The sequence below is a fragment of the Scyliorhinus torazame genome, chromosome 9 (assembly GCF_047496885.1).
Source record: "Scyliorhinus torazame isolate Kashiwa2021f chromosome 9, sScyTor2.1, whole genome shotgun sequence".
NCBI lineage: Eukaryota > Metazoa > Chordata > Chondrichthyes > Carcharhiniformes > Scyliorhinidae > Scyliorhinus > Scyliorhinus torazame.
In genome coordinates, this window is record NC_092715.1 from 179,553,258 (window position 1) to 180,489,135 (window position 935,878).

The 935,878-nt window shown below is 48.5% G+C and overlaps 1 protein-coding gene across 1 annotated transcript; it reads left to right on the plus strand.

The window, feature by feature from the left end:
- The first annotated feature begins 269,577 nt into the window (after positions 1–269,577).
- Positions 269,578–766,400, plus strand: LOC140429611 (fibrillin-2-like). The gene is made up of 65 exons (XM_072516854.1): positions 269,578–270,190; positions 271,287–271,369; positions 302,393–302,491; positions 302,843–302,938; positions 305,395–305,490; positions 429,195–429,392; positions 440,218–440,343; positions 511,411–511,536; positions 541,072–541,224; positions 549,823–550,041; positions 551,760–551,906; positions 553,882–554,001; positions 563,518–563,643; positions 566,758–566,880; positions 570,689–570,811; positions 572,698–572,850; positions 575,562–575,615; positions 583,544–583,669; positions 587,741–587,866; positions 592,368–592,487; positions 603,690–603,827; positions 611,613–611,663; positions 616,797–616,922; positions 619,036–619,263; positions 622,068–622,193; positions 622,803–622,931; positions 624,951–625,076; positions 625,222–625,347; positions 630,604–630,726; positions 631,059–631,184; positions 631,408–631,533; positions 637,044–637,166; positions 645,832–645,954; positions 651,267–651,392; positions 657,636–657,758; positions 660,947–661,069; positions 663,107–663,268; positions 666,831–666,899; positions 670,253–670,378; positions 670,592–670,717; positions 672,214–672,363; positions 676,630–676,701; positions 678,666–678,791; positions 680,372–680,497; positions 684,694–684,819; positions 685,535–685,651; positions 690,731–690,859; positions 690,966–691,085; positions 691,527–691,652; positions 692,097–692,249; positions 693,108–693,173; positions 697,341–697,466; positions 697,946–698,065; positions 709,882–710,004; positions 711,108–711,239; positions 714,645–714,770; positions 720,687–720,893; positions 721,231–721,356; positions 722,027–722,149; positions 724,150–724,266; positions 743,207–743,335; positions 753,247–753,366; positions 760,019–760,250; positions 763,240–763,411; positions 764,722–766,400. The coding sequence occupies exons 1-65, from the start codon at positions 270,015–270,017 to the stop codon at positions 765,094–765,096; spliced, it is 8,655 nt and encodes a 2,884-aa protein (XP_072372955.1). The 5' UTR covers positions 269,578–270,014; the 3' UTR covers positions 765,097–766,400.
- Positions 766,401–935,878: the final 169,478 nt, after the last annotated feature.

Genomic DNA, 935,878 nt, shown 5'->3' on the forward strand with positions numbered 1-935,878 from the left:
TTCCCTGCTGGGTCACTGTCGGTGCGGAGTCTGCACGTTCTCCCCGTGTCTGCGTGGGTTTCCTCCGGGTGCTCTGGTTTCCTCCCATAGTCCAAAGACCTGCAGGGTAGGTGGATTAGCCATGCTGAATGGCCCTTAGTGTCCAAAAAGGTTAGGAGGGGTTATTGGGTTAGGGGGATAGGGTGGAAGTGAGGGCTTAAGTGGGTCGGTGCACACTCGATGGGCCGAACGGCCTCCTTCTGCACTGCATGTTCTATGTTCTATCTCCACACCTTTGTACTGTCCTACTCATATTTTTGGCCGTAGCTTTTTATTACACAAACTGGCTAAAAAATGTTGAAAGTAGATTCAGGTTTTCAGCTCAGGATGAAATGTGCTCTCCCCACAGACTGCTGTGTTTTCTCCTGGCACCGTGATTCAAGTATCACTTTTCAGTCAAATTGACTAACCCCACCCAAGATTGAAATTTTACTGAGCAACCCCTGACAAGTTCAAATGAAGAGAATTGTTCCAGCAGCAAGAAGTGTAGCTGATTGTCAGGCATGATTTCCCTTCAGGAAGCCATGCTGACACTGCTTGAATATGTCAGGCAGGATTTTCTGGTCGTGTCCACCCCAAGACCGGAAATATCCACCCGAGGTCAACGGACCTTTAAACGGTCCACCAATTTCTCGGTCCTATCCTCAATGGTTCCCGCAGTTCCTAGACGGAATATTTACCCCTATGTATTTCTAAATGCTCTGCTGTTGCATTCTTTATAATGGACTCTGACATTTTCCCAATGAAAGATGTTGAGCAACTGGCCAAAAGTTGGACTTCCGGTGGAGTCATATGAGAGGGAAGTTGCACATTTGGCAGCTCCGACCAGGATCCATGTGTTTTAGGCCTTTGTGCCCATTCATTCAGGAGACCTTTGAAAGAAAACTGGATCGGTACTACAGAGTCCTCCTACCAAATTCATGCCAAAAATAAAGGGGTAAGGAACCAAGAAAACCGAAGTTGCCAGTTCGTCAGCGGACTCTGAGGCCTCACGTAACTTCTCTGTAGAAAAAATAATAAAGGCAGGGTTGCAGATATCGGCAGACTCAATTATGATGGACATGCTCTCCGATGTGCTGGCTAAGGTGCTTTCCAGGTATTTAGAAAGGCAATAGAAGTTGGTCTCGGAAAGATTGTATAAGCCGATTGAGGAAGCAGCGGATAAAACCATCGAGGCAGAGAAGAAGCATGGTGAGGTGCTGGAGGGTGTGGAGGAGGCATTGACCAGGCACGGTGAGCAGCTTGTGCTGTTGGAAGCCGAGTTGGCAGTGGTGGTCAATGAGAATAAGAGATTGAAGACCAAAGTCGACGACCGAAAAAATCGGTCAAGGAGGTAGAACTTCAGAGTCGTGGGTTGCCGGAGCGGGGCGAGGTTCCGAATCCTGCCAAGTATTGATCAAAGATGCCGGGCGGTGGGCGATGGTGGTCTCCCCTCCCAACCCCCAATCCCCCTACCCACCCCTCCGGTCTTGGACAGAGCCTATTGAACGCTTCAGAAGAAGCCACTACTGAATAAGTTTCCTCATGTGATTATTATTGGCTTTTTGAGAGCAGAAGTAGGCCACGTTGAGAGTTTTTTTCTCACCGAATGAACTTAAACATTGAAGTGGTGTTTTTGCAGGACACCCATTTGCAGGTGAAAGGTCAGACCAGACTCCGGAAGGAGTGGGTGGGGCTCTCGGACTTCGATGGAAGAGCCTGAGGTGCAACAATTTTGGTTAATAAGCAGGTGCCCCTGTCGACCACCAGGATTGTGGTGGATCCCAATGGTTGGTACGTGGTGGTTTAGCAGGTACCTTGGATTAGGAAATGGTAGGAATAAAAAAAATGTACTAATCGACGAAGAACATCAACAGAAAATATCTCAACGCTCACCGAATATGGTCACCGAAGAAAAAGATGGATAGCTTGAAACACCACAAAGTCTTCGTGGAACTGGTAATGTAGATGCAAATTGGCACGCTTTTAAGAAGCTTGTTACCTTGTTCATTATGAATCTACATTTACAGGCACAGCCTGATGAGTGAAAAATAGCGTTGCTGCTCACTGTAGCAGGTCCACATGTTTGTATTTGAACAAGAGGAAGCTAGTGAGAATTTTGATGCCGTTGTTAAAAAGTTCGATGAGCATTGTACCCTGAAGAATAACATTTTTGAAAGGTACATTTTCAGAACGCGCATGCAGCAGACAGACGAGTCATTCGACAGTTTTCTCACAGATCTAAAATTAAAGGCTCAGACTTTTAATTTTGCCACATTAAAATCATCAATGATCAGGGATCAAATCGCATTTGGCATAAAAAACGATAAAAGTGCATGAACGTCTTTTGAGGGAGAATGACCTCCAGCTTGAAGATGCAATAAAAATTTGCCATGCCAGCGAGTTAGCAACGCAGTAAATCTACATGTTATACATGAAAAGTTTAGGCCCGAAAATCGGGAATGAAGCCGATGTCTTAGATGTTGTGACGCACCCAAAAGTAAAGCGTGGTCTCAACAGTGGTGGCCATTTTAAGCGACTGCCAGGTGCCACAATTTTGTGTAAGCGATGTGGAAATAGCCACTTACAGAGGCAATGTCTCACCTTTGGGAAAATTTGGGCGAAGTGCAAAGGCAAAAATCCAATTTGCCAAGCAGTGTTTTTCCAACAAAAAAGTCGACTCACAAAAATCTATAAACACTGTTGAAGAAATTAAGTTAGAGGATATATTCTTCATTGATGTCATTACTAAGGAAGACAGGGCCAATGTACCCAAGCAAAATAAAATGTCTTCAACAAACATAAGGGCCGGGATTCTCCGGTATCCAGTGGGGCGGGCCCTACCGGCGCCAAAGAGTGGCGTGAACCACTCCGGCGTCAGGCCGCCCAGAAGGTGCGGAATCCCTTCGGGGGCTAAGCAAGCGCTGGAGTGGTTGGCGGCGCACCAAATATAGCCGAAGGGCATCCGCCAGCCGGCGCAAGTTGGCGCATGCGCAGGAGCGCCAGCGTGTTCCAGAACCGCTGGCGTGATTCCTGCACAAGCGCAGGGGGTTTCTTCTCCGCGCCGGCCATGGCGGAGCTTTACACAGGCCAGCACGGAGGGAAAGAGTGCCCCCACGGCACAGGCCCGCCCGCAAATCGGTGAGCCCCGATCGCGCGCCAGGCCACCATGCCCCCCCCCCCCCCCCCCCGGGGCCGGATACCCCCGTGTCTCCCCGAGGACTCTGCATGCCACCCTCAGAGCCAGGTCCCGCCGGTACGGACCTGGTCTAATCCACGCCGGCGGGACTGGCCGAAAACGGGCGGCCGCTCGGCCCATCGGGAACTGGAGAATCGCCGGGGGGGGCCAACGGCCCCCAACCGGCGCGATCTCCACCCCCACCAAAAAACCGGCGCCGGTAAATCCGGCAGCTGGCGTCGGAGTGGGATTCACGCCGCCCTCTGGCGATTATCCGACCCGGCAGAAGGTCGGAGAATCCCACCCAAGAAATAGTATTAATGAAGTATATATTGTAAATAAAAATATCTGGACTGTTTCTTTACACATAAATCAAACGTTTATAAATGCCAAACTTGAAACAGGAGCTAAAGCAAATCTCATCAGTATCACGGATATTGAAGCAATGAGAATCAAGCCCAAGATTTTGAACAGACCAGTATTTATAGAAAGTTACAATGGCCAGTGGATTAATGCTTTAGGCATGAAAGAGCTTGAAGTTGAAGTCAAAGATAGAGGCCCGGATTTAGGATAATCCCAGCCAAGTGTTGACACCAGCGTAAACACCAGAGTGGTGCACGCCGGCGTCAATGGGCCTCTTGGTCCAGCGATTCAGCGGCCCTCAGGGGGCCAGCACGGTGCCGGTACGCTGGTCCGGCGCTGATACGCAGCCCTGCACTGCTGACGCGGGTCCGCGCATGCACACGATGGCCATCTCCACGCCGGCGCATGCACATTGTGGCTGTTTGCGCACCACGGCATGCAACATGGCAGAGCCCTATAGCGGGCCCGCGCAGAAGGAGGTAGGTCCCCTCCAGATCGCGGGTGCCCGCAGATTGGTAGCCCCCGGTTGCGGGCCTGGACGCATGGAGGCCCGCACCCCCCCCCCCCGGAGTCTGACCCTCCTTCCCCCCCACCAGAACGGCCACCCTGGTTGCGGGTCCAAGCTCCCGCCAGGTGGTACCAGGTTGGAACCACTCCAGCAGGACTCGGCGGGAATTCAGCTGGTCGACCGCGGAGAATCGCCGCGAGGGCCTCTTTGAGCGGCCCCCGACCAGCGCCGCGTCGACCACATGGGATCGATTGGCGCCGATTCTCCGGTCGCCGGAGAATCGCGTCCCGGCGGCGGAACGGCGTGACAGGAATTTCCCATGTCACTGGCGATTCTCCAACCCGGCACATGCTTGCAGAATCCCGGCCAGAATCTACAAAGTGAAATTTTCAATTGGAGCCACAGATCGTGATTCATTACCCAGTGTGGAAGCTTGTGAACACTTGAATTAGTCAAAAGAGTATATGGCACTGACTGTGCTTTGACTGCGCACAGTGCATCAGTGGATTCAATAGTACAAGCATTTCCAGAGATTTTTAAAGGTTTTGGTATCTTGCCATTTACTTATCAAATTCAACTGAAGGATAATGTACAACCCGCAATATAAGCTCCAAGGCGAGTATCAGCACCATTTAAGGATTGGCTGAAAGCTGAACTTGATAGAATAACGAATCTGGGGGTCATTAGGAAAATCGAACAACCAACAGATTGGGTACATTCAATGGTGTTTGTTAAGAAATGTAATGTTACTGTAATTTTATAAATCTTAACTAGTCACAAGGTAGACGTTCTTTGGTGCACTGACTCAATCATTGCAATGCACTAGAACGTAACACAGGTGATGTTAGCAGAGTAGAGAAACTTGCTCTCCATTCTCTCATAATTTATTGGTTGTGAAATTGTTACAGTGTGAGCAATATGACAAGGCAGCGTTACACCACACGGCGATTTATTTAACAAAGGAAGAACTTTATATGAAGGATCAACACAACTCCAACACAGGACTAGTTCCCTCGGCTCGCAAGCTTACTCTGGTGCTCCCCTGCTACTCGATAGGCCAAGGTTCGTGCACCATCTCCCCATAGACGCCAAGTGGGTCATGTGGCCTATGAAGGATCGCCCCTTAAAGGGGCCACACTACCTCATTTCTCTCCCCTTAGGCTCCCTTACAATTACACAAAAAAACTCTTATATACAACTATGTTCAGCTAAACAGAATTAACAGTAAGGGAACCAAACAGGTAAAGTTCAATTGACTTTCGGACTCTTGTTGAGTGCCGCGACTCAGCAACCGGTTTCCCCTTAAGTGAGGCATCAGGGTCCAAATCAGGGACTGGCAAATTTACAGATCCTGAAGACGAGGCAGTACCAACACCTCCTCAGCTCCTTCTGTTGACACCGGGAAGACCTTAGGTCTATCACCAGCGACTCTGTGGCTGGTATACTGGTGGCTACCATATGGTCCACACGCCCAGTATAATGTGTGGCAGCTTCCCGCCTTCTCATGTGATCTATATGCTTCCTCACTTTGTGGCCCTAAAGGTCAACGGCATAAGACACTGAGCCAGTCCTTGCAATAACCCTCCTGGGTATGCAATCTGGTTCTCTTCTGAAATTTCGAATATAAACTAAATCCTCCGCTTCAAATGACCTGCCTTCTTTGGCAGAGTTGTGATACTACTGTGAGGCTTGCTGAGCCTCCACAGGTTTGGTAGATTGACCATGGTAAATTGCCCCTTCATGTCTGAAGGGTGGGCACAGTTACGGGGATAGGGCGGGAGATTGGGGCCTATGTGGAGTATTCTTTCGAAAAGTCGGTGCAGATTCGATGGGACAAATGGCCTCCTTCTGCACTGTAAGGATTCCATGCATTGAATCAGAGTGCAACTAGTAAGAGCCCATTACGATCTTCAGCCCTCCATCATTATGCAGCACGATAAATTGGACTCAGCCATTAGGGGCCGTGGAGAAACAGTATCCGCTTTTGTAGCCAGGTTTCGACAGATTTTGGAACGTTATGAATTTGGTCCGTCTCTTAGTGATGTGTTTCTTGACACGCAATTTTTTTTTACCCTGACTTATCGGACCCAGAAGCATCTGTTGATCTTGAGTTTCTGAAATGAGAAATTCTTCTCTTCCCCTCAGCTAAAACCTCCCTTCTTAATGGACAGAATGTGCTGGATTTTCATATTCGAGGTGGCTAGCAGGAGTTGGGAAAATCCTGGCTCTGCACGCCCACCTTGGATGTAAGTGTCTCCGGTGTCATAATATACACCAGTATATCATGGTGCAGACACACACTGATGGACACACAGTGGGGCCAATCAACATGCTCAACACTGCAGCCAATCACCAGTTAGAGCACACGCACTATAAAGACAGGGGGCATCAGAGTTCCCGCTCATTTGAGTTGCAGCTAGCTAGGAGGACAGAGCTCACAGCCTGCAACACAGACATTCACCATGTGCTGAGTGCATCAACTGGTTAGGACAAGGCAAAGGTCTTTAGTTAAAGCTAGTATCGTGTAAACCCACTGTCTGAGTATGTTAAACAGTTAATGATTCAATAAAATAGTGTTGCACTAATTCAAGTGTTGGTGACCTGTATGTGTTCCATGGATCCAGAACACCCAACGCATCATCCGGAGGTGTGATTTTTATTCTTGGGGTGCGAGCTGAAGTCGGGCCTGTTGATCCCGGAAACAATTCTAAGGCAGAAATGGGCCTGAATGAAGAGCTGAGCTTTACCTGACAGGGGTCCTGTATAAAGGGACATGCTGGACACCAGTCACTGGAAGAGAAATGAAGGTAAAGGATTCGCAACGCTGTGTGGGAGAATGCCGTCATGTGAGCAGAATCTGGAAATGTTGGCCAGCTGGTTATTGAGGCTGAAACAGAAGGATCATCATGGAAAGTTTCGATTGTGAAGTTTGCATATTGCACATGTGAAAGGAGTGTCCACTCAGCCGTCGTTCACTGTTGGCAATGATCCATCACACCCAATCTCGTAGATGGCCACAACAGGAGACTGTTCAGCAAGTTAAATCAGCATTATACCTCAGGAACTGGTCTCAGGATCCCGCATGCAGATCCTTAATATGCTGCCGCATACCTTTTCACCTGCCACATTTCCAACCATAGGCACCCAAGTTGCCCTTGGCCATAACCTTTACAGCTGCACACTGTGATCACAGGCTTCTGTGATTCCAAGGGAGCAATCCTCTAGGCTCCAGAACACATCATGACATTTTGGGGTGCACACACCAAAGCATAGTTCACACAATCTAAACTCGCCCATTTCCCCAGCCCCTAAAAAAATCAATCCATTCACAACTTGAGGCTAAGGACCCAGCAGGTCATTACACACAGATTTTGAATAGAGTCACAGAAAGCGAGAAGCCTTTCTTATCCATATGCTACCTTTATTGTCATGAGCATATTGAATGATTCACGTGGAGACATGGGACGCAGGTTGTACAACCAGGACGTGACTTCCTGCTGTTTCAGGGATACCCTATATCCAGCAGGGAGGCGGAATCCTCCAACAATAAGGAAGATAACTTGGAAGGCGCGTGAAGCCATGGTGAATGCAGCAGGGAAATATACTGTAAGTAGTACCATGACCAGCTACATGAAAGCAAGGTGAGGTGTTAGGTGGAGCACACCATTCATTCTGGCCTCGTGTCAGCCGAATAACATATCAGATAGGACACAGTTGACAGGTACTTCCCCTTCAACAAGGATGACCTTCAAAATAGACTTGACACTCTTGTGTGTCCAAGCATTAATAGGATGGCACCTGAATTCCCACTGTGAAACATTACCAAATTGATGGCGCACTCTCCTGGATGTCGGCATGAATGGATTTTATCTGTTTTGATTGCTTACTTGCGGGGGAAGAGAAGTCCGGATGCAAAGGAGATGGCCCGGACCGGGGGTGTACCCAAGAACCTGAGGGTGATTCGTCCAGTAGAGGATTGGCCCATGTAGATTGTATGTATGCCTTCCAAGGCCATTTTAGGAGATGGAAAATCACAATGTGGCCAGGCTGATTCATGGTTACCACATGTGCACTTCACGGTCCGTCCCTTCACACAGCTGCGAAAATTGGAAAGCCCAAAAATGAGGTTGAACCTCTGGATCTGGGTCATCTTTTCACCTCCCCAAGTCTCCTCAAATTCATGAAAATCCAGCCTAATAGTTTACCCTCCCCCAGTAATTTGTGCTTACCTGTTTTACTACCTTCTACACATTGGTCCAAGTTTTGCATTGAGACTAAGGATGAGCAGCATGGTAGCATGGTGGTTAGCACAATTGCTTCACAGCTCCAGGGTCCCAGGTTCGATTCCTGCTTGGGTCACTGTCTGTGCGGAGTCTGTACGTTCTCCCCGTGTCTGCGTGGGTTTCCTCCGGGTGCTCCGGTTTCCTCACACAGTCCAAAGATGTGCAAGTTAGGTGGGTTGGCCATGCTAAATTGCACTTAGTGTCCAAAATTGCCCTTAGTGTTGGGTGGGGTTACTGGGTTATGGGGATAGGGTGGAAGTGTGCGGTTGGGTAGGGTGCTCTTTCAGAGAGCCGGTGCAGACTCGATGAGCCGAATGGCCTCCTTCTGCACTGTAAATTCTATGAATCTATGAGGCTAACAGCGCTCACTGTTATTAAGGAGCAAATCAGAAAGCTATTTTCTGAGTTCACACAAGCACAGTTTTTTAAAATTCCAATTAAGGGGAAGTTTAGAGTGGCCAATCCACTTACCCTGCACATCTTTGAGTTTTAGGGGTGAGACCCATGCAGGCACGCGGAGAATGTGCAAACTCCACACCAATAGTGACCCGGGGCCGGGATTGAACCCGAGTCCTCAGCGCTGTGAGGTCACCATGCTGCCCCACACAAACACAGTTAAATACATAAATCCAGAAGTTGCTGTCTAAGTTACCCTGACCTTCTAAGGTGGCTGTATGACTGTATCTTGTCAATAGACTTGACATTGCAATCAATGGAAGGGTGTGAGTTTATTGTCTGTATCCATTTATTACCCACTAAACATGGTAGAAAAGGTCAGGCATCCTCCTGCTTCAGACTATGCCGTCCTGCTATTTACTGAGGGGTTTCGGTCAGGAAACTGAACAGCATTCAGATCGCTTGGTGAGGCTGGGGGAAGCCCTTCTCCCTCTGACCCACCAACAGTGCTGTAACTGCCGTTAACTTTTTCCTGAATCTGTCCTCACCTCCTTGAGCTGCTGGGTATCTCAAGTGTTATGATGGTGGAGAAGAAAACCTGAATTACACACAGAAATATTGGACTTTTAAAAGGCTTGACTTTTAGATTTTTTTAAAGGACACAGACCCCAGAGATGGCTGAGAATGACAGGAATGACTGCAGGGGATTTCTCTAAGGAACAATGGAACCCCGCCCTGTGCTTCCAGACAAAGTAATTATAAAAGAATCTAAAGACTGTTTCTGGTCAAGACAAAGAAACATAATGGCTATCTCATCCAAATACGCTCAGTATAATTGGATAAACTGACTAGTGGGCTCAAGTTTGAATACACAAAGATGAGGGTTAAAAGCTAGCTGAGAGAGCTTTCCAGGGTCTGCCTATCTCTCAGTCTGTGTGTGTGTGTGTGTGCTGTGAGAAGTTTGCTGGAAGTTTGCCACACTGAAGGTGATACAGTAACTGAGGCAGAGTCCCTGAAAAATAGCCAGCTTTTGCTCTAACCTCTCTCTCTGACTGTGAAAGTATTTCAGCCGACAGAAAGGTCACATCTGGAAAAAGAACTGAAATCTCTCTACCAAACTACAGAGCACCTGAACTGAAGAATCAACTACTGGAATTAACCTCTATCAGCTATTACCGTCATCATCTACCCCATGCAAGTATTGGGCGCAATTCTCCCATTGGGAGACTACGTTCCGACGCCGGAGTGAAAACCGGAGTGTTTCACTCCGGCGTCGGAGGGCGTTCCCAGCCCCTTATTCTCCCGCCCCCGGGGGGGGCTAGGAGCGGCGGCGCGTCTTTTACGCGCGCCGGGCCTTGGCGCCGCATAAAAGCGGCGCCGTGTAAATGACGCGACCGGCGCCACGTAAATGACGTCACCCGCGCATGCCGTCCTCCGTGCGGCCGCCCCGCAAGAAGATGGCGGACAGATCTTGCGGGGCAGCGGTGGAAAGGAGGTCCTCCTTCAGAGAGGCTGGCCCGCCTATCGGTGGGCACCGATCGCGGGCCAGACCCCTTTTGATCCCCCCCTCCCTCCCTGGTGCAGGAACCCCCTTCGCCCCCCCCCACAGGCCTTCCCCCAGCGATCCCGCCGGCAGCGACCAGGGGTGAGATTCTCCGACCCCTGCCGGGTCGTAGAATCGCAGGGGCTGGCGTGAATCCTGCCCCGCCGGCTGCCGAATTCTCCGGCACCGGATATTCGGCGGGGGCGGGAATTGCGCCGCGCCGGTAGGCGGGCCCCCCCCCCGGGCGATTCTCTGGCCTGGATGGGCCGAAGTTCCGCTGCTGGAATGCCTGTTCCGTCAGCGTGGATTAAACCACCTCTCTTACCGGCGAGACAAGGAGGCACGGGCGGGCTCCTGGGGTCCTGTGGGGGGGGGGCGCGGGCGATCTGGCCCTGGGGGGTGCCCCCACGGTGGCCTGGCCCACGATCGGGGCACACCGATCCATGGGCGGGCCTGTGCCGTGGGGGCACTCTTTTCCTTCCGCCTTCACAATGGTCTCCACCATGGCAGAGGCGGAAGAGACCCCCTCCACTGCGCATGCGCGGGGATGACGTGAGCGGCCGCTGACGCTCCCGCGCATGCGCCGCCCGGCAAAGTCAGTTTCGCGCCAGCTGGCGGGGCACCAAAGGCCTTTCCCGCCAGCTGGCGGGGCGGAAATCTGTCCTGCGCGGGCCTAGCCCCTCAAGGTTAGGGCTCAGCCACTCAAGATGCGGAGGATTCCGCACCTTTGGGGCAGCGCGATGCCAGACTGATTTGCGCCGTTTTTGGCGCCGGTCGGCGGACATCGCGCTGATTGCGGAGAATTCCGCCTCAGGTGTGGATGGCGCCAGCGGGAACCTCTCGTGTTGAGCAGGCTGCTCGGCCCATCCGGGCCGGAGAAATGCCGCTCGCCCATTACCAATGGCAAGCGCCGATTCTCCCAGCGGCCAGCCATGATTTGCGCTGCGCCGGTTTGGGGGGGGGAGGTGGGAGAATCGTTTACGGGCGTCGGGACGGCGTGGCGGGACTCGCGCGGCGCCCGGGCGATTCGCCCACCCGGCGTGGGGGGGGGGGGGGGGTGGTGGGGGGGGGAATTCTGCCCATTTTCCGTAGAACTTTTTATTTATGTTTACTTACTACTGAACTCAGTTCTTACTTCCAATGAAAAAGCATGTGATTTACTATTTCTTCTTACCTTTCTAGAGTAGTTATTTACCTGATTCCATCTTAACTCAAGAAAGCCAGGATGAATTGGCTCCTTTCAAAACATAACTATTGGGCCTGGAAAGGGTATCCAAGGGAAAGGAAACCTTCTTAGATTAAACAGCAGAGGGTGGGTTGAATAATGACATGACAGTGAGCCGGCTCCGGCAGATGCAGGGGCAGGTGGTGGGGGGAGCTTTTATGAGCATGGCGACAAGGCCAGCCGCCTCGTGGCACACCAGCTGAGGAAGCAGGCTGCCACAAGAGAGAGAGTACAGGTAAGGGAGGGGAATGGAAGGGTGGCCACAGCTCCAGACCAGATCAACGGAGCCATTGCAAACTTTTATCGGGGACTGTACACCTCCGAGCCCCCGGAGAGGGACTCGAAGATGGAACAGATCCTCGACGGGCTGGACAGACCAGTCACAGGGGAGAAAAGGAGACAGGGACTTCAAGCACCGCTTGGACTGGAACAGATCATGGACAGCATTAATTCCATGCAGTTAGGGATGACACCGGGACTGGACGGGTTCCCAGTGGACTTCTATAAGACATTTGCGGCAGCACTGGCCCCGCACCTGTGGGAGATGTTCAATGACTTGCTGTCGAATGTGGTCCTGCCACCCACGCTGGCAGAGGCCTTGATCTCACTGCTCCACAAAAAAGACAAAGACCTGATGGAATGCAGATCATATAGACCCATTTCACTCCTAAGCACTGACGCCAAAGGCTTGGCGATAGCTTTGGCGACAGGAGAGGCGCTTGCTAGAAGTGATCATGGAAGATCAGACCAGGGGCGTCGTTCTCCGACCCCCCGCCGGGTCGGAGAATCGCCGGGGGCTGCCGTGAATCCCGCCCCCGCCGGTTGCCGAAGTCTCCGGCACCGGAGATTCGGCGGGGGCGGGAATCACGCCGCACCGGTTGGCGGGCCCCCCGCTCGTTTCTCCGGCCCGGATGGGCCGAAGTCCCGCCGATAAAGTGCCTGTCCCGCCGGCGTAAATTAAAGCACCTATTTACCGGCGGGGCAAGGCGGCATGGGCAGGCTCCGGGGTCCTGGGGGGGGGCGCGGAGCGATCTGACCCCGGGGGGTGCCCCACGGTGGCCTGGCCCGCAATCGGGGCCCACCGATCCGCGGGCGGGCCTGTGCCGTGGGGGCACTCTTTCCCTTCCGCCTCCGCCACGGTCTCCACCATGGCGGTGGCGGAAGAGACTCCCTCCACTGCGAATGTGCGGGGATGCCGTGAGCGTCCGCTGACACTCCCGCGCATGTGCCGCCCGGAGATGTCATTTCCGCGCCAGCTGGCGGGGCACCAAAGGCCTTTTCCGCCAGCTGGCGGGGCGGAAATTCGTCCAGAGCCGACCTAGCCCCTTAAGGTTGGGGCTCGGCCCCCAAAGATGCGGAGCATTCCGCACCATTGGGGCGGCACGATGCCCGACTGATTTGCGCCGTTTTGGGCGCCAGTCGGCGGACATCGCGCCGTTTCCGGAGAATTTCGCCCCAGATGTCTGCTAAACATGATCATGACCTCACCCGGGGAAGGGACACCAGAAGTGATCATCTCCCTGGGCACTGAGAAAGCCTTCGACAGAGTCAAATGGAGGTACGCCATGGAAGTGCTTGAATGGTTTGGGTTTGGGCCAGGGTTCACCTCATGGGTGAAAGTACTGTACAGCGCTCGTATGGCAAGCGTGCAGACGAACATCATCAGCTCTGAATATTTCTGGCTGCACAGAGGCTGTCCCCGCTGCTGTTCGCACTGGTAATTAAGCCACTGGCCATCGTTCTTAGAGCAGTGAAGGGGGTGAACGGGCATCCAGAGAGGAGGCAGGGAGCACAGAGTTTCACTTTATGCGGATGACCTGCTGCTCTACGTCTGATTGCAGACAGTCCAGCAGTACACCTGCTTGGCCTGGCTTCAGCTCCAACACTGAAAACGAAACTGAAACACACCCTGCAGCCTGCTCAAAATCGAAAGTAAAAAGCTGACAGACAGCCCAGCTCCACCCACTCTCTGACATCACTGCAGTAATAAACACCCATATCTTAAAGGTGCTCTCACTACAGATATTTATATACAGACCCATTTATAAACACCCATTTCTTAAAGGTACTCTCACATGACAGCATTTAGAAAGAGTATTGATTCTACTTCCATATTTCATATTGTATATTAATAAGCTTTGCCGTCTATTTGAGAAGTCTGGGGCGTCATTCTCCGACCCCCCAGAGGGTCGGAGAATGGCCGTTGGCCGCCGTGAATCCCGCCCCCGCCGCCCGCCGAAGTCTCCGAAGGGAGAAAAGTCGGCGGGGCGTTAATGTCGCCGTTCACCGTTCGGTTTAACGATGACCATTCACGCCGACGTGAATTAAACCTCCTTTTCATCGGCGTGACCCGGTGCTCCAGGATCACGCCGACCAGCGTGGAGGTGAGTGACGGCCTGGGGGGTTGGCTCTGGGCAGGCAATGGCGTGGCCGCAGTCTGAATGCGTGAGGAGAGGTGTGTCTCGGGTTGTGTGTGTGTGTGTGTGCGGTGCGGGGGGAGGGGGGTGGTTAGAGTAGGCAGGGCTCCGGGGGAGTGCGGGAGGGGGTCCGTGCCGGGGAGGTGGATGGGGGGTCCGTGCCGGGGTGGAGGTTGGGGGGGGGTCTGTGCCGTGCCGGGGTGGAGGTGGGGGGGGGGGGGTCCGTGCTGGGGGGGAGGTTGGGGGGGGGGTCAGTGCTGGGGTGGAGGTTGGGGGGGTCCATGCCATGCCGGGGTGGAGGTTGGGGGGGTCCGTGCCGTGCCGGGGTGGAGGTTGGGGGTTGGGGGGGTCCGTGCTGGGGTGGAGGTTGGGGGGGGGTCCGTGCTGGGGTGGAGGTTGGGGGGGGGGTCCGTGCCGGGGTGGAGGTTGGGGAGGGGTCCGTGCTGGGGTGGAGGTTGGGGGGAGGGTCCGTGCCGGGGTGGAGATTGGGGGGGGGTCCGTGCCGGGGTGGAGGTTGGGGGGGGGTCTGTGCCGTGCTGGGGTGGAGGTTGGGTGGGGGGGGGTCGGTGCCGGGGTGGAGGTTGGGAGGGGGTCCGTGCCGGGGTGGAGGTTGGGGGGGGGTCCGTGCTGGGGTGGAGGTTGGGGGGGGGTCCGTGCCGGGGTGGAGGTTGGGGAGGGGGTCCGTGCCGGGGTGGAGGTTGGGGGGGGTCTGTGCCGTGCCAGGGTGGAGGTTGGGGGGGGTGGGGTCCGTGCCGGGGTGGAGGTTGGGGGGGGGTCCGTGCTGGGGTGGAGGTTGGGGGTGGGTCCGTGCCGAGGAGGGGGATGGGAGGGCAAGTGAGTTGGTCCACCTGGCCAGTTGCCAGCCTCCAACAGTTGGACCCATGCGGTCCATGCCACCTGGCTGGGGGGAGGAGGGGATATGGGCAATGATGACATGTCGTCGTTCCCCTCCCCCCCACCAGGCCGTCATGTTTTCAGATCATCCAGCGATGTTGGCCGCCGTGGTGGCAGCCGCTCATGTCTATGTTGCCCAGGATGAGGAGGAGGAGCGTGCCAGAGAGGCGGCGCAGGCTGCCGCCGAGGGGCAGGCGGCAGCCGCCCAGGCTGGAGGGACACCTGACCGACAGGACGAGGAGGGGGAGGAGGACGTCGCGGCCCCACGGCAACGGAGGCACCCGAGGGCGCCCCGTGTGTACCGGCCCTGGCAGTCATACCAGGACCTCACGGACCGGGAATGCAGGAGGAGACTCCGGATGAGCCGGGAAACCGTGGCACACATCTGCCACCTGCTGGCACACCTGTCACCGCGTGGCACTGGCGGGGGACACCCTCTCCCCGTGTCCGTCAAGGTTACGGTGGCCCTGAACTTTTATGCAACGGGGTAATTCCAGGCACCGAGTGGGGACCTGTCCGGCATATCGCAGACATCGGTGCACCGGTGCATCCGGGCAGTGACAGATGCCCTATATGTCTTGGCGCACCGCTACATCCGCTTCCCCGTGGACCGGGCCAGCCAAGATGCCCGGGCCGTGGGCTTCTCTGCCGTGGCCGGGTTCCCCATGGTCCAGGGCGCGATCGATGGGATGCACATCGCCATGCGGCCACCTGCAGATAACAGGGCCGTGTTCACTAATAGGAAGGGGACCTATTCAATGAACGTACAGGTGGTCTGCGACCACCGCATGATGATCCTGCACATCTGCGCCCGTCACCCAGGCAGTGTACACGACTCATTCGTGTTGTCGCGGTCATCCATCCCCGGCATGTACGAGGGACACCATCCCCGGCTGAGGGGCTGGTTGCTGGGCGACAGGGGCTACCCATTGCGATCGTGGCTGATGACGCCTATACGGAGGCCACGCAATGAGGCGGAGAACCGCTACAATGATGCCCATGTAGCGACAAGGGGAGTGATCGAGAGGTGCTTTGGCGTGCTGAAGATGCGTTTCAGGTGCCTGGACCTCTCTGGGGGCGCCCTCCAGTATCGGTCAGATAGGGTCGGCCGCATCATTGTGGTGTGCTGCGTCCTGCACAACATAGCCCAGCAGAGGGGCGATGTGCCGCAGGCAGAGGAGGGCGGAGTGGAGGAGCAGCAGGAAGAGGCCCAGTCCTCCCCAGATGAGGGGGATGGGGGCAATGGTCAGGGCAGATGGGGTAGACACAGGTGGGTAGCTGTCCACCGTTACCGGCTGGCCCAGCGGGCACGGGACAGACTGATAGACGCCCGCTTCACTGACTAGATGGGCGTGGGAATCGGGTAGTATGGCCACAGACCGCACACCATGGCAACAGCCGACAACCCACACCCCCTACCCATCCACCCACTCAGCACCCTCACCCCCCTCCCCAACCCCACCCACCCCACCCGCATGCACACCACCCCCCCCCCCCCATTGCCGATCCACCTGCGGCACAACGAGCCGGGCTCACACAGTTGCGGGTGGACGCGTGTCTATCGCAGGCCATGGAGGATGATGACAACCTGCCCTGCGATGAGCTCCTGGCTCTACATCGTTGGACTATGTCTGACCCATGGCCACAGTACCACCATCCACCCGGACCATCCGTGCATGCGGCTGTGACACTGCAGTGCACGGTCCCGTCCTCTGCCCGGGGGATGTTGATGGCGGCCCAGGGGGAAGGGGGCAGACTCATCTGGGGCTGAGGCAAGACCACCCCTCACACACACACTTGCGCTCAACGTACATGACACCCCCGCACACTTTGGACAGAGCACAAAGGCAGCTTCGGTAGGTGTAACATTGACTTTAATAACGAAAGGAGTTCATGCACGTGCCCTAGCCCCTAAAACTCATCTGTGCCCTGCACCCGTGCCAACTTACTCAGTGTCTAATTGTTTGGCCTTACGGGCCCTTTGACTACGTCTACGTGGTTCCCCAGACGGTACAGCAGAACTGGAGGTGGACTCCTGTGATTCCTGTCCTCTGACACTGGATCCCTTTGGCGGCCGTTTCCTGGGGCGTCCTGGCCTAGATGGGCCAGGCTGCGGCCCGGGCGACTGGGATGGCGAGCTGCCAGCCTGTCCTGCCCGTTGCCCACCCGATGCACCTGGGACGGAGGGGGGGGGAGTCCGAGGTGTCGCGGTGTACCGGGACCTCCCCTACAGAGGGAGCCGGGACGGACCACACCACCTCCTCCTCCCTCGGGGTGCCCGATGGCCCCCAGGCCTCTACATGGGTGGGGGATGCGAACGGACTGGCCATCCGACGCCCCCCCGACATCTGGCGCTGCCAGTCCAGTGACAGTGCGACGTCGGCTCGCACATGGCCACTGGCGCCGATGCCCTCAGCGATGGCCTGCAGAGACTGGGCCATGGCCTGCTGAGACTGGACCATGGCCTGTAGAGACTGGGCCATGGCCTGCTGAGACTGGGCTATGGCGTTGAGCGCCTCTGCCATCTGGCGCTGGCACTGGCTCATGGCCTCCTGTGAGAGGGCAGCCATTTCCTGGGCCACAGACGCCGCCTGCACGGAAGGCCCCAGGCCTCGCAAACCTTTCCCCATGTCTGACACCGTCACACCCATTGCCTCCACCGCGGACGCCACCCGTGCGGTGTCGGCCTGGGTGGCACGCATGACCGGCACCACTCCCAGCTCCTGGACGCGGGTGGACTCCTCCACCTGCGACCGCAGCCGCCGCAAGCCGCCCGTCACCCTCTTCGCTCGTCTCCGGGTCGGTGGTTGCATCGGATCGATGTGTGGGGGTGATAACTGCAGGAACCCGGGATCCATCTGGGCGGCAGTTGTTCGCTTGGGCTGGGCTGCCCTCCCACCGCCCGATCCCTCTGCTGCTCCTACCTCCACCTGCTGTACCGGGACGGCTGTGTTGTGCGCACCAGTGAATGTACCAGACGCCTCATCACTAAAGTGCCCAACCGTGGTGAGTGTTTCTGCGATGGTGGAGGGTGTTGGTGACAGCAGTGGCGTTGTGTCGTGCTCTTCATCCCACTCTGAGTCCATGGCACTTTGGGGTGGGGGTTCGTCTCCACCCATCCACTCTGAGTCACTGTCCGGTATTTCGTCTTCCCGGGTAGTGGTGTCCTGGGTAGTGGTGTCCTGGGTAGTGGTGTCCTAGGTAGTGGTGTCCTGGGTAGTGGTGTCCTGGCTCGGATGTGACGGGGGCCTGTGGCTGCCCCCCTCGTCGATGGGTGGTTGCTCCCGCACGTGACGGGGGTGTCGTCTCCCTGTTGCTCCAGGTCTCTCCGTCTCCCGTGGTGTGCGAGGGGCATCCTGCGGGCGTCGCATGCTGGAGGGTCCGGGTCTGTCCGTCTCCCGTGGTCTCCGAGGGGCATCCTGTGGGCGTCGCATGCTGGAGGGTCCGGGTCTCTCCATCTCCCATGGTCTCCGAGGGGCATCCTGCGGGCGTCGCATGCTGGAGGGTGCCGGTCTCTCCGTCTCCTGTGGTCTCCGAGGGGCATCCTGCGGGCGTCGCATGCTGGAGGGTGCGGGTCTCTCCATCTCCTGTGGTGTCCAAGGGGCATCCTGCGGGCATCGCATGCTGGAGGGTGTGGGTCTCTCCGTCTCCTGTGGTCTCCGAGGGGCATCCTGCGGGCGTCGCATGCTGGAGGGTGCGGGTCTCTCCGTCTCCTGTGGTCTCCGAGGGGCATCCTGCGGGCGGTCTGCATCTGCGGGGATGGGTGCCTGGACGTTTGGTCCTGCGATACACAATGAAGCATGCATGGTTAGACATCAGGCAGTGATCAGGTGATACGGGGGAGGGGGATATAGGGGAGGGGGGATATGGGGACGGGCTGTCGGTGGCTCACTCGCTAGTACGTCCCCGACCTCTGCATCAGCAACCTCCCGGTCCTCAGGTCCGCTAGCCAGTTCCAGGGCCCTTTCCTCGTGTACGGTCAGTGGCCTCTCATCAGCGGGCCCTCCTCCAGTCCTCACATGCTCCCTATTGTTGTGTGCGCGCTTCTCCTGTGGGGGGGGGGGGCAGGGGTAAAAGGCAACAGTGTTAGGCAGGTATATGAATGCACGCCATCGGTTCCGCGTGCATTGCAGAGGTTAAGGTTAGGGCTGGATTCACTTGGGGATATGGGGGAGGGGGGATATGGGGAGGGGGGATATGGGGGAGGGGGGATATGGGGGATATGGGGGAGGGGGATATGGGGGAGGGGGTATATGGGGGAGGGGGATATGGGGGAGGGGGGATATGGGGGAGGGGGGATGTGGGGGAGGGGTGATATGGGGAGGGGGATATGGGGGAGGGGGATATGGGGGAGGGGGGATATGGGGAGGGGGGATATGGGGGAGGGGGGATATGGAGAGGGGGGATATGGGGAGGGGGGATATGGGGGATATGGGGGAGGGGGGATATGGGGGATGGGGATATGGGGGAGGGGGGATATGGGGGAGGGGGGGATATGCGGGAGGGGGGATATGGGGGAGGGGGGATATGGGGGAGGGGGGATATGGGGGAGGGGGGGATATGGGGGAGGGGGGATATGGGGGAGGAGGGATATGGGGGAGGGGGGGATATGGGGGAGGGGGGGATATGGGGAGGGGGGGATATGGGGGAGGCTCACCCTGCCTGCTCTGACGAGGTCGTTCACCTTCTTGTGGCACTGGGTGCCTGTCCGTGGTGTCAGGGCCACAGCGGTGACGGCCTCTGCCACTTCCCTCCACAGACGCCGGCTGTGGCGTGGGGCAACTCTGCGGCCCTGCCCGGGATACAGGGCGTCCCTCCTCTGCTCCACCGCGTCCAGGAGCGCCTCCACATCGCGTGACTCGAACCTCGGGGCTGAGCAACGGCCAGCCATCCAGTCGGGTGTTGCGGTCGGGTGTTCCGGTCGGGTGGAGGGGAGCAGCTCGGCCTTATGAGCCGTCACGCCGTGCGGCGCGTATGACGCGGCACGGCGTGAACCACTGCGCAAGCGCGGATCCCGTTACGTCGTTGCTAGCCCATTTCGGGCCGGAGACTATCGACCCATTTTTCCGACGTGACGCAAGTCGGATTTGCGCCGTTTTTTGCGCCGATCGGCGGACTTTCCGCCGATAACGGAGAATTTCGCCCCTGGTTTTAGAATAAATTTAATACTTTTTTTTTTATTGAAGAAGTGGACATTGACGGGTGATTGTGAGAGTCAGAGGAAAAGTATAAACAGATAGTTGGAGAAACTATTATTTAAATATATACTGTGACCCATGGAATAATGGAAATGGAGACAGGCAGAGCACTCCTCTCACCTCAGTCATAACAGTATGAATTTACCATGTACTGTCCTACTTTAATTATCTTGAGTGGTGGGCGTGAAATTGTTTTTTTTCCGCTGGAGTACAAGGCAAGAAATAACATAAACTTTGACACTGCTCAAAGCAAAAGGAAATTGCTTAGGACAAAAATGGGCTGGCGATAATTATAATCTTTATTAGTGTGACAAGTCGGCTTACACTGCAATGAAGTTACAGTGAAAATCCCCTGGTCGCCACACTCCGGTGCCTGTTCAAGTACACAGAGGGATAATTCAGAATGTCCAATTCATCAAACAAACACGTCTTTCGGGACTTGTACCCGGAGGAAACCCACGCAGATATGGGGAGAACGTGCAGACTCCGCACGGACAGTGACCCAAGCCGGGAATCGAACCCGGGTCCCTGGCGCTGTGAATCAACAATGCTAACCACTGTGCTACCGTGCATTGACTATTCATTTTATGTCACGATTGACCTTGCTGGTCTGAAATTCTGACCTGAGCCAAAGAATGAGCCGGACACATCTCTGGCTGGAGGATTAGAAAGTGAAATGGAGCTCAATTCTGTTGGGATTCTACCACTTTGCACACAAACCAAAATTTCCAGTGGGAATGGTATGGGCGAATCTTTTACCCTTCCCAAGGGTAAAAGTTCTCGAACTTTCCTGGATACTCTGTTTATTTTGTTTTCCATAGGTCGATGTGAAATTCTCACTGAGAACTGGGTTTTGATATGTCCAGGATGGCAAGGAGAGTGTGGTGGAGATCAGTAGTTCATGGAAACTCCTGCCAGGCCAATGCATCAAGACCTTCCAAATACAGTGACAGGAACTAAATGATTATTTTCTTCTTTTTCCCTCCTGACAGCTGACCATTTGTCAGCCTGGAAAACCAGCCGGTGAAGGCTGCAGCTTGGGACTCTTGGAAATGGCCCCCATAATCTAGAGGTGGAGAGGGAGTGAGAGATCTGGGCTTGGGTGGGGTGAGGTCATGATGGAAGGGAAGGAGTGAGAAGTTAATAATAAATAATTATTATCTTTATTAGTGTCACAAGTAGGCTTACATTAACACTGCAATGAAGTTACTGTGAAAATCTCCTAGTCGCCACACTCCGGCGCCTGTTCGGGTACACTGAGGAAAAATTCAGAACGTCCAATTCACTTAACAAGCACTTCTTTAGGGATTGTGGGAGGATACCCACGCAGACACGGGGAGAACGTGCAGACTCCACACAGACAGTGACCCAAACCAGGAATCAAAGCCAAACCCCTGGCGCTGTCCTTGGAGGAGGAGGGTGGGGGCCCTTGTTGGCAGTCATGGCTAGGGGAGAGAGAGACCACAGTCAGCAGAGGGGAGGCCAAACGTGTTTTGCAGGGCATCCCTGGCACACAAGGAGTGCTGTAAAGACACTTACATACTTGACCAGCAATTCCCACTGCCTTTTATCTGGGATTTCTGAAGACTGGAAAACGTGCACAATCAGGCTCATAAAGGCACTGTTTGAGCCAGACTTGAATCTGGTAGTGAAGTGGCCTGCCTTTTCATGTCAGAATACTCACATGCTATTAAATCCAACGTTGTGAAAGTGGTAACAACACTTCTGTGCCCACTGTGGTCAGGTTAATCAAAGCCCTGGGGCGAAATTCTCCGGATACGGCGCGATGTCCGCCGACTGGCGCCCAAAACGGCGCAAATCAGTCGTGCATCCAATGGTGTGGAATGCTCCGCAACTTTGGTGGCCGAGCCCCAACCTTAAGGGGCTAGGTCGGCGCCGGACGAATTTCCGCCCCGCCAGCTGGCGGAAAAGGCCTTTGGTGCCCTGCCAGCTGGCGCGGAAATGACATCTCCGGGCGGCGCATGCGCGGGAGCGTCAGCGGCTGCTCACGGCATCCCCGCGCAAGCACTGTGGAGGGAGTCTCTTCCGCCTCCGCCATGGTGGAGACCGTGGCGGAGGCGGAAGGGAAAGAGTGCCCCCACGGCACAGGCCCGCCCGAGGATCGGTGGGCCCCGATCGCGGGCCAGGCCACCGTGCGGGCACCCCCCGGGGCCAGATCGCCACGCGCCCCCCCCAGGACCCCGGAGCCCGCCCACGCGCGCCGCCTTGTCCCGCCGGTAAGAGAGGTGGTTTAATCTACGCCGGCGGGACAGGCATTTTAGCGGTGGGACTTCGGCCCATCCGGGCCGGAGAATCGCGGGGGGGGGGCCCGCCAACCGGCGCGGCGCGATTCCCGCCCCCGCCGAATATCCGGTGCCGGAGAATTCGGCAACTGGCGGGGGCGGGATTCTCGCCAACCCCCAGCGATTCTCCGACCCGGCGGGGGGTCGGTGAATCTCGCCCCTGATGTGAATTCTACTGAGGCCCAAAAGTTTTATAAGGCATTAATGTCTCCTGTACGAAAATAAACTTATCCCAATAAAATCCATGAAGTTTAATCTGAGCATATTGCAGGTTTGCAGCATATTGCACACATTCGTTTTCTCTGCACAGGAAGCATATTATCTTTGCTCCATGGCGGCAGCAACAATACAGAGTGTGTCGTAATCACCTGTACCGTGTACAGATGGCCGAAAGCAATGCTCTTGGGGAAGCAATGCTGAGGATGCAATAGGTGATGCTGATCAACAATTTTAGCATTGAAATTTGTGAAAATAATTTATCAACTTTTAATAGTTACATGACGTTTCTAAAATAGTTTCATGGATTAGTCCTTGGGTTTTCCTCCAACACATACTGTGTGGTTGAATTTCTGATCACTCACCACAACCTCAGTGTCAAGACCTGTGGAAATCCTAGAGACACACCATAAACAGGTCTCATGCTGTTTTCCTGACATTTCATGTTGATCTTCTTCCATTGTTTCTGCCGTTTATCAAAGGAACCCTTCTGAACAGCAATTTTATTTTTGAATACAAAGCACGTATTTGTTAATGGCTGATTTTATCCCATTCTTTCTTCCACACTCAGGGAAAACGTAATACCTAAAATTTAGAATTGTACCCCAATCCTAATATATCTTATCAGTTTTAAGTTTAGAAATGATGTGGAGATGCGGGCGTTGGACTGGGGTGAGCACAGTACGAAGTCTTACAACACCAGTTTAAAGTCCAACAGGTTTGTTTCGATGTCACTAGCTTTCGGAGCGCTGAGGGTCACCACACCTCAGGTGAGGGGAAAGGTTGAAAAGGCGGAGGCTTCATGGATAAACCTCGTACGGTAATTGAACCCACGCTGTTGGCATTGCTGCACATCATGAAACAGGCATCCAGCCAACTGAACGAACAGCAATGTATCTTGTATGAATAGGTCCTACTATCTCCTGTGTGTTGGTGCTGAAAAACAACAGCCCTATCTCTAGCTTCTTTCTCATTCAAGACTGCAATTTTCTCACTAAAACTACTGACTTTCTCTCAAAAAATGAAGATCGATTAGCATACACACTTAGGAAGAGATTAGTAATGATGGTGACAATGAAGTCCTGAATAGTCGTCGGATAGATAGGTGTTGTAAACACTCTTGCTCCTTCAGGACAATCTCCGAACTTTAGAATGGCTGTACATGAGTTGCATCTGCCCAGACTGCCTTTTACGAGAGGATCTTTGAAGGGATTATAAAACTTTACTACAGTTATCAGGAATGTCTAGTGAAGCAGCATGAATGGAAAGATGCACATTCCAGTTTGAGGCTGAGTGTCTCCTTAATAGTTCTGTTCAGTTAGCTAACCTTCTGCAAGATAGATAAATACTGGCATAAAATTGCCTGTCAAAGCTCACAGTGTGAAGCATAAATCAAAGCCTTGATATTCCATTTGTGGATACTTATTAACCGAGCATGGGACCTTGTGGCTTTCCTGCAGACAAAGTGTGCTTTTTCAGGTGGTCAGAGGCTCATAAATGTTTGACACTGACAATTGCTATTCAGTCTTCATTCTCAAATATCATGAAACCTCATTATCACAAGCTCTTGGACATTCTTATTATTCAAACAAATTCAGTATGAATGGTAAAGCAGTCTATGCTTGTACCAGTCAAAATGCAAACACAATAAACTGCAGGTTAACATTGATTTACAGTCTTGAAGGGCTCTGGTTGCCTGTTTATTCAGATCCATGGTCAAATGATTACACTGGTCAGGTGTTGTCAAAACCACTGCAATAATATTTGCTGCATGATAAAGACCCCGTCCTATTTCCAAATTCTAGAAGTTCTCATATTATGCAGACTTTATTCTTTACCCAAGCCATAATGCGAGTGTGCAAGCAAGTATTTCCTGAATGGATTGTCCATCTATCAAGAACTGTCAGAAACGGTGCAGGCACAATCCTTCTAATGCATCTTCACTCGGCTTTCTGTGCATCATTTGCTAATTCTCAGCTTCCTTGTGTCAAACCAACTCTGGTCTTGCCTTGGTGAGCAGATGTGTAGAATTAAGCTCTTTCCACTCCCCTTTGTAACAGTTGGCTTGTGTGGGGATGGGGGGCAAATTTCCAAACTCTGAGTTCCCATTCCAACTAGACAATTTATAGGAGCAGGATAAGGGGCAGGGCAGCCAACACACTCCCATGGGCTGGCTTGGCAATTTCAATATTTTAATGAGTCTGGCAGCCTGATTTGGAGGTTTTACAGTGGGCAATCCAGTTTTGCAGGCCTCAACTGGCAGATTAAGCAAAGTAAGGATAGCTTTGGGGAGAAAGTAAATACCTTTACAGCACTGCTTCTGGGCAGCTAACAACCCCCCACCCACCATCGCCCAACCTTCCAACCCCAACTCCCACAATCAGACCCACTCCCTTGATTCAAAGTTCTTGGGGTAAGGGATCAGGCACCAACCCCACATTGGGATAAAAAAATCAGATCCCAACTTGGTTTGGACACTAAATCATTGTTGGGTAGGGATTTCCCCTGGGATTGGACAAATGAGGTTGGGAATTAGAACTACCTGGTCCTGCAACCTGATCCAAAAGCCAAATCTGCTCTCATCAGATTGCTTTCTGGACAGGAAATCTGTCAGGGTCAGGCACTGCACACAGTGGAGTTCAAGTTCCACAACATGTGGGGAAATCCAAACTTCTGGATTTCTGTTCAAAGCTCCACCTTCATCATCCCCCACATCACCAGAAACCTCTGTCTATGTAACCCACTCCTGTTAATATCCAGGCTTCAGGGGTGAAATTCTCCCACAACGGCGCGATGTCTGCCGACTGGCGCCAAAAACGGCACCAATCAGACGGGCATCGCGCCGGCCCAAAGGTGCGGAATGCTCCGCATCTTTGGGGGCCGAGCCCCAACATTGAGGGGCTAGGCCGACGCCGGAGGGATTTCCGCCCCGCCAGCTGGCGGAAATGGCGTTTGTTGCCCCGCCAGCTGGCGTGGAAATGCGGCGCATGCGCGGGAGCGTCAGCGGCCGCCGACAGTTTCCCGCGCATGCGCAGTGGAGGGAGTCTCTTCCGCCTCCGCCATGGTGGAGGCCGCGGCGGAGGCGGAAGGGAAAGAGTGCCCCCACGGCACAGGCCCGCCCGCGGATCGGTGGGCCCCGATCGCGGGCCAGGCCACCGTGGGGGCACCCCCTGGGGTCAGATCGCCCCGCGCCCCCCCCCCAGGACCCCGGAGCCCGCCCACGCCGCCTGGTCCCGCCGGTAAATACCAGCTTTGATTTACGCCGGCGGGACAGGCAATTTCTGGGCGGGACTTCGGCCCATCCCGGCCGGAGAATTGAGCGGGGGGGCCCGCCAACCGGCGCGGCCCGATTCCCGCCCCCGCCCAATCTCCGGTACTGGAGACTTGGGCGGGGGCGGAGGCGGGATTCACGGCGGCCAACGGCCATTCTCCGACCCGGCGGGGGGTCGGAGAATGACGCCCATGATCTTAAAGATCTTCTGCCTTTTGCTAGGGAAGGTGTCAGATTTTCAATATTTGGCTCGACCTCAACTTTCCCTTCAGATTGCCTAAGCCATCCATTATAAATGGAGTCCAAGATTTCAGGGATGGGTATTGGCCCTTCTCTCTTTATTTTGCCTGCCAGGATTCCCAATTTGAGAATTAAATATCTTCACTTTCCACCCAACCAATTGTGAGAGTTAAAACTCTCCCCTTGATACCTCACTTGCAGTGGAGGGATAAGGGTCAAGGATATGAAAGAGACACTGAGGTGGAATCATTATGCACTGTACAGTGGGAACGGGAAGAGTAAAGCGAAGCAAAGAAGGCCCCTAACAACATCAGAGGGAGCCTCCTCCAACAGCTGCAGAGGTGGTGAATGCAGATGGTTGTGACCACTGGATTCTAAAGGAGAATGCTCTTTGAACATGTTACATCATTGCAGTCATTAAAAGACCCAGCAGCTTCTGCACAATGGTGGCAAACTAGTAGGAGTCCAAATCACCGATGTCTGAGGAAGTCAAAGTGTGATTTACAAACACCCTGCCCCTCCGCGGTGGGAGATTTTCAGGAGCATGACTCCCCAGACTGAGCATTGCTGTCTTCAACCTGTAATATGCAGTATTCAAATGAGACCAGGTGAACTGGTCATTACAAAAGTGGAAGTAAGAACAAATTGAAATCGACCTGGATCATGGTCTAGAACTCTGAAGTGGAGAATCCTTCCTTGGCCTCTTCAGAAAGGGCGTTATCAACTTCTTTCAATGGGAATCTGGAATTTTAGCACAGTGAGCTAAGACAGCTGGCTTGTAATGCAGAACAAGACCAGCAACGCGGGTTCAATTCCCGTTCCCGCCTCCCCGAACAGGTGCCAGAATGTGGCGACTAGGGCCTTTTCACAGTAACTTCATTGAAGACTACTTGTGCCAATAAGCGATTATTAGTATTATAATCCCATCTCTAGGCCCAGTTGACTCCACCAGAGTTATCAGCCTGATTTAGTCGATAAGTGCCTAAAAAAGCACCTTCAAAGCACCAGCATCCAGTGAATTCTCAAATCACACCAACATCTGAGGGCAATCAATGCAGGAATGCTCCCACAAGTTGGCCCTGTAGGTTTTGGAGCACCAGTACAATTTTAAAACCCTTTCTCCAATTGGTTACAATTTACAAGTTTATGAAAATTCTAAACATTTTAACAAGACTTTCAAACTGCTATGGACAAACATATAAATGAAGAATCTGGGGCGAGATTCTCCGACCCCCCGCTGGGTCAGAGAATCGCCGGGGGCTGACGTGAATCCAGCCCCCGCCGGTTGCCGAAGTCTCCGGCACCGGAGATTCGGCGGGGGCGGGAATCGCGCCGCGCCGGTTGGCGGGCCCCCCCCGCGCGATTCTCCGGCCCGAATGGGCCGAAGTCCCACTGCTAAAATGCCTGTCCCGCCAGCGTAAATTAAACCACCTACCTTACCGGCGGGACAAGGCGGCGCGGCCGGGGTCCTGGGGGGGGCGCAGGGCGATCTGGCCCCAGGGGGAGTCCCCACAGTGGCCTGGCCCGCGATTGGGGCCCACCAACTCTTTCCCTTCCGCCTCCGCCACGGTCTCCACCATGGCGGAGGCAGTAGAGACTCCCTCCACTGCGCATGCGCGGGAATGCCGTCAACGGCCGCTGACGCTCCCGCTCATGCGCCACCCGGAAATGTCATTTCCGCGCCAGCTGGCGGGGCACCAAAGGCCTTTTCCGCCAGCTGGCGGGGCGGGAATTCGTCCTGCGCCGACCTAGCCCCTTAAGGTTGGGGCTCGGCCCCCAAAGATGCGGAGCATTCCGTTTGGGGCGGCGCGATGCCCGTCTGATTTGCGCCGTTTTGGGCGCCAGTCGGCGGACATCGCGCCGTTTCCGGAGAATTTCGCCCCTGATTTTCAATGCAACGTTCTGTGATATGTGTCACTAATGGAGGTTTTTTTTAAAATTTTCCAATTAAGGGACAATTTAGCTTGCCCAATCCACCTACCCAACACATCTTTGTGTTGTGGGGCGAAGATCCATGCAGTCACGGGGAAAATGTGCAAACTCCACACGGACAGTGACCGGGGTTGGGATCAAACACCGCCGTCCTCGCCACCATGAGGCAGCAGTGCTAACCCCTGCACCACCATGCCACCCTGTCCCGAATGGAGATTGATATGGACAAGAACATTCGGGGAGCATAACAGAATGCAGGTGGCAGAGTTTTGAACTGGTTTAAGTTTTTTTAAAAATATGTTTATTAAGATTTTATATAAACCAATAACCAAGAAAAACACAAAAATGCCCAAACCCCCAGCGCTGGAGAATTCGGCAGTCGGTGGGAGTGGGATTCACATCGCCCCCCAGCGATTCTCCGACCCGGCGGTGGGTCAGAGAATCCCGCTCTATACCTAAAACCCTTAACAGTTGATGTGTCTGGATCTTTGAAAATGGAAATAAGCGGCTGCCATCTCAGGTAGAATCTCTCCACTGAGCCCCTGAAGGTGAATTAAATTTTTTCTAAGTGCAAAAAGGACATTAAGTCCCCTAACCAACCAGAGGTACTGGGTGGAACGGGAGACCTCCAAATCAATAGTATCCACCTCCAGGCTAACCAGAGAGGAGAAGGTGATAACATCTGCCTCTACCCCAGAGTGAACTGTCGGTGAATCTGAAACCCCAAATATGGCCTACAGAGGACATGGGAATAATTCCAAATGGAGAATCTCCGACATGGTGTTAAAAAAGGAGTACAGAAGATGGTGAGTTGGGGGCAGCGCCAGAACATGTGTTTATGATCAGTGGGGACAAGTAAATAGTGATCACATACATTTTCAACATTCGGAAAAAACCCGCTCATCGTAGCCTTGGTCAAGTGCATCCTATGTAACACCTTGAACTAAATTAGGCTCAACCGGGCACATGAGGGCGTGGAGTTAACCCTGTAAGAGGCCTCTCTCCAAGCCTCGCTAGTGAATCAAGAGTCCAATTCAATCTCCCATTTCGCCCTCACCCTGTTTAGTGGGGAGGGATAAGACAAGAAGATGTGGCCATATAGGTCTGAGATAGACCCTCTGTGCAATTGCACCGAGGATAGGATTCTTTTCAGCAAGGAGGATGGAGGAGCCTGAGGAAAGGAAGGGAAAGCTAAATGAGAGAAATCGCAAACTTGAAAATAGCAAAATACGACTAGAGTTGGGTAGCTTGAAATTTGTCCGCTAATTCTCTAAAGCTGGCAAAACTCCCCCGTCACCAAAGTCTTCGAGTCTCTTCAATCTACGCAAGTTAAATGTTGAATACAGCCCATAACGTAAGAAAAGGTTATTGTTACAGCTGGGGCCAGTGAAGATAGGGAAAGGAATTTCAAATATTGTCTGAACTGTTTCCAGATTCTGAGAGAGGAGATCACTAGTGGATTTGAGGAGAATCTTGTGGGAGAAAAGGGCAATGGTGCAGTAATTATGGCCATGAGAGTGGATGTAGTCCAAGGGCGAGCCTTCATTTGGCCCCAGATTAAACTGGTACTGCTGATCCACATTAAGATTTTTTGGATGTTAGCAGCCCAGTGATAAAACAATAAATTTGCAGGGCGAGCCCCTCTCTTGTCTATCCCTCTGGAGTAGATTGCTGCAGATTCTGGAATTTTTGCCTGCCCAAATAAAGGCAGATATCAATTTATTAATCTTAATAAAGAAGGATTTGGGCATGAAAATGGTGAGGCATTGAAAAAGAAATAAAAATCTAGGGAGCATGTTCATTTTTATTTTTTGACACCTGTGGTAGTACGTATTGGGGGTCATGTGGGACTGGAAGCCCTAATGTCATTGGCTGACAGATCCCGGGTCCTGGTTGGCCGTTGACCTCTAGCTCCGCCCTGAAGGTGGAGTATAAGAAGCCGGAGTCCTCCCCCGCAGGCCAGTCTACTATTGAGCTGCGGGGGAACAGACACGCTTAATAAAGCCTCATCGACTTCACTCTATTCGTCTCACGGAGTCTTTGTGCGCTACAATTTATTAAGCGTGCCTAAAAAGGACTATGGAGCTCAGGATCATTCCGGAATGCCTGAGGATCAGCCCCCACGCAGTGAACGCGGCAGCAGCCTTCTAACACTGGCAGACTTGCTTCGAGGCCTACCTCAGAACGACCACCGGTCGGGTCACAGAAGACCAAAAACTACAGGTCCTGCACTCGAGGGTGAGCACGGAAATCTTCTGCCTCATCGAAGACTCGGACGATTTCCAGACGGCGTTCGCAGCACTGAAAAGTCTCTATGTCCATCCAGTTAACCAAATCTACGCTCGCTACCAGCTCGCGACGAGACGGCAAGGTCCCGGAGAATCGATGGACGAATTCTACGCCGCGCTGCTGATTTTGGGACGAGCCTGCAGCTGCCCTTCGGTGAACGCAAATGAACACACGGACATGTTAATGCTTGATGCTTTTGTGGCAGGTATGAATTCCTCCCAAATCCGCCAAAGACTTCTAGAAAGAGAGTCGCTAGGACTCTCAGAGGCCCGGGCCCTAGCAGCCTCCCTAGACGTGGCCGCGCGGAATACCCGCACCGACGGCCCCGACCGCGTGGCAGCCCATTGGGCCCCGTACGTACCCGTCGCAACAAACCCACCCCCCCCGGACACCCCACAGGCTTGCGCGGTCCAAACGCCGAGTCACACCGGAGGCGCCCGCTGTTATTTCTGCGGCCAGGCGAAACATCCCCGGCAGCGCTGCCCGGCCCGCGCAGCTATCTGCAAGAGCTGCGGGAAAAAGGGCCATTACGCGGTTGTGTGCCGGTCCCGCGAGGTCGCCGCTGTCCCGGGAGAACAGGGAGCCCTGCAAGCCGTTTACGCGCCCCAACCCCCCCAGCACGCCATGTACGACCCGCAGGCGCAGCAGCTCTGGGTCCCGACCACCGCGGTCCCGGGAGAGCAGGGAGCCCTGCACGCCGCTTACGCTCCCCAACCCCCCTCCCCGTACCCATGTATGACCCGCCGGCGCTACCGCTTTGGGTCCCGGCCACCACTCTCCACGGAGAAGAGGGAGTTTTGCGCGTCCCTAACGCCCCCCTAACCCCCACCCCGCGCCCCACGTCTGACCCGCCGGCGCCACCAACTTGGGTCCCGACCACCGCTGTCCCCGGTGAGGGAGCTCTGCGCGGTCCTAGCGCTCCCCAGCCCCCCCAGCGCCCCATGTGCGACCCGCAGACGCCGCCATTTTGGGTCCCGGCCACCACAAGGGGAGGAAGGGTGCCGCCATCTTGGACTGCCCCATACCTGTACGACGCGTGGGGGCGGCCATTTTGTCCACCCCCGGCGCCATCTTGTGACCCCCCAGCCACATGCGATGTATGGGGGCGGCCATTTTGTCCATCCCCGACGCCATCTTGGACGGCAACAACGGTCCCCACTCCACTACTACAACCACGTCTCGCTTCAATTACGCTCGATCAAGCTCGGCCCCGGACACTCCAGACGACGACGACAACGGTGCTAATAAACGGCCACGAGACGCCATGCCTAGTCGACTCCGGGAGCACGGAGAGCTTTATCCACCCCGACACGGTAAGACGCTGTTCCTTGACCACCTATCCCAGTGCACAAAAGATTTCCCTAGCTGCAGGATCCCACTCCGTACAGATCCAAGGATTCTGCATAGTTACCCTAACGGTGCAGAGGAGGGAGTTAAAAAACTACAAACTAAACGTCCTTCCCCAACTCTGTGCCCCCACCTTGCTGGGATTAGATTTCCAATGCAATCTACAGAGCCTTACGTTCAAATTCGGCGGCCCAATACCCCCACTCACTATCTGCGGCCTCGCAACCCTCAAGGTGCAACCCCCGTCCTTGTTTGCGAACCTCACCCCGGATTGCAAACCCGTCGCCACTAGGAGCAGACGGTACAGCGCCCAGGACCGGACCTTCATTCGGTCCGAAGTCCAGCGGCTACTAAAGGAAGGCATAATCCAGGCCAGCAATAGTCCCTGGAGAGCACAGGTGGTAGTTGTGAAGACAGGGGAGAAACAAAGGATGGTCATAGACTATAGCCAGACCATCAACAGGTACACACAACTAGACGCGTACCCTCTCCCCCGCATATCCGACATGGTCAATCGGATTGCCCAATATAAAGTCTTCTCCACCGTGGACCTGAAATCCGCCTACCATCAGCTCCCCATCCGCCCAAGTGACCGCATGTACACAGCCTTCGAGGCAGACGGGCGATTATACCATTTCCTAAGGGTCCCATTTGGCGTCACAAACGGGGTCTCGGTCTTCCAACGGGAGATGGACCGAATGGTTGATCAACATGGGTTGCGGGCCACGTTCCCGTATCTCGACAATGTAACCATCTGCGGCCACGACCAGCAGGACCACGACGCCAACCTCCAAAAATTCCTCCAGACCGCCAAAGCCTTGAACCTCACGTACAACGAGGACAAGTGTGTTTTTAGCACCAACCGGCTAGCCAGTCTGGGCTACGTAGTGCGCAATGGGATAATAGGCCCCGACCCCGAACGTATGCGCGCCCTCATGGAATTTCCCCTCCCGCACTGCCCAAAAGCCCTGAAACGCTGCCTGGGGTTCTTTTCATACTACGCCCAGTGGGTCCCCCAGTACGCAGACACGGCCCGCCCCCTAATACAGACCACAACCTTCCCTCTGTCGACAGAGGCTTGCCAGGCCTTCAGCCGCATCAAAGCGGATATCGCAAAGGCCACGATGCGCGCCATCGACGAGTCCCTCCCCTTCCAGGTCTAGAGCGACGCCTCCGACGTAGCTCTAGCGGCCACCCTTAACCAAGCGGGCAGACCCGTGGCCTTTTTCTCCCGGACCCTCCACGCCTCAGAAATCCGCCACTCCTCAGTGGAAAAGGAAGCCCAAGCCATAGTGGAAGCTGTGCGACATTGGAGGCATTACCTGGCCGGCAGGAGATTCACTCTCCTCACGGACCAACGTAGCCTTCATGTTCGATAATGCACAGCGGGGCAAAATCAAAAACGACAAGATCTTAAGGTGGAGGATCGAGCTCTCCACCTTCAACTATGAGATTTTGTATCGTCCCGGAAAGCTGAACGAGCCGTCCGATGCCCTATCCCACGGCACATGTGCCAATGCACAAATTAACCACCTCCAAACCCTCCACGAGGACCTCTGCCACCCGGGGGTCACTCGGTTTTTCCACTTCATCAAGTCCCGCAATCTCCCATACTCTTTAGAGGAGGTCCGTACAGTCACAAGGGACTGCCACATCTGCGCGGAATGCAAACCGCATTTTTTCAGGCCGGATGGAGCGCACCTGATTAAGGCTTCCCGCCCCTTTGAACGCCTCAGTCTCGATTTCAAAGGGCCCCTCCCCTCCAGCGACCGCAACGCATATTTTCTTAATGTGGTGGACGAATACTCCCGCTTCCCTTTTGCCATTCCCTGCTCTGACATGACCGCGGCCACAGTCATTAAAGCCCTGAACAGCATCTTCACACTGTTCGGTTACCCCACATACGTCCACAGCGACAGGGGGTCCTCTTTCATGAGTGACGAGCTGCGCCAGTTCCTGCTCAGTAAGGGCATAGCCTCAAGCAGGACGACCAGCTACAACCCCCGGGGGAACGGGCAAGTAGAGAGGGAGAACGGCACGGTCTGGAAGGCCGTCCTACTGGCCCTACGGTCCAGGGACCTCCCAGTTTCACGGTGGCAGGAGGTCCTCCCGGACGCTCTCCACTCTATCCGGTCGTTATTATGTACGAGCACTTATCAAACGCCTCATGAGCGCCTCCTTGTCTTCCCTAGGAGGTCCTCCTCTGGAACGTCGCTGCCGACCTGGCTGGCGGCCCCAGGACCCATCTTGCTCCGAAAGAATGTGCGGGCACATAAGGCGGACCCGTTGGTCGAAAGGGTTCACCTCCTCCACGCGAACCCGCAGTACGCTTACGTGGAGTACCCCGACGGCCGACAGGACACGGTCTCCCTGCGGGATCTGGCGCCCGCCGGCAACACACACACCCCCCCGACACCATTCACCCAACCCCCCCCCCCCCTTCCTGCCACCGCCGCACCCCGCGACCACCCCCTTCCCAGGAGGATCGGTTCCCCTCCCCTCAGGCCCGACCAAGAATAAAGCCCAAGCTGAAACCGCAAGGCTCCCGGAGACGACAACACCGGTACAAGCACCACCACCACCACCGGGGCCGAGGCGATCGACACGGACGACCAGACCGCCCGACCGACTCGTGGCGTCGATCTAAATCAAAATATGGACTTTTTCACAAGAACATTTTGCTTTTCTCCCTATACCCTCTGTAAATAGTTGAAACAGGACAAAATTGTACAATACTGTATTGCCATGTGAATGTTTTTTTTTCCTCCCAGGACCAGCCCTGTAAACCCTTACCACCATACGAAGCATCACCCCGCCGGGTTCATTTTTGACAAGGGGTGAATGTGGTAGTATGTATTGGGGGTCATGTGGGACTGGAAGCCCTAATGTCATTGGCTGACAGATCCCGGGTCCTGGTTGGCCGTTGACCTCTAGCTCCGCCCTGAAGGCGGAGTATAAGAAGCCGGAGTCCTCCCCCGCAGGCCAGTCTACTATTGAGCTGCGGGGGAACAGACACGCTTAACAAAGCCTCATCGACTTCACTCTATTCGTCTCACGGAGTCTTTGTGCGCTACAACACCTGCCCACCAAAGATAGAGAAAGGTTGTTCCAGCTCTGTAGATCCAGTTCAACATTGTTATCAGGCTTGAATAATGCAATTTGTGAAGTGAGGCCCAACTGTGGGCCATCCTGACCCCAAGTAACAAAATCTTGTACTGGAGATGCAGCAGGGTAAAGTGCTTCAATGGGCTCGCCTTCCAGTGAAGTTGATAAGAAAACATTCACTCTTGCCTAGATTTAATTTATAGCCAGAGAAGGAGCTAAAGGTATTAAGTGTCTTAATTATGCCATTGATTGAGGGAGTTGGGTCTGTAACATATAAAGGTAGGTCATTTGCATTCTGAAATACCCGATGTACCACCACATCTCGATTAATACCCCTCCATTGATTGGAAACCTTCATGGGTATCGAGCGAGGCTCTATTGCCAGGGCTAATAAAAATGGAAAGAGTGGACAGCCCTGCCCAGTGCTCTTATTCAAGCGGAAGCAATCTGAATATAAAGCCCCCATGTCAACGCTGGCCTTAGGGACATTGTATAACAAGCAGATCCAAGAAAGAAATTCATGGTAGAATCCAAATCATCCGAGAATCTCAAACAAATAGTCCCACTCTTACCCTGTCAAATGCTTTCTCTGCATCAACAGACACTATCACTTCTGGCTTGGGTGCAGGGGAGGAGGGGAAAGTTTAACATTTAAGAGGCTATGTATATTAGCTGATAATTGATGGCCCTTTACAAAGCCTGTTTGGTCCTCAGAAATTATACTAGGAAGGCAAGGCTCCAACCGGAGTGCCAGAACCTTAGCGAGCAACTGCTCGGTCCAAGATTGCAAGAAACTGCAGAGTGTGGTGATCTCAGCCCAGCACATCACACAAGCTTGCCACCCGCACATTGATTCTGTATACACCTTCCGCTGCCTCAGGAAAGCAGACAACATTATCAGAGACCCCTCCCACCCAGGCATTGCCTTCTTCCAGATCCTTCCATTAGGCAGAAGGTACAGAAGTCCGAAGACCTGCACATCCAGACATAGGAACAGCTTCTTCCCCACAGCTACAAGACACCTCAACGACTCCCCCTCGAACTGATCTGTTCCCTGTAAGAACACTATTCACGATGCCCTATGCTGCCCCTGCTCATGTATTTGCTTTGTTTGGCACCTTGTTCCGCACTGTAACCAATCACTGTTTGTCAATGTACCATTTGTCAATGTTCTCTGTTGATTATTCTTTTGTCTACTATGTACGTACTCTGTACGTTCCCTTGGGCGCAGAAAAATACTTTTCACTGTACTTCGGTACATGTAACAATAAATAAAATAAAACAAAATCAAGCTTAACATTCGTGTTTAAAAGCGAAATGGGTCAGAATGAACCACACTCAGTCGGGTCCTTGTCCTTCTTAAGGAGCAAGAAAATAGAAGCTTGAGTAAGGGTCGGAGGCAATTAAATGTGGGATAGTCATTAAGCGTATCTAGCAACAAAGGATCTGTTCCAAAACCTTGTTATAAAATTCGATTCGGAAACCATCCGGGCCAGGGTCTTTGCCAACCTGCATCAAACCAATGAATTTTAAAATCTCATCAGGGTGTAACAGGGAGTCCAACTCACAACCCATGACTGCTTCGCCAGCTGGGATAGGCAAGTTATCCATAAAATCAAACATGATTGACTTGTCCACAGGGGGCTCAGATTTTTACAGGTCACAGTAATAGGATTTAAAAGCTGCATTGACCTGGAGAGGGGCGGAAACAAATTGCCACCCGAGTTGAGTATCAGAGATCCCAAGGGAGGCCGATTGGCTTTTAAGTTGGTGATAGATGACTGGCCTTCTCCCAATATTGGTAAAAAGTACCCCTGGAGCACTGAACTTGATGTACACCAGCTCAAAGTGGGTCTGCAACTTTTTCCTGCCGGCATATAGCTCTGGAGTAGGATCAAGCGAATATTGGTGATCTACCTCTAAAATTGAGTCCAACAGCCTCTGCTGCTTCAACTTCTTCATCTTTAGCACACGTGCGCTTTAAGAAATAATTTCCTCCCTGAGGACATCCTTAACTGCCTCCCACAACGTGTGCAAAAAAAATGCCAGGGGTCTACCTCCCCCCCTCCCCAACTGAAAGTAGACAAGGCCCTGGTCACCCCAGATTTGGGTTTAGAGTGATTCAATTTAGGGTCCAGAACACAGTTCAGATCGGCCCCTATAATAGGGTGGTGTGAGTCGAGGTTGGGAAGGGAAGCCAACAGAGAGATGATGAAATTTGTATCATCCCAGCTAGGGGCGTAGACAATGACCAGAACTACTGGGGTGTTCGACAGGGAGCCACAAATGAATATATATCGACCATTGAGGTCAGCCAGAATCTGTGATGAGGCAAACTGGACTCTTTTATTAATTAAAATCACTGTGCCCCTGGCCCTACTATTGAAATTAAAGTGAAAAACTTGCCCAACCCATCCTTTGCATAGCCTGCTCTGATCCTTAATACATAAATGGGTTTCCTACAAAAAAACAATGCCAGAGTTTAGGCTCTTAAGATGAGTGAATGCTCGCAACCGTTTTACAAAGCCATTCAAACCCCTAATGGTCCAGTAATCAGTCAAATTGGAGGTCTCCAAACAGCCTTCAAACCGGAGTCAGCCATTCCCAAGGAGAGATATTAAACAAGGGTCACAGATAAGACAAAGCAAGATGGCCACCGAACTACGTCAGATGACTCAACAAAGAGAAACCAGCAGACACCATCAGCAAACTCAAACTAACATAAAACCCGCCCCGCTTCCCCTCCTCCACTCAAAGGCACCATCGCAGTCGGGCATAGCCACACCCAAAAGTAAATGGAATGGTGGCAAACAATAACTTAACCTAAAACCTACAAATAACAAATCAAAATTAAACACCAACTCTAAGCTCATTTGAAAAATGGTTGTTCTGAGCTGCAGAAAACTCTCTAATACCACTCCTGTTAACACCCCTTGTTAGCAGGGAGACTCCCAACTGTAGGGTAAAAGCTTATTTAACTTACACCGCCACGGTGGTGATCAAGAGTCGTACCAAATGATAAGAACGAAAAGAGAAAGGAAAAAATAGGTTAATGTAAGGAATGAACAACCGAAATCTCTCATATATAATAAAGGAAATTGAGAGTACACCCAAACAGCAGATGTGAAAAGAAACAAAATGCAAAGTGCCTGTACACCAAGCCATATAACAGATTAGACAGAGCACAAATTGTGTTTCTGAACAAAAGGATCAGCATCGCCCGCTGCGTCAAAATAATAGTCTTTTTCTCGGAATGCTATTTGAAGGCAAGTCTGATAATTCATCCTGAATATGACTCTGCTCTTGTACAGGGTGGGTTTCACTCTATTAAAAGCAGCTCCTTTCTTCACTCAGCCTGTACTCATGTCTTGCTACAGCCGAATAGTGTGGCCTTCCCACGTACAATCATGGTGCTCTCTTGGCCATCAAAGTACCAACTCCTCTTTAAAGCTGTGAAACCTCGCGATCACTGCACAAGGTAGATGTCCAGAGCGAGGCTTAGGTCGAAGCGAGCAAAGGGCCCAATCTAATTCTGGGGTGAATGGAAGTACACTCTGACCCACCATTTTGTGGAACAGTTCCGAGAAATACTCAGTAGGAGTCTGGCCTTCGATCCCCTCTGGTAACTCCACAATGAAAACATTCTATTTTCTGGATCTGTTCTCCAGGTCGTTCAGTTTAGCTGTTAATGTTCTGTTGTCTTTGATCACAGAAGCAAGGTCGGACTCCAGGGAGATGATCCTATCACTGTGGGCAGACAAAACAATCTCCATGCCCTTGATTGTGGTTCCATGAGCTTCGGCGGCTTTGATGTTGGTTTCAAGAGCTAAACGAATGGGGGCCAAGGCCTCCTCAATTGATCTTTTAAGATCCGCAAACAAGCTTTGTCGATATTTATTGCAGCTCTCTGGAAACACACAGACACACACAAGCTGCTTTTTCAAACTGAAACCAAAAGCAGAAGTGAGCTCAGCTCCCACCCTGTGACATCACTTCAGTAATATGATCATCTCCATTCCTGAAAGGTACATTGCTTAAACATCCATTTCTTAAAGGTACTCTCACATGACACCTCCCCCCAAGAAAAAAAATAAACCATCAACTTCAAGCTGGTTTCATTTTTCACTTTTGCACCATCCTCTAAGAAATGTACACAGTAAATATACCTTTTCATTTTTAAAGAAAACAACACACGCGAACAGGCATAATAATAAAGTCAATTTTTCCCATTCTTCCTCTATCCAAAATCCTTCTCGGTTGACAGTCTCTTTGAACAAGAAAGTCTCTGCATGATCCATCCATTCCTCTGTGCCTTGGCATTTCTCTTTAGTTCAATCTGACCACAGTGACCCTTGCAATTCTCCACTACAGGCATTGGTTACCACAGCTTTCGAGCAGTTCAATGCCTGTTGAAAGTCCGCTGTACATTGAAATTTGTGACATTTCTTTAGCAAGTCCATCAGTGGAGTAATCACCCCACAAAACTTTTGCACAAAGGTTCGATCAAATTCATTCATTTTAAGAGATCGCATTGTCTCCCTTCGTCTTGAGGGTATCGGAAACTCCTCAAGGAAAGTGATTTGGGCTTCTCCAAATTCACTTTCGGCTAGGTTCATCACCAAACCAGCCTCCTGAAGTCGATCGAAGAACTCCATGATTTAAATGTTCTTTCCATGTCTGGATGTTGGAAATAAAAGCAGATTGTCCCACTTTCTCAATGCAATCCTTCAAACGTGGGATAGGGTAAGAGTCCATTCTAGTAACTGCATTCACCTTTTGATAGTGCACACACAACCGTTGGGTACCGTCCGGTTTAGGTACCATCACTATGGGTGAGCTCCATTGGCTGCAACCCACTTTAATTATGTCATTGTTAAGCATACTCTCAATCTCTTTGTTAAGCTGTGCCAATTTTAAAGGATTAAGTCTATATGGATGTTGTTTGATAGGAACAGCATTTTCCACAGCTACATCATGTATCGCCATTTTAGTACTTCCCAATTTATCTCTACAAACTTGCCCATGTGATATCAATAACTCTTTCAGGTCAGTTTGTTTTTCCTCTGGAAGGTAACTTAACAATTTATCCCAATTTTTAAGAACATCCTCATTTTCCAATTTAATTTGAAGTATGTCAAATTGACAGTCATCTGGATTTGGCTCGTCACTTTGAGCTAGAATCATTAAAACCTCCTTTTTCTCTCCTTCCCTTTCAAAGTACCTTTTAAACACATTCACGTGACACACTCGATGAGTCTTCCTTCTATCTGGTGTTTTTACCACATAAATCACCTCACTTAATTTCCTTTCGATCTGATACGGTCCACAAAACTTAGCTTTTAAAGGCTCACCTACCACTGCTAACAACACTAAAACTTTATCCCCACTGGCAAAACTACGAACTTTGGATTTCTTGTCTATAAGACCATAAGACATAGGAGCGGAAATAAGGCCATTCGGCCCATCGAGTCCACTCCACCATTCAATCATGGCTGATTTCAACTCCATTTACCCGCTCTCTCTCCATAGCCCTTAATTCCTCGAGAAATCAAGAATTTATCAACTTCTGTCTTAAAGACACTCAGCGTCCCGGCCTCCACCGCCCTCTTTGGCAATGAATTCCACAGACCCACCACTTTCTGGCTGAAGAAATTTCTCCTCATCTCTGTTCTAAAGTGACTCCCTTTGATTCTAAGGCTGTGTCCCCGGGTCCTAGTCTCCCCTGCTAATGGAAAACAACTTCTCCACGTCCACCCTATCTAAGCCATTCATTATCTTGTAAGTTTCTATTAGATCTCCCCTCAACCTCCTAAACTCCCATGAATATAATCCCAGGATCCTCAGACGTTCATCGTATGTTAGGCCTACCATTCCTGGGATCATACGTGTGAATCTCCGCTGGACCCGTTCCAGTGCCAGTATGTCCTTCCTGAGGTGTGGGGCCAAAGATTGCTCACAATATTCTAAATGGGGCCTAACTAGTGCTTTATAAAGCTTCAGAAGTACATCCCTGCTTTTATATTCCAAGCCTCTTGAGATAAATGACAACATTGCATTTGCTTTCCTAATTACGGACTCAACCTGCAAGTTTACCTTTAGAGAATCCTGGACTAGGACTCCCAAGTCCCTTTGCACTTCAGCATTATGAATTTTGTCACCGTTTAGAAAATAGTCCATGCCTCTATTCTTTTTTCCAAAGTGCAAGACCTCGCACTTGCCCACGTTGAATTTCATCAGCCATTTCTTGGACCACTCTCCTAAACTGTCTAAATCTTTCTGCAGCCTCCCCACCTCCTCAATACTACCTGCCCCTCCACCTATCTTTGTATCATCGGCAAACTTAGCCAGAATGCCCCCAGTCCCGTCATCTAGATCGTTAATATATAAAGAGAACAGCTGTGGCCCCAACACTGAACCCTGCGGGACACCACTCGTCACCGGTTGCCATTCCGAAAAATAACCTTTTATCCCAACTCTCTGCCTTCTGCCTGACAGCCAATCGTCAATCCATGTTAGTACCCGCAACCCATCCGCAACCCGTTTCATCAAATTTTGTGCAACTTTCAAATGTTGTCTAACCAATTCACCTGCTCTATTTAATCATTCCCTAAAATTTGACACGTAATCCAATAATGTAATTTCCGATTTCTCACCCACCAATTTTTCCTTAATCAATTTAAGTTGTCCTCTTACCTCATGACCAAAAATTAGTTCAAAAGGACTAAATTTGGTAGACTCATTAGATGCATCTCTAATTGCAAACAATACGAATGGGATTCCTTTCTCCCAATCCTCTGGATAATCTTGACAGTACGCCCTCAACATTGTCTTTCATGTCTGATGCCACCTTTCTAACGCTTCCTGCGATTCTGGATGGTATGCAATTGATTTAAATTGTTTTATTCATAAGCTATCCATAACTTCTTTGAATAACATTGAAGTAAAATTTGATCCTTGATCCGATTGAATTTCTGTGGGTAATCCATATCTAGTAAAGAATTTAAGTAACTCCTCCACAATCCTTTTAACTCTAATATTACGTACTGGAATGGCCTCTGGAAACCTAGTAGACACATCTATTATAGTCAAAAGATATTGATTCCCACTTTTTGTTTTAGGAAGCGGTCCTACACAATCAATTAGGACCCTCGTAAAAGGTTCCTCAAATGCTGGAATGGGTATTAAGGGCACTGGTTTTATCACTGTTTGAGGTTTCCCTATCACTTGACATGTGTGACATGATAGACAAAATTTAACTACATCTTTATGTAGTCCAGGCGAATAAAAGTGTTTCTGGATTTTAGCTCGAGTTTTCCTCATTCCAAAATGACCTCCCACTGGTACCTCATGTGCAACTCGCAACACCTCCTTTCTATACCCTACCGGCAATACTACTTGATCAACTTCTGCCCACTTTTCATCCGCTTGCTTATGTACAGGTCTCCATTTTCTCATCAAGACATCACTTTTATGGTAATAACACTCTGGTATACTCCCAGATTCCTCTTCCGTATATGCTTTCTGATTTATCCGTTTTATTTCTACATCTTTCTGTTGTAACTCCGCCAATTTTCCTGAACTAAAAATATCCGCCTCATCCTCCACCTATTCTTGTTCTTTTTCAACCATCTGATCAAAAATCGTTTGTGATAATTGCACTTCAACTTCATCTTCACTCTTTGATTTCTCCTCTTGTCTTAACTTGTGACTTTGCGACCTTGTTACTACACAATCCGGAAAAACCTCAGGATATTCGTCCTTCAACCCTTCAGTTGTCTGATTTTCCTCTGGCTTATCAACCACAGTAGGCATCACTTCCACCTGCGATCCAGCAATATTATTCCCCAAGATAAACTGTATTCCTGGACAAGATAGTTTATCTATTACTCCTACTACCACTTCACCACTCTTCACTGGACTTTCCAACCTTACCTTATATAATGGAACACAACTCCTCTCACCCTGAATTCCACATATCGCCATCTTTTCTGGCAACATTCTTCCCAAACTACATAATTCCTCATCTCTTACCATTAACGATTGACTAGCCAATGTATCTCTTAAAATTGTGACTTCTTTACCTGCTCCTCCTGATACACATGAATAAACTTTACCCACACAAGTAAATTCTTTAAAGACATCTGGCATCTTCTTCACAACTACTTCTTGAACAGGCTGTACAATCATTTGCAGCTCCTTCACTTCTCTTGGGCTTTCCTTTAACTCTCTAACAAACCCCACTGTCTTATCCTGTTTTACCACATCAGCCATCCCAGTGCTTTTCTTCAACCACCAATACTGTGACTTTACATGGCCTTGTTTATTACAGTGAAAACATTTGAAACTTTTCATCTGTTTTCCACCCTCCTGGATTTCTGTTTTAATCTGAGGTACATTCTCTTTATTGTCTCCCATCAGATCATCTTTACCTTTACCACTTGAGTATTTCTCATGTCCCCAGTTTCGATCCCTCACCGGCTGAAACTGATGTCGGAAACCAATCTTTGATTTATGAACTAATTCATAATCATCTGCCATTTCTGCTGCTAATCTCGCACTTTTAACCCTCTGTTCTTCCACATGAGTTCTCACTACATCAGGAATTGAATTTTTAAACTCCTCCTAAAGTATAATTTCTCTGAGAGCTTCATACGTTTGGTCTATTTTCAAAGCCCTTATCTGCCTTTCAAACTCCATGTATGTTTGACCAAATTCTTTCCTTAAATTTCTAAACCTTTGTCTGTAAGCTTCAGGCACTAGCTCATATGCACTTAAGATGGATTTGTTCACCTCCTCATACGTTCCAGATACCTCCTCCGGTAGTGATGCAAATATTTCACTAGCCCTATCTACCAGTTTTGTTTGAATCAGTAATACCCACATGTCCTGTGGCCATTGCATTTGTTTAGCTACCTTCTCAAATGAAATGAAAAAGGCTTCTACCTCCTTCTCGTCAAACCTTGGCAATGCTTGGACATATTTAAATAGATCCCCATCATGTCTTCGACTATGACGCTCTGTCTCATTATCCTCATCCATCTCCTCCAACTGTACGTGTCCCTTTGCGTCTGCCAATTTTAACTGATTTTCATGTTTCAGAGCCATTTTCCGAAGTTCAAACTCTCTCTCCTTTTCCCTTTCCTCTCTATCTCTATCTCTTTCTCTTTCTTTCATTGCATATTCAAGCCGCTTTAATTCTTTTTCATGTTCAAGTTGCTTTAATTATTTTTCATGTTCAAATTGCTTAATCTGCAACTGGAGCTTTGCCATATCTAATGAGTCAGAATGTATCACAGGCAAACGTAAATGCGCAGCGTTAAGTACCTCATCTTTTCGTATTTTGCTAGGCAGTGTTAACTGCAATGCTTTTGCCAAACCTAACAGTCTGTTTTTACTCTGTCCATAAGGTATCACGTGTCACTGTGTCCATCGCCAAAAACTTCTGAGCCTCCGAAAGAGCCATTGTTCACAACACTCTCCCCACTTAAATAAAATACCACACCGGAAAAGCAACAATCCTTCACTGTCTTTCAGTTCACAAAAGCCAATCCAATAGATAGACTTTTATCCCCCTCGAGCCCCCAATTGATATGGGCGAGGTGTTTTCAGAACCCCAAAATGTATCATGGAGTTCAACCAACCTCTCTCTTTAATGCACTGTTGCTTTTGAAGCACACGGCTTGTTCCCCAGGTATGATATTACAATTATGGACACGTGGTCTTAAAGACAAAACAATGTTTATTCCATGAACTCAAATTAACCTTGTAAATAAACATTGGATCTCTTAACTTCAAGTAAGGATCCCCTTACTTCAAAGATAACCCCAAAAATAATACAACACTAAATAATCCCTCAAAATGTTCCTTCAAGCATTCAAAAGGCTTCAAACCTTCAAAACAGTAACACACCAGGTCACAGAATATATATATTTTCGGTTAGATGGCAGAGATATATCAACTTGGTTGACTTCAGTTCCAGCACCTTGCTTTTCTTCCTGCAGCTCTCTGGAAACACACAGACACACACAAGCTGCTTTTTCAAACTGAAACCAAAAGCAGAAGTGAGCTCAGCTCCCACCCTGTGACATCACTTCAGTAATATGATCATCTCCATTCCTTAAAGGTACATTGCTTAAACATCCATTTCTTAAAGGTACTCTCACATGACAGTATTCAGGCCAGTTCTTTTCTGGCTTTGCATCCCTTGGGCATTGCAAAGGTGAGAGAACTCTACCCAGCCAAATTCCATTATTTTTCCGAGAAGTTAAAGACCTGTGGCGCTGGAAAAATGGATAAAAATATCACGGGCTGGATTCTCCCGCAATTGTGCCAAGAGCGGCGTGAACCACTCCGGCGTCGGGCCGCCTGGAAGTTGGGTAATCCTCCGCACGTCCGGGCACTAGGCCACCGCTGGAGTGGTTGGCGCAGCGCAGCGAAGGGCCGCTGCCAACCAGCGCGAGTTGGTGCTTGCGCAGGACTGCCAGCGTGTTCTGGCGCATGCAGAGGGGGTTTCTTCTCCGTGCCGGCCATGGCGGAGTCTTACAGAGGCCGGCGCGGAGGAAAGGAATGCCCCCCCGGCACAGGCCCGCCTGCAGTCCGATGCCGGAGTGGTTCATGCCACTCCTCGGCGCTGGTACGGCCCGCCCCGCCGGATAATGGAGAATCCCGGCCCTCATCTTCCCCTCACATTGCACCACACTTGGACATATTTCAGTTAATGAAAAATGGAATTTGGGTGTCCTGTAAAGAATTCAATGGCAGCAAGAACACAGTAGGTGGTTAGATTCACTGTGGGTATCAGGTAGCCTCAAAAGAGATGTGGTCATTTTAAAATCATACTACCGTCAAACCTCAGGAAATCCGTTGTTCGTAGCCCAGATCGAGCCAGACTTTCCGTCACCGAGTGTATCTACTGTTGCCTTATATGGGAACAGGTCATGTGCAGCCCACACCACCAGAGATGGGACACCTTGGGCGGGCTCAGGTGGCCTGTCAAACAGTCATCAACTGGACCATTGGCTGCTGGGACTCCCTCCTGAGGCCTCATTGGCTGGAAGCCAGAAAAGTTTCTGGAAAAAGCGAATGGAGGGGGATAAAAGTAGGCACCTCATAGCAGAAGAAGCAGAGCAAGCAGAAGAAGCGGACTCGAAGCAAAGACTCGAAGCAAAGACTCGGTGTGTGAGGTGACCCTGACCAGACCAAAAGGAAACAAGAAACAGCCAGTGACAATCACCTTTGCAGAGAGAAACCAGAGGGACTCAGGGAATGGATTTACAACTTACCAAACCACCTTTGTGGGTAGTATAGTTGAATCCTGGGTGTTTCTTGTCAGTATAGTGGGTAATTTACGGGTTAACTATATTTAATAAAGTGTGTTGTATTATATCTGTGTCCGCACTTTGTTCTACTCATGAATAAAGACATCTGGGTAAACTTTAATTAAGGAGCTGGTTGAAGTATCTGAATTGGACAGATACAACAGAAGTAATATTGCCCAATGAGGTGACAGCAACTCTTTAAAAGGAATCTGCCATCATCAAATACAGGGAACTATCCATCGGTCTATCTCGAAAGACCAGACATCCTGATTGTTGCTATACCAGACATCTCTGTAATTTAAACCTGATCTCGGGAGTTTTTTTTATTATGAGGATGATTAAGAATGACTTGCTTTGTAAATAAAAGTTTTAAAATTCTAGAATGAACACAGTGGGGATGAAAATTCAGCAGATTCTGTAACAGAAGGACAATCTTCAGCAAATTTGATTCACTCTACGCGGCATCAAGAAATGGCTAAAGGCACTGGGTAATGGAAAGGATATGTACCCTGACAACATCCTGGCAATAGTACTGAAAACACAAGCTCCAGGGTAAGCCATATCCCGAGCCAAGATGTTCCAGTTCAATTACAATACTGCCAGCTACCCGATAATGTAGAAAATTGCCCAGTCCACAAAATATAGGAGAAATCCAACCTGGCTAATTATCACCACATCAGTCTCCTCTCAATCATTAGCATGGTGGTGAAGGTGTTGTTGACCGTGCTATCAACCGGCACTTACACAGCAATAACCTGTTCGCTGATGTTGTTTGGGTTCCAGCAGGATCACTCAGCTCTTGACCTGATTACACACTTGGTCCAAACATGGACAGAAGAGCTGAACTCAAAAGGGAGGTGAGAGTGACTGCCCTTGATATCAAGGCAGCATTGGACCAAGTTTGGCATCAAGGAGCCCTGGCAAAATTGAAGTCAATGGGAATCAACTGGTTGGAGTCATATCTAGCACAAAGGAAGATGGTGAGTATGTTGGAGGTCAGTCACCACAAGCAGTTCCCAACAATCTTCAGCTGCTTCATCGATGGTCTTCTTTCCATAATAAGGTTTAAATTAGGGATGTTCCTGATGATTTTTCAATGTTCTATACTATTCACAACTCCTCAGACACTGAAGCAGTCCATGTCCATATACAGCAAGACCTGGACAATATTCAGACTGGGCTGATAAGTTACATGTAATATTCAGACCGTACAAAGGCCGCACAAATGCCAGACAATGACCAGCTCCAACAAAAGTGAAGCTCACCATCTCCCTTGGCATTCAATGGCATGACCATTGCTGAATGCCCCACCATCGACATCCTGTGTTACCATTAAGCAGAAACTGAACTGAATCACCATATAAATACTGTGACTACAAGAGCAGGTTAGATTCTGGGAATTCTGAGATGAGTAACTCATTTCCTGACTCCCCAGAACCTATCCACCATTTGCAAAGCACAAGTCATGAGTGTGATGGAATACTCTCCACTTGCCTGGCTGAGTGCAGCTTGAACAACACTCAAGAATCTCAACATCATCCAGGACAAAGCAGCTCACTTGACTGGCACCCAATCCATCACTTTCAACATTCACACCCTCCACTACAATGGCAACAGTCTGTATCATCTACAAGATGCATTGAAACAACTCACTAAGGCCCTTTTGACAGCACTTTCCTAAGCCCGGGTCCTCCATAGCAGCTAGAAGGACAAAGGCAGCAGGCACAGGTGAACACCACTACCTGCAAGTTTCTCTCCAAGTCACACATCATCCTGACATGGAACAATATCACTATTCCTTCACCGTCACAGGATCAAAACCTGGACCTCCTGTCCGTGCAGCACTGTAAGCGTACCTGCACCAGTTGGACTGCAATGGTTAACCAGCATCTTATGAAGGGGAATTACAGATGGGTGACAAGTGCTGGCCTTGCCAGCAACACCCACATCCTATGGAAGTATAAACTAAAATCTGCCCTACTGGGTTATCACCCAAGCAGTGAAGAGTAACATTACAGCCAGAAAATCTAAACATCAGTGACAAGTTTCACAAAGGATTTAGGCACTAAAATTCCTTGGTTTGTGATCCCGGAACTTATGCTGGGATGATCCAATGGTGGCCACCAATATGAACCTTCCTGGAATACTCAATAGCATGGGCAATTGGACACCAGTAATCCTTTGGGTGTATCTATCTGGCTCATTTGCATCTTTCCAACAGAATCTCTGCCCTTCTTTCAGCTTTGAGGAGGGCTTTCTCAGGCACCTGCCCCTTTCCACTCCCAACCATCTAATCATTCTACTAACAAGGGCTCTAAAACTAGCCACTTGCCTCGGCGGAATTTTCCCAAAAAATGACAAGGTGTCAATTTTGGCATGAAAACCAGTGCGAATACCCGGCAACCCCGGTGGCACGATCTGCACCACAATCTTTAGGCACTTTCGAATAGATTTTCCCCAACATGAAAAGCTTTGTCCCTGGGGCAGCAAACATCTGATTTGCCTGCCCTGGGGTCATCTGAGCACTTCAATGAAGGGGGCACTGCATTTAAATGGCTCCACAGAATACTGCTTCTGATGCGCTTCAGGTAGGGGCAGGAACGTTCCAGGATTAGACAGTCGGAGCTCTGCTGGATTCCAGGACTCAGCTGTCCCCCAGCCAGAAGCCGTGCCTCTGGACACTTTCATCCCTCAGCTGCTTGAGATGCAAAGGCAGAGCCAGGAACATCCAGAGGGGGTGTAAGCGACACTCCTGTTACTGCAAGGCTGAATGGAGGGGTCCCACAGCCTTGCAGCGCAGAAGATGATGCCGGCTGTTCCATATTCATAGTATTTCTACACAAGCAACCTTGTGGCTGCACAGGGGCATTTTAAGAGAACAATTACATAACATCATTGGAGATGACGTCATTGGTCGTTTGCGCATGTAATCGGGCAGTCTAACATCGCAGCCTGTAGTGTTAACATCATCTAAATAAAGCTCTACATTCTGGTTAAACTTCAAAGGTCTTCAGACTCAATTGGATTTCACCACATAAAAAGTGGCGATGCCGTAGGCGAACAGTATTTGTAGGTACCCAAAGAAACAATGAATAATCAAAACGTACTACATGAAAGATTCTCAGGAATCTTTGGGGAGCCAAATGACGGTTGCAGCCACCAGTGGAAACAAAGAATCACTGAAAAATCCAGAAGAAACAACCTTGGAGAGAAACACGCCACATGCTCCGCTCAAAACTTAGTCGCCGTGAGTAGCAAATACCCTGCAACAACAAATGTAGAGCTGGGACTGTTGAAAAACACAAAGGGAAACCGGCTAATCTCAGGTTGTGCCTTGTTTTGGGTGGACAGGAAGCAAGGTCATGTTATAAATTCGTGGCATATTGTGGACACACAGGTCCTTCAATAGAGAAAAATGTGGTTGTTTTTGATGCAGTGGGACAATTTGATAAGCATATAGAGTCATGGAGCTTGTATACAGAATGATTCGGCTATTTTGTTCAAACTAACAAGATAGTAGCAGATATAGAATTCCCAACATTCCTGAGCATAAAGAGGGGTGGTGGAAACATTTAACCTCCTTAGGAGTCTGGTACAGCCGGAAAAGCCAGGCACAAAAACATACAAAAAAATAGTGGAAATTCTACAGGGTCACTAGTCACCAAAACCTTTAGTTATCGCAGAAAGGTTTAGGTTTCATCAGTGCAACAAAGAAGAAGGTCAATCAATTGCATAGTTTGCAGCTACCCTGAAAAGACTGGCTGAACACTGCAAATTCGGGGGGGTGTTAAACGTTACCATCAGAGATAGATTAGTCTGTGGTTTAAGGAGCAAAGCTATTCAAAAGTGGTTGTTAACTAAAAGCTGCCTGACCTTAAAGAAATTTTTGAAAGTTCCTTTAGCGATGGAATTAGCAGCCAAAGAAGCTCAACAGAATAGTTGAAGCATAAGAATTCACATAAGCATAAGACTTGCCGGTCATAAGTGTGCAAAAACCAGGCACTCGGCAGCAGACTATTGGTGCAAAGTTTGGCTGGCTCTGATGTTCAGAAGGGAGGGTCAAAGCGTAGAAGAGCAATAGTCATAGGGGACTCAATAGTCAGGGGCACAGATAGGTGCTTCTATGGACGTGAAAGAGACTCCTGGATGGTATGTTGCCTCCCTGGTGTCAGGGTCCAGGATGTCTCCGAACGGGTAGAGGGCATCCTGAAGGGGGAGGGCGAACAGGCAGAGGTCGTTGTACATATTGGTACTAACGACATAGGCAGGAAGGGGCATGAGGTCCTGCAGCAGGAGTTCAGGGAGCTAGGCAGAAAGTTAAAAGACAGGACCTCTAGGGTTGTAATCTCGGGATTACTCCCTGTGCCACGTGGCAGTGAGGCTAGAAATAGAAAGATAGAGCAGCTAAACACGTGGCTAAACAGCTGGTGTAGGAGGGAGGGTTTCCGTTATCTGGAACACTGGGAGCTCTTCCGGGGCAGGTGTGACCTATATAAGAAGGACGGGTTGCATCTAAACTGGAGAGGCATAAATATCCTGGCCGCGAGGTTTGCTAGTTTCACACGGGAGGGTTTAAACTAGTATGGCAGGGGGGTGGGCACGGGAGCAATAGGTCAGAAGGTGAGGGCATTGAGGGAGAACTAGGGAATAGGGATAGTATTGCTCTGAGGCAGAGCAGACAGGGTGAAGTTGCTGAACACAGCGGGCCTGGTGGCCTGAAGTGCATATGTTTTAATGCAAGAAGTATTACGGGTAAGGCAGATGAACTTAGAGCTTGGATTAGTACTTGGAACTATGATGTTGTTGCCATTACAGAGACCTGGTTGAGGGAAGGGCAGGATTGGCAGTTAAACCTTCCAGGATTTAGATGCTTCAGGCGGGATAGAGGGGGATGTAAAAGGGGTGGCGGAGTTGCGCTACTGGTTAGGGAGGATATCACAGCTGTACTACAGGAGGACACCTCAGAGGGCAGTGAGGCTATATGAGTAGAGATTAGGAATAAGAAGGGTGCAGTCACAATGTTGGGGGTTTACTACAGGCCTCCCAACAGCCAGTGGGAGATAGAGGAGCAGATAGGTAGACAGATTTTGGAAAAGAGTTAAAACAACAGGGTTGTAGTGATGGGAGACTTCAACTTCCCCAATATTGACTGGGACTCACTTAGTGCCAGGGGCTTAGACGGGGCAGAGTTTGTAAGGAGCATCCAGGAGGGCTTCTTAAAACAATATGTAGACAGTCCAACTAGGGAAGGGGCTGTACTGGACCTGGCATTGGGGAATGAGCCCAGCCAGGTGGTAGAAGTTTCAGTAGGGGAGCATTTTGGGAAGAGTGACCACAATTCAGTAAGTTTCAAAGTGCTGGTGGGCAAGGATAAGAGTGGTCCTAGGGTGAATGTGCTAAATTGGGAGAAGGCTAATTATAACAATATTAGGCGGGAACTGAAGAACCTAGATTGGGGGCAGATGTTTGAGGGTAAATCAACATCTGACATGTGGGAGGCTTTCAAGTGTCAGTTGAAAGGAATTCAGGACCGGCATGTTCCTGTGAGGAAGAAGGATAAATACGGCAATTTTCGGGAACCTTGGATAACGAGAGATATTGTAGGCCTCGTCAAAAAGAAAAAGGAGGCATTTGTCAGGGCTAAAAGGCTGGGAACAGACAAAGCCTGTGTGCAATATAAGGAAAGTAAGAAGGAACTTATGCAAGGAGTCAGAGGAGCTAGAAGGGGTCACGAAAATCCCAAGGCTTTTTACACGTACATAAAAAGCAAGAAGGTGGCCAGGGAAAGGGTTGGCCCACTGAAGGATAGGCAAGGGAATCTATATGTGGAGCCAGAGGAAATGGGCGAGGTACTAAATGAATACTTTGCATCAGTATTCACCAAAGAGAAGGAATTGGTAGATGTTGAGTCTGGAGAAGGGTGTGTAGATAGCCTGGGTCACATTGAGATCCAAAAAGACGAGGTGTTGGGCGTCTTGAAAAATATTAAGGTAGATAAGTCCCCAGGGCCTGATGCGATCCACCCCAGAATACTGAAGGAGGCTAGAGAGGAAATTGCTGAGGCCTTGACAGAATCTTTGGATCCTCACTGTCTTCAGGTGATGTCCCGGAGGACTGGAGAATAGCCAATGTTTTTTCTCTGTTTAAGAAGGGTAGCAAGGATAATCCAGGGAACTACAGGCCGGTGAGCCTTACGTCAGTGGTAGGGAAATTACTGGAGAGAATTCTTCGAGGCAGGATCTGCTCCCATTTGGAAGCAAATGGACATATTAGTGAGAGGCAGCATGGTTTTGTGAAGGGGTGGTCGTGTCTCACTAACTTGATGGAGTTTTTCGAGGAGGTCACAAAGATGGTTGATGCAGGTAGGGCAGTGGATGTTGTCTATATGGACTTCAGTAAGGCCTTTGACATGGTCCCTCATGGTAGACTAGTACAAAAGGTGAAGTCACATGGGATCAGGGGTGAGCTGGCAAGGTGGATACAGAACTGGCTATGTCATAGAAGGCAGAAAGTAGCAATGGAAGGATGCTTTTCTAATTGGAGGTGACTAGTGACTAGTGGTGTTCCGCAGGGATCAGTGCTGGGACCTTTGCTGTTTGTAGTATATATAAATGATTTGGAGGAAAATGTAACTGGTCTGATTAGTAAGTTTGCAGATGACACAAAGGTTGGTGGAATTGCGGATAGCGATGAGGACTGTCAGAGGATACAGCAGGATTTAGATTGTTTGGAGACTTGGGCGGAGAGATGGCAGATGGAGTTTAATCCGGACAAATGTGAGGTAATGCATTTTGGAAGGTCTAATGCAGGTAGGGAATATACAGTGAATGGTAGAACCCTCAAGAGTATTGAAAGTCAGAAAGATCTAGGTGCACAGGTCCACAGGTCACTGAAAGGGGCAACACAGGTGGAGAATGTAGTCAAGAAGGCATACGGCATGTTTGCCTTCATTGGCCGGGGCATTGAGTATAAGAATTGGCAAGTCATGTTGCAGCTGGATAGAACCTTAGTTGGGCCACACTTGGAGTATAATGTTCAATTCTGGTTGCCACACTACTAGAAGGATGTGGAGGCTTTAAAGCGGGTGCAGAAGAGATTTACCAGAATGTTGCCTGGTATGGAGGGCATTAGCTATGAGGAGCGGTTGAATAAACTCGGTTTGTTCTCACTGGAACGACGGAGGTTGAGGGGCGACCTGATAAAGGTCTACAAAATTATGAGGGGCATAGACAGAGTGGACAGTCAGAGGCATTTCCGCAGGGTAGAGGGGTCAATTACTAGGGGGCATAGTTTTAAGATGCGAGGGGCAAGGTTTAGAGTAGATGTACGAGGCAAGTTTTTTACACAGAGGGTAATGGGTGCCTGGAACTCACTACCGGAGGAGGTGGTGGAAGCAGGGACGATAGTGACATTTAAGAGGCATCTTGACAAATACATGAATAGAATGGGAATAGAGGGATACGGACGCAGGAAGTGTAGAAGATTGTAGTTTAGTCAGGCAGCATGGTCGGCATGGGCTTGGATGGCCGAAGGGCCTGTTCCTGTGCTGTACTTTACTTTGTTCTTTGTTCTTGTTCTTTGTATATCATGTGCAGAAACTGTGGCAGAAATGACCGCATTGTATGGGCTTCCGAAAAAAAAAGCTTCGGCAAAAGTTGTAGGAAGCCGAATAAAACAAATGACAAGCTGAATCAAGGAAAAAGTGTCCATGTGGTATAAAATAATAATAATAATAATAACCATTTATTGTCACAAGTAGGCTTCAATGAAGTTTCTGTGACAAGCCCCTAGGATGGATGTGAGAAGGATCTTAATTCACAATCCGAAGACGAACTGTCATTAAATCTACTAACTATTGCTGGTACAGCAAACCGATATTGGGTCACTCCATTACCAGAGGGCCATCTCGTTATGGTGGAGGTGGACACTGGGACAACCGTCTCGCTGGTGCAAGAAACTGTGCATCAATAAAAGCTCAGACATTTTGCTCTGCAACCCTCAAAGATAGTGTTAAAAATCTAAACTGGAGAAATGATTCCATTGAGGCACCGTATTGATGTAACAGTGCAATTAAATGGTCAGATGTCAGATTATCCTTTGTTATGACTCCTGAATGAGTATCCCCAACAATTTGCAATGTGTAAGACTGTGAGGGAAGACTACTAATCCACAGAAGTGATAACACTGACCAACAGGTATCTTTTATGGGAAAACAAACTTTAATTTAAACACAGAATTAACCATATTAACAGCAAAGAAATAGCGTTACAAATAACAGATAAAACAGTTCTTAAATAAAAGGACAAAAAAACTTTGTCATGTGAGAGTGCCTTCAGAAATGGGTGTTTAAGAAAGGTACCTTTAAGAAATGTTTGGCTGATCATGTTACTGCAGTGATGTCAGAGTGTGGGTGGAGCTGAGCTCTGTTTCTGCTTTTTAGTTTCACTTTGAGAAAAGCTTGGGTGTGTCTGTGTCTTTTGGTTTTGTGTTTCAGTGTTGCAGCTGAAGTCAGACAAAGCAGCTGTATTGTTGAGCTCTCTGTCATGAAGGACTATCTCTTAATCATTTGGTGAATTCAGAATATTAAATGTTTTCAGTAATGAATGTAAACTCTGATGTGCTTCTGTTTAAAGGTTTGTTCAGTCTTTTGGGTGTAAAAGGACAGCATACAGGTTACTTAGTGTTGCATCCTTTGGGGGGGTGTATTTGATTTGTTGGTTGCTAAGATGTTCACTGTTTGTTTTAAAAAGGTTAACTTGAGTTCATAGAATAAACATTGTTTTGCTTTAAAAAAGAACTTTTCCATTTCTGAAGTACCACTCTTCTAGAGTGGGCCGTCTGCTCCCCATACCATAATCTATTAAAGGTTGTGGGTCAGGTGAACTCCATGATACACTTTGGGGTTCTCAAAACCCTAACCCATAACAACTTTAACTCGCTATCCAGACCTGCCACTGTATATTCTAATTAAGCAATCTAATACATTTCAAATGCCACTTATACATAAAGTTAACAATCAGGGTTACTTGCGTCTCTGTGCCGGTCTTTGGGGAGAGACTCTTTCAGGAACAATCTGAAAACCTCCCTGTCTTGGCAGTCTAAAATCCTATGGTAAACTGCAAATTGCAGACAGACCGGGCTCCTCCTATTAATTGCATCATCTGTATCTCAAGCACAAGGCATTCTCCAGTCTCCTCCAACTAAGATGTCCCATGACCAGCTTAACTAGGACTAAACCCACCAAGGACACCTCAGCAACAGGGTGTGGAAGATAGCAAGTCACCCCCACCTCTACTGTGTATCCTGAGAACATATCAAAACACAGTGGGAGGGTACACAAGTCAAAGGATTTGCAGTCACAGGGTGGGCACAGGTCAAGTTAAGCACTAGTAGTGGGCAGTGGTATTTGTAAAATTTGGATATTTCACTGAATTAAATATTATTGTTTAATATATAATATATTACCTGAACACCTCAGAATTTTTAATCCTCCTCCCACAGTGGAATGGCACTTCTCGCCTTTGGGACCCAGTTGTTCTCATTGACTCTCCACGCCTACAGTTGGGCCCTCTCAGTGTGAATGTTTCATTCACAGTGAAAGGACTATTGCATGATTCAGTGAACCCTAGACCCTCACCCCTAATCCCCCTCGAGAGCAAAGAGACAAAGGAATGTAGGACAGAACTTCACTCGGACATGAGCTGGGGAGCCAGCGTGCTGGCAGCAGACAGTTAGACATAAGAAGTAGCTGAGGAGCATCACAGACAATTCCTCACTGAGAGTTGTCATCACCCTCTTGCCCAGAGTGTGCAGCAGGCACACAAGGTCTCCCCTGCCCCAGCACCCTGATGTTCTGTATCTCGGCCACTTCATCCCCTGGTTGCAGAGGGGTCATAAAGTCCTGGGGGGGGGGGGGGAGCGTGGTCACTCTGGCGTCACCCTGCCGCACAGTGAACCAGTCCTCCTCCATGAAAAGGGAGGCAATGAGGGTGTCTCTAGCCATCCTGCCCATGTGCCCCTTGACTTTTTCTTTGCACTGAGTGCTGAATTTGGGTGCATTTGAGTGCTATAGTGAGAGTTTGGTGACTGAGGGAGTGCTGAATTTGGGTGCATTTGAGTGCTATAGTGAGAATTTGGTGACTGAGGGAGTACTGAATTTGGGTGCATTTGAGTGCTATAGTGAGAGTTTGGTGACTGAGGGAGTTAGGTGAGGAGGGAGCAAGGCGAACCTTTCATTTAATTTCCTCAAAGAGCGAGAAGGGACCCGGGAGTTTACAGAGAGTGCAGCTGACTGGGAGCAGAGTCGGAGGGCGGAGTCCCAGTTGGTTCACAGGGCAGCTACATTCTGGAAGATAAGAGTTATTTGTTTTGGGGATTTTAAATTTTTAATCTTTTTAAATTTTATTTTTTGTGTTTGTTTTGTTTTCTGGGGGCACAATCACCAATTTCAGAGGGTTCACTTGGGAGAGTAGCAAAAGTGTATATATATATTTTTAAAGGGCCTAACTGGTGATTAATCATTTCTTTTTGTGAAATTCTCTTTGTGAATTCAGATTAGAGGTGATGGAGGCTAGGGCAGTTGTATGCTCCTCCTGTAGGTTGTGGGTGGTGAGGGATACCACCGGTGTCCCCGCTGACTATACCTGCGGGAAGTGCACCCAACTCCAGCTCCTCAGAGACCGTGTAAGTGAACTGGAGCTGGAGCTGGATGAACTTCGGATCATCCGGGAGGCAGAGCGGGTGATAGAGAAGACTTACAGGGAGGTAGCCACACCCAAGGTTGAGGAAAACGAACGGGCAGACAGTGCAGGGATCCCTCGTGGCCGTTCCCCTTCAAAACAAGTATACCGTTTTGGATGCTGTTAAAGGGGATGTCCCACCGGGAAAAGGCCCTAGCGGCCAAGTCTCTGGCATTGAGCCTGGCTCTGTGGCTCAGAAGGGAAGGGGGGGAGAATAGAAAAGCAATAGTGAGAGGAGACTCAATGGTTAGGGGATTGGATAGGAGATTCTGTGGTCGCGAACGAGACTCCCGGAAGGTATGTTGCCTCCCGGGTGCCAGGGCCAGGGATGTCTCGGATCGAGTCGACAGGATTCTTAATGGGGAGGGGGAGCAGCCAGAAGTTGTGGTGCACATAGGCACCAACGACATAGCTAAGAAAAGGGATGAGGATCTAAAAAGTGATTTCAGGGAGTTAGGTTGGAAGCTAAAGAGCAGGACAAGCAGAGTAGTGATTTCAGGATTGCTACCGGTGCCACGTACAAATGAGGCAAGGAACAGAGAGCGAGTGCAGCTGATCTCGTGGCTACAGGGCTGGTGCAGGAGGGAAGGCTTCATATATGTGGATCATTGGAATATCTTCTGGGGAAGGTGGGACCTGTACATGAAGGATGGATTACACCTAAACTGGAGGGGCACCAATATTCTGGGTGGGAGGTTTGCTAGAGCTCTTTGGGAGGGTTTAAACTAGTTTGGAAGAGGGATGGGAACCAGAGCTATAGATCAGAGGATAGGGTAGCTGTTAAACAGGCAGAAATAGTATGCAGCAAGGCTGTGAAGAAGGATAGACAGTTATAGGGCAAAGTTGCACTCAGTGGAATGGGTTAAAGTATGTCTGTTCCAATGCAAGGAGTGTCAGGAATAAGGGAGATGAACTTAGAGCATGGATCAGTACTTGGAACTATGATGTTGTGGCCATTACGGAGACATGGATTTCACAGGGGCAGGAATGGTTGTTAGATGTTCCGGGGTTTATATGTTTTCAGAAGAATAGGTAGGGGGGTAAAAGTGGAGGGGGAGTGGCACTGTTAATTAGGGAGTGCACCACCAGAAAAGGAGGTAGTTCAGGAGGGTTTGTCGACTGATTCAGTATGGGTGGAAGTCAGAAACAAGAAAGGAGCAGTCACTTTATTGGGAGTTTTCTACAGACCCCCCAATAGCAGCAGAGAGATAGAGGAACAGATTGGGCGGCAGGTCTTGGAAAAGTGCAGAAGTAACAGAGTTGTTGTCATGGGTGACTTCAACTTCCCTAATATTGACTGGAACCTCCTTTGTGCAAATGGTTTGGATGGAGCACATTTTGTCAAGTGTATACAGGAAGGATTCCTGACTCAATATTGTTGCTGATTTTCTCCTTGGTTCAATTGCTTTGTTTTATTACCTTTGCTCTCGAGTCGCCAGGTATCTTTATGATACCGCCACGAGGTTCAAGTCCGAGTAATGATCAAAAATCCAATACACCGATTAGTAAGATTTAAATCAAAGCACATTTATTATACACAGTAATCGCTACTCATGCACAAATTCTACGTCTAAGCTATTTCTACAACTAACAGGCCTATACTTAACTTCGGACTGGCCCACCAGGTCAGGGGAACAAATGGCCTTTCGTTCGGGTTCTGAGTCTGCGGGATTCGAAGTTGGTACGGATTGGTAGCTAGGAGCACCTATCTCGTAGCGAGCGTTGAATTAAGACTTACGGGCTTCGGTGATCACTGGAGTCACTGCACCGGTCACGGTCAATGTTGGCTCGTGTTGCTGGGTGACCCGGGCAGGACGCAGAGGTGAAGAAGAGAAGAGAGCGATTTGAACTTGGGGCTCAACTCTTATAGTCCCCAGGGGCTTCCCGCCTTTCGGGGCGGATCCTGTACCTGGTCCCAAGTGACTTTGTCCCAATCGTGTGGTTCGATTTTCTCCAATACTGGAGCGGTTCCCTGATCGATGGGCGGTCTTGAGGTGCTCGTTCTCCTCCTTTGTGTTGGCTCCTGCTGGCGCCGAGGAGTCTGGCTTTGCTTTGTGTGTCAAAAATGTTACTTATTGTTCCCAGGGATTGCTCATCAGTATGCAGGTGGCTGCTACTTTGTTATGCTGATGGCCGCTGGCATCGATGTTTGTCTGTTTTTTGCAGAGGTAAATACACAGCAAACCTGCAACCGCTGGTTTCTGTCTTGTTGGATGACTTTCCCATCAGCCTTTGCCATCGCCATTTTAAATCGGGAGTTGGCCAATTTAGGTGGCTACAATATGTAGATAGGTCGACTAGGGGGGAGGCCATATTGGACTTGGTGCTCGGTAACGAACCAGGCCAGGTGTCAGTTGTCTCGGTGTGAGAGTATTTCGGTGACAGTGACCACAATTCCTTGAGCTTCACCATAGTCATGGAGAGGGATAGGAACAGACAGTATGGGAAGGTTTTTAATTGGGGGAGGGGAAATTATACTGCGATTAGACAGGAGCTGAGGAGCATAAAGTGGGAGCAATTGTTCTTGGGGAAATGCACAACAGTAATGTAGGGGTTGTTGAAGGAGCACTTACTGTGAGTGCTGAATAGTTTTGTCCCACTGAGACGAGGAAAGAATGGTAAGGTGAAGGAGCCTTGGATGACAAGAGAAGTGGAGCTTCTAGTCAAGAGAAAGAAGGAAGTTTATCTAAGGTTGAGGAAGCAAGGATCTGACTCAGCTCTAGAGGGTTACAAGGTAGCCAGGAAGGAACTCAAAAATGGACAGAGGAGAGTTAGAAGGGGGCATGAAAAAGCCCTGGCAGGAAGGATTAGGGAAAACCCCAAGGCGTTCTACACTTATGTGAGGAATAAGAGGATGATCAGAGTGAGAGTAGGGCCGATCAGGGATAGTGGGGGGAACTTGTGCCTAGAGTCTGATGAGATGGGGGAGGCCCTAAATGAATATTTTGCTTCAGTATTCACTAGAGAGAGGGATCTTGTTGCTCATGAGAACAGCGTGAACCAGGTTAATAGACTCAAACAGGTTGATATTAAAAAGGAGGATGTGCTGGAAATTTTGAAAACCATCAGGATAGATAAGTCCCCTGGGCCTGATGGGATATACCCTAGGTTAGTACGGGAAGCGAGGGAGGAGATTGCTGCACCGTTGGCGATGATCTTTGGATCCTCATCCTCCACTGGACGAGTACCGGATGATTGGAGGGAGGCAAATGTTGTTCCCCTATTCAAGAAAGGGAATAGGGAAATCCCTGGGAATTACAGGCCCATCAGTCTTACGTCTTTGGTGAGCAAAATATTTGAAAGGATTCTGAGAGATAGGGGGCAAAATTCTCCCCCAACGGCGCGATGTCCGCCGACTGGCGCCAAAAACGGCGCCAATCAGACGGGCATCGTGCCGGCCCAAAGGTGCGGAATGCTCCGCATCTTTGGGGGCCGAGCCCCAACATTGAGGGGCTAGGCCGGCGCCGGAGGGATTTCCGCCCCGCCAGCTGGCGGAAATGGCGTTTGTTGCCCCGCTGGCTGGTGGAAATGGCGTTTGGTGCCCCACCAGCTGGCGCGGAAGTGCGGCGCATGCGCGGGAGCGTCAGCGGCCGCCGACAGTTTCCCGCGCATGCGCAGTGGGGAGAGTCTCTTCCGCCTCCGCCATGGTGGAGGCCGTGGCGGAGGCGGAAGGGAAAGAGTGCCCCCACGGCACAGGCCCGTCCGCGGATCGGTGGGCCCCGATCGCGGGCCAGGCCACCGTGGGGGCACCCCCCGGGGTCAGATCGCCCCGCGCCCCCCCAGGACCCCGGAGCCCGCCCATGCTGCCTTGTCCCGCCGGTAAATACCAGCTTTGATTTACGCCGGCGGAACAGGCAATTTCTGGGCAGGACTTCGGCCCATCCCGGCCGGAGAATTGAGCGGGGGCGCCCGCCAACCGGCGCGTCCCGATTCCCGCCCCCGCCCAATCTCCGGTACAGGAGACTTCGGCGGGGGCGGGGGCGGGATTCACGGCGGCCAACGGCCATTCTCCGACCCGGCGGGGAGTCGGAGAATGACGCCCAGGATTTATGATTATTTAGAAAAACATAGTTTGATTAAAGATAGTCAGCATGGCTTTGTGAGGGGCAGGTCATGCCTCACAAGCCTCATTGAATTCTTTGATGAAGGTCGGGCAGTGGATGTGGTGTATATGGATTTCAGTAAGGCGTTTGATAAGGTTCTCCATGGTAGGCTCATTCAGAAAGTTAGGGGGCATGGGATACAGGGAAATTTGACTGTCTGGATACAGAATTGGCTGGCCAAAAGAAGACAGCGAGTAGTAGTGGATGGAAAGTATTCCGCCTCGAGGTCGGTGACCAGTGGTGTCCTGCAAGGATCTGTTCTGGTTCCTCTGCTCTTTGTGGTTTTTATAAATGACTTGGATGAGGAAGTGGAAGGGTGGGTTAGTAAGTTTGCCGATGACACGAAGGTTGGGGGAGTTGTAGTGTAGCCATCTGGGATGGCCACTTCCAGAATACAAAATGGACATTTGCAAAGATTGCAGGGAAAAATGGACAATGTTAAGAAAGCAAGCAGGCACACAGCCTGTCTGCATATTGGAGCTATAGCTCCCAGACAAGACTGAAACTGTAGGCCCATTAGCATATGGATGGCCCATCTCCGGGAACAAAGGAAGATACTTAAGTAACCAATCTGGCCTCAGACCTCGCGGCAACAGTTCCCCAAACCAAAGCAGAAAACAAAACAGGCCAACGGCCACCTAGGACACGCCCAGCCATCAGGGCACCCACCCCTTTATTGGTCAGGATCAATGCGAATGATCAAGAAATGTCCCAATTGATTGGGGCGAAGTTCAAGGCCCACCCAAAAGTGCGCGAAGCCCCCTTAGGGTACAAGAAAAAGGCCCCAAGAGAGAATCGCTCTCTTGGACTTGACTCTCACAGCGGAGAGACCCGTCCACCAGCTGCACCAAAAGCAAGTAAGTCCAAGGTCAACGCTCGCTACCAGATGGACGACCTTGGCTGTTTCCCCTCTACCACTTCGACCCCAGCAGCCTCAGATCCGAACAACGGCCATTGTTCCTCTGATTGAGTGGGCGCCTGAAGCTAAGTATAGGCTTTAGCAGCAGTGATAGTTTAGTCTGTAGTATTTCGTGCATGAGTAGATATTACTGTGTGTAAATAAATAGTATTGACTGAACTAACTAACTGCTGTATTGGCTTTTTTGATCAGTATTCGGGTTTGAACCTTGTGGCGGTATCGAAAGATACCTGGCGACTCTAGAGCAAACATAATTAGGATTAAGGAAGGCGACCATATTGACCGCCATATTCAGAGCCAACCAAAGAGAGCAACAGTAGATGGTGTTGAGGGTTGTTGCAGGTTACAACAGGACATTGACAGGATGCAGAGCTGGGCTGAGAAGTGGCAAATGGAGTTCAACCTTGATAAATGTGATATGGTTCATTTTGGAAGGTCGTATTTGAATGCTGAATACGGGGTAAAAGGCAGGATTCTTGGAAGTGTGGAGGAACAGAGGGATCTTGGGGTCCACGTACATAGATCCCTCAAAGTTGCCACCCAGGTTGATAGGATTGTTAAGAAGGCGTATGGTGTGTTGGCTTTCATTAACAGGGGGATTGCGTTTAAGAGCCATAAGGTTTTGCTGCAGCTTTATAAAACCCTAGTTAGACCACACTTGGAATATTGTGTCCAGTTCTGGTCGCCCCATTATAGGAAGGATGTGGATGCTTTAGACAGGGTACAGAGGAGACTTACCAGGATGCTGCCTGGACTGGAGGGCATGGCTTATGAAGAAAGGTTGAGGGAGCTAGGGCTTTTCTCGCTGGAGCGAACAAGGCAGAGAGGTGACTTGATAGAGGTGTACAAGGTGATGAGAGGCATGGATAGAGTGGATAGCCAGAGACCTTTCCCCAGGGTGGGAATGGCTGTCACAAGGGGACATAATTTTAAGATGATTGGAGGAAGGCATAGGGGAGATGTCAAAGGTAGGTTCTTTACACAGAGAGTGGTGGGTGTGTGGAATGCACTGCCAGCAGAGGTGGAGTTAGCGTCATTAGGGACATTTAAGTGACTCTTAGACAGGCACATGGACAGCAATATATTGAAGGGGTGTAGGCTAGGTTGATCTTAGATTAGGATAAATGGTCGGTACAACATTGTGGGCTGAAGGGCCTGTACTGTGCTATACTGTTCTATGTTCTATGTACCCAGCCTTTAGGAGAACAGCGACCACGACACCACACAACCCTGCCATGGCAACCTCTGCAAGATGTGCCAGATCATCAACATGGGTACCACCATTATACATGAAAATACCACCCACCAGGTACGTGATTCACACTCGTGCCATGCAGACGCTGCAACAACAGATGAACGGACATCGCACAACAATCGCCAGGCAGGAATGTTCCCTTCCAGTCAGGGAACACTTCAGCAGTCAAGGGCATTCAGCCTCTTATCTCCAGGTAAGTGTTCTCCAAGGCGGCCTTCAGGACTCGCGGCAACGCAGAATCGCCGAGCAGAAACTTATAGCCATCTTCCGCACACGTGAGTACAGCCTCAACCGGGACCTGGGATTCATGTTGCATTACATTCACCCCGCACCATCTGGCCTGGGCTGGCAAAATCGTACCACCTGTCCTGGCTTGAGACAATTAACACCTCTTTAACCTGTGATTATCCCTCTCTCCAGTCGCTTCGTCTGGACCTGTAAAGATTTAATTACCTGCAAAGACTCACATTCAAAGTATCGTCTTGCATCATTGCCTTTGTCTATGTCGGTGTTTCTGGAACCCACCTCGTCATTCACCTGAGAAAGGAGGTGCGCTCCGAAAGCTACTGACTCGAAACAAACCTGTTGGACTTGTACCTAATGTTGACAGCACCGACAGCAGATTCTAACACAGCCAGCAGATTTACACAGCACAGACAGCAGATTTGCACAGCAGACTTACACAACACAGACAACAGACTCTAACACAGACAGCAGATTCTAACACAGAGAGCAGATTTACACAGCACGGACCGCAGGCTCTCACAGTACAGATTGCAGATTTACACAGCACAGACAGAAGATTCTAGCACAGACATCAGACTCTAACAGCGCAGACAGCAAATTTACACAGCACAGACAGCAGACTTACACAGCACAGGCAGTAGACTCTTACATCACAGACAGCAAAATCTAACAGTGCAGACAGCAGACTTACGGAGCATAGACAGCAGACTGTAGCAGCACAGACAGCAGACTCAACAACACAGATAGCTAACATGCCTGCTGAACCGCACCCTTAGTCACTCAAGGTACATTGCAGAGGACAGTACCACTCTCTCCTGGCACAACCATAATGCATAAGGTCCTGAATCAAGGAGAAGCAAATACATCTGACCCAGAGAGTCCCCATCTCCTTTATCCAACCCTCAATTCTCTGCTGAGAGGCAAACCAAGGGGTGGCCTTTATGAAGCTAGAATTGGCAGACACCACCTGGTGAAACCAGCAGATCTCTGAAGTCTCCCTAACACTGCTTTTGGACCCCAGACTGGTAAAACTACAGAATTTCAGCCCATTAAATTTTACAAAGCTCCGAAAGTCATTTATATTGGGAGATCTTGGTGAATTTCCGTTCAACATTCTGTGGCAAATTGAGTGGAAAGACAGTAGTAAATGGAGCAAAGTCAAGCAATGAGGCATCAAAATGCATTAAGTTCCTTCCCTCACCTTGCTGGACACCAGTAGCTTTTGCTCCAACAATCATATGGGAGTTATGGTGGGGAGGAATGGCTTGGGAAACTGACCCATTTATCCATCCTCTGTTATTACTACTGCTGACTGAGGGTGTGGTAACCCCAACGACAGTGGGAGCAGATCCATTGATGAACACTTTTAAAGGAGAGGATTCTCTAGTGATTGCCTATCACATGCATGCAGCCTCAAACCATTCCCCTTTTATTTTAAACCAGATCTGAAAACCCGAACATCTTCAGTGTCCCTCTGCCCCCTTTGAAAGAGACCTGCCTCCTCACTGTCAGTTCTTGCAGTAAGAGCAGAATGTTCCTGTTAGGAAATTCAAGTGTTCCTTTTTAATGGTAGTGATCCTCATGGAAGTGTATGCCCTACATGTCAGATAAAGCCCTAACAGGAAAATGTGGCAGAATCATGGCAGGGTAAAATCCTCCCTTTTTGAAAAGGAGAATCCAGTCCCACACATCTTGAAATCTCTTTATTTACAATTACTGATCTTATTCTAATTATAGAATTGACAACTGACATCACACAGCATGCTTTGGTTCAAACCAAGTTAGCATTGATTGATGAATTCTCGATTTTCGTTCTGACGCTTAAACAGTGTTGTAACTTTGAAGGAATCACTTGTTTATAACTTGTAGAATGTTTTAGTTAGAGGAACAAGACCCTTTTATATTCGGGCAAAGAACATTAAAATGATCATGTTATAGGTGGGGAAATAGGACTAAGGGAGTTCTTTCAGTCCAACAGTTCTAAATGTGGACCTGACTCTCTCAATAAACAGACCTAATTGAAAACAATCATAATGTAATGAACCATGGAACTACAGATATGGGTAGAATCGGTCAGCAGTGAACAAAAGTCAATTCCAAATTATATACTTTAGGCTATGAAGGGAAGATACAGCCCTGGCCTCCACTCCTGACTGGATTTCAGTGAGCCCTGATGGAAGGTGTGTGTCTGTCTGTGCGTGTGTGTGTGTGTGGGGTGGGGGGGAGGGGGGGCTTTGAGTAGGGTCACGATCTCAGCCAGTCTTTCAGCGTTGTCTGTCTGGTCTCACACAGAAATCTCTCTATATTCTTTTCAAAGATAAAAACAGAGTCACTTAAAAATTGGATTGCCAGATAATTGCCTCGGTGTAATGAGTGCTGACGTAATCTGCTGCCTGCAGTTAACACTGTGGAATCAGAAATACCCATTAGCGTTCATTATCTTCAGAGCAATCCTCGTAACATTTTACCATTGAATCCTGAAATGTACATAACTGGACTGCCAAGAAATATTTTGCTTGGATTGGGTTCATATTTGCACTTGGCTGCCTATTAACTACATATTGAACGATTGCTGAGGAATTTTGGGCCCAGCTGCAAAGAATGTCTCAGTCGGGCCTCGTTCAGACATTGGAAAAAGAAAGTGACTCTCCAACTTTTATGTAAACATTTTTATTTTAATTCTAAACAGGTCATTATAAACAGAATTTAGGATGGCCCAGTAGCTCCAGCAATAAAACACAGATTCCGTTCAGAGGAACTAGACTTGAATCACAGCTGAACTGACAGTTGAACTTTATTGTCACCCTCTTGATTTTGGAGTTCCAAGACCAAAATGTTTGAGATGATGGGATTATGGATTAGGGCAGGAATGATATAAAGAAAGATTATGAATACTGGAAATCTGAAAAGGAATTGCTGGAAATGTGTAATATCATTTGAAAGACAAGGCAGGTGCAATACTTTGCCAGCACTGGGAGGAAACATCAGCAGGAAGCTAAAATGTTAACAGTCTTGATTAAAATGTCTTGTTCAACATGAGAAATAGTGGACTGAACTTTACCAACCTTATCGGGACAAGCTGGGAAGTGGTCAGGATGGCACAATGGCAAGAAAAGACAACGGTTAGTGTACCTGTCATCTTCCAGCTGCCATGCGCTTTGCCATCAGCAAAGAAGGTAGCAGATTGGCTGCTTGGAGCCCAACTGAGCCACTTAACGGGCCAATTAAGGGAAATTCTCACCTCTCCCATGTTGCGAGGCCCATCGCCACATGGGGAGGCTGTCCAGTGAAGCCTGGTGGCTTTCCAGCTGACTCCAGGGAGTGTTGCTCCTTTTAGAACATTCCATGGCTCTCAGAGGAGCACCCTGGCAGAAATGACTGCACCAACACTAACGGTGCCGCCAAAACTTCATAAACCCCCACCCCAATCACTGGAGCCTGTCTGTCTGTTCCTAGCATTCACTAACTCTACTTACTCCTCTTTGATGGTACCCAGTTATTCATGCACCCGCTCCATATCGCTGCCGTCATGGCGTTAGTTGTTTTCGGGGTTGCAGATCTGCCAGCCCTCTGCTTAGGCTGGAAGCTCCAGGGATGAGCTGCCACCCTTAATTCAACAGCAGCCCTGGCAGCGGCCACTTAATTAGCCACCAGCAGGAATAAGCCTCCCTAGGTCCCGCTGCCAGCTGAACTGGGGTCACCTCCTGCTTTTACCCGGGGCAGTGGACTTTACTGTCACAGTAAAATCCAGCCAAGTGTTTCTCCTGTCTCCACAAAGGTTTTGCACCCTCCATCAGGCCTGCATTCCTCCTTTGCCAGTATTGAATGTTAATGAGTTCAAATTAAAAATGTTCTCTTTACAATTAAACAGTTTTTTCATGGGAATTCTCTGATCTTCCACCATAACATTTACTGAAAATCCTTGGAGACTCTGGGAAAATAATTGGGAGAAGCACTGTGGAAATCCTAGATTCTGTGGTGTCCACTGTTTATGAAAGATACCAGGCAAATAGTTCCACTCCACGAAAAGGCGGCATGGTGCCACAATGGTTAGCACTGCTGCCTCACAGCGCCAAGGACTCGGGTAGGATTCCAACCTCGGTTAACTGTCTGTTTGGAGTTTCCATGTTCTCCTCGTGTGTGCATGGATATCCTCCGGGTGCTCTGGTTTCCACCCAAAAACCAAAGATGTGCGGGTTAGGTGGGATTGGCCACGCAAAATTGTGCCTGGTTGCAGGGGAGTAGGCCCAGGAAGGGTGCTCTATCAGAGGGTTGGTGCAAACCCGATGGGCCAAATGGCCTCTTTCTGCACGAGACGTTTCTGTGATACTAAGATCAGAAGATGTATAAGCAGCAATCTTTTGCTTTCTGGCTTTACATAGAGGGGTTTTCACCAGGCCCATGTGCAAACCCACCAGATAGTCTTCTGGCATGTTCACTAAAACTGACCAAACCTGGAGGGTGTAGGAGAGAAGTTACATCAAAAATCGAGGTTGCAGTCCCTTCATGTAGTGAACAAAGTACTCTAATCCTGGGCGGGATTCTCCCCTACCCGGCGGGGCGGGGGGTCCCGGCACGATGGAGTGGCGGGAACCACTACGGCGTCGCGCCGCCCCAAAGGTGCGGACGTCTCCGCACCTTTAGGGGCCAAACCCTCACCTTGAGGGGCTAGGCCCGCTCCGGAGCAGTTTCCGCTCCACCGGCTGGCGGGAAAGGCCTTTGGCGCCACGCCAGCTGGGGCCGAAAGGTCTTCGCCGGGCGACGCGGGTCCGCGCATGCGTGGAAGCGTCAGCGGCTGCTGACGTCATCCCCGCGCATGCGCAAGGGGGGGGTCTCTCCCGCCTCCGCCATAGTGAAGACCAGGGAGAAGGCGGAAGAAAAAGAGTGCACCCACGGCACAGGCCCGCCCACAGATCGGTGGGCCCCGATCGCGAGCCAGGCCACCGTGGGGGCACCCCCCAGGGCCCACCCGCGCCGCCTTGTCCCATCATTCAAAAGGTGGTTTAATCTACGCCGGCGGGACAGGCATTCCAGCAGCAGGACTTCGGCCCATCGCGGGCCGGAGTATCGGCGGGGTTGGGCCCGCCGACCGGTGCAATTCCCGCCCCCGCCGACCAGCGCGGCGCGATTCCCGCCCCCGCCGAATCTCTGGTGGCGGAGACTTCGGGACACGGCAGGGGCGGGATTCACGCCAGCCCCTGGCGATTCTCCGACCCGGCGGGTGGTCGGAGAATGCCGCCCCCTGTGTCTGTGATGCACTATCAATTATGACGAGATGAGAGTAGAATGTAATCGAGATGTGTGGCCTCCGACAGCAGCTTACGAAATGGCTGCTGGTCGGAGAGCACACGCATTATACTCCGCCTCCTGGGCGGAGCCTTACCTGTAGTACAGGGGCCTAACCGTAATACTCATATATACAATATAATACCACAGTGGTGACTACCACAGTCTGCATGTGTTTCCTCCGGGTGGTCCGGTTTCCTCCCACAAGTCCCGAAAGATGAGCTGTTAGGTGAATTGGGCATTCTGAATTCTCCCTCAGTGTTCCCGGACAGGCGCCAGAGTGTGGCAACTAAGGGCTTTTCACAGTAACTTCATTGCAGTGTTAATGTATTCCTACTTGTGACAATAAAGATAATAATAATAATTATAATAATTATTATTATTATTAATAATCTCCAATATCATGTGTAAATGTGGAACACAATTTTTTTCTGACTGTAGAATGTATATACAGCCAGAACATCTGTTAAATGGGTTAAATATTAATTTGGGGTACCGTGAAGCATTTTCCACCCTAGCGTCCCGATGGTGTCAGGAAAGAGCATTAAATAGAGATGAAATGATGTCCAATATCACTTTGTGAGTTCGAGATCATTTCTTGAATATCTGTCAATGTAATTAGCCGACTAGTTTTAAGCTGTCTTCTCCAGACAGAAACTACAGCTGAGGATCCTGGAGCAGAAGCAGAAGCAGAAAACTGATGTGAATTCCTACGCATTACGTTTTAAAGCTGAAGTGAAATTACCCTCTTTTTATCATCCTTGGTTTAGAAAGGAGCCTGAAACAAATGAAAAAAAACCCAATATAAACATCTGATCGTGCCATGGAAAACCAGTACTTTCTGTGATGGCTGCATTGTTTCTGTTATCCACCACACCTCCCCACCCCAGCCTCCCCCAAATGTCAAACACACCCTGTGCCATCCTTTTCTTACTCCTTGTCAGTAACTTGTTAGTAGATTTGGATTTGTCACGTGTACCGAGGTACAGTGAAAAGTATTGCTCTGCGTACAATCCAGGCAGATCGTTCCACACATGAAAAACATAGGACATATGATAAATACACAATGTAAATATATAGACATAGACATCGGGTGAAGCATACGGACTGCTACACAGTAGAGAAGATGTGTGGAGAAATAAGTTCAGTCCATAAGAGGATCATTCAGGAGTCTGGTAACAGCGGGAAAGAAACACAATTGGGCGGAGAATAGAGTCCAATGCCAAATTTGCAGCGTGTGCCAATTTGACGCCAAATCGTGATTCTCCGTCACCTTGACAGCAGCATCAATGCGTTCCAGAACGCACATACAGTAAACACCGTGTGCATATCATTGGCGGGACGGCACCCGGTATTCTCCGGGGCCTCCGCGATTCTTCTCCTCCGATGGGCCAAGTTCCCGATGGCGTGGTTCACTTGTGCTTTTAAAAATTGTGAAACCGGCGTTGTGGCTGATGAAGGAGAGAGAGAAGGTAGGACACGGAAAGGAGCGCCTGTGGGCTGCCGTGCCGGACACTGGCCGGGCTGACTGGGGTGTGGGGGGGGCCCTGCCAGGGGCAGGGGAGGGGGGTGGTGACAGGGACACAGGTCGAGTGATCAGGGTGGCCCCCCCACGGGACTGGGGCGGTGCCAAGGCACGGACCGCCATTACTGCGGCCATCTTGCTGCGCACCCCACTGACCATCCACCTTGGCCCCTGGTTCTGCAGAGTGACACCGGCCATATGGGTGCCCCCACACCCCCATTGCCACGCCCCACCCTCCACCACGCACCCCCCCCCCATCATCACACCTCTGTCACACTCCCCCCACCCGGCCGCTGCCCAACGGCGGCCCACCCAGGGCAACACCTGTAGTTGTCCCTACAGGGCCACGGTGCAACCCTCACAAAGGCAGTGCAAATCGATGGGACCCCTGGCATTAGGGATGGGCGCCAGGACCAGAGGCCCCCACGGTACCAGGGGATGGGGATGGGGGGGGGGGCACATTCGGGGGCAGAGCCCACAGTGCCAACAGGGGCTACTGTGTAGCACAGTGAACCCTGTTTGGGCACGGGGACACCATGCTAACATGTCGGCCTTTCACCCCCTGCATACAATAGACATTGGAATACAACCAGCAATGGTGGCCTTCCTCTGAGTCGCCGTAGCCCTGGTGGATCCCCTGCTGGAGCTTCTCAAGGAGCAGGAAGCAGCAACAGCGGAGCGTGCCCCAGAAGAACAGGACGCAGCCGGTGAGGATGGAGAACTGGTCAAGGAGGCGGTGTAAAGGAGGTGTCACATGAGGCCTCCTGTGTACCGGCAGTGCCTGTCATTCGAGGACCTGTCGGACCGGGCATGTCATCGAAGGCTCCGGCTGAGTGTGCAAATTTGCAACATATCTCCCAGATTATGGTGCACCTGGCACGGTGGGGGATTGGGGGAAGATGCCCACTTATGTTGGCCATCAAGGTGATAGTCACCCTGACCTTTTATGCCACAGGGTTCTTCTTTCTTTCTTTTTCTTTTTTTATCTAGAGGGGATGGCAGGGAAGGTAGTGCAATGCTCCTCCTGCAGAATGATTGAGGTGAGGGATGCCGCCAGTGTCCCTGCTGATTTCATCTGTGGGAAGTGCACCCATCTCCAGCTTCTCAGAAACCGCGTTAGGGAACTGGAGCTGGATCTGGATGAACTTCGGATCATTCGGGAGGCAGAGGTGGTCTTAGATAGAAGCTTCAGGGATGTAGTTACTCTGAAGAATAAAGATAGATGGGTGACGGTGAGAGAGGCTGGGAGGAAGCAGTCAGTACAGGGATCCCCTGTGGTCGTTCCCCTTAGTAACAAGTATACCGCTTTGGATACTGGTGGGGGGGGGGACTTACCAGGGGTAAGCCATTGGGTACAGGTCTCTGGCACAGAGTCTGTCCCTGTTGCTCAGAAGGGAAGGGGGGAGAGGAGTAGAGCATTAGTCATTGGAGACTCCATAGTTAGGAGGATAGATAGGAGATTCTGTGGGAACGAGAGAGACTTGCGGTTGGTGTGTTGCCTCCCAGGTGCCAGGGTGCGCGATGTCTTGGATCGTGTGTTTTCGGGATCCTTAAGGAGGAGGTGGAGCAGCCCCAAGTCGTGGTCCACATAGGTACCAACGACATAGGTAGGAAAAGGGATAGGGATGTAAGGCAGGAATTCAGGGAGCTAGGGTGGAAACTTAGATCTAGGACACACAGAGTTATTATCTCTGGGTTGTTACCCGTGCCACGTGCTAGCGAGACGAGGAATAGGGAGAGAGAGGAGTTGAACACGTGGCTACAGGGATGGTGCAGGAGGGAGGGTTTCAGATTTCTGGATAATTGGGGCTCATTCTGGGGTCGGTGGGACCTCTACAAACGGGATGGTCTACACCTGGACCAGAGGGGTACCAATATCCTGGGGGGGGTGGGGGGTGAATTTGCTAATGCTCTTCGGGAGGGTTTAAACTAGTTCAGCAGGGGCTTGGGAACCTGAATTGTAGCTCCAGTATACAGGAGGTTGAGAGTAGTGAGGTCATGAGTAAGGTTTCAAAGTTGCAGGAGTGTACCGGCAGGCAGGAAGGTGGTTTAAAGTGTGTCTCCTTCAATGCCAGGAGCATCCGGAATAAGGTGGGTGAACGTGCGGCATGGGTTGGTACCTGGGACTTCGATGTTGTGGCCATTTCGGAGACATGGATAGAGCAGGGACATGAATGGTTATTGCAGGTGCCGGGGTTTAGATATTTCAGTAAGCTCAGGGAAGGTGGTAAAAGAGGGGGAGGGGTGGCATTGTTAGTCAAGGACAGTATTACGGTGGCAGAAAGGACGTTTGATGAGGACTCATCTGCTGAGGTAGTATGGGCTGAGGTTAGAAACAGGAAAGGAGAGGTCACCCTGTTAGGGGTTTTCTATAGGCCTCTGAAAAGTTCCATAGGTGTAGAGGAAAGGATTGCAAAGATGATTCTGGATAGGAGCGAAAGCAGCAGGGTAGTTGTTATGGGGGACTTTAACTTTCCAAATATTGACTGGAAACGCTATAGTTCGAGTACTTTAGATGGGTCCGTTTTTGTCCAATGTGTGCAGGAGGGTTTCCTGACACAGTATGTAGATAGACCAACGAGAGGCGAGGCCATATTGGATTTGGTACTGGGTAATGAACCAGGACAGGTGTTAGATTTGGAGGTAGGTGAGCACTTTGGTGATAGTGACCACAATTCGATTCCGTTTAATTTAGTGATGGAAAGGGATAGGTATATACCGCAGGGCAAGAGTTATATCTGGGGGAAAGGCAATTATGATGCGATGAGGCATGACTTAGGATGCATCGGATGGAGAGGAAAACTGCAGGGGATGGGCACAATGGAAATGTGGAGCTTGTTCAAGGAACAGCTACTGCGTGTCCTTGATAAGTGTGTACCTGTCAGGCAGGGAGGAAGTGGTCGAGCAAGGGAAACGTGGTTTACTAAAGCAGTCGAAACACTTGTCAAGAGGAAGAAGGAGGCTCATGTAAAGATGAGACATGAAGGTTCAGTTAGGGCGCTTGAGAGTTACAAGTTAGCTTGGAAGGACCTAAAGAGCGAGTTAAGAAGAGCCAGGAGGGGACATGAGAAGTCTTTGGCAGGTAGGATCAAGGATAACCCTAAAGCTTTCGATAGATATGTCAGGAATAAAAGAATGACTCGGGTAAGAGTAGGGCCAGTCAAGGACAGTAGTGGGAAGTTGTGCTTGGAGTCCTAGGAGAGGAGCTAAATGAATATTTTTCATCAGTATTCACACAGGAAAAAGACAATGTTGTCGAGGAGAATACTGAGTTGCAGGCTACTAGAGTAGAAGGGCTTGAGGTTCATAAGGAGGAGGTGTTAGCAATTCTGGAAAGTGTGAAAATAGATAAGTCCCCTGGGCCGGATGGGATTTATCCTAGGATTCTCTGGGAAGCTAGGGAGGAGATTGCTGAGCCTTTGGCTTTGATCTTTAAGTCTTCAATGTCTACAGGAATAGTGCCAGAAGACTGGAGGATAGCAAATGTTGTCACCTTGTTCAAGAAGGGGAGTAGAGACAACCACGGTAACTATAGACCAGTGAGCCTTACTTCTGTTGTAGGCAAAATCTTGGAAAGTTTTCTAAGAGATAGGATGTATAATCATCTGGAAAGGAATAATTTGATTAGAGATAGTCAACACGGTTTCGTGAAGGGTAGGTCGTGCCTCACAAACCTTATTGAGTTCTTTAAGAAGGTGACCAAACAGGTGGATGAGGGTAAAGCAGTTGATGTGGTGTATATTGATTTCAGTAAAGCGTTTGATAAGGTTCCCCATGGTAGGCTACTGCAGAAAATACGGAGGCATGGGATTCAGGGTGATTTCGCAGTTTGGATCAGAAATTAGCTAGCTAGAAGAAGACAAAGGGTGGTGGTTGATGGGAAATGTTCAGACTGGAGTCCAGTTACTAGTGGTGTACCACAAGGATCTGTTTTGGGGCCACTGCTGTTTGTCATTTTTATAAATGACCTGGAGGAGGGCGTAGAAGGATGGGTGAGTAAATTTGCAGATGACACTAAAGTCGGTGGCGTTGTGGACAGTGCGGAAGGATGTTACAAGTTACAGAGGAACATAGATAAGCTGCAGTGCTGGGCTGAGAGGTGGCAAATGGAGTTTAATGCAGAAAAGTGTGAGGTGATTCATTTTGGAAGGAATAACAGGAAGACAGAGTACTGGGCTAATGGTAAGATTCTTGGCAGTGTGGATGAGCAGTGAGATCTCGGTGTCCATGTACATAGATCCCTGAAAGTTGCCACCCAGGTTGAGAGGTTTGTTAAGAAGGTGTACGGCGTGTTAGCTTTTATTGGTAGAGGGATTGAGTTTCGGAGCCATGATGTCATGTTGCAGCTGTACAAAACTCTGGTGCGGCCGCATTTGGAGTATTGCGTGCAATTCTGGTCGCCGCATTATAGGAAGGACGTGGAAGCATTGGAAAGGGTGCAGAGGAGATTTACCAGAATGTTGCCTGGTATGGAGGGAAGATCATATGAGGAAAGGCTGAGGGACTTGAGGCTGTTTTTGTTAGAGAGAAGAAGGTTAAGAGGTGACTTAATTGAGGCATACAAGATGATCAGAGGATTGGATAGGGTGGACAGTGAGAGCCTTTTTCCTCAGATAGTGATGTCTAGCACGAGGGGACATAGCTTTAAGTTGAGGGGAGATAGATATAAGACAGATGTCAGAGGTAGGTTCTTTACTCAGAGTGTAGTAAGGGTGTGGAATGCCCTGCCTGCAACAGTAGTGGAGTCGCCAACACTAAGGGCATTCAAATGGTCATTGGATAGACATACGGACGATAAGGGAATAGTGTAGATGGACTTTAGAGTGGTTTCACCGGTCGGCGCAACATCGACGGCTGAAGGGCCTGTACTGCGCTGTAATGTTCTATGTTCTATGTTCTATGTTCCAGACGCCGAGTGGGGACCTGTCCAGGATCTCGCAGAGCTCGCTGCACAGGTGTATTCATGCCATCATGGAGGCCCTATTTGCCCAGTCAGCACAATTCATCCACTTCAATGTGGAGCGAGCCCACCAGGATGCCCGGGCAGCGGGATTCACCGCCATCGGCAAGATTCCCCGGGTCCAGGGGGTGATCAACAGGATGCATGTCACCCTACGAGTACCTGCAGATGATAGGCCACTCTAGACAAACCAAAAGGGTTCCCACTCGATGAAAGTGCAGCTGGTGTGTGACCAACAGGTGCGCAACATGCACTTCTGCGCCCGATTCCTGGGCAGTGTGCACGATGTCCTCATCCTGGCACACTCAACAATTCCATACCTCGTCAAGGTGCACCCGCAGCTGGGGGGTTGTCTCCTGGGTGACTGGTGTTAACCTCTTCAGTCGTGGCTGATGACGCCTATTCAGAGGCCACAGACTGTCGTGGAGACCCGCTACAACGATACCCATACCGCGACCAAGGGCGTGATCGAGCAGTGCTTCGGCATCCTGAAGATGTGGTTCAGATGCCTGGAGGAGCCCTTCAGTATGGTTCTGGGAGGGTCACCCACATCATGGCGGTCTGTTGCGTCCTCCACACCGTGCAGCAGAAGGGTAATGTGCTGGAGAAGGAGGATGAACGCCAGGCCTTGTCTAATGAGGAGGATGCAGGGGAGGGCGAGGATGGACGGGACATGGGGCTCAGCCAGGCATGGGAGGCTGCACAACTTGTGCCCCAAGGCCAAAGGACACGCGGCGCCCTGATTGCCTTCAAGTTCACCGATTAAGGGGGGTGGCTAACTGGCCAGGGGCACAGGCACAGAAACTCATCACGCCACCCCACCCCACCCCCCCCAACCCCCACTCCAGCCCTCCCACTGGCATGTGTGTGGTGTGTGCCAGATAGTGCCCAAGGCGAGTGTCTCTGGGATAGTGGAGGGTGTTGGAGGCAGCTGTGATGAGAAGTCAATGTCATCATCGGACTCGAACGCCGGGATGGCCTGGGTCTTGTGTTGATGTCTCTCGCCCGTGTCAGTGTCATCCTTGTCGCTTCTTGGCACACAGGACTCTGGTTCTGACTGTGGCTGGGAACGGGAGATACCAGAAGGACCTGCCCCAATACCAGCAGATCCTGCAAGACACAAGACAGGATGCATGAATAGAAGTGAGGGTGGTGGAGGTGTGTGTAGCGGGTTTGAGAGGGTGATGTGAGTTTTCGGGTGGTGTGGGGGTGAGGGTGGTGTTGGCGGGTGGTGTTGACACACGTGTCATGGAGAACCACAGCACGGCAGGATCTCCATTCCTCACCCAACGCAATCCTCACCCCAGCGACTGCCCTTTCCTCGGGCCCACTGACCACCTCTAGGGCCCACTGCTCTGCCACAGTGAGGGGTCTCAGGTCTGGGGGTTCCCTCTTGTCTTCTCCTGCACCCGGCGGTTATGGGCAGTTTTATCCTGATGGTCAGGGAGGAAACAGAAAATGCACAACTTGTGCCCCAAGGCCAACGGACACGCGACGCCCTGATTGCCTTCAAGTTCATCGATTAAGGGGGGTGACTAACTGGCCAGGGGCACAGGCACAGAAACTCATCACCCTTCCCCCCCACCCCCTACAGCCCTCCCACCGGCATGTGTGTAGCCCAGGGCGTGAGTAGCTGGTGGCCTGAGTGGCCAGGGCACCCGCCATGGCAGCCGGTATGGGTGCCGGCGTATGGTGCAGGGTGGGGGTTCGGCTGCCCTCCGGGGGGGGGGGGGGAGGTTCCGGGTGTGTGGGTCAGGGGTTGGTGCCAGGGGCACAGTGCTGCCAACTCAACCTGGCTGCCCTGAGGAGGTTGTGCAGTTTTTTCCTGCATTGCTGGTCGGTCCGGATGATGTTGCTTATGGCGCTGCCCACCTCTGTCACTTGCGCCCTGGCATGGTGAACGATGGCCGTTGGCACCTCCTTCCCAGGCCAGTGTGCAGGGTCACCCTCCTCTCCTCTGCAGAATCCAGCAGCGTCTCAAGATTGGCGTCCATGAACCTTGGTGCCGCTCTTCTTGTTGCCATATTGTTGGCTGGGATGGTGTGTGTCGGGAGTGAAGTGTGTTTATGCAGCTGCATCTTGTCAGCCTCCTGAGTGTCAATTGCGAATCCGGCGAGTCCAGCACCGTTTCTCATTGGAATCGATTGTTGTCCATGTGCTAGCCAGTGCTAGCCCTTAATGGTCGTTGAATCAGTCCAGGTGTGGGTTCAGTTTTGCTGTCGTAGAAGTCCAGGGCGGGCCGTTCCGGCGCCAAAGAGTGGCGTGAACCACTCCGGTGTTGCGCCACCCGGAAGAGGCGGAATTCTCCGCCCCTTCGGGGGCTAGGCCAGCGGTGGAGTGGTTGGCCTATGCCAACCGACGTCGAAGATCCTCCGCCGGCTGGCGCGTGTTGGCACATGTGCAGGAGCGCCAGCGTGTTCCCAGAACAGCTGAGATTCCTGCGCATGCACAGGGGGTTTCTTCTCCTTGGCCATGGCGGAGCTTTACAGCGGCCGGCGCAGAGGGAAAGAGTGCCCCCACGGCACAGGCCTGCCTGCAGATCGGTGGGCACTGATCAGGCCACAGTGCCTCCCCCCCCTTCCGCCTCCCCCCCGGGGCCAGATCCCCTCACGCCCCCCCGAGGACTCCGCAGGCTGCCCGCAGAGCCAGGTCCTGCCGGTAAGAACCTTGTGTAATTTACGCCGGTGGGACTGGCCGAAAACGGGCTGCCACTCGGCCCATCGCGGAGCGGAGAATCGTCGGGGGGGGGGGGCGCTGCCAATGGCCCCGACCGGCGCGGCACGATTCCCGCCCCCGCCAAAAACTAGCGCCGGATAATTCGGCAGCCGGCGCCGGAGTGGCGGGGCAGGATTCAAGCCGCCCTCCCCGGTGATTGTCCGGCCCGGCAGGGGGGCGGAGAATCCCACCCTTAGTCTCAGGAAAGGAGAATCCTGCTGCATAGCTTTCATAAAAAATTTGTGTGGGTCCCCTAGTGCACCTTGATGCGAAATTGAATGTCAGCAGGGATAAAATAACTAGGCAGGAAATATACTCCGAATATATAAGTGGGGGATCGGGTTTGGGTTTGGATCAAGTGTTGCTGATGTTACTATTTCATATATTTCCCATGATGAGAAATTGACAGGAAATGTCCTTGCATTAACCCTATGCCATTGATATCCTGATAAGCAGGATCGACGGGATGCTATCCATATGGAATCCTGCCATTGACCAACACAAAGATGGGCGGGAGTCTCTGGTCTCCGAGGCCAAAATCGTGTTCGACGAATGGCCAGGGAATCCATGTTGGTGCCGAAATTGGGGGCGCCGCTGCTTTTGCGATGCTCCGCCCCCGACAAAACGGCGTACTGTAGGAGTACGCCACACGCCTCAGGATGTTACCTGCGGCCCTCCCCGATGCTCCGCCTCTGACGGGCCGAGTTCTCGAAGGCGTGGGTCACTCATGCTATTTTTTGACGGGAACATGCGCATGCACGGCCATGGACCCGGCAATTCTCCAGCCGTATCGGCAGCTACAGCCAGGTGCTCTACGCTGCGTGCCTGCTAGACCGCTACCAGATTGGGGGATCGGTGGTCGTTTTGTGCCGTTTTCTCGGTCGTAAAAGGCCACCGTTCCCATGCCGGCGTCAGCACTTAGTCTCAGAATCAGAGAATCCAACCCCTTGTGTATAATGTAGAAGCACTTATGCAAAAATACAACGGGCGGCATTCTCTGATCCTGAGGCTAAGTGTTGACGCCGTCGTAAACACCGTCGTAAACATGGCCTCAGGATCAGCAATTCTGGCCCCTACAGGTGGCCAGCATGGCGCTGGAGCGACCCACGCTGCTCCAGCTGCTGATCCCGGCATCAACTGGGCGCTGTGGGGTCCGTGTATGCGCAATGGCACTGGCGCCAACGCGCGCATGCGCAGTGGCTGCCTTCTCCGCGCTGGCCACGACGCAACATGGCTTAGGGCTAAATAAAGGGGCCGGTGAGGACGAAAGGAGGCCCCCAGCCCGAGAGGCTCCGATTGCGAGCCAGGCCACAACGGACCCCCCCCCCCCACCCCCCCTGGAGGTCGGAGCCCCCCTCTCCCCCCACAGGCCGCCCCCAGACCCTTCCACGCTGCTCCCGCCAGCTAAGAGCAGGTTAGAACGGCGCCGGCGGGACTCGGGTTTTTTTGTTACGGCCGCTCGGCCCATCCCATCCCGGTAGAGTGGCCCCCGACCGGGGCCGCGCCGACTGCACCGGCGCCAATGGCGCCGATTCTCCACTCTGCGGTGAATCGCGTCCCAGAGACGGGGCCCGTGGCGCGATTCGAGCCGATCGTGGCGATTCTCTGGCCCGGCCCAGGGCTGAGAGAATCCCCCCCCAACATTCTGGAATAAATAGGATCCAAGATGCCAGTTTCTTAATAATAACCCAATTGTAGAGTGACAAATTGGCATTAAGAATTTGGCTACCGGGAAATGGATCTCATTTTTAAAGTAAAATTTCAACCGACAACCGAAATAACTTGTTCTGCTTGTAGAGCAGTCAAGTTCCACTTTGAAATTCCTACCCTCCCACTGGGAGCATAAGTTTAGTGACCTTGGTAAGTTCCTGGATGTGCACCTATTTTATGCAAATAAACCTGTCCCCAGAATTTGGGGAAATGTCAGGGCTGGGGCAGAGTGGCAGTCACAATTCTCCGGCCCACCACTCACCTCCTGGGGCTTTCTGGAATTTCAGGTCCTCAGTGCTGTTACCTGGGTTACATACAGATGAAATTATCTGGGAGTTGCATGGTGAGCTCAGAAATTGGCAGGGATCCCTTTCACTAATTGGTTGCCAGTTTCCTGGCTTTAGCCCTTAAGGTGCTCTCAAAAATGTTGTTCAAGAACTTACTTTCCATGTTCTAATCTATTTGCATTTTGCACCAAAGCCCATGGATGAAATATGAACACTTGATTACTTTCTGCTCTGGCAACACATCTGTGATTCAAACCTTTATAAAATTTCAGCACAACTGAAGAACATACAAAAGAAGGTTCATGAAAAAAGGAATTGAATTGTAACTGGATTGTGATAACAACATTTTTTTTTCAAGTTTTTGTCGTCCTTGTATCTCACTTTAGCACAAACTTTGTATCCTCTCAAAAGTATAAATATCGATCCTATGGTGTGGAGCCCAACAATTCACTGCTGTATTCAAAAGAGAATCTTGTGGGCCAGAATTGTATGATCTCCCCATCCCCCAGCAGGTTCTGAGGTGGAGAGAGGTTGGGGCATGAAATTGCATGGATGGAATTCCCTCTGTCATCCCACCCGCCCACCCCGACATGGTTGTGATTTTATGCCTGGGCAGACAGGGTCTCAGGTCGGAGATCTATGCTTGCTCCAATTAAGGTCCTTAAGTGGCCACATAGGGCTTTCACCCGCCCAACATCAATTTTTAGGTGGGTGGGAGAAAACGTGACATTGAACAAAGTTTGATCTTTGGGGGGAAGGGAGTGGGGTACTGTAGCGCACAAAGACTCCGTGAGACGAATAGAGTGAAGTCGATGAGGCTTTATTAAGCGTGTCTGTTCCCCCGCAGCTCGATAGTAGAATGGCCTGCGGGGGAGGACTCCGGCTTCTTATACTTCGCCTTCAGGGCGGAGCTAGAGGTCAACGGCCAACCAGGACCCGGGATCTGTCAGCCAATGACATTAGGGCTTCCAGTCCCACATGACCCCTAATACATACTACCACATTCACCCCTTGTCAAAAATGAACCCGGCGGGGTGATGCTTCGCATGGTGGTAAGGGTTTACAGGGCTGGTCCTGGGAGGAAAACATTCATATGGCAATACAGTATGTACAACTTTGTCCTGTTTCAACTATTTACAGAAGGTATCGGGAGAAAAGCAAAATGTTCTTGTGAAAAGTCCATATATTGATTTAGATCGACGCCACGAGTCGGTCGGGCGGTCTGGTCGTCCGTGTCGATCGCCTCGGCCCCGGTGGTGGTGGTGGTGCTTGTACCGGTGTTGTCGTCTCCGGGAGCCTTACGGTTTCAGCTTGGGCTTTATTCTTGGTCGGGCCTGAGGGGAGGGGAACCGATCCTCCTGGGAAGGGGGCGGTCGCGGGGTGCGGCGGTGGCAGGAAGGGATGGGGGGTTTGAGTGAATGGTGTCGGGGGGGTGTGTGTGTTGCCGGCGGGCGCCAGATCCCGCAGGGAGACCGTGTCCTGTCGGCCGTCGGGGTACTCCACGTAAGCGTACTGTGGGTTCGCGTGGAGGAGGTGAACCCTTTCGACCAACGGGTCCGCCTTGTGTGCCCGCACATGCTTTCGGAGCAAGATGGGTCCTGGGGCCGCCAGCCAGGTCGGCAGCGACGTTCCAGAGGAGGACCTCCTAGGGAAAACAAGGAGACGCTCATGAGGCGTTTGATTAGTGCTCGTACATAATAGCGACCGGATGGAGTGGAGAGCGTCCGGGAGGACCTCCTGCCACCGTGAAACTGGGAGGTCCCTGGACCGTAGGGCCAGTAGGACGGTCTTCCAGACCGTGCCGTTCTCCCTCTCTACTTGCCCGTTCCCCCGGGGGTTGTAGCAGGGTCGTCCTGCTTGAGGCTATGCCCTTGCTGAGCAGGAACTGGCGCAGCTCGTCACTCATGAAAGAGGACCCCCTGTCGCTGTGGACGTATGCGGGGCAACCGAACAGTGTGAAGATGGTGTTCAGGGCTTTAATGACTGTGGCCGCGGTCATGTCAGAGCTTGGAATGGCGAATGGGAAGCGGGAGTATTCGTCCACCACATTAAGGAAGTATGTGTTGCGGTCGGTGGAGGGGAGGGGCCCTTTGAAATCCAGACTAAGGCGTTCAAAGGGGCGGGAAGCCTTAATCAGGTGCGCACCATCCGGCCTGAAAAAATGCGGTTTGCATTCCGCGCAGATGTGGCAGTCCCTTGTGACTGTACGGACCTCCTCTAAAGAGTATGGGAGGTTGCGGGACTTGATAACGCGGAAAAACCGAGTGACCCCCGGGTGGCAGAGGTCCTCGTGGAGGGTTTGGAGGCGGTTAATTTGTGCGTTGGCACATGTGCCGCGGGATAGGGCATCGGACGGCTCGTTCAGCTTTCCGGGACGATACAAGATCTCGTAGTTGAAGGTGGAGAGCTCGATCCTCCACCTTAAGATCTTGTCGTTTTTGATTTTGCCCCGCAGTGCATTATCGAACATGAAGGCTACCGACCGTTGGTCGGTGAGGAGAATGAATCTCCTGCCGGCCAGGTAATGCCTCCAATGTCGCACAGCTTCCACTATGGCTTGGGCTTCCTTTTCCACTGAGGAGTGGCGGATTTCTGAAGCGTGGAGGGTTCGGGAGAAAAAGGCCACGGGTCTGCCCGCTTGGTTAAGGGTGGCCGCTAGAGCTACGTCGGAGGCGTCGCTCTCGACCTGGAAGGGGAGGGACTCGTCGATGCGCGCATTGTGGCCTTTGCGATATCCGCTTTGATGCGGCTGAAGGCCTGGCAAGCCTCTGTTGACAGAGGGAAGGTCGTGGTCTGTATTAGGGGGCGGGCCTTGTCTGCGTACTGGGGGACCCACTGGGCGTAGTATGAAAAAAACCCCAGGCAGCGTTTCAGGGCTTTTGAGCAGTGCGGGAGGGGAGGAAGGGCGCGCAGGGAAATTCCATGAGGGCGCGCATACGTTTGGGGTCGGGGCCTATTATCCCATTGCGCACTACGTAGCCCAGACTGGCTAGCCGGTTGGTGCTAAAATCACACTTGTCCTCGTTGTACGTGAGGTTCAAGGCTTTGGCGGTCTGGAGGAATTTTTGGAGGTTGGCGTCGTGGTCCTGCTGGTCGTGGCCGCAGATGGTTACATTGTCGAGATAAGGGAACGTGGCCCGCAACCCATGTTGATCAACCATTCGGTCCATCTCCCGTTGGAAGACCGAGACCCCGTTTGTGACGCCAAATGGGACCCTTAGGAAATGGTATAATCGCCCGTCTGCCTCGAAGGCTGTGTACATGCGGTCACTTGGGCGGATGGGGAGCTGATGGTAGGCGGACTTGAGGTCCACGGTGGAGAAGACTTTATATTGGGCAATCCGATTGACCATGTCGGATATGCGGGGGAGAGGGTACGCGTCTAGTTGTGTGTACCTGTTGATGGTCTGGCTATAGTCTATGACCATCCTTTGTTTCTCCCCTGTCTTCACTACTACCACCTGTGCTCTCCAGGGACTATTGCTGGCCTGAATTATGCCTTCCTTTAGTAGCCGCTGGACTTCGGACCGAATGAAGGTCTGGTCCTGGGCGCTGTACCGTCTGCTCCTAGTGGCAACGGGTTTGCAATCCGGGGTGAGGTTCGCAAACAAGGACGGGGCTTGCACCTTGAGGGTTGCGAGGCCGCAGATAGTGAGTGGGGGTATTGGGCCGCCGAATTTGAACGTAAGGCTCTGTAGATTGCACTGGAAATCTAATCCCAGTAATGTGGGGGCGCAGAGTTGGGGAAGGACGTGTAGTTTGTAGTTTTTGAACTCCCTCCCCTGCACCGTTAGGGTAACTATGCAGAAACCTTGGATCTGTACGGAGTGGGATCCTGCAGCTAGGGAAATCTTTTGTGCGCTGGGATAGGTGGTCAAGGAACAGCGTCTTACCGTGTCGGGGTGGATAAAGCTCTCCGTGCTCCCGGAGTCGACTAGGCATGGTGTCTCGTGCCCGTTTATTAGCACCGTTGTCGTCGTCGTCTGGAGTGTCCGGGGCCGAGCTTGATCGAGCGTAATTGAAGCGAGACGTGGTTGTAGTAATGGAGCGTCTTCCTCGAACCCCGTGGAGCCGTCGACACTGGGGTCCGTTGTTGCCGTCCAAGATGGCGTCGGCGATGAACAAAATGGCTGCCCCCATACATCGCACATGGCTGGGGGGTCACAAGATGGCGGCGGGGGTGGACAAAATGGCTGCCCCCATGCGTCGTACAGGTCTGGGATGGTCCATGATGGCGGCGCCCTTCCTCCCCTCGTGGTGGTCGGGACCCAAAATGGCGGCGGCTGCGGGTCGCACATGTGGCGCTGGGGGGGTTGGGGAGCGTTAGGACCGCGTGGGGCACCCTCATCTCTATCTCTGGGGACAGCGGTGGTCGGGACCCAAATTGGTAGTGCCGGCGGGTCATACGTGGGGACGGGGGGGGGGGGGGGGGGTGGGGGGTTGGGGAGCGTAAGCGGCGTGCAGGGCTCCCTGTTCTCCCGGGACCGCGGTGGTCGGGACCCAGAGCGGCTGCGCCTGCGGGTCGTACATGGGGCGCTGGGGGGGTTGGGGAGCGTAAGCGGCTTGCAGGGCTCCGTGTTCTCCCGGGACAGCGGCGACCTCGCGGGACCGGCACACAACCGCGAAATGGCCCTTTTTCCCGCAGCTCTTGCAGATTGCTGCGCGGGCCGGGCAGCGCTGCCGGGGGTGTTTCGCCTGGCCTCAGAAATAGCAGCAGGCGCCCCTGGTGCGACTTGGCGTTTGGACCGCGCAAGCCTGTGGGGTGTCCGGGGGGGTGGGTTTGTCGCGACGGGTACGTATGGGCTGCCGCGCGGTCGGGGCCGTAGGCACGGGTATTACGCGCGGCCACGTCTAGAGAGGCTGCTAGGGCCCGTGCCTCTGAGAGTCCTAGCGACTCTTTTTCTAGGAGTCTTTGGCGGATTTGGGACGAATTAATACCTGCCACAAAAGCATCGCGCATTAACATGTCCGTGTGTTCATTTGCGTTCACCGAAGGGCAGCTGCAGGCTCGTCCCAAAATCAGCAGCGCGGCGTAGAATTCGTCCATCGATTCTCCGGGACTTTGCCGTCTCGTCGCGAGCATAGATTTGGTTAACTGGGCGGACGTAGAGACTTTTCAGTGCTGCGAACGCCGTCTGGAAATCCTCCGCGTCTTCGATGAGGGAGAACATCTCCGTGCTTAACCTCGAGTGCAGGACCTGTAGTTTTTGGTCTTCTGTGACCCGGCCGGTGGCCGTTCTGAGGTAGGCCTCAAAACAAGTCTGCCAGTGCTTGAAGGCTGCTGCCGCGTTCACTGCGTGGGGGCTGATCCTCAGGCATTCCGGGATGATCCTGAGCTCCATAGTCCTTTTTAGGCACGCTTAATAAATTGTAGCGCACAAAGACTCCGTGAGACGAATAGAGTGAAGTCGATGAGGCTTTATTAAGCGTGTCTGTTCCCCCGCAGCTCGATAGTAGAATGGCCTGCGGGGGAGGACTCCGGCTTCTTATACTCCGCCTTCAGGATGGAGCTAGAGGTCAACGGCCAACCAGGACCCGGGATCTGTCAGCCAATGACATTAGGGCTTCCAGTCCCACATGACCCCTAATACATACTACCACAGGTACCTCCATTAGAAGCCCCATTTCTGACTCAGGACACACTGCCCTGAGGACCCTAAGACCTCCGGAACTTCCCCCCCCCCGAAACATATCCCCAAACACCACAATCATCCCCCTCATGACCCCCAAGTTTTCCCTGCACCACACACACACACACAAAACCCCACACCGGACCCTACTGTCATGATATTCAGATAAATATCGTGGGGCAAACACACATACACACTGATGGACAGATCAACGGACCAATCAACACATACGCAACATCACAGCCAATCACAAGCAAGAGCACCCGCACTATAAAACGGGGAACACCACAGTTCCCGCTCATTCCAGCAGGAGATAGCTCAGAGCACAGGGCTCACAGCGTGCCACTCAGACATACACCATGTGCTGAGTGCCTCTCTAAGATAGTGTAAGGGCTGGGTCCACAGGTTAAAGGGTAAAGAACGAACCACAGTCATAAGTTTACAGATGTTGTTATTGACAGTAATAAAACAGAGTTGTACCATCTGCAACCGTGTGGGTTTGGCTGTACAGCGGAACACCCAACACGACATGATACCAGGATTGGAACCCAGCAACTGTGAGACCTACCGACACATCTTCAGGAATCCGCCATCCTGCGCCATGGACACCATCAGCCCGCCGCAGCCGCTCCAAATCGCTGTATACCTCGGCGTCAACTGGAAGCTGTTTAAACAGCGCTTCCAGTTCTTCCGAGAAGCCACAGAAAGGGAGAATGCTTCGGACACCAGGAAAATCGCCCTCCTCCTCTCCACGGCAGGGCAACACGCCATCCACATCTACAACTCCCTGGTGTTCGCGGACGGTGAGGACAAGACGAAGTACAAGACGGTCCTTCTTAAACTCGAGCAGCACTTCAGCGTCGAGGTGAACGAGAGCTTCGAGGGGTACCTCTTCCAGCAGCGCCTGCAGGGTAAGGATGAGCCTTTTCAATCTTTCCTGACACACCTCCGTATCCTCGCGCAGTCCTGCGGCTATGAGGCCACCTCCGGTTCCATGATTCGGGACAAGATAGTTTTTGGGGTCACCTCGGGCACCCTACGCCAGCAGCTCCTCAAAATTAAGAGCCTTACCTTAGCCAACGCCATCGAAGCCTGCATCCTCCATGAAAACGCGATCAGCCGGTACTCCCAATTCCAGGCAGCCGAATCGGCATGGCAGGGGTCCTACGAGGCCGAGCGGGTCCAGTCGATTGAGTCCCTCCCAGCCCATGGCCCGGTCAAGGGCGGCCATTTCGCGCGCTTTCCGCGGCCTCCCATGCTTGTACGCGGCAAAAGAGATGTCGACGCAGAGGGACGCGACGCGCAGGCGCGCTCTACGCAGGACCGAACTGCACATGCGCGATGGCGCAACGAACGCCATGACGTCACGCCGTTCGGCAACTGTGGATCCGCACATTTAAAGCGGCAATGTCCAGCAAAGAATCGACAATGCCTCTGCTGTGGCAAGATGGGCCACTACGCTGCCTGCTGTCGAGCAGCTCAACCTGTTAACGCTCCCCAATTCCGCCAGCCTCGCAGGGACATGCGGGCCATTCAGCCTCCATACACCGAGTCATACCCTGACGATGTACAGACCGGTGATACCGACGACCGGGAAGCCTTCCGCATCGCGGTCATTGACAGGAACCGTATGTTCCCAAGCAGGACCCACCAGCCGATGCCAGTGAACAGCGTTAATCCGGGTGATGAATGGTGTGCCACCCAAACGGTCAACCGATCACCAATCACATTCCGTTTAGACACTGGTGCCTCCGCCAACCTTATAGCATGGTCAACCTTCTACGCCTTGAAGGTCAGACCTCCGATTCGGCCATCCCGCTGTCAGATGGTCGATTACAGCGGAAATGTTACCCCAGCCATGGGATCCTGCCAGCTCGAGGTGACACACAATTCACACGCAGCCACACTATCTTTTTAGATAGTTGGATCATCAAAGGACTCCCTGCTAGGCGCACAGGCGTGCAAGGTTCTCCACCTCGTTCAGCGGGTACACACTCTGACTCCAGAAGGCACGTCCGTCTTCCCGGATGCATAATTTAGGGCAAAGCTCCACTCGCTCCTCGCCCACAACCAGGAGAGGAGGCTTTCGAGGGCATGGGCACACTGCCCTACACTTACAACAGAATACGGCTCAAACCGGACGCCACCCCGGTCATTCACACACCTCGTAGAGTCCCAGCACCACTCAAAGACCGCCTCAAGCAGCAGCTGCAGGATCTCCAGAACCAAGGAGTGCTTTTCCGGGTCACGGAGCCAACGCCATGGATCAGCTCCATGGTGTGCGTAAAAAAGCCTTCTGACGAACTCAGGATCTGCATCGACCCGAAAGACCTGAACAACAACATCATGAGGGAACACTACCCCATACCCAAATGGGAAGAGATCACGAGTGAAATGGCCCGGGCTAAAATTTTTCAAAGCTTGGTGCCTCAAAGGGTTTTTGGCAAATTCAACTGGATCAGTCCAGCAGGAAGCTGTGCACCTTCAACACTCCCTTTGGCAGGTACTGCTACAACAGAATGCCGTTTGGCATCATCTCGGCATCCGAGGTATTTAATAGAATCATGGAACAGATGATGGAGGGCATCGAAGGGGTGCGCGTCTATGTTGACGACGTCATCGTCTGGTCCACCACACCACAGGAGCATATCAGTCGTCTCCAGAGTGTCTTTGCTCGGATACGAGATCACGGCCTGCGCCTCAACCGAGCCAAGTGTTCTTTTGGCCAAACTGAGCTAAAGTTTCTGGGGGACCATATATCCCGGTCAGGAGTGCGTCTGGATGCAGACAAAGTGAGCGCCATTACAGCCATGCCGCAGCCGGCAGACTAGAAGGCAGTGCTACGCTTTCTCGGGACGGTCAACTTCCTGGGGAAGTTCATTCCCAACCTTGCCTCCCACACAACGGCTCTTCGCCACCTGTTCAAGAAGACCACGGAGTTCCAGTGGCTGCCCGCACACCAGAAGGAATGGGAGGAGCTCAAGATTAAGCTCACCACAGCCCCGGTATTGGCGTTCTTCGACACTGCTCGCGATACGAAGATCTCGACTGATGCCAGCCAGTCCGGCATTGGGGCGGTACTCCTGCAACGGGACGACACTGCATCATGGACCCCGGTCGCCTATGCCTCGCGGGCCATGACCCCCACAGAACAGCACTATGCACAGATCGAGAAGGAGTGCCTGGGTTTGTTAACCGGCATTGATAAGTTACACGACTACGTGTATGGTCTCCCTCAGTTCACCGTGGAAACCGACCATCGCCCCCTGGTCAGCATCATACAAAAGGACCTGAATGAGATGACCCCTCGCCTCCAGCGCATTCTGCTCAAGCTCCGGAGGTACGACTTCCAACTGGTCTACACCCCGGGAAAGGGCCTCATCATCGTGGATGCCCTATCCAGAGCAGTGAGCACACCGCCCGATTCGGAGGGGTTCGTATATCAGGTTGAAGCGCATGTGGCCTTCACATCGGCCAATCTGCCAGCTAATGATTCGAGTCTGGCCCGTATTCGCCGGGAGACTGCGGCTGACCCCCTTCTACAACGTGTGATGCGCCACATGACGGGAGGGTGGCTTAAAGGACAATTCTACAATGTCCCGGACGACTTGGCCGTCATTGACAGTGTCCTCTTAAAGTTGGACCGGATTGTGATTCCACACAGCATGCACAGGCTGGTCCTCGAACAACTGCACGAAGGCCATCTCGGGGTTGAGAAGTGCAGGCGGAGGGCCCGAGAAGCTGTATACTGGCCGGGCATCAGCGACGACATTGCCAACATGGTGCTCAACTGCTCCACCTGCCAAAGGTTTCAGCTGGCGCAACTGCCTGAGACGCTTCAGCCCCATGAGTTGGTGACGTCCCCCTGGGTGAAGGTGGGTGTGGACCTTTCTCATGCGCTCGGCAGGGACTACGTCATCATTATAGATTACTTTTCAAATTATCCAGAGGTCATACGCCTGCACGATTTGACATCGTCCGCTGTCATCAGGGCATGCAAAGAAACCTTCGCTCGCCATGGCATTCCGCTTACTGTCATGTCGGACAATGGGCCCTGTTTTGCAAGCCAAGAATGGTCTTCTTTTGCTGCTTCGTATGGTTTCACAGAAACCACGTGACGTCCAGCCCTCTGCATCCCCAGTCAAATGGCAAGGCGGAAAAGGGCGTCCATATCATCAAGCGGCTCCTCTGCAAGGTTGCTGATGCCGGATCGGATTTCTGCTTAGCCCTGCTGGCCTATCGCTCGGCCCCACTGTCCACTGGCCTCTCACCAGCCCAGCTGTTGATGGGTCGCGCCCTCAGGACCACTGTGCCATCCATTCTTGTTCCTAAACCCGACCATGCTCCAGTACTGCAAAGGATGTGACAGCAGCGTGCTCAGCAGAAGGTGGCACATGACACTCTTGGCAACTGATCTTCCTGCCTTGGCGCCTGGAGACAACGTCCGCATCCACCTACCAGAGGGTGGCTGGTCGGCAACTGCGGAAGTTCTCCGATGCGTGGCTCCCCGCTCGTTCCTGGTTCGCATGCCTGATGGCTCCATTCTCCGGCGTAATCGCCGGGCTCTTTGCCTGCTTCCGCGCTCGCTATGTGATCATACACCGGTGCCACGCCCTCCTGTTGTTCCTGATGTCGACTTTGTGGAACTTCTTGCCACCATGCCCATTCTTCTGTTGCCTGTGGCCAGGCCCATTCCTGAGCCGGTGGATCCTGACCCATCCTTGAGGTGGTCAACCCGGATTCATCGCCCACCTACTAGGCTGGGCTTATGAGCCTGTTTGAACATTGAACTCACTGACGTATCATGCCACAATGTTAATATGTTTCTCTTTTTGTCGTTACAGGAGTTCGTTTTTTATGTTTGATGATTACACTTGTTTTGTTTATGTTGCTACGTTGCACCTGATAACTTCCTATGTATATATTTTAGCTTCATGTACATGTTGTAGATATTGCATACACACATTCAGCTGCACTCAGTACACTCAGATCTATATTTATTACCACATAGGCACATATTCTTGTAAAAAAGGGGGATGTCATGATATTCAGATAAACATCATGGTGCAAACATACATACACACTAATGGACAGATCAACGGACCAATCAACACACACGTAACATCACAGGCAATCACAAGCAAGAGCACATGCACTATAAAACGGCGAACACCACAGTTCCCGCTCATTCCAGCAGGAGACAGCTCAGCGCACAGAGCTCACAGCAAGCCACTCAGCCATACACCATGTGTTGAGTGCCTCTCTAAGATAGTGTAAGGGCTGGGTCCACAGGTTAAAGGGTAAAGAACGAACCACAGTCATAAGTTTACAGATGTTGTTATTGATAGTGATAAAACAGAGTTGTACCATCTGCAACCGTGTTGGTTCATCTGTATAACGGAACACCCAACACGACACCTACAATTTGCCTTTCCTCCAGTATCTGGCACTGGCCAGGCAGCTAGCTGCAACATTGTTTCTGGAGTCAATCTGGCAGCTCTCCATGGCAGGTCCCACTCCTGATGATGTGCAGACATTGTACCTTTTGCCTGTGGTTAGCACTGCTGCCTCACAGCGTCAGGGACCTGGGTTCAATTCCGGCCTCGGGTGACTGTCTGTGTGGAGTTTACACATTTTCCCCGTGTCTGCGGGGGTTTCCTCCGGGTACTCTAGTTTCAAGTATCCCATAGTCCAAAGATGTGCAGTTTAGGTGGATTGGCCATGCTAAATTAGCCCTTCATGTCCAAAAGCTTAGCTGGGGCTACGGGGATAGGGTCGGGGCATGGGCCAAGGTAGGGTACTCTTTACAGGGGTTGGTCCAGACTCGATGGGCCGAATGGCACTGTAGAGATTCTATGATTCTAATCAATGCTCATTAGAGAGTGAAAGGGATCGGGCCTGCTGTAGTCGGTGGACATGTGGGGCCGAGCCCCCAGCATCCTGAGAATTCAGGGCATGATGTTATTCTGACTACTATTTATTGGTGGAAAGAACTCAGGTAAAGTGAGCAGATTTAAACAGCAGATATAGGAATGTTGTACCAACATATAAAACATTGATCAGTTAATATTGACAAGAATAAATTCTGAGATGTCAATGAGAGTTCCATTGCCCATGCCTCCAGTTCAAAATAAAATCACATGTTAGGAAATTGTACAGCAAAGTCAGTGATTTTCCAACAATTAAAATGAATGGGTAAAAAAAGCATGATTGGAGGTTGGCAATTTCCTAATCAGTATTCCTGGCCTGCAGCAGGAGTATTGAAGTAGACAAATCTCGCCTATCGTCCAAAGATGTGCAGGTTTGGTGGATTGGCCCTGCTAAATTGCCCCTTAGTGTCCAGGGATGTACAGGTTAGGTTACGGGGTTCTGGGGTCAGGCGAGGGGAGTCCACCTGGGGGGAGTGTTCTTTCCGAGGGTCGGTGCAGCCTCGATGAGCCAAATGGCCTTCTTCTGCACTGCAGGGATGCCATGATGCTATGAAAAGGCCGTCGTAGGACACAACTAACTTGGTCATTCTCACCTTTGTTGCCCTTTATGTGGTTTTATCACATAATGGTAAAAACTATTTCAAATGTCACAATGTATATAAGTAAAGCTGGAGAAAAAAGCTATGTTACAAAGAATGACTAATGTCCAACAGTCTATATCATTATCAGAACTGCTTGACTAAATTGTTACAAACCATCTGTTATTCTATATCTAGGAGGTTTATATGTGGGGTCTACCAAATTCCAGCCCATCAAGGCAGATTTTTTTGTTTAGGAGAAAATATCTCCAAAAGCGTAAACAATTGTGCTCATTGTGTTCCACTGAAAAAGTAGACTGTAAAGTTTCCTTGGCTGATTGCTTGTTTGGGCTAGGTTGCAAAACAGAAAATGCCCCCAATGAATTACAACTTGCGCAACAACCACCCTCTAAAGTTTTCTGGCAAACCAAAAAGAGCTACATCATTCCGAACAATAAAAATCAGATATTTTATTAAGGAGACACTAACACCAAGAAGATAATATGCATCAATGTGCCAGAAATAAACCCATTTCTCCACTGATCAACTAATCCAGAAAGGGGAATTTACAGGAGTGAAAACATTACAGGTAATGTTTAACCTCTTGCCACATAAAACAATTGGACATTTCTGAGAATTTAATTTGCAGACTCTTTCAAAATGACTTGTCCCCTGAATTGATTAATTAGGCAATGGCCGCGATCTACCGGCATCATCGTGCCCGACGCGATGAGGCCAGTAAATCTTACGGAAAACGTCACAATCTGGATCTCGCACATTGAGGTAAGGATCCAGATTTGGATATTCAAGTGTGCAGTCAGGCTCACTTGAATATGCTCTCACCGGATCTAACCCCTGTGCCTTGGACTCAAGTGTGTGCAGTTTAGCACTGGTCTTCAGTAATGTTCAGTAAGAAGTCTTACAACACCAGGTTAAAGTCCAACAGGTTTGTTCGAATCACGAGCTTTCAGAGCATAGCACAGAACACAGTCGTTTATAATTGTACACAATTATAACTGTACACAGTTATAAACAACTACGAAACAGAACACCCGGAGGCCTTGTTCATTGTGGCTGGGAACTTCAACAAGGCCAACCCCAAGAGTGTACTGCCAAAATTCCACCAGCACATCTCCTGTCCCACCAGGGGCGACAACACTCTTGACCACTGCTACTCAAAAATCAAGGGCGCCTACCGTTCCTTCCCCCGACTGCACTTTAGGAAATCAGACCATAAGACGGTGCTCTTTCTCCCGGCATACAAGCAGAAACTCACGTAGGAGAATCCAGCTAAGAAGGTCGTGCAGTGCTGGTCCGAGGAAACAGAAGAGCTCCTACGTGACTGCTTGGAGACAGTGGACTGGTCCATATTTAAGAACTCAGCGACCAAATTAAATGAGTATGCCACCACCGTCACAGACTTCATCAGCAAATGTGTGGACGACTGCATGCCAAAGAGAGCAGTACGTATGTTCCCCAACCGGAAACCATGGCTCAATCACGAAATTGACTCCCTACTGAAGGACAGGTCAGAGGCGTTGAAGTCAAGCTACCCTGACCTACGGAAGAAATCCAAGTACAACCTCTGCAAAGCCATCCGAGCTGCCAAGAGAGAATATCAGACCAAGCTGGAGTCACCGACTAGCGTTACAGACTCTCGCCGGTTGTGGCAAGGCCTAAACAACATAACGGGCTACAAAGCGAAGCCGAGCAGTATCTCCAGCAGCAGTGCACCCCTCCCCGATGAACTCAATGTATTCTATGCTCGGTTCGAGCAGGTAACCAACAATCCGTTGGCGAGTGCCCCAGCAGCCCATAATTCACCCTACCCACCATCACAGCTTCCAAAGTCAGATCGGCCTTCCTGAAAGTGAACCCTCGGAAGGCGACGGGTCCGATGGCATCCCTGGTCGTGCACTCAGAGCCTGCGCGGACCAGCTGGCAGATGTGTTCGCGGACATCTTTAACCTGTCCATACTCCGCTCCGAGGTCCCCACCTGCTTCAAAAAGACCATCATCATACCGGTGCCAAAGAAAAACCAGGCAACATGACTCAATGACTACCGTCCGGTGGCCCTGACTTCAGTCATAATGAAGAGCTTCGAGAGATTGGTAACGAAGTGTATCACCTCTATACTCCCAGAACGCCTTGATCCACTGCAATTCGCATACCGCCGCAACCGGTCCAGAGCAGACGCCATTGCACTGGCCCTACACTCATCCCCAGAGCATCTCAACAACAAGGACTCCTACATCAGACTCCTATTTATTGACTACAGCTCCGGTTTCAACATCATAATCCCAGCCAAGCTCATTCAAAGCTTCAAAACCTGGGACTTGGCTCCTCACTCTGCAACTGGATCCTCAACTTTCTAACCCACAGACCACAATCAGTAAGAATAAACAACAACACCTCCTCCACAATAGTCCTCAATACCAGGGCCCTGCAAGGCTGCGTACTTAGCCCCCTACTGTACTCGCTGTACACACACGACTGCGTGGAAAAATTTTGTTCCAACTCCATCTACAAGTTTCCTGATAATACGGCCATAGTGGGCCGGATCGCGAATAACGACGAGTCAGAATACAGGAGGGAGATAGAGAATCTAGTGGAGTGGTGCAGTGACAACAATCTCTCCCTCAATGTCAGCAAATCTAAAGAGCTGGTCATTGACTTCAGGAAGCAAAGTACTGTACACACCCCTGTCAGCATCAACGGGGCCGAGGTGGCGATGGTTAGCAGTTTCAAATTCCTAGGGGTACAAATCGCCAAAAATCTGTCCTGGTCCACCCACGTCGATGCTACCACCAAGAAAGCACAACAGCGCTTATACTTCCTCAGGAAATTAAGGAAATTTGGCATGTCCACATTAACTCTTCCCAACTTTTACAGATGCACTATAGAAAACATCCTATCGGGCTGCATCACAGCCTGGTATGGCAACTGCTCGGCCCAAGACCGTAAGAAACTTCAGAGAGTCGTGAACACAGCCCAGTCCATCACACGAACCTGCCTCCCATCCATTGACTCCATCTACACCTCCCGCTGCCTGAGGAAAGCAGGCAGCATAATCAAAGACCCCTCCCACATGGCCTACTCACTCTTCCAACTTCTCCCATTGGGCAGGAGATACAAAAGTCTGAGAACACGCACGAACAGATTCAAAAACAGCTCCTTCCCCACTGTTACCAGACTCCTAAACAACCCTCTTATGGACTGACCTGATTAACACTACACCCCTGTATGCTTCACCTGATGCTGGTGTAAGGTTTTCGGGCAATTCGGCCCTTTTGGAGAAACTCAGAGACTGTAAACTGACTTTCCAGCCAAGGGAACAGAACCAGTTTTCCCAGCAGGCTTGGCCCGCTGAACTGAGTGGGGACACAAATACATAAATATGTACAAATACCCCCCTAGGAGCTACAAGGAAGAAGGAGCCAGACAACAAGATAACATCAAAACACAGACAAAGGGGCACGGGAATACACAGGAGGCTTGCATGCAAGCAGGACAATGGGATGGTCATAGCCCCATGCAAATGTAAATGGCCTGGCCTCCACCAGAGCAGAATCCAATTAACACCCCATCAACATAGCAGCTATCTCCGGAGCAGATGGAAGTCTTTGAAAATCTTCAAGGGAGCTCAACCTCGTTATCTCAAAAAAACAGACTGGAGGCGGACCTAGGGGAGGTACTCCCATCTCGACAGGTCTGACCGGCTCAAAGGGGGCGGGACCAGCGGGAACTTTAAATCTTACCTTTTTCAATGCAAAAGGGGCTGGCCGATCACAGAACAAAGCCAGGTATAACTATATAAAAGGGGCTGTGTTTTCGAGTAGGGGGCTCTTCGTTCCTGGCTCGACCTCTGCACCCCTGACTTGACCTCTGCAGCCTGTGACCGTAAGTAACCCGCAGCAGCTTGCGAAGCTCCCTTGATTTTAATAGTGGTTGAGGCTTTGGGGAAGGGAACTTGTTTTGTGCCTTGTGATTTTGCTAAAACCTGTGTAACCGTAAGAATTTTCGTTGTGTCCGCTATATTACCTTTTGAATAGACTTAGTTGTATTAGAGCATAAGATTTTATTGTGTTTCTTCTGTTGATGATTTTGACCTGGGTTTTACAATAAACCTTGATTTGATGCTAATTGGAGTCGTTTAAATTCTTCAATCCTTCACCAGCGATCTCTGACCAAGTCATTGTTAAAAATACTCCTCACCTTAATTCCGGGTTCAAGAATCGAGGGTCATCTTGAGCGATTCACTCAGGACAGACTGCTGGTTAGGAAATAAACAGCAGTGTCCTATTCTCTCTCTTGGGAAAGCTACTCTAGTGGAGTAGGAACCGGGTGGGGGTTGTACCACCGGCAAGAGAGAGAATCACCTGGGTATTGGTAGGGGTCTGGAGATCTGTGTGATATAAGTCTCAGGCTGTCGGTTAGGAATAAACGGCAGGCTTGAATCAGTGCTCTCTTCAGTGGAAGTGTCCCAGTGCGACATCCCCTGGCCTCTGAAGTTTCAGTGCCAGCTGGAGAGAGACACACACAGACATCCAAACCCCAGATATCGGCCCAGTAGTGGAGTAGCGGAGATGGCACCCTCTACACTGGTATTATCTAGATCCATTGTGTACCTTGTGTTGCCCTATTATGTATTTTCTTTTATTTCCTTTTCTTTTCATGTACTTAAAGATCTGTCGAGCTGCTCGCAGAAAAATACTTTTCACTGTACTTTGGTACACGTGACAATAAACAAATCAAATCCAATCCAATATGGACAAAATCAATGATGCAAGACGATACTTTGAATACGAGTCTTTGCAGGTAATTAAGTCTTTATAGGTCCAGACGGAACAACTGGAGTGAGGGATAATCACAGGTTAAAGGGGTGTGAATTGTCTCAAGCCAGGACAGTTGGTAGCATTTCGCTCGCCCAGGCCAGGTGGTAGGGAGTGAATGTAATGCAACATGAATCCAAGGTCCCGGTTGAGGCCGTACTCATGTGTGCGGAACTTGGCTATAAGTTTCTGCTCGGCGATGCTGCGTTGTCCCCCATCCTGAAGGCTACCTTGGACAATGCAAACCCAAAGATCAGAGGCTGAATGCCCTTGACTGCTGAAGTGTTCCCCGACTGGAAGGGAACATTCCTGCTTGGCGATTGTCGCGCGATGTCCGTTCATCCGTTGTCGCAGCGTCTGCATGGTCTCGCCAATGTACCACACTTCGGGACATCCTTTCCTGGAGCGTATGAGGTAGACAACATTGGCCGTGTTGCACGAGTATGTACCGTGTACCTGGTGGGTGGTGTTCTCACGTGTAATGGTGGTACCCATATCGATGATCTGGCATGTCATGCAGAGATTGCCATGGCAGGGTTGTGTGGTGTCGTGTCACTGTTATGTAGACTGGGTAGTTTGCTGCAAACAATGGTCTGTTTGAGGTTGCGTGGTTGGTTGAAGGCAATTAGTGGGGTGTGGCGATGACCTTGGCAAGATGTTCATCATCGTCAATGATGTGTTAAAGGCTGCGAAGAAGATGTCGTAGTTTCTTTGCTCCGGGGTAGTACTGGAGGACAAAGGGTACTCTGTCAGTTGTGTCCCGTGTTTGTCTTCTGAGGAGGTCGGTGCGGTTTCTTGCTATGGCGCGTTGGAACTGTCGATCGATGAGTCGAGCGCCATATCCCATTCAGCGTCTGTAGATGTCTGTTGCGCTCCTCCTCATCTGAGCAGATCCTGTGTATACAGAGGACTTGTCCATAGGGGATGGCTTCTTTAATGTGTTTAGGGTGGAGGTTGGAGAAGTGGAGCATCGTGAGAGTATCCATGGGCTTGAAGTAAAGCGAAGTGCTGAGGTGACCGTCCTTGATGGAGATGAGTGTGTCCAAGAATGCAACCAATTCTGGAGAGTAGTACATGGTGAGTCTGATGGTGGGGTTATTGATGTCATCGTGTCGTCATTTCAGTGATTCTTCGCCGTGGGTCCAAAGGAAAAAAATATCATCGATGTATCTGGTGTATTACATCGGTTGAAGGTCCTGTGTGATGAGGAGGTCTTGTTCAAACTTAAGTATGAAGATGTTGTCATATTTAGATGCGAATTTGGTCCTCATGGCTGTTCCGTATGTCTGGATGAAGAACTTGTTGTTGAAGGTGAAGACGTTGTGATCCAGAATGAAGCGGTTGAGTTGCAGAATTGCGTCTGGAGATTGGCAGTTGTCGGTGTTGAGGACTGAGGCTGTTGCAGCAATGCCGTCGTCATGGGGGATGCTGGTATAGAGTGCCAAGACGTCCATTTTGACAAGGAATGCTCCTGGTTTAACTGGTCCATGGGTGTTGAGTTTCTGTAAGAAGTCCATCGTATCGCGACAGAAGCCAGGGGTTCCTTGTACGATGGGTTTCAGGATGCCCTCGATGTAGCTAGAGAGGTTCTCACACAGGGTCCCATTGCCTGACACGATAGGACAGCCTGGTGTGTTGGCCTTGTGTATTTTCGTGAGGCAGTAGAGATCTCCAACACGGGGAGTACGTGGGATGAGAGCACATCAGGTGCTCTGATGGTCTGGATCCAAGGTCTTGATCGGCCTGTTGAGTTGGCGCCCGTGTTCATTGGTCGGATCTGCGGGTAACTATCTGTAGTGTTCCTGGTTGTTGAGTTGTCAGTACACTTCTTTGCAGTAGTCCGTTCTGTTCAGTATGATGGTGGCCCCTTCTTTGTCTGCTGGTTTGATGACGTTTCAGTAACGTGGACCAGTTGGGTGCATCTCCCAGGTGAACAGGGGCCCCTGAGTAGTCAGGCTCTGGGCAGGCTGTTATCCTGTAGCCACCTGTGCACTGTGGCACTGTCACCTGGGCACCCTGGTAGTGCCACTTGGGTGCCCAGGTGGCATGCCAGGCTGAGGGTGCCTGGGTGGCATTTTGCCAGTGCTGGGGATCGGGACTGGGGGTGCCCCTGATCTTATGAAGTGGGGGACTTGAGTTTGGAGTGTCACTCATCTCTTCCTGCAATGGCGGGCTTTCCTCACCAAAGCCCAGAAATGAAGTAGCGTTCCATTTAATAGCAGGGTCATTCTCTGCGCTGCAAGTGCTGGGAAACACCCGGCTAAATGTGCCCTACTTGGTACTCGGTTTCATTTCTGTTAAATCGCACCCAATGATAGGGAATAAAAGAAAATACTGTCATGCATTTCAAAACGTCACAGATGTGGGAGTTGGAGCCGAGTGATGGAATGGACCTTGCTATTGGAATAAAAGCATGTTCATGTTTAATACAAAATTAGAATATGTGTTTGATTTTCTTAACTAAACAACTGGTGTTATGACGCAGGACAGTGAGAGGCTAAATTGAATCATTCATCAATCCTGGATTTTACAATAATTTTCAGATACAAAGGTCTCTTCATTTTTACTCAATTTCATGTTTCACAATAATTGGTAAAGTCAGTTGGAAATACTTATCTCTGTGTGTGAAGCATTCTTTTGATTTCATTCTGCACACAATATAATTCCATGATAAATGCCTTGCAGTTGTATAACATTGGAGAATGAAATCCTGATGTTTGCACATGGAGGGACATATGTTCAGCTGCTCACATGTGTCACCATTTAATGTAAGATATTAGGAATCTCTGAATCATGGGTCAAGGGGGAGAGGAGGCCCTGTGATGTGAAACGCGGTGTGGATTGACCTAATTTTAAGTAACGTAGTGGTAGAGAATGTACTCAGCCTTGCGGTGAAGTTAGAATCATCAAATTGCGGGAAGTTAAGTGGAATTGGACTATGTCCTCATGGTGGGTGCATATCAATCCAATCCTTAGTAAACTAATTACAGGGGTTAAAAATGTGCCTGTCTTTCAGAAAATATTGGCCTGGATTTTGTGGTTGTAAATATCGTGAAATTGTCAGCGTTTGCTGTCATTACTCTATGAAACTGTCAGCAGCTTTGGGAGGCCACACATGCACAGTTAAATCCAGAAGTTGCTGTCAGGAATACTCCTGATGCTCTGCAGGTTGCACTGCTTCAGTCTTTGCAGATGGAATGGACAGAGAAATAAATGGTTTGATGTGAATTTCAACTTTCCACATGTTACTTTCACTGTAAAGAAAACTCTACAAAGCATTAAACTTTGATGAATGAGTTGCAACTGATTTTTGATTCATAACTACTGCTGAACAACCTCTGTATCCCTGAAAAATAATTTTAAGAAGTCTGGAGTATCAACCCCTCCATTCCATAATAAACATTTCATATGTTTTTAAAATGGCAGAAAACCTTCTATTTATTTTAAAAGTTTACTTATGATTTTTCAGCTTCCATCCTAATGGTACATGTTGGTCTTAATCTTACTTCTGCTCTCTGATAAGTGATTAAAAAGGGCATTATAATCCCTTCTTTTTACTTCCTGGTGTACTTCCTGTGAGAATTCTTCAATCTGATTGGCTGGGCATCCTGCTCAAGGACTTTGCTGTTCCTAGATCCCAAACATCACCATGAGCTGGTACTAGAATGAAGTGACATTAGAATAAGAGAAATCATGCCATAGAACTTATTAGATCATTATGGGCAACTTTCTCTGTAGTCAACAGTAAGTGCCATTCACCGGTGGCACAGTGGTTAGCACCGCTGCCTCACAGCGCCATGGACCTTGTGTGACTGTGCTGAGTTTGTACATTCTCCCCGTATCTGCGTGGGTATTCTCTGGGTGTTCCGGTTTCCTTCCACGGTCCTAAAATGTGCAGGTTGGGTGGATTGACCATGATAAATTGCCCCTTAGTGTCCAAAATGATGTGTAGGTTAGATTAAGGGGTTAATAGGATAGGGCAGGGGAGTGAGCTTGGGTGACGTACTCTTTCAGAGGGTCAGTGGGGCCGATGGGCCGAGTGTCCTCTTTCTGCATTGTAGGGATTCTTGATTCTATGAATACTTCTTTGCTGACCGCAGATTCTGAGCCAAGATAAGGGATAACTTTAAACAAACCTATCCATTAGGAAAGTGACAGGATCAGGTGTAGCTCTGATTTTACAAACTGCATGACTTTATCTCCATTGAAGTCGATGCTGAGCAATGTTGGGCAGGGTGAAAAATAGCCATTCCACTTGATCCCATAGAATTCCCACCTAAGGATTTAACTTAAAGTTCTCGCAAATATATCAGAATCAATAAACTTGAGTATTTTAAAAACTAAAAATCCAATCTTGATCTTAACATGTAAGTGGCAAATATTCCTGAACCACCCTGGAACATAGATAGTTCACCCTATTGTATTGCGATGCAAAACTGGTCTCCACTCTACTCAAATTAGAATAGAAAGCTGGGATTATACAATCCTTATTTGCAAAAAGAAATGGTATGATGGGATGTACTGAATGTATATCCAATATCGTAACTGCAATCCATCACATCAATCAGTTTGCTCAAATCACTAGGAAAAGCAAACACATTATTTGGCAGTCAGGAATTGGATTCCACTCCAAATAGGTCACCATTGAAAACAGACACACACTCCATGGAATGAGTTTGGATACCTGCCATTGGACTCTTACACGGTAGATAAAAGTTATTTTAGAACCTAACACCAAAGAATATTAACGTTTTATTGGTGGAGTTAGAGCTATGGAACACAGCTGCTTCCCCAGCATCTGGCAGGATGCTACGGGCAAACGATTCTCTTCTAGATGCACAAATGAACATTTTTAAAGCAGCTTGTCAAGCTAAAGATAAAATAATACAAATTACACCAAAGGTTATTCACAAGTCAATCTGCAATGGTGCCGTTCAAATGACTGGATTCAGAATTAATTTAATACAATTCTCCCTCATGGTAGGTTCTCTCTCAACCATAGTAGTTGAGAAACAGTTACTGCCACCAATTATAACCCCATTGATTCCTAAACCAGATCTTGAAAACACTTTTACCCCAATTCCTGTAAGGACTCTAGCCTATTTGCCCACTTACTCTTTCTCCATCACATCTGTTCTGATGATACATCATTCCATACCAGTGCATTTGATATGTCTTCCTTTCTCCTCATGAACCATGTCCCCCTCTGGTTGACAGGGCCCTCAATTATATCTGTCCCATTTCCCACATTTCTGCTCTCACCCCTTCCTTGCCCTCCCAGAAGCACAACGGGACTCCCCTTGACCTCACCTTCTTCCCTAGCAGCCTTCACATTCAACGGGTCATCCTCTGCCACTTCTGCCACAACCACCACGATACCACCACCAAACCCCTTCCTTCCCTTTGAGTATTCCAAAGAGAATATTTTCTTCATTCCTCAATCATCTCCAGCACCCCCTCCCTTTCCAAAGTATCTTTCAAGGCCTCTTACTTCACTTTCCATCATCCAAGAACCCCAAATATTCCTCCCAGGTAAAACATTGATTTAAATGTACTTCTTTCAATCTAGTATACTGTAGTTGCTGCTCATAATGCAGTGTCTATGCTATACTGGGGAGGCCACATGCAGATGGATGACCACTTTGCAGAGCACCTCTATTCAAGTGTAACACTGAATTTGTGGTCACTTATCATTTTAAATCTACACTCCTTTCCCATTCAGAGTTTTCTCTCCGTGACCTCTTACACTGTTCCAATAAAGTTGTGCCACTTCTGCCACAACCACCATGATACCACCACCCAATAAAGTTGAACACAAACTCAAGCAACAATACCTCGGGCTAGATTCTCCGTTTCCGAGGGTAAATGCCAGCGCAAACGGAGAATCCGTGGGAGGTTCATGACAGGAAAATCGGCGCGAACCCCTCACCGATTCCGGTACCGATGAGCGGCTAGCACGGGCAGCACATGAAACTCCCGTGGATCGCATTGAAAACGGCCGGAGAATGGCCGGGTCCCGGGCTGCACATGCATATGGCTGATGACCTGCACCAGTCGCGCCGTAAAACATGGAGCCGGCCGTGCTTGAACCCTAGCCCACGCACCGTGGCCCCACAGCCCACGCCCTGGCCACCCCCCACAAGTCCCCCCAGCCCTAGCAGAAGCCCCCCCCCCCCGGCCAGCGGCATGGAGCCCGGATGAGTGTGATGGCGCTGGACACTGGCTGCAGCTTGCACGCCGGGTAACCGACTGTTGGGACCACACGTGGGGAACTCGGCCCATCGGGGACGGAGCCTCGTGGGTGGGCCGGCCGATGGCGTGCCAACGGCGTTGAAACGGCGCGCGGCCACGTCACGATGACACCGGTTTGGAGGGGCGGAGCATTGCGGCCGGGCATCAATCCGGCGCCGGGCCCGATTCCAGCATCAGAATCCATTCTCAGCCCGAACCCCAATCACGATTTTGGCATCGGGCTATGGAGAATCCAGCCCCTCATCTTTAAATTAGGTGCTTTGCAGCCTTTTGGACTTCTGGATTTAACACTATGTTCAATAATTTCAGCTCACAATGGCCCCCTTTTTATTTGGATGGCAGCTACTGGTGATGATTCTACTTTTCCTTTTTATATTTTAGATCATAGGTTGGCAAGATAAGTAACAAAAAAAGCAATTTTTTTTAGATCTAGACAAAAAACAATAGGCAGGACTCCCGCACCCTCTCCCTTGTTAGCATGTTTTGCGACGTTGGAGGTGGTCTGCCAATGGCGGGATAATCTGACCCCACCACCATCAGCAGGGATTCCTGTGGTTCGCACCCTCCTCCACCGGGGAGCCCATGATGGGGTAACGCTGTGAGCAGGACCAAACGATCCCGCCGGCAGAAGCAGACAGAAAATCCCACCCAGCATGGTCAGCTGGGGGGCACCACCAGAGCATTCCAGGCATTGGAATCACATTTTGAGCATTCTGATGCATCGCTCAGTGACCACATGGGCCTCATTATAATGGGTCTCCACATTGGTCTCAAGCCTCCACACTGGTGTTATCAGCTATGAACTGAATGGGTATCCGTTGTCTGCCAAGAGCCAACCCATCATCCTGGGGTGGTCCTCGAAGACGGTGGGGATCTCCGGCGGCCCCAGGATGTAGCTGTCATGCACAGTGGGCAGCACGGTCGCACAAGTAGATAGCACTGTGGCTTCACAGCGATTCCCCGCTGGGTCACTGTCTGTGTGGAGTCTGCACGTTCTCCCCGTGTCTGCGTGGATTTCCTCCGGGTGCTACGGTTTCCTCCCACAGTCTAAAGATGTGCAGGTTAGGTGGATTGGCCATGTTAAATTGCCCTTAGTGTCCAAAAAGGTTAGGATGGGTTATTGGGTTACGGGGATAGGGTGGAAGCGAGGGCTTAAATAGGTCGGTGCAGACTCGATGGGCCGAATGGCCTCCTTCTGCATTGTATGCTCTATGTTTTATGTTCTAATCCCTGGCTAGTGGGCACACGCGTGCCTGATATGGAGGCGGTGGTCGCATACAATCTGAACATTCAGAGAGTAGAACCCCTTCCTGTTAATAAAGGGCACTCCCTTATGCCCCTGGACCTGGGGTATCCCAGTGATGGTGGAGAATCCTGCAGCCCGGGCATCTTAATAATAATAATCACTTATTGTCACATGTAGGCTTCAATGAAGTTACTGCGAAAAGCCCCCAGTCGCCACATTCCGGCGCCTGTTTGGGGAGGCCGGTACGGGAATTGAACCCACGCTGCTGGCATTGTTCTGCATTGCAAGCCAACTGTCTTAGCCCACTGTGCTAAACCAGCATCTTGGCGGGCCTGGTCCAGCTCAAAGGTGATAAAATCTGTTGCCTGTATGCACCAGTGGGCTGTAGATTGTGAAAAGCCGCACAGGCCCCCGTTCAATCCTTGGAATGAACCGGCGGCATAAAAGCTGAGGGCTGCGGTGACTTTCATGGCCAACGGGAGCAGGTGCCCTCCTCCTCCATGGGGTGCCATTTCTGTGAGGACGTGGCACAGATGTTTCATTGTATCACTCCTGAGACAGAGTCTTCTGCGGCACATGCTGTCCATCATCTCATTGAAAGACCAACAATACCCGCACACCTTGGCGTCGTTGGCCTCCTCTTCTAGGTCCCTCCTCAGCCTGATGGTGGCCAGGTCTTCAGGGTGTGCAGCGGCCCCCTGAACATGGGGTGCCGCCTCAAGCCTGCATTGTCGCTGCTGCCTTTTCGGGCATCTGGCTGCCTCCAGTGCCACTAGCAATGTGAGGGCAGCTGCTACAGTACCAATTCCAGCAACCATTTTGGTATCTGTAAGGAATTGGAGCAGGAGATAGACTGACATTCAGTTAGGGCTTCGGATCCAGGGCCTCCAAATTCCCAAGCCTCCCACAAATTTATGTGTCTCATCTTCTCTCAGAGTGCCATCCAGTGAGCCAGTTGTGTTCTGCACACTCACCTCTGGCCACATCAGAAGCCCCTAGACCCCAGAACCCAGACCTCTGCCTGGAAACCCTCTCCTGATCCACTGAATTACCCTCTGGCCAGAAGAGGATCCCCATTGCTGAAGGCCTGATCTTTAGTGTTTGATTGTGGCAGCTGTCTCCATGGTGCTGACACTCCTAGAGTTCAGGCACACTGCTCAGGCATCAAAGTTTGTTTGACATGCAGTGCACTAATTGTCCTCTGAGCCATGGCACTTCTGCCCTCGAGAGAGCATGTAAAAGTAAATTGTTGGAAAGTGAATGTTAAGTCAATGGCAGTAATATGGATGCCCAAGGAGCACAACAAAACTTGGAATGAGTTTTGACTCATTGTCCAAACAGTTAGTCTCTCTTTCACCTCATAACCTAAGCCTTTCTTTAGCCAGTTCTTACTGTCTGACCTCTTTCTTAGACGCTTTCTTTCTCTTTCCTTACTTCTTTCCTCTCTTGCTAACTTCTCTCTCTGGAAGTCAAGTTCAGGCCTTCACATTTCCCTTTCCTTTTCCGCTCTTTCATGTTCAACCTTTTTCTTTTCTCGACGTCTTTCTAATTCATGTAGCTTAATTTGTTTTCCTTTTCCAATGCAAGCTATTTCATCTGCAACTGAATTCTAGCCAGCTCAACCTGTGTCCTACCTGGATCAGGCTTTTCTTCTTCCAGTTCCAAATGCTGTGCTACTACATTAACTATTTATTCCTGCTGTTATAATCCCTGCTTTTAACTCGGTCATCAACTCCATTGGTTCTGTTAACCTAATCTTGGTAATTGTAAAAAATCACTCAGGGGTAAATCTTCCCACTCAAGAAAAGCCTCAGCAATTGACAAAACCATTCTGTTTTCCAACAGGTACAGTAACATTCACTGCAAAATTCTGTTGACCTAAACTTGAGCAAGTCCCAGCACCCATATTTGTCTTGTCAATTCAAAATCTCACAAAGGACCTGCAATTTTCTTATAATATCAGTCAAGACCACCAATTTAAAAAGAAGCAATATGAAATTACAATTCTTTACTGAGTGAGTGACGCCACATGATTCCACACATGGAAACAGAAGAAATTTTACTTTACAAGAATCAAACAAACCAAACAGTAAATATTATCTTAGTTACCTTCCTATACTCTAACATCCAAAATCAACATTAATTAAACAGGAATTAACAAATAAATTACTGTCATTCATAAACCATAAATTACACATTAAATGGGAGATATGACTGAAATAGATCTTACAAAATAGCTCAGAAATCCAATCAGGACATAGATAATCAATCTCAGTCATAGATTCCTTCAAAACAATGACTTCCCAGTCTAATTCCTAGCCAGCAGCAACGCATAACCAATCTGGTTCCATGGGTGTGGTCTTCCTCAAAAATGGCACAAGTCTGCAGAACCTGCAGCACGGTAGCACAGTGGTTAGCATAGTTGCTTCACAGCTCCAGGGTCCCTAGTTTGATTCCTGATTTGGCTCACTGTCTGTGCGGAGCCTGCACGTTCTCCCCGTGTCTGTGTGGGTTTCCTCCAAGTGCTCCAGTTTCCTCCCACAGGCCAAAGATGTGCAGGTTAGGTGGATTGGCCTTGATAAATTGCCCTTAGTGTCCCAAGCTGTTAGGTGGGGTTACTGGGTTGCAGGGTTAGGGTGGAGGTGTGGGCCTTTCAAGGGCCGGTGCAGACTCGATGTGCCGAATGGCCTCCTTCTGCACGGTAAGTTCTATGATTCTATGAACCCCCTCAACTCAGTTTGGGTGCATAGATCCACCAATGTTATCTTCAAGTAACAGAAGCAGCAACAGGAAATATGGGCGGGATTCATCGTCAGCCGGCGCCCGAATCGGGAAATGCGATTGGGCGGAGAATTTGTTCTGATGCCAAAATCGCAGCAGGTGCCAATTTGACGCTAAATCCCGATTTTCCGTCACCTCGACAGTAGCGCCAATGCAGTCCGGAACGCACGTACAGCAAACACCGTTTGCATGTCATTTGCGGGTCTGACCCGGTATTCTACGGGGCCTACGCGAGTCTCCGCCTCAGATGAGCCGATTCCATACGGCACGGTTCCCGAATGTTTTCAATAATCATGAAACTGACGGGGTGGCTGCTGATGGAGAGAGTGGGGAGGTAGATCATGGAGAGGAGTGACCTTGAGCTGCTGGGCCAGAACCGGGGATGTGGGGGGGGGGGGGGGGGGAATGGGCGGAACAGGCCGAGTGGCCACGGTGACCCCCCCTGGGACTGGGGCGGTGTCCAGTCACAGATCGCCATTACCGCAGCGTGCAAGGCAGGCATCTTGCTGTGCACCTACTGACCACCCACTCTGGCCCCTGGTTCTGCAGAGTGACACCGCCCATATGGTTGCCCTCACCATCCCCCCATCAGCAGCCATACCCCTCCCACCTGGCCGTCGGCCACCACTCGCTGGCAGCCCACCCAGGACAATGCCACAGTAGCCCCTACGGGGGCCACGGTGCCTACCCCTGGCAGGGGCAGTGACAGCAATGGTACACCTGGCATCAGAGACATGCACCAGTGCCAGAAGCCCCGACAATGCCTGCCAACATTCCCAGCCATGGCCTGCTGTGACTGAGCCACGCTCAGGAGCTCCGCTGTAATTTCCAGGTGGCTCTGGGACATGGTTGCCTGTGAGGCAGCAACTCTGTCCTGGACCTTGGCCAGCACCTGCACAGAATACCCCAGGCTTTGGTCATGCTCTACCGCAGACGGCACCTGTGTGGTGTTGGCACGCATTGTCGGCACCACCTCCTGCTGCTGCACACGGTTGGACTTCTCCAACTGCACCTGCAAGTGCTGGATGCTCGCAACAACCCCTCATGTAGTCCCTGGCTCTGTGACTGCATCTCCACTATAGATGGGACTGTTTGTTCCAGAAGCTGATGACCCATCTAGACGGGAGCTAGTCCCTGGGATCGGACTGTCGTCCGACCGTCCACCCTCTCGGGTGCTCCTACATCCACCTGCTGTACCGGGTTCTCCGTTTCTGAGACGAAGTGCTGACGCCAAAGCAGAATCCATGGACTTCCGTGACAGAAAAACCAGAGTCGCAACTGGACCGATTCCGCTATCAAAGAACAAAGAACAAAGAAATGTACAGCACAGGAACAGGCCCTTCGGCCCTCCAAGCCCGTGCCGACCATACTGCCCGACTAAACTACAATCTTCTACACTTCCTGGGTCCGTATCCTTCTATTCCCATCCTATTCATATATTTGTCAAGATGCCCCTTAAATGTCCCTATCGTCCCTGCTTCCACTACCTCCTCCGGTAGTGAGTTCCAGGCACCCACTACCCTCTGCGTAAAAAACTTGCCTCGTACATCTCCTCTAAACCTTGCCCCTCTCACCTTAAACCTATGCCCCCTAGTAATTGACCCCTCTACCCTGGGGAAAAGCCTCTGACTATCCACTCTGTCTATGCCCCTCATAATTTTGTATACCTCTATCAGGTCGCCCCTCAACCTCCTTCGTTCCAGTGAGAACAAACCGAGTTTATTCAATCGCTCCTCACAGCTTATGCCCTCCATACCAGGCAACATTCTGGTAAATCTCTTCTGCACCCTCTCTAAAGCCTCCACATCCTTCTGGTAGTGTGGCGACAAGAATTGAACACTATACTCCAAGTGTGGCCTAACTAAGGTTCTATACAGCTGCAACATGACTTGCCAGTTCTTATACTCAATGCCCCGGCCAATGAAGGCAAGCATGCCGTATGCCTTCTTGTCATTGTCCACTATCATTGAGGGGCTAGCACCAGTGCCACTTGAAACACAATCAATTCCATTGAAAAATGGTGCGGGATTTGCCATGTCCGTGATCGGCACTCGAGAGGCTGACAAGCTACAGTCGCTCATACACATTACGCTCCCCACACACATTTATCCCAGCCAAAAAGATGGCACTGGTTCTGCTGGAGCGCGCCCGGACAACTGATGGGTCAGCCTGAGGCCAGAGGGCGCCTCGGGGGCTGCCCTGGGGACACACTTATATGACCCGTGCCACTAGGTTCAAAGTGGGCTATTAGCCATGTGCGCAGCTGCCTGGCTGCCTTGCCGGCGATGTTGGACACCTTCCGTACCCCTTCTCTCTCCCTCAGCAGCCGCCATGCGGGTTTCACGATTTTGAAAACCACAAATGAACCACGCCATCGGGAACTCGGCCCATCGGAGGCGTAGAATCACGGAGGCCCCGGAGAATACCGGGTCGAGCCCGCTAATGAAATGTAAACAGTGTCTACTTAATGTGCATTTCGGAACGCATTGACGCCGCAGTCGAGGTGCTGGCTCAAATCGGCGGCTACCGATTCTCCGCCTAATTGCCTGTCCCAATTTCGACGTCGGCCAACGGTGAATCCCGGCCCAAGTCTCAGAAACAGCGAATCCGGCTCTATATATTTGCTTATTCTCAGCTTTTGGATCTAGCCTCTGTCTTCTCCAGCTTTCCTGTACTGCACCATTGGACTCATCATCCTCTATTGAGCTCTGTGGGCTCTCTGTCCTTTTATGTGATTTAAACCAGGTTCGGTCTCCCCAGAAGTTTTGATTTCCAATCTCACCTTTAATCTTAGTTTCCTTAGGAACCAGGAAGGTCAGTTTCCTTTCTCAGTTTCCCTGTTTGGTTTCCTTTTTCAGTTAGGGTCTGTCTCAAAAAATACAAGCTATGAAACTATAAATTCGATCACAAGACTCACAGAGATGCTGTAACTGAAGACATCTGTTCACAAGGACCACCATCAATCAGGCTGTTGGGCATCTGAAGATGGGGTTCCGGTGCCTGAACTGATCATATGGAACACTCCAGTGCACACTTGCAAGGGTCTTGTGTATTGTTGTGGCTGCTGCACGCTCCATAGCAGGGTACTTCAGAGTGGTGTAGACTTGAAAGACACAAGGAGGAGCAGGACATGGAAGAGAACGAGGAGGATGAGGTAATTGCAGGGCAGTGAGGTGCCCTGGCTGCACAGCAAAGTGGAAGTGGCTGGCATAAGACCATAAGACATAGGAGCAGAATTAGGCCACTCGGCCCAGCAAGTCTGCACCACTATTCAATTGTGGCTGATATTTTCCACATCCCCATTCTCCTGCCTTCCCCCCATAACCCCTGATCCCCTAAGACATGAGGTTCTCATCAGGATGCCATCAATGCCAAGAATGTTCCAGGGTCATTTCAGCTGAACCCTACTCATGTAGAAAGACATCATGTTGGGAACTCATTTCGAGCAATCTGTGAGAACACATCCATAGAAGGCCCATGCTGAAATGGATTTATCCTTACCATCAATTAATGATACTAATCTGTCCAGTGGTTTCACTTTCCCCCTTCAATGGCCTTTGCTTACAGTTATGGGCCAGGGTTTACAAACTCCAAAATATATTATGGCTTTCACCTGGCCTTTAACGTTTTGTTAAATTTTGTTTGGATGAGCACAAGAGCCTTCACTTGAGGTGTGATTCAACAGTCTTCCTAGACATTTTAATCAAAATAAGCTTTATTCTAAGAACTTAGTTAACATTTATGTATAACCAAACAGCAAATTTTTTAATCAATTACACACATAAAGATACCCACAGCTATAGTAATCGATGTATAACCCTGAATGAATTCCCCCTTAACTGTTCCAATTCAAAAACAAAATCCCACAAACCAAAAACCCCTTTTCACGGGTGTGGCCCAGCACTCTGCATTCTCACTTGAATAAGACTGGCTTTTCCTGAGATTCTGACCCCGTCTCACCAGCAGGTTTAAACCCTTCCGGAAAGCAAACTATATCTAAAGCCACCACCAAGATGATTTTTACTGAAACAGATATTTAAAATGAAAATAGAGAGACAGGAACAAAACATTTCTTTTTCCTGTCTGAGTCCACAGCAGTCAAATGTGAAAGCAGAACCAAAAACAGCTCACACAGCCACAGTCCAGCTCCACCCACATAATGACATCACTGAAGCCATGTGATAAGACAAAAACCTTTCATAAAGGGACACTCCCATGAGATTCACCTTCAGCACTTCTTCCCTATTTTCCTGTCTCATCATTAAAGAAAGTAAGCTCAGCTGTATGGAGTCATTGGTCAATATTTACAGTGTGTTCCAAAAGAAACAAAGTGCAGATTAACAAATGGAGTATTTGCCAGTGAACCACTCAATTCTCTGCCTGATGTGATGGCCTCGGCTCCCAGCCATTTCTTCATGGTGCTCCCTTGTGGCTTCAGATGAGGAGGTGCCAACCTGCTCACATGTGTTTTCTTGTGGCTGAGATACACCTGGTGGTTGTCCTCATTGTGGAGGTGCCAGAGGGGGGACCTCCAGAGGCTGCAGCACTGGCATCAGTACAGAGGCAGCCTTTGTCACAGGGCCATGCTCCACACATGTCTGATGAAGATGACAGTGTCCTATGAGGAGACATAGAACATAGAACAGAAAATACAGCACAGAACAGGCCCTTCGGCCCACGATGTTGTGCCGAACCTTTGTCCTAGATTAATCATAGATTATCATTGAATTTACAGTGCAGAAGGAGGCCATTCGGCCCTTTGAGTCTGGACCGGCTCTTGGAAAGAGCACCCTACCCAAACTCAACACCTCCACCCAACACCAAGGGCAATTTTAGACACTTTCTAATCCTCAGTTGGTAGGCCTCAATTCGTAACTGGCACTCCGAAAACTGGAGGCTAGAACCAACTGGAGCACAGCTGGCACCCATTCCATACCCTTACACCAAGAGCACCACTAAGCGCTCTGTGCTATAAAGTGTTGCGAGGATCCCATGCATGTCAGTGTCCTCTCCTGTATCCATTCCGAGAGCTGCTGAATATGGCTGTCCACCAGGATGCCCATTCTCCTTCCCCCGTAAGTCCTAAAAAGCACGCAGGCAATTTCCAAACTTCCTTCCTTCATGGGAGTGACAATGGTGATCCAGCGCACTCCTCCTCCAGTGAGAGCCCTCTCCCTGGCACAATGAATCATTTTCTCCCTCAAGGACAAATGAAAGAGAGATACAACGCACTGTTGGCCTATTTGACAAATGCCAGAAGCTCAGATAAATAAGAAGCTGCATGTATCAATGCTGGCAAGTCCTCAGAAGTGCCCAGACTTGAAGTCTTGCTGAGGGCACAGATTCCTTTCATGTTCAGGAGCATCGTTATATTCACAGCATCCCCAGCTGGTGTGTCTGCTGGAGGTCGAATGGCCAGAGGACTGTCCTCAGCATCTTGCGTTGCACTCGCAAAGCAAAGAAGGTCATTGAATTTCTTAGAGTACTGCACCCAGTTCCTCCAGCCTATAGATTTCCTGCTGACTGTTTCATTCACCTCCAGCCATACCTGTATTGTTTAGCTGAGTGAGAAAGCCATGTAACACCAGTTTTACACCCCACTTAATATTATTCCTCATTAACGTTAACGGAGAGCAAAATTAGGTGGACTGTAAAACCACCTTAGCACCTGATTGTGCCAGTTTCTTGACAGGTGGGTTAGGTTAAAATTCCCCTCACTTACCTTAACTGACAATTTAGTTATTGCAGAGAATCTGTCAGTCTGTCTTTAATGTAACCCAATAGCCAAGCTTCATGTTGGTAGGTTATGTACTACTGTGCAAGTGAGGATAAGATCATGTTGACAGTAAATGTTCAAACATTTGTTCACTAGTGTTTTTGAACCGTGTTTAGGCTCAGTTTACATAGTTGGGTCAACAATGAAAATCTTGAGCTGACGTGCTAAACCTTACCATTGAGCAGCATATTGAGAAAGTATGAACCAGCTTGCTGGCACATGAGCAATGCATATGGAAGTACCCTGTGGATTTTGCAACGTCCTGGTCAACAAACTTAAAAGTTGGGAATAGAAAACAATCACGCAAACAGGATCAAAATCTGCAATCAAAACACAGCTACATTATCTTAGACCAACAGACCTGTAAGCAATTAGCTTTCACCATGAACACTTACAGAAACGTCCAAAGATAATGTTGGTATTTATTATTTTTTGAGATCAGATCAATTCGGATAAGATCAAATCTCACCAAAGGGAACCAGATTTCACAAACAGAATTATTTTCATTCATTACAGTACAAGACTAGAAACTACAGTTTGAGATATTAGCACAAAAATACTTAACATAAGTAGAACGCATTTGTTTGCCATTCGAGCAAGCGTAGTGACACATTTTTAAAAATGTAAGTGAATGCCCCCGCTCAAATGAACACATTAGGCATTGCCTCCTATTATCTCCAACACTAAATATCTCAAATTGCCGGCTGCGACATACCTCAAGAAAAATCGAGATTAAACTTCACTGTGCATTTTCTAGAAAAAAATTGCTTATCACTTTTAGATATCAATGTTACTTGAACAGTTTTTTTTACTATTAATAACGCACAGAGGACTTTAAGTCAGCTAAGTTTTCAAGATCAAGTTCTCTCAACATTTTTGAATTGTAGTTTGGGGCTGAAATATTAGCATTATTCAACCATTGCAGCTATTTTCTTAAATCTCAAAATAGAATTTTATTATTATTAATATCAAGCCACATGTAATGCTAATAGTGGAACAAACATTAAGTACAAAAACACTACAGTTACCCAGCACAGCACTGACATTTCTTTTTATTGTTCTTTGTAGATAGGCAACAGATCTATGTAGAACACGGGAATATGTTTGCACTTTGTGTAATGGCCTTTTTGAAATGTTTGTAATGTTCTTCCAGGAATTTTATGATTTTTGCAAAATGAATATTGGATTGGATTGTATTTGTTTATTGTCACGTGTACCGAGGTACAGTGAAAAGTATTTTTCTGCGAGCAGCTCGACAGATCATTAAGTACATGGGATGAAAAGGGAATAAACAAAAATATTTAATAGGGCAACACAAGGTATACAATGTAACTACATAAGCACTGGCACCGGATGAAGCATACAGGGGTGTAGTGTTAATGAGGTCAGTCCATAAGAGGGTCATTTAGGAGTCTGGTAACAGCAGGGAAGAAGCTGTTTTTGAGTCTGTTTGTGCGTGTTCTCAGACTTCTGTATCTCCTGCCCGATGGAAGAAGTTGGAAGAGTGAGTAAGCTGGGTGGGAGGGGTCTTTGATTATGCTGCCCGCTTCCCCAGGCAGCGGGAGGTGTAGATGGAGTCAATGGATGGGAGGCAGGTTCGTGTGATGGACTGGTCTGTGTCCACGACTCTCTGAAGTTTCTTGCGGTCCTGGGCCGAGCAGTTGCCATACCAGGCTGTGATGCAGCCAGATAGGATGCTTTCTATGGTGCATCTGTAAAAGTTGGTAAGAGTTAATGTGGACATGCCGAATTTCCTTAGTTTCCTGAGGAAGTATAGGCACTGCTGTGCTTTCTTGGTGGTAGTGTCGACGTAGGACTGACAAGAAATACTGACAAGAAATACTTATTATTCTTCCCTCGTTGACGTGAGGGCATTAAAGAGTCAATTACGCGGTGTGTGACTGGCATTACATACAGCCCAGAGAAGGGCCATTAGTTCCTTACTACCTATATCAGTAAACCTGTTGAGATCTTACAACAGTCCAGTAGCTTTTATGGTTATTTTCCTGGTTCCAGCTCACAATTGACCACATTTACTCAGTTCAACGTCATAACGTGCTGTGTTGGAATCGGAGTTCACAAATGCAAGGTTATCCACGAGGCTACTTTGGCGAACAAGTTTTTAAGAGTCATTCATTACCTTTCTTTTCTCTTTCTCTCCTGATGGTAGCTGTCAGTAGAGATAGCGTGGATGAGGAATGATACCAGATAGCGGATGAAATTTGATGCAGAGAAGCATGAGATGGTGAATTTTAAAAGGAATCTTTAAAAACATTATTTCAGGGGATGTAGGCAGCACTGGCAAGGCCGGCAATTGTTGTCAATCCTTAATTGCTCTTGAACTGGGTGGCCATTTCTGAGGGTAGTTAAAAAGTAAACCACATTGCTGTGGATGTGGGGTCATGTGTAGGCCAGACTAGGTAAGAGTGGCAGATTTCCTTGCTACAGGGAAGAATGTCCCTCCAAGGCATGAGCGAATAGATTAGTTTTTACAGCAATCAATTATAGTTTCATGGTCGCTATTATTGAGAGCAGTTTTCAAATCCAGATGTCAGTAATCAAATTTATTAATTAATTCCACCAGTTGCTGTGGTGGGATTTCAATCCATATTACTGGAATATTAGCCAAAAGACCGGATGACAATAGGACTAGAAGTAGACTATTTGGCCCACCATGTCTGTTCCACAAGTCAATGAGAGCATGACAGCTCTGATGTGATAATCTTCAACTCTACTTTTCCACCTTATTTCTATAACCCTTGATTCCTTTACTGATTAAAAATCCACCTGCCTCAACCTTGAACATACTTAACAGCCCAGCCTCTGCAGCACACTGCAGTAAAGAATTCCACATATTCACTAGACTGTGAGAGAATAAATCCTTCCTCATCTGTCTGAAATGGGCGATTCATTACTCTGAGATTATGCCCTCTAGGGGTCTCCCACAAGGGGAAACATCTTCTCAGTATCTACCTTGCCAGGCCCCTGAGAATCCTAAATGTGTCAATGAGGTCATCTCTCATTCCTCTAAACTCCAACAGGTACAGACCCAATCTATTTAACCTCGTCTCATAAGAAAATCTCTCCATACCCATATCAACTTAGCAAACCTTCTCTGGACTGCCTCCAGTGCCAGTATATATTTTCTTAGATACTCCATTCCCTTTGAAATAAAAGCCAACATTCCATTTGCCTCCCCAATTACCCATTGAACTTGCAAGGGGCTGGTTTAGCACAGTGGGCAAAACAGCTGGTTTGTAATGCAGAACAAGGCCAGCAGCGCGAGTTCAATTCCCGTACCAGCCTCCCCGAACAGGCACCGGAATGTGGCGACTAGGGGCTTTTCACAGTAACTTCGTTGAAGCCTACTTGTGACAATAAGCGATTATTATATCATTAAGCTCACTTTTTGTAATTTATGCACAAGGACCCACAAATCGGCACTTCCGGTTGCGGCTATGCCTAGATAGGTCGCACGTTCAGCAGCTCCCGCCGGGAACGGACTTTTGGGCTCTTCAGAGGGGCCCCAACGGCAATTGTTCGACGGCTCCCAGTGTGGGAAGGTGACAGCAAGGTTCCCCCGACACTATATGGATTGGACCAGGAGTGGAGCGGTTAAGAAAGTGATCCTGGTGCAGCGAAAAGTGCGAGGGAGGAAAAGCAAGATGGCGTCAGGTGGAGACCAAGCATTGTGGGCGCAGTGATCGCAGGAGCAGCAGGAGTTCCTTAAACGCTGCTTTGCGGAGCTGAAGATAGAAATGCTGGCGCCAATGAAGGCAGCGATTGAGAAGCTTGTGGAGACCCAGAAGGCCCAAGGGGCGGCGATCCGGGAGGTGCGGCAAAAAGCCTCAGAGAACGAGGACGAGATCTTGGGCCTGCCGGTGAAGGTGGAGGCGCACGAGGCGCTGCACAAGAGGTGGCAGGAAAAATTTGAGGACCTGGAGAATAAGTCGAGGAGGAAGGATCTTCAGATTCTGGGTCTCCCTGAAGGAGTGGAGGGGCCCGATGCCAGGGCATATATGAGCACGATGCTCAATTTGCTGATGGGCGCTGGAGCTTTCCCGAGGCCCCTGGAGCTGGATGGGGCTCATCGGGTCCTGGCAAGGAGACCCAAAGCCAACGAGCCGCCAAGGGCTGTAGTGGTGAGGTTCCACGGCTTTTTGGACAGAGAGTGTGTCCTGAGATGGGCCAAAAAAGAACGGAGAGCAGCTGGGAGAACACGGAGATCTGAATTTACCAGGACTGGCGTGTGGAGGTGGCTAAGAAGAGAGCTGGTTTTAACCGGGATAAGGCGGTTCTCCATCGGAAGGGGGTGAAGTTCGGGATGCTGCAGCCAGCGCAATTGTGGGTCACATTCCAAGATCGGCACCACTACTTTGAAACGCCTGATGAGGCATGGAACTTTATCCAGGCTGAAAAGTTGGACTCAAACTGAGGGTTTGTCGTGGGGGGATATTTACTGTGTTTACTGCATTTGGGGAATGTTCTTTTTGTCTTGGTGCTGGGTGGGGATGGGTGAATGGATTTGATGAGGGGGCTGTGGGTGAGTGTGGGTGTCGGTGTTGGAGGGGCAGTGCCCCGTGGAGGAAGAGGGGGGGTGGAGGCCCGGGGATGGGGAGTTGGGGTAGGCAGCAAAAAGGAGCTGCGCCAGAGGGAGCGGGGCCGGCTCAGATGGAAAGCGTGGGCTTTTTCCCACGTTAGGGAAGGATGGGGGTGGAGCCGGGGGGGTGTGGTGTGGTGCTGGAGAGGAGCGCACACTGACTGCCAAGGGGTGGGGGTTTTCTCATACTGGGGGGTCGATGGAATGGCGGGAGAGGCCGGGGTCAGCAGGAGTCAGCTGACTTACGGGAGTGTCATGGGAGGAGCAAAATGGCTAGATGAGGATCTAGTGGGGGGGAGGGGGGGAGGGAGGGGGGAACTGGGTTGCTGCTGCATTGGCCAAAGGGGAGCTGGAAGTAGGAGAGGTAGTCGGGGCGGGGGTCCGCCGTCTGGGGGACTGGAGGGTGCGGGAGGCGCGGGCACATGGCTGGCCGAGAAAAGAAGAAGGCTAGTCGGTGGTGGGGTAGCTCCCTGATCCGGCTGATAACTTGGAATGTGAGGGGCCTGAACAGGCCGGTCAAGAGGGCCCAGGTGTTCGCGCACTTAAAGGGACTGAAGGCAGATGTGGTTATGCACCAGGAGACACATCTGAAGGTGGCAGTTCAGGTTAGGCTGAGAAAGGGATGGGTAGGGCAGGTCTTTCATTCAGGGCTGGATGCGAAGAATAGAGGGGTTGCAATACTGGTGGGGACGCGGGTGTCGTTCGAGGCGCTGAATATTGTGGCGGATAATGGAGGTCGATATGAATGAAAAAATGAAAATTGCTTATTGTCACAGGTAGGCTTCAAATGAAGTTACTGTGAAAAGCCCCTAGTCGCCACATTCCGGCGCCTGTTCGGGGAGGCTGTTACGGGAATCAAACCGTGCTGCTGGCCTGCCTTGGTCTGCTTTCAAAGACAGCGATTTAGCCCTGTGCTAAACAGCCCCATGTGATGGTGAGTGGTAGGTTGCAGGGGGTGCGGGTGGTACTGGTGAACGTATATGCCCCGAATTGGGATGATGCCGGATTTATGAAACGCATGCTGGGTCGGATTCCGGATCTGGAGGTAGGAAGCTTGATAATGGGGGCAGGGGGGGTGGGTGGGGCGGGGGGGGGGGGGGGCGGGGGGCTTCAACACGGTGCTGGACCCAGCATTGGACCATTCTAGGCCCAGGACGGGTAAGAGGCCGGCTGCGGCCAAGGTGCTCATTTAATAAGGCGAGGGAGGAGGGGACCTTGCCCCCGACAATGTCCAGGGCGCTGATCTCTTTGATCTTGAAGCGGGACAAGGATCCATTGCAATGTGGGTTGTGTAGACCGATCTCACTTCTCAATGTTGACGCTAAGTTGCTGGCGAAGGTGCTGGCTACGAGAATCTCTCGCTTCTCAATGTTGACGCTAAGTTGCTGGCGAAGGTGCTGGCTACGAGAATTGAGGACTGTGTCCCGGGGGTGATTCATGAGGACCAGAAGGGATTTGTGAAGAGTAGGCAGCTAAATACAAATGTGCGGAGGCTCCTCAATGTGATTATGATGCCCTCGGTGGAGGGGGAAACGGAGGTAGTGGCAGCTATGAACGCGTAGCAGGCCTTTGATCGGGTGGAGTGAGAGTATCTTTGGGAAGTGTTGCGGAGGTTTGGGTTCGGGGAGCGGTTCATCAGTTCTGTCAGGCTGCTATATAGAACCCCGGTGGCGAGTGTGGCTACGAACCGGCGGAGGTCGGAGTACTTTCGGCTGTACCGGGGGACGAGGCAGGGGTGTCCCTTATCCCCCTTGTTGTTTGCACTGGCAATTGAGCCGCTGGCCATGGCACTGAGGGAGTCCAGGAAATGGAGGGGATTGGTTTGGGAGGGAGGAGAACACCGGGTGTCGTTGTATGCCGATGACCTGTTATTGTATGTTGCGGATCCAGTGGAGGGGATGGCGGAGGTCATGCGGGTCCTTAGGGAGTTCGGGGACTTTTCGGGGTATAAACTCAATGTAGGGAAGAGTGAGCTCTTTGTGGTGCATTCAGGGGACCAGGGAAGGGGGATAGGCGAGCTACCGCTGAAGAGGACAGTAGGAGTTGGGGAGCCCTGCACAAGCTCAATTTGACGCGGTTGGTGGAGCAGATGGAGGAGGATTTTAAAAGATGGGATGTGCTGCCACTCTCACTAGCGGGTAGGGTGCAGTCGGTCAAAATGACGGTCCTTCCGAGGTTTCTCTTTGTGTTCCAGTGCCTTCCCATTTTGATCCCCAAGGCCTTTTTCAAACGGGTAAGCAGGAGCATCGTGGGATTTGTGTGGGCGAATAAGACCCCGAGGGTGAAGAGGGTGTTTCTGGAGCGTAGCAGGGACAGGGGGGGGGCTGACGCTGCCGAATTTGTGTGGCTATTATTGAGCAGCCAATATGGCGATGATCCGCAAGTGGGTAATGGAGGGAGAGGGGGCGGCGTGGAAGAGGCTAGAGATGGCGTCCTGTGTGGGCACGAGCCTGGGGGCGCTGGTGACGGCACCGCTGCCGCTCTCGCCAACAAGGTACACCACGAGTCCGGTGGTGGCGGCGACGCTGAAGATCTGGGGGCAGTGGAGGCGACACAGGGGCGAGGTGGGAGCCTCGGTTTGGTTCCCGATTCGGGAGAACCATCGGTTCGTCCCAGGAAGGATGGATGGGGGGTTTCGGAGCTGGCATCGGGCAGGGATTAGAAGAATGGGGGACCTGTTCATCGATGGGACGTTTGCGAGCCTAGGGGCGCTGGAGGAGAAGTTTGGGCTATCCCCGGGAAATGCTTTCAGGTGCATGCAAGTGAGGGCATTTGTGAGGCGACAGATGAGGAAATACCTGCTGCTTCCGGCACGTGGGATTCAGGACAGGGTGATTTCAGGTGTATGGGTTGGAGAAGGCAAAGTTTTGGTGATTTACCAGGAGCTGCAGGAAGAGGAGGAGGCCTTGGTGGAGGAGTTCAAGGGCAAGTGGGAGGAGGAGCTGGGGGAGGAGATAGATGAGGGTCTGTGGGCTGATGCCCCGAGCAGGGTTAATTCTTCCTCCTCTTGCGCCAGGCTCAGCCTAATACAGTTTAAAGTTACTCACAGAGCGCAAATGACAGGGGCGAGGCTGAGTAGGTTCTTTGGGGTGGAGGACAGATGTGGGAGGTGCTCGGGGAGGTCAGCATTTCACGTCCGTAGGTTCTGCTCGTGCCCGGCACTGGGTGGGTTTTGGAGGGGTTTTGCGAGGACTATGTCCAAGGTGGTGAATGCCTGGTCAAGCCGAGCTGGGGATTGGCATTATTTGGGGTATCGGACGAGCCGGGAGTGCAGGAGGTGAATGAGGCCGGTATTCTGGCCTTTGCGTCCCTGGTAGCCCAGCGGAGGATTTTGCTACTATGGAAGGAGTCGAAGCCCCCGAGTGTGGAAGCTTGGATCAGTGACATGGCAGTGTTCATCAAGCTGGAGAGGATAAAGTTTGCATTGCGAGGGTGTGTGCAGGGGTTCCTCAGGCGGTGGCAACCGTTCCTAGACTACCTTGTGGAGCGTTAGGAGGAGGTCAGCAGCAGCCCATGGGCGGGGGAGAGAGGGGGTTTCTTTTGGGGTGGCGTTTGGATTAAGGTGGGGGGTTTCCCTGTTTGTGTTTTTTACTATTATATGGGGAAGGTTTGTATATGGTGGAAATCCAATGTATAATTTCTGCTTGTTGTGTTCTGGTTTCTTTCTTCTTGTTGGGGGGGGGTTTGTTGAAAATTTATTGAAAAGTTTGAATAAATATATATATATTTTTAAAAAGGACCCACAAATCCCTCTGTAGTACTGCAGATTTCTGCTGTCTTTCTCAATTTAATTAACTTTCAGCTCCTTTATTCTTCCCACCAAAGTGCATTACTTCACATTTTCCTAAATTATATTCCATCTGCCAAGTTTTTTCCATTCACTTAACGTGTCAATATTCCTCTGTTGACTCCTTGTGTCATCCTCACCAGTTGTGTTCCCTCCCATTTTTCTGTCAATAGCAAACTTGAGTATAGTACATTCATTTCCCCTGTCCAAGTCATTTATGGGTGTGATCTAATGGCTGTGTCGAGCCCGACTCAGGATGCGATGCAACCGCTAAATCTCACAAGAGGTGTCTCGCAAGATTTACCCGGCTTGCCACGCCTCACGAGATCTAATAAGATCTCGCGAGACGTCATGATCTGGATCCCAGCCACAATTGGTGGAGCTCGTTAATGCAGAAAATGGTCCTGAGTGTGGTCTCAGGAGGCATTCCTCGCCCAGGCCCTGAAATAGAGCAGAGTCCTATTCGGTAGTACGGTCTTTCTTGGCGCCTTGAGCACCGAGAAACACCCAGATAAACGCGTTCAACACTGGACTCTGTTTCATTTCCATTAAATTGCATCCAATAAATATTGTGAATAATTGTGGCCCCAGCACGGATCCCTGTGGCACTCCACTAGTGGCTGCCTTCCTGAAAATGCCCCTCTTATCCCAACTCCCTGTCTTCTATCAGTTAGCTCATCCTCTATCCATGTCAATATACCATCCCAATACCAAGGGCTCTTATCGTATTCAGTATCCTTTTGTGCCATACCTTGAAAATCCAAGTATTTTTCATCTATCGCTTTCCCTTAATCTATTCTGCTCGTTACCACCTCAAAGAATTCGAATATATTTGTCAGGCACGATTTCCCCTTCAGGAAGCCATGCTGACACTGCTTGAATATGTCAGGCAGGATTTTATGGTCGTGTCCACCCCAAGACCGGAAATACCCACCCAAGGTCAACGGACCTTTAAACGGTCAACCAATTTGTCCGTCCTGTTCTCAATGGTTCCCGCAGTTCCTAGACGGAATATTTACCCCTATGTATTTCTAAATGCTCTGCTATTGCATTCTTTATAATGGACTCTAACATGTTCCCAATGATAGATGTTAAGCAAGTGGCCTATAGTTGGACTTCCGGTGGTGGCATATGAGAGGGAAGTTGCACATTTGGCAGCTCCGACCAGGATCCATGTGTTTTAGGCCTTTGTGCCCATTCATTCAGGAGACCTTTGAAAGAAAACTGGATCGGTACTACAGAGTCCTTCTACCAAATTCATGCCAAAAATAAAGGGGTAAGGAACCAAGAAAACCGAAGTTGCCAGTTCGTCAGCGGACTCTGAGGCCTCACGTAACTTCTCTGTAGAAAAAATAATAAAGGCAGGGTTGCAGATATCGGCAGACTCAATTATGATGGACGTGCTTTCCGATGTGCTGGCTAAGGTGCTTTCCAGGTATTTAGAAAGGCAATAGAAGTTGGTCTCGGAAAGATTGTATAATCGAGGCAGAGAAGAAGCATGGTGAGGTGCTGGAGGGTGTGGAGGAGGCATTGACCAGGCACGGTGAGCAGCTTGTGCTGTTGGAAGCCGAGTTGGCAGTGGTGGCCAATGAGAATAAGAGATTGAAGCCCAAAGTTGACGACCTAGAAAATCGGTCAAGGAGGTAGAACTTTAGAGTCGTGGGCTGCCGGAGCGGGGGGAGGGTACGAATCCCGCCAAGTATCGATCACAGGTGTTTTCAAAGATGCCGGGCGAGGGCGATGGTGGTCTCCCCTCCCAACCAACCCCCCCCCCCCCACACCCCTCCGGTGTTGGACAGAGCCTATTGGGAGCTTCAGAAGAAGCCACTACTGAATAAGTTTCCTCATGCGATTATTATTGGGTCTTTTGGGAGCAGAAGCAGGCTAGGTCGAGAGTTTATTCTCGCCTAAAGAACTTAAACGCGAAAGTGGTGTTTTTGCAGGAGACCCATTTGCAAGTCAAATGTCAGACCAGACTCCGGAAGGGGTGGGTGGTGATCTCGGGCTTCGATGGAAGAGCACGAGGTGCAACAATTTTGGTTAATAAGCAGGTGCCCCTGTCGCCCACCCAGATTGTGGTGGATCCTAATGGTAGGTACGTGGTGGTTAGTGGGTCTTTAGCAGGTACCTTAGTAGCTATGGTAAATATATATGCCCTCAACTGGGATGACGCAGCATTTATTAGGCCTCTCTCCCGGAGATGGATACATACCAGTTGATGTTGGGAAGGGACATAAAATGGATCTTTCTAGGCCTAAGTCTCTGGCTCTCTCAGGGGAGGTGAAGGAGCAGATGGGAGGAGCGGACCCATGAGAGCGATTGGGCTGATAAAAACGGGTAAGGCTCCAGGTCCTGATGGGTATCCCGTCGAGTTTTAAAAGAAGTTTGTGGAACAGCTGGTGCCATTGATGGTGGATAAGTTTAACAACGCTTTCGCTCAGGTTTTCTGCTTGATACATTATTGCAGGTGTCCATCTCCCTCATTATGAAAAAAAGATAAAGATAAAGACCCCATGGAATGTAGTCATACATGCCCATCTTGTTGCTGAATGTGGATGCCAATTTATTGGCTCAGGTGCTAGCTCTGCGATTAGAGTCATGTATCCTAAACATAGTTACAGAGGACCAGGCAGGCTTTGTGAAGGGACGGCAGCTGTCGGCTAATAGACGGAGGGTTCTGAATATTGTCCTTCCCCCTTCTCTGGCCCCTGAGCCAGTGGTAATAATATCCAAGGATGCAGAGAAGGCATTCGACAGGGTGAAGTGGAAGTATCTTTCTGAGGTACTTGGAAGATTTGGACTCAGGCAGAAGTTTACCTTATGGGTGCAGCTTTTGGATTAGGCCCCTACGGCTAGTGTATGCACTAATATGTTGAGCTGGGGTATTTTCCAATGAGCAGAGATACATTGTTGCCGCTCTTGTTTGCCCTAGCGATAGAACCTATGGCTATTGCACTGAGGTTTTCGGAGAGATGGAGGGGGATAGGTCAGTGGAGAAGGGAGCATAGCAAGTCTCTCTAATGGTAGGTCATCTGCTCTTATATGTTACGGACTGATATGCCATCAATGAACACACGAAGAGTGGTGAACGTAACTGAGGCTTTAATAAACTAAACAGAAAGCCTCCTGGCCTCCGATCCCGAACTGAGGCAGCTGCGGAGACTAGCCACCTTTATACCGAGCCCGAGGGGAGGCGGAGCCAGCAGGCAGTGGTTTACTACATTACATATAATACAGTGGCAGTTTACCACAATACACATATTATATACTACAGTGGATCAGAGCCAGCAGGGGCGTAACAATACAACAGTACAATATAATACAGTGGTTTACCACACGGACCCAGTTTCCTCTATGGATGAGATGATGAAGCTACTGAGGGGCTTTAGCTCCTTTTCGGGCAACAAGTTAAACCTGGAAAAAGTGACTATTTTCCAGCTAATCCCCTGGGGAGAGGGGCCAGAGGTAGTTTCTGGTATCTGGGTATCTGAGTGGCCCATGATTGGTCGAGGCTTCATAAGTTCAATTATGCAAGCCTGGTGGATAGGGTGAGATCTGATTTGCAGAGGTGGGATAGCTTCCTGTTGTTCCTGGTGGGTAAAGTCCAGACGATCAATATGAATGTTCTGCCAAGGTTCTTATTTCTGTTCCAATGCCACCATGTTTGCCCTGTGAAATCATTCTTTGCCAGAGTGAACCAGTTATATGGGTGGGTAAGGCACAAAGAATTTGTAGGGTGTACCTTCAGAGGGGGCAGTCTGGGGGCTTGCTGTAACCCAAATTTCTCCTGTATTATTGGGCGGCCAATGTGGCAAAGGTGCTGGGTTGGTACAGGGAGTCACACACCATATGGGGGAGGATGGAGGCAAATTCATGTAAGGGGTAGAGACTGTGGGCTCTGGTGATGGCGCCACTCCCATTCTCCCCAAACAAAGTATAGCTCGAACTCGGTGGTGATGTCTACTCTGAAGAAATGGAGGCTGTTCAGGCAACATTACAAGCTGAGTGCCATGTCATTGTTGGCCCTATATACGGTAATCATGGGCGGGTTTCTCCAATAATGGGGCTATGTCCCCACGCCTGCGTGAAAAATGGCGCCAACCACTCCGGTGTCAACGGTCCCCAATAATGGGGAATGCTCCCCTTCCTAGGTCAGTGCCCGAGTTGACCCCGCAGCTCCAGCCGGCGCGGAACGGCCTGCACGAGTTCACACATGCGCGGAACGGCCGGCTTGTTTCCGCGCATACGCGGAACGGCCGGTGTGATTCCACAGGTGCGCGCTACGGCCGGCGTAATTCCGCGCATGCGCGGGGGTTCCCATCTCCACGCCAGGCCCCGGGCAATATGGCGGAGCCCTACAGGGGCCCGGCGCGTAAGAACATAGGCCCCCGCGGAACCAGACCGCCCGCCGATCGGTAGGCCCAGATCGCGGGCCAGGCCACCGTGGGGGCCCCCCTGGGGTCGGATCCCCCCCCGCCTCCCCTCCAGGGCGGCCCAGCAGACACACCTTCCAGGTCCTGCCGTGTGGGACCTGAGTAACCCCCGCCGGCGGGATTCAGCTGCACTCGGCGGCCACGCGGCCCGTCGGGGCCCGGAGAATCGCCGGGGTGGGGGAGCGCTTTCAACAGCCCCCGACCGGTGTGGCGGGAATCCCAGGGGCGCCTGAGAATCGGCGGGGGAGAATTGGGAAGCCGGTGTCTGGGCGGCGGCTGTGATACTTGCGTCCCCCTGAGATTCTCCGACTCGGTGCGGGGCCAGAGAATCCCGGCCCATGTGTTTCAACCAGCAGGTTTGGATACGACTTTTAAGGTATGGGAAGGGAAGGGGCTCGAGTGCTTTGGGGACCTTTTTACGGAGGTATGGTTTGCCAGCTTGGAGGAGTTTTCGGCAAAATTTCAAGGAACAGGGGCTTACACATTCCAATACTTTCAGTTGCGCGACGTGGGTTGTGCAGCTTGCCTTACTTTTCCCTTAGCACCACAACCTTCCCTGCTGGGGAGAATCTTATTGTTAGCGAGGTCTGGAGGGCAGAACATCTCAAATATTTATGGACGGTTCATCTCAGTTGAATCTGCGCTGCTGGATTGGGTGAGAGCAAAATGGGAGGAGGAGTTGGGGCCCATTCTAGATGAGGAAGTGTGGAATGAGACCCCTTGTAGGGTGATTTCCACCTCCCCCTATGCACGGCTCAGCCTGACGAAAGGTGGCACACAGGGTTCACCTGACTGAAACTAGGATGAGCGGAGTTTTTGCTGAAGTGGAACATAGATATGAGTAATGGTCTTGTGGGCCCGCTAATCGCACCCATATGTTCTGTTTGTGTCCAAAGATGGTAAGCCTTTGGGTCTCCTTCTTTAACACCACGTCAGTGGTTCTTTTTATAAACAAATTTAGCGTACCCAATTATTTTTTTTTTCAATTAAGGGGCAATTTAGCGTGGCCAATCCATCTAATCTGCACATCTTTAGGTTGGGTTAGTGTTGGGGAGAATGTGCAAACTCCACACGGACAGTGACCCGGAGTCGGGATTGAACCTGGGCCCTCAGCAGCGTAGGAAGCAGTGCCAACCACTGCACCACCGTACCGCCCCACGTCAGCAGTTCTTAACATTGATCTGGAGCCTTGTCCACTGGTGGCCATTTTGGGTGTATCGGACATGGCAGAGCTGCAGACCGGGGTGAAGGCAGATACACTTGCCTTCGCCTCGCTGTTGCCCGGAGGCAAGTTCTGCTGGGTTGGAAAGCTTCCGCGCCGCCTAGTGCCTTGGCCTGGTTGGATGACCTTATGGAGTTCTTATACCTGGAGAAGGTCAAGTACACTGTTAGCGGTCGGTGGAGGGGTTCAACTTGAGGTGGCGGCCACTTATCTCATACTTCAAATAATTAATTACCATCAGCTGTTGGGGGTGGGTATGGCTAGGGCGGTTATAAGTGTGGTTGAATGTGGTTTTTTTATTAGCACGACAATATGTCATGCCTTGGTTATTTTCTGGGCTCTGTTGAATTTGAGATTGTGCCCGTTGTCTATGAAAAATCTTTAATACATTTTTTTTTAAACAGTCCTATAATCACCTATTTTCTGTCTCCCTCCCCGTTAGAATAAGGGTGGTATATTGGAAGTTTTCCAATCCACTGGGACGTTTCAAGAATTTAAGGATTCTTGGAAGATTGCTACATCCAATGGCTGGATTCTCCATTCCTGAGAGATTGGGCTGGATTCTCCAATTGCCGACACCGAAATCGCGTTCAGGGGCGAAATTCTCCTACCCGCCCTGCCACATTTCTGCCCCGACCGGCCGGCGGGAGTCTCCGTAACACCGGCCGTTCAATGGGGTTTCCCATTGTGGGGCAGCCCCACGCCGTCGGGAAACCCCCGGGCGCCGGCAAAACGGAGACTCCCGCCGGCGGAGAATGACGCCCCTGCGATCAGCAGGGAATCCCATTTTACGCCGAAATTGGAGGCGTTGCAGTTTTTCCGGTGCTCCGCCCCCTAAAAAATGGAGGAGTACGCCGCACGCCGTTGGGAAGGCCTCAGGACGTCCCCTGAGGCCCTCCCCCAATGTCCTCCACTGATGTTCTGACTTCCCGACAGCGTTGGTCGCGTGTCCTCTCAGCTTTTGTAAACCTGGCATGACGGCTGCGGACTGTGTCCAGCGTTGCCACAGTCGGGGGCGAGCCATTCCGCTGGCATGGGGGGCTTTGACGGGGGCTGGTGGACTGGTGGGGGGTGGTCCAGGGGTGTCGAGGGGGTTTACAGGTGGGCAGCTCTTGGCAGGCCGGGTCCGCGTGCGGCCAGCGCCATGTTGTACGGCGCAGCTGCCGCAGGCCGCCGCCGTGGGCATGCGTGGCCAAGGACCCGGCCATTCTGCATTTATATCGGCAGGTAAAGCCAGGGGCTTTACGTGGCGTGGCTGCTAGGCCCCCACCGGATAGAGCATCAGTACAGGGGCGGCGCCAACCTTTTGGCCGTAAGACCAGATGCATCCTCTGGACATAGCCACAGCATCGGAGAATCCAGCCCTAAGTGTTGACACCGGGGCAGGATTCATGATCTTCCACAACAGCAAAACTGGCGCCACAGCTGGACTGATACAGTGGCACCACGTGGAACACAATCGATTCCAATGGGAAACTGTGCAGGATTCATCAGGTTCACGTTTGACTATCAGGAGGCTGACAAGCTGCAGCTGCATATACTCACTGCACTCCCCACACACCATCCCAGCCAACAAGATGGCAACGAGGAGAGTGGTTCCAAGATTCACCGATGCTGAGCTGGAGACCTTCTTGGACGTAGTGGGGGAACAGGCGGTTGACCCTGTACACCAGCAAGATGCCAGTTGCCTTCATTCGCTCTGTCTAGGTGCAGGTGGCAGAGGCAGTGAGTGCCATCAGCAACACCGTCCAGATCGACCAGGAGTACTGTAAAAAAAACTGATCGACCTCCTCGGGCGGCCAGGGTGAGTGAGCAACACTATGCCTCTGACACTAACCCCCATCCCACACACCCGTAACCCCACCCCATCCCTCACCCCCATTCGGAGGGCGGCAGAACCCCCACCCTGCGCCACATGCCGGCACCCATACCGGCCATCATGACCAGTTGCCCTGGTCACTGACGCCCATAACACCGGAAACGGGAGTAAACTGGAGGGGGGACCGTCGGACCTGCGGCCCCTCACTGTGGCAGTACGGAGGAAAGGGAGGTCGCCGGGATGGAGATCGGCTGCAGGTAAGGAAGCGAGACCCCGCTTAATTGTGGTTCGTCACATGTCTGTCAACCCCCTGCCCCCGAATACCACCCCCACACCACCCCCACCCCCACATCACCCCCACACCACACTCGCCAGCACCTATACCCTCACCCCCACACCACCCTCACCCCCACATCACCCCCACACCACACTCGCCAGCACCCCTACCCACACCCCCACACCACCCTCACCCCCACATCACCCCCACACCACACTCACCTGCACCCCTACCCTCACCCCCACCCCACCCTCACTCCCACATCACACTCGCCAGCACCCCTACCCTCATCCCCACACCACCCTCACCCCCACATCACCCCCACACCACCCTCACCCCCACATCACTCCCACACCGCACTCACCAGCACCCCTACCCTCACCCCACACCACCCTCACCCCCACACCACACTCGCCAGCACTCCTACCCTCACCCCTACACCACCCGCACCCCTACACCACCCTCACCTGTACTAACCCCCCCCCCCCCCCCCCCGTCCCCGTCCCCGTCCCCCGTCCCACAGTCTAATCATGCGTCTTGTCTTGCTGGTGACAGGGCAGGTGCATACGGTGTCCCCCGCTGCCAGTAGTGCCACAGCTGGAATCCCCTTGTGAGCCAAGCAGTGAGGAGGAGAGTAGTCCAGGCGGCAGTCCTCGACTCGAGACCCAGGACTCACTGTGGCTCGAGTCCGAGGCTTACACAGATTTCCTGTCACAGCTCTCTCGAACACCCTCCACCATCCCAGATACATTCACCTCAGTTGGGCACTTTAATGAAACGGCTCCTGGGACACCAGGTCGAAGTGTTTGGTGGATTTCTTTGTGAAGGTATAATGGACCCGTGCGCACAACACAACTGATCCAGTATATTAGGTGGAGGAAGGAACTCCCAAGGGGGTGGACGGTCAGCGGGCAGCCCGGCCCCAGGGACTAGCTGCCATCCAGATGGGAATCAGGCTTCTGGAACGGAGAGTCGCATTGATTGTGAAGATGCAGTCGCATAGCCAGGGACTACATGAGGGGTTGTCAGCGAGCATGCAGCACCTGTAGGTGCAGTTGGAGGGGTCCAAATGCATGCAGGAAGTGGTGCCGACCATGCGTGCCTCCCAGGCCAACACTGCATAGGTGGCGACCGCGATGGAGGCATTGGGAGCGAGGGTTGCAGCTGTGGCTCAGTATATCCAAGGACTGGGGAATTCTGTGCAGGCGCTGGCCAAAGCCCATGACAGGGTTGCCACCTCACAGGCAGCCATGTGCCAGAGCCACCTGGACATTGCAGCAGCGCTTCTGAGCCTGGCCCAGTCACAGCGGGCCATGGCTGAGATCATCGGCCAAATAGGGCTCAAAAGCTACAGAGAGCCAGGGGAACATGTAAATATTTATAATGCTCCTTGTTTGAGTATGGGTTGTGCTTTCTTTCTCTCTTCCTGTTTTGTGTGTTTCTTCTTGTTTTTGCTTGGACCTATTGCTCACTTGTAAACAGTAAATACTCTTTGGCACAACAATATGTGCGGTGATGAAACCTGTAAACATAAACGTACGAATGGGGATGTGTAACATAAAAATGTGAAAACCCATAAAAACACTTTTAAAAAAGACCACAGTAGATTTATCCCCTTCCTAGCATCCTTCTTCCTCACAGACCTATCTTTGTTGTGAGACATCGGGACATCAGGGTTACTAGTCAAGTAACAGTATCACTATGCCAATGTCTCACCATGCTATTTATTTTTTAAATATACAGTACAAATGGCATGCAAGAACACTTGGACCTGGGGGTTTATATACAGAAATGTTGATGGTTGTAGGACAAGTTGAAAAGGCTGCTGAAAATATTTTTTCCAGGATCCTTTGAACATAGAACATAGAAAATACAGCACAGAACAGGCCCTTCGGCCCACGATGTTGTGCCGAACCTTTGTCCTAGATTAATCATAGATTATCATTGAATTTACAGTGCAGAAGGAGGCCATTCAGCCCTTTGAGTCTGCACCGGCTCTTGGAAAGAGCACCCTACCCAAACTCAACACCTCCACCCAACACCAAGGGCAATTTGGACATTAAGGGCAATTTATCATTGGCCAATTCACCTAACCTGCACATCTTTGGACTGTGGGAGGAAACCGGAGCACCCGGAGGAAACCCACGCAGACACGGGGAGGACGTGCAGACTCCGCACAGACAGTGACCCAAGCCGGAATCGAACCTGGGACCCTGGAGCTGTGAAGCAATTGTGCCATCCACAATGCTACCGTGCTGCCCTTGAGAACAAATAAATCTACACTATACCATTTTACCGTAATCCATGTACCTATCCAATAGCTGCTTGAAGGTCCCTAATGTTTCCGACTCAACTACTTCCACAGGCAGTGCATTCCATGCCCCCACTACTCTCTGGGTAAAGAACCTACCTCTGATATCCCTCCTATATCTTCCACCTTTCACCTTAAATTTATGTCCCCTTGTAATGGTTTGTTCCACCCGGGGAAAAAGTCTCTGACTGTCTACTCTATCTATTCCCCTGATCATCTTATAAACCTCTATCAAGTCGCCCCTCATCCTTCTCCGTTCTAATGAGAAAAGGCCTAGCACCCTCAACCTTTCCTCGTAAGACCTACTCTCCATTCCAGGCAACATCCTGGTAAATCTTCTTTGCACCTTTTCCAAAGCTTCCACATCCTTCCTAAAATGAGGCGACCAGAACTGTACACAGTACTCCAAATGTGGCCTTACCAAAGTTTTGTACAGCTGCATCATCACCTCACGGCTCTTAAATTCAATCCCTCTGTTAATGAACGCGAGCACACCATAGGCCTTCTTCACAGCTCTATCCGCTTGAGTGGCAACTTTCAAAGATGTATGAACATAGACCCCAAGATCTCTCTGCTCCTCCACATTGCCAAGAACTCTACCGTTAACCCTGTATTCCGCATTCATATTTGTCCTTCCAAAATGGACAACCTCACACTTTTCAGGGTTAAACTCCATCTGCCACTTCTCAGCCCAGCTCTGCATCCTATCTATGTCTCTTTGCAGCCGACAACAGCCCTCCTTACTATCCACAACTCCACCAATCTTCGTATCGTCTGAAAATTTACTGACCCACCCTTCAACTCCCTCATCCAAGTCATTAATGAAAATCACAAACAGCAGAGGACCCAGAACTGATCCCTGCGGTACGCCACTGGTAACTGGGATCCAGGCTGAATATTTGCCATCCACCACCACTCTCTGACTTCTATCGGTTAGCCAGTTCGTTATCCAACTGGCCAAATTTCCCACTATCCCATGCCTCCTTACTTTCTGCACTCTCCAATCCCCTGGTACCACCCCTGTTGACAGTGAGGACGAAACGATCATTGCCAACGGCTCTGAAATTTCATCTCTTGCTTCCTATAGAATCCTTGGATATATCCCGTCAGGCCCGGGGGACTTGTCTATCCTCAAGTTTTTCAAAATGCCCAACACATCTTCCTTCCTACCAAGTAGTTCCTCGAGCTTACCAATCTGTTCCACACTGTCCTCTCCAACAATATCGCCCCTCTCATTTGTAAATACAGAAGAAAAGTACTCGTTCAAGACCTCTCCTATCTCTTCAGACTCAATACACAATCTCCCGCTACTGTCCTTGATCGGACCTACCCTCGCTCTAGTCATTCTCATATTTCTCACATATGTGTAAAAGGCCTTGGGGTTTTCCTTGATCCTACCCGCCAAAGATTGTTCATGCCCTCTCTTAGCTCTCCTAATACCTTTCTTCAGTTCCCTCCTGGCTATCTTATATCCCTCCAATGCCCTGTCTGAACCTTGTTTCCTCAGCCTTACATAAGTCACCTTTTTCCCCTTAACAAGACATTCAACATCTCTTGTCAACCATGGTTCCCTCACTCGACCATCTCTTCCCTGCCTGACAGGGACATATATATCAAGGACACGTAGCACCTGTTCCTTGAACAGGTTCCACATTTCACTTGTGTCCTTCCCTGCCAGCCTATGTTCCCAACTTATGCACTTCAATTCTTGTCTGACAACATCGTATTTACCCTTCCCCCAATTGTAAACCTTGCCCTGTTGCACGTACCTATCCCTCTCCATTACTAAAGTGAAAGTCACAGAATTGTGGTCACTATCTCCAAAATGCTCCCCCACTAACAAATCTATCACTTGCCCTGGCTCATTACCCAGTACCAAATCCAATATTGCCCCTCCTCTGGTCGGACAATCTACATACTGTGTTAGAAAAGCTTCCTGGACACACTGCACAAACACCACCCCATCCAAATTATTTGATCTAAAGAGTTTCCACTCAATATTTGGGAAGTTAAAGTCGCCCATGACTACTACCCTATGACTTCTGCACCTTTCCAAAATCTGTTTCCCAATCTGTTCCTCCACATCTCTGCTACTATTGGGGGGGGGGCTATAGAAAACTCCTAACAAGGTGACTGCTCCTTTCGTATTTCTGACTTCAACCCATACTACCTCAATAGGGTGATACTCCTCGAACTGCCTTTCTGCAGCTGTTATACTTTCTCTAATTAATAATGCCACCCCCCCCACCTCTTTTACCACCCTCCCTAATCTTATTGAAACATCTATAACCAGGGACCTCCAACAACCATTTCTGCCCCTCTTCTATCCAAGTTTCCGTGATGGCCACCACATCGTAGTCCCAAGTACCGATCCATGCCTTAAGTTCACCGACCTTATTCCTGATGCTTCTTGCGTTGAAGTATACACACTTCAACCCATCTCCGTGCCTGCAAGTACTCTCCTTTGTCAGTGTTCCCTTCCCCACTGCCTCATTACACGCTTTGGCGTCCTGAATATCGGCTACCTTAGTTGCTGGACTACAAATCCGGTTCCCATTCCCCTGCCAAATTAGTTTAAACCCTCCCGAAGAGTACTAGAAAACCTCCCTCCCAGGATATTGGTGCCCCTCTGGTTCAGATGCAACCCGTCCTGCTTGTACAGGTCCCACCTTCCCCAGAATGCGCTCCAATTATCCAAATACCTGAAGCCCTCCCTCCTACACCATTCCTGCAGCCACGTGTTCAACTGCACTCTCTCCCTATTCCTAGCCTCGCTATCACGTGGCACCGGCAACAAACCAGAGATGACAACTCTGTCTGTCCTGGCTTTTAACTTCCAGCCTAACTCCCTAAACTTGTTTATTACCTCCACACCCCTTTTCCTACCTATGTCGTTGGTACCAATGTGCACCACGACTTCTGGCTGCTCCCCCTCCCCCTTAAGGATCCTGAAGACACGATCCGAGACATCCCTGGCCCTGGCACCTGGGAGGCAACATACCTCCCGGGAGTCTCGCTTGCGACCACAGAATCTCCTATCTATTCCCCTAACCATTGAATCTCCTACAACTATTGCTTTTCTCTTCTCCCCCCTTCCCTTCTGAGCCCCAGAATTGCTTAATAAATAGAAGCAGAGGGTATAAAAGCAAGTAATCATGTCAAACCTTTATAAATTGCTGATTAGGCCTCAGCTGAAGCATTCTGTCTGTGGTGATATGCTTATGGGTTATATCATAGATGGATGGTGTGCGACCTCCAACCAGCAGGTGGCGGTGCAGACACACTATGCGGTGACCAGTGACTTCCATATAAGGGGAGATACATCCGGCCATCTTGAGAAGAAGATAGAGAGGGTAATAAGACATTCAGGTAAATGGTCAGTGCTAGGTGCAGATTCCAGAGGAGTAATAAGCAGACTCCATGATAACGTGCTCTGTATCAGATTGCTTTCTTACCACACGAGACTCAATAAAAGATTTGGTTTGGACAAGTCAAAGTGTTCGGTGGATTCCTTTGTAAAGGTATAATGGACGAAACACAACACAGTCCAATTCCAAGAACCATATTTCAGGAAGGATATCAAGGCATTGGAGAAGATGCAAAGATTTACTAAAATGCTATGATGGGTGAGGGTCTTCGGTCATGTGGAGAAAGTAGAAAATCTAGTATTATAGAATCATATCTGTTTACAGCATTGAAACAGGCCCATTTATAGAATTTACAGTGCAGAAGGAGGCCATTCGGCCCATCGAGTCTGCACCAGCTCTTGGAAAGAACACCCCACCCAAGCCCACACCGCCCCATCCCCATAACCCTGTAACCCCACTCAACCAACACTAAGGGCAACCTTGGACACGAAGGGCAATTTATCATGGCCAATCCACCTAATCTGCACATCTTTGGACGGTGGGAGGAAACCGGAGCACCCGGAGGAAACCCACGCAGACACGGGGAGAACGTGCAAACTCCGCACAGACAGTGACCCAGCCGGGAATCGAGCCTGGGACCCTGGAGCTGTGAAGCAATTGTGCTAACCACTATGCTACCGTGCTGCCAAATCTGCCCAGCTGGTCCATGCCGCCCAGTTTCTATCACCAAGTTGGTCCCACTTGCCTGCATTTGGCCCATATGCCTCTATACCCTCCCTGCCCATGTAACTGTCCAATTGCTTTTTAAAGGACAAAATTGTACCCGCCTCTACCACTGCCTCTGGTATCCCGTTCCAGATGCTCACCACCCTCTGTGTGAAGAAATTTCCCCTCTGGTCTCTTTTGTATCTCTCTACTCTCAACTTAAACCTATGCCCTCTAATTCTAGACTCCTCTACCTTTGGGAAAAGATGTTGACTATCTACCTTATCGATGCTCCTCATTATTTTATAGACCTCTGTAAGTTCAGTCCTAAGCCTCCTACGCTCCAGGGGAGAAATTCCCAGCCTATCCAGCCTCTCCTTATAACTCAAACCATCAAGTCCTGGTAGCATCCTCGTAAAATATTATTAGCCTTAGAGCAGAGTAGGTTAAGCAGAAATTTAATAGGGACATTCAAAGTCATGAATGGGTTTTGTAGAATCAATGTGAAGAAACTGTTTCCACTGGCAGAAAGATCAGTAACCAGACGACACAAATTCAAAGTAATAGGCAAAAGGACACTGAGTACAATGAGAATCTTCTTTTAATGCAGCAAGTTATTATGGTCTAAAATGCACTGCTTCAAATGGTACTGGGACCAAATTCAATAATAGCTTCCAAAAGGGAATTAAATAAAAACTTGAAGCAAAGAAAATTGCAGCAGCTTGGGGAAAGAGCTGGGAAATAACTGGAAAGCCCTTTTAAAGGCATAAGGTCAAATGACTTCCTATCAGGCTGTGAAACTCTATGGTTCTCGTCCCTAAGACGCACTCTCATTCCGAACAAAGGCTACTTGGTCGAAGTAGCAGAAGGCTGCCATAGAATTTTACCGCAGTATGAATCACTGTCTCCAGAAGAGGTGTAAGGGAAGAAAATAGGAGGGTGGGGGAAAAGACAGAAATATTTCTATATGCTCAGCTGGGTTTTGTCATTTTAAAATGTTCCCACCAGCAACTACATGAAAAATAACATTACTTCAGCAGTCCCAGAAATAACTTATAGTTTCATTTACATTGCATATCATTTTTCTTTTCAGCAGCAGGCTGTCTGTAACATGTGCTGATGTAATTTTTTCCAGGATGGTGGAGGTAACAAAGGTGCCTTGAAAAAGGATTGTGTGCAGAAACAGAAATGGTTCTGATGTTCCTTTTCATTAGCTTTCATCATCTGTGTTGACTTTTAGAACAGCAGCCTCCTTCAAACCCCACCAGTAGTAATATATCTCGCAAAGGAGATTTGCCAGAATAATTAATGTCCATCGGTCCATTCATTAGTGTCACCTCAGCAGAGGGGAGCCTCAGCTACATGGTGGATAATGGAACTTTGCAAATATTTGAAGTTCCACAGTGCAGACTGAGCAAAGGATAAAGAGAACATGTGTTTTAAATGACAACCATTAAAGGTATCAGAGCTCAGATACAAATTCATAAAAACTTTGCCTTCATTTGAGTGCATCATAAAAGTTCAAATATAATTTACTCGAGCCTGTGAATGCTTTATTGCACATTGCAAAGCTGATTTAAATAAAATGTTGCTACAAATTGTGTTAAAGCCTCTCATGTTTAATGAGACCTCCACTGGTCTCCATTCCAGTGTCTTAACTTCCACTGGCCTCCATTCACCACTGGTCTAGTTGCACCGGTTTTCGAACATTTCAAGAATTTTTATTTGGCCTATGAACGGCAAAGTTTCCATCCATCGCTTACAAGACAAGTGATAATAAGGAGGTGGGAGCTAGCAGGAGCCCCTAGACTGGGACTTCCCACTCCTTAAGCACAATCAACCTAAGGGATCTGCAAAGAATGAGTGAGATGAGACCTACCAGACTTCACAAATGCTTGGACTGAGGAAGGATTTTTTGAAAATTCTTCTGCTTAGGTGGACAGCTTTCCCATCCCTGGCTCAGGTAGGCAGGTGGAAGGATTTATCTTGCCTCAGCCAGGAGCAAGAGATGTGTCTGAAAAGTGTTTCTGCACATCTATCCAACGGCAATAATGTGCCCTCCCACTGACCCTCCTTATTCACCGAAGTTCACAGCAAAAGATTCTTATTCTTGGATTTCAGGCACAATCAATAGCACAGGATTTTAAGTTTTATTCAAATACTGGTTTTAAATTTACTTTGGATTACATAGGATACACAACACAAAAACATGCCATAAGGCCCAACCAGCGTATAATCAGCATTTATGCTCCATTTGAGCCTCCTCCATTCTTTCTACAGCTAACTCTATCAGTGTTCCCCTCTTATCTACACTTAAATGCCTCTATATTTTTCATTTCCACCACTCCCTGTGTCAGAGAGTTCCACATTTACATTACTGGCAGCACAGTAGCATAGTGGTTAGCACAGTTGCTTCACAGCTCCAGGGTCCCAGGTTTGATTCCCAGCTGGGTCACTGTCTGTGCGGAGTCTGCGCGCTCTCCCCCCGTGTGTGCGTGGGTTTCCTCCGGGTGCTCCGGTATCCTCCCACAGTCCAAAGATGTGCGGATTAGGTGGATTGGCCATGATAAATTGCCCTTAGTGTCCAAAGAAAAAGGTTAAGTGGGGTTACGGGGATCTGGTAGATACGTGGACTTGAGTAGGGTGCTCTTTGTAAGGGCCAGTGCAGACTCGATGGGCCGAATGACCTCCTTCTGCACTGTAAATTCTATGATTCTTTGGCAAAGAGATATCTTCTAAATTTGACTTTTTGGTGATTATCTTTTATTGATGGCCTCTTAAGCTCTAACCTCTTTGGTGGAAATTTTCTCTCTGTTACTAGTCTATCAAAAATTGTAAAGAACTCTATCAGGTCATCCCTCAGACTTCTCTTATGAAGAGAATAGAGACCAAGTCTGTTCATCGTCGCCTGATAGATCTATATCCTATATTTCTAGTTTTGCACCCTCGCCAATGCCTCTTTCTCCTTTTCATAATACGAAGACCAGGGGCGAAATTCTCCGTTATCGGCGGAAACTCCGCCGATCGGCGCAAAAAACGGCGCAAATCCCACTTGCGTCACGTCATAAAAATGGGCTAGCAGCGACGTAACGGGATCCGCGCTTGCGCAGTGGTTCACGCCGTGCAGCGTCATACGCGCTGCACGGCGTGACGGCTCATAAGGCCGCGCAGCTCTCCCCCACCCGACCGGAACACCCGACCGCAACACCCGACTTGATGGCTGGCCGTCGCTCAGCCCCGAGGTTCGAGTCACGCGATGTGGAGGCGCTCCTGGACGCGGTGGAGCAGAGGAGGGACGCCCTGAATCCCGGGCACGGCCGCAGAGTTGCCCCACGCCACAGCCGGCGTCTGTGGAGGGAGGTGGCAGAGGCCGTCACCGTCGTGGCCCTAACACCACGGACAGGCACGCAGTGCCACAAGAAGGTGAACGACCTCGTCAGAGCAGGCAGGGTGAGCCTCCCCCATATCCCCCATATCCCCCCCTCCCCATATCCCCCATATCCCCCCTCCCCCATATCCCCCATATCCCCCCACCCCCATATCCCCCCTCCCCCATATCCCCCCTCCCCCATATCCCCCATATCCCCCCTCCCACATATCCCCCCTCCCCATATCCCCCCTCCCCCATATCCCCCCTCCCCCATATCCCCCATATCCCCCTCCCCCATATCCCCCCTCCCCATATCCCCCATATCCCCCCTCCCCCATATCCCCCCTCCCCCATATCCCCCCTCCCCCATATCCCCCCTCCCCATATCCCCCATATCCCCCCTCCCCCATATCCCCCCTCCCCATATCCCCCATATCCCCCCTCCCCCATATCCCCCCCTCCCCCATATCCCCCCTCCCCCATATCCCCCATATCCCCCCTCCCCCATATCCCCCCCTCCCCCATATCCCCCCTCCCCATATCCCCCATATCCCCCTCCCCCATATCCCCCATATCCCCCTCCCCCATATCCCCCCTCCCCCATATCCCCCATATCCCCCCTCCCCCATATCCCCCTCCCCCATTATCCCCCCTCCCCCATATCCCCCATATCCCCCCTCCCCCATATCCCCCCTCCCCCATATCCCCCCTCCCCCATATCCCCCATATCCCCCCTCCCCCATATCCCCCCCTCCCCCATATCCCCCCTCCCCCATATCCCCCCTCCCCCATATCCCCCATAGCCCCAAGTGAATCCAGCCCTAACCTTAACCTCTGCAATGCACGCGCAACCGATGGCGTGCATTCATATACCTGCCTAACACTGTTGCCTTTTACCCCTGCCACCACCGCCCCCCCCCCCACAGGAGAAGCGCGCACACAACAATAGGGAGCATGTGAGGACTGGAGGAGGGCCCGCTGATGAGAGGCCACTGACCGTACACGAGGAAAGGGCCCTGGAACTGGCTGGCGGACCTGAGGACCGGGAGGTTGCTGATGCAGAGGTCGGGGCCCCACGAGCAAGTGAGCCACCAACAGCCCGTCCCCATATCCCCCCTCCCCTATATCCCCCTCCCCCGTATCACCTGATCACTGCCTGATGTCTAACCATGCATGCTTCATTGTGTATCGCAGGACCAAACGTCCAGACACCCATCCCCGCAGATGCAGACCGCCCGCAGGATGCCCCTCGGAGACCACAGGAGACGGAGAGACCCGCACCCTCCAGCATGCGACGCCCGCAGGATGCCCCTCGGAGACCACAGGAGACGGAGAGACCCGCACCCTCCAGCATGCGACGCCCGCAGGATGCCCCTCGGAGACCACGGGAGACGGAGAGACCCGAACCCTCCAGCATGCGACACCCGCAGGATGCCCCTCGGAGACCACGGGAGACGGAGAGACCCGGACCCTCCAGCATGCGACGCCCGCAGGATGCCCCTCGGAGACCACGGGAGATGGAGAGACCCGCACCCTCCAGCATGCGACGCCCGCAGGATGCCCCTCGGAGACCACGGGAGACGGAGAGACCCGGACCCTCCAGCATGCGACGCCCGCAGGATGCCCCTCGCACACCACGGGAGACGGAGAGACCCGGACCCTCCAGCATGCGACGCCCGCAGGATGCCCCTCGCACACCACGGGAGACGGAGAGACCCGGACCCTCCAGCATGCGACGCCCGCAGGATGCCCCTCGCACAACACGGGAGACGGAGAGACCTGGAGCAACAGGGAGACGACACCCCCGTCACGTGCGGGAGCGACCACCCAGCGATGAGGGGGGCAGCCACAGGCCCCCGTCACATCCGAGCCAGGACACCACTACCCAGGACACCACTATCCAGGACACCCCTACCCGGGACACCACTACCCAGGACACCCCTACCCGGGACAGCACTACCCGGGACAGCACTACCCGGGACAGCACTACCCGGGACAGCACTACCCGGGACAGCACTACCCGGGACAGCACTACCCAGGACACCCCTACCCGGGAAGACAAAATACCGGACAGTGACTCAGAGTGGATGGGTGGAGACGAACCCCCACCCCAAAGTGCCATGGACTCAGAGTGGGACGAAGAGCACGACACAACGCCACTGCTGTCACCAACACCCTCCACCATCGCAGAAACACTCACCACGGTTGGGCACTTTAGTGATGAGGCGTCTGGTACACTCACTGGTGCGCACAACACAGCCGTCCCGGTACAGCAGGTGGAGGTAGGAGCAGCAGAGGGACCGGGCGGTCGGAGGGCAGCCCAGGCCAAGCGAACATCTGCCGCCCAGATGGATCCCGGGTTCCTGCAGTTACCACACCCACACATAGATCCGATGCAACCACCGACACGGAGACGAGCGAAGAGGGTGACGGGTGGCTTGCGGCGGCTGCGGTCGCAGGTGGAGGAGTCCACCCGCGTCCAGGAGCTGGGAGTGGTCCCGGTCATGCGTGCCACCCAGGCTGACACCGCACTGGTGGCGTCCGCGGTGGAGGCAATGGGTGCGACGGTGTCAGACATGGGGAACGGTTTGCGAGGCCTGGGGCCTTCCGTGCAGGCGGCGTCTGTGGCCCAGGAAATGGCTGCCCTCTCACAGGAGGCCATGAGCCAGTGCCAGCGCCAGATGGCAGAGGCGCTCAACGCCATAGCCCAGTCTCAGCAGGCCATGGCCCAGTCTCAGCAGGCCATGGCCCAGTCTCAGCAGGCCATAGCCCAGTCTCTGCAGGCCATGGCCCAGTCTCTGCAAGCCATGGCCCAGTCTCAGCAGGCCAGCGCTGAGGGCATCGGCGCCAGTGGCCATGTGCGAGCTGGCGTCGCACTGTCGCAGACAGGGTTCGACAACCCCCTGGGCTCCATGGCTGCAAACCTGCAGACCCCTGTCGATACCAGCACGGGCCTCCAGGACTGGCAGCGCCAGATGTCGGGGGTGCGTCGGATGGCCAGTCCGTTCGCATCCCCCACCCATGTAGAGGCCTGGGGGCCATCAGGCACCCCGAGGGAGGAGGAGGTGGTGTGGTCCGTCCCGGCTCCCTCTGTAGGGGAGGTCCCGGTACACCGCGACACCTCGGACTCCCCCCCTTCCGTCCCAGGTGCATCGGGTGGGCAACGGGCAGGACAGGCTGGCAGCTCGCCATCCCAGTCGCCCGGGCCGCAGCCTGGCCCATCTAGGCCAGGACGCCCCAGGAAACGGCCGCCAAAGGGATCCGGTGTCAGAGGGCAGGAATCACAGGAGTCCACCTCCAGTTCTGCTGTACCGTCTGGGGAACCACGTAGACGTAGTCAATGGGCCCGTAAGGCCAAACAATTAGACACTGAGTAAGTTGGCACGGGTGCAGGGCACAGATGAGTTTTAGGGGCTAGGGCACGTGTATGAACTCGTTTGGTTATTAAAGTCAATGTTACACCTACCGAAGCTGCCTTTGTGCTCTGTCCAAAGTGTGCGGGCGTGTCATGTACGTTGAGCGCAAGTGTGTGTGTGACGGGTGGTCTTACCTCAGCCCCAGGTGAGTCTGCCCCCTTCCCCCTGGGCCGCCATCAACATCCCCCGGGCAGAGGACGGGACCGTGCGCTGCAGTGTCACAGCCGCATGCAGGGATGGTCCGGGTGGATGGTGGTACTGTGGCCATGGGTCAGACATAGTCCAACGATGTAGAGCCAGGAGCTCATCGGAGGCGGGTTGTCATCATCCTCCATGGCCTGCGATAGACACGCGTCCACCCGCAACTGGGTGAGCCCGGCCCGTTGTGCCGCCGGTGGATCGGCAATTGGGGGTGGGGGGGTGGTGTGCATGCGGGTGGGGTGTGTGGCGTTGGGGAGGGGGGTGAGGGTGCTGGGTGGGTGGATGGGTGGGGGGTGTGGGTGGTCGGCTTTTGTCATGGTGTGCGGTCTGTGGCCATACTACCCGATTCCCACGCCCATCTAGTCAGTGAAGCGGGCGTCTATCAGTCTGTCCCGTGCCCGCTGGGCCAGCCGGTAACGGTGGACAGCCACCCGCCTGTGTCTACCCCGTCTGCCCTGACCATTGCCCCCATCCCCCTCATCTGGGGAGGACTGGGCCTCTTCCTGCTGCTCCTCCACTCCGCCCTCCTCTGCCTGCGGCACATCGCCCCTCTGCTGGGCTATGTTGTGCAGGACGCAGCACACCACAATGATGCGGCCGACCCTATCTGACCGATACTGGAGGGCGCCCCCAGAGAGGTCCAGGCACCTGAAACGCATCTTCAGCATGCCAAAGCACCTCTCGATCACTCCCCTTGTCGCTACATGGGCATCATTGTAGCGGTTCTCCGCCTCATTGCATGGCCTCCGTATAGGCGTCATCAGCCACGATCGCAATGGGTAGCCCCTGTCGCCCAGCAACCAGCCCCTCTGCCGGGGATGGCGTCCCTCGTACATGCCGGGGATGGATGACCGCGACAACACGAATGAGTCGTGTACATTGCCTGGGTGACGGGCGCAGACGTGCAGGATCATCATGCGGTGGTCGCAGATCACCTGTACGTTCATTGAATAGGTCCCCTTCCTATTAGTGAACACGGCCCTGTTCTCTGCAGGTGGCCGCACGGCGACGTGCATCCCATCGATCGCGCCCTGGACCATGGGGAACCCGGCAACGGCAGAGAAGCCCACGGCCCGGGCATCTTGGCTGGCCCGGTCCACGGGAAGCGGATGTAGCGGTGCGCCATGGCATAAAGGGCATCTGTCACTGCCCGGATGCACCGATGCACCGATGTCTGCGATATGCCGGACAGGTCCCCACTTGGCCCCCCCCCCAACCTCCACCCTGGCACGGACCCCCTCCCCAAACCCCAACCTCCATCCCAGCACGGACCCCCCCCCCAACCTCCACCCCGGCACGGACCCCCTCCCCAACCTCCACCCCAGCACGGACCCCCCCCCCCCCAACCTCCACCCCGGCACGGACCCCCTCCCCAACCTCCACCCCAGCACGGACCCCCCCCCCAACCTCCACCCCGGCACGGACCCCCTCCCCAACCCCCAACCTCCACCCCAGCACGGACCCCCCCCCCCAACCTCCACCCCGGCACGGACCCCCCCCCCAACCTCCACCCCAGCACGGACCCCCCCCCCAACCTCCACCCCGGCACGGACCCCCTCCCCAACCTCCACCCCGGCACGGACCCCCTCCCCAACCTCCACCCCAGCACGGACCCCCCCCAACCTCCACCCCGGCACGGACCCCCCCCAACCCCCAACCTCCACCCCGGCACGGACTCCCCCCAACCCCCAACCTCCACCCCGGCACGGACCCCCTCCCGGCACTCCCCCGGAGCCCAGCCTACTCTAACCACCCCCCCCCCCCCCCGCCGCACACACACACAAGCCGAGACACACCTCTCCTCACGCAATCAGTCTGCGGCCACGCCATTTCCTGCCCAGAGCCAACCCCCCAGGCCGTCACTCACCTCCTCGCTGGTCGGCGTGAGCCTGGAGCACCGGGTCACGCCGATGAAAAGGAGGTTTGATTGACGTCGAAGTGAACGGTCATCACGTCGACGGGACTTCGGCCCATCCGGAAGGGAGAATATCGGCAGGCCGAAAATCGGCTGCCTTGCGCAGACCCGTGACATTCTCCGCGGCAGCGGCGCCATTAACGCCCCGCCGACTTTTCTCCCTTCGGAGACTTCGGCGGGGGCGGGGGCGGGATTCACGGCGGCCAACGGCCATTCTCCGACCCGGCGGGGGGTCGGAGAATGACGCCCCTGAATTATACTCAGTACTCCAGGTGTGATATAACAACTTCTTCACATTTCAATTTTGTTTCTCTTGATATAAACTTTATGTAATATCCCACATGTTACCTACGGGGTGGGAATGCTTGTCTTCCCCATGCTCCTTGCGGAATACGAGTTCCCTGCTAGTGACGGGTTTCTCCATTACCCAGTCTATATAAGGTCGGCCAATAACGCACCAACAAGGGGGAGCCCATTAGGGGTCTATTGGGTAATTATATATTGTTTGTGTTAATAAAACTTTGGGCGAAATTCTCCCGAAACGGTACGATGTCCGCCGACTGGCGCCCAAAACGGCGCCAATCAGACGGGCATCGCGCCGCACCAAAGGTGCGGAATGCTCCGCATCTTTGGGGGCCGAGCCCCAACATTGAGGGGCTAGGCCAACGCCGGAGGAATTTCCGCCCCGCCAGTTGGCGGAAACGGCCTTTGTTGCCCCGCCAGCTGGCGCGGAAATGACATCTCGGGGCGGCGCATGCACGGGAGCGTCAGCGGCCGCTGACAGTTTCCCATGCATGCGCAGTGGAGGGAGTCTCTTCCGCCTCCTCCATGGTGGAGACCGTGGCGGAGGCGGAAGGGAAAGAGTGCCCCCACGGCACAGGCCCGCCCACGGATCGGTGGGCCCCGATCCCGCCGTTCAAAAGGTGGTTTAATCCACGGCGGCGGGACAGGCAATTTATCGGCTGGACTTCGGCCCATCCGGGCCAGTGAATCCAGCGGGGGGGCCCGCCAACCGGCGCGGCCCGATTCCCGCCCCCGCCGAATATCCGGTGCCGGAGACTTCGGCAACCGGCGGGGGCGGGATTCACGGCAGCCCCCGGCGATTCTCCAACCCAGCGGGGGTTCGGAGAATGACGCCCTTTGTTCTTATTTTACTCGGTGTGGACTCCCCAAGTCCCTTTTAAACAGGCGATGAGGAGTAAACTGGTTTTGTTCTTGACGCTGCGACCTACTCAGCTGAGCCACCTCCCCGATTCTCTGGACTCAAGTTTGGATTTCTTTGATTCGCCATGCCTCTGTTTGGGTTACATGTATTTGACATCAGTGTTGAAGACTGGGTCCAATACGCTGGATGAATGCGTTATTTCTTCCAGGCCAACAATATCACGGAGAACGAATGCCAGAATGGGAAGGACTGAATAGCGCAGGGTCCACCCTGACCCCAGTGATTTATGGGCACCAATCAGTACGCCTTCCCTTCAATGTTGTGCAAGGAAACGGCTCTGGCATGTTGGGTCGTGATTGGCTACACCAGCTACAGTTGGATTGGCAACATTTCCTCCGAGTGGGGTCTGGAGGATTGTATACGTTAGTCAGCAAATTTCCAGAGGTTTTCCAGTGCTAGGATGACGCCAGTACACGCTGGCACTCCCGCGTATGCACCAACTCGCGTCGGCCGGCGGAGGCCCTTCGGCGCCGGTTGCCGTGGCGCTAACCAGTCCGGGCCCAGCCTAACCCCTTAAGGTGCGGAGGATTCTGCACCTTTGGTGAGGCCCGACACCAGAGTGGTTCACGTCACTCCTTCCCGCCCAAGTTGCTCCCCCGCCGTTTCCCGCAGAATCCCGCCCACCGAGTCCACCTATGCCGCGCAAAGTGCGTGTTTCACATGAAAGAAGTGGTATATATTGGGATATTGGTTGGATCGAGAGGGCCTGCACCCAGTTGCCAAGAAGGTGTGGGCAATCAAAATGGCCCCGCACCGCGGGACACCATGGAACTTCGCTCTTTTCTTGGATTAGTAAATTACAATGGCCGTTTTGTTCCGAATTTGGCTATCGTCCTCGTCTACCTCCATTTGCTTTTGAAGAAGTGCCAGCCTTGTGCTTGGGCCAAGGCCAAGGATATGGCGTTTAATAGGGTGAAGCGGCATATGTCTCTCTCAGGGATATTGACACATTATGACTCCTCAATAAAGTTGTACGTCACATGTGATGCTTCTCCAAATAGCGTTGAGGATGTTTTGTCTCATCGGATGGACAGCGGCCGTGACCGTCTGATCGCTTTTGCCTCCTGGACGCTGGCTGCAGCCGAAAGAAAAGGGCCACGATTCTCTGGTCCGGCGCCAGAATGCTGGCGCCAAAACGGGAGTACTTTACTCCAGCACCGGCGCCAGTTCCGAGGCCTGATTCACGGGTCCTGGGGGGGGAGCCAGCATGGTGTTGGAGTAGCCCATGCCGCTCCAGCTGCCGGTTCCGGCGTGGACCCGGCGCCACGGGGTCCCGCGCATGCGCAGTTGGGCCAGCGCCAACTAGCGCATGCGCAGTGGCCTTCTTCCCCGCGCCGGCCCCAATGCCAAATGGCGCAGGGATCCAGGAGCCGGCGCGGAGGAAAAGAGGCCCCCTGACAGAGAAGCCGGCCCGCTGATTGGTGGACCCCAATCGCGGACCAGTCGCTACGGAAGCCCTCCCCAGGGTTGGACCCCCATTCCCCCACACAGGCCGACCCCAGACCCTTCAACCCCAAGGTCCCACTGGCCCATAGCATGTTAGAACGGCGCCGGCGGGACTCGGATTTTTTTGGACAACCGCTCGGCCTACCCAGGCCGGAGAATCGCACCGCCGCCGGAGGATCGCCGCTACAGCCGTTTGCGGCAATTCTCCATGCGGCCCGACGCCATGCGAGCCCGCCCATTTTTTCACGGGCGGGAGAATGACGTCCCAGAGTCAGGGCAGCGTGGCCCGATTCACGCGGCCCCCCGCTGATTCTCCGGCCCAGCGGGGGGTCGGAGAATCACGCCCCATATGTCCAGATCGAGAAAGAGCGTATTGCAGTCATATTCGGTGTAGAGTGATTTAATCAAAACGTCTGTAGCCGCCATTTTTTTAATGGTCACCATTGAGGAGCCATTGTTAGGCCTCTTCCACAACGTCCAGGGGCTCAGATTGCGCAAACTGATGCAGTGGAGGGAGTCTCTTCCACCTCCGCCATGGTGGAGACCGTGGCGGAGGCGGAAGGGAAAGAGTGCCCCCACGGCACAGGCCCGCCCGCGGATCGGTGGGCCCCGATCGCGGGCCAGGCCACCGTGGGGGCACCCCCCGGGGTAAGATCGCCCCGCGCCCCCCCCAGGACCCCGGAGCCCGCCCACGCCGCCTTGTCCCGCTGGTAAGGTAGGTGATTTAATTTACGCCGGCGGGACAGGCAATTTATCGGCAGGACTTCGGCCCATCCGGGCCGGAGAATCGAGCGGGGGGGCCCGCCAACCGGCGCAGCGCGATTCCCGCCCCCGCCGGATATCCGGTGCCGGAGACTTCAGCAACCGGCGGGGGCGGGTTCACGCCCGCCCCCGGCGATTCTCCAACCCGGCGGGGGGTCGGAGAATGTCGCCCAGAGTTACAATCCGTGCTTGTCTAAGCAGGAATCCTTTCAGGCTGCTCAGACCCACTTGAACGTTCCTGTAGTTGGAACAAGTTCCTTTGGGCCAAACATTTCGCATGTAATGCAACACGTGCTGTAAGTGTCATCCTTGGCTGTTTCTTCCTTAATTAGTTTCATTTTTACATCCGAGACAGGTCGACTTTCTTCTATTATGGTTGCTTGAGCTTTGATTGCCTGGACAATGTCGATTGTCCCAGGACCTTCAGTTTCACGCGACAGTGCATCTGCTACAACAAGGTCTTTACCTGGTCTGTAGACTAACTCAAAGTCACACCTTTTGAAATTTCATTGTCATACGTTGGAGTCTCTGTGACATATCATTCTAGTTTTTCTTAATGATTGATATGAGAGGATGATAATCCGTTTCCACTGTAAAAGTGGTAATCCATACACATAGTTATGGGGCGGGATTCGCTGCGAATCGGTGCAGCGGGCCACTCTGGCGCCGAGAAGTGGCATGAACCACTCCGGCGTCGGACTCCCCTGAAGGTGCGGAGTGTTTGGCGCCGCGCCAGCCAGCGTGGAAGGTCATGGCGCCACACCAACCGGCGCCGAAGGGCCTCCGCCGGCCGGTGCGAGTTGGCGCATGTGTGAGAGCGCCAACATGAGCTGGCGTCATCTCAGCGCATGCGCAGGGGGGTTCTTCTCCGCACCAGCCATGGCGGAGCTTGACAGTGGCCAGTGCGGAGGGAAAGAGTGCCCCACTTCACAGGCCCGCCCGCGGTTCGGTGGGCCCCGATCGCGGACCAGGCCGCCAAAACCCCGGCGCCGGAGAATTTGGCAGCCGGTGGGGGCGGGATTCACGCCGCCCCCCGGCGATTCTCCGACCCGGCAGGGTGTCGGAGATTCCTGCCCATGGAATTTGTCCATTTCAGTGAGGAGACCCAAACATTCTTTATCGATTTGCGCATAGCGTTGTTCGGTCGTTGTCATCGCTCTTGAGGCATAAGCGACCGGTTGCCATTGCCTGTCAAATGTTTGCTGAAGCAGCACAGCTCCTATGCCATCCCTGCTAGCAACTGTGGATATCATTGTTTCACTCTTAGGATTAAAGAAAGACAGAACTGGTGCTGTGGTGAGTGCTGTCTTTAAGTCAGACCGTTCCTTCTCGTGTCCTTCAGACCATGTGAATACGTCATTTTTCTGTATTAGCTGTCGCAGAGCCGTTGTAGGTGACGATAAATTCGGAATGAACTTTCACAGAAAGTTTGCCATGCCTAGTAGTCTAAGAACCACTTTTTGTCATTCGTTGAAGATATTTTGTTGATGGCTGCAACCTTTTGAGTTGAGCTGAAATCTGGTCACCTAAAACCTTGAGTTTGGAGATACCAAATTTACAGCTGGTTCTATTGAGTTTTGAACCAAACTTCTCTATTCGCTGCATGACTTGAAGAAGTCTTGCATTGTGTTCTTCTTGAGTCGCTGCCCAAATGATGATATCGTCAACATGTACTCTGACATCTTCAATACCTTCTATCATTTGTCCCATTGTCGATGCTGCTCACCATTTCACACCAGGGGCGAGATTCTCCGACCCTCCGCCGGGTCGGAGAATCGCCGGGGGCTGGCGTGAATCCCGCCCGCCGGTTGCCGAATTCACCGGCACCGGATATTCAGCGGGGGCGGGAAATGCGCCGCGCCGGTTGGCGGCCCCCCCCCCCCCCCCCCGCGATTCTCCAGCCCGGATAGGCCGAAGTCCCGCTGCTAAAATGCCTGTCCCGCCGGCGTAGATTAAACCACCTACCTTACCGGCGGGGCAAGGCGGCGCCGGCGGGCTCCGGGGTCCTGGGGGGGGCGCGGGGCGATCTGGCCCCGGGGGGTGCCCCCACGGTGGCCTGGTCTCCACCATGGCGGAGGTGGAAGAGACTCCCTCCACTGCGCATGCGCGGGAATGCCGTCAGCGGCCACTAACGCTCCCGCGCATGCGCCGCCTGGAGATGTCATTTCCGCGCCAGCTGGCGGGGCACCAAAGGCCTTTTCCGCCAGCTGGCGGGGGAAGAAATTCGTCCGGCGCCGGCCTAGCCCCTCAATGTTGGGGCTCGGCCCCCAAAGATGCGCGATTCCCGTCTGATTGGCGCCGTTTTGGGTGCCAGTCGGCGGACATCGCGCCGTTTCCGGAGAATTTCGCCCTCTGTCTTTGTTAAGGAACATGATCCTCAGCAAGGTGCATGAAGGCCATCTGGGAATGGAAAAGTGCAAACGAAGAGCTCGGCAATCAGTATATTGGCCAGGTATCAATGAAGATATCAATAACCTTGTCGCAGCATGCAAAACCTGTCAATGGAACCAGTCGCAGCAGCAAAAGGAAACACTGATGATGCATGATCTTGTCAAGACTCCATGGTCAAAGGTTGGCATCGATCTGTTTTACTTCCACGGAAATTATTACTTGATAATCATAGATTACATCTCCTTTTTTAAAATAAATTTAGAGTACCCAATTTTTTCCAATTAAGGGGCAATTTAGCGTGGCCAATCCACTTATCCTGCACATCTTTTTGGGTTGTGGAGGCGAAACCCATGCAGACACGGGGAGAATGTGCAAACTCCACACGGACAGTGACCTAGGGCCGGGATTCGACGCGGGTCCTCAGCGCCGGAGGCAGTAATGCTAACCACTGTGCCACTGTGCTGCCCTTAGATTACTTCTCCAACTACCCCGAGGAGATCAAATTACCCAATTCTAGTTTGAAAACGTTCGTAAAAGCTACAAGAGATATTTGCAAGGCATGGAAACCTATTTACTATCATGACAGACAACGGTCCATGTTATGACATCTGCGATTGGACAGAATTCTCACAAAGGTATGATTTTCAGCATATCACTTCCAGGCCACGACATCCACAATCTAATGGGAAAGCTGAAACAGGTGTGCACATACACAAGTAACTGCTCAAAAAAGCATTGGATTCAAGAAGCAATCCATTCTTAGCCACCGAGCTACACCACTAGCTACGGGATTTTCAACAGCACAACTGCTGATAAATCGACAGCTACGTGCTACATTACCATATTTACCGACAGCAGATCCTGATAATGACGATACTGTGCAGAAAATGCAGCAAAACAAGCAAGATCAGCAGCATTACTACAACAGGACAGCAAAGGATCTGGCAACACTGGAGCTAGGAAATAATACGCGGGTACAGATTCCAACAGGAGGATGGTCTTGCATGGCACGTGTGATTCGCCAGGCAACTCCATACTCATACATCATTTTGACAGACGAAGGTTCAATCCTACAAACGAATCGTAGAGTGCTTCTCAAAGTGAAGACAGCTCAACCTGTATTTCCACACATATTTGACACAGAGCTACTCTGTGTCAACTTTCACAGCACGGCAGCAAGATGTTGTGACTGCAGTGAGGACAACGACATCTGTTGAACCACCACGATTGAGAAGGTCCACATGTATCAAACAGAAACCGGACAGACTCAATTTGTGGACTTTTAAAACAAAAAATTATTAACAAATGGACAGTAACCGACTTCCGGTGGCGTCTGCAAGCGGAGCGGCCGGGTTCAGAAGAAGCTCCCGCTGGTCTTTTTCGGGGGGGGTTCCCCGCAAATGTTTTGGCAAGGAATAAACCTCTCCGGGGTCGGCCCTGCCTCCCTCACCCTGCGATAGCATCAAAGCTCCGTTTTATGGTGCCAGAGGGTTGAAAGGGCGGGAGGGGAGAGACTGGTCCCAGTGGGTTCGGCGGGGTGGCTGCACATGGAGGAGGAACGGGGGTTGCGACTTGTTCCCCAAGGAGCATCCTGAAAGCTGAAGGACTCAAAGAGCACAGAGAGGAAAAGATACATTTTTAAATTTATTTTTTCTCTCCTGAACATTTGAAGGGAGCAGCGGGGGCGGAGCCAAACTGAGGCCGAGGCGGCAGGCCCGAAGCCAGGGCGCGATGTAGGTGAGATGTCCCAGATTGGATGGCTCCCGCCTAGAATGTGGTAAGAAGACTGAAGCCCGGTCCTGGGGAAATTCTGGAGGTATACACAAAAAAAAGAGAAAGACGTTTTAAAGAAATTTGAGATTGAAGAAGGAAGGAAGAGAGAGAAAAAGGAAAAATAATAAGCCGTTAAAGGATGCGAAAAGCAGCATCGAGCAGGGAGGAAACGCGGGCTCGCCGTTGAATGAGAAGACGAGCAAAAGTGCTGACAAGATGGCGGAGGCCGGACCGCATGGTGGGGCCGCACTACTTACAGTGGAGAAGATGACCGAGGTGATGGCGGTGGAACTGGAAAAGCAGTTTGCGAGGCACATGGAGGCTTTGAGAAAGGAGATGGCGGTCACATTGAAGTCACTGGTGGAGGAGGCAATCGCCCCGGTGAGCGTAGCTGTGGCAAAGACATTGGCCGAGGTGAGAGAGCTAGGCGAGAAGATGAAGGAAGAGGAGGAGGCCTCGTCACAGCACAACGACCAGCTCGCCTCGATAGGGGATGAGCTGCGGAGGGCGGTGAAGGTCAACAAAAGGCTCCGAGCAAAGGTTGAGGACTTGGAGAACCGCTCAAGGCGACACAATCTAAGAATTGTGGGCTTGCCCAAATGGATTGAGGGTCCAAGGCCATCAGAGTACTTCGCTAAGACATTGGCAGAGCTGATGGGGGAGGGTGAGAACCCCTCTCAGTACGAACTGGACCGAGCTCATCGGTCGTTAAGGCCGAAGCCCAAAGTGAATGAGTCGCCAAGAGCAGTAATCATCTGTTTCCATAAGTACTGCATGAAGGAGAAGGTGTTAAGCTGGGCGAAGCAGAAGTGCGAGGAGCAGTGGGATGGTGCCGGAGTTTGGATCTACCAGGACTTGACGATGGAGTTGGCAAAAAGACGGGCGGCATTCGGGCGAGTGAAGGCGGCACTGTACAAGAAGGGGGTACAATTTGGTATGGTATACCCGGCGAAGCTGAGGGTGACGTATGGTGCCAAAGACTTTTATTTCGAGACAGCGGAGGCGGCTGAGGCATTCGTGAGGGCAGAAGGCTTGGGACAGACGTGAGGAGTGGAGCTGGAAGGGAGACTGTGGACTGTGATTGGGGAGCTGGAAAATGTATAAATGTTATAACTTTCTTTTCACTGACGTGTATTGTAATTTACTTCTCTTCATATTGTTACAGAGTTCAAGTTATTAGTTGGGTTGATTGGCATTCTGTGTTGCGACGGTTATATCTTAGTTTAGTGAATTGTATGGGTTGGATTGTTGTTTTTGTTTTTTCTTTCTCTGGGACTGGGTGGGAGGGGACGGTATATCTTGGCGGGGGAGCCACCCGCGCTAGCTAACTAAAGTCGGCTAGTGAACGGAGATGAGGTGAGAGGAGGGCTGCGGACATTGGAGCCTGGTTGGCAGGTTTCGATGGGCCTCCGAGGCGAGCGGGGGGGGTGGATTGATGCTGGGAGATGTTTTTTCGAGAGGAAATGTAGGGGTGTTTTGGGAGGGGGGAGGGGTTTAATGTTAATAATGGATAGGGGCGGGTCAGGCTCATGGGGCAGGGCCTGGTGGTATGATGATGGTGGATAAGAAGGATGGGTGGGCTGAGAGACCCCCAGTTAGGATACTGACGTGGAACATGAGGGGTTTAGAAGGTCCGGTCAAGAGTTCAAGGGCGCTTGCGCATCTTAAAAGTTTAAAAGCCGATGTAGCAATGCTGCAGGAGACTCACTTGAGGGTGAAGGACCAGGTGAGACTTAAAAAGGGCTGGGTTAGTCAGGTGTTTCACTCTGGACTTGACGGAAGAGCTCGAGGGGTAGCGGTAATGGTCAGCAAAAGAGTGCGCTTCCAGATGGAGAACCTGATGGCAGATCAGGGGGGTAGATATGTGATTGTGACAGGGACGCTGGAGGGGAGGTTAGTGGTGCTGTTAAGTGTATACGGTCCCAATTGGGACGATGTGGGATTCGCAAAGAAGGTGTTTGGGGCCATCCCTGACTTGGACACACACAAACTGATAGTGGGGGGGTGGGGACTGGAACTTGGTGCAGGAGCCAAGGTTGGACAGGTCACGGCTGCGCTCGCTTGTCCCATCAGGGGGGGGGGGGGGGGGGGGGGGGGTGAAGGTGTTAGCTGAACTAATGGTGGAAATGGGGGGGGGTTGACCCTTGGAGGTTTCTGCAAACGAGGGAGCGGGAATACTCGCTTTTCTCAGCAGTCCATAAGGTATATTCGCGGATCAACTTTTTTGTGGTGGGGTGGGCTTTGTTGGCTGGGGTTAAGGGGTCGGAATACTCAGCAATTGCAGTGTCAGATCATGGGCATCATTCTCCGACCCCCCCGCCGGGTCGGAGAATGGCCGTTGGCCGCCGTGAATCCCGCCCCTGCCCCCGCCGAAGTCTCCGGTACCGGAGATTGGGCGGGGGCGGGAATTGGGCCACGCCGGTTGGCGGGACCCCCCGCTCAAGTCCCGCCCAGAAATTGCCTGTCCCGCCGGCATAAATCAAAGCTGGTATTTACCGGCGGGACCAGGCGGCGTAGGCGGGCTCCGGGGTCCTGGGGGGGGGGGGGCGATCTGACCCCAGGGGGTGCCCCCACAGTGGCCTGGCCCGCGATCGGGGCCCACCGATCCGCGGGCGGGCCTGTGCCGTGGGGGCACTCTTTCCCTTCCGCCTCTGCCGCGGCCTCCACCATGGCGGAGGCGGAAGAGACTCTCCCCACTGCGCTGACGCTCCCGCGCATGCGCCGCATTTCCGCGCCAGCTGGCGGGGCAACAAACGCCATTTCCACCAGCTGGCGGGGCAACAAACGCTGTTTCCGCCAGCTGGCGGGGCGGAAATCCCTCCGGCGCCGGCCTAGCCCCTCAGTGTTGGGGCTCGGCCCCCAAAGATGCGGAGCATTCCGCATCTTTGGGCCGGCGCAATGCGCCGTTTTTGGCGCCAGTCGGCGGACATCGCGCCGTTGGGGGAGAATTTCGCCCCATGTTCCGCATTGGGTGGATATGGTACTGCAGAAGGGGGTAGCGCAGAGGCCGGGGTGGAAGTTAGATGTGGGCCTTTTGGGGGACCAAGTGTTCTGTGACAAAATTGAAAAGATAATTAAGGAATATGTAGGTTTCAACTGTACGGGTGAGTGTCGAAGGCAGTTGTCTGGGAGGCTCTAAAGGCGGTGGTGAGGGGGAGGTGATCTCACTTAAGGCTAGGGTGGACAAGGAGAGAGGTTGGAGCGGCAGAGAGTAATAGATGAGATGTTGGAGGCAGATAGGAGTTATGTAGAGGATGGGGACCCAGCAAAGCTGGAAAAGAGGAAGGAACTACAGGCGAGCTTTGACCGACTATCTACCAGGAACGCGGTGCGCCAATTGAGACGAGCAAGGGGTGCAGTTTATGAACATGGAGATAAAGCGGGGCGTCTGTTAGCAGGTCAGCTCCGGAGGGATGCAGCGGCAAGAGAAATTGTGCAGGTGAGGGACAGGGCAGGGAAGTTTGTGGTGGCGCCGGATCTGATTAACAAGGTTTTTGAGAAATTTTATGAGAGGTTGTACAGATCAGAGCCACCCGGGAGAGATTGTGAGATGCAGGAATTTCTAAATGGGTTGGAGTATCCGAGGCTAGGGGAGGGGGGCAGGACCACATTAGAAGAAGCAATAGTGGAGCAGGATATAAAGGATGCGATTGGGAGGATGCAGTCGGGGAAGGTGGCAGGGCCGGGTGAAGTATTATAAAAAATTCAAGGATAAGCTGGCACCCGTGATGGTGGGGATGTTTGAAGAGGCGATAGGGAAGGGGGTGTTGCCACAAACCTTGGGGCAGGCATCGATTTCCCTGTTGCTAAAAAAGGATAAGGATCCGACGGAGTGTGGGTCGTACAGGCCCATATCACCTCTGAATGTGGATGCAAAGGTATTGGCGAAGGTACTGGCGGGTAGGCTGGAGGAGTGCCTCCCGAAGGTGATAGGGGAGGATCAGACGGGGTTCGTGAGAGGGAGGCAGCTCTTTTCAAACATTAAAAGTGTATTGAACGTCGTTATGGCACCGGCGGAGGGGAAGGAAACAGATGGTTGTGGCATTGGATACCGAGAAGGCGTTTGATCGGGTAGAATGGGGGTACGGGATGGCAGTTCTGGAGCGGTTTGGGATTGGACCAAGATTTGTGAATTGGGTAAAGCTACTATATAAGGAGCCGAGGACGAGTGTCCGCACAAACAACATCAGCTCGAGATACTTTCCTCTCCACCGTGGGACTAGGCAGGGATGTCCTATGTCCCCCCTGCTGTTCGCACTCGCGATTGAGCCGTTGGCCATCGCATTAAGGAGTTTGGGGGTATGGAAAGGAATAGTGTGGGGGGAGATAGAACATAGGGTGTCCTTATATGCCGATGACTTGCTGTTATACGTGTTGGAACCGAGTGTGTCGATAGGGGGAATATTGGAGCTGCTTCGAGTGTTTGGGTCTTTCTCGGGGTACAAGCTGAAACTAGCCAAGAGTGAGTATTTTGTGGTGTCTCGGCCGGGTGTGGGGGCAGGGGTGGGGGTGGCTGCCATTCCGTAGGGCAGGGACTCACTTTAGGTACCTGGGGGTGCAGGTTGCCTGGGAGTGGGGGGAGGCTCCACAGGTACAACATTCCTAGTTTGGTGGGGCGAGTGAAAGCTGATCTGGCAAGGTGGGTGGTCTCCCTCTGTCACTGGAGGGTTGGGTACAGGCAGTTAAAATGAACGTGTTGCCACAATTTCTGTTTATTTTTCAATGCCTGCCGATTTTCCTGCCAAAGGCTTTTTTCAGAGAGATTGAGGGAAGGATTACGTCGTTCATATGGGGAGGGAAAGTGGACAGAGTGAGAAAGGTGCTACTACAGAGGGGAAGGCAGGCAGGGGGTTTGGGTCTTCCGAACCTGATGTATTACTACTGGGCGGCGAATGTGGAGAAGGTTCGGAGCTGGGTCAGAGGGCTTGGTTCCCAGTGGGTCAGAAACGAGGAGAGTTTGTGCACGGATCGGGATTGAAAGCATTAGCAACAGTGCCGCTCCCGATAGCCCCGGGGAAGTAGTCAGGGAGTCCGGTAATAATAGCTTCATTGAGAATTTGGAGACAGTTTCGCCAACACTTCGGGTTGGGGGCAGGGTCAAGGAAATGCCAATTCGGGGGAACCACAGATTTGAGCCAGGGAGGTGGGATGGAAATTTTCGGAAATGGGAGGAGAAGGGGATTAAGACACTGAAAGATTTGTTTCTTAGGGGTCGGTTTGCAGGATTGAAGGGGCTGGAAGCTAAGTATGGGCTGGAGCAGGGGGAAATGTTTAGATACATGCAGGTTCAAGATTTTGCCAGAAAGGAGATACAGGACTTCCCGGAGGAGCCGGCCTCCACATTGCTGGAGGAGGTACTGACGACAGGGGGACTGGAGAAGGGGGTAGTGTCAGCGGTCTATGGAGCTATTTTGGAAGAGGATAAGGCACCACTGGAAGGGATCAAAGCAAAGTGGGAGGAAGAGTTGGGAGAGGATATGGAGGAGGGGTTCTGGTGTGAGGTGCTCCGGAGAGTGAATGCCTCCACCTCGTGCGCGAGGTCGGGGCTGATACAGCTGAAAGTGGTATACAGAGCACACCTCACAAGGGTGAGGATGAGCCGATTCTTTGAAGGAGTAGAAGATGAGTGTGAACGTTGCGGGGGGGGGGGGGGGGGGGCGCTAATCACGTTCATATGTTTTGGTCCTGTCCAAAGCTAGAGGATTACTGGAAGGAGGTTTTTAGGGTAATTTCTAAAGTGGTGCACGTGAAACTGGACCCGGGCCCCCGGGAGGCCATATTCGGGGTGTCAGACCAGCCAGGGTTGGAAATGGGTGCGGAGGCAGATGTTGTAGCCTTCGCCTCGTTGATCGCCCGAAGGCGGATCCTGATGGGTTGGAGAGCAGCCTCTCCACCCTGTGCCCTGGCGTGGCGAGGGGACCTGTTGGAATTCTTGACTCTTGAGAAGGTTAAGCTTGAATTGAGGGGAAGGATAGAGGGGTTCTGCAAGTCATGGGTATTATTCATTATGCACTTTCAAGAACTGGATGGCATCGAACATTAGTTTTGGGGGGGTGGGTGGGAGGGTTGGGGGGGAGGGGGTCGATGGGTGTTAATGGTGGCCATGGGTGACTCCTGGGGCGAAATTCTCCCCCAACGGCGGGATGCCCGCCAACTGGCGCCAAAGCCTGCGCCAATCAGACGGGCATCGCGCCGGCAAAAAGGTGCGGAAGTCTCCGCATCTTTGGCGGCCTAGCCCCAACATTGAGGGCCGGAGGTATTTCCGCCCCGCCAGCTGGCGGAAATGGCGTTTGTTGCCCCGCCAGCTGGCGCGGAAATGCGGCGCATGCGCGGGAGCGTCAGCGGCCGCTGTCAGTTTCCCGCGCATGCGCAGTGGGGAGAGTCTCTTCCGCCTCCGCCATGGTGGAGGCCGTGGCGGAGGCGGAAGGGAAAGAGTGCCCCCACGGCACAGGCCCGCCCGCGGATCGGTGGGCCCCGATCGCGGGCCAGGCCACCGTGGGGGCACCCCCCGGGGTCAGATCGCCCCGCGCCCCCCCCCCCAGGACCCCAGAGCCCGCCCACGCCGCCTGGTCCCGCCGGTAAATACCAGGTTTGATTTACGTCGGCGGGACAGGCAATTCCTGGGCGGGACTCCGGCCCATCCGGGCCGGAGAATCCAGCGGGGGGTCCCGCCAACCGGCGCGGCCGGATTCCCGCCCCCGCCCAATCTCCGGGAGTGGAGACTTCGGCGGGGGCGGGGGCGGGATTCACGGCGGCCAACGGCCATTCTCCGACCCGGCGGGGGTCGGAGAATGACGCCCCTGATTCCTTTTTGTCAATTGTTTATGTGAACTTGTGAGCAAATGTTTTGGGTTTGGTGGGAGGATGGGATCGTTGTTATCGATATGGGGATTGACATATTTGTTACTGATTATTGTTTATTACTGATTATTGTTTATTGTTGGTGGGTGTAAATTTAGGAGAAAATGCGAAAAAGGAAGAGAATAAAGAATTTTTATTTTTTTTAAGTGGACAGTAACCATTCAACCATGGATAGAACATACAATGCTCATACCACGTAAATATGTTTGTAAAAGTCTCAAAATATCTTCAACGGAAGGGGGATGTAACAATATGGATATTGTATGGGAGATGAAGGGTTAACAATTTCATGTAAATCTAACCACCAGATGGTGATCAAGAGGAGTCACGTAGATCATGTGACACCCTTGATTCTGGGAAAAGGAGTTTAGGCGTGAAAGAGGTCAAAGGAATTCTCCATTGTACCGGGCTCGCCCGTGGCATCCTTGCGGTGGGTGGGGCAGGAGAATCCAACCCTAGTTATTTTATTAGCACTGGGGAGCTGAACTCAGAGATCGGGCTGCCATTTTGAAAGGGTGCCCCAATCACCAAGTGAGCTTGTGGGTCCCCCCACTCCCCACCCATCGGCAATGTCACCCCCACACACATGGACACTTCTCCACACTCCCCAAATGAGGACACCCCGCGATGGGGTCCCTGGTGGTCCCACTCTTCGGACCTCCCCATGACCCATTACAGCACCCCTTCCCTTCTAGGATCCCCAACCAATCACCCCTCCAACTTGTTGGAGGCCCCTACTTACCTGTACCTGCCCTGCACTCCCCCACCCTTCAAACCCCCCTCTACCCTCATTTCTTGGGCATGGTTCCCTCGCCCCTACCTTTGACACTCTTGCACTGCCACATGGGCACCCAGGCAGTGGTCCTGCTGGTTTGGCAGTGCCAGGGTGGCAGTGCTAAGGTGCCATCTGGGCAGTGCCAAGGCACCCACGTTCCAGGGGGAGGGCCAAGGGGCCACCCTGCACTTACCCTGACCTTACCGGGCCATGGGAGACCCTCTGGGTGCTGTTCCGCCGGTCAACATTTGTGTGGACCAGCACTGATTGGCGCGCAGCTGCAGCCTCCCTGGGAAGGCCGGTGAATCGAAGGAGTCCGGTGGATCCCAGGTGAGTAGGTCGTAAGTAGGTTTACAACCTACTTCCGTGAGCGTCACTCGGTCTCATCCATTTGGGGCGAGGTTCCGACGTCTTGCAGAACTTCGGTGACTCTCGCGATGCGCAGAGGCTGCAGGGAGGCTCGCTAGAGGGCTTTCTCAAGATTCTCCTCCCAAGTTATGCTCTCGCTTGAGCGCAACGTGGTTGGGGAATCGCGCCCTAAGTGTTGTTTGATAGCGGTGGGGAACTCGCCAGCTCTAACCTTCCACAAATGAACTTAGAAATTTTTCCATTAAATTCCACCCTCTGTTAAGGGCTCTGTATTGTTGATCTTCTCTGGGAAGACAGCTCCTGAAAAATACTGCAGGGAACTCTACTTCACATCCAATAGGAAAGCCTAGCATTCAACAATTTCGGGAAGATCACAAACTTGATGCTCAGAATCTCTGAACTTTTGTGTACTGAGAGAAAATAATAAATGTCCTGCCTGAAGCAGTAAATTCTTTGCAAGCATTCGCTTATATGTAATTAAGTACCTAATTACACAAAAACCATCTCAGGCTTATTAACATGGTTATCAGCTGCGACTGCACTTAAAGAATCAGACTTGGAGGACAGGAACCATAAAATTGGTTTGTATTCCCTTGAGTTTAAAAATTTGGCAGATCTAATTAAGACGTTTCAAATAAGAACAAGTTGTTCGACAAAGTAGATGCGGAGAACCTACTTTCTCTAATATAAGAATCCAGAACAGGGTTATAACTTTAAATTGGAGCTAAGTTATTTAAGGGTGAAATCAGGTAATATTACACCCAAAGAATGCGGAAAATCTCAAGCTCTTTTCCCTTAAAGGCAATGGATACTGGATCAATTGAAATTTCAAGATCGAAATCAATAATTCTTTGCAGGGTAATTGTTTCAAGGTCATGGAGTAAAGGTTGGTAAATGGAGTTGAGTAAAAGATCAGCCATGAGCTCAAAGAACAGTGGAATATTCTTGAGTAGCTGAACAACTTACTCCTGTTGATAGCCTCAGAGAGATAGCATTAAAAGTATGCCCAGCCTCCTTATGAAAGATCTGCAGAAATGTTGCTTTATTTGCTCAATACCAGTACAAACGCACTGTGGATATAAATTTAAAGGTCATTTGTGCATCATAAGATCTCAATTTTGATTGTTACAAGTGGCCTCCCACCTGAAATAGGGCCGTTCCAGCACCCTGTATCCAGACTCTACCAACGAAAGCAGTATCGGAGCTAGCTTAATGAGGTAGTAAGCGATCCAAAGCCTTTTTCAGTCTGATACTGCCCAGTTTACCTTGGATGGAGAGACTTACAATCATCTCCCACAAACACTGATGCCACGATGAAAGATATTGATCTGCGGCAGGTGTTGAGGGAAAAACAAAAAGACAAAAAAGTACTTGATCATATCTTCACCAATCTACCTGTCATAGATGCATCTATCCATGACGGCACTGGTAGGAGTGACCACTGCTCAGCACTTTTGGAGACCAGGGGCAGGATCCACTGGTCCCCAAGCCGTGTGTTTCTTAGCAGCAAGCTATTCGCTAGCGGCAGGAGTTGTGATTTCTGATTGAAGCCACCCACACTGCTGGTAAACCCACGGGCAAGGGTGCACTGCCAGCGGAAAAAGAGAATCCCAATGGCTGGAGAACTCGGGCCCAGGTCTCACATCGTGCTGTGAGACACTAGCGTCATGCTAAATGGGATCGATTTCAAACAGATCTAAACTGGGCATCAATGAGGTATTGTAGGCCCTCAGCCTACAATTGAATTGTATTCAACCACAATTTGTGACCTCATGGCCCAGCAAATTACCCACTCCAGCATTACCATCAAGCAAGGGGATCAACCCTGGTTCAAGAAAGAACACAGGACGGCATGCCAGGAGCAGTGGTATGCATTGCTAAAAATGCACTGCCAGTCTGGTGAAGTTAGATCACAGGAATACTTGTATGCCAAATAGCAGAAGTAGCTTGTGAAAGACAGTGCTAAGTGATCCCACAACCACAACAGATCAGATCTAAGTTCTGCAGTCTTATCACATCTGGTTGTGAACGGTGGTGGACAATTAACAACGAATGGGAGGAGGAGACTCCACAAATGTCCCCAACCCCAATCAATAAACAGGATGAAGACATGGGGCGTCATTCTCCGACCCCCCAGTGGGTCGGAGAATGGCCGTTGGCCGCCGTGAATCCCACCCCCGCCGGTTGCCGAAGTCTCGGGTACCGGAGATTGGGCGGGGGCGGTAATCGGGCCGCGCCAGTTGGCGGGCCCCCCCGCTCAATTCTCCGGCCCGGATGGGCCGAAGTCCCGCCGAGAAATTGCCTGTCCCGCCGGCGTAAATTAAAGTAGGTATTTACCGGCGGGACAAGGCGGCGTGGGCGGGCTCCGGGGTCCTGGGGGGGGGGGGGGGGGCGCGGGGCGATCTGGCCCCGGGGGGTGCCCCCACGGTGGCCTGGCCCGCGATCAGGGCCCACCAATCCTCGGGCGGGCCTGTGCTGTGGGGGCACTCTTTCCCTTCCGCCTCCGCAACGGCCTCCACCATGGCGGAGGCGGAAGAGACTCTCCCCACTGCGCATGCGCGGGAAACTGTTAGCAGCCGCTGACACTCCCACGAATGCGCCGCCCGGGGATGTCATTTCCGCGCCAGCTGGCGGGGCAACAAACGCTGTTTCCGCCAGCCGGCGGGGCGGAAATCCCTCCGGCATCGGCCTAGCCCCTCAATGTCGGGGCTCGGCCCCCAAAGATGCGGAGCATTCCACACCTTTGGGACGGCGCGATGCCCGTCTGATTGGCGCCGTTTTGGGCGCCAGTCGGCGGACATCGCGCCGTTGGGGGAGAATTTCGCCCATGGTGTTTGGTGAGATAAAACCCTTGAAAGTTGAGAGAGATCATGGGCCTCATTCACCCAGGTTTCAGGACCTCCAGTGGGGAGGAGGAGGAGTAGAGATGGAGGGAGATGTAGCAATCTCAAAAGGGCATGCCTCCGAGTAGCGGCACAGGAAAAGGGTGCAGAGGGGCACATGGGCAGCCTCCTCTGTGCAGAAGAAGCCACCAATCAGAGCGTGTTTACTGACAGAGGCTCAGCTACCTTCAAATATCCAATCAGCTGTGTCAATGAGGGCTGTGCCTCTCCTTGGAGGTTGTCACTGTCAGTGCCAAACTTATATGTCAGTATTCACCTCTTTAGTGAATAGTTTTCCATTATTCTCTTCCTTGTATAAATAATGAGCCTGGAATTTTCTTAGAACTGACCCATATTGCTCAAAACTGTTGCCAGAGTGGAAACTCTGCTTACACACATAAACAGGGCTTTCACTGCAGGTCTCGCAAAGTTTTGGTAGCATAGTGCGAACAGGGCTCAGGAAGCTCCCAATCCTGACTCAACCCTAATCTGCAGTCCTTATAAATGTTATAATAATAACAATCTTTATTGTCACAAGTAGGCTTACATTAACGCTGCAGGGGCTGGTTTAGCACACAGCTAAATCACTGGCTTTGAAAACAGGCCAAGGCAGGCCAGCAGCATGGTTTAATTCCTGTACCAGCCTCCCCGAACAGGTGCCGGAATCTGGCGACTAGGGGCTTTTCACAGTAACTTCATTGAAGCCTACTTGTGACAATAAGCGACTTTCATTTTCATTTCATAAAATTACTGTGAAAATCCCCTAGTCGCCGCACTCCGGCACCTGTTTGGGTACACAGAGGGAGAATTCAGAATGTCCAAATCACCTAACGGAATGTCTTTCAGGACTTGTAGGAGGAAACTGGAGTACACGGAGGAAACCCAGCAGGCACAGGGAGAACGTGCAGACTCCGCACAGACAGCGACCCAAGCCGGGAATTAACCTGGCACCCTGGCGCTGTGAAGCAACAATGCTAACCACTGCGCTACCGTGCTACCCTAGAGCTACATTAGAGTAAGATTTCCTTTGTGCACTATCTATGCTAAAATTGTAGACTTGCTCCTTACAGAGTGGTTTCCAATTTCATTACATATAACCCACAGAAGAGGTATTAGTACGACATCGTCAAAGAACACATCCGATGTTTTCAGATGACGTTCTGTGGTATTGGCGCATTTTACACTCAAAACAAACATTTTTAAGAAAACTTCTGAGAAACAAATTTTGTGTGGGAAGAGAGCAATCCTGGTGTATAGCCTTGGTTTATTGTTAATGCAGCTTCTCTTGGTACTGAGTGAATGCCATTCGCACTGCCTCTTTGCATCACTCACCTGGTGAAAGAGCAGTGCTCCAAAAGCTAGTGATTCCAAATAAACCTGTTGGACCTTAACCTGCTGTTCTTACTGTGGTCACCTCAGTCCAACGCCGGCATCTCCACATCACTTTACAACCATGGCATTGAGTAACTCAGAGCAAGTTCTCAGTAAATGGAAGCTTGGCTGGATCAATTAATCACGATATTTTTCTTTCCATTCAGATCTGAATGGATGCTGACCTCATGTCAATTCATTTTATTGTGCCAGTTTCCCATTACTTTTTCTGTTGCAATAACAGTTTAGAGCTTTTTAAACATTTCAGCCGTCATAAATGGACTATTTAGAGAAACAGATGTCTATTCTAAACAGGGCTTTAAGAGGAGCCAATTTGAAATAGGTCATGAGCCCAATTACTTCTTACTTGTAGCTGATCTGTTGATTTGAGCATTAACATATTGGGTGTGGTGAGCAGGACGACTAAATTTGTTGTGATGCCATAAGTCAGTTTCCCGTCGGCAGGAAATTCGGTTGGAATTTTGTTCTAACTTTGACTGCGAGTAAAAGGCAAATCGAGTTTCCTACTGGTCCACATGGGGAACCATATTTACGTGCACTAATATCTCATGAAGTCCCATTAAAAAGCCAACTCGCTAGAATTATGTTCTTCCTCCAAATTAAGTGCTCTGCCAGTGGATAATTAGAACAGTCTGTTTCACAACTGTACTTCAGTGACAGCCCCACCCCCCTCCCCACTCATGCCTCTGTCTTCCCCTTTTCCCTCCCATGTTCCACTAACCCAATCTGGCAGGCTTCACTTCATTAATAGCTTTGAGGTATGTAGACACAGCTTTCGCCTACTTTTAATAGCAGTGCAATGACATGTCGACGTTTATCTGAATCTGAACCAAGGCTGGTGCCGTGATCAGAGACTAGCGGGAATGGGGTAAGGCAGGGTCATGGCTGGGAGGGGGTTGTCTGGTAGAAGATGGGAGCAAAGGGGGAAGACAGACACATTAATCAGATTAGGTTAGTGGAACATGGGAGGGAAAAGGGGAAGACAGAGGCATGAGTGGGGTGGGGGGGGGGGGTGGGGGGGTGGCTGTTGATAAAGGAACAGAAGGGAATAATGAAAGACCGTCCTGGGGCAAAATTTCTAAAACTGCCCAAGGAGGAAGTGATTGTCCTGGGGAAAGATTTAAAGTACTGCCTGTAGAGGAAGAGATTGCCCTGGAGCTGAGGCCTCACCGTTGGGAGAAGATTGAAGCAACTGTCCTGGAGCTATACGAGCTATGTTAGAGTGCTTAGCATGGTACTTATGTCTTGATCCTGGTCCTGACCCTCTCTGGGCAATGACGGGCATGCACAGAATGGTGTGCAGGGAGTGGACAAGTCTCTGAAAAATGTTGATCTTGGGGTTTAGAGGTTTGGCACTGTGAGGCAGATGGCACAGTCATAGTGAGAGGAGATAGCTTGATCCTGAAAATCAGAATTGGATAGTCATGGGCATTACATAGGAGTGTCCCAGAAAGTCAGAGTGCATGAGGCCTTGAGAAGGGGAAAGGTCAGGCCCACAATGGATATTAAAATTAAAGGATCCAGGGGGGTGAACAGAAATATCAACATCTATGATGATGGGCTCAAGGGTAGAGGGTGGGGCTGGAAAGTGATAGAAGTTAGGGGAACCTGGATGCAAGTTAGACAAAGGGGAATCAGTGGACATAATTTATTTAGATTTCCAGAAGGCCTTTGACAAGGTGCCGCATAGGAGACTGTTAAATAAGTTAAAAGCCCATGTATCATGCGAGAATGCCTTTAAGAATTGGATGTTGAAGAAATGTACCTTTAACAAATGAAGCTGATCATATTACTGAAGTGATGTCAGAGAGTGGGGGGAGCTGAGCTGAGCTCACTTCTGCTTTTGGTTTCAGTTTGAGAGAGCAGCTTGGGTGTGTCTGTGTGTTTCCAGTGAGCTGCAAGAAGAAAACACAGAACTGGTCTGTTGATGTCTGCAAATCCAAAGGCTATAAGTATATTGAATGTAACCTCATGTCTGTTGTTAAAGGGGGAGTCTTTTGGATGTTTGAAGGAACATTTTGAGGGATTATTTATTGTTGTATTATTTTCAGGGTTATCTTTGAAGTATGGGGTGTTAAGGGATCCAATGTTTATTTAAAATGTTAAGTTGAGTTCATGGAATAAACATTGTTTTGTGTTAAAAACCACATGTCCATAATTGTAATACCACACCTGGGGACCAAGCCGTGTGCTTCAAAAGCAACAATCCATTAAAGGGGAGGTTGGTTGAACTCCATGATACATTTTGGTGTTCTGAAAACACCTCGTCCACAACAAGGGTAAGATCCTGGCAGAGGATTGGCTGACTGGCAGAAGGCAAAGAGTGGGGATAAATGGGTCTTTTTCAGGATGGCAGCCGGTGACTAGTGGTGTGCCTCAGGGGTCTGTGCTGGGGCCACAACCTTTTACAATATACTTTAATAATCTGGAAGAAGGTACTGAAGGTACTGTTGCTAAGTTTGCAGATGATACAAAGATCTGTAGAGGGACAGGTAGTATTGAGGCAGCAAGGGGGCTGCAGAAGGACTTGGAAAAGTTAGGAGAATGGGCAATGAAGTGGCAAATGAAATACAATGTGGAAACGTGTGAGGTTATGCACTTTGGAAGGAGGAATCTTGGCATAGACTATTTTCTAAATGGGGAAATGCTTTGGAAAGCAGAAGCACAAAGGGACTTGGAGTCCTTGGGCAGGATTTTCCGACCCCCTGCCGTGCCGGAGAATCGCCGGGGGGGGGGGGGGCGGCGTGAATCCCGCCCCCGCCGGCTGCCGTATTCTCCGGTGCCGGAGATTTTGTGGGGGCGGGAATCACGCCGCGCCAGTCGGTGGCCGCTCGCAGCGGCCCCCCCCAGCGATTCTCCGCCCTGCAATTGGCTGAGTGGCTGCCCGTTTTCGGCCAGTCCCGCCGGCGTATGTTATACCAGGTATCTGCCGGCGGGGCCTGGCTGCGCGGGAAGCCTCCGGGGTCCTCAGGGGGGCGCGGGGGGATCTGGCCCCTGGAGGTGCCCCCATGGTGGCCTGGCCCACGATCGGGGCCCACAGACCCGCGGACGGGCCTGTGCCGAGGGGGCACTCTATTCTTCTGCACCGGCGGCTGTACCGGTCCGCCATGGCCGGTGCGGAGCCGAAGCCCTCTGCGCACGCGCTGGGATTACGGCAGCACACGCTGGCACTCCCGCCCATGCGCCAATTTGCGCCGGCCGGCATAGGCCCTTCGGAGCTGGTTGGCGTGGCGCCAAGCCCCTTCCCCGCCAGCCTGCGCGGCGCAAATCACTCCGGAGCCGGCCAAGACCCTGAATGCACGGAGGATTCCGCACCTTTGTGACGGCCTGACGCCGGAGTGGTTCACGCCACTCCTCGGCGCCGGGACCCGGCCCGGGTAGGGGAGAATCCCGCCCCCTTGTTCACAATTCACTTAAGTTTAATGTGCAGGTTTAGTCGGCAGTTAAGAAGGCAAATGCAATGTTAGCATTCATGTCAAGAGGGCTAGAATATAAGACTAGGGATGTACTTCTGAGGCTGTATAAGGCTCTCGTCAGACCCCATTTGGAGTATGGTGAGCAGTTTTGGGCCCCATATCTAAGGAAGGATGTGCTGGCCTTGGAAAGGGTCCAGAGGAGGTTCACAGGAATAATCCCTGTTGTATGAGGAACATTTGAGGACTCTGGGTCTGTACTCGTTGGAGTTTAGATGAGAGGGGATCTTATTGAAGCTTACAAGATACTGCGAGGTCTGGATAGAGTGGACATGGAGAGGATGTTTCCGCTTGTCGGAAAAACTAGAACCAGAGGACACCATCTCAGATTAAAGGGACGATCCTTTAAAACAACGATGAGGAAGAATTTTTTCAGCCAGAGGGTGGTGAATCTGCAGAAGGCTGTGGAGGCCTTTGCCGCAGAAGGCTGTGGAGGCCAATTCACTGAGTGTCTTTAAGACAGAGATAGATAGGTTCTTGATTAATAAGGGGATCGGGGCTATGGGAAGAAGGCGGGAGAATGGGGATGAGAAAATATCAGCCATGATTGAATGGCGGAGCAGACTCGATGGGCCAAGTGGCCTAATTCTGCTCCTATGTCTTATGGTCTTATGGTCTTATGGATGCGCTGACAATGGAGGAGGCTGGGAGGAACTTGACAGGTGATAGAGGAAGGTTGGAAGCTGGTCTCCCAGAGGAAGCATAGCAGCACCATTTCCAATATTACTGTGGAATGATGCACTTCAAAAATAATGTTAGAAAATAAAATCTCTCACAGGAAAGTCCTGAGGGCGTGCAGGAAGAATTGATGACAACAATTTTGGGCCGAATGAAGGGGCACTTGTTGAATCTGCTGAATACATGGAAATCAAGGCCTAGGTGAAGACTGTTTGTGTGGGTCCAATGTCCATTGAAGGAATCTTGCTCCTTGATTAATGTTGCACATTCTTGCGAGAATCCATTAAGTATTGGGTCTACAGGGCAGCGCGGTGGCACAGTGGTTAGCACTGCTGCTTCACGGCACCGAAGTCCCAGGTTCGATCCCGGCTCTGGGTCACTGTCTGTGTAGAGTTTGCACATTCTCCCCGTGTTTACGTGGGTTTCACCCCCACAACCCAAAGATGTGCAGGCTAGGTGGATTGGCCGCACTAAATTACCCCTTAATTGGAAAAAAATAATTGGGTACTCTAAATTTTTTTTTAAAATATTGGGCCTACAACTGAATTAGCCTAATTGGCCGTCTGTTCCTGACAGAGCAATGTAAAAAGGTAAAGAGGATTTTGAAATCCAAGGCCATGGCTGCTGGACTGAAGCTACATGTGCACTACAAGCCTCAATACTCTCAAGCTATTAGGGTACGAATGTTACAGTCATAACATTCCTCAATAGAGCAGACTATTGGTCTGTTGAAGATGCATTTCAGATGATTCGACCAATCCAACAAGTCTCTCCAGTACTCAACACAGAGTGTGTATTGCATCATTGTTCGCTGCACCCTGCACAACCTTGTGCTCAAAGGGAGGGATGAGTTGCCAAATGGAGATATGGAGGAACTGCATAACTCCTCAGAAGAAGAGGACTTGGAAGGGGATGAATTCGAAGAGCGCAAAGATTTAGATGAGCCACATGAAGATGCCACTGCAAGGGCACAATGCGGAAGATTTGCCCATGACATCCTCATAGTGATGGGATTCTAGGAGGAATAAGGTGAAGACAACAACAACGAACACAGTTCTCCAGACACTTGGTGCAGGGGAGACAATAACACCTTCACTGTCATCATCAACATCTCAGAAAAGATTACCATTATCAAAATGAGAACAGAGGAAGCAGAAGTCAACTTCAACCATAATATGGGGTCATCCTTGGAATGTGCACTACCCTAGGGAGCATCTGTAATGGGATAAGCATTCCACCAGAATTCACTGCTAAATAACTACACAAAGTGCAATCCTTTCAAACATAGAGGGAAGAAGTCATTGGCCACAGCAGCTATCAAGAGGCGTAAACACAACAGCACACATTGATGCACTAATGTCAGTGTGACAGGAGCTTAGCTGGGCGGGTATCAGAGTGAAAATATTAATCATTGGTTTTTGCTTGTCCATCTGAAGAGGGAGCTACATCCAGACAGCAACATCTTTCAAACATCAGCTCTCAGACATGAATAATGTAGAGTCCACATCTTGATACTGAACACAAGGATACCATCGGACATCAGGATACAGTTATCCGTCACAGAACAGCATGGGCGCTAACCTGCGAGTGAACTCAGGGAGACTGGTTCAGCAGTATCATAATACAATCTTTGACAAGCACCCATTATCCCATCTTTGTTGAAAGCCTCCCAGGCTTATGTCCTGCATTGATTTGGCACCAGGGAGATACATTGCCCAGTCAGTTTTGACACTGTATTCAATGATAACTTGGTCCTCTACTGATACTGATGACCCCGACAGTGGCGTATAGACAGTTAATGGGGCCTTGTGCTTGGCTTCGTTTTCTGACCATCAGTTTTCTGTTTCTCTCCATCATGGATGTTGCCTGACCTGAGCACTTACAGAATTTTCTGATTTTTTTCTGTTTTAATAAACCTGTGCACATGTGGGTAAAATGTTCATCATTATATGAAAACTCACACAGCAAAAGAGAAGTAATATGGGGCGGGGGGAGCAGAAAGAGAACAATAACAGAAGAACATACAGACAATAAAACACTGTAAAACTCTGTAAAACACCCCAAATGTGCACATTGTCCCTGTGTCTGCTTGTCTCACCCCCACAACCCAAAGATGTGCACATTAGGTGGATTGGCCGCACTAAATTGCTCTTTAATTGGGAGAAAAAATGAATTGGGTACTTTAAATTTTTTTTAAAAGGAAAAAGAAAATTAAAACACCTTGAATAAAAAAACTCACAACTATGTCCTTGGGTGCAACAAAAACTAGTCAAGATAATCTGTCATGATATTAAAATTCAGATGGAAATGAATATATTTTTGCCATGTTTCAAAATAAACCAGTAAATCATTCAAATCGAATCAAAACTGGGTTTTTTCGTTTCAAGGTTCATTTCTACCCAATTAACTTTTTCATTCGGTTTTCACTTTATCGAATGTTTAGGCTAAAGAATGAGACAAACATGTGCATAAATGTTCTGAAAAATAGACAATAAGGGTGAGCTTTTAAACCATCAAGTGCCATTGGACGTCCCGCTAAAGTGAAGAGTGGCTCCCAGTGATAGTAAAGTGAACTTGGTGCTGGCTGTCCTTAATTGGATACAACTGAATCCAGTCCCTTAAGTAATGAGAATTAGTCATTTCAGTTTCCCTCATCATTGAAACGTTTATTATTTTGAATTTTACATTAACCCAAATCTATCTGTCTCCTAACTCCAGCTTCTGCTCTCTGTGCTCTCCTGTGGTGTCTCTGGAATTTTCATTACAGGAGCCAGATGTTCCAAGGGTTGCTGCATCAATACAGACATTAGCATTGGGCACTAGCCCACTGTTCAATTACCATTACCCAATTACACTTAAACAAGCAGTTTAATCCTGACAGGTCACACGAGGAACATGTTGCCAATGCACGGTTACAGCTCTTTACAGATGCTGACTGGCCTGCTATGCATTTCTAGAGTTTTCTGTTTCCCCTGTCATGTGAGAGTACCTGTAAGAAATGGGTGTTTATCAAATAGCTATAGTGGGTGTACCTTTAAGAAATGGGTGTTTATCAAATAGCTGCAGTGATGTCAGAGTGTGGGTGGAGCTAGGCTGTCTGCTTTTGCTTTAGTTTTTGAGCTGGCAGCTACAGTGTGTGTTTGGTTTCATTTTCAGAGGTGGGGCTGCATCCAGCCAAACAAGGTGTAATTTTGATCTCTCTCTGCATAAAAAGAATGTCTTAAGATCACTTGCTAATTTAAAAGTAATAACTGCTCTCAGAAGAAAAATTCAACCTGCTGTCTTTGTTAAAGACAGTATTTGTCTTATGGATGTTGCTAGGAAAGATTAAGGGTTACTTATAGAGTACTGTATTCTTTGGGGACGTATTTGAGTTGATAGTTGCTAAGATGTTTACTGTGTGTTTATAAAATGTTAACTAGATTCATAGAATTGTTTTGTTTTAAAAGTACTTTCGATCTCTGTTGCATCATACCTGTAGAGTGGGCCCTTGTGCTCCCCATAACAAAAATCTATTAAAAGTTGTGGGTGAGGTGAACTCCATGATACACTTTGGGGTTCTCTCAACCCTGGCCCGTAATACCCCTCTCCTTTTACCAACTCTATGTTGGTGAGATTGGTCTTTCTATGAGCCGTTTGACAGCAATATAGCAGCTGGTTTATATCAGGACGTCAACCTGAGCATTGATAAACTACTTGGTTATTGAGGTCACTCTTCATATCATTCAGCAAGATTGACCTATTGCAGGCCTACCTGCAAATGAATGTGGCATCCGAATCTCAACACCTGCTCACGTCATCACTCACAAAGCCCTATTCCACTACAAGGAATTAACTTTTATAATAACGTCAGCACCAGCATTATTTCAACGTTCAATGGACCAGCTTACAGGAGATACAATGTTGTCTAGGTGACATTGATCACCGGCACATATGATAAGAATATTTACAACACTTAGACTCTACATTGAAATGACTTCAAATGCATGACTTTGTGTCAGGAAAGATAAATATTATTATTTCAGACATCTTTACAATATCTTGGACATGTAATTGACAGTAAGGGTCTGCATAAAGCACCTAAAAAAATGCAAACCATTATGGAGGCTCCAAGATCAATGAACGCCACTCAACCTAGATCATTCATGGGGTTAATCAACTGCGATGGAAAATGTGTCCATTATCATGCAACCCTATTGAAACCCTTACATATGTTGCTGTGCAGAAAACAGATATGCAATGGACACCAGAATGCGAAAAGGCAGATCTATCTGCAAAAGAAGCACTGAAAAAGTCAGAAATGTTGGTACATTTCAACCCGAAGTTATCATTACAACTTGCCTGTGATGCTTCGCCATACAGTGTTGGCGTGGTGGTGTCACTACCTTCAGAGGAAGAAAGACGATTAGCATTTGCAACTCGTACATTAACAAGTGCAGAATCCTTGGAGGAGGAGGCACTGAGTGTACAAACATTCCACCAAACCTGTATGGTCATTATTTCACCTTGCTGATTAGACCACAGTCTCGTAACAGCTATTTTTGGGACATAGAAAGGTATGCCTTTGTTGGCTGCAAGAAGGTTCCACCGATAGTCATTACTCCTAATGACAGATTTGTATAAAATCAAATACTGTCAATCCAAAATCATGTGGATGCATTATCAAGCTTACTTTTACGAGCTGGTCAAATACCACCTCGTCACGATAACATCTTTTACTGTTCACGGATTGAGAATTTACCAGTGACTACAGCTCAAGTCCAAACATGTACCAGAAATGATCCTGTGATCGAGAAGATATTGGAAATGGTATTAAAGGGGAGGATAGGAGGAAACATCCTGAGTTAAAACCATAGATTTCCAGGAGACTCAAGCTAACAGCACAGAGCGGATGTCTGTTGTGCGATATGAGAGTAATTATTTTATCAAATTTAAAACAAAATGTTTTGGAGCAATTACACAGAGGACACCCAGTTATAGTACAAATAAAGGAACTAACACAAAGTTACTTTTGGTGGCCATGCATTGATGTCGAAATATAGAAGAAAAAGCAGGACTGTGCGGACAAGGGGCGCACCACTGTTGTCCCCATTGCATCATGGGAGTGGCCTAAAATATTATGGCAACATCTGCACATTGACTCTCCTGGTCCAGTTGAAGGGCACATGTTCATGGCTGCTGACTCAAAGTGACCTGAGGTGGTTGCAATGAAGTCGACCACTGCAGAACAAACCATTGAGAAACTCAATGAGATCTTTGCGAGATTCGAAAAACCAGAGCAGATCGTAAGCAACAACGGGCCACAGTTTACAGCCCAGGATTTCGAAGACTACTTGAAGATTTGTGGAGTTTAACATATTACGTCAGCACCTTACCACCCTTCCATGAATGGTTTCGCTGAAAGTTTCCTCCAGTCCTTGAAACACGCTTTGAAGGCTTCTAAGGACCAAGGTTCACTTCCGCACTGTGTGAACATGTTTTTAACAACATACCAAAATATGACACATGCAACTAAAGATCACCACCTTTGCTATTGATGAAAAGGAAGCTGAGGACTACCTTTGATTTACTCTTCCCAGAGGAGACATTTGACAGAGTAGACTGAAAGCAACAGTCACTGATCTTGAGGCAAGAAAGTAACTCAAGGAAATACTCGTTTTAACAAGGAGAACCAGTGTTAGCATGCAGCAACAAGACTAATGAGAAGTGGGCCCCTGCAATGGTATTGGATCAGACTGGTCGAATACCCTATATGGTCCAAACGAACTTGTGTGGAACACCAAACGGATCAATTATTGACAAAACGCATTTTTGAGCCATTCCCAGAACTACTTCAATAGGAAGCGGTCTCTGTCCCATCTGACTGTGTAACTTCTCATTCATCTACAGGAGAGATTGTATCAGAAGTACCTGCTGCTACTTGTCTTCCATCAAAAAAAACAGACTGTCATGCCTTCCAGGGCAGAGACATTTACAAGAGCACTTGGAAATACATTTAAGATTGAGAATGACAAAGTCCCGGAAGGGTGCAGGCAACCAGGGAAAAATAGACATCTATCTTATTGACTGTTATTACAATATAATAATATGATGCCTGCACTTATATATAAATGAAAATGACTTTGTTAATATACTAGTTATTAGTTAAGGTGGACCTTAGACGTAAAGGGGAAGGGATGTTATATAGCTGTGTTTTTGTAGTTATGTGAAAATTCAATTAATGGTAGCCAGTATTGATCCACGGCCTTAGTACTAGATTGATTGTTGTCTTAAAATCTTCACAGATGCTATTTTACCATCCTGTTTTGTGATGGGTACAGTAGAGGTTGCCCAGTCACTAGTAGTGACAGGCTCTAAACCGCCTGTTTCCACAAGTCTCAGTAGTTCCGCATCAACATTCGGATGTAATGCAAAGGGTACATAGAATAATAGCACCCCACAGTACAGAGGAAAACCATTCAGCCCATCGAGTCTGCACCGGCCCTTGGAAAGAGAACCTACTTAAGCCCACGTCCCCACCCTATACCTGAAATCCAGTAACCCTACCTAACCTTTTGGAATTTAGCATGGCCAATACACCTAACATGCACATCTTTGGACTGTGGGAGGAAACCGGAGCACCTGGAGGTAAACTCCACACAGACAGTCACCCAAGGCCGGAATTGAACCCGGATCCCTGGAGCTGTAAGGCAGCATTGCTAACCATTGTGCCACTGTGCCGCCCCTTGAGTAAAGATCTGACCTTGGGACATTTCGGCTGTCTATTTTCCTTAACCTTCAGGGACACTTGTACACCTTTCATGAGTGTCTTCAAAAACAATGCTGTATTTTTCAATTGTGGTATGTAAGTCTGAATTTGAATCAATTAAGTTGTTGACAGAATGCCAATACAGTTTAATCCTTTCCAGCCAAGAACAGACAAAGAGAATTGGAAAACTTCCTCACACCACACGAAGTCGTAACAACGGTGTTATCCACTTAGCTTAACTTTGATTGTGATGTAACCTCTGAGTAGTACTATCCCTTCAATATAGGTCCTGAAGACCACATCTGCTGGTTTTAAAAGCAGGTGGTCAACTTTCTATTCATGGGGCAGCACGGTGATGCAGTGGGTTAGCCCTGCTGCCTCACGGTGCCGAGGTCCCAGGTTCAATCCCGGCTCTGGGTCACTGTCCGTGTGGAGTTTGCACATTCTCCCTGTGTTGGCGTGGGTTTCGCCCCCACAACCCAAAGATGTGCAGGGTAGATTAATTGGCCACGCAAAATTGCCCCTTAATTGGAAAAAAAATTGGGTACTCTAAATTTTTTTCCTTCTAAACTTTCCATTCATAGATGGTCTCAAGAAGATATATGGCCCGTATCGACCTAAATTTTAATAGGTTGGTTTGGGACTACCGCAAAATGGTATGACCCACGCTGGACTGAAAGCACGTTCAACGTTAATTCTTCATTGGAATGAATTGTTTTAGTTTCATTGTGGATGTAATTCTTTCCTTCCATATTATGAATTTTCTTAGTTTAATTTGGTTTATTTCTTCCGTTGTATGAGTTCTGTGTTTTCCTTTGAGTGTTCTTCTCTGGAGAAGTTACTTTATTCCAGCAAGCTCTTGCTGTGTAGCCAGTTCCTTGTCCTTATCCTTGCTCCAGCAGTTAGCCTGTGAATGGCCTGCTTTTGCACAGCGGTGACACGCCAGTTGATGGATCCTCGTGCTGGCTCCGAGGTGAGAAGCCTCTTTATAATAGTAATAATAATCTTTATTATTGTCACAAGTCAGCGAGAACCATAGGCTGCTCTCCCCTTTCAGAGCTGACCGGTGGTGATTTAACCTGAGGGTCACCACACCTCAGGCGAGGATCAAGGTTGAGAATAACCTCAGCCAGTATGGGAATTGAATCTGCGCTGTTGGCGATTCAATGCATCACAAACCAGTTGTCCAGGCAACTGAGCTACCCTACCCACAACATTTTCAATAAATCCCAAATGATATCCCGGGGAGATAGCAGAGAGAAAAATACATCGTCTTCAAGTTTTTCAATGTTACTCAGAATGTTTTTAACATGTCCCTCTTCTGAAAGATGTAAGATGGTATGGTGACAATTTGGTTTCTACTCACGAGCAAAATGGAGGCAATGGCACAAGTGGACAAGTACAAAAATTGTCATATTAGGAAGAAACATGATCAAGGATCCAAGCAGCAACATTGCACAGGATAGCATTACGTTTCACCCTGGTCTTGTTTGAGGGAAGCAGCAGTAGGAGTTATGACTGGAGACCTGGAAATGCCCTTATGTTTTTCAAAAGTGGGTGGCAACACAGAGCTCAAATCTTGAACCGTTATATTTCTTCATTTGTCGAATGGACAAAAGGAATCCCTTTGGATTCTGTCAAACGCGATGAGCGGCTTATTAACAGGTGTTGCTTATACAAACTAAGATGGAGAACTGCAAAGCCCATGGAAACACTCTGCTGATGTCACTACACATCACCTGATTCTTTACCAGTAGGGATATATTCTCTGACACATAATGCCCTTTACTTCATGAGTGCAATGACAGTGATTTAACATTTATACAACTGATCTGCTTATGCATTATTTCTATATATGTATATGATTCAATAAGACAGTCTCTGTGATGGATGTCTATTCCTTTTTGGTTTAATGCTGTGTTCTGGAACTTGGCTACTGGACTTTGGAAGTACCATAGAATCATAGAATTCTTCAATGCAAAAGAAGGCCATTCAGCCCATTGAGTCTGCAATGACCCTCTGAAAGAACACCCTACCTAGGCCCACTCCCCTGCCCTATCCCCGTAACCCCATTACCCCACCCAACTTGCACACCTTTGGACACCAAGGAGCAATTTAGCATGGCCAATCCACCTAACCTGCATTTCTTTGGACTGTGAGAAGAAACCAGAGCACCCATTGGAATCCCACACAGCCACGGGCAAAAAGTGCACACAGACAGTCACGCAAGGTCGGAAATTGAACCTGGGTCCCTGGTGCCGTGAGGCAGCAGTACTAACCACATCTGGCCACTTTGAGCGTACATCCACAATCACTGAGAACATGTGCCGCCCTTCATTCCCTTCAGTAGATGGTACTTCCTGGGTAGTTACTCCAGAATCTGTGACTATAGGTATTGGAAAGTCATCAGAACCAGGATCTGAACTTGTCACCGTGTCTGGTCTCTGTTCCAAACTTTCACTGTCGATATTTTCCAGGGGAAAAACATCTTGAGAAGATTCAGTGAATTCACTATATGCAGTGAATACAGTGAATTCACTAAACGCCACATTCCGGCGCCTGTTCGGGTACACTGAGGGAGAATTCAGAATGTCCAATTCACTTACCAGCACGTCTTTCGGGACTTGGGGGAGGGAAACTGGAGCACCACGTAGACACGGGGAGAACATGCAGACTCCGCACAGCCAGTGACCCAAGCGGGAATTGAACCTGGGACCCTGGAACTGTGAAGCAACAGTGCTGACCACTGTGCTACCATGCTGCCCTTGGGGGGGATGCAGTGATACATTTTGAGAGGGGGTGGGCTGCCAATGCCTTTGGGGGTGGAGTGCTCGATGCTTGTGGGGGACGATGGTATCCTCCGTGTCCATAGGGAGCTTATTTAAAGTTTTGACAAAGGGTCTTCTGGACTTGAAACGTTAGCTCTTTTCTCTCACTACAGATGCTGCCAGATTTGCTGAAATTTTCCAGCATTTTCTCTTTGGGAGCTTATTTAAAGATAGAGCCCCAATCTCTGTGGAGCTGGCCTTGCTGTCTCTATGAGGCCCTGTTCCACCAGAGTGATGCCACAAACCATGCGCCCAGATTCTCTGCGCAGAGTGCCAGAGAATATCGATGAAAACTCAGCTGTGCAGTTGTTTTCAGCCTGAAAATGACACCCTGACTAATTTTGGAATGATTCCACCCCAGATAGCACTGAGGGACAAGATGGAAGATCACTGAGGCAGGGGGCATTTGGTACTCTTGAATGAATGCAGGACATTGAATCACAATGAAGAGCCATTTGGTACCTGAGACTTTGATAGACAAAAACAAAATATATTGACAAATGTGAACATTATTTGCAGTGACTGAACACCTGTGCAACCAATGTGCTTTCAGTACTTCTTAAGGTTTTTTAACTCCACGACTACACCTATATGTAGCTCTGACAGCGGCAGCAGAGGTGGAGGCAGGCTGTCGATTGCTATCCCCTATTGTTTGAGATGACGTTGGCGGGAGTCCTCCAGAGGCCTGAGGCCTGAAGGGCCCCAGCCTGTTAAAGATCGCCTGCTCAGGGTTACATGCACCTTCCATCACCTAACCTGCTGGAATTGTGGGGGTCACAGGCAGGGGTTTTTTGGAACGGCAAGAAAACCTGGATTGAGAACTCTGGGATCCTTTCAGTGAGAGCCTGAAGACCCTTGCCTTTTAAAAGAAGGAGCACCTACAAGGAGGTCGAGGTGGCCCATACTCCTCTCCCCAATCCACTGCTGGAATGTACCCATGGCTAGAGTGATGGACTGCAGATCCGAGTGCATATCCAGCATATACTGCTAGACCTGGGTCTCCAAAGCGGTCGCCACCCTTCCTGTGGAAACTTCGATGCACTTGCATGTCAGAGCCATGACATTATCCAGAATATGGACGACTGCTCCATCCTTCATTCCAATCTGGTGATAGCCTCTGACAACTCTGCCTGCTGTTCTCCTGCCTGTCATTGCATCTCCAACATTTTTCTCAGAGCCGATTCCAGAGGCTGGACATTGGATACGGGCTCTGTAGGGGCCTGGTCTTCAGTCATCCTCCAAATGTCAGAGACCTCAGCTGTCACTGCATTCATGAGGTGATCACCAGATTGTGAACCTAAGCCTACCATAGAACCAGGACCCATCGAGGTGTGTGTATCTTCGCTTGTGAAGGTGCAGATGAATGCAGTGCTCGTTTTTCTTCAGATGGATTCTTACCTGACAAGGACTGGGGCCTTGGGCTGAGGCATTGGCTGAAAGATGCATTCACCTTTTCTTGCTGGTACCTGGAATGGAGAAAAGAGAGTATTAGTGATTGACGAGGCAGGATCCTGCATCGTAGATCACTCACAGTCAATCATTGTCCCCATATGGCTGATGCCACTGTCCACCCAATTATGAGTTTCTTGTTTGATAAGGGCACGGGGAGTCCACACCAAGTAAAATAAAGAAACGTAGTTTTATTTACAGGCGACATAAACACTGCCCAGTAGATCCCTACAAGGTTCCTGTTTTGGTCGGTGCCTTACGGCCAACATTTTATACAAATTTAATAGAGTTCCCCCCACCCCTAGCAGAGGAACTCATACTCCGTATGATAATCATTCCCACCCTGTCGGTCCCGTGCGGGATATGACACCTTGCTGATGCATAATTAAAGAGCTGAAAGACGGAGGACTGGGCACGAAAACCCACCCTGCCGCCCAGCAGGAATCGTGTCAATTTTCCCATCCGCCAATGCATTTATTGTCTAAAACGGAACATTCCGCTTATTACTACTAATAAGCAAATTTAAGTTTCAATTTTATCAATGCAAATATGAACCACTTAGGAAGCTCTGCTGATGGATCGTTGTTCAAAGTTTTTCCTGATCCATATAATCAGGCAACGTCTCCATGCGTATCACTGCCTTCTCCTCATTTCCCTCCTATTTGTTTCAACATCATCAGTACATCTCCTTAAACAGCCTTTCCTCTTGTACCCACAGAGTCACATCTGGTACGCTGTAACTGTTATGGTTTTAGTCCTGGTACTTTTCAAGATTATTCAGTACACAAGTAGACACAGGAGGTGATTAATATTTCAATTGTCCTTCATTATTTCTGGAGCCAAACTGATAAGAAACATAGGTCCTGTGCTCCCACAATGCATTGGCTTGCAAAGTACTGCAAGGCAGATGAAACATACAATACATAACACGTTCCTCTGCCTTATGGGAAATGTCGGCTTAAGAAAACATCTTCCGAATTTGGGAAACAGGGTAGACTGCCTCAAAAATAAAACATGGGTTCACCTTAACTATAATTCAGTCGCTCTGGAGGTCTTCTTTCCCAGTGTGGGTTACGGCGGATTCTGTTGCGTATACAGAGTAATATTCCTTGGAGACTGATGACAATGGAGGACTTGTAGCAGAATTTGAAGTTGTATCTAATGGCCATGAAGGTGAGACAACTTCAACTTCAGTCGAGCTAGACTGAGGAGGTGTGACTGGAGATGATGTTGCTTGATTTGAAGATGGCTCACTCAAGGTGAATCTAGGCTATTCCATAAAGGATGTATCTTTAGATGGAGCGTGACTTGCAACAGTTGGTCAACATGTCTCCACCAGTTGAAGTCATTCACCATTTGGACTGTGCACAAAACATGTCCTTTCTGAGCAATCCCATTAGCTGGATCCCATTTATCTCTGGTGACATAATTATGAGCCAGAACTTCTTATCCCAAACAGAAAGTTCTTGAGTTTGATATTTGTAATCTTCTCTCCATTTGGTCAATCTGTTGATCTTGCACAACTTGTTGGAGATACTGTAATCGTTGCATGCGGCGTGTTTCAGTAAAGGAAATTCACCATGCTCTCAGGTGACTATAGGCTGCTTTCCACTTTGAAGGGGAGAGCTGACTGGTGGTGATTTAACCTGAGGGTCACCACAGCTCAGATGAGGGACAAGGTTGAGAAGACGGCGCCTTCATGAATAACCTCAGCCAGTTCTTGAATTGACCCTGCACTGTTGGCCTCGCTCTGCATCACGAATCAGCCATGCAGCCAAATGAGCTAAACTATCCCGAGTCGTGTTTCAGTATATCAGCAGAAATGTGTCCAGACACTTTTGAATAGAGGAATGTCCTTGCGACCACCTTAAAGCCTGTTTCGTGGTTTAAACAAATCTCTCTGTTAATCCATTGGTATGGTATGGTGCTGAGCTGATTTGCTAATTCCGTTACATCTCAAAATATTTTCAAACTCCTGTGAAAAAAATTGAGGTCCATTACTGAAACCTCTGGCCAGTTGCAATGAGCATCCACAGCTACCATGAACGTTGTTGCTTCAAATGAACCAGCAAAATTGATGTGGATACACGGCCAAGGGTTTTCCAGCTAATCACATGGATGGAGGGGTGCCAAAGGAGGCATGTTTCTCACACGATCACATGAAGAACATGGGGCGGGATTCTCTACCGGAGGGATTCTCCATTCTGCCGACAGCGCACCCAGACTTGCGGGTTTCCCAGCGGTGTGAGGTGGCCACAATAGGAAATTCTGCAGGTGGCAGGAACGGAGCATCCCGCTGCCGGTGAGGGGCACCACCGAGGAACACATGGCTGGCGGACCGCAGAATACCACCCAAGATCTTGCCTTGGCTTCAATGCTTGGTCCAGGCCAAGACACCAAAAGTAGCTCCTGGCGATCCCTTTCATGTGAACAATTCTACAGTGTCCTGAAGGCAGTTGTTCCACCACTTGTTGGTATTCCTCAATGTTGGTAGGATAATAACTTGTATGTCCCTAAGCAAACATCCTAAAATAACTGATAACTCCAGCCTCCTGCAAGCGTAAGAATGAAGGGCAAATGAAACATGGAAGCCCATGGAAGAGTTGCCATGCAGCACAAGGGGGGACATCATATATGTGACAATGGCCCCAACTCCATAAAGCAATGCATCACATGGAAGATGCAGAGGTAAGGAGGGGTCAAAGTATATCTGTACCTCAGAATCTGTCAGTGCTGCTTTAGCCGTTTTGAATGCAGCATCACAGCATTCTGTCCCTTTACAGGCTTTGTTCTGACACAGAAGCTCATGCAGAGGTTTCCAGCTATTGAATGAATCTCCCATAATGATTCAACAGCCCTAAGAATGAGAGAAGTTGATTGACATTCTGAGCAATTGGAGCATCCACAATGGCCTTGACCTTAGAGATGCTTTGTGCATCCCAGCAGCATCAATGACATGTTCAAATATTCCACAAATATTCCACAGGGAGTTGAAAAAAACACATTTATCTTTGCAAACCTGTAGGCCATACTCCTCTAGCTTTTGTAGGGTGGCATCCAAGTTCTTGAGATGATCCTCATTAGTCTTGCCCGTTACCAAGTTGTCATCAAGGTAGCACTGACTTCCAGGCAAGCCACTCTGCATCTGGGCAATGTCCCTCTGACACAGGACTGGAGCCGCTATTATACCAAAAGACAAATGATAATATCTGTATAGTTCCGTGTGCGTTGTGATGGTCAGATATTCTTGTGGCTTCTCATCAAGCATGCATTTGTCAGTAGGCCCTGCATAGGTCTATTTTGCTGAATGTTTTACCACCAGCAAAAAAAGGACCTCAATCCGGGGAAGTGGATATTGTTCAGCACACAACACGGGGTTAACAGTACCTTGTAATTTCCACAGGTGCTCATGGAGCCGTCGTTCTTGAGCACTTGTACAATGGATGGTGCCCATTCACTATGGGGAACAGGTAACAAGACTGCTATCTTGACTAGATGCTCCAGGTCAGCCTTTGGTTGTCTGGCATAAGGCATGCTTCTGACCTTCAGAACTTTTAGCTGAGGATTAGTTACGATACTCAATTTTATGGTAATTCCTGTCATGTTGATTTGATTTATTGTTTGATTTGATTTGATTTACTGTCACATGTACCGAAGTACAGCGAAAAGTATTTTTCTGCGGCCGAGGAACGGACACAGTACGTACATAGTAGACACAAGAATAATCAACAGAGAACATTGACACATGGTACATCGACAAAAACAGTGATTGGTTGCAGTGTGGAACAAGGGCTCAAACAAAGTAAACAAAGCAAATACATGAGCAAGAGCAGCATAGGGCGTCGTGAATAATGTTCTTACAGGGAACAGATCAGTCCGCGGGGGAGCCATTGAAGAGTCTTGTAGCTGTGGGGAAGAATCTGTTCCTATGTTTCCTAAATCTTCTTTGTAAACAACAGCATGTTTTTGCATACCAGCTGTCAGATCGGTTTCTTCTGTTGCAATGCTATGTCCTTCCACCCATTCCCACCGGAACTTCTCCAGCCGTGACCATCCAACTAAAGTTGGGTAGTTTCCTTTCACCACAAACAGTGGTAGCTTAGCAGTTTGTCCAGGCTGCAGACCTTCAAAGATTCTCCCTCTTAAAATAGTTTTGATGTCACAGCTGTTTTGTGGGTTTGCATATCCCAGCAGCAGCATTGCTTATGCCGCAGCCATCAGTAAACACCGATTACTGTTTTGGAATTGATAATACTAATTCAGAAAATGTATCCTTGTGTCACTTTCCCACGTATTTATTTTATTTCCCTGAATGGTTTGTTCCACAGGGACTTTTAATGTTGGTTTCTTTCACCAAAGCTACTTGTTGCTCACAAATCAAGCTTGCCAATCCATAAATAAATATGTAATAATATTATAATCATCTTTATTGTCACAAGTAGGCTTACATTAACACTGCAATGAAGTTACTGTGAAAAGCACCTAATCGCCACATTCCGGCGCCTGTTCGGGTACACAGAGGGAGAATTCAGAATGTCCAAATTACCTAACAGCACAGGTGGGATTCTCCGGTATCCGGCGAGCGGTCCGTACCAGTGCCAAAGAGTGGCGTGAACCACTCCGGCGTCGGGCCGCCTTCGGGGGCTAGGCCAGCGCTGGAGCGATTGGTGGCATGCCAACCGGCGCCGAAGCGCCTCCGCTGGCTGGCATGAGTTGGCGCATGCGCAGGAGCGCCAGCGAGTTCCCAGAACCGCTGACGTGATTCGTGCGCATGCGCAGGGGGTTTCTTCCCCGTGCTGGCCATGGCGGAGCTTTACACAGGCCGGCGCGGAGAGAAAGAGTGCCCCCATGGCACAGGCCCGCCCGCAGATCGGTGGGCCCCGATCGCGGGCCAGACCACTGTGGGCCCCCCCCCCGGGGCCGGATCCCCCCGCACCCCCCCCCCCCCCCCCCCGAGGACTCCGCAGGCCGCCCTCAGAGCCAGGTCCCGCCGGTACAGACCTTGTGTAATTCACGCCGGCGGAACTGGCTGAAAACAGGCGGCCGCTCGGCCCATCGGGGACCGGAGAATTGCCGGGGGGGGGGGGGGCACTGCCAACAGCCCCCAACCGGCGCGGCATGATCCCCGTCCCCGCCAAAAAGAGAATTCGGCAGCTGCCGTCGGAGAGACAGGGCGGGATTCACCCCCCCCCCCCCCCCCCCCCCGCCCCCCCGGCGATTCTCTGACCCGGCGGGGGGACTTTCGGGACTTGTGGGAGGAAACCCACGCAGACACGGGAGAACATGCAGACTCCACACAGACAGTGATCCAAACCGGGAATTGAACCTGTTAAGCAACAGTGCTACCCACTGTGCTACCGTGCTGCCCAAATGTGAAATGATTGTGTTGGGGGTTAGTAGACAGGTAGGAAAGTAGAAGCATTAAAACAAAGACTGATGTTAGAGCTTATACAATGATCTTTGCATTTGACAAAAGCAAGTTTTTGTTTCGTAACAAAGGCACAGAAGCTTGTGATAAATGTCTTTCTCAATTAAGTCAATATCATTGATACAGCTGAGTTAAAATGATGACTATTTTGAAAACAAAACACTGAGGGGAAATATTTAAGTGCCTACATTTTTGGATGTGGGTCACAATTTGGGATTGCTCTGTGCCCAGTTCCGTTGAGGCAGACAGTATGGAAACTTTGTACTGCCTCTTCATTTTGATGATTTCAACTTGCAACAAAGTGCCAACCGTAGTACTGGCTGGCTGAATATTCAAGGGTCCAAGCAGTGTGCATGGCTAACACATGTTTCAGCCAGCCTACATGTCTTGGCAGCCTGCCGCTCTTAACTGAGTGCCACATTCATTACACAGAAGTCTCCTTTCTCTCACTGCAAATGTCCCCTTTGACATTTATGTTTTCAGATATCAAAGATCTGCCACCAACTGGTCAGCCACTGCTACATACCATGAGGAAGGAAAAGAGCATCTACAGAATGAATGCCAAGGAAGAAGCATTGTCATTAATCAACAATCACAGCCAGCTGCTCAGATATTGGCACTGCGTGTGGTATAGAGTTGGGATCTCCTCCGTATCCTAATCCCAGGCAGTAAGTTCCATATCCCACCACATGTGGGTGAAAAAATTTGAATGCCTAAATCAGTCCCCTGGTTATGGACCCCTCAACCAAGATGAATTAGGCCTACCTATCCACTCCATCTAGATCAAAGAACAAACAAGGAACAAAGAACAGTACAGCACAAGAACAGGCTCTTCGGCCCTCCAAGCCTGCGCCAGTCACAAGTCCTATTTAGACCAACCGCCTGCATCCTTCTATACCCCGTCTGTTCATGTGTCTATCTAGATAAGTCTTAAAGGGCTCTAATGTATCTGCCTCAACCACCTCACTTGGCAGTACATTCCAGGCCACCACCACCCTCTGTGTAAAAGACTTCCCCTGCACATCTCCCCTGAACCGATCCCCCCTCATCTTGAACTTGTGCCCCCTTGTAATTGTCATTTCTGCCCTGGGATAAAGCCTGCAACTGTTCACCCTATCTATACCCCTAATAATTTTATCAACTTCTATCAGGTCACCCCTCAGACTCCGTCTTTCTAGGGAGAACAATCCCAGTTTATTCAATCTCTCCTCATAGCTATTACGCTCCACACCAGGCAGCATCCCGGTAAACCTTTTTTGTACTCTCTCCAAAGCCTCCACTTCCTTCTGGTAGTGTGGTGACCAGAACCAGACACAGTATTCCAAATGTGGCCTAACCAATGTTCTATATAACTGTAACATAATTTGAAAACTTTTATACTCAATGCCCCATCTGATGAAGATATGCATGCCACATGATTTCTTTACCACCATTTCCACCTGTGCTGCCACTTTTAAGGATCTGTGGAACTGCATGCCCAGATCTCTCGGTGTGTCTATGCTCCTGATGATTCTGCCATTTATTGTATAGCTTCCACCTGAATTGAATCTACCAAAATGCATCACCTCGCATTTGTCCGGATTAAATTCCGTCTGCCATTTTTCCCCCCAAATTTGCAGCCTATCTATACCCTGCTGTATTCTCTGACGATCTTCATTACTATCCGCAAGTCCTGCAATCTTAGTATCATCCGCAAACTTGCTAATCAAACCAGCTACTTTTTCTTCCAAGTCATATATATATTACAAACAGCAGAGGTCCCAGTACTGACCCCTGCGGAACACCACTAGTTAGATTGCACGTAATTATATTATATTTCAGTTATGTTTCCCCTCAGCCTTCTCTGTTCCAAAGCAAACAACCTTCGCCTATCCAATCATTCCTCATAACTAAAATTCTCCAGTCCAGGCAACATCCTCATAAATCTCCTCTGTAACTTCACCAGTGTAATCACATCTTTCACATGGGCTCTGCAGGACTCTTAAATAGGGGATGTCACTTTCCTCTAAGGTCTGCACCCATATTTTGGTGCCAAGAACACTAAACAATGGATGCAATTTCCACTTTATGTAGAAAACCTTTATTATCTATGAAGCAATGGTGTACACTTAAAACATCAGTTGCTTATTAAGACTCGTGTGCAGGAACCCGTTTCCAGGTGGTCGGACCACTGAACAGATTCTCACACACAACATTCCGTCACTAACAAAAGATAGCGGAACTGAGCTACTTAAAAACTTAATTTAGGTGTCTTGTCAATGCAAGGCGATGAACAACATTTTGGGGCATATCCAAGCCTTGAGGGTCATGAAATTAATATGATGCAGACATAGCAGTATCGCTAACACATGAGACAATTTAGCATCAAAAGCTAAAGCATTTGCATTAAAACCATCAAATGTGATCCTAAGAGTACACTGACAAGTCACACCATTAAAAGGTTATATTATGGTGAAAGTACAAGCAAATGGACAGACAGCAAAGTTGCCCCTTCACATTGTCCATGGAAACTTTCCTGCTCTATTTGGCAGAGCATGGTGGGCTAAGATTAGGTTTAACTGGGAAAACGTCAATCAATTAGTGAATTCAAAAAGCAACTTCTGAAGAACTATGCGAAGGTGTTTGAAGATTCACTAGGCTCTTTCAAGAAGGGGAGTAGAGACAACCCCAGTAACTATAGACCAGTGAGCCTTACTTCTGTTGTGGGCAAAATCTTGGAAAGGTTTATAAGAGATAGGATGTATAATCATCTGGAAAGGAATAATTTGATTCGAGACAGTCAACACGGTTTTGTGAAGGGTGGGTCGTGACTCACAAACCTTATTGAGTTCTTTGAGAAGGTGACCAAACAGGTGGATGAGGGTAAAGCAGTTGATGTGGTGTATATGGATTTCAGTAAAGCGTTTGATAAGGTTCCCCACGGTAGGCTACTGCAGAAAATACAGAGGCATGGGATTCAGGGTGATTTAGCAGTTTGGATCAGAAATTGGCTAGCTGGAAGAAGACAAAGGGTGGTGGTTGATGGGAAATGTTCAGACTGGAGTCCAGTTACTAGTGGTGTACCATAAGAATCTGTTTTGGGGCCACTGCTGTTTGTCATTTTTATAAATGACCTGGAGGAGGGCGTAGAAGGATGGGTGAGTAAATTTGCAGATGACACTAAAGTCGGTGGAGTTGTGGACAGCGCGGAAGGATGTTATTAGTTACAGAGGGACATAGATAAGCTGCAGCGCTGGGCTGAGAGGTGGCAAATTGAGTTTAATGCAGAAAAGTGTGAGGTGATTCATTTTGGAAGGAATAAAAGGAAGACAGAGTACTGGGCTAATGGTAAGATTCTTGGCAGTGTGGATGAGCAGAGAGATTTCGGTGTCCATGTACATAGATCCCTGAAAGTTGCCACCCAGGTTGAGAGGGTTGTTAAGAAGGCATACGGTGTGTTAGCTTTTATTGGTAGAGGGATTGAGTTTCGGAGCCATGAGATCATGTTGCAGCTGGACAAAACTCTGGTGCAGCCGCATTTAGAGTATTGTGTGCAATTCTGGTCGCCGCATTATAGGAAGGATGTGGAAGCATTGGAAAGGGTGCAGAGGAGATTTACCAGAATGTTGCCGGGTCTGGAGGGAAGATCTTATGAGGAAAGGCTGAGGGACATGAGGCTGTTTTCATTAGAGAGAAGAAGGTTAAGAGGTGACTTAATTGAGGCATACAAGATGATCAGAGGATTGGATAAGGTGGACAGTGAGAGCCTTTTTCCTCGGATGGTGATGTCTAGCACGAGGGGACATAGCTTTAAATTGAGGGGCGATAGATTAAGACAGATGTCAGAGGTAGGTTCTTTACTCAGAGAGTAGTAAGGGCGTGGAATGCCCTGCCTGCAACAGTAGTGGTCTCACCAACACTAAGGGCATTCAAATGGTCATTGGATAGACATATGGACGATAAGGGAATAGTGTAGATGGGCTTTAGAGTGGTTTCACAGGTCGGCGCAACATCAAGGGCCGAAGTGCCTGTACTGCGCTGTAATGTTCTATGTTCTATGTTCTATGTTTTATGACTGGAGTTGAGCTGCACCTAAAAATCAAGCCAGACAGCACACCCAAATGTCTCAAAGGTAGTACCGCACCATATGACAGCAAGCCAAAAGTTGTAGAAGAACAGAAAGATTAGTAAGGATTGGAGTCATTGAATCTGTTGCTACAAATGATTGGGTGACACCAATCATTCCTGTATTAAAACAGAATGGATCAATGAGAATTTGTGGAGAAATTAAAACTACTATTGACCCGGTTTTGAGTGTAGATCATTACCCACTGCTGCTGATTAAAGGCTTGTTTGCCGGGCATTCTGGAGGACAGGAATTCAGTAAAATAGAGCTTTTAGAGGCATATCTACAGGTGAATGTGGCTGCTGAATCACAGTTACTTCTCACCATTGTGACGCACAAACGTATGTTTTATTACAGAAAACTTCCTTTCAGAATAACATCTGTTCTTGTTCTTTTTCTAAGATCCATGGATCAAATTCCAAGTGAATGGAGGGCAATGTTATTTAGATGACATACTCATCACTGGTTCAAATGAACAGTAACACTTGGAGAATTTGTCGGGCATTCTGGTGGACAGAAATTCAAGAAAATAAATCTTTTATAGGCATAGTTGCAGATGAATGTGGCTGCTGAATCACATCTGCTACTCACCATCCTAACTCACAATGGTCTATTTCGTTACAGAAGACTTTGGTTTGGGATAACATCTGCACCTACTCTTTTTTAAAGATCCATGGATCAAATTCTAAGTGGGTTAAATAGAGAGCAATGTTATTTAGATGACACACAATGAAGTGAAAGAAGCTTTACTGAAGTTAGAGCTGCTGGTTCTTTTTCTTGGTAATCCAGAAATGAAGTTGCAGTTAGCTTGCAATGCCTCACCCTTTGGGGAAGGTGCAGTCATCTCATACACTATGCCTTCAGCAGAGCTAGCCTAATGACTGCCAGCATTGTTCACATGTTCTTACTAGCACAGAAATGAATTACGCTCAGCTAGAAAAAGAAGCATTGAGCATAATTTTCGGTGTAAGAAGTTTTCACCATTACCTTTATGGGCATTGACTTGTGATGGCGGCATCTATGTGGAGGTCGCACGTTAGGTGGCTCCTGCTAGAGTTTCTGGTTTTTGGACTTTTGTGCCCGGTTTCAGGGGTAGTTTGTGGATGAGTTGGTGTGGGGAAGTCAGAAGGAAAATGAGGAATGCCAAAGCCCCAGACGAAGGGTGCTGGAAAGAAGGGAGCCAGCGAAAGTCTGCCAGCAAGTGAGGCTGTGAGTCCTGCAGGAAGAAAGATGGCAGAGGCTGGGTCGTTGGGTGGGGCCACTCCCCTCACAGTGGAACCTCTGACCAAGGTGATGTCGTTGGAATTTGAGAGCTGTTTGCCAAGCATATGGAGCTGCTTTGGAGGGAGATGAAGCTTCGCTGAAAGAGTGTGTGGAAGAGGAAATTGCCCCGGTAAAGGTGACAGTGATGAGAGACTTTGGTCGAGATGCGGGTTACAGGAGAGAATTTGAGGGCATGGGGAACGTGCTGTCGCAATGCAGCAACCAGTTCACCTCGATGGGTGAGGAGCTGCAGAGGATGATGCAGGTCAACAAAGGCCTCAGAGCTAAAGTGGAGGACCTGAAGAACAGGTCGAGGAGGCAACATTTGAGAATCGTAGGCTTGCCCAAGTGGGTGAAGGGCCCGAGGCCAACCGAGAACTTTGCAAAGATGTTTGCGGCGTTGATGTGGGAGGGGAAGAGCTGTCCAGCTATGAGTTGGACAGATCACATTTGTCACTCAGGCTGAAGCCTAAAGTGAAAGAGCCACCAAGGGCAGTGATAGTCTGCTTCCACAGCTAACACGTGAAGGCAAAGGTATTGAGCTGGGTATAGCAGAGATTGGATGAGAAGTGGGAAGGCGTTGATGTACGAATATACCAAGGCCTGACAGCAGAGCTGGCGAAGAGGCGGACAGCCTTTGGACGGGTGAAGACGGGATTGTACGGCAGCGGAGTGAGATTCGGAGTGGTCTACCCAGCGAAGCTGAGAGGGATTTTTATGTTGAGACTGTGGCGGCAGCGGAGGCGTTCATTAAGGCTGAAGGACTGGGACTGAGAAGAGAGTTGGGATTTGGACTTGGTTGGTGGGGGCGGGGAATGTGTTTTCCTTATGGAGGGTTTTCTATTTGATTGGGGTTTTGTTTTCTGTCTCTTGAATGGGAGGGGTTGTTTATATGTGTCCTGGGTACTGGTTTTCTTTTATCCTTCTAGGTGCGGTTCTGTATTGTTTCTTGGTTTGCGGGAAGTGGATTTTGGACACGTGGGGCTGGTTTACTGAGGATGGGGTGGGAAGGAGGGTGGCTCTGGCATCTGGCATTAGCAAATGTAGGTTGGCTAGTGAACGGGAGTGTAGTGGCGGGAACGGGTCAGGTATTTGGAGCCTGGTCGCACAGGTTTTGATGGACCTGGGAAGTGGAAATGGTGGGTGGAGGGGATCGATACTGAGTGAGGTGTTTGCAAGAGGAAGTGAATGGGAGGATTCTGGGAGGGAGGGAAGGGGTTCAACAGTAACAAAAGGATGGGGCGGGCCTGGCCGGATGGACAGGGCCCAGAGTAATGGTAATGGCGGATAGGAGGGGCGGTGGGAGGGGGGGGGGGGGCTGAGAGACCCCCGGTCAGAGTGGTGACGTGAAACATGAGGGGGTTAGGGTGATCAGTGAAGAGCTTAAGGGTTTTTGCGCACTTGAAGAGTTTAAAAGCTGATGTGGTAATGCTGCACAAGACTCATTTGAGGGTGAAGGAAGAGGTGGGTGAGTCAGGTGCTTCATTCTGGGTTTGATAGTAGTGCTCGGAGGGTGGCGATCTTAGTGGGCAAGAGGGTGAGGTTTCAGATGGAGAAGGTAATGGCTGACCAGGGGGGCAGGTACATGATAGTGACCTCCAACTATCATGATAGTTGGAGGGGGGATTGGTGGCATTGGTAAGCGTATATGGCCCCAATTGGGACGATGCGGGATTCATGATGACATCCCGGATCTGGATGCCCATGAGCTGATAGTAGGGGAGAATTGGAACATAGTGCTGGAACCGAGGGTGGACTGGTACCAGCCAAGCTGACCCAGTTGGGGGGGCGGTGCGTAGGCTTGGCAGGGCTTATAAAAAGACGCGGGGAGCTAACACGTGGAGATTTTTACACCCAAGGGATCAGGAGTATTCATTTTTTCCCCCGGTGCACAAGGTGTTTTCGAGGATTGACATTTATGTGCTGGAGAAGGAGCTGATGGCCGAAGTTAAGAGGGCAGAGTATTTGGCAATTGTGATCTCGGATCATGCTCCGCATTGGGTGGATGTGGTATTGGAGAAGGAGCAGCCCAGAGGCCGGAGTGGAGGATGGATGTGGGGTTACTGGTGGATCGGAGCTTCTGTGACAAGATAGGGAAGGTGATTGAGGAATATGTGGGGTTTAATTGCACAGGAGAGGTCTCACAGTCGATGGTCTGGGAGGCTGTGAAGGCGGTGGCGAGGGGGGAGGTGATCTCGTTTAAGGCTAAGGTGGATAGTGAAGGAGAGGGAGGAAAGACTGAAAGAAGAGATTTTTGGAGGTGGATGGGACGTAAGCAGGGGATCTGTGCCCAGGTCTCCTGTCAAAGAGGAAGGAGTTGCAAGTAAGTTTTGACCTATTGTCCATGGGGAGAGTGGTGCGCCAGTTGAGAAGGGCAAGTGTTCTGGTTATGAATATGGGGAGAAGGCAAGGCATATGTTAACAGGTCAGCTCCTTCGGGAGCCCACAGCGAGGGAGATAGTTCGGGTGCAGGACAAGATGGGAAATTTGGTAGTGGCTCCGGAATAGATTTATAAGGTGTTCAAGGAGTTCTATAGGGACTTGCATAAGTTGGAGCAACTGGAGGAGGAGCGGGCGATGAGGGTGCTTTAGGGTGGGCTAGAGTACCCGACGTTGGGAGAGGCGGAGAGGGCAGGGTTGTAGGGGGGCGGTGGGGGTGAAGGAACTGAAGGTGGCGATTGGGAGGATGCAGGCAAGGAAGGTTGGGCGGCCTGACGGGTTCCCAGTCGAATTTTATAAAAGATTTAAGAATAGGCTGACGCCGTTGATGGTGGGAATGTTTGACGATGCGATGGTAAGGGGTGGCTTGCCGTAGACGATGGGGCAGGCCTCCATCTCATTGTTGCTTAAGAAGGACAAGGATCCAGTAGAGTTTGAGTCATATGGGCGACATGGTAGCACAGCAGTTAGCACTGTTGCTTCACAGCGCCAGGGACCCGGGTTTGATTCCCGGCTTGGGGTCACTGTCTGTGTGGAGTCTTCACATTCTCCCATGTCTGCATGGGTTTCATCCGGGTGCTCCGACCAAATCCCAGGAGTGTTATAATTGTGGCCAATTAGGACACTATGCATGAGAGTGCAATGCACCCCAGAAGCAGCAGAGAAACCAGCAGACAGGCACTCTTAATAAGAATAGGTCAAAGCCAATTCACAGTGTTAGTGCTCGTCCTGAGAACGCAGATATGAACGGCACCGACTGATGGTGTTCGGGCTCCCCAACGTGGGTCTGCGACAACCTTTGGGACATGTCCGGTAGACTGGTAGTGGCAGACACAGTCCGGGGACACCCCGTAGAATTCCTTTGGGACACAGGAGGGTCCCGCACCATGCTCAATTCCTCCACGGTGTTTCAGCGAGACACGTGGCCCACCACGGACAACATTACGCTCAGCGGTTTTACAGGGCATTTACAACAGGGCCACATCACAGCCCCTGTAGCAATCCAGATAGGGAACATTAAAACAAAACACCCCGTTGTTCTGGTCGATCTACCCCAGACAGCCGAACACATTTTAGGCATTGATTTTATGAGCTCCCACAATCTCTCATTCGATCCAGTAAATAAATGTGTGTGGAAAATGGCAAAGGCAGCACGAGCCCCCGCCACGCTCACAGTTGGAGACTATGAAAATAGGATTAACACAGTAGGAGACTTCTGGTTCGACCCTCGAGCCATTAGTCAGAACAACCAAGTTAGGGAAGTCCTGCAGCGACACAAAGCAGCATTTGCACAGCACAAACACGACTGTGGAAAGATCGCTGGCTTGGTAAATATTACAGGTCCTGACCCCAGACCCCAAAAGCAGTTTCCCCCAAGAAGCAGAGGGAGAAATCCCAAAAGTTATACAGAGTCTGCTTGTTCAAGGCGTACTCCGATCAGTAGCCTCCACGAATAATGCACCAATTTGGCCCGTCAGGAAACCCAATGGATCATGGCGACTGACCATTGATTATCGGGAACTGAACAAAGTAACCCCAGTAGCATCCCCCACCATAGCCACGAGTTCCGAGACCATGCTCAAACAGGGACTACAGTCCAAAAAAATTTTGATTTTGGACATTAGCAACGGCTTTTGGTCCATTCCATTGGATAAAGCGTGCCAATATAAATTTGCTTTCACATTCCAGGGACAGCAATATATGTGGATGTGCCTTCCACAAGGCTTCCACAATTCCCCTCCATTTTCCACCGACAGCTGGCAAATGGTTTAGCAAAATTTTCCCGACCCGATTGTCTGGTCCAATATGTAGATGATCTGCTTTTACAGACAGACACAAAGGGAGAGCACATTTCGCTTCTCGCCGAACTATTAGGGCTCCTACGACAAATTGGCTGTAAAGTGAACCCCAAGAAGGCCCAGATTTTACAGGAAAAAGTGATTTACTTAGGAACAGTAATCACACATGGCAAAGGCGAGATCGAGCAGAAACAAATCGATTTGATCGTCAAATTACCCCTGCCCCATACTGTCACAGACGTCCGGTCATTTTTAGGAATGGTTGGCTACTGTAGAAACCACATCGACGGTTTTGCCACAAAGGCAGCGCCCCTATCCGAACTTCTCAAGACGCAGGCACCTTGGAAATGGCTTCCACAGCACATGGCTGCCGTGGATGCATTAAAAAGAGCCCTCAGCACAGCCCCCGCATCACAGGTCCCAGATCCACTCTCCCCGTACGCAATTGAGGTTGCAACTGCCGACCGAACCCTTTCAGCCGTGCTCCTTCAAGAACGACATGATCGCTTAGTGACATACGCCTCACGCGTATTAGATCCAGTCGAGCAAGGATTTTCTGCCTGCGAAAGGCACCTGCTCACAGTTTTTGGGGCAGTACAATACTTTGCCTACAATACAGGACTCAACCCCATCACCATTATAACTGAGCACACCCCAACACAATTCCTACTTGATGGTAGACTTAAGGATGGCACAGTCTGCCAGATCCACGCAGCCCGTTGGACCCTTCTCTTACAGGGAAGGGACATAACAGTTAAGAGGACAAGGACCCACACTTTCCTCGCTGACAATTTACAGTATGCAGACACCCCACACGAGTGTGAAATAATATCCGCCAAACACAACACAGGACCCTTTATACCTAAGTCAGCTCCCCCCAAACCAGGTACTTCACCCCAGAGACCCCAGCCCACAGACACATCCCCTTAGGATCTATGTGGATGGCTCCTCCACAGTTTTAAACGGAAAAAGGATTACCGGTTGCGGTATTTATGTAGAGGACACGCAGGGACGCGCCCAAGGAGAGATTTCGTTAAAATTGCCAGGACATTTAGGCTCGCAGGCAGCGGAGCTAGCAGCCATAGCTTATGTTGTAGAACACCCGACTCATTCCCAACCCCAGCCGACATATATTCTGACAGTTTATATGTCTGCAACAGTTCAACCGAATTCCTACCCCTGTGGGAAACTAGAGGATTTGTTTCCACAGACGGAAAGCCCCTACCCTCAGCCCCAGTACTCCAACATATTCTGAGAACAACCAAAGATAGGAAATATGGAATTATCAAAGTCCGTAGCCATCATCGTTCTTCCCACCCTATTAACGTTAAGGCAGATGCCCTAGCGAAGGCAGGTTCCAGACGTGGTCACTTTTGGAACCCCCCTGAGAGCGACCCAGTACATGCGGTTCAGGTCTCACAGACCAACATTCAGGATTTAGCAAAGGCCCAAAAAGAAGACACGCAGCTCAGGGAAGTTTTAAAAGGCAACTTCCCAGCCCCCTATGATAAGTACAAAAACGCATTGACAACACATGACGGTGTGATTTTAAAAGACGGAATTTATGTAGTCCCCAGCCAGGACAGGAATCAGATTATTTGTCAATTCCATGACAACCATGGACATCAAGGCATAGAAGCCACCCTAGCCCACCTCAGACCTCTCTGCTGGTGGCCTGATTTAAAAACTGATGTGATTCACTGCATTGAGAACTGCTTAATCTGTGCCCAGAACAATCTGGACAGATACACAAGAAAAGGTCAGCTTAGTGTTATGGGAGAGGCGTTTTCAGAACCCCAAAATGTATCATGGAGTTCAACCAACCTCCCCCTTTAATGTATTTGTTGTTTTTCTGAGCACATGGCTTGTTCTCCAGGTGTGGGATTACAATTATGGACACGTGGGTTTTTAAACACAAAACAATGTTTATTCTATGAACTCAACTTAACCCTTTTAAATAAGCATTGGATCTCTTAACACCCCTTACTTCAAAGATAACCCCGAAAATATTACAACACTAAATAATCCTTCAGTTATTCCTTTCAACATCCAAGAGACTTAACACCTTTAAACAGAAACACATCAGGTTAAAGGCATTACTTTTATGAGTTTAAATCACCCAAATGATCCAGAGATAGTCTTTCATGGCAGAGATCACATCAGATCCAGCTCACTGCAAACACAGACACACCCCAGCTCTTTTTAAACTGAAACTAAAAACTGCAAAATGGCTGATCTAAAGCCTAGCTCCACCCACACTCTGACATCACTGCATTTCTTAAAGGTATATTGCTTAAACATCCATATCTTAAAGGCACTCTCACATGACATTAGCCACACCTGCCCCGTTAATGGCCCCTGGATGAATTTGCAAATCAAATATATCGGACCCCTACCCCCCTGCAGGAATGGTTTCAAGTATGTGTTGGTGGTCATCGACACCTTCACAAAATGGGTGGAAGCTTTTCCATCCAGAACAAACGCAGCCAGAACAACAGCTAAAATCCGCACTCAGCACATCTTTACAAGATGGGGGCTTCCACGCAGTCTAGTGTGCGATCAAGGCTCCCATTTTACAGGATGAGTGATGAAAAACGTCCTTACAATTTTTGGCATAAAACAGAAATTCCATATTGCATACTACCCCCAATCAAGCGGCATTGTAGAAAGAATGAACAGGACTTTAAAAGCGAACCTCAGAAAAATGGTGCAACAACACAACAGCACCTGGGACACAGTTCTCCCATTTGCATTAATGTTCATACGAAATACAGTATCCACGTCGACAGGATACACCCCCGCACCCTCATGACCGGACGCCCCATGAAAAGGACAGAATATTTGTTCGGACTGGATTTAGCCAGCCCCACAGTCACCACCCTCATTCATGAAAAAGCAGTACAACAAATTTTAGAAAATGTAAAGGCAGCCCAGCTTGCAGCAGCTGTTAGACTTGGGTCACGCAAGAAACAAAGCAAAGTCTGCTTTGATAAGACAGTACACGCCACAGAGTTTGTAGTAGGGCAGCAAGTCATGCTATCCCTATACAACCCCAGTTCATTCCTTTCCCCCAAATTTGCCGGACCGTACTGCATCTCTGATAAAGTCAGCCCCTCCGTATATAAAATCACATATCCTAATGGCAAGTCCTAATGGTTCCACATAAACCAGCTTAAGGCTTATGGCTCACAGAACAACCATGCACACCACATCTCACTTGCAGCAGCAGATGAGCACGCCCCTCCCACGAACGACATATTCCTACCCACCCCCAACCTGTCCAGCCCATCCTCAGACACGACTACAACTCCACCCCCAGAGGTTCGACTCCGCCTCTCCCTTCCTCCACTGACAGCGACAGCGATAGCGACAGCCCCAGCACACCACGCTACGATTACACCCCTGCATCAGGCCCCACTTCCAGCGACTCCGGACATGATTCCAGCGACCCCTTTGAAATAACGTATATTAAAGCCCCGATCCAGACCCACCGCCCGACGATTATGGATTACTTACCAGCAGCTCCAACCTTGATACAAAATACTGCACCGAGACAATTCGTTTAGGCTCATCCGGAATGATGAGATGGCCCCCAATTCGCCCCAAGCAGCTTTAGCACGACTGCTCCAGTGAAGAGTATGGCAACCGGGAGAAGATGATGACATAGAGTCTGATTTCCACCAAACGAGCCCCTTTGCGACTCTGTTAGCTTTAGAGCAATGAGGTGTCCAGATGATGGTAAAAAAGGAACCAATGGAGATTTACGGTGTCCTTTCTGATGGAACCTGCACGATTTTTGTTGTGTTTGTGTGTTATTGTGAATGTTAAATGTTGTTTGTTACCCCAGGTTTTCATGGCCACATGTCCACCACTCTTTTAATGCCCACTGGCTGTTAAAGGAACTAGTTTGTCGGCAGACAACCGATCATAACTGCTCTTCTGCTTTGAAGGTAGAAGTTAGCAACAAACGCAAACTCCACGACGACCACAAATTCTTACCATTCATGCCGGTCGCTCAGGCAGTGGAGAAATGGCACTGGTCCCCGCCCTGCCTGAGGACCCCCATTTGGTCAGCGACGCTTAGTTAGAGCACATACAGCACTGATCACCATCCTACCCGGGGATTCAACCCATTATTACCCGCCGTAGCCCATACGCACCCCATTTGGCACTTGCAGTTCAAAACTCTTTTGTTTATTTTATGGCGACCCTTAGGTTGGTTTCCAAATGCTATTTACATCCTCAAACACTGGGATGGTACATCGCACAGTCTGTGAGACGGTTCACACTGTGTCAGTATTTTTCCTTCTCGGATGTCTTGTCCCAAATATTTTTTATTTTTTTTAAATGAGGGAGTCACAGATGGTGACAAATTATAATGGGTAATTGGCAATAAAAGGACAGACAGACATACAAGATCTTAAACAAGATAATAACAGAAATTATGCTTGTGTCCATAGAACTCCGGAACCACAGAAGACTCAAGAAGACGAAAGAAGAAGAAAAGATGAAGACAACCATCAAGCTCTACAGTTGGATCTTAGCGGGATCCCTCCAGTTGCACGCAGACGCTACCTCCCTGACCCCTACCACACAGGCCGTGAATGTTTCCCACCCCGTCCATTCATTGTACCTCGAGATAGTAACCGATACACCAACCTGGTGTGACAAGTTCAGAACCTGGTATTCCCTGTCCTAGTTGTGGAAGCACTACTAGTAATTGCGATACTCTGCAGTGTCGTTCAGACACTAAGACTCAGGAAATGGCAGAGGAAAGCCTCCCGCATTCAGATCCCCTATTTTCGGACTTCAAAAAAAACCCCAACCTCTTTAAGTGAATTAAAGTACATCCGTTTTTTTGTGTGTTTGTTCATTCTCATAAAGGAAATGTAAAACTCTGTGCTTGACTGCCAAGCCAGAGAGACCTGTGTTGCTGCTATTGTACAGTTTAAAAGAATTTAAAATGTTGTAAATTCTTTTGATTAATTAAGGATAGTTTAGATTAAGGACAGTTAGAGGTTCCAGTTTTTTATTTTGTAATGCATGCCTGAATGTCATAGCGCCTCATAGAATTTTATAATGATGTGTGCACATAAAGTAAATTAGCTAAAAGTTTCAATCCATAGGACAGAGTAGTGCAGTGCCTCTCCTTGCTTATGGGTGCTTATGGGAGGAGAACGAAGAAGATGCAGTAATTTGATCCTTCATGCTTCGCGTTGAGGATCACAAGGAGGGAGTGTAGCCATCTGGGATGGCTACTTTCAGAATACAAAATGGATGCTCACAAAGGATATAGGGAACTATGGACAATGTCAAGAAAGCAAGCAGGCACATAACCTGCATGCGTATTGAGAAAGCAGCTCCCAGACAAGACTGAAACTATAGGTCAATTAACATATTGATGGCCCACCTCCGGGAACAATGGAAAGACACTCAAGCAACCGATCTAGCTCCAGACACCCTGGTGCCAGTTCCCCAAACCAAAAGTGTAAACAAAGCCAGGCCAACAGCCACCTAGGACATGCCCAGCCATCAGGGCACCCACCCCTTTATTGGGCAAGGTCAACACCAGTGATCAAGATACTGCCCAATTAATTGGGGCCAAGTTTAAGGCCCGCCCAAAAGCGCGCGAAGCTGCTCCTCCGGGTATAAGAAGAAACCCCCAAGAGAGAATCGCTCTCTTGGACTCGGCTCTCAAAGCGGACAGACCCATCCACCAGCTGCACCAGAAGCAAGTCAGTCCAAGGTCAACGCTCGCTACCAGACGGATGACCTTAGCTGTTCTCCTGTACCCCGTTGAACCCAACAGCCTCAGATCCGAACAACGGCCATTGTTCCTCTGACTGAGTGGGCACCCGAAGTTAAGTACAGGCGTTAGCGTTAGAGATAGTTTAGTTTGTAGTACTTTGTGCATGAGTAGATATTATTGTGTGTGTAAATAAATAGTATTGACTTTGAACTAATTAACTGGTGTATTGGCTCTTTGATCGGTATTCGGGTTTGAACCTTGTGGCTGTATCGAGAGATACCTGGCGACTCTAAAGTAAACATAATTAGGATTAAGGAAGGTGACCATATTGACCACCATATTTAGAACCAAAGAAACAGAGCAACAAGAGGGGACAGCAGGCCCCAAATTTGATGTATTATTATTGGGCGGCAATTGCAGAAAGGATTCAGGGATGGAGCAGGGAGGGTGGGGCTTTGTGTGTGAAGATGGAGGTGGGCTCTAGTAGGGGGTCAGAGTTGCAGCCGCTGACAATGGCGCCACTCCTGATGGCACTCGGGAAGTATTCGGTGAGTCTGGTGGTGATTACCACGTTGAGGATTTGGAGGCAGTTTAGGCAGCATTTTAAGTTGGGAGCCGTGTCAGGGGAATACCGATTACGGGGAATCATGGGTTTGAGCCAGGGAGGATAGACGAAAGGTTCTGGGGATGGGAAGAGAGGGGGATGAAGAAAATGAAGGATTTGTTTCTGGGAGAGCTATTTGCGAGTTTGGAGTTTGGCGAGAGATTTGAGCTGGCGCGGGGCGAACACTTCAGATATATGCAGGTGCAGGACTTTGCGAGGAAGCTTCCCAACCTTCCCAATAGTGCCTGCTGCCTCGTTGCTGGAGGCCATGCTGCCAGAGGGGGGGGGGGGGGGTTGGAGAGGGGGGTCATCTCAACGATTTATGGGAGGATTTTGGAGGAGGACAGGGTGTCCATGGAGGGGGTTAAGGTGAAGTGGGAGGAAGAGTTGGGGCTGGTGCTGGAGAAGAGTCTGTGGTGCGAGGTGCTGTGGAGGGTAAATGTCACAACTTTGTGTGTGAGGCTGGGCTGATACAGCTGAAGGTAGTGTACAGGGCACACCTCACAAAGTCTAGGATGAGCCGGCTCTCCAAAGGGGTGGAGGATGTCTATGAGCGATGTGGGTGAGGGCCTGCGAACCACGTATGCTTCACCCGATATCGGTGTCCATGTATTTACATTACGTACCTTGTGTTGCCCTAATATATATTTTCTTTTTATTTTCTTTTATTTACATGTACTAAATTATCTATTTGTGCAGCTCACAGAAAAATACTTTTCACTGTACCTCGGTACACGTGACAATAAACAAATCCAAATCCAAATGTACATATGTTTAGGCCCTGTCCAAAAGTGGAAAGGTTTTGGAGGACGGTGTTCAATACAATCTTGGGGCATGTGGACATGGAACCTGGTCCGCTAGAAGCCATATTCGGGTTGTCAGACCTGCCGGAGCTGCAGGCAGATGCGGGGTGGATGTTTTAGCGTTTGCCTCACTGATTGCTCGTAGGCGGGTCTTGTTGGGATGGAGGTCAGCTTCTCCACCCTGTGCCTCTGCGTGGCGGGGGGACCTGCTGAAGTCTTTGACCCTGGGAAAGTTGAAATTTGCTTTAAGGGGGGCGAGTGGTGGGTTCTACAATTGTTGGGGTTTGTTTATCATGCACTTTTGGGAGTCGCTTACCATTAACTGTTGGGGGGGTGGGGGGGTGTTGCATGGTTGGGAAGTTTTGCGGGGTGGTTGTGAATTGTAAAACTGTTGAAAATTTGTTGAATAAAAATACTTTTTAAAAATCTTTATGGGCATCACATTACTCTTTTGACAGATCATCAACCCTTGACTACAATATTTGGGCCGAATAAAGGTATTCCTTCTTTGACAGCTAGTAGATTGCAAAAATGGTCATTAATATTGTCGGTGCACACTTACGTTATCCAGTAACACAAGTCAGAGCAACGTGTAAATGCTGATGCTTTGTCACAATTGCCGTTACAATCAAACATGACCCAGAAGAAAATTCTGTCAGTATTTTGTATTTCTTGCTCGTGGATAGTGTACCTGTGAATCCGTGTGATTATTCCTCCGTACCTAGATAGTAGAGTCCTTGACCAACTGCATGAGGGCATCCTGGTGTGGTAAGGATGAAGGAATTGGCACGCAGTTATTTTTGCTGGTCAGGGTTAGATGCTCAAATTGAAGAGAAAATTGGGCAATGTCAATCTTGCGCAAAATGAATAGTCATTACAGTCATTACAAATTTAATCTGTTCGATGGTGTCCTGGTTTCAAGTTATCTTCCAAATTGTCTTGAGGCATTGGTGACAATGATGGATTAGGAAAATCAATGTCTTTCAAGGTATCATCCTGAGCAATAATGTTCCGAGTTGGAGGAGGAACATGATTTTTTTAATTTGCAGTAAAGCTCTTCTATTTAATCTGAACATTGAAGCTTGTTCCGTCTGAACCAAGTACGATCTGGGTGCGAATTGTCTTAGAACTTTAGCTATGTGTTGCCAGCCACCTTCTGGATTTTGTATACGTACGTACTCTCTTTTAATTTTGATAAAGGTTTTGTGTGCTTGTCATCGCTTGCCTTATGAAATAGTTTTTTGACTATTCCTCTGCCTTTGTCTGCTTTGATATTTGATTGAGGATACAATGGGCTTGATGTGATGTGATTAACATTGTACCTTTCTGCAAATTGTGTCCACTCGCATCTGTTGAAGCAAGGACCATTGTCATAGACAACGTATAATGGTATTCCATGGCGAGCAAAAATGGATATCGCTGCTCGTATTACAGATCTCGTCATTGAATCATTCAACGTAATCATCTGGGGATACGAGTTGGTCAAATGGAGGAAGAGTCCTGTAGGGTTTCCAGTCTGAAGGTTATGGTGACGTCTCCGCTGCCACTAGCTCTGGGGAAGTACACGGGGAGCCTGTTGGTGCATTTGACCGTCAGGATGTGGAATCAGCTGTGGAGACACTTTAAGTTGGAGAGGATGTTGGCGTTGACATCACTGTGCCAGAACCATAGGTTTCAGCTGGGGGGGGTGGATGGGACGTATGGGAATTGGAGAGAGGCGAGGCTCGTGAGAGCAAGGGAGTTGTACTTTGCAGGTCTGGATGAGTTGCGGGAGAGGTTTGAGTTGCCGAGGGGGAACAAATTTAAATACATACAGGTGAGGGACTCTGTGCGAAAGGAGTGGAGGACGTCTCCCAGGTTGCTGGAGTACACCTTATTGGAGCAATTGCTGCTCCCGGATGAGTTGGCTGAGGATAGGATTGGGGATATATACAGGTGGCTGGGGGAGCAGGGGGAGGCGCAACTGGTGAGGATCAGGAACAAATCGGAGGAGGAGTTGGGGGGAGATAGGCTGAGGACCGTGGTGCGAGGCGATACGTAGAGTAAATTCAACCTCCTCCTGCGCGAGGATGAGCTTGATTCAGTTTAAGGTGGTGCTCAGGGTACATATGACCCGGGCGAGGATGAGTGGCTCTTCCAGCGGGTGGCCGATGAGTGCGAGCAGTATGGGCAAAGGCCGGAGAATCATGCACACATGTTCTGGGGTTGCGAGAAGCTGGAGAGATACTGGGAGGTGGTGTATGGGACGTTATCTAAGATTGTGGGGGTGGAGGTCAGGCCGGACCCAATGGTGGCAACCTTTGGGGTTTCGGAAATGCTGGAGCTGCTGGAGGGGAAGGGGGCCAATCTTGTGTCCTTCGCCTCTCTAATTACCCGGCGAAGGATCTTGTTAATTTGGAGGTCGGATACGGCGCTGGTGATGACGGCCTGGCTGGGGGACTTCCTCTGGTTGAAAGAGATTACATTTGAGATGAGGGAGTCAGCAGATGGCTTTGAGACACAGTGGGCATTGTTCATGATGATGTATGAGGAACTGTTCATCGCAGAGGTGGGGGAGGAGAGTGGGAGGTTGAGGGGAGGGGGTAAAAAGGAGGAAAATTGTATAAACTGTGGAATGTGAGTTTGTGGAGTGTGTTTTTTCATATGTTGTTTTTTAGACATGTTTGGAATAAAATTTAAAATAAAGAATGCATTTCTGTTGAGTAACTGGACTCTTGCTGGCAAGTGGGCCTACCCAGAGAGGCTTCGACCGGACACCACTCAGTACTGGTCCACACAAATGTGGATGAATCATAATGGCATCTTAAGTGGGTCTCCCAGGCCATTAGAGACCCCCAGGTGAGCGGGCTCTAGGCAGGGTGGTACCATGGCACTCCCGCTGGCACCCAGGCACCTTGGCATGGCCAGCCTGGCACCTTGGCACTGCCACACTGTGGAGGAGAAGGACACCTGCTCTCGGTGGCAGTGAAGGTCACCGCAGCCCTGAATGCCACCGGTTCACTCCAGGGCTCAAACGGGGACTTGTGCTGCATTTCACAAGCTACTGCCCACAAGTGCATCCGTGAGGTTACGGGTGCCTTGTATGCCCGGCCATCAGACTTTATCAACTTTGAGCTGGTCACAGCCCACCAAGATGCCCGGGCTTCAGAATTCTCCGCAATCGCCGAATGCCCCAGATCCAGGGGTTAATTATCATAGAATCATAGAATTTACAGCACCATACTCAAGCCCACGTATCTACCATATCCCCGTAACCCAGTAACCCCCACTTAACCTTTGTTTTGGACACTAAGGGCAATGTAGCAGGGACAATCCACCTCACCCGCACATTTTGGGACAGTGGGAGGAAACGGGAGCACCTGGAGGAAACCCACACAGACATAGGGAGAACATGCAGACTCCGCACAGACAGTGACCCAGCCAGGTATCGAACCTGGGACCTTAGAGCTGTGAAGCAACTGTGCTAACCATTATGCTACCGTGCTGCCCATGGCACTTGATGGCACCGGGGCATTAGGGAGTGCCCTTTCTAATCAGGAAGGGTACCACTCCCTGAACGTTCAACTCATGTGAGACCACCATCTCCAGATCATGCACTTGTGCACACTTCCCAGGGAGGGTGCATGACAGCTGCATCCTGGGACACTCGGAGACCCTGGCATCTTCGAGGACCATCCCAGGATGACGGGATGGGTCTTGGAGGATAAAGGGTACCCAAGGAGGTCCTGGCATATGATGTCACTGTGGAGGCCTGAGTCCGAGGCGGAGAACCGATATAACAAGTCCGATGTTGCCACCCATGCTGTCATTGAGCGGTGCACTGGACTGCTCAAAATGCGGTTCCGATGCCTGGACCATTCTGGTGGTGCATTGCAGTACACCCCCCCCCCCCCCCCCCCCCCCCAGAGGGTCTCTCGTTTTGTGGTGATCTGCTGTACCCTCCACAATCTGGCATAGCAGCAGGGCAACATGCTGGAGGAGGAGGAGGAGGGGCTTGCAGCCTGATCTGAGGTGGAGGTGGACCAGGGGGGGATGGAGGACGAGCCGGAGGAGGACCCGCAGAAGGAGCCGAAGAATGGAGCACAGGCAGCAGTGAGAGTCCAGCATGCCCGGAAGACCAGCGACGCCCACATCCTCACCATATTCAAATAGGACAAGGGTTTGTCTGCCAGACCACCCCCACCCCCCACCCCATTCCCCTCCTTCCTACCCCCCATTCATCTCCTAGTGCTCATTCCCCTCCTTCCTCCCTCCCCCATTTCCTGACCCTCCCAACCCACCCACCCCTCCCCCACACCTACCCTGTTCCATCCTCACAGGGCCTGTGTACCATCACCCCTGGATGATGGGCCTCTGTCGGCACTGTCAGCAGATCAAGGCAGGAGAGTGATGATAACTCACTGTGAGGAAAGCTCTGGTGCTCCTCAGTTTATTCCAAAGTCTGACTTCTGTCTTTCTGCTGACAGTACGCTCACACCCATCCTCTGAGCAGGGTCAGCATCAAGGGTGTTAGATCTTGGACCATTGTACCCGGCCGGGGGGGGGGGGGGGGGGGGGGGGGGGGTCAACAGGGTTGGGGATGCAGACAGGCCCACTGCAAAGATTAATGCGACAGAGGCTTCACATTTGGCATGTATAACATTGTGGTAATCACCACTGTTGTATTATATTGTATATATGGGTATTGTTGCTGATTTTGTCCTTGGTTCAATTGCTCTGTTTTATTACCTTTGCTCTCGAGTCGCCAAGTATCTTTATGATACGGCCACGAGGTTCAAGTCCGAGTAATGATCAATAACCCAATACACCGATTAGTAAAATTTAAATCAAAGCACATTTATTATACACAGTAATCGCTACTCATGCACAGATTCTACATCTAAGCTACTTCTACAACTAACAGGCCTATACTTAACTTCGGACTGGCCCACCAGGTCAGGGGAACAAATGGCCTTCCGTTCGGGTTCTGAGTCTGCGGGATTCGAAGTTAGTACGGATTGGTAGCTAGGAGCGCCTATCTCATAGCGAGCGTTGAATTATGACTTACGAGTGTCGGTCTTCACTGCACCGGTCACGGTCAATGTTGGTTCGTTGTTGCTGGTTGACCCGGGCAAGAAGGAGAGCTGAAGAGGAGCGAAGAGGTGAAGAAGAGAGCGATTTGAACTTGGGGCTCAATTCTTATAGTCCCCAGGGGCTTCCCGCCTTTCGGGGCGGTCCCTGTACCTGGTCCCAAGTGATTGGACTTTGTCCCAATCGTTTGGTTCGATTTTCTCCAATACTGGAACGGTTCCCTGATCGATGGGCGGTCTTGAGGTGCTTGTTCACCTCCTTTGTTTTGGCTCCGGCTGGCGCCGAGGAGTCTGGCTTTGTGTGTCAAAATGTTACTTATTGTTCCCGGGGATTGCTCATCAGTATGCAGATGGCTGTTCACTTTGTTATGCTGATGGTCGCTGGTATCGATGTTGTCTGGTTTTTGCTGAGGTAAATACACAGTAAACCTGCAGCTGCTGGTTTTTGTCTTGTTGGCTGACTTTCCCATCAGCCTTTGCCGTTCGCCATTTTAAATCGGGAGTTGGCCAATTTAAGTGGCTACAGTATTACGGTAAGGCCCCTGTACTACAGGTATGGGGGTAGATCCCTGCCTGCTGGCTCCACCCAGGAGGCGGAGTATAAATATGTGTACTCTCTGAACAGCAGCCATTTCATAAGCTGCTGTAGGAGGCCACACATCTCTGTGTAATAAAGCCTCGATTACATTCTACTCTTGTCTCGTCGTAATTGAAAGTGCATCAATTTATTACACAGAGATTTATCAGAGATGGATCTCCGCATCAAGCCGGATCGCCTGCAACTGCATCCTCAAGCAGACAACGTCAAAAAAGACTTCCAACATTGGCTAGCCTGTTTTGAAGCTCACATCGGATCTGCGCCAAACCCAATCTCAGAAGTACAGAAGCTCCAGATTCTGTACACGCGGCTGAGATCCAACGTTTTTCCCCTCGTCCAGGACATGCCTACCTACGCAGAGGCCATGGTGCTACTGCAGGAGAATTACGCTCAGCAGACCAACAAGATCTACGCCAGGCACCTCCTATCCACGCGGCACCATCTTACCGGTGAGTCTCTCGCCCTGGTGAGAGACTGTGACTGCCAGGCCGTTTCGGCCACTGAACATTTGAACCTGCTAATGAGAGACGCGTTCGTTACGGGTATAGGGTCTGACTACACCTGCCAGCGCCTCTTAGAAGGGGCCACGCTTGACCTTGCGGCAACCAAGAAACTAGCGCTCTCGCTCACGGTCGCCTCACGCAACGTACAGGCTTATGCCCCTGACCGCATGGCCCACCCCCCCTGTGCATCGTGGACCCCGCAAACAGCCACCCCATCGTGGACCCCATCAGCGACCGCCCTCAGCCAACCCCACGCCTGTGCCGCGCGGCAGCCAACCAACCCCAGGGGATCCAAGTGCTACTTCTGCGGACCTGTGGCAAGAAGGGACATTTCGCTGCAGTGTGCCAGGCCCGCTCAATTGCCGCTATTGTCCTGGCACCCCCCACGTGCGGCCAGTGGGCGCCGCCATCTTCCTCTCCTCAGACCACGTGCGGCCCGTGGGCGCCGCCATCTTGATCCACTCACAACACGTGCGGCCCGTCGGCGCCGCCATCTTGCTTGCCTCAGAACCAATGGGCACCGCCATCTTGCCTGCCCCAGGACATGTGCGGCCTGAGGGCGCCGCCATCTTGCCTGCCCCAGGACATGTGCGGCCCGTGGGCGCCGCCATCTTGCCTGCCCCAGGACACGTGCAGCCCGTGGGCGCCGCCATCTTACCCGCCTCAGGACCCCTGCCCGTCGGGCACCTCATCGAGCCGCTCAACCGCCGACGACCAGCTGCGTCTCGCCTCGGCCACGATCGACCAGTCTCGACCGCACAACCTTGCAACCGCTTCGACAAAGGTGAATGTCGACGGGCACGAGATATCCTGCCTTCTGGACTCAGGGAGCACTAAGAGCTTCATCCACCCCGATACGGTAAGGCGTTGCTCCCTCACGGTACACCCCGCTAACCAAAGAATCTCCCTGGCATCCGAATCCCACTCTGTGGCGATCCGGGGGTATTGCATTGCCACCCTCCCCAGCCTTGCTACTCGGCCTGTACTTCCAGTGCAACCTCCAGAGCCTAACCCTGAAATTTGGCGGGCCCCTACAACTCCTTACTGTTTTTGGCCTCACGACCCTTAAGGTCGACCCGCCTTCCCTGTTTGCAAACCTCACCCCGGATTGCAAACCCGTCGCCATCAGGAGCAGACGGTACAGCGCCCAGGACAGGACCTTCATCAGTCTGAGTTCCAGCGGCTGCTGCGGGAAGGTATCATCGATGCCAGCAACAGCCCCTGGAGAGCCCAAGTGGTAGTGGTGAAAACTGGGGAGAAAAACAGGATGGTCGTTCACTACAGTCAGACCATCAATCGATACACGCAGCTCGACGCGTACCCCCTCCCACGCATATCTGATATGGTCACTCAGATTGGACAGTACCGTGTCTTCTCGACAGTGGACCTGAAATCTTCCTACCACCAGCTCCCCATCCATAAGGCGGACCGCCCATACACTGCGTTTGAAGCAGACGGCCGCCTTTACCATTTCCTTAGGGTTCCCTTCGGCGTCACCAACGGGGTCTCGGTCTTCCATCGGGAGATGATCCGAATGGTTGACCGGTACGGACTGTGGGCCACTTTCCCGCACCTGGACAACATCACCATCTGCGGCCATGACCAGCAGGACCACGACAGTAACCTTTCCAAATTTCGCCACACCGCCACACTCCTCAACCTAACTTACAACAAGGAGAAGTGTGTGTTCAGCACGAACCGATTAGCCATCCTCGGCTATGTGGTTCAGAACGGAGTTCTAGGGCCTGACACTGATCACATGCCCCAAGGCCCTCAAACGATGCCAGGGGTTCTTTTAGTATTACGCCCAGTGGGTCACAAACTATGCGGACAAGGCCCACCCACTCATTCAATCCTCCGCTTTCCCACTGATGGCCGAGGCTCACCAGGCCTTCAACTATATCAAAGCCGACATCGCCAAGGCCGCAATGCGTGCGGTCGACGAGACGCTCCCCTTCCAAGTCGAGAACGATGCATCAGACGTCGCTCTGGCCGCCACCATCAACCAGGCAGGCAGACCCGTGGCATTCTTTACCCGCACCCTTCATGCCTCTGAAATTCGACAGTCATCCGTCGAAAAGGAGTCCCAAGCTATCGTTGAAGCTGTGCGGCATTGGAGGCATTACCTGACCGGCAGGAGATTCACTCTCCTCACTGACCAACGGTCGGTTGCCTTCATGTTTCACAACACACAGCTGGGTAAGATCAAAAACGATAAAATCTTGAGGTGGAGGATTGAGCTCACCGCCTACAATTACAAGTAAGGTAAGCTCAACAAGCCCCCCCGATGCCCTGTCCCAAGGTAGATGTGCCAGCACCCAAGTAGACCGACTCCGGACCCTGCACGACGATCTCTGTCACCCGGGAGTCACCCGCTTTTCCCACTTCATTAAGGCACGCAATCTGCCCTACTCCATCAAGGAAGTCCGGGCTGTCACCAGAGATTGCCAGGTCTGCGCGGAGTGTAAACCGCACTTCTACCGGCCAGACCGTGCGTGCCTGGTGAAGGCCTCCCGCCCCTTTGAACGCCTCAGCGTGGATTTCAAAGGGCCCCTCCCCTCCACCAACTGCAACACGTACTTTCTTAACGTGGTCGACGAGTATTCCCGATTCCCCTTCGCCGTCTGCCACCATCATCAAAACCCACAACACCATCTTCACTCTGTTCGGTTTCCCCACCTATGTCCACAGCGACCGGGGATCCTCATTTATGAGTGATGAGCTGCGCCAGTACCTGCCCAACAGGGGCATTGCCTCGAGCAGGACAACCAGCTACAACCCCAGGGGAAACGGGCAGGTGGAGCGGGAGAATTGGGTGGACTGGAGGGCCGTCCAGCTGGCCCTACGGTCCAGAAATCTCCCGGCCTCCTGCTGGCAGGAGGTCCTCTCCGACGCACTTCACTCCATTCGGTCGCTCCTGTGCACCGCGACCCACGAAACCCCCCATGAACGTCTCTTTGCCTTCCCCAGGAAGTCCACCTCCGGGGTTTCACTCCCAACGTGGCTGGCAGCTCCTGGACCCGTCCTCCTCCGCAAGCACATGCGATTCCACAAGGCGGACCCGTTGGTTGAGAGGGGCTGGAGAGGATTTCAACATGCTCCCGGAGTCACCGAAGATCAAGTCGACGCCTGAGTCGCCACCAGCCACCAGATACGGTAAGGCGCTGCTCCCTCGTGGTCCACCCTGCTAATCAAAGGATTGCCCTAGCATCTGGATTCCACTCCGCCCCGATCCGAGGCTTTCGTACAGTCACCCTCGCGGTCCAGGGCATAGAATTTAGTAACTTACGCCTCTATGTCCTTTCTAATCTCTGCGCTGCACTCCTGTTGTGCCTGGACTTCCAGTGCAACCTCCAGAGCCTCACCTTCAAATTCGGCGGGCCATTACCCCCCTTACCGTTTGTGGCCTCGCGACCCTCAAGGTCGATCCCCCCTCCCTTTTTGCCAATCTAACTGCGGATTGCAAGCCCGTTGCCACTAGGAGCAGACGGTACAGCACCTAGGACAAGACCTTCATCAGGTCCGAGGTCCAGCGGCTGCTTAAGGAGGGTATTATCGAGGCCAGCAACAGCCCCTGGAGAGCCCAAGTGGTAGTGGTTAAAACTGGGGAGAAGCACAGTATTGTCGTGGACTACAGCCAGACCATCAATCGGTACACGCAGCTCGACGCGTACCCCCTCCCACGCATATCTGATACGGTCAATCAGATTGCGCAGTACCGGGTCTTCTCAATAATTGACCTGAAATCCGCCTAACACGAGCGCCCCATGCGGAAGTCGGACCGGCCATACACTGCCTTCGAGGCAGACGGTCGCCTCTACCACTTCCTTAGGGTCCCTTTTGGGTCACAAATGGGGTCTCGGTCTTCCAAAGAGAGATGGACCGAATGGTCGACCAGTACGGTTTGCGGGCCACCTTTCCACACTTAGATAATGTCACCATCTGCGGCCATGACCAGCAGGACCACGATGCCAACCTCAATAACTTCCTCCGCACTGCCACTCTTCTCAACCTGACCTACAACAAAGAGAAGTGTGTGTTCAGCACGACCCGGTTAGCCATTCTCGGCTATATAGTCCAAAACAGACCTCTCGGGCCCGACCCCATGCGCCCCTCATGGAATTTCCCCTCCCCCACTGCCCCAAGGCCCTCAAACGCTGCCTCGGGTTCTTTTCCTACTACGCTCAGTGGGTCCCAACTATGCGGACAAGGCCCGCCCACTCATTCAGTCCACCCAATTCCCCCTCGCGGCCGAGGCACAACACGTTTTCGCCAGCATCAGAGCAGACATTGCCAAGGCCGGGATGCGCGCAGTGGACGAGTCACTGCCTTTCCAAGTAGAAAGCGACGTTTCAGACTTCGCCCTTGCCGCCACTCTAAACCAGGCAGGCAGACCCGTGGCATTCTTTTCCCGCACCCTTCATGCCTCTGAAATTCGACACTCATCCGTCGAGAAGGAGGCCCAAGCTATCGTTGGAGCTGCGCGGCATTGGAGGCATTACCTGGCCGGTAAGAGATTCACTCTCCTCACTGACCAACGGTCGGTAGCCTTCATGTTCAATAACACACAGCGGGGCAAGATCAAAAATGATAAAATCTTGCGGTGGAGAATTGAGCTCTCCACCTATAATTACGAGATCTTGTATCACCCTGGTAAACTCAATGAGCCCCCAGACGCCCTCTCCCGAGGTACATGTGCCAGCGCACAAGTGGACCAACTCCGGGCCCTACACGACAGCCTTTATCACCCGGGGGTCACTCGATTGTACCATCTGGTCAAAGCTCGCAATCCGGCCGACTCCGTCAAGGAAGTAAGGACAGTCACCAGGGACTGCCAGGTCTGTGCGGAGCGCAAGCCGCACTTCTACCGGCCAGACTGTGCACCTGGTGAAGGTTTCCCGCCCCTTTGAACGCCTCAGCGTGGATTTCAAAGGGCCCCTCCTCTCCACCGACCGTAACACGTACATTCTCAGTGTGGTCGATGAGTACTCCAGATTCCCTTTCGTCATCCCATGCCCCGATATGACGTCTGCCACCGTCATCAAGGCCCTCAGCACCATCTTCGCTCTGTTTGGTTTCCCCGCCTACATCCACAGTGACAGGGGATCCTCATTCATGAGCGATGAGCTGCGTCAGTTTCTGCTCAGCAGGGGTATAGCCTCCAGCAGGACAACCAGCTACAACCCCTGGGGAAATGGGCAAGTAGAACGGGAGAATGGGGCGGTTTGGAGGGTCATCCAGCTGGCCCTACGGTCCATGAACCTCCCAGCCTCTCGTTGGCAGGAGGTCCTCCCTGATGCTCTACACTCCATCCGGTCACTATTGTGCACCGCCACTAATAACACACCCCATGAACGTGTTTTTACCTTCCCCAGGAAGTCCACATCCGGGGTGTCGCTCCCGACTTGGCTCGCTGCTCCAGGACTGGTCCTTCTCCGTAGGCATGTCCGACTCCCCAAGGCGGACCCCTTGGTGGACAGGGTTCACCTGCTCCACGCCAACCCTCAATATGCCTATGTCGAGTTCCCCGACGGCCGCCAAGATACTGTCTCACTCAGGGACCTGGCACCATCAGGTTCCACCCCAACACCACCCCCCCCCCACCAATGCGCCCCCCTGCACCTCCCACCGCGCCGCCAATATTGACCCCACCAGAGCACCCCCCCTCCCTTTTTCCGCAGAAGAGGACAAAGAGGAATTCTGCACGCTCCCGGAGTTCCCCGATGACTGGCCAGCATCATCACCGCCACCACCACCATCGGTGCCACCTCCACCACCGCCAGCACCAACTTTGCCACCACCGTTACGCCGCTCCCAACAAAGCACCAAAGCACCGGACCGGCTGAACCTTTGACGTACTCCGGACCGTCAACATGGACTTTTCTTTCCAAACCACTGTACATAATTGCACTAATTGTATATAGTTTCACGTCACCCCGCCGGACTCATTTTTAACAAGGGGTGAATGTGGTGAACCACTGTAATAGGAGATGTAAGGTAGGACCTGCACTGCAGGTTCACCGGTAGCTCCTGCCGGCTGGCTCCGCCCACGGAGAACTGTATAAATATGCATGACCTCCAGTGCCCTGCCATTTCGCCAGCTGCAGCAGGAGGCCACGCATCTGACTGTAATAAAGCCACAGTTGTACCCAACTTTAGTCTTTGTGCAATTGATCGTGCATCAAAGAGGCCACACATCTCTGTGTAATAAAGCCTTGATTACATTCTACTCTCGTCTCGTCGTAATTGATAGTGCATCAAACATGTGAATATTTTACATTTCCATTCCCCCTAGCTACAGATCGTGACCCCTTCCGCCCCCCCCTGTGCCTGATCAGTGATCCTCACTCTTCTTGATCTCACGTGGTCTATTGCTACACCTAGGTGTGTCCCCAAGATGCACATCAGGAATGGAGGGAGTCTGCTGGTCTTCATGACCTAGGCACACATCCTCAGGGGGGCCTGGATTGACCCCTTCCGCCCCCCCTGTGCCTGATCAGTGATCCTCACTCTTCTTGATCTCACGTGGTCTATTGCTACACCTAGGTGTGTGCCCAAGATGCACATCAGGGATGGAGGGAGTCTGCTGCTCTTCACGACCTAGGCACACATCCTCAGGGGGGCCTGGAGCCACAGGACCCTGGCCAACTTATCGGTGTCACTAGCTTCACCATGCCACCCTGTTCTACCTGCTGCCCTTGAAATGCCTCAGTGTCAGGAGGGGAAGAACTGGAGACCGCCGTCGTCTCCTTGATGGAAAGCCCCGGGTTGGCCTCAAGAGCTTCTTGACATGAACACCTTACTTGAGACAAGCCATCTGGGTGAAGGGGCAGTGGATCCTCACCTCTGCGGCACAGGCCAACCTCACTGTCAGTGACTGGTCCCTCCTCGGCCAACCCCACGATTTCCCAGGCCCGTTCCTCATGGGGCTGAGGACTCGCTCCCTTTATATGCCTTTTGTTATAACCTGCCTGCTTACCATTGGCTGGGGACTAATGACAATCCCACAATTCTGTGGGTGTATGAGCTTCCCCAATGAGGGGGGCGGAGAAATCATTAGCAGACTCCCTGTATAAATAAAGCTGGCCAGTTTGGAACCAGCAGGAAGGAGTGAGCAGCAAGCGAGGTTGCTGCTGCTGTTGTATATATATATGTTATTGTAAATAAATGTTATTTCTTTGTATCCTTAAAACTCGTGCTGGATTCTTCGTGGCCCTCACAAAACTTTTCAAATTTGTATCTAATTAATCAGTAATTTGCATCCATAAAACATCTGGGATGGGTGATCTTTGCTGGGTATTTTAGGTGTTGAAGAGCTTCCTCGGTAGCCAAGATGTTTCTAGAGCTCAACTCCAGGTTAGCAGGTCTGTCTGACAAGTTGCCATTTTGATAAAGTAATTGAAATGCTGCTTGGAATGGATGCTCTGAGGATTGTTAACGGTCTGATTGACTTAATTAATGACGCGCCTTATTCAGGTTCTAGAGTTTGGCAATTTTACACAAGATAGATTCTATGAATCTCTACAGTGCGGAAGGAGGCCATTCGGCCCATCGAGTCTGCACCGACCATTCGAAACAGTACCCTACCTAGGCCACGCCCCCATTCCCACCTATCCTTTTAGTCACTACAGGACAATTAACATGACCAATCCACCCAACCTGCACATTTTTGGACTGTGGAAAAAACCGGAGCGCCAGAAGGAAACCCACGCAGACACGGGAGAATATGCAAACTCCACATAGAAAGTCACCCAAGGCCAGAATTGAACCCGGGTCTCTGGCACTGTGAGGCAGCAGTGCTGCGCCACCACACTGCTGAGGTAATAAAAACATAAATTGCATGAAGTCATCCCAGCTTGACTCAAACTAAATGTTAATCATCAGCAATAACTTGCATCTTGAATGCTGATTGAAAACAATGGGTTAGGTTTTCCCACAGGGTCCAGAACTCCAATGTCAGGACCAAATGGAGGTCCCCAAAATGCACTTGCCAGCAGAAAGATCAGCTCAGCAATCTTCCAGGCCTCCTAATTGGCCGCCTCCGTGTTTGGATATTGGCAGGCTCATGATGCTGCTGATGCAATCAGAAGGCAGGCAGCGCGAGAGCCTCAGTAGTACCACTAGGAGTGGTGGGTGCTGCTGAGACAGCTTGGAGACCTTGCAGGCTCCTCAAATGGAGGCATTTATTTAAATAAAAAAGTCTGAGGGGTGAAGTCAGTAGGTACGTCAGTGGAGGGAAAACCCTCCAGGCAACTTTTCCTTTCCTACAGTCATTGTGCCTCTGATTCTCATACCTCCCACCCCGGCCTACTGTAGGCCACAGTGCCCACAAGGCCGCAAAAGCACCTCTGACTGTGGCCTTGACAAAGTTAATTAGTTGCCCACTGCTGTGGAGGGTACAATTGAACTGCTTCCCAACCCACCCCAGTAAAGGTCCCCAGTGTTGAAAATGCATTAGCGAGTCCGTTCTGATGTGGCTACCCAGTTCCCCCTCCTCAGCCATGCCTCTAAACCCACCACCACAGGGCTGAGAACATTCAACCCAATGGGCGTGATTTTCTGCACCTCCCGCAGTGTGTTTTGCAGCGGTGGAGTTGGCAGGACCTTCAAGTCCTGCTGCTGTCAATGGGGTTTCCCGTTGTTTACACCCTCTGTTGCCAGGGAACCCATGGCATGGTGTTGCCGGCGGTGGAACCAGAAGATTCTGCCAGTGGGAACAGCTGAAAAATCCCACCCATGAAATTAGTTTCCCTTTGTCATGAAACACCAATGTCTGAATTGCACACAATAGTACTAAAATGTGGATCAGACTGACAAACATCAATGTTCATCAGAAAACGACTTTTTAAATGCAGTTGCAAATTTCACATCTAAGAGAAAGCATTGAAAGATTTAACAAAGCAATTCTAATTGTATGGGTGTGTTGTTTGCTAACACCATTGGAAGCAAACTTTAAAAAAAATAAATTTAGAGTACCCAATTCATTTTTTCCAAATAAGGGGCAATTTAGCGTGTTCAATCCACCTACATTGCACATCTTTGGGTTGTGGGGGCGAAACCCACGCAAACACGGGGAGAATGTGCAAACTCCACACGGACAGTGACCCAGAGCTGGGATTGAACCTGGGACCTCGGCACCATGAGACTGCGGTGCTACCACTGCGCCACCGTGCTGCCCCATTTGAAGCAATCTTAATGTCACAGCATTGTAATGTCAATGTCACAGCATTGTAATGTTCTACACAGTATCAACCATTTCAAATGAAAAGTCACAAAAATAGACTGCAACTTCACCAACTACCAGCATGTTGAACTTTTTCAGGAAGGCCTGCGCTGGGATTCTCCGTCGGTGGGAACCTCTGCCCCGCTGGCAGCGCTTCCACGCCCGTGTGTTTCCTGACAGTGTGGGGTAGCTTACAATGGTCCCCTTCACCCTAAATGCTATAACTGCTTCTTCAAAGATATGGAAAATACAAAAGGTAGGACTTTAATCTCTTGTGTTTTGGGGGACAATGGACTGTATTCTACATCTCACCAGAAATCCAAAAATCCATGTATTAAAAGGTTTCTGAGATGAAAGCAAAATAGACCATTGGTGCAAGACATACTTCTTTACTAATAATGATCTTTATTAGCGTCACAAGCACTGCAATGAAGTTACTGTGAAAATCCTCCAGTTGCCACATCGCGGCGCCTGTTCGGGTACATTGAGGGAGAATTCAGAATGTCCAATTCACCTAACAGCACGTCTTTCGGGACTTGTGGGAGGAAACCGGAGCATCCGGAGAAAACCCATCCAACACGGGGAGAACGTGCAGCCTCCGCACAGACAGTGACCCAGCTGGGAATCGAACCTGGAACCGTGGAGCTGTGAAGCAACAATACTACCCACTGTACTATTGTGCCGCCCCTCCCGAGAGTACTCAGAGAAAATGGTTTAAAACTGGCAGAAGCCCAGTGTGGTGGTATGTATTAGGGGTAGTACGATACCTGTGAAGCCGAGAGGCTATTGGCTGACAGGTCCCAGGTCCTGGTTGGATCTGCTGCCTGTTGTCTCCGCCCAGAAGGTGGAGTATAAGAGCTCGAGTTCTTCCAGCAGCCACATTCTGTAACTGAGCTGCTGGGGAACAAGTCTTGCTTAATAAAGCCTCGATTGACTTCAGCACTTCTCGACTTGAGTGAGTAATTGTTGCGCTACACCCAGCAATTGGCAGAGCAAAAGAACATAAAAGCAAGTCAGACCTCTCTGTCTCTCCCTTTCTCTCAGTGAAAACTACTACCTTTGAGATGAACAGAGAGAAGCAAGAAACAACACATTATTCTAAGAAGGCTGCTGAAAATGCAGGATCTCTCTCTCTCTAGCTGGAGATAAGTGGTATAACAGGTGTCTTCTTTAGCAGAGTGCAAAACTGAACCAAGCCAACAGTGTCGCCCACAGTCTGAAAAACTACCAAAGTCAGCTCCAAACTTCGACCAAAATCACCTTACTAATGGCAACAAAGTACCACCATCATGTATGTGCGTGTCTGTCTGCTTGTGTGTGTGTGTGCCTTTCTTTGACTCAAGAAAACCTGGTTGAACTGATTCCTGAATAAAAAAAGTAAATACGTTTGGATTGGGAAAAAACAAACGCTGCGAGCAGCTGTGGGGATTGAACAAAAATGGGAGCCAACCCATCCCCCCTCACCTGGTCATAACTATTAACATATTCAGCTAACCAAGGCTGGGATTTTCCAATCTCACCACAGCGGGCTCCCTTGTGGTGGATGCAGTGAGGCATTCAAATGTCTGTTGACTTCAGCAGGACCAGAAGCTCCTACCAACGCGAGGGGCTAGAGAATTCGGGCTTAATTTATCGCAGAGCCGTATTACTCTAACCATAACAAGGAAATTCATGCCCTGAATTATTCACAAAATTGTAGAGAAAAAATATTTTCAAACTGGTTTAATTTTCCTAAAGTGGTACTTATTATCAATAAATTAACAGCCAAACAGCACAAATAAATATATTATACATCTGTTGCTTCTTCATTAGAACACAAGATTTCTGTACTTCAAGCAAATTCTATTTTTGCCAGTTTTCTCACAAGTACCAAATGCTAGGAAGCAGACAGTTGTCACATTGCTTTTGTGTACGTACTGTACGCCTCCTTTAATTAATTCACACTATTCTGGTTATTTGTTCCTTTGTGGAAAAGGTTTCTAGTTATACATCAAACACATGTGACTCCTTGTCCCAGCACACACATAGGCATTTTTGTTTCAAGTCTAATTACTGACTTTTCAGGGCAGGCTTGTGTTCATGTGAACAATAAACCTTGAAGGGGTTTAATTTACTTTGTGTGTTTGAGTGAGTGTGTGTGCTTGCTGTATACTAAAACGTAAACCTTTTGTGATTAGGTCCTAAATTATTTCTAATGCATGTTGATGCCCAGATTCAGTGTTAACGCTTCATTTGGTGTGCTGAGAGATTAATGTGGTGTGTCTACGGTTCACAGATAAGGATCTACAATGACTGCATGTGCATTAGCCCTGAAATATAAATCTGGGTTTTTTTCTGAGCTCCGAAACAATGTTTCCACAACTCTGGCGGTGCTTTTCTGTCCGAACTGGAGCAAGTTGGTAGAATAATTATAAAAGGCTTTATGCTGCCCAATATTATGATTGAAAGTAGTCACACATTCCTCAAAGAACAGATTCAGTGAAATAAGTTTGAGAAGAGGCAGAGAGGGTGAACAAGACATTTGCTGAACACTGGCCAATGACTGAAATGGAAGAGATACAAGAGGGTCTGATTCCCAATTGTTCCCTCAAGGCCTGCGCATGGCTCTTTCTACAAACAGAAGAAAGAAAGAGCTTGCTTTTAGACAACACCCTTCACATCCACAGGAATTCCAAAGTATTTCACATTTAATTAATTATTTTTGCAATGTTGTCACTGTTTTGGAGGCAAACCGGGCAGTTCATGGCCACACATCAACTGAAAGAAAACCGGGCTGAATATTCAGGCCTCACTACTAGTGGTAGGAGGTAGGAAGCGGACAAAAATGTTGACTTCTTGAAGCCGTTTCTAGTGCTGGCATATTTCGCCAGGATAGGGGGCGGGAAGGGCTTCCCAGGATCTCACCCGATCCATGAGGAAGATTAATGAAGATTGTTAAAAAGTTTGTTGAGAGCTCGTTAGGAGATGATTCTGATGCGGTTACTGCCTGGGAAGATCAATGGAGATGGACATACAGTGGGAAGCCTGTCATGATCACCCGAGGGAATTAGGTGAGCCCCATGCAAGGGTGAGCATTGCAGGGGGAACTCAGCCATTGGAAAACAGGTGTCACTGGAGTAGTTCAGGGAAAATGGTGGTGCAGTGTATTGTCACTGCACTAGTAATCCAGTAACGCTCTGGGGACCCGGCTTCGAGCAGAGGTCTCTGCAGTGCTGAGGTTTCCCGATGCAACTCAGTGTTTGGTATGTTGTCAGATGAGGTGGAGAGCGATGAACATGGTGCACTCTCGAACCACCCCCTATAGATGCTTGCATTCCAGGCAATGTCTATTGTTCTTCCAATAAAGTAGGGAATCCCCATTCCAGTTTTAGCCCTGTCTCAGACATAATGACTGTGTTCTCTTTCAAGGACAAAAGAGAGAGAGAGAGTAACTCCACAACCAATTTCAGTTGTGGCATGGTTAGAGAGTGGGCAGCACGGTGGCACAGTGTTTAGCACTGCTACCTCACAGCACCAATGACCCATGTTCAATTCCAGCCATGGGTCACTGTCTGTGTGGAGTTTGTACGTTCTCCCTTTGTCTGTGTGGGTTTCCTCCGGGTGCTCCGGTTTCCTCCCACAGTCCAAAGATGTGCAGGTTAGGTGGATTGACCATGCTAAATTGGCCCTTCGTTACCAGGGACGTGCAGTTTAGGTTATGGGGATGGAACGGGGTGGACATGGGAGTGGACATGTGTACAGTGCTCATCCGTAGGGTCGGTGCACACTCGATGGGCCAAATGGCTTTTTTCTGCACAGTAGGGGTTCTATGATTCTACGCTACTCAAGCTGGGCGGCACAGTGGTACAGTGGTTCGATTTTGACCTTGGTTGACTGTGTGGAATTTGTCCATTCTCCCCATGTCTGTGTGGATTTCCTCCGCGTGCTCCGGTTTCTTCCCACAGTCCAAAGATGTGCATGTTAGGTGGATTGGCCATGTTAAATTGCCCATTAGTGTCTAAAGGTTCGGTGTTGTTACGAGGATAGGGTGTGGACCTAGGTGGGGTGCTCCTTCAGAAGATCAGAGCAGACCCGATGGGCCAAATGGCTTCCTTTAGCACTGTAGTGATTCTATGATTCTAAGCTGTTGGTATTCAATAGAAGCTGCATTTTTCAGTGCTGCAAGTCCTCACCAGCACTCTGACTCTGCGAGTGACTCTCAGTAAGTACCCAGGGCACACATTCCCCCCATGTTCAGGAGTGTGCACTCTCAGACTCCGCAACTGATGTGTCTGCTGGAAGCTAAATACCCAGTGACTTGTCCTGAAGGTTGGGGGAGCACTCACTTTGCTACTTACTCACTGTTTGCGTATCAGGTCATTTCACCTCTTCTGACATTGCACCCAGTTACTGTGCACTATGCTCCTTCTTTTGGCTGTCAGCTGTCTCCATCCAGGCCTGTTTAGTTTGGGTGGGTGGTCTTCACCTGCCATATGACGCAAAGTGGACCTTCATCTTCTCCGTTACAGCCTCCAATAGAACCTCCAGGTCTGCATCAGCAAATCGAGGGGTTGCCCTGCCCCGGGTCCCAACCCTGGCTCTCCTGAGACATTCCAGGTTTCTCTAAACCTGTGCTCTCGCAAACAAACTATACAGCAGTGAAAAGGCAACCGCAATAATGGTTGGTTTGGTCTGTTTAAATTGGCCTGCACTTGAACAGTCCTCCCTGTGTTCCTACTCCTGCAGTCGTTAATTGGCCGCTACATCTGACTTCAGGTTAATTAAGGAGGATCCTTATGAAGTTCAAAGCCTATGAATGTTTCCATCTCAACAATAGTCACAGATTCTGTTACCTCCTTTTGGGATCGTGCTTCCTATTCTGGCTAGGCATATGACCATCTCTGGTGCATAGGTCTTTGGTAGGACAACCCCAATAATGTCAAGGGCCAAACTCTTGACTTTGTTCAATGCATTCAGCTGTTCCTTATTATCACATAGAGTGAACCAAATTGGCCGGACGCTGGTATCTGTGATGGTGGAGACCTAGCCAAAAGCTGTCTAAGGATAATCCGCTGGACACACTTGGCTGAAGCTGCCTGAAAAGAGTTCAGACTCAAGAGGAGGCAGTTGCATAGTGGTAATATCACTAGTCTAGTAATCCAGAGGTCCAAGCTATTATTCGAGGGATATTGGTTCAATTGCCGCCATAGCAACTGGTGGAATATAAATTCAATTGATAAATCTGGAATTAAAAGCTAGACCAAATAATGGTGAGAATGAAACCATTGCCAATTATCATAAAATGTATCTGGCATCACAATGCACATCAGGGGAAGAAATCTGCCATCCTTACCTGGTGTGGCCTATAGGTGATTCCAGTTGACCCTTAAATACCCTCTGAAATGGCATAGCAAGCTACCTAGTCGTATCAAGCAGCTGTATCAAGCTACTATGAAGTCTACTGAAAGGAATAAAATTGGATGAACCACCTGCATTGACCTGGACATCAGAAACTACGACAGCACACCCAGCCCTGTCGACTGTGCAAATTCCTCCTTACTAACATATGGGGGATGGACAATAAACTCTGATCTAGCCAGCAACGCCCACATTGCATGGACAAATATTTTAAAAATGCGGAAGATGCCATGGTTGAAGATGGATATGCTCATGGAGCTTCTTCTTCCTCCTGTTAGTTGCCTGGTTGTCCACTCCCATTCTTAACTTGCTCCATCCATTGATGTGAGATTGCTTAACTCTATTTGCTGCCCGTTGCTTTTGGTTTTTAAGCTGGTAGGTATCTCTGTGTAGTAACTTTGCAAGAGTAAATGAGCGAGGGAGCATAAATAACCTGAATAAGATGGTGCTAGCCTGGAGCATGGGAAAAGCCACCAGCTTCACCCTGCAACAATTTCCAGCCTCCTATCTTCCTTTTGAAGAAACGATTCATTCTACGTTTAGTTCAGAAGTGTAGGTCCTGCAAGTGCTGTGCTACGCTGCGATTCCCCTCCCTCTAACCAACGAGCAAGATTCCAATAGGATGTCCAACTCAGGCCACGGCCAACATTTGAATATATATTTAGGGTGACCCTGGAAGATCTGCAGGATTGGTGTTTACTAAAACATGCAAGTGCTAAGCTTGCAGAACAACAATAATGCAGCCTATACACTAGAACCATGAAATACACCTCAGCATTTGAAGACAATTTCTTCATTTGCCTGCATTTGAAAACTATTGAAAGATGACCAGTTGATACCCAGAGTACATGTGCCATGGATGGATCACAAATGTCCCTACACCGCACTACAGAAAAGCTGCAACGAGGTACATGAGTATAGAAAAATAGCAATGATGCATTCATGTGGTGAGAGGAAACAACAGCTCAGATGCTTCGACTGGTTTGAGCGTAACCTGCACACTGCATTAGATATGCTAATTTCTATGTATGTCACTAGTGTCACATATTTCATTGATGCTGACTCACTCCCACTCTTGTTGCATTAATTCCTTTCTTAAAATACCAAATATTTCAGCTGCAAAAAGCATCCATGGTCTATATCATATTGTGCCTATTTGTTTTGAGCTAGCTTGACCTATAAAGAGCAGACAGAATGGTTTCACACAAAGCTTTTAGATATGTATACTGCTGCTTTATTTTATTGTATATCCACCTCAAAAACATGAACTGCACCCGACTCAGTTGTGTTGGCTTTAAGGATCTTGCAGTCTTTGTCCTATATGACTGACATGAGTGTCTGGACAATGTCAAGGACATACATTATTGTGGTGTTGGGTGCTCTGGTGCACAGATGAGCCAACACAGTTGTATGTGGTACAACTCTATTTTATTATAACTCTTATAATACAGTTCGTTCTGGATACTCTGCACGTGCTGTCTCCCTAAGTGTGTTTGGCAACAGATGTGTCCTGGTTCTCCTCTGCAGCTAATACTGACCACCGGGGGTCGTGTCTGTGCTTTTATATCTTTCTGTCATTGGTTGTGGTGTTGTGTGTTCTGATTTGTCTGTTGGTGTGTCTATCATGATGTGTGTGTTTGAATATCATGACATCCCCCCTTTTTACAAAGATATGTGCCTACGTGGTTATAAATATAATTGTGTCGTGAATGCATCGAAGAGTGTGTGTGTGTGTTATGTACAGCGTGTGTATATGATGTAACTATTTACATGGGGCGATGTCGGGTGCGTCACACTAACAAGGTTGTACCATAACAAAACTTGGATGCGAGAGAAAAAAAAAAACTTGAACATTGGTCTGGTCAGACGATATCTGGAACAATAAACAACAACAGGTTATAATACAGAAGTGTTTGACTTTTTGAACGTATGAACAGCGTTATAAGTCCAGTCTAATGGGTGACCGCCTCAAGAATGGGCTGGTCCTCAAGCCGGTTCAGCTGTGGAGATTTGGTTCTGGTGGCGATGGAAGGGGCATGATCCGTGGCATCTCCACGAAGTCATCCTTGGGAACCAGTGGAGGATCCGGCGTGTGCGTACGGTTCAGTTGCGAGCGTGGAAGGCGGCGCAAGGCTCGCTGATTGCGCCTACGCACCAATCCATCCGCCCTGCATGCCAGGAACAAGGTGGAGTCTTTTTCTTTTTATGTTTGTGGTGGACGGCATCTTGTAGCCGATGGGTCGTTGCCATCGAAGTAGCACCATCACTAATATCATGCAAGGCGATGACTGTGCCAGATGTGGAAGTTGGCCGAGACCGTGTACGCTGGTTCCGGCCACCTGCTGTGCCGGAAGGGCGACTCCGCAGAGAAACGTCGAAGCATGTCGCCTTGGAGAGAGAATTGTTGCTCGCATCAACGTCTGGCGATGGCGCAAATTGGTGTGTCCATCTTGGACCGCCGGTGCTGGTTGCCACTGCCGACCCAGTGGGACTGCCACGCGATCCATTCCCTGTCGCCGTGGCATCCGCCGTCACCCTGAGCGTGCCATCACCGAGGCCGCGACACCGCCCGTCCGGAGCAAGGTCTGGCGTGCGCGAATCAGAGTCGGCGCTTGGCTGCTCCCCATCTGGAGTCCGGTCTGCCTTCCGTCGATGCCCCCCGTCCGGAGTCCCAACAGGTTCACTGGAGGCAGCCGAGATTCCCTGAAGCTGCACTTCTGGAGTCGGAACATGCAGGAATGCACCAACCAGTGGAGAGGGTCGAGCCATCGAGGGTGGAAGCGGTGCGCTGCCACCGCAGTCGTCAGTGGTCCCACCATGATCGTCGAGTGCCTCGGTACGCACTAGGCGAGGTCTGTCACCTTGCACCTTTTGCATGGGAAGTGGGATGCTGTCGTCACTCGTCTCACATCCCGTGGATAGATCCTCATTAGCAGCTTGCTGTTCACTAGGGTTGGGTAAATTGTCAGAGTTTTCATCTGGTGGTGCACACCATGTCGGTGGACTGTCATTGTCTTGCCGTTGTCCTTCATTTGGGCTTTTCTTCTTTGGAATTTTAAATCTTCCCCCAGACATTGCAGAACCTTGTTTATTACCCCCAAATTCTCCCATAGGTATGGTCTCGAATATAGGATCCAATGTTTCTATCGACATTGTACTATTTTCCAAAGAACATTCCGTTTCACTTTTCTTCTCAGGTGCCTCATGTGTATCTTTGTCTAATGTACATGCCTTCATGGTCTCTGGGTCTGATTTTGCTGGGACTGGCATGGTCACAGTCTCTCTTTTACTGTTCTCAATTGCCCACCTTATACTCCCCATACATAACTGCTTAATCACTGGGGTTAGTGTGGTACAATGGATAATCGGGTCGACCTTATCTGCATCTTCACCATTAGTGGAAAGCACACTTGGTTCACTTGACACTGCTGTGGGTTTTAAATTCGTTATCTGGCTACTCGATTTCGGTGTCCTCAGGATTCTTGCTCCAATGTTCTGCTCAATAATCAGTGGAGCGTGTATAGGTTCAATGCAATTAATGTTCCCCTCAAGGTTTGAAAAGTCATTACTGACTAACTGCTGGTCTCCGAAGTTGGGATTTTGCGGTGTTGTGTTGAAGGGAGACATTTGTCCCTGCTGTAGATATGATTCAGGTTGTGTTATTTCCATTACCTGAGGATCAATGTCTTGTCCATTTTTTCGATCCGTACTAAAACACTGGCAATTCTCAGTCTGCTCCTTGCAAGTTAAACATTCAATTAATTTCGTTAGCAAATCCTCAGCATCCTTCTGTGGCCGTGCAGCATTATTAATCTCTGTTCGGCTATAATGATCCTGAAGGTCAGCGCATAAACCTTTTTTCTTCGGGCTTGGACGAGGCGATTCCTTTGGCTTGTCTTCAGTTGGGCTTGAACAGTCTTCAGCACTGTGCCCTTCATTGTAGCATGAGAGACCGTCATGTTCATGCTGCTGTGTAGTGGAGCATGGTAGGCTGTTATAGCCTTCTTGCTGTTCACGTGAGCATGGCAGACTTGCATCGTCTGCCGCTGGTTGGTCAGGAGAGGTTGCTAGACCCTCATGGTCTTGTTCCTGCAAGGACTGCGCTCTGGAGTCTTGCGTTCCTTCCATCGTGGAGTCCGTCCACGAGCTCTCTGTGGAGGCTTGTGACACTGGAGTCACTTCTTGTTCGTGCAAGGACTGCGCTCTGGAGTCTTGCATTGCTTCTATCGTGGAGGCTGTCCACGAGCTCTCTGTGGAGGCTTGTGACACTGGAGTCACTTCTTGTTCGTGCAAGGACTGCGCTCTGGAGTCTTGCATTTCTGCAATTGTGGAGTCTGTCCACGAGCTTGCTGTGGAAGCTTGTGACACTGGAGTCACTTCTGGTTCATGCGAGGACTGCACTCTGGAGTCTTGCATGTCTTCTTTCATAGAGTCGGGAACGTTGAGCGGGACGTGGACCACGCTCTGTGTGGCAGCAGGGCACTCTCCGTGTGCTTGCACCGCTCCCTGTCTGTTAATGTCAGGCTGCAGCATCATCCGGTACTGATAAGTTGGAACGTCATATCTGCTGGATTGAAGATCCTCAAATCCGAAAAATGAATCCGCATCTGCGTCGGATTCAATGTGGGGGCCGCCAATGTGCAACACGAAAGGTTCGTCCGAGTCATAGTCATATAGGACCACGGAGCTATCATTGGGCTCGCGAGGTCCGGAAACACTGTAAAGATCGTCATCGAAGTATTCAAGGTCGGAATCATCGGCTTGTGCGTAGGTAACTGCTTGTCGGAGGGTTCTTCGGAGGTCAAATTCATCTCCTGGGTCAATTTGCGGCACTGTGCTGTCATTCCAGGTGAGGGAAGGTTGTTTTACAGCTTTAACAGATTTTTGTTTTTTTGATTTGGGACGTTTCCCTTTTAAATTGGATTTGGGACATTTCCCTTTTAAATTGGTGCAGTCTGGGGCCTCTGACATCCTGACGCTCGGTATGTAGCACGTAGGAAGCGACTGCGCATGCTCAGATCGCTGTTCCTTTACCGATGGCCGTTTTCTTGACTGCGCATGCGCAGCATCTCGCGCATGCGCAAACGAAACTTCCGGTTCTGCGCACTTCTCGCGCAACTGTGCTAGCGTTATACCTTTAGCAATATGGCCGCCGACCTCGACCCAGCCTTCTCTCAGGCCCGGGATTTCGGCCTCTGGGAATTCGGGCTCCGGGATCCCAGCCACGAGGTGAGTACTGCAGCTTTTCTTACCTTTATGTGCCGATTGGATTGCGTTTTCTTCACAGTACTTGGAGAATTTGCCCAGGACTGCCTGGTAATCGTACCTTTGCTGCCTCCTGAAGAACCTGAACCTTGTGAATATTTCTCTTGCCCTTGCACCGGCGATGGTGAGGAGAAATTCAATTTTTTCCCTATCATCCAGGTCTTTGAGTTCAGCTGCCACCAGGAACAATTCGAACATTTGCCGGAATCGCCGCCAGTTTTCACGGAGATCGCCATAGCACTGGAGCGCCTGCGGAACCGGGAGCTCGTACATCATGCCTGGGCACTGCTGGTTGTCTGTGTACACTGAGGTATGCCGGCAGGTATCGATCCACTCCTGTACCATGTGGTGTTGGGTGCTCTGGTGCACAGATGAGCCAACACAGTTGTATGTGGTACAACTCTATTTTATTATAACTCTTATAATACAGTTCGTTCTGGATACTCTGCACGTGCTGTCTCCCTAAGTGTGTTTGGCAACAGATGTGTCCTGGTTCTCCTCTGCAGCTAATACTGACCACCGGGGGTCGTGTCTGTGCTTTTATATCTTTCTGTCATTGGTTGTGGTGTTGTGTGTTCTGATTTGTCTGTTGGTGTGTCTATCATGATGTGTGTGTTTGAATATCATGACAATTATTACTAACAAGAAGTGATGTGGAGATGGCGTTGGACTGGGGTGTGCACAGTAAGAAGTCTTACAACACCAGGTTAAAGTCCAACAGGTTTGTTTCGATGTCACTAGCTTTCGGAGCGCTGCTCCTTCCTCAAGTGAATGAAGAGGTATGTTCCAGAAACATATATATAGACAGATTCAAAGATGCCAGAGAATGCTTGGAATGCGAGCATTAGCAGGTGATTAAATCTTTACAGATCCAGAGATGGGGTAACCCCAGGTTAAAGAGGTGTGAATTGTGTCAAGCCAGGACAGTTGGTAGGATTTCGCAGGCCAGATGGTGGGGGATGAATGTAATGCGACATGAATCCCAGGTCCCGTTTGAGGCCGCACTCATGTGTGCAGAACTTGGCTATAAGCTTCTGCTCGGCGATTCTGCGTTGTCGCGCGTCCTGAAGGCCGCCTTGGAGAACGCTTACCCGGAGATCAGAGGCTGAATGCCCTTGACTGCTGAAGTGTTCCCCAACTGGAAGGGAACATTCCTGCCTGGTGATTGTCGCGCGATGTCCATTCATTCGTTGTCGTAGCGTCTGCATGGTCTTGCCAATGTACCACGCTTCGGGACACCCTTTCCTACAACGTATGAGGTAGACAGCGTTGGCCGAGTCACACGAGTATGTACCGCGTACCTGGTGGGTGGTGTTCTCACGTGTAATGGTGGTATCCAAGTCGATGATCTGGCACGTCTTGCAGAGATTGCCATGGCAGGGTTGTGTGGTGTTGTGGTCACTGTTCTGAAGGCTGGGTAGTTTGCTGCAAACAATGGTTTGTTTGAGGTTGTGCGGTTGTTTGAAGGCAAGTAGTGGGGGTGTGGGGATGACCTTGGCAAGATGTTCATCTTCATCGATGACGTGTTGAAGGCTGTGAAGAAGATGTCGTAGTTTCTCCGCGCCGGGAAAGTACTGGACGACGAAGGGTATTCTGTCGGTTGTGTCCCATGTTTGTCTTCTGAGGAGGTCGGTGCGGTTTTTTGCTGTGGCGCGTTGGAACTGTCGATCGATGAGTCGAGCGCCATATCCCGTTCGTACGAGGGCATCTTTCAACGTCTGTAGATGTCTGTTACGCTCCTCCTCGTCTGAGCAGATCCTGTGTATACGGAGAGCTTGTCCATAGAGGATGGCTTCTTTAATGTGTTTAGGGTGGAAGCTGGAGAAGTGGAGCATCGTGAGGTTATCCGTGGGTTTGCGGGAAAGCGAAGTGCTGAGTTGACCGTCCTCGATGGAGACGTGTGTCCAAGAATGCAACTGATTTTGGAGAGTAGTCCATGTAGTCCAGAGAGTAGTCTGATGGTTGGATGGAACTTATTGATGTCATCGTGTAACAAGACGTGATCATAGATGCTAAGCCTCATTCATGTCTCGATACTGTTAGATATTTTGTTTTCCAGCTGTCAACGACTTCCATGTGTTTCACATTTCACACTTAACAGCACTAGTAAAGTTTAGATCCATTCATGCTCAGTCACCTTCCTTTACAGCAAACGTATCAGTAACAGTTCTTTGATGTGGGAAGTTAGGAATTTCCCTGAGCACAAAGCTACGTGCATCTTTCCCTTGACATATCATAAAAATAATTTCCTTTACTTTAATACATTTCTTCAGATCATGGCCCAGAAATTGGATTGCAGCAGGATGTTTCTTCAAACCGAGAAGGGAAGGTTCCCTGCACCGGCAGAGGTAGGTCTGAGACACACCCAATATTACTTCTCTTCGTGCCTTTACCAATATGAAAGATGGGCACTTTGGCATTTGTTTTAATGGCATAAAACAGGAAGAGAGACAAACAATTTGTAGGCAATGGGTAATCTTCTTCTGTGGGTGTCCGCTATCCAGTAGATGCGTACAATGCATCTGAAATGCACCATGCCAGTAAGGACACAACTGCCCGCATATTTCATCTCCTGGCCCATTTGCATGGCTGGATAAAATTCACGTGCTGGACGTCACTGGTTGTTTTGCATGATGACCACAAAAAAAAAGCCATGAGGAAATCATAGCCTGCAGCTGCAATTAAGCCTCCAAGATCAGGGAAGGAAGTAATTCTGGAACAAAAAAAGGAAACCAGCAGGCCCAGGACTGCCACACACCCTCCAGATGGCAAATCCTGGCGAAAGATCCCAGTTCTCATTGGTGCAGCTACACTGGGTTTACCAATAAACGAATGAAAAGAAAAATCAGGTGAGAGATTGGAAATAACTTACCCTGTCCAACTGTGTTAGTGGAGTAGCTATAGGTAAATGCAGAGCAGTACAATGTGTGAATTAATTCAATATAATTGTCTATGCTCCTTTTTTTTACATTAGGGTTAGGGCTGTGCTTGGTCGGTGGATCTGTGAAAATGAGAATTGGAGAGCCAGACCAGGTGGAGATATAAAAGGTGAGGAGATTCTAATCATGCAGTGGGGTGAGATACTGAGTGGGTTTGAAAATGCGGGTGACAATTTTCAATTCAAATACATTATGGAATTAGAGCACAAATGCAAATCAGCAAGGATAGAATAAAACAAGGACCAGCACACTGAGACTTAATGCAAAACAGGATGCAAGCAGATGCATATTAGACAAAGTTGGCAGAAGATGAGAGACCATTAAGAAGGACTTTTGAGAAAGAAAGTCTAAAGATGACCAAATTATGGTTGTGGTGTTACAGCAGAGGTGCAGTTGGGCAATGTTGGGCAGATGGAAATAAACAGTCTTGGTATTAGATTGCAGTTTGAAGTTTCAGCTCAGGATAAAACAGCATACAAGGGTATTACATGGTTTAGTTCAGCCTGAGCAAATGGCCAGGGAGAGGGAGAAGTCAGTGGCAGACAGCCAAGTTTGTGGTTGGAGCTAAAAACAATAGCTTCAATGTTCATTTGGAAGAATGACTCAACATTGGATAGGCAGTTGGAAGTCACAGAAGCAGCTGTGGCATCAAGAGAAGTGGTGGAGCGGTAAAGCTGGATGTTACCAGCATAGGAATAGGACCGCGCAAGGGAGGAACTATGGAGCTGGGCAGTGGAAGAGAGATGGTAGCATTGGTAAACCATGTCAATGATTGTAGAGACTTGGAGTAGCTTAAGAAGGAAGACAAGGAAGGATACCATGACATGGTTGCAGACACAAAATTTCATTCATGAATTTGATCAGCAGAATTTTACCGCTGTCTAGGGTTAAGGCTAAACTGAAGGGGTGCAAGTGGTCACTCTTGGGAAAGCAGTCATAAAATTGGAGATGGCAACACGTTCCAAAATCTTAGAGAAGAAATTATAGTGATACAGATAGGGCACCAGTTGGAGAAGATAGATAAATTGAAGGACAATTGTTTTGAGAAGTGGGATGATTACATGGTTATAAAAATACAGAAGCTATGTTTGAGTGAAATAAATCATTCACGGAATTACCCGTTGACTGCACGCCTCGTCGCCAGGAAACCCGTGTGCCGGCGTGGGACCTGAATATCCCACCAGCATGAACAGCCAGTCAATCCTGCTCAGTGGGTTAGTATAGGAATCAGGAAAGGCGATCGAGTTAAGTGCCCAAGAGTAGAAAGGGGAGAGAATTGAAGGAATATGATGTGGATTTTATGGAAGGAATAAACTTGGCAAAGGTGAGTGGGAGATAAGAAAGAAACTGCAGATGGAGGGGGTGCAGGACTTTAGTGAGTAAAAGGCAGGTGAGTGTGAGATGGAAGATTGTGGGATTACATAGGATACAAGGCTCAGAAATAGGCTCAGTCAGCCCAGTCAGTCCATGTCAGTGTTTCTGCTCGACTTGGAACTCCTTCCATCTTTCCTCATCTAAATCTGCCATTGCAACCATTTATTTCCTTCTCCTGTCATGTGAAAGTACCTTTAAGGAATGGGTGTTTATAAATGGGTGTGTATATAAATATCTGTAGTGAGAGTACCTTTAAGAAATGAGTGTTTATTACTGTGCTGATGTCAGAGATTGGGTGTAGCTGGGCTGACTGTCAGTTTTTTACTTTCGCTTTAGGCTTTTTGCTGCTGGGTGGGTTTGGTTTCATTTTAGTTTTGGAGAAGCTGCAATCACAGCAGGATGTGTGTGAATCTCTGCAAGCTTATGCGTGTCCATTTGCTGATTTCAACGTGGTAACTGTTCTCAGTAGTGAAGTTAAGCCTGATGTCTTTCTGTAAAAAGGTGTTTTTAAGTCTTATGGATGTTAAAAGGAAAGCTTAAAGGATTACTTAGTGTTGTAGTCTTTGTGGGTTGTATTTGAATTAATGGGTGCTAAGATGTTCACTGTACGTTTTAAAAAGGTTAACTTGAGTTCATAGAATAAACATTGTTTTGCTTTAAAAAATACTTTTTCATTTCTGCTGTACCACACCGTGTACTCTCCATATCAGAATCTATTAAAAGTTGTGGGTCAGGTGAACTCCATGATACACTTTGGGGTTCTCTAAACCCTGGCTCATAACACTCCCTTAAATGCTTGTATATTTTCCCTTAAAAGTATCAACACTATTCATTACAATCACTGCCTATGGTAGCAAGTTTCACAGTATTTCTACTCTTTGGTTAAAGACATTTCTTGTGAATTCCCTATTGGATTTCTTGGTAACTATTTTATATTGATGGTCTCCTCCCCACAACAGGAAACATTCCCTCTGCATTCACTCTATCTAACATTTCATAATTCTAAAAAACTTTTTTCCATAGATAATAGATCTTTAATGAAAGGGTTTTTGAGGCAGCCTACAGAATAAAACTTGGTTAACACATGGAACATCTTGAATCCAGAATTAATGGTTGCATCCACCTCTAATGCCAATATCAATGACAGTATCTCATATATTGAAGTTTGATCTATCATATAAGTTTCTTTGGTCTGTCACTAAGAGATCTTGTGAGTTATATGTTTCAACATAAAGCATTTATTGTTAACCTATAAGTACATATGCTAGGCACTGCCATGTGTGGGTGCTACCTCCACTATAGTGTGATTCGATACTGTGGATGGTACTATTCCTCAGTCCCACATTAATTCTTGCTCTGCTGAACACATATTACAATGGCATGCTGCCACCATACACAACATCCCCCCTTTCTTTGAAAACAGAATATAACTATTCACAATATGATCTTGACTTTACTTGCTCCTTTTATTGTGAAATTCCAATATTTCATCAAGCTCCTCTTCCTATGTGAAAGGTGGCCTCTACACTGACCAGTTTTTCCTTAGCAGAGTCTAATTCATGTGTACTATCCTGCAAGCTAACATTCTTTAATTTTGCTTCCGTTAGTTGTAGTTGAGACTCCTTACGCTGCTTGATGAGAACGTCTACTTTTCCTTGCAACTGTTCAACTTTTCCTGACATCCTTGGTTCTTGCTTTTCATTTCAGCCACCTCATTTATGCAACAACTCAAAGGTTCTCATTATGTTTATTTCCTTGTGCTTCAACATTGCATTTACATTGTCCAATTTTATTTCTGGATTTTATTTCTCTCTTTGCAGCAAAGCTTTTTTATTTCACTGTTGGCCAGGCCTGTTTCCAGCAAAGTATTAACTTGTTTCAGTTTTCTAATTCTGCTACTCATGGCTCGTTATCCATTTGCAGCTTAAAATATTTTATGACTTTTCCTTTCAATGCCTCCTCTTTTCCAATTAGCTGGTTCTTCAACTCACTTTCTTGTAACGTTTGACTTCTTCCTAGAATACCGAACATTGCTGAGTCTTCTCTGCCAACTAGCTGTTTAGTTTGCTCAGAGTGACTTTAAATTCATTTTGCTTCTCTTCATAAGTTTCCAGAGGAAAGCAAAATTTGTTCTAAGGGATCCTTAAATGTAACATGCGAAGATCCTTCAACAGGTTTTCTTTCTCGTTGCGATTCATCTTGAATTTCCTTGGAATTCAAGAGTCTTCTTGAGTTTCTTCTGCTGTTCTTCCAATCTACTGTTTGAAACAGTCTTCATTTCCTCATGCTGCTGAAGGGTTATGTACTCCTTTTGCATTTGATTTTGAAAGACAATCAGATGTTCCTTCAAATATTTATTTTCTTGTTGACCTCTTGCCAACTCAATCTGTGCATCTGTGCATGTCTTTGATGCTACTGATTGTTCCAATGCAACCTTTCCTCAATTAATTTTCAACATCCTTTTTAATCCCTCATATCTTTCCACGGCTACATATTGATTCTCCTTGAATCATGCATTTTCAAACATATATACCCAGCTTGAAATGCTCACGTCATATCTTCCACATCAGCTTTAATATGACTATTTTCTGATATTTTTTCAGTTGTTTCTGGCTCAATTGAGAGCTTTTCCCTTGTCATTCGCTATCACTGCTAATACAGCCTAGAAACTTGTCTGTGTCTTCAAAAAGGAAACCATTTGGAACTTCCACTCAGCTCCCTAAAAGGATAGATTCCTAGGACTTCCAGAAAACTTTGTGTCTCTATGGTTCCCTTATGCAGTTTGTTTATGGACAGTCTTTTGCCTTTTTATCACTTTGTTAGCAACTTTCTATATGTCTTCTTAAGCTCTGCATGGCCCTCAACTTGAAGAATAAAGCATTTGTCAAAGGCACTTAATATTTAATCAAAGCTGGTTGAGGTCTTATCAATGCACAACATTATAATTACTTCATCAACAAGTTCACCAATGAGTGTAAAAGGTTATTAATCTGGACTTTCAGATTTTGTGCTTAGACCTGATGCACTCTGATAATTAAAAACATATTTCTCCAAGACCCACACTCTTGGGCCTGGTTTAGTCCTAGCTTTAATCAAAATAGGCCCACTGGTCCTAATTTTCTATCCAGAGCTATTTTTTTCATGTAGTTACTGCTTTAAATGTGTTTCCCCTTTAAGGTTAATTGTGCAGTATTACTTTTAACTTCAGGTTGGCTCTCCAGCTGTCGATTTTCTTTTTGTGACTTTCCCGTGCTTTTTCAGGTTGGACAGGCACTGACTGCAATTGTCGTTTTTTTAAAAAACGTTTAGAAAATTGCAGCAGTTTCTTCCCCTTTTTGTTTGAACTCTGCAGGTTTCTCTTTACTCTGCCATTCTGTTTCTTCAACATTTCTTTTCACTTCAGATCAGCTATCTCATGTTTCCTCCGACCCAGGGGGGGCCTCCGATGGGGCCTGGCCCGCAGTCGGGGCCCACCAATCGGTGGGCCAGCCTCTCGATCCCCGGGCCTATTTTCTTCCCCGCCGGCCCCTGAACTCCCGCGCTATGTTGCGTCGGGGCCAGCGCGTTGAGGGCTGCCACTGCACGTGCGTGGGTTGGCGCCGGCACCACTGCGCATGCGCGGATCCCGCGGTGCAGAGTTCGCGCCGGGATGGGAGGCTGGAGCGGCATGAACCGCTCCTGCGCTGTGCTGGCCAGAATCGGTACCCCAGTGGCCCGTTCACAGCGTCATGAAACGCAACGCCGTGGATACTCTGCCGTCGAATGGGATAATCCCATCTCAACTCGCTCTGGTAGAGTCCATCAACCTCCATGTCTGTAATGGAGCTTTCTATTTAAGCAATGTTGAACTGTGCCCCGAGGGTTAGCTTGTCGTCAGGCCACCTCTCTCACCACAATCATAGAATCTCTGGGTGCAATTCTCCAGCCTCGTTGCGCTCTCGCTCAAGCGTAACGAGTCCAATGAAAGCGGGGACATCTCCACGGCTGGAGGATGGGTGAGCACTACAGGGCAGCGGGGGCGAATGCCTGGAGAGATGGGCAAAGGTGTCAGGCCGCATTGTGAAAGAAAGTGACAGAGGCATTAGGGGCTGGTTTAGCACAATGGGCTACACAGCTGGCTTGCAGTGCAGAACAGGACCAGCAGCGCGGGTTCAATTCCCGTACCAGCCTCCCCGAACAGGCGCTCAGTGATCCTCAATGTGCTTGGCCCTACTAGCTCTACCACTACACCTTGGTGTTTCCCCAGGATGCACATCAGAGGTGGAGGCAGCCAGCTGCTTACCTCAACCCATGGCCTTTGATGCCTCTGGTGGGCATTATCTGGGGGCTCTGGGGCCGGAGGGCCCGGGCTCACTTGCCGGCGGCATATGCACAGCCGTTCCGCCCTGTCCCGTGTGCTGACCTCGAGATATGGCCTCATCAGAGGGGTGGAACTTGGGTGAGCTGGTGCCCAGCGTCGCCACTGCATGGGATGGGTCCGGCCTGACACACAACGCCCCATCCTCCTGACCGGTGCCCATAAGGCCATGGGGCTCACCTTGGGATGGAGGAGCAGCTGCTTTGCGCCCCGGCCTACCTGCGACTGGGACAAGCTCTGCAGTGCCTCGGCCATGCCCATCTGAGAGCAGGACATGTCCCGCAGAACCTTATCAAGGTTGGACTGGTGCTGGTGACATCCCACCGCGAGGCGGCCATCCTGTCAAGGCCCTTAGCCATGGACGTCATCGACTGCACGACTCCTTGGACACCTTCATTAAGAACAGGACATCCCTCCTGGCCTCCACCGCTTCCAGGAGGCTCCCCAGGTCAGCGTCCCCGAATCTTGGGGTTGGTCTCCTCGGTGCCATTGTTGCGAGCTGGCTGGGGTTGGCCTAGCAAGTGCAGTTTAAGTTCTGCTCAACCATGTTAATGGGGGGCTGGTGTGCGTGGTGCCGGCGAATCAGCTGGCGAGACATTATTTGCAGCGAGAAGCCCATGAGGCCTCGTTAAGTAAACCAATTAATGTTGAATTGTGCTGCCGGCCGAGCGTCGGGAAGCTTGTGGCAATTCTCGCTTGCTACTACAATGAGAAATTTTTCTGGGGAATCGCACATATGAAACCCTACAGTGCAGAAGGAGGCCATTCGGCCCATTGAGTTTGCACTGACTCTCTGAAAGAGCACCCTACCTAGGCCCACACCCCTGCCCTATCCCTATAATCCCACCTAATCTTTGGACACTAAGGTAATTTAGCATGGTCAATCCACCGAACATGCACATCTTTGGACTGTGGGAGGAAACCTACGCAGGCACAAGGAGAACGTACACACCCCACAGACACTCACCCAATGTTGTAATCAAACCCGGGTCCCTGGGGCTGTGAGGCAGCAGTGCCAACCAGTGTTCCACCCCAAGTTAGACATTTTGTGAGTTCAAACTCCGATCCAGAGCTTGAGCATACAACCTTTGCTGACACTTTAGTGCAAAATGTTGAATTGTTGGCGATGTTTCTTTTTGGATAAGGTGTGAAACTAAGAAACTTTCTACCTGTTTGGAATATAAAATATTCTTTAGCATTCTTGTGAAGAAGCACAGGAACTGCCCCTGGTGTCCAACGCAGCATTTATCTTCCAAACCAGTGCCACCAAAACAGATTAACTGGTCCTTCATCTGACTGCTCTATGTGTGACCTCGTTGTGTGTAAAATGGTTGCCATGTTTGTGCTACATTTCAGAAACCATTCAGTGGCTGCTAACTGATTTGGCATTGCGAATGATGCTGTAAAATGCAATTTATATATTTCTTTCACATACTTCAGAATTTGAGGATCATTATTATGAAGGAATCTAATTTCCTGATTGACAGATGTGCTACATTTTTAAAATAATAATCTTTATTGTCACAAGTAGGCTTATGTTGACACTGCAATGATGTAACTGTGAAAAACCCCTAGTCGCCACATTCCGGTGCCTGTTCGGGTACACAGAGGGAGAATTCAGAATGTCCTATTCACCTAACAGCACGTCTTTCGGGATTTGAGAGAGGAAACCGGAGCACCCGGAGAAAACCCACACAGACCCGGGGAGAATGTGCAGACTCTGCACAGACAGTGATCCAAGCTGGAAATCGAACCTGGGACCCTGGAGCTGTGAAGCAACAGTGCTGCCCGCTCCCTCAGGACCCCCCCACCTTCCAAAAAATGAGCAAAATTCCAGAATATCTTCCTAGACGTCTATATTACTACACTGATCAGATTATTTTACAGATAACATTTCCATCACTCCAGCAAGATAGCAATGATTATGTACCACGGTATATTTGATTATCACAGTCAATATGTAATCTTGTAACATTTAGTCAAGTTCTAAACTTAAAATTTATTTAGCAATTTTTCTGAATGACTTAAGGAACACAGATACGTTTGTTGAGATTCTAATATCCACCCCTCTGAAGAAAAAATACGAACTCAATAGCTTCAATTGAAGTAAATATTTCAGACAATATGCAATAGTTATCGTTTAAAATAATACATTTTGATCCAAGACAGGAATTGCTGGTGCAAAAAGAATGTGTTGCATGTTAATGTACACAATGTGCCGCTGTACTGTACTGTGCTCCTAGTGCGTCAGAGGGTGTGGCCAGCATTTCCTCTCCAGTCTAGTAATTTGCAGGGACCCAGCAGCACATCTGTAAGAAATTATTGTGGCATGTCTCCCTGAAGACCTACAATATTCATGTGTCTGCATTAGCTTGATCTACTGATTTCTCTCATTCCACTGAGCTAGATAAACCTTACACAGTCAGTCCAGAAAATGCTATGTACAGAATAAGTTACATATTATCTTCCATCAGTAAAAGTGGATTTTTAGCTTTGAAAGTAATGTTCTATAAATGGGCCACAGTACATTAAAAATAACACTGGCACATGTTTAGCATGAGTGTACACAGGCAATATATACCATTTGTACAGGAAACTCTGTTATCTGATATAGACAAATGAATAGGGGTCTGTTCGAATCAATTGCTGGTTTCACTCTTCGCTACCAGCTGTTCTGTGGCAGGTATTCACTAACCCATCATTCTCCATTCATGTGTTATACATATGGAATCAAGCACAATAAATTTTGTGCAAACTGTATAATGCCATGTGTACAGATTGTTACTTATACCAAAGGTCTTCTATACGCTTATATTAGTACAAAAGTGAATGACCATTGAAAGGAAGATAAATTCACATTTGTGTCCCACTTGTACAAGGCACTCTTTCATCTGAAGCACATGAAACAACTTTCGGATGATTCCTTGATAGTTCAGTGGCTCAACACACGATGCAGTGTGAAAGCACATCATACGAACCAGAGGATCCCAGCTTCAATTCTAGTCAGTGCTGAGCTAGGCTACCTTATCCATCAATTATTCACAATTATCCATCAGTCCTATTGTAAAGTGCATGTGTGTTGCCATTGGTTCAAAACAGGGTTGGGCTCAGCGGGATGCTTTTAATGGCCGAATAGGCTGATGACATGCAGAGGATAATATTCAACTGCCACCTTTTTTAAAAATTTGTTCACGGGGAGTGGGCGTCGCAGGCTGGGACAACATTTATTGCCCATAATTAAGAATCAAGATCTGGAGTCACATGTAGGCCAGATTTCCTTCGCGAAAGGACATTAGTGAACCAAATGTTTTTTTAACCACAATCGACAAAGGTTTCATGGTTATTAGACTTTTAATTCCTGATTTTTATTGAATTCAAATTTCACCACCTGCAGTGGTGGGATTTGAACCTGGGTCCCCAGAGCATTAATCTGGGCCTCCGGTTTACTGGTCCAGTGACAATACCACGGCGCTACCGCCTCCCTGCCCATGGGTGACTAGTAGAAGAATATCAAGAGGTAATATCAGCCATTCCATCAATACTTGGGACCCATCAGCTGTAGGCCTGCAAATGGGTACACAGCTTAGAGCAGGTTTCTGATGTGAGGTACAGTAAAATCCAGATGAGTCAAATCTCAGGCGATGTGCCCACAAATTTGTGTTGTGGAACCCTGAGATAGCTGAGATTGAGCCATTCCCACATGTAACTGATATGCCATCAATGAACATACGACGAGTGGTGAACGTAACTGAGACTTTAATACACTAAACAGAAAGTCTCCTGGCCTCTGATCCCGAACTGGATCAGAGGCGGAGACCAGCCAGCTTTATACATGAGCCCGAGGGGATGAGCAACAGGCGGAGCCAGCAGGGACAAGCCCAGGCATGCAACAATATAATACAGTGGTTTACCACATTCACCCCCTGTTAAAAAAAAGAGTCCAGCGGGGGTGAAGTGGGCTTAAAGATCAAGTCTGTCGGGGGCCTTTACCTTCTGTCGTTATCGCCTCAGTCCCGGCTGTGGTGTGGGCACTGGTGTCGATACCTGCGCGTCCGGGAGCGTGTTGCCCTCTTCCTCACCCAGTTGTTGAGTCGGTGGAGGGGGGGGGGGGGGGCGGTGTATGGGCGGGGGTGGGGGTAATGGTCGCCAGTGGGCCTGCGGGTGCCAGTTCTTTAGGTAGGTGGGTAGAAGTGGGGGAAGACGGTGTAGGGTCGGGGTGGTGGTGATGGTCGCTGGGGAACCTGCAGGTGCCAAATCCCGAAGGGAGACTGTGTCCTGTCGCCCGCATGATGCGCCACGTAGGCATATTGTGGATTGGCAAGGAGGAGCAGGACCTTCTTGACGAAAGGATCTGATTTATGGCTCCTCGCATGCTTCCGGAGGACGGGCCCTGGGACTGTCAGCCAGGATGGGAGCGAGACCCTGGAGGTGGACTTCCTGGGGAAGGCAAACATACGCTCGTGGGGAGCCTCATTGGTGTCAGTACACAGGAGCAGCCGGATGGAGTTGAGTGCATCGGAGAGGACCTCCTGCCAGCGGGAGACTGGGAGACGTCTAGACCGTAGGGCCAGGAGGACGGCCTTCCAGACAGTCGCGTTCTCCCTCTCCACCTGTCCGTTGCCCCGGGGGTTGTAGCTGGTCGTCCTGCTGGAGGCGATGCCCTTGCTGAGCAGGAACTGACGCAACTCATCGCTCATGAAGGAGGAACCCCGATCACTATGGATGTAGGTGGAGAACCCGAACAAGGTGAAAAGACTGTGCTGGGCTTTGGAGACGGTGGCAGAGGTCATGTCAGGACATGGGATGGCAAAGGGGAATTTTGAGTACTCGTCAACAATGTTGAGGAAGTACACGTTATGATCAGTGGAGGGGAGGGCGCTTTGAAATCGACGCTGAGGCGCTCAAAGGGGCGAGAGGCCTTTACCAGGTGCGCTCTGTCTGGCCAATAGAAGTGCGGTTTGCACTCCACGCAGACCTGGCAGTCCCTGGTCACGGTCCTGACCTCCTCGATGGAGTAAGGCAGGTTGCGAGCCTTGATAAAGTGAAAAAAACGGGTGAGCCCCCGGGTGACAGAGGTCGTTGTGGAGGGCCCGGAGTCGGTCAACTTGTGCGCTGGCACATGTACCATGGGATAGGGCATCTGGGGGCTCATGAGCTTCCCAGGTCGATACAAGATATTGTAGTTGTAGATGGAGAGTTTGATCCTCCACGTCAGAATCTTGTCATTCGTGATCTTGCCCCGCTGTGTGTTATTGAACATGAAGGCAACCGACCGTTGGTCAGTGAGGAGAGTGAATCGCCTGCCGGCCAGATAATGCCTCCAATGTCGCACAGCTTCTACAATGGCTTGGACTTTCTTTTCGACGGAGGAGTGTCGAATTTCGGAGGCATGGAGAGTATGGGAGAAGAAAGCCACGGGCCTGCCCGCCTGGTTGAGGGTGGCGGCCAGCGCAAAGTCCGATGCATCGCTCTCCACCTGAAACAGAATGGACTCGCCCACAGTGTGCATCGCGGCTTTGGCGATATCTGCCTTGATGCGGTTGAAGGCCAGGTGGGCTTCAGCCGTCAGGGGAAAAACAGTGGATTTAATAAGTGGATGGGCCTTGTCCGCATAATTGGGGACCCACTGGGCATAGTAGGAGAAGAACCCCAGGCATCCCTTCAGGGCCATGGGGCAGTGGGGGAGGGGGAGTTCCAGGAGGGGGTGCATGCGGTCGGGTTCGGGCCCTAGGACTCCGTTTTCCACAACTTAGCCAAGGATGGCTAGGCGGGTTGTCCAGAAAACACATTTTTCCTTAGGTTCATGAGTTTGGCGGTGTGGAAGAAGTGCCGGAAGTTTTCGTCATGGTCCTGCAGGTCATGGCCGCAGATGGTGACATTATCTAAGTACAGGAACGTGGCCCGCAGCCCGTACTGGTCAACCATTTGGTGCATTTCCCATTGGAAGACCGAGACCCCATTGGGGACACCGAAGGGAACCCTGAGGAAGTGGTTGAGGCAGCCATCTGCCTTGAAGGCAGTGTACTGGCGGTCCTCCGGGCGGATAGGGAGCTGGTGGTACGCGGACTTCAAGTCAACTGTGGAGAAGACCCGATACTGCGCAATCTGATTGACCATGTCCGATATGCAGGGGAGGGGGTACGCATCGAGCTGTGTGTACCGGTTGATGGTCTGACTGTAGTCGATGACCATCCGGTGGTTCTCCCCAGTCTTGATGACCACCACTTGGGCTCTCCAGGGGCTGTTACTAGTCTCAATGATCTCCTCTCTAAGGAGTCGCTGGACCTCTGACCTGATGAAGGTCCTATCCCGGGCTCTGTATCACTTGCTCCTAGTAGCGATGGTCTTACAGTCCGGGGTGAGGTTAGCAAAGAGCGAGGGTGGGGCGACCTTAAGGTTCACGAGGCTACAGACGGTGAGGGGGGGCAGGGGTCCGCTGAACTTTAAAGTAAGGCTTTGGAGGTGGCACTGAAAGTCGAGCCCCAGTAATAGGGCAGCGCAGAGATGGGGAAGGACGTAGAGTTTGAAGTTAGTGTACTCTACGCCTTGTACAGTAAGGGTCGTGACACAGTACCCCCGGATTTCTACTGCATGTGATCTGGAAGCCAGGGAGATTTTCTGGGTCGTGGGTAAGATTGGGAGGGAGCAGCCCCTTACCGTATCTGGGTGTATGAAGCTGTCTGTGCTCACGGAGTCGAAAAGGCAGGCCGTCTCATGCCCATTGACCCGGACGGTCATCGTCGATTTTGTGAGGTGATGAGGCCGGGACTGGTCGAGCGTGATGGAGATGATCTTCGGAAGGTGATGGGTAGGCCGGTCAGAGGTAGCGGTGGCCAGCGTACGATCGGGTGAGCAGGGCTCCTGGGAGGCTGCGGAGTGGTCCCAAGATGGCCCCCGTGGGTCGCGCGTGGCGGGTGAAGTACAAAATGGCGTTAAAGATGGCGGCCCCCATGGGTCGCACGTGGAGGCCGAAATTGAAGATGGCCGCGAAGATGGCGGCGCCCACAGGTTGCACATGGTGGGTGGCGCGGCAGATGAGGGCGGCCCCGACAGGCAGCAGGGCAGCGCTGCTGGGCCTAGAAGCTTTAGGGAGAGATCGGGCCTGGCAGGCTCTCACAAAGTGGCCCTTCCTCCCACACCCGTTGCAAGTCGCGTTCCGTGCAGGGCAGCATTGTCGGGGATGATTACCCTGGCCACAAAAGTAGCACTTGGGGCTTCCGGCGTTGGCGGGCTGCTGCGCGGCACAGTCTTGCGCCACACCCGGGTCGGATGATGGCGGCGTCCACGATGGTGCCGTGTGGTCAGAGGTGTAGGCCTCCATGTTCTGGTAGGCCACCTCCAGTGAGTTTGAGAGCTGCACTGTCTCTGGGAGGCCAAGTGTACCCCCTTGTAGCAATCCCTGGCGGATGTAGCTCGGTTTCATGCCCGCGACATAAGCATCCCTGACCAACAGCTCTGTGTGTTGGGTAGCCGATACAGCCTGGCAGTCACAGTTCCGGCAGAGTACCCGCAAGGCACGCAGGAATTCTGCTAGTGACTCCCCAGGGCATTGTTGTCTCATGGCGAGAAGGTGCCTAGCGTACACCTCGTTCACAAACTTAACATCGTGTCCCTTCAGCAGCATTATTGCCTCCGTATACAGGGGGGCGTCCCTGATGAGAAGAAAGACTTGCGGGCTCACCCATGCGTGTAGGATCTGCTTCTTTTGGAGGTCGTGGAAGTCTTCGGTGAAGGACCGAGGTACGCTTCGAAGCAGCTTAGCCAGTGCTCAAAAGTTGCAGTAGCGTCGGCTGCCTGTGGGTCCAGCTCCAGGCGATCAGGCTTGAGTGATAAATTCATATTAGATGTTTAGTGTATTAAATTGATATGCCATCAATGAACACACAATGAGTGGTGAACGTAACTCAGGCTTTAATACACCAAACAGAAAGCCTCCTCGCCTCTGATCCCGAACTGGATCAGAGGCGGAGACCAGCTACCTTTATACATGAGCCTGAGGGGAGGAGCCACAGGCGGAGCCAGCAAGGACAAGCCCAGGCATGCAACAACACAATACAATACAGTGGTTTACCACAGTAACCCAATATGCCTACAAATGTGGTCTATGTCAAAAACAGCAGATTCAAATACCAAATGAAATCACAGTAATGTAGTAAATGTGGGGAAAAGGCTTTATTCAAGTTGTTCACACCTGACAATGGCCTGACCTCATAAAAGCCAGGAGCTTTGCATTGAAAACTGTTGTGAATTAGCTACGGAAAACCTTCATGATCTTTTTCTGCTTAACGTCCTGTCTTTGGATGAGAACGATATAGCCCACCATGTCGCCAATGCAGTCAAACATTTTCTGTGTTTACATACGGCAGTATCAAATCCCAGACCATCTTGACGGACTTTGCAGTATCCACTAGGGAAACAGGCAGGCAAGCAGGTGGCAGTCATCGGATTCTTCAAGGTCACCGGCCTCCTCGGGCTCCTCAGTTGAAGAACATACATCTGTCAGTTCTTTCATGCACGGTGTGGCATTGTCCACCTCTGTGTAATTTTCCTTGGCAGCCTCTCAGGTGGAATTTCTATGCCAGCATCTCACAGGTGAGCAAAACATTCCTCGTCATCGGGTCAGGTAGCTTCCCCTTGCTCCTCCTTGTTACCGACATCTTGTGCAGTTGTAATGTGTTTGAACCCAGCGTGGTCGAAGCAATTGGCAATTATGACTCCTGTCACCATCTTCCATCCCTTCTTTACCATGAACCTGGCCTCTAGAACAGTTGCATTGTACTTCTGCCTCTTGTTGATGGCATCAATAACCTGAGAGATCAGCTGCTGTCGGATGTGGGTTTTCAGGTTCCTACCCAATCCATTGGCTGGAGCTTGGCTATGGAATTGGGAGGCATGAACACTGCTTGACATTTTTGAGGCCAGTTTTGGGACAGTTGTCGGTAATGATGCCAAGTTTTCTTTTCTTTCCCTGATGTATTTTGTACACTTTCCTGATGTACGCCTCAAAAATGCTGGAGGTCATTTAGACAATTGTATTAGCCTTGTATTGCACAGGTAGAGTCTTGACATTTGCAAAACAATGTGGTTTCTTCGACTTTCCTATCACCAAAAGCAGCAACTTTTCTGTACCATCCATGTTGGTGCAGACCATAACAGTGACACGTTCCTTACTCTACTTTCCACCATTACATGTTTCACCTTTAAATATCAGGGAACAGTCTGGCAAAAGACAGTGAAACAGTCTGGTTTCATCCACATTAACTATGCCCCTGATACATACTTGTTCAAGATGTGGGCAAGACCATTTTGGAGCCAATCATCAGTATTGCTGCCATAACTGCTGAACCCTCACCGCTTACCATGTGGAAGGTGATGTCGCGCCTTGCCTTGAATCGGCGCAGACATCCATTGCTGCAGGTGAATTCCATGTGGCCCTGCTTCTTCCCTTTCCTACAGAATTGGACCGAAAATGGGAAAGTTATCTGCTTGGGCTGTCTTGAACCACATTAGCATTGTTTTTAATATTTTTTGGGTTCTTTCATTGGGTGTAGGAATTGCTGACAAGACCAGCCTGTGTTACCAATCCCTAATTGCCCTGCAGTTCTTGAACGACTCAGTCCATTTGGTGTGGCTGCAGCCCAGAGTGCTATTGACAGGGAGTTCCAGGATTGTGATCCAGTGAAAGTGAAGGATGATGACACAGTTCAAAGTCAAGATGGTGAGCGGTTTGCAGGGAAACGTGCAGGTGATGGTGTTTTCATGCAGCTGCTGCCCTTGACCTTCTTCTTAGTAGAGGAAGGTGTTATAGAAAGAGGCCTATCCAGTCCCTGATGACTCCAGGATGCTGCTAATGATGAATTCAGTGATGTTAATGCCATTTAACGTCAAAGACCAATGGTTAGATTCTCTTTTGTGGAGATGGTTGTTGCCAGGCATTCGTGTGGCATGAATGTTACTTGTGTAATGGGGCTAAGACATTACACTGTATATTTTTATTAAATATATATTTATATGTGTGTATATCGTCATGGCTAATTCCTAAAAAAATTAATAAGTTGACCTTTTAAATTCCTAAAGCTATGTCTGTCTGTGGCCTTCAAATAATAGGAGCTCATCTGGCATTTTCAGGGAAATTAGCACCTCGTTACCTCTGAAGAGACCGTAACATCCTCTTTAGGCTGCAGAGATGAAACGCAAAGGGAACTATACAAAGTTCATCTGCATCTCAGAACGCAGACTGGCCAACCAGAGCCTACTAGTCTGCTCGGACAAAAAGCTCTTTTAATTTTTTTAAATCTTTATTAGTGTCAACAGTAGGCTTACATTACCAGTGCAACGACGTTCATGTGAAAATCCCCTAGTCACCACACTTGTGCACCTGTTCGGGTACACTGAGGGAGAATTCAGAATGTCCAATTTACCTAACAAGCACGTCTTTCCGGATTTGTGGGAGGAACTTGGAGCACCCGGAGGAAACCCACACAGACACAGGGAGAACGTGCAGACTCCGCACAGACAGTGACCCAAGCCAGGATTCGAACCCGGGTTCCTGGCTCTGTGAAGCAACAGTGCTAACTGTGCTACCCAAATTCTTAAAGGTTGGAACATTAACAATCTCAGGAACCCAGACAAAGGGATATACTCCTTTTGTCAAAGCCAAAGTGCAGAGGCAGATGCCTTATGACATGACCCCACCCCCCCACCCCATCATCACCAGATAGTGAATCCTGTAATATTGCCTGTGGAGCTGCAAAGTTATTTCCATCTTTCTATCAAACAAGCAGCAGCACAGAAAAGTGACAGTGTCCGGATTGAATGCCTGGCCCCCATCTATACTGTTGCTACGGGAATTTTTATACCATTGCCTGCAAGACTGTGTTCATGTCTGTGTGCCTGCCTCATTGTGAAAATCAACTCCACTGGAAAAATGAACTATCCAGCATCAGTTTAGCCTGCTGATCGCTGTGAAGGAATAACGATTGGGCTTTGTTTCTGAACTTTGGACAGAGGTGAAACAATAATTATTTTCTCTATTGTCTTCACCCTGTAAATTCTTGTTTATCCATTCCCCATTTTTATTGCATGAGTGAAAAAGAGGTAACATTGCTACCCTCCTCCTGCGTTTGAATGTGTGCAAATAACCTAACCCTCTGAGTTTATCATATCATGAGTTTGCTGTGGGGTCATTAATAGAAATTGAATCACACCAAAACCAAGAGGTTGGGAAATACACCATCAATTATAAAGGGGGAAGCAAATCAAATGCATTTTGTTGTTTATGGATGGATGATGAAAGAAGTCAGGGCTGTTTAAATTAAACCTCCTCCATAACACGGGTCACTCATCAATCCAAGCCTGAATGTTGTCCAGGTCTTGCTGCATATGGACACAAACTGCTTCAGTATCTGAGGATTTGCAAATGATATTGAACATTATGCAATCATCAGCAATCATCCCCACTTCTGACCTTAAAGTAGAAGGTTATTGATGATGCGGCTGAAGATTGTTGGGCCTAGGACACAACCCTGAAGAACTTGTGCAACAATGTTCTGGGATTTAGATGATTGGCCTCCAACAACCATAACCGTCTTCAATTGTGCTGGGTGTGACTCCAACAAGAGGAGAGTTTTCTCCCTGATTCCCATTGACTTCAATTTTTCTAGGACTCCTCGATGCCAAACTTGATCAAATGCTGCTTTGGACAAGTCATGGACATTCATTCTAACCTCACATGTGGAGTTCAACTCTTTTGTCCATGTTTGTACCAAGGATGTAATGAGGTCAGGAGCTGAATGTCCCTGCAGCACCCAAACTGAGCATCACTGAGCAGGCTGTTTCTGTGTAAGTGCCATCATTTTTCTGATGATTGAGTGGAGGCTTTTGGAGCAGTAATTGTCCAGGTTGGATTTGTCCTACTTTTTATGGAAAATTAATATCTGGGAAATTTCCACTTTGCCGGATAGATGCCAGTGTTGTAGCTCTACTACAACAACTTGGCTAGGGGAGTAGATAGTTGTGGAGCACAAGTCTATTGCCAAGTTCCCAGAGTCTTTGCAGTATAGTATCCAGTGCCTTCAGGCGTTTGTTGATATCTCATGGAGTGAATCAAATTGGCTGAAGACTGGCATCTGTGATGCTGGGGGCCTCAAGAAGAGGTCAAGATGCATCATCTGATTAATACTTCTGGCTGAAGATAGTTCCAACTTCTTCAGCCTTGTCTTTTGTAATGATGTGCTGGGCTCCCTCATCATTGAGGATGGGAATATGGGGGAGCCTCCTTCTTCTCCAGTTAGCTGTTTAATTCTCCAACACCATTCACAACTGGATATTGCAGGACTGTAGAACTTTGATCTGATCCATTATCTGTTGGATTAAATATTTGTATATGGACTTATATCAATTGAAATGTTGTAATTATAAATGGCTGGAATATGCAAGGTATCCATTTTCATCAGCCGGTGACTACCTTAACCATCAGCCCTAAAAGGGCTGTTAGTTGTTTTATTCCAGGAAGCCAGCTGGGGAAGGATAGAACTGGAGCCAACCTTTACACATTTTAATATTTATTAACAGAGTTACAGATTACAAGCATACACTTCCTAACCCAACAATCAGTTTTAGTCGGTGTCTATTTTTATAGGGGCTCAACTAAATCTCACCACCTGCATAGAATTAAACACAATTAGTATAGAATTCACAGTTTCCCTTCTCTCTCTTTCAAATAAAAATTAGAGTTAATATGTATAACCAAAATTCCAGAAAACAAATTGTTGTTCCATGTCGAGATACATCCTGGAATTTAATAAAAATTGACAAAATTAATTTTAGTAATCCCTGGATCTGTACTACGGCTTAAATTGTTGGATTGTGCTATGGGGCGTCATTCTCCGACCCCCCGCCGGGTCGGAGAATGGCCGTTGGCCGCCGTGAATCCCGCCCCCGCCGAAGTCTCCGGTACCGGAGATTGGGCGGGGGCGGGAATCGGGCTGCGCCGGTTGGCAGGACCCCCCGCTCAAATCTCCGGCCCGGATGGGCCGAAGACCCGCCCAGAAATTGCCTGTCCCGCCGGCGTAAATTAAACCTGGTATTTACCGGCGGGACGAGGCGGCGTGGGCGGGCTCCGGGGTCCTGGGGGGGAGCGCGGGGCAATCTGACCCCGGGGGGTGCCCCCACGGTGGCCTGGCCCGCGATCGGGGCCCACCGATCCGCGGGCGGGCCTGTGCCATGGGGGCACTCTTTCCCTTCCGCCTCCGCCACGGCCTCCACCATGGCGGAGGCAGAAGAGACTCTCCCCACTGCGCATGCGCGGGAAACTTTTAGCGGCCACTGACGCTCCCGCGCATGCGCCGGGAAACTGTCAGTGGCCGCTGACACTCCCGCGCATTTCCGCGCCAGCTGGCGGGGCAACAAACGCCATTTCCGCCAGCTGGCGGGGCGGAAATCCCTCCGACGCCAGCCTAGCCCCTCAATGTTGGGGCTCGGCCCCCAAAGATGCGGAGCATTCCGCACCTTTGGGCCAGCGCGATGCCCGTCTGATTGGCGCCGTTTTTGGCACCAGTCGGTGGACATCGCGCCGTTGGGGGAGAATTTCGCCCATGATGTCTCATATCGACAAGGTTCTGGTTTTAACTAATGTTTGCTCCTTGAAGATGCAGATGTCTGCTGCCTTTAAAAATCCTGGGGTGGTTATCATTTCCTTCTGCCTACATGGGGTGTTCTGTAGTAACACAAAGAATACAGGACTCTATGATTGCAGATTTCAAAATGATCCAGTCATGCAGGATGCACCTGTGGATACGACTATAGACAGGCAGATTAGGTTGAAAACATCTTTAGCTGCCTGGCTATTACAGTAGTAGACAGAATTGGAACAAATAGGCAAATTACTCACAGGAATATCCAAACCTGAATTTTATGCTGGGGGCAGTGTCCCGACTCCTAGTGTGAAACTCAGGGGCGAGCCCACCTCCACTTGGCTGTCTCATCCCTCAGCCATTAAACAGCCAATGATCACTTCATTGGCTTGTGGCAGACTGTCTTCTCCTCACCAAGACGAGGTCCCACCTCAGACAGCTGCCAGTCAATCAAATGGCCAACTGTTGTCATGGTCTAGCAGTGGTCACTAGGAGCGGTAGCCACTGCTGAGATGGCAGCCAAGGCCAAGAGGAAGGCATTCAGTGTTGGATCCAGAATGTAAGGTGAGCCTGGGGGTCTCACCAGGGTCACGCTGGCAGGCCTAGGTGAAGACCATGGGGAGTATGGTCAGAAAGGGCAAGGCAGGGAGGCAGGGGTGGTTTACCCCATATAGGCGGCTTCCAATAGGCATAGGGTGACTGTCTAAGAAGCAGTCTCTCGAAGCTCAGCACCAAGGCTTGTCAGGGTTTACCTCGATGCATAAGTCTCTCCTGTCATGGGTAAAATCCCAGTGGTCAGATGAGGAGACTTCTAAGTGGCCATTGCCCATTTAAGAGCAATGAAAGTCGCCATGCTTAGTCTTGAAATGCCTTTGAAGATTTGAGGCTTTTAATCTTTCATTTGCCAGTACTTCCCTGCATATAACACACAAATTTTGTATCCTGATTTGCAGTGCTCAATTAATAAACCCATACCTCAAGAAATCACTTTCTCGTGCTTTGTTCCTGTTTTCAGCTTCTTCTTCATGGGTTGCTAGCAGAGGCCCTGGAGCTCACACCAGCATTGCTGGCAGTTTCAAAATGGAGGAATCTCTCTCGTGCCCAGAGGACATGACGTCAGTGTACGACACGCGTGACTGCTCTCTGCCACCTCTTCTGGAGAGAAGACTACATCGATTTTTGAAAAAAATCTGCTCCTGGGCCAGCCTCGCTGGGCTCCAGGCCTGCGTACTGCTGATGGGTCCTGCATGTGCAGGATGGGTGGCTTTTTTACAAGCTGGTCGCGGCCGTTGGGTACTTCTTCCCGCAATCAGGAATGCCGCAACAAATGGCCCCTTGACCCTCCCGACACAACGATCAGCAACCCACCGGCGGGTTGCGATCTTGACTTTGAAAATGACTGCTGTATCTGGTTCTGGAGAGTAGGTGGATCAAGTGGATCAGTGTTCGCTGGGGAACATTTAGGAGACAATGATTATTGTATTATAACGTCTAGGTTAGTTCTGGAAAATAACAAGGACCAATCCAGAGAAAAATCATTCATTGGGGGAGGGCCAATTATAAGAGGGCGAGATTGGAGCTGGCCCAGGTAAGTTGGAATGAAATTTGGCAGGCAAAACTGCAATGGATTGCTTTTAAAGAAATGATGGCTCGAGGATAGTCAAGGTATATTTTGATGTGAAGGACGGTGAGGACTAAGTCAGAACTCCCTGAATGGCGGAAGAGATAGAGAGTACAGTAAAACATAAAAAGAGTGTTGTTGCAAATGTAGGATTTAATAAGGTGGTCACACCGTCTTTTTCAACTTAAAGTAAAGCAGAATGTCCTGGATGGTAATCATAGTGATGCCTGACCAAAGACGGCCCCATGTGATTTGTTTGCCATGGGTTCAGAGATACAGGTTAAAATTCATAAAACTCCCTTGAGATCCGGGGCATCATTCCCAGAGAGTATCCTGAAGATGTGCTGAGGCAAACCCCCAGAAGTCCCCATAAAGGGATTTCACAACAATTGCCTGGGAAATTCAAACTTCAATTGGGCAATTGCCCAGCAAAGGGTACAATCCCAAATTACAATTTAAATAGGAAAGTTCTGATGGTTCCAACTGTCTTACACATGACCTAGCCCGACCCAACCTGGCAGGACTTCATCAATGACCCGACCCCAACCGCGACCTGGAAGCAGAAGATGCCCGACGAGGATGCCTGACCTCGCCTGAGTCACGACCCGGTATCTGAAGCATCCGTCGCTGCATCCAGCCATGCCGCCCGGCCTGACCCGACTTAGAGAGATTCCCCCAGCATCCTGGCCCACCTGAACGGAAAGAGGAAGAAGATCGAAGGGTCGGCCCAACCAGGCCTAGATTGAGGCCCGACACAACCGCCGGCGCTGAATCTGACCATATGACCCATCCCGACCCGACCCAGAAAGACTCTGCCAGCGACCCAAACACAACCTAACCACTCCCAAAGCAGTGAAGACCCCATGTGATGACCCAAACACGTTAAAAGAAAGACCCAATCTTGTGGAACGCTGGGGTCTGACTGGACCGCTAACATGTTCCACTCCCAGGTGATCCTGGAATCACAACCAGAGGCCAAGACCCCTCCAGACGCAATCACTTAACTTCCACAAGGTCAGACCTCTCTCAACGGATCATGGAACCACCCAGAGACAGCCACCGACCTCAGAAACAAGGGAAACGCGCTGGTCTGCAGGTGAGACTAAAACAACACGGTTTCAAGTCTCCTCTCCCCAGCATACACCTGGCAAACTTTCAAGTGATTAAAAACAAGCTGGACGATCTTAATTCTATACTTACCTCTCAGAGGGAAGTGAGAGACTGCTGTGAGAGACTGCTGTGTGCTCTGTTTGACAGAGACATGGCTCACTCCTGCCTCACTGGACTGTGCCATACAACCGTAGGGCTTCTTAATACGCCGGGTAGACTACATGGCGTCCTCGGCCAAGGCCTCCTGGTGCTCAGACATGGTGACCCTGGCGAACTACTGCTCCCCGGCCCTGGAATACCAACTGTGAAGTGCCGCCCATACTACCTTCTGTGGGAGTTCACATTGTCATATTGTATTGCTACTCCTGGCAGCATGTTATATTACTGGATTTAAGTAATATATGTTGTTACAAACTGTAGTTGATTTTGAAGAACATGCGAGTCTTCAAAGTAAACTGAACAAATTTATTAAATAACGATAAAACTAATAAATAAGTTTGACACTCCACTGAACTAACTCTAGCAATAAAGTAAGAATGAGTAACTATACAAACGGTATCCAAGCTACACGTGGTGTCTAGACTGTGATCTCACTCCGCTATACTGTTGCTATCTAGTAACTCCTGCATGGAAAAGAGAACTGAAAGAGGGCTGGGAACTCAGTTATATAGTGGATCTAGTGGTGCCCTCCAGTGGTAGTGTTACAGCTAAGTGTTGTGTGATTACCATTTAATTGCATCTCTGTCTACATATCATTACACACATCAGGCACCATCTTAATGGTCTACATCCCATCTCAGGAGGATGTGAAGAAGGCGCTTAGTGGATTGCACAGCGCTATAAACATCGTTGAAATGGAATACCCAAAGGCCTTGTTCATAGTGGTGTGGTAAACCACTGTTGCACCTATATTAGGTGATGTAAGGTAGGACCTGTACTATAGGTTTGTTGGTAGTCCCTGCCTGCTGGCTCCGCCCAGTAGGCGGAGTATAAATATGCGTGTCCTCCATTCAGCAGCCATTTCACCAGCTGCTGTGGGAGGCCACACATCTTAGAGCAATAAAGCCTCAGTTGTATCCAACTCTAGTCTTTGTTCAATTGATTGTGCATCAATTTATTGCTCTGAGATGTGTAGCCTTCCAGAGCAGCTGAGGAAAATTCCTCCATTCAGCAGACATTTTGCCAGCTGCTGTGGGAGGCCACACATCTTAGAGCAATAAAGCCTCAGTTGTATCCAACTAAAGTCTCTGGTCAATTGATCATGCATCAAGTGGCCGGTAACTTCAACAGGCCAACATCAAGAGTATCCTGCCAAAATTCCACCAACACATCTCCTGTCCCACTAGGGGCCCTACCTTCCTTGATCACTGCTACACAAACATCAAGGGCGCCTACCGCTCCATCCCCCATCACACTTCGGAAAATTGGACCACAAGACGACGCTCCTTCTCGCAGTACACAAGCAGAAACTTAAGCAGGAGGTTCCAGTTAAAGAGGTCATGCAATGATGATCTGAAGCAATATAAGACCTCCTACATGACTGCTTGGAGTCAGTGGACTGGTCCATATTCAAGAACTCAGTGGCCAACCTAAACGTGTATGCCACTACCGTCACAGACTTCATCCGTAAGTGTGTCAAAGAAGGTAGTTCAAGCGTTCCCCAACTGGAACCCATGGTTTAACCTGGATATAATAATAATCTTTATTAGTGTCGCAAGTAGGCTTCCATTAACACTGCAATAAAGTTACTGTGAAAATCCCCTAGTCGCCACACTACAGCGCCTGCTGGGGTACACTGAGGGAGAATTCAGGATGTCCAATTCAACTAACAGGCATATCTTTCGGGACTTGTGGGAGGAAACTGGAGAACTCGGAGGAAACCCACGCAGACACGGGGACAACTTGCAGAATCTGCACAGACAGTGACCCAAGTCAGGAATCGAATGCGGATCTCTGGCGCTGTGAAGCAACAATGCTAACCACTGTGCTACCATGCCGCCCAAGCAGGGGGGCAGATGTTTGAGGACAAAGCAACATCTGACATGTGGGAGGCTTTCCAGTGTAAGTTGATTGGAATTCAGGACCAGCACATTCCTGGAAGGATGAAGGATAAGTATGGCAAGTTTCGGGAACCTTGGATAACGAAAGATATTGTGAACCTTGTCAAAAGGAAAAAGGAAGCATTTGTCAAAGCTAGGAGGCTGGGAGCATACAAAGCAAGTGTGGAATACAAGGAAAGTAGAAAGAAACTTAAGCAAGGAGTCATGAAGGGCTAAAGGGGCCACGGAAAATCATTGGCCAGCAGGATTAAGGAAAATACCAAAGCTTTTTATGCATACATAAAGAGTAAGAATATAGCCAGGGAGAGGGTTGGCCTACTCAAGGACAGGAAAGGGAATTTATGCATGGAGCCAGAGGAAATGGGTGAGGTATTAAATGAGTACTTTGTGTCAGTATTCCCCAAAGAGAAGGATTGGTGGATGATGAGTCTGGGGACGGGTGTGCAGATAGTTTGGATCATGTTGAGATCAAAAAGGAGGAGATTTTGGGGATCATGAAAAACATTAAAGTCGACAAGTCCCCAGGGCCTGATGGGATATACCCCAGAACTGAGAGAGGCAAGGGAGGAAATTGCTGGGGTCTTGAGAGAAATCTTTGTCTCCTCACTGGCTGCATAGGAGGTCCAAGAGGATTGGAGAATAGCCAATGTTGTTCCTTTGTTTAAGGAGGGTAGCAAGGATAATCCAGGTAATTGCAGGCTGGTGAGCCTTATGTCAGTGGTAGGGACATTATTGGAGAGGATTCTTCGAGACAGGATTTACTCCCACTTGGAAATAAGTCGATATATTAGCCAGAGGCAACATGGTTTTTGTGAAGGGGAGGTCGTGTCTCACTGACTTAATCAAGTTTTTCGAGGAAGTGACAAAGGTTATTGATGAGGGTAGGGCAGTGGATGTTGCCTACATGGACTTCAATAAGGTCCTCCGTGTGGAGCCTGGTGGTTCCTCACCTCTGCGGCGTCCGCCATCCTCCGAGTTGGTGACTGCTCTGCCCTCGGCCACACTGGTCACCACCAGGGTCCCCTCCTCGAAGCAGGTGAGGATTCACAGGTCCGGCACCCCACCGCCAGTCAGGGCCCTCTCCCACTGATTATGGGAGAGCTTTTCCTGAGGAGACACAGAGAGGGCATTGTTAGCCACACGCGTGGTTCACAGTGGTGGGAGGTGGGTGTGAAGCGGGGGGTGGGATGGAGGGAGGGTTGAAAGGTTGGGTGGAGGGAGTACTGAACGGGCAGAGGAGGGTAGAGGGTTGCCTCAGGGGATGCTCCCTTGGGGGATGGGGGCGCGTGGATGCTGCTGTCTACTCACTCATGCTGCCAGAGGTAGGTCGTTGACCTTCTTCCGGCATTGGAGACCGGTCCTTCTGGTCACACTACCCGAGCTGACTGCTGCCGCCATCTCACCCCAGGCAGCACTGGCTGCCTTGTGGCTCACTCTCCAGGACTTCAGGGGAACAGGACATCCCTCTTGGCCTTCACTACGTCCAGGAGCCTCTCCAGGTCAGAATCCCCAAATTTTGGGGCTGGTCTCCTCGGCCCCATTGTTGCGAACTGGTTCAGGTTGGCTGAGCAGGTACTACTCAACGTTGTTAGCGGGGGGCTGGCGAGTACGATCCCAGCGAATCAGCTGGTGAGCCGGCATTCAGGGCGAGAAGCCCATGAGGCCTTGTTAAGTGGACCAATTAACATAGAACAGCATTGCCGGCCTTGCTGGGCCAAGCACCGGGAAAGTCGCGGCAAATCCCACTTGCTAACACACTTCGAAATTTTTAGAAAGAATCGCGCCCTCTAATTCTATGATCCTCGGTGTGATTTGAGATATCATTCTGTGACAAAGTACCCAGAGTGTAGTGGCAGGGTCCTCGAAATGATACCTGACAACGAAGATTCTGAGGGAGACAATGAAGATAATGATGAAACGAAAGAGAAAATGCTGGAAAATCTCAACAGGTCTGGCAGCATCTGTAGGGAGAGAAAAGAGCTAGCGTTTTGAGTCCGATGACTGTTTGTCAAAGCTAACAGACAGAGAAAGTGGGAAATATTTATACTGTGGAGTGAGAATGAAAGATGAGTCATAACCACAGAAACCTAGGGAAACCGGGTGCTAATGGCTACAGAAACCAAGGGGAAAGAGTGCTAATGGCTGTCCCCAGAGAGGACAAAAGATGTGAAAGGTCAAACAGCAGAGAAACTAACATCAGAGGATGAACTGTAGATGTGGGGGGAGGGAAAGGGTGAAGCAAAGAGGAGAAATGTGAAGGAAAGGTGGATTGTGGGGTGGGGGAATTAAATATATATTAAGAAAGAAATGGTAAAAGACAGTAAAATGGGATGAAAACAAATGGGTCGAGGTGGGGTAGAGCTGATCATCTGAAGTTGTTGAATTCGATGTTCAGGCCGGAAGGCTGTAGCGTGCCGAACCGGAAGATGAGATGTTGTTTCTCCAGTTTGCGTCGCGCTTCACTGGAACATTGCAGTGGGCCAAGAACAGACATGTGGTCATGGGAGCAGGGTCTTTTGTTAAAATGGCAAGCAAGAGGAAGGTCAGGGTCCTGAATGCGCACAGACCGAAGATGCTCAGCAAAGCGATCACCCAGTCTGCGTTTGGTCTCTCCGATATAGAGGAGACCACATTGGGAGCAGCGAATGCAGTAGACCAAATTGGAAGGGATGCAAGTGAAACACTGCTTAACCTGGAATGGGTGTTTTGGCCTGGGATGTTAAGCATGGAAGAGGTAACGGGGCAGGTGTTACACCTTCTGCGATTGCATGGGAAGGTGCCATGGGTGATGGGAGAGGTACTGGGTATGGTGGAGGTGTGGACTAGATTGTCTCGGAGGGAACGGTCTCTGCGGAATGCTGACAGAGGGAGTGAAGGGAAGATGTGTTTGGTGGTGGCATCATGCTGGAGTTGGCGAAAATGGCGGGGGATTATGCTTTGCATACGGAGGCTGGTGGGGTGAAATGTGAGAACGAGGGGGACTCTATCCTTGTTCTGGGAGGGAGTGGAGGGGGCGAGGGTAGTGGCGCGGGAGATGGACCGCACACTGTTGAGGGCCCTGTCCACAACTGTAGGTGGGAAATCACGGTTGAGGAAGAAGGTACACATTTTCAAAGCACCTTTTTGGAAAGTGGCATCATCGGAACAAATGCGACGGAGGCGAAGGAGTTTAGAGAAAGGGATGGAGTTCTTACAGGGTGTAGGGTGCGAAGAGCTGTAGTCCAGATAGCTGTGGGAGTCAGTGGGCTTGTAGTGGATATTAGTGGATAATCTATTGCCGGAAATGGAGACAGAAAGATCAAGGAAGGGAAGGAAAGTGCCTGAGATGGACCAGGTGAAAGTGATGGAGGGGTGGAAACTGGAAGCGAAGTTGATGGAATTTTTCAAGTCCGGGAGAGAGCATGACGCGGCACCAAAATAGTCATAAATGTACGGTAAAGGAGTAGTGGGAGGGGGCCCGGGTATGCCTGGAACAAGGAATGTTCCACATACCCCATAAAAAGGCAAGCGTAGCTAGGACCCATGCGGGTACCCATTGCTGAACCTTTGATTTGGAAAAAGTGAGATGAGTGAAAGGAGAAGTTGTTGAGAGATAGAATGAGTTCAGCCAGGCGGAGGAGAGTGGTGGTGGATGGGAATTGTCCGGGCCTCTTTTCGAGAAAGAAGTGATGAGCTCTCAGGCCATCATGGTGTGGGATGGAGGTGTAGAGGGATTGCACATCCATGGTGAATAGAAGGTGGTTAGGGCCCACGAACTGGAAGCTATCAATATGACGCAGGGCATCAGAGGAATCCCGATGTAGGTGGGAAGGGAATGGACCAGAGGAGTGAGGATGGAGTCAAGATAAGAGGAAATAGGTTTGGTGGGGCAAGAGCATGCTGACACAATGGGCCTGCCGGGACAGTCCTTTTTGTGGATTTTGGAAGTAGGTAAAAGCGGGCTGTCTGGGGTTGGGAGACTATGAGGTTGGAAGCCGTAGGGGGAAGGCATCCAGAGGAAATGAAGTCGCTAACGACGCTGGAGATAATGGCTTGATGTTCAGTGGTCTGGTCATGGTCCAGGGGGAGGTAAGAGGAAGTATCTAAGAGTTGGCGCTCAGCCTTTACTAGGTAGAGGTCAGTGCACCAGACGACAACAGCACCCACTTTGTCGGCAGGTTTGTTGACAAAGTCAGGGTTAGACCTGACGAAGTGAAGAGCAGAAAGTTCGGAAGGAGAGAGGTTGGAATGGGTGAGGGGGGCAGAAAAATTAAGACGGCAATTTCCCGTCGACAGTTCTCAATGAAAAGATTATTGTCCCGGCCCCGGGGGGGTCAACTTGGAGGCAGAATGTTGGAGGCACATGAAAGGATCAGTAGAACGGGGGGAGGATTCTTGCCCAAAGAAGTGGGCACGGAGAGGAAGGCGGCGAAAGAAGAGTTCAACATCATGTCGAGCCCGGAATTCATTGAGGTGGGGATGTTAGGGTACACAGCTGAATCCTTTGCTGAGAACAGCACGCTCAGCCTCAGAGAGGGGACGGCCGGAGGGTATGGTGAACACGCGGCAGTGGTGTTGATATTGGGAGAAATGGGGTATGAGGGATTGGGACTGGTGGAGGGCCTGGGATGGGCTGTGGTGTTGATGAGTTGTTGAAGCTTGTGTTCCTTAACATCTGTAAGAAACAGGAAAAGATTCTTGTTCAGGCGTCGAATGAAACTGGGGACAGGGACAGCTTTGAGAGAGAGTAAGACGGTGCTGCTGGAGAGAGATGTCAAGTGTCTTCATGTGGCAGCGCATGGCACTGAATGTGGCTTTCAGGATGCGGCAAGAGCAGCAGTTGGAAGAATGTTGTATATCCTGGAGGAACCTGTAATACTGGAGGTTACATGCAGGGTGGAATTTAAGTTGAAACCCCTGTGGGGTAAGTCGGAGACGAAGACAGTCACCGAGGAAGGAAATATGGCTGTGGAAGCGAGTCTTGGTAAATACCTTGTCCAACACTAAGAGAGAAATGGAAAGCAGTGAAGTTGGATAATGGGGGAGGGACTTACAGAAATCCTGTCGGAGAGAAGAGCAGTACTTCTTCAGGGTAGGCATTCCTGGAAGAGAGGTGGCAGTGAGTTAAACACTGGATAAAAGCAAATTACTGTGGATGCTGGAATCTGAAACGAAAGAGAAAATGCTGGAAAACCTCAGAAGGTCTGGCAGCATCTGTAGGGAGAGAAAAGAGCTAACGTTTCGAGTCCGATGAGTCTTTGTCAAAGCCAACAGACAGAGAAAGTGGGAAATATTTATACTGTGAAGTGAGGATGAAAGATGAGTCAAAGCCACAGAGACCCAGGGAACCGGGATAATGATGAATCTGCAAATTAATTCCTATAATGAATGTTGTGATTGTGGACTTATCAGTGTAATGTCAGAGCTTGCATTTACATGAGGCACGATTTAAGGTCCAGGTGCACCGGTTAAATAGTTGGAGAGGCCAAAATTGGGATCGCAAATCGTCATCTAACCGGCCCGCTCCCGCTGGCGGGTTCCGGATCCCGTCAAAATGAGAAGATCATTGACACCAATTAAGACTCATCTCCAACTCCTTTGTGAGATGTAAGTCCAATCTTTTGAAGAAGAAGTTACGCTCTCGGCCAAATGACCCTGATTCAAGGTTAATGGCATAATACAAGAATATTGATATAGTGCAACCTTCTGCTTAACTGTCAGAATATTTGAATTGGAACAAGTCCAGGGAAATACATCTGTTTTTTCCCCTAATGCAGCTGCATATCCACCTAAAATCAACTATTTGCACTATATAATGAATTGTTGCCTGCTTAAATTTGCTACTTGGAAATCAATGTTGTGTCCTGCTGAGCATTTTCCGTATTTTTCATTTTTATTTCAGAGTTCCAGCGGTATTTTGCTTTTGCACTTGGATATTAAACTCACTGGGACAACACTAATTATTTGGAAATGAGGACATATATTCAGCAACGCAGAGCGAAGATAGTGAAGCTGTCGTGTGCTTTTTTTATTCAGCACTTCCAGTCCCTTGTTAAAAGCCAGCCTAATCTGAGGGCCAAGGCAACCCCTATAAGAAAAGTGAATTCCCACTGTCAATCACTCAGTGGGCTGTGCTAAATCCTGTCATTCTTTGTTACACACATAACTACTTTATGATATCTACAGGGCTAACTTTGGTTTATCATTGAGCACTTCATTTTCAGCCTCAAAGGACTATGGCGTGAAATTCAACCACATATTTTAAAATTGGTTTGTACTTCCACAGACAGTTGTATATGAACACACTGTACAAAAAACAATTTTACCCCAGTTGTTCGGTTACCGTTTACAAACCCTTTGAAAATCAAAGTCGCCAGAAGACTGCTTTCCGCTTTGAGGAGGAGAGCTCACTGGTGGTGATTTAATCTGAGGGTCACCACATCTCAGGCAAGGGACAAGGTTGAGAAGGCAGGACTTTCATGGTAACCTCAGCAGGTATGGGAATTGAACCTATGCTGGCACTGCTCTGCATCATAAACCAGCCATCCAGCCAACTGAGCTAACCAACCTCCCGAGCACAACTTTTATAGAATCATAGGAAAGTTCTGACACACAAAGAGGCCATTTGGCTCATCGTGTCTGTGCTAGTCAAAATAAAAAGAGAAAACCTGAAGGTTATTGACAACCTGAGGAAGAATTTCACACTAATTTCATATCTGACTGAGAATCACACCCATAATTCAGATATTGTACTTGTTAATGGGGCCTTAAAATATTATCCATCTTCATCTACTGTCTAACTTTATTTTTCTCTTTGAGATTATTTAAGTTGCATGAGACACAAAAAATCCAAAACAACTGATTCACATAGGAAATGTATGTTCCAAACCAAAATGGGTAGCAATTTAGGTCACTGGTTCTGTATCCGCCTAATACAGTCCAGTAATTCCCAAGGCTGCCTAATGAAGGGTGAACAATCAGGTACAGGCAAGATGGGACCATTTAAATGAGGTGGAAATAGGTTCCCCCAGCTTTCTGCCTCATTTTCTAGTGGTGGAGCTTGTTTTTTAAAATAAATTTAGAGTACCCAATTCATTTTTTCAAATTAAGGGGCAATTTAGCGTGGCCAATCCACCTACCCTGCACATCTTTGGATTGTGGAGGCGAAACCCACGCAAACACGGGGAGAATGTGCAAACTCCACATGGACAGTGACCCAGAACCGGGATCGAACCTGGGGCCTCGGCGCCGTGAGGCGGCAGGGCTAACCACTGCGCCACCATGCTGCCCTTGGTGGAGCTTTTTGGATGCCCAAACACCGGGGCCCACATCTGTCCCAGCTCTCCTTACTCTTACCGCTGGTGCTCATAAGTAGCTATCTACAGAAGGTTCTATTTAACATTTAAATGTCCAGGAAATATGATGTGCACATGCCTAGGCAAGTGAAATGTGCATTGGGTATTTTATTTCTGCATTGTGTCCAGAAAGAGAGGCACAGGGAAGTCAGCCCTGTTAGTAGTCTTTATTCACAGGAATGTTGAATTGTGTTCCTTTATCTAATTTGTTGAATTTGCTGTTCATAAACAGTCTAAATCATTTGGTTTTGTCCTTATTCAGCTTAAAGGGAATACTATCTACATTTACCTACTTGGCAAGAGATATTCATTGCAACGCATTCTTTACATGTATCTTTCACCAATTTAATAATTTCTATGAGCAGAAAAATATGCTTGTCCCAGTCAGTTGTAGTTCAAAATAATGTTAGATTGCCTCAAGTGATATCCAACTTGTACTCATCATTTTCCTCCTCCACTTCTACATCTGCAGAGAATTGTTCCTGCGTATCTTTCATGGGCTTCAGTCTGAGTAAGAAAAAAAACACATCAATTCTGCAGGGTTGTTCAATGCCGTTTCTTTGTGGGTAATCCTAAGGGCCCATTTTCAAATCCTTTGAGATATCCAATCAGATATCCAATCAAGGTAAGCTTATCAGGGTAACAGGGTAAAATTTCAGGCAATTGGAAAGCAGCAACCAATAATTATTGACAAGGAAGGAAGTGTGAAACAATATATGTATTCAGTCTGCCATCTGTTGGGCAAAACAATCCGTGACCTCAGGTGCGATTCAATGAAAAAAATTCTATGTCCAGTTCGGGCGCGTTTAGTGGGGTGTTTCATGGCAGCAGCAACGCCAAGAAAGACCCCGCTATTCAACGCACTTTGCCATTTTATTTGGCCTAGGCTCGGAATGCCCCATCAGGGCCACACTTTAGTCACTGACTCACCAGTGCAGGAAAATGACTTGTGGATTGGGTGCCATTTTTAAAGGTAGTCCTGATTGTTCGACACCTCCCCCCCCCCCCCCCCCAAATGCCCCACCATGGCCTCCAGAACCTCTCCCCCCCCCCCCACCCCCCCATTTCACCCAACTTACTTCTTCCAGGATCCTTGAACCCCACCTCCCCTCTTATGGGTAAGGCGCCCTTGCACCTGACCCCTGGCATTACCAGCCTGGCACTTTAACAGTGTCCCTGCCAGCTTGGCAGTGCCACCCAGGCACCCCAGGTGCCAAGGTGCTCAGGTGCTAGCAGGCATTCTAAGGTGCCACCATGCCCTGTCCCTATCCACCCAGGGATCTCCAATGGCCTGGCATTAAGTCCCTAATGGTTCATTCAAATACGCTAATCCAAATGCGCCCAGTGTGGATGAGATCCAGATCACGGCATCTCACGAGTTTCGGTTCAATCTTGCCAAACGTCTGCAGCGTTGCAAACCTAACGAGGGGCCTCTCGCCAGATTCAATTATGTTCTCGTGACACCAGGCCACCCCTCTTTACTTTGACAATGACAAAAGTAACATTTCTCTCTCAGTGAATTTATTGTTGGAAAATCCATCCAAATGTTTATGTTTGCTTGTGTGAACAAACTCATTTACATATTTCTTCTTTACCTAACCTTTTCACTTTGCAGATTTGCCATGACACCTCATTCAGCAGGAGCACAATTTGGATGAAAATATTGTGTCAAGCATGAACAGTCAGTCATTTCTACCAGTGAAATAACAAGGAGAACAAATTAAAATCCCTGCAAATACATGGCAAAAAAAACTTTCATTCAACATCTTGTTTCTCCACTAGAAATAGGGACATGACAATAATCGGAAATGCTTACCATACAATAATATTTGATGCTTCTGAAATACTTGTACATAGAGTCATACATAGAAAATAGAAGCAGAATGAGGCCATTTGTCCCTTTGAGCCTGCTATACCATTCATTATGATCACGGCTGATCATCAAGTTCGATACCCTGATCCCGCCTAACGTTCTTTCCCATGAAAAATGGGGAAAGTCCGAACCTTAAATTCATGCAGGTCCCCAGAATGTCTGCGATAAACTGAAGAAAAACGTGCTGACAGACTGCAGCTCCCCATATGTGGCTGGGTGTACATCATCTTGACATTTTTATTAATTGGCAGTAAAACTGAACAATCACGAATCATATTAGTACTTGCTTTAGGGTAATCCCACTTAATCCAAAATGCAGAGGCAATACAAAACTACTCGGAATTAAAATTCTAGGGAATTCTAGGGAAACTACTTTTTTGCACAATAGATGAATTTATATTTTCAAATAAGACACCAACAAGCAAATTATTAACTCTTTTTTGAGGTAGTTTGTTCCAAAAAAAGAAAATTATCACCTGGAATTTTCTTAGCGGGTGCTCTGATCATAATGGATAGACATGTATATAATTTGTCTCTGCTGAAGCTGCAGTGGCCTATTTGGAAAACCCCCAAGGTTTTTATCAAATTCCTGATAAAAGCATTTAACATATTGAAGTGGCTGTTTACAGTAAGTTCACATTGACAATAAAATGTGAATTATTGCTGTTGTTAAGATCCATACTTATTAGCTGCTTCTGCAAATTGGTTTCACACTTAAAGATATTGCAGGTGATATTGAAATCTGCACATTGATTTGTACTAATACTTTGAATGATATTAGTACAAATCAATGTACATATTTCAATGGGTTTTGCAACTGTGGTCAATCTCCTTTGACAAATTACCATTCAGATGAGCCAGAGTGCAGTATCTATAGAATCCCTACAGTGCAGAAGGAGGCCAGTCGGCCCATCAAGCCTACACCGACCCTCTGAAAGGGCATCCTGCCCAGGCCACTCCACACTACACCCTTGTATGCTTCACCCGTGCCGGTGTTATGTAGTTACATTGTGTACCTTGTGTTGCCCTATTCTGTATTTTCTTTTATTTCCTTTTCTTTTCATGTACTTAATGATCTGTTGAGCTGTTCGCATAAAAATACTTTTCATTGTACCTCGGTACACGTGACAAAAACAAAATCCAATCCAATCCATAACTCCACCTAACCTACACCTCTTTGGACACTAAGGGGCAATTTTAACATGGCCAATCACATCTTTGGACTGTGGGAGGAAACCAATGCAGACACTGAGGTAATGTGCAAATTCCACATAGGAATTGTACCAGGGTCTCTGGCGCTGTAAGCTAGCAGTGCTAAACCATTATGCCAACAATAGATATCTGCTCAACCCTTGAGTCCCACTCACTTTCACCAAGATATTGAGCAAAGGCGCACTGTTATTCGTGAAAGATACCAATTCTATGTGTGAGATTGTCTGGTGTCATAAAGGTTCTGCTTAAATACAGAAGTGTGGTTCCAGTCATTTGGCACAGAGGAAAAGCACAAATAAGAAAAGACTGCATCAAAGTGATGTACATTTCTCAGCCTTGAGGTAAAAGAGTACATCATGAACAGTACAGACTATGTAAAGACTTATTTACTTATCTTTGTAAGTGTTGTATGTAAGCGAATAAAATGGTATATTTAGTTATCCACACTTGTAAAGAAAATACTAATTATTTATGTTTCAGGAACTAATTAAAAATGATTAAACTTCACTGATTTGCAGGTCTGAAATTTTAACTCAACTACTTCCACCAGTGATGTGCATCCCCCACCTCACTTCTGAATTCCCACAACTCTTCTCCCAAACAAAACATATTACGTTGGCCATAAGCAATGCCATGAGACATTTGCTTTATCTATAAGCTTTACATGTAAAACACTGGTTGTCCATTGCACTTTGGTGCTGTCAATTAAAATTATCCTGAAACAGCAACAAATTAAAACTGAATAAGTAATGAATCAATTAACACATAGCAAGCTGGAATAGAAATTGCTCATCAGTAATTTTAAACAAAATTATATAGTCAATTAAAAACAAATTGAGAAGTGCAGTCAGACGTAATTCATTTTTGTTTACAATTTTCTTCCAGCCATAATCTTCCTTCCACAACAAAGATATGCAGCAGAATAAAAATGTAAAATGTTAAAAAAATTAGAAGTCAATGGAAGTGTTAATGTTGTATTTGAAAGACCAGGGTATTAGCTTCTAATGAAAGGACATTACCTTGAAACTTCCATCCCGACTGATGCTGCCTAACCTGCTGAGTTTTTCCAGCATTTTGTGATTTCATTTCAGATTTATAACATCTGCAAAACATTACTTTTATTTAGTTTATGGCATTTCCCAGAGTCATATCTCTTAGTTGAAGCAACTCAGCAAGATAGCAGACTGCAGAATTCAGCATCTGTGCCTACAACATTCCGAATTTATGATTAACAGCAAGACTGGCCACTCACAGAGCACAGCAGAATCTGTTATTTCCAAGTCTGCACATTGATAGAAAAAACTGAGGACCAAGTTCCAAATAAATCCATTATTTAAAGCAACTAAGGTAATTCACATTTGTTTTGTATAAAAATATCAAAACAATGTGAAGCACAAACGTTGGAATTATATCTTGAAGTAGCCATCATAGGAAACCAATATAAGCCATGGTATTCAAAGCTCTGTTTATTTAGTAAATATGGCAGAATAGCAATCCTGGAGGACTGTACCATTATTCAAAATGAAAGTTCAGGAAATAAAATCCTGAATTTAGATTGCAATGGACGCAGAGGATGAAATATGGTCAATCTTGGCTCAGTGGTGTCCCTTGTTAGAGGAAAAAATGGAAATGTTCCACTTAATAAAAAAATCATTCTAAATGATGGCAGGATTTTAGTAGCAACACTATGGGTATTGTATCTACAGTATAAAACAGTATGTGTGGCACATAATGCAGTCTCTTTGTCAATTTTTTGGCATAGGCTATAAATTGTTACTTTCCGGAGTACCTCATGAATAAAACTAGTTAACATACTATAATGCTTGTAACTTTGTACATTCCATATCGAATCAGTTGGACTGAGGTCATTGCCTTGGAAATAATTTGGGGAAATGTCATTATTTATAGAATAGCATCTTTGTTCATAATTCAAATTTAAACATTAAATAATGTTCAATGTTTGGTTTTTTAATTGAGATTATTTTAGGGTCCTTCAGCTGTTTCATCTTTGTTGGAAAGGAATCGTTGGATTTAGTTTCTCATTGTTCAAAAATTATTTTTATATTTAGAACTGTTATGTTCTCACACGTCACTTGGGTTCTTTTTAATCGGAATTGAATGGCAACAATCTAGGGTCAGTAATGTGCGATTTTATGGGTGAAGTAGGGGTGGCAAGAGAACTGTTATAAAGTACAGGAAAGGCTAACTCACCATACAGAGGGGAGATTTATATGTAAAAATAGTCCTGATTTTATTGACAATTCTGTTTTTCTAGCCTATCTAATACAGCAATATGAGTTTGAATCAGATTGTGGCCCTATTTATATTCCCTCACTGGAATTCCATCACCCTGACCAGAGTTTAGCACATGCCTGGTTACACACATGTACAGAGCTCCCTTATACTCTTAATAGTTAAAATTTAAACATGTGAAGGAGAAGAGGAAGTTGCCTTTCATGACCTCAGAGCATCTCAAAGAGTATGGGTGAAAGCATCAGCACTGTTTAAACATTTAAATTAACTCCAGACAGGTTTCAAGAGTGTCTAGGAGGTAAGGGTGGATGCCCTGGGCAATGTTTAAATTTGGTTGTGTTCCTTGTGGTGTCAAATCTAACTGAAGAGAGATTGTGTCTTCCGTGCAACTTCAAACTGCTTCTCTTCACAGTCGGTTGCATTCAACTCCAGGTTTACATTAAAACTTTACTGGCCTTGTTCTGAGGTGGCACTAAAATTGCAAAGTGAATACATCAGAGAAAGAGTTTTACCGACAATGGATTTTCAATGGCGGTGTTTGTAAAATGCCAGGTTGCATGTTTTCACAAATTAGTGAAAAAAATTCCTGTGGCTGTTTTAAGCATGCACGGCCGTAGGTTTACTCAGCTTATTTACACATGTATATAAAGACGAACAACTCTGATAAATTGTAATAATAACAAAAGGTGTATAATAAACTGCGATGCGAGGAGTCACAATATTGACAAATACATTTGCAGATAAGATGAACCATGGTCACTGTGATAATTTGTTTAGTTTTATTCAAAATAGATTTTTATATTTGGTGATCTCCAGCAGATTGTGAAAAGTGAGCTGTAGGATTTAGCGAACGATTGTGAGGAATGGTGGTAAAGTGAGATTATTTTACCTTGTACTTTGGAAATGGGAAACGATTCTTGGGAGTCTGAGAGATTTTGTATACTGAGAGCAGAATGGATTCTAGGATCTGTTGCCTCCAGGTAGCAAAGAGGGAGGGAGAGACAAAGTAGGAGGGTGCTATGTGGGGGAAGGCTGCGAGGGTGTTGTGAGGCGGCACGGTGGGAGGTGGAAGCAGATGTGTGAGGGATGGAGAAGAGAGGAGGGTGTGTGGGTCAGGGAATGAAAATTGGGGAGGGAGCTGGAAGGATGTTGTGAGGAGGTAGGGATGGACTTGTGAGAAGGGGTAGTACAGGGACGGAGGTGGGATGAGTAGAACGTGGTATCAGGGGGCAGTTAGGAAGGTGGAGAGAGGTTCCGATGGGGTGTAGGAACGGAGATGGGAAAGAACGGGGGTTGGGAATGTTGTATGAGGACGCAGGAAGGGAGGTAACAAGAGGGTCAGATGGGATGGCAAGACGGAGGTGGAAGAGGACAGGGGGTGGGGGAGTATGAGGAGGCATGAAGGGTGGTGGCGGGAAAGGAGGTGACAAGAGGGTCAGATGGGATGCCAAGATGGAGGTGAGAGATGACATGAGAAGATGGTATGAGGGGACAGTTGGGGAGGTGGGGAAAGGGACACAGTGGGTGGTAGGGATGGAGGTGGGAGACAATAATCTTTATTATTGTCACAAGTAACCTTACATTAACACTGCAATGAAGTTACAGTGAAAATCCCCTAGTCGCCACGCTCCGGCTCCTGTTCCGGTACATTGAGGGAGAATTCAGAATGTCCAAACTACCTAACATCTTTTGGGACTTGTGGGAGGAAACAAGAGCACCTGGAGGAAACCCACGCAGACATGGGAAGAACGTGCAGACTCCACAGTGACCCAAGCAAGAATCGAACCTGAGACCCTGGAGCTGTGAAGCTAGTGTGCTAACCACTGTGCTACCGTGCCGAGGAAAGGGGGTTGGGAAGGTGGTATGAGGGGGCAGTTAGGGAGGTGGGTGACAGTTGCTAAGGCGAGCACCAGTGTGCAAACCAGCAGCTGTGCGTCTGCGATGTCCAGGAAACGCTTCCAGGAAAAAAGACATTGCTAATGAGTTCGCAAGACAGGGATACAGTGGCCATCAAATAACCTTTATGCAAACACGGACTAAGAGAAAAAGCATCTTTTTAATTAATTTCTCCGCTGATTTAAGGTCACTTTACTTCACTTTTATAAAAAATGGGGAGAAAGCTAGAAAAGGAGAAAGTCTACATTCGATGGTTCTCCCGTTTCGTTTGCACCACCCAGTGGAGCTGTTGCAATGTGTGTCACTGAGGGAGCAGAGGGCGCTCTCTCCCCTTGAGGTAAGTCCTCCCCTAAGCCCACGTGCTTGTGCTCACTCTGCATTGACAGCAGCCAGTGAAAAGCCCCTGGTCGTTCTGCAGCCTCTCAGTCTCAGCTCGCCGGAGTGGCGGCTTTTTGCAAAGAACCTAGGCACGCTTTCGATCTCTTAAACAGGAACACCCTTTCTTTAAAAAAAAAAGTTCACATTCATGCATTTCCCCCCCTTCCCTACCCCAGTTTGATTTTTTGTTTGGGGGTTGGTGGTGTCCCTCTGCATTACTCCGCAGCTAAAGCAAAAGTTTTTAATTTTTTTTTTCTTTGCAAACTTTTTCTTTTTGAAAACCGCACGTTTACCAGATTTATTTTATGAGCAGCTGAAAAGAGCACGAGTTATAGTGTGAACGCTCGTCCGGTCAACTGACTGTGAAGTTCTTTTTTTAAAACAAAACGTGATCTGGAAATCCTTCAACAAGCCAAGGAGCCAAGTGTGTTCCCGGAATGGGGGTACAGTGCTGTTGGAAGTTTCTGCTGGGATGTGTAGCAATTGCAGGCATCGTGGTGGAAAAAGTGACTGGACAGCAATATCCAAGAAACTTTGAAGCACAAAGATTCAATCCAAATGAAATGAGGGAAGCAGCCAAAGTGAGGAGAAGAGGACATGATATGTTGAGAGGGTATTCTTTCATTTTTTTAAAAGCAGAATGCATATGGGTCCGAATATATTTGTAATTTTGTTCAAAACATAGGGACTGGAATATTACTTGATGTAGCCATAATGTTTTAGTGTAAAAGCAGACTTCTTGCTGGGCTGTCATCCACTAACCTTTACAGCAAAGTGAGAATTGAATGCATGATTGGAAATTTCCCGGATTCCTTTCGAGAAATTTCCTTCCGTCTGTGTTCATCGGTAACAATCATCTGTATTTACAGTTGGAAGGTTAAAAAAAATAAGGAAAAGCCCCAAGTTTTGAAAATACACAGACCGGTCATCATCTGTATCGAAAACGGAACAGGTTACGATATTTCGAGCACTTATTCTGACCAAACTGCGAATCATCTCGACCTTATTAGAAAACTATTCAGCAGCTTTACAAACCAGAGTTAAAAGTTAATCGGCCAAGCAGCTTTAATTGCTGTCTGCAAAACTCCAAAGTGAGCGACATTGGCTTTGCCAGTTTTAGTATTCGCAAACCTACAGAACTTTGCAGAATAAAATAATTATAGCCTCAGCTGTGAGAAAACTGGTCAGTCTTTTTGTATGGAAAATCTGTAGAGTGGGCGTACAATACAGAATGGGTTCGAAAGGTTTATTCAGATAAGAAAAGACTGCAATCATTTTGAAGAAAGTGGGAAGTTGCCTTATTTCAGATTTTTAAAAAATGATTTTTAAAGTGTCCTCTCCCGAGTAAAGTTGCGTAGAGCAAAATTGTTAGGGTTAAAAGTTGATGTAGTACTTAAAATTATGGCAGGGATAGCAGAAGCCAAACAAAATGTATGGCTTTCCTTTCTGCCTTCAAAAAGTAGCCTATACTTCTATACTTGTCGAATTTTCGCCCCCCTGCTTATTATTTATGGCATAGAAAGTCATTGTGGAAAAACCTGGGTTACTTTATCTTTAAGTGTAATTGTTCCTTTGATGCATTTTCTCTATCGTTGATAATTAAGCTAGAAATCGGTTTTGTTTTTACTTAACCTGTGATCCTATTTTTCTATTTTAAAGTGCTCTGTTTAATTTTTGAATGGTTTTGATTTTCAATGTATGCATCTCAGGCCAAATGTCTGTGGGTCTCGATTTCACTCCTACTGCTGCCCGGGATGGAAAACGTTACCTGGCGGAAACCAGTGCATTGTCCGTAAGTGCAGTTTTCTGTAACATCCTCATTTTATATTTTATTCAGCGGGATGTGATATTATATGATGCAATGTCATTTTTGAACATGTTTAAGCAAAATATCATATACAGCATGTATGTAAAAACCATCTGGGCACAATAAATGTAAAAAAGTTGTGACAAACGTCATACAATAGCTTTGTTATCATAATGTTTGAGCTATTATTTTCGCTACAGAACTTGCATTTCATTTCTGCTGCAGATGGAAAATTATTGTCTGTGGCACTACGAACAAATTTTCTCTGTCTTTAACAAAGTGAAATTGAATCAAGGGAAGATCCGAACTCTAAAGTGAAATTTGAGGACCAGGATGCTGAGACGTCAGTTAGGGAATTAGGTTAGCCAAAGCATGTATGCTTGTGTTTGGAATGCTGGCAAGTAGAAGTGCATATCAATTAGCATAGGTAGGTAGCCTTGTGGTACTGAAATGCAACCTAGTTTCTGTCTGCTTGAAAACTATTCAGTAAAAAATAAAATCACTGCCGTTATTACAGATTCTATTATTAAACCTATCAATGGAAGAGATGTTTTCCTGTTCTCAGATGGAGCTAGAGGAAATTAAAATTCAAAACACAGCAATTATAAATTTGTAATCCTTGGCATGTTACTGCTGAAACTCAGATTGGTGATGCACTATTCTAGGGCCACCAATTCAATCCTTTTCTGGGCATGCAAAATCAACAGGTGATAAATGTTATAGATTTGACCTGATTACTCTAATGATACGGCTAAATCAAATTTCAAAGTTTAGGCATCAGTTAGTGGAAAAAAATCCTCTGAAACCAGTTTTCAGCCAGCTAAAGAAGAATATTTAAAGATATGGGGGCAGCACACTGATTATCAGTGCTGCCTCACAGTGCCAGGGACTCGGGTTCAATTCTAACCGTGGGCGACTGTGTGGCATTTGTACATTCTCCCCGTGTCTGCATGGGTTTCCTACGGGTGCTCCAGTTTCCCCCCACAAAGATGTGCAGGTTAGGAGGATTTGCCATGCTAAATTGTCCCTTAATGTCCAAAGGTTAGTTGGGGTTACAGAGATAGGGCGGGAGAGTAGGCCTAGGTAGGGTGATCTTTCAGAGGGTCGGTGTAGACTCGATGGCCGAATGGCCTCCATCTGCACTGTAGGGATTCCATGATTCTATGAGTTCCATTTCTGGAATTCACAATGGGGCTTGGAAAGCACAAGGCAAAAGGTAGGTACAATAATTTAAATATGCAGCATCTAACAGAAAGATTTATTGTATAACCAAAAAGTTAACTGTTGAAGGATAGAATTGGAGACAACCTTTACACATTCTTATAAGTTTTATTTACAGAAATACACATTACCAATTTGCACCTCCTGACACAACAAGCCGGGTCTGTCCCTATTCATAGGAGCACAAGTGAAATTCCAGTTAATACCCATGACCTGCTACAATTATACACATCTAATATACAATTAACAGATTCAAAGACTTCCATATCTTGTGAAACACCTTTCCTCCTGAAAAATGTCTTTGTCCTCTTTTGTAAAATAATCCTACAGTTGAAAGCTCTCATGAACCCATTTAATTTTAGAGATATTTTTTCTTTCCAGTATTTGTTTCAAACTGGAAAGGTCAATCCCATAATCTTTTCTTCCTCTTTCCTTGGAGTGTACATTATCCCACAATGAATGATTATTTACATAACATTCAACGGTATACATTCTTAAGTTTGCCCACTCTATTTAGGATGTTTGACAAATATCCATATCCACTGCTTCTATTGCATCAAATGTTTCAGCAGCCAGAGTACTATCAACAAGCTTTTAACATTTTTCTTAACTTCAAAGGAAAACATTTCCCATTCTCACCTATCAGAAACCTTATGAAACAAACTGCACTAGAATACTCATCTGGAATATTAGCTCATGAATCATTGCTGAAATGTCTTTCTTCGTGTTTCTAGGGTCAGCAAAAGGATAGGAACTTAAGTGTGCATTTATCCAGATATAATTTTCTTCAATTACATTTCTTAGTTGGCCTTAAAACATTTCCGACTTTCGGGTTTTTCATCGTAGAACTTAACTCCAACATATCAAACTAGCATTGGGTCTAGTCTGAGTGCATAATCAATTCAGCCAATCAATCTAGTTTCGCAATTGCTCTGCCTCTTTAGATATAACAATCTTTCTGGGATGATCTGGAATGATTAATGAAGATTAGAATCGTGCTCTCTAAATACGATTTTTGATTTAAAGTTATTCAAGACTAAATTTGCTTCATAACTAAACCAAGGCCCCCAATTGACTCCCAATTTTACATGCTATTCTAGTCTTATTAATAGAACCCACTCAAATCTTCCAGTATCATCCCATTAGAAATCATCAACATGCATAAGGAAGATGACTGAAGGTTTTCCTTCATGGTACCAATAAAATTATATGGGATCCGCTTTTAGTTGAACACAGCCTATTTTCAGTAAAACAGATCTGACTGAAAAGTAATATATAAAATTAATGGGACCAAAAGCTTGCAGGTGGCACAATGGTTAGCATTGCAGTGTCACAGCACCAAGGAACCGGGTTCACTACCAGCCTCGGGTGACTTGTGTGGAGTTTGTACTTTCCCCTGGGGGCCCCGGTCCTGCGGTCCAAAGATGAGCAGGTTAGGTGGATTGGCCATGATAAATTGTCCCTTAGTGTCCAGGTTAGGTGCGGTTGCGGGGTAGGCTGGGGGTCTCGGTCTACCTAGGTGGGTCGTGATGGGCCGAATGGCCTTCTGCGCTGTAGGGATTCTATGAATGAAAACAAATGGGAATAAAGGCTGCCAAGTTCCCTGGAACTGATGGCCTGCATCCTAAGATAATAAATGAAATGGCTGCAGAGGATGTGGTGGTTGTAATCTTCCACAATTTCCTAGAATTTGGAACGGTCATACTGGATTGGAAATACCCCATATAACACCACTATTTAAGAAAGCAGGGAGACAAAGTAAGAAACTATAGGCAAGTTAGCCTGACATCTGTTTCTTGGAAAATTCTAGAATCCAAAGAGTTAGTAGCTGGGCATTTAGAAAATCATAATACAATCAGGCAGAGTCAACATAATTTTGTGAAAGGGAAATCATGTTTGACAATTTTATTGGAGTTCTTTGAGGATGTAAGGAGCAGAGTGGATAAAGGGAAGAATGTAGATGCTGTATATTTGGGTTTCCAAAATGCATTTAATGAAGCGTCATGTAAAATATTACTGCACAAGATAAGAGCTCATGTTGGGGGTGATATATTATCATGAATATAGGATTGGCTAAATAACAGAAAATGGAGTTGGGATAAATGGGTCTTTTTCAGGTCGGAAAACTAATTAGTGGAGTGCTGCAGGGATCAGTGCTGGCGCCTCAACTATTTATGATTTATATTAATGACTTGGATGAAGGGACTGACTGAAGAGATAGGCTGGATGAGGCTAAAAATTGGTAGATGGAGTATAATGTAACAAAATGTGAGTTTGTCCACTTTGGCAGGAAGAATAGAAAAGCAGAATATTATTTAAATGTAGAAAGACCACAGAATATGGAAGGATCTGTGTTCTATTGTACTTGTATCAAGTTAACCTGCAGGTGCAGTGCGTAATTCGGAAGGTAAATAGAATGTTGGTCTTAATTGCAACGAGGATAGAGTATAAAAGTAGGGAAGTATTTCTGCACTATAGAGGGCATTGGTGAAACCACATCTGGAATACTGTGTATAGTTTTGGTCTCTGTACTTAAGGAGAGATATGCTGAAGATGTTCAATGAAGGTTCACTAGGCTGATTCTTGGGATGTAACTTATTTTCTGAGGAAAGGTTGAGCAGGTTCAGCCTATTTTCATTGACATTTAGAGAATGAATTCTACCAATTTGTCTATGTCGTTTTGAAGTTCTACACTATCCTCCTCACGCTTCAGATTTGTTTACAAGTTTCATGTCATCAGCAGATTTTAAAATTGTGCCCTATACACCAAGGTCTGGGTCTAGGTCAGTAGTATATATCAGGTAGAGCAAAGGTCCCAAGACTGACCCTAGGGAATTCCATTGCAAACCTTCCTTCAGTATATAAAACATCCATTAATCTCTGCTCTCTGTTTCCTATTGTCTGCTAATTTTACATCCATGTTTCTACCATCCCATTTATTCCATGTGCTATAATTTTCTATTAAATGCTTTTAGGAAGTCCCTGCATATCACATCAACAGCATTACCCTCATCAACCCTCTCTATTACCTCTTTAAAGAACTCCAGCATGTTAGTTAAACACAATTTTTGCTTAAGAAATCCACTCTGGCTTTCCTTATTTAATCCTCATTTGTCCTTGTGGCTGTTAATTTTGTCCCAGATCATTGTTTCTAGAAGTTTCCCACCATTGATGTTAAACTGACTAACCTGTCGTTGCTGGGCTTATGTTTACACCTTTTTCTGAACATTTGCAAGTGTCCACTCCTCTGGCACCAGCCTGTGTCCTAAGGACGGCTGGAAATTTATGGCAGTGCCTGCAGTTTCCACTCTCACTTCCCTCACTAGCCTTGAATGTGTCTCATTAGGTCTTAGTGCCTTATCAACTTTATGTACCGACAGCCTATCCTTTACCTCCTTCTTATAAATTTTAAACCCTTCAGGTTTGTTGTTACAGCACCCTGGGCTAGTGTACAGTAAATTCCATCCCCGCTTGACCCGGAGTCGCAACACAATTGAAATTAACTATTTATTTTTAGAAAATACCCAAGTCTTTGGTCTTTGGCTGTCCGATAACTACAGTCAGCAGGTTTGTAAATTAAATACAATTAATTTTTATTAATAACAATAACTATAATTAAATAGGCAGCAAATAAAACTGGTTAGCTATTAATCTAATTCCTAACCTCCCTTCTTTAACTCGCCCCACCCTCTCTACACACACACAAGACAGACAAACACAGAGGGGAAGAGCGGTGTTAGAAAAAGAATAATATGAAAAATAAAAGGATAAAGATCTTTTTCAGCTGGACATCTTCCAGTTGAATGCTTTTTGTCTCGGCCTTCAGTTGGGTATTCTTGCTTTCAGTCTGTAATGGTTTTCACTGAGGATTCATCAGGATCCTCATAATTCTCTGCGGATTATGAAACAGCAAGCAGGAAAACAAATTTGGAGAAAGTGAATGAGAGAGGGAGCGAGAGAGAGTTGTCCTCTGAAAACCCCCACCAGGCTGAACCCAATCACAATCCGTTTCCGGGCACGATACGGTCCTTGGCCAATCCATTGGCAACCAGCCAACCAATCGAACCAAACTCCTCCAACCTCTCGGGTGCTCCGCGGAAAGTCTGAGTTATTCTGTTCAAAATCTAAATCTTCATAGCACAGTGTACTATTTTGCAACTTATGGGTTCTTCATTTCTTCTGCTTTACTTAAAGGTATATGTCCATTAAATATCCATGGATCAAAAATGATAACGACAAAGTAAAAGAAATAGGAAATAAGGGAATCAACAGGAAGGGCCATTATATTGTTTGCCTGCTTTTTCACCATGACCGAGGCAGCAGCATCTTCCTTGGTAACAACAGATACAAAATATTCATTTAATACATTAACCTCCACCTGTAAATCTCACTTTTGGCCCCTAATCCGCTGTACTTCTCCTTTTACTACCCTTAGAACAAATTCTGTGCCTATGAAGACTTGGGGATTCCCTTTAAGTTAGCTTCAGATTCTTTTCATATTCTTTGTTTTTTTACTTCCCCTCTGAATCTTCTATATTCAGCCTGGTTATCTGCTGTATTATCCATCTTAACATCTGTCATAAGCACACTTTTTGTCTTAATCTCTATCTTTCGCCATCCAGGTAGTTTTGGACTTGTTTGCCTTAACTTTCCCTTTCATTGGAATATACCTTGACCGTGCCTGAGTTATCTATTCACTGAAGGTATCCCATTGTTCAGGGACCCTTCTCCTTCGCTAACAATTTATCTGGCCCAGATCTATTCCTACCTCAGCAAAATTTGTTTGCCCCCCCCCCCACCGTGTTAATTAGCCAAACTCTAGATTGTTCTTTGGTCTTTTCCACAGCCATCCTAAACTTTATGATCCAATTATCATGGTCCCTTATACATTCCCAGACTGACACTTGATCCACTTGGCTCACCACATTACCAAGAACCAAGGGCAGGATTCACCGTCCAGCAATGCCTGAATCACGATCGGGCGGAGAATCGCGCCTCAGCCAAAAATTAAGGTCGGCGCTGGGCGCCCAACGGAGCGTAATGCTCTGGTGCCTCGATCGTGACATGAATGTGTTCCCCACCGCACGCCACTGTGAGCATGCAAATTGCACAGTAACTGCTGTTGGCATATTAATGGACCCGACCCAGAAGTCTCCGGCTTCCTGCAATGCTCCGCCTCTGCCAGCAGGAAGTGATGGCAGGACGGTTCACTTGTGGTATTTAAAATCGGGAAACAGGCGCTGTGGCTGATGAGGGTGAAAGAGGAGGTAAGCCAAGTCTTCTAAGGTACAACCGTGGGTTGCCAGTTGTGCTACTGGCTGGGGGTGCATCTGCCAGGGCCGTGTGGGGAGTAACTGGGCGACCAGTAGTCTGACCGTGTTGTCGAGGTGTGTCCTTGGGATTGGGATTGCTGGACACGGACCGCCATTGCAAGGCAGCCATCTGGCTGTGCACCCCTCTGACTGCCCACCATGATCCATAAATGCCCCCCCCCTTTTGCAGGCCAACCCGGTAGGAGCCCAAAAACCCCAGCTGACTGACCAACGGGATGGGCATGGTCCAGCGCAGCCTGTGGCCCACAAGGTGTTGGCATACCCCAGTGCACCCAACTTATGCACTGCCCCACTGCAGGGATGGCAGGAGGACCGCAGTGCGCTCCTTGACCGGCGGACACATGTACCATGGCCGTCGGCACCCCACCCGGCCCACTGCCCCTCGCAGGGCGGACATCTTGCCAGTGACACCCTCAGCTATCCCACCCCGCAGGACTTCAGGCTGTCACCAAGCCCTGGCTGCCCACTGCCCCCAGACAAGTAGGCACAACCTGTGTGCTGCATAAATGACCCTTCAGATACGGTCCCAACAGGCGCCCAACCCCCTGGTCGATCCCCACCCGTGGGCATGGCACCAAGCTGTCTTCTCTGGGGAACAGACAATGCACAGTGTGAGACACATACGGAAGTGGGTAGCACCTGGCTATGGCGTGTGGTACGCGTGTTGACAGGGGGTGGGGGTGGTGGGGTTGGACCATGATTGGTGCCAAGGGTACGGAGGTGGCGGTGACTCACTCTAGCTTGCCTGCGGTTGGCCCGTCCTCACCCAACACTGCCAGTTGGTCCCCCTGCTGGGGTTAGTGCCAGGAGCACGGTTGGTGCCGGGGGCAATGTGGCTCACCCTGGCCGCCTTGAGGAGGTCATGCAACTTCTTCCTGCACTGCTTCCTTGTCCTGGTGGTGGGGCCCATGGCGCTCACGGCCTCTACCACCTGCGCCCAGGCCCAGTTGACATCTGTAGGTGGCAGCTGTCTTCCCTCTTCGGGGAACAGGGTGTCCCACCTCTCCTCCATGGCATCCAGCAGTATTCCAGCTCTGCATTTGCAAATCTCAGGGTCGCTCTCTGGGGTGGCATCTTCTTGGCTGGAATGAGAGTGTGTGGGGAGTGGAATGCTTATATGCAGCTCCAGCCTGTCAGTCTCTCCAGTGCCAATCCCGACCGCAGCGAATCCGACGCCGGTGTGAATTGGAATTGCACTAGCTCCACGTGGCATCGGTGCTGGCCCATTAGTATGTCCTGAACGGCTCCGGGACCGACGCCGCCATCGGGACCCGAGAACACCTGTGATTTAGGCCCGGCGTCAGCATTTAGTCTCTGAAACGTAGAATACCGCCCCAGGTCTTTAGCAGCGCCTCCTTTCTTGGACTAGAAAAATATTGCTGTTGAAAATGTTCATCAACACACTCCAAGAACGCTTGGCGCTCTCTGCCCATTACACTACTCGCATCCCACTCTAGATTTGGATAATTTATGTCCCCATCATAACTACTCCATTGCCGCAATCTAACGGCCACGTTGAGCCTGGAGTGGATCTGCGCGAGCCAGTTAGATAGTGGGAAAGGCCAAAATCGAGTTTCGGCCAGGCGCGATTCGGTTTGCTATCTAACCAGCCTGCTCCTGATGGCACGATCCAGATCTCGCCCAAAGGTGGCAAGAAAATTGTAAACCTCAATTTGCAGTCATTTTCATCTCGTTAGCGAGATTAAAGTCAAATCTAATGGCATCCCAGGATCTAACCGGCGCCCCAGCGAGTAATCACACAGGTGCTGTTTCGTACTCCTTTTCACAACGTGAAACTGGTGCAATACATAGGTACATATATAGACACATAGAAGATAGGAGCAGGAGGAGGCCTTTTGGCCCTTCGAGCCTGCTCTGCCATTTATCACGATCATGGCTGATCATCCAACTCAGTAGCCTAATCTTGCTTTCTCCCCTGAGGGGGCCTGAGGAGTTGAGTACCGATTCCCATTCACGAACATGCAGCTCAAGGGCACCAGAGTTGCTGCCACATTGCTCGGCTGGGCAGGTGGGGAACACACCAGGGGGGTTGAGCTCCAGGATAGCCTGGTTCAGGAGCTCAGCCTGAGACTCAGCTGAGTCCTGGGGTCCTGCAGACCTCTGACTGCTGACTCACCTGGATGTTCCTGCGTCCACCTGATGTGCACCAGCATCTGTGTGGTGCTCATCAGATTGTAGCCCAGATGCTTGTCCACTAATGTTGCCCACCGAGATGTGTGTCTCTGCTGGTGGAAGGTGTGGATGAAAACTGTAGTGCATCCTCTGAGCTCTCCTCCGAGATGCGCATGGGTGGGGGTAGTGGTGGTGGTGAGGGGTGGGGGGTGGGGGTGTGTGGTTGGGCAGGGGAGTTGGACGGGGAGGGGGGGGGGAATGGGGGAGCACCCCTGATGGCTGGACCCCATTGGGTGGATATCCTTCTGGAGAAGGGACATGTGGTCTGTGAGAGAGAAGGATCATTTTGTCTAAATTGAAGAACTCATCTAAGGCAGGTCATTTTGGTGAAGCGGCATTGGCTCCTCACCTCTGTAACGCAAGCCAACCTTGCAGTCGGTGACTGCTCTTGTCTTCTGTTGTGCCCATGAACTTCAGGGCCTGTTCTTCGTGTTGGATGAGAACCCTGATGCCCTCCGTCAAGTCTCGTTCCCTCATGTTATGGACGAGCTTCTCTTGCGGGGACAAAGGCAGGGCATTGTGAGCCACACACTTGTAGGATCGCGGGGGGGGGGGGGGGGGGGGGGGGGGGGGAGAGGGGGTCTCTACAAGGAGAGAGGTGGCGATTACCCTTGCAGCTCATTGGTTTTCTTCCGACACTGGACGGCGGTCCTCCGGTACAAGCTGCGCACACTCACTGCAGCTGCCACTACCTTCCAGGCACCATTGCCTACCACACTGCTGGGGCTCTGAATCCCTCGGGGGAACAGGATGGCCTGTCTCGCATCCACTGCGCCCAACAGCCTGTCCAGGTCGGCATCACTGAAGCAAGGGGCTGGTGTGCGCGCTGCCGTTCTTCTGTCTTCTGTGTTGACTGTGGCGCGGGAGCGTTTAACAGCAGCTTCCTCTTAGAGGCAGGCAGTCGGGGCACACGTGGCGAATCAGACGGCGAGTTAGCCCGGAATGGCGAGAAGCTACCGGGGGCTCATTTCCGCCACTATGTGCTGTTATATACCGGTCTCGATCTCGCAACATGGCCACCGAGCAACGCCCCACCAATCGAGACCAAAATAACTCGGAATTTATTCGGTTGGAGGGCAGCCTATAATTCTTACACCACTTTGTGATTGCCTTGCAGATTGCCTACTCCCATACCTATTTCTTAAGATTTTATGATCTTTTTTCCTGGAGGCATTGCTCAGGCCAAAGATGCATTTATTTAGTTTCCTCGGTATTACTATTGTGTCTGCTGCCTCTTTGGACAGTTGTCAGAAGCATTTCTCTCTGAAAAGTATCATTCTGCAGAAATGTGGCTTTTGTGTTGATTGATTTACACTCCTCATGAATTTATGGCAAAAGAGTGAAAATGATTTTTTAGGAGTTCTTTTACACCTGTGGGAGTGTACACTCTTAACATCTGGATCACTTAGTTGCTCTTCAAACCCCAAGCTACTAGCCATCCTTTAACTGTATCAATCCCATCTGCAAGGGCGTTTTCACCATAAATCCACCTAGACAGCAAAGGGGCTTGATCCTTACGTTAGATTACCGAATAAACTCCAAGCTCTGAAGAAGAGTAAGGCGGGCTTGATGTTGCCAGACCTGCTGAGTCTATTCAGCATTTTCTGATTTTACTTCAGATTTCCAGCACCTGCAATATTTAGCCTTTATATAACCAGCTTTGTTTTGCTTCTTTTATTAGTTTATCTTCAAATGTATTGGCAGCCACCAGAACCTCACAGTCATGAAGACTTTTGCTTTTAATTCTGTCCTTAGATTGTTTTGCAGCTTTTATTCCGTTGCTTAATCTATTCAACAAATGGCTTTTCCCCGCTTCTTAGTCATGATCCTGAATAATTAACCAAAATTTAAACTTTTCCTGCATGTTCCACAATTCTCACATCCCTTCATTCACTAGATTCCTTTGGAATATTTTTCACCCAAGCATTCACTGTGTAATTGGCCTGTGGATGTGATCAATCTGTGATGTGTGTCATGGGGCGAGATTCTCCGACCCCCCGCTGGGTCGGAGAATCGCCGGGGGCTGGCGTGAATCCCGCCTCCGCTGGTTGCCGAATTCTCCGGCACTGGAGATTCGGCGGGGACGGGAATTGCGCCGCGCCGGTTGGCGGGCCCCCCCCCCAATGATTCTCCGGCCCGGATGGGCCGAAGTCCCGCTACTGGAATGCCTGTCCCGCCGGCGTGGATTAAACCACCTCTCTTACCGGCGGGACAAGGCGGTGCGGGCGGGCTCCGGGGTCCTGGGGGGGGCGCGGGGCGATATGGCCCCGGGGGGTCCCCCACGGTGGACTGGCCCGCGATCAGGGCCCACCGATCCGCGGGTGGGCCTGTGCCGTGGGGGCACTCTTTTCCTTCCGCCTTCGCCACCGTCTCCACCATAGTGGAGGCTGAAGAGACTCCCTCCACTGCGCATGCGCGGGGATGCCGTGAGCGGCCGCTGACGCTCCCGCGCATGCGCCGACCGGCGATGTAATTTCCGCGCCAGCTGGCGGGTCACCAAAGGCCTTTCCTGCCAGCTGGCGGGGCAGAAATCAGTCCGGTTCGGGCCTAGCCCTTCAAGGTTAGGGCTCGGCTGGTCAAGATGCGGAGGATTTCGCACCTTTGGGGCGGCGCAATGCCGGACAGATTTGCGCCGTTTTTGCCGCCGGTCGGCGGACATCGCGCCGATTACGGAGAATTTCGCCCATGATCTCTCACATTAGCACCACCCAGCCCTTTACAAAATTTATTTCTGAAAGGGCTTTCAACTGTGGTATACATGACCACAGAGTTCAGATTTTCACACGTCTCTGAACTCGCCATTGGCAAATTCCTTTCCATTATCAGCCAGATAATTTGATAGTGCCTCAGATTTGGTCATATTAATTTCTCCATGATTTTATCTGTGCTAACTCTTTAATCTTTGCTGTATATTAATGTAGAAAAGCTATATCTGGTCACCAGGGGCGTCATTCTCCGACCCCCCAGAGGGTCGGAGAATGGCCGTTGGCCGCCGTGAATCCCGCCCCCGCCGGTTGCCGAAGTCTTCGAAGAGAGAAAAGTCGGCGGGGCGTTAATGGCGCCGCTGCCGCGGAGAATGTCACTGGTCTGCGCAAGGCAGCCGATTTTCGGCCTGCCGATATTCTCCCTTCCGGATGACCGTTCACGTCGACGTAAATTAAACCTCCTTTTCATCGGCGTGACCCTGTGCTCCAGGTTCACGCCGACCAGCGTGGAGGTGAGTGACGGCCTGGGGGGTTGGCTCTGGGCAGGCGATGGCGTGGCCGCAGTCTGAATGCGTGAGGAGAGGTGTGTCTCGGGTTGTGTGTGTGTGTGTGCGGCGGGGCGGGAGTGGTTAGAGTAGGCTGGGCTCCGGGGAAGTGCCGGGAGGGGTCCGTGCCGGGGAGGCGGATGGGGGTGTCCGTGCCGGGGTTGAGGTTGGGGGGGGTTCCGTGCAGGGGTGGAGGTTGGGGGGGGGGTCCGTGCCGGGGTGGAGGTTGGGGGGGGTGTCCGTGCCGGGGAGGGGGATGAGGGGGGGGGGTCCGTGCCGGGGTGGAGGTTGGGGGGGGGGTCCGTGCCGGGGTGGAGGTTGGGGGGGTGTCCGTGCCGGGGTGGAGGTTGGGGGGGGTGGGTCCGTGCCGGGGTGGAGGTTGGGGGGGGTCCGTGCCGGGGAGGGGGATGGGGGGGGTCCATGCCAGGGTGGAGGTTGGGGGGGGGGTCCGTGCCGGGGTGGGGGATGGGGGTGTCCGTGCCGGGGTGGAGGTTGGGGGGGGGGGTCCGTGCCGGGGAGGGGGATGGGGGTGTCCGTGCCGGGGTGGAGGTTGGGGGGGGTCTGTGCCGGGGAGGGGGATGGGGGGGGGTCCGTGCCAGGTTGGGGGGGTGGTCCGTGCCGGGGAGGAGGATGGGGGTGTCCTTGCCGGGTGGAGGTTGGGGGAGGGTCCGTGCCGGGGTGGAGGTTGGGGGGGGTCCGTGCCGGGGAGGGGGATGGGGGGGTGTCCGTGCCGGGGTGGAGGTTGGGGGGGTGGTCCGTGCCTGGGAGGGGGATGGGGGTGTCCGTGCCGGGGTGGAGGTTGGGGGGGGTCCATGCCGGGGTGGAGGTTGGGGGGGGGGTGGGTCCGTGCCGGGGTGGAGGTTGGGGGGGGGAGGGTCCGTGCCGGGGTGGAGGTTGGGGGGGGTCCGTGCCGTGTTGGAAGTTGGGGGGGGTCCGTGCCGGGGAGGGGGATTGGGGGGGGGGGGTCCGTGCCGGGGTGGAGGTTGGGGGGATGTCCGTGCCGGGGTGGAGGTTGGGGGGGGTGTGGTCCGTGCCGGGGAGGGGGATGAGGGTGTCCGTGCCGGGGTGGAGGTTGGGGGGGGGGGGTTCTATGCCGGGGAGAGGGATGGGTGTGTCCGTGCCGGGGTGGAGGTTGGGGGTGGTGTCCGTGCCGGGGAGGGGGATGGGGGTGTCCGTGCCGGGGTGGAGGTTGGGGGCGGGGGGTCCGTGCCGGGGTGGAGGTTGGGGGGAGGTCCGTGCCGGGGAGGGGGATGGGGGGGGGGGTCCGTGCCAGGTTGGGGGGGTCGTCCGTGCCGGGGAGGGGGATGGGGGTGTCCTTGCCGGGGTGGAGGATGGGGTGGGGTCCGTGCCGGGGTGGAGGTTGGGGGGGGTCCGTGCCGGGGAGGGGGATGGGGGGGGGTCCGTGCCGGGGTGGAGGTTGGGGGGTGGTCCGTGCCGGGGAGGGGGATGGAGGTGTCCGTGCCGGGGTGGAGGTTGGGGAGGGGGTCCATGCTGGGGTGGAGGTTGGGGGGGGGGGTTCCGTGCCGGGGTGGAGGTTGGGGGGGGGAGGGTCCGTGCCGGGGTGGAGGTTGTGGGGGGGTCCGTGCCTGGTTGGAGGTTGGGGGGGGGTCCGTGCCGGGGAGGGGGATTGGGACGGGGGGTCCGTGCCGGGGTGGTGGTTGGGGGGGTGGTCCGTGCCGGGGAGGGGGATGGGGGTGTCCGTCCCGGGGTGGAGGTTGGGGGGGATCCGTGCCGGGGTGGAGGTTGGGGGGGGGTGCGTGCCGGGGAGGGGGATTGGGACGGGGGGTCCGTGCCGGGGTGGAGGTTGGGGGGGTGGTCCGTGCCGGGGAGGGGGATGGGGGTGTCCGTCCCGGGGTGGAGGTTGGGGGGGGATCCGTGCCGGGGTGGAGGTTGGGGGGGGGGGGTGCGTGCCGGGGTGGAGGTTGGGGGGGGGTCCGTGCCGGGGAGGGGGATGGGGGGGGTCCGTGCCGGGGTGGAGGTTGGGGGGGGGGGTCCGTGCCGGAGAGGGGGATGGGGTGTCCGTGCCGGGGTGGAGGTTGGGGGGGGGGGTCCTTGCCGGGGAGGAGGATGGGGGTGCCTGTGCCGGGGTGGAGGTTGGGGGCGTGGGGGGGGGTCCGTGCCGGGGTGGAGGTTGGGGGGGGGGGTCTGTGCCGGGATGGGGGGGTGTCCATGCCGGGGTGGAGGTTGGGGGGGGAGGTGGTCCATGCCGGGGAGGGGGATGGGGGTGTCCGTGCCGGGGTGGAGGTTGGGGGGGGGGGGGTCCGTGCCGGGGTGGTGGTTGGGTGGGGTCCGTCCCGGTGAGGGGGATGGGGGGGATTCGTGCCGGGGTGGAGGTTGGGGGGGGTTCCGTGCCGGGGAGGGGGATGGGGGGGTCCGTGCCGGGGTGGAGGTTGGGGGGGGGGGGGCTCCGTGCTGGGGAGGGGGATGGGAGGGCAAGTGAGTTGGTCCACCTGGCCAGGTGCCAGCCTCCAACAGTTGGACTCATGCGGTCCATGCCACCTGGCTGGGGGGAGGAGGGGTCCATGTTTTCAGATCATCCAGCGATGCTGGCCGCCGTGGCGGCAGCCGCTCATGTCTATGTTGCCCTGGATGAGGAGGAGGAGGAGGAGGAGGAGCGTGCCAGAGAGGCGGCGCAGGCTGCTGCAGAGGGGCAGGCGGCAGCCGCCTAGGCTGGAGGGACACCCGACCGACAGGACGAGGAGGGGGAGGACGACGTCGCAGCCCCACGGCAACGGAGGCACCCGAGGGCGCCCCGTGTGTACCGGCCCAGGCAGTCATACCAGGACCTCACGGACCGGGAATGCAGGAGGAGACTCCGGATGAGCCGGGAAACCGTTGCACACATCTGCCACCTGCTGGCACACCTGTCACCGTGTGGCACTGGCGGGGGACACCCTCTCCCCGTGTCCGTCAAGGTTGCGGTGGCCCTGAACTTTTATGCAACGGGGTCATTCCAGGCACCGAGTGGGGACCTGTCAGGCATATCGCAGACATCGGTGCACCGGTGCATCCGGGCAGTGACAGATGCCCTATATGCCATGGCGCACCGCTACATCCGCTTCCCCGTGCACCGGGCCAGCCAAGATGCCCGGGCCGTGGGCTTCTCTGCCGTGGCCGGGTTCCCCATGGTCCAGGGCGCGATCGATGGGATGCACGTCGCCGTGCGGCCACCTGCAGATAACAGGGCCGTGTTCACTAATAGGAAGGGGACCTATTCGATGAACGTACAGGTGGTCTGCGACCACCGCATGATGATCCTGCACGTCTGCGCCCGTCACCCAGGCAGTGTACACGACTCATTCGTGTTGTCGCGGTCATTCATCCCCGGCATGTACGAGGGATGCCATCCCCGGCTGAGGGGCTGGTTGCTGGGCGACAGGGGCTACCCATTGCGATCGTGGCTGATGACGCCTGTACGGAGGCCACGCAATGAGGCGGAGAACCGCTACAATGATGCCCATGTAGCGACAAGGGGAGTGATAGAGAGGTGCTTTGGCGTGCTGAAGATGCGTTTCATGTGCCTGGACCTCTCTGGGGGCGCCCTCCAGCATCGGTCAGATAGGGTCGGCCGCATCATTGTGGTGTGCTGCGTCCTGCACAACATAGCCCAACAGAGGGGCGATGTGCTGCAGGCAGAGGAGGGCGGAGTGGAGGAGCAGCAGGAAGAGGCGCAGTCCTCCCCAGATGAGGGGGATGGGGGTAATGGTCAGGGCAGACGGGGTAGACACAGGCGGGTGGCTGTCCACCGTTACCGGCTGGCCCAGCGGGCACGGGACAGACTGATAGACGCCCACTTCACTGACTAGATGGGCGTGGGAATCGGGTAGTATGGTCACAGACCGCACACCATGGCAACAGCCGACCACCCACACCCCCCACCCATCCACCCACCCAGCACCCTCACCCCCCTCCCCAACCCCACCCACCCCACCCGCATGCACACCACCCCCCCCCCCCCCCTCATTGCCGATCCACCTGCGGCACAACGGGCCGGGCTCACACAGTTGCGGGTGGACGCGTGCCTATCGCAGGCCATGGAGGATAATGACAACCCTCCCTGCGGTGAGCTCCTGGCTCTACATCGTTGGACTATGTCTGACCCATGGCCACAGTACCACCATCCACCCGGACCATCCCTGCATGTGGCTGTGACACTGCAGCGCACGGTCCCGTCCTCTGCCCGGGGGATGTTGATGGCGGCCCAGGGGGAAGGGGGCAGACTCACCTGGGGCTGAAGTAAGACCACCCCTCACACACACACTTGCGCTCAACGTACATGACACCCCCGCACACTTTGGACAGAGCACAAAGGCAGCTTCTGTAGGTGTAACATTGACTTTAATAACCAAAGGAGTTCATGCATGTGCCCTAGCCCCTAAAACTCATCTGTGCCCTGCAACCGTGCCAACTTACTCAGTGTCTAATTGTTTGGCCTTACGAGCCCTTTGACTACGTCTACGTGGTTCCCCAGACGGTGCAGCAGAACTGGAGGTGGACTCCTGTGATTCCTGCCCTCTGACACTGGATCCCTTTGGCGGCCGTTTCCTGGGGCGTCCTGGCCTAAATGGGCCAGGCTGCGGCCCGGGCGACTGGGATGGCGAGCTGCCAGCCTGTCCTGCCCGTTGCCCACCCGATGCACCTGGGACGGAAGGGGGGGAGTCCGAGGTGTCGCGGTGTACCGGGACCTCCCCTACAGAGGGAGCCGGGACGGACCACACCACCCCCTCCTCCCTCGGGGTGCCCGATGGCCCCCAGGCCTCTACATGGGTGGGGGATGCGAACGGACTGGCCATCCGACGCCCCCCCAACATCTGGCGCTGCCAGTCCTGGAGGCCCGTGCTGGTATCGACAGGGGTCTGCAGGTTTGCAGCCATGGAGCCCAGGGGGTTGGCAAACCCTGTCTGTGACAGTGCGACGCCGGCTCGCACATGGCCACTGGCGCCGATGCCCTCAGCGATGGCCTGCAGAGACTGGGCCATGGCCTGCTGAGACTGGGCCATGGCCTGCTGAGACTGGGCTATGGCGTTGAGCGCCTCTGCCATCTGGCGCTGGCACTGGCTCATGGCCTCCTGTGAGAGGGCAGCCATTTCCTGGACCACAGACGCCGCCTACACGGAAAGCCCCAGGCCTCGCAAAACGTTCCCCATGTCTGACACCGTCGCACCCATTGCCTCCACCGCGGACGCCACCCGTGCGGTGTCGGCCTGGGTGGCACGCATGACCGGCACCTCTTCCAGCTCCTGGACGCGGGTGGACTCCTCCACCTGCGACCGCAGCCGCCGCAAGCCGCCCGTCACCCTCTTCGCTTGTCTCCGGGTCGGTGGTTGCATCGGATCTATGTATGGGTGTGGTAACTCCAGGTACCCGGGATCCATCTGGGCGGCAGATGTTCGTTTGTGCTGGGCTGCCCTCCGACCGCCCGGCCCCTCTGCTGCTCCTACCTCCACCTGCGACGGCTGTGTTGTGCGCACCAGTGAGTGTACCAGATGCCTCATCACTAAAGTGCCCAACCGAGGTGTGTGTTTCTGCGATGGTGGAGGGTGTTGGTGACAGCAGTGGCGTTGTGTCGTGCTCTTCGTCCCACTCTGAGTCCATGGCACTTTGGGGTGGGGGTTCGTCTCCACTCATCCACTCTGAGTCACTGTCCGATATTTCGTCTTCCCGGGTAGTGGTGTCCCGGGTAGTGGTGTCCCGGGTAGTGGTGTCCCGGGTAGTGGTGTCCCGGGTAGTGGTGTCCTGGGTAGTGGTGTCCTGGCTCGGATGTGACGGGGGCCTGTGGCTGCCCCCCTCATCGCTGGGTGGTCGCTCCCGCACGTGACGGGGGTGTCGTCTCCCTGTTGCTCCAGGTCTCTCCGTCTCCCGTGGTGTGCGAGGGGCATCCTGCGGGCGTCGCATGCTGGAGGGTGCGGGTCTCTCCGTCTCCCGTGGTCTCCGAGGGGCATCCTGCGGGCGTCGCATGCTGGAGGGTGCGGGTCTCTCCGTCTCCCATGGCCTCCGAGGGGCATCCTGCGGGCGTCGCATGCCGGAGGGTGCGGGTCTCTCCGTCTCCCGTGGTGTGCGAGGGGCATCCTGCGGGCGTCGCATGCCGGAGGGTCCGGGTCTCTCCGTCTCCCGTGGCCTCCGAGGGGCATCTTGCGGGCGGTCTGCATCTGTGGGGATGGGTGCCTGGACGTTTGGTCCTGCGATACACAATGAAGCATGCATGGTTAGACATCAGGCAGTGATCAGGTGATACGGGGGAGGGGGATATAGGGGAGGGGGGATATGGGGACGGGCTGCCGGTGGCTCACTTGTTACTACGCCCCTGACCTCTGCATCAGCAACCTCCCGGTCCTCAGGTCCACCAGCCAGTTCCAGGGCCCTTTCCTCATGTACGGTCAGTGGCCTCTCATCAGCGGGCCCTCCTCCAGTCCTCACATGCTCCCTATTGTTGTGTGTGCGCTTCTCCTGTTGGGGGGGGGGGGGGGGGGAGGTGGTGGCAGGGGTAAAAGGCAACACTGTTAGGCAGGTATATGAATGCACACCATTGGTTGCGCGTGCATTGCAGAGGTTAAGGTTAGGGCTGGATTCACTTGGGGATATGGGGGAGGGGGGGATATGGGGGAGGGGGGGATATGGGGGAGGGGGGATATGGGGGAGGGGGGGGATATGAGGGAGGCTCACCCTGCCTGCTCTGACGAGGTCGTTCACCTTCTTGTGGCACTGGGTGCCTGTCCGTGGTGTCAGGGCCACAGCGGTGACAGCCTCTGCCACTTCCCTCCACAGACGCCGGCTGTGGCGTGGGGCAACTCTGCGGCCGTGCCCGGGATACAGGGCGTCCCTCCTCTGCTCCACCGCGTCCAGGAGCGCCTCCACATCGCGTGACTCGAACCTCGGGGCTGAGCGGCGGCCAGCCATCCAGTCGGGTGTTGCAGTCGGGTGTTCCAGTCGGGTGGGGGGGGAGCAGCGTGGCTTTATGAGCCGTCACGCCGTGCGGCGCGTATGACGCTGCACGGCGTGAACCACTGCGCAAGCGCGGATCCCGTTACGTCGCTGCTAGCCCATTTCGGGCCGGAGACTATCGACCCATTTTTCCGACGTGACGCAAGTCGGATTTGCGCCGTTTTTTGCGCCGATCGGCGGACTTTCCGCCGATAACGGAGAATTTCGCCCCAGGTCTATAAGATGTAGGATGAAAATATTTCTGTCTTTGTTCATACCTTGAAATCCACAGCAATTATATCCTTTGATACTTTGTTTCACAGATTTCACAATTCTCACCGATCTCTTTTATTAGCCTTTTATTTTCTTCATCAACTACACCTGCATTTTCTGTCAGCAAGATTCTTAACCTTTGACCAGTAGCACAAACAAATTGTTTTTGTTACTTTAAGACAATTGGTAATTTTTCTGTCTGATTCTTCTTACTTTGTGCCATTAATATTTATCTGACATCTGGGGCGTGATTCTCCGACCCCACTCCGGGTTGGAGAATCGCCGGGGGCTGGCGTGAATCCCGCCCCCGCTGTGTCCCGAAGTCTCCGCCACCAGAGATTCGGTGGGGGTGGGAATCGCGCCGCGCCGGTCGGCGGGTCCACCTCCGCTGATTCTCCGGCCCAAAATGGGCCGAAGTCCCGCTGCTGGAATGCCTGTCCTGCCAGCGTGGATTAAACCACCTTTTGAACGGCGGGACAAGGCGGTGCGGGCAGGCTCCGGGGTCCTGGAGGGGGTGCGGGGCGATCTGGCCCCGGAGGGTGCCCCGCACGGTGGCCTGGCCCGCGATCAGGGCCCACCAATCCGCAGGCGGGCCTGTGGCGTGGGGGCACTCTTTTTCTTCCGCCTTCGCCATGGTCTTCACTATGGCAGAGGCTATAGAGATCCCCTCCCCTGCGCATGCGCGGGGTTGACGTCAGCAGCCGCTGACGCTCTCGCGCATGCGTCGCCCGGCGAAGACCTTTCGGCCCCGGCTGGCATGGCGCCAAAGGCCTTTCCCGTCAGCTGGTGGAGTGTAAACCACTCCGACGCGGGCCTAGCCCCTCAAGGTGAGGGATTGGCCCTTAAAGGTGCGGAGACTTCTGCACCTTTGGGGCGGCCCGACGCCGGAGTGGTTCCCACCACTCCATTACGCCGGAACCCCCCGCCCCGACGGGTCGGGGAGAATCCCGCCCATGGTGAGAGACATGAGGTTTTGTTAACGGGATATAATAATATCCGTATAAGTAAACTACAGATCAACTGACTTTCCAAAAATAATTGCCTTTTCAGGAAAAGGCAATGTCAAGTTTCATTTGTACCTGTTTCAACGAACGTTTACTCAGCAGTAGAGTTATCTCACGCGAGCCAACATCAGTACTTGTAAAATAGCTCACTCCAGATATTTTCTGTGGCATTAGAACTCTTGTTCATGACCCCAATGCGCTGTCATCACCAAACATAAAGCAAGTCGTACTTTTATATTCCTTAACCTTGCATCAGTTCTCAAGGTAACCCTTTAACTAATCTGCCCCACATATTGTTGAAGTCCAAGCACGCTCTAGCACAGCACAGTTAACGAAGTAACCACAGGGCTGAAACTCATTATAACCAGTATAACTTGCTTGGATACATCATTACCTTCATCCTTTCCCACATGTTATAAAATCATAGAATCACTACAGTGCAGAAGGAGGCCATTTGTTCCATCAACTCTGCACCGGCATTCCAAAGAGTGCTCGACCTAGGCCAGCGCCCCAGCCCTCCCCTCCCTATCCACTTAACCTAACCTGCATATCCCTGGACACCTAAGGGTAAATGTAGCATGGCCAATCCACCTAACCTGCACATTTTTGGACTATGGGAGGAAACTGGACCACCCGAAGGAAACCCACGCAGATACGGAGAAAACATGCAAACTCCCCACAGATAGTCATCCAAGGCTGGAATTGAACCCTCAGTCCCTCAGAACTTCTTTATTATGTGCCATTTTGAGACCTTGCCTTCTTTGCTTTCGGAGTTCACTGTGTAATAATACTTAGAGCCATAACTGAAACCCTTATTAATTCTTCCTTGGGCATTTTGTAGCTTAATTTTACCTATTATTTTGTTCCAATCTTGTCTTCCGTAATAGCCAAATGTGTGAAAGATGCTTTCATCCTCATTCTGTTTGTCTTTAATCTTTATGCTGCATTTACATCTGCATCTGGTTTCCGACTATTTCAAAATCTGTGAATTATTGAATCTCCTACATGTTGTCATCGCCGAATGTCTCATTTGTTCCATGAAGGTCGAAGAAAGTGACTTTCCTTTGGAATTTCTTTGAACGCAGCAGACATATGAAACAACAGGGTCTCTTTTTCTGAGAATATGACAGCAATTAGATCCAATTGTCTGTTTATTTGAGGTATCTTGGCACAATCCAGTTATTTAAATACTCGTAGTGAGCCAGGCATCCCCTTTTTTTGTCTATTTTGTCAATTATTTAATCGCAATCTGTTAAATTGCATATGTATTCCTCCGTGAAATGATCATCTGTTTTCCTAAATCTGTCAAGTTCGGAGCATGCCTCATACACATTTAACAGACCATCTTGTGGATTTTATCCAAATGCTCTGTCGGAAAGTCAAAATCTCCATCACTATCCAAATGATGGGAATCCATCTTGCAAATAACTTTGCTTCTGGTTTTACTTCTTGTGGGAAGCGACATCACCAAAACCATATCTTACTTTCTTTTTGAGAGTGATCCTGCCATTGTCCACATCCTCATTTCATCCTTGCATTGTTACTGTGCTTCAGAATCTGGGATTCCATCGGAGGATAACCATATCCTTGCAATTTATACTTGCTTTCTACCATTTTCCACCATGCCCATATTTTAGTTTTCTGTCTGTTTTTGTTTCTCAATTTCCAAACTTCACCTTTAGACAACCATCTGTTGCTGCCATGTTTTGTTTCAAAAAACACATGGTGAAGGATGGAACTGAAGCCAATCTATATATGCTGTTATATATTGTATTAACAGCGATACACTGTACAAAGAAAGAGGGTGAGGAAACAGTGATTGTGGGAGAGAGGGAGTAGAGAAGACAGATGGAGCAGAAATAAGCAATGTTTCTCCTGTCCATTCCTGAAGTCACGGACTCAGAGTAGGTTATAGTTTTACAGTGGTGCAGTGGTTAGCAGTTAGCACCGCTGCCTCACAGCGCCACGAACCCGGGTTCGATTCCGACCTTGGATGACTCTTTATGTGGTGTTTGCACGTTCTATCCGTGTCTGGGTGGATCTACTCCGGGTGGTCAGGTTTCCTCCCACAGTCCAAAGATGTGTAGGTTAGGTGGATTGTCCATGCTAAATTGCCTCTTAATGTCCAAACGTTAGTTGGGATAACGAGGTTACAGGGATAGGGTGGAGGAGTGGGCCTAGATAGGGTGCTCTTCTGATAGTTGAAACAGACTCGATGGGTCAAACGGCTTCCTTTTGCACTGCAAGGATCCTATACAGGTATCTATATATCTTGCCTAACTGATGTATATTCATGTATAGAATCGTAGAATATAATCATAAAACTGTGATAGCAGAGAAGGAAACTGACAAAAACTGAGTGTATTCTCAAAATCTCCCCTACCTGCCGTGGCGGGCCGTACCGGCGCCGAGGAGTGGCGTGAACCACTCCGGCATCAGGCCGCTCTGAAGGTGCGGAATCCTCACGCCTTCAGGGGCTGGCCGGCGCGAGTTGGCGCATGCGCGGGAGCGCCAACGTGTGCTGGCGTCATCCCAGCGCATGCTTGAGGGGTCTCTGCGCCGGCCATGGCGGACCGTTACAGCGGCCGGCGCGGAGAGAAAGAGTGCCCCCACGCCACAGGCCCGCCGCCCGCGGGTCTACCCAGGCCACCGTGAGGGCCCCCCCCCCCCGGGGGCCAGACTCCTCGCGTCCGTGTGTCGTCCCGTTCCCCCCCCCCCCCCCCACCGCGAGGGCTCCGCAGGCCGCCTGCAGAGCCAGGTCCCGCCAGTACGGACCTGGAGTATTTTACGCTGGCGGGAACCATCGAAAATGATCGGCCACTTGGCCCATCGCGGGCCGGAGAATCGCTGGCGGGGGGGGTGGGGGGGGCTGCTGCCAATGGCCCCTGCCCAGAATGAGAATCCTGGATTCACGCCGCCCCCCAGCGATTCTCCGGCCCGGCGGGGCGTCGGAGAATCCCGCCCCGAAACCATTGTCGATTGTCAGAAAAACACGTACAGTTCTTCCAGGGAAGAAAATCAGTTGTCCTTACCTGAACTAGCTTACAGCGCAAGGTGGTTGACTCTTAAACGCCCTCTGAAATGGCCCAGCAAGTCATTCAGTTGTATCAAACCGCTGCAAAGTAAGAAAGAAAATCAAACGGATGGACTACCCGGCATCGGCCAAGGCACCAGAGACGGCAACGCCAAACGATTCTGCAAAGTCATCCTTACTAATAGAATATACAGTGTAGAAGGAGGCCATTCGGCCCATCGAGTCTGCACCGACCCACCTAAGCCCTCACATCCACCCTATCCCCGTAACCCCAATAACCCCTTCTAACCTTTTTTTGGTCACTAAGGGCAATTTATCATGGCCAATCCACCTAACCTGCACGTCTTTGGACTGTGGGAGGAAACCGGAGCACCCGGAGGAAACCCACGCAGACACGGGGAGAACGTGCAGACTCCGCACAGACAGTGACCCAGCGGGGAATCGAACCTGGGACCCTGGCGCTGTGAAGCCACAGTGCTATCCACTTGTGCTACCGTGCTGCCCAATAAACACCCATTTCTTAAAGGTACTCTCACTACAGATATTTATATACACACCCATTTATAAACACCCATTTCTTAAAGGTACTCTGACATGACAACGGGGAGAATGTGCAAACTCCACACGGACAGTGACCCAGAGCCGGGATCGTGAATACTGGTGGACAGTTAAACAACTAACAGGAGGCGCGGGCTCCACATATATCCTTATCCTCCGTCATGGGGGAACCCAGTGTATCAGTGCAAAAGATAAGGCTGAAGCATTTGCAACCATCTTCAGCCAGGAGTTTCATGTGGATGGTCCGTCTCTGCCTCCTACTGAGGTCCCCAGGGTCACAATAATCTTCAGCTAATTTGATTCACTCCATTTGATATAAAGAAACGTCTGAATGCACTAGAAAATGCAAAAGCTGTGGGTCCTACATCATTCTTGCAATAACACTGAAGACCCATGCTCCAAAACTAGCCGCGCCCCTGGGCAAGCTGTTCCATTATAGCTACAACACTGGTGTTCACCCAGCAATGTGGAAAATTGCCTAGGTGTGTCCTGTCCACGAAAAGCAGGAAAAATCCAACCCAGCTAATAAGAAGTGTGATGGAATACCCTCCACTTGCCTGGATTAGTGCAGCTCCATCAACACTCAAGAAGCTTGACACAATCCAGGACAAAGTAGTCCGTGTGATTGGCAGTTCACCCACCACCATAAACGTTCACTCCTTCCATGGCAGCAGTGTGCACCACCTGCAAGATGCACTGCAGCAACTTAAGGCTCCTTCGACAGCAACTTCCAAACCATGCCACCTACCTCTAGAAGGACATGAGCAGCAGATGCAAGTTCCCCTCCAAGTCACACACCATCTTGATTTAGAATTGTATCGCTGTTCCTTCAATGTTCTTGTTTCTTAATCCTGACTTCCTTTCCTAACAGCACTGTCGGCTTCCACGTGGATTGCTGTGGTTCAAAATGGCGGCACACCACCAGGTTCTCAAGGGTGATTAGGGATGGGCAATGAATGCCGACATAGCCAGTGACACTCGCATCCCATGACTGAATAAATAAAAAAAGAACTTTTGAAAGCTTTTTATTTTTAATTAAACCTGCATATATTACCGGAAGGGTTTTCTGAGTCCTAACATAAATAACTGGCTAGCATAGGGAGATACATTTCTTTGTATCTGTCAGCATTGTTAATATGTTTGGGCTCCTGTCTCAAATAATATGTGGTCCTGAATGAAGCAAAACTTTACATCAAAAAGCACTTTGAAGTAACTAGAATTTGTGTAGGCTACAAAAAGTACTTATATTTCACATTGGCATTCGGCAATGGTTCAGCAAATGAGATGAAAGTGTCTGCTTTCTCTGAAAGTTGAGAATCTCAAGTATGTTGGAAAGTCTCATTCAGGTTCCAACTGGGCACAAAGCCACAAAAAAAACTATTGGCTTGGTGATAATTTGTCAGTATCATTGAACAAAGTACAGGGGTAAAATGAAAAACTCAGGCACCTATATCAAAGATTGATCTTGTGATGTGGAGGATTCTAGTATGTGGTCAGTGGAGTGAAGGAGGACCTCTTTATTGCATATGTTTAGATGAGGAGTGTTAGATCCGAGATAAGCAGCCATGCATAAACAGTGGTTTAAAAAAGGTTTACTGCTAGTTACAGTCAAACACCTCCACTCCCTGGATGGTCTCCTTAGTTTTTATAATAGAGGGGCTACTCCTGTTAAGGGGAAGCCCTGCTCTTTTACCGCGGAGGTTCGTATTCCCCGGCGGGAAATCTGATGGTTCCTATCCTGTGACCTCTGCTGGGATTATAACAATGTTTTTTAAAAATATAACTTTAGAGTGCCCAATTCTTTTATTTCCTATTAAGGGGCAGTTTAGTGTGGCCAATTCACTCAACCTGCACATTTTTTTGGGTTGTGGGGTGAGCCCCACGCAGACACGATGAGAATGTGCAAACTTTATACAGACAGTGACCTCGGGCCATGATCGAACCCGGGTCCTCGGTGCCGTGAGGCAGCAGTGCCAACCACTGCACCACCATGCCGCCCCTATTATAACTAGGAGTCCGCCACTTTCTTTTCAATTTGCTTCAATTTTATTCAGCTTATAATAATAATAATCTTTATTGTCACAAGTAGGCTTACATTAACACTGCAATGAAGTTACTGTGAAAATCACCGAGTCACCACACTCCGTCACCTGTTCGGGTACACAGAGGGAGAATTCAGAATGTCCAAATTACCTAAGAGCACATCTTTCGGGACCTGTGGGAGGAAACTGGAGCAGCCGGAGGAAACCCACACAGGCACGGGGAGAATGTGCAGACTCCGCACAGACAGTGATCCAAGCCGGGAATCGAACCTGGGACCTTGGCGCTGTGAAGCAACAGTGCTAATCACTATGCCGCCCATATATGCAAAATAGTAAATAAACCCAGGGAATAAGTGAGAAATAGAATATTTTATCCTGATAATATCCTGAAGTATTATCTGGCCACATTGATATCCCACTGCTTTAGTGTTTTAATGTTTTTTAATGTACTTGTTGCATAGGTGAAATTTCATGATCAAATTCTAAAGCATAACCATGTCATGTCAAAAATTGGATTTTACTGGGCTGTTCTCATAGCTTCTGTAAATATAGCTGAAGTATGTTTTACCCATAAATCTGAAAATCAAATACATTCAAAAACCCCACCTTTTTTGAACCTCATCAGTCTTTAGCGTGGAAAGTCTAGTTGTTGCTCTGCATTGTTTGCCTTGTCGTGAACATGTCAAAAAGAAACTTATTACATGCAGCTTGTATTTATTATACATCTTACTTTTCTAACCATCTTATTAACTTTAGCCTATAACTGGCCTCGGCTTAGGGTATTGTAATGTAAGTTTATATGCAGCAGCCGGAAATGATCTGAAATGCAATCTGAAACGAGGGTTTTGGCAAAGGATATTAGGCTGTACCCATGCATTCAAACAGCCCAAAGTATGAGTCAGACAGGGGTAGGAAGCTAAGAACAGAGATATCAGCGCTGTAATTTAGCATGGTAGTATGTAATTTGTCAATATTTTCTCTTCTCCCATTCCTTCTGTTGTACATCAAAAATTGGACCTTAAACAGCCCAAAGAAGTAGTTTTTAAAATGTGTTCTCAGGATGTGGGTGACGTTGGCACTGAATTTATTGCTCTGAGAAGGGGGGTGATGGGGAGTCATCACCCATTTGTCATCACCTTCCAACTCAGAGGTTTCTTATTGTAGATTTTTTCTCCTCTCTCCCTGAAAGGTGTTGGTCTTATCAGATTATGGTTTTATAGCTGCTGCCAGTCTTAATGTTACCTTATTTAAGTGGCTGTCTTTCACATGTTTGGTCAGCCATTGTGTGTTGCCAAGCTGGAGGGCATTGTAATCACGTTCAATCCAGTCCTCATTTGCCACCCATGAAATGAAATGAAAATCGCTTATTGTCACAAGTAGGCTTCAATGAAGTTACTGTGAAAAGCCCCTAGTTGCCACATTCCGGCGCCTGTTCGGGGAGGCTGGTACGGGAATTGAACAGTGCTGTTGGCCTGCCTTGGTCTGCTTTAAAAGCCAGCGATTTAGCCCAGTGTGCTAAACTTTACTTTACAATAGACTGGAGATCCAAAACTGGAACACTAGTGATTTTTCCCTAACCTTTATCTGTAGCCTAGTGCAGGCGTGCTAATATCAATTAACTAAAGAGAAAACCAGAAATCAACCATGGGACCATCTGGCCCATGTGGCTTAGCACCAGAGCATGAGGCAATTGGGAGAACTTTGTAGATGTAGGTTTAAATCTAATGTATAATATTTAATATCAAACCACATGTTAAACAGTATCTTGGAAATTCCTTCAAGTGGTTCCTGTGTTAATGGTGTTACTTCACTAAAGTTGCAGCGGAAACCAAGCTTACAGATTTATGTGGGGTTTCCACTGCATTTCCAGCAAAGTCAAGCACAGCGGTGTTTGCTTGATTGGCTATTTTAGCTTTGGCAGTGCATTCAATGAAATGCTGCAAAATTGGCACACACCCAATGCTTAAGTTATTACTTTGTAGTTTCTGGGTTTTATCTGCCAAACGTATGGCAGATGATTGGGAGGACCCATTTGAAAATTCAACGCCATTGTGTCTTTCATGTCCTCAGGGCATCCTAAAACATTTCCCAGCCAATTATTTTTTAAAATACAGTTACCATGCATTTCTCGCAAGTGCCAGCGTGACCATCTCCATCACGAGTAACACTATCCACCTCTCCTTGACGTTCAATGGCATTATCATCAGTGAATCGCCCAGTATCGAGATCCCTGGGGTTACTATTGGCCAACAGTTGAACTGGTCCGGCCATATAAATACTGTGGCTATAAGAACAGGTCAGAGGCTGGGAATTCTGTGGTGAGTAAGTCACGTTCTGAGTCGCCTGTCCAACATCTACGAGGCACAATTCTGGAATGCGTTGGAATACTCTTTATTTGCCTGGATGAGTGCAGCTCCAATAACTTAAGAAACTTGACAGCATCAGGGCAAAGCAGCCTGCTTGATTGGCACCCCAATTACAACCCTTAACATTCATTCCTTCCATCACCAACGCACAGTGGCAGCAGTGTGTACCATCTAAAGATGCACTGCAGGAACTCAGCAAATCTCCTTCAGTCCCCCTACCTTTAGGAGGACAAAGGCGACTGATGTATGGCATCACTGCCACCTACAAATCCCCCTCCAAGCCACACACCATCCTTATTTGGAACTGTGTTGCTGTTCCTTCATTGTCATTGGGTCCTGGATACCCTGGAACTCCCTTCCTAACAGCACCGTGAGTGTACCTACACCACATGGACTGCAGAAATTCAGGATGGCAGCTAATTTTTGAATATAATTCAGTGGTTTGAGGCCATTTCAGAGGGTAGTTAAGAGTCAACCACACTGCTGTGGTTCGAGTCATATATAGACCAGATCAGATAAGGATGGGAGATTTTCTTACCGAAAGGATGACAGTAAAATCAGATGAATCACCATTAATGATGCTAGGTTTTTAATCCTGATGTAATTTATTGAATTGAAGTTAAATTTCCTAGTTCCCCTGGGTTTGAACCTATGTCTCAGGATCATTAGTCTAGGCCTTGGGGTTACTAATCCAGTAACAAAACCACTATGCACCATACCACAGGTTATGTTTTGGTCCAGGGCATATGTTGACCGGGACTGGGAGAGCTCTCCACTCTTCTTTGAATATTGCCATTGTGTTTTTATATATATATTTTCATGAATATGCAGAAAACCCTTAATTTTACACCTCATGCACCTCTAACAATCAAGTCAGTGAATGAGGCTTGGACTCGGCATTTGACTCAGAGGAAAGAGTACTACCAGTGAGCCATGCTGTTGCCGACACTCTGCAACTATCCCTATTTACTTGTTCTGTATGGTTCTACTACCTGAAGGTTTAGAGAGTTGGGAAATCAATGTAAGAGATGCTGTGGTTACACATTGGCATAATGGCTCTATAAACTAGGACTGCCCAATATTATCAACATGTTTAAAAAGAAAATGTAATCCTTTAATAATATTACTTTCTCCATAATGAGCATCGCAATATCAATTTAATGGTGTTAGAATCAGAGCCACCAGACAATAATATATTGCAAGGGGAATGGAATATAAAAGTAGGAGCAGTTTTCCCTCAGCTGTACAGAGCTTTGGTGAGACCACATCTGGAGTTCCGTATACAGTTTTGGTCTACTTGTTTGAAAAAAAGCTATAATTCCATTAGAATCAGTTCAGAGAATGTTCACTTGACTCATTCCTGGAATGAAGGGCTTATGAAGAAAGGTTGAACAAGTTGGGCCAACCCCATTGGAGTTTAGAAGATGAAAGGTGACCTCAGGAGATGTATAAGATCCTGAGGGGGCTGAACAGGGTGGATTACCGGGAGGATACTTCCTCTTGTGGAGGGAACTAGGGGACATAGTTCAAGCATAAGATTGAAGACGGTGATTTGGTGATTTTTTTCCTCTCAGAGTCATTAGTCTGTAAAATGTTCTTACATAAAGAACAGTGGAGGCTAGCTCATTGAATATATTCAAGACCGGGATAGGTAGACATTTGAAAGACAAGGGAGTCAACAGTTATGGGGCAGAGAGGAAGGTGGAGTTGAGACCACAAACAGATCTGCCAAAGGACCTACTAGTGCTCCTAGGTTCCTAAAAGGACCAAATCATTAACATCAACTGCGGGATTCTCAGTCGGTGGGATCCTCCCTTCGCTGGCAGCACACCCATGCCCACGGGTTTCCTGATGGCAAGGGATGGCCATAATGGGAAACCCCATTGGCCGGCTGCAGGAACGGAGAATCCTGCCTCAAATATAAACAGAAATTGTGAGAAATACTCACTGTTCAAGTAGCATCTCTGAAGAGAGAAAGAGAATTGATAGGTGAAATTTAACATTGGAAACTGGAGCATTTCCCAATGATTGGCGAACTTCTGGGAACCCTGCTTGCTTCTCTTGGTGAAAGCTTGCCAGAATTATGTGTTCAAAATGCTCTTAACTGACCAGCAATGGGTGTTCCTAAGATTTAGAACCTGGGGTGAAAATTAACATCCACTCGAAAGCTGCCGAAGAATCTGAGGCTGGCAGCTCTCCCTTGTTTGTCACTGCCTCCAGGAACAGTGGCAGATAATAGAGGCCTAGGATTGTTGAGGGACCCAGGCTGCAGGTGTGAGGGTAGGATGGGGGCCACGGGGTAGCAGTCATACTGGCTGGAGGTAGGGGCTGGAAGAAGGGACAGAGGATGGCTCTCAACAAGTCAGCCCCTTCCCGATACTGGGCTTCTTGATGAGGCACTGAGTGCCTTTGAATGAGGAACACTCCTCCCTCTGGAGCCCACAATGGTTTTCTTGCACGGCGACCTCCCTGCTGGTTGAATACCAGCAGTGATGGGATTAGGCACATACTGTCCACTTAAGAGTGTCAATCTGTGTCTGGATGGGAAGATTGCCCAGCAGACTCCCCAGCTTTTTGAGGATCAGGGCAACTTGGCCAGAAATTTATTCATTTCTGAATTTAACAGGGCATGATTGGAGCCCAGATGTTTGCTATCCAATTTACTCCTTAATAACGGTGAATGCTCCACCATTACGTCTGCTGCAAAATCTAGGCCAGCATATAATCAGACACAGCAAAACCTCTCTGTAATCTAAATCTCTCACTTGAGAATGAAATTTACTTCATATTTGTTTACCACTTCTTACCTGCAGCTATTTGTCGAAACACCTGTGGTGATGGATTCTGTTCACGCCCCAACATGTGCACCTGCTCCAATGGACAAATCTCACCCAATTGTGGAACTAAATCTCGTAGGTTTCTAAACATTTTCTTTTGTAAACTTACAATTCTTGATGTTGTAGTCAAGGGACACTTTATATACCTCAGCAATTCATACAAAAGATTATGTATGATGGTATTTTGTGTAGTTAGTGCTATTGTATAAAATAATGGATTAATGAGTGAAACTTTTCTGCAATTTATTTAATTGCAATTTACTGTAATGGTTTGGTCTGTATTGTAAGAGAGTCAGCCTGATTTTTTTTCTGCCTAAAATCCAATAAAATAATTTAATCAATGACTCATATCCATGCTATGATTGTAGTCATCATTTCTACTGTGGTACTTGTGGGAGATTAATGGTAAATGAATACCTTTTATAGTTCAACAGTGCAATATCAGATGCATGAATGGAGGGAATTGTGCTGAAGACCATTGCCAGTGCCAAAAAGGATACACAGGAACGCACTGTGGACAACGTAAGTAGATTTTACTGATGGATATGTGATATAAGTCACAGTTCAACAAGATTAGAGTGCTTCACTGAAGACTTGCCCTAAGAGCATTTTGACATCAAATTCCACATTCAGATTTAATCAGTTTTAATCTGCAGATAGATATTTTGCTGTCATTCGCTCTTTCATACAAGTAAAAAGGAAAATATGTTCCTCAATAGATTGTGGGGTAAGAATTCCTCTGATCACTATTTGTAGCCAATGGAGAAAGTTGATTTAAAGAAGAGAGAAATATGACAACTTTGAGAACCTCTGAGATCTCCTGGGGTTCAGCACTCATGATACAAAACCTATGGCATCCGGAAATATTTTCTTTGGGAACAGGAAAACGTTGATAGGACTGACGATCTCCTCTTTTTATAACACCACAGGATAACATTTCTGAGTTATTGTTCTGGACATAGTTTTGTGTGGTGGAAGCATTTATTGGAAATTCAGGTGCAGAGATTAGTGAATCACTTACTTGTGTAGTTTTCCACCCACAAATTTCAATAAATGGAACAATATAGGAGCTTGAGTTGGGTATAATGACCTCTAATCTCGGATCTGTACTTCTATCTCCGGAATTTCAGCACTGGGACCTCTCTATCAAACTTTCTTATCTCCCCATATATACATGAAGTGTGTGTCCTCTAGAGAACTTTATTTCAACTGTGTTGTTCAGTCCTTTTAAACAAATAATTTGTCCTAATTGTATCTTCACATTGAAAGTCACTAATAGAGTTTGATAACTTTTCATATTGTTCAAAGAATTTTCAAAAAGGATTAAACAATATATTTTTATATTCTCATTTAAATGAAGGCATCAGAGGTATTAATTTTCTTTCCGTGTCCTCCAGTCCTTTCCTTGAGATGGTGATTTGTATTGAGCAAACTTTCATTGGTGACAATTATCGCCAGGATAATAAAATAATGCTTAAATCATTTATGTACATTTTTAATTCCTGATTTTCATTTGTCATGATCTCATTTCTGATACCGCACTACTCCTTAGAGCCATGTTAAAAGTTGCTAAAGATATTGGGGAAAACTCTCCCGCCAGGGAGAATTTAGTTAGGGGGGTCCTTGGGAGGGTTCTCCCTAGTTAGGAGGTTCCTGGGGGCGTGGTCTCCCATTTTAGGGGACCGGTGGGGGTGGGGGATTTGGTAGGGGAGGGAGGGGTGGCCAGGATGTGCATTGTAAGGAGTGAGGGAAGTCCTCGGATGAACTTTGGGAACAAGCCCCTTGAGGAGTTACACCCTTGGCCCACCGCGATGTCCACCACGTCAGGCTCATGTTTGATGAGACCTGTTGTAAATCCCGCTCAAGTGATCCCGGTCCCAGAGGGCCAGAGAATCACGCAGGGGCAGAGAATCTGATGCCAGGCCTGCTAGGTCTTAATGGGTCTTAATGACCCATTTGCATCCATTAGCTGGCATGCGGGCGTGAACCCCGATCCCGCTGCCAGCAGGGGTCCCGGCTTGGACCTTTAATTCGGCCGGATGCCCAATTCTCCCCCTGATCGCAATTCGCGATCCTGATGCCGAGGGGTGGAGAATTCAGCCCATTAGATTCAATGGAAGCATTTTTGTTTCGTTAAAAGTAATTTTAATTAAAATGTGGTACTAGCTTATAGCTGTATTTTAGGCACTGTTGGATTTTTAAATTCTTCCATAACCTTCATAGACTGTTTGTTACTTCATCAATAAACTGCTGTGGAGATTTTCCTCAATTTGCGGAATAAAGGATTGATCCCTCATTTCCTGTCTTCAAAGGTCATATTTGTTCACATGTTCATGCTCATAAGTTGTCTCCAAGGAGAGCACTGTGATTTTCTCTGGAGGTTTTGCTGACTGCCAAAGTCATCTGTGCTTACTTGCTAGAAACTGTGATCATAGTGGGACATGAATGGCTGAGTCAAGCATTGACTGCAAGAAATATTTGTAGAGATATGTGAAGAATGTACGAGACTGGTAAAAATTCCTTAGAAAGTTTAATCTTATATTTTCTTCGAACTAAAAACTGTAAATTATATGTCCCCTTTGCAGTACTTGGGTTGTGGTTTTATATTGGCTCAGTTTGATTTCAACTTTACTTAACCTGTCAAATATTCCCAAACTATGTACCAGTCCCTCGTTAGGCACCAACATTACATTTATAGTAGGTCTATTAGGATAGAAGCTCATTTAACCTTATATATCACACATTGCACAGTGTGATTCTTCAATAAAATAGTATTCCGAGGAAATTAACTTGAGTGTGATAATTTCTGTGAAGAGTTTTCAATTAAATTATTTGCAGGTGGACATCTGTGGAAACCATTGAGGTATTCAGAAACATTCCCTTGTGGTGTTAGGCATTTCATTGAGCACAGTCTGTGGTTCTCTGTTGGTGTTCAACAAAACACTCGTAAAACACTGTCATTTTGCTTTGTGCCGCAGCTGTCTGTGAAAATGGTTGCCAGAATGGTGGTCGGTGTATTGGACCTAATCGTTGTGCGTGTGTGTATGGATTTACTGGTCCCCAATGTGAGAGAGGTAAGAATAAGTAATCTTTGACTTATGCAGGCAAAATCGATGAATTTAATGCACAGTGTTTGAAAGTTAAAGTTTATCTGAAATAAACAAAGATGAGGAAATGTGAGAATAGAAACATTGTCAAAAATGTCATTTTGGGACTTGCTTCCAATGGAAAAATCTTGAAACTATTAACTGATGTGATGTTTAAAAATCTATGATAAATAATTGAATGCACTGAACTTATGGAAGCAGATGCCAAGTACCACTTGCAAGTATGGTTTCTTTTTTTCTGCAAGTTATAAGAAAACAACAGAGTTGGTATTGAAATGGAATCAATTTAAGACCAACTTTTCTGGTCGAAACCACATTAGTATTTGACTCAGTGAGTGCACCATTTGGTATTTAAGTATAATTAATGTTGGAGCTTGAATTGTATGATTTGTTAGCTCTGATCCCTTACTAATGATGTGCACAGCAGGCTGTCCTCAAATCTGTTAGTGCTAGTTTTCTTGGAAGTGCTATTGTTGCATTTATTGATCTTTTAAAAAAAATTGTAGATGTATTTGGAAGTCCATCCAGGTCCAACTCTACACAAGCAAATTGAAAATGCTTACAGAATCATCTTGCAATTGTCATTACAATTCTTTTTAACGTTATACTCCAAAGGGAAACTTGTCAGCGGATTTTCTGATAATTCATGTGGTTGGAGGGGGCTAAGAGCTGTCTGTTATATTCAGTCATCATTATTGCGGCGAAGACTTGAAAGAATAGCTGATCATTTCCTGCCTGTTATTATCATATGTTAATATGTTAGCTAATTAATTTTGTGATTTCCTGTTCCTAACTCTTTCAGCATATGTGAGGAACATATTGGCCCCAAATTCCCTTGTGCCAGTAGTGAACCCCCAGCATATGTTGGCTGGGTAGCTGGGTGGGCAATATTCCCCACCAGGACCTCATAGTTGGAACATTATTCCTTTTAAGTGATTCTGTAAACTCCTGTTAAGGGGGCCCGGCTCAATGTATTGTTGATAGCTTCTGTGCCTGAGCATTTTGAAGTATCTAGACTTGGGAGGCCATTTGTTATGTCATCAGTTGGTGCCTGATGTGTTATTGGATGATCAGGTGAAGGGGGAAGGGGAAAGCAGTTGCTGGAAGTACCCTTCTCGAGAAGCTCAAGGAAGATATTTAAGTTTAACAAACCCCCAGGACCTAACAACCTATATCCTAGGGTTCTAGCTGCACAGGTAGTGGATGCACTGGCTATAAATTTCCAGAATTCTCTAGATTGTGGAATGGTCCGAGCAGTTTGGAAATGAGCAAATCTTAGCAAATTCCTATTCAAGAAAGGAGGGAGAGAGAAAACAAGAACTACCCAGGCCAGTTAGCCTGACATCAGTCAGTGGGAAAGTGCTGGAAACTATTATTAAGGGACGCCTTAACAATGCACCTAGAAATTCATAATATAATTGGAACAGGTAAACATGGTAAGGAATTTTCCATTCTGGAGACTGATGGTGGGTGGGAAAGCCAGTGTGATTCCCGCTAGTTGGCGTGCCACGTGAACACGTGCAATCTTCCACTTCTCAGCTCATTAATACATCCATGAGGAACATGGCGAACCTCGTGGCGAGGTGGGCAGGAAGTCGCCTGCCCCGCCATTACCTCAAGATCCTGGTGTCATATTTCAAGGTAAATCAGCCAGCCAATCACTCTACTACTACCACTATTACTAGAGTTTTTGCGGCTGTAGTCCATACTGGAAATATCAAGATATACAAAAGCGCGTTTGGCGTTGTCTTTCGCTTAACTCTAGGGCCGTGATTGTGCAGCCTCGTCGCGCACGACTCGGTGATGCGTCGAAGCTGGTAACTCTCGTGAAAGGCCTCTCGCGAGATTTATGACGCTTGGGACGCCTCACGAGTTCCAGCGGGATCTCCCGAGACGTCGCGATCTGAATCTTGCCCTCAGTGGGCTGGACCCAGAGTTGCATATTTAAGTGTTCAGTTAAGCTCAATTAAATGTTTGCGCCAAGTCTCCCATGACCCGGGATCGAACACCCATGCCTTGGAGATCTTGCCACGGTGCTGTTTAGCACTGGTCAACACAAACGTCGACCAGGCATAATGGCACCTGGGGGGTTGGGGTGCACCTGGCACAATGGCACCTGAATGGATCTCCCAAGATATCAGGTGTCTCCGGATGGTCAGGCTCTGGGCAGGGTGGCACCCTGGCACTCCCGATGCCACCCGGGCACCTTGGCACTGTCAGCCTGGCAGTTGTCTCCTGGACAGCCTAGCAGTGCTCGTCAGTGCAGGAAATAAATGTAGTGTGGCCTCAATGGGACTCTCCTCACTGAGGCCCTCCAAAAAAGTCTTGTTTAAGAGCGCCCAAAACGGAACTGTTTTTTCCATTAAATTGTGCCCCAGCTAAAAATACTTGCTATTGCTGATCCCACTGCATCTTGCCATTCAGGCCCTTGCTCCTCCCAGCCCCATGCCATGTGTGATGCACCCTTCTTATCTGGATCAGAGACACTACCAAGGCAGGGTTGCTTTCAGCATGCATCATCAACACCTCAGCAGCATAGAAGACTAACCGCATGTTCCTTTATCAACCATGAGCATTCACCTGGGACGTTGGAGTTGTGAGTTGGCCACCCTCCATCAACGGCACACCATGGAAACATTCTTCCTCCATCCCTCCTATCACCCCTGCCTCCGACAGCAGCTAAATGGACAGAATAAATGGCAGCTGTCCACACCTTGCTGGGAACTTGATCTTATGAGACCTATGAGTCGGGAGCAAACATGCTACAATGTGGACTTAACCAGAGAGAGGAGAACACAAGTGATCTTCTTTGACATCCAGCTGCCTCATAATTATTAGGGCGTCCCTTTTGTTTTTTGCAAAAGCAGAACTCAGTGGACCCTCCCCCCAGTTGCTGACCTTGAACTTCACCACCTGGGGGGATCTCAGTGATTGACTAACTGCATGGTCAAGGTCAGTTTGGGAAAGATTGGTGTGCATCACCATTCAAACTTGCTTTACCACCTTCTATCCTCCCCCTGCCACTCACCAAATCCCACCTCCTCCCATTCCCCACCAATTAGGATAGACCCACCCAGTATCACCATTCCACTGCTCGCTGTTATCTGTGAACCTGCCCATGTTACCCTGGAGCCTATCGTGATCTACCTCCAAATGACTTTTTTCCCATCAAAGTTGATACTCATTACCATCGCCATGCTCACTTTGTCCCTGCCCCCTCCTGTTATCCAAACCACCTGTCTGTTCCCCCTCAGTGATTTATCCAATGGGACCGTAGACCTGTCTGACTCTCACCCTGGATACCATCCATTCCACCAACACCCTCCCCCCCTCCTCCCATACACACACACAGGTATTCATACCGTCAATTTGAGTGTTTATTAAAATCAAAAATAAATATTTATTTGCAGAGAGGGAGGGTCCATTGAGTTTTGCTTTTGCAAAAAACATCGAGTTAAAAGTGCCATAGTTAAGAAAGAATTTTTATTTATTTTACCTTTATCAATATGCTCTCAAATACTTTGCACCATGAAGGATTCTTGAAATGTAGTAAAAGTTGTTGTTTCGGCAAAAGCAGCAGATAGTTTGCATTCAGGAGGCTCTTACAAGCATCAGAAGCATGGATGTCAAGCCAATCTGCATTTGATGATGATGATTCTTGACTAGAACGCAAGGAAATCATCTTACTCTTTCTCCTCTCGTTCCTTCAGATATTTTACATGCCTTGGCTTAAGGTCTCTTCCAAAGACCATCTCTGGCAACACAGCTAGTCCAGGTTATGTTCTCAAGTTGGCAATGGGACTTGAGCTCACAACTTTCTTACTTGGGTTTTCTTTGGCCAGCTGGGTGAAACTGATGCATCAACAGTTTATGAAGTTCAATATACGATTTGAGCCTCGATATTGTGAACTGTTGTGGTTTAAAAAAAATTGAGAATACAATCTAATGTACAGTATAAGCTGCTTTCTGATTTATAAACAAGAAAGTGTAGTCTATACACCACACTCCACAGCTGAAGAAAGAACTTGATTAAAAGACAACAAATCCAAGCTGAGGATTAGAGAGCAGGTTGGGTTTGCTTTAACTTTTAAAGGGAAACAGGTAAGCCCTTTGATCTAGATTCTTTCATGTTTCCCTGGTGTTTGTTCCAAAACCAGATCCAGCACTAAATATCAGTTCTTCATATGACTGACATACCAACAAAATGAAAAGGAAAAACATTATCAAAAAGAAACAAATATAAATATTGTGATACGCTAGTTTGTACACGAAAACTACAAACCAGAAAGACAAAAGAATGTAACTGTCACTTTATGATAGATGTAATTTGGCCTTATTCCTGATGCTTTTCCTGGCATTGAAAAGACAGCAGATGGCGACTTTATTGTAGCTCTACAGAGCGGATGCAGACTACAGCAAGGAAAATGATAACAGCAGAGTGTATGTTACTCAGAGAAACCACATCAAAGCATATGACCTACAAGTGGGTCAAATGTTGCCTGACCCGTTTGCTCATCCTTGCTACACTGGGATGCAGATGTGGTTCCAGCTGTTTTATTACTTACTGGACTTAAACTAGCAAGAAGCACTGAACCAAACGGAGTACCAAATTTGCATATATTTAAAAATGTTTGAGTAAAACGTATCAAGTTTGAGTTCTTTGAGGCACGGTTTTGCTTTTGATCAGAGAATCACAGAATTGTTACAGTGAAGAAGAAGGCTATTCGGTCCATTATTTTGGCATCAGCTCTCCGAGCGAACGATTCCCTAATGGGAACAGTTTTGCCCTATCTACTCTGTCCAGATCCCTCATAATTTTGAATACATCTATCAGATCTCCTCTCAGCCTTGTTTTCTTCAAGAAAAACAGTGCATAACTGAAGTTTCTTATCCCTGGAACCATTCTCATGATTTCTTTTTGCACTCTCTAATGCCTTCATTAAAAAAACATTTTAGAGTACCCAATTCATTTTTTCCAATTGTGGGGCAATTTAGCATGGCCACTCCACCTAGCCTGCACATTTTTGGGTTGTGGGGGCGAAACCCACACAAACACGGGGAGAATGTGCAAACTCCACATGGACAGTGACCCAGAGCCGGGATCGAACCTGGGACTTTGGCGCCGTGAGGCAGCAGGGCAAACCCACTGCGCTACCGTGCTGCCGTTCTCTAATGCCTTCATATCGAACCGAAAGTGCGAAGTCCAGAACTGGATGCTGTAAGGGTCCTTCCTGTTTATTCCTTTATTTCCCCTTTCTTTTATTTTGCCCTTCTTATTTTTGATCCATGAATGGTTAATGGACATGTATCCTTAAGGCAAGTATCAGAATTCAGAAGTTACAGGAGAAAACACTGCAGAGAGAGAGATGGGTTGGGGTTTGGTTTGATTAATTAGTAGATGGTCAATGAATTGGCCCAGAAGGCCATACTCTGCTTGGTAACAGGTTGTGATTGTATGCTACCCCAGTGGAATGATTTTCAGAGTCCCAGGGAGTTTCAGATTGATCCTGCCAGCACAGAGAGAAAGTCCTGCTACTCTTTCTCCTCCATGTTCTCTTCAAAAAGGCTGTGAATGCTGTATTTCTGGGGCTGCAGAGAACCTGAATGGAATACATTTACAAGAAAACCATTACAGGCTGCAAGCAAGGACCAGAGCCTGCTATCTCCCTCCAGAAAAGCTGTGAGTGCTGTAGTTCTGAAACTAGAGGTCCAAACAAATCTACAATAAAGACTTCAAACTGACAGCAAAATTTGAAGAGGAGTAAGGTGCTTAAAACAAACCACCATCTGAAACAAAGACACTTTTATTCTTATGATTTCTTGCCCCTTTTTCGCTCTTGTGTGTGTGTTTGTGTGTGTGTCTTGAGGGTGGAAACAAGTTAAAGTGAGAATTAGACAATAGTTAACCAGTTGTATTTGCTGTATATTTCATTATAGTTCTTGCCATAAATAAACAGTAATTGTGTTTACATTTAGAAACCATGGGCGAGATTCTCCGACCCCCCGCCGGGTTGGAGAATCGCCGGGGGCTGGTGTGAATCCCGCCCCCGCCGGTTGCCGAAGTCTCCGGCACCGGAGATTCGGCGGGGGCGGGAATCACGCCGCACCGTTTGGCGGGCCCCCCAGCACGATTCTCCGGCCCGGATGGGCCGAAGTCCCGCCGCTAAAATGCCTGTCCCAGGCCTGTCCCCGCTGGCGGGGCGGAAATTCGTCCGGCGCCGACCTAGCCCCTTAAGGTTGGGGCTCGGCCCCCAAAGATGCGGAGCGTTCCGCACCTTTGGGGCGGCGCGATGCCCGTCTGATTTGCGCCGTTTTGGGCGCCAGTCGGCGGACATCGCGCCGTTTCAGGAGAATTTCACCCCTGGTGACTAATTCTTGGGCAGCCAAGGGCCAAAGACTTTGAGGGCGCGATTCTCCCAACCCCGCCCTGGGCCAGAGAATCGCCGCAACCACTCCACGCCGCCACGATGCCGACGAGCGATTCTCCAAGGTGCAGAGAATCGGCGCCATTTGCATCGGCATGTTTGGTGTGGCGCGGGCCGCCGATTCTCTGGCCCGGATGGGCCCAGCAGCTAGGCGGAAACGGCAGAGTCCCGCCGGTGTCGTTCATCCCTGCTCGCAGCCGGCGGGAACTCTGCGCGTAGGGCCGGGGGGGCGACCTGGGGTGGGGAAAAGCGCTCCTTCACTGGGGGGGGGGGGGGGGGGGGGCTCCGATGGGGTCTGGCCCGCGATCGGGGCCCACCAATCGGCGGGCCGGCCTCCTCCCCCCCCGGCCTACTTTGTTGCGCGGCCGGCCCCTGAACCTCCACGCCATGTTGCGTCGGGACCGGCGCTACTGAAGAAGTCCCCTGCGCATGTGCGGGTTGGCGCGGCGCCCATTTGGCACCTGGAAGGGAGGCTGGAGCGGCGTGAACAGCTCCAGCACCAGGGGGCCAGAATCGGTAGTCCCCGCGCCCGTTTCGCGCCGATGTGAAACGTGACGGCGTTCATGACGGCGGGAACACTTAGTCCCCATTGCGGAGAATTGCGCCCAGGGTATTTTTCGAAGAATTATTGGTTAATTCACTTGTGTTGTGACTCTGGGTCAAGTGGGGCTGAAATTTACTGTGCACCAGCCCAGGGTGTTGTAACAATGCAAGACTCCAGCTGAGGCCACACTAGTGTCTTACGCAAATTCAATGTAATCTCCTTGGTTTGGTACTCTCTGCGCCCATTAGTAAAGCAAGGATATTGTATGCTTTCTTAACCACTCTCTCAACCTGTTCTCCAATGACTTATGTACATGTATACCCAGGACTCTCTGCTCCAGCATCCCCTTTAGAATTGTACCCTTCATATTGGGCGGAATCTTACTATATTTCTTCGACGTGTCAGTCTCTGACTCAAAACCAGCATGTATCTCTTCAGATCTCACTACTGTCTGTTTCCTGTCACCCAGCCAGTTTCGTATCCATGAGAGGTAATGCATTACAAATGTGAGGTATTGCATTTTGGAAGGTCTAATGCAGGTAGGGAATATACAGTGAATGGTAGAACACTCAAGAGTATTGAAAGTCAGAGAGCTCTAGGTGTACAGGTCCACAGGTCACTGAAAGGGACAACACAGGTGGAGAAGGTCGTCAAGAAGGCATACGGCATGCTTGCCTTCATTGGCCGGGGCATTGAGTATAAGAATTGGCAGCTGTGCAGAACTCTAGTTAGGCCACACTTGGAGTATAGTGTTCAATTCTGGTCGCCACACTACCAGAAGGATGTGGAGGCTTTAGAGAGGGTGTAGAAGAGATTTACCAGAATGTTGCCTGGTATGGAGGGCATTAGCTATGAGGAGCGGTTGATTAAACTCGGTTTGTTCTCACTGGAATGACGGAGGTTGAGTGGCGACCTGATAGAAGTGTACAAAATTATGAGGGGCATAGACAGAGAGGAAAGTCAGAGGCTTTTCCCCAGGGTAGAGGGGTCAATTACTAGGTGGCATAGGTTTAAGGTGCGAGGGGCAAGGTTTAGAGTAGATGTACGAGGCAAGTTTTTTACGCAGAGGGTAGTGGGTGCCTGGAACTCGCTACCGGAGGAGGTGGTGGAAGCAGGGACGATAGTGACATTTAAGGGGCATCTTGAAAAATACATGAATAGGATGGGAATAGAGGGATACGGACCCAGGAAGTGTAGAAGATTTTAGTTTAGATGGGCAGTTTGGTCGGCACGGGCTTGGAGGGCAGAAGGGCCTGTTCCTGTGCTGTACATTTCTTTGTTCTCTGTTACTATCCCTTTTATTCCATAAGCCCAAACATGGCTCACTAGTCTGCTGCGTGGTACTGTATTAAATACCTTTGGGAAGGCCATGTATATACATCAACACATTGTCCTCAGCAGCCCTCTCGTGTTACTTCATCAACAAATACCAAGTTAGTTAAACATGATTTCTCCTGATTGAATCCATGCTGGCTTTCCTTAAGTAATCTGCATTTGTCCATGTGACTATTAGTTTTGCCTTGGAATATTGTTTCTCGAAGTCTCCTTATCACTGAAGTGAAACAGCCCTTAGTTGCTGGGCTTATTTTTACTCCCTTTTTGAAAGTAAAGCCATATACTCAGGGCTCGATTCTCCGCTCCCGCGCCGGTTGGGAGAATCGGCTGCCGCTCCATTTTTCCACACGACACCGGTCCCACGCCCTCCCGCGATTCACCCAAGCGGCGAGATCGGCCCCGTCGAGTTCTGCGCGGCGCAGGCCGGAGAATCGCCCGAGACACCCAAAATGGTGATTCTCCGCTACACCCGCTATTCTCTGGCCCGGATGAGCAGAAGTCCCGACGGCGTGACCCCAGTTCACGCCGTCGCCGTTCACACCTGGTAAATAAAGTCTGGCTGACGCTGAGCAGTGAGGAGGTAAGCAGACTGTTCCGGAGCTCCTGCAGACAGGGTCGGCTTCCCTGGGAACGCTGCGGCCAACGGGGGGGAGGGGGGGAGGGGGGGGGGGTGAGGGGGAGGTGAGGGGGGGGGGTGAGGGGAAGGGGGGGGGAGAGGTGAGGGGGGGGGGGAGAGAGGTGAGGGGGGGGGGAAGAGGTGAGGGGGGGGGAGAGGTGAGGGGGGGGAGAGGTGAGGGGGGGGGAGAGGTGAGGGGGGGGAGAGGTGAGGGGGGGGGAGAGGTGAGGGGGGGGGAGAGGTGAGGGGGGGGAGGTGAGGGGGGGGGAGGTGAGTGGGGGGGTGAGGGGGGGGAGGTGTGGGAGGGGGGGTGAGGGAGGGAGTGGAGGTGGGAGTGGAGGTGGGAGTGGAGGTGGGAGGGGGTGAGGGAGGGAGTGGAGGTGGGATGGGGGTGAGGGAGGGAGTGGAGGTGGAGGGGGGTGAGGGAAGGAGTGGAGGTGGGGGGGTGGGAGTGAGTGGAGGTTGGAGGGAGGTGAGGGAGGGAGTGGAGGTGGGATGGGGGTGAGGGAGGGAGTGGAGGTGGGATGGGGTGAGGGAGGGAGTGGAGGTGGGATGGGGTGAGGGAGGGAGTGGAGGTGGAGGGGGGTGAGAGAGCGAGTGGAGGTTGGAGGGAGGGAGTGGAGGTGGGAGGGGGTGAGGGAGGGAGTGGAGGTGGGAGGGGGTGAGGGAGGGAGTGGACGTTGGAGGGGGGTGAGAGAGGGAGTGGAGGTGGGATGGGGGTGAGGGAGGGAGTGGAGGTGGGATGGGGGTGAGGGAGGGAGTGGAGGTGGAGGGGGTTGAGGGAGGGAGTGGAGGTGGGAGGGGGATGAGGGAAGGAGTGGAGGTGGGGGGTGGGAGGGAGTGAGTGGAGGTTGGAGGGAGGTGAGGGAGGGAGTGGAGGTGGAGGGAGGGAGTGGAGGTGGGAGGGAGTGAGTGGAGGTTGGAGGGAGGGAGTGGAGGTGGGAGGGGGTGAGGGAGGGAATGGAGGTGGGAGGGGGTGAGGGAGGGAGGGAGTGGAGGTTGGAGGGGGGTGAGAGAGGGAGTGGAGGTGGGATGGGGGTGAGGGAGGGATGGGAGGGGGTTGAGAGAGACTGTGGAGGGTTGCCGCATGTCAGCCGCCCTGATATGGCAGGACGGTGACGAGGACACGGCCCTTGGTTGTCGTGTGGCTGATGGGCACAGGCGACTGGCACACTGGTGAGGAGGACGGTGTGAACTGACCGTTGGACGCAGACAGTGACCATGTGTTAGGCTGGCTGCGTGTCTGCAGCACGACCAGGCCATCGGGACACACAGGTATCCCATGCAACCCGGCTGCGAAGGTGTGGAAGAACCTCCGTGTAACATGTTGTTTCTCCGCCCCCCACCACCCTCCTGCAGCTCACCATGTATGCCCACCAGACAGCGATGTTCACTGCCGTGGTTGGAGCCGCAGCACTGCAGGTGGTCATCCGGCAGCGTAGACTCAGACGGCCCACAGTGGCTGCAGATGCAGCGGCTGCTGCTGCAGCAGAGGGGCTGGCCGCGGAGCGGCCCGTCGTCACCGCGCAGGCCGCAGGCGCTCAGGCCCGGAATGTCCAGGGGGATGCCGAGGGGAACATTGACCCCCAGACGGTGAGGAATGCACAGGAAGCGGGCACTGATATCGAAGTGCTTCGGGGGGAGGAGGAGGAGCTACTGATGGAGATGCCTGGGGGCCACAGGCGTCCAGCAAGGCCTCGGGTGTACCGTGACAGAATGTCGTTCGAGGCCCTACCGGACATCACATGCAGGAGGAGACTACGGTTCAGCTTGGGAGACGGTCGCACATATATGCCAGCTCGTGGCGCACCTCGCACCACGTGGAACGGGAGGAGGACACGCTATACCAGTCTCCGTCAAGGTGACGGTGGCCCTAAACTTTTACGCTACCGGTTCCTTCCAGGCGCCGAACGGGGACCTATCCGGGATCTCACAGGCATCGGGCCACAGGTGCATCAGGGCCGTGACCGACGCCTTGTACGCCATCGCGGACAGGTACATGAAATTCCCCAAGGACCGAGCACAGCAGGAAGCACGGGCACGTGGATTCGCCAAGGTGGCCGGGATACCAATGGTCCAGGGTGTCATCGATGGTGTGCACGTCCCCATGCGCCCGCCTGCAGAGAACAGGGAAGTGTTCATGAACAGGAAGGGCGCATACTCCATGAACATTCAGGTGGTGTGCGACCCCCACATGAAGATCATGCACGTGTGTGCAAGGTACCCCGGGAGTGTGCGTGACGCCATCATTCTGGCACAGTCGTTCATCCCCGCAATGTGCAATGGATGCCCCCCCCACCCCCCGGGCTGAGGGGCTGGTTGCTGGGCGACAGCGGCTATCCGTTGAGGTCATGTCTGATGACGCCAATACGGAGGCCTCAGACCAACGCGGAGAGCCTATACAACGAGGCCCATGCAGCAACCAGGGGTGTGGTGGAGCGGTGCTTCGGCCTGCTGAAGATGCGATTCAGATGCCTGGACCGCTCCGGAGGGGCCCTGCAGTACCGGCCCAACAGGGCCGGTCGCATAGTTGTGGTCTGCTTTGCGCTGCACAACATTGCCATGCAGAGGGGAGATGACTTGGTGGAGGAGTCGGAAGGACGACCCGACGGCACCGGAGCTAACGCAAACGGAGGGGAGGAGGAGGAGGATGGCGTGCATCAGGGTGGGGGGGAGGGGCGCAGGACACAGGCACTGCCCAGGTGCTGGTTACGTCCAGGAAGCGGCACGACGGCACTGTCGAGGACAGCGGGTACGCAACGCGTTGGTGGTCGTACGATTCACGCTCGGTGGGGGAGGGATTCGCTGAACACTGCCACTTGCACCGCCAGTCCTGCACACGGGCACCACACTGCACCCAACACCCCCTCCCGCACCCCCGCACCTCGTACACGGCACCAATTTCAAATCACCTTACCACTGCGGCACTACGGGATTGCACAACATTGATGATTATGTAAGCGGTTGTGATGAGTGCCATGTTGAATGATGACAGCCCGCTCTGCGATGAGCTGTGAGCTGAGATTCGCCAGCCAAGGTCTGACTCATGGCTATAGCTGAACCATCCACTCCGGTGGTCACAGCGTTCGTCACGGACATTTCATCACGTGCCCATGTGGGGTAGCTGGCGTCGGAGTGCCAAGGACTACGGTGTCCGATTTTGTGAGGCGGGGGGAAAGGGACAGCACATCCGGCACCGACCTTCAACCACTCGTTAACCCCAGCGCCACTCGGTCACCCTCACAAGCCCCCTGACACCAGACAGAGCACAGAGCCTTACAAGTTAAGTGCAACAGTGAGTTTAATTGTGACATTCACATACAGATGCCCTACCCCCTACAACTAAACTGTGCCCTGCACCCGTGCCAACTTATTATGTGACTAACTTCTTTGCCTTACGGGCCCTACCACTACGTCAAGGTGTCTCCCCAGATGGTACAGCAGGAGTGGAGGCGGACTGCTGAGAATCATACCCTGCGACATGGCTCCCCGTCGGCACGCGTTTCATGTGGTGGCCCGGCTTCGATGGGCCAGGCTGCTCGGCGGGCGTGCTGGATGGCATGGTGCCACCCTGTCCTGCCCGCTGCCCACCAGATGCGCCAGGGACAGAACGGGGGGAGGCTGAGTGTTCAGGGATGCCCCTTGCTGGAGGTACCGGGGCGGGCCCCAGAATCTCCTCCTCCCTCGGGGAGCCCGGTGACCCCCAGGCCTCACTGTGGGACGGAGGTGCGATCGGAGACATGCCCCGTCGCACCACCGACACCTGGCGCTGCCAGTCCTGGAGGCCTGCAGCGGTATCGACCACGGTCCGAATGTTCGCAGAGACGGAGCCCAGGGAGTGCGACATTCTTGCCAGTGACTGTGCGATTTCAACCTGTGAGTGCGCTACGCCATCCATCACGTGCGCCAGGCAGCCTATGCTCTCTGCGACTGACTGCTGGGACCGGGCCAGGGCCTGGAGAGCGGCGGCAATGTCGTGTTGGCTCTGGCGCATGGCTGCCTGTGGGAGGGCAGCCCTCTCCTGGGCCATGGATGACGCGTGCACGTGAAGCCCAACGTCTTGCAGAACCTGACCAATGGCCGAAACCGTTTCACCCATTGCCTCCACTGCGGACGCCACCCGTGCGGTGTCGGCCTGGGTGGCTGCGATGAGCGGCACCACTCCCTGCTCCTGGACGCGAATGGACTCCTCCAGCTGCGTGTGCAGGTCCTGGAAGATGGCCCTCATCCTGTTATTCAGTCCCTGGGTGTCCACATGCATCGAGTGTCCGGGTGGGTCAAGTACACCCAGGACCCGGGAACCGTCTGGGCGGCAACTGTTTGCTGGGCCTGGGCTGCCCTCCGACCGTCCAGCCCCTCGGCTGCTCTAAACTACACCTGCTGTACCGGCTCGGCTGTGTGGTGCGCACCAGACCGTGACCCGGGAGCCTCATCACTTATCTGCCCAACCGAGGTGAGTGTCTCTGCGATGGTGGATGGTGTGGGAGACAGCAGTGCCGCTAGTTCGACGTTATCGTCCGTTAAGATGTTTGGTGTGTACTGATCCCCCTCATGACCCGGTGCAGGGTGCATGCGGCCCATGCCATTTTGCGCTCCAGGTGATTCCGTGGACTGTGTGGCCCTTCTCTGTGCGTCATCGTCACCGTCCGTCCTGTGCCCCTCAGTATTGTCTCTGTCCGTCCTCTGTGCGACCCCCTCCAGCGTCCCATACTGAGAGGATGGCCCTCCTGTCCGACCGACTGCTACCCTCTGGCGTGAGTCCCTGGGTGCGCTTGAGGTTGGAGATGGTCGGCTGTGTCTCGGCCGAGACGACCCTGGGCGTTCGGCGGCTGGCCCTGGGGAACACAACGATACGGGGTTCGTTAGACACGCTGGGCCGGATGTATTTTGGTGGTGGGGGCAGTGTGTGAGGGGGGAGGGGATCGAGGGTGCAATGGCCAGAGTGTGAGGGGGGAGGGGATCGAGGGTGCAGTGGCCAGAGTGTGAGGGGGGAGGGGATCGGGGGTGCAGTGGCCAGAGTGTGAGGGGGGCGATGATGGGCTGGGAGGGGGTGGGGGGCAGGGAGGACATGCAGGGTTGTCTCACTTGCTTCTGCGCTTCCGACCTGGCATGTCGCGACATCCCGGGTGGCGGATCCCCCAGCGAGGTCGAGGGCCCTCTGCTCGTGAACGTTTAGGGGGTGCAGCACAGGAGAATCCCGTCTGGTTCTCATACGCTCACTATGGTTGTGTGCTGTCTTGTTCTGGAGTGGGGGTTGGATAAAATATCACAATTAGGCGGGTATCATGAGGGCGTGCAGATATAGGCTACATTAATGCTGGGTGGGAGACAGTTGGAGCCACGCCATGGCATCCCTCCAGGGGGTCGTGGTGCTCATGTGGGTCGAGTACAACGTTGTGCACCCTGAACCCCCCCCCCCCCCCCCCCCGCGTGATCGGGGCAGTTTTGCGCCGCCGTGAAACTCGATGACGGCACGGGCACTTAGTCACGGGAGCGGAGAATCCCGCCCTCAGTGTGCACAGATCGAGACCTCAAAAGATTTTCTCGTTCTCCTCCAATGTTCCACTGTACATGAGAGAGACTCTGAATGCACAGCTGTAGGCCTGAACCATGTTTTACTGTTAAACACAGAACACAATCAATCCGGCACATCTGTTCAAAATGAGCCAGTGTTATGAGGAATGCCACTTCCAAAAGAAAATTGAAAGAATTCCTGAGTCTCCAATTTCAGCTTGTAGTCTGATTTACAAGTGCTATTTCCAAAGCATGTTTCTGGGATTGTGGGACGTTATTTAAACTGCGTTTGTAATAATTATAGTCACGTTCAACTCAGTTTTTTCCGCCAATGTGCTGAGCTTGGTTAGGGAGTATTCAGCTCTTTTTGGGATGGTTGCAAGCCAAACATTTGTCCAGACTCTCAATTTTAATCTAAAGAAGCTAATTGTAACTAATGAAACTTTAGTGATTTGCAATTTGGCAGAACCTGATGGAAGATCGGGTACAATGATAAATTGGCTGCTGAGTCATCACCAACCCATTTCATCCTGATCAGGGTGAAATTGTTCGACATCATCATCTTCATTTGATCAACATGTGTCAGGTTTAGCGCAGAGCACTGAAGTAACTGCACAAGCCGTTGATGAAAGTGAGAGCAGAGGAGACATTCGTTTAGACTAATGTTCGGGCCTGAAATGGCTAACTCGCGCACAGAAAGTGAAGGCCCAAGGCTTCTTTGAAACTGGACATTGTCTTCATCCGAATCATTTTGGTAAGCTGCAGGTCTCTGTCTACTGAGGCAGCTTGCCAGTTTTCTCCAGATCTCGGGCGAAATTCTCCGGTATCGGCGCGATGTCCGCCGACTGGTGCCCAAAATGGCGCAAATCAGTCGGGCATCGCGCTGCCCCAAAGGTGTGGAATGCTCCGCATCTTGGGGGGCCGAGCCCCAACCTTAAGGGGCTAGGCCCGCGCCGGACTAATTTCCGCCCCGCCAGCTGGCGGAAAAGGCCTTTGGTGCCCCGACAGCTGGCGCGGAAATGACAACTCCGGGCGGCGCATGCGCGGGAGCGTTAGCGGCCGCTGACGGCATTCCCGCTCATGCGCAGTGGATGGGGTCTCTTCCGCCTCCGCCATGGTGGAGACCGTGGCGAAGGCGGAAGGAAAAGAGTGCCCCCACGGCACAGGCCCGCCCGCGGATCGGTGGGCCCCGATCGCGGGCCAGGCCACCCTGGGGGCACCCCCCGGGGCCAGATCGCCCCGCGCCCCCCCCAGGACCCCGGATCCCGCCCGCGCCGCCTTGTCCTGGCGGTAAGGTAGGTGGTTTAATCTACGCCAGCGGGACAGGCATTTTAGCAGCGGGACTTCGGCCCATACGGGCCGGAGAATCGGGGGGGGGGGGGGGGGCGCCAACCGGCACGGTGCGATTCCCTCCCCCGCCGAATATCCGGTGCCGGAGAATTCGGCAACCGGCGGGGGCGGGATTCACGCCAGCCCCCGGCGATTCTCTGACCCGGCGGGGGGTCGGAGAATCTCGCCCCACATGCCAGACTAGACATTGAGTCTGATCCAACACCTGGCACTTGGCATGAGCCACATTCAGTAGAGGTTATTTGGGACAATGGGATTGATATTTGTACGCATTCTGTCCATTTTTTGTCTGCAAAATGTTTGCTGTAAATTCCAGTTCCTGGCACAATGTCATGTTGCTAATCTGCATTGGTGGTAAAGCCCCTTTCACATTAGTTCTTACCTACCCGGGATGCCAAGAAGAGTATCTGAAATCGGAGTATGATCAAATGTAATATGCAAAGAAGGGTTCTGTGCCTGTTTAAGGAACTTCCTGAAAGATCTGACAAAGTAGGCTTTTACTTATTTTTAGTTTGACAGTGGCACAAAGGGCGCTCCCTAAAGGGCTGCGAGAGAACTAGCCTGGAAAGAGTTCTTCTTACTTTCCCTCCTGTGGACTGTAGAGGAGCAGGAGTTGACCCCACAACTCCACTGCACTACTGTGGGTCACTGCCAGTCTGTATTCAGTGCTCCTTAAAATCCCCCATGCAAAGGGCAGGGAGAATTTTCCACCTCGATCCCCTTGTTTGCTCATCAGTTGAAACAGTCTTTCACTGTTTACCTACACTTAAGATCCTGAGGTTTGACTCACTCCTTCACTGGCTGCTATCCTCTGGGTGCCGTTCCTACTCACACAGATCTGCTGCAGATGCTGCTTTTGGCTCTGCTGGATATAGGCCCCACGCCATCTCTTTCTGTTCCTCCCCCAGTCCGCATCCCTGCCCATGCTTCGCCAAACTTTTCTCTCCCCTGAACCTGCATTTCGAGGTATCTAACCCTCAAGCAATTCCTGGCTCCTATGTGCCAGTTTTCTTTTCCCTCTTGAAACTTCCACACCAACCTTGGTCCTTCACTCCCTCCCCCTGCCACATATTCCCTTTCTCTGCCCCAAGCCCTTCTGACTGCTACCCGAGTTCCAATCAACGTCCTAGGGGTTAGCATTGATCTGAAACTGAACTGGACTAACCATATTAATACTGTGGCTACCAGGGCAGGTTAAAGGCTCAAAATCCTACAACGAGTAACTCCCCTCCTGACCCCCCCCAAAGCCTGTCCACCATCTGCAAGGCACAAGTCAGGAGTGTAATGGAATACTCTCTACTTGCCTGGATGAGTGCAGCTCCAACAACACTCAAGAAGCTCTACACCATTCAGGACAAAGCAGCCCGCTTGATTGTTCTCCCTTCCACAAATATTCAAACTCTCCGCCACTGACAAACAGTGGCAGCCGCGTGTGCTATCTACAAGATGCACTGAAGTAACTCAGCAAAGTGCCTTAGATAGCACCTACAAACCCACGACTCCTACTACCTAGTAGGCCAAGAGCAGCAGATACCTGGGAACCCCACCACCTGGAGGTTCCCCTTCAAGTCCTTCACCACCCTGACTTGGAAATGTATTGCCATTCCTTCACTGTTGCTGGGCCAACATCCTGGAACTCCTTCCCTGACAATACAGTTGGTGTACCTCCACCTTAAAGACTGCAGCGGTTCAAGAGGGCAGCTTACCACCTTTTGAAGGGCAACTGTGGATGGGCAATAAATGCTGACCTAACCAGTGACACCCACATCCTGTAAATTAATTTTTTAAAAAATCATTCTTACCATATATCCCCAGGTCACGGGCGGGATTCTCCCTTCTGGGGACTAAGTCCCCATGCCCACAGGAAAACGGGCGAGAATCACTACTATCTTTTTTCTTGAAGGTCCGGGTGATTCTCCGTCTTCAAGGGCGTCCCGCAGCTCCGGCTGCTGGCAGGGCCCTGCAGTTACACCCGCGGGTCCGCGCATGTGCGGAGTACTAAGAGGCCCAGCGCGGAGGAACATTGCCCCCCCCCCCCTGGAATGAGCGCGCCCGCCAATCGGTGGCCCCCGATCGTGTGCCTGGCCACCGTGGAGGCACCCTCCGGAGTCGGATATCTCCGCCCCCCCCCCCCCATCAGGACGTCCCCCGCAGCTAGAACGCCGAGGTCCTGCTGGGTGGGACCACATGTAAACCATGCCGGTGGGACTCGGCGGACCTCGACGGGCACTTGGTCCATCGAGCGAGGAGAATCGTCCCGGGGGGGGGGGGTGCTTTCACCCCTGACCGGCGCCACGTTGCCCGCGTGCACGCGCCTGGCGGGTCCGCGGAGAATCGCGGAAGTGCCATCGCGCCGGATTTCCGGCGTGAACGGCTATTCTCTGCCCCCGCGCCGGGCGCGATTCCAGCGGGGAGGGTCGGAGAACCCTGCGCCACATCTCAGCTTTATGACCCACTTACCCTCCCAAGTCCTGTTCTCAGTCTCTCAATCCCCCAAACCCAACCCCGAGTCACAATCTCCTGTCCTGTAATAACCTTCATCCAAACCAGCCATGTAGCTATCCATTTCTCTTCATCTTCCTCCTTTGATTACCAATCTCAGTCATCTGACTCCCCAGCCCTGGTCATATTCTCATAGAATCCCTCTACCCTACCCTGAGTCCTATTGTCAGTCTTCTAAACCTCTGTATCGACCTAATCACAGTTCCTCAATCCCACTCCTCAACACTGAATCGTGCTCTCAGTCTTATAAACCTTTCAAAATCTGGCCCATAGTCACCTTCAACCAGACCAACTTTGCATCCCTCTATTTCTCTTTCTCCTCATTATTTTCTGGTCACTCCTAAGTGGATCCCTGCGCCTTTGTGCCCATAGCAAGTGGACAAAAGGTTAGACACAGTGCCTGTGCATGCTGCTACTGCACCAAATGCTGAGAATACTTTGTTTATTAAACAGTCAACAGTAACAAAGATTTGAAAATCAACTGCTTAACATTCCATATATCACAGCAACCATTAAACAACAAGGAACTGTCCCTGCTCCATATTGGTACCAATACAAAGCTACATCAGCTCATGTAAAAAACATAAGTGGTACCAACCCTCGCAGGTTCCTCAACAGAAACTGAAGAGAAGCCTGAGAATGTGACAACATACCCAGAACTTTGGCCTGTCCATCAGTGTGCCACTTGTTCCACTTATCAGTGCCATTCTCTGCCCAGGAGCCGCAGCTGTGCAGGCCCTCCCACACAGCCCAATCTCACCGGAACCAAATCCTGGCATCCACTATATTGCACCGGCGGTCAAGTTGCAGCTGAACATTCTCGATCTCCAGTGTGTTCAGCATGCAGTGACGTACTAGTTACTTTCAGCACTCACCACACCAGCAAGAAAAGCAGAGAAGTTGTGAATTGGAGTTTCAGGTCTCATTTCAGGACACACGGCAATGCCAACTAATTAACACTAGCAGAACACCGTTGGGTGGGATGAAACTTTTTAACGAGTTGCATGTTTGACATGCCTGCTCTAGACTAGTTTGAGCTGGCTATGATGGTGACAGTAGTCCTTGGTTAGGTTCTGGGAAGTGAAGGAAATGCAATTTTTTTCAAAAATATTATTTATAAAATTTGTAAAGGCACATTACATAATGGTTCAAATTTAATATTACATAAAGTGCAATACTGATCATTATTTTCTTTATGTGACACTGAGTGCTTCACAACATTTATAATTACACCATATATTTATCCTTTCATGTAAAGCATAAAGCCCCAAGGGGTTTTACACTGTTTCCAGCCTCTCAGTATGTTAAAGTGGTCGGGCCCAATAATCTTTCCTCGTTGAGCCTTCACTGCAGCTTCTCCAAGTTTTTAGAGTGTCTTTCAGCAGGCAGTCCAGGACTTTGAAATGTGCCAGTTTGCAGTATACTTTTTACTTTTTAATTTTTAACAATAAATTTAGAGTACCCAATTCATTTTTTCCAATTAAGGGGGCAATTTAGCGTGGCCAATCCAACTACCCTGCACATCTTTGGGTTGTGGGGGCGAAACCCACACAAACACGGGGAGAATGTGCAAACTCCACACGGACAGTGACCCAGAGCCGGGATCGAACCTGGGACCTCGGCGCCGGGAGGCAGCAGGGCTAACCCACTGCGCCACCGTGCTGCCCTGTTTGCAGTATACTTAGTAGTCGGCATCTCTTTTCCCTGGAAAACCAGCACGTTTTGGGCAAACCAAAGAGCGTCTTCCATGGAGTTGATCCTCCTGCCATAGCTGTTCCCCTGGCGTATACCCCCGTGAACAGCCTGTGGAGCATTGAGTCCCGCGTCACAGAATGGCTCAGGATGAACTTTGACAAAAAACACTTGCCTGAACTGCTTTGCAAAGGAACATTACAGAAGAAGTGGACAATGGTCTCATTTTGAGGGCAGCATGCAAAGGGGTGGCATGGTAGCGCAGTGATTAGCGCTGTTGCTTCACAGCACCAGGGTCCCAGGTTCGATTCCCAGCTTGGGTCACTGTCTGTGTGGCATCTGAATGTTCTCCCCGTGTCTGCGTGGGTTTCCTCCGGGTGCTCCCACAAGTCCCCAAAGACCTGCTGTTCGGTAATTTAGACATTCTGAATTTTCCCACAACGTACCCAAACAGGTGCCGTAGTGTGGCAACGAGGGGACTTTCACAGTAACTTCATTACAATGTTTATATAAGCCTACTTGTGCCAATAATAAAGATTATCATTCTTATTATAAAAGATGGTGAGACTCCAGACATGCAGGTAGGATATAATGTGGAGGATCCTTCTCACCACCAGCCAAGCTACATCTTAGTGCTTGTTTAAAAATTCTGGCGATGTGGCATTCTGTCAGATGTCTTTGACAACAGATCAGGGAATCATTCTACTGGATCCACTATCTCCTTTGCTGCAGGGCCTTGAGCATGTTGCTGCCAAATGGACTTGTGGCCAAAGGTGTTTTATCGCACAAAGCTTTCTATGTTGACAGGTGGTATGGCACTGTCCGACCTATTAAAGTATTCCGGGGAAACATGACCAGACCCATCCTTCACAGCACTGGGATCAGGTCGAACCTCAGTACTTAATGACACTTGGCGCTGGATTTTCCACCTCCCCGTGACGTGCTTTGTGGTGGCGGAGGTGACCTGCCCTTGGCAGGCAGCAGGATATTCCAGTCACGTCGATGTAAACGTTTTTTTCCGTGGCTCACACCCTCCTCCGCTGGGAAGCCCACCACGGGGGTGGTGGTGGGGTGGGGAGGGAGGTCTCCATCAGCAGACTGGAAAATTTCAGCCTTGCTGTTTGCATACTGAGGGTTTACACACAGTTTGATTATGTTGCTTATATAAAGGTAGCCATCAGGGTGAGGGTGACATTGGGTATGTTTTTCTTGTACAAATCTCTGCACAAGGTGGGAGAAGTGTTTATTGTGGTGGTAAATAGAAGAAATCTGCATGTGGGCTGATGACTGCCTGCAGTATTGCTGCACCTCATGCTCCTTCTGGATCCACATTAAAGTAAGTTTTAAAAAAACACTTATTTTCGTGTTTATGGCTCCCATTATGACTAATTTTAGAAAGGTTCATTAAACAGTTATTCGGACTCTCATTAGCATTAAAAAGACCTGCCATCTGATTAAAGTTACTGCTAGGAATGCCTAAATAGTGCCTAAACTAATATGTCATTAGGCATATTTTAGGGACCCTCAGGACATAGCCCCATGAATTGGAACTTAATAGGTGGCTTAATATCACGGTCCAAACAATTAATGAAAAAATCTGTCATTTAGAATGTGGAAAACTGAACAACTGAGTGGGTCCAGGGCCAGCACGGTGGCGCAGTGGGTTAGCATTGCTACCTCACGGCGCCGAGGTCCCAGGTTCGATCCCGGCTCTGAGTCACTGTCCGTGTGGAGTTTGCACATTCTCCCCGTGTTTGTGTGGGTTTCGCCCCCACATCCCAAAGATGTGCAGGTTAGGTGGATTGGCCACAATAAATTGCCCCTTAATTGGAAAAAATGAATTGGGTACACTAAATTTATAAAGAAAAAACTGAGTGGGTCCATTTGTCAAACAATATTCTGAACAATATTGTTTCGGGAATGATGATGCAGTTTATGCCACTGTTTTTTCAAAAATAATTTTTATTAAAGGTTTTCATAAAATATCAATAACAAAATGAGAAAGAAAAAAGAACCCAACAGGGTTAAATACAAAACACAATCTAAAAAAGCAGCCCCCCAAACCCCTCCCCCCCGTGCCTAAATAATAAATTAACATTAACACCCCGACTTAAGACAACAGGTGTATACACCCCCTCAGACACTTCCAGTGTAAATAACATAAACAAAAATAAAGTAAACCCCACCCCCCGAGCTGCTGCTGCCATTGACCAATGTCTATCGTTCTGCCAGGAAGTCTAAGAACGGTTGCCACCGCCTAAAGAGCCCTTGTACCGACCCTCTCAAGGCGAATTTCACCCTCTCCAATTTAATGAACCCTGCCATATCGCTGATCCAGGATTCCACGCTTGGGGGCCTCGTATCTTTCCACTGAAGGAGAATCCTTCTCCGGGCTACCAGGGACGCAAAGGCCAGAATTCCAGCCTCTTTCGCCTCCTGCACTCCCGGCTCCTCTGACACCCCAAATATTGCGAGCCCCCAGCCCGGTTTGACCCTGGATCCTACCACCCTCGACACCGTCCTCGCTACGCCCTTCCAAAATTCCTCCAGCGCTGGGCATGCCCAGTACATATGGGTGTGATTTGCTGGGCTCCCTGAGCACCTAACACACCTGTCCTCACCCCCAAAGAACCTGCTCATCCTTGTCCCGGTCATGTGTGCCCTGTGCAGCACCTTAAACTGTATGAGGCTGAGCCTCGCGCACGAAGAGGAAGAGTTCACCCTCCCTAGGGCATCTGCCCACGTCCCCTCTTCGATCTCCTCTCCCAACTCCTCCTCCCACTTACCTTTCAACTCCACCACCGAGGCCTCCTCCTGCATCACCTGGTAAGTTTCCGAGATCTTCCCCACTCCCACCCACCCCCCCGAGAGCACCCTGTCCTGTACTGTGTGTGGCAGTAGCCGTAGGAATTCCACCACCTGCCGTCTGGCAAACGCCCTTACCTGTAAATACCTGAAGGTGTTCCCCGGGGGGAGCCCATACATCTCCTCCAGCTCACCCAAGCTCGCAAACTTCCCGTCCACAAACAGGTCCCCCAACTTTCGTATCCCTGCTCTGTGCCACCCTGAAAACCCTCCACCTGTTCTTCCTGGGGCGAACCGGTGGTTCCCCCATAATGGGGTCCACGCCGAGGCCCTAACTTCCCCCCTATGCCGCCTCCACTGCCCCCAAATTTTGAGGGCCGCCACCACCACCGGGCTCATGGTATACCTCCTTGGAGGAAGCGGCAGCGGCGCCGTTGCCAGCGCCCCCAGACTTGTACTCACACAGGACGCCGTCTCCAGCCTCTTCCATGCAGCCCCCTCCCCCTCCATCACCCACTTGCGCACCATTGTCGCATTGGCGGCCCAGTAGTACCCACAGAGGTTGGGCAGCGCCAGCCCCCCCTATCTCTACTCCACTCCAGGAACACCCTTCTCACCCTCGGAGTCCCTCACGCCCACACAAACCCCATTATACTCCTGTTAACCCGCCTGAAAAAAGCCTTTGGGATAAACACGGGGAGGCACTGGAACAGGAACAAAAACCTTGGGAGCACCGTCATTTTGATTGACTGCACCCTACCCGCCAGGGACAGCGGCAACGCGTCCCACCTCTTGAACTCCTCCTCCATTTGCTCCACCAGCCTTGTAAAGTTAAGCCTATGCAGGGCCCCCCAGCTCCTGGCCACCTGGACCCCCAAATACCTGAAGCTCCTCTCCGCCCTTTTTAGTGGGAGCTCGCCAATCCCCCTCTCCTGGTCCCCTAGCTGAACTACGAACAGCTCGCTCTTCCCCATATTGAGCTATTACCCCGAAAAGTCCCCGAATTCCCTAAGGATCCTCATTACCTCTGGCATTCCTCCCACTGGGTCCGCCACATACAGCAGCAGGTCGTCCGCATAAAGCGACACCCTATGCTCCTCCCCACCCCGCACCAACCCCCTCCAGTGCCTCGAAGTTTATGCCACTGTTGATCAACTTGTTAAAGGGTGTAGTTGGAATAAGTTGAGTTGCTTCTGAAGTCAATGATTCTGCATTATGCTCAGTGTGGCATATTGCATTGACTTTTCTAGGAGATTTTGGAGTAAATTCATAACCGGAAGATCAGGGCACAAAAGGATGTCATTTATGGCATAAATCAAAGATTGGGTTGTTTCAGGAAATTCTGGATCATTATATACTAACGTTAAAGCTGGGTGCTTTTTAGGAATTATGCTTCAGTGCATTTATTTTGGAAAGTTCTCATCAAGTGAAATGTTTAAACTGCTGCATGTCTTGCAAATTGTAGCCTTGATACACAGAGCTCATTTCTTTTAAATTAGCTATAAATTAGGGATTTGAAAAGATCCCTTTACAACTCGGACGAAATGGGGCCCCTTGAAATCCTGTGAAGTGAACACAGTACAGCCTACTTTTAATCCTTGTTTCACACACAAGCTTTTCTCTCTTCACTGACCACAATCCAACCATTATCTAGTTGATTGCTTGGATTGACATGTAGAATGAACCAGATGATTAATTCATGATTTAAAGTAGGTTATTTTGTTCTGTGTTGATAATTGAAGTGCCTTTATTTTTGCAACTTATCTTTGTATTGTTAACTATATGCAAATTTTGATGTGATTTGTTGATTTTAATTGCTTAATGTGGAATTGAATTAATATCCTACATACTGGTTCACTCATAAAGAATAGACTCTTTAATGCACAATGCATATTTCACAATTCATAGACCCTCTCAAGATCAAAGTGATATACAAAGCAATATAGTTAAGGTTTTGAAATGCAAATAATTTTACAATCAGCAGATATAGGAGGAGACCTGGGAATACTTCAATTTGCAATAAATTTCAGAACATGTAAAAGTAATGAGTTTGTTCCATATGTTGTTCCAAGGAAGTCTAGTGAAACAGTGGGTAGCATCTCTGTCTCCCACACCAGAACTTGATGGCTTCAGTCATCTTGTGTGCTTAAAAGGGACTTTTTGTGTTAATGAGACCATTATAGTTTAAGATGTACTTTGCAATCTATGTTAATCTTTAAATCTGTGTGCATTTGTTAAACTGGGGGGAGAGTAAAGGAGTATTGTACTCTAATCCAATTTTTCCAATCAGTAAATGTTTTTTTCTTGGTGCTGAAACTAATTAGCAGTCCTGTGATTCTGTCCCTCCATATTTCATTTAAAAAAAAAAGGTTCCATACTGGAATCTTCCCAACTAGTTATAACATCAACTAGGAACGTAACATCAGCCAAAGCCTCGATATTGTCCAGGGCCTGCTGAATTTAGAGGTGGACGGCTTCAGTGCCTGAGGAGGTGTGAATGATGCCGAACATTGTGTAATCATGGGCAAACTCCGCACTCCTGACTTTATGATGGAAGGAAGGTCGTTGATGAAGCACCGAATATGGTTGGGCCTAGGACACTGCCCTGGAGAACTCCTGCAGTGATGTCCTGGAGCTGAAACCACAACCAACTTGCTTTGTGCTCGGTATGACTCCAACCATCTAGATTTGGCAGGGTTGGATTTGTCCTGCTCTTTGAGTACTGGACATACCTGGGCAATGTTCTACACGGTCGGGAGATACAATGTTAGGATACTGGACCAGACTCCATCTTTTGTTAGGATAACAAATGAGAATCCCAAACTATTTTTCTATTTGTAAAACTGAGGAAAGGATACTTCACCCCAGGAGCGATGACTCTGACCAGTAGGTATCATTTATGTTAAAACAAACTTCATTACAGAATTAGCTACATTGACATCATAAGGCAGCACAGTAGCATTGTGGATAGCACAATTGCTTCACAGCTCCAGGGTCCCAGGTTCGATTCCGGCTTGGTTCACTGTCTGTGCGGAGTCTGCACATCCCGTGTGTGCGAGGGTTTCCGCCCACAGTCCAAAGATGTGCAGGTTAGGTGGATTGGCCATTATAAATTGCCCTTAGTGTCCAACATTGCTTAGTGTTGTGTGGGGTTACTGGGTTAGAACAACAAAGAACAAAGAAATGTACAGCACAGGAACAGGCCCTTCGGCCCTCCAAGCCCGTGCCGACCATGCTGCCCGACTAAACTACAATCTTCCACACTTCCTGGGTCCGTATCCCTCTATTCCCATTCTATTCATGTATTTGTCAAGATGCCCCTTAAATGTCACTATCGTCCCTGCTTCCACCACCTCCTCCGATAGCGAGTTCCAGGCATCCACTACCCTCTGTGTAAAAAAACTTGCCTTGTACATCTACTCTAAACCTTGCCCCTCTTACCTTAAACCTATGCCCCCTAGTAATTGACCCCTCTACCCTGGGGAAAAGCCTCTGACTATCCACTCTGTCTATGCCCCTCATAATTATGTATACCTCTATCAGGTCGCCCCTCAACCTCCTTCGTTCCAGTGAGAACAAACCAAGTTTATTCAACCGCTCCTCATAGCTAATGCCCTCCATACCAGGCAACATTCTGGTAAATCTCTTTTGCACCCTCTCTAAAGCCTCCACATCGTTCTGGTAGTGTGGCGACCAGAATTGAACACTATACTCCAAGTGTGGCCTAATGAAGGTTCTATACAGCTGCAACATGACTTGCCAATTCTTATACTCAATGCCCCGGCCAATGAAGGCAAGCATGCCGTATGCCTTCTTGACTACCTTCTCCACCTGTGTTGCCCCTTTCAGTGACCTGTGGACCTGTACTCCTAGATCTCTCTGACTTTCAATACTCTTGAGGGTTCTACCATTCACTGTATATTCCCTACCTGCATTAGACCTTCCAAAATGCATTACCGCACATTTGTCCGGATTAAACTCCATCTGCCATCTTTCCGGCCAAGTCTCCAACTAAATCCTGCTGTATCCTCTGACAGTCCTCATCGCTATCCGCAATTCCACTAACCTTTGTGTCGTCTGCAAACTTACTAATCAGACCAGTTACATTTTCCTCCAAATTATTTATATATACTACAAACAGCAAAGGTCCCAGCACTGATCCTTGCGGAACACCACTGGTCACAGCCCTCCAATTAGAAAAGCATCCTTCCATTGCTACTCTCTGTCTTCTATGACCTAGCCAGTTCTGTATCCACCTTGCCAGCTCACCCCTGATCCCGTGTGACCACCTTTTGTACTAGTCTACCATGGGGGACCTTGTCAAAGGCCTTGCTGAAGTCCACATAGACAACATTCACTGCCCTACCTGCATCAATCATTTTTGTGACCTCCTCGAAAAACTCTATCAAGTTAGTGAGACACGACCTCCCCTTCACAAAATTATGCTGCCTCTCACTAACACTTCTATTTGCTTCCAAATGGGAGTAGATCCTGTCTCGAAGAATTCTCTCCAGTAATTTCTCTACCACTGAAGTAAGGCTCACCGGCCTGTAGTTCCCGGGATTATCCTTGCTACCCTTCTTAAACAGAGGAACAACATTGGCTATTCTCCAGTCCTCCGGGACATCACCTGAAGACAGTGAGGATCCAAAGGTTTCTGTCAAGGCCTCAGCAATTTCCTCTCTAGCCTCCTTCAGTATTCTGGGGTAGATCCCATCAGGCCCTGGGGACTTATCTACCTTAATATTTTTTAAGACGCCCAACACCTCGTCTTTTTGGATCTCAATGTGACCCAGGCTATCTACACACCCTTCTCCAGACTCAACATCTATCAATTCCTTCTCTTTGGTGAATACTGATGCAAAGTATTCATTTCGTACCTCGCCCATTTCCTCTGGCTCCACACATAGGTTCCCTTGCCTATCCTTCAGTGGGCCAACCCTTTCCCTGGCTACCCTCTTGCTTTTTATGTACGTGTAAAAAGCCTTGAGATTTCCTTAACCCTATTTGCCATGACTTTTCGTGACCCCTTCTAGCCCTCCTGACTCCTTGCTTAAGTTCCTTCCTACTTTCCTTATATTCCACACAGGCATCGTCTGTTCCTAGCCTTTTAGCCCTGACAAATGCCTCCTTTTTCTTTTTGACGAGGCCTACAATATCTCTCGTTATCCAAGGTTCCCGAAAATTGCCGTATTTATCCTTCTTCCTCACAGGAACATGCCGGTCTTGAATTCCTTTCAACTGACACTTGAAAGCCTCCCACATGTCAGATGTTGATTTGCCCTCAAACATCCGCCCCCAATCTAGGTTCTTCAGTTCCCACCTATTATTGTTATAATTAGCCTTCCCCCAATTTAGCACATTCACCCTAGGACCACTCTTATCCTTGTCCACCAGCACTTTAAAACTTACTGAATTGTGGTCACTGTTCCCAAAATGCTCCCCTACCAAAACTTCTACCACCTGGCCGGGCCTATTCCCCAATACCAGGTCCAGTACCGCCCCTTCCCTAGTTGGACTGTCTACATATTGTTTTAAGAAGCCCTCCTGGATGCTCCTTACAAACTCTGCCCTGTCTAAGCCCCTGGCACTAAGTGAGTCCCAGTCAATATTGGGGAAGTTGAAGTCTCCCATCACCACAACCCTGTTTTTACTCTTTTCCAAAATCTGTCTACCTATCTGCTCCTCTATCTCCCGCTGGCTGTTGGGAGGCCTGTAGTAAACCCCCAACATTGTGACTGCACCCTTCCTATTCCTGATCTCTACCCATATAGCCTCACTGCCCTCTGAGGTGTCCTCCCGTAGTACAGCTGTGATATCCTCCCTAACCAGTAGCGCAACTCCTCCACCCCTTTTACATCCCCCTCTATCCCGCCTGAAACATCTAAATCCTGGAACATTTAGCTGCCAATCCTGCCCTTCCCTCAACCAGGTCTCTGTAATGGCAACAACATCATAGTTCCAAGTACTAATCCAAGCTCTTAAGTTCATCTGCCTTACCTGTAATACTTCTCGCATTAAAACATATGCACTTCAGGCCACCAGACCCGCTGTGTTTAGCAACTTCTCCCTGTCTGCTCTGCCCCAGAGCCGCACTGTCCCTATTCCCTAGTTCTCCCTCAATGCTCTCACCTTCTGACCTATTGGTCCGTGCCCCCCCCCCTGTTATGGGGATAGGGTGGAGGTGTTGACCTTGGGTAGGGTGATCTTTCCAAGAGCCGGTGCAGACTCGATGGGCCGAATAGCCTCCTTCTGCACTAAATTCTATGATAATCTATGACATCCAAGAAATAATTTTACAACTATCAGTTAAACAGTTCTTAAATGAAAGGAATAAATTGAACTTACTATCTACATCTGCTACTAATTCTAATTAAGCATCCCAATACAATTCAAATGCCACTTAAAAATACATTTAACAAAACAGGATACTTGCTCAACTGTGTGGATACTTTTAGAGAGACCATTTGAAGAGCAGATGCAGTACACTTCTGTCTTGTCTGACTCATGGCAAACTGCTGTTCAATTTAAAATCTTCATAAGAATAATAATTTTTATTAGTGTCACAAGTAGGCTTACATTAACACTGCAATGAAGTACTGTGAAAACCCCCTAGTCGCAACACCCCGGCGCCAGTTCGGGTACACTGAGGGAGAATTCGGGATCTCCAGTTCACCTAACAAGCACTTCTCTTGGGACTTGTGGGAGGAACCCGGAGCACCCGGAGGAAACCCGCGCAGCCACGGGGATAACGTGCAGACTCCGCACAGCACCAACCCAGGAATCGAACCCAGGTCCCTGACACTGTGAAGCTACAGTGCTAACCACTGTGCAACCGTGCCTTATAACAGACTGCAAAACTACAGACACATCTGGATCCTCCCATTAATTACATCATCTGTATCCCACTAAATTCCTCGACCTGCTTAGCTAGAACTAAATACAATCCCTCACAAATTATCTACACTGCAGGGAACCATCCAAAATAAATGTTCCATTAGCCCTTCTAAAGTAAGTTGTTGGAATGAATGAGTACCTCACTCTTTTATGACTTCCTAATTATGTTTTTAGTAGACATACTGCCTGTATGTATTTTAAACCAGGGCTTTTAATTAGTCCTTGTATTGTCCATTTTAATAACATTATTGTAGCAGAATATAAATTATAATACATATATAGATTTTTTAAAAAAATTCCTTTTCAAGGGCATTTTATCGCCGTCAATACACCTACCCTGCACATCTTTGGGTTGTGGGGGTGAGACCCATGCAGACATGGGGAGAATGTGCAAACTCCACACAGACAGTGACCCGGGGCCAGAATCGAACCCGGGTCCTTGGCGCCATGATGCAGTAGTGCTAACCATTGCACCACCACAAGGGGAACATTGGAACAGAGAGAGCAAGGGCATTAGGCTAGCTATAACAGGCCACACGTGCAGCGACTGACCCACATGGCGAACTCTTAGTCGGCATCAATGTTGGGTGCCCCTTGGACAGAGGGAAACCCCGGAGTGCAGGAACCCGAATTCATGGGAAGAGTGGTGACTGTGACCATTTTGGACGGTCCCCTGACAAAGGGAAACCCCGGAGTGCAGGGGCGCCTTCAACAGGTAAGTATGGTTGATCCCGCAGGAGCGGGGGTACAAAAACCCCCCATCAGGATAATCACCTGGACTGTCAGGAGACTTAATGGCCCAGTGAAACCATCAAGAGTCTTCGCCGATCTGAAAAGTTTGAAAGCCGACACTGCCTTCCTCCAAGAGACGCATCTGAGAGAGAAGGACCGATTGCGGGTAAGAACGGGCTGAGTGGGACAGATCTATCATTCCTGCTACGGTACGAAGGCCAGTGGGATACCCACACTGCTAAATAAGAGGATGGTGTTTACTGCGACGAGGACGTTACAGACCCAGGGGTCCACGACATCCTAGACGGGGCTCCAGTGGCCCTGGTGAACGTATACACTCCCAACTGGGATGACACGGAGTTTATAAAAAAGAAATGGCGGAAATCCCTGACATAGATACACACCGACTAATCATGGCGGGGAGGGAATTTAACTGTGTACAAATTTCAAAACAGGAAAGACCTCCAACAAAGTAAAAGAACGGCACATTCGTGGAGCAGATGGGGGCTGTGGACCCATGGCGCTTCACCCACCCAGGTACACGGTGTATATTCACGGATCAACTTTGTAGTGGGAAATCGGTGCTTCCAGGGCGAGTAAGAGTGGAATATTCCACGATTGCCATCACCAACCATGCTCTGCATTACGTGGATGTGAGATTGGACACGGCCCTCCTGGCTAATAAGGCTTTCTGTAAGAAAGAATCACAGGCCATAGATGAGTATATTACTAATAACCAGAATGGGGAGGTCTCGCCCTCCACGATTTGGGAGGCACTGAATGCTGTGATCAGGGGTGTGAGGTACCCTCAATAATGATGCTTAGAGATCAAACTGTAAAGAAGGCTTTATTAGGCTAATAACTATGCTACAGATTTGGACGAGAGCTGACTGCTATACAGACCATGAGGCAGGCCTTTATGTATGGCTTTTAGATGGGCGGAGCCAGAGGCGGAGTCCTTAGGGTTCCAAGCCTGGTCTTAAAGGGGACATCACCTTACATGATGATAAGGCAGTAACCGTTCATCACAGGGTGAAATTACCACTTACGAAGCACGGAGAGATAGGGAAGAGAGGGTGGTGAGGCAACAGCTGGTTGGCTCCATACTGGAAGTAGACCGGCGATTCTTCGAGTACCCGACCCTAGAGCTCTTGGTGAGGAAAAAGCTACAGATGGAATTCGATCAGCTCACCATGAGGAATGCAGTGCACCAACTCCGCCAGACATGGGGGAACCTGTATGAACACAGAGACAAAGCCAGCCGCCTGCTGGCTCACCAGATGAGAAAGCAGGCAGCTACGAGGGAAATAGCTCAGATTAGGGACAGCAGAGGCAAACTAGTAACGGAGCCGGAAAAGGTCAACAAAGCATTCAAGACCTTCTACCAGGGGCTGTACACCTCCGAGCCCCCAGAAGAGGACTTGAGGATGAAGCAGTTCCTCGATGGACTGGACATGCCAGTAGTGGGGGAGGATAGAAGACAGGGCCTGGCTAGAACTGGGAGAAGTCATGAAGAGTATTAACTCCATGCAAGCGGGGATGGGATGGTTTCACAACGGCGCTGGCCCTGCACCACTGGGGGATGTTCATAGATTCACTGGCGAGGAGCACAAGCTTCAATCTCGCTGATATCCATGAAAGACAAGGACCCAACAGAATGCGGGTCTTATAGACCCATCTCTCTGCTAAATGCAGACTCGAAAATATTGGCTAAGACCCTAGCCAAGAGGCTGGAGGACTGTGTACCAGAGGTGCTCGCAGAGGATCCAAAGGGCTTGCTCATGTGTAGACAGCTAACATCGAACATCAGGCGCCTGCTGAACGTGATCATGACCCCATCCGGGGAGAGAACATCTGAGGTGATCGTCTCTCGATGCAGAAAAGGTCTTCGACAGAGTTAAATGGAAGTACCTCATAGAGGTACTGGAGCGGTTCGGGCTTGGACCGAGTTTCACCACCTGGGTGAAACTCCAGTACAACACTCCCACGGTGAGCATACGAACGAATACCATCAGCTCTAAGTACTTCCCGCTGCACAGAGGCACAATGCAGCGATGCCCGTTATCCCCGCTGCTGTTCGCCCTAGCTATCGAACCACTAGCGATTGCACTTAGGGCATCAATTGGAAGGGGATTCGGAGAGGAGACAGAGAGCACAGAGCCTCGCTCTATGATGACCTTCTCATACTTCTGAGACCGCAAAGCAGCATGGAAGGAATCATGGTGCTCTTGAAAGAGTTTGGAGACTTCTTGGGCTACAAACTCAACCTGAGCAAACGCGAGATCTTCCCAGTGAATCTGCAAGGAGGAGGGGCAGAGCTGGAGGGGCTGCCGTTTAACAGGCCCAACATAAATTCCGCTACCTCGGGATACAAATCGCTCATGACTAGACAGGGATCCACAAATGGATTCTGACCAGCCTGATGAAGGAAGTAAAAAAGGACCTGCAGAGATGGAAGACACTCCCTGATGTTGGCAGGGGGGTGGGGGGGGGCTTATCTGTAATTTGAGATCGGGACGCCCCTGATGTCCTGAGCACCCCCTCCCCCCGGGTCACCCCCAGCTGGCTGTGTGATCCTCGCCAGCACTTTAAAATTGCAGAGAGCTGTTTAATCAGGCGAGAAAAGTCAGCTGAGAAACCAAGTTTCACACAGCTTTTCTTGCCTGATCCAACACCCTGTGCAATTTGGGAAGAATCTGCCTCCAGAGGCACTTGATCAAACAAGGTGCAACTTCGAGGATTTCAAATGGCAAAGTAGCAGCAGGAAAGTTGTAAACCTTACTGGTTTAATAATTGCTGGCTCCAGTATACATACGACATTGAATGGAGAGTGGGCTGGGAGATCCAGACTCTGAATCCAGTCCCAGGCTGTGTGGCGAGATTACCGATCAATTTTTAAATCAATATAATATGCAGTGTAGCAGTCTTCGAAACAGTTTAAATGTACAGCTGTTTCGAAGACAAGTCTCTGTAATATATGTTCATCTTTTTCCCAATTTGGCAGGATCACATTTTCATTTAGAGGCTTTATGAGCTACTTTCCCTCAGTATTTAGCTTACTGTATTTAATGTCAGTCTTACCCTTTGTTATAATCCTGCTGAGAAAACATGCTGCTTTAGAGTGCCTCTTATATGTGCTTCTTTGTTTGGTTGTCATGTAGTGTACTTTTCAGCTGTGTAAATCATACTAATCAGGAGCTTTGTGGCTAATAAGTATTGAACAAAGGGAGGAAAGGATTCTACATTATCGTAGTGAATAGTTTTCTGTAGCTTCCTATTAAAATGAATTGATGCATTCCTGTACAGTCACGTAGTGATCAAGGCTACTGAGAGAATACTTTGATATATGGTCACTGTATGTTAATCACAGTATGCACTGGCATGGTAATCCTCTTCAAATATAACCATAGGCAACAGAATATTTATAATTTTTCAGGAAATCTGGTACAGCTTCCTTATGCCCAGTTTTATTGGATGGCTTAACCAGAAATTAAAAATGGGGATGAACAAAAGTGTATTTATTGTCAACATGAATCTCAATAATTAATGCTTCCCTGAGCATTCCTTTTTTAGTAAGTTTGAAATTTGAGTGGAAACGCAACATTGAATCACTGACAACCTTCCGATTGCTTTCGGACCAAATCCTGCTATATTTCTTTTGTAATTACACATTAAAACATTAAGCACTGAAATTACTATGGATCAGAATAAAGCGTCACAATTTTTTAAAAGTAGCAAGAAACACAAGTATGGTTGTTTAACTGCAATTAATTGCTAGTATCAATATAAATCTATGCACGGTGGAAATGTAACCAGAAATTATGACCATTTGTTGCAAAAATAAAAATGAGTAATTGTCTCAAGATTTTTGTGAAGGGAAACGAGGAAAGCTTGAATTTTGCATGGGAGCTGGCAGCTTATCAGTAACACCCACAGTAGTCATTTTCTCCCCTTGGGATGCAAGGGGGTAAAATGTTAAAAATGGATACCCCACCCTCAACTCGCTGCATTCACTGCAACAAAAGAAAACAGAGAAGTGTGAGTATTTGTAGTGGCTTCTGTGGTGCAGTGGGAAGGACAGCATTTTTGGAGGGTAACTGAAGCACAGAGTGCATAGGCTGAGGGTGAGTGTGAGGGTTGGCTGTTTAAACCAGGACTTGGGACGTCTGCAGAGAGAGAATTGAGTGAATCTGCAAGTTGTGTTGACCTGAGGAGGCTGCAGTAAAAACCATTTCAGGTGCCGCAGCATCTCCATTCAAGTTTGATTTCAGAGATCTCAGAAGAAAATTTGGAACATCTTGAGATGATGTATAAGTGGAAGTAAATTGATTGCTGGCTTCTAAAGTCATCAAAGGGTATGGGGAGAGAACGGGAATGTGATGTTGAGATAGAGGATCAGCCATGATCATAGTGAATGGCGGAGCAGGCTCGAAGAGCCGAATGACCTACTCCTGCGCCTATTTTCTATGTTTCCAAGTGAACTTGTACAACTCCTATAACAGAGCAGAACATCATAAGGAATTATAATGGGCGTTGAGTAGAAAGGGTTAGCTGGAAGTGACTGAGGAATGAATAGTTTTTAATTACATGCATGTTTGCAAACAAATGAACTGAATGCCTTTTTGTTCAATCTGATTTTATTTTTCATCTCAAATGAACTTGTTGCTACACTGCTGGGAATATTGTTATGCACATTGAAGACATTTTTATTTATCACAGTATATGTTTCATTTCATTGCCTGAAAGCTAAGAAAAATGATGTTATTTTCAGTAAGATCACCTTTAAGGTACACATTTAGCAATTGTATCATCTTCAAATTGGAAGCTTATGTTTGGAAAATTTTAATTTCTTAATTATTTAATTTAGATTTCTAAACATCGCAAATGTACATCAGAACAAAATCACCCCCTGTAAAAATACCCCCTGTGGACCCAGTGATTGACTTTGCATCTCTTGGGAAATACTTCTTTCTACAGCATAAATGTTAATGTATGACAACCGAGTACATTTGAAGAAATGGCATTGTACTATTGATCAGATCATCCTGTATATGATCCATCAATTCCAATCTATGCCATATTTATACTACCTTCAATTATGTGTAGAAAACCTCATAGTTTCCAAGGGACAGAACATCTGAGGTATTATGTGTAGACATAGGTTAGAAACAAATTGGTCCACATGTAAGGATGTTACAGTTCAGCTGATACCATGGTTGGGGTTCTCTGGGACTGTCCGTTAGCCGGGGGATTCAGCGAGCCATTGCAAATGCTGCATCGGGCTAAAATCAGGACTTGGCCAGGCGTCAGATCCGTTGTGAGTCTCCCGCCCCGCCCCGTTTGGCCATAATGGGTTCCTCCCCCTGCGCTGACAGAAACATGCAAAGTGCTCATCACCATTCATTTGAATGCTATTATTGGGCTGAAAGTCTGATTTCAAGCACCACCTGTGTTGCCCCTGCCCACGCGCCAGACAGGCGTCATGTAGGCATGATTTGCTGCAAGTACTTAAAAACGGGTTCCTTGCAGCTTGCAACACGAGGGATGGCAAGGGGGTGAATACCCTCCCTACAGTTGTCTGCAGGTTGCCATAAGGGATCCTTCAGGGGAGCTGGGAGTGTCACTGGGCTTGTGCTGGACTGGAGGGGCTCACGTTGGGGGTCTTTCCTGGGATGGGGATTATTTGGCTGCTCTCTCCATCGGCAGCCTTTAAACTCTTTAAACAGTTGGTCAGTATAGAGAAATTAAAGTTCTCTTATAATAAAGTGAAGGTGTTCCCATCTGCAGCCTACAAACCCTTTAAAAGGTTTGTTAGTGTGCCAAATTACCCACTCTTTCCAGGAAGCACTTTAGAACAAAAGAACTGTGGTTAGAAAACCGCTGCTCCTCTGAATAAATGGATCCCTGTAGAGCTATATAGATAAGCAATCAAAATCTCCTTTGAAACTCGACTTGTCAATAAAAACTTTCAGGAGGCAATGTTGCAAATGTAAACAATGCAATTCAAAGCTTTTAGCCTTCTTGGCATATCGACATTTTAAATACTTTAAAGGGCAACAAAATTGTCTGTGAGAATATCACTTCAACGTTTTCCATCTCATTAAAGGGATTACTTTTGCCATCCTTTGAACTTGGCATACTGACAGACTTTATAAAGGGTTTAGGAATCCAGATGGGAACACTTTCACTTTATTTTAAAATATATATTTTTATTAAACATTTTTTAATAAATACAAAAAGTAAAAACAAACAATCAAACACAGTGTCAACACCCCACCCCCCCTTAACAGCTGATGACGGCTAGCTCTTTAAAAAACACAAAATAATGCCACCATTGTTTGTAGAGCCCAAGGGGTGGCATAGTGGTTAGCACTGTTGGTTCATGGCGCTGATGAACCGTGTTCGATCCTGGCCCCATGTCACTCTGTGTGGAGTTTCCACATTCTCCCCATGTCTGTGTGGGTCTCACCCCCTACAACCAAAGCGATGTGCAGGGTTGGTGAGTTGTCTACTCTAAATTGCCCCTTAATTGGAAAAAAAAGAATTGGATACTCTAAATTTATGGGGGAAAAAATCTTTTGTTGAACCCCTTAACATGTATCTAACTTTCTCAAGGTGCAAAAACCCATGAGATCCCCAGCCACACTGAGGCACTGAGCGGAGAAGCTGACCTCCACTCCAACAGAACCCACCTGCGAGCGATCAACGATGCAAAGACTAAGACATCTGCCCCCGCACCTGTCTGCAATTCCAGCAAGCCTGACACCCAGAATATGACCCGCTTGGGGATTGGGCTCCAAATCCATCCGTAAAATCTCTGACATGGTGCTGAAGAAGGAGATCCAAAATTTCACCAGCTCAGGACACACGCAGAACATATGCACATGGTTTGCTGGGCCCCCCGCACAGTGCTCACACTTATTTTCCAGCACCCCCAAACAACCGACTCAACCCAGCCCTACTTAAGTGTGCCCAGTGTAGCACCTCCAACTGTATCAAGCCTAGTCTTGTGCACGACAAAGTGGTGTTCACCCTCCGCTAAGACACACACCATAACCCCTCCTCCAACGCTACCATAAACTCCACCTCTACTTAATCTTAGTCCCCATCAGGGACGCAGTATCCTCCACCGTTATCCTCCTGTAAATTATCGAGATACTCCTCTCTTCCAGCCCGGCCAGCATCCAAACTTTTTACAATTGTGAGAATGACAGCGCTACTGGAAACAATGGAAACCTTTCCTGCAAAGTCCTTCACCTGCAGATATCTAAAGCTTTCCACGTGCAAAACCCCAAACCTCTCTGACGGCTCCTCCAGTTTCGCAAATCGCCCCTCCAAAAACAGATCTCCTATATTATCTACCCAATCCGAAACCTTCATTCAGTCTTGCCAGCTCAAACATATGGGACGAGATTCTCCGACTCCCCGTCAGCTGCCGAATTCTCCGGCGCAGCTTTTTTGGCGGGGGAGGGGATTGCGTCGCGCCAGTCGGGGGCCGTAGGCAGTGGCCCCCCCCCCCGGCAATTCTCCACGCTCCGATGGGCCGAGCAGCCGCCTGTTTTCGGCCAGTCCACCGGCGTGCAATACACAAGGTCCATACCGGCGGGACCTGGCTCTGAGGGCGGTTAGCGGTGTCCTCGGGGGGGGGGGGTGGGTGGGATCCGACCCCGGGGGAGGGGGGGGACGGGACGGGGGACGGTGGTCTGGCCCACGATCGGGGATCTGCAGGCGGGCCTGTGCCGTGGGGACACTCTTTCCCTCCGCGACGGCCTCTGTAAAGCTCCGCCATGGCCGGCGCGGAGAAGTAACCCCCTGCGCATGTGCAGGGATCATGGCAGCAGTTCTGCGCATGCGCCAGGACACGCTGGCGCTTCCGCGCATACGCCAACTCGCACCGGCCGGCGGAGGCCCTTTGGCGCTGGTTGGCGCGGTGCCAACCACTCCAGCGCCGGCCTAGCCCCCAGAAGTGCGGAGGATTCCGCAACTTCTGGGCTGCCCGACGCCGGAGTGGTTCACGCCATTCTTTGGCGCCGGTACAGCCTGCCCGCCAGTTGGGGGAGAATCCCAGCCATGGTTATCACAAATTGCCGCCCACTTCAACATCCTATCTAATTTAAAATGCTGCCGAAATTGAGTCCAGATTTTCAATGTTACAACCACCACCGGATTATCCGAATACTTCCCTTGAAAGAACAGCAGCGAGGCCGCCGCCAACGCCCGCAGCCCTGTTCCCTTACATGAGTCCGACATTACCCTCACCCACACTGCGTCCTGATCCCCACACCAACCCAACCCCTTCTCCCTGTTCGCTGTCCAATAGTAATAGATGAACCTTGGCAACGGCGAACCCCCTGGTGGCCAGTCCCTTTGTCAGACTATGCGACAAATCCTAGCAAACGTACCCTCCCAAACAAAGGACAAAATCAGCCTCTCCACCCCACTTTCACTTTAGTTTGAAAGAACTTTGATTTCTAGATACTGACTGGCTGTTTAAAGAGTTTAAAGTCTGCAGATGGGAAGAGCAGCCAAACATACCCAATCCGAGGAAAGGCCCTGACCTGAGCCTCTCCAGCCAAGCTCATGCCCTCCTGACCTCCACCTCCCATGAAGGACCCCCCAGGAGCCATCTGAACGGGGGGGGGGGGTAATTACCCCTTGTCACCCCGAGGACTGCTAAGGGACGGGGCCTGAAGGGGGTAACGAGGGATGTTGGGGGTCGGTGAGGGGGTTACTGAGGGTTAGAGGGGCCTTGACAGTGATCTGGGGTGCTGCAGCATTCTGAAATTGGGACACCAAATAGCCTGTTTCTCCCTTCCCCCTATTATCCTTTGATCTCCTTCGCTCCAAGAGCTATATCTAACTTTTTGAAAATATATGCTGCTGGGTTCTCCATCATAGAACATTACAGCGCAGTACAGGCCCTTCGGCCCTCGATGTTGCGCCGACCTGTGAAACCACTCTAAAGCCCATCTACACTATTCCCTTATCATCCATATATCTATCCAATGACCATTTGAATGCCCTTAGTGTTGGCGAGTCCACTGCTGTTGCAGGCAGGGCATTCCATGTCCTTACTACTCTCTGAGTAAAGAACCTACCTCTGACATCTGTCCTATGTCTATCTCCCCTCAATTTAAAGCTATGTCCCCTCGTGCTAGACATCACCATCCGAGGAAAAAGGCTCTCACTGTCCACCCTATCCAATCCTCTGATCATCTTGTATGCCTCAATTAAGTCACCTCTTAACCTTATTCTCTCTAACGAAAACAGCCTCAAGTCTCTCAGCCTTTCCTCATAAGATCTTCCCTCCATACCAGGCAACATTCTGGTAAATCTCCTCCGCACCATTTCCAATGCTTCCACATCCTTCCTATAATGCGGCGACCAGAATTGCATGCAATACTCCAAATGTGGCCGCACCAGAGTTTTGTACAGCTGTAACATGACCTCATGGCTCCGAAACTCAATCCCGCTAACAATAAAAGCTAACACACCATACGCCTTAACAACCCTCTCAACCTGGGTGGCAACTTTCAGGGATCTATGTACATGGACACCGAGATCTCTCTGCTCATCCACACTGACCAGAATCTTACCATTAGCCCAGTACTCTGTCTTCCTGTTACTCCTTTCAAAATGAATCACCTCACACTTTTCTGCATTAAACTCCATTTGCCACCTCTCAGCCCAGCGCTGCAGCTTATCTATGTCCCTCTGTAACTTGTAACATCCTTCCGCACTGTCCACAACTCCACCGACTTTAGTGTCATCTGCAAATTTACTCTCCCATCCTTCTACGCCCTCCTCCAGGTCATTTATAAAAATGACAAACAGCAGTGGCCCCAAAACAGATCCTTGTGGTACACCACTAGTAACTGGACTCCAGTCTGAACATTTCCCATCAACCACCACCCTATGTCTTCTTCCAGCTAGCCAATTTCTGATCCAAACTGCTAAATCACCCTGAATCCCATGCCTCCGTATTTTCTGCAGTAGCCTACCGTGGGGAACCTTAGCAAACGCTTTACTGAAATCCATACACACCACATCAACTGCTTTACCTCATCCACCTGTTTGGTCACCTTCTCAAAGAACTCAATAAGGTTTGTGAGGCACGACCTACCCTTCACAAAACCGTGTTGACTATCTCTAATCAAATTATTCCTTTCCAGATGATTTTACATCCTATCTCCTATAAACCTTTCCAAGATTTTGCCCACAACAGAAGTAAGACTCACTGGTCTATAGTTACCGGGGTTATCTCTACTTCCCTTCTTGAACAAGGGGACAACATTTGCTATCCTCCAGTCTTCTGGCACTATTCCTGTAGACAGAGATGACTTAAAGATCAAAGCCAAAGGCTCATCAATCTCCTCCCTAGCTTCCCAGAGAACCCTAGGATAAATCCGATCCGGCCCAGGGGACTTATCTATTTTCACACTTTCCAAAATTGCTAATACCTCCTCCTGATGAACCTCAAGCCCTTCTAGTCCAGTAGCCTGAATCTCAGTATTCTCCTCGACAACACTATATTTTTCCTGTGTGTATACTGATGAAAAATATTAATTTAGCACCTCTCCTATCTCCTTGGACTCCACGCACAACTTCCAGCTACTGTCCTTGACTGACTCTACTCTTACCCTAGTCATTCTTTTATTCCTGACATATCTATAGAAAGCTTTAGGGTTATCCTTGATCCTACCTGCCAAAGACTTCTCATGTCCCCTCCTGGCTCTTCTTAGCTCTCTCTTTAGGTCCTTCCTAGCTAACTTGTAACTCTCGAGCGCCCTAACTGAACCTTCATGTCTCATCTTGACATAAGCCTCCTTCTTCCTCCTGACAAGTGTTTCGACTGCTTTAGTAAACCACGGTTCCCTTGCTTAACCACTTCCTTCCTGCCTGACAGGTACATACTTATCAAGGAAACGCAGTAGCTGTTCCTTGAACAAGCTCCACATTTCCATTGTGCCCATCCCCTGCAGTTTTCCTCTCCATCCGATGCATCCTAAGTCTTGTCTCATCGCATCATAATTGCCTTTCCCCCAGATAAAACTCTTGCCCTGCGGTATATACCTATCCCTTTACATCACTAAAGTAAACGTAATCGAATTGTGGTCACTATCACCAAAGTGCTCACCTACCTCCAGATCTAACACCTGTCCCTGTTCATTACCCAGTACCAAATCCAAAATGGCCTCGCCTCTCGTTGGCCTATCGGCGGGATCCTCCGCATTGCCGGCAGCGCACTCGCGCCCATGGAATTTCCTTTGACTGGCTGCCGGGACGGAAGATCCCATTGCCGGCGGGGGTGCGCAACACCACGAAACAGGTGTGGCAGGACGGAGAATCCCGCCCACAATGTTTCGACCTCAACAAATTTCTGTGGTAGCAAATTCCACAGGCTCACCACTCTGGGTGAAGAAATGTCTCCTCATGTCTGTCCTAAATGGTCTACTTCACATCCTCAGACTGTGACCCCTGGTTCTGGACACACCCACCATCGGGAAATCCTTCCTGCATCTAGCCTGTTCCAGTCCTGCTGGAATTTTATAGGTTTCTATGAGATTCCCAATTATTCTTCTGAATTCCAGCGAATACAATCCTAACCGACTCAATCTCTCCTCATAGGTCCGTCTTGCCAGCCCAGGAATCAGTCTGTTGCATTGCAGGCTCCTGTTTGGTTCGACTAAATATCGATCCCTTCAATGTTCAAATTGTTTGTGATTAGCTACAATGAAACCTGCATATCAATGCCATATTTGTAGCAAATTGTCACAACACTTTTGGGTTGTGAGGAATTAGTCTCAGTTCTATTCAGGGAAGAAACTTAAGTGTTTTCTGAAGGATGAGGCTATCCCTTTTCTTCCATGATTCACAAACCGACTTTATCTGCAGTATATAGGAACAGGAATGGGCCATTTGACTCTTGTGTCTGTTCCATGATGCAATGAGATCAGGGCTGGATACTTTAGTCCCCCAGCTGCATGTTTCTTGGCGGTGGGAGGCGGTGCACCGTTTGCTGGTGGCAGGGTTCCTACCACTATCAATGGGATTTCCCATTGAAGCTGCCCTACGCCACCAGGAAACCCGAAGGAGGGTGTGTGCTGCCAGTAGGACCGGGGACTCCTCCTGCCAGGGATCGAGCTGAGAATGCTGGCCCAGGGCTGATCTGTGACCTGAATCGACATTGCTGCAACAAGGACAATTCATCAACTGAAGTGGTCATACTTTGTTGGGTCACTGAAGGCTTTGTTTTGCCACCTTGCTAGACCTGGGGGAGTACAGCTGGATGCTTCCTAGTAGGGGGTCTCATATGCTGGCTGGATGCCCTTCCCCATTTCGCTATTCCAAGAAGATTGAGAAAGCTGAAGGGCCAATCAGCCAAAAGACGATCATGATTCAGAGGACTATTGCATGTCTGCTCTCAGGAAAGCTCATAAGGGATCATTAGTAAAACATTCTTCTTGGATTAAACTTGTCCCCCTTGGAATCTTCCAGTACTATGTCTACCAAGTATTCCTGTCAACTCTAATTATTCCATGCTTAAACATCTCTCTTGACCGCATAATCATACATGGTACTCTCCTCAGCCAAGACCTATAATACTTCAAGAGCTTATTGAACAACAGAACCAAATTAAAGTGAAGGATGATTTTTATTTTAAACTAACAGTTATCAACCCTACTTCTGATCAAGTAATATGATGGTGTTGCTTTTCTGTCTTGGAATATGCCTAGATGTTACCTGAGGGCTACTGTCCTGTGAGATATTTTGCTATGAGTTTTGTGCAGAGGCTCTTGACACTGTAGTGGAACATTTGTATGGGGTTTAGTCTTGGAAATGATCTGCAGCATTTGGTTTGTATCCCTTGTGTGAGTGCATGTTCAACCCAATCATATGTGCCCCTTGAATAATTGTCTGATGGAGTAGGCCAGAGTCCTGCCTTGTATTGAAATCCTGAGAAACAGAGGTCCAGTGGCCAACTCCAGCTCTGCCACTGGTACCGATTTTGGGTGGTCACTGATCAGCGAAATAGCAGATGTATTGGTCCCACTGGATCTTGCAAAACCTGTGTGAGTTTTTCCTGCTAGTCGGTCCAAGTGCAAGGCCTAAATGGAGGGCTCTCCCAAGCCTATCTTCCTGGTTCTCTAAGGCTATCTGCATTTCCCTAATAATGACAGTCATCTTCAGGACTCACAGTGATGAAAGCCATTCAGTGGTGTTTCCAGAGAGATGTGCAGAGAGGTTGCAGTGGTGCTGCATGGCACCACACATTCAGCTCCTAGACATTTAATGACGCAATGACGGCTGGCAAGGTAAAATAACTTTTCTTTTGGATAAAATGGAATCTCCTCTACTGCATCCTCACTTCAAAGTGGAATCCTGGACGTAGCTGTTCATAATTTCATAATTGAGGTTGAATTGAACAGGCCTGTCAGGCTGTCCTTCGTTTCTCTCTTGCAACTTCTGCCACTTCCTGAGATACATTCCATCAATTTTTTTTAAAAGCACAGACATCCCCTGATGATAAATCATTGCAGGTGTACACACTGACAGAGATTGGAGGAGAAACCATTTATTGTGCCCCCAGGAAGTTGTTGCTGCTTGAATTTATGTAGGATTTTAAATCCTGTTGGAACAAGTCCCCTTCTACAGCTCAAGTGAGTTACTCGTATTTTACAATCTTTCATTCAATGTTTAGATGATTTGATCACACTAATTCTGTGGCGCATTTCACCAACAGATTTAGTACCCTTACTGGCTCTGTGAATTTCTGGAGCTGTCACTCAGCAGAATATGAACTGGATGGGTAAGAGAAGTAATCCTCATAGGAAGCAAAATATTCGCATCGGCAATAGCAAAAACGAATTGTCGTTTTGATTAGTGGGCATTTAAGTTTAGAAAAAATATCATAAAGGACCTTTAATACCAATTTAAAAAAAATCAAAATATTTCTCTTTGACTTAGAAGCTAATGATTTATTTCTTGCTGTAGGCAAAATTGGTGAAAATTTATATTCTCTTTTGCTCTTGTATTCGGCTGAAAGAAAGAAGGCTTACATTTATGTATCAACTTTTTTGAACTTCACATCAAAACACACTTTATAGTTAGAAACACTTTTGAAGCATACTGCAATGTTCCTATAGTCACGGAAATATGGGGGAGGAGCGGGGAGGGAGGTTGCGGGCAGACTGGCAACTGAGTTGTGACCATAATCCAATCAGCCATGTTGTTATTGAATGGTGGAGCAACCTGAAGAGACCAAATGATCTATACTCCTGCTCCTAAGTCCTGTGTTCCGATATAAAGTGGGAAACGCAGCAGGCAATTTGTACGCAGCAATCTGGCAAAAATAGCAGTGTAATAAATTACCAGATAGTGGCCGGGATCAAAGTCAAGGGACTTTTAGATGGCCTGCCATATCCCTCATTGCAGTTCCCGCCATGGCGGGGCTGGAAGACCCCAGCAGTGGGCAGGACTGGAAAATACCAGCTGATTTTTTTTTCCAGATGCTGGCTGTGGAATAAATGTAGGTCAGGACATCTTGAGATCTCCCCAACTCTTAAATTCGTGCTGTGATATCTTTTCTGTCCAAATGGGGCTTTAATTCAGAGCAACATCTGAAAAACTGTGCCTCCAACAATGCAATCCTCCTTCAGTACTGCACTTGAGGGGCGTCATTCTCCGACCCCCCGCCGGGTCGGAGAATGGCCGGTGGCTGCCGTGAATCCCGCCCCCGCCGAAGTCTCCGGTAGTCTAACAGGTCCACAGGTCACTGAAAGGGGCAACACAGGTGGAGAAGGTAGTCAAGAAGGCATACGGCATGCTTGCCTTCATTGGCCGGGGCATTGAGTATAAGAATTGGCAAGTCATGTTGCAGCTGTATAGAACCTTAGTTAGGCCACACTTGGAGTATAGTGTTCAATTCTGGTCGCCACACTACCAGAAGGATGTGGAGGCTTTAGAGAGGGTGCAGAAGAGATTTACCAGAATGTTGCCTGGTATGGAGGGCATTAGCTATGAGGAGCGGTTGAATAAACTCGGTTTGTTCTCACTGGAACGAAGGAGGTTGAGGGGAGACCTGATAGAGGTATACAAAATTATGAGGGGCATAGACAGAGTGGATAGTCAGAGGCTTTTCCCCAGGGTAGAGGGGTCAATTACTAGGGGGCATAGGTTTAAGGTGAGAGGGGCAAGGTTTAGAGTAGATGTACGAGGCAAGTTTTTTACGCAGAGGGTAGTGGGTGCCTGGAACTCGCTACCGGAGGAGGTAGTGGAAGCAGGGACGATAGGGACATTTAAGGGGCATCTTGACAAATATATGAATAGGATGGGAATAGAAGGATACGGACCCAGGAAGTGTAGAAGATTGTAGTTTAGTCGGGCAGCATGGTCGGCACGGGCTTGGAGGGTCGAAGGGCCTGTTCCTGTGCTGTACATTTCTTTGTTCTTTGTTCTTTGTACCGGAGATTGGGCGGGGGTGGGAATCGGGCCGCGTCGGTTGGCGGGACCCCCCGCTCAATTCTCCGGCCCAGATGGGCCGAAGTCCCGCCCAGAAATTGCCTGTCCCACCGGCGTAAATCAAAGCTGGTATTTACTGGTGGGACCAGGCGGCGTGGGCGTGCTCCGGGGTCCTGGGGGGGTGGGGGGCGCGGGGCGATCTGACCCCGGGGGGTGCCCCCACTGTGGCCTGGCCCGTGATCGGGGCCCACCGATCCGCGGGCGGGCCTGTGCCGTGGGGGCACTCTTTCCCTTCCGCTTCCACCACGGCCTCCACCATGGCGGAGGCGGAAGAGACTCTCCCCACTGCGCATGCGTGGGAAACTGTCGGCGTCCGCTGACGCTCCCGCGCATGCGCCGCATTTCCGCACCAGCTGGCGGGGCACCAAACGCCATTTCCGCCAGCTGGCGGGGCAACAAACGCCATTTCCGCCAGCTGGCGGGGCGGAAATCCCTCCGCCGCCGGCCTAGCCCCTCAATGTTGGGGCTCGGCCCCCAAAGATGCGGAGCATTCCGCACCTTTGGGCCGGCGCGATGCCCGTCTGATTGGCCCCGTTTTTGGCGCCAGTCGGCGGACATCGCGCCGTTGGGGGAGAATTTCGCCCGAGTTGTCAGCCTAGTTAGACTTTAAATGTAATAAAGGAAGAATTAACTGCACTACCTATGGGATACAATGGGATTTGTTTTATTTTGTGGAGTGGAGGAATAGAGAGCAGGAAGAGAGATTTACATTTGATCGACATGGCTTCTGAGCAAGCATTGTTGTGATATTTTTATGGCATTTTATTTGTTGCTCACTTTGAATTCCATCAGTACATCTGAGTTCTTGGCAGAAACACCAAGTTAGCCCTTTGGTTTTAGCTTATTGAAAATGTGGTAACATAAGGACTATGTGGATACGGTATGGTAATTTATCCAATTAAAGTACCACATAATAAACTTATTAACAAAATTGATGTTCATGAGATTATAGGGGCAGTGGCAGTGTGGATATGAAATTGGCAAAGGAACAGAAAACAGAATAGCGGTAAAATGCAAAAACAAAATATTCCAGATGCTGGAAAGCTGAAAACCCCCCAGAAAGTCATGGAAGCACTCAGCAGATTTGGCAGCATCTGTGAGAGAAAAGCATAATTATTTCTGTGACCTTCCATCAGAACTAGAAGAAGTGGTTACCCATTGTTTTTCATTGTTGCTTTTGGAGGGAAATAGATTGGTGTTCTTTGGGGGTCAGTATTAGGCCCACTGCTCTTTCAATGTACATCAATGATCTAAAAGGTTTTGGACGAGTGGATATGGAGAGAAAATTTCTTCCTGTGAGGAAGAGGGTACCTAGAGATAGCGACCAGGAAACACTAATGGTGAATTCTGAAGAAACTCTGTAACCAAAGGGAGGTGAGAATGTGGAGCTCGGTACAGGGGGTACTTGAAGTAAATAATATAGAGAGAAGGCAGTGGTGTAGTGGTATTGTCACTGGACTAGTAATCCAGTAATCCAGAGACACAGGGTAATGTTCTGGGGCCCCGGGTTTGAATCCCACCATGGCAGAAGATGACATTTGAATTCAGTAAAAATCTGGAATTCAAGGTCATGAATCGATTGTCGTAAAAATCCATCTGGTTCACTAATGTCCTTTAGGGAAGGAAATCTGTTGTCTTTATCTGGTCTGGCCTACATGTGCCTCCAGATCCATTAAAATATGGTTGACTCTTAACTGCCTCCTGAAATGGCCACGCAAACCACTCAGTTCATGGGGCAATAAGGGATAGGCAATAAATGCTGGCTCAGCCAGCCGCCCACATCCCATGAACGAATAAATTATTTTTTTAAGGAAACTATACAAGCATTTGAGCGAGAAGGGAATAGATGGTTTTGATGGTAGCTTTAGATGAGGAAAGGTGGCATTGGAGCACGGACCGGTTGGGCCATGTGGCGTGTTTTATGCCCTACATCCAATGTAATTCTTTACAATTTTTTGTAGCCGTGAGAAACTGAGGTTCTCCCTGGAGCAGAGGCGCTAATAACCTAGAGTTCACTGCCTGAAAGTGTGGTGAAAGCATATTCAAATACAATCATTTCAAAAGGGGATTGGATAAATACCTGAAGGTGAACAATTGCAAAGCAATGAGGGAACAACAGAGGGGTGGTTCTAATTGGCTAGCTCTTTCTAAGAGCTGGGATAGGCATGATGGACTAAATAGTGCCTTACTGTCCTCAATAGTTCTTTGATTCTATGAAAATGTGACCATTTATCACGTATCCCATGAGAATTACTTTGAACGAGAAAAAAAAGGAAGACTTAAAGCACAGTGAAATACATTTTCTTACGTCTAAAGTGGTGGTACTGTGCAACCAAAGGGTAAGGACCTGCATAGGTCAGAGCCCCCTGTATTTGAATGGCAGTATGCAGATTTAACGGGAAAGAAATGACCAAATTGGAACAATCAATTGTTCATTGTTAGCTTTGTATCTTGGGTAATTAATGCAAGATGGTAGCCAAAGATTTTAAAGTACACCAGTAATTTCTTAAGAATGTTTAGCAATATTCAGTCTCCGGTCTGACTTGTAGTTCAAATATTTTTAACCACAAGCTATTGGTAATTTGCTTCAATACTTACTGTTATTCATTCATGCGCAAGGAAATAATACTGCAGGCTGACATGAGATCATAATCTGTCTGCTGTCTGTAGTACTCAAAGCCAAGACGCATTACAGATCAATTTCAGTGCATACTGAAGTTGAGAAGTTGTTAATGGCATATTAATTGTTTCTCGAAGCACCTTGCTGTGGAATGCAATTTGCTTAGCCCCTTAAAGATGAAGATGATGGTCCAGATGTTATTGTAAAGAAAGTCTGAACAAATAAGAAGACTGGTATTTGGGGAAAATACCATTGGATGCGTGGAGTTGGAGGGAGCACAATTCAGTGCTAATAAACATTAATAGTATAGTCATGTTAACGTAATTTGCCCCTTATATGTGATAAACACAGTAGCCAATGTCTTTGTGGTCTTTTTGTTGAATAGAGAACTCACTTCCATCCAAAGCCCATATGAAAGTGTGAGGGCCAGTGTTCTCAAGTACCTGGTGGTCAGTTTTGTTTCCACTTTCTAATCAGTCAAATGAATCCTCAGCCACAAATATGTATATTTCCGGAGAAATGATGAAGGGAATGTTCAATTGAGCTCAATATCTGTTGGGGTAATAATTTCCCCATCATGTTAGTCATGGGGCAATTGTGAGCTTGGATTGGGAGTTCACTGCTGCCCAGTGCATAGGGATTATGATGGGGCTCGGGTAAGTCGTTTTTTTCCAGGGATCAAGGATAGCTGTGGCCGGTGTGCAGGAGTCCGGCGAACCATGTCCATATGTTTTGGGCATGTCCGAAGTTGGAGGGGTTCTGGACAGAGTTTGTGAACATAATTCCGAAAATATTGGGAATGGAGGTGGCGCCAAGCCCGTGGGTGGCGATGTTTGGTGTTTTGGAAGATTCTAGAACTGCAAGTGGGGAGAGAGGCTGACATGGTAGCCTTTGCCTCCCTGATAGCCCGGAGGTGGATCTTGCTGTTCTGGTGGGACTGGAGCTGCCAAAAGTGGGGGAATGGGTGAGCGACTTGGCAGTTTCTCCACTGAGAAAAAAAATCAAGTTTGCCATGAGAACGGTAGAGGAGGGGTTCTCCAGGAGGTGGAGGCTGTTCATTGACTTCTTTAAGGGACAGTAGCACATTACTGGGGAGGGGGGTGGGGTAGGAGGGGGTTGCATTCTCTTTGGGTTGGAGGGTGCTGGGTGCAGGTGGAGGGGGTTGTACAGGGAATAGGGGCTATTGTGCCTGGTTAATTGTGGCTGTTGCTGTTTGTCCATATATATTTGAAAATACCTCCGATAAATTATTTTTCCCCAAAAAAGGAACCCATCCACATTTATTTTCATTTTGATAATTGGAGCTACACCTGGTGGGTTGCAGAATAAGTATGCATTCAGACTGCTTGATTTTTAAATACTCTCTGTACTGATGGTGGTGTGGCAGTAATGTCACAGGACTAGTAATCCAGAGACATAGGATGGAATTCTCCTACCGCACCCGCCTGGCAACCAGAAATTCCCACCCAAGGTCACTGGACCTTTCCATGGTCCGGGTCCCACCCGTGGTGATCTTGCCACGAGCGGGGTGGAAGAATCCAGCCCTTAGGCTAATGCTCTGGGGACAGCAGATAGTTAAATTTAAATTCAATCAGTTAAAAATCAAATCTGCAATGATGACAGTGAAACTACCAGTGATTATTCTGAAAGCCCCTCTTATTCACTAATAGGGAAGGAAATCTGCTGTACTTAGTTGGTCTGGCCTACAGGTGACTCCAAATCCACAGCAATGTGGTTGACTAAAACCCCCTCTGAATTGATCTAATAAATCACTCATTTTAAGGGCAATTAGAGCTGGGCACATCCCATCAAAGAACTTTTTAAAGTGACCAGGCCTCTTACATTTTTACATATTCTGAGAATTCCTCGGGGTAACCTGCAAATGCAGGAGAGTCAGGATTGTAAATACCATTTAAATGAGCCCGACGTGGGTGTTTGATGCTTCTTGCCTCTGTTACAGACATGTGCGAAGTTGTAGAATGGCTCCTCTTTCAACTATTTTGTTAATTGCGACAGGTGTTTTTTAAAAAGTTGCTCACTAATTCACTGAGTGTTAAACTGTTTTAAGTGCTATGACTGTAAAAGGCACACGCAGACAGGCTTTCTTGTAAGTCTTTCAAAAGAAAAGGAAATTGTATTTATTGTACTGAACGTTCAGTCTAAGTAGACATACACATGTGTAAATTGTTCAAGAGTCCAAAAAAAGGTCAGTGGTAAACGAAGTGTGATGATTTGGATGGTTTGGAAGGCTGGGCTCGATTGCCTTTCCGGATTCTGCATCGAGATGATTTAAATGTGTTGATGAACAATTTCTATCTTTTCTCTTGGAGTCAGCTGCTGGGTTGATTTTTTGGACATTGCTTGTGGCATGTGTCTGCTCAAAACAGACAGGACACAAGCTCACCAGATGGCTGGAGAGAGAGAGAGCACCCACTCGCTTGCTCTCCCTGACTGATCTCTGTCTTCTTCTGACTGCTCTGGAGATGAGCAGTTACTTGAAAGCGCAAAGATGGTCATTTGACACATCAAATGATCTTCATTTACCCAAACATGGTCATAGTAACCTAATCCCAAGTCAATTGCTTAAATTGGATGAGTTCATGGACAGTTTAGTTCCCTTCTCAGTTGAGGCCCATTGTCCCAAGTGATTGAGTCTGTGGCTTGGTCCCCACTCAGCTGAACTCTCAGATTAGGTTGCAATGCTTTGTGAACGATTCAGGACATGAATCTTCCTCACTTGCCTCAGTTGAATGTCTTTGGTGTGCTTTCTAGAGAACCTGGCTCTGTTACAATGGTTTTGCGATTTTCAGCAGGATACACTGTGTTAATGTTTGGCCTTCTGAAGAGCTGCTGGACGCGATATACCAGCTGTGATGTGCCTGAACGGCGGCAGGGTTGGTAGATGCCGGGAGATCCCTCTTCTGGGATCTACCCGGCTCGCCATGCCTTGTGAGACGTCGCGATCTGAATCCCACTGATGGTGAGCAGGATCAGTATTTGGTGAATCTTCATATTAGAGCAAGACAGCTAGTCCCGTTCTAGAAAATGCAATTTGCCTGAACTACCAAGACCATGGGTCTAGCACCTCTACGCCTTGGAGACCTCAGGCGAGTGCCATTTAGTTTTGGTCTCCACAAATGGGGATCAGATGGAACAGCGCCGCTTAGGGGGGTCTCCCAGGGGATCGGAGGCACCCAGGTGGTGCCCTCTGGTCAGGGTACTGCTGGTGCCACTTGGGCACCTTGACACTGGCACCCTGGCAGTACTACCTGGGTTCAAGCCTGGCTCCACCATGGTGCCCAGGTGGCACTGCCAGCTGGAAGGGGCACTGCCAGAGTGCAAACTGGCAGTGCAAGGTGACAGGCTGGCTTTTTTTCCGTGCCGGGAATCTGGCCCGGGGATGCCATGCCTGCATGAGATAGGGCATGGAGGGGTCCGAGGACCCCATTACAGGTTAATCGGGGCTTTGGAGTGATTCAGGGGTCACCTCATTGGGTCACGAGATCTCTTCCTGCACTGAGGAGTTCTGGAGAGCGGAGCTCCTCAGTGCAGGAAACGGGACTAAGTGGGCCTTGGCGGGGTGTTCCTCACGGAGGCCCCGGTTTGCAAAGTCCATAGAAAACATGGTCATTCTCGGCTCTGCGAACACCGGGAAACACCCAGCTAAATGTGCTCTTCACGGGACTCTGTTGCAACTTGGTTCAATCGAACCTCGCTGTTTTAAGTCACTGAAATGGTGTTCAATCTTTTAAAACTCAACCAGTGGTTTCAGCCCAATAAATACACAAAGTCATTTTTTATATAAAATATGGCTTCATAACACCTCATTTTCCCCATTGAATCCTTACAGCTGGAAGCTCCTGTTCAGGTTCAATGCATTGTTGCAGGCAGGAGACTGGGCTTGATTTTCCTGACCATTCAGCTGGTGCTCAGTCCTAATTCGGTTGCCCCCCGATCATGTAAAATAGGCCAGAACAGGAAATGTTAGAACTTCCATTTAGTTTGTGGGAGGGCAGGGATATCTGCCTATGTAATTGTTTTTGAACGGTTTGATCCATTTTGAGCTTTGAAAGTCATTCTTGATATGTCATTTTACATACTGTATATTTGTTTAGTTTTATTAAGGGAGTATGAATACATTTCTATCGAGGTTCACTGTGGATGCCAGCTGTCATGATGTTTTATGTTCTTGATGATTAATGGGATTCCAGGAAAAGTTATCAACTGTTATTCCTGTTTCCAGAAATAATCTGGAGTTAATTATCAAAAAATTCAATGTTAATGTAAATTATATAACGGCATAGAGTTGTTCAGAAAATTGGATGTCTTTCCTTGAGTAAATCAACTTCATGTCAAATCAGTCCTAACTTAAACTGAAAAGGTACTACCTTTGTGGATAAAACCTTCAGATTCTGTTTCCCATTTGTTTACGAACACAGCACAATGACACAAAATTAATTAAAATACATTAATCCCAATGATGTCTCAATGATGAAAATGACATTCAGTTCTGTGGCACAGTGAATCATGTTGATAATCACAACTGTTTGGTCCCAAATGCCGTGGCTGCAAAGATAATTATTTACTACTTGGTTACACTTTAAGCCCAGTCAGAGCTGTAATTATCCTTTCTTCCAAGATAGCACTTACAATAGCAACTTTAGTTCTGTTACTGAGAGATTAAAGGCCTCACTTATCATTTCCCAGCATACCACGTGGGGCCATCTGGCAGATGATGTACAGATGCAAGAAAAACTAAAGTTCAAACAAGGACACTAATTTTCCATGACAAATTTTCTAGTTAAAAGCTTTTGGGATGAAATTCCTGAGCCTCGAGTATTATTGTTTTTGGGTATGTTAACATCTCAAAGATCACAAATGGCTTTGCATGAGCTAATAATACATACTTTTTAATATTTCTGATTAGACAAACTAGAGTGTGAGGGTTTCAATGGATCAATAGAATGTTGAAAAGGAGATGAAGCTGGCAGTGTTATTGTAGAAAGTGACATTGACCGGGGTAACATAGCAATATTTTTGGAGGGAAGTGGTGGTTTGGAAACAGCACATGAGGAAGTGGTGGTATGGAAAAAGCACATGAGGAAATGTAAGTTACCTGAAGAGCATAAATTAGAATAATTACAAAATCGTGGATCTTTATAGTTCATAATGAATAATAGCATCCACTGAATCTTGTTTCAATTAGCTTCTCTGGCATTGAATTAAATGGCTGCTCCACTTGGCGCTGATTTTTCGGTACTACCAATGTGTTTTGCCTACAAGTGGCACCCATGGCTTATGTTAATTATGTCAGACCCTATTTTGGTGAGGGCTTAAGTGTGTGCAAAGAGAACCACCACCTGAAGCATGTAGGGAAGCCTGATAATGATGTGATACCAACACTGTCAATTTGGCACACACAGCCAAACATGGAAGGAGCATCAGGAAAGACCTGTCCACCCGTGTTATTTAAAGGTGACATTAGCTACATTCAGGTTAGTTCCTATTTGTTTTCTACTGGCTCTTGCTGCACGGTTAGAAGTGCTTGGTGGATTCCAGAGTTATTTAAAGCTGCTAAAGTCTACAGGCTATGTGGTATGTAGAACTTTGTCCTGACTTCCTGGATTCCTACATAAATGACTCACTCCTGGGCTTGGTACCATGGTTGGAATTCCCCTTGCCTACAGCATGATGTGGAGAATGAGCAAAGGCAACGCAGAGCAGGAAAAGTTGCTGGATGAGGAGAAGGAAGGGAAGGAAAGGGAGAAGAGGATATATCCAGGGAGGAATTTTCGTACCTGAAACTCAACAAGATGAAATATGTCAAACATCTCAGTTGGGCAGCACGGAGCATTGTGGATAGCACAATTGCTTCACAGCTCCAGGGTCCCAGGTTCGATTCCGGCTTGGGTCACTGTCTGTGCGGAGTCTGCACATCCTCCCCGTGTGTGCGTGGGTTTCCTCCGGGTGCTCCGGTTTCCTCCCACAGCCCAAAGATGTGCAGGTTAGGTGGATTGGTCATGATAAATTGCCCTTAGAGTCCAAATTAGTGTTGGGTGGGGTTACTGGGTTATGGGGATAGGGTGGAGGAGTTGACCCTGGGTAGGGTGCTCTTTCCGAGAGCCGGTGCAGACTCGATGGGCCAAATGGCCTCCTTCTGTACTGTAAATTCTATGAATTCTATCTCCACTTCACTAAGGATGTCCTGATTGAAATCTGCCAATAGCTGCAGACACAATTGCAACCTCAGAGCATGGAGAGGACAGCATTTCCTCTGAAAGTGCCCATAGCCATTAATTTTTATGTGTCTGATTTCTTCCAGACTGGTGTAGTTGATAGTTGCAAAATCTCCCAGTTTGCCATCCACTGTTAAATGTGGGAGGTCATTGAGGTGCTGCATCATAAAAGAGCTAACTGCGTTCTCTCTTGTGAAACTTTGTGAAGTTTGCATGCTCCAAGGATTGCACGCATGTCACTTTGCAGGGGGTCATATGTTAATCCTGAGATGTACCTCAACTGAAAGCGATTTCACTCCTTCAGCAGTGTCAACATATGAAGGATATGAGGCAGGTCACTGTCCAATATCCTAGCATCATTCACACTACCTTAATTCTGTGGTTGTCTGCTGTGTCATGTGCATTTGTCCTATCATGACAACATAAGTGGGTGGCTGCAGAATGACCAGTGCTATCCTTTGATGACATGGCTCTGGACACAAGTGTGCAGCTCACACACATATTAAGCCAAAGCCATGCTGCCGCATAAAATGTGATAGAGCGGACAATTGGGGTGCTTGAACAATGCTTCTGCTGTGTGGACAACTCTTCAGGAACCCTCAGTACTTGATGGAGCACATATTAACATTGTGCTAGTCTGCTGCATGCTTCACAACTGCACCACTATGAGGGCACAGCTCTTGCCACCAGTAATACGATGAGAAGCTGAGGAAAAGGAGATGGAGGAAGAAGGGGGTGAAGAGGAAGTGAGGAAACAACACAGCCCATTTCTGTTTGGGCTATCCATGATCTGCTCAAGTGTGATGTATTACAATCCCAGACCAGACCCCAACAGTGGCTAGGATACTGGATTGAAACCCCAATATTTTAGTTTATTTTGTAAGACTGTGTGGAGAGAGTGATTCGCTCAAGGAGTGATTGCATGAAGAAATAGGGATTTGGTATTTTTAAAACAAAACTTTATTATGAATACAATGTTAAACTCTTTAACGTCACACCCGAAAAGAACAGCTTACAATTACCCCTGCTACTCAATTCCCCACTAAACAGCAAGAAAAGAAACGTACAGCTCTCAATCCAGCTTAAAATCAGCATGGCATAGAGTAATACTTGCTTCACAGAACAGATGTGGCCCCTGTTAGAACCCCTTCAGAATCTGGCTGAATATCTTCAAAAAGCTGAATCTCCTGGCATGTTTTAGCTTATTCCTTGTCCTCAGGCAAGACTGCTCCGCTTTAAATATTATTACTCTTTTTACCACTATGCTACTGGGAGAGAGCACTGCCGTTGGACTCATAGAATCCCTACAGTGCAGCAGGGGCCATTCAGCCCATCAAGTCTGCACCGACCCTTGGCCCACACCCCAACACCATCCCCGTAACTCAGTAACCCCACCTAACATTTTGGACACTAAGTGACAATTGATCATGGCCATTCATGGCAAAACTGCACATCTTTGGACTGCGGGAAGAAACTGGAGCACCCAAAGGAAACCCACGCAGATACTGGGAGAAAGTGAAAACTCCACACACCCGAGGCCGGAATTGAACCCAGGTCCTTGGTGCTGTGAGGCAGCAGTGCTAACCACTGTACCACCTTGCCATCATTTATCGTCAAAACAAGGGTTGCCAGATGGGACTTCAATTTTCTCTCGATAGCTTTCTCAAAATATCTCTCTCAATCCTTTGGCTCCACCCAGCAATATCATCTTCTCAAGCTGAAAAACAAATTAACTTTTCAAGCTATAAACACATTAACTTTAGCCCAGACTGAAAAATGCATCCCTCTGGTCAATTACACCTTCTGGCTCCTAAATGCTCCCAGGCAATGCAAACAAAATCATTTTTAAAAACATGACCACTGCAGTCAAATATAATATAACCCTAGGCTTTTAAAACCCCTTAAATTGCCCCAATATTTAGAATCCAATATTCCTAAAATAAAATAATAAATAAATAAAATAAATAATCTTTATTGTCACAAGTGGGCTTACATTAACACTGCAATGAAGTTACTGTGAAAAGCCCCTAAAATACTCCATTTGTCAGAGATAGCAGTAATCATTGTCCAATTCCCCATTCACCAGTAGTGCCACACTTTTCCATTACCACTGTTACCAGTTGCTGGAGTATCTACTTGGCTACAATGTGTAAATAAAAGCCATGATGTGGAGATGCTGGCGTTGGACTGGGGTGAGCACAGTAAGAAGTCTTACAACACCAGGTTAAAGTCCAACAGGTTTGTTTTGAATCACTAGCTTTCGGAGCACTGCTCCTTCCTCAGGTGAATGAAGAGGTATGTTCCAATCTGTAAAGATTTAATCACCTGCTAATGCTCGCAATCTAAGCATTGTCTGGCATCTTTGAATTTGTCTATATATATGTTACTGGAACATACCTCTTCATTCACCTGAGGAAGGAGCAGTGCTCCGAAAGCTAGTGATTCAAAAGAAACCTTTGGACTTTAACCTGGTGTAAGACTTCTTACTAAATAAAAGCTGCCACTAAACAAGCATTCCAAACCAAATTTATAAATCACACCCTGTGATATTTGCATACAAAAGTCAACTGATTATCCCTGAACATTCCCTTAGTACATTTCTTCTGTATGTCTCTGCTGTCCTAATGTTCCTATGCAGTGCTATTTCCCCTGTGGCTGCACTGTGACTGGTGGAAGGCTGCTAATTTTCAGTGGAGAAGCTGCAGATAGATTTACAGGACCTTGAGAAGCTATTATCCTAGAAAGTCTGGCTTCGGACTGTACCATTTTGGCAAGGTTGGTAGGAGCCTAGCCTGGCTGACTGTCGGGCACTGGCAAGGGAACTGGTGTAGTGGCTCCATGGTACCACAAACTTCCCAGAGAAGTTGGAGTTTAAGGGCTGATTGTTGGACTGCTGTGATACCCTGTAAACTCCTTTAACATTGTTATCCATGGTGGTGATAGCTAGCATGGCAGCAAGTGGAGTTTGTGTGACTTAGAGTCCGAGCTTGCAAAGTCTTCCGCCCAGACGTTAAATGGTTCTGCTTCTGCTGCAATAGGAAGCTGAGTCATTCACCATCGGGCACGGCATCCTGGTTGGTCTGCAAGTAGGCTGGTGGAGTTAATTGCCATTTCTATGCTGGAAAGGATAGGATCCAAACTCTGTGCAAAACCCTCTGCCAACTTGATGCCAGATCCACCATGCTCCTTGACATTGATTGCACATCCTCTGGCTGGCCTGGCGATGAGCAAAGCATTTCAACATGAAACCCAGATAGTTGTTGTTCTATCCATATGCACCATCTTGCCCTGAAGGGGAGAGGGAAGTGTGTCAGTGAGGGTGGTACCATCTACTGGGTTATGTAGTTGCCAGGGTAAAATTACTGACCATGTGTAAGTAGTGAGCTGTGGGTGTGAGGCTTGCAGCAGTGTTAGGTGTGAGGGTGAGGTGAAGCTATGAATGTTAAGATATGAGTTGGGAAGGATAATGTTGGTGGTTAGTGATGGTGCATTGAGTAGTGCATGAGGCTAGTGCTATACATGGTGGGCTACCCTTGGAGCTAGAGTTCTGGCATTGATCCGGATGACTTCTGCTTCTACTGCCTCCAAAAAGTTTGTTTGGACAGCCACCCGAGATAGATGACACTCCTCCACTCCAGAAGCTGCATCAAGGTAGTGTCTGAAAACCATGAATTCCAGTCTGTGCCATATTGTGCCATTCTTGTATCTCCACCATCTTAAAATCACTTTTAGAACTACTTCCAGTCACTTTAGAAGATGCAGGCTAGCTTGGACTTGTGCCAGCCTCTCACTTTACACTCCTGTTCAGACATGTATACACTCTGCAGTGCACTTAGCACCTTGTTTAAATGGACAGGCAAAACCAAGTGCATGTTGTTTGCATTGGAAGCAATGGACTTGGGATAATCCTGCATCAAAGTGTCCAAATTACCCAGAACACACTAGCAAAACCAGGAATGTCAGAGCTGCAGTACCGCTTGGCTTCATCCCAGAATAGCACAGGAAAAGCCACAAGACCACAATTAAACTTAAGGAAGTGCTTGAATAGTAGAGACTGGGTAGAAGTAATGCTGATTTGATTTTTCTGCCAGAAAAGATTTCCTGTGCCATTCACATAGCTCAGTTGCACCAAATTCACATCCAGCATTTATACTGAGAATGTCTTCAAAAATGTAAAGCATTAAGAATAAACCAAAGGATGATTTGCATGGACGGAGATGACAATGCATGTTTGAACTGCTTTGCTAACAGATTTAAGGAGGAATGTTCATGTTTTAGCACTCAGAGGCACTGGATCACCTGAAGATCGTGACATAATATTGGAATGCCAGGTTGATGAGCATGTACAATCATAAAGGAACTCAACCCAGTTTTCCTTTGTGGGCATGAGTAGGGCCCCCCCACTCCACCTTTCCCTTGTCCCGATTTTTCAGTATTCACCAAGTGATCCAGTGTATCTGAACGCAAAACCAGGAAGATCTCTCCTGTAATTCTCATTTTCTTTAAAATGAAGGATTGAATAAAAATATTATAATAGCTTATAAAACAGTGCCTGATATTGCATACATTTTAAGAAGCATGATCACCATGGCATAATTGGGAGTGCTAGTTTAGGGATAGATATTGTGGGTAAACTGATAGTTTATATAATTACAATTGAAAAAATACTGGTTGTTTGATAATTTGTTTGCATAATACAGTGAGGCCCTGCATCATCTCCAAGCCCATCACACTGCAGAACTGATAAGCTCTCAATAAAGGTATTCAAAGATATTCAACAGAAAGGCAGAAATAATCCAATGGTTGTTAAAGTTAATGATAGTTTTCTGGCATGGTTTGATCTTCATAAAAGGGTGACTCTTGCTCTTTAATTAAACTCCTTTATGTTTGTCTGCAACTATACCAGCTGTAATTTCTTCATTGTCGTGTTTGAAAATCAGTGTTGTTTCCAGGAAAACTAACTTTGTGGGACTTGTGAGCTGTTATCAGGCCTCACTATAAATGTAACTGTGGATCTGGATTCCTTCCCTTTTACCAACAGAAATCATTGTACTTCCAGCTTTCAGACGTTTGGGAATGGGTTTTTACACAGTGACTTGGCATTAGCAAGGTGCATTATTGGTTTCAGAAATTGCTTTTCAATAGATTTCCTTTCAATGGGAGAGGATGGGAGATAAGGATTTTTACAGGATGTGCCATTTTCCTTCGTATCATTTGTACCACACTGTTATGGGACTTCTGTTCTCAGTCCCCAGCCTTCAGTTTACTTAATAGAAGATCCGGAAATACATCAGAAAAAAGGGCTGTTCCCACTGTTGAACTCTTTTCCCCACTCCCCAGGTTGCTCTGCCTTCAGTTATTTTTGTTTTTGTTTTGTTTTTATAAATTTAGACTACCTAATTCTTTTTTTCCAATTAAGGGGCAATTTAGCATGGCCAATCCACCTAGCCTGCACATCTTTGGGTTGTGGGGGCGAAACCCATGCAAACACTGGGAGAATGTGCAAACTCCACACGGACAGTGACCCAGAGCCGGTATTTAACCTGGGACCTCGGCGCCGTGAGGCAACAGGGCGAACCCACTGCGCCACCGTGCTGCCCTCGCCTTCAATTATTTGATCAGTATTTGTGCAGTGCAGTTCTGGAGTGGCAAAAAGCTTGTAGCCACCAACGACTTGATTTCCATCCCTCCTCATGCAGTTAAACCAATGGCCAACTGTTTTACTGCTATAAACGTGCTTTGTACATGTCATGACAGGCATTCTGGAATAAAACGTAGGCTTCACAATCACATGTGGGATAATAGAAATCCTACCCTCTCACCCTCTGTCCCTCAGCCTTGCAAATGCAGGAAAACTATGTTGTGGCGGGGGATTCTCCGGTCGCTGTCCACTGATGGCGGGATTCTATCTTCTCGCCGCTTGTCAATGGAATTTCCCATTGTAACTACCCCATCACCAGACCCGCTGGCGGGCTACACTGCAGGGGGGAAACATGGGGCGGGATTCTCCGACCCCCCGCCAGGTCGGAAAATCGCTGGGGGTCGGCGTGAATCCCGCCCCCGCCGGCGGCCCGAATTCTCTGGCGCCGGGGTTTTGGCGGGGGCGGGAATCGGGGTGCGCCGGTCGGCTGCTGCTCGCTGCTGCCCCCCCGGTGACACTCCGGCCCGCGATGGGCCAAGTGGCCGCCTGTTTCCGGCGGGTCCTGGCGGCGTAAATCACAACAGGTCCTTACCGGCGGGACCTGGCTTCATGAGCGGCCTGCAGTGTCCTTGGGGGGGGGGGGGGGGGGGGGGGGGGGGATTTGGCCCGGTGCCCACCGATCCGCAGGTGGGCCTGTGCCGTGGGGGCACTCTTTCCCTCCGCACCGGCCGCTGTCAACTTCCGCCATGGCCGGTGCGGAGAAGAATCCTCTGCGCATGCGTTGGGATGACGTCAGCACACGCTGGTGCTCCCGCGCATGCGCCAACTTGCGTCGGCTGGCGGAGGTCCTTTGGCGCCGTTTGGCGTGGCGCCAAGCCCTTCCACGTTGGCTGGCGCGGTGCCAAACACTCTGGCGCCAGACCAGCACCTGAAGGTGCGGAGCATTCCGCACCTACGGGGCGGGCTGACGCCGGAGTGGTTCACGCCTCTCATCGGCGCTGGAGTGGCCCGCCCCGCCAGTTCGCGGAGAATCCCACCCTTGAATCCCAACGACCGGAGAATTCTGGCCCTGATACCTAAAGAAGCAATTAATAAAAAACAACAGAATAATTAATGTTCAATGAATAGATGGGAAGAAAAAAGGAAGGCTAACCCTGACCATTAGAGAAAGCATCAGCATTGAATAATAACAGGCTTTCTGGATTCTGAAGGCAGCATGAAGTATTATTTCCAATTATTTTTCATCATTGAAGAAAAGCTTCCTCAGGAGTTTTCCTATAGCACTTATTATAACAATTAGAACTGACAAATATTTAATTGACCTTTATTTCCCTGCTAGCTTTAATCACCATTTTCTTTTTCTTTAAAGCATTGAATGCTTGTCCCAGTATGACTTTACGGCACTGTTCAACTTTCAGTACTTGTAAATCTTGATACTGCGGGCAGGATTTTTAACCATTTTCTGCCCATTTGAGAGAGTTGAGACCCCACTCCAGGGGCTAAGTTTTCTTCCACTAAAATTGGGTTAAAAAGCGCCAGAAAGTAGGGTGGTGAAACTTACCACCATGTTCCTGTCCACTTTCTACCAGGATGGCTGTTGAACACCCTTTCCCCACATGCCGCACATAAATAACGACAGAGTGGTGTGGACTAATAAGTGGTTCCATTTTGCTGCTTACTGCTGCTATGACCGCCAACTCCCAGGACTGCCAGATGAAGGGCAATGATAGGCTGTAGGGTAGCGAGATGGTGACCTAATGAAAAGTGCTGCTGCCCTCTTTGGTGCTTTTCTACGCATTTTATATCTGTGCATGTCTCTTCTGATGCTGCAGCATAAGTCACACAGCAATCTGCCCTCTCTTCATCATGGGATTTAATAGGAGCAGGCTCTGTATAAGTCCTGACCTAGGTTTACAGAAGATCACAACAGTGGAGAGAAGTCCTTCCCTGCCATAGAGAGGCAAGTTCAGTTGCAGGTTTCCACTACAGATTTTCCTCAAGTTCTCCTGAGGATGAACATTTTTCACTACTAAATCCTTTGCAAATATATGCCACAATTTTGCGCCCATGTTTTTGCAAGTGCAAAGGGTGATATTGGTACAAAATATTGCAAGACCCTGGAGAAGGCACCCTGGGACTGCCTCTTGGCACATGCCCCAAGGGGCACTGCCTGGGGGCAGTGGTGGAGGGTCCTCTGGGGAGCTCCATTGGTGGAAGGGGGGGTTCCCTTACCTGTTTGGAAGGGTTCCTTGTGTCCGTGTGTGTTTTGGTGAGGGGAGGGGAGGGGGACGGCTATGCAGCTTGCGAACTGCACACTGGTTTACTCGTCTCAGTCAGCACTCTGTGCAGAGAATGGAAAGTTCTGCCCTAGGCAGTGTTTGCTCCTCCCATCACCATGCCTGTCTCAGGATTTGCAATATTGCGAGCCTTTTTGTGATGGGCTCTATTGTTGACAGAAGTGCCCTGAAGGAACGTACTTAAAATGTATTCTTTCACTTTTTCAAACATTAAAAAAGTTTTTTAATAGTTTATATTATGAAGGTTTTATCAGTTTAAAAAAAATATTCTTTCATAATTGTTCAAAACGTTGGCTAAAGCTGTTCATAAGTATTTTCAAAGTAAATTAAGATTTGTTTTTCAATAAACTTTCATTTCATGTGTATTTTTAAATTTAAACTGATGGACTGTGTCAATTATGCCTGGGATCTTCCCCATTCTTCCATTTTGAGGGAGAAGAGACAGCACAGGGGATCCACTACAGAAATACTAGACAGAATAAAAACTGCTGCTGGCCCCTGACCCCTTGCTGGCTGCCGTACACCCTTATCTGCTAATTCATTGTGACCCTCTGCAATGCCTGAGAAGGCTGCAGTTTATTCACAAAGCATTAACCAGGTTTCCCAGTTGCCAGACAGCTCTAGGCACAGCTCATAAGGGCACCTTCAGCCTTCTGACACCCGAGTCCAGTGCCAAGTATGTTCTGTAATCACAATGCACATTGGAGACAGTGGCTGGGATTCTCTGAAATCCCAGCCAAGTGTTGATGCTGGCGTCAAAACCGTCAACGGGCCTCTAAGCCCAGGCATTCACCACTTCCAAGGGGGCTAGAACTGTGCCGGAGTGCTGTGCGCTGCTCCAGCTCCGAAAGCCGGCCCGCCACGGCCGGTGGAGGTCAGTGCAGGCTCGCCACGGCCGGCACAGGTCAGCGCATGCGCGCCACAGCCGTCTCTGCACCGGCCCGCGGGCAACATGGCGGAGCCCTACAGGGGCCTGGCGCGGAGGAACATAGGCCCCCCCCGGAATGAGCCTGCCCACCGATCGGTTGCCCCTGATCACGGGCCTGTTCACTGTGGAGGCCCCCCCCCAACCAGGACGGCCCCCGCAGCCAGAACGGTGAGGTCCCACCGGGTAGGACCACACGTAAATGACACCGGAGGAACTCGGCGGGCACTCGGCCCGTTTAGCGTGGAGAATCGCCGGGGGGGGGGGGGCACTTTCAACGGCACCCGAATGGCGCTGCGGCGATGCGATTGACACCGGAGAATCATCAGCGTGGTGTGATTCGTGCACACCCCCGCCGATTCTCCGACCAGTGAATCCCGGCCAGTGTCCCTGTGATGATTGGATGATATTAGGAACATTGGATTCTAAGTAATAGGCAACTTAAGGGTTAAAAGCCTGAGGTTATAGTGTGTTTTATTGCAGTGGTCATATTTTTAAAAAAGAAGAATCATGGTTTGCAGGTCCTGGGAGCTTTTAGGAGCCAGAAGGTGAAACTGACTAAAGGAATGTGTTTTTCAGTCTGGGTTAATACACTGTGATTTGACTGGGCAAAGGTCCTGGTGAGTTAGTGTGCTTCCAGACTGGAAAGTTCATTTGTTTTTCAGCTTGGGGAGATGATGTCATTGCTGGGTGGAACTAGGAGATTCAGAGAGACTTTTTGAGAAAGCTTTGGAGAAGAGTTGAAGTCTGATACGGCAACGCTTGTTTTGACCACAAGCAAAAACAGTTTTATCTCCCAGTATGATAGTTTTAAAAAAAGAGTTATAATATTTTAAAGCGTTGCAGTCTTGTCTGAAGACGAGGAAGAGGTTGAAACAATCCAGTTGAAGCACCTATATGAAGATATTCAGCCAGAGTCTGATGGAATTCTAACACGAGCTAAAATCTGTTCTATGAAGCAAGTATTACTCCATGCCATGCTGATTTTAAAAATCGATTGAAAGATGTATGTTTCTTTTCTTGCTGTTTAATTGGGAATTGAGTAGGATTCTTTCAGGGGTAATAGAATAAAGAATAAAGTTTTGTTTTAAATTTCCAAATCCTTATTTTTTCATTTCTTGGAGCGAATCATTCTTTCCACACAGCTTTACAAATTAAACTAAGATATTGGGGTTTTGAGTCAGTATCCTAGCCACTGTTGGGGTCTGGAATGGGATCATAATACCCCAAGTACCTTGTGACCGTTCTGATTTGTTTCACAACTGCCGAGGCTGTAATTTGAAGATCATTCAGCTCTGACATTTCCCTGCTCTCGTCCCGAGAATTATTCTGCATATATTCTGATGGTGACAGACACTACTGACAATAACTGTTTTACAGTTTCACGGCGCTGAAGACCCGGGTTCGACCCCGGCTCCGGGTCACTGTCTGTATGGCGTTTGCACAATTTCCCTGTGTCTGCGAGGGCTTCACCCCCACAACCCAAAGATGTGCAGGATAAGTGGATTGGCCACATTAAATTGCACCTTAATTGGGAAAAAACAGAATTGGGTACCCTAAATTTAGTTTTGAAAAAATGTTTTGCCATTGAAAGACCACTGTGGATTCACTTGATGCCTCCTCTTGTATTCTTTCTATTTTAGTTTCCTACTTGTACAGTTGCAAGAGGTTAACTAATAATTTGCAGAAAGAGCCTTAGATTGAGGTGGCTTTTCCTTGTCTTTGGTCGTGCATAATTTCTCCTTTAAGAAGAAAGCAGAAAGAGGAAAGGGATGGATTTCAGAAGGCATGGATATGGTGGCCTTAAGTGTTGACATGCTATTCAACTGCAGGGAACATCACAATTTTATCTGATCTCTTCATACTTGCACCCCTGACGAAATTCGGGATGGACGACCTGACCAACTCTTGCCTCCAATCCAAAGGTACAGACGTCAGTAGTCGTATCATTGCTGCTGACCTGCTGAAGGTCAGGCAGCTCGTCACAGTCCAGGCAACAAATTTGGATCATGATTGGCCAGTATGGTTTATCAATTCATTTAATACATTTCGAGCCATTGTGGTATGTCTTTACTATTTTAAGAATAAAATGTAAAAGTCTATTTGCTGAGTTTGTGTTCCCTGCAGTAGAGTTTACAGTGCATGCTTAAAAATCAAAGATGAACTGATTATTGGGCAGCACGGTAGATAGTGGTTAGCACAATTGCTTCACAGCTCCAGGGTCCCAGGTTCGATTCCCGGCTTGGGTCGCTGTCTGTGCGGAGTCTGCACGTTCTCCCCGTGTCTGCGTGGGTTTCCTCCGGGTGCTCCGGTTTCCTCTCTCAGTCCAAAGATGTGCAGGTTAGGTGGATTGGCCATGCTAAATTGCCCTTAGTGTCCAAAATTGCCCTTAGTGTTGGGTGGGGTTACTGGGTTATGGGGATAGGGTGGGGGTATGGGCTTGGGTAGGGTGCTCTTTCCAAGAGCTGGTGCAGACTCGATGGGCCAAATGGCCTCCTTCTGCACTGTAAATTCTATGATTCTATGATTATTATTGGCTGTCAGTCTTTTACACGGCAAAACCAGGATTCTCCGATCCCAGTGTGCCCCGCAACCACTGCTCGTGAGAATTTGGCGCTCAGCCAAAACCCCCGTTCACTGCACTGGGACCGGAGAAACCCACCGGGGTGAAAGGATGGAGGATCCGAGCCCAAGTCATGGGGGCCCAAGTCATGGGGCTGAATTCTCCGATTCTCAGGCTATGTCCTGACGCCTGAGTGGGAACGGTGGCGTTTTGATACCGAAACTTCAGCGCAAAATGGCCACCAATCCTCCATTTGGCGGGGGGCAAGCATGAAGGCAGCATAGAGCACCCGACTCTGGCTGCCAATACGACCCGGAGAATTGCTGAGTCCATGGCCGCGCAGCACGTGGCGGCGGCCTGCAGCAGCCACGCCGTGCAACATTGCGCCGGCCGGGCGGACCAAGCCTGCAAAATAGTGCCCCCACCCCCGGTTTGGCCAGCTCGCGAGCCCTGGACCACCCCCCCAACAGTGGCCCCAGGCCTTGCCAAGGTCCCCCACTGCCCGCGGATCGGCTTTTCCCTGACTGGCGGCGCTGGACTGAGTCTGCAGTCGCCATGCCGCGTTCCCGACAAGTAAGACCATGAGAGAACCACGCCGTCGTGTTCTCGGCCGGTCGGGGGCGGAGCTTCGGGGGATGGGCCTCCGGCACCGCCCTCAGGCCGTCGATGCGGCGTGTGGCGTACTCTAGCAGTATGCCGCTTTGGAGGGGGTGGAGCATCGCAAGAACGGCGCCTGTCCCGATATAGTTAGAAACGGAGGGGCGGGATTCTCCGAACCCCCCGCTGGGTCGGTGAATCCCCGGGGGGGTGGCACGAATCCTCCCCTGACGCCGGCTGCCGTATTCTCCGGCTCCGTTTTTCGGGTGGGGCGGGACTCACGCCACTCCGGTCAGGGGCCATTGGCAGCGCCCCCCCCCCGGCGATTCTCCGGGCCATGATGGGCTGAGCAGCTGTCCATTTTTGGCCAGTCCCACCGGCGTGGGTTACGCATGGTCCCTCACGGCGGGACCTGACAGGTAAGTCAGCATGGGCGGTCCTCGGGGGAGCGCGGGGGGATCAGACCCCAGGGGGGTCCACACGGTGGCCTGGCCCGTGGGGGAACGTCTTCCTTCCGCGCCAGCCCCTGTAGGGCTCTGCCATGGCTGGCGCGGAGAAGAGCACCCCCTGCGCATGCGGCCAAATTACGACGGCCGGTTCCACGCATGTGCAAACTTGCGCAGTCCCTTTGGCACCGGCTGGAGCAGCGCCAACCCCTCCGCCGTCCACCTTGGAGGCGCATTGACGCCGGAGTCGTTGGCGATGGTTTTCCCGCCGGCGTCGGGACTTAGTCCCCGGAAGAGGGAATCCCGGCTGGGGATTCGCCAGCCTATTGCTGAACGCGATTTTGGCATCGGCGACCGGAGAATCCCGCCCATGATTTCGCAAATGCATAGCGTGTGGGGTAAGACCACTCGTCGCAGTACAAGCTTGGAAATTCACACCATGGTGTATCCATTAAAAGCCACAATATAATGAATTTAAACCTGGCTCCATCCTATGTTAATGAAAGATGCAGCTGACAGCGTGTTATTTACCTTCCAATCCAATCAGTGCACTCAAAAGCTGTTCCATAGCAAAACAAAAACAAAGATGGTGCTCTGCCCTCTGGTCATGGTTGGAGTGTAAAGCTCCATATAATTGCAGTTGTTTCTTTCTTTTTTGACACCAGAAGACCTGATTGGAGCTTAATTTCTTTATCCCGATAGTCTGAAGCCCACACTTCCCCCATTTCAATATGTAGTTAATCTCTTTTAAAAGGTTTTGAAGCATTACTTACAGCTCGTGCTTCCTCCAGTAAACTTTTTAAATCTGATAATGGAAAGCAATGTGTAAATGAGAAAGGTTAATAGTTTGAATTCCTGTTAATATCATCCATAGATTTTTTTCTTTTGCATAACTTTGACTTCGAGGATCAAAGCTATCAAAAATCATATTGTTTCTTTAATCACAGGGTGTACACTCAGCCAGGAGGCAGATTTTATAAAATGTATAGCAGGAACAATAGAGTGCAAGTTAAATGATTTTGAATCTATGAAAAGAATATAAAACAGAGTAACTTAAGTTCTTGTGGTGAATGGATTACATATACTTCCAAGATAAATATTGGCAGAGAACTAGGTCACTTGACAAACAGACAATGGGCATTTATTTAACCAAATGATTTAGGTGAATATCTCAACTTCTGATAATTTGCATTGAGTGCAGAAATGTTGGTATTAAACAAGAATGGTAATGTTTGAATGTAAATTTCTGAGCACTTCATTGTTTTAATAGTGTAGTACTCCTCGTGAGAAAGTGCCTGCAAAAGTTGGATTTTCATTCCCGGGAGGTGGGTGTGCTGGAGTCAGGCACGCCGTTCCCCAGAAATAGTTCAGAGGCAGCGACAAGGGGCTGCTGGGTGCAGAGGCGGGCTGTTTAAAAGAATCACCATGGTCTTTCGGGCGTGATCCTAGTTACAGTGAAAACAATGGGCAGAATTGTCCCCTTCTGCCATCAGTGCGTTTGAGATGGGTGGGGCGGAGGATATGGCTGGGAGCAAAAAAAATCAGTTTCCTGATGTCGGGAACCTGCCCCCCCCCCCCCCCCCAAACGTTGATGACGGGTTGGGTTTCCCGCTGAACCCTAACGGCAGCCATTGTGCATCTCACGTAAGCTCATTAAAACCCCAACAGACCAGAATCCTATGCCCCTGTTAAATATTCCAAATATCAGCGGGAACGTACGCCATTCTGTTGCCCGGCTGCGCACCCGTAGCATGCACCAGGCGAGGGAGAATTTTAAAACTTTGACCATACAGTCAAAGCTGGCTTTATACAGGAGAGTGTACGAGATGGGTTTCTGAAGCAGTACCTTGAGGAGCCAACAAGGATTCAGGCTATTTTGTATTTAGTGCTGGGTACTGGGAAAGGGCTAATTATTAGTTTTGCTTTGGGAAATAGTGACTAAAATATGATCGAATTTCACCTTAAGTTTGAGTGTGACATAGTTAATTCTGAGACTACGAACTTAAACTTGAAGAAAGGACATTATGATGGCAAGTTCGCTGTGGTGGATTGGAAAAATACACAAGATTTGACAGTCAACAGGCAGTGGCTAGTATTCGAAAAAATGCTACACAGTCTACATTTCTTTAATGATATGCATTCTTTAAGGCAGAACCAGAGAATCCCTCCAGTGCAGAAGGAGGCTATTCGGCCCAGCCGGTCTGCGCTGAACCTCTGAAATAGCACCCTACCTCGGCTCACACCCCTCTCTGTCCATGTAAACCCACCTAACCTGCACATCCCTGGACACTAATTGGCAATTTTTATCATTACCAATCCACCTAACCTGCACATCTTTGGACCGCCACCCAAAGGAATTATAAACAACTGTGTATAACAAAATAAGTTAAAGGTAGCATTACATTAAAGGAAGTGACTGAAAAGGTTGCTGGAAAAAGTGGTAATCCTGAGAATTAGGAGCAATTTTGAACCCAGCAAAGGAGGACCAAGAAACTGGAAGGGAAAAAAAATGAATGTAAACTAGCGAGGAACATAAAGGCAGACTGTCAAAGCTTCTTTAGGTAATAATAATAAGCTTTAGTAGTGTCACAAGTAGGCTTAAATTAACACTGCAATGAAGTTACTGTGAAAATACCTTATTCGCCACACTCTGGCGGCAGTTCGGGTACACAGAGGGAGAATTCAGAACATCCAATTCATTTAGCCTGTCGAAATCCTCTTGTATCTTCCTCAAAACTTTCATTCCCACGCAGTTTGGTGTCATCAGTGAATTTGGAAATATTACAATTGGTCCCCATATTCAAATTATTCCCTAACACGCACATCATCCGGGACTTGTGGGAAGAAATCTGAGCACCCGGAGGAAACCCACTCAGACACGGAGAGAACATGCAGACTCCGCACAGACAGTGACCCAAGCCAGGAATCTAACCCGGGTCCCCGGCGCTGTGAAGCAACAATGCTAATCACTGTCCTACCATTTATGGAAAATGGAAAAGATTAGCTCATAAATGTGGCCCTATTACATGTGGGCACAGGAGAATTTATAATGAAGAACTATAAATGGAGACACTAAACAGTTACTTTGTATCTGTCTTCATGGAAGAATTTACAGAAAATCTACCAGTAATGTAGGCAACGAAGGGACTTGTGAAACTGAGGGACTCCGTATTGGTAAAGAGATGATACTTGAAAAGTAAACTGGATTGAAGGTTGAGAGACCAGGTGAACTTCATCCCAGAGTGTTGAAGAAGGTGGCTGGAGAGTTGGTGGATGCATTGTTGGTTATCTTCCAAAATTCCCCAAATTCTAGAAAGGTTCCTGTGGACTGGAATGTAGCAAATATAACTCCACTATTTAAGAAGGGAAGAAGAGGGAAAATGGAGAACTGCCGACCGGTTAATTTACTGCCAGTAGTTAGAATCTGTTATTAAGAATGTGAGAACTGTACATTAAGAAAGGAATGGTAAAATTGGGCAGAGTCAACATGGATTTATGAAAGGGAAATCCGGTTTGACAAACTTGTTGGAGTTTTTTGAGGATGTTACTTGTAGCATAGATAAAGGAGAACCAGTAGATTGGATTTTTCAGAAGGCTTTCAATAACATCCCACACTGGAAATTAGAACACCAAAATGATTGGGGGAAACACCAGTAAGGATTAAGAATTGGATTTCAAACAAAAAGCAGAAAGTAGAAATAAACAGGTCATTCACAGGATGGCAGACTGTTGCTAGTGGGGTACTGAAAGGATCCGTGCTAGGTCACAGCTGTTCAACAATCTATATCAATAATTTGAATCTGGGGACCAATTGTAATATTTCCAAATTTACTGTGTTGTGCGTTTTCTCTACTACTTGGTCTTTTCTGTGGCTCTGTTCCAATTAGGGCAATCAGTGAATTTGCCTTCTTTCTATATTGATTATGTCCGAATGCTTAGAGTCGCCAGGTATCGAATGATACCACCACAAGTTTCAACCGGCTATTGATCAAAGAGCCAAGGTCAAGGGTACTTTATTTACAGACAATCAGTCATGCAACATAAACACTACGAGTCAACTACACCTATTACTAAGACAACCTGTGCTTAACCTCGGGCACCCGGCTTAGGTCAGGAAACAGTAGCCGCTGTTCAATTCTGGATCTCTTGGGTTCGAAGTGGTAACTGCTGCTAAGCTGGGCTCATCCGTCTGGTGGTAGGCGTTGAACTCGAACTTGCTTCTGGTGTTGCTGCAGTTGTCAATGGCCGTGACCGGGGTACCGAGGCCAAAAGAGAGTGAACATATGGCGAACTCTTTTATACTCGGGGTTTTCGCGCTCTTTTGGGCGGTCCTTCGATTTGGGCCTTACTAATTGGATGATCCCTGATCACTCTGTTCGATTCCTTAACCAATAAATGGGCAGGGATCTGGATGGCTGGGCGTGTCCCAAGCGGTCACTGACCCCGTTGTTTGCATTTCCCTTGAACAGGGAGTGGCGCCGAAATGTCTAGGACTGTCCCGGTTGCTTGAGTACCAGTCCTTTGTTTTGGGGAAGATGGGCCATCAAATGCTAATCGGCCTGATTAACATGCTAATGGGATGGAGTTTCGATACCGCCTGGACTTTTGCTGACAAATATGCATTTCAGGCTCTGAGCCTGCCTGAGTCTTGGCTTGTCCATTTTACCCATCAGTCTTTGCGAGTTCCTCTGCACCTAGTTGGAAATGGCCATCCCAGATGGCTACAACTGGTGACACCAAACTGCGTGGAAATGTAAGTTTTGAGGAAGATACAAGAGGATTTTGACAGGCTAAGTGAATGGGCTATTACATGACAGATGGAATATAATGTTAATAAGTGTGAAGTTATTTACTTTGGTAGGGAAAAAAAAGGAACTTAGAGTATTTCTTAAATAGTGGGAGATTCAGACTTCCGGGTGCGGCTATGCAGAGCTAGGTCGCATATTCAACAGCTCCCACTTGGAACGGACTTTTGGGCTCTTTTACAGGGCCCCCACGGCATTTGTTTGACATTTCCCGGTGTGGGAAGAAGACTGCAGCATTCCCCTGACAGTGTCCCCCAGGAATGTTGTGTCTTTTGGATACCAGACCCAGCAGAAACAGTAAAAGATTTGGCTTTAACTGCAGGATAAACAGAGCCTCTTCCAGCATGCAGGCGGGGGAAGGGCAAGCTTAAAGCTGCAATCTGGCTTGACTCTATCAAAGGTGAATTCTAGCAGCAGAGGGAACAACTGTGAAAAGATCTACCAAGGCCATTGAAGAAGCAGGGACGAGGCTTCTGGTGGCGGCCATGGAGGAGTAGGTCGCGCATTCGGCAGCTCCCGTCTGGAACCGACTCTCAGACCTTTTTCAGGAGTTTCCATAGACTTTTTGGGGCAGACTGGTGAAGCAAACACTGCCAACTTCTATGAAACGGACCAGAAGTGTAACGGCCAAAGGAGCGGCACTGGAGCAACGGGAGAAGCGAGGGAAAGAAAACAAAATGGCGGCAGCCAGGGACAAAGGGGAGCTGCAGGAGTTCATCAAGCGCTGCTTCGAGGAGCAGCGCGAGGAGATGCGCAAAGAGATGTTGGCGCCTATGCTTTCAGCAATTGAAGGACTCGGGATCACGCAGAAGGCCCACAAAGCTAAGATCCAGGAGGTACAGAAAAGAGTCAGTCAGAACGAGGACGAGCTCGTGGGCCTGGCGGTGAGAGTGGAGCAGAACAAGACGCTACAGAAAGAGGTGGGCGGGAAGACTCGAAGACCTGGAGAACAGGTCGAGGAGAAAGAATCTGCGAATCCTGGGTCTCCCTGAGGGAGTGGAGGGGGCTGATGCCGGGGCATACGCGAGCACAATGCTCGAGGCGATGATGGGCACGAAGGCGCCTTCGAGGCCGCTGGAGTTGGACGGGGCGCATCGGGTGCTGGCGAAGAAGCCCCAGGCAAATTAGCCGCCAAGGGCGATGGTGGTGAGGTTCCACCGGTTCACGGACAGAGAGTGGGTCCTGAGATGGGCCAAGAAGGAGCGGAGCAGTAAGTGGGACAATGCAGAGATCCGAATATATCCGGACTGGAGCACGGCGGTTGCAAAGCGGAGAGCGGGTTTCAACCGGGCCAAAGCGGCGTTGTACCGGGAGGAAGTGAAATTCGGAATGCTGCAGCCAGCGCGACTGTGGGTCACATACAAGCGCCAACACTATTACTTCGAAACTCCTGAAGAGGCGTGGACCTTTGTACAAGCCAAAAAGTTGGACTCTAACTGAGGGTTTGTGAGGGCGGGGGGGATGTTTTGGGGTTTGATGTGTGATGGTTGTTGTATATAGGGGGTCAATCACGCGCAGGAAATGTTACATGGGCTGGGGAGAGAGACAAGGCCGCGACAGGAGCAGCGCCAGAGGGGGCGGAGCGGGCTTTGGAAAGCGCGGGGTTTATTCCCGCGTGCAGGAAGAAAGGCGGGAAGGGGAACGAAGGAATGCATATGGATTGGGAGACTCCCACGCGGGCAGGTCAATGGGACGGCGGGGGAAGCCGGGGTCAGCAGGCGTCAGCTGACTTACGGGAGTGACATGGGGGGAGCAAAAAAGCTAGACAGGGGTCTAGCGGGGGGAGGGGAGGGGGGTAAGGGGGGGGGAAAGGGAATGGGACACAGAAGAGGTGGGGGACTGGACGGTGAGGGAGGCATGGACACGGGACTGGCCTAGAAAAGGAGATGGCTAGTCGGCGGGGCGTGGAGGGGGGTGAGAGCCCCTCCAATCCGGCTGATAATGTGGAATGTGAGGGGCCTGAATGGGCCAGTGAAGAGGGCTCGAGTGTTCGCGCATTTAAAGGGACTGAAGGCGGACGTGGCCATGCTCCAAGAGACACATCTGAAGGTGGCGGACCAGGTCAGGTTAAGAAAGGGATGGGTAGGACAGGTATTCCACTCGGGACTGGACGCGAAGAATAGAGGGGTGGCAATATTGGTGGGAAAGCGGGTGTCATTTGAGGCCAAGACTATTGTAGCGGACAATGGAGGGCGATATGTAATGGTGAGCGGTAGGCTGCAAGGGACGTGGGTGGTGTTGGTAAACGTATATGCCCCGAACTGGGATGATGCAGGATTCATGAAGCGCATGTTGGGGCGCATTCCGGACCTGGAGATAGGAGGCCTGATAATGGGAGGGGACTTCAATACAGTGTTGGATCCAGCACTGGACCGCTCCAAATCAAGGACTGGAAAGAGGCCGGCGGCGGCCAAGGTACTTAGTGGGTTTATGGATCAGATGGGGGGAGTGGACCCATGGCGGTTTGCAAGGCCACAGGCCAGGGAATTTTCTTTCTTCTCCCATGTACACAAAGCCTACTCCCGGATAGATTTATTTGTTCTGGGTAGGGCGCTCATCCCGAGGGTGGAGGGGACGGAGTATTCGGCTATAGCCGTTTCGGACCATGCCCCGCACTGGGTGGAACTGGAGCTGGGAGAGGAGAGGGACCAACGCCCGTTGTGGCGGCTGGATGTGAGACTGCTGGCGGACGAGGTGGTGTGTGGGAAGGTGAGGGGGTGTATCGAAAGGTACTTGGAGGCCAACGACAACGGGGAGGTGCGGGTGGGGGTGGTATGGAGGCGTTAAAGGCGGTGATCAGGGGAGAGCTAATTTCCATTAGGGCTCATAGGGAGAAGACAGAGGGTATGGAAAGGGAGAGGTTAGTGGGGGAGATTTTGAGAGTGGACAGGAGATACGCAGAGGCCCCGGAGGAAAGATTACTTGGGGAACCACGACGGCTCCAGACGGAGTTTGACCTGTTGACCACAGGGAAGGCGGAGGCACAGTGGAGGAAAGCGCAGGGGGCGACCTACGAGTATGGGGTAAAGGCTAGTCGGATTCTGGCACCCCAGCTCCGTAAGAAGATGGCAGCGAGGGAAATGGGGGAGTCAAAGATGGAAGGGGAGCCACGGTTCGGAGTGCGATGAAAATAAACGAGGTATTCAAGGCCTTTTACGAAGAGCTGTACAGATCCCAGCCCCCAGCGGGGGAAGAGGGGATGAGACGATTCCTAGATCAGCTGAGATTCCCGAGGGTGGAGGAGCAAGAGGTGGCTGGTTTGGGGGCACCAATTGGGTTGGAGGAGCTGAGCAAGGGTTTGGGGAGCATGCAGGCAGGGAAGGCCCCGGGACCGGACGGATTCCCGGTGGAGTTCTACAGGAAGTACGCAGACCTGTTGGCCCTGCTACTGGTGAGGACCTTTAATGAGGCAAGAGAGGAAGGGACCCTGCCCCCGACAATGTCGGAAGCGACAATTTCTTTGATCCTAAAGCGGGACAAGGACCCACTGAAATGTGGATCGTACAGGCCGATCCCGCTCCTCAATGTGGATGCAAAGTTGCTGGCAAAAGTGCTGGCCACGAGGATCGAGGACTGTGTCCCGGGGGTAATCCACGAGGACCAGACGGGATTTGTAAAGGGCAGGCAACTAAACACCAATGTGCGGCGGCTCTTATCATAGATTATCATAGAATTTACAGTGCAGAAGGAGGCCATTCGGCCCATCGAGTCTGCACCGGCTCTTGGAAAGAGCACCCGACCCAAGGTCAACACCGCCACCCTATCCCCATAACCCAATAACCCCACCCAACACTAAGGGCAATTTTGGACACGAAGGGCAATTTATCATGGCCAATCCACCTAACCTGCACATCTTTGGACTGTGGGAGGAAACCGGAGCACCCGGAGGAAACCCACGCACACACGGGGTGGATGTGCAGACTCCGCACAGACAGTGACCCAAGCTGGAATCGAACCTGGGACCCTGGAGCTGTGAAGCAATTGTGCTATCCACAAGGCTACCGTGCTGCCCGTGATAATGATGCCATCGGAGGAGGGATAGGCGGAGATATTGGCAGCTATGGACGTGGAGAAGGCCTTTGACCGAGTAGAGTGGGAGTACCTCTGGGAGGTGCTGCGTAGGTTTGGGTTCGGGGTAGGGTTTATCAATTGGGTTAAGCTCCTTTACAGAGCCCCGATGGCGAGTGTAGTGACGAACCGGCGGAGGTCGGAGTACTTTCAACTGTACCGAGGGACGAGGCAGGGGTGCCCCCTGTCCCCCCTGTTGTTCGCATTGGCGATCGAACCATTGGCCATGTCATTGAGGGAGTCTAATAAATGGAGGGGGGTGGTCCGAGGAGGAGAAGAGCATCTGGTGTCGCTATATGCGGATGACCTGTTGCTGTACGTGGCGGATCCAAAGGAGGGGATGGTGGAGGTCATGCAGACTCTAAAGGAGTTTGGGGAATTTTCGGGCTATAAGCTCAATGTAGGGAAGAGTAAGCTCTTTGTATTACAGGCGGGGGACCAAGAAAGAGAGATAAGGGACCTACCGCTGAGGAGGGCGGAGGGGAGCTTTCGGTATCTGGGGATCCAGATAGCCAGGAGTTGGGGGACCCTACATAAACTGAATCTGACGAGGTTGGTGGAGCAAATGGTGGTCCTTCCGAGGTTTCTGTTTGTGTTTCAGTGCCTTCCCATCGTGATCACTAAGGCCTTTTTTACGAGAGTAGGCAGGAGTATTATGGGGTTTGTGTGGGCGAGTAAGGAGAGGGTTCCTGGAACGCAGTAGGGATCGAGGAGGGTTGGCGCTGTCAAACCTGGGGAGCTACTACTGGGCAGCAAATGTGGCGATGATCCGCAAGTGGGTTATGGAGGGAGAGGGGGCGGCATGGAAGAGGATGGAGATGGCGTCCTGTAAAGGAACGAGCCTGGGGGTGTTGGTGACGGCACCGCTGCCGCTCTCGCCGACAAAGTATACCACGAGCCTGGTGGTGGCGGCAACGCTAAGGATCTGGGGCCAGTGGAGACGGCACCGGGGTGCAATGGGAGCATCGATGTGGTCCCCGATCAGGGGTAACCACCGGTTTGTCCCGGGGAAGATGGACGGGAGGTTCCAGAGCTGGCATCGGGTGGGGATTGGAAGAATGGGGGACCTGTTCATCGACGGGACGTTTGCGAACCTAGGGGCACTGGAGGAGAAGTTCGAGTTACCCCCGGGAAATGCCTTTAGATATATGCAGGTGAGGGCTTTTGTGAGGCGACAGGTGAAGGAATTCCCGTTGCTCCAGGCACAAGAAGTTCAAGATAGGGTGATCTCGGGTGTATGGGGCGGGGAGGGCAAGGTGTCGGAACTACACCAGGAGTTGAAAGAAGAGGGGGAAGCGCTGGTAGAAGAGTTGAAGGGTAAATGGGAGGAGGAGCTGGGGGAGGAGATCGAGGTAGGTCTGTGGGCTGATGCCCTAGGTAGGGTTAATTCCTCCTCCTCGTGTGCCAGGCTCAGCCTGATACAATTTAAGGTGTCCACAGAGCGCACTTGACGGGGGCGAGGTTGAGTAGGTTCTTTGGGGTAGAGGATAGATGTGGAAGGTGCTCAGGGAGCCCGGCGAACCATGTCCATATGTTTTGGTCAGGCCCGGCACTGGAGGGGTTCTGGAGTGGAGTGGCGGGAGCAATATCTCAGGTGGTGAAAGTCCGGGTCAAGCCAAGCTGGGGGCTAGCAATATTTGGAGTAGTGGACGAACCGGGAGTGCAGGAGGCGAAAGAGGCCGGCATTCTGGCCTTTGCGTCCCTAGTAGCCCGGCGAAGGATCTTGCTAATGTGGAAGGAGGCGAAACGCCCCAGCCTGGAGGCCTGGATAAATGATATGGCTGGGTTCATAAAGTTGGAGAGGATTAAGTTTGCCTTGAGAGGGTCTGCGCAGGGGTTCTACAGGCGGTGGTAACCGTTCCTAGACTATCTCGCGGAGCGTTAGAGGAAGGTCGGTCAGCAGCAGCATCAACCTTGGGGGGTGGGGGGGGGGGTGGAGGGGACGTCCTGGGGGCGGGGGGGGGGGGGGGAAGACTGCCTGGGAGGGTGGATGAGCAAGAGATAACATGAAGGGTTGGGGAAACTGGCACGTACGGGTGAGGGCCAGTGTACAAAGCTGTGTAAATATATCATTTTGCCATGTATATATCTTGCTCTGCGCGATTTCTCGTTTTTTTTTGTTACAAGGGGGGGGTTATTGTTGTAAGGGAGAACAATTATGTTAAAAAACTTTAATAAATATATTTATTTAAAAAAAATAGTGAGAGATTGGGAAGTGCGGGTATCCAGAGGGACTAGGTGTCCTTGTTCATATGTCACTAAAAGGTAGCATGCAGGTGCACCAAGCAATTAGGAAGCAAAATGATGTATTGACTATCATCGCAAGGGGAGAGTATAGGAGTAAGGATTTCTTGCTGCAGTTATATAATATAATAATCTTTATTGTCACAAGTAGGCTTACATTAACACTGCAGTGAAGTTACTGTGAAAAGCCCCTAATCCCCTGTTCGGGTACACAGAGGGAGAATTCAGAATGTCCAATTCACCTAACAGCACGGGCGGGATACTCTCAGCCCGGGACCGGGCCGGAAAATCCCCGCGATCGGCGCAAACCGCGCCACGCCACCCCGACGCGATTCTACGCAGAGCGGAGAATCGGCACTATTGGCCCCGGCGTGGTTGGAGCGATTCTCGGCCCGGGATGAGCCATGCGGCCGTCGTAAAAAACCCAAGTCCCACCGCCGCCGTTCACACCTGCTCACAGCCGGCGGGACCTCGGCATGGAAGGATCCGGGGGCTGCCTGTGGGTGGGGGGAGGGGGGTCCGACCCTGGGGGGGGTCCTCCGATGTGGCCTGGCCCGCGACCAGGGCCCACCAATCGGCGGGCCGGCCTCTCTGGCTGGGGCCTCCTTTCTTCCACGCCGGCCCCTGTAGCCCTGCGCAATGTTGCGTCGGGGCCAGCGCGGAGAAGGGAGCCACTGCGCATGCGCGTGTTGGCGCCGGTACCATTGCGCATGCGTGGACCCCACAGCGGCCAGTTCACGCCGGGATCAGCAGCTGGAGCAGCGTGGGACGCTCCAGTGCCGTGCTGGACCCCTGTAGGGGCCAGAATTGCTGATCCTGAGGCCGTGTTGATGCCCCCAAGAAATGCGACGGCGTTTCCGATGGCATCAACACTTAGCCTCAGGATCACAGAATCCCGGCCCGCATTTTTCGGGACTTGTGGGAGGAGATCAGAGCACCTGGAAGAAACCCATGCAGATACGGAGAACGAGCCTTGGTTGGGTCTCAACTCGATTTTGGTGCATAGTTTTGGTCCCTTTATCAAAGGAGGGATATCCTTGCCATAGAGGGAGTGGAATGGAGGTTCACCAGATTAATCCGTGGGACGGCAGGATTGTTTTGTTTTATGAGGAGAGATTGAGGACAGAGTCTGGATTCTTTAGAATTTTGAAGAATGCGGGGGAGGGGTTGACCTCATTGAAACTTACAAAATTCCAGCAGGTTGGATGTAGCTAAGGGGCGGGATTCTCCGCCAAAATTGGGAAACGCGATTAGGTGGAGAATCGGGTTTGATGCCGAAGTCGTGGCAGGTGCCGTGCCTCGACAGCAGAGTCATTCCACTCCACATGTTCAATAAACGCCATTGGCATATCTTTAACAGGGCGCAGCTGGAATTCTCTGGGTCTTCTGCGACTAATTCCCGACGGCGAGTTTCACTTGTGCTTTTAAAACTGGGGAAACAGGCGCCGTGGCTGGTGAGGGAGAGAGAGGAGGTAGGACACGGAGAGGCGTGACCGCGGGCTGCCAGGCTGGAAACTGGCCCAAGGGGGCGGGGGGGGTGGTGGGGGGGGGGGCGTGTCTATGTGACCAGGGAATGGACCAGGGTGACCCTCCGTAGGACTAGCCAAGGACCGCCATTGACGTGTCCTGCAAGGCAATCATCATGTTGCGCACCCCACTGACCATGCACCTTGGCTCCTGGTTCTGCAGAGTGACACCGGCTGTATGGGTGTCCACACCCCATCATCCCCGCACGCCACCCTTCAGCGGGGCATCATGTGGCCCACCCAAGGGTAATGCTCACAGTAGCCCCTACAGGGGGGCACTGGACCGGGGCTGCGGAGCATACCGCTGGCTAGGGTTGCATCAGCTGACAGCACCTGGCAGCAGGGACGGGTAGCAGGGCCACAGGCCCCCACGGTGCCAGGCACGAAAAGGGCCAGTGATATGGGGATGGAGAGGGAGGCTGGATTTGCAGGAGCAGGGTCCGTAGTGCCAACCGGGGCCAACGTGTAGCCCATTTCACCTGGTTGGGCATGGCAGTACGCACCATGCTAACATGTCGGGCATTCACTCCCTGCAGACAATGGATATTGGAATTCACCAGCAATGGTGGCCTTCCTCCTAGTCGTCACAGCCCTGGCGGATGACCTGCGGCTGAATAAGCTGGTGCTGCTCGAGGAGTTGGAAGCTGCGCAATGGAGCGTGCCCCAGAGGAACAGGAGGCAGCCGCTGAGGATGGAGAGCCGGACACCCAACAGGCTGAGGAGGAGGGGTTGCAAAGGAGGCACGCTTGAGGCCTTGCGTGTACTGGCAGTCCCTGTCACTCGATAACCTGCTGGACTGGGCATGCCATCGAAGACGGTGGCTGAGCAGGGCACAGTGCGACATTCTGGTAGATCATGTCGCACCTGACACCGCGGGGGAATGCGGGGAGGACACCCATTTCCGGGGGCCGCCAAGGTGACGGACGTCCTGAATGTCCACGGGGTCCTTCAGTGGGGACCTGTCCAGGATCTCTCAGAGCTCAGTGTACGGGGCATCTGCGCTGCGCTACGTGTGTGTGGGACAAGGGTTGGTGCCATGGGCACAGTGCTGCCTACTCACACTGGCCTCCCTGTGGAGGTTGCGCAGTTTTTGCCAGCACTGCTGACCAGTCGGACGGTGTCGCTCATGTGTTAATGGGCAGGTACGGCGAATGGCGGCGGCTGGCAGCCTATTTTCTGGGACAGGATACACCTCCCCTCCATCGCCTCTCCTCCATCGCGTCCAGCGGCGTCTCGAGCTTGGCATTCGTAAACCTTGTTGCCGCTCTCCTCGCTGCCATCTTGTTGGGTGGGATGGTGTGTGTGGGGAATGGAGTGTGTATATGCGGCTGCAGCTTGTCAGCCTCCTGAGTGACAATCGTGAATCCGACGTCGTTTCACATTGGATACGATTGTGTTCCACATGGCGTCAGTGCGAGCCCCTCAGCGGTTACTGATTGGGTCCAGGTATGCTGCCAGTTTTGCTTTCGTAGAAGTCCGCAAATCCTGCCCCAGAGTCAACACTTAGTCTCATCGAAGATGTTTCATAAGAACATAAGAACGTAAGAACTAGGAGCAGGAGTAGGCCATCTGGCCCCTCGAGCCTGCTCCACCATTCAATGAGATCATGGCTGATCTTTTGTGGACTCAGCTCCACTTTCCGGTCCGAACACCATAACCCTTAATCCCTTTATTCTTCAAAAAACTATCTATCTTTATCTTAAAAACATTTAATGAAGGAGCCTCTACTGCTTCACTGGGCAAGGAATTCCATAGATTCACAACCCTTTGGGTGAAGAAGTTCCTCCTAAACTCAGTCCTAAATCTACTTCCCCTTATTTTGAGGCTATGCCCCCTAGTTCTGCTTTCACCCGCCAGTGGAAACAACCTGCCCGCATCTATCCTGTCTATTCCCTTCATAATCTTATGTTTCTATAAGATCCCCCCTCATCCTTCTAAATTCCAACGAGTACAGTCCCCGTCTACTCAACCTCTCCTCGTAATCCAACCCCTTCAGCTCTGGGATTAACCTAGTGAATCTCCTCTGCACACCCTCCAGTGCCAGTATGTCCTTTCTCAAGTAAGGAGACCAAAACTGAACACAATACTCCAGGTGTGGCCTCACTAACACCTTATTCAATTGCAGCAGAACCTCCCTAGTCTTAAACTCCATCCCTCTAGCAATGAAGGACAAAATTCCATTTGCCTTCTTAATCACCTGTTGCACCTGTAAACCAACTTTTTGCGACTCACGCACTAGCACACCCAGGTCTCTCTGCACAGCAGCATGTTTTAATATTTTATCATTTAAATAATAATCCCTTTTGCTGTTATTCCTACCAAAATGAAGAGGGTGTTTCATCTTCTGGTGAGTCGAAAACCAGGGAACATAATTTCAAGATAAGCAGAAAACCATTTAAGACTGAGATGAAGAGGAATTTCTTCACTCAAGAGGGTGGTGAAGCTTCGGAAGTCATATCCCAGAGTGCTGTGGAAGTTCAATCATTGAGCATGTTCAAGACAGAAATTAATAGATTTCTGGAGACCAATGACATCAAGGTGAATGGACACGCCTGTTAAGGGCTCATGTGGTTAGGCTTTCTAATGTTACAAAGTTTCTCCATTTAGAATCTCGAGGGCAGTAGAGGTTCACAAAATAGAGTAAATGGGAGGTCTCTCGCACATGGCAGTCATCACCCATTAAAGAGCGATGTCTCTATACACTGCCAGGAAGGACCATCCTTGGTCCCACTCCAGAAGGGGTGGAGCACGTATGAGACTCCTCTGCCCCTCGTCCCACTTTGTTGAGGACCTCTGCAACCTCTATCTAATGTTCCCTGTGTCTCTTTGATACAACATCTTCTCCATGGCTGCTTCCAGAGATTCATCATCTAACTCAGACTTAGCAGAGGCTTCTTCTTCAGCACTCCTCCAAGTGCCAGAGATCTTAGATGCCCCATCTTCCTCCTGCTGTAGAAACGTGTCTGTCAGGTGATCACCAGTGTGAGGGATCGAGCCTAAACTAGATATATTACCCACCGAGGTGTGAGGCCCTGGAATGGTGGAAGGTGCAGGTGAATGTTGTGACAGTTGAACAGGTGTCAAATCTACCTCATCCTTCTCTGAAGTATCCTGGTGGCTGGGGCTTACTTCAAGTGCAGGAGCCGGCCTCACCCTCTTCATGCTGGCACCTAGAATTAAGAGAAGACAGAATGAGTGACTGTCTAAGCTGACTCACACTAGGCACTCCCCAATTACCTTGATTTTCAGAGGTTGTTTGGATTATGCAGGCTTCCTCACGAGATGTTTGGGGAGGCCGACCTCGCCATCAGCACAGGCATGGCCACGATCCTCCCCTGCGAGCTCAGCGGCGTGCTGTTCAAATGCAGTGAAGGGCCTCAGGCTTGCCTGCTCCCATTTTTTTCACTCTCCCTAATATTGTGGGCTGCCTACCCCTGCACAAAGACATGTGGATGGATTGTGAGCATGTATGTGGGGGAGGTGGTGATGTAGTGGTATTGTCACTAGACTAGTAATCCAGAGATTCAGGGCAACGTTCTGGGAGCCTGGGTTTGAATCCCCCCACGGCAGATGGTGGCATTTGAATTCAATAAAAATCTGGAATTAACATCTTATTATAACCATGAAACCATTGTTGATTGTTGTAAAAACCCATCTGGTTTACTGATGCTCTTTCGGGAAGGAAATATGCCATCCTTACCTGGTCTTTCCTCAATGGGCAATTAAGGAATCGGCAATACATGCTGGCCCAGACAACGATGCCCACATCCCATGAAAGAATTGGACTTCAGCAATTGAAGAAAGCAGCTCACCATCAGCTTATTGGGGATGTGCAATAATTGCTGGCCGAGCCAGCGACGCTCACAGTCCATGAACGATTTTTTTCAAAAAATGCATATGATAGCTTAAAGTGTTTCTGTAAAAGTAAACGTGTTACTGTCATCCTTTAAGTATTTCATGAAGATATTTCATATGAACTTGCTTAATATGCCAATTTGCTAATATGCAGAAAATATATTTGATGGGCTGGATCCTCTGGTCCCTCAGCCGCGTGTACCTCGGCGGCAGGATTCTCTGTTCCCGCTGCTGTTGATGGGATTTCCCATTGAAGACACCCCACGTGCGGGGGTGCACTGCCGGCAGGAACAGAGACTCCCAAGGGCAGTAAAATTCCGGCCAATATCTTTGCATTTTACAGTCAGAAGTTTTACAACACCAGGTTAAAGTCCAACAGGTTTGTTTTGAATCACTAGCTTTCGGAGCGCAGCTCCTTCCTCAGGTGAATGAAGAGGTGAGTTCCACAAACACATACATATATAAACAAAGTCAATGATGCAAGATGATACTTTGAATGTGAGTCTTTATAGGTAATTAAGTCTTGACAGGTCCAGACGGTGCGACTGTTGAGAGCGATAATCACAGGTTAAAGGTCTCAAGCCAGGACAGTTGGTAGGATTTCGCAAGCCCAGGCCAGATGGTGGGGGGTGAATGTAATGCGACATGAATCCAAGGTCCCGGTTGAGGCTGTACTCATGCATGCGGAACTTGGCTATCAGTTTCTGTTCGGCGATTATGCGTTGTCGCGCATCCTGAAGGCCGCCTTGGAGAAACGCTTACCCGAAGATCAGAGGCTGAATACCTGACTGGAAGGGAACATTCCTGCCTGGCAATTGTCGCACAATGTCCATTCATCCGTTGTCACAGCGTCTGCATGGTCTCGCCAATGTACCACGCCTCGGGACATCCTCCGCACGCTTGAGTCCCGCCTCAACCTTGGTAGGAAATCCTAGCAACAGTCCTAGTTTGAGACAATTCACATCCCTTTAACCAGTGATTATCCCTCTCTCCAGTCGCAACATCTGGACCTGTAAAGACTTAATTACCTGCAAAGAATCACATTCAAAATATCGTCTTGCATCATTGAATTTGTCTATATATATATATGTTTCTGGAACGCACCTCTTCATTCACCTGAGGAAGGAGCTGCGCTCTGAAAGCTAGTGATTTGAAACAAACCTGTTGGGCTTTAACCTGGTGTTGTAAGACTTCTTACTGTGCCCACCCCAGTCCAACGCCGGCATCTCCACATCTTTGCATTTTATGTTATCACATGACTATGCGGTAAGCTGCATTTCAAGATATGTGGATGAATATCAACTAAACTCCGAAGATTAATCTTTGTTGGGGGGGGGGGGGGGACACTTTTTTGAGAGTGTTAATAAGGATAAAGATGGAAATATAAGAATTGTTGAAGAACCACTGTTTAATGTAGTCGGTACTGGCTCAATACCGCTCTGCTTGTCTGCATTATTCTATCATTTCCTCTCAATTGACTTTAGCCTTCTGGTCAAGTGGAAGGTCTGTTATGTTATTGAAAGAGCAGACTGTTTTTGATCTTGCCTAATTGTAGTAAGATAATTCTTTCTGTTAGCTAATATTTTTATCATATGCAGCCAGGGTATGTGGGAACTTTTACTGGAACACTGCAGATTCAGGACAACTTGTCTGGGGACTGTCTGCTACTGCAGGCTTTTCTGTCCCTATGGAAATAATCCAGTTCCTGTCTGATAGTAGTTGAAACGACCCATTGTGCAGACACTGTTATTCTGCATTTTCACACTTTCTCTGTATGTATTCAGTTTCTCTTCTCGTGTTTATGAGCAGATGGCTTGTTTCCGAGGATGGTGTCACCGAAGTTCACAGAAATGTGCTGTGAAGCTTTGACAGCCCGGTGGGAATTACATCACTGATAAAGCATTAGGCCATACAGACCAGAAGGTCATTCCTTTTATTTTTGGTCTTTGAATTTGCTGATCTTAGTCAAGGCAATGGTGAGCTGATAAAATTGAGCTAGGTAAGAGAAAAAATAGCTAGGGTTCCTGCTCCTGGTAACTTTCCAGCAACTGTTATGGAAAGGAACAGAATTGGATTCAACAGTAAAGTCCCACCCCTCCCCACGCACCACAATCCCCCATCTAATGCTTGAACCAATACTATTTTACAGGTCTTTGATCTCAGGTTGGATGTAAAAGAAATCATAATTCTCTCAATCTTAGCTCTCCTTTTCTAAGGCTTGACTCATACTGCGGTGCAGTTCCAACAGCACCAGTTGCCTGGTAGTCCCTCATTGTTGAGTAACGCTAGATGGTGAGTTTGGCAAGCTGTTTGAAAGCTATTATATAGCTGAGCCTAATTCTATCCTTTTTCAATATTTGCACATGCACACTTCCAAGCAGGTATCATCAGACATGGATACATGAGTTTGTTTGCCCCCTCCTAATCCAGGCCCAATTTTAAAACCCCGTCTCAGCTGAGATCAGCTGGCGCAGCAAAGACCAAAGGCGTGATTTAACTTAAAACAAAAGAGTCCTTTCTGGGCGGGATTAGTGCCGGGAACGACCTCGCTACCTAATAGCACTCTGTTTTCTTTCCGTGCCTCCACAGGGAATGTGCCCCGAAGCAACACTCAAGTCACATTTCCTGCACTGAGGAGCTCTGATTAGCGGAGCTCTTCGGTGCAGGAAGAGATTGGGGTGCCATTTTTGAATGGCCACCAATCTCTCTCTGCCCCCCCCCCCCCCCCAGCCGGCGTGACCCCCGGATGCCCCCCCAATACCCGAGTTGGGGATCCTTGAGCCCCGGCCACACCCTCACACGAGCCATGCACCCCCGGGCCCAATCTCTGGCACGGGCAAGATGCTACCCAACCATCACTGCCAGGGCACCATGATGGCAGTGCCATGGTGCCCAGGTGGCATCAGCAGTACCCTGTCAGATACTAGCCGATTCATTCTGGCGAAGGGACAGTTAAGTGAGTTTTTAAAATAACATAACTCTGCGAGTCTAGGCCCCACCTATTGTCGGCAGGGTCCAGATTGTAACGTTTCGGGAGATCTCGTTAGATCATGCGGGGCGTGACGACCATTGGAAATCCCAGGAGAGACCTCTCCCCGATCTACTGGCCATTTCCCGTCTCAATTCCAGTGGGATGTAGCCGGTAAATCATAGAACATGGAACATAGAAAATACAGCACAGAACAGACCCTTCGGCCCACGATGTTGTGCCGAACCTTTGTCCTAGATTAATCATCAATTATCATAGAATTTACAGTGCAGAAGGGGGCCATTCGGCCCATCGAGTCTGCACCGGCTCTTGGAAAGAGCACCCTACCCAAGGTCAACACCTCCACCCTATCCCAGTAACCCCACCCAATACTAAGGGCAATTTTGGACACTAAGGGCAATTTATCATGGCCAATCCACCTAACCTTCACATCTTTGGACTGTGGGAGGAAACCGGAGCACCCGGAGGAAACCCACGCACACACGGGGAGGATGTGCAGATTCCGCAGACAGTGACCCAAGCCGGAATCGAACCTGGGACCCTGGAGCTATGAAGCAATTGTGCTATCCACAATGCTACCGTGCTGCCCTTAAGAACAAATTAATCTACACTATAGCATTCTACCATAATCCATGTACCTATCCAATAGCTGCTTGAAGGTCCCTAATGTTTCCGACTCAGCTACTTCCACAGGCAGTGCATTCCATGCCACCACTACTCTCTGGGTAAAGAACCTACCTCTGACCCCTATATCTCCCACCATTCACCTTAAATTTATGTCCCCTTGTATTGGTTTGTTCCACCCGGGGAAAAAGTCTCTGACTGTCTACTCTATCTATTCCCCTGATCATCTTATAAACCTCTATCAAGTCGCCCCTCGTCCTTCTCCGTTCTAATGAGAAAAGGCCTAGCACCCTCAACCTTTCCTCGTAAGACCTACTCTCCATTCCAGGCAACATCCTGGTAAATCTCCTTTGCACCTTTTCCAAAGCTTCCACATCCGTCCTAAAATGAGGCGACCAGAACTGTACACAGTACTCCAAACGTGGCCTTACCAAAGTTTTGTCCAGCTGCATCATCAACTCTCGGCTCTTAAATTCAATCCCTCTGTTAATGAACGCTAGCACAGAATAGGTCTTCTTCACAGCTCTATCCACTTGAGTGGGAACTTTCAAAGATGTATGAACATAGACCCCAAGACCCGTGGGCAGCACGGTAGCATTGTGGATAGCACAATTGCTTCACAACTCCAGGGTCCCAGGTTCGATTCCGGCTTGGGTCATTGTCTGTGCGGAGTCTACACATCCTCCCCGTGTGTGCGTGGGTTTCCTCCGGGTACTCCGGTTTCCTCCCACAGTCCAAAGATGTGCAGGTTAGGTGGATTGGCCATGATAAATTGCCCTTAGTGTCCAAATTGCCTTTAGTGTTGGGTGGGGTTATTGGATTATGGGGATAGGGTGCTGTGTCCAAGAGCCGGTGCAGACTCGATGGGCCGAATGGCCTCCTTCTGCACTGTAAATTCTATGATTCTATGAAAATTCTATGAAGATCTCTCTGCTCCTCCACATTGCCAAGAACTCTACCGTTAACCCTGTATTCCGCATTCATATTTGTCCTTCCAAAATGGACATCCTCACACTTTTCAGGGTTAAATTCCATCTGCCACTTCTCAGCCCAGCTCTGCACCCTATCTATGTCTCTTTGCAGCCGACAACAGCCCTCCTCACTATCCACAACTCCACCAACTTCGTATCGTCTGCAAATTTACTGACCCACCCTTCAACTCCCTCATCCAAGTCATTAATGAAAATCACAAACAGCAGATGACCCAGAACTGATCCCTATGGTATGCCACTGGTAACTGGGATCCAGGCTGAAAATTTGCCATCCGCCACCACTCTCTGACTTCTATCGGTTACCCAGTTCGTTATCCAACTGGCCAAATTTCCCACTATCCCTTACTTTCTGCATAAGCCTACCATGGGGAACCTTATCAAATGCCTTACTAAAATCCATGTACACTACATCCACTGCTTTGCCTTCACCCACATGCTTGTCACCTCCTCAAAGAATTCAATAAGACTTGTAAGGCAAGACCTACCCCTCACAAATCCGTGCTGACTATCCCTAATCAAGCAGTGTCTTTCCAGAGGCTCAGAAATCCTATCCTTCAGTACCCTTTCCATTACTTTGCCTACCACCGAAGTAAGACTAACTGGTCTGTAATTCCCAGGGTTATCCCTAGTTCCTTTTTTGAACAGGGGCACAACATTCGCCACTCTCCAATCCCCTGGTACCACCCCTGTTGACAGTGAGGACGAAAAGATCATTGCCAACGGCTCTGCAATTTCATCTCTTGCTTCCCATAGAATCCTTGGATATATCCCGTCAGGCCCGGGGGACTTGTCTATCCTCAAGTTTTTCAAAATGCCCAACACATCTTCCTTCCTAACAAGTATTTCCTTGAGCTTACCTGTCTGTTAAACACTGTCCTCTCCAACAATATGGCCCCTCTCATTTGTAAATACAGAAAAAATGTACTCGTTCAAGACCTCTCCTATCTCTTCAGACTCAATACACAATCTCCCGCTACTGTCCTTGATCGGACCTACCCTCGCGCTAGTCATTCTCATATTTCTCACATATGTGTAAAAGGCTTTGGGGTTTTCCTTGATCCTACCCGCTAAAGATTGTTCATGCCCTCTCTTAGCTCTCCTAATCCCTTTCTTCAGTTCCCTCCTGGCTATCTTGTATCCCTCCAGCGCCCTGTCTGAACCTTGTTTCCTCAGCCTTACATAAGTCTCCTTCTTCCTCTTAACAAGACATTCAACCTCTCTTGTCAACCATGGATCCCTCACACGACCATCTCTTCCCTGCCTCACAGGGACATACATATCAAGGAGACATAGTACCTGTTCCTTGAACAAGTTCTACATTTCACTTGTGTCCTTCCCTGACAGCCTATGTTCCCAACTTATTCACTTCAATTCTTGTCTGACAACATCGTATTTACCCTTCCCCCAATTGTAAACCTTGCCCTGTTGCACGCACCTATCCCTCTCCATGACTAAAGTGAAAGTCACAGAATTGTGATCACTATCTCCAAAATGCTCCCCCACTAACAAATCTATCACTTGCCCTGGTTCATTACCAAGTATCAAATCCAATATGGCCTCCCCTCTGGTCGGACAATCTACATACTGTGTTAGAAAAGCTTCCTGGACACAGTGCACAAACACCACCCCATCTAAACTATTTGATCTAAAGAGTTTCCACTCAATGTTTGGGAAGTTGAAGTCACCCATGACTACTACCCTGTGACTTCTGCACCTTTCCAAAATCGGTTTCCCAATCTGTTCCTCCACATCTCTGCTACTATTGGGGGACCTATAGAAAACTCCTAACAAGGTGACTGCTCCTTTCCTATTTCTGACTTCAACCCATACTATCTCAGTCGGCAGATACTCCTCAAACTGCCTTTCTGCAGCTGTTATACTATCTCTAATTAACTATGCCACCCCCCCCACCTCTTTTATCACCCTCCACCTCTTTTACCACCCTCCCTAATCTTATTGAAACATCTATAACCAGTGACCTCCCACAACCATTTCTGCCCCTCTTCTCTCCAATTTTCCGTGATGGCCACCACATCAGAGTCCCAAGTACCGATCCATGCCTTAAGTTCACCCATCTTATTCCTGATGCTTCTTGCATTGAAGTATCCACACTTCAACCCATCTCCATGCCTGCAAGTACTCTCCTTTGTCAGTGTTCCCTTCCCCACTGCCTCACTACACGCTTTGGCGTCCTGAATATCGGCTACCTTAGTTGCTGGACTACAAATCCGGTTCCCATTCCCCTGCCAAATTAGTTTAAACCCTCCCGAAGAGTACTAGAAAACCTCCCTCCCAGGAGATTGGTGCCCCTCTGGTTCAGATGCAACCCGTCCTACTTGTACAGGTCCCACCTTCCCCAGAATGCGCTCCAATTATCCAAATACCTGAATCCCTCCCTCCTACACCATTCCTGCAGCCACGTGTTCAGCTGCACTCTCTCCCTATTCCTAGCCTCGCTATCACGTGGCACCGGCAACAAACCAGAGATGACAACTCTGTCTGTCCTGGCTTTTAACATCCAGCCTAACTCCCTAAACTCGTTTATTACCTCCACACCCCTTTTCCTACCTACGTCGTTGGTACCAATGTGCACCATGACTTCTGGCTGCTCCCCCTCCCCCTTAAGGATCCTGAAGACACGATCCGAGACATCCCTGGCTCTGGCACCCGGGAGGCAACATACCTTCCGGGAGTCTCGCTCGCGACCACAGAATCTCTTATCTATTCCCCTAACCATTGAATCTCCTACTACTATTGCTTTTCTATTCTCCCCCTTCCCTTCTGAGCCCCAGAGCCAGACTCAGCGCCAGAGACCTTGCCACTAGGGCCTTCCCCCAGTAGGTCATCCCCCCCAACAGCATCCAAAACGGTATACTTGTTTTGAAGGGGAACGGCCACAAGGGATCCCTGCACTGTCTGCCTGTTTGTTTTCTTTCCACTGACTGTAACCCAGCTACTCTTGTCCTGTACCTTGGGTGTGGTTACCTCCCTGTAACTCTTCTCTATCACCCCCTCTGCCTCCGGATGATCCGAAGTTCATCCAGCTCCAGCTCCAGTTCCCTAACACGGTCTTTGAGGAGCTGGAGTTGGATGCATGTCCCGCAGGTATAGTCAGCAGGGACACCGGTGGTATCCCTCACCACCCACATTCTACAGGAGGAGCATGCAACTGGCCTAGCCTCCATCCCCTCTTACCTTACAGAATATAGCTGCCCTTTGGACCAACTAAACCTCCGCCCTCCGACTCTGCTCCCAGTCAGCTGCACTCTCTGTAAACTCCTGGCTCCCTTCTCGCTCTTTGTGGAAATGTAGGAAACGAAATGAAAGGAGCACCTTACTCCCTCCTCACCTAACTCCCTCAGTCACCAAACTCTCACTGTAGCACTCAAATGCACCAAATTCAGCACTCCCTCAGTCACCAAACTCTCACTATAGCACTCAAATGCACCAAATTCAGCACTCCCTCAGTCACCAAACTCTCACAATAGCACTCAAATGCACCAAATTCAGCACTCAGTGCAAACCAATAAACCAACCGTGTGCCCTCCTGGTTGATACAGGTCAGCTACATTAAATTATGTATGGAGCCATCCTCGGAGCCTCCTCATTTTTCAGTATGAGATACTGAATAGCAATCTTTCAGCAAGTTTGCATCAGAACATACTCTTCCATACCCATCTCCCTTCCAGGACACAAGAACACACTGTAATGCATTAATGTGCACCTCAGCTAACTCAGCACAGACAGAGTTTGATTCCTGCAACCTCCCTGGTCTTTATTGCTGTGCATCACACAATGTTTAATCTGATCTTATTCATGTTAGTGAATCTTTTGCACAAGTATGCCACAGTATGCTGCGTGGTCTTGTGGACTTAACTACTTCTTTCTCAGAGAAAAGAAGGAATATGATTTCAAACTGCCAGGAATTAATTTCACGCAAAACTGATTTCAAACTGCCAGGAATTAATTTCACACAAAACTGATTTGAAAACCAACACTTTGGCCTGAAATTCCTCAGCAACAAAAAATGAGAAAGTGCGCCTGCATTACCCACAATTGTAACACTGTACCTTCAAAAAAATCACACTTTCAAATCTAAATGTTCCCGTTTATTTATTTAAAGTTAATTAATTACAGAGACAAACAAACTTTCACCCATTCCATTAAATAAAGACATTTCTGACCAAGTGTCCCTCAATAAATTTGAAGGTTGAGAATTTCCTGACTGTAGTTAAAGTGAGCAAAGTCAGACATTGAAAGCTAGAATCGCGATGTTGTTTATTGCACACAATTTCCTTTTTGGTCATCCTCCAGTCTGCATAATATTTTCTGCACATGGTTGCTACATAGATTTGGGGTACCTCACATGATTAGACAAAATAAATTCCTTAGATTTGACATAAGCTGCTTAAAATGCATTGAGTTTCTTTTGTTTTGTATTTGATTGAACTTGCATTTGTGGCCATTGGTACAAATTGGCCTAAGAAGATATGTAATTGAATGCAGGTACCACTATTTGTGAATTATTTAATATGTACAAGAAATATGCAGTCTTTTTCAGGAAGTAACGTTTGACTACAAAGGCAAGCTTTTGCTACAAATCATGTTGAATCGCGATGTCCAAGCTGCGACTAGCCCTGTATAGACTGAACTCTGTCGATAAGCTCCACAAATGATTTTTCTTTCAAAGCACTTTTTCTTTACACTGCTGGTTTCTCCAGTCTGGGAGTCTATTCTCAGTGCTGCTCCTTCATTGATGGATATATCTTACACTGAACAGTGAAATTTGATAGTATTGGCATGTTAAGATAGCTATAAATAAATGAGAATATTTACTTAAATTTGATCGACTACATTTTCCTTTATTTTACTGTTGAATTTCAATTTGATTTTAGCACGAGTTGGTATCAAACCATTTAAAATTAAATATGCATTTCCTCAAATCTGAGCTCTCGTTTTATGCAGGTGTAATCAGAACCAGGCTTTGACATACCTCTATCCAAAACAACATCATTATGATTGCAATAGAAACTCCCACCGATATTGGTGATTATATTATATAATTATATTTACACACCTTCCCAATGCCAAATATCAAATGAGTCAATCAATCCCTTTTAACTAGGGGTAACTTTGCTAGGACAAGTTCTCGCTGCTGTTAGAACAATGCTTCAGAAGAGTCACCAGATAGGATGTAAATGATTCATTCTTCCTTCCTCTTAATGTTTTACGAGCTCCGCATGTGCGTTTTTCAAGAAAGATAACTAGATGGTGATTGGGATTATAACCATGGATATTTGTTTTCTTTAATCTAGGAATGTTGGAGATATTTGTAACTACTCGGCATGATGTTGGATTCAAAATTGTTGTATGTAACGTAATGCTACACCAGCCAGTGTTTAATTCACTGGAGCAGATTTCAAGCTAATGCCAAGTGTGTTCATATTTCCCATATTTTGTGTTATTCAAGTTGATTATTGGAAGGGATTGCTGGGTAACCTGTAGGATTTGGAACCTGCCTGATCTCTCTTCCTAACACAGAGGCCAATTGTAATACCGCAATCTAGAACCCGACTGAGAATTGCGAATTTAACACAGATTGGGAACAAATCTGTGAATTTGCTGCACTGTATAAAATCAGAACATTTTAGAAATTGGAGCAGTAGTAGGACACTCGGCCCATTGTTCCTTCTCTGCCATTCAATATGATCATTGCTGACCGGATTGTGGCCTTGACTTCACTTTCCTGTTTGTCTCCCATAACTTCCTTGCCGATCAAAAATGTGTCTTAACTCAACCTTAAAAATATTCAATAACCCAGCCTCCACTGCTCTCTGCGGAACACCATTACAATAACTAATGAGTCTTTAAGAAAATAAATACTTCCTTATCTCCATCTTAAATGGGAGACAACTTATTTTTAAACTGTGCTCGCTAGTTCTAGATTTCCCCATGACAGGAGACATCCTGCCAGCATCTACCCTGTTAAGTTCCCTCAGAATTTTATATGTTAATAAAATCACCTCTAATTCTTCTAAACTTCAAAGAGTGTAGGCCCAAACTGGTCAAGTAATCTTATAGGACAACACCTCCATCCTAGGAATTAGCCAGCAAACCTTCTTTGAACTGCGTCCAGTGCAACCGAACCTCCTGAAGACCAAAACTGTACCCAGTACTCTAGATGTGGTCTCACCAATGACCTGTGCAGTTGTAGCAAAACTTCCATACTTTTAAACTCCATACCCCGTACAATAAAGGGCAACATTCCATTTGTCTTCCTAATTCCTCACTGGACCTGCATGCTAACGTTGTGTGAGTTTATGTACAAGGCCACCAGTATATCTCTGCTGCAGCATTTTGCACTCTCTACATTTAAATAATATTGTTCCTTTTTTATTCTTCCTGCCAAAGTAGACAACCTCATATTTTCCCAAATTATACTCCATCTGCCAGTTTGCTCACTGACTTAATCTATCTATATCCCTTTTCAGGCTCTTTGTAACCTCTTCAATTTGCTTTCCTACCCATCTAATTATCATTAGAAAATTTTGGCTAAAATATTGGATTGGATTTGTTTATTGTCACGTGTTCCGAGGTACAGTGAAAAGTATTTTTCAGCGAGCAGTTCAACAGATCATTAAGTACATGGGAAGAAAAGAAAATACATAATAGGGCAACACAAGGTATACAATGTAACTACATAAGCACCGGCATCGGATGAAGTATATAGGGGTGGAGAGTTAATGAGGTCAGTCCAGAAGAGGGTCATTTAGGAGTCTGGTGACAGTGGGGAAGAAGCTGTTTTTGAGTCTGTTCGTGCGTGTTCTCAGACTTCTGTAACTCCTGCCCGATGGAAGAAGTTGGAAGAGTGAGTAAGCCGGGTGGAGGGGTCTTTGATTATGCTGGCCGCTTTCCCCAGGCAGCGGGAGGTGTAGATGGAGTCAATGGATGGGAGGCAAGTTTGTGTGATGGACTGGGCAGTGTTCACGACTCTCTGAAGTATCTTGCAGTCCTGGGCTGAGCAATTGCCATACCAGGCTGTGATGCGGCCAGATAGGATGCTTTCTATGGTGCATCTGTAAAAGTTGGGAAATGTTAATGTGGACATGCCGAATTTCCTTAGTTTCCTGAGGAAGTACAGGCACTGTTGTGCTTTCTTGGTGGTAGCGTCGACGTGGGTGGACCAGGACAGATTTTTGGTGATGTGCACCCCTAGGAATTTGAAACTGCTAACCATCTCCACCTCGGCCCCGTTGATGCGGACAGGGGTGTACAGTACTTTGCTTCCTGAAGTCAATGACCAGCTCTTTAGTTTTACTGGCATTGAGGGATAGATTGTTGTCACTGCACCAATCCACTAGATTCTCTATCTCCCTCCTGTATTCTGACTCGTCGTTATTCGAGATCCGGCCCACTATGGTCATATCGTCAGCAAACTTGTGATGGAGTTGGAACCAAATTTTGCTACGCAGTTGTGTGTGCACAGGGAGTAGAGTAAGGGGCTAAGTACGCAGCCTTGCGGGGCCCCGGTATTGAGGACTATTGTGGAGGAGTTGTTGTTGTTGATTCTTACTATTGTGGTCTGTTCTTTCATCCAAGTCATTAACATAAATCGTAAATAGTTTCGATCCCAGTGCAACTACTGAACCCCCCAACTCCCCACTGGAACCCAGACTATCCTCACTCCAACCACTCTGCTAGCCTTCCAATTTGCTTATGCCTCTGACTCTCTACTGGACCCCCTGACTACCCACCTGACCCTTCCCCGATTACCCTCCTGACACCCTGGCTAGCTCCCCTGAACCCCCCAGACTACACCCCCCCTTCCCAACCTGGAAACCCACCCAGACCGCTTCACTACCCTTCCAGCTACGCCCAGACTTCCAATTACCTCCACCAGACAGCTACCCCATTTGACCCTTTGCCTCCCACCTGTAATAAGTTCACGGAGGCAGAAGTCCCTTCACCAGAATTCCTTTTATTTACAAAACCAACAGCCGAACAACCAGGTGCATTCAGTTTGCTGTCTGCACTGGGAATGCAGAGGATCTGACACTCCCTGTTATATATACACAGAGAAAGGGGTTCCCTGATTGGGCCACTAATCAGGGAACTCGTATTCCAATTGGCCAATCTCAAAGGCCTGGTCTAAGTCATTAAGCCCCCCCCCAAAAAAGTCCGAGGAGCTCCTGTGGTCCTCGTGACTGACGGGTCTCCTGCTTCGTTTCTGCGCCGTGTCCGGATCCTTCACTTCGGCCTCCGACGTAGGGGGAGTTTAACGGCTCGGCGCCAGTCTTTTCCGACGAGAGCACCTGAGGAACGGTTTGCCCCCTTCCTCCGGCGGCAGGGGGACAGCCGCGGCGTCATCCATGGTGTCCATATCCGAGTCCAATGTCCTCACCAGTGGTGCTGAAGGGGCGTGAATAGTTTGTCGAGGAGGACTCTCCACAGTCCTCGGTATGCTGGTCTGAGTCAGCTCCAGGGGAGGAAACGAATCTGAGGCCCATACCAGGTGCATTTTTACTAAGTGTTCTCCCACACATATCTCATATGACACGGGTCCTGTCCTGGCCTTGACCGTTCCTGCTACCTATGTGAGCCATTGGCATAATTTCTGACCCACATCTTTTCACCCGCATTGAACTGCCTTTCTCGGCGAGTGTTGTTGTGGTTCCTGCATTGGGCCTGTTGGTGCCGTTCTGCTCTTCCGAATAAATTTGAGAATAGTAGACTCAGCCTGGTTCGGAGTCGTCTGCCCGTGAGTAGCTCCGCCGGTGTTATTCCCGTTGTGGCGTGTGGGGTTGTCCTATAGTCGAATAGTCAGCACGACAGCTTAGTCTCTACTGATGCTGCTGACTGTTTTTTAAACCCGACAGGACGGCTCTCTCCACCAACCCATTTAATGCCGGGTGGTATGATGCCGTCCTTATGTGCCGAATGCCATTTAACTTCATGAATTTTGTGAACTCCTGGCTGGTGAAAACCGACCCACTATCTGAAACCAACACCTCCGGGTTACCATGTGTTGCAAACAAGGTGCAAAGTTTTTTGATGGTTGCTGTTGTGTTTGCAGAGCTCATTTTGTAGACATCCAGCCATTTGGAACGGGCGTCGACTATCACAAAAAACATTGAACCCATAAACAGGCCTGCAAAATCGACATGAAGTCACGACCATGGTCTACCTGGCCATTCACATGGGTGCAACGGGGCTGCCGGTGGCACCTTCTGCCCTTGTTGGCATTCTTGGCACCGACCTATCAATGCCGCTATGTCTGTGCCCAGGCCCGGCCACCAGACATAGCTTCTGGCCAGCATCTTCATTTTTGAGAATCCAGGGTGCCCATAAAGTATGGCTTTGACTTGGAACTATTACTCGAGCCCCCCATAGCAGTATCCCGTCTTTCACAGTGATCTGCTCTGTTCTGCTCCAGAAGAGGTAGAATTCCGCCTGGACTGGTCTTTCCTTCTCCCTCGTTTTATATATGTTTTATTTTTGCTAAAACCGAGTCCTTTTGTGTCCACAAATGAATGTTTTTCCAGCCACTGGAAGGGTGTCCAGGAAATGTAGTGTCATCACAGTTTCTTCTATTCTGCATACCAATGGTGGGGTGTCCGGTAATGGCAGCCTGCTTAGTGCATCAGCGTTTGCCACCCGGGTTCCTGGCCGATGCTCCAGTTGATATTGGTACTCTGCCAGTAGTAGGGCCCAGCGTTGGATCTGGGCCGAAGCTATTGTCTTCTTTCAGCAAGCCCAGCAACACTTGTGGTCTGTGATTATTGTGAATTTCCGCCCATACAAATACTGGTGAAATTTCTTCACCATGACGATCACAGCCAATCCTGCTTTTTCAATTTGGGCGTACTTTCGCTCGGCTCCTGCTGCTAACGTCCTGGAAGCAAACGCTATCAGCCGTTCCTGTCCGTTTTGCCCTCTGTGTGCCAGAACTGCCCCAACACCATATGGAGATGCGTCGCAAGTGAGCACCAACTCTTTCCTGGGGTTGTACTGTGCCAAGACGTTTTCTGAGGAGAACTGTTGTTTTATCTTCTTGAAAGCCCTGTCTTACCGGGCGGACCAATTCCAGGCTTGCCCCTTTTTTAGTAATTGGTGTAGGGGGTCCAGGATGGAAGCCCTGTTCTGTATGAACTTCCCGTAGTATGTCACCAGTCCTAAAAAAGATCTTAACTCCTGGATTGCGGTGGGGGGCCGGGGCATTTTTAATCGCCCCCACCCGATCCTCCAAATGGTGTAGCCCTGACTGATCAACCTTGTACCCCAGCTAAGTTACTTGAGGTGCTAGAAAAACACATTTCTCCCTCTTTAGGCGCACGCTTGCTGATGAAAACCTCTTAAGGACTTTCTCCAGGTTTTGCAGGTGTTCTGCCCTTGTTTTTCCTGTAACGAGAACGTCGTCTAGGTGAATGGCGACCTGTGGTAACCCTTGTAATATATTCTCCATTGTCCTCTGGAATATCGCACAGGCTGGGTAATCTTGGGTACTGAAAAAGGCCCTTCATGGTGTTTATCATTGAGAATTTTTGCAAATCTTCTTCCAGCTTCATCTGTATATACGCGTGGCTCATATCCAGCTTTGAGAATAAGAGTCTTCCAGCCAGTTTTGCATACAAATCCTCAATCCAGGGAATTGGGTATTTGTCCAGTTGTGAGTAGCGATTAATCGTTTGTTTGAAATCGCCACAAAGGCAGACCGAGTCGTCCGGCTTAAGTATAGGCACCACGGGTGCCGCTCATTCTGCAAACTGGACCGGTTTTATTATTCCTTCCCACTCCAATCTTTGATTTCCGTATCAACTTTCTGCCTTAACGTGAAGTGTACCGGTCGGGCCTTGTAGAATTTTGGGATTGCCTATTTTCTACGTGTAATGTCGCCGTTGCTCCCTTTATTGTTCCGAGCCCTTCTCGGAAAACCTCACAGGAATTCACTCAATGTTTACCCAATCCAGCTGGATCTCTTTCAGCCAGTTTCATCCCAATAAGCTTGGTCCCACACCTTTCACTACCATTAAAGGCAACCTAACCAGTTGCTCTCCATAAGCCACAGGTACAGGTGTTGTGCCCAACACTCAGTGGTTTCCCTGTGTATGTCTTCAGTTTTGCCGAGGTCTTGGTTAGGGATAAGGATTGGAGTCCAGTGCGAATTTTATTAAATACTGTTTGCCCTATCACTGATACGGCTGCTCCCGTGTCGACTTCCATTAATGTGGGGCGCCCATTCAACCTTATGGTTAATTTAATGGGTTTTGATTTAACCATCGCTACACAATTTAGTTGTTCCTCGTCGAAGGTAGGTGGGGCTCCTAGGGTATACGTTCTCCTGTACCCCAGCCTACATGTCCTTCTCCAAGATGTTGGTTTTGGCTTCTATTTCTCCTCTCTGGCTCCGATCTCTGACAACAACTACAATATCTTGCCGGGCGAAAAGCTGCAGGGGCTGCCATCTGTCTGGTCCTAATTTTCCCTTGCTTGGGAGCAGTTCTGCGAGTGGGCCTGGGTTCCTTAGTCTCCGAGTCGTTCCTGATGGTGGCTATGTAGTTGCCTATCCCCCAGCGGTAGTCCCTTAACTCAGTTTCACTGGTGTGAGCGTCTACCTCCATCGGAGTACCCTGTAACTCATGCTCCGGTCACCGCTTTTTCTAAGGACAAAGGTAGCTGCAATGATTGTTTGCAATCCAGCTCAGCCTCTGCTAGCAGACATTTTTGTATTGCGAAATTATTTATTCCGCACACCAATCGGTCTCGGAGCATCTCATTTAGCGTCAGGCCAAATTCGCAAGCCTGGACTAATCGCCTTAATCTTGTTAAAAAGTAAGTGACTGACTCCCCAGTGTCTTGGAATGCTGAGTAAAACACTCAGAGGTGGCTTCGGGTCATAGTAATTTTTTACTAAGTCCGTCAATCCTGGAAGGTTTTTGTGTCCTGTGCCTCCGGAAAAGTGAGACTGTGCATAATGGCAAAAGCTGCCGGCCCACACTCGGTCAGCAGAATAACCCGTTGCTTTTCATCCGGAATTATATCGTTTGCTCACTCTAAAGAAGTACTTCATCCGCTCTACATATTGGGCCCAGTCTTCCACTGCAGGATCAAAAGAATCAAACTTCCCAAATAAAGGCATTTTGCCTGCCAGTGGCTTACACTCAATATGTGGTGGCTGCGAATAAGCAGGTTCCTTCAGGTCACTCAGTTTTCCTCGTCGCCACTGTAATATGTTCACGGAGGCAGAAGTCCCTTCACCATAAGAACATAAGAATATAAGAACTAGGAGCTGGAGTAGGACATCTGGCCCCTCGAGCCTGCTCCACCATTCAATGAGATCATGGCTGATCTTTTGTGGACTCAGCTCCACTTTCCGGCCCGAACACCATAACCCTTAATCCCTTTATTCTTCAAAAAACTATCTATCTTTATCTTAAAAACATTTAATGAAGGAGCCTCTACTGCTTCACTGGGCAAGGAATTCCATAGATTCACAACCCTTTGGGTGAAGAAGTTCCCCCTAAACTCAGTCCTAAATCTACTTCCCCTTATTTTGAGGCTATGCCCCCTAGTTCTGCTTTCACCCGCCAATGGAAACAACCTGCCCGCATCTATCCTATCTATTCCCTTCATAATCTTATATGTTTCTATAAGATCCCCCCTCATCCTTCTAAATTCCAACGAGTACAGTCCCAGTCTACTCAACCTCTCCTCGTAATCCAACCCCTTCAGCTCTGGGGTTAACCTAGTGAATCTCCTCTGCACACCCTCCAGTGCCAGTACGTCCTTTCTCAAGTAAGGAGACCAAAACTGAACACAATACTCCAGGTGTGGCCTCACTAACACCTTGCAGCAGAACCTCCCTAGTCTTAAACTCCATCCCTCTAGCAATGAAGGACAAAATTCCATTTGCCTTCTTAATCACCTGTAAACCAACTTTTTGCGACTCATGCACTAGCACACCCAGGTCTCTCTGCACAGCAGCATGTTTTAATATTTTATCATTTAAATAATAATCCCTTTTGCTGTTATTCCTACCAAAATGGATAACCTCACATTTGTCAACATTGTATTCCATCTGCCAGACCCTAGCCCATTCACTTAGCCTATCCAAATCCGTCGGCAGACTTCCAGTATCCTCTGCACTTTTTGCTTTACCACTTCTCTTAGTGTCGTCTGCAAACCTGGATACATTGCCCTTGGTCCCCAACTCCAAATCATCTATGTAAATTGTGAACAGTTGTGGGCCCAACACTGATCCCTGAGGGACACCACTAGCTACTGATTGCCAACCAGAGAAACACCCTTTAATCCCCACTCTTTGCTTTCTATTAATTAACCAATCCTCTATCCATGCTACTACTTTCCCCTTAATGCCATGCATCTTTATCTTATCATAATTCCTTTTATTTACAAAACCAACAGCCAAACAACCAGATGCATTCAGCTTGCTGTCTGCACTGGGAGTGCAGAGGATCTGACATTCCCTGTTATATACAGAGAAAGTGGTTCCCTGATTGGGCCACTAATCAGGAAACTCATATTCTAATTGGCCAATCTCAAAGGCCTGGCCTAAGCCATTACACCACCCTACTTCCACACGCACACTCCTGCCATCCTACACCTTCACCCTGACTTTTCATTGCGGGAACCCCATTACATCATCGTGGGAGGGAAGGGGTGCGGGTACTGTCTCAACAGGAAATCCCACAGGCGTAAATGCCATTTTGGTACTCCCATTGGATTCTCTGCACCATCCGACTTCCCCACCCATCAAAAATGGAGGAAGAAAATATCCCCCCTCCCCCTGCGTGGTTGTCATGTATCTCACTTGTCTATCACTCCCTTATGCTGCAGCTGCTACACTTTACCTACCCTGCAATCCTTATTTTGTTTAATTCAACTAATTAGGTTTCAAGTTAAAAAATATCACTCAACTGTTGTATGTGGTTGTACCGAGTAGGTTAACTCGTTAAGCTATACAACCAATGCAATACTTTTGTCTCACCAGTACCGGTTTAAATTACTAAACGGTTTAGGGGCAGCACGGTGGCACAGTGGTTAGCACTGCTGCATCACCGCTCCAGGGTCCCAGGTTCAATTCTGGCCTTGGGTGACTGTCTGTGTGGAGTTTGCACTTTCTCCCGGTGTCTGCGTGGGTTTCATCCGGGTGCTCTGGTTTCCTCCCACAGTCCAAAGATGTGCAGTTCAGGTGGATTGGCCAAGCTAAATTGCCCCTTAGCTTCCAAAAGGTTAGGTGGGGTTACTGGGTTGCACGGATAAAGTGGAGGCATGGGCTTGGGTAGGGTGCTCTTTACAAGGGCCGGTGTCTACTCGTTGGGCTGAATGGCCTCCTTCTGCACTGCAAATTCTATGATTCTATGATTGGTGCCCGCATTTTAAAGATTTAAATCTTAAAAACTCACCAGTCACCTACCTGCTGACCTAATTCAAACCGTGAACACTCACCAGTTTCTGGAGGCTGAAAAAAAGGACATTAAAAAGCATCACCTCCTTCCCCTTCTGCACTAAATTCCCAAGTTGATATTCATACTGCCACACTCTGCTCGTACACTGTAATTTCAGTTACTCACTGACAAAACCCTCAGAGGCATTGTATGAATAAACATTAAGAAAAAACCTATGAGGTGCTTTGTATATAGGAGGCAGGAGCCCATGAATTGTTTAGAGCACATATCATGAGTTTATACATGGAGGTGATGGAGGCATGATTTTCCATCCATTAAACACAGGAAGATCTTGCAGGCTCCATGGATTCCAGCACCTAACTTTCTCCTATGCACTTTCAGGAGCAGAAGTTCATATATTTTATCTGCTTCACTTCTTAATGCAAGAAGACAGCATGCTGAAACTAATTTCTGTTACCATTTTTAATTGCCATGGCAATTCCTGTAACTGTGTGTAAACTATAAGCAGCCTAACCACAGTATGCTTTGTTTTTTTAGAAGGAAACTTGAGTACAACGTGTTGAAATCATACAGTAAAGACCAGTGGAAATGAGAGTCATGCTGCAACCCACACTAACAATATGGTTCAGTGGCTTTATAAAGCCCTTTCATATTGTCACAATCTGCTCTTTCATCTAGCACGGTTATCCACTCAACATTTAAGCTGAAATGGCAAGATATTTTCCTCAGTCCCAAGAGTAGGACCGCAATTGAATAGCTTAGTGGTTTAAACAACTGATTCTGTTGCTCTCTCAGCGTTGTACAGTTATAGGAATCCAGAATATGTTCAGAGATTTGCCTGCATATCCATTCTTCAGAGTTAGGTGACTGGATTCTCCGATTTTCAGGCTATGTCCGGAGGATCCGTGGTGATTCACGTCCCAAAAATCAGCGCCCGCCCCAGCACTGATCCAGTGAGGGGCTAGCAGCCGCGCCACGTAAGATGCCCGTCCTCCACGAAATAAACGTCTGGAGAATTGCCGGAACCTTGGCGGCGCATGCGCACGGCGACATCCTGCAGCGGTTGCGTAGTACAACATGGCGCCAGCCATGTGTGGACCCGACCTGCCAGATAGTGCCCCCCTGGACACCCCTCCCTGACAGTCCAGCCCTCGCCGAAGCCCCTCCGGCCAGCAACACGGCTCCTGCCTGACTGTGATGGCGCTGGACACAGCCCACAGCCGCCATACCAGGTTCTCGACTGCTAAGACCATGAGTTAACCACATGTTCAGAAACGCGACCCATTGACAGCAGAGCATCGGGGGAGGGCCTTCAGGTGATGTCCTGAGGCCATGCCAATGGCGCGCTGTGATGACGCAGTTGTGAAGGGGGCGGAGCATTTGAAAACAGGCACCGCCCCCGATTCCATCGTAAAATGGGATTCTCCGCCCGATCGCCGATTAAGAAATCGGCGTTGGGGAACGGAGTATCCCTTCCAGGTATTCCCCGTCAGCCGACGGTGAAATCAGGCAGTAAGATCGGGCGGAGAATAGCTTCCGACGCCAAAATGGCGGCAGGCGCCAGGTTGACGCCAGATCATGATTCTCCATCAGCTGGAAAATGGCACCACAGCATCAATGCTGGGGCGACCAGGTGGTGGGCTGTGGGGAAGGGGTGGATGGGTACGCAACACCATTACCACAACTGGCAAGGCAGCCATGCAGCTGGGCATGCTGCTGACAGCCTGCTTTAAACCTGGTGCCACGGGTCGTACAGGTGTCCCCCGGGGCATCTCACTGGTTATCCTCTGGCCCCAACCGATCCATCAGCTGTATGGACGCTCCCATCTTTTTGGCTCCGACAAATGTATGTGTGTGGGGAGTGTAATGTTTATATGCGGCTGCAGCTTGTCAGCCCTTCGGACCCGGCGAATCCCGCACCATTTTTCATGGGAATTGATGGTGTTCCACGTGGCACTAGTGCTAGCCTCTCAACGGTATGGAATCGGTGCAGGTGCGGTACCGATTTTTCTGTCGTGGAAGTCAATGGATTCTCCGTTTGCATCTCAGAAATGGAGAATCCAGCTCTGTAACTTTCTTTGCTCTCTACCGAAACTATATTAATTGATCACTGATTACTCTCCTCCCCTATTTGTACTTTCAGCTGAATTTATTTTGCGGAGGCATTGACCCCACCCAGTACATAGTACATAGTGCAATATAGAACATACAGTGCAGAAGGGGGCCATTCGGCCCATCGAATCTGCACCGACCCACTTAAACCCTCACTTCCACCCTATCCCCGTAACCCAATAACCCCTCCTAACCTTTTGGGCCACTAAGGGCAATTTATCATGGCCAATCCACCTAACCTGCACGTCTTTGGACTGTGGGAGGAAACCGGAGCACCTGGAGGAGAACGTGCAGACTCCACACAGACAGTGACCCAGCGGGGAATCGAACCTGGGATCCTGGCGCTGTGAAGCCACAATGCTATTCACTTGTGCTAGTGTGCTGCCCACGCATTCACAATCAGTAACTGAAAAGTCATGACGTAGTCATCCTCCGTCAGCCTAGAAAGCCACTGTTACCAGTCATTATTATAGCGTTTGGTGGGTTTGTGTTAAGAGCCAACTTAGGAGGAAAGTTGATATTCAGAGGGATGTGGATGTCCTTGTACATAAATCACAAAGTTTGCATGCAGGTACAGCAAATGGTATGTTAGCTTTTACTATACAAGGATTGTTGTATGAAAAGTAAATAAATATTGCTGCAATAGTATAGAAACGTAAGGATGAGATTTAAGGCCTGTTGTCAGTATATTTGATGGTAGGGGACACAAAATAAAGCCATCTTCCTGCCCACCCCGTATTGTCCCCCAACCTTTCTAGGGGACAGTGCCAGGGTAGGAGCAGGCATGTCCTTCTCCCTCGGGGGCTATACTTACCTGTGCACCCCCAGAGGATTCTCTTCGCCTGGTTCATGTTTTGCAAAATCAGTTCCCTTCCTGGGTGGAAACCTCATTACATCACCAGTGGGGGTCGGGGAATTTCGGAAAACGAGGTCTCGCTGGAGAGATTCTCATTTTCCGAGTCCCGTGAGATTTTGTGCCCACATTGCCGTTTGCGCTTGCAGCAAACTCAGATCCAGAATCGAGGCAAATTACCTGAAATATACACCTTCTGGTTATTGACCAGTCGGACAAAGGAAATAGGTCCATCCTAACCATTTTATCAGGAACCTCATAATTTTACGCACCTCAACTAAAGCGGCCTCAGCCTCTTGCATTCCAAGGAAAACAGCCGATTGTTATGGATGGGGGTGAGAGAGAACTGCTGAAATCTCTGTCCCCTTCCCAACAGTCCACAATCATTGTTTTTTTGAGAGAAAGATGTGTGTGTGTTTTATTACCCCAGTGCGTGAAACTGTTCGAATTACCAGCAGCAGGCCTTTTGTAGTTTAAACGAAGAGAGATGATTATTTATTTAAGCACTCATTCCAAAATTGAACAAGATGTCATCCATTCACGCAGCCACACCGGAACACACTCGGGGAAAGTACAGTTGAAGGGAATAGTGAACCTGGATAGGAATATTTTATGATTCACATGGTGGTGTTGTTTTGGAAGAAGTGTGTTGGAAGCCAGATAGAAAGCCTCACAGCTGAGGTGTTGTTTAGGTGAATTCAACAGGCAAATTCAAATGCCAAAGTTGTTTGCTGGATTTTCTCAAAGCAATGAAGTTCCTCTATGTCAGAAAGTCAGTTTCCTGTCGTCTCATTACTAGATGGTCAGTTAGCTGTTTTGGTGGACCCAAAATGGTTTTACGATGTTACGTCTTTTTAGATCGTTCTTAGGCATAGATGATTTTCATGCTCTTTCTGTTAAGAGCAGCCCTTACTACCTCATGAAGGCGGTTGCTGTCACTTGGTCAGTACAGCCCGTTTTCTTCATGAACATATATGGTTTCCTGAAGTGCAAAACCCACATCTCACTCTCCATTGTTCTTTCAGTGATTAAGTCATTGTTCAGCTCATTGGCAGACAATACAGTTTAACACTGTTTCATCAACAGTTTAATGGCTTCCTGGAGAATAGCAGTTAACACTTGCAAGTGGAATGCTTGTGCCTCTGTCTTTAGGACATAGACAGACAGCGAGTCAGTTCCTGAGTTAGTTCCTAGCTTACACAGACATCTGAGTTGCAGCAACCATCTTTTTGAAGCAATTGCCCATTTTAAAAGAAAAAATCCATTTAAAGATCTCACATTGAATAGCGTTTATAGTTTAAATGTTATGAATGCTATTAATTGACATGACACTAATATTTCCTCATACCTAAAATTCTCCATTCCTGGTAACATCCTTGTTATTCTCTTTTGTATCCTCTCAAGTGTGATCACATCATTATTGTAATGGAGTGATTGAAATTGCACACGGTACTCTAGCTGCAGTCTAAATAGTGTTTTATGCAGTTCTAGCACAGCCTCCTTGCTCTTACATTTTATGCCTAGGCTAATAAAGGAGTATCCTCTAAGCTTTTTTTAACTACCACACCTACTTGTCTTGATACCTTCAACGATCTGTGGACATACACTCCAAGATCCCTCTGTTCCTCTACACTTCCATGTTCATTCTAATTATTATGCATTCCTTTTGTTTTTCCTCCCCAAATATGATACCTCACATTTCTCTGAATTGAATTCCATTTGATACTTGTCTACCAACTGACCAGTTCATTGATATCTTACTGCAGCATACAATTTTCTCCCTCTCCCATCAAGTGCACAATCAATTTTTGTATCATCTGCAAATTTCTCAATCATGCCCCCTTACGTTTAAGTCTAAATGACTGATATAAACCATGAAAAGCAAGGAACCTAGTACCAACCTCTACAGAATAACCTTTCAATCAGATAAATGTCTGTCCACCATCTTGTATCCAACTTACCATTTGCCCTTGGAGCCGATGGGTACTTACTTTTCCGACCAGTTTGCCATGTGGGGCCTTTTAAACTACCTCAAACATGCTCCTCTCATTTAGTGACCTTGTTACCTCTACAGAAAAATGCAATTAATTTTGTCAGACACAACCTTCTCTTAAAAATCTATGCTGACTGACCTTGATTAATTTGTGCCTTGCGGCCAGTCTGTATAGCTTTGAACTTCTTATCTAAGGAAGGATATACTTTCCTGAGAGGAAATGCAACAAAGGTTCGCTAGACTTACTCCTGGGATGACAAGATTGCTCTATGAGGAGAGATTGAGTAGTTTGAATAGACTTACTTTTACATATTTCCCAGTGTTTCAAAGACTGAGTTAATCTCATTGAAACATTAAAGGAGAAATATTTTTGGCACAAAATTCAGGTGTACAGTGGCCATAGATTTTCAAAGTAGTGTCAGCAGTATGCATACATAATTCTGGTGTGAGTTGCATTGAATTCCATACTGCAGAGTAGGCAGATCAGGACATCAATCAGTGTGCATGTTAAGGATGGCTGGTCAGCTCTTCAGTGGCTAAGAGACTGGATCAGAACCAGAACATTTTTAGGTTTTTAAGGCGGTGCGGAAAGATCGATTTGTTCCAGAAGTGATACCATAAGAAATAGGGCTCTGTTATTTTCGAACCAAACTTAATTAAATCAAAAGAAAAACAATATTTAGACTTTTAAACTTCAACTCTAAAAATAACAGATTGCAGGTAGTTTCTTTAACTTAACACACTTAACATATGAGCTCCCATTAAACATCACTTCAAATGAATGTACAGCTCTTAGTCCACGTACATAGGCAGGCAAAGATGATACTTGTATTTATGAAGCAATTTTCTGCTGTTAGCCAATTCCTTTAGAACCCTTTTCGAAAGCCTGTCTTTGGGACAGTTTTTTTTTAACCTCTCCCGATGGTTTTTCAAATCCTTCTCACCTGTTTAAAACCGGATTCTTTCTCTCTCTGAGCTTCGCCCAGCCTCTCGAACAAAGGTTCTCTCCTGGGGTGTTCAGACTTCAGCCCATCAACGTTGTCTTGGCTGTTTGATTTCCCACTCCCATTTGTACAAAAGACAGAGCCATGCTATTGAAATGCTTTTTATTCTCCCATTGAAGGACAAAGAGGCCATCAGACTTTGTAATGGGCTAATGTCTGGTCAGACAAGAGTGTCCCGTACAACAACGGATCTTGAGTGACTCACCCTTGTTGAGCAGCGGCATTCCCACTAACGAGTTCCAAGTTTGAATGGGACAATGTAAATCAGGCCAGGTGTAGGTGCATCCCTCTGACTCCATGCTAGCATTTTTTTTCTCCTCAGTCTGTGTTACCCATAAATTGCCTGCTACCTCTCCAATCCCATTTCTAGACCCAATTTCCTACTATCTCACTCGCATAACAGTGCAATGCTGATTGAATCCTGACATGTTGCAGGATTCTCCATTTTGAGATTGTTCTACCAGGTGGCACTGTGAGTGTCAGGCTGCTACCCAGCCCAGAGGACATGCGCTTGGGGGGCTCCAATCTCCTGGGAGTCCCCCATGAGTGCCGCTCCGTTTGGTCCCCATTTGAGGAGACCAGTGCTGAAGGGTGCTCACCCAAGAGGTCTCCAAGATGAAGGGGATAGATCCCAACACCTTGGTTACCTCAGGAACTGCATATTTAAGTAAGACTAGCTGTCTCACTCTAATATGCAGATTTGCGAAAAAGTGATCCTGCCCACAATGGGCGGGCTTCACATTGTGAGATCACATCTAATGTGATCTTGCGAGGTGTGATGAGCCGGGTAGGATGTGGGAGCGGGGTCTTCCATGAGCTGTGGCGGCAATAAGTGTGGTGCAGTGTTTGGGTGATGTGGCTGTCATGGTTAAATAGCTGGCAGTGTGCAAGCTGTGAGGGTATGTTGAAGCAATCAATGTGAGGTATTAGTCCTAATTGATTGCTGGAAGGTGATTGATGGAGCCGAGCTGTATTAATCAGTGTGTGAGGCTAGTAATGTAGTTGCAAGGATAGGACATTTGAAGATACATTCACCACTCATCTGAAGTCATTGAACTTCTTGCATGACTGCATCCAGATCCTTAGAGCTTGACACCTGTCATTGATCATCACAGCTCTCTGCTCCTATTCCCTTCTGAGTGTCTGTCTAGAGTATGCCTCCTTCTGGTATACTATGTTTCGCCTCGGCAAAGCTTCCAGTGCAGTCTTGGAAAATCTTGGGAGTCCAGCCCTCTCCCATGTTGTGCCATTCTTGTATCTTTTGCAGGTCAGAACCAGTTATACAATGACCTCCAGCACCTGTGCCATCTACAGAGCATTTCTACTTTACAAGTTGCAAGCTACATTTAATTAGTGCTGGCTTCTCAAGACTTGGGAGCCCTGCTGAGGTGCGCAGCCACTTTATAGCGTGGTTAGCACTACTTGCTCATATAATCATGTGCTGATCTGCTTATATTCCTGCAGCAGTAAGACTGTTTCCCTAGATTGTACTTAAATGTAAACATGATGGTAGTTTTGATGGCTGGAGATGCTAAGCTTCAAAAAGATCACACCGTGTACGAGGAATATCTATGTTTTATGAATGTGGCTCACAAGTATATCCAGATATTCTTTCTCATAAGCAGGTTCCAAGACTATGTAATTCAATCGTATACGGAGCTGTGTTTTATTTTCAGGGAATGGAGAGACTATCCTGTGCCCAATGTTCACATTCCCGAGGCACATAGCTTGATAAAAATGTTAATTACTAATACATACCAGATGTTTCTGAAACAACTTCAGCTTTTCTACTTCAATTGTTTGAAGCCTGGTTAAATGAGTTAAATCATTTGGCAGTATAGAAATTGAGGATTGCTGATAAAACACATTTCTTGTCAAAGCTTTTCATCTTGCACCCATTAGGATATTTTACAAGAATACAAAGGGAGATAACAAACTTACATTGGTTGGCAAGTGGAATCCCATTGTTAGGGGCCATGGAGAATGCACCAGTTGATGGTAACGGACAGTTAACTGCTAAGCATTGTTTGAAATTTAAATGAGGCAGTATGACTCTTAATTGGGGAAAGCATTGCCCTAAGGTATGAATCAACAAATAGCTGTCAGTTAATTTGTTTAGGTGAAACAGGTGCAATGCGTTTACATGTATTTTCTGTCTGCAAAGAACAGGGCCTTGTGTATTAATCTTTGTGGCTTCCACCACACACATGCCACACTGTGAACCCAACTGATAACCTTAAATTGGTTGTCAGCGTAATTCTAAGCACACTGAGGATTATTTAGCAAATGCTGCCGAATCATGGAATAATATCTAATGTTGGATACTGTGTTTTGAGTTTTAGAAGTGCGAGCTGGTTGGGAATGGTCTGTACCTTGCCCGTTGTGAACAGTGGAAGGGACATGCTGTTTGATACGATCCGCCTTGGGATGAGTAGCTTACATACCTAACATCACAGTGGCGCTGAAATTCAGAAAACCACATTGCCCATTTGTGTGCTAGGCAGAACATCTTTTTGGCTTGATGGCAGAATCCTGGGCGGAATTCTCCGGTATCGGCGCGATGTCCGCCGACCGGCGCCAAAAACGTCGCAAATCAGTCGAGCATCGCGCCGCCCCAAAGGTGCGGAATCCTCCGCATCTTGGGGGGCCCAGCCCCAACCTTGAGGGGCTAGGCCCGCGCCGGACTAATTTCCGCCCCACCAGCTGGCGGAAAAGACCTTTGGTGCCCCGCCAGCTGGCGCGGAAATGACATCACCGGGCGGCGCATGCGCAGGAGCGTTAGCGGCCGCTCACGGCATTCCCGTGCATGCGCAGTGGAGGGAGTCTCTTCCGCCTCCGCCATGGTGGAGACCGTGGCGAAGGTGGAAGGGAAAGAGTGCCCCCACGGCACAGGCCCGCCCGCGGATTGGTGAGCCCCGATCGCGGGCCAGGCCACCGTGGGGGCACCCCCGGGGCCAGATCGCCCCGCGCCCCCCCAGGACCCCGGAGCCCGCCCGCGCCGGTAAGAGAGGTGGTTTAATCCACGCCGGCGGGACAGGCATCCTAGCAGCGGGACTTCGGCCCATTCGGGCCGGAGAATCGCGGGGGGGGGGGGGGGGGGGGGGGCGCCACCAACCGGCGCGATTCCCGCCCCCGGCGAATCTCCGGTGGGGGGTCGGAGAATCTCGCCCTCTGTTAGTTGCAAATACTAATTATGTTGCTATTACATAGTAACAGTGTGAAACAGCTAGCTTCACCAGTTACTCAATTTTTTGAGATAACTTTCCCTTTCAGGGTAATCTGAGGTAGACTGGGCATTTTTCAGGGCCAAAGGTGATGGCCGTAGGCTGTTATGAGTTTGCACAATGTACTGTACGCAAACATGTTGCATGGGGAACTTTTGAATATTCCGTTGCCTGAGCTATATCTGCTGATGTTACCACAATGTTTGACATGAGCAACATTATAAAAGATAAGCCAACTTGAACAAGAGACAGTGGCAGGTTTTCACAGGTGCAGTGGGGAATCTAGAACACAGGGTCACAGTCTCACAATAAGGGGGTCACCCATTCAGGACTGAGATAAGGAGACATATCTTCACCCATAAGATTGTAAATCTTTAGGATTCTCTACCCCAGAGAGCTGTGGATGCTCAGTCATTGAGTATGTTCAGGACAGAGATTGATAGACTTTTGGGCACTAACGAATATGGGGATAATGTGGGAATATGGACTTGAGGTAGTAGATCAGCCATGATATTATTGAACGGTGGAACAGGCTTGAGCAGCCAAATGCCTACTCCAGCTCCCATTTATGTTCTTGCGTTCAATTCTAATGCCTGGCTACATCATTCAACTATTAAATCCAGCTTTCAAACACAAATTACTTATTGACTGAATGAAATTAGTAGCATTGGAGAAGGTGAAAGATTTCTGCCTATAGGAGGCCTAGAATTTTGGATGCAATCTGGCTACAATAGGATTTTTGCCTCATTTAGATCTATTCTTTAAATTCCAGTGTGGAGTGGGAGGCTTGACCTAAAGCTCACCTCCCTTGCATTACTGGGGTGTCAAAAGGAAGTACTCATTCTTTCAAAGGCAACTTTGTCCTTCGCATCTTAAAGGCCCTCACATGACAGATGCCCTTGCCGTTTTGAAGTCTTCTGAAGGACCCAATCATTGATTTTAATGCCAGTTACGTTGTCTGCAAGTTAGTTTGCTACTTTAGGAGCCAAGGGCTCTGAAGGCTTTTCTTTTTCTTTTGATTGTTACGGAATTGCATATTTCTAGGTTGGAAAAGTAAACAGGGAAGAGGCACACACTGAGCTCTGCTTTCTCCGTTTGATAATAATGGTGTTAATCACTCACCTTTATATTAATACGATATAAATTGGTGTGGAAAGAATATGGCTCAAGTGTGATGCTTCCCGTGAGTGAATATCCCAGTGCCGATGATGATGATGATGTGTGTGCTCTTGCAAGTCATAACAGGATTCTCGCCCCGCACCAGCGGAACATGTAAAGCACTAATAATCATTCATTTGAATGCGATTAACCGGCTGGAAGCCCGATTTTCCTCCTGCCTGTGATGCCCCGTATATGGGGCGTTAAAGGGGGTAGGGCTTGTGGGGAGGAAGATGGGGGGGATCCGAGGGGGGTTTCTCTTCCAAAGATTTGGAGAGTGGGGGGGGTGGAGGAGGCTGCTGCAGTTTTTTGAGATTGGAGCACCCCTGCAAAATGGCGCTCTGATCTCAGAGTGTGGGACCTCAGAGATTAGGTCCTTCCCTTCTCAGTTGCAGCACAGATCCTGGTGTGCCATGGGATGGCATTGCAAAGCCAATTCCAAGTGGCATTACAGGGCACGTCAGGGTCGTTCATAGCACCAATGGCGGGAGCACATAGTTGTGTTCTGGAGAATCATGCCCATTGTGGTAGTTGCATATCTCTTATACTCCTATGTTATTATTTGATGAAATATTCCAGACGATCTGGAAATAAGAACAGCTTGTTAATAATCTGTATTGTCACAAGTAGGCAATGAAGTTACAGTGAAAAGCCCCTAGTCGCCACATTCCAGCGCCTGCATCCCACAATCTTTATCTGGGTGAGACACCAAATGCAAGTTGGCACGCATGGCATAGCACCTGGAGTCAGCACTTTCTGGGGGAAGGCGGGAAGAGAGACTCTTGCATGCTTTGTACCTTTACTGTTGGAACTTACAGTTGATAAAGTTCAACTCTACAGACTACATGGCGGCAGCAGTCATCTCTCCATTAATCAACGTATACCACCCGCCACCCACCTCATCATTGTTTTTGTTCCTTTTGAACGCAGTGGAAAGGAAATTAGATGGGCCAAATAACAAATGACTGGTTGCCGGTGCTCACTTTGTGTCTCTGCTGAAGTTGAATTTTACCTCGCGTGAATCTACCGTAAGAATATACTGCCTCTGATGCTCCGTGAAAAATAATTCTTAGAAACTTCTGAAGGTATATTTTCCTCTGTTTGCTATTCTTTGCAAAAGGTATCTTAAATGTAAAGAGGACCATATTTTATAGTCTGGACTACCATTTTCATTTAAAAAAATGACAAAAGAAACTATGAAGACTACAGCGCGCATTTAACGGCTGGTGGCTGTATAAACAAGAGGAAATGACATTGAGTTCACTGTAGCACTGGTTTCCATTATCCATCAACAATACACATCTTTGTGTTTTGTCTTACTTTCTCCAACAGTTGCCAAGCTTGGAATAATAAGAAATATTTCATGGTTAAATTGAAAACATAGTAGAGATTTTCCTAAATGTGTCTCTAAATGCACTGGATTGATTGGGTGCAGCAAAGACTGGAAATTTGGACAGATCAGAGTACGTGCCTCTAAATGAACCAGTCTGATTCTCCTCCATTAATGATTATGGAATTGTATAATCGACTGGTACCTTTATAGACATGCACTCTGATCCGGCTGATTTTCTAATATTCACTGCACCTTGGAAAAAACAATGAGCTGGATTCTCTGTCGCCGACGCTGAAATTATTTTTTTAAAAATAAATTTAGAGTACCCAATTATCTTTTTCCAATTAAGGAGCAATTTAACATGGCCATTGCACCTGCTCTGCATATCTTTGGGTTTTGAGGATGAAACCCATGCAGACACGGGGGGGAATATGCAAACTCCACAGGCAGTGACCCAGGGTCGGGATTCGAACCCGGGTCCTCAGCGCCCGACCCTGAAATTCTGATTGTCGATTGGCAGAGAATGGATTCCGATGCCGGAATCGGGGCACGCGCCGGTTTGATGCCGGTATCCCATGCTCCACCCCCTCCAAACCGGCGTCATTGGGACGCGTGCCGTTGCAAAGCCATTGGCACGTCATCAGCCGGCCTACCCACGATGCTCCACCTCCGATGTGCCGAATTCCCGGTAACGCGAGACACGTGTGGTCCCAGCGGTCAGGAATCCGGCGTGTTGGTTGCGGACAGTGTCCAGTGCCGCCACACTTGTCCGGGATCCGTGCCGCTGGCCGGGGGGGGGGCTTCTGCTAGGGCTGAGGGGAGTGGTGGTGGGTGGACAGGGGTTGGGTTGTGGGGTCACGGTTGGCGGGTTAGGGTTTGAGCATGGCCGGCGCCATGTTTTCTGGTGCAACCAGTGCAGATCGTCAGCCCTGCGCATGCGCGGCCTGGGACCCGGCGATTCTCCGGCTGTTTTGGGGCGATCCGCTTGCATTTCACGTGCTGCCGATTTTCCTCGGATTCTCCGTTGGCGCCGGCACTGAGTCTCCTGAACGGAGAATCCATCACAGTGTTTCTGAGCCCAGTCCTAGCAAAATGCCCCACTGCGTGATCCCGTTAGTTATAGCAGACCAAGAAGAGCAACAGAACAGGAATAAGTGGTTCTTATGGTGTGAAAACATGAAAGTCGCGAAAGTCCCAGAGGCTGCTCTCCCCCTTTTCGAGAGAGAGAAGTGACTGGTGGTGATTTAATTTGAGGGCCACCACTCATCAAGCGAAGGACAAGGTTGGGAAGGCAGGGCTTTCCACGAATAACCTCAGCCGGTACGGGAATTGAACCCATGCTGTTGCCGTCGCTCTGCGTCAGAAACAGCCGTCCAGCCAACTGAGTTAACCGACCCCCCCAACTTGGTGTATAAAATAAGTAAATTATAATCCTTCTCTCTACCCGGACAGCTTTTTACCTTCTGCACAGCTGTGTTTCTTGGTCTTTGATAGGATTCGCTTTCTTGCCGAAATAGTAACAAAGATGTCATTGATTTCACTGTGGAAAAACAATTCCCTGAAGCTATAGGATACCTGCACAAATGTTCAATGGGAATTAGTTGATAAAACCACATGCAAAGATTTCTCAGAGTGATTTAGTTTAGGTTTCTTCTGTTTTAAAGGACATACAATCATGGCATAAAGTTGAAGTTTAAACATGCCTTATTACTGCCTCTTTTTGTTTATGTTAATGTATAATTGCGTGCGGAGCGTGTATCTGTGGGTAAATGTGCTTGCATAGAAATAATTGTAACATAGCAAGTTGCTTGTCTCTTCCCACTATGTGTTGCTCTTATTAGCCTTAGTTTTATTAGCTCTAATTCTGTCACCTTTGCTCACGAGTCGCCAGGTATCTTTCTGATACCGCCACGTGGTTCAAGCTCAAGTAATGATTAATAATGCAGCACACCGCTTCGTAAATGTTAAATCAACGATCATTTATTATATACAGCAATAAATACTTATACAATAATCCTACTTCTAGACTATTACCTACCACTAAAGGCCAATACTTAACTTTGGTGATGGCCCACCAGGTCAGGGAAACAAATGGTCTATCGAATTGGGTCTGGCCTGCGGGATTCAAAAAGGCTGGTACGGGTCGATAGTCTGGAACACCTATCTGGTAGCGATCGCTGGAGTAAGACTTACTTGTTCTTTCGTCGAAGGGTCTCGAAGGTTGCGAGTAGGAGAAGAAGGGTCGATCTGAACTTGGCCCCTATTTTTATAGTCCCTAGGGGCTTCCCGCCTCTCGCGGCGGACCTTGACCCTGGTCCCAAGTGATTGGACTTGGTCCCAATCACTGGGTTCGATAGGCTCCAATAATGGGGCAATTCCTTGATCGGGGGGGTGGTCGTCAACCTTTCTTTGTCTCAGCCACTGCTGGCGCTGAAAGGTCTGGATCGGAAATTAGCAATTGTTCCCGGGGATGGCTGATTAAAATGCAGATGGCTGGGTTGATGTGCTGTTAATGGTTGCAGGTCTGGGCCGACTTCCCCAGAGCCGAATATACTGTTCTGCCTGCAGCTATCCGTTTGAGTCCTGTTGGCTGATTTTCCCATCAGCCTCTTTCGTTCGCCATTTTAGATTGAGGTTTGGCCATTTTACTCGGGAATCAGCCATTTTAGGTGGCTACATATGTTAAATCACTGTTTCAAATTGGGCAAAAAAACCTTCAATTGCAAACTCTGAAAGCTCATCCGTTCAAATTCTGATAATTGGAAGATTTTTTGGTGCTTAAAATAAGCAATTATCTGAAATTTTAGAGCTTAAAATATGTTTATTTATCAGGTAATTTGAATTAAACACGAATACTCATCTGTAAGTTTCGGAATCTGTAAAAAAGGGAGGGGAGCAAATAGTCATACATACAACAAAATGTATGAGGAAACTTGATCCTAGTTAAACTCAACTCACTCATAACGCATAATCCTTTCCTAAGCCATATGCCGTTGTGCCTGAGCCACATGTTATTATATTATGGAAAATCTAGCAGGATACATTTTACTACTAGGGATTCCAAACATCTTGGTTCAAAATGTTCTGGGATCGATTGGCATCACTATAATCTGCTTGCTCTAATTTAATAAAAAGAGACAACTTTCTAGGAATGGTAGCACGGTTGTTAGCTCTGTTGCTTCACAGCACCAGAGTCCCAGGTTCGATTCGACACTTGGGTCACTGTCTGTGTGGAGTCTGCACGTTCTCCCCGTGTCTGCATGGATTTCCTCCGGGTGCTCCGGTTTCCTCCCACAAGTCCCGAAAGACGTGCTGTTGGTGAATTGGATATTCTGAATTCTCCCTCACCGAACAGGTGCCGGAATGTGGTGACTAGGGGCTTTTCACGGTAACTTAATTGCAGTGTTAATGTAAGCCTACTTGTGACAATAAAGATTATTATTGTTATTATAGAAACTAGGTATTTATTGATTTGTTTATGAGCCAAAATGCTGTGAAAGGTTTTCAAGTACAACTGCAGAAAATAAGCACCCATTGCAATATACTTCCCCTTTTGTTTCCAAACTATGGTATTGCTGACAGCGAAAAAGAAGTCACTTCATGTTCTGTTTGTAAATACATCCTTAATGAATTTAGGAAGAATGTGTTGATGGCATAGAGTCATAGGGTTTTACAGCACAGTAAGACGCCCTTCGGCCCGGCGTGTTTTTGCTGTACAGAGTGCCACAGGAGTTAATCCTTCTTAATATCCCCAATGAGGCTATTCCCATAGTGCAATGTAGCCAACTAAGATGGCCACCTGCAAAGGACCATGTGAATTTTGGCCATCCCAGGACTCAGACAGATACACAGCCTATGTGTATCTAAAACACAGGTACCCAGACCTGATCGAAACCCCGCTCGTTTGCATTTTAATGGCCCATTTTCCCAGAAAAATAGAACTCCAATCAAGCAACCAGTACAGCCACAGGCTGATCGGCGCCACTTCCCTTACTCTGAAAGCACAACTGCCAAAGTCAATGACCGCTAAGGACCCGCCCAGCTACCAAGGCACCCGCCCCTTTATTGGCCGAAATCGAAGAGAGTGATCAGAGCCCTGTGGAACTTATGGGTCCAAGGTTAAGGACCGCCCCAAAGAGCGCGAAATCCCAGAGGGATAAAAGAGAGTGCAGCCATGTGTTCTGTCTCTTTTGGATCCGGCCTGTGCCAACCCAATTGCAGCAGGATCAGCCAGCTAAGTTCAAGACCAACGATCACTACCTGACGGATGAGCCCAGCAGAGACAGAGCCACTTTATTCGAACCAGCCAAGTGAAATCCAGATAAAGGCCTTATTCATTTGCACAGTGCCGGCCGCCCTGAAGTTAAGTCCAGGTTATTGTAGCTGACAGGTGTAGTTTAACTTGTAGTAGATATTATGTTTGCATGTTGAGATAACTCTTGTGTATGTAAATAAACCATCTTTTGAACTAACTAACTGTGTGATCATTTGATTGATATAAGGGAAGACTTGTGGTTCACTAAGATAAATAGAAATACCCACAGTATTGGCGACGCTGTTGGGACCGAAACAGAGCAATAGCAAGAGCGTGAAGTTTAAAATAATTTACTGTATTTATGTTTGAGAGTAAGTTATATGCTTTTGAAGAAGTCTACACGGGAAGTCTTTAGGTATTTGAAGATGTGCACACTTTGATAAGTTTGAAATACCTTACATGTGAATGGTCCTGTCTGTTAAAAAATGTCAAGGCACATGCAGAGAAACACAATATCACTTGCTCTTTTATTAATTTAGCAAAGTGAACTGGAAGAAAAATCAACACTGTATGGCTTGATCACCACCTTTTTATTTGTTTGTGTGATGTGGGCATTACTAACAAAACCAGTATTAATTGCCCATCCCGCATTACCCTTGAGAAGGTGCTGGTGAGCCACCTTCTTGATCCCCTCCTATCCATGTGATGTGGGTACACCGACAGTGATTTTCTAAAGGGAGTTTGACCCAACGACAGCGTGGAAACAGCAATATAGTTCCAAGTCAGGATGGTATGTGGCTTGTCGGGAACCGTCCAGGTGGTGGTTTACCCATGCATCTGCTGCCCTCGTTCTTCTAGGTGATAGAGGTTGAGGATTTGGAAGATGAAGTGGTAGGAGCCTTGGTGAAAGACTGCAGTGCATCTTTGTGCCATTACTGTGTGTTGGTGGTGGAGGGAATTATTGTTGAAGGTGATGGATGGGTGTCAATCAAGAGGGCATTGTGTTTTCTGATAAATCCAGTTGGGTGTGATTTGGGATTAGGAAGCTTTTATAAAAAAAAGAGTAACGGCTAATTTAAATATTATAATCCATTAGAAAAATTCAACTTGCATGCAAATTCCCACATTGTGTTTGGCCCATTATAAGATTAGCTATTCACTATTGAGGTGTCAGCATTGAAGGGAGGAATATTTTTTAATGAAATATTATTTTGAAATGTACCAAAGATGAATATTGCAGTTCATTTGTTAATTTGATATCTATTCTGCCCTCAGTTAATTGCCATACTTTTTGTGACACTGCCACTTTCAGCTTTGGAGATTACATTAGAGCCATATTTCTACGGGCCTTTGTTTAGATATATCTGATTTGGGAAGGGAGACAATCTTCAATTGCTGTTACTTGAGAAAATGCAGTCAAAAATGGATTTGTTTAAAGATCCGTTATAGAACATAGAACAATACAGCGCAGTACAGGCCCTTCAGCCCTCAATGTTGCACCGAAACAAAAGCCATCTAACCTACACTATGCCATTATCATCCATATGTTTATCTAATAAACTTTTAAATGCCCTCAATGTTGGCGAGTTCACTACTGTAGCAGGTAGGGTATTCCACGGCCTCACTACTCTCTTTGCGTAAAGAACCTACCTCTGACCTCTGTCCTATATCTATTACCCCTCAGTTTAAAGCTATGTCCCCTCGTGCCAGCCATTTCCATCCGCGGGAGAAGGCTCTCACTGTCCACCATATCCAACCCCCTGATCATTTTGTATGCCTCTATTAAGTCTCCTCATAACCTTCTTCTCTCCAATGAAAACAACCTCAAGTCCATCAGCCTTTCCTCATAAGATTTTCCCTCCATACCAGGCAACATCCTGGTAAATCTCCTCTGCACCCGCTCCAAAGCCTCCACGTCCTTCCTATAATGCGGTGACCAGAACTGTACGCAATACTCCAAATGCGGCCGTACCAGAGTTCTGTACAGCTGCAACATGACCTCCTGACTCCGGACTCAATCCCTCTACCAATAAAGGCCAACACTCCATAGGCCTTCTTCACAACCCTATCAACCTGGGTGGCAACTTTCAGGGATCTATGTACATGGACACCGAGATCCCTCTGCTCATCCACACTTTCAAGAACTTTTCCATTAGCCAAATATTCCGCATTCCTGTTTTTCCTTCCAAAGTGAATCACCTCACACTTCTCTACATTAAACACCATTTGCCACCTCTCAGCCCAGCTCTGCAGCTTATCTATATCCCTCTGTAACCTGCTACATCCTTCCACACTATCGACAACACCACCGACATTAGTATCGTCTGCAAATTTACTCACGCACCCTTCTGCGCCTTCCTCTAGGTCATTGATAAAAATGACAAACAGCAACGGCCCCAGAACAGATCCTTGTGGTACTCCACTTGTAACTGAACTCCATTCTGAACATTTCCCATCAACCACCACCCTCTGTCTTCTTTCAGCTAGCCAATTTCTGATCCACATCTCTAAATCACCCTCAATCCCCAGCCTCCGTATTTTCTGCAATAGCCTACCATGGGGAACCTTATCAAACGCTTTGCTGAAATCCATATACACCACATCAACTGCTCTACCCTTGTCTACCTGTTCAGTCACCTTCTCAAAGAACTCGATAATGTTTGTGAGGCATGACCTACCCTTCACAAAGCCATGCTGACTATCCCTGATCATATTATTCCTATCTAGATGATTATAAATCTTGTCTCTTATAATCCCCTCCAAGACTTTACCACTACAGACGTGAGGCTCACCGGTCTATAGTTGCCGGGGTTGTCTCTACTCCCCTTTTTGAACAAAGGGACCACATTTGCTATCCTCCAGTCCTCTGGCACTATTCCTGTAGCCAATGATGACATAAAAATCAAAGCCAAAGGTCCAGCAATCTCTTCCCTGGCCTCCCAGAGAATCCTAGGATAAATCCCATCAGGTCCCGGGGACTTATCTATTTTCAGCCTGTCCAGAATTGCCAACACCTCTTCCCTACGTACCTCAATGCCATCTATTCTATTAGCCTGGGGCTCAGCATTCTCCTCCACAACATTATCTTTTTCCTGAGTGAATACTGATGAAAAATATTCATTTAGTATCTCGCCTATCTCTTCAGACTCCACACACAACTTCCCATCCCTGTCCTTGACTGGTCCTACTCTTTCCCTAGTCATTCGCTTATTCCTGACATACCTATAGAAAGCTTTTGGGTTTTCCTTGATCCTACCTGCCAAATACTTCTCATGTCCCCTCCTTGCTCGTCTTAGCTCTCTCTTTAGATCCTTCCTCGCTACCTTGTAACTATCCATCGCCCCAACTGAAACTTCACACCTCATCTTCACATAGGCCTCCTTCTTCGTCTTAACAAGAGATTCCACTTCTTTGGTAAACCACGGTTCCCTCGCTCGACGCCTTCCTCCCTGCCTGACCGGTACATACTTATCAAGAACACGCAGTAGCTGATCCTTGAACAAGCTCCACTTATCCAGTGTGCCCAACACTTACAGCCTACTTCTCCACCTTATCCCCCCCCCAAGTCACGTCTAATGGCATCATAATTGCCCTTCCCCCCAGCTATAACTCTTGCCCTGCGGTGTATACTTATCCCTTTCCATCATTAACGTAAACGTCACCGAATTGTGGTCACTGTCCCCAAAGTGCTCTCCTACCTCCAAATCCAACACCTGGCCTGTTATCACAAACTGCAATTAATAAGCAATTCATGAGTGTGGTAGTGTAGTAGTTATATTACTCAATGAACAATTCAGAGAGCATCATGGCAGAATTTGAATTCATTTTTTAGAAAAATCTGGAAACAAAAAATGAGTACCATTAAACGTACCATGAAGCTGTTAGATTGTTGTAAAAAGCCAACTTGCTCACTAATAGGGAAGGAAACTTGCCGTTCTGACTCGGTCAGGCCAATATGGTTTGGAGGATAGGTCTTATGAGGAAAGGTTGAGGGAGCTCGGGCATTTCTCTTTGGAGCGGAGGAGGATGAGACGCGACTTAATAAGAGGTTTATAAGATGATGAAGGGGATAGATAGAGTGGATGTTCAGAGACTATTTCCTCGGGTGGATGTAGCTATTACAAGGGGACATAACTATAAGGTTCAGGGTGGGAGATAAAGGAGGGATGTCCGAGGTAGGTTCTTTACTCAGAGAGTGGTTAGGGTGTGGAATGGACTGCCTGCTGTGATAGTGGAGTCGGACACTTTAGGAACTTTCAAGTGGTTATTGGATAGGCACATGGAGCACACCAGAATGACAGGGAGTGGGATAGCTTGATCTTGGTTTCGAACAAGGCTCGGCACAACATCGAGGGCCGAAGGGCTTGTTTTGTGCTGTACTGTTCTATGTTCTATATGTCTCTCCAATTTATCATCTCTGTGACTGACTCTCAACTGCCTGCCAAGAAAAAGCCTCAGCTGTATCAAATTGCTTCAGTTCCAGAAGAAGACTCATCACTACCTTCTCAAAGGAACTAAGAATGGGTATTAATGCTTGTCCTGTCAGTGATATCCACATCTTAAGAATGAATAAAGAATATTAAAGAAAGCAATGAGCACCCTGAGCTATGCTGCAGGTTGGAACCCGAGATACAGCCATATTCGCCGTTTGATACAGCATTCTGACTTTGCCTCAGGCTCACTCCACAGTACTACAGGGGCTATCGGTAATACCAGTGAGCCTGCAATGCAGAGATGTATTGAGCAGGTTGCTGGTGGGGGAAATGGATGAAAGTTGGGTTTGGGGTGAGACAGGAACTGAATGCCTGGTCCCAAGTCCATCCATTCAATGAGTCAGGGTAATAGTATTGTTATTATAAAGTAGAACGTCAGGACTTTGCTTTGAAAAGTTTTGTATTGTATCTTACTTTTTTGACTAACAGCATTATTTTTGTGCTTCTCCCCATGGCAGATTACCGTACTGGTCCTTGCTTCACCCAAGTGAATAACGAGATGTGCCAGGGACAGATCAGTGGCATCGTCTGCACCAAAACGCTTTGCTGTGCTACTGTCGGCCGTGCGTGGGGCCATCCATGTGAAATTTGCCCTGCTCAACCCCACCCCTGTCGCCGTGGTTTCATTCCCAATATCCGCTCTGGTGCTTGCCAAGGTACTTTCAGTGGCATAATCATCTCTAGTTATTTTAAGTGTTAAAGATGACATAAAAATTTCTGCGCAGTTGAAAATACTACATTAGCGTGTTTATATTTATTTTGTTTATTGGAGTGCGATGGATTAAAATGTTGTAATAACTAAACACACAAGTAACAGGTTAAATCTATTCTATATTAAATAGTTTTGTTCACTTCCTGTGATGCAGTAATGCTTTCAATAAATTGTTCTATTTGTCTTAACGTCTAGTCCTGCAAAGTCACTAGATTTACAATGTAGAATACAATTCAGAGTATCAGAATAAAAAAAAACAATGATGCAGTAGCTTGACAGTTCTACATTTACATATGAAATGCGAATAATTTAAACTCAGTACTGGGTTGTGACTTCCGAGCCCCCCAATGTTGGACTGGGGGACAGCAATCGTCCAGAAGCGCTAACTTTCTCAGGGAAATTACACTGTGCTGGGAAACATCTGAAACTGCTATTTAAATCATAGCTTTGGATGGTTCTGAAGGGTTGCACCAATAGTAACCCAGAAAAAATTCAAAGAATTAAAATTGCTTCTAACTTCCACAGGACACCATCCACACTCCCAACTATCACTAGTTTGTGACCTCTGAAAGCGCCCCATCCCTAGACCTCTGCCCCATCTCACTGCCCAATTTCCACCCCCCCTCCCCCCCGGCCTCCGATCTCTCCACCTGCTGATCTCTAATCACCTCGATCACTGACCCCCTCCACCCCTACTTCTGATCCCCCAATCTCCGAATCCCCCACCCCTTCCACTTTCGACTCTTGGATCTCTCACCCCTCTGGCCCTCGACAACCTCCGATTCCCCCAGCACTTCAACACCCTCAAAACTCTGACACCGGCAGTTTCCGACTCGTGATCCCTCTGACATCCAACCCCCTACCCTGAACTCCAATTCCTCCACTCCGAGCCCCTGACCTCCAGCTTCCAACCTCTGACTCCTCCATCCGACCTCTGATCCCACCCACCCCTGACCTCCAACAACCCCCACCCTTGCAAACTGCGACACCCCCCACCCCACCTCTTACCCCGCTAACATCCGGCTCCCAACCTCCTACCACCAATCATCCAAATCCTATCCACTTACCATAGACATTTATCTTCTCCCTGCCTTGTCAATTTCACTGTTCCCTTTAAAACCTACCTGCTTTACAGCAGCTAGTGCAGTAAAAATGGGTGTGGTCCCCTTTAATCCACGGAGCTGGACTGTGCTGATGTCTCCAAGGACCCGAATGCAGGCCCGAAGCAGCTCTGCCGATCGGAAGTGTAGGCCCAATTGTCGAGGGCAGAAACGTATGTATTTATTTCTTGTAATTCCTGAGGGCTATCTCTTTATGACACAAGTCGGAAAGTTTCTCCGTTGCAGGTATTCCCATCACTTTGTTTTAATTGGTGTTATAGCTGTTTTGAAGATAATTGTTTCGTTAATAGAGAATATATAGCCAGACTGCTGAAAATGTGGATGATCCGATTTCCAGAAATTACTTACTCCCCAGCAGGTATATGTTATCATATTCGGGGAGACATTCCCTTCAATAAACAGAATATTATACATTACTTTGAATCAGCTTTTGTCACAACTGTTTGGTTTGTACCTGAAACACTAATCTATCTTCTCAATTTTCAGATGCCAATAGGTCTGCAGTTCATGTTTTTATTTAACGTTTTCAGCATACCAAGTTCATACAAAGCTGCAAAATGAATTTCTTCTTAATGTTGCTGAAAAGAGAGACAAGTTGCTAAAGCTTCTCAACTTGCTCTCATAGGACAAACACAAGAATGCTTCTCTTTTCAGCAATACTCTCGTTTCTTTAAAAAAAAATTTTGGGCTGGACAAAAATGTAGTTTGTTTTAAAGAAAATCTTGCATTTATATAGTGCCTTTGGCATTCGCAGGAGATCCCAATGTACGTTAGAGTCAGTGCAGTACTTTTAAAAGATAGTCACTAAAATGTAGTCATTTTTGTATCGTAGGAAATGCGGCAGATATTTTCTCTACAGCACGTGTTATTATCCAGAAGCCAATCTTCACTCACTTTTATTAGCATTTATTTGCAGAGATATAGGGCGTGCCCTATATAGGGCGTGTCCTATATAGGGCGTGTCCTATATAGGGCGTGCCCTATATAGGGCGTGCCCCATATCTCTGTGAATAAATGCTGATAACAGTGAATGAAGATTGGCTTCTGGATAATAACACGTAGAAAACTGAACGGCGCATTTAGCGGGGTGTTTTGCAGTGGCTGCAGTGCCGAGAAACATACCGCTATCCAACGGCTCCGTCCCTTGTTTTGGCCTCTGAGAGATTCTCTCTGCTAAGGCCGCACTTAGAGGGATAAAGGATCCTCCCAGATGTGGGCGCCATTTTGTCTGGCAGCCACACCCCCCCCTCCCGCTTTTGTGAACCCCTCTCACCCACCCAACCTTAGGGAGGCCCCCGCGTATCCCCCCCCCACTTGGCTCGCACGGGATTCATCTGTTGTGCCCAGATCGCGCAATGGGTGCCACTGCCAGGGTGCCAGGCTCGCAGTGTCAAGATGCACAGGTGAAAAGGGGAGTGCCAGGGTGTTACCCTGCCTTGTCTATGACCACCCGGGGTCTCTAATGGTCTGGGAGACCCCCCTAGCTGTTGTTACGCCTGGTCCATTATTGTGTGGACCAGTACTGAACGGCGCCCAGGCAATATCTCCCAGGCACAGCCGGTGAGTACCAGGTACTGGGTGAATCTGGCATCTGGGTATTTAAATGAGATGTTAGGCTCATTTAAATATTCAGATCTGGATCTCGGCCCGGCGCGGATTTTGTTTGGTGCTCCCGCGCGATTCACCCGCTGCGCCCCGATTGCACTGAGCACAATGGGGTTGCTGAATCCCACCCTTGCATTATAACCATCAACCAGTTACAATCTTTTCCTATTTCTAGAAGCACAATTCAATCAACACCACTTGCATTCAATTAAATCCACTTATAATTAACAGCCAGTTCCCATAAACAACAATATGATGATGACCAGATAATGTGTTTATTTGTGGTGTTAATTGAGGAATGAATATTGGCCAGGACAGCTTGGATAACTCCACTGTTCTTCAGTGTAATGAGATCTTTTATGCTCACCGTATAAATTAGGGCTTTGATTTAACGTCTAATCAGAAAGATGATACCTCAGGCAACTCGGTATTCCCTCATTACAGTACTGAGTATACATCCAGATTTTTATCCTCAAGCTCCTAAAATGGAACTTAAATTAAATTCACATCTTTGTGTCTCAGATACGAAAGTACTACCAACCGACTCATGGCTGACATACATTTGCCAAATTTGGATTGTTCTGGACTTCCATCCTTCTCGAATATCACCCCTTAATGCTTTGGCAAGTAACATGCTAATTTCAAGGCTGAGATAAAAAGAAGGGGGAAAAAACAAACATTGGCAATCTGAAATTAAAACCATGTAACTGCCGGAAGTACAGAAAAAGTCTAAATACCGATTAGAGAAGAACCCTTTGTCCGAACTATTCTGACAAAGGTGATCAGCCAAAGCATTAGCCTCTTTTTCTCTCTCTTCAAATGTTGATGGGCCTGCCCAGTAGTTGCAGAAATTTATATTCCTATCCATTAAAAGGTTGCTTTGTAATGTTAAAATTTGATTAGGAATACAAGTGAAACGAAAGATGCCTGGGAGCAGAACCTCTGAACATGTCTCATCTAGGAATAAAGCCTACTGCAGACGAGAACACCCACTCCATTAAAAAGAAATTACAATGTTGAATTGAATCAGTTTGAATTTAAATTGTTTTTTTAAGCAATTTAAGTCAAGATTATTTTTTTAAGGAAGCATTAGTACTAATTTTTTCTCCACTATAGCCTATTTGTACCCAGGCATCACTCCCAGGCATCACTCCCAACTAACAAAGTGTGTAAGTAATGTACTCTGACAACTCTGCTCTATAACCAGCTGCTTCAGCTTATGCCCGTAATGGATCTCCCTCCTAATTTTCTGCCTCTGTGTGAGAAATAACCATTCCATTGGAACACACATGATTCAGCATAAAGCTGATATGGATGCAGTGCAATATTCTGGCACTGCACATGTAGAATACTGGAGCTCTGGCATTCAGCACCATAATACCATTTTTTAGGATTCCAGATCTTTGAATTTTAGTCATAATAATTAAAATGCATTTGTGGCTAATGATTTACCAAGAAAATGGTGACCTGCCATTATTCTAAGTGACAATGTAAGCTGAGTAAATGATTTCTCAAATGGCTGACATGGCTGGAAATGACTACACGCTACAATATTTGATTGGTGATGAAGGATGTTGTACTTTTCCTGAGATGAACTCGCTTCTCAATAACGATCTGTTGAGTCATCCAAAGATTCCAAAAATGTCACTTCAGAAAATGCTGTTTGATCAAATGAATCAACTAATCTCCGTTTGCTTGCAGCTGCAATCTGATGAAAACCTACACTTCACTAATTCGACAAAATGATGGAATTACTTAAAAGCAAGTCAGTTTCATTTTCACAAAAGCCAGAAATCAATTAGCATGGCAAAGTTTTCTTTTGGGTCATTCCCAAATTATATTTTTAAAATAATTAAATAAGAATGCAAGTTCTAAAGATTTGATTTTTATTTATCATGTGCAGTCTGCACTGTGGATCTTCTCTGGGATCTAACCTTTATCAACAATGGCATATACATTCTTCGCCTCTGCTTCTATCATCCATTTGAGGCAGCATGGTTCAGGACATTACCATCCACTGCTGAAAAAGTTCTTCGCCGCTATCTAATCCCCACGCCTTAAATCTGTGTCCTCTGGCCCTTGTACCATCAGCCAGTGGGAGCAGCTTTTCTTTGTCAGCCATATTTAAATCTGTCACAATCTTGTACACCTATATGAAATCTCACTTCAATCACCAAAGCTCCAAGGAGATCAATCTCAATTTCTCCAACCTACCTTGGGGCTAAAATCCTCCTTCTCTGGAATTATTCTGGTAAATCTTCTCTGTGCCCTCTCAAGGATACTAACATTCTTGCTGAAGTGGGATGACTGGAACTGGACGCAATACTCTAGTTGTGGCCAACGAGAGCTGTTTACAAGTTCAGCATAATATATATCACACATCCTCTGTTTTTTTGTTTTACATTCTCTATCGCCTTTGTCATCCAAGGGGCCTTGGCCTTTGATCCTTCAAGTTCTACCCTTGTTGGAATGGTCCCATTTTATGCTGGCTAGATACCCTCCCATCCCATTGAAGCTAGCCCTCTTCCAATTTAGAAGTTTAGGGTGTTCCTTGCTCTTCTCCATTGCTAATGTAAATTACTAAACCTTATGCTACAATGATCACTCTTGGCCAAGTATTTTCCACAGATACTTGGGCGTACATTTACATGCAGGTGGTCATGTTGTCTTAGTGAAAATGCTTGCAGAGGCCTGAATCTGGAAGTCCGCAACTTCTGAACCGTTTTTGCAGGTGGGGGTGGGGGGTGCGGGGGGCGAGTAAGAACTCATTGGAACCATCAAATGGAACTGTTGAACTGTCAAAACATTCAAATCCCCTGATCTTTAAACAAATGAACAAGCTGTCCACAATTTTTAAAAAAATAATCCGTGCTTACTATTTCACTCTGTCTATTTTTTTTTCTTTAAAAAATAAATACATTTAGTGCACCCAATTCATTTTTTCCAATTAAGGGGCAATTTAGCGTGGCCAATCCACCTACCCTGCACATCTTTGTGTTGCAGGGGCAAAATCCACACAAACACAGGGAGAATGTGCAAACTCCACACGGACGGTGGCCCAGAGCCGTGATCGAACCTGGGACCTTGGCGCCGTGAGGCAGCAATGCTAACCACTGCGCCACCATGCTGCCCACTCTTGACAATTGACATAAGCCTGAATGTTAGCGTGATAGTGCTGCATGACTGATTTCACAACCTATCATTATCACAGTGGAGTGCCTGTCAATTCAGTTTGATTCACAGCTCCAGGTACTCATAAGTCTTAAAGGTGAATAAAAAAGCTGGTTATGAGGGATTAAGTATCTAAAGTATGTTCATTGTTGTGAAAAACTTTTTTTGTCACTGGAAGATTTTTTTCTAACGAATTCATCAATATGTGCTTGAGGGCTTTACTTAACATCAAAATGGACCCTGAGTTCTGCCCATGGTGAATATTGGATGAGTTGGCATAGAAGCTGTCAGGGAAAAGAAAAGAGTGGTGGTTCGGGGGCTTGAGTTGGAATTAAGTTCTATAGAGGCTGTGAAGTTCCATGGGAGGTGGGTGGAGAGTCATATGGGAGGTATGGTAACACAGTTGTTAGCACTGTTGCTTCACAGTGTCAGGGTCCCAGGTTCGATTCCCGACTTGGGTCACTGTCTATGTGGAATCTGCATAAACTCCCTGTGTCTGTGTGGGTTTCCTCCGGGTGCCCCGGTTTCCTCCCACAAGTCCCGAAAGACACGCTGAATTGGACATTCTGAATTCTCCCTCAGTGTACCCGAACAGGCGCCGGAATGTGGCGACTCGGGACTTTTCATAGTAACTTCATTGCAGTGTTAATCTAAGCCTACTTGTGACAATAAAGATTATTTAAAAAAAAATAGGTTGGCATGGAGGGTGTGAAGGGGCATTGGCGTACGAGGAATAGTAATGTTTGGCATGAATGGAATACGGGGCCCTGGGGGTGTGAAGAGGGGCAAAGCTGGGTATGGAGGGTCATTGGGATTGAGTGGAGGGCATGAGTTGACATGGGTTGATAAGGATGCGGATTGTGGGAGGGTGAAGTGAGTCCGGGAGGGCTATTTTTTTGGGTGGGGGGAGGTTGCAGGATGGGTGGGGGAAAATTCCCACAGCACTCGGGCCGGCCTTTCCTCCAGCCCATCTTTGCACTTGGCAGTTTCCAGGGCCACGGCCATGGCTCACATTTTCAGTCTCTACAATCAGTTCCAGATCAGAAGTTCTACGGCACTTTTCCCAGGTCCGGTTTGAGTAATTTTGTCGACTCCAAGCTCCTCACTCGAGAGTGAAAATTCAGACCTTGGTCCAGTTGGCCCACTTCATTCCCCAGCATCAGATCCAGCAATGCCTCCTTCCTAGTTGGACTGAGAACATACTGGTCAAAGATGTTCTCTTAAACACATTCCATAAATTCCTCCACTTCATTACCCCTTCTTCTAACATTATCCCTACGTATATTTGGTTAACTAAAGATCGTCGATATCACTACTTAATTCTTTCAAATCTGTGATTTCCCCTGCGGATTTGCTGCTATATCGGTTGTGTTAATATGTGAAGACCTATAGAATACCTCAGTAATCTGATCATCAGTTTTTCTACTTCTCAACTTTAGCCGAATGGATTCTGTCTTTGCCCCTTCCAGGACATCCTTTCTTTCCAACACTACAATGTGTTCCCTATTCAATACCGCTACTCCACCTCTTTTCTCCTTCCCCATCTTTTCTGAACACCTTGCATCCTTGAATATTGGCCCTCAGTCCTCTCCACTTTTAAGTCACACTACTGTTATTACCACACGGCTGTTTTTGTGCTCGTAGCTTACCAACCTTATTCGCCACACTTTGAGTTTAGATATTTTTATTGTAAATTTGTCTTTGTATTCATCTTAATCCTTCTTAGTCTGCTCCTAACTAATATGGTACCTACCTCCTTCTCTAACCCACCCTCTGGAATTTATGAGCAGGAAACTCTCCTCCCTGATATTCCCGCTGCCGTCAAACTCAAAAACCCTGAGCTCAAGCTCAAGTTGATGGAGGCACTTCTCATACATCTACACACGTGGTCCCACAAGAGCCTAAGGTGTCCTGAAGTTCCAACATGGCACAGGAATAACTGGTCTCTATTCCCTTAGAATCTAATTGGTGCCTTGTTTAAACTACTAATTTTAATCATTGCCTCTGGAGCTGGTCTGTTCAAATATTCTGATGAATTCACTTGCTGTTATACAGACACAATTAGAATTTTTATTTCCCAATTTGTAGACTAAATGAATGTTCTTGGTTAGAGACGGAAATAGAAAAATACTCCACCAACCAATCACTTGTAATTAACATCAGGGATAATCTGATTGTGGCTTGTTTCAGCTCTGACCCAGCAGAAACGGCATGGTCTGAAATTTTGAACTGCTTGTGTGAGAACACATCCATTGAAGACACGGGCTGGAACATATCAAATCTTGCCGCTAATGAAGGATGCACATTTTCCCAGAGGTTTAGCTGTCACTGTTAATGTACACGTGTTGCTCCTTTTCGTCACTTCACCTCTCTTCTGTACCCAAGGCTCAGACATCCGACTTCATGTGTCGAATATTTACATGATGCCCACAAACCAAGAACTGCACATTTAGAAGTGAAAGAAAGTCTAGTGATTAACTTAGGGCTCTGCCCAACATGATGTCCTCCACATTTGGCCACTTCTTCATGCTTCTCTCTCTCCCTCTCCCTCTCTCTCTCTCTCTCTCTCTCCCCCCCCCCCCACCCCCCCTTTTTGTGACCTAGGTTGGTGGAGGTAGACTGCTCGTTTCTCTCAGCATGTGGCTGAGATGCATGTGACAGGCTCGTGCTGGTGGTGCTAATGGGGTCACTTCAGGCTGCTGCACCAGCAGAGGGGCCAAGGAGATCAATAAAAGATGTACATCATGAGCGGTGGCACCTTAACACTTTTTGGAGACAGTCTCAGCCCTTAGCTGACCCACCAGATCACTGGAAGGTGGTTGGGGGCACTAGCTTGGGGGCACTAGTTGAGGCGCAAATGGCATCTCCCCATTCCATGCTTATGTAAGGAGTACATTTGTAGTAAGACATCTCTATGCTTACACGTACAACAAAGACAACATTCTAGTTGCCTTTCTAATTTCTTGCTGTATCTACATGGTGATGATTTGTTATTCATGTATCAGGACACCCAATTGTTCGAGGTTCCTCCCTTCTGCCTCTGGATTTGCAACTTTCTTGGAATACATTTTCCAGCTTGTGAAGACAGATACAAAATACTCAATGGAACATATCTTTATTGAGAGTTATGAAATATCTCCTGACGTGTCTAGCGCTGCTTCTCTACTCTTGTTACCTTTTATCTATTTTCCCAGTCCACTATATCCAAATCTTACTTTATACCCATGCAACTGTCTTAATTATGCAATTACACACTTTAAGGTAAATTAACTCATCACATTAAAATGTTTGCAAAAGTAAAGGTGCGGTTTATCTATCATTATTATTACGTATAGGAGTTATACATCCAGGATAACCCAGATGCCAAAATGTTATAGATCCAAAGTAATATTTTTCCAAAACGGGGAAGTGAGGCAGGCACTTCCTTCTGAATTCTTTGAACCTGGAGCTAGAAATTTGCAAGCAGTTACAACTGCCTTCTAATTGACCTCAGATTTTGCAAATAGCTTCAATTGCCCAGACTTCGTATTTTGATCGTTTCGTATGTGGATTGCTTTAAAGGTACATATGGGAAAACATCCCTTGTAGCAGGTAATCATCACTATTGTGCTGCAGAGCACTTACGAACAATGCTGTGTCAGATCTCATTTTTCATTTAAAATCATGCTGCTTTAAAGACCTGACATTGTTGTGTGACAGTTTGAACTTTACTTACAGTTCCTTTGTGTTTTTTGTAACATTGCCCAAGTCCCATGGTGGCACAGCTCTCTCCTTCTCGCCCTGGATACACCCCCATTCTTTGTAGCCGCAATGGAAACACTTTCAAACTCCTTTCTGTTTCCATAAACTGGTTTACAAGCTCTTACGAGTTGCAGTGAGAGGTTCTAATTTAGAAATGCCAGTGACTAGATATCCAAATAAATCCATCAGCGGTTTTACAGCATGACACCATTGAGTCAAATGTGAAACCTATTCCATCTATTAGTATGCTTTTGCAGGGTTAATTAGTCTTCAGAATTATTTAGTATATCTCATATTTCAGTTCATTTCCAATTTTGCACATTTTTGTCCCTATATCTGCAGACAGAGCCAGCCAGTGTCTTGGGGTGAAAGAAATTAACATTGATGCTGGTCCAATACTTGATCAGGTAGAAAATTCAGAAAGGTGGTGTCTATCAGAATAACCGGCAACCGTGGAGGTTATTGGAGCGGAGGCAGAGCCAACATTACTGATACTGAGCTGGGTTAAAATGCCACTCATCCCAGATTTACTGTTGCTCAAGCAAATCACCTGGACTCTGTGGTAGAGTGGAATTGAGCATCACTTTGGTGCACCTGTGGAAACTGGCCCCATGGTGCAAGCAAAGGGCAGCGCGATAAGTAGGAAACTAAAATCATCGATAATCATGCGGGCTTTGGAGGGAACATTGATTTCTAGTTTCCTCTGAATAGCTCTGCACTCAGAGAAGCACACAGAATATCGGAGGAAGCCAGGACTGCGAGGGGTAGATATAATTTGGCTGATGGAAGCCATTAGAAATGGTGCAGGATTTCCACAAAAGCAGATTTTCTCATAAATGAAAGTAGAATATGTTTGGTATAAATAGTTTTATATATTAATTTAAAAGATCTATTCATTTTAGGCTTGAACTGGATCTGGAAGCTGTCTAGATGAAAACTTATTATGAACGCTGCAGTTTTGACCCAACCAAGCTTGATAATCTCACAGAACACTTTTTTCTTTCTCTCTCTTCAGACTCAGCAGCAGCTGCTGTGCTTACTGCAGCAGTGTTTACTGAAGACATATGTTGCTAATGTGTGCAGTCTGACTTGATTCGCCGTTTACTTAACTGGACTGCTGTCTTATTCCAGATGTTGATGAATGCCAGGCAATCCCAGGCATGTGCCAAGGTGGAAACTGCATCAACACTGTTGGTTCCTACGAATGCAAATGCCCTGCTGGCCACAAACAGAGTGAAACATCTCAGAAGTGTGAAGGTAAGCTGATGATCTCAGGGATTTTATGTAGCCTGTTTACGACTTGAGTTCAGCAGGTAGCATCAATTTAAGGCGATTTATAAGGACAGACTGCTGGGCCTTCCTCCAGTGAGTAAAGTTAACAAGCTCAGAACTGGAAAATTAACATTCTTTCCCTTTTGTTCTTTATTCCATTTATTGTGGAGTAATAGATGGTCAGGGTTTAATTGCAGATACCTGTAAACCTACATTGTTTCTGATCAAGTAGATTTGCCACAATCATGAGAATGAATTTAATGCCAAAGGCAATGAAGGGGTCCATACATGCATCTGTTGGTTATCCCAGTTCTTTTATTGTTTGTCACAGAAGTTGCTTTGCTCCATTCTTTCAGAGAGTTGGGTTTAAGTCAGTTTTCTGCATTCTTAAGGTTTTAATTTTGGAATATAAAAAATATGGTTCTGCCATTTGTGCAACATCACAATATACGTTTGACTGGAGGAAAATAACTGCCAACATCGGGGCTGGGATTCTCCCCTACCCGGCGGGGTGGGGGAATCCGGCGTAATGGAGTGGCGGGAACCACTCTGGTGTCGGGCCGCCTGATGATGCGGAATTCTCCGCACCTTTAGGGGCCAAGCCCTCACCTTGAGGGGCTAGGCCCGCCCTGGAGTGATTTCCGCCCCGCCGGCTGGCGGGAAAGGCCTTTGGCGCCACGCCAGCCAGCGCCGAAAGGACTTCGCCGGGCGATGCAGACACTCACGGCATCCCCGCCCATGCGCAGTGGAGGAGGTCTCTTCCGCCTCTGCCATAGTGGAGACCATGGCGAGGCGGAATAAAAAGAGTGCCCCCACGGCACAGGCCCGCCCGCCGATTCGTGGGCCCCGATCGCGGGCCTGGCCACCGTGGGGGGCCCCCCCGGGGTCAGATCGCCCCGCCCCTCCCCCAGGACCCCGGAGCCCGCCCGCGCCGTCTGCCCCCACCGGTAAGGTAGGTGGTTCAATCCACGCCAGCTGGCGAGGGTTGACAGCGGCGGGATTTCGGCCTATCGCAGGCCAGAGAATCGCCGGGGTGAGCCCGCCGACCGGCGCGGCGCGATTCCCGCCCCCGCCGATTCTCTGGTGGCGGAGAATTCGGGACACGGCGGGGGCGGGATTCACGCCAGCCCCCGGCGATTCTCCGACCCGGCGGGGGCTCGGAGAATCGCGCCCCTGATGTGAGAATGTGCATATTACATAAATATCTCTGAGAAAGAACATATACCATGCATAAAAGAATAGAAAGAATAGAAGTATTGTTACAGAGGGGTTCAGATGATATAAACTCACTGTAAAACTCATGCATTTTACATGTATTCACATGAGCATTGCTGAAAAAAAGAGACGTGCTGTTGAAACTTTTCATCTTGCACTCATCAGAACTGAGTGTCAAAATTCGAAGGGAGCATCAATTTATACTGCAAGTAAAAAGAGTGCTGAATGGTTGGCACGTTAACTCTGATTGGTCAAGGCTTTGTCATGGGGAAATGGAATGCACTAAGAATTACACTGACAATCAGATTATCACAATGTGGCTCACTAATACTTGCTGGAAGTTACGTAAATTCAAATGCAGGGGCCTGTCGTCTGCAAGCAGAAAGAGTGCGGGTGATTTTGAGCCTGCATCATTCGTCAGCGAGAACAGCAATGCTGGCAGAAAATTCGGGGAGAATTGGAAAACGTGGTTCTTGCCAGAATGATTGCGTTTTCCCATTTCCCAGGCCGCCTGCCAGTGGCCTAACACGAAAAACACCACGGAAGGCTGGGAACATACTTTTAATACATTACAGTATCATTAGCAAGCTCTTACTCCAGAACTTTCCCCTGTATGAATATTTACCTGCCGTCGGCATGCTGTCACACCGGCCTGATTTACAAGAACTGTATGAAAACGAGAACCTGGCAAGTTCACCTCTGAAGGTGATATCGTAGGTAAGCACTCAACGTCGCCATTACCATCCAGGGTACTGGTTGCAGAGGAGGCAGCGGAGAGGATGTTTGGGACCCAAATATGTTCGACTCCGGGGCGGGGGGGGTGGTGTTCAGTGTCGGCATCTCGGGATGTGGGGTTGCGTGCAGGCCTTGGCGGCCTTCATGATGTGAGCCTCTAGGTTTAAAGGGGTGGCTGGTATGAAGGCAGTGCTTCCAGTGTCCTTCTGCTGGACTTCTGGCCATATAACCCGCTGAGGGTTTGCCCTTCTATAGTTGTAGCTGTAAGGTGGGTGAGAGCAGGTGAATCCATCGGTTCAGGACTGGGGGTGACTGTGTGATTCTTTTTTTAAAAATTTAGAGTACCCAATTCATTTTCTCCAATTAAGGGGCAATTTAACATGGCCAATCCACCTACCCTGCACATGTTTGGGTTGTGGGAGCGAAACCCATGCAAACACAGGGAGAATGTGCAACTCCGCACGGACAGTGACCCAGATCCTGGGAGCGAACCTGGGACCACGTCGCCGTGAGGCAGCAGTGCGCTAACCACTGCGCCACCGTGCTACCTTGACTGTGAAATTCTTGGGTGGGTCCCATGAATGCCAGGCTGTATGGATAGAGTAGAGGACTCTGACAAGGGGTGTTTACCAGTGTCTGGAGGCATGAAGACACAGGGGGAAGGACGACTTCAGTGAGAATGAATCCCCACACTCAGGCAGCACTGCAAAACCAGAGGGCACGAGCTGTACAGAAGTTCAAGGCCATTGGTTGTGGAGGCCAGGCTATTGGGGATTAGTGTCTGGGTAGCTGGATGTTCAAGTAAGAAGGTTTGTTTAATCCACAGTCCATGTGAGCTGGGGGAATGAGGGTGCCCTCTCATGATGAAGTTGATGTACTAATTGTAGTCTTCATGTGCATCAGGTGTGCCTCACCTACTGGAAAAGGAAACCAGTTGCCTAATCAGCTCCCTGACTCTTCTTTGATGAGTCAATTGTGCCAATTTAGTCAGCATTGCAATGCATGAGTGTGCCATTGATTGACACCAAATTTTTACCCCATTGGAAGCCTAAACCATTAAACTCCAAGGAGCATACTAAGATCTATATAAAAGAGGTGCCCCAGATGTGGCCCCCAATGTAAGGCCTTATGGTGAAGTTGCTCATCAGTCATCCCATTCCAGAGATGATGCGGCATCATCTTGTTCCCCCGTGTGGTTAGAACACAGGTCCATTGAATGCACTCAAGTGACCGAACCCCTCACCCTTGGGGGAGTCACATGGTCTGCTGAGGCTCTGAGTTGAAGTACTTCAGTCAGGTGGAGTTGTGAGGGAGAACTGTGGGGAAGTGGCTATTGTGTTACAGCGGAAGAAGTGAGACCTGATGAAAAAGCACTCAAATAAGGGGATGTGCACAGGTAGATGTCCAGGTGGAGTTTTCATCGCTCATTTTGATGTTCTGGTACCAGACTAGACCTCAATTTATATTAGGAAACCGGATAAGACCTCAACAACTTTTCAATTTGTAAAACTGTAAGGAAAGGATACCTTCGCCCCATGAGTGATTTCACTGACTAACAGGGATCTTTTATATTAAAACAAACGTTATTATTAACACAGTATTAACCATATTAACATCACAGAAAAACAGTTAATTAGTTTTGAAACTGTTAATCACAATTAACAGTTTCAAAAATCAAAAAAAACCAAGGAAACACTTTAACTACTACCTCATATCTTCGCTATTTCTAATTAAGCAAATCCTATTACCAATCAAAAACCACTTATAAATAAAGTCAGCAAACACAGGGATACTTGTACTATTGTGTAGAGATTTCCTTTCAGAAAAGTACAGTGAGACCCTTTCAGGGACAGCCTGCAAATGCTGCTGTCTCTGTCATACTAAATATCCTTCAGCTAAAACAGCTTCCTATAGACCTGGGGCTGGATTCACCATTTCAACTGGCACTTAGAGGGCGTTTTATGATGCTAAAAGTAGCGCCGAACCCTTGACGATTCCGGGATGGGTGAGGAGCTAGCAGCGTGCTGGGTGAAACCCACAGCTCCCCCGCCAAAAACGACCAGAGAATGGCCGGGTCCGTGGCCATGAATGCGCATAGCGAAGACCTCCTGCAGCTGTCGCGCCGTACAACATGCCGCCAGCCATGCACGACCTGACTCGCCAAATGAGACCCCACAGGCCACCTCCCATCAGTCCCCCCAGCTCTCGCGGAAGCCCCCCACCCGACCAGCGACACGGATCCCGGCCGAGTGTGGTGGCGCTGGACACAGTCCGCAGCTGCCACGCCGGGTTCCCGAGCGCCCAGACCACACGGAACTCGATCCATCCACCTACCCTGCACATCTTTGGGTTGTGGGGGTGTGGCCCACGCAGACATGGAGAGAATGTGCAAACTCCACGCGGACAGTGACCCGGGCCCTGATCAAACCTGGGTCTTCTGCACCGTGAGGCAGCAGTGCCAGCCACTGCACCACCGGGCCGCCACTGACGTAGAACTACCGTACCTCCAGATGTCAGACATCCAGTCTCGGGGACGGTGAACCACCTGTGCCACCCATTGCCTGTGGCCGTGAAAGTTACTGCTGCTCTGAACTTCTATCCCAGTGGCTTGTTTCAGGGCTGCACGCGTGATTTGTATGGCGGATCCCAGTCAGCAGTGCATAAGGGCAGGGAGATCACCGATGTGCTATTTGCAAGGGACCACATGTACATCAACTTGGTGCCACGACCACGTGATCCAGGACTCCAGGACCATGGACTTCACCTACCTAGCAATCATGGCCCAGGTACAGGGTGTCATCGACTGCACCCACGTGGTTCTGTGCTCCCTATGGCAGCATGGGGTGCCATTTGTGAACCCCAAGGGATTCCATTCCTTCAATGTCCAGATTGTCTGTGACCACTGTTATGGGCCAGGGTTTAGAAAACTCCAAAGCATATCATTGAGTTCACCTGACCTACAACTGTTTATTTACTTTGAGTACAGGGGCCTGTCTTTATTCAACAGAGGCCTTAAGCACTTTTAATCTAAAACAACGTTTATTCTACAAATTTAGTTAACATTTTTACAAACACACGCAGTAAGCATTTGTATCAACCACCAACATAAATACCCCACACAGCTACAGTACTCTATGTATAACCCTTAATAAATTTCCCCCTTAAGCTCTTCTAATTTAATAACAAGATTCCATAAACCAGGAAACCCTTTTCAAAGGTGTGGCCCGGCACACAACACTCAAGGCCTGGATTGGATGCTCTTGTGTCCTTTCCAAAACAGCAGGTTTGAATTTCTTCCAGAAAAGTTATTTCCTTACAAGTTATCAAGTAATCTGGAAACAGCTTTTAAACTGAAGGTAGAGATAGACACTCCAAGATACTTGTCTGTCTGAATACAGCAGCCAAATGTGAAAACGAAAGCAAAATACTCAGAGCCACCAAAGCAAGCTCCAAACCAAAACAAAAGTAAAACTCAGAACCACAGCCCAGCTCCACCCACACAATGACATCACTGAGCCATGTGATGAGACAAAACATTTCTTAAAGGGACACTCCCATGACACTATGCAATGTGCATCATACAGGTGTGTCCCTATTTCGTAAAGGGTGTCCATGATAGTTCCATCTTGCCGTGCTAGCAGATCCCAGCCATTTTTGAAGGAGAACGGCGACTGGAGGGATGGCACCTTGGGGACAAAGGTTACCCCTCAGGAGATGGCTGATGATGCCAGTACAGAGGCTACAATCACCCGGTGAGACTTGCTATAATGAGACAAATGCCTCAACGCGTGTGCTGGTCAAAGCAGGTGATTGGATGTGATTCCGGTGCCAGGAGAGATCGGAGGGAGCCCTCCAATATAACCCCCAGAGGGTATCCCTCATAGTAGTCTGCTAGTCTCTGCACAACCTGACACTGCAGTGGGGAGAGCAGCAGGACCAGGAGGAGATGGAGGAGTGCCACATCTCTTTGGATGAGGAGGAGTGTGGCAAGGGGCAACATGCAGAGGAGGAGGAGGAAAGAACTCGGGTAATGACCAGGGCCTGCATGAGGCGCAGAGCTAGGGTTGCTCTCATAGCCTATCGATTTGGGAACGGCCAGGACTAGGAACCCCACCATGGGGTCTGACATCCACTCATTATTGAGGTGCCTGTGGAAGGTCATCATGTGGTGGCTACATTCATGCTCAGGGTGCTAAAGCCATTGGCTGAATGCTGCAGGAGAATGATGATGATGTGCAGTGAGGACAGAGCAATGCTTCTTTTATCCTCAGCGTGACGGAGAGCAGAATGCCACCTATCAATGAATGGGCTTATCATGAAGCCCAGAGACGCTGGATGATAAATCTTAGCCGCTCCTGTCTCCTCTGAGGTCAGGGGTCCTGGTGTTTGTCTCCACCTACGCACGAGAGAGTCAGGATCTCAACATGTTTTCTGTCCTTGGCATTATCAACACTAAAGAATACTGTCAGACATGAGAGGCCTGAATGTTGATGTTGCAGGGGAGTTTAACCATGCCAGCAACGGTGTGTCTTTACTGCATTGCCAGTGTGGGAGGTGGGAGAGTCATACTGCTGCCATTCTCACACTCCACAGGATGAATTATAGAGAGAATCACAGAATCCCTACAGTGGAGAAGGAGGCCATTCGGCCCATTGAGTCTGCACCAGCTATCTGAAAGGTCACCTTACCTCGGCCCAATCCCATATCCTATCCCCATATCCCCACTTAGGGGCAATTTAGCATAGCCAATCCACCTAAACCTTTTTAGAGTGTGGGAGGGAACCGGAGCACCTGGAGGAAACCCACGCAGATACAGGAGAAAGTGCAAATTCCACACAGACAGTCGCCCAAGGCCGGAATTGAACCTGGGACCCTGGAGCTGTGAGGCAGCAGTGCTAACCACTGTGCCACCATGCTGCCCAGGTGGGCTGGACACCCCAGGGTCTTCTGGGTGGAGGGCCCTGGGCTTTACTCTTGTTGATCCACCACCCATTGTGTGCCTAGGGGCTCCTGGGGTCCTGTATGGGATTGGGGGTTGGTGGTGGTGGGGGGGGGGGGGGGGGGGGGGCACTGGAGTGAGTTCCAGAAGCCCCGCTGTCCTCTGGAGCTGACATTCGTGGATTCCCACTCGTGCCCGCACTGTGCAGTTGATGCCCTGCACCATGATGCTCATGCCTTTATCCATAAAGATCATGAGCTGAACCATGGAGCAGACATCTTCCGCCATGGAGTGCATGTCCTATGCCAAGGTCGCCACTGCGGACGCCCCCCTTGCATTGTGCTTTTTTTGAATAAAACATCGGCATGATTCCCTGGTGCATTCTCCATGTCAATACCTCGACCAGCCTAATTAGCTTAGTTAATTTGTCTCAACAGATTCCAAACAGCTTGTGAAATTGCTTCAAATTATGTTCAGCAGTGCTTTCTGTTGAATTTACTTTGTCCTGGTCATTTTTTGCAAACATTTCTCATCCTGTCTCGTTCCAGCAGCATCTGTTTTAAATCATTTCAGAGTTATATAGATCCGTATAGATTCTGTGCATGTTGGGAAAAGGAAATAAGCTTCCATGAAAGAATACCTAGTTAGTATGACAGTCACAACTTATTTTCTACTTACTGAGATAGTTACGTTCATAGCCACAGTAAAATATATGTTGTCTCATTGCACTTTTTATTTATTCATTTACTGTTTTATAAAGCTGATTAATATTCTGCTGCCTTCCGAACTCTTTGAGGAAACATAATAACATCAGTAATTCCAAATAAAGTGAAGTGAGTTCTCTGAGCCCCAGGCGGGTTGCGAAGTTATCTAGACATTTGAGTGGTTGAACATTGTCATGACCCCCTGGTCTAGTGCCCGGTCAATTCCAGCGTCGGAGTCACAACACAAGTGAAATCAGATGCTATTTTAAAACACCTGAGGACCTTGGCTGAGCTCAAAAAAACTGCAGGTTTTTTGCTCACCAGGTCTGTAAATTTAACATAAATGATCTTTTATTATTTAACAGTAATATAATTAAACTAACAAAAATGTAACTGACTACCTAATACCCCTTTCTCAATGCCCCCCCTTTCCAACTTGCCTCTCTCTCTCTCTCTGTATATATATATATATATATATAAATGCGCACGCACGCACAGCCAACATAGAGGGAAAGGGTGTTGGAGAGGGAAGACAGTAATGGTAAAATAAAAGGATAAAGGATTTGATGCTCTAGGATGGCTTCCAGTTAATTTCTTTCAGGAGTTCAAGCCTTCAATTCAATACTTCTTCTTTCTAGGCTTGAGATGGTTTTCTCTGGCAAGGCTGCCTACTTTCTCTGTAGGTTCAGGATAATTTCAAATATATAGTAAATATGTGCCAGGCACTCACTGGCTTTAGAACAATAAAGCAGTTTTAAGATTCACATGTCACCTACGAATTTCTTTGCTCCTCTCCAAAATATAAAACCTGGAACACAGTGTCCTGACGAGCAGGCTGTTTCAGCTTGAATCCACTGCTTGAAGGCACATTCTGATTATGGGTCCACGGACCAAAAAAAATGAAATAAAAGAAATAGGAACAAAGGGGAACAACTTTGAGAATGAAGCTGACGCTTTGGATGATGCTGAGCCAAAAATGTTTGAAGTTAAATTAGAGTAAACTAGTTGTGGCCTCCAACAAAGAGTGTGGTTGTACTTTGAACGTTTTGTACTGTTCACTTAGCAGACTATTGCGCACACGTACTACGCTTCCTCATATCTGTTTTAAAACTATTGGGGGACTTTATGGAGCCCACAAGAGGGGAAACGTGGCCATTAGGGTGAATGAATTAGGCATGATGCAACATTTCAATTTCCCGATGGCCAGTTTGAGATGCAGAGAAAAAGTCATCAGAGCATTTGTGGCATGTGGAGCATTCCACCAGCCTGCCATGGATTTGGACTTGTAACATATTTGCATTCCATGTCTTACCTTCAAGATAAAGTCAATGGCACACAAGAATCCCATGGCGCCTGGTTCATGTTTGTTGCGAGATGGTTGCACCAGTCGATATTGTGCAGTTGTGTGTAAGATCACGGGGTTTACTTGTTAACTCTGCGGCACAAGAGCGGGTGGCAGGAAATTGGCAGCTTGTGTGTGGAGTCCCGGCACCGCCAAAGGTGAGTTAGCAGCGAGCAAGGATGTGGACTAGGCCTGGTTCATGAGGGAGTGAACTGGAAAGGACATGGTGCACTGGCTGTGGTGTGGAGAATGTGTGCCCACCTCAGGGTGTTGGCTGGCAGAGTCCTCACAGAGCTTTAAGTTCACCGACAACATTTTAATTATCCCCACTGAGAGTAAATGCACACAGCATCCTTTACAACATATATAGATGGCAGAGCCTGCAAGTTCAGCCATGTTCAAAGTGGCGAGTACTACACTGGACACTAACACGAACATTCAAGAATGAGTGAACTGAAAGAAACACAACATTGTTTTTTCCAGAATAAAGGAAATGTCCCTCATCCCCTGTAACCTGGTTTATCTCAGTGGGCTAGACAGCTGGTTTGTAATGCAGAACAAGGCCAGCAGCGAGGGTTCAATTTCCGTACCAGCTTACCCGAACAGGCGCCGGAATGTGGCGACTGGGGGCTTTTCACAGTAACTTCATCCTTGTGACAACAAAATATTATTATTATTATTATAACCATCAGTGCTTGCCAACCATGAGGAATGCCAATACATTTAACTCCCTGACTAAGCTAACCCGAACAAATGACGATGATGCACATATGAATAAAGTGAAATCAAAGCAATGTGAAATATGGGAAGTTTAACTTTGCAAAACCCTTTATGCTCTCAAGCTTTCTGTTGATAGCAACAGAGTTGGGCAGAGAAGTTGTGACTGTGATGCAGTTTCCCTGTCTAATGAGGAAGTTCTTTTATGGCTCACCAATATCTGCTCTCTTGTCAACTGGCAGCAGGTTTCGCCAATGAAAAGCTTCCCGTGTGACTGAATCATATATGTTTTTGCTCGAATGCTGCCAGCACTTCGAATTTGAATTGCAATCACGTGGCAAAGGTGGGGAAAAGAGAGAGAGTGTAAGTGGTGCACAGTCCCAGCTATGACATCAGGACCGACAGGCTGTTGACAAAATCCTGGCCATTGAGTAGAAATTCCAGCTGCTGTTCTCATGAACATGTAACTTACAACAAATCCCTCACTTTGATATCTCAACTGTGGTGTTAGCCCATTCAGATTTCATGCAATAAATTCTGTGGCAAATATTTTACCTTTATTTCTCGCTAATAACATTTATGATTTCTAGCCTGGTTTTACTGGCTTAAGGTCAGGAATTGTTAATTGGTGATAATTTTGGAAGTTACTCTTGGAGACTGGAATGTAAATTCCATTCTTAAGGCCAGACATGAATGATCTGAGGCATTTCTTCAATGAAATATGAGAATCTGTTCATAAATCATGAACAATGTCATGGTTAACTGAGAGGACACCACATTCTTTCACTAGCAGAGAAATATTAATTCATGTTACCCCTTCGTATTGCAAAGGATCACCTGACACTATTTCAAAGAAGAGTAATTATTTATTTCTCAATCAACGTGACAGAAAGAGATTCTCCATTATAATGTTGCTGATGGTATTGAATTGAAAGAAAATGCATACAATGCTGCAAAGGTTACTGGTCGACCAGAAGATTGGGAACATTTTAGAAACCCGCAAAGGATGACTAAAAAACAGAGCGAGAAATTACAGTGTGAAAGTAAACTAGCAAGCAATGTTTTTAAAAAAGACAGGACAAGATTCTACAAGTATATAAAATGGGAAAGAGTAGCCAAAGTCAGCATTAGTCCTTCAGAAGAAGAGACTGGGGAATTAATAGTGGGAAACAAGGAAGAGGCTTTGAACATCTTCAAAGTAGAAGACGCCAAAAGCCTCCAAAGAATTGTAGAAAATCAAGAGGCAAAAGAAAGGGAGGAACTTGAAAGAATCATTATCACTGGAGAAAATGTACTGGGCAAACTAATGGGACTAAAGGCTGGCAAGTCCCCAGGATCTGATGGCCTGAATCCCAAGGTCTGAAAAGAAGTGTTACAGAGGATACATTGGTGGCTCTGGCCAAGTCCCAGTGGATTGGAACACTGCAAAGGTAATGCCCCTATGCAAAAAAGGAGGAAGGCAGAAAGCAGGAAACTTTATGCCAACATCTGGAATTGGGGAAATGTTGGAATCTATTATTAAAGGGATAGCATCAAGTTGCTTAGAAATCGTTGGCCCATAAACTCCTCAGAGAGGAAGGTGGTCAGGTTAGGTCGGCTGCGAGCGCGATATCCAGCCAGGTTGGGTGGGGGGATGTCCAGCTAGGTTGGGTTGGGGTTGGTGTCCGGATGGGGGGGGGTGTACGGGGGTGTTAAATATTGTGTGTGTGGGGGTGGGGGGGTGTCAGTCCCCTGTGGGGTGAGAAGTGCTGTCCGATGTGGGGGCTAGTCTGGGTGTTTAAATTAGTTATACTGAAGATAAAAGTGTATTTTACATCTTACTCTTTCAGAGTAGCAATTAGCGTAACGCTGGCAGAACCTACCAAAGTAAGCAATTTGATCACTTTGCTGGTTCCCTGCGCTGTGCAATTGTCCAGGGGGATTTAGCACTTCTGGACAATTGCTGCATAAACCCTTACCTGGCAATTTCCAAAAACAATTCTACGGGCAATCTTTGGCGTAAAACCCTGGGGAATGAGGGAGCTATGAGCCATAAGGCCACCCGGCAGCCTCAATGTGATTTTGTGAAATGGAAATTGTGTTTGACAAATGTATTTGAGCTTGTTGATGATGCAACAAGTAGGGTGGATAAAGGGGAGTGTTACTACACAAGATAAGAGTTCAAAGTATTGTTGGTTGATATATTAGAATGGAAAGAGGATTGGCAAAAGGAGGAATCAGAGGGTGCGATCCGCCGGCCACGTTACACCAGAAAAGCAGCTCGCCGTAGCGCAGCATGGCCGGTGCAAGCCGGAAGACCCCGCCCCCGGGATCTACCCGGAGCGCAACACCACGCGAGATTCAACGCAATCTCGCGAGACGTTGCAAGGGCCTGCCCACAATGGGCAGGACCACTTTTTAGCAAATCTGCATAATAGAGCGATGCATAAAGCCTCAATCTAATTTGCAGATTCCCAAGGTACCTGAGGCTTTGGGAGCGCCCTGAGAAAACCCACACAGACACGGGGAGAAAGTACAAACTCCACACAGGCAGTCAAGCACCCAAGGCCAGAATTGAACCAGGATGTCTAAATCTGTGAGGCAGCAGTGCTAATCACTGCCACCGTGCCACCCTGGCAATATTATTTGGCAGTTTTGTTTAAAAATCCAGAAGTTATACTTAAAAAAAATAATTGAAGCTCATTCTCAGGTTTGATCATGAGACTTCCCTTTATCATGCATCCAGCTTGGAGTGAGGAAAAGGGCTTTTGAGGAAGTTGTGGGCAGTTGCTGTTTCAAACCATTCACACCACATAACTTTTTCCAAAATGCTACACGATCACATAAGCCTGAAATCATATTTAAAGATAGCTTGAGAAACATTGATGATTCTCTAAGATTGACAAGTTAATCTTAGTTTATCTATTTTTATGCATAAAATTAGTTTGAAGCTGAGTAAGTTTGTTCAGTAAACTGATCCTGTATTAAGTATCCTCTCTTGCACAGTTGAGATGTCAAACCTTGTTTTTCTAGCTGGAGTCAAACATATATCTCCCTAAAAATCAGTGACCTGTGTGCTTGTTGTGATGATGGCGCCTAAAGAAACTACTCTGTTGACAGGGGATATCCCACGTGAACCCTTAATGCAGTGCCATGAACCTTAATTTCCATTCCCAGCCAAGGTAAAGTGAGTACCAGCACTCTCCAAACAAGGGTCATTTACAGAATAAACATGTCCCATTGTCAAAGGTTGTCCCGTATTTGTTATCCTATATTAATCAAGTAACACGCTTGCCTCAGTAGACAAATAAGTCATCCTTTCTTCAGCAGTTGTAATCTCACCTACATTGGGATCATAAATTGGAGTCCGTGGGAAAATGATCACTGACCACATATTAAATGTTCAAAAGGGTTTTTGGTCAATGAAGGTGAACTAAATACGTAAAATCTTTATCTGATGACAGGTGCAGTTTTAGTTAGAACTTATAATAATATTGAATAGCTTTGCTGTCTGCGTGTCATAGAAAATTAGAGCGTTCAATTCTCCGCTAACCAGGGCATTCTGAAGAACTTGACAGCCAGTTCAGTACTTTGAAATTTATCCACTGTGTGATACCTCCCAAAGCAAGGTGGTGCCAGAGCGTGGCAATTCTCTGCGATCTCTCTCACACAGCCTTTCTTACATCTCTGAAAACCGTACTAATCAATGTATTTACATTGTGTATTTTATGTTTGTCCTAGTATTTTCTTTTGATTTACGGAATGATCTGTCTGGACTGTATGCAGAACAATACTTTTCACTGTACCTTGGTATACGTGACAACAAACAAATCCAATCCAATGTAACAGACAATTTATGTACAAGATACCATAAGTTGCAGAAATAATTGATCAGATGATCTGCTTACACCTTGTTGGTTGAGAGCTAAATGTTGCCCAGCATGTTCTATTCTGGAAAGCCAGATTGTGAAGGAGAGAACCTCGGCCAAACTGGACTAATTTTTATAAGCCTGCATTCAGAGAAATACATTACAAATATGCACCTCCTAACGCAAACCCCAGCATTTCAATCTGTTTCTATTTATAGGAGCACAAGTGAATCCCTAGCAACTGCCCACAATTTGCAAAAAACTAAAAACAATTCACACAGGACACTAAAGAGAACTCCTCTGCTTTTCTTTAATCAATGACATTGGGTTTTTATATCTATCTGAAAGTAGAGCAGGAAGTCTTCAGTTTGATGTTTCATTTGAAACATTGCTGGTGGGATTCTCCGTCCCGCAGCACTCGTTTTCTGGTGCGGCAGCGGGAACCTCCGTCCGGTTGGACGGCCAATAGGGTTTCCTATTGTGGGCACCACAACGCCGTTTGAAAATCCGCGGGTGTGGGTGCGCTGCCAGCGAAACGGAGGATCACGCCAACAAGAATCCAGCCCTGCATCTTTTACAGCAACACTTCTCCATACTTCACCTGAAATGACTACATTCTGTGCTCAAAACCCTGGTGTGCTGTTAAAACCCACAACGCTGCCTTAGAGATGAGAGTACTGCCACCGATTATATGTCTGATTTTTTTTCTTAGACTGTCTCTGGGTCTCGCACAGATCCTACAGGACACCCAGGATTCCAGAACGAGGCACATCACTAGGTTTCTTAAGATGCCTTTCTGTTTGGGTGCTCCCCAACACAAAAGGAAATTGAGGTAGGAGGCTGGGGATAGAACATACAGTGCAAAACCACTTAAGCCCTCACTTCCACCCTAACCCTATCCCCGTAACCCAATGTTGCTCTATTAATAATGTTGGTGAACCACAAGCCTTGCCTTATATCGATCAAATGACCACACAACCAGTTAGTTAGTCCAAAAGGTGGTTTATTTACATACACAAGAGTTACCTCGACATGCAAACACAATATCTACTACGAGTTAAACTACACCTATCAGCTACGATAACCTATACTTAACTTCAGGGCGACTGACACTGTGCAAATGGATAAGGCCTTCAACTGGATTTCACTTGGCTGGTTCGAAGAAAGTGGCTCTGTCTCTGCTGGGCTCATCCGTCGGGTAGCGATAGTTGGTCTTGAACTTGGCTGGCTGTTCCTGCTGCAATTGGGTTGGCACAGGCCGGATCCAAAAGAGAGAGAACACATGGCTGTGTCCTCTTTTATCCCTCTGGCATTTTGCGCTCTTTGGGGCGGTCCTTAACCTTGGACCCAATAATTCGACAGGGCTCTGATCACTGTCTTCGATTTCGGCCAATAAAGGGGCGGATGCCTTGGTAGCTGGCTGGGTCCTTAGCGGTCAGTGACATTGGCAGTTGGGCTTTCTGAGTAAAGGGAGTGGCACCAATCAGTCTGTGGTTGTACAGGTTGCTTGATTGAAGTTCTATTATCCTGCGAAAATGGGCCATTGAAATGCAAATGAGTGGGGGTTTCGATCAGGTCTGGTTACCTGTGTTTCAGATACACATAGGCTCTGAATCTGTCGGAGACCTGGGTTGGCCATAATTCCCATGGTCCTTTGCAGGTGGCCATCTTAGATGGCTACATCCCGTCCTTTTGATCCTGAACACGAAGCATGGTGGATCACACTATTGATCCCTGTTCATCCTTGGTGGCCCGGTTAAGGCAAGGTTCTACTCTACTCTATCTTATGGTTTGGGACATTTACCTAATATTCAATTAAGACATTCATAAATTAATTAATCTCTAACGGTCACTATAATCTATGTCACTATAAAACATTTAATTTATCCGCACAGTTGATCTCTAGCTAACACTATCTAAGCTACTCTCATGCTGCTGGTGAATATCAAAGAATTTATATACAGTACAAAATTTAAAACAGCAGCATCACATTTCTACTTAATCCTAATAAAGTTAAAGAGCTACATGGTTTATTCTTAGCAGCGATTAATACATGCATTTAATTTTGTTGAATTCCAATGAAGGGGGATCGGACTGTATATATCGGGGAGCAGGAGGCTTTTGCTCGCCATTTATGGAGTCGGAGTGTCTGAATGACACTGCAGATTATTGCAATTACTAGAAGGGCCTCTACTATGTATGAAAGGGGGTTCCATTAGGCAATGTTTTCGCACCAAGTGGGGGTTTCGATGTCTGTCTTTATGTGTGGTGTAGTGTCTGGGCTGGTGGTGCCTGCTGTGTGGCAGTGTTCGGGGCTGGTGTGGGGTTTGTAACAAAAGTCCATTGCGCGCGCAGTTGCAGAAGTCCAGCGATGATCCAAACGCATGTCAGCAGTCCTTACTTCATCCTGTATTTTCTGTTTGCCGTGTAATCCTGGGGGTGCAAGCATCATATCTATTATTATCTTTGGTTAATATCTCGTTTTATTAGTCTTTCTCTCCTTACTCCAATTACCCATTATGATTGTCACCATGTGTGACTCCACTTCATTTTGTTTTTCAAAATACCATTTTGGAGAGACAAGAAATGCAAATTTTTAAAGTACAGAGACTCTCGCAGCTTGTGGTCAATGCAGGGAGTGGTATGACAATTTCTTATTTCTTTACTTGCAACCTGTGGTGGTTGAGGCTTATCTTAACCACCCGCATTTCAAGGCGGCCAGTTGTAAAGAGTTTCGTCCCAGGGTTCAGAGGTAGTTCGCATGTAGCAGCGTGTATAGCAACCAATTGTGTCATATGTGTAAATAAGTGCGGAGCGACCAGGGGGTCGCGGGAGGTAAAGGAAAGAAGGGGTGAGCGTACAGAATGTGGCAAAATACATTCTTTGTACCACAACCAAAGAGAGAGTAGAGAATGTGAAACTAAGGCCTGCCAAAGACAATGCAGAGTGTTGAGAACCATTCCAGAGCGTATGAAGTGACGGGAACATGAGGTGCGTGTGGGCCGCTGCGGGATAAGAATGGGTGGAATCCCCGGGTAGGGCGGGGGTTAGTGCCGTTACTCCAATACTCAAGCTTAATTGACCGGATGCATTTGGGGGTCCTCGGGTAGGGCGGGGATCAGTGCCATTACTCCCACCCTGGGTGACCTGTGTGGACGGTAAGAGTTTGTAGTCATGTGGAAACTTGTCATAAAGACTGGGAAAACAGTGATCTGTTACGCAACAAACTTGTGCCTTTAACTGACATTGGGTATCGTACCCTCGAATCAGAAGAGTAATTTTGTGTCGGGCGACATGAATTAAAACCATGTAGTAGAAAAAAGAAGGAAAAAGGCGGGCAGGCTCCATCAGAACTTTCTCTTTCTCATCATCTGGACACCTCAGGGTTCTGTACCAAACAGTGTTGTAAAAGCATTACCAAAATGAAAGTCAGTATCTGAATCATCACCATCTCCTGGTTGCCAGACTCGTGTCTGCCGTTTATGTGCCTTGGCCGCCTGGGCCTTCGGATGGTCCGAATCGTCGTGCTTTATTAGTCTGCAAGAGTTGTTGCGGTGCCAAAGAGGGGCTTGTTTGTCGTGAGGCGTAAGGGCGGTGGGAGTGGAGGGCAGGTTACTGTGGTCGGGCTGTGGCGGTGGCTGGGGGAGGGCATATAGGGGGTCATAGATATCTAAGTCGTGGTTCCGGGGGCTGGGGTGAATGGGGGCAGAGAGATTGCGCCAGTGTTCATGGATAGTAATCACATCCGGGAGGCTCTCGCTGTCGTTGGAGTCAAGTTCAAGGTGAAAGTCCGTACCTGTGGGCGGAAACAAGTTCGGGTCTGTGGGCGTAGACAAGGGATAAATGCCGGCATGGCTGGGAGAGGGTTGGCGTAGGGGTTGGACTAAGTTGTCGATGGGCGGGGCGTAATCGTCTCCTATTGCCAGAGAGATGTGGTGGGAGTGGCTACATTGTGATCCGTAGACTTTGAGTTGGTTGATGTGGAACCAACCAGTTTTACCATTGGGGTACGTTATCTTGTACACGGAGGGGCTCACTTTGTCTGAAATGGAGTAGGGTCCTACAAATTTGGGGGAGAGGAAAGAACCGGGATTGTAAAGTGAAACCATTACTTGCTGACCGACTGTGTACTCTACGGTGTGGACGGTTTTGTCAAAGCAGGGTTTACTCTGCTTCCTTCTAGCGCCTAATCGGACAGCTGCAGCGAGTTGTGCTGCTTTAATGTTATCTGTAACCTGTTGGACTGCTTTTTCGTGGGTGAGGGCGGTTACTGTAGGGCTTGCCAAATCGAGGCCTAATAAATATTCAATACCCTTCATGGGCCGTCCGGTCATGAGAGTGTGGGGGGGTGAAACCTGTTGAACTGGAAACGGTATTCCGAATAAACATGAGAGCAAATGGGAGGACCGTGTCCCACGTGGTATTGTCCTGTTGCACCATCTTCCTAATGGTCGCTTTTAAAGTTTGATTCATTCTTTCGACAGTGCCACTGGATTGGGGATGATATGCTATATGGAATTTCTGCCTGATCGCAAAAATTGTTAAAACATTTTGCAAGACTCTGCCGGTGAAGTGGGAACCTTGGTCTGACTCAATGCTGTGGGGGAGACCCCAGCGTGTGAATATCTGTTGGGTCAAAATCTTAGCGATGGCCTTTGCTGTGTTTGCCCGTGAGGGAAATGCTTCTACCCATTTAGTAAAGATGTTGATTACTACTAGCACATACCTGAAACCATTTCTGCAAGGGGGAAGGGGGCCAATGTAATTGAGTTGCAAATTTGTCCAAGGGCCATTCACATGTGACATAATTGTCCTTTCCTTGAGTAACGTTCAGGATTGTTCTTTTTTTTAAATAAATATTTTATTGAAAATTTTTGGTCAACCAACACAGTACATTGTGCATCCTTTACACAATATTATAACAACACAAATAACAATGACCTATTTTATAAACAAAAAATGAATAAATAATAAATAACAAAAGTGAAAACTAACCCTAATTGGCAACTGCCTTATCACAAGTAACACTCTCCAAAAATATAATTTAACAGTCCAATATATAATTATCTGTCGCAACGACCTATACATATTATACAGTATATATTAACAACCCTGAGAGTCCTTCTGGTTCCTCCTCCCCCCCCCCCCCCCCCCCCCCGATCCTGGGCTGCTGCTGCTGCCTTCTTTTTTCCATTCCATCTATCTTTCTGCGAGGTATTCGACGAACGGTTGCCACCGCCTGATGAACCCTTGAGCCGACCCCCTTAGAACGAACTTAATCCGCTCTAGCTTTATAAACCCTGCCATGTCATTTATCCAGGTCTCCACCCCCGGGGGCTTGGCTTCTTTCCACATTAACAATATCCTGCGCCGGGCTACTAGGGACGCAAAGGCCAAAACATCGGCCTCTCTCGCCTCCTGCACTCCCGGCTCTTGTGCAACCCCAAATATAGCCAACCCCCAGCTTGGTTCGACCCGGGCCCCCACTACTTTTGAAAGCACCTTTGTCACCCCCATCCAAAACCCCTGTAGTGCCGGGCATGACCAAAACATATGGGTATGATTCGCTGGGCTTCTCGAGCACCTCGCACACCTATCCTCCACCCCAAAAAATTTACTGAGCCGTGCTCCAGTCATATGCGCCCTGTGTAATACCTTAAACTGAATCAGGCTTAGCCTGGCACACGAGGACGATGAGTTTACCCTGCTTAGGGCATCTGCCTAAGCCCCTCCTCGATCTCCTCCCCCAGCTCTTCTTCCCATTTCCCTTTTAGTTCATCTACCATAGTCTCCCCTTCGTCCCTCATTTCCCTATATATATCTGACACCTTACCATCCCCCACCCATGTCTTTGAGATCACTCTGTCCTGCACCTCTTGTGTCGGGAGCTGCGGGAATTCCCTCACCTGTTGCCTCGCAAAAGCCCTCAGTTGCATATACCTGAATGCATTCCCTTGGGGCAACCCATATTTCTCGGTCAGCGCTCCCAGACTCGCGAACTTCCCATCCACAAACAGATCTTTCAGTTGCGTTATTCCTGCTCTTTGCCACATTCCATATCCCCCATCCATTCCCCCCGGGGCAAACCTATGGTTGTTTCTTATCGGGGACCCCCCCACGGCTCCAGTCTTTCCCCTATGCCGTCTCCACTGTCCCCAAATCTTCAGTGTAGCCACCACCACCGGGCTTGTGGTGTAGTTCCTCGGTGAGAACGGCAATGGGGCTGTCACCATAGCCTGTAGGCTAGTCCCCCTACAGGACGCCCTCTCTAATCTCTTCCACGCCGCTCCCTCCTCCTCTCCCATCCACTTACTCACCATTGAAATATTGGCGGCCCAATAATACTCACTTAGGCTCGGTAGTGCCAGCCCCCCCCTATCCCTGCTACGCTGTAAGAATCCCTTCCTCACTCTTGGGGTCTTCCCGGCCCACACAAAACCCATGATGCTCTTTTCAATCCTTTTAAAAAAAGCCTTCGTGATCACCACCGGGAGGCACTGAAACACAAAGAGGAATCTCGGGAGGACCACCATCTTAACCGCCTGCACCCTCCCTGCCAGTGACAGTGATACCATATCCCATCTCTTGAAATCCTCCTCCATTTGTTCCACCAACCGCGTTAAATTTAACCTATGCAATGTGCCCCAATTCTTGGCTATCTGGATCCCCAGGTAATGAAAGTCCCTTGTTACCTTCCTCAACGGTAGGTCCTCTATTTCTCTACTCTGCTCCCCTGGATGCACCACAAACAACTCACTTTTCCCCATGTTCAATTTATACCCTGAAAAATCCCCAAACTCCCCAAGTATCCGCATTATTTCTGGCATCCCCTCCGCCGGGTCTGCCACGTATAGTAGCAAATCGTCCGCATACAAAGATACCCGGTGTTCTTCTCCTCCTCTAAGTACTCCCCTCCACTTCTTGGAACCCCTCAACGCTATCGCCAGGGGCTCAATCGCCAGTGCAAACAATAATGGGGACAGAGGGCATCCCTGCCTTGTCCCTCTATGGAGCCGAAAATATGCAGATCCCCGTCCATTCGTGACCACGCTCGCCATCGGGGCCCTATACAACAGCTGCACCCATCTAACATACCCCTCTCCAAAACCAAATCTCCTCAACACCTCCCACAAATAATCCCACTCCACTCTATCAAATGCTTTCTCGGCATCCATCGCCACTACTATCTCCGTTTCCCCCTCTGGTGGGGCCATCATCATTACCCCTAACAGCCTCTGTATATTCGTGTTCAGCAGTCTCCCCTTCACAAACCCAGTTTGGTCCTCGTGGACCACCCCCGGGACACATTCCTCTATTCTCATTGCCATTACCTTGGCCAGGATCTTGGCATCTACATTTAGGAGGGAAATAGGTCTATAGGACCCGCATTGTAGCGGGTCCTTTTCCTTCTTTAAGAGAAGCGATATCGTTGCTTCAGACATAGTCGGGGGCAGTTGTCCCCTTTCCTTTGCCTCATTAAAGGTCCTCGTCAATACCGGGGCGAGCAAGTCCACATATTTTCTATAGAATTCGACTGGGAATCCATCCGGTCCCGGGGCCTTTCCCGCCTGCATGCTCCTAATTCCTTTCACCACTTCTTCTACCTCGATCTGTGCTCCCAGTCCCACCCTTTCCTGCTCTTCCACCGTGGGAAATTCCAGCCGATCCAAAAAGCCCATCATTCTCTCCCTCCCATCCGGGGGTTGAGCTTCATATAATTTTTTATAAAATGTCTTGAACACTCCATTCACTCTCTCCGCTCCCCGCTCCATCTCTCCTTCCTCATCCCTCACTCCCCCTATTTCCCTCGCTGCTCCCCTTTTCCTCAATTGGTGTGCCAGCAACCTGCTCGCCTTCTCCCCATATTCGTACTGTACACCCTGTGCCTTCCTCCATTGTGCCTCTGCAGTGCCCGTAGTCAGCAAGTCAAATTCTACATGTAGCCTTTGCCTTTCCCTGTACAGTCCCTCCTCCGGTGCTTCCGCATATTGTCTGTCCACCCTCAAAAGTTCTTGCAGCAACCGCTCCCGTTCCTTACTCTCCTGCTTCCCTTTATGTGCCCTTATTGATATCAGCTCCCCTCTAACCACCGCCTTCAACGCCTCCCAGACCACTCCCACCTGGACCTCCCCATTATCATTGAGTTCCAAGTACTTTTCAATGCACCCCCTCAACCTTAGACACAACCCCTCATCTGCCATTAGTCCCATGTCCATTCTCCAGGGTGGGCGCCCTCCTGTTTCCTCCCCTATCTCCAAGTCCACCCAGTGTGGAGCGTGATCCGAAATGGCTATAGCCGTATACTCCGTTCCCCTCACCTTCGGGATCAACACCCTTCCCAGCACAAAAAAGTCTATTCGCGAGTAGACTTTATGGACATAGGAGAAAAACGAGAACTCCTTACTCCTAGGTCTGCTAAATCTCCACGGGTCTACACCTCCCATCTGCTCCATAAAATCTTTAAGTACCTTGGCTGCTGCCGGCCTCCTTCCAGTCCTGGACTTCGACCTATCCAGCCCTGGTTCCAACACCGTATTAAAATCTCCCCCCATTATCAGCTTTCCCATCTCTAGGTCCGGAATGCGTCCTAGCATCCGCCTCATAAAATTGGCATCATCCCAGTTCGGGGCATATACGTTTACCAAAACCACCGTCTCCCCCTGTAGTTTGCCACTCACCATCACGTATCTGCCCCCGTTATCCGCCACTATAGACTTTGCCTCGAACATTACCCGCTTCCCCATTAATATAGCCACCCCCCTGTTTTTCGCATCTAGCCCCGAATGGAACACCTGCCCCACCCATCCTTTGCGTAGCCTAACCTGGTCTATCAGTTTCAGGTACGTTTCCTGTAACATAACCACATCTGCCTTAAGTTTCTTAAGGTGTGCGAGTACCCGTGCCCTCTTTATCGGCCCGTTCAGCCCTCTCACGTTCCACGTGATCAGCCGGGTTGGGGGGCTTCCTACCTAATCCCCTTGTCGATTAGCCATCCCCTTTTTCCAGCTCCTCACCCGGTTCCCACGCAGCTGTATCTCCCCCAGGCGGTGCCCCCCCCCGCCCAGCCCCTCCCATACCAGCTCCCCCCTCTCCCCAGCAGCAGCAACCCAGTAATTCCCCCCGCCCCCTCCCACCCACCCCCGCTAGATCCCCCGCTAGCGTAATTACTCCCCCCATGTTGCTCCCAGAAGTCAGCAAACTCTGGCCGACCTCGGCTTCCCCCCGTGACCTCGGCTCGCACTGTGCAACGCCCCCTCCTTCCTGCTTCTCTATTCCCGCCATGATTATCATAGCGCGGGAACCAAGCCCGCGCTTCTCCCTTGGCACCGCCCCCAATGGCCAACGCTCCATCTCCTCCACCTCCCCTCCTCCCCCCATCACCACCTGTGGAAGAGAGAAAAGTTACCACATCGCAGGATTAGTACATAAAACTCCTCTTTCCCCCCTTTTTAACCCCCCTCTTCGCCCCCCACATTCGCCCCACCACTTTGTTCAAAAGTTTTTAATAACCCGCTCATTCCAGTTTTTCTTCCACAATAAAAGTCCACGCTTCATCCGCCGTCTCAAAGTAGTGGTGCCTCCCTCGATATGTGACCCACAGTCTTGCCGGTTGCAGCATTCCAAATTTTATCTTCTTTTTATGAAGCACCGCCTTGGCCCGATTAAAGCTCGCCCTCCTTCTCGCCACCTCCGCACTCCAGTCTTGATAAACGCGGATCACCGCATTCTCCCATTTACTGCTCCAAGTTTTCTTTGCCCATCTAAGGACCATTTCTCTATCCTTAAAACGGAGGAATCTCACCACTATGGCTCTGGGAATTTCTCCTGCTCTCGGTCCTCGCGCCATCACTCGGTATGCTCCCTCCACCTCCAACGGACCCGCCGGGGCCTCCGCTCCCATTAACGAGTGCAGCATCGTGCTCACATATGCCCCGACGTCCGCTCCCTCCACACCTTCAGGAAGACCAAGAATCCTCAGGTTGTTCCTCCTTGCGTTGTTCTCCAGTGCCTCCAACCTTTCCACATCGTTTCTGATGTGCCTCATGCGTCTCCGTCTTCACCACCAGGCCCTGTATGTCGTCCTCATTCTCGGCTGCCTTTGCCTTCACGACCCGAAGCTCCCGCTCCTGGGTCTTTTGTTCCTCCTTTAGCCCTTCGATCGCCTGTAGTATCGGGGCCAACAGCTCTTTCTTCATTTCCTTTTTGAGCTCTTCCACACAGCATTTCAAGAACTCTTGTTGTTCAGGGCCCCATGTTAAACTGCCACCTTCCGACGCCATCTTGGTTTTTGCTTGCCTTCCTTGCCGCTGTTCTAAAGGATCCACTGCAATCCGGCCACTTTCTCCTCCTTTTTTCATCCGTATCCAGGGGGGATTCCCTTCTGGTTTACCGCACAGTGTTTTTAGCCGTCAAAATTGCCGGTGGGGCTCCTATCAAGAGCCCAAAAGTCCGTTTCACCGGGAGCTGCCGAAACGTGCGACTCAGCTGGTCATCGCCGCACCCGGAAGTCGTTCAGGATTGTTCTGAGCACAGACAATGCATAATGGGTTACATCGCTTTTTAAATCGGGCCACCGACACAAACGTCTTAAATGGGCAATGGTATTGTCTATCCACTGATGTCCGTGTCCGACATGAAATTGGTAAATGAGCTGGTTTCTGTCCTGGGTGGGGACCACATAAATTCCATTTTTTACAACTATGCCGTCCTGTAAAGTCAGTGCGTCCTTCCATTTATCATAGGGGGCTGGGAAGTTGCCGTCTAAAACTTGTTTGTGGGTGTCGTCTGCTTTTTGGGCTTGAGATAGATCCTCAATATTGGTCTGGGAAACCTGGACTGAGTGTATTGGTTCGCATTCGGGTGGCTGCCAGAAGTGACCATGACTCGATCCTGCTTTCGCAAAGGCGTCTGCCTTTACATGACCGGATGCGGTCGAGCAATGATGGCTTCTTACTTTAATAATACCGCATGTGTGGTCTGAGGCTGTCTTGAGGATGTGCTTTAACAACGGAGCAGAGGGTAAGGGTTTTCCATCGGCTGAAAAGAAACCTCGAGATTCCCACAGGGGCAGGAATTCTGTTAAGCTGTTGCACACATACAGGCTGTCGGAGTGTATGTCTGCGGGAGTTGGAAAAGTGTTGGGGTGCTGAATTACATAGGCTATTGCTGTGGGTTCTGCTGCTTGTGAACCTAGGTGGCCGAGCAATTTTCAAGAGATCTCTTCTAGTGGGCGTCCCTGCGCTTTTTCCACGTAAATTCCACAACCAGTAATTCTAACTCCATTTTCGATTGTGGAGGAACCGTCTACATAAATTTCAAAGCATTCCCTGTGGCTCAGGAATCCTGTGTCTTACTGCCTGCTCGTGGGTGTAGTGACTTTGGGATAAAGGGTCCTGTGTGGTGTTGGGCTGCTATAATCTGGCACTTGTATGGCGTCCCTGCATATTGGAGATTATCGGCCAGAAATGTGTGGGTCTTGGTGCGTTTTACCGTAATGTCCCTGCCTTGTAATAGTAGTGTCCAGCGAGCTGCTCTGATTTGGCTGACTGAACCGTCCTTTAATCTACCATCTAGTAATAGTTGAGTGGTGGTGTGCTCGGTCAAGATTGTTACTGGGTTAAGTCCTGTGATGTACGCAAAGTACTGTACTGCCGAAAAGACTGCAAGCATGTGCCGTTCGCAAGCTGAGAAGCCTGGCTCTACGGGGTCTAATACTCTTGAGGCATAGGCTACGGGTCCTAAGTGATCGTGTTGTTCTTGCAGGAGCACTGCTGATAGGATTCGGTCGGTGGTTGCTACTTCTATGGCATAGGGCAAGTCTGGGTCTGGAACTTGTAAAGCGGGGGCTGTGCCTAGGGCGCGTTTTAAATCAATGGCGTCTGTGTGCTGCGGAAGCCATTCCCATGGGGCATTCTTTTTGAGGAGCTCTAAGAGTGGGGCTGCTTTAGTGGCGAAACCATCCATATGATTTCTGCAATATCCTACCAAACCTAGAAATGACCGGAGTGCAGTGACATTTTGGGGCAGGGCGGATGGATTTGACGATGGATTCGATTCGTTTTTGCTCAGTTTCTCTCTTCCCGTGGGTGATGATGGTGCCTAAATAAAGAACTTTTTCCTTTAAAATCTGGGCCATTTTGGGGTTTACCATACATCCGATTGATCGCAATAGGCCTAGTAATTCCAATAAGAGCTCTACGTGTTCCTCTTTTGTGTCCGTTTGCAAGAGCAGATCGTCTACATATTGTATTAGACATTCGGGTCGGGAAATTTAGAAAGTCCGTTGGCCAATTGTCGGTGGAAAATGGAGGGGGAGTTATGGAATCCTTGTGGGAGGCACGTCCACGTGAACTGCTGCCCTTGAAACGTAAATGTGAACTTAGACTGAGAGGCCCTGTCAAATGGGATGGACTAAAAGCCATTGTTGATGTCCAGCACTGTGAAATATTTTGCCTGTACTCCCTGTTTGAGCATGGTCACGGGACTCGTGGCAACATTGGGGGCTGCAAAAGGGGTTATCTTATTAGGTTCTCGGAAGACGATCGTTAGTCGCTCTGAACCATCGGGCTTTTTTACGGGTCAAATAGGGGCATTATTTGTGGACGCTACGGCTACACTACAGAATAACTCCTTGGTCTAGCAAACTGTTAATAACCTTCGAAATCTCACCCTCGGCTTGCTGTGGGAAACCGTATAGCTTTTGCGGCTTTGGATCGGGACCTGAAATCTTTACTGTACCTGAGATCTTCCCACAATTGTGTTTGTGTTGTGCGAGCGAAGCTTTGTGTTTTATGAGGACCTCTCTAATCGTCTGGTCTGCACTAATTGTTTGCGGATTAAACCAATCGTCCCCTACTGAGCATATCCTGTTTTCATAATCCCCTACTGTGTGCATAGTGGGAGCCTGTTTTGGCCATTCGCGAGACACATTTGTTTACATGGTCAAACGAAAGGTTATGGGAGCTCATAAAATCAATGCCTAAAATGTGCTCTGCGGTTTGGAGTAAGTCAACTAAAACAACGGGGTGTCTGGTGCTAATGTTCCCTATCTGAATTGGTACGGGAGCTGTGATATATCCTTGCTGTATGTGGCTGGTGAATCCACTCAGGGTGATGGTGTCTGTGGTGGGCCATTTGTCCTGTTGAAACATGGTGGATGAGTTCAAAGTGGTGCCTCCAGTGTCCCAAAGAAAATCAACTATGTCCCCGGACTGTGCCTGTAACTACTGGTCTGCCTGCTTTGTCCCAGCGTGTGTCACAGACCCAAGTTGGAGAATCGGAACACCGTCAATCTGTGGAGTTAAACGCTAAGTCGTCTGAACGGGTTCTAAATGTATGCATGGGCCTAACATTGTTCCTGGGTTGGGGGTTTGGTTGTTGGTATCGGTGCTGGTTCGGGGGGTTTTGTCGGCAGTCGCGGGCGTAATGTCCTATGTGGCCACAATTGTAACAAACTCGTGGTGCCTGTGCTCTGGGGTGCTGTCCCTCGTGTCAACCCTCGTTTATCCATGCTGGGTCCTGGCTAGTCCTAACTGGGTGCATGTTTGCTTCTATCTCGTCCTGATCTGTCTGTCGGTGTTGGGTTTGTTCCCATGCTCCAGAATGTCGTTTCAATACCCAAACTTCATTGTGTGCGTGGTCTGCGGGGTCGTAGTTTACACAAGCCTTTTGACCTGAGTCTGTGGCATGCGAGACTAAGGTGCGGGACCATTTAGTGGTGTCCTCCTCATTTAGGTGTGCGCGGTTCAATTGTCCATAGACTGCCATGAAATGAATCCAGAGACGACGAGCAAAGGCAGTTGGATGCTCTCTCTTCTTTTGCCTGCAGTGATTTAAACCCTCGACTGGATCTACTTTGTTATACCCGATGGCATCTACTATGGCTGTTTTCATTTCCTGTAGGGTTCCTCCTGCTACATTTTGGGGTTCCGCCAAAGCTGATCTTACAGACTGGCTAAAGCTCATAACTATTAGCTTTACTTCTTCTCTCTTATCTAGGCCGTACATAACGTTTTGTTGCAGCACCTCCTCAAAGAAGCTGTGCGGGTCTACAGTGGGCTGCGATGGACTAATTTTCATGCAAGCTTCTCTTAATTGGGTTATGGATAGTGGGGTGGTGTAAACGATATCAGGCTCATCCTGATACGATGACTTGCGTTGTGTGGTAACCGGATTCATGGGGGTCGAATTGTGAGTGGGGGTGTGTGCTACCTGTGCTGCGGGTGCTTTTCTTTTTGGGGCTTGGGGGACTCGATTTTAATTTCCTGTGTCCTCTACGTATCTTTGGGCGCTTTCGTTTAACTCTTGCCAATCGGGAGCATCGTCCTCATCTAAATCCTGCCCGAAAGTGTACCTGAAGCCATTCTGTACTGAGAGTAGCGACTGTAACTTTTCTGTCTTCTGTCGGCATTTGGCATGGTCAACGGTACTCTGTCTCTGTTCCTTAGTGGAGCTGTGGAGCGCTTTCAAAGCTCCTTTTAAATCTGCGCATTTGCTAGTTAGCTGGGCGACCTGTTGTTCTGTTTCCTCTCATACCAGGACTGTGCTGTGTATCTTGGTAGGCTTTATCGTACTGGGTCTGGAAGCTACTAAGGTGAACTAGACAAGATTGATGTGCACGTTTTACATCGGCCATTTCCTTATCCTTAGCTGTTAACTGTTCCCGGAGTTGCTGAATTATCTTTTCGCTTTCGTTACTGTTTCCATCATTCTTTTCTTCCTTCTCAATTAACTGCCTACGGAGCATCTCCACGACCTCCTCTGTGCCTCGCAACTGTGCCAAACAGGACACTATTGCCATCGGCTTTCTGACTTTCCCTACGTTTTTCTTTGAACCTCGCTTAAGTTCTCCCACCAAGTTTGTCCTATCTTTCCTGGACCTGACTCATCATTAGTGCAAAAATTCGACCAAAGGGGCCATCCTTTCCCCTTTAAGTATTTCCTTAACTCTTCCTCCCATATGGGGCATTGCTCTGCTCTGTTGGTCGCTGCGACCTAGGGTTCCTGTGGATTCATCAATCTTTCCATTGCTTTAGTGGCCATTACTTCTCTTATCTCTTTCTCTACTTTCAATTTGGGACAGGAATAAGGTGGTGATTTGAACAGCGGATATAGCTTAAGCTATTTTCCGGCTCACAATCCCTCGATAGCACCTCGATGTACACAATTCTAACGAGTTTACCTTACTCTTCCTGTTAGGTACACATGCGGGTTAGTACACGCTTCCGAAATACGGTTATTTGGTCGATATGGGACTTGCACTTGTGGTTTTTTCTCTTTCTCGCAATTGTATTCAAAGTTTGTGGGTTCTCTCGGAGTGACAAAGTCACTTCTAATCGAATCCCATCAGAGTCACCAATAATGTTGCTCTTTTAATAATGTTGGTGAACCACAAGCCTTCCCTTATATTGAGCAAATGACCACACAACCAGTTAGTTAGTCCAAAACATGGTTTATTTACATACACAAGAGTTACCTCGACATGCAAACACAATATCTACTACGAGTTAAACTATATCTATCAGCTACGATAACCTATATTAACTTCAGGGTGACCGGCACTGTGCAAATGGATAAGGCCTTCATCTGGATTTCACTTGGCTGGTTCGAAGAAAGTGGCTCTGTCTCTGCTGGGCTCATCTAGCAGGTAGCGATCGTTGGTCTTGAACATGGCTGGCTGTTCCTGCTGCAATTGGGTTGGCACAGGCCGGATCCAAAAGAGACAGAACACATGGCTGCTTCCTCTTTTACCCCTCTAGGATTTTGCGCTCTTTGGGGCGGTCCTTAACCTTGGACCCAATAGTTCGACAGGGCTCTGATCACGGTCTTCGATTTCGCCCAATAAAGGGGCGGGTGCCTTGGTGGCTGGGTGGGTCCTTGGTAGTTGTGCTTTCTGAGTAAAGGGAGTGGCGCCGATCAGTATGTGGCTGCACCGGTTGCTTGATTGGAGTGCTGGGAAAATGGGCCATTGAAATGAAAACGAGCGTGGGTTTCGATCAGGCCTGGTTATCTGTGTTTCAGATACACATAAGCTCTGAATCTGTCTGAGCCCTGGGTTGGCCATAATTCCCATGGTCCTTTGCAGGTGGCCATCTTAGATGGCGACACCAATAACCTCTCCTAACCTTTTTGGACACTAAGGGCAATTTAGCATGGCCAATCCACCTAATCTGCACGTCTTTGGATTGTGGGAGGAAACCGGAGTGCCCGGAGGAAACCCACGCAGACACAGGAGAACATGCAGACTCCGCACAGACAATGACCCAGCGGGGAATCGAACCTGGGACCCTGGCGCTGTGAAGCCACAGTGCTATCAATTTGTGCTATCGTGCTTTGATGCCTCTCTCCAACCTTATTACAACGTCTAGTCCATGATGGCAGACCCAGTTGTGTTTTTGCATTAGGGGAAGTGCCGGAACTCCTGGGGCAACATTGTAGGCAGACATACTTTCCGCTCCCACGCAAGTCAATGGACTTTTGAATGGCTCACCGCCTTTTCCACTCCTTCCAAGACAGCGCCACAAAATTCAGCCCGATATGGTGAGACCTTGCTCCTTTGCTACACCTTCTAACTGAGTATGTTCCAGGAGCAGCGAAGAAGAAAGTCAGCCCCAAGATGTCATCAAACGAAAGCCTGTTCCCAAATATTAGCTTGTCTTTCGTCTTTTCAAGCATTCTGGACCTGGCCTGCTATTTTGTGCACATCAAAGTTATGAGGTGAAAAATGTCAGTTTGATTAGTGCTCAGGTATAAAAACCCTGAATTCAAGAATTCATACTTCATCTTTATTCCTATAGCCCTATGATTTGAAAAACAGAGAATCCACTTAATTTTATTTCAGTGTAGAAATGTAAGCACAGAAATGCATTTGCATTAGCAGAAGTAAAAATAATTGTAATTGTTCTGTGTGCAAGCTGGGCATCAGGGAAATTCGGAACTTTTGCAAGGCTATCTGGTATGTAGGTTCTTTTCAAGTATCAGATTTAGGAAAAGAATATTGTCAGGAATTGTGCAGCACAGTAGTCCAGCTGCCTTCTAACTTAACTGATCTGGGTTGGAATTGGAATGAAACTTACATATAATTAAATGAAAGCCTGCTTTTCCTATTAACTGTAAGGGCCCCATCTGAAATGAACCCAGGTCCAAGAGTCCACAGCACAGATTTGTTGATAATTTGGCATATTGGCAGCCTCACTCAGAAAGGCCACAGTGATAAACTGCTGTGAAAATGGAATCATTCACAATGCACAGTGTAGGTTTCACATTTGAGATTTGGGTTAAAGCACATTGTCGAAGTAGAGCAGATGGGGAGTTTTATTATACATGACATGAATGTGCTTCAAAACAATGCAAGGCAGTGTGGCACAGATGGCAGATCCTGGGAGATCCCTCTTCCGATATCTACCTGGTTCGCCTAGCCTCACGATATCTAAACGCGATTTTGCAAGATGTTGCAATGTGACTCCCACCCATTGTGGGTGGATTACTTTTTAGCAAATCTGCATATTACAGTGAGACAGCTAGTCTCACTCGAATATGAACACCCATGATCTACCCAAGGCATTGGATCTAACCCCTTTGCCTTAGAGATATCAGTTGAGCACCGTTCAGCACTCTTCCAACAAAAGGGGACCAGACCGAACGGCACTCGTGGCGGTCTCCCAGGGAATTGGAGGCCACCAGAGGCATGCCCTGTGGGTAGGGTGGTGCCTTGGCACTGCTGGTGCCATTTAATCATCCTGGCATTGCCAGACTGGCACCCTGACTGCCATCTAGGTGCCAGCCTGGCACAGCCAATGTGCCCTGGTGGCATTGCCAGCTGGCATAGGCACTGCCAAGGTGCAAAGCTGGCATTTTGTGCGCGTTCGGGCAGGGTTGCCCTGCACGGGGGTAGGGTGGGGGTGGTAGACCCTCCCATAGTGCATTTAGGCTGAGGGGAAGGTTGGGGATCGCTTCGGGGGCCTTGGAGATTGGATGCCAATTAAAAATTACATCGCGATCCCTCGCTATGCTGGGGAGTAATGGCGAGCAGAGCTTCCCAATCTACAAAATGGGGCTATGTGCGGCCTCGGCTGTGCGTTTCCCGTTCAGGCCCCGTATACAGCGCAAGTCACGTCGTGTAGCCATGTGTTTCCCAGCACTGCGTTTGCCAAGAAACATGCAGCTAAACATGCTCGCTTTGGGACTTTGTTCCCATTTGGTTGAATCCAGCCCTAAGTGTGCGTTAAACTGGGGAGAAACTCCCCACGGCCCAAAATACAACTACTTGTGGGAGAATGTTGGAATGGATCTCACCCAAAAAAGCAGGTGGGAATCACCGTGCCAAACTTGCCCAAAAGCATTTGTGGCTGGATTTTTCTAGCCACATGATCGTCACGGACGGAACGGGGACCATGCAAATGTTCATTGACCTCGGCGGGAATTTCAGGTCGCCGGGCAGACGCAGCTGAAAAATCCCACCCTTAGAAACCTTTTGGTTGAATCGTGCCCTACGTGTGAAATTGAAGGAACAGTATTGCAGGGTACATGACAAGTCTGCCAAATTATGTCCTCACTCAACCTGTGTACTTCTGTTAGTGCTCACTGGATAGTGATCAGGAATTGAAAATCTGTTTAATTTTCCCCTGAGTAACTAAGGTCTTTTGAGGCTCCTTGATAATACCACAGCTACCACCCTCACTGAGAACACCTAAGTCGGTGCTGACCTGGAATTGAAATCAAGCCTTTTTTATTCTGTCTCGATGAGAAAAGTTGGTGGGCTGTCGAGGGAAATTTTGAACTAGATGTAACCCAAGATGGTATTTTTGTTCAGATAAATAATCGCAGTATTTTTCTCTGCACATCTTTATCAAAGTGGTTTTCTTGATGTGGCTTTTTGATGCCTTTGAATTTATTAACACTGAGGAAAACAGGCGATGAAATGGTTAAAGGGAAATTTTGGAAGCTAAAATCTCTAGGTCTCCATGTCTTCAAGTAAAATTAAATCATTGACAGAATAGACATTTTTAGTGCTGTGTAATTGAATGCAGCAGTATGATTACAAGGATCTTTGACTTTACTGACAATTTGTAGCATGTTCAAGACAATGAGAGGGAAGTATATACTATCATTGAGTCTGCCCAACTTTAACCTCTCAAGCACTTCAACCGACAAATTACAGTAAAATTCAAATAATGCTGATGAACAAAACATTCTGCAAGAAAACTTGTGACAAACCTTTAAAATTATGGCATAGCTTTCAAGTTACAAATCTTGTACATGAACAATTTCCTTCAGATTAAGGGCCTGTTGGTCTGCCTGTGAGGAGAATGATGCCCATGATAATGGGCAGCACGGTAGCATAGTCGTTAGCACAATTGCTTCACAGCTCCAGGGTCCCAGGTTCGATTCCGGCTTGGGTCACTGTCTGTGCGGAGTCTGCACATCCTCCCCGTGTGTGCGTGGGTTTGCTCCGGGTGCTCCGGTTTTCTCCCACAGTCCAAAGATGTGCAGGTTAGGTGCATTGGACATGATAAATTGCCCTTAGTGTCCAAAATTGCCCTTAGTGTTGGGTGAGGTTACTGGGTTATGGGGATAGGGTGGAGGTGTTGACCTTGGGTAGGGTGCTCTTTCCAAGAGCCGGTGCAGACTCGATGGGCCGAATGACCTCCTTCTGCACTGTAAATTCTATGATAATCTATGATAATCATGCTTCATGCTTTGAAACATTACAGAGTTGGAGGAGGGATATCATAACAATTTGCATTTAACCTTTAACTTAGCAAAATACCGCAAGGTGCTGTCCAGGTGGAGAAAGGAAAATTAAATGAACATGAAGCAAGAGTTAAGGGGAAGTGATAGCAGGCATAGATGAAGTGATCCATTTTGAGTGAGACTTTGTAAGCACTGAAAGATAAAGTAAGGCAAAGAGCACTAAGCAGAAAATCGTGGCATTTAAGGGCATGATTTTGAGGCCTTACCATTGATGTGATTGCAATAGCCCCCTCACTTGAAAAGACTTGTACTGCTATAATACTCCCCAGTATTCCCGTGTATCTCTAGAAGAATGCCTTATTTTGCAATATGATTCCACAGATGCCCTGCATTTCCTTAGTCTAGTGGCCACCCTTCATGTGTTATGCCAGAAGTGAGACCAGGATTTTCTGTTTTTATGATTCCTGGCTCAGTTTAGACTTGGTTGAAGCTTGGCTTCTGACTGAGATGCGCCTTGGCCCTTGCCAGTTTTCTAGCTGGCAGACTATTTTGATTACTTTTGTTGGGCTTCCCAGCCTTCAGCTTCGTGCCCACTTGGAGCCAGCCACAGATTGGTGATGGTAAGTTCTGGAACTGATGTAAACTTAGGCCGAAGCCAGCTAAAAAAATTGATTGGACATCTTTAACATTCCTTAGTGTAAAATTTCATAACCTACAATTGATTGTAAGGATTTTCCAGACCACTAATTTTATATTTTTCCCCCAATTTAATATCCACAGCAAAGGCAAAAGCTATTCATGCCTAATTGTAATATGTCCATTTGTATTTCGGCCAATATTGTATGCTCAACTTTATTTCTGTCGGAACATTCTATGACATCTGCGCTTCTCTAATTCTAGCCTCTTGTTTTTTTTATATAAATATTCATATTAGCTTTTTCAAAATGTTCTTATATATAAATTACATTGCACATATTCAACTAACATTTAACAACCCCTTCCTCAACCCGATACAATTAATTAATTAACTAACTATCCCCCTACCCCTTTAGCTGCTGACTGAGTTTAATTCCTTAAAGTGAGACCAGTTATCCATTGACCAATTAGGAGACACTCTGCTTATCACACTTAAAGATTTCAGTAATATTGCAGATAATTCTGAATAATCTGGAAGTCGTTTTATCCCATTTAAGACCAAAAGCTTTCATTATGCAATTGATATGTAGGTAAAGCGAAACTCTGTGGATGGAATTCTCCCCAAAAATTTGCAAGTGTGGTCTCCGATGGGGAACGAGATGAGATTCCCATAGGGTGGTTGGGCACTATTCAGATCACATTCCACCCACACTTAGAATTTTTTTTGAAGGGGGGAGAGATTTGTGGCCGCACTGAGAGGACGGGGCCTAAACATGCTGGCAAGCCAGACATCACAGAGATTTATGTCTTTTTAAAGAGCACCACGATCTTATAAGTGACAGTCAAGGCCCCCCAACATTGCCGGCATCTGGGCTTTATAGCACCTAAGGATTGCTGTCATCGTGGCCCCCCTAAAGGGTCTCCCTTCAGGCCCTTATCACTGCCAAAGAACACCCCCACCCCACCCCCTCAGCTGGCTTCCCCCCCCCCCCCCCCCCCCCCGCCCAAATTGTCAGCATCTCCTGTGCTGGAGAGCAGTAGTGTTTCCAGCCGGTCTGAGGGGAGGGGGAGGGGGGGGGGGGGGGCTTTCCCACTATTCTCCCGGCATAGCAGAATGTGTGCCAGGCGGAATGTGGCTGGAGAATCGCTCCCCCCCACCATTAAAGTTGTGTCAAAATATAAATGATTTTGATCTTAAAACATGAGTAAAAAAAGATATAATCAAAGAGATTCTGAACAAAGGTAGAATCAAAAACCTGCTGATCTGAGTTTTCTTCAAGTGAGATTGACTCTTAGCTGCCAGTTCTGCTATAGACAGCTTCATTGTTTGTACAATGGTAAAACATTTTGGCCCAATTAACTATTGCCAAAGCATTCGGGGCACCTATAACTGGGGACAATTTTGGATGATACAAATGAGAGGGAAGAATAAGAAACTGGATGATATTTTTAATATACCTGCTCAGTTAAAACCAAGTGCGGGTCACCCAGGCTACTTCAGCTGAGGTGAATCTGCTGGGATGGTTTCCAATTTTAACCTATTTTCCTAAATGGATGGTAAGGACATTAGCCCAAAGCCAATGAAGTCGTTTTTTACACAGAAATATCTGGTTCCGACCATTCAACAACCTGAGCAGGAAAACACTTTCCCTGTATAACTAGGTAAATAATATCTGGGAACAGAAAAGGCTTAAACAAGGTTTTGTAAAATTTTGTTTGTGGAACGCAGGTGATTTTATGTCTTTATTAAATTTGGAAACCAAGAATTACGATTGACCTGACAATACATTTAGTCCAATGCCTTTATTGAGAATTTTCTACAAAGTGGTTTCAATTAAATCATACAGTTGCCTCTCAGTGATGAACATGATATGACTGTAGATCACTTCAAAGTTATCTTTGATGGAAGTCTTCCTATATGATTCTCTTCCCTGCAACACATTACCTTCTGTCATCTTTCAAGAGCCCTGCCCATTGATATGTATCTTCTGTCTTCTTTTGCGCCCCCCCCCCACCCCATCCCACCCCAACCTCTCTGTATTTTTTAGGGTTTATGTAGAGAATACAGTTTTTGATAAAACTCACTTCTTCCTGACCTGTCTGTTTGCTGTGATAACCTGTTCCATCTAATTCCAATGTAAATTGTCCTATTCAATTCAGCAGCGTCACAGTCAATATATTTAATAGGTATTGTACTCATCCCATTTATGCCAGTTCGCTGTGATGAACTGTGGGATTTCAATGTAATTGTTCTATTTCATTCAGCAGTATCTTCTATTACAGATATCAAAGCAATCTGCAGGTTTTGCACCCATCCCTCTAGAACAAAGAACAATACAGCACAGGAACAGGCCCTTCGGCCCTCCGAGCCTGCACTGACCATGGTCCCTGCCTAAACTAAAACCGTATGCACTTACGGAGTCTGTATCCTTCCATTCCCACCCTAGTTATATATTTGTCTAGATACCTCTTAAATGCCGCTGTTGTACCTGATCCTACTACCTCCTCGGGCAGTGCGTTCCATATATTTACCACCCTCTGTCTAAAAAAACTTGCCTCGCACATCTGTTCTAAACTTTTCATCACACACTTTAAACCTAGTACTTGACTCTCCTACCTTAGGAAAAAGCATCTGACTATCCACTCTGTCCATGCCACTCATAATCTTATAGACCTCTATCAGGTCGCCTTTCATCCTCCGTCGTTCCAGTGAGAACAGACCGAGTTTATCTGACCTCTCCTCATACCAGGCAGTATCCTAGTAAACCACTTCTGTACCCTCTCCAAACCACCCACATCCTTCTGGGACTTCCGACCAGAATTGTACACAATATTCCAAATGAGGCCTAACTAAGGTCCTGTACAGCTGCAACATGACTTGCCAATTTTTATATTCAATGCCCCGACCGATGAAGGCCAGCATGCCTTCAAGAATCCAAACCACTTCTAACTCCTGGGTAACTAAAGTATTGATTTCAACCCCCACCCCCTACCACTGGAACCCTTGACTACACCCCCAACCCTCCCTACTGGGACCCCATGACTACCATGCCCACCCATTCCCCTACTACTCTCCTGACCACCCCCCCCCCCCAACCCCCCCATGTATTCACTCCAACCTAAGCGTTCTACCACTCTGACTATCCTCCCGGCCTACTAGCCCCGATCATCCTCCCGATCCCCGAATATCCCACCCCATTCACCAACTACCCCCTGACTAGTGCCATAAAAAGGGGGCAAGATTTCAATTCCGCTAACCCTGCTGTCCTGTACTGAAGAGTCGCAGGCGCTGGTATGCGGCACATTTCACACCAGGTCTGAGTCCGAAATTCGGGTGCGAAATGTGCACGGAGGAAGGTAGAAAGGAGCGGAGTGGCAATCTGACTGTGATTGGCACTCCTTGGAAGAGAGTGGGTGGATTTAACCACTAGGGTGAGAAGTTTAAATTTGCCTTTCCAGTTGCTAAATCTTGCCATTTATTCCTTCCCGACAAAGTATTGTGGGCAAAATTGGTCTTCGGTGGTTGTGTAAAACAGGTGATGACGTATCAGTAGACTATTTTATAAACCATGAATTTCCTTACCATTGAGTATGGGGTGCAAAATGGGCTGTGGATTCAATGTCATCTGCTTTGCACTCTCACCAAACACATATTTCACTCATCTCATGGTGTTTGTCCCTCGAGCTAGCTGTCCTCCTTGTCCATTGCAAATTTATTACATTCACCCAGATCATTTTTGAATATTTTGAACTACAGAGGCCTGAGCACTGAACCATGGTGAACCCTACTGGTCACGGTTATCCAATTGGTATTACAATGGTTGATCGCTGCCCTCCACTTCCTGTTATTCAGCCAACAATAAGAGCCTTCAATTTATGCACAGGTCACATCAAATGCTTTCTGAAAATCAAGAAAAGTATAACTGCTATCAGATTACCTTTATTCATCAACTCTTTCAAGTCTTCAAAGGACATCAAAAACGTTCAGTGTGTTCTGCCTTTCATAGGCCTGGGATTATTGTCCTTTCTCCTTTTAAATGTGCTGGAATTGCTTTTATATGGAAATAAATAAAGGGTGACAGTTTAAGTGTACATTACTTCATACTTTGTAATTTTCATTGGCCACTTTTCTTTGAAGTTGCAGCTTAGTTACTGCGTTTGAGGCACCTATATATATATTTTGGATCAGAGGGCTCAATTAGTTGAAACTAATTACTCTGAGGTACAATCCACCTGTTGTGTGGCAGCCTTCTGAAGAATTGTTTTACCATAACATCATAAAATATTCCCCATCCTGTGCATCGAAATGTATAGAGACTGTTCAAATAAACACAGGATAGAATTTTACATACAGGTGGTAATTCCACCCCATTGCATAAAAGTCAGAGGGCGGTAAGCCAGCCTCTGTTTGACCAGGGAGCTTCAAGCTTTCTTTATGGCCATCCGGATGTTAATGGTCTCAGGGAAAGACTTCCGACTTCATATAGAGAAGAGGCCCCGCCTCGAGGGCTGCCGGACAAACAAAAACAATGGGGGTATTTTGCTAGGGTCAGTCTGACCTTCTCCCTCATATGCTTATCTTGTTTCTCCTTAAATGTGTCTATGCTATTCTTTTCAACCCCTTTGTGGTAATGAGTTCCATGTTTTCACCACTCTGGGTAAAGAGGTCTCTTGTGTCTTCCTTATTTGATTGTTGGTAACAATCTTATATTGATAGCCTCTTCCACAAAAGTGGAAAGATTGGCCTGGATATTTATCCACGAGGCAGATAGGGAGAGTTGGCAAAATTCCCAGCTCAACCTGCCCATCTCGGGGGAGAAGGTGCCCGCAAAAGTGTGATCTTCATTGCTGGTGGCCGTATGCGATTATGGGGTCAGCCGACATGGCTGCCTACACACATGAAGTGTAGAGGCAGCCACAAGGGCTGTTGGGTTCAGAGGCGGTCTGTTTAAAAGTCCTGCCTTGGTGCACTTGGAAAAAAAATACAAATGCCTCCCACCGCTCTCACAGTTCCTTCACCCTCCAAATATTCCCCATGCCTCCAGCCATGCCATCTCATGCCAAGCTCTGTCCTTCCACTAACCCATAATGAGGCTTGGCTGAGAGCCCAGACAGCTATTACAATACTAAAACATCTGCTCCCCAGAAGAAACATTGCTTGATTGACAGATCAAGCTCTCTGATATCTGCGGTCACTTTCAGAATGTTCGTTGTCATGAGTTTATTGGTTTGAAGTGTTTGTGGTTTTTGAAACTTCAACGTGCCTAGATGATTGACACCTTTATTAACTCAATCCAGCCTTTTCTATGAGCATAGGAGAAAGTGATCAATGGAGTGCACTTTTTCAGCACCCTCCCACCGTTTTTAAACTCAACTCTGAAAATCCAGAGTTCTCTCTCTGTCCACCCCAAGGGTGAAAAATAATTATTGGCAAGGACTCTTTTTGAGAAGAAAAACTGTCTTTGCTTAATTTTGTCTAGGGCTACTTTTTGATCTTCAAAGACTACTTTCTGGTTTTCGGGAGTATCTTTTTCATCAACTCAAACCCAGTCATTCAAAACAGTTAATGCAAGTTCGGGATTGGCATTTGTCTCAAATTTCAATCCTAAATCAGTTCCCAATTTACAACTAGGCATATCCTCGGATCTCCTTCTCCACGAGCCTTGCCTCACCCCAGAAATTCATCAGCAGTTTTGTGCCTTTGATATTTGGAATTTCCTCTTCAGAACATCTTGCAACTAGTATTTTCTTCCCAATAAATGTTGAGAATACTTGCATTGTAAATCAGAAAACCCTGGAACTTCTTGTATTCACATGTCACAGACTTATAAACAAAACAATTCCTGAGTTTTCAACAATTTATTGCCTGTGCCATCTTTTTTGAAGGTTCTGGTCCGCATTAGCTAGCTTACAAGCTTGGTGTTAACTGATAAAGAAATTGTTTGCTTTGGCGTCTGCCTCCCTTTGTCTTTTTCTCTCAAATCTTTTTTCTACTCATCAGAAGACAATAAATCATTTCTCAAGCTTTCCGAATATAACCTTGAATTCCAATGTTGCTTTGGGGAACTCTGCTGAACGTGTTCTCTTTTACTTTGTTTCTCCTCCTTGGCCTCCTGGTCCCGGAGGATGTTGACAGGTCAAAGCGATTGATGGCGCCGCCGAAATCCACCTGCATTGCGGCAGCGGGACCGGCCAGCATGACTACTCCTCGATAGCCAGTCGCAGGTTCCCTCCCACCTTTTCTAATTTTAATTTGAACCAGTCCTGCGTCGGGCCGACTGTAAGGTGCGGAATCATCCGCACTTCTGGGGGCGGGGCCGGCGCCAGAGGGGTTGGTGCCGCGCCTACCGACTCCGAAGGGCCGGCGCGAGTTGGCGCATGCGCAGAACTGCCGGTGTGGTTCCGCGCATGTGCAGACCGGCTGGCGTGTTTCCTGTGCATGTGCAGGGGGGTTCCTCTCAGCGCCGGCCATGGCGGAGGCCTACAGAGGCCAGCGCGGAAGGAAAGACTGCCCCCCCCGGTGTGCCCTGATCGCGGGCCAGGCAACCGTGGGGGCGCCCCCGGTGCCGGATCCTCTTGCGCCCCCCCCCCTCCCGAGGACTCACCTAGCTGGCCTACAAGCCAGGTCCTGCCGTGATGGACCATGTCCATTTCATGCCGGCGGGACTGGCCAGGAAACGACGGCCGCTCGGCCCATCGGGGCCCGGAGAATTGCCGGGGGGTGCCGCTGCCAACGGCCCCAGGCCGGCACGGCCGCCCACGCCCGAAAACCGGCGCCGGAGAATACAGCAGTTGGCGTCGGAGCGGCGGGGCGGGATTCGCGCCGCCCCCTGGGGATTCTCTGACCTGGCGGGGGGGGTCTGAGAATCCCCGCCCCACGTCTTTTGAGATTTGTGGGAGGAAACCGGAGCACCCGGAGGAAACCCACACAGACACGGGGAGAATGTGTAGACTCCACCCTGACAATGACCCAGCCGGGAATTGAACCTGAGAGTCTGGCGCTGTGAAGCCATAGTGCTAACCACTATGCTACTGTGCTGCCATTGCAATCGTAGATTGCGTCTCCGGAGGAGCAGCAAGACAGGGATGGAGGCAACCTGTGGTTGGAGGAGCTGGAGCAGTGAGCAAGGAAGAGGCAGAATCTGTGATTGGAGGGACAGCTCCTCACAGATTCTGTGCCTCACGTGCTTGCTACTCCTCCAATCAAAGTACTCAGGGGTGACCTTTCTTTCAATGTTTTTAATTTTTCATCCGCATCTTTGAGTTTTTTCCCCAGGATGTTTGTGAGGTTTTGAGGGTGGATTTGCCCATCACCCTTGTGTATCCTGATATATTCTTTCAAAAGCTTTCTGTCTACTTACCATTGGCTGGGGACTAATGACTATCCCACAATCCTGTGGGAGTATGAGCTTCCCCAATGAGGGGGGCGGAGAAACCACTAGTAAACTCCTAGTATAAATAAAGCTGGCCAGTTCAGGAACCAACAGGAAGGAGTATGTAACAAGGGAAGTTACTGCCACTGTTATGTATATATGTTATAGTAAATAAATGTGATTACTTTGTATCCTTAAAACTCGTGCTGGATTCTTCGTGGCCCTTACAAAACTTTCAAAGTTTTAAAGACCTTTTCTAGGTCTCCAGCTGCTAGGTCAACCCTCAACTATTTGTATTCAAAGGGATATTGAATCATCCTTGTAAATCCTTTGACACCCTCACCAGTGCCTCTTTATAGCAACTAGAATTGTAAGCAGTAATCCAAGTGTGGTCTCAACAAGTTTGATAGGAGTTTGCATGACTAACTGACTTCTCAATTCTATCCTTCTGGAAATAAAGCCCAGTGTCTGGTTTGCTTTTTTAGGGCCTTGTTAAATTGTGTTGCCACTTTTAGTGATTCGTGTATTTGTACTCCCGGTTTCAGTTCCCTTTGCTCCTCCACCCTGTCATAATATACACCAGTGTATCAGGGTGCAGACACACACACTGATGGACACACAGCAAGACCAATCAACACACACAACACCGCAGCCAATCACCAGTTAGAGCACACTAACTATAAAGACAGAGGGCATCAGTTTTCCCGCTCATTCAGGATGCAGCCTCTCTGATGGACAGAGCTTACAGCTTACAGCACAGATCCTCACCATGTGCTGAGTGCATAGACTGGTTAGGATAGGCATAGGTCTTTAGTTTAATCTAACATTGTGTTATCCCACAGTGAAAGTATGTTCAACAGTTTCTAGCTTAATAAAATAGTGTTGTTCTATTTTAAGTGTTGGTAGCCTGTATGTGTTCCACAAATCCAAAGCACCCAACACATCACACCCCATGTAGATTTTAATTCTCTAAGTTTTTGTTTTCTTTTTCTTGCCAAATGGAATACCCCACAGTATCTATGTTAAAATTTCTTATAATAGAATCCCGTGGAATCCCGACAGTGCAGAATGAGGCCATTCAGCCCATCGGATCTGCGCCGACCCTTGGAAAGAGAACTCTGTTTAATCCAACATTAGCTAATTATATGCCCCACCCCATCTGCATTCAAAGTTAGAAATTGCATTTTTGATTCCAAAGTCTAAACTGTTAATATAAAATATGAACAACTGTGGCCCTGACACTGATTCGAGTGGAATGCCATTTTCCACCTCTGCTAGTCTGAATAACTACGCTTTACTGATACTCTCTGCTTTTCATAAAATCCCTACTGTGCAGAACGAGGCCATTCGGCCCATCGAGTCTGCACCGACCGTCTGAAAGGTCACCCCACCTAGGGTCAGGCCCCACCCTATTCCCGTAACGCCACCTAATCCCACCTAACCTTTTGGACACGAAGAGCAATTTATTCCAGCTAATCGACCTAGCTTACACATCTCTGGACTGTGGGAGGAAATGGGAGCACCTAGAGGAAAGCCGCGCAGACATGGGGAGAAAGTGCAAATTCCACAGAGGCTGGAATTGACCCCGGGTCCCTGGCGCTGTGAAGCAACAGTGCTAACCACTGTGCCATTGTGTCGTCCCCCCACTGTGCCATCCTAGATAGCTAGCCGGCTAGCTATCCATTCAGTTACTTGTCCCAAGACTCTGCGTGCTCTGACCTTATTTTTTAATCTATTACGTGATACCTCTTTGAGGGCGTTTTGAAACATCCCTTGTTTGCACTGTTCAAAAAATTCAATAAAGCTGGTCAAAGAAGGCATTCCCTCTTCAAATCTACACTGAGACTTATATATATTTTTGGTTTCCCGATGTTCTATTCTCTCCTTCAGTGGGGATTCTATTATTCTACCACCCACGCGATATTGATTGATTTGCTGTTCTCTGAACATATTCTATCTCTCTCTTAAATATAGATACAATGTTAGTTCTCTGCCTCCTGGCACCTCCGCTTTCTCCAACAAATTATACAAACTTTGTAGTTACTATTTTCTAACAAATTATTTTCTAACAAACGTGTATTAATTAGTTTTGTTTAAAATGTACCGTGTTTAAAATGCAGTTATTTCTAATCTCATTATCCAAAGTCATGTCTACGTATCTTGCTTTCTCTGGTAAATACTGAAGCAAAGTAATTATTTAATATTTCTGTCATTTGTCGATTGGTGCCGGTTATACTATGCTGCCCGTCATTAAATGACCCTGGGCGTCATTCTCTGACCACCCCAGCGGGTCGGAGAATGGCCGTTGGCAGCCGTGAATTCCGCCCCCGCCGGTTGCCGAAGTCTCCGAAGGGAGAAAAGTCGGCGGTGCGTTAATGGTGCCGCTGACGTCGGAGAATGGCACGGGTGGGCGCAAGGCAGCCGATTCTGGGCCTGCCGATATTCTCCCGTCCGGATGGGCCGAAGTCCCGTCGACGTGATGACGGGTCACGTCGACGTAAATCAAACCTCCTTTTAATCGGCGTCCACCTGTGCTCCAGGTTCACGCTGACCAGCGTGGAGGTGGGTGACGGCCTGGGGGGTTGGCCGCTGGGCAGGCGATGGCGTGGCCGCAGTCTGAGTGTGTGGGGAGAGGTGTGTCTAGGGTTGTGTGTGTGTGTATGCGGCGGGGGGGTTGGTTAGAGTGGGCTGGGCTGTGCCAGGGAAGGGGATGGGGGGCGGGGTCCTTGCCGGGTAGGAGGATGGGGGGGGGGGGGGGGGGGGTCCGTGTCGGGGAGGGGGATGGGGGGGGGGGGGGTCCGTGCCGGGGAGGAGGATGGGTGAGTCCGTGCCGGGGAGGAGGATGGGGGGGTCCGTGCCGGGGAGGAGGATGGGGGGTCCGTGCCGGGGAGGAGGATGGGGGGCCCGTGCCGGGGAGGAGGACGGGGTCCGTGCCGGGGAGGAGGATGGGGTCCGTGCCGGGGAGGGGGGGTGCGAGGGCAAGTGAGTTGGTCCACCTGGCCAGGTGCCAGCCTCCAACAGTTGGACCCATGCGGTCCATGCCACCTGGCTGGGGGGAGGAGGGGGTATGGGCAGTGATGACATGTCGTTCCCCCCCCCCCCCCCCCACCAGGCTGTCATGTTTTCAGATCATCCAGCGATGTCCGTGGCGGCAGCCGCTAATGTCTATGTTGCCCTGGATGAGGAGGAGGAGGAGGAGGAGCGTTCCAGAGAGGCGGCGCAGGCTGCCGTAGAGGGGCAGGCGGCAGCCGCCCAGGCTGGAGGGACACCTGACCGACAGGACGAGGAGGGGGAGGAGGACGTCGCGGCCCCACGGCAACGGAGGCACCCAAGGGCGCCCCGTGTGTACCGGCCCCGGCAGTCATACCAGGACCTCACGGACCGGGAATGCAGGAGGAGACTCCGGATGAGGTGGGAAACCGTGGCACACATCTGCCACCTGCTGGCACACCTGTCATCGCGTGGCACTGGCGGGGGACACCCTCTCCCCGTGTCCGTCAAGGTTACGGTGGCCCTGAACCTTTATGCAATGGGGTCATTCCAGGCACCGAGTGGGGACCTGTCCGGCATATCGCAGACATCAGTGCACCGGTGCATCCGGGCAGTGACAGACGCCCTATATGCCATGGCGCACCGCTACATCCGCTTCCCTGTGGACCGGGCCAGCCAAGATGCCCGGGCCGTGGGCTTCTCTGCCGTGGCCGGGTTCCCCATGGTCCAGGGCGCGATTGATGGGATGCACGTCGTTGTGCGGCCACCTGCAGATAACAGGGCCGTGTTCACCAATAGGAAGGGGACCTATTCGATGAACATACAGGTGGTCTGCGACCACCGCATGATGATCCTGCACGTCTGCGCCCGTTACCCGGGCAGTGTACACGACTCATACGTGTTGTCGTGGTCATCCATCACCGGCATGTACGAGGGACGCCATCCCCGGCTGAGGGGCTGGTTGCTGGGCGACAGGACCTACCCATTGCGATCGTGGCTGATGACGCCTATACGGAGGCCACGCAATGAGGCGGAGAACCGCTACAATGATGCCCCAAGGGGCAAGGGGAGTGATAGAGAGGTGCTTTGGCGTGCTGAAGATGCGTTTCAGGTGCCTGGACCTCTCTGGGGGCGCCCTCCAGTATCGGTCAGATAGGGTCGGCCGCATCATTGTGGTGTGCTGCATCCTGCCCAACATAGCCCAGCAGAGGGTGCGATGTGCCGCAGGCAGAGGAGGGCGGAGTGGAGGAGCAGCAGGAAGAGGCCCAGTCCTCCCCAGATGAGGGGGATGGGGGCAATGGTCAGGGCAGACGGGTAGACACAGGCGGGTGGCTGTCCACCGTTACCGGCTGGCCCAGCGGGCACGGGACAGGCTGATAGCCGCCCGCTTCACTGACTAGATGGGCGTGGGAATCGGGTAGTATGGCCACAGACCGCACACCATGACAACAGCCGACCACCCACACCCCCCACCCATCCACCACCCTCACCACCCTCCCCAACCCCACACACCCCACACGCATGCACACCACCCCCTCCATTGCCGATCCACCTGCGGCACAACGGCCGGGCTCACACAGTTGCCGGTGGACGCGTATCTATTGCAGGCCATGGAGGATGATGACAACCCGCCCTGCGATGAGCTCCTGGCTCCACATTGTCGGACTATGTCTGACCCATGGCCACAGTACCACCATCCACCCGGACCATCCCTGCATGCGGCTGTGACACTGCAGCGCACGGTCCCGTCCTCTGCCCGGGGGGGGATGTTGATGGCGGCCCAGGGGGAAGGGGCAGACTCACCTGGGGCTGAGGTAAGACCACCCCTCACACACACACACTTGCGCTCAACGTACATGACACCCCTGCACGCTTTGGACAGAGCACAAAGGCAGCTTCTGTAGGTGTAACATTGACTTTAATAACCAAAGGAGTTCATGCACGTGCCCTAGCCCCTAAAACTCATCTGTGCCCTGCACCCATGCCAATTTACTCAGTGTCTAATTGTTTGGCCTTACGGACCCTTTGACTACGTCTACGTGGTTCCCCAGACGGTACAGCAGAACTGGAGGTGGACTCCTGTGATTCCTGCCCTCTGACACGGGATCCCTTTGGCGGCCGTTTCCTGGGGCGTCCTGGCCTAGATGGGCCAGGCTGTGGCCCGGGCGACTGGGATGGCGAGATGCCAGCCTGTCCTGCCCGTTGCCCACCCGATGCACCTGGGACGGAAGGGGGGGGAGTCTGAGGTGTCGCGGTGTTCCGGGACCTCCCCTACAGGGGGACCCAGGACGGACCACAGCACCTCCTCCTCCCTCAGGGTGCCCGATGGCCCCCAGGCCTCTACATGGGTGGGGGATGCGATGGGACTGGCCATCCGACGCCCCCCCGACATCTGGCGCTGCCAGTCCTGGAGGCCCGTGCTGGTATCGACAGGGGTCTGCAGGTTTGCAGCCATGCAGCCCAGGGGATTGGCAAACCCTGTCTGTGACTGTGCGACGCCGGCTCGCACATGGCCAATGGCGCCGATGCCCTCAGCGATGGCCTGCTGAGACTGGGCCATGGCCTGCAGGGATTGGGCCTTTGCCTGCTGGGCCATTGCCTGCAGAGACTGGGCTATGGCGTTGAGCGCCTCTGCCATCTGGCGCTGGCACTGGCTCATGGCCTCCTGTGAAAGGGCAGTCATGTCCTGGGCCACAGATGCCGCCTGCACGGAAAGCCCCAGGCCTCGCAAACCGTTCCCCATGTCTGACACCGTCGCACCCATTGCCTCCACCGTGGACGCCACCCGTGCGGTGTCAGCCTGGGTGGCACGTATGACCGGCCCCACTCCCAGCTCCTGGACGCGGGTGGACGACGACTCCTGCGACTGCAGCTGCCGCAAGCCGGCCGTCACCCTCTTCGCTCGTCTCCGGTTCGGTGGTTGCATCGGATCTATGTGTGGGTGTGGTAACTCCAGGAACCCGGGATCCATCTGGGCGGCAGATGTTCGCTTGGGCTGGGCTGCCCTCCGACCGCCCGGCCCCTCTGCTGCTCCTACCTCCACCTGTTGTACCGGGACGGCTGTGTTGTGCGCACCAGTGAGTGTACCAGACGCCTCATCACTAAAGTGCCCAACCGAGGTGAGCGTCTCTGCGATGGTGGAGGGTGTTGGTGACAGCAGTGGCGTTGTGTCGTGCTCTTCGTCCCACTCTGAGTCCATGGCACTTTGGGGTGGGGGTTCGTCTCCACCCATCCACTCTGAGTCACTGTCCGGTATTTCGTCTTCCTGGGTAGTCGTGTCCTGGGTAGTGGTGTCCTGGGTAGTGGTGTCCTGGGTAGTGGTGTCCTGGCTCGGCTGTGACGGGGGCCTGTGGCTGCCCCTCTCGTCGCTGGGTGGCACACGCCTGCGTCGTCGCACCCGCACGAGACGGGGGCGTCGTCTCCCTGTTGCTCCAGGTCTCTCCATCTCCCGTGGTCTCAAAGGGACATCCTGCGGGCGTCGCATGCCGGAGGCTCCGGGTCTCTCCGTCTCCCGTGGTGTGCGAGGGACATCCTGCGGGCGTCGCATGCCGGAGGGTCCGGTCTCTCCATCTCCCGTGGTGTGCGAGGGGCATCCTGCGGGCGTCGCATGCCGGAGGGTCCGGGTCTCTCCGTCTCCCGTGGCCTCCGAGGGGTATCCTGCGGGCGGTCTGCATCTGCGGCGATGGCTGCCTCGCGTTTGCTCCTGCGATACACAATGAAGCATGCATGGTTAGACACGCAGGCAGTGATCAGGTGATATGGGGGAGGGGGGTTATTTGGGACGGGCTGTCGGTGGCTCACTTGCTGGTGGGCCCCCGACCTCTGCATCAACAACCTCCCGGTCCTCAGGTCCGCCAGCCAGTTCCAGGGTCCTTTCCTCGTGTTCGGTCAGTGGCCTCTCATCAGCGGGGCCTCCTCCAGTCCTCACATGCTCCCTGGTGTTGTGTGCGCGTTTCTCCTGTGGCCGGGGCGGGGGGGGGGGGCGGTGGTAAAAGGCAACAGTGTTAGACGGGTATATGAATGCACGCCATCGGTTGCGCGTTTATTGCAGAGGTTTAAGGTTAGGGCTGGATTCACTTGGGGATATGGGGGAGGGGTGGATATGGGGGAGGGGTGGATATGGGGGAGGGGGGATATGGGGGAGGGGGGGATATGGGGGATGGGGGGGATATGGGGGAGGGGGGGATATGGGGGAGGGCGGATATGGGGGAGGGGGGATATGGGGAGGGGGAAATGGGGGTTATGGATATCGGGAAGGGGGGGGGGGAGACTCACCCTGCCTGCTCTGACGAGGTCGTTCACCTTCTTGTGGCACTGGGTGCCTGTCCGTGGTGTCAGGGCCACAGCGGTGACGGCCTCTGCCACCTCCCTCCACAGACGCTGGCTGTGGCGTGGGGCAACTCTGCGGCCGTGCCCGGGATACAGGGCCTCCCTCCTCTGCTCCACTGCGTCCAGGAGTGCCTCCACATCCCGTGACTGGAACCTCGGGGCTGAGCGGCGGCCGGCCATCCGGTCGGGTGTTCCGGTCGGGTGTTCTGGTCGGGTGTGGGGGGGGGCAGTGCGTCCATGTGAGCCGTCACGCCGTGCGGCGTGTATGACGCTGCACGGCGTGAACCACCTGAGCAAGCGCGGATCCCGTTACGTCGCTGCTAGCCCATTTCGGGCCGGAGACTTCGCAACGATTGTTGCGGCGTGACGCAAGTCGGATTTGCGCCGTTTTTTGCGCCGATCGGCGGACTTTGCGCCGATAACGGAGAATTTCGCCCCCTATTTCCATCACAACTTCCCAAGTTTTACTTATGCACCTGAAAATATTTTGCAATATTTGTTTTATAATCTGAGATAATTTAGTTTCATAGCTCCCTTTTTACTGGTATAGGGCAGGATCTAACCAAATTGGAACAGAGTCCTGTGATGAGCACGTTGAGCCGGGTGGTCTGTGGCGCTCACAGCGCTGCACCGTGCTATCAATCGGGACTCTGTTGCAAATCAGGGTCTCAGCGGGGAACTCCCTGATAAGGCCGCAGTTAGTCCCGTTTCCTGCACTAAGGAGCTCTGCTCGCAGGAGAGAGATCGGGATGCCATTTTTATTAATTTATTTTTTGAATTTTAAGTACCCAATTCATTTTTTTCCCCAATTAAGGGGCAATTTAGCGTGGCCAATCCACCTAGCCTGCTCATCTTTGGGTTGTGGGGTTGAAACCCATGGTGACACAGGGAGAATGTGCAAACTCCACACGGACAGTGACCCGGGGCCGGGACAAACCTGGGTCCTTGGCACCGTGCTAACCACTGCGCCACCATGCCGCTCCGGGATGCCCTTTTTAAATGGCATCCTGATCTCTCAACTCCCCGAACCTCCCAACTCACTTGGATCCCTCTTCCACTCCCCCATACCCTGCTCCCACTAAACCATTGACTCACCCTTACCAGTTCAACAGGAAAACTGATAACCTGAGCCACAACTGCACAAAACCAACTGGGCCACAACACTTTTAAACAAATGTGAAATGAATGTGGCGAGATACTCGTGCTCTGCTGACTTCATCTTGAAAGTAGGATTTTAAAAAAAGGTTTATGCTAATGAGTATTCATTTCATGCAAATACATTACAAGCACGAACCCACCACAGGCCAGCAATAGGTCCGATCTGCTGGAAACACACGGGGCGGGATTCTCTCAGCCCGGGGCCGGGCCGGAGAATTCATGCGACCGGCGCAAATCTTGCCATGCCGCCCTGATGCCGGCATGCGATTCTCTGCAGAGCGGAGAATCGGTGCCATTGGCGCAGGCATGGTTGGCACGGTGCAGGTTGGGGACCGCTCTACGCGGCCGGCCTGCTGATCCTCGGCCCGGGATGAGCCGAGCGGCCTTCATGAAAACGCCGAGTCCCGCCGGCGACGTCCACACCTGCTCTCAGCCGGCAGGAACTCGCTGTGGAAGGGTGGGGGGGGGGGCGGCCTGTGGGGCGGGGAGGGGGTGTCCGACCCCGGGGCTGGCCTCCGATGTGGCCTGGCCCGCGATCGGGGCCCACCAATCGGCGGGCTGGCCTCTCTGGCTGGGGGCCTCCTTTCCTATGCGCCGGCCCCTATAGTCCTGTGCCATGATGCGTTGGGGCCGGCGCGTTGAAGGGAGCCACTGCGCATGCGCGCATTGGCACCACTGCGCTTGCGCGGATCCCGCGGCGCCCAGTTCCCGCCGGGATCAGCAGCTGGAGCGGCGTTAACCACTCCAGTGCCGTGCTGGCCCCCTGTAGGGTCCAGAATTAGTCGTGGGGTCGGCCCGTTCACGCCGTCGTAAAATGCGATGGTGTTTATGACGGCGTGGACACTCTATTAGAGAATCCTGACCACGGCTTCCAGATATTTCAGCCACTCTTGCATGGTTCCATACCTCACCATTCCCTCTGTGGTCGTGCAATATTAAAGAATAAAGCAAGTAAGATTTCCAAGTCTAATTGCCTGCCTGTGTTCAGTTAGCTGTGCTCATGGGTAGAGGTGAAATGCTGCAGTTAGTTTCAGTGATTTCAGGTAATTGAGGTGAAAAGATGAAACAGGGGTTCCCAGTCAGGAAAGCTCTACAGTGACACCTGCTGTACATTTGCGAATTTTGGACAAATTAGCGAACAAGTTAGTATTTACCTGATTAGTAAATTAAAGGATGCAGACAAAGTGGATAAAACTGGTTTCTACCAACACTACAAAATGGGCTCATAACAAATCGGCAGCAGATTATTTTCCACTGCGCTCAAACTTCATTTCAGTGGTGCTCACAGAACGATGGTTCAAACACTTTTTGGATCTTTGTTTCCTATTCTCACTGTTGCATTTACTTGGTTTCAAATGATAAATCTTGGCAATATTTTCTTAATGGCCAATAAAAATTGGCATGGTAAAAAATCACTTTAAACCCATTTTGTGCTATGGTTGTAGACCAATTCCACCCCTCCTGGGGTTGGTCGAAGCCAGGGAAATCAGTGCGCCCTTGCTTCCTGCTCTATGCCCAGTTCCTAATCTCAAATATGTCAGCAACTGATAAGCTGTGAATTTGCCTGGGCTCCACTCGGTTAGGAAGGTGAAAAATCTACCGAACCATTAATAAGAAGAGAAATTGTGGAATATATATATCTATATATATATATATCACCATTCATTTTTTCAGGATTTTCTAAAGCATTTTTCCAAATGCAGCAATCGTTGTGTGGTGGGTGTAAATGTTGCAAGATCCAGTAAACAGGATGAAGATAAATTACCAGATAATTTATTTTAGTGGTGTGTAAGAGTTCCGGTCATAGCTCTCCTTTTCTTCACATATTGTCAAGGGATCTTAGACATCTGCCTGAGAGGGAGACAGGCTCGCAGTTTAATGTCTTCTCTGAAAGATGTTACCTCTGAAAGTATAGCGGTACCCAAGTATGACTGCACCGGAATATCTGCTTCGATTTTTGAGCTCCAATTTCTCGAGTGACATTTGAACCACAACTGATTCAGAGGCGTCAAAGAGGCAAGGCTCTAACTGGACTTCAAAATGTGAAAGCTATCAAAGAAACCTAGCTGTCAATGCTTTGTGGTTACTTGGCAGCTCAACCAGGTATCCAATTGCCTGTATTAAATGTGACTGGGTAATCATTTTCCGTGTGTTGAAGTGTTGCATTTTAAAATATAATTGAATTAAACGTAAAGACATTACTTCTTAAAGTTGATTGGGTTTGTTCAACAGTTTGTGACACTGACTGTCCTTTGTATTCAACCATTCAAAGAACATTGCAGTTCTGCCCATGTTTATGATATCCTGGAGACAAATTCCTTAAAAGTTCCCACAGGTTAAGTTCCAGAATGAGCTACAATCGCAGTAGATCATGTTTAGTCAACTTTTGGATGCGTGGATGATTTCATGCACTTATTTTATTCCTGTTCAAAAATATAAGCCAATGTAGAGCTGCCCAGCAAATCTGTGATGGGATTTAGCTTTGTGGCATACTGTATGGGCTCACGGTTGACTTCAATATAAATTGCCCTTCCACTCTTCAGTACTTAATCATGGCTCTATTTTTTGAAGCAATTCAAGGCAGTTGCAAACTGAACCATATTACTTGTGACGAATTTGTCTTTCTAAGTTCATCAATCCCATATGCTGGATTTATTCATATTGAATTTGTGCTGCAGCTCTGTTCCCCATCTGCTCAGCTTCAGCTCAAATGGCAAACTGAGCCAGCTTCTTTTTCACCAAGCAACCTTTTCCTGAAATTTGATGTTGGTTTTTCAGTGAGGCAATCAACTACTGTGGAAAGATTTGTTGGGCCCCCCTAATGTAAGTCCATGCATTTTTACATTGCTAGCTTAATGTACCTTGAAGCCTACAGTTTTTTTGTGACCATGCCTATTGAATAAGAAGGTCTGAATAGATTATTAGAATCCTTCTGAGTAAACCAACTAATTTGGCTGGAACAGACTGCACTGGAATAAGAAGACAAAAGCTGGAATCTGATCAAAGTTAGTGGACAGAAATTTCTGAAAACAAAATGGCAAAGTGTAATTTTTGCCGAGAAAATCAGTGCGATTCCTGCTGGCCCCAGCGGCAAGGTCCGCACCGCAATTTTCAGGCACTTTGGGGAAAAAATGATTTTTTTCCCCCACGTGAAAAACGCCACCCTGAGGCACGAAGCGTCTGATTCGCCCGCCCTGGGCATCATCTGAGCAATTAAATGAAGGGGGCGCTGCATTTAAACGGCTCCACAGCCCTTCTCTCAATCAAGCCAAGGTGATGGGAGTGAGGAAACCTACACCTCGAATTTCGGAGTGGACCCACAGCCGTTTGCTGGATGCCTTGGAGGAGAAGTGGATGACAATATACCCTTGTTTTGCCTGGAGGCCCTCTAACAGAGTGACAAATCTGCCTGGAAGTTGATGGCAGCACTGGTTAGTACCAGCAGCCTAACCACTAAGACGGGTGTTCAATGTAGAGAGAAAATGAATGACCTGCTCCGATCATCCAAGGTAAGTGCTCCCTGTCTCCTCTCTGTACTCCACTTTCCGTCACCCTTGGAATGTCACCTCGAGCGTACATGCTGCCATCTCGCAGGTCTCCCATCACCCAACCTCCCACCAACATCCTCAAACCTCCCCGACACTCCTCATCACGGCCCCTCCCTGCTTAAGCGCAGTGCCCACACATGCCAGGTGTCATCAACATCTGACCCGCCAGCAGGCATCCAGCTCACATTATCCTCATTTGTGTTCCTGCAGGAGAAGCTTGCCCACAACCACTGCGAGCGAGAGAAGATGGGCGATGGGATGCTCGTATGTGGAGAGAACCAGGGAGCTCGCAGAGGAGGCGCAGGAACAAGCCTGTGCTGAGAGCGAGGTGAGCCTGTGACAGAAAAGTGAGGAACCACTGAACCTTCATCCAGATGACCAATTTCAAGTGAATTCTGTATAGTCCAAATCCCTTGGCCATGTACTGAAACCGTGTCCATGCCTTGCAGAAACATCAACCAAAGAGCCTGGTCCATCCATGAGCCGTGTCTCTCCTGCCACCCTCAATACCATCTCAGAGGAGATCTCAGAGGAGGACAGTGGCTAAGGCATCATGGCTATCAACTGTACCAACTACTGTCGCAGATACACACATCTCGGTGGGCGAACTTAGCAGTCAGACCTCTGGATCACTCTCTGGTGAGCTTCTGATGCACATCAGGTGGAGGCAGGAATGTCCCAGGGATCGGACAGTCAGAGGCCTTCTGGATCTCAGTTCTCATCTGTGCCTCCGCCAGGTGCTTTGTCCCTGGACATGTTTGCCCCTCAACTGCTGGAGACGCAAAGGCAGAGCCAGGAATACCAGGGGGGTTTGTTAGTGAGATTCCTGCAACTGCAAGGCTGAATGGAGGAGTCCCAAAGCCTTCTGTCGCAGCAGACATTGCCGGCAATGTATGGCATCCAGGCCAACACTACAACGGTGGGGTCCACAGTCGAAAGCCAGGGGCAAGATTTGTTTTTTTAATTCATTTGTGGAATGTGGGTATCACAGACTGTGCCAGGATTTATTGCCCATCCTTAATTGCCCGTGAACGGCAGTTAAGAATCAACAACATTACTGTGGGTGTGGAGTCACATATAGGCCAGACCAACTGAGGACGGCAGATTTCCTTCCCTAACGGACATGTCAGATCTATGATGGGAGAACTCTAAAGCATGGCTCAGTCCCTGAAGACCATGGCTGCGGGGTTCAACACCATGGTGCAGACAATAAAGGATCCCCAGGACTGGCAGCACCAGATGACTTTGAGGCTTCTGAAGCTCACTCCAGCTGTCCTTCCGTCCCAGGGAACAAACCAGCGGCCTGCGAGCATCTGGAGAGAGGAAGATCTACTGGAGCAAACCCCCGGGGCCATCCAGGAGACCCTGAGAGAACCCAATCAATCTGAACCCACCTTCCTGAGATGGACGCAACTCAGGCACAGCGGGCAGAACAGGGTGACATGACGACACCTGTGCAACCGGAAAGTAAACCGAGACTCCACCATGTCCTGATCCTCCAAGTCATCTCAAGCAACAGGGCATAGAAGGCAGTAGGCCTCCACCTCTGATGGGCACCCTGAGAATACACTTAGCTGTAGTGGGAGGGTTAACAAGGCTATGAGGAGAATAGGGGCCCAGCGTGGGCTCAGTTGAAGTTAAGCACAGGTATTTGGTGATCATTACCACTTGTTACGTCTGCATTTGTCACTTAATTAAATATTATTGTTGCTCACCTTCTTAACGCCTCACATTCTTTAACCCTCCTCCCAGTGACAGAGCTCTTTTCCCCATCAGGACAAAGCTCACTGACCGACAATGTCAGGCAGACAGCCTGGCCCACTCATTGTGAATATTGCATTTGCAATGACAGGACTCAGATATTATTCAGTGAACCCTGGACCCTCACCCTGAAACCCCCACCAGAGCAAAGGGACAAGGGAATGTAGTACTGAACCTCGCACCCATGAATGAGGGAGTCAGCGTGCTGGCAGCAAGCAGATAGGAGTCAGACATGCGAAGTAGCTGAGGGGCAACACAGACTATTCCTCACTGCAAGGTGTCATCACCCTACTGCATTGAATGTGCACGGGTCATGCCGTCTTGGGGGGGGGGGGGGTGCGTTGCACAGTCTAGGACAACATGCTGGTGCTAGTCCATGAAGTTGGAGGCGATGAGGGCATCCCAAGCCCTCCTGCCCATGTGCGCCCTCGCCATTGCCTGGCTTCCATCCTTCAGATCCTCAGCGGTCTCGACCTCAAGTTCCTCCTGAACGCCCTTCTCATCCGAGGACAAGTGCCGCTCCTCCATGTCTTCCTCATGAGGTCCATCGCACCCACTACAGAGCCAGATTATGTAGGGCACCACCATGATACAGGAAACCTGGGTACTGCTCTAGAGAGCCCCACTGGACCTGTCAAGGCAGCGGGAGCACATTTTCAGGAGGCCGATGCACCAATCTATTATAGAGCAGGTGGTACTGTGAGCCTCATTGTACCAGCCCTCTGCTGCATTTCTGGCCTCCACACTGGCGTCATCAGCCAAGACCTAAGAGACTATCAGTTGTACTCTATATGCCATCCCTGCAGCCTGGATTGGTCTTGGAAAATGTCAGGGATCTGCGATTGCCCGAGGATGTAACTATCATGCACATTCCCTGGAAAACATGCACACACATGCATGGATCGTATCTGGTGGTCGCACACTGGCTGCATTATGGGAGTGGAACCTCTTCCTGTTTGTGAAGAGGACTCCCTGATACCACATGCCGCATAGAGCAACTTGTGTGTCTGTGGCAAACGAGCTATGGTGCAGAATCTCATAGCCCTCTCGGGCCAAGATCGAAATAAAACACTTACATGGGGTGCATCCATTACCTCATGGATGCATTTATGGACTGATGCCTGCGAGATGCCGACATGGAGCCCTGGAACCATCCAGTCCCGCAAAGGTTGAGGGCATCCGTGACCTTCACAGCCACAGGGAGTAGGTGTCCTCTGCCGTCACATGGCACCATGTCTATAAGGATGTGGCACAGGTACCGCATATCGGCGGAATCTCCAATGACCCAGGTTGTCCGACAGCTCCATGAAGGACACACGGGTCCAGAACGTCGTTGGTCTTCTTCTACACCTTCTTTGTCCCCTGTACAGCTGGAGCGGTCTCCGGCCCCCGTGCCCCCTTGGTCTCCTGCCACTGGGTCTTCCATGGGTGCCGTCGCTCATCGGTGCTGGAGTAACTCATCCAGCGCCGTAATAAGAATAGCCAGCTCTATACCGAGATCACTCGGTGACCTAAGAGGGATGAGAGAAAGAGAGACAGTTAGGTTGGTGTCGCAACCAAGGAACATCGATACCTCCTCGGCCCTATGGCTTCCCACACCTCGAAGCAGCTGGTCCCACTCCTTGGGCGGGATTCTCTGACCCCCCACCGGGTTGGAGAATCGCCGGGGGCTGGTGTGAATCCCACCCCCGCCGGTTGCCGAATTCTCCGGCTCCAGATATTCGGCAGGGGTGGGAATCGCGCCACGCCGGTCGGCCCGCGATGTGCCAAAGTCCCGCTGCTGGAATGCCAGTACCGCCGGTGAGAATCAAACCACCGCTCATACCGGCGGGACCAGGCGGCGCAGGCGGGCTCCGGGGTCCTGGGGGGGGGGGCGCGTTGCGATCTGGCCCGGGGAGTGCCCCCACGGTGGCCTGGACCGCGATCGGGGCCCACCGATCCGCGGGCGGGCCTGTGCCATGGGGGCACTCTTTTCCCTCCACTTCGGCCACAGCTTTCACCATGGCCGATGCGGAAGAGACAACCCCCCCTGCGCATGCGCGGAGATGACGTCAGCTGACGAAGTCCTTTCGGCCCTGGCTGGCGTGGCGCCAAAGGCCTTTCCCGCCAGCCGGCGGCGCGCCAACCACTCCGGCGCGGGCCTAGCCCCTCAAGTTGAGGGCTTGGACCCTAAAGGTGCGGAGATATCCGCACCTTTGGGGCGGCCCGGTGCCGGAGTGGTTCCCGCCACTCCATCCCGCCGGGACCCCCCGCCGCTCACTCACAACTAAGGTGCCCTCCCATCTCCAGAACAACATGACTGGCTCCGGCCTATATTCTTGACCAGTCAGAGTGGCCTTTGACCTCTATCTGGTTCACCCCTCTCTTATTCTCTACTTCACTGGGGTTCTTATTGAAGGCTTAAATGCTCACACATTCCAACCCCCCCCCCCCCCGACACAGCCCTCTTAAGAACTATAAAATAGCACAGTCAGCAGACCTCCGGACCATCTACACTAGCCGTGGCCCCCATCCCGGTAACCAACAACAACCCCCCACCCCCTAAAGAGTTGGTCAGTGGTCTCTGGCCACTTGGACACCCTGGTGCTAGTTGAAGGTAGTGGTGCTCACTGCCTTCCTCTCTGTTGGACGTCACGGCTCCTGGTTCCTGTTTTTAAAAAGCAGTAGTAATTCGCGCCAGCATGATAACATGCCTGGGGATTGCGGGATGATTCAGTGAGGGCTAAAGATGCACACTAAGTATACTCAAACGCATTCAAACTCACGCAAGTCAGGTTCACGTCGTTCCGGGGTGTGACTGTGATCACGTCTTTGGGGAGGGCCCGGGAAGATGGTGTTCCGAAATCTTGCTTGCACAAATCCCGTTTTTGGCCTCTTGTGATGCAAGCTGCGCCCGTGGCTAACGGACCCGCTAAATCCCGCCCAATGTATGTGTTATGTCTGAGTATTCATAGAATCAACAGTGCAGAAGGAGGCCATTCGGCCCATCGGGTCTGCACCGGCTCTTGGAAAGAGCACCCTACCCAAGGCCAACACCTTCATTCTATCCCCATAACCCAGTAACCTCACCCAACACTAAGGGCAATTTTGGACACTAAGGGCAACTTATCATGGCCAATCCACCTAACCTTCACATCTTTGGACTGTGGGAGGAAACCGGAGCACCCGGAGGAAACCCACACACACACGGGGAGGATGTGCAGACTCCACACAGACAGTGACCCAAGCCGAAATCGAACCTGGGACCCTGGAGCTGTGAAGCAATTGTGCTATCCACAATGCTACCGTGCTGCCTAAATATATATTTTTTATATACAAGTGCATTTTAAATTTGCACTTTTTGAAAGTGGTCACTTGAATTGTGCACTTGTGTAAAATATGTAACTACATTACAGAATCATTCAACTGCACAAACTCAGAGACATGTATAAAACATTTAAGATCACCTCTTTAATAAGTCTGAAACAGTGAGATAATAAAGTACCTTTTAAAGTCTTGAGCATCATTGTTCCAGCTGACGTTGGAGTGATAGATAATAGTTCCAAAACAGTAATAAAAACCATTCTGTATAATAATAATGAAGTATAAATATTTCATAGTGTGTTCATATTTCTCAATAGTGTGGTTTGGCAGCAATGGCCAAATCTGCTATTTATTGGATAATCCAAATACAAATGAGGTCTAGACAAAACCAAATTTTATTTAATTTGTGACCCGTGCCTTTCAAATAGCCTTTTGAATATAGTTGGCTTGGTTGAATTTCTTTTGTCTCCTTTCTAAGCATAAGTTTTTGTTAAACAAAGAAGTTGCATTTTTGTAACGCCTTTCACAACCTCAGGATATTCCAATGTGCTCTCCAGCCAATGAAGTACTTTCAAAGTGTAGGCACCATTGTATTGCAGGAAATGCGTGTAAACTAAATTCCCTTTGTTAGTATACGCCATCTTATCTCCGTTTTCATCTCATGCCTGAGAGTTCGACAGATGTAAGCAAGTCCACTGGAACAGTTTTCATGAAAATTGTATGGAATAAATGGATTAACCAATAAACGTGTAAAATAGAATTTGACTTAGTCACTCATCACAAGTCAGTAACTCTGGAAGTATCACAAATGTAATTTTATGGGAAGTAAATCTGCTGAAGCCAACTATATATTAAAGTGTACCTATTACAAGATTATGCAAAAGAAAGATAGTTCTGAAGAATTGCAATCTTGGTATTGGTTCCATCACTTTTCTGGGAACAAGGAGAATTTTTTTTGTGTGTTACTTCCAGCAGAAGTTACATTTAAGGTAACAAATCAATGTGAATTTGTAATTTTGCTTTGTATTGTTTTGTGTTGTATGGACATATAAGGTCGTGTAATCAAAGCAGGTTTATTGTTGACTGCCGGGCAATTACTGTCAGAACAATTCAACAGTTGAGGCTTGATTTTGAATAAAGGCTGATCAAGCGGAAGCACCTTCTCAAATCCAGAGCTACTGTGAAACAAATGGAAGAATATCCCTGATGTAACATTAAATGAAGGAGCTTACATTTATAAAGCATCGACCCAGATCCTGAGGATCAATGGTTCACATCATTGAATTACTTATTGAAGTGTAAACATTGTGCAATGTGAGGAAAGATGTCAGCTAGATTGTACTCAGCACATACAGCAAAAAAGATGGATAAATATTTAATTTGTTGGTTGATGGAGAAATGTCAGGCAGAACTTCTTTCTCTTCTTTAAATAGCGCAAGAAGATCTTTAATGTGCATACTGAAACAATCATGCAGGACATCTCATCTGACTGATGGCGCTTCAGCAACTGCACACCCTCAGTACTGCAATGAAGTGTCAGCTTAGATTCTGTGCTCAGTTTCTGGAATGGAGCTCAAATCTAAGCTTTTAGATGCAAAACTGCTACACACTGAACCAACCTGACTTACCTTTGTCAAACTGAGCCACACAGCACTGATTCAATACTTTTGTAATGGAATAGAGTAGTCAAGTCAGATGTTAACTATAATTCACTTCAGTAAACCCTGCAATTGCCGGGCAGTAAAATGAAACAGCCAAAGAAGAATATATAATCATAGACTATCAGGAGCACAGGAGGTAACTCAGCCCACCATGTACATGCCAGCTTTCTGAAAGAGCAACTCAACCAGTACCACGCCCCCACCCTTTGCCCAAGCCCGGAAAATGTTCTCTTTTCAGCTATTTATCCAATTCGTATTTGAAAGCCAATAGTACAGGAGTACAGTGGTTAGCACTGTTGCTTGCCAGCGCCAGGGACCCGGGTTCGATTCCCGGCTTGGGTCACTGTCTGTGCGGAGTCTGCACCTTCACCCCGTGTCTGCGTGTGTTTCCTCTGAGTGCTCCCACAAGTCCCGAAAGACGTGCTTTTTAGGTGAATTGGACATTCTGAATTCTCCCTCAGTGTACCCGAACAGGCGGCGGAATGTGGCGACTAGGAGGATTTTCACAGTAACTTCCTTGCAGTGTTAATGTAAGTCTACTTGTGACAATAATAAAAAAGATTATTAAATCTGCCTCCATCACACGCTCAAGCAGCGCAATCCAGTTTGGGAGTATGCACTGTGTATGCGTAGGAATCCTACCTCAGACTCTTCGTTGACTACAGTTCCGCCTTCAACACCATAATCCCAGCCAAGCTCATATCAAAGCTCCAAAACCTAGGACTTGACTCCTCCCTCTGCAACTGGATCCGCAACTTCCTGACCCATAGACCACAATCAGTAAGGATAAACAACAACACCTCCTTCACGATAGTCCTTGATCATGGGGCCCCACAAGGCTGCGTACTTAGCCCCTTACTATCCTTCCTATACACAAATGACTGGGTGGCAAAATTTGGCTTCAATTCCATCTGCACGTTTGGCACCACTGTAGTGGGTTTGATCTCAAACAATGATGAGTCAACAATACAGGAGGGAGATAGAGAACCTAGTGGAGTGGTGTAATGACAACAATCTCTCCCTCAATGTCAGCAAAGCTAAAGAGATAGTCATTGACTTCAAGAATCAGAGTATCGTATACATCCCTTTCAGCATCAATGGTGCTGAGGTGGAGATGGTTGACAGCTTCAAATTCCTAGGTGTGCACATCACAATCGTCCTAGTCCACCCTTGTCGGCATTACGACCAAGAAAGCACAACAGCGCCTATACTTCCTCAGGAAACTAAGGGAATTCGGCATGTCCACATTGACTCTTACCAATGTTTACAGATGCACCATAGGAAGCATCCTATCTGGCTGCATTACAGCCTGGTATGGCAATTGCTCGGCCCAAGCCCGTAAGACACTACAGGGAGTAGTGAACATAGCCCAGTCCATCACGTGAACCCGCCTCCCATCCATTGACTCTGTCCACACCTCCCACTGCCTTCGGAAAGCGGGCATTCTGATCAAAGACCCCTCCCGCTCGGGTTATTCACTCTTCCATCGGGCAGGAGATACAAAAGTCTGAGAACACGCACTAACAAATTCAAAATCAGCTTCTTCCCGCTGTTACCAGACTCCTGAATGACTCTCTAATCGACTGATCTGATCTCTTCACACAACTTCTCTCCTGAGTAAGTACTCAACTCCGTATGCTTCACCTGATGCCTGTGTCTATGTATTTACATTGAGTACCTATTGTCATGTCCTCTGTTTTTTTTTTCATGTATGGAACGATCTGTCTGGATGGTCTGGACACGCAATAATACTTTTCTCTGTGCCTCGGTGCACATTACAATAAAACAAATCCAATCCAATCCAAAAGCTTCTCTTCATGGCTCTTTGATTTTAACTAATCAACTTAGGTTGGTATTTTCTGGTTCTCGACCCTTCTGCTAATGGAAACTATTTCTCTCTATCTACCCCTCACAATTTTCAAAGTTTCTATCAGATCTATTATCCACCTTCTATTCCCGAAGTACAACAACTCCAACATTCCAATATGCACATGTAACCAAAGTTTCTCATCCTTAGAACCATCCTCATAAATCTTTTCTGCAGGACGGCACGGTGGGGCAATGGTTGAAATAAATTGAAAGTCGCTTATTGTCACAAGTAGGCTTCAATGAAGTTACTGTGAAAAGCCCCCAGTCGCCACATTCCGGCGCCTGTTCGGGGAGGCTGGTACGGGAATTGAACTGTGCTGCTGGCCTGCCTTGGTCTGCTTTCAAAGCCAGCAATTTAACCCTGTGCTAAACCAGCCCCGAGCACTGCACAGTTAGCACTGCTGCCTCACAGCGCCGAGGTCCCAGGTTCGATCGTGGCTCTGGGTCACTGTCCATGTGGAGTTTGCACATTCTCCCCGTGTTTGCGTGGGTTTTGCCCCCACAAACCAAAGATGTACAGGGTAGGTGGATTGGCCACACAAAATCACCCCTTAATTGGGAAAAATGAATTTGGTGGTCTAAATTTATAAAAAAAAAAAAAAAAAATCTTTTCTGCGCCCTATGTAAAACCTGCAATCTTTCCTAAATTGTGGTGCTCAGATTTGGACGCAATGCTACATTTGGGCCTGAACCAGTGTTTCATAAAATCTCATCATAACGTTCTTGCTTTTCTGCTTCATGCCTCTTTCTATAAAGCCCATGATCCCATATACCTTTTTAACCTCTTTCTCAACTTGTTTTGCCATTTTAACAGTTTGTGCACACATACCCCAAGGTCTCTGTGTTCTTGTTCTCCCTACCAAAATGTGTCACTTCATACTTCTCTCATTAAATTTTGACTGTCACTTGTCTGTCTATTCCACCGCCTAGTCTATGTCCTCTTGAAGTCTACTACTATACTACTCATAGTTCATAATTCTTCCAAGTTTGGTGTCATCCACAGATTTTGAAATTGTGCCCTGCACACCAAGTCTCTCGCCCTCTCTCTCCCTTTCTTTATATATATATATCAACAAAAGCAGAGATCCAAGTACCAGTCCCAGGGGAACCCTGTTTGTCTGTCTTCCTCTAGTCTGAAAACTAACTTCACCAATACTCTCTGTTTCCTGTCACTCAGCTAACTTTATATCCCTGCTGCCACTGTCGCATTTATTCCATGGGTTTCAGCTTTGTTAGGAAGTCTATTTTGTGGCATTTTATCAAATGCCTTTTGAAAGTCCAAAGACACATTGACAGTATTACCCTCATCATCCCTCTCTGCTACCTCATCAAAAAACTCAATCAACTTAGTTACCAACAGGATTTTCCTTTAACAAATCTTTAATTAATGCCCCCTGATGTGTTGGGTGACCTGGATCACAAGCAGATCACCAACACTGGAAGTGGTGCAACTCTATTTTATTATAAGGTTAACTATATTAACATACTTGAACTGTGGGTAAATGCAAGCCAGCGTTAACTGTTGACCCTTGCCTAGTCCTAACCAGTTAATGCACTCAGCACATGGTGAATGTCTGTGTTGCAGGCTGTGAGCTCTGTGCTCCGAGCTGGCTGCTACTAGAGTGAGCGGGAACTCTCCTGTCCCCTGTCTTTATAGTGCGTGTGCTCTCACTGGTGATTGGCTGCGGTGTTGTGTATGCTGATTGGTCCCACTGCATGTCCATCAGTGTGTGTGTGTGTGCTTCTGCACCATGATATACTGGTGTATATTATGACACCCCCTTGTCCAAGTGACTGTAAATTTTGTCCTGGATGATCATTTGTAAAAGCTTTCCCACCACTAACACTGTGCATGTTGGTTAGGTGCTTTAGTTTATTACAAGTCTGAAAACAAATAACTGGAGAGCACATCAGGGTCTTTCCATGTGAGTTTAATGAAACACATTCAACAATCTCTGAGTAAGTCCTTCTGAATCCTTTCTAAGTTCCCTCACCTAAGCCACTCACAATCCTCAACCAGATGAGCACCTGATCTGTTCTCAGGCTTCTATTTCTTTGTCAATTGAGTTTGTAACAAGATAATTGTACGAAGGCCTTCCTCTTGACTTATACTTAGATTTGTTCTCTCCGCCGAAGGGAAAGATTACAATAGCTCTTTTGATTGGTATTAATGGTTGAAAAGCATGGCTGCAAACCTATTTCTCACCTCACCATGGACTGCTGAAACTCTGAATGCCCATTCATGAAAAATATATTCATTCATTTCCAATGTGTTATTTGCTTTAATTTGTCCACTCGTCTAATTACACAGTCTGAATTTTTACAAGTACAACAACACTTCTATTTATTTAAAGCCTCATCACACCCTAATATATTTGAAGTGCAGTCACTTTTGTAACGCAGGCCAACACAGCAGTTAATCTACACAAAGTAAGACACCAAACAGGAATTGAGAAAAGTGAACAGATAATTGTTTTGGGTGGTGGTGGAATGCAGAGACAAAGAAGAATTCCCTGTTCACCTCAAAAGAGTAGAAAGGAGGCGGGATTCTCCGTTGGCTGACGCCAAAATTGGGAAACGTGATTGGGCGGAGGTGAGGTTCCAACTCCAAAATCGTGGTGGGCGCCGATTTGACGCCAAATCGCAATTCTCCATCACCTTGACAGTGGTGTCAATGAACGCACGTACAGTAAACACCGTTTGCATACCATTAGTGGGCCTGACTCCGTATTCTCCGGGGTCTTCGCGATTCTCCGCCTCTGATTGGCCAAGTTCCCGACGGCGCAGTTCACTTGTGCTTTTAAAAATCGTGAAACCAGCGTCGTGGCTGCTGAGGGAGAGGGAGGAGGTACGGAAAGTGTCCAACATCGCTATAGTTTGCTGACAGTTGTGCCGCTGATCTGGGGGCTACTGCCAGGGCCGGGGGTAGTAGCGGACGATGGTCAGGAGGTGCGCTGTGGGGTTGGGATGGACAGGCACTTAACACCATTGCCGCAGCCAGCAAGGCAGCCATGCAGCTGTGCACGTCACTGACTGCCCACTGTGAACGTAGGGCCACAGATTATATGGGTGACTCCCTAGGGCACCCCACTAGGTGCCCTCTGTCCCAGCCGATCCATCAGCTATATGGGCGTGCTCCTGCATAACCAGTGCCATCTTGTTGGCTGGGTTGAGTGTGCGTGGGGATTGTAATGTGTATGTGCGGCTGCAGCTTATAAGCCTCCTGGGTGTCAATCACAGACCCGGCGAATCCTGCACCGTTTCTCATTGGGATCGATTGTGTACCACGTGGCGTCAGTGCTAGCCCCTCCACGGTCGCTGAATCGGTCCAGGTTCTGCACCAGTTTTGCTGTCGTGAAAGTCCACGAATCCTGTCCTGACGTCAACACTTAGTCTCAGGAATGGAGAATCCAGCCAGGATCATTTACATCCACCTGAACAGACAGAAAGGAACTCAAATGAACATCTCATCCAGAATCCAAGAACCCTGAGAGTACAGCCCAGTAGCTGAAATGCCAGCTGGACACTCCGCTCAAATCCTGGAGTAAGCATTGAATTCACAACCATATGGCTCAGTGCCAGCAGCCAAGCTGTCACTATTAAAATCCATTGCCAGACATTTAATGATATTAAAATAAGGTTTTTTATGTTAGTGAATTCTTCATTATCAAAGCAAGGGTTAATGTGATTCGATGGTAATTGGTCAATTACTGTTATTAATAATTAGTGAACATGTTAGATGGATGTGAACTGCAGCAATACACCAGTTTTGCAAGAGATTCTCCTTATGTTGGAAAAAAAATAATTGGTTGAACTACACTTCACAGTTTCATGAAAAATGCCACTGATCATTTAGTTGTTAAATATTACAATTAATGATTGAAGTCCAAATCTGATTCAATTAATTAACGGGCTCCTTGGACTATACTCACACTGGCCTTCTTCATGAAATTTATGTTACCCTTCTTGGCACCTCTGAACCATTGCTCAAGCGCTCCTCTATTTAGACATTACCACAAAATTCAACTGTGTGATGACTGTCATGAATCACAGCTGCCAAGTTAGCACACTGTTTTATTTGGCATATACAATAGGATATTAACAGAAGAGTTAACATGGAGACTTGTTCCATATTTTTTTACTTCAACTTTTTGCAGGCAGGTTCCAAACATATCTATTTTCAACATCCTGCAGTGAAGGAGGCAAACACTTACCCTCACTTTATGGTTTTTAAGGCCTTCTCCATCCAACTTGTTTTCTTTCCCCAGCATCTGCCTTAGATCTTTTCAAACATGACTGCCTGCTCATTGCCTTTAGGCGGTTACTGCCATGTAATATAAATTGTGCTTTACCAAAGAGAAGAATTAAAGTCTGACATAACACTTAAAGAAAGGGTGTGAAGATATGGATTATTTTCCACGTGTAGTAAATTGATGAATAGTCTGTTATTTGAGATGCAAGCACACAGACTGCACAAAGGTTGTAAAACAGGAGTCCTTTATTCCACTGGCAACTAATCCTTATAAACATTGATGGAAAAGCTTAACTCAGAAAATGAACTATTGTACAATTGACCTCCGCTGCCAATACTCTAGATCCACCAGGATTGCCGTTGACAGCTTAATTCCAGATTTCCAAACAGCCGGGTAGCAGAGTTCAGTTATTGGAGCTCCCTTTACTAATTCCCCATGACTATGTGAGCCAGGTTACCTGGTTATAGAGACTTTAAGAGAAGCTTCCTCTTTTTGTGACGTCTCAGACTTGGGGGTGTCCAGGCGGTCTGCCTTTAAAAAAAAATTCATTTATGGGATGTGGGCATCGCTGGTTAGGCCAAACTTTATTCCCATCCCTGGTTTCCCTTCCGAAGGTGGTGGTGGTGAGTTGCCTTCTTGAACCATTGCAATACCTGAGGTGTAGGTACGCCCACTGAGCTGTGAGGGAGGGAGTTCCAGGATTTTGACCCAACGGCAGTGAAGGATCGGTGATATATTTCCAAGTCGGGGTTGTGAGTGCCTTGGAGGGGAACCTCCATGAGGTGGGGCTCCCAGGTATCTACTGCTCTTGTCCTACTAGATGGTAGTGGTTGTGGGTTTGGAAGGTGTTGTCTCAGGAGCCTTGGTGAGTTACTGCAGTGCATCTTGTAGATGGCACACGTGGCTGCCACAGTTCGTCGGTTGAATGTTCGAACGATTGAATGTTTGTGGAAGAGGAAGAATTTAAGCAGGCTGCTTTGTCCTGGATGGTATCGAGCTTCTTCTGTTGTTGGAGCTGCACTCATCCAGGTAAGTGGAGAGTGTTCCATTACACTCCTGACATTGTGCCTTGTAGATGGAGGGTCAGGAGGTGAGTTACTCACCGTAGGATTCCTAGCCTTTGACCGTCTCTGGTAGCCGCAGTATTAACATGGCTAGTCCAGTTAATTTTCTGATCAATGGTAACCCCCAGGATGTTGATTGTGGGGGATTCAGCGATGGTAATGCCATTGAATGTCATGGGGTGATGGTTAGATACTCCCTTGTAGGAGATGGTCATTGCCCAGCATTTGTATGGCGCGAATGTAACTTGCCATTGTCAGCTCAAGCTTGGATATTGTCCCGGTCCTGCTGCATTTGGACATGGATTGCTTCATTATCAGAGGAGTCGCAAATGGTGCTGAACATTGTGCAGTCATCTGCAAACATCCCCACTTCTGACCTTATGATAGAAAGGAGGTCATTGATGAAGTATCAGAAGATAGTTGGGCCTACGACACTACCCTAAAATACTCCTGCAGTGATATCCTGGAGCTGAGATGAATGACTTCCAACCACCACAAACATCTTCCTTTGTGCCAGGTCAGACTCCAACCAGCAGAGACTTTTCCGCCTGATTCCCATTGATTCCAGTTTTGCTAGGACTCCTTGATTCCATACTCGGTCAAATGCTGCCTTGATGTCAAGGGCAATCACTCCCACCTCTGGCATTTAGCTCTTTTGTCCATGTTTGAACCACGGCTGTAATGAGGTCAGGAGCTGAGAGACCCTGATGGAACTCAAACCGAGCGTCCATGGGTAGATTATTGCTGAATAAGTGCCACTTGATAGCACTGTTGATGATTCCTTCCATCACTTTGCTGATGATGGAGAGTAGACTGATAGTGCGGCAAATGGCTGGGTTGGATTTGTCCTGTTCCTGGTGTACAGGACACACCTGGGCAATTTTCCACTTTGCCAGGTAGATGCCAGTGTTGTAGCTGTACAGGAACAACTTGGCTAGGGATGTGGCAAGTTCTGGAACACGGGTCTTCAGTGTCATTGCCGGAATATTGTCAGGGTCCATAGCCTTTGCAGTATTCAATCCCTAATTTCCCTTCCCGGTGTCCTAGCCACCGTCAGAGGCTTCAGTCTACCTTATTTATGGCCTTGGTTCTTCCCACATGGCAACTCTCAAGTCCCGGGCATCTGCTTCTTCTTGTAACTACTGTTATGGCTCCACCTCTTTTTCAGCTCATGCTTCAGGCTCTACCTTTCCCTCTGTTAAGCCCACACTCTGGGCTTAAGGCTCCGTTCCCAGTCTTCTTAGGGCATCACTTCATGTCCCAAAGTAGGATCAAAGGGCCGGCCAATTTCCTTGATCCCTCCTGGACTGGCAACCTCTGCTGGTGTGGACTCAGTGTCCCATAGGGAATTCTCTGTACTTTGTGGGGCATCCAGCTCTGCACCAAGTTGGAACGTTGTGGTCCAGTTCAACATTCTCACTACAAATGCACCAGGATAATTGCAATAATAAACTTTCACTTCATTTCCTATGTGTTTTGGCAAAAAAAACCTTCTATACTTTAATGCCAAGTTTTTTGTGTATAAGGTGATGACCTTATAGGGTGACCACAACCCCAGTGCTCCCACCACCCAGTTCTGTCCAACTTTCAGCTTAAAAAGGATGGAAAAATCGTTATCTCATATACATGATGGCCCATCAATCACTGTTACTCTCCAGGAAACAGAAAGTTTGATTTTAATTTGGTCTGATTCATCTGCTGTTCTTATAATGCAGAGAAAAGTTACTGAGAACCTGATAGAAGAATGTGGGCTACGTCGCCATGAAATGAATAAAAATAATGCTGGGAGTCTATATAAGGATCCTCCTATTTAAATCTGATTTCCCTTTGTGTATTCCCTTTATTTTCTGTTATCTTGGCTGTTATAACTTTTGTTTCTGGATGATTACTGAAACCTCCCCAGGCAGAGGTGTTATTTGATCTGATATCAGGATACCGCAGGACTAGTGCTATTTGGTCGAGTCTAGTGATTATATATTTTGATGGACTTGGCTAGCAGCTAATCGGCTACTTTGATTTCCCGAGACTTGAATGCCTGTCAATGATGATTGGTACTGGTGTCCCAGAATGTTCTGCCAAACTCAAGACAGGCTCCATTTTGTAGAGTGAAGTTTACTTTAGATTTAGAGGCTGGAGAGCCACATTTCTCATTTCTCTTTCTCTCTCTCTCTCATGATGACCACTCATAAGGTCCTGAAGAAAAAGGCTTTTCTCTATCTCTTCACAGCCAGTTAAACTAGCAGGAAGATTCAGACCAACACCAGCTGCAGGCAGGCCCAGGTATTTGAAAACCTCCTTTTAAAATCTGATAATTGGAGAACTCTAATCTTAACTCAGTGAGGCTATAATTGCGAGTTCTGCCTGAAAGCACGTACCAGATGATCCAATCCAACTGGTGGTTTTCAATACTCCATGTCCTGAGAAGATAGCGGACTACAAAAACTTTAAAACAGCAATACCAACAATAATCTCCTATTATTCATTTTACCCCTTCCCTTCCTCTCTGTGCATCTGTCTGTGTGTATTTTGGTACAGGGTGGGATGATCAAAGGCGACAGTAATAAATTAGCAGGCTGTTACTCCAGTTTAATTATTGCATTTTTTAACTCTCTTCTTGTTATCAATAAACAGCTGTTGTGTTTTTACTTGCAAATCTGGTGCTGTAGATCATTGGAACAGACTACGGCCAAAGATCTGAAAACCGTTATAAGAATTATTAGTAATTCACTTGTGTTGTGACTCTGGGTCAAGGTGGGTGAAGTATATCATGCAGACAGCCAAATATTGGGAAAGGGCAGTTAATTTCTCTGAACTGAACTGAATTCTGAAAGCCTCCTTGAGAAGCTTGGTGAAATACTGAATCAGAGAGATTAGGCAGGAGATAATTCATTCTGAGGTCTGTGATGAGTAAGCTGTATTAGTCTGGACAATAGTTTGAGTGTTCTAATTGATAACAGTGGGTAAGATTCTCCGTCTCATGCCGCTGATAGCGGAGTTCCCAGTGAGGTGGAGAATCGAGCGGTTGTGAAGAAAATGGGGCTAATCTGTTTCCAATGCTCTGTCCCCCCCCCTTGCTAGCGTTGGGATCGAGGTTTGCGCTCCACACCAGCAGGAGGATGTAAATGGCTCATTAAGACACAGATCTCTTTTCTAGGGGGCTTCCTGACAGGGGTCACTTTTCTGGCCGGTCTGTGGATTTTTGTCCTTATTTAGGGAGTTTCTGTGGGGTCACTTTATTCAGGGGGGCCTCTGTGTTGTGGGAGGAGCGGGTTGGGTCACCCTATACTGGATGAGGGGAGGGGACCTGGAAAATCCAGGGGTGGGGGGCTGAATTGCGATGCGGGGGTGCAGGAGGCGTGGGTGGCCAGCTACAAGACCTTACTTTTGGCCCGCCCACTCTAATTGGATAGCTCTACTAAAGAGTGGCACAGACCTGAGGGGTAGAATGGCCTCCATCTATGCTGCATGAATCCATAACAGCGACTGCTGATGGTAAGTGGGAGCAAAATCTCAGAGGTGCAGACACTGCCAGCCAGCACCAAAACAAATGTTTGCTGACTAAGGCTAGCGAGTATGGAAGGGAGTTTGGGCAGGTTTCACATCAGGGAAGGATGGGAGTCTGTGGCATGTGTTGCCAAGGGTTTCCTTGCAGGCCCTGGAGAAGTACTGGTGACCAGAGGCAATAATATGGAAGCTCAAGGTCCAGACTAAAATGTGAGTGACACTGTTGACAAACAGCTCTGCTGACAACAGTGATACTTCACCTGAGGGGAATTATTGAAATGGTTGCTACCTAACTAATCAGTTAAATATTTGCAAATGTAGCAAATCCATTTATCATAGAAACAGATCCATCTGGTTATAATTTTAAGTTACCTTCTCAATATTTTCCTTTTTTTTTGCCTATTTTCCAGATATTGATGAGTGTGGAACCATCTTTGGTGCCTGTGATGGAGGCGAGTGCACTAACACTGTTGGCAGCTATTACTGTGCCTGTCCCCGTGGCTATGTAACCTCTACAGATGGTTCTCGGTGCATCGGTAAGTGAAAGAATACACAGACCTGAAAGATATCTGTTCTAAAAATGAAAACAAAGTCTGCCAAGTATAATAAAAATCCATCATTTTGTTGTTCTATTTGCTTTGGGCAGTCTTCTGAGACAGTGTTTTGTCAACAAAATACTTCAGTATGAATTACTCAGAGGAATGCTCTGAGAGGTATCTCCTGTCACAAGTCGGTTTAATCTGTTGTTGGTTAAGTTAAAATTATAACATTGGACTAGGCAATAATTTAAACTGAGAAGAACTTATTGAAACCTTTGTGAAATATCAGTGATGTGATATCAAACCATAAATTCTTGCCACTATTATGAATAATTTATTTTTATAATCAACTTCCAATTGCAAATCCTTTAAGTTTTCTTTGCTATATTCATGCAAAATAACAGTGGAAAATAAAAATATTTTGCTCATTTTTAATACTTCATTAGAATGGAACTTGGACAAGACGCAGATTATAAAAGAGCTGGAGGGTCAAATATGGCAAACAAATATAATGATCAATCAGTCTTTTTTTATTGACCCAGATTTTGGGGTAAAAATGAAGCAAGGACACACTGCTGACCTTGGAAGGAAGCCTTGCTGAGAAATCTTGCGGTCTCCGGCAAGAGCTCTAACTCTCAAGATCTGCCACTGATTCTTGTGTTTTTAATGGGATCCCAGAATCATTCTGCTGTGATGTCATGAAGCTGTCCAAGTAGGCAATCGCATGGAAGAATTCTCACTGAGCGTCAACCAGGAAACAAAAGTTCTCAAAATCAAATGACTGTTTAAAAATGTTACAGAGAGGAAAGTAAAGATTGGGACATTTGATGGGGAAGCTAGAAGCAGAAATATCATGGAACAGCTTTCCAAAATGTAATTAATTTTTAAATATCTGGTCATGAATCATAGTAGATTTTATGATTTCATAAATGATTTTATGTTTACAGTTAATACAGTTCCACAAATATAATCAGGGGGGAATTTCTGGCCTTTCTTGCAAGTGGGATCATCCTGTGCCACCAACGGCATATGGCAGGGTGGAGGGGGAAGAGGATGGTTTCAATGGGAAATGCCATTGATAGCAGCGTAACCAGAAGATCCTGTCGCCGGCCAATGGTGGGCCTCTACCAAGAACCATATGTGGAAAATCCCCCCCCCCACCACCCCACTCACCCACCCAGTATCTTTCAGGATCAGACCGGTTGTTTCGTAGTTATTGCTTATGTTGCAGTTAAAAAAACATTTAACCTCCTTCATTTAACAAGGCGTGGCATTTTATGAGGTTTCTAATGACAATGTGAGAACAGAAAAGGGAAAATTCTCACCAAGTCAATTGGGGCTGGCTTAGTTGGGGTGGCAGACTTCAACTTCAGGATTTTTGTGTTAATCTATGTTTGTGATAAATCCTAAAGTTGCTCTCAGATTCAGAGGAGTAATAGCCAAAAATGATAGTTTTACTCCAAAAATCCTGTAAATCCTGATTCTATGTAACATGCCTCTTCTCCTTAATCATAGAATCCCTACAGTGCAGAAGGAGACCATTCAGCCCATCGAGTCTGCACTGACCCTCTGAATGAGCACCCCACCCAGGCCCACTCCCTTGCCCTCTCACCGTAACCTAACTTGTGCATCTTTAGACACTAAGGGGCTATTTAGCATGGCCAAGAACCTAACCTGCATATCATTGGGCTGTGGGAGGAAACCGGAACACCCCTGGGAATCCCACGCAGACAAGGGGAGAACGTACAAGCTCCACACAGGTCGGAATGGAAACCAGGTCCCTGGTGCTGTGAGACAGCAGTGCTAACTGCAGTGCCAAGTATCAATTATTGTAGGGTTTTGGTTCCATATCCTCTGGAGCCCCTTTATCTGTATGAGGTTAAACAATAACTGTTGACAAGGGAGTTGATAAAACATATCCTAAACTTTGCAATCCATCCCAATTCTACCCTTATTTGAATCCACAAACATTAATTTTCCAGCAAAGGGTTGTTGAATGTCAGCCAAGAAGTATATGCTCATTAGAGAGATACATGCTCACTAGCTATTGAACACAGAGGTCAATTGTATTACAGAACTAAAATATCCAGTCAGATCAACTCACACAACACAGAATGGGTTTTTGTCTCAAGACTATCTGGTCTCCATGATACAGCCGACTGTCTCTAACAACTGAGCCCTGGGAGAGCATATGATTTGATTCTTAATTGTTTATTGGCAGGATTGGAATAATAACAATCTGAACAAACTTGTGAAACCATTGATGGATTGATAGGAATCTGTTCATACAGCATAAACGTGAATTTGGATCAGTTGAATGAATGTGAAGATTTTTTCTGCCCTTGACAGTCAAATTTGAAAGATTGACACACACCAGGAAATAAAACATATCTGTTGCTTGACCACCACTCTGTCGTGTTGGGTGTTCCAATACACAAACGAACCAACATGGTTGTAGATGGTACAACTCTGTTTTATTATTCTGTACAATAATATCTATTAACGTGAATTCGTACTTCACCAGCTAACCTGTGGACCCAGCCCTAGCACTATCTTAGTGAGGCACTCAGCACATGGTGTATGTCTGAGTGGCAAGCTGTGAGCTCTGTGCTCTGAGCTATCTCCTGTTAGAATGAGCGGGAACTGTGGTGTTCCCTGTTTTATAGTGCGTGTGCTCTCACTGGTGATTGGCTGTGATGTTGTGTGTGTGTTGGTTGGTCCATCTACCTGTCCATCAGTGTGTGTGTGTGTGATTGCACCATGATATGTTAATATGGATATCATGACACACTCCAATATTCACATTTGGACACGAACAATGTCAGCCATCCTACACAATAATTTAGAGACCTGAAAGTAGTACAAATTCATATATAGCTTGATTAGCTGAAATAAAGAGAGTTTTTCAACGAGGCAGAGATGGACTAAAACTCATTAAAATTAACAGAACAGGGATTCTTTTTGCACTGATAGACCCAGAAAGAAGTAATGTTTTGACACGTACTGCAAGTAAATGAAACTTGATAGTCTAGATTCTGTTCCATATTGGATTCCATTCAAATGAACCCACAACTAGCAATGATGCTGTATTAATTCTGCTTTGAGTGGGCCAGCTCTGCCCTTTTAGTCCTTTCAGAAAGCTGGAAGTCTCTTGAATCCAGTCCAGATCAACGGCTGTCATGCCGTTGGGGCTGAAGTGAAAACAGAAGCTTATTTCTATGGGAGCATATCAGGAAAATCTTGCCTAAAGAATGTTTCCTTCCACTAGGGGTTTTGTGGTAGTGAGAACCCAATAACAACTTACTATGATACCCTGCCAGAATAAAGATAATTGGTTTATGCAATATAAACATAGGAGAGATCATGATCGGCCTAAGCCTGTATTACAGTGCAGTCATCATGGACAATCCAGACTGTTGATATTAAATCTGGCAGTGGAGCTTGGCATAGGTGCAGCATATATGATGATCAAAGCAGTGCCAGTGTATCTGGCAGCATAAGAGTATCGCCTCAAGAGGTGATTTTCCATTGCATTACTGGAGGCAGTACATGGTCAAAAGAAAAAGTAGATGACTGCTGGATGCTGCAGGATATATTTTTCCCCTCAGTCGCAAAGGGCAGCTTTTCATACTGTTGGCCTGTCCAGCCCATGAATGGAGGTGAACCATTCAACAATGTTGTCGTTATATCGTGGGGCCAATCCCATCCTCACTCAACATTCAAATATATGAACCTCCTGCAGAATGTTTGGTAAAATCAATTGAAATTTAAAAATAGATAAATAGTATCAAGGAAAACCCAATTATCGAATAACTTCCCTGCTTTCATAATAGTTTTTTTTCAGAGCTGGAAAGTGGTATTTGAATGAATAGCTATTTTGTTATCAGAATGAATATCATTAGAATGAATAGCAACACAGACTTGATGGGCTGAATGGCCTCTTTCATGCTGTGACTTTCTGAGAAAGGAAAGCACAATGAAGGAGTTTCACCTGGACTTGAGATGTTGGGCTGAATTCTGTGCCTCGCAACGCTGGGAACACGAATCACGATCAGGCAAATAATCGTGCATCATGCGCAAATCGAGGTTTGTGCCCAGCGAGGATTCCAGCGCGATGCTCCGGTCCCTCCCTGGCAGCAAAAATGAGGTTTGCGCCCCAGGCCAGCGAGGGCATGAAAAACTGGCATTTGCATGCATTTAAATCTACTCAGCACGTTGGACACAGAATGCTCCACCCTTCCGCAATGCTGTGCCCCTCTCAAATATAAGTCACATGGGTGTGAATTACTGCAAGTATTTACAAATGGGGTCTGGGAGCCGTGGCTGCGGAGGGGAAGCGGGAGGCTAAAAGAAACAATGAAACTGTCGGGCTTTCTGGTGGCGTATCTGCCGGGGAGTGGGGGAAGTGGTGGGGAATGACTTGGTTGTCCCCCTCCGGATTGGGTGGTCTGATTCAGACCGCCATTGCTGCGGTATGTCTTTTAAATGCACCCCATTGGTGCTCCTTAAAGGCCCCTGACTGTTCACTCTACTGAGTGCTGCGAGATGCAACACCACACACGCAGCAGCCAACATCCGAACTCCCAGGGGATGGGACACAGCTCCTGGGACATGTCCACGGCTAGAGGGTGAGTGAGTGCCATGGGTAGGGGACCAGCACCCGATCTAGGTGACATTATGAGCGCGTGTCTGGGGTACAGAGTCTGAGGTCTGGTGTGGGGAGCGGTGTGTGGTGAGGGGGTCTGGTGTGCGGCTGGTATTACGTCGGCAGGGTGTTCCGGGTTGGAAGGTGGAGGGGGGAATCAATAGATGATTAGCAGGTCTGGGAGCCACCACTGTTTGTCACTCTAACAGGCTCTCCCAATTCCTTACAAATATTGAATGCTATGGAAAGGATATTGGAAGCTGAAATTGCCCTCGTGGTGCTGTTGCTAGGCCGGACGGCCAGTCGCTGGGGACAGCGGCAGCAATAGCGTCAGCAGATGCTCAAGGGGGTGGACCATGTGCCAGTCCCCATCCATACCCTGAGAATCCGGCTGTCCATCAGGCCAGGGAGGGACCCAGAGGGGGAGTCCCGCAACGGCCCAGGGTGGACAGATGTCGCTGGTCATTTGAACAGATGACGGACAACGCGTGATGTAGGAGGCTCCACCTCAACAAGGAGACTGTGCGGCACCTGTGCCATTTCCTGGCGAACTTGGCACCAAATGGAGGAGGTGAACACATGTTCCTGGTGGCCGTCAAGGACACCACGCCTCAGGATCATTCCAAGGCTCGAGCGGGAACCTGTGTGGTATCTCGTAGGCCACAGTCCACGGGTTCATCTGACAGGTCACAAATGCCCCGTTTGCCCGGGCGGAAAACTACATAATCTTTTTTTTAATTAAAAATAAATAAATTTAGAGTACCCAATTCTTTATTTCCCAATTAAGGGACAATGTGGCGTGGCACATTCATCTACCCTACACATCTTTTTGGGTTGTGGGGATGAGACCCACGCAGACATGGGGAGAATGTGCAAATTCCACAGTGACAGTGACCCGGGGCCAGGATCGAACCCGTGTCCTCGACATTGTGAGGCAGCAGTGTTAACCACTGCACTACCATTCCCCCACATCTTTGACATGGACCAAGCCTAACAAGATGCCTGGGCTGCAGGTTTCTCCACCATCACCGGGATGCCCCAGGTCCAGAGGGTAATAGATGCCACGCATGTTGCCCTGCGCTCACCAGGCCATCTGGGGTGCCCTATGTTAACCGAAAGGGGTTCCACTCCCTGAACATACAGTTCCTGTGCGACCACCAGATGAAGATAATGCACATGTGTGCACGCTTCCCGGGGAGTGTCTATGACAGCTACATCCTGGGGAAGTCTGTCATCCCTGGCCTCTTCGAGGGGCACCCCAGGATGGGTGGCTTGTTCATGAGGGTGAAGGGACACCTGCTGAGATCCAGACCGAAGTCCAGTGACTGAAGCAGAGACCCGGTACAACGAGGCCCGTGCAGCCACCCAGGCTGTGATTGAGCGCTGCATCGGATTCCTCAAGATGTGGTTCCAATACCTCGACCGCTCCGGTGGTGCACTCCAGTACACCGCCTGGAGGGTCGCCAGCTTTGCGGTGGTCAGCGGTGTCCTCCACAACCTTGCACAGCAGCGGGCGACATGCTGCAGGTTGGTGATGAGGAACATGTGGCCACCGAGGAGGAGGACGAGGATGTGTGAGGTGGTGCTGGACCAGCAGGGGCTGGAGGACGAGGCTGGGAAGGAAACTGGAGACCAGCCGGAGGCTGCAGGACTCTGGGAGTGGCAAGGGTCCGGAGAGCCAGGAGGCCCTCATACTCACCCGAATCACTTAAGGTGTGGCCTGGTCCGTCCCCCGCACTTCCAATTCCCACCCCACCCTCCCATGGTATATGGCACATCACTCCAGGGCGCAGGGTTTGTGTCGGCACCCTCAGAGGGTCACTGCCGAGGGCAGAGAACTGAGCACCGGTGCTCCTCGTTCTATGCCATAGTCTGACCCCTGCCTGTCTGCTGAGTGTTTGCTCACACCCATCACCTGCCGGGGGTGGCAAGAGGGGGAGATTCCTGGCGAGATGGGCCAAGATTTCGGAGGTTGGCCCCTGTTGCGTAAGAAAGTGATAGGGTCATCATTCTGGTTGTGCACAAGGGTGTTTAAGGTGCAATGGAATTCCCCACTCTCACGATGGTGCCGCTCACCTACCCCTAACCTATCTATTCCCCCTCCCGACCTTCGATCCCGTCCCCCCTCCCCAAGAGCCCTCAGTGATCCTCAATGTGATTGACCGGTATGTCTAGGTGTCACCCCAGGATGCACATCAGAGGTGGAGGCAGCCAGCTCCTTACCTTGTCCTGTGGTCTTCGATGCCTTTGAGGGTGTCCTCTGGGGGCTCTGAGGCTAGAGGGTCCCAGCTCACTTGTCAATGGCACATGCACAGCTGTGCCACCCTGCTGACTGCAAGACGCGGCCTCATCAGAGGGGTGGAACGCGGGGAGCTGATGACCACCATCCCCACTCCATGGGTTGACACTCAGCCCACTCTTCATGCTCGGTGCCCATAGGGCCCCGGGACGATGGAGCCGCTGGTTTGAGCCTCAGCTGCATCATCTGGCTCTGCCAGTCTTGGCAGGCCCCATGGTCCGCACAATCGTGTTGACGCCTTCGGCGATGCTCTTCAGTGACTGGGACATGCTCTGCAATGCCTCGGCAATGCCCACCTGTGACTGGGACAGGCTCCGCTGCACCTCGCCATTATCATCTAAGAGCGGAACATGTCCCGCATAACCTCATCATGGTCAGCCTGGTACTGGGTGACATTCCCCAGCGAGGCGGGCACTCTGTCGAGACTCTCATCCATGGCCGTCACCGACTGTACGGTGCCTTGGACATCTCCACTCATGGTGCCGACGTCGTGCACCAGGCTCTCCACTGCGGTCACCACCCGAGCAGTGTTGGCCTCGGTGCCACGCATTGCCCGTGACATCCCCTGCGCCTGTAGCCTCTGGGACTCCTCCATGCGGCTATGGATCTACTGGAGTGTCGCTGACATCTCCCTCTGAACATCCAGGTTGGCCCCTAACATCTCCATCAACTCCAGATAACCCTGTTCCACAGGCTCAGCATCAGGTTGGGGCCGAGCTGGGTCCTGGGATCCAGTAGCCCTCTGACTGCTGTCTCGCCTGGGGGTTCCTGCCTCCACCTGATGTATATCATCAGCAGAATGGTGCTCACCAGATTGTGCCCCAAAAGCCTGACCACTAACATGTCCCACCGAGGTGCGTGTATCTGCACTGGTGGAGGGTGGGGGTGACAACTGTGCCGCGACTATTACGATGGCATGCTCGAAGCTCTCCTCCGAGGTGGCCTCCTGGGAGACTGGAGGTGGTGCCATCCGGCATGGGCCAGTGCGGTCGGCTGGAGGACCTGTAGGAGAATGAGCATGTGGCCAGTGGGAGGGATGGGTCAGTCAATCAGTAAGGCAATAACAACTCACGTTTGACAGGTCCCCCAAGTGGAGCCCGGTGGTTGCTCACCTCTGCGTTGTCCACCAGCCGCCTCTTTGGAGACCGCCTTGTCCTTGGCCACAACGGTCACCCCCAGGGCCTGCTCCTCGAAGGTGGTGAGGATTCTGATGTCCGGCAACCCTCTGCCAGTCTGGGCCCTCTCCTGGCGTTTATGGGAGAGCTTTTCCTAAGGACATACAGAAAAGGCATCATTAACCACATACGTAGTTCATAGTAGTGGGGAGGAGGGGGAGAGGGAACTTGAAGGGGAATGGGGTGGAGGGTTGGTTGGGGGTCGCTTGAAGAGTTGTGGGGGTGGATGCTCCCTTGGGAGTGGAACGATCTCGGGGGGCGGGGAGGTGGGCCTTGGTATCTACTTGCTCGTGCTTCCCGGTATAGGTCATTGACCTTCTTCCTACACTGAAGGATAGTCCTCCTGGCCACACTCTCCGAGCTCACTGCCGCCGCCACCTCGTCCCAGGCAGCACTGACTGCCATATGGCTGACCATCCTGGACCCATGGAAGAACAGGACATCCTTCCTGGCCTCCACGGTGTCCAGCAGTCTCACCAGATCAGTGTCCCCGAATCTTCGGGCTAGTCTGTCGGTGCCATTGTTGCGAGCTGGCTGGGGTTGACTGAGCAAGTGCATCTTAAGTGCTGCTCAACCTTGTTAGTGGGGGGCTGGTGAGCGCGGTGCCAGCAAATCGGCAGGTGAGCCTTCATTTGTGGCGAGAAGCCCGTGAGATCTCGTTTAGTGGACCAATTGATGTTGAATAGCATTGCTGGCCTCGCTGAGCCGAGCGCCGGGAAGCTCGCGGCAATTCCCACTCACCATAACACTTCGAAATCTTTCCAGAGAATCGCAGTCTATGTTATCTCATTGGAGCTGAATTTCACCTGATTTGTGCTCACGCTGGGAGTTAGAAAATGATTCCCAATCCTTAGCCACGCAAATTGTGAGGGATTCCCAAGGGAATCCCGCTATCGGGCTGCAATTTGGATTGGGTGGCCCGATACTAAGGTCCCGTGCCTGACCACCACCCCCACCTCCCCCAACAAATCACAATTCAGTCTCCCAACCCCTCAGATTTTCTGGGTCCCCGAGACCCTCTAATCAAGGAGACCTCGCCCTCCATAGACCCTCCAGAAAAGAGCCCCCTGTCAGGAAGCCCCCAGAAGAGAGACCCCTGTCAGGAAGCCCCCAGAAGAAATACACCTGTACGGAAGACCCCTCAGAAAAGATATACCTGTGCGGAAGACCCTTCAGAAAAGAGACCCCTGCCAGAAGCTCCCCAGAAGTGCGACCCCTTGTCTGGAAGCTAGAGAGCAGTCCAGACAGAGGCAGTGAAAAGAAATCACTGTTTTGACACTCACCTGGGCAATATACCTGCTGGCTCAGACATAGGAAGCATCTCTTGTCAATTCCTGGAAAGAGAAAATGAGTCAGCTGAGTTTAACCCCCCTCCGATCTTTGATATGTAAGCCATTCATTGATTTCTCTTTGATATTGATTTTACTAGGCTGTGATTCACAGCTTCCTCTGATCCCAGCTGTCAGCATTGCTCCATTCATATCCCTTTACGGTAAGAAAGATTGAGTAACTCTGAGTTGAGTAACTCTGAAGAACTCTAACTGCAATACATATAAGCATTAAAGCTTTGATTGACAGCTCCTGGACCACTTCAAACAGAATTAAGTGCTTCCCAATCACCTCCCCTCATGGTTGAGTAATTCTTAAGTGGTCAGCTAGAAATTGAGAGCAGTTAACTCTGTCAGGGATCTCCCTTCTGAGGGAGCTTCCTGTCAGGGGTCGCTTTCCATGGGGGACTTCCTGACAGAGTTCACGTTGCTGGGCTCTCTTTGGGGGGAGGGGTGTCTCCTTATTTAGGGGATCACTGTGGCGGTCTGTTTATTTGGGGAGTCTCTGTGGGGATCTCTTTACTTAGGGGGTCTCTGGTGGCGGGGTCTGGTGGTGGTGGGATGGGCAGGTCTTGCATGTGGGGAGACATATGGCCCTCTGATGGACTTTGGGGCAACTATTTTGACGTGTTACCCCTTTGGCCAACACGAGGTCCACCGTGTCAGGGCCACCCTTGTCAGGACCAGTAATGATTCTCACCCACGTGACTCCCAGCCCAGAGCACTGGACAATCACATGGGCCCATAGAATATGGGTCTGGCCCGCTAAGTGAATATCATTTGCATCCTCTCACTGGCGTGAGGTGCAAACCTTAATCCCGATGCCAGTCGGGATGGAACATGTTTTCTCACGCCACTGGGTTCTCCACCTTTTGGTAACTCTGCTCCCAGTCACACAAGGCGGAGAATTTCGGCCATTATCTCCCAAACAGAGAATCCTACCTATTATGTGATCCAAGCTTAACTGGCCATACTTGTCAAAGTCACAATGTACTTTTCAATAAAGAAAGAGTTTGTTTTGTAAAATAGAAGTGACAATATGTTCAAGGAGCTCAATGCTTATTTCAGGTGTCTACCCATAGACTAAAAGAATGAGCAGGATGCAGTTAACAGTGATCAGAATGGATTTGTATAGTGGGTACGGTTCACTGCTAAATGTGTTGTCAGTATGGCCTTTTTACACCTAAAAAATGGGTGCAACAGTGTTTGCCCCAAATTTGTCTAGAGGGAGGCTCCTTGCACAGGATTTAGATCAACGACCAATCGTATTGAAAATTGGAGTATGGAGATGTATGCGATTCGTACAATTTCCAAGCATTCATCTTAATTCACGGGAATCTGAATTTTCAGTACGTGCTGCCATCACATGAAGTTCTGGGTGTTAATTTGCAAAATCTACCCCATCTGCTTTACCCTCAGAAGAATAATTTTTGGACAATAGTGTTAGATTTCCTTTTTCCACATCAGACATTTTCATAGCCTTTGTGAGTGAAGCTGCCAATTCACTGACAATGTGTCTTTTATTAGGAGATGTTTTGCATTGTGGATTTGTGCCCAGTAGGAATACAGGCAAGACTGGTTAGTTTCTTTTAACATTGGATTATTTCAGTTTGCAGAAAGAGTACATTTTCATCATTTTTTTTTTCTCTTTTCTCGTGCCTTTTTTCTTTTCTTCATTGGCATGTCTGTTGATTCTCTCTCTCTTCTTACTTCCCTTTTCTGTTTTTAATTAACTTTACTATGAGGCCTGCTTCTCTTTCAGTCTTCTGTCAATGAAATGAAATCCAAAATGTCTTAACCTGTCTTTTCTCTTTACAGATACAGACTGATGTACTGTGCTTTCCAGCATTTAGCATTTTTTTAAAATTTCCACAATTTCCTTTTTTCCCCCATTTTTCTTTTGTCATTCATCCATTAAATTAGACTGAACATGAATATGGTTCACAGAATCAAAAGCATATTTTGCCAGCTCACTGCACTATTAAGTTCTGTATCCTGTGCAATATTTCCTTGCACGTTTTGTTCATGTTTTTGACTACGTATTTTCATATCCATCTTCTTTGTGCAGACATAATTAAATTATGCAAAGAATCATAAATTAGGTACAGCACAGAGGGAGGCTACTTTGCCTGTCAAGACTGTACTGGCTTCCTGAAATAGATACTTAGCTTGTCCCACTTCCCTGGGAAGCCAAGGCAGCAAGGAACAAGAAAAGGCCATGCACTCCATCAGACCTCTTTTTTGTATCTACTATAGTGCAAAACAAAGCTCGACGTAGTGGTGAGGTAGCTTGAAAGCGTCTTTGGGGCGCAGGTCATGGAATCCGGGCAACAATTTTCTTTGATTAATGTTTACTGCTATCATAGGAGGGAACAAGAACCAGGCCGAGCATTGGTGTTGATGTAGTAACTGGATCTACCATCTGGCTTCACCAGTGTCCATTATCTAGTCTGGCCTTCCTTCAGATTCACAGCAATGTGGTTATATCTTAGCTGTCCTCTGAAATTGCCTAGCAAGCCATTCAAATATATCAAACTACTATGGAAAAATCAAATAAGAATAAAACAGGACAATTCACTGAGCATCAAGCTAGGCACTGGATATGATATGGCACACTAAATCCTGCTGAGCCTGCAAAGCCCTCCTCACTAACACCTGGGGACTTGTGCCAAAATTGGGAGAGTTGTCCCACAGACAAGTCAAGCAATAGCCTGACATAGTCATATATATTCACAGAATCATACCTTACAGCCAATGTACCAGACTCCTCCACAACCATTCCTATATGTCCAGTCCAATGGGACAGTTGATAAGTGGTGGCATTACAGTGGTGTGCCATTGGGAGGGAGTTACCCTGAGATTTCTCAGCATTGACTCCAAACCCCATGAAGTCTCATGGCAGCAAGTCAACGCTGACAAAGAAACTTCCAGCTGATTACGCCTACTGACTCCCTGAGCTGATAAATAAATACTTCTCCATGTTGAAAACCGCTTTGGAGAGGTACTGAGGACAATAAAATCACAATGTACTCTTTGTGGGGTCTTAAATATGGATCACCGAACTGTACGGTACTGACGGTGATAGCCAGAAATTGAAGAACGTAGCTGCTTGACCAGGCAAGATGGTGAGAGAACCTATAAGAGAGGGAAAAAAACTACTTAAATACACTCAATAATTTACTTGTCACAGTGTTAGGAAAACAAAGGTAGTTTTAAGGGATTTATATTTGTATTGGTAAACATTAGAAATAAGGTACAGTTTTAAGTGGGTTTAATTTAATGTTTGTGCACCTGGAAAGGTAAAACCATTAGTTCGATTAATTCTGGACAAAGGTTTTGTATGTGTGGAGGTTGGTTAAGTTCCAACTGTGATTCTATTGTGCTTAGAGAGGGATACGGCAGGAAGAGTAAATAAACTAGGAGTGATTGCTTAGCAACCGGAGGCCTTAGAAGGTAGAAAAGCTTTTTAGTTTTAGTTTTAGCTGGATATATTGCAGTTGAAGAAAGACACCAGGGAGTGAACACCTCTAACTCTGCCAGGAGAAAGGCTGGCCAGGATGGGAGCTGCAAAGAGGCAGGCTTCCACAGAACCAATTACTGTCCAGTTATCAGGGATTTGGAGCAAAAATAATGTCTTAAGATGACTGAAGGTGGCGGCATGGTGGCACAGTAGTCAGCACTGTTGCCTCACAGCGCCGAGGACCCGGGTTCGATCCTGGCCCCGGGTCACTATCCTTATGGAGTTTGCACATTCTCCCCGTGTCTGCGTGGGTCTCACCCCATAACCCAAAGATGTGCAGGGTAGGTGGATTAGCCATGCTAAATTACCCCTTAATTGGGAATTTAAAAAAAAAATATGACGACTGAAATTAGAACAGAGACCAAGGTATTGTTCAGGAGATTTCAAGGAAGAGTAAACAAAGTGTTCTGAGTTAAAGAGACAATTGCAGTAACCAAATTAAAAGTGGGAAAGCAGACTTCAGAGGTAAATCAAAAGTTAGATGCCATTTGGGAATTGAGAGTGAAAGCAGTTGTGAATAGTTTGTACAGCAGTCAAGATGAAGAAATCCTAAATGGGCTGATGTAAAACCAGGGTACTAGAACCGCTGTTAAAAGTGGAGTGGAAACTTTGTTGAAAAAAGTCATTCGGAAAACCTAGACTGGATTTCGCAATGCAAGCCACTAATAGAACATAGAACATAGAAAATACAGCACAGAACAGGCCCTTCGGCCCACGATGTTGTGCCGAACCTTTGTCCTAGATTAATCATAGATTATCATTGAATTTACAGTGCAGAAGGAGGCCATTCGGCCCTTTGAGTCTGCACCGGCTCTTGGAAAGAGCACCATACCCAAACTCAACACCTCCACCCAACACCAAGGGCAATTTGGACATTAAGGGCAATTTATCATTGGCCAATTCACCTAACCCGCACATCTTTGGACTGTGGGAGGAAACCGGAGCACCCGGAGGAAACCCACGCAGACACTGGGAGGACGTGCAGACTCCGCACAGACAATGACCCAAGCCGGAATCGAACCTGGGACCATGGAGCTGTGAAGCAATTGTGCTATCCACATTGCTACCGTGCTGCCCTTAAGAACAAATAAATCTACACTATATCATTTTACCGTCATCCATGTACCTATCCAATAGCTGCTTGAAGGTCCCTAATGTTTCCGACTCAACTACTTCCACAGGCAGTGCATTCCATGCCCCCACTACTCTCTGGTTAAAGAACCTACCTCTGATATCCCTCCTATATCTTCCACCTTTCACCTTAAATTTATGTCCCCTTGTAATGGTGTGTTCCACCCGGGGAAAAAGTCTCTGACTGTCTACTCTATCTATTCCCCTGATCATCTTATAAACCTCTATCAAGTCGCCCCTCATCCTTCTCCGCTCTAATGAGAAAAGGCCTAGCACCCTCAACCTTTCCTCGTAAGACCTACTCTCCATTCCAGGCAACATCCTGGTAAATCTTCTTTGCACCTTTTCCAGAGCTTCCACATCCTTCCTAAAATGAGGCGACCAGAACTGTACACAGTACTCCAAATGTGGCCTTACCAAAGTTTTGTACAGCTGCACCATCACCTCACGGCTCTTAAATTCAATCCCTCTGTTAATGAACGCGAGCACACCATAGGCCTTCTTCACAGCTCTATCCACTTGAGTGGCAACTTTCAAAGATGTATGAACATGGACCCCAAGATCTCTCTGCTCCTCCACATTGCCAAGAACTCTACCGTTAACCCTATATTCCGCATTCATATTTGTCCTTCCAAAATGGACAACCTCACACTTTTCAGGGTTAAACTCCATCTGCCACTTCTCAGCCCAGCTCTGCATCCTATCTATGTCTCTTTGCAGCCGACAACAGCCCTCCTTACTATCCACAACTCCACCAATCTTCGTATCGTCTGCAAATTTACTGACCCACCCTTCAACTCCCTCATCTAAGTCATTAATGAAAATCACAAACAGCAGAGGACCCAGAACTGATCCCTGCGGTACGCCACTGGTAACTGGGATCCAGGCTGAATATTTGCCATCCACCACCACTCTCTGACTTCTATCGGTTAGCCAGTTCGTTATCCAACTGGCCAAATTTCCCACTATCCCATGCCTCCTTACTTTCTGCATAAGCCTACCATGGGGAACTTTATCAAATGCCTTACTAAAATCCATGTACACTACATCCACTGCTTTACCTTCATCCACATGCTTGGTCACCTCCTCAAAGAATTCAATAAGATTTGTAAGGCAAGACCTACCCCTCACAAATCCGTGCTGACTATCCCTAATCAAGCAGTGTCTTTCCAGATGCTCAGAAATCCTATCCTTCAGTACCCTTTCCATTACTTTGCCTACCACCGAAGTAAGACTAACTGGCCTGTAATTCCCAGGGTTATCCCTAGTTCCTTTTTTGAACAGGGGCACGACATTCGCCACTCTCCAATCCCCTGGTACCACCCCTGTTGACAGTGAGGACGAAAAGATCATTGCCAACGGCTCTGCAATTTCATCTCTTGCTTCCCATAGAATCCTTGGATATATCCCGTCAGGCCCAGGGGACTTGTCTATCCTCATGTTTTTCAAAATGCCCAACACATCTTCCTTCCTGACAAGTATTTCCTCGAGCTTACCAATCTGTTTCACACTGTCCTCTCCAACAATATCGCCCCTCTCATTTGTAAATACAGAAGAAAAATACTCATTCAAGACCTCTCCTATCTCCTCAGACTCAATACACAATCTCCCGCTACTGTCCTTGATCGGACCTACTCTCGCTCTAGTCATTCTCATATTTCTCACATATGTGTAAAAGGCCTTGGGGTTTTCCTTGATCCTACCCGCCAAAGATTGTTCATGCCCTCTCTTAGCTCTCCTAATCCCTTTCTTCAGTTCCCTCCTGGCTATCTTGTATCCCTCCAATGCCCTGTCTGAACCTTGTTTCCTCAGCCTTACATAAGTCACCTTTTTCCTCTTAACAAGACATTCAACCTCTCTTGTCAACCATGGTTCCCTCACTCGACCATCTCTTCCCTGCCTGACAGGGACATACATATCAAGGACACGTAGCACCTGTTCCTTGAACAAGTTCCACATTTCACTTGTGTCCTTCCCTGCCAGCCTATGTTCCCAACTTATGCACTTCAATTCTTGTCTGACAACATCGTATTTACCCTTCCCCCAATTGTAAACCTTGCCCTGTTGCACGTACCTATCCCTCTCCATTACTAAAGTGAAAGTCACAGAATTGTGGTCACTATCTCCAAAATGCTTCCCCAATAACAAATCTATCACTTGCCCTGGTTCATTACCCAGTACTAAATCCAATATTGCCCCTCCTCTGGTCGGACAATCTACATACTGTGTTAGAAAAGCTTCCTGGACACACTGCACAAACGCCACCCCATCCAAACTATTTGATCTAAAGAGTTTCCACTCAATATTTGGGAAGTTAAAGTCGCCCATGAGTACTACCCTATGATTTCTGCACCTTTCCAAAATCTGTTTCCCAATCTGTTCCTCCACATCTCTGTTACTATTGGGGGGCCTATAGAAAACTCCTAACAAGGTGACTGCTCCTTTCCTATTTCTGACTTCAACCCATACTACCTCAATAGGGTGATACTCCTCGAACTGCCTTTCTGCAGCTGTTATACTATCTCTAATTAATAATGCCACCCCCCCCACCTCTTTTACCACCCTCCCTAATCTTATTGAAACATCTATAACCAGGGACCTCCAACAACCATTTCTGCTCCTCTTCTATCCAAGTTTCCGTGATGGCCACCACATCGTAGTCCCAAGTACCGATCCATGCCTTAAGTTCACCCACCTTATTCCTGATGCTTCTTGCGTTGAAGTATACACACTTCAACCCATCTCCGTGCCTGCAAATACTCTCCTTTGTCAGTGTTCCCTTCCCCACTGCCTCATTACATGCTTTGGCGTCCTGAATATCGGCTACCTTAGTTGCTGGACTACAAATCCGGTTCCCATTCCCCTGCCAAATTAGTTTAATGGAAAGCATTATTGTGAAAGAAGACTTTAAAGCGTGGTTTTGGAAGCTCTCATGTGACAATCATCTGGGGGAATTCTGAGAAGAAATCCGAACATTAACTTGGGTTCAGAGCAGAGTGTGTTTGACCAAAGCCAATCTATGTGTTTAAATGGACTTTGTGTTACTGAGACCATTGTAGCTTAAGATATGCTTTGTGATTTGTGTTCAGCTTAAAATTTGTGTATCATTGTGAAGCTAAGGGGGAACTAAAGGAGTATTCTATCATAATCCAATGTTTTATGTTTTTATCTTGTTGGTGAGGCTAATTAGCGGTCCTGGGACTATTCCTCCACGTCTTCTAAAATAAAAGTAAAACTTACGGTCTTTTGAGCCGAAGTTCCATTCTGGAATCTTCCCATCCTGTTATATCATCAACTGGGATTGTAACAATGGATGCATCTGTCCATGACATTATTGGTACAAGAGACCACCACATGGTCCTTGTGGTGTTATGACACCCTGGGCCAGTGCACGGTCAATTCCACCTCCACTTGACCTGGAGTCACAACACGATTGAAATTAACTTTTATTTTAAAATACCTGAGGTCTTCAGCTGCCCAATAACTAGTCACCAAGTTTGTGAATTTAAAAACAACAAATGTTTTATTGTTAACAGTAACTATAATTAAATAGGCAACAAATACAACTGGTTAATTACTATCTCTTCTCTAACCACCACCACCCTCTCCTTTAACTCACCCCACCTTCTACAAACACACAGGCAAACAAACACAGGGGGGAAAGAGTGTAAAATAATGATGAAAGCAAATGGATAGGGGTCTTTGTTTCAGATAAACATCTTCCAGTTAGTTTCTTCTTCAGTCTATGCTTTGAGATGGATGTTATCTTTTCTTTCAGTTTGTAATTCTTTTTACTGTAGTAGTAGTAGTAGTAGTAGGCGGCCAGCATTCAAGCGAGAGACAGAAAGAGAGACAACTTTGTCTTTCAGGGTTCAGAAGCTTTTGCCTTCAGACAGTAGGCAGCAGAGAGAGAGAGCTTCTTCCAACTTGAGGGTCCACTGGTTTCTCCTGGGTTCTCTCTGAAAACCCCCACCTGACGGAAACCAATCACTGACAGTTGCTGGGCAAAACACTGTCCCTGGCCAAGCCATTGCCCACCAGCCAACCAATCGAAACAATCCCCTCCAATCTCTTGCATGCATTAGAGTTTGAGTTCTTCTGCCTGATGTACAAAACTTTCTAACACAGTGTACTTTTTGACTGAGTTCCTTACTTCCTCTGCTCGACTTAAAGGTATGTCTCCATTAACGATCCATGGACCACAAATGAGAAAGACAAAATAAAAGAAATAAGGACTAAGGGAACCAACAGGGAGGGCCCTTACAGTAGATGTAGTTACATCTTCATACTGAGAATACCCTCCAACATGTTGTGGGGCACTATCTCCATGCTAAATGGGAAAGATTCAGAACAAATTTAGGAAGCTCAAAACTGAGCACCCACAAGGCATGGTGGGCCATCAGCAGCAGCAGTCTACTCCACCACAATCTGTAACTTCATAGTGTTGTGGGCCAGAGCTTAGAAACTCCAAAGTGTATTATGAAGTTCACTTGACCTACAACCTTTATGTTGAATTTGGCTTGGATGAGCAAAAAGCCTTTGCTGCAGGGTTGATTCATCAGACTTCCTTTACACTAATTTTTATCAATTACAAACATAAAGACACCACACAGCTACAGTAATCTATGCATAACACTTTATGAATTCCCCCTTAACTGTTCCAATTCAATAACAAAATCCAATTAAACCAAACCCCTTTTCAAGGGTGTGGCCCATTACACTGTATGCTCACCTGAATAGAACGTTTTCCTGAAATTCTGATCCAGTTCCAAACAACAGATCCAAACCCCTTCCGGAAAACAACTATATCTTTAAAGTTGACAAGGCAGTTAACCACACCCAATGTGCTTCTAATTAGAACAACTTTTTAAATGAAAACAGAGATAAAAAGGCAAAGCACTAATTTTCTCTTTCTGTAATCCACAGCAGTTAAACTGAAAATGAAACTCCCTCTCACCTCACAGCCACAGCCCAATGTGTCACATGTCGCATGATAAGAGACTAAACCTTTCTTAAAGGGACACTCACATGACAATAGCCTGGCATATCCTTAACTTTACCATTACTATCAAGCCAAGGGACCAACCCTGCTTCAATGATGAGTGTAGGAGAGCATGCCAGGTGCAGCACCAGACATAGCCAAAAATGAGTATTAACCTGATAACTGCAACCATTGCTAACAATGGAAATAGCTTGCAATTGACAGAACTAAGTGATCCCACAACCAACGGGTCGGATCACAGATCTGCAGTCTTTCCTTCTTCAGATGTGAATGGTGGTGGATCATAAACTACCGGGAGGAACATAAACTAATGTGAGGAAAGTCACAACCTGAATGATAGCGGAACCCCCGCCCCCCCAACACATCAGTTGTTGTTTGGTGGGTGTGATATACCTGTGTCAATGTTTGCCGTGCACCAGCTTAATTATCTGCCTTGTACCTTTGTAGATACATTTTCTAAACTCTTATAGCTACACCCAAATCTGCTTATAATATCTGCCTATCTGATGTGAATAAGGTTACAGCATTGCAATGTTTAATCCTGCAGCAAATGATTGCAAGTGAATGGTTCCTGGTTTAAGTAATTTCCAAATTGTGATGGGAAAGAACCACTCAAGGGTAACCTGGTCTTGGTAAACAGTGTTGAAATAGTTTGGCTAATTTGCAATATAAAAGTTGACTCACATAATTGTTACATTTTTCACTTGTTTTACTGGAGTGCTACAATTTAATCGGGAATCCAAGACGAAGAATGTAACCCCTTTGGGCAGTCAGCTTTACACAAGTAGAACTGTCTCCACAATTTGCATGATGTCATTGTAGCTCGCAACCTCAGGCTATGGGTCACTTATTATGACCTGATCTGGAGGTGCCTGCTGATTAACTCTCTCTGCAGCCACGGATTTTGGAATGTTAGTCTGTGATTTGTGTTTCTGTGCTTGGAGGTTTTCCAGTAGTAATAGTTGTAGAGCATTGGTACATTGTTATAGAAATATGAGGAAATCAGTCAGCATTTACCTGGTAGTTTATTCCATGTTTAATTGAACACAGAGGTTCAAATTTTCCAGGACAGCTGCGCAGAGACAGGAGAATTACCAGCTCCATGAACAAGACTTTTAAAATTGGCCACCCGAGGGGAGTGGGTTAGAATAAGAGTCGAGGTAGGCGACCCAGCGAGGGGTCAGAGGCAGGCCTGGTGCAGATAGCAGGCCTTCAAATAGTCCCATTTAAGAGCCAGGTCATCAGTGGTGAAGTCCCAGTGCCTCGTAAGAGATTACTTTGACTTGCCAGGTGATGGGAACTCTACAAAATTGTCCAACTATTAGCTGACCTTGGGATAGATGTCCCATCATGGGCTTTCCCTGCGGGAGAAATGTCATCGTTGCTGCCGAATCAAAGTGTACTCTACTGCACGGTTTTTCAAAGTACAAGTCGTGACCTGGAGGTGGATGGCAGAAGGGGCATGGAGCTAAGGGCTCCCAAAAGAAGAATTTCTTCTCACTGCACCCATGAGACGGTAACGACATTTAAAATGAGAGCCGTTGCATAATCAGCCGTGCAGTCTTCCAGCCAAAAGAGGCAACAGTGAGCAGGCCAGCACACCCTGCACATACACTTGGCAACAAGCATCCTGTATGTACGTGTTTTTCATACACTTGAAGCCAAGCGTCCTGTACGTATGTGTTTTGGGCTCAAAATCATTTGGAGGCAAGCTTCCATTTTCGTGTAAGGCAAGACAACTGTGGACATGGATCATTTTGTGACAAGAAAGAGACATCCAGAGACACAAATGGGCAGTGCGCCTACTAGCCAGCGTCTTACATTGGAATCTGATGGAGAGAGCTGTTCTGCGGGGTCCACGGTAGGATAGAGCAGTGCTATTGTCAGCTCTGTTAGTGTACAGAGCTCCAGGACCTATAGTGAACAGACTACAAATAAAAAACTAAAATCAGAAACAAAGGAGTATAACAAAACTACAAAAAGAAATGCTGAAAAAAATCTCAGCAGGTCTGGCAGCATCTGTAGGGAGAGAAAAGAGCTAGCGTTTCGAGTTCGATGACTCTTTGTCAAAGCTAACAGACAGAGAAAGTGGGAAATATTTATACGGTGGAGTGAGAATGAAAGATGAGTCACAGCCACAGAAACCCAGGGAAACCTGGTGCTAATGGCCACAGAAACCAAGGGGAAAGAGTGGTAATGGCAGTCCCCAGAGAGGACAAAAGATGTGAAATCTGAGTATAACGATGCTAACCACTGCACCACTGTGCCGCTCCAACAACGGATTTATAATAAGGATTAAGGAGGCAGTTGGTCAGGACGTTATTTAGAATCATTGCTTTATTCACCGCAGGCATTGAAAGTAATTCCATCCGATTTTGAAGTGATATTGAAAGAAATTGTGAATGTCGTGAATTTCAGTAAACACAGCGCATCCAATATCAGGCTTTGCGAGGCTCTGAGTTCTGACATGGGAGCCGAGCACACGCATTTATTGTTGCAGACAGAGATACGTTTGCTGTCAAGGTCGGGTGCTTGGTAGAGTTTATGAAATGAGGTATGAAATCCACGCTTTCCACCTTGAGAAATCATTTGGCTGATTTATTTGATGGTGAAATTTGGTTGCTCACCATGTCTTACCTTTTAGACATCCTTTCAATTCTAAATTAACTGAACCTCAAATTGCAAGGAAAGGGTGATGATTGCTTTTGGCACTGTGAAGAAATAGATGCTTTCCAAAAGTCATTGCAAGTTTGGCAAGTGCGAGTACAAAACCAAAACTATCACATGTTCCCCACATTGCTATGGCACATCAAAGAAAAAAAGTGTTAGTAAGGGAACTGTCAATAGTTCAAGACTAGCCAAATAGACAATAAACAAACCTTATTCAGTCTCATCTGGCTATGCTGGTCAACTGTTTTTGTTGCTACTTTCCAGAGGAGAAGTTTCAGATTTTGAAAGAGAAGAGGTGGGTGAAAAATTCCTTTGAGTTTGAGACCACAGAGTCAGTTATTAACTTACAGCAGACTCTAAATGAGGACATTGAGCTGCTGCACCAGACCTGTGACAGCACTTTAAAAACATACCACAAGTCCATATGATTACCAGCACCCTGAAGCAGCATTCCCCAGGATTAAGAGTATCCAGGGGGCAGCATGGTGGCGTAGTGGTTAGCACTGCAGTCTCACGGCACCGAGGTCCCAGGTTCGATCCCGACTCTGGGGTAATGTCGGTGTGGAGTTTGCACATTCTCTCCGTGTCTGCGTGGGTTTCGCCCCCATAATACAAAGATGTGTAAGGTAGGTGGATAGGACACGCTAAATTTCCCCTTAATTGGAAAAAATGAATTGGGTACTCTAAAATTAAAAAAAGAGTATCCAGTGCTAAGTTAAACAAGCATTTTGTTGCGGTTGCCCTTCCGGTGACCTACATGGGCGAGGTTGGATTTTCCGTTGTCACAAAGTGAAGGCGGCTGAACTCTGAACCTGTGAACCTGCTTGGAGTGAGATCGCGAGGACCAAGCAGGCTCACCTGTCACGTTAAAGGTATGTGAACTTGATGTGGGTCACGAAGGCCGGCCGGTGTGATTCCTGGTGGTCGGCGAGTTGGTAAAAGTGGGTCCTGAGAAGCAAGTTTGAAAAACACTGCTTTATTGAACCACTGAAAGCATGAAGTGAATTCTTAAGACACACTCATGGAGATGCCATCGTCTTCCCACCACTACCTGGTACTATGCAGTCATGTAACTGCCAAGACTCAATGCATGGATGGATGATGAATAATGCTATGCCCATTGTCCCATCCACTGCACTATTGCCATACATTTCTCAGGATTCACTCACATTGTGGATTCCTTGACCAGGTCCCTCACAGCTGAACACTGTCACAGCATAACAGTGTGACTAAGATGGAGGATGTCAGCAGGGCTGTCAATGGTTGTGGAGTCACAGCTGCAAGCATTTGCACAGAGCTATTTTCTCCACCAAACCTTACTAGTAACCATTGATGATATGGTGAAAATGGTTAGTGCATCTAAGCACGCAAAAGTGAACAACAGCATTATATTTGAATAGCTTTTCACTTTATTTTTTTGTTCAGAAAATATCACACCGAAAAGGTGTGGGGCAAGGGATGGTTTTATTTACCTACAAGAAGACATGGGCTCATGCCATTGACAGAGTGCCCACTCTGCTAAGGACTATATCAGAAAGAAAGAGCTCACCACTTTGTCAGAGGTGCTGGCCATTTTGGCCAAAGGTCAATGTTTTCTAAAAGAGCCTGATGTTTCTGTAGTCATTATTGTGCATCGAAGATCCAGTATTGAGGTTCCCACTTATTTATACAGTAAGCACATCTGCATCATAGAGTTTTTGTTGGTTAATGTCATCACATTATTTCTGTTTGTAAAGCAGTGGCAATACGCCAAATGTAGCTCCCACCCTAAATTCCACCCTTCTCCCATTTGGTGTATGTCTTGAAATTGCTGGTTGAGGCCCCTGATCTTTGGGACCTTAGTACCTGTGCTTGTTATCTGTTGGAGGTGATTGGTACCCATGGAACCATACCCAAACAAGAGTTAGCACCTTTAGAGTGGGAAAAAATTAAATTGATCATCTACTTCAGCATGAACAAACTTTGCTAATTTATTTTGAGGTGCATCCATACAATGCAGCAGTGTGATCACCAATAAGAATGACAATTACATTAAGGTGCAGGATTGTATTTACCGTTGGTGACGCGTTGAATCCTAGATTGGTTTACAGGTATCAGGGTAAACCAAATTTTTCAAGAATGTACAAAACGTAGCCTGATTTTAAACAACAAATTTGAATACAAATCATGGTCCAGGGTTTCACCACGATGGAGAGGCTCGCTGACCTGGCCAAATTGCTGGAAGTGTTCTAAGATCCAAAGTCTTGCCCCTGAACATGGGAATTTCCATTTTCCTGAGGGTGAGATTCAGGACGGAGCGTGCTTCATGCATGAGTAGTTTCCGAAACCGCCTGGCCATTTAAATCAGCTGCTGCCTCCACTGAAGTGGGATTTTGCTAGGCCAGGGCGTGTGAAACCCAAAATGCAGATTTGACCAGGTAAAAGCAAGGCCTGAACTTTGTGAATTTGTTTGGATAGCCACGGTACTCCTTTGGAGAGGAAAGTTACCCCTTTGGATCTGATCCTGAGTCACGTTTCGGGTATGTCAGGTGCACTTGGCAAGCACGGTGGTGCCGAGGACCCGGGTCCGATCCCGGCTCTGGGTCACTGTCCGTGTGGAGTTTGCTCATTCTCCCCATGTTTGCCTGGGTTTCTCCCCTACAACCCAAAGATGTGTAGGGTAGGTGATTGGCCACCCTAAATTGCCCTTTAGTTGGAAAAAATGAATTGGGTACTCTAAATTTAAAAAAAAGATGTGAGCAAATATCCATAAACTCATTACTGTCAAGCTCATCGGGAACTGTCAAAGATAAGCAGAGGGCCAGGTAGTATTGAGGAAGTAGGGGGGCTGTACACTCTTTGATGTGGTGCTATGAATTCCAATGCTTGCTGTTATTGGGGATTGTGCCTCTGAATTACATATTTGTTGTTATAAGGCTTTATTTAGTTGAAGGAATGTAAATGTAACTAATTGATTTTTATGAATGAGTGTTTTTATCAATATAGTGAAGTCTGCAATAGACACTTGGAACTTTATTTTGTAGAACTTTATTTTATCTCATCTCTGCATGGGTCCTGAGGACATTGTGGACATCAGGTAAGTTCAGTAAGAAATCATACAACACCAGGTTAAAGTCCAAGGAGCTGCGCTTCATCACTTGATAGGAGCTGCGCTCCGAAAGCTAGTGACTCCAAACAAACCTGTTGGACTTTAACCTGGTGTTGTAAAACTTCTTACTGTACCCACCCCAGTCCAACGCTGGCATCTCCGCACCAGGTAAGTTAGCATGATAGATGTCGACAAAGATGGTGGGGGGGGGGGGAGGGGGGCATGGGTTGGCATGAATTGTCACTCAATTGGAATAGCAGCTGTAATGGCCATGGGGGTCAGTGGAAGGGCTTTGGTCGGCATGGAGGGTCTGAAGGGTTATGGGGGTAGGTGCGGGGAATGAAGTGGCAGGGGTTGTCATTGATGGCGAATATGTGTGGGGCAATGGCTGGAGAGATATTTCATATTTTAATCTTTATTAAACTTTGGGCATAGTGCTGGATCCCTGAGGCAGACAGACGTTCCACCCAGCCGACCTCCACACGCATTTTCTCAGTTCTCCCAAGACACTTTCCTCACTTCTAATCCAAGTATACAAGATTGTCAGTGCCTTTTCCATACAGGAGATTAGGAAAAAATGTAATTCCGCGCCCCCCCCCCACCACCACCACACACACACACACAATTTCCCCAACAGACATATGTAAGATTCACCGGTTCTATTGAGAAGTTCGACTGAGATGATAATATCAAAGTGCTGCAGAATTTTTAAGACAATACACAAAGGGTTCATGGAGAGAGGTCTGAATTATTATGCCTTTTAGGCATCAAATTGTATCAGGAATGTAATATGCAAAATGAATTCCAGGGAAAGGGAAATTGTAAGTATACTTAAAAATACATCCTTTGTTATTTCAACAGTGTGACTGACTTATTAAAAGAAACCAAAAGCGTGCATCTAAAAAAAAAGACGTGCATCTAACTATATATACCTGAGAACATATGTTATGGGGATTATTGATGTAATAATCATTATTTGAAACTGTTAGCTGAATTGCCGGAACATTTTTATTTGAAAAATATTTGCTCCTATCGAGTTGGTAGGGATAATTTCAAGGGCTCCTACCATGTGTAAATGAGGCAAAGTTAGCCTAAAAATGTGGTAGGACCAGTTGCAACTTCATTTATGTGGTTGTTCCAGATAGTACGAGCTTAGAGTCTTGAGATGAGCAGCTGAAACATCTGTCTGCTTCAATGTGCTTTGACAAACATTTATAAATGTTTGTTATAGGCAATGAATGGCCTGACCAGTAGGCCTTAAAGGGGCAGCTGGAAGCCACTCAGAAAACAGCCAAAGTATCTTTTTAATGTTGTTATTGTGGGACTAGGAGAAGCACTACCAGCCCAATGTTGTTATTGTGGGACTAGGAGAAGCAATACCAGCCCATGTGAAGCACTCCTCGGAATTACCATCCCTCCCCTACAGACTTTGACCTGCAAGTCGGCACATCAACAGAAGCAACCAATTCGACAACCCTCCACAACTAGCAAGCTGCTGTGGGACACATGTTTGGCAGCTGCAGTTCACTGCTGTTTATAAATGAGTATTGACCCTCGGCGTAACTCATGCCCCATGGTGGGAACAAGAGACCGACAATTAATCTGTGCTCCATTTGCTAATTGCCCATTGTATTGTGCAAGTTTAAATCACTGCTGCTATTATGGACTAGTTCATTTTACTTCAAATCATGGCACATTTCTCATTGATTACTTGAAACTCACACGTAACTAAGTAAGTTTGACTGGTTGCCACAGTAAAAATCTGACTTTTATTGAGCTCATCATAAGACCATAAGACATAGGAGCAGAATTAGGCCACTCGGCCCATCAAGTCTGCTCCGCCATTCAATCATGGCTGATATTTTCTCATCCCCATTCCCCTGCCTTCTCCCCATAACCCCTGATCCCCTTATTAATCAAGATTAATCAAGAACCTATCTATCTCTGTCTTAAAAACACTCAGTGATTTGGCCTCCTCAACCTCCACAATTGATGATAATCCTGGGAATTAAACTTTCAGTTTCTGCACCCATTGTCAATTTTATGTCCACTTGCAGGTCAGGCAGAAAACAGGCTTAATACAAAGTGATGGCCCCTATCTCTGTCTAAACAATGTTTTTAGCCCTAAGTTAGCCCAATTTTACCAAATGAAGATTTGCAATGTAGGAGCATAATAATTTTGTTGCTACATCAAATATTTTTATGCTCTTCAAGTGATATTGCCAGATTGTGTCACTTTATGGAATCCTGCTCAAAAGGCCCTGACTTTGTATTCTTCAACTTGATGCTGCACAGTATTACATAAGAGCATACAAACAGGCCATTTGATGTGACAGGTCATATCTGTCTGTTCCTTTTTACCTTGTGTTTATCTGGTTTCTGCTTAAATGTATTTATACTTGTCACCTCAACTGATCCTTGCGGTAGTATTTGCACATTTTAATCACTGTGGGGAAAGAAATTAGCACTGAATTCCCCAGTGGATATCTGAACCAAAATCCCACCTAACTCAGATGCAGGGAGACCCGAGTTAAAATACGCGCCTCCAAAGTTAAAATTATTTTTATACAATTTTGAGATACTATTCTATTACATTTTTGAATAAAGATTCCATTACAGGGTTTTTTACCCAGCACTGTGGAAAATTGCCCAGGGTATCCTGTCCACAAAAAGCAGGACAAATCTGCCACGATCGCATTGAATGGCAGAGCAGGCTCGACAGGCTGAACGACCTACACAATCCCGGTGTTCCTAAATCCAACCCGTCCAATTACTGCCCCACCATCGATCTACTCTTGATCATCAGCAAAGTGATGGAATGTGCCATCTGCAGTGCTATTAAGCAGCGCTTACTCAGCAATAACCTGCTCACTGACACTTAGTTTGAGTTGCATCAGGGTCACTTCACTCCTAACTTCATCACAACCGTGATCCAAACATGGACAAAAGAGCTGAACTCGAGAAGTGGGTGAGAGTGGCAGTCTTGACTGGATTCAACTAGCTACCAATGTTGGGGTGTGTTTGTTAAATAAATTGTGATAATCCTTGGATTTTATTTTTAACATTGGTACCTAAAGTTTTATATTTCTGGACGCAGAGTTATAAAGTAAAACAGCTTCCCCGTTACACTATTACTTCTGCAAATACATGAGGAGGAATTTGCACTTCCTCTTGAATAAGAAGAGCATGTATGAAATATTTCTGGAGACGGTTGCCATCTTTCTAGCAATGACCACACATGAAACTGGACATTCTTATTTTGTGTGAGAACTAGCAATGAAAAGGTGGGATTGGATGACTCTTGGCTCAGCTCACATTTGTCGAAGTTAATTTGATGTCCTAGTGCATGAGTCGCAAAACGTTGGTGTACAGATGCAACAGGTGATTAAGAAGGCGAATGGAGTTTTGTCCTTCATTGCTAGAGGGATGGAGTTTAAGACTAGGGAGGTTATGCTGCAACTGTATAAGGTTTAGTGAGGCCACACCTGGAGTATTGTGTTCAGCTTTGGTCTCCTTACCTGAGAAAATACGTACTGGCGCTGGAGGGTGTGCAGAGGAGATTCACTAGGTTAATCCCAGAGTTGAGGGGGTTGGATTACGAGGAGAGGTTGCGTAGACTGGGACTGTACTCATTGGAATTTAGAAGGATGCGGGGGAATCTTATAGAAACATATAAAATTATGAATGGAATAGCTAGGATAGATGGGGGGAGGTTGTTTCCACTGGTGGGTGAAAGCAGAACTAGGGGGCATAGCCTCAAAATAAGGGGAAGTAGATTTAGGACTGAGTTTAGGAGGAACTTCCTCACCCAAAGTTTTGTGAATCTATGGAATTTCCTGCCCAGTGAAGCAGTTGAAGTGTTTTCAAGGTAAAGATAGATAGTTTTTTGAAGAATAAAGGAATAAAGGGTTATGTAAAGTGGAGCTGAGTCCACAAAAGATCATCCACAATCTCATTGAATGGTGGAGCAGGCTCGAGGGGCCAGATGGCCTACTCCTGCTCCTAATTCTTATGTTCTTATGATGTGATTCCAACACACAATCAAATTCCGTCTTTCATTCCAAACTACATTTTTTTTAACATGATTAAGTTGAGCATGGCACAACTTTGTGAAATTGTCTTGGTGTGCTCAGTTATGTTTGCTTTGATTAATAAGGCTGAAGACCTCAATTGGTAAGACAACAGACAAGTACAAACGATTGCAAGGTTCAAGTCCTGTTCCGTGCTGAGTTAGTTAATCTGAGCCCAGACACATTAGCCTTGATGTTCCTGGATTGGAGGCATGTGAAGAATCAGAGAAGGTTCCTGCTCCTATCCAATGACCCCTTGTGGGAAGTGTGTGAAGGATTGTTGAGAATAGAATCAGGTTTGGCTGCCTGATCTACATATTTGAAAAGTCTGGCAGCACTCATTATGTCAGATCACACCATTAAGAATGCCTATTAAGATGAGGTAGTGCAGAGTTCCAATCCCATTAAGCCACATCAGCAGGGGTCAGTGTATTCAGCACAGGACGAGAAAAGTGAGAAGAAAATTGGAAAAAAGATTGTTAAAGCCATTGCTTTTTAAAATGCTCTTTTAATTTTTACATACATATTGACAACAATGCACCTTTAACGTGCTGTAGAAACCCTGAACTGAAATCAACCATGAATGTTTTTGTTTCTTTCCCAGATCAGAGAGCTGGTACCTGTTTTTTCAGCCTGGCGAATGGCCGCTGTGCTCAGGAGCTGGCTGGACATTATACCAAGATGCAGTGTTGTTGTGAATCTGGACGCTGTTGGGCCCTTGGCTCTGTTCCAGAGATGTGTCCAATCAGAGGTTCCGGTAAGAAAGAATATAACAATCTCAAAGGCATTACGTGCTGTCAAATAATGACAAGATAATAGGTTATAGATATTCATTAAGGCCGGGACTTGGGATTTAACAAACCACTCTTTTAACAGTCCATTCTTTTTTAAAAAAATAATTTTTATTCAAACGTTCACAAAATATCAACAACAAAATACAGAAAGAAAAGAACAACCCCCCCCGTATACATAAATAATAAATTAACAGCCATCATCAACACAAAAGCAAATATACACGCCCACTCAAGAAAAACGAACCGAGCCCCCCCCCCAATCTTCAAACTTCTGGAAGTCTAGGAACGGTTGCCACCTCCTGAAGACCCCTTGCACGATCCCCTTAAGGCAAATTTCACCCTCTCCAATTTAATAAACCCCGCCATATCGTTGCTCCAGGATTCCACGCTTGGGGGCCTCGCATCTTTCCACTGAAGAAGAATCCTTCGCCGGGCTACCAGGGACGCAAAGGCCAAAATACCGGCCTCTTTCGCCTCCTGCACTCCCGGCTCCTCTGCCATCCCAAATATTGCGAGCCCCTAGCCTGGCTTGACCCTGGAACCTACCACCCTCGACACCGTCCTCGCTACACCCTTCCAAAAGTCCTCCAGCGCTGGGCATGCCCAGAACATGTGGGTGTGGTTTGCTGGGCTCCCTGAGCACCTAACACACCTGTCCTTGCCCCAGTCAGGTGAGCCCTATGCAGCACCTCAAATTGTATGAGGCTGAGCCTCGCGCAAGAGGAGGAAGAGTTCACTCTCCCCAGGGCATCTGCCCACGTCCCCTCGTCAATCTCCTCACCCAACTCCTCCTCCCACTTACCCTTTAGCTCCTTCACCGAGGCCTCCTCCTCCTGCATCACTTGATACGTTGCCGAGATCCTTCCCTCTCCAACCCACACCCCCGACAGCACCCTGTCCTGGACCCTGCATGGCGGCAATAGTGGGAACTCCACCACCTGTCGCTGAACAAACCCCCTTACCTGCATATATCTGAAGGTGTTCCCCGGGGGGAGCCCGAACTTCTCCTCCAGCTCACCCAGGCTCGCGAACTTCCCGTCCACAAACAGGTCCCCCATCCTTCTAATACCTGCCCTGTGCCAGCTCAGGAACCCTCCGTCCATCCTCCCGGGACAAACCGGTGGTTCCCCCGTATCGGGGCCCACACCGAGGCCCCCAATTCCCCCCTGTGACGTCTCCATTGCCCCCAAATTTTGAGGGTAGCCGCCATCACCGGGCTCGTGGTATACCTCTCGTTGGATGAAGCGGCAGCGGCGCCGTCACCAGCGCTTCCAGGCTCGTGCCCACACAGGACGCCATCTCCAGCCTCTTCCATGCCGCCCCCTCCCCCTCCATCACCCACTTACGCACCATCGCCACATTGGCGGCCCAATAATAACCACAGAGGTTAGGCAGCGCCAACCCTCCCCTATTCCTGCACCGTTACAGGAACACCCTTCTCACCCTCAGGGTCTTCTGCGCCCACACAAATCCCATAATGCTCCTATTAACCCATCTGAAGAAGGCCTTAGGGGTCAGGATGGGGAGGCACTGGAACAGGAACAAAAATCTCAGGAGCACCGTCATTTTAACTGATTGCACTCTACCCGCCAGGGAGAGTGGCAGCACGTCCCACCTCTTAAATTTGCTCCACCAGTCTCGTGAAGTTAAACTTATGCAGGGCCCCCCAACTCCTAGCCACCTGGATCCCAGGTACCTGAAACTCCTCTCCGCCCTTTTTAGTGGGAGCTCACCAATCCCCCTCTCCATTTCCCCTGGGTGAACAACAGACAACTCGCTCTTCCCCATATTGAGCTTATACCCGGGGATATCCCCAAACTCCCTGAGAATCCTCATTACCTCCGGCATTCCCTCCACCGGGTCCTCCACATATAACAGCAAATCGTCCGCATAGAGCGACACCCAATGTTCCTCCCCACGCCACACCAGCCCCCTCCAATTCCTCAACCCCCTCAAAGCCATGGCCTGGAGCTCAGTCGCCATCGCAAAGAGCAGGGGGGACAGTGGACACCCCTGCCTCATCCTCCAGTGTAACCGAAAATACTCTGACCTCCTTCTGTTCGTGGCCACCGCCACCGGGGCCTCATACAGCAACTTAACCCACCTGACAAACCCCTCCCCAAACCCGAAACTTTTCAGCACCTCCTACAGGTACCCCCACTCTACCCTATCAAAGGCCTTCTCCGCATCCATCGCCGCCACTATCTCCGCCTCCCCTTCCACCGCCGGCATCATTATAACATTCAAGAGCCTCCGTACATTTGTACTCAGCTGTCTCCCTTTCACAAACCCCGTCTGATCCTCGTGAATGACCTGCAGCACACAGTCCTCTATCCTTGTGGCTAAAATCTTCGCCAACAACTTTGAATCTACATTTAGGAGTGAGATCGGCCTGTACGACCCACATTGTAGGGGATCCTTGTCCCGCTTCATGATCAAGGAGATCAGCGCACGAGACATCGTCGGGGGCAAAGCCCCTCCTTCCCTTGCCTCGGTAAAGGTCCTTACCAACAGAGGGCCCAGCAAGTCCGCATACTTCTTATAAAATTTGAAATGGAACCCATCTGGCCCCGGTGCCTTCCCCACCTGCATGCATCATATCCCTTTGACCAACTCCTCCAACCCAACCAACGCCCCCAGACCCGTCACCTGCCCCACCTCCACCCTCGGGAATCTCAACCGGTCCAGAAAGCGACCCATCCCTCCCTCCTCCAGTGGGGGCTTGGACCGATACAGTTCCTCGTAGAAGTCCCTGAAGACCCCATTGATACCCATCCCACTTTGCACCATGCTCCCTCCCCTATCCTTAACTCCCCCGATCTCCCTAGCTGCCTCTCGCTTCCGAAGCTGGTGCGCCAGCATCTGGCTATCCTTTTCTCCATATTCATATACCGCCCCCTGCGCCTTCCTCCACTGCGCCTCCGCCTTCCTGGTGGTTAACAGATCGAATTCGGCCTGGAGGCTGCGCTGCTCCCTAAGCAATCCATCCTCCGGGACCTCCGCGTACCTCCTGTCCACCCTCACCATCTCCCCCACCAGCCACTCCCTTTCTCTCTTCTCCCTCCTCTCCTTATGGGCCCTAATGGAGATCAGCTCTCCCCTGACCACCGCATTCATCGCCTCCCAGACCACCCCAACTTGGACCTCCCCATTGTCATTAGCCTCCAGGTATCTCACTATGCACCCTCGGACCCGCCCGCTCACCTCCTCGTCCGCCAGCAACCCCACCTCTAAGCGCCACAGCGGGCGCTGGCCCCTCCTCCCCCAGCTCGAGGTCTACCCAATGCGGAGCGTGATCGGAAATGGCTATCGCCGAGTACTCAGTATCTTCCACTCTCGGAATCAGCGCCCTACTCATAACAAAGAAGTCAATCCGGGAATAGGCTTGTGGACATGGGAGAAGAATGAGAATTCCCTGGTCCCTGGTCTCGCAAACCTCCATGGGTCCACCCCTCCCACCTGGTCCGTGAACCCCCTCAGCACCTTGGCTCCCGCCGGCCTCCTACCTGTCCTAGACCTGGAGCGATCTAATGCCTGGTCCAGCACCGTATTGAAATCCACCCCTCCATTATCAGGCCCCCTGTCTCCAGGTCCGGAATCCGGTCCAACATACGGCGCATGAAGCCCGCATTGTCCCAATTCGGGGCATATACATTGACCAACACCACCCGCTCCCCCTGCAGCTTGCCACTTACCATCACATGCCTACCGCCATTGTCTGCCACGATGCTCGACGCCTTGAACGACACTCTCTTCCCCACCAAAATCGCCACCCCCCCCCCCCCCCGATTTTTTGCATCCAACCCCGAATGAAACACCTGGCCTACCCACCCCTTTCTCAACCTTACCTGATCCGCCACCCTCAGGTGCGTCTCCTGAAGCATGGCCACATCTGCCTTCAGCTCCTTCAGGTGCACGAACACCCAAGCCCATTTGACCGGCGCGTTTAGTCCCCTTACGTTCCAGGTTATCAGCGGGCTACCCACCCCCCTCCCCCGCCGACTGACCATATCCCCTCCTAGGCCAGACATGTGCCCGCGCCCCCCCGCACGGCCCGTTCCCCACAGCGACAGATCCCCGCCCCGACCTCCTCTACCAACTCCAGCTACCCCTTGGCCATTCCAGCAGCAACCCAGTCCCCCCCCCCCCTCTAGGTCCCTCCCTAGTTGCATTGCTCCCCCCATTGCACTCCCGTAAGTCAACCGACTCCTGCTGACCCCGGCCACTCCCGCCACTCCCTCGACCCCTCCCAGTGTGGTACTTCCCCTCCCCTCCCATTGCCCACCAGCAGGCTCTCCCCCTCCCCCTTCCACTCCCAGCACGGGAAAAAGCCCGCGCTTCCCAGCTCCGGCCCTGCCTCCTTCAGCCCTTAGCATGGGAAAAAGCCCGCGCTTTTACTCGCCCGGCCCCGCCTCCTCTGGCGCAGAACCCCCCCTCAAAATACAACACAACAATCCCCAACCATCCCTTCACCATGGCCCCCCGCCCCTGACCCTCAGTCCGAGTCCAATTTTTTGGCCTGGACAAAGGCCAACGCCTCCTCCGGGGACTCAAAATAATGATGTTGGTCCTTATAGGTGACCCACAGACGCGTCGGCTGCAGCATACCTAACTTCATCCCCTTCCTGTGCAGCACCGCCTTCGCCCGATTGTACACGGCCCTCTTCTTCGCCACCTCCGCGCTCCAATCCTGGTAGATCCTGAACTCCGCGTTCTCCCACCTGCTGCTCTGCTCCTTCTTGGCCCACCTCAGCACGCACTTCCGATCAGCAAACCGGTGGAACAGCACCAGCACCGCCTGCGGTGGCTCGTTGGGCTTGGGCCTCCTTGCCAGCACTTGGTGGGCCTCCTCAAGCTCCAGGGGCCCCTGGAAGGACCCCGCTCCCATCTGCAAATTCAGCATGGTGACCATGTAGGCCCCCACGTCCGACCCCGCCAATCCCTCCAGGAGGCCCAGGATCCGCAGATTCTTCCGCCTCGACCGGTTCTCCATTTCCTCGAACCTCTTCTGACATTTTTTATGGAGTGCCTCGTGCGCCTCCACCTTCACCGCTAGGGCGAGGATCTCATCTTCGTTCTCAGAGACCTTTTGCCGGACCTCCCGGTTCGCCGCCCCTTGGACCGTCTGGGTCTCCAGCAGCTTATCGATTGACGCCTTCATCGGCTCCAGCAGGCCCACTTTCAGCTCCCTAAAGCAGCGCTGAAGAAAATCCTGCTCCTGCGCCCACTGCATCCACGCTGCCTGGTCTCCACCCGCCGCCATCTTGGTCTTCCTCCCTCGCACCTTCTTTTGCTTCACTGCCACTTTCTTGATCGCCCCACTCCTGGTCCAAGCCATACACTATTGGGGGAATGTTGCTATCTCCTTCCCACACCTGGAAACGTCGAGCAAGCGCCGTTACGGGCTCTAAAAAGAGCCCAAAAAGTCCGTTTCTACCAGGAACTGCCGAACGTGCGACTTAGCTCTGCATAGCCGCAACCGGAAGTCTCACAGCCCATTCTTTGAAGCGACCACTGCTACTTCTTCCTCATCAATGCACAATGATTCAGCCAGCATTTACTCTTCAATGTCACCAGCTACTACTTAAATGGTATGTGTATCTGGGGCTGCCAGGTTGATTTGTAACTGAACGCCATGTTAGCTGATGTTCTTAACAGTTCTCTCTGTCTTCAGGTGCTATCCCTCTCTCCTTTAAATCTGACGTCATCACTCCTCTCCCCAAAACCCAACCCTTGACAGCACCATTCTTGCAAACTACAATCCCATATCCAACCTCCCTTTCCTCTCCAAAGCTCTTGAACATGTTGCTCCCTATCAAAATCTGTGTCCATTTTTCCTGAACTCCATTATTGAACTCCTCCAATCATGTTTCCACCCTTCCCACAATATTAAAACGGCTCTTATCAAAGTCACAAATAGCATTCAATGTGACTGTGACAAAGGTAAACTATCCTTCCTTGTCCTTCTTGATCGGGCAGCAGCTTTTGACATGGTTAACCACATAATCCTCCTCCAATTCCTCTTTACTGTCATCGTGTTGGGTGAGACTGCTCGCAGCTGGTTCCATTCGATCTATCTATTCATTGCTAAAATATCACTTGCAATCACGTCTCTTCCTTCTCCTGTACTATTACTTCCGATGTGCCCCCAGGATCTGTCCTTGGCCCCTCTTACTTCTGATACATGTGCTGTTCCTTAGTGACATCATCTGAAGGCACAGGATTAGTTTTTACATGCATGCTGATGATATCCAGCTCAACATCACCTCTCTTGACTATTGCTAAATTATCAGATTGCTTATCAGACATCCAGTACAGGAAATCTCTTCCAATTTAATACTGAGAAGACTGAAGCCAAAGATTTCAGTCTCCACTCAAACTCCGTTCCCTAGCTACTGACTCATTCTTTTCCCTGGCAACTGTGAAAGACTAAATAGGTGGTTTACAATCTTGGTGTCATATTTTACCCTGAGATGAGCTTCTGATTACATATCTGTGCCATCACAAGATCACGACGTCTACCTTTGTAACATCATCTAACTTTGCTCCTGCCTCAACTCATCTGCTGCTGAAACACTCATTCATGCCTTTGTTCCCCCTTGACTTGACAATTCCAGTGCACTCCTGACTGGTATCTCACATTCTATGCTCTGTAAACTTGAGATCATCCAAACCTCCGTAACGGGGATGTTACGGAACCTATAAGTGCATGAAAGGTGGTGTGAAGTGTGATGTAATTAGATGGGTTGGGAAGTTTTGATTTCCCAATGGTGGGTTGAGAAACGGAGTTAAAACCAATGGTGTGTTCCGGCCTGTTGCAGGTTCCTACTTAATAGATTTGCATGCTATGAGTACTCTTAATTTTGTTTAATGTGTGAAACCTTTTAAAATTACATCCTACCTGAAAGTCAGCAGCACGACAATCTCATGGCACCTAGTTTACAATGGTTTGAAGTTGGCATGCACCCGTAGAAGTTCCCTGTAAGGTTAGGAGTTTTTCCTGTTTAACTCTGTGGCATAAAAGGAAAGCAGGAGACTAGGCTCTTACATGGAGGCTCAGGACCAGTACCCTTAGTCTGTGGTGAGAGGGTTTATGTGTTGAAGTTGAAGCTTTGAGGATTGGAGGTTGGATCCAAGGGAGGAAAAAGGGTGGGTTCAAAGGCATGGAGGAGTGAGGGACAGACCTGGTATTTTGAGTGTGATGGGGGATTGATGATGGGTAGTCAGTCAATGATAAAGGACAATGTCAGTATTGTCCGAATGCGTGTCCATCTTGAGGTGTTGGCTGTCAGAGTCCTTGCAGGGTTTTGAGTTCACCTACAATGTTTCAATTATTCCCCCAATGAGCATGATCCAATATTTATTTTCTGCTGTGGATACTTCAAAATGTTTTGTTGCTGCTGTAAACTTGCTCTCTTTTCACTGCCAATAATCCCACCTCTCCCTTTTGAAGTGCTGCTGTAGGCTTATCAAGATCAGCCACTTTACACATGCTTTTCAGTTTTCTGGATTTGATGATAAGTTTAACAGTGCCAGTTCATAACCACTGCTCCATCACAGCCTCCGTCACAGGGCGGTGATATAGGTAATCCCTCATTCAGAGGGGACAAGGATGTCAATGATGATAATGGCACCCTCATCCTCTTTGCTGACTGTCTCAGCATTTGGCTGGCATTCGGGATGACTGAAGGGGAGCACAGTTGGGCACAGCAGGCATCCAATCCAAACACCTTTGTGTTATCAGTGCCACTGACTGGTCCATGCTACAGAGCTCATGTAGTCCTTGCATGCCAGTGCACTGTTCCTGCTTCCATCTAAATTGCTGCCGCAAATGGCTCTCCATGAGATTGGCCATTCTGTCATTGGAGGAATTTATCTGTTCAGAACCCCAAGCAATGTGGGGCACATGAGCTGAATAGACTACCCACAATTGCCTCTGTCTCACTCACCTGCTCCTGTTCAATACTGACATACACTTCATCTAACCTAATCACGCATCGATGTGGGTGTAGCTGCAGTCACGAAGGATGCACTTGTAAGTTATGACAGAGCTAGTGCAGCTGTTTCTGCCAAGTGCCCCATTGCCCTCCCAGGACTTTGGTGTCCCTCCTACAAGACAGACTATGTGGGAGCTACATGAAGGGGGTCATGAGAACTGAACTAGTCTTTGAGAGAAGAAGCCTCTGGAGTGTTGACGGTTTACAATATAGCTCAGTCTTAGCATTGCTGGTAGGTGAAGTGGAGGTGAGCATCTACAGATTACAATATATTTTCACCCTCTCCATCAGGAAATTCCATTTTGCCTTCCCTGACTTGCTCCTGCAAGGCCACTGTGGTGATGTTCATGGCTTCCTCCTCCATTGTAATGTTGATTGAGGGATAAATACTAGCCAGGGCACCAGGAAAAACTCCCCCTTACTTCACAATGCCATGGAATTTTTTTTTGTCCATCAGAGAGAGCATATAGGGCCCTGGTTAAGCATCTCGCCTGCAATTGAATGTTATGAATTTGCAGTTAAATTATTTTAAAATTCTAACGGTATCTATTTTCTTTGATTCAGATGAATATCGTAGCCTTTGCATTGAGGGAGTTCCTTTTGTACAAGGTATTCCACCCCATGATCCAAATTCTAGACACGGAATTGACATTTCAGGTTTGCCCAAATTTGAAATTATTGGAGGAGGATTTGGAACCCACGATCTTGCAACTGGACCTGTCACAGGCCCAGGTAGAGGAGGAGGCAGTATCTTTAACGGCCAACATAGAATTCCAGGGATTGGTAAGTTTGAATTCTATGTCTTTCCATTTTTAATAAAGGATTTTAAAAGTACTAGCGATAAAGAGAAGAAAACAAAAGAAAAAATCTGTGGTTTAGTGAGAAATATTATGCTTCTGTAATACCAGTTCATCCAGCATTACTGCAACTCATGGCATTAGAATCCAGACTGTGCAGTGTTTCCAATAAAATTATCTAGTGCATTGATGCAAAAAATAGTAGAGGAACATTTCCAAAATTGAATGTGCAGTTGGCTTGTTGTGTGATGCTCTGAATTAATTACCTCAAATGGTTCCCATGACTGTTGCCATGCACTTCACTCTATCTTTACACAGTTAAACATTCACTCTTTAAGCACATGGAAGAACACAATCTAAACATGGACACCGAGATGTTTTTCCACCTAGAGGTTCCAAGAGTATAATGTGCAAAGAATGTAGGGCCACCACTTGCTTTACCAACATTTAAATGGCAAAAATAAGGGGTGGGATTCTCCATTCCGCCAGCCAGCCAATGGGATTTCCCATTGTGGGCAGCCCCACGCCGTCGGGGAAATCCCCGAGCGTGGGTGCCTTGCCGGCGTAACGGAGAATCCCGCCAGCGGACAATCCAGCCCAAAGTGGAATGTTTCAGAGTGAATTAAAATGCATGGAAAAGATGGGGGCCCAGATTTTGTCAGCAGTGGCTCTGCCAACGGGCCGGAAAGCCAGGATCAATCCCCCCTTGGCCATTTTGGGCAACCCCAAATGGAATTTATGTCCATCGGGCAACTAATGAACTGCCATCGGATTGCCCGCCCCTTTAAAGGATGAGAGCCTGCTTCCAGGAGCTGCTGACCATTGGGAGGACTGGCAGCTCCTCAGCCCCAGCAGTACCACAAGGAATGGTGGCTACTGCTGGGACTGCATGTGAGGATTGGGTGCCGCCAGGGCCAATCCGGCAGGGCAAATGGATGGGGCCACAATGGTAGGAAAGGGTAAGATGGGTGCTTTGCCATTGCCACTAGGGCCTCTCCGAGGGCCACTAACTACTAGATCGAGGGAGCCCCATACCAAGTCTGCAGAGAAGCAGCTAGGTTCACCAGGACGTATCCCCAGTGTAGATAAGGTGCCAGCAGAATTGGGAATAGGCCCTTAATTGACCAGCTATGTGGCACAATTAGCCTCTGGCAGGATGCTGTCTTCCACCTTCCCCGCTGCTGACAAAATGCCATTGCAGTGGAAAGGCAGTGAGCCCTACCATCTCTCTAGATTTTCTGGTCCCCCCCCCCCTCCCCCGCCCCGTTTCTCAGCCCTCTCCAGCATTCCCAAAAATCCCAACCATGGTATGACAGGAAATGAGAAAACTTGATGTTTTATGCTGATATTAATTATATGACTATTATGCTTTGGGTTTTTCTTTATGGATTTTAATTAAAAACAGTTTGATAACCACTTGAGTGCAACAAGAATAGTCCAATAGCAATTTACTTGCGAACTTCCATCAAAAAATGTGGAATGAAAAAATTGACTTCAGTTCGGCAACTTTTCCGTGCACAATTGCCATTGTCAAAGACTCTCTAAAAAGATAAAGCTTCTAGGAAACTAGAATGAAATGTTTCCATGTATCACCTTCCCAAAACAATCACTTGAAAACTGTTGTGTAAAACCCTTTCAACACTGAATGCTATATGAAATCAGAGAAATTGTTTTGTTGTTATATTACAATATGATTTGTTCCAGGCACTGTTTCCATCAATGAAACAAATGTAGATGTCTGTAAGCACTTCACCAATCTCTGCCTGAATGGACGCTGCATCCCCACACCCGCAAGTTACCGCTGTGAATGTAATATGGGTTTCAGGCAGGATTTACGCAGAGAATGTGTTGGTAAGAATTAGTCATATGTTTTATCCAATAAAATAAGAACATTCTAAAGTGATGGGCACCTTTACCTGACAGCATCAATATAAAGTTTGATAAAAGGTGAATCATTTAATGTGATCTATGGATGTCCATTGTCTCTCTATTACTGTAGAAGATACTACATGCTTTACTCCATTTCACAACCTTCCATTTGGTATCACATTCAAATCAGTGTGTAATATAATTTGTTACATATCATTGCAGTCAAATTCATGCAACACCACACGTAACACATATGCCGACGCCATGGAGGAATTACCTCCTTCACTGTTTGCACACCAAAGCCGTACAGTGGCTAAACAGCTGGCTTGTAATGCAGAACAAGGCCAGCAGCGCGGGTTCAATTCCCGTACCGGCCTCCCCGAACAGGCGCTGGAATGTGGCGACTCAGGGCTATTCACAGTAACTTCATTGAAGTCTACTTGTGACAATAAGCGATTATTATTATACTCATTGTTGCCAGTGGACTGCTAATCTCTGACGTTTTGAGCAGCCAGTCTGTTTACCAGACCACTGTACATTCCTAGATCATGTGATAAACATCTACAAACATTACAGGACTCTATTCAAAGAAAAGACTTCAACATGGCACTGCATAGTGTTGTACCTGTCCAATTCAGATACTTCAACCCAGCTCCTTAATTACATTTTACCCAGATACCTTTATTTATGAGTAGAACAAAGTACAGATACTGATACAATGCATCACACTTTATTAAATATAGTTAACCTGTAAATTACCCACTATACATACAAGAAACACCCAGGATTCGTAGGTACCTTGAACGACTACCGAAAAAAGGCATGCCCCCCTGTGCATTTGTAAATGGGGGACCATGCCTGCTTAAGACCCCATGCAAAAATTGGTTTTGATCAAATGGAGCAAGAGCTAGGCATGCTCCATTCAGGCTCTTTAAGTTGGCACTGCAGCATCAACAACAGGTAGGAGAGAGCGGGCCCTGGGAGCTGTGGGTGTGTGGGGGGTAGTATTTGCTGGCAATGAATGTTGTAGGGGACTCCCCAAGACCTCCGTGATGTGGGCTGAGGGTGTTAGACTGCCAGCGACGCCCATACCCCAAGAACGCATTTTTTAAAAACGTCAGAAACAGAAATGGCCTTGGTCACCAAAGTTGGCGTGTTTTTGTATCGGCTTCCTTAGGGAGGGAACAGGAATCTGAATGTTGAGTGGCGGAAGGGGTTCAGTTTGTAAATGCTTAGAGGTTTGTGGTGAGCTGTTCAAGCATAAGAGATCTTCTGTTCCAAGGACTCAATTGTTCGGCAAATGTGTTGCCTCTGGACACACTGAGATTCATAAATGACTCACAATTCACATTCCGTACATGCAAATGAGTTCCCTGGACTGCCATCCCTCTGCATCTGATTAGAAATTAGAGATAGTTTTGGTCTGAAGTATGTCCAAGTTTTTTCAGGAATTAAACTCTACTCATTTTGTGGAATCAGTAATCAGAGAAAAACAATTGTCAAATTGCACTTCACTGCTGCCATCCCCATGAGGCTACACTCCACAACTTCTGACATTTCACCTCTGGGATCTCCTTTATGATGATCTTTTTATTGTGAAATATTGCCAGTAAGAATTGTCAGAGCTGTGATTGATCATCATTGAATGAAGCATTTCGAAGTTCATTTAGCGCTAGGGTAGTAGCTTTGGAAGGAAAAATATTTGACTGAGAACAAGAAATTAATTTTCATAATTCATATTACAATGAAAAGTAACTATTGAATGCAATGATATAGGAATGCACAAACAATGTATAAATGAGAACTGATAATTCATTGCTAATAGTAATTTGTTAACTACCAGATAAAATATTTTAAATGTATTGGTCAACTCTTGTAATTGGGAGATGGTGAGGTGTTTAAGGCATGGCGTTTTTGCCTGAGATGTCACTAATACTTGATTTATTGGTCTGCGTAGATGTTGATGAGTGTGCATCAAGCCCCTGTACAAATGGTGACTGCATTAACACTCCGGGCTCCTACCATTGTAAATGCCATACTGGTTTCCAGGGCACCCCCACCAAGCAAGCATGCATTGGTAAGTGATAAAACTGAAAAAGCTGCAATTCCCAATGAAAGCGGATGTTGCTGAAATATGCAAGTGGTATTTATTATCATCTTTCAGGTGTCGTTAGAAATTATGAAAATACATTTGCAATTAATTCAGCATTCTCATTCATTTCTGGGTTAATAAATGTTTTCTAGAATTCTGAATGCATCTCTAACAATCGCAAATTGGGCTGTGTTATGAGCAGCAATCTCAAGACAGCTATTTATTTTACAGCAAATTTGTATATTGGAAAATCATTATGAATTGCTCATCCTGATGGCTCAGTGAGTAAATGAAACAACTCGGTCTCAATTTTTTATGGATTGGACTGAGACAGTTTGATCCCTAATCTCTGTTGTGCTAGATGATCCAAGATGGATTAATAATTAGGTTTTAGAAGTGTCCCTCGTCTGGAGAGTAATCAGCTGAGGCTTCATTCCCTAAATGCACTCCACTGTTTGCTGTGAAGTTGTTTGCATGTGGATGTCAGGGGAGGATAAGATAAAGTTTGCCTGTAATGTCTAACATGATGAAATCACCCATGCTTATGGTCATACTTCCAATGGTAGTTCAGTCAGTTAACTAGTGAGCTCTGCATATCAAAGGTTCTGAGTTTGGCCTCTGAACTATGTTGAACGAGCTGATTTGAGCCAGGACAGTAGTATGGAGTTGCCAATAACCTGGTGGGTTAGGGAGTTAAAAATCATCCAGATGTGGAGAGCACAGTGCAAGTGGCTTTACCACAGCAGGTCTTCTCAAATTTTTCATCACATCTTTTGAAAGTCTTAGCGGTCGTGCTGTTACAAGTTTGAAAACTTCAAAGATGTAAATTCACTCACCCACAAGGCTAATAAGCATTTTAGGGATTCTTGGATGAATTATCTAATTGCTTGCTGTTACCTTCGGAAGCACATAAGATGCTTTCTATGCATTGTAGAGAACACAAAACACAAAAAGATTATAATAATAATAATCTTTATTAGTTTCACAAGTAGGCTTACGTTAACACTGCAATGAAGTTACTGTGAAAGTCGTCACATTCCGGCACCTGTTCGGTTACACTGAGGGAGAATTCAGAATGTCTAATTCACCTAACAAGTACGTCTTTGGGACTTGTGGGAGGAAACCGGAGCACCTGGAGGAAACCCACACAGACAGAGGGAGAACGTGGAATCGAACCTGGGATCCTGGCACTGTGAAGCAACAGTACTCACCTATATAGCCTGTAAAACCTACTAAAGTCATGAAAAAATGGAAGATCGCTAGTGGAACAGGCAGTTTGGAAGGAGATTTCTTACATGCTGGATTTTCCAGTCATTTGATTTTCATAGTCACTTTGTTTTAGAAACATTTCAGAAATCCTGGTGAAACAAAGCTTCAGCAATATGGTGTTCACTGAAATAATGTTGGTAATTACTAGCGCATTAGGATACTTAGCCTATGCTAACAAAGCCAATTCTGTTATGCAAGTATGAGTCCAGCTATAAGTAACATTGGGTCATGCTGACCGTTTGCATGCATCAAGGTTCTGCTGGGTAGAAGATGTTTCATTTGAAATATTTGATTTATTTAGATTGGATTAGAAATACAACTGAACCACAACATTTCCCCACAGTACGAGACCAGGAAAGCAATTTGGAAAGGCTCAGTGTGGTCTCCCACTATATTGATGCTTGTTGTGCCAATGTAAGCAAAGTAAAACATTGGAATGGTGTTATTGGACATGTCTTCAATGTAGTTACATACAAGGAATTTTATTTCAGATTTCCTCAATATATGCAGCCAGATAAGCTTGATACTTTGCTGTCAGATTATGCCAGAAGTCATCAAGTCACCAGTTGTAGTCAGGGGCGACATTCTCCGACCCCCCGCCGGGTCGGAGAATCGCCGGGGGCTGGCGTGAATCCCGCCCCCGCCGGTTGCCGAAGTCTCCGGCACCAGAGATTGGGCGGGGGCGGGAATCGCGCCGCGCCGGTTGGCGGGCCCCCCCGCTCGATTCTCCGGCCCGGATGGGCTGAAGTCCCGCCAATAAATTGCCTGTCCCGCCGGCGTGAATTAAATCACCTACCTTACCGGCGGGACAAGGCGGCGTGGGCGGGGTCCTGGGGGGGCGCGGGGCGATCTGACCCCGGGGGGTGCCCCCACGGTGGCCTGGCCCGCAATCGGGGCCCACCGATCCGCGGGCGGGCTGGTGCCGTGGGGGCACTCTTTCCCTTCCGCCTCCGCCACGGTCTCCACCATGGCGGAGGTGGAAAAGACTCCCTCCACTGCGCATGCGTGGGAAACTGTCAGCGGCCGCTAACGCTCCCACGCATGCGCCGCCCGGAGATGTCATTTCCGCGCCAGCTGGCGGGGCAACAAATGCCGTTTCCGCCAGCTGGCGGGGCGGAAATTCCTCCAGCGTCGGCCTAGCCCCTCAATGTTGGGGCTCGGCCCCCAAAGGTGCGGAGCATTCCGCACCTTTGGGGCGGCGCGATGCCCGTCTGATTGGCGCCGTTTTGGGCGCCAGTCGGCGGACATCGCGCCGTGTCCGGAGAATCTCGCCCCAGATCTCTGGAAACATGTTGGGAAATATGTCTATGGTATTTTTTTAAAAAGTTCTGAAGTGCAAATGTATGAATGTTTACTTATTTGTGATTGGTAAAATTAGAATGGAAACAGAATTAGAGCAGTAAATAGTGAAGGAGCAAGATCGAGAGTCAAAGGAATATCCAAAGACAAGAAAAAAAGAGTAAGGGAATAGGAGCGATTTGGAAGCAGTGTACTTTTGTATCAAGTCCTTTCTGCATCCATGAAGTCTCTATTCAATTAAATGTTTTGCAAATCAAAACATAAGCAAACTATTTAATTATATCCGCAATTATAAAGACTTTGAATGGAACTCCCTCTGCACCATTGTGTCAGACTCTGCTGGGTTGGGTGTAGCGGGGAGCTTCTTTTATACTTTCATGTTGGATACTTCAGATCAGATACAGTGCAAATTAGATGTAAGGTGGAGCTTCTTTTGCTTCCCAAAAAGGTTGAATTTACCAAGCTGTGTAGAGTGTGCTGCCTATTGCAGTAGTGTTGCAATTTCTACTTTCCACAGCCTGAGGCCAGTGTGTAATCTTAGGTTTTCAAACTTGAGTCCCTGGATGACAGAGAGATGATTAGGGTGGGCACATGTGGTGGGGAGGTGGGTGGGGGTGATGCATTCAATCTTAACGGTTCCCCAAGGTCATCAGATTGTTATCCAGGATTATACAGAGAGATAGAAAGTGGTATGACAGGGTGACAGGAGAGCAAGGCCCAAGCGCTGGTCGGGAAAAATAAAGGGAGCTAGAACTAAAATGGACTTGGGTCTGAAGCACCTGCCAATATGCAAACGCATATGGACAAGAGGGAGTTCAGCTAATAATTGCATAGCAGAGTTGGAAAGCGATGTGATCTGATTCTAAACAGAAGACAGAAAGGAGTGGGTCGGCAGGGTAGCACAGTGGTTAGCACTGTTACTACACAGCTCCTGGGTCCCAGGTTCAATTCCCGGCTTGGGTCACTGTCTGTGCGGAGTCTGCATGTTCTCTCCGTGTCTGCCTGTGTTTCCTCCGGGCACTCCAGTTTCCTCCCACAGGTCCCGAAATACGTGCTTGTGAGGTGAATTGGACATTCTGAATTCTCCCTCAGTGAACCCGAACTGGCGCCGGAGTGTGGCAACGAGGGATTTTCACAGTAACTTCATTGCAGTGTTAATGTAAGCGTACTTGTGAAACTAATAAAGATTATTATAGTGGGCAGCACGGTAGCATAATGATTAGCACAATTGCTTCACAGCTCCAGGGTCCCAGGTTCGATTCCCAGTTTGGGTCACTGTCTGTGCGGAGTCTGCACGTTCGCCCCGTGTGTGCGTGGGTTTCCTCTGGGTGCTCCCCACAGTCCAAAGATGTGCAGGTTAGATGGACTGGCCATACTAAATTGCCCTTAGTGTCCAAAATTGCCCTTAGTGTTGGGTGGGGTAACTAGGTTATGGGGATAGGGTGGAGGTGTGCGGTTGGGAAGGGTGCTCTTTCCAAGAGCTGGTGCAGACTCGATGGGCCGAATGGCCCCCTTCTGCACTGTAAATTCTATGAATCTATGAGAGATTAAAGCTAATGTCTGTGGACCTGTGGTGCAATGAAGTTAACTTGTTATAGGGCAGAGTCAGTTTGGAACAGTGAGTCAAATGTCAATGCTCAGACACAGTTGTGGAGCCTTCCCTTTTCAGCATTCAATTGTTCCTTATGAGTTCTTATCTTTGTCAATCCAATTGAAATTATCACTGTCAAGAAAAGTCTCTGATGTCATTTGTTAAATTACCTTCCACTGGCTTGAATCCATGCACCTTTGTCCTACAGTCACAACTTAATTTAAAATAATGGGCGATTTGGAAACACCCCACTTTCTAACGGCACTTTTTTTCCAGTCCCCAGTGTATAACGCTCCGCCGGAGCCGCACTGAGCCACATATCCTGCACTGAGGAGCTCCGATGAGCAGAGCTCCTCAGTTGGTGCCCCGATGTCTCCACACCTCCCTACACCTCTACACACACACATGTCCCCTGGACCTCCCCAACGCCCCAGCTCAACTGTTGGGGGGTTCTCGAGCCCCCTTCCCCCGCCACATATCAAATACCGGCAGGGCACACCCGGGCCCGATCACCGGTGTGGGAAAAATGCCAGCCTGTCACCCTGGTAGTGCCCCAGCCATCCTGGCAGTGCCACCTGGGCACACTGGCTGTGCCAGGTTGGCACCTGGCTGGCAGTGCCAGGGTGGCGTCAGCAGTTCAAAGGTGCCAGGCAGGTCAGACGCAACCACCCGGGGGTGTCCGATCACCTGGAAGACCCCCCAATGCCATTCTGCCTGGTCCCTGTTTGTGGGAACCAGTGCCAAATGGCGCCTGGCAGGGGCCTCCTCGGTGAGGCCATTGAGTGCAGGGTGGCCAGTCGATCCGGTGTAGCATAGCTAAGTGAACTTTTTAAACTCTTTTAGCAAGGTGAGTCTCGGTCCCGCCCATTGTGGGAGGGATCCAGATTGTAACATCCCATGAGATTGAGGCCTCTCCCGGGATCTACCCGTCCGTTGTCTTGCACAAATAGTTATTTCCACTCATCAATTCTGAACAATAAAGGCAGAATCTACTAAAGACTTGAATAATTTTTCCACATTTGAGTGAGGCTGGCCAGAGGCCTCTGGCACTTTGTAAATCCTTTGCACAGAACACAGAAATTCTGATTTAGGCAGCACGGTGGCACAGTGGTTAGCACTGCTGCCTCACGGCGCCGAGGTCCCAGGTTCGATCCCGGCTCTGGGTCACTATCCATGTGGAGTTTGCACATTCTCCCCATGTCTGCATGGGTCTCGCCCCCACAACCCAAACGATGTGCAGGGTAGGTGGATTGGCCACGCTAAATTGCCCCTTAATTGGAAAAGATTATTTGTGTGCTCTAAATTTATATTGAAAAAAAAAGAATTCTGATGTGACAAACATTTTCTCACCTATTGCTTCCAATTTCCACCTCTTAGTTACAAATTTTCTTGACTATCTCAATTTAATCAATGCATTTCGGTAACAGTGACCACAATTCAGTAAGTTTTAAAGTACTGGTGGACAAGGATAAGAGTGGTCCTAGGATGAATGTGCTAAATTGGGGGAAGGCTAATTATAACAATATTAGGCAGGAACTGAAGAACATAGATTGGGGGCGGATGTTTGAGGGCAAATCAACATCTGACATGTGGGAGGCTTTCAAGTGGCAGTTGAAAGGAATTCAGGACCGGCATGTTCCTGTGAGGAAGAAGGATAAATACGGCAATTTTCGGGAACCTTGGATGACGAGAGATATTGTAGGCCTCGTCAAAAAGAAAAAGGAGGCATTTGTCAGGGCTAAAAGGCTGGGAACAGACGAAGCCTGCGTAGAATATAAGGAAAGTAGGAAGGAACTTAAGCAAGGAGTCAGGAGGGCTAGAAGGGGTCACGAAAAGTAATTGGCAAATAGGGTTAAGGAAAATCCCAAGGCTTTTTACACGTACATAAAAAGCAAGAGGGTAGCCAGGGAAAGGGTTGGCCCACTGAAGGATAGGCAAGGGAATCTATGTGTGGAGCCAGAGGAAATGGGCGAGGTACTAAATGAATACTTTGCATCAGTATTCACCAAAGAGAAGGAATTGGTAGATGTTGAGTCTGGAGAAGGGGGTGTAGATAGCCTGGGTCACATTGAGATCCAAAAAGACGAGGTGTTGGGTGTCTTAAAAAATATTACGATAGATAAGTCCCCAGGGCCTGATGGGATCTACCCCAGAATACTGAAGGAGGCTGGAGAGGAAATTGCTGAGGCCTTGACAGAAATCTTTGGATCCTCGCTGTCTTCAGGGGATGTCCCGGAGGACTGGAGAATAGCCAGTGTTGTTCCTCTGTTTAAGAAGGGTAGCAAGGATAATCCCGGGAACTACAGGCCGGTGAGCCTTACTTCAGTGGTAGGGAAATTACTGGAGAGAATTCTTCGAGACAGGATCTACTCCCATTTGGAAGCAAATGGACGTATTAGTGAGAGGCAGCACGGTTTTGTGAAGGGAAGGTCGTATCTCACTAACTTGATAGAGTTTTTCGAGGAGGTCACTAAGATGATTGATGCAGGTAGGGCAGTGGATGTTGTCTATATGGACTTCAGTAAGGCCTTTGACAAGGTCCCTCATGGTAGACTAGTACAAAAGGTGAAGTCACACGGGATCAGGGGTGAGCTGGCAAGGTGGATACAGAACTGGCTAGGCCATAGAAGGCAGAGAGTAGCAATGGAAGGATGCTTTTCTAATTGGAGGGCTGTGACCAGTGGTGTTCCACAGGGATCAGTGCTGGGACCTTTGCTCTTTGTAGTATATATAAATGATTTGGAGGAAAATGTAACTGGTCTGATTAGTAAGTTTGCAGACGACACAAAGGTTGGTGGAATTGCGGATAGCGATGAGGACTGTCGGAGGATACAGCAGGATTTAGATTGTTTGGAGACTTGGGCGGAGAGATGGCAGATGGAGTTTAATCCAGACAAATGTGAGGTAATGCATTTTGGAAGGTCTAATGCAGGTAGCGAATATACAGTGAATGGTAGAACCCTCAAGAGTATTGAAAGTCAAAGAGATCTAGGAGTACAGGTCCACAGGTCATTGAAAGGGGCAACACAGGTGGAGAAGGTAGTCAAGAAGGCATACGGCATGCTTGCCTTCATTGGCCGGGGCATTGAGTATAAGAATTGGCAAGTCATGTTGCAGCTGTATAGAACCTTAGTTAGGCCACACTTGGAGTATAGTGTTCAATTCTGGTCGCCACACTACCAGAAGGATGTGGAGGCAGAAGAGATTTACCAGAATGTTGCCTGGTATGGAGGGCATTAGCTATGAGGAGCGGTTGAATAAACTCGGTTTGTTCTCACTGGAACGAAGGAGGTTGAGGGGAGACCTGATAGAGGTATACAAAATTATGAGGGGCATAGACAGAGTGGATAGTCAGAGGCTTTTCCCCAGGGTAGAGGGGTCAATTACTAGGGGGCATAGGTTTAAGGTAAGAGGGGCAAGGTTTAGAGTAGATGTACGAGGCAAGTTTTTTACGCAGAGGGTAGTGGGTGCCTGGAACTCGCTACCGGAGGAGGTGGTGGAAGCAGGGACGATAGTGACATTTAAGGGGTATCTTGACAAATACATGAATAGGATGGGAATAGAGGGATACGGACCCAGGAAGTGTAGAAGATTGTAGTTTAGCCGGGCAGCATGGTCGGCACGGGCTTGGAGGGCCGAAGGGCCTGTTCCTGTGCTGTACATTTCTTTGTTCTTTGTTCTTTATGGTCACTTGTCACTCCCAAATATGTTGTCCCACATGTTCATCCTCCTGTTTAAGTTCCCTCTATAACAATCTGGTCATAGTTTCCTACTCCCTTTCATTATTTTCCTTGCTTCATTCAGTCTTTTCCTCTTCCCTACAATGTTCAGTTTTCTAAAAACATATCATAGCATTGACCAATCTTTATTGGGAGGTGATTTCATGTCTAAGATGGGGAAGACAGTGGAGTCTGATGCAGTCAGCAAGGCATCTCCATCAATGGGGTGCAATTTAGGAATAAGTGATGAACCGAACAAACAGTTCAAAACATGAATGAATGAAAATAACATTTTCCTGTCTGGTTCAAAAAGGATTACGCTAGATTGCATAGGGTATATAAGTATAACAACAGGCCATTCAGCCAACCCAGTCCATGTCTTCTTCCATCTTTCCCCTTCTCAATCTATCGCTATAACTGTCTATTCCCAATAATTAATAGGCCATTCCTCTAACAGCCCAAGGCCTTTCTTGGGCTAGACCCCCGCCGGGTGGGAGAATCGCCGGGGCGCCGCGCGAATCACGCCCCGACCCCTGCACGCGATTTCTCCCCCCCCCCCCCTAAGCCAGTGCCGTGCGAATTGCGTCGGGCTGCTCGGAGAATCGCGGTGAGCGGCGATTCTCTGGCCTGGGTGGGCTGAGTGGCCGCGCGTAAATGGCCTAGTCCCGTCAGCGTCGTCCACACCTGGTCGCTGCCGGCGGCTACTCGTCGCGAAGGCTTGGGGGCGGCCTGTGGGGGGGGGGGGGGGGGCCTCCGGAGTAGCTGGTACGCGATCGGGACCAACCGATTGGCGGGCCGGCCTCTCTGTTGGCGGGCCTCCTTTCTTCCGCCGGCGAGCCTGGATCCATCCTCCATGTTTGTGCGGGGCGGCCTGGGGGTGGACGGCCACCGCGCATGAGCTTGTTGGTGCCGGCCCAACTGCGCATGCGCGGGACCCAAGGCTTTTACGCGGCGCCGGGTCTCTGACACCGCGCTGAGGCCCCGCCCCTTTATTTCACACAATGCCCCTGCTAGCCCCACGGAGGGGGGAGAATAGGGGTCTGGGAACGGGCGCCGACACCGGAGTAAAATACTCCAGTATTTACTCCGGCGTCGGCACTTCCTCCGTTGGGAGAATGAAAACAGATTTCCAGCATCCCCAGTATTTTGCTTTTATTTAAGTTGCTTTGGGCCTGTGTGGTGGTGGAATAATGGGTGTTATTTCTTGAACAAGCACAGAAACTCTCCCAACATTTGCTCCCTGGACATGGAGAAGCAGAGTGGGAGGTCTCCTCTCCACATGTTAGAATTCCAGTGGAACCAAATTCCAACTAATTCCTCTTTCCATGAGGAATATGTAAGGCATGCCCTGCAAAAGGGTAAGATTTGAGGGCCATGCGTTAATAAAATTATGCAGCATACGGACCACAATAGAGGAGTTTGCTGTTATCCTCATTTACAATTTCTGTGAAAGGAAATGTGCAGTGTGGGGTTTGTGAAAGGAAACCACATAAGTAGTTTCTGATACCACAAGGCAGAGCAGTTCACAAAGCTTTGAATTTTGGTGACTATATTATTTCTAGGACCTACTTGCACTCGTATCTCTCTCTTTCCGTCTTGTTAATTACTGTATGTTCTTTTCAGATATCGATGAGTGTATTCAGAATGGACATCTTTGTAAAAATGGCCGCTGTGTGAACACCGATGGCAGCTTCCAGTGTATTTGTAACGCTGGATTCGAACTGACTCCAGATGGAAAAAATTGTATTGGTAAGAAATACTGACTTGTCAAATAAATTTGAAGCAAATGTATGGACAAAGGACACGTTCCTTTTTCAAACGGAACTTTTATGTAAGAAAATATAATTATTTGACAGAATTTTAAGTCAATTTAAGTTGAAAGGATGAAAACTGAAATATTAAGTGATGCCAGTAGCTCAACACAGTGCAGAAGATGTGGAAATAATCAAAAATCTTTTCATTGCCATTAGCCCGCAGAAGTGGGTTGCACTGTGCTTCTCAGCTTGGCTGTATTCCATTATTGAAATGTAAGAACTTGCATTTGTAACATTTATAGAATGTCCCAATCTGCTTCATACGTGGAAATATGTCAGGAAAGTGACATTGGTCAGGATTTTACATTTTACGGCCCTATCCGCCCAGCAGGATATTATGGTCCCGTCGAAGTAAACAGCAATTTAAATGGCCCACCACATCCACCAGGAGGAGAGGCACGTCGAGGCGCGGCAGTTCAATCCGGGCCATTGACCGAGGGAGGGAGAGTATAGGACGGGTGACTAAAAGCCTGGTTAAACATAGGTATTATTGAGAATGTTTTTAAAGGAAAAAAGAGAATTGGAAGGCACCTAGTTCAGGGAGTTCCAGAAAGCATGGCCAGTGGTAATGATGGGGTGAAAAGGTTGCACAAAAGGCCAGAGTAAGAAGCCCAAGGAGGCATTTGAGGATAAGGATTTTAAATTGAAAATGCTGGCAGCCAATGTAGGTTAAGGAGGAGTGAGCAGCACGCAGGACATTTTTCATGGCAGGGAATGGATGACTGCATTTCAGACATAGTTGAGTTTCTCGAGAATGCAAGGTCAGCAAGGAATATAAAGATGATAACAGCATAGCTGTTTGGTGATTATTCTACAATGTTCAGTTCAATTCACCATTTCTCTGGTAAGAAAGCAGCCTGCATTGGCCTAGAGCTCAACATTAAAGACAACATCCAGGCTTGAACAGAGAATTAACTGGTAAGTGTCAGGCAGTCTCCAAGGAAAGAAAAAGCCAACCATCCTCTTCCTTACAATCAGTCACACCGCCATCACCAAGTGCCTCACTGTCCATAGGTTGGAGAGAGTGTCACAATTGATCAGAAGCGTAACTGGATAAAACATATCAACTGTGTGGCCACAAAAACAGGGGAGAGGCTAAGTGTGGTTCATCTGCCAACATTCAAATTTTCTACATGGTTCAAGTAAGGACAGTGATGGAATACTCATCACTCATCTTGCAGGGTGAAGTCAGAAAAGTATTCAAGGGCAGCATGGTGGTGCAGTGGTAGCACTGCTGCCTCACGGCGCTGAGGTCTCAGGTTCGACCCCGGCTCTGGGTCACTGTCCGTGTGGAGTTTGCACATTCTCCCCATGTTCGCGTGGGTTTCGCCCCCACAACCCAAAGATGTGCAGGGGAGGTGGATTGGCCACACTAAATTGCCCCTTAATTGGAAAAATGAATTGGGGGCCTCTTATGGCCTGGGAGACACCCCCCAGGTGACATTATGACTGGGCCACGTTTGTGGAAACCAGCACTAAACGGCACCCTGGTGAGGTCTCCCCGGCACAGCCGTTGGGCCCCAGGTGCTGGGAAAATCCCGTGAACATATATTTAAATGAGTGAAATGGCTCATTTAAATATGATGATTTGGATCCCGCTCATTGAGGGTGAGATCCAGATCGCGAGTCGCCGTTAAATCTGGCGAGGAGTTTCAAGCGTTGCAAATCCCACAAGAGGCATCATATGAGATTCAACGGCCTCATCACGACACCAAGTAGGGCGCGTTGAGGTCGTTAAATTGTGCCCGTGGTCCTTCGATCAGACAGAGTGAGTGCAAAAATCTAGGGTGTGATTCTTCGTCCCGCCAGCCCCATTTTCCGGTGCGGCGCATCCCCGCTGGCAGCGGGATCCTCCATTCCGGCATCCGGCCAATGGGGTTTCCCATTGGGCCAGCCCACGCTCTCTGGAAACCAGTGGGCGTGGGTACGCTGCAGGCGAAGCGGAGGATTCCGCTGACGGTGAATCCCGCAGCTAATATTCTGCTCAATATGTGTGAATAAAAACCTGACATTTGCATGAAATCTTGTTCAAATCTTTGTTGCAAGTGTATAAATTCCATTTTAACTCTGGTTTCCCTGGATCTGAATGAACAAGTAGGATTTATTTGGCAAATACCCATTGGAGAATTCAGGACACAATTCTTTATCTCAAGAGTAGTTAGGACGTGGAACTTGCTGCCGAAAAGAGTAGCTGAGGTGAGTAGCTTAGATGGATTGAAGTTGAAACGAGGTGAAGACATGAAGGAGGAAAGGATAGCAAGTTAAATTCATGGATTTAGATTAAGAAGAGTGTGAAAAGACTCATGCGGAGCATAAACATCGGCATGGACCACGGACCAGTTTAGCTGTTTCTGTGCTGAGTACAATGTAATGATATCTGTTAATGTTGCTGTAAATGGGTCATCAAAAAGTATGTAACCTTGACCAGAAACAGTGCCCCATCCTTTCTTTGCCTTCTGGTGGATATCTTCTCAAAGCAAGCTTATCCACAGGGATCAAACTCATTCCTGTCACTATCTAATCTTAGTCAGCAACAAAATAATTTCAAAATATTTTGTGTTGCTGACAATATTTTAATAATTAGAACATATTAGGGTGGCAGAGTGGTGCAGTGGTTAGCACTGCTCCTCACGACGCTTAGGATCTGGGTTCGATCCCGGCCCCAGGTCACTGTCTATGTGCAGTTTGCACATTCTCCCCGTGTCTGCATTGGTCTCACTCCCACAACCCAAAGATGTGCAGGGTAGGTGGCCACGTTAAATTGCCCCTTAATTGGAAAAAAAGAATTGGATACTCTAAATTTATTTTTAAAAATTAGAACATATTCATTGCTTTTACTTTATAATCATTTCCTTCATTAAAATATTCCAAAATATTGCTTAAAAAATTTACAGTAGTCTACTTGTATCGTAGGAAGGTAGTAACAAATGTCACTTGTGTGGAAAACCTGTTAATTCCATATATTGATTGGACAGGAATGAAGTATAAACAAAATTCGCTGCTAGTAGCAAAGCTGTCAAGGACTAATAATTTCTTTGCACTTTTATAGACCATGATGAGTGTGCCACTACCAACATGTGCCTGAATGGTATGTGTATCAATGAAGATGGAAGCTTCAAGTGTATTTGCAAGCCAGGCTTTGTGCTTGCGCCTAATGGGCGATACTGCATAGGTATGTAGCAGAATGAAATAAAGCCATGACGCTTCAATTATTACTGAGATTATTTCTGAATTATGGGGATAAAATTCAACTGCGACTGATCCAAAAACAAGCAAGAATGGAAAATAAAATCAGTCAATGTGTAGAACAGGGAGCCGATTCGTTACTGCCCATTTTGCGTCTTTGGTGATGTTGAAGTTTACCCTCATGCAAGTCATATCCACTTGGAAAATCTCAAAATAATGGGAGGATTTGGTTCTGCTTTGATCACAGCCCTATGAATGCCCTTGTAAATAAACGCAGAAGGCACAAATGAACATAACCGTATTGCAAATGAACAAGTTGGGCAAGTGCAGAGCATTTCTGCGATGTCTGGCTAGCCCAGTTGTTCTATAATGGGACTTGGTCACACGGTTATCATTCCAAACTCCTCCTGGAATGATTTTGTTTTTTCTTACATATTTTAAGTAATTTGTATTAACAGGTTGCTGGGATAAAAAATATCAGCCTGTCACTCCCAGCCATCTTGTATTCACTACTGAATTAATTATTTGAAAAACAGTTGCCGAAATCTTCCATCCTCACTCACGGCTGGGATTTTCTGGTACCGCTGAAAGTGAATAAATGCCGGGATTCTCCGACCCCCCGCCAGGCCGGAGAATCCCCGGGGGGAGGCGCGAATCCTGCCCCGACGCCGGCTGCCCTATTCTCTGGCGCCTTTTTTCGGGCGGCGGCGGGATCCCCACCACGCCGGTGGGAGGCCATTGACAGCTGCTCCCCCGGACTCCGGTCCCAGATGGGCCGACTGGCCGAATGGCCAGTCCCGCCAGTGTGAATCCCGCCAGCGTGAATTACTCACCTCACGCTCGGCGGGACCTGGCAGGTGAGTATGCGGGGTGGTCCTGGGGTGTCCGACCCCGGGGGGGGCCCCACGATGGCCTGGCCCACGATTGGGGCCTACCGATCCTGCAGGCGGGCTGTTTCCGTGGAGGCCTTCTTTCCTCAATGCAGGGCCCCTGTAGGGCTCCGCCATATTGGCGGGGGGCCGGTGGGAAGAAGAAAACCCTCACGCATGCGCGGAAATCCACTGGCCGTTCCGCGCATGTGCAAACTCGCGCCGGCTGGAGCAGCGGGAACAACTGCGGTGGCAACCTAGCCCCCTAGAAAGGTGAGAATTCCTCACCTTGGGGGGCCGTTGATGCCGGACTCATTTGTGCCGGTTTTCCCGCCGGCGTGGGGACATGGTCCCATTTTCAGAGAATCCCGCCCAAAGTCTTGGCTGGAACGGCAAATTTTCCGTCTTGCTCGCAACGGGCCCCACCACGGCAAGAGCGGGGAGTCCTGCCCAGTATTGTTTTATTTAATAATTTGCAAACCTTTATTTTATGCAAAACTCTCCATCATAAATAAAGCTCCAAAATGTTTGTTGTAATGATGAAAGTTCTAAGACACCAGCTGTAAACAAAAGCATAATTCAGTGCCAGAAAGCAGACCTGGTTTTAAAAGCATTTCTCATTTTAAACAATAAATGATTGAGATTGACACTGCACCTGTGCGGAAAGTGCTCCCCCTAGTGTTGCGCACAAGTAAATAGCGAGGTACAGTCATAATTTAAGATTGTTGCTTGCTTTAGAGCATTGTGGACTAGCAACTCTGGGTTATTATTACAAGTACTGCATCGCTGTCCAGTCAGGTGTCCAACTACCACTTCAATTATTAATGATGGCAAATATTTGAAGGACAATCTGGGAACAACGTTCTGTGGCTAATTTGGTGCACTTTTGCTGAAGTCTGGCAGGATTTATGGCAGAAAGTTGCAAATTAAGCTGGAATTGGATATGCTCGGCATTGTCCATGCTTACCATTTCTATAGGTGTTGTTTGAAGTGGAACCTCTACCTACCTCAAGCATGTTCACTGATATCGGAGGAGACATGGCCAGGGGAAGTGATCACCTAAGTTGCTGACAGGTTGATAGTGTGAGAATAGGCACTCAGGCCTTCTGACCTGCCAGCTTGGGGTGGTCTTGGCCTGAACCGCCACATATTTTGAGTTGTTGATTACCAGGAAATGCTTGCCTACAGTATATACTGTATCTGCAATCTCTAAGAATTTTGCAGTTTAAAAAATAAATTAAAACTGGAAGATCCTTCATGTTCCAAGAAGAAGTCAATTGGCTACCAAAGACTTGCTTCCTTTTCCCCTTTCAGAATTGGGGGCTGAATTTAGTCAGTTGGGGACAACCCATCTCAGCCATTTGCAGCACCCCGAGACACATTTTAGGCCCATTCAGCAACTATTTGTTGTGGCATGAATCCTGTCCCTTTAAAATATAGCAGCCCTCATCAGATGGCTGGACAATTGGAGTGCCGAGAACTTATTTTCATTTGTGCTGTGGTCTGTGTATGGATCTTTAAGCAGACAACTTGAATATTGAGGGATAATCCATAGCCAAAACATAACTTCCCTGCTCTTCTTCAGAATAGTGCCTTGGGATGTTTTGCATCTACCCAAAAAAAGCAGATGCTGTCTCGGTTTAACATCTCACCTGAAAGACAGATCCTCTGACAGTGCAGCACTCCCTCCGTACTGCACTGGAATGGCAGCCTTGATTTTGGTGCTCACATCTAGGAATCGGAATGCTGATACAACACACTGCAAATCTTTGCCCTGATGGCTTGATCCAACATCATTTAATTAATAGTCAATCACACAAACCATTTGCGCCACGAGAGACTGCAAAGAGGTTGTTTATCGGTGATTAAGGTTTGGTACATCATTAAAATGATCATTAAAATGAATACTTACATTCGAATATATAAGCCCTAACTGTCTTTGACAAGTTTGGTTTGTATGTACAACATAAGTACAAAACTTCACACAATTTAATACATTTAAACGTGGAATCAGATGGCAAGATGTCATTTTTGCAAAAGGCAACACAAGACACACAGCAGCTAATGGAATTTTCATTTATCTGTGCATCTATACTCACTCACCTCTAGGTGCTGCCCACTTTTCCATAAATAAGAAAGAGCGCTGTTAATCTCACTGTTACTTTTACAGCATATTCTGGCCCAGTGTAATGAATGTCCTGTGATATAAAATTAACATGGAAAGTTAAAAGTTAATATCCAGGAAGTTAAGAGCTTTGTGATGAGAGTGTATATGCGGCATAGAGTATTAGTACGGGGCAGCACGGTAGCATTGTGTATAGCACAATTGCTTCACAGCTCCAGGGTCCCAGGTTCGATTCCGGCTTGGGTCACTGTCTGTGCGGAGTCTGCACATCCTCCCCGTGTGTGCGTGGGTTTCCTCCCACAGTCCAAAGATGTGCAAGTTAGGTGGATTGGCCATGCTAAATTGCCCTCAGTGTCCAAAATTTCCCTTAGTGTTGGGTGGGGTTACTGGATTATGGGGATAGGGTGGAGGTGCACCAAGAGCCGGTGCAGATTCGATGGGCCGAATGGCCTCCTTCTGCACTGTAAATTCTATGATTAGCCATGAGAACCCTACAATGAGAAAGGGGGTAAACAAAGGTATTGCCAAAACAAAGACCTTTGTGTCGGTCACACTCTGCCTTACTCTTAAAATGTTCCAACTGATAACTTCATAATGTGTGTGGGGTGTGCTTTCAGTGATTTTAGATTTCAGTATGAGAACTTAGCGAGCCGAGCATTCTTTAAAAAAAAGGGCGCCAGTTGGGAGATAATAAAACATTGAAGTCAAACAAGAAAATCATTCTTAACAGAATCATCACCGTGTGTTAGCTGAAATAATGATATTGAGAAGGTAATGCCATTTTCTGCTTCTCTCTTCAGATACGGATGAATGCCAGACACCAGGAATCTGTATGAATGGTCGCTGCATCAACACTGAAGGCTCTTTCAGGTGTGAGTGCCCCCCAGGCCTCGCTGTTGGTGTGGATGGGCGGGTTTGTGTCGGTGAGAGAGACTATATAATTCCAGAAAATGACCTACAAAGAACTGTCATTCCTGTTATTCTCAATTCATTCTTTCACAATATGCCTGAACTCTCCATGCTTCAGACTTTTTGAGAATAAAAATTGATTCAGGAACATTTTAGAAATCCCTTGTATTTTGGCTCAGACCAGTTGAATATAATCAGATCTGCGCATTCATGGAAAAAGTGCAAAACTGAAATAAATGAGGGGCGTCATGGTGGCGCAGTGGTTAGCACTGCTGCCGCATGGCACCGAGGACCCAGGTTCGGTCCCGGCTCAGGGTCACTGTCTGTGTGGAGTTTGCACATTCTCCCCGTGTCAGCATGGGTCTCATCCCCACAATCCAAAGATGTGCAGGGTTGCTGAATTGGCCATGCTAAATTGCCCCTTAATTGGAAACAAAAAATTGTGTACGCTAAAAAATGTTTTATTTTTTAACTGATATAAATGAATGAAAAAGCTGTTAAGGCTTCTGACATACTGAACATTTCCTTATTGTAAAATCATCACTAAAGATGAATTTAATATCAGATAGCTTAAAGCTGGTCATTGAACACAAATTCTGAATCATTAGGGATACTTAAAGGATCTTGTAACTGTTGTTAATTTTCCCGTGTATTGTCATGTCATCATATCAGAGTTGTTACGATGACACATCCTGGTTAGTGTCTTTTCATAGGAAACTGGATCAGCTTGTGCTTCAACCACAAATTAACTTGTGCCATCAGGCATACAAGAGTCAGAGGGCGTTTATCATCAAATTCCTGAAAACAGATCTTCCTTTTGTACTTCTCATAACATGAAAGGTGGCAGCAGACAGGTGGAACAAGTCCACTGCAATTTAATAATGAGCATTGATTCTGAACTGTCTAAGGAATAGGACCTTTACCAAAGCTGTTGATGTTGAAATCCTTGTCTGATTGCCTTGAATGGGTTGTAATGAAAAAGGCCCCCCTATTCACTATCTCTCTATGTTGCCTCTTTGATACTCCAACACTATTGTCAGCATTCAGCTGAAAAGCATGTATTTCCAGGAACTCTAAAAATAAACACAACATGTAAAGCAAGAGGATCAGCTGGGAATGTAGCAACACTTCATGAGGATTGCAGTAATATTTGAAGAATGCCTTAATTTTCCCCAAAGTGTTGTAAAGGGTTGTAAAAGTTGAACAAGATGTCTAATAGGCACAAAGGTCAGACTCTTAGGATACTTCAGGAGCTGTCATTTGTGATTTAAACATTCTCCTATTAGAATGTTTTGCTCTATTGTAAATTAGTTAAAGCTTGTTTCTCAACACTCTGCTTGACCTATAATGCTTCACAAAAACTGTGAATATAAATCCATTAAAACCCACTGCTTGCTTCCAGTATATAAAAGAGACCATTTTATGTAACATGTTCTCAGCATGCATTTGAGTACTTAAAAGGATCAGTGGTGTTAACATTTTCCACACTGTTCTACAAATATTCTGTAGCATGATTGTTTTTTCAAAAAGCCAAGAGCGAACAGGAAGAAATATGTAATTGAAAAGCTCTGTTCTGTTTAAATGATCAGTAGTTTTGGAAGAGTTGGACTCTTAACAATTTTTTTTTAATACTGTAAGCTAAACCATATTTTCACCAGTATTTCGAATGACCGATCGGTGTTTGAAATATAATTTTTAGGCAAATGCTGTGTGTTTGAGGCTACTCATTTGTCCTTTTGACATCACTCAGATGATCCCTGCCTCCAATGCAATAGTTGTGTCTTGATGACTAGTACTGAATAGGGCTTTGATAAACATTTTGAACTCAAATTCCAGACAATGAGAACAGCATCCAAGGTCTGTGAATGCTTCTTCATCGTGTTTTCTTTTATCGTTTTAGACACCCATATGCGCAGCACATGCTATGGAGGAATTAAGAAGGGGCTGTGTGTCCGTGCATTCCATGGGGCAGTGACAAAGTCAGAGTGCTGCTGTGCAAGTGCAGATAATGGGTTTGGAGAGCCATGCCAGCCTTGTCCAGCGAGAAACTCAGGTACATTTTCATTTTGACACGAGGCCAAAGCAGGAGGTTTTAAAAAGATGGGAGAAATGCAGTGATGCTTCATTCAAACATCTGTGACTGGATCTAAAAAGGGTTTTAACAGTTACAAATAAATGCTGGCTTTATGGTAGGGATATCCTTTATATTTTCTTTGTTTTCAATGGAAATAAGCACTTAACGTGCAGCTCATTAATTTCTATCTGTTTGTTTCAATTTTCTGATTTCTGAGGCAATCCAGAAAATAGTTGTAATCAGCTGTATTATTAACAAATTTTTAAAACTCCTGTGTTGAAGGGACCAGGGATTCTAATGTAATGCTTTTAGCTAATCCATTGTGAATTGTAATTGATTTCCTTGAACAGCACCTCCAGGCCTTTACAGGGTTCAGTAGAAACCGGATAGGAGATATTCTCAAAAGTCTGTTCCCTTCAGACTTTCTAGGAATCATCACAATGGAGGGGAATTAGATTTGAGCAGTAGCACAAAATTGGCAGTCGCAAATCAGTAATTGGTTTTACACTCTGATTGGCTTCCCATCTTGTTGACTTCAACAGGAAAGAAAATGGAGCAAATGTGAAATAGGTTGCCAGTTCACTATCACCTGTTTTGTGCTACCAGACGAAACCATCTCCACCATCTGTGTCTCTCCTCGAGCATGCAAACAATGGCAACTTATGCACTATTTCATAAGACGTTCATAAAACATTGTAAACAATTTTCCCTCGGTATATGCTGAATTGGTTTAAAATGGAACAAGTGGCCCATCCAAATAGTGGCACCAGTAGGTGAAAAAAATCTTTCAGCCAATTAATCACTTAATTCTAGACGTGCCTGAGGCTCAATCGCATTTTCACCTGAGCATCTGTTCACAACGACTTCCTTGGTTTTTGCCACACTTGTGCCAATTATACCCTGAATGAAAGTTTAATATGGGTCTTTTGGGAAATGTCTCTGTCCACCTTGTATATTAGAATGTATTTCTCTGAGGCAACTTAATTCCTGCAGTAATATTAAGCCACCAAGAAGTACCAAGGGTTCATCCCTTAGAATTATGTTAGAGAACTTCAAATCGAGCAGCAGAGGGAATGTAACGACGACTGGTTTCAGTATCGTTGGGCTGAAGAAGGGAACTCAGCCAAGATACCCTCCTTCTGATTGTTGAGAAAGAAATAATTTAACAATGTATAATACCTTTCACAGCCTTGGGGCATCCTGAAATGCTTTACAGCCAATAGAGTACTTTTGAAGTATATTCACAATTACAATATAAGAAAACCATCCAGTTCCAGCCTTGGTCCCAATGCACTGGATTAGTGCTCATGTGAGGAGTGAGACAGAATGAGGTTTGCTGGCAATGCTGTAGAAATGTTCTGTGGATACAAGGATTACATATGAAGAATGACCACTTGTAATAATATCACTAATTTTGAACACACAGTTTAAAAGTTTTTCAAAGTTCTTAATTTATATTTATTTCCACCTCTTTATACAGTATTGATGTATTTAACCATTGTCCATTCATTGTATTGACCCAAATCTGCTACACATAGTTAAAGATCAGGGGCGGGATTCTCTCAACCTGGGGCCGGGCCAGAGAATCCCTGCGACCGGCGCTAATCGCGCCACGCCGCCCCGACACCGGCACGTGATTCTCCGCAGAGCGTGGTTAGCGCAGCGCCGGTAGGGACCGCTCTACGCAGCCGGCCCGCCGATTCTCGGCCCGGGAATGGCCGAGTCCCGCCGGCGCCATCCACACCTGCACTCAGCCGGCAGGAATTCGGCGTGGAAGGGTCAAGGGGTGGCATGAACCGCTCCAGTGCCGTGCTGGCCCCCTGTAGGGGCCAGAATTGCTGATCCTGAGGCCGTGTTGACGCCGTCACAAAACGCGACAGTATCAACACTTAGCCTCAGGATCACAGAATCCCGCCCCAGGCTCTGCCCATTTAGTGACCATTGTATCTCACAGATTCTTAATTTATAATCTCTATTTAGGATTTAAGAGCAGGAGTAGCCCCTTCAAGCCTATTCTGTTGTTCACTAAGATCAAGGTAACTTGATTGAAACCTTTAAGATCCTGAAGGATATTGACAGGATGGATGTGGAGAGGATGTTTCCTCTTGTTGGAGAATCTAGAACCAGGAGTCACCGTCATTCATTCAAGACGAAGATGAGGAGAAATATTTTCTCTTGAGTGTTTTAAGTCTTTGGAATTCTCTTCCTCAAAAGGCAGTGGAAGCAGTCTTTGAATAATTTTAAGACCGAGATTAAAAGATTAATGAACAAGGAGACGAAACGTTATATTGAGAGTAGGCAGAAATGTGGGGTTGAAGTTACAATCAAACCAGCCTTGAACTTACTGAATGACAGGGAAGGCATGCAGGGGCCGAGTGGCCTACTCCTGCTCCAAATTCACATGTTCATATGGCGAATGTGACGCCGCCATAATCTTTGACTCCTTGCCTGCAAAAATCTGTCTAACTCTGCTTTGAATAAATTCAGTGTATTTCACATTTAAGATAGAAACTGCAAATATTAATTTGATGTCTATAATAGCATTTGCATTTCTGTATGTTTTATTGATATTTTAAGTAAGACCGTGTTTGAAACTTCATCTCTATCAGCAATTTTATTATCAGATGAGCTGGGGATTCCAGCTTTCCAAGTTCATGGTTGTTAATTAACTTCTTGCTCTGCTTTTACAGCTGAATTCCAGGCCCTGTGTAGCAGTGGAATTGGCATTACAGCTGATGGAAGAGGTATACTGGAAAAATATTCTCACTTCAAAGCAAAATAGATCTATGTTCTGCTAATTCTGTATCTTTGCAGTTCTTGATCCTGGGTAAAAAATTGCGAGGTCATATGTGTTCAGAATTCAACACTTTGGAGGCTTTAGTTCATTATACAAATTCACAAGTACACTTTAAAGTCAAATATATGCAGCCCTTGTTTGGAAATCCTTTCAGAAATTGCTAACTACATATAAACAAGTAGAAAGTTTTCCTGTTCAGTTTGATGAAACTTTGTAGAGAGAAACTTTATGATTTTGCTGATCACAGAGGCGATTTTCCTTTCTTCAGTATTCATTGCCGTTGACTAAGACAGTGACTCTCAACTCTGTGTGAATCAGCCACCAATTTGCACTACCCAAAAGATGAAAGTACATTGCATTTAAACATATTTTGTTTGAAAGGATGATTGAGCTGTGTTATCTGTGTTAAAATTAATCTTGCAAAAAAAAAATCTATAGAAAGCCTTGGAAGATAACAACATCTTCTGGGTGATATGGATTAAGTTGTTGACCCAGATATTGCAGTCAGCGGTCACGAACAGTGTTCATATTTCATTATGCTTACATATACCCACAAACGTTTGGTAATTTAAAAAAATTCTTTCATGGGATATATGGGCATCACTGGCTCGGCCTGCATTTATTGCCCATCCACAGTTGCCCTTGGAATGGTGATGGAGAGCACCTTCCTGAACCGCTCAAGTCCCATGTGTTGTAAGAACACCCACAGTGGTGTTAAGGACGAAATTCCAGGACTTGACCCAGTGACAGTGGCAGAATGGCGATACAGTTCCAAGTCAGTATAGTGTGTGGCATCAAGGGGAACTTGCAGGTGGTGGTGTTCCCAGGCAAATGTTGGCCTTGACCTTCTAGATATCAGAAGACATTGCAGGTTTATAAGGTGCTGTCAAAGGATAAGTTCCGGCAATTCATTTTGTAGATGGTACAAACTGCTGCCACTGTGCGTCAGTGGTGGAGAGGGTGAATGTTTAAGACAGTGGATGAGGTGCCAATCTGGCAGTCTGCTTTGCCCTGGATGGTGTTGAGCTTAAGTGTTGTTGAAGATGCACTCATACATGCAGTTGGAGAGTATTTCATCACATTCTTGATTTCTGCCTTGCAAACGGTGAGCAGACTTTGAGGAGTGAGGTGATGATTTACTCACCACAGAATTCACAGCCTCTGACCTGTTCTTGTATGGCTGGTTCAGTTCAGTTTCTGGTAAATGGTAACCTCCAGGATGTTGATAATGGGGGATTCAGCAGTGGTAATGTCATTGAATGTCATGAGATGGTTAGATTCAACCTTGTTGGTGATGATCGTTGCCTGGTACCAATGTGAGGTGTGAATGTTACTTGCCACTTGTCAACCCAAGCCTGAATGTTGCCCAAGTCTTGCTGCATATGAACATGGACTGCTTCAGTATCTGAGGAGTCACGGATGATCCTGAACATTGTGCAGTGATCACTGAACATCCCCACTTCTGACCTTATGATAGAAGGAAGGCCATTGATGAAGCAGCTGAAGGTGGCTGGGCCTCATGCAACAATTTCCTTGGACTGCGATGATTGACCTCCAAAAGGCACAACTATCTTCCTTTGAACTAGATATGACTGCAACCAGTGGAAGGTTTTCCCCTGATTCCTATTGACTCTACTTTGCTGGGACTCTTTAATGCCACATTCAGTCAAATGTTACTTTGATGTCAAGGGCATTCTCACCTCACCTTTTGAATTCAGCTCTTTTGTCCATGTTTGGACCAAGACTGTAATTGGGTCAGGAGCTGAATGGCCCTGGAGAAACCCATACTGAGAGTCAGTGAGCAGGTCGTTGCTGAATAAGTGCACTTGATAGCACTGTCAATTACATCTTCCACCTTTGATGGGGCGGCAATTGGTGGACTTCGACACTTCCTGTTTTTTGTGCACCGGACAAATGTGGGCAATGTTTCATTGCCAGGTAGATGCCAGTGTTTTGGATGTACTGGAACACAGGGGCTCAGATGGTTCTGGAGCACAAGTCGTGAGTATTATTGTTGGAATATTGTCAGGGCCCATAGCTTTTGCAGTACCCAGTGCCTTCAGCGATGTCTTGTGAAATCACGTGAAATGAATCGAATTTGCTAAAGACTGGCATCGGTGATGCTAGGGACCTCATTCAGGAGATCAAAATTGATTATTCACTCAGCATTTCTGATTGAAGATGGTTGCAAATGCTTCAACCTTGACTTTTGCACTGATATGCTGGGCTCCCCCATCATTGAGGATGGGGATATTTGTGGAGCCTCCTCCTCCAGTTGGTTATTTAATTATCCAGCACCACCATTGCGTACTGGATGTGGCAGGACTGCAGAGTTTAGGTCTGATCCGTTGGTTGTGGAAGTACTTAGCTATGCCTATCGCAGGTTGCATACATAGTTTGGCATGCAAGTAGTCCTGAGTTTCACTCAGTTGGCATCCCATTTTTAGGTGTGCCTGGTGTTACTCCTTCCATGCCCCTCTGCACTCTTCATTGAGCCAGCGTTGATCCCACAGTTTGATGTCAGTAGTAGAGTGAGAGATAGGCTGGGCCATGACATTACAGATTGTGGTTGAATAAAATTCTGCTGCGACGGAGGCCCCACAGGATTCCCAGTTTTGAGTTGCAAGATCTGTTTGAAATCCATCCCAAAACGCACGGTGGTAGTGCAACACCACATGGTGGAGGATATCTTCAGTGTGAAGATTGGACTTCTACTCCACATCACCAGCATTGTGGAAACTCTTCCCGATACTGTCATGGACTAATTCATCTGGGACGAAGTGTTTTTTACCTCTTCTTTTTTTACACATCAATGTAAGATCCATCTCAGTGTTGTGACCTCCACAGAGAATTCAGAACCTGGGGCGAAATTCTCCGGTATCGGCGCGATGTCCACCGACTGGAGCCCAAAATGGCGCAAATCAGTCGGGCATCGCGCCACCCCAAAGGTGCGGAATGCTCCGCATCTTTGGGGGCCGGCTAGGTTGGTGCCGGACGAATTTCCGCCCCGCCAGCTGGCGGTAAAGGCCTTTGGTGCCCCGCCAGCTGGCGCGGAAATGACATCTCCGGGCGGCGCATGCGCAGGAGCGTCAGCGGCCGCTGACGGCATTCCCGCGCATGCACAGTGAAGGATGTCTCTTCTGCCTCCGCCATGGTGGAGACCGTGGCGGAAGGGAAAGGGTGCCCCCAGGGCACAGGCCCGCCCGCGGATCGGTGGGCCCCGATCGCGGGCCAGGCCACCGTTGGGGCACCCCCCGGGGCCAGATCGCCCCGCGCCCCCCCCAGGACCCCGGAGCCCGCCCGCGCCGCCTTGTCCCGCCGGTAAGATATTTGGTCTAATCTACGCCGGCGGGACAGGCATTTTAGCGGCGGGACTTCGGCCCATCCGGGCCGGAGAATCGCGCGGGGGGGGGGGGCCCGCCAACCGCCGGGGGGTCGTAGAATCTCGCCCATGATCCCCAATGGCTTTTTTAGTATACAAGCAATGTGGTGTGATACTGAGTCACACAGTTTAGGAAAGCCCCAAATTCCATCTTTGGGTTTTGCAGTGTTAGATAATCAAAACTGACAATGGGATACAAGCACTATAATTGGCTTCAATGGCTCTAGGCTTTTTCCTAATTCCTATGAGCAAGCATTTCAATTCTCCTTACCGCTTTCTATTATGTGGGTCTGGTGGTGACCAATACCTAAATTAGCTTACCACTTAATTGAATGGTCTGCTTCCACAATAACACACTGAGCTACTGGGCCGCACATTGTGGTGTAAAGGTTTTGACTTACTGCATCTGTTTGGAATCTATCTATCCCATTGAGATAGTCTCAACGTAGCTCACCATGCTGCAGTTAAAAGCACATATATTGGAGAAATTTTCATATTTCAGTCCATAAAGATGCAAAACATTTCGGACAAGTATTCTATAGTTTTCAGTTTTTGCTGTTTTTTTCGTCCTGGGAAAGCACAGCACCCTTCCAGTGAGGCGAAATATTTTGAAAACTTTCAGGCCTAAAATATTTGTCAACTGAACGGTCCCTAATTTTCTTAAACCACAATTTGAAGAGTGAGAATAAACTTGAGAGCTGAGCTTTAGAAAGACTCTGTTTCCCTGTGAAATTAGTGAGAAATCAGTGACGAGGGGCGTCATTCTCCGACCCCCCGCCGGGTCAGAGAATCGCCAGGGGCTGGCGTGAATCTCGCCCCCGCCGGTTGCCGAAGTCTCCGGCACCGGAGATTCGGCGGGGGCGGGAATCGCGCCGCGCCGGTTGGCGGGCCCCCCCGCTCGATTCTCCGGCCCGGATGGGCCGAAGTCCCGCCGATAAATTGCCTGTCCCGTCGACGTGGATTAAACCACCTTTTGAACGGCGGGACAAGGCGGCGTGGGCGGGCTCCAGGGTCCTGGGGGGGGCGCGGGGCGATCTGGCCCCGGGGGGTGCCCCCACGGTGGCCTGGCCCGCGACCGGGGCCCACCGATCCGCGGGCGGGCCTGTGCCATGGGGGCACTCTTTCCCTTCCGCCCCCGCCACGGTCTCCACCATGGCGGAGGCGGAAGAGACTCCCTCCACTGCGCATGCGTGGGAAACTGTCAGCGGCCGCTGACGCTCCCGCACATGCGCCACCCGGGGATGTCATTTCCGCGCCAGCTGGCGGGGCAACAAAGGCCGTTTCCGCCAGCTGGCGGGGCAGAAATTCCTCCGGCGCCGGCCTAGCCCCTCAATGTTGGGGCTCGGCCCCCAAAGATGCGGAGCATTCCGCCTTTGGGGCGGCGCGATGCCCATGATTGGCGCCGTTTTGGGCGCCAGTCGGCAGACATCGCGCCGTTTCGGGAGAATTTCGCCCATTGTGTGTCATTTGCTGTCTCCAGAAGGGCATGAAAGTCATACTGGAGTTACAAGAATCAGCACAGGATCATCATCCCAATTAGCATACCCTGTCATTCATGCTAATTTTCCATCTCCCATCCAGCGCCCAGTGCTCTTTTCTAAGACACAGAATACAAATGAATGAATTACTTGGCTGTTAAACATTCACAAAGTGCTGCCTTCCCTCTGCGCACCTACCTAGTCCAATATGGTGGCTCCACACTTGCAATGCATGTTTCTAACCTATTAGGAGTTCAGTAGGCTTATTGATGCCCAACATGCAGACACAAAGCTGCTGAATTTTCTAAAAAAACACATTTTCATTGAAGTGCATTTACGTACAATAATTGTATAACACAGATAGTCCAGTGCATGTACACTACAGGTGTAACATTTCAAGACTGATTGTGCTCCACACCAACTCCATAGTTGTAAGGTCAGATTGCCTGCCTTTGCATTTTGAAAAACATTGGGCAGCATGCCTGGAATTTTGTGATTCTTGCTTGCAACCAAAAAGATCCTTCTTTACCTACCCTATCGTATAAATGTATCATAAATCCAGGACCTGACTTGTGTTGGGATACCAATCAAGACCCCAATTTTTGTTTCCGGATGAGAAACCCCAAAAAATTTGCAATTTGTGAAGCTGTGAGGAAAAGTTACTTCACCCCAGGAGTGATAACACTGATCAGTAGGTATATTTCATGTCAAAACAAATATTAATTTAACACCAAATTAACCACATTAAAATCAAATAAATAGTTTTACACATAACCGTTAAACAGTTCTTAAATAAAAGGAAACACTTTAACTTATGACCTACATCTTAACTATATATATTCCAATCAAGCATTCTAATATGGATCAAATGCCACTTATAAATAAAGTTAATAATTCAGGTTTACTTGATGTTCTCTCTGTAGAGGCCTTTTGAAGAGAAACCCTTTCAAGAGCAGACACAGGCCACTTTCTGTTCAACTCAAAATCCCATGGCAAAATTGCATAAACTACAGACAGACCTGGCTCCACCCATTAATTGCATCATCTGTATCCCAAGCATAAGGGGTGGGATTCTCTGATCCTGAGGCTAAGTGTTGATGCAGTTGTAAACGCCGTCGCGTTTTACGATGGTGTCAACAGGCCCCTAGGAGCAGCGATCCTGCGCTGCACAGGGGGCCAGCATGGCACTGCAGAGCCACATGCTGCTCCAGCTGCCGATACCGGAGTCAGAACGGGCGTCGCGAGTTCGTGCATGCACGCTACGGCCGGTGCGAGTTTACGCATGCGCGCTAGTTGCCTTCTCTATGCCGGCCTGAGAGCTACATAGGCCCCCCCCCCAGGATAAGCCCGCCCACCGATCAGTAGGCTCCGATCGCGGGCCAAGCCACCGTGGAGGTCCCTCCCCCCACCCTCAAACCAGGCCGCCCCCCGCAACATGAACGCTGAGGTCCCGCCGGATAGGACCACACATGAACGGCGCCGGCAGGACTCAGCCTAACTCGGCGGGCACTCGGTCCATTGCGCGTGGAGAATCGCATAGAGCGGCCCCCGACCGGCACCGTGCCAGTGCCAATGGCGTTGCTTCTCCAGTGACCGGAGAATCGGCGGACTGGCGTCAGGGCGTCGACGCATGAATCCCCCCCCCCCCCCCCCCCCCCCGGGGATTCCCTGACCCAGCATGGAGTCGGAGAATCCCGCCTAAGGCACCCTCCTACTAAAGTGTCCTATGACCCATTGAGCTAGGGCTAAACTCAAATTATCTATACCCAGAGAACTGTCTAAACATCATTAGCCCTCTATATGTAAACATGTAAATGGTTTCAAACCTGATCAATGATCATCTCACATTTCCAACTCCATAATCAGAATTTCAGCAGACATACTAACTGTATGTATTTGATCCCAGGGTTTTTAATGCCATTACAACAAAATATGAAATAGAACGGGCAGGATTCTTTGGTGCCACAGCCAGGTGTTTCATGGCGGTGTGCCGTTCTTTGGCAGCGGCATTCTCTCTTCCCGCTGCTTGTCAATGGGATTTTCCCATTGAATCCACCCCACAACACTGGGAAACCCACGGACGGGGGTCCGCTGGCAACGAGAAAAGAGAATCCCAACAGCGAGAGAATACTAGCCAATATGTAACAATTTCCTACATTCATCACACTTAACACCAGAGAATGGGAGGTAAATGCTAACATGGACTGATTCAGATAAATGACCTGTTTCTGTATTGTTGCTTCTAAGCATTTCTATAAGACTCTCATGAGGACGGGGTTTCATGAAGCTTTATTGTGGAGTTGTCGTGCAACACTACTGTTGTGGTGAAATAAAACAGCCTTGCATTAACTCTGAAATTGTATGGGTAAAGCTGGGATCAAAGCACCTCCTATTCGACAGCAGTCCAGTTCATGTGTCCTATTGACTAGGAACTCTTTACCAGGCAGGACAGGCCAGGAATAGAGCTTAGTAATATTTACCCTGAAATGTAAATGTCCCAAAACACGTTGAATTCAGTGCTTTCTCCAGTGGCTATGTGCAAAAAAGGATTACCTGGCTGCGTAGGCTCAATTGTTATTTAGAGTTTAGAATGAAATTTACCTGGACCTGAACTTCACTTTCCAATTTATTGCATTGAATGTAACAAGCCAAATAGGAAAAGTCAATGCTCCAGATGTTTACGTGTCGGGGGGCAATTTCTGAGTTCCTGCCTCACATAATGGAAAATTGCAGATATGAAGCTTGCCATTTTTCATCTTGACATTTTAATGAATAGAAGATCAATTAACATGCAACCTTGACCTCTAAATATGCACTGCCAACAGAGGCTGTGAACATGGGCACAAGCTTTTAAAATTGGGCCTGTGGATAGTGTTTATAAGTGTAAATATTATAGAGTATAATACATATTTACCACTTAAGAATGGCTGCAATGGACTAAAACAGTATTGATTTTTGAAGTGTTTTGAATGGGAAATCATTGATGTATTTACTCTTGTGTTCTTTGGTGAATAGATATTAATGAATGTGCCCTGGATCCAGAAATTTGCCCCAATGGAATATGTGAAAATCTCCGGGCCAGCTATCGCTGTATCTGTAACACTGGCTATGAGTCTGACTTAAGTGGGAAGAATTGTGTGGGTAAGTCAAGCTATGAATGTTTGTGTACAATTTAACCACAGAGGAGCGTTTTTCTTTTTTGTTCTTCCTTCTGCCTCCCTGCAGGAAATCAGTTATCACTGGCCACCCTAGCTTTTAGGATTTGGAGCAACCAAACTTCAAATGGAGGTCATTCACTGTAAATCATTTGTGTGAAAGCTGTAGGATAAAAAAATGCTCTGAATGCTGTATATAGCAGCAGGGGAAAATCACTTCGTATTTTATGGAAGATTGGTGGACTTCCAAATGAGCTGGAACTAAAATTCCAAATGTGATGCTTTGATCGTTCCAAAACATTTGGAAATCAAAATTTGCTAATGCGCTTAAGCTTCTCCCAGCTGTGATCTTACTTATGCCCCATCCTCTGTTTGCTTCTCCCACTACACTTTTCGTAACCTCCTTGTCCCCTCTCCAGAACCAAAAACCTCAAACCCCACAGGCTGTCAATTTGATCGCTTTGCTTGCGGCAACATTTCGAAGTCTTCTTTGCTGTGCTTTTGAACTTTTGAAACGCATTAAAAAATAATCATTATCCTAGTCCTAAAATTGACGGACTACCAGAACAGAATGTGTGAGTCCAGATTCGGGTTGGCACACGAGAGGTTATTGCATTGTGTAACTCTGCTTGTGCGACTCCATAGCTGGAGCAAATATAATCCCAAAGGTGTCTCTGAATTTTGCTCTAAGTTCACTCTGAGAGTTTAGGGGATCTCAAGAGAGAGTGGCCTATAAATTCTGAAATACAAAAGGAAGAAAAGTTGTGAATCACTTTAACCTAATCACAATGCACTGAACTCTGCATTTCGTTTTGTGCCTTTATAACTGATTTAATTGGAGGTATTTTTTAATATCACATTTCTATGCAATGAGGTCAGAAAAAGCAATCGTGAAAGTATTTTTTTTCTTGCACATGTTTAACTCAAAAGAATTCTACATCTGTTTACCATGGAGCCTTGGGAGCCAAAGATCATCTGTGCCTTTGGCTAAAGAAAATCATTTCCACGAACATTTGTCAAAAATATTGTTTCTTCAAATATTCTTCAAGCTTTTCCTTTCTTCATATATTTGTTCAATGCATTGCACTGAGAAGCAGCTGCCAAGGTAGCAACAGTCAAATACTCTAATGTTTAAAAGAACATGAGGTATTTTATCTACTCTATCGGAATTTGCAATTATCCAATACGTTTAACCCATCATAGATATATTTTATAATTGTTCACTAGTCTATGGTGAGTGAATGCACATGTTGAATTCAATTTTTATTGCATGGAATTCCAAAGTTTTTGTTGCCTTTCGAGGATTGTCTGCTGCAATCCAATCTGTTTTCAACAAAAATACAAAACCAGTGGTATTGACTATCAAGGATTGCTGTTTCCCATAATCCGGGTTATGTTAAATAAATAAATCAAATTATATTTTGGTAACTGTCAATCCAAGCTTTTACCAGTGATTTGAAGATCATATTGTGTGATTCTGTCCATTCTTTCTCAAGGCTATAATGCCATCAGAAATAAACAAAATTCCTTTTCCATATGCCGGCTTTTTTCTGTTTCTTGAATGATTTTTTTTGAGCTCCTAGTGGTGATGCATATTCAATGGACTGGTTTTACAGGATGCCATGGTCCCCATCCTTCCCCCACTTCCTGGGTAAAAGGCCGGTGAGGAACCCACCCAAGGGAAGAATGACTGCCCTGCTGCCACTTAATGGTGAATTGGACATTAATAGGCTGGAGGTAGGGGGCGGGATTCTCCGACCCCGCGTCGGATCGGAGAATCGCCGGCAGGCCGCGCGAATCGCGTCACACCACCCAGCGGAGAATCGGCGCCATTGGCGCCGGCGTGGTTGGCGCGGCGCCGGTCGAGGGCCGCTCTACGCGACCGGCCCACCGATTCTCTGGCACGGATGGGCCAAGCGGCCGTAAGAAAAGAGCCGAGTCCCGCCGGCACCGTTCTAACCTGCTCTGGGCGGTGGAACCTCGGCGTTTACGGGTCGGGTGGCGGCCATGGGGGGGGGGGGGAGAGGGGGATCCGACCCTGGGCGGGCCTCCGATGTGGCCTGGCCAGCGATCACGGCACACAGATTGGTGGGCCGGCCTCTGAGGTTCGAGGCCTCCTTTCCTACGCGCCGGCCCCTGTAGTCCTGCACCATGTTGCGTCAGGGCCAGCGCGTTGAAGGAGGCCACGGCGCATGCACGCGTTGGCGCCAGTGCCTCTGCGCATTACCTCGTTGGTGCCGGCGCAGCTGCGCATGCGCGGATTCCATGGCGCACAGTTCGCTCCGGGATCTGCAGCTGGAGCGGTGCAAACCGCCGTGCTGGCTCCCCGGAGGGGCCAGAATTAGTTGTGGGAGCGGCCCGTTCACGCCATCGTAAAACGCAACGGTGTTTACGATGGCATGGACACCCAGCCGCGGGATTGGAGAATCCCGCCCAGGATTTCCACCCCCTAGGGAAAAGAGGTCCCACCTCAGAGAGCTGTTGGCCAATCAGATGGCTGACAGATCCGAGGGGCCGTTTTAGCTCACTGGGCTAGACGGCTGGTTTGTGATGTAAAGCAAGGCCAGCAATGCGGGTTCAATTCCCATACTGGCTTGAGGTTATTCATGAAGGCCCGCCTTCTCAACCTTAACCTTCGCCTGAGGTGTGGTGATCCTCAGATTAAACCACCACCATTCAGCTCTCCCCCTCAAAGGGGAGAAAGCAACTATGGCCATCTGGGACTATGGGTACTTTCTGTGCATTTACCTGACAGATATGTGGTCCCAATAGCACTGGCCACTGCACGGACTACAGGTAGACCACAATGGAGATTGCAGCTCAAACCAGATTCCAAGGCTGGGATTCTCTGTTGTGAGCCCGCCCCGCACTGCTGGCGAGGACAGAAAATTTGGCATTCAGCCAAATCCCCAATTGACTGCAATGGGACCAGAGAATCCCACCGCTGAGAATGGACAGAGAATTCCACCCCAAGGAAAGTGGGAGGCATTTTGCCAGGGCAAGTGGGGAAGGGGAGAGGAGGGAGGGGCGGGGGGGGGGGGGGGTGGGGGCTGGTGGTGGTGCTCTGTTTGAGAAGTGGGGGGATGAATCGGAGGGTAGAGGGTGAAGTGCGATCTTGGGTGTGTTGCCTCCAACGGGCAAAGGGGAACCACAATGTTGGTTACCACCTCCCCCATTAGACCCCGTATCAATAAGGATGGCTAAAGCTGCCAGGCTTCCCACGTCGCGTAGACGGGGGGCGGGGGGGGGGGGGGGGACAAGATCTAGCAGTTTATGCTTCAGTAAGCATGTAAACAGTGTCATATATATATTGGAAAAATAACCATGGCCCCTCTTTGACATTATTCCTTTGTAATTTTTTTCTGACTGAGGTTTATCTGTGTACAAGTAGGAATGGGTCAATTGTGCATCCCCGATAAAAATTGAATTCCTGGCCCGTGGTTATTGAAATTAACAAAATTATATTGAACTTCTGATAAGGTGGTGTACTGGGAACCATGTTATATCCTATACTAAGTACTGTCATTAGATTATTAGAAATGAGTTCCAAACTCCATGTTATAGTTAGTGTCATAAAGTGCCACACTCATTACTGCATACATCTCACCAATGCACACGACTGAATAAAATAAGTACACGGCTGATGCTTCTGAGGGCTTCATTGGAATGAAGAGGATTAAATGACATGGCTCTCTTTCTTGACCAATCCTTACTTTTCTTTGGTTCACTAAGTTTTAAATTATAGCATGATTAACATACATAACAATGAATAACAAATGATTGTTAATGAACCTTGGTGTAGCCCCATCTAGCAGAAATGCATATAAATATTTAAATTGTTGATAGATATGGAAATTTGACTTGACAACACATTAGTTGAAGACCATGAATGTAAATGCAAAACGTTGTTGAACCTTTCTACTGAATGTAGAATGTAAAAAACAGGTAGAAAAAAAAACTACTTTTCAATTTGTTATTAATAATTCAGTGAAGGTTTACTTCTTTCCTGTATAGTTTTTTTCTTCTCTTTGTGATTTATGCTATTCTTGTCTTCCAGACATTGATGAATGTTCAGTTAACAGGCTCCTATGTGATAATGGGCTTTGTCGGAACACACCTGGCAGCTACACCTGCAGCTGCCCGAAGGGCTACCTCTTCAAACCAGAGTCTGAAATGTGTGACGGTGAGGATATTAATGAACGCAGTCAATTGAAAATGACGTCTAACCTTTATAACAATTTAGCATCAAGAAATAACAAGCATCTGCCTTGCACGGTACCACCTGCCCAAATCACTTACAGAAGAGCACCTTTGCACTCCAGCACACAACAAACCAGCACAAATTCCACAATCTGTGCTTTCCAATAACATCAAAAAGCATTTAAAATTTTAAAACCAGATTTGGTGATTGATTATTATTTTTTCAGACTACATTCATTTGGGCAGAAGCAGAGGTTGGTTGCCTTCAGGGTTACAAGCAGCAAAAGTTACTAACATGCACATTATCAAAGTGAGAATTTTTCTACACATATGTCCGCTTAATTAAATTTTCTCATCCTATATTTTCACCATCTGCGAGAGGTAACAGTAATGTTCACCTACTTTTAATCGGTAATGTGAATGTAAACGGGCCATGCTGTACCAACTGCTGGTTAATTGTATCCTTTTCCACTGCTGCCTCACGCCGCCGAGGACCCGGATTCGATCCTAGCCCCCGGTCACTGTCTGTGTGGAATTTGCACATTCTCCGTGGGTCTCACCCCCAGAACCCAAAAAGGTGTGCAGGGCAGATGGATTGGCCACGCTAAATTGATCCTTAATTGGAAGAAGAAAATAATTGGGTGCTCTAAATTAATTTTTTTTTTCCAGCCACAAAACAGAGAAAAAAAATCAGGTGACAGAATCATTGATTAGCACTGCTTTCCGTTACAACCATTGGACAGTGTCAGCCAGGACTTAGACAAATATGTCAGACAGGATAACTATTCACAGGGAAGTCACAAGCAGCAATGCACTGCTGCTTCAGCAAATTTGTTTGTGGAATTTGGCAATTTGGTTGCAAATTAAAGATAATACTTGGGATGATAGAAACAATTTCCCATTGGGTGGGATTTTCTGGCCCTTCACAGAATCTTCTGGTCTCACCGAAGGTGAGCGCCGCCCCCCCCCCCCCACTGAAAAATCCCCCTCCACATCGTCATTGTCATCAGACCCCCATATCAGAGACCCCCCCCCCCCCTCCACATATCAGAGATTCCCTCCCACCCATTAGTCATCCCTGCCTAGAAGCGAAAGAGCAATTCAAGCAGTTGCAGTGAAAAATTACTTCTTTTTCGCTTACCTGTCCCTTGCACCTGCTGCCTCAGACAGAAGTGTAGAAAGCAGCAGCTGTTACTTCATAGAAAGTCAATGAGTGGGATTCTCTGCTGCCCGGCGCTGATATCGTAATCAGTGATAGGGCGGAGAATCCCTTTTGACGTCGAAATTGGGTGCAGTGCCTGTTTTCGGATGTTCTGCCCCCTCCAAAACGGCATCATCGGACGGCCTCGGGGTGTCACCTGAAGGCCCTCCCCGATGCTCCACCCCTGAAGGGCCGAGTTCCCTACAGCGTGGGACACGTGTGCTCTGAGTTTTTGCCTACCTCGCGTGGCGGCTGCGGACGGTGTCCAGCGCCACCACAGATGGGGGGGGGGGGGGGCAGTTCCGCTGGCCAGGGGGGGCCCCAATGAGTCTGGGGGTATTGGTGGGGGGGTGTTCCAGGGCTGGCAAGGGCGTTACAGGAGGGAACTATCTGGCAGACGGGGTCCGCATGCGGCTGACACCATGTTGTACGGCGCAACAGCAGCAGGTCGTCGCCATGCGCGGCCATGGACCCGGAAATTCACCAGCCATTTATGTCGGGAACGGTGGGAGTTTTATATGGCGCGACTGCTAGCCCCCCCCCCCCCCCCCCCCCCCCCAACCGGGTGGAGCGTCGATGCGGGTGCGGCGCAACTTTTTCATCGTAAAACTAGACACTTCCTCCGCACATAGTCTCAAAATCGGAGAATCCAGCCCAATACATTATAAGGCTTTAAACCTTCTGTTCACTTTAAAAGTGAAATAGCTTTTAGTAGGCTGGGATTGATAGGGTAATAGCTTCCAGGCAACCAGGCATCTGGATTTTTTCCATCGCCCTTCACACTCCTAGAGAAGAGGGAAGGATAGAGGAAATCTTTTAGGTGTGCCCAGTAGAATATTGTTGTTTTCCGCAGATGCTGTTTTGTTAACAATTTTCTCAAACTCCACAAAACCTTGTTTCCATAGAATCCCTACAGTGCAGAAAGGGGCCATTTGAAAGAGAACCCTACCTAGGCCCACTCCCCCACTCTTTCCATTGTAACCCCACCTAACTTGCACATCTTTGGGCACACTAAGGGACAATTTAGAATGGCCAGTCCACCTAACCTGCGTGTCTTTGGACTGTGGGAGGAAACCAGAGCACCCAAAGGAAACCCACGCAGACCCGGGGAGAACATGCAAACTCCACACAGCCCAAGGCCGGAATCAAACCCAGGACCCTGGTGCTGTGAGGAGCGCTAACCACTGTCCACCGTGCCACCCATGTGGTTAAATCACAACAGCTGAATCAGGGCGCTGTGGTTTGGGGAATTTGATATTTTTAGTCTGGACAGTAAATATTCTCTCAAATGGCAAAACAGGACTAATTTAAAACAGGTGTTATTTTGATGTATACTCCCGGTGTAGCCAACATTTCATTCGTAGTAAACCAAAAGGTATTTTTTTCCTTGTTTTTCTAATGTGACACAGACATGTAATAAGAGCCCTGATGTATGCAATAAAACCACAATTGAATTCTTGGTTTGAAACGGATACAGTATTCGGTCATAAGATAATGCCTGCTTGAGAAAGGTTACAACACTAAACTTTGGTGTGATTTTACAATTTGGTAAATTGAATGGAAAACTAGACTCCACTTTTACTTTTGGGTAACCCAGTAGCAAATAAGTTTCATTTACAGTTTTTGCTTCTGTGAGCCTTGACTAAATGACCCATAGCATGCAACTCTTACAGTCTTGTATGATTAAATGGGGTACATTTTAATATTAAGTCAAGCAATTCACTAGAATTGTCTTTGACCCATTTAATTTGGAAGGCAGTTGCTCAACTCTCAAGTAAGGGGGCTCAGAGGAGTGAGGCCTCCTCTGGCCTGAATTTACTTTTTAAAAAAAATATTTTTATTCAAGGCATTTTCACAGACACAGAAAGGATCAGAAGAACTACCAAACAATTCAATGAACAACCGACACTCACCCACTACTCCCCTGACGCCAACCCCCCTCATATCCCGCCTTCTGCATTTTAACCCCCTTACCCCCCCCCCCCACCCTTGGTGATCCCTCATACCTCCTTAAAGAAATCAATAAACGGCTTCCACCTCTGGGTGAACCCATCTGCCAACCCCCAGCAATGTGGTTGACTCTGAACTGCCCTCAAGGGCATTTAGGCATGGGCAATAAATGCTGGCACAGACAGCAATGCTCATGTCCCATGAACGACTAAAAAAAAAACCAGGGGCGGCAGCCCAGGAAAGGTCGACAAATCTCTCCTTACAAAGTCCCGAAGCTGCAGATATCTAAAGTTATTCCCCCTTGACAATCCATACCTCAGGCATGAATTTTTGCGAAGAATGTTTCCAGAACCATATAAAAATGTTGTGTGGGACCTTGTTCCAGGATTCCCAACCCCATTCCTGGCACCCCCAATTTCTGACCCGGGATGAGGGTGTGGATACTGAGCCCCCACATTGAGCTCCAAATCCGTCCATCTCTGTTGTGGGGGTAGGCATTCACTGGCCCTCTGCAACGTTTGTGGAGTCAGGCCAGCTTCTGGATTACTCATGGAGCTGGATTCTTCCGCCCCGCCCTCTGATAGATCACCAAAGGCAGGGCGCGGACCATGTAATGGTCCATTGACCTCGGGCGGGAATTTCCGGTCGCTGGGCGGGCCTGGCAGGCGAATCTTGCCCACGGTTTCTGGCCCCTCAGAGACATTGTGAACCATAATCTGCATTTGGGAATCTCTTGAATGGTGTTTTCCATACACATGATGCTCCCATGCCAGCTCATTCCTGGTCATGCCCCTCGCCCACCCCTCCTGGATCCTCATAATCTCCATGCCAACTCACGGCCCTTCCATGCCCATTCACATGGCACCTGTGGCCATCTATGCTTTGCTTCTGGGGTGAGCAGACTCAGCTCTATCCCGCACCGCCCCCCACAAATCAGAGATCACAACAGCCGTGGGCCTTCCAACCATCTGGCGAGCCTGGAAATTTCCTGACTCAAGCTATTTGCCTCGGTAGCAGAAGTCCGCCCTGGTTGCTTGATGTGACGAGTGCAGGGAAGTCCAAGTCAAAATCACCTTGCATTCATAGTGTGTTATTTACTCACTATGTTCAACTGTGCTCGAATCATATCTAGTAGTAACATCTGATACAATTCAAGTAGCCCTCAATTTACCCAATGTACTTTATGAGCCTTCGCTGTTCAGTACTTTTCCCTCTCGGTTCCTGAAAGTAATTTTTAAGATCTTTTAAATTAAAATTGTAATTTTTTTTGTTTTGACTGCAAGTCTGTTTAAATCTGTAACAATATTTAAGAGTGGCTATTCTATTTCTACAGATGTCAATGAATGTGAGAGCAGCCCTTGTGTCAATGGGGAGTGCAGGAACACAGTCGGTTCATTCTCATGCGAGTGCTCTACTGGCAGCAAACTGGATTCGAGCAGAACTGTCTGCATTGGTAAGATACAATCTCACTTTTTCTCTTGAAAACAGAGCTCAAAGGTCAAACTCAAAAGATTCCAGAGCTGAGAAAATAAGTTAGTTTCCAGCCTTGTGTTTCTTAATACATTTATGATGAAGTTATCAAAGTATAAAGTTTAGGCCATTTAAATATTACCTGTGTTGCAAATATGTTGTCAGTTTTCTTCATTATACTTTTCATAACTAGCAATGCAACAATAGAAATCCTCTCGTCGGAGTTATGCAGCCTTCGATATATCAAAATAGTTTAAACAATCAAATTAATGAATATCGGTTTGGACATTTCTTATGGACTAATAAACTCAACAAAAACAAACTATTCCATTTGCAGTGTAGAATTTGCATGATAGTTCTGCCACATATCCAACAGAGCAGCAATTGTTCATTGGTAACGTATATCTACTGTCACAAAGGCAGACCTATTTTCCTGAAAATGTTCTCAGCAGTGCAAATTGAGAACCTGACATCTTGATATTCCAGCAATTCTTTAAAAGGTGGTGGGCTAACTTATTTTCTCACTTCTGAGCAGAAAGGTTCTGTGTATCATGGCTAAATGTGATTATTACTGAGTGTTAACATTCTTCCATTTTGTCTGGCATACATTTAAGTCAGATTGTGCTACTGGGTCAAAGTGGATCTTTGAGGAGCTGCAGATACTGTTATGACTACAGTATCGCGATACTCAAATAGCACAATGATGCTAATGGTTCAACCCCCGATAAACGGCTCAAAGTACAAACTCAAAAGATTTCAGAGCTGAGGAAATAAGTTTTTTTCCAGTCTTGTATTATTTTTGAATTGTTTTGGTGCCATTTTACTTCTCAAAGGACATTCAGGATTGAATTGGATTTGTTTATTGTCACGTGTATCAAGGTACAGTGAAAAGTATTGTTCTGCGTGCAGCTCAGACAGATCATTCCGTACATGAAAAGAAAATACATAATAGGGCAAAGGTAAAATACATAATGTAAATACATAGGCACAGGCATTGGATGTAGTACTATTCGGTCGAGAAGATGTGTGAAGAGATCAGATTAGTCCATAAGAAGGTCATTCAGGAGTCTGGTAACAGTGGGGAAGAAGCTGTTTTTGAGTCTGTTCGCGCGTGTTCTCAGACTTTTGTATTTCCTGCCCGATGGAAGAAGTTGGAAGAGTGAGTAAGCTGGGTGGGAAGGGTCTTTGATTATGCAGCCCGCTTTCCCTAGGCAGCAGGAGGTGTAGACAGAGTCAATGGAAGGGATGCGGGTTTGGGTGATGGACTGGGCAGTGTTTGCAACTCTCTGTAGTTTCTTACGGTCTTGGGCCGAGCAGTTGCCAAACCAGGCTGTGATGCAGCCATATAGGATGTTTTCTATGGTGCATCTATAAAATTTGGTAAGAAGTCAATGTGGACATGCCGAATTTCCTTAGTTTCCCGAGAAGGTATAGGCAGTGCTGTGCTTTTTTGGTCGTAGCATCGACGTGGGTGGACCAGGACAGATTGTTGGCGATGTGCACACCGAGGAATCTGAAGCTGTCAGCCATCTCCACCTCGGCCCCGTTGATGTAGGCAGGGGTGTGTACAGTACTTTGCTTCCTGAGCTCAATGACCAGCTCTTTAGTTTTGCTGGTATTGATAGCGAGATTGTTGTTATTACACCACTCCACTAGGTTCTCTCTCTCCCTCCTGGATGTACAATCATCTGGAAAGGAATAATTTGATTAGAGATAGTCAACACGGTTTTGTGAAGGGTAGGTCGTGCCTCACAAACCTTATAGAGTTCTTTGAGAAGGTGACCAAACAGGTGGATGAGGGTAAAGCAGTTGATGTGGTGTATATGGATTTCAGTAAAGCGTTTGATAAGGTTCCCCATGGTAGGCTACTGCAGAAAATACGGAGGCATGGGATTCAGGGTGATTTAGCAGTTTGGATCAGAAATTGGCTAGCTGGAAGAAGACAAAGGGTGGTGGTTGATGGGAAATGTTCAGACTGGAGTCCAGTTACTAGTGGTGTACCACAAGGATCTGTTTTGGGGCCACTGCTGTTTGTCATTTTTATAAATGACCTGGAGGAGGGCATAGAAGGATGGGTGAGTAAATTTGCGGATGACACTAAAGTCGGTGGAGCTGTGGACAGTGCGGAAGAATGTTACAAGTTACAGAGGGACATAGATAAGCTGCAGCGCTGGGCTGAGAGGTGGCAAATGGAGTTTAATGCAGAAAAGTGTGAGGTGATTCATTTTGGAAGGAATAACAGGAAGACTGAGTACTGGGCTAATGGTAAGATTCTTGGCAGTGTGGATGAGCAGAGAGATCTCGGTGTCCATGTACATAGATCCCTGAAAGTTGCCACCCAGGTTGAGAGGGTTGTTAAGAAGGCGTACGGTGTGTTAGCTTTTATTGGTAGAGGGATTGAGTTTAGGAGCCATGAGGTCATGTTGCAGCTATACAACACTCTGGTGCGGCCGCATTTGGAGTATTGCGTGCAATTCTGGTCGCCGCATTATAGGAAGGATGTGGAAGCATTGGAAAGGGTGCGGAGGAGATTTACCAGAATGTTGCCTGGTATGGAGGGAAGATCTTATGAGGAAAGGCTGAGGGACTTGAGGCTGTTTTCGTTAGAGAAAAGAAGGTTAAGAGGTGACTTAATTGAGGCATACAAGATGATCAGAGGATTGGATAGGGTGGACTGTGAGCCTTTTCCCTCAGATGGTGATGTCTAGCACGAGGGGACATACCTTTAAATTGAGGGAAGATAGATATAAGACAGATGTCAGAGGTAGGTTCTTTACTCAGAGAGTAGTAACGGCGTGGAATGCCCTGCCTGCAACAGTAGTGGACTCGCCAACACTAAGGACATTCAAATGGTCATTGGATAGACATATGGACAATAAGGGAATAGTGTAGATGGGCTTTAGAGTGGTTTCACAGGTCGGCGCAACATCGAGGGCCGAAGGGCCTGTACTGCGCTGTAATGTTCTATGTTCTATCGTACCTGCTTCCACCACCACCTCAGGCAGCGAGTTCCAGGCTCCCATTACCTTCTGTGTAAAAAACGGCTCTCGCACATCTCTTCTAACTTTGCCCCTCGCATATTAAACCTATGACCCCTGGACTCTTTCACCCTGGGAAAAAGCTTCTGACTATCCACTGTCCATGCCGCTCATAATTTTGTAGACTTCTATCAGGTCACCCCTCAACCTCCGTCTTTCCGGTGAGGAAAAGTTGAGTTGATCCAACCTCTCCTCATAGCTGATGCACTCCATAACAGGCAACATCCTGGTAAACCTCTTCTGTACCCTCTCCAAAGCCTCCATATTCTTCGGGTGCATGGCGACCAGAATTGAACACTATATTCCAAGTGCGGCCTAACTATGGTTGTATACAGCTGCACTTCAACGAACCACTTGGTTCCCAGAATGGGTATGGTGGCATGCATTTTTGCTTGGGGAATTGCATCATAGGGGGAATGAATAGGATTGACAGAGTAAAAGGGAGAATGTGGATAGAAAAAAGGGATCTCAGCGAGAGGCTATATCCCCTCAAGATGTTCAGGCAACAATTACCTTGTACCTGACAGGAATGTAAGGCATACATGCTTACACCATCGACTTGTAAATCAGAAGAAATTGTGAGATGAGGGGATTAGGTATGAGGGTGCCATCATCTTTGAAAGCTCCAGCCCTGACACTGGCCACAATCTCAATCATGAATGTTTCAGTTATGGTGAGTATGGTTTTCTTTTGGGGTTAAAGACTTAACAGCTATGCTGTTTTTCCGTTCTTTCATAGGATGTGAGCACCACTGGCAAGGCCGGTATTTGTTGCGCATCCTGAATTGCTCTTTAGAAGTTGGTAGTGAGCTGCGTCATCTGGTCCTGCAAAAGGGAGGGAAGTGTGCCAGTGAGTGTGGTCTAGTGTATGTAGCTTTCATGGTTGAATAGCTGCAAGTGTGTGCAACGTGTGACATGTGGGTGTGAGACTTGCAGCAGTGCTTAGTCCATGAGGGTGAAGTGAAGCTATGAATGTTACAAATGAGTGCTGATGTATGGCGATTGTTGGTAGGTGGGTGACAAGAGCATGGAGTATTGTGTCATGTGGAATGTTAGGTATACAGTTGGTGGATTATGACATTTTAAAATACGTTTATTTATTTTTTTATCAATATTTTATTGAAAATTTTTGGTCAACCAACACAGTACATTGTGCATCCTTTACACAATATTATAACAACACAAATAACAATGACCTATTTTATAAACAAAAAATGAATAAATAATAAATAACAAAAATGAAAACTAACCCTAATTGGCCTTATCACAAGTAACACACTCCAAAAATATAATTTAACAGTCCAATTTATAATTATCTGTCGCAACGACCTATACATATTATACAGTATATATTAACAACCCTGAGAGTCCTTCTGGTTCTTCCTCCTCCCCCCCTCCCCCCCCCCCCCCCCCCCCCCGATCCTGGGCTGCTGCTGCTGCTGCCTTTTTTCCATTCCATCTATCTTTCTGCGAGGTATTCGACGAACGGTTGCCACCGCCTGGTGAACCCTTGAGCTGACCCCCTTAGAACGAACTTAATCCGCTCTAGCTTTATAAACCCTGCCATGCCATTTATCCAGGTCTACACCCCCGGGGGCTTGGCTTCTTTCCACATTAACAATATCCTGCGCCGGGCTACTAGGGACGCAAAGGCCAAAACATCGGCCTCTCTCGCCTCCTGCACTCCCGGCTCTTGTGCAACCCCAAATATAGCCAACCCCCAGCTTGGTTCGACCCGGACCCCCACTACTTTTGAAAGCACCATTGTCACCCCCATCCCAAACCCCTGTAGTGCGGGGCATGACCAAAACATATGGGTATGATTCGCTGGGCTTCTCGAGCACCTCGCACACCTATCCTCCACCCCAAAAAATTTACTGAGCCGTGCTCCAGTCATGTGCGCCCTGCGTAATACCTTAAACTGAATCAGGCTTAGCCTGGCACACGAGGACGACGAGTTTACCCTGCTTAGGGCATCTGCCCACAGCCCCTCCTCGATCTCCTCCCCCAGCTCTTCTTCCCATTTCCCTCTTAGTTCATCTACCATAGTCTCCCCTTCGTCCCTCATTTCCCTATATATATCTGACACCTTACCATCCCCCACCCATGTCTTTGAGATCACTCTGTCCTGCACCTCTTGTGTCGGGAGCTGCGGGAATTCCCTCACCTGTTGCCTCGCAAAAGCCCTCAGTTGCATATACCTGAATGCATTCCCTTGGGGCAACCCACATTTCTCGGTCAGCGCTCCCAGACTCGCGAACTTCCCATCCACAAACAGATCTTTCAGTTGCGTTATTCCTGCTCTTTGCCACATTCCATATCCCCCATCCATTCCCCCCGGGGCAAACCTATGGTTGTTTCTTATCGGGGACCCCCCCAAGGCTCCAGTCTTTCCCCTATGCCGTCTCCACTGTCCCCAAATCTTCAGTGTAGCCACCACCACCGGGCTTGTGGTGTAGTTCCTCGGTGAGAACGGCAATGGGGCTGTCACCATAGCCTGTAGGCTAGTCCCCCTACAGGACGCCCTCTCTAATCCCTTCCACGCCGCTCGCTCCTCCTCTCCCATCCACTTACTCACCATTGAAATATTAGCGGCCCAATAATACTCACTTAGGCTCGGTAGTGCCAGCCCCCCCCTATCCCTGCTACGCTGTAAGAATCCCTTCCTCACTCTCGGGGTCTCCCCGGCCCACACAAAACCCATGATGCTCTTTTCAATCCTTTTAAAAAAAGCCTTCGTGATCACCACCGGGAGGCACTGAAACACAAAGAGGAATCTCGGGAGGACCACCATCTTAACCGCCTGCACCCTCCCTGCCAGTGACAGGGATACCATATCCCATCTCTTGAAATCCTCCTCCATTTGTTCCACCAACCGCGTTAAATTTAACCTATGCAATGTGCTCCAATTCTTGGCTATCTGGATCCCCAGGTAACGAAAGTCCCTTGTTACCTTCCTCAACGGTAGGTCCTCTATTTCTCTACTCTGCTCCCCTGGATGCACCACAAACAACTCACTTTTCCCCATGTTCAATTTATACCCTGAAAAATCCCCAAACTCCCCAAGTATCCGCATTATTTCTGGCATCCCCTCCGCCGGGTCTGCCACATATAGTAACAAATCGTCCGCATACAAAGATACCCGGTGTTCTTCTCCTCCTCTAAGTACTCCCCTCCACTTCTTGGAACCCCTCAACGCTATCGCCAGGGGCTCAATCGCCAGTGCAAACAATAATGGGGACAGAGGGCATCCCTGCCTTGTCCCTCTATGGAGCCGAAAATATGCAGATCCCCGTCCATTCGTGACCACGCTCGCCATCGGGGCCCTATACAACAGCTGCACCCATCTAACATACCCCTCTCCAAAACCAAATCTCCTCAACACCTCCCACAAATAATCCCACTCCACTCTATCAAATGCTTTCTCGGCATCCATCGCCACTACTATCTCCGTTTCCCCCTCTGGTGGGGCCATCATCATTACCCCTAACAGCCTCCGTATATTCGTGTTCAGCTGTCTCCCCTTCACAAACCCAGTTTGGTCCTCGTGGACCACCCCGGGACACATTCCTCTATTCTCATTGCCATTACCTTGGCCAGGATCTTGGCATCTACATTTAGGAGGGAAATAGGTCTACAGGACCCGCATTGTAGCGGGTCCTTTTCCTTCTTTAAGAGAAGCGATATCGTTGCTTCAGACATAGTCGAGGGCAGTTGTCCCCTTTCCTTTGCCTCATTAAAGGTCCTCGTCAATACCGGGGCGAGCAAGTCCACATATTTTCTATAGAATTCGACTGGGAATCCATCCGGTCCCGGGGCCTTTCCCGCCTGCATGCTCCTAATTCCTTTCACCACTTCTTCTACCTCGATCTGTGCTCCCAGTCCCACCCTTTCCTGCTCTTCCATCTTGGGAAATTCCAGCCGATCCAAGAAGCCCATCATTCTCTCCCTCCCATCCGGGGGTTGAGCTTCATATAATTTTTTATAAAATGTCTTGAACACTCCATTCACTCTCTCCGCTCCCCGCTCCATCTCTCCTTCCTCATCCCTCACTCCCCCTATTTCCCTCGCTGCTCCCCTTTTCCTCAATTGGTGTGCCAGCAACCTGCTCGCCTTCTCCCCATATTCGTACTGTACACACTGTGCCTTCCTCCATTGTGCCTCTGCAGTGCCCGTAGTCAGCAAGTCAAATTCTACATGTAGCCTTTGCCTTTCCCTGTACAGTCCCTCTTCCGGTGCTTCCGCATTTTGTCTGTCCACCCTCAAAAGTTCTTGCAGCAACCGCTCCCGTTCCTTACTCTCCTGCTTCCCTTTATGTGCCCTTATTGATATCAACTCCCCTCTAACCACCGCCTTCAGCGCCTCCCAGACCACTCCCACCTGGACCTCCCCATTATCATTGAGTTCCAAGTACTTTTCAATGCACCCCCTCACCCTTAGACACACCCCCTCATCTGCCATTAGTCCCATGTCCATTCTCCAGGGTGGGCGCCCTCCTGTTTCCTCCCCTATCTCCAAGTCTACCCAGTGTGGAGCGCGATCCGAAATGGCTATAGCCGTATACTCCGTTCCCCTCACCTTCGGGATCAACGCCCTTCCCAGCACAAAAAAGTCTATTCGCGAGTAGACTTTATGGACATAGGAGAAAAACGAGAACTCCTTACTCCGAGGTCTGCTAAATCTCCACGGGTCTACACCTCCCATCTGCTCCATAAAATGTTTAAGTACCTTGGCTGCTGCCGGCCTCCTTCCAGTCCTGGACTTCGACCTATCCAGCCCTGGTTCCAACACCGTATTAAAATCTCCCCCCATTATCAGCTTTCCCATCTCTAGGTCCGGAATGCGTCCTAGCATCCGCCTCATAAAATTGGCATCATCCCAGTTCGGGGCATATACGTTTACCAAAACCACCGTCTCCCCCTGTAGTTTGCCACTCACCATCACGTATCTGCCCCCGTTATCCGCCACCATAGTCTTTGCCTCGAACATTACCCGCTTCCCCACTAATATAGCCACCCCCCTGTTTTTCGCATCTAGCCCCGAATGGAACACCTGCCCCACCCATCCTTTGCGTAGCCTAACCTGGTCTATCAGTTTCGGGTGCGTTTCCTGTAACATAACCACATCTGCCTTAAGTTTCTTAAGGTGTGCGAGTACCCGTGCCCTCTTTATCGGCCCGTTCAGCCCTCTCACGTTCCACGTGATCAGCCGGGTTGGGGGGCTTCCTACCCCCCCCCCCTTGTCGATTAGCCATCCCCTTTTTCCAGCTCCTCACCCGGTTCCCACGCAGCTGTATCTCCCCCAGGCGGTGCCCCCCCCGCCCATCCCCTCCCATACCAGCTCCCCCCTCTCCCCAGCAGCAGCAACCCGGTAATTCCCCCCTCCCACCCCTCCCGCTAGATCCCCCGCTAGCGTAATTACTCCCCCCATGTTGCTCCCAGAAGTCAGCAAACTCTGGCCGACCTCGGCTTCCCCCCGTGACCTCGGCTCGCACTGTGCGACGCCCCCTCCTTCCTGCTTCTCTATTCCCGCCATGATTATCATAGCGCGGGAACCAAGCCCGCGCTGCTCCCTTGGCCCCGCCCCCAATGGCCAACGCCCCATCTCCTCCACCTCCCCATCTCCACCCATCACCACCTGTGGAAGAGAGAAAAGTTACCACATCGCAGGATTAGTACATAAAACTCCTCTTTCCCCCCTTTTTAACCCCCCTCTTCGCCCCCCACATTCGCCCCACCACTTTGTTCAAACGTTCTTTTTAATAACCCGCTCATTCCAGTTTTTCTTCCATAATAAAATCCACGCTTCATCCGCCGTCTCAAAGTAGTGGTGCCTCCCTCGATATGTGACCCACAGTCTTGCCGGTTGCAGCATTCCAAATTTTATCTTCTTTTTATGAAGCACCGCCTTGGCCCGATTAAAGCTCGCCCTCCTTCTCGCCACCTCCGCACTCCAGTCTTGATAAATGCGGATCACCGCATTCTCCCATTTACTGCTCCGAGTTTTCTTTGCCCATCTAAGGACCATTTCTCTATCCTTAAAACGGAGGAATCTCACCACTATGGCTCTGGGAATTTCTCCTGCTCTCGGTCCTCGCGCCATCACTCGGTATGCTCCCTCCACCTCCAACGGACCCGCCGGGGCCTCCGCTCCCATTAACGAGTGCAGCATCGTGCTCACATATGCCCCGACGTCCGCTCCCTCCGCACCTTCAGGAAGACCAAGAATCCTCAGGTTGTTCCTCCTTGCGTTGTTCTCCAGTGCCTCCAACCTTTCCACACATCGTTTCTGATGTGCCTCATGCGTCTCCGTCTTCAACACCAGGCCTTGTATGTCGTCCTCATTCTCGGCTGCCTTTGCCTTCACGACCCGAAGCTCCCGCTCCTGGGTCTTTTGTTCCTCCTTTAGCCCTTCGATCACCTGTAGTATCGGGGCCAACAGCTCTTTCTTCATTTCCTTTTTGAGCTCTTCCACACAGCATTTCAAGAACTCTTGTTGTTCAGGGCCCCATGTTAAACTGCCACCTTCCGACGCCATCTTGGTTTTTGCTTGCCTTCCTTGCCGCTGTTCTAAAGGATCCACTGCAATCCGGCCACTTTCTCCTCCTTTTTTCATCCGTATCCAGGGGGGATTCCCTTCTGGTTTACCGCACAGTGTTTTCGTTGGGGCTCCTATCAAGAGCCCAAAAGTCCGTTTCACCGGGAGCTGCCGAAACGTGCGACTCAGCTGGTCATCGCCGCACCCGGAAGTCCTAAAATACGTTTATTGATCACATAGGTGAGGCAATTGTACTTCTTGCAGTACTACATCCATATGTCCTCTGAGCTAGGCTCCATTAAGAGAGAGACATGGTCTGAAGACTATGGTTGAAATTTTCCATTCCCTCCCTCCGGCAGGATCTTCCAGTCCCGCCGATGTGAACGCAGATTTCAATGGTTTGTCAGCCCCGCCACAGGGGAACCCGCGGCGGGGCTGGATAATTCTGGCCTATGTGTAAAATGCATGTGCAGAGACTGACTTGTTGACCAAGCAGTTGTCAATGCATGAGAACAGTGGGTATAAAGTGGGTAACTTAGGCAACTTAGTCACACACGTCATGTATGCAAATATGTATTCTGTTCACTGGCAAAAAGGAGATAATTGTGTCTGTTATTTGATACAAAAATTGAATGATTGTATTTTTTAACATAAAGAAGGAGTTGTTTGGGTTTAAAAAAAAGCAGTCCTGTAGTACATGATGAACTGACTTGCCATAGTCATATGGATCTGCCATGTATCGGGAGACCCACATCTTAAGATCAGTTCAGTAAAAACCTCTCACAGGAATACACTGATAAAGACTGCTGGCCTTATACTTGCAACATCCTGTACCAGCCTCCCCGAACAGGCGCATTAATTGGAAAAAATTAATTGGGTACTCTAAATTTATTATTAAAAAAGGGTGGGAACCTCGTTATGTCATCGGTGAGGGAATATCACAAAACGAGATCTTGCTGGCGTGAATCCTATTGTCCGATTCTCAAGAGATTTTGCGCCCACGTTGCCGTTTGAGCTGACATCAAATGCTGGCGCTAAATTGCTACGGACACCTCTCTTGTTCACCACTTTCTGCACCAAAGCCTCCAACGCAACATCTGGGAATCTTGGAACCCACCCTCTGCCTTGTTATGCACTTCTTTTGTCTTTCTCAGGTCATAATCAGTGCAAAATGACTTTCAGTACCTGCTCCAACCAGGACACTACCTACCTTTCCTTTAAGATGTGCAGGCTAGTTTTAACTCTTACTAGCCTCTCATGATTATGTGTCTGCTGCTCTGGTGTGCAGCCAGTCAACAGCATGTTTAGTACTAGCTGCAGGCCGTGTGAAATTTGCATTCTGCCGACTTTGGAAGCAGTGGGAGCAGGATAATTCCGCACCATGATCCCTGTTCCCATTTTCGGCGGTTATCAAATTTTGTAGCCTCAATTTCCAAAGGAGAAAAGCAAAACGTAGCTTTGAACTTGTCAAAGTTTAACATAGGAATAATGTCAGAAAGATCTTCACAGCGCCAGGGACCCAGGTTCGATTCCTGGCTTGGGTCATATTTGTCTCTAAAAATTACTCATTATTCTTTGGCAAGTCTTTAATTTTCTCACAATTTACAACAGACAGCGTGAAAGGAACTTGCTGGTTAAACATCCAGAACAGCCGCTGTGAAGTGAACATCAACGGAGCCACACTGAAGTCTGAATGCTGTGCTACTCTGGGGGCTGCATGGGGCAGCCCTTGTGAACCCTGTGAACTAGGTAATGAAAATGATTGGTCAAAGAAAAAAGTTTACAATTCTGAAAATATGTTGGAAGTTGAACGAAGTCGATTGCTCAGACCCTTTAAAACGAGAACTACTTCCTTAAGTCAGATTCGCGGATGAGAAAAGCATGAATTTGGGATCAATCTTGTGTTTGGCACCACACTAGGCATTTTACATGACAGTGGAATTCCTTCCTAATAAGTTGTTTAGTAAGTTTAACCAGAATATTTCCTCACATTTTACTTTGGAATTTTTTAGCATCTTCCATCTGCTTCGGGCAGCGTGGTGGCGCAGTGGTTAGCACTGCTGCCTCAACTCCCCCAAGGACCCGGGTTCGATCCCGGCCCTGGGTCACTGACCGTGTGGAGTTAGCACATTCTCCCTGTGCCCGTGTGGGTCTCACCCCCACAACCCATAAAGATGTGCAGGGTAGGTGATTTAGCCATGCTAAATTGCCCCTTTATTTGAAAAAAGAGAATTGGATACTCTAAATTTTTAAATAAGAAAAAAAAATCTTCCACCTGCTTTAGACCTAATCTTTTCAGAAAATCTGCATAAAAGTTAATTTTGTGCACCTTAATATCATGTTATGTGATATTAGAAATGATGCGTTAACTATTTTTCAGAAATGTTGCTGTTTACCCAATTAAATCTGTTAATGTAATTTATTGAATTATCCTTACTAACATTGAATAGCATGATCTATGGGTCTACGTTTATCTTATTGAACCCCTTAAGAATTTTGAAGGCCTATCAAATCGCCTCTCGGGACTCTCGTTTCTAGAGGAAAGAACAACAAACTGCTCTGTTCTTATGTTAATTGTAATTTCTCAGTTCTGGTGTCATCCTTGTAAGTCTGTTTTGTGCTTACTTCAGTGATTTCATATCCTCTTTGTGATTTGGAGAACGGAACTGTGTGCTCTATTTTAAGTAATGTCCAGCCAAGATTCTAGACAAGTTTAACATAACCTCATTGCTTTTGAATTTGATTCAGAAATTAATTACCGTCTTTGGTGATGGCTTTGTTGCGTTGCTACTTCTAATGATTTGTATATCTACCTCTACAAAGAACAAAGGGCAAAGAAAAGCACAGCACAGGAACAGGCCCTTCGACCCTCCAAGCCGGCGCCGACCATGCTGCCCATCTAAACTATAATCTTCTACACTTCCGGGGTCCGTATCCCTCTATTCCCATCCTATTCATGTAAAACCTCTAGATCCCACTGCATCCTCCACTGCATTTAAACTCTTATTTTCCAAGTAATAGCTGACTTCCATATTCTATCTCCCAAAATGCAACAGCTCACACTTGTCAATAATGACATTCACTTGCCCTTGGTTAACCGAGTATGGAATCAGATGGGCAGAGATTTGATTCTGCTCCTCTGGCCCCACGAGAAATATAGGACGGAATTTTCCCAACAGCCCACCATGTGTTTTTCAGCCGCAGAGGCAGCCCCCAGTGGGATCTACTGGTCCTACCGTTGTCAACAGGAAATCCCGTTGACAGCACCCATCGTTGCCAGGAAACCCGTTCGCCGGCATGGGACCTGAATTTCCCACCGGCGTGAACAGCCGGTAAATTCCGCCCACTGTGAAAGAATATCTGCTTGAGCCTCCTCTGGCTCTGGATCCTCTTCACAATATGTTCACCTGGTGGGTAAACCACAATGTGTAGCTCACTCCAGCCATCAGTTACAATTGATTCCATTGACCAGGACTTGCACTTAAAAAGGAACCTGCCAAATTCAGGTGTGCGTCACTTTAGAATCATAGAATGGCTACAGCACGGAAGGAGACAATTCAGCCCCTCATGTCATGCCACCTCTCTGAAAGACACTTAGTCCCACTCCCCCTCCCTTTCCCCATCACTCTATAATGCTCCTTTCTCTTCAGATGATTATCCAGTTCCCTTTTGCAGGCCTCAATTAAATCTGCCTCCACCACCCTATCAGGCAGAGCATTCCAGACCTTAACCACTCGCTGCATAAGGGAGATTTTCCTCATTGCTGTCATTATTTATTTTGCTAACCTCCTTAAATCCTAGTCCTCAGATTCTCGATCTTTCCATCAATGGGAACCCCTCATAATTTTGAACTGCTCGATGAAATATTCTCCCAATTCTCTCTTCTCCAAGGAAAACAGCTCTGATTTCTCCAGGCTGTCCACATAACAGGTTCCTAGCCAGACTTCCGGTGGCGGCTATGAAGGAGTAAGTCGCACGTTTGGTGGCTCCCGCTTGGGTCGGACTTTTGGACCTTTTCCCCCGATTTTCTACCGGGCTTGAACTGTAAAACTGAAGACAGAGGCAATTGTGTACTGAATTCCCACATCGGTGCATGGAGAGAAGGACTAGAAGTGCTTGTAAAGGCAGAAACAGAAAGACAGAGAAGGCTTGGGCTGAAGCTGCAGCGGGAGACAGCATGGCGGAGGACCAGACCTCTGGTTTGTCGACCCAGCGGTCAACGGAGCAGCTGATGCAAGTTATTCAGGAAGGCTTTGCTAAGCAGAAACGGGACTGCTTGGACCCGATAAAAGAGTCGATTGAGCGGCTGGAGCTTAGATTGGACGGCCAAGACCGGGCGATCCAGAAGGTGGAGAAGGCGCTGGCAGAGCAGGAGGAACATCAAACTGCGGTGGAGTTGGAGGTGGGGATGCTGAGAGACCAGCAGAAGAAGCTCCTGGAGAAGGTGGAGGACCTAGAGAATAGGTCCCGCCGGCAGAACTTGAGAATCGTTGGGCTCCCGGAGGGGTCCGAAGGAGCGGACGCTGGGGCATACATCGCAGATATGTTTGAGAAGCTGCTGGGGGATGGGGCATTCTCCCGACCCTTGGAGGTGGACAGGGCTCACGGAGCACTCGCAAGGAAGCTGCGAATGGGAGACCCCCCGAGGGCAATAGTGGTGAGATTCCACAGGTACTTGGATAAGGAGCGCATTCTGCAGTGGGCCAAGCAGACACGGAGCTGTAAGTGGGAAAATAGTATCCTGCGGGTCTACCAAGACCTAAGTGTGGAGGTGGCCAGGGGAAGAGCAGGCTTCAACCAGATTAGGTCGATTCTTTTTAAGAAAAAGGTGAAGTTCGGACTGTTGTATCTGGCCCATCTCTGGGTCACCTACGAGGAACAGCACTTTTATTTCGAGTCGCCTGAGGACACGCTGGACTTCATGAAAAGGAAAGGACTGGTGGTGGACTGAGAACTTTTGAACTTTGCTGCAACATTCATGTTTTTTTTTCTTTTTTTTACTCTGTGCATTAAAAAAAAAAGTTTCTCGTTTTTCATTTTGTGGAAGCTGCTTGTAATGCCTTCTGTATTGATTTGGGACCAGTGGCAGAGTTGAGTGAGTTAATGTTTTCATTTGCACTGTTGGGGGATGGAGTTGTGCTTGTTTAGATTTTGGTGTTTTTCTGTCGGGCAATTGTATGGGGATTGTTTAATGTTGGAGTATGTTTGTATGGGTGGGGAGGGAACAATAGGTGGGAGACTATCCGGCGCCAGGGATGGGGGCCACCAAGCTAGCTGGGCGGGCTAGCTCACGGAAGCGCAGTGGGGGGGGGGGGTGCATATGTTCGGTTTATCAAGGGGTTGAGTTACAGTGTTGTTACTAGGGGGAGGGGGGGAAAATGTTCTGCTGACGAAGGAGGGACTTGGGCCAAGGGATAGAGAGGAGGTTGGGGGCGGAGGCAGCCTGGGGGCAGGTCGGTGGAGGCGCAGAGCATGGGTTGGAGGGGGGCCAAAAAATGGGGATAGCTGATCAGCAAAGTGGGGGGAGGCAATGAACCTCCCCCAACTAGGCTGATCACCTGGAATCTTCAAGGGTTAAATGGGCCGGTTAAGAGGGCACGTGTGTTCGCGCATCTTAGGGGACTGAAGGCGGACGTGGTAATGTTGCAGGAGACGCACCTGAGAGTAACTGACCAGATTAGATTGAGGAAAGACTGGGTCAGTCAGGTCTTTCACTCGGGACTGGATTAAAGACTAGAGGGGTCTCAATCCTGATCAATAAGCGGGTGGTGTTTGAGGCGGGTAGAATAGTTTTGGATATGGGAGGTCGGTACATTATGGTCAGTGGGAAACTGGAGGGGTGCAGGTGGTATTAGTAAATGTGTATGCGCCAAATTGGGATGATGTGGAGTTTATAAAGAGGATACTGGGGAAGATACCGGACCTGGACCCGCACAGGTTGGTCATGGGAGGGGACATCAACACAGTTATTGACCCTGGCTTGGACCGGTCAAGCTCGAAAACGGGCAGGGTGCCAGCAATGGCAAAGGAACTAAAAGGTTTCATGGAGAAGATGGGGGGGGGGGGTGTGGATCCATGGAGTTATGGGTAGCCGAGGGTGAAGGAGTTCTCCTTCTACTCACATGCGTGAATAAGGCGTTTAGGGATTTCTACAGTAGGCTGTATAGATCGGAACCCCTATGTTGAGGCACGTCTTGGGGGGGGGCTGAATTTCCCAAAGGTGGACGGAGAGCTGGTAGACGGGCTGGGGGCCCCGATCGGGTTGGAGGAGATAGTGGAGGGTCTGAAGGCCATGCAGGCGGGTAAAGCCCCAGGGCCGAACAGGTATCCAATGGAGTTTTATAAAAGGTTCTCTGGGATATTGGGGCTGGTGTTGATGAGGATGTTCAATGAGGCAAGGGAAAGAGGGGTGCTGCCCTTGACAATGTCATAGGCCACGATTTCGCAGATTCTGAAAACGGACAAGAACCCGGAGCAGTGTGGATCCTACAGGCCGATATCCCTGTTGAATGTGGATGCCAAACTGCTGGCCAAAATTTTGTCCTCCAGGATTGAGGATTGTGTTCCGGGCGTTATTGGGGAGGACCAGACGGGGTTTGTTCAGGGTAGGCAGTTGGTGGCCAATGTAAGAAGGCTGTTAAATGTGATCATGATGCTCCCGGAAGGTAGGGAGGTGGAGGTGGTGATCGCTATGGATGCAGAAAAGGCTTTTGATCGGGTAGAATGGGATTATATGTGGCAGGTACTGGGACGGTTCTGATTTGCGAGGGGCTTTATTGACTGGGTCAGGTTGCTGTATCAGGCTCCTGTGTCAAGTGTACGGACGAATAGGACAACATCGGACTATTTTAGACTTCACCGGGGGACGAGACAGGGATGCCCCCTCTTCCCACTGTTGTTCGCGTTAGCTACAGAGCCGTAGGCAATTGCTCTGAGAGCTAAAGGGGCTGGTCCAGGGGGGCGGGGTGGAGCTGGAGCGCAGAGTCTCGCTCAATGCAGACGACCTGCCTCTGTATGTATCGGACCCATTAGAGGAGATGGAAGAAATCATGAGGATTCTAGGAGAATTTGGCCGGTTTTCGGGGTATAAGCTAAATATGGGGAAAAGTGAGATGTTTGCGGTCCAGGCGAGGGGACAGGAGAGGCGGTTTGGGGAGCTGCCATTTAGATTAGTAGGGGGGAGCTTTAGGCACCTAGGCATCCAAGTGGCGCGGGAATGGGACCGGTTGCATTAATTAGATCTGGCCCGACTAGTAGACCAATTGAAGGACGATTTTCAGAGATGGGGCGCGCTCCCGTTGTCATTAGCTGCAGACGGTGAAGATGACGGTCCTCCCGAGATCCTGTTCTTGTTTCAATGTCTCCCCATCTTTGTTCCACGATCCATTTTTAAACGAGTCAACAAAGTGATCTCTGGCTTTGTTTGAGTGGGCAGGACCCCGTGGATAAGGAAGGTAATGCTTGAGCGGAGTCGGGGAGAGGGCAGGCTGGCGCTGTCAAATTTTAGTAACTATTACTGGGCAGCGAATATAGCCATGATCAGGAAGTGGGTGGTGGGGGAGGGGTCGGCATGGGAGCATATGGAGGCGGCTTCATGCAAGGGCACCAGTTTGGGGGCATTGGTAACTGCGCCTCTGCCGTTCCCGCCGGCACGGTACTCCACTAGCCCCGTGGTGGTGGCAGCCCTTAGAGCCTGGGGGCAATGGGAGACATGTGGGAGTAGAGGGAGCATCGGTCTGGCCCCCAATCTGTAATAATCACCGGTTTGCCCCGGGGAGTATCGATTGGGGATTCCGGATATGGCGGAGAGCAGGGTGATGCACGATCAATGACCACTAAAGCGAGGTTGTAGTCCAACTGAAGGCTTTAATAAGCTAGATGGTTCCCCCAGCAGCTCAGGTACAGAAAGAAGGCTGCTGGGGCGGCACGGGCTCTTATACTCCACCTTGCAGGGCGGAGCTACCATACAGCTTGACCAAAAGGAAACATACAATATCTACCAATGGTGTTCCAGCATTACCAGGTACCATAATACCTCTACACAGACTACCACACAGGGATTGAGAGGATGGGGGATATGTTTATAGAGGGGAGCTTTCCGAGTATGAGGGCACTGGAAAAGTTTGGGTTGGCGAGGGGAAACAAATTCAGGTATCTGCAGGTGCGGGACTTCCTACGTAAACAGGTGTCAACCTTCCCACTCCAACCGCGAAGGGGGATTCAGGACAGGGTAGTTTCCAGAGGGTGGGTAGGAGAAGGGAGCGACTCGGACATTTACAAGGAACTTATGGGGTCAGAGGAGACGCAGACCGAGGAGCTGAAGCGCAAGTGGGAGGAGGAGCTGGGAGGAGAGATAGAGGGTGGTCTATGGGTGGACGCGTTGAGTAGAGTTAACTCGTCCGCAACATGTGCCAAGCTCAGCCTGATACAATTTAAGGTCGTTCACCGGGCTCACATGGCAGTGGCCCAGATGAGCAGATTCTTTGGGGTGGAAGACAGGTATGCAAAATGTGCGGGAGGACCAGCGAACCATGTCCACACGTTCTGGGCATGTCCGAAGCTGAGGGGATTTTGGCAGGGGTTTGCAGATGTCATGTCCACAGTATTAAAAACAAGGGTGGCGCTGAGTCCAGGCGTGGCAATTTTCAGGGTGTCGGGAGACCCAGGAATCCAGGAGGAGAAAGAGGCAGACATTCTGGCCTTTGCTTCCCTGGTAGCCCGGAGACGGATACTATTAGCTTGGAGGGACTCAAATCCCCCGAAGTCGGAGACCTGGCTATCGGACATGGCTAGCTTTCTCTGTTTGGAGAAAATCAAGTTCGCCTTGAGAGGGTCACTTTTAGGGTTCGCCCGGAGGTGGCAACCGTTCGTCGACTTCTTCACGGAAAATTAATCGTCAGCAGAAGGGGGGTGTTAATAAAGGTGGGACCTGTAAGGGAGGGAGATGGCTTTTGCACTATGTTTATAGTTTCATGTACATTGTTTATTGTGTTGTTGTTATAATATCAAAAAGTACCTCAATAAAATGTTTATTAAAAAAACTGAGGTTCCTTGCCACCTGTTCAGACAAGCAGGATAAATTGAAGATGGCGGAACCAGTGCAGGACATCAGTGGACCAATTTTTAATGCTCACGTACCATATTCCACCGTGTGAGTACAACAACAGCAACTTCTATTTATGTAGTGCCTTTTACATAATACCACACATCCGACGGCACTTCAAATGGTTAACAGGTGCAGTTAAAATTATTCCTTATGCTTCTCATCAAGAAAACTTGGTGAAATATCAGAAGCTGCAAATTAACTTATGTACCTGAGAAATTTTGGCAGGAAGTTTTATTGAATAATATCCCAAAACACTCTCTTCACAGTTGCTGCCAAACCTGTTGGTTTTTTGTAGCATTTCGCATTTTTATTTCAGATTTCCACCACTTGCAGTATTTTGGTTTTGTCAGAACATTAAACTGTTGATGAACATTTGGAACAATACTGAATCTGGGACTTTTGAACTTAACTTGTATCCTTCTCTCTAGATACCACCTGTCCAAGAGGATATGCAAGAGTTAAGGGCGTAGCTTGTGAAGGTAAGAACATTTTTTCCTTAAACTATAAGGATACTGGAACACTTGCTGACATAGGAATTAGGGGCAGAAGTAGGCAATTCAAGCCTGCTCCGTCATTCAATCAGATCATGGTTGGTCTCTTCCTGGTCTCAAATCCACCTCCCCACCTGTTCCCCATATCCCTTTAACCTGTTTTTTTTATCAGAAATATATCTGTCTCCTTATTGAAACCATTTAATGATTCGGACTCCACCGCACTATTGGGCAGCGAGTTCCACAAATTCACTACCCTCTGCGAGAAATAGTTCCTTCATTTCAGTTCCAAATCTACCGCCTCTCAACCTATATCTGTGACCTCTCATTCTAGATTGCCCCACAAGAGGGAACATTTGGTCTACGTTTACTTTATCAATCCCTTTAAGTATTTTATATACCTCGATCAGGTCCCCTCTCATCCTTCTAAACTCCAGCGTATAAGCTATATTTACATACCACCTTTCATGTTTTTATGGCATCATGGAGACTGTGAGGACATAAAGGGTGGAACTTTCCATCCCTTATTACCAGTGGAATCTTACGGTCCTGCCAGAGTTGACCCCTTCTATGGTTTCCCCGGTGACAGGACAGACGGGCATGGAAAACGCCGTTGACTCAGCAGCGAATGACGAACCACCTCCGCCGCTGGAAAACCCACCATGGGGGAGGCTGGAAAACTCTGGCCAAAGAGTCTATAGAGTGATTTCATAGAATCATAGAAGTTTACAGCATAGAAACAGGCCCTTCGGCCCAACCAGTCCATGCCGCCCAGTTTTTACCATTAAGCTAGTCCCAGTTGCCCGCAATAGAATTATAGAAGTTTACAGCATGGAAACAGGCCCTTCGGCCCAACCAGTCCATGCCGCCCAGTTTTTACCATTAAGCTAGTCCCAGTTGCCCGCAATAGAATCATAGAAGTTGACAGCATGGAAACAGGCCCTTCGGCCCAACCATTTAGATAGGTTAAGTGAGTGGGGGAAAAAAATGGCAGATGGAGTATAATGTGGGAAATATGAACTTGACCACTTTGGCAGGAAAAATGAAAACTTTCTGGTTCAAAGAGATCTGGGTGTCCTGGTACATGAATCAGCAAAGTTAGTATGCAGCTACAGTAAGTGATTAGGAAGACAAATGGAATGTTGTTGTTTATTGCAAGGGGAGTGGAATATAAAAGGAGGGAAGTTCTGCTACAGTTGTGTAATAAGACCACATCTGGAATACAGGGTAGAGTTTTAGTCTTCTTACTTAAGGAAGGATATAATTACATTACTAGCAGTTCAAAGACGGTTCATTTAGCTGATTCCTGGGATGAAGGGGTGATCTTATGGGAAAGTTTGAACAAGTTCGGCCTGTATCCATTGGAGATTTCAAGATTGAGAGGTGATCTTATTGAAACGTAAGATTTTGAGCGGACTTGATACTGTGGCTACAGGGAGGATGTTTCCCACTGGGGGAGAGACTAGACCAAGAGCAGGGGACATAGCTCAAAATTAAGCCAATTTAAGAAAGTTATATATTTATTTTTTTAATTTAGCGTGGCCAATTCACCTACCCTGCACATTTTAGGGTTGTGGGGGGGTGAGACCCCACGCAGACACGGGGAGAATGTGCAAACTCCACTCGGACAGTGGCCCGGGGCCAGGATCGTACCCGGGTCCTCTGCACCATGAGGCAGCAGTGCTAACCCCTGCGCCACTGTGCTGCCAAATTTAAGAAAGATATGAAGAGATTTCATTTATCTTTCAGATGGTACTTCCGAAGAGACCAGTGGCGGCAGAGTCATTGAATATTTTTAAGGCTGAGTCAGATAGATTCTTGATTGACAAGTCAAAAGGTATAGGAGGAAAATAGAGACCACAATCAGATCAGCTGTGACCTTACCCAAAGTCAGAACAGACTGGAGAACCTGAGTTGCCTACTACTCTTAATTCTTATATTAGTATGTCTGTTCTTATAAACAATTCACAGCTGATGAAGTATTTTTGAAGTATAGATACTTTTGCAACAGAAAAACGAAATACCCAGCTTGCACACAACGAGGCCACACAAAAAGCAATGAGATATGTGACCAGGTAGATATTCCACCTTTATCGAGAATATAATAATGAAAGAGAAATGTTGAGATAAATTCCAGGGAACCAGGAGAACTGCCTCCTGCTCTTCCACAAAAAATGCCATTGGATCTTTCATGACCACCTAAGAGGAAAGATAGGTCCTCACTTTTAACATCTCATCTGAAAGGTGGCATTCCTGGCAACGCCAACCTTCCACAGAATGGGGCTACAGTGTTATCCCACAGTATGGGCAGGATTTTCCGTGCTCAGTGCGGGCTTTGTGGCAGCGGAGGCGACCCGCCATTGACCAGGGGTGGGGTCTTCTGTTCCCACCGTTGTCAACGGGGTTCCCTGTTGAATGCACGCCTCTGCCACCGGGAAACCCATGACGGGAGTGTACTGTCGGGACCGGAAGACACCACCAGCGAGAATGGCCGGAAAATTCTGCCAATGTATTCAAGTCTCTGTAATGGGACTTGAATCCAATAAGTATCAAAAATCCTGAAACAAAATGGAATTAACACAATACTGTTTGCCATCATCACAGTCTGAATGACCCTGAGAACCCCATTGGACTTAACATCAAATATTTGATCCTTAAGTCGCAGATTTCAGGGGCGAAATTCTCCCCAAACGGCGCGATGTCCGCCGACTGGCGCCCAAAACGGCGCCAATCAGACAGGCATCGCGCCGCCCCAAAGGTGCGGAATGCTCCGCATCTTTGGGGGCCGAGCCCCAACATTGAGGGGCTAGGCCGACGCCGGAGGGATTTCCGCCCCGCCAGCTGGCGGAAACGGCCTTTGTTGCCCCGCCAGCTGGCGCGGAAATGACATGTCGGGCGGCGCATGCGTGGGAAACTGTCAGCGGCCGCTGACGCTCACGCGCATGCTCAGTGGAGGGAGTCTCTTCCGCCTCCGCCATGGTGGAGACCGTGGCGGAGGCGGAAGGGAAACAGTGCCCCCACGGCACAGGCCCGCCCGCGGATCGGTGGGCCCCGATCGCGGGCCAGGCCACCGTGGGGGCACACCCCCGGGGCCAGATCGCCCCAGGACCCCGGAGCCCTCCCCGCGCCGCCTTGTCCCGCCGGTAAATAGGTACTTTAATTTACGCCGGCGGGACAGGCAATTTATCGGCGGGACTTCGGCCCATCCGGGCCGGAGAATCGAGCGGGGGGGCCCGCCAACCGGCGCGGCCCGATTCCCGCCCCCATCGAATATCCGGTACCGGAGACTTCTTCAACCGGCGGGGGCGGGATTCACGGCAGCCCTCGGCGATTCTCCAACCCGGCGGGGGGTCGGAGAATGACGCCCCAGATTTTGAAATACATTTTCACACGCAATCAGCAATTATCCTGAAAAATTAAATAGTACAGCAGACGACGTCTGTCCTATAGGGTTCAGCTACACAAGAGCAGCAAAAAATTAGCCCCCAAAACACCTGGGTAAATTCAATCATGGAGGCAACCAATGAGAGGGAAGTCCTGCACGGATGTGACAGAATTGGTGAGGAGCTGTTCCTCCAATCGCTCAGAGGGATATGAGTGCAAAGTCAGCTCATTAGCTGCAAGACAGGGAAAAACTCCAGCTGCTATCCTGTTCTCCCAAGTGGTTAAGGTGGGGTTGTTCTGGCTTTGCAGCTCATTGTCATGCCCAGTGCTCCCTCAACAAAATCCAGCGCGCATGCAAATGTGAAAATTTTCAACAACAACCACCCTTCTGGGCTACTTCCCAGGGGCAGGATTGAGGGGGGTGTTGGGGTTGTTGCCCACTCTCAAGGAGCTTTTAAGGCTGATTAAAGTGATTTAAGTGTATTATCAGAGGTCAACTAAAAAACTCAGGCACCACAAGGCATCAGGAACTAAGTCAGCTGCACGGAGGCGGTCTGCCGGCAACAGACCCGGGGACAAGGGGCCAGCATTCTAAGCAGGTTTTAAGACCCTCCCAGTTTGAGAGGTTTGACAGGCAGCACCTCAAAATGGAGACCCTGGCTTTCACTTGTCTGAACTACAAGTTGGCAACTTTGGAGGGCTTTCTATTGTCTCTGCAGCTCTGTGAGCCTGCCTGCCATTCTTAATTGGACAGCGAACCCACTCCTAACCACTAATCTATCAATTTGGGGAAAGTCAATGCAGGGTGACTGTCTTTCTCACACAGTGTAGGATTGTGAACCCCCAATGTCCTTGATATCAGGGGCGAGATTCTCCGACCCCCCGCCGGGTCGGAGAATCGCCGGGGGCTGGCGTGAATCCCGCCCCCACCAGTTGCCGAAGTCTCCGGCACCGGAGATTCGGCGGGGGCGGGAATCGCGCAGCGCCGGTTGACGGGCCCCCCCCCCCGCACGATTCTCCGGCCCGGATGGGCCGAAGTCTCGCCGCTAAAATGCCTGTCCCACCGGCGTAAATTAAACCACCTACCTTACTGGCGGGACAAGGCGGCGCGGGTGGGCTCCGGGGTCCTGGGGGGGGCGCGGGGCGATCTGGCCCCTGGGGGTGCCCCCACGGTGGCCTGGCCCGCGATCGGGGCCCACCGATCCGTGGGCGGGCCTGTGCCGTGGGGGCACTCTTTCCCTTCCGCCTCCGCCACGGTCTCCACCATGGCAGAGGCAGAAGAGACGCCCTCCACTGCGCATGCGTGGGAAGCCGTCAGCGGCCGCTGACGCTCCCGCGCATGCGCCACCCGGAGATGTCATTTCCGCGCCAGCTGGCGGGGCACCAAAGGCCTTTTCCGCCAGCTGGCGGGGCGGAAATTCGTCCGTCGCCAACCTAGCCCCTCAAGGTTGGGGCTCGGCCCCCAAAGATGCGGAGCATTCCGCACCTTTGGGGCGGCGCGATGCCCGTCTGATTTGCGCCGTTTTGTGCGCCAGTCGGCGGACATCGCGTCGTTTCCGGAGAATTTCGCCCCAGGTTCCAGACTCAGGGTAAAATCCTGCCCTTCATATTGTGTTTTCTCCACTTAACAGGATGGAATTCTGAATTTGTTTTCATTGTTGTGCCTATTTTTAAAAATATATTAATTAAAGCAATGGTAGGGACAAAAGAGTCACTTTCTTTTATCTCTTTGAATAGATGTGAATGAATGCACGGTCTTTCCTGGCATTTGCCCAAATGGGCGATGTGTGAATACTCAAGGATCCTTCCAATGTGAGTGTCCAGAAGGGCTGACCAGAGATGGAACAGGTCGAATTTGTGTTGGTAAGAGATAAATAATCTACGTTTTCTTTTAAATATAGCAAAGCTTGCGATCGATCTGTTCCTAAAATATCAGTTTGGATTTGCAAAAATTGAAAGAGAAACAGGACATTGTCCATGCACTTGGGCAGCACGGTAGCACAAGTGGCTAGCACTGTGACTTCACAGCCCAGGGTCCGAGGTTCGATTCCCGGCTTGGGTCACTGTCTGTGCGGAGTTTGCACGTTCTCCCCGTGTCTGCGTGGGTTTCCTCCGGGTGCTCCTGTTCTCTCCCACAGTCCAAAGACGTGCAAGTTAGGTGGATTGTCCATGATAAATTGCCCTTAGTGTCCAAAAAAGGTTAGCTGGGGTTATTGGGTTACGGGGATAGGTTGGAAGTGAAGGGTTTAAGTGGGTCGGTGCAGACTCGATGGGCCAGGTGGCCTCCTTCTGCACTGTATGTTCTATGTTCACTGTCCAGTGTTCAACTATTTTTGAAGCTCAAGGCCTCTGGGGCAGGGTGTGATATGGATGTATAATATGCCTTAGAGTATTCACTTCTACATTTCTATAAAATGCCGTAAGTACTTTGGACTGCCTGAGTTTTTTGAAATATAAAAATGCAAATATGTGTCATGAAATATTGCACATTACATCCAAAATTTACAGTGAAAGCAAAGAAACAGTTGATGATTCATCCCATCTAGCCCCAGTTCAGTGAGATCAAGGCTATTCTGTATCCTGACTCCATTCTCTTCCTTTAACTTCAGAGTTAATAACCTTGGTGTCAAAAATCTATAGTTACTTTCAGAAATTTGGTGCAGACTCGATGGGCCGAATGGCTTCCTTCTGCATTGCAGGAATTCTATGATTCTAGGGAAGTGGAGAACTTCATAAGGACATAAACAGGCTCGTGGAATGAGCCGACAAATGGGAGATGAAAATAAAGGAGAGAAAGAAGTGATTGTTTTTGGTGAAAGAAAACAGAGAAGCAATGTAAAATACAGGAAGGGCCAAAGGATGTATGTATGCATAGATGATTGATGGTGGCAGAACAAATTGAGAGAGCAGTTAACTAAGCATACAGCATGCCACATTTTATCAACAGAGGCATAACTTACAAAAGTAAGGAAGTTATGTTAAACTTGTATAAACCATTGCCACACGTTTAAGAAGGATCTGAAGGTGTTAGAGAGGGTGTAGAAAAGATTGATGACAATGGCTCAGGGATGAGGAACTTCAGTTACATAGATAGATTGAAGAAGTTGGTACTGTTTTCCTGAGAGTAGAGAAGATTGAGAGGAGATTTAATAGAGGTATTCAAAATCATGAGGGCTTAATCCTGCCACTGCTGGTATTTAACCAACAGCAAACAGGACAGTTGTCACGTGGGATGACCAAAAAGCAAACCCTGGCATGTTTGCTTGCGGGCTCCCAGGGATGGAGGCCCCATGTACGAAGGCACTCAATGTCTGACCAAGGATTCCGGCATTGGGAAGTGGGGACTCACAGAAAGATACCTACCTGTCCTTTCTTCTGGTTCCCCCACCCACCAACCAACGATCCGTGACCCCCATCCCACTTTCTCTCCCCTGTGGCCAGGGTCTCTGGTGGGTACATTTCTGGCAGACACCACTGACCTCCCCCCCCCTCCCTGTAGTGCTCCCTGCAGAGAGGAGCTGTTGGCCAACAGTTGTAGGGAACGGGACTTCTTGATCCCGGGGAAGGTTCACCGCTGGCCATCTAAGTGCCTAAATGGCACTTAATACGGGCCTTTCTCAAGAGAGACGATGAGCTTTCGCTGGCTCTCCATCTACCCGAGTTCTCCATCGCACAAGTTAAATTTTGCCCGATATGTAGGCTCCACAATGCACATTCAAATGGCAAACAATCGGAAAGTGATCCATGGATATAGGCCTAACCAACAGCATCAACAAAAATAAATGCTTTTCAATATATGGCCTTTATTAATCGCAAACAGGTGATTCTTGATATCCAAGCTCAATTGAAAGTAAATCTGCCTTTATATTTACTATCAAATCCTGTAATCATTTTGCTTTAAGTATACCAGATTACTGTGACATTACGGAAATTCCACAATAGTGCAGAATAGACAGTTATGTGATATGTTTTGTAGATATCCGCCTTGAGCAGTGTTATCTCAAGTGGGACGAAGATGAATGTGCTGAACCAGTTTCTGGAAGATTTCGAATGGATGCCTGCTGCTGTTCGATTGGATCTGCCTGGGGATTGGATTGTGATGAGTGCCCCAAGTCTGGGACTAAGGAATATCAGCTGCTTTGTCCCAGAGGCCCAGGATTTGCCAACAAGGGCGACATTCTAACTGGCAGACCATTCTATAAAGGTAAAATGAATGTCACATTTTCCTTAACAAACAAGAAGATTCATTCTGAAGAAGAAAACAGGATTATTTTATTGTAAAAACATTGAGAAGAATATCAGGCATGCGAGGAGGAGACGTTTATACAGTGTGTCAAACTTGTTTGTCGATCTTTTCAGCCTCTTTCTGTCCTCCTCACCAGTTGCATTCCCACCTAGCTTTGTATCATCAGTAAACTTTACTTTTTGACTCTTCATCTAATTCATTAATATAGATTGTAAATAGCTGAGACCCTAGCACTGTTCCTTGCAGCACACCACTAGTCACAGCTGCTAACTTGACAATTCTCCATTTATTCCTACTTTCTGCTTCCTGGTCTGTTAACCGCTCCTCTATCCATGCTAATATATCACTCCCAACTACATGTGTCACTATGTTGTTTATTAGTCCTTTGTGCAGCACCTTATTTAATGCCTTTTGGAAATCCAAGTATGCAACATCTACTGGCTCTCCTTTATCCCTCCAATTACTGCCTCAATTATTCCAATAAATTTGTCAAGCAGGATTTCCTTTTCATTAAAACCATGTTGACTTTTTCATACTTTCCTTTTCTAAGTGCATTGTTAAGACTTACTTAATAATAGATTCCAGCACTTTCCTAATGACTCCTGCCAGGTTCCCTGGCATCCTTTTTCCTTCCCTCTTTTCATGAATAGGGCTGTTACGTTTGCTAACTTTAAATCTACTAGGACCAAGCCAGAATCTATGCAATTTTGGAAAATTATAATCATAGCTTTCAGTATTTCTGCAGCTATCTCATTTTAAACACCAGGACGTAGGCCATTTTGTCCTGGGGATTTCTCAGATTTTTGTTCCTTGTGTTTCTCCAGTACTTTTTCTCTGTTGATATTAATAATCTTAATTTCTGCACTCTTATTCGCGCCTGGATAGAATTTGGGAGCTATTTTCAGCCCGCTTTCACCATCAGAGAGAACGGCAACACGTGCTGAAAATCCGGAGTGAATCGGGTTCTCTCCAAGGGAGATCGTGTTTCCGAATTTTCCCCGCTCCTCACCGCAAAGTCATGTGGTTCACGCCCACAAAGAGCAAGAACTTCATTCAAATACATTTGAATGAATTTTAATATGATTACCCAAACCCCCACCCCGCCACATTGTCCCCCTTTACTTAATATTCACACCATGCCGATGTAACATCACCTTGTCATCGTTTACAACAGCTTTAGAAATAGATGCAGTCAAGAGAATCGCTGGTCAAAGGTCAAAGTATAGCCCCAGGGGTAGCGGAACATGGCCTGGCTCATGTTGAAACTGGCAAGATGGCACAGTGCCAACCTATGCCACAGAGCAGTGCCAGGGGCAGGCCCTTGTGGAAGCACCATGTGGGTGTGGATCTCCACGTATGTATGGTGGTGGTGGGGGGTGGGGGGGGGGAGAGAGAGCAGGCAGTGAGGGGAGAACATGCAGGCACAGAGAGGAGCAGGCACTGAGGGTGGGGGGACGTATGCCAGCGATGTCTCAGTGGAGAGGGGGTGTTCCACTTTAGTTCTGATCGGGGCACCCTTTAAAGATGCCGGCCCGATCTCGGTGGAGTCGGGTGCCGGCTCTCTCAGGCCCCACCCCACCACACCCACTCATTTTGTTTCTTCAAAGAGGCTCAATATCTGGAGAGAAGACTGGTCTAAGCAGCTGGGGAACTGTGTGCCAGTTTCCAGTCTGAGCCTGAAACTTTGAAAAAATATGGTAAAGTTCTATCCTTTATTTCTGGTATGTAACTTGTGTCTTCCACTGTGAAGGCAGACACAAAGTATTTGTCCGGTGAGTGCCATTTCTTCATTCCAGGAGGTAATTTCTCTCCGAAGGGGGCCAACATTTACATTAGCTACTCCCTTTCTACGTACTTGTAAGATTTCTTAGAATCTGTTTTTATATTCCCGTTTATTTCTCTCGTTTTATTTTTCCCCTTTATGGTGGTCTTTGCTAATTCCTAAAACACTCCCCAGTCTGCTACTTTTGCAGGATTATAAGACTCTTTTAATATAATGCTACCCTTAAACTCCTGGTAAACTAATGAGTTATTTCACATTGAACGTTTGCTTTCTCAATTGAATATGTTATTGTTAAACATTTTGACTGGTTTCTGTAAATGTTTCTCACTTTTTATTTACCAACATGTCTTTTAGGTTTTTTTATCCAATCTACCTGCTCCTTCCTCATAGCTATGTAATTGGCCTTGTTTGAGTTTAAGATTCATGTTTGTGATTGAAGTATGTAATTTTCAAACGCAGTGTGGATTTCAATTGTATTGTGATCATGATTTCCCAATGGATCTTTAATTATGACATTAATTAAGCCTGCCTCATTGCAGAGCACTAGATCTAAAATAGCTTTATCCTAGTTGGGTCACCAACATAATGGTCCAGAAAACTGTCACAAAAGCTTTCTACAAGCTCATATTCCAGACCACTATTGCCATTTGATTGGGCCAAAGTGAAGATTAAAGTCCCCCACAACTATTACATTGCCTTTGTTGCAAACTCCAATAATTTTTAGTTTAATGCCCAGCCCAATGGTGTAATAACTATTCTGGAGGGGCCTATAAATTGCTCGCAGCATTTTCTAATTGTTGCTAATCCTAATCTCCACCCATTCTGATTCTACTTCCTGATTTTTGAACCAAGATCCTTTCTCACCGATGTCCTTATGTTGTCCTTTATTATCAGGGTTATCACTTCTCCTTTTTCCTTCTGCCTGTCTTGTCAAAATGCTGTGCACTCTGTGATAACTGTTGTTTTGTTGGCTTTACAGACGTCAATGAATGTAAAGTGTTTCAAAACCTTTGCAGTAATGGGAAATGCAGGAACACTATTGGCAGCTTTAGGTGTCGGTGTGACAGTGGATTTGCCCTGGATATGGAGGAAAGGAACTGCACAGGTAAGACACCTTGACCCAAATGGGCAGTACCAATGGCATCAACTGTACATTAAGGATAAACATGACACACACAACTGAAAGCAAAAGGAACACTGGATGAAATCCTACTGGTCCCATAGAGGCAGGCTTGAAATTGTAATAATAATAAGCTTTTTTTGTCACAAGTATGAAGTTACTGTGAAAAGCCCCTAGTCGCTACATTCCGGCGCCTGTTCGGGTAAGCTGGTACGGGAATTGAACCTGCGCTGCTGACCTTGTTCTGCATCACAAACCAGCTGTCTAGCCCACTGAGCTAAATTGGAATCAGAATCAAAAATAGAAAGAGGTCATCACGTCAGCGGACAATTAAATATTTGTCCATGGGTAAGAGTTTGGTCCAGAAAATAAAATGGAGCAGGCTCAAGGGGCCAAATAGCCTCCTTGTTATTTTATATGTGCATATATTTTGTATGTTTGTTGGTTATCAATGGCAATGATTACATGTCTGGCACTAATGGGAAGCCATAGGAGCACTGGAAAGCATAGAGTACACAAAACAAATTCATATAAATCTTTTTACTTCCTTCAGAATACTTCACCAATGAAATCTGTTTTTCTCCCTTTAACAAGACATTGATGAATGCCGCATCTCTCCTGATCTCTGTGGAAATGGAACTTGTGTCAATATGCCTGGTAGCTTTGAGTGTGAGTGTTTTGAAGGATTCGAGAGTGGATTTATGATGATGAAAAATTGCATGGGTAAGTATTTTCTCTTAATGTACTACATTATATGCCTCTGAAGGCATCCAGTAAAATGAATAGTACAGCACCATTTTTGGAATTATTTTCAGTTGCATGGCTTTCTGAAAAAGAAAAGCCAACCAACAGATGTAAACAAAGTGGGAGAGTACTATATAATCAGGAAAGGGACCAAATTAATACTCGTTATTTCCTCACAGGACAGGAAGAAAAATCAGCAGGCAAATCACTTTGGTCACTCCCTTAAACCAAACTGAAGGTTCACATAGACAGTCACCAGAGTGCAAACTGCCTACTTTTGGCTCAATCAAGGAACGACATGGCGGAATCTACAAATATAAAATTTGATTCATTTTCAAAAACTGAGGTGGAGATGTTACACTACCTTAAGGTTTATCCCAACAACAGTATTTTAATTCCATTGTCTAGCCTTTTGTTCGACCGAAATTGCAAAACACTGCTGCTGTTTTTGAGAATGAAGCAAACATTTTAGAGTCACATGGTAACCACCATTGAGAAAGTTAATAACCATATGTTACTTGTTTTCCAGCAGTAATTATGACACTGGTCTAAAACATGAGTTGCAGCTAATTTTTTTCTGATATCAGGCAACATTTTAAAAAGGTCTTAATTTAGCTGCATTCCTCATATGATCAATTCACAATCTGATCCATACCTATAGGTAAAGATATCAAGCAGGCTGTGAGGTCACTCAAATCATATTGTAGTCTGAGGATTGAAAACAGCTTATCCCTCTCCTCCCAGTGTTGTGTGTCCCTGAGAGTAGATACTTCATTTCAGGTGCACAGAAACTCCGGGTGCGATCGAACAGCCTCATCGCACCGGACATGGTGAGGTGACAAGGGTGTTAAATCTTGTGAGATGCCTCTCGCGAGATTTGTGATGCTTGGAATGCCTCGTGCGATCTAACGAGACGTCGTGATCTGCATATCATCCTCACTGGGCGAGATCCAGGTTTACATATTAAAGTGAGCCCGCGCTTGGAGGCCTCGCCATGCCGCCATTTAGCGCACAAACATAGACCAGGCGTAATGGCAGCTGGGGTGTCCCCAAGGCCATTGGAGGCCCCGGGGTGGTTGAGCTCCGGGCGGCCTGGCACTCCCGCTGGTACCTGGACACTTTGGCACTGCCAGCCTCGCATTTTGGCTTTGCCAGCTGGGCACCCGGGTAGTGGCACTGCCAGGGTTACAGGCTGGCAGTACCCAGGTGCCAGTTTGCCCATGCCAGGGATTAGACTCAGGGGTGCCTTGCCCTTGAGATGAGGTGAAGGTGGACTCGAGGATCCCATAAGAGGTAAGTTGGGTTGTTGGAGGGATTCGGTGGCCATGGTGAGGAGTCCGAGGTGGGTCGAGAGATTAAAACGCCGTCCTGATCTCTTTCTGCATTGACAAGCTGAGCTCGTCAATTCAGGAAGTGAGGTAAGTGCGGCCTCAACGGGGTGTTCCTTAACGAGGCAAAATAAACGGAGTCCCATTTGTTAGCGGGGCCGTTCTCGGTGCTGCCAGTGCTGAGAAACACCCCGCTATACGCGCCAAAACCGGGACTCTGTTTCTGGGAGTTACATCGTGCCCAAATGGTTTTCTTAGTAATTTGGTTTGGACAATTTTAACCACGGTAATAAATTTTCAGTCAGCTAGATCATTAAAAGGGAAAACGGATGTTGAGTGGGAACCGGGGAAGAAAATAAAAATACATCGTAAAATGAGGAAAAGGAATGCAATAAATAAACTCCACAATATTGTGTCCTTTAATATCTATAGAAGGGCATCCAGGTGTAACATTTCATTGTTAGTATTTACACACAGATGTGAAAGAGCAGCTGATTTTAGATTTTTGGACCAATAGTCAGATATTGGAGGATAGGAGTTTTAATAAGCATGTCAACAAATTTTGGTAATATCAAGAACCTACCTTATTCTTATGGTGCTATATTTCTGATTCAACTGCTATGTCATCACAAGCAAATATCCTTGTGTTATTTTTGCTTTCTCCCTGCAGATATTGATGAATGTGAGAGGAATCCTCTTCTGTGCCGAGGTGGAACTTGTATAAACACAGAGGGCAGCTACAAGTGTATATGCCCCCCAGGGCATGCGCTTACTCCAGATGGCAGTGCCTGTGTTGGTAAGAGAAACCAGGTTACACACTAGAGATGAGTTAACTACACATTACTGCTATTTATTTTAAGTCATTCATTTTTTTTGTCATTGACCCAGAAACTGCTTTCTACAATATGTGAAGTTTTCATCTTTCTTTCTGTCTTTTTCAGATATCAATGAGTGCTCCCTCAGTGACAACCTCTGCAGAAATGGCAAGTGTGTCAATATGATTGGAACTTATCAGTGTGCTTGCAACTCTGGATACCAGGCTACTCCTGACAGGCAAGGCTGCGTTGGTAAGATTCTTTGAAGTATATATAGTTGAGTTCTCGCATTATTTTCTTACTCACTGTGTGGATATCTAGGTTTCTATTGTCATGTCAATCGCTTTGTAAATGCAGAATGAATTATAGTTTGGAAACATAGATATATAGAAAATAGTTGCAGGAGCAGGCCATACGGCCCCTCGAGACTGCGCCAACATTCAATATGTTCATGGCTGATCATGCAAGTTCAATATCTCATTCCCGCTTTCTCTCCATACCCCTTGATCCCTTTAGGCGCAAGGGCTACGTCCTGCACCCTCTTAAATATATCCAACAAACTGGCCCCAGCAGCTTCCTGTGGTGGAGAATTCCACAAGTTCACAACTCTGAGAGAAGAAGTTCTTTCTCATCTCAGTCCTGAATGGCTTACCCTTTATTCTTAGGCTGTGACCCCTGGTTCTGGATGTCCCCAACATCGGGAACATTCTTCCCGCAACTAGCCTGTCCAGTCCCATCAGGATTTTATATGTTTCTATGAGATCCCCTCTCATTCTTCTAAACTCCAGTGAGTACAAGCCCACTCTATCCAGTCTTTCTACATATGTCAGTCCTGCCATCCCGGGAATTAGCCTAGTGAACCTTCCCTGGACACCCTCGATATCAAGAATGTCCTTCCTCAAACTAGGAGACCAATACTGCACACAATACTCAAGATGTGGCCTCACCAAGGCCCTGTATAACTTCAGCAAGACATCCCCACTCAAATCTACTCGCTATGGAGGCCAGCATGCCATTAGCTTTCCTCACCGCCTGCTGTGCTGCATACCAACCTTCAGCGACTGCGCCACCATGACACCCAGCTCTCGTTGCACTTGCCTTTTTCCGAAACTGCCACCATTCAGATAATCTGTCGCCTTTGTTATTGCCACCAAAGTGGATAACCTCACATTTACCCACATTATATTTGCCAGGTATTTGCCCACTCAGCCAGCCTGTTAAAGTCACCCTGCAGCCTCTTTGCATCCTCCCCACAGCACACACTGCCACCCAGCTTAGTGTCATCTGCAAATTTGGAGATATTGCATGAAACTCCTTTGTCCAAATCATTAAAGTATATTGTGAACAGCTGGGGGTCCCAGCACTGAACCCTGTGGTACCCCACTAATCACTGCCTACTGTTCTGAAACGGACTCGTTTATTCCCATTCTCTGCTTCCTGTCTGCGAACCAGTTCTCTATCCACGTCAATACATTACCCCCAATACCCATGAGCTTTAATTGTGTTCACTAGTCTCTTGTCTGGGACCTTGTCAAAAGTATTTGGAAAGTCCTGGGGCGAAATTCTCCCGAAACGGCGCGATGTCTGCCGACTGGCGCCCAAAACGGCACCAATCAGACGGGCATCGCGCCGCCCCAAAGGTGCGGAATGCTCCGCATCTTTGGCGGCCGAGCCCCGACATTGAGGGGCTAGGCCAGCGCCGGAGGGATTTCCGCCCGCCAGCTGGCGGAAACGGCGTTTGTTGCCCCGCCAGCTGGCGCGGAAATGACATCCCCGGGCGGCGCATGCGCGGGAGTGTCAGCGGCCGCTGACAGTTTCCCACGCATGCGCAGTGGGGAGAGTCTCTTCCGCCACCGCCATGGTGGAGGCCGTTGCGGAGGCGGAAGGGAAAGAGTGCCCCCACGGCACAGGCCCGCCCGCGGATCGGTGGGCCCCGATCGCGGACCAGGCCACCGTGGGGGCACCCCCCCGGGGTCAGATCGCCCCGCGCCCCCCCCCCCCCCCCAGGACCCCGGAGCCCGCCCACGCCGCCTTGTCCCGCCGGTAAATACCTACTTTAATTTACGCCGGCGGGACAGGCAATTTCTCGGCGGGACTTCGGCCCGATTCCCGCCCCCGCCCAATCTCCGGTACCGGAGACTTCGGCAGCCGGCGGGGGCGGGATTCACGGCGGCCAACGGCCATTCTCCGACTCGCTGGGGGGTCGGAGAATGACGCCCCAGATACACAGCATCCACTGGTTCACCATTGTCTACTGGTCACATCCTCAAAAAATTCCAGTAGATTTGTCAAGCATGATTTCCCTTTAATGAATCCATGCTGACTTGGACCAATCCTGTCCCCATTTTCCAAATGCTCAGTTATTTCATCCTTAATAATTGACTCCAGCATTTTCCCCACCAGTTTAACCGGTCAATAATTCCCCCTTTCCTCTCTCCCTCCTTTTTTAAAAAGTGGGGTTGCATTAGCTTCCCTCCAATCCAGAGGAACACTTCCAGAGTCTATAAACTGCTGGAAAATGACCACCAATGCGTCCATTATTTCTAGGGCCACTTCCTTAAGTACTCTGGGATGCAGATCATCAGGCTAAACAGGTTTAGTGTTACAGCTTTGCTCCAAATTTCAAACTTTAGTTTTTCTTCACCAGTCCTCAGAGAAATGACTTCTGAGGACAGAAGTAAGTCACAGCAGCCTCAACTTCCCGTCCCCATTTGTTGTGTTAGAAAGTTGTTGGTGCCAAATCTCGCTTTTATCCATCTTCCAGCACCAGTCCTCTGCCTAGAAATTGGTTGGCACTGGGATGACAGTGTGGGCAAGGCACAGGAAACAGTCTCTTTAGTAGAACAGGTATTGGACTTCAGGGGCGGGATTCTCCGACCCCCGCCGGGTCGGAGAATCGCCGGGGGCTGGCGTGAATCCCGCCCCCGTCGGTTGCCGAATTCTCCGGCACCGGATATTTGGCGGGGGCGGGAATCGCGCAGAGCCGGTTGGCGGGGCCCCCCCCGGCGATTCTCCGGCCCGCAATGGGCCGAAGTCCCGCTGCTGTCAACCCATGCCAGCCGGCGTGGATTGAACCACCTTTGGGACAGTGGGACACGGCGTCGCGGGCGGGCTCCGGGGTCCTGGGGGGGGGGGGGGGGGGGCGCGGGGTGATCTGGCCCCGGGGGGTGCCCCCACGGTGGCCTGGCCCGCAATCGGGGTCCACCGATCCGTGGGCGGGCCTGTGCCGTGGGGGCACTCTTTTCCTTCCGCCTTCGCCATGGTCTCCACCATGGCGGAGGCGGAAGAAACCCCCTCCACTGCGCCTGCGCGGGGATGCCGTGAGCGGCTGCTGACGCTCCCGCTCATGCGCCGCCCGGCAAAATCAGTTTTGCACCAGCTGGCGGGGCACCAAAGGCTTTTCCCGCCAGCTGGCGGGGCGGAAATCAGTCCGGCTCGGGCCTAGCCCCTCAAGGTGAGGGCTCGGCCCCTCAAGATGCGGAGACTTCCACACCTTTGGGGCGGCGCGATGCCGGACTGATTCGCGCCGTTTTTGGCGCCGGTCGGCGGACATCGTGCCGATATCGGAGAATCCTGCCCCTAGTTTCATTTATATCATACAGGTGAACTGTAGATACCTGCCAGTATCCCCAATCTACTCACTGGTGAAGACAACATGATTTTGGAGCCATTGTTAGGATTGGGATGAAGTGGGATAAGCAGAAGAGGAGGTGAAGCCACTGGGAGGGAGGTAGAGTGCCTGAGAGAGGGTGAGAGATAGTGTCCAGAAATGGGTAGCAGGTGGAGCCAGGTAAGGCTGCCATCAGGTAATGGAGCAAGGCAGCAGCTGGATGAAGATGGAAGCTGCAACCTGGAGAGGGAGCGAGACAGTGGCCATTAGCAGTGAGGAGGAGGTAACCATGAGGCTTACCTGAATCATAGAATCAACAGTGCAGAAGGAGGCCATTGAGTCTACACCGACTCTTGGAAAGAGCACCCTACTTAAGCCCACACCTCCACCCTTTCCCCATAACCCAGTAACCCCACCTAGCCTAAGGGCAATTTAGCATGGCCAATCCACCTAACCTGCACATCTTTGGGCTGTGGGAGGAAACCCACGCAGACACGAGGTGAATGTGCAGACGCCGCGCAGACAGTGACCCAAGCCGGGAATCGAACCTGGGACCCGGGAGCTGTGAAGCAACTGTGCTAACCACTGTGTTACCGTGCCACCCCTACCGTACCGTAAGTGATGGTTGGTACAGTACTTTGTTTCAATGTGGAATTGAGAGATGTGCTTGTGTATATCACAGAACCAAATACAGCTGCAATCTCTCTGAGCAAAATGGTAGGCCTGGTCATCCTGAATGTAGCTAGTTGGAATTATCTCTCTCCCTCCCTAACCCACCAGTTGACTATTGCCAGTTCATTTCCAGCATGAGGTCTAACTAATATTACCACTGCATCCTGGGGACATCATAAAGGAAGTTACAGTACGTTTGCGAAGTGTCAATAACGTCCCTAACAAATCCTATGGAGGAAGAGGATCTTGATGGACCTCCTCACCCTCATTTCTGCCTCCTGCACTTACCTGCTGAAGGCCCAAGTCTCAGATAAGACCGTGGAACATCAACTTTGATCGGGGTACTTTTGCCCATTAAGGCCTTTTGTTGGCACTTATGATGGTGCAGTGAGGCTCTGCTATACCATTGCGAGGATTCTTCTCCTATGTACTGGCCGGCTGCTTCTTAATAAGGGGAGTACTGTGGGAGCCCATTGTGCATGCTTGTTCTCACCCCCCTCCCCCACAAACCTCCACCCCGCAACTCCCACACATAACTAGAATGAATTTCTATTGATCAGGAGCTGTTTGTTGTAAGTATATATTAAATAGTTGGTGAGTATTTCACCTGATTTTCCTGTAAGTTTGTCTATTGGCATCCGCAGAATGATTTGCCTTTATTTATGTCTCTCCTTTCTGTGATTAAGAAAGACAGTCCTGATATTCACAGCCCTTTGTTGAGAAACTCACAGGCCTAGTTTCCTTACCTTTATTTATCCTGCTGTCCATCCCTGTGGTTCACCCTTTCCTCGACCTCTCACTATGTTGAATTACATCACTTCCTACGCTAAAATTTCCCAGGACCTTTACCTTGAATTACTTAACACCCACTCTTCGGTCTCCTTCCCACTCCGTCAATTTACAATCTTTTAAAGTATAAGCTTGAAACCACCCAACCTCATCATCTCTTTTAGGGAGTGGATTTCCTGGGCTTCACCCATTCCATCGCAAAACTTTGGGTTCCTGCTAAGGTTATGGCAGAAGACCAGGAAAATCACCCAGAAATTTCAGCCCCCTATTCTTCTCAAACTTGATGATGTACAACACACTGGGACTTATCCCTTAAGTTCCACAATGAAATAAAATAGGTGTTAAAATTGCAATCAGAATATCTACTTTTATGCATGTCATCATGAGAAATCTGAAGTTTAACTGGGATTTTTTGCACCACCCATTTCATATTTCAGATATTGATGAATGTACCATCATGAATGGAGGCTGTGACACACACTGTACCAATTCAGAAGGCAGCTATGAATGCAGTTGCATTGAAGGCTATGCTCTTATGCCTGATAAGAGAACCTGTGCAGGTAAGCTGAGAAAGGATTATTTTTAATTCTACCACACAACATCAAGTGGTTCTGCGTTTTAAAATAATTCAGATCAGCCATTTCCATTATTTCTGCAGATGGTATCTACTGTTAACCTGTAAGATGTCCCTGACTAAGTAATAATAATCATCAAGGTTCCTATACCATCTCGACAGTCACCAGTGAACGCAATAATATCTGAGAAATAATAATCATACACAATTTATTATGCAATAGAGTTTACTGAGATTATGGCTATTTAACAGTTTAAGAGGAAAGGGTATTTGAAATCCTGACTTTCATTCATTGTGCACCTTGTCTTGTTTCACCAGACATTGATGAATGTGAGGAAAATCCTGATATCTGTGATGGTGGGCAATGCACGAACATCCCTGGGGAGTACCGTTGCCTGTGCTTTGATGGATTCATGGCTTCTATGGACATGAGGACCTGCATTGGTAAAGGCCAAGATGATTATGGCATAGCAATAATTGTTTACCTTGATGATCAACCAGGTTCTGCTTTTTTCATAATTGATAATATTTTGTGTACGTTTAACACAAAGTAAGTGAATTGTAGCAGTTTTATATAAATCTAGAATGGTTGTTGTGCAGCAGAAATGGGCTTTACAAAGTTAAATATAAATGCTGTTGAAAATGACCTCAAGTTATGTCATTGCAGATGTGAATGAATGTGACTTGAATTCTAACATCTGTCTCTATGGCGATTGTGAAAATACCAAGGGTTCCTTCATCTGCCATTGTCAACTGGGATATTCTGTGAAGAAGGGAACAACTGGATGTTCAGGTAGGGCTAACCCATTACTGGAAGATGTGAATCTCATTGAAAAATGTTTCTTCTTTCCTTTGAGGGTGGTAAATAATATGATTTTAAATATAAAATATTGTTAATTGAGTACAATTTTATGAGTACACAGTGATGCTAGAAACTTCTCCCCAACAGTGCATTTTGAAAAATTAAGGCCACACTTCCACAATATCCTGATAATTACCAGCAGCGGGTGAGATTCTTCACCACTTGTAAGCACTCAGAAATATACCCAATGCGTTACTCGGTAATTATTGCTGCACTGTTATTGCTAATTTGACAAGTTATACATTTTTTAGTTTATGCAAAGATAAAATGCTCAACTTAAATTTAAAGTTTAACCCAAGGAACTGAATTTCATTACAGGTGTGTGCAATAAATTTTCGCCTGTTAAGAATGTTATGTATCGGCATGGTGGCTTAGTGGTTAGCACTGCTGCCTCACGTGCTGAGGACCCAGGTTCAATCCTGGCCCCGGGTCACTGTCTGTGTGGAGTTTGCACATTCTCCCCGGGCCTGCGTGGGTCTCATCCCCGCAACCCAAAAAGATGTGCAGGCTAGGTGAATTACCCACACTAAATTGCCCCTGAGTTGGAAAAATAATTGGGTACTCTAAATTTTAAAAAAAGAATGTTATGTATCCAGGATTGAAGAAGATTCAAAGTTAGGTGGATAAGTAAGCTGCGAATAGGATGCAAAAAGGCTGCAAAGTCATGCTGACAGGTTATGTGGCTGAGCAATAACATGGCAGATGGATCAAAATTTGCAGAATGAAGTTACACACTTTAGTAACAGAAGTAGAAAAGCACAATGTTTTTTGAAATAGTGAGAGACTGGGAACTGTTGGTGTTGAGAGGATCCAGAGCGCTCTTGCACCTGAATCACAGAAAGTTATCATTCAGGTACAACGAGCAATTAGGAAAGTGAACGGTACCTTAATCCAAGTGGATTAAGGTATAAGAATAAAGAAATCTTAATCCAATTATATAGTCTCGATGAGACAACACCTGTCGTGTACAGTATTGGTCTGTTTTCTTCAGGAGGTATGTACTTGTTTTAGAGGGAGTGGAACAAATGTTCACTCGACCCATTCACAGAAAATTAGGAAAAAGCCATTCAGCCCTTTGAGCCCATTCCACTATTAAATAAGATCATGACTGATCTGGTTGTGGTCTCAGCTTCACTCCCCCTTCCCCACTCCACCCTCCCATAACTCTTGACTCCCTTGTCTATCAAAAATCTATCTAACTCATAGCACGTCCGGGACTAGTCCCCAACCTGTGCTAGGATACCAGACAGAAACCCCAATACTTTTTTTACATTTATAAGACTGAGGAAAGGACACATCGTTCCAGGAGTGATTACACATACAATGTATTAAAAGAAACGTCATTATTAACACAGTATTAAAACTACCCTAACATCACAGAAATATAGCTTACAGTTACCCATTAAACAATACTTACCAATAAAATGAAATATTTTAACTCCTAACTGCTATCTTTTAATCTCCACTCAAGTAACCCCCATCTCAGGTCAATATTTACTTTCAGATACAGTCAGCAAACGCAAGGGTACCTGCTCTGCACTTCAATAAAGTTATTTTTAAAAGACTGATTGGAGAGAGATAAAAATCTGGTCAGGAAACAGCCTGCAGATTATTGTCTGTGTCAGACTACTGTTTGACCTGCCAGCCTTTTCAGAAACTGCTGTTCTGATCATAGAAAAAACCTTTTTTTAACTAAGAATCTGCTAATCTATTGACATCCCAATATTAACTGAACTCCAAAACTGAAACTCAGTACCTGACTGCTTCAGCCTGGCCCCTCCTATTGCTACATTATTGATATCATACTCAAATTCCATGACTTAATTACTTAAGTTTAAATCAATGTCTCTAATTATCTACTCCCCAGAAGTCATAGCAAAAACCCATTAGGCCTTTACTTGTGAACATAAACATGGTTTGATATAATGATGATCACACTTTTACGATGCTTTAATTATATCTCTGGAGCCCAATATCTTTTAAACCAGGACTTTTGAAAAATATTACTGCAGCAGATGCATACACACACTAACCCAGGTTTTTAACCCTTATTGCGCCAAATACACATAATACAACTATGTCCCCACGCCATTGTGAAAACCGTGGTCTTTCATGCCAGGAAAACTGGCGTCAAAAGGCCACAGATCACAGCCTTGCAGGGGGCTAGCAGGCAGCTGTCGTGGAGTTCGCAGCTCCAGGTGCTGATACAGCCCCCCGCACTTACGGGTCAGAGGCCGCGCATGCGCATGGCGGTGGCCTCCAGCGGCCGCGTCGTGCTCCATGGCGGACTCAGGCCGCGGACCTGGACCGCGGAAATAGTGCCCCTGATAGGCCGCTCACCCGACCCGGACCTCCTGCACAAAGAAAACCCAGTCCCGAATGAGGCCCCCTGCTCTCCGATTGGTCCTCCCCCGACTGTGGCGGCCCCGGACTGAGCCTCCACGTGGGTATCATGAATGGTGGGACCATGAGTGGTCCATGCCGTCGGGAATTCGGCTGGTCAAGGATGGAGAATAGTGGGATGGGCCTCAGGCAATGGCCTGAGGCGGTGGATAATCAGAGTGGCGTACATCCCAAGAATGAGCCAAATAAACCTTCTCTGAACTGTTTCTAACACAGTAATATCCTTTCTCAGAAAAGGAGTGAAACACACAGTCCACACGTGGTCTCACCAAGGCCCTATAGTGAAACTTTCCTCCTTTCTAATGCTTTCCTCAGCACTGAACCCTGTGGCATTGCACTCGTCACACCTTTCCAACCAGAAAAAGACCCATTTATCCTTACACTCAGCTTTCCTATTAGCTAATCAATCTTCTATCCATGCTAATTGGTTGCACAATTTTGCAATAACCATTTATATATGGCACCTTACAAGATGTCATTTTGAAATCCAAATACGTCATATCATTAGGTCCTCCTTTATCCACCTTGTTTGTTACTTCCTCAAAGAACTCTAATAAGTTTATTCAACGCAATTTCTCTTTCACAAAACCATGTTGTCTCTGCCTGAGCCCATTATGATTTTCTAAGTATTCTTATATAATCCCCTTATAAATGGATTCTAGTAATTTCCCATGACAGATATGAGGCTAGAGTTAGGATATCATTTCCTGCTTTCTGTATCCATGGGTTGAGGGAATTGTTCTTTGATGAGAGATTGAGCGGACTAGGCATATAAATCTCTAGCATTTAGAAAAATAAGAGATGATCTTCAGCATCTTCAGCTGCATCATCAATAACCTTCCATCAGAAGGTGAGAAGTGGGGATGTTTGCTGATGATTGCACACTGTTCAGCACCATTTGGCACTCCTCAGATACCGAAGCAATCCATGTCAATATCCAGGCTTCAGCAGACAAGTGGCAAGTAACATTTGCACCAAAGAAGTGCCGCACAATAGCTATCTTCAACAAGTGAGAATCTAACTGTTGCCCCTTGACATTCAACGCCATTACCATCGCTGAGTCCCCCACTATCAACATCCTAGGCGTGACCATTGACCAGAAACTGAATGGGGCTAACCACATAAATACAGTGGCAACCAGAGCAGATCAGAGGCTAGGTCTCCTGCAGTGATTAACTCACCTGACTCGTCAAATTCAGTCCACCATCTACAAGGCACAAGTCAGGAGTGTAATGGAATATTCTCCCCTAACCTGGGTGAGTGTAGCTCCAACAACACTCAAAAAGCATAACACCATCCTGGGCAAAGCAGCCCACTTGATTGGCATCCTTCCATAAACATTCACTCCTTTCACCAACGATGAACCATGGCAGCAACTCACCACTCCTTGGGCAACATCTTCCAAACCCATGACCGCTACCATCTAGAAGAATGCATGGGAACACCACCACCTGGAAGATCCCCTCCAAACACTGACCATCACTCACCATCCTGACTTGGATATATATCACCGTTCCTTCGCTGCCACTGGGTCCAATGCTGGGACCCCATAACAACACTGTGCACGTATCTACTTCATAGGGACTACAGCGGTTCAAGAAGGCAACTCACCACAACCTTCTCGAGGGCAATTAGGGATGGGCAATAAATGCTAGCCGAGCCAGCGACACCCACATCCTGTAAATGATTTTTTAAAAAAGATCACAATGAAAAATTTAACATTCTTAATGGGTTTGAAAGGGTGGATGTTTCCCCAGTTGCAGATTCTAGAACTAGAGGGCCACAGTATCAGAATAAGGAGTCGCCCATTTTGGACTGAAGTGATGGGAAGTTTCTTCAATCAAAGAATTGTGAATCTTTAAAAGTCCCTTCACGAGAGCTATAGATGCTCAGTTGTTGAGTATATTCAACCCAGAGATAGATTTTTGAATAGTAAGGAAACCAAAATATATGGAGACAGTGTGGCTGGATGGAATTGAAGTTGAATATCTTGGGCAGGATTCTCTCAGCCCACGCCGGGTCGGAGAATCGCCGGGCCGGGCGCGATTCGCGCAACGACGCCCCTCCTCCTGTAGGGCAGAGGATCGCTACACATAGCGGTCCGATGACGCCGTAGTTAAACTCTCCAGTTTTTACGACGGCGACAACACTCTGCCTTCAGATGGGAGAATCCCGCCCAATTGCATGGTAGAGTAGACTGAGGGCCAAATGGCCTATTTCTGCTCTTAATTCTTATGTTCTTTTTAGAGAGGGTACACCATGTAATGGGTAGAGTTTGAGTTTGTCATTCTCAAAAGGACAATCTCCTGATTCCAGCAATAATATTGTGAAGTGGTCCCAAGCATCTCAGACAGTGAGACGGAAAATTGAAGGGCTGCTTTGATTTAATTTTCAATGGTTAATTACAAAAATCAATGGCAGAGAGACATTTTGAGAGCAGGTTATCCATTGTAGCCTCTCAGGTCTGGTTGCTGTAGAGAGATCAGTGATGGAAGGAAGAGTGCACTGGGAAAAAAGTAATAAAATCAAGAAAAATAATTCAACCTCAAAATTATTTTGGTGGCTGAAGCATGAATGCCAACACATGCATGTTTTGTTGATATAAGAGAATAGCTTTTCTGTAATCAATGAAGACATTCCTTCTCTATATAATATCAGAGAAAAAGCTGGCTATTGTACAGGATTTGCAAATACAGTACACGCCCAAGTATCCAGTGAGCTGAAATGAGTGAATCTGACAGGAATTCGCACTGCAATATACCGAGAAATTGTTCACATTCGCACAAGCATTTCACCTTTCTGTTGTGTGAAATGCACACAAGGAAGCATTGGATGATTGTAACTTCACCAAAGAGTAGTCTGGAGTTCGTTCAGTAATTTGTATGAAATATTTAATCCTACAGAACAGCTTATCAATCAGCAGCGCAGTTTTTTCAATATTTTGGTCTGAGTGGCTTTAGCTAACAGGATATATCATCCCAAATTATTGTTAACTTCGAAATGTATCTTCTGTTACTACTTTGTTTGTAACCTTTTAGACATTGATGAGTGTGAAATTGGAGCCCACAACTGTGATATGCACGCTTCATGTGTCAATATTCCTGGAAGCTTCCAATGCAGCTGCCGTGAGGGATGGGTTGGTGATGGAACCGTATGTGTAGGTGAGTGCTTTGTTATTGAGCATGTTGCGGACAGGGGAGAAACAGGCAAACTGTACTTACTTCCTCTCTCCACCTGTCCATAAAGCAGAAGGTGTTTCAAATTATTTTTAAAATATGTGGTGGCGTGTTTTCCCAAAACATTGGTTACTAATAAGCCAAAGCAAACCCACGTTAACTCAGGTTTTACATTCTAAAGCCCAAGGGTTTTACATACTTCCCACTCCACTACACATACACGCACACATAGTAAAGGAAAGATAGAAAAAAAGTTTCACACCGATGGATGGTAACAGGACAAGTACCACTGAAATGGATATTAGTTCCTGTGGTTTCCAGAGTCAGAGTCAAATGAGGCATTCTCTCACTTAGGAACTCGAGTTAAGCTGACTGAAAACTGGAGTTGTAGTATTTGTTTTACAGTTGGTACTGATAACGCAGATGAAGTAGGTACATAGATACTGGGTCAGTACTGGGGCGGGGGGCTAGAGGCTTGGATCATGTGACATGGCCCAATAATGGTTATTTGTAGCTTAAAAATCAATTTCTATGCTTCTGGCCAGAATTCCACTGTTACTCTTTCAGAGAGAGATGAGGTGGTTGTAGCGCACAAAGACTCCGTGAGACGAATAGAGTGAAGTCGATGAGGCTTTATTAAGCGTGTCTGTTCCCCCACAGCTCGATAGTAAATTGGCCTGCGGGGGAAGACTCCGGCTTCTTATACTCCGCCTTCAGGGCGGAGGCTAGAGGTCAACGGCCAACCAGGACCCGGGATCTGTCAGCCAATGACATTAGGGCTTCCAGTCCCACATGACCCCCAATACATACTACCACATTCACCCCTTGTCAAAAATGAACCCGGCGGGGTGATGCTTCGTATGGTGGTAAGGGTTTACAGGGCTGGTCCTGGGAGGAAAAAAAACATTCACATGGCAATACAGTATTGTACAATTTTGTCCTGTTGCAACTATTTACAGAGGGTATAGGAAGAAAAGCAAAATGTTCTTGTGAAAAGTCCATATTTAGTTTTAGATCGACGCCACGAGTCGGTCGGGTGGTCTGGTCGTCCGTGTCGATCGCCTCAGCCCCGGTGGTGGTGGTGCTTGTACCGGTGTTGTCGCCTCCAGGAGCCTTACGGTTTCAGCTTGGGCTTTATTCTTTGTCGGTGCTGAGGGGAGGGGAACCGATCCTCCTGGGAAGGGGGCGGTCGCGGGGTGCGGCGGTGGCAGGAAGGGGGGGGGTTGGGTTGATGGTGTCGGGGGGGTGTGCGTGTTGCCGGCGGGCGCCAGATCCCGCAGGGAGACCGTGTCCTGTCGGCCGTCGGGGTACTCCACGTAGGCGTACTGGGGGTTCGCGTGGAGGAGGTGAACCCTTTCGACCAACGGGTCCGCCTTATGTGCCCGCACATGCTTTCGGAGCAGGATGGGTCCTGGGGCCGCCAGCCAGGTCGGCAGCGACGTTCCAGAGGAGGACCTCCTAGGGAAAACAAGGAGACGCTCATGAGGCGTTTGATTAGTGCTCGTACATAATAACGACCGGATGGAGTGGAGAGCGTCTGGGAGGACCTCCTGCCACCGTGAAACTGGGAGATCCCTGGACCGTAGGGCCAGTAGGACGGCCTTCCAGACCGTGCCGTTCTCCCTCTCTACTTGCCCGTTCCCCCGGGGGTTGTAGCTGGTCGTCCTGCTTGAGGCTATGCCCTTGCTGAGCAGGAACTGGCGCAGCTCGTCACTCATGAAAGAGGACCCCCTGTCGCTGTGGACGTATGCGGGGTAACCGAACTGTGTGAAGATGCTGTTCAGGGCTTTAATGACTGTGGCCGCGGTCATGTCAGAACAGGGAATGGCAAAAGGGAAGCGGGAGTATTCGTCCACTACATTAAGAAAATATGCGTTGCGGTCGGTGGAGGGGAGGGGCCCTTTGAAATCGAGACTGAGGCGTTCAAAGGGGCGGGAAGCCTTAATCAGGTGCGCTCCATCCGGCCTGAAAAAATGCGGCTTGCATTCCGCGCAGATGTGGCAGTCCCTTGTGACTGTACGGACCTCCTCTAAAGAGTATGGGAGATTGCGGGACTTGATGAAGTGGTAAAACCGAGTGACCCCCGGGTGGCAGAGGTCCTCGTGGAGGGTTTGGAGGCGGTTAATTTGTGCGTTGGCACATGTGCCGCGGGATAGAGCATCGGACGGCTCGTTCAGCTTTCCGGGACGATACAAAATCTCATAGTTGAAGGTGGAGAGCTCGATCCTCCACCTTAAGATCTTGTCGTTTTTGATTTTGCCCCGCTGTGCATTATCGAACATGAAGGCTACCGAGCGTTGGTCAGTGAGGAGAGTGAATCTCCTGCCGGCCAGGTAATGCCTCCAATGTCGCACAGCTTCCACTATGGCTTGGGCTTCCTTTTCTACTGAAGAGTGGCGGATTTCTGAGGCGTGGAGGGTCCGGGAGAAAAAGGCCACGGGTCTGCCCGCTTGGTTAAGGGTGGCCGCTAGAGCTACGTCGGAGGCGTCGCTCTCGACCTGGAAGGGGAGGGACTCGTCGATGGCGCGCATCGTGGCCTTTGCGATATCCGCTTTGATGCGGCTGAAGGCCTGGCAAGCCTCTGTCGACAGAGGGAAGGTCGTGGTCTGTATTAGGGTGCGGGCCTTGTCTGCATACTGGGGGACCCACTGGGCGTAGTATGAAAAAAACCCCAGGCAGCGTTTCAGGGCTTTTGGGCAGTGCGGGAGGGGAAATTCCATGAGTGCGCGCATACGTTCGGGGTCGGGGCCTATTATCCCATTGCGCACTATGTAGCCCAGAATGGCTAGCCGATCGGTGCTAAAAAAGCACTTGTCCTCGTTGTACGTGAGGTTCAAGGCTTTGCCGGTCTGGAGGAATTTTTGGAGGTTGGCGTCGTGGTCCTGCTGATCGTGGCCGCAGATGGTTACATAGTCGAGATACGGGAACGTGGCCCGCAAACCATGTTGATCAACCATTCGGTCCATCTCCCGTTGGAAGACCGAGACCCCGTTTGTGACGCCAAAAGGGACCCGTAGGAAATGGTATAATCGCCCGTCTGCCTCGAAGGCTTTGTACTTGCGGTCACTTGGGCGGATGGGGAGCTGATGGTAGGCGGACTTGAGGTCCACGGTGGAGAAGACTTTATATTGGGCAATCCGGTTGACCATGTCGGATATGTGGGGGAGAGGGTACGCGTCTAGTTGTGTGTACCTGTTGATGGTCTGGCTATCGTCAATGACCATCCTTTGTTTCTCCCCTGTCTTCACTACTACCACCTGCGCTCTCCAGGGACTATTGCTGGCCTGGATTATGCCCTCCTTTAGTAGCCGCTGGACTTCGGACCGAATGAAGGTCCGGTCCTGGGCGCTGTACCGTCTGCTCCTAGTGGCGACGGGTTTGCAATCCGGGGTGAGGTTCGCAAACAAGGACGGGGGTTGCACCTTGAGGGTTGCGAGGCCGCAGATAGTGAGTGGGGGTATTGGGCCGCCGAATTTGAACGTAAGGCTCTGTAGATTGCATTGGAAATCTAATCCCAGCAAGGTGGGGGCACAGAGTTGGGGAAGGATGTTTAGTTTGTAGTTTTTGAACTCCCTCCCCTGCACCGTTAGGGTAACTATGCAGAATCCCTGAATCTGTACGGAGTGGGATCCTGCAGCTAGGGAAATCTTTTGTGCGCTGGGATAGGTGGTCAAGGAACAGCATCTTACCGTGTCGGGGTGTATAAAGCTCTCCGTGCTCCCGGAGTCGACTAGGCATGGCGTCTCGTGGCCGTTTATTAGCACCGTTGTCGTCGTCGTCTGGAGTGTCCGGGGCCGAGCTTGATCGAGCGTAATTGAAGCGAGACGTGGTTGTAGTAGTGGAGTGGGGTCCGTTGTTGCCGTCCAAGATGGCGGCGGGGGTGGACAAAATGGCCGCCCCCACGCGTCGTACAGGTCTGGGGCGGTCCAAGATGGCGGCGCCCCTCCTCCCCTCATGGTGGCCGGGACCCAAAATGGCTGCGTCTGTGGGTCGCACATGGTGCGCTGGGGGGGCTGGGGAGCGCTAGGACCGCGAGCGCTAGGACCGCGCGGAGCTCCCTCACCGGGGACAGCGGTGGTCGGGGCCCAAGTAGGTGGCGCCGGCGGGTCAGGCGTGGGGCGCGGGGTGGGGGTTAGGGGGGCGTTAGGGACGCGCAAAACTCCCTCCTCTCCGTGGAGAGTGTTGGCCGGGACCCAAAGCGGTAGCGCCGGCGGCGGGTCATACATGGGCTGCGGGGAGGGGGTTTGGGGAGCGTAAGCGGCGTGCAGGGCTCCCTGTTCTCCCGGGACCGCGGTGGTCGGGACCCAGAGCGGCTGCGCCTGCGGGTCGTACATGGCGTGCTGGGGGGGTTGGGGCGCGTAAACGGCTTGCAGGGCTCCCTGTTCTCCCGGGACAGCGGCGACCTCGCGGGACCGGCACAACCGCGAAATGGCCCTTTTTCCCGCAGCTTTTGCAGATAGCTGCGCGGGCCGGGCAGCGCTGTCGGGGGTGTTTCGCCTGGCCACCGAAATAACAGCGGGCGCCCCCGGTGCGACTCGGCGTTTGGACCGCGCAAGCCTGTGGGGTGTCCGGGGGCGGGGGGGTAGGGGGTTTGCCGCGACGGGTACGTACGGGGCCCAATGGGCTGCCGCGCGGTCGGGGCCGTAGGCGCGGGTATTACGCGCGGCCACGTCTAGGGAGGCTGCTAGGGCCCGTGCCTCTGAGAGTCCTAGCGACTCTTTTTCTAGACTCTTTGGCGGATTTGGGAGGATTGCATACCTGCCACAAAAGCATCGCGCATTAACATGTCCGTGTGTTCGTTTGCGTTCACCGACGGGCAGCTGCAGGCTCGTCCCAAAATCAGCAGCGCGGCGTAGAATTCGGCCATCGATTCTCCGGGAGCTTGCCGTCTCGTCGCGAGCTGGTAGCGAGCGTAGATTTGGTTAACTGGGCGGACATAGAGACTTTTCAGTGCTGCGAACGCCATCTGGAAATCCTCCGCGTCTTCGATGAGGGAGAAAATCTCCGTGCTCACCCTCGAGTGCAGGACCTGCAGTTTTTGGTCTTCTGTGACCCGGCCGGTGGTCGTTCTGAGGTAGTCCTCGAAGCAAGTCTGCCAGTGCTTGAAGGCTGCTGCCGCGTTCACTGCGTGGGGGCTGATCCTCAGGCATTCCGGAATGATCCTGAGCTCCATAGTCCTTTTTAGGCACGCTTAATAAATTGTAGCGCACAAAGACTCCGTGAGACGAATAGAGTGAAGTCGATGAGGCTTTATTAAGCGTGTCTGTTCCCCCGCAGCTCGATAGTAAACTGGCCTGCGGGGGAAGACTCCGGCTTCTTATACTCCGCCTTCAGGGCGGAGCTAGAGGTCAACGGCCAACCAGGACCCGGGATCTGTCAGCCAATGACATTAGGGCTTCCAGTCCCACATGACCCCCAATACATACTACCACAGTGGTTATTAGTATCTCTTCCAGTATAATGATCTTCAACCTCTCTCTTTTACGATAGTTCATGTTGGGGAACCAGCCCATCTGCACTTACCCTGCTTTTGTTGATTACAAGGGATCTGTAACCATGAGGTGTGAGATTCCATAGGCTGAGGGAGGAATTATTTTGTTCTTATAACTCCTGGTTGGTAGCTCCCAGAACAAAGGGTCATGTGACATGTCGCAGTAGTCTTTTTTAAGTTCAGCAGAAAATCCATTTTAGCCATAAGAATAAAGGTTTGAGCAAACATATTGGATTTCTTTTCACATCTGTGGGTAAAGACTTGGTGTGTTGTAGGAACCCAACAAGTGATAATGGAGGGATGGGTTTATAAAGCTGAAGCCTACATGGAAATAACTTGAATGAGTAGTGCTTTTACAAAACAAAAATTGCATTACATGCAATTGTGTACTCTGAGGTAAATGCTATACGGGAGAAATTACAGTCAGAAAAACTGTTGATATCTTATATTTTCAATTGGATTTCTTTATAAATTAGCAGCTTATTGTTACAGATCCCTTGTAATTAACAAAAACAGAGTAAGTGCAGATGGGCTGGCTCCCCAACATAAACTATCATTAAAGAGAGAGATTGAAACTCATTATACCAGAAGAGATACTAATAACTATCTCACCTCTCTCTGAAGGCGAAACAGCGGCATTCTGGCCAGAAGCACAAAATTGATTGTTAAGCTGCAATTAACTGCTGCAAACTGCTTTTTCTGGAAATTACAGTATCTGTCGTGATCTTGTTTTCCATCAGTCCTAGCCGCTTTCAGTATATTTTGCAGCATTCTGATGGTGAGAAGAGTTAATATTATAGAAAGTAATGAATGACATTATATAACACTGGTAATACAGAAAAAGCTAACCCAAGGTGCGTTAAAAAAGCACAGCTATACAAAATTTGACACAGGAGCTTAAAAAGGAGCTATTAGAAATCGTGATTGGTCAAAGAGATGTGCTTGAAGGAACACCTATAAGAGGACAGAGAAAGGGAGGTTTAAGGAGAAAATTCTGGCTCTTGGGACCCAGGCAACTGAAGACACATCCACAAACGGTGGGGTAAAGCAAGTTGAGGATAGACATGAAGCACGAATTGGAGGAACACAGGTTTATTGGAGAGATACACCGTTGGAGCAAGCTACAGAGAGAGGGAGACACAAGTAAAAAATATATTTTGCGTCAGATATCTAAAACTAGAAAATGGTTGCATCACTTTGAAAGTTTGAGGGACTAATAGACTGAATCTAAAGTTAAGGAAGGGAAAAAAGAAGTGTAATTTGTAACGGGAGACCTGAGAGTAATTATCAATTGGATTTTGGAACTCGTGACTCCAGTGCTTCATGGAAAATCATGACTCAATATTAGCTGTTGCAGAAAATTGTTTTCCAATAGCCTTTAGAAATACCACCAATGGTGCTATTTTTACTGGCTCAATTTCTACAGCACCACAGAAAGAACTGAATTACTGAAGCTACAAAACTCATCTGAATAGATAAAAGCTTCCTTCCTTTGAGGTTCTTTTCACCGCAGCTAGCTTTGAGGATTTGTTTATTCCCTGTAGACCTTTGTGATAGGATCAGCTTTGCAAAGTAATGGATCTTATGAATTCCTCCCATGACCAGACAGAATAACTTTGCAATAACCAGGTTTAACTTTTAACCGCACATAAATATCTGTGGGTAGAGACTCATGTGATAATTCTAATTGTCAATTCTATTGTTATCTTATGAGAAAACTAAGCTTGTCCTGTTTTTTATTTGCTCATGATTCCGTGATGAAATAACACAAGAGTACAATCCAAATCAGTAATTAAAATGTACACTTCCTAATGAGTTTCATCAACAGGTTCTACTCCAAGGATGAAACAATATTGTAAAATATTAGCAAAGAGTAACTTTAGTTAATTTACATTACGCATTTGGAGGTTAATAATTGTCACAATTCCAGGAATTCCTTTTTCAAAGAACACGGGTTTTGGGAGCAGGATTGACACAATCTGATTGATGGAATGACAAAGTAAAGCATTGTAAAGATTTCCAAGTAATGTCAGAACAAAATCAAAGCACACATGATTTGAAGCAGCATGGAAGAACCATGCACACTGGCACACATTCAGAACTAGTGTTAAGTTTTCTTGCATTCCTGCGGGATTGGCTTTGGCTTTAGAGCAGTGTGCCCCTGGGAGACACAGCTTAATAAGTTACAGCAGGTTTTTCTCTGTTCATCGAGCTTTTCATACCAGCTTTTAAACCCGCTTTTGATGAACAATGGTGCGAGGCTACCTCTATTACCCCAGCAAATCTGAACAGACATTGCTAACTGCGATCCAATAAGTGCACTTTCTGAAAAAATATGTTTCATGGTATACTTATGTAAGTATTGGATCTAATTTGCATGTGCTTGTCCAATTGAAAAAATAATTAAATACTTTGCAAATCCTTTCCTCATTGTGCTGTCTGAAAGTCTGGACAGTTTACAGTTGGTACCACATCATTTATGCAGTGTAGAAACTATTGGATGACATGTCCTGTCCATAATACCATAACACATAGAAGCAGAAGTAGGCCATTTGGCCAATTGAGTCTGCTCTGTCATTAAATGAGATTGTGATTGATCTGATATGGTAACCCTCAACTCCACTTTCCCGCCTTATCCCTATAACCCTTGATACCCTTACTGATTAAAAACCTATCTCAGCCTTGAACAAACTTAATGACCAAGTCTATTGAGTCCTCTGTGGTAAAGAACTCCACAGATACACTACCCTCTGAGAGAGGAAGTTTCTCCTCACCTCTGTCTTAAGAATTCTAAGTACAGAACTTTAGGTGCTGGGAGCACGTATAATGAATTTGCTCACGACTGCCTCGCCTCACCCATGCCCTTAAATATGGAATATTTCTGGGCATCCAGAGTATGGTTTATGGATCATCATAACTCAGGGACTGCCAGCTGGAAATTACACTCTGTAGATATCAGTCCAGCCAGCTATGCCAATAGAATTATCATATAAGATGCTGCTTGACTTACTGAACACTAATCATTTTCTGTTCTTATAATACCATAGAACTATTCATAAAAAATAATTTTTAGGTCTAGCTTTACAGTTGTGTTAAGGAAAAAAGTGATGTTGCGTACTGCATTCAAACAATATAATATGTCTTTTAATTAATTGGCAGACCATGACGAATGCAGCAATGAAACACATCATTGTAATCTCAATGCCAAATGTATGAATACACCTGGATCATATCGCTGCCTCTGCTCCGAAGGCTTCAGTGGGGATGGATTCACATGTGGAGGTATGGGAAAGATTTTTGTAATGTTTAAAAATCTGGGCCGGGATTCTCCCCTACCTGGCGGGGCGGGAGAATCCGGCGTAATGGAGTGGCGGGAACCACTCCGACGTCGCGCCGCCCCAAAGGTGCGGAATTCTACGCACCTTTAGGGGCCAAGCCCTCACCTTGAGGGGCCAGGCCCGCGCCGGAGTGATTTCCGCCCCGCCGGCTGGCGGGAAAGGCCTTTGGCGCCACGCCAGCCGGCGCTGAAAGGACTTTGCCGGGCGACGCATGCGCGGGAGCGTCAGCGGCTGCTCACGGCATCCCCGCGCATGCGCAGCGGAGGGGGTCTTCCGCCATAGTGAAGACCATGGCGAAGGCGTAAGAAAAAGAGTGCCCCCACGGCACAGGCCCGCCCGCCGATCGGTGGGTCCTGATCGCGGGCCAGGCCACCATGGGGGCACCCCCCAGGGCCAGATCGCCCCGCGCCCCCCCCCCCCCCCCCCCCAGGACCCCGGAGCCCGCCCGCGCCGTCTGCTCCCGCCGGTAAGGTAGGTGGTTCAATCCACGCCAGCTGGCGAGGGTTGACTGCGGTGGGACTTCGGCCCATCGCGGGCCGGAGAATCGCCGGGGGGAGCTCGTCGACCGGCGCGATTCCTGCCCCCGTCGATTCTCAGGTAGCGGAGAATTCGGGACACGGCGGGGGCGAGATTCACGCCAGCCCCCGGCGATTCCCCGACCCGGCGGGGGGTCAGAGAATCTCACCCATGATCTTAAATAGAAACCAGAAATTACAGCTTAACATATCATGTTTTACCAGTTAGAAGAAGAGCAACATGTGTAGTAACCAGCATAGATCCAACTTTATATTTTTCAATAGGTGAGAGTTTTCCTTCCATTTTTCTTCCTTCCTAAACCAAGTGACCCACATGTGGTACAATTCCATAGCCACCAACAGCCTCCTTCCAGTACTTCATCTTATTACCCAGATTACTCACGTTGACCTAAATCATTCACACTAGCGGGTTATTACCTCATGAGAGATATCATAGTTGAGCCTAATCCCACCTTCACCCAATGCCACAAAACAGACTTCCAGCAAGAATAGCAAACAGGAACTCCGGCAACTGAAATTCACCCTCTCCCTGGACTAAAATAGCTGAAGCCAGTAGTAGATCCTCTATTCCTTCCTTAATTTTGATCAGTTATCTCTATTCCATCTAATGGCTCAATGCCATATACTCACAGGCAGTTCAAAAGAGCCCAAGTTACAGTTATTTTACAAATTGACAGTTGAGTAACAGGGGCGAAATTCTCCCCCAACGGCGCGATGTCCGCCGACTGGCGCCAAACACGGCGCCAATCAGACGGGCATCGCGCCGGCCCAAAGGTGCGGAATGCTCCGCATCTTTGGGGGCCGAGCCCCAACATTGAGGGGCTAGGCCGACGCCGGAGGGATTTCCGCCCCGCCAGCTGGCGGAAATGGCATTTGTTGCCCCGCCAGCTGGCGCGGAATAGCGGCGCATGCGCAGGAGCGTCAGCGGCCGCTGTCAGTTTCCCGCGCATGCGCAGTGGGGAGAGTCTCTTCCGCCTCCGCCATGGTGGAGGCCGTAGCGGAGGCGGAAGGGAAAGAGTGCCCCCACAGCACAGGCCCGCCCGCGGATCGGTGGGCCCCGATCGCGGGCCAGGCCACCGTGGGGGCACCCCCCGGGGTCAGATCGCCCCGCGCCCCCCCCCAGGACCCCGGAGCCCGCCCACGCCGCCTGGTCCCACCGGTAAATACCAGGTTTGATTTACGCCGGCGGGACAGGCAATTTCTGGGCGGGACTTCGGCCCATTCGGGCCGGAGAATCCAGCGGGGGGTCCCGCCAACCGGCGCGGCCCGATTCCCGCCCCTGCCCAATCTCCGGTACCGGAGACTTCGATGGGGGCGGGGGCGGGATTCACGGCGGCCAACGGCCATTCTCCGACCCGGTGGGGGGTCGGAGAATGACGCCCCAGATCTTTAGACCCTAAACTTCACGGGCGGGATTCTCCAACCCCCCACGCCAGGGCGGAGAATCGCCAGGAGGCGGCGTGAATCCTGTCACCACCGGTTGCCGAATTCTCCAGCGCCGGGAATTTGGCGGGGGCGGGAATCGCGCTGCGGCCACCCGGCGATTCTCCGGCCCGTGATGAGCCGAGTGGCCGCCCGTTTTCGGTCGGTCCCGCCGGCGTAAAATACACCAGGTACTTACCGGCAGGACCTGGCTCAGTGTCCGGGGTCCTCGGGGCATCTAGCCCCGGAGGGTGCCCCCATGGTGGCCTGGCCCGCGATCGGGACCCACCGATCCACGGGCGGGCCTGTGCCACGGGGGCACTCTATTCCTCCGCGCCAACCGGTGTAACGTTGCGCGATGGCCGGCGCGGAGATGAACCCACCCCCTGCGCATAGGCTGGGATGACGCCAGCACACGCTGGTGCTCCCGCGCATGCGCCAACTCGCGCCGGCCGGCGGAGGCCCTTCGGCGCCGGTTGGTGTGGCGCCAAGATCCTTCTGCGCTGACCGGCGCAGCGCAAACCACTCCGGCACCGGCCTTGCCCATCCTCCGCACCTTTGGGGCGGCCCTACGTCGGAGTGGTTCACGCCACTCCTCGGCACCGGAGTGGCCCGTCCCGCCGGTTCACTGAGAATCCCGCCTCACATCTTTAGCCTGTAAAACTCTGCTGCGTAATGCTGGTAGTTCTAGTCTTTGGTTGCCAGTTGGGGTGAAAGATGGTATCCACACTACTCCCAACCACTTCCACCTTGGCCCACATTGATCAGCATGTTGTTGAAGGTAATACTGTAGAGATTATATCATGTGGTGGATGTATGCAAAGCAGGTAGATTGTGACCTCAGTCATGTAATGCTTATTTGATACAAAATCTTCCATTCTTGAACTTACCATTCTCGTTAACACCCTCCCTTAAATGTGTACCACTGAACAAACTGTTAGACATTAGTTGCTTCTTCGACAAGGATTACATGTGAGGGTGAAGCATACGAATGTGAGGTTTGATTTGATAGAGATTGTTGGTAGCTGAGTGAATGGACTGTAGTGAATGGAGCAGTGTGTGAGGCTAGTGGTGCAGTGGGTAGGATTGCCATGTCAGATTGCACTTACTGACACTGGCTAGTCATGTAAGCTCATTGAACGTTTCCTGGCACAGCATCCAAGCCAGGTCAAACTGGTGGCATTGACCAGCATGGCCACCTGCTCCTAGTGCTTTCTAAACACTTGTCTGGAGGACACCCTGGTTCTCTGACAGAAGACAGCTTCTATCTTTCTGTCAACCACCTGTACCAATGCCGCCAGCATGGCATCCAAAAGCCTGGGAGAAGCCCATTTGCTTATTGCTTGATTTCTGTTCTTCCTGAAAGTCTTGGAATTGTATCCAGGTATTTTCAGCCCCCGCTACAGCCAGAATGCATCTCGGTATAAGTGATACAAGAGTTTATATTTATACAGCACGTTTCAAGTATTGAAACATCCAAGGCGCTTCACAGGGGCATTATAAAACAGTGTATAACACCAAGATACAAATGGGACAGTGGGCGCGATCTACCGGCCATGGTACACCCCTCAGCATGCCACGGCGCAACGTGACCAATAAATGACGGAAGACCTGCTCCCGGGATCTACCTGGCTCATCATGCCTCGCGAGATCTAACATGATTTTGTGACTCGTCGCGATATGAAGCCTACCCAATGTGGGCAGGATCACCTTTTGGAAAATCTGCATATTAGAGTGGGACAGCTAGGCTCACTCTAATATGCAATTCGCTGAGGTAACCAGGGCATTGGGATTTATCCCGTTCGCCTTGGAGACCTCATGCGAGCGCTGTTCTCCAAACGCGGGGGCCAGACAGAATAACACTCATGGGGGTCTTCCAGGTGATTGGCGGCCTTCCAGGGGTATGCACTCTGGGCAGGGTGGCACCGTGGCACTGCTGGTGCCACCTGGGGACCTTGGCAGTGCCACATGGATGCCAGCCTGACATTGCCAGGTGGCAGGGCCACTGCCAAGGTACCAGGTTGGCACTGCGAAGGGGCCAAACAGACATTTTTCTGCAGCACGGTACCCTGCGTGGGTGTGGGGGGGTGAGGGGGCACCCGGAGACCCCCTTACACTGAGTTGGTGCTGGGGGGGGGGGGTTAAGGGGTTTGAAATGGCATCCCGATCTCTACCTGTATCGTGGAGTTTTGCCAAGCAGTGCTCCTCAGTGCAGGAAACAGGACTAAATGCGGCCCTGCTGAGGGTCCGTACCTAACTGGAGTCACGTTAGATAGCGTTGTTGCCAAGGGGCAGCATGTAGATGAGAAACAGGAGGTGGCCAGGATTGATCCTTGGGGAACACCAGAGGCTGAGACATGCAGTCAGTCAACAGTACACTGCAACCATGGAAGTCAGCAGGCAGCACAAGTCAATGTCCATTCCTGTACAGGAATCTAGCCCCCCTCCCTCAATTTAACCCAATTGTTCTTATTTGCTGCTGCACCTTTAATCATGCATAGTGAACAGTGACAACTGTATATTAAACATGGTTACCTTACTCGCCCTGTACCTGGCTGCCATGTTGCCATGAAGAATTATTCCTTCTTGAGCAGTCATTTTTATCTGAAACTCGGTTGGAGGGTGGGAAGTGTATTGATTCCTCTGTACAGACACTAACCTATTAGAGCAGAATTTCCAGTCTGCTTGGGAGTATAACGCATGTCTGTGTTTCAACCAGCTGCACAAACCAAAACTGTTTAATGGTACAAACCAGCTGGTTAGAAATGATCATATTAGTTGTCTCCAAAAAAGTTTTGATGTCATGTGTGCGCCAGTCTTTAGGGCAATGGCATCAGTTGTAAATGGCAAAACATGAATCCACACTGTGACTATCGCTGTCTATGGATCTTGCTGACAGAGGTGCCATATGCCGTTCAGCAGTTGTATGCTACAAACTTTGTGCCAATTAATCACAAATTCCTGATAGAACACTGTTCATTCTATCATAGAGAGCATTTTGCCAAAGCTTATATTGAATAAAGATTATTTTCCAAGTCCTGTCCTCTGTTGCCGATATAATTAATGATGTCTTAATATAGAACTGGCAAAGTCCCATGCACCAATGTTACATGATTGTTTATTAAAACAATTAGACTGAATCAGTTATTACTCATGAGATATCCTAATTGCACCAATCGCCTCGGCAAGAGTACAGCTAAATCTTGGGAAATGTTCTCTCCGTAGACAATTGGAAGCAGTACGAAATTGTTGTACTTTGAGCTAACAGAAACAATATTTTATTCATCTTCATTTCCAGATGTGGATGAGTGTGCAGAGAATGTTAATCTGTGCGATAATGGCCAGTGCCTCAACACTCCTGGAGGGTACCGATGTGATTGTGAAATGGGATTCACACCAGCCTCTGATAGCAGATCCTGCCAAGGTTAGTTCGCTGGTGTCTTGCAATTTTGACAGACCAACCTTGAATATAGGTTATGACTTTTTCCAGAAGCAGAATGTAGAGGGTAGAATCCACCAGTGTAATTATGAAAGAGCCATACTTTGTGCCAACAGGCAGAAGTAAGGACGGCTTTCCTAAAATACAAATAGCAGGCTTCCTGAAAGGAAGATATGGCTCAACACCTTTGTACCATTTACAAGGATAGAAAAAATAAAACCTATTTTAAAAAAGCTTACTTTGTAGATGTGTAACAGCAAAGTCAAATTGGGATTGGACATTAACCTCACTTGAACATGTTTTAAGGTACATTTGTTTTACAATGAAATGCTCACTTTTTTATCCAGTGAATAAATGCAAATTGAGAAAACGGATAAAGGGAAAATAAAGCAACACAATTATGATTCACTAATCACAAACAGCAAAGATGCTTTAAATTCCGAGAGATTGCAAGATTAAGCAGCCTTTTGGGTGATATCTCTGAAATGGCAATGAGTCTATGTACATAGTTTGAAATTGAGCCAAAATTTTGTCTATTAAAATTAATAGTATACCAATGTTCTTTTTAAACAATGAGTCATTTGAGCTGGTGGAATCCATGCTGCCAATATATATCGACTGCAGTGCTGAAGGAGATTCTTCGTCCTTCACTGTAGACGTAAGCTAGAAGCTTGCCATTTGGATTACCTCACTTTTACATCTGCCTGGGGACAAATAAATAGGTCGCAACTCTTTTGTATACATTAAATTGAGGAATACAAGTAGAAACTTTAGATTTCCTCTTTTATTTGTCGTAAGCCATCAAAAATTCCCTGCCAATAAGTGAAAGCACTCCCCAGTTAGTGATAATCAAGCCAGAGAACATTCTGAGTCAGGTTCAGTTTGGTCACCGACCCTCCATCCAGCCAAACTCAGCCTGAGCCAGGCCAGATGCTTGAACTAAAAGAAAGGTTTTTGAAGTCTGAACGTTTTGCATGTGTTTGATTGCATTATTTATTCATAAAACACTCAAGTTTTCTTTTTCCTCATTTAAGCCTCTGACTGAATAAATTGCGGGTTCAAGCTGGACTCAGTACATTATTTTCATTGAGACTTTAGCGCACCCGTTAAGAAAATGTTGAATTGCTGAACGTGCGATGTTCACGCCTTCCTAGCTGCACACTAAGATAATTGAAAAAAATGAAACCTTGGGCGGGATTCTCCAGCCTCCCAGCCACATGTTTCTCGGTGGCAGGACATGGCCCTCCATTTGCTGCCGGCAGGATTCTCAGCTTCAGTCGCTGTCAATGCGATTTTCCATTGAGGCCACACCACACCGCCAGGGAAATCTGCAGGCGAGGGTGCGCTGCCGATGGGACTTGAGAATCTCGCCGCCAGCGAACGGCCGTAGAATTCCGGCCCTTTCCTGGTCTTCAGTGGCATCCAGTTAGTCTTTAAAAGGTGCTGATTGGATATCCCCAATGCAGACAGGAGAGTTTACAAGCGGAATTCACTGGCCTTGTGAGGTACCCTCAATAATGACACTTAGAGATTAAACTGTAAAGAAGGCTTTAGTAGAGTAATAACTATGCTAGAGCTAGAGACGAGAGCTGACTGTTACAGACCATGAGGCAGCCCTTATGTATGGCTCCCAGATGGGCGGAGCCAGAGGCGGAGTCCCCAGGGTTACAAGCCCGGTCTTAAAGGGGACATCACCTTACATGATGATAAGGCAGCAACCGTTCATCACATTCACCCCCTGTTTAAAAAGGAGTCCGGCGGGGGTGAAGTGCCATCATAGGTCCATCCGTCCCGGTGGCCGGATCGTCCTCCTCAATTCGGGCGGTGGTGCAGCGGGCACGGACGTCCCGGTTGTGGGCACATCCGGGAACACAGCGGTCAGAGCTTCGGTCCGGGTCGGGGCAGGGGAACTAGGCAGGGCCGGGGGTAGCGGAGCAGGCGCCGGCGGGGTGTGTAAAGGGGGGGCGCACGGTAGGGGCTCACCAACGGGTGGTAGCGCCGGAAGGGGGGCGTGTTGTAGGGGGCGACGGGTCCTGCAGGGGAGCGGCGCGGGAAGGGGCGTCTGTGGTGGAGGATCCAGCGGGTGCCAGATCCCGGAGGGAAACCGTATCTTGCCTGCCGTCGGAGTACTCCACGTAGGCGTAACTGGGGTTGGCGTGGAGCAGTCGGACCTTTTCAACTAGGGGGTCCGTTTTATGGCTCCTCGCGTGCCTCCGGAGAAGAACAGGTCCCGGAGCCATCAGCCAAGGTGGAAGCGAGACCCTGGAGGTAGACTTCCTGGGGAAGAGAAACAATCGGTTGTGAGGGGTCTCATTCATGGCCGTGCAGAGGAGTGACCTAATGGAGTGTAGGGCATCGGGTAGGACCTCCTGCCAGCGGGTGGTTGGGAGATTTTTCGACCGCAGGGCCAGAAGGACAGCCTTCCACACTATCGCGTTCTCCCTCTCCACCTGCCCGTTTCCCCGCGGGTTATAACTGGTCGTTCTGCTCGAGGCGATGCCTTTGCTGAGCAGATACTGACGCAGTTCATCGCTCATGAATGATGTACCCCGGTCGCTGTGGATATAAGCGGGGAAACCGAACAGGGTGAAGATGCTGTGCAGTGCCTTAATCACCGTGGCTGAGGTCATGTCGGGGCAGGGAATGGCGAATGGGAAACGGGAGAACTCATCGATCACGGTGAGTAAATAGGCATAATGGTTGGTGGACGCTCAGTCGCTCAAAGGGGCCCGAGGCCTTCACGAGCCGAACCTTGTCTGGCCGGTAGAAGTGCAGTTTGCACTCCGCACAGACTTGGCAGGCCCTGACCATGGCCTTGACCTCCTTGGTTGAGTAAGGTAGGTTGCGGGACTTGATGAAACGGACGAGCCGGGTAACCCCCGGGTGGCAGAGGTCATTGTGGATGGCTTGCAGGCGGTCCTCCTGCGCATTGGCGCATGTGCCGCGGAACAGGGCATCTGGGGGCTCGTTGAGCTCCCTTGGATCCTCCACCTCAAAATTTTATCGATTTTTATTTTGCCCCGTTGCGTGTTATCGAACATAGAGGCGACCGACCGTTGGTCGGTGACGAGGGTAAACCTCCTACCGGCTAGGTACTGTCTCCAGCGCCGTACAGCCTCCACAATGGCTTGAGCCTCCTTTTCGACTGCAGAGTGTCGAACCTCGGAGGCGGTGAGGGTTCGGGAGAAGAACGCTACTGGTCTGTCTCCTTGATTGAGGGTAGCAGCCAAGGCGATGTCTGATGCATCGCTCTCTACCTGGAAAGGGATGGTTTCGTCCACCGCGTGCATGGCGGCCTTGATGATGTCGGCCTTGATGCGGTTGAAGGCCAATTGAGCCTCAGCCGAGAGGGGAAAAGTGGTGGTCTTTAGGAGTGGGCGGGCTTTGTCCGCATACTTGGGGACCCACTGGGCGTAATAGGAGAAAAGCCCCAAGCACCGTTTGAGGGCCTTGAGGCTGCGGGGGGGAGGGAGTTCCTTAAGGGGGCGCATGCGGTCGGGGTCGGGACCTAGGACCCCGTCTTCCACGACATAGCCGAGGATGGCCAGCTGGGTGGTGTGGAAAACGCATTTGCCCTCGTTATAGGTCAGGTTAAGGGCTCGGGCGATCTGGAGGAACGTTTTGAGGTTAGCGTCATGGTCCTGCTGATCATGGCCGCAGATGGTGACATTGTCCAAGTACGGGTATGTAGCCCGCAAACCGTACTGGTCCACCATTTGGTCCATCGCCGTTTGAAAGGCGGAGACCCCATTTGTGACACCAAAGGGGGCCCTGAGGAAGTGGAAGAGCCGGCCGGCTGCTTCGAAGGCAGTATAGGGGCGGTCTTTTGGTCGGATGGGGAGCTGCTGGTAGGCAGATTTGAGGTCGACCGTGGAAAAGACTCGGTATTGGGCGATCCGATTTACCATTTCCGCGATGCGAGGAAAGGGGTACGCATCAAGCTGCGTGAATCGGTTTATGGTCTGGCTATAATCCACGACCATCCGTTTCTTCTCCCCGGACTGGACTACCACCACTTGCGCTCTTCAAGGGCTGTTGCTAGCCTCGATGACCCCCTCTCCCAGTAAACGCTGGACCTCTGACTTGATAAAAGCCATATCTTGAGCGCTGTAGCGCCGGCTCCTGGTGGCGACGGGCTTACAGTCAGGAGTGAGGTTAGCGAATAGCGAGGGGGGTGTGACTTTCAGTGTCGCAAGGCAGCACACCATGAGGGGGGGGCAAAGGTCCGCCGAACTTCAGTGTCAGGCTTCGGTGGCTGCACTAGAAATCCAGTCCAAGCAGCAGAGGGGCACAGAGGTGAGGGAGGATATAAAATTTGAAATGGGTGTATTTGGCACCCTGGATCGAGAGATCCGCAATACAGTACCCCGTGATTTGTACCGAGTGGGACCCAGATGCGAGGGCTATGGTTTGGGATGCGGGATGGGTGTGTAGGGAGCAGCGCCTTACCGTTTCAGGGTGGATAAAGCTCCCCATGCTCCCAGAGTCGAAGAGGCATGCAGTGTCGTGCCCGTTGACCTGGACCTGCATCATGGAGTTCTGCAGGTGTTTTGGCCGAGTTTGATCGAGGGTGATCGCACCCAGTCGCGGGTAGTCGGAGTCGTCAGCCTGAGTCGGCTGCGCGTGTCGGGTCGAGAAGATGACCGCCGACAAGATGGCCGCTCCCATGATTCGCACGAGGCTGATGACGCTTCAGAAGAGGGCGTGTCGGGTCGGTGCGCAGCAGCATTGCGAGGCCTGAGAGCCTGATTTTCGGGCCGGCTGTTCTTTGTTTTTCTGGCCCCTGGGCCTGGCCAGGCAGACCCTCGCAAAGTGCCCTTTCTTCCCGCAGTCGCTGCAGATCGCGGAGCGGGCTGGGCAGCGTGAGCGTGGGTGCTGGCCCTGTCCGCAGAAGTAGCATGGTGTGCCCCCATGGTGAGCGGGTCGCCGCGTGGCGCAGGCCTGTAATACGGTTGAGTCTGAGGAAGTCCGGGGGGGGCTGGCCGAGTCCGCGGGGTACGTACCCAAGTTATGTCGGGCCACCTCCAGCGAGGAGGCGAGCGTTAGCGTCTCCTGGAGGTCTTTTGCCCCATTTCCGAGCAGCCGCTGCCGGATGTAGGTCGAGCGGATGCCGGACACGAAAGCGTCCCTGATGTGCAGGTTCATATGGACTTCCCCTGTCACATCCTGATGGTCACAGTCCCTGGCAAGCGCGGTGAGTTTCTCAACAAAGTCGTCGAGCGATTCCCCCGAGCGCTGCCGGCAGGTAGAGAGCAGATGCCGGGCGTGCACCTCATTGATGGGTTTGACAAACCGCTTGCGGAGCAACTCGATCGCTTCCTCATAAGTCGTCGCCTTTTCGAGCGTGGCGGAGATTCTGTGACACACCCGGGCGTGGAGCAGATGCAGCTTGCGTGGCCCCAGGATGGGAGTCTCTGCGGAGTCCAGGTAGGCCTCGAAGCACCGCAGCCAGTATTTAAAAATTTCCTTCGCCTCCGGCATTCGTGCTTCCAGATTGAGCTTCTCTGGTTTTAGGCCTGCATCCAGCCTGAATCTAGTTTAGTCTAATAAATTGAGGTACCCTCAATAATGACACTTAGAGATTAAACTGTAACGAAGGCTTTATTAGACTAATAACTATGCTAGAGCTAGAGACGAGAGCTGACTGTTACAGACCATGAGGCAGCCCTTATGTATGGCTCCCAGATGGGCAGAGGCAGAGGCGGAGTCCCCAGGGTTACAAGCCCGGTCTTAAAGGGGACATCACCTTACATGATGATAAGGCAGTAACCGTTCATCACACCTTGTCGCATCTGACTTGATGTCGAGGCAAGGTGATTGAATCTCGTGAGAGGCCTGCATCAAGGCTCGCGATGCTCTAAACGTCTCATGAGATGCAAAGGAATCTTGCGTCTCGATCTAGATCTCGCTCCCACTGGCCGAGATCCAGGCGTGCATACATAAATGATCCATTAGCCTGTGGAATTTGTACATTCTCCTTGTGTCAAGATCTGCAAAGTAGGTGGATTGGCCACACAGAATTGCCCCTTAATTGGAAAAAAAATAATTGGGTACTCTAAATTTATTAAATAAATAAGTAAAATTGCCACCGTTATTCTGAATGAGATCTTTATAGGTTTTGTCGGGGCACCTTAAGGCAGAGGATTTAATAATAGTGGAGAATTTACTTTTCCGACATAAAATTTTTATACTTCATCTTTAAATAAGCAATGTCTCTGTTTCTTACAGATATTGACGAATGTTCATTTCAGAACATCTGTGTTTTTGGCACCTGCCAGAATTTGCCTGGTATGTTCAGATGTGTCTGTGATGGTGGCTATGAACTTGACAGAAGTGGAGGCAACTGTACAGGTAGGAATACAACAGCTACAGAGCTCAGTTACTGAAGAAGTCTTATTTATCTATCAAGATATTCCTGATTTCCCAATATACAGAAATGACATAAAGGCCCAGAGATTACGTTGTGCAGTATTGCAGGTCAAATGCTTAAAGTATTTGAATGGAAATTAATTTGTCCACTATTTTCACTGAGGTCCAGCTCCATTACAGTAGTCGACAAAATCTTTTTATATGTATATATTAATTACAAATACGTTAATAACACACAGCATTATTTCAAAGGTAAAAAGATAACTAGTGCTGCCTAGGATGGGTTTCCCAAATGTTTAATTTTTTTGTCGACAATATGCTCATTTGGCCTCCATTGTGTTCCTGCAAAGAACAGTGACATTTTTTTGAATAGGCAACAATCTTCAGGTGAACTTTAACATAAACAGACTTTTTAAGTTGAAGATAAGGCTGAACAGTTCATTACAATGGCTCCTGAAAGATTATTTCTTTTTTTTTTTGATAAAAGTTTTATTGAGGCATTTCGGCATCACAACAATACAAAACAGTGTGCAAAGAACAATCAACATAGTGCAAAAACCTTCTCCCCTCCTGCAAGGACCCGCCTAACTACCCCCTTAATCTACATTGCCCTAACCCCCCTGCCCGCGCCCCCCGCTGACGATTAATTTTCCGAAAAGAAGTCGATAAATGGTTGCCACCTCCGGGCGAACCCTGACAGTGACCTTTCAGAGCGAACATAATTTTCTCCAGACCGAGAAAGCTCGCCATATCCGATAGCCAGGCCTACGACTTCGGGGGCTTTGAGTCCCTCCATGCCAGCAGAATTTGGCGCCGGGCTACCAGGGAAGCAACGGCCAAAACGTCAGCCTCTCTCTCTCTCCTGGACTCCCAGGTCCTCCTAAAAACCAAAAATTGCCACCTTTGGACTCATCACCACCCTTGTTTTCAGTACCCGGGACATAACGTCCGCGAACCCCTGCCAGTACCCCCTGAGCTTTGGACATGCCCAGAACATGTGGACATGGTTCGCTGGTCCTCCCGAACATCTGGCACACCTGTCCTCTAATCCAAAGAATTTAATCATCCGGGCCACTGTCATGTGGGCCTGGTGGACGACCTTAAATTTAATCAGACTGAGACTAGCGCATGTTACAGTCGCGTTTACCCAGCTCAATGCCTCCGCCCATAAACCCTCTTCTATCTCACCTCCAAGTTCCTCTTCCCACTTAAGCTTCAGCTCCTCAGTGTCGACTCCTCTGCCCCCATAAGTTCTTTGTATATATCTAACACTCTCCCCTCCCCCACCCATCCACTGGACACTACCCTGTCCTGGATCCCCCTAAGTGGCAGGCGTGGGAAGGTCTGCGTAGAATGTCCCGCACCTGCAAGTACCTGAAATCATTCCCTCTCGCCAGCCCAAATTTCTCCCCTAGCGCCCTCATGTTCGGGAAGTTCCCTTCCAAGAACAGATCCCCATCCTCTCAATCCCAGCCCTCCGCCATGCTCTGAACCCACCGTCCATATTCCCCGGGGCAAACCGGTGATTGTCGAAAATTGGCGACCAAACTGATGCTCTCACGGAAATTGTCCAACATCACCATAGTTTGTTGACAGTTGTGCCGCTGGCCGGGTGTCTTTTCCCACGGCTGGGGGAAGTAGTGGGGGGTGGCCAGCAGGTGGGCTGTGGGGTCAGGATGGAAGGGCACAGAACACCATTGCCGCAGCCTGCAAGGAAGCCATGCAGCTGCACACGCTGCTGACTGCCTACTGTGAACTTAGGGCCAACAGTGGTACAGGTCCCCTCCCCCAGGTGCCCTCTGTTCCCAGCCGACCCATCAACCGTATGGGCACGCTCCAGCACAGCCAGTGCCATCTTGTTGGCTGGGATGGTGTGTGTGGGGAGTGAAGTGTCTATATGCAGCAGCAGCTCGTCAGCCTCCTGAGTATCAGCTGCGAATCCAGCACCATTTCTCATTGGAATCGATTGTGTTCCATGTGGCGCCGGTGCTAGCCTCTTAACCATCGCTGATTCGGTCAGGCGACAGTTTTGCTGTCGTGGAAGTCCAAGAATCCTGCCCTGACATGAACATTTAGTCTCAGGAATGGAGAATCCAGCCATGAGCTTATTGGAGCAGCATAGCATGGTGGCACAGTGATTAGTACTGCTGCCTCACAGCCCCAGGAACCCGGCCTTGGGCAACTGTCTGTTTAGAGTTTGCACTTTCCCCCGTGTCTGCGTGGGTTTCTTCCGGGGTTCCTCCCACAGTCCAAAGATGTGCAGGATAGGTGGATTGACTGTGCTAAATTGCCCCTATTGTGTCCAAAGATGTTCAGGTTAGGTGGGGTTATGGGGATCGGGCAGGGGAGTGGGTCTGGGTAGGGTGCTCTTTCAAATGATACTCAATAGACTGAATGGCCTCCTTCTGCACTGTAGAAATTCCATGTTTCTATGGAGCGTCCCTACTCGTCCCCTAGCTGGATTCAGCTAGCAGCAGGGGCCAGAATCAAACCTACTACTTTCCAGTAAATTTGGTTTCGTTTTAACAGCCTTGCTCAGTTCAGTCAACAGAGAAGTCAGGCTCAGGGTTTATTCAACATAATGTCACTGGAATCCTTTGATCAACTCTGCTTCTATAGCAGAAGAATGTCCAAACATTGCTGCGGCATCACTGATATACGATCCAATTCATTCAGTTGGGCATATCAGTTTTGAGATTTGAATTTGAATGAGCAAAAATTTTAACTAAACAAAGAGCAAATGATTGTTGCTATTCCAGACTTAAGAGTCTGCTGATCAAAATGCAGAATTCAAATTTAGTAGCAAATTTTTATTCACAAATTAGAAAGACTTTCTGCTGCTATTTTTTCTGAAAAGGGGATTTCACCCCTTTTTGTGAACTCTGTGGACCCAAGAACCTCCTCTTAGCAGTTCTGAAGTCGGGCTGTAATGGAATGCTGAGAGTTCAGATGTGACTTGGCCTTTGTTCAAAACTTTTGACAATTCCTTGAAATATGGTTAGAGATGGTAGATAGCCGCATTTATTTTAAGTCTTTGAAGATTGCCTTAAGGGGCTTTGACTGTATTATGGCCCACCTACCTCCAGTAATTGCTTTACGGAAACAGGAAATGTTTTGTCTTATTATGCCTACAAGCAGCTGAGGTGAAACATTCTGTTTTTAAACTGCAGATATCAATGAATGTGCTGATCCGGTCAACTGCATCAATGGTTTATGTGTCAACACTCCGGGTGATTACCTGTGCAACTGTCCTGCTGATTTTGAGCTTAATCCAACAGGAATTGGATGTGTTGGTGAGTCTTTGGGCAGCCATGTATGAAAGCTTGGGGACTCATTATTGTCAACGTCTAATGTATTTATAGTTCCTGTGTATGGAAATCTTGTATAGTTTACAGTAAATGACTTTCTGAAAGAATTCCAGAAGTCGATGTCACAAATATCCTTCTGCGAGAGTCATTCAGGATTGTGACATTCAGCTACCCCAAAATAAAGGACAAAACATTCAGAAATTGTCCTTAAAAATATTAGAATTATTTAAAGGAAAATCTGTTCTGTTCGATATATTTCTAAATCCTAAATATAACAGAGCAAGATACAATCATGGCAGTCTCTCATTACCTATAGCTATCACATTATGGGCTTGATTCTCTGGTCTCCCAGCCGCATGTTTCCCAGCAGCGGGAGGCGGCACGGCGTTCTCTGGCAGCTGGATTGTCATTTCCCGCTGCTGTCAATGGGAATTCTCATTGAAGCCACCCCATGCCACCAAGAAACCCACGGACGGGAGTGCACTACCAGGGGGACAAAGGGAAAACCACCACCAGTGAACGGCCGGAGATTTCTGGCCTAGTCTATTGAACTGGAAACATTTTTAACCAAAACTCACAATTCAATGGCCTTATGAATGACACGATTCATTCATAATCCTCAGTTGTCACTAGTTCAGCACTTCAAGGGTCAGGGAATCCCTCAGAGCTATTCCAGCTCCTCCAGTTTTGCCTCACTGGAAGTGCCACGGGAACCCAATAGAATTGCATAATCGAGTTTTCTGCTTTGCTTTTGGGGAAGTAACCCCAATAGAAGGGGAAGAGCTGCAAGGACTTTCCTGGTCACTGCTGGAAAAGTGAATTGTTTTCTTACATTTCTTCCTCAATTGATCTTCCTCTTTCCTGGAAGGAAATCCCCCTATTGCTACATTATAGTTCATTTGCACCAATCCCAAAGTCCAGATGCCTATGTTAATCTGTGATTTAACAGTAATTGTAAATAACTTATTTGACTGTAGGAGCATTATAGCAGAGTCATATCCTGTCCTCATGATTGTGCATCAGGGTGCTCTTTTCAACGCATATCCAGATTAATATCAGAAACTGGAACGCTGGTGAGTTTTCTCTTCCCTGGCATTGGAGCACTGAGGTCATTTGTAATCATCCTTCATGCCACCATAACTGACATCAGGTAAATCAGCGCACATTAGGGAATTAAAACTAGATTCATCTAGTCTGCGTGGCTCAGGGCACACTACTTTTACCAAACGGGTCATCGAATGAGTCCAACCAGCAGTAAATGATGCAGCGAAATCATTAATAGCCGCACAGGTACATTGTTTGCAATATTTAGAATTACTGAATAGCCCCTACAAATGTATACCACTTTAACATAAAATTCCAAGTGCATTTGCCTGCATTTTCTTGCCAGAAGCAGTTACCGACAGCAGTGTCATAATTTTGCTGATTATGCAAACAATTGCTCTTAACAAGTGCATTAATAGTGATTGCTGCAGCGTGATGCAGTTAGCATTTTTTCTGAAACATTACTTCAATATTTTTATAGTTTGAACAAGAGAAATGTTGTAATTAAATTGCTCATGTACAGAAATTGCATTACAAAAGTCAGTTTTGTTGGATCAGTGTTCATTAATTGTGGCTCTTCACTAGATAGTCCGAGCCTGAGTCACATTTCTGCAATTCATCTCATAATTTTTGTTTGAACTAATGAATGTTATGTTTTCCACCATATAATTTGTTACTTGGAGAAACATTTGGCTCAGAATGCCCTGAACTTTAGCTTCAACTCCTTTGGGGAAAAAAAGGGATTTGATGTTGAGGTTTCACAGTGCTTCTGTTTTTACAATGATTAATTTTAACGACCTGAAGTTTGTGAAAATAATGAATCCGATGTCTGGACCTCATTGACTGGTTCCCCAATATCTACGACCATGCCAAGAGCCTCACTGGCAAAATTTACCATAATGTGCATTTGAACATGTAGACTATTTCACATGATGTAAATGTTTTTCTCAATGTTATTCTTATATTTGTTTGCTGTAGATACTCGTGTTGGGAACTGCTTCCTGGGATATGGCCAACGAGGTGATGGAGGCTTGTCCTGCAGTGTCGATATCGGGGTTGGTGTCACTCGTGCCTCTTGTTGTTGCTCTCTGGGAAATGCCTGGGGTAACCCTTGTGAAATCTGTCCTGATGTCAATACAAGTATGTATACTCTTAAAATGCATTTGTAGATAAACAGATAGAAAGTAAGCATGGATTCCTCAGCGGCAGGGAAAGGAAAACATATAAAAGGAAATAAGGAAATGGCAGAGAAATTAAGCAAATAATTTGTATTTGTCTTTGCATTAAAAGACATAACAAACATAAAAGAAGCCTTATTGAATATTTTGAGATGGTAAGAGAGAGTAGATGGGGGTAATGCAGATATAATTATTTGAATTTTGAAAAGGCCTTCGATAATAATGTTAGAATATGGTCAGATAAAGCAGCCAGGGGACAGTGGCAGAAATGGATTGATAGCTGACTTCAAATCAGAAAGCAGAGAGTGTGAAGAAAGAGTTATTATTTAAGAGTGGCAGAAGGTGCGAATTGATTCTCCAGAAGGATCAGTACTGTAGCCGTTGCTGTTCACACTTTAACAATTTGGACTTTGAAATTAAAAGTGCTCATTCTAGATTTGCAGAGGACACCAAATTTGAGGGGGTGGGTGATAGTCAGCCCTAATCAGGCCTGCAACAAATTGCAGGAGGACATTAATAAACTTGCAGACTACACAAATAATTAGCAAATTAAGATCTACACTGATAAATACATATTGGGAGAAAAAACAGGGGAGGTCACTTATTATTTAGAAGATGCAGGTCTAGCTGGGGTAGAAGAGCAATAGGATCTTGGAGTACAAATACATCAACTACTAAAAATTCTGCTACAAGCTAGCAAGGCCATTGAAAAAAAGCAGGCCAAACACCTGGCTTTATTACTGGAAGGATAGAATTGAAAAAGGGAGAAGTTATGCTAAGCCTGTATCAAACTTAGTTCAAGCACATTTTGGACTGGATTTTACACTCCCATCAGTGGGTTTGAAGCCGGAGGGGGCTCATAACTGACTGCCACCTATCTGCCCTCGTCCAACCTGCCTAAAACCTTAAGGAGGATGGGGAAGGTGTTGGCTCGCCCACCCTTGGGCCTATTGAGGCCCTTAAATGACCAATTAATGGGCACACCTGAAATACTATGCGCAGTTTTGGTCCCCTTATGTGAGGAAAGATATCATGGCATTGCAGGCAGTCCAGCCAAGCTTCACTAGGTTAGCCTGAGCATGGAGGGATTTTGTTATGAGGAGCAATTGAGTAGGTTGGGCCTGTATTCAAGATTGTATTTAGGGCAGCACAGTAGCATAGTGATTAGCACAATTGCTTCACAGCTCCAGGGTCCCAGGTTCGATTCCCGGCTTGGGTCACTGTCTGTGCGGAGTCTGCACGTTCTCCCCGTGTCTGCGTGGGTTTCCTCCCACAGTCCAAAGATGTTCAGGTTTGGTGGATTGACCATGCTAAATTGCCCTTAGTGTCCAAAAAGGTGGGGTGCGGTTACTGGGTTACGGGGATAGGGTGGAGGTGTGGGTTTGGGTAAGATGCTCTTTCCAAGGGCCGGTGCAGACTAGATGGTCCGAATGGCCTCCTTCTGCACTGTAAATTCTATGTATTGAATGGCAGAGCAGGCTCAACGGACTGAATGGCCTTCTCCTGTACCGATGATCCTATTGAGAAGAATGAGAGGTGACTTTATTGAGACACACAATTCACAGGGGACTTGACAGAGTAGATGCTGAGAGGTTGTTTCCACTTGTGGGAAAGTTTAGGACCAGAGAACGTAATCTGAAAGTTAGGGGTCTCCCATTTAAGACATAAGGAGGAATTTCTTCCCATACCGGGTAGTGAATCTGTGGAATTCTATACCGCAGAGAACTGTAGAGGCTGGGTTCTTTGAGATAGACAGATTTTTAATCAGTAAGGGAATCAAGAGTTATGGGAAAGTGGAGTTGAGGATTATCAGATCAGATCAATCGTGATCTCATTAAATGGCTCAGAAGTTGCGATGGGCCGAATGGCCTACCTCTGCTCCTAAGAGGCAATCCCCACCAGGTAATTCCAACCTCCACCTCCTCCCACCCGAGTCTGTTGAACCCATATTGCCAACTCCTTTCCCCCTCACCGAGGCTCCGATCCCGGATTTAACTGGACTCTTCAACGTGGTGGGACTGCCTGTAGTCCCAGCAGCGGTCACCATGCGAGTCAGGATCCGATCGGCTGGCAGCTTTTTAAGTGGGGGGAGGGATTCCTCGAGAGATTGGAGAAGTAGTCTCAATTTAAAGGAATTAATGCTGCTTTCAGATTTAAATTGCCGGGGGCAGCTGTCAGGATGATGGGCGGGACTTCCTCCAGCCCACCTCCCCCGACTTTTTAGCTGTGGGGAGGCCTGTGGCACCCTGTAAAATTTATTAACATGGACTGAGGATTGGTTAGTGGATAAAAAACAGAACATCGGAATAAATATGTTACGTTCCAGATGGCACGGTGTAACTAATAGAATGCCACACAAATCGATTCTTGGGCCTCAGCTTTTAACAATCTTATCTCAATAACTTAGATGAGGGGACCGAATGTAATATATCCAAATTTGCTAACGATACAATAGAGTAAACTGTGAGGAGGATGCAAAGGAATATAAAGAGGTTAAGTGACTGGGCATGAAGGAGGTAGTTGGTAAACAGGGCTGGATTTTACCAATCCTCTAAGGATGGGCTGTGAGACAGGGTGGGCGGCTGTAAAATTGAAAGAGCAGGCAGAGATTGGAGTGCCTGTTTTTTTGCAATCGTCATGGAATTTTACCAGCGACCTGGGATGAGAAGGGTGGTCCACATGTCGAAGTGCCCATTAAAGGCCTCTTTCCACCACAATGGCATTTCACAAAAGGTGGCCAAGTCCTCTGCCACATGCCGAGAAAATCTGGCTGAGCAGATTGGGAAGCAACATTGAGAGATACCTGGCATCCTTAATAGGATGGTGAACACGGATGTTGCCAATTAGGAGACTGGCCCTGTGAAGATCACGTCAGCGGAAATGCTTCCGACACGGGTTTGGGACTCCCATTTGACAGTGCAGTGTTGGTGGAGCGCTTTGCTTCATCTACAGAGGGCCAGGTAGAAATATATGAAGTGGAAATAAAGTTACTTGATTAAAGCATCTTTAAACTGGTTACCACAAGTCTGAACTAATTCTAAGTTAAACTCGGGAGTGCAGTAATGTAAAAATTAGCCATGCAACCAAATGCCTGGTCAAGGTTTCACATTCTAATCAGATGCCAAAAAGTTTGTGAAATAGTGCCTCACTACTGAACAATTGATTCAGTCTGACACTGCGGAGTTGAAAACAAAATGTGTCGTATTAATAAGGAGCACATTAACTAACATGTGTTTCAAATTATTTTGTCTGCTACTTTAGAAAGGTATAAACTCATTGAACACTTTTGTTTAAAAAAACACAGGTATTTTTGTATGAAATTAATTCGTTGCGATCACAGAATGATTTTCAACCTTTGAAATCCAACTTTTGATTTGTGGAAATTAAGCAGAACACTTTGATCTGTCGTGCATTAGATCATTCTGCTTGAATTACATTAAATTATTATACAGCAAGTTATACAGCGTTCACTTTATCCATTTACTCAAATAACTTTGAATGCTTTGTGCTATTTATTTTCACAGCTGAATACAAGACACTCTGTCCAGGGGGTGAAGGGTTTAGGCCCAACCCCATCACTGTCATCTTAGAGGGTAAGTATGTGGATATTTGTCACCTTGTAGAAATATTCCAATGAAAGTACTTGGGCTCATAAATCTCCTGGGAGTGGATTGTGCATCCACATTTAAATGTCAAAGTGCGCCTGCCCATGACCTCCACTGACCTCCATTTGTATAAAGTAGTAAGTGCTACACACATCCATGTTTGTTCATCTTGTTACACAGGCCAGACGTTGTGTGAGATGTCACAGATTTTGGAGGGAGATGGGTGGTGGGAACGTGGTTGTGGCATACATCAGCCTAGGTCCCTCCAAAAAGAAAGTAAAAGCGTCTCAGGGGTCCCTTTTTTAACATGTTTATATTTAAATAATAAGACTTATTGGACAGGATTCTCCCTTACCCGGCGGGGCAGGCCGGACCGGCGCCGAGGAGAGGCGTGAACCACTCCGGCATCGGACCGCCCAGAAGATGCGGGCTAGGCCAGTGCCGGAGTGTTTGGCGCCACGCCAACCGGCGCCGAAGGGCCTCCGCTATCCATGGCAGGGGGGTTTGTCTCCGCGCCGGCCATGGCGGACCGTTACAGCGGCCGGCGCGGAGGGAAAGAGTGCCCCCACGGCACAGGCCCGCCCGCGGACCGGTGGGCCCCGATCGCGGGCCAGGCTACCGTGGGGGCAAGCCCTGGGACCAGATCCCCCCCACGCCCCCCCAAGGACCCCGCAGGCCCCACAGAGCCAGGTCCCGCCGGTACGGACCTTGTTTGATTCACGCCGGCAGGACCGGCCGAAAACGGGCAGCCGTTCGGCCCATCGCGGGCCGGAGAATTGCTGGGGGGTGGGGGGGGACGCTGCCAGCGGCTGCCGACCGGCGCGGTACGATTCCCGCCCCCGCCAAAACTCCGGCGCCGGAGAATTCGGCGTCGGGGTGGCGGGATGGGATTCATGCCATCCCCCGGCAATTCTCCGGCCCAGCGGGGGGGGGGGGGGGGGGGTTGCAGAATACCGCTTATTATCTTTGAAGCATCAAGGCCACTATTCCTGCCACGACATCAGGTGGACTTTCAGCTGGTGAGCATGCCCGCATATAGCTTTGTGGGCACCACATCAGTGTGAGATGTACAGCAACTGCAGAGGTTACTGTTTGCTAAAGGTGCAGTCTGCTTATGTCCATGACAATAAGGTGATGAATAGCCTCTAATCTGGCAGCAGTGATGATTCTGTCATTCCACGCAGGCCCACTGTTCCCTCCATCTTTCAGGGTGTCTGCTGGCTAACAGGCGGTATCCATTAGGTAAAATACTGTGGATGCTGGAAATCTGAGAAAAAAATAGAAAATGCTGGATAAACTCAGCAGGTCAGGCAGCATCTCTGGAGAGATAAACAAAGTTAACGTTTTGAGTCCACATGACCCTTGTACAGAACTGAACTGATCCTTTACCCATGGCTCAAAACGTGATTCTGCAACCTACCAAAACGTATATGACTTGAGGGGGTTAACAGGGTAGATGCTGAGAGGATGTTTCCTCTCATGGGGAATCTAGAACTTGGGGACACGGTTGCAAAATAAGGGGTCTCTAATTTGAAAGAGGGAAACCTTCTTGTAAAATTCCACTGGTCCCTGGGTCTATACCCTTCATTACCTCCACCAATCCAATGGGGGCCCCCAGTTCCTCTACCAGGTCTTCCTCTACCTTGGGGAACTCCAACCCGTCGAAGAATAGCCGCATTCCCTACCCCCTGGCCGGGGGCTCCAATTCATAGAGCCTCTTATAAAATTCCTTGAAAAACCCATTCACCCCCACCGGATCCAGTACCACTCTTCCCCTCCCATCTTTCACCTTTCCGGTGTCTCTCACTGCCTCCTAAGTTGGTGAGCCAACATCCTGCTCGCCTTCTCCCCATACTCATATACTGCCCCCATGGCCATCCGTAACTGCCCCACTGCCTTCCCCATTGACACCAGCCCAAACTCCATCTGGAGCTTCTGCCACTCCTCCAACAACCCTGCCTCCAGGTTCTCCGAAACCTCCTATAAACCCACAGAATGTTCTCCACCAGCCAAGCCATCTCTGCGCACTCCATCTTATCCCTATGTGACCGTATCGATATAAACTCCCCTCTGACCTCTCCCTTAAGCGCCTCCCATAGCGTGGTGGGCGAAACCTAATCCGTGTCATTCAGCTCCACATACCCCCGAATGGCGGCCCTCACCCGCTCGCACACCTCCTCATCTGCTAACAACTCCACATCCAATCTGCACTGTGGGTGCTGCCCCCCCCACAACCCCCTTGCAAGCCCACCAGTGTATCCAGGTTCTTGAAGGTAGACTGGTGACATTGATCATAATGACTATCTTCTTTCACTACTGTCCATGAGAGATAGGACCTCGTGGTCACTTTCTACCCACCACAACCACCAGTGCTGCATTAGAGAATCTTGGCACAGGTTCTCTGACCTATTGTGTCATTTCCATTCCTCCTACTCCTCATAATCTCTCCTACAATGGCTTCCACCACTGGCTGCAGCCAGAATGCACCTCATCTTCAACAGGTCCAGCCTTGTTTGCAGAAGCGCAGACTAGCAAGAAGTGCTGCTAGCCCCACACAAACTTGGCCCCACTGTGGAGATTTGCAGCCACTCAGCGGCGCATCTAACGTTTTGCTGCTCACTACTATCATCACAATTATCAGGCAATTCAACACAGTTTATGTTCTGCTTGCATAACTGAACTGGCACAGGTTAATCACGAATCATGTTCCCCATGCCTGTTGCATGAACAATCGAAGTTATGGCCCATTGTCTATGTAGATATAAAGTCATAGTGACCTGCTTATGTTTTCAAGAAGGAATTAGGAAGTAGTGCAGAACCAATGGCAGTGCACTACTTCACAGCCATTCAGTCAGAAAAGCTGTAAGAAAATACTTTTAAGGTGATTCCTCTTGAGTTCAGAAGGAGGATTAATATTCTACATGGCCCCACAAACATCTTTCCACCCCTTAAACTCTGTGTCCATTTCCCATACAGGTCCACCTCTGGTTTGGTTTTGTGGTCAACCTATCAGACTTCGTCCCAATCAGTGAGGTGCGCGGATCAATCTCGGAGGCTGGCAGCAATTACTTAAATGAGGCCCATTAATGAAAATGGTTCAGACTTCACCCTGAATAGGTTGACAGGTGGCAGTGCCACAACAGTATGCAACCTGCGCATTCAAATCAGACACATGAAAATTCCCCCTACACAATCCTATTTTCATCTGTGGATTCGCTTTAATGCTATCCGAGTCAAACAGTTCAATGATCTGAATTGGAGTGGTGACAATGTTTTAGTGAGGACATGCCCTTTTGTGATGTGCTTTGTGAATGTTTCTCTGGCTATATTTTGCTTTTCAGATATTGACGAATGCCAGGAGCTGCCAGGCCTGTGTCAAGGAGGGAACTGTGTCAACACTTTTGGCAGCTTTCAGTGTGAATGCCCAGCTGGTTACTACTTAAATGATGACACTCGAATCTGTGAAGGTGAGTTAGAGGCATATTTGGGAAGGAGCTGTTAATACTTGGAACGTTTCCATTAAATGTATATATTTTTTAATGCCCAAAGGCAATTGATTGAAAGGGCTGCGGATGGTGGTGGGGGTACCAAGGGAGGGAGGTAGCAGTGGAACAACTGTTCGGCATCGAAAATGGGCATCATATCCTTATAAATAAATAATCCACTATGTGTCTTCACAGATATTGATGAATGTGTCACCTACCCTGGTATTTGCGGACCTGGTACATGTTACAACACCTTGGGTAACTACACATGTGTCTGCCCTCCAGAGTACATGCAGGTCAACGGTGGGAACAACTGTATGGGTGAGTTCTGCCGGTTATTGATCCCTCAAAATTGCTGAATTTACAGCGCGAGTTCTATCAAACAGCATCTGAAAAGCAAACTTTCCTCTGGAAAGCTGCACAACACAGTGCAAAACCAAAACACACGTCATTCAATGCATTGGAATGAGGGTTTGCTATGGGAGTCATCAAGGCAATAATCCGTGATACTGCTTGACTTTTAAGGTTCATAGCCTTTAAACTCAACTATTTCCGAATGTGAAGTAATGTCTCACTTGCAGTGATGTTGGTGCCAGTTATCCGAAACTAGATAAATGTCATCTCAGGAAGCAATGTCAGAACATACAGTTCTTTGGAAAATTAGCATTTCTGAACCTTTTCTAAAGTATTTTTAATGTGTTATTCTTAATTACAGCTGTAATCAACTTCAGGGTCAACAATATTCAAAGATCAAACATGAATTTTTAGGAAATATGAGCGAACTTATCAACAAATCTTAGTCAGATGTGCATAGTTAGTATTTTGTGTTACTTTTGTATTTCTACACAATTTTCTTTACATTTATGTGGGAATGGTTCAATGGAAAGACTTTGTTTTGCAAATTATATGAGAATGAAAGATTTTGAAGTATTTCCTGAGGTTATTCTATAAATTCAAGACACTGCACTCATTAATAGGAACAAGTGATGCATCTCTATTCACATGAAGGGGAACCAGTGAGTAGAGATGAAATTCTGCTCCAGTGGGTTCAGACACGTACGGAAATGAATTACAATCCGCACCACTTACACCATACACCCACAACAGGCAGGCAGCCACCTTTATTGGACAAACAATGAGAACTATTTTCATTACGACAGTATGACGTATGAAGTGTGCCAGTGATTTTGGCCGGCCTAGTAAGTTTGCTCCTCCCTCATCCTCTCCATTTCTGAAATCAGTCATTTGTCTTCGGAATGGGATTCACAACGACCTCAAAAAGGAGCCACGTAAATAGAGAGGGGAAAAGTGAAACACATGATCAGAACCCACTGTGAATTCCTCGGCTGCTGTTCAATCCTTAGCAACTGAATATGATTTGATTTCAGCCTGTCAAGATTATGTGAGCTAGCTCTGGTCAGTTAAAAGTAACAAAATGAGGAGACTTAACGTTGAAATCAAAATGAGGATATTTAACGTATGGCTTAACCAAACATTACTTATAATGGACAAATTGTGTTAACGCCCACTGTAAGTGATGGGGGAGCTGTTTCACATCCTCTTTAATCAGAGCTCTCAAAGACTCTAGTGCTTCTCATGGAATTTCCAGATATATTAACATCTAATAGAATGTTGGCAGTACATGGTTGAATGTCTGGCCAGAAAGAGCAAATGAGTTGGTATGTGTTGATGTAAAGTCCAACCTAAATGTTCTACCGTCAACAGACAGCCAACAAATATAAGATCAGAAGTATTTCAACAGACATTTAAACGTAATGCCAGGTTTTGGTTTTCATACCATATTTTATTTATTCCAGACATGAGAAAGAGCCTGTGCTATCGACACTACAACGAGACCTGTGAGAATGAGCTGTCCTTCAACTTAACCAAAAAAATGTGCTGTTGTTCGTACAATGTCGGTAAAGGCTGGAACAAACCTTGTGAACCTTGCCCGACGCCTGCTACATGTGAGTCAGTAACAGTATTTCCCACACTTCTCGTCACTCAATTAATAAAAGCAGAACATTTGTTGAAAATAATATAACTTCTGTGACGTTCGGAGGATTCTAAATATTGGGAGAAGTTAAGAGTTAAAAACCTGGTGGCATAGTGTGGTTTGCTGCAGTGATCATGGTTTTTATAAAGGATTTTGTTTTGCTTCTGAGAAATAGCAGGTGAAATTGACCAGAGGAATGTGGCTTGACTGGGGAGGTCTCTGGCGTGTTAATGCGCTTTGGCATCCTGTAGAGATCATGGGCGGGATTCTCCGTCTCGCCAGCCCCATTTTGCAGCGAGGCGTGCCCCCAACGGCAGCGGGATTCTCCGTTCCCGCAGCTGACCAATGGGGATTCCCATTGTGGGCCACCCCATGCCGTCGGGAAATGCACGGGCGTGGGTGCACTGCCAGCAGGAGGGTGGATCCCACTGACGGAGAATCCCGCAGCATATGTTTTTCAGCTTGGGGAGGTGAGGGCATTGCTGGGTGGAGCTCAGAGAGGCAGTTAGTTTAGCGAAGCTAAGAGAGAGAGAGGAGCTGGCTTCTGATCTGCCTGACTCTTGAGTCCATAATTTGTTCCAAGTGGGATGGTTAAAAAAGAATAATAATATTTAAAACAGAGCATTCTTGTCTGAAAACACGGAAGAGACGGAAACAACCTAGTTGAAGCAACTATTTGAAGATATTCAGCCAGAGTCTGAAGGGGTTCCAACAGGAGTCAAATCTGATTCATAAAGCATTTATTACTCTTTCCCCTTTTAAGTTTAGGCTGGATTAAGAGCTGTATGTTCCTTTTCTCGTTGTTTAATGGGAATTGTGTAGTTGTATTAAGGGATAATTGTAAACTGTTCTTTTCAAGTGTGAAGTTAAAAGTTTAATATTATATCCATAATAAAGTTTTGTTTTAGAAATACCAGAGCCCTATTTTTCAAGCAATCACTCCTGGAGTGAATTATTCTTTCCGCACAGTCTTAAAATAACTAAAATATTGGAGTTTTGGTCCAGTATCCTAGCCACTGTTGGGCTCTGGTCTGGGAATTCTTTTTTCTCTGCTCAGGCATACTTTAGGTAAAACAGTTAACTAAAAAATAGCTTACAGAATATTCATGATGGCACTTGGAAAATTGGGAGGGGAAAAAGGTACAATGTTAGAATTTCATTTCCCTCGAGTCGGTAATAGCGCATTCAGCACTGAGAATGGTAGCTGAAAACATTATGGGCAAGGTTTTCGGGTCCCACCACCCCTCCCCGCGGTGTATTTTCTGGCGGAGGAGGCAGCCCGCCATTGGCCAGTGGCAAGATCCCCCGGTTCCACCGGCGTTTATGGAGTTTTGTGCATTTTCCTCCTTTAGAAATACACCAAATGTTGAAACATGGAACTAATTACACTGCTGCTTTACGCATTTTGCTATCCATTTTTGCCGACTGTTCATGGATCGAATGAGCGATCTAGACCAAAGCTAAATGTACTATGGGGCACTGTTGGGGGGGATGGTTGGTGGGTCGCGATGGACAACTCTAGAGGCACATCATCAGCCTGGAGGTCAGCATCATGGTCACCTCCAGCACTCCTTCAAATGCCAGACCCCTGATCCATCTCAGTCTTCAAAAGCTGTTTGTGCAACTGTGATGTACTCTCGGCAGTGTGTCTATCCATTAGAGCCAAGTCATGCACAACCACCTCGGTGCATGGATCTGCACTGGAGCTAGGTGTAGAACAAGGGTGTCATGTTTCACCTTCTGAGACATTCTCCTCCTCCTCCTCGGAGGTTAAAATTGGCACCTTGAGTGTAAGGATTCCGGGCCAGACGCCAAAGTTTGTTAGGATACCGGATGAGAACCCCAAATAATTTTTCTATTTGGAAAACTGTGAGGAAAGGATTCTTCTTGCACCCCAGGAGTGATGACTCTGAATAATAGGTATAATTTATGTTAAAATAAATTTTAATTTAAACACACAATTAACAACATTAACATCAAAGAAATAGCTTTACAATTATCAGTTTAAAGAATGTGCACTTTGAGCTCATTCTTTAAGCAATCCAGAGGACATTGATGCAAGGAATAAGGACGGGCATCAATGAAATGCACTCATGCGAGATTAATACTAAGAAGTGGCACTGACAGATCACCTTGTATTAACCCCTTGGTCACAGCTTCGAAATTCCCCATAGTAAGGAGGAAGTCGAACAAATAGGCGACTGGACAGGCCTCACATGTTGGGTACAATCATTCCACCAGAAGGTTCACACATGAGAAGCATCAGTCACTCAAATAATCTCAGTTCCTGACAAAACATTTAATGCCAAAAATTCTGGCTTCCTCGTCCAAAGGGGAGAGAGAAGGGTAACCTTGAAACTCACCCTGCAATGACAGTATTTCAGGGGCAAATACTTGCCTAAACTAGTACCAAGCCCTTGAACCAATAGTGACTCATGTCATGGGAACAAATAGGACCTTTCAAGGCTCATGCTGACTCATCACATTTTCTCATATACGCTGCAGTGATAATACCATCCTGTATAATTCTCAGCAGGCATGTCAGAAGGGGAGGATAAGACGACAATGGCAACGCCAAGCTCGCCAAAAGGAGGGGCTTCACCCTCATGAGCAAGGGGCAGTAGGGCTCCCTCCACATGCCGAGGATGAGGTTTCCAGAAATGTCATGCATTGGTGTCTTGCAAGACCAAGGGTGTTCAGAACACTCATTTATTTCTTGCAGATGAGCGAGAGACAATGTTGCCAATGCTTCTGCAGATTCAGGGATCTGGTAGCTCACATATGTCACATCCTTCAGGACTTGGTGCCATGGGGACTAGGAGGACATTCACTACCAGAGGCTCTGAAAGTCACCAGTGCCCTGACCTTCTATGCCAGTGGCTAAAGTGGGGATCCCTGTAGGATCTTGCAGGATTCCATGCATGAGTGCATTCAGGAAGTAACAGACGCTATTTTTGTCAAGGCCCACAATTACGTGCACTTCGCAAGAGATCAAGTAAGCCAGGATGCCAAAGCACTGGACTTTGCATATTTGTATGGCTTCCCACAGGTGCCATTGAACACATAGGAGAGAATTTTAATCCCCAAAATGGGTACATCTGGATCGGGTGCAAGAACGATAAAATTCTGAACCCTGTCTCCATCCTGCCCTCTTCTGTTTTTCATAGAGTTGGGATTGTTGGTGTACAACCAATTCCTCCCAGGAAGTTGGTTGGCAACTTAACTATCATAATGGGCTGTGTGTATAATATTTAATCGCCATTTTGAACTTGACCTTGACCAGCTGAGGTTTGTGGGCCTTAGGAAAGCTGATAAAGAGAAGATGGACTGCTGGATCCAGGAGTTCTATGCCTTTCCACTTACCTGCGGGATACAGTTTCCCTGTTCATCAACCCTGTAATCATACACCCCACCTTCCATTCTGATCTCAACGAATGTTTCAATCTTCTTTGTGAACCTTCTGATCTCCTTCTGACCCTCCTTTCCTCCCCGATCCTTCTTCATTCCTCTCTAACCCTTCTGATCTCCCTACCCCTCCTCTGATCTCTCCCCCCACCCTTCACAACCTCCCTCATCCCAATCTGTGGGTTCCCTCCTGCTCCAGGTGTCCATCTTCATTATGGCCTCCAATCTCCACTGTCCTCTGGACTTCGATCTTCCTTCTCAGCATCGATCTTACCCCACTCCTTCAACCTTTCTCAATCACCCTTTTCCTCCTATCCAGACCTTGACTGCGCCATCGTGCCGAAGGTTTTCCTAGCCATGAGACTGCCAGGCTCCTAATTTGGTAAAGCCAGGAAATAGAGATTTGCTAATCAAGTCCTGCCGTTAAATTTTGGCAGGGCTTGTGGGAAACCCGTTCTTCCAAGTTTCCCAGCCTCCTAGCAGCCCTGCCTCAACTCCCACTTAGCCTCTGAGTTAATATCCATTCCATTATTGCTAGATTCCTTTCCAAATTTCTCTGTACTGTGCTAATTTCCGTTTTTCGTATACTTATATCCCACATTTATTTTCAACCAAATCTAATGTTATATATTTATCAGGCACTCCAGGCACTAAGAACTGAATGGTTATAAAGTAAATAGCCACTTTGAAGAGCATCTACAAAGTGAGGTTAAGAAGCTATGGAACCCTCGACTCTCGTTGGAACTAAGAAATGTACACATTATAATAAAATGAAATAAGACACTAAAAGGGTAATTAGTGGATTAATTATTGATACGATTGTCTATTCCAGCTGAATACCAGTTGCTTTGTGGAAATCAAGGTCCTGGTTTTACCATCGACTTTGAAACTGGAAAGCCTATTGGTAAGTGTAAAGATTTCTTTAGCGGCATGTTCTGCAAGTTCCTTCTGTGATATTTAATTTTGGTTGCTCTTGCCCTGAAATATTTTGAGAGAATCGGTGTTTAAATGCAAATCTCGAACCCTAACAATATTTAATCCCCATCCCTTACAGCTGCATCAGTCTGCAGTAATTGAACTTTGCAGGATTTGTGAGATGGATGTGCCAATGATTACATTTTGTATGTTTGAGCTGGGGGGGGGAAACATTTTCAAGAAATAGATACTCAGCACAAAGAACCTTAGCCCCGATCATAACTAAATCCATCAGGTAGGCATAGGATGGGTTTGCTTCAGATGTCCGTTTTACACCTAGCCCAATCTTATCCCCCCTTAATTTCAGTGAAACTTTAAAATCAGGTGAGGGGTAAAACAAATATCTGACTTGAGCCCTCCCTGCTGCCATACTATTGGGAGGTTGAAATCATGGGTGCTACAGTTCATGACCACCACAAGTAGGACTTGGGTGAGTCAGGTTTTAAATAGTTGCAAGGAAGTGGAAAGAAAAAAATAGTTTTGTCATTTGATTCGTTTCACTGAAAAACAAGTTTTATTTTAATTTTTTTAAAGTCCACCATCTGGACTGCTCAAAAGATAGACTCTTAGGAGTTGGATGTTGTTTCTTAACTGTTATCACTTTCATGGTCGCAGCATCATCATTTGATGATCCTTTGAGATTACTTGTTTATAATAAACAAAAGAGAAAATGCTGGAAAATCTCAGCAGGTCTGCCAGCAGTGTAGGGAGAGAAAAGAGCTAATGTTTCGAGTCCGATGACTCTTTGTCAAAGCTTTGACAAAGAGTCATCGGACTCAAAACGGTAGCTCTTTTCTCTCCCTACAGATGCTGCCGGACCTGCTGAGATTTTCCAGCATTTTCTCTTTCGTTTCAGATTCCAGCATCCGCAGTAATTTGCTTTTATCCACTTGTTTCTAATGAAGTGGGTGCAGATTTTTGAAAGTGCAGGAAAACAATCTTTCAAGCCTGGCCTTGTTTCCCAGACATTGTGAGGTGAAACAAAAATAACAACAGGCTTACTACTGGTGTTTCACCCAACACAGATGGTTACTGGTCCAAAAGAATTGTCATTGAAGGTTGTTCTCATGCTTTGCAATTATAGAGATATTACCTCAATGAAACAGAAAGAAATTAGCAAGCTTTCAATTTATTTCTCTAAAAATCAGCAATTCAATGTGTAAGTCATGTTTGACTAACATTTACACAACTTTTATGTCAAATTATTGTATTGAATATGGGTTCTGCTCCTTTGCCAAATAAAAATAAGTTAGTCAGCTAATTATTCGTGCAAAGTGCCTCCTTAGAAATAAATAACTAACAAATTGAAAATGCAACTTTTCTTCAAGAAAATCCAATTGTAAAGTTCCTCCTAAAGTGTTTTGTGTATTTCTCTTTGCTGTTCTTCCTCCAGTCGCCAGACAATGTTCGGTACAGTGGCCTGCAGTGCTCACTGGGGCCCGAGGCAGGATGGTGGCAATTTGGTCCACTCGCCACATTAGTATAGTCCTGATGGTCAGCAGGCAACAGCTATGGCTCCAGATGCTCATCAGTAGCAGCATGGAGTCAGCATAAAAGACTGGCTTGAGAACCCTTGCTTTGCTGGATCCATATTGAGGGAGGTATTTTAAAACAGCTATATACAGCAGCTGCCAAAGGAGTCTGTGCAGGTCCCAAACCAATATGCAGTTGTGTCTCCATCACTATTCGAGCATGGAATGTTGGCCCCTTAAGTCGGATGTGAAAAAAGGATCAAGGTCCAATTTCATCCTGATGCTCCCCTCATACTACTTAAATGTTTTTCTTATCGCAAAAAACAAACATTGCAATCAATCACATTGCAAGATGATTAACATAAGTCTCAGTGAAAGAATGAAGGATGTGTGTCTAATCACTTAATTTCCTCATCCCTAGATATCGATGAATGCAGAGAAATTCCAGGCATTTGTGCCAATGGTGTATGTATCAATCAAATTGGTAGCTTCCGGTGCGAGTGCCCGATGGGATTTAGTTACAATGACTTGCTTCTCATTTGTGAAGGTATTGTCACATTCATTATAAGATCCCACTTTAACGCTTTTTCAGACATGCGTGATAGTTTGACTTCACTTTTACATCATGTACAAATATGAGTTCTATCTTAGAATGATAAGTATTCTTGAACACTATTTTCTTTAACCAAAATTAAAATCTATACATGTAAGAATTTAATAACTTAATGACTTTTATTATCAGAATTTTCTGATGCTCTCAGCAATTTTTCAGTAAGTTTTTAGTTCCCGGTGTACACACTGCTGAAATCCTATGAACAATCAACCTGCTTTGATAGTTTGTTAAACATGAAGAAATGCAATGTGTAAAATATGTCTAATTAGTTCATTGGTTTTTCACAAATTTCAACAATGTATGAAACTCCGAAAACCATAATTTATATTAAAAACACAGGCAAACATTTTGAAGTCAGATAGAAAACCGAGGAGGGTCAGAAGCTTTTGTGACCGTGTTTTGTAACCTAATACAACAGTTTGAACCTGGAGCTCTGAAACATGCAATTTCTCAGTCAGCAATTTTGTTAGGTGATTGATCATGGAGAAAAGCAGTCATTCTTATACCTTTTAAGCCGATGGGAAATTTGGACCAAGTTGTCCTTTTGCTATTTTCTTTTCAGTATCCAAACTATCTTTTATTTCTCCCTGATCTAACGATTGTTTCCCTCCGGAGCGGGATTCTCTCCTACCCAGCGGGGCGGGTGGTCCCAGCGCAGAGGAGTAGGGTGAACCCACTCCTGCTTTGGGCCTCCCCGAAGTTGCGGAGTCCTCCACACCTTCAGGGGCTAGGCCGGCGCCGGAGTGGTTTGCACACCGCCGGCCGGCATAAAAGGGGCTTGGCGCCACGCCAACCGGCGCTGAAGGGCCTCCGCCGGCCTGCGCGAGTTGGCGCATGCGTGGGAGCGCCAGCGTGTGCTGGCATCATCCCAGCGCCTGCGCAGGGGGGGATCATCTCCGCGCCGGCCATCGCAGAGGACCACAGCAGCCGACGCGGAGGAACAGAGTGCCCCCACGGCACAGGCCTGCCCGTGGATCGGTGGGCCCCGATCGCGGGCCAGGCCACCGTGGGGACACCTCCCGGGGCCAGATCACCCCTTGACCCCCCCGGGGACCCCGGAGGCCGCCCGCGCAGCCAGGTCCCGCCGGTAAGTACCTACTCTAATTTACACCGGCGGACCGGCCGAAAACGGACGGCCACTCAGCCCATCGCGCTGCCAGCGGCCACGATGCGATTCCCGTCCCCGCCAAATCCCCGGCGCCAGAGAATTCGGCAGCTGGCGGGGGCGGGGTGTCGGAGAATCTGTTTCCGTTAGCAGGAAATCTCTGGGCCTGTGTCTCAAATGTATACCTCATTTATTTTTTACGTCCATTCTTAAAATTAAACTTTAGTGATTAGGGACTATAAACAACAACTCTGTTTAATGTCTCATATTTCTAATTGCACTGCACAGTGTTAATTGCATTATGTTGCACTTTAATAATAACAATAACCATTAGCGGTTAAACCTTTTCAATATATTTCTCAGAATTTGAAATACTTTTCCTTCATTGTATTTTTTTCCTTCATTTTAGATATTGATGAATGCAGTAATGGTGATAACCTTTGCCAACGTAATGCGGATTGTATTAACATTCCTGGCAGTTACCGTTGTGAATGTTCTGCTGGATACAAACTAGCACCAAATGGAGCTTGCATTGGTAAGGGCTTATTTAGTTACACAACAATTTCTGTTGTAAGCTAAGTTTCATATCAGACCCTTTAAAAAATTATTTAATGGGTTATGAGTCACTGACAACTTACATGTATAAAAAACCATCACCACAGACCAACACCCAAGATGCTTCTCAGAGACGTAGGGTGCGATTTGGCAACCATATTGCACCCGGCGCGGTGCCGAAAGTAACGAGTGAAATGCGCGAGAGCCCCAAATCGGGCTCTAGCAGGCCATTCATGGGTCCCTCGACTTGCTCTGCATGGCGCATTCTGGGTCTCGCCCTCGTTGGGATCCGAATGTTTAAATGAGTCTTTAGGCCTCACCAGGGAGATCATATCGGGGCACTGTTTAGTATTGGTCCACACAAACTTGGACCAGGCGTAACAGAACCTGGGGGACGGGGGGAGGGGGGGGGGTGGGGGAGGGGGGGGGGGGGGTTTCCAGGTCATTGGAGACCTACGGATGGTCGGGGACATGGCAGGGCTGACCTTGGCACTGCCAGCCTGGCACCGTTGCATTGCGAGGGGTCGGGCCCAGGGGACACAGGGAAGTGGTGTTGTTTCCTGGGCCTCCCTAAAGTTGGAGGGGTGAGGGGGGTTCAATTAAGTGTGGGGGACCTAAAGAGGAGGGGTGAAGATGGGGGCTATCGATGAAAATGGAGCGCAGATCTGCCAATGGCTTTTCCTGCTTGTAAGCTTCAGTTCACAGAATTCAGTTTCAGAGGAAAAGAAAATATGGTGTGATAGACTGTTAAACTGAAGAAAGTTATAAGATAGGGAGGTGTAGAACCAAGAAGGAATTTAAGCATAAGCATGAGAATTTAACATTTAAATTTTGAGGCACTGTGCCTGCATGGACCATGATGATGGGTGAGTCTGGCGCAGAATATTATATGGGTGGCAGAGTTTTGAGTGACCTGAAATTTATAAAGGGTGAGAAACTCGTCAAGAGAACATTGAAATAGCTTCTTGGAAGTAATAAAGGCATGAATGAGGGTTTTAGCAGCAGGTGAGCTGAGGTAGGGTTAGATGTGGGTGATGTTACAGAGGTAGAAGGTGATCTTTGTGAAAGTCAGAAGTTCACTCCAGGCTTAAGGACGATGCTACGGTTACAAACAGTCTGGTTAAACCTGAAGCAACTTCTAGGGATGAAGGTTAAATTGGCAGCAAGGGTACGGGTGGTGCCATGAAGGTTTTACTCTTGCCAAATTTTAGTTGGATGAAATTGTGAAATCCAACACTGACCTCATACAAGCAGTCTGACATCATAGTCAGTGGAAGGGTCAAGAGACATGGTGGAAAGGTACAGTGTGTATCATCAGTGTACGTGTGAAAGCTGACTCCATGTGTACGGGTGACATACCAAAGGGTCAGCATGTCGATGAGGAAGAGGATGGGCCGTGGATAGATTAGTGCAGGGACAGGAGGAGAAACGTTTTCTGGAGATGCTCCTGGCTACTAAGCAAAGCGAGTTTCTCTGATCTGAACAGCATAAAGGGACATGGGTGAACTGCGTCATAAAATGTAGAGAGGCCAAATGGGAAGATGACAGAAAATGCCTTGTGTTCAGAGTCAGAATATTATTTCTATGGAGAAGAAAGAACCATTGGAGACTAAGAGATATTATGCAAAGACTGAGAGGCAACGGTGAGGATTCCGTTTTGTTGTTGGCAGTTTTAAAAGAGAGGGGTACAGTATGTGAGGAAAGGAAATCATTTACAATGTCTGCTGGTGTGGGGATGAAGAATGAATGGTCAGGATTTTAATGGGGAAGCGGTCAAAGGGGCAAGAGGTGGGGCATTTAGAAGAGATTATGTTGGAAATGGCATGAGGAGAGGAGATGGCTGAGAAAAAGACACAGGTTGGGCTGCAGAGATGGGGTGGGACGGGGGATGGCGCCGTGCCTGAGGAGGGGTTTGCCCTTGCAGGTTAGGGATGAGATGACATCAACCCAGTTGAGGCCGTCTTAGTCTTGGTGACAAAGAAATCTCTGCGCTCCTCAGGCATGGCTTGTTGCGCTTCAGAATTATTCTGGAGTATTGAGCTGGGAAGACTGAGGCCCGATAGCACATGATGCTGTCCAGCCAAATTTGGTTATGCATGTCTAAACTAGTGGAGTGTGAGGTAAACTGAGGACAAACAGTTTCTATTTTAACCAAGCCGGTTATCGGGATATCTAAGTACCATTCATAGAATTTTTTTTACAGTGCAGAAGGAGGCCGTTCGGCCCATCGAGTCTGCACCGGCTCTTGGAAAGAGCACCCTTCCCAACCGCACACCTCCACCCTATCCCTATAACCCGTTAACCCCATCCAACACTAAGGGCAATTTTGGACACTAAGGGCAATTTATCATGGCCAATCCACCTAACCTGCACATCTTTGGACTGTGGGAGGAAACCGGAGCACCTGGAGGAAATCCCCACACACACACAGAGAACGTGCAGACTCCGCACAGACAGTGACCCAAGCCGGGAATTGAACCTGGGACCCTGGAGCTGTGAAGCAGTTGTGCTAATCACAATGCTACCGTGCTGCCTACATCATGGGGAGTGGCAGATCTGAAAGTACAATATTTTAACTGAAGCCTCTTCCCTGATACTTTGGCAGTAAATTGAAATTAATGTCTCCTGCATGGCTTTCTTGGGATTCAGAATTCCTGGGAACAGCAAATAAGTGTTTTTTATAACATTGCTTGTGGGATAGGATTGGGAATGCTTCTCCTGGTCCCACGTTGGACGATTCTCCACCCACTCTCCCTGTGTCTGCATGGGTTTCCTCCGGATGTTCCGGTTTCCCCCCACAATTCTCAAAGACGTGCAAAGATGAATTGGACATTCTGAATTCTCCCTCTGTGTACCCAAACAGGCGCCGGAGTGTGGCGACTAGGGAATTTTCACAGTAACTTGATTGCAATGTAAGTCTACTTGTGACAATAATAAAGATTATTATTATTATTATTAAATGAAGCAAAAAATAAATAATGCGATCCTGCCATTAATTTCAGGATTTCTAGGTTGTATGCCTGCAAACATTCTCTCCCTATTTAAAACTGGGCCCATGTTTGGGCTCTTCAGATGTCTGATGAATGTCACCCTCAACTGATGGTACAAGTAAGGGAGGGTAAAGTCTTTGGGTGGGATTCTCCTTTCGTGAGACTATGTCCCCACACTGGCGGGAAAACCGGCACGAACCACTCCGGCATCAACAGCCCCCGAAAGTGCGGAATTCTCCGCACTTTCGGGGCTAGGTGGATGCCTGGGGGGTTGGCGCCACGCCAGCTGATGCTGAAAGGACTGTGCAAGTCCGTGCATGTGCCAAAGGGCCGCTATGGTTCCGTGCATGCGCAGACCGGCCGCCGTATTCTGGCGCATGCGCAGGGGGTTGTCTTCTCAGCGCCGGTCATGGCGGAGCCCTACAGGGGCCGGCGCGGAAGGAAGGCGTGCCCCCACGGCACAGGCCTGCCCGCAGATCGGTGGGCCCCGATCGCGGTCCAGGCCACCCTGCACCCCCCCGCCCCGGGGTCGATCCCCCCGCGCCGCCCCCCCCCCCCAGGACCGCCCCAGCCGACTTACCTGCCGGGTCCCACTGTGTTGAACCCATGCCGGCGGGACTGGCTAAAAACGGACGGCCGCTCGGCCCATCGGGGCCCGGAGAATTGCCGGGGCGGGGGGGGGGGGGCACTGCCAATGGCCCCCGACCCAGCGGGGGTTGGAGAATCCCGCTGCATAAAAGGAGAGATTGCACATTGTTTGTGGAAAGAACAAATTACATTTTCTGATTTTTCATAATTGTAATTTAGAAATATATAATTCATAGATCAATCATTGAGATATAAAGGTACTTTGAAATAAATAGAGATCACTGACTTAGGAAAATTAATAACTTGCTGTGAGATATTGATAGAGGGAATGTGTTAAAAAGTTAATTTGAAATTCTTACATCATCAATTGGAAGTGTTAATTAGCTTGAAATAAATGGTTCAGTGAATTTGAAAGAATTGTGCAGAAGACAGAACTTTCTTGTTAACATGCATGGTTTCAACCTCTTTCTGTTCTAAGGAATATTGTACTTTCTTCATTTACGTCCTGATGTGGTTTGAGAGAAGCTAAAGTGTTATCAATTATTCTGATCAAAATGGAAAGGCAGTTAACAAACAGTGTTCTGTATGATTCCTTTAGATCGCAATGAGTGCCTGGAAATTCCAAATGTCTGTAGTCATGGCGACTGTATTGACCTAAAAGGAGGTTATCGGTGCACCTGCCACAATGGCTTCAAGCAGACTCCTGATCAAACTATGTGCATGGGTAAGTGAAGCTTTCAGCTGCTGGCTCAATGAAAAAGCATTGGTGGCAGTGTTTACGGTATCTGGTATGCTGTTTTCCCTCTTTCAATGTTCCAAAGTATGAAATACATTAGTGGGAAGCCTATGTGGATATCAACTAAAGTTGCCAGTGGCAACTACGTAAAATTGACTGCAGCTTAAATAAATGAAGAATAAGCTAACTGTGCAGAATAAAGCTCATACAAATTAAATGTGGGAGAGGGCCAATTGGTTATTACAAGACAAACAATTCCCAAAATTACTTTTTCTTCGTAGCCAGCTGTTAGTTGATCAGCCACTGACATCTCAGACAGAAACTTCCCAGTCACACGGAGCAGGTTTGACAGTGGAATGAAGAGGAATTTCACAGAAGTTGGCATTGACGAGCCGGGGGACGCACTCCCACCTCGCCCAACCAACCTTAACTGAATGGCACACCCAGAGTTGGCCTATTAATTGATTGCCTCTGGGAAAATCTCCCTGACCGTTAGAGCAAAAATGGTCCCAACTCACATTCATTGTCTAAGGGCAGAAGATTCCGCTCCTCATGAGCACTTCTGTAAAGGAAGAGGTTTTGTATATCGAAAATCAGCAACATGCTGTTTCATTTTTATAGCACTACTCATAGTAATGGTTACACTAAATGTTTGTTGATTCCCATTTGGACTAAAGTTAACCAAATAATTTCATATTTATAGATGTTGATGAATGTGAAAGGCAGCCTTGTGGAAATGGAACCTGCAAGAACACTGTAGGATCTTATAACTGTCTCTGCTTCCCAGGATTTGAGATAACTCACAATAATGACTGCATGGGTGAGTCACAAAACTTTAACATGAACCTACTCATGAGATTGTTTCTCCATTGTAACAATGAGAATTTGGTGCTGCAAAATCCTTAACATGTTTGGCATTGACTCATTGATGCAAACTTTAGCTTATGAGAAACTATGGGCGCGATTTAATGACCTCGTCGCGCCCGACTTGGTGATGCAATGAGACCGTTGAATCTGGCGGGAGGCTTCTCGCGAGATTCACGATGCTCATACCACCTCTGAGAATTAATGAGATCTCACGATCTGGGTCTAAGTATGCCTGCGCCATATTCTCCCAGGGCCCAGGAACTAATGGCCTCGCTTGGGAGACCTCGTGGATCAGACATAACCGTATCTGGGGGGGGTCTCCCTGGCCATCAGACATGCCCGGGTGGTCGGGCTCTGGGCAGGGTGGTACCCTGGCACTCCCACTGTCACCTGGGCACCTTGGCACTGCCAGCTGGACAACCTGCTAGTGCCATCCTGGTGGTGCCTGGGTGGCACTGCCATACTCAGCTTGGAAATTAGGTAAGTGCGCTTCGGTAGTGCATTTCCCACCTGAAAAAAACGGCAAAGTCCCGTTAAATAGCAGTGTCTTTCTCGGCACTGCCGTCGCCAAGGAACATCCTGCTAAATGCGTCCAAAACGGTTATCTGTTTTTGTCCCATTAAATTGTGCCCTAGATTTCCAAAGAGCTTAAAAGGAAAATGTTACAGGCAAGAGATTTCCTTGTGTAGCATCACTTCTAGTTGACTTGTGTTGCATTGTGTATTCCCACTCTGCTGTCAGCCGTTCCTTAACAGTGTTCTGTTGGCAGAAGGGTGCATGTGGGGGTGCTCTTTTTGTGTGTTAGAAGCGTGTGAACCTTCAGCCCAAGTGGCTGAACTTGCTCCCAGGATTCCTAATTTGGAGAATGATTTCCTACATCACTCTGGAAACAAGAAGCTTCAAAACTGAGCCCTGAACGAGTATTATTTAAAGGGCCACACACCCACATTTTGTTGGTAACGCTATATTTTGGAGCTTTTTCTGTTGCCAAGTGCCTGGAAGTACTCTGCACAGTTTTGGGAGGTGTTTCAGCGAGTTCCAAGATTTGCCAGTGTTTCCTAGAATCCCTGCAGTGCAGAAGGAGGCCACCTTGCCCATCGAGTCTGCACCGACCCTCTGAAAGAACACTCCACCCAAGTCCACTCTCCCACCCTATCCCAATAACCCCTTAGCCTAACCTACACATCTTTAGACACAAAGGGGCAATTTAGCATGCCCAATCTACCTAACTTGCATATCTTTGGGCTGTGGAAGGAAACCGGAGTACTCGGAGCAAACCCATGCAGACACCAAGAGAACATGCAAAGTCCACACAGACGGTCACCCGAGGCTGGAAATGAACCAAGGTCCCTGGTGCTGTGAGGCAGCAGTGCTGACCACTGTGCCACCGTGTTGGGTCGGTGGTCTCTCCACACAATGACCCTTACAGTGCCTCTAGGTCTGAAAAACAACAGGGAGATGGAGCGGAGACTACACAGAGGGCAGACCACACTAAGTGGTCACTACTAAGTCGGAACCAGATTCCTCAATGCTCCTTAGTGTGTAGTACTCGATTTTGCAGTTGTATCGTATTTGATTATGCATGTTTGTTGACTCTTCACTGTGTGGTATGTGCTGTAATTAAGCCTGGTTGTGGTTACAGAGAAAGAGAAACTAAACTGAAGAGGCTGTAAGCACGAGAGCAGACATTTTAAAAGAACTGTGAATAAAGGTCCTACACACATAGAATGTGGTGTGTCATCTTTGCATGTATCCAAGACATAAAACACAACACTTGGCAGTGGCTGGAAACTGCCTACTAATGCACCCAGAGCCGATCAGCGCTCTCTTATATGACTTCCCATCGAGCTCCTCATTTGAGTTCCATGAAGCAGACTCAGTCTGCCTTCTCGCTCTCTGGTGAACTAGCAAATTAGCTATCCTTTACGCCTGGCCTGTGGGCCACTCTGGTCTGGATGATTCAACATGTTCTGATCCCAACTCAATACTAGCTTCCAAGCTACATGCAGTGTCAGTACCTGAGCTGGTGGCTGAAAGTGTCAGATCACCAGGGTGGCACAGTGGCACAGTGGTTAGTACTGCTGCCTCACAGCGCCAGGGATCTGGGTTCAATTCAGGCATTTTCACATTCTCGCCATGTCTGCGTAGGTTTTCTCCCACAGTCCAAAAATATGGAGGTTAGGTGGATTGGCCATAAATTGCCCTTGGTGTCCAATGTTTAGGTGAAGTTACGGGGATAGTCAAGGGAATGCTCCTAGGCAGGGTGTTCTTTCAGAGGGTCGGTGCAGACTCAATAAGCTGAATGTCTCCTTCTGCGCTGCAGAGATTCTACGATCCTTAATGTTCTCAGTGACGTTTGATGCCATGCGCCCTATTTCAGCCAACCCCATTATGCAGACCAAACATCCCCAAAATGGGGCTCAAGATATGCAAGTGTGCTTTTCCCACACAAGATCTGCTCTACTTCATTCTATTTTGTGACACCTTCTCCATGTGTGGGGAGGATGTTAGTGATTGTACAACAATATGTTTTGGGCCTGCTATAGCTAAATAGCGAGATCTGTGCAGCCAGTGAATGGTGAGTGTGTGGAAACCAATTCTTAGCCCCATTTGTTTTAAGATTAAATGCAATTTTGCGAATAAGTATACACACATACCTTCTCCCAATGAGTCAGAATGGAGGAGAGTTTGGGTAGGGGGTCGGGATTGAAGGCGCTAGTGACAGCGCCGCTCCCGACGGCCAGGGATGATAATCAGGGAGTCCGGTAGTAATAACTTGGCTGAGAATTTGGAGGCAGTTTCGACAGCACTTAAGGTTGGGGGCAGGGTCAAGGGAAATACCGATTCGGGGAAAACCATAGATTTAAGCCAGGGAAGTGGGATGGACATTTTCAGAGATGGGAGGAGAAAGGAATCAGGACACTAAAAGTTTTGTTTCTTGGGGGTCGTTTTGCGGGATTGAAGGAGCTGGGAGCAAAGTATGGGCTGAAGCAGGGGGAAATGTTGAGATACATGCAGGTTTGAGACTTTGCCAGAAAGGAAGTACAGAGCTTCCCAGTGGAGCCGACTTCCACATTGCTGGACTGATGACAGGGGTACTGGAGAAGGGGGTAGTATTGGCGGTTTACGGGGCTATTTTGGAAGAGGAGATGGCGCCGCTAGAAGGGATCAAGGCAAAGTGGGAGGAAGAGTTGGGAGAGGGTATGGAGGAGGAGTTCTGGTGTGAGGTGCCCCGGAGGGTGAACGCCTCCACCTCGTGCGCGAGGTTGGGGCTGATACATCTGAAGGTGGTGTATAGGGCGCACATTACAAGGGCAAGGATAAGCCGGCCCTTAGAGGGGGTAGAAGATGTGTGTGAACGGGGGGGGGCAGCAAACCACGTTTAGATGTTTTGGTCCTGTCCTAAGCTGGAGGGTTACTGGAAGGAGGTGTTTAGGGTAATCTCTAAAGTGGTGCACGTGAAACTGGGCCTGGGCCCTCGGGAGGCCATATTCGGGGTGTCGGACCAGCCGGGGTTGGAAACGGGTGCGGAGGCAGATGTTGTATCCGCCCGAAGGCAGATCCTGTTAGGGTGGAGATCAACCTCTCCACCCTGTGCCCTGGCGTGGCAGGGGGGACCTGCTGGAATTCTTGGCGGTTGAAAAGGTCAAATTTGAACTGAGGGGACAGGTGGAGGGGTTCTACAATTCATGGGCGTTATTCATTATGCCCTTTCGAGAGTTGGATCACATCGAACATGTTGCTGGGAGGGTTGGGGGAGAGGGACTGTATGTGTTAATGGTGACTCTGGGTGATTCCTGATTCCTTTTTGTCATTTGTTTATGTTAACAGGCAGGCTAATGTCTGGGGTTTGGTGGGAGGATGGAATTGTTGTTATTGATATGGGGATTGACATTACATTCATTACTGATTATTGTTTATTGTTGGGTGTAAATTTGGGAGAAAATGTGAAAAAGGAGGAGAATAAAAAATATATATTTTTTAAAGTATGCACACATACCTCACATATAACCAATAAGATTGCTTTATGAAATATGAAAAGATAGATTAGGGCAAACAGAACAACTGAGGAAATACTGACATTTTATTGTGAGGAATAGATGAATAAATTTGCCATATTCTTAATTAAATAAAAAGTTTTAAAGATGATATAATTGCTGTTTGTAGGATTTACAGGAACTCAAGGTTGTGAACCATGACAAGCTGTTTAATTTTCCCAAACTAAATATAGGTCGAACCCTCAAACCTTTCAGAAGTATTGCACTGTTCAAGTATGTTGGGAGCTGTGATAAAGTAAAACTATGGGTGGGATTTTCCAGTGCTCACTGCCAGTAGGCTCCTCTGGCCCTATCGAAGCAGAACCTTGCCATGGTTCCCCCGGTGGCAGGACAAATGAGCCATGTAAATTGCGACTGAGTTCAGTGGGTCCCGAAAATCCCGTGCTTAGCTGTCATGGGCAGCACTTGCAAATTTGCTTGAAAAACATTCCTCAACAGATGCCAGTCTTTATTGGCTGAGAAATTCCTCAGAGATGTTCCCACTCCGCTGGTTTGCCATGGAGTGCCGTGGGAGTGCCAAGGAAACCCCGCTAACAACACAGCAGGATTGCCGTTGCACTTCAAGTAAGATAACATCAGCTGAACAGGGGTTACGCAGCCATTGAATATAATTTCCCAGTTATCGTCACTGAATATTTCCTTATATTTAAAAAAATCAATTGTTTCTTTTTGGTTATTGATTTGTTTGCCTACTTCCCTCATTTCTGCCATTAGTACCATCCATGTGTTTTCTTTTTTAGCCAAAATAAATAGTCTGGATAACAAACTTTTCCATCAATAGGTTCTGTAATTGTATGATAAGAACTTTTCCATTAAGCAAATACGAGATTGTTGGAATTATGTCCTGTGCTGTAGCACTGGATCTTTATTTCATCTTTTAATTCTGCTACATAACTACATGAACTGCTTAGGTAGTTACTTGATAAATGAATGCATAGATCTTTTATTAGAAATATTCTTCATTCGACCCTCAGATATCGATGAATGCACCACTATGTTTGGCCACGTCTGTAGGAATGGACAATGTTTTAATAGCATTGGCTCCTTCCAATGTTTGTGTCAGGATGGCTATGAACTTACACCCGATAACAAGAACTGCATGGGTGAGTGCATCAATAATTATCTCGCAACTAGCTTAAGAGATCTTGAAACTGATATTTTTGTTTTTCACAAGGCCTATAAATGCATTTCTGCTTGTTTTCTGAAAAGATATCAACGAATGTCTGTTGGTTCCTGGATCATGTGCCCCTGGGACCTGCCAAAACCTCGATGGTGCGTACAGATGTATCTGTCCTTCAGGGTATGAAGTGCAGAATGAAAACTGTATAGGTGAGAACCTTGAATGTTTGCTGTTCTACAAGCTATAGGCTTCTACTTTAAAAACAATCTTGAGCATATTTATCTTACTGCCAATTTACAATTTCAAATCCCAATGAATGGAACATGTATGAGTTAAAATATTACAAAAATTCATCTGGCTTGCATAAAGACCAAACATTTTCGTTGAGAACTGGCACTTCTGTCAACATTGTATTAGCTTACAAAAGAATTGCTTCCGTTGATTTTCTCAGGTTTTTCCTTTCCTTTGCACACTAATAGAACCACAAAACAAATCTGAATGAAGGTCCACTTAACAGCATGTGATTGAGAGCTGCAGGGGAAACTGTTTTCTCCCCATATTCCTTTCTTTGAGCAAAAAATGCTCCGAGGTCCTTGATGTGCGAGATGCCTTCTCTATTGCTCAGACAAATACTATTTCCTGTTCTGCAGATATAAATGAATGTGAAGAAGACCCAAATATCTGTCTATTTGGTAATTGTGAAAACACTGCTGGCAGTTTCCAATGTGTTTGCCGCCCAGGCTTCATTCTCTCAGAGAACGGACGTAGATGTTTCGGTAAGGCTATATTTATTGACAGTCTGTTATTATGTATATTATAGATTTCTTACTTGGAGACATACCTTCAGATTATTTATTTGGTTACTAAGTGCGTTTTATTTTTTTTTAATGTTGGTGTATAAGCATATCATAATTATTTTTCGTTAGAAGATTGTTGAAAATTAAGTCAGAACAAATGATATACATGGTGGCCCTGAATTTTCATAGGGCTCTTCAAATCTCCCACTATAGCTTCAGTAAAAATCAGATGAAGCCATTTCTAGCCATTGATCCAGGGCTTCTACGAATTTACTACAGGGGAGTCTGGAGAAATTCCAAGTGCATTTGCTTCTATTCAGCTCAACAGACCCACCAGTTTAATCTTTTGTGCATAGTGTGCTCGACATTCTTTGTCGGGAGTCTATTCTGAAAGCTAACACTGCTCGGATTTATCTCCTCTAGATACACGTGAAAGTTTCTGCTTCACCAAGTTTGAAAATGGAAAGTGTTCAGTGGCAAAACCTTCCAACACAACCAAAGCAAAGTGCTGTTGCAGTAAAATGCCAGGAGAGGGTTGGGGAGATCCCTGTGAGCTCTGCCCCAAGGATGGAGAAGGTAAAGTGCATTGTCCTGATGTTGCATCATGTGCAGTTTAACTCTTAAACATGAATTATATTAGAAGTATCTGGAAAGCAACTTAAATGGTTTTTTTGCTCTAGTGCTCTCATGTACAGTTTTGCAGACCAGAAGGGCACATTGAGAATTTGGCAATGTAAAGCCCCTTCCCCCCGCGCCCCCAACCTTTGTCCATTCAAATAATCTGACCTCTTAGCTATTTTCAATATCCAACATTAAGTTCACAAGATTATAGAATAGAAATGGATGAGAAGGAGCAGTCAGGCCATCCTTCCAGAAAGACTACTAACCATAGCATTCTCAAAAGATTTCAGGATTTTTGCCTCCATGGCCCTATCTAGAATCTGACTTCACCTGTAGGTCACTCTGTGTGTGAAGAACTTCTTCACCCGATTGCAATTTTTTTCTTTATATTGGTTTGAACTTGTGACGTCGTGTTTAGCTTCAGGTAGTGTTCTGGATATGTCTTTTCTCTCCTTTTTACTGTTTTATATATATATATATATATATGCCGAGATGAGCGTTCCCTTCATTTTCCCCTTTTAAAGGTAAATAGTCCCAATTGCTCTCACCTTTCCTCCTTTAATAATCAGTGTTGTAGCTCTTCCTTCAGTTTATGTAACTCCTGCTATTTACTATAATATGCGGAGACTATGATATTAGACAAAGAAGTAGCCTTCACTGGAAAGCCAAGTACATAGAAATATTTCATGAAGCTACTGATTTAGATTTCATTTTAATGATCAGCCTTATAAATGTCTCAGAAATGAATGACTTTGAATTTTGGCCTGTGATCTATCAGTTGCATTTTATAATTGAATGTTCTCTCTTTTGCAGTTGCTTTCCAAGATCTGTGTCCATATGGCCATGGTACTATCCCTGGCATTGGAGAGTCTCGTGAAGGTAAGAACTGCATGTGGACTGTCATTAAGGGTTGCAGTTCGTTAGTTGGCAGATGAATGGATTGTTCACATTGTGCATTGAGTTGACTTCTGTGTAGTCACTTCTGCACTGTCTGCAGCAACCACAATAGACACACCCAGCATTTACATGGAAGTATATGTAAAGTAGTTGCATTTAGCAAACTATTATACACCAATTGCACTGAATAACGCATTGGGCATCTGAGGCATGTGGCTCACTACTGTTAACTTTGGATGGAGGCGGTGGATACATGAGAAGAATGCATGTGTTAAGCTCTGCTTGTCATCAGAGTATTCCATCAACTATTTTCTACTGTTACAAAATTAAAGAAAGGTCAGCAGATTTTCGCCAGTAACTTTTTTTAAAAAAGGTCTAAACAAATAATGAGTTGGACTTGGCAGAAAATACTTGCAGTATAAAGTACTCTAACCAGACACATGGGCCCGTACCTTCCGGGTTCCCCAGCGTCACATTTGGGGGATACCTCCAGGAAGCGCTGTGAATCCTTCTTGGACGTTCCCACATAAAGGTTTACCCGGCAATTTTCCAGAAGCATTAACTTCCTCTGGACAATTGAGCTGGGCTGGGAACCGTCCAAATGAAGCAAGCTTCGGATGATTCTGCTACTTTTACCCTGATAGTTACTCTGAAATAAGGAATAAGAAGGGTGCAGTCACAATGTTGGGGGTATACGACAGGCCTCTCAACAGCCAGCGGGAGATAGAGGAGCAGATAGGTAGACAGATTTTGGAAAAGAGTAAAAACAACAGGTTGTGGTGATGGGAGACTTCAACTTCCCCAATATTGACTGGGACTCACTTAGTGCCAGGGGCTTAAACGGGGCGGAGTTTGTAAGGAGCATCCAGGAGGGCTTCTTAAAACAATATGTAGACAGTCCAACGAGGGAAGGGGCGGTACTGGACCTGGTATTGGGGAATGAGCCCGGCCAGGTGGTAGATGTTTCAGTAGGGGAGCATTTCGGTAACAGTGACCACAATTCAGTAAGTTTTAAAGTACTGGTGGACAAGGATAAGAGTGGTCCGAGGATGAATGTGCTAAATTGGGGGAAGGCTAATTTTAACAATATTAGGCGGGAACTGAAGAACATAGATTGGGGGCGGATGTTTGAGGGCAAATCAACATCTGACATGTGGGAGACTTTCAAGTGGCAGTTGAAAGGAATACAGGACCGGCATGTTCCTGTGAGGAAGAAAGATAAATACGGCAATTTTCGGGAACCTTGGATGACGAGTGATATTGTAGGCCTCGTCAAAAAGAAAAAGGAGGCATTTGTCAGGGCTAAAAGGCTGGGAACAGACGAAGCCTGCGTGGAATATAAGGAAAGTAGGAAGGAACTTAAGCAAGGAGTCAGGAGGGCTAGAAGGGGTCACAAAAAGTCATTGGCAAATAGGGCTAAGGAAAATCCCAAGGCTTTTTACACGTACATAAAAAGCAAGAGGGTAGCCAGGGAAAGGGTTGGCCCACTGAAGGATAGGCAAGGGAATCTATGTGTGGAGCCAGAGGAAATGGGCGAGGTACTAAATGAATACTTTGCATCAGTATTCACCAAAGAGAAGAAATTGGTAGATGTTGAGTCTGGAGAAGGGGGTGTAGATCGACTGGGTCACATTGTGATCCAAAAAGACGAGGTGTTGGGTGTCTTAAAAAATATTAAGGTAGATAAGTCCCCAGGGCCTGATGGGATCTACCCCAGAATACTGAAGGAGGCTGGAGAGGAAATTGCTGAGGCCTTGACAGAAATCTTTGGATCCTCGCTGTCTTCAGGGGATGTCCCGGAGGACTGGAGAATAGCCAATGTTGTTCCTCTGTTTAAGAAGGGTAGCAAGGATAATCCCGGGAACTACAGGCCGGTGAGCCTTACTTCAGTGGTAGGGAAATTACTGGAGAGAATTCTTCGAGACAGGATCTACTCCCATTTGGAAGCAAATGGACGTATAAGTGAGAGGCAGCACGGTTTTGTGAAGGGGAGGTCGTGTCTCACTAACTTGATAGAGTTTTTCGAGGAGGTCACTAAGATGATTTATGCAGGTAGGGCAGTAGATGTTGTCTATATGGACTTCAGTAAGGCCTTTGACAAGGTCCCTCATGGTAGACTAGTACAAAAGGTGAAGTCACACGGGATCAGGGGTGAGCTGGCAAGGTGGATACAGAACTGGCTAGGCCATAGAAGGCAGAGAGTAGCAATGGAGGGATGCTTTTCTAATTGGAGGGCTGTGACCAGTGGTGTTCCCCAGGGATCAGTGCTGGGACCTTTGATCTTTGTAGTATATATAAATGATTTGGAGGAAAATGTAACTGGTCTGATTAGTAAGTTTGCAGACGACACAAAGGTTGGTGGAATTGCGGATAGCGATGAGGACTGTCGGAGGATACAGCAGGATTTAGATTGTCTGGAGACTTGGGCGGAGAGATGGCAGATGGAGTTTAATCCGGACAAATGTGAGGTAATGCATTTTGGAAGGTCTAATGCAGGTAGGGAATATACAGTGAATGGTAGAACCCTCAAGAGTATTGAAAGTCAAAGAGATCTAGGAGTACAGGTCCACAGGTCATTGAAAGGGGCAACACAGGTGGAGAAGGTAGTCAAGAAGGCATACGGCATGCTTGCCTTCATTGGCCGGGGCATTGAGTATAAGAATTGGCAAGTCATGTTGCAGCTGTATAGAACCTTAGTTAGGCCACACTTGGAGTATAGTGTTCAATTCTGGTCGCCACACTACCAGAAGGATGTGGAGGCTTTAGAGAGGGTGCAGAAGAGATTTACCAGAATGTTGCCTGGTATGGAAGGCATTAGCTATGAGGAGCAGTTGAATAAACTCGGTTTGTTCTCACTGGAACAAAGGAGGTTGAGGGGAGACCTGATAGAGGTATACAAAATTATGAGGGGCATAGACAGAGTGGATAGTCAGAGGCTTTTCCCCAGGGTAGAGGGGTCAATTACTAGGGGGCATAGGTTTAAGGTGAGAGGGGCAAGGTTTAGAGTAGATGTACGAGGCAAGTTTTTTACGCAGAGGGTAGTGTGTGCCTGGAACTCTCTACCGGAGGAGGTGGTGGAAGCAGGGACGATAGGGACATTTAAGGGGCATCTTGACAAATATATGAATAGGATGGGAATAGAAGGATACGGACCCAGGAAGTGTAGAAGATTGTAGTTTAGTCGGGCAGCATGGTCGGCACGGGCTTGGAAGGCCGAAGGGCCTGTTCCTTTGCTGTACATTTCTTTGTTCTCTGTTTGTTCTTTGAAAGAGTTAGAAGGAGGAAAATAAATTCTAACCAGAGTAACTACTAAAAAATCCCAGACCCAGCCTTGCACAGGTTACCCCGCTGATCCCCCCCAGGGACCCACCACAACTCCTCCACCCTGACCCGACACCCCTCCCAATGCGACCGAGTCCAACCCCCTATCCACCCTCCCGGGCTGAGCCTCTTCCTCCCAAACTGAGCCCATACCGGACTGGTGCCATTCCCCCCCCCCCCCCCCCCCCCCCCCCACCACCACCTTCCTGGACTGACACCCTCTGCCATATAGAGCTCCCTCCCAGACATGAATCCCCGCAAGAACTGGGTCAGATGCACTCCCCCCGACCACCACCATCATCTGGACTGACTGTGTCTGACCTGCCCCCCCGACTCCGGTTTGACCCGGTCTCTTCCCCGCCCCCACCATTCCCTAAAATTTTAAACTTACCTTCTCCGTCACAGAGTCATAGATGTTTACAGCATGGAAACAGGCCCTTCAGCCCAGCTTGTCCATGCCGCCCAGTTCCTATCACTAAGCTAGTCCCACTTGCCGCATTTGGCCCACATCTCTCTATACCCACCCTGCCCATGTAACTGTCTAACTGTCTTTTGAAGGAAAACATTGCCGCCGCCTCTACCACTGCCTAACGGAAAAGTCCTTTTATTATGGTCCTAGTGTCAAGTCAACCAGCCCTTTAAATAGCTGAAACTGCAAGCATTTGAAATCTCTTTATCTGGTGTAAATGAACAGTGAGCAGTTGAAAATAGATTTGTCCATAAAACTGCCTTTTTCCCTGGGCACAGCTGTTTCAACATCTGGGCTCAGCCAAGAACGGAAAATGAGGTTCGATTTTTTTTTTTTGAATGTGTTATTTTACACTCTAGATGTCAATGAATGCTTGGGAAACCCTGGAATATGTTCAAATGGCCATTGCATCAACACAGATGGATCCTTCCGATGCGAATGCCCAATGGGATACAACCTGGATTACAGTGGAGTTAACTGCGTTGGTAGGGAAATTGTTATTGATTGTTATAAAGTAAATAAACCAAGTCAATGGAGGATTTAGTTTTTGACGGGGCAGAAATTAAAGATTATGAGTCAGCCATTATTTGTACTCCCAGCCCAATGCCCTCTCCAAAGATTTCATTGTGAAGTAAAATCAGGAAAGATGTGTAATGATCAGCAGATCTGCTACTGCTAGTTTTCTGCCCCGCTGAGCGTGAGAATTATCCCCAATGTATTAATTGATGCTGCATTTTCATTACGTCACATGCCACCATCAAGCATGTTGGATGTATGATACTAATACTTTACATTTCCAGATTCAGTTGTGTACATTTACCAGTAATCTCTGAGGATGTACATTCTCAATTTTATATTGTAAGATTATAATAGTAAAGTATACACTGGTTCAAAACATTTTTAATCAAAAAATTCAACTTATTATGACAAAAAGCAGATAATTTGTTGTTTTCCACAAAAACAGACACTGACGAATGCTCCATTGGTAACCCCTGCGGCAATGGCACTTGTACCAATGTATTTGGTGGATTTGAATGCACATGTGATGAAGGATTTGAGCCAGGCCCAATGATGACTTGTGAAGGTAAGAAGTGGCCTTTTTGGAAATGTGCTACTATTTGCAAATTTAGAACCATTGTGCACAACTTCCACCTTTTGCGGAATTCTGCAGCCTCTTTGATGAGGTAGGATTTTGTCTCAAAACAAGAGCGCCTGACTTATCTTCTGGACTAAGAGCGATTTCCAATTTTGAGGCAGTTCCTAAATCTCTGATGAGAGTTGTGGAAGTTTGCTGTAGTGAGTCTCCATGGCGGTTTTCTCCAGCTAAACAAATTCAATCTTTGTCTTTAAAGGATAGCACCACAGACTATGCAAATTGATCTCCTGCAATCAATTGCATAGACTTTCTTGCCCTTTGTTTTTTAAATCTCCCTCTTCAATTCCCCATGTGTATTTTAGGAGATTGTGTTATATGGAAAAATTACTTCCAAGTGAAAATACTGGGGTGTGACCAGAGATCCAGCAGAATATCCACTGATGAAATTTCTGCCACATTCTGATGATGTACCTCCAGTGAAGAACCTTGGGCTGGATTCTTTGTTTCAGCGGCTAAGTGCTGATGCCAGCGGAGCATGTGTGGTCTATTACAACCAAAACATCTGTGTGAAACCCTCACTGATTCTGGGACCGATGAGGGGCTAGCAGCGGCACCGGGTGAAACTCCCGGCTCCCACGCCAAAAACGGCCGGAGAATGGCCGGGTCCCTTGCCGCACATGCGTACAGTTGACTACCTGTAGCGGTCGCGCCGTACAACCCGCCATCCGCGACCCCACAGCCCACTACCTGGCCACCCCCCACCAGTCCCCCCAGCCCTCGCGGATGCCCCCCCCCCCCAGCCAGCAGCACGGATCCCAACACAGTCCGCAGCCGTCACTCCAGGTTCCCGCACGGCTGAGACCACACATGTCCCGCGTCATCGTGAACTCGGCCCATCAGGGGCAGAGCATGGCCGTCTGGCGTCAAACCGGAACCGGATCCGATTTGGGCGTCGGAGTCGATTCTCCGCCCGATTGCCGATTATGATATCAGCGTCGGGCAACGGAGACCCCCTCCCCCCCACTTGTCTATTATCTTTAACCCTGCATTTATATTATAATTAGCAACTACATTGTATGGACTAAATGCCAAGTACATGTGCCCAGCAAGGAATCTTGCCTCATTATTTTAGATGTGGAGATGCCGATGTTGGACTGGGGTGAGCACAGTAAGAAGTCTTACAACACCAGGTTAAAGTCCAACAGGTTTGTTTTGAATCACTAGCTTTCAGAGCACAGCTCCTTCCTCAGGTGAATGAAGAGGTGGGTTCCAGAAACATATATCTAGACAAAGTCAATGATGCAAGACGATACTTTGAATGTGAGTCTTTGCTGGTAATTAAGTCTTTACAGGTCCAGACGGAGCAACTGGAGAGAGGGATAATCACAGGTTAAAGAGGTGTGAATTGTCTCAAGCCAGGACAGTTGGTAGGATTTCGCCAGCCCAGGCGTGATGATGACAGGGGGTGAATGTAATGCGACATTAATCCAGGTTCCCGGTTGAGGCCGTACTCATGTGAGCGGAACTTGGCTATAAGTTTCTGCTCGGCGATTCTGCGTTGTCGCGCGTCCTGAAGGCTGCCTTGGAGAACGCTTACCTTTCCAGATCATCGACATGGGTACCACCATTACACAGGTACGTGCGACATACTCATGTGACTTAGCCAACATTGTCTACCTCATACGCTGCAGGAAAGGATGTCCTGAAGCGTGGTACATTGGCGAGACCATGCAGACGCTGCGACAACGGATGAACGGACATCGCGCGACAATCGGCAGGCAGGTATGCCCTTCCAGTCAGGGAACACTACAGCATTCAGCCTCTGATCTTCGGGTAAGCGCTCTCCAAGGCGGCCTTCAGGACACAACATCATTCAAAGGAACAGATCAGTCCAAATTTCACAGGACAGAAAACCATTAAGATCATGGGCAAAGTACCCTGAAAGAGAATGTCACACCAACAGAACCACAAATGTGGGACATCAGGAATGTCAACCCCTGCAAACTGACCTCGAGCAACAGGATTCCCATTTACCGCAGAAGGGGCTTTGCATTCAGCGGGGAAGACCGGTGAAACCACAAAAACAGCTTTCCCTTTGAGAGAAAACTTTGGGAGGAGGTGCAGGAGCATGTGTGTGTAATAATAACGGGGATAAAGATTCGCGGTGAGATGTAAAGGGTTAACCCTGATAGTTGCTGAGCATGTGTGTAAGGAGATATGTCGAAGTGGAAGGACTGTGAAGCATCTCAGAGCGAACTCCAGCTATGTCTTTGTCTTATTTCGTATTTTCAAATGGTTAGCATGTAAATAAATATTTTTGAACAAAAGACCAGTGCCTCCAGCAAGAACTAACTCTTCTGGAGCATGTAGCCAATAAATCGCGAGATAAACCCACAATACCAGACCCACCTCAAAGAAAATCCAAAACAGTCTATAATCCTACTGCCCGAATTTTCAAGATGCGGTAAAGAAATTTATGCCAATACATTTTGACAATTTGCTGACTATGTCATTTACAGAGCATGTTGTCAAGATGTGTCTGTGTGTGTTCTATCAGTCTGCGAGAGTGCACATAAGACAATAGCCAAGAGATTTGGTCACACAATGTTACTCTTTAAATATCAAATAATCTCTTAAGCCTTTAATATAGCAGGCAGGAAACTCCTGTTCTCTATGAGCCAGTAATGTTCTTTGCATTCATACGTGAAAGAGAAGTTTGAACATAATAAGAACTTAAGAACGAGGAGCAGGAGTGGACAATTCAATCCCTCGAGCCTGCTTCACCATTCAATAGGCTCATCGCTGATCTCATCTCCACCTCATCACCTTCTTGCCCACTCCCCTTAACCCTGCATCCCTCTAATTAAAAACCTCCTTAAAATGTTCCAGCGTTCACACACTCTAGGGTAGAGAATTCCACAGATTCATGACCCTATGAATGAAGTAATTCCTCCTGATTTCTGTTTTAAATCTGCCACCCCTTAGCCTAAAACTATGGCCTCTTGTTCTAGACTGTCCAACCAGGAGAGTTGTCCACTCTGCTTCTACCCTGTCAATCCTCTTCAGCAACTTATATATGTCAATTAGATTTCTGCTTATTCTTCTAAACTCCACCAGCGTAGGCTTAAACTGCTCAATCTGAAATGAAAATGAATGAATGAAAATCGCTTATTGTCACAAGTAGGCTTCAAATGAAGTTACTGTGAAAAGCCCCTAGTCTCCATTTCATCTCATCTCATTTCATAAGAGAAGTCTGGAGTCCCTGGAATCAATCTAGTCAACCTTCTCTGAACTGCCTCAAATGCATTTACATCCTTCCCCAAGTAAGGGGACCAAAACTGTGTGCAGCACTCCAGATGTGATTTCACCAATGCCCTATACAGTTGCAACAGTATCTCATTAGTTTTACACTCTATTCCGTCAGCAATGAATACCAAAATTCCATTGCCTTCCTTATTACCAGATGCATCTGCATACTAACTTTGAAATTTGTGCACATGGACACCAGGGGCGAAATTCTCCCCCAACGGCGGGATGCCCGCCGACTGGCGCCAAAGCCGGCGCAAATCAGACGGGCATCGCGCCGGCAAAAAGGTGCGGAAGTCTCCGCATCTTTGGCGGCCTAGCCCCAACATTGAGGGGCTAGGCCGACGCCGGAGGGATTTCCGCCCCGCCAGCTGGCGGAAATGGCGTTTGTTGCCCCGCCAGCTGGCGCGGAAATGCGGCGCATGCGCGGGAGCGTCAGCGGCCGCTGTCAGTTTCCCCGCGCATGCGCGGGAGCGTCAGCGGCCGCTGAAAGTTTCCCGCGCATGCGCAGTGGGGAGAGTCTCTTCCGCCTCCGCCATGGTGGAGGCCGTAGCGGAGGCGGAAGGGAAAGAGTGCCCCCACGGCACAGGCCCGCCCGCGGATCGGTGGGCCCCGATCGCGGGCCAGGCCACCGTGGGGGCACCCCCCGGGGTCAGATCGCCCCGCGCCCCCCCCCAGGACCCCGGAGCCCGCCCACGCTGCCTGGTCCCGCCGGTAAATACCAGGTTTGATTTACGTCGGCGGGACAGGCAATTCCTGGGCGGGACTTCGGCCCATCCGGGCCGGAGAATCCAGCGGGGGGTCCCGCCAACCGGCGCGGCTGGATTCCCGCCCCCGCCCAATCTCCGGGAGCGGAGACTTCGGCGGGGGCGGGGGCGGGATTCACGGCGGCCAACGGCCATTCTCCGACCCGGCGGGGGGTCGGAGAATGACGCCCCAGATCCCTCTGCACCGAAGCATTTTGAAGCTTCTCTCCGTTTAGATAATAAGTTGCCTTTTTATTCCCCCAACCAAAATAGATAAGCTCACACTTATCTATATTAAATTCTATCTGCCAAATTTACCTTTACTCTTTTTATTATTTTTTAATAACCACCTGTTGGTCTTTTAAAGTTTTCCAATCCTCCAGCCTGCATAGCCTTGGCAATATGGTATGTCTTAGTTTTTTGCCTTTATGTTATCTTTAACTCCCTTGCTTCCCGCAGTTGCATTTTCCGCCTCTTACAATCTTTCTTCCCCTCTGGAATATATTTTATTTGGGAGGAATTGAATATCTCCTTAAATAGCTGCCACTGTTGGTCAAATATCCTACCTATTAGTCTTACTGCCCAGTCCACTCAAGGCAAATCTGTCCTCATGCCTGTGCAATTTCCCTTGGTTTAACACCAGAACACTAGTGTAGGACTCCAGTTTATTGCCCCGTAACTACATTTGAAATTCAAACGTGCGATGATCACCCTTCCCTCGAGGATCCTTTATTATCAGATCATAAATTAATCCCATCTCATTACGCAATACTAAATCCAAAACAGCCTTGTTGATTCAACAACATATTGTTCCAAAAAACAATTTCGAATGCACTCTATGAACCTGCCCTTGAGGCTACCCTTGCCAATTTTATTAATCCAGTCTATACGCATATTAATATCATCCATGATTATTGTCGTACCTTTCTTACATGCCCCCAGTATTGCCTGGTTTATACTGTGTCCTCCTGTGGAACTACTATTCAGGTACCTATAGATTACTGCTAGCAGAGACTTATTTCCTTTGCTATTTCTTATTTCTGCCCAGACTGATTCTACATCTTGATCTCCAGTGTCAATATCATTTCTCACAACAGCACTGATTCCTTCCTTTTCTAAGAAAGCTCCACCACCTACGACTATACTTCAGAAACAGAATACCCTTGGATATTCTACTCCTAGTCATGATCTCCTTGTAACCATGGGCGTGATTCAACAAGACAAAAACAGTTCCTTTTCAAATGCATTGAGCGGGGTGTTTCCCACTCGTGTAACATTGACAAAGACCATGCAATGGAATGGCCTTGGCTGATTAGATCAGCTCACCAGTGCAGGAAGAGTACTCGCAGATCGGGGTGCCCTTTTTAATGGCCGCCCCGATCTTTCGACTCCCCTCAGCTAATCCATCGGTCTCTGGACCCCCACCCCTTCTCTTAAGGGCAAGGCACCCACGGGTCCAGCTCCTGGCACGAGGAACCTGGGACTCTGGCACTGCCAGCCTGTCACGCTGGCAGTTCCCCTAGCATCCTGGCAGTAACAGGGTTGCACTACCAGGGTACCCGTGCGGCACTGCCGTGTAGGCAACGCACCCAACAAGGGCGAGATCCTGATCACAACGTGCGAGGCGTTTCAAGCCCACGAATCTCATGAGATTCAACGGCCTCGTTGCATCTCCAAGTTGGTGCACGATGAAGCCGGAAAATCGTGCCCCATGTTTCATTAACCGCCACCAAATCATTCGCCATTGGCTCGATTTGCACCATTACCCATTAATTTTATTCCGAATGCTACGCACATTCAGGTACAAAGCCTTTAAGTTTGTCCGATTATTACATTTTCCTATTCTCGTACGATTCCCTGGTGACAGCCCTACTTATTTGATTTTCCAGGGCTCTGGTCCTAGCATACTACAAGTGAAACCCACCGTAATGGAACAGGTCCCTCTTTCCCCAGTACTAGAGCTGATATCCCGAGAACGCGAATCCATTTCTCCCACACCAATCTTTGAGCCACACAGTTACCTCATTCATCTTGTCGACACTATGCCCATCAGCTTGTGACTCAGGTTGTAATCTGAAGATTAATATCTTTGTGGTTCTGCATTATAATTTAGCATCTAGCTGCTCATATTCCCTTCACAGCACCCGGAGGAAACCAACGTAAACATGGGGAGAACGTGCAGACCCCACACAGACGGTGACCCAAGTCAAGAATCGAACCCGGTTCCCTGGCGCTGTGAAGCAACAGAGCTAACCACTGTGCTACTTTGCCACCTCTGTCCCCGATTATGACTACACTTCGCTTTGAATGATCCCCTGTACCACAGTGCTCTGGTCAGTCTGCTCATCCTTCCTGCTCTCGTCCACACAGGAGCAAGAATCTCAACCCGATCGGACAAGGGCAGGGGCTTACGCTCCTGCAGTACTACCTCTTGGACACTTCTACTAGCCTCACTCGTAGTCACACCTTCCTGTCCCTGACCACTGAATATGAATAAATCTTTATTGTCACAAGTCGGCTTACATTAACACTGCAATGAAGTTACTGTCGCCACATTCTGGCTCCTGTTCGGGTTCACAGAGGAGGATTCAGAATGACCAAATAGCACGTCTTTCGGGACTTGTGGGAGGAAACTGGGGCACCCGGAGGAAACCCACGCAGACACAGGGAGAACGTGCAGACTCCACACAGATAGTGACCCAAGCCGGGAATTGAACTGGGTCCCTGGAGCTGTGAAGCAACAGTGCTACCCACTGTGCCACCGACCAAATTCAAAGTAGTTACGCTAATGTGTGTGACTGCCTCCTGGAACACAGCGGCCAGGTAACTCTCCCTCTCCCTGACTAGAGCTCATTAACTCCAAGCCGAATTTCCTCGAGCAACCGACATTTGCTCCAGATGTAATCACTATGAGCCACAATGGGGTCTACCAGTTCCCACATGCTGTAGCTGCAACACATTGTCCTGCCCTGCAACCCTATTTTAATTAATTAGATTTTCAATTTGTTTTTCATTTTACTACTGATCTTTAGTTTTCCTTTTTTTTCACCCAACCTTCAATCTCAAAACAAGTCAGAAAAAGTAGAAGAGGGACGTGTTCACCTACCAATCACTTATCTGTGATATCACACGGGTGTGTTCACTCGATGTTGTAGAACTGCTGCAGCTTATCTCGCTGCTCTCCAGCCTACATCTGCTCCTGCCCCCACTAACCTGTGGATGTAGTAAGGAAAAGAAGACACAGCAACACCTCCCTCCTCTACTTCCCGAAACTCCCACACTTACCTCAACTCCCAAGCTCTCTCAGAGGCCAGCATTCCTTAAAAGGACCAACTGTCAGCTCGCAACCAACACAGTAAATATTTAAACTATACTTAATGTGGTAAAGCTGGAAGTAGCAGGAATACTGCTTCTAACACCACATTACATAGGCCATAAACACCCACTGCTCATACTCCATCATAATTGCCACTGCTACCTCCCGTCAGCCACTGTTATCTTTGACCCACTTGCCCCTTCCACCCCTCCGCACTCTTTAATCCATCAGACCTCTTCCTGGTCTGCTTGATCGACTTACCTGAGGGCTGCTCCTGGTGTCGCAGCATCGCAATTCTCCATTTCTCTTTGCCAGCGGATTTCCTAGAACTGTGTAGTAGGTGTTCACATTTCACCAGACCTACAACAGTGGGGCTGGAGGTCCAATATTGCATCAACTCAATTCTCAGGCACAGAGACATTGGCAGGAAGAGTGGTCCTGATTTTTTGGGAAGTGTGCAGCAGGACAGGGAGTCTCAGGACTGCATTAGGATTTTTGCTGGGTAAGCAAACCAGTAGCAGCAGGCCACAGCCAGGTCTCTGGCAAATATGAGACAGGGAAGGTCAATGATCATGGCTGGGAGGGGCAGAAGGTTGGTGTCTGTAGTTCAAGACAGGAGGCAGTGATTGAGGCTGGTTAGGAAGTTTGGTGATCGGGAGGGTAAGATTGGAAAGTAGGAAGATTGGTCTCTTGACTTGGGAAACGGAGAACATCAAAGCCGAGAGAGGGAGATCAGAGATCAAAGGTTACCATGAGGGACTGGACAATATCATTCCTTTTCTTCTAGAATCACAAGAAGTGCTGAAAAAGGCACTTATCTCATGCAGTTGGCAGCTCTCAATTCCCTTTGGCTTATGGCCTTTCTGACAAAGGTGAAACTCATTGGTCAGCAGTGAGTTTTAAACTGGCTCCCAGTTGCAATTAATAAAGACTTAATTACATGACATGACACTCAGATGCCTGAAACTCATAAAAACTGCAATGGGTACAAGTGTGATGGGTTGGGTTTGACTTATGGTATCTTGGCATTTCATGGTTCAACACCCCGCTCCCAACTGTCTCCCACCATGGAATACCAACAACGAGGCCACTCCCGTTGCACTGACAAATCTAGGCCAATGTTTGTTGTGACCATTTATTATTGAGAAGGATTAACCATAATGAAACATATATTAAGCATTTAGATAGATATATGGGAAGGGAAGGATTATTTTTTTTGCGAGCTTTGAATATTTTTTAGGAAGTATAAAGAATGTAACTTCACCTTTTGTGATGGTTAATATTTATTTGTATAAATTATCTGTACTGATGAAGTATTGTATATGCAGTACAGTCCTTTTGAGCACATAAACATCACTTTTGAATCCTTGTAAAGATTTAAAAGATACAGAGCTGAACTTCCCTCTGGATTAGTTGTAAGGGTCATTGTTTGTACTAAAATTTAATTATCATAAATGTTTTCTATTTTTGGCTGTAAATCTAGATTAGAAGATTGAGAGCAGGATTTACCAGTTGTTTACGCCAGCGTGAAATTCCGGTCCCACACCAGCGAACAGGTTTCCTGGCGGCGAGGGATGCTGTCAACGGGAAATCACGTTGACAGCGGCGAGACTGGTAGATCCCACTGGCAGCCGACCTCGAAAAACACGTGGAGGGGTGGTCGCTAAATCCCACCCTGAGTATTCATACCCAAACTGGCTGTGTTTGAACCACTAGCATTAGGGTATGGGGAGAAAAATACTTTTTAACAGGTTATAGCTCAATACTAATGGACAAACGTTCCTCCAAGGAAAAAGAAAAGTGTGCAGAAATTAGTTCTACAGAAGAACATTTAGCCTATACTATTGTATGGAACCGGTAAAAACAAAATTAAATGCATTTTTGAACACCTTTCTCCTCCTGTCCAGGATAGTGACCTCCTACAGTATTCACCACCTTTTAGATTTGTTGTCAGGGGCTATCTCTAAGACCAGCTCAGCTCCACTATGTAATTTGAAGACCTGATTACAGAGAAGTGTCGATATTTGCAACTGTCTTCACCAAGGAAGAAGATGCTGCCCAAGCTAATGTGAAGGAGGAAGTACTGGAGATACTGAATTGTCAAAAATTGATAAAGAGGAGGTATTGGACAGTTGGCTGTGCTTAAAGTTGAAACGTCACAATGACCAGATGAGTTGCATCCAAGGATATTGAAGGAAATAAGGATGGAAATTGCAGAGGTGCTGGCCATAATCTTTCAGTCTTCCTTAGGTAGACGGGATTTGCCAGAGGACCAGATAATTGCAAATATTACACCTTTGTTCAAAAAAGGGTACAAGGTAAGGGTAAGTCGCCTTAGTCCCAGATGACCATAGGAAGCTTTCCCCCTTTGATGGTGAAAGCTGAAGATCACCACACCTCGGGCGAGAGGCAAAGTTGAGAAGGCGGGCCTTCATGAATAACCTCATGAAGATATAAGGATAAGCCTAGCAACTACGTTTAATTTAGGTGGTGAGAATGCTTTTAGAGACAATTAATCAGGACAAAATTAGCAGTCACTTGGCAAATGTGGATTAATTAGACAAAGCCAGCATGGATTTGTTACGAGCAAATTGTGTTGAACTAACTTGCTTGATTTTCTTAATGAGATGGATGAGGGACTTTGTGGTTAATGTTGGCTTCTCTAAAAGGCATATGATAACGTGTCACATAATGGTCTTGTCAGCAAAGTTGAAGCCCATGGGATAGAGAAACAGGCAGAATGGATGAAAAATTGGCTGAGTGACAGGAAGCAGGATAGTGGTGAATGGTTGTTTTACAGTCTGGAGGAAATTATACTTTGGGGTTAGGATCCTTATTTTTCTTGATCTATATTAATGACCAAGGCTTGAACGCTCGCACAGACAAAGGGGCTCTTCATCTTTATGAAAATGGTGCCAGAGGCTCAAATCTTGATGTTACGAACATAACCTCCACCTTTTTTGCAGGGGAGGGTTGGTGGGGTGGGGACAGAGGCAAGTCAAGCCTGGTTGATGAAGGTAGCTGCACATATTAAAATGCAACTGCCTTCAGTCTAATCTAATTTCCACAAGGAGGGAGTGGGAAACATGATTTGTGCACACTGGACCTGGTAGCCAAAGTTCTAAACTTACTAGAGTGCTTTGGACACGCAGAGTACCGTTTTGGGGAGGTAAGGTGCTGTTATATTCTCAATGTGCCGCAAAGAGAAACGGTATGGAGGTGTCACACACTTGGGTTTCTTCCAAACATGTCCAACTGCAAGCAAGTTTCTGAAACTTTTGTTCTACTTACTCACAGTTGTGTTTCTTTTTTTTTCAAACCTTTCTGCATTAGCGGGTTTTCCTTTGATCGAAGTTTTTTGAAATAGTAGCCTGGATTCTCCAACCCACGATGCGGCAACATGGATTGCGATCAAGCGGAGAATCGGCAGTCTGCCCGAAATCAAGGTTCGCGCCAGGCTCCAAAGAGACCGCTATGCTCCAGCCCTCCACTGGTGGTAGAATCGGGGTCTTGCCCACATGCCAGCAGGAGAATGCTAATGGATGCAAATGGGTCGCATTGACCCAATAGCATCCACTTAGTGGGCCCAGCATCTTAATCTCTGGGTCCCTCCTATTCTCTAGTCCTCTAGGCCAGGAATCACATGGGCTGGATTCACTACAGGTATCACCAAACGTGAACCTGACGTGGTGGACCTCGCGGTAGGCCACGGGGGTAATTCCTTAACAGATTCCTAACTAAAGAGACCCCACACAGTGACCTACTATCTAAAGGGACCCCCTACCGACCCCTTCCCAGAAAAGAGACCCTGTCTGGAAGCTAGAGAGCAGTCCAGACAGGGACAGTGAAACAAAGTACAGTTGTAACACTCACCTGGAAGCACCACATGTCTTCTTGCAAAGTGAACAGTTCAACCTGTTTTTGAACCCCACAGATCCTGTAGCTGCATGCCATTCATTCATGTCTCATAGTGGGCTGTGATTGGCAGCTTCCACAAAACTGCTGTGAGCCTTGCTTCATTCATCTTCTTCGCTCTAAGTGTTGCAACCACAATGTTTACAAATATCAACCACTTCAAAGAGAGTTAGGTGCATTCCAATCGCACCCCTTCACGCTTGAGTAATTTTGAAGTGTTGAGCTGGAAATTGGAAGGGTGCAAATCTGGATCCCGTCCATTGAGGGTGGGATTCAGATCACAACGCCTCGCGAGATCTAACGAGTTGGGCGCGGCGAGACCATTCGATCGTGCTCACCATATGGGAAATGCAATTTCATTACAATTATCAGTTATTTGATATTTTCTGCCATTTACCTTGGACCTACTCGGATATTGACTGAACCATTTATAATTCTGTAAAGTGTCGGTTCATTGTGGCAGTATTTGAAAAAAATTAATGCTTTGGAGGAGTCGTGATTTCTAATTTTTTTCTTTTCAGACATAAACGAATGTGCCCTGAACCCACTTCTGTGTGCATTCCGCTGCATTAATACCTTCGGTTCCTACGAATGTACATGCCCTGCTGGTTACACTTTGAGGGAAGACAGGAAGATGTGCAGAGGTGAGGACAAGAAGAGAGCCAGTTCTCACTGTCTGAAAGTTGACAAGTATAAGACTCACACAGGATATGACCACTAGTGTTTATGTGATTGGGATTAGACAAATTACAGTCTTATTTATCAATTCAGATTATCCCATATTTATTCACTGTAATCACCGAATCATAGAAAGAATATTATTGCTGTCGAGAGAGTGTGTGCCAAGGAAAAAGATTGTTTGACATATCAGGGTTGCACATTATGGCAGAGAGATTAAGGAAATTGTTTTCTTTGGAAAAGAGGCTTTGAGCTGACATAATTGAGGTTTACAAGATTTTTCAGGGCATTGCCAGAGTTGATCCTGGTAATTTTTCTGCACCATGATTAATATTGAAGCACCACAAGGCAAAGGTTATAAATTAGCAGTGAGAAGGAATGGAGGAACATTTTCTCACCCAATACAGCCGTGGAAGGTTACAAGAAGGCCATTGGAATGAACAGTGCAAATGAATTTAACACACAATTGCGTGCATTTCTGCAGAGAAAAGCAATTGAGATATAGGATTAGAAAGTAGTTAGGGTGAGCTGATGCATTAAAAAAACACAGGTCTGTTGAGTCTTTTCCTATTTTTAACAGCATCTATATCATAGAATCTACAGTGCAGAAGGAGGCCATTCGGCCCATATGTTTTGCTTGCTTTTAGGTTCTAGCCTGCTAATTATACTGTAGGTTAAGAGGGTTCCAAATCTAATCCTATTGCTCCACATTGTACTCACAATATTTCCTTGAATAATGGGAGTTGATATCAACTTGTTTTATCAGCGCATCAACAAACGTGAGCAGATCAAGCTCCAGAGACTGTGCAATCCATTAATGGCATGTGCCCCTAGAGAAACCAAACAACGTTGCCACACTGTTTCTGCTTTTGACTTTGAATATAATTTGCTGATTTTCGCCCCAGACATCAAACTTGGTGGTGACTTAGAAACATGCAGGTCTTTTTTTCACTTTATTTTCTATCTTGTATTAATTTTTTTTAAAAAAATAAGTGTGTTAGATTACCTAAAATCCGGAGCTTGCTTTATAATTTGCGAATCGAATTGCCACCATCTTGTTTCATCACAGACCTCGATGAATGTGCTCAGGAGCTCCAAGACTGTGAGTCCAGAGGAATGATGTGCAAAAATCTGATCGGTACCTTCATGTGCATCTGCCCAACTGGAATGGTCCGCAGACCTGACGGAGATGGATGTATGGGTAAGACCTTTCTGACTAGCTGCAAAGGACATGAAATCTGGGTTAAATTATGTCATTTGGTGAATCAATGCGATGAAATCTTGCCGAAGACTGACTCTCAGGAGTATAGTAGGAAATGAATAATCATGTGTTACAGATAGCGCTATTAAAGAGGGAATATGCAGCTGACATAAATGCCCCAAAATGTGCCAGCTTTCAGATGGTTAGGGAGAGGAAATAGAAGCCGTGAATAACTTCAGGTCTCTGCGCAGTGTGTGCGTTTGATCTGCATTTTCTGGGGCGGTGCCACAGGGGCAAAGAATCATGGAATCCCTACAGTGCAGAAGGAGGCCAGTCAGCCCATCGAATCTACACCGACCCTCTGAAAGAGTACCCTACCTAGGCCCACTCCCCTGCCCTATCCCTATAACCCCATAACCCCACCTAACAGTTGGACAATTTAGGCAACCTTTAGACACTATGGGGCAATTTAGCATGGCCAATTCACCTAACCTGCACATTTTTGGACTGTGGGAGGAAACCAGAGCGCCCGGAGGAAACACAGGCAGATTCCACACAGACCCCAAGGCTGGAATTGAACCTGGGTCCCTGGTGTGAGGCAGCAGCGCTAACCACTGTGCCACCACACCACCTGAAGCAGCCACCTGAAATAGGAATGAGTATTTAAATGGTGTACAGGTGGTAATAGGAGCGATGTTATATTGTCTTCCACGTCATTTTGCAGAGACTTCACTGGGCACTTATTGGGAAGGAAGGTCTTCAATGGGACTTGAGTTTTAAAAGTTGCAGGGCCATTCAGTCAGACCGAACGATCTGTAAAGGCGAAGCCAACCACTTTGTTTGCTTCAGATAATTGTTTTCTCATTCTTCAGTCCAGCACAGCCACACAGCAGTCACTTGGCTGCAATTTCTCCCAAAGAGAACAGAGCTGTAATTTGTACTGCTGACAAGAGGGCTGCGGCAGTGCACCAATTCCTTATCTTGATTTGGAGCCAGTGCTGATTTTAGACATTAATCCCACTCTATGTTCATTCATGTATTTAAAATATCTGAATACCGAAATATTGCCAGATCCAACTAAAATCAGACCTAGTGTTTGGAAAAAAGTGCACCGGACTTATACTGGAGCAATAGGCAATTGGGGGAAGGGATGGAGAAAATTAGGTATGAACATCTCTAGATCGCCACCTTATGAAGTTAAACAGCGATGTTTACCTCTGGTCAGGCAGCGGCCATTTGATAACCGTATTTGCCCTGCACCAAACAGGTGACCTATCAAAAGGTTGTGCTGGTTCCAACACAAACACAGAAAATACCGGACAATCTCAGCAGATCTGACTGCATCTGTGCAGAGAAAGGGGAGCTAACATTTCGAGTCTAGATGACTCTTTGCCAAAGCAGTGTTGGTTCCACACCTGACTCATGATAATTGAGGTAGCAGCACCAATTTCAAATGGTCCCTGGAATCATGTGACATACATGAACATAGCAACCATGTGCCCAACTTAAGGCACTTGGATCTGATTTTGACTCCTTGCCTTGCAGAAACCATTGTGGGGTTAGTTACAGTGAGATCAAACCCTTGTCTCCTCTGGTCTCTCTACGCCATGTCCTGATCGTAATCAGCCCTTTTGAGCAGGCGAACGATACCCTGTCAAGAAGAAGAAAACGGGGTCCGTCTTTAAATATGTAGACTGGAATAATAGGTCAGCAATGTGCATTGGGCAGTGAGAGTTTCCCTATTTGCGGGAGCCATATTTGAAGCAGATTTGATGTGTTTAATTACAGGTTATCTTGTGGGCCAGGAGGAGCAGGAATGCTAAGGAAGCCTTGGGCCACAATTTACATAGCCTCCCCAACCCAGTTGCAACCAGGAAGTTCCCCACCACCATCGCAATCCACCTAATCACCGTTGAAAGCGCGGCTCCTGCCTTAACTGGAGACCATTCTCATGCATCAGACAAAATAACGGATCTGACCGCATTCAGAAGTGACTCTGAAGAGTTATTGAAAGGAGGCCTGGCCATTAAGATCAGCTGAGCTATTACTTTCCGGAACTCAACAATGTTTCAGGGATTGCACACTTTGCTCTGGCCTCACTTTAAAATGCGCAATTATGACTTTAACGTTGTTACACAACCGACCTCACAACCCTACTGACCCCCCAATCCCCCCCGTCAACTACCCAACTCTTCTCTGCCCCCCCAACCCACACCCGACCTGTTCTGACCTGACCTCAATACCCTATCCGCCCGCCATCCATTCCATCTGCTACCTTATGCACCAACTTCCCTACCCACCTGCCAGCCGCACCCACCTAGGCACTTACCTCACCCACCCTACCGCCTTACCCACATTCACACAGACATTCATGCACTAACACATTGGATAGCTGTTTCAAAGTCCCAGCTATTAAGTGTATTACTGAATGCTTACCAGAATACAGCAGATAGTGATGTATAAAGGGGGCGGGACTTGTTTTCCCTGATGATGCAGTGCTACAAAGAAGCAGTTCAGCTTCAGGTACACTCCGCATTTCTGTAGAAGCCGGAATTAGAAGTCTCAGCCAGAAATGCGGACCTCCCATATGGTGGAGAGATGTAGGAGCGGAGTGGCGATCCGACGGTGATTGCCACACATCATAAGATTCGGACTAATCTAGGTAAACATGGCATTATTTGCTCCCCGTGTTTGCGTGGGTTTCACGCCCACAACCCAAAGATGTGCAGGGTAGGTGGATTGAACACGCTAAAATTGCCCCTTAATTGGAAAAAATGAATTGGGTACTCTAAATTTTTTTAAAAGCATGGCATTATTTGATTGAAATCGCTCTGTGCGATATAAGTAACCCATCTATTGACATATATATATTAAATTATTTCCTTTGCTATTTCAATGATGATTTTAACCTATGTACTTTGAATATGTTGCTGTTTTGCAGCTGGTAAAATAAATAGCAATCAGAGATTCTATTGAAATATGCTAACCAATTTATCAATAATACAGTATGATTCTGCTTCTTTATATCAAAGAAGCCCAAGATTTATGTAGATGTTGAGAATCATAGAATCATAGAATTTACAGTGCAGAAGGAGGCCATTCAGCCCATCGAGTCTGCACCGGCTCTTGGAAAGAGCACCCCACCCAAGGTCAACACCTCCACTCTATCCCCATAACCCAGTAACCCCACCCAACACTAAGGGCAATTTTGGACACTAAGGGCAATTTATCATGGTCAATCCACCTAACCTGCACATCTTTGGACTTGGAGAAGCTGATTAGTGATTCTAAAAATAACTTGTACAATCACCTTTTTGTACATGAGGTGATGGAATCAAATTAGTTTGGTTAAAAGTATGTTTTTGTTTTATTTTAAAAATTGCTTTGAATCTTGCCCAATTCTAGATGACAATGAGTGCTGGAGCAAGCCAGGCATCTGTGAAAACGGACGCTGTATAAACATTGTTGGCAGCTACAGATGTGACTGCAGTGAAGGATTCCGAGCAACCCCCTCAGGCACCGAGTGCATTGGTAAGTCCAATTTACATCAATGTTTCAGAGCCCTAATCCTTTTGAGCAGTAGATGCAACTGCATCTCCGATTTTAATTGGAACAGAGTCCTCCAAAACTATCAATCAATTTGGAGTTCCGAGATTTCCTAATCAATATGTATTCACAATGGTTCAAAAAACCAGGAAGGGACAGGAAAAAGTCCCAATTATGCCAGCTAAGTCAAGGAACAAGGACAGGATCATGAACAGATCCTGTTTGGTGAAGTTAAGAGTGAGTAGCAGAGGAAAGCTACAAGTTTGAAGTGAGAAAGCTGCAGGAGGCAGACTCAATGTAACGTAGACCTGTGAGAGGCCAGTGATCCAGGGAGACAGTTGAAGGTCTGTGACTGCTTACTATGGGCCTGTGAAGCAGTGGTGTTCTGTTGGTACAGCTGAATACCTGAGACAGTGTGTGGAAGGCGAAGCTTGAATACACATGGTGATCCAGAGGTAAGGAACATTGGAAGGAGAGATCAAAACCCTGGAGTTAGATCCTTGTGGAACATGTCTAAGAGAAAGCATCATTTGCAAGAAGATTCCAAAGGCACTTCAAGAGTGGCGATCGGAAACTCCGATGACTAAAACCGAGTCCAGTGAGGCCAGTTGGCTCGCAATGTGACAAGCGTATGGAGGAGTTAATAAGAGTCCCATAGCATCTGTTTGGGGAGGCATCTGTCACTTGGTTTCACAGCGTGGTGTGTCTGACCGCAGGTCACCTATTGGTTGACTAGACTGTGTGTTTATCATGAACATTGGAGTGTAAGATAAATCTGGTAATCTGCGTTATCCTTAATTGTCTGTAAAGGTATAGTTGTGGACAAAGGAGTAGTGTATTATAGAATTACATAGAATTTACAGTGCAGAAGGTCATTCTGCCCATCGAGTCTGCACCGGCTCTTGGAAAGAGCATGCTACTTAAGCCCACACCTCCACCCTATCCCAGTAACCCCACCTAACCTTTTCGACACTAAGGGCAATTTATCATGGCCAATCCACCTAACTTGCACATCTTTGGACTGTGGGAAGAAACCGGAGCACCCGGAGTAAACCCATGCAGACACAGGGAGAACGTGCAGACTCCGCACAGACAGTGATCAAGCCAGGAATCGAACCTGGGATCCGAGAGCTGTGAAGCAACTGTGCTAACCGCTGTGCTGCCGTGCTGCCCTAAGTTCATCTTTTCTTGCTTAACAAATGTTTTATTCTTTTGTTGAAAGTTAATCAGGAGGCTCTGTGACTGTTCCCATTTCTCTCCACATTTCTGAACAAAAAATGGGAATTAGGATCAATCAGGCCTTGTTCCACCTTCGGATATGACTTGTCCAGCAGCAACACTAGCTGGAATCATAATAATACCACAAAAGGCTGATTGGAGAGACAGAGGGGAGCTGTAGGATTCAAACCTGCCACAGTGGCAGTAGGGAGGAAGACTGAGGAGCTAATATGTTGGGGTAAGGATCGAGGAGGAGGAGGTGGGGTAAGGGAATTGCAAACTTACTGAGTTATTAGGCAATATGTGATGGATCCAGGTGAGAAAAAGGGAGAGAAATAAGACAGAACAGCACTAAAACTGTTTAAACTTTTACAAAAAGGAAATAGACTTGGGTCTGCAGAAAAAATTGAAATACAAAGGTAAACGGCACAAGATGAAAGCATGTTACATTGTCATGGCAGAGATTAGGTTACACAACTTAATTGGGATAAGGTTGTATTTTTTACAGCTGAAGAGTTTTAATCTTTCAAGAGCTGGCTGCACTGCTCCACAATAGTTCTGTTTGTATTAGTTGTTACAATTTGGAAGGAATTGCATTCCCTTGTCAAGGATCCAACAATGACTGGGTTACTCCTTTTCACCACTCTGGAACGTAAAACCAATCCTGGGAAGGTAAACAGCACAAAGGACACTTTGTAACTGACTGTGTATTAGAGCTCCCTGTCAATAAAGGTAATATGAGTCTGGGAAGTTCACCTCTCCCCTCTCTCCCACACTGAAGTTGATGTTAATTGGAATACACCAGTTTAATTTGCTAGAAAATGAGTGATATCTGATTTCGAATTTTCCTCATTATTCTTGCTCTCTCAGTGAATTCTCCCCCACCCAATATACACACACCTTCCTACATACCAAGAACCATTTCCTCGACTTTATAACAACACTGACAAACTCTCTTCCTCCGCACAGGCTTTATTTTAAACCGTTTTCAAGTTACAACAGCTAGCAGTTCACTGGGAAATACCAGCTGAAGGTCTGTACTGAGTTGTGACTGATATTCATATTCAGTGTGCACAAATGAACACTCAGGTAGGATGTGTAAAGAGGAAACAAGGTCCATAATTCATAGTTGACTAGCAAGAGCTGTGTACCAAACTCAACACAGCCAATATTCCAAGTTTGCTGGACAGTCACAATTTTCTGGTTATTGCGCCTCACTGCACAAATAACCCTCTACATATTCAGTACAAAGATGTTTCCCACTTCAAAAGGCTCTCATTCTCACTTTATACAAGATTTTATGTCACCCATAACTGCTAAGGCTCTACTTTTTGCAAGCAGATTTAGAAGCAAAGAGGTCAACTTTCTGACTGAGTTAAGCAGCTTAGACTGAGCTTTTTCTGATCAGGCAAAACGTGGTTTAAAAAAAGAACAAGGATCAGAATTTGAACAGTCCTTTGGCGACAGACTTTGAGGCAAGAAGGCTATCAAAATGGCATGCGGGCTGCCATGTCTTGCCATCACGCCATTTTGCCAGCAGTAGTAAAGTTGGCAGATTGATGACCCACAGGAGGCCGTTTGAGTCACTTAAGCTGTGAATGAAGGGCTACTTGCCCGCACTGGGAGTACAAGTGTCGCCATGTGTGAAGACAACCCAGCAAAACCTGGTGACTACCCACCGGGTAGTCTGAGGAGGAAGATCCCTCTTTTCTGAGCATTCCATGGCCCATGGAGGAGCCCTGGCGCCCCAATGTCAGCAGCATTTTTAATTGAATGATGACCCTGGTGACAGTCAGTTAAGTGGCTTCCACCAGCACCTCCCCGGGCTTCCGCTGTCGGCTGGGGCGAGGTTGCCTTCGGCCCCAGCAATGGGACCTCTGCTATCTAAGTAAAAGTCCACAGTTCCAAGTCTATCACTAGCCTGTGCCTACTTTCTACCAGGTGCTATCAAGGATTGCTGACAATGAGTGAATGGGAGGGTAGCGAGATGGGACGTGGGCCCAATGCCCCCACCAGCATTTACATACATTTGATAGGGAACCAGAAAACAGCAGATGTCCTGGTGAGGACAACAAGAAAGGGGGCTGAGGTTGGATAGGGAGGAGAGAATAGTAGCCACTCTCTAAACACTATGGCTAGAATTTTTCAGCATCTCCATTCAAATCAGCGGAATGGGACAATCCTGCCCGGTATGAGGGCTGGAAAGTCCTCACCCATGTTGCTGGAAGGCTTTGATAAAGATTAATTCATATGAAATCCTAACCTAGCCCTTTCCTTTATCCAGAGATGCTGCCTGACCTGTTGAGGCTTTCAATCATTTCCTGTTTTGTTTCAGAATTCAAGCATCTGCAATATGTTGTTTTCCATGAATTTTCTTCCTTTATTCAACATGATTTTGTACAGGATAACACCAGATCAACCTCTGTGTGGGAGAAGTGGTGGGTGTTGAGGCATGCCACTATTCTCCACTTCCCACCCAACTTCACCTCCATTTGCATTGCCCTCACTAGAACATCTGTCTTCTGCTTCCACATCGGCTGTATGTAAATATTGGTGGGGGCACAGGGCCTACACCCATCCCACACCCTCTCATTCATCCATTGTCAGCACTCCTTGGTAACACCTGGGATGGTGACAGTAACATCTTCAGAGTGCAGCAATAGCGAGAGAGGATATATCAGGGATCTCCCCTCCCTCCAGTCTTTTACTGCCCACAATGTAAAGTAAACTGTTTAACTGTTTAGATATATTTTGTTTGCCACTTTTGTCTACCCTATCATAAATGTGCAATGCATGTATTATACTTCTGAACTTGGAAACTGTTTATTTATACTTTTTTACATCATAACATCACAAATACTCTGGTAAGATTTGCCTATTCACCAACTCGGTATCACTCAGAAGTCCTTTAAAAATGGCAAGCGAGTCCTGATTCTGAGATTCCCAACTGCAATTCTGGGGGTCTAATCTTTGGGAGTGTCTTGAAAGGGTGCAGGGTGCTTCATGTCAGACAGAATACAGGAAAACAAGAGCAGGAGTAGGTTATTTGGTTCTTTCACCCTGCTCCACAATTCAATATGAGCATAGTTGATCTGGCCATTGTCTCAGTTCCACCTTCCCTGTCTGCCCCACTAACCCTCGACTCCCTTGCCTATCAAAACTCTGTCTAACTCTGCCTTCAATGAATTCAAAGATCCAGCCTCTACTACTATCTGGGGACGAGAATTCCACGTGCTGGATTCTCCAAACCCCAACGCCAAAAACGTGGCCGGGGCGGAGAATCCAGTTCCTTGCATGGAATCGGGACCGGCGCGGGTTCCCCGATTCTCCGGGGCCGCACATCCCCTTACCTGAGGCCATTTTTGGAGGGACGCCCGACATTCTCTGCCCCCGACCGGCCGAAGTTGCGATGGCATGGACCACTCATGGTCCTGCAGGTCAGGATACTAATGTGGTGGCTGCAGATCCAGTCTGTTGGTCCACATGTTTTGGGCATGCCCAGAGCTTAGGGGATTCTGGCAGGGATTTGCAGATGTCATGTCTACAGTACTAAAAACAAGGGGTGGCACCGAGTCCAATGTGGCAATTTTAGGAGTGTCGGAAGATCTGGGAGTCCAGGAGGCGAGAGAGGCAGATGTTTTGGCCTTTGCCTCCTTGGTAACCCAGAGACGGATATTGCTATCGTGGAGGGACTCAAAGCCCCGGAAATCAGGGGTATGGGTTAGCGACATGACTGAGTTTCTCAGGCTTGAGAAAATTAAGTTCGCACTGAGAGGATCAACGTTAGGGTTGGTTCGGAGGTGGCAGCCCTGTATCGACGACTTGGGAGAAAACTAAACTGCACTGAATTACGTTTACATTTGTATTTGTATCGTTTATTGTGATAAAACCATAAATGCCTTAAAATACAGTTTAAAAAAAAAACAATTTGCATTTATATTATGTTTTTCTTGATTTCTGGATGTCCTAAAGAACTTCATGACAATAAATTAAGGGCTTATAATGTGATTATATTGGGCCCATTCTGGACAGACACTTCAATATTGCTCGATTGTTGTGATTTTGCCACTGTCTCCCAAGGCACATCTTGCTGTTGGCAGCAACACCATTGATAAATCCGATGTTGCATGAAGTCAACATTTTTGTTAACACCTACCGTATCATTAAAAAGCAAAAGCAGAGGTGTGGTGCAGTAGTTAGCATTGCTGCCTACAACACTGAGGACCCAGGTTCGATCCCGGCCACGGGTCACTGTTCGTGTGGAGTTTGCACATTCTCCCCGTGTCTGCGTGGATCTCACCCCCACAAGCCAAAGATGCGCAGGCTAGGCAGATTGGCCACAATAAATTGCCCATCAATTGGAAAAAGTAATTGGGCACTCTAATTGTTTTTGGAATGCAAAAGCAGGATACAGAATAGCAATTGGACTGGAGTGGTTGAAAAGCATCTTGAGAGGCTTCACCAGAAGCAGTAAGCAGAATATTGACAAGGAATTTCAGTGGCCAGGTTATCTGAAGCTATAACACACTTCGATGGGAAGTGATGTCTTGTTGTGAAGGACGCAGGAGGAAGTGGAGAGAGAACATTTGTTCAACTTAAAACTTAGATTTTGTGGTGGATTCTTCAATTGTTAACGTCTTAATATGCTGGTTCTGTCTTTTAATCCTATTTTTCCACATACAGACAATCGGCAAGCCTTCTGCTTTGCAGAGGTTCTTCAAACCATGTGTCAAATGTCTTCCAGCAGTCACAACCTGGTCACCAAGTCTGAGTGTTGCTGTGATGGTGGTCGTGGTTGGGGTAACCAGTGTGAGCTCTGCCCACTGCCTGGTACTGCCCAATACAGAAAGATATGTCCACATGGCCCAGGCTACACAACTGATGGACAAGGTGAAATAAGATCTGCTTAATGTTACGCTTCTGATTAAATGTTAAGATCAAAGGGAGTCTTTTTTATTTATAATTAATTTGTGTTAGCTGCAGTAAAGAGCATGAGCATTTTGAAACACGGAAATTATTTTCCACAGTTTGTACATCTACTATTCATGTTTGAATTGAATTAAAATTAATAATTACTAGCCTTAAAATGGTTATGACAATTGGATTTCAATGGCCCTTGTATAAAAGAAAATCCCAAGCTATTCTAATTGTGCACTATTCTGAAACGATGCAGGAAATTGATTGTACATTTACAGTCTATATTTTGTAACTGGGTGTTTTGTTACAGACATTGATGAATGTAAGGTGATGCCTAACCTATGTCAGAATGGTCAATGTATCAACACGCTTGGTTCTTACCGCTGTCTCTGTAAGCTTGGTTACACCACAGACCTTATGGGCACATCGTGTATTGGTAAGGAGCAGTTAAGCTATTATCTGTTTTGTAATAGGCAATTCTTGGATGTGTGTCAATGGCATTTTTTAAATAAATGACTGGGTTCCTGCCGATTACTATTTTGAATATCAACTTCTGTAGTGGAAGTCGGAGGACAAGTCCCCTTCAACAAAAATCAAGACTAGTATTGGCTGAAGCCTGTGAGCAAGTCGTTTGCCATCTTCTCAACAGCAACTTATATTTCTGTAATACTACTTAGCTGCAGAAAGATGGCTGAGTGCTTTATTTAAAAGGCAATGACAAATATGAACATAAAGTCAGGAGGGGAGAAAGAAGGGGCACAAAAGCATGGTTGAAGAAAAAGGATTTTAAGACGTTTTCCATGAATCCACTGCAACCGTTTATCACACAGCCATTTCTAGTCATTTCTGAGAATATAGCTTTTGTAGATCATTTGACTTCCTACAAAAGAGCATGGATTTTTGATTGTCATTACTATAACACCAGTGATAGCTAATTAGTTTAGATGCATCGCCACTGGCATTAAAATTGCACTGAATATCCAAGTAAAGACGATGCAAATCGACTGTTCCAAGCTTGAACTTTTATAGTATTTGCAATTAATTTGAATCTCAAGAATTGACGCAGGTTCCTAATTTTACTATTCTTCCTATCATGACATAATCAGATCTTGATGAATGTGCTCAATCTCCAAAACCTTGCAACTTTATCTGCAAGAACACAGAAGGGAGTTACCACTGCTCATGTCCAAGAGGCTACCTCCTGCAAGAGGATGGAAAGACGTGTAGAGGTCAGTAAAGGAAACTGTAAATGTCCTTAGCGGTTTTCAGTAAGCATTGATTTGTTTTTTGTGTAGTTATTATCTCATTGCTACTTGGTCAAGTGGTTGATCCATCTACACGGGTCCTGTCTCAGCTTAGCCAGGTAAATCTTAGTATGATAAAGGATTTCATAGAATCATAAAATCCCTACAGTGAAGAAAGAGGCCATTTGGCCCATCAAATCTGCGCCGACACTTCGAAAGACCACCCTACGTAGGCCCAATCCCTCGCCCTGTAACCCCACCCTAAGGGGCAATTTAGCCAGTCCACCTAACCTGCACACCTTTGGACTGTGGGAGGAAACCAGAGCAAGCGGAGGAAACCCACGCAGACACTGGGAGAACATGAAAACTCCACACAGACAGTTACCTGAGGTTGGAATCGAATCCGGGTCCCTGACATTGTGACACTGTGCCACCGTGCTGCCCTTATTTCATGTGCTATAATGGAATTGAATAGCCAGAAAGAGGTAAAAAGCAAAAACATTTTTTATCAATTTCATATGTGTGGTAGTATGCACTCCGAGAGATGAATAGAGTGAAGTCGATGAGGCTTTATTAAGCGTGACTGTTTCCCCCGCAGTTCGGTAGTAGACTGCTTGCGGGGGAGGACTCCAGGTACTTTGAAGGCGGAGCTAGAGGTCAATGTCCAACCAGGACCCGGGATCTGTCAGCCAATGACATCATGGCTTCACAGTCCCACATGCCCCCTAATGCATACTACCACATTCACCCCTTGTTAAAAATGAACCCGGCGGGGTGATGCTTCGCATGGTGGTAAGGGTTTACAAGGCTGGTCCTGGGAGGAAAACTTTCACATGGTATAACAGTATGTACCCAACCCCCCCCCCCCACTTCCTGCCACCGCCGCACCCCGCGACCGCCCCCTTCCCAGGAGGATCAGTCCTCCTCCCAGGCCCGACCAGGAATGAAGCCCAAGCTGAAACCGTAAGGCTCCCGGAGAAGACAACACCGAAACAAGCACCACCACCACCACCGGGGCCGAGGGGCGATCGACACGGACGACCAGACCGCCCGACCGACTCGTGGCGTCGATCTAACAGTACAATGTGGACTTTGTGGACTTTTAACGAGAACATTTTGTCTTTTCCTGACGATTACTGTAAATAGTTTGAAACAAAAAAAAAACCTTGTACATACTGTTATACCATGTGAAAGTTTTCCTCCCAGGACCAGCCTTGTAAACCCTTACCACCATGCGAAGCATCACCCCGCCGGGTTCATTTTTAACAAGGGGTGAATGTGGTAGTATGCATTAGGGGTCATGTGGGACTGTGAAGCCATGATGTCATTGGCTGACAGATCCCGGGTCCTGGTTGGACGTTGACCTCTAGCTCCGCCCTGAAGGCGGAGTATAAGTACCTGGAGTCCTCCCCCGCAGGCAGTCGACTACCGAACTGCGGGGGAAACAGTCACGCTTAATAAAGCCTCATCGACTTCACTCTATTCGTCTCTCGGAGTCTTTGTGCACCACAATATGGAGAAATTAATAGCTTGATTTGAAATTATTACGTTTTTAGTAGTGATATCTCCAGGGAAGAGCACTGTGAATGGTAAGTCATGAAGCTGTGATTTTTTTTACTAGGAATCAAATTTTAAGCAGCCCTTTCTGGAGCCTTCAAATTCAACCCCTATTTTGCTGAGTGAAACTAATACACAAGCTCAGTCCGGTAATGTCAACCATCATGAACGTATTGTAGTACACCCTGTTCTTGGATCTTGTTTGCATGAGGTGACGTTTTTGATATGTGTGAATTGATTCCTGGTTGAAAATCATATACCTAAGATTTGCCCAAAGTTCAGACGCCTTTGGAATTTGGCAGTTTGCAGTCAAATAGATCCACTTTAAAGAAAAAAATGTTTAAATTAATAGCTGGAAGTTAATATTAATGATGCATTTAATTGACTAATTATCTATCTCTTTCCTTTCTTCATTTTTTCATTCTCAGATCTTGATGAATGTTCTACCAAACAGCACAACTGTCAGTTCCTGTGTGTCAACACTATTGGAGGATTCACATGCAAGTGCCCACCAGGATTCACACAGCATCATACTGCTTGCATTGGTAGGAATAATCTACACCCATGCAATGGGATTATTTGCATTATTGTACATGGAAATTTTTAATTGTGGGTAAGATATTCCAGCTGGTCATGCCGACGGGAACATCCAGTCCCCCCGATGGCGCACCCCTTCCGCAAGTTTCCCGGCAGTGTGGGGTGGATTCAGTGGGAAATCCCACTGACAAAGTTGGGAGACCAGAAGCTCTGGATAGCGACCAATGTCAGGCTGCCACCCGCCGCCGAGAAACATGCTGCGGGGTGGCCAGAGAATCTCGCTTTGTGTGTCTTATGGTTGGAAGGATAATTGTTATGTTGTGCTGTGAATCTGGCAAAGATTATTGGGCGGGATTCTTCGACCCCCCGCCGGGTCGGAGAATCACCGGGGGGGGCAGCGTGAATCCCGCCCCCGCCGGCTGCCAAATTCTCCGGCGCTGGAGGAGTGGGAATCGCGCCATGCCGGTCGGGAACCGTTGGCAGCGGCCCCCCGGCGATTCTCCGGCCCGCGATGTCCAAGTGGCCGCCTGTTTCCGGCCGCTCCCGTCGGTGTTAAATCACAACAGGGCCTTACCGGCGGGACCTGGCTCCATGGGCGGCCTGCAGAGTCCTCGGGAGGGCGCGAGGAGATCTGGCCCCGGGGGGTGCCCCCACGGTGGCCTGGCCCGCGATCGGGGCCCACTGATCCGCGGGCGGGCCTGTGCCGTGGTGCACTCTTTCCCTCCGCACCGGCCGCTGTCAACCTCCGCCATGGCCGGTGCGGAGAAGAACCCCCCCCTGCGCATGCGCTGGGATGACGGCAGCACACGCTTGCGCTCCCGTGCCTACGCCAACTCACGCTGGCCGGCAGAGGCCCTTCGGCGCCGATTGGCGTGGCGCAAACCCCTCCGCGCCAGCTGGCGTGGCACCAAACACTCCGGCGCCGGCCTAGCCCCTGATGGTGCGGAGGATTCCACAACTTCGGGGCGGCCCAACGCCGGAGTGGTTCACACCACTCCTCGGTGCCAGAGTGGCTCGCCCCGCCGGTTCACGGAGAATCCCACCCATTGTCTTTCAGATGCTGCAATTCCAGCATTTCAGGTTTTTTTCATGTGATGTTAGTTGAATTGTTGTGGCTTTATCCATAGACAAGAAAAAATATTTGCAATGCACCAAAGACAAAAGAAAAAATGGATTAAGAAAAAGACATATCTCCGACCTCCCGTTGTTAACCCTGTGACCTGACACTTCAAACTCCTAATCACGTGGCTAAACCATTCTCAAACTGTGAAGTGCGCTGATTGGAGCACATTTTGAGTAGTTGTCCATTTCTAGTTCCTCAGGCGCAAAGAAAGTAAACAATTGCTCAAGGCAGTGGAAAGAAAAGTCACATGGCCAAACCGAATGATTAGCGATCTGAGTTACATAAAAAGACTGGGGAAAAAATGAACTTTTCAGCTTTGGAAGGGGGCAGCAGGGAAATGATCTTATATAAATATATGTTTTGTAAATGGCATGAAACCTAAATCCCTAAAATTTCTTCAGACCAAATTTTGACAGTAGGTCAAGGAGACACAGGTAAACTGGTAATTGGTACATTCAGGACTAAACCCTTCTCCATACAACCTTAAAAAGAGAAGAAGAGCAACTTATGTCCACACCAAACTCGGGAGATGCCATCTAATTACCTTGAAGAGTTTACAAGCACCTACAGTTGCCTGGTTTTGCTTATATATGCCACTTCCCACAGGTAGTACTTGAGCAAAGACGTTGAATGGGAAGTTCAGATTAATGACACAATTGTGGTTAGGACTCCAGTCTGTCCATGAGCAATGCCATAAAGACATCAGCTGGAGTAAGTAAGAAATTAATTGTGTTTCTGGTAGTGACATGTAAAGTAGGGATTAGGGATACATTTTCAAATTCATGAATTGTGAGTCCTGATTTACTGCAAGGATCAGTATTAGGACCTCAGTTATTTATCATCAGTATTCATGGCATATACAAAGAGATCAAGAGTAGTGCATCCAAGTTTGATATAAAATTAAGTGGGAATGTAAACTGTGAGGAGGACACAAAGGTGCTGCAGAGAGATATAGGCAAGTTAGATGAGTGGGCAACAAGGTGGCGATGCACGATCAATGACCACTAAAGCGAGGTTGTAGTCCAACTGAAGGCTTTAATAAGCTAGATGTTTCCCCCAGCAGCTCAGGTACAGAAAGAAGGCTGCTGGGGCGGCACGGGCTCTTATACCCCGCCTTGCAGGGCGGAGCTACCATACACCTTGACCAATAGGAAACATACAATATCTACCAACGGTGTTCCAGCATTACCAGGTACTGTAATACCTCTACACAGACTACCACATTCACCCCGTTAAAAAAGACTCCGGCGGGGGTGGTGGCTTGATATTACAACATGGTAATGTGATAGAAATTATAGTTATGGAGGTACCGTAATACCTCCGTACAGCGTTTTTGTCTTATTGTCGTAACTATTTACAGATTCACAATTAACTAAATACACTTTAAAATTAAGCAATCAGTCGATCGGAGGCCCTGGTCGTCCTCTGTGATCGTCGAAGCTCGGTGGTGACGCCGGTGGAGGCTCGGGCGTCTGTGACTCCGGGAGCGTGGCTTCGATCTCCATGGCAGCTTCGACACCCCTAGACAGCGCTGGTGGGGAAAACGGTTGACCTGGGAAGGGAGCGTCTGCGGGGTGCGTCGATGGGTGGGGGGGCCTAGACGGGGCCGGTGGAAGGACCGATCCTCCTGGGAAGGGGGCGGCTGTAAGGTGCACCAGTGGGAGGGGGGGTGGGACTGGTGGCTGGGGTGTGCGTGGGGATCCGGCAGGCGCCAGGTCTCGTAGGGAGACTGTATCTTGTCGGCCGTCGGGGTACGCCACGTAGGCGTACTGGGGGTTAACATGGAGAAGGTGGACCCTCTCGACCAACGGGTCCGACTTGTGTGCCTGCATGTGTTTTCGGAGCAGGATAGGTGCGGGAGCTGCCAGCCAGGTCGGGAGCGAGGTCCTAGAGGAGGACTTCCTGGGGAAGACAAGGAGATGTTCGTGGGGTGTTTGGTTGGTCGTGGTACAAAGCAGTGACCGGATGGAGTGGAGGGCATCCGGGAGGACTTCCTGCCAGCGGGAGACTGGGAGATTCCTGGACCGTAGGGCCACTAGGACGGTCTTCCAGACCGTTCCGATCTCCCTCTCTACCTGGCCGTTACCCCGGGGGTTGTAACTGGTCGTCCTGCTCAAGGCGATGCCCTTGCTGAGCAGGAATTGACGCAGTTCGTTGCTCATAAAGGAGGACCCCCTATCACTATGTATGTAAGCGGGGAACCCGAACAGCGTAAATATGCTATGGAGGGCCTTGATGACGGTGGTTGCGGTCATGTCGGAGCAGGGGATGGCGAATGGGAACCGGGACTACTCATCAATCACGTTCAGGTGGAGGGGAGGGGGCCTTTGAAGTCCATACTGAGGCGTTCAAAGGGACGGGAAGCCTTTATCAGGTGCGCTTTCTCTGGCCTGAAGAAGTGCGGTTTGCACTCCGCGCAGATTTGGCAATTCCTGGTGGCTGTCCTGACGTTCTTGATGGAGTAGGGCAGGTTGCGGATCTTGATAAAATGGAAGAAGCGAGTGACCCCCGGGTGGTAGAGGTACTCGTGGAGGGCTCGGAGGCGGTCCACTTGTGCGTTGGCACTTCACGAGGCTCGTTTAGCTTCCCGGGACAATACAAGATCTCGTAGTGATGGTGGAGAGTTTGATCCTCCACCGGAAGATCTTATCGTTTTTTATCTTGCCCCGCTGTGCATTATCGAACATGAAAGCAACCAACCGTTGGTCAGTGAGGAGAGTGAATCTCCTGCCGGCCAGGTAATGCCTCCAATGTCTCACAGCTTCTACTATGGCCTGGGCCTTCTTTTCGACTGAGGAGTGGCGGATTTCGGAAGCATGGAAGGTACGTGAGAAGAAGACCACGGGTCTGCCCGCTTGGTTGAGAGTGGCCGCCAGAGCTACGTCAGACGCGTCGTTCTTGACCTGGAAGGGGAGGGACTCGTCAGTGGCGTGCATCGTGGCCTTTGCAATGTCTGCTTTGATGCGGCTGAAGGCCTGGCGAGCCTCTATCGACAGGGGAATAATTTTGGATTGGATCAGGGGACCGGCCTTGTCCGCATAGTTGGGGACCCACTGGGCATAGTAAGAGAAAAACCCTAGGCAGCGCTTCAGAGCCTTGGAGCAGTGAGGGAGGGGGAACTCCATAAAGGGGCGCATGCGTTCAGGGTCAGGGCCTATAACTCAATTTCGCACTACGTAGCCGAGGATGGCTAAACACGCATTTATCCTTATACGTAAGGTTAAGGATCTTTGCAGGCTGGAGGAATTTTCGGAGGTTGGTGTCGTGGTCCAGCTGATCGTGGCCGCAGATGGTGACATTATCGAGATACGGGAATGTTGCCCGTAAACCATACCAGTCAACCATTCGGTCCATCTCGCGCTGGAAGACCGAGACCCCGTTAGTGACACCGAAGGGAACCCTTAAGAAGTGGTAGAGCCGCCCATCTGCCTCGAAGGCGTGTACTTGCAGTCACTAGTGCGGATGGGGAGCTGGTGGTAGGCAGACTTAAGATCCACCGTGGAGAAGACCTTGTAATGCGTGATCCTGTTTACCAGGTCGGATATGCGGGGGAGAGGGTGCGCGTCCAGCTGCGAACATAGAACATTACAGCGCAGTACAGGCCCTTCGGCCCTCAATGTTGCGCCGACCTGTGAAACCACTCTAAAGCCCATCAACACTATTCCCTTATCGTCCGTATGTCTATCCAATGACCATTTGAATGCCCTTCGTGTTGGCGAGTCCACTACTGTTGCAGGCAGGGCATTCCACGCCCTTACTACTCTCTGAGTAAAGAATCTACCTCTGACATCTGTCTTTTATCTATCGCCCCTTAACTTAAAGCTATGTCCCCTCGTGCAAGACATCACCATCCGAGGAAGAAGGCTTTCACTGTCCACCCTATCCAATCCTCTGATCATCTTGTATGCCTCAATTAAGTCACCTCTTAACCTTCTCTCTAACGAAAACAGCCTCAAGTCCCTCAACCTGTTGACGGTCTGACTGTAGTCGATGACCATCCTATGCTTCTCCCCGGTCTTTACCACCACTACTTGAGTTCTCCAGGGACTGTTGATAGCTTCAATGACTCCTTCCCTCAGTAGCCTTTGGACCTCTGACCTAATAAAGATCCGGTCCTGGGCACGGTACCGTCTGCTCCTGCTGGCAACGTGTTTGCAATCCTGGGTGAGGTTCGCAAACAGGGAAGGCGGGTCGACCTTGAGGGTCGCGAGGCTGCAGACAGTGAGAGGGGGTATAGGGCCGCCGAATTTGAAAGTTAGACTTTGGAGATTACACTGGAAGTCTAACCCTAGGAGTGTGGCTGCGCAGAGATGGGGAAGAACGTAGAGCCGGTAATTTTTAAACTCCCTTTGCTACACAAAACCCCTTTATCTCTACTGAGTGGGAACCGGAGGACAGGGAGATTTTTTGATTAACGGGGTGGACGGGGAGAGAACAGCGCCTTACCATGTCGGGGTGTATGAAGCTCTCCGTGCTCCCAGAGTCGATTAAGCAGGATGTCTCGTGCCCGTTGATTAGTACTGTTGTTGTAGCAGTTGAGAGTGTTTGAGCCCCCCAGTGTGGAGGCCTGGATAAATGATATGGCAGGGTTTATCAAGTTGGAGAGGATAAAGTTCGCCTTGAGAGGGTCTGTGCAGGGGTTCTACAGGCGGTGGCAACCGTTCCTAGATCATCTCGCGGAGCGTTAGATGAAGGTCGGACAGCAGCAGCAGCAACAGCAACCCAGAGGGGGAGGGGGGGACAACGTTCGTGTGGGGGAGAGGGGGAGGGAGGGGGGGTTCCTGTGGGGGACATGTGAGCAAGAAAGCACATGAATGATCCGGAAACTGACATGTACGGGAAGAATCCAATGTACAAAGTTCTGTATTTTATTGACTTGCCATGTTCATGTCTTGCCACTAGAGTTCGTTTTCTTTTCTTTGTTACGGGGGTGGGGGGGGGTTTGTTTGTAAGGTGGAAAATATTGTTATTGAAAAATTCTTAATAAAAATATATTTTTTTAAAAAGAGAGTGTTCGAGGCCGGGACTGGTCCAGGGTCACCGCGGCTAATCGCGGCAGCAGTTGAGTGTTCTCTTCGGGCGATGTGTGGTCAGCTGAGCTGGGGTCCTGGGAGTCCATCCAAGGTGGCGGCACCCATGGGTCGCACATGGCTGGGGGTGCACAAAATGGCGGTGCCCATCCATCGCACAAGGCGTCCGCAGGACAAGGTGGCGGCGCCCGGGGGCCGCACGTGGCCCTGGAGGAGCAAGATGGCGGCGCCCGCTGGCCGCACAGGGACCGTGGAGAGGGTTGTGGTGACGGTCCGCATTCGCCACCGGGGACCGCCGCGACCGATGGGCCTGGCATACCACCACGAAGTGGCCCTTTTTACCACATCCCTTGCAGGTGGATGCGCGGGACGGATAGCGCTGCCGGGGGTACTTGGCCTGCCTGCAAAAGTAGCAGCGGGGCCCCCCGGGGTTGCCAAGCTGCTTTGCAGCACAAGCTTGTGGGGGGATGGGAGATATCTCGGGGCCGGCTGCGGAGGGTTTCCACGCTGCCCAGGGGGCTGTGGCGCGGTCGGGGACGTACACAGGCGTTTCGGGAGGCCACATCCAGGGAGCCTGCAACAGCTCGTGCCTCCTTGAGGCCGAGGGTGTCTTTCTCCAGCAGTCACTGGCGGATTTGGTAGGACACTATACCCGGATCAAAGGTTCTGTGTGGTCGCTCGCCGAAACTTGCGGGCAGTTGCTGTTTCTCCCCAACACCAGGAGCGCACGGTAGCATTCTTCCAGTGATTCCCCAGGTATTTGTCGCCTCGTTGCTAGCAGATGTCGGGTGTAGACCTGGTTTACCGGGCGAATATAATGTCCTTTTAGCAGCTCCATTGCTGCATCAAAGTCATCCGTGTCCTCGATGAGGGTGTAGATTTCCGGGCTCACCCTCGAGTGCAGGACTTGCAATTTCTGTTCTGCTGTGGGTGTGTTTTCGGCCGTTCCGAGATATCTGTTAAAACACACCAGCCAGTGCTTGAAGGTTGCCGCTGAGTTTGCCGCGTGGGGGCTGAGTTGCAGACTTGATTCGGAGCTCCATCCTTTTATTTATTTTTTTAAAAATATTTTTATTCTCCTTTTTCACATTTTCTCCCACATTTACACCCATCAACAATAAACAATAATCAGCAAGATATGTCAATCCCCATAATAACAATGATCCCGTCCGCCCACCAACCCCCAAACATCAGCCCGCATTTTTACATAAACAAAAGACAAAAAGGAATCAGGGATTACCCGTAGTCACCCTTAATCTATACAGCCCCCCTCCCCCCACCCATCCCCCCAACTAATGTTCGATGCTATCCAGTTCTTGAAAGTGCATAATAAATAGTGCCCATGACTTGTAGAACCCCTCTGAGCTTCCCCTCAGTTCGAACTTAACCTTCTCAAGGGTCAGGTATTCCAACAGGTCCCCCCGCCACGCCAGGGCACTGGGTGGAGAGGCTGCTCTCCATCCCAGCAGGATCCGCCTTCGGGCGATCAACGAGGCGAAGGCTATGATATCTGCCTCTGGTCCCGTTTCCAACCCTGGCTGGTCCGATGCCCCGAATATGGCCTCCAGGGGACCCGGGTCCAGTTTCACGTGCACCACCTTGGAAATTACCCTAAACACCTCCTTCCAGTACTCCTCTAGCTTTGGCCAGGACCAAAACATATGAACGTGATTCGCGGGCCCCCCCCCCAACGCTCACACACATCCTCTACTCCTTCAAAAAATCAGCTCATCCTCGCCCTCGTGAGGTGCGCTCTATATACCACCTTCAGCTGTATCAGCCCCAACCTCGCACATGAGGTGGAGGCATTCACTCTCCGGATCACCTCACACCAGACACCCTCCTCTATAACCTCTCCCAGCTCTTCTTCCCACTTTGCTTTGATCCCTTCCAGTGGTGCCTTATCTTCTTCCAGAATAGCTCCGTACACCGCTGACACTGCCCCATTCTCCAGTCCCCTTGTCGTCAACACCTCCAGCAATGTGGAGGCCGGTTCCTCTGGGAAGTTCTGTATGTCCTTCCTGGCAAAATCCCAAACCTGCATGTACCTAAACACTTCTCCCTGCTCTAGCCCATGCTTCGCTTCCAGCTCCCCCAATCCTGCAAACCGACCCCGAAGAAACAAATCTTTTAGCGTCTTAATCCCCTTCTCTTCCCATTTCCGAAAAAAACTTCCATCCCACCTCCCTGGCTCAAATCTGTGGTTCCCCTGAATCGGCATTTCCCTTGACCCTAAACCCAACACGAAGTGTTGGCGAAACTGCCTCCAGATTTTCAATGAAGCGATTATTACCGTATTCCCTGAATATTTCCCCGGAGCTATCGGGAGCGGCACTGTTGCAAGTGCCTTCAGCCCCGACCCCCTGCACAAACTCTCCTCCATTCTGACCCACTGAGAATCAACCCCTCTGACCCAGCTCCGCACTTTCTCCACATTCGCCGCCCAGTAGTAGTACAACAGGTTTGGGAGACCCAAACCCCCTGCCTGCCTTCCCCTCTGTAGCAGCACCTTTCTCACTCTGGCCATATGAATGAGGTAATCCTTCCCTCAATCTCCCTGAAAAAAGACTTCGGCAGGAAAATCGGTAGGCATTGAGAAATAAACAGGAATCGCGGCAACACATTCATTTTAACCGTCTGTACCCAACCCGCCAGTGACAGATGAAGGCCATCCCACCTTGCCAGATAGGCTATCACTCTCCCCACCAAACTAGTGATGTTGTACCTGCGAAACCTCCCCCACTCCCGGGCAACCTGCACCCCCAGATACCTAAAATGAGTCCCTGTTCTACGGAATGGCTCCCCCACCCCCACCCCTGCCACCACCCCCGGCCGAGACACCACAAAGTACTCACTCTTGTCCAGGTTCAACTTGTACCCCGAGAAAGATCCAAATACCCTCAGTAGCTCCAATATTCCTCCTATCGACGCACTCAGCTCCGACACATACAGCAGCAAGTCGTCGGCATATAAGGACACCCGATGCTCTATCCCCACCCCGCACTATTCCTTTCCATGCTCCCGAACTTCTCAATGCGATGGCCAACGGCTCAATCAGCAGGGGGGACATAGGACAACCCTGTCTCATCCCACGGTGGAGAGAAAAGTATCTCAAACTGATATTATTTGTGCGGACACTCGCCTTCGGTTCCTTATATAATAGCTTTACCCAGTTCACAAACCTTGGTCCAATCCCAAACCGCTCCAGCACTGCCATCAGGTACCCCCCATTCTACCCGATCAAACGCCTTCTCGGCATCCAATGCCACAACTACCTCTGTTTCCTTTCATTCCGCCGGTGCCATAACAAATTTCAAAACCCTCCTAATGTTCGAAAACAGCTGCCTCCCTTTCACGAACCCCGTCTGATCCTCCCCTATCACCTTCGGAAGGCACTCCTCCAGCCTACCCGCCAGTACCTTCGCCAACACTTTTACTTCCACATTCAGAAGTGATATGGGCCGATAAGACCCACACTCCGTCGGATCCTTATCTTTTTTTAGTAACAGGGAAATCGATGCCTGCCCCAAGGTTTGCGGCAACACCCCCTTCCCTATCGCCTCCTCAAACATCCCCACCATCAGGATTGCCAACCTTTCCTTAAATTTTTTATAATATTCCACCGGAAACCCATCCGGCCCTGCCACCTTCCCCTACTGCATCCTCCCAATCGTATCCTTTATATCCTGCTCCACTATTGCTCCTTCTAATGTAGCCCTGACCCCCTCCCCTAGCCTTGGGTACTCCAGCCCATCTAGAAATTCCTGCACCTCACGGTCTCCCCCGAGTGGCTCTGACTTGTACAACCTCTCATAAAACTCCTCAAAAACCTTGTTAATCAGCACTGGGGCCACCACCAACTTCCCTGCCCTATCCTTCACCTGAAGAATTTCCCTTGCCGCTGCCTCCCTCTGGAACTGACCTGCTAACATACGCATGTTATCTCCATGTTCATAAACTGCACCTCTTGCTCGACTCAGTTGGCGCACCGCCTTCCTGGTGGACAGTCGGTCGAAGCTCGCCTGTAGTTCCTTCCTCTTTTCCAGCTTCACCGGGTCCCCATCCTCTGCATACCTCCTATCTACCTCCAACATCTCATCTATTACCCTCTGCCGCTCCAACCTCTCCTCTTTATCCACCCTGGCCTTAAACGAAATTACCTCACCTCTCACCACCGCCTTTAGAGCCTCCCAGACGACTGCCTTCGACACCTCACCCGTACAATTGAAACCTCCATATTCCTGAATTACCTTTTCAATTTTCTCACAGAACACTTGGTTCCCCAAAAGCCCCACATCCAGTTGCCACCCCGGTCTCTGCGCTGCCCCCTTCTCCAGCACCATATCCACCCAATGTGGAGCGTGATCTGACACTGCAATTGCAGAGTATTCCGACCCCTTGACTCCAGCCAGCAAAGCCTTCCCCACCACAAAAAAGTTGATCCGCGAGTATACCTTATGAACCGCTGAGAAAAACGAATACTCCCGTTCCCTTGGGTGCAGGAACCTCCAAGGGTCCACCCCTCCCATTTCCACCATTAGCCCAGCCAGAGCCTTCGCCCCCCCCCCCCTGATGGGACCAGCGAGCGCGGCCGTGATCTGTCCAACCTTGGCTCCTGCACCAAGTTCCAGTCCCCCCCCCACAATCAGCTCATGCGTGTCCAAGTCGGGAATAGCCCCAAACACCTTTCTCGCGAATCCCACATCGTCCCAATTGGGACCGTATACACTTAACGGCGCCACTAATCTCCCCTCCAGTGCCCCTGCCACAATCACATATCTACCCCCCTGATCTGCCACCACCTTCTCCATCTGGAAGGGTACCCTTTTGCTGACCAGCACCACTACCCCTCGAGCCCTTCCATCAAATCCGGAGTGAAACACTTGGCTAACCCAGCCCTTTTTAAGTCTCACCTGATCCTTCACCTTCAAGTGAGTCTTCTGCAGCATTGCTACGTCGGCTTTCAAATTTTTAAGATGTGCAAGCACCCTTGACCTCTTGACCGGACGTCCTAGCCCTCTCATATTCGACGTGATTATCCTTACTGGGGGTCTCTCAACCCCCCCCCCCCCCCCCCCCCACCTTTCTTATGCACCATCACCATACCACCGGACCCTGCCCCATAAGCCTGACCCGCCCCAGTCCATTGTTGGCATCGAACCCCTTCCCCCCCCCTCCCAAGAGCCCCCCCTACAAAAACATCCCCCAACATCCATCCCTCCACCCCCTCTTGCTCGCCTCGTAGGCCCATTGAAGCCTGCTATCCAGGCTCCAACGTCCGCAGTCCCCCGTTCACTAACTGACTTCAGTTAGCGCGGGTGGCTCCCCCCGCCAAGACCTCGCGCCCCCTTCCACCCAGTCCCAGAGAAAGAAACACCAAAACAAACCCAATAATCCAACCCCTGCAATTCACTAACATAACATTTAACCGTCGCAACACAGAACGCCATTAACTTGAACTCTGTAACAATGCAAAGAGAAGTAAATTTCAATACAAATCAGTAAAAAGAAAGTTGTAACATTTGTACATTTTCCAGCCGCTCAAACACAGTCCACAGTCTCTCTTCCAGTTCCGCTCTTCACATCTGTCCCAAGCCTTCTGCCCTCACGAACGCCTCAGCCACCTCCGCTGTCTCAAAATAAAAGTCTTTGGCGTTATATGTTACTGTCAACTTCGCCGGGTACACCACACCAAATCGCACCCCCTTCTTGTACAAAGCCGCCTTCACTCACCCAAACGCCGCTCGTCTTTTTGCCAACTCCACCGTGAAGTCCTGGTCGATCCAAACCGCAGTACCATCCCACAGCACCTCACGCTCCTGCTTCGCCCAGTTTAATACTTTCTCCTTCATGCAAAACTTATGGAAGCAGATAATTACTGCCCTTGGCGGCTCGTTCACTTTGGGCTTCGGCCTTAATGACCGATGAGCTTGGTCTAGCTCGTACAGGGTGGGGCTCTCACCCTCCCCCATCAGCTCCGCCAACTTCTTAGCGAAGTATTGCGTTGGCCTTGGATCCTCTGTCCCTTTGGGCAAGCCCACAATTCTCAAATTATGCCACCTTGAGCGGTTTTCCAAGTCTTCCAGCTTTGCTCCGAGTCCTCTGTTAACCTCCACCACCCTCCGCAGCTCATCCCCCATCGAGGTGACCTGGTCGCTGTGTCATGTCACGGCCTCCTCCACCTCCTTCATCTTCTCACCCTGCTCTCTCACCTCGGCCGATGCCTTTGCCACCTCCACCCTCATCAGGCCGATTGCCTCCTCCACCCATGACCTCAACACGACCGCCATCTCTTTCCTCAAGGCCTCCATGTACCTCACCAAATGTTTTTCCTGCTCCACTGCCAACACCTCGGCCATCTTCTCCACCGTAAGTAGTTAAGTAGTGCGGCCCTGCCTTGCAGTTCGGCTTCCGCCATCCTGTCAACACTTTTTAAACCGGCCCCGCTGGCTGCTCGTGGCGGCCCCAAAGGCCGACGATAGTCGGGGGGTGGAAATCACCAAGAATCGCGGCCACCGGCGGGAGCTCTTATTGCTGCGGCCGCCCTGCTCGCCCAAGCCACGGGAAGTCAGCTCCATCCTTTTAAATCTAGCTTATTAAATTGATGCACAATCAATGACCACTAAAGCGAGGTTGTAGTCCAACTGAAGGCTTTAATAAGCTAAATGTTTCCCCCAGCAGCTCAGGTACAGAAAGAAGTCTGCTGGGGCGGCACGGGCTCTTATACCCTGCCTTGCAGGGCGGAGCTACCATACAGCTTGACCAGTAGGAAACATATAATATCTACCAATGGTGTTCCAGCATTACCAGGTACCGTAATACCTCTACACAGACTACCACAGGTGGTAGATGGAATATAAACCTTTAATTGTTAAAGTTTAAAGGAATCTGAGTTTACTTGTACAAGGAACACAGAAAGGTAGCGTGCAGATACAGCAAGCAATTAGGAAAGCAAATGGCATGTTGGCCTTTATTACAAGAGAATTGGAGGACAAGAATAAGTATGTCTTGCTGCAATTGTACAGAACTTTGTTGAATCAACACCTGGATGTACTGCATGCCGTTTTGTAAGGTGGAGTCCTCCAGGGCCAGTGGAGGCGTGCTGGTGCCTGATTTTCCATCCGGTGGGCAGGGCCAGTGTCTCAGTGTTAAATCCTTGCTCTGGTCTTCATGTTTAAGGAAGGATATACTTGCCCTTGAAGCTTCACAGTGAGGGCTCACTAGATTAGTTCCTACAATGGGAGGCTGAGTAAATTGGGCCTATATTCTTTGTGGATTGCTTTCCCTTTGTACTATTCTATCAAATTCAGAGGAAGTCCTTTGACATATTAAAATTTCAGCTCCTGCTCCATTTTTACTTTCACATTCATTTGATGATTCAACTTATGCTGTTTCATCTTATTGCTATAACGACTTGCCACTACACCATTCCCATGTTCCTCTCCATCTTTTGGGCGGCACTGCAGCTAGTGGTTAGTCCTCTTGCTTCACAGCTCCAGGGTCGATTCTCAGCTTGGGTCACAGTCTGTGTGGAGTCTGCACGTTCTCCCCTTGTCTGCTTGGGTTTCCTCCGGGTGCTCCGGTTTCCTCCCACAAGTCCAGAAAAACGTGCTGTTAGATAATTTGGAGATTCTGAATTCTCCCTCTGTGTACCCGAATAGGTACTGGAATGTGGCGACTAGGGGCTTTTCACAGTAACTTCATTGCAGTGTTAATGTGAGCCTAGTTGTGACAATAAAGATTATTATTCTTATTCAACTTTGGTCTCAGGATGCAGATCAGTAAGTGCATGAACCCTTGATATGTGGTATATCAAAGCTCAAGGTGGGGCTTCAATAGAGTATAGGTTTTCCTGGCCTGATGACTGTCTGGTGATTATCCAATTCACGGCATTCTGCCCCAAAACTATGTTCACTCACTTTTAGCCTGTTTTCTTTCTTCTCCAGTCGGTGCCTGCTTTCCTTTCCCTGTCTTCTAGTCACCACAAGGAAAAATCAAGATTTGCTGGGTGCAGGATGGCAATGTGGTAGTTTTATTTGCTACAACTGGCACCCTGTATTTGTTCCACATAAACTGGGCCTCCTAGTCTCCATGCTAGCCTGTTCTCCTCCCTCCTCTCAGTTAGCACATGGAATAGTCACGGTGAAACCTGAGATGGTTAAGTTTTCCTTGCTGAATTTAACAGCCCCAGCGGTATGGGAAACATTGTCCTGCAATTTTAAGAAAGGTATTTTCTGTCTCTATTTTTCATTTAGTGGTGCAGGCAGGAATGCAGCCCCCTTGTGAATAGCCCTGATTAGAATGTCACTATTTCTCTAAAGAGACAGAATTATGTGCTGATGTACAGGGAAATTGCAAATACAAAATGCATTATTTAGGATTTCTAATTTTGTCGGTTGCCTTTACATTTCATTCTTGTGGAACTTCACAATCAAGGAAGTTAAAGCTGTGAGGAGATGTGTCTGCATTAATTATGGGGTGATTACTTAATTGCACTGAGTCTTGTTTCCAGAATAAAGTACTGTACTTAGGATGTATTAGCACTGACTGGGCTAAAGCAAATTAGGAGCGAGATTCTCCGACCCCCGCCGGGTTGGAGAATCGCTGGGGGCTGGCGTGAATCCCGCCCCCGCCGGTTGCCGAATTCTCCGGCACCGGAGATTCGGCGGGGGCGGGAATCGTGCCGGTTGGCGGGCCCCCCCCCCCCCCCCCCCGCGCGATTCTCCGGCCCGGATGGGCCGAAGTCCCGCTGCTCAAATGCCTGTCCCGCCGGCGTGGATTAAACCACCTCTCTTACCAGCGGGACAAGGCGGCGCGGGCGGGCTCCGGGGTCCTGGGGGGGGCGCGGGGCGATCTGGCCCCGGGGGGTGCCCCCATGTTGGCCTGGCCCGCGATCGTGGGGGCACTCTTTTCCTTCCGCCTTAGCCACGGTCTCCACCATGGCGGAGGCGGAAGAGACTCCCTCCACAGCTCATGCGCGGGGATGCCGTGAGCGGCCGCTAACGCTCTCGCGCATGCGCCGCCTGGCAATGTCATTTCCGCGCCAGCTGGCGGGGCACCAATGGCCTTTCCCGCCAGCTGGCGGGGCGGAAATCAGTCCGGCGCGGGCCTAGCGCCTCAAGGTTAGGGCTCGGCCCCCCAAGATGCGGAGGATTCCGCACCTTTGGGGCGGCGCGATGCCGGACTGATTTGCGTTTTTGGCGCCGGTCGGCGGACATCGCGCCGATTACGGAGAATTTTGCCCTAGAGATTTGTCAGTTCCATTAGTTGTAATTCAGGGAAACTATATCCAGACCCTATTATGAAACATCTGGCTCACCCACGTCATCCTAAACTTCATCTGATCCTACACCCTCAGATGGGTCTCTTGCAGCATCAGCACATCAGCTTTCAAATGCGCAAGAACTCTCACTCCCTTCACCGGTCCCCCGAACCTCTCACGTTCCACATCACCATTCTGACCGGGGGTCTCTCACCTTCTCCCCCCCCCCCCCCCCCCCCCCCCAAATCCGCCATTGCCATTACCCCAGGCCCCGGCCATTCTGTTGGACCCACTCCATCCTTTTGTTACCGTCGAACCCCACCCCCCTCGCCAGAATCCCCCATTCATTTCCTCTTGCAAACATCTCACCCAGTATCGATCCCACCCCCCCACCATTCACACATCCCAGGTTCATCGAAACCTACTTGACCAGGCAGGCTCTAACGACCGCGGCCTCTCCCCTCACCACACTCCCGCTCACTACACAACCTTCGTTTGCTAGTGCGGTGACCCCTCCCCCATAATGCGATCCCATATGTCCAAAACCCACCTCCCTCAAATCAAGAAACAAATAAGAACCGCACCCATAAGGAAGAAACCAAAAGACATATGAAGCCTTTCCCCATTTTAAGAAACAGAACCAATACCCCAATCCACATCGAAATCCCTCAATAAGAAAATCAATCGCCGTCTCCACCAATCAAGTCCAAACCCCAACTCTCTTCTCAGTCCCAGTCCCTCAACCTTAACGAACGCATCAGCTGCCTCCACAGTTTCAAAATAAAAGTCTTTCGAATTTTTAGCCACAATTAGCTTCGCTGGGTAGATCACTCCGAATCTCACTCTGCTGCTGCACAATGCCACCTTCATCGTCCAAAGGACGCCTGCTTTCTCGCTAACTCCACCGTCCGGTCTTGGTATATTCGTATACCAACGCCTTCCCACTTCACATCTCGTCTCTCCTTCGCCCAGCTCAAAACCTTCTCCTTCACGTGGTATCTATGGGAGCAGACTATGACCGCCCTTGGTGGCTGCCTGAACGACCGATGTGCCTCGTCCAACTCGTAGCGGGAGGGTTCTTCCCCTCCCCCATCAACTTAGCAACCATCTTTACAAAGTACTCAGTTGGCCTTGAGCCCTCCACCCCCTCAGACAGCCCCATGATTCTCAAGTATTGCCTCCTCGGCCTGTTCTCCAGGTCCTCCACCTTGGTTCTGAGCCCTTTGATGACCTCCGCCACCGTCTGCAGCTCCTCACCCATCGAGATGAGCTGGTCGCCGTGCAGCGACAGTGCCTCCTCCACCCCCTTCTCTCCTTGCTCCTGCACTCAACCAACATCTTCATCACTGCCGCCTTCACCTGGGCAATCGCCTCCTCCACCCACTCTTTAAGCGAGGCCGTCATCTCCCTCCAAAGCACCTCCAAGTGCTTGGCAAACAGCCTCTCAAAATCCACCAACATCACCTCACTCACTTGAGGGGAGCGGCCCCACCTGACGACCCAGTCCCCGCCATCTTTCGTCCTGCAAGACTCACAGCAGCAGTTTTGCTCGCCCTTTCTTTCCAGGATCTTTCTTCTGGGACTTCGACATTGCCCAACCTCCTTGTGACTTCATACACCAATTCACCCAAAACAACCCCAAGACCAGGCATAGAAGTCCAAAAACCAGAGTCTCTAGCAGGAGCCACATAACGTGCAACCTCCACATACATGCCGCCACCAGCCACCTCAATTTAGAATCCAGAGGGATAAAAAGGGTGCAGTCTGTAGTTTGGTAACTTGGCTGGCTTCAAGCGATTTTCCTTCACTGGCCTTATGCTTCCGATTTAAAGATGTAGCTGATTTGATTGTTCTGACGCGGCCGTTAGATCGTGTCTCCTGTCCACAACAGAGAGATCCCTAGATGTTCACAGTCAGTCAACAGGGTTTGAAGCTTGCAATGTAGGTTGGCGAAAAAGGCAGGAATGACGGACTCCACTGCGCTGCTCTCATAAGCGTCTGAGCTGCCTGTCCTCTAACTGCAGAGAAAGTAGATGTTTAAACACACATAGGGTAGGCCTGTAATATATCCATCACCCAGTGATTCAAACATGGTCATGACAATTCAAGTCTGCGTATCCTTTCAGCCAGTGTCCCATTGTTCAAGTGATTTGCTTTAGCGTATTCTCATTGTAGCTTTATGAGTTCATGCCTGGTAAAGTTAAAAGGTAATGTCGCCATAGTCCCGGATGACCATAGCCTGCTTTCCCCTTTGAAGGGGAGAGCAGACTGGTGGTGGTTTAACCTGAGGATCACCACACCTCAGGTGGGGGGCAAGATTGAGAAGGCCAGGCCTTCACGAATAACCTCAGCCGTTATGGAAATTGAACCCATGCTATTGATCTTGCTCTGCATCATGAACCAGCTGTCTAGCTAAGTGAGCGAAACCAGCCGCCATGTCTGGAGACTCTCTACTAAATATTCCAGGTGTTTGCCTTGATGCCTTCCTAATGGTGACAGGAAATGTGACTCATTCATATTTTCCTGAGACCATTGTCTTTGTTAGATCTTTGAAGGCATGATGACTGGGATTTTCTGATCTGAGTTCACCCTGCCACTGCTGACAGTATGAACGGAGAATTTGATGCTCAGTCAAAACTCCATTCACTGCAGTGGGACCGGAGAATCCCACCAGCATGAACGGACAAAGAATTCCAGCCTAAGGGCACGATTCAATGGGACAAAAACAGAGACCCATTTCGGGCACGTTGAGCGGGATGTTTCTCAGCTCAAGACCCCACTACACACCGACACTTTGCCGTTTATTTTGGCTTCGGCAGGGAGGGAATGTCCCGGTCTCCACGTCTTTCAAAGAAGAGTACTCATGGATCTGGGCGCCATTTTTAAAAGCCAATCGATCTTTTGACCCCCTTCAGCTACCCTACCGTGGCCTCCAAACTCTCCCCCCAGCCCACAGCCAACTTACCTCTTATGGCGTTCTTGGGCCAAGCCTCCCGCCCCCACCCTCCCATCTTATGGGCATGACACCCCAGGCCCTATCCCTGGCACAGGCAACCTACACCCGGACACCTCAGCACTACCAGCCTGGCAGTGCCAACCAGGCACTCTCACAGTGCTAAACCTGGGTGGACCAGTGCTAAACGGCACCCTGGTGAAATCTCCCAGATGCAAGCATTACTTTCCAAGTCCATTGGGGAATTGAATCTCGCAGGACGTTTCGAGCGTCGCAAATCTCACAAAGGCCTCTCACCAAGTCGGGCACGACGAGGCCAGTAAATCACGCCCCACGTCTCCATCTCAGTGGATTGTGTTGTGCAGTTCCATTCGGTGATGCAAATTGGGTAGCCATCTTTCCTGTGAGCTCAAAGTCGCACTTTTAGTTGCTGTTTTTAAAAGTTCTGATCAATTTTCCAGCCCATTGGATTAAAAATCATTATTTGACATTGAGCATGTTTTTGTGACAGTTATTCTTGGCCTCCGTCGTTGGGATTACCTCGAAACCAGTAACATCTATTTTTCTATTTTTTTTTTAGATAACAATGAATGTGCTTCACAGCTTTCACTGTGTGGATCAAAGGGCCTTTGCCAGAACTCACCTGGAAGTTTCAGCTGTGAATGTCAGCGAGGATTTTCCCTTGATAACACTGGCTTAAACTGTGAAGGTATGTACCGAGAGGCCTCACTTTTTCAACACATTTATGCAGTCTGTCTGCAGTGCCTTAAATTATCCTTGATGTGAAGATGCCGGCGTTGGACTGGGGTGGGCACAGTAAGAAGTATTCCACCAGGTTAAAGTCCAACAGGTTTGTTTGGAATCACTAGCTTTCAGAGCGCAGCTTCTGCATCAGGTGGGCGGCACGGTAGCACAGTGGTTAGCACAGTTGCTTCACAGCTCCAGGGCCCCAGGTTCGATTCGCAGCTTGGGTCTGCACGTTCTCCTCGTGTCTGCGTGGGTTTCCTCCGGGTGTTCCGGTTTCCTCCCACAGTCCAAAGATGTACAGGTTAGGTGGATTGGCCATTCTAAATTGCTCTTAGTGTCCAAACAAAAGGTTAGGTGGGGTTACGGGGATAGGGTGGAGGCGTGGGCTTGGGTGGGGTGCTCTTTCCAAGGGCCGGTGCAGACTCGATGAGCCAAATGGCCTCCTTCTGCACTGTACATTCTATGATTCTATGAGGTGAGTCCTGTTCAGTGTCTGTTCACAGTGCAGGAAAGAACACTGCTACCAAATTAAGTTGAATCAAGATGAGATTTACACTGTAGAGGGGGAGGGGGACGTGGAGCAGTGGGGCTGGATAAGAGGGCCAGTGACAGGTGGACATTGAAAAAAATATTGTGGACAAAAAGACAAAGGGACTGTAAATGGTGGTGATCAAGGCTCAGAAGGGCGCTGATAGTGTCACATTAAGAGATCAGAATGTCTTCATGGCAAAACAAAGGTAGGCAGTGTGGCAAAGGACAGCTAGGAATAGGGAACAGATGGCCCAAGTGGGGTGGGGGGAGGGGAGGGGAAAACAATGGTGAGGGAAAACAGATCAATGGAAGAAATGAAAATGAATTGATAGAAATAAAAATGGGGCGAAAGTGGAGGAGAGAGTTCATAGTCTGTAATGTGCCTAATCGGAAAATGAGGTGCTGTTCCTCCAGTTTGTGTTGGCTCCCATGACATATGATAGGATACTAACCAATAATTCCTATTTTGAATTTTATTGGCAGCAGTACCTCTGCCCTTTCATGCCCACCTGATGCTGGCTAAGCAAATGTACAGCATGCTCATAGTTGCTCAGGACCACCGTCAAATCTGTCAAATCCAAAGACAGCAGATTCACTCCATGTGATATCAAAATGACTAAACGCACTGGATACTGAAAAAGCTACAGGCCCCGACAACATTCCAGCATTGGCATTGAAGACTTATGCTGCAGACCCACAGCAATGTGGTTGACTCTTAACTGCCCCTTCAAAGGCAATTAGGAATGGGCAATAAAAGCTGGCACAGTCCCATGAACGAATAAAATAAAGAACTAGCTGTGCCCTGAGCCAAAGCTGTTCCAGTACAGTGACTACACTGACATCTACCCAGCAATGTGGAAACAGTCCAGGTATGTCCTGTCCACAAAAACCAGGATACTCCAACCTGGCCACATATCGCCACATCAATCTACCCTCGATCAACAGCAATGTGATGGAAAGTGTCATCAACAGTGCCGTCAAGTGACACTTACACACAATAACATGCTCGCTGACACTGAGTTTGGGTTCCGCCAGGATCACTCAGTGACTGAACTCATTACAACCTTGGTCGAAATATAGACAAAAGAACGGAACTCAAGAAGTGAGGTCAAGGCAGCATTTAATTGAGTGCGGCATCAAGAAACCTAGCAAAATTGGAATCTATGGGAATCAAAGGGGAAACTCTCTGATTGTTGGAGTCATATGAAGCACAAAGGAAGATGGTTGTAGTTATTGGAGGTCAATCATCCCAGGATATCACTGCACAAGCTCCTCAGCTACTTCAGCAATGACCTTCCTTCCATCATAACGTCAAAAGGGGAATCTTTGTTGATGATCACACAATGTTCAGCACCATTTGCCTCTCTTCAGATAGTAAAGCAGTCCATGTGCATATGCAGCAAGACCTGGACAACGTTCAGACTTGGGCTGAGAAGTGGCAAGTAACATTCGAACCACACAAGTGCCAGGCAACGACTGTCTCCAACAAGAGACAATATAGACATCTCCTCTTGAAATTCAGTAGCATCGGCAGCACGGTGGTGCTAAGAGTCAACCACATTGCCAATGCTGGAATGTTGTCGGGGCCTGTAGCTTTTTCAGTATCCAGTGCGTTTAGTCATTTTGATATCACATGGAGTGAATCTGCTGTCTTTGGATTTGACAGATTTGACGGTGGTCCTGAGCAACTATGAGCATGCTGTACATTTGCTTAGCCAGCATCAGGTGGGCATGAAAGGGCAGAGGTACTGCTGCCAATAAAATTCAAAATAGGAATTATTGGTTAGTATCCTATCATATGTCATGGGAGCCAACACAAACTGGAGGAACAGCACCTCATTTTCCGATTAGGCACATTACAGACTATGAACTCTCTCCTCCACTTTCGCCCCATTTTTATTTCTATCAATTCATTTTCATTTCTTCCATTGATCTGCTTTGCCCCCACAATCCAAAGTTGTGCAAGATAGGTGGATTGGCCATGCTAAATTGCCCCTTAATTGGAAAAAATGAATTGGGTACTCTAAATTTATTTTTAAAAAAGAAATTCAATATCATTACCATCACTGATTCCCCCATTTTCAACATTCTGGGGTTACGATTGACCAAAACTGAACTGAAATAGCCATATGAATACTGTGGCTACAGGGCAGAGGCAGAGATGTCTGTGCAAAATAACTCATCTCTTGACTCCACAAAGCCTATCCACCATCTACAAGACTCAAATGAGGAATATGATGGAACACTTTCCACTTGTCTGGATGAATGCAGTTCCAATAACACTCAAGAAACTCCAGGGCACTACAGCCTGCTTGATTAGCATTCCATCCACCACCTTCAACATACACTCCCTTTACCACCAGTTCACAGTGGCAACCGTGCATACCATCTGCAAGATGCACTGTAGCGACTCACCAAGGCTCCTTCAACAGAACCTTCCAAACCTGCAAATTCTTCCACCTAAAAGAACAAGGGCAACAGATGTATGGGAACACCATCACCTGCAAGTTCCTCTCCAAGCCACACACCATCCTGACTTGGAACACTATCGCAATTCCTTCACTGTCATTAGGACGACAACCTGGATCTCTCTCCCTAACAGCACTGTGGGTGTACCTATACCACATGTACTGCTGCAGTTTGAGAAGGCAACTTGTCACCACCTTCTCAAGGGCAATATAAATGCTGGCCTCGCCAGTGACACAGACGTTCCATGAATATAATGAAAAGGGGGGAACATGATTAAAACAGTTTCTGGAAGTCTTTAAGGTTTTCTACCATTCTGAAATAAATCTTTAAAGTAATGTTTTAATGTCTGTTTGCAGCTGTCTTTGGCCTACCAACCATCAGTCTAGTTGCATTATCATCCCCAAAGGCAGTTTGACATTTTATTTTACTTTACATTTTGTCTTGAGTTAAAGCAAAAACTTTGATTTTGATTTAGAGCTGCAAGGAGGGAATTTTGTTTTAGTTGTTACAATATAACCAGTACTTCACCCAAAGGTCAACTGAGAACGTTCTAGAAAATTATAGCTGGCTGAAGCCTACTTGGCAGTTATGCTGAAAAGAAAGGAGCATATTTGTCCAAAGCATAAGTCAACGCAAATACAAATCGTAAAGGAAATTGTTCTGATTTTAAATCCTCCCTGTTTCCCAGGACAACCATTCTCAGAATAATGAAGCGACACATCGCGCAAGGCAAAAGTGAAATTAAAATAATTCAGCACTGACCTCAGTGTCTCTTTGATGCATGTTGGAAGAAACATGGAACTACACACCCGATCTTAGAAAGGTCTCATCAGAGTCACACTTCTCATGTTTAGGCAATTTAAATCAGCTGGGTGCAATTCCGTAGGAGCTACTAGCCCTCTGATATCTTGCCCAAGCGAACATTCTTTATGTGTGAATCTGAGCAGTGAGTGTTGACAAGTTAATTGACTATGTGTAGAAATAAGTGTATCACAATCAAGCCTGAAGTTAGGACCAGATGTGATGAGAAAATATTACCGAGGAAGGGACTGGTTTGAAAACTGATCTGTTTTAATTCAATTGCACTGAATCATACATCGAACGTATATCTAAAATATTGTACCTTTTTCCTCTTCTCCCTTCTACTTTCTTCTCATCCATTGCCTGCACTATTTGAATGTACACTGGCAAATCACCTATTACAGACTCTGCCCAGTTTTCACTTCCATTAATTTCAGACAGTCACTGACAGTTTTCCTCAGTAATTTTGACCCTGACTTTATGCTGAAAATGGCAATGGAATAAACATAACGCCCCTAAAGGCTGTGAAACTTGCAGTTGAAATGACTATCTGCTTCAAAGTAATGCTGGCTGTCATTTATTTTTTAATCTGAAAATATTGGAAAGCTGAAACAAATTTAGAAATAATGCAAAATACACAGTGGATCAGTTGGTGTCTCGAAAGAAAAAGGCAAGTCAGCAGTTCAGTAAAACCAACATTTTCTGTTTTTGCTTGATCAGTCATGTATTGGGCAATTTTTATGCTGTTGCGATTCCATTTTGTTTCCAATTGTTAATTTGCCAAATTGGCTATTAGATTAGCAGATGAAGAAAAAGGGGCTGGATTAGTTTCAGCATAATCGTCACCATGCTGTATAAGGGATTTGTCAAAGTTGTAAGGAGGCTGAGTTATTATCCTTGGCAAAAAAGAGACTTTAGGTGACCTAACTGAAATTTGCAAGAACATGAAGGAAATTGACAAAGTTGCTCCAGATAAAATGCTCACTTAAGATAAAAAGTTTAAATAGCTGAGTTCACAAATGTAAAACTGGCAATTTTGGAGTAAGAAAAGAAGTAATTTGTAGAAAATGGTAACCGAAGAGGTCATTGAAGTAGACAGTCCAAATGAGTCCTCAAGATAATCAGATATGGTTAGAGAGTAAGAAGATATTGAGGGATATAATGAGAATGCAGAGAGTTCAGGTTAAGATCATTCAAAAGTGGATGGACTTGTCCCTTTTAATTATGTTTTATTTGTTCCTAGACAGCCTTGCTTTGTTGTCCTGTTTTAAAATGCTTGAATATGAGAAATGTGTATATTTTTGGTTACCATGTGAGATTTATCAAAATACACCAATCCTGCCCAGTGTCAGTCATTGGTTCTCAAGCATCTGTTGTGTGGACTCTTGCTGTGTTACTCAAGTAAGTTAGCAAGGACCGACATAGAGCTTAAATAATTTCTACAAAACAGAATTTCCGACATCAACAGTGGTCTTTTTGGTCAGCCAAATATCTTGTTTTCAACATGAGATCATCTAACAATGCCTGTTGTTCATGTGATGGAAACCAGATGCCTGAGACTGTGTGAACAGGGGAAACATCTGTTATGATCCCCATATGGACCGATAATTTTTTAAAAGTTTTTTGAATTCCCAGTAATCAACTCAAAGGAACCTCACATAAAGATTTCAAGTTTTAAAACATTTACTGTAACAAGCAAACTAAAAGCAACAGTGACTAAACAATACTTAATAGGCAATTAATATATTAAACTACAGAAAATATATCTCCCTTTCAACTTATAACATGATTGGAAACCCCATACCATAAAGTCATACTTTACATCTTGCTCTCTGCAAAATAGTTTTCACAAGAACCAGCCCAACATCATTCAGCCCCTCGAGCCTACTCCGTCATTCAATACGATCATGGCTGATCTCATCTTGGCCTCAACTCCACTTTCCTGCCTGTCCTCCATAACCCTTCAACCCATTACTGATCAAAAATTTATCTAATTCCTCCTTAAAGTAACTGAGTATGTCCCGGCAACCACCACACTCTGCGGTAGTGAATTCCATAGATTTGCGACCCTTTGAGGGAAGTAATTTCTCTTCATCTCTGTTTTAAATCTGCTACCACTTATCCTAAAACTATAATCTCTTATTCTAGATTGCCCCACAAAAGGAAACATCCACTCTATGTATACTTTGTCAATCCTCTTTATCACATTATATACTTCAATTAGATCTCCTAGACAAAACCCTCATCTCGAATCAATCTAGTGATTGATCTGAACTGCCTTCAATGTAACTACAATCTCGTCTAGTAATTGGACCAAAACTGTACATAATATTCCAGGTACGGTCTCGTTAATGCCTTGTACATTTACAGAAACACTTCCCTACTTTTATATTTTACTCCTTTAGCAATAAATGCCAAAGTTCCATTAGCCTTCCTTATTACCTGCTGTACATTCGTAATGGTTTTCTGTGATTCATGCACGAGGACACCCAGATCCCTCTGCACCGAAACACTCTGAAGTTTTTCTCCATTTAGATAATAAATTGCCATTCTATTTTTCCGCTCAAAATGGCTAACCTCACACTTATCCACGTTAAACAAAATCTGCCAAATTTTCACCCACTCACCTAACCTATCCATATCCAGTTGTAAATTTCTTCTTTCTTTACTGCAAGTTACTATCGCACAATTTTAATATAATCTGCAAATTTGGCTATAATGCTGTCTATCTCTGCATCAAAGTCATTAATATGTTTTGTAAATAGTTGGAGCCCGAGGACCGAACCCTGTGGCATCCCACTGGTTATATCTTGCCAAGCAGGAAAATGCTCTCTTACCCATCTCTCTGCTTTTTGTCGGTTAGCCAGTCCTCTTTCCAAGCTAATAAATTACCCCAACCCCATGTAATCTTAACTTGTGTATTAACCTTTTGTGCGGCACCTTATCAAATGCCTTCTGGATATTCCAGATATACTATGTCTACAGGATCCCCTTTATCCATCTTGCTTGTTACATCGTCGAAGAACTCTTGCAAATAAAACATGATTTAGCCTTCATAAAACCATGCTGACTCTAATGGATTGCGTTTTGACATTCCAAATATTCTGCTATTAGTTCCTTAATAATGAATTCTACCTATTTCCCAACAGCAGATGTGAAATTACCTGGTCTATAGTTTCTTACTTTTTGCCTCCCTTCCTTTTTGATTAAGGGCACTATATTAGCATTTTTCTAATCGACTGAAATCTTTCCCGCAACCAGGGAATTTTGGACCGGGGTTCGCCTTTACTAGTTTCATTGAGTTATCACATCAAGTGAACCTTAACATGTAGTTCTCTCAAGTTTTTGGAGTGTTTCCAAATAAACTACCAACTGTAAAGCCCATTCTAATGATTCTGTTTCCCTTACCCATGTCAGGATACATCCTTAGGAATTCTTAGATTGCCATGGGATGCATCTCTTCAAGCAGAGACTGCCTTATCTCCTGCATTTTGTTTGTTCACAGAAAGGCCACACTCTCCTCTCGGCTGATCACATTTGTTGCAGTCCTTTGTCTTCCTTTGAGACCTCACTTTCTCGCTCTCTTTCCACCTAAAATCTCCGAGAGAGAGTACCGTATACTCACTAACTCGGATTGACTCGGGAGCCCTTTACAAATGGTGGGCAAGTCCTGATTCAGGAATTCTTAACCTCATTACAATTGTACAATTTTTTGGAGTGTCTTTAAAGGATGCAGGTTGCTTCACATCCGAATTTAGCATCTAGCATCCCTGACCTGGCCACTCCGTTGCCAATATTCATATCGCTCTAACACTTGCATGGAATCGGACAAATTTTTAAAGAATCATAGTTCATGGCCCCCTAGAGGAGTCGTGAGCCACAGTCAGCATGAGAGGACCTTTTATAAGGTACATTCAAACGGTCCCCTCATGTCCTCCTATGCTAATTTGCACCCCCCCCCCCAATATCCCTTCATGGCCCCTTTGCAAGGCTTTGCCATTTTGATCCACCCCCCACATCCCTTCTGTGCCAGACTCTGCCCTTCCACACACCCCACAGGTTTTTCATACCCCGTATGTAGGCTCTGTCCTTCCACCCACCCCTTGTATCTGCTCATGTCCCTTATGTAAGGCTCTGGCATTTCCATGCTTATTGACCACATACATCGAGAACAAATGAACACCACAATTTGAAGCAGGATCTGTAAAAAAAAAAATGTTTTAAGGCTTTGAAAAAATGTGATCCATTGATCATTTTCTCCTATGAAAAATATTATGGATTGCAGGGTAAGAAACGCATCAATCAGCCAGGCATTTTGAAGTTTCAAAAACCACAAACATTTGAAATCATTTGGGTTATGTTAACAGACATTGTGAAAGTGCCTACAGAGAGCCTGAGCTTTCAATGACCATCTCCACTGGGGAGGAGGTGTTCTGTTATTCTAATAGATATCTGGGCTCTCAACCAAGCCTCATTATGTGCTCCCCTACCCGCCAAAGGATAAAAGTCCAAGCCAGAACGTCTGCTCAGCTGCTCTTGCCTTTGTTTTCAGGTGTGAGAACTTTGTGCGACCCCACCCCAATCACCGGCAAGTCACCCAAGCTTATTGTTGACCAGAACTTGAAGCAGATTACACAACCATCTTCATTCCTCCATTTTACCTTGAACTAAAGAGACAGCCCCAAAATATAATTATTGTATAAAACCTTTCATTTATAGCACATCTCCTTAACCAATAACGTTGAAGGATTGTGACAGTGAATTGAAAGTAAAATTAGGTAGGAAAAGAGGAAAATTTGGATTAAGAGGGAGAGAAAAGAGACAGAAATAGTGGATTAAATTAGAGAATTAAAGACAAAGGGAAAAATCAGAAGAAGATTTTAAATTTTGCATTCTTAAAATCTTCAACAACTATTAAAATCTGAAGGAAGTAGACTTCACAATTGTAATAGTTATTTTCAATGCCACAGAAGTGTTGACTAGCAATAATTAGCACTTAGAGGATGCTTAGATTGAAATGGGCAAAATGCAACTTTCTATGGTGAGCTTAGTTTGTATCTACCGCTCAAATACAGCAAGTTTATTCCATTTAATGGATTTCAAAGGTGGGTAAGCCCAGCCATGTGTTGTTCTAATGAAGCTAATGGCAGAGTGGTGCCTCTTAGACAGCAATCTTTGGACTTCTACTTTTAACTGCAGAATTTCACTTGCTTGAAGTTGCTATAGTGTTTGTTCATAAATAACAATGAGTGCCATTCATTTCACAATAATTCTGCTAGCAAATGATGGCCTGTTATTTGATATAAAACAGGAAGTGCAGGAAAAACTCAGCAAGTCTGGCAGCATCGGTGGAGCGAGAAACAGAAATTTCAAGTCTTCCGAAGAGAGTCATATTGGACTCAAAACATTTAGCTCTGTTTCTCTCCCCACAGATGCTGCCAGACCTGCTGAATTTTACAGCATTTTCTGTTGTATTTCAAATCTTCAGCATCCACAGTATTTTGTTTTTATTTTAGTGCCCATTATTTCATGCTGGGAACAAGTAGGATTGAATACTTCAATTACGTATAATCACAGAAGTAACCCCTTCTAAATCACAGATTTAAAAATGGGATCTAAGCTGTCCTAGTGGCTTTGTGGATACATGCACTGCCTGACATGATACTATGTTATACAGACAAAAAAGGTCCTGGATTTGATTCTCAAACAGTACTGAGTTAACTAATCTCAGTTGACTGTAGGAGTGTTAAAACTGGCAACAGTGCCATTTGGCTACGAAGGGGGAAAATGTTCGGCAAAGTACCCACTCTGCCTTTACTATCCAGTGACCCATGCTGAGAAGTATGCATGTTGGTGAATACAAATCAGACTTGGCTTGGATGCAATACACCAGCCAGTGCTCAGTGTCTAGACTCAAACGTGAAAAATGGTCACTTGGGAAAGATACTGGAGGCCTGCCAGCACATTTGGAATCATACCCCAGAATGAGTCAGCACGTTCAGGAAAAGAAAGAATAAAATGGGAACTTATGGAAAACCTCACTCTGTTCTCAATTGCCTTGTCTTTTTGCAGATGTGAATGAATGTGACGGAAGCCACAGGTGTCAGCACGGTTGTCAAAACATGCTGGGAGGTTATAGGTGCAGCTGTCCTCAAGGCTACATGCAGCACTATCAGTGGAACCAATGTGTTGGTGAGCATCATGAGGGATCCAGTGCTAATACTGTTTCCGGTGTATTCAGAAAGTCTGCACTCTTATTATTTAAATATTAAGAATTTAAATTAGCACACAAAACCTTTCAACATGCAAAAAGAATAACAAGAATCATTTATTTTCTACTAAATTGAATTACTAAAAAGATGGCTTCCTGGCTTTATAATGTAATGGACAGTGGTGATTTTCATCACTTCAAATTTAGCCTGAGAGGATCATTGTTCAGTATTCAGTCCTTTCCAGTTTTTAGAAATAAATGTGGTGGCTTGATTACATTGGCTTTATTGAGGTATATGAACATTTGTGATAGGAGAGTTTGCCGTTTATCCTTACCCACGGGGTTTTACATCATTTATTATGTTAAACATAAGGTGAACAGGAAGAGTACGTTACCTTGGGTTTCTGAGCATTCATTCTATCGATGCGGAAAAAAATTCAAATATTGCAGCTTAAAAAAAATGCCTCGTGACCCTTCATTATTTTCCTCTTTATTTCTCTTGGTTCACTAAAATCTTGGTTCACAATTTATTTTTTTGTAGCTCAATGAAATTAATTCCACCTATCTTCCTGGAATTTGGCATGTAGACTGAATGAACAAGACAGAACTAATTTTTACATGTAGAACCTACTACAGGCAAAATTGTCTTTGCTTTGCATTGGGTGGATGTGTTTCCCTGACTTTATAGACTTCACTGTATAACTAGGATTTTGTGGCAGAGGGGGTCAATGGGAGGGAGGATATGATGACTAATAGGGTCCTTACAGAAACAAAATGGATTACACAACAATTACAGGCAATCTATTTTCTTGGCGAGGAGCCCCCTTGAATTAGTTTCATATGTAATAACAGACCTGCTAACAGGCCAGGAAAAAAAATATTTTGGGTATCAATCGTTTTGCTGTACACAATTATTTTCTGTACTTTTGTGTTATTGAAACCTAACTGGTAAGTAGTTTTTTAAATTTGCTGTGCCACTACCAGATGTTCAGCAGCCTGCTAAATGGTTGTTTTCACTTTACAAAGCAGAGTTAACACAAATGAGTTAAATATGAAGCATTACTCCATCAAGGAAATTCTGTTCAGCTGTGATGCATTAACATGTTGTTTGTGATAATATAGTTTGACTAGGCAGCTATGCCAGCAACATTCCTTCACGATTTGTTTTCATTCATTCATGGGATGTGGTCATCACTGACCATTGAAAATGTGGTGGTGAGCCACCTTTTGGAATGAAACTGGGTGGCTTAGTTGACCATGTCAGAGGGAAGTTAAGAGTCGACCACATTGCTGTGGGTCTGGAGTCATGTACTGGTCAGAGCATGTAAATCAGCAAATTTCCTTCCCTCGAGGACATTAATGAACCAGATGTGTTTTTACAACAATCCTGTAGTTTCATGGTTGCCGACTGGTACTATTCCAGATTTATTTAATTAAGCAAATTTTAATTCTCCAGCTGCCACAGTGGAATTGAGACTCCTGTTTCCAAATCATTAATGCAGACCTTTGGATTACTAGTCTAGTAATGTAACTGCAATACCCCGCAAGGGGCCTATACGTGGTAGGAATGCTTGTCTTCCCCCACTAGTATGAGCTCCCCACTAGGGTCGGGCTATCTCACTTACCCAGTGTATATAAAGTCGGCCAGTAAGACACCGACCAGAGAAGTACCCGGTAGGGGTCCACCCGGGGTGTAAACATTATGTTTGTAAATTAAACTTTGCTCTTATTTTTACTCGGTGTGGACTCCCGCATCCTAATTTTAAAAAACATTATGCTGTGGTTAGCATTTGCTCCTGAACAAATTACAACCTTGTCTGTGAGTCAATTGAAGACTAGAGGGCGACTGCACCTCAGGGAGGTGACACGAATATGGATGCGGGCGTTTGTATGAGGGAGAGGTTGAGGTAGTAAACTGAAGAGAGAGGGCATGGTGTGCTGAAGTGGAAATAAACAGTATGGTAACGGCACGGTAGCGCAGTGGGTAGTACTGTTGTTTCACAGCGTCAGGGATCTGGGTTCGATTCCCGGCTTGGGTCACTGTCTGTGTGGAGACTGCACTTTCTCCCTGTGTTTGCTTGGGTTTCCTCCGGGTGCTGCGGTTTCCTCCCACAAGTCCCAAAGGACATCCTTATTGGACACTCTGAATTCTCCCTCAGTGTACCCGAACAGTCGCCGTAGTGTGGCGACTAGGGGATTTCACAGTAACTTCATTGTAGTGTTAATGTAAGCCTACTTGTGACAATAATAAAGATTATTATTATAAAATCAGTGATTATGGAAGGTTGCTGCAGCAGACATGATCAGGATCTAGCACAGAAAGGGTGATAAACCGATCACAGCTCATTGGCTGGACAGTCTCTGGCAGTGCCAGGGTTCCAGATGGCATTGCCAGGTTGGCACTGTCAAGGGGGATTTGGCGGGTCAGCACTAGCGGAGTGTCACTCACTTTGAGGGGGGGAGGGTCTGATACCAATGATTGTGGGGGTGGTCTTTGCCGGCAAGAAGGGGCTATAGGGTTATTTCAAGACCAGCAAACCCTTTAAAAACGGCACCCTGATCTCTGAGGATATGGCCTTGCCAGCATCTTCGGATCCCACACCACATGTCGGCGCAAATCATCCCTGGCTCCATAGAAATTTCTATGCGTGGGTGGATTGCGATCTGGATTGCGCCGATCCACCTGGAGGCCTCAATTCAAAGTTTTGGGGGATTAGGAAGAATTGGGCCCATTATAAACATCCATATTGACTCAAATCAATCAATACAGTTGCACACATTCACCGTTTAATCTCTTAAATGTCAGAACCAAAACATTTGTGACCTGCCTGATGCAAAGGTTCCAGAAGAATTGCCCATTTCATGAGAACATAACAAATAGGAGCAGGAATAGGCCATTCGGCACGTAGAGTTGCTCCGCCATTAAATATCATGGGCCAGGCCCCTCCTGCTCAGCAGGATATTGCGGTACCACCATCTGAAAAATCTCCACTGGCCCTGGAAGTCACAACTCTATTTTACAATTAGTTGCCTGAAGACTTGGCTTCCACCCATCTGAGGCCAGATGTCCCGCCTCCAAGAGCTGCCAGCCAGTCAGAGAACCAACAGCTTTTCAGACCCAGCAGTATCATTATGAGCAGTGGCACTGCTGGGACTGCAGCAATCCTGGACCAGCGTCCCCAGAGCAGACATGGAGTTCAGTTAAGTTGGGTCGGGGATTGAAGGCCTAATCAGGCAGGAGGGATCGCACGGAAATAGCCTGTTGTGCTGGGGACCCTCCACGGGAATCAGGGGGGTTCCCACCCCTGCCAAGCTCATAGCGAGGCCACTAGATTTTAATGGCCCAATTGACCCAAGGATGGGAAAGGCTATTCCTAACTTAAACCTTTACTGCCTCTACAGAGGCAGGAAGGCGACAGGCATAACACCCTCTGCTGTCCCACCTGATTTAATATCACCTCACTTCCGTGCTCACTCCTGTAAGGTATAAGATTCTGGCCTATCTGTTTCAATGGTATTATCTCTTTTTCTTCAACACTAGAGAATATAGGGCTACTCAATCCCTTCTCATAGGGCAATCATCTCGTTCTGTTGAGCCTTTGTCGCCTTCCTTCGGTCAGGAAACTAAAATTGTGCATATTACTACAGGGCCAGAACTTTACCCCCCTCCCCCCCAGCAGGTTCTGAGCGGGGGCGTGTGTGAAATTTCATTGATGAGAAACCCGACTTGGTCCCAATTAAGACCCGACCACTTAATGGCCTTTTCCCACACAGCTTCAATTTCTTGGGGGTAAATCTGAAATTGAACAAATTTGATATTAGGCGGGGAGAGGGGTGGCACTTCTATCAGAAAACCCCTGTTTTCTTCCAATTACCGGCACTTAGTTCCAGGCAACTAGCAGCAGTGCCTCTTCTGGCCACTGCAGTGCTGTTTCTGGAATGACCGAAGAGCCGATCCCAATGATGGGCGGAAGTTCCACCTTCTGCCAGTCAATGCTCATTAAAGCATGAAATGGCATTGGGCCTGCTGGAGTTGGTGGGGATGTCTAAACGAGCCACCACTGTCCCGAAAACTCAGACTCCGATGTAGTCTCACTGAGTCCCAATACAATTGCAGTAGTACACTCTTATACTCCAATTCCTTTATAATAAAAGCTAATGTTCAATATCTCTTCTAAATGCTTTCTGTAGCTGTCTATTACTTTATGGGATTCATATAAAAGGACACCCAAGTCCCTCTGAATATAAACCTCCCATTTAAATTTCTTTCTACTTTTCTATCTTTCCTCCCAAAGTGGAACTTCACAGATCCATGTTATATTCCATGTGCCACATTCCTTCCATTCACCTGTCTGCATCCTTACACAGCCACTTTGTCTGCTCCCCATAATATTTACTTTCTCACCTAACTTTGTATCATCAGCATGTTTGAATACATATTTGTTTCCCTCATCGATATAGATTGCAAAGAGTTGAGCTTTGTGATCATTGTGGTACCTCATGGGTTGTAGCCTGCCAACCTGAAAATGACCCAGTTATTCCTGCTGTCTGCTTTCTATCCATTAACCAATCTTCAATCCATGCCCATGCTAATACATTATTACCCCAATCCCAAGAGATCTAATTTTGTGTAATAACCTTTCTGTGCAACATATTGAATGTTCTTTTAAAAATCCAAATGCGCTGCATCCACTAGTTCCCACTTATCCATCCAGCAGTTACATCCTCAAAAAGAACATCTCAAATGATTTGCCAAACGCTCCTTCCATTTCATAAACTCATTCTGATCCTGCTAATCATAACAAAGTGGCCGGTTATCATGTCCCTAATAAATTATTCTCACATCTTCTGCACAATTGATGTCGGGCTAACTGATCTATCGTTTCTTGTTTACCTTCTCCTTTCTTGAGTGGCAAAGTTACATTTTCTACTTTCCAATGCAGAGGAAACAATCCAAAATCAAAACAATTTTGGAAAATCAAAACCAATACATCTCCTATCTCTGTCGCAACCTATTAAAATTCAAGGGTGGAAGCTATCAGGTCCAGGTGATTTGTCAGCTTTTAGCCCCAATAATTTCTCCGGTACTAAAAAAACTAATACTAATTCCCTTAAGCACCTCATTTTCACCTGACCTTTGGCCCAGCCATCACTTCCTGAATATATTTTTTTGTCTCCGACTGAGAAAAGAGCTACAACATATTTATTTGATGTCTCTTCCTTTTCCTTATTCTGACTTTCTCCTGGCTCTGCATGTTTGCTTTTACTGATATCTTTCTTTCAACATAACTCTTTGTAAATTTTAAAAATGCCTTTAGCTACTTTACTCTGAACCGGTGTTCTCATTCTTTATCAATTTCTTGGCCATCCTTTGCTGAATATTCAAATCCTCAAGCATACAATGCTTTTTGGTAACATTCCAAGCCTCTTCTATTAATCTAATACTCTCTTTGACTCCACTTGTTAGTCACAGTTCGACACTTTCCTGAGGGTTTTTTCTTCTTTAAGGGAATGTATGTTTGTTGCAAAAAATAAATTAATTCTTTAAATATTTACCATTGCTTATCTATCATCATATCTCTTCATCCAGCTTCCTAATGTACTTTAAGCAACTCACCCCTTATACTTCAATAGTTTCCTTTGTTTCAGAGAGTAACATAGTCATTATGCAACTGCATTAGTACTCCAAAGGTTTGGATTTATGATCCAAAGACATAAATTTGAATCCCACCACAGCAGCTGGGCAATTTAAATTCAATTAATTAATAAATAAATCTGGAATAAAAAGCTACTATCAGTAACTATTGGATTGTCATAAAAACCACCTAGTTCATTAATGTCCTTTTAGGAATGACCTGGCCTAACCTATATGTGACTCGAGATCCAGATTAATGTCGCTGACTTTTAACTGCCTGTTGAGCTGACCTAGATGGCCACTCATTTAAGAGCAATTATGGATGGGTAATAAATGCTAGTCTTGCTAAAAACTGTCAAATTCAATATAAATTCTATCACATTATGATGATTCATTAGTCCCTTGACATATCTATTTTGTATGCATTCACAAGATTACTGAAAATTAGGTTTACCTAGTCTACATAAACATTAAAGTATATATTTCATATATATTGCATTAACAATAGAAGGGTTGTAAACATATTGGTGCATATTCAAGAAAAAATGAACATTTATATGTTATTGAATGTACAGGCTTTCCCAATGAAACAAACCAATTATTTTATTCCAGCCAAAGGAATAACATTGCTGGATAAATAAAGGAAATGTACTTATTTATTGGTTAACGGCACATGTCCAGACATTTGACTTACCCAGTTTTTAGCGCATGGGAAGCAAAGGGTTCATTCCCTGTATCTAAATGATGAAACTAGAGTTTCCAGACATTGAACCTCATATTTCTGGTATAATGGATCCTGTAAAGCACCACAGCAAACGAGTGAAGAGTCGTGGAAGATTGGGTTGTTCTTTGTGTAGCAGCAGCCCTGAGGTAAGTGGGTCCAGAATTCAGTCCTAGGACTGTGACTGGGAATCGGGTTGGGTCAATTGAAACATCAGAGCAGGCAAGTTTGTATTACAACTTACAAATTTTCTAAGTGCCACATCTTTTCCATTTAGATGAAAATGAATGCTCCAATCCAGTTTCTTGTGGATCTGCAACCTGTTACAACACACTTGGCAGTTACAAATGTGCCTGCCCTTCTGGCTATAACTTTGACGAGTTTGCCACTAGTTGTCATGATGTGAATGAATGTTCATCCTACAAGAATCCATGCTCATATGGCTGCTCAAACACAGAAGGAGGCTATCTCTGTGGCTGCCCACCTGGATATTACAGAGTAGGACAAGGGTAAGACCACAGCTACTGCATGCATTGTTAACCAGAACCAGTAATATATGAAGAAGGTGGAACTGGAAAAGTTGTTTTCCATCTTTTTTTTTATTTGTTTATATTTTGTTTTCTATCAAACTCAATGGATGGAACCCTTCCATCCTTGAAATCTTCTGCCACTGGAGACAAATGCAGGTTCTGACTGCAGTGGTGGCAGCTGCCTTAACAATGTTGAGATCTTCCTGGACACAGCAAATAAGAAACCCTCCACTGGGTGTGCCATCCAATTAAGGACAACGGCCTGACCAGGGAATCAGCAAGCCAATGTGAGCACCCAGAGCGATATCCTGCCAGCAGCCTGAAAAGAAGAGTTGGGCACTGCTGAGGCAGGCAGGAAAGCATGAGAGTGCATCAGAGTGGAGGGGCAAGGATATCTGCATCTCTTGAACCCTACAGAGCAGATGGGTCACTGCATCACAGGGCCCGCGGTATCCAGTGTTGCTCAGAACATTATCGCTGATAGCCTGTTCCTCTCATAGGACTTTTTCACTCACAGCACACCCTCATGCTGCTACCTGGTGTGACCATTGAGCCCCTTCCTTCCCATCCCAAACCCCCTCTCCTCACACCAGCCTTCCCCTTATACGTTCCTGCTCTCAGGCACCCAGGAATTGTGGCCTCCCCAATCAGAGGAACCGCAGGAGAAGGAAGGAAACCAACAGCAAAGCTCTCATGAAGCGGCCCTGTCACTTGATTTGATACTCGCAGCCAGCAGTTCAGCCACTGGAACTGCACATATCAAGGAGGTTAGAGTACAGTCGGGGTCAGAAGCCGGTGAGTTATCCAGGCAAGAGTGGTGTGCAGCTAGTGCAAGGATAAAGGATTGTTCATGTGCCGGCTCACAGGAGGACAGCGTTGCAGATGAGAACTGCTACAAAGGACTCAGGTGAAGACCTCCATGTGACAGTATTCAGGAGGACATAAGCATAGGCATGAATACTAAAATACTGGGTTCATCAATAAGCCTGCCAGACTGCCTCCTGTCACTCTCAAGGAACACGGAGGAGTACGGCTGCAAGTTGGTGGAGGGGATGATGTGGAGCTTGCCCTCTCCACAGTTTCTACTCCATGTCCCCGGCAACTTAAAGACACAGAGGCACAGCCCCTGCTGCAGCCTTTGTGTGGACAGATCACCTATTCCTCTACCCCAGTCACAGCCCACCCCTCCCCCAGTAAGGGTGTAACTCTGGCAATTCGAGGAGCTCACTGCAACGCCTCCAAAATGCAGAGTACTTCCAGTCACCCTTTAATTAAAAGAATGTTCAAAATATTTACTTTACCTGCAATTAGGGTGCCTGGTCCTTTGGTAATGCTAGTGCAGGGCCAATGTTTTATTTTGAGTGAACAGTGAACTCATTGTCTGCACATTTATTGCCCAAATTTGGGGTCCTGGCATCAGATCAGAAAGATGAACTATATGACACTAGGATGGTGCTAAATCAATGTCTCCTAGCTTGCTCAAGTGATGCACTGGGTACAACCTTCCCTCAAATTATGCTGCACAAGATGTGGCTGACAGTGAAGACCACACATCTGAAGCAGTGTAAGGCCCTGTCGTGATATTGCAAGAAGCAAACCTGCGACCATACTGGTAATCATCCAGAGTACATGAACTCTTTATTTTCCCTCCCAAAATGATTCACCTCATGCTCCCCTATACTGAATTAAATTTGCTATTTATCTCCCCATTCTGAAAGTCTGTTTATGTTTGGTGCTGTCTTCCACATTATTAGCAATGTCCCAGTATTTGTTCTTGTATTTATGCCATAAATCAAATTCTTCACAACTGGGGAAACGTGATATTTGAAACTTAGTGAAGAGGTCTACATGAGCCGACAGAATAGAAACATATTCATGTGGTTCTGAAATAATTTATTTCTTTTTATGGAATCGAAGTTGGTAGACACTTGCCAGACGTACACTGTTCATTTTTTATGTGAGAAAAATCGAAGTGTAAAGTCACATTTATTTTGTACGTTTAAGAGATTTACGTAGATTTAGCAATTTCAAATACAAACTTCAACCAACTTCCTTTTCTCTGCCTCATTCTTTTAGCCCAAAGCACTGTACTACTCCTAATATGTCTTAAAAACAGAAACCTGTACTTCTTCTGCTGACAGTAATATGCAGGACCCAGAAATCTATGACTGTTCCAACAGACTACTGGTATAAAATCAGCAGGAGTCTATTGGAACAGACGCAAACTTGGCCAAGACCCAGATGCACCAATTCCTGGCCATAACCACAACAGTTTGATTTATATAGCATTTTTAACATAGAAAAGCTTCAAAGAAGCATAATCAAGAAAATGGGTACAGATCCAAAAAAGGAGATATTAAAAGGGCCGACCTTTTGAGCATGAGCATGGTCATAGCGTTGAGTTTCAAGGAGGGGTATAAAATAAAGAGAGGGAGTTGCAGAGGAGTTTAGGGAGGAAATTCCAAGGTCAGGAGCCAAAGTTACAGATTGAATTAACCTGATTGACCAACATTTTGCCAAACATTAATCCGAAAATTTTAATGTGTGATGTAAATATATTGGAGCTGTTTAAATATTACAATAAGGCTGTGCTGCCAGTTCCCACTGCCTGAATTGCATGTAGTTTACCTGCAACTCAAAAGTGAGTTTGCTAACATTTGTTACAAGCAACATGAAGACCCAGGCTTAGCAACTGACACTACTCGCATGGGTCTTAGACAATACCAGGAGACAGATACAGAGCAAAAGGAAGAGAGTGAAGTGTGAGAGAAAAAGAAACAGAAATAGCATAACAAATACTGTTGAAAGAAATGAATGTTTATAACTAACTGAAGTATAGGACCCAATTTTGGCTCTTTACAAGTGGATAGGTTTTGAATCAGTTAAAATTAAATTCATAATAGCAGTTCTGATTTTAAATTCCATACCTTGTTTTGAATTCTAATCTCCTTTATAATCTACTCCATAGCCATTGTGTCTCTGGCATGGGATTCAATAAAGGCCAATATCTGCCTTTTGGTGGAGATCCTGATGATGAAAATCTTTTATCACATGAAACTTGCTATGAATGTAAAATCAATGGCTACTCCAAGAATGGTGGCAGAAAGAGAAGAAGTGCCAATAGTACAGAGCCTGAACAGGTAACTATCTCATTTGTAAATAAACTGAACAGTAACATTTTTGCCTTCATATAAAATAAATTAAATTAGAATTAAGGATTTAGAGATTCTGGGTGGGATTTAACAAAATGGGAACTAAGTCCCATAGCGAGTGCTCGCCGGAACTCCTCAGTGTAGTGAGAGAAAATGCTGCCATTTTTAAATGGAGTCCTGATCTTGAGCCCCCAAAGCGACCCCTAACCTCACCCCAAGTCTCAAAGCACTATGGGAGGCTATCACTGCCAGTGTGCAAGTTCCCAGGTAGCACCAGCGGTGCCAGGGTACAACCCTGGCCAAACGGCATGCACCTGGTGACATCCAATCCCCTGGGACACCCCATGAGTCCCGTTCCATCCGGTCCCCATTTGTGGAGACCAGTACTGAACAGTGCTCACTCAAGGTCTCCGAGGCGAAGGGGGTAGATCCCAACGCCTCAAGTACCTCGGGAAACTGCATATTAAAATGAGACTAGCTGTCTCCACAAATGGGGACCAGATGGAACAGTATTTGTGGGGGTCTCCAAGGGGATCAGAGGCTCCCAGTTGCGTGCCCTTTGGGCAGGGTGGTGCCCTGGCACTGCTGGTGCCGCCCGGATACGCTGACAGTGCCAGCCTGGCACTTTCAAGGTGCCCAGGTGACACTGCCAGGTTGGCACTGCCAAGGTGCCAAGCTGGTTTATTGTGCGCGATCGGGCCAGGGTTGTCCGGCATGTGTGTTGGTGGGGGCTCCTATATTGCGTTTGGGCGGGGGATCGTTTTGGGGGCCTCGGAAATCGGGGCGGCCCGATCTCTCGCTACATTGGGGAGTTCTGGCGAGAGGAGCTCCCCACTGTACAAAATGGGGCTATGTGTGGCCTTGGCTGTGTGTTCCCTATTCAGAACCCTTATTCAAAGCGGAACGTTTTGAATAGCCATGTGTTTCTCGGCACTGCGAGTGTCGGGAAACATGCAGCTAAACATGCTCGATAGGGGACTTTGTTTCCTTTTGGGAAAATCGCGCCCTAAGTGTCGGTAGATAGGGATGGGGAACGTGCTGGCAGAGCCGGCAGGAAACTTTCAGCAAAACCCGCCACAAATGAAACTTAGAAACCTACACGGCCCAGGTCACTTGGTGGTAAAGGAAATTAAAAATGTACACTAATGGATCCATCAAAATCAAGGGATTTCATGTCCAGAGAGCATTCAAACATTGACTCTCTTTGCAGCCTATTTTGAGGCATCCCAGTGACAGAAATTAACCATGCTAATACGCACTAATTACTAATGCTCTCTTGCTATTTATTTTGATGCTAGGATCAACAGATTAGTTTGGCTAGCCTGGATATGGACAACCCAGTCAAAATGAATCTAACTATCTCAGAGTTGCACCACAAGAATCATATTTTAGAACTTGTGCCAGCTATTGAACCACTCTACAATCACGTTCGCTATGTTATCTCCTACGGAAATGACAACAACTACTTTCGTATCCACCAAAAGGATGGTTTGAGCTTCCTGCATTTGACCAAGAGGAGGCCTCTGGAAGGTACTTACACACTGGAAATCGCCAGTATTCCTCTGTATAAGAAAAAAACACTGCAGAAACTTGAAGATAAAAAAGACAATGACTACCTCCTTGGTGAGCTGGGAGAAGCGCTCAAAATGAGACTACAGATCCAGCTTCATTAAACTAGCTGAGACTTGCATTGCTTCTATTCAAAATTATTCCTTTAATTATCTCCACAAATATGTCCGCTTCCAAAAAGTTTTCACAGGTCAAGGGCTGTGATTCTACATTATGGACATTGTATCTTCATGTTCTCGCCAAGACTGCATGGCCCTTCTTTCCATAAATGGGTTTCTCCACACTGCCATGTTAACAGTATTCCATATAACCTCAGTCATGGTTGCTGTATATTTAATATCACCTCAATCGCCTCAGTCAGTGAGCTCATATTTTACATGAGAGTGTGTGTGCGGTGTGTGTGTGAGTGTAAATGGCTTCTAATAATGTAGACCAATAGCAACATAATGAGCCATTTCTCTGGATTACAGATAATATTATGTAACTGTTCATATCATATTAATATCAATATGCAATGCTAAGTCAGACTGTACTGTATACGATAGGGCATTCTCAGAGGAACCATTTCAATCACCACAAATCCTTCCCTTTCAAGTGGTGCAATATTTGATAGATAACTGGTACCAGAGCCCAGAACAAAATGGGTTATATTTTTTCACCTGCATGTTTAAAGACAGCAGCAAATGTGTACTTTCATGGTGCTTGTACAGAAAACTGGTGCTAATGATATTTATTCTATCAGGGTCAGCGTACTGTACAACCAAAAACTAGATCTCATCAGCAAGTAACTGGCATTGGAATCTCTGTTTCAGTACATCATGATTTGTGCAGCATTTTACATCGTTTTATATTTCCATTTGTATTTCATGTATAAAAGATAATGTGTGCACATTGAATGCCTGCTAGTTGCTAACTCGAAGATTGTAATGTCTTCTTTTTATATACTGTACAAATGTGTTCTATATCAGGGGTATATTGGTCAACAATTGGTTCTTGTGAAAATACAAGAAAACAAATCTGAGTTTGTAAAAGTTAGTACCTCCCTGTTTGTAACAGCAAGGAAATGAGCCTAATTTTAATACATATCTGTTTTGTCTAAAGACGCATTTGCATTGAAGACTTCTTGGCACAAAATGGCATTTTATTTAGAAGGGAGAAGAAAGATTTGTATAAAATTCTAAAAAAAAAAGAACTGAAAAAGGAACATTTTGTTATGGGATGCTTTATCCTGTAGATTTGAGAGTATCAGTAGGCCAACTTTTCTTACAATAAAGCTTATTATTTTGGGTTATATAGATTTTAAGTGACTAAATGTGTTACTTGTAAGCACGTGTAGGTTTAAACCAGGAGCAATGTATATACTTGCTCATCGAGAGCACCAAATAATAAATGTGGCATGTGCAACCAACTGCATTTGTCGAGCTTGTGCATGCAAGTAGAATATTACCATCGTCTCACTGTGGAGGATGACCAGAGACTAGTGACATTGCCCTTTAAGAATATTGTGTCCTCACCAATCTACCCCCTTCCTATGGTTTAAAAAGCCCTATTCTGACGTGCATTTATAGTTCTTTTTCTCTCTTTATTGGCAGTAAACCTCTGCTGTCTCCTACAAGAAAATGTTGGCAGTCTTTGACAACCACTTTTTTGTTTGTAGAGAAAAAATTTCCCTAAATTCCCATGGTTATACAGCGGAAGTACTCAAAATCGTACACATTCTCCTTTCTTTTATGTGGTTTTTGGTTTGTAGCGTTTTCACACAGCTTTCATTACTGCCCTGTTTAACCGAGGCCCGCTGTGCCCTGCAGCAATAAGATAAACTCATTTTGACTTCCACCACATGGTTGCTAGCTAATACAAGCTCATGGATCTGAACAGCTACCAAATCATCTGTCTACCTTATCTTCTGCCATCACCAGACTGTTCTAAAACATAAAACTTTCTAAACTTTCAATGCAAATTAGATGAACATTCAATTTGTAGTAAGATGTTCCTGGTTACACAAGAACATAGCTTTGATTCAGGGTTCAGTGAACATGGGACAGCTTGTTACACTCACATGTCAGATAGGAAACAATGGGTAGGAAATGCTTGCTTGATGATGCCAACCAGATCCATCAGCCAAGTTCCATTCCACATCATCATGTACAACCAAGGGAAGAATGATTAGTATGAATTCCACAGATAATCTCCCCTTGCATCAATCAAAATTCTTCCAAGATATGGATTCAGTTGCCTTACTGAAATCAGCTGACTCCTGTACAGTCATCTCTGTCCAGTCAAGTGTCCAGAGGGTCCAGGTATACACGCATATAGTTGCGCCTCAAAGGATGGTATTGATCCAACTTCAACACCGGCAATTACCGGTACGTGGGCCAAGTAAAGGAACTGATTCACTGACACTAATGTTCAATTCATAAAAGAAGAAAGCAAGTTGTTGATTATGGAAATATCTGTGAGGGAAATGTTACGAAAATTTGTCCAAACATATAGTTAATTTCATTAAGCTGGCTCTGTACAACCATACTGGAGGTAAGTCTCAATCAGGTTTTATGTTACTACAGTAAGGGGCTGTAGTATCTTTCAAATGGCACAGGAAAACAGGCAATTTCCAGAGAGACAAACAAACTTCGCCAAAAGCGGCTTCAACTCCAGAGGTTTCATTTAGTACCACTGTCATGATATACACCAGTATATCATGGTGCAGATACACACACACTGATGGACACACAGCAAGACCAATCAACACACAACACCGCAGCCAATCACCAGTTAGAGCACACTCACTATAAAGACGGGGCATCAGAGTTCCCGCTCATTCGGGATGCAACCTCCTACAAGGACAGCTTACAGCACAGGTCCTCATCATGTGCTGAGTGCATAGACTGGTTCGGACAGGCATAGTTCTTTAGTTTAATCTAACGTCATGTTAACCCACAGTGAAAGTATGTTCAACAGTTTCTAACTAATAAAATAGTGTTGCACTATTTTAAGTGTTGGTGGCTTGTATGTGTTCCACGGATCCAGAGCACCCAACACATCATGATACCAGGAGTTGAGGGATATTAGAACTTCTTAGACCTACCTGCAAGTGATCTGCCTTCCACCAGCAGACAGTCATCCTGCAAAATGGACAGCGTCCGCCCGCCGCCGCTCTGCATCACCGGTAACCTGGCAGCCAACTGGAAGATATTCAAACAACGCCTCCAGCTCTACCTGGAAGCCACAGACCGGGAAGATGCCTCGGACACCAAGAAGATCGTTCTCTTCCTATCCATGGCCGGGGAACATGCCAGCCACATTTTCAATTCTCTCACCTTTGCTGATGATGAAGATAAATCAAAATTCAAGATGGTCCTCCTCAAGTTTGACACTCACTGCAACATAGAGGTGAATGAAGGTTTCGAGCGCTATGTATTCCAACAGCGTTTACAGGGTAAGGATGAACCTTTCCAGTCCTTTCTCACCCACCTCCGCATCCTTGCGCAGTCCTGTAATTACAGGTCCACCTCCAACTCCATGATACGCGACCAGATCGTTTTCGGTGTTCAGTCAGACCCCCTACACCAGCAGTTCCTCAAGGTAAAGCAGCTCACCCTCGCGACCGCCATCGAGACCTGCGTGCTACACGAACACGCCACTAGTCGATATTCCTACATCCAAGCGGCTGAAACGGCGTGGCAAAGTCCCCACGAGGCAGAACGGATCCAAGCAATCGAGCAACTCCAGGGCCTCAGCCTGGATGAGGGCGGCCATTTCGCGTGCTTTTCGCGGACTTGTGCGCACCGAACGAGGGGACGTCGACATCGACGAACGTACTGCGCAGGCGTGCACCACGTACGGCTACACCGTGCATGCGCAGTGGCGCAGCGAATGTACTGACGCTACAACGTGCGGCAACTGTGGCTCCACCCACATAAAGCGGCAATGCCCTGCCAAATCCCGACAATGCCTGAGATGTGGCAAAGTTGGACACTGCTGCTTTATGCAGATCAGCTCAGCCTGCCAATTCGTATCGCTCCGGCCAGACTCGCAGGAATGTCCGGGCCATTCAACCCACAGTCACCGAGTCCGATGCAGACCTACTACCCGAAATTGAACAAAGAGAGACAGCCTGAGTGAGAGACACATCCAGAGTGGGGAATTTGGAACTTGGTAATTTGGTGCAGTGAGGTAACCAGGAAAGGTAAGTGGTAAATCTAATTCTGTTTTTCAGTTAAAAGTGCAGTGTGTAGATTAGTGTCTGATTGGCTGAAGCTGCCCCCACCCTAATTGCTGAGAGGCAGTTATCTGGCAGACACCTTAGGCCTGTTTAGGGGCACAAAGGTACACATTATATTCTTCTCTTTGAAGTTTAAGTAGTGTGAGTCATCCAGAAATCTGTATAAAAGACAGACAGAAAGTGCACTCAGTAAGCGTTGCGCAGGTCAAAGAAACACAGCCTCAGTGAGTGAGACACATCCAGAGTGGGGAATTTGGAACTTGGTAATTTGGTGCAGTGAAGTAATTTGGTGCAGAGTGGGAGAAGGTGCTTTTTCCCTACTGTTTTGTTCTCTCTCTTTCTTCTGGCCTGTAACTTTTAATCTGCAGGGAGAGAACCTGAGAACATCTGAGACCCTCAGAAGGTAAGTGAGTGATTTTTACTCATTTTTACTTTTATTACCTTTTCAAATTGTGTGTGTGTGGGGGGCGGGGGGGGGGAACTGAAGTGACATCACAGAAAAGCTGTGACCTGATTGGCTGGTTGGGATTCGACACTAAATTAAAAAAATTAAGCATTGGTAAACTAATTAAACATAATTACTTAATTATAATTTAGAGGGGTATCTAAGCCAGAGATCAGAGAGTACTGTATTTAACTTTCACATTTATAGTAGAAATCTAGTGCTAGGAAACACATAGTTAACAGTAACTTTTTTTAACTTTTAAATTTAATTTACTAATTAATTAACGCAATGTCATTTAGAGGGGTGCAGTGCTCTGACTGTGAGATGTGGCAGGTCCGGGAGGTTTCCAGCGTCCCGGATGGCTTCATCTGCCGAAACTGTACCCAACTGGCGCTCCTCCCAGACTGCATGGTTTGGTTGGAGCGGCAGTTGGATGCACTTAGGAGCATGCAGGTGGTGGAAAGCGTCATAGATAGCAGTTATATAAATGTGGTCACACCCAAGGTGCAGGCAGAGAAATTGGTGACACCAGAAAGGGTAGGCAGTTAGTGCAGGAATCCCCTGTGGTTGTCCCCCTCTCGAACAGGTATACCCCTTTGGATACTGTCGGGGGGATAGCCTATCAGGGGAAAACAGCAGCAGCCAGAGCAGTGGCACCACGGCTGGCTCTGATGTTCAGAAGGGAGGGTCAAAGCGCAGAAGAGCAATAGTCATAGGGGACTCTATAGTCAGGGGCACAGATAGGCGCTTCTGTGGACGTGAAAGAGACTCCAGGATGGTATGTTGCCTCCCTGGTGCCAGGGTCTAGGATGTCTCTGAACAGTAGAGGGCATGCTGAAGGGGGAGGGCAAACAGGCAGAGGCTGTTGTACATATTGGTACTGACGACATAGGCAGGAAGGGGCATGAGGTCCTGCAGCAGTTCAGGGAGCTAGGCAGAAAGTTTTTTTTTAAAATATATTTTATTCAAATTTTTCGGCCAAACAAAACAATACAAAGGTTTTCCCTTTTTACAACAATAAAACAATATAAATAACAGTGACCGTTTTAACAAGTAAATAAATAATATATAAACTAAATGGCAACTGCCATAACAAAAATAATAACTCTCCAAATAATAAAATCAAACAATCCAATATACATAACCAAGTACAAATATCTATACAAACACCACCCCTGAGGACCCACCCGAGCCCCCCCCCCCCGGGTTGCTGCTGTTACCTTCCCATTTCCTTTATCGTTCTGCGAGGTAGTCAATGAACGGTTGCCACCGCCTGGTGAACCCTTGAGCCGAACCCCTTAGTGCAAACTTTATCCGTTCTAGTTTTATAAACCCTGCCATGTCGTTTATCCAGGTCTCCACGCCCGGGGGTTTGGCTTCCTTCCACATAAGCAATATCCTTCGCCGGGCTACTAGGGGCGTAAAGGCCAAAACATCAGCCTCTCTCGCCTCCTGCACTCCCGGCTCTTCTGCAACCCCAAATATAGCCAGCCCACAGCCTGGCTCGACCCGGACCCCCACCACCTTTGAAAGCACCTTCGCCACCCCACCCAGAACCCCTGCAGTGCCGGGCATGACCAAAACATGTGGGTGTGGTTTGCTGGGCTTCTCAAGCATCTCCCACACCTATCCGCTACCCCGAAAAATTTACTGAGCCTTGCTCCGGTCATATGCGCCCTGTGCAAAACCTTGAATTGTATCAGGCTTAGCCTGGCGCACGAGGACAACGAGTTTAACCTACGTAGGGCATCAGCCCACAGCCCCTCCTCAATCTCTTCCCCCAGCTCTTCTTCCCATTTTCCCTTCAGCTCATCCACCATGATCTCCCCCTCGTCCCTCATTTCCCTGTATATATCCGACACCCTACCATCCCCTACCCATGTCCCTGAGATCACTCTATCTTGAATCTCCTGCGTCGGGAGCTGCGGGAATTCCCTCACCTGTTGCCTCGCAAAAGCCCTCAGTTGCATGTACTGAAATGCATTCCCTTGGGACAACCCATATTTTTCCGTCAGCGCTCCCAGACTCGCAAACGTCCCGTCTAAGAACAGATCTCTCAGTTGCACAATCCCAGCTCTCTGCCATGCTCCAAATCCCCCATCTATTCTCCCCGGGACAAACCTATGATTATTTCTTATCGGGGACCACACCGAGGCTCCCGTCCTTCGCTATGCCATCTCCACTGCCCCCAAATTTTCAGTGTTGCCACCACCACTGGACTTGTGGTGTATTTCTTCGGGGAGAACGGCAACGGCGCCGTCGCCAGTGCTTGTTGGCTGGTTCCTTTGCAGGACGCCATCTCCAATTTCTTCCACGCCGCTCCCTCCCCTTCTCCCATCCACTTACGCACCATTGAGATATTGGCGGCCCAGTAGTATTCACTTAGGCTCGGTAGTGCCAGTCCCCCCCCCCTATCCCTGCTACGCTGCAAAAACCCCCTCCTCACTCTCGGGGTCTTCCCAGCCCACACAAAACTCATGACACTTTTCTCGATTTTCTTGAAAAAAGCCTTCGTGACCATCACCGGGAGGCACTGAGACACAAAAATGAATCTCGGGAGGACTACCATTTTGACCGCCTGCACCCTACCCACCAGTGACAGGGGCACCATGTCCCATCTCTTAAAATCCTCCTCCATCTGTTCCACCAATCGTGCTAAATTAAGCCTATGTAAGGTTCCCCAACTCCTGGCTATCTGAATCCCTAAGTACCGGAAATCTCTTGTTACCTTCCTCAGCGGTAAATCATCTATTCCCCTGCTCTGCTCCCCCGGATGCACCACAAACAACTCACTCTTCCCCATATTCAATTTGTACCCCGAGAATTCCCCAAACTCCCTGAGTGTCTGCATTATCTCAGGCATCCCCTCCACTGGGTCTGCAACATACAGCAATAAATCATCTGCATACAATGATACCCGGTGTTCTTCTCCTCCCCTAAGTACTCCCCTCCACTTCCTGGAGCCCCTCAGTGCTATGGCCAGGGGCTCAATTGCCAATGCAAACAGTAACGGAGACAGGGGACACCCCTGCCTCGTCCCTCTATAAAGACGGAAGTAGTCAGACCTCTGCCTGTTCGTGACCACACTTGCCACCGGGGCCCTATACAGCAGCTGTACCCATCCAATAAACCCTTCTCCAAAACCAAATCTCCTCAGCACTTCCCACAGATAGTCCCACTCCACTCTGTCGAATGCTTTCTCGGCGTCCATCGCCACCATTATCTCCCCCTCCCCCTCTGGTGGGGGCATCATCATCCCCCCTAGCAACCTCCGTATGTTCGTGTTCAGCTGTCTCCCCTTAACGAACCCAGTTTGATCCTCGTGGACCACCCCCGGGACACAGTCCTCTATCCTCGTCGCCATCACCTTGGCCAGGAGCTTAGCATCTACGGTTAAAAGGGAAATGGGCCTGTAGGACCCACACTGCAGTGGGTCTTTTTCCTTCTTCAAAAGGAGCGATATCGTCGCCTCCAACATAGTCGGGGGCAACTTCCCCTTTCCCTGGTCTCATTAAAGGTTCTCGTCAAAAGCGGGGCCAGTAGGTCCATATATTTCCTATAAAATTCCACCGGGAATCCGTCCGGTCCCGGGGCCTTCCCCGCCTGCATGCTCCCAATCCCTTTTACCACCTCCTCCATCTCAATCTGTGCTCCCAGTCCCGCCCTCTCCTGCTCCTCCACCTTCGGGAATTCCAGCTGATCCAGGAAACACATCATTCCCTCCTTCCCTTCCGAGGGCTGTGCCTTATATAACCTCTCATAGAATGCCTTGAACACCCCGTTCACTCTCTCCGCTCCCCGTTCAATCTCTCCCTCCTCATCTCTCACCCCACCTATCTCCCTCGCTGCTTCCCTCTTCCTCAATTGGTGGGCCAGTAGCCACCTTGCCTTCTCTCCATACTCATACTGTACACCCTGTGCCCTCCTCCACTGTGCCTCTGCCTTACCCGTGGTCAGCAGGTCAAATTCCACATGTAGCCTTTGTCTTTCCCTGTACAGTCCCTCCTCCGGTGCCTCTGCATATTGCCTGTCCACCCTCAGAAGTTCTTTCAACAATCGCTCCCTTTCTTTACCCTCTTGCTTCCCTTTATGTGCCCTTATGGATATCAGTTCCCCTCTGACCACCGCCTTCAACGCCTCCCAGACCACTCCCACCTGAACCTCTCCATTGTCATTAAGCTCCAAGTACCTTTCGATACACCCCCTCACCCTTAGACATACCCCCTCATCCGCCAATAAGCCCATATCCATTCTCCAGAGTGGGTGCTGTTCTTTTTCCTCTCCTACCTCCAGGTCTACCCAATGTGGAGCGTGGTCCGAAATGGCTATGGCCGTATACTCCGTCCCTGTCACTTTCGGAATCAGTGCCCTTCCCAAGACAAAAAAGTCTATCCGTGAGTATACTTTGTGAACATGGGAGAAAAATGAGAACTCCTTACTCCTAGGCCTAATAAATCGCCAGGGGTCTCCTCCTCCCAACTGCTCCATGAAGTCCTTGAGCACCCTGGCCGCTGCCGGCCTCCTCCCGGTCCTGGACCTCGACCGGTCCAGCCCTGGATCAAGCACCGTATTGAAGTCTCCCCCCATTACCAACTTTCCCGTCTCCAGGTCCGGGATACGTCCCAACATACGCCTCATAAAATTTGCATCATCCCAGTTCGGGGCGTATACGTTCACCAGAACCACCGCCTCCCCTTGCAATCTGCCACTCACCATCACATATCTACCCCCACTATCCGCCACTATGGTCTTTGCCTCAAACAGTACCCGTTTCCCCACTAAGATAGCCACCCCCCTGTTCTTTGCATCTAAACCCGAATGAAACACCTGCCCCACCCAACCTTTACGTAGTCTGACCTGGTCTATCAGTTTCAGGTGCGTCTCCTGCAACATAACCACATCTGCCTTTAATTTCTTTAGGTGTGCGAGTACCCTTGCCCTTTTAATCGGCCCGTTCAGCCCTCTCACGTTCCACGTGATCAGCCGGGTTGGGGGGCTCTTTACCCCCCCCCCCTCCCACCCTTGTCGACTAGCCATCCCCTTTTTTAACCCAGCTCCTCACCCGGTTCCCACGTACTTGTATATCCCACCGACGGTGCCCCCCCCCCGCCTCGACCACCCCATCCCATAACAGCTCCCCCTTCTCCTTAGCAGCAGCAACCCAGTTAACCCCCCCCCCCACTCTCCGCTAGATCCCCCTCTAGCGTAGTTGCACCCCCCATGTTGCTCCCAGAAGTCAGCGAACTCTGGCTGACCTCAGCTTCCCCCTTTGTCCTCGGCCCCCACTGTGCGAGGCCCCCTCCTTCCTGCGTCCCCGTTCCCGCCACAATTACCATAGCGCGGGAACAAAGCCCGCGTTTCCCACTCAGCCCCGCCCCTAATGGCGCATTTCCCTTCTCCTTCCCCTTTCCGTCCCACCGGCACCCACAGTTCCTCATACTCTCCCCCCTCTCCCCCCCCCCACCCTCTCCCAACATGGGGAAGAGAGAAAAGTTACAGGATCACAGAATCAACAAATTGAAAGATCGTCTCCCCCCCCACCTTCCCCTTCCTCGCCCCACATAATCACCCCACCACTTTGTCCCAGAAGCTCTTTCTCTCGCCAGACTATTCCAGCTTCTCGTCCACAATGAATGTCCACGCCTCTTCTGCCGTCTCAAAGTAGTGGTGCTTCCCTTGGTGTGTGACCCACAGTCTCGCCGGTTGCAACATTCCAAATTGAACCTTCTTTTTGTGAAGCACCGCCTTAGCCCGATTGAAACTTGCCCTCCTTCTCGCCACCTCCGCACTCCAATCTTGGTATACGCGGATCACCGTGTTCTCCCACCTACCGCTCCGAGTTTTCTTCGCCCATCTGCGGACCGTCTCTCTGTCACTGTAGCAGAGAAACCTCCCCACTATAGCTCAAGGTATTTCTCCAGCCTTTGGTCTTCGCACCAGAACTCGATAGGCTCCCTCCGCCTCCAAAGGGCCCGTTGGGGCCTCCGATCCCATTAGCGAGTGAAGCATCGTGCTCACATATGTCCCGACGTCCGCCCCTTCTGCGCCTTCGGGAAGACCCAGGACTCTTAAATTCTTCCTCCTCAAATTATTCTCCAGTGCTTCCAACCTCTCCACACACCTTTTGTGCTGTGCCTCGTGCGTTTCTGCCTTCACCACCAGGCCCTGTATTTCACCTTCGTTTTCAGCAGTCTTTGCCTTCATGACCCGAAGCTCCAGCTCCTGGGTCCTCTGCTCCTCCTTTAGCCCTTCAATCGCCTGTAATATCGGGGCCAACACTTCCTTCTTCAACTCCTTCTTCAGCTCTTCCACACAGCGCCGCAGGAACTCTTGTTGCTCCGGGCCCCATAACAAATGGCCACCTTCCGACGCCATCTTGCTTTGAGCTTCCCTTCCTTGCCGCTGCTCCAGAGGATCCTCTGTAATCCGGCCGCTACCCTCTCCCTTTTCCATGCGTGTCCGGGGGGATTCCCTTCTGGTTTACCGCACAGTGTTTTTGGCCGTTTAAATTGCCGTTGGGGCTCCGCCCAAAAGTCTGTTCCAACGGGAGGTGCCGAAACGTGCGACTCAGCTGGTCATTGCCGCACCCGGAAGTCGCTAGGCAGAAAGTTAAAAGACAGGACCTCTCGGGTTGTAATCTCGGGATTACTCCCTGTGCCACGTGCCAGTAAGGCTAGAAATAGGAAGATAGAGCAGCTAAACACGTGGCTAAACAGCTGGTGTAGGAGGGAGGGTTTCCGTTATCTGTACCACTGGGAGCTCTTCCAGGGCAGGGGTGACCTATATAAGAAGGACGGGTTGCATCTAAACTGGAGAGGCATAAATATCCTGGCCGTGAGTTTTGCTAGTGTCACACGGGAGGGTTTTAAACTAGTATGGCAGGGTGGTGGGCACAGGAGCAATAGGTCAGAAGGTGAGAGCATTGAGGGATAACTAGGGAATAGGGACAGTATGGCTCTGAGGCAGAGCAGGCAGGGTGAAGTTGCTGAACACAGCGGGTCTGGTGGCCTGAAGTGCATATGTTTTAATGCAAGAAGTATTACGGGTAAGGCAGATGAACTTAGAGCTTGGATTAATACTTGGAACTATGATGTTGTTGCCATTACAGAGACCTGGTTGAGGGAAGGGCAGGATTGGCAGCTAAACGTTCCAGGACTTAGATGTTTCAGGCGGGATAGAGGGGGATATAAAAGGAGTGGTGGAGTTGCGCTACTGGTTAGGGAGAATATCACAGCTGTACTACAGGAGGAGACTTCAGAGGGCAGTGAGGCTATATGGGTAGAGATCAGGAATAAGAAGGGTGCAGTCACAATGTTGGGGGTTTACTACAGGCCTCCCAACAGCCAGCAGGAGATAGAGGAGCAGATAGGTAGACAGATTTTGGAAAAGAGTAAAAACAACAGGGTTGTTGTGATGGGAGACTTCAACTTTCCCAATATTGACTGGGACTCACTTAGTGCCTGGGGCTTAGACGGGGCAGAGTTTGTAAGGGGCATCCAGGAGGGCTTCTTAAAACAATATGTAGACAGTCCAACTAGGGAAGGGGCTGTACTGGACCTTTTATTGGGGAATGAGCCCGGCCAGGTGGTAGAAGTTTCAGTAGGGGAGAATTTCGGGAACAGTGACCATGGGCGAAATTCTCCGTTATCGGCGGAAACTCCGCCGATCGGCGCAAAAAACGGCGCAAATCCCACTTGCGTCACGTCATAAAAATGGGCCGATAGTCTGCGGCCCGAAATGGGCTAGCAGCGACGTAACGGGATCCGCGCTTGCGCAGTGGTTCACGCCGTGCAGCGTCATATGCGCTGCACGGCGTGACGGCTCATAAGGCCGCGCAGCTCCCCCCCCACCCGACCGGAACAGCCGACCGCAACACCCGACTTGATGGCTGGCCGTCGCTCAGCCCCGAGGTTCGAGTCACGCGATGTGGAGGCGCTCCTGGATGCGGTGGAGCAGAGGAGGGACGCCCTGTATCCCGGGCACGGCCGCAGAGTTGCCCCACGCCACAGCCGGCGTCTGTGGAGGGAGGTGGCAGAGGCCGTCACCGCTGTGGCCCTAACACCACGGACAGGCACCCAGTGCCACAAGAAGGTGAACGACCTCGTCAGAGCAGGCAGGGTGAGCGTCCCCCATATCCCCCATATCCCCTCTCCCCCAAATCCCCCCTCCCCCATATCCCCCCTCCCCCATATCCCCCCCTCCCCATATCCCCCCTCCCCATATCCCCCCCTCCCCCATATCCCCCCCTCCCCCATATCCCCCCTCCCCCATATCCCCCATATCCCCCCTCCCCCATATCCCCCCTCCCCCATATCCCCCCTCCCCCATATCCCCCATATTCCCCCCTCCCCCATATCCCCCCTCCCCCATATCCCCCCTCCCCCATATCCCCCCTCCCCCATATCCCCCCTCCCCCATATCCCCCCTCCCCCATATCCCCCCCTCCCCCATATCCCCCCTCCCCCATATCCCCCCTCCCCCATATCCCCCCTCCCCCATATCCCCCATATTCCCCCCTCCCCCATATCCCCCCTCCCCCATATCCCCCCTCCCCCATATCCCCCATATCCCCCCTCCCCCATATCCCCCCTCCCCCATATCCCCCATATCCCCCCTCCCCCATATCCCCCATATTCCCCCCTCCCCCATATCCCCCCTCCCCCATATCCCCCCTCCCCCATATCCCCCATATCCCCCCTCCCCCATATCCCCCCTCCACCATATTCCCCCCTCCCCCATATCCCCCCCTCCCCCATATCCCCCCTCCCCCATATCCCCCATATCCCCCATCCCCCATATCCCCCCTCCCCCAAATCCCCCCTCCCCATATCCCCCCCTCCCCCATATCCCCCCCTCCCCCATATCCCCCATATCCCCCCTCCCCCATATCCCCCCTCCCCCATATCCCCCCTCCCCCATATCCCCCCTCCCCCATATCCCCCATATCCCCCCTCCCCCATATCCCCCCTCCCCCATATCCCCCATATCCCCCCTCCCCCATATTCCCCCCTCCCCCATATCCCCCCTCCCCCATATCCCCCCTCCCCCATATCCCCCCTCCCCCATATCCCCCCCTCCCCATATCCCCCCTCCCCCATATCCCCCCTCCCCCATATCCCCCATATTCCCCCCTCCCCCATATCCCCCCTCCCCCATATCCCCCCTCCCCCATATCCCCCATATCCCCCCTCCCCCATATCCCCCCTCCACCATATCCCCCATATTCCCCCCTCCCCCATATCCCCCATATCCCCCCTCCCCCATATCCCCCATATCCCCCCTCCCCCATATCCCCCCTCCCCCATATCCCCCCTCCCCCATATCCCCCCTCCCCCATATCCCCCATATCCCCAAGTGAATCCAGCCCTAACCTTAACCTCTGCAATGCACGCGCAACCGATGGCGTGCATTCATATACCTGCCTAACACTGTTGCCTTTTACCCCTGCCACCACCCCCCCCCCCAGGAGAAGCGCGCACACAACAATAGGGAGCATGTGAGGACTGGAGGAGGGCCCGCTGATGAGAGGCCACTGACCGTACACGAGGAAAGGGCCCTGGAACTGGCTGGCGGACCTGAGGACCGGGAGGTTGCTGATGCAGAGGTCGGGGCCCCACGAGCAAGTGAGCCACCAACAGCCCGTCCCCATATCCCCCCTCCCCTATATCCCCCTCTTCCGTATCACCTGATCACTGCCTGATGTCTAACCATGCATGCTTCATTGTGTATCGCAGGACCAAACGTCCAGGCACCCATCCCCGCAGATGCAGACCGCCCGCAGGATGCCCCTCGGAGACCACGGGAGACGGAGAGACCCGCACCCTCCAGCATGCGACGCCCGCAGGATGCCCCTCCGAGACCACGGGAGACGGAGATACCCGCACCCTCCAGCATGCGACGCCCGCAGGATGCCCCTCGGAGACCACGGGAGACGGAGAGACCCGCACCCTCCAGCATGCGACGCCCGCAGGATGCCCCTCGGAGACCACGGGTGACGGAGAGACCCGAACCCTCCAGCATGCGACGCCCGCAGGATGCCCCTCGGAGACCACGGGAGACGGAGAGACCCGAACCCTCCAGCATGCGACGCCCGCAGGATGCCCCTCGGAGACCACGGGAGACGGAGAGACCCGAACCCTCCAGCATGCGACGCCCGCAGGATGCCCCTCGGAGACCACGGGAGACGGAGAGACCTGGAGCAACAGGGAGACGACACCCCCGTCACGTGCGGGAGCGACCACCCAGCGATGAGGGGGGCAGCCACAGGCCCCCGTCACATCCGAGCCAGGACACCACTACCCAGGACACCACTATCCAGGACACCCCTACCCGGGACACCACTACCCAGGACACCCCTACCCGGGACACCACTACCCGGGACAGCACTACCCGGGACACCCCTACCCGGGACAGCACTACCCGGGACAGCACTACCCAGGACACCCCTACCCGGGAAGACGAAATACCGGACAGTGACTCAGAGTGGATGGGTGGAGACGAACCCCCACCCCAAAGTGCCATGGACTCAGAGTGGGACGAAGAGCACGACGCAACGCCACTGCTGTCACCAACACCCTCCACCATCGCAGAAACACTCACCACGGTTGGGCACTTTAGTGATGAGGCGTCTGGTACACTCACTGGTGCGCACAACACAGCCGTCCCGGTACAGCAGGTGGAGGTAGGAGCAGCAGAGGGACCGGGCGGTCGGAGGGCAGACCAGGCCAAGCGAACATCTGCCGCCCAGATGGATCCCGGGTTCCTGCAGTTACCACACCCACACATAGATCCGATGCAACCACCGACACGGAGACAAGCGAATAGGGTGACGGGTGGCTTGCGGCGGCTGCGGTCGCAGGTGGAGGAGTCCACCCGCGTCCAGGAGCTGGGAGTGGTCCCGGTCATGCGTGCCACCCAGGCTGACACCGCACGGGTGGCGTCCGCGGTGGAGGCAATGGGTGCGACGGTGTCAGACATGGGGAACGGTTTGCGAGGCCTGGGGCCTTCCGTGCAGGCGGCGTCTGTGGCCCAGGAAATGGCTGCCCTCTCACAGGAGGCCATGAGCCAGTGCCAGCGCCAGATGGCAGAGGCGCTCAACGCCATAGCCCAGTCTCAGCAGGCCATGGCCCAGTCTCAGCAGGCCATAGCCCAGTCTCTGCAGGCCATGGCCCAGTCTCTGCAGGCCATGGCCCAGTCTCTGCAGGCCATGGCCCAGTCTCAGCAGGCCATCGCTGAGGGCATCGGCGCCAGTGGCCATGTGCGAGCTGGCGTCGCACTGTCGCAGACAGGGTTCGACAACCCCCTGGGCTCCATGGCTGCAAACCTGCAGACCCCTGTCGATACCAGCACGGGCCTCCAGGACTGGCAGCGCCAGATGTCGGGGGCGCGTCGGATGGCCAGTCCGTTCGCATCCCCCACCCATGTAGAGGCCTGGGGGCCATCGGGCACCCCGAGGGAGGAGGAGGTGGTGTGGTCCGTCCCGGCTCCCTCTGTAGGGGAGGTCCCGGTACACCGCGACACCTCGGACTCCCCCCCTTCCGTCCCAGGTGCATCGGGTGGGCAACGGGCAGGACAGGCTGGCAGCTCGCCATCCCAGTCGCCCGGGCCGCAGCCTGGCCCATCTAGGCCAGGACGCCCCAGGAAACGGCCGCCAAAGGGATCCAGTGTCAGAGGGCAGGAATCACAGGAGTCCACCTCCAGTTCTGCTGTACCGTCTGGGGAACCACGTAGACGTAGTCAAAGGGCCCGTAAGGCCAAACAATTAGACACTGAGTAAGTTGGCACGGGTGCAGGGCACAGATGAGTTTTAGGCGCTAGGGCACGTGCATGAACTCCTTTGGTTATTAAAGTCAATGTTACACCTACCGAAGCTGCCTTTGTGCTCTGTCCAAAGTGTGCGGGGGTGTCATGTACGTTGAGCGCAAGTGTGTGTGTGAGGGGTGGTCTTACCTCAGCCCCAGGTGAGTCTGCCCCCTTCCCCCTGGGCCGCCATCAACATCCCCCGGGCAGAGGACGGGACCGTGCGCTGCAGTGTCACAGCCGCATGCAGGGATGGTCCGGGTGGATGGTGGTACTGTGGCCATGGGTCAGACATAGTCCAACGATGTAGAGCCAGGAGCTCATCGGAGGCGGGTTGTCATCATTCTCCATGGCCTGCGATAGACACGCGTCCACCCGCAACTGGGTGAGCCCGGCCCGTTGTGCCGCCGGTGGATCGGCAATTGGGAGTGGGGGGGTGGTGTGCATGCGGGTGGGGTGTGTGGGGTTGGGGAGGGGTGTGAGGGTGCTGGGTGGGTGGATGGGTGGGGGGTGTGGGTGGTCGGCTGTTGTCATGGTGTGCGGTCTGTGGCCATACTACCCGATTCCCACGCCCATCTAGTCAGTGAAGCGGGCGTCTATCAGTCTGTCCCGTGCCCACTGGGCCAGCCGGTAACGGTGGACAGCCACCCGTCTGTGTCTACCCCGTCTGCCCTGACCATTGCCCCCATCCCTCTCATCTGGGGAGGACTGGGCCTCTTCCTGCTGCTCCTCCACTCCGCCCTCCTCTGCCTGCGGCACATCGCCCCTCTGCTGGGCTATGTTGTGCAGGACGCAGCACACCACAATGATGCGGCCGACCCTATCTGACCGATACTGGAGGGCGCCCCCAGAGAGGTCCAGGCACCTGAAACGCATCTTCAGCACGCCAAAGCACCTCTCGATCACTCCCCTTGTCGCTACATGGGCATCATTGTAGCGGTTCTCCGCCTCATTGCGTGGCCTCCGTATAGGCGTCATCAGCCACGATCGCAATGGGTAGCCCCTGTCGCCCAGCAACCAGCCCCTCAGCCGGGGATGGCGTCCCTCGTACATGCCAGGGATGGATGACCGCGACAACACGAATGAGTCGTGTACACTGCCTGGGTAACGGGCGCAGACGTGCAGGATCATCATGCGGTGGTCGCAGACCACCTGTACGTTCATCGAATAGGTCCCCTTCCTATTAGTGAACACGGCCCTGTTATCTGCAGGTGGCCGCACGGCGACGTGCATCCCATCGATCGCGCCCTGGACCAGGGGACCGGGGAACCCAGCAATGGCAGAGAAGCCGACGGCCCGGGCATCTTGGCTGGCCCGGTCCACGGGGAAGCGGATTTAGCGGTGCGCCATGGCATAAAGGGCATCTGTCACTGCCCGGATGCACCGATGCACCGATGTCTGCGATATGCCGGACAGGTCCCCACTCGGTGCCTGGAATGACCCCGTTGCATAAAAGTTCAGGGCCACCGTAACCTTGACGGACACGGGGAGAGGGTGTCCCCCGCCAGTGCCACGCGGTGACAGGTGTGCCAGCAGGTGGCAGATGTGTGCCACGGTTTCCCGGCTCATCCGGAGTCTCCTCCTGCATTCCCGGTCCGTGAGGTCCTGGTATGACTGCCGGGGCCGGTACACACGGGGCGCCCTCGGGTGCCTCCGTTGCCGTGGGGCCGCGACGTCCTCCTCCCCCTCCTCGTCCTGTCGGTCAGGTGTCCCTCAAGCCTGGGCGGCTGCCGCCTGCCCCTCTGCGGCAGCCTGCGCCGCCTCTCTGGCACGCTCCTCCTCCTCCTCCTCCTCCTCCTCCTCCTCCTCATCCAGGGCAACATAGACATGAGCGGCTGCCACCACGGCGGCCAACATCGCTGGATGATCTGAAAACATGACGACCTGGTGGGGGGGAGGGGAACGACGACATGTCATCATTGCCCATATCCCCTCCTCCCCCCAGCCAGGTGGCATGGACCGCATGGGTCCAACTGTTGGAGGCTGGCACCTGGCCAGGTGGACCAACTCATTTGCCCTCCTATCACCCACCCCGGCACGGACCCCCCCCCCCCCCCCAACCTCCACCCCGGCACGGACCCCCTTCCCAACCTCCACCCCGGCACGGACCCCCTCCACAACCTCCACCCCGGCACGGACCCCCACCCCAACCTCCACCCCGGCACGGACCCCCTCCCCAACCCCCAACCTCCACCCCGGCACGGACCCCCTCCCCAACCTCCACCCCAGCACGGACCCCCCCCCAACCTCCACCCCGGCACGGAACCCCTCACCAACCCCCAACCTCCACCCCGGCACGGACCCCCTCCCCAACCTCCACCCCGGCACGGACCCCCTCCCCAACCCCCAACCTCCACCCCGGCACGGACCCCCTCCTCAACCCCCAACCTCCACCCCGGCACGGACCCCCTCCCAACCTCCACCCCGGCACGGAACCCCTCCCCAACCCCCAACCTCCACCCCGGCACGGACCCCCTCCCCAACCCCCAACCTCCACCCCAGCACGGACCCCCCCCCAACCCCCAACCTCCACCCCAGCACGGACCCCCCCCCCAACCTCCACCCCGGCACGGAACCCCTCCCCGACCCCCAACCTCCACCCCGGCACGGACCCCCTCCCCAACCTCCACCCCGGCACGGACCCCTCCCCAACCTCCACCCCGGCACGGACCCCCCCCCCAACCTCCACCCCGGCACGGACCCCCTCCCCAACCCCCAACCTCCACCCCATCACGGACCCCCTCCCCAACCCCCAACCCCCAACCTCCACCCCAGCACGGACCCCCCCCCCAACCTCCACCCCGGCACGGAACCCCTCCCCAACCCCCAACCTCCACCCCAGCACGGACCTCCCCCCAACCTCCACCCCAGCACGGACCCCCCCCCCCAACCTCCACCCCGGCACGGAACCCCTCCCCAACCCCCAACCTCCACCCCGGCACGGACCCCCTCCCCAACCCCCAACCTCCACCCCAGCACGGACCCCCCCCAACCCCCAACCTCCACCCCAGCACGGACCCCCCCCCAACCTCCACCCCGGCACGGAACCCCTCCCCAACCCCCAACCTCCACCCCGGCACGGACCCCCTCCCCAACCTCCACCCCGGCACGGACCCCCTCCCCAACCTCCACCCCGGCACGGACCCCCCCCCAACCTCCACCCCGGCACGGACCCCCTCCCCAACCCCCAACCTCCACCCCGGCACGGACCCCCTCCCCAACCCCCAACCTCCACCCCAGCACGGACCCCCCCCCAACCTCCACCCCGGCACGGAACCCCTCCCCAACCCCCAACCTCCACCCCAGCACGGACCTCCCCCCAACCTCCACCCCAGCACGGACCCCCCCCCCCAACCTCCACCCCGGCACGGACCCCCTCCACAACCCCCAACCTCCACCCCGGCACGGACCCCCTCCCGGCACTCCCCCGGAGCCCGGCCTACTCTAACCACCCCCCCCCCCCCCCCCCCCCCCCCCCGCCGCACACACACACAAGCCGAGACACACCTCTCCTCAGGCAATCAGTCTGCGGCCACGCCATTTCCTGCCCAGAGCCAACCCCCCAGGCCGTCACTCACCTCCTCGCTGGTCGGCGTGAGCCTGGAGCACCGGGTCACGCCGATGAAAAGGAGGTTTGATTGACGTCGACGTGAACGGTCATCACGTCGAAGGGACTTCGGCCCATCCGGAAGGGAGAATATCGGCAGGCCGAAAATCGGCTGCCTTGCGCAGACCCGTGACATTCTCCGCGGCAGCGGCGCCATTAACGCCCCGCCGACTTTTCTCCCTTCGGAGACTTCGGCGGGGGCGGGGGCGGGATTCACGGCGGCCAACGGCCATTCTCCGACCCGGCGGGGGGTCGGAGAATGACGCCCCACAATTCAGTAAGTTTTAAAGTGCTGGTGGACAAGGATAAGAGTGGTCCGAGAATGAATGCGCTAAATATAAGGAAAGTAGGAAGGAACTTAAGCAAGGAGCCAGGAGGGCTAGAAGGAGTCACGAAAAGTCATTGGCAAATAGGGTTAAGGAAAATCCCAAGGCTTTTTACACGTACATAAAAAGCAAGAGGGTAGCCAGGGAAAGGGTTGGCCAACTGAAGGATAGGCAAGGCAACCTATGTGTGGAGCCAGAGGAAATGGGCGAGGTACTAAATGAATACTTTGCATCAGTATTCACCAAAGAGAAGGAATTGGTAGATGTTGAGTCTGGAGAAGGGTGTGTAGATAGCCTGGGTCACATTGAGATCGAAAAAGACGAGGTGTTGGGCGTCTTGAAAAATATTACGGTAGATAAGTCCCCAGGGCCTGATGGGATCTACACCAGAATACTGAAAGAGGCTAGAGAGGAAATTGCTGAGGCCTTGACAGAAATCTTTGGATCCTCACTGTCTTCAGGTGATGTCCCGGAAGACTGGAGAATAGCCAATGTTGTTCCTCTGTTTAAGAAGGGTAGCAAGGATAATCCAGGGAACTACAGGCCGGTGAGCCTTACATCAGTGGTAGGGAAATTACTGGAGAGAATTCTTCGAGACAGGATCTACTCCCATTTGGAAGCAAATGGACGTATTAGTGAGAGGCAGCATGGTTTTGTGAAGGGGAGGTTGTGTCTCACTAACTTGATAGAGTTTTTCGAGGAGCTCACAAAGATGGTTGATGCAGGTAGGGCAGTGGATGTTGTCTAAATGGACTTCAGTAAGGCCTTTGACAAGGTCCCTCATGGTAGACTAGTACAAAAGGTGAAGTCACACGGGATCAGGGGTGAGCTGGCAAGGTGGATACAGAACTGGCTAGGTCATAGAAGGCAGAGAGTAGCAATGGAAGGATGCTTTTCTAATTGGAGGGCTGTGAATAGTGGTGTTTCGCAGGGATCAGTGCTGGGACCTTTGCTGTTTGTAGTATATATAAATGATTTGGAGGAAAATGTAACTGGTTCAATTAGTAAGTTTGCAGACAAAGGTTGGTGGAATTGCGGATAGCGATGAGGACTGTCAGAGGATACAGCAGGATTTAGATTGTTTGGAGACTTGGGCGGAGAGATGGCAGATGGAGTTTAATCCAGACAAATGTGAGGTAATGCATTTTGGAAGGTCTAATGCAGGTAGGGAATATACAGTGAATGGTAGAACCCTCAAGTGTATTGAAAGTAGAATGGTAGAACCCTCAAGTGTATAGATCGTCAGGTCACTGAAAGGGGCAACACAGGTGGAGAAGGTAGTCAAGAAGGCATACGGCATGCTTGCCTTCATTGGCCGGGGCATTGAGTATAAGAATTGGCAAGTCATGTTGCAGCTGTATAGAACCTTAGGCCACACTTGGAGTACAGTGTTCAATTCTGGTCGCCACACTACCAGAAGGATGTGGAGGCTTTAGAGAGGGTGCAGAAGAGATTTACCATAATGTTGCCTGGTATGGAGGGTATTAGCTATGAGGAGCGGTTGAATAAACTCGGTTTGTTCTCATTGGAACAACGGAGGTTGAGGGGTGACCTGATAGAGGTCTACAAAATTATGAAGGGCATAGACAGAGAGGAAAGTCAGAGGCTTTTCCCCAGGGTAGAGGGGTCAGTTACTAGGGGGCATAGGTTTAAGGTGCGAGGGGCAAGGTTTAGAGGAGATGTACGAGGCAAGTTTTTTACACAGCGGGTAGTGGGTGCCTGGAACTCGCTACCGGAGGAGGTGGTGGAAGCAGGGACGATAGTGACATTTAAGGGGCATCTTGACAAATACATGAATAGGATGGGAATAGAGGGACACGGAACCAGGGCTTGTAGAAGATTGTAGTTTAGTCGGGCAGCATGGTTGGCACGGGCTTGGAGGGCCGAAGGGCCTGTTCCTGTGCTGTACCTTTCTTTGTTCTTTGACACCGAGGACCCGAAGATACCTTTTCGAATCGGTATCCTTACAAAAAACAGGGTGCCCCCGAGGCAAAGAATCCAGCCCCTATCGGCATACAGCATCGATCCAGACGATGAGTGGTGTGCCATCCTTACGGTCAACCGGTCCCAAATACGATTCCACCTGGACACTGGTGCCTCAGCCAATCTCATTGCGCGGTCTGACCTCCAAAGCCTTTGTGTCATACCAGCCATCCTTCCATCAGCCTGTCAGCTATTAGATTATAATGGCAATGCCATTGCTGCCAGCGGCTCGTGTCAGCTCGAAGTGACGCACAAGTCACGCAAAGCCATCCTTCCCTTTGAAATCGTGGGCTCCTCGAAAGCCTCCCTGCTTGGCGTGCAGGTATGCAAGCTGTTGAACTTAGTTCAGAGAGTTCACTCTCTCTCTCCTGCTGACGCGCCTGCCTTTCAGGACACCGGCTTCAGGGCGCAGCTCGACACCATTATCAACCAGTACCACAAAGTCTTCTAGTGCATGGGCACGCTCCCGTACACCTACAGATTTTATTAAAACCGAATGCCACGCCTGTGGTGCACGCACCTCGCAGGGTCCCAGCACCCTGTAAGGACCGCCTCAAGCAGCAGCTGCAGGACCTCCAGAACCACGGAGTGATTTCCAAAGTCACGGAACCGACCTACTGGGTCAGTTCCATGGTATGTGTAAAAAAAGCCTTCCGGCGAATTGAGAATTTGCCTTGATCCCAAGAATCTAAATCGCAATATCATGAGGGAGCATTATCCAATTCCCAAGCGCGAAGAGCTCATATGTGAGATGGCTCGCGCCAAGCTCTTCACCAAACTCGACGCATCAAAAGGATTCTGGCAAATCCAGCTCGATAAATCCAGCAGGAAACTTTGCACATTTAATACCCCCTTTGGCAGATATTGTTACAACAGGATGCCATTCGGGATCATATCTGCTTCAGAAGTATTGCATAGGATTATGGAACAAATGATGGAAGGCATTGAAGGTGTTCGCGTCTATGTCGATGACATAATCATTTGGTCCACCACCCCGCAGGAGCATGTTAGTCGCCTTCAGCGCGTATTCAGATGCATACATGAGCATGGCTTCCGCCTCAACAGGGCCAAATGCTCTTTTGGTCAAACGGAACTCAAGTTCCTCGGGGCCCACATCTCCCAATTGGGTGTGCAGCCGGATACGGACAAGGTAGCTGCCAACACAGCTATGATGACACCAGAGGACAAGAAGGCGATCCTCCGATTTCTGGGCATGGTCAATATTTTAGGGAAATTTATCCTTAACTTCGCCTCTCATACCACGGCTCTCAGGAACCTGGTCAGGAAGACGACAGACTTCCAATGGCTCTCTGCCCACGCGCGCGAATGGAGAGAACTCAAAGCAAAACTGACCACGGCCCCGGTCTTAGCTTTCTTTGATCCAGCAAAGGAGACCAAAATTTCGACCGATGCCAGTCAATCCGGCATTGGGGTAGTGCTCCTTCAACGTGATGAGACCTCATCATGGGCCCCCGTTGCATATGCGTCACGTGCGATGACCCCCACGGAGCAGCGCTACGCGCAGATAGAAAAGGAGTGCCTGGGCCTTCTGACCGATGTGGTTAAGTTTCACGATTATGTCTACGGATTTCCTCAATTCACCATCGAGACCGACCATCGCCCACTGGTCAATGTAATACAGAAAGACTTGAACGATATGACGCCTCGCCTCCAGCGTATTCTTCTCAAGCTCCGGCAATATGACTTCCAGCTGGTATATACCCCAGACAAAGACCTCATCATTGCTGACGCTCTCTCCAGGGCAGTCAACACTCCATGTGACCCAGCGGGATTTGTCTGCCAGGTTGACGCCCATGTGGCATTCGTGGCCTCCAATCTACCTGCCACGGATGAACGCCTCGTCCAAATTCGCCGCGAGACGGCAGCTGACCCCTTGCTACAACGTGTCATGCGCCCCCTAACGGACGGGTGGCTCAAGGGCCAATGCCCTCAGTTCTATAATATCAGAGATGATCTGATGGTAGTAGACGGGGTTCTTCTAAAACTGGACCGCATTGTCATCCCGCAGAGCATGCGCCAACTTGTCCTGGAACAACTACACGAGGGCCACCTTGGCGTGGAAAAGTGCCACCGACGGGCCTGAGAGGCAGTGTACTGGCCCGGCATTAATGAGGACATAGCCAACACAGTGCTCAACTGCCCCACTTGTCAGCGCTTCCAGCCGGCCCAACCACGTGAGACCCTGCAGCCCCATGAGTTGATCACGTCACCATGGACCAAGGTGGGCTTCGACCTGTTCCACGCGCTGGGTAGAGACTATGTCCTGATCGTGGACTACTTTTCGAATTACCCGGAGGTGATATGGTTGCACAACCTCACCTCGTCTGCCGTCATTCGTGCATGTAAAGAAACATTTGCTCGACACGGCATCCCGCTCACGGTTATGTCGGACAATGGCCCCTGCTTCGCCAGACAGGAATGGTCCAACTTTGCCAGGTGGTACAATTTTGCCCATGTGACATCCAGTCCCCTGTACCCCAATCCAACGGCAAAGCGGAGAAGGGAGTACATATAGTCAAACGGCTCCTATGCAAGGCTGCCGATGCTAGGCCCGATTTCCACCTTGCCTTGCTGGCCTATCGCTCCGCCCCGCTGTCCACTGGCCTGTCGCCAGCCCAGTTCCACATGGGTCGTACACTGAGGACGACGGTGCCGTCCATCCATGTCCCAGACCTCGACCACGTTCCAGTCCTTCGCCGGATGCAGCTGTCTCGTGCACAGCACAAGGCGGCTCATGACTCCTGTGCAGCTGATCTCCCTGCTCTGGCTCCAGATGACAACGTCCGCGTCCATCTTCCGGATGGGGGCTGGTCTTCGACTGCTGTTGTTCTTCGGCCGGTGGCCCCCCGCTCATTCCTGGTTCGTCTACCGGATGGCTCTATTCTACGCCGCAATCGACGCGCCTTTCTCTTGTTCCACGCTCGCCACGTGATCCTCCACTGTCGCCTCGCCCTCCTGCTGACCCTGCCACGGACAATGCAGAGCTCCCTGTCACTCTGCCTCCCCCTGACTCTGATGCAGTCCAGCCCACTCCTGAACCGGCGGCTCTCGACCCACCCTTGAGGCGGTCAACCAGATTTCGTCGCCCACCTCAGAGACTTAATTTATGAACTTTGCGGACTTATAGACTCTCTGAATTGTTTTGTTGCTTTGTTTGATAATTTCCCTGGTTTGTATATAGTGTTGATCTCGTTATTCTTGTTGCATACTGCTTCTCTGCATCAGGCACCTTCCCATGTAAATAGCTTAGTTCTCATGTACGTAGTCCTGTAAATATGTCTTCGCACCCCACACGTAGTTAGGAACATTCTCACCATACATTATTTATTGCCACACACATACATTCTTTTATAAAAGGGGGGATGTCATGATATACACCAGTATATCATGGTGCAGATACACACACACTGATGGACACACAGCAAGACCAATCAACACACACAACACCGCAGCCAATCACCAGTTAGAGCACACTCACTATAAAGACAGGGGGCATCAAAGTTCCCGCTCATTCGGGATACAGCCTCCTACAAGGACAGAGCTTACAGCTTACAGCACAGGTCCTCAACATGTGCTGAGCGCATAGACTGGTTCGGACAGGCATAGGTCTTTCGTTTAATCTAACATTGTGTTAACCCACAGTGAAAGTATGTTCAACAGTTTCTAACTTAATAAAATAGTGTTGCACTATTTTTAAGTGTTGGTGGTCTGTATGTGTTCCACGGATCCAGAGCACCCAACACGTCAACCACTAGTACAGTGACCAAGATAGTGCTGACTCAATATCTTATCACATTTGATGAGCACAATGTGAGGTCTACTTTGCAATTGGGAGTGACAGTATTGTCAACATAGTTGTTTGTGGCTGTCATATTTTCATGCAGTTCCAATTAATTTGCGAGCAGTGATTTTTTAAAAATCTGAAACATTTCTCCCAATAAGTCATTGTACCATCCAGGCTCCATAGTCTCTTAATTGCCTCAGGCTTTCTATTCATGCAACCACCCACAGGCTTTCTGGTCAACTTCCAAGGACAGATTAAAAATAAGTCTTCTGTTCAAGGGAAGAATCTACTTCCTCCAGCAAAGGCAGCAAAATAGATGGATTGCGCAGAAAGACATTTTATACACAGAAAAGAGTCCACATGTTATGTTTTTTACCCATGCACAGTTGTACTTACCCAGTCAAACTTTGCAAAATATGCACACAAACTGTACAGCCGAGGTGACTACTTAAGTTCCATCTGTAGAAAAGAATCAGGTTGAGGGCTTATGTAAATAATCTTACAGATAACTAAGCTACTTCATCGGTTTTCCACAGATGCTCTTGGAAGAAACTAAATGTCCTGCTCAGAATATTGTACTCCACCACTTAATGTGCAAAGGATCTTGGACCGTCCTCTGCAGCTACAGATGAAGTTGATAGAGCTATTGATTTGCTCAATGATGCTTTTGTTAGCTGCATAACTGTGATTATCTCCTGTCACTTACTCACTCCCTAAAGTCTAAGGAAGACCTGCTGCACAACTGGCTGAGCATCTAGAACTGTAGACATCATCAAACATTTTGTTCTCCTTTGGTGAAACCATCCAATATTCCAGAATTATCTCAAGGGCAAGGATAAATGTAGCCAGCACATCTCTACAACTGACCACTTCTTTAAACTAGACTTCTCCATCATCATTTACTTTCTGATCTCTAACCTCCCATTCCTTTTGAAGATTCTTGGAAAGTCATTTCCTTGTGAATCAGCTCCATCTCTTCATAATATCCTGTTTGGCTCTCCCCAGATACAAGCTATTCCCTTCTCACAACTTCATAATTGTCTTTATCAAAGTTCTGATTGGCATCCTCTGTGTTATGACCATGGTGCTGCATCTTTCCCAATCCTCTCTGTTGCATTTCTCATGGTTGACCAACCCATCCACCTCAGCACCAAGCTCCATTGAAGACCACTTGCATGATTCTACCCTTAGACATTCAAATATAGCCAGCACATCTTTAGCAATTACTTCTATTTCCCTCCCACTCTATCAAAGATATAGCTATTCAGGGCAGCATGGTGGCACAGTGGGTTAGCCCTGTTGCCTCAGGGCGCCGAGGTCCCAGGTTCGATGCCGGCTCTGCGTCACTGTCCATGTGGAGTTTGCACATTCTCCCTGTGTTTATGTGGGTTTCGCCCCCACAACCCAAAAATGTGAAGGCTAGGTGGATTGGCCATGCTAAATTGCCCCTTAATTGGAAAAAATTATTTGGGTACTCTAAATTTAAAAAAAAGATATAGCTAGTCTCATCTATATGGGATATCTTGATGACATAACCTTTGGAGTCAGCTACTAACCGTATCCTAAAAACAGCCAGTTCCCTCTTTCCACCACTTTCCTTCAGCTTCCCATTATTGTGACATTGTTTATCGACATCCAGTCTTGGTGAGTCTTTCTCAACATAAGAAAGACCAAAGCCATTGGGCAAGAAATTGGACTTGCTAGTTCCCTTTTATTGAAGGACTGAAAAAGAGTGTTTGTGGTGCATATGCATGCTTGGCATGAAGCATGTTGGATGCCTTGTTAGTGCAAGTGTTAACGTGTACACTATACATTCACCACAGATGCAGAAGGCACGTAAATCATAACATCAATCAGTGCTGTGACAATTACTTAATTATAGCTGTAGCCATCTGGGATGGCCACTTCCTGATTACAAAATGGCCACTTTGCAAAGATTGCAGGGAAAATGGACAATACTGAGAAAACAAGCAGGTTCAGGGTTTGTCTGCATATTGGAGCCGCAGCTCCCAGACAAGACCAAAACTGCAAACCCATTAACATACTAATGGCCTATCTCCAGGGACAAAAGAGTAACATTTAAGTAAACAATACTAAGGCAGACACCCCGGCGCCAGAGGAGACCAGTACAAAGCAGGCAAACGGCCACCTAGGACACGCCCAGCCATCAGGGCACCCACCCCTTTATTGGAGGAAATCGATAGGAACGATTGAGAAACGGCCCAATTAATTGGGGCCAAGTTCAAGGCCCGCCCAAAAGCGCGCCAAGCCCCTTTTGGGTATAAGAAGGATCCCCCAAGAGCGAATCGCTCTCTTGGCTCCAGGCTCTCACCAAGGAGAGACCTGCCCAACAACTGCACCAGAACAAGTAAGTCCAAGGTCAACGCATGCTACCAGACAGACGACCTTAGCTGTTATCCCGTACCAGTTCCACCCTAGCAGCCTCAGAACCGAACAACGGCCATTGGTCCTCTGACTGAGTGGGCGCTCAAAGCTAAGTATAGACTTTAGCAGTAGTGATAGTTTAATCTGTAGTATTTGTGCATGAGTATATTTAACTGTGTGTAAATAAATATGCATTTGACTTTGACCTAACTAACTGGTGTATCCAGTCTTTGATCAGTATTCGGTTTGAACCTTGTGGCGGTATCGAAAGATACCTGGCGACTCTAGAGCAAACCGTAATTAGAATTAAGGAAGGCGACCATATTGACTGCCATATTCAGAGCCAAATAAAGAGAAACACAAATTAGCAACATTTACTGGCGACTCAGGTGGGACTCGACTTAGAAGTGGCCTAGTCATTCCGAAAGAACCCAAATTCGAATTGGAATCCAATTGGAAACAGAAAAACCAAAGTGTGAGGACGATACTGATCAAACCTCCGAGATTCGGAAGTGTATTAATGCATGCGTACTAACAGGGATATAAGGTAAACCTGAGAGATTTGTAGGCCGGAAATTAGCGTAAGCCATACCCATGTTTACATCACCACTTTATCACCTCCTGTTCCAAATTCAGTAGAGAACCCAGAGATGGAGAGAAAATGGCAATGAAGGCAATGGAACGCTTTATGAACCCCCAGGAATTTGAGGTCGCAGTGACCAGTAGAGTAGGACAGTGTCCCGTATGGGAAGAGGAAATCAGAAAGTACCTCAAAGGGAAAGGATGGCCCCTTTGGAGCGAATTCTGCGCGAATGACGAAACTGGTCCCGGGAGTATAGGACATACTTGGTGGGAGAACCTGTCAGAAATCCACAAAAAGAGCTGAGGGAAAGCTCGCAAGCCGATGACAATCGTGTCTTGCTTGGCACAATTGCGAGGCACAGAGGACGTCGTTAGGACGCTCCATAGAGAGATTGAGGAGAGAGACAGAAATAGTGAGGGAGATGTGAGCGAGTTTGAGAAGGAGAATAAGGAATTGAGAGAACAGTTAGCAGCGAGGGACAGAGAGGTGGATGGTGCCAAACGGGCACACCAGTCTTGTCTCGCCCATTTGAGTAGTTTTCAGACCCAATATGATGAGGCCTACCAGGACACGCAACATGCGGTCTTGGTAAGACAGGAAACTGAGCAACAAATAGAGTAATTGCAGAGACAGTGCAATGATTTGAAAGCAGCCCTACGAGCGATCCATACTTCCACGACGGAACAAAGGCAGAGCTCAGTAGATCACGCAAAGTGCCGGAAGCAATCTCTGCTTTCTGTCCAGAATGGGTTTCAAAGTACGTTTGGACCCCAATTTTAGACCAGGAAAACACCCCCGATGGGCAGGAGTTAAATGAAACTGCCCACAGATACTTACATGGGACATGTACACAAGAAAAACCCCAGAAGAGAAAAACACCCCAACCCCCGACTGAACAGGCAGAACACACCCCCATGAACCCGGTAACCACACACCGCAGGGCCGCAGCAGAAGGAAATGTAGATTTCCTGTGTACAACCCCGTTAACCATGACCCAATTACAGAACGCGTGTGGAAAGATTACACCGTTCCTTCCCACATCAGACCCCCACCAGTTTTTCGCTTGAGTTAAACGGCAGGCTACCATGTACGGCCTGGACGAAAAGGAGCAAGTGAAGCTCACAGTTTTAAGCCTCGACCCTTCAGTCGTGGCAGCCCTTCCCGACCCACAGAATGTAGGAGGAGGCACAGTCCAAGAGATGCACACAGCGATCCTAGGTGCGATCGGCTATAACAGAGGAGACCCCGTAGAAGGCCAAAACAAGTGTAGGCAAAAGAAAACAGAGCACCCCACAGCATTTGCTGGACGCTTGTGGATACATTTTACAGTGGTATTCGGAGAGTTAGCCCGCGCCCATTTGTCCGCGGATAATATGGCCAAATGGACTCGAATCCTAGTCTCTCATGCGACAGAGGCAGAACAAAGAGCTTGCGCATATTACGACCCCTCAGACGAGGCCCACAATGAGAAATGGGTTTTGAAAAGATTGTCCCGCGCTTGGGAGCAATCAGTCCAAGGCAAAACCGCATTCGCAAAACCCGAGGAAGAGCAGGCAGACATGAATCCAATTAAAGCGCACCAGAACCCCGCATGGGGAAAGAGGGCAGGAACAGCCCACCACAACCAAAATCCCAGGAATGTTACAACTGTGGACAATTAGGTCACTATGCACGAGAGTGCAACGCGCCCCAAAAGCAGCAGAGAAACCAACAGACAGGCACCCTAAATAAGAATAGGGCAAAGCCAATCCATAGCGTTAGCACCCGCTCAGAGAACACAGACATGAATGGCACCGACTGACGGTGTTCGGGCACTGACTGACGTGTGAGGGGACACCATCTCTGGATCTGTAAAGATTTAATCACCTGCTAATGCTCGCATTCCAAGCATTGTCTGGCATCTTTGAATCTGTCTATATATATGTCTCTGGAACATACCTCTTCATTCACCTGAGGAAGGAGCAGCACTCCGAAATCTAATGACTTCGAAACAAACCTGGTGGACTTTAACCTGGTGTTGTAAGACTTCTTAATGTTTTTCTTTGTGTTTTGTTCAATAAAGAAATGTAAACCTCTGTGCTTGACTGCCAAGCCAGAGAAACTTGTGTTGCTGCTATTTGTACATTTAAAGTGTTGTAGAATTATTGTTGAATATTTGAATGAGGATAGTTTATTGAGGATAGATAGAGGTTCCAGTTTTTTTAATTTTGTAATGCATGCCTGAATGTCATAGCGCCCCGTAGAGTTTTATATGATGTATGTAAGTAAAATGATTTTAGGTAAAAAAATTGCGTTTCATAGGATAGGGCAGTGTAGAGCCCGTGATGTGCTTATGGGTGCCCCGCTTGGTCAGAGAATGAAGACGATGCGGTAATGTGACCCTTCACGCTTCGCGTGGAGTATCACAAGGAGGGAGTTTAGCCATCTGGGATGGCCACTTCCCGATTACAAAATAGACACTTTGCAAAGATTGCAGGGACAATGGACAATACTGAGAAAACAAGCAGGTTCAGGGTTTGTCTGCATATTGGAGCCGCAGCTCCCAGGAAAGACCAATTAACTCCCTGCAAAGCCATTAACATACTAATGGGCCATCTCCGGGGACAAAAGAGTAACATTTGAGTAACCGATACTAAGGCAGACACCCCGGCGCCAGAGGAGACCAGTACAAAGCAGGCAAACGGCCACCTAGGACACACCCAGCCATCAGGCCACCCATCCGTTTCTTGGAGGAAATCGTAAGGAACGATTGAGAAACGGCCCAATTAACTGGGGCCAAGTTCAAGGCCTGCCCAAAAGCACGCAAAGTCCCTTTTGGGTATAAGAAGGATCCCCCAAGAGAGAATCGCTCTCTTGGCTCCAGCTCTCACCGAGGAGAGACCTGCTCAACAGCTGCACAAGAACAAGTAAGTCCAAGGTCAACGCACGGTACCAGATAGACGACCTTAGCTGTTATCCCGTACCAGTCCACCCCAGCAGCCTCAGAACCAAACAACGGCCATTGTTCCTCTGACTGAGTGGGCACTCGAAGCTAAGTATAGGCTTTAGCAGTAGTAATAGTTTAGTCTGTAGTATTTGTGCATGAGTATATTTAACTGTGTGTGTAAATAAATAAGCATTTGACTTTGAACTAACTAACTGGTGAATCGAGTCTTTGATCAGTATTCGGTTTGAACCTTGTGGTGGTATCGAAAGATATCTGGCGGCTCTAGAGCAAAACGTGATTAGAATTAAGGAAGGCGACCATATTAACTGCCATATTCAGAGCCAAATGAAGAGAAATACAAATTAGCAACATGGCACTGCCATTTTGGAGTTTAGCATTCCAGCCAACACAACTAACAGGAGGACTCACTACCAGTTCTGTTTAAAGTGAGCATCAACTATTTACAGGTTAGCTACTGGTTGATTTCTTTTGATTGTTGCTATAATTTTGGTACTTTCCATATTAATGGAAACTTTCAAACATCTACAGGCAGTGATATGGCAGATGTTGAAGGACATTTTGCTAAGATTCTGCATAAATCAGTGATTCCTAGATATGGGTACATGAACAAGGTTTCCTCTTGGAATTGAGTCTGACCTGGAAAATGAGGAGCGATCACATTGAGCTGGACAAGTTTCTGGAAGAGGGCGGAGAAGTGGGGTTGAAGGGGGGGGGAAGAGGTCTCTCATTAGGATCCTATGTTCACTGATCTATTCACCTAGCTAAACCTCAGGGAAGACCTCACTACGGTGGTCCTCACTGAAATCCTCCATCTGCTGCAACCACAACTGAAGTCTCAGATCAGGGCAAGGGCTGCGAGAATGAAGGTGACAATGACGATGAACTTTTTTGCATCTGGTGACTTCTGCTCTCAAGATATTAGCAACACATTGCAGTTACCATTTCCTAATGGAGGTCACTCAGGCACTTAATTCAAAGAGAGCTAACTTAATTTCATTTTCTCTTGCCAGAGGCAAGGAGATAAAGTGAGCACAAAAGTTTGCTAGGATGCTTTGCAGACAAACTGGTCTGAACTCTGCTTCATACTCCCTCAACATCTAGCTGATGTGTGATCACAGGCAGTGAATGATGTAGATTAATCCCCAGTATCCTGGCAGAAGGCAAAATCTCTTCATTCGCCCACTGTACCAGCTGCATTTCAACCGCCACAGCAAACCATATGGTGGGTTACAAGGTGACCAAGGTTATCCATTGACAATAAGGTTCATGATTTCAATTCACAACCAATGTAAATGTACGCAGCATCCATACAATGAGAGCCATGCTACCACAATGGTAGTGCATAATAACAATTTCAATCATGGACGTTGCTGGAAGATCCCTTAGCTGTTCAGATACATGTGTGCCAACAGTTGTGCAGGAAGAAGGAGGCTTACGTAAAGATGAGACATGAAGGTTCAGTTAGGGCGCTCGAGAGTTACAAGTTAGCTAGGAAGGACCTAAAGAGAGAGCTAAGAAGAGCCAGGAGGGGACATGAGAAATCTTTGGCAGGTAGGATAAAGGATAACCCTAAAGCTTTCTATAGATATGTCAGGAATAAAAGAATGACTAGGGTAAGAGTAGGGCCAGTCAAGGACAGTAGTGGGAAGTTGTGCATGGAGTCCGAGGAAATAGGAGAGGTGCTAAATGAATATTTTTCGTCAGTATTCACACAGGAAAAAGACAATGTTGTCGAGGAGAATACTGAGATTCAGGCTACTAGACTAGAAGGGCTTGAAGTTCATAAGGAGGAGGTGTTAGCAGTTCTGGAAAGTGTGAAAATAGATAACTCCCCTGGGCCGGATGGGATTTATCCTAGGATTCTCTGGGAAGCTAGGGAGGAGATTGATGAGCCTTTGGCTTTGATCTTTAAGTCATCTTTGTCTACAGGAATAGTGCCAGAAGACAGGAGGATAGCAAATGTTGTCCCCATGTTCAAGAAGGGGAGTAGAGACAACCCAGATAACTATAGACCAGTGAGCCTTACTTCTGTTGTGGGCAAAATCTTGGAAAGGTTTGTAAGAGATAGGATGTATAATCATCTGGAAAGGAATAATTTGATTAGAGATAGTCAACATGGTTTTGTCAAGGGTAGGTAGTGCCTCACGAACCTTATTGAGTTCTTTGAGAAGGTGACCAAACAGGTGGATGAGGGTAAAGCAGTTGATGTGGTGTATATGGATTTCAGCAAAGCATTTGATAAGGTTCCCACGCTAGGCTACTGCAGAAAATACGGAGGCATGGGATTCAGGGTGAGTTAGCAGTTTGGATCAGAAATTGGCTAGCTGGAAGAAGACAAAAGGTGGTGGTTGATGGGAAATGTTCATACTGGAGTCCCGTTACTAGTGGTGTACCACAAGGATCTGGGGCGACATTCTCCGACCACCCGCCGGGTCGGAGAATCGCTGGGGGCTGGCGTGAATCCCGCCCCCGCCGGTTGCCAAAGTCTCCGGCACCAGAGATTCGGCGGGGGCGGGAATCAGGCCGCGCCGGTTGGCGGGCCCCCCCGCTCGATTCTCCGGCCCGGATGGGCCGAAGACCCGCCGATAAATTGCCTGTCTCGCTGGCGTAAATTAAATCACCTACCTTACCGGCGGGACAAGGCAGCGTGGGGTCCTGGGGGGGGCGTGGGGCGATCTGGCCCCGGGGGTGCCGCCACGGTGGCCTGGCCCGCGATCGGGGCCCACCGATCCGTGGGCGGGCCTGTGCCGTGGGGGCACTCTTTCCCTTCCGCCTCTGCCACGGTCTCCACCATGGTGGAGGTGGAAGAGATTCCCTCCACTGCGCATGCGTGGGAAACTGTCAGCGGCCGCTGACGCTCCCGCACATGCGCCGCCCCGAGATGTCATTTCCACGCCAGCTGGCGGGGCAACAAAGACCGTTTCCGCCAGCTGGCGGGGCGGAAATTCCTCCGGCGTCGGCCTAGCCCCTCAATGTTGGGCCTCGGCCCCCAAAGATGCGGAGCATTCCGCACCTTTGGGGCTGTGCGATGCCCGTCTGATTGGCGGCGTTTTGGGCGCCAGTCGGTGGACATCGCGCCGTTTCGGGAGAATTTCGCCCCTGTTTTGGGGCCACTGCTGTTTGTCATTTTTATAAATGACCTGGAGGAGTGCGTAGAAGGATGGGTGAGTAAATTTGCAGATGACACTAAAGTTGGTGGAGTTGTGGACAGTGCGGAAGGATGCTACAAGTTACAGAGGGACATAGATAAGCTGCAGCGCTGGGCTGAGAGGTGGCAAATGGAGTTTAATACAGAAAAGTGTGAGGGGATTCATTTTGGAAGGAATAACAGGAAGACAGAGTACTGGGCTAATGGTAAGATTCATGGCAGTGTGGATGAGCAGAGAGATCTCGGTGTCCATGTACATAGATCCCTGAAAATTTGCCACCCAGGTTGAGAGGGTTGTTAAGAAGGCGTACGGTGTGTTAGCTTTTATTGGTAGAGGGATTGAGTTTCGGAGCCATGAGGTAATGTTGCAACTGTACAAAACTCTGGTGCGGCCGCATTTGGAGTATTGCGTGCAATTCTGGTCGCCGCATTATAGGAAGGATGTGGAAGCATTGGAAAGGCAGCAGAAGAGATTTACCAGAATGTCGCCTGGTATGGAGGGAAGATCTTATGAGGAAAGGCTGAGGGACTTGAGGCTGTTTTCGTTAGAGAGAAGAAGGTTAAGAGGTGACTTAATTGAGGCATACAAGATGATCAGTGGATTGGATAGGGTGGACAGTGCGAGCCTTTTTCCTTGGATGGTGATGTCAAGCACGAGGGGACATAGCTCTAAATTGAGGGGGGATAGATATAGGACAGATGTCAGCGGTAGGTTCTTTACTCAGACAGTAGTAAGGGTGTGGAATGCCCTGCCTGCAACAGTAGTGGACTCGCCAACACTAAGGGCATTCAAATGGTCATTGGATAGACATATGGACGATAAGGGAATAGTGTAGATAGGCTTTAGGGTGGTTTCACAGGTCGGCACAACATCGAGGGCCGAAGGGCCTGTACTGTGCTGTAATGTTCTATGTTCTAGTTGTAGTGGTACTCTGCATGCATCACAACCATGCCATAATAAGGGGACATTTTTTGCCACCAAGTAGAGGAGGGAGATATGTAGGGAGAGCAACAACTGTGAGATCAAGGCCTGGATTTTCAAAGAGTTGAGCCAAGTTGGGATGCCTTTAAAAATGTCAAGTGGGGCTGGAGTGCAGAATTCCAGGCCCCATTCCTGTTTCTGGCAATTTTCACCATTTTGACATGCCCTCACACTCACCTACCTTCTATCACAAACTATGTTCCCTTCAAGCTGGAAGGCCTCAGATTGGTCCTCCAACTTCGAGAGCCTGCTCACATTTTTTATTTGGAAGGCAAAGCTGTGTCTGAGTTAATTAAAGGGGTACCCCCTGCAAATCAGAGCAAGTGATTGATTTCCCTCTGCAGGCATGTTCAATATCCAGAAACACCCCCTACCTCTGTCTTCCACCACAGAGGGAAACTCCCCTTCCCCATAAAACATGTTGGAAATTTAAATACCATAAAAAGTAAGTAAACCATCATCTGAAGAGAGAAAGGCAGGTTGATGCTTTGAATGTGAACCCTTCTGCCATAGAACCTATATCAGAATCATTGAGTATCACCCATGTTTTTTCCAAATTCCCATGGTCACTGTTGATAGCGAAAGAGCAAGAGTGGCATGCACAGGATATCATTTTAGCATTTATGGGTCACATTCCTCTCAGTGCCATTTATGATAAATAAATGGCCATAATTGTATAATATCCCTCTCTTTGATGTTGCCCTTTCTAAATCACAGTGTGTCTTAACCTGTTTACAGTGGGAAAATGACTATAAGACTCAGTTTATAAAACAGAACAATATTTATTCATGCGCCACAATGGTTATGGCTATTCTTTTTTTTAAAATATGTTTATTAAGGATTTTTAACAAAATTTTCAACCATAGAAAACAAACTCCCCCCCCCCCCCCCACCCCCGTAACACAAAAGAAGGAAAGCTCGCATAGCAAGACATGAACAAGGCAAGTCAATGTGATACAGAGCTTTGTACATTGGATTCCTCCCGTACATATCAGTTTCCTGGATCATTCATGTATTTTCTTGCTCAAATGCCCCGCAGAAAGCCCCCCCCCCTCCCCCCCTCGGTTGCTGCTGCTGCTGTCCGACCTTCCTCTAACGCTCCGCGAGATAGTCTAGGAAAGGTTGCCACCCTGTAGAACCCCTGCGCAGACCCCCTCAAGGCAAACTTTATCCTCTCCAACTTGGTAAACCCTGCCATATCATTTATCCAGGCCTCCACGCTGGGGGGCTTCACCTCTTTCCACATTAACAAGATCCTTCGCCGGGCTACTAGGGATGCAAAGGCCAGAATGCCGGCCTCTTTCGCCTCCTGCACTCCCGGCTCGTCCACTACTCCAAATAGTGCTAGCCCCCAGCTTGGCTTGACCCGGACTTTTGCCACCTTAGATACTGTTCCCGCAACTCCCCTCCAAAACACCTCCAGTGCCGGGCATGACCAAAACATATGGACATGGTTTGCCGGACTTCCTGAGCACCTCCCACATTTGTCCTCCACCCCAAAGAACCTACTCAGCCTCGCCCCCGTCATATGCGCTCTGTGAACTACCTTAAACTGTATCAGGCCAAGCCTGGCACACGAGGAAGAGGAATTAACCCTACTTAGGGCATCAGCCCACAGTCCCGCCTCAATCTCCTCCCCTAGCTCCTCCTCCCATTTACCTTTCAGCTCCTCTACCAAAGCCTCCCCCTCTTCTTTCATCTCCTGGTATGTCGCCGACACCTTGCCCTCCCCGACCCATACACCCGAAATCACCCTGTCTTGAATCCCCTGTGCCGGGAGCAACGGAAATTCCCTCACCTGCCACCTCACAAAGGCCCTCACTTGCATATACCTGAAAGCATTTCCCAGGGGTAGTCCAAATTTCTCCTCCAGCGCCCCCAAGCTCGCAAACGTCCCGTCAATGAACAGGTCCTCCATTCTTCTAATCCCTGCCCGATGCCAGCTCTGAAACCCCCGTCCATCCTTCCTGGGACAAACCGATGGTTATCCCTGATCGGGGACCACACCGAGGAACCCATCGCTCCCCTATGTCGTCTCCACTGCCCCCAGATCTTTAACGTTGCCGCCACCACCGGGCTCGTGGTGTACCTTGTTGGCGAGAGCGGCAGCAGTGCCGTCAACAGCGCCCCCAGGCTCGTTCCTTTGCAGGACGCCATCTCCAACCTCTTCCATGCCGCCCCCTCTCCCTCCATCATCAACTTACGGATCATCGCCATGTTGGCAGCCCAGTAGTAGCCACCCAGATTCAGCAACGCCAACCCTCCTCTATCTCTGCTACGTTCCAGGAACCCCCTCCTTACCCTCGGGGTCTTGCTCGCCCACACAAATCACATGATGCTCCTGCTTACCCTCTTAAAAAAGGCCTTGGTAATCACTATTGGGAGGCATTGGAATACAAAAAGAAACCTCGGGAGAACCACCATTTTAATCGACTGTACCCTGCCCGCCAGTGAGAGTGGTAACATGTCCCACCTTTTAAAGTCCTCCGCCATCTGTTCCAGCAGCCGTGTCAAATTAAGTTTGTGCAGTGCTCCCCAGCTCCTAGCTACATGAATCCCCAAGTATCGAAAGCTCCTTTCCGCCCTCCTCAACGGTAGGTCGTCTATCCCTCTTCCCTGATCACCCGGCTGCACCACAAAGAGCTCACTCTTTCCCACATTGAGCTTATAGCCCGAAAAGTCTCCAAACTCCCTTAGGATCTGCATGACCTCAACCATCCCCTCCACTGGATCCGCCACATACAGCAACAAGTCATCCGCGTACAGCGACACACGATGTTCCTCTCCCCCTCGGGCCACCCCCTTCCATTTCCTCGACTCCCTTAATACCATGGCCAAAGGTTCAATTGCTAATGCAAACAGCAGAGGGGACAGGGAGCACCCCTGCCTCGTCCCTCGGTACAGCCGGAAATACTCCGACCTCCGCCGGTTCATGACCACACTCGCCACCGGGGCTCTGTACAGGAGCTTAACCCAACTAATAAACCCTCCCCCGAACCCAAACCTCCTCAACACTTCTCAGAGATACTCCCACTCTACTCGGTCAAAGGCCTTCTCCGTGTCCATGGCTGCCACAATCTCTGCCTCTCCCTCCACCGATGGCATCATTATCACATTTAGGAGCCTTCGCACATTGTTATTTTGCTGCCTACCCTTTACGAATCCCGTCTGGTCCTCGTGAATCACCCCCGGGACACAGTCCTCAATTCTCGTAGCCAACATTTTTGCCAGCAACTTGGCACCTATGTTGAGGAGCGAGATCGGTCTATACGACCCGCATTGCAGTGGGTCTTTATCCCGCTTCAAGATCAAAGAGATCGTCGCCTTCAACATTGTCGGGGGCAGAGTCCCCCCCTCCCTTGCTTCATTAAAGGTCCTTACCAGCAACGGGGCTAACAGGTCTACATACTTCCTATAAAACTCCACCGGGAACCCATCCGGCCCTGGGGCCTTCCCCGCCTGCATGCTCCCCAGTCCTTTAACCAGCTCATCCACCCCAATGGGCACCCCCAAACCAGCCACCTCCTGCTCCTCCACCCTCGGGAACCCCAGTTGGTCCAAGAATCATCGCATCCCCTCTTTTCTCCCTGGGGGCTGGGACCTATACAGCTCCTCATAAAAGGCCTTAAAAGCCTCATTCACTTTCCCCGCACTCCGCACCGTAGTTCCCCTGCCATCCTTGACTCCAGCTATTTCCCTCGCTGCCATCCTCTTACAGAGCTGATGTGCCAGCATCCAACTCGCCTTCTCCCCATATTCATATATCGCCCCCTGTGCCTTCCTCCGCTGTACCTCTGCCTTCCCTGTGGTCAACAGGTCGAACTCCGTCTGGAGACTTTGTCTCTTCCTGAGTAGTCCCTCATCAAGAGCCTCTGCATATCTCCTGTCCACCCTTAAAATCTCCCCCACTAACCTCTCCCTTTCCCTGCCCTCTCTCTTCATCCTATGAGCCCTGATGGAGATTAACACTCCCCTGACCACCGCCTTCAGCGCCTCCCATATTACTCCCACCTGCACCTCCCCGTTGTTGTTGGCCTCTAGGTACCTTTCGATGCACCACCGCACCCTCCCACACACTTCCTCGTCTGCCAACAGTCCCACGTCCAACCGCCACAACGGGCGTTGGTCCCTCTCCACCCCCAGCTCTAGCTCCACCCAATGCGGGGCGTGGTCTGAAATGGCTATGGCCGAATACTCCGTTCCCTCCACTTTCGGGATCAATGCCCTGCCCAAAACAAAAAAACCTATCCGGAAGTAGGCCTTATGTACATGGGAGAAAAAAGAAAATTCTTTGGCCAAAGGCCTGGCCAATCTCCACAGATCCACTACCCCCATCTGATCCATAAACCCCCTGAGCACCTTGGCCGCCGCCGGCCTCTTCCCCGTCCTAGATCTGGAACGATATAATGCTGGGTCCAACACCGTGTTGAAATCCCCACCCATTATCAAACTCCCTACCTCCAAGTCTGGAATACGCCCCAACATCCGTTTCATGAATCCAGCATCGTCCCAGTTCGGGGCGTATACATTTACCAATACCAGCTCCGTCCCCTGCAACCTACCGCTCACCGTCACGTATCGGCCTCCATTGTCCACTACTATGTTCTTGGCCTCAAACGACACCCGCTTCCCCACCAGAATTGCCACCCCTCTGTTATTCGTATCCAGCTCCGAATGGAACACCTGTCCTACCCATCCCTTCCTTAACCTAACCTGATCTGCCACCTTCAGATGTGTCTCCTGAAGCATGACCACGTCTGCCTTCAGTCCCTTTAGGTGCGCGAACACTCGAGCCCTCTTAACCGGCCCGTTTAGGCCTCTCACATTGCACGTGATCAGCCGGATTGGGGGGCTACCCCCCCCCCCCCCCCCCGCCGCCGACTAGCCATCTCCTATCTTAGGCCAGTCCCGTGCCCGCGTCTCCCGCACCCTCCAGTCCCCCCGACGGGGAACCCCCGCCCCGACCACCTCTTCCATTTTCAGTTCCCCCTCGGCCAGTGCAGCAGCAACTCAATTGTCCCCCCCCTCTCCCCCCCCTTCCCTCCCCCCTCCCCGCTAGATCCGCATCTAGCTCTTTTGCTCCCCCCATACTACTTCCATGAGTCAGCTGACTTCTGCTGACCCCGGCTTCCCCCGCCTTCCCGTTGATCTCCCCATGTGGGAGTCTCTCCTCCTCCTTACCTTTCTCCATCCCCCCTCTCCCTAGCGCGGGAAAAAGCCCGCGCTTTCCTGAGCCAGCCCCGCTCCCTGTGGCACAGCTCCTGTTGCGGCCTTATCCCAGTTCCCCCAGCCCCGAGTCTCACCTCCCTCCAGCACCGACGCCCACACTTCCCACTATCTCGTCAACAGAAAAAAACTCTTCCCACATCCCCCTCCATCACCCCACCCATAAAACATTCTTTACCCATATTTCCAACCCCGTATACAGTCAACATCCCCCCCACAACCACAGCCCCTCAGTTCGAGTCCAATTTTTCCATTTGGATAAAGGTCCAAGCCTCTTCTGGCGTTTTGAAATAGTGGTGTCGGTCCTGATAAGTGACCCACAGGCGCGTAGGCTGCAGCATTCCGAACCTGACTCTTTTTTTGTGCAGCACCGCCTTGGCCCGGTTGAAGCCTGCTCTCCTCTTTGCCACCTCCGCACTCCAGTCCTGGTAGACTAGGATCACCGCATTCTCCAATCTATTGCTCCCCTCTTTCTTGGCCCATCTCAGGACACTTTCTTTGTCCGCAAAGCGATGGAACCTCGCCACTATCGCCCTTGGCGGCTCATCAGCCCTGGGTCTCCTCGCCAGGTCCCGGTGAGCTCCTTCCAGCTCCAGGGGGCTCGGAGAGACATCCGCACCCATCAGCGAATGGAGCATCGTGCTCACGAATGCCCCGGCATCAGCTCCCTTCACTGCTTCGGGGAGACCCAGAACCCGGAAATTCTTCCTCCTCGACCTGTCCTCCAGCACCTCGAGTTTCTCGGCCCACCTCCTGTGCACCGCCTCGTGCGCCTCCATCTTTACCGCCAGGCCCACGATCTCGTCCTCGTTCTCATTGGTTTTATCTCTCACCTCACGGAGCTCCACCGCCTGGGCTTTCTGGGTCTCCTTCAGCCCCTCGATCGCCAACAGCATTGGCGCCAGCGCCTCCTTTTTAAGCTCCTCCACACAGCGCCTGAGGAATTCCTGCTGGTCCGGCCCCCATGCTGCTCAATCTCCGCCCTCCGCCATCTTGTTTTTTCCCTCTTGTTTTTGCCGCTGCTCCAAAGCCTTTTTCTCCGACGCTCCACCGCTGATCCCTGCCATACAACATAAGGGAGACCTTACTTCACCTTCCCACACGGGATTCAGTCAAAAAATTTCCGTTGGGGCTCCTCTGGAGAGCCCAAAAGTCCGTGATAGCGGGAGCTGCCGAAATGTGCGGCTTAGCTCCGCATCGCCGCAACCGGAAGTCTGGCTATGGTTATTCAAATCACACACTCCCAATCATAGGTTACACTATACACCAAAAGTTGCAAGATCTTAACTGAACTTGGCAGTGACCGACAAGTGCTAGGCCGATACAGGCCTGTTATCTGTAGTTCCGGTCTTGTAGTCCTCTGTTAGTTGGTTATCAATCAGGTTATTTTCTGATTCTGGTCTTCCTTCTGTCGGTAGTGTGGATGATCTCCTTCGTCGGCCGGTAAAGTCACCGTTGTTGGTTATTGCTGCTCAAGAGAAAGAATGATTCCATGCAGTAACTTGTATGCTGTTTGAATTTCGTGACTCTTTTGGTGGGCGGTCTCTGGGTCATTTGTCAATCAATTGATCAGGGCTCGATCAGCCTGATCGATCAAGTTCAATCAGGGGCTGTCACATCAATTTTGGGGTGGGCACTCAGTGGCCATGCTTGAAGGTTTTCAATGCTTGTAAACTTTCCAAATGAGGAAGTCAGGTGCCGCTGTGTCTGGTAAACAAGTGTGCTTAACAGGGCAGTTCTATTGATCCTGTTGGTGGCCTGGAGATAGCCTTATGCTTATGTTATTCGCATCAACCTGTGAAATTGTTTGAAGTCTATAAAGCCTTTTTCTGCCTTTGTTTGATGTGCCCTGCAACCTGGTTGTCCATACCTTTTCCCAGCATCCCTTGCTGGTGCCATTTTAGGTGGCCACATTGATGTGTTGTTAACTCAGTTAAAGTGGAGCTCATAGAAAAATGTTATACAATCATATAACATCATCATTATGAACAGCATGAAAGCAATTTCGCCCTGAGGAAATAAGCCTGATATTTGTCAAAATAATAATTAAAATGTTAATTTGTGGTAGTGACTCCCTAATTAATCCATGCTTAGATATGTCTTCAGTAACATACTCATGGTTTATCAAGTTACAGGAATTGCCAAACGTTTACTTATTTATCCCATGTCCAGTAATAACAGTACCGTGTTCAGAAGTTTCGTTCAAAGGGGCAGGAAATCTGCCTTTTTCATGCACCCGAGTGTGGCTATTTCTAGACAATACGCATGTTATATTTGGGCACTTTGATTTTGACTGCACTGTAACTACCATTATGCTAGCAACAAAGGAGTGAAGGTTGATTGCCAAAAGATGAATATTTAAATCTTCCTTCGCCAGGAGGCAACCACATCGTGATGAAAAACAGAAAATCAACACAGAATATTTTTTTCCCAGACATTTGTTCCAACTGCAACGCCACATATTGAAAACGAAATTCACTGCTTTTGAGCAATGCATTCATTGGTATGATTTGATGTATCAATTCCTCTGAAGTTGCTGCCACCTAAACATTGTGTATCTGCCAAAAGCTGAGCTGATAACTTCAGGGATTTGACTTGCACAAGGGTTATATTCACATGACTTTGAAGCTAATTACAATTTACCTTTTGATGCAGCAGAGTAGACCATAGGCATGTTGGTGGTTCTTTCTTTTACAGCATTACCGTATCTTTGGCCTTCTTACAGTTCGGAAGTATCGGTTAAGGTTATTATTCATTGTCACATGGGGAGGTATCCAAGTGAAGACCCCACATGAAATAGAAGCTCTATTCACTAAGGATGCAGTCACGGACTGGATAGCAGTTGCATTGTGTTAAATGTTATTTTGGGCAGGATTCTCCGGCCATGTCACGTGTTTCTCTGCCCAGATGTATTTTGAATATGCTTTCCATTTAGATAATAATTTGCCTTTACATTTTTTCGGCCAAAATGGATAACCTCACACGTATCTGCTACTTATCTCCCACCTATTTAGTAACCTCCGCAAACTCTTTCTATGCTCCACTCTGTCCAAGGACTGATCCCTACAGCACCCCATTACTTATAGTTCACCAGCCAGAGAAGGACCCATTTACTCTGACCCTCTGCTTTCTATCAGTCAGCCAATCCTTAATCCAATCTAGTACTCTACTGCCTGTGATCTCACCTTCTGGATCAGTCTTTTATGCGGCACTATTACTACTACTGAGTAAAGAACCTACCTGTGACATCTGTCCTATATCTATCTCCCCTCAATTTAAAGCTATGTCTCATCGTGCTAGTCATCAACATCCGAAGAAAAAGGCTCCCACTGTCCACCCTATCTAATCCTCTGATCATCTTGTATGCCTCTATTAAGTCACCTCTTAACCTTCTTCTCTCTGACAAAAACAGCCTCAAGTCCCTCAGCCTTTCCTCATAAGATCTTCCCTCCATACCAGGCAACATTCTGGTAAATCTCCTCTGCACCCTTTCCAATGCTTCCACATCCTTCCTATAATGCTGCAACCAGAACTGCACGCAATACTCCAAATGCGGCCGCACCAGAGTTTTGTACAGCTGCAACATGACCTCATGGCTCCGAAACTCAATCCCTCTACCAATAAAAGCTAACACACCGTACGCCTTCTTAACAACCCTATCAGCCTGGGTGGCAACTTTCAGGGATCTATGTACATGGACACCGAGATCTCTCTGCTCATCCACACTAGCAAGAATCATACCATTAGTCCAGTACTCTGCATTCCTGTTACTCCTTCCAAAATGAATCACCTCACACTTTTCTGCATTAAACTCTATTTGCCACTTCTCAGCCCAGCTCTGCAGCTTATCAATGTCCCTCTGTAACCTGCAACATCCTTCCGCACTGTCTACAACTCCACCGATTTTAGTGTCATCCGCAGATTTACTCATCCATCCTTCTACGCCCTCCTCCAGGTCATGTATAAAAATGACAAACACCATTGGCCCCAAAACAGATCCTTGTGGTACACCACTAGTAACTGAACTCCAGGCTGAACATTTCCCATCAACCGCTACCCTCTGTCTTCTTACAGCTAGCCAATTTCTGATGCAAATCGCTAAATCAACCTCAATCCCATGCCACCGTATTTTCTGCAATAGCCTGCCGTGGGGAACCTTATCAAACGCTTTACTGAAATATGTATACACCACATCAACTGCTTTACCCTCATCCACCTGTTTGGTCACCTTGTCAAAGAACTCAATAAGGTTTGTGAGACACGACCTACCCTTCACAAAACCGTGTTGACTATCCCTAATCAAATTATTCTTTTCTAGATGATTATAAATCCTGGGCGGGATTCTCCGATTCCCCGCCGGGTCGAAGTCCCGCTGCTGGAATGCCTGTCCCGCCGGTGAGAATCAAACCACCTCTCTTACCGGCGGGACAAGGTGGCGCGGGTGGGTTCCGGGGTCCTGGGGGGGGGGGGGGGGCGCGGGGCAGTCTGGCCCCGGGGGGTGCCCCCACGGTGGCCTGGCCCACGATCGGGGCCCACCGATCTGCGGGCGGGCCTGTGCCGTGGGGGCACTCTTTTCCTTCCGCCTTCGCCATGGTCTCCACTATGGCGGAGGCGGAAGAGACCCCCTCCACTGCGCATGCGCGGGGATGCGGTGAGCGGCCGCTGACACTCCCGCGCATGCGCCGCACGGCAAAGTCAATTCCGCGCCAACTGGCGGGGCACCAAAGGCTTCTCCCGCCAGCTGGCGGGGCCAAACACAGTCCGGCGCGGGCCTAGCCCCTCAAGGTGAGGGCTCGGCCCCTCAAGATGCGGAGGATTCCGCACCTTTCGGGCGGCGCGATGCCTGACTGTTTCGCGCCGTTTATGGCGCCGGTCGGCGGACATCGCGCCGATTGCGGAGAATCCCGCCCCCTATCTCTTATAATTCTGTCCAAGACTGCCCACAACAGAAGTAAGGCTCACTGGTCTATAGTTACCTGGGTTGTCTCTACTCCCCATCTTGAACACGGGGACAACATTTGCTATCCTCCAGTCTTCTGGCACTATTCCTGTAGACAGTGACAACATAAAGATCGAAGCCAAAGGCTCTGCAATCTCCTCCCTAGCTTCCCAGAGAATCCTAGGATTAACCCCATTTGGCCCAGGGGATTTATCTATTTTCACACTTTCCAGAATTGCTAACACCTCCTCCTTATGAACCTCAATCCCGTCTAGTCTAGTAGCCTGTATCTCAGTATTCTCCTTGACAACATTGTCTTTTTCCTGTGTGAATACTGACAAAAAAATATTCATTTAACGCCTCTCCTATCTCCTCGGACTCGACGCACAACTTCCCATTACTATCCTTGCCTGGCCCTACTCTTACCCTAGTCATTCTTTTATCCCTGACATACCTATAGAAAGCTTTAGGGTTTTCCTTGATCCTACCTGCCAAGGACTTCTCATGCCCCCTCCTGGCTCTTCTTAGCTCTCTCCTTAGGTCCTTCATGGCTAACTTATAACTCTCAAGCGCCCTAACTGAACCTTCACGTCTCATCTTTACAAAAGCCTCCTTCTTCCTCTTGACAAGTGATTCAACTACTTTAGTAAACCACGGTTCCCTTGCTCGAGCCCTGCCTCCCTGCGTGACATGTATATACTTATCAAGGACACGGAGTAGCTGTTCCTTGAACAAGCTCCACATTTCAATTGTGCCCATCCCCTGCAGTTTCCATCCCCATCCTATGCATCCTAAGTCTTTCCTAATCGCATCATAATTGCCTTTCCCCCAGCTATAACTCTTGCCCTGTGGTATATACATATCCCTTTCCATCGCTAAAGTAAACGTAACCGAATTGTAGTCACTATCACCAAAGTGCTCACCTACCTCCAAATCTAATACCTGGCCTGGTTCATTACCCAGTACCAAATCCAATGCGGCCTTGCCTCTTATTGGCCGATCTACATACTATGTCAGGAAACCCTCCTGCACACATTGGACAAAAACTGACCCATCTAAAGTACTCGAACTATAGCGTTTCCAGTCAATATTTGGGGAGTTCAAGCCCCCCATAACAACTACCCTGTTACTTTCGCTCCTATCCAGAATCATCTTTGCAATCCTTTCCTCTATATCACTGGAACTTTTCGGAGGCCTATAGAAAACTCCCAACAGGGTGACCTCTCCTTTCCTGTTTCTAACCTCAGCCCATACTACCTCAGTATACGAGTCCTCATCAAACTTCCTTTCTGCCACCGTAATACTGTCCTTGACTAACAATGCCACACCTCCCCCTCTTTTACCACCTTCCCTGAGCTTACTGAAATATCTAAACCCCGGAACCTGCAAAAACCATTCCTGTCCCTGCTCTATCCATGTCTCCGAAATGGCCACAACATCGAAGTCCCAGGTACCAACTCATACTGCAAGTTCACCCACATTATTCCGGATGCTCCTGGCGTTGAAGTAGACACATTTCAAACCACCTTCCTGCCTGCCGGTACACTCCTGTGACCTTGAAACCTTACTCATGACCTCACTACTCTCAACCTCCTGTACACTGGCGCTACAATTCAGATTCCCACCCCCCCGTGTCTGCGTGTGTTTACTCCAGGAGCCCCAGTTTCCTCCCACAGTCCAAAGATTTGCAGGTTAGGTGGATTGGCCATGCTAAATTGCCCCTTAGTGTCCCAGTGTAGATGTGCAGGTTAGGTGGGGTTATGGGGATAGGGTGAGGGAGTGGGCCTACGTGCTCCTTCAGAGGGTCAGTGCAGAGTCGATAGGCTGAATGGCCTCCTTCTACACTGTAGGAATTCTATGGTTAAGAATCAACCACTTTGCTGTGGGTCTGGAGTCACATGAAGGCCAGACGGGTAAGGACCGCAAATTTCCTTTCCTCAAGGAAATGAGAGAACCAGATGGTGTGTTGGGACATTTGATGATGGTTTCATGGTCACCATTACTGAGAGTAGATTTCAATTCCAGATTTATTAATTGAATTTAAATTTCACCAGCTGTCGAAGTGGGATTTGAACCCACGCCCCCAGAGCATCAGCCTGAGCTTCTGGATTACAGGGACATTACCACTAACCCACCATCTCCCCATCGTGTATAACTTTGGATAGCCCTTTATAGAAAGGATTTTAGATCCATTAAAAGCATGGATTCACAAGCATGCAACCCAGATTGAGACATTGGATTTTTATCTGGGGTGAGTGCACAAATAGGGGACCAATTCCAGGCCCAGATCAATTTAACTCTTCAATGCCATTTTCATACAAATGGCAGGCTACTCTCCTGATCACTAACCCACTCACTCTTTCTTTCCTCGCACCAAACACAAATACCATACTCTTCTCACACAGTACCACTTGCACAACCGCCAATTTATCACCTTCTCACTTCACACAAACATAGCTCACTTTACGTTCATTACTTAGCTCACTTCTTCATCTCCCCGAAGGCTACATACACAAAAGCACCACATATTTCCACTTACCTTTTCAACAGCCGCTCATTAATTCTCATCCTCGCTTTCTGTTTGATGGCACTACCCACAATACAATTTGGAGGAACAAGGCTGGAGGACGAAATTCAAATCTAGTCTCACAAGGGCTTTGACGGCATTGCTCATCGTTTTGCAGATCCGTGGAAGTGATGAGCTCCAGACCCGTTGTGTGACAGTAGTGCAATGGGAGAGATACGGGCTGTCTCTCTCAAGATGTCAGTGTGCCTCTTCTTTCACCATCCCCCTGACTTCATATTCATCATAATGCCAGCAAGATGGCTGAGCCAGATGCCCCAACAGCAGCTGAAATGCAGCAGTCAGCAGCCAAGATTGAGGATCCAGAAACCACCATTCACAAACATCTCAACAATGAGCAATGACGGCCTTTCAACAGTTTTGTTCTGTCCACTCAGAGAGGACTTCAAAAGAATTTTAGGATGCAGTAACTTTCTGTTAAGAAAGTCTCTAAAAACATTTGGATAAAAAGATTAATGTACCCTTTTTCTCTTGTTAGATCTTTTGGGATATTTTTAGTCATTTCTGAATTCCTTTAAGATCCCCAGTATTTGGAGCTTTCATTCTTACCCTGAGCAAATTTCTCTTGTAGCAATACTTGGTGTATCTTCTGGGAGAAACCTCATCCTGGGAGGTTTCCCAACGACTAAAAGCATACAACGGGAGATGTCATGATATTCAGATAAACATCATGGTGCAAACACACATACACACTGATGGACAGATCAATGGACCAATCAACACACACGCAACTTCACAGCCAATCACAAGCAAGAGCACACGCATTATAAAACGGGGAACACCACAGTTCCCGCTCATTCCAGCAGGAGACAGCTCAGGGCACAGAGCTCACAGCAAGCCACTCAGACATACACCATGTGCTGAGCGCCTCTCTAAGATAGTGTTAGGGCTGGGCCTACAGGTTAAAGGGTAAAGAACGAACCACAATCATAAGTTTACCGATGTTGTTATCGATAGTAATAAAACAGAGTTGTACCATCTGCAACCATGTTGGTTCGTCTGTATAGCAGAACACCCAACACGACATGGTACCAGGTTTAGAACCCAGCAATGTGAGGCCTACTTACACATCTTCGGAAATCCGCATCCTGCGCCATGGACACCATCAGCCCACCGCAGCCGCTCAAAATCGCTGGAAACCTCGGCGTCAGCTGGAAGCTGTTTAAACAGCGCTTCCAGTTCTTCCTAGAAGCCACAGAAAGGGAGAATGCTTCGGACACCAGAAAAATCGCCCTCCGCCTCTCCACGGCAGGGCAACACGCCATCCACATCTACAACTCCCTGGTGTTCGCGGACGGTGAGGACAAGACGAAGTACAAGACGGTCCTTCTTAAACTCGAGCAGCACTTCAGCGTCGAGGTGAACGAGAGCTTCGAGAGGTACCTCTTCCAGCAGCGCCTGCAGGGTAAGGATGAGCCTTTTCAATCTTTCCTGACACACCTCTGTATCCTCGCGCAGTCCTGTGGTTATGAGGCCACCTCCGATTCCATGATTCGGGACCAGATAGTTTTTGGGGTCACCTCGGGCACCCTACGCCAGCAGCTCCTCAAAATTAAGAGCCTCACCATAGCCACCGCTATCGAAGCCTGCGTCCGCCATGAAAACGCGACCAGCCGGTACTCCCAATTCCAGGCGGCCGAATTGGCACGGCAGGGGTCCTACGAGGCCGAGCGGGTCCAGTTGATTGAGTTCCTCCCGGCCCGCGGCCCGGACGAGGGCGGCCATTTTGCGCACTTTCCGCGGCCTCCCGCGCTTGTACGTGCCAAATGAGACACCGACGCAGATGGATGCGATGCGCAGGCACGCTCTATGCAGGACCGAACTGCGCATGCGCGATGGCGCAACGAACGCAATGACATCACGACGTACGGCAACTGTGGATCCCCACATTTAAAGCAGCAATGTCCAGCAAAGAATCGACAATGCCTCCACTGTGGCAAGATGGGCCACTACGCTGCCTGCTGTCGAGCAGCTCAACCTGCCAACGCTCCCCAATTCCGCCAGCCTCGCAGGGACGTGCGGGCCATTCAGCCTCCATACACCGAGTCATACCCTGACGATGTATAGACCGGTGATACCGACGACCGGGAAGCCTTCCGCTTCGCGGTCATTGACAGGAACCGGATGTCCCTAAGCAGGACCCACCAGCCGATGCCAGTGAACAGCGTTAATCCGGGTGATGAATGGTGTGCCACCCTAACAGTCAACTGATCACCAATCACATTCCGTTTAGACACTGGTGCCTCCGCCAACCTTATAGCATGGTCAGCCTTCTACGCCTTGAAGGTCAGACCACCGATTCGGCCATCCCGCTGTCAGATGGTCGATTACAACGGTAATGTTATCCCGGCCATGGGGTCCTGCCAGCTCGAGGTTACACACAATGCATACACAGCCACACTGTCCTTTGAGATAGTTGGATCATTGAAGGACTCCTGCTCGGCGCACAGGCGTGCAAGGTTCTCCACCTCGTTCAGCGGGTACACACTCTGTCTCCAGAAGGCACGTCCGACTTCCCGGATGCAGATTTTAGGGCACAGCTCTACTCGCTCCTCGCCCACAACCAGGAGGCTTTCGAGGGCATGGGCACACTGCCCTACACTTACAGAATACGGCTCAAACTGGATGCCACCTCGGTCATTCACGCACCTCGTAGAGTCCCAGCACCACTCAAAGACCGCCTCAAGCAGCAGCTGCAGGATCTCCAGGACCAAGGAGTGCTTTCCCGGGTCACGGAGCCTACGCCATGGGTCAGCTCCATGGTGTGCGTTAACAAGCCCTCTGGCGAACTCAGGATCTGCATCGACCCGAAAGACCTGAACAACAACATCATGAGGGAACACTACCCCATACCCATAAGGGAAGAGATCACGAGCGAAATTGCCCGGGCTAAAATCTTTACAAAGCTTGATGCCTCAAAGGGTTTTTGGCAGTTTCAACTGGATCAGTCCAGCAGGAAGCTGTGCACCTTCAACACTCCCTTTGGCAGATACTGCTACAACAGAATGCCGTTTGGCATCATCTCGGCATCCGAGATATTTCATAGAATCATGGAACAGATGATGGAGGGCATCGAAGGGGTGCGCGTCTATGTTGACGATGTCATCATCTGGTCCACCACACCACAGGAGCACATCAGTCGTCTCCAGCGTGTCTTTGCTCGGATACGAGAACACGGCCTGCGCCTCAACCGAGCCAAGTGTTCTTTTGCCAAACTGAGCTAACGTTTCTGGGGGACCACATATCCCGGTCAGGAGTGCGTCCGGATGCAGACAAAGTGAGCGCCATTACAGCCATGCCGCAGCCGGCAGACAAGAAGGCAGTGCTACGCATTCTCAGGATGGTCAACTTCCTGGGGAAGTTCATTCCCAACCTTGCCTCCCACACAACGGCTCTTCACCACCTAGTGAAGAAGACCACGGAGTTCCTGTGGCGGCCCGCACATCAGAAGGAATGGGAGGAGCTCAAGATTAAGCTCACCACAGCCCCGGCATTGGCGTTCTTCGACATCTCTCGAGATACGAAGATCTCGACTGATCCCAGCCAATCCGGCATTGGGGCGGTACTCGAGCAATGGGACGACCCTGCATCACGGGCCCCGGTCGCCTATGCCTCACGGGCCATGACCCTCACAGAACAGCGCTATTCGCAGATCGAGAAGGAGTGCCTGGGTTTGTTAACCGGCATAGATAAGTTCCACGACTACGTGTATGGTCTCCCTCAGTTCACCGTGGAAACCGACCATAGCCTCCTGGTCAGCATCATACAAAAGGACCTGAATGAGATGATCCCTCGCCTCCAGTGCATTCTGCTCAAGCTCCGGAGTTACGACTTCCAACTGGTCTACACCCCGGGAAAGGACCTCATCATCGCGGATGCCCTGTCCAGAGCAGTGAGCACACCGCCCGATTCGGAGGGGTTCGTATATCAGGTCGAAGCGCATGTGGCCTTCACATCGGCCAATCTGCCAGCTAATGATTCGAGTCTGGCCCATATTCGCCGGGAGACTGCGGCTGACCCCCTTCTACAACGTGTGATGCGCCACATGACGGGCGGGTGGCTCAAAGGACAGTGCCCACAATTCTACAATGTCCCAGACGACTTGGCCGTCATTGACGGTGTCCTCCTAAAGTTGGACTGGATTGTGATTCCACACAGCATGCACAGGCTGGTTCTCGAACAATTACACGAAGGTCATCTCGGGGTTGAGAAGTGCAGGCGGAGGGCCCGAGAAGCTGTATACTGGCCGGGCATCAGCGACGACATTGCCAACATGGTGCTCAACTGCCCCACCTGCCAAAGGTTTCAGCCGGCGCAACCCCCTGAGACGCTTCAGCCCCATGAGTTGGTAACGTCCCCCTGGGTGAAGGTGGGTGTGGACCTTTCTCATGTGCTCGGCAGAGACTACGTCATCATTATAGATTACTTTTCGAATTATCCAGAGGTCATACGCCTGCACGATTTGACATCGTCCGCTGTCATCAGGGCATGCAAAGAAACCTTCACTCGCCATGGCATTCCGCTTACTGTCATGTCGGACAATGGGCCCTGTTTTGCAAGCCAAGAATGGTCTTCATTTGCTGCTTCGTATGGCTTCACATATGTGACGTCCAGCCCTCTGCATCCCCAGTCCAATGGCAAGGCGGAAAAGGGCGTCCATATCGTCAAGCGGCTTCTCTGCAAGGCTGCTGATGCCGGATCGGATTTCTGCTTTGCCCTGCTTGCCTATCGCTTGGCCCCACTATCCACTGGCCTCTCACCAGCCCAGCTGTTGATGGGTCGCGCCCTCGACCACTGTGCCATCCATTCTTATTCCTACACCCGACCATGCTCCAGTACTGCAAAGGATGCAACAGCAGCGTGCTCAGCAGAAGGTGGCACATGACACTCGGGCAACTGATCTTCCTGCCTTGGTGCCTGGAGACAACGTACGCATCCACCTACCAGAGGGTGGCTGGTCGGCAACTGCCAAAGTTCTCCGACGCGTGGCTCCCCGCTCGTTCCTGGTTCGCATGCCTGATGGCTCCATTCGCCGGTGTAATCGCCGGGCTCTTTGCCTGCTTCCATGCTCGCTACATGATCATACACCGGTGCCACGCCCTCCTGTTGTTCCTGATGTCGACTTCGTGGAGCTTCCTGCCAGCATGCCTATTCCTCTGTCGCCTGTGGCCAGGCCCATTCCTCAGCCGGTGGATCCTGACCCACCCTTGAGGCGGTCAACTCGAATTTGTCGCCCACCTACTAGGCTGGACTTATGAGCCTGTTTGAACATTGGACTCACTAAAGTGTCATGCTACAATGTTAATATGTTTCTCTTTTTGTCGTTACAGGAGTTTGTTTTTGATGTTTGATGATTACACTTGTTTTGTTTATGGTACAACCTCGTTGCTATGTTGCACCTGACACCTTCCTATGTATATAGTTTAGCCTCATGTACATGTTGTAGATATTGCACACACACATTCAGCTGCACTCAGTACAATCTATATTTATTATCACATCGGCACATATTCTTGTAAAAAAAGGGGGGATGTCATGATATTCAGATAAACATCATGGTGCAAACAGACATACACACTGATGGACAGATCAACGGACCAATCAACACACACACAACATCATAGCCAATCACAAGCAAGAGCAGACGCACTATAAAACGGAGAACGCCACAGTTCATGCTCATTCCAGCAGGAGACAGCTCAGGGCACAGAGCTCACAGCAAGCCACTCAGACATACACCATGTCCTGAGTGCCTCTCTAAGATAGTGTTAGGGCTGGGTCCACAGGTTAAAGGGTAAAGAACGAACCACAGTCATAAGTTTACAGATGTTGTTATTGATAGTAATAAAACAGAGTTGTACCATCTACAGCCGTGTTGGTTCGTCTGTATAGCGGAACACCCAACACGACAGGAGATTCTCCGCATCGCCACCTCTTCTCCTCTTCATCTTCATCGGTGATCACTCGCTATTACGATCTCGCACCAGGCCCCAACAGTTGCAAGGATACTGCACAGAAATCCCAATATTGTATTTCAATGTAAGACTTTGGGGCAAGGATACTTCGCTCCAAGAGTGGTTTCATGCAAAATAGGGATATGCTATATTAAAACAAACTTTATTACTTTTAAAATATATCTTTTTATTAAAAATGTTCCATTTTATTCATGATGCAAAAAACACAAAACATCAAACAGAATAAAACATCAATACACACGTACAACCTCCAAATCATAACCTAACCCCTCACAAAATTTAACCCGCCCCATAGCAACTAACTGTAACCAGCTCCTTGAAAGACACAGTAAACGGCTGCCATCTTTGATAAAAGCCCTCATTGCTCCCCTTATTGTGTACTTGACTTTCTTGAGGTATAGGAACTCCATCAGATCTCCCAGTCAGGCTGAGGCATTGGGTGGAGAAGCAGACCCCCACCCCAACAGTACTCGCATCCGGGCAATCAGCAAACCGAAGGCCAGGACATCGGCTCCCGCGTCCGTCTGCACCTCTGGCGAGTCTGACACCCCAAATATGGCCACTAAAGGACAGGGCTCCATTTCGACTTCCAGAATCAGCAGGATGGTGCTAAAGAAGGAGACCAAAAAACCCACAAGCTTGGGGCAAGACCAGAACACGTCTGACCCTCCCTACCAAGTTCACATAGTTCAGTTTACGGAGACGAGCCCAATTACAGACTACTTGAACCCCTAGATACCTAAAGCTGGAACCAGCTATACAAAAAGGTAGCATCCCCAGATTACCTCCCCTCACTGAGGGATTAACTGGAAAGCACTAACTTTTTTCCATGTTTCACTTGTACCCTGAAAAAGAACCAAAGCACCTCAGCAGCTCCATTCTATTGGCCATGATGGGGATCGGGTCCATCACATAACGTAAGAGATCATCAGCGTACAGGGACACCCGATGCTCCACCCCTCCCCTTGCTATCCCTCTCCACTTATCTGAAGCCCTCAAGGCGATGGCCAAAGGCTCTATCCCCAATGCAAACAAGAGGGAGGACATTGGGCACCCCCGCCTCATTTGTCTATTTAATTGGAAATACGCCATGCTCATGTTATTGGTGAAGACACTGGCTGCTGGAGCCTTGTACAACAGTCACATCCAAACTTGGGCCCCAACCCAAACTTCTCCAAGACTGAAAAAGATACCCCATACTACCCTATCAGATACTTTCTCAACACTTAATCCAACGATTACCTCAGGATCTGACCCTTCAGACGCGAATGCACCACATTTAGCAATAGTTGCATGTTAGACGGCAATTCCCGGCCTTTAACAAAACCCGTCTTGAGGAGGACATGGTTCCAGCCTCAGTGCCAATGCTTCAGCTAATATCGTGGCATCTACATTAAGTGACGGAACAATGTATGACACACATTCCCCAGGTTCCTTATCCTTTTTTAAAAAAAGTGAAATTGATGCTTGCAGCAGCATCTCGGGCAGGGAACCCTGTGTTACCGAGTCCTCAAGCCTCCCCATTAATAACGGCACCAACTGACCCGCAAACATCTTATAAAATTCCACTGGGAACCCATCCGCTTCCGGGTCCTTACTTGTCTGCATCTGCCCTATTGGTGTCAAGACCTCCTCTGCCCCCAACGGCCCCTTCAAACCTTCGTACTCTTCGTCCTGCACCTCAGGAATTCTAAGCCCTTCAGGAACTCTGGCTTACCTGACCTACCCCGTGGTGACTCTGACCTATAAAGATTCATCTCGAACCTTCAAATGCCTCATTAACTTTGTCCTGCACAGACACCAACCCGTCACTCGAGTTTCTGCCCTGAATAATCTCATAGGAGGCCACCTGTCGCCTCAACTGGCAAGCCAAGAGATGCTTGGCCTTCTGCTCACACTCAAACATAACCTCCCTCGAGCGCCGCAACTGGCGTATTGCCTTGTCTGTAGACAACAGGTCAAACTGCATCTGCAGCTTCTTCCTTCTAGCCAGGAGCTCTGGGGTTGGATCATTCTAGTACCTGCAATCTACGTCCAAGATATCATCTACCAACTTTTGGCATTCTTCCCTTAATCACTGCTTTCAGGACCTCCCACAGAATGGAGAGTGAGACCGACCCATTCACATTAAATCCCGCATACTCTGGGGGCAGCACGGTGGTGCAGTGGTTAGCAATGCAGCCTCACCGGTCCCAGGTATGATCCCGGTTCCAGGTCACTGTCCATGTGGAGTTTATTACTAACACAGTATTAAAGTATCTTTAATATCACACAAGAAAATAGCTTAACTCCTTTACAGTGACATACTAGCCCTTAATTGCTTTCTTTATTTCCACTCAAACAACAGAACCATCTCAGGTCACAATCCACTTTTAAGTACAATTAGCAGACTCAGGAACACTTGTTGTGAAGAGAGGTCTTGGATACTGCACTTTGAGAAAGAGAGATCTTTTGAGACCGCTGACAAGGAAGAGACCTGACCCCCTGTCAGAACAATGTAAAATATCTGGCTATATTTCTTCAGAAACTGGTTCTCAGCTTGCCTGCCACCCACAGACTAACTCTGAACCTCAACACCTGACTGCTTCAGTCTTGGCTCCTCCCATTAACTACATAACCGTACTAAACTAAACACATATCTCTAATTAACTACTCTGCAGGGAACCCTCTGAATCACAATAAAAGTCCATTAGCCTAAACTTTTATGATGCTTTACTAGTGCCTCTGGCTCCAAAAAGCTTAGCTGTCTTGCAAATTAGGATTTTTCAAAACATAACTGCAGCATTCATACACACACCAACCATGGCTTTTAACCCTTACTGTACAAAATACATATAATACAATATCTCTGAAATTCCTACATTCGTCATGCTGGCAAACGAGTATGATTGTCCACCTGAGAAACTCAGTTTTAATGGTCATGGGTTCTGTGGGTCTGTGGGTTCTTAGATGGGTGATGAGCCCAATCCTAGAGCCGCATCTCCAACCACACACTTGACAGGTGTTTTCGGGAGGTTGGGTCGGTCCTTGGATTCTAGATCGCTGGAATTCCTTTCTCAGGCACCTATTCCTCGTGCCATCGGGTGTCCTCGAAGAATCGTGACCCTTCAATCAGGAGGCTTCTCCAAGTAGGTCTCCTCTGAGCAAGGGTCTTCCAGACATTGCCGTCTATGTTGCATTTCTTGAGGTAAGCCTTCAGGGTGTCTTTGAAGCTCTTCCTTTGTCCCCCTTTTGTTTGGAAAAGTTCCTTGACCTGAGCAAAGAAGATTTACGTTGGCAGTCGGGACTCTGCTCCTAAGCACATGATCGGCTCAGTGGAGTTGGTTTCGGATGCTCATGGCCTTGATGCTGGTGCTCTTGACTCCTTCAAGGACACTGATGATAGTGCGCTGTCCTCCCAACCGATGCGGAGAATCTGTCTCCGACAGCATCCATGGTACCTCTCCAGGCATCTGTACATATTCCAAGTTTTCAAGCCGTATAGAAGAGTGGAAAGCTGACTGCCTTGTACATCTTGATGTCAGCACAAGTGCCCTGGTCGTCAAAGACTCTTGTCCTTAGGTATTTAAAGGTGACACATTGCAAATTGGATGCGATGTCGGTGCTCCGCATTGATGTCAGCCTTAGAGGAGAGGTGACTCCCCAGGTCGGGGAAATGTTTCATGTTGGCAGGGTTTCTCCATTGATCTTGATGGAGGGAGAGAACGGATCTTACCCTGGCACGGGTTCGTAAAGGACTTAAGACTTCTTGAGGTTGAGGTTGAGACCGATTCTTGATATATTTTTGTCAAGCATGGCATCTTCTGAGAGAGTGGAGATGGGCTGAGAGAGAGGGCAGCACGGTAACACAGTGGTTAGCACAGTTGCTTCACAGCTCCAGGATCCCAGGTTCGATTCCCGGCTTGGGTCACTGTCTGTGCGGAGTCTGCACGTTCTCCCCGTGTCTGCGTGGGTTTCCTCCGGATGCTCCGGTTTCCTCCCACAGTCCAAAGATGTGCAGGTTAGGTGGATTGGCCATGCTAAATTGCCCTCAGTGCTCAAAAAGGTTAGATGGGGTTACTGAGTTGGGGGCATAAAGGGCATAGGGTGGAGGTGTGGGGCTTAAGTGGGATGCTCTTTCCAAGAGCCGGTGCAGACTCGATGGGCCGAATGGTCTCCTTCTGCACTGTAAATTCTATGATTCTATGGCTATGTCATCCACATGCTGAAGTTCCACGAGTGATGTCAGTGGCGTTTTCCTCTTGGATTTCAACCGGTTGAGGATGAAAGGTTTCTCACCCATCCTGTAGACAATGGCGACTACACTGGGAAACTTGCTCTTGACAAGGTGAAAGATGGTGACGATGAAGAGAGAGAAAAGGATGGGCAATGACCCATTCCTGTTTGATCCAGTCTTGACCTTGAAGGCTTCTGTCTTATTTTCGTCGGTGAGAACTGCAGTCGACATCCTGTTGAGGAGGAGTCGGAAGATGTTGATGAATTTCTCTGGACAACTGGTCTTTGACAGGGTCTTCCATAGCACTTCTCGATTGACTGAGTCAAAAGCCGTGGTCACATCAATAAAGGCCACGTAGAGTGACTGATGATTCCACGGTTTGGTCTGGTTTTTCCAGAAGGATTTCTTCAGAGTCATGGGAGAAGGTGACTAGTGAGGATTCGGGTGGTGATCTTTCCGGTGATGGAGAGAAGGAGATTCCTCAGTCGTTCCCATAGTCCACTTTTTCTCCTTTCTTGAAGGTGGTGGTGATAATAGCATCGCTGGGGTTGGCAGGAATTTATTTTATTTTATTTTTTAATAATATTGTATTGAGATATTTGAAAATTTTTGTAACAGTATCATAAACAATGACATCAACATAGTAAAATAAACATTTCCCCCCCCCCAGCCCAATCTTCACGCACCTCAACCATATAACAACAATCCGCGCCCCCCCCCCCCCCCCCCCCTCCCCCCGCCCCCCCCCATCCTTGGAATACTGCATCTGCTGACATTTAAATTTTCCCTGAGAAAGTCGACGAATGGCTGCCGCCTCCGGGTGACCCCTAACATTGACCCTCTTAAGGCAAACTTTATTTTCTCGAGACTGAGAAACCCAGCCATGTCACTAACCCAGGCGTCTACACTCGACAAGATCCGTCTCCAGGCTACCAGGGAGGCAAAGGCCAAGACTTCGGTCTCTTTTGCCCCCTGAACTCCCGGATCTTCCGATACTCCAAAGATCGCTACCTCCGGACTCGGCACCACCCGTGTTTTTAGCACCGTGGACATTGCCTTAGCAAAATCCTGCCAAAACCCTCTGAGCTTCGGGCATGGCCAAAACATATGGACATTATTTGCTGGGCTTCCCGCACACCTCGTACACCTATCCTCAACCCCGAAGAACTTACTCATCCTAGCCGCTGTCATGGGTGCCTGGTGGACTACTTTAAATTGAATCAGGCTAAGCCTGGCACATGATGAGGAGGTATTAACCCTGCTTAAGGCATCCACCCATCGCCCGGCCTCTATCTCTCCTCCTAGCTCGTCCTCCCACTTGCCCTTAAGCTCCTCTACTGGGGTTTTCTCCACCTCCGAAAGCTCCTGGTAAATATCCGATACCTTCCCCTCTCTCACCCAGGTACTGGAAACTACTCTATCCTGTGTCCCCCGTGGCGGAAAGGCCGGAACCTGTTTTCCATGCAAATCTCGCACCTGCAAATTCCCTGCTGGCAATTTAAATTTATCCTCCAAAGCTTTCAAGCTGGGAAAGCTCCCGTCTATAAATAGATCCTCCATCCTTCTAACTCCTGCCCTCTGCCAACTCTGGAACCCAGCATCTAACCTACCCGGTACAAAACTGTGGTTATTATAAATCGGGGTCCAAATTGATGCTCCCTCCACTCTCTTATATCTCCTTCATTGCCCCCAGATCCTCAGAGCCGCTACTATCTCTCGGACTTGTGGAGTATTGGGCCGGCGAGAACGGCAGAGGTGCCGTTACCAGTGCTCCCAGACTGGTGTCTTTACATGACGCCGCCTCCATCCGCTCCCATGCTGACCCCTCCCCCACTACCCACTTCCTAATCATGGCTATATTAGCTGCCTAGTAGTAATTGCAGAAGTTGGGCAGCGCCAACCCACCCTCCCCCTTCTTCACTCGCGGGGTTTTATTCGCCCACACAAAGCCTGAAATAATCTTATTCACCCGCTTGAAAAATGCCTTCGGGATTAAGATGGGGAGGCACTGGAAGACAAACAGAAATCTGGGGAAGACCATCATTTTCACGGTCTGCACCCTCCCTGCCAGTGATAGCGGGAGCATGTCCCATCTCTTAAAGTCCCCTTCCATTTGTTCTACCAACCGGGATAGGTTTAACTTGTGCAGTACCTCCCACTCCTGGGCCACCTGGATTCCCAGATAGCGAAACCTCCTCCCTATCATTCTAAGCGGCAGCTCTCCCTGTCTCTTCTCCTGCCCTCTTGCCTGAATCGCAAACATCTCGCTTTTCCCCATGTTCAATTTATACCCCGAAAAATTGCCAAATTCCCCCAAGATTCGCATTACTTCCCCCATCCCCTCCAACGGGTCCGAAATGTACAAGAGCAGGTCATCTGCGTAGAGCAAGACCCGGTGCTCCCCCCCTGCCCCAAACCAGCCCTTTCCAGTTCCTAGAGGCTCTTAACGCCATGGCCAATGGCTCTATGGCCAGAGCAAACAGTAACGGGGAGAGGGAGCACCCTTGTCTCGTCCCTCGGTGTAGTTTAAAATACCCCGACCTCAGCCGGTTCGTACGCACACTCGCTACTGGTGCCTGATAGAGCAACCGCACCCAGTCAATAAAGCCCTCACCAAACCCAAACCTTCCCAGCGCCTCCCACAGGTAATTCCACTCCACCCGATCAAAAGCCTTCTCCGCACCCATCGCTACCACCACCTTCCTTTTTCTCACATGCCCACAAGGTATACTCTCGCATCGACTTTTTTGTTCTGAGCAGGGCGCTAATACCGAAGGTGGTGGATACTGAGTATTCGGCAATCGCAGTGTCGGATCAGGCACCGCATTGGGTGGATCTATGGGTTAGTGTGGAGAGAGGGCAACGCCCGCTTTGGAGAATGGATGTCGGGTTGTTGGCAGACGAAACGAGCATTGGGCGGGTTAACAGGTCCATCCAGAACTACCTGGAAACAAATGATACGGGGGAGGTCTCTGCAGCGACGGTCTGGGAAGCTTTCAAGGCAGTAGTCAGAGGGGAATTAATCCCGATACGGGCCCACAGGGAAAAGGTGGGACGGGCCGAGAAGGATAGATTAGTGGAGGAGATACTCCAGGTGGACAGGAGATACTCGGACAGGAGGTCCTAGGCCTCCTGAGGGCATCATAATAACATTTAGAATCCTCCGCACGTTGGCCTTGCGTTGCCTGCCCTTAACAAATCCCGTCTGGTCTTCCCCTATCACCCCCGGGACACAGTCCTCTATCCTTGTGGCCAGTATCTTAGCCAGCAGTTTGGCATCCACATTCAGTAGAGAAATCGGCATGTATGACCCGCATTGTACCGGACCCGTCTCCCGTTTCAGGATCAATGAAATCAAGGCCTGCAACATTGTTGGGGGGAGGACTCCCTTCTCTTTTGCTTCGTTAAATGTCCTCACCAGCAGTGGGCTCAATATCTCTGAAAACTTCTTAAAGAATTCCACCGGGTAGCCGTCAGGCCCCGGGGCCTTGCCCGACTGCATGCCCTCCAGCCCTTTGATTATTTCCTCAATCTCAATTGGGGCTCCCAGCCCTTCCACCAGGTCCTCCTCCACCCTCGGGAACCTCAACTGATCCAAAAACTGCCTCATCCCCTCCACCCAACCGGGGGTTCCGACTGATATAATTTACTATAGAAGTCCTTAAACACCTCGTTTACCCCCGCTGGGTCAGGACAGTATTACCGTCTCTAGTCTTTACTTTATCTATCTCCCTGGCCGCCTCTCTTTTCCTGAGCTGGTGCGCCAACATTCTGCTTGCCTTTTCCCCGTACTCATAGATCGCCCCCCTTGCCTTCCTTATCTGTTCCACCACTTTCCCTGTGGTCAACAGCCCAATCTCCGCCTGTAACCTCCGCCGCTCCCTCCGTAGCCCCGCACCCAGGGCCTCCTGTCCGAGTATCTCCTGTCCACCTGGAGTATCTCCTCCACTAATCTATCCTTCTCGGCCCGTCCCACCTTTTCCCTGTGGGCCCGTATCAAGATTAATTCCCCTCTGACTACTGCCTTGAAAGCTTCCCAGACCGTCGCTGCAGAGACCTCCCCCGTATCATTTGTTTCCAGGTAGTTCTGGATGGACCTGTTAACCCGCCCAATGCTCGTTTCGTCTGCCAACAACCCGACATCCATTCTCCAAAGCGGGCGTTGCCCTCTCTCCACACTAACCCGTAGATCCACCCAATGCGGTGCCTGATCCGACACTGCGATTGCCGAATACTCAGTATCCACCACCTTCGGTATTAGCGCCCTGCTCAGAACAAAAAAGTTGATGCGAGAGTATACCTTATGGACATGTGAGAAAAAGGAAAACTCCTTCGCCCTTGGCCGTGCAAACCTCCATAGGTCTACTCCCCCCATCTGTTCCATAAAACCCTTCAATTCCTTTGCCGCAGCCGGCTCCTCCCTGACCTGGATTTTGACTGGTCCATCCAGATCAATGACTGTATTGAAGTCCCCTCCCATGATCAGGTTATGTGACTCTAAGTCTGGGATCTTACCTAACACCCGCCTCAGAAATACCACGTTGTCCCAATTCGGAGCATATATGTTCACAAGTACCACCTGCACCCCATCCAGCTTCCCACTCACCATTATGTTACTACCCCCCTTGACTGACACAATTCTCCCTGCCTCAAATGCCACTCGTTTGCTGAACAAGACCGCTACCCCCCCAGGTCTTTGAGTCCAGTCCTGAGTGGGACATTTGGCTGATACACCCCTTCCTCAATCTCGTCTGGTCTGCAACCTTTAGGTGTGTCTCTTGTAGCATTGCTACGTCCGCCTTCAGCCCCCTCAAATGCGCGAACACGCGAGCCCTCTTGAGCGGTCCATTCAGTCCTCTAACGTTCCATGTGATCAGCCTGGTCGGGAGGCTTCCAACCCCTCCCACTGCCGGCTAGTCATCACCCTTTTTAGGCCAGCCAGGAGCTCGCGCCCTCCGCTTCCTCGAGTCCCCACTTGGGCAGTCTCGTTCCCGACCACCCATTTGTCTCCGAGAAACATTCCCCCCCCCTGTCAGCAAAGCAGCTTCGCCCTGTACCCCACCTAGCAACAGCACTAGACACCCAATCCTTCAAGGCAAGCTCCAGCTTAACACCTGCTCACCCCCCACTGCGCTTCCGAGAATCAGCGCCCACCCCTGGCACCAAGCAGCCTTTCTCCCTGTTGTTCTCTCCCCTCTCCCCCCACATCAATAAACATTTTTAAAGCATCACATTCCGCAGTAAACAAACATCAGAAAAAAACAGTGAAGAAACAGTCACTTTAGAAAAATAATCACCCAAAAAGCAGAACCAAATTCAAAGCCCATCCCCCCCACTAACTAGCTCCCTGCAAGACAAAGCAGCCTTTAACCATCCATATAGCCCCTTATTTCACATAGCGCTACTTAAATTTATACAATCCAGCACAACAAATCACCGCCACAGTACTTCTCCAAGGCTTCAGTGTCTTTTAATTCGCCTCCAGCTTAATTTCTTTAATAAAAGTCCATACTTCGTCTGGTGTTTCAAAGTAGAAGTCCCGTTCCTCAAGTGTGACCAACAGACGGCTGGGTACAGCATCCTGAACTTCACTCCCTTCTTAAAGAGGGTCATTTTTGCGCGATTGAACCCAGCTCGCCTCTTGGCCAAATCCGCTCCCAGGTCCTGAAAGATGAGCAACTCACAGTTCTCCAACTTGCTGCTCCGTTAAAGGATTGCAAAGATGATTCTGGATAGGAGCGGAAGCAACAGGATAGTTGTTATGGGGGACTTTAACTTCCCAAATATTGACTGGAAACGCTATAGTTTGAGTACTTTAGATGGATCCGTTTTTGTCCAATGTGTGCAGGAGGGTTTCCTGACACAGTATGTAGATAGGCCAACGAGAGGCGAGGCCATATTGGATTTGGTACTGGGTAATGAACCAGGACAGGTGTTAGATTTCGAGGTAGGTGAGCACTTTGGTGATAGTGACCACAATTCGATTACGTTTACTTTAGTGATGGAAAGGGATAGGTATATACCACAGGGCAAGAGTTATATCTGGGGGAAAGGCAATTATGATGCGATGAGGCAAGACTTAGGATGCATCGGATGGAGAGGAAAACTGCAGGGGATGGGCACAATGGAAATGTGGTGCTTGTTCAAGGAACAGCTACTGCGTGTCCTTGATAAGTATGTACCTGTCAGGCAGAGAGGAAGTGGTCGAGCAAGGGAACCGTGGTTCACTAAAGCAGTCGAAACACTTGTCAAGGGGAAGAAGGAGGCTTATGTAAAGATGAGACATGAAGTTTCAGTTAGGGCGCTCGAGAGTTACAAGTTAGCTAGGAAGGACGTAAAGAGAGAGCTAAGAAGAGCCAGGAGGGGACATGAGAAGTCTTTGACAGGTAGGATCAGGGATAACCCTAAAGCTTTCTATAGATATGTCAGGAATAAACGAATGACTAGGGTAAGAGTAGGGCCAGTCAAGGACAGTAGTGGGAAGTTGTGCTTGGAGTCCGAGGAGATAGGAGAGGTGCTAAATGAATATTTTTTGTCAGTATTCACACAGGAAAAAGACAATGTTGTGGAGGAGAATACTGAGATTCAGGCTACTAGACTAGAAGGCCTCGAGGTTCATAAGGAGGAGGTGTTAGCAGTTCTGGAAAGTGTGAAAATAGATAAGTCGCCTGGGCCGGATGGGATTTATCCTAGGATTCTCTGGGAAGCTAGGGAGGAGATTGATGAGCCTTTGGCTTTGATCTTTAAGTCATCTTTGTCTACAGGAATAGTGCCAGAAGACTGGAGGATAGCAAATGTTGTCCCCTTGTTCAAGAAGGGGAGTGGAGACAACCCAGATAACTATAGACCAGTGAGCCTTACTTCTGTTGTGGGTAAAATCTTGGAAAGGTTTATAAGAGATAGGATGTATAATCATCTGGAAAGGAATAATTTGATCAGAGATAGTCAGCACGGTTTTGTGAAGGGTAGGTCGTGCCTCACAAACCTTAGAGGGTAAAGCAGTTGATGTGTATATGGATTTCAGTAAAGCGTTTGATAAGGTTCCCCACGGTAGGCTACTGCAGAAAATACGGAGGCATGGGATTCAGGGTGATTTAGCAGTTTGGATCAGAAATTGGCTAGCTGGAAGAAGACAAAGGGTGGTGGTTGATGGGAAATGTTCAGACTGGAGTCCAGTTACTAGTGGTGTACCACAAGGATCTGTTTTGGGGCCACTGCTGTTTGTCATTTTTATAAATGACCTGGAGGAGGGCGTAGAAGGATGGGTGAGTAAATTTGCAGATGACACTAAAGTCGGTGGAGTTGTGGACAGTGCGGAAGGATGTTACAAGTTACAGAGGGACATAGATAAGCTGCAGTGCTGGGCTGAGAGGTGGCAAATGGAGTTTAATGTAGAAAAGTGTGAGGGGATTCATTTTGGAAGGAATAACAGGGAGACAGAGTACTGGGCTAATGGTAAGATTCTTGGCAGTGTGGATGAGCAGAGAGATTTCGGTGTCCATGTACATAGATCCTTGAAAGTTGCCACCCAGGTTGAGAGGGTTGTTAAGAAGGCGTACGGTGTGTTAGCTTTTATTGGTAGAGGGATTGAGTTTCGGAGCCATGATGTCATGTTGCAGCTGTACAAAACTCTGGTGCGGCCACATTTGGAGTATTGCGTGCAATTCTGGTCGCCACATTATAGGAAGGATGTGGAAGTATTGGAAAGGGTGCAGAGGAGATTTTCCAGAATGTTGCCTGGTATGGAGGGAAGATCTTATGAGGAAAGGCTGAGGGAATTGAGGCTATTTTCGTTAGAGCGAAGAAGGTTGACAGGTGACTTAATTGAGGCATACAAGATGATCAGAGGATTGGATAGGGTGGACAGTGAGAGCCTTCTTCCTCGGATGGTGATGTCTAGCACGAGGGGACATAGCTTTAAGTTGAGGGGAGATAGATATAAGACAGATGTCAGAGGTACGTTCTTTAATTGGAGTGTAGTAAGGGCGTGGAATGCCCTGCCCGCAACAGTAGTGGGCTCACCAACACTAAGGGCATTCAAATGGTCATTGGATAGACATATGGACGATAAAGGAATAGTGTAGATGGGCTTTAGAGTGGTTTCACAGGTCGGCGCAACATTGAGGGCCGGAGGGCCTGTACTGCGCTGTAATGTTCTATGTTCTATGTAATTTCTTTGCCCACCGCAAAATGTGTTCCTTGTCCATGAAACGTTGAAAACGTACCACCATGGCCCTCGGTGGCTCGTTCGCTCGAGCCTTCCTCGCGAGGGCTCTGTGCGCTCTGTCCAATTCCAGGGGCCGAGGGAACGCCCCAGCCCCCATTAACTTCTCCAATATGTCCGTCACATAGGCCCTCGCATCCGATCCCTTACTGCCTTCAGGGGGGCCAACAATTCTGAGATTCTGCCTCCTGGACCTATTCTCCAGGTCATCCAGCTTCTCCTGCATTCTTTTCTGGCGATCGTTCATCAACCCCACCTTGTTTTCCAGCACGGTTATGTACTCCTCGTGCTCAGACAACTTTTGCTCCACCTCCTGGATCGCGCTCCCGTGAGTTTCTTGATTCTGAACCACTTGATCAGTCGAAGCCGCAATCGGGTCCAGCATGTCCTTCTTAAGCTTGGCGAAGCATTCCTCGAAAAACTTCACCAGCTGATCAGTCGACAACTGTGTCGTTTACGCCATAGCCCTGCTGCCCCGCCATGCTGCCCCATGTTACCAGCTCTGCTTCAGTCTTCCTTATAGGACTTTGTCGTCTCACACTGCCACTTCTGGTCCAATTCTCCATACACCGGAGGGAGATTTCTCCTTACTGTCTCACTCTTCACCGATTTATCCCATAAAATCCAGAAAACAAACGGGGGAAACAGGTCCAAAAGTCCATTACAGGCGGGAGCTATCAAATGGGCAACCTACTCCTCCATGGCCGCCACCGGAAGTCAGGAATTTCTTTTCTGTCCCAGTTTTTCAGGAAGAGCTGGTGGAGATGACAAGTTTGAAAATATCCGCTGGAATCCTGTCCACTCCTGTGGCCTCTCCATTCTCCATGTATTTACTATCGGCTTCGTCTTTGTCCGTGCTTGGTGGAAGTCCAAGGTCATCTTTGGTTGGGAAGTTGGGGGATTTCCTCAAGTACATCCTCATCAATCACGGTTTAGGAGTTCTTTGAAGTCTTCACTCCATCGAAGGCCGATGTTTACTAAAGGTATTACGTCTTTACTCCGCACCAGTTTGTGGCCTAAAGACATTGCCTTGGTAGCACTGAAGAAGCCTCAGGTGTCCTGCTTGTCAGCGAGGAGTTGCAACTACTTAGCTTCTCAGTCCACCACTGGTTCTTGACTTCCCTAGTTCTTCTTTGTACCTCCACCTTGGCTAATTGATGGGCTGCGTTCTTTGCCTTTTTGGTTATGTTGTTTTGCCAGGCATGCAGAGCTTTCCTCTTCTTGTTGATGGCGTAGTCATTCTCGTTGAAATGTCTTTGTGTTTCCTGGTCTTGTAGCCGATGATTTTTTCACAGGTTGAGACGATGGCTGTCTTCAGCTCTTTCCAGTTTTCCTCCACGCCATTAGAATGGACACTTTGTAGATTTTGGAGAATACATTATTGGAAGTTCACTAGCATGCTTGACTCTTGAGGCCTCTCAACATTGATCTTTTCAGAACTGTTTCCTCATCTTCAGCTGCTTCTGGTGGATTTTGATGGACATAGAGGAGCGGATGATCGGTGATTTGTCCAGCACTGCTCATTGCCTTGGCGATGAGAGCATCCTTTTGATCTTGGGATCCGATGTTGACAAAGTCAATCATGTTCTAGTAGTGCTTTGATTGTAGATGTCTCCAAGAAGTCTTGAACTTGTCTTTTTGGCGGTACAGTGTGTTAGTGATGACAAGCTGGTGTTCTGCGCATTTGACGATCAGGAGTAGGAATTGCAATTCCCAACTTTTTGCTGTCCAATGGTTCGTTTCCGGATTTGGGGGTCCTTTCCAACCCCGGTGTTGAAGGCTCCAAGGAGGATGATCTTATCTTTCTTAGGAATGTTGGAGAGTACAGTGTCCAATGTGGAGTATAAGTCTTCTTTGGACTCATCACTGGCATAGGCACTCACAACTGTTGCCTTCTAGTTCTTGGCAAGTTGTAGACGGAGGGTCATGAGGCACTCGTTGATGCCAACATGGAGTTCCGAGAGTCAGTTAACAAGTTTGTTCTTGATGGTGAAACCAATTCCATGCGTCCTGGGCTGATCCTTGGGTTTTCCTCTTCAGAAGAAGTGTAATCTTCCCTCAGTTGCCCTTCTCCTGTTGTTCGGCTCTCTTGCTGGGCAGCGACATGAATGTTGAAATGCCTGAGTTCACGGGTAACAAGGGCAATTTTCTGTTCTGGTCCATTTATTTGCTCATTATCCGTGAGGGTTTGTACATTCCCGGTTCCGAAATTGAGTTTCACTCTGATTTTCTGACCGCAGGTAGATGAGCTGCTGGATGGGGTTTTCCAGCCAGGTTGGGGATGGAAGAGACTATTTTTAGGGCACCTTTTCCACCCCTTTCCCTATGCAGCGTGAGCAGAATGGATCCTGAAAAGAGCTGTTCAGTCGTGAAGAAAGCTGCCGAAACTCTCTCCTGTTCCTATTCCAAAAGTGAGACGACTGAATCAAACTCCACCGCCTACATGCCGGTCCGAAGCTAGGGATTTCCAGATCTCGCAATCCTGTCCCCATCACCTCTTGCTGATCGCTGCAGGGCTTGTCTGTGCGGGGGGTGGGCTGGTTTCCTCTAGGTAGTCACCTGGTGTGGGACGTCTTTTAATGTGGGAATGCCGTTGCACATCAGCAGACACACTATATGCAACAGAGGGTAGACCCAGTTCCAGTGGCAAGGGACCCTCAACAACCTGGGATCTCCCTACTGCTGCTGCCTTCAGTCACCACTGCAGCCATTGATACCATACGTGTATCTTCCATCTGATCCGACGTTGAGGACTTGTTTTGGATTGCACTTTGTCTGGTTCCTCCCCTCCGACCTCACCGTCATGGGTGACTCTGCCAGCATTGTTCTCAGGAACCACGGAATGTTTAAGCCTCTCCACCGTGGTAAGGTGACAATCCAAAAAAAGGCATCACTACCTACCCTCTCTACAAAAGCTCAAACTCAGCTAGTTCTGTATCTGCCTGACTTACCTTCACTCTGTCCTTGCTGACACCCACGTTCTCCAATTTATTCAATTCACAAACCGCACTTTGGGTGGAATGTTATCCATGGTGCACCGTTTATAGAGTGGAACCGGAAGGGGGCACCACTTCCGCTCTCTTGCTTTTTCTGGCTCCCATGAAACTCCAATGAAAGTTTAAAGTGCCAGCAGCAGGGGCAGGAGACATGTGCAATCCCACAGTGGGGAAAACTTAGCATTCCTGAAACCCACTTCCAGTCAGCAATGCAGCAGATATGGGCAGGGTGTAAAAGTGTCTCCTACCATAACAGGGAGGCTCTGCAACGTGGGCACAAAATTCCTTCTCAGTACTTAGTTCCATTTCTTGCTGCACCCATTTATCAACCGCAAAGCCCCACAAAGTTCTCCCCCATTATTCCACCCTTTACTATTTTTTCCTGCCCTGGGACCTGCCCCTCCATCATGCCCAAGGCCCTTCAACTGTATACATGCTTGAGCCTAGACAGGGAGCAGCCCACAGTTCAGTGTCAGGGCTCTCTTCCCCCCCCCTCACAGGCATTAGCCTTCCCCAACACACATAAGTGGAACCCCTCCCATGGGTGGCTCAGAGGGCCTACCCCAGCACCCTTTAGAGATAGCGGGGGAGATTCTCCAGCCGCTACTTCGGGAGAATTCTGGTAGAGGCCTGAAATGGTTTCCAATGTACCCGGCCCGCTCCAGTTGGTGTGATCAGGACCACAACCCGAAACTGATCACAGATCATTTGCATTCATTTTAATCTCATTATTGAGATTCTAGTCGAAAGCAGCGGCCTCTTGCTTTGCTATACCCCCCCCCCCTTCCCGAACAGGAAGCCACCCGGGTGCTCACTCCAGTGAGCACAAGGGCACAGCAGCCACTGGCCTGATGCCGTGGGGGGTCCTTCAAGGGAACTGGGGGTTGGGGAGCTTGGGCTGGACTGGAGGGAGCCATTTTGGGGGTCTGCCTCAGGATGAGGGTCGCTTTGTGTCCGTAAAGCCTTGAAGCCTGCTTTCCTTCATGTTTAACACATCACAACAGGACAAAGCACAGCTGCAGACTGCTTGTCCTAAACACCTCTCATAAGACAGAGCCACTCTGCAACTTGTCTCTTGGAGTAGCATTTCACTCCCCTTGAAGTTTCAATAAGCACTTTGGCTTCACTGTTACAGTATGCCTGCTTTTATCCTTTTGTACTTGGTTGTTTACATTGAATTTCACACCCCAATGGTTAGCAGCTGAATGCTAACTAAAAGGAGGGGTTAGCTATGTTTGTTTTTATGGCATTTCATGGTCCATTAACTCTGAAGTGCTTCCTCTTTTCTGCAGGTGTCCTGCCTGACTGCATTTTTTCTACAGTGGATCTCTTTCTGAAATTAAATGAAAATCACTTATCGTCACAAGTAGTCTCCAAATGAAGTGACTGTGAAAAGCCCCTAGTCACCACATTCCGGCGCCTGTTCGGGGAGGCTGATATGGGAATTGAACCCGCGCTGCTAGCCTGCCTGGGTCTGCTTTAAAAGGAAGCTATTTAACCCACTGTGCCAAATCAGACCCAAATTCTGCTCGGAATTGCTCCCTAGAAAGAGCAGGTGTCCTGTCTGAGTGCATTTCTTTCATAGTGGGTTTGTTTAAGTCTGCTGTCCTTCCTAGAAAGAGCAGGTGCTCGATCAGTCAGCAATTTTTTTAGACTAGGTCTTTATAAACCTCTTAAGCCTGCACAGCCTGCCTGCACTGGAGGTATTTTTCCACCACAGAAGCAGCTGGCACCACTCAGATATTAAAGTGTAGATGTTCCTCGGTGAGGGCATCTTGCAGCCATTGTTAAATTCTCTGGATAAACATATGGTGACCAGGCCGGGGTGGCTCAGAGGTCTTTGTAGCCCCCCTGGGTAGTCAGTGACATGGCTGGACAGTGCCCTGGATGGTGAATTATTATTGCTTGCAATTACTAAAGATGTTATTTTGACTTTACACCATAACATTTAATGTAATCACAGTTACTATTAAAACATTTTTTGCATAGTTCCCATAATATTTGATACTTACTTCAAGTCATCAGGACCCAGTGTTACATTCTGAATGAATGCATTTGGTAAAACAATGATGCTCATTTTATATTGTTAAAATACCTAATGTTGGAAAAGGAGCAGGGCAAAATTTAATTTAAAGGCACACGCAAATCCTCAATTTTTATTATGTTCTTACATATTCTCCTTTCATTTCAATCCTGTCATCCAAAACTAACAGAACAAGCCCAAAAGGTTTGCCAACAAGGATATGGATGTGTTAGCTGTGCTCACAGTTTACTTAACATTTTTCTAATAAATGGTTTGGATCAGAATTCAGTACATAATGCAGACCTTTGTACAAACCAAGACCCAAAGGACTGATACATTGTGAACTGGTGCTGTGCCCTTGGTGTGGATCCAATAAGGTGTTAAATCAAATTGAAGTGAGCACATCCAAGAACGTTACATATTTTAAAGTTGCTTTTAAGATTGAATCGATAATATTCTGCTGGATTATCGAAGGTACATCTCAGCAGTTTCAGTTTTGAGTTGCAGCCATGTCTGATTTTTTGAAAATAAATATTTTTATTCCAAAAAATGTCAAATTATCACATATGAAATAAATCAATGGAATACAAATAATTTGTTATTCAAAAAAATAATAATGAAAACCCTAACCCCCTCCCCATGACCCATCCTCGTCACCCACCCCCACCCCCACCCCCACCCCCCTTGTTGCTGGCCACAAACAAGTCTTTAAAGAAGGCGATGAATGGCTTCCACCTAGAATAGAACCCTTCCTCCGACCCTCATTGCTTAATCATTTCCAGTCTCAGAAACTCGGAAGTTCCCCCATAAGGAATTGCACGAATTTCTCCGTTGTCCATTGGGAGGGCATCGATGACATGGAGGGCTCCGCCATTTTCTCTTCCATTTTGACACGAGCGCTTCAGATTTTGACGAGGGGCCTTTGTTAGACTTCTGTCACATGTTGTATCCTGTAGACATCCCACACCAGAGGAGTAACCAACAAACTTCAATTACTCCACCTTTCTTCCCAAAACTGTGCCCGTTAACTGGGCAAAAAGGGCCAAAATCCAAGTCCCCAAGTGGGAGTCACCTTGTGTGTCACCTCTCACCTCATAGCCACACCAGACATCAATGTCTTATATTTTAATCCCCACTGAGATTAGCGTGCTTTTCTTTGTTGGTTCTGACTTGCTATGGTATTGACTTATTGTTGCTGAGTTAACTAGCAAGCACTGCTGGGAAGACCATAGAGTGTGTGGACATAAAGGGAGAACAGGTTTGGCTTCAGAACAGCAGCCTCTTTTTGGCAAGTAACCAGTTGACATTAAATCCTGGATTTTCCTCTTGGTTCCATGCTGGCGAATCTGTGCTGTACACCCTCATTGTTTTACTGACCTTTTAATAATGAGCTACATACACCTGTACACAGTACAGTACAGTGGTCCAGTACAGAGCACATTTATCTTAGCTATCGTGCTTGATGCCTCCATTTCTCAAGTCCAAAATTCCATTGGCCCTGATTGCTGTTTTATCTAACTGCTGTCATATTTCCAAGCAGGTCACTTCCAAGGAAGCCAGGAGTCAAGAATGCCCTGCAGACAATCTGCTTCTAATGAATCAGTAAGTGCTTTGTGGCAGGTTGCAAGATGAACCAGAATAGTGCAGCAATTTCCTCATTTCTTTTTCTGGATGCAGACACGCGCTCCAGCTCTATACTCAAGCACATTCTGTTGAATTAACCTACTATGCAATCTGACATTAAAAGAAAGCTGAAAATCTGAAACAACAACAGAAAATACAGGAAAAAGCACGTTAATCTCCATCTGTAAAGATAAAAGGCAGGTCAATGTTTTGAACATGGATCCTTCAGACAAATAAGGACTATTCAAGTTATAGTAAATGTGGTAACGAGTTTGTTAAAATAGCGCGCAAAGGAATTCTACACAATCACTGTAATACGTTCATTCTAAGTATCATTAGCAGTAATTTAACCCCATGAAGGAAGCCTGATTTTGATGCACGATATAAATCATTTTTGTATCACAAAATGAATCATTTAGCAAAATATTTGCCTGGATTTTGCAATAAGTGACAAAGGAATGGTGTCCAGAATATGCCTCACTACAGCTGCCCAGAGAGTTTGGGGACTTTTTAGAAGGACTAGCTCTAGTCTGGCATATAATTCAGTGTGGTGCCCCCTGCTGGAAATCTGCAGCATCTTCGAACAGGGGAAGTAACAGTGAGGATCTTTAACCAACAGATTGAAGAATCCTCGCAGAGATACACAGAAACTAAATTCAATAACGCCTAAAATAATGCCTAAAATTGGGTGTTGGGTCACAATATGCAATCAACCCACAATAATTCAATGTGTGCACTGCATCAACTTTATACTCCCTATTGATTAACATAATTGCACAATGCAGCCAGTGCTGACTGCTGTTGAGTAGCTCCACATTTCAGTAGGGGGCCCTAAGCCGTGTGAACATTACAGGTAGTTGAGAAACACCCTCATTTAAGTCCATATTTAACTAAATATTGGCCACAGAGTCGAATACTGTTCATAATTTAAACGTCCACAGTCAAGATGCAACCAATTTAACCGATTTTATGGCATTTTCACAAAGCATGATCTTACAGTCCATAATATCCAATATCCTCATGCTTGTACTGAGCATGACACCTGTACATTACACTATTTTCGAAGAGATGTGATGCCGGAGTAGGTGCTGTGATCTCCCATGTGCTGGACAATGGTGAGGAGAGACTGACCGCATTCATCTCTCACACTCTCAGTGCCACTGAGTGAAATTATGTTCATTTAGCATGTGACACATAGCCTTTGATTTTGCGAGTAATAAGATTTTGTAAATACTTGTATGGTCCTAGTTTCATAAGCAAAACTGACCAGAAGCAACTGACTGACATTTTGAATCCAAAATCTCCAGTACCCACCTTAGATGCCACCTACATGCAGATATGGGCTTTGATTTTGTCTGCTTATAAGTACGGCATTAATGAATGAAATGAAATGAAAATCACTTATTGTCACAAGTCGGCTTCAAATGAAGTTACTGTGAAAAGCCCCTAGTCGCCACATTCCAGCGCCTGTTCGGGGAGGCTGTTACAGGAATTGAACTGTGCTGCTGGCCTGCCTTGGTCTGCTTTCAAAGCCAGCAATTTAGCCATGTGCTAAACAGCCCCTGTTTGTATTAAGTACAGGCGACCAGAAGATCATTGCAATGCCCATACTAGACTAGGATCCCCACATGACACAACTCTTATCAGCTGATGACTCATTCTTATTCATAACAAATAGCCTTATTTCTAAATCCAGTTCCTGTGTTGGCCACCCATTTGCAATATAGATGTACATCCTTGCCAATCCCTTTGAATTGTTCTCCCAATGGCATCTGTTGTAACTAGCAACTCATCTACATGCAAAAGGAAAAATGCATCCTCCCTGTTGGGCTTAATCTCTGATGGGGATGATAGTCTAGGCCCCTGATGGTTGGGCACCCTGTTGCCCAGATCCGCTATTTATGCGTGGCTCCTGTGGTAAACCACTGTTGCACCTGTATTAGGTGATGTACGGTAGGACCTGTACTACAGGTTCGCCAGTAGTCCCTGCCTGCTGGCTCCGCCCAGGAGGTGGGGTATAAATATGCGTGTCCTCCAGCCAGCAGCCATTTCGCCAGCTGCTGTGGGAGGCCACACATCTGACAGCAATCAAGCCTCAGTTGGATTCAACTATCGTCTTTTGTCCAATTGATCGTGCCTCAATTTATTGCTATCAGTTTCAAAGGATGGACCTCCGTATCAAACCGGATCGCCTGCAACTGGATCCGCACTCAAGCAACGCCAGAAAGGACTTCCAGCACTGGCTAGCTTGCTTCAAAGTGTATATCAACGCGGCACCAACCCCTGTTCCGGAGGCTCTGAAGATTCAGATTTTATATTCCAGGTTGAGCACCAAAGTCTTTCCGTTAATCCAGGACGCACCGAACTACGCCGAAGCCACGACTCTACTCAAGGACAACTACGCAAAGAAAACAAACAAGCTCTTCGCCAGGCACGCACTCGCCACTCGCTCTCAGCTCCCAGGTGAGTCCATAGAAGACTTCTGGCGGGCCCTAATCCCAGTAGTCCGGGACTGTGACTGTCAGGCCGTTACGGCCACGGAACACTCAGACCTCCTTATGCGGGACGCTTTTGTGACTGGAATTGGGTCAGATCTCATACGCAAGCGGCTCCTAGAAGGGGCCATGCGCTACCTCGCAGAGACTAAAACGCTAGCGCTCTCCATGACGGTCGTCCTGCGAAACATCCAGTCCTACACCCCCAGCTGCGCGGCCCACCCCTCCTACGCTTCGTGGACCCCACAGACAGCCACCCCAGTGGGGGTGCTGCCCACCCAATACGCCAGCCAGCGAACCCCGGGGGCCCCTGATGCTATTTACGCGGCCAACAGAAGCACCCCCGCCAACGCTGCCCGGCCCACGCTGCCCTTTGTAAAGCCTCTGGGAAGAAGGTCCACTTCGCCACGGTGTGCCAGGCCCGCTCAGTAGCCGCTATCGCCCCCACCCCCCTCGGTCATGGACAATGGGCGCCGCCATCCCCTGCCCTCAGACCACGTGCGGACAGTGGGCGCCGCCATCTTCCCCTCCGCACAACATGTGCGTTTCATGGGTGCCGCCATCTTGTTCCACCCCCGCATCGTGCGTTCCATGGGTGCCGCCATTTTGTAACCCTCAAGATCTTCGGGCGCCGCCATCTTGTCTACCCCTCAGCACATGGGCACCACCAACGTTCCAGGACCCGGGCTCACCAGCCGCCCCATTACCTGATGACCAACCAAGACTCGCCTCCATGTCAATTGACCAGTCTTGTCCGCATAACTTGACCAATGCATCCACCAGCGTGAAAGTCGACGGACATGTAACCTCCTGCCTGCTGGACTCCGGGAGCACCAAAGGCTTCATACACCCCTCACGATACACCCCGCCAACCAAAAAATCGCCCTGGTCTCCGGATCCCATTGCGTAACGATCCGGGGGTACTGTACGGTCACGCTCATGGTCCAGAGCGTAGAATTCAGCCGCTTCCGCCTCTACGTCCTCCCTAACCTCTGCGCTGCACTAATCCTCGGCCTGGACTTCCAGTGCAATCTCCAGAGCCTAACTCTGAAATTCGGTGGACCCTTACCACCCCTTACTGTGTGCGGCCTCGCGACCCTAAAGGTTGACCCACCTTCCCTCTTTGCCAATCTAACTCCAGATTGCAAACCCGTTGCCACCAGGAGCAGACGGTACAGCACCCAGGACAAGACCTTCATCAGGTCCGAAGTCCAGCGGCTGCTTCAGGAAGGCATCATCGAGGCCAGCAACAGCCCCTGGAGAGCTCAAGTGGTAGTAGTTAAAACTGGGGAGAAACACCGAATGGTCATGGACTACAGGCAGACCATCAACCGGTACACATAGCTCAACGCGTACCCCCTCCTACGCATATCTGACATGGTTAACCAGATTGCGCAGTACCGGGTCTTCTCAACAGTAGACCAGAAATCCGCCTACCACCAGCTCCCCATCCGTAAATTGGACCGTCCATACACCACCTTCGAGGCAGACGGCCACCTATACCACTTCCTTAGGGTCCCGTTCGGTGTCACAAACGGGGTCTCGGTATTCCAAAGTGAGATGCACCGAATGGTCGACTGGTACGGGTTGCGGGTCACCTTTCCGTACCTAGACAACGCCACCATCTGCGGCCATTATCAGCAGGACCATGACGCCAACCTTGCTAAATTTCTCCACACCGCTACTCTCCTAAACCTCACTTACAACAAGGAGACGTGTGTGTTCCATACAAACCACTTAGCCATCCTCGGCTATGTGGTCCAGAACGGAGTTCTGGGGCCCGATCCCGACCGCATGTGCCCCCTCATGGAGCTCCCCCTCCCCCACTGCCCCAAGGCCCTCAAACGCTGCCTGGGGTTCTTTTCGTACTACGCTCAGTGGGTCCCAAACTATGCGGACAAGGCCCGCCCACTCATACAGTCCACCCAGTTACCCCTGACGGCCAAGGCCCAACAGGCCTTCACCCAGATCAGAGCTGATATTGCCAAGGCCACAATGCACGCTGTAGATGAGACACTGCCCTTCCAAGTAGAAAGCGACGCATCAGACATCACCCTTGCCGCCACCCTCAATCAGGCAGGCAGGTCCGTGGCATTCTTTTCCCGCACCCTTCATGCCTCAGAAATACAGCACTCATCCGTCAAAAAGGAGGCCCAAGCTATCGTTGAAGCTGTGCGGCATTGGAGGCATTACCTGGCCGGCAGGAGATTCACTCTCCTCACTGACCAACGGTCGGTAGCCTTCATGTTCAACAACACACAGCGGGGCAAGATCAAAAATGATAAAATCTTGCGATGGAGAATCGAGCACTCCACCTATAATTACGAGATTATATATCGCCCCGGCAAACTCAACGAACCTCCAGACGCCCTATCACGAGGTACATGTGCCAGCGCACAGTTAGACCGACTCCGGGCCCTGCACGACAGCTTTTGTCACCCAGGAGTCACACGGTTGTACTACTTCATTAAGGCAGGAAATCTGCCCTACTCCGCCGAGGAAGTAAGGACAATCACCAGGGACTGCCAGGACTGTGCCGAGTACAAGCAGCACTTCTACCAGCCGGACCGCGTGCGCATGGTGAAGGCCTCCTGCCCCTTTGAACGCCTCAGCGTGGACTTCAAAGGCCCCCTCCCCTCCACCGACCATCACACATATTTTCTCAGTGTGATCGACGAATACTCCAGATTCCCCTTTGCCATCCCATGCCCCGACATGACGCCTGCCACCGTCATTAAAGCCCTCAACACAATCTTCACTCTGTTCGGTTTCCCCGCATACATCCACAGTGACAGGGGATCCTCATTCATGAGCGATGAGCTGCGTCAGTTCCTGCTCAGCAGGGGTATCGCCTCCAGCAGAACGACAAGCTATAACCCCCGGGGAAACGGACAGGTAGAAAGGGAGAATGGGACAGTATGGAGGGCCGTCCAGCTGGCCCTATGGTCCAGAAACCTCCCGGCCTCCCGCTGGCAGGAGGTCCTCCCTGATGCACTCCACTCCATTCCATTCGCTCATTACTCTGCACTGCCACTAACAATACACCCCATGAACGTCTTTTTGCCTTTCCCAGAAAGTCCACATCCGGGGTGTCGCTCGCGACTTGGCTCGCAGCTCTGGGAAGCGTGCTTCTCCGTAAGCACGTCCAACTCCACAAAGCGGACCCATTAATGGAGAGGGTGCACTTGCTCCACGCAAACCCCCAGTACGCCTACGTGGCATTCCCTGATGGCCACCAGGATACTGTCTCCCTCAGGGACCTGGCACCAGCAGGTTCCATCCCCACACCCCTTCCGCCGCCGGCACCACCCTCCCCTCCCCCGATGCTCCCAACAGCACCTCCCAGGACCATCCGTCCCCCCTCTGCCAACGGCCAACGATGAAGACGATTTTGGCATGCTCCCAGAGTCACCATCGATCAGATCAGCACCAACATCGCCGACACCACTGCATCGCTCCCAGAGGAACATCAAGGCCCCGTGCCGGCTAAACCTCTGACCTGTCCACCGGACATCAAAGGACATTTGTTTGGTCAAATCTTGTAAATATTAACTCATTGTTGTATATAGTTATCCACCACCCCTGCCGGACTCAATTTTTAACATGGGGTGAATGTGGTAAACCACAGTTGCACCTGTATTAGGTGATGTACAGTAGTACCTGTACTACAGGTTCGCCGGTAGTCCCTGCCTGCTGGATCCACCCAGGAGGTGGGGTATAAATATGCGTGTCCTCCAGCCAGCAGCCATTTCACCAGCTACTGTGAGAGGCCACACATCTGATAGCAAGAAAGTCTCAGTTGGATTCAACTATCATCTTTTGTCCAATTGATCGTGCCTCAACTCCCTGGTATTAGAACATACCAGGGACTGTTTTGCAGTCGCCCAGTTGTGCCCTCCTAGTTGTTGTTTTCAACATCCTTCGTGGGCCTTCCGCCTCTCTCTGATGCCCTTTTGGTCCTCCAGCCTTGTTTCCTCGGTGTTCTGGCTTGCTTCCTCCGCTCCTCCTTCTCTGATTCTTTCTCCCCGTTCCCCCGTCTTCCCCATGCTTCCCCCCACTTCCTCCCCCCTGTTCCCCCTTCCCCCACTCTCTCTACTTTTCTTTCTTTGTCTGTTTGAGTACTCTCCCCTCCCCTTCCCTTATTGATTACTCACTACAACCAAGTCCTCAAACAGGTTAGTGAATTGCTTCCTCTTCTGACCCTCTGATGGTGAATTTTAATTGTTTCCAATTTGAGAAATTCAGCTAGGTTGGACAGCCAGTTGGTGGCCTTAGGTGGCACTGCTGATCTCCGGCTGAGCAGGATTCTCCAGCGAGCGATCTGGGAGGTAAAGGCTAGTGCGTATGTCCCTCACTCCATAAAGAGCTCTAGCAGTTCTGATACCCCAAAGACAGCCACTTTTGGGCACGGCTTCACCCTCACCCCCACGACCTTGGATATGGCCTTGAAAAAGATAGTCCCATACCCGACAAGGCTGGGACATAACCAAAACGTGTGGGCGTGGTTGGCCGGGCCACCCTGGCACTGTTCACATTGGTCCTCCGCCTTTAGGAACAACCCGCTCATGCGTGTTCTGGTCAAGTGCGCACTGTGCATGAGTAGGTGAAGTTTGCCCTGTGCATTGTTTCAATCCAAAGTCTCCCCCTATTTCCATGTCTGGTTCTTCCCCCCAATGGTACCCTTGTTTACTCAGTAGTTGTCCATACATTGTCGGCACAGTTACCATCCCCTAGTTCACCCGCGGTCATAAGCCTGTCCAGCAGGGATTGTCCTGGTCATCGGGAGATCGTCACTGTCTCCTTGCAGAGAAAGTTCCTTAGTTACATGTATCGCAGTTCATTCCCTTTTGGGAGCTGGAGTTTATCTGTCAGTTCCCCGAAAGTCGGCAACCTATCGTCTACATACAGGTCCCCTACTGTCGTGTCCCCTCGTCCTGTCTCCAGCTTTTGAAGGAGGTGTCCAACGTCGCCGGGGAGAATTTCTGGTTCCTGCAGATGGGCTCCATGGCAGATATTGCATAGTCCATAATGTTGTCTGAGTTGATTCCATGCTCTGAGCATGGCCACTACCACTGGGTTTTTGAGTGGTCATGACCAGCGCTAGGAGGGATGTCCCTGCACAGGAGCTCTCCTCCATTTTAACCCAGTCTGCTTCTGGGTCTTTGACCCAGCTTCATACTCTCTCTCTGCAGTGGCTGCCCAGTGGTAGAGCTGGAGGTTTGTGAGGGCTAACTCCCCCGTGTTTCTCTTTCTTTGTAGGACGCTCTTGTGGATCCTAGCAATCCTCCCCCCACTCGCACGTAAACACCATGATTGATTTGTCGAGGTGAGCAGAGAAGGCCTTGGGGATGAAGATCGGTAGGGATCTAAATAGAAAGAGGAACCTTGGCAGGATGTTCATTTTGATTGTCTGTACTCTCCATGCCAGGGAAAGCGGGAGTGCATTCCACCTTTGCAGATCCCTTTTTACCTTTTCCATCAGGCATGATACCTTCCATTTGTGGATCCGTTCCCAGTCGTGGGCTATTTGTTTCCCCAAGCCCCAAGTATCGGAATCTGATTTGGGCCAGCTTGAATGTCATTTTCCCCAGCTCTGGCAATATCCCCCCCACCCTCCTCCTCAACCCTCCCGCCTCATCACTCTTCCCTCTCATCCCCAGGTGGAATCATGATCACATTCAGCAGGCGTCTGATGTTCGCTGTTAGTTGCCTGCCTGACAAAGCATTTCTGATCCTCTGCGACTATCTCTGGCACGCAGCTTTCCCTTCGCCTCGCCAGAGCCTTCCTCAGAGTTCAGGAGTGAGATGGGTCTGTATGACCCCCACTCAATCGGGTCTTTCTCCTTTTTGGGAATCAGTGATATTGATACCTGGACCAGCATGGGTGGCAGGGTCCCGCTCTGTAGGAGTCATTGAACATCGCCCGCCGGTGCGGGGCCAGTGCTGCCGTGAATTCTTTGTAGAAGTCCACCGGGAATCTATCCGGTCCAGGTACCTTCCTGACTGCATGGAGTTGATACTCCCCATGATCTCTTCTTACAGACCTTCCCATCAGGCAGAAGGTACAGAAGTCTGAAAACCCGCACATCCAGACATAGGAACAGTTTCTTCCCCACAGCTACAAGACTCCTCAACGACTCTCCCTCTGACTGATCTGCTCCCTGTAAGAACACTATTCATGACGCCCTATGCTGTTCTTGCTCATGTATTTGCTTTGTTTGGTGCCTTGTCCCACACTGTAACCAATCACTGATTGTCGATGTACAATTTGTCAATGTTCTCTGTTGATTATTCTTTTTTTCTTTTTAATATATTTTATTCAAGATTTTTTGGCCAAACATTACAGTACATAGTTTTTCTTTTAAACAACAATAAAGCAATATAAATAACAGTGGCCAGTTTTAAACAAGTAAATAAATAATATATAAACAGAAACAAAAACAAAACTAAATGGCAACTGCCTTGTCAAAAATAGTTACTCTCCAAAGATACAATCCAACAGTCCAATATACATTACCTATAACAAATGGCTATACATATACAATGACATCCCTAAGAGCCCGCCCGGATCCTCCCCCCCACCCCCCTCCACCCCCCCCCCACCCCCCCCACCGCCACCCCCCCCCCCCCCCGCCCCGGGTTACTGCTGTTGTCTTTCTTTCTTTTCATTCCCTCTATCGTTCTGTGAGGTAGTTGACGAACGATTGCCACCGCCTGGTGAACCCTTGAGCCGAACCCCTTAATACGAACTTGATCCGTTCTAACTTTATAAACCCTGCCATGTCGTTTATCCAGGTCTCCACGCCCGGGGGTTTGGCTTCCTTCCACATAAGCAATATCCTGCGCCGGGCTACTAGGGACGCAAAGGCCAAAACATCAGCCTCTCTCGCCTCCTGCACTCCCGGCTCTTCTGCAACCCCGAATATAGCCAACCCCCAGCTTGGCTCGACCCGGACCCCCACCACCTTCGAAAGCACCTTCGCCATCCCCACCCAGAACCCCTGTAATGCCGGACATGACCAGAACATGTGGGTGTGATTCGCTGGGCTTCTCGAGCATCTCCCACACCTATCCTCTACCCCGAAAAATTTACTGAGCCGTGCTCCAGTCATATGCGCCCTGTGTAGAACCTTGAATTGTATCAGGCTTAGCCTGGCACACGAGGACGACGAGTTTACCCTACGTAGGGCATCAGCCCACAGCCCCTCCTCAATCTCCTCCCCCAGCTCTTCTTCCCATTTCCCTTTCAGCTCATCTACCATGATCTCCCCCTCGTCCCTCGTTTCCCTGTATATGTCCGACACCCTACCATCCCCCACCCATGTCTCTGAGATCACTCTATCCTGCACCTCCTGCGTCGGGAGCTGCGGGAATTCCCTCACCTGTTGCCTCGGAAAAGCCCTCAGTTGCATATACCGAAATGCATTCCCTTGGGGCAACCCATATTTTTCCGTCAGCGCTCCCAGACTCGCAAACGTCCCATCTACGAACAGATCTCTCAATTGTACTACCCCAGCTCTTTGCCATGCTCCAAATCCCCCATCCATTCTCCCCGGAACAAACCTATGGTTATTTCTTATCGGGGACCGCACCGAGGCTCCCGTCCTTCCCCCATGCCGTCTCCACTGCCCCCAAATTTTTAATGTTGCCACCACCACCGGGCTTGTAGTGTATTTCTTCGGTGAGAACGGCAACGGTGCCGTCACCATTGCTTGTAAGCTGGTCCCCTTGCAGGACGACCTCTCCAATCTCTTCCACGCCGCTCCCTCCCCTTCTCCCATCCACTTACACACCATTGAAACATTGGCGGCCCAGTAATAATCATTTAGGCTCGGTAGTGCCAACCCCCCCCCCCTATCCCTACTACACTGCAAGAACCCCCTCCTCACTCTCGGGGTCTTCCCGGCCCACATAAAACTCATAATGCTTTTCTCAATTCTCTTAAAAAAAGCCTTCGTGACCATCACCGGGAGGCACTGAAACACAAAGAGGAATCTCGGGAGAACCACCATTTTAACCGCCTGCACCCTACCCGCCAGTGACAGGGACAGCACGTCCCATCTCTTGAAGTCCTCCTCCATCTGTTCCACCAATCGTGTTAAATTAAGCCGCTGCAAGGTTCCCCAATTCTTGGCTATCTGAATCCCCAAGTATCGGAAGTCTCTTGTTACCTTCCTCAGCGGTAAATCCTCTATTTCCCTGCTCTGCTCCCCCGGATGCACCACAAACAACTCACTTTTCCCCATGTTCAATTTATACCCCGAAAAATCCCCAAACTCCCCAAGTATCCGCATTATCTCTGGCATCCCCTCCACCGGGTCCGCCACATACAACAACAAATCATCCGCATACAAAGATACCCGGTGTTCTTCTCCTCCCCTAAACACTCCCCTCCACTTCCTGGAGCCCCTCAGTGCCATGGCCAGGGGCTCAATCGCCAGTGCAAACAATAACGGAGACAGGGGACATCCCTGCCTCATCCCTCTGTAAAGCCGGAAATAATCAGACCCCCGTCCATTCGTAACCACACTCACCATCGGTGCCCTATACAGCAGCTGTACCCATCCGATATATCCATCTCCAAAGCCAAATCTCCTCAGCACCTCCCACAGATAATCCCACTCCATTCTATCAAATGCTTTCTCGGCATCCATCGCCACCACTATCTCCGCTTCCCCCTCTGGCGGGGGCATCATCATTACCCCTAGCTACCTCCGTATGTTCGTGTTCAGCTGTCTCCCCTTCACAAACCCAGTTTGGTCCTCATGTACCACCCCCGGGACACAGTCGCCATTACCTTGGCCAGAATCTTAGCATCCACATTTAAAAGAGAAATGGGCCTATAGGACCCGCATTGCAGCGGGTCTTTTTCCTTCTTTAGGAGGAGCGATATCTTTGCCTCTGACATAGTCGGGGGCAACTGCCCCCCTTCCCTAGCCTCATTAAAGGTTCTCGTCAGAAGCGGGGCCAGCAAGTCCATATACTTCCTATAAAATTCCACCGGGAATCCGTCTGGTCCCGGGGCCTTCCCCGCCTGCATGCTCCCAATCCCTTTCACTACCTCCTCCATCTCAATCTGCGTTCCCAGTCCCGCCCTCTCCTGCTCCTCCACCTTAGGGAATTCCAGCTGATCCAGAAAGCACATCATTCTCTCCTTCCCTTCCGGGGGCTGAGCTTTATATAATCTTTCGTAGAATACCTTGAACACCCCATTCACTCTCTCCGCTCCTCGCTCCATCTCTCCCTCCTCATCTCTCACCCCCCCTATCTCCCTCGCTGCTCCCCTCTTCCTCAGTTGGTGGGCCAGCAACTGGCTCGCCTTCTCCCCATATTCATACTGTACACCTTGTGCCTTCCTCCATTGTGCCTCTGCATTACCCGTAGTCAACAAGTCAAATGCTACATGTAGCCTTTGCCTTTCCCTGTACAGTCCCTCCTCCGGTGCCTCCGCATATTGTCTGTCCACCCTCAAAAGTTCTTTCAGCAACCGCTCCCTTTCCCTACCCTCCTGCTTTCCTTTAAGTGTCCTAATAGATATCAGCTCCCCTCTAACCACTGCCTTCAGCGCCTCCCAGACCACTCCCACCTGAACCTCCCCATTGTCATTAAGCTCCAAGTACCTTTCAATACACCCCCTCACCCTTAAACATACCCCCTCATCTGCCAATAGTCCCATGTCCATTCTCCAGGGCGGGTGCTGTTCTTTTTCCTCCCTTATCTCCAGGTCCACCCAATGTGGAGCGTGGTCTGAGATAGCTATTGCCGTGTACTCCGTCCCTGTCACCTTCGGGATCAGCGCCCTTCCCAATACAAAAAAGTCTCTCCGTGAATATACTTTATGGACATAGGAGAAAAACGAGAACTCCTTACTCCTAGGCCTGCTAAATCTCCAGGGGTCTACTCCTCCCATCTGCTCCATAAAGTCCTTGAGCACCCTAGTTGCAGCCGGCCTCCTCCCGGTCCTGGACCTCGATCTGTCCAGCCCTGGGTCCAGCACCGTATTAAAGTCTCCCCCCATTACCAACTTTCCCGCCTCTAGGTCCGGGATACGTCCCAACATTCGCCTCATAAAATTGGCATCATCCCAGTTCGGGGCATATACGTTCACTAGAACCACCGCCTCCCCTTGCAATCTGCCACTCACCATCACGTATCTACCCCCGCTATCCGCCACTATGGTCTTTGCCTCAAACAGTACCCGTTTCCCCACTAATATAGCCACCCCCCTGTTCTTTGCGTCTAACCCCGAATGAAATACCTGCCCCACCCATCCTTTGCGTAGTCTGACCTGGTCTATCAGTTTCAAATGCGTCTCCTGCAACATAACCACATCTGCCTTTAATTTCTTTAGGTGTGCGACTACCCGTGCCCTTTTAATCGGCCCGTTCAGCCCTCTCACGTTTCACGTGATCAGCCGGGTTGGGGGGCTCTTTACCCCCCCCCCCCCCCACTTGTCGACTAGCCATCCCCTTTTTTAATCCAGCTCCTCACCCGGTTCCCACGTAGCCGTATCTCCCCCCGACGGCGCCCTCCCGCCTCGACCACCCCATCCCATACCAGCTCCCCCTTCTCCCCAGCAGCAGCAACCCAGTTAATCCCCCCCCCCACTTTAGATCCTCTTCTAGCGTAATTGCACCCCCCATGTTGCTCCCAGAAGTCAGCAAGCTCTGGCTGACCTCGGCTTCCCCCCGTGACCTCGGCCCCCACTGTGTGAGGCCCCCTCCTTCCTGCTTCCCTGTTCCCGCCATGATTACTATAGCGCGGGAACAAAGCCCGCATTTCCCACTTGGCCCCACCCCTAATGGCCGGCGCCCACAATTCCTCATCCTTCCCCCCCCCCCCCCTCCCCCACGACATGGGGAAGAGAGAAAAGTTACAGGGTCGCAAGATTAACAACTTGAGAGATCATCCCTTCCCCCTTTTCCCCCCCTTCACCCCGCGTAATCACACCACCACTTTGTCCCAAACGTTCTTTTTCTGGCCGGCCTATTCCAGCTGCTCCTCCACAATAAATGTCCACGCCTCTTCTGCCGTCTCAAAGTAGTGGTGCTTCCCTTGGTGTGTGACCCACAGTCTTGCCGGTTGCAGCATTCCAAATTTGACCTTCCTTTTGTGAAGCACCGCCTTGGCCCGATTGAAACTCGCCCTCCTTCTTGCCACCTCCGCACTCCAATCTTGATATACGCGGATCACCGCGTTCTCCCACCTACTGTTCCGAGTTTTCTTCACCCATCTGAGGACCATCTCTCTGTCATTATATCGGAGAAATCTCACCACTATGGCTCGAGGTATTTCTCCAGCCCTCGGTCTTCGCGTCATAACTCGATAAGCTCCCTCCACCTCCAATGGGCCAGTCGGGGCCTCCGATCCCATTAACGAGTGAAGCATCGTGCTCACATATGCCCCGATGTCCGCCCCCTCCGCACCTTTGGGAAGACCAAGAATCCTTAAATTCTTCCTCCTCGCATTATTCTCCAACACCTCCAGCCTTTCCACACACCTTTTGTGTTGTGCCTCGTGCATCTCTGTCTTCACCACCAGGCCCTGTATTTCGTCTTCATTATCAGCGGCCTTTGCCTTCACGACCCGAAGCTCCTGCTCCTGGGTCTTTTGTTCCTCCTTTAGCCCTTCAATCGCCTGTAATATTGGGGCCAGCAGCTCCTTCTTCATCTCCTTTTTAAGTTCTTCCACACAGTGCCGCAGGGACTCTTGTTGGTCAGGGCCCCATACTAGACGGCCACCTTCCGACGCCATCTTGCTTTGTGCTTGCTTTCCTTGCCGCTGCTCTAGAGGATCCTCCGCAATCCGGCCACTTTTCTCTCCTTTTTCCATCTGTGTCCAGGGGGAATTCCCTTCTGGTTTACTGCACAGTGTTTTTAGCCGTTAAAATTGCCGTTGGGGCTCCTATTAAGAGCCCAAAAGTCCGTTCCACCGGGAGCTGCTGAGAAGTGCGACTTAGCTGGTCATCGCCGCACCCGGAAGTCCTGTTGATTATTCTTTTTGTCGACTATGTACGTACTGTGTACGTTCCCTCAGCCGCAGAAAACTACTTTTCACTATGTACTTCGGTACATGTGACAATAAATAAATCAAATCAAATCTCCCCTACCGCCAGTGATGCTTCCAGTCCCTGTTTTCTATTGTAGCCACGTAAAATAGCCACCTGCAAAGGACCATGGGAATTGTGGTCAATTTGGGACACAGACAGATATACAGCCTCTGTGTATTGCGCAAAGAAACCAGACTTGGCTGAAACTTGTATCCATTAAGAGTCGATCACCATTTCCCCCAGGACAATAGAGTTTGAATCAAGGAGTTACAACAGTAGCAAACTAACCGGTGCCAGCCCCCCCCCTTATTTGGAAAGGCCTACGTGCCTGGGACAATAATAGCTAGAACCCGCCCAGCTATCGAGGTATCCGCCCCCTAATTGGCTGAGATCGATGAGGGTGATTGAGAACCCTATCGATCCATTGGACCTGGAGTAAGAACCGACCAAAAGTGCACAAAAGAGACTAAGGATAAAAAGCCCTGCTCACTAGATATCTGCCTCTTTTGGGACCGGGCTGTGTGCGACTAATTGCAGCAGAACAACCAAGTTCAAGGACCCGCGACCATTGCTGAAGGACGGGCCCAGCTGAGAAGAACACTATCACTTCAAAACCGACCACGTGGACCAGGATAAAGGCCTTATCTCGCACAGTGTCGGTCACTCGAAGTTATGTAAAGGTCATCTTAGTCATTAGGTGGAGTTTAGTGTGGAGCAGCGTGTGTTATTGCATAGAGATACAAGTCTTGTGTTATTAATAAACTGTTTTTGAGCTAACATATTGGTTGTGTGGTCATTTGGTTGATATAAGAAACAGCTTGTGGTTCACCCCAAAGTACAGAAGGCAACATTTATTGGCGACTCTGACGGGACCTCGATTAGAAGTGACTCTGTTACTCCGAGGGATCCCACAACTTTGCATTAAATTGCGAAAGGGAACGAGCCACAAGCGTAATTTTCATATCGGCCAAATAACCGATTTTCGGAAATGTGCACTAATCGCATGCGTAACTAACAGGGAAGGGTAAAGTAAACTCGTCAGACTTGCATGCAAATCTAGAGGGATTGTGAACCAGAATATAGCTGTAAGCCGTACCCGTTGTTCGATCGACTCCTTATTCCCCCATTCCAAATTTTAAGTAGAGAAGAGATGGCAGCACAGATGATAGAGAGAATGATGAATCCGAGGTTACAGTAGTCGACAAATCAGTGCCCCATATGTGAGGATGTGTTGAGAAAGTATTTAAAGGGGAAAGGATGGTCCCTTTGGTCAAATTTTTGTGCAAACACCGAGACAGGTCCAGGAAAGATAGAACAGGTTTGGTGGGAGAATCTTTGTGAGATATATAAGAAAAACACAGCAAAGTTTAGAAAGCCAATGGCAATAGTGTGCTGCTTGGCACAGTTGTGAGGCACCGAGGAGGTCGTCACGACGCTCCGCAGACAGTTAGCAGAGAAGGAAGAGGAGAATGAGCGAAACAGTAAAGAAAGTGAGAACATTATTGAGGAACTGCAGGAGAAGTTAGCCGCTAAAGACAGGGAAATCGCCGATGTTAAACGCGCCCACCAATCTTGCATAGTACACCTTAGCAGCTTCCAGACCCAGTACGACAAGGCCTATCAAGATACACAGCGCACAGTCTTGATAAGAGAGGAGACTGAACACCAGGTCACCCAGTTAACAAAGTAATGCGCCGATTTACAGGCAGCTTTAAGAGTGCTCCACCAGTCCACTAAAGAACAAAGGGAGAGCACCGTTGACCACGTTAAATGCCAACAAAAGATAGACAAGCTCCAGTCGCTACTTTCAGTCCAGAATGGGTTTGCGTGTGAATTGGGGACAGATGAGACAGATGAGGAAGAGGTGGCAGACTGGAAAGAGTTAACTGAAAGCGCGCAAATGTATGTTAAAGGAACGGAAAGTCAAAAGCAGCCGCCACACATCCCAAAAAGAAAGGCACCGGCAGCACCATCTGCACAGGTCGCACCAACCCCCACAGCTGCCCCGCCACCCATGAATCCGGTCACCACGGAAAGAAGGATAAGGAATCAGGCAGGTCCAGATATCACCTACACAACCCCACTTTCGGTAACTCAGTTGAGGGACGCTTGCAGTAAAATTACTCCATTTCAGCCCACCGCAGACCGCAGAGCTTCTTTGAGGAGGTGCGCCAACAAAAGGTTATGTACGGATTATATGAGAGGGAGGAAGTTAAATTGATAGTAATGAGCCTGTAGCCACCTGGGTTGGCCAACTCCCGACGTAAAATGGAGAACAGCAAAGGCTGCAGGGAAATTCAGCCAACACAGGCAGAAACTAGCAGGCGCAAGTTACTGTGTATTAAACTCTGCAAAAGCCCAGACAGCATCGATACAAGCAGCCATCTGCATAATAATGTAGCAGCCATCTACATACTAATGCGCGATCCCCGAGAACAATCAAAACATTTGGGATAAACAAAGCCAAGCCAGACTCCTCGGCGCCAGAAGGAGCCAGCACAAAAGAGGTTAACGGACACATCAAGACCGCCCATCAATCAGGGAACCGCTCCAGTATTGGAGAAATCGAACCAAGCGATTGGAACGAAGTCCAATCACTTGGAACCAGGTACAGGGTCCGCCCCGAAAGGTGGGAAGCCCCTGGGGACTATAAAGTTAAGCCCCCAAGTTCAAATCGTTCTTCTTGACCGGGTCACTCAGCAACGCGAACCAAACCTTGAGAGTGACCGGTGCAGCTGTCGCCGAGATCCAGTAAGTCTTAAGTCAATGCTCGCTATGAGATAGGCGCTCCTAGCTACCAATCCGTACCAACTTTGAATCCCACAGACTCTGAACCCGAACGAAAGGCCATTTGTTCTCTTGACCTGGTGGGCCAGTCCGAAGCTAAGTATAGGCCTGTTAGTTGTAGAAGTAGCTTAGAAGTAGAATTTATGCATGAGTAGTGATTACTGTGTATAATAAATGTGCTTTGATTTGAATCTTACTAATTGTTGTATTGAGTTATTGATCATTACTTGAACTTGAACCTCGTGGCGGTATCATAAAGATACCTGGCGACTCGAGAGCAAAAGTTATAAAACAGAGCCAATTGAACCAACCAAAAGTTAGCAACATATTACTGGCGACATCTGACGGGACCCGAACTAGAAGTGGCTGAACCACTCCGGGAGAACCCAAAAATTTGAAGCAGTTCTGATCAATCCTCATAATTCGGAAGTGTGTGTATGCATGCGTGACTAACAGGGCGATAAGGTAATACTGATAGATTTTTGTTGCGACAAAACTGTCGGGAGCTTGTATTCCGGAAAATAGCGAAAGCCGTACCCGTAATTACAGTACCGCCTTAGCCCCCCTTGTTCCAAATTTAAAGAAGCATTCAGATAGGAAAGCTGGCAATGCAGGCAATGCTACGCTTCATGAACCTAGAAGAATTTGTGGTCGCAGCGACCAGCAGCAGCAGAGTAGGACAATGTCCCGTTTGGGAAGAAGAAATCAGGAAGTACCTCAAAGGGAAAGGATGGCCCCTTTGGCGCGAATTCTGTAACAATGGGGAAACAGGTCCCGGGAGTATAGGACTTACTTGGTGGGGGAACCTGAGCGAGATTCACAAGAAGAGCTTAGGAAAAGCTCGCAAGCCGATGGCAATCGTGTCCTGCTTGGCACAATTGCGAGGCACACAGGAGGTCGTTAGGATGCTCCGGAAAGAGATAGACGGCATACATCAAATGAGCAAGGTCGATGTCAGTGAGGTAGAGAAAGAGAATGTAGAGTTAAGGAGGAAGTTGGCAGCAAACGACGGAGAGGTGGATGATGCCAAGTGGGCACACCAGTCTTGTCTGGCGCACATAAACAGCTTCCAGTCCCAGTATGAAAAGGCCTATCAGGACACGCAACGTGCAGTCCTGGTACGAGAAGAAACTGAGAAGCAGGTAGAGGCATTGCAGAGGCAGTGTAGTGGCCTGAAGGCAGCGTTAAGAGCACTCCATGCTGCCACCACAGAGCAAAGACAAAGCTCACTAGGCCACGCAAAGTGCTGGAAGCAGATTGCAGAGCTGCAATCTCTGCTTTCAGTTCAAAAAGGATTCCAGGAAACCTTTGGATCAAAGTTAGATGAGGAAGACGGCCCTGATTGGGAAGAGTTAAGTGAGACAGCGCAGAGATATGTTCAGGGAACATGTGTGCAGGGAAAGCCCCAAAAGAGAAAAGCGCCCCAACCCCACACAGAGCAGATAGTTCAGGTTCCAATGAACCAAGTAACCACCCACCGCACAGCTACATCGGACGACATGGAATTTCTGTACACCACCCCCTTAACAGTGACCCAATTACGGGACGCATGCCAGAAAATCACACCGTTCCTCCCCACCTCAGACCCCCACCACTTTTTTGCCTGAGTAAAGCAGCAGGCAACCATGGATGAGCGAGAGCACGTAAAGCTCACAATTTTGAGTTTAGCAGCCCTTCCCGACCCACAGAATGTAGGAGGAGGCACCCTTGCAGAAATGCATACCACGATCCTAGACGCGATCGGGTATAACTGGGGTGCCCCGTAGATGGCCTCAATCAATGCAGGCAAAAGAAAACCGAGCTCCCCACAGCGTTTGCTGGACGCCTGTGGATCCATTTTGCAGCAGTTTTCGGAGACTTAGACCGCGCCCATTTGTCCCCAGACAACATGGCCAAATGGACCCACACCCTTATCTCCCATGCCACAGAAACAGGACAAAAAGCTAGCGCCAATTATGACCCCTCAGAGGAGGCTCATAATGAGAAATGGGTCGTAAAAAGATTGTCCTGCGCCTGGGAGCAGTCTGTACAAAACAAACCCGCAGTTAAAAATCCCGAAGAACAGCAGGCAGAAGCAGACATACAAGCAGTTAAGGCACACCAGAACCCCGCATGTGTAAATGAAGGCAGGAACAGCCCCCCACAAAAGTCACAGGAGTGTTACAACTGTGGACAGTTGGGACACTTTGCACGAGAATGCAATGCCCCGCAAAAGCAACAGAGAGCCCAGCAGACAGGCACTCTGAATAAGAACAGGATAAAGCCAATACATAGTGTTAGCACCCGTTCAGATCAGACGGACCTGAACGGAACGGACTGACGGTGTTCGGGCTCCCCCAGTTGGGTCTGCGATACCCTTTGGGATAGGTCCGGCCGACCGGTAGTTGCAGTAAAAATACGGGGGCAGCCCATCGAGTTTCTCTGGGACACAGGAGGGTCCCGCACCACAGTTAATTCCTCCACCATGTTTCAAAAAGACATGTGGCCCACTACAGCCACTATCACCCTCAGCGGCTTTACAGGCCACTCACAGCAGGGACACATCACAGCCCCTGTACCCATTCAAATCGGCAACATCACCAGCAAGCACCCTGTAGTCTTTTTTGAAAAATAAAATGAGGGAGTCACACATAGTGACCAATTATAAAGGGAGTTATTGGCACTAAAGGACAGACAGGCTATCATACGAGGTATTAAACTAAGATAGTAACAGACACTATGCTTGATCCCACAGAACTCCAGAAGCTCCAGGACCAGAGAAGAGAAGAGAAGTGAAAGAAGAAGAACCATGAGGACATTCTCCGCGTGGCACATCGCCCTAATGGACATTTGGTTGCGCGCGAACGCGAACCCCCTGATCTCAACCCCCCCAGCCGTTAATGATTCACTTCCCCACAATACCCAGAGCCCAGTCACAAGCGACACCAGACCATCTTGGTGTGACAGGTTTATAACCTGGTACTCCCTGTCCTACCTAACAGAGTCCCTACTAGTATTGGCGATACTCTGCTGCATCGTGCAGACTATTCGTCTGAGAAAATGGAGAAGGAGAGCCTACCGCGCTCGCACCCCGGTATATAGAATAAGATCCCCTATTTTTGGATATGACCCGACCGCCGCGATCTATAATAAAGAGCATTCGGTTGCGATTTGTTGTAAATAATGAAATGTTCATGAGCAATTGTACAATCCTGAGCTTGACTGCCAAGCCAGAAAAATGTGTACAATACTGCTATGATTTTGTTTGTATGGTTTAGGAAGTTAATGTGATGAAATGTTTGAGTGAGTGTAGTTTATTAAGGGTAGTTAGAGGTTCCGATTTTCTTGTTTTGTAATTCATGTCCCTGTTTGACATAGCGCCCCACAGAATTTTCAGATAAAAATGTTTTTGCATCGTTATGGTCAGTGTAGAGGCCATAGAAAAGTGCTCGCCGGGTCAGGGAATGAAAAACAACGTAGTTATGTGATCCTTCACGCTTCGCGTTAGGATCACAAGGAGGGTGTGTAGACACCTGGGTTGGCCAACTCCTGACGTAAAATGGAGAACAGCAAAGGCTGCAGGGAAATTCAGCCAACACAGGCAAAAACTAGCAGGCGCAAGTTACTGTGTATTAAACTCTGCAAAAGCCCAGACAGCATCGATACAAGCAGCCATCTGCATAATAATGTAGTAGCCATCTACATACTAATGCGCGATCCCCGGGAACAATCGAAACATTTGGGATAAACAAAGCCAAGCCAGACTCCTTGGTGCCAGCAGGAGCCAACACAAAAGAGGTTAACGGACACCTCAAGACCGCCCATCAATCAGGGAACCGCTCCAGTATTGGATAAATCAAACCAAGCGATTGGAACAAAGTCCAATCAGTTGGAACCAGATACAGGGTCTGCCCCGAAAGGCGGGAAGCCCCTGGGGACTATAAAGTTAAGCCCCCAAGTTCAAATCGTTCTTCTTGACCGGGTCACTCAGCAACGCGAACCAACTCTTGACAGTGACCGGTGCAGCTGTCGCCGAGATCCAGTAAGTCTTAAGTCAACGCTCGCTACGAGATAGGCGCTCCTAGCTACCAATCCGTACCAACTTCGAATCCCACAGACTCAGAACCCGAACGAAAGGCCATTTGTTCCTCTGACCTGGTGGGCCAGTCCAAAGCTAAGTATAGGCCTGTTAGTTGTAGAAGTAGCTTAGCAGTAGAATTTATGCATGAGTAGCGATTATTGTGTATAATAAATGTGCTTTGATTTGAATCTTACTAATTGCTGTATTGAGTTATTGATAATTACTTGAACTTGAACCTCGTGGCGGTATCATAAAGCTACCTGGCGACTCAAGAACAAAGGTTATAAAACAGAGCCAATTGAACCAACCAAAAGTTAGCAAGAAGTTAAATTGATAGTAATGAACCTCAGCGAGTCGGTAAGGTCAGATTTGCCAGAATCCCAAAACGTAGGAGGTGGAACCCTGGAAAAAATGAAGGCTGCAATATTAGATGCTATTGGATACAACAAAGGGGAGCCGTTAGAGGGTCGAAACAAATGTCGGCAAAAGAGAGGGGAACATCCGACCGCCTTTGCTGGTCGCCCCTGGATATATTTCAAGGCAGTATACGATAACTTAGAGGTATACGATGAGGAAGACACCACTAAATGGTCCCGTACCTTAGTTTCACATGCCACTGAAGCAGGTAAAAAGGCTTGCGCAAATTATGACCTGGCAGATACCACGCATAATGAGATTTGGGTACTTAGATGCCTATCCAGGGCATGGGAACAGTCACTTCAGGACCAGATGGACCAGAACGGATTAGAAGCCACAATGTACCCAGTCAGAACTAGCCAGGAACCTGCATGGATGATTGAGGGCAGAAGCGAGGAACATTACCCCCAAGAACAGTACCCCAGAGCACAAGCCCCAGCCCACACACCATGAGGTTCATGTTACAATTGTGGACAAGTAGAACATTTTGCCCGCGATTGCAGACAAAATTGCCCACACCACCAACGACCCCAACAGCCCAACCCCCCACCCAGAAACAATAGAATCATAGAATTTACATTGCAAAAGGAGGCCATTCAGCCCATCGAGTCTTCACCGGCTCTTACAAAGAGCACCCTACTGAAGCCCATGTATCTACCCTATCCTCGTTACCCAGTAACCCCCACTTAACATTTTTTGGACACTAAGGGCAATTTAGCATGGTCAATCCACCTAACCTGCACATCTTTGGACTGTGGGAGGAAACCGGAGCACCCAGACACGGGGAGAATGTGCAGACTCCGCACAGACAGTGACGCAAGCCGGGAATCGAACCTGGGACCCTGGAGCTGTGAAGCAACTGTGCTAACCACTATGCTACTGTGTGGCCAAACCACGATCGCCAGCCGCGACAGCTAGAAGGCAACACTTCTGTTGCCCCATGCATAACGTAAGCGCCCGTTCAGACAACCTCGCTTATAACTCCTCAGATTGACGGTGTTCAGAGTCTCCAACATGGGTCTGTGACACGCACTGGGATAACATAGGAAGACACCACGGTAGTCACAGGCACAGTCCGGGGACAAGCAGTTGATTTTCTTTCGGACACAGGAGGATCCCGAACCACACTAAACTCCGCAACCCTATTCCAATAAACACCCTGGCCCACCACAGATACCATCACACTCAGTGGATTCACAGGCCACATGCAAGAGGAATACATCACAGCCCCTATATCTGTCTAAATAGGAAACGTAGCCACTACCCATCCCGTTGTTCTAGTAGACCTACCCCCGACTGCGGAACACATCCTAGGCATAGACTTTATGAACTCACATAACCTCTCCTTCGACCCCGTAAACAAGTGTGTCTGGTGAATGTCCAAGACAGCTAGAGCCCCCGCCACGCTCTCAGTGGGAGATTACGAAAACAGGATTTGATCAGTAGGGGACTATTGGTTTAAATCTTTGGCAATTAGCACAGACGACACCAGTAGATGGGTATTAGCCACACACAAAGGTGAATTTGCCCAACACAAGCACGACTGCGGGCACATTCCAGGTACGATTATGATCTCAGGTCCCGACCCCAAACCACAGAAACAATATGGATTTCCACAGCAGGCTGAGGGTGCAATTATAAAGGTAATTAACAGTCTGTTAAAACAAGGAGGGATTCGACCCGTAGCTTCCACTCAAAATGCCCCGATTTGGCCCGTAAAGAAACCAGACGGTTCATGGCGACTCGCTATTGACTACCGCGAACTAAACAAAGTTACCCCTTTAACAGCACCCACCGTTGCCACGAGTCCCACGACCATGCTTAAGCAGGGAGTGCAAGCAAAGTATTTCAACGTGCTGGATATTAGCAATGGTTTTTGGTCCATTCCCCTAGATCGGGCTTGCCAGTATAAATTCGCATTCACTGTTCAAGGACAACAGTACACGTGGACATGTCTCCCCCAAGGCTTCCATAATTCCCCCTCCATTTTCCACAGACAGCTAGCTGCTGGTCTTTCCAAATTCTTCCGCCCCGAATGCCTAATCCAGTGTGACGACGACCTGCTCCTGCAAACCAACACCAGGGAAGAGCACGTGGCTCTATTGCCCGAATTACTAACCCTGCTCCAGTCCAACGGATGTAAGGTAAACCCCAAAAAGGCACAGATATTGAGGGAAAAGGTACTTTATTTAGGCACCACTATTACACATGGCAAACATGAAATTGAACACAAACGCATTGATTCCATTGTGAACTTGCCCCGCCCCATAATGTAAGTGCACTCCACTCATTTTTAGGTTTAGTTGGATCTGCAGAAATTATATGGATGGTTTTGCCACCAAGGCCGCCCCGCTCTCAGAGCTTCTGAAAAAGAACACCCCATGGAATTGGCTTCCCCAGCACACAGACGCATAGACAATTTAAAACTCGCCCTAGGTACAGCTCCCGCTTTACAAGTTCCTGACCCCGCCGTGCCCTATGCCATAGAAGTAGCAACCACTGACCGAACCCTCTCAGCAGTGCTCCTACAGGAACGCCACGACCGATTTGGCCCGGTAGCCTATGCCTCCAGAGTTTTAGACCCTGAGGATTTTCAGCCTGCGAACGACACTTGCTTGCAGTCTTTTGGGCAGTTCAGTACTTTACCTACATTACAGGCCTCAACCCAGTCACGATATTAACCGAGCACACCCCCCCCCCCCACCCGTTGTTTGACGGCAAACTAAAGGAAGATTCAGTTAGCCAGACCAGAGCAGCTCGCTGGACACTCTTATTACAAGGCAGGGATATTTCTGTGAAACGCACCAAGACCCACACGTTCTTAGCAGACAATTTACAATACGCAGGGACCCCACACGAATGCCAGATAATTGCAGCCACACACCCCATAGGACCCTTTGTTCCCGAATCGCTACAACCACGTGTAAACTGTGAGACACAAAGTTCCCAAGACACAGGGGACACAGTAAAGATCTATGTAGATGGCTCCTCCACTGTTGAGGATGGAGTAAGAATCACAGGATGCGGGATTTACATGGAGGACTCACAGGGACGCCCACTAGAAGAGGTATCTTTAAAATTACCCGACCACTTGGGTTCGCAGGCAGCCGAACTGGCAGCCATAGCTTATGTAATTGACCACCCAGACTCCTTTCCAATGCCTGCAGACATACACTCAGACAGCTTGTATGTCTGCAACAGTCTAACAGAATTCCTTCCCCTATGGGAATCTCGAGGTTTTGTATCTGCCGACGGAAAACCCCTACCCCCCGCGCCTCTCCTGAAACATATTCTTAAGAAAGTCACCAGCCGCACACATGGCATCATTAAAGTAAAGAGCCATCACTGCACCTCTTCCACCCGCCCCCCCCACCCTGGGAATCACAAGGCATTGGTCACTTCTGGCAGAGGCCCCCCCCCCCCCCCGCCCCCTCCCCGAGTGTGAACAGAAACATTCAATCCAGGTCTCCCAAACCAATATTGAGGATTTATCTCAGGCACAGAAAGCAGACGACTCCCTTAAACAGGTACCGAACGGCACCTACCCAGCCCCCTATGATAAATGGAAGGACACACTTAAAATACAGGACGGAATAGTGTTAAAGGACGGAATTTATGTGGTCCCCATCTGTGGTGTTGGGTGCGATACCATCCAAGACAGAAACCATTTAATCTGCCAGTTCTATGACGGACACGGACATCAGGGAATAGACACAACCATTGCCCATTTAAGACCCTTGTGCTGGTGGCCCGAATTAAAAAGTGATGTCACACCCACTCCTCATGTCAATAGAACAATAGAATATTACAGCGCAGTACAGGCCCTTCGGCCCTCGATGTTGCGCCGACCTGTGAAACCAATCTAAAGCCTATCTACACTATTCCATTGTATCCATATGTTTATCCAATGCCCATTTAAATGCCCTTAATGTTGGCGAGTCCACTACTGTTGCAGGCAGGGCATTCCACGCCCTTACTACTCTCTGAGTAAAGAACCTACCGCTGACATCTGTCCTATATCTATCTCCCCTCAATTTAAAGCTATGTCCCCTCGCGCTAGCCATCACCATCCGAGGAAAAAGGTGGTCACTGTCCACCCTATCTAATCCTCTGATCATCTTGCAAAGAAGGGACAATTAAGACCCACCCGACCTGTAGAAGGCCACTGGACAAATCTGCAAATTGATTACATTGGTCCCCGCCCCCCTTGAGACCGTCAGTGACCACATCTGCAGCAAGTGTTGGCTGCTCGAGGAACTTCGGCTCAGAATTGATGAGCTGGAGACCGAGCTGCACACACTGCGGCACATCAGGGAGGGGGAAAATTACCTGGACGCTTTGTTTCACGAGGCAGTCACACCCGATAGAATAAGTACTGTTAATTCGGACAGTGGTCAGGGACAGAGTGGTGTGACTGCAAGGGAGGCAGGTAGGGGGATCCTGAGTTTAGGAGTTGAGGAGCCTCAGCCCTTGACCTTGTCCAACAGGTATGAGGTACTTGCTCCCTGTGTGGATGAGGAAGAGGGCTGTAGGGAGGATGCGTTGACTGACCACTGCACCGTGGTACAGGAAGCCATTCAAGAGGGGGGAGCAAAAAGACAAGTGGTAGTTGTAGGGGATTCTATAATTAGGGGGATTGATGGCATCCTTTGTAAGCCAGATCGAGAGTCCCGCATGGTATGTTGCCTGCCCGGTGCCAGGGTGAGGGACATCTCTGATCGGCTTGAAAGGATGTTGGAGAGGGAGGGGGAGGATCCAGTTGTTGTGGTCCACGTTGGGACTAACAACATAGGTAAGACTAGGAAAGAGGACCTGTTTGGGGATTATCAAACACTAGGGACTAAATTAAAGAACAGGTCCTCTAGGGTTATAATCTCTGGATTACTACCCGAGCCACGTGCCAATTGGCATAGGGTTGAGAAAATTAGGGAAGTTAACACGTGGCTAAAGGAGTGGTGCGGGAAAGAGGGATTCCATTTCATGGGGCATTGGCATCAGTACTGGGGCAGGAGGGACCTGTACCGTTGGGATGGTCTTCCCCTGAACCATTCTGGGACCAGTGTTCTAGCGAATAGGATAAATAGGTTGGTCACAAGGACTTTAAACTAGCAAGTTGGGGGGAAGGGAAGTGTAAAGCTATGGACAGTATAATGGTTAATGGAGATCAAGGCAGCAGGTTACGTGACAGGTTATTATGTAGAGATATGGGTTCAAAGACAAGGAAAATTAGGAGAAAGGGTAAGAGGAAAAATAATTTGCGAAAAGTTACTGATCAAGGTGTTAGGATTCATAACAAAGACATAAAAAACAGCATAAGTGTACTTTACCTGAATGCTCGTAGTATACGAAATAAGGTAAATGAGTTGATGGCGCAAATCATCGTGAATGACTATGATTTAGTGGCCATTACTGAAACATGGTTAAAAGATGGTCACGACTGGGAGTTAAATATCCAAGGGTATCAGACTATACGAAAGGATAGAATGGACGGTAAGGGCGGTGGTGTAGCTTTGTTGTTTAAGGATGGCATCCGGGCAATAGTAAGGGATGATATTGGTGCTATGGAGGACAAGGTTGAATCAATTTGGGTGGAAATCAGGAATAGTAAGGCGAAAAGGGCACTGATAGGAGTAGTCTATAGGCCACCAAATAGTAACAGGATGGTAGGGCAGGCAATAAGCAAAGAAATAACGGATGCATGTAGAAATGGTACAGCGGTTATCATGGGAGATTTTAATCTGCATATCGATTGGTTTAACCAGGTTGGTAAAGGCAGCCTTGAGGAGGAGTTTATAGAATGTGCCCAGGATAAATTCCTGGAACAGTATGTAATGGAACCTACAAGGGAACAAGCGGTCCTAGATCTGGTCCTGTGTAATGAGGCAGGATTGATTAATGATCTCATAGTTCGGGATCCTCTTGGAAGGAGCGACCACAATATGGTGGAATTTAAAATACAGTTGGAGGATGACAAGGTAAAATCAAACACTAGTGTTTTGTGCTTAAACAAAGGCGATTACAATGGGATGAGAGAAGAACTAGCTAAGGCAGACTGGGAGCAAAGACTTCATGGTAAAGCAGTTGAGGAACAGTGGAGAACCTTCCGAGCGATCTTTCACAGTGTTCAGAAAAGGTTCATACCGACAAAAAAGAAAGACGGTAGAAAGGGGAAAAATCGACCGTGGATATCTAAGGAGGTGAGGGAGAGTATCAAATTGAAGGAAAAAACATACAAAGTGGCAAAAATTAGTGGGAGACTAGAGGACTGGGAAGTCTTTAGGGGACAACAGAAAGCTACTAAAAAAGCTATAAAGAAGAGTAAGGTAGACTATGAAAGTAAACTGGCTCAGAACATAAAATCAGATAGTAAAAGCTTCTACAAATATATAAGACAAAAAAGAGTGGCTAAGGTAAATATTGGTCCTTTGGAAGATGAGAAGGGAGATTTAATAATAGGAGACGGGGAAATGGCTGAGGAGCTGAACAGGTTTTTTGGGTCAGTCTTCACAGTGGAGGACACAAATAACATGCCAGTGACTGATGGAAATAAAGATATGATAGGTGAGGACCTTGAGAGGATTGTAATCACTAAGGAGGCAGTATTGGGCAAGCTAATGGGGCGAAAGGTAGACAAGTCTCCTGGCCCTGATGGGATGCATCCCAGAGTGTTAAAAGAGATGGCATGGGAAATTGTAAATGCACTAGTGATAATTTATCAAAATTCACTAGACTCTGGGGTGGTCCCAGAGGATTGGAAAGTAGCAAACGTGACACCACTGTTTAAAAAAGGAGGTCGGCAGAAAGCGGGTAATTATAGGCCGGTAAGCTTAACTTCGGTTGTAGGGAAAATGCTGGAACCTATCATTAAGGAGGAAATAACGGGGCACCTGGAGGGAAATTGTCCCATTGGGCAGACGCAGCATGGGTTCACAAAGGGTAGGTCGTGTCTGACTAATTTGGTAGAATTTTTTGAGGAGGTTACCAGTGCAGTAGATAACGGGGAGCCAATGGATGTGGTATATCTGGATTTCCAGAAAGCTTTTGACAAGGTGCCACACAAAAGGTTGCTGCATAAACTAAAGATGTATGGCATTGAGGGCAAAGTGGTAGCATGGGTAGAGGATTGGTTAACTAACAGAAAGCAGAGAGTGGGGATAAATGGGTGTTTCTCTGGTTGGCAACCTGTAACTAGTGGGGTCCCTCAAGGATCAGTGTTGGGCCCGCAGTTGTTCACAATTTACATAGACGATTTGGAGTTGGGGACCAAGTACAATGGGTCAAAGTTTGCAGATGACACGAAGATGAGTAGTAAAGCAAAAAGTGCCGAGGATACCGGAAGTCTGCAGAAGGATTTGGATAGGTTAGGTGAATGGGCTAGGGTCTGGCAGATGGAATTCAATGTTGCCAAGTGTGAGGCTATCCATTTTGGGAGGAATAACAGCAGAATGGAGTATTATTTAAACGGTAAGATGTTAAAACATGCTGCTGTGCAGAGGGACCTGGGTGTGCTGGTGCACGAGTCGCAAAAAGTTGGTGTGCAGGTGCAACAGTTGATTATGAAGGCTAATCGAGTTTTGTCTTTCGTCGCTAGAGGGATGGAGTTCAAGACTAGGGAGGTTATGCTGCAATTGTATAGGGTGTTGGTGAGGCCGCATCTGGAGTATTGTGTTCAGTTTTGGTCTCCTTACCTGAGAAAGGACATATTGGCACTGGAGGGAGTGCAGAGGAGATTCACTAGGTTGATCCCAGAGTTGAAGGGATTAGATTATGACGAAAGGTTGAGTAGACTGGCACTGTACTCATTGGAATTTAGAAGGATGCGGGGAGATCTTATTGAAACATATAAAATTATGAAGGGAATAGATAGGATAGATGCGGGCAGGTTGTTTCCACTGGTCGGGGAAAGCAGAACTAGGGGGCATAGCCTCAAAATACGGGGAAGTAGATTTAGGACGGAGTGTAGGAGGAACATCTTCACCCAAAGGGTTGTGAATCTCTGGAATTCCTTGCCCAGTGAAGAGGTTGAGGCTCCTTCTTTAAACGTTTTTAAGAAAAAGATAGATACCTTTCTAAAGAATAAAGGGATTCGGGGATATGGTGTACGGGCCGGAGAGTGGAGCTGAGTCCACAAAGATCAGTCATGATCTCATTAAATGGCGGAGCAGGCTCGAGGAGCCAGATGGCCTACTCTTGTTCCTAGTTCTTATGTTCTTATGTTCTTATGCCCACTGATGACTCATCCCGTCGCCCACTCCAACCTTCCCCCCTCTCAGGATGACACTCTCCCCTCGACTCCGCCCATACTCACAGGTTTCAATCTCGAACTTGACTCTGATGAGAGCCTCTCGGATTTGACTACCATCACTAGCGACCTCTCCACCATCAGCTACCCTAGCCCCCGGAACAATGCCTTGGATTTTCTCGACCCCTTGTACAGCCATCTCCACCCAACGACTCTTCCTACGCCTTCTCCCGACAACGTTGCTTCCACTTCCAGTACACCAATTCCCTGCTACACACCGCCACACAACAGCCCCGATACTCCCTTTTGGCACTGTGACAATTCCTACAGGTTGGTAAGACATGGCGATTTGGGCCACCCACAGGCCTACGCGGCTACCGCCCGGAATATGCAGACCCGAGTCTGGCAACCAGGAGAAGGTGATGATTTAAGCAATGAGTCCCTTCTGGGAAATGATGTAACGGAACTGATGCACGCAAATATTTGAGGTGTCCAGATGATGAGAAACGGACACTGTCTAAGAATTCAGATGTCCAAATTTCTGATGGAGCCTGCCCGTCTTCTTGTTTTTAACCTCCTCTTCTCTCCAACAAATGGATTTAATCTATGTCGGCCCGACACTCAGTTATGCAGTCGTAATTACTCCTCTGATTCAACCGTCAGACATGGTCTACTGACCAATGGCAGTTGAAGGCACCACAATATGACTACAAATTCTTTCCGTTCATCCCGGTCACCCAGGTAGGGAGTCACGGCACTGATCCCCGCCCTACCTGAGGGCCCCAAAATTAACCGGTCAATCACGCTCGGATAGTGGAGTAAAGGCACCAATCCCCGCCCTACTCGGGGATCCCACCCATTCTTGTCCCGCAGCGGCCAACACGCACCCCACGTTTCACATCATGCTCTCTGGAATGGTTTACTACACCCTTTTGTTGCTTTGGGCAGGTCTTGAATCTCCCTTTCCGCTCCAAATCTAGATCCTTCATTCTTCCACTGTTCTTTCAGACCCCATCGGGTCACCTCCAAATGCTATTTACACTTAAAACACTGGTTGCTGATCACTGTTGCTACCTCTGAGCCCCTGGGACGAAACTCTATAAAACAGGCCGCCCTGAAATTTGACTGCTTAAGCAAAGCCTCAACCTCCTTGGTTGCTAGTAAAGATGGAGAATGGGCGAAGAAAGCATCCGCCCACTCCTCGCATCGACCACACAAGCTGTGAGACACTTGAATACTTGAATTGAGATACTTGGAATAAGGACCTCTCCAAATTTTTTTTAAAAAACAAAATGAGGGAGTCACACATGGTGACAACCATAAAAGGAAATTGGAACCAAGAGAGAGAGACTAACACACACAGATATTAATCAACAATACTGACATGATACTATGCTTGATTCCCTAGGATTACACGGAAACTAGACACCGCAGGATGAACCCAGCACCCATGATCTTCGTCTGGATAATTGCCGCACTTACTGGACTCCAAGCACAAGATACCCAAGACTTTCCACAGCCCGGCGGTCTGTGGTACCGTCCCCCAGATGCAGGGGAATGTCAGAGTGGCACCCTATGGGTGCGCAAGAACACAAGCGTTATATTTGGGTGCCATAACCAACGGAAAATTTACAGAAAGCCCAACGGGTCCACATCAGAATGTGACATTAGCACAACTAGAACAGAAGATTGGTGGGAACTTACTAATGAAGGGTGCCCCGAAATTGGATGATTAAATAAAATTGCAGGGAACACAGTAAGAATCGGACAAAATTGCCCCGGGACACCCACGAAAGGTAATTTGGCAATACACATAATTATAGTAGGACCTAAGCCAGCTCCGAGCAACACCACCCCACAGACCACCTCCAGTCAGGATACCACACAACAACCGATAGAGATAGAGACCGAAACCCCCACCTGGTGGGAAGACATTGCAAAATGGAACCCACTCTCATACATAATAGAGACCCTCCTCCTGATTGCAGTAATCTATAGTGTAGTCCTCACATTCAAACTCCGTAAATGGAAGGCAAAAGCCTCCCGGCCCCCTGTATACACAGTTCAAGCCCCCCTCTTTGGAATCCAATAGAGCTCTACTAAGAATGTACAACTTACAAAAACTGTGATAACCATTGCTAAATGGACCTTTTATACCTCTGTACCGATGAAATGTGATAAGACGAAAGAATGTGGTGCTGCTGTTTAAGTTCGTAGATTTTGCGTGATAGATATGTTCTTTGGGTAAAACCAACAGCATGTGTGTAGTTTAGAAAGTTTAGTTAGAAACCAACTGTTTTACATGTTAATTTAAGTTAAAATGTTTTGTATGGATCCGATTTTAGGAATGAAATAGCTATCAGTAGTGAATTGTTTTAATAAATGTATGTAATATTAATGAAATAGGTAAAATTGTACAATGAATTTAGGACAGAGTAGAGTAGGACCTGAACTGACTGACCAGTGCCGGTTTGGTAAGGTAGACTATGGGATCAAGACTGATCCACTACGCTTCGCGTTCAGGATCAAGAGGACGGAATGTAGCAATGTAAAATGGCCACCTGCAAAGGACCATGGGAATTGTGGTCAATTTGGTACACAGACAGGTACACAGCCTCTGTGTATTGCGCAAAGAAACCAGACTTGGCTGAAACTTGTATCCATTAAGAGTCGATCACCAATTCCCCCAGGACAAGAGAGTCAAGGAGTTACAACAGTAGCAGACTAACCGGTGCCCCCCCCCCCCTTATTTGGAAAGGCCTTCGTGCCTGGGACAATAATAGCTAGAACCCGCCCAGCTATCGAGGTAACCGCCCCCTAATTGGCTGAGAACGATTAGGGTGATCGGGAACCCGATCGATCCATTGGACCTGGAGTAAGAACCACCCAAAAGTGTGTGAAAGAGACGAAGGATAAAAAGCCCTGCGCACTAGAGATCTGCTTCTTTTGAGACCGGCCTGTGTGCTACCAATTGCAGCAGAACAACCAAGTTCAAGGACCCGCGACCATTCCTGAAGGACGAGCCCAGCTGAGACTAAGCCAACCGCTTCCAAACCAACCACGTGGACCGGGATAAAGGCCTTATCGCGCACAGTGCCGGTCACTCGAAGTTAAGTAAAGTTCATCTTAGTCGTTAGGTGTAGTTTACAGAGTGTCATGTGAGAGTACCTTTAAAAAATGGGTGTTTATAAATGGGTGTGTATATAAGTACCACACCTGTAAAGTGGGCCATGTGCTCCCCATACCACAATCTAGTAAAAGTTGTGGGTCAGGTGAACTCCATGATACACTTTGGGGTTCTCTAAACCCTGGCCCATAACAGAAGCCGCGTGTGTTATTGCATAGAGATACAAGTCTTGTGTTATTAATAAACTGTGTTTTTGAGCTAACATATTGGTTGTGTGGTCATTTGGTCGATATAAGAAACAGCTTGTGGTTCACCCCAAAGTAAAGAAGGCGACACTATCCTCCCCGCAACTGGTATGTCCAGTCTGCCGAGGAACTGTTTCATCTTCAAGTCCCCCTCCGGGGGGTTCGGAGGTGTCCAGCCCCCAGTAGTAGGTCACACATGCTGCATTGATCTTGTCTGGGGCCGTAGCTAGACCACTGTTCCTATCTTTCTCCTGCGCTATTTCCCAGTGGCTGCCTGTTTCCTCAGCTGGTGAGCTAGCAGGCAGCTGACCTTTTCTCCATGTTCATAGAAGGTCCCCCATATCTGGCGGAGCTGGTTCACTGCTTTCCCGATGCACAGTATTTGCATCAAAACTGCATTTGTAACTTTTTCCTCTCTGCCAGTAGTTCCACGATGGAATACCGTTGATCCCCCTCCAGCATAGAGTCGACTAATTGCTGCCTGGCCGCCCTCTCCTTTCTGTCCCTAAGTGCCCGTATTGTGACTATTTCTCCCCTTATCATCGCCTTCAGTGCCTCCCAGAATGGGGAGAGTGAGCCCTCCCCATTCTGGTTGCAGGTTACGTATCCCTCAATGGCTTGTGAGGTTTTCTCACAGAACACCTTGTTGGTGAGGAGGGCTGTGTCCAGCCTCCATGGAGGGGCATTGGGCCTTGCCCGTCTCCAACTTCACATCCACATAGTGCGAAGCATGGTTGGAGATTACTGTTGCGGAATATTACGTCCCTACTATCCCTTGAAGCACTGATTTCTCCACCACAACAAACAAATCGATGTGCGAGCTAAACCCCTTCCCCGTCGAAGTCTGGTATATACGGATCGCGTGGCCCTCCCATTTACAGTACCTTGTGCTCCTCGCCCAGTTTAAGACCATAAGACCATAAGACATAGGAGCGGAAGTACGGCCATTCGGCCCATCGAGTCCACTCCACCATTCAATCATGGCTGATTTCAACTCCATTTACCCGCTCTCTCTCCATAGCCCTTAATTCCTCGAGAAATCAAGAATTTATCAACTTCTGTCTTAAAGACACTCAACGTCCCGGCCTCCACCGCCCTCTGTGGCAATGAATTCCACAGACCCACCACTCTCTGGCTGAAGAAATTTCTCCTCATCTCTGTTCTAAAGTGACTCCCTTTTATTCTAAGGCTGTGCCCCCGGGTCCTAGTCTCCCCTGCTAATGGAAACAACTTCCCTACGTCCACCCTATCTAAGACATTCATTATCTTGTAAGTTTCTATTAGATCTCCCCTCAACCTCCTAAACTCCAATGAATATAATCCCAGGATCCTCAGACGTTCATCGTATGTTAGGCCTACCATTCCTGGGATCATCCGTGTGAATCTCCGCTGGACCTGCTCCAGTGCCAGTATGTCCTTCCTGAGGTGTGGGGCCCAAAATTGCTCATAGTATTCTAAATGGGGCCTAACTAATGCTTTATAAAGCTTCAGAAGTACATCCCTGCTTTTATATTCCAAGCCTCTTGAGATGAATGACAACATTGCATTTGCTTTCTTAATTACGGACTCAACCTGCAAGTTTACCTTTAGAGAATCCTGGACTAGGACTCCCAAGTCCCTTTGCACTTCAGCATTATGAATTTTGTCACCGTTTAGAAAATAGTCCATGCCTCTATTCTTTTTTCCAAAGTGCAAGACCTCGCACTTGCCCATGTTGAATTTCATCAGCCATTTCTTGGACCACTCTCCTAAACTGTCTAAATCTTTCTGCAGCCTCCACACCTCCTCCATGCTCCCTGCCCCTCCACCTATCTTTGTATCATCGGCAAACTTAGCCAGAATGCCCCCAGTCCCGTCATCTAGATCGTTAATATACAAAGAGAACAGCTGTGGCCTCAACACTGAACCCTGCGGGACACCACTTGTCACCGATTGCCATTCCGAAAAAGAACCTTTTATCCCAACTCTCTGCCTTCTGCCTGACAGCCAATCGTCAATCCATGTTAGTACCTTGCCTCGAATACCATGGGCCCTTATTTTACTCAGCAGTCTCCCGTGAGGCACCTTATCAAAGGCCTTTTGGAAGTCAAGATAGATAACATCCATTGGCTCCCCTTGGTCTAACCTATTTGTTATCTCTTCAAAGAACTCCCCTTACTAAATCCATGCTGACTTGTCCTAATCCGACCCTGCACTTCCAAGAATTTAGAAATCTCATCCTTAACAATGGATTCTAGAATCTTGCCAACAACCGAGGTTAGGCTAATTGGCCTATAATTTTCCATCTTTTTCCTTGTTCCCTTCTTGAACAAGGGGGTTACAACAGCGATTTTCCAATCCACTGGGACTTTCCCGGACTCCAGTGACTTTTGAAAGATCATAACTAACGCCTCCACTATTTCTTCAGCTATCTCCTTTAGAACTCTAGGATGTAGCCCATCTGGGCCCGGATATTTATCAATTTTTAGACCTCTTAGTTTCTCTAGCACTTTCTCTTTTGTGGTGGCTACCATATTCAACTCTGCCCCCTGACTCTCCTGAATTGTTGGGATATTACTCATGTCTTCTACCGTGAAGACTGACGCAAAGTACTTATTTACTTCCTCAGCTATTTCATGGTCTCCCATCACTAGATTTTGCACCGGCCCAATGTCTACTTTTGCCTCCCGTTTGTTTTTAATGTATTTAAAGAAACTTTTACTATCATTCCTAATGTTACTGGCTAGCCTACCTTCATAATTGATCCTCTGTTTCCTTATTTCTCTCTTTGTCTAAGATCCGGGCGGTATGGTAGCACAGTGGTTAGCACAGTTGCATCACAGCTCCAGGGTCCCAGGTTCGATTCCCGGTTTGGGTCACTGTCTGGGCGGAGTCTGCATGTTCTCCCCGTGTCTGCGTGGGTTTCCGTCGGGTGCTCCGGTTTCCTTCCACAATCCAAAGATGTGCAGGTTAGGTGGTTTGGCCATGATAAGTTGCCCTCAGTGTCCAAAAAGATTAGGCAGGATTGCTGGGTTACGGGGATAGGGTCGACGTGTGGGCTTAAGTAGGATGCTCTTTCCAGGGATCGGTGCAGACTCGATGGGCTGAATGGCCTCCTTCTGCACTGTAAATTCTATGATTCTATGATCCTCTCCTTGTCCTTGTATATGTGGAGCATTGCAATAATCACTCTTGATGGTTCCCCTGATTCAGGAGCGATCTGTGGGCTTTGTCCACTTCTCAGGGTTTGGAGAAGCTTTCTTCTCTGACTAACAACACCAGCATCCACGCGACATAGTCATTTGGATGCCTGCCCTCCATACCCTCAGGCAGCCTAACGATGCCCAGATTCTGGCAATGTATCTGTTCTCCTGTTCCTCAGCCTTCCCTTTGAGCACTCCTGGCCCGCCACTAATCTTGCCACCTCCGTCTCTAGTCTGTCGGTCTGGCCATCTTGGTCGGTTGCAGCTCTCCCTAGTTCCCGCACGGTCTCTTCCTGTATTTCCAACCATCCCTCCGTCTTTTCCAGGGCCTCTTTGAAGGGGGCAATAGAGATTGCTGTGGCCACCTTCACACACTCCATGAGGTCTTCTTTGATGGGGTCCCTCAGCTTTAGGTGCTCCTGTGCTATTGCCCTGTTGGTGGCCGGGTCGGCGCCAGTGGTCGGATCAGCGATCCCTCCGTGTCCATCATGCTCTGTTCGGCTTCATTCCTCCGTCTGTGTCCTTCTCTCTTGGCTCTCACCACTCCTGATGTCTTTTCTGTTTCTGGGCGGATTTGAGGACTTTTTATTTTGGATAGCTGTTTGTTTTGTTTTGGGATGGGGTAGGGGCTTTTTTTGTCAGTTTAGTGGTCGATTACTAGGTTCGAAGAGTCAGAGTTAAAGTTTCCTGAAGAGAACCACCTTTCATGTGACTATTCAGCACATTGACATCACCGGAAGTCCCGGCCGGGATTCTCCGATCCTGTGCCGGGTTGGAGAATCGCCCAGGGGGCGCTGGGGGGGGGGGGGGGGGGGGGGGGGGGGCGCGAGAATCGCGCCACGCCGCCCTGATGCCGGCCCGCCGATTCTCCGGCGCCGACTCTCAGGCGCCCGTGGGATCACTGCCACGCTTGCCAGGGGCCGGTGAAAGCGGCCCCCCAGGCGATTCTCCGGGCCTCGACGGGCCGAGTGCCCGCCTAGTTCGGCCAAGTCCTACCGGCATGCGTTATGTATGGTCCCACCCGGCGAGCCCTCAGAGTTCTGGCTGCAGGGGCCGTCCTGGTGGTGGGGCGGGGGGGATCCGACACTGGGCGGGCCTCCACGGTAGCCTGGCCCGCGATTGAGGCCTACCGATCGGTGGGTGGGCTAGTTCCACGGCGGGGCCTATGTTCCTCCGCGCCGGGCCCCTGTAGGTCTCCGCCATATTGCCCGGGGACTGGCGCGGAGACGGGAACCTATGCACATGAGCGGACTCGGCCGGCCGTGGCGCGCTGGCTTTCGGGCACCGGAGCTGCGGACACCACTCCGGCACCCTACTATCCCCCAAGGAAGTGGTGAATACCTGCCACTTGAGGCCCATTGACGCCGGAGTGGCTCACGCCACTTTTCATGGCGGCATCAGAACTTGGCCGTAGGATTGGAGAATCCCGGCCCCCATTCACAATATATCTTAATGACTTGGACGTGAATGTACTATTGCCATGTTTGTGGGTTACATAAAAATAGGTGGGAAGGCATGTGTGTGGTAAGTATAACGCAACGAGTCTACAGAGAAATGGGGTTGGTGGTGGTGGTGGGGGGGGGCGGGGTGGGGGGATGGTACAGGGAGGGAGGGAGAACAGCTGGGGGGGAAGGGGGAACATATGCAACCACAGAGGAGAAAATGGGAGCCAGGCCCTACAACAGGAAGGGCACAGGCCCTATCCACACGAAAAAGACCGGGGAGGGCCCTCTGTATTTGATGGATTAATATGACTCTTTCCGTCACTACAAATAATATATTCTCTTTACTATGCACATCATGGCAAATAGGAAATGCTATTACTGGGACTACAGTCACAGATGCTGTGACAACCTGTGATACATATGTTGTTGTTCTTATTCTGATTTGTAAATTTTGATATAAAGTGCTACAATGCAAAGAAAAACATTTTAAAAACAACCTACATTGACGGCATGGGCTCCATCTAGCGGCAGAAATTGGTTTGTGCAGGTAGCCAGGACTTCAGCTGCAATCACGCACTGATCAACGGTTGCCACTAAATGGAGCCTGGTCAATCTAAAACAGTAGTTTCCAACTAGGGTTCGCAAAATGTTTAAAGGGGTTGGTGGGGAAAATCCTAGAATGGCGGAAGCAGAAGTGTTGGTTTGGTACCCACCTAATGACCGGGTCCCGGGCCCTTTGGGGGGCGGGGGGGTGGGGGGGGGGTGGAAGGGTGCACTGGAGCTCATTGACCATCCTGAATGATAGGCTACTCAGGCCATTTCCAAAGGCGCCAACAGGTATGTAGACTATCCTGATTGACAGGCAATGGAGCCAATGAATGCCGTGGTTCTGAAAAACCAAGTCAATCGGCGGAATTCTCCCACTGCGTTGCACCTAGCACTGATCCCGTTATGTCGGGTGCATAGCGGGAGAGGCCAAAAACGGGTTTCACGCTGGGCGCTGAGCCGAGCGCGATGCATCCAACCCATTGCGCAATCTGGATCATGCCCTGCAAGCATATTTAAAAGTGTCATTCAACTAATTTAAATATACGCAGCCCGTTCGAATCCAGTCTCCCAGCTCCCGGGATCCATCAGTCCCACCAGTGCAGCCTAAAATGAATTAGTGCTGGCGTCCATTAAATCACACAGTCCCATCGGATCCCTGGGTGACAATGGTGGAACAGTCGTGGAGGGGTGGGGTGCGGTACAGGCCACCCATAACATCCCAGGTGGTGTGGTGCCACCTATTCTGCCCGCTGCTCACCAGATGCACCAAGGACAGGAAGGGGGAGTCTGAGGTGCTGCGGTATTCTCGCACCTTCCCTGCGGGAGTCACTGCGAAACTGCAGCAATGGATATTGGAATTCAACCAGTAATGGTGGCCTTCCTCCTAGTCGCCAAATCTCTAGGGGATGTCCTGCTGCCGTAGGACCTGGTGCTCCTTGAGGAGGGGGAAGCTGCAGCAGCGGAGCGTGCCCCAGAGCAACAAGGTGGCAGCCGCACAGGATGGCGAGCCGGCCGCCCAAAAGGCCGAGGAGGAGGTGCAAAGAAGGCGCCGCATGTGGCCTCGTGTGTACAGCGCCTGTCATTGGAGGACCTGCCGGACTGGGCATGCCTTCAAAGACTCCGGCTGAGCAGGGAGACAGTGCGACATATCTGCCAGACCATGGCACACCTGCACCGCGGGGTATGTGGGAGGACACCTGTTCCAGGTGGCCATCAAGGTGACGGTCGCCCTGAACGTTTACGCTGATATGTGACCATCAACTGTGCATCGTACACCTCTGCACCCGATACCCGGGCAATGTGCACAACGCTTTCATCCTGGAACACTCGATGATTCTTGACATGTTTGAAACTACCCTCTGCCCAGCTGGAGGGCTGGCTTCTGGGTGACAGGGGTCACCCACTGCGATCGTGGGCTGATGGCACCTGTCCGGAGGCCACAGACTGACGAGGAGGTCCGATACGACGACGCCCATACAGGGATCTGGAGAGTGATTGAGTGGTGCTTTGGCCTCCTGAAGATGCAGTTCAGGAGCCTGGGCCGCTCTGGATGGGTCCTCCAGCATGATGCCAAGAGGGTCGCCTGCATCGGGGCGGCCTGCTGCATCCTTCACAAGATCGCGCAGCTGAGAGGCGATGTGCTGGAGGAGGAGGAGGGACACCAGGCCTCATCCGACGAGGAGGTTGCGGGGAGGGGGAGGATGGGCAGGACATGAGGACATGAGGCCCAGCCTTGGGAGGCTGCACGACATATGCATCAGAGAAAAATGCATCAGGACACTCTGATCGCCTCCAGGTTCACCAAGTAGGTGGGGGGCTGGCCAGGGGCAAGGACACCGCATCCCTCCCCGCCCTGTTCACATCCCAGCCTGCAACCCCCTCTGTGATACAAACCTGCTGCACTACAGGACACAGGCTCTGGGTTAGCAGTGACAGCAGGTCGGGTCCATGTGATGGAGGATGATGCCAACCCACTCTGCAATGAACTCTCGTGCTCCACATCGTATGACAACATCTGACTCCTGCCCACACCGTTCACCTGGGCGATCCCTGCATGCGAGCTGGCCATTAAATCACACAGTCCCATCGGATCCCTGGGTGACGATGGTGGGGACAGTTGTGGTGGGGTGGGGTACGGTACATGCCACCCATAACATCCCAGGTGGTGTGGTGCCATCTATTCTGCCCGCTGCTCACCAGATGCACCAAGGACTGGAAGGGGGGAGTCTGAGGTGCTGCGGTATTCTCGCACCTTCCCTGCGGGAGTCACTGGCACAGGCCCCAACACCTCCTCCTCCCTCGGGGTGCCCGATAGTCCCTGGGCTACTCCATGGGATGAGGATGTGAGTGGAGCTGTCCCCTGAGGATCTCCGACCACCTGGCACTGCCAGTCCTGGATACCCGCTCTGGTTTCGACCAGGATCCACACGCTCGAGGCCATGGAACACAGGAATGGACCATCTCCCTCTGGTACTACGCCACATCACGCTGTTACTGCGCCACCACCTTCTGGGTCTGTGTCACATCAGCCAGCGATTGCACCATCTCCCTCTGAGACTGGGCCACCTCCCTCTGTGTCTGTGCCATGCCAGCCAGCGCCTGAGCAATGCTGCCAACTTCCTAGCCATGGTCTGCTGTGACTGGTCCACGCTCAGGAGCGCTGCTGTGACTTCCAGGTGGCTCTGGCACACGGTTGCCTGTGTGGTGGCAGCCCTATCTTGGACCTTGGCCAGCACAGAATGGCCCAGGCCTTGGACATGCTGATCCGTAGCCAAAACCACCGCTCCCAATGCCTCCACCACGGATGCACCTGTGCTGTGTTTGCCTGGGTGGCACGTATTGTCGGCACCACTTCCTGCTACTGCACACAGTTGGACTCCTCCAGCCGCACCTGCAGGTGCTGAATGCTCGCCAACAACCCCTCACGTAGTCCCTAACTCTGAGACTGCATCTCCACATTCGATGGGAATGGCTATTCCAGAAGTCCGAAACCCATCTGGATGGCAGCTGGTCCCTGGGGTTGGCCCGCCCTCCGACCATCCGCCCCCTTGGGTCTTCCCACCTCCACCTGCTGTACCAGAGCAGCTCTGTGGTGAGCACCGGATAGTGTCCCAGGAGCCTCTTCACTAACATCCCACCCAAGGTGAGTGTCTCTGGGCTGATGGAGGGTGTTGGAGACATTTGTGACAGGAAATCATTGTCATTCTCCGACCCAAGCCCCGGGGTCTCCTGAGTCTCAGACAGAAGGCTGGTGTCCGAGCTTTCCTCATCGCTTCTCGGCTCACAGGGGGGCTATGGCTGTGGCACTGGCTGGGTGCGGGGATGACAGATGGGCCCGCCCCAACTCCAGCTGCTTCTGCAAGACACAAGACAAGGCGCATGATTGGACTGTGGGCTGGGGGTTGGGAGGGGTGAGTGCGTGGGTTACTGAGTGGGACGCGGGTCAGTGCCAGGGGCACAGTGCTGCCTACTCACCCTGGCCGGCCTGATAAGGTTGTGCAATTTTTTTTGGCACTGCTGGCTAGTCCAGACGGTATTGCCCACGGTGCTGACTGCCTCTGCCACCTGCATCCAGGCACGGCGAATGACGGCAGCTGGCAGCCTCTTTCCCGGGCCAGGGTGCAGGGTCACACTCTACTTATCCACATCATCCAGGAGGGTCTCCACCTCAGCTTCGGTGAATCTTGCTATCATTTTGTTGTTAGGGATGGTGTGTGTGGGGAGTAAAGTGCATATATGTGGCTGCAGCCTGTTAGCTTCCTGAGTGTCAATCACGAAGCCAGCAAATCCCGCACCATTTCTCATTAGAATCGATTGTGTTCCAAGTCGTGTCGGTGGTAGCCCCTTTGGAGTAGTGGAATCGGTCCAGGTGCGGAGCCAGTTTTGCTGTCGGGGATGTCCATGAATTTTGAGTCGGCATCAATACTTAACCTCAGATATGGAGAATCCTGCCCAAAGATTCTCAATTACCAATTTAACTACAAGTTTAGGCTCAATATTTCCAAGATCACTGTTTTTATAATTTATACTCAGATGAGAGAGAAAATCTCGGAAAAATATTTATTTTTAGGATAAGGTTTGCGAGATATGGCATTTTCATAAAAGGGGTTTGCCGGATGTCAAAGTTTGGGAACCACTGATCTGAAAGTACTGTACTGATGTGAGTCCTGTAATCTTTTTAATAGTTTAGTATATTGTAGTCCTTTTGGATTTGGAATTTGTTTATTGTCACGTGTATTGAGGTACAGTGAAAAGTATTTTTCTGCAAGCAGCTCAACAGATCATTAAGTACATGAAAAGAAAAGAAAATACATAACAGGGCAACACAATGTAATTACATAACACCGGCATCGGGTGAAGCATACAGGGTGTAGTGTTAATCAGGTCAGTCCGTAAGAGGGTTGTTTAGGAGTCTGGTAACAGCGGGGAAGAAGCTGCTTTTGAGTCTGTTCGTGCGTGTTCTCAGACTTTTGTATCTCCTGCCCGATGGAAGAAGTTGGAAGAGTGAGTAAGCCGGGTGGGAGGGGTCTTTGATTATGCTGCCTGCTTTCCCCAGGCGGGAGGTGTAGATGGAGTCAATGGATGGGAGGCAGGTTCGTGTGATGGACTGGGCGGTGTTCTAGTCTCTCTGAAATTTCTTGCAGTCTTGGGCCGAGCAGTTGGCATACCAGGCTGTGATGCAGCCTGATAGGATACTTTCTTTGGTGCATCTGTAAAAGTTGGTAAGAGTTACTGTGGACATGCCGAATGTCTTTCGTTTCCTGAGGAAGTATAGGCGCTGTTGTGATTTCTTGGTGGTAGCATCGGCGTGGGTGGACCAGGACAGATTTTTGGACATGTTTTCACATGTATGGTGCAGGATTTCAATTTGTAAATTGTTTTTTCCGGGGGGAAATATCCAAGGACACCTAACTCTGGCTTTAACAGTGATTCCTATGGGAGCCTAGGATTCAATTAAAGTTACAATTTTCAGGAATGCAACCATAATTTTAAATGAAGACACTTACTGTACCATATTCCTAACTTCAAGATATGGACTTTATTCAATGTGGACTTTTAGAAATTTACTTTAAAAAGATAACAATGTTGACAAGGTGGCAGAGTGTCAGGTGACTTATCATTTCTGCACTGACAGAAAAGTGCCTCTGGTCTCTGAAAAGTTCTTAAGGTAAATGATAATGAGTGAGACACCCTCCCTTGAAATGGCATGCTGGGCATGAAACTACTTGAGGAATTTACAGCCCTGTGTATTGACCAATGCTAAAAATGAATAGCCTCTCCAGATGCGGTGTCTGCGAACTTAACCTTATTAATGAGAAGTACAAAGAAACCAGTGCATCACAAACAGGTGTGAACGGCCACCATTAAATCTGCTTTGTGCAACAGTAGCTTCTAACACTGAATCTTTTATATAGAAATAGTGATCGTATGGTCACATGATCAAAACTGACTTCCGATAACAAATCATATTACTCTAAGACCCAGACAAAAACAAAGTAGTCTGGAGGCTAACATGACACACCTATTGCCATTTCTCCAGAAAGAAGGATAGAACCTGACTTGAACAACCCAGTCAACGCAGGCAGAAATGGAAAGGAGGTACTTTATCTTCACCTACCAATATTCACCTCGACAGGAACTTGGTCATAGCTTCGTCTGGAAGCTCAGAGGTTTCCAATGGCCTTCATCCAAGGAACCATGAGAGAGAGCACATCCAGGACTGCCATGCAAGCACCTTCAAGGACTGAAATTTGAACACGTAATTCAGTTCTTGGGCTGGTTTCTGCTATCCCTGACGCCGAAGTCGCATTCAGCGACGGGGGGGGGGGGGAGAATCCCCGATGATGACAAAATCGGGGGCAGCGCCGCTTTCACGAAGCTCCGCTTCCTGAAAAGCGGCATACTCTTGGAATACGCCGCGCCACGTATCCACGGCCTCACGGCATTGCCTGAGGCCAGCTCCGCAATGCTCCATCCCCGACCAGCCGAGTTCCCGGCGGTGTGGGACTCTCATGGTCTCACCCATCGGGAACTCAGCGTGGCGGCTGCAGACTCAGTCCAGATTCGCCACAGTCGGGGGAGGGCCGATTGCGAGCAGGGGGGGGGGGGCTCCATTTGGGGCTGGGGGCACTGTGAGGTGCGGTCCGGGGCGTGTGAGCCGGCCGAAGGGGGGAGACCATTTTTGCGGTCTGGGTCCACGGGCTGTGTCCGCATGGCACGGTCACTGCTCTGGGCCCTATCGGCAGCTAGAGCTGGGAGCTCTATGCTGTCTGGCTGCTAGCCACACCCCCCCCAACCACCCCGGAGCAGGGAATAGGTGGCCGTTTTGCGCCAGTTTTCCTGGCGTAAAACACCACTGTTTCCACCGTTTTCACGCTGGCATGGGGACTTAGTCTCTCAAACAGAGGATCCAGCCCCTTGTATTTTTGCTAATGACCTAACACATGCCTTATCTCTAGAATCCACCTTTACTTGTCTGTACATCTGTGTATGTAAGGGAGTGAGTGTATTTCGTTGCGTTTATATTTTGGGGTGGTGTGAGAATGAACATTTCTTTCTTTTGATTTAAACTTACCTGAAAGCCTTGCTTCATGTCTACTGCAAAAGGTCACGACACTCAGACGGTTTAAAACACTCCTTATAAACGCGCATTGCAAAGAGCCGAGAGGTGAGGGGAAGGGGAAAAAGTTATCCCATCACCCATCTTTGTCATTAACACAGGAAACATCTCTTGTTAACATTCCAATAGAATGTCCCCTTATCGCTATGGATGCCTTTAAAGCCCCTGCATTGAGGACAGCAGTAAATATGACGCTGGCTACCTGCCTATCTCGCTCTATAGCCAGTACCTCCGTCCCATTGGCTCCCTAAGAGAGGAAGAATCCAAGATGGCGTCGGAGCATGGCGACACTCTGCGAGATCTCTCCCCAGAGCCTTTTCTTTTATCGCCTATCACTAAAACGATTTTCCACTTCTTATATAATTACAAATAATGTTCTTCACTGAACTGTAACCAATCACTGTTTGTCGATGTACCATTTGTCAATGTACTCTGTTGATTATTCTTTTGTCTACTATGTACGTACTGTGTACGTTCCCTCAGCCGCAGAAAAATACTTTTCACTGTACTTCGGTACATGTGACAATAAATCTAATCAAATCAAATCGAAATGTTCAACATTTTCAAGTGATCCACTTCTCATCCAGTGTTTCAGGCAATCTGCAGAAATTCAGAGCTCTCGTGTACATCCCTCGTAACTCATGTAACGAGCAGCTCATTCATACATGCAGACCTCCCATGCTGTTGCAATAAATAAATAAATGCTGCTTCATAATGTTGGTGCTGTTGTTCTATTTTTAAATGCACGAATTGTGTTTGTATAACATTGTTATAATGCTGCTTAATTTCAGAAGCTGGTGAAGAGGAGGTAGGGGCAGTGGGATTGGAAGTGGTTGTGACTGTGGAGTGCTGAAAGATACACAACAGGCCCAGGACTGGAGATTAGAGTGTGGGTGGGGGTGAGACGAGAGGTGATGGGTGGGGCAGAAGGAAGTAAAGTGGCCAAGGCACCAAGCCTGGACTAATGGGGATGAGCACTCTGGAGGTTGAGGGAACAGAGTGATAACAAGCCGACAACCAAAATAACTCTAAGGACCACTGAAGCAGCAACAGTTGTAGATTCATCAGGTTTGAGGCGGCAATGAATCACTGATTGGAAGAAATAATAGCCACAAAGATTTGTCTTACTTATCTCAAATTTACATCAAGGTTCAAAAGTGGACCTCATGGGCTGGATTCTCCGATTTTGAGGCTAGGTCCTGACGCCGGTGTCGGAACGGTGCTGTTTACGACCGAAAATTCGGTGCAAAACGGCCACCGATCGTCCGTTTAGCTGGGAGCTAGCAGCCAAGCAGCGTAGAGCACCCGGCCCTAGCTGCCGATACGGCCGGAGAATTGCCGGGTCCGTGGCCGCGCATGTGCACGGTGGCAGCCCGCAGTAGCCGCGCTGTGCAATATGACGCCGGCCGCGCGTGGACCCGGCCTGCAAAATAGTGCCCCCCCCCTTTGGCCGGCTCGCAAGCCCCAGACCACACCCAAACAGTGCCGCCAGCCCTTTGACAAAGTTCCCCCTGCCCGCGGATCGGCCCTCTCCTGACTGTGGCAGCGCTGGACTGAGTCTGCAGCCGCCCACGCCGAGTTCCCTACAAATGATAGCACACGCGACCGCGCCATCGGGAACTCGGATGGTTGGGGGCGGAGCATCGGGGGGTGGGCCTCAGGCAACGTCCTGAGGCCGTCAATATGGCGTGCGGCGTACTCCTAGATTACGGCAGAAATGGTATTCTCCGGCCAATCGCCGAACGCGATTCCGGCGTCGGCAACCGGAGAATCCCGGCCCATGTTAGAATAATGTTAAAACAGTTTGAGGAAGTCACAACATCACTTAGTGTTGATGAATTAACAGATACACAACTAACGGATTGCCGTGCAGAACAATGGCACAGTGGTTAACACTGCTGCCTCACGGTGCCAGGGACCTGGATTCAATTCAGGACTTTGGTGACTGTCTGTGTAGAGTTAGTACATTCTCCCATGTGTGCGTGGGTTTCTTCCGGGTGCTCCGGTTTTCTCCCTCAAACCAAAGCTGTGCAGGTTAGGTGGACTGGCCATGCTAAATTACCCCTTAGTGTTAGGTTAGGTTACGGGTATAGGGCAGAGTGGATCGATGCAGACACGTTGAGCCAAAGAGCCTCCTTTTGCATCGTAGGGATTCTATGATTATGGGTGAGTAAGTGCCTCTTGGTAGCACTCCTGATGACAACTTCCATCATTTTGCTGATGATTGAGAGTAGACTGATGAGGCAGTAATTGGTTAGTTTAGATTTGTCCTATGTTACGTGAGTGCATGTATTATATCATAGATTGATAAATTAAATAGGTTAAAATGTGCAGTTTGTTTATTGGGCGACACAGTCGGAACAGAACAAAGCTTCTTATGCCGACCATAGACTTACCTATGTTTAAACAAAGCATTTCTGCTCACAGTCATTAAGGAGGTGGTAAGATAGTGGAAAAGTGAGGACACGTTTAGTCACACAGCAGGAATTAGATGATGTTATTTGATGGTTCAGTATTTGAAGGAGCGCAAAATGACAATAATTTATTCTGACCAAATCGCACATCAGAATGTTTATATTCTACAGTTATTACAGCATCAGACTACAATTTGTTGCTGTACATAATTTACTGCTGGGGATGGGGCATGGCGAGGAGGAGGAGGGGGGGGGGGGGGGGAGTTGGTAGCATTAATTTCTTCCAGTACTTGCCCACCCAAAAGTCCTCCACAGACATCTGTAAATGTTTTTAACTACAGTTTTATTGTGGAAAATTCGTCAAACCACTAGTCGTCATGTTAAAAACTATTGTATCATAATTCCGAAAGAACAACATATTTAAAGGGGAATGATGTGTGGCATCCAATTGGTTTCCCTATATTCTTAAATTCTTAATACCGCTCACATGTTTCATATGAAATTAAGTGGCACAGTAAATTAGTCCGAGTAAAGTCAATGCAGTCAATTGTGAAATAAATTATACACTTCTTAAAAACGATAGATTGTTGCTAAATTAGCTGCAATTCAGAAGCAAATTATAAAACAGCAAAATGGGGTGGATTTGTTAAGAATAGTTATTACTTGAAACTAATTCCCTTTCTTGGAATCAAAACTTCTATGTAAAATATACTAAATGTTTTGTTCTCATGTTTTTGCTTTCAGACAGAGCTGACCTTTCTTCTGCTTTAACATCTATCCTGAACCTGGGGACCTCTGGTGGCGATATGTAGGTGGAAGTCGCACGTTGGGTGGCTCCTGCTTGAGGCTCTGGTTTTTGGAGTTTAATGCCCGGTTTCAGAGGCAGTTTTCGAACCAGCTGGTGCAGGAAGACATAAAGAACGTGAGGAATGTCTAAGGCCCAGAAAAAAGCCACTGAGAAGAAGGGGGTGAGTGAAAGTTCGCCGTCGAGTGAGCGGGTCAGCCCGGCAGCAGGAAAGAGGGTGGAGGCTGGATCGCTGGGTGGGGCCGCGCCCCTCACAGTGGAAACTCTGACCGAGGTGATGGCCGGAGAATTTGAGAGGCAGTTCGGCAAGCACATGGAGATACTGCGGAGGGAGATGTTTGCTGCGATGAAGGAGTGAGTGGAGGAGGCGATTGCCACGGTGAAGGTGGTGGTGTCGAAGACATCGGCCGAAGTATGGGAGCAAGGAGAGAAGTTGAAGCGGATGGAGGAAGCTCTGTCGCAGCATAGCAAGCAGTTCACCTCGATGGGAGAGGAGTTGCGGAGGGTGGTGGAGGTCAACTAAGGACTCAGAGCCAAGGTGGAGGACCTGGAGAACAGGCCGAGGCAGCTGAATTTACAAACTGTGGGCCTGCTTGAGGGGGTGGAGGGTCCGAGGCTGACTGAGTACTTCGTGAAGATGCTGACGGAGTTGCTGGGGGAGGGGGAAGAACCCTCTCAAATTGAGCTGGGCAGGGCTCATCGGTCACTCAGACCCAAGCTGAAGGCAAACGAGCCGCTAAGGGCAGTTATAATTTGCTTCCCCAAGTTTCATGTCAAGGAAAAGGTCCTGAGTTGGGCAAAGGTGTGAATTGAAGTGGGAAGGAGTTGGGATTTGAATATACCAGGACTTGACGGTGGAGCTGGCGAGAAGGTGGGCGGCCTTTGGATGGGTGAAGGTGGCACTCGACAGTAATTGTGTGAGGTTTGGCAAGGTCTGCACGGCGAAGCTTCGGGTGACTTCTACTTCGAGACAGTGGAGGCGGCGGAGGCTTCATGAAGGCCAAAGGACTGGGGCTGAAATGAGGGATGGGATTTGGACTGAGGGGAGGGGATTGTGTTCAGCCTTTATTTCTCATTTCGGATTGTTATTTGCTGTGCATTTGTCGGGGAACTGTTGGGTTTTTGGGTTGGTTTATGAGAAAGGGTAGTGTGCCTTTGTCAAAGGTCACAGTTGGCTGCAATTATATTGGGCTTTGGGGTTATGGCGGTTTTCTGGGATGTGGATTTTTGCACTGGTTTGTTTATTTGTCTTTGTTTCAGGCGATTGGGAGGAGGGGGGCCTGGACAGGGGCCTCCACACTAGCAAGCGAAGGTTGACTAGTGAACGAGAGCATGGTGGGGGAGGGGCTGAGGTCATCGGAACCTGTTCGAACATGTTGCAATGGGTCTGGGAGGTGTGACAGGTGGGGGGAATGGGACCAATACTGGGAGAACTGTTTTCAAGAGGAAGTGGATGGGGGGATTCTGGGAGGGGGTGAGGGAATGGGCAACAACAAAGGGAAGGGTTTGGTCAGGCCCGATGGGTAGGGTCCATGAACAGCGTGTCGCAAAGAAACACATAGCTGGGGGAACTGAGAATCCTGCTGCATATCTTCCGTCCCCGGTGAGCTTTGCATCATCATCTGTGACGGGCCGGCTCGATGGAGCATGTCCCACTGTCTTGGCTGTCTTTGGTGCCATATTGAAGACGGCTGACATCACTGACCCACCATTTAAGAAAAAAGATATACCTCCAGGAAAATTCTGAGGCTGGAAGGTAGACCTCCCCATGATACTGAAACTGGAAGATGCACCTGATGGATGCTCACCCACCCACTCCTGTGATGTTCCAGTGTCATTGTCGGCCTCTATCCCCAAACTCTGAAAGCAGCCTTAGGCCTTCTTCAACTAAACCCTGACTTTTGCATGCCACGTTGGTCCAGACATGTTTTCCCACTGGAGTTAGGCCTTCATTGCATCCAATTAGTGGGTTCATCCCAAGTTCATCTCCATCTGAAGAGCATCATTTTGGAGTACAGGAATTAGCTACCTCACTCCCTCATGCCACTCAGTTAGCAGTTAGGTGTTCATAATTTGGCACACTCTGACCACAAGGGAAAGCACAGTCGTATTGAGCATATGACACTTTTGTAAGGGCCACGAAGAATCCAGCACGAGTTTTAAGGATACAAAGTAATACCACTTATTTACTATAACGTATATATATATATATAACAGCAGCAACAACTTCCCTTGCTGCACACTCCTTCCTGCTGCTTCCAAACTGGCCAGCTTTATTTATACATGGAGTTTACTAATGGTTTCTCCACCCCCCTCATTGGGGAAGCTCATACTCCCACAGGATTGTGGGATTGTCATTAGTCCCCAGCCAATAGTAAGCAGGCAGGTTATAACATCCCTCCCCCCAAAGTCCAAGGAATCCACCGAAGACCCTGGCGAAGGAGGGCATCGGACTCGTTTTGCCTCAGGCCGGACACCATTTGCGCTGGATCAGGCGGCGTGTAACGAGATGGAGACCGGTGCTTCCGTGATGAACGGCACAATGGTTGTACATCCACGGCCCGTGGACCCGAGGATTCCCCCTCTGATGCGTCCTGTGTCTCCATCTCAGAGTCAGAGTCTGCTGCCTCCGTCATGTCATTGTCTCTATCTCCATTCGGTTCTGTAACGACCTGCGCAGGCTTCGAGTGAGGCACCAGTGGAAGATTGTGAGGACTACCTTCCCTTGTCTCTGGTCTCTGTGGCTGTAGAAATGAGCTCCGGGGGCGGGGAATCTTTTGAGGGGATAGTCTTCTGGACCGAACGTGGTCTACATGTTTGCGCTGGAGACGACCCTGGGCTTGCACCTGGTAAGATATAGGGCCCGTTTGGCGAAGGATTACGCCAGGAACCCACTGGGCACCACCAGCAAAATTCCGAACGAACACTGGGTCACCGGGCGCAAACTGCCGAATCGGCAGATGCCGAGAAAATCCCTGTCCCTGCCGTTCTTGTGTGCGGTGTACTTTTGCGCCAATGTCCGGGAAAACCATACGAAGGCGGGTGCGAAGTCTCCGCCCCATTAGGAGTTCTGCGGGAGCTACCCCAGTCACCGCATGGGGGGTGGTCCTACACGTAAACAAAAAGCGAGCCAGTCTCGTGTCCATTGATCCGGAAGACTGCTTCTTTAGGTCTCTTTTGAATGTCTGCACTGCGCGCTCTGCCAACCCATTTGAAGCCGGGTGGTAAGGGGCAGTGCGGATATGGCGTATGCCGTTCATCTTCGTGAACCTCGCAAACTCCTCACTCGTGAATGGAGAGCCGTTATCTGTGACCAGCACCTCGGGAAGGCCATGCGTACTAAAGGACAAACGCATCTTTTCAATTGTTGCGCAGGACGTTGTCCCCTGCATCTTATGCACCTCTAGCCATTTAGACTTGGCGTCAATTAATAGAAGGAACATGGATCCTTGAAAAGGACCTGCGAAATCTGCATGCAAGCGTGCCCAAGGCCGCCCTGGCCATTCCCAGTGATGTAGTGGCGCGGCCGGCGGAAGCTTCTGATGCTCCTGGCAAATGGAGCAGTTTTGGGCCACCTTCTCAATGTCGGTGTCGAGGCCTGGCCACCAGACATAACTCCGGGCCAACATTTTCATTTTGGTCACACCTGGATGCCCATTGTGCAAGTCTGTTAGTATCAGCTCCTGGCCTTGTTCTGGGACAATCACACGCATCCCCCACAAGAGGATGCCATCTTCCACGCTGAATTCTGACAGCTTGGAGGAAAATGCCCGCAACTCGCCTGGGAGCTGTCTATGCTGCCCACCAAACAGGACTATGTGCCGTACCTTTGACAGGATTGGCTCCGTCTGGGTCCACTCACGGATCTGTGATGCCGTGACAGGCAAGGTGTCCATAAAATCTAGGGTTGCAACCACCTCACCGGTCGTGGGGGTCGACATGGGGCCGGTCGATAAAGGCAATCGGCTCAGTGCGTCGGCATTTGCTATCTGCGTTCCTGGTTTGTGCTCCAGAGAATACTCGTATGCAGCGAGCAACAAAGCCCAGCGCTGGATCCGTGCGGAAGCAATGGGCGGTATTGGCTTATCCTCTCTGAAAAGTCCCAGCAGAGGCTTATGATCAGTCACGATAGTGAAATGGCGGCCATACGCGTACTGGTGGAAGCGTTTCACCGCAAAAACCACTGCCAGGCCCTCCTTCTCGATCTGCGCGTACTTTTTCTCCGCTGCAGTCAATGTGCGGGAGGCGAAAGCTATCGGTCGCTCGGCCCCATTCTCCATCTTGTGGGACAGGCGGCCCCAATACCATACGGGGATGCATCACATGTGACGAGTAAAGGCTTTCCAGGATCATATTGGGTTAGTAACCCAGACGACGACAATTGTTGCTTTACCCACTGGAAAGCGGTTTCTTGCGGCTGACCCCAAACCCAGGTGTGATTTTTCTTTAGCAGAAGGTGCAACGGGGCCAGCATAGTTGCCAGATTGGGGAGGAAATTCCCATAATCGTTTACGAGACCGAGAAAAGAACGAAGATGCGAAGTGTCAGTCGGGGCGGGGGCATGTTGAATTGCACGCACCTTCTCTGCGACGGGGTGCAGACCTTCGTGGTCCACCCGATAACCTAGGTAGACTACTTCCTTTGCCTGAAATACGCAGTTTGTGCGACGTAAACGGGCTCCAGCCTCCGAAAGGCGTCTAAGGACAGCCTCCAGATTTTCCAAATGTTCCTGCTCCGACGTCCCTGTAACCAAAACGTCATCTAAGTAGACAGCAACACGTGGTAAACCTCTCAAAATGCCCTCCATAACACGTTGAAAAATTGCGCAGGCAGAGGATACTCCAAAGGGCAACCGTGTATATTCATACAGTCCCCGGTGTGTATTAATCATTACATATGGTCGGGAGGCAGGGTCCAGCTCCAACTGCAGGTAGGCGTGACTCATATCTAATTTTGTGAACGAGAGACCACCTGCAAGCTTCGCGTAGAGATCCTCTAAGTGAGGCATTGGATATCGGTTGAGGCGGGAAGCCGTATTCACTGTAAGTTTATAGTCGCCACACAAGTGAACTGTGGCATCTGGCTTCATTACAGGTACAATTGGTGCTGCCCAGTCAGCAAAACGGGCGTGCCTGATAATACCCAAACTCTCCAAATGAGTGAGCTCCCCTTCTACATTCTCGAGCAAGGCGTAAGGCACCGGGCGCGCCCGGAAATAGCACGACGTGGCTCCTGGATCGACTTGGATACGGGCTACGGCCCCTTTTATTTTCCCCAAGCCAGGCTGGAATATATCTGGGTATCGTCCTGGCACCTCAGTCAACCCTCCAGAAACTGTTTGGAGGATGTGCTGCCATTGCAACCTCAAATGGCGCAACCAGTCCCGACCCAACAGGCTGGGCCCATGGCCGCGCACCACGATAAGTGGGAAACGCTGCTCCTGGCGTCCATAAACAACAGGGGTCATTGTAGTTCCTGCAATGTCCAGTGGTTCCCCCGTGTAGGTGGCCAACCTGGCCTGTGAGTCGGTTAATGTAAGGGTCTGTATACCCTGCTTGATGCGGTCGAATGTCCTCTGGGCGATCACGGAGACCGCTGCGCCAGTGTCCAACTCCATCTCAAGCGGGTGACCATTGACCCGTACTGTCACCTTAATGGGGGCCACACGGGGAGCTGCTACACAATGCAGCTGCAGGCAGTCGTCCTCCATCTCCACGTCCTCAGGAGTAGTCGCCGCAGGTTCATCCACATGGAAGGAACGACCCCTGGGCTGGTCCCAGTTTCGGCCGGATTGACGGCGGCGGCCCCAGGACCGGCGTCCACGACGGGGTCGGCGTCTACAAGTCTGACACGGACATGGCTCCTCATCCATTGGTTCTGGAGAAGGCTCCCTTCAGGGAGGAATGTCCGACGGCCACTGGTGTCGGCCCGGACGTTGCCTCGCCCAAGGTACCGCAGGAGTGTGGGGGGACGTTTTCGGACGGAAGGGGTTGCGCCCCAAGGCATGCTAATCCATTGTGCTTTGCACGCGTGGGTTCGAATCTCATCCTCGTCGCCAGTTTTGTAAGGGCCACGAAGAATCCAGCACGAGTTTTAAGGATACAAAGTAATACCATTTATTTACTATAACATATATATATAACAGCAGCAACAACTTCCCTTGTGGCACACTCCTTCCTGCTGCTTCCAAACTGGCCAGCTTTATTTATACATGGAGTTTACTAATGGTTTCTCCGCCCCCCTCATTGGGGAAGCTCGTACTCCCACAGGATTGTGGGATTGTCATTAGTCCCCAGCCAATGGTAAGCAGCCAGTTTATAACAGACACACACATTGGGTACATTTTTGTACTGTCTTTATACTTGACAAGATTTAAATCTGTTTTTTGTCAGGTGTTTTTAATGGGAGCTGTGTGAGCTGATATGTACCACAGAGCGATCAGTGGACAATGGCATATTTGTGGAGGGAAGATTTACACAGGACTGTTAATGAACTGGCCACATGTGCAAGTCACGAGAGAAGCATGAATATCTCTTGCAGCTGGAAAAAGACTCTCCTCTACATCCTCTTTGGACTGCTCCTCTTTCACTAGGAGATTCCCCTGCTGTTCTTTTCCAGCTTTGTTTTCCGGCTTTGGGGCCTCCATGACGAAAACTCTTTGTCAGACAAACATGTGCTACAGACAGCACGCAACCATAATCCTAGACCCAAGATATAAAACATGTCAAAGAACCTCACTGCAGACCAATCCAGTCTCTTGAAGCTGCAGTGAAATAATTGCTCTGTCTATGAAGACCCTGGTGATGGAATGGACTTTTTCATACTGTCAGTTGGTGTCTTTAGATAATGCTGCACCCATAGCGGATAGTTTTGATAATCCAGGAGCCACTGAGACCCTGCATCAAAGAATGCTGACATGATAGACTGCCTTTAAATTAAGGTACTATGAAAAACCAATTGTGCTCTCTTTTGAAAGGGAGGGTAAAATAAGAGCCAAAGACAGAAGCTTATATGGGGAAGCAGTTGTCAGCAACAAAGAAGAATGACTAACATCAGCTGGGAATCATTTGAAAGTACCTGTTGGGTTCGATCAATCCACTTCAAACTTTACTGTAACATTAATAACACTAGGGCCCCTAACTTTCGAGTATCAGCAGGAAGCCATGACCCGCTGATACTTGAGAGAGAAAAGTGTGCACTAACCTGCGCACAAAAAGCACAGCGTACTTTCCAGCTCCAGCGGCAGACTCTGTGCAGGCCCCAGCATGGCAAAGTTTGAATGTAGCCACAACCCCTGGTGATACAGCAGCTATTGGATGCACATTGAGGGCGGGCATTTAAACTGCAGGTTTGCATTGAAGAAAACAGGCAACAAGTTTTACAGCTGTTTTAAAGGTATGTGAAAGATTTTTAAAAAAAATTTGCTCTTTCTTTTATACAGGCAAGGTTATTATTATTGGTTCTTTTAAATTAATATTTTATTTTATTTTTTATGATTAAAGGTGGTTATTATTTAATATTTATAAGTGAACAAGGGTCTTGATATTTATTTTAAATCTGTAAAACTATTAAATCTGTACTATACTATATAACTTTACATGTGGCATGCTTGAAAACTTTCATACGTTTTAACTTTCATTATGACAACTGAAAATTTAGTTGGGAAGAAGAAAAGTCAGAAATTCTCGGAACATACACAATGGAGTTTCTTGAAGCAGGACAAAATGTAAATAACATAGTCTCCTTACAGACCTGCAGAAGGGGATCATAAAACACTGTTACAAGATGGTTCTGAGCTGGTCATAAGATTTAAAAAGTCTCCCCCCCCCCCCCCCCACCAGGGTTCATAGAATCCCGACAGTGCAGAAGGATGCCATTCGGCCCATTGAGCCTGCACCGATCCCGTGGAAGAACATGCCACTGATCCACCGTGCCGCCCTACTTACTTTATTTACTTTGAGCTGTCACTGTCCTTGTAACATCTGATTTTTTGTTGTGATTTGTGTTTATCATTATTATATTTCTGCCAAGGCATCACGGTGGCACAGTGGTTAGCACTACTGCCTCACGGCGCCACGGTCCCAGGTTCGATCCCGGCTCTGAATCACTGCCAGTGTGGAGTTTGCACATTCTCGTGGGTTTCGCCCCCACATGCCCAAATATGTGCAGGCTGGGTGGATTGGCCATGCTAAATTGCCCCTTAATTAGAAAAAAATAATTAGGTACTCTGAAATTTAATTAAAAAATGAAAAAAATATATATTTCTGCCTTGTTTACTTCAATTACCATTTATAATTATCTCACAATTAAATCCTGTTTTTGATGTTTTAATAAGACATTTGTAGAAGTTTGTAAAGTTTAATGGGGAACATTTATTAACAGAAACAATGTTATAAATACAAAATTTGATACCATGTTAACATTGAATTTAAAATTTAACATTAGCAGCTTCTGTATGACATTTCATTTAATAACTATCTCAACTTGCCCAAATATTTTGCAATAAAATATATTTTTTCACGTTATCACAACAATCAATAAAATATATATTTTTTTACTTGAACACAACGGTTCCATTGTCTTTCTGTAAATGGGGGAGGGAGGGGAGGTGGTGGGGGGGGGGGGGGGGGAGGAGGGGAGAAGGGAGGGCTCAATGTCCAAATGCAGAAGCTGCCAAGTGAATTCCAACTGCTGTAGGATTCTGAAATCCAATTTAACTATAATCATAAGGCTCATGGTCCGACTCAATAAGAGACCACTCTGAGTACAAGTGTGTTCAAATAAGATTCGCAGAAATAGCACTTAACTAAATAGTAGATGCAGCTCTTCACAGTGGAATATTGAATCCAGATAAGCTGGGGCGCTGTCTCTCTCCAAATGTTTTCTTTCTTCTAACTTCTATCTTCTTTCTGCTTCCAGTATTACTGAAAAACAGGCTTTATTAACCCTTTCCAAATCGCAGACAGAGCCTGACCAGTAGTATCCCTGAACTATGATTAGTTCATGCTGTATATGATTAGCTTCTGGCTGGCTAGGTGAGGCATGTACAGTGCATGGTCATCTCCTGGTGACAATTCTTCCAGGCTTGGAAGCATGATTAGCTCATTGTGTATTTAGTGTAAATTTAGTATTTTGTGCGAATTTAGTGCAAATTCCAAATTCAAACAGGCATTTATCTTATACTGTCTGTAAGTGTTGTTGCTCAGATCAGTTTATAAATATCTGTCTACTTTTTGGACGGTCTCCTGCTGGGTGACGTATTTTACTGTGGCTGATGTGTTCAGAGTGGCTCTTTTACTTTTAGGACAGATTGCAAAGCTATTTATAATTTTCAACAAAGCAATATCAGCCTAATACAGTGGGTAACACTTAAAAATCTATACAAAGTGTGTGTAACATAAGTGGATTACAATCATGAGTATCTAAAGGGTGGGCTGAGTCAAATATTCTTACACATTCGGTTATGGTTGGTTCAGTCACAGTGATTAACATCAAAAGGATTGGATAATTCCAAAACTAATCATCCACTAACAGAAGTTAAACCTCATATAAAGGTACATTAGATCCTTTGATTCTGCATCATAATAATGTCAAATTGCTAACTCCTACACTGCTCTTGCATCACCTGGAGTCTGGACTTGCAAACCTGCACCGGGAGGCAAGTCTGCATTAGGCTCCACATTGCACTCCTCCAACTCCTCCACTTCTGGCACCAAGTCATCTTCTGGGTGAATGCTCAGTCCACGTTGAAGGGAAAAGACTGATCCCACCCAAGAGAAGACGTAAGAACATCACCCTTTGGACTTTCTGGGACTTGAAGGGAAAAGCTCAGGGATCTCGGAGGAACTTGTTGGTCCCTCAAAAGACTCCAAGGAAGACCTTTAGAAGAGGAATGATCTTCAACTCCATGGAAGACTGTCATTGCCGGATTATCCACCGCTGTACCAATGACCGAAAAGCCATCGAAGATCCAAGATTTCAATGAATTTAGACGATGAAGAAAAAAACGACCAAATTCCTAGAAGGTTGGCAGGATAAGAAGAGATGATTTTCCAATTATATTTTGGTAGATCGGTCTACTTTATATAGGCAGTGATAAAAGAACTCCACTAAAGGCAATGGGAAAAATTGCTGAGAATATGGATTTCCTGCAGATAGTCAATTTGGGGACATGATTTCTGTGCAGGGTTCTGCAGCTTCAGAAGTGCTTAAGATTCTGCTACAGCTTCTGTGCTGACCTCCAGCTCTGGGAAAAGAGAACTTTCGGATGGGATTGAAGAATGGGTATCAATTGACTCTCACTCCTGTAAGGTAGAAGTTCTTTAGCCGTGTGATCCTCCATGGACTCTGATATGGACTTAAGAAAGGTGTTCTCTTTGAAGGACTCTTCATGGACAACTGGACATATTCTAAACAATACACTGGCAGGTTCAGTGGTTTCTGGATGAGCTGGAATTTCCCCAGGTGGAGGAAGCAAAGAGGCAGGCGTTGGAGGAGCCTCAGGAGCTGAGGGAGTTGCTGGATAGTATCAGAGGTATGAAGTCCGGGAAGGCCCCGGTGCCGGATGGGTACCTGGTGGAAGTTTGTGAGGAATTTGCAATGGACCTGGCACCACATTAGTTGGGGGCATCTAATGAAGCACTGGAGAAGGGGGAGCTGCCGGAGATGATGTCGCAGGCAGTAATCAGGCTAATCCTGGAAAAGGGGAAGAAACCTGTGGAATGATGGTCATACAGGCCCATATCGCTATTGAACATGGATGTGAAAGTATTGGCTAAGTTGTTGGCGGGGAGGATGGAAGATTGTGTCCCGGGGGTGGTGGCAGAAAATCAAACAGACTTTGTGAAGGGCAGGCAGCTCGCGAGTAATATAAAACGGTTGTTAAATGTACCTCTCCCCCAGGTCTGCCTCATACAGTCCCTGGCAGTGCTCCCTAAATGCCACATTTATCTTCCTCGGTTCCGACACCACATCCCCGACCCCAGTCCATATCTTCAATATTTCCCTGGACGCAGCCTGCTTCCGCAGCTGGTGTGCCAGCATGCAGCTCATCTTCTTCCCATATTCATATTGCACCCCTCTTGCCCTACGCAGTTGCCCTACTGGCAAGAAGACGATAACCCTATAAGTCTATTGACTTTATTTGCAAGTAGTGACGAGATGATCACAAGTAGCATACAAGCTGTGCAGGACAATGGCGAGACTGACAGTTCTCAGCTGGACTGTGCAGAGGCTGACAATGAGAGTGCAACAGTGAACAAATCAGTTGAGAGCACATCAATTGTGAACAGCCAACAAGAAAATGAAGACACCTTGGAGAAGTTGACTCCAGATGAGAAGCACAAAGAGCTCAAAGATACGTCAGATAATCAAAACAGAACTGATAGTAAAAAGTTCAAAGATGAATCAGATAAGCCAAAGGAACGGATCTTGAGAACACTAAAAGTAACAACAGAGCAATAGAATTCGCACAAAGGTACGACTTTGAAACCGAAGAGCAACTAACCAATGCATTGCAATTCAATGACAACAAATTCACACTTGACAAACCATGCTGTAGGGGAAGCAATCCAAATAGCAAACAAGCAAGGGACTGCAAGCCATTGTTTAGAAAAGAAGCATGATTCCAAAAAATTGCAAGGACCTGAATTCAAATTGTTTTTTCAGGCAAAGGAGACAAGAAATGAACACCACAAGCTCAAAGAAATGTTACATCAGGCAGCACCTCACTCATATGTTGTGAAAATTACAGATGGTTCTGTTCTCAGAAGAAACATATGTGCTTTTTTAAAAGTCAAGTCTCCTCAAACCTTATTTCCATGTATTGAGTTTGATTGTCACTTACTCGCATTGAATCCTCCTACCTTAATATCTGATGACAAACAAGATGATTTTCAGAAGAAATCAGAAACATCTGAATTTCAGTCGACTGGATTGAGAAGATCATCCAGAATCAGAAAGAAACCTGAAAGACTTAATTTGTAAACTTTAAGACAATTTGACTCACTTGTTAACTTTACCGTATACATATCAATGTACTATGTAATATCATTGCTTATATTCTACTGTTTGTTACTGTACAAACATCTTCAAAGAAAGGGGGATGTAGTTATATGTATAATGTAGGGAGTGTAAAGGGTTAACAAGATGATGTTTATGTATCTCAACACTAGATGGCACCACAGAGTAGTCATATAAATATAATGTGACTCCTGGGATTCTTGGAGAAGGTGTTAGTGGCAGGTTAAGATAGGTTGTTCATTGTGTTAGAGAGAGAGAAAGATTAGACAACATAGTTAGTTCTTATAGATTTCTGCAGCATAGATTTAAAACTGTTATTTTCATAGCTATTACTTAGTAAGGTGTGCAAATCATTTAAAGTAGTCTAAATAAACTAGCTTTGTTTGAAATTCATAGCTTGATTTTTTTTGTCTGCACTACGACTTTTACCTATCTTGAGGAACTCAACAGAGAACATCACATGGGCAATTAACGAAGTAAAGCTGAGAACATCCACTTCCAACCCTGTCTGCAGCCCCTGTGAGTCCGACACCCTAACTATTCAACTAGTTTTTCTTTTGTGAAAACCAGTAGTGATTTGTGCTGGCATGAAGTCATGCCACCTGGGTGGGAAGATTCGTTGAGGCAGAAGTAGCGGCCCTCAAGCCCGCTAATGATATTATAATATATGCAAATCAGGCTTTCTCTCTTCCTAGGCATGAACCTGATCACCTCATGAGAGGATAGCAGGGAAGGTTGAAGACCAAAATCATGCCAGCACAAATCCCGTTTTTGGCTTCTCGTGAGATATTGTGGCCTTTATGGGATTTGCACCAACGGCTAGTGTGGCCGCTAAATCACAGCCCATGTTTATATTTTACTCCAGACTCTCAGCAGAAATGTATATTCATGTTCAAATCCATCCCAGTATTTCGGCAGGCTCCCTTTTCCCTGCCATATCAATGTGAGTTTTCCAGTTTCTCTTTTAAACAAAATCCCCTTTGATCACTCTTCTGAACATAATTGAATGGACTTCCAGCTGCAGAATCCACTTTGATAACTTTCTGGTTCTTAAGACTTCAGAAGTCCCATCTGTTCTGTCTTCTTTCCGTATAGAAAACTATCCTGTACAAATATCCTGCTCTCACATCTGTAGCTGCCCTGCTTTCTTGCACAGATACATCTCTCCCTCTCTCCGAGTCTGTAATGTTATGACCCCAGCTGGTGTTACTACTGGGTAAGTTGGATCCCAGAGCGGAACCGAGCTTGATAGATCCGCTGCGAGATTCTCCGGCGGGGGATTGTTCGCTGCGCCAGCAGTACGCCCATGCCCGCGGGTTTGGCACAATGGGAAACCCCATTGGCCGGCTGAAGGAATGGAGAATCCCACTGCCGGCGGGGGCACACTGTGCATAAAAACGGTGTTGGCGGGCCGGAGTATCCAGCCTCGTAACTTTTATTTTTTACTTAGAAATGTGGAGAGAAATGTGAACAGAGTCACAGAGTCTGCAAAAGAATAATACATTTATTAAACAAGAAAATATGAACTATAATACCCACAACTATACCTTTACAGAATCATAGAGATTTGTAAGGATAACACAAGTTAGTAAATCTATTTTATGGCTTAATTTTCACAGTAAGTACATAGTTTATGCAAACCATTAGATGACCTTTGATCAGTCACACCACACTCTAAACCCAAGTGACAGATGCCTCCCTAAAGGAATGCTGTGGATCTCATCATCTCCACAGATGATTGTCATACGATGAGCCAACTGATCTCCCAAAAGAGGTCTGTCTTTTAACTTGGGGTTCTAATCTGCACTTTCGAAGAACTCGTCTTGGAACATCCTCCCAAACTACACTTTCACTTGGGTAACAAAGAGCCACCTCCAGGATTTCAGTCACTCCGTATGATGTTCCTCTCCCCTGAATCGCCATTCAAGCTTCGCCTTCCAGACACTCTCAGATATTCAGCCATAACAACAGAACACTACTGCTTCACAGGCCCTTTGTAAGGAGTCACCCATCTTTGGCTGTCTCTTCGGATCTTCTGGCATCTCGCAAGCCCATTTTGTTCCAGGTTTTCTTCCCGCAGCTTCCTCTCTCTAAACTGGAGTCTCTCTCTGCTCCTCACTCTTGACTTCACTTAACAGGACCTTCCTGTAATGGGAAGACAGGAGAATGAACTAAAGGGAATCCAATAGCCTTCTGTGTGGAGTTTGCACGTTCTCCCCGTGTCTGTGTGGGTTTCCTCCGGGTGTTCCGGTTTCCTCCCACAGTCCAAAGATGTGCAGGTTAGGTGGACTGGCCATGACAAATAGCCCTTAGGTTAGATGGGGTTGCAAGGTTAAGGGGATAGGGTGGAGGTGTGGGGTTAAGTAGGGTGCTCTTTCAAAGAGCCGGTGCAGACTCCACGGACCGAATGGCCTCCTTCTGCACTGTAAATTCTATGATTCTATGATTCCTCATTCCTGATTACCTTGTGATCTTATAGTTCTGGAAAGGGAGACAAAATAGTCTCCATCAGAACCAATCTTGTGAAGAATACGAATGTGAGGAGTGTTCCTTGGCAATTTCTCAAGATTACCTCAAATTTCTAAATGATGTAAACTTATGAATAGTGGAGGGCCAAAGAGACCCGAAGGTTCATGTACAAAGATCATTAAAATGGCATGAACAGGCACTTGTAGGTTTAAAGGACATAGCCTAAAAATTAAGGGTGGATCTTTCAGCGGGCGGCACGATGGCACAATGGTTAGCACTGCTGTCTTACAGGCCATAAACCTGCGTTCAATTCCAGCCTTGGGTAACTGTCTGTGTGGAGGTTGCATGTTTTCCCTGTATCTGCGTGGGTTTCCTCCGAGATCTCTGGTTTCCTCGCGCAGTCCAAAGATGTGCAGGTTAGGTGGATTGGCCACTCTAAGTTGCCCCTTGGTGTCAAAAGATGTGCGGGTTAGGTGGGTTTAGGGGAGAGGGCGGGGGCCTGGGTAGGATGATCTTTCAGAGGGTTGGTACAGACTTGATGGGCAAATGGCCTCCTTCTGAATGCAGGGATTCTTGAAAATTCAGAAGCATTTCCACACACAATGGATGGTAGAAGTTTGGAATTCTCTTCTGAAAATGGCAATTTATTCATGACTATCCTGTTACTCAAATTGACTTTTCATTATCCTATTCAATCTAGCATCTCACTTATTTTGCATGTTTTATACTTGCATTGTACCGAAAGCTGGTGCTGTGATTTGCTCTGCAATTATACACATACATATTGGCTATTCTGCATCTCTGAGTTGCAGGCATTTGAAATTCGGACAGTAGACATGGTTTATTTGCAGTGGTAGATAAAATGGTGGTTTAGAATTTCCATACTTGGTCTTCTAATGCTCCTCCATAACTTCAGCAGCAGATTGCCAGAAACTCTAAAGAAATGGCACAGACAGCCATTTACATCTCCGAAGAATCCATTAAAAAATGGAGGGAAATTGGGAGAACTCCTGTAGAAATTACAGGCAGCCTATTTACCCATGGATAGTTTGATATTATTATTTTGATTTTTGATTTAAATTGACTACCCAAGTTTAAAACAATGAAGAGATAGAATCCTGTGGTATGCCCACCCAACCCAGAAAAATCCTTGATAAAATTAATAACATGAAATAGAAACAAAGCCCTGGTAAATCGTATCAGTGAAGGAAGAGAATAGCTGACTCCATGTAGAATATGGCAAGACCTCTGTTTTTTTTTTAATGGAAATTAAGTGAACTGCAGAATGTAACTTCCAAAATATCTCAAAATCCCATTGCAATGAATAAATAATTGGATTTATTCAGTCACCATAAATCAGTAGCTCTAATTGTGAAGTTGCAAATTAAAAATAGTGAAGAAATCCCTCCTTCCACCACTATGTGGCACTGTCTATCCACTGTGAAGAGCAAGGCAGCTGGGCCAGAACTTCCCCCAGAGTGAATGACACTGCTGTTGTTCCGTTGTGTTAAAGATTGTGCCACAAGTAGCCTGCAAGTGATTCTGGAGTTGGCTCTCCTGCAATTCCCCTGGTGCAATCCTGTTGTAAAATCCATGTAAAACAGGTCTAACATCTGAACGAACTACCTTGAAACCTCTGGGCATACAGGAAAAAGAGAATGTGCCTTCAGCAGCAGACATTGGGGCAAACTGATAAGGAAGAAGGCTTGATCCTTTCATTTCACTCTCGAATAACCTCACTACATGCCACGCCAATTTTGTGCTATATATTTGAGCACAATGATGACTAAGCAGCCACCATCTGGACCAAGTGGAACATGGCATCAAGCCAAAGAAGGGTGCAGAAATTCACTGATTCAAATTGCTAAGGGAATACGAGACAAATGGCGGCCAGGAGGCACATCTCGTGTGTGTGGATGCAACCAACCCTGTTAGGAATCTTGTGCCAACTTGGAGGGAGATGGCACATGCATAAGTACAAACACCCTCACCATCAGAGTGCAAAAGAGTGCTCCTGAAAGTTCAATGGCTTCACAAGGCCCGGCAAGGTAACGCATTATTTTCTTGTTTGCACACCCTTGACAACAACACACTCTTCGCCTTCCCAAAACATTTCAACAACTAACTCTCCACACTGCACTTTGGTGAAAGACAGCTTTAACTCAGTATCTCGATCTATGTCTACCTGCAACTTCCATAACAGTAATTATTTACGTGCACAGCTTTTGTGTTCTACTTACCATTTTCCTACCTCTTACTTCTCCTATGCACATTCCTCAACTTTTAGCTTTACCCTCAGTTACTCCACCTTCTTACAGGACCAATTGCTCTTCAAGATCCAGAACTAAGCCCCTAGGTCTCTCACACTTCCGCTAATTGAAAATCGCTTATTGTCACAAGTAGGCTTCAAATGAAATTACTGTGAAAAGCCCCAAGTCGCCACATTCCGGCGCCTGTTCGGGGAGGCTGGTACGGGAAGTATAATTGGAAGTCTATTAGAACATTTTCTCTCCTAGTTGCTGGAAATGTGAGTCTATAACAGTGCAGTTAGGCATTGGACATCTGGGACCTTGGTGAACAAGGGAACTAGCAATGTGCCTCCTAAACTAAGGAGACTTAAGAACAAAGAACAAAGAAACGTACAGCACAGGAACAGGCCCTTCGGCCCTCCAAGCCTGCACCGACCATGCTGCCCATCCAAACTAAAATCTTCTGGATGGAGAAAGAAATAAAAGTGTGAAGATGGAGATGAATTGGTGCATAAGAAACTAAGAACATAAGTAGGAGCAAGCACAGGCTATTGGGTGCCACGAGCCTGCTGCACCATTCAATAAGATAAGGGCTGATCTGACTGTAACCTTCCACCTACCCCCCATAACCTTTCAGCCCCTTGTCTATCAAGAATCTATCCACCTCTGCCTTAAAAATATTCAAAGACTCTCCTTCCACTGCCTTTTGAGGAAGGGGGTTCCAAAGACTCACAACCCTGGTTCAATGAAAAGTGCAGGAGAGCATGCCAGGAGCAGCACCAAACATACCTAAAAATGAGGTGTCAACTTAATGAAGCTACAACACAAATCTTCTTGCATGCTAAACAATATAAGTGCTGAAGTCCTGCCACATTCGGCTACCAATGCTGGTGGACAATTAAGCAACTCACTAGAGGAGGCAGTTCCACAAATATTCCCATTCTCAGTGTTGAGGGAGATCAGCACACCAGTGCTAAAGACAAGGGGTTGAAGCATTTGCAGCCACCTTCATCCAGAACTGCTAAGTGGATGGTCCCCAGTATCACAGCTGCCAATCTTCAGCCAATTTAATTCACTCCATGCAAATCAAGAAATGGCTGAAGGCACTGGATACTGCAAAGGCTATGAGCCCCGACAACATTCCAGCAATAGTACTGACGACTTGTGCTCCAGCACTAGCCGCATATCTGTGCTCCAGAAATGGCCACACATCTGTTCTCGTTCAATTACAACACTGGCGTCTACCTGGCAATGTGGAAAGATGCTCAGATATGCCCTGCCCACAAAAGGTAGGACAAATCCAAACTGGCCCCATCAGTCTACTCTCGATCATCAGCATGGTGATGGGAAGTGTTGTTAACAGTAGTATCAAGCAGCATTTGCTCAGAAATAACCTGCTCTCTGCCAGGGTCACTCAGCTCTAGACTAAATTACAGCCTTGGTTCAAACATGAACTGTAGAGGTGAACTGACGAGATGAGGTGAGAGTGACAGCCCTTGAGATCAAGGCTGGGTTTGACCTAGTGTAGCATCAAGGACCAAAAGAGAAAATGCTGGAAAATCTCGGCAGGTCTGGCAGCATCTGTAAGGAGAGAAAAGAGCGAACGTTTCGAGTCCAGAAATGTCTTCCAAAGACAAATAGAAAAGATTCTTTAATTCACCAGTCCATTGCTAAAAATATTTTTTGACAGATAGGATTTTTTTAGTGTTTAATTTCAAGTTTTATTTATTATTTGTGACCTGCGAATATTGTGTTACGACACTTGCTATGGCAGATGGGACTGATAAATTTAACCCTTTGGCAAATTCAACTTCAAATCCCTTTGAAGTGCTGGTTTCAATAGGAAGAAGCTGAAGGGCAGGCGTTAGTAAATGGTACCATCATGTGCCAGTAGCTCTGGTCACAGAACGTTTCCTGGCAAACGCAGAGGGTGGGATTGTCCATCCAGTGACGCCAAATCGAGAAACGCGATTGGGTGAAGAATCGTACATGATGCGAAACTCATGGGCGGTGTCGGCTGCCCAATGGAATGCCATTCTCAGTGCTCCGACAGCGGTGTCAATGTAATCCACTCCGCACGTACAGTAAATGCGGTTGGCAAATCATTAGCGGGCCTGACCCAGTATTCTTCGTGACCTCTGCGATGCTCTTCCCCCGCCAGGTGGAATTACCGACGGCAAATTTCACTTTGGTCTCAAAGGTCGGGAAACAGGCGCGCGGATGCTGATGGAGAGAGAAGAGTTAGGATATGTTCCTAGAGGTGCGACCATGGGCTGCGGTCCTGCCGCTGGTAGGGCTGGCTGTAGGGGATGTCTGCCAGGGCATGGGCTGTGGGGCCGGAGTGACCCCCCTGGGACCGGAGTGTCCAAGCATGGACCACCATTGGCCTGTCCTGCAAGGCAACCATCTTGCTGCTCATCCCGTTGACCACCCACCGTGGCCTGTGGTGGCGCAGAGTGACACCGGCCGTATGGGTTTTCCAACCACCACCGCACTCCACCCCCCTGCCTCACCAAAACCTCCACCCTAACTGGGCACCACCCACCAACGGGGCATCACGAGGCCCACCCGAGGCTGGATGAGGCCGTGGAGTGCGTCGCTGGCATGGGTATAGTCGGCCACAGGGGCCTGTCAGCAAGGCCAGGTGCTGAGGCCAGAGGCCCCATCTGTGCGGGGTGGAGGGCAGCGTGCCAGGGGGAACAGCCGGAGTTGGCCTTGGGAATAGGGGAGGAGCGGGGAGAGAGAGACAAGTGGGGCAGGGCTGCAGTGCAGGCAGGGGCCACCGTGTAGCCCATTGGACCTGGTTGGGCACGGGTATGCACCATGCTAACATGTCTGCCTTTCACCCCCTGCAGACAATTGCTATTGGAATACAACTAGGAATACTGGCTGCTGTAGTCCTGGGGGATGCACTGAGGCTATACGAAGTGGTACTGCTCGAGGGGACACTGTAGCGGCAGAATCTGCCCCTGAGGAGCAGGAACCAGCCAGTGAGTGTCATAATATACGTCTATGTATACAATGGAGTGCAGACAGGCAGTGACTGACACACAGGATGACCAGTAAGCACACAGAACAGAGCAGCCAATCACCAGACAAGACACGACCACTATAAAGCCAGAGGGCATCAGTTTTCCCGCTCTCTCAGGACCCAGCCTCTGAGACAGTCAGAGTTAGTGAGCTGGCCAGTGCAAACACCATATGGTAGCTAGTAAGTCTGGTTAGGCTAGTATCAGGTCTCCAGTCAAGTCAGCATAGTGTCAACCCACAGTTAAACATGCATAATAGTTTAGATGTTAAATAAAATCGTGTTGCATCTTATCAAGTGTTGGAGGTCTGTCTCTCGCTACACTGCATCAAGTGCAGTCCACATCGACCCAGCCTACCCAACACATCAGTGAGGATGGAGATCCGACAGCCCAACAGGACAAGGAGGAGGTGGTGGGAAGGAGGTGTCGCATGAGGCCGCGTGGGCACCAGTAGCGCCCATCATTCAAGGACCTGCCGGATTTGGCATGTCGCCGAAGACTCCGGCTAAGCAGGTGTCCATATGGCATATCTACAGGATCATGGCGCACCTGGCATCACAGGGAAATGGGGAGGACAGCTGCCGACTAGGCACACAGGGCCTCAGTGACGGTGCGAATCCACCTGTGCACTGAGCTCTGAGAGATTCTGGACAGGTCCTCACTCGGCGCCTGGAAGGACCCCGTGGCATAAATGTTCAAGGCGACCATCACCTTGACAGCCACCAGGAGCAGCTGTCCTCCCCCATTCCCCCTCCCCCGGTGCCAGGTGCGCCATGATCCGGGCAGTGGGGTTCGCTGCCATCGCTGAGATGCCCCGGGTCCAGGAAGTGAAAGATGGGATGCATGTCGCCCAACGAACACCAGCCTATGATGGGCTGGTCTTCATAAACTGAAAGGGGTTCCACTCGATGAATGTGCAGCTGGTGTGTGACCATGAGCTGCCCATCGTGCACGTCTGCACTGATACTGTGCAAGATGCCTTCATCCTGGCACACTCGATGGTTCCTGATACCTTCGAGGTGCACCCCCAAGTGAGGGGTTGGCTATTGGGTGACAGGGGTTATCCGCAGCGGTCGTGGCTGATGACAACCATCCAGAAGCCGGAGCTCAACACAGAGACCCGCTACAACAATGCCCATGCTGCAACCAGGGTGTGATCGAGCGGTGCTTCGGCCTCCTAAAGATACGGTTCAAGTGCCTGGACCACTTTGGAAGGGTCCTCCAGTATAGGGGAGTCTCCCACATCGTGGTGACATGCCACATCCACCACAACATCGCGCAGCAGAGGTACAATGTGCTGGAGGAGGGGGATGAACTCCAGGCCCCTTCCAATGAGGACGACACGGGGAAAGGGGAGGATGGGCAGGACATGGGACTCGGGCAGGCACAGGAGGCCGCAAAACCTGTGCGCCTGGACGGGCGTACACAGGATGCTCTCATCGCCTCCAGGCTTAATGACTAGGGGGCCTGGTCAGCCAGCCACTCCCACACACCCCACCCCGGCCGACCACCCCCTCCCAAGACCGCCCTCCCTGTGCCACCTCCCCTCCCTTTGCAACCACCTCCATGATTCCTACCTGCCTCACTACGGGCTACGGACCCTGGGTTGGCAGTATCAACGAGCCTGGTCCATGGGATGGACGGTGATGATGACCCGCTCTGTGATGAGCTCTGGTGCTCCGCATCATTTGACGACGTCTGACTCCTGCCCACGGTGCACTTTCCACCGTCCGCCTGGGTGATCACTGCAGGTGAGGTGGCCTTTCCATCATATGGTGCTACGAAACCCTTGAGGGGACGGGGAGGGTGGGGGGCTGAGGGTTTGGGGTGGAGAGGGATGGGGGTGGGGCGAGATACTGGGGCGGTGAGTGCTGGCTGACCTGGGGTCCCTGGCCCAAGCCCACCTCCACTGTCCTCCCATCTCCTCTCTTACCCCCCCCCCACCCCCTGTCCACCCCTCCTGCAGCCAGCCCAGCCCTTCCCTCACACCCTCTGACAGAGCACCGAGACAAGTTGTAAGGTTGTGAACAGGTGTTTGTTGTGAAACGGTGAACATTTTGGTACAGGTTTGTGCTCTAGCCCCTATCGCTATACCAAATGCTGCCCCCATGTGCCTACCTTTCTGGCCTCAAGGGCCCTAACGCTGCGTCGAGGTGGATTCCCAAGCGGTAGATCAGAGGCGGAGGTAGCCTGCTGCAATTCCCGCTCTGTGACATGGGTCCCCTTTTGCGGCCGTCCTCTGGAATGATTGGGCCTGGAAGGGCTCGGCAGTCTCTTGAATGCCCGAGGTAATGTGGTTTTTCTTTATTCGTTCATGGGATGTGGGCATCGCTGGCTGTGCCAGTATTTATTGCCCATCCATGAGGGTGATTAAGAGTCAACCACATTACTGGGGCACATGTAGGCCAGTCCAGGTAAGGACAACAGATTTCCTTCCTTAAAGGGCATTAGTGAATCAGATGGGTTTTTATGACAATCGACAATGATTTCATGGTCGTCATTAGGCTATTAATTACAGATTTTTATTGAATTCAAATTTCACCATCTGCCATGGCGGGATTTGAACTCTGGCCCCCAGAGCATGACTCTGGGTCTCTGGATTACTCGTCCAACGACAATACCACTGCCTCGGGGACGGACGGAGTACCAGGGATCCGAATCCTCACCCCTTATGAGTAACGGGCCTGGAGGTCGCGGGGTTTTCAGAGGAGAGAGCAGTCACCGACAGCGAGGTTCACCTGCGCAGCAGAGGGGAGAATCCTCTGCCTCTTCACCCAGTTGACCTGTGTAAAGTGAGCAGCCCATGTCAGATAAAATCCTTTCCTCTCACTGACCACAGGTCCATTCTCTCCATCTGATGAGACCGGGTCATCCAGAGTCATCCCCCGCCCTGCAACCAAAGAGATCGCATCGGAGGAGAGCTCCGAGGAGACCACAATCGACGTGTCACAGCTAGATCCCCACTTACCACCAGCTCAGAGACACACACCTCGTTGGACGACATTAGTGGACAGGCTTCTGGGGCACAATCTGGTGGGCACCACACAGTTTCTGATGTACATCAGGTGAAGGCAGGAACTTCCAAGGGAGACAGCAGTCAGAGGTCTGCTGGATCCCAGGATCCAGCAGGATCCCAATCAGATGCCGAGCCTCTGGACAAGGTTCTCCCAGAGCTGATGCAGATGCTAGGACAGGGACGTGAGATTCAGGAGGGGATGGCAGTGACATTTCAGCAAGTGCATAGCCAATTGGAGGAGTACCAAAGGTTCCGGGTGCAGCAGGTGATGCCGATAATGTGTGGCACGAAGGCCAACACTTCTAAATACATAGATACATAGGAGCAGGAGGAAGCCTTTTGGCCCTTCGAGCCTGCTCTGCCATTCATCACGATCATGGCTGATCATCCAACTCAGTAGCCTAATCCTACTTTCGCCACATAGTCTTTGATTCCATTCTCCCCAAGAGCTATATCCAGCGGCCTCTTGAATATATTCAAAGTTTTCGCATCAACTACTTCCTGTGGTAATGAATTCTACAGGCTCACCACTCTTTGTGTGAAGAAATGTCTCCTTATCTCTGTCCGAAATGGTTTACCCTGAATCCTGAGACTGTGACCCCTGGTTCTGGACACACCCATCATTGGTAACATCTTCCCTGCATCTACCCTGTCTAGTCCTGTTAGAATTTTGTAAGTCTCTATGAGATCCCTTCTCATTCTTCTGAACACCAGCGAGAACAATCCTAACCGAGTCAATCTCTCCTCATATGACAGTCCCGCCATCCCTGGAACCAGTCTGGTGTCGATCGCGGTGAAAAGCCTTCAGCACGAGGTAAGCGCCTTGAGTGGAGGTGTCCAAGGCACGGTTTAGTCCGTGACGACCATGACTGAGGGCCTCGACAGCATGTTCTAGTCACTGAGGGACGTGGCCCAGACTCGGGTGGACATTGCCGGGGCACTGCAGAACGTGGCCCAGTCACTGAGCAGCAACACTGAGGGCGTTGACACTATGGTGCACAAAATGGGGTGGCGCCAGGATTGGCAGAGGCAGATCATGCAGGACCTTTGGAGCTCACTCAAGCTGCCCCTCCATCCCACGGAGGCCCCCAGGGTTCTACTTGCACCATGAGGGAAGATAAAGCTGTGCCGTAGTCCCAGGGAGGCCATTACATTTGACTTCAATCTTGTAAATGGGATGAAAATTGATGCAAATTTGAATCAAGGATATGCTCACCATATTTGGGTGTGATCTGGAATGCGCCAAAGGGAGCGGGCCGGTTAGATCGCAAACTGATTCACCCCCCGGCGCGAATCTTGATTTTGGCCATAACATAGAAGCATAAGGAGAATGAGCAACGACACAGCACTTATGAAGAGGCCACCGGCTCAGGTACAGGGATTACACATGCCTTCAAGTCAAGTATAGAGGTGGTATCAGCACATGGTGAGGCAATGGGTACAATATGCTGTAGTCAAGTCTGGGGGAAAGGATAGTCAATTTGCTAGCTCACCAGAGTGTGAGGGTACTGATAAATTCTGTTTCAGGGAACTCAGATGAGCACCTTCAAGGGGCACTATATAGAAGTGCACTGGGAAGGATGCACATTGATAATAATAATAATAATAATAATAACCGCTTATTGTCACAAGTAGGCTTCAATGAAGTTACTGTGAAAAGCCCCCAGTCGCCACATTCTGCCGCCTGTTCGGGGAGGCCGGTACGCTGCTGGCATTGTTCTGCATTATAAGCCAGCTGTTTAGCCCACTGTGCTAAACCAGCCCCATTGAGATGGTGGGTGCATTTGTTGGCTTGTCAGATAGCTTCCATTCACTGTTGGGAAGCATGGAGGAGTCTGTCTCCAAGTTGCCAGTGGGCATCAAGCAGATTTTCCCCTCTGGACAGTCTCTACCTGATTCCCCTGGTTGTGTTGTGGGCCCAGAGGCACTGCAACTGCAACCCCCATACCTGTTGAAGCCTTTGTGTGGACAGTCAACCAAATCTTCCTGCTAGATCCAAGAACTTACCACAACAGCTCCCAAAGCACCCCACAGTACTACTAGAAACTGCAACAGCAGGTATTATTCTACAATACTTTACCTGCAAGTTGGGTGCCTGGTTCTTTAAATATCATTATTTGCTGGATCCCTATTCACAGAACTGTCATGATATTTAGATCAGCATATCATGGTGCAATCACACACACACTGATGGACAGGTAGTTGGACCAACCAGCACACACATAACATCGCAGCCAATCACCAGTGAGAGCACACGCACTATAAAAACAGGGGACACTACAGTTCCCGCTCATTCCAGCAGCAGCCAGCTCAGAGCACCGAGCTCAGAGCCTGCCACTCAGACATTCACCATGTGCTGAGTGCCTCACCCAGATAGTGATAGGACAGGGTCCACAGATTAGCTGGTAATACACGTACCCAAGTTAGCAGTGTGCTGTTACAGTTAAGTAATTAATAAAATTGAGTTACACCATCTCCAGCCGTGTTGGATCGTTTGTACATCAGAACACCCAACATGACAAGAACTATTGTTTTTTTTAAGGTTTCCATAATAATAATAATAATCTTTATTGCCACAAGTAGGCTTACATTAACACTGCAATGAAGTTACTGTGAAAAGCTCCCAGTCGCCACATTCCGGCGCCATGGTTTTGCTGCTCAAGTTATGACAGAAAAGCAGGAAAACCTTGGGAGGAGATTTAGCAGCACGGTATTAAGTAGTTGGAGAGAGAATGATTGGGGTTCTTTGATATTTTTTAAAGGATATGCTATTGTGTGAAGTAAAATGGCCTATGTGTGCTCTTTAGTGAATGACAAGCGACTATGTTGAATGGACCTGCATGTTCCATGTTCGCAAATAAACTCTTAAATCACCCTGGAGGGCTGAGTGACATTATGACAGTACCAGTTCATACGCCTTGGGCTGCATGCAGGGGTGACCATGTGAACAACCTTCCCAGCATGGGACGCCACGAGGGCCTGACTGGAAATGGCCAGAGGTGTGACAGATCCCACTCGGAAGACTTCTGAAAATCTGGATCTCACACCCCTTGAATTTATATAGCACATTTTATGTCCTCAGCATTTTACAGCCAATGCAACTACTTTTAAAGCAGAGCCACTGTTGTATTCTAGGAAAAGCAGCAGTCGATTTTCACACAAAAAGCTGCCACAAAAATAAATACCCAGAATAAAATAAATGACCCAGACCACCTGTTTTCCAGATACTAGTCAGGACTGCTCAGGATGGTGGAAGAACACCCCTCCTCTTCTTTGAATAGCCATGATGTGGAGATGCCGGCGTTGGACTGGGGTGAGCACAGTACGAAGTCTTACAACACCAGGTTAAAGGCCAACAGGTTTGTTTCGATGTCACTAGCTTTCGGAGCGCTGCTCCTTCCTCAGGTGAATGAAGAGGTCTGTTCCAGAAACACATATATAGACAAATTCAAAGATGCCAAACAATGCTAGGAATGCGAGCATTAGCAGGTGATTAAATCTTTACAGATCCAGAGATGGGGTAACCCCAGGTTAAAGAGGTGTGAATTGTCTCAAGCCAGGACAGTTGGTAGGATTTTGCAGGCCAGATGGTGGGGGATGAATGTAATGTGACATGAATTCCAGGTCCCGGTTGAGGCCGCACTCATGTGTGCGGAACTTGGCTATAAGTTTCTGCTCAGCGATTCTGCGTTGTCGCGGGTCCTGAAGGCCGCCTTGGAGAACGCTTACCCGGAGATCAGAGGCTGAATGCCCTTGACTGCTGAAGTGAAGGCGTAAAGTCTGTAAAAAATCTGTAAAGATTTAATCACCTGCTAATGCTCGCATTCCAAGCATTGTTTGGCATCTTTGAATTTGTCTATATATGTGTTTCTGGAACAGACCTCTTCATTCACCTGAGGAAGGAGCAGCGCTCCGAAAGCTAGTGACATCGAAACAAACCTGTTGGACTTTAACCTGGTGTTGTAAGACTTCGTACTGTTCTTTGAATAGCACTGCGGGATCTTTAACATCCATCTGAGCAAATAGGCTGGGCCGAGGCCTAATGTCTGATCTGCCTGAGAGCACCTCCCAGAATACAGTATTCCTTTAGTTCTCAACTGAAGTGCCAGCCTAAATGTTGATGCTTCCATCATGTGGCTATCCACCAGATCAACCATGGTCTTTGAACCATGTATCAGGATGGTTGATTGGTGATCATGGCTAGCCTTGCAACGCCTTTGCTGACGTCTCCAATAAAATTTGCATCGAAGTGGGTGTAGTAAAAGGGTCTGGCACATATATACCCAGAGCACACTGACCCAGAGCCTGGGGTCAGGGTGGCGTTGAGCAGGGACCCAAATACGGAGATAGCTCCTCGTCTGTACCCTTTACTTTATATGTGTAAATCGTTCTAATAGTTAAGACATAGTTGTGGTGATCTCTCTAGGTGCATGCACACAAGGGGTTAATGGGTTCGATAGCAGCTCCACATGATCACCAGAGGGCTGGACCAACAGGGGTATAAAGGCAGCCACACGGGGTCTCTGTCTCTCTCTCGGGTGTGCTGTGAACAGGGAAACATCAGAATCACATAGATAGTTAGTGGAGTTACATTTAGTTACAATTGTTAAATCTTGTTATCCAAATCCTAGTTCCCATGTTAAGGTAAAGAACTCACGCATTAATAGTTATAGTTACTCAATAAACCTTTGTTGTTACTGGACGAGTTTGAGTCTTCTTCAACAAGATTCAGAGGACCTCACCATCAGCCAAGGATTGAGTAACACGTGTTATCGACCACGCAGGTAACACTACAATAGTTAACCTATTTAAGACTACAAAGACTTCTTTAAGACATACTGTTCTGCAACTAACACCGTCCAAACAGTGGACACGCTACCACAAGAAATATCATAAACGAAAGACGATAAGAATTTTCAAATTCCATTTTCAGGTAGTTAGAAAATTAAAAAGAGCCATACAATACGACTCTCAAGAATCATTGCAGTTTGCTGCATTTTGCAAACAATGAAGAAAGGCTTTCTGCTTCCAGAAGCTGAAACAAATGATGAAGAGGAGGTGAAAACACATCCCTCACCACATCATGAAAAGGGAACAAAGGACGAAGAGGACGTGATGCAGGTTGACCTGCCAGATAAGGAATGACAAAACTGTCAGCAAAGTATTTTTGGTAAGTAAACATTACTCACCAAAAAAATGTCACCACACCTGCCTGTTCTCATATCACTCCTTCACAAGATCATTTACTGACAGTAAATTCTGCAAAGTTCCGTCATAAGTTCAATTTCCCTGTGACATTTTTGAAAACAATCAAAGTCCTTGTGTGTGAGCCATGTTTACTTCACACAATGACATATTCTCAAAAAAAAATCAAAGAACCCAAATCATTGTACCTACAGCTACGTCTTAATACAGTGGCATGGGATTTCCTCTGGGGTTTTCCTGCCTGACTGGTGACGTCAGCAGAAAACCATGGGAACCTTGAAGAAGCAGTAGAGCTGTGGCTCTTCCTCTGAATTTATGCAGCAGAAAAGAAAATTCCCCCTCTTCCTTCCACCCATTCTCCTCCACACTGTATGCCAGATAGGTCACATGGCCCAGCTCCTAAACCACTGCTCCCTGACTGGTTCCTCCTAAATATCTGGTGGGCGTCTCCCATTGCAGGAAACTTGATATTCTGCTGGGATTGGATTCCATAGAATTTGGTACATTGAGTCTGCACCAACACTCCAAAAGAGCATGCTACCTAGGCCCACTTCCTCGGCCCATCCCCACAACCCCACCTATCGATCATGGCCAATCCATCTAACCTGCACATCTTTGGACTGTGAGAGGAAATCAGAGCACCCGGAGGAAACACACGCAGACACTGGGAGTACATTTTCAATATTTTTCTCACTCAAGGGACTGATGAGCAATTTTTGGAAAGTTAATCTTTAAAATGAATTCATGAAGTTTTAAGAAAAGATACAACTTATTGAATAAAAATAAACCAATGTCAACGCAATAAATTGTGAAGTTAAAAAAGAGTAATGAATAAAAATTACCATCAGACTGTGAGAGGGTCAGAGCGTATATGTGTCAGGCTCACTACCAGTCTCAGGGTGTTCAATCACTCACCATAACTCACTATGTGAGTGGCTATGGATGTGTTGATGTGTGGGGATGAGGGTGAGTCAGACAACTGAGACTTTTGGTAAAGCTGACACACACTCACTCTCTCACTCCCAAACACACACACTCGTCTCACTCCCAAACACACACACTCGCTCACACTCCCAAGCACACACACTCACTCTCACTCCTAAACACACACACTCACTCTCTCACTCCCAAACACACACACACAAATTCACTCTCTCACTCCCAAACATACACACACACGCTCTCTCACTCCCAAACACACACACTCGTCTCACTCCCAAACACACACACTCGCTCTCACTCCCAAGCACACACACTCACTCTCACTCCCAAACACACACATTCACTCTCTCACTCCCAAACACACACACACAAATTAATTCTCTCACTCCCAAACACACACACTCACTCTCTCACTCCTAAACACACACACTCACTCCCTCCCAAACACACTCACTCACTCTCTCACTCCCAAACACACACACTCACTCTCTCACTCCCAAACATACACACTCGCTCTCTCACTCCCAAACACACACACTCACTCTCTCACTCCCAAACACACACACTCACTCTCTCACTCCTAAACACACACACTCACTCCCTCCCAAACACACTCACTCACTCTCTCACTCCCAAACACACACACTCACTTTCTCACTCCCAAACATACACACTCGCTCTCTCACTCCCAAACACACACACTCACTCTCTCACTCCCAAACACACACACTCACTCTCTCACTGCCAAACATACACACTCACTCTCTCACTCCCAAACACACACACTCACTCTCTCACTCCCAAACACACACACTCACTCTCTCACTCCCAAACACGCTCACTCTCTCACTCCCAAACACACTCACTCTCTCACTCCCAAACACACTCACTCTCTCACTCCCAAACACACTCACTCTCTCACTCCCAAACACACACACACTCACTCCTCACTCCCAAACATACACACTCGCTCTCTCACTCCCAAACACACACACTCACTCTCTCACTCCCAAACACACACACTCACTCTCTCACTCCTAAACACACACACTCACTCCCTCCCAAACACACTCACTCACTCTCTCACTCCCAAACACACACACTCACTCTCTCACTCCCAAACATACACACTCGCTCTCTCACTCCCAAACACACACACTCACTCTCTCACTCCCAAACACACACACTCACTCTCTCACTGCCAAACATACACACTCACTCTCTCACTCCCAAACACACACACTCACTCTCTCACTCCCAAACATACACACTCACTCTCTCACTCCCAAACACACACTCACTCTCTCACTGCCAAACATACACACTCACTCTCTCACTCCCAAACACACACACTCACTCTCTCCCAAACACACTCACTCACTCCCAAACACACACACTCACTCTCTCACTCCCAAACACACACACTCTCTCACTCCCAAACATACACACTCACTCTCTTACTGCCAAACACACACTCACTCTCTCCCAAACACACACACTCACTCTCTCACTCCCAAACACACACACTCACTCTCTCACTCCCAAACACACTCACTCTCTCACTCCCAAACACACTCACTCTCTCACTCCCAAACACACTCACTCTCTCACTTCCAAACACACTCACTCTCTCACTCCCAAACACACACACACTCACTCCTCACTCCCAAACACACACACTCACTCACTCCAAAACACACTCACTCTCACTCCCAAACATACACACTCATTTTCTTACTGCTAAACACACACTCACTCTCTCACTCCCAAACACACACACTCACTCTCTCACTCCCAAACATACACACTCACTCACTCCTCACTCCCAGACACACACTCACTCTCTCACTTCCAAACACACGCACTCACTCTCTCACTCCCAAACTCACACCCAAACACACACATTCACCCCCTCACTCCCAAACACACACTCACTCTCTCATTCCCAAACACACACACTCACTCTCTCACTCCCAAACTCACACCCAAACACACACATTCACCCCCTAACTCCCAAACACACACTCACTCTCATTCCCAAACACACGCACTCACTCTCTCACTCCCAAACTCACACCCAAACACACACATTCACCCCCTCACTCCCAAACACACACTCACTCTCTCATTCCCAAACACACATTCTCTCATTCCCAAACATACACACAGGCCCCAGCAGCTTGTTCCACCCCCCCCCCCCCCTTCTCCTGAGGCCCCAGCAGCGAGTACTGACCTGAACCCCAGAAGTTTGCCTCCCCCATGCCCTGGCAGCCCATCCTCCCCCAGGCCCCGGCAGTCTCCACTCCACCAAGCCCCAGAAGCTTGCCTTCCCCATGTGTGGTAAACCACTGTGTTCCTACATTAAGGGTTGTACGGTAGAACCTGCACTACAGGTTCACCTGGGCCCCTGCATGCTAACTCCGCCCAGGAGCCGGGTTATAAATATGCGTGGCCTTCAGCTAGCAGCCATTTCGTCAGCTGCTGTAGGAGGCCACACATCAGATACTAATAAAACCTCAGTTTGAATTCAACTTCGTCTCCAGCCAAATTGATCGTGCCTCAATTTATTAGTATCTGATTCAGAAGATGGACCTCCGGATTAAACCAGATCGACTGCAGCTGGTTCCACACGCAAGCGACGCCAGAAAGGACTTTCAGCACTGGCTAGCTTGTTTTGAAGCGTATATCAACACGGCGCCGACCCCTGTTCCAGAGGCTCAGAAGGTTCAAATCTTGTATTCCGGACTCAACTCTAAAATCTTCCCGTTGATCCAGGATGCGCCCAATTATGCTGACGCTATGACTCGACTCAAAGAGAGTTATGAGCAGAAGACGAACACGCTCTTCGCCAGACACGCGCTCGCAACGCGTACTCAGCTACCTAGTGAGTCAATCGAGGACTTCTGGAGGGCCCTGATCCCACTAGTTCGGGACTGTGACTACCAAGGAGCACTCAGATCTCTTTATGAGGGACGCTTTTGTAACTGGGATTGGGTCCGATGTTATCAGGCAGCGGCTCCTAGAAGGGGCCACGCGCGACCTCGCAGAGACTAAAACACTTGCATTTTCCATGACGGTCGCCCTGCGCAATGTACAGTCCTACGCCCCCAACCGCGCGGCCCACTCCACCTACGCTTCATGGGCCCCACAGGCAGCCGCCCCAGCGGGGGCGCTACCCACCCAGTACGCCTGCGCTACGTGCCAGCCGGTGATCTCCGGGGGGCCCCGATGCAATTTCTGCGGCCAACAAAGATACCCCCGCCAACGCTGCCTGGCCCGCGCTGCCCTTTGTAAGGCCTGCGGGAAGAAGGGCCACTAGGCAGCGGTGTGCCAGGCCCGCTCAGCGGCAGTGGCCCCTGCCGGTCACGGACACTGGGCGACGCTATCCACCCCTCCTCCCCAGGCCATGTGCGAGCAATGGGCGCCGCCATCATCTCCCCTGCACCAGGCCCGCTCAGCGGCAGCGGTCTCCCCCTCACCCCCCCGGTCGCGGACAATGGGTGGCGCTATCCACCCCTCCTCCCCAGGCCATGTGCGAGCAATGGGCGCCGCCATCTTCTCCCCCGCACAACACATGCGTTTCATGGGCGCCGCCATCTTGCTCCACCCCCGCAACGTGCGTTCCATGGGTGCCGCCATTTTGTGAACCCCAGGACCTCCGGGCGCCGCCATCTTGTCCACCCCACAGCACACGGAGACCAACGGCGTTTCAGGACCCCGACGTAGCGGCCGCCTCACTACCCGGCGATCAACCACGACTCACATCCATGGTAATTGACCAGTCCAGATCACACACTCTGACCAACGCATCCACCAGCGTGAAAGTCAACGGCCACGTGACCTCCTGCCTACTGGAATCCGGGAGCATCGAGAGCTTTGTACATCCAAATACGGTAAGGCGCTGCTCCCTTAAGGTAAACCCTACCAATCAAAGTATCTCCCTGGCCTCTGGATCCCATCGTATAGCGATCCGGGGGTACTGCACGGTCACGCTCACAGTCCAAGGCGTAGAGTTCCACGGTTTTCGCCTCTACGTCCTCCCTAACCTCTGCGCTGCACTTATGCTTGGCCTGGATTTTCAGTGCAACCTCCAGAGCCTGACCCTTAAATTCGGCAGACCCTTACCACCCCTCACTGTGTGCGGCCTCGCGACCCTAAAGGTCGATCCTCCTTTGCCAATCTAACTCCAGATTGCAAACCCATCGCTACCAGGAGCAGACGGTACAGCACCCAGGATAAGGCCTTCATCAGGTCCGAGGTCCAGCGGTTGCTTCAGGAGGGAGTCATCGAGGCCAGCAACAGCCCCTGGAGAGCTCAGGTGGTAGTGGTTAAGTCTGGGGAGAAAAATCGAATGGTCGTGGACTACAGCCAGGCCATCAACATGTACACGCAGCTCAATGCGTACCCCCTCCCATGCATATCTGACATGGTTAACCAGATTGCACAGTACCGGGTCTTCTCAACAGTGGACCTGAAATCCGCTTACCACCAGCTCCCCATCTGTAAATCGGACCGGCCATACACCGCCTTCGAGGCAGACGACCAGCTATATCACTTCCTTAGGGTCCCCTTCGGTGTCACCAATGGGGACCGAATGGTCGACCGGTACGGCTTGCGGGCCACTTTTCCGTACTGAGACAATGTGGCCACCTGCGGCCATGATCAGCAGGACCACGGCGCCAACCTCGCTAAATTTCTCCGCACCGCCGCTCTCCTCAACCTCACGTACAACAAGGAGAAGTGTGTGTTCCGTACAAACCGCTTAGCCATCCTTGGCTACGTGGTCTAGAACAGAGTTCTGGGGCCCGATCCCGACCGCATGCGCCCCCTCATGGAGCTTCCCCGCCACCACTGCCCCAAGGCCCTCAAACTCTGCCTGGGGTTCTTCGCGTATTACGCTCAGTGGGTCCCAAACTATGCGAACAAGGCCCGCCCACTCATACAGTCCACTCATTTCCCCCTGATGGCAGAGGCCCAACAGGCCTTCGCCCGGATCAGAGCTGATATTGCCAAGGCCACAATGCACGCTGTAGACGAAACACTTCCTTTCCAAGTAGAAAGTGACGCCCTTGCCGCAACCCTCAACCAGGCAGGCAGGCCCGTGGCATTCTTTTCCCACACCCTCCATGCCTCCGAAATTCGGCACTCATCCATCGAAAAGGAGGCCCAGGTTAGCATTGAGGCTGTGCGACATGGCCGGCAGGAGATTCACTCTCCTCACTGACCAACGGTCGGTAGCCTTCATGTTCAACAACACGCAGTGGGGCAAGATCAAAAACGACAAAATCTTGCGGTGGAGAATCGAGCTCTCCACCTATAACTACAAGATTAAGTATCGCCCTGGCAAACTCAACGAGCCCCCACACGCCCTATCCCAAGGTACATGTGCCAGCGCACAGGTAGACCGACTCCGGACACTGCACGACAGCCTTTGTCACTCAAGGGTCACTCGGTTGTACCACTTCATTAAGGCACAAAATTTTCCCTACTCCGTCGAGGAAGTAAGGACGATCACCAAGGACTGCCAGGTCTGTGCAGAGTGCACAGTTTGTACGGAACTTCTACCGACCGGACCGCGCGCACCTGGTGAAGGCCTCCTGCCCCTTTGAATGCCCCAGCGTGGATTTCAAAGGCCCCCTCCCCTCCTCCGACCGACACACGCATTTCCTCAGTGTGATCGATGAATACTCCCGTTTTCCCTTCGCCATCCCATGCCCCGACATGACATCTGCCACCATCATTAAAGCCCTTAATTCTATCTTCATTCTGTTCGGCTTCCCCGCCTACATCCACAGTGACAGGGGATCCTCATTCATGAGTGATGAGCTACGCCAGTTCCTGCTCAGCAGGGGTATCGCCTCCAGCAGAACGACGAGCTACAACCCCCGGGGAAACGGACAGGTAGAAAGGGAGAATGGGACGGTATGGAGGGCCTTCCAGCTGGCCCTACGGTCCTTAAATCTCCCGGCATCCCGCTGGCAAGAGGTCCTCCCTGATGCACTACATTCCATTCGCTCATTACTTTGCACTGCTACCAACAGTACACCGCGTGAACGCCTTTTTGCCTTCACCAGGAAGTCCACATCTGGGGTATCACTCCCAACTTGACTCACAGCTCCGGGAACCGTGCTTCTCCGTAAACATGTGCAGCTCCACAAGGCGGACCCGTTGGTGGAAAGGGTGCACCTGCTCCACGCAAACCCACAGTACGCCTACGTGACGTTCCCCGACGGCCGCCAGGATACCGTCTCCCTCAGGAACCTGGCACCAGCAAGTTCTGCCCCCACACCACCCCGTCGCCCACGGCGCCACCCTCCCCTCCCCCGCTGCCCCCTTCACCCCCCCCTAGGACCGTCCATCCTCCCCCTGCCCACCCCTGTTGATGAAGAGGATTTGGGCACGCTCCCGGAGTCAACTTCGACCATGACAGCACCAACATCGTCGGCTCCACTTCGTCGATCCCAGAGGATGATCAAGGCTCCGGACCGGCTGAACCTCTGACCGGCCCACCGGATGACCAGAGACATTATTTTTTTCCACTGTTCTGTAAATATTAAAGATTGCAAATTGTATATAGTTATCCACCACCCCCTCCGGACTCAATTTTAACAGGGGGTGAATGTGGTTAACCACTGTGTTCCTATATTAAGGGTTGTACGGTAGAACCTGCACTACAGGTTCACCTGGGCCCCTGCATGCTAGCTCCACCCAGGAGTTGGGTTATAAATATGCGTGGCCTACAGCTAGCAGCCATTTCATCAGCTGCTGTAGGAGGCCACACATCAGATACTAATAAAGCCTCAGTTTGAATTCAACTTCGTTTCCAGCCAAATTGATCGTGCCTCACCACGGCCCTGAACCTATCCTTCTCCAGGCCCAAACAGCCTCTCCTCCTCTGCCACCAGCCACCTCTCCTCTCCTGGGCTCCAACAGCTTGTCCTCCCCTGGGCCCTGGCAGGCTCTTATTCCCATTTCCCCTTCCTACCTGAACTCTTCCTTTTCACAAACAAACATACAACCACTGGGGTTCACTAGTGAGCCTAGGAGAGCAACAGCCTGTGAGTCTTCCACTCCATACTTGTCTGCCTTGCATTTTGAAAACTGTCCCTGGGGGCCACAGAGAGAGACTTTGCAAAGCTGCATCTAGCTCATGGGCCATGGGTTGGATAAACCTGGTTTATAGAGTTCTGACTGGCCTCACTGTTTTGTGGTTGTAATTCCCAGATAGCAATGCAGATTCCAATTGCTGGATGAGCAGATGAAAAGCTCTTTAAACAAAAACAGAGTTTTATTTGCATGTAATTAACCAAATACTGTGACCTTTTGTGATGAATGCTTAATCATTTTTCCTCAAACAGATGGAGCATATCTAGACTTTTTCATAACCTTTGCTAATACATTGCAGCTGTTGTGTTAAACAGCCCTTTACAATACACAGACAACCATGCTCTAAATAGTATTATTTAAAATGTTGAACTCCCAGGAGCTCGAACTACCCTTAAAAATCACAATTTAATTAGGGTAATATCTAGTTCTATAGTCCTCTGCGAAAAAATATCATGAAATGTACAAATCTGCTGGAATTGATTGAGGTTTTGAAATTGTTTACTCCTTTTCTTTAAGCAGCTATTTTTAATTTGTTTGGCCCCAACCCATTCCCCATATGGTCTTCCATTCATCATCCCTGGTGATTAAGTAGGTGACCTACTTTTAACCTTCTGTCAAGGAGGGATATTTTGGGGGTAAGTTGCTTTCCCTTCAACCACCTTCCAAATCCATGACCTCAGCCACCTAGAAGAACAAGGGCAGTGGACGCAAGGACACTACTCATTGCCAAGCTCACCTCCAAGCCACACGCCATCCTGACTTGGAAATATATCGTCATTTCTTCACTGTTGTTGGGTCACAATCCTGGAACTCCCTGCCTAACAGCACTGTGGGTGTATCTATACCACATCCACTGCAACAATTCCAGAAGCGAGCTCACCAGCACCCTTGCCAGGACAGTTAGGAATTAGTAATAAATGTTGGCCTTTAACTGCCACATCCCAACAATGAATTATTCTCCATCCCTTAGGCAAGTGCCACGGTTTTGCTCCATTCCCTTCGGGAAAGCCTGGTTGGCTGCATTGGGGCATTAACACTTGTCAGCATCTATAATTTTGATGTTTAAATAAAATTAGTTTCAAATGCAATATAATTTAATTTCACACTGCTCACTGAAATGTTCTGACTGAAATATATATGTTGTGTACATACACACACACACATATATGTACATGGTTCTGAATAATTATGTTTGAGCTATGGATGAGTGATAGGTTTGGAGCTTTAAGTTTCACGTCAGTATCACACAGAGGGAGCGCTGCATTGTTGGAGGTACCGCCTTTCAGATGACATGGCCACAGATTGCTCTGCCAATTGGCTCCATTTGCATGGAGGTCTCCCAGGCCCACTCTGCACATTATTTGGATCATTGTGTTTACTGTCAAATCCCAAGCTGTCCATTCCCTCCTGTGTCCACACTTTCCCATTGTTACTTTGCTTCAGGTGGGTGAGAAGTTCTGACTACATCGTCCATTTATTTTTCCACCGATCCTCTTCTTTTCCCTTTGCCTACAATGCAGCCAGCCTTCCTGGACCTCTAGGTAAGTGGGTGCTCATCAAAAAATTGAAAATTATGCGGCACACAGCAAAAATAGGTTATCTTGAACCAAGTGACTTGCTCGGCCACTTCAGACTCAATCACATTGCGGAGGGTCTGGAGTCACATGTAGGCCAATCCAGTTGAGGATGGCAGATTTCCTTCCCTAATGCACAGTAATTAACCAGATGGGTTAATACCAAGCGATTGGGCTGGGGGTGCCCTGCGTGTGTGTTGGGGGTGGGTGCAGTGGCGGGGGGTGGGGGGACCCCCCCCCATAGTGCATTGGGGCTTGGGGAGGTCAGGGGTCATGTCAGGGACTCCAGGGATCAGATTGTCAATGCAGAAAGCGGGGATATGTGCGGCCTCGGCCATGCATGCCCCGCTGAGGCCTCCTATCGAACCCGAGCACTGTTTAATAGCGTTGTGTTTCTTGATGCTGCAAGTGCTGGGAAGCACGCGGCTAAACATGCTCGCTATGGTACTTTGTTCCCATTTAGTTAAATCTCATTCTTTATTTGTGGTGGAAATCATGAATGATTGACTTCTCACAATGTCAGAGTAAGATGTCAATTAAGGTAGTTAAGACAGTAATTAACATGATTTTTATGCTGCATGAGAATTGGGCTTCAGAGCTTTACCTGCCTAAAGGAAGCAGCAAGGAAGCAAAAGTTCAGTGTTGCCTCTGCCAGCCAATCATTCAGAGAGCCATTGTGCAGTGAAAGAGAGGGTGGTGAATGGGGGGCATTGCCGGATGATGGCAGAAGACATGTAAACGTACCAGCACTGACTGAAAGGGTGTGTTCCAAGGATCGCAGGGTGCAGTCGCATTTGCTCCCAAGGCACCTGTTGGGGAAAGATGTGGGGGGATATGCTTTGGGCAGAACGCACAGGACGAGGACAGAGCCCACTTGCAAAAGGCCCGATTGTTCCAGACTTTGTGGCGCCACCCTACTGAGGAGGAGGAGTACTCGGTGAGGTGGGGTGGGGGGTGGGGGGTGGTGGTTAGGCCCATGCAACATAGGAGACCACAGTAGGAATGCAAGAACACAAAGAGAAGCTCTTGGGTGGCCATGCTGGAGAAGGTGAAGAGAGGCACTCCAGCAACCGCCTTCACAAAGAAGGGCCTTCCCCAGCGGAAGAGTGTACTGTACACATATGAACTATCTGCAGAAGTCCAAACAGCAGAGGCAGTGCAGGTTAGGTCACTAATTTCTGCAACATGCTTCAGGACAAGCTGAGACAAAGGGGTTCGGTGAACTCTAATTCTAGTGACTCTGAAGATCACCATGGTTCAACTTCTATACTTCTGGATTGTTCCAAGGATCTCGTGAGGATATGTGTGGGATCTCAAAGGTTGTAGCTCATCACTGCATCAAGGAGGTGACGAATGTATTGCTCACGTGAGCTAGAAATTATTTGCTCTACTGCACTGATACTTACAGTCAGTCTGAGAGAACCACTGGCTTCAGGACTATTGTTGGGTTCCCTCAAGCTGTCATCGATAGCATGTATGTGACCATCAAGGCTCGCACAGACCAGCCAGCGGCCTTCATAAACAGGAAGGGCTTCCATTCCATCAAAATACAACTGGTCTGTGACCACGGAAAGCAGATCCTTCAGATGTGTGCATGGTTTCCAAGAAACAGCCAAGACACCTACATACTCCAACAGACCCAGATGCCATAGCTATTCGGGTCCCCTCATGCTTACAAGGATGGATTCTCAGGGACAAGTGCTATTCATTGAAGACATGGCTACCCCCGCCTGTGAGGAACCCATCCATTGCAGATAAGGCGAGGTACAATCCCTGCCATGAGTCCACCTGAGCAACCATCAGGCAGGCCTACTGATCCAGTGGAGACCTTCAGTATTCTCCGATAGGGTCACACAGATGTTGGCTGTCTGCTCTGTACTCTTATACTTTATTCACTGTAAAAGTTGTTAACATTTCAAAGTTCAGAATGCTCCTGCCGGCTCAGGGAATTTCTCGAGTAAGTACCTAAGCCATAACAGCATGGAAGGTCCGAGATTACTTTTCCAAGCTTGGGGAGGCACTGACTGGAAAATCACAAATAACATGGATTTCTACTACTAATTGCAAGAGAGAAAAATGACCAAAGACAAAGTATGCAAGTGGCGATAGGCTCAGCCTGAAAAGCCATTTGACACTCACTGTTCCGGTTCAAGCCATTTGACACTCACTGTTCAGGTTCAAGCCATTTGACACTCACTGTTCAGGTTCAAGCAGGAGCAATGGACTTCCAGATGAGATGCCAGAGAGCAATCACCTTCAGCAGAACCATTGTACTGTTAGTGTCATCGGCAAAGAAAGGGAAGCAATTTTTTCATTTAAATGGATGCAAATGGATTCTCACAATTTCCTAATCTGAGTAATGCTGGGCCATAGTATATCTTCTCACAGGCAGCTGTACATAGCTAATCTTATCTCTCCTGCCTGATGCATCCACAATGACTCAAGAAATCTATCTAGACATCCAGCTGGAGTGCAGTACACCTCCCATGTTTGTCTCTGAGATCTGGGGAGATGGTATGTAGAGCTTTCTTGGTTATTGGCTATCTGAGATGCTTTGTCCACTTCACCTTTGTTTGTGTGTGGTGGAATGTCCATTTTACAATTTCCTTGTAATTATTGTGAAATAATAGTTGGCCTCTTACTTCTTGTAGTATTTATTCTCTCATTATGACCATTGTAGTGATCTCTGTATTAAATAATACATGATCAGACTATGTTAAGCAAGTACAGGCAAATGAATACTAGATGGTCTCACAGCAGGACCTCTATAAATGTTTGCCCGCTCTTTCTTAGAGGAGTGTGTGTCAGCATTACAGAGAGAACAGAAGTGAGAAAGCTAGTGAGAAGACGTTATTAGTTATCATAGTTTTATATCTACTTATTTAATAGTTATTATTCTACAGTTGTTTATTTGTTTTACTAGTTTAGTATTTATTAAAAAGAACTCACAAGATTAGTTTGTACTACTCAATAAATTACTTAATCGTGCTGAAAGATTACAGCTATCATTTAACAACTCAGTTTGATTAAGAGAGTAATAAATATATTACATATCGTAATATAACATAGTACCAGATAGATTAGGCTTTAAAGAGCGACGAGTAAAGAAATTTAAACAAAAAAAGACGAAGTTCAGAATTGACTATTCGACTGGTAGAGCAACAACTATATCCTCGACTACAAAGATATTTTCGATGGAACAAGTGCAAGCTCCCAGACATCTAAAGACAACTGGCAATCTTAATCTTAATTTTTGAATCTCAATTGCTTTGTTGCATGTTTGTCTGTAAGAGAGTGTGGATCAATAGCAACCATACTGAGAACACTTAACTATGAGTCTACCAAATCTGCATCCTCAGCGCACTCCTCTACAGAGCTGACACCTGGACCTCTTGTGGGCTATGTAGGAGAAAAGGCTGACCAGTTCCCACCTTCACTGTCTCAGACATATTCTTGGCATCTCCTGCCAGGAGAAAGTCACTAACTAGAGGCCTTGGAGCATGCTCATTCCCTCAGCATATGCTCATTGCTAAGCCAATGATGTCTGCACTGGGTTGGCCACTTTCAGATGGAAGCTGGCTGCATACCCAAGGAACACCAGTCTGATGAATCATCCACTAGGTCACAACCTCCTGGGCATCGATACAAGAACATCTGCAAGCGAGATATGCAGGTTACAAATATTAACACCTACACTGAGAGACAGTCGCTAAAGACCATGACATCCAGAGGCTGATTGTCTGGAAGGGCATTTGAAGAGGTGAGCAGAAAGGAAAAGTCAGCTGGCTGAGAAGAGGGCACAGAAAAAACAGAGACCAGCGGATCATGGACCTTTTAAGCCCACTATCTTCCTCTACAGCAAATGTGGCAGAGATTGCTATGCTCCTGAGTCACACCTGGCAACGCTTAACACAGAGTTGACCACCATAGTGCTAACCAGTGTCTTACAAGACAGAAGGCTGCCACCACCTCTCTCCATCATTAACTAATTATGTAGCATTAGAATTTTTGATTCGCTGACATCATTGCACCATTGGCTGCCTCCAGGCAGCTGTCTGATCCGTTTCTTTTGATGTGATTAAGGGTTTGTTTTGTTTCCATTTTAAATGCTTTGATACTATATCCCATTTATTATTATCACCCACTTCCTCTTTTTCCTGGCAGAGCCTAATAAACATTCACTGAGCTTCTGCTCCAAATTGCCACGTAATGTTCTGAGTTTTCCTGTTTCAAACAGCACTTTTTTTCTGTTTTTAACTTGCATTCACTTGCGGTACACTGAGAGACGAAGCGTGATCAAAACCAACAAGTCAGGAGTTCCGGATTTTTAAAATCTCAATTTCCACATGTCTTTCGGTATTGACGGCTATACGAGTGTTTAATGATTTCCTTTAAAATTATATATAATCTTGAAAAGCAAGCTCCGATGTGTTTGAGGTAATTGAAACTTGGCAAACATAACTAAAATAATACTTAATATACAAAGCAACTTTGCGTGCTTTGTTTTAGAGAAAGTAAGTAGCAACCACAAAGTGACTTCAAAATATTGAATTCTAGTTTGGGCACTGGTATTTTCCTGAAATAGGGAGGTGAACGTTTAAAATTGATTTAACCTTTAACAGTAATAAATAGAAACTAAGGAAAACATGAAAATAATTTTCTGTGCATTTCACAAATATGAAATGAAAATCGCTTATTGTCACAAGTAGGCTTCAAATGAAGTTACTGTGAAAAGCCCCTAGTCGCCACATTCAGGCGCCTGTTCGGGGAGGCTGGTACGGGAATTGAACCGTGCTGCTGGCCTGCCTTGGTCTGCTTTAAAAGCCAGCTATTTAGCCCAGTGTGCTAAACCAGCCCCTGGTGATGAATATGGTGAAATGGTGATGAATATGTGATGAGAATTTAAATTCTAAAAATAGTGTTTGAAGACAACACATGTTGCTAGCTGCTGAATTTAGTATATTGCACATGACAGAGAAATTATGTCCAGACCATCAAAACAAAGCGTTTCGAAAGGATGTTTCCAGAAAACATTTTAAATTATTATTAGGAACACTGCAGGGGCTGATAACTTTATTTCAATTCCTGCTGACCAACTCAAAGGAACCTCACAACTCAATATTTTAAGACTTTTACTGCAACTAACTAAAAGTAACGTTACTTAGTTGGCAAGTAATATTCCAAGCTACAGGAAAGGTATCATTTCTTTCAGCTTTTAACATGACCAAAAGCCCCATGTCACAATTGTACTTCACTGTCTGCTCTTTGCAGAATTGCTGTTGTTACAGGAACCAGTTCAACATCACTCAGCTTTTCCCCATTTCTCTGAGTTGGAACATCGAGCGGCCCTCAAAAGGCAGTGCTCTCCGTTTGCAAAGAAGTCCCAAACTGGATACCAGCAGCAAAGCCCACTCTGGTGATTGTTTCTCCACCCCCGGACATAGCAGAATGAATGTTCTGGATTCCCTAGAATGCCACCAAATACGCCTCTTCGATCAGAGACCATCTTCCCTCCTGCATCCTGCTTGGTAAGTTCACAGGAGTGGTTGACCACACTAACTGCAGTTCTTTATCTCTCTTGGAGACCTCCCCCCAACCCCCCTCTTCTCTCCTTCCTCTCTCACTTTCTATCTGATATCTTGCAGACAGAAACTCTGCCTACAGTTTTGCATATTAAAGCTTTGCTTTCGTGGAAGAATGAAGAAATCACACTTGCTGCAAGCGATTCACTTTTCACTTCTTTAACCATTGCATACAAATAGGAGTAAGCCAAAATGTTACAAAATACTCTGGTAATCTGAACTTGGGCAAACATGGCGTGCTGTGACTGTGGGCAGACCTAATACCAAGATAACTTGTCCAGCTAACTCTGTACCATAACATCTCTTAAAGTTGCCTAAGATGGATTCCAGTGGTTGAGATTTAAATGATACATTTCCAATTTTGTCCTTCAAATGGGAAGAGTTGCACTCTTCCCTTTTGTAACTCTGAGAGAACTTTCTTCACGTCGGAACCAGTGATGGAGGATTGTCCTTGAGGCACCTTGCAATGCTCCAGGAATGCTGATATGAGTGCACTGTGGTGTGCAGTGCTCTTCCTGCCTCTTGAAGACTGGAATAGGCAGTGAGGTGCTGGTATGATACTTGAAAATACTGCACCATGTCTAATTTCTTCACCATGGGTGCTGCTGGAGTTCTTATCCTTAACTGCCCCTTGCAAAAACGTTGAGAGTGGTGGTCACCTTTAGAGCCTCTGGCAATGCATGGCCTCCCAGTCACTGCAATGTCAGATGCTCCCAAAGAATTTGGGAGCTACCACATCCTTTGACAAGCAAAGACATTGATGGCACTGTCTCTTGCTCATCTGCAAGTTTGAGAGGCGTCTTTTGTACACCATGGGTCATGCCTTTGTGGAATTGGTCTCTCCGTCTGAACTTCTGGGTCTTTATGGGACCCCACTGGCCAATGTTCCTCAGGGCCAGGCTCTTCCCTTTGCCCTGCCCGATGCTGATGGGCCCTTCTCCTGCATGACAGCCAAGAAAAGGGCAGTGTTGGCTGCTGCCAGAACTCTGTACTCCTCCCTGTTTCTGTGAGGAGATTGAACAGACATGATTGAGCCTTACCCCGCAATGATCGCCTTCCATCATCAAGCTGGAGAGTCGTTGTGATACCCTTATGCTGCCCACATTCCAGGAATTCCATGCCCAGATCCTCCCTTGCAGCTGTAACCCAGTCTTAAGGATCACTGGAAGTTGTCCCCCCCACCGCGGCAGGCTTGACAGTGCATTTATAAAGGGGATTGGATCTGGATACGTACATCCAAAAGCTAGCAGCCTCAGTCAAGTAGGCTTTAGTCCTTTGGAGTGGACTAAAGCCCAGCCTTGCACTAATGTAATGACTGTAATTGTTGCGCCGTGTATAGCCTGAATCTTTCAGCTACAATGTAGAGGTTGGAGGTATTTTACAGATGTACTTTAGTACTTTTTACCCCTTACAGCTTGATTTATCTGACCATTACACATTCCTCTGAGAGGGACAAATGGTCATTCAAACCCAATCAACATTTGGTGCCAAGTAATGATGGATTCTCGCTAGAATGCCACCATGGGTTATGTTGACCAATTCCTTCACTTGACATTTTAGCCTTCTTAAAATGTCTTCATATCTTGAAGTGGAAATTATTCAGGTGTCCCTTCAATTGGCTCAAAAATCAGTAGTCGACTTCTCCCGCCAGCCCGCGGATCTCTCCCTTGGCAATTTTGTTTCTTAGTTTATTTTTGAACTGCTTCATTCTATCAGCTGTTGAAATGATGTTGCACCATTCCTACAATAAGACAGTTTCGCCCCCATCCCATCACCATCCAAGTCCCTCCTATGATCCTGAAAGAGCATCATGTGCAAGTTTCCCTTCCTCCGATCACTCTCCTACCTCACCTCTAATCCTGGAGCCCATTGTATATCTTATAAATATCTCGGTCCTCCTCTCTGCACCCCACATCCTGAAATGTTTATGAGGGTGTCCCAAAGCTCCATATTGACCTCACTAGTCTCCATCTTGAGGCTCCAAGCCTAGTGCTTGCCAAGAGCACCCCCACATCCGAGACCCAGCCTCATCATTTAGTTACCCATTTACAGGCTGCAGCTGCCTCCCCTGACTGTGCCACCCAAGGCCTAGTACACAGCCACCCAGGAGGCAAATGTGTGAGGAATTGACAGGCCCTCCTCCTCCCTGTACTGGGAACTTGACATGCATGCCAGGGGAAGCTTTGTAGAATGGTGTTCACTGCCCCAGGTCCGCCTCAGACTTACATCCCTTCTTCCTTTCACAACAACACCCCACTCCCCCATCCGTCATATGCCTCTGTCCACTCTTTCCCCCCTGTGCTCCAGTCAACCCCGCCCCCAGTCTTGTCACCTCCTTCCCTTCTGGGTTACAGACAACACCCCACCACCAGTCATGTGTACTCATCAACTCTTTCCCTTCCGGCTACAGACAACAGCCCTAGTCAAGCATGTGCCTCCCAGCCCCATTCCAAGCCTCTGGCTAATTCACCCTCTCACCCCTACCTCCCACCCCCCAAAGTCAAGCATGTGCCCTGCAGTCTCTTCCCTTCCTGTTGGTCTCACCTGAGCAGCCTTGACAGAGTCGGAGAAGTCATGAGCGCAGTGCATTGAAAGGTATGTGACTGCTGTGCATTCACATCTCGGCGTCACGAGTGAAATCTAGTGTGCCGGGTGCATATCAGTTATATCTGACCGCAATTCATACTGGTCTAATTTGCTATTAGTTAATTTGCGTGGCTATTAGATTTGGAGTAGGCAACGTGATACAATGAGTATCTTGAGATACAAAGAGATGCAAATGCCGTTCCCGACATGGCGCAGTGAACACCCCGATCAGCCATGAAAGTCTGTGGAGGAAAATCGTAATTTGTTCGTTGGTGAGAACACGGCTTTTGTCTGCATTCAGAATTGTCCCATCCCGCCCACCATGATGCCCGCCACTGGAAAATCCCACCCTCGTGTTGCCAGTTGCCACCAGAGACCAGTAGAAACCCACTGGAAATTCAGGCTCATCTTCAAACGCTCATGACAATCTGCCATATGATAGCCACTCAGTCGGCACTTCGATTGCACTAAGTACAATCATTTCATTCAGTTTTATGTTTAAAAGTATTATTTCAGTCATTCGCAGCAATCCTTTGCTTATTTTTTTGAACATCAGAGGGCGATAAATGAAAATCTTTTATATGGTGAATCAGATTATGTGAGAACTGCACAAAAGAAGATCTGATTATCACTAGCCACCATTTATTACTTTTCAAATGAACTGTACTCCCATTAGATGAATTCAAGGTATACATTTCAGGGGCTAGAATTTTGCAGAAGTGGCCAACATATATTTGGATGAATTATGCTCTGTGAGCATTTTAAGGTTCTTTCGTCCATGTGTAACAGACCAATCTGAGAAAATAGCTCGAAACTTCACATAAGGGACAAGGGGACGTTTGCTTGTACGATATAAAGACCTCTAAAAAGCATTCTATTCTCCATCATTATGGTATCATCACCATAACTATCAGCATTACAAGGGTTAATGTAGTGCCATGAATGGCCACTAGAGGGAGCTGCAGATACTACTATAAAAGCAGTGATGAAAATGAAAATGAAAATCGCTTATTGTCACAAATAGGCTTCAAATGAAGTTACTGTGAAAAGCCCCTAGTCGCCACATTCCGGCACCTGTTCGGGGAGGCTGGTATGGGAATTGAACCGTGCTGCTGGCCTGCCTTGGTCTGCTTTCAAAGCCAGCGATTTAGCCCAGTGCTTAACCAGCCCCTGCTAGGCCATAGGGGAGGAGTGTATGCAGGAGCTAGCCAGTGAAGGTCATAAGAACAGTTAGTGTGAGAAGGTTATATTATAGATTATACCAGTAGTAAGATTAACAGTAGATGAGTGTAGTCAGATGTTATTGATCAATTCTGTATTCTAAAAGGACTAAGTGTCAAAACCCAATTTAGTAGTGTAAATAAAATCATAGCTTTGTTTAAGTAAAAGCTATACTGTAGTCTTTGTGGAACACTACATCCACCACCTAAATAGGCAACAAAAAGAACACCACATGGTACCAGGAGTCTATTCGAAAGAAATAGTAATTAGATTAGTGTAGAATAACATTGGAGATTGAAGAAAGCAGTCATGAAGCTACAACTCAGAAAAAATGTACAGTAAAGACTGATCAGAAGATGGAAGGTTTCAAGAAGCCCGGCCACTTCAAGACACATGCCAGAGCTGGGCTTTCTTTAAGCAACAGTTCAAAGTCTTTATTTCTGCCTCTGTGCTAGAAAATGCATCAGACCAACATAAGATAGCTCTCCTACAACTTGTCTGGACCGCAAACATTGGAGTTATTCAATTTGTTTGAAGTCATTGCAGATGAGGACAAAAGTACATACAGCATGGTGCTACAGAGATGTCTGAGTGTGAAAAAAAATCTATGACTGCTGTAGCCACCTGGGTTGGCCACTTCCCGACTTTAAAATGGAGGTCCGCTAAGAATGAAGGGAAATTCAGTCAAACGCAGGAAAAACAAGCAGGTGCAAAGTTTCCTGTATATCAGAACTCGCAGGAACCCAGACAGCACTGAAACTAACAACCATCTACATATTGATGAGCGATCCCTGGGAACAATTGGAAACAGTTAAGGTAAACAAGGCCAAGCCAAACTCCTCGGCGCCAGCAGGAGCCAAGACGAAGGAAGGCCAACGGACACTTAGGAACCGCCGAGCGATCAGGGAACAGCTCCAGTGTTGGAGAAATCGATCCAAGTGATCAGAACTTAGTCCAATCACTTGTACCCAGGTGCGGGGTCCGCCCAAAAGGGCGTGAAGCCCCTGGGGACTATAAAATAGAGTCCCCAAGTTCAATTCGTCCTTCTTGGCAGGGCCTCTCAGCAGCTCGAAACAACCCTTGACCGTGACCGGCCTAGCAGCTGCACCAACCAAGTAAGTCTCCAGTCAACGCACGCTACGCGATAGGCGTTCCAAGCTACCAGTCTATACCAGCTTTGAAGCCTGCAGACTCAGAATCAAATGAAAGGCTATTTGTTCCCCTGACCTGGTGGGCCAGTTCCAAAGCTAAGTATAGGCCTCTTAGTGTTAGAGATAGTCTAGTAAGTAGAGTTTTATACATGAGTCGTGATTGACTGTGTGTAATAAATGTGTTTTGATTTGAAACTTACTAACTGGTGTATTGAGTTATTGATCAGTACTTGAACTTGAACCTCGTGGTGGTATCATAA

Coding starts and splice junctions, on each gene's coding strand:
- LOC140429611 (XM_072516854.1), top strand. CDS start 270,015: ATGGGGGTACAGTGCTGTTGGAAGTTTCTGCTGGGATGTGTAGCAATT. Junction 603,828..611,612: donor TTGTGAACCCTGTGAACTAG/GTAATGAAAATG, acceptor CCTTCTCTCTAG/ATACCACCTGTCCAAGAGGA. Junction 619,264..622,067: donor TGGCAGACCATTCTATAAAG/GTAAAATGAATG, acceptor TTGGCTTTACAG/ACGTCAATGAATGTAAAGTG.